The 839,636-nt window shown below is 51.5% G+C and overlaps 279 protein-coding genes and 11 non-coding genes across 290 annotated transcripts; 137 read left to right on the forward strand and 153 right to left on the reverse strand.

Moving 5' to 3' along the window:
- Positions 1 to 5,484: 5,484 nt before the first annotated feature.
- Positions 5,485 to 6,369, forward strand: POX_a00992 (uncharacterized protein; the record flags this gene model as incomplete). Its single annotated transcript, XM_050109922.1, has 2 exons — positions 5,485 to 5,655; positions 5,887 to 6,369. The coding sequence occupies 2 exons, from the start codon at positions 5,485 to 5,487 to the stop codon at positions 6,367 to 6,369; spliced, it is 654 nt and encodes a 217-aa protein (XP_049973690.1).
- A 2,189-nt stretch (positions 6,370 to 8,558) lies between these two features.
- On the forward strand, positions 8,559 to 10,976 carry POX_a00993 (uncharacterized protein; the record flags this gene model as incomplete). The annotated part of the gene is made up of 5 exons (XM_050109923.1): positions 8,559 to 8,788; positions 8,846 to 9,571; positions 9,658 to 9,909; positions 9,972 to 10,860; positions 10,932 to 10,976. The coding sequence occupies 5 exons, from the start codon at positions 8,559 to 8,561 to the stop codon at positions 10,974 to 10,976; spliced, it is 2,142 nt and encodes a 713-aa protein (XP_049973691.1).
- A 2,748-nt stretch (positions 10,977 to 13,724) lies between these two features.
- Positions 13,725 to 15,045, forward strand: POX_a00994 (uncharacterized protein; the record flags this gene model as incomplete). The annotated part of the gene is made up of 4 exons (XM_050109924.1): positions 13,725 to 13,877; positions 14,013 to 14,299; positions 14,402 to 14,615; positions 14,773 to 15,045. 4 exons carry the CDS (start codon positions 13,725 to 13,727, stop codon positions 15,043 to 15,045), a joined length of 927 nt encoding a protein of 308 aa, XP_049973692.1.
- A 508-nt stretch (positions 15,046 to 15,553) lies between these two features.
- On the forward strand, positions 15,554 to 16,295 carry POX_a00995 (uncharacterized protein; the record flags this gene model as incomplete). Its single annotated transcript, XM_050109925.1, has 2 exons — positions 15,554 to 15,580; positions 15,729 to 16,295. The coding sequence occupies 2 exons, from the start codon at positions 15,554 to 15,556 to the stop codon at positions 16,293 to 16,295; spliced, it is 594 nt and encodes a 197-aa protein (XP_049973693.1).
- A 415-nt stretch (positions 16,296 to 16,710) lies between these two features.
- On the reverse strand, positions 16,711 to 18,878 carry POX_a00996 (Endoplasmic reticulum chaperone BiP; the record flags this gene model as incomplete). Its single annotated transcript, XM_050109926.1, has 3 exons — positions 16,711 to 18,382; positions 18,459 to 18,623; positions 18,697 to 18,878. The coding sequence occupies 3 exons, from the start codon at positions 18,876 to 18,878 to the stop codon at positions 16,711 to 16,713; spliced, it is 2,019 nt and encodes a 672-aa protein (XP_049973694.1).
- A 1,757-nt stretch (positions 18,879 to 20,635) lies between these two features.
- POX_a00997 (HBS1-like protein) lies at positions 20,636 to 23,569 on the reverse strand (the record flags this gene model as incomplete). Its single annotated transcript, XM_050109927.1, has 5 exons — positions 20,636 to 21,843; positions 21,904 to 22,086; positions 22,138 to 22,866; positions 23,122 to 23,187; positions 23,338 to 23,569. The coding sequence occupies 5 exons, from the start codon at positions 23,567 to 23,569 to the stop codon at positions 20,636 to 20,638; spliced, it is 2,418 nt and encodes an 805-aa protein (XP_049973695.1).
- Positions 23,570 to 24,324: 755 nt separating this feature from the next.
- POX_a00998 (PAN2-PAN3 deadenylation complex catalytic subunit pan2) lies at positions 24,325 to 28,018 on the reverse strand (the record flags this gene model as incomplete). Its single annotated transcript, XM_050109928.1, has 3 exons — positions 24,325 to 25,318; positions 25,399 to 27,815; positions 27,890 to 28,018. 3 exons carry the CDS (start codon positions 28,016 to 28,018, stop codon positions 24,325 to 24,327), a joined length of 3,540 nt encoding a protein of 1,179 aa, XP_049973696.1.
- Positions 28,019 to 28,801: 783 nt separating this feature from the next.
- On the forward strand, positions 28,802 to 29,689 carry POX_a00999 (uncharacterized protein; the record flags this gene model as incomplete). Its single annotated transcript, XM_050109929.1, has 2 exons — positions 28,802 to 29,161; positions 29,228 to 29,689. 2 exons carry the CDS (start codon positions 28,802 to 28,804, stop codon positions 29,687 to 29,689), a joined length of 822 nt encoding a protein of 273 aa, XP_049973697.1.
- Positions 29,690 to 30,413: 724 nt separating this feature from the next.
- Positions 30,414 to 32,959, reverse strand: POX_a01000 (Class E vacuolar protein-sorting machinery protein hse1; the record flags this gene model as incomplete). Its single annotated transcript, XM_050109930.1, has 7 exons — positions 30,414 to 31,303; positions 31,354 to 32,173; positions 32,238 to 32,336; positions 32,417 to 32,492; positions 32,573 to 32,607; positions 32,693 to 32,742; positions 32,920 to 32,959. 7 exons carry the CDS (start codon positions 32,957 to 32,959, stop codon positions 30,414 to 30,416), a joined length of 2,010 nt encoding a protein of 669 aa, XP_049973698.1.
- A 2,159-nt stretch (positions 32,960 to 35,118) lies between these two features.
- POX_a01001 (Serine/threonine-protein kinase ste20) lies at positions 35,119 to 37,912 on the reverse strand (the record flags this gene model as incomplete). Its single annotated transcript, XM_050109931.1, has 5 exons — positions 35,119 to 35,223; positions 35,292 to 35,626; positions 35,695 to 35,794; positions 35,859 to 36,693; positions 36,765 to 37,912. The coding sequence occupies 5 exons, from the start codon at positions 37,910 to 37,912 to the stop codon at positions 35,119 to 35,121; spliced, it is 2,523 nt and encodes an 840-aa protein (XP_049973699.1).
- A 4,410-nt stretch (positions 37,913 to 42,322) lies between these two features.
- Positions 42,323 to 43,464, forward strand: POX_a01002 (uncharacterized protein; the record flags this gene model as incomplete). The annotated part of the gene is made up of 2 exons (XM_050109932.1): positions 42,323 to 43,050; positions 43,164 to 43,464. The coding sequence occupies 2 exons, from the start codon at positions 42,323 to 42,325 to the stop codon at positions 43,462 to 43,464; spliced, it is 1,029 nt and encodes a 342-aa protein (XP_049973700.1).
- A 535-nt stretch (positions 43,465 to 43,999) lies between these two features.
- On the forward strand, positions 44,000 to 46,556 carry POX_a01003 (putative arabinan endo-1,5-alpha-L-arabinosidase C; the record flags this gene model as incomplete). Its single annotated transcript, XM_050109933.1, has 7 exons — positions 44,000 to 44,292; positions 44,487 to 44,589; positions 44,891 to 44,965; positions 45,044 to 45,460; positions 45,591 to 46,061; positions 46,190 to 46,275; positions 46,400 to 46,556. The coding sequence occupies 7 exons, from the start codon at positions 44,000 to 44,002 to the stop codon at positions 46,554 to 46,556; spliced, it is 1,602 nt and encodes a 533-aa protein (XP_049973701.1).
- A 639-nt stretch (positions 46,557 to 47,195) lies between these two features.
- On the reverse strand, positions 47,196 to 48,925 carry POX_a01004 (uncharacterized protein; the record flags this gene model as incomplete). Its single annotated transcript, XM_050109934.1, has 3 exons — positions 47,196 to 47,689; positions 47,761 to 48,442; positions 48,563 to 48,925. The coding sequence occupies 3 exons, from the start codon at positions 48,923 to 48,925 to the stop codon at positions 47,196 to 47,198; spliced, it is 1,539 nt and encodes a 512-aa protein (XP_049973702.1).
- A 2,487-nt stretch (positions 48,926 to 51,412) lies between these two features.
- Positions 51,413 to 55,525, forward strand: POX_a01005 (uncharacterized protein; the record flags this gene model as incomplete). Its single annotated transcript, XM_050109935.1, has 7 exons — positions 51,413 to 51,818; positions 51,890 to 52,137; positions 52,206 to 54,258; positions 54,311 to 54,484; positions 54,548 to 54,729; positions 54,792 to 55,160; positions 55,232 to 55,525. The coding sequence occupies 7 exons, from the start codon at positions 51,413 to 51,415 to the stop codon at positions 55,523 to 55,525; spliced, it is 3,726 nt and encodes a 1,241-aa protein (XP_049973703.1).
- Positions 55,526 to 55,888: 363 nt separating this feature from the next.
- POX_a01006 (uncharacterized protein) lies at positions 55,889 to 56,473 on the reverse strand (the record flags this gene model as incomplete). The annotated part of the gene is made up of 1 exon (XM_050109936.1): positions 55,889 to 56,473. The coding sequence occupies one exon, from the start codon at positions 56,471 to 56,473 to the stop codon at positions 55,889 to 55,891; it is 585 nt and encodes a 194-aa protein (XP_049973704.1).
- Positions 56,474 to 57,360: 887 nt separating this feature from the next.
- Positions 57,361 to 58,386, reverse strand: POX_a01007 (Glyoxylase B2; the record flags this gene model as incomplete). The annotated part of the gene is made up of 2 exons (XM_050109937.1): positions 57,361 to 57,770; positions 57,858 to 58,386. The coding sequence occupies 2 exons, from the start codon at positions 58,384 to 58,386 to the stop codon at positions 57,361 to 57,363; spliced, it is 939 nt and encodes a 312-aa protein (XP_049973705.1).
- A 328-nt stretch (positions 58,387 to 58,714) lies between these two features.
- On the reverse strand, positions 58,715 to 58,921 carry POX_a01008 (uncharacterized protein; the record flags this gene model as incomplete). The annotated part of the gene is made up of 1 exon (XM_050109938.1): positions 58,715 to 58,921. The coding sequence occupies one exon, from the start codon at positions 58,919 to 58,921 to the stop codon at positions 58,715 to 58,717; it is 207 nt and encodes a 68-aa protein (XP_049973706.1).
- Positions 58,922 to 59,296: 375 nt separating this feature from the next.
- Positions 59,297 to 60,657, forward strand: POX_a01009 (Sulfide:quinone oxidoreductase; the record flags this gene model as incomplete). Its single annotated transcript, XM_050109939.1, has 2 exons — positions 59,297 to 59,647; positions 59,701 to 60,657. 2 exons carry the CDS (start codon positions 59,297 to 59,299, stop codon positions 60,655 to 60,657), a joined length of 1,308 nt encoding a protein of 435 aa, XP_049973707.1.
- A 281-nt stretch (positions 60,658 to 60,938) lies between these two features.
- POX_a01010 (uncharacterized protein) lies at positions 60,939 to 61,442 on the reverse strand (the record flags this gene model as incomplete). Its single annotated transcript, XM_050109940.1, has 1 exon — positions 60,939 to 61,442. One exon carries the CDS (start codon positions 61,440 to 61,442, stop codon positions 60,939 to 60,941), a length of 504 nt encoding a protein of 167 aa, XP_049973708.1.
- Positions 61,443 to 63,236: 1,794 nt separating this feature from the next.
- On the forward strand, positions 63,237 to 64,007 carry POX_a01011 (uncharacterized protein; the record flags this gene model as incomplete). The annotated part of the gene is made up of 1 exon (XM_050109941.1): positions 63,237 to 64,007. One exon carries the CDS (start codon positions 63,237 to 63,239, stop codon positions 64,005 to 64,007), a length of 771 nt encoding a protein of 256 aa, XP_049973709.1.
- Positions 64,008 to 64,890: 883 nt separating this feature from the next.
- On the forward strand, positions 64,891 to 64,962 carry POX_tR014. Its single transcript has one exon. It is a non-coding gene; the product is annotated as a tRNA-Glu (tRNA).
- Positions 64,963 to 65,576: 614 nt separating this feature from the next.
- POX_a01012 (uncharacterized protein) lies at positions 65,577 to 66,381 on the forward strand (the record flags this gene model as incomplete). Its single annotated transcript, XM_050109942.1, has 2 exons — positions 65,577 to 65,620; positions 65,700 to 66,381. The coding sequence occupies 2 exons, from the start codon at positions 65,577 to 65,579 to the stop codon at positions 66,379 to 66,381; spliced, it is 726 nt and encodes a 241-aa protein (XP_049973710.1).
- A 1,185-nt stretch (positions 66,382 to 67,566) lies between these two features.
- Positions 67,567 to 68,325, reverse strand: POX_a01013 (putative cytochrome b5; the record flags this gene model as incomplete). The annotated part of the gene is made up of 3 exons (XM_050109943.1): positions 67,567 to 67,734; positions 67,813 to 67,939; positions 68,207 to 68,325. The coding sequence occupies 3 exons, from the start codon at positions 68,323 to 68,325 to the stop codon at positions 67,567 to 67,569; spliced, it is 414 nt and encodes a 137-aa protein (XP_049973711.1).
- A 2,549-nt stretch (positions 68,326 to 70,874) lies between these two features.
- Positions 70,875 to 74,340, reverse strand: POX_a01014 (uncharacterized protein; the record flags this gene model as incomplete). Its single annotated transcript, XM_050109944.1, has 3 exons — positions 70,875 to 73,742; positions 73,858 to 74,058; positions 74,122 to 74,340. The coding sequence occupies 3 exons, from the start codon at positions 74,338 to 74,340 to the stop codon at positions 70,875 to 70,877; spliced, it is 3,288 nt and encodes a 1,095-aa protein (XP_049973712.1).
- A 367-nt stretch (positions 74,341 to 74,707) lies between these two features.
- POX_a01015 (Vacuolar protein sorting-associated protein 27) lies at positions 74,708 to 77,058 on the forward strand (the record flags this gene model as incomplete). The annotated part of the gene is made up of 5 exons (XM_050109945.1): positions 74,708 to 74,775; positions 74,901 to 75,033; positions 75,097 to 75,378; positions 75,455 to 76,235; positions 76,304 to 77,058. 5 exons carry the CDS (start codon positions 74,708 to 74,710, stop codon positions 77,056 to 77,058), a joined length of 2,019 nt encoding a protein of 672 aa, XP_049973713.1.
- Positions 77,059 to 78,135: 1,077 nt separating this feature from the next.
- POX_a01016 (uncharacterized protein) lies at positions 78,136 to 80,079 on the forward strand (the record flags this gene model as incomplete). The annotated part of the gene is made up of 1 exon (XM_050109946.1): positions 78,136 to 80,079. The coding sequence occupies one exon, from the start codon at positions 78,136 to 78,138 to the stop codon at positions 80,077 to 80,079; it is 1,944 nt and encodes a 647-aa protein (XP_049973714.1).
- Positions 80,080 to 80,924: 845 nt separating this feature from the next.
- POX_a01017 (uncharacterized protein) lies at positions 80,925 to 85,964 on the reverse strand (the record flags this gene model as incomplete). The annotated part of the gene is made up of 1 exon (XM_050109947.1): positions 80,925 to 85,964. The coding sequence occupies one exon, from the start codon at positions 85,962 to 85,964 to the stop codon at positions 80,925 to 80,927; it is 5,040 nt and encodes a 1,679-aa protein (XP_049973715.1).
- Positions 85,965 to 88,557: 2,593 nt separating this feature from the next.
- POX_a01018 (uncharacterized protein) lies at positions 88,558 to 89,991 on the forward strand (the record flags this gene model as incomplete). Its single annotated transcript, XM_050109948.1, has 1 exon — positions 88,558 to 89,991. One exon carries the CDS (start codon positions 88,558 to 88,560, stop codon positions 89,989 to 89,991), a length of 1,434 nt encoding a protein of 477 aa, XP_049973716.1.
- A 998-nt stretch (positions 89,992 to 90,989) lies between these two features.
- On the forward strand, positions 90,990 to 92,414 carry POX_a01019 (uncharacterized protein; the record flags this gene model as incomplete). Its single annotated transcript, XM_050109949.1, has 1 exon — positions 90,990 to 92,414. The coding sequence occupies one exon, from the start codon at positions 90,990 to 90,992 to the stop codon at positions 92,412 to 92,414; it is 1,425 nt and encodes a 474-aa protein (XP_049973717.1).
- Positions 92,415 to 94,609: 2,195 nt separating this feature from the next.
- POX_a01020 (uncharacterized protein) lies at positions 94,610 to 94,897 on the reverse strand (the record flags this gene model as incomplete). The annotated part of the gene is made up of 1 exon (XM_050109950.1): positions 94,610 to 94,897. The coding sequence occupies one exon, from the start codon at positions 94,895 to 94,897 to the stop codon at positions 94,610 to 94,612; it is 288 nt and encodes a 95-aa protein (XP_049973718.1).
- Positions 94,898 to 95,250: 353 nt separating this feature from the next.
- On the forward strand, positions 95,251 to 98,316 carry POX_a01021 (Autophagy-related protein 13; the record flags this gene model as incomplete). The annotated part of the gene is made up of 4 exons (XM_050109951.1): positions 95,251 to 95,499; positions 95,573 to 95,671; positions 95,753 to 95,977; positions 96,043 to 98,316. The coding sequence occupies 4 exons, from the start codon at positions 95,251 to 95,253 to the stop codon at positions 98,314 to 98,316; spliced, it is 2,847 nt and encodes a 948-aa protein (XP_049973719.1).
- Positions 98,317 to 99,291: 975 nt separating this feature from the next.
- On the reverse strand, positions 99,292 to 101,538 carry POX_a01022 (Ribosome biogenesis protein ENP2; the record flags this gene model as incomplete). The annotated part of the gene is made up of 2 exons (XM_050109952.1): positions 99,292 to 101,258; positions 101,322 to 101,538. The coding sequence occupies 2 exons, from the start codon at positions 101,536 to 101,538 to the stop codon at positions 99,292 to 99,294; spliced, it is 2,184 nt and encodes a 727-aa protein (XP_049973720.1).
- A 398-nt stretch (positions 101,539 to 101,936) lies between these two features.
- Positions 101,937 to 106,515, forward strand: POX_a01023 (uncharacterized protein; the record flags this gene model as incomplete). The annotated part of the gene is made up of 4 exons (XM_050109953.1): positions 101,937 to 101,978; positions 102,039 to 102,324; positions 102,393 to 105,872; positions 105,938 to 106,515. The coding sequence occupies 4 exons, from the start codon at positions 101,937 to 101,939 to the stop codon at positions 106,513 to 106,515; spliced, it is 4,386 nt and encodes a 1,461-aa protein (XP_049973721.1).
- Positions 106,516 to 107,817: 1,302 nt separating this feature from the next.
- POX_a01024 (uncharacterized protein) lies at positions 107,818 to 108,112 on the forward strand (the record flags this gene model as incomplete). Its single annotated transcript, XM_050109954.1, has 2 exons — positions 107,818 to 107,962; positions 108,024 to 108,112. The coding sequence occupies 2 exons, from the start codon at positions 107,818 to 107,820 to the stop codon at positions 108,110 to 108,112; spliced, it is 234 nt and encodes a 77-aa protein (XP_049973722.1).
- Positions 108,113 to 111,284: 3,172 nt separating this feature from the next.
- Positions 111,285 to 111,450, reverse strand: POX_a01025 (uncharacterized protein; the record flags this gene model as incomplete). The annotated part of the gene is made up of 2 exons (XM_050109955.1): positions 111,285 to 111,317; positions 111,385 to 111,450. The coding sequence occupies 2 exons, from the start codon at positions 111,448 to 111,450 to the stop codon at positions 111,285 to 111,287; spliced, it is 99 nt and encodes a 32-aa protein (XP_049973723.1).
- Positions 111,451 to 111,965: 515 nt separating this feature from the next.
- Positions 111,966 to 113,677, forward strand: POX_a01026 (uncharacterized protein; the record flags this gene model as incomplete). Its single annotated transcript, XM_050109956.1, has 6 exons — positions 111,966 to 112,121; positions 112,221 to 112,257; positions 112,332 to 112,399; positions 112,533 to 112,906; positions 113,041 to 113,108; positions 113,220 to 113,677. The coding sequence occupies 6 exons, from the start codon at positions 111,966 to 111,968 to the stop codon at positions 113,675 to 113,677; spliced, it is 1,161 nt and encodes a 386-aa protein (XP_049973724.1).
- Positions 113,678 to 114,405: 728 nt separating this feature from the next.
- POX_a01027 (uncharacterized protein) lies at positions 114,406 to 115,443 on the reverse strand (the record flags this gene model as incomplete). The annotated part of the gene is made up of 1 exon (XM_050109957.1): positions 114,406 to 115,443. The coding sequence occupies one exon, from the start codon at positions 115,441 to 115,443 to the stop codon at positions 114,406 to 114,408; it is 1,038 nt and encodes a 345-aa protein (XP_049973725.1).
- Positions 115,444 to 115,514: 71 nt separating this feature from the next.
- On the reverse strand, positions 115,515 to 116,457 carry POX_a01028 (uncharacterized protein; the record flags this gene model as incomplete). The annotated part of the gene is made up of 4 exons (XM_050109958.1): positions 115,515 to 115,766; positions 115,820 to 115,922; positions 115,980 to 116,024; positions 116,078 to 116,457. The coding sequence occupies 4 exons, from the start codon at positions 116,455 to 116,457 to the stop codon at positions 115,515 to 115,517; spliced, it is 780 nt and encodes a 259-aa protein (XP_049973726.1).
- A 446-nt stretch (positions 116,458 to 116,903) lies between these two features.
- POX_a01029 (Peptide methionine sulfoxide reductase B3) lies at positions 116,904 to 117,413 on the reverse strand (the record flags this gene model as incomplete). The annotated part of the gene is made up of 2 exons (XM_050109959.1): positions 116,904 to 117,292; positions 117,359 to 117,413. The coding sequence occupies 2 exons, from the start codon at positions 117,411 to 117,413 to the stop codon at positions 116,904 to 116,906; spliced, it is 444 nt and encodes a 147-aa protein (XP_049973727.1).
- Positions 117,414 to 118,543: 1,130 nt separating this feature from the next.
- POX_a01030 (uncharacterized protein) lies at positions 118,544 to 120,253 on the reverse strand (the record flags this gene model as incomplete). The annotated part of the gene is made up of 2 exons (XM_050109960.1): positions 118,544 to 120,151; positions 120,221 to 120,253. The coding sequence occupies 2 exons, from the start codon at positions 120,251 to 120,253 to the stop codon at positions 118,544 to 118,546; spliced, it is 1,641 nt and encodes a 546-aa protein (XP_049973728.1).
- An 888-nt stretch (positions 120,254 to 121,141) lies between these two features.
- Positions 121,142 to 122,211, reverse strand: POX_a01031 (UPF0619 GPI-anchored membrane protein; the record flags this gene model as incomplete). Its single annotated transcript, XM_050109961.1, has 6 exons — positions 121,142 to 121,232; positions 121,399 to 121,561; positions 121,642 to 121,754; positions 121,819 to 121,965; positions 122,025 to 122,103; positions 122,160 to 122,211. The coding sequence occupies 6 exons, from the start codon at positions 122,209 to 122,211 to the stop codon at positions 121,142 to 121,144; spliced, it is 645 nt and encodes a 214-aa protein (XP_049973729.1).
- A 1,283-nt stretch (positions 122,212 to 123,494) lies between these two features.
- On the reverse strand, positions 123,495 to 125,263 carry POX_a01032 (uncharacterized protein; the record flags this gene model as incomplete). The annotated part of the gene is made up of 3 exons (XM_050109962.1): positions 123,495 to 124,004; positions 124,074 to 124,460; positions 124,508 to 125,263. 3 exons carry the CDS (start codon positions 125,261 to 125,263, stop codon positions 123,495 to 123,497), a joined length of 1,653 nt encoding a protein of 550 aa, XP_049973730.1.
- A 2,701-nt stretch (positions 125,264 to 127,964) lies between these two features.
- Positions 127,965 to 129,060, forward strand: POX_a01033 (uncharacterized protein; the record flags this gene model as incomplete). The annotated part of the gene is made up of 4 exons (XM_050109963.1): positions 127,965 to 128,092; positions 128,153 to 128,487; positions 128,552 to 128,853; positions 128,911 to 129,060. 4 exons carry the CDS (start codon positions 127,965 to 127,967, stop codon positions 129,058 to 129,060), a joined length of 915 nt encoding a protein of 304 aa, XP_049973731.1.
- An 839-nt stretch (positions 129,061 to 129,899) lies between these two features.
- POX_a01034 (uncharacterized protein) lies at positions 129,900 to 130,809 on the forward strand (the record flags this gene model as incomplete). Its single annotated transcript, XM_050109964.1, has 2 exons — positions 129,900 to 130,664; positions 130,738 to 130,809. The coding sequence occupies 2 exons, from the start codon at positions 129,900 to 129,902 to the stop codon at positions 130,807 to 130,809; spliced, it is 837 nt and encodes a 278-aa protein (XP_049973732.1).
- Positions 130,810 to 130,985: 176 nt separating this feature from the next.
- On the reverse strand, positions 130,986 to 133,054 carry POX_a01035 (putative catabolite repression protein creC; the record flags this gene model as incomplete). Its single annotated transcript, XM_050109965.1, has 6 exons — positions 130,986 to 131,044; positions 131,127 to 131,202; positions 131,261 to 131,461; positions 131,521 to 131,806; positions 131,859 to 132,795; positions 132,904 to 133,054. 6 exons carry the CDS (start codon positions 133,052 to 133,054, stop codon positions 130,986 to 130,988), a joined length of 1,710 nt encoding a protein of 569 aa, XP_049973733.1.
- A 362-nt stretch (positions 133,055 to 133,416) lies between these two features.
- POX_a01036 (Mitochondrial Rho GTPase 1) lies at positions 133,417 to 135,883 on the reverse strand (the record flags this gene model as incomplete). The annotated part of the gene is made up of 3 exons (XM_050109966.1): positions 133,417 to 133,757; positions 133,941 to 135,821; positions 135,874 to 135,883. 3 exons carry the CDS (start codon positions 135,881 to 135,883, stop codon positions 133,417 to 133,419), a joined length of 2,232 nt encoding a protein of 743 aa, XP_049973734.1.
- Positions 135,884 to 137,938: 2,055 nt separating this feature from the next.
- On the forward strand, positions 137,939 to 139,425 carry POX_a01037 (SH3 domain-containing protein; the record flags this gene model as incomplete). The annotated part of the gene is made up of 4 exons (XM_050109967.1): positions 137,939 to 137,981; positions 138,072 to 138,175; positions 138,258 to 139,336; positions 139,404 to 139,425. 4 exons carry the CDS (start codon positions 137,939 to 137,941, stop codon positions 139,423 to 139,425), a joined length of 1,248 nt encoding a protein of 415 aa, XP_049973735.1.
- Positions 139,426 to 141,774: 2,349 nt separating this feature from the next.
- POX_a01038 (uncharacterized protein) lies at positions 141,775 to 144,413 on the forward strand (the record flags this gene model as incomplete). The annotated part of the gene is made up of 2 exons (XM_050109968.1): positions 141,775 to 144,054; positions 144,120 to 144,413. 2 exons carry the CDS (start codon positions 141,775 to 141,777, stop codon positions 144,411 to 144,413), a joined length of 2,574 nt encoding a protein of 857 aa, XP_049973736.1.
- A 1,039-nt stretch (positions 144,414 to 145,452) lies between these two features.
- Positions 145,453 to 147,156, reverse strand: POX_a01039 (uncharacterized protein; the record flags this gene model as incomplete). Its single annotated transcript, XM_050109969.1, has 3 exons — positions 145,453 to 146,181; positions 146,331 to 147,023; positions 147,100 to 147,156. The coding sequence occupies 3 exons, from the start codon at positions 147,154 to 147,156 to the stop codon at positions 145,453 to 145,455; spliced, it is 1,479 nt and encodes a 492-aa protein (XP_049973737.1).
- Positions 147,157 to 148,922: 1,766 nt separating this feature from the next.
- Positions 148,923 to 150,069, forward strand: POX_a01040 (uncharacterized protein; the record flags this gene model as incomplete). Its single annotated transcript, XM_050109970.1, has 2 exons — positions 148,923 to 149,035; positions 149,121 to 150,069. The coding sequence occupies 2 exons, from the start codon at positions 148,923 to 148,925 to the stop codon at positions 150,067 to 150,069; spliced, it is 1,062 nt and encodes a 353-aa protein (XP_049973738.1).
- Positions 150,070 to 152,372: 2,303 nt separating this feature from the next.
- Positions 152,373 to 152,531, forward strand: POX_a01041 (uncharacterized protein; the record flags this gene model as incomplete). The annotated part of the gene is made up of 1 exon (XM_050109971.1): positions 152,373 to 152,531. One exon carries the CDS (start codon positions 152,373 to 152,375, stop codon positions 152,529 to 152,531), a length of 159 nt encoding a protein of 52 aa, XP_049973739.1.
- Positions 152,532 to 153,635: 1,104 nt separating this feature from the next.
- POX_a01042 (uncharacterized protein) lies at positions 153,636 to 155,135 on the forward strand (the record flags this gene model as incomplete). Its single annotated transcript, XM_050109972.1, has 5 exons — positions 153,636 to 153,803; positions 153,863 to 153,988; positions 154,077 to 154,471; positions 154,534 to 154,598; positions 154,726 to 155,135. 5 exons carry the CDS (start codon positions 153,636 to 153,638, stop codon positions 155,133 to 155,135), a joined length of 1,164 nt encoding a protein of 387 aa, XP_049973740.1.
- Positions 155,136 to 156,446: 1,311 nt separating this feature from the next.
- POX_a01043 (uncharacterized protein) lies at positions 156,447 to 158,533 on the forward strand (the record flags this gene model as incomplete). The annotated part of the gene is made up of 2 exons (XM_050109973.1): positions 156,447 to 157,200; positions 157,296 to 158,533. 2 exons carry the CDS (start codon positions 156,447 to 156,449, stop codon positions 158,531 to 158,533), a joined length of 1,992 nt encoding a protein of 663 aa, XP_049973741.1.
- A 918-nt stretch (positions 158,534 to 159,451) lies between these two features.
- POX_a01044 (uncharacterized protein) lies at positions 159,452 to 161,362 on the forward strand (the record flags this gene model as incomplete). Its single annotated transcript, XM_050109974.1, has 4 exons — positions 159,452 to 159,519; positions 159,570 to 159,865; positions 159,918 to 160,798; positions 160,874 to 161,362. The coding sequence occupies 4 exons, from the start codon at positions 159,452 to 159,454 to the stop codon at positions 161,360 to 161,362; spliced, it is 1,734 nt and encodes a 577-aa protein (XP_049973742.1).
- A 220-nt stretch (positions 161,363 to 161,582) lies between these two features.
- On the forward strand, positions 161,583 to 162,945 carry POX_a01045 (L-pipecolate oxidase; the record flags this gene model as incomplete). Its single annotated transcript, XM_050109975.1, has 2 exons — positions 161,583 to 162,673; positions 162,747 to 162,945. 2 exons carry the CDS (start codon positions 161,583 to 161,585, stop codon positions 162,943 to 162,945), a joined length of 1,290 nt encoding a protein of 429 aa, XP_049973743.1.
- Positions 162,946 to 163,545: 600 nt separating this feature from the next.
- On the forward strand, positions 163,546 to 164,064 carry POX_a01046 (uncharacterized protein; the record flags this gene model as incomplete). Its single annotated transcript, XM_050109976.1, has 3 exons — positions 163,546 to 163,571; positions 163,706 to 163,814; positions 163,906 to 164,064. 3 exons carry the CDS (start codon positions 163,546 to 163,548, stop codon positions 164,062 to 164,064), a joined length of 294 nt encoding a protein of 97 aa, XP_049973744.1.
- Positions 164,065 to 165,192: 1,128 nt separating this feature from the next.
- On the forward strand, positions 165,193 to 166,704 carry POX_a01047 (uncharacterized protein; the record flags this gene model as incomplete). The annotated part of the gene is made up of 1 exon (XM_050109977.1): positions 165,193 to 166,704. One exon carries the CDS (start codon positions 165,193 to 165,195, stop codon positions 166,702 to 166,704), a length of 1,512 nt encoding a protein of 503 aa, XP_049973745.1.
- A 4,476-nt stretch (positions 166,705 to 171,180) lies between these two features.
- Positions 171,181 to 173,309, forward strand: POX_a01048 (putative HECT-type ubiquitin ligase-interacting protein creD; the record flags this gene model as incomplete). Its single annotated transcript, XM_050109978.1, has 5 exons — positions 171,181 to 171,242; positions 171,314 to 171,457; positions 171,586 to 171,904; positions 171,965 to 172,390; positions 172,455 to 173,309. The coding sequence occupies 5 exons, from the start codon at positions 171,181 to 171,183 to the stop codon at positions 173,307 to 173,309; spliced, it is 1,806 nt and encodes a 601-aa protein (XP_049973746.1).
- Positions 173,310 to 175,234: 1,925 nt separating this feature from the next.
- POX_a01049 (uncharacterized protein) lies at positions 175,235 to 177,204 on the forward strand (the record flags this gene model as incomplete). Its single annotated transcript, XM_050109979.1, has 5 exons — positions 175,235 to 175,372; positions 175,556 to 175,681; positions 175,755 to 175,847; positions 175,923 to 176,718; positions 176,792 to 177,204. The coding sequence occupies 5 exons, from the start codon at positions 175,235 to 175,237 to the stop codon at positions 177,202 to 177,204; spliced, it is 1,566 nt and encodes a 521-aa protein (XP_049973747.1).
- A 3,182-nt stretch (positions 177,205 to 180,386) lies between these two features.
- Positions 180,387 to 181,614, reverse strand: POX_a01050 (uncharacterized protein; the record flags this gene model as incomplete). Its single annotated transcript, XM_050109980.1, has 2 exons — positions 180,387 to 180,981; positions 181,160 to 181,614. 2 exons carry the CDS (start codon positions 181,612 to 181,614, stop codon positions 180,387 to 180,389), a joined length of 1,050 nt encoding a protein of 349 aa, XP_049973748.1.
- A 2,738-nt stretch (positions 181,615 to 184,352) lies between these two features.
- POX_a01051 (Lactoylglutathione lyase) lies at positions 184,353 to 185,482 on the forward strand (the record flags this gene model as incomplete). Its single annotated transcript, XM_050109981.1, has 2 exons — positions 184,353 to 184,386; positions 184,470 to 185,482. The coding sequence occupies 2 exons, from the start codon at positions 184,353 to 184,355 to the stop codon at positions 185,480 to 185,482; spliced, it is 1,047 nt and encodes a 348-aa protein (XP_049973749.1).
- Positions 185,483 to 186,068: 586 nt separating this feature from the next.
- Positions 186,069 to 189,120, forward strand: POX_a01052 (uncharacterized protein; the record flags this gene model as incomplete). The annotated part of the gene is made up of 3 exons (XM_050109982.1): positions 186,069 to 186,155; positions 186,269 to 186,351; positions 186,516 to 189,120. 3 exons carry the CDS (start codon positions 186,069 to 186,071, stop codon positions 189,118 to 189,120), a joined length of 2,775 nt encoding a protein of 924 aa, XP_049973750.1.
- A 194-nt stretch (positions 189,121 to 189,314) lies between these two features.
- Positions 189,315 to 193,984, reverse strand: POX_a01053 (uncharacterized protein; the record flags this gene model as incomplete). Its single annotated transcript, XM_050109983.1, has 5 exons — positions 189,315 to 190,707; positions 191,361 to 192,334; positions 192,389 to 193,206; positions 193,283 to 193,469; positions 193,544 to 193,984. 5 exons carry the CDS (start codon positions 193,982 to 193,984, stop codon positions 189,315 to 189,317), a joined length of 3,813 nt encoding a protein of 1,270 aa, XP_049973751.1.
- Positions 193,985 to 195,783: 1,799 nt separating this feature from the next.
- POX_a01054 (Cyclin-dependent kinase 1) lies at positions 195,784 to 197,002 on the reverse strand (the record flags this gene model as incomplete). Its single annotated transcript, XM_050109984.1, has 4 exons — positions 195,784 to 196,051; positions 196,119 to 196,282; positions 196,345 to 196,853; positions 196,927 to 197,002. 4 exons carry the CDS (start codon positions 197,000 to 197,002, stop codon positions 195,784 to 195,786), a joined length of 1,017 nt encoding a protein of 338 aa, XP_049973752.1.
- A 400-nt stretch (positions 197,003 to 197,402) lies between these two features.
- Positions 197,403 to 198,533, forward strand: POX_a01055 (uncharacterized protein; the record flags this gene model as incomplete). The annotated part of the gene is made up of 2 exons (XM_050109985.1): positions 197,403 to 197,697; positions 197,773 to 198,533. The coding sequence occupies 2 exons, from the start codon at positions 197,403 to 197,405 to the stop codon at positions 198,531 to 198,533; spliced, it is 1,056 nt and encodes a 351-aa protein (XP_049973753.1).
- A 626-nt stretch (positions 198,534 to 199,159) lies between these two features.
- POX_a01056 (Acetamidase) lies at positions 199,160 to 201,077 on the forward strand (the record flags this gene model as incomplete). The annotated part of the gene is made up of 4 exons (XM_050109986.1): positions 199,160 to 199,438; positions 199,496 to 200,377; positions 200,488 to 200,887; positions 200,956 to 201,077. The coding sequence occupies 4 exons, from the start codon at positions 199,160 to 199,162 to the stop codon at positions 201,075 to 201,077; spliced, it is 1,683 nt and encodes a 560-aa protein (XP_049973754.1).
- Positions 201,078 to 201,512: 435 nt separating this feature from the next.
- On the reverse strand, positions 201,513 to 203,317 carry POX_a01057 (uncharacterized protein; the record flags this gene model as incomplete). Its single annotated transcript, XM_050109987.1, has 2 exons — positions 201,513 to 202,614; positions 202,728 to 203,317. The coding sequence occupies 2 exons, from the start codon at positions 203,315 to 203,317 to the stop codon at positions 201,513 to 201,515; spliced, it is 1,692 nt and encodes a 563-aa protein (XP_049973755.1).
- An 843-nt stretch (positions 203,318 to 204,160) lies between these two features.
- Positions 204,161 to 209,676, reverse strand: POX_a01058 (ABC multidrug transporter atrF; the record flags this gene model as incomplete). The annotated part of the gene is made up of 16 exons (XM_050109988.1): positions 204,161 to 204,334; positions 204,400 to 204,444; positions 204,525 to 204,978; positions 205,053 to 205,342; positions 205,399 to 205,650; positions 205,715 to 206,276; positions 206,340 to 206,417; positions 206,469 to 207,126; positions 207,188 to 207,235; positions 207,290 to 207,414; positions 207,488 to 207,586; positions 207,639 to 207,761; positions 207,843 to 208,520; positions 208,604 to 208,829; positions 208,898 to 209,069; positions 209,146 to 209,676. 16 exons carry the CDS (start codon positions 209,674 to 209,676, stop codon positions 204,161 to 204,163), a joined length of 4,515 nt encoding a protein of 1,504 aa, XP_049973756.1.
- A 3,578-nt stretch (positions 209,677 to 213,254) lies between these two features.
- POX_a01059 (uncharacterized protein) lies at positions 213,255 to 214,204 on the reverse strand (the record flags this gene model as incomplete). The annotated part of the gene is made up of 2 exons (XM_050109989.1): positions 213,255 to 213,907; positions 213,976 to 214,204. The coding sequence occupies 2 exons, from the start codon at positions 214,202 to 214,204 to the stop codon at positions 213,255 to 213,257; spliced, it is 882 nt and encodes a 293-aa protein (XP_049973757.1).
- Positions 214,205 to 216,733: 2,529 nt separating this feature from the next.
- Positions 216,734 to 218,167, reverse strand: POX_a01060 (uncharacterized protein; the record flags this gene model as incomplete). The annotated part of the gene is made up of 1 exon (XM_050109990.1): positions 216,734 to 218,167. One exon carries the CDS (start codon positions 218,165 to 218,167, stop codon positions 216,734 to 216,736), a length of 1,434 nt encoding a protein of 477 aa, XP_049973758.1.
- A 752-nt stretch (positions 218,168 to 218,919) lies between these two features.
- On the reverse strand, positions 218,920 to 219,570 carry POX_a01061 (Mitochondrial import inner membrane translocase subunit tim17; the record flags this gene model as incomplete). The annotated part of the gene is made up of 4 exons (XM_050109991.1): positions 218,920 to 218,961; positions 219,029 to 219,183; positions 219,241 to 219,301; positions 219,364 to 219,570. The coding sequence occupies 4 exons, from the start codon at positions 219,568 to 219,570 to the stop codon at positions 218,920 to 218,922; spliced, it is 465 nt and encodes a 154-aa protein (XP_049973759.1).
- Positions 219,571 to 220,351: 781 nt separating this feature from the next.
- POX_a01062 (uncharacterized protein) lies at positions 220,352 to 223,018 on the reverse strand (the record flags this gene model as incomplete). The annotated part of the gene is made up of 3 exons (XM_050109992.1): positions 220,352 to 222,026; positions 222,105 to 222,741; positions 222,811 to 223,018. 3 exons carry the CDS (start codon positions 223,016 to 223,018, stop codon positions 220,352 to 220,354), a joined length of 2,520 nt encoding a protein of 839 aa, XP_049973760.1.
- Positions 223,019 to 224,908: 1,890 nt separating this feature from the next.
- Positions 224,909 to 225,589, forward strand: POX_a01063 (Maleylacetoacetate isomerase; the record flags this gene model as incomplete). The annotated part of the gene is made up of 1 exon (XM_050109993.1): positions 224,909 to 225,589. One exon carries the CDS (start codon positions 224,909 to 224,911, stop codon positions 225,587 to 225,589), a length of 681 nt encoding a protein of 226 aa, XP_049973761.1.
- A 292-nt stretch (positions 225,590 to 225,881) lies between these two features.
- Positions 225,882 to 227,167, reverse strand: POX_a01064 (Fumarylacetoacetase; the record flags this gene model as incomplete). Its single annotated transcript, XM_050109994.1, has 2 exons — positions 225,882 to 226,559; positions 226,619 to 227,167. 2 exons carry the CDS (start codon positions 227,165 to 227,167, stop codon positions 225,882 to 225,884), a joined length of 1,227 nt encoding a protein of 408 aa, XP_049973762.1.
- A 601-nt stretch (positions 227,168 to 227,768) lies between these two features.
- On the forward strand, positions 227,769 to 229,326 carry POX_a01065 (Homogentisate 1,2-dioxygenase; the record flags this gene model as incomplete). Its single annotated transcript, XM_050109995.1, has 4 exons — positions 227,769 to 227,836; positions 227,901 to 228,407; positions 228,485 to 229,135; positions 229,203 to 229,326. 4 exons carry the CDS (start codon positions 227,769 to 227,771, stop codon positions 229,324 to 229,326), a joined length of 1,350 nt encoding a protein of 449 aa, XP_049973763.1.
- Positions 229,327 to 229,758: 432 nt separating this feature from the next.
- Positions 229,759 to 230,544, reverse strand: POX_a01066 (uncharacterized protein; the record flags this gene model as incomplete). The annotated part of the gene is made up of 1 exon (XM_050109996.1): positions 229,759 to 230,544. The coding sequence occupies one exon, from the start codon at positions 230,542 to 230,544 to the stop codon at positions 229,759 to 229,761; it is 786 nt and encodes a 261-aa protein (XP_049973764.1).
- Positions 230,545 to 231,154: 610 nt separating this feature from the next.
- POX_a01067 (putative 4-hydroxyphenylpyruvate dioxygenase 1) lies at positions 231,155 to 232,544 on the forward strand (the record flags this gene model as incomplete). The annotated part of the gene is made up of 4 exons (XM_050109997.1): positions 231,155 to 231,807; positions 231,868 to 231,927; positions 231,992 to 232,349; positions 232,410 to 232,544. 4 exons carry the CDS (start codon positions 231,155 to 231,157, stop codon positions 232,542 to 232,544), a joined length of 1,206 nt encoding a protein of 401 aa, XP_049973765.1.
- A 434-nt stretch (positions 232,545 to 232,978) lies between these two features.
- POX_a01068 (uncharacterized protein) lies at positions 232,979 to 238,676 on the reverse strand (the record flags this gene model as incomplete). The annotated part of the gene is made up of 6 exons (XM_050109998.1): positions 232,979 to 233,043; positions 233,108 to 233,244; positions 233,303 to 233,356; positions 233,439 to 233,759; positions 233,831 to 235,526; positions 238,406 to 238,676. 6 exons carry the CDS (start codon positions 238,674 to 238,676, stop codon positions 232,979 to 232,981), a joined length of 2,544 nt encoding a protein of 847 aa, XP_049973766.1.
- A 1,425-nt stretch (positions 238,677 to 240,101) lies between these two features.
- On the reverse strand, positions 240,102 to 240,251 carry POX_a01069 (uncharacterized protein; the record flags this gene model as incomplete). Its single annotated transcript, XM_050109999.1, has 1 exon — positions 240,102 to 240,251. The coding sequence occupies one exon, from the start codon at positions 240,249 to 240,251 to the stop codon at positions 240,102 to 240,104; it is 150 nt and encodes a 49-aa protein (XP_049973767.1).
- A 3,084-nt stretch (positions 240,252 to 243,335) lies between these two features.
- Positions 243,336 to 243,800, reverse strand: POX_a01070 (uncharacterized protein; the record flags this gene model as incomplete). The annotated part of the gene is made up of 1 exon (XM_050110000.1): positions 243,336 to 243,800. One exon carries the CDS (start codon positions 243,798 to 243,800, stop codon positions 243,336 to 243,338), a length of 465 nt encoding a protein of 154 aa, XP_049973768.1.
- A 4,383-nt stretch (positions 243,801 to 248,183) lies between these two features.
- POX_a01071 (uncharacterized protein) lies at positions 248,184 to 250,037 on the reverse strand (the record flags this gene model as incomplete). Its single annotated transcript, XM_050110001.1, has 2 exons — positions 248,184 to 249,862; positions 249,944 to 250,037. 2 exons carry the CDS (start codon positions 250,035 to 250,037, stop codon positions 248,184 to 248,186), a joined length of 1,773 nt encoding a protein of 590 aa, XP_049973769.1.
- Positions 250,038 to 255,013: 4,976 nt separating this feature from the next.
- On the reverse strand, positions 255,014 to 255,184 carry POX_a01072 (uncharacterized protein; the record flags this gene model as incomplete). The annotated part of the gene is made up of 1 exon (XM_050110002.1): positions 255,014 to 255,184. One exon carries the CDS (start codon positions 255,182 to 255,184, stop codon positions 255,014 to 255,016), a length of 171 nt encoding a protein of 56 aa, XP_049973770.1.
- Positions 255,185 to 263,866: 8,682 nt separating this feature from the next.
- Positions 263,867 to 266,183, reverse strand: POX_a01073 (T-complex protein 1 subunit epsilon; the record flags this gene model as incomplete). The annotated part of the gene is made up of 10 exons (XM_050110003.1): positions 263,867 to 263,911; positions 263,973 to 264,061; positions 264,125 to 264,305; positions 264,370 to 264,507; positions 264,569 to 265,217; positions 265,278 to 265,567; positions 265,631 to 265,714; positions 265,769 to 265,862; positions 265,960 to 266,008; positions 266,174 to 266,183. The coding sequence occupies 10 exons, from the start codon at positions 266,181 to 266,183 to the stop codon at positions 263,867 to 263,869; spliced, it is 1,629 nt and encodes a 542-aa protein (XP_049973771.1).
- A 417-nt stretch (positions 266,184 to 266,600) lies between these two features.
- On the forward strand, positions 266,601 to 267,669 carry POX_a01074 (uncharacterized protein; the record flags this gene model as incomplete). Its single annotated transcript, XM_050110004.1, has 6 exons — positions 266,601 to 266,607; positions 266,680 to 266,824; positions 266,883 to 266,925; positions 266,986 to 267,065; positions 267,130 to 267,535; positions 267,601 to 267,669. 6 exons carry the CDS (start codon positions 266,601 to 266,603, stop codon positions 267,667 to 267,669), a joined length of 750 nt encoding a protein of 249 aa, XP_049973772.1.
- Positions 267,670 to 268,141: 472 nt separating this feature from the next.
- Positions 268,142 to 269,698, reverse strand: POX_a01075 (uncharacterized protein; the record flags this gene model as incomplete). Its single annotated transcript, XM_050110005.1, has 4 exons — positions 268,142 to 269,101; positions 269,176 to 269,416; positions 269,473 to 269,564; positions 269,618 to 269,698. 4 exons carry the CDS (start codon positions 269,696 to 269,698, stop codon positions 268,142 to 268,144), a joined length of 1,374 nt encoding a protein of 457 aa, XP_049973773.1.
- Positions 269,699 to 270,248: 550 nt separating this feature from the next.
- Positions 270,249 to 274,915, forward strand: POX_a01076 (uncharacterized protein; the record flags this gene model as incomplete). Its single annotated transcript, XM_050110006.1, has 6 exons — positions 270,249 to 270,337; positions 270,442 to 270,541; positions 270,598 to 271,549; positions 272,049 to 272,209; positions 272,269 to 272,571; positions 272,624 to 274,915. The coding sequence occupies 6 exons, from the start codon at positions 270,249 to 270,251 to the stop codon at positions 274,913 to 274,915; spliced, it is 3,897 nt and encodes a 1,298-aa protein (XP_049973774.1).
- A 335-nt stretch (positions 274,916 to 275,250) lies between these two features.
- Positions 275,251 to 276,058, reverse strand: POX_a01077 (uncharacterized protein; the record flags this gene model as incomplete). The annotated part of the gene is made up of 3 exons (XM_050110007.1): positions 275,251 to 275,573; positions 275,632 to 275,991; positions 276,043 to 276,058. 3 exons carry the CDS (start codon positions 276,056 to 276,058, stop codon positions 275,251 to 275,253), a joined length of 699 nt encoding a protein of 232 aa, XP_049973775.1.
- Positions 276,059 to 277,323: 1,265 nt separating this feature from the next.
- On the forward strand, positions 277,324 to 278,352 carry POX_a01078 (uncharacterized protein; the record flags this gene model as incomplete). The annotated part of the gene is made up of 1 exon (XM_050110008.1): positions 277,324 to 278,352. The coding sequence occupies one exon, from the start codon at positions 277,324 to 277,326 to the stop codon at positions 278,350 to 278,352; it is 1,029 nt and encodes a 342-aa protein (XP_049973776.1).
- Positions 278,353 to 279,252: 900 nt separating this feature from the next.
- Positions 279,253 to 282,954, forward strand: POX_a01079 (uncharacterized protein; the record flags this gene model as incomplete). Its single annotated transcript, XM_050110009.1, has 13 exons — positions 279,253 to 279,802; positions 279,865 to 279,917; positions 279,981 to 280,471; positions 280,544 to 280,599; positions 280,662 to 280,840; positions 280,894 to 281,066; positions 281,146 to 281,172; positions 281,228 to 281,603; positions 281,670 to 281,754; positions 281,833 to 281,894; positions 281,998 to 282,064; positions 282,279 to 282,396; positions 282,453 to 282,954. The coding sequence occupies 13 exons, from the start codon at positions 279,253 to 279,255 to the stop codon at positions 282,952 to 282,954; spliced, it is 2,739 nt and encodes a 912-aa protein (XP_049973777.1).
- Positions 282,955 to 285,116: 2,162 nt separating this feature from the next.
- POX_a01080 (uncharacterized protein) lies at positions 285,117 to 285,907 on the forward strand (the record flags this gene model as incomplete). Its single annotated transcript, XM_050110010.1, has 2 exons — positions 285,117 to 285,281; positions 285,374 to 285,907. The coding sequence occupies 2 exons, from the start codon at positions 285,117 to 285,119 to the stop codon at positions 285,905 to 285,907; spliced, it is 699 nt and encodes a 232-aa protein (XP_049973778.1).
- Positions 285,908 to 286,392: 485 nt separating this feature from the next.
- Positions 286,393 to 287,964, reverse strand: POX_a01081 (putative mannose-1-phosphate guanyltransferase; the record flags this gene model as incomplete). Its single annotated transcript, XM_050110011.1, has 4 exons — positions 286,393 to 286,419; positions 286,506 to 287,678; positions 287,781 to 287,837; positions 287,905 to 287,964. The coding sequence occupies 4 exons, from the start codon at positions 287,962 to 287,964 to the stop codon at positions 286,393 to 286,395; spliced, it is 1,317 nt and encodes a 438-aa protein (XP_049973779.1).
- Positions 287,965 to 288,497: 533 nt separating this feature from the next.
- Positions 288,498 to 291,275, reverse strand: POX_a01082 (uncharacterized protein; the record flags this gene model as incomplete). The annotated part of the gene is made up of 4 exons (XM_050110012.1): positions 288,498 to 288,697; positions 288,762 to 288,894; positions 288,955 to 291,205; positions 291,250 to 291,275. 4 exons carry the CDS (start codon positions 291,273 to 291,275, stop codon positions 288,498 to 288,500), a joined length of 2,610 nt encoding a protein of 869 aa, XP_049973780.1.
- Positions 291,276 to 292,750: 1,475 nt separating this feature from the next.
- Positions 292,751 to 294,962, forward strand: POX_a01083 (Lysine--tRNA ligase cla4; the record flags this gene model as incomplete). The annotated part of the gene is made up of 5 exons (XM_050110013.1): positions 292,751 to 292,966; positions 293,111 to 293,817; positions 293,903 to 294,501; positions 294,584 to 294,895; positions 294,955 to 294,962. 5 exons carry the CDS (start codon positions 292,751 to 292,753, stop codon positions 294,960 to 294,962), a joined length of 1,842 nt encoding a protein of 613 aa, XP_049973781.1.
- A 534-nt stretch (positions 294,963 to 295,496) lies between these two features.
- Positions 295,497 to 296,854, forward strand: POX_a01084 (uncharacterized protein; the record flags this gene model as incomplete). The annotated part of the gene is made up of 4 exons (XM_050110014.1): positions 295,497 to 295,745; positions 295,815 to 295,856; positions 295,928 to 296,024; positions 296,082 to 296,854. 4 exons carry the CDS (start codon positions 295,497 to 295,499, stop codon positions 296,852 to 296,854), a joined length of 1,161 nt encoding a protein of 386 aa, XP_049973782.1.
- A 293-nt stretch (positions 296,855 to 297,147) lies between these two features.
- Positions 297,148 to 298,718, reverse strand: POX_a01085 (Cytochrome c oxidase assembly protein COX15; the record flags this gene model as incomplete). The annotated part of the gene is made up of 2 exons (XM_050110015.1): positions 297,148 to 298,258; positions 298,333 to 298,718. 2 exons carry the CDS (start codon positions 298,716 to 298,718, stop codon positions 297,148 to 297,150), a joined length of 1,497 nt encoding a protein of 498 aa, XP_049973783.1.
- Positions 298,719 to 299,225: 507 nt separating this feature from the next.
- On the forward strand, positions 299,226 to 300,735 carry POX_a01086 (uncharacterized protein; the record flags this gene model as incomplete). The annotated part of the gene is made up of 3 exons (XM_050110016.1): positions 299,226 to 299,751; positions 299,821 to 299,904; positions 299,966 to 300,735. The coding sequence occupies 3 exons, from the start codon at positions 299,226 to 299,228 to the stop codon at positions 300,733 to 300,735; spliced, it is 1,380 nt and encodes a 459-aa protein (XP_049973784.1).
- Positions 300,736 to 301,891: 1,156 nt separating this feature from the next.
- POX_a01087 (uncharacterized protein) lies at positions 301,892 to 303,190 on the forward strand (the record flags this gene model as incomplete). The annotated part of the gene is made up of 1 exon (XM_050110017.1): positions 301,892 to 303,190. One exon carries the CDS (start codon positions 301,892 to 301,894, stop codon positions 303,188 to 303,190), a length of 1,299 nt encoding a protein of 432 aa, XP_049973785.1.
- A 903-nt stretch (positions 303,191 to 304,093) lies between these two features.
- On the forward strand, positions 304,094 to 305,876 carry POX_a01088 (mRNA cap guanine-N7 methyltransferase; the record flags this gene model as incomplete). Its single annotated transcript, XM_050110018.1, has 3 exons — positions 304,094 to 305,556; positions 305,621 to 305,787; positions 305,842 to 305,876. 3 exons carry the CDS (start codon positions 304,094 to 304,096, stop codon positions 305,874 to 305,876), a joined length of 1,665 nt encoding a protein of 554 aa, XP_049973786.1.
- An 829-nt stretch (positions 305,877 to 306,705) lies between these two features.
- Positions 306,706 to 308,308, forward strand: POX_a01089 (uncharacterized protein; the record flags this gene model as incomplete). Its single annotated transcript, XM_050110019.1, has 2 exons — positions 306,706 to 307,445; positions 307,531 to 308,308. The coding sequence occupies 2 exons, from the start codon at positions 306,706 to 306,708 to the stop codon at positions 308,306 to 308,308; spliced, it is 1,518 nt and encodes a 505-aa protein (XP_049973787.1).
- A 4,323-nt stretch (positions 308,309 to 312,631) lies between these two features.
- POX_a01090 (UNC93-like protein) lies at positions 312,632 to 314,450 on the forward strand (the record flags this gene model as incomplete). The annotated part of the gene is made up of 4 exons (XM_050110020.1): positions 312,632 to 312,886; positions 313,056 to 313,370; positions 313,433 to 314,070; positions 314,141 to 314,450. 4 exons carry the CDS (start codon positions 312,632 to 312,634, stop codon positions 314,448 to 314,450), a joined length of 1,518 nt encoding a protein of 505 aa, XP_049973788.1.
- Positions 314,451 to 316,543: 2,093 nt separating this feature from the next.
- POX_a01091 (putative mitochondrial 2-oxoglutarate/malate carrier protein) lies at positions 316,544 to 317,650 on the reverse strand (the record flags this gene model as incomplete). Its single annotated transcript, XM_050110021.1, has 2 exons — positions 316,544 to 316,592; positions 316,707 to 317,650. The coding sequence occupies 2 exons, from the start codon at positions 317,648 to 317,650 to the stop codon at positions 316,544 to 316,546; spliced, it is 993 nt and encodes a 330-aa protein (XP_049973789.1).
- Positions 317,651 to 321,905: 4,255 nt separating this feature from the next.
- POX_a01092 (Phosphoenolpyruvate carboxykinase (ATP)) lies at positions 321,906 to 324,375 on the reverse strand (the record flags this gene model as incomplete). The annotated part of the gene is made up of 4 exons (XM_050110022.1): positions 321,906 to 323,249; positions 323,691 to 323,891; positions 324,006 to 324,081; positions 324,194 to 324,375. The coding sequence occupies 4 exons, from the start codon at positions 324,373 to 324,375 to the stop codon at positions 321,906 to 321,908; spliced, it is 1,803 nt and encodes a 600-aa protein (XP_049973790.1).
- A 3,750-nt stretch (positions 324,376 to 328,125) lies between these two features.
- POX_a01093 (uncharacterized protein) lies at positions 328,126 to 328,341 on the forward strand (the record flags this gene model as incomplete). Its single annotated transcript, XM_050110023.1, has 1 exon — positions 328,126 to 328,341. One exon carries the CDS (start codon positions 328,126 to 328,128, stop codon positions 328,339 to 328,341), a length of 216 nt encoding a protein of 71 aa, XP_049973791.1.
- Positions 328,342 to 329,406: 1,065 nt separating this feature from the next.
- On the forward strand, positions 329,407 to 329,763 carry POX_a01094 (uncharacterized protein; the record flags this gene model as incomplete). The annotated part of the gene is made up of 1 exon (XM_050110024.1): positions 329,407 to 329,763. One exon carries the CDS (start codon positions 329,407 to 329,409, stop codon positions 329,761 to 329,763), a length of 357 nt encoding a protein of 118 aa, XP_049973792.1.
- Positions 329,764 to 331,254: 1,491 nt separating this feature from the next.
- Positions 331,255 to 331,862, reverse strand: POX_a01095 (uncharacterized protein; the record flags this gene model as incomplete). The annotated part of the gene is made up of 2 exons (XM_050110025.1): positions 331,255 to 331,616; positions 331,766 to 331,862. The coding sequence occupies 2 exons, from the start codon at positions 331,860 to 331,862 to the stop codon at positions 331,255 to 331,257; spliced, it is 459 nt and encodes a 152-aa protein (XP_049973793.1).
- Positions 331,863 to 333,904: 2,042 nt separating this feature from the next.
- On the reverse strand, positions 333,905 to 334,924 carry POX_a01096 (uncharacterized protein; the record flags this gene model as incomplete). The annotated part of the gene is made up of 3 exons (XM_050110026.1): positions 333,905 to 334,067; positions 334,182 to 334,698; positions 334,858 to 334,924. 3 exons carry the CDS (start codon positions 334,922 to 334,924, stop codon positions 333,905 to 333,907), a joined length of 747 nt encoding a protein of 248 aa, XP_049973794.1.
- A 1,064-nt stretch (positions 334,925 to 335,988) lies between these two features.
- POX_a01097 (Glycerophosphodiester transporter GIT2) lies at positions 335,989 to 337,904 on the reverse strand (the record flags this gene model as incomplete). The annotated part of the gene is made up of 5 exons (XM_050110027.1): positions 335,989 to 336,120; positions 336,194 to 336,464; positions 336,531 to 336,860; positions 336,973 to 337,571; positions 337,728 to 337,904. The coding sequence occupies 5 exons, from the start codon at positions 337,902 to 337,904 to the stop codon at positions 335,989 to 335,991; spliced, it is 1,509 nt and encodes a 502-aa protein (XP_049973795.1).
- An 860-nt stretch (positions 337,905 to 338,764) lies between these two features.
- On the reverse strand, positions 338,765 to 339,319 carry POX_a01098 (uncharacterized protein; the record flags this gene model as incomplete). Its single annotated transcript, XM_050110028.1, has 2 exons — positions 338,765 to 339,146; positions 339,279 to 339,319. The coding sequence occupies 2 exons, from the start codon at positions 339,317 to 339,319 to the stop codon at positions 338,765 to 338,767; spliced, it is 423 nt and encodes a 140-aa protein (XP_049973796.1).
- A 1,111-nt stretch (positions 339,320 to 340,430) lies between these two features.
- POX_a01099 (uncharacterized protein) lies at positions 340,431 to 342,109 on the forward strand (the record flags this gene model as incomplete). Its single annotated transcript, XM_050110029.1, has 3 exons — positions 340,431 to 340,895; positions 340,967 to 341,796; positions 341,917 to 342,109. The coding sequence occupies 3 exons, from the start codon at positions 340,431 to 340,433 to the stop codon at positions 342,107 to 342,109; spliced, it is 1,488 nt and encodes a 495-aa protein (XP_049973797.1).
- A 1,210-nt stretch (positions 342,110 to 343,319) lies between these two features.
- On the forward strand, positions 343,320 to 345,524 carry POX_a01100 (putative alanine aminotransferase; the record flags this gene model as incomplete). Its single annotated transcript, XM_050110030.1, has 3 exons — positions 343,320 to 343,443; positions 343,918 to 345,164; positions 345,270 to 345,524. The coding sequence occupies 3 exons, from the start codon at positions 343,320 to 343,322 to the stop codon at positions 345,522 to 345,524; spliced, it is 1,626 nt and encodes a 541-aa protein (XP_049973798.1).
- A 4,147-nt stretch (positions 345,525 to 349,671) lies between these two features.
- On the reverse strand, positions 349,672 to 351,435 carry POX_a01101 (uncharacterized protein; the record flags this gene model as incomplete). Its single annotated transcript, XM_050110031.1, has 3 exons — positions 349,672 to 350,972; positions 351,048 to 351,212; positions 351,360 to 351,435. The coding sequence occupies 3 exons, from the start codon at positions 351,433 to 351,435 to the stop codon at positions 349,672 to 349,674; spliced, it is 1,542 nt and encodes a 513-aa protein (XP_049973799.1).
- Positions 351,436 to 354,236: 2,801 nt separating this feature from the next.
- Positions 354,237 to 354,897, forward strand: POX_a01102 (uncharacterized protein; the record flags this gene model as incomplete). The annotated part of the gene is made up of 2 exons (XM_050110032.1): positions 354,237 to 354,490; positions 354,591 to 354,897. The coding sequence occupies 2 exons, from the start codon at positions 354,237 to 354,239 to the stop codon at positions 354,895 to 354,897; spliced, it is 561 nt and encodes a 186-aa protein (XP_049973800.1).
- Positions 354,898 to 356,789: 1,892 nt separating this feature from the next.
- Positions 356,790 to 359,415, forward strand: POX_a01103 (uncharacterized protein; the record flags this gene model as incomplete). The annotated part of the gene is made up of 4 exons (XM_050110033.1): positions 356,790 to 357,191; positions 357,281 to 357,393; positions 357,450 to 358,483; positions 358,541 to 359,415. The coding sequence occupies 4 exons, from the start codon at positions 356,790 to 356,792 to the stop codon at positions 359,413 to 359,415; spliced, it is 2,424 nt and encodes an 807-aa protein (XP_049973801.1).
- A 493-nt stretch (positions 359,416 to 359,908) lies between these two features.
- POX_a01104 (uncharacterized protein) lies at positions 359,909 to 361,525 on the reverse strand (the record flags this gene model as incomplete). The annotated part of the gene is made up of 4 exons (XM_050110034.1): positions 359,909 to 360,744; positions 360,799 to 361,051; positions 361,120 to 361,263; positions 361,319 to 361,525. 4 exons carry the CDS (start codon positions 361,523 to 361,525, stop codon positions 359,909 to 359,911), a joined length of 1,440 nt encoding a protein of 479 aa, XP_049973802.1.
- A 1,382-nt stretch (positions 361,526 to 362,907) lies between these two features.
- On the forward strand, positions 362,908 to 365,267 carry POX_a01105 (uncharacterized protein; the record flags this gene model as incomplete). Its single annotated transcript, XM_050110035.1, has 3 exons — positions 362,908 to 362,944; positions 363,008 to 363,343; positions 363,403 to 365,267. 3 exons carry the CDS (start codon positions 362,908 to 362,910, stop codon positions 365,265 to 365,267), a joined length of 2,238 nt encoding a protein of 745 aa, XP_049973803.1.
- A 687-nt stretch (positions 365,268 to 365,954) lies between these two features.
- POX_a01106 (uncharacterized protein) lies at positions 365,955 to 366,380 on the reverse strand (the record flags this gene model as incomplete). Its single annotated transcript, XM_050110036.1, has 1 exon — positions 365,955 to 366,380. The coding sequence occupies one exon, from the start codon at positions 366,378 to 366,380 to the stop codon at positions 365,955 to 365,957; it is 426 nt and encodes a 141-aa protein (XP_049973804.1).
- A 673-nt stretch (positions 366,381 to 367,053) lies between these two features.
- Positions 367,054 to 368,238, reverse strand: POX_a01107 (uncharacterized protein; the record flags this gene model as incomplete). The annotated part of the gene is made up of 2 exons (XM_050110037.1): positions 367,054 to 367,697; positions 367,773 to 368,238. The coding sequence occupies 2 exons, from the start codon at positions 368,236 to 368,238 to the stop codon at positions 367,054 to 367,056; spliced, it is 1,110 nt and encodes a 369-aa protein (XP_049973805.1).
- A 619-nt stretch (positions 368,239 to 368,857) lies between these two features.
- On the reverse strand, positions 368,858 to 371,357 carry POX_a01108 (uncharacterized protein; the record flags this gene model as incomplete). The annotated part of the gene is made up of 3 exons (XM_050110038.1): positions 368,858 to 370,132; positions 370,239 to 370,733; positions 370,812 to 371,357. The coding sequence occupies 3 exons, from the start codon at positions 371,355 to 371,357 to the stop codon at positions 368,858 to 368,860; spliced, it is 2,316 nt and encodes a 771-aa protein (XP_049973806.1).
- A 663-nt stretch (positions 371,358 to 372,020) lies between these two features.
- On the reverse strand, positions 372,021 to 373,077 carry POX_a01109 (uncharacterized protein; the record flags this gene model as incomplete). Its single annotated transcript, XM_050110039.1, has 2 exons — positions 372,021 to 372,598; positions 372,666 to 373,077. The coding sequence occupies 2 exons, from the start codon at positions 373,075 to 373,077 to the stop codon at positions 372,021 to 372,023; spliced, it is 990 nt and encodes a 329-aa protein (XP_049973807.1).
- Positions 373,078 to 375,339: 2,262 nt separating this feature from the next.
- On the forward strand, positions 375,340 to 375,684 carry POX_a01110 (uncharacterized protein; the record flags this gene model as incomplete). The annotated part of the gene is made up of 1 exon (XM_050110040.1): positions 375,340 to 375,684. The coding sequence occupies one exon, from the start codon at positions 375,340 to 375,342 to the stop codon at positions 375,682 to 375,684; it is 345 nt and encodes a 114-aa protein (XP_049973808.1).
- Positions 375,685 to 376,054: 370 nt separating this feature from the next.
- On the forward strand, positions 376,055 to 378,160 carry POX_a01111 (6-phosphogluconate dehydrogenase, decarboxylating 1; the record flags this gene model as incomplete). Its single annotated transcript, XM_050110041.1, has 4 exons — positions 376,055 to 376,071; positions 376,461 to 376,648; positions 376,732 to 377,183; positions 377,291 to 378,160. 4 exons carry the CDS (start codon positions 376,055 to 376,057, stop codon positions 378,158 to 378,160), a joined length of 1,527 nt encoding a protein of 508 aa, XP_049973809.1.
- Positions 378,161 to 378,881: 721 nt separating this feature from the next.
- On the forward strand, positions 378,882 to 379,800 carry POX_a01112 (uncharacterized protein; the record flags this gene model as incomplete). The annotated part of the gene is made up of 3 exons (XM_050110042.1): positions 378,882 to 379,012; positions 379,105 to 379,612; positions 379,705 to 379,800. The coding sequence occupies 3 exons, from the start codon at positions 378,882 to 378,884 to the stop codon at positions 379,798 to 379,800; spliced, it is 735 nt and encodes a 244-aa protein (XP_049973810.1).
- A 1,095-nt stretch (positions 379,801 to 380,895) lies between these two features.
- Positions 380,896 to 384,126, reverse strand: POX_a01113 (uncharacterized protein; the record flags this gene model as incomplete). The annotated part of the gene is made up of 1 exon (XM_050110043.1): positions 380,896 to 384,126. The coding sequence occupies one exon, from the start codon at positions 384,124 to 384,126 to the stop codon at positions 380,896 to 380,898; it is 3,231 nt and encodes a 1,076-aa protein (XP_049973811.1).
- A 1,047-nt stretch (positions 384,127 to 385,173) lies between these two features.
- On the reverse strand, positions 385,174 to 386,763 carry POX_a01114 (uncharacterized protein; the record flags this gene model as incomplete). The annotated part of the gene is made up of 6 exons (XM_050110044.1): positions 385,174 to 385,519; positions 385,606 to 385,665; positions 385,729 to 385,809; positions 385,877 to 386,099; positions 386,181 to 386,260; positions 386,372 to 386,763. The coding sequence occupies 6 exons, from the start codon at positions 386,761 to 386,763 to the stop codon at positions 385,174 to 385,176; spliced, it is 1,182 nt and encodes a 393-aa protein (XP_049973812.1).
- Positions 386,764 to 392,349: 5,586 nt separating this feature from the next.
- POX_a01115 (Small nuclear ribonucleoprotein) lies at positions 392,350 to 392,949 on the forward strand (the record flags this gene model as incomplete). Its single annotated transcript, XM_050110045.1, has 3 exons — positions 392,350 to 392,363; positions 392,480 to 392,529; positions 392,648 to 392,949. The coding sequence occupies 3 exons, from the start codon at positions 392,350 to 392,352 to the stop codon at positions 392,947 to 392,949; spliced, it is 366 nt and encodes a 121-aa protein (XP_049973813.1).
- Positions 392,950 to 396,844: 3,895 nt separating this feature from the next.
- Positions 396,845 to 397,696, reverse strand: POX_a01116 (uncharacterized protein; the record flags this gene model as incomplete). The annotated part of the gene is made up of 1 exon (XM_050110046.1): positions 396,845 to 397,696. One exon carries the CDS (start codon positions 397,694 to 397,696, stop codon positions 396,845 to 396,847), a length of 852 nt encoding a protein of 283 aa, XP_049973814.1.
- A 509-nt stretch (positions 397,697 to 398,205) lies between these two features.
- On the forward strand, positions 398,206 to 398,829 carry POX_a01117 (Succinate dehydrogenase assembly factor 3; the record flags this gene model as incomplete). The annotated part of the gene is made up of 3 exons (XM_050110047.1): positions 398,206 to 398,421; positions 398,577 to 398,676; positions 398,747 to 398,829. The coding sequence occupies 3 exons, from the start codon at positions 398,206 to 398,208 to the stop codon at positions 398,827 to 398,829; spliced, it is 399 nt and encodes a 132-aa protein (XP_049973815.1).
- Positions 398,830 to 400,476: 1,647 nt separating this feature from the next.
- Positions 400,477 to 401,507, forward strand: POX_a01118 (N-acetyltransferase MPR1; the record flags this gene model as incomplete). Its single annotated transcript, XM_050110048.1, has 3 exons — positions 400,477 to 400,903; positions 401,078 to 401,187; positions 401,337 to 401,507. 3 exons carry the CDS (start codon positions 400,477 to 400,479, stop codon positions 401,505 to 401,507), a joined length of 708 nt encoding a protein of 235 aa, XP_049973816.1.
- Positions 401,508 to 402,375: 868 nt separating this feature from the next.
- On the reverse strand, positions 402,376 to 405,504 carry POX_a01119 (uncharacterized protein; the record flags this gene model as incomplete). Its single annotated transcript, XM_050110049.1, has 1 exon — positions 402,376 to 405,504. The coding sequence occupies one exon, from the start codon at positions 405,502 to 405,504 to the stop codon at positions 402,376 to 402,378; it is 3,129 nt and encodes a 1,042-aa protein (XP_049973817.1).
- Positions 405,505 to 407,464: 1,960 nt separating this feature from the next.
- POX_a01120 (uncharacterized protein) lies at positions 407,465 to 408,979 on the reverse strand (the record flags this gene model as incomplete). The annotated part of the gene is made up of 1 exon (XM_050110050.1): positions 407,465 to 408,979. One exon carries the CDS (start codon positions 408,977 to 408,979, stop codon positions 407,465 to 407,467), a length of 1,515 nt encoding a protein of 504 aa, XP_049973818.1.
- Positions 408,980 to 410,156: 1,177 nt separating this feature from the next.
- Positions 410,157 to 411,388, reverse strand: POX_a01121 (Alternative oxidase; the record flags this gene model as incomplete). Its single annotated transcript, XM_050110051.1, has 3 exons — positions 410,157 to 410,670; positions 410,750 to 411,040; positions 411,123 to 411,388. The coding sequence occupies 3 exons, from the start codon at positions 411,386 to 411,388 to the stop codon at positions 410,157 to 410,159; spliced, it is 1,071 nt and encodes a 356-aa protein (XP_049973819.1).
- A 1,416-nt stretch (positions 411,389 to 412,804) lies between these two features.
- Positions 412,805 to 413,587, reverse strand: POX_a01122 (uncharacterized protein; the record flags this gene model as incomplete). Its single annotated transcript, XM_050110052.1, has 5 exons — positions 412,805 to 413,035; positions 413,095 to 413,164; positions 413,272 to 413,284; positions 413,403 to 413,433; positions 413,573 to 413,587. The coding sequence occupies 5 exons, from the start codon at positions 413,585 to 413,587 to the stop codon at positions 412,805 to 412,807; spliced, it is 360 nt and encodes a 119-aa protein (XP_049973820.1).
- A 499-nt stretch (positions 413,588 to 414,086) lies between these two features.
- POX_a01123 (uncharacterized protein) lies at positions 414,087 to 415,892 on the reverse strand (the record flags this gene model as incomplete). The annotated part of the gene is made up of 2 exons (XM_050110053.1): positions 414,087 to 415,563; positions 415,672 to 415,892. The coding sequence occupies 2 exons, from the start codon at positions 415,890 to 415,892 to the stop codon at positions 414,087 to 414,089; spliced, it is 1,698 nt and encodes a 565-aa protein (XP_049973821.1).
- Positions 415,893 to 418,694: 2,802 nt separating this feature from the next.
- On the forward strand, positions 418,695 to 420,101 carry POX_a01124 (uncharacterized protein; the record flags this gene model as incomplete). Its single annotated transcript, XM_050110054.1, has 1 exon — positions 418,695 to 420,101. One exon carries the CDS (start codon positions 418,695 to 418,697, stop codon positions 420,099 to 420,101), a length of 1,407 nt encoding a protein of 468 aa, XP_049973822.1.
- A 401-nt stretch (positions 420,102 to 420,502) lies between these two features.
- POX_a01125 (Glycerol uptake protein 1) lies at positions 420,503 to 422,641 on the forward strand (the record flags this gene model as incomplete). Its single annotated transcript, XM_050110055.1, has 4 exons — positions 420,503 to 420,758; positions 420,839 to 420,906; positions 421,000 to 421,578; positions 421,637 to 422,641. 4 exons carry the CDS (start codon positions 420,503 to 420,505, stop codon positions 422,639 to 422,641), a joined length of 1,908 nt encoding a protein of 635 aa, XP_049973823.1.
- A 281-nt stretch (positions 422,642 to 422,922) lies between these two features.
- Positions 422,923 to 423,897, reverse strand: POX_a01126 (uncharacterized protein; the record flags this gene model as incomplete). The annotated part of the gene is made up of 1 exon (XM_050110056.1): positions 422,923 to 423,897. One exon carries the CDS (start codon positions 423,895 to 423,897, stop codon positions 422,923 to 422,925), a length of 975 nt encoding a protein of 324 aa, XP_049973824.1.
- A 562-nt stretch (positions 423,898 to 424,459) lies between these two features.
- POX_a01127 (uncharacterized protein) lies at positions 424,460 to 425,097 on the reverse strand (the record flags this gene model as incomplete). The annotated part of the gene is made up of 3 exons (XM_050110057.1): positions 424,460 to 424,540; positions 424,709 to 424,814; positions 424,940 to 425,097. 3 exons carry the CDS (start codon positions 425,095 to 425,097, stop codon positions 424,460 to 424,462), a joined length of 345 nt encoding a protein of 114 aa, XP_049973825.1.
- A 508-nt stretch (positions 425,098 to 425,605) lies between these two features.
- Positions 425,606 to 431,768, reverse strand: POX_a01128 (Protein dopey; the record flags this gene model as incomplete). The annotated part of the gene is made up of 6 exons (XM_050110058.1): positions 425,606 to 426,874; positions 426,946 to 428,644; positions 428,701 to 430,943; positions 431,006 to 431,155; positions 431,211 to 431,335; positions 431,429 to 431,768. The coding sequence occupies 6 exons, from the start codon at positions 431,766 to 431,768 to the stop codon at positions 425,606 to 425,608; spliced, it is 5,826 nt and encodes a 1,941-aa protein (XP_049973826.1).
- Positions 431,769 to 431,909: 141 nt separating this feature from the next.
- POX_a01129 (Vacuolar fusion protein mon1) lies at positions 431,910 to 433,912 on the forward strand (the record flags this gene model as incomplete). Its single annotated transcript, XM_050110059.1, has 4 exons — positions 431,910 to 433,298; positions 433,362 to 433,543; positions 433,614 to 433,848; positions 433,904 to 433,912. 4 exons carry the CDS (start codon positions 431,910 to 431,912, stop codon positions 433,910 to 433,912), a joined length of 1,815 nt encoding a protein of 604 aa, XP_049973827.1.
- Positions 433,913 to 434,346: 434 nt separating this feature from the next.
- On the reverse strand, positions 434,347 to 436,302 carry POX_a01130 (Proline iminopeptidase; the record flags this gene model as incomplete). Its single annotated transcript, XM_050110060.1, has 9 exons — positions 434,347 to 434,658; positions 434,758 to 434,854; positions 434,921 to 435,059; positions 435,132 to 435,152; positions 435,204 to 435,368; positions 435,447 to 435,559; positions 435,627 to 435,871; positions 435,948 to 436,183; positions 436,260 to 436,302. 9 exons carry the CDS (start codon positions 436,300 to 436,302, stop codon positions 434,347 to 434,349), a joined length of 1,371 nt encoding a protein of 456 aa, XP_049973828.1.
- Positions 436,303 to 436,872: 570 nt separating this feature from the next.
- On the forward strand, positions 436,873 to 438,354 carry POX_a01131 (uncharacterized protein; the record flags this gene model as incomplete). Its single annotated transcript, XM_050110061.1, has 1 exon — positions 436,873 to 438,354. The coding sequence occupies one exon, from the start codon at positions 436,873 to 436,875 to the stop codon at positions 438,352 to 438,354; it is 1,482 nt and encodes a 493-aa protein (XP_049973829.1).
- A 249-nt stretch (positions 438,355 to 438,603) lies between these two features.
- On the reverse strand, positions 438,604 to 440,821 carry POX_a01132 (uncharacterized protein; the record flags this gene model as incomplete). Its single annotated transcript, XM_050110062.1, has 3 exons — positions 438,604 to 440,055; positions 440,151 to 440,296; positions 440,377 to 440,821. The coding sequence occupies 3 exons, from the start codon at positions 440,819 to 440,821 to the stop codon at positions 438,604 to 438,606; spliced, it is 2,043 nt and encodes a 680-aa protein (XP_049973830.1).
- A 477-nt stretch (positions 440,822 to 441,298) lies between these two features.
- POX_a01133 (Bloom syndrome protein) lies at positions 441,299 to 445,940 on the forward strand (the record flags this gene model as incomplete). Its single annotated transcript, XM_050110063.1, has 5 exons — positions 441,299 to 441,617; positions 441,682 to 442,230; positions 442,277 to 445,197; positions 445,258 to 445,336; positions 445,390 to 445,940. The coding sequence occupies 5 exons, from the start codon at positions 441,299 to 441,301 to the stop codon at positions 445,938 to 445,940; spliced, it is 4,419 nt and encodes a 1,472-aa protein (XP_049973831.1).
- A 282-nt stretch (positions 445,941 to 446,222) lies between these two features.
- Positions 446,223 to 447,334, reverse strand: POX_a01134 (uncharacterized protein; the record flags this gene model as incomplete). The annotated part of the gene is made up of 2 exons (XM_050110064.1): positions 446,223 to 447,086; positions 447,149 to 447,334. 2 exons carry the CDS (start codon positions 447,332 to 447,334, stop codon positions 446,223 to 446,225), a joined length of 1,050 nt encoding a protein of 349 aa, XP_049973832.1.
- A 743-nt stretch (positions 447,335 to 448,077) lies between these two features.
- On the forward strand, positions 448,078 to 449,625 carry POX_a01135 (uncharacterized protein; the record flags this gene model as incomplete). The annotated part of the gene is made up of 3 exons (XM_050110065.1): positions 448,078 to 448,593; positions 448,656 to 449,538; positions 449,603 to 449,625. The coding sequence occupies 3 exons, from the start codon at positions 448,078 to 448,080 to the stop codon at positions 449,623 to 449,625; spliced, it is 1,422 nt and encodes a 473-aa protein (XP_049973833.1).
- A 353-nt stretch (positions 449,626 to 449,978) lies between these two features.
- Positions 449,979 to 450,751, reverse strand: POX_a01136 (uncharacterized protein; the record flags this gene model as incomplete). The annotated part of the gene is made up of 2 exons (XM_050110066.1): positions 449,979 to 450,472; positions 450,565 to 450,751. The coding sequence occupies 2 exons, from the start codon at positions 450,749 to 450,751 to the stop codon at positions 449,979 to 449,981; spliced, it is 681 nt and encodes a 226-aa protein (XP_049973834.1).
- A 1,428-nt stretch (positions 450,752 to 452,179) lies between these two features.
- Positions 452,180 to 456,640, reverse strand: POX_a01137 (uncharacterized protein; the record flags this gene model as incomplete). Its single annotated transcript, XM_050110067.1, has 2 exons — positions 452,180 to 455,958; positions 456,016 to 456,640. 2 exons carry the CDS (start codon positions 456,638 to 456,640, stop codon positions 452,180 to 452,182), a joined length of 4,404 nt encoding a protein of 1,467 aa, XP_049973835.1.
- Positions 456,641 to 457,391: 751 nt separating this feature from the next.
- On the forward strand, positions 457,392 to 458,376 carry POX_a01138 (Proteasome subunit beta type-2; the record flags this gene model as incomplete). Its single annotated transcript, XM_050110068.1, has 3 exons — positions 457,392 to 457,517; positions 457,589 to 457,636; positions 457,717 to 458,376. The coding sequence occupies 3 exons, from the start codon at positions 457,392 to 457,394 to the stop codon at positions 458,374 to 458,376; spliced, it is 834 nt and encodes a 277-aa protein (XP_049973836.1).
- Positions 458,377 to 458,727: 351 nt separating this feature from the next.
- Positions 458,728 to 461,016, reverse strand: POX_a01139 (uncharacterized protein; the record flags this gene model as incomplete). The annotated part of the gene is made up of 1 exon (XM_050110069.1): positions 458,728 to 461,016. One exon carries the CDS (start codon positions 461,014 to 461,016, stop codon positions 458,728 to 458,730), a length of 2,289 nt encoding a protein of 762 aa, XP_049973837.1.
- A 684-nt stretch (positions 461,017 to 461,700) lies between these two features.
- On the reverse strand, positions 461,701 to 463,050 carry POX_a01140 (uncharacterized protein; the record flags this gene model as incomplete). Its single annotated transcript, XM_050110070.1, has 5 exons — positions 461,701 to 462,410; positions 462,498 to 462,659; positions 462,739 to 462,818; positions 462,870 to 462,886; positions 463,033 to 463,050. The coding sequence occupies 5 exons, from the start codon at positions 463,048 to 463,050 to the stop codon at positions 461,701 to 461,703; spliced, it is 987 nt and encodes a 328-aa protein (XP_049973838.1).
- A 3,039-nt stretch (positions 463,051 to 466,089) lies between these two features.
- Positions 466,090 to 469,479, reverse strand: POX_a01141 (uncharacterized protein; the record flags this gene model as incomplete). Its single annotated transcript, XM_050110071.1, has 3 exons — positions 466,090 to 466,212; positions 468,801 to 468,884; positions 469,306 to 469,479. The coding sequence occupies 3 exons, from the start codon at positions 469,477 to 469,479 to the stop codon at positions 466,090 to 466,092; spliced, it is 381 nt and encodes a 126-aa protein (XP_049973839.1).
- A 318-nt stretch (positions 469,480 to 469,797) lies between these two features.
- POX_a01142 (uncharacterized protein) lies at positions 469,798 to 472,946 on the forward strand (the record flags this gene model as incomplete). The annotated part of the gene is made up of 4 exons (XM_050110072.1): positions 469,798 to 470,370; positions 470,423 to 470,626; positions 470,688 to 471,048; positions 471,109 to 472,946. 4 exons carry the CDS (start codon positions 469,798 to 469,800, stop codon positions 472,944 to 472,946), a joined length of 2,976 nt encoding a protein of 991 aa, XP_049973840.1.
- Positions 472,947 to 473,467: 521 nt separating this feature from the next.
- Positions 473,468 to 475,360, forward strand: POX_a01143 (uncharacterized protein; the record flags this gene model as incomplete). The annotated part of the gene is made up of 1 exon (XM_050110073.1): positions 473,468 to 475,360. One exon carries the CDS (start codon positions 473,468 to 473,470, stop codon positions 475,358 to 475,360), a length of 1,893 nt encoding a protein of 630 aa, XP_049973841.1.
- Positions 475,361 to 475,654: 294 nt separating this feature from the next.
- On the forward strand, positions 475,655 to 476,930 carry POX_a01144 (uncharacterized protein; the record flags this gene model as incomplete). Its single annotated transcript, XM_050110074.1, has 2 exons — positions 475,655 to 476,570; positions 476,647 to 476,930. 2 exons carry the CDS (start codon positions 475,655 to 475,657, stop codon positions 476,928 to 476,930), a joined length of 1,200 nt encoding a protein of 399 aa, XP_049973842.1.
- A 534-nt stretch (positions 476,931 to 477,464) lies between these two features.
- On the reverse strand, positions 477,465 to 479,698 carry POX_a01145 (uncharacterized protein; the record flags this gene model as incomplete). The annotated part of the gene is made up of 7 exons (XM_050110075.1): positions 477,465 to 477,500; positions 477,558 to 479,184; positions 479,246 to 479,280; positions 479,338 to 479,403; positions 479,462 to 479,519; positions 479,576 to 479,607; positions 479,678 to 479,698. The coding sequence occupies 7 exons, from the start codon at positions 479,696 to 479,698 to the stop codon at positions 477,465 to 477,467; spliced, it is 1,875 nt and encodes a 624-aa protein (XP_049973843.1).
- A 517-nt stretch (positions 479,699 to 480,215) lies between these two features.
- Positions 480,216 to 482,441, forward strand: POX_a01146 (Eukaryotic peptide chain release factor GTP-binding subunit; the record flags this gene model as incomplete). Its single annotated transcript, XM_050110076.1, has 2 exons — positions 480,216 to 482,312; positions 482,382 to 482,441. The coding sequence occupies 2 exons, from the start codon at positions 480,216 to 480,218 to the stop codon at positions 482,439 to 482,441; spliced, it is 2,157 nt and encodes a 718-aa protein (XP_049973844.1).
- A 530-nt stretch (positions 482,442 to 482,971) lies between these two features.
- POX_a01147 (uncharacterized protein) lies at positions 482,972 to 483,547 on the reverse strand (the record flags this gene model as incomplete). Its single annotated transcript, XM_050110077.1, has 1 exon — positions 482,972 to 483,547. One exon carries the CDS (start codon positions 483,545 to 483,547, stop codon positions 482,972 to 482,974), a length of 576 nt encoding a protein of 191 aa, XP_049973845.1.
- An 898-nt stretch (positions 483,548 to 484,445) lies between these two features.
- On the forward strand, positions 484,446 to 484,964 carry POX_a01148 (uncharacterized protein; the record flags this gene model as incomplete). The annotated part of the gene is made up of 1 exon (XM_050110078.1): positions 484,446 to 484,964. One exon carries the CDS (start codon positions 484,446 to 484,448, stop codon positions 484,962 to 484,964), a length of 519 nt encoding a protein of 172 aa, XP_049973846.1.
- Positions 484,965 to 485,917: 953 nt separating this feature from the next.
- Positions 485,918 to 487,738, reverse strand: POX_a01149 (Cytochrome monooxygenase FUM15; the record flags this gene model as incomplete). Its single annotated transcript, XM_050110079.1, has 3 exons — positions 485,918 to 487,078; positions 487,168 to 487,440; positions 487,532 to 487,738. The coding sequence occupies 3 exons, from the start codon at positions 487,736 to 487,738 to the stop codon at positions 485,918 to 485,920; spliced, it is 1,641 nt and encodes a 546-aa protein (XP_049973847.1).
- A 1,051-nt stretch (positions 487,739 to 488,789) lies between these two features.
- On the reverse strand, positions 488,790 to 490,138 carry POX_a01150 (NADPH dehydrogenase afvA; the record flags this gene model as incomplete). The annotated part of the gene is made up of 3 exons (XM_050110080.1): positions 488,790 to 489,064; positions 489,109 to 489,874; positions 489,971 to 490,138. 3 exons carry the CDS (start codon positions 490,136 to 490,138, stop codon positions 488,790 to 488,792), a joined length of 1,209 nt encoding a protein of 402 aa, XP_049973848.1.
- Positions 490,139 to 493,651: 3,513 nt separating this feature from the next.
- Positions 493,652 to 496,395, forward strand: POX_a01151 (uncharacterized protein; the record flags this gene model as incomplete). Its single annotated transcript, XM_050110081.1, has 3 exons — positions 493,652 to 493,714; positions 493,781 to 494,552; positions 494,615 to 496,395. 3 exons carry the CDS (start codon positions 493,652 to 493,654, stop codon positions 496,393 to 496,395), a joined length of 2,616 nt encoding a protein of 871 aa, XP_049973849.1.
- An 855-nt stretch (positions 496,396 to 497,250) lies between these two features.
- POX_a01152 (uncharacterized protein) lies at positions 497,251 to 500,295 on the forward strand (the record flags this gene model as incomplete). Its single annotated transcript, XM_050110082.1, has 1 exon — positions 497,251 to 500,295. One exon carries the CDS (start codon positions 497,251 to 497,253, stop codon positions 500,293 to 500,295), a length of 3,045 nt encoding a protein of 1,014 aa, XP_049973850.1.
- A 1,214-nt stretch (positions 500,296 to 501,509) lies between these two features.
- POX_a01153 (S-methyl-5'-thioadenosine phosphorylase) lies at positions 501,510 to 502,713 on the reverse strand (the record flags this gene model as incomplete). The annotated part of the gene is made up of 3 exons (XM_050110083.1): positions 501,510 to 501,901; positions 501,988 to 502,497; positions 502,599 to 502,713. 3 exons carry the CDS (start codon positions 502,711 to 502,713, stop codon positions 501,510 to 501,512), a joined length of 1,017 nt encoding a protein of 338 aa, XP_049973851.1.
- Positions 502,714 to 503,188: 475 nt separating this feature from the next.
- On the reverse strand, positions 503,189 to 504,742 carry POX_a01154 (6-phosphogluconate dehydrogenase, decarboxylating; the record flags this gene model as incomplete). The annotated part of the gene is made up of 1 exon (XM_050110084.1): positions 503,189 to 504,742. The coding sequence occupies one exon, from the start codon at positions 504,740 to 504,742 to the stop codon at positions 503,189 to 503,191; it is 1,554 nt and encodes a 517-aa protein (XP_049973852.1).
- Positions 504,743 to 505,360: 618 nt separating this feature from the next.
- POX_a01155 (uncharacterized protein) lies at positions 505,361 to 506,507 on the forward strand (the record flags this gene model as incomplete). The annotated part of the gene is made up of 2 exons (XM_050110085.1): positions 505,361 to 505,753; positions 505,842 to 506,507. The coding sequence occupies 2 exons, from the start codon at positions 505,361 to 505,363 to the stop codon at positions 506,505 to 506,507; spliced, it is 1,059 nt and encodes a 352-aa protein (XP_049973853.1).
- A 245-nt stretch (positions 506,508 to 506,752) lies between these two features.
- Positions 506,753 to 508,690, reverse strand: POX_a01156 (Delta-1-pyrroline-5-carboxylate dehydrogenase; the record flags this gene model as incomplete). The annotated part of the gene is made up of 4 exons (XM_050110086.1): positions 506,753 to 507,881; positions 507,958 to 508,319; positions 508,384 to 508,491; positions 508,559 to 508,690. 4 exons carry the CDS (start codon positions 508,688 to 508,690, stop codon positions 506,753 to 506,755), a joined length of 1,731 nt encoding a protein of 576 aa, XP_049973854.1.
- A 2,390-nt stretch (positions 508,691 to 511,080) lies between these two features.
- Positions 511,081 to 512,526, forward strand: POX_a01157 (uncharacterized protein; the record flags this gene model as incomplete). The annotated part of the gene is made up of 1 exon (XM_050110087.1): positions 511,081 to 512,526. One exon carries the CDS (start codon positions 511,081 to 511,083, stop codon positions 512,524 to 512,526), a length of 1,446 nt encoding a protein of 481 aa, XP_049973855.1.
- A 724-nt stretch (positions 512,527 to 513,250) lies between these two features.
- On the forward strand, positions 513,251 to 514,303 carry POX_a01158 (uncharacterized protein; the record flags this gene model as incomplete). Its single annotated transcript, XM_050110088.1, has 1 exon — positions 513,251 to 514,303. The coding sequence occupies one exon, from the start codon at positions 513,251 to 513,253 to the stop codon at positions 514,301 to 514,303; it is 1,053 nt and encodes a 350-aa protein (XP_049973856.1).
- Positions 514,304 to 515,263: 960 nt separating this feature from the next.
- Positions 515,264 to 518,134, forward strand: POX_a01159 (uncharacterized protein; the record flags this gene model as incomplete). Its single annotated transcript, XM_050110089.1, has 5 exons — positions 515,264 to 515,358; positions 515,442 to 515,573; positions 515,682 to 515,947; positions 516,020 to 516,105; positions 516,179 to 518,134. 5 exons carry the CDS (start codon positions 515,264 to 515,266, stop codon positions 518,132 to 518,134), a joined length of 2,535 nt encoding a protein of 844 aa, XP_049973857.1.
- A 333-nt stretch (positions 518,135 to 518,467) lies between these two features.
- Positions 518,468 to 519,976, reverse strand: POX_a01160 (uncharacterized protein; the record flags this gene model as incomplete). Its single annotated transcript, XM_050110090.1, has 2 exons — positions 518,468 to 519,658; positions 519,737 to 519,976. 2 exons carry the CDS (start codon positions 519,974 to 519,976, stop codon positions 518,468 to 518,470), a joined length of 1,431 nt encoding a protein of 476 aa, XP_049973858.1.
- A 610-nt stretch (positions 519,977 to 520,586) lies between these two features.
- Positions 520,587 to 521,591, reverse strand: POX_a01161 (NADH-ubiquinone oxidoreductase 30.4 kDa subunit; the record flags this gene model as incomplete). Its single annotated transcript, XM_050110091.1, has 3 exons — positions 520,587 to 520,637; positions 520,703 to 521,352; positions 521,420 to 521,591. 3 exons carry the CDS (start codon positions 521,589 to 521,591, stop codon positions 520,587 to 520,589), a joined length of 873 nt encoding a protein of 290 aa, XP_049973859.1.
- Positions 521,592 to 521,994: 403 nt separating this feature from the next.
- On the forward strand, positions 521,995 to 524,647 carry POX_a01162 (uncharacterized protein; the record flags this gene model as incomplete). The annotated part of the gene is made up of 4 exons (XM_050110092.1): positions 521,995 to 522,047; positions 522,103 to 522,169; positions 522,247 to 522,362; positions 522,445 to 524,647. The coding sequence occupies 4 exons, from the start codon at positions 521,995 to 521,997 to the stop codon at positions 524,645 to 524,647; spliced, it is 2,439 nt and encodes an 812-aa protein (XP_049973860.1).
- An 884-nt stretch (positions 524,648 to 525,531) lies between these two features.
- POX_a01163 (uncharacterized protein) lies at positions 525,532 to 527,700 on the forward strand (the record flags this gene model as incomplete). The annotated part of the gene is made up of 1 exon (XM_050110093.1): positions 525,532 to 527,700. One exon carries the CDS (start codon positions 525,532 to 525,534, stop codon positions 527,698 to 527,700), a length of 2,169 nt encoding a protein of 722 aa, XP_049973861.1.
- A 1,787-nt stretch (positions 527,701 to 529,487) lies between these two features.
- Positions 529,488 to 530,163, reverse strand: POX_a01164 (uncharacterized protein; the record flags this gene model as incomplete). The annotated part of the gene is made up of 2 exons (XM_050110094.1): positions 529,488 to 529,742; positions 529,906 to 530,163. The coding sequence occupies 2 exons, from the start codon at positions 530,161 to 530,163 to the stop codon at positions 529,488 to 529,490; spliced, it is 513 nt and encodes a 170-aa protein (XP_049973862.1).
- Positions 530,164 to 530,705: 542 nt separating this feature from the next.
- Positions 530,706 to 532,345, reverse strand: POX_a01165 (2-oxoisovalerate dehydrogenase subunit alpha; the record flags this gene model as incomplete). The annotated part of the gene is made up of 5 exons (XM_050110095.1): positions 530,706 to 531,476; positions 531,569 to 531,760; positions 531,843 to 531,904; positions 531,953 to 532,140; positions 532,215 to 532,345. 5 exons carry the CDS (start codon positions 532,343 to 532,345, stop codon positions 530,706 to 530,708), a joined length of 1,344 nt encoding a protein of 447 aa, XP_049973863.1.
- Positions 532,346 to 535,624: 3,279 nt separating this feature from the next.
- On the forward strand, positions 535,625 to 538,915 carry POX_a01166 (uncharacterized protein; the record flags this gene model as incomplete). Its single annotated transcript, XM_050110096.1, has 4 exons — positions 535,625 to 535,742; positions 535,824 to 536,909; positions 536,962 to 537,621; positions 537,675 to 538,915. 4 exons carry the CDS (start codon positions 535,625 to 535,627, stop codon positions 538,913 to 538,915), a joined length of 3,105 nt encoding a protein of 1,034 aa, XP_049973864.1.
- Positions 538,916 to 539,594: 679 nt separating this feature from the next.
- Positions 539,595 to 542,757, reverse strand: POX_a01167 (Beta-mannosidase A; the record flags this gene model as incomplete). Its single annotated transcript, XM_050110097.1, has 6 exons — positions 539,595 to 541,158; positions 541,254 to 541,986; positions 542,065 to 542,291; positions 542,353 to 542,433; positions 542,493 to 542,499; positions 542,574 to 542,757. The coding sequence occupies 6 exons, from the start codon at positions 542,755 to 542,757 to the stop codon at positions 539,595 to 539,597; spliced, it is 2,796 nt and encodes a 931-aa protein (XP_049973865.1).
- Positions 542,758 to 543,749: 992 nt separating this feature from the next.
- POX_a01168 (uncharacterized protein) lies at positions 543,750 to 544,771 on the reverse strand (the record flags this gene model as incomplete). The annotated part of the gene is made up of 2 exons (XM_050110098.1): positions 543,750 to 544,087; positions 544,273 to 544,771. 2 exons carry the CDS (start codon positions 544,769 to 544,771, stop codon positions 543,750 to 543,752), a joined length of 837 nt encoding a protein of 278 aa, XP_049973866.1.
- A 3,988-nt stretch (positions 544,772 to 548,759) lies between these two features.
- Positions 548,760 to 549,626, forward strand: POX_a01169 (uncharacterized protein; the record flags this gene model as incomplete). Its single annotated transcript, XM_050110099.1, has 1 exon — positions 548,760 to 549,626. One exon carries the CDS (start codon positions 548,760 to 548,762, stop codon positions 549,624 to 549,626), a length of 867 nt encoding a protein of 288 aa, XP_049973867.1.
- Positions 549,627 to 550,328: 702 nt separating this feature from the next.
- Positions 550,329 to 550,443, forward strand: POX_rRNA013. The gene has a single exon (XR_007588104.1). It is a non-coding gene; the product is annotated as a 5S ribosomal RNA (ribosomal RNA).
- A 994-nt stretch (positions 550,444 to 551,437) lies between these two features.
- On the reverse strand, positions 551,438 to 552,035 carry POX_a01170 (uncharacterized protein; the record flags this gene model as incomplete). The annotated part of the gene is made up of 2 exons (XM_050110100.1): positions 551,438 to 551,847; positions 551,915 to 552,035. 2 exons carry the CDS (start codon positions 552,033 to 552,035, stop codon positions 551,438 to 551,440), a joined length of 531 nt encoding a protein of 176 aa, XP_049973868.1.
- A 1,598-nt stretch (positions 552,036 to 553,633) lies between these two features.
- Positions 553,634 to 554,704, forward strand: POX_a01171 (uncharacterized protein; the record flags this gene model as incomplete). Its single annotated transcript, XM_050110101.1, has 1 exon — positions 553,634 to 554,704. One exon carries the CDS (start codon positions 553,634 to 553,636, stop codon positions 554,702 to 554,704), a length of 1,071 nt encoding a protein of 356 aa, XP_049973869.1.
- Positions 554,705 to 556,350: 1,646 nt separating this feature from the next.
- POX_a01172 (uncharacterized protein) lies at positions 556,351 to 556,779 on the reverse strand (the record flags this gene model as incomplete). The annotated part of the gene is made up of 1 exon (XM_050110102.1): positions 556,351 to 556,779. One exon carries the CDS (start codon positions 556,777 to 556,779, stop codon positions 556,351 to 556,353), a length of 429 nt encoding a protein of 142 aa, XP_049973870.1.
- Positions 556,780 to 557,893: 1,114 nt separating this feature from the next.
- On the forward strand, positions 557,894 to 558,983 carry POX_a01173 (2-methoxy-6-polyprenyl-1,4-benzoquinol methylase; the record flags this gene model as incomplete). Its single annotated transcript, XM_050110103.1, has 2 exons — positions 557,894 to 558,077; positions 558,223 to 558,983. The coding sequence occupies 2 exons, from the start codon at positions 557,894 to 557,896 to the stop codon at positions 558,981 to 558,983; spliced, it is 945 nt and encodes a 314-aa protein (XP_049973871.1).
- Positions 558,984 to 560,014: 1,031 nt separating this feature from the next.
- Positions 560,015 to 561,790, reverse strand: POX_a01174 (Arabinose 5-phosphate isomerase KdsD; the record flags this gene model as incomplete). Its single annotated transcript, XM_050110104.1, has 2 exons — positions 560,015 to 561,001; positions 561,326 to 561,790. The coding sequence occupies 2 exons, from the start codon at positions 561,788 to 561,790 to the stop codon at positions 560,015 to 560,017; spliced, it is 1,452 nt and encodes a 483-aa protein (XP_049973872.1).
- A 2,716-nt stretch (positions 561,791 to 564,506) lies between these two features.
- Positions 564,507 to 565,515, reverse strand: POX_a01175 (Nicotinamide/nicotinic acid mononucleotide adenylyltransferase; the record flags this gene model as incomplete). Its single annotated transcript, XM_050110105.1, has 3 exons — positions 564,507 to 564,776; positions 564,845 to 565,118; positions 565,199 to 565,515. The coding sequence occupies 3 exons, from the start codon at positions 565,513 to 565,515 to the stop codon at positions 564,507 to 564,509; spliced, it is 861 nt and encodes a 286-aa protein (XP_049973873.1).
- A 1,205-nt stretch (positions 565,516 to 566,720) lies between these two features.
- On the reverse strand, positions 566,721 to 570,710 carry POX_a01176 (uncharacterized protein; the record flags this gene model as incomplete). Its single annotated transcript, XM_050110106.1, has 6 exons — positions 566,721 to 566,977; positions 567,044 to 567,190; positions 567,262 to 568,709; positions 568,770 to 570,064; positions 570,142 to 570,310; positions 570,373 to 570,710. The coding sequence occupies 6 exons, from the start codon at positions 570,708 to 570,710 to the stop codon at positions 566,721 to 566,723; spliced, it is 3,654 nt and encodes a 1,217-aa protein (XP_049973874.1).
- A 902-nt stretch (positions 570,711 to 571,612) lies between these two features.
- POX_a01177 (uncharacterized protein) lies at positions 571,613 to 573,856 on the reverse strand (the record flags this gene model as incomplete). Its single annotated transcript, XM_050110107.1, has 3 exons — positions 571,613 to 571,698; positions 573,047 to 573,403; positions 573,628 to 573,856. The coding sequence occupies 3 exons, from the start codon at positions 573,854 to 573,856 to the stop codon at positions 571,613 to 571,615; spliced, it is 672 nt and encodes a 223-aa protein (XP_049973875.1).
- Positions 573,857 to 574,502: 646 nt separating this feature from the next.
- On the forward strand, positions 574,503 to 580,275 carry POX_a01178 (uncharacterized protein; the record flags this gene model as incomplete). The annotated part of the gene is made up of 5 exons (XM_050110108.1): positions 574,503 to 574,801; positions 574,880 to 574,956; positions 575,053 to 575,687; positions 575,762 to 579,989; positions 580,079 to 580,275. 5 exons carry the CDS (start codon positions 574,503 to 574,505, stop codon positions 580,273 to 580,275), a joined length of 5,436 nt encoding a protein of 1,811 aa, XP_049973876.1.
- A 534-nt stretch (positions 580,276 to 580,809) lies between these two features.
- Positions 580,810 to 581,801, reverse strand: POX_a01179 (uncharacterized protein; the record flags this gene model as incomplete). The annotated part of the gene is made up of 2 exons (XM_050110109.1): positions 580,810 to 580,836; positions 580,908 to 581,801. 2 exons carry the CDS (start codon positions 581,799 to 581,801, stop codon positions 580,810 to 580,812), a joined length of 921 nt encoding a protein of 306 aa, XP_049973877.1.
- An 800-nt stretch (positions 581,802 to 582,601) lies between these two features.
- Positions 582,602 to 585,037, reverse strand: POX_a01180 (ATP-dependent RNA helicase mak5; the record flags this gene model as incomplete). The annotated part of the gene is made up of 3 exons (XM_050110110.1): positions 582,602 to 583,465; positions 583,535 to 584,734; positions 584,792 to 585,037. 3 exons carry the CDS (start codon positions 585,035 to 585,037, stop codon positions 582,602 to 582,604), a joined length of 2,310 nt encoding a protein of 769 aa, XP_049973878.1.
- Positions 585,038 to 585,281: 244 nt separating this feature from the next.
- POX_a01181 (putative tRNA (cytidine(32)/guanosine(34)-2'-O)-methyltransferase) lies at positions 585,282 to 586,604 on the forward strand (the record flags this gene model as incomplete). Its single annotated transcript, XM_050110111.1, has 1 exon — positions 585,282 to 586,604. One exon carries the CDS (start codon positions 585,282 to 585,284, stop codon positions 586,602 to 586,604), a length of 1,323 nt encoding a protein of 440 aa, XP_049973879.1.
- A 356-nt stretch (positions 586,605 to 586,960) lies between these two features.
- On the reverse strand, positions 586,961 to 587,033 carry POX_tR031. Its single transcript has one exon. It is a non-coding gene; the product is annotated as a tRNA-Thr (tRNA).
- A 496-nt stretch (positions 587,034 to 587,529) lies between these two features.
- On the reverse strand, positions 587,530 to 590,676 carry POX_a01182 (putative sulfite reductase [NADPH] flavoprotein component; the record flags this gene model as incomplete). Its single annotated transcript, XM_050110112.1, has 1 exon — positions 587,530 to 590,676. One exon carries the CDS (start codon positions 590,674 to 590,676, stop codon positions 587,530 to 587,532), a length of 3,147 nt encoding a protein of 1,048 aa, XP_049973880.1.
- Positions 590,677 to 591,511: 835 nt separating this feature from the next.
- On the forward strand, positions 591,512 to 593,055 carry POX_a01183 (Acyl-CoA dehydrogenase apdG; the record flags this gene model as incomplete). The annotated part of the gene is made up of 4 exons (XM_050110113.1): positions 591,512 to 591,844; positions 591,925 to 592,175; positions 592,239 to 592,846; positions 592,922 to 593,055. The coding sequence occupies 4 exons, from the start codon at positions 591,512 to 591,514 to the stop codon at positions 593,053 to 593,055; spliced, it is 1,326 nt and encodes a 441-aa protein (XP_049973881.1).
- A 713-nt stretch (positions 593,056 to 593,768) lies between these two features.
- POX_a01184 (uncharacterized protein) lies at positions 593,769 to 595,231 on the reverse strand (the record flags this gene model as incomplete). Its single annotated transcript, XM_050110114.1, has 5 exons — positions 593,769 to 593,947; positions 594,023 to 594,188; positions 594,248 to 594,564; positions 594,616 to 594,947; positions 594,996 to 595,231. 5 exons carry the CDS (start codon positions 595,229 to 595,231, stop codon positions 593,769 to 593,771), a joined length of 1,230 nt encoding a protein of 409 aa, XP_049973882.1.
- Positions 595,232 to 595,957: 726 nt separating this feature from the next.
- POX_a01185 (uncharacterized protein) lies at positions 595,958 to 596,434 on the reverse strand (the record flags this gene model as incomplete). Its single annotated transcript, XM_050110115.1, has 1 exon — positions 595,958 to 596,434. One exon carries the CDS (start codon positions 596,432 to 596,434, stop codon positions 595,958 to 595,960), a length of 477 nt encoding a protein of 158 aa, XP_049973883.1.
- A 1,052-nt stretch (positions 596,435 to 597,486) lies between these two features.
- POX_a01186 (uncharacterized protein) lies at positions 597,487 to 600,643 on the forward strand (the record flags this gene model as incomplete). The annotated part of the gene is made up of 4 exons (XM_050110116.1): positions 597,487 to 597,581; positions 597,660 to 597,794; positions 597,941 to 598,110; positions 600,303 to 600,643. 4 exons carry the CDS (start codon positions 597,487 to 597,489, stop codon positions 600,641 to 600,643), a joined length of 741 nt encoding a protein of 246 aa, XP_049973884.1.
- Positions 600,644 to 600,975: 332 nt separating this feature from the next.
- POX_a01187 (uncharacterized protein) lies at positions 600,976 to 601,140 on the forward strand (the record flags this gene model as incomplete). Its single annotated transcript, XM_050110117.1, has 1 exon — positions 600,976 to 601,140. One exon carries the CDS (start codon positions 600,976 to 600,978, stop codon positions 601,138 to 601,140), a length of 165 nt encoding a protein of 54 aa, XP_049973885.1.
- A 1,052-nt stretch (positions 601,141 to 602,192) lies between these two features.
- POX_a01188 (putative proteasome subunit alpha type-3) lies at positions 602,193 to 603,193 on the reverse strand (the record flags this gene model as incomplete). Its single annotated transcript, XM_050110118.1, has 4 exons — positions 602,193 to 602,332; positions 602,413 to 602,831; positions 602,913 to 603,097; positions 603,170 to 603,193. 4 exons carry the CDS (start codon positions 603,191 to 603,193, stop codon positions 602,193 to 602,195), a joined length of 768 nt encoding a protein of 255 aa, XP_049973886.1.
- A 278-nt stretch (positions 603,194 to 603,471) lies between these two features.
- Positions 603,472 to 605,295, forward strand: POX_a01189 (uncharacterized protein; the record flags this gene model as incomplete). The annotated part of the gene is made up of 2 exons (XM_050110119.1): positions 603,472 to 603,541; positions 603,599 to 605,295. The coding sequence occupies 2 exons, from the start codon at positions 603,472 to 603,474 to the stop codon at positions 605,293 to 605,295; spliced, it is 1,767 nt and encodes a 588-aa protein (XP_049973887.1).
- Positions 605,296 to 605,488: 193 nt separating this feature from the next.
- Positions 605,489 to 606,250, reverse strand: POX_a01190 (uncharacterized protein; the record flags this gene model as incomplete). Its single annotated transcript, XM_050110120.1, has 1 exon — positions 605,489 to 606,250. One exon carries the CDS (start codon positions 606,248 to 606,250, stop codon positions 605,489 to 605,491), a length of 762 nt encoding a protein of 253 aa, XP_049973888.1.
- Positions 606,251 to 607,068: 818 nt separating this feature from the next.
- POX_a01191 (uncharacterized protein) lies at positions 607,069 to 609,731 on the forward strand (the record flags this gene model as incomplete). Its single annotated transcript, XM_050110121.1, has 4 exons — positions 607,069 to 607,075; positions 607,208 to 607,857; positions 607,918 to 609,412; positions 609,475 to 609,731. 4 exons carry the CDS (start codon positions 607,069 to 607,071, stop codon positions 609,729 to 609,731), a joined length of 2,409 nt encoding a protein of 802 aa, XP_049973889.1.
- A 587-nt stretch (positions 609,732 to 610,318) lies between these two features.
- On the reverse strand, positions 610,319 to 611,340 carry POX_a01192 (U1 snRNP-associated protein; the record flags this gene model as incomplete). The annotated part of the gene is made up of 3 exons (XM_050110122.1): positions 610,319 to 610,807; positions 610,887 to 611,218; positions 611,298 to 611,340. The coding sequence occupies 3 exons, from the start codon at positions 611,338 to 611,340 to the stop codon at positions 610,319 to 610,321; spliced, it is 864 nt and encodes a 287-aa protein (XP_049973890.1).
- A 388-nt stretch (positions 611,341 to 611,728) lies between these two features.
- POX_a01193 (uncharacterized protein) lies at positions 611,729 to 613,648 on the forward strand (the record flags this gene model as incomplete). The annotated part of the gene is made up of 3 exons (XM_050110123.1): positions 611,729 to 612,096; positions 612,159 to 612,553; positions 612,618 to 613,648. 3 exons carry the CDS (start codon positions 611,729 to 611,731, stop codon positions 613,646 to 613,648), a joined length of 1,794 nt encoding a protein of 597 aa, XP_049973891.1.
- Positions 613,649 to 614,375: 727 nt separating this feature from the next.
- POX_a01194 (uncharacterized protein) lies at positions 614,376 to 614,827 on the reverse strand (the record flags this gene model as incomplete). Its single annotated transcript, XM_050110124.1, has 2 exons — positions 614,376 to 614,606; positions 614,684 to 614,827. The coding sequence occupies 2 exons, from the start codon at positions 614,825 to 614,827 to the stop codon at positions 614,376 to 614,378; spliced, it is 375 nt and encodes a 124-aa protein (XP_049973892.1).
- Positions 614,828 to 616,123: 1,296 nt separating this feature from the next.
- Positions 616,124 to 617,717, reverse strand: POX_a01195 (uncharacterized protein; the record flags this gene model as incomplete). Its single annotated transcript, XM_050110125.1, has 3 exons — positions 616,124 to 617,032; positions 617,162 to 617,399; positions 617,509 to 617,717. 3 exons carry the CDS (start codon positions 617,715 to 617,717, stop codon positions 616,124 to 616,126), a joined length of 1,356 nt encoding a protein of 451 aa, XP_049973893.1.
- A 2,139-nt stretch (positions 617,718 to 619,856) lies between these two features.
- Positions 619,857 to 620,465, forward strand: POX_a01196 (Secreted thaumatin-like protein calA; the record flags this gene model as incomplete). The annotated part of the gene is made up of 1 exon (XM_050110126.1): positions 619,857 to 620,465. One exon carries the CDS (start codon positions 619,857 to 619,859, stop codon positions 620,463 to 620,465), a length of 609 nt encoding a protein of 202 aa, XP_049973894.1.
- An 878-nt stretch (positions 620,466 to 621,343) lies between these two features.
- On the reverse strand, positions 621,344 to 623,116 carry POX_a01197 (Tannase; the record flags this gene model as incomplete). The annotated part of the gene is made up of 1 exon (XM_050110127.1): positions 621,344 to 623,116. One exon carries the CDS (start codon positions 623,114 to 623,116, stop codon positions 621,344 to 621,346), a length of 1,773 nt encoding a protein of 590 aa, XP_049973895.1.
- Positions 623,117 to 624,851: 1,735 nt separating this feature from the next.
- POX_a01198 (uncharacterized protein) lies at positions 624,852 to 626,153 on the reverse strand (the record flags this gene model as incomplete). The annotated part of the gene is made up of 2 exons (XM_050110128.1): positions 624,852 to 625,529; positions 625,593 to 626,153. 2 exons carry the CDS (start codon positions 626,151 to 626,153, stop codon positions 624,852 to 624,854), a joined length of 1,239 nt encoding a protein of 412 aa, XP_049973896.1.
- A 912-nt stretch (positions 626,154 to 627,065) lies between these two features.
- Positions 627,066 to 628,807, reverse strand: POX_a01199 (putative feruloyl esterase B-2; the record flags this gene model as incomplete). Its single annotated transcript, XM_050110129.1, has 2 exons — positions 627,066 to 628,309; positions 628,369 to 628,807. The coding sequence occupies 2 exons, from the start codon at positions 628,805 to 628,807 to the stop codon at positions 627,066 to 627,068; spliced, it is 1,683 nt and encodes a 560-aa protein (XP_049973897.1).
- A 1,546-nt stretch (positions 628,808 to 630,353) lies between these two features.
- On the reverse strand, positions 630,354 to 631,563 carry POX_a01200 (uncharacterized protein; the record flags this gene model as incomplete). Its single annotated transcript, XM_050110130.1, has 3 exons — positions 630,354 to 630,804; positions 630,865 to 631,346; positions 631,414 to 631,563. 3 exons carry the CDS (start codon positions 631,561 to 631,563, stop codon positions 630,354 to 630,356), a joined length of 1,083 nt encoding a protein of 360 aa, XP_049973898.1.
- A 722-nt stretch (positions 631,564 to 632,285) lies between these two features.
- On the forward strand, positions 632,286 to 633,436 carry POX_a01201 (uncharacterized protein; the record flags this gene model as incomplete). Its single annotated transcript, XM_050110131.1, has 4 exons — positions 632,286 to 632,402; positions 632,514 to 632,792; positions 632,914 to 633,196; positions 633,261 to 633,436. The coding sequence occupies 4 exons, from the start codon at positions 632,286 to 632,288 to the stop codon at positions 633,434 to 633,436; spliced, it is 855 nt and encodes a 284-aa protein (XP_049973899.1).
- Positions 633,437 to 634,087: 651 nt separating this feature from the next.
- On the reverse strand, positions 634,088 to 636,057 carry POX_a01202 (uncharacterized protein; the record flags this gene model as incomplete). The annotated part of the gene is made up of 6 exons (XM_050110132.1): positions 634,088 to 634,278; positions 634,380 to 634,481; positions 634,542 to 634,953; positions 635,023 to 635,372; positions 635,430 to 635,612; positions 635,700 to 636,057. The coding sequence occupies 6 exons, from the start codon at positions 636,055 to 636,057 to the stop codon at positions 634,088 to 634,090; spliced, it is 1,596 nt and encodes a 531-aa protein (XP_049973900.1).
- A 358-nt stretch (positions 636,058 to 636,415) lies between these two features.
- Positions 636,416 to 637,333, forward strand: POX_a01203 (uncharacterized protein; the record flags this gene model as incomplete). The annotated part of the gene is made up of 1 exon (XM_050110133.1): positions 636,416 to 637,333. The coding sequence occupies one exon, from the start codon at positions 636,416 to 636,418 to the stop codon at positions 637,331 to 637,333; it is 918 nt and encodes a 305-aa protein (XP_049973901.1).
- A 380-nt stretch (positions 637,334 to 637,713) lies between these two features.
- On the forward strand, positions 637,714 to 639,538 carry POX_a01204 (FAD-linked oxidoreductase sor8; the record flags this gene model as incomplete). The annotated part of the gene is made up of 2 exons (XM_050110134.1): positions 637,714 to 639,173; positions 639,238 to 639,538. 2 exons carry the CDS (start codon positions 637,714 to 637,716, stop codon positions 639,536 to 639,538), a joined length of 1,761 nt encoding a protein of 586 aa, XP_049973902.1.
- A 469-nt stretch (positions 639,539 to 640,007) lies between these two features.
- Positions 640,008 to 641,714, reverse strand: POX_a01205 (uncharacterized protein; the record flags this gene model as incomplete). Its single annotated transcript, XM_050110135.1, has 2 exons — positions 640,008 to 641,432; positions 641,517 to 641,714. 2 exons carry the CDS (start codon positions 641,712 to 641,714, stop codon positions 640,008 to 640,010), a joined length of 1,623 nt encoding a protein of 540 aa, XP_049973903.1.
- An 857-nt stretch (positions 641,715 to 642,571) lies between these two features.
- Positions 642,572 to 644,268, forward strand: POX_a01206 (uncharacterized protein; the record flags this gene model as incomplete). The annotated part of the gene is made up of 2 exons (XM_050110136.1): positions 642,572 to 642,758; positions 642,830 to 644,268. 2 exons carry the CDS (start codon positions 642,572 to 642,574, stop codon positions 644,266 to 644,268), a joined length of 1,626 nt encoding a protein of 541 aa, XP_049973904.1.
- A 1,153-nt stretch (positions 644,269 to 645,421) lies between these two features.
- On the forward strand, positions 645,422 to 647,242 carry POX_a01207 (uncharacterized protein; the record flags this gene model as incomplete). Its single annotated transcript, XM_050110137.1, has 1 exon — positions 645,422 to 647,242. One exon carries the CDS (start codon positions 645,422 to 645,424, stop codon positions 647,240 to 647,242), a length of 1,821 nt encoding a protein of 606 aa, XP_049973905.1.
- Positions 647,243 to 647,940: 698 nt separating this feature from the next.
- On the reverse strand, positions 647,941 to 648,734 carry POX_a01208 (uncharacterized protein; the record flags this gene model as incomplete). The annotated part of the gene is made up of 2 exons (XM_050110138.1): positions 647,941 to 648,255; positions 648,450 to 648,734. 2 exons carry the CDS (start codon positions 648,732 to 648,734, stop codon positions 647,941 to 647,943), a joined length of 600 nt encoding a protein of 199 aa, XP_049973906.1.
- A 727-nt stretch (positions 648,735 to 649,461) lies between these two features.
- Positions 649,462 to 650,783, reverse strand: POX_a01209 (uncharacterized protein; the record flags this gene model as incomplete). The annotated part of the gene is made up of 3 exons (XM_050110139.1): positions 649,462 to 650,470; positions 650,535 to 650,686; positions 650,769 to 650,783. The coding sequence occupies 3 exons, from the start codon at positions 650,781 to 650,783 to the stop codon at positions 649,462 to 649,464; spliced, it is 1,176 nt and encodes a 391-aa protein (XP_049973907.1).
- Positions 650,784 to 651,888: 1,105 nt separating this feature from the next.
- POX_a01210 (3'(2'),5'-bisphosphate nucleotidase) lies at positions 651,889 to 652,947 on the forward strand (the record flags this gene model as incomplete). Its single annotated transcript, XM_050110140.1, has 1 exon — positions 651,889 to 652,947. One exon carries the CDS (start codon positions 651,889 to 651,891, stop codon positions 652,945 to 652,947), a length of 1,059 nt encoding a protein of 352 aa, XP_049973908.1.
- A 334-nt stretch (positions 652,948 to 653,281) lies between these two features.
- On the reverse strand, positions 653,282 to 655,833 carry POX_a01211 (54S ribosomal protein L6; the record flags this gene model as incomplete). Its single annotated transcript, XM_050110141.1, has 6 exons — positions 653,282 to 653,655; positions 653,761 to 653,874; positions 653,947 to 654,181; positions 654,253 to 654,369; positions 655,248 to 655,709; positions 655,780 to 655,833. The coding sequence occupies 6 exons, from the start codon at positions 655,831 to 655,833 to the stop codon at positions 653,282 to 653,284; spliced, it is 1,356 nt and encodes a 451-aa protein (XP_049973909.1).
- A 601-nt stretch (positions 655,834 to 656,434) lies between these two features.
- POX_a01212 (uncharacterized protein) lies at positions 656,435 to 658,372 on the forward strand (the record flags this gene model as incomplete). The annotated part of the gene is made up of 1 exon (XM_050110142.1): positions 656,435 to 658,372. One exon carries the CDS (start codon positions 656,435 to 656,437, stop codon positions 658,370 to 658,372), a length of 1,938 nt encoding a protein of 645 aa, XP_049973910.1.
- A 949-nt stretch (positions 658,373 to 659,321) lies between these two features.
- On the forward strand, positions 659,322 to 660,824 carry POX_a01213 (uncharacterized protein; the record flags this gene model as incomplete). The annotated part of the gene is made up of 1 exon (XM_050110143.1): positions 659,322 to 660,824. One exon carries the CDS (start codon positions 659,322 to 659,324, stop codon positions 660,822 to 660,824), a length of 1,503 nt encoding a protein of 500 aa, XP_049973911.1.
- A 1,006-nt stretch (positions 660,825 to 661,830) lies between these two features.
- POX_a01214 (uncharacterized protein) lies at positions 661,831 to 663,722 on the forward strand (the record flags this gene model as incomplete). The annotated part of the gene is made up of 5 exons (XM_050110144.1): positions 661,831 to 661,912; positions 661,979 to 663,078; positions 663,139 to 663,195; positions 663,260 to 663,596; positions 663,655 to 663,722. The coding sequence occupies 5 exons, from the start codon at positions 661,831 to 661,833 to the stop codon at positions 663,720 to 663,722; spliced, it is 1,644 nt and encodes a 547-aa protein (XP_049973912.1).
- A 222-nt stretch (positions 663,723 to 663,944) lies between these two features.
- Positions 663,945 to 665,055, reverse strand: POX_a01215 (uncharacterized protein; the record flags this gene model as incomplete). Its single annotated transcript, XM_050110145.1, has 3 exons — positions 663,945 to 664,310; positions 664,391 to 664,964; positions 665,030 to 665,055. 3 exons carry the CDS (start codon positions 665,053 to 665,055, stop codon positions 663,945 to 663,947), a joined length of 966 nt encoding a protein of 321 aa, XP_049973913.1.
- A 511-nt stretch (positions 665,056 to 665,566) lies between these two features.
- On the forward strand, positions 665,567 to 666,291 carry POX_a01216 (uncharacterized protein; the record flags this gene model as incomplete). The annotated part of the gene is made up of 3 exons (XM_050110146.1): positions 665,567 to 665,617; positions 665,753 to 665,901; positions 666,006 to 666,291. 3 exons carry the CDS (start codon positions 665,567 to 665,569, stop codon positions 666,289 to 666,291), a joined length of 486 nt encoding a protein of 161 aa, XP_049973914.1.
- A 1,266-nt stretch (positions 666,292 to 667,557) lies between these two features.
- On the reverse strand, positions 667,558 to 668,690 carry POX_a01217 (Ubiquitin-conjugating enzyme E2 8; the record flags this gene model as incomplete). The annotated part of the gene is made up of 6 exons (XM_050110147.1): positions 667,558 to 667,694; positions 667,750 to 667,931; positions 667,999 to 668,113; positions 668,188 to 668,283; positions 668,345 to 668,486; positions 668,658 to 668,690. 6 exons carry the CDS (start codon positions 668,688 to 668,690, stop codon positions 667,558 to 667,560), a joined length of 705 nt encoding a protein of 234 aa, XP_049973915.1.
- Positions 668,691 to 670,000: 1,310 nt separating this feature from the next.
- POX_a01218 (Ubiquitin-like protein ATG12) lies at positions 670,001 to 670,725 on the forward strand (the record flags this gene model as incomplete). Its single annotated transcript, XM_050110148.1, has 3 exons — positions 670,001 to 670,268; positions 670,403 to 670,602; positions 670,666 to 670,725. The coding sequence occupies 3 exons, from the start codon at positions 670,001 to 670,003 to the stop codon at positions 670,723 to 670,725; spliced, it is 528 nt and encodes a 175-aa protein (XP_049973916.1).
- A 110-nt stretch (positions 670,726 to 670,835) lies between these two features.
- Positions 670,836 to 671,998, reverse strand: POX_a01219 (3-methyl-2-oxobutanoate hydroxymethyltransferase; the record flags this gene model as incomplete). The annotated part of the gene is made up of 2 exons (XM_050110149.1): positions 670,836 to 671,477; positions 671,546 to 671,998. 2 exons carry the CDS (start codon positions 671,996 to 671,998, stop codon positions 670,836 to 670,838), a joined length of 1,095 nt encoding a protein of 364 aa, XP_049973917.1.
- Positions 671,999 to 673,406: 1,408 nt separating this feature from the next.
- Positions 673,407 to 675,068, reverse strand: POX_a01220 (uncharacterized protein; the record flags this gene model as incomplete). The annotated part of the gene is made up of 1 exon (XM_050110150.1): positions 673,407 to 675,068. One exon carries the CDS (start codon positions 675,066 to 675,068, stop codon positions 673,407 to 673,409), a length of 1,662 nt encoding a protein of 553 aa, XP_049973918.1.
- Positions 675,069 to 675,446: 378 nt separating this feature from the next.
- Positions 675,447 to 679,235, forward strand: POX_a01221 (uncharacterized protein; the record flags this gene model as incomplete). Its single annotated transcript, XM_050110151.1, has 3 exons — positions 675,447 to 676,645; positions 676,743 to 677,627; positions 677,690 to 679,235. 3 exons carry the CDS (start codon positions 675,447 to 675,449, stop codon positions 679,233 to 679,235), a joined length of 3,630 nt encoding a protein of 1,209 aa, XP_049973919.1.
- A 1,155-nt stretch (positions 679,236 to 680,390) lies between these two features.
- On the reverse strand, positions 680,391 to 682,524 carry POX_a01222 (uncharacterized protein; the record flags this gene model as incomplete). Its single annotated transcript, XM_050110152.1, has 3 exons — positions 680,391 to 680,507; positions 680,569 to 681,900; positions 682,030 to 682,524. 3 exons carry the CDS (start codon positions 682,522 to 682,524, stop codon positions 680,391 to 680,393), a joined length of 1,944 nt encoding a protein of 647 aa, XP_049973920.1.
- Positions 682,525 to 683,334: 810 nt separating this feature from the next.
- On the reverse strand, positions 683,335 to 685,427 carry POX_a01223 (Intermediate cleaving peptidase 55; the record flags this gene model as incomplete). The annotated part of the gene is made up of 10 exons (XM_050110153.1): positions 683,335 to 683,364; positions 683,442 to 683,568; positions 683,632 to 683,750; positions 683,807 to 684,031; positions 684,082 to 684,115; positions 684,174 to 684,217; positions 684,269 to 684,661; positions 684,723 to 684,883; positions 684,970 to 685,134; positions 685,220 to 685,427. The coding sequence occupies 10 exons, from the start codon at positions 685,425 to 685,427 to the stop codon at positions 683,335 to 683,337; spliced, it is 1,506 nt and encodes a 501-aa protein (XP_049973921.1).
- A 743-nt stretch (positions 685,428 to 686,170) lies between these two features.
- On the forward strand, positions 686,171 to 687,032 carry POX_a01224 (uncharacterized protein; the record flags this gene model as incomplete). The annotated part of the gene is made up of 2 exons (XM_050110154.1): positions 686,171 to 686,234; positions 686,305 to 687,032. The coding sequence occupies 2 exons, from the start codon at positions 686,171 to 686,173 to the stop codon at positions 687,030 to 687,032; spliced, it is 792 nt and encodes a 263-aa protein (XP_049973922.1).
- Positions 687,033 to 687,848: 816 nt separating this feature from the next.
- POX_a01225 (uncharacterized protein) lies at positions 687,849 to 690,231 on the reverse strand (the record flags this gene model as incomplete). The annotated part of the gene is made up of 4 exons (XM_050110155.1): positions 687,849 to 688,248; positions 688,302 to 689,116; positions 689,180 to 689,776; positions 689,842 to 690,231. The coding sequence occupies 4 exons, from the start codon at positions 690,229 to 690,231 to the stop codon at positions 687,849 to 687,851; spliced, it is 2,202 nt and encodes a 733-aa protein (XP_049973923.1).
- An 896-nt stretch (positions 690,232 to 691,127) lies between these two features.
- Positions 691,128 to 692,181, forward strand: POX_a01226 (NAD-dependent protein deacylase; the record flags this gene model as incomplete). Its single annotated transcript, XM_050110156.1, has 2 exons — positions 691,128 to 691,470; positions 691,556 to 692,181. The coding sequence occupies 2 exons, from the start codon at positions 691,128 to 691,130 to the stop codon at positions 692,179 to 692,181; spliced, it is 969 nt and encodes a 322-aa protein (XP_049973924.1).
- Positions 692,182 to 692,874: 693 nt separating this feature from the next.
- POX_a01227 (uncharacterized protein) lies at positions 692,875 to 696,369 on the forward strand (the record flags this gene model as incomplete). The annotated part of the gene is made up of 2 exons (XM_050110157.1): positions 692,875 to 695,901; positions 695,965 to 696,369. The coding sequence occupies 2 exons, from the start codon at positions 692,875 to 692,877 to the stop codon at positions 696,367 to 696,369; spliced, it is 3,432 nt and encodes a 1,143-aa protein (XP_049973925.1).
- Positions 696,370 to 697,709: 1,340 nt separating this feature from the next.
- Positions 697,710 to 701,628, forward strand: POX_a01228 (uncharacterized protein; the record flags this gene model as incomplete). Its single annotated transcript, XM_050110158.1, has 3 exons — positions 697,710 to 700,943; positions 701,012 to 701,296; positions 701,353 to 701,628. 3 exons carry the CDS (start codon positions 697,710 to 697,712, stop codon positions 701,626 to 701,628), a joined length of 3,795 nt encoding a protein of 1,264 aa, XP_049973926.1.
- A 374-nt stretch (positions 701,629 to 702,002) lies between these two features.
- Positions 702,003 to 704,827, reverse strand: POX_a01229 (putative glucan 1,3-beta-glucosidase D; the record flags this gene model as incomplete). Its single annotated transcript, XM_050110159.1, has 3 exons — positions 702,003 to 702,423; positions 702,499 to 703,505; positions 703,586 to 704,827. The coding sequence occupies 3 exons, from the start codon at positions 704,825 to 704,827 to the stop codon at positions 702,003 to 702,005; spliced, it is 2,670 nt and encodes an 889-aa protein (XP_049973927.1).
- Positions 704,828 to 706,508: 1,681 nt separating this feature from the next.
- On the reverse strand, positions 706,509 to 708,619 carry POX_a01230 (Serine/threonine-protein kinase 32B; the record flags this gene model as incomplete). Its single annotated transcript, XM_050110160.1, has 7 exons — positions 706,509 to 707,088; positions 707,145 to 707,629; positions 707,682 to 707,837; positions 707,904 to 708,108; positions 708,172 to 708,283; positions 708,357 to 708,479; positions 708,577 to 708,619. The coding sequence occupies 7 exons, from the start codon at positions 708,617 to 708,619 to the stop codon at positions 706,509 to 706,511; spliced, it is 1,704 nt and encodes a 567-aa protein (XP_049973928.1).
- A 4,226-nt stretch (positions 708,620 to 712,845) lies between these two features.
- POX_a01231 (uncharacterized protein) lies at positions 712,846 to 716,330 on the forward strand (the record flags this gene model as incomplete). The annotated part of the gene is made up of 6 exons (XM_050110161.1): positions 712,846 to 713,141; positions 713,207 to 713,471; positions 713,519 to 714,519; positions 714,572 to 715,307; positions 715,360 to 715,410; positions 715,461 to 716,330. The coding sequence occupies 6 exons, from the start codon at positions 712,846 to 712,848 to the stop codon at positions 716,328 to 716,330; spliced, it is 3,219 nt and encodes a 1,072-aa protein (XP_049973929.1).
- An 816-nt stretch (positions 716,331 to 717,146) lies between these two features.
- POX_a01232 (uncharacterized protein) lies at positions 717,147 to 717,513 on the reverse strand (the record flags this gene model as incomplete). The annotated part of the gene is made up of 2 exons (XM_050110162.1): positions 717,147 to 717,316; positions 717,501 to 717,513. The coding sequence occupies 2 exons, from the start codon at positions 717,511 to 717,513 to the stop codon at positions 717,147 to 717,149; spliced, it is 183 nt and encodes a 60-aa protein (XP_049973930.1).
- A 1,991-nt stretch (positions 717,514 to 719,504) lies between these two features.
- POX_a01233 (Endo-chitosanase C) lies at positions 719,505 to 721,000 on the forward strand (the record flags this gene model as incomplete). The annotated part of the gene is made up of 7 exons (XM_050110163.1): positions 719,505 to 719,771; positions 719,854 to 719,919; positions 720,006 to 720,142; positions 720,210 to 720,358; positions 720,434 to 720,667; positions 720,733 to 720,846; positions 720,927 to 721,000. 7 exons carry the CDS (start codon positions 719,505 to 719,507, stop codon positions 720,998 to 721,000), a joined length of 1,041 nt encoding a protein of 346 aa, XP_049973931.1.
- A 3,427-nt stretch (positions 721,001 to 724,427) lies between these two features.
- POX_a01234 (uncharacterized protein) lies at positions 724,428 to 725,132 on the reverse strand (the record flags this gene model as incomplete). The annotated part of the gene is made up of 1 exon (XM_050110164.1): positions 724,428 to 725,132. One exon carries the CDS (start codon positions 725,130 to 725,132, stop codon positions 724,428 to 724,430), a length of 705 nt encoding a protein of 234 aa, XP_049973932.1.
- Positions 725,133 to 727,747: 2,615 nt separating this feature from the next.
- POX_tR015 lies at positions 727,748 to 727,820 on the forward strand. The gene has a single exon. It is a non-coding gene; the product is annotated as a tRNA-Lys (tRNA).
- A 113-nt stretch (positions 727,821 to 727,933) lies between these two features.
- On the forward strand, positions 727,934 to 728,006 carry POX_tR016. Its single transcript has one exon. It is a non-coding gene; the product is annotated as a tRNA-Lys (tRNA).
- A 194-nt stretch (positions 728,007 to 728,200) lies between these two features.
- POX_tR017 lies at positions 728,201 to 728,273 on the forward strand. Its single transcript has one exon. It is a non-coding gene; the product is annotated as a tRNA-Lys (tRNA).
- A 112-nt stretch (positions 728,274 to 728,385) lies between these two features.
- On the forward strand, positions 728,386 to 728,458 carry POX_tR018. Its single transcript has one exon. It is a non-coding gene; the product is annotated as a tRNA-Lys (tRNA).
- Positions 728,459 to 730,559: 2,101 nt separating this feature from the next.
- On the reverse strand, positions 730,560 to 730,632 carry POX_tR030. Its single transcript has one exon. It is a non-coding gene; the product is annotated as a tRNA-Lys (tRNA).
- Positions 730,633 to 732,412: 1,780 nt separating this feature from the next.
- Positions 732,413 to 732,485, reverse strand: POX_tR029. Its single transcript has one exon. It is a non-coding gene; the product is annotated as a tRNA-Lys (tRNA).
- An 878-nt stretch (positions 732,486 to 733,363) lies between these two features.
- On the reverse strand, positions 733,364 to 735,232 carry POX_a01235 (uncharacterized protein; the record flags this gene model as incomplete). Its single annotated transcript, XM_050110165.1, has 5 exons — positions 733,364 to 733,696; positions 733,757 to 734,383; positions 734,451 to 734,758; positions 734,819 to 734,980; positions 735,040 to 735,232. 5 exons carry the CDS (start codon positions 735,230 to 735,232, stop codon positions 733,364 to 733,366), a joined length of 1,623 nt encoding a protein of 540 aa, XP_049973933.1.
- Positions 735,233 to 736,545: 1,313 nt separating this feature from the next.
- On the reverse strand, positions 736,546 to 736,618 carry POX_tR028. Its single transcript has one exon. It is a non-coding gene; the product is annotated as a tRNA-Lys (tRNA).
- Positions 736,619 to 738,010: 1,392 nt separating this feature from the next.
- POX_tR027 lies at positions 738,011 to 738,083 on the reverse strand. The gene has a single exon. It is a non-coding gene; the product is annotated as a tRNA-Lys (tRNA).
- Positions 738,084 to 738,362: 279 nt separating this feature from the next.
- POX_a01236 (uncharacterized protein) lies at positions 738,363 to 739,451 on the reverse strand (the record flags this gene model as incomplete). The annotated part of the gene is made up of 1 exon (XM_050110166.1): positions 738,363 to 739,451. One exon carries the CDS (start codon positions 739,449 to 739,451, stop codon positions 738,363 to 738,365), a length of 1,089 nt encoding a protein of 362 aa, XP_049973934.1.
- A 911-nt stretch (positions 739,452 to 740,362) lies between these two features.
- POX_a01237 (uncharacterized protein) lies at positions 740,363 to 742,489 on the reverse strand (the record flags this gene model as incomplete). The annotated part of the gene is made up of 1 exon (XM_050110167.1): positions 740,363 to 742,489. One exon carries the CDS (start codon positions 742,487 to 742,489, stop codon positions 740,363 to 740,365), a length of 2,127 nt encoding a protein of 708 aa, XP_049973935.1.
- Positions 742,490 to 743,751: 1,262 nt separating this feature from the next.
- POX_a01238 (uncharacterized protein) lies at positions 743,752 to 744,324 on the reverse strand (the record flags this gene model as incomplete). The annotated part of the gene is made up of 1 exon (XM_050110168.1): positions 743,752 to 744,324. One exon carries the CDS (start codon positions 744,322 to 744,324, stop codon positions 743,752 to 743,754), a length of 573 nt encoding a protein of 190 aa, XP_049973936.1.
- Positions 744,325 to 744,632: 308 nt separating this feature from the next.
- Positions 744,633 to 745,849, forward strand: POX_a01239 (putative vesicular-fusion protein sec17; the record flags this gene model as incomplete). The annotated part of the gene is made up of 5 exons (XM_050110169.1): positions 744,633 to 744,665; positions 744,770 to 744,893; positions 744,999 to 745,305; positions 745,376 to 745,550; positions 745,610 to 745,849. 5 exons carry the CDS (start codon positions 744,633 to 744,635, stop codon positions 745,847 to 745,849), a joined length of 879 nt encoding a protein of 292 aa, XP_049973937.1.
- A 435-nt stretch (positions 745,850 to 746,284) lies between these two features.
- On the reverse strand, positions 746,285 to 748,770 carry POX_a01240 (Ribosome biogenesis protein tsr1; the record flags this gene model as incomplete). The annotated part of the gene is made up of 2 exons (XM_050110170.1): positions 746,285 to 748,590; positions 748,665 to 748,770. The coding sequence occupies 2 exons, from the start codon at positions 748,768 to 748,770 to the stop codon at positions 746,285 to 746,287; spliced, it is 2,412 nt and encodes an 803-aa protein (XP_049973938.1).
- A 344-nt stretch (positions 748,771 to 749,114) lies between these two features.
- Positions 749,115 to 750,793, forward strand: POX_a01241 (putative U3 small nucleolar RNA-associated protein 7; the record flags this gene model as incomplete). The annotated part of the gene is made up of 2 exons (XM_050110171.1): positions 749,115 to 749,747; positions 749,828 to 750,793. The coding sequence occupies 2 exons, from the start codon at positions 749,115 to 749,117 to the stop codon at positions 750,791 to 750,793; spliced, it is 1,599 nt and encodes a 532-aa protein (XP_049973939.1).
- Positions 750,794 to 751,168: 375 nt separating this feature from the next.
- On the reverse strand, positions 751,169 to 752,291 carry POX_a01242 (putative urease accessory protein ureG-like; the record flags this gene model as incomplete). The annotated part of the gene is made up of 3 exons (XM_050110172.1): positions 751,169 to 751,706; positions 751,868 to 751,966; positions 752,116 to 752,291. The coding sequence occupies 3 exons, from the start codon at positions 752,289 to 752,291 to the stop codon at positions 751,169 to 751,171; spliced, it is 813 nt and encodes a 270-aa protein (XP_049973940.1).
- Positions 752,292 to 754,252: 1,961 nt separating this feature from the next.
- On the reverse strand, positions 754,253 to 756,812 carry POX_a01243 (Transcriptional activator ptaB; the record flags this gene model as incomplete). The annotated part of the gene is made up of 4 exons (XM_050110173.1): positions 754,253 to 755,032; positions 755,097 to 755,384; positions 755,447 to 756,327; positions 756,506 to 756,812. The coding sequence occupies 4 exons, from the start codon at positions 756,810 to 756,812 to the stop codon at positions 754,253 to 754,255; spliced, it is 2,256 nt and encodes a 751-aa protein (XP_049973941.1).
- Positions 756,813 to 757,990: 1,178 nt separating this feature from the next.
- POX_a01244 (uncharacterized protein) lies at positions 757,991 to 758,134 on the reverse strand (the record flags this gene model as incomplete). The annotated part of the gene is made up of 1 exon (XM_050110174.1): positions 757,991 to 758,134. The coding sequence occupies one exon, from the start codon at positions 758,132 to 758,134 to the stop codon at positions 757,991 to 757,993; it is 144 nt and encodes a 47-aa protein (XP_049973942.1).
- An 852-nt stretch (positions 758,135 to 758,986) lies between these two features.
- Positions 758,987 to 761,893, forward strand: POX_a01245 (uncharacterized protein; the record flags this gene model as incomplete). Its single annotated transcript, XM_050110175.1, has 1 exon — positions 758,987 to 761,893. The coding sequence occupies one exon, from the start codon at positions 758,987 to 758,989 to the stop codon at positions 761,891 to 761,893; it is 2,907 nt and encodes a 968-aa protein (XP_049973943.1).
- A 1,921-nt stretch (positions 761,894 to 763,814) lies between these two features.
- On the forward strand, positions 763,815 to 765,026 carry POX_a01246 (uncharacterized protein; the record flags this gene model as incomplete). The annotated part of the gene is made up of 1 exon (XM_050110176.1): positions 763,815 to 765,026. One exon carries the CDS (start codon positions 763,815 to 763,817, stop codon positions 765,024 to 765,026), a length of 1,212 nt encoding a protein of 403 aa, XP_049973944.1.
- A 620-nt stretch (positions 765,027 to 765,646) lies between these two features.
- Positions 765,647 to 772,598, reverse strand: POX_a01247 (uncharacterized protein; the record flags this gene model as incomplete). Its single annotated transcript, XM_050110177.1, has 2 exons — positions 765,647 to 769,207; positions 769,272 to 772,598. 2 exons carry the CDS (start codon positions 772,596 to 772,598, stop codon positions 765,647 to 765,649), a joined length of 6,888 nt encoding a protein of 2,295 aa, XP_049973945.1.
- A 356-nt stretch (positions 772,599 to 772,954) lies between these two features.
- Positions 772,955 to 773,242, forward strand: POX_a01248 (uncharacterized protein; the record flags this gene model as incomplete). The annotated part of the gene is made up of 2 exons (XM_050110178.1): positions 772,955 to 773,009; positions 773,082 to 773,242. 2 exons carry the CDS (start codon positions 772,955 to 772,957, stop codon positions 773,240 to 773,242), a joined length of 216 nt encoding a protein of 71 aa, XP_049973946.1.
- Positions 773,243 to 773,837: 595 nt separating this feature from the next.
- POX_a01249 (uncharacterized protein) lies at positions 773,838 to 775,140 on the reverse strand (the record flags this gene model as incomplete). Its single annotated transcript, XM_050110179.1, has 3 exons — positions 773,838 to 774,101; positions 774,161 to 774,267; positions 774,339 to 775,140. The coding sequence occupies 3 exons, from the start codon at positions 775,138 to 775,140 to the stop codon at positions 773,838 to 773,840; spliced, it is 1,173 nt and encodes a 390-aa protein (XP_049973947.1).
- A 1,161-nt stretch (positions 775,141 to 776,301) lies between these two features.
- On the forward strand, positions 776,302 to 777,579 carry POX_a01250 (uncharacterized protein; the record flags this gene model as incomplete). Its single annotated transcript, XM_050110180.1, has 1 exon — positions 776,302 to 777,579. The coding sequence occupies one exon, from the start codon at positions 776,302 to 776,304 to the stop codon at positions 777,577 to 777,579; it is 1,278 nt and encodes a 425-aa protein (XP_049973948.1).
- A 508-nt stretch (positions 777,580 to 778,087) lies between these two features.
- On the reverse strand, positions 778,088 to 782,269 carry POX_a01251 (Protein transport protein sec31; the record flags this gene model as incomplete). The annotated part of the gene is made up of 7 exons (XM_050110181.1): positions 778,088 to 778,132; positions 778,193 to 778,491; positions 778,544 to 781,277; positions 781,340 to 781,426; positions 781,492 to 781,831; positions 781,888 to 782,004; positions 782,061 to 782,269. The coding sequence occupies 7 exons, from the start codon at positions 782,267 to 782,269 to the stop codon at positions 778,088 to 778,090; spliced, it is 3,831 nt and encodes a 1,276-aa protein (XP_049973949.1).
- Positions 782,270 to 782,722: 453 nt separating this feature from the next.
- POX_a01252 (Peptidyl-prolyl cis-trans isomerase E) lies at positions 782,723 to 783,253 on the forward strand (the record flags this gene model as incomplete). The annotated part of the gene is made up of 2 exons (XM_050110182.1): positions 782,723 to 783,043; positions 783,116 to 783,253. The coding sequence occupies 2 exons, from the start codon at positions 782,723 to 782,725 to the stop codon at positions 783,251 to 783,253; spliced, it is 459 nt and encodes a 152-aa protein (XP_049973950.1).
- A 285-nt stretch (positions 783,254 to 783,538) lies between these two features.
- Positions 783,539 to 784,192, reverse strand: POX_a01253 (uncharacterized protein; the record flags this gene model as incomplete). The annotated part of the gene is made up of 5 exons (XM_050110183.1): positions 783,539 to 783,638; positions 783,770 to 783,782; positions 783,854 to 783,916; positions 784,032 to 784,047; positions 784,133 to 784,192. The coding sequence occupies 5 exons, from the start codon at positions 784,190 to 784,192 to the stop codon at positions 783,539 to 783,541; spliced, it is 252 nt and encodes an 83-aa protein (XP_049973951.1).
- Positions 784,193 to 784,489: 297 nt separating this feature from the next.
- Positions 784,490 to 785,165, forward strand: POX_a01254 (Cytochrome c oxidase subunit 6B; the record flags this gene model as incomplete). Its single annotated transcript, XM_050110184.1, has 6 exons — positions 784,490 to 784,556; positions 784,645 to 784,647; positions 784,773 to 784,803; positions 784,867 to 784,948; positions 785,008 to 785,071; positions 785,131 to 785,165. The coding sequence occupies 6 exons, from the start codon at positions 784,490 to 784,492 to the stop codon at positions 785,163 to 785,165; spliced, it is 282 nt and encodes a 93-aa protein (XP_049973952.1).
- Positions 785,166 to 786,178: 1,013 nt separating this feature from the next.
- POX_a01255 (Mitochondrial dicarboxylate transporter) lies at positions 786,179 to 787,476 on the reverse strand (the record flags this gene model as incomplete). Its single annotated transcript, XM_050110185.1, has 4 exons — positions 786,179 to 786,877; positions 787,025 to 787,123; positions 787,221 to 787,225; positions 787,314 to 787,476. The coding sequence occupies 4 exons, from the start codon at positions 787,474 to 787,476 to the stop codon at positions 786,179 to 786,181; spliced, it is 966 nt and encodes a 321-aa protein (XP_049973953.1).
- A 1,346-nt stretch (positions 787,477 to 788,822) lies between these two features.
- Positions 788,823 to 790,382, forward strand: POX_a01256 (Phenylalanine--tRNA ligase; the record flags this gene model as incomplete). The annotated part of the gene is made up of 1 exon (XM_050110186.1): positions 788,823 to 790,382. The coding sequence occupies one exon, from the start codon at positions 788,823 to 788,825 to the stop codon at positions 790,380 to 790,382; it is 1,560 nt and encodes a 519-aa protein (XP_049973954.1).
- A 614-nt stretch (positions 790,383 to 790,996) lies between these two features.
- On the reverse strand, positions 790,997 to 791,900 carry POX_a01257 (GrpE protein; the record flags this gene model as incomplete). The annotated part of the gene is made up of 3 exons (XM_050110187.1): positions 790,997 to 791,029; positions 791,101 to 791,526; positions 791,610 to 791,900. 3 exons carry the CDS (start codon positions 791,898 to 791,900, stop codon positions 790,997 to 790,999), a joined length of 750 nt encoding a protein of 249 aa, XP_049973955.1.
- Positions 791,901 to 792,939: 1,039 nt separating this feature from the next.
- Positions 792,940 to 795,177, forward strand: POX_a01258 (uncharacterized protein; the record flags this gene model as incomplete). Its single annotated transcript, XM_050110188.1, has 1 exon — positions 792,940 to 795,177. The coding sequence occupies one exon, from the start codon at positions 792,940 to 792,942 to the stop codon at positions 795,175 to 795,177; it is 2,238 nt and encodes a 745-aa protein (XP_049973956.1).
- Positions 795,178 to 796,941: 1,764 nt separating this feature from the next.
- On the forward strand, positions 796,942 to 797,927 carry POX_a01259 (putative feruloyl esterase A; the record flags this gene model as incomplete). The annotated part of the gene is made up of 2 exons (XM_050110189.1): positions 796,942 to 797,402; positions 797,543 to 797,927. The coding sequence occupies 2 exons, from the start codon at positions 796,942 to 796,944 to the stop codon at positions 797,925 to 797,927; spliced, it is 846 nt and encodes a 281-aa protein (XP_049973957.1).
- A 2,134-nt stretch (positions 797,928 to 800,061) lies between these two features.
- On the forward strand, positions 800,062 to 800,922 carry POX_a01260 (uncharacterized protein; the record flags this gene model as incomplete). The annotated part of the gene is made up of 1 exon (XM_050110190.1): positions 800,062 to 800,922. The coding sequence occupies one exon, from the start codon at positions 800,062 to 800,064 to the stop codon at positions 800,920 to 800,922; it is 861 nt and encodes a 286-aa protein (XP_049973958.1).
- Positions 800,923 to 801,391: 469 nt separating this feature from the next.
- On the reverse strand, positions 801,392 to 802,456 carry POX_a01261 (uncharacterized protein; the record flags this gene model as incomplete). Its single annotated transcript, XM_050110191.1, has 3 exons — positions 801,392 to 801,541; positions 801,604 to 801,666; positions 801,755 to 802,456. 3 exons carry the CDS (start codon positions 802,454 to 802,456, stop codon positions 801,392 to 801,394), a joined length of 915 nt encoding a protein of 304 aa, XP_049973959.1.
- A 2,726-nt stretch (positions 802,457 to 805,182) lies between these two features.
- POX_a01262 (uncharacterized protein) lies at positions 805,183 to 805,488 on the forward strand (the record flags this gene model as incomplete). The annotated part of the gene is made up of 2 exons (XM_050110192.1): positions 805,183 to 805,320; positions 805,417 to 805,488. The coding sequence occupies 2 exons, from the start codon at positions 805,183 to 805,185 to the stop codon at positions 805,486 to 805,488; spliced, it is 210 nt and encodes a 69-aa protein (XP_049973960.1).
- A 2,063-nt stretch (positions 805,489 to 807,551) lies between these two features.
- Positions 807,552 to 808,795, reverse strand: POX_a01263 (DNA-directed RNA polymerase II subunit RPB3; the record flags this gene model as incomplete). The annotated part of the gene is made up of 3 exons (XM_050110193.1): positions 807,552 to 807,924; positions 808,050 to 808,615; positions 808,742 to 808,795. The coding sequence occupies 3 exons, from the start codon at positions 808,793 to 808,795 to the stop codon at positions 807,552 to 807,554; spliced, it is 993 nt and encodes a 330-aa protein (XP_049973961.1).
- Positions 808,796 to 810,300: 1,505 nt separating this feature from the next.
- Positions 810,301 to 810,893, reverse strand: POX_a01264 (Diphosphoinositol polyphosphate phosphohydrolase aps1; the record flags this gene model as incomplete). Its single annotated transcript, XM_050110194.1, has 2 exons — positions 810,301 to 810,728; positions 810,845 to 810,893. The coding sequence occupies 2 exons, from the start codon at positions 810,891 to 810,893 to the stop codon at positions 810,301 to 810,303; spliced, it is 477 nt and encodes a 158-aa protein (XP_049973962.1).
- Positions 810,894 to 814,978: 4,085 nt separating this feature from the next.
- On the forward strand, positions 814,979 to 816,739 carry POX_a01266 (uncharacterized protein; the record flags this gene model as incomplete). Its single annotated transcript, XM_050110195.1, has 7 exons — positions 814,979 to 815,166; positions 815,225 to 815,410; positions 815,475 to 815,879; positions 815,954 to 816,051; positions 816,122 to 816,187; positions 816,282 to 816,538; positions 816,614 to 816,739. 7 exons carry the CDS (start codon positions 814,979 to 814,981, stop codon positions 816,737 to 816,739), a joined length of 1,326 nt encoding a protein of 441 aa, XP_049973963.1.
- A 1,489-nt stretch (positions 816,740 to 818,228) lies between these two features.
- Positions 818,229 to 820,237, reverse strand: POX_a01267 (uncharacterized protein; the record flags this gene model as incomplete). The annotated part of the gene is made up of 2 exons (XM_050110196.1): positions 818,229 to 819,538; positions 819,643 to 820,237. 2 exons carry the CDS (start codon positions 820,235 to 820,237, stop codon positions 818,229 to 818,231), a joined length of 1,905 nt encoding a protein of 634 aa, XP_049973964.1.
- Positions 820,238 to 821,886: 1,649 nt separating this feature from the next.
- On the reverse strand, positions 821,887 to 822,570 carry POX_a01268 (Cytochrome c; the record flags this gene model as incomplete). The annotated part of the gene is made up of 4 exons (XM_050110197.1): positions 821,887 to 821,911; positions 821,997 to 822,091; positions 822,186 to 822,376; positions 822,474 to 822,570. The coding sequence occupies 4 exons, from the start codon at positions 822,568 to 822,570 to the stop codon at positions 821,887 to 821,889; spliced, it is 408 nt and encodes a 135-aa protein (XP_049973965.1).
- A 2,113-nt stretch (positions 822,571 to 824,683) lies between these two features.
- Positions 824,684 to 825,713, forward strand: POX_a01269 (uncharacterized protein; the record flags this gene model as incomplete). The annotated part of the gene is made up of 3 exons (XM_050110198.1): positions 824,684 to 824,799; positions 824,841 to 825,096; positions 825,297 to 825,713. The coding sequence occupies 3 exons, from the start codon at positions 824,684 to 824,686 to the stop codon at positions 825,711 to 825,713; spliced, it is 789 nt and encodes a 262-aa protein (XP_049973966.1).
- A 327-nt stretch (positions 825,714 to 826,040) lies between these two features.
- Positions 826,041 to 827,278, reverse strand: POX_a01270 (uncharacterized protein; the record flags this gene model as incomplete). Its single annotated transcript, XM_050110199.1, has 2 exons — positions 826,041 to 826,646; positions 826,748 to 827,278. 2 exons carry the CDS (start codon positions 827,276 to 827,278, stop codon positions 826,041 to 826,043), a joined length of 1,137 nt encoding a protein of 378 aa, XP_049973967.1.
- A 2,106-nt stretch (positions 827,279 to 829,384) lies between these two features.
- On the reverse strand, positions 829,385 to 831,822 carry POX_a01271 (Meiosis induction protein kinase IME2/SME1; the record flags this gene model as incomplete). The annotated part of the gene is made up of 2 exons (XM_050110200.1): positions 829,385 to 831,514; positions 831,658 to 831,822. The coding sequence occupies 2 exons, from the start codon at positions 831,820 to 831,822 to the stop codon at positions 829,385 to 829,387; spliced, it is 2,295 nt and encodes a 764-aa protein (XP_049973968.1).
- Positions 831,823 to 839,636: the final 7,814 nt, after the last annotated feature.

Here is an 839,636-nt window from a genome sequence, read left to right on the forward strand (position 1 = left end):
TTTTTCAAGCGCGTATAGATGCACATCTGAAGAGCATTCTACATGCAGCGCAAGGGATGCGTCAACCAGAGTGTGCGGAGTCTTAGGGTAGAGACTGACTGGAGTCCGAGGCCGTTTGTGGGCATCTCTGACCCTAAAACTGTGCTGCAAAAATTATTGGGAGTATCAGTCAACATTTGAGCTAACCAGAGCACATCCATCTTCCGACGTTCGAGCCAAGAAGGCACATATAAAATTTCAAGGCGCTGCAATGTATCCGATGACTGGTGTCATCAGAGATCGTGCAACAAGCACTTTTGGGTGTGCAATGGGGCATCTGACCGCAAGACTTGGCGCCACACGGGAGGCTCTGATGTCAATCAAAATCGATGGAACCATCAATCGAAGAAGTGCAAGGGAGCCAGATGAAGAGTGAGAGTGGGTTGTCTGACAAGGTGGTTAGAGTTCGGTCTCCGATCTCCGATCTTCAATGCGCTTCAGGCACGATCGATCTGGGACCTACAATTGTGTTGTATTAATGGTCATCTCAAATTTGTGCAAGCGTGCGGAGTCAATGAGCACGTCTCCTTCCCGAGAGTCTTTGTGGCATCCACGTGAGGCTCCGTCCCGCCTTACCAAGAATGGAAAGTCCGTACAACATGTATTTTATCCGCGACTCTAAGGTACGCACTCGAAGGTCCTGACTGTGGTGAGGGTGATTTATTCAGTTAAATATCGGAAGAAGCTATCGATCCCTGATAAAGTGGAGAGCTCTGGAACCTGGCAAAGAAGTACACACTGACGAATTGCCTGGGGCCCGAAGTTTTGCGTCCTTACTTTTCCTTCAGGTTGGACTTCGCCGGTGCCCCGTCCGCGCAGCGCCATGGATTCTTCCAGTTCGACATAATATAGGAAGATCAAAACGTCTCATCGGGTTCCAAGTACGGTGCTGTATATCTCAAAGTATAGGTAGCTATGAATACATGTGTAGATATATTGCTACGATAGTGTACAACCGCAATATGTGTACTTACAATTTTATTGACTAAGGCGTGCAGTATCCGAATGGGCAAGCAGCAGAAGGTGGCTCTCAGTGATGGAGCCCATCCTTCCAAACTCTTTTTGTGAGCGATTCCTTCCACAAAGACAGATGAAGTCAACTGACTTAAATTTCACTCCCCTATGCTTAGCCATGGCACCCGACGAGATTGTGGCAGGTTTGAGCAGAGCACTGTTTCGACGAGGAGGAATTGAGGTACCAGTGGTACCTCCCACCAGTGACTGCAGTAGCCAGGGGATGGCACCATTGAAACATGCACGCGTACCTATGACTACTCAATCCACACCCGCGTAGGGTTCATATGGCAGCAGTATCTTGAAACCTTGCGCACCACTGCATTTTTGAAGCATCGCCCATTTTCTTGGTACATACTGCCTTATGGTGTCTTGGCGCCCATTTTCAGACTAATGCAATGCAACAGCTCTTTTTCTGAAACCTAGCCCCATACAATCTACAACGATCTGGAGGCTCTTATGCTGCCAATTCTTGTAGTATGTGAGCGGTACATGACTCGTATATAGCCTCATACTACAGAGCACAGGTTTACGACTCACAATGTAATCACGTACATACAGTTTAGTGAGTAGTGAATGCTTACTGCATACTTTCATTGATAGGTAGACATATACATGATTCAATAGAGGGTGTGTTTATTTGTTTGTATAGGTAACCGAACAGACTGCTGCGGCCAATATGACTCTGCGAGAGCGGCGGACGAATGAGTTCTCGCCTGAGTCATTCACCGATACTGATAGGAAATTAGGAGTGGAGATGGTCTCCACTTGATTGGAGCAGAACTGCTTGAAATCCATCGAGAAAAAGTTGAAATTACCTTCTGTGCGCATGACATGGGGGGTACATGGTATCTCTTCTATGCTTGTAAAATGTCGCATCGTGAGTTAGCCGACCGAACCAGTTTGGCAAATTGTACCCGAGATGTGGGCGTGACCTTTGTCTACTGCCCAAGTCCAAGTGCATTGAAGACTACTACAGTAGTACCCGTGAGAGCGTACTTTAGGTAGGTACGTCACTCTACTCCCTTGTGGATCTGCACCGAGGATGCCACCACCGCAACTGCCAACCGGAGCCCGTACAGTACGAGGCTGGAGGCCATTTTTGAACACATTCAATGATGACTACCCATGTTGATATGCAGTCGAAGTTCTTACCTAGCTCCCTCATTCTATGCAATGGAGGCTCAGAATCATAGTCGAGAATCAAGACTCATCATTATAGAGTTTGAGCCGTTTCTTACTCGTTTGCAAGCGATCAATAAGACTCTCCATAGATGAGGTGCACCCAAGAGGATCGAATGATTGATCCCCTCTAGTTGTGAACTGAGTTGATATAGCTCCTCTTGAAAATTGGGTTCATACCGGTAATGTTGACAATGTGCCATTGTACATTCTCAAAGCACACACAGTTCGAATGAACCATTCCTCGATTAGGTATAGGTGACAAGACTCCGGGAGGCAGACTCAGAGCTGTGTTGTGGGTGGCTTTTTTCGGCGGGTATGGTACCCTCAATGGGAAGGATTTTTGTACCTTGGTACCGTCTCTGTAAACGCCTACGCACGCTGTCATGTTGGGTAACTTTTACTTTGGGAAAGCATGTACCGTAGATCGACCAATAATCAGATGTGGAGGAACTGATCTCATTGGGATCGCCACACAGGCGCAGCGCCCGAGAAGGAAAACGGTGACGAAGTGGCCAGGATCCCAAGGGAAGGCACAAGGGGAGAAAAGAAAACAAAAGAAAAACAAAGAAGAGAAGAGAAGAGAAAAAAAGAAACACCGGCGACGCCTCGGGGACCATTAATGACCTCCACATCTTCGTGGTAGCCTATGAAGAGGCCCGGAGTAGTATATCCCATCGCACCTGGTCCAATCTTCGCCTTCCACAGTGCGCATCCCCACTCCTTCGGTCGCTCAAACTGAATCTCCTCAAATGAACGGGGCACCCTCTTCGAGTTGGATCGAGCGTGGTGAAGGCAAGGTAGGAGAGTAAGAACACGACTATTTTGAGCCGACTGCGAAGTAATAACAACTTCCCAAAAAAAAAAGAGAGAAAAACAGTACACCAGTGAGGGGATTCCGTACGGGGATCATTGGGGTAATCTTGACTAGTTATTTACATTTCACAGCACCATGTAACCCTGAACATGTGTCCCATCGGCCAAGGTACCGATTTCGAAGCGTTGTAGCTTAAATTACTCTGACCAAGAGGCCGGGTCTCCCACCTCCCCCCGTCTTGTTAGAGGGCTCCCGGGGCAACATTAACACCGAAGGGGCTTAGAGCACGGGAAGGATCTGTGAATATCAACCAAGCGATGCGAGGATCTGGCCGTAGTTCGAACCTGCGGTTCCTCTGTTGCAAGATCGCTCGGAGTTGGAAATGACGCGGGTCCCCGACGGAGTTTTGCGATCCTAGTGCCCTTGAGGTGCATGCAGTACTGCGCATTAGACGGGGTGGTAGTACATACTGTACAAAATCATGTTTATGTTTCTCTATCGTCGTGATTGTCCGATGCATGTACCTCTGGCTGTAGTAACCATCTCCCCAGTAGGGGTATCTCGACTTATCAACTCAATCCTGCTTGCTCTGCTTGCTCATCGGAGTCTGGGATGTTGAGCTGAGTGGCGTGGTATTGCCTCGATCACTAACCGACACCCAGCCCTAGGCGCATTCCTTTTGAAGGCTCTTCGGTGGATGATGCTACGATCTTGGACCCTGTACACCGTGACCCACCAGCTCGAGCATGCAGGACTGCATGACACTTGCTCCCTTCACGGATCGGTTCGAGAAAACAATTAAAGGTTCCGGGCAATGGTCGGTGTGCAGTGAGCAGTGGTGCAGTGATACGCGATGCACCTAGCCATGACCATGGAATCGTGAATCACGAGAAATCCAATAAGAATCGACTGATGCGGTGACTCCAAATCAGGACACTTATCCACCACCTAGGGCTACTGGTACCTGTCATGCTATGCCCAATACATCGATAAGCTGCCAGTCGTATAGATGTCTAAGTCGGGAACACTTCGTACACTAAAAATCATTGCGCCTGGTCGCTCGTTCATGTCGCAACCTGTGGGCAGTGCCATCTAAGAAGTAAATTTTCTCTAGGAACGTTTACGACCACACTTTCTCAAAGAGGTATGTCGGCCTGTTGTTCCTCTCATGCCTTCGTCACTAGCATAATGCATCCATGATACCTTCCACCTACATTACCTATCCTATAAGGATTACGTACATGGCGGTACCCGTAATAATGAGCTAGTTACTTACCCACGAGTGCATCATTCGAGTGTCTCATGATCCTTATATCATAACCATCCTCCATCTCGCGGTTGGGGAAATAGACTTGTGTCCGACCCCTACATAGCGTGATTCTCACTTTAAAATATCTCCCTCATTTTTTTGAGTTCTGATGCATTCTGCTCCTGTGGGAGTGCGGGTGCTTGGGCCATCATACTGAGTCGCCATCCTTAAACTCTCATTTTTATTTTCATCATTTCTTCTGAACAGAATATGGCAGCTCCAAAGCGGATCCACTGGGTTTGTACGCCACACTCGTAGCTTCTTGATCTTCAGCTACGAGCCTGTGACGGTCTACCTGTCACTCGGCCACACAAGATGACTATTATTCCTCTCTTTCTCTTGCCCTTCTGGTTTCCCCTCTTTTCCCCCTCCCATTAACATTTTCGGCCCGCTAGTAACTTTTTGCGATTTTAAATTTTTTTGGAGTCGATTTTTGATTTTTGATTTTTATTTTTTGCTCGCTCTGTTCATGATTCATTGTTTTTCCCCTTTTCTTCTCCATTATTCCACTTCATCCTCCCATCCCCCTTGTCTGACCCGAAACCCCTCCCAAAAAAGACAAGGCTAGCTCGGGTCTGTCAGTTGGAGCTCCTGAGCAATCAGCGCATCCGGATTTGAACCCAAACCGATTCTCATCAAATCGACGGTATCGGCGTTGGTGGGCAGAATAAGATCAGCCACCAAAATATCATCCGTGATCCGGAACCATTTAGCCACTGACCCTTCAATTATCTTCCTCCCTTTCAGAATTTCAGCACCGTTCGCTCTCATTTTCTCATTGCGGTCGAACGAACCGATGAGCGATAAAAAATTTCTGCGTGAAAAGGAGCAGATTGGGTTGTCCGAGGTCGCGCTTGCTTGACACAGAGACACTTGCCGCTCCTTGGACGTATGACGGTTATGGTCTGTCGATGACCATTCATCCCCTCTAGTCATTCGGCTGGTGCTTTTGTCGTCGATCTCTGATTTTGGCCCAACTTTGATCCCATTACACATTTGATTGCTTGTCTTGAGCTATCTTCTCGCGGAGGACCATCATTCCCAGCTGCTTTCGCGTCGGATTAACTCGTCGCCTCGTCAAGCGGGTCTCTATCAGATCCCCTCCCAGCGACTATCTCGAACTATGGGCGACGTCGGCCGAGGCTTCAGGCCCATTGCACCTCGGACGCTACCTCCAGGAGGCGGAGAAGGAAGCCAGTCGCCACTGGGGAATAGCGGCGGAGGACCACCGGAGGATGGCCGTATGAAGAGAGCTTCAACGGCATGTAAAGAGTGTCAGAAGCGTCGAACCAGGGTAACTACCATCTTTCGATCATCTCATTTTCTCCTCCCGCTCCCCCCTTCTCTTTGCCTCTCTCTTCCCCTCTCCCTGAATCGCCACCCTTGATGGTCACGACGGCTCGCTCTCCGTGAGATCTTGTATCGCCAGTGATCCCCTTGTCCTTGAGCATCCGCGAGTCCTTCTCATACTGGCTGAATTCCACCATGTCGCGAGTCTAACGCATCCTTTGACTCACAACTCTAGTGCACCGGACCGCCAATTTGCTCAGAATGTAACCAACACAATAGAGAATGTACCTTTGACGAACAAGCCGACAGGCGGCGCAAGGCCAATGCCCGGCGCACCCAGGAAGAATTATCGATCTTGACCCTTTTCACGGATCAGCTTCTGAAGGTGATTCGGGAATACGACGGGGCTACTATTCAGCGCATTATCGACAAAATCCGCAGCTCTTCGCGACGAGAGGACATCCAAGCCGAACTGGAGATGATTTTGAATGGGCCACCTCAAGATTTTTCGCAACCTTCGATGGCGCAGCCTTCCTTTCACCCGCCTCTACATGCGCCGCCGCAGCAACATGCGCATCAACATCACCATCACCACCCGCACCCGCATCCACATCCGCATCATCCTCACCAGCAACATGCACCTTCTCTCGCAGCCCCCAGCCATATTTCGCCCGAATTTCCGCCGCACAACCCCAACCCGTACTTTGATCCGCGATAGCGACGGGCGCCCAATAAGAAGGGCCATTCCCACTGGATCGACTTTTGCATTGCACTTGGAGCGACTCGAAGCTTTTTCTGTTTCACTTGAAATCTCAATTCTATCGGAACATCGATGCATGTGATGACGCAAGATCAACTCCTTTTCCCATTTCAGCATGGAGTTAGTCAAAACTATCACCCTTATTATGGGGCTTGTGCGATCATCCACCACCTCGCCTTGCACAACTCTTTCTCTGTATCCACCAAAGTTGACTAGATGAAGCTCACTGAATGATTCTCTCTACCCTTTCTCTTTTCTTGTGCTTCTCAAACCCCATTGCCTCTTGAATCCGTCTAATCTCACACCGCCGAGTGTCAATCCATGTGGCAAACGTTCGCGTCGCACCTCACATACTGCCAGCTGCACGTCGCAGGTATTCAACGTTAGAGTTCTGTGCTTCCTAATTCTTCTTTCTGGCGTGGTTCTCTAGCGGGTGTAGGCTTACTCCTCCCGTTTCCTAATGCCCTTGGGCTGTCATTTAGGTTGCGGGGGATGGATTCCTTTGGCCTTGATTATGATCTGAGGCCGACGGCTCAGAAAGAACGTGTCATTGCATGAGACGGATTAGATGATTCAACGTCTTCGTGGCTCCTAGATGCTACTCTGACCCACCAACCCTTTCCTCTTTATACTTTTATTTGACTCTTTTTTGATTCTTATTTTCCTCGAATGCCTGATCAGATCCCGAGGAAGAACCACAAGAATCTTCCAGCAACTCAGGATGACATTCTTACTGTTATGATGATGACACGACCCTCCCGCGGTCCTCTCGGCATCCATACTATCAGGCTGAGAAAACCAGGCCACAGGCTTTTTTTCCCTTCGTGCGAGACCATACAATGCGACGCTACTTGCGGATCTAATCCTTAGTTGGAGAGAATGACAAATTGATGACCCCGGTCCAAGCAAGACGCAGGTCTAGTGACGAGATGAGTGTCAGACGGATGCCGTCTCGATGGGCAGACTACATGCAGCCAAGAACCCAGCCATTGCACTTCACCGCAATTGCCATTATTCTTAGCTCCTTGGGAATCAATGTCCGCAACTCCTCAACCATCCTATGGGAATCGAAGCGCGGTGTTTGCGGAAGAACCATGCTCCATTTATATCGCAGGCGTCCCCTGGCGCGCTAAACTTCGGGTCTGACGCCTCAAGATGATCGTTGGCATCGAGAATGCTCGCTAGACATGAACCTGGAGCTTTTCTAGCTCAAAATATCCAACCCTCCTCGGGAGCTTGAGAGGATTGCCAGGCTAGATACGAAGGTCCGGTCGCTTTTTCTTAGTGCAAAGCGCTCGACAATGACTTGTACAGTACAGCCGGTCTTGTTCATCCCTTATGTGAAGCTCTGTCACATAAAAGCCGTATCTCACTTTAGGACATGTGGACATACGTCAATCCTACCTTTATTTCAATCCTGCACGATGACTTCATCGACTCTTGTTGGGAGGAGCGAGCCCTGCCCATTCAATTGAACTTTAGACCCACGTGAAGCTGCGTTGATCCATCATATCATGTCATCGTCTCAACCAGAAATGACGTGGTGACTATCAAAACCGGCAAACTCCTGCTGTCAAGTGGTTACCCGACCGATCACTTCTTTGACGTATAATGACCATCGCTCTGGTCCATCGCCTTGTTTTGTAGCGCCTACTGGAAAACCGAGCGTTTGGCTTTGCTCGCCGAGACATATTTACCTAGATTCAAGTCGGTTTTAGGATGTTCTCGAGGTAAAGGGAAGAATAATCTGCAAAGAGTTTGTACTGTGCATCACGAATGCCAAAGTCTGGGGAAATGTCAAGTGGAGTGTGGTTTTCGCCCCGTGCCGACCGGAGAACCGCCGAGGCGGCAGACACGCGCCTCCACTTCTCTCGGATCCGTTCGAGTGGTTGGCTCGTCATTGTTGCTGCATCGTCTTTTCCTTAGTCATTTGGCACTTTGCTGACCTACTCCAACACAAATTCCAGCTCTCAAAGTTGCGCCAGAAGGGCACTGGCTCCAGGTGCTTATCGTCACACACATGGCTGGAGCTCACATGCACAGTCAAGAGAAAGCCATTTCTACACCGCCGATGGAGCTCCTGCGCGCTCTAACCACTACAGGCCCTGATTGAATACTCGGACCCCAGCATTACCCACTCCCCCAACATGCAAGACTCGGAAAGATGCAGCGCCGTTGAGGCAACCTCATCGAATAAGAAGGACTTGGAAGAAGCTGAAGATAGCCTCAACAGCCGAAAAAGAAGATCTTCTGAATGTGACACTGCGCATGCGGAGCAGCCGCCATCTCCTCGGCACGGTGGCCGAGTACGCCAGAAAATCACTCGGGCTTGTGATTCATGCAAATCAAAGAAGACCAAATGTACAGGTACCCTGCCGTGTGCTCGGTGTACGCGGCTCTCGCTGTGTTGCAAATATACTGCTCGTTATTCCAGAGGGCTGCCTCCTGAACCAATTGCTGCCACGCCGGATTCCACGAACCAAGGATCAGCGGGTGCTAGACTGTCCACTTCAATGACCCGCGCGCCTGGAGCATTGAGCACCAAGGTAATCGCAAAGGAGACACCAACGAGAAGTTTGCCTGATGGTTCTCAAATTGAACGTAACGATACCCGAGGGGAATCAATGCGAAACTCTCCCGAGCTGGGGTCGACGGACTTTGAGGGGAACTATATTGGACCTTCATCAGGAATCTCCTTCATCAAGCGCGTGTGGGAGAGACTTCATCAGGATGAAACAACGCAGATCCCATACGAGTGCCGCGAGGACAACAATTTGGTTACGACCCCGTTTACGATGGGAGATAGGCCATATCCAGGGCACTCCGAGACGACTTTTCGTCTTCCTCTTTATACCGTCGCCATGGAGCTATTAAAAGTGTACTTTGACTTTTCAATGGTAACTTATCGATTTCTACACTACCAATCTGTTCAGCAATGGATCAAACAAATATACGAGAACCAAATATCCGCCTCCAACTTGCCGGTGGCCGTCATGACGACTCGGACAGCCATCGTCCTGATGATTTTTGCCGTGAGTAACCTTCACACAGAATCATCGCCATCGGGTGAACCATGTCAAAGCGAGCGCTGGTTTTCCGCAGCCAAATACTTTATGACTCTTGAATTGGGGCCGCCCTGTCTCGAGACAATACAAGTTCGGTTAATACAATGTCTCTATCTCTTATCATCTTCGCGTGCCAACGAGTGTTGGTATACCTTTGGCACGGCACTGCAAGTGACCACAGCTTTGGGACTACACCGAAAATTCCCGGCAAGCGAGTGAGGAATACCGAATCACCTCTTGTAATGGAAATGCGAAAACGTGTTTTCTGGAGTGTTTACACGTTGGACAAATACCTCAGCATCATGTTTGGGCGGCCCAGGTTACTTCACGATGAGGAGATTGATCAAGAGCTACCCTGCGCGATGGGTGTACTGGAAGAGAGCCCACCTGGAACCACGGGTGACATGATGGTCGCATCTGTTCTACATTTTCGGTAAGCTGAAGAAGCCTGAAACAAAGTGTCACTAGCTTATAATACCATGCTAACTGGTGTAGACTCGGCCGAGTTTTGGGAGAAATATCACGACAACTTTATAGTATTAGACCTGAGTCACGAGACGGTTTGCTCAGGAAAATTCCTCGTCTTACTTCCGAGTTAGAGCAATGGCGAGACAGCGTGCCTTCACTTTACAAGAGCAAACCATGCTCAAATGCAACGACGCCTCTGTGCCGGCAAAGTCAAGTCTTACGACTCGCCTACGACCATGCAATGATTCACGTCACCCGTTCTTTTCTTCTCATTGACATCTTCGACTCGAATCAATCCAGGAAGTCTTGTCTCATAATTGAGGATCACGTCGAGAAATGCATGAGCGCGGCAGAAGACGTCATGCACCTTGTGAGCGACCTCGCACAGCAAAGAGTCTTCATTCAATCATTCTGGTTCACCCACTACGTTACTTTCTGCGCCATTTTGGTTGTTTACATATACATCATTCAGCGCCATCGCAAATTTGAAAACGCAACCGCGCCGAGTACAGCGGGAAAGGATACTGAAACCGAAAAGTTGCGCTCATTATCTATCCTGGCTGAATCATCTCAGCACTATCTGGCCAAGGCTACCAGCAGAAATTGCCCGAGCAGGAGGTATAGTGCCATTCTTTCGGAACTGCGGAAAGAGGTTCAGCGAACCCTTGATCCAGATGGGCAGATTGAAGACGGTTCAATGCCATACGGCAGTGGTGACCGGCCACATGTTGACACACTTCTCGAGAGGGGTTTATCCGCCCACGAATCTTGCCATGGTCAAGTGCGAAACCGCAAAAGCGAAGAAACCTTGCATCAATCCGCGGCTAACTTTAGCTCAACCTCCGATATCAATCATGGTACTACTCTTTTGGAAGAGCTTGAGAGCTCAACGTGGTGGTCACAGATAGATTCATGGGTGGGTCATATCGCAGCATCAATATAATCCAGCTCGACGGTTAGTGGATTCACTGGCTAACAATTGAATAGGCATTGTCAAATTTCCAGGATGATCTTTCTCTTTTCGATCTCTGATAATGAATCATGGAACGGCATTTTCTGTCCAGTCAAGGGCTCATCGGTGTGACCGCGGTGCTGCTGTAGCTTTGCTGCTTTATGCTCAACGCTCTTTGCGCATCCAACAGTAGTAACCGCAGGGCAAACGCGTAAAATTCAGTCCAAGTCACAGTCTCCAGAGAAAATGCCTGGACACAAGGTTGAGTCCGCCATGCAAACTGTTGGAAGGAGTGATCAAGAGGGAGAACCTCAGAACGCCATGAATGCCCGTGTCGCAAAGTGCCGGAAAGTGTACAATCAAATTCCGATTGACTTTGGGGCATCCAACGAACCAAGGAATCATAGAGCATAATTGTAGGGGCTCCCAAGCCCGATGCTCAAGTACAGGTACAGTGCTGGGGAAATGAAACTTTCGTCGCGACCAAGACCGCTTTGAATGAATCGCATTAGTAGTGTATGAAATCTCACCGAACGAATGAGGTGTCAGATGCGTCCATCAACAACATGGATTGACCGAGATCACTTTCATTTCTTTTCCTTGGTCTGAGATGCCAAATCCTACCCTCTGGGCCACCGTGGCGACGAAAAATCTCCCGACAAGATCTTAAACGTGAATAAAAGATTGGTACGTGACGATTTCTGATTGAGCCTCCAAGCTCGCCTCGGTCCCATGTTGTTCGCACCAAGAAAGGGGGGAAGGTTCACGTGCCGTTTTTGTTTGAGCTTGGGGGTTTCTTCTCGCTTCTCTCTCTTGATCTGTCTTGGTCCTCTCCAGAATGGCTTCCTGTCAGCACTCAGCTTCTTTTTTGGACTTCTGGGGTGGCTGTAGAGCCGTATACATGACGGCTTGGCTTCTCAATCGTAAGGTTTCTCCCAAAGGTGAGGGCAACCGATCCTCCCTTGAGCCAATCCCAGAGCCACGCGCACGGGAGACCAGAATAACTGTGGAGGCGAGAGCAAAATCTAGCTTATTACGCTACAAGCATCTGTTCGATCATGACATTGACAAGGGTTTTCCAGAAAGCGAAACTTTGCAACCGAGAACCCAAGAATCCTCGGGCAGGGCTCCTCGAGCCTCTTCCTGTCGTGTTTTCTCTACCTGAGAGAAGCACCCCCGTAAACTTTACCAACACGAGATATCCACACGCCCATCTATTCCGTGCTCCATGAGCCCTTGCTGGTTCTCGGTCGTCGTGTGTGGATTGGTGAGCTTCCCCGGGTTTCGGCCCCATTGGAAGCAACCACGGGAAATTGGCGGGTCCGAATTCCGTTTTCCGGGGGCGCCTGAGAACCTGTGCACTTGAAATTGGGCCACGATGTCGGCTAATTAACTAACAGACCTCGGAATTTACTTTGACAATTGCCTTTGTCCCTCGGACCGCCCGAGGCATTTTCGTCCCATTACGTTCCGAGAATCTGGATGGAAAGAACAGCAAATGTCCCATGATTTGTGAAGATGAACCAAAGGGGAGCGACGCTGGGGGGACTGTGAAAGGCATTCATTCGCTTTTTCGCTGCGACACTACAATGGGTCATCAGGCATCATGTCTCCCATCGTGCAGGGGGTTCACCCGAATGACTTGCTCAAAGACGCCCATTGAACTGGGTTTCTGCTTTGACGTCAATTCCAAGCCAAGCTCGGGGACGGTCGGGCACGTCCCAGAAGCAAAGGCCGACAATGATAGGGATGTCTTTCTTTAAACTTTCTATCCGACGCCTCATGCTGTCGGCCCTCGATGTTCCTGGATACCAGGCCCTGCCCCTGTTCGTGACAGTGCCGTCCGGGTCGTCCTTAAGTCTGGATCCGAGCTAACAGAAAAGGTCCTGAAAAATAGGCGCATGCTCTGCTCGCTCCTTCTCCGTGCCCTGTAGCAGCCAGAGCATTCTGTGCACAGGCTTTAGAATTGGCCAGGCAACAATATATTCTTCAGACTCATCAACCCCCCTTGAGGTCCGTCGCCCCGACTGTGCTGAATTATTCAGAAGCGTAGGTTTGGTGGCACGATCCTCTGTTCTAGAAGGACAGGACTGAATGTCTGCGGCTGTATGCAGTGAGCGGGCATTCCGGGATCAAATCACAAGCGTGATTTCTACGGAGCCGACCGAAGTGTGAATTCCCTAGGGGGTTCCTTGGTCTTTCTTGGTGGATCTCCGAACTTTGCGATATGATCGAGGCTCCTTGGCAGCCCGGATTTCCCCACAGAGAGGTAGTAGCCTGTCACGTAACGGCGCGGACGACCTTAGCGCTGCGCCGACTTTCACCTCGACAGAGACAAATCCTAATTTCAGGCAGGGCGTGGGGAACAAAGAATGGCCTCCTTTCTGGGGTAGAGATGGACCGTTCCACCAATCCAGTCACCCAAATTCAAGTGGCTCAAGTCCGAGCTATACCTCCAGAGCCACCATCAGAGCCACTTCTATGAGCGCCAGTCCACTTTGAGTAATTCCTCGCGCTCAATCTCTGGGTGTCACACAGTGCTCTAGCCTCTTTGGGCTCTTTTGAGAGGCCATTCAAGCAAACCTTAAAAGAGAGTGTTTTTGCGCACAGTGTTTGGACTTTCTACTTTATGGCCAGCCTCGAACGGGCTGGTCACCATTCAGCTTGACTGTCCTTTCTTCCCCTCCACAGCTGTCATTCCTGACAGGTCCTGTTCTTATCGCTCGCTATAATTTTTGACCTAGACGGCTTTCTTCCTTTCGATCATCTTCTATCTTTCCTTGCCTCTTTCACACGCATCTCAGACAGGTCATGAGACTGAGATAGCCATGTCTGATCACACGGGTCGGCCCACCGGAGATGGCCTGGTCCTCGAGGCATGGGGCCAAGGCTTGATGATCGGCAGTCTGATCATCATGGCGGCTATAACGCTGGCCAATATGAAAAAACACATCCTCCTTCACAAGCTCATTCTCGCCGAGGTAAGCATGGGGGATATCGGGACTCCTCAATTCCATGCGTGATGCGGGCACTACAGCCGGGCATCGTTCTTCCACCGATCATCAGTGTTTTCAACGGTGTTTATTTCGAATGCAACTAACCCGGCACTGGGGTAGTTAATTCTTGCCATGGGACATGGTACCTTTATATTCCTTCACGAGCCCGAATATGGTTGGTACCTCTCGGTCACCGCCGTCGGGTTGAATATTTCGTGGGCTCTCCACAATGTCATTGCCTGGATGAAGAACCGGCCTTTTCTTTCCCGGCGAGTTTCTATGATCTATATCGTCACTGTCATTCTTTCTTGGCCCTACTGGATTGTCGAGATTTATGCCAACTTTACCTTCTTTAACAACATCAATAATCTCTTTCACACAACTCGGCCCCTCGAGCCAATCTTCAGGTAAGAGAAGAACAATAAGACGATCTATCTCACTTTCAATCTCGTTTTTCCACCTGATGTGGTCTTGCCTGTGACTTGGACTGACATCTTATGTCTTTTTAGAGACCCATGGTGGGTGTTCACCACCATTTCCCTCTTCTACACGATCAAACGTGAATATGGATTTGGCCTCTGGGAACTAGTCTTGATCAGCCCTCGATTCGGTATCATGCTTGCGTCTATGTGTCTCTCCATCGCTTTCATTGTGGTCGACACGTGTAGCGTGCTCGAAGTCTTTAGTAACTCACTCCCAAAGGGTATCGAGCCCTTTTGGAAGGTACGTACATCTCCCCGAGTGGCTTCGCTCTGACGTCCTTTCCCATATCTCGCATCACTCCCAATGTCTCCCTGCCGCCTTACCCAGAAGACAAGAACGAATCATATTACTCTGTGTACCACTTCTGACATAAAAAACCATCTCTCCTACTTTCCAGCTATCCTTCATCTTCAAGTGTCTTTGTGACACCGTCATTCTAGATGACTTCAAGACAGCCCTGGATCGACTCCGGGCCTACTGGCTCCGAAAACAGGCCAGTGGTCACGTTCTCCTGGCGAGTCCCCAGGCGGCTCGCTCCGCACGTCGTCACGCCGAAGAGATTGAAGACATCGAGTCTGCGTCTGGCGACATGAGCTCCCACCATGCGATGAGGGGGAACCCCAAATCCTTTTCGATTCCCCGGGTGGTATTGCGGGATGATGTTCGATGAAAGACATTTTCGATTCCTTCTTTTTTCTTTTTTTGTACAATCATTTAAAGCCTCAATGTCAACATGACCAGCCTTGTGTCTTTGAAAACCGAATTTACCTCCTCCATGGTACGATGCCATCATATGGGACTACTTCCTGACAAGATCCGCCCGCTCGACCCGCATTCAAACCATAAGGAAGGTCCACCCTTGCCGAGACGTCACCCGGTGAAAAAGCGTATCCGTGTCGATGACATGCTTGAGATTCGACACGCTCAGCTATATAAACAGGTGGACTCGAAGTAAAATGGTTTCCCCTTTGGCCCAGCAAACGCTTGGCTTTTTACAGTTTCTCTTTTCTTTCCTTGAATCTACGTCCTTGATTCTCTAGACCTTCTCGATCTCTCTCTCCCTCCGCCTTGATTCACCTCGATCCTGCATCAACTCTTCCGTCCCGACTTCACAATCCATCGCAAACCCCGATTAGACCCTCCTCCAGCCTTCATTCCCGAAAAAACAGAAGGAAAAAATGGCTCTCTCCGCGCCCAGCACAGACGTACGTTCTGGTCAATTTGATTCCCCCTCACTTGACCTACCACCATTCCCCCCATTCCTACCTATCCACCTACCATCCATCACCGTACCACTCGAAAAACTCCCCGCCCAGCCAACACTAACCCATTTCCCTCTTCACCAAAACACAGCCATCAATCCTCATCACCCAAGAACAATCCGATCCGTACAAATTCCACACCTTCACCACCACCACCGCCTGGACCCTCGGCACCGCCCTGCGCACTCGCCTGCTCTCCCTCCCTCCCTCCCAACGCAAACCCGCCCTCGTCAACATCGCCCTCGCATCCTCCTCTCCCACAACTTCCACCCCACCACTCACTCTCTTCCAATGCGCGACCGAGCCCGGCACCATCCCAGACAACGAGCACTGGGTGCGCCGGAAGCGCAACACCGTGCTGCGCTGGGGAACGTCGAGCTGGGCGATGCGCATGAAGATGGTGGCTGGATTGGCAGGCGCGGGGGCGAGTCCCAGTGCGGGCGAGATTGAAGCGGCGTTTGTGAAAAAGTATGCGCTGACGAGTTCGTCTGGGGGTGCGGTGGCGGACGAATTTGCGATTCATGGCGGCGGGTGGCCGATTCGAGTGCGTGGGGTGGAAGGGATCGTGGCGGTGGTGGTGGTGAGTGGGTTGAAGCAGGAGGATGATCATGCGGTGGTGGCCGAGACGATTCGGGAGCTGGTGGCGGAAGGTTATTAGGTTAAGATTGGAGGGTTGAGGGATGGGCCTGATGTTAGGTATTACATCAACTACAACTGTGCATGATGATCTCTAATGCCGGTTGGAGCCAATCAAGGCAGAGGTCAAGGAAAGAGACTATACTTGCAGTCCTACGACAGTGCGCATCGCATAATCATACCATATGATGTGGAGTGTGCAAAGGGTATCGTAATATTGACAAGTCGGGCGAGACACAATTCTCCGACTTGGCCGAGGGGAGAACAATCGACCCGCGCATTCTCTAAGAAAATCAAGCATACAACTATAGAGATGGACAGTCCATCTGGGAAAAAAAAACATACCCGACACAGCACGTGTGACGAAAGGAGAGAAAGAGAGAAATATAAAACTCCATGGATGATGCCTTTTAAAAAAAACAAAACAAGACATAATTTTACAGTTCATCGTGGTCCATGGGCTCCTCATCCTCGGGAGGAGCACCAGAGCCATACAGCTTGCTGGTGATGGGGTAGGCCACGCTCGACAGCTGCTCCTTCTGCTCCTCAAAGTCCTCGGCGGAAGCGGTGGCGGCGTTGTCCTCGAGCCAGTCGAGAGCCTCCTTGACAGCGTCCAAGATGGTCTGCTTGTCATCCTCGTCGATCTGGCCGCCCAGACCCTTCTCGTCGCCGACCTGGGCCTTGAGAGAGAAGGCGTAGTTCTCCAGTCCGTTGCGGGCCTCGATCTTGGTCTTCATAGCCTTGTCCTCCTCGGCGAACTCCTCCGCCTCGGCCACCATGCGGTCGATTTCCTCCTGGGAAAGACGACCCTTGTCGTTGGTGATGGTGATGCTCTCGGCCTTGCCGGTGCCCTTGTCACTGGCGGAAACCTTGAGGATACCGTTGGCGTCGAGGTCAAAGGCAACCTCGATCTGGGGGACACCGCGGGGCGCGGGAGGAATGCCAGTCAACTCGAACTTGCCAAGCAGGTTGTTGTCCTTGGTCATGGAACGCTCACCCTCGAAGACCTGGATCAGGACGGTGGGCTGGTTGTCAGCCGCAGTCGAGAAGATCTGAGACTTGCGGGTAGGAATGACGGAGTTACGGGGGATGAGCTTGGTCATCACACCACCGGTGGTCTCGATACCGAGAGTCAGGGGGTTGACGTCCATGAGAACAACGTCGTTGAGGGTCTCATCACCACCGAGAACACCGGCCTGAACGGCAGCACCGAAAGCAACAGCCTCGTCAGGGTTGATACCCTTGCTGGCCTTCTTGCCGCCAAAGTACTCCTCGAGAAGAGCCTGGACCTTGGGGATACGAGTAGAACCACCAACCAGAACGATATCGTCAACCTCGGACTTCTTGACCTTGGCGTCCTTGAGCACCTGCTCAACTGGCTTCAGGGTCTTCTTGAACAGATCCATGTTGAGCTCCTCGAACTTGGCGCGGGTCAGAGTCTCGGAGAAGTCGTTACCGTTGTGGAACGCCTCAATCTCAATGCGGGTGGACATCTGGGAAGACAGAGTACGCTTGGCCTTCTCGACCTCGCGCTTCAGCTTACCCATGGTCTTCAGGTCCTTGCGGATGTCGACATCGTTCTTCTTGTTGTAGAGCTTCACGAAGTAGTCCATGACGCGGTGGTCAAAGTCCTCACCACCAAGGTGGGTGTCACCAGCGGTAGCCAGAACCTCGAAAACGCCGTTGTCAATCGACAGAAGGGAGACATCGAAAGTACCACCACCAAGATCGTAGACGATAACCTGGCGCTCGTCACCAGTCTTGTCCAGACCATAGGCGATAGCGGCGGCGGTGGGCTCGTTGACAACACGGAGAACGTTGAGACCGGCGATGGTACCGGCATCCTTGGTGGCCTGACGCTGGGCGTCGTTGAAGTAGGCGGGAACAGTCACAACGGCGTGGGTGACGGACTTGCCCAGGAAGCTCTCCGCAACGTCCTTCATCTTCTCAAGAATCATGGCGGAAATCTGCTCAGGGGTGAAAGTCTTGGGAGTCTTGTTCACATCGACCTTGACCATGGGCTTGCCATCCTTGTTGACGACCTTGAAGGGGAAGTTCTTGGCGTCCTTCTGGATGTCCTTGTCGTCAAACTTGCGACCAATCAATCGCCTGTAGAGGTCAAAGCGTTAGTACGGTCATTTCGGTTCCCGCGAAGGGGAAATCAGGAAATCAATGATTCACTTACTTGACGTCGAAGATGGTGCGCTGAGGGTTGGCGGCGTATTGGTTCTTGGCGGCGTCACCGACGAGACGTTCCTCATCAGTGAAGGCGACGTACGAGGGAGTGATACGGTTTCCTTGGTCGTTGGCGAGAATCTCAACCTTGCCGTTCTGCATCACACCAACACAGCTAGAGTACGATCTCAAGTCAGCTTCACTGGGCCATTGTGCATTCGCTTGCTCAAAGTCTTTTAGTCACGAACCTGTAAGTGGTACCCAAATCAATACCGATGACGGTGCCATAGTTTTCAGGAGAGTTCTCCTCCTCGGCGTGGGCAGTAGTGCCAAACAGCGCCAGAGGTGCAATGAGAACCAGAAGAAGGTAGAAGACGGTGGTCCAGGTGAAGCCCTTGGACGCACCGGCGCGGCTCGCGAGTCGCGACATGGTGGAAAATATGTAGAGAGAAAAGAGAACGAGAACAAGGCAGTAATCAAAGACGTGACGCTCTGCAACAAAGAGAGTATCAACACGAGAAGCCGACTGTTTTTAGCTTCAAGATGCGAATGCTCAAGAGTCACACTGGAGACTCTTGCAGGATATTTCCGGGTTGGTCGAAGCCCTCGAGAATAAATTATCAGTAGGCGGGAGGGACCCGAAGGCGATGGGGATGAAGAAAGGGAAAGTCGTGAAAGCAGATGCGAGGCCCTCTTGTATGGAGACGCAGGGACGAACTTGTCCCAGCGGCCATGCTGGCCTTTTCCCAGAGGTAACTTCTCGTGCTGTGATTGGTTTAAGGGAGATCGACTGGGGGAATGAGTCAGCAGCTGGTCAGGGTCAACGGGGGCTCTTGAGCTGACCGCCTTCTGTTTTGATATGTAGTCTGGCCCAATTGGGTAAAAGTTGGTGGATCTCTCCACCAGGGAAATGGGGGCTTTCCAACCAGTCACAAATCGCCAGCGTTGCCGAACTTGCTAGAAGGAGCCAAGCGGTCGACTCCGAGATGTTTCGTGTTGCTTCTTCAGGCTGATTTAGTTTCGTCAGGAGAAAGCCACGTTTCATCACGGCATGGGACGAACTCGACAAGCGGACAGGTGTTCTGAAGCTGATGTGAAAGACTGAATGGTCCATCCAATTGGGACACTCCATCACTGGGCCTCGCAAGCCCCAGACTGGACTCCGAAAAGCCGAAGTGGTCCCGGGTAAAGAATCCTGTGTGGTCTACTGTGGAGTGGAGCAAAGAGCATCACCTCCAGGTTGCTCATCAAAACAAGTCTGTAACCTCTCAACTGAACGACTGGCTCACTGAGAGAGGGGCGAACATCCACAAAGTGGAGCAATTCCAGTTCTACAAGGTTACATTACAGAGAGGTCATGGGCATCGTTTCTGGTTGAGACTCCGGTAAAATAGGAAATTGATCATTTCAGACGCGGTGCTGTTGACAGCTGTCTATCATTGCTGTATAATCTATTATTCTGCGTGGAACCCCCCTTTGCATAGTTCTGAGAACGAATAGGTGTAGATCCAATAGGGTCTCCTCATTGATGTGAAATCGCCTCGGTAGGAGCTTTGGTGATAGCAAACCTCCATTGAACAGCATATCATGCGTTGAGCTTTGGTGTGTTGTGCTATAGACCCGGCTCTTTGATAGTCAGAACTCTGTCGTATCAATTGTACACAGCACTCGAGGATCACCTCAGCCCAACCCTCCGAAAATTTGGTGAGAGTCAAGATTCTTGCGAAACTTGGCCTGGAGGGAAGGCAAGACAACTCTTGACCATAGACCCCAGGAGCATAGGCTAACCAAAAAGTTCCGTACAACTGCGGGAGATAAGTACTTACCTGTGTACTCGTCTTCAGTTCAGCAACGATAATGTTGCTCCTACCTACGTCCATCGCCTAGAACTGAGGTGGTGGAGACATGCACTGTCCAAATTAAGGGTAAAAGGTTGTCCCCAGCAATATTCATAGGTGCCCGCCCCAGATATGCAATGTTCGCATACTAACCAGTCGGGTAGTGTGTCTCTGGTATACTTCCTAGTCATATTTTGAACACGGCCGGGTAGATTTCTCATCAAGTGTTATCACTCAGTCCTTCTCAGATTGTACGGAGTGGGAATTTGTCTTTGTCTATTGAATGTGCATTTTACCGCATGTGATGATCAGACCATCACCACGCGACACTTCACTTCACCAAAAGCCTTTACTCCAAAAACCCAGCGGCCACCGTTGCACCACCGGCACGGAGGACGATGCGCGTGGGCGCCTCCAGGGGCACTGCTTGGTCCATCTTCACCTCCACCCGAGCCACGGTGCCCGGCGCCACAACCTTCGGACGCTTTTTCAGCGTCGCACCCGAGGCCTTATCGAGCGAGGCCACCAATTTACTGATCCGGGCGGGGACGTGCAGACGGCCACGATGGACATCGACTTCCATAGGCATCAAATGTTCAAAGGCAAGAACTTTCGCGGTGAATGTGGTGATTGTCTTGATGGGCGCTGACGCATGACAGATCACATCCCCCGAGCGCAGATGGATGGGATCAATGTTGGCCAAGTTGAGGACGACATTCTGGCCCGCCACCGCCCAGTCGCTAGGTTCACCATCTACCTCGATGCTCCGAACCAATGCAGTCTCGCCGCTCGGCATCACGAGGATTTGATCGCCCATCTGTAGACTGCCCGAATCCAGACGTCCAGAGATCGAAAGGGGATTTTGAACACCCCCACGGAAGACATCGCCAATAGTCATCCGCAGTGGCTTGTCCAGGGCATGGGTGTAGCGTTCTGAGGTCTCGAGCTCCTCGATCAGGGTGCGGCCTTGATACCAGGAAGACTTGGGATCGTCACTCCGGCGAGTGATATTGTCACCAAGAACACCCGAACAGGGCACAAATGAAATGTTCTTCGGTTGGAACCCTGCCGTGGTCAAAAAGGCCGAGATTTGTTGCTCAATCTCCCGGAAGCGCTCAACATCCCATTGCACCGCATCCATTTTGTTGACAGCGACGATAATCTTCTGGACTCCCATACTTCGCACGAGGAGCGCGTGCTCCTTGGTTTGACCCTTCAAACCAGACTCGAACTTGCCCACGCTCGAATCGATGACGAGGACCGCAAAATCCGCTTGACTAGCACCGGCGATCATATTGGGCACGAAATCACGGTGCCCTGGTGCGTCCACAATGGTAAAGGCCGTAGTCTCGGTCTCAAACTTGTTGGTAGCAATGTCGATCGTCACACCTCGTGCACGCTCCTCCGAGCCCTGATCCAACACCCAGGCGAGAGCAAAAGATCCCTTCCCGATCTTCTCCGCCTCTTTCTTATACTTCTCCAAAGTACGTTGATCGATGGCTCCTTGATCTGCCAGCAGTCGACCCATGAGCGTACTTTTACCAGCATCCACATGCCCTGAATCCTGTCAGCTGTCCCCGTCTTTTCGCTGTCAATTCTGAGATCCGACGAACTCACCGATGACCACAAAGTTAGCTGACTTCTTGCGTTTTGACTTGTTGTACTCTGCCAAGACATCGAGATTCTTGCTCTTCACGGTAATCTTTTCTTCAACGGAGAGATCTTTCATGCCGCCAGCCAGGTCGGCCTGATTCTTCTGGCCTTCAGTTGTCTTGGACGCTCCTGGCTTGGATTTGAGTCCTAGATTGTATTAGGCGTATGGCCACTACTCCTTTCTGCGGATAGCCAAACCTTTTGCTGTATTCTGCGCATTCATCACCACGTCATCGGGACTGGGGGCTGTAAAGTCAAAGGGTTCAGCATGCTGTTGGCCGTAGATTTCTAGGATGTCCACGTTGGTGGATTTGACATGGCTGGGCTCAGCAACGGTTGGTCCCGCCGTACTCCCGAGGATGACGCTGGCAAAGCTGGAAGGGGGTGCACGAATGCTGGGTACAGCTGGTTCAGGCTCGAGTTCAACTTTCGGTTCTTCCTGCTTGGCTGGCTCAGGCTCAGCAGGCACAGGAGAGTTGCTCTGCTCCGGTGCTGGTTGTTGTTTGGCCGGAGAAGATGAGGACGCAGCAGGTTTTCCTAGACGACGGAGGCCGCCGCTTGTCTCTGAAGGCTTTGAGAGCTTACTGGCAGCGAGTCTCTCTCTGAGGGAAAGAGGTGCCCCGGACGGCTTCTGTGCCTGTCTTTCCGAGTCTTCAGACTGCTGTGTTGACACGGGCTCCGATGAAGTTGCCGGCTTTTCGCTCTCTTTCTTCTTCCTCGCCGCGGCCAAAGCAGCAAGCTTGGACACCTTTCCACCTGACTCTGGTGCACCGCCTAAAAGTCCAAGCCGTGGATAACGCGGTTGAATCAGAATATCGGCCTTGCGATGGGCGGGAACGTTGAGCCAGGGACAATCGTGGAAGAACTCGGTGGTGGAGAAGGGGGAATCGTCCGGTAAAGGTGCGGGAAATCCTGGCACTGGGAGACCTGTTAGAACAATGTCCAAACTTTCAGGCGTTGTCAGTCTCGAAGTCCTTGCGATTGGCAGTGAGTTGACCTGCATCGAAGCAGAAAGCTTCATCACGTACCTTTTATGAAGCTTCCAAGCAGCAACCAGCGACCCTCCATGTACACAGATCCCCTTCCAAAGCTCACAGAGAAACTCGCGCGCCTGTCCTCGGAGTCTCCAAAGCCCAGCCATATCTTGCCATCCACCAAGTCAACGAAATCGAAGCAACTCACCACTTTGACCCTTCTTCTTCTGTACAGCCGGAGCTTGCGTTTTCTTCATTTCCTTCTCCTTCTTCCCTAAAAGTAAAACAGTCCCAGAATTAGCTCCAGTCAAATTTCGTCGGAGCAAGACACGTAAAGCGTTCGAGCTGTTATACCCCTCCTTTCAAACGGCAGCAATCAAGTTGGCAACCGCAAGAAACGGGACAGAATAGATTAGATGTGTACCTCTCAAGTAGTTCACCGATTTCTCAATATCATTGTAATAATGCCACAGGGCATCGTGGATTTCCTGCGTCGTGGCCGTCACTGACGGTTGCCCCGCGCGAAGCTCCGCCTGGACGGAAGCTGTGCACTGCTGCAAGAACTCCTGCTCCTCGGGATCGGGTGAGTCATAGCCATCGTCGTCCTCAAAATCGTCATCGTCATAACCGACGGCTTTGACACGGTGTCTTGACATTGTAAATGTTAATCAAAGAAGGGGTCAACAGAGGGGTGGTAGGTGGAAAGAATGGGCGGAATGTCGGCCGCGGAGGCGGAGAGATTTGGAGGGGCTGTGTTTCAGCTTGACCGGACCAGGTCGGGCGATTGCACGTCAGTAGGGCTGAAGATTCGTGCTCAGAATTAAAACCTTTATGGCAAGAAGCTGATAGAATTTAGGGTTGATCTTGAATTTCTTGACCAGGGGCCTTGAAGATCGTTGAGGGTGAACAAGGTAGTAAGGAAGGATCTGGTTGTGCTGGATCGGACCGATTCTGCACACGTCATTCTCCACTACAACGAACTGTGGTCCCTGGATATGTCATCGCACACCTACCTACCTACTCATCAGGTTAATTCGAAGGGACTGCTGGGATTGAGCAGTCTTCCAGGCGACTTAGTACCCTTCAAGTCACTCAACTTACTCAATTTGTTTCGGCTGGCATGTCATTAATGGAACAGAAATGAGGCATTGTGGATTTGATAGTCTGTGTACTCTTTGTGTTTGGTGAAGTTCGAAAGGTACCCTTACGGAAAGGTTTATGTAGAGGATAAAGATTTATAGTTTATTGCATTTCCTGTCCCAGAAGCAGCCATGACCACAGATGCAGGTGTTGCCTCACCAAAACACTGCCAAACACCGTGTAACATGCCATTGCAGCAATCGCTCAAACAGAGCACAAAGTAGAGCAACACAAGATCAAATCTAGCTTACCCAGCATGTGGGTGTCAGCTCTAACGCAGAGGACTGCCACCAAAAAAGTCGCCTGCCCCGGGACCTGAGAAACTGCCATTGCTAGGAGTGAGGGCAATCGAACGGCGGAAAGCCTGGCGTGGTGTAGCCGGGGCACTCATAGGCCCCGAAAGGACAGCAGACGCAGGCACCGGCGAAGTGACGGAGGCAGCCGAAGTCGATGCTACTCCGGTATCAGCAGCAGAGGTGCCACGACCGTTGGGACTGGACAGTGCAACAGCGGTACCAGGACGAGAGAGAACTGCCGCTGAGCTGAGGCCACCATTCTTCGGAGGAGGTCGGAACCCATGCTTCGAGCCTTCGCGGAAGATCTCTTCTAGCATCAGAGCGACGACCCCGGCATCTTCATACTCTTGGAACTTCTTCCAGAGACGCATGGCCATGCGTGCATCCTCTATGGAGTCGTGCCCGTGAATCACTTCAGAGGTCGGCTCTTCCTGAATATACTCTTTGAAGACGGCCCAAGCCAGGTACCGGAGACTCAGACGGCGGTTTTTGCCGGGATGGAAGAAAAGATATTGCGTATCCACGGTCTGTGATTTGGGGACCTGGATGTTGATTTTTCGAAAGTCTGAAGCCAGTCCATGACCGACGAAGATGCACCCAAGGTTCAGCAATAGCCAGAGCTTCTTGTATGCGACCTTCAAGGGAACAAGGTTGTGCTCGCTCTTGCGCGGGTCAAGGTCACCGGGCTTTATTCCAGAATACTGGGTCACGTAGTCGACAATTTTTTCTCGAATGGTAATGTAGTCGTCAATAAAAGGTAAACCTTCATCCTCACCCGAAGCCCGCAACACAGAAACCCGTGCCAAACCACTCTTGTTGGGGCGGACGATTTCATGCGATCCGTCTGCCTTCACGTCGATTTCAGCTTTCTCAAGGTCAACAAATTCAGTGTCAAGTGCGACTGGGGTGCCAGCCGTGGGCTTCTCCTCTTCGGTCAAAGTGCGACATGACTTGACTTGTCGTCCGCCACTGCAACCCTCGTTAGTATCATTCGAAAACCAAAGCAAAACCCACCACAAGGACAAGTAATGAATTATGAGAAAACCTACTTCAAAGACCACTCGCGGAACAACAACGTCGTGTCCAAAGAGTTCTTCCAAGAGTCATCAACGCCATGACGTGCGCTTCGCACCTGGAATGCCAGGACGCAAGGCTGCTTCCAAGGCTGCGTGAACCGCAGAGCCTCATCCCGATCCACCTCCGTGACCAGGAAATCGTTAAACAGGTGCCACTTGTCGGTGGAGGCTTGGGATTCTGGCTCCGAAATTGAAACATTTACAAATGAGACCAGATGCGCTTTCTGATGCTCCGGGATATCAATCTCAGCAACAAGACCCACCAAGTCGTACACAACCAGATCTGGCGTGTTGCTCTGCTCACGTGCACGAAGCTCGTCGCCTTCGAAGCACATCACTTGACCGTTGTCAATTACTACACCAACCGCGTCGGGTAGCCATCCAGGAATAGACCAAAGGCGACGGCACGCGGGGTTTGTTAATGCCGCATTCAAGATGAGGATCAATGGCATCCGGTGAACGGTTTTGCGTATCATGACTTGTTGGTAACGGCGACAGTAATTGCACCACCCTCGATTTTGAGTCTCGCGCTCGATACTGGCGCGCAGGATGCTAGAGAACCGGAATGCCGGATTGCGTCGCGCGTGCTTAATGTCCAGGTTTGGGTAGAGAAGCTCGTTCGCCAGAGAATTGCCTGGGCGCACGGTTTCGTTTTGACAAAACATGCATCGAATTGATTCCGAGGCTATCGTTGCAAGACGCTGGTCGAGATCCTCAGCATTGGGCTGGATCGTTCGGAAGTCGTGGGCGACCTGCGTTAAGAAGAACCGATTCACAGCTTGAATCGCTGTTGACAGAGATTTATTCGTGAGATTCTCCTCCAGAAGGCCCAGGTTAGATGCTTCCCGGAAACTGCTGAATGTTTTCAACAAGTTTGTTGCCTGACAGTTTTGTCCATTTGCCTTTTCCAGCATGTCGAACAGATAGCCCAATTCACACAGAAGGCAATTTTCAAAGATACACGCTCCAGCGGCGTGATTCAAAGCAAGGTTTCGGAAGAGAGGGATGAATTTGAGAAGTTGAAGAAGGGAGTTGGTGAAAGAGTTGGCTATATGAGTTTCCAGACCCGAGAAAGTAGTTTGATTGTAAAATCGAAAGTCAAAGTCATCGACACCGAAGCGACTGTATTTGATTTCAACGTTGCTGTACTTCAGGAGAGGATCGTCGTCCGCTTCGCCATTGATCTTAGCGCCAGCCAGACCTTTAGCTGCCTCGATTACAGAACTGTTCGAGTCAGATTTACCCTGATCCCGAGCCTTTTCACTCAAAAACTTTGGAGCAATCAGAGCAGGTTCAGCCGTGGCCATGGAGCGGGTGTTTTCCATCTGGTATCGGCGATTCTTTCGGGGATTGGGTGCACCATGTCCAACTTCAGCTGGGCGCAAGTATGGCAGCAGCGACTGGTCCACTTGAGGCGGAGGATTGCCAACTTCGAAGACGAGGTGGCTGGGCCATGCGGAAAAAAGCCGGTCGTGATAATAAGGCATTCCCACCATGTTCAACGGTGTTTCCGGAGACCAGTCGACAGGAGGGAGTCGTGTGGGGACATCGGCAAATTCGATTTCTTTGCTCAATTCGTTAAAGTGAACCTTATTGGGGGACCCCCATAAATGAATGGCACACTCTGCATCGTTGATAGCCAGGGCTTCTCCAGAAGGCGACACATCAAACCCCAGCATAAAAGTGACATTGGCCTGTCTCAAGTTGATCGTGTTGGGATTCATCAAATCCACAACCTGTAGCTGACCCGTCTGAGAAGCTACGAAGCTTGTGGTATGCAACTTCGGATGCATCCGCACGTATGCCGCACCCGCATGGAACGGAATGGGAGGAAGCGGCGATAGTGTTTTTAAGTCATAGACGTTGGCCAGCGGGTCGACGATCGGAGCACCGAGGTGACGAACAGAAAATCCACAAGTCACGAGCAAGTCATTTCGCGCATCCATATCATTTATAGCCGTCCCATGAGCTTTCCACGACTTAACGACCTTAAAATCAGCCAGGCTAAGTGCATTCACAGAGCCAGTATCCGTTGCCGCGCAGAGATATCGACTTTTCTTCATGAGTGTATAGTTGAAGTCTGTATGAAGCTTGTCGACAATAATGCCTTTATCAATGTCGATAGTGAACATTGCACGTTGACAGCCCGCAACCAAGATTCGATTTGTCTGGGCCGTGAAACTCATGCATCGAAGATCGACCATCTCTTCGTGTGTGACGTGCCATTGTGTCAAGCCGCGTCGCGTAATCATGTGCACGCTCTTCGAGGACAACGAAATCACACCGCGTTGATGAAATACGATCTGCCGCACGCCGCCATCCGAGACAGGGTGGGCACGAACGGAGGTATAGCGCTGCAAATCTGGTCCAAAGAACGACGAAAGTCGGCCCTAATAAGACAGATAAGAATGCGATTAGCCCGATCACCGTCTGATTTGGCCCCGAAAGAGCGCGTCTCACTCACAAATTCATTGCCCGTCCAAAGAAGCTCCATGAGATCGTCAAAAGCTACCGTTGTCGCGATTGTCGGCAGCCCATGTGCACTCGGCGGTGGCACTGGAATGCGCGACAATTCATCCCAATCTGCCTCCATTGTGACAGTGGATGAATCTGGGCGAGATCGCCCAAATTATAACTCAGAGTGTATCCTCGTCGCGTCGCCTCGTCGGTCCTTTTCGTTTTGGGATATGCGACCTTCACCCAGATCAGGAAAGACCGAGTCGGAGCATCGTCTAGGAGGGGACGGGCGTGATTGCGGGGAAGCTATCAGAAGTCTTCGGGTTCCGGCAGTCGGCAAAATGAGCAAAGTAGAAGCGTATAATTCCAAGACCGGCCTGACAAGAAGGTTGAGTATGGACGCTTTTCTCGAGAGAGATCGAGGATAAAGGGCTGCCGGATTATGCTGTCATTAACAGTCATTCATCTCTAAACCGCCGCGGCCCAGACGAGCGACGATACAGTCACGTGATTTCTCTCTGGCACTCGAGGATCAACTAAAGAGAGCAGTCGAATTGACTGGGTATGTTTCTGTACCGGTCTCGATACTATCTTTTCATTTCAGTGAACACAGAACTTTGCTTTTTCAATGTCCTGTGGGACCAAGGTACCGAAAATCTCTCATGAGAGTGCAAAAAAAAGACTTGTCAGACACTGCTGTTGCACTGTAGATCTAGAGGATCTCTAGAGACCATTCCAGGGCCGAGCATCCCGACTTTTTCCCTATCTCTGTGAAGCTGTCCAGTCTGTCTCACGGAATTTGATCTGACCAATCTACCGGGCGTTATGAATCAGCTGTACAAAGTATCTACTATATCTCCCTCTCCCCTGCCCGCTTGATATTTGGCATCATCCTCCACGCTTGACCTTTCACGTCACCATGTCCTCTACCGACCGGCCTATCATACGCCGTGATTTCACAGAAAAACTCATGCTACAAGCTATCCCTCCATATCGCCTTTGGCACAGGACTTATCGGGACAGCATGTGCTCATCACTGGCACTGCCTGGGAGGACGGCGTGGGCTCTGCAACCGCCATTGCCCTTTGCCCGCACCGGAGCGTCCGCAATCGCTGTCGTTGACCTCCATGGCGTCTCTGGGGGTATTGTGTCTCGAGTCAAGGCCGCAGCTATCAAGGTAGGACGACCCGAACCTCAGGTAGTCAACGGCCGCGTTGCAGCGTTCAAGGACACAGTTTTGGATGCGTTCGGACATCGGTTGGATGTCCTTGTCAATAATGTAGCTCATCAGGAGCCGTATAGTTCTATCCTGGACGCAGATCTAGATGTGTACTGGAAGACTTAGGAGGTCAATGTTCATGGACTGTTCAACATGACGCGGGCGTTCCTACCTATGCTGCTTGACACGCGCGCAAAACTTGACGGCCAAGGCATTGTGATCAACGTAGCTTCTTCCGGTGCTCTTAGCGTGCGAAAAGGCGGCGCAAGCTATAGAACCTCCAAGCTTGCGGTACTTCGCTGGACAGAAGCCCTGAACCTAGAACATTGCGACGACGGCTTACTTGCTTTCTGCGTGAATCCTGGGGCAATCAAGACCCATTTGACAATCAACGAGCCTGAGGAAGTGCGTAACAGATTACCACACAAGCCAGAAATTGCGGGCGACACTATCGCCTGGCTCGCTTCAGGGCGAATAGAATGGATGGGCGAAAGGTATATTAGCTGTCCCTGGGATATGGAAGAGCTCTTGGGCAGGAAGGATGAAATAGTGGAAGGGAACAAGCTGAAGCTCAGCATGGATTTCTGAGTCTTGAGTCTGATCGAATTTAAATTCAAGGCACACAAAACCAATCATGTCTCTCGCCCTTTTATAAGTAGATCTCATGGATGAAGACTGGGATAGGCAGGCAATACATAGATGAAGTTCTTAGCGCCGCTCCGGGCAGGAAAACTAACCGAAGAGCCGTGGAGGAGTTCTCCTGGAGTAGTTGCACCGGTTTCGCAACTGTTTGTAAAACATCAGCATGCTACATTGGTGGAGTATGACTACTACACAAACACAAAACAAAAGCCACACATAAATGGCCCGTTGCCCAAACTTCTCAAAATAAGGACTGAGGCTGCGTAAGCAGGATAGTCCAAATTCTAAACACCACATCTGGCGTATTGTGTGCTGCTAGGTTCAAGCATAACTGATCGAGCATGACCATCTTGAGAGATCTAAAGAGAGAGAAAGAGGCAGGTGAATGCGTCCACTTGTCACGAGTTTGAAGATAGACGGAAGCCGCAGCAATTATATGCACTTGCAAAGAGAAAAAGATTCGCCACATGCCATCAACTAAGCTGAACAGGGAAGGATATCTGGGCAAGGAAAAGAAATAACAAATAGGCCAACATGGTCACGCTTAGGCAGGTAGCGCAGGGTCAAATGAAAACCACGCAAAAGTTGAACTCTAAACTACATGCCGTCTCCCAAGAGCGCTTGACTGATCATGGCAAGACCACCTTTCGCCCCCCCTTGCCGGTAGAAATTAACGGTAGAAGGAAGCAGGGTTCGAGACAGGCGCGCCAGGCTGCGAAGGCTGGTAAGCCTGGTACTCTCCAGATGGCGGAGCTGACGGTGCTGGGTTAAAAGCAGCATATTGAGTAGGCTGAGGCGTAGAACCAGGGATGGGGGGCGGCTGGTGAGAGGGCGGCGCTTGTTGGTGCGATGGGGAGCTTGGATAAGGAGCTTGCTGGCTCTGGTGCGGTGGAGCCGAATACTGGTGCTGCGCTTGTGGGTTCATTCCGGGTGTAGATGCTGGCTGTGCTGGGTCCTCAGGCGGATACCCTGTAGAATTGTATTCTTGGGGCGGTGGCTGTTGCTGGAATTGTTGGTGGCCAGTTGGAGGAGCTGGACCGGGCCCTGAGAAAGATGGGCGCTGGTTGGCAGACCCTGAAGGCTCAACGGGCGAGTCGTAGATCGATGTACCGAGTTCTTGTGGGGAGTCATATGTGGACTGAGGACGATGATGAACTGGCTGATACGGTTCAGGTTGAGCAGTACCAGCGAATTGGGCACGCGGGTCCGGAGACTGAGATGCCGGTCGATAGGGCATGGACTGCTCTGCACCATAAAATGCGTTTGGTGGCGGCTGGGGGGGTTGAGAGTCTGGATGTTCCATCAGTAATTGCCCATAGTGAACCGGGCTGAGTTGTGACTGACCTTGTGGCCGAGGAGTGAAGAAACGCTGGTCCGGTTGAGGGCCTCCATGAGGGGCGCCCGAAAGATAACCAGCTGGAGCCGCACCGGGATAGCCATATGGTGGCTGAGAAGGACGCCCGTACTGGGATTGGGGTGGGTGAGCCATCGAGGCTTCCAGGAGCGATTCGTAGTCGCGACGAGCTTTAATGAACTTCTCGTTCAATTGCGTAAATTCGTCTATCATCATTAGCACCGCAATGTCGCTACAGATCAGGTAGATCACGAACCTTTCTTCTGAGAGTACTTCCCGATGAGCTCAATCAGCTTAGGTCGAATGGCTAGAGTGGAGTGGTAAAGCGTGGTAATCTCCTCATTTTCCTGGACATTCAGATCCGAGCTTCGTGTGCTCAACAACGTGAGAAGCTTCTCCACGTTCTTGATCTGACCAAATACCTCGGCTTCCATGTGAGCCTCGCGCTGCAGTTCATCCACAGTGGGATCGGGGAGCTTCTCGACATAGTTCAGAGGGAAAATGCCGGTTTGTCCGCGAAGAGACCCCTTCCACCAGTCCTTGTAAACCGATTCGAGGACTGCGATGATGTCGCCTTTTCGGAACTGGAGCTCACCAGGCTCAGAAGGCTGGAAATCGAACAATGCCCTGACTCGCGATACAGTAGCGGCGGAAGTGCCGGAGGGTACTGGTTGAGAAACAGCAGCGTCTGTCACATTGGTCGCGGCCGGAGTAGCGACGGAGGGAGAGTTTACTGCCGCCGAGGACGAAGATTCAGCTTGGGCTGATGTCGCTGATGGTTTGTCTTTGATAGAAAGGGCCAAGGCCATCTGCAGCTCCTCCTCTTCCTTCTGTCTGTCGATATCGGTCATGGCGCTCTTGACGGGTTTCGACGGAGGTTGAAGGTTTGGGTCTGTTTGAGAGATATTGGTCAAAAAGCCGCTTGCGCGTGCAAAGTATTGCAGAGAAAACTGACTTTGAGTCTTGAGCTTCATGTACGCCTGCTCCATAATACCAAAATCTGGATTTGAGGAGAACATTTCCGTCCATTCTTGCATGCGCTCCAAGATTTTCGATTTCACCTGCTGATGGGTGTTCTGGATTCAAGATGGCACAGTCAGTAGTTCGTTCGCCTTCAAGATCGAACAGTATCAGACTTACGCGATCAGCTGCCAAGCGCAAAAGCGCATCGGTGAAGCTTCTCGAGGCCAGCTCGCGGTGGATCTTGGGACCGCAATTTTGTGACAGCGAGTTTGCGAGCTGTGTTGGTGGTGTGAGCAAAACCCCCCCCAGCTAAGTGATTCAAAATACCGCCTATCCCTCCAGTGGCTGACACTCACCTCCAGAGTATAAAGCTGCACATTGGCGTTCCGATGCGCCAGCCGCTTGATCAATGCCGCGACGGCATCCTTCGCTCTGCAACAGATCTCGATATTAGCATCAGGGCTTCGCGCCGGTCTAATACGAGCCAGAATTAGAAGACCGGAATTACCCACCCAGTCTCTTCCGCAGACACTTTGTCACAAACGTCCTATACCGTAGCAATTCATTGAATTAGCTCAGTTCTGCCCAAGCTCCGAGTCCTTTGCGCGCTGTGACAGCTCCGCTGGACGCACCAGGATGTATTCCCAATTCTCCGAAGTCAAATTCTCGTCCGTCGCCTTGGCTAAAAAAAAAAAAGAAATGTATCGTCAGCACAAATTTTCGAGCTTCAAGTTCTCCTCTCCATTGTTGCACGGTGTGGGCCACAGCTGCCTGGCATGGCATTTTCGCTGCGGCTGAGGGACAACGATCACCACCCAGCAATAATCGCAGCTCTCTCGCCTCAAGTCTCAGTACTCACCGACGGCATCATCAAAAGAATTCTGCGGGGCGCGAAACATTCTCACAATCTCAGATGGAGCTGTTCCCAACGGGGTACGGGGCCAATATAATTGTACGAGACCTCGTGACCAAGGAGTGTACGTCAGGCACCAACGATTCGCTGACACGGGTCGGATCCGCCACTTCACGGGAATATGAAGGCTCGGATAAATTTGAAAGAAGCGATTGCACACAGTAGGAAGCAGCGAGTATTGACCCGGCAAATGATCTTTGAAGCTGCAAGGGATTTGAGTCAGATCACAGGTGCAGTGCAACAGAGAATGCGGGGAGCAGCGAGTCGACACAGCGGGGAGAAGAGGGCGGGTCGGCGATACTGGTCCGGTCGAGAAGGTGACGCTTATCCTAGGAAGACCGCAGACAGCTGCAAGATCCAAAAGAGAGTCCCAGGTGTTGTTGAGGAAATGGTCGCACCAGATTGCGCTGGATTCGTCGTAGAGCAGGGTTCAGTCAGAGCTACTTGTTGATGCCACTAGTTGCTGCGCCTGCGAGTCAATCCCGCTGGTCGGAACTGAGTCAGCAGAACGATGACGACGGTGCCCCCGGGACCGGGCACGGAGCTCTTCGTGCTTGAGCGTGCAGGTACCTGCCAGACTGCCGTAGCCTTCGAATCACTTACCTTGGAAGGCACCAACAATTACTGGCTACTGTGGCAAAGTTAGGGGCGAGGAGTGCCTTAGTACTCAGCCATCTGAGCTCATCATTGATGCAGGCACTAATGTACTGTGGCTGGAGGTCCTGCAAAAAAGTTCAGCCTCGGTGGCAATAATTACAGCCCAATAAAACAAACGATCTCGCGATAGATCTGGCACTAATCTCGACGACCTATTTATATGTTCATGACGACTAGAGATATAATGCTGAGAAATAAAAGCAGCTTTCCTGTCAGGATAGTGTCATGATGCTCCCTTCAAGAAGGGACGGACAGTAAGACCAGACGAGCCCGTCGACATCATCAGATGTTACACTCGAGCCCGTGCGGCAGAGACATCAAGATGGGTCTGGAAACTAATAATTAATGGTCCACATTTTTTTCTCCAGATGCCTGGGCCGATGCTAGAGATAACAATTTCGAGACATGGCTACCAGGGGAGGATATTCATTAGCTGAGAAATCAATGCTCGTGCAACTAGCGATCGATTGGTTCCTGAAGTCCGGTTACGTTCTGGTATACCTAGGTAGAAATAAGAGTTTCCAAGTCATGTCGGAGCTTGATTCTCTTCTGTGACGGCCCTGATCCCTATGCATAAGAATGGCTGTGTGTCCGTGCTTCGTTCAAGACCGGGCCAAAATGTCACAGGGAAGACGAGCAGGAGAACTGTATACCAAGTCCAGCCCTCCAACGACCGCGAGATTTGGTACTCTCTAACGCCTTTCAGCTTGTTAGTCAAAGGGTTACGGTGCTGGACGGACTGGAGTTCTAGAAAAGACTTTCCCCGGACACGCGCACAGGACTCGGCTAAAAGGGAGGAGATAAGCATGTAATCATGTTGATTGATGGCTTGGAACTCGTGTCTCAATCATTCCTCGTCTCCAAGCTACATAAGATACATCGCAAGTGGTAGACGTCTGGCAACGAGAACCCACGGCCATGAAATAACCTATTGCTACAGGGACTGTCCCCTCGTCATGTCATACGTCGCAAGAAGGTGAACAGATACACAAAATTTCGCAAGGTAGGCGATAAGGATCAGATGAAAAAGGATGAAGAAAGAGCAAGCGAGGCCTCATATCAGAGCCCTCTATGGAGCACAGACTGCCCCGTGATCAAGTCCAGGTCATAGCAAATCAACGGATTAGACGGGAAACACAGATGTGGCGCCTAGTGGCAGCGAAAAGTCTAGCATCGTAGGGGAGAATAAGCGGAAAAAAACTTTCGTCGGCGAAAGAGAGCCAAGCAAGGGCAGCGAAGAAAAAAAAATGTACTTTCAAGAGTAACATGCCGACTCCAGCAACAAGGTGGTGCGGATGATGGATGGCAATCCGGAATCTAGAAGGATGACAGGAAAGTTAATGGGGAGTGTTGGGGGTATCTGAACGAGACGGGCAGTAGGTGGCGAGGGCAAATCCCAGAACACACAGGAAGAAGAAAAGAAGGGTACACGTGAGCAACCGAGACGTATATGTGAAGAGCGCACGAAAGAGCGCAAAGAGTGAAAAACTAGGCTTGGCCTTTTTGCGCCTTTTCCTGAGCACGGCTGATGCGCGCGGCCTTGACCAAGGGCGCCAAATGCGACAAGGGAGAGCACAGGCTCATAAATGGGTGCTGTGAAACGATGTTAGCAGCGAGAAATTTGAGGCGAAAAGGATCGTGCCGGGGGGGGGATCAAGTACCTTGAGGAGGTCATGAGCTGAGGCACGCTTCTCCGGATCCACCTTCAGGGCCAGGTAGAGGAAGTCACGGAAGACATGAGACAATTGGTGTTCATCTTTAATCTTGGGGGTTCCGTTGGTGGCAATGAGGTAGAGCGCACGGAGAGGCGATTCGGTGAGATATGGCGGTTCGCCCTCGATCATCTCGATAGCCATGATCCCCAGACTCCAGATGTCAACCTTACGACCGTATTCTTTGCGAGTAACGACCTCGGGCGCCATCCAGTAGGGAGTGCCAACCATGGTATTGCGCTTGTTGTGAGAATCGTTGATTTGAGCGCAAAACCCAAAATCGGCTGTGCAGTGGATCAGTATCACCATCAACGGAAACTCTTGGGGGACGAGGGTATGGGGTCGAACTGACTCAATTTGATATTGCCCTCGAGCGAAAGAAGGATATTGTCGGATTTGATGTCGCGGTGGATCACACCCTTCGAGTGCAAGTGCTGAAGACCACTCAGGGTCTAGAACGTTGTCAGTGACTTTTATCTAGAAACCGCAAAGGAAATTGGGGCTCTCCAAGCTTACCTCACGGCAAACAGCTGCAATCTGTCCTTCGCTCATGATATTGAAGGTGACGACGTCTGTCAGGCTACCACCTTCCATATACTCCATCACAACCCACAGGTCAAGCCCGTGCAGAAAACTCTCAAGGAAATTGACAATATTCTTGTGCTTGCTGTCCCTCATGACCAGAATTTCATTAATAATCAGCTCCTTCTTGGGTTGCAGATCGAGGTTCATTTGTTTGATGGCCACGCAGTTGTTCGTGCCAATCTCGTAAGCGGTATAAACGCCCCCTGAAGCGCCTTGTCCGATCTTGTTGAGGTTATGATAAAGCTTTGTCGGGTCGCCTGGGTGGCAGATTTGCAACAGTCGCTGACGCACATCCATCACGGTGCTCTGACGCTGTTGGCGTTGTCGTGGTCGCGCGGCAGGCGGAGCTTTCGTACTGGGAGACGCCGAGACAGGCGACGGATCCGCGGACGAAACCCCCACGTTAGTTTCCAGAGTGGGCGGTTGAGCCGGTTGTTGATACTGTGGTTGTTGCTGCTGTGGCTGCGGCTGCGGCTGCTGGCGTTGACTCGTGCTCCGATCCAACTGCTTCGAGGCAATTGCCTGCTGCGCAGCTGCCATGACCTGCTCCTGCTGCTGCTGGTATGCGGTGGGCGAAACGATTGCGGTCTGCTTCGGAACTGGTACCCCATTGCGAGAGTTGGAGCGGCTGGGTTTAGATGTGACGGAAGATACATGAGCAGACTCTGACATGAAAGGGATCCCGGCGGGTGGGCCGAGTGGCGTGGGGGTCTGGCGCTGCGGCCCAGCAGCATAGGTTGCGGGTGCAGGTGGTTGCGGCGGAGGTCTGGCCGGAATCATGGCGGTCGGAGGCTTCGGGGGCGCTCGATGAGGCACCAAGCTCCCCAGAGGGGAGACATGGCGGCCGCGGTCGTCACTGCCGGGGGACTGCGAGGGATCGGGGGCGGCGACCGTGGGTTCTCAAAGCTGGAATTGTTGTTTGGTGGGAATCGAGGGCTGCCCGGTGGTGTGGTTCCCGCTGTCGCCGGGGCCGGCGTAGTGGCCGCGGCTGACGCCTTGTAGGACGCATTGTCAAACTTGTGCCACACCTCGTCGTCATCCCCTCGTGTATTCTTCTCATAGAACCGCATAATGTCCACCATAGTCTGCGGGTGTTCCTCCTGCTCCTTCTTCGAGATGCCACTTTCTTGCAGCAATCGTTGCCACTCCTTCGGCAGGCCCGTGAACTGACCGGTTTGATTGTCATATCCCACGTGAGTGACGTGAACTGGATTCTCCGGTGCCGAGATTTTGATGTTGCGGGGTGACCCGAGCATACTGTTCACAAAACTAGAAAAACTGGCTTTCTTGCTCCGGGCTGGCCGCTGGGGAGCCGGGCTAGAGGCTCCATTATTCCCTTCATCCGAGTAACGCTTGTCCTGGTGCGAGCGTTCCGCCTCCCGGTGCGCAAAAGAATCCATCATGCGGTTCGGGAGGGCTGTGAAGCTGGCAGACTGTCGAAGCTGCTGCCGACCGCGCGGGTCTTCCGGGCTCGTATGGTGGTGGCGCAAGGGAGGAGGCTGTCCGTTGGGCTGGTAGGGCTGAGGTTGGTGGTCTGGTTCTGCAGAGTTCTCGTCGAGCGCACTGAGCATCCCCCGTGTCTCAAAGGAGAGATTGTTCATGTCATCGGAGTTCCGGTCATTGTAGGAAAAGCGATTCGAGCTGCGAGTTCGGGTGCGCGAGCCGCCGAAACTGGGAAAGTAAGACGAAGACCCTTCATCAATGCTAGGGGAGCCGCCACCGCTGGGTTGGCTCTGCTGGCTATGTTGACTGTTCTGTTCCAACGACGAGGAGGAGGAGCCGAACGCGGCGTTGGACCGAGAACGAGTGTGCTCGCGACTGCTGCTGGGTGAAGCGCGCGGATAAACCGGAGCTGAAGGGTGGCGCTTAAGAGAGGTGGCACTCTGATGACTTCGGAGAATGCGCGAACTGAAACTGGGAGGGTCCTTGTGTAGCTTGCTTGACGGCCGGCGAAACTTCAACGAGAAATTGCTTTCTGAACTCATGACGGGCCGGTCGCAGACATATGCTACTTCTCAGGTGGGACGGACGGAAGAAGAATGTGATGCAGATTGGAACTGGACTGAGAGAAGGGGGGAGGAGGGACTAAAAGAGCGAGGAGAAATTTCCGAGGCCAATTGAGGATGTCTGATGAGCAGTCCGACCGGAGGAGCCACGGTCGGCGTGTTTGGCGGTAGGTGGTAGGCGGAGGTGAACAATCAGGTCGGTGGCCTGCACTTTCAGGATGAATTCTCTGACCGGACAAGAGTCATGAATGAAGGCCGTGGGTGTGCCGTGGCGTCACGGGGGGTGTTGGAAGGTGTGATGGTGTGTGATGGGGGGGAGGGGCCTGCCGGACTCAGATATGGGACGAAGGGGAATTTTATTCTGGAAGACTTGACCAGCAGGATGAAGTGGGCACCAGGCGGAGGGAGAGGAGAGGGGGGTCCAAACGTAGTGTGAGAGGTGGAGTGACGAACAGTGAACCAGGGCCGGTACCTGGGATTCGGGAGGTACTCTGGACCAGCACTGGACGGGTACCGGTACTGAGGTACTGACTATGTTGGAGGATGGTCAAGATAGGCGGAGTGAGCACCGGGATTCTAGACTCGGGGTTTAAAAGGTGGACGCAATGCCCGAAAAGAACGAAGGCAATGAAGTCCCTGACTCCGGAGTGAGGAGATCTAGGTGATGGAAGTACAAGCGGGTAGGGGATACCAGAGTCAGCACCATATATACACGTCACACAGTATATCAGAGGTACAGGGCCCTTTGGCTCGGTGAATCGTGAAAAGAGAGTCCTGGAGTGCTCGATAAGAGTAAGACCACACAGGATCAAACAGCACCAGACCACACGAACCTTGCCGAGCCAGCGGGCACCGTCAGAAGTCCAGACGACGAGTCCAAAGGTGGTTCGGCACGTGGGAAAAGCGGAGTGGGAGACAGAAAAGGAGAGTCTCTCCTTGGTACGGTCGCCGGTGGCACGGTGGCACAGTGGTACTTGGCCCGAGTTTAGACATGCTATGGCACTCTGAGCCCTGCGTTCTAGCTGGATAGAATAGGGGAGCTTTGTCATGCGATGGGGACTGAATATACTTCACCTCTTTTTTCTTTCCGTGACCCTATCATGCTCAGATGCTCAGACACTGCATTGATCGGTATTTAGGTTTCCCTAAGCATCGGGTCCGCCTTCTAAATGCTTGCAGGCGATGCAGTACGCGGATCATGGTGAACCTCGTATTGCGTACCCTTGAACTATACTGACGTAGCTTGTTATCTCTCTCACTTTGGAGAATTTCAAAGCGGCAAACTGACACACGCATGTTGGTCTAAACAGCAGACACTCGACACTCGAAAATGTTCATACAGGTAGGAGCCGGTGCTAGGCTGCTGTTTCATGTCCGTCCAGCTTCTTTTTTATTCTCTGTTATGCCGAGCGGGTTTCGACACGACTACTATGCAATAGGCATCCCGTCTGCTACACTCAACCATAACGGGTCAACCGAGTCACCCTTCCATATCAAATCTAGGTATAATAGCTCCCGGACTCGTACTCTCTCACCCAGTATTCATTCACTCGGTATATACTGCCCAGTACATGACTACCAGCCAGTGCTGCCCACACGGCAGAGTATACTGAGTAGTACTCACTACAGAGAACTATCTTATCGATATCCCGGAGACGAGCCTCACCGAGTCAACATTTATCTTCATGGACTCTGCCGTGTCGATGTCTTAAATTCTGTACAGTAAAACCTTCATGTCTTAAGCTCTACGCCGACCAGCCCCACCGCCATTGTCCACCCCCCGTCGGATACTTAAGTTGGAACCATCCACGACAGAATTCTAGATGGTCGGCGCCCACCTCTCGCAGGCTCCCACTGGACCCTCGTCCCAGTCAGTGGAGGCGAAAGGAGGACTGCTCATTTCCTCAAGTCTACCCGAATGGGTGGACAAGGGCTGTAGGTGGGTCCCCTGAAGTGGACACCGAACGTTGGGCCTTGTGTGCTGAACCACACCGGCACCCACGGGGGAAAACACTAAAAAGTCGGTGGCTTTCACCAATCTAACCTTTTTGGGAACAATCGAAATGAGTGATGATGCGAGAGTCAGATACTCTCTTTAGCTCCTGAGTTGCCAAGAGACTCATCAGCGTAAGGTTGGGATTACACCTGCCATCATTACGTCAAGGGGTGTCTCGCGTCGGGACAAGAGTTAAGTACATTGGTATGGACATATATTTCTCAGTGCAGGGTAGGGACGGGAGGTCTCGAAAACGACGGACCGTCTCTTGTTGAGAATTTCAGAAACTGATTTCCATTGCAGCCAAGAGGAACAAACGCATAGATCTTGTGGTGAAATGGATATCCTTTTTTCTGGCCATTGGTGGTTGCTGACTCGCGACAGGAGACTGCATGGACACGGGAAAATGTAGAACCGAGTCACTGAAAGTCGGGAGTCGATTGGTCACAAGGGATTTCAATCCCGTCCGACTCGCAAAGTCTCCTGGTGAGCATGGGCGAAACATCAAGCAGCCCAAGGTGACTCAACCCTGCAGGTACCTACACCTGCGTCGCCGAGAAAAGATAATTCCTGAAGGGATCTAACCACACAGGCACTGGCCTCCCCCGGAAAATGAACACAACGGAGAGAGTCCTTCTCTGAGGCTTCCTCCACCGCCGCATACCAGACTGTCTGTATCCTTAGTCCAGTAGACAGAGGAATCAAGAGTGTCCGTGTAGCACCCATGCGGTTCTACCCGCACCCCCCCCAGCGTCACTTTTGCTATGATTTCATCTGTTCGTGGTAGGTACTCGCTCGCCTTGAAGGACCCTCGGACGCGCATGCGTGGTTCGTCTCTATTTCTCCCTTACCATCACAGTTTGGCACGATCAGAAGGGGAAAAACAGGCATGCTTGGCACGATTCTGCAGGCGAAACACGACGTGCGGATTTATTGGCCCATCGGGCTCATATTTGCAATATTGGATGTCTCTACCTCTCAATTTCACTACATACATTGTGTCCTGCTAGCCATGTTATGAGGCCCCGGGCCCCGTCCGGCTGCTGCCAGCCCGCGCCCGTGTTTCAACTTTTGACGTGGATGACCAGACAGCAGACAGATCAGAATCCTGGGCTATTGATGAAATGCACAATTGTTCCGTGCACAATATCAGGACTTGGATATCCACCATCACTTCTTGCTTGACTATCCTTATTCTTATCCATGTGAACAACACCCCGAGGCCATTCTGAGTCTGGACGAATGTCCCCCAGCCTCTCTGATGGCATCATGTTTGGTCCCGGATTGCTCATGGGGTTCGTGTTGGATCGGTAGTGGCTTGTCTTGCGACTTCATGGTTGGATGCGTCTGCCGTGGGCACCCATGGTTTATGGCTCGTGGCGCATTTGTTGGTTATAGTAGACTTCTCCAGATTATACTCAATTGCAATTGTGGGTACATGCAGTAGCTTTGCAGGTTTCCTGGCATCATCACACCAGTGAAAGCCAAAGGGTCACTACATAGATAAGACATCGATAGTTGTCTTTGCAAGCTCAGCATGACATGGAATCGCAACTACTCAGAATCTCCTGGAGTCGCGGTGCATAGGGCGTGTGGGCTTGGGACTGCATCTTGTCAATTTGGAATTTTATACTTTCTCCATATGATTGCTTAACCAGCTACAGGAGACTCGAGTCTGCGTGCCACATGCGTGCCACATGCTCGGCACATTATGATTTATCAAAATTGCATAGCAATAATGCCTCACCTCAATTGTCGGAGAAATCGACTTGACAATTACCTAGAAACCTTACGTTCTACTAAAATCAAAATGCATATCGATCGCCTCAATCACACCCTCGGCTGTCCCATCCAAGATGCAATGTGAAAGGATGCGCCCTCGTTCCGTAGCGTGCAGTAGTGTACCGGATCGAAGCGGAAATCTCCACAGTTCTGCAACAGGACTGCCCATCTGACCCTCTCGTTGTTCAATTAGCAACAGCTCGACGTTCCTGTCCATCCGCGGCGAAAAGCAACTCGCAAGCCGTGGGAAAATTTCGGGAAAACTGCCCAAGTGCGGACGTTGGCGCGTCGATGGATCCAGTATTCGGTCGGTCCCCGATCCAGCGAACCTTAACGTCGTAATGGAATCCTTCGAAGCTGCATGAGAGGAACGCCCGCCTTTTAACTATGGGGACAATGTCGCCAATTTTTTGGGTTCGAAGGGGAATCGGTAGTAATCCGTGGCTCTTCATATATCCACCACTTCCCACAGACTTTTGTCCACGGTTCACGGTTCACTGCAGAAGAAACTGCCAGGTCTCAACGGCAGCTGGGAGCTTCTGCACATCGATCATTTATCCCCTCGCGAGAATCATCAGTGGCTCCAAGCACATTGGAACCAAGACGACGTCATGGTATCCGGACTGTCTGCGACGGGGCTCGCGGCCAGCGTGACCCCCTCTGTGCCGGCCAATTTCAGCATTTACAACAACGACTTCCTTTCCATCCTTGGTTCTGCGCCCAAACTCGAGCTGCTTCTAGAAAATAATGACTTCCCCTTCGCCCACGAAGCGGCCGTCTACGTCCCCAGCTCCGATGCCCTCTTTGTGAGCAGCAACATGTTCCTTGACCCGGTAACCAACAAGACCACCATCAAGATCAGCAAAGTCAACGTCAGCGCGAACCCGGTCACGGCGGAAATCATCAATAGCACTATTCCCTTGCCCAACGGCGCGGTCAACAACGGCGACGGTATCATGTGGGCCGGCCAGGGCACCCTCAACGAAACGAGCGGCCTTTTCCAAATGTCGGCTACCGCGCCGTACGAATCAGAGCCTCTCGTCCGGGATTATTACGGCAGCCAGTTCAATTCCCCCAATGATGTAGTGGTGTCGCGAGATGGTTCGTATTGGTTCACCGATCCCATCTATGGATCGGTGCAAGGCGTTCGCCCGGCGCCGGAGCTACCAAACCAGGTATATCGCTACGACCCGGCCACCAAGGCCGTGCATGTTGTGGCCGATGGGTTTGGACGGCCCAACGGGATCTCCTTCTCGCCGGATGAAAAGACCGTGTATATCACCGACACCGCCAAGGTCATTGGCAATGGAAGCACCGACTCTCTCCTACCGAGAACGATGTAAGTTCACAAACAGCGGGAGGGATACCCAGCTTCAATAGACCGCCAGTCCTCTTCCGAACACACTTTCCAAGTCGCCCCTGGAGCCCATTAGCTGACATGAGGGTGGACAGTTATGCATTCGACGTGACTACTATCCACGGCCAACCTTTCTTGACAAATCGGCGTCTCTTTGCAATGGCAAGCGAAGGTATTCCCGACGGGATCAAAAACGACCAGTACGGGAATGTCTACGCGGGATGTGGTGATGGTGTCAGTGTCTGGTCCGCGGGCGGAGTCCTCCTCGGCAAGATCTTGATCAAGGGAGGAACTTCGAACTTTTCATTCGGACGGGATGGCCGCATGTTTATTCTCAATGAGCATAAATTGTTCGTCGCACAGTTGAACAGCACGTTGCAGTCGACGTTGTTTTAGGCTTGAACCTGAGCGACGCAGAGATGTGTTTGTTCCGGTAAGGCTTTGGATCGTGGCTCTTGATTCAAGAGTCAGAGATGGCTTGTGTGGAAGGGAGACCGTGTGGAAACGATGAGGGAAATGCGGTGCACAGCATTCCTTTTTTTCTTTTTCTTTTTTGGTTCACGCAAAAATCATCACCCAGCCTTTATGAACTTGCAGATCAAATAATTAATAAGGCTCATGAGGTGGTCAACCGGACGTTGATATTGGTCCGATGAACGCTCCCATTCCCAGGTAGATCAAACCCCAAGCTAATAGAATAAAGAAGAGTTGAAAGTACGTGGGAAAAGAATATGTACTACTATGGGGCTGCCCGAGTATCTGTGTGGCAAATGCTCATCGCCAACGCCTCAATTGTTCTCGAGGACGAGGATCAAGTTTACCAACCGTCTTTCCAATAGCTAACCGGTTCGAATACGGAACGGGGAGATCATCACAAGCGCGTATCCCCAGAAACTACTGTTGATCCCCCCTTGCAGAAAATCAAAACAGCATGAACACAAACAAGACCCTTTTTAACCAGCAAAACAATAGCTCCACTCTTCCTGCCCTTGTTGGACCTCGGTTTACGTTGGTCTCGTCCCGTCCCATGAACGAGAACAATGCGAGTCTCTTCGTCGGTATTCGTGGCTTCGAGGGTCCAGGTAGTCCAGATCCAGCATCAAGCTGGGATCTAGAATTTGTGGCTGAAATGGTAACCAGTTCCTCGAGTGCTCCTCTCGGCTCGTTTGGCGAAGTTGAGAAAACACATGAGACAATTGCCCTGGCACCTTACACAGCTGATGGGTACCGGGGAGTAGAGCTCTGAAAAACAAACTTCTCGAATTATATGAACAAGCATTGGCTCCACACATCCACGGTAGTGCCGTTCGGATCCATGCACTTATTGCACGAGAACAGGCAAGCAAAAACATGTCGACCGCGATCTTCTTGCCGAGCCTCACCAGACTACATGTAAGCTTGAAACCCACATGGCTAAGATCTCCGGGAGGGGACGATGAGTTCCTCGGCAAGCCCGTCGACTTGCCTGATTTCGATCAAGGCACAAAGACAGACAGAGTCCCTCTCGAGCTGAACTATCTAGTGGGGCCAAACCAAGGTAGAAATAAACTTGCCCTGTAATGATAGTCCCATCGATGGGACTGCCCTCAGTGTGTTCCGACCCTAGATTGTAAACCAAGGACTGTAGTCCCTTGATCATCGGCTCCGCTACCCCTGTCCAAGGTGACATAACTGGAAAACGGCCCCATGGGGGCCGAGACACACGAACAGACACATGCTCCGCTGCATCGAATAACATTGTCACTCGGAATGGAGAATTCATTGGCATGTCTAGACCAAGTCTCTAATCGCCCCTCAATTGACACGACTGAGATGCTGCCAGCTGAAGCGGAGACTGCTGCAAAGCTCTTCTGCCGAACGCCCTGATGGCTACAATCTGCACGAGCCTTGCAAGGCTGTGAGATCAGTACCTTGACGGTAAACAAGGGGTTCCCAAAATAATCAGTATATAAGTACTGTACTGATCGTCCGCCAGCTCAAGAGAATCGAACAATTACCCCGTGAGTCGACAAGCAGACCGACACCGACACGCGCATCTAAGCTCCGATCCCGTCGACACTGTTTTTATTTTCTTACAAAGGGAGCTAGAGGCTACTTAGAATTTACAATTGTCCATTTCAATATTCTGAAAATGCTGGCCATTTTTCTATGTTTCTTTTTTGCACTCGCAAGTGCCTATCCAGCGCGAGGCCCTTGCACAGGAGACTGCTGGACTCATGATCCATCACTGATTCGTCGCGTGTCCGATGGCACTTATTTTCGATTCTCTACCGGTACTGGTGTCAACACGATGACCTCTCCATCGCTGACGGGACCGTGGGTGGACGTTGGTCCAGCAATGCCAGATGGCTCCATCATCCGCGTTGATGGGGTTGACAGCAAGAATATTTGGGTATGTTCTCGCGGACTTCTCTCCAATGCCAAAACATGGACCCTATTTGGATGGGGGATTCACCTACAATGATGCTCGGCCATTTCGAGTACTACACGCACAGAGAAGGAAGACCTAACATTCCGCCCAGGCCCCCGACGTGCATTATCAAGATGGACTTTACTACATGTACTACGTACTCTCCAAACTGGGCACCCAAAACTCCGAGATTGGCGTGGCCACCTCGCCGACGATGGAACCCAAGTCATGGACCGACCACGGCATCGTTGGAATCCCTGCCAACAGCGCCTACAATCGGATCGATCCGAACTGGATCGAGGTGGATGGGAAACAGTACCTTCAATTCGGCTCCTACTGGCAAGGATTATTCCAAATTCCCATGGAAAGTCCTCTGCATGTCGAATCCGGCTCACCGCACCAACTTGCTCTCAATTCAAGCTTAAATCATCGCATCGAAGCTCCTTTCTTGTATCAACATGATAGCTACTACTATCTATTTTATAGTGGCGGTATCGCTGGCTCCTATACCGCTACATCCCCGCCACCAGGCGAGGAATACCGCATCGACGTCTGCCGCTCGTCGAGTGCGACTGGTGAATTTGTAAGTGATTCCTTCCGGGGAGATGTCTGCACTTTTTCCCTGAATTTTCTTCTTCCTCGCTCCAAGTCGCCGTCTTGGGTCTTCAACCCAATTATATAACTGACTTTTGGCCTACTCGGATCCGACAGGTTGATCAAACAGGCAAATCTTGCCGGGAATCAGGTGGTACTTTGATCCTCGCCAGTCATGACCAGGTGTATGCACCCGGAGGACAGTAAGTTGCAACCTGCCTCTTATCGCACCCTTCCCAGCCTACAAGCCCAGCACCATGTCCATTCAACCAATTCTCCCTCAAGCACGCAGAGACCAATCTGACGCAGAACTGACGCATGAAACAGAGGCATTCTGGACGACGAGGATCTCGGCCCTATTCTCTACTACCACTACTATTCCCTCACGGCCAAACAAAGCGGCGGCACCGGCATCGATGGCTATCTTTACGGCTGGAATGAGCTGGACTTTTCAACGGGCTGGCCCGTCGTCAAGGCAGTCTGAGGCGGCGTATGAAAAGTGTCCCTCTGGAGCTGTTCCCCAGCGAATTCTTCTTTCTTTTCTTTGGTCGATCTTCACTTCGTGCAAAGTATAAGACGGTCTTTGCGCAGATGTGGAGATTGTACCGCAGGTTTTCTTTTTCTTTTTCTTTTTTTTTCCGAATTTCTTGTTTATACTTTTGGATGTTGCTTAACGATCTCACGCCCGTTTTTTACATCCTGGGTATTTCTTGTCGATACTTGATACATTCATGGCAGCCGCTGCGTTCGGCTCGCTGTTGCAAGAATTTCGTTCTTTTATGATCCTGCTGCCTTGTTACCTCTTCTTGTCAGAGGATTGTCGATTTCGCCATTTATCAACCTAGGCCTTGTACTTGGTTCTGAATATGATGATGCAAACATGACTTGTATTCAAGTAGTCCCCGAAGGGACTTTCATCAATTGCGACCAAATGCACTAAACTCCCTGTTGAGTGGATGCCAATTTCTATACACATATTTCCCACATCATGCATGAAATGAAATAAAATGATACACTTTACCCGTTGAACTTAGCAAGGGAAACAAATAAACAAAAGAAACGTCCAGATGCTCATACCCAAAGAATGCTTGGGGCTCATTCCTCGCGACCCCCCAACTCCGCTCTACCGCCCCACGTACTTCAGTTCCAATTTTCGCAGAGGCCAATACGATACCGAAGTGAAGACGAGCGCCAGCTCATTCGCGATATCTCCACCATCGGCACCGATTTTCTCCGCCAACACGCCCACATAATACGTTTCCACCATGCCGAGAATCCACCCGGCGGCGCCGCAGAGGAATGCGGTGAGACCGGCGTAACCGATGGGCATCTTGGACGGAGTATTCCACGCGTCCAGGTCATAGTTTGCGAGGTTGCCTGATCTGAAGCAGTAGTGCTCGATGAACAGGATTGCGAAGAATGACGTGTTCCAGTAACCCAGCAGAGAGAGAAAGTTTTCCAACACGTCCAGCAAGTGGTCTCGACCGGCGATGCCGAGGGCGAGAATACCGCCGAAGACGAGGATGGACCATACGACGCGGGGCACTTTGGCGCAGGGAGTCGCGAAGAGTTGGGCGGAAAGGGCGCCGGAATAGATGGCGATGCAGTTGACGCCGACTATTAGGCAAGCAGGTCAGTCTCGTAGGGTATGGTTTGCTGTACAGCAGCTGGGAGGTCGGCAAACTTACTGCCGGATAGGACCAGAAGGACGAGCAAGAACTTTGCAAAGCCATTGGGGTAGATGATCTCCTGAAGAATTTCGCCAATGCCGTTTTCATAGGCAGCTGCCCACTCGGGGTTGGTGGGAAGCGCAGAGCTGATACATGCGCCCAGCAGCATACCGATGCAGGTGGGGATTGTGATGCCAAAGGTGGTGAACAAGAAGATCTTCAGTTTGGATGTGTTCACGGGGTAATGGACGTAAAAGTCCGAGACGATCGAGCTCCATGATGCACTGGATCCATAAACCACACCGATCAAACTCAGCACGTTGCCGGAAAGCGTTGCGCCGCTGACGGTAGCCGGTGCGGAGAGGTCTGCTCGATGCGCGGCCTCGCCATAGATGATCATGAAGATGATGAAGAACATGATCCACGCGTACTTTTCATAGAGCAACACCCCACGAAGCCCAACGAAGCTGAAAAGAAGACTGACGCAGGCAATGATCACCACGCCCACCGCGATAGAGACCCGCCCATCCGACACTGCGCTCAGTGCAAGACCGCCAGTGATGCAATTGACCGAGGCCCAGCCTAGTTGCTCAATCACATTCAACAAAGCGATGACGGAAGATGGATAGAAGCCCAGCGAGTATCGGGAGATGGCGACTTGGCGCAAACCCGTTCCAGGACCCATCGTTGCACACCAGCCCTACAAACCAGCCGGAGACACACAGACGGTCAGCTTCTACCCAATGCACCAGCAAGCGAAGGGGTTGCGATCGATACACGCAAAGAGCAGGAGAATAAGGATGGAAGATCATTGGCTCACAGTGACACTAGCACCCAAAAGGGTCCCAAAAATCACAGTCGGTATCGTCTGACCCAGCGACAACCCAAACTTATGCCCCAGAAACCCGGTGGAGAAGCAACTGATATTCATCGTCGCCGACGCCCACATCAGCGCCATCACGATGGTACTTGGTGAGTCTCGGTTTTCGGGAGGCACCCGATCCAGGCTGTGCGACTCGATCCCCAACTTGCCATCAAGATATTGTTCAAAGGATCGAATGGTGGCCAAGATGCCGCGGGGCTTTGATGTCTTGACGGGTTCGATTTCAGCCTCATCCGCGGATGAGACTGGTGGTGTGGAGTGCACCGTCTTTTCTAGGTCGTCGACAATATGAGATGCCATGGCTGCGACCAGCTGTTACCTGTCGTCACGGCTGGGGTGAAGGGCTCGGCGGCTTGTCGAGAAGCGTGGTGGGAAGAAGGAGATGAAGATCTCACAAGGAATCGCGACTACCTCATTTTTTCCCCGATGATCCGCACGCGACGAGGGGACCCGAGGCTTGGGTCTACTGATTGATTGTATTTGGTCCGAGGAAATTTCTTTGCCGGTGGCCTGTGAGCCCCATTGTGTAGTGGGCCAATTGCTCCGAAGTTTCTGCTAAAACGACCTTTTTTTATTTTTTTTTACCGACTTCATTTTCTGCGTCGATCGATCTTTGATTCGCCACTGCGCGTTCGTGTGTTCAGTAAGACAAACGTCAGTGTCTTCAAGTGATAGACACAGGACAGTTCTCTAGTCTTCATGAGAGCAGCCCTAACCTGGCCAGCTATCTTCTAAGCTTCATCACTTGGGTCTTACTAACGCCTTGTAGATGATCTACACCGAGCTGATCTTCTTCAGAGTTTAGGCACCCAGTTCGCCTTGCCATTCATCATTTCAATTTAAGCTTCCGTCTTGGACGAGCCGACGAAAATTCTTGCGTTATCTGTTGTGGGGCTTATCGGGCTAACCATCACTTGCGTACGTCGTGCGACACCATTCGAGGTGTCACCCCGATGACTGACATCTTTCAACGGGTAGTCGACTGTGGACAGGGGACAAATATAAACCGAAATGCGCTGCTGGGATGCTTCAGGGTGACTTTGGCCCTGCCGATAGTCTGACGAATCGGCTACATTCCCTTTCCGAGAGCCATCGGGCTTTTGAGTTTGAGTGGCTTCGAGTTGTCTCGGGCTCTCTCTCACGTGACACAAAAAGACCGAACGAAGACACACGTGACTCTGATATGTTGGTGACTGCCTTGGGAGTGCACCGAGATCAGTGATTGGTTCTATGAATAGCAGAGAAAGACATAGAAAGCCCTCCAGGAAGCCCCGACCCAGTAGCTTGATGTGATGGATCGAGATATCCCCCTCCCCATCTTCAACATCTAGTTACCTGTCACCTCTGCAAATTCCTGAAGATAGACTGACACCTCGATACATTCCCTGTGGACTACCGATTCATTTGACAAGTACTCTGATGGGTCAGGAATCTATTCCTCTTGTGTGCCACCAGCGTTCCTTTCCAATCATGTAGGCAATGCATAGGTATCAGTGGTGAATGACGGTCATGTGCGTTGCTCACACCAAGTCATCTTCAATATTTGTGAAATGTTTCCTATTTCCCGTTAATTTAACTTGTCCCGACATCTAGCCCATCCTGATCAGCTGTTTCTGACCACAGGCTTAGGCGAATATCTCTGATCGGTCTTTTCCTTGATTTCAATAAGCTCGGAGAGAATGGTCATTAAGGCACATTGTAATTTGAAAAGTAAGCTACGATCATCTTTGAATTGAGAGAGTCGTGTTCCTCTTGCAGCTGTTCCAGTCTTGTTTGCGGACACCGGGCTGGCCATGCAGAAGCGGGAGAGAGCACGTGGCCATTGGTATGCTCACACAATCAATCACTCACCCTAGTAAGTACTTAGTACAAGGCAGCATGATACTGTGAAACGGCACCTTAGAGTGAAGATTATGGGATTGTCAGTCAAAGCCATATAGAAACACCATAGGTCATAAAAGAGTGAAGCCATTGGATGACCCTGTCAGATGTATTGAGCCTCATCAAGTTCCTACTTTGGAGGTCCCTTCAGGTACCATCCGATTCGACTCTACTTCTTCGTCTCACACTGAACACAGCTCTTTACTCTTAATTGTTGTTCTTCACAGTATCACAATTTATTGAACTGTTCCTCAGAGGGCTGGAAGCCTCCAACCTTTCATGACCAGTGGGCAAACACCGTGACTTTGCAAAGTCTAGGTTGTGTTTGAGGCACAGCAAATCATTAGCGTGGGCCATCGGCCTCGGAGAAAACCCCCCCGGAGCCTCGAGCTGGCCTTTTCGGGTCACTTTGTGTACTCTGGGGATCTCACGGAACTCCATCCTTTCTCTTGTCCACCTCTCCACCCTCTCCCACCTCACTCCCCTTTCTTTCTACCTCTCACCCGCAATCTTTCACCCTCCCCTCACTTCCTGTTCGGGACTCTCATCTTGGGCATTAAGTTTGTCCACTGTGCTTGGTCCACGTTCCCCGGATTCCCTTGGACCTCCCCGACCCTTTTCCCCCTCCCCCCTCATTCCATTGACTCGGTGTTTCCTCCTCCACTGATTGCCGATTTGGAAAAAAAAAAATCACAAATCCAAAGACTCATTCCCTGGTACCACTTGAAAAGAGTGAGTTGCAATTAAATCCCATTGGTCTGGCTTGCCTCAGACTTGGACTTCGGATCGCGCACTCGTGGCGTGCTAACAATTGGTAATACAGACTGAACACATCCCACTACATATCCTCATCACCTCTCTTGTGACGAACTTCTTATCTCACCGATCGACTTTTTCCTTCTCTAAATGGCTACCGAAGCATCCACCGCTGCCAATGGCGGCGCCTCCAAGTCTCTCGCAGCCATGCTGGAGGAGCAGCACGCGCGCGACGAGTCCCATAAGCCAACCGTCGAGGACACCGTGGACGAGGAAGACCTGAAGCACCCTCCCCCATCTGCAACTCCCAGCGACCAGCCATTGCCTCCAATCCTGACCCCCGCTTCGGGCTCCGCTGCGCCGGCGGAGGCTGTTGCTCCTGCAGTCTCCAAGCCCGCTCCCAAGAAGGCTCCTGCGTTCGATGTGCAATCAGAAGAGCTCTTCCCTGCTCTCGGAAGTGGCCCGAAGCCTGCTGCGCCAGCTGCAGCTACGTGGGGGGCAAAGAAGCCCTCGGCAGCGGCTGCACTTGCCAATGGTCGCTCAGCTCAGCCTCAGGGTAAGTGATAATGATGGAATAGCTTCAGCATAAGACGAATGGAAAGATGACTGACAGTGCGAGTTTCACAGACGTCCCAAGGGTGATGTCTCTTCCCGGAAAGCACATGGAGCAATTGCGACTTGCGCCCTCTCAAATGCAGCCCCGCGGTCAACTGAAGAAGCCCATCAGAGATATTCTGCGGGACATTTCTCGGCGGTCCAAGGCAACCGTCGACATGCGTGGTGGGCCCGGAGGATCAATTATCTTCGAGGGTAAAGGCTCCGCGGATGCCGTTCGCCAAGCACTCAAGGAAGTTGCGCAGCAAGTGGGATCAAAGGTGAGTCATGCCCGATTTTTAAGATACAGGGTAATTAAACTGAGCCTAACACGGTGGTTCACCAACAGCAATCGGTCCGCGTTCCCATTCCAACCTCCGCCCGCGCTCACATCATCGGCCGTCAGGGATCGGTGGTTCAGGATATCCAGACTCGTACCGGCGCACGTGTGCAGGTTCCCCGTACCGAGGAGAACGGCGCCTCCCACGAAGACGATGAAGATGACACCATCGATGTGCTCATTGAGGGTGATGCTGTTGCTGCGGAAATGGCGCGACGTGAGATCGAAGCTATTGTCAAGGAGCGTGGCTCAAACATGAACCTGCGTCTCAAGACCGTTCCCCCAGAGTTCTTCCCCTTCATCGCCGGAGTGCACGATGCGCAACTGCGGGATATTGAGGAGCGTACAAAGGCTCAAGTGCACGTTCCCCGCTACGACACATGGTCTACTCGACCTCCTCCCCAGGAGGCCAACCCTGGCCACGTGCAGTTTGTCCCTTGCGCTGATAAGCACATTGTCATCTCGGGTGAACGCACTGCCGCTCAAGAGGCTCGTGCTGAAATCGAACGGCTGGCTGCTGAACTGCAGCGTAAACTGACGTTGCGCCAGCTTGCCATCAACCGTGGCCAGCACCAGTTCATCCTTGGTAACGAGGTTGATGCCTTGCACCAATTCCTTGCGCAAACGGGCTGCGGTATTGTCCTTCCTCCTGCTAATGACGAGAGCGAGTTCCTTACGATTGTTGGACCTCTGGACCAAATTGAAAATGGTATCAATCACGCGATGGACCTTGCTACCAGCATGCAGATGGCCAGCATCGACCTTTCCCGTCAGCATCCCAACGCGCCTGCTGGCTCGAATGCACACGCTCGTGCTCTGACGCAATATCTCCGCCGTCGCGAAATCATCAAGCAGCTTGAGGCTGCCTATGATGCCCACATTGCTTTGCCTCCGAGCGTCGACGGCCCCGTTACTTGGGAAGTCTATTCTCGCGATGGCAAGAATACCATCCGTGCCCGCTCCGACATCATGAATCTGGTCCAAGCGCATCCCCCCTCGCGTCTCCGCCACGTTCCGGTTGATCCTTACTTCCACTCTTATCTTCGCTCTCGTAGTGCTCCAAAGCTCCAGGGTGACTACGGTGTTCACCTGCTGATTCCTGATGACAACGAAAGCTCCGATGTGGTTCTGGTCTATGAGGGTCCTTCTGCTTCCGAATCTCATTTCGAGGTGCCCCGGCAACGGCCTTCTTCCGCTGACGTGGCGGCCTTTGAAAAGTCGCTACAGGAAGCTCAGGAATACTTGTTGAGCGCTCTCGGAGATCAGCAGGACATTGTCGCCAAGAGCGTCACTGTCCCTGCCAAGTACCAGGAGAAGACCCGCAAATTTATTCTGCGTGAACAAGACTCCAAGGCTGAAGACAGTATCCCAGTTCGTGCTCTCATCGGAGATGCCAAGAACGGCAAATGCGAAGTTGCGCTGCGCGGACCTTCAAAATTGGTGGACGAGCTGTCTTCCAAGCTGGATGCCTTTGTCGCCGAGCAGGAACAGGACGACCTCGAGCGTGGATACACCACCACCTTTGATTTCCCTCAGAAATTCGCCAACTTCCTCATTGGAAAGCGGGGCGAGAACATCAACAAACTTCGTGAGGAGTTTGATGTCGATATCAAAGTTGAGAACGGCAAGGTCGAGGTCAAGGGACCCAAGGCCAAGGCAGATGCCGCACGCATGCGCATCCTGAACATGGGCAAGAAGTGGGAGGATGAGACCACCCATATCTTGAAGATTCCTGCGAAGTACCATCGCGAGCTGATCGGCCAGCGTGGTAACCAGGTCAACCGACTCCAGGACCGTTACTCTGTTCGTGTGCAGTTCCCCCGCGCTGCGAACTCCGCCGATGACCAGTCCGTTGGTGAGGCTGGCAGTGATGCTGGAGCTGCTCGACCTGGTCGTCCTCAACAAGCTGCCGATGAGGTTCTGATCAAGGGTCCGAGCAAAGGCGCTGATCAGGCTCGTGACGAGATCATGAGTCTTCTCCAGTGGGTTGTCGACCACTCTCACTCGGCGACTGTTTCCGTTGCACAAAGTCAGATCGCCTCGTTGATTGGTCAGCGCGGCCGTGAGATGGATAAACTCCGCGCCGACACCGGTGCTCAGATTGATGTCCCCAGCGCAAACGATGCCCCGACGCTTCGGACGTGTGCAAATTCGGATCAAGGGTACCAAGCAGCAGGTCACTGAGGCCAAGAAGGTTTTGGAACAGCGCGCATCCGAATTCGATGCCACCGTCACCAAGACTATTGACGTGGACCGGAAGTACCACAAGGCTCTCATCGGTGGTGGTGGTAAGTAAACCCCCAACACGTTTTTCACAAGAAATCTTACTCTCTGCTAACATTCAATCTCAGGTGCCAACATCCGCAAGATCGTCACCGATGCCGGTGGTCCCAGCGATGGTAGCGCTGCGCGCATGGTTCGCTTCCCCCGTCCTGACAGCACGGAATCTACTATCCGCTTGGAGGGTAATGGCAAGATCGTGGACAACATTGTGGCGGCTATCGAGCAGTTTGTCAAGGAGCGCGAGGACCAAGTGTCTGAGACCTTGAGCGTTCTACCGCTCAGCACCGCATGCTAATTGGACGTGGTGGTGAGACCCGCCGCAACATCGAGTCCAAGTTCAACGTGACCCTGGACATCCCCAAGCAGGGATCTGGCAAGACCGATGTGAAGCTGAAGGGTGCTAGCACTGCTGTCGCTGAAGCCAAGGAGCACATCGAGGGGTTGCTAAAGGATCAGCATGCTGAGACTGTGGAGGTGCCGCGCAACCTTCACCACGCTGTGGCGGACAACGGGGCCATCTTCCGCCGTCTTCGCAATGACTACCGGGTCACCGTCGACCATGCCGGTCAGTCTGTGCCTGCGAACCCCGCCATTGAAGAAACCCGCGACGGTGCCACTGGTGGCTCGCTGCCTCTGATCACCGACGATCCTACTGCCGCTTCAGATGCCCACTCATGGAAGGTTGTGGACACGAGCGCTCCCAGCGATGCTGACGCATCTCCGTTCCCCTGGGTTCTGTCTGGCACACCCAGAACGTTGCCAAGGCCCGTGCTGCTATTGAGAAGGCCATTGCTGGCGCCAGCCAACAGTCAGCCACTGGATACCTCATCTTGCCCGACCCCAAGACCTATCGCTTTGTGGTTGGTCAAGGTGGCAGCCAGATTAACGCCATTCGCAAGAAGACGGGATGCCGCATCAACGTGCCCAAGAACCAGGCGCAAGGTGAGGCGATCGAGATCCGGGGAAGTGCCTCTAGTCTTGAGGAGGCTCGCGATATGATTTTGGAGGCGGTGCAAAATGGTCTGAATGGTGCCAGTCGCCAGTAAATCGACATATGGGACGGACGATTGAACAAGCAACGCGGTCTTTCCCGCCCTCATTAAGAAAGCATGCAATTCCTTGTGATCTTTCCTGTTTTTTGCATTTTTCTCTACTTTTTTTTCCCCTCCCACTTCTTTTCTGACTTGTTTTTTATGGCCCCTTATTTGAACAGCCGTCATATGGCATATCTAGTCGTTTTTCTTCTCAATTTTTGACAGATTCAAAAATCCTTCTTTCTTTGATTCCACAATAAAAATGTCCGTAGCGTGCATGGACCTCCGCACTCTAGTTCTCTTCTTAGCCGACAAGCGTGTTCTAGACTTGTAATTTCTCGACTTCTCACCCCCCGTCTGGGAAAAATGGATGCATTACACGTGACTTGCGCGCCGGCGATCCATCTGCAACCCCAACATCATAAACGCCCCGAAACTGCCCGCCGTCATGAGTACCGGACCCCAAAGCGCAGGCACAAACTGACCCCGTAGCAGATACTGTCTCATGGACACGTATCGAAAAAAGCCATACCCCAGAGACCACAGCCCCAGTAATTGACACAATCTGGACGCAGAGACAGATTCAGAGAATCCAAAGACGCTCCTCGGAGAAGAAGAACTAGGCGCCACCTTTGAGCTACTTTCCAACGATGGGGATGATCGACTATCATGCACAGATGACGGTGTGCCCGCATCCGTGCGAAGACGCGCCCCAGACGCTTCCGCCGGACGAGAAGACGCAGAAGACGATTGCAGAAGCGCCGCTTCCAAGCTCGGAATCTTGGCCGAGATCACACGGTCGATGGAATCGAGGCGGTCCAGGGCGAGAGCCATGGCGGCGAATCCCAGGCCTGCGCGGGTCCATGAGAGAAATGTGCGCTCGTTGGCGTGATGGTCGCGCTGTTGGGAGCTGGTGTTGGGGATGTTTTTGGGAAGGAGACGTCGGAGGAAGGACGTCATTGTGTAGGACTAGTAGGCAGGTAACATTGGCTTGGTGGGTTTGGAAATGAACCAGATGTTTTCTGTCCTGGAAGGGTTGTGGGTTTTAAGACTCTGGTGTCGGGTACCTGGACATATATCCACGTGCACGGGATTAATTGAGGGCTGATAGGCCACTTGGGTAAGTAAAAGAAGGACGCTGTGTTCAATAGGTCAGCGCTTGGAGGCGAAGTGACAGAAGAGTATAAGATGAGGCGAGTGGATATATGTGCTGAATGCCCGGTGGTCGCCGAATGTGCTGGTTAAGATCGTATTTTTCCCTATCGGTGCTACTAAACTCGTAATGTAAAATACATCTTTTTCATCGGAAAGCGGTCTAGGTTAGGTGAAATTGGTTTGGAGGATCGATTTTCTGTATTTGATATGGAGTTTATTTTGATGTGGTAGGATTAGCAACACTTGGAAAGAGAGCAGGCGTCGTATAAGACTGGAACAGGAACCATTTCTTGGTGTCTTGGACCCCTCGGTGTATTCTTAGGGGTGTGATCCCAGTTGGTCAATCTGGTGTTGATGGGTATGTACGCATGGTGTTACATCTGATCTTGGGCCATTCATCTAGATATACCGTTGCGAGTGCCAAACGTTCTAAAGATCGGGTTTGGCCTGGACTTCTCGACCTAATGATAAGGATGGTAAAAATTTAGTCGATGTCTCGGTGACAGTCTGCCAGATGCACCAGAGGAGCACTTTCAATGGATAGGTACTCTGACCATCTGATTTCCTATTGAGCTTTGGGATAGAAAGATAAGGTGAGAAATTAGGCCACTCGCCAGCAAGGAGGTGAAGGGTTGAAAAAAGATACTTTAGGCAAGAAGGAAAAAAAAGGGAAACAGGTCTTAGACGCCCCCTTACCAATCAAGGCCGTTCAGATTCAATGGCAACCGAAGCAGTCGGTGTCCTGACTCCTCCAGCTTGGGCAGTCGCCCCGCCCGAATATTGATCTGAAGAGACTGATGCAATAACCTGGGCGCCTTCAAATGTGCATCTCTCTGCCTCCGCATCTTCACAAATTCATCCCGAGTGACCCTGTCCCGCAGATGTTGGTTCTGCTGTCGTTGATCCGCCACCGTCATCCAAGCCACCGGTTCTCGACCGCCAGCGGGGGGATAATCGTGGCCTGGCCAGATCTTCACATGATCTTCCAGACTGAGTAGTTTTCGCCCGGATTCAAAGAGATGGGAAGCATCGCCACCGGGGAAATCGCATCGTGCGGATCCAATGTCCGCGTGGAAGAGAGAATCGCCACAAAATACATTGTCTATGGGACGGAATCTTAGCTGCCGAAATCACCAAAGATAAGGCACGAGACTACCATTCATCTCGACCGTCCACGGCTCGAACTTACCTCCAATCTGATAGCCCAAATGGTCTGGGGTGTGGCCAGGAAGATGCATCGCTTTGACCATCATTTGGCCCACGGGGGTCACTTCATCGTCGTCAAAGAGCTTATCGAACACACCCGCCCATTCATCCGGCGCGAGGCCGTAGCGTGGGCCAAATGTCTGTTGCACTTGTTCGATCCGCTTCCCAATGCCAATGGGTGGCTTGAAGCCTTGGGTTGAAGCCAGCTTCTTTTGCAAGTACGACGATGAAGTCAAATGATCGGCATGAGCGTGTGTTTCGAGAATCATCTCAATGGTATAGCCCTTCTCCTTGACCAAGGCTAGCAGAGCATCCGCCGAGGCGCTTGTGATGTTCTGCGTGCAGGGGTCATAGTCTAGGACCGGGTCGATGATGACTGCTTTTGCAGTTGCTGGGTCCACAACGACATATTGCCATGTCCCCGTGTTGCGCTCAAACACATTGTGAACGATTGGTTGCTGGTGAATGGTGGTTGGACCAGCCGGGCCAGGTTGTACCTGCTGTGAAGACATTTTGGCGAAAAGTGGTGACTGCACAGAAGACCGTTGCGATTGCAGCGTACCGTTTCTGCGAGTCACTTGTCGAGGTGTCTGGGTCTGTGTTATGTGCTGAAGTGGCGTCGTGAGACTCTGGCTGGGGTGGAAGACGATATCGATAAGAATGATGCAAACGGCGTTGACCAGCGGACTGTTGGAGATGAAATCCACTGGAGCCCTTTTCTTTGCAGAGTGGCCATAAAAACACACCGTCACCCACGAGGTCAGGAGGATTTTAAGTATTCAATGAGGTCGACCACTTCGGCGTTCCATGTTGGACATTTGACTTTTTTTTTGGACGTGACTATCTTGATGGTGGAAGGCGAGACTCGGGCTTCTCGACAGGCGTCTGGTCGCCGAGGCCGATGGTGACCGAGTCGGCGATTGACTTGAACCGTCCCGCATCCACTCCCCGACATGACTCGAAGTCCTTTTTCCTGGGATGGAGATGGTCCTCTTCCACCGTGACGAGTGTCATCTCGACCATCGTCTCTCTTACGCCCGCAGCCATTCCGTCTGGCCTGACTGACCGTCGATCAGACCATCCCCCGGATCTTGCCAGGACCAGCCGATGTCGAGTGGGTCTCGTATGGGTCCTGTACGGTAAACTTATCGGCCGGTGACTGGCCAAGTCAGAAATGATGTGATCGTTCCATTGACTCTTGGGAGCTGGACTGCCATCTCCACGTCTCTCTCTCTACTTACTATTAGACCGGTTTAACCTTTTTTTTTCTCTCTCTCTCTCTCTCTCTCTCTCTCTCTTCATTCTTCCCCTTCTCTCTATCTCTTTATCTTCTTTCGTTTTTCCTACTGCACCCGTCACTCACTCTCGTGCAACTCATCTGTTCAATTCGTCCCGGGGTCGCTCATTCATCCTTTGTACATAATGCTCGTCGGTCGCCAAGTATCATCGGCAGCTCGTGCGGCTGGCCGCACCGCACACGCTCTGCCTCGCGCTCGCAACTACGCTACCGTCTCAGAGTCCCCAGTCGCCGCACCGGGTCGCGCCCACAAGGTCGTCGTGGTGGGTGGTGGCTCGGCTGGTATGGCCATCAGCCATCAGCTGTTGCAGTCGGGCAAGTTCTCCCAGGACGACATTGCGATTGTCGACCCCGCCGAATGGCACCACTACCAACCCGGCTGGACGCTCGTTGGCGGTGGCCTCAAAACCAAGGAGGAATTGCGACGACCACTGAAGGAGTTGGCCGACTCCAAGTTGAAGCTCTACGCTGACAGCGTGACGACCTTTTCACCCGAGAGAACGCGGTCACTCTCGGCAACGGGGACAAGCTCAACTACGAGCAATTGATCGTGGCTCCCGGTCTGGCGCTAAACTGGGGCGCCATCAAGGGTCTGCCCGAAGCGTTGGCTGACCCGACCGCTCCTGTCTCTTCCATCTACGGCTACGATTCCGTCAGCAAGGTCTTTGGTACCATCAAGAGACTGGAGAAGGGCAATGCAATCTTCACTCAACCGGCCGGCGTGATCAAGTGTGCGGGTGCTCCGCAGAAGATCATGTGGCTCGCTCTGGATCACTGGAAGCGTGCCGGTCTCTACGACCCGGCTGACCCGGCCGGATCTCCGATCAAGATCAACTTCGCCACCGGGTTGCCAGTCATGTTCGGCGTGCCCAAGTACAACAAGGCCCTGACGGCACTGCAGCAAGAGCGTGGTGTAAACGGTCTCTTCCAGCACGACCTGGTCGCCATTGACGGCAACAAGGCCACCTTTGCCCGCCCCGATGGACAGGGGCAAGTCACCACCACCTTTGACCTGCTCCACGTAGCCCCCAAGATGGGCGCGCCTGCCTTTGTCAAGAACAGCGTTCTCGCCAACGAGGCTGGCTTTGTCGACGTGGACGACGCCACCACCCGTCACAAGAAGTTCGGCAATGTCTGGTCCGCGGGCGATGCCTCTTCTCTGCCCACGTCTAAGACCGCGGCTGCAGTGACCTCGCAGTCGCCCGTGCTGGTGCGCAACCTGCTGCAGACCATGGAGGGTAAGCAGCCGGATGCGCATTACGATGGATACACCTCCTGCCCACTCCTGACCGAATACGGCAAGGTGCTCCTCGCCGAGTTCAAATACGGTGGAGTGCCCAAGGAGACGTTTGGGGACTGGTTCGGTATCGATCAGGCCAAGCCGCGCCGATCCTTCTATCACTTGAAGAAGGACTTTTTCCCATGGGTGTACTACAACGCCATGGTGAAGGGCAACTGGGCCGGGCCGAAGGGGTGGATCAACTAGATCAATCCGTGTGCGATAGATAGAATCTTTTTTTTTCTGTTTTGAGTTGTATTCCCCCTTGGTTATATTTTTGGGAGTTTTATTATGGACTAGACAAAGGAACTCTACTTGGGATTTTGAAGCCGATCTCATCGATTTGTTCATTTCCATCTTTCTTCGTCTCCGCACCAAGAAAAAAAACAGTCACTTTAAATCATCCCCAGAGATACAGCCGATCGGAGCCGAGCCGACTATCCATATTCCCAAGCAAAAAAAAAACAAGGAGACCAGACTCAGCATTCCTACTGACCCTGACTCTGACTGCACACCTTCTCCCACCTCAACCGATGCAATTCGAAGATCTTCTCGCCCAACTCCTCCACCGGCCCTTCCACCTCAGCCTTCTTCACCACCATCTCAATCGGCAACGCCGCCACCTCCCCCGTCGGCGCCCCCAACTCCTCCTTCCACTGCCGCAACTGCTTCGACGAGCTTGCAAACACAATGCGGCCCAGGCCCGCGTACGAGTGCGCCGCAGCACACATGGGACAATGCTCGCCAGAGGTGTACACTGTTGCGCTGGCACGCACGTTTGGCGGCAGGTTCTTGTGCGCCCAGGTAGCCAGGGTGAGTTCGGGGTGTAGACTGATGTCGTTTCCGGTGACGATGCGATTGCGGTCTTCTTTGAGGATTTGGCCTTGGTCGTCGACGAGGATGGAACCGAAGGGGTCGTCGCCGGCCTGGAGAGCTTCGCGGGCGAGTTCAATGCATCGTTCGAGGTAAGCGAGTTCTTTGTCGGGGAGCATTGTGGTGGTTTTTATTCGTAGTTGTAGTCGTAGTCGTAGTAGAGAGTTGGAGGGAACTGCCGAGTGATTGAATTCGAAATCAATATCAAATGCTTTTGAAGATACCGTAGGATCGTAGATTGTGAATAATATGGGCAGACTTGAGGAAGTCAAGAGTGCTTTCAAACTCCCCCGGAAAAAGAGCAAAGTAGTAGGGTGGCTGGACACAAGATGGGTCTGGAAGGACACACGCAACTATAAAGTGGAATCCCAATGCAACCCACCGCAGCTCCGAGCGCCAAGTGTCAATTGACGTAATGAGGGCTCCCACACCGAGTGCAGCGGGGAGTTCCGCGAGGCGGAGTCCGGGTACCCAACCGAAAAGTGTAGGAAACAGTATATATCCGATGGTGAAATCTGCAGCTGCGTGGATACACACCTCATGGTCATTGGATTCAGTTCCATCTATGTGGAGCTACTCACAAGAAATAGCTTCAACCTTGTCACTTTGTCTATCGAGTGTGTCGGCCTGAATCTGAAAGCTGCTTCTGACTCGAGAGATTCCTCGAACCGTAGACTATATAAACTAAGGCCCTACCAGCGTCGCAATGTAGCCGCATCTGACTCTATCACAGTCCTTTTGTGATGTACTGTTTGCCCACACTTGATCAAGAGCCTTTCTCACTTTCTCGATCGAATTCGCAGGTGTTCAATGTCAAAGATCCAATCCCTTCTCGTGGTTATTCTCCTCTTTCGATATTCTGCTCAAGAATGTCAGGTTGTCATCGAGGACAAGACTCGAAAAATCAGTAATGAGACAGATCACGAATGTAGTTACAGCAGCTTTTACATGAAAACCCCCAGTTGTACGATTACCTGAAGAACACAGTGTGTCGTGTGTTAGCTGTCGCGATGGTCAGACCCTACCGGAGACCCTGGACGGCAGACCACAAATATAAAGCCCTATGGTACCATCATTCGCCGCTGATCTTCTTGCAGCAGTCACGAAGACACTAAAAAAATTTGACCATCAATGAGCACAGTGCTTGAGTAGATGAGTCTCCGCCCAAAGTAAGTTACCATCTTAGTAAACATTAAAACCGCAAGCGATCCTATATCCTGCTTGTGGTTTCGGTTCGAACTAACTTTACGAAGAAAAGAGAAATGCATTTTTTGTCTGGTTTAAGCCCGACACAAGCAGTGCATCTGTTTTGGACCTATTTAGGAAATTTACGAGGCCGAGAATTCTTACCTTGCTTCCATTTGCTTCCAAGAGGAATCATCTTATGGCAAGCATGTGAAGAGTTTCCAAAGTCATTACGTACTGAACCCGTTTAGTCATGACTGTGAGATTTCAATGAGAAGTCGCATCTCAGTGAACAGATCAGTATGATGGCAATCTTCTAGGTCTTTCTTGGACTGGGTAGACCTCATTGGTCTAACATGTTTGTCCTGCCATCATCTCTTCGTCGATGTGTATTGTTTTGGTGGCGGCCGCCATCTCCGACGCCGTGATTGTATCGGTTTGCTGATTTATGGTTAGTAGCAAACATCTCAAAGGTGGTTAACTATGTAGACTGGTAATCAACACCACAGAGAGATGTTTTCCCACCTTGACAACGTGTAATAACTCGTCAATCAACACCTCTCACTATAGATATTCCATTCACGCTCTTCGTGAACCCAAAACTCTCTCACTTACACTTCACTTCCGAGCTCACTCTTTCTCTCTTTCCCATACACATACACACACACACACTTTTCATTTCTCTTCTACAGCTCTCAACCTCTCGGACAGACGTGACCCTGTTCAAAATGTTTCAAGTAGAGCCGCTTTCGCTGGATGAACCTGCCGTCACCATCTGCTTCCAGCCTTCCGGCGTCGAATATCGCATTCGGAAGGAGGTCTTGATCGCGCCCTCTACCTACTTCAGAATCATGTTCGACCACTTCCTAGAGGGCCAAACAGACAGAGTTGTCCTCGAGGAAATCGACGGCGTAGTCTCCCCCCGAGGCTTTGAGATTCTCATGGAGTGGATCTACTCCAATGCCATCGAGATCCCCGACGCCAAGACCCCCGGTGAATATCTCACAGCTGCGATTGAAGTCGCGCGTCTCGCAGAATACTTCCAGATCGGCGACATTGAGGATAAAATCAGCGAAGAGCTTGCGTATCAGATTCGACAGGCCAACCCCAGCAAGCCCTGCGCCGGTTTTGACGCGCCTCATGACCGCATCCGCTCACGGATTCGCGGAGGATTCCGCTCCATCGTGAAGGACAACAGCTACATGGCCAATTTGTACGACGTCTGGATCACCGAGAAGCATATCCGTTCGGCGGTTCAACTGCGAAAGGGTCATGGCGTGCGTCGTATCCTGGCCGCCGTGTCAGCCGGGGCCTTGCTCGATGCCCCGGATCAGAAATTCGCTCGACGAAGCCGCGAGTGCCCAGACTTTGGCGATGACCTGTTGATGGAATTGAGAGAGACCATCTTGTCTCTGGAACTTTGCTACATGGAGGACACCGCCAAGGACATGAAGTGGATGAATGATCCCTCGCCCACTCCGGACAATCTCGGCGCTTAGTCCTCTGATCTCATCGAAGGTGAGATTGATCGACGGGGCACTCAGATCTCGGTTCGTGGTCAGGTTTAGTTGAATGTGTGAGCATTGATTTCTGTAATACACAAGGAATATCAGGAAATCATCTTTTGAAAAAAAAAAGTAAAACCGTGGTGGTTCTTTTCAACGCAATTTCTTCTTAAACACAATAAACGACGCTAGATATGGTTGCAATGACGTGTCGCTGCTGTAGAGCCCTGAATATTTCCAAGACGACATTCACCACTTTAAGTGATACCTATGTAAACCATATAGACCATTGACATCCATAAAGTCAATACTGACACCATCAGGCCTCGTACTCGCTGGAACACACATTATCATCCCTACCTTACCCGTGCAGGGATGGAAGCCGCATTTCATCAACGTAGAGAATCTACCCACTTACGTTGAGACTGGAATCATATTTGATTTTGACTAGACTTTATTGATGATTACTAAGTTCTGTCGCTGGAAGCCTTTCTACATTCCACTAGATGTCTCGACTGTCCTGACTGCTCTGGGTACGTGTTTGGAAACCACAGATATTGGATGTTGAAGCGATTCCATGTGCACTCTCTGCCTCGGCGAGCTCAAGGCCGGGACAAAAACGCATCTCACAGAAGTGACCAGGTCAATATGTGGGTTGACATATGATTCCTTGTTCATGCTCGACAAATTCTGGTTTGGAGCAAAAAAAATCAATAAAAACCTCCCATTTGTGACGACTATTACCACATCGCTGAGCACTTGCGATAGACTCGGAGATACTGTCTTCCTATGTGCGTTCCGATAGTCTCAATAAAACGGGTGCACTTAAAAAATTGATGGGTATATATTTTCTATTCTTGGTATACTCAACAAGTAATCCGAATTGGTGTAGTGGCTAACATCGCCGTCTCTCACACGGCAGCCAGGGGTTCGATTCCCCTATTCGGAGATTCTCTTTTGCTTTTTGATTTTCGATTTTTTTAGCTTCTGGTTTTTCCTTACCAATTTGCCGCGTCCAACCAAGCATTTCAACCTTAACCTACGTAGCACAAACTCTTGTCATCGAGCCCTTTCGGACCCTATCGTCCTATGCGTACTTCAATGAACGTAGCCTTCTACTAATCCTGCCATCATCTGCTGGATCAAAAATCAAAAAGAATAGCTCTGTTGGCACCACTCGAAAACTTTGACCATGTATCCCTGACCTTTTCAACATTAGCCACCCCCGGGTACTGTCTTACAAGATTCAGCGTTTGCTTCATCATGCCTCTGCCCAAGACGACCCCGAGTACCTTCCCCTCCAACTTCATCCTACTTTTCCCCCGCTCTGTGTTGACCCCTGCTTTCTGTTTGCCCCTCAGAAATCAGGTGATCCATTCCGATGTAAGACCTTCCACTAGCTGAAGCGATCATGTCGTTTGTTTTCCTTCTTCGCTCTTTTATTCCCTCTCTAGGTCTCAGAAAACGTTCTCCTCGAAACCCAACCTACAATCGCGCAGCACTCGGCACTTAATAGCGGGTAACATAGAATCTCTAACCTTAACCCTCTCATTTTACACAAAAATGCAAGACGATCTCGATATCGATGTGGAGATAATGGTGACAAAGTGCGTACTTTGACCAAACCGACGACTTTATCAACCTGCATATATAAAAGCCTAGAACTGACGGTGGCTGCCTGTTTAGAATCCTCCCCCTCTACAACGGCCCTTTCGTCAAGCTTCGAATAAAGTCAAGTGACGTCGAGTACACAGTCTCAAAGCCCCTTCTGTGCCAGGAATCTGCCTACTTCAAAGCAATGTTCGAGGGTGAATTTTCTGAAGACGCCGAACAAATAGCCACTCTCGAGCCTGTCGAGGGCGTACTCTCCGTGCGAAGCGTTCAATGTCTTCTACAATGGATTTACCACAAGCGATACTTTGTCAACAAGAAGCAGCCTGCACAAGAGCAGATTTCATCTGCGATCGAGCTTGCCAGACTGGCGGACATGTGTATGGTCAGCGGGTTAGGCTTGCATCTTGCTCAGTGCATCAAAGATGTACTGGTAGCGAATCCAGACCCTGACATTGGATTGATGAGAAACGCGAACAAGAACGTCTTTGCCCTGACGGGCAATCATATCCGTATGGCAGGATGCTTACCGACTGGGCATGCTGTGCGTTCTATGATAGCATCCGCATCGGTTGAGGGATTCCTGGGACGCGGGAATTTCAAGTTTGCCTCAGAGGCGCGCGAGTACCCGACATTTGCCTCGGACCTTCTATTTGAAGTCAAAAAGGCCTTGGTGACGATGAAGTGGAAGAGCGCGGAGTTTTTGGATCCAATCACTAGGAAGACGATGTCCGTCAACGGGGTTCTCCTCGACTGAAAGACCTGCCAGCCTTTGGCAAGCTCCTCTACGATAGATCTTGCCTATGATACGAAGCACGGATTTTTGAATTGGAAGTTTATCCGGCATTTTCCCCTATCAGTTTTTCACTGTTGTAACCTGAGATCCAATAGATAATCTAGGATTTCACTAACAAGGTTGACTTTCTTCAAGAAGCTGCCAGAGCCCGACCATGCCAGATCTGTATAGCTTCTAGCCGTCACTATCAATACGTGACACTTTCATAACCATCCCTGATTTTCAGATAGTGCTCGAGAGGGTCGACGTCCTTTATGACTAATGCGATAGGATAGTACCTGCGGCTGAGAAAATATCACAATCAGAGAATACAATGTCCGAGTACGTGCCGCTTCTAGAATTTGTAAGAGAGACTTGGATGAATCGACAATGACCTTGGCCGTAGAATTTCAGGTATTTTTTTGTACACCAAACAAAGGTGATGAACATCTCGACCCTAGATTCGACAAGAGTCCCTTCCATCAAAACATTCCCCAGTAGACCTTTGTTCAATCCCCGAGTCTTGGTAGTTCAACAAATAGGTACAAGTACCGTCCCATTCCGGAATCTACCCGTAGCTCGGTAATTGCCCCAGATCGCGAAGAGAGCGCCGAGCGATTTAAGCTATGCGAACCAGGTCATAGTACGATTGGCATGTGATTGCGGTATTCACTCGAAAGTACTGCCTACACCGTGGATGCAGATGCAATGGCATGTTCGACAGTAATAACAATAGAAGCACAACAGCACAATGGCACTCGAGAGCTGTGGAAAGAATCAAGGATCTCTGGACAAGTGAATTGTACTTTGATTAATTTCCGACCGAAACATTCCCAAAATCTTCATTAGGCTCTCTTCTCATCGATCTCTGTCTATATCCTATCTTCTGGTGTTTTTTGCATGGCGATCCTGGCGGTAACAAAGATATGCTCTTTCATAAAAGGAGTCAAGCGACAGAGAAAGGGACCAGAGGGGAAGGTGGGAGGAGGGGGGGGGGGGGTATCATTTTCCAGTGTGCATCCCCTTCTGTCGCCGCATTCTCTTCACTTCACCCATCGCCTCTTGATTCGTGACTCATAGCTGGGAATTTCTGGACGTTCCGAGTTCTCCAAGGATCCCATCTTTCTTGCAGCCTCCTCGGTTCGAACCAGGCGTGCAGTGGGTCATTTACTGGGCCTGCTGCTGGGCGTTGAGGTAGTGGAATCCACCGTAGGCAAGGAGACCACCGAGGAGGAGGACGGTGTAGAGACCAACACCGAAGCTGCCGGCGGATGAAGAGGCGGAGGCGGAGGAGCTGCTGGTCGAGGCCTGGGCCTTGGGGGCGGGGTCGCCGGGCTGCGAGGGGAGGGTCAGTATGGAGAATGTGCGGAGGGGGAGCACAGAAGCCCAAGATTAACGGACGAGGCCACCTACCATGCGCTTCACGTTGCCAATGAGCAGACCTTCGAGGATCTCACGGGCCTCATCGGAGTGACCGACGTCCTCGAACGCCTCGGAGCCGTCCTGACCGCCGACATCGAGGAGGACCTCCTCACCACCGCTGTAGAAGGGACTGGTTAGCCTGTCGCATTGCAGTGACGGACATCATGGTATCCTGGGATAAGATGGTGGGAGTTGCAGAAACAAGAAAGTCCAAATCAAATGACAAGGCAGCAAGAGTCGCTTCAAGCCCCGCAAAGGTGCCGCTCAAGTAAACTATCACTTGGGTTCCCGTCGTGGGGGCCAGTTGGTGACGGTGCAAGGGGACACGTGTGACACCCGGGACGGAAGGGAGGGGAGGGGCAAGAGGATGCGCGGTGGGACGTACGGGTGCTCGTCGACGAAGCTGGTGACATCGTAGACCTTCTCGTGAATGATCATGTACAGATCCTTCTTGGTGTTGTGGGCGGCCACCTCGGTGAGGGTGAGTTCCTTGGTCTCAGACATGGTGATGGGAGTATGAATGGGGGGTGACTAGACGATTGGTGCCACGAGAAGCAGCGAGGGATTAGCCTGGAAGCACACCGAGAAATGAGACAATGGACACGGTCGGAACAGCGACGAAGGGGCACGTGAAAGATCAAGTGATGTCTTCGAGATATCTCCAGCCAGAGGACCACGACGATGCCCAAAAAGATGATTAGAGATAGCCCCCTCCCAAAAAAAAGTGCAGGGCCACGATAGGAGGCGGGTTAACGGGGGAAAAAAGTAGGACGAAACAGATAAGGGGGAGGTCGAGGCGACACCGACAACCAGGGGCACTCACGTTGAACAGCAACAAAGGCGATGACCAGGAGGAGGAGAGAGAGGAAGGAGAAATGGAGTTGAGCGGAGGGCGGAGTCGAAAAGGGAAGAGGCACGAGAGGAGAGAAGGAATTGGAAAGACAAAGTGGAATAAGCCGAGAAGAAAAGAAGCGCGTTGCTCACCCCGAGTTCTGACCAGACCCGCCAGGAGTGCCGTACTCAGTACTTTGATCTTCTATTGTTTTGCGTGGACTTCCTGCGTACTGTGCCTTGTGCTGACCAGCCCAAAGTCCGTCTGCCACACGGTTCTCCTCCGGGTCCAGGGCCTGCCGAGATGGGCCCACCACTCAGAGGGGCCCAAAGCCCAAGGCGGTGACTCCACAGTGGGGCTCACCTTCGTCCTCCGACCCTTTTCTTCTTCTTCTGCATCGGGGGGCGGTTTGGCCTTTTTTGTTGAGTTGTCCAGAGGACCGCGGACGTGATTTATCTGGGTGCTGATTGGCCCATACAGTCCGAGATAGATGACTAAGACTGCTGATCCCGACGGGAGTTTTGACGGACGAGACGGACATGACGGGAGTCACGGGAGTCACTGCGGCCAGGGGGCACAAGCGCCGGAATATTCAGGCTGACTCAGGCGGGCTGGTCTGCGCAGCCCGTCGGTTCCCGTTTTTGCCGTGACTCTGATCCGATCAGGTGAGGCTGGCAAATTGCTTGATCGGACTTGTACGAATGATAGACCCAGAGAGGGGGAGAGGGAGAGAAGGAGACATGACCTACCGTGGTTTCTGCCGCTTGATTTTACCCGTGGCATGGATGGGGCGACCTCGATGGAGGCGTGCGCTCGATATCGACTTCGTGTCAGATTCCATGTCGATCCAGGCAGAATTTATGACCATGGCATAGTGGTCCTAATGCACTGAGATGCAAGTGAACAAAGTCAAGTCCTCAACACGCACATCTCGCTTGTGAAGATCGACGGCCTGCACGTTGCGCCGTTGCATCATGACAAGGGAGCTGACGGGTAATGCGGAGACCGATTGGTCAAAGGAGAATGATTTTGAATCTCGTCAGTTGCCATTGGGTGAATTCCATAACCCTGGACACGCAAACGATCCTGGACGTGCAGCATACAAGAAGGTGAACTGAATAAGCTTGTGTTCGATTGAATCCCTACATGAAACGATCCAGGATCCTCAACCAGCCAGAATACTCGTGTATCGTGTATCGTGATAGACAGGTATACTGGTCGTCTACTACGTATCTTCGTACCTATGGAGAAAGCCTCGGCGCCAGGGCCTGCCATGTCCAGTTCACCAGGCAAGGTGTCGTGTGAAGCCACATCATAATCAATATCCGCATATACACGTATAGATCGACTCAACCCGTGGCCGAGTAGGGCTGAACGTGCCAGCCTCCCCCTACCAATCCGCCGTTTGACATATCCCTGCGAATTCCCCGACTCGGGCCTGAGACCCAGATTGAAAAGCCGCATCCACGACCCGGTCCATCCGTCTCCCTCGGCCCACCTGATTTCCATGCAGAGATCGATCCTCCGCACGTTCCGTAGTTCCGCGCCCCCGCGTTCGAGGCACCGAGTATCCCGGAAATGGAACCCTGGCCATCCCGCTTTCCAGTCGATGGCTGGCCCAGTGGCTACTTGGACCACTCCGCACAGGAACAATAATACAAACACATTAATTGGTCCCTAGTTGAACACCCTACTACCCTGATTTCCCGAGGAAAAGCCGAGTGTCGAGATCAGTTGCCTCGAAATACGGAGAAGAGTCGAAACTGGACGCGGCGGAGGACGAGACGACCAGTTTCAACAGTGCAGTGGGGAGTCGGAGCCGGATTAACTGATTTACGCTTCCATTGGTGAAAGATACCTGACGGATGTAATGTGCGTCATTTGTACGGACATGCATGTGCAGAGATGCATCAGCACCTCATATCGCTTTCGGCCCTAGGATCCCTGCCGTGGCGCCTTGTCTATCTAGTGCAGTAATCGTGACGATCGTGAGATGCGAGAGAGAAAAGGAAAGCAAATAGCCAAAAAAAAAGAAGAAGAAAAGCAGACTCGGGTCATCAATAGAGTCTGACCGATCAAAAGGGGGAAGGAGAGAGAGATACAAGAAAGGGGACCATGAAGATAACCACGGCAAACCACAGGCCACGACCGGCCAAGGGTTCTCATGTTCAGATCACCAATGCAACATTTCAACATGGCAAAGAAGTTCAACCGCTCACGCTCATTTCGCCGGAACCCGCTCGTAAAACACAATGTAAGCCTGCTCATTCTGTAACCGATCCCGGGGCCGTAGATCCCGCGGATTGAAGTCGGTCACCCGATCGTCGTCAAACTTTCGCCAGCACTGCCGTTCCGCATCGCGCACCAAGGACACGTAGTGACCGCTGCCCATGGAGGACCCAATGTGTTTAAGAACCCCAAAGGCATCATATGTGAAAGGGGGCGTGGCGGGACCGATGGACGAAGATACCCCGACGTCGCCCGAGGACTTGGCGTGGGGGTATTGGACAATGTAATCGTCCATGCGGAGGCCGTGGAGAGGGAACTCGATGGGCGTGTGGATCTTGCGCGCGCTTTGGGTCTTGGAGGCGGAGAATCGCTTGAAATGAACCACAAGAATCTGAGGCGCTCGCGTGACAATGATCTGTTTCGTCGCGATGCGGTCACATTTACAATACGGGCATTTCCACACTTCGTCTCCACTCAGCATTTCCTCCTGGCAGTAGCTGCGGAGACACTGGTAAATGTCCCCCGTGCCCTCGGCGGGAATCTCGACACTGATGCTGTAGAAGGCCTCGTAGGTGGTGGAAGTCTGCCGGCAAGTGGTGCACCGCAATCGACTGGCGTGCTGACCCGCAAAGAGCGACGAGATGAAAGAATCTTCCCGATGACTGTACCGATTCCATTCGATCTCGGATACCTTTTGGACAGGCATTCGCTCGCGCTGCATTTCCTGAGAGGTGGTCAACGGTCGCAAAGGATTGCGCTGCCAATTGATGTTCAAATCTTCATGCAGGCAATCCACGAGGAAATCGAAAAATTCCTTGGCATCCTGCTGGCGATCAATCGCCCATTCCCGATTCAAACGACCGCAAAAGTTTCGAAATGAGGTGGGCATGATGATCTCTACGTCGCCCTTCCATAACGACCGAATCAGATTTGCATACAGACCCGGCATCACCCCTTGTGAGCCTTTCCAATTCTTTTGCACGTAATGTCTGTATCGATCATCGATGAAAAACTTGCTCATCATGACCGTGGCACTGAGACATTGGATTGTGGAATTCATATAGCATGTCACGCCAAAATTATGCAGACCAGTTCGCGGGAGTTTCAATCGGCTGAGGTAGGAAGTGGACGTATACAAGGGCGCGCGATTCGCAGAATTCTGTCGCTGAACGTGCGGCTGGGCATGACGGCCGTCCGAGACCCCGCTATAGCTAGGGCGAGAGACTGCGGGAGGCGGTCGCGAAGGAGCAACCGGAACGGGAGCAGAGAACTTGTAGGAAGAATCCACACTGCTACGAGAATCCGGGTGCATCATCGATTGCTGCAGTTGGTGTGGCTCTGGGAAGCGGCGCAGGAAAGCTTCGTAGGAATGCACCAACGGGCTCGTTGGCTCGGGCTGAGCTTCATCGATCAATTCTTGCTCGTCTCCCTGAAGACCTTCCTCCTCGAGATAGTGACTCGTGTCAATCTCCTCCTTTTTGGATTTCTCCAGCCATGCCGACAGCTCCTCCGAATTGAGTGGGGTGAACTCGCGGAGACGTCTCTTGCGAACTTCCAAGCTGGAGTTGGCACTGGCCATGGTCGGAACTCGACCTAGAGGCTTTCCCGATCTCGGATGGGGCTTTTTGCTCTGCAAGGAGCCCATCACAGCAGCCGTGGAAGACGTTGCCAGAGACTGTGGTCCGATCAAATCGATCCATGCGTCCAAGCCGCCGAGGAGCAGAGCTGGTGGTCGACCTGCTTTTAGGGGTTTGTACTCGTTGAATTCATACAGAGTGTCGTGCAACGCCCTCAAGTGTGGCGCCGACGTACCCACTGGAGAGCCTGCCAGATAACTGACGGACGCTGTCTGCTGATCGTAGTAGACCACCAGGTCGAATTCGTTCCGCCTCTCAAATAAGGTCTGCTCATACTCGGGAGAGACGATCAGCCGCTCCTCAAGTTCCTCAGCCGATACATTCTCCTTTAAGACGATCGGCTCAATACAGATGATCGACTTGGCATAAATATGGCCGAGATCAAACTGGTCACGTGGTCGGACATCAATTACCAAGACATTGAATCGACGCAGGTAGTCCATCAAATCATGCGCCGTGACGTGCGTACTGTACGGTAGATCAGGGGAATTGCTTCGTGCGTTTCGCGCAGAACCGCCTCCATTCGGAGTTTGTGTGCGGTACGCACGCTCATCTGCGCCTGAAATAGGGCTTCCGCACGGCGATCGTGTGAGCTGCGAATATCGTTGGTTCAATGAGCGAGCACTCTCGACCGATGTTCGAGGCGGGTTGAGCGGAGGAGGCTGATTAGGGACTGTATAAATCGGACTGTAAGTGGGGTCGGGCGCGCGCGGCATCGAAGTGTTGATCGGCAACTTGGGCGGGATAGAAGGCATCTGATTCGAGGAGTCCATGATACGGGGACCCAGCGGACGTTTTTGAGGGGATTCCAAAGGAGATCTCTGCGCCGCTACGTCTGAATTCACAGCGTGAGCAAAAAACTGGTCCACAGATCCTCGCCGCGCTTGCACAGGGGACGACGCAACATTGAATCCAGATCCATTGGGGGTCCTCGACGTCTTCAACCGTGCAAATCGTTCAGCCAGAGAGTCTGCTGTCGACACAGAGATTCTCCGTCCATCAATGTCCGAGCCAGACGCATGCTGAAATTGCGTTGGACTCGGCATTCTTGTCGACACGCTTAACGGAGCCTCGTTCTCTCGATTCCTGCCGGGGCCACCGGGACCGGATTCGCGCATTGAGGTTGACACGGGAGCCCTTGCTGGCTGCACATTGCTTCTCAGATTATCCTCGATGATCTCTTGTTTGATCGCATCCATTGTCGCTTGCTTGCTCCGCACCGACTAAATAGGAGACGTACATTCATCAGCATTCTTCCTTGGCGCATATGATACGCTTGAGATCATCGTATCGTCAGGGTGCGTGACGGTTTTAGTCTCTCAGCTCGTCCGAACGTACCATCATCAGAGCCGCAAATTGCTTGTATAACTCCGGCGTCCGCGTCTGTATCATGTGATAATCGGGGTGGTGGGGGACCAGGTTGATGATGATTTCCGAAGCCCAGAGGTATTGGACATATGCCTTGTCAATATCGACGCCATCCGCAAGGGTTTTGGCCCGCTGGAAAGCCCCCGCGGCGGTCTCAAGCAGAGTTTCGATCTAGCATGTTTCACATCAGCCATGTCTCCTCGCATAGTCTCGAGCTCAACTTCTGCCACTAACAGATGTATGCTCATTCACGTTCAAAAGCGCGACCTGATCTTGTAGGTCCTTGATATTTGGAAACCTCGGTTGCAGTGTTGGTCGGGTACCACTCCCACCGGTAGCCGGTCTCATGCTCGGGCTGATGGTCTGCATGGTGCCCCCCACCGAGTAAGGACGGCTGTCCTTCCATGGTGATCTGTCTGGTGGAGAAGGTAGAGCCGCCGCATCGGGGGGCATGGTCGTGGCAGTGAAGCGTGAAACCTGGGTGAGTTCTTAATGCATGGCTCTGAAAGTTTCAATCGCAGCGAAGGTAGGTGAGTTCCTAGGCATCCACGGGTGCTCCGAGACCGAAGGATCTCTTACAAGTAATCGTCCCAGGAACTCATCATTGGGCGGGTCTGGGGTACGGAGGGACAGTATCGTTTTCACCGCCCCCGCCTATGACGCCAGCAGCTTAGTCACTAGCTTCGGCGGGCTGCCTGGAGCTCCCTGAGGACCCTCTGTTGTGCTATCGGCGCATTCTATCTGCGTTGCGATTTCAAGGCTCATACACCTTTCTGGAGGATTCCGCGGCGCAAAGCTTGTCTCTCCTAAGCCTTTCAACATGGCCGGCTGGTTTTCATCTGCCTCCCCGCTCGACGAGCAAATCGAGCGGGCGACGGGCTCCTCGCTGTACGTACCTCACCTTGCATCTGGCCAAGGCCAGCAATGTGCCTGCACGAGTATCTGTGCTGGTCAATGAATCACATCCAGGTCTATGTCTATTTGAAGGAAGTCTCTCTAATGAGAGGAGATAGGGAGGACATTGCTCTTAACCTTGAGATCTCCGACATGGTACGATCGAAGAGTGTTCAACCCAAAGAGGCGATGCGCTCCCTGAAGCGCCGCCTAGAGAACCGAAACCCGAACATTCAACTTGCAACATTGAAGGTGTGTGGATGTGAATGATCACGAGTTGGATTTCCAGCAGCTGACCATTGCGCCATTTTTTAGTTGACCGATACCTGTGTCAAGAATGGCGGCGCCCATTTCTTAGCCGAGATAGCATCGCGTGAATTCATGGACAACCTAGTATCACTGTTGAAATCAGAAGGCGCGCCACTCAACCCGGATGTGCAGAGGAAAATCTTGGAGCTGGTACAAAATTGGGCCATGGCATCTCAAGGCAGGATGGATTTATCATACCTCGGGGAAACGTACAGCAAGCTTCAGAAGGAAGGGTTTCAGTTCCCACCAAAGACGGAGATGAGTGGGTCAATGCTGGAGAGTAACGCAGTGAGTCGTTCGCAATCTGAATCTCTCTCTCGTTGTCTAGACGATATCAAGGGGCGGTACTGATCCTCATCTCTAGCCACCAGAGTGGATCGACTCCGACGTTTGCATGCGATGTCGCACTGCCTTTAGCTTCATGAACAGGAAGCATCACTGTCGCAACTGTGGAAATGTGTTTGATCAACAATGCTCAAGCAAAGTCCTCCCCCTTCCACATCTTGGAATCCTCCAACCTGTGCGGGTGGATGACGGGTGCTATGCCAAACTGACTTCGAAATCATACACCTCAGCAGGGCTGGCGGATCGATCGACATTCAAAAACAACTCGATTACAAAGTCGAATTCGATGGAGCCCAGAGGTGCCAAAGCGGACACAAGCTTTGATGACGACCTGAGGCGGGCACTGCAGATGAGTCTTGAGGAAGCAGAAGGGAGAGGACCCACTGGCTTTGTGCCACAAACTGGCAATGCTCCTCAACCCGCTTCACAGAGCTCTGCATCTGCACCCGGCCCCTCAAACGACGATGAGGAAGACGCAGATTTGAAAGCGGCAATTGCAGCCTCGCTCCGAGATATGGAAGAGCACAAACAAAAGCATGCAGCTGCGTTGAAGAGCAATTCTCCACCTTCGTCTAATCTTCAGGACACATCGAATCCCGTCCCTCTCACCAAGAACCCATACGAATTAAGTGCCGTGGAAGCTGAAAATATCCACCTGTTTGCCACCCTTGTGGACCGGCTTCAGCATCAGCCGCCGGGGACCATTCTCCGAGAACCCCAAATCCAAGAATTATATGAGAGCATCGGCGCGCTGCGGCCGAAGCTAGCCCGCAGTTATGGCGAAACAATGAGCAAACACGGTAAGCTCAATGAAGATTTTGGAGATTGGGAATTCTCGCGCTCTCGTACTCATTTGGACCTTCGTCAGACACACTCCTGGACCTTCACTCAAAGCTGTCTACTGTCGTCCGCTACTACGACAGAATGCTAGAAGAGCGACTATCCAGTGCTTATTCGCAGCATACGCTCGGTTATGGAGGGGCTTCCGGAGCTGCGCAATACCCTATCATGCCTGGGATGCCTCCGCATGTGCCGGACACAAAACCCGGCGCTGAAAACTACTACTATACCAACGCGACCGCCCCCTCTCCGGCCGGGGTGACCGCTCAGGCTTATGCTCAACCGGGTCATGAGAATTGGAGTCAGAATCCTTATCCCTCGCTAGCATCTCCCCGTCCGCAGAGCAGCGTCATGTCCAATCATCCAGCGGCTCCAGGGCCGGCTGGTAACTCTCAGTACTATGCGCCTCGGCCGGAAACAGAGCAGCCTCAATCTTACTTTACTGAGGCCGCCCATCATTCCATCCCAGCCACGAGGCCTGATGGTCAGCACCAGTCTGGTGCTGGCAGCGCTGGCTTTGCCCCGAGCGCACCCGATGTGTATTCACCGGGGGCAGTCCACCCCTCTCCCCATGCGGGAGCTGCTCCGGAAATTAGTCAACAGGCAGCAGCAGGGCCTCCACAGTCCTACTACCATCCCTCTCAGCAGGCTGCGGTGGCACCTTCGGCGTATGCTCTCGCCGGCGCGGGCCAGCCGGGTGTCTACTCGGATGCTGGCCATACGCAACCCCCTACCTCACACCCGCCACCCCCAGCAGCGGAGGAGAGCTTAATTGAGCTGTAGTCCATCTGCACTTCCTCTTGCGTGTTTGTTCGCGAAATGACGCACGCTGATCTCCGCTTCCTTTCTGCTGCGGCTGCCTTCCTATATCGCCCACTACCTCAGCTTACTCAATGATACCTTCGATCTTTCTTTGTTTTTCAATTGCCGATTCCATAGTGACTAGTGGGACGAAGTCCACGTTGTGTAAGATGGGCCGATACGTTGTCCTGTTTTCCGAATGGGGAGTAAGGTCGGTACCAAGTAGATTGAGATGTGTGGAAAGTGGAAACGCCATCCTTTCCCCCGCATTCATGGAGCTGGTCCGGAGTCTGGGGGCCATGGAATACATTACGTTCCACAATTGTACCATAAATACAGATATGTAATGCCGCAAAATGACAGTACATATGTAACTACATGTATTATAACCACAAACACCAGTGAAACTCCATGTTGAAGAGATCTGGACGTCAAAGGCCTCCGATATAAATCATGATCACGTCTCAAGTCCCGAGTCGATACCACTATCTTGTTTATCTCGGAGTTCTGTCTTATTCTTGAGGTCAGTTCTCCAGGATTTGCCTTGAAATTTACCAAAGCCACACAGTGCTACCTCATCGTACGTTTCTGTGTTCTGTAAGATTACCCAAAGCACGCTGAGCCTCTTGAGGTCTCCGATCCATCGCCGAAGACAGCGAGTGTGCCCTCTTCACAATCTTCTACGCCCTTCTGCCCTCACCCTTTCCTGCTTCCACCACCCGATTCGTATTGCTCACTTCTCACCTCCATCCTCCACCTCACCCCACACACTCTCCTTCCTTCACTTCCTCCTCACCATTGCCTCCCGTTCAACATCGCCCAAGTGCACCCTTTATCAGCCGGCAGAGGTTCCAGAGCTCGTATAGTAGGCTCGAGCGGGGCGGTGTGAACGCCTCCCTGCATCTGAGCTACTGACCATCCTCTTGCTTTCTCATCTGCACGTCCGAGCTGCGGTGCTACCTTAGTACCTGCCCTTTTGCCTCGGCCAATCCCCTTCCATGTTCTCCCCCGGTTCATTAGTTGATTTATCCGCCGCTCTCTGGTGAGCCTTTCGCCGCCATGCCCACCAACACCTCCTCTCCGGTCAAGCGCCCCGGCCTGGGCCGCCGCGCGGTTTCTTCACATGCGGTTGTCACGAGGTCTCACTCCAACTCAAGCTCCAACACAAACACCAACGAGCTGTCTCAGTCTCACTCCTCCAGGTCCACTAGCACGACCAACATCCATCATAAGGCCCATCGTGCGCATGTCGTCGGAGGCGGCCATCGCAATCACGGTCGGAATCCCTCATTTGGCAAGAATCTCAATAAGCTCCAGCGCTTCCAGCTAGGCGCTGAGACCACTGCCCGTCATCACCAGCGCAAGAAGTCCGCCCCCGCAACTCCGATTGCCAGTCCCAAAGGCGAGTCGCATGTTCGCTGGGCCGGACCGGTAAATGATCGACCTGGAGATTCTTCGATGAAGAGGAACTACTCGACGCCGGTTCTCCGACGCAATAACTCAGCGATCACGAAGAAGTCATTGGTCACTGATCGGCCCCTCACGAGTGCAGGGAAGAAGAAGTCGGTTGGGTTTGAACTAGCAGACGATGAAAACGACGACACGGAGGAGTGGGAAGATACCACACAGTCTCCTGAAAGCACGAGGCGTAATTCGGTAGCACCCTCGAATCAAAGTACAGAAAACACGCAGGTTCTGGTCGACCCTCTGACCTTTGTGAAGCGACCGTACCCGCAAATACCTCGGGCGACCAGTCTACCCGACTCCATCTCAAGCAAACTTGTCAGGGAGGATCACGATCAGGAGACCGACAAGGAAAACGAGCCCGACCGGGCAGAGAGCGAGGCGGACACAGACGCAGAGGCAGAGAATCAGCCAGAGCAACCTCGGGCACCCAGTCAACCTGCCACCTCCGACCAAGTTGACATTGCGACTCGCCTCATCAGCCCGTCACACTCGGCCAAGGCACCACCTGCCATGTCATCAATCTCCGCAGTCGCCAAACCCGTGGATCCCACCTCGCGCGGCGCCTCCCTCACCCTGACCAGTGGCCTGGGTGCTGCTCGACGAACGTTTTCGACATCCAATCTCTCCATGGCTCAAGCGAGTGGCAGTCAACCTGGCGCTACGTCATCCTCCATGGAAGGCGGCGTTTCTCGGTTTATTATGAGTAACAAATCGGGCCTCCAGTCGTCGTCAAGAACCGACTCGGATCCAAATACTCCATCCTCGTTTCTCCCCCATTATCACCCGCAAACCCCTCCTTCTCCAAAGATCTCCAATGGTCGAGTCATTGCCTCGCCGGCACGGCCTCGTGGCATCGATCTGCCTTCTCGAACCCAGCAGAAACTGTGGCTTCAACGCACAGCAACCCTGAACAACTCTCCGCCCGACTCTCACAGCGTGTCCACAACAGTCGCTCCGGCAAACATTGATACGTCCTTTGGGAATGGCTCTAGCTTTGACGGAGGTCCTGCCACAATCGGCAGCGGCCGACCCGGAGGTCCTGGTAACGACACCGAGGCGCGTCGCATCCGCAAAGCGTTTGAAAAGACCTCTTTGGAGCTGACAGTGGCTCGCCGATTTCACTCCCCTACCGCAGACAGCTTCCAGCGTCTCCGCGCCATAGCCCGTGCATCCAAGACTCGGGCGGTCAATGCTGAACATGCGTCTGCGTTGGGTAAGCCGGTCAAATCCGAGCCATCCCTCCCTCTTCTCCAGAAGGCCAATCGACCTACCCGGCCGGGTTCTGGCTCGGGAGATCAGCGTCAATTGGCTGGCCCAACATCGACGTCCGAGGACCCTGCAGCGCAAGGTGACCCTTCCGATGCGGTCCAAGCGGGGAATTCCTCTCACCCTTCTCATCGTATCCTGTCCACCTCCGATGACGGAGCGCACGGTGTGACGGGCGACCAGTCTTCCGATGATCTCCCTGCTCTGAGTGAGACGGATCTCATGATCCGGCGCATGTGGGAAACCCGAGAAGTAGCCACCTCTGGCTGATCTGGCGCCGTGCACCTGTTCCGTTGCCATTCTACTCAATTTAATGACCACCATTCCTCCTCTTTTATCTGACCGTTTTCTACTTTTGGCGTTTTCTGGACCATTTCAGCATACGGGGCCATTGCAGTCGGGCTTTTCCACTTCCGTTGTTTTCTGCACATATGGACGTACTGTGCTCATTCTTTTGGGGCTTCAAGGGAAATCACCCTTACTTTTTCAGCGAACATGACACCCCCTTTCTCCTTTAATAACGACTGATTTCCTTAATATCTATAGAGCAATTTTAGTTTTGTACTCCAGTTGTAGAGTTTCGAGAGTGGGAGACTGTCAATATCTATGATTGAAAATTTCCATCTGTGAGGTATATATGCCACACTTGAACTTTTCAGTGAAACTTTGTATAGCCAGCCACTGGCAGCCAGGAACCCCCCTCCCAAAAACCATGATCCTGACAAAACCTCGATCTATAGGTCGTCCGCCTTCACACATACCAAACAACAGTCCGGAGATGGGTATTTGCAAGAAATTTTGGCCCAAGAGCGTCGTCGGTGATATATCCATTTACCAACCTTCCAGCCGGCAAAGCACGCACACACACTGACACGCAAAAGGAGAATTTGAAGTTTGAGAATCAAAATCTACATCAACGCCATCCACCTCTCTCCTGCCCTGAAAAAGAACAATAACCGAACTTGTATATAGCTTTATGCTCCCCAGCATAAAGACAAATCATCAAGCCTCCAGCTCCAATATACACATAGTACATACGAAACAAAACATGTACGTCATTAGAACAGGGTAAATGCAAATAACCAGATCGGCATCGATACGCAAATAAGACCTGATCATTGCTCCGTTCGACCTCGCTCTTTGCCTTTGCCGCGATGGTTGCCCGTGGGACCACCGCCGCCGCGCCGGGCATTCCTGCCGCGATTCGACTCTGAAGAGCGATTGCCAGGCACGGAAACCTGTCCGTGAGCCTGATTGGGCACATTTGCGTGTTTTCGGGGATTGGTAGGGGGTATTTGGGAGGGCGCTGAATGTCCATTGTCGTTTGAGGTACCATCTGTATTGCCTGTACTGCCAACTGGAGCTGGAGCTGGAGCAGGAGCATTCTTATTTCCTCGACGTTTGCGCGAAGTTCCTGCTGAGGCGGAAGAAGTTTTCCCGCCTCGACCGCCACGGCCAGCATTCGCACGACCAGTGCCATCGCCACCTTTTCCACCGGCTTGAATAGGAGATTCTTTTCCAAGGAGTCCCTGAATACGTTTACTTTCCTGGTCCCACCATTGCTGGAATTCCTGCTCAGCTTGAATCTCCTGGAGGTTATGCTTGGCGGTTGCAGCTTCGCGGATTTCGTCCTTTTCAGACTGTTGCTGGAGAAGGATTGCGGCGAGGGAGAGGGAACCTCCGGAGGGAGACCGCATATTGGGATCCGGGCGTGGAATGTGCCGAATAGATTGGATGGAAGGCTGCGGAGAAGCTTTGGGTTGGGTTGCGATTGCGGGCGTGGGCAGTGCTGATCCTGGTGGGGGAGATGTTGGGGCAGCGGAGGGAGAGGGTTTGGAGAAGGAGTGAGATGCTGAGATGGCCGAGACATTACGGTTGGAACTGCGTACGGGCGTGGCCATGGGCATAGATTGCTGTGGAGGTGTACCTGCGACAGTTTGTCGTAGAGTCATTGCGGGCTTTTGTGGGGTGGATTTCGAAGATTCTGGTGCCGCCGCTTTGGCGACGCCGTTCTGACCAGGTAGAGGATCCTTGATGGGTGACGTGGAGGTAGCTGGCGGTGGTAATTGCCAAGGATTCTTGGGAGAATCCTTGGATTTCTGCTGCGCGGCGAGCCTTTCTTGCATTTGCTGTTGTTGCATCTTCTTCCGTTCCTTCTGTGACGGCTTGGCGTTGAAAGTGCCGCTACTTTCTCGTCGGTTCTCCATTCCCAAAGTGAGATTGGATACCCGAGTCTGTGATGTCTCGCCCATGATATCTTTCAGGTCCTTTTTGCCGTTCAGCGTGACAGTGGAGCCCCAAGGCGCAGCGCCCGATCCAGGCGACACTGCACTTCGCTTTCTTTGCATGGAAACCGCCCTTGTTTCCGAGGGAGACACCGAGAGCATACCCACATGAGGCGACGACATGCGCTCGTCAAAGTAGGTGCCATCCTCAACCGATCCACCCTCAGGCATACTAGCTCCCATCGCAGGCGAGTCTGGATACGATCGGTCCTCGATGCCAAGACCACGCATGGCAGCTTTCCCCTTTCCGGTGTCTCCAGGCGAAAGCATCGTCTCGTCATCCATCTGGAACATGAGATCGTTGGTGGATTGCCTCGGTTTGAGCATCGGGCTGTTCATAGAGCTTTCTATGTCTCTAGAGACCGAGGCCTTAGATTTCCGTGCGAGGGGCGACGCGCCAAACTTTTCGGCGGGGTGCCCCCGGGGTCGAGGATCATATGGTTCAAATTCGCTCAGACGAGACTGCAAAGTCATTGCATCAATCCGCCGCTGCCTGTCCACCCCGACCGTGGCCGCAAGCTCCGGGTACTTTTCAAACACGTAGTCCTCCGAGTTACGGCCGCGCGAGACAGGGAAACATGCCAGTTGGTTTTCCTGACAGACCTTGTCAAGCCTCTTGAGAAGGTCGTCGTCCAGATCTTCCAGGTAACGGTTGGCAAGCATAGCCTCAAGGTTAAGACAGATATACTCCAAAGATGCTTCTTTGAACTCAGGGACAAAAACGGGTGCGACCGAGTTAAGAAGATAAGAAATGTTTCGTGTGTGAACAAAGCGTCCAAGCATCTTCTGGCAGATTTGCGATAACCGGTCGATCATTAACTCGTTGGCCACGTACATAACGTCCAGAAGCAAATCGATGAGGTCATCGAGAGTCTTGGATCGAACTTGGTCAAAGAGTCGCTCTTCTGTGTCCGCGTAGAGATAACGGAGGACAAAGTCAAATGTGGATCGGTTAATGTGTTTTAAATCCACATGCACCTTGTCAGAAGGACTGGTCCTCCGAGAGGCGATCCATCCACCCCGCGAGCGACCATTGAACAAGGCGTCAAAGAACGGACAACGCTGGCAGACCATTTGACTGTGCACGTTGACGGTTTCCCCTTGAGCCAGATCAATAATCACATCTGTGTCATCAAAGAAGGATGGATGTTCAATCGCATGCGCCATGTCAGTCTTGAGGGTCCTTTGAGGCTCAACCATCAATCTAGCAGCCCGCTCTAGCGCAGGCAAGCCGAGATGCGTCGCCATCTTCATGACCTCAATGCGAACTTGACGATATCGGGCTGCGCTCTGCGGAGAGCTCTTGGCTTTATGCCAGACGTCCAGAATACTATCCGTGTAAAGGAAGAAGACAACATTCATCACGGTTAGGAAATCAGCACCGAGAAGCCGAATCTGCGTCGCGCCATCCTTGTCGTACTCGATGTCGAGTACTTCGGGGACAGCTGAGTAATATGATTCGCGAAACTCGTGCAATGCTTTCCGAATTACAGGGCTTCGACCAGCAAGGAGAAACTCGTGAACGGGGATCCGTAGATCAGATATTGAGCTCGTCATCCAAACCATCCCTTCATTGCGAATCGGTAGGAATTGGGTTTCAATCTCAGACGATATAAGCATTGCCCTCTTTATCACCATCGCAGCAGTCAGTGGAGTTGGATCACCTGTGCCGTCTTCGTTCAAGACTGATTCAACATCCCCCGACATGGGTGTGATGAATGGCGAAAGAGGTAGGAGATCATCCCACAAAGAGCTTCTGTCGATGTGAATCTGCTCTCGCGTCACGTCACAGTCGCGCTGGGCGACCGCGTAAGCCCCAAAAGCGTTGCTTCGGACTGCTACCACTCTGGAAAGCCCCGGAACGCGGGCAAACTTAAAATCTTTGGACGCGCCATCCTTTGTCTTATTTCGTTTCTCTTTTCGAAAGGCAGAGCCCGAGGCAGTGCAGATTATGATTGAGCCATCTTGGCCCACATCGACATCCTTGGCTGCCATATGTGATTTTTTTACGGACCAGGCCCGTTCAGGTACGGCCAGGGAGTTGCGGATCTTGGCCGGATTAGTCGTCGATGTTTGAACAGAAGGGTCGTCAGATTTGTTCACATGGACCGTGAAGACGTCGCCAGAGCTTGACAGAGCGCAGATTGTATTGCCACCGGACGCTAGTTTGACCACACGGTTTACAGCACCGTCATAGCGCGTGGCCATGAAGCTGTTCCGGATGAACCTTGAACTTGCTTCGAGCGGGAAGGAAATCTTTGAATATCCAAACTGTGAAAAGACCCAGACTTCGTGATTCTGAAGAAGCACGGCGGTGGCTCGGTCAATAGCGGAGACCATGGCGATAGGGCTTCTGAAAAGTGATGCACCCACACGCCGCGGGGTGATCTGTATTTCCAGAGACCGAGCGTCCGAATCCACGAGGCCTAGCTGTCCTTCATTTTTGCCAAAGGTATAGAGGCCTGAGCTACTGAAGACGACCGAGTGGATGGAAGATGCAGCCGCACCAAGAATGACCTCCTTTTTGAAAGGATTGAAGATCTGCCGTGGAGTATTTTGGATGGGAACATCGTTCTTGTTGCTCGTCCTCGGCAGACCATACCCGAGCTGTCCAAACTTGTTACTGCCCCAGCTGAAAATTTCACCATGCTCGGTGATGGCCAAGCTGTGGTCTTGCCCAAGAGCAACGGACATGACTTTCTTACCAGCCAGCCCGCCTGTCTCGATACAGACGAAGCTAAAGCGAGTTGCTTCATCGCCAGTTCCCAGACGGCCTCCCGGGCCAAATCCACACATGAAAAGGTTCGCTTCAGGATCATCGGTCAACACCGCCGTATGCAGCTTTGACATGGCAATGTTCTGAAGCTTCATAGGCTTATTCTTGATGAGGGTAGGCAAGTCCTTTGCTTCATCACAGTCAATCAGGTCTTCCAGACCTAGCTTTTCCATCTGCTCTTGGTATTCTTTATAGAATCGGTTTAGCAAATGATTGGGGCGGTTGAGCATGATACGCTCCGGAAATTGGCGATCGTCTTGGTCTCCGAGGCCCAGATTCAAATTTTTGTTGCTACCCAAGGTGAAAACTTCATCCGCAGCGAAATCCACACGAGACTTCAACGCGCTTCGTACCGCGAAGCCATCGTCCTCCTCTTCTGGGCCTTGCTCTGACCCAAGCTCCGATGCAGCCTCGTTGTCTTCAATGTCCGCAGTTCCTGATCGCAGCAGTTCCGGAGACGGGCTCATTTGCTTGAGGTCCCGCGATGTGATGGTCGACCCATATACATCGAACGGACTGTACCCTTCACGATCCTTGATCTTGATCAAGCTACCGATTGGACCGGTGTGACCCAGCTTGCTGTAGTCCGTCATATCCCGTGTATCTCGCGCCATGAGAGCCAGAGCAATCGTGGCATTGCCCGCATAGAGAGCCCTATGTAAGGCGGTCCAGCCGCTTTCCCAATCTTGCGCGTAAAGGTCGAGAAAGGGAAGCTCGAGTATCGCGCGCGCGAACCTGGCCGCAGTCGGTTTCGGTGACGAGGCGATATGATGGAGAAGCGTCCGGCCGAGATGATCGCGAGCATTCAGGTCGGCGCGCGTCAGCGTCGTGTTGGCACGAGGAAATCCGACTCGTTCGGGAACGGAAGTTCCTGGTGATGACATGGATGCCTTTCTTGGCTTGGAGTTATTCGGAGATGAAGCAGTCATACCGCCGGGACTGCCAGTTCTCGACGAGAGGTTCATCGCCGCGGCGACGGCCGCTGCGCCCGGCGTGCCCGAGGCCCGTGGTCCCGCAAATGTCGCATTTGCGAGATATCGTTCAAAGCTCTCCACGTCATCTTGAATGAAATATTCCCACAGCTTGCTACTCATGTGCCCTGTGGAGTTGGATCACAGAATCTCTTATCAAGCCCGCGCCGAAGCGTCGCCGTCACCACACGCGGGGGTGAAGCAACGGGATAGCAGGGTGATAAGGCGATTCGTGATTTCAAATAGACAGAGACAGTCCGGCTCGTGTCACTCGACTGGAATAGAGCGCCTGCTCGGGCAACGGGTGCTGGGAGTGGTAGGAGTGATGAGATTTGTCACCACACGGAGAGACCGAAATGGATTGTGGGTTTCGCGAAGATAGGCCCGCCGCGGTGGCGATGAGCTGTCCTTAAGAGATCAGGCTGTGGTGCGGACGGAAGGAACTCGGGCGGCGGATCACGGGAGGGACGCAGGGTCTGAGAGGGAGAGCTGATCGCGAACAAGCCAAGCGAAGAACACCGTGTCTGCGACGAAGAAAGGTGAGCAGCCAGAAGCGACAAGAAATGACTGCGGTCAATCGATGAGATTCGGAGCTTCTTGTCTCGCTCTCAGTCACATCCTCCGTCATGCTTGGCGCTTGTCCGAATGTGGACCCCTCCATCGGGGGCTCCACCGCGTGATTGTGGCCAATGGCAGACAGCACGTCCCTCCACGCGGCCCCGTGAGAGGCGGACGGGGCTGATCGACTTGCGCCCGTTCGAGCCCGTGGGGGAGTCCGCGATTGCGGCTGGCCACAAGCTGGTCGTGTCGAGCAGTGAATTATGTAGCCATATCTGCATGGAGGAGTCAAGATGGAAATGCGGAGTCGGAAGGAGATGCATCCGGATCTGCGTGACATTGCTTAAGCTCTGACAGGTGCTTTGCTTCCCCGCTTCAAGCCTGCAAGTCATGATCTCCCAGGACAAACACCTGAACAACCAGGGACAGATCTCATTGCACAGCCCAGCGATGGAAACCTCGTCCTTGAAATTCGAATGTACAGTGCTGTAAGAGGAAGAGCAGCGTCGAACGTACTTTGCATGAGGGTATAGGGCATTCTAGTGAGGCTTGGCAGGTGATTACTTGATGCCCCATGAAGCATCAGGTTGATCGACATGCAATGGGCGGTTCAATTTATAGGCCATGCGCAAAGGCATGGTGGAAGTTATTCTGTTCATCTTTCATAGCCTGTCCACCAGGGTGTCGCTACATGTGTCAGCATGGCCGTTGCCCGTGGTGTGCTTCAACCTGAGTATGCGCATCTCAACTTTGTGCCCGGTAGACTCACCTCGCCAACTTTTCATCCCAAGCCGTTTTGAGCAGCTGTTTTGAGCACGAAGATGAGAACGCGATACATAAGCTAGACCCATATTGCAGGACAATTTGGAAGCGTTTGGGCTTAGCATGGAGGGAATGACTTCAACAGACCTCGATCAGCATCTATGAGGTTGTGGTGTGCCTTTGGAACGATCGAGGGCAGTCATATAGGCGCAGCGATAATTGCTTCGAGTCTCGGCAGAAGTCACAAGTTTTCTGTTTCCAACAGTAACTCCGGGTCTTGTTTCTGATTAGCCAGCGAAGACCATAAGATGAAGAATTCACAAAATATACAGCTTCCAAAAACGAAGTTAACAACACCTGATTGTCCTAATGAAAGACAAGGCCCTCTCCTGCTTGTTCTTGCTATTCTCAGACGGAGGGCCTAACGGAACATTCATTCCCCGTGTCTTACCTACCTACTACTCAACCAGATGCTTCGCTACGGAAATTCGGTGACCGAGGTACGTAGGTAGACGTTAGCCAGTCTCAGTCCAACCTTTTGTCCACATCCAGATCTTACTCCAGTTCAGTTCAGCAGTGGTTTCCGGCGTCCGAAATTGCTTTGGCGAATTGTCTCGGGATGTAGCTAGCTCTTCCGAGGAACCCTATGTCGTGCTCCTAAGAACCTCACATACTAGTCCCATGGAATATTGACAAAGCGCCGTTTCAGCGCCTGATCAAATCAAGCCAAAATGGTCCCCAAGGCCGAACGAGCAAACGTGAAACAGGGGTCTGGGGTAGCATGCCACTCCTGATCGCCCAGATCGGCAGTTTGTCCTCAGTGGTGGACGACCAACGTTGATCTCGGCGGATGAAATATGGAGGTTGCAGGATCTCGTGTCGATCCCGTGGTTCTCTATCCAGCCCACGTCAGTTGATCCCGTCTACCCGATTACCTCTCAGTACGCGCTCTGCTAGCCTACGCACCGTGTGCATTGCAGTCTCAATTGGAATACTATCAATGTCCAAGTTGGTGACCTTCAGAAATGTATGGCAAAATGAACCGGGCTTGGTCATGCTTGGAGGGAATTCGTAGCCTCCGTCTAGCATTGGCTCGGTAGTGATATGACAAAGGTCCCGATGCAGATCCGTCGACTCAATGATTGACATCCTAGATGGGAAGTCCCAGCACTCCACATGCGAAATGAGTGTCGATCAATAATCCCGTATGCAATCCAAATTTTACTAGCCTCGGTGAACTGGTGGTCTAGGTACCATATAGGTCCCATTTCCAACGCCCCCGGCTCTCGAATGGGCAATTTCGCCGTCAACATAAAAAGGCCTTGTAGCTGGTCAAATTTCCAAGTGACACAGATCATCCCCGGCGAGAGAAACCAGAAGAGCCTGCACAATCATCATGGCATCTCTACCGGGCTTCTCGGTGCGCCTCTGCATGGTGTTTCTGATGACTTTCGTGCTGACGCTGTGTTCTGCTCAACCGGCATCTCAATCCATCGTGGAGCGCTCCATTCCTCTGCCCCCCGATCAAGATCCCTTCCACCAGCCGCCAGCTGGGTTTGAGTCTGAGCTTCCTGGCTCGATTCTTCGTGAGCGAGAGGTTCAGGTTGCCTTTCTCGGACTCATTCCACAGCCAGTCAAGGCTTATCAATTGCTCTATCGGACCACCGCCATCAACGGCTCGGCCATTGCCTCCGTGACGACCGTCTTTGTGCCCCTGATCTCGAAGAAGGACCGGTTTATTTCACTGCATACGGCATATGATAGCTCAGCTACCGTGTGCAGCCCAAGCTACAATTACCGACTGGCGGCGGCGCAGACCGACCTCATCTCTTCCGCGGAGCAGTTGATCATTCAGGCATACCTTCTCTTGGGTAACATTGTTAACTCGCCGGACTACGAAGGTCCCGATGCGGCCTTTTCGCCAGGTCATCTGGAAGGAATGGGGGTGTTGGATAGTATGCGTGCCGTTTCCCAATACCAAAAACTTGGACTGTCCTCGACCAACCCCATGATTGTCGGGACTGGATATTCAGGGGGTGCCATCGCAACGGGTTGGGCAGCTTCCCTGCAGCCCACATATGCCCCCGAACTGAACATCAAGGGCTGGGCGCAGGGTGGTACACCGGCCAATCTCACCGGCACCTTGGTCCTTATTGACGATACCCTCTTCAGCGGTTTCCTGCCCGCTGCCGTTGCCGGTCTCTCCATGCCCAGCGCCTATGGTGCCGAATTGAATCCCGTCATTGATGCCATCATAACTTCCAAAGGGGCACAGGCACTGGCTTCTGCACGCCAAAATTGTGCACCGGTGGACCTGGTGCAATTTCCCGAGATGTCCATCCTGTCAACAGACTTCCAGAGCCTGGGTCAACAGCTGCTGTACGAGCCGACGATTCAAAGGGTCCTTGGTCAAAACATCCTAGGCATTAACAAGACGGAAACGCCTACTGCCCCCGTTTTTGTCTACCATGCGACACAGGACGAGATTATCCCATACTCGAATGCCTCTGCCATGGTCAAGGCCTGGTGCGATAGTGGGGTCAGTGTCAAGTTCACCTCGTACGCTTCTGGTGGTCACTTGACGACCGAGATCGTTGCTCTCCCTGAGACAATCGCGTTCATCGAAAATGCCTTTCTTGGCCTTGCCCCCCATGGCTGTTCCAGTGCCACGAAGCTGAGCAGCATTTTGGATCCGATTGCGCTGGGTATTGAGCTGGAACCGGTATTGACGAAGCTGATTGAGGTACTTGTTCACCTTGGTTCGGGTGACTCCAACCTGCAACAGGATCCAGGTATCCTGATGAAGCCCGTCACTTGGCGATCAACTTGATTGTGAAGAAGATGGCGATAAATTATGTAACAAATTGGCGAATTCGGGTCCAGAATTCCGGCCCAGGATTCGTTATTTGTTCTCATTAATTTTAATTGCTCATCCTGATGAGGGACACGTACGCTCAGTTATGTGTTTGATATAGCTTAATTTGTGTCGTGGGCGCGTTCTAACATCTAATTCTCTGCGTTTTGAGTTCACAATATCATTCGATACTCCGTTATTCTACAGAAAGGCTGTCGGTTATCAAATGAGAGACATCCGAACGTTGCCTGGCAGCGTATGCAACGTCGGACGGAGTCTCGGCCCGCCCCAGAACGGAGAATCATAGGTGCAATATCCGAGCGAACGATGCGTCGACACTTGTAGTTTGTCATTTGCACTGCCCTGATGCCTTCACACATCCAGGTTTCGATCGTTCGGATCAAGCGAATAGTGGAAACCCCAAACTGAAACGGACGTCCCGGTATCCCGTTCCATCCGCAAGGCTCGTGCACCCCGGAAATTATGCAATGCGACCGCTGAAACACGCCAACCACCAGGGCCGGGCGTTTGTCCAGCCCACGTAATCCTTCATTGACACCGAGTATCAATTCCTGAAATCAGCTGTCAGCTACAATGAGCTTACGTGTGAATTGAAATGGACTTTGTTTGATGTTCAGAGGTGCCAGACCTACACGACTTGCCCTACTCGCTTAACGTACTTCCGAGGACAAAGAGATCGCTTGTTCTGCGGCCGCTTCTTGGCTTCACACTAGCATGGATTAGCCTAAACCTTCGTTGCCGTGATAGGCCCAAGCGAGGCAATGCGGGGGGGGAAATCATGGGTGTCGGTCAGGGATTAGAAACCGATCTATTCTGCAGCCTTTGACGCATGCATCTTGACCTGAATATTGGGACTCTTTTTTTGCCAATCGATTACTCTTCTCGCGTGGGGTTTGTTCTTGAACACGAGGATCACGGTCGACCGCAGAAAACGGTGCCCAATCTCTTTCATGATGACTTCTTCAAAAGGGGCTTCCCCGCCGATCGTCAACATCCCCAGTGACGTGCGACGATCTCCGCACGTCAATGAGGCCTACAGCCGAGCATTGGATGAACACGGTCCGGTGATCATCGTGCCTCGACATGGCCGACATGAATACATCATTGACCATCGACACGCGAAAGAGGTTCTGACCGATAACGACAACTTCACTTTTGAGAAGGCGGCCTTGGATCTTCTGCATTTCGGCTTTATTGCCATGTTCGATGGCGGTCGCTTCGTCCACGACCTCGATCATGTCGTGGAGCGCAATGTTCAACCGCGCATGAATGCCATCATCGAGCGCTTGTTCCCAATCTTTGACTCGTATTTTGATGAATTAGCGAGGACCCTGCCGAACCCGGCAGATGACAAGAGCGCCGTGGAATTCACCGACCTTTTCAAATTCATGCAGAAAGCAATCGGGCACGCCATGGTCATTCTCATCTTGGGCCCTCAGCATTCCTCTTCCGAGACAGCAAATCAATTTGTGTCTGTCGCGGTGGCCATGGCTAACATGACCGGGATGCACGAAAATACCGATGGATGGGCTTGGTTCCCCTTTTTGTGGGTGCTGGTGAATGGCATCTCGGCCGTGTTGTTCAGTATTATCCCCGCCTTCTTCTTTTGTGTGATGCCTGCGCTATGGAAGACAAGGCATGAGCATCTTCAGAACGGTCTCTCGGCCCGTCATGGTGCATACGCACCACTCTTTGATCTGCTTCTGGCGAAGAACTACGATGGCAAGACCGGCGTAGGTGCCTTGTTTGGATTTGTGTGGTCTGCCGTCATCTGTGTGGGCCTCATCTTCGCCTCGATCCACCAGACCGCAGTGGCCGGCTTTTGGATGCTCATCCGACTCGCTGAAAAACAAGATGAGTACCTTCCCCGGATTCGAGAGCAATGGGGATCCCTTGTCCCCGAAGATGGATCTCTCGATGTCAAGACACTCAACCAGATGACCCTTCTGGACTCGTTCATGAGGGAAGTGTTCCGTACCAAAGGTGACACCTGGGGCCCAATCCGCTCAACAAAGAGACCCGTTCAAATTGGACCTTACCTGCTCCCCAAGGATGCAATGTGCATGATTCTGGTGAATCGGGCTCACACTCATCCGGACAACTATGGAACCGAGGGAGAGAAGTTTGACGGGTTCCAATGGGAGAGGAAAGGCAGAGCGGCGGTACAATCTGGGCCGGAATTCCTGTCGTTTGGGATGGGCAGATGGGCCTGCCCCGGTCGCCAGCTGGCTGTCAATGAGATCAAAATCCTTCTTTACCTCTTCTTCTCCAAATTTGATATTCAGGTGAAAGAGGGAAGTGTCGAGGTCTTGAACACGATCAATACAACCTCGGTGCCGCCAAATGCGACGATTATACTGAGAAGGAGACTACGATGAGATTGTGTGAAATATATGGCGATTAGGTCATTTCAAAAATTCTAATGGAACAAATTTTTCCATCTTTTTAAGAATGCCTGAAATCGTGCACCCATATTCATTCGTCTCAGCATGAGCAATGCGGATCCGCTCGAATAGCGCGTGCAGGTTGGTTTCTACAAGCCAGTGATCCGCGAGAACGTTGAAGTCCATCCAAACTACAACGCCTTCCGCTGTAAGACGGGAAAGGTGATTCGAAATAACCCTGCGGGACCTATTCTTCAATGATCTATGAATTCGTCCACATCCCTTCCAACAGGTTGAAGAATACGTCCTTGACATACATTCTGTCTGCCACTCATGTCTGTGCGAAAAGGGTCAGGATTGGTTTGATTATTCTTTGTTGGAACCGCCGCCTAGCGAAAATAGCTCCCAATTTACTAACGACACTCAAAAGTCGGGTCGATTTGAATTATACCTGAGTGAAATTTCCTACATCCGGATTTTCTTTGACGTCTCCAGATAACCTTAGAGGGTTATCAGGTCTTAACAGGATGAATATCAGCAGAGATGCCCCTAGTCTAGACAACAGTCAAAGTGGGGGCGAACCTACTATATCCATGAAATTTCAATGGATTGAAATCCCCCACGTCTCCAAGAGCACCGTTGAATCTACCTAAGATAGGGCTGTCGCACCCTAGAGGTGGGAGGCTGAACATCGATTGCATTAATGTACCTTTTCTTCAGGCCAGTGCATTTCTTTCTTCCATCTTCTGTAGGTTTTAATGTGTGGACGCGTGCCTGTTAGATGAATGAATTTTGTACCTGTGCACACCCCCACTACCACTTGTTGATCTCGTGGTCGAAGAGACAAGCAATGGATTACCATCGGTGCCCGCGACCTGAGGTTCCTGGATCAAGAAGAGTGATGTATTTTGATGTAAGTAGTGCAGAACTTGAATAGCCTCAATGGCTTTCATGAAGGCACCTGGATGCTGTTCAAACCAACTTAGAAGTCTTATCATATATTCTAACTACCTGTGCAAAGGCGCTCTAATCACTGGCAATTTCATATTGATGGCGTTTGGTCCACGTGCAGCTAAGTAAGAGTCATTATATCCATTTGCCTCTCCAAACATCTAAAGTGGAGGAGGGGGACGCGAGGCGGCCTTGGAAGGCACCTGACAGATCAGGTACCTCCCGGACAGCAGGAACTCATCGACGTCAGTTGTCATACTTGCGACCTTGTGAGCACCAGTCATGCTTGGGGAGGCATATAGCCTCATGTTCCAATTTAGAAGAAAAAGACTTCCCTTCAGCTAACATTGACCAATGTAGATAAGGTAAGCTGAATTGTTGATTCACAATGATAAAAAGTCCCGTAACTCAGACATTCTACCATCCTCATACCCTGCGACCGGGTAGATCACACCTTTTCGAGGCCTACAATCTATGCTGTCACCCACAAAGGAGTGCTGTCTGCTGCCTTGGCCCCGTGACCAACGACTAGCAATGCCAGGAAAGCTTTGAATTCAATTCTGACAGGCTAACGGAATTCCATTCAAATGTTGGGGGGAAAAAGAACCTTCAAAGACATCGAATTATGACCCGAAAATCCACCCATCGCATCATGGATGAGACGCGAAAGCCTTGAAGGTGCTGTAGCCGGCAAGCGACATCAACGGTGCCCGAGCATTCAAAGAGGCACAATTACTGCAGTCGGGCATGCATCTTTGGTGATAGCCTTGTGGTTATGTCCATGCGACAGACATACTGAATGTGCTTTCTTCCGAATTACGTCTGTGATTTTAAATGGCCGGCATTCAGATGGTTCTAAAAGAGTACATACAAGGTGCCCTGCTGATCACCTGCAACCCGCCAGAGGTGCTCCCCCATAGATGTGTATACAATGTGGGAGTTGCATTCGGTCATCCTCATATCTTTCACATGCGGGCACCAGATTTGGCGATGGGGTCTCCACCTGCGACCGGAGATCGTACCGATAAGAGAGACGGAACCCTTCAATACGTGTATTCCATCATGACATCCTCCGCGACTTTGATGGCTGAGCGACCCGTTGCCTATCAGCCAGGACAGTATTTCTGACCGGGCAGACTAGAGGCATCATCTCTGCGTATTTCTCATCGGTAGACCGATGTTTTGATCAGCTGTGTGGTGGCGTTCCAGGCTGACTTGAACTTTGGCGACCGGTCGAGTCACCAGGTATGCGTCACAGACGAGACAGGATCAAAGCCTCGAACCAGGCTTCTCCACCTCTTCTGCAACTGACGGCGTCGTCTATCGACTGGTATTCTGGTGCCTCCTCCCGTGCCGGCCATCTCCTTTCTCATCTCAAACATCATCTGTTCTATCCGAACATCATATAGTGCTCTGGAACATGGAAGCCAAGGTTCCATAGATACCATAACGTGCTTGTGCTGTTCAAAGTCGTCAGCTCCGTATCCCGACGACAAGCTCCGCTGGTCCACGCGGAGAAGCTCCATTGCAGGCTCCGAGGGTCCGCATATCTATCGAGCGTTCCACTTCTTGCTCTAGACTCCATCCAACTTCCATCAAACAATGTGCAGTCGCCCGCATCGAAACATCTAGTCTCGGTCGCATCTCTCCTCCATATCCTCTCTCTCTCTCTCCCCCTCGAGCGTCCAAGGCTTCTGCATTTGCCCGTTTATTAGCATGCCTGCAGCTCGAGCTCCAGCGAACACAGCTCACCTCCCTGATAACGCATTCCGCCACAACTGATAGCGCTCGCCGCCCCGATTCTCTTTGCCGGGGCGAGCTTTGCTGCGTTGCATCCTGATCTTTTCTCCCAGAACTGGTCTCTGGTGAGCCCCTCAATATGCATCAGCACCCACGGTCGCCCGCGGTCACGCCTCTGCCGCCCAAGACATCCTCCCAGTCTGCTGCCGCCCGTGACGACTTGAGAGATTCCGAATCGGTGCCACCGTCACCGACAACAGAGGGGCGGTCCCATCACACGAGAGGTCTCGGCACGAATACAAATCCAGATCCAGCACCGGACCCTTCAACAAAAGAACCGGAAGCGCCAGGCAAAGAAGCCGTGGCAAAGTTGAGCCAAATTATCGCGGTAAGTGTCAGGTAATTATATCGGCCATGATACGAGAAGGCATCACTGACAGCTCCTCTTCGCTTGTGCCCAGAACTATCATACCAAAGCAGCTCTTATCATCCTTCAGTCGCGTGTAGATCTTCCTTTGGCGTATGCGAAGAACTCGGAGACCCCCAAAATCAATCGCTGGGTAGGTCACGACGCTGTCGGCTCGCACACCGGCGTTTTGTTGTTGAGTTCCAGGCTAACGGGATGATCTTCTATTTGATAGTTCAACGTCGAAATCGAAGATACCGATGCCCTCCGCGAACAGTTGTGGACGTGGCGAACTTGCGATGCTACCACCAACCGACCCCCGCCTCTTATCATCGAGACCTATCTGGACCCCGCGGGGCTTTCGAACAAACAAAGTCTGGTCATCCTGGATGGAAATGGGAAACGCTGGACGTACAGGAGTCGATTGCGGGGTATCGAGACGCTGGTTCATATCCATATCGTAAGGATTCGGAGGAAGTCATACTCGAACGGTGGCGGATAGAGCTGGGTGACGCGACCAGTAAGCCGACGGCGGAGCTGGGGTCGTTGCTACCGACGGTTTACAAAAAGAGTATCGTTCTCTTCAGGTCCTTGTTCACATACTGCAAGCTGCTCCCGGCGTGGAGGTTGTCTCGGCTTAGCTCGACGGTGCGGCAAAGCCCTGCTTTGCAGATCAAATATCGTATCGTCGATCCCAGCGCTGCCGTGCGCAGTGGTCGGTCGAAAACGCCTCAAGATCATCTAACGCTTCCGCTCTACGAAGGGGGTGAGAAGACGGTGGAGACGTATCGGTTTGGTCCAACCGACTCACCAGCGGGGCCTTTCGGAGTGGAAGTCACATTTCGGACGAATTGTGATTTTCGTGTCGATGATTCTGAAGCCATCCTGAGCTCCCGTTTCATGGGAGCTGATGATGATATCTTTCTCCCGTCGCTACCTTCGACTGATGTGGCTCGCCCCAATCTTGAGGTTGGGTCGATGCCAGTGAAGCGAGGGCCGGTAGACAACCCTGACTGCTCGCGTGCATATGGAAGCTTGTCTACTTTTCACCAAGTTGGAGCAAACAGTGGTACTAGCCCAATCTCCGCATTACGCGCTGTTAGAGACATTGCCGGCGATGGCTCCTCATCTCCTCCTAATTCTCCCTTGAAGCGACCCTTGCCCACTGGGCGACTTCCACCATCAGGACGTGCGGCGCAGCTCGCCAGTGAAAGTTTGCCCAGCTCTCCACGACGGCCGTCCATCTCATTTCCAGCATTTAAAGCCCCACCTCTCTCTGCGTCACCATCTCTGACAGACACGCCCCTCGGTGCCTCCCCACGGACTGCGTCTTCTCGATTTGCAGTTGCAACGTCAGCAGACTCACGTCCCATGCCCCCGCCCTCTTCCGCAGCCTATGCCCGCAAATCCGCCTCACTTGCGTCAGAACAAGCTGTCTCTCCATCAACCTCAGCCTCCCCCAGGCCAGCACCTATCTCACGCTATACCAGCTCTTTCAGCAACCGACGAGGACGACCATCCTCTGCAGGCACGATGAAGACCGAGGATGATAATTCGAGTGGCAAAGCTAGTGCTGCGTCTTCTAATGTTCAGCCTGGGTCTGGTCTCCTTGCTGAGCTCACTGGAACCAGCGCGGAGTCGCTGCATGCTGATGATGAGAACATCTCCGAATTTTTGAAGATGCTGGACTCCTCGAAGGATCTGATGCGCCGAAGCACACTGAACCCAGCCGACAACGCGCAAAGACGCCCCGCAGCCGCTCTCGCACGCTTTCAGCGAATGCGAGACTCCAACGCGGCTCTCTCAGACTCCATATCTTCTTCGGTGCAGCTACAGCGTTCTTCTCTATCCTCAAGCAAGCAGCTGTCGGGGGTGCCTCCCATGATCTCTGGCACCTCCATCTCGACCGCCTCCTCTCCCGGAAAACCAATTTCCCCTCATACACCACACACCCCGGCCATCCGATCGCGTTTGAGCTCAAATAGTGTAGCAGATGATCTCATCATCGAGCAGAATCGACGAGGTCCTCGTCAGGAGCATGAATCGACCGTTGAGGAAAACCCTGGTCTTGAGGGTACTCAGCGAAACACATCCGCCGCAGGCGCGATTGACATCCCAACCTCTCCACGCGTCTTCTCGCCTGGATACCGCCGATCGAGCTCGGCTGCGCAGCACCGACGTCCGAATGCGGGTGATGATGAGGAGATCTTCAATATGGTCATACGTAGCATGAGTCTGGGTGCTGAGACTCCAGCGACATCACAACAGCGACCTGTGGATGACAATGTCGACTCCGAAGCCTTGACTGGGCGGCGACCCTCAGAGGACCCGTCGAGCACGAGCGGCGGCGCGACTTCTCGAGGCCAAAACATTGCGCGAGCCTCAGCCACGTCTCACTCGCCCAGTTTGTACCAGCCGCGCTTTGCCAGCTCTCGCGGCCGAGGCTTTTCTGGCGGACACTCGCTAAGCTCCGCATCCAGCAGTCTTGCCCGTGGTGCCACCATTCCGTCTCATCTCGTTGAGCGGGATGATCACGACCCTACCGCCAGTGGCAGTAACAGCGGCAATTCAACCAACGAAAATCGTCGCGGGTCTATTCACCGTCCTGGCGCCGGCAGAGCGCCTCCCCCACAGGCCATGTTCGAAGACGACGAACCGCTACTTTTCGCTATGAGCGACTTTGGTGTCTCTCGTCGCAGCCTGGAGGAGAATCGCTTCTCTAACCACGGCGCGGACACGGGTGGCGCCTTGCGAAGAGGAAGCGGCCGTCGGGGAGCCGGGCTTCCTGGTGGCTGGTAGGTTTAACTATCGAGTGATTCTCCTCGCGTGGCCCTTGTGATTCTTTTTTTTGAATCTTCTTCAAGTCAATTTCCAATTTTTTTTACTTGTTCTTTTATTCAGATCTATTGCACGTTAATGCCAATACCCCCACAATTTGCCTGTTGTTCTTATTTGGTCTTTCCTTTGATTTTCGGCCCAGAGTGACAGCGGTCATTTCTCTTTTTCAAACTTGTTCATTCTCATCATGATCTCTCTTCTCTGGGAATCTGTGCGCATGTGCGCGATTGCTACCATAGATCTGGTCTTGCTCTTCCTCTTATCATCTCCTGATTTTTGTTTTCTTTCTCCCCGATGTGCATAGAGATTAGGCTGGCTCCATTTTTGGATACATGATCTTTATGGATATACCGCAGGCAGGTCATGAGTGTCAAATATTTTGCTGAATCTGAACGAGGTTTGATCTGGCTGGAGCGGGAATGAATGGAATCCCGTTGGTATGGCCCTCACACGAGTACATATTCAAATGGAACACCTCTACAAAAAGCATGAATGTCGACTAAGGGCCAAGCTTACGGAATGACGGGTGTAAAGCGATATAAATGAGTGCGAATGAAGACTACTGCCTCAACTCTTGATTGCGGGATCCACCCATCCATGATGGATCCGTTTACTGTCCGCACGAAATTGTCCAAACCAACATCCGGCCATGGCCGTACATTTTGACCCGTAAGAAAGATACACGTGGTATGGGAAATCACTCATTTAACTTTTGGTGCTGATTTGAGGTATATAACAAAACAAGGCTCTAAATGCTGAAGGCGACACCGTCATGCAACATAAGAATATACACATTGAGCTTGTATAAAAAAAGAAACAAAGATCAAGCTCTGTCAATCCGAATGAAACAACAGCCAAACCCCTTTCCAAACGCCGTTCATGGTGCAAATCCAGCTTCTCCTCTCTGCTCCCCTTCCCCGCAGAGGGCGCTGTTGATTACATCTTACGGAACGTGTTGCCCGAGGCGCTACGACGCTCCTTCCGCTTGAACTCGGTCTTGTCGTACTGGACTTCGGGCTTTTGCTTCTTGGACTTGGAAGCCGGCATGAAGCTGACCTCGCGCTCACCAGTGACACCGTTCTGGCGAACTGGCCTTTGCTTGGTCTTCATGTTCTGGGCACGAGAACCGAAGGATCGATCCCGCGTGGAGGTCGTGTTTGTGGAGGAGGAGACTTGCATTCGGGGCGGTGGGCGCTTGGTACGCTTATAATCCACGGTGGAAATCTTGTTCGAGGCCTTTTCTCTGACGGGTTTGTGGGTTTCGGCTTCGGAGTCGGAGTCCTCATCATCGCTGGAGTTGGGGACCTCATCGATAGCTTCCTGCTCCACGGCAGTCAATCCGCGTTCCTTCTTAGGAAGAGCGTCGGGAATCGTGCTTGGGTTGATGAGCTTGAACTCGAACGAGTTCTCATCAACAGCAAAGTCCTCATCCTCGAATAGCTTGTTGAAACGGCTGTCGCCCAAGACACCCTTCTTTTTCTTCTCTGTAGTTTCGGCATTCTCGGCGTTGTCAGCAGCAGGGGTGGGAGCATCGACCATATCAACGTCACCACCGCGCTCAAGAACCTTCCTCGCCTTGCGGCGTTCGGCCTTCTCCTCGGCTTCGAGAAGTCTCTCGGCAAGCTTCTTATTGACCTTGACGGCGGCCTTCTTCTTCCCACGAATACGACTCTCGCGCTCCTGATCAATTTTCTCCTTGACGCGCTTGGCCCGCTCCTCTTCCCAAATGAACGGATTCGTGATCAAGCGAGCCTCCTCATACAGACGCTGAGCAACGAAGTAACCATGCATGTAAGGGCGGAGAAGGTTGGTCCGGCCAATGAGGTGCTCCAAGTTAAGTGTACGGAGCTGAGGAACGGTCAAGAACTTGAAGTTGTCGTACACGGAACCAGCCTGTGCACTGGTGAAGGCGTTGGGGTCGTTGGGATCTTCGGCCATCTCTTCGACCAGGTTGTCCAGGAAGGAGCACCACTTGGGCGCAGGGCCGAGTTGGGGAATGAAGAATGAGTGCTGCTGGCGGCCCTCGTTGGCAGTCAGAAGCATTCCGCTGTCTTTGCACCAAGCCACATCGTTGATGTCCACGGCTGGTTCCACAGAAGTCCAAGGTGAACCATCTCGCGGGTCCCAGATCTTGATAATCCGCTTGTCGGCAGACATAATCTTGGGGTCCATGGTAGCCTCACGAGTTTCCGTAGATGGCAAAAGGAATTTGAGGGTGTGGATGGGGAAACCGTAACCCTGATCCTTCTTGAGCAGTGGTACGGGTGATCGAAGATCATAGAGATGGATCAGACCGTTGGAAGCGCCTGTTCCGAGCGTCAATCCGTTGCGGTGGAATTCAAGTGCCGTGATCTCAGAGCGTGTCTCGTCGCCTACAGATTGCGTAGGCGGCATGAGGATTCCAGCTCGACCTTTGGCTCGAGGGTCCCACAGCTCCACTGTCCCTATCGATGTGCCGAAAGCGAGCAGGTTGTGACTCTCCTCCGCAATAGCACCGGTGTTGACCGATCCAGTATTAATTCCGCCTTGTAAGGCACCCCCGCCTGCGGATGTAAAGTCATCGCCTCCAACTTCGATCTCAAACGATCGCATGTACCTTCCCAGCTCCAGGTTCATGCGGAAAACCTCACCCAACCCATTTTCATTAACACCCACTGACGGGATGAGCGCCTCTGTTGATTGCCGGTCGTAAACGATGTCACGTCCGTAACGCGGGAGCCGGGTGGTGTAATGGCAGCCTTGGGGAGTGTGGAACTCGAGCGAGCGATCGCCTTGGAGGTGTAGAGATTTAGAGTAATCAGAGGAAAGCAGAATAAATTTGGTGTTGAGCGCGACGGTGTGTCGGGCCCAGGATAGAGAAAGCTGCGACAGTTGGTGGACATGAATTTGGGGTTTGTATGTGCCTAAAGTTTTCCATGTCAGTCTCAAGGACCATCCTCAAAAAAAAAAGAGCTGTGATGAATTACCTGTACTCATGACCCATTCCCAATCTTCACTGACCTGAATACACTGACTGGCTTCCTCGAATTCAAAATCTTGGAGCAGCTCGATGCGATTTGCGTATTCAGGATCATCTTTCAGACTGCGCTTGCGACGCCGAGCGAGCCATTCGGGTAAGGGGCGGGCGGTGTTTGAGCCCGAGATGGTATAAACAGGTACCTCTGACTGATTTGTCAACTTCATGGCGGCGAAGTTTGCGGATATAACACTTCACTCGTCGCTGTCACAACCTCCCAAGTTGGAAAAAAATGCGCGGCGATCAAAAAAAAATCCCGATAGCGATAGCAGCCACGTGATATGCCGGTGCGGATCTCGATGATTGGCCCGAGCGCCCCTTGAACTTCCCCCAGAATCGCGCAGCACCGAAGCTGTCTTTGAGCTAGCGACTGGAATTTTGCGCTTGAAGTGTGTTTGAATCCTCTGCGACGGTCATCTGTATCGGATGGGGATCTTTTGTTTACTCTGGGCTCTGGATCGTTGCAGCGGCGCGTCTCATCTATGGAGATGACTCCTCGAAAAAGCCTCGGTCACCCTGTCTCCATCTGTGCCTGCTTCCCGGGCCTGTCCGCAAACATTGAATAATGGACTTTCCCGGAGGCGCGACAACCAACATACACCTTATCGTAAGTTCATAAATCAATGCGCGGAGCTTGGATGCTAATCAAAATGACCAAATCCTACAGAATGGCTTCTCCACTATCTATTGGAGGATCTATACAGAGGAGTCTGGCATTGCGAGTCACCCGCAAGAAGGACCGGCTAATGGCTATACTATCCTAAAACACCTCGGTCGCCTCAAGCATTTAGAGGCTCAACTGAGGAATATAGGCTGTCTGGCGTCCTGTCCTCGGCGACTAGGTCTCTGGGTGTTCTCTCCCACTCCTGTATTCAGCAAGTTGAGTCCTGTATACATCAAAGAAGGTGATGTAGAAACAACAAAAATATCCGTGGACACAACAACTCTTAAAGGTATCCTTCTCTGCCTCTCATCACCTTCACCGGCTCATGAGGACACTTTGATCTAATTGTTCTCGCAGTCTCGGCATCAGGAAGCATTAATTGCTCAGAGTTGATTAGAGGCCTCTCCACAGATGCTCAGAGCCAGCAAGCCACACAACCAGCTCCACAGCGGACACCGCAGGGCCAGAGCTCTGGACGTCGCTCTGATGGATACAGTAGCTCTGCCGCCATATACGCAGCATTTATTGCAGCAGTTACCGGCGCTTTGAGCCTTCACATTGTTCAAAAACATGGTGCTCTGCCCCTGGGGTCACGCACTCTCTTTACTCCCGTCAACAGCTTTGGCTACGAGGATGCCAAGATTGACAGCCAGAGCATTTTCTCGTCCTCAAAATTGACCACGCTGAACATACAGCTCAACGGGCCTGGAACTTTGACTGTCTCCTTACAGACAACTGACCAGCCTGGTATCACACGGTTGCAGGCCCCGGGAGACGACTCGGCAGATCTGCTACGAATGCAGCCCGGCACTGACATTTGGCTCTGTCCCAATGGAGCTATTGCAAGACTTGCTGCTGTGGACGTCGCTTCCCCATCTCTTCCTTCGCCGGGGCTCCATGCCTCCGGCGATCTAGTTGCGAAAAGAAGAAATTGGAAGCTGGATGTCATCCGCTGGCTCAAAGATTTTGGGCTTCATGTTGGGGCGATTGAAGAAGAGCCATGGGTGGAGGTGGAGGTCTGGGAACCATTTTTTGCAAGACTTGCAGGGGAATCAATGCGTCAAGGTGATGAAAGTCATCCCACACTTCCCTTAAAGCGGATGCTCTGGCCTGCAAGATTCTGCTTCCGAAGACGCATGTCTTTGCAAAACTCTTTGGCCCCTGAGGCCTCTTCAATTGATCCTCTGGATTTTGCAGAGACGTGGCTGTCAACGGCAGATGCGTTGACAAATCGCCCCGCCGGTCAAGATGTGCAGACCATCGATGCCACTACGAAAAACGAAGAGAACTCTCCTCTAATTGATACCGGCGATAATTTGGAAAGTCTTTCTCGAATGGCTCAGTACCCAGACTTCTCTGGTGCGAGTATTGTTTACCCAACGCCACCTGAAGGTGCCACTACCCATGGCATCCACAATCTGGCTGGCCACGGTATTTCTCCAAGCGATCCTAATATCTTGTCACCGGAGGTACCTCACGAGTCAAAAAGTCAGAAAATGCCCGAATTTTCACCAAAAATCGACATTGGAACAGGTCGCTATGATGCCAGCGACGATGATGATCTATTTGGCGAGATGAACGAGAAAGACTTCGGGTCCAAAGGCATCACCGATGCAGATTTCAGCTTTTTTGATGAACCTGACCAGGAAAACATGGTTGACGCGATGGTCGTTGAACAGCCCCAAGATGTGCCTGAAGAATCCGTCACTTTCCTACCTGGCAATGACGACCAAGATATTGGAGAGTCTCATCAAGCCGCCTCCACAAATGAGATTCCCGAAGCAATGGTAATGAACCACGGCAGTCAACATGAGCCTGTCTCTCAAAATGTGAAAGATGATTTAACTCCAGCCGATGGAGATATGAAACAAGAATCATCACGCCCGGTATCTCCCCGCCCCTCAGGTCAGACGATTAGCCCTCCGTTGAGTCCTGTGGAGATCAAGAAAATTCTTTTTTCGGGATTGCGACCGAATCAAGGGAGGAGCAATCAGCAAGATCCGGAACCAAGAAGCGACTACCAGCCCATAGACTTTGAACAGAGGTTGAGTAGCTGGGATCGAAAGTACAGGAATATGGGCAAGTTCTGGTTTTCAGTTGGAGGCCTGGGGAACGACGCGACTGGTGACTTGACATCGATTCCTACAGTGGGCATGCCAAAGCTTACCCGCCACCAGCCGCTCATCAAGCATGATCGAGGTCATAAGAACGATGTTGGCGAGTCGGGTGAAGAGGATTCCACAGACTCTGCAGAGAACAGCAGTGATGAAGATGAGAGCGGCGACATTGTTCCCGTTGAACCCCAGCCTGCCCCCGTCGCGCTGTCTCTCTTGAAGCGAAAGAGAGTTCCTTCGGACGCGGACGTTCAATCGACCGCATCTCCTGCATCATCAGCCACCCCTCTTGACGCAGGCGTCGGTCCCAAGGCAGAGAATACCACTTTCCTGGGCAATTTCTTGTCCAATTTTTCCGACTGGAATTACACGGGCTACTTTTCTCTACTTCAAAACCAGCAGTTTCCCGTCCTTCTCCGGCGCGAGGAGCAGATCCCTATCGCCCAGCTTCTTATTGATCAAGTGATTCAATCATCATTGAAACACTCGCTCTGCGAACAAGGGGATGTATTCGCCCTCGAGAACGAAGGGCCCTCATTAGCTGAATACCTTGAGGATGTCAGCTTCTTAGGGGACATTCAAAAGTTGGACCTGAGAGGGTACAGCTGTTTACAGGAAGAGGTGGTGCAAAGCTCATCTCGTAATCAAACATCTTTCAAGGATTCAAGCAGGGCCTCAATCTCGAAACTACCAGCTCCACATCTACGTGTCCGCCGTGGAAAAGGCTGGTTGGAGACACTACCCCCTGCCATGTCTTTCTGGGATACATTCGGGCTTGAACCAGCGTTTGGTCCGAAAGACATTACTGCGTACTGCATCTACCCCAGAGCTCTGCGCCGGGTGGCCGACGCGTTTCTTGAACGATTTGGACTTTCGTACGAGAGCTGCCACTTTGGCACTCACACTCGTGCTGACGGCTCTTTGGGCTTCGACAACGGTCTCAAGGCCTGGGATCCTGAATCACCGGGCTATGCTGCCATGATGCAGTCTCTTCTTGCAATTTGCGAAGAAATGGCTCCAGGACTCGCCAAAGCGACGACCACAAGCAAACACAATAGTGTTGTTTACATCATCAATCCTTTCCCCTGTGCAGCAGCCCTCGCAGATATATGTGCAGCTTTCTGGAATCTCTTTCGGCAGATGGTCTCCAACGTCGATCAGCGGCATGACAGGCGGGTCAACGAAGTGGTCCTCCAAATCATCCCCAGAGAATTTATCACCGAGCCAGACTCCATGGCAGTGGCGACACAGAATGACTACGTGAATCTTGCGCTGGAGGTTTACAACCGATGCCGTCCGATGACCATGGAGTCCAGTCCATTCCAATCCGCGCCGGCAATTATACTCGCCGACAACCTGCCCAAGTCTATTCAATTTCGTCTGGCTTCTGACAAAGTTTCGCCTTTGCAAGAAGGGCGCAGTCTCCACATTGCGTGCTCAAAAAGCTGTGATCAGCGATGGGTGTCGGTTGCGTGGTGTGATGGGACAGGGTCCCTTCAGACGAGTACTGCTTATTGCCTGCGTTATCGCAACCGAGGCTCTGCGAGGGCGATCTCCGAAGTACGCAACGAGATCTGGGCTACCACGAAGCATTTGTTGGACAAATTCCAGGGTCGCTGGAAGGTGGTGCTTGCTAGCACAGACGCGATGGACCTAGAGGAGATCGAAGGCGAGTTTTTGACCCATACCCACCCTATGACAATCACGTTATTTCCTCTAACATGTTCATGTCAACAGCCTGGGCGAATCTGGCAGATCAACAGAACAAGATGCGGCCACACTCTCTAGACTTTACGATCGTGGCCGTCAACATCATGTCCGACCTGGCCCTCGGTGCTCCCTTCTCCCCCATGACCACGGGAGTTTTCAACAACCAATTCTCATCCACCCCCGTCACAACACCCAACCCCAATACTACTAGTATAGCCTCGCCCGACCAAATGTGGAACGTGCCAACCCCTCATGCGATGTTCAATCCATCAACGCCCACTGATCCTTCCCTTGAACCGGAATCGGACGTGATCCTCACCGACGTATATGATGACTCTTGGGCGGTCATCTTATCTCATCGCCTGAACGCCTCCCCTCATATCACCGAACTCCGGCCTGCATTGGCCAGTGGGTATCTCCTGCGGCGTAAAGGTGCATTTGACAGCGACGGAGTCTTTGCGCTGACGACCAACCTCATCTATTCTCAACGACCTGCCGGCTCGCACGAGGTCCTCCTGGGCGATGTCCTAGCCATGTACCGGGACCTCGCATCTCTTGCCCGTGCTCGCGGAATGCGCAGTGTACGAGACAATACGCTTCCTTGGCATATCGCCACTGCTCTTCGGGCGCAGGAGCTTCTCAGCTATATCTTTTGACTTGCATGATGTCGGCCTTTCCCCGTATTTGTCTTGTTTGGCGAGGGTTCTCCTCCTGGCGTTCTCGGATTTCTGGCATGGATAAGGTGTGGGCAGAGTGCATTGCATTGCAAGTTTTCGTCTCGTCAATTTCTTTTCCTTTTTGCTTTCGTTTCCGCTGTTTGAATAGATACCAACGAAGCCATGTTTTTATTTCCTTGCGAGAGTACAGAACCAGGAATTGCATCAATCTTGGCAGATACTCTGGCCGACCTCTGACTTTATCGCATGCATGATGCTGGTCCTCTACACTTGTATGATCTAAAAGTCTTAGATCTCCATTCTTGATCTTCCCGAGATTGCTTCTTAGCGATGGATAGACGGTTACTGGACTGATCGGAACTAGAAGCAATCAAAAATCTCGACCGGAAAGAGCCTCACGGTACGTGCCATTCTCGGTCAGTACCGTTGAAAGTTCCAGCCGTCATCTGTTTGTTGAGCCCACGACGAGGCGTCAATATTCATCTCTCTCCAAACTACCAAGAGGGGGATGCTTCTGCTGGTGTGGCGACACAGTATGGTGGTCTCTGGCTCCACGGATCCATCTTAGTCCCCGATTCTTGCCCTTCATGATCATCCAATTTCCCCGTGTTTCAGCTCTTCCAGAATGGTTCTTTTTCGCCCGGGCCCCAAATTTAACGACCGATTTCACTGAAGTACGATGAGCGGCCTGGAGGGTATTGACGATTCTCATCTCGACGGGGGCTTTTATTTGGTGCCCAAACCGGTTAGCGCCATGCACCCTCAGGGTTGTCTCCCAGCCACCTCACTTTAATTGTCGGTCTGACGCCTAATGGAAGAACACCAGAAATCAAACCACAAAAATTAACATGGCTGGGGACGGTCGCGCGGTTCAATAAAAACCCCCAGATTTCACATTTCCACCGATGGAGAATCCCTTCTCTCCTCATTCTCCTCCTACGCAGCTCCACCCTCGCTGCGAGGAGATTTCCATTCCAACCTTTGCAGGGCAACCTCGTGGAAGCTTCAGGTCACCAGCTCTATCTGGCAAACGGTAGTGCCTACACTTTTGCCTGTCTACCCATCAACGCGGTCCTCTTCCACCAAGGCACGCTCCACGGCAATCCGGAGCCTGCACGGATTTCGAGGTAAACTACCGCAACAGTCTGAGATCTTTTGAGATCTCGTCATCTGCCTGCAACATTCACCTCTCTATCCACCATCTCTCAGCCTCACTTCACCCCAGGCCACGCCAGACGCGTAGATTGACACTCGACTCGAGTGTTCCGCACATCCGCAACCATGCAACGAAACATCACCATCGTTGTGATCCTCATCCTGATCTTCATTCTGATTGCGGTTGGCGCTCTGATTGCCTATGCCATGAAACACCAACTCGGGCCATTCGGAGGCAAGCGAGTCTCCGACGAGGAAAGCGAGGGCGGCGGTGCATAGATCCACCAGCCCTTTGATTCATCTCGCCGACTTGACTGGAGTGACGGATAAAGATGTCATTGTCTATCGACAATTCGCTCCGGCTTCAAAATCTTCGAAATCCGGGGTCTGGATGGCTGTCCTGCCCATCCCCAGCTTCTAGCTGCATCCCAAATGTGTCTTTTGACATCTCATCAACGCGTCTACGACATGAAAACGAAAGAAAAGAGAAAGAATGACGAAGAATGTTTCCACTACACGATACCCCCCAACACGAGAGCGTTACTTTTGATCGCTACTAATGCTACGATGAAATGGCGTTATGATATGAAGTCGTCTCGATTTGCCCGCCACTGATTGCTGTTTTATTTCTTAATATTCTCGTCTTTTTGGTGATCCGATGTCTGTATTTACTGATGCCCGTTGGCCGGTTGAATAAGCATATGTGCACAACGAGCTAAGCACAAATCATGATGATGGCGTTTCGTATCTCTTTTTGGCAAAAACTTCCATCCGATGACCCTTGACTTTTTTTTACTTTGGTGTTAAGTGTCTGCAGTAAACTCGTGAACTTGTTGGCGGCCCTCGTATCAAGCGTCTTGACTCCATATGCCTACATTAATTGACGATGATCGCAAGGCTTCATAGGTGTCTATCCAGTTCCCGGTGGACTTCCGCCCGGGTCTTACAATTATGGGTACTCTTCCAAGCTGTGCGGGTTAATAACTGATAACTGGAATAAGTATATAGTGACGTTGAACGCGGAGCTCCGACCCCCATCCAGCTTAGGTACTCAACGAGTGTACCATGTAATAGATCAGATGGGAGATGGAACCACCTCAATCTGGGAGACACCTACCCATCTATCCACCGTATTCTGCCTAGTTGAAAAGATCGTCGTTCGCATGAAAAGCTCAGCTCCATTGAGGAGGAGGTTCCATCACGGCACAAACATTTGGAGCTATTAGTGACGATCATATCCATGCGCGCAAAAGAGCCGGCCAAAATCCAGTCAAATGGATCCTGTCGGGTCCACCTACGCGGTCGGCAACGCCCAAAATCGCCAATTTAAGCTGGGCACTGCTCTCGAACTGATCGTGACATTCCAATCGACTGGCCATTAATGTTGGTTCTTATATTCTCCCCCTGTCCCAAGTCCACAAACGTGCCTTGTCTCGCGGCGATCATTGAAATCGTTCCTGTGAGGTGCCACTTAATCCCACTTCATGTTGAGTTCTAGTGATTTGAACCTGCCCATCCCCGCCGATCCAAAGGAGATCGTGGCGTTTTACAAGCTCGTTGTGGTCCTTTTGGTCACCTCGGGACATTCGACATTTGTCCCACGTGAGGGGATTCTGGATATTTGCCGATCTGTGATCAGCCTTAACTATCGCAGCTTCCTCGTAGACTCTACCGATAGGCAGTTTGGATGGGTATATTTGCCTTGGCTGAGCACCGCTGACCGTAGTTCGTAGGAAAAGGTGAAAGTAGGGGGAATTTGACAGATGTCCGAGTCTTGATCGAGTAATCATTGATGCACCGGAGGAGAGTCGGGTCCCATTTTGCAGAACACTCAGAATATTCTCACGATGGAACCCTGTCTGCCCAAGCCCCGCAGTCCGACCCTCGACACGAGCATGATGATACACTACTGAATACATAGCGTAGTACGTAGTCGTGTTCCCCAATATCCCGAAAGGCGATGATCCTGGTTCCATGGCCTTGGGTGCCCGAGTTTGGCCCGCGAGTCTCTCACGCCACATTTCTCAGATTGAGAGTTGCAGCGTTGCTTAGTCTTGCACGCTATCGTCAGCCTGCGCCGCTCACCACTTCTGCAACGACTGTCCACCTTGATTCTTTGGAAAGGGTGAGATAATAGTCCTGGTGCCAAACCGTGTATTCGGGGGACCCGCTTTGTCATCCACCGTGTCCTGTCATGCTGGGAAAATGTCCGACGGGGTGGTGGGAAAAAGAGAAATTTGGTTCCAACTGTCGGAAGAACCATGGATCACGACTTTCGTCGGTCAGGGGAAACGGTGAGGGACTCTGCCGTGTGGTGTTTATTTCGGACTTGACCTTCTACACAAGCACATACTATGCTAGACACCCTGGATAACTGGGCAATATCTCCTGAAATCCCTCTCGATAGCTGCTCGGCTTCGCGATCGCCTGCAATGCACTCGAGCCGGTTTCATATTCCTCCTCCCCCTCTGTTGGGAAAAGAGAGCTCAAAGTTGGTGATCTACAGCGTCCGGAAGTCAAAGCGGGTCGGGGAGGGTCGTGGCCAGTAGTCAACTCCGTAGGGATTGTGATCGACACGACTATGTGGCTGCTTGCGGGATGGCGACTCACACCAAGAACGTGAGTGCTGGGTTGATATTTCAGTGGATCATCAAGAATGACTCGAATACTCGAATGCTATGCCCAGGAGACCCTAGTGAACAAAAGATAAAGCACAGGGAGACTGCCATGCTCGAGTTAGCTGGCTGGCCAGAGTGTACAAGTGTTCTAGCTCGAGTAGCGTCTCTTTTCAATCTCATCTACGAGCTCTACCTATCTCGCAGACATATTGGGTTCTCGTAGTGTAGTTCTAGACGAAGGATTCCAGATGGACGATGGACGATGGATGACGAAAAAATCAGAAAGGCTAGTCCTATCACATGAAACAACAAATAAATGTTCACGTGAGAACCCAAATTACAACCCCAGTCAGAACATTGGTTTCATGGAAGCCTCGAGTTCTCACTTCGACATCCATTTTCAGCCCTTGTCCAATCATACAATGTTCAAAAGATAGCCATACACTTTTCAGTTGGCGACATTGGACTTTGTTCTTGGAATGAAGGCTGGCGCAAGTGGGCCAGCCAGTGATCGTCGCAGACTCGTGTTCTGAACCCGACACGAGGCAGCAGTCTAGTGCAACACGATGAGTCTCTGGCGGGGTGCAATCCAACGATCAACACGGAAAAACAATAGCGTTCTCGATATCAATGACACTGACCTCTTTGTGTCACTTCTTTGGGAGGATGCGTTTTCCTCATTTTCATTTTTTTTTTCCTTTTCAAATTTTGAGTTCTTACCCTGTTCACCGTGGAAACCACACGAGACAATCCATCCTCGATCCTGATCCTGTCAGTCACGAAGATCTGAAACGGAATCCTGGTTGAAATGACTCCATCCCCCTCAGCTCGACAGGCTCGCTTCCACATGTACAGGTGCACAATAACCTTTGACACTAATCAGGTGGAGATGCAGGAAACCAGTGCGCATCATCGGGTGGACTGAACCATACATTGATGATCTCCACAAGCGAGGACCCCGCTAGGAGCGACAGTCTAGTCATAACCAGCATTGACATGCTCCAAAATCTGTGCGTGATTGTTATGGTTTCGCAACAATCCCTACTTCAGTGGGATCGCGTCAGTGGAGACGTACCGCGCTACTGGGACCAATCCAATACAGGGTGTCATTTAATGGGCTGTCTGTCGAATTGGACGCCATGGCCTCTTCGGTTATCTGGCTGTGCGTGCCACCAGTTCCTCCAGGTTATACCCAAGAGCCAATTCACTGCCGTGGGGTCGCTAGTCAGTGGCTGACTGAGTTCGGTCTGGTCTAGTAGTAGACGATCTCCATTTTCAGAGTTGAGCAACCCTCCCCCCCCAAAAAAGGAGAAAAAAAAGATGATGAAAAAAAACCATTCGGGGGGCATGCTAGAGTTCATCTTTAACGCTCAATTAGGAAACAGCAGAAGCGCATGGGCTCTCTCGTGGATCTGTCCCGCATAAATCATGATTCCCCGCTATAAACACATTTACTCTTTTCCTCCACAGTTCAATTGAGCAACTGGGGCAAAGAGGTCATGGCGTCAGCCATGATCGACAAGTCTATGTACATACAGAGATACAGAGCTAGGACACAGATGGCGGCATTTAAGTTAATAAGTGACTCTGCCCAGTCCTTTCCTTTCGATAGGTGCTCCCGCGCGAAGAACCTTCTCAAGCGAGACACCCGACATCATGACTGTGCTATCAACCTCTCGAGGTCGCTCGGCCCTGGCGATCAGTACTGTGTTTACCTGTCTCGCGACGGCCTTGACATTTGTGCGCATCTATACCAGAGCCTTTTGGGCGAAGAAGATTGGCTCGGATGATTATATGGTTCTGGCTGCGTTGGTAAGTAAATCAAAAGCCACGCACGAGCGATAGAGGCGTCGTCGACCTTCTGGGCAACGGGCGATATACTGATGGGAAGGGGGATTGACTCGAATAAAGGCGTGCTCGTGGATCTTCTTTGGGCTATTTGTGGGAGGTTCGTTCCTATCAATCGTGAACAAGCGTATCGACACAGGAATGGAGTCTAACAACTATTCTGCCTGATGACAGAGGTTTACCATGGCATGGGCGAACACTATGAAAAGATTCCTCAAGAAACATTCAAAACTCAAATGCTGGTACGTCCTGATTTGCAAGTCCAATTTCTATGCTTGTCAGATCGAACGCATGAAATGATCTCTGGATTTCCCCCAAACTTGATTCGTTTTCCGACTTCATCCATCGGTGCTCACCACTCTCTCGCGGCCACAGTGTTTCTGGGCCTCGGTCCCTCTCTACCAGTCCACCCTCGTCCTCACCAAGATCTCCATCATTCTTCAATATCGTCGAGTCTTCCCCATGTCCAGCATGCGACTCGCCTGCAACATCCTTCTCGGGTTTCTCTATGTCTTTGGTCTCTGGGCAGTGGTCAGTGCCTGGGCCATGTGTGTTCCACTTCGCAAGTTCTGGGATCCTACCGCGCCAGGATTCTGCTTCGACAAAAACGCGCTTTGGTTCTCCAATTCAGCCCTTCACATTCTGACCGACTTCCTGATCCTGGTATGGCCCATGCCGGTGCTCAAGTCGTTGCAGCTGCCTAAGCGGCAGCGATTTGCGTTGATGGCAATCTTTGCACTGGGTATTTTGTACGTTCCAGATCAATCGCCCAGGAAGAACAATTGTGCCCTGCGACCTATATTGTGCCCTAGTACTACGTGCAAGGCTCAAATGGATAGTTTGACGAGGCTTTGCTAATCTTTTGAATTTTTAAAATCTCTAGCGTCACAATCACGAGCGTCCTACGCTTGAGGAGTCTTCATCTGATCACCATTTCCACTGACCCAACATGTAAGTTTGTTTTTTTTGGAGTGCTTTCCTCCGCCTAATCTTCCCCTTCTTCCTTCTTGATTCTTCTTTGCCCTTCGAATTCGCGCTAATATCACCTCCGACACATCCTAGACGACAATGTCGGCGCCGCCGAATGGTCCGCCATTGAATGCAATGTCGCCATCATGTGTGCCTCACTCCCCAGCACTCGCGCCTTCTTCTCCAAACTTCTCCCTCGCGTCTTTTCCAACGGCAGCGCCGCCTCCCGCAGCAAAATCACACGGCCCTCGCGTACCGGTCGTAGTCAACTCACTGGTACCGAAATGGGCCACTCACATATCCAATCCTCCGTCATCGCTGACCTTAACGAGCGAGATTACGACCTGAAGAAACTCAGGCTATCGCTTCCTTCATTCCACGGTAGCGGTGAGAGTGATGATACCAATCAGATGGATTATGAGAAGAGTAATTTGGCCGGTATCAAGATCACCACGACGTTGGTCACGCAGGAGCTTAGCCTGGGTCATCCGTGTGATAATGATCTCGAGACGGGGAGTACGAGAAAACTCGTGCGGAAAGAAAGTTTGTGATGATGGCCTTGGGGAATTTTGATGACTTGAAGGGCCTTTTGACGGTATTATGTACGATCTTTCTTTTTCTTTCCTTTTTCTTTTTCTTTTTCTTTTTTTTTTTCTTTTTCTTTTTCTTTCCTTTTCTTTCCTTTTCTCTTCTCTTTTCTCTTCTCTTGTATATATACTTTTCCCTCCCTTTTTCTATTTCTCTCACCTCGAGGGCTTGATTTTAGATACCCACCATCACCCAAATAACTTTTTCTCAACAACTAGTAAAAAAAAGACTGTCGAGACTTCAAGGCATCTCTCATACCCCATTTCTTCACCTCATATTCCCAGAGTTTTGAATACTAAATTCCAAAGACTCAATAAGCCATCTAGGTCACCCAGTTCAACGAAACTGGCCAAGCATACCAAGTATACTAGCTAGAGAGAAGAGGCTCCAGTTTCCATCGACATGAGGACAGAATGGAATGTCGCCTGGAATCTGGACTCATAAGTGTATCAAAGACACAGCTTCCAATAGTATCTAGAGGGAGGGAGGGGGGAAGTACGCTGATAGAATCGACCTGAGCGTCTGCAGATGTCATCTCTGGATGAATGGGGGGGGCGTCAAAATAAAAGGGATGAAAAGTTGCCTGTTCAATCCTACGAAGGTAGCTAGCTTGAACCTGGTAGGGTGGCACTGAGTACAGAAATCCCTCAAAAGGCCGTGGGCTTCCTATAAATTGTCCATCATATCATTTTTATCCATAGACAGACAAAGGGTGGTATGTCACATGTGTATTCACTACTATGTATAGGAACGCCTCTGGTCGACTTCTATTCCCAGACATTCGAGAAAAGGTCATCAGCACCTCCAAACCCGCCCGCCGACTTTGAGCTTGTAGTGGCGGTGGTAGTTGAGGACACTGGGCGGCACTGGTCCAACCACCAAAGTCTTCATCGGCAGCAACGGTGGGGGTGGGCTTGGCCGTTGAAGACGTGCTCCACCCACTGCTGATATCGTTGGCGGTCAAAGTGTCTGGGATTCTCATCATGCTCGACGTGGAGGGGCCAGCGGGTGCCGGGGTAGACGCTGGCACCGGGTCCGGAGTTCCCCAGGCACTGCTGCCCCAAGGGTCCATGCTAGCAGTCATCGCACTGGCAGTCGCTGCAGACACTGCCGGCGCAGCAGGCTTAGAAAGAGACGGAGACCGAATTGGAGGACTGTTCAGGTTGAATGCAGAACTCATCTCTTGCTGAGGGGAGGAAACAGAGGGCCTGGGAGGCGCGGCGGAGGCAGCGGGGGCAGGGGGTGGTGATGAAAGACCGAACAAATCGTTCGATAGAGATGAGGAAGGCGGGTTGGGCTTTGCAGACTTCGCCGTGGCAGAGGAGAAGCCGCCAAATCCAAAGTCCTGTCCACTGGAGATGGATGCAGTGCGTGACTGAGAGTTGTGTGCAGATAGTGTAGGCGAAGCTAAACTTTCAAACAGATCGCCACTTGCCGAACCCGAAGGCGAGGTCACGCGGGGTGCCGCAGGGGTGGACTTTGTGTTGGAGAAACTGGCAAGATTGGCAAAGGGAGAAGGTTTCTCAGCAGGCTTGGCCGGCGGAGGGGAAGTCGTCGTTGGGAAGCTCAGTCCACTGAACGCATCCGTGAGACCACCCATGTTCGATGATGTGGAAGGTGCCGGAGATGCCAGGTCTCCGAAGGAATTGTTGCGCGCATGTGGAGCGGGAGCGGGCTGGGGCTTTGAGTACAAGGACAAAATTGACTGCTTCAGGTCTGGGCGGGACATTCCAGTCGAGGCGGCTGGTGTGGAGGCCGTGCTGGAAGGTCGGCTGCTAGGCGCTGGCTGCGCGCTGCGCGCTAAAAAAAGTCCAGTCCAAGCAGAGAGTCGGCAGGCTTGTGAGTCTTTTGCTGCGCAGGGGGCGGCGCTTGTCGAGGAGGCGCGCGCGGGTTAGGCTCCGTTGTGCTCGGGCGAGGCGGGGCTGCAATGATATCATCTCCGAAGAGATCGATCTGGGGTTGTTGACGAGACGCCGAAGGTTGGCTAGGCGGTGCAATCCGCTGCGATGCAGAGCGCTCGATCTTGGCCTTCTCCTGGACAACGGCAAGAGGCTACTTGGTCAGTCAAGGTCACTTCCCAGCCCGTGGAATTTACCAATTCTTACCACATCATCATCGCCTTCGTCCAACGTGGATGGGTCCGGCATCCCTCCGTCCATCACCCAGCGCTTGGCTTCATATTTGGTCCGAATAAAGTTCTCGATCTTACTGCACGCCGACGAGAGTTAGCAAGAATTGGACGAGGATGTGATCCCATGGACTTACGACTCGGAAGGCACGTGTCCCTGTGCCAATTTTGCCTCCCAGTACCTTTTCCAGAACATTAGCGCAGGCCCAGTGACGGTCAATGGTGGACTACCGACTTGTTCGCTCGTCCATTGCCCCAACGAATCACACTTTGGAGTTGCTCATCAGTCCAGGCGTCGAGATCAACAGACTTGACACGGCTGATATGTGTGCCCATGCCGCGGTGGATGCCGGAGCATCGAATGCAGATAAAGATACCCAAATTCCATGAGGCCCATCGTGGATCTGGTGAACGGTCAATGTCTGTGGGACGTGACTTGAGGAAATTGGGGACGATTGTCGCAAAGAGCGGGCCAGGTTGCGGAGTAAAGGATACAGGACACTTACGCTTGTTGCGTTTGCAGTCGGCACAGAGTTTATTACACTCAAGCTTCAGCAGGCTCTTAATGACCTGTTGGTTCTGAGCTGCTTGGCCCGGCGTAGCACGTCGAGACATATCTTTGAGACGGTTAGGGCAAGGATGAGGGGAAGTGGGAAAGGAGAACAATGAATGTCCTCTTTCGCATCCACTTGGTGGCGGTCGGTGCTGCGGCCTGACTTTGGGTTCCCGAGATTTACGGTGGGCGGTGAGTGCCATATGTGCAGCTTGGCCGCGAACTGGCGAGTCTGGTCGGTTCCCCATACTTTGCGGGCAGCATACAAATCTTGCCTTGCGTTACCGCAAAGGCGCCCTTGAGTCGAGTCTTCTTCACCATCAAAAAAAGCCCAATTCGATGCCCAATTGGTTCTTTAGAGGCCATATCCACCCCACAGGTATTGGTTTGATTTGAAAAACTGGAACATGCCAGATCACTGAGTGGAGCTGTATTCTTTGCTTCCGCCTATCGTATGGCCGAAAATACTCTAGAAATATGGATAGATCTCGTTCCATGGAGCTGGTCATCAGGCTTTAGACTTTGCGGCAGACTCTTTCGATGCAGCATCGGCATCTTCAGTGAATCGCAAACTGACGCTATTCACGCAATGTCTTTCATCCGTCGGGGTCGGGAATCCTTCGCCCGCAAAAACATGACCGAGATGACCACCGCAGTTGCTACACACAATCTCTGTTCGCTTCATTCCAAAAGTGCTATCCGTATGCCGGGTCACAGCTCCGGGGATCGAATCGAAATACGCGGGCCAACCACAACCGGACTTGAATTTATGGTCGGCTGTGTAAAGGGGCGCGTCACAGCCGGCGCAGGTATAGACACCCTTGGATGGGTAGTGGGAGTCATACTCCCCTGTACCGGGACGTTCGGTGCCCTTTTCACGCAGGACTCGGAATTGCTCTGTTGTTAAGAAGGTTCAGTATGATGGAATGATGTGGATCTCACGAAGAAGCAGGGTGAGCGGACCTGGACTTAGCACGGCCCGCCACTGATCTTCACTTCGCTGGTCAGGGTACGACATTTCCTCGGCGGCAGCTTTTGAACTGAAGAGCGCTCCTAAGAATGGAAGTCGGGGCGGCTCTGAGGGCTTTGGCTGCGGGTGAAGTTACACGGGAGCCTGCACGAGACGAGGTTGAGTGAAGGCGAAAAGGAAGGATGGGTTGGGCGAGGGCACGTTGCCGAAGGGGAGCAGTAACACGGATAATTTGAGAGCGCATGAAGGTGATTTGTGGTGCTGACGGTAGGGTTATAGATGTTGATGGAGGAGGCTTTCTGACAAATACAAAACTATAGGTCGTAAGCTGAAGTACCCAAACGAGCTTAGGCCATCAAGTCAGTGTAGTCATAGTCAGTCAGTTCGGAAGATCCCCTGCAGCGAGATCGATCCATCGGAATCCGACCCTTTTACGTCATGTGCGGGGAATTCTTCCGCTGGAGGCAACCGGCCTCCATCCCACGTCCGCGGGCCCGCAGTCACTGGACTGTCAGATTACCTAAGATTTTCTGGATTGCTGCACGCCGACTCGGAGTCCAGTCCTAACCCACGACGACAGGTACAGTCCTACGATAGTATTAACCCTCCTGCAGGACTGCCCTCTTTTCTCTGGCTATCGATGAGCACTTGTGAGATACATAGCGATATCATGCTTTATACATGGTCTCAGTAAACCTCTTGGCTCCCAGCGGGATCCGAAAATACATGTGTCAAAACGGGGCTTAATGAATTTCAACATCGAACATGGGGACCTGGTTTGGAAGACTCTGTGCAGATTGATCATCTTGTGGAAGAAAGAGAAAATGGAACAAAAAGTCTCGACGGAGACAGGACATGTGTATTCGACATTCAACACAAAAATTCACACGCTTGCTCAAGGGTATCTAACGCAAATGTAATCACGAACATAAGAAATGCCCCGTTACTCCACATACTCCAGAAAGCAAAGCCGAGTCTGGTGTGTTCGACTCGGGGCTTACGTTCCTTCGGCCCTAGAAATCAGACCAACATCGGAAATCGCCATAATGGAAATGAGAACTGTCCTCGCGAGAAGTGAGCGGACTTTGAGGGGGAATTGAAAAAGATCTCGCCAAGACTGATTCATCAACACCTGGATCCCTGGGACTTTCGGGTCAACCGCGTGGTAGTGAGCAGCACTAGCGACGGGCAGCGCCGATGACGGTCACGAAGCCTCGGCCAATCTCCACACGCCAGCCATCACTCATGAGAGCTTTGCTGACAGCAGGTCCAAGGCGGGATTTGCCATCATGGCTGTGAAGACCAACGCCGGTGATGATCTTGAACCCATTGTGGGCGTGTCTACCCCCGCCACGGATATGCTTGGTATCCCCAAGCCCGTCCCACCATGCCTCGACACGCTCTCGGGAGATCCGGACTGCTTGTGCGACTTGGCAGCCATGCAAATCAAGATCACCCTGCGAGGATTGCATGTCCACAAGACGCTCCGAGGCTGCGGCGAGATGCTGCATCGCAAGCTCCCGATTTCGCTGTGCGACCTCGCGGTAGTAGTGCGAGGCGCCCCCGTACAGGGGATCGGACTTGGCTTTGCGGGCTGCCTGTGCAGCTTGAGCGTTGGCGACCGATTTGGCAGTGAAGTAAGCACTTGCTGCTGCTTGCTCCCGGTCATAATCACCCGCGCCTTGAGAGCCCCCGGCTGGGCGAGTTGGTGCCACGGTGGGCTCATCCTCCTCGTCCTCGAGATTCAACTTCGGCGCAGTGATCTTGATCAGATCAGAGACTGAGAAGGCTGGCTTCTGACGGATCATCTCCGTCGCCAGTTCGTTTGCAGCCGAGAAGATGTTCCTTGTGATCCGGAGCAACCCCACCAGCGTAGGCTGGGCTACATTCGGGAAATCACTTGCAAGCTCATCAAGCTGTGACTGCACCACAGAGTCTTCCCTGATCTCATTAATGTCCGCAACAGAATGGGCATCAGCCAGAGATTTGATCGTAGCGGGGAGGGACCGATTGTTCTGGGTGTAAGTTGAGGCAACTGTTGACCGTGGCAGGTCAGGTGTACGAGAATGGATGAAGTCAACATCATCCTTGCTCTTCTGCCAATGGTTTGGAGCGAGCTCATTTTCCCCACTTGCTGCATCACTGTCGAAGAGGACTTTGCTTTTCTTCTTATTTTTTTTCTTGCGGGGTTTTTGTCGACCAATGTCGGGGGTCTCGTCCATGAACCCATCCAGCCCCTTTGGAATCGCAACACCAGAGTCATCAAGGTGACCCTGGTAAAAGAACGACAAATTCAGAAGCATGTCCATGGCTTTGTCCACATCTCCATTGCTCTTCTTCAACCCCTGCTCAATGTTGAATTTTGAAATGTCGGGAAACATCTCTTGTAACAGGCTGACTTTGCCTTCTCCGGTGCCACCCACAAATTGAAGAGATCCATCCGCGGCCAAAGTGTACATTGGCTGTGAAACATCTCTGGACTTGGAGCTTCTAGATTCACTTCCATCGAGAAGATTCTGAGATTCCTGACTGGTGCTAGGCGTATGTGTAGGGAAAGAATCATGGCCAGCGCTTGAAGTTCCAACGGTATCAGGAAAATCCAGATGGTCATTGGCTGTGCCAGATGGATCGAACGCGAGGGATTCCTCCTGCAGTGCTGATTCTTTGATCGAGTCGAGAGTTTCGCGCAACGCTTTGACGTCATCAGGGTTGTCAAGATCAAAGTCGAGTGCAAGCGCAGCTAGCAAGGCAGAGTCAACTGGAGGGCAGTACTCTTGTTCAAGCTTCTGTAGTATTGAGTTCAATCAGAAGATATTCCTACGCATATCGATGCAGGGCGACGCAGATATACGCACAGTTCTCATGTCGTCACTGCTACAGAGTTCCATAATGAGATGTATGCGCGTGTTGAGGAACGACGCGGTAAACAATAGGCCGTCAACAGGGTAGGTGATGTATTAGAGAAAGCAGCAAAAGATGGTTTTTGAGAATTGCAACAACAGAGCAAGAATATGTTCAGCCGAGAAAAGAAGGTTTCGTGATCACATAGAGACCAAGTGAGTGCAGGACGTCACAAAGAACACAACAAAATTCAGGAGGGGAAAATGACATAACGAGATTCATGTGCATGAACTCTTTTTCTGCCGATCGGATACCTTGGCGGGGAGAGCTTATCTATGTCCCGCTCGACCCCGATTAAGTTGCTAGCTCACCGCCTGATACCTGGAGGTTTTCTATTGGGACCGCTGCTGGGAAGTTCCAGTTCCCCGCCAAGCCGATCCGATTGACTCGCATGGTAAGATTGGAACAACAAGAGAATTTTCCTCGAGCTTCAGGTACGTCATTGGCTGACATGGCCAAAATGACATTACATGACTCAGTCCATGTTGAAAGGTAATTCTTCATTCAAAATTAGCTTAGGCCACGCATGTAAGAAGACCTTCTATCATGATTCGCACCACACATTTGATTAGCTGTGTTAGAGTCGAATAGGAGGTCAGATACAGAACCGTAAGACATTGTACTGTTTCCTCCGGTCTTATGAGAACCCATTTCGAGAGTCTGAAGCAAGCCCAGAAAGGACACAATATAGACTCAGCCGTCGAGACATTCAAATGCCCAAGATACCCATTCCATGCAGAGGCGTCGCTTCATATTATAAAGCGAAGGCAACCAAGCCAAGAAGAAGGCTGCCAGCTTTACCGGGGGCTGTCAGCAAACCTGCAGCATTGGAAGTTGCGGGCACAGAAGTTGACGATGTGGTAATTTCCATCGTCTTAGTATGTCGAATAGTGGATGTGGTCTTCTCGGTAGACGTAGAAGTAGTTGTAGAACTCATAATAGTCGACGTACTCGTAGATCTCGGAGCTATACGTAAATTTCACTTAGCCTGATAATACTTTCGAAAGAACATAATGCCTCCCAGTCAATGGAAGTAGAAGCTCGACAGAGAATATGATGAAGGGTATAGACTAAGCGTGGGCAGCAGAGACATCAGGGGGTGCAGCTCGAGCCAGGAAAGTCGGAGACGCACTGGTAGACGATGATCTCGTAGAGCTGGGCGTCATTGTAGAAGTCATGGTAGATAAAGTCACAGAAGAGGAGGAGTGTGTGGTGTAAGTTCGAGTCCAATAGCTTGACAACGTCGACATTGTGGACCTCGAAATCCGCGTTGAAGATCTTGTGTAGGTTGAGGTCTCCATCCAGATCGAAGTCATACTTGGGCTCCAGGAGGCTGAAGAATATGTGTATTCACTAGCAGTGCTGGTTGTCTTACCAGAGCTAGAAGCAGATGAAGACTCCGAGGTCTCGCCAGTCACCTTAAATTGAGGTGACTGGGCAAGAATACCACCGCTATTGCTCGACTTGAAATCAATCTGATAACCACCTCTACCTCAAATGTTAGCCTTATGAAGGATCGGCATGTTCTGGGTGGTAGGCATGGGAGACTCACCCAGTATTAGTGTTGACCAAAACCGCCTCGTTGGCTGAGATAGTGTAGGATTGTTTGTTGGTGTCAACATCGGCAGCTATGAGTGTAGTAACACTAGGATTGACCGCTTGATTGACGAGGTATAAATCAAATGTAGGGGGGTCGGTTCTGGAAAGTGCTGTGAGCAAATTTCCTCGGCTGGAAGACAAGACCGAGTGTCATCTTACTCCACCGCGTCCCATTTGATCGTTAACGGCTGGCTCAAGTCGACCTTGGCTCCCTTTGGCGGGTACGTGATAAGAATAGCTAGTGAGATATTCTATTAATCAGGTCAATTGACTTTGGGCAAGTCGAGTGCTCACCTGAAGCCGCCGCCGCGAAAGCCACTATCGAATGGAAAACGTGGACCCGCATCATGAATAAGTAGATCATAAAAAACACAGAGCCAAGCTGCAGTACGATAATTGCCAAGAAAGTGGTAGTAAAATTTGCCCCAAACCCTAGTCTGAGTGATTCTCAGCACAGGAAGGAGGGAAGAAGCGAGATCCTTGTCAAAGGAAAGAAATGCTGCTTGAGAAAGAAGCAAAATACGGTTGAGCAAAGGCTTTATATTGTATCCGGACTAGTGTCTTCTTTCACCACTAAATAGTTATCAGATGTGTTGGTATTCGACAAAATTGTATCCAAGTGTTGTGCGACGCTGGGTATCACAACCTCTAGGAGGTTCGGAACAGAATGCAACAGATTCAAATCTGTCTCAGACGGCAACGAGTTCCACCCATGAGCCAACTTGAACTGTGTTATACATATTCAAAGCCTAGAAAGTATCAACCATCGCGTCTGCGGAGCAAAGAAGGCTATTCCTCATGTTCAATCTACTATGCTCGGGGTGCACAGACTTCTTCATTTCGGCCGATTACACATTGAATCGAATACATGTATGAGCATCCAGTCAGCTTAGCTCCACACAAGGGGTCATGGTGAAGAAGACGCGTCTCTCTCGCCAAGGAAACCGATGAAGCCCTGTGTAGTAGGTGATGGTATTCTATAACTAGCTGATGTTCGAAAATCGACTGGTTTTGTGCTCTGACCTGGTCGGCTCGAACAGAATCTCGTCTCACATTTGCCATCTTTTCGGCACAGAACTTGCAAAGATGAATCTTTCTCCATTGTCAGCTCATGATTCGAGGCTGTATATCGTGACCTTTCTGAATCAATTGTAAATCAGGACTCGATAATTGTGATTCCATAAAAAAGCGTTGGAAAAAGGATGTTCATGGAATAGTAATTCTGGTACTAGGAACACATCCTCTCACACCTACCCCGATTTTGCCGAGCAATCATTGATGCGGAGCCTAATTAGTAGGTGCTGGAAAGTGTGGGGTTCGTTCGATTATTGTTTAGGTGCTCGGCTACATAGAAGCTTTTATTTCGACTAACGCCATGTCAAGGCATTAATGTTCATGGCTGATTTCTACGTGAGAAATTGCACATTTTGGATTAAAAAATAGTTACTCGTTTACCTCGAGGCCTATTTAAAACCGGCTAGAACCTGTTTTCTTTTGGTTTGTAATGCGTAGCTACTCAAAACGCAGTTGGAATAGAGGCCATGGTATGTTTTTTCATATTCATACATAGATCTTTCATGGTCGTCCTACACATCTGATTTAGCTACAACCTAACCCTCACACTCATGATCACTGGGCAGTGATACTTCGGCCTCCATCTGCAGTGACACGTTTTCGCACCCGCAAACGAACATGACCGGTGCCAAGCTGAGTCGCCTTGCATTCTCCGTGATCATCCGAAACTCCATTTGTTCCAGCCTCGTCGTCGTCGTCATCATAGGAATCATAGTGGTCATTGACCCGAGAAGACTTTGACGTGGCCAGAAGTGCAGTTGGACAGAAGACCAAGGCCTCGCCCGTCTTGAGCCGGACGATCTGCCGAAACAGATCCTGCTCGGAAGTTTCACGGTCTTCGGCCGCATTGTGAGCTCCAGCAATATGGGCCTTGATTGATTTGAACCAGGCTGGCGAGGTGAACCGGTGAATAATGGTCAGGTTGCAAAGATCCAGGAGGGTTGGCGAGATTGTGGGCTCTTGAGTTGCAATCAAGACGCGCGTTCTCAGGTGGCGCTGCTGTCGTACAATGGACAACAGGGTTTCTGTCAAGTTGACGGCCTCGGAAGATGTGGCGGACAAGAACTGGAAAAATCAATGCGGGTTAGCTAGGAGCTTGTCAGACGGGCAAAATGGGATCAAGACTCAGCAAACCTTGTGAGCCTCATCAAAAGCCAGTACTCTGCCGGCCTGGTGGCGATCTCTCAAAAAGAGCGAGGTACAGATATTAAAAAGGGCACACGCATCTTCCGGTCCTACAAAAGGACAGCTCAGGTCGACAATTGTCAGAGTACCGGGCTTGAAGTTCCAAATCTGGTCAGTACGAGAAGGCTTGCAGGGCTTGCCATCTCCTTGCGGGATGACGCCGGGCTCGAAGAAGGACTCCAAGACATCCAGACGCATGTGGAGAGGAACCTGCTGGCCTTTTAAGAATGTCTCAGCGTCAAGTTGCGTGCGGAATCGCTTGTAGTCAAACGACTCGCGGCCTTGATTAGCAATAGCCATATCCCGTAAAATTTTCATCACAACCTTTTCCAGCTTCTGTCAGCACACACCTTGCCGGCTCACTTCTGCGAGAGTCCTCTTACCTCCATGTAAAGGGGCTGGGTCGCTTGATCGTCAATCCCCATCAGCGTCTTCATCATGGCGATATTGAGCCCTTTCAGTGGAAGATACATTGGCTCAACTTTGAGCTTGCTCGCCACATTTCCGAGACCTGGCAGCTGGGAGTACGCGTTCTTCATCGCCATGTAATTAGTCGGGGAGACGAGGACACGAACGGGAATCCCAGCCGAGCAGAGATAGGCCGCCTCACACAGCTGCGTGTTGGAGAACGCTGTGAATTTGTCATAGTGAAAGATCATACCCGCCAAAGGAGCTGTCAGCTTTCCAGCAGGGGAATCCTTCATCAAGCAATTTTCCAGTAGACAAGAAAGCGAATGACTTTTACCACTGCCCTGGCTACCACAAATGAAAGCTGACCAGGGAGCAGCAGTGTTCGTGTAGACGAGAGAATCTGACGAGATGGGTCCATCTGGCATCTCGTTACGGTGACCAAGGAGACCGTACTGGGGATAGACTGGATTACCGTCATCAGTGGGGCTGTATTCTCTCAACAGAGCTGCCTTTGCTGGCAAGGAAAACAAGGGAGCAGTTGCGACTTCCTCTGGAATCTTTCGCTTCTCGGTGTTAGAGCTAGACTTGCTGTGCCCTTCTTCATCTTGCAAAGTGATGAGCTCGAAATGCTTCACGATTTCGGAGCCGTAGCCGTTGTCGTCGACCATCTCGGCAGTCTTTGCGTTCTTATCGTGTAAATGCGGGAGTCGATCCTTGGGAAATGTCATGTCTAATACGCAAGTTGAAGAACTCTGGTAACAGCCAAAAGAGGGATTTTTGAAAAAGAAAACAATGATGGGAGTGAGATCCTGGGAAATAATATTGAAGGTCTGAGAACTCTGCGTCGTTTGCTTTGAGAACGCAATGTCATCCGTTAGAGGGTAGCTAGTCCTGCGAGGGATGTGTTACGCGGTACCTTCTGGTCACTGTTAGTAGACGCAAATTGGAGAGCCAATACCCTATTGTGAACAGGACACTCCGAGTTTACTGATAGACGGCCGATTATAGCCCCAGTGCTTGTTGACTACGAAACTTAGAAAGGGAAGTGTTAGCGGATACTCGGTGTCTCGGGATCTACTTTGGCAAGGCCTAACTAATCCTGCCAGCCGCTACGCTACACCTTGGCGGTGCAAGTTTGGCTGGTGAACATAGTGAAATAGGCGGATTCACTGGTCATGGCAATTGACGTTGGGCAGGCTCAGCTAGCTGAAAGGGCTGCTGAGCTAGTCATAACTCCTCCTCGAATGTAAAATTTCCTTTGTGTGGTTAAAAAAGGGAGAGTATAAACGTATGTAGATGCACATTTTGGGCGAGGCGGGTCACCCGCTTGTAGCGGCCGTTACCATTTCGGCACAACATCAATTATTTGTGAGACCATATCTATGTCTTGGTTTTCTCTTTTCCTTTCTCTCTTCATAACTCTCGATTGATCTTGTTTTACACTACTGATTGAAGTCCTTGAGGCTGGTTTGTGTAATAAATCAAGCCCTCTCAAGGTTCCCGGTTTCCTTGGACTTCCTACCAATATGCTCGTACCCCGGGATCATTATGCCAGTGCCACAGATCATCACACCAGTCATATTCTCACGGCCACGGAGCTAGCCAGGCTAGATCTGATTAACAATATCACTGACCGATATGACAGGTAAACCGCAATATTTGACGAGTCTATCGCCGTTCAATGGCACGCACAAGCCACAACTTGATCACCACTCATCACTGATAAAACATGGGATTGGTGCTTGAAAGAGCTCCGAAACAAGGCCCGCCGTTTCAGGCAAGATGGTGGTCTTGTGGTCTTTACCACGGCCAGTGGAATTGTCAAATCCGATACGGCGATTAGCCTCAACGTGCGGTCACGACTTGGTAGCTTGTTCGAGCTCTTCTCGCAGCAAGCCTTTCGCTCGAATGATGAGCCGGCGATGATGAAACTGGTAGATTTCTCTTTGTTTCCATTGATCCATGGTCTATGGTCGGTCGAAAGTTATAACAAAGGGTGCATCGTGTGAATTGGACCCAGAAGAATATAGAAACATATGCATTCGGGTGGAGGGGTATGTTTGACAAGCCGATTCGCAAGATAAAGTGTGCTGGTCATATGTCAAATCTCGCAGAATCTCTGAAGACTATGAGTCTCGCCGGGGGCTCCGCCGCGCAGCCCTGCATAAATATGCAAACGAATTCCCGTCGTCTTTGAGCACTCTGAATCAGGGATCACGCATTCGCACGCGGATTGGAAAGCTGGAAGGACCGGAGAAGAAATTGTCGGCCCAACGCATAATGATAAGTTACGCTAACAGATAGACTTGTGAAAACTGTGTTTTTGTCGATGAGAGTCCTTGGGAATCACCATTCCGTTGGATATACATGCCCACGGGCCGCATAATCTCGTACCCCAACGTTTTCCAACGACAAGTTGGCCCTCTGCAACTTCAGGACATGAACAAACCCGGCCATGCCCGATTTCTGACCGTGTCTTTGGTAGAACCGGTCTACCGAATTTGCTCGACTCGAATTGTGCCACCTCAACAACCAAGTTTGATGAGTACTGCTGAAAAGAAAGATACTGCAACTGAGAGCATGGATCTGTCGAAGGCTCTGGCAATGAGGGAAGAACTTGCTAATTTCCACACAATGAAGGAGATGGAGCTTTTTGAATCGGTTAGTTCATTTTGTTGCTCGGTGTGTTGGTGAATGCCTTTGTTCTACGCGGACAATTGTGAGTGACCTCGGGGTCAGAATATGCCTTAGGCGCCCTGTACCTCTCTCGTTTTTGTGACTAACAAAGCTAGATTCAGATTGTTGAAGCGAGACGGCAGCGATTATGAGCAATCAGGCTCCCATAGTTTTAGTGAATGCATCTCTTTTGCCTCCAAAGACTCAACAATCAAGCCCGAGACACGAGTAGCATTCCACCTATAGCCTCAGGAGGAATACAGTCCCCTGAATTTTGGTGATTCCAAGCTTTACCGGATCCTTAATACTCGCGTATGTAAAGTCGCGGTAGTCTGCACAAAAATCTTCTTGGCCTGGCTGCGTTTCGATCCTTGGAGAGACTGTCAATGCCAGAGACACACCTGGATGAAGTAGAGAGGAGGTCTATATTATAAGACCTAAAAAATGATGATCACGCGATTATATGATTGATGTCCTTTTCTTAACTTTCCCCCCTCGCCATGCAATCAGATGTTCCTGTTTTTTGTAATCTGACCTTCCTCATCAGCTTCACTAGCACATGATATAGGGTCGCTCTCGTTCTTTTTCTATTTTGAGAAGCTTTATACGATCAGTTTTCCCTCATCGCTTCGGATAATACTAGCATCGCTGCTACGATCTCTACTGGCGCTTGGTAGGGCATGGAAGCCCCTCAACTTCTCCAATCCGAACTTCGTCCGAATACCTCTAAGCCAGAACATTGAGGAAGAAACAATGCCAGATTATATTGCTTCTCGGTATTACCCAGCTCGAATAGGAGAAATATTCCGGAATCGCTATCAGATTGTAGGAAAGCTGGAATTTGGAGCCAGCTCCACCGTGTGGCTTGCGAGGGACATGAAGTGAGGATCCCTTTGGAGATCACCGTTCTGGATTGACTCTCTCATACGTCAGAATCACAGCTATCGTCGTTACGTTGCCCTCAAGATCTTCATCAAGTCTGTATGCATGGGACCGCAATTGGATGACGAGCTCCAGATGTACAAACGCATGGAGAGAGGCTCAAAGAGCCATCCAGGTCACAGTGCTGTTAGGTCATTACTGGACTCCTTCAATGCCAGTGGGTCCGAGGACAAACATCGGTGCCTCATGCATCCTCCATTATGGGACAGCGTGTTGACCTTTCTGCACCGGAACCCGGGGCAGAGGCTACCTGCTCCGGTCCTGGCATTTGTGCTTAAGCGCCTGTTTCTGGCGCTAGACTACCTGCATGCAGAATACCAGATTATACATACCGGTATATATTCTGACTCTGTGCTCTTTTTTCTTTATTTCTTCTACTTACTGATGTGTCCCATCAGACATCAAGGCCGACAATATCATGTTCGGCATCGCCGATGATTCAGTTTTCAGTGAATTTGAGGAAAATGAGCCCCAACCCCCTTGTCTAAGGAAAGAGTTAGAAGGAAGAACAATATACGTGTCTCGGGAGCTGAGAGTGCCCAGAAATTGGAGTACTCCAGTCCTATGTGACTTTGGCTCCACCGTCCCTGGCGGCGAAGAGCACACAGAAGATATTCAGTCTAATATTTATCGAGCCCCAGAGGTGATTCTGGAGGTCCCCTGGACGTATAGCGTCGATATTTGGAATGTGGGATGCATGGTATGACAATAAGCGTGATGAACCCTGGCCGCAAATTTCTGAGATATTGCCTTGCAGATTTGGAACATCTTTGAGGGCGAGTCCTTATTTACTGGCTTTGATCCAGAATCTCGGACTTATCGAAGTCGAGCCCACCTCGCTGAGATGATAAAAGTTGCTTGGGCCTCCCCCGCCCAGTCTCCTTACCCGAGGAAAGCTAAGTCATAAGTTTTTTCTGTTGAAGGTAAGCCATTGCCCCTACACTTCCATTATCCGCTCAATATGTCCGACTTTATAGATGAATTGCGGGTCAAAGTTCCGTCAGAAGGTCGGATTCCACTTGAGAGGAGGGAAACAACACTCCAAGGACAAGACAAGGCGAGCTTTTTGCGCCTCATGCAGAAGATGTTACAATGGGAGCCAGCCAACCGTAGCTCTGCTAGGGAACTGCAAGGAGATGAGTGGGTTTGTAAGACTTTAGAGTAGTATGTATTGAAAATTGACTACAGCAATATGTATGGGGTTCGACTCACGCATGGTTTTCATACTGCGTAGCATTATATGCAGCCGGAATCTGCATGTTTTCAAGGCCGGCAGATGCCACCCGTTAGAGGTGTAGCTAGGTCACAGTGGACCATCTTTGCCCCTCCTTCCGCTCTTTCGGGTTACACGCAAGCATCAATCACGCCAAAGATGACATAACTCCCAATCTTCGCCGCTCTGCATCAGTTTTTCCAAATTGTCTGAATTACCGGTCGTGGGCATCTTGATGTACTCTTCACTTCTCCAAATCTCCATCATGCCGAACTCGTAAATGACCTTCAGTGATACTAGCTAGAATTGGCAGCAGCTAATAGCCGCTGCGTCACCCGCCATGCTTGAACCTCGGTCCATCTCGCAACCCCCAAAGCTTCTCCGCACAGGAACCCCAACCTGGTCGGAGTTAAATACTTGTTAACTGCCAAAGCACATACCTTTTGGTGCAATCAACTCAACGTATCCGCCCCTTCCAGCACCGTTGCGGACATTAAAAGAGGCAAGAGGGGGAAAAAAACCTCTGTATCAAAATGCCTGTAGCAACGCTTCATCTCCTGGCGCTTGCCAAGTCCACTGATTCTGAATCGTTCCTCCATCAACTCAAACAATACCCCGACATTAAAGTGGTTGTGGCGTCGCGCCCACGCCACGTTGTGATCCACCCGACAATCCTTGACCAGAGCACCTTGGCCCAAACAGCCTGGGATCTGCTCGTTCTCTTAACGAAAAACCAACCCGAGGAAACTCAAGACCCAATTCCAGCTGCTCTCCGTTCCAACATCACCGCCGAGTACAAAGTCACGGCCGGCATTCCCTCCAAGCTTATCACAAGCTATCCCACTCGCGATGCGCAGCTCAAGCAAAAGGCCTCCAGTATCCCCCTCACCGGGTCACTAGACAAGGTTCTCCGCGAAGGAAGCAAGGATTCCTCGCAGAATCTGGAAGTCTCACCTCAGCTTCTGGAATTCATGACGGAGCTTACAAAGACACACTCCGGCCCGGTCACGATGCTCAATCTCTTGCATTTCCATCACCCTGGTGGCAAGGGGAGCTATTTCAAGTATGGGCAAGCTTTCATCCCCGTCGCAGGAAAGCGTGGTGGAGATGCCAAGTTGGTGGGCAACGTCGTGCCCCCAGGTAAAGGACAGAAGGAGGATTCCCGGGGTTCCCCAGACCGACCACAGCAGGAATGGTGGAACGAGATCTCCATCGTGCACTACCCATCGATTCGTCATTTCTGTGACATGCTGGCCGGAGATGATTATCAAGAAATTAATGAGAAGTATCGGCTATCGGTAAGTGGCCCGTCTGTTCATGCTTGCGTCCTGGTTGCGTCCATAATGACCGTGTCGAGGCTAACTTGAGTAGGCACTTCGCGACACATTCTTGATGTGCACCACCGAGTTTGACAGCCAAACGGCTGCAGTCTCAAAGTTATAGAATGACCCTCTTGGTCGTTAGCGGAGCATATATGAATCTAGTCCGAGCCACTGATCGGAACATGTATCAAAAGACCGGGGGTATTGCAGTTGCTTAATTTCATGGGTATCTGGAATAAACTAAAAAAAGCCTCCATCGTAACCACCGTAAGATTTATCCGCCGCACCCTACCTAAGTCAAAGACGGTGATCTTTAATGATACTATCTCTGGGTCGTTCCCAAGTTCGGATATGTCCTGAGGGTATGATGTTAGCGTTGACTTTTCCTTCTTGGGTGCTTTCTCCTTTGTTTCTAGTCCCCGACCACGCATCACGTACCTTCTAAGGAAGAGGTCATAATACAATCATCTTGAAAACCAAGCCAGCAGACAGGGTCTTCACCAACAACTTTGGACTGAAGTCACTGTCAGTTTCGGCACACATCGTCAACCAGTCGGGAAAAAAAAACTCACCATAATTGGAGGTAAGAGCGCCGTCCGAGACCGAGGTTCAACTGGGTGACTAGCCAGGGGATCTGGATCGTCTTCAAATTTCTCCGTCAGTCCAGAATCGGACCTAACGCGATTCGCACCACTGTCCGCTCGGTGACGATTCGAGGTCTGAGTGCTTGGCACAACGATACTGCTGCGATGTCGAGCAGAATGTTGATGATGCTAGATAAAAATAGCGGTTAGCCCATGTGACGGAGCGTAGCGGGCAAGAGAAAGCTCACGGCACGAGGTCGATGGAGCATGCCGACACTAAAATCCCACAACAGTAGCCGACAATCGTCTCCAACGCTACCGAATCGGTAGGTCTTTTGGTCGCAGCGCCAGGGATCGAAAGCTACCGCCGAGACCCATGAGTTATGGCCCTGACATCGTGCAACGATGCGTCGCTCAGGGAAAGACCAGATTGTGACCAAGTCGTCCTGGCCTCCGGTCACGATGTACTTTCCGTCGGGGGACCAGCACACACATATCAAGCCACCGTAGTAGCTACGAAAGACATCCAATACGCTGGTCTATGTCAGCGAATAAACCAACATTACACTAAGGCAGCGGAGCATACTCTTCTTTCAAATAATCCAGGAGTCGCAGCGAGCCGTCATCTAGAACGACTGCTAGATGCCTGTGGTCTGGTGAAAAGGCGAAGTGTGAGATTCGCTGATTGGCCAATTTCCAGAAGGAGACCGGGTTGGTCTTCTGGTTTTTGGAATTGACGGATTTCAGGATCTCCAAAGGCATTCGAACATGACTGGCCTCGGAAGACAAAATGTGCTCAGGGGTAAACAAGGCGTCTTCCTTCTCCTTGTCGTAAATAACTAGCCCGCCATTGGCATGAGACGCTAGAAACAAATTCTCAGAGCCAGGTAGCCACTTGATATTCGTGACCGGGGAGTTATTGATGACGCCATTCTTGTTAATACGAGCATATTTCTGCGACATCGGTTCGTACCAGATGATGTCGCCCGCCGAGGAGCCCATGACGATATCGAGGTGTGACGAAGTCTTGGTCACTTCATTAACGTCGTGGCAGATCATGTGCGCTTTTGTGAAAAGAACTTTGGTCAAGTGTTCTTCCTTCTGCGCAGAGTGGAGATCGAGCCACTGGAAGGCTCGATTGATGTTAGCAAACGCGAAGACACCAGTCGGGTCGCGATCGTTGAGGCGCTTCGCCGAGGTTTCGTTCGTGATCACTCTGGATACAAAGGATGAACTACTCTTGATGATGTTGTTCTTCGGTTTCCGCCGTTTGTTGGCATCCTTTGCTGGTCCTGCGGGGGCTGCAAGGGCCGCATTTCCATCGCCAAAGGGCGGAGCTGTGATTCCCGATTTCAAAAATGTCGGGGGCTTCCTTCGCGGGTCAAGGCTCACGAGAGAAAGCTTAACACCTGCCGTAGGTGGTGACGGCTCTGTGGCCAATGGGTTGGGGTTGATGATTGGCGCCTCGGATGGATGAGGAGGTGGCGTTGCGAGAAGCAAGTCATCTTTCAGGGTGTAAGTGCCTGTAGAAGAGATAATATAACCAGTCAATAAGTCGGCCTACTTGTGTGAAGAAAGGGTATTTCCGAAGAAGGCTCCCTGGAAGACCAAGACCCCCTATCGGCACTGACCTTCTCCCACTTGCAATGGACATCCCCCCTCGGGATGGGTGATGATATTATTCGTCTCGACAACTGGTACCGCCATACCATTGGCAGCACCCGCCGCGTAAGCGACAGGGATGGTGTATCGCGGAGGAGGTGGTGGTAAAACGCTGTTCATATTGCCGAGTCAGCGATTGTAGGGATGCAACAGGCGTGTTCACGTCAGAATGAGCCTGAGAATGCGCAACTCCCAAATCGGTCTGCCCCGACGCTCAATTGAGAGTAAATCCAACGGTCGCATGACCTCTCATTTGGGCTCCGATCATCTCGGGATGCAAATGACGTGCCCTTCAAATGAAACAGGACTTACAACATGGTCGCAATTCCCTAGCGTTCTTTTCGATTTGGACAGAGACCGGACGGGGTATTGAGATGCGAGTCGCTCGTCCGTCTCCGGAGTAGTGCACTCGCCGTGATCGACCGGCTTGATTACAGAAATGACTGGGCGAAAAAAAACTTATCAACTGAGCTCCCGTCAATTCAGTCGAATCCCGACTCAGCGAAAAGGTGATGTACGATGACGCTCCGTGTTCGGGCGCGGGCAAATTGGTTCACTGGCTGCACCAGATTGCGCAGGTTGGCCGCGGACTGAGAGGCACAGCAGAAGAGGGATGTGAGAGCTGAATGAAGAGCGATATTTACAACAGCGAAAGTGCGCTGGCAAGTGACGCAGACGAGAATCGACGGTGAGAGCTGCGGAACGTGTTGCGATCTGCGAGGCGTGGTCTGGGGTAAGTCGAGCGGAGAAAGCAAGTCTCGTGCCTGGGCCAGCAGCGGGGAAGCCGGGCGGACTCCGAGCGAACCGAGCTTGACGGCATCTTCTGGAAAGGTAAAGGAACCGTTGCACTATGGAACGAGACTCTTTTCCATTCTGCCACAACTCAAGGATGCAAAAGTAAATGTGAGCCACTTGAGATCTGAGAATAAGGAAACTGGATTTAAGAATATCTTCGGGTATTGATTCTACAGAAAATGACACTGGCAAGCTGTCTCTCAAGTCCCACTGCCACTGACTCGGCGCCAGATCATTACGGCTGCAGCTCCCGCGCAAACCACCGCGCCGAGTGCGATCCCCCACGACATCCATTTCCCTTCAACGTCCTCCTCGCTGCGTGGAAATGCTGTGCTGGGCTCCATCGCAGCTTCGGCGATGTGCACAAATACTTCTTGGATCGAGGACCAGGTGACGCTTACATGAAGGGGCGGACTGGGCATCTTCAACATGGCTGTGTACTCGTGAGGCTGGTATTCGGCCCGCTGCGTGGTCCGATCCAAGTCTGCCTTGAGAGCAATAAAGACACTCGGGAGTTCTTCGAGATGAGGGTATTTTGCACGCAAGGCGGGGATGTATGCAAACGAATCCGGGTCAGAGGAATCGTAGGTATAAGCGACCACGTCGCATTGGTCCAGGAGTTTGGTTTGATTCTCAAGCAAGGCTGGTTCCAGTTCTCCCAGCTCATCCATGATCAAGTAGCACTGCCTGCCTCCAGGAAGCTCGACAGTGTTGACAGCGGTGCGAGGTTGAATAGTTGGATGATAGGTCGTGCTAAATCCTCGTGAGAGCAGCGCATCCAGTAATGCAGACTTGCCCGACCCAGGGGCGCCGAGGACATGACACTGGACAACATTACGGCCGACCCGACCCGGGCGCCGCCGCCGCTTGCGAGGCCTTGTCACTTTCAAAGCGGCGGTGGTGGAAGGGTTGCTTCGGTCAGCGGATTCAAACCCTAGGTAGGCAAGATATTCCAATGTGGTCTTCGGGGACATGAATGTTGTCATACTCCACTGGGCAAGCCACCCTTGTAAAGTAACATGCCCTGCTTCATTGCGAACAGTGGAGGATGGGAATGAGCCATCGGCCCATGACGCGGGTATACCCGGTGTGGGGGCAAAGAGAGATTCCAATTCGGCACTATTCAAGCCGCCGTCGTTGTCCTTGTCCGATAGCAGGAAGAGGTTGACGAAGAAACGGTATCCTTCTGGAGACAACTCAGCTGACGCATAAGGGGGGACTTCAAATCGTGGGTGGAGGAAATTTTCTTGCAGGGAAAGATTATCGGTGTACTGGAAGGCTCGGAGGATGATCCAGACTGTCTCATGGCGACCCTTTTCGGCGTAGAGTTTGTTCAGATAAATGAAACCGCGGCAGTCAATACCAGAATCGGTCACAGATTCAGGAAAGCCTTTTTGAATTGTCTCTTTGATGTGTGCCAAGTCCTCCTCACTCAATGGCTTTCCAAAACAGCGTGTTTGGAAATCTCCAATTTCTTTGTCCGATAGGTATCCGTCTCGGTCCTTATCACTCAAGTAGAAGATGCGTTGTAAGGCGGAGACAGCAGCTGGTTTGAGGGCGGCTTCTTTTGAATCAAACAAGGGTGCGATCGGGTGGGTGACAGCTTTCTGGCAGACGAAGAAAGCCTCGTTGACGTTTCGGTGTTCTCTGGCGCTTGTCCGAATGCATGAGTCAATCTCCTTGAACTCTGCCATTAGGGGCAACATCTCCTCTTCTATGACTTGCGCCTCACTTTGCTCGCCTGCGAGGTCCGATTTGTTTGCGCATAGAACCACGGGGACGTTGACCCCCAGCGACCTGAAGTATGGAAGCCAGAACAACGCCACGCGTTCATAACTGTAGTGATCAGAGTAGACCAGGAGGATCACATTAGACTTGCGAATCTCCCGCGCCAGGTTATTACGTTCTTGTGGCACGGCCGATGTGTCGACGACAGTGGTGGTGGTAACGTTTTCAGGAGTTCCGATGGTTGGCGGGATCGTAATTTGAGGAAGCACGGGCTGAATTTTATTCGTGACGAAGACACCTTTCACGAGAGAGGTGATCAGGCTAGATTTGCCTGTGCCTTCGTCGCCGCAGACGCAGATGCGAACTGCGAGGGTTTAGCTGATATTCCCAGTGAGCACCATGCAGATGGATCTTACCGGTCGACATGGCTAAGTTGTTCTGTTGGTGCTGCCTGCTACAACATTGACATGACCACAGCAGAGCCACCGAGTCGGCGATATCCGAGAGGGCTAAGGTTGATAGTCAAATAACAGCGACATGCCCGGCACTGACAATGCCGACTTCGCAAGCTAATGGACGTGGTCGCGGGTTGTCGGTGCCAAGTCGAAGTGTGGGTCCCAGGTCCCTGAGTCTTCCATGACCTCACATTTCCGCGCTCCTAGTCAGGCACCAAGGCAGCTGTGCAGTGCCTAGCCCTGGATCATCTCCTCTCGGAGATTCTATCAATATCGAATAAAGCACATTGATTTTGTATGGGATTGGTAGCGTCATGATATGTACCATGATGGAACTTATTGGTTCTCAAGACCTACCGACAATCACATGGTTTCAAGCCGAGCTTATAAGCTGCGAGGATAATCTTCTATCTGAACGCAGCGACTCCGACGCCCCTTTGGACTTCTTGAATCGGCAACTTTAGTAAAGTGAATCAAGAAATATCGGGAACTGCAGCGGGATGAGCTTCACTATTTGCTTCAGGGTGTGTTTTAGGAATACCGATTGCTATTCGTATAAGCGCCGCCATTATTCCTACCGTTTCTGTTATTTGTACATATGGTAGCTTGCGAGGACTTCTCGATATACTACCAAGAGTAAGGTAGTCACCTACCTTAGTTGTCCAGGATTACCGTCACTCACATGCTACTAAGGTTCTGAAGGCTGTCATGTGCGTCACAGCTTTGCGCAGTGATTCAGAGCAGCTGCTTATCAGCTCCGTTTTACACAATAGCAGCAGCTAGCTGAGAGAAAAGGTCACAGACTACTTCTTCCTTGACACGGGATCTAATCTCGTGTCTTTCGAGAGTCTAGTCCCGACTAGTTTTTCCTTGCTGAATGCACATTCCCACCAAGTGTACAGATTCTAGGTAGGGTCTAGTGCTCCCAGAACGACGTTTAGCCAAACTTTGGCCGTGAAGGCTTGCCTGTATGTGTTCTTGCTCCGGAAATCCTCTCTGTTCCATGCCCACAGCGAGCACCCTTGAGCTCGCCTCTTCCCATCACAAGGAAATGGGGATAGAAGTACGGTCAACCACTTGTTAGTTTCTCGGTCACAGATCCTATTGTATGTGACCCCAAATTACTATTTTACTTCTGAACAGAACTTTCACTTGTCTTTGTGGCGGACGATACGATAGTCACCCATGGGCTCACCAGGCAATTGACATTCTAAGTAGGAAAGAGACCACTTGGACGATTCTCTTCTTCTCGAGAGGGAACATTAGCTATGCACGGGTCCTGCCTCGCAGTCAAAGCCAAGGGCGAGGGATTCATTCATGTTTTTCAGTGGACGTCTACCGACTCCATCAGAATAGACGGTCCCCTCTTGGAGGACGTGCCGTCGGACAACGAGCTCTCCTTCGTGCACACAAAGAATGAAAGCGACCATATTCTGGTTAATGACTCTTTTGGCGTAGTTCGAATCATGGACTGGGCATGGAATCAAACAACTGTAGGGCCAGGGTCTTATATTGGCTGTGCATAATGTGGCTAGTAGCCGAATTCTACAGGGATCTATGATTCAGCTGCGAATGAAATGCGTGTACCCGGAAGCTCCATGGCCACGTGAATTTCGTGTTAATGAGTCGGATTGTATGAAATGGATGATGGTGGTGGACGAGGGATGAGAATCCCGAGGATGGCCTGACTCCATACCGTAGATGTCTATGCAAGCCGAAGACTCAGTGGTCCTTTGATATTATGACTGACCTCTAAACGCTCGGCTCTTTGAATGCGTCAAATCCTTTGCCGGCAGCGCTGGGTACGAACCATGCCGCGCCAACCGTTACCGGGCAGGCCCACTTGACGGTGGATGGCTGTTGATCCGCGCCCCATCTGACTAACTGCCCGACCACTTCCACTGAAACTCCGGTCTGCCCGCACTTGTCTTGGTAGCATCAGCCTCTTCAGCTTCCCCTCTTTTGCCTCCCCAACTCCCTACCTCATTCCTCGCCATTAGACCTCTTCGCGAAGCGAACAGTCACAATGCCGATGGGAATTCATAACCCGCTGCCATCTTCTTTGAGCAGTACGTGTCATCTCGCTCCCCGAATGTGTGCTTCCCCGCAATTGTCGCACGGCGCCTCCGGCTAACCCGCAACTTTCTTCACGTGAACAGGCGAATGTAAAAAGGCGAGCAAGATTCTGACCTCCTTCGTGGACCCCAGACAAGCCTTTGGCCCCGACAAGGTCATCCCACCAGAGATTCTAGCTGGTGCCAAGGTGAGCAGATTTCACAGCTTTCGCGCGGGGTGGTGACGATGGTGGAAGGTCTCACTTGGCTGACGTTCTCCGTTCCCGACAGGGTCTCGCGATTCTCACAGTCCTCAAAGCCGGTTTCATCGGCTCTGGTCGATTTGGGTCCGGTATTGTTGTCGCTCGTCTCGGCGATGGCACCTGGTCCGCTCCATCCGCTATTGTCACTGCCGGTGCCGGTGTCGGTGGCCAGATTGGTTTTGAGCTGACGGACTTTGTCTTCATCTTGAACGATGCGTCGGCGGTCCGCGCATTCTCGCAATTCGGAACACTTACGCTAGGTGGGAATGTCTCTCTGGCGGCCGGTCCTGTTGGGCGTAATGCCGAGGCCGCGGGCGCAGCCAGTACAAAGGGTGTCGCGGCGGTCTTCTCATATTCCAAGACCAAGGGTCTTTTCGCGGGTGTCAGTCTCGAGGGTAGCATGCTTGTGGAGCGTAAGGATGCCAATGAGAAGATGTATCAAAGTCGCGTGAGCGCTGCGCAATTGCTCAGCGGGAGTGTGCGACCACCCCCATCCACGGACGCATTGATGCGAGTGCTCAACTCTCGGGCTTTCCAGGGTAACGCTCGCGGTGCTGGAGACTCCATGTACAACGATATGCCGCTCTACGACGACCGTCATGATGATGTGGTCTGGGAGGGTCGGAGAGGTGACGCTTATGGCCAGGGAACACGCAGTAACCGCAGCCGCGCGAGTACATTTGACGATGCTGGTGGCTATGAATACCGCGACAAGCCCCGGCGTGCGAACACCTCATGGAATGACGACGTGTATGACCGCCCAGTCGGGGGCATGTCTCGTTCCGCGACCACCCGTGGGTTTTCGAATGAGTCAATTGGAGACTACGGGCGAAGTCGAAGCAACACGGCCCCCATGAATGATGATTACAGCTACTCAGACAGTCGCCCCTCCCGTCCCACGGCGCCCAAGCCCGTCTTTGGCCAAAGGCCGGGCCAGGGCGCTGCTCTTCGATCCGATCAAGCAGTGGCACTTTACACTTTCGATGCTGATCAAGATGGCGACCTTGGGTTCAAGAAGGGTGAGATTATTACCATCTTGAAGCGCACTGATAAAGCGGAGGATTGGTGGACGGGCCGGATTGGTGATCGCGTGGGCATCTTCCCTAGGTAAGCGACGACTCTCCAGTATGACCACTGCTCCCCGGAAGATATCTATATTAACTTGATGTCTCAGTAACTACGTCGACGCCTCCTAGCCAGCTTTTGTTCTCATTCCATCCTCATCTTCTGTTGCGTGATTCGTATCTGCCCACGGGTGTCTCTTCCACTTTTCCCTGATGTTATCGGCCATGCCACCCTGATTCCCCACTCCATCCTGAGTTTCCAAGGATTTGATCGGTTGTCTTCAACATGTCGGGGCGTTTGATTCATGTCGTCCACCTTTTTCCAACTTCGTATTCATATCGTTTAGTCCTGTGCCAAAGGGTCGTCACCATATTCCCTTGCGTCCTTGATCAGATGTCATTGGTCTTTCTTCGACGGCTTGGTGCCTTTTGAGCGTGTCATTCAGGTCCTCCATCTCTCTTGTTGCATTGTTCCCACGAAATTCCTAAAATAGACCTGATAAGCCTCTTCTCGCCCTGAATCACTGAGATTTGCTCTCAGGCTAGACCTTTCCAACCAAGGACCTCTCACCAAGGGGCTTGGCCGTGGCCAGCCCGTATGATCAATCAGGGAGGGAGTGGCAGATAACTCGCTGTGGCGTGCACCGTCTTTCATCATTGGGGCACCTGATGTCTGCCTTTGTGAAAGATGTCAAAATTCATCCGCGCTTTTGACTCTTGGCGATCGTGACAGAGTAAGGTAGAATAGGGATATCCTTGTTCCTCTTCCGAGCCTTGAATCTCAGGCAGAAGAACTTCTGTCGTCTGCAGTCTCCCTTTCGTGATCCCTGAGCCTTGTACACCCTGGAACCCATTTCCTGTTTTTATGGATCAATTTACAGGGCGTACATATTGACAGATCCTTTGATGAGGTGGTAGGCGGCTCAGCTGCAATCCGCAGGATGGGATGAACATTCGTGCCAGAGACCTGGCGAGTGGTTGAGCGGAGAGACCTCGGCCGGATAGTTTGTACCAAGTCACCATGTACAGTGTACATCCCTCCTGTCCAATTGGTGTGCCTCAAACTTCCGACTCTAGATGTACCCACTACCCAGTCTCACAAGCTGGTTTCAATTGACCATTCGTAGAGTCCACAGAAGTTTCATGGCATTTCCCAAGCGGCTGGAATCTTACAAAGTGGACAACAAAACCGGAACGCCCCATCCAACGCTCTCGAAACAAGGTCGCATGTAGATCTTCGGTTATGCTCCGATCTGGCCCCCGTGGAACCCGAACCCTCGACAGTCGATTGCAATTGGGATCGGCCCTCTTCACGAGAAGCCAGCCGTGGAGTCGAGTCATGGCCTAGACTCTTCTCTACTGTTGGTCCTTGATTTAACTTTTTGCCCTAGTCCATGACCACCTCGTGGGTCTGGTGTAGAATACTATCTAGGCACCGATCACGTTTGGCCGATGGCTCTGGGAAGCGCTATCGACCAGAGCGGCTGCTTTCCATGAGCCCAAAAGTGGAGCCCGCAGGCCACCGATGCCCTCGTGCAAGTCATCCAAGCGGAATTTCGAAAATGAAACAGGTGTTCATCATGCGCCTTCTCTCTCATTCCTAACTCTGCACATCCGGTCGTTCACCTCTGTGCCAGGAAAAGAAGAACGTGGTGAGGAAGTCGTGCTGTCTCTCACTCCTTCACGTCAGGTGCTCTGGCCATCAGTCGTGACCTCGTGGTCTCTTCCTCTCCGCCCGACGGTTTCTCCAACGGATTCGAAACCTCCGCGTCCCTCCACCCCCTCCTCAGCCCAGCTTCGACTTTTGCAGAACCTGTGGTCGCCCACCTTGAACACGTGTGAATGATCTTTCTTCTTGGTCGCTTCACCCTTTGCCTGTCAGATTTTCTCATTCGCATCCTACAAATGACCCAACAAGAGCGATAGCTACTGGATAGCCCGCACCTCCTCCATTCAAGTCCCACAACGCTTTCTCGCCGTGAACCCTCCCCGCTTCGATGATTGTGCATCTTGATCGGAACGTAGCACATTGATTTGGTTCTTCTCCGGCTCCATCCAGGCTTCGCCGCCCACTGGGCTCCCAGGGTTGTTTTGCTATCCTCTGATTACTGTATAGCTGGTTCCCATGCAGGTGAGTTCTTTCCAATCAATTCACACTCTCCTTGTCCGGCCGTGTACGGGGGCCGAGACTCCGGCGGTGCCGTGGATGCGGTGCCTGTTTGGACATCCACCCTCTCCGTCGGAGTCGTATTTCAGACATCCTAGGATGCGCTTTCAATGAATCCCAGTTCCTTGTCGTCAGGAATACCTGGTGCAGGTGGCATTTTCATTGGCTGTGCACTGTGCTTATCGAATTTCGGTTGCATTTAGGCTACCGCAAGGGCCCCTGAGGCTAGTGGAGGACACACGACACGACGAGGCCATGTCACACATCTATCAATTAGCGATCCGAGCCACCATGTGACTGAGGCGATCGGTCACATGTACGACGATGACTACGAACCGATGGAGTCTCGTAGGCTCAGCTACATCACATCACCGTCCAGCGAGTCCATCACGACCGTACAAAGACAGGATGCCGGCTTGGAACCTTCGCTGTCGCCTTCGAGAGCGACACACCGGTCACCTACCGAAGGGCATTTCAAGCAAACGAATGGAACCCTGCGACCACCTCTCGTCGGCCAACGGTCTTTCGATCGAGAGAGCGAAACAGGGTCACCCGATTCGCCAAGGTCTCCCTCCGAAACCGCGACTGCTTCTTTCCCATTGAACGATATTGAATACGAATCGAATCCTGCCGCCGTAGTTCAGGAACTGAACAATCTGGCTGCTATTCGACGAATGTCTATGGACGCCGCGCTGGCAGGTGATCCCGATCTCCCTTCTTTCGGCGGCAATCTTGCAATTCCATCACTACCTCCGTCACCGTCCGCCGATGAAAATGATGCGTCAAGACTGTTTTGGGTCCCGGCTAGCCTGCACCCAGAGCTTGCGCCAAAGGAATTCAGGAGCTTTCTGGAAAGCAAGGCGGATATCATTAAGCGCAAGTCAGGCGAATTCTCGTCGTCGCTCTCGGCCCAAGGCCATGGATCCGATGGTGGTCTTCGCCGGAAAAAGTCTATGTTATCCAGACAGATCCAGGATTCACACGGATACAGGGACGGCGCAGAACGATTGGAACGACAACGCTCGCAGTCCAGTCGGCGGGGAGCTATGTTAAGTCCGAATCTGCAGGAATTGGAGACTCTGGTTGACGAGACAAGTGACGACAGGGATCCGTTGGTGCGAGGGCTTCAGAACATGAGCATTGCAGCCGACGAGGACCAGCCAATACTACCCCCCGCGCCACCGGGCCACAGTCTGCGGCGATCCACAAGGACCCAATATAAAAAGGCGAGCCTGAAGAAAGGCGAAAAAGTCCCTTATTCAAAGAGAGTCGGAAGAGCGCTCTCGGAGTCGGCACAGACGGGATCTCCCTCGCCCACTTCACCGTTGAACGAACAAGCCGACCAGGGAGTGGCTCGGGCATCTACCGACCCGGCATCTGCCGCAGAGCGAGCAATGCGATCGCCGTCGATTTCATCTCACGGCCCAGCTGCTGCACCAGGCTCGCCCATCAGCTCCACCTTTGATTTGGCAACGGGTAGCCCAGAGATCGAGCAGTATGATGCATCTTTCAGTCGCTCCGACTCAATTGCAAGCGACCCGGGGCCTCAATCCCGAGAAAGGCATTCCAATGTCAGACCCAATGGCCGTTCGACCTTGGTCACCCCTTCGCCCGAAAAGAATATCCCCGCAATCATCGAGACTCCTCCGCCTGAAAGCAGTCCAACACCGCGGAGTCCCGTCGTGCAGCCGCCCCTATCACCAGATCGGGACACCTTTTCTCTTCCTTCCGGCAAAACATCCCCTGTGCTTGATTCTCCACCTGCCAAGCGGCCTCCATTGAATCGGCAATCGGGTAAAGATTCAAGCTATAGCCTTGATGAGCTCGCCAATCAACCGCAGATGGTACCCGGTAATAGCACAAGAACGGACAGTCTTTCATTCATTCCCACAGCGCCAGAAGACCGAAAATCCGAAGACCGCAAGTCGGAAGGCAAGAAATCCAAGAAAGATTCGGAGGGCCGAAAATCCAGCTGGCACTGGTTGAGAGGCAGCGAGGAGAAGGAGAAGAAGAAGGAAAAGGAGAGTGAAGCCAAGAAAAACAGGTCAAAGTCTAACGAGAAGCCTCACGTCACTGTGCGGGTCGAGGTCCCAGCGGCCTCGGAAAGCATTCCCAAAGGCAGGGAAAGTCTTGTTCTAGATCGCCTCGACCCAAAGCTGGAGGAAGAGCGGCGAAAAGACGGTGTTCGTCGTACATCCGGTGACTCCAAGAAAGAAAAGGATGGTATTTTCTCGTCAATTTTTGGCGGTGGACGCAAGAAGCACAGTGGAGAGAGCCACCACCGCAAGAACTCATCCCGGGGCCTCTCCCCAGAGCCTCCCGTTCGTCAATTGCGACCTGATATCGACTACCCTTGGACTCGTTTCACGATGCTGGAGGAGCGTGCAATCTACCGGATGGCCCACATTAAACTTGCTAATCCTCGTCGCGCCCTCTACTCGCAAGTCTTGCTGAGCAACTTCATGTACTCGTATTTGGAGAAAGTGCAGCAAATGCATCCCCACATGGTCGCGTCATCAAGCTCCCAGCAAAAGTCGTCATCAAAGTCACGGGATCAGCCTGACGAGTACCAGCAGTATCAACGATACCAGGAGGTCAGTCAAGCCTAATATCTGATAGGTGTGATGTTCAACTACTGACAGCCCTTTGCCGCGCATAGCAGCAGCAGCAACAGCAACAGCAACAACTCCAGCAACAACAGTACCAGCAGCAGCAGCAATACGGGGACTCTGGATATGGAGATTCCATGTACGACTACGAGGATGATCAACAAGACCATTATCAATCCAATGGAAGGTCTGGACAGCATGGCTACGATAATAGCCACCACTACACCTCAAACTCTTACGGCTATGGCCACTCGTCTTTTGGAGATGATTGTCAGCTCGATGACGATGACGAAGATGATATGTGGGGGACAGGGGCGGGGACTGGGATGGGAACCAGGCACTAAAGGTTTCCGATCCTTTTTCCTCAAAAGCATCACTGTGTGCAGTCCATCTTTTGATATAACATCGCTTCTCTCCCACTGCAACATCACACTCTCCCTTCAACCGTTTGCAGGATGGCTTTGATTCTTGTTGCAGAAGCCAAGGATTTTCTCACCTTCGAGGAAATTTGCGGGTTTCCCAGCTCTTTGGCTTTGGGTGCCGGGATTACACATCCCTCTGACTTGGTAGCAAATGTATAGTTTGCCACACGGGTCTTTTCTCCCCACCATCTGCAAGGTTCCGAAGCCTATGCTACACGCTTTGGGCTATTCCGGCTCTTTATACAGGATGCACTCTCGAGTCTCCATCCATTCTCACTTATTCCCACCCAGCCAACCTTCTATTGTTCCTTCAACCATGTACCTTGCTCTCTCATTTTGCGGTCTCTCCACATAGTCTGTTTTGCATGCATTCCCTCTCATTTCTCTCTTACTCTTTCCGCATAGCGTCGGGGGTGTTTCTAACGTTAGAACTTTTCCTTGTCTCCAAGTCACTCGTCTTTTATCTGACTGTTTTGCCTCCAAGCATTCCGTTTTCATGCACATCCTTATGATTGATCACCGTTTGGGCCTTTTCTGGCTGGGCATTCCATACTTGGGTCTGAACAGAGTAGATACCTATGATTTTACTCATGAATACGGTGCATTGTGTGACTAGTCGGCTACCCTGAATGGACATTCACCGTTAAACTTTATACTTTTTGGAAGGAGGCAGTTCTGGTTAAACAAAAAGTTTCCCGCCACCAAGATTGCTCATTACCATGTCTGTACCCACTCCGTGCTGAAGCCTTTTTGTCCTTGAACGGGGGGGGGTAAAAACATTTCGAATCCATGTGGTATTGAAAAAAACAGAGTTGAACAGAATATCCAACCTAAGAGAAGGCAGGGAAAAAAAGGATTAGGAAACAAAAGGTATCTCCCACGTTGAATATGAATATGCTAAGTGTAGGAAAGTGATGAAAAGTTGAGGACGGGGAAGGAAAAGGGGAAGGAAAGCCCGCACTTATACGCTCGACGAAGCCGAACTGCTCGACCAGGATTTATGAAGAGCTGGCCAGTCCACCTCAACACCCAATCTCAGATGATCCGAGTTCAACTTCAAATCATCCAACAAAGAGCTCTGCTGCGAGAAATTGAAATCGTGCTGGTACTCATATAGCCATTGCTTCAAAGTTTTGCGCTGCAAAGGGTCAGTAGTAGCCACCCACGCCACGCTCAGGCAAAGGATCATATATCCCGAACCAACGGGACGCAAGCATTCTGATTCGTCATTAAGGACAAGGAGTTCCTCGACGTATTTGTAAGCATCGGCTTGGAGAGAGGCGGAGTGCACGTCGAGGGACTGCAGCATGCAGTTGAATAAGAGGGAGATAACGATGCCGAGGCCGTAGACACGATCATTGTGCACGAGGAGAAGACGTTCGATCCAGGTCTTGCGGGGGCCAGGTGGGAGGCCTTGAATCACCGAAAGATCCTTTGTGATTCGAGCTTGTTTGAGATGGTCAACGTCGAGTTTGCAGGTGAGATACATGGCCCATAGTTCGTCAAGGACGCCAGTGGTGTCGAGTCCGGTACGAAGAAGGACTTTGGCTCGACGCATGAGGTCGGGAACTCGAGAGAGGTTCAAGAGTAAGCGCCCTTCGGCTTTGTTTACGTCATACTTGATGGTGATGAGGGTATCCCATTCTTCTTGGCAGAGCTCAATATTTCTGTTGAAGATCCCTTCAAATAGCTAGAGCGCATGCTGATTAGCGTCGGGCGAACCAAGGGTCAAAAGTGGGTCTCCCCAAAGGCAAGTCGCACATGCACAACACATGAAAAAGACCGTGCAAGACAACATTGTCTTGGAGGGGGGAAGGGGGATGTTTATGTTGTACTCACCACCGTCCCTGACAAGCACAACTGCATTTTCGCCTCAAAGTCGTCACGAGGGCCAAAGTTCTTCCGAGCCTTGAGGATCTGAATCGCACCCTGTGCGTGCCCAGACCAATGCAGGCTATTATGAGCACCAATCAATGTGTGACAGACAAGAAGAAGCATCACTGCTGCGAACGTGTTGGACTCGTGCGCATGGACCGGATCATCCAGATAAACTCGGAGCGTGCGCAGTGCAGCCGTATATTTGGTCAAAGTCCGCACAGTTCCATGCAGGTGATTACAAAGATCGGCGTGTGCGCTCGCTACGGCTTCTGCCGCACGGTCCAATGCATCGTTCGTTCCAAGTCGGCGAGGAATGTCCTGCATAAAGAGGCCAAAGCTCCAGGCAAGGTTCCACCGAAAGTCGGTGGAATAGTCAACTGTCTTGAGGAAAGCACTGGCCAATTTGGCAGTGCTATTCGTCAAGTCTCCTGGAATGAAATACCCGGGACTAGAGCGATCATGCGAGCCGAGAGCACCATTGAAAGGCGTCAAGTCCGAGTGGGTGGCTGATGGCAACGGTTTTGCTTGATGATGGGTCTGAAACTTCTTGACGAATTGATTTTCCTGCTGGAACTTGTAGCGTCGCTGGCCTGAGCCTTCGCATTTGATCTTCAAGCGGAGACAGCGGCCGCAAGAGGGCTGTTTCTCGTCACACTGAGCAGCCACGCATGTCAATCACTGAACGGGCCGAGACCAGATGCCGATCTGGGGTGAGGGTGGATTGCGGTACCTTCTTTTTCTGCCTCCGGCACGCCTCACACGCCTTGCCCGATGGGACCCCTGGCATTTTCTACTGTCGTGTCCAACCAGAATACTCGAGGACCCAAGATCACGCTCAAATTGTGGAGTAACGAGATAGGGAGGGGGGTTCAGAGCAGGTGCCTGCCATACGAGAAAAGGAAGCGATGGTCGTCACTGAAGGGCGTGTACTGCAGGTCCCTGGCGACAAAGCTGAGTTTCTTGATGTCAGGGTGTCCATTCTGAGTTGGATGGGCCGCTGGGGGTACCGTGGGGTTATGGTTGTTCGAGAGTGACGAGGGTTGAAGGTTTGTGAGCTGCGGACTCATTCAGCCTGAGCGTGGAGAGACAGTTGGAGCTAACCGGATCTGGCGAGATGTGCCGCTGTGGCGGCGAGACTACGTGGTGATTGATCGATCAGGTGATTAACACTTGGCGTGTGGAGCTGTCGTGGGGGCCAAAGTCGAGTATGTAAAACTTTCAACGAACCCCATCGATGTGTACCGATTGCAGGGACGACGTCGATGGTCAGTCACCGCAGGGGCTGTTGGGAACTGAAGTTTCGCCCCCACTAGACAAGCATAGCAAGAGATGAAAAATACGGCGATTGTGAAGCGGCCAGAGAAAGAATGAGCCGTCGGCGAGATGTCCAAATCATACTGGTGCAGTGATGATCGAAGCCAAGAAATCGACGACGGGAGCCCCGATAACCTCATTCTCATCGGTGGGACCTACCTAGCAGGTTTCAGTCCGCGGCTCTTGGGTGGCTCACTTTTGAATCGCAGCTCCTGATCTAGGCAACATCATGTAATGAATGATTCCCCGAGGGGGATAACCTCAGGTAATTTGGGGAGGGGGGGACTGGCAGATATATATAAAACGTGAATGCGCGTCCCATCTGCTTGGCATCTATGTCTTTTGCAGTGGATCATGTAGAAAGTCCGGGATCTTGTAATGAGGTGGGAGCGAGAGATACGTCACACGCCAATATTGATGCTTATAACTTTTCACCCAAGCACCAATCCACTCGAGGGACTAACCTCTGGGGGGTTTAAACTGTGCACCGTTGTGTTGGGGGCTCTAAATATTCCGACCAAAGAAACGACCTATCGGGCTGACCGATATGAACGCACTGTGCAGATCGTGACTTTGCAACTACTTTTCCTCATTGAGGCTTGGAGATACTCCTCTCAAATGGCGTCCACCCAGTCCTTGTTGCGATTAGTTCGACGTGGAACCTCCAGATTGTCATAAGTAACTTTGGTGGTAATACCTACATCATGTAGGGATCTGGTATCTGACTGTCCCTATCCTTGCCGGACAGGACATGCACTTCTGCTTGAAGGACTCCTACACCGTCCTAACACAAGCCATGGGTTTCAAGTTATCGATTATTGGGTCTGACAAAACATCGAGAAAGACAACCTGTCTGTCATGACTTACAGCATATAGCAATACCTCATTCATCTTTATCTTGTAGGGCGTTCCAGTTAGTCTTCAGGTAAGGCAGACCGCCGAGATGAGGCTCAGCCCGGCAAATTGGCCTCATGCCGGGGCTCAGTCAAACTTTCTTTTGACTTCCCTCTTTCGGCTCGATGAAGCGCTCTCAGCCGTACTTGGCCCCTTCGATGTAGATCACAGCCACCGATATGATGGTACGGCTTACCCTCAATTCGAGTCTACGCGGAGGCGGGTCGTCAGTTTCTTCATTGCATAAAAGGAAACAATCACCCCTCGCATGTCATGGGTGTACTATTTGGGTTGAAGTAGACTTCTTTTCTCTCTCTCCCCTCTCTCTGCCTGCGGCACGAAAAGATGTCCGATAAACCGACCATCGACTACTACAAATATGATCCCAGTCATATCGCTCCCGCGGTCTTCGCCGGCGTGGTAGGAATCAGCTTGATCATTCATATATGGCAGAATTTGTAAGGATTGACCATGACGTTGCATCTAACGGATTAATTGTGCTGTGGACGAAAGTTCCTAACATATCCTTTCCCATATAAACAGCCACTATCGTTTCTGGAGAGTCACCTTCTGGCTATTCTGGGGCAGTTTCCTCTTTACAATTGCCTGGATTCTCCGATGTATAAGCAGTTATCATACGGGACAAAAGGGTCTGTTCATCGCTCAAAGCGTCTTCATCTACCTGGCACCCCCAATCTACTCGGCAGCCGCGTATAACATCGTGGGCCGATTGATGAATTACCTTCCGATGCATGCCGTCTTTCATCCCGATCGCGTTCTCATCGTCTTTGTCTACCTGGGCGCACTCGTCGAGGCCGTCACTGCCGCGGGTGCAGCACGACTCGCAGCCGCAGGCACCGATTTGAAGAAATACAAGAGCGGAGGCGCCTTGATTGCCGCCGGACTCATTCTTCAGACCGTGGTGGAAAGCATGGTCATTCTGGTCGTCGCGACTCTCCACCGTCGCGTGGCCAAGACTGGAACGACTCCGCGCAATGTCAAGACAATATGCATGACCCTCTACGGGACTTCCCTTTTCGTCATCCTCCGGTGTATCTTCCGCGCCGTGGAGGCCTTTGAGGAATTCGGCAAGGTTGGCTGCTCCAACGATTGCGGTCCCATCCTCAGTAATGAATGGTATCTCTTCGCATTTGAGCTGGGACCCATGTTAATCTTCACCTATTGGCTCAATATCCTGCACCCGGGCCGATACCTCCCTCGCGACAAGACCCGGTATCTCGACCCGGATGGCCGTACCGAGCGAATGGGGCCTGGCTGGACCGATCGTCGGGACCGATGGGCAACCTTTGCCGATCCACTTGATTTTGAAGGCAAGATCAAAGGAACGGTCTCTCATGATGAGTTTTGGCTGCGACCTCACGAGTGGCCTGTCTGTGAGGATGGCAGCTTCGTCGACGGGACGGCCTCCAACACGACGAGGAGCCCGACGGACAAGGAGAAGATGTCTTTGAATCCTCCTGTCACGGTTTAGTTTCAGCTTGTTCTCCAGTACTGTTTCTGTTTTTTTGGAATCAAAGCTCCAAGTGTTCCAAGTGCGCTTGCTCCTCCCGTCTCATGTTCGACCGCGCCGGGAAATCCTTCTGGGCCCTATCCTGGGCAGATTGTTCCTTCTCCTCTCTTTTCTTTTTTATTTTTTTCACTTTCTTACTCCCTTCCTTTTTCGTGCTCGCTCAGCGCTGGTTCTGCCCATTGGCCTACATTTTGGGGTTTTTCGAGGATAGACCTTGCTTTGTATTTATTAGATCAGTGATTGCTCATTCAGGACCTCTGTCCACTTTTCACAATCAACTGAATTGACTCCATTTGAGAAGAAAAAGAAGGAGAGAAAAAACAAAATCCCACAAGACTTGGACGTGCCTCGGACGAGTGGAGGCAAGGTGACTAGCCCAATTTCCAGCCCTGTGCCAAATCCAGACTCTCGCACAGGATCCTTTTGCTGCTCCATCGGGGAGGGAAGATCTTCAGTGCACAGCGGATCGATCAACTGCAACTCCGCCTTTACGTGCGAAGCTGTCACGTCAACTGCGGGAACGCCACGCACGGGTCCTGATCTGTAGTTGGCGTGCCACAAGTCGGTGATAAAGCGATGGTCGTGGAGACCGGAGCCAGTCATCATCCTCAATTAGACTCAGGATGCTCCCTAGGTAGATACAGTTACACATGACCCAGGATGGCGATCACGTTTCGCAGCATGAAGATCTCAATCAGAACTCCTGCTTGGCTACGATGAAACGAGCTGGGTGAAAAAAAAAAAAAAACAAGAGGCCCAACGATCCGGCATTGGGCGTCCAAGGCTGAAAATAGATCCTTGCTCAAATCACAAAACGCTAAATCGTGACTAAAGCTCCCTCTCTATTCCTTCCTCCAGCTCGGCATTTCATTGCAGCGCGATGAAGAAAAGCCCCCGCCGCGGTCCCGCATTAACTTGGTCCTTTAGTCCAGTCCGAATTTGATACCTGATGGGGCAATTTTCTGCAGCCTACGGAGAGTCGAGTGCGGTCGGGTCTTTGTCCATGTTCCCACCATCAATAGCAGGACAGTGTATCATGCATTCCCTTCTACAACGATGGGGGTCAGTTCGGTAGGCGCAATGGGCTCCTTGCGGTAGTTCCGTATTTTGATCGCTCTCGGTCTTGTTGCTGAAAGCGGATGTCCCATTTTTCAGGCACGCGCCAGGTCCTTGCAGCGTGGAAACATTGGACTGGCGCACCTACTGCGGAGAGGCGAAGTGGGAGAGGGAAAGAGTCTTGCATTTTTGGGGTAGACAAATCAATGAATCTAAATGGACTGTTGAATCTGACCCATCGAGAGGGTGGACGATTCTTTTTTGGGGGGGGTTGAAATGGAACCACCTGGAAACCATCCGGCGCGTGGGAAAGAGGGTAACTGCCGGAGTGAGTGGAGAGTGCCGAAATGCTCTTTTCAAGCTGTAAGGGATTGCGGGCCGGCGGGCAGTGATATCCATTCATGGGATGCACCACGCACCAGAAGCGGTTTAATGTATCCAGACTGGACAAAGTTGTCGTGCGTGTGAGTGTGTGTTAGTCTGGGCGAGGCAAGGAACCAGTCGGGAAACGTGGAGTTTGTCTTTTGGCTGGATATTGCCGCGAAAGAATGGATGTACCTGGTCCTACAGTACCGTCGGACCAAAGGCTTGAAATTGAAGCTTTGCTCTAGAGCTCGATGACGCATCCATTGCTATTCTATTTAGTACCTACGGTACTCCCTAGTAACAAGTGTTGGTTGAAGAACGCGACCAGGCGATTACCCAATATGGTCAATGCCGAAGAGCGTGTCCAGTTGTCCAACCCACCCCGATGCAAGCGGACAGTCAATAGACCGACGCAGTAGAAGGGGAGAGGGGTTTGGCATGATAGCTGTTCAAACCACCCAGGTTGTCCATGAAACCCAGAAGACTGATTTTTCCGATCCTTGGGACATGACGTTCTGCGTGACAATCAGAACAGGCAGCTTTGATGCTGCTGGACAAGAAGAGTCGGTTACCAGTGCCTTGAAAACCAACGATAGACTTGGGCTTCCGTTCCCCCTCCCATGATGAACGAGAACGAGAGGATAATCACCAGGCGGGGGATTGCCGATAGGTGCACGAGGCCAGCGTGATCATGATTGATTGTTCACGAGTCATGAACGTCCCGGGAATTAGCCGCATCGTGCGGCCAGCCGCTCGAGCCACTAGTCCTAGATGAGTAGGTCTCTAAGTAGCCATTCACTAGCTTCCCGTACGCGACTGCGAGTCTCCTGCGCCGGCTCAGTATGGCGACTGGTTGGAGAACTGAGACATTGGCGAGTGGGTTTGGGGTTGCAGAGTGGGCCGATTGCATGGCCGAGGCCTCCGCCCCCCCCCCCTTCTTCCCGGGGGAGGCTGCCACGTTGGTACCTGCGAACTTCCAAGGGCGAACTACAACCTGCTGAACGGCGAACGGGCGGTGGTGCATCTCACCCGGGGGGCTACCCTGAAACTCTCGATCCTGATCCAGAATATCGCCCAAAGTGGAGATGATCATACCCGCCTCACTGGCTGCTGGATCGGCTGACCTCTTCTCATTGGTTAGTCGGTTTATTAGTCTCAGACGAGGGCCCTAGGCCACGAATTTGGACTCTGTCAACCCTGTCCGGTGCCCGAGAATGTTTGAAAGGGTTCGATAATGGACCCGAGTGGTTAGCTTACAAGAAGACCATTGTGGTGATTGATTTTTCTGGACATGGGCAATGTCGACTGAAGACTGAAGACTGAAGACTGGGGATGACCGAGGACTCCAAGACCACCGAGACGACGCCCAGCTCAAGATTCTGACGCGGCCACTCACCTTGTCACAATGTTGAATGTACATTGTGCCGTGGTCTAGTGTCCGGACTCTGACCACAAAAGAAGGTTAGTGATGTGCCGTGAGGGGCTTTGAAGGCCGATGATCAAGTTTGCTCACGGCCCAGATGGGACCCCCCCCTCTCCAGGCTGAGGATGCTCGACGATTTCCCAGAGTCTCGAGACTCCACCTGCGACGATGGAAAAAAAATTGGGTTCGCAGTTTTGGTCTCCTTTGACGGGTTCCATTACCCTTCTCAGCCTTCTCTCTCTCACTCTTTTATCTCTCTTCCTCCCCCGCTTGACTAATGGTGGGTGGTCCCAAGGTTCTCTCACGGTAGTAGCAAGCTAGTGGCCACAGCGGTGGATTGGAAGGCCTTCAAGAACAGGAGAAGTTCTCCCACACTACTGTACATGACTCGCTTTTTGGTCGCTTCTGAAACAACCACGGGGGGAGGGAGAAGGAAACTCCAGAGGACTTACTATTACTGTTTCCATTTCATCTGGAATCGATCGTTCCCAAGGTCTCTTATAAGCACCACTGGACGTGCGGATGACTGCGCGATCTTGACGAGTTCAGCTGTGTTCTCGTTCCCTCTCGCTCTGGAAGCTGGTCCCTTCCACGAACGATTGAGTGGAATCCTCTGTACACTCCTTTCATTTTCTTGTCGCGTGTCGTTTCTCTATTCGGTCCTTCTTCATCCTCCGTTAGTATGGGATTGGGATACACTTTGCCCCTGGAGGGCAAGAGTCTCGTCACTTTCATCGTTTCTGCCGTCATGCTGGGTTGTTCGGTGGTGGCTGTTGCATTAAGAATCTTTGTGCGATGTCGCTTGGTCAAGGGATTCGGATGGGATGACAGCTTTATGGTCTTGGCTTTGGTGCGTTTGGATCTTCAGATGAGCGCATCCATAAGCCCCCCGACTGACGATCCACCCAGGTCATCTTCACAGCACTCAATATCGTGGTCATGATCGGCGTCAGGAAAGGAATTGGCCATTTGAGCAGTGAGTTCTCCAGGCCGAACGGCACTTTGGACCTGGAAGCGATTGAGAACGCCATGCTGGTACGTCATGATGGGAACTTTCCATTTTCATCTCCATGCCACCCGAGTTGCACTCAGACAAGCTGACCAGCGACTTCTATGACGGTAGTGGTGGTGGCTCGGTCAACAGCTATATCTCTGGTCGTCGGCCGTCACCAAGATTTCCATTGCCATCGCCCTGTTACGCCTGACGGTCAAAAAAGCGCACCGGATCTTTCTCTGGTTCATTATCGGGGTGTCCGTGGTGATCATGATTGCCTTTTGGCTGATTTTGCTGCTCGACTGCAAACCGATCTCGTACTTCTGGACCCGGGTCCAGGTGCTCACCAGCACGGGCACTTGCACCTCGGTCGAGGTTCTCCTCGTGGTCGCCTATATTTACAGTTCCTTGACCATCATCTGTGATTTGAGTCTGGGTCTCTTGCCCATCTTCTTGGTGTGGAAGCTGCAGATGAATCGGAAGACCAAGATCGCGGTGGGTGGGATTTTGAGTCTCGGCGCAATGTTTGTGGATTCCCTTTTCCCCCCTTGGACCTGAAAGAGTCCATCAAACTGACCAGTCGCAGTGCGAGTGTCGCCGTGATCATTCGAATGCCCACCCTGCCTCATTACCGGGATTATGAATTCCTCAGTGAGTCATTCTCCCCTCGTTCGGGATGCCTCGATCATCTTTTCATGACAGCCAAATGGCCAGACGGAATCGACGGACCCTGGCTAATCTATCCTCCTTTTTTTTTCTTTTCTTTCCCCCTATAAAGGCAGTACAATTCGCATTGCAATCTGGTCCATCATCGAAACGGGCCTCGGAATCACCGCCGGGAGCCTGATCACTCTTCGCCCACTGTTCCGATGGCTCCTCGGCGATGGGAGCGTGTACGGAAAGAAACCCTCCACCGGTGGAAAATACCCTCTCTCGAGCGTGAGAAGCGCCAATTTGAAAAACAGTGCCAACGACCCAAGCTACTGGAGGCCTGACTTGAATCCCGATCGCGAGGGTCACTTTGCCCAAGCGAGTTCATTACCACACCACGGCACCCATCTCGACATGAACAGCAGTTCCGAGGCACTCAATCCGGTGCCGAGAACAGACCCTTCAGGTCGAGGTGTGACTGTACAGAAGACGTTTGTCCATACAGTTTCAGAGCGCGATCATCGCTCGTGGGTATGACAGGCATCATCTGCGATTTCATAAAACCCTATACCATAATATAATGATTTTAGCAAAAAACTAAGAAAAAAGAAAAAAATCCATCCATTCAGAAATGCCTTCTCTTTTTCTTCGGTCTTTGATTTCATTCTCCAGGTCGCTTGGCCATCTTTCCGTCGGTTTGGGTTGCCAAGTCCCAGTCGTATGATCTTTGCTTTCCCCTCCTCAAGGTGTAGGCCATTAGGTGCAGGCGATCGCAATAAAGAGCCTAGGGCGTCGGGCATACGTGCAAGTCTCAGAGAGGTCCGGCCATGCTTGCCGACGCGGCTTTGAGACTCAGCAAAGGAGAATATTGAAGAAAATCCATGCGATCGGCCTTGCCGGGCAGTGATTGGCTCATATTGTCTTTCAAAAGAGCCTTTTGCGGGCATAGAGTTTACGCCCATTGACGAAATACTTCTTCAGCTCTCCACCCGATGTGGAGCCAATCTTGCCGACCCAGGTGAGCTCGAGCGTCGTCCAGGTTGACAGAGGGGGGGTAACGACTCGACTTGACTATGAATAAGCTAGTTTCTCCGCACAAAGTCAACAAACATCAACGAGCTCGGTGCTCTGGGGGTGGTGACCTTGGAGGAACTTGCTTGTCAATATGAAGACTTTTGTGGTTCTTCAAAACTAGGTCAAGGTCTGTGTGAAGCATTTGAGTATCCGTATGAACATCACTCCACATCTGATTGAAGTCAACAGGTTGGGTTAAGCTCCCCGAGCACAGCCGCGTGCTGTGATGCATCCATGTAAAAACGAGAGGACCTGTCGGCCACGATCACGGGGGCGGCTAGCTGAACAAAAACCTGACCTCCACTTCCGGCTCATAATATTCAAAGCAGGGCTTGTCTGACAGCTGGGGAAAGATGAGCCGCACACCCTCTCGGCATTGGACGGATTACTCAATCATTGGCATCCCTCAATAGATGAAAGGCCCAGTAAGCTCAGCGCCGTACTTTGTGCTATACACATCCGCCTATGAGAATGAGACCTTCATCCACGCGAACCAAATGCGGTCAAGCGCCCATGTAGCCTTATGCAAGTTTCGACAAAGCGTGAGAGGACGAGCCACAGAGAATCAGCGCTGAGCTTCAGCCGCAACTAAGGAGCTGAAGACCACGCTACCTATGGAACATGATGTCGAGACATAAAATCCGCGCCGTTGCACACCGGTGCATGGTCAAAGGCTATCCGGGAAGCCCATTGAGTCGCGTTGAAATCTTTCTCGCCAGACCACAGGAGTCTTGGAAGCCCCTAGCACTTTTCGTTCTTTGACTGCATTGCATCATGGACACTGTCGGCCCCTGTGATCTCCCAGGCGAGGAGCCTCTGCGACAGAGAAACGACGCCAAGCTTACACCCGCGCGAAAGCGCATCATCATCTGCTGTGACGGCACGTGGCAGTCAGCAGTTTCCGGCAAGAAAAGCGTGCCTTCGAATGTCACTCGTCTGTGCCGCTCGTTGAATCCGGTCGGAACGGACAAGGATGGAAAGGAATGGCAGCAGGTGGTCTGGTATGACTCGGGCATCGGTACCCATTCACTTGCGTTGGGGGACGCGCTTGAGGGTTTGACGGGACAAGGGATGGAGACGAATGTCATTGAGGCGTACAATTTTGTCGTGCTCAATTATAATCCAGGCGACAAGATCATGTGCTTTGGATTTTCCAGAGGGGCGTACACGGCGAGGACTATTGCCGGACTCATCTCGGATATTGGAGTCTGTCAGCAAAGTGATCTGAACAGATTTCCTGATCTGTGGGCCGTGTACAAAAAGGTCAAGCACGGGAAGCGATTTCACCGAAGTGATCTCTGGTTTGACTGGATGTGGGGGAAAGCAGACGAGCACCAGGGCGCAGGAGATGCAGATCATCGCGATTTCGTCTACGAAAGCGTTCCCCAGGGTGATTGGGCTCAGGATGGTTCGCGGGAGGTGGAAGTGGTCGGTGTGTTTGACACTGTCGGCTCCTTGGGAATGCCCGAGGTATTCGGCATTAAGTTTCCAAACAGTGAAAACTGGCACAACGTTGGTTTGTCACCGAGTAAGTCTGCTACTACTTTGATTCCCCGGTACCGAGATAGTGTGGGGTATGCTAGACCATACGAGCACGAGCTGACCACAAATCCACTCATGCAGATATCCCCAATGCATTCCAAGTTCTTGCTTTGGACGAGCGCAGAAACGCGTTCTCACCCACTCTGTGGTACCTTGACAAGAAGACGGTAACCAAAGAGCAGGTCGATGCTCTGGTTGAGGCCGAGAAGGAAGCCGAACGAGAGTACTGGGCTACATTACAGTACGCCATCGACTTGAAAAAGACCGGTATGGCCACCGATGAACAAGTCAATGCTCAGGCAAGAAAAGTCAACGAGGCGGCACGAGCGTGGAATAAAGCCTCCCGAAAGCGAGTGAGATATCAAAATCGATTCGAGCAGCATCCCGTTCTCCGACAAGTGTGGCTGCCAGGCTATCACATCAATATCGGCGGAGGAGATCCTGCAACCCTCGAAAATGAGGGCAACATGGAGAATATGGCCAACATTGCCTTTGCGTGGATGTTGGATCAGATCAAGGAATATGTCTCTGTCAATGAGCAAATCGTCATGGATGAACAAACCAAGAGCGAGCAACACATCGAACAGCTCAATTCCATGAGCCGGGTTGCAGAAGTCCAGCGCAAAAATGCCAAGTCCAACGTCCTGACCAAATGGACAAAATCAGTCACAGACGCCGCCATGGGAGTCATTCAAGCCCCATTGAAATTGTTCAAGAAGGCTGCAGTCCAAAAGCTCTACGAGATCGGGTGGGGAACGGGTATTCTGGTGGATAGCTACACAATCACATACTGGGCAAACGGCCAAAAACGGCGCACGCCGGGCGAGTACGTCCAGGACAAGGATGAAGCCTTGGTTGACACGTGCGAATTCATTCACCCGGTGGTCCATTACCGAGTCCAATGGGCTCAAAAGAGGAATCAACAAGAATCTTCGCATCCGCTATATCTGCCAGTTGGTCCCAAGTTCAAATACGACCGACGAAAACAGATTGACAAGGCTGGAGAGCCATATTTCGAATATGAGATAGGTGGCTGTCAGAAACCACTACCAGAGTGGAAGCTTGGAGGTTTGGGATCCTATGAACGACGAGCCATTGCGGGCCAGGAAGCGTACGATTATGTTGACAAGTTGGACGAGGAGCTGAAAACGGGGATTCGAACAATTCGTCGGTCAACGGCCCCACCGGTCGAAACCAACACACAACGATGGAAGGAGTTCATCAAGTCCAATATGGTTGGCGTCTCTGTTCATGGTTCAACGCTGGTGGACAGTACTGTCAAGGGCAACCTTTGCAGAGACCCAGTTGTGGGCAAGTAGTCTTTTTGCAAGAGGGTGTGGTCACGAGTTTACATATTTCCACCTCACGGTCTGGACAAGTATTTCAGCGAGCATCTTCATTGTCTGTCACTAATGTCTATTCTGTATATTTCTCCCCTTCACCAGCCACTTGCCTTGAATTTAAAATAAATACATGATTTCATGATTTTCACGTCTATCATGACCCGGCAATCTCGAGGAACATGGGCATGAGTGCCTGGGATGCCAGGCACAAAAAGTCGGTCCAGGCTGCACCGACTCGCCGACTCGCCGACGGTCGCCTATCTTCCCGCCCTTTCCGTCCCCACTCAATTCTGCAATCGCCCAAGGCTCTAGCATCCAAGAAGTTGTATGGGCCAGAAGAAGAGTCAGACACTTCACTCCTAGTAGCCGGGTCAAAAACAACCCGTTTGATATCTCCATTTAAGTTGACGAGTTAGGACGCACAATGTCACCCACGGACGTGCGACCCACAAAACGGGCGCGCCAAGCTTGCCAAAGCTGTCGGCAAGTCAAGGATCTGTGATCTAACATTGTCCAATACTAATCCGAGTGATTCAACAGACGAAAAAAGACAAAATGTCCAGGTGAAAAGCCTGTATGTTCTTTCTGTGCTCGGCTCGGTCAAACTTGCATGTACGCAGGGACGGAGGTCGAAGAGCAAGAGTCAGACTTGAAAATACTTGTACGGACTTTACCCGGTTTGGCAGAAGCTGTCGCCACTCATTGATATTCGTGATTCCTAGACCGATCGAGTTTCAGAACTGGAGCATGAATTGAGGAAGCTCGTCAGCCAGGTGAGGTAAGGCTAGTTTCTATCGAGTTCCGAGGCAGCCAGGCCGAATTGAATTGCTCTAAAAGTCGGAAAATAATAGCAGGCACGGCTCAGTATCGCGGGACAGAAGCCCACGTCCAACAATGAGTCTGGAGCCAACCACGATTCCTGGAGATGTGCTTTCAGATGATTTGCACGATGCTCATTCCGAGTGAGTTTATCAGTGAATGATCCTTGGCAAGGTTCTTATGCTTACGGTAGATTTGGTAGCACACTGGACCTGTTTCAAAAGTTCGGCAATTGCCAACCTCTGCCTTTGTTCCCTCCCGAGCTTTCGGCGAACTTTCGAAAGTCTCTTTCCTCTGAGCTGCTACTTGCTGTAGATGCGTATGCGCTTCGGTTTCGCGGTCTCGGAATTGAGAATGCAGAGATTCGGCTCGAGATAGAGGCCAAAATGCAGCAAGCTGGTCAGCTGGTCATGCAGAGTATTGCTACGAGCAAAGTCGGGACCTCACACATACAGACTCTGTGTCTGCTCAGCATGCTTGAGTTTTCAGGTAGGACTTTGCTTTCAAGTTGAGAGAACCTCAGCTGATTGGCTGCAAATAGCCGGGAGCATGATACGCGCGGGGTTCTATACCCAAACCGCAAGTTATTTCATACACAACGTTCAGTTCGATAATCTCGACAATATAGTCGACAATCTGGACACAGAAAAAGACGAGAGAAAACTTTGTTACGCCTCCGTTGTCATGCTTCAAAATCTCCAGGGTACTTCACCATCCTGCCGCTCAGGCTCTTCATTTTGCCAGCGCAGTTCGGCACCACCGATTGAGATACCAGCATTGCAAGATATCTACCGAAAACCAAATTGTGACAAACTTGACATCGGCATAATCTCAGCAAACATGTATACAAGCGACCTTTGGTCGTTCGCTTGTCAGTATGCTTTGACTCATGACAGGAAGGACTCCTTGCCGCCCTGGCATCCCCTTTCAGACTATACTCTAGTTACGTATCGGCATACCGAACATGAAAGCTGTATGCCATTAAGGTTCCGTCTCCATGCCAGCCGATTTGGTGACCATTCGCCTTCCGAACTCCAAACAAACCGCAACTACTGGGCCCCTTGGCTGTCATTTCAAATCATCTGGCATGCTGTGCCTTGCTTGCTCAATCATCCTTTCCTGTTGTCTCTTCGTCTCCGCAGCTTCCGCCGAACCATGCCCCAGTCCTTTCTCCGCAACTCTTTCGAACAGCTCACTTTGCATTCCGGTTGGATCATACATTTCATTGAGCTCATTCAGTTGAAAGAGTTCGAGGTCTCAGATCCAATCATAGGTCATGCTGTGGCGATCGTGGGAACCATATATCTCCAGCATAGCTTCGTGGAAGATCCCACTTTCAGTATGAAAGCACGAAAGGGATTCGATACATGTCTTGAATTCTTGAAGAATTTTGGCAAGCGATGGAACCATGTGGATCAAATGGTGATTGATTTTCCGTCCTGATCGTTGTCAGTGTTCACGGAGCTCATGTGGTGGCTAAACTCCCATCTTCCCTAGGCACAACAATTGGAGCGGCTTCGCAACAGCATATCGCCCGAGGGTGTGGCACCAGAGATGGGCAATCTCACAAGCGTTCCTCAGAAATGGACTGTCAATCCGCAATTACTGTGGAATATCTTGGTCTATTCGCACGTCAGCAAAGCCCCCACTCCTACCGGTGACATCTTCGGCCCCTCACTAAACAGGCACACTGTTGCTTATTCCGGGCCCGTTCCCTCGACCGAAATCAGGGAGCCTGATCTGGCTTTGATAGGGTCTGCTGGGATCTCAGGCCATAGAACTGTGGCTCCGGAGTGTGTCACTTATCCTCCGGAGCAGAGTGTCCATCAGCTGTCGGAAGCCCCCATACAACCTTCTCCGGTCCATTCCGGCGTACAACCACCTCACATTCCCATTTTGGAACCATTGCGTGAGGACGATCTTTTTTTGCAGATGCAAGATTATGGAAAAGCATTCGAGGATTGGCTCAGTCTGAGCATAGCGTAAAAGCTTTCATCATGTTGAGGTTGTCAAATGTCAAGTGTTAAGCTTCCGATGTATGGAAGACTCGGACACGGCCCGATTTCCGGTGTAGCCGGGTCTTCTCTGCGCGGAGCACGGCAGCGACCGGAAGGTTCCGTGAACCACGTTGACGTCGACTTATTTCATTTCTTCCCTATTTAAAACAGAGACCTCGTGGTGCATGCTCAGCGACCGATCAAACAAGATGGCAGCATCTAAGCAAGACCCGATCATTATTGTTGGTGCCGGTGTGTTTGGCTTGAGCACCGCTTTAGAGTTGAATCGCCGAGGGTACAAAGACATCACGGTACTCGACCGGTACAATCCCCCCGCGGTGGATGGGAGCAGTGTCGATATCTCTCGGATCATCCGCATCGACTATGCAGACCCAGTGTATTGCCAAATGGCCTACGAGGCATATCAGGGTTGGCAGGGCGAGTACAAAGACCATTATTACGAATCAGGTTTCGCTCTTCTGTCAGAGACCCCAGACAACGACTGGATTACCAAGTCGGCAGCCACGGTGAGGGCCAATGGCGGCACAGTTGAAGATCTAGATGATGCAAAATCTCTGCTCAAGTCATTTCCAAACATCCAGTCCAAACTGGACGGTATGAACGGTTACCTGAATCGCCGGGGAGGGTGGGCCGACGCTGCGAGCAGTATCCAAAAACTGGCCTCACAGTGCAGCGTTGCGGGAGTTTCTATCATCAGTGGTCCTCGGGGCAGCGTTAGCTCGCTCCTCAAAGAGGGCTCTCGAGTGGTTGGAGTGAATCTTGTCAATGGAAGCTCCATCCGTGCCCCGCACGTTATCCTGAGTACTGGCGCTTGGACAAACCGACTCCTCAACGTCACGCATGCTGCAACCTCATCTGGACAGCCCGTGGGATTCATCCAGCTGACACAGGAAGAAGCACGATCTTTGGACAACACGCCCGTGATGATCAACATGTCTACGGGGGTCTTTGTTTTCCCACCTACACCGGGAAGCAATATCCTCAAGCTCGCGCGTCATGGTTACGGATACGCAAACGAGGTGACCCTCCAGTCAGGCGGAGTCACTCGTACCATTTCATCTCCAAAATTCGACAGCAGCAATGCCGGAACTGGATACATTCCTGAGGATGCGGATGAGGACCTTCGGAAAGGTCTCCGACAGTTCTTCCCCAAATTCGCCGACCGACCTTGGATGAACCGTCGCCTTTGCTGGTACACGGATACGCCAAAGGGGGACTTCATCATCGACCATCATCCGGACTATCAGGGTCTTTTCGTGGCCACCGGGGGCGCAGGCCAGTAAGTTATCGATCCATCTGCGGATCTCGCAAAAAGGACCGGAAACACGTGTAGAGCTGACAAACGTTGCCAGCGGCTTCAAATTCCTCCCAGTTCTGGGTAGGTATGTTGCAGATTGCTTTGAAAACAAGGCTTCTGCAGAATTGCGTGAAAAGTGGCGTTTACAGCCAGCGCCTCGTGAAACGCCCGCAGACAAGGCCATGAAAGGCGACGGAAGTCGAGCCGGGCCTCCGTTGAGGAAACTCACGCCCGGTGAGAGGGCCAAGCTATGAATGTCAATGCGGTCACTTCTGTCTATAGGCATGGGCCCCGATGACGTGAGAATTACTGTATCAGGAATAAAAAAAGGAAAATGTAAATCCGTGTTATTTGCAGACATCCATGAATTTCAGTCTTGCTTGAAGACATCAAAGATAAGGGGGGCAAAGAGTATAGTCCGTGGCGGAAGGGCTGGAGGAAAAAAAGCTGGTTGCTCACCACTAGAGCCTCAAGGGTTAGGAAAGACTGTTCATTGCGATCAGGTGTGTCTTCATCTTAACTCACTACTACCGGTCTCGTCCTCATCGCCTCTGATTGTGTAAGACTTTCTCATAGTGTAAGCAAGTCTGCAAACGAGAGATACTAGGAACCTTGGTCATCTCTTACGGTTCCACCGCGGGTTCAGGCTTTCCAGGCAAAAAGGAATAAGCTCTGGTCGAACATCCCCACCTGTGGCCAGATCATATCACATGACCTTGCGCCCCATCATCCACGGCCAAACCGCCATCATCGCTCTAATTCTCAAAGCTCTCCTGACTGGACTGAGATAAAGCGATTTTAAACGCTAGAATTGCCGCAGGAGCACCGAAGGTCTATTTTCGTGCAGCTTCAAGATGAGTGACGCTTACGAACGCGAGCAGTACGTATCAGCTTGACCCCCTGCCTCCTGTGGCTAATGGCAACCCAACTACTGATCCGAGACCCTCCCCCATCATTCCGCTTTACTTCGCAACGTGACGCATACTGAGCAGCGAGTTGACAAAATGACCACAGACAGAATAATGCGTTGCTGAGCGGCCTTTCGTCAAAGGTTTCTGCCCTCCGATCCGTCACCATTGATATCCATGACCACGCACGGGATCATGACACGATCGACCACTCGGTACGTCTCTAGAACCATATTCGATTTGCGCGGCGTTTCAAGAGGCGCATGGCGCACATGAAACGTAACTGACGTGATCTCGCTTATATAGAACGAGGTGTTCTCGTCCTTTTCATCCAACTTGAAAGGCAGCGCCACCCGCTTGACACGAATGGCCAAACAAGGTGACACCGTCGCGGTGCTGAAGGTTGCCGGTATCTGCATCGGAGTCGTCCTCTTTTTCTACATTTTGATCGGATGGATCTTTTGAGCGCCGAATGATCGTTGATACCCATCGACAAGCTCCCGGCGTCTATTGTCGACGCCATCCTCCTGCCCTCTATTTCTCGCCCCGCGAACACACACACGCACGCGTACACACAAGCACTACCTCGCTGGTCGAGTTTTGCCTTTTTTTTTTTTGAACTACCACAGGCCTTGGTCACATTAATTGAAGTCTTCAGCACGTATGGATTATTGAGGGCCAGCTATGACTAGCGCGGCAGATCATTTTGACGCTTCGGTTCGGTCTCACCTAGGCAATAAAGTCGCTGGAGGCTTCGTGAAAAACGCCTCCTTTTGTTGTTGAGATGGAGGGGATCAAGTCCTTGAAATTTCCATTACGGTCCAGGATTGGGAGTAAGACGTTATCGTGCAGCCTTGCACGCCCGGGGTTTGGAGCATTGCCTATGGCTATCTGGCCTTTCCCGACTCTTATTGTTAATGCCCTTATAATGAACATACTGCACTACAGATGGTCAATTTCTCCATTTGATGATTGGTCTTTGGCACTATCGTCAGATGAAGCCTGCGGTGAAGCAGAGTCTATGGACAGGAATACAGATGTCATGTAATTTTTTTTTCCTGTTGATCAGGATCTCGTGAGTGCCGCTGTCAAGAGTTAGCAAAGTGGAATTTTTCAACATAAGCAAAAGAAGTGCAAGAGTGTCTACAGGCATCTGTTCATCGTTTCCGAACACCAGATTCGAGGATGACGCAAACTCACGTTCCGACCGTTTTCAGCATTCCAGGTGACACAGTGACACCGGTTGAACGCCTGGAAATGCGGGCGGCAACACGTCTTGTCAAGGCCTGACGGCGACATTGTTCAAGAGCAGGCTACTTCGAACATAACCACTTTGAACAGGTTGTTTCGGCCGAATGCGGCCATGTAGATTCGACTACAATTCCCATCTAGGTCATAAGGTTGTTGATATCCAGCCATGCAGATGCGAAGACCTATGCATTCAGGTGCTGATACTTCAAGTTGTTCCGTTCATGTACCTGGCCCAGCAATAAGAGGTTTTTTTTTCTCTAGAAGTGAATCGTGATACGATACCTGGTGCTTGTCAGATTGTGGTAAAAAAAAAGTTATACTCGGCATTGAAACAGTTGAACCATGAAAGCGCGACAATTGCAGGCTCTACTAGCCGGCGCCATCATCGCCACGGTGCTATTATTTCTCGCGACCCAACATCTTCGCTCGCACGGGTTTCCTAGTGGCCGGGGGGAATTCAGCGAGGATTCAGCGTCGACTTTCGATGATAACCAAGGCGCTGTTTCGGATGTGCACGCGCAATCTCAGACAGGGTTTGCTGCCACCCTCCCGCGGAGGGACCTGAACGTACCCAGGAGGTCATCTCTGCAGGAGTGGGACAGCGCATGGGACGACAAGACACTTTGGCCCGAGGAGCCAGGTCCGGCGGTGGCAAAGTCAGCTAACGAGTCTGCTCACTGGGCGTCTGCAACAAATCACATTTTACCTGACGAGGTGGAGGAAATCTTAGGGTCCATTTGGAGGGAAGAAGATGGGGATAATTCGACTTCAAAGGCTGGGCATCTCACTTGTCCATTGCAGAGAGGGTCGCGATACAATCTACTCCGGGACAAGGCTGCGGGTAGCGGCCAAGTGCAATTCTTCTTTGCGCTGAATCTACATCAATCTATCGACGTGATCCCACGACTGATGGGAAGTGTCCTCGAGACAGTACGGTTCTTGGGGCCTGAACACTGCGCGATCTCGATCGTGGACGGCCGATCCGACGATGGAACGTATGAAGTTGTCGCGGCGCTCAGACCGCGCGTTGAGAGCATGGGCGCGCAATTCTATCTCTCAGCCACGAGGAGCCGAGCGAAAGATGAAGACTTGCAGCGGGCTGAGCGCTTATCGGCGATGCGCAATAAGGTTCTTGAGCCTTTGAGGGAAGTCACCTCGACGGGTCCCGTAAGAGGGCTTTCGGGTACGTTTTCGCCCGATACGGTTGCTGTGATACTGGATGCTATCGCTCTGTGCCCGGAAGATATTCTGGAACTCATCTTGCAGCATGTTCATCAAGGTGCGCGAATGTCCTGTGCTGTTGATTGGATTTGGAACGAGACGCTGGTGTCCAATTCTCGTGATGTACGATCACTCGACGGGACTCCGATCTTTGATATATCACGTGGGAGTTCCATCTCTCGCGTTGAGGATGTGCTTTTCCAAAATCACACCAACAGGCATCGCTACGCGTCTCTGCCGGTTCAAGTCTACTCATGCTGGGGAGGAATGGTTGTCTTGGATGCGTTGCCCTTTGCCGAAGATTGGATCAAATTCCGATTAGCGGCATCGGGGGAATGCGTAACCAGTGAGGCAATGTTACTCGCGAGAGATCTCTATCAGCGCCGAGGGGGGAGGATCATGGCCGTTCCGGCAATCAATGTGGCGCACTCCAACAAGGATGCCGCTGAGATCAAGCAGCTTCGAGGATACGTGCAGGATCATGTCCACATGTTCCAGCCCGCCTTGGACAATCAAGAGACGATTGGCTGGCAGCGTGCACCGCCTGCAATGGTCAAATGTCTCTCATCGCAGGATGATCCTCGTTGGATGAAGATGCAAGACACAATCAGGACCCAGACCAGAGGTGAATGATAAGACGAAGCTTAGTATGGCCTCTGCCCTCTTCGGCACTTCCACGAGGCTTTTGAGCGATGGACCAATCGGTAGCGAGGAACGTATTACGGGTAGGGATGATAGCTTCCAGAACGTGGACTTGGGCGAGTGTTTGGTTGGGAAAATCATCATGCTTCAATAGCGAGCTGATGAGCGAATCTTGTCGGACGAATGAGGAAGCTCCCCTCTCCAAAAAGGGTGGCAAGCTGATGCAGGAGGCTTTTGAGCTATCAGTCGGATCAGTTGCCGTCTTATCACTCGACCGACTCGACCGACTCGGGATGCCGGGACTTGTCGCAGATAAGCCAGACCCAAATGCCAAAGCGGCCTGACCGCCTAGAGGGGCCGGGAGATGGTCCCGGGCTTTTTTTTTTCTTTCAAAAGTCCATGCCCCCTGGCCGTCGCGCCACGAGCCCACGTTCCTCGAGGGCAAGGGGCAATTGGCAATTTGGCAATTTGGCAATTTGGCAGTGTGTCAACTCACCTGGAAATCGCGACGGAGGCACTAGTGAGTCAGGCTACGTCTACATCGGGACAAAAGTGGATCCACATGCACGGTTCGACAGGCCATGTAATAATATGCAGACTTTTTACTTGGCAGAAAAGAGGAAAGAAAAAAGAAAAAAAGAAATCACAAAACAAAAGGGAAGCGCCTGGGCAAATGATGATAGATGATCTTTTTGAATGACAGAGTGAATTTCACTGATCATAGTAGATGATGTATGTCCCTCAAACTGCCAGATGATATGAACAATCGAGGTGCAGTGGATTTTCTCCGACAGACCTCAACTTGTGCCTGAACTACTGCATGTGCTATCGGCCCACACTTCCAAGCGCCAACCTTCCTGGCGCGATGACTGGCCAGCCCAGAGGGGCCCAAGTGTTTTGGATGCCTGGAAGGATTTCCGACGAGATGAAGTCATCCGCTGGTCACCTGCAGGGGCCATTCTGTACGTATGTAGAGCGTATCACATCTCAACCCTCGGAAGAGCAATGCAAGTTATCTGAGGAGGTGTGGATGCAACACAAATCACCTGAACAGTAGTGCTCGTCGCAGATTGTCCCATCGTACCACGAGGCAGTAGAGGGTTCCAGTTTACGATACGAGTCAGCGGTAGACAGACGGCCGGGGTCCACAGATGGAGAAAAAAAAAAACTTGGCTACAATTTTGCACAGTCATCGAGCCTACTGTACATGCATTATCTGGCGGCACCCATTCCGGGAGATCGAGCATGTATCCACAATCACAAGCTTTGCCGGTGGATGATGCGATGCTGATGCATCTGTGCCTTAGTATTGTGGACTTGTACATGACTATAGTCCTTAAGAGTCTTGGCTTCTATGGTCAAGTGTCCATGTCGGGCTTGGCCAATTCCCTGACCGCCTTGAATGTGTCTCTCCTCACACCGGAATCTGAATCCAGAGCGAGAGAGAGAGAGAGCGTGTGTGTGTGTGCAAAGTGGTGATTGAGCGTCGCTGCCCAACAAATAGGGAAAGTGGGAAACTGAGAACCCTGATCGTCCGCTCGAAGCGGTTGACGCACACTCGAGATTTTTCTGTTCCTGAAAAAGCTCACCGTCGATGATCTACTTCGGAGTGGGGCCGCCCGAACAGTGAAAATCCTGATCAATGCTTCCATTCAATGGGCCAGACTCGGATATTTTAGTTCTATAGCCTAATGAAGAGAGAGGTCCCCGAGTCCTGAGGAGGGGTGTCAAGGCAAGCATATGATGGTACTAGACTTGAATTTGTCTGTTGGGCTGACGACCATATCACTCAAAGACGTTCCTGATAGCATGTGACATCGTCTGTATACAATTGTAGTATAGTCTGGATCCCGGAGATCGAACATCTCGCCTCTCGGTGGACATGGATGAAAAGGATGCAAACCCGTCACTAGGCAAAGACAGCAAACACAAAGAATCCGAGAAGAGTGAAAGATTCACCACTTCGCCTCTTCTTCATGCTGTGTGGCCAACAAAATCAGAAGAGTGTCATCATCGTCGCCTGCCGCTTGGTTAGCGTGCGAAGATTGGGAAAAATCGGCACGACTTCGGGATTCCGGTCGCACGGGAATGCCCGGGCCCGCTCTCGCAGGGCCCAAGTAGGCATCCCGAACTGGCCCGTTCTCGGCAGGCAGGCCGAAACAAAATATCCTCCCTGCACGAAATTTCACCAGATGATCCTGACTGGCCCTGAGCCAACATTGTCCAGGCTAAGGTAAACAAACCTTTCCTTGGTATTTCAATCTCCATTGATCAAGCACCATGTCCCCAAGGAAAAAGGAAGAGACGCTCCCAGTCCGCCCACTGCCGTGCTGTAGCAAGAGCTTCCCTCCCGTCACTATGGGTTGCCATCCTCGACACCGTGAGAGAACCCATACGTAGGTATTCTCACTGAGCGCCACATAATCAAGCTCCATAGATTGACCAGGATGGACCCATAGAAGGGGCAGGGACCTTATCTCGGGTGGATCGACCTGCAAACCGTGCAGCATTCTGGGCCTTTGGGTGGAAGAAAATCCAGCCACCAGGTTAGCAGGTACGGACATCTTGCTCCTGGGCCCTTTTCTTCCTCACGTCAAGCCGGCGTGGGTCTGGAAGATCCATGATTCTAAAGAATTTTCTTGCTACTTGACCGGTGAGGAATTTGACAGTGGGTGGGGCTCGAAGATCAGTGATCTATGTTCAATCGAGGGCAATCGTATACCGGACTACGAATGACACATTTGGCAGTATGTAGTGAAGTACACGATTGACAAGGCTATTGAAAGTAAATGAGGGGGGGGGGGAGAGTCCAATAGGGCTAATTGACCCCGTTCAATCAACAGCAAACTGTCCAAATCTGATCATCACCATCACTCGTCAAGATTTTGCCTTGATCGAAACAGGCGGGATGCAATGGAAATCGATCTTTGTTCTCTAGTGATTATGACAGATCTTTGTGGTATACTTGTACCGAATGATCAGTAGAAGTTGAATCCTTTCAGCTGGAGTTTCATTGGAAGCTAGGTGCTGATCTCCTGCAGTACATGTGACATTTGGTGCTAAGAGTATACTATCTCATGTCGTAATCCTTCAGGTACCTAGCAGGACAGAGTCAGGTGTACTGTATCTAGGTTCGCACGGAAGTTGGCCCATCAGGCCATACTTCATGTTTCCTCACCTGAGGATGCACAGTATAATTGGGACCAGGGAGTCAGGCCGGGGACCGCTAGCTGAAGTGTGAAACAAGCAATCTCATGCATCTGCAGGGCCAAAGGTCCCTGGGTTGATGCACGGAAATGTACTCTCCTTGCACATACGATTGGTACAGCTAGTCCATCTAATTATGCACTCTATGGCGCCACCTCTGTCGCTCGATGCTACCGTGTACCGCAGTCCACACAGAATGAGCCTGAACAAGTCATTTATTTAGATGGCCTATAATGAGGGCAATTCACGAGTAATTTGGCTCGTATAGGGGCAATCAAAGAATTTTGGCTAGCACTCAAGGTGACTAAGCATGATCGACAGACGAATTTTCATTGCTATTGCGATGGTACCCTGGATGGCGTGATACGGGAACGGAAACGATGGAGGGGTCCTTCGGAAAAATCCAAGGGGTCTGATGAACCGGGCCATTGATGCCGCGTCATGGTCCTTCACCAAACAGGAGCCCTATGCAGCGATCATCGGAAACATGATGAGAAACTCCAAAACACCTCAAGGGAGACGGATATGACAGGTTGGCAGATGTCTTCTGAATAATGCTGTAGTCATGAAACCTACAGACAAGCCCGGCGCTGACGTAAAAGACCGAAACTGTGCCCGCATCGACGTCAATCCTTCTGAACCATAACGGCCGACGAGCGCGCGGGGTGTCTCTGAGTCTCCTGCTATCATGATAATCTCCTCTCTCAGCCTGGTTGAGGAGCTTCTAGAAATCTGCATTGCCGCAGGGAGACTCGTCCTTATCTCTTGATTCCCAGCTTAGGCAATTGTATCTCCCATCATCGGGCGCTGTCGCTATCGCCACGACAGGCCCGGAAGCGGCGCCGCTCCACTTTGGCTTCAGTGGGACCCGTCTCGTCGGACGGCCATTCTGGAATTGGTTGCGTAGATCAGGATAAGACAAAAATTCGAGTCATACTCGAAATGTCAGAGCCCATCATGCTAAATTCTATTTTTCCAATTTTGGTTTTTTTTTGTCCCCTTCTTTTTTGGTTCTTTCTTTTTTCTGCCAATCAATTTCAATTTCCGTGACCATTGCGCGATTACTTCATTCTTTCTTATTTCTCTCGCGCCAAACTTTCGATTTTCCCGTTCAGCCTTTAACCATCCCACTAGCCCGGTCATCTCTTCCCAGAGTGAAACGGCGTTTGCTCCTTTCACATCTACCTTCTTCCTTCTTCCCTCTCACCAACCCATCTCTATAATCATCCGCCAGTCTGTGGACGGCAGAGAGACCCTGGAATGGCGCTCAGTTTTTTCAGCGGGACTGGAAGCGCCAGCCATGCCAAGTACTTTGACATTCGGTAAGCCGGACCGCCTTTCGATGTGCGCCGCCGTGCGCAGGCAGTGGCACTGATTCTGACTGCTCGACCAGGTTGAAAGATGAATACATTGTCTTCCGTGGTGGTGAACATGAGGCTGCCAGTGCCCATCTGAAGGGCACCCTGGTACTGTGTCTGTCGGAGCCTCTGACTATCAAGCACATCCGCTTGCATCTCACGGGCATGTCGCGCGTTTGGTATGTGAGCTCCTCCCCCGGCTCGAAGGTCCTGCGCGGTCGGGAGAATGATCTCCCCAATAAAATTCGGCGCCACGGACAACGCTTTCACAACGTTTGAATCGGAGCTGACTCAACAACTTTGGCAGCTGGCACATCCCTTCCACATCAACAGTCGGTGGCCGCAAGGCATGGAGAGAGCGGGTGTTTTATGAAAAGTCATGGCAATTCCGCGATCCTGGCAAGGGTAAGACGGAGGTGCTTGCGGCAGGCAATTACGAATACCCATTCGACGTCGTTTTGGAGGGCTCCATGCCCGAGAGCGTGGAGGGCCTGTCGGAGACCTGGGTCATGTACCGTTTCAAGGCCGAGATCGGACGCAAGTATGCCAAGGATATTGTTGCAAGGAAGCCCCTGCGAATTATCCGCACGCTGGACCCCAGTGCCCTGGAACTGTTCCATGCGATGGTGCGCATCTCCCTTCCTCTGCTCCCTTGGAGGGGTTCCAATGCTGACCCTCAGGAATAGTCGGTTGAGAACGTCTGGCCAAACAAGATCGAATACTCCATTAGCACCCCCACCAAAGCCGTGGTGTTTGGAACTTCCATTCGCATCGATTTCAAGTTGATTCCGCTTCTGAAGGGTCTTCGCATTGGTCAAATCACTTCCCAGCTGATCGAAAGTCACGACCTGACACTCAACCCCGACGAGCCTGACTCGACGCGCAACACCTACAAGATTACCCGCACCATCTTGACCGACGAGCACGAAATCAATGAAGACAATATTGAGGTCATTGATGAGGCCGCCGAGGGCTACCAGTTCACACGCTATCTCGACATGCCGCAAACCTTGAAACGCTGTCTGCAGGATACCGACACCAAGGGCATTAAGATCCGTCACAAGATGAAGTTCCGCATTCAATTACACAACCCCGATGGTCACGTCAGTGAGGTGAGTGGATGGATCGCAACTGTCGCGCAAATTCTTGGCGCCCGTGCTGACCCAGAGGATATAGCTACGCGCAACGTTACCCGTCTCCATCTTTATCTCTCCGGACGTCCAGCTGGATGAGAATAACAACATTCGCGATGCACCACCAGTCGCTGCTCGACGCGCTGCCGATGACAGCGCGCACCAGGCCCCACCGATGTACAGCGAACATCAATTCGATCAGCTGTACAGCGAGCTTGACCCGAGTGGTTACCGCACGCCCGGTCCTGGGAGCGGAGGTCCTGGTACACCCTTCGGCCCTCTGAGTCGCAACATCTCCTCGGAGAACTTGGCCTCGATGAACGCGCTCACCAACACCGATATTTCCGCGTCTGCGCTTCACAGCCGACTGTCGACCCTGCATGCCAACCGATTCGGCCAACACTCACCTGGCGAACCCGTGGGGTCGCCCACCGAGAGTCACCCTAACTCGCGAAATATGAATGTTCATTTTGGAGACTACTTTGGGCCCTCCTCCGGATCCAACTCGCACAGCCCAGGCAGCCCTGAGTTGTCACGCCGCCCCTCCGACGACGGTGGTGATCACGAACCCATCGCCTCCGGCATGGCGACACCGTACCTCCACCCACAATACGCCGAGGTTGAGACGCTGAGTCGTGTTCCCAGCTACTCTACTGCGGTGCGCGCTGCCGTCGGCCCTTGCGACAGCGCTCTTCCCGATTACAGCGCCGCCATGGCCAGTAGTCTTCCTACCCCGGTTTTGCAGTCCCCTCAGCAGGCCTACCTTCGAAGTGGCCGAAGCAGCGGGTACACGACGCCCCTCGAGGTGAATACCCCCGGACCGTTTCACGCACACGGCATTCACGCTGACGATGCCGAACGCAGACTCCGATTAGTGCAGGCGCGCGCTAGAACTTGAGCCCTCTGCCCAATTATACCTCGTCACTTTCGCCCTTATCCCCTCATTGTCCCTTTCCATGATTCGACGCACCTCTTACGCGCACAACGATTTGCCGCATGTCTTTTCGCTCCGCTTCGGAGTTCAAACCCCACAAAAATCTTGCTTGTCTGTGCTGGACACGACGACGAATTGATACCTCCACTCTCCCTTGACATCACCCAGTCGCGCAAGCTGCCCGCCTGCGATATTTTTTCCGGAGACGACTGGCAATTTTTCAGTGCCTACATCTCTTATGACTCTTCTCTCCCCTATCTTTTTTTTCTTTCTCTTTCTCGGCGTTCGAAAACCTATTCATAGACAGGCTGGGCGTTTTTTTTCCAATTATAGAAGGAGGCATGGATACATGTTGCTCAAGTTATCTTCGTTATCATCATCATCATGGTCGGGTGTTTGGATCCATTGGCGAGGCCTCTCTTGCGGCCATATCTTACACAGAACTGCAACACCATGTATCTAATCATCTTCATTCAATCATAATTTATGAAGAATATTCCATATCTTTTCAACCTGGAGTATCCTGCAAAATTCTGTTTGTTTCGCCCTCGCTATAACAGCGGCCCTTTATTACTCCCCTCTGTCACTGGATTCACAATTCTTTACTGATTATCATGTGATCCGAGTTGAGTGGAACGTGTCGCCCGTTGAAACCTCCATGGGCTTCTCACCTTGGTCACGGCAATTCCTGGTTTCTTTCCAATACTCTCAATTGACCACTCATGCTTCACCCGAGACCAGCCAGCAAGGTGGAGCCCAAATGCTTTGGCCTATTGGTCTTGGAATGCATCTTTCGAGAGGTGATCACCATCGCAAAGATGCCGATCCAGAGAGTGCTGCGCCTCAATTCAGAGCCACAGGCCCAGTGAGACTGACCCCATCAGTTACCGTAAGGGGGAAGGATCGTGTACCACCTCATCGGCTCAACAACGATAGTCCAGGGGTCAGCAGTCCATGTGGCGTGCTTTTCCTCGGCAATATGCGCTGTAGCCCACATCCTCGAGACGGGCCGAGCGTTCCACGACTTGGGGTCACCACGACCTCGAAAAGGCACGGGTGTCTACTCCCGAGGCTCTGGTTACATGGCCCTAGCGTATCAATCTCATTGTCATTCTATCTAGATTGCTCGATTCAATATGCAAAGATCTACTGGACAAAAAACCCACGGCGACTTGCTGTTCCACCATGATCATGAATACAACCCGTGTGAGACGCTTCTGTCTCGATCGACATGGCCATCTCAATCACCTTCCAGGCCCGTCCCATGATGAGTCAAATAGCCACCGCGCGAGCAATGACCTCATCGGCGTTTCTTGACCGCCGATCGGCATGCTATTTGTCCTCCCACGCTGCAGAGCTCTCGTGGAAAGTATCATCCGCCGTTCAACTTGGGTCAAACCAAGGAGGAGCGCAGGAGCGCAGGAGACTAGCAGACTTTCGTCAGAGCTGGGGACACCCAAGCATTTGAGTCCCCATCTCGATCAGCGCCTCTATTCCCACCTGGGAGTTAGCGTCATGCGTTCTAGCCACAAATGTGCCACAAACATGCCACAGAGTTCACACCCTTCTCACAGCTCGTCATTCCTCTAGCCCGAAAACAGCTACCGCTTTCCGCCTGTGGACGGTGAGGAGCGCGGAGTGAAATTACTGCATGTGCTACTTGTGCCACTCTGTCTAAATGACATAACTTTCCCAAACAGCCGAAAGCGATCCATGATCCACGGTCGCAAGGGATTTAAACAAGTGAGGAAGTCGGCCGATTACTTGAACCCACCCAATTCAAGCCTCGTCTTCTAGTCAGTCTCCTTTATAAATTGGCCCATTCCCCTTTCTCAACCTGGGCTATTACTTCGACAAATCAATCCACTAGTACCTATCCTTCCTCCACCATGTCCAACACCGTTAGCCCCGTGGAGCAGGGGAGAGAGACCTCTCTCCCGTCGCGCTCTGCGACCGTTCACAGCACTATGACCCGCCAAACCACAGCCAGCGATGACGATCTTATTCCCGACCAAGACAGCAATGAGGTATGAGTTGGTTTTTTTTTTCTATTTGGTTAGATAATTAGAAACCAAAAGAAAAAAGAGAGAGGGGGAACTCCAAAACCAGATGCCAGCGCCCCGCGTTGGGGAGCAGCCATTTGGCGGGGTAGAGAAGCCATTCTATGAAGGAAAGACAAGACTAACTGAATCTTATTGCTGATGCAATAGACCACTAGCGTGTTGCTGGAGCGTTTGCAAGCATGGAAGCACATGTGTGGAAATCTCGAGGAATATGTCTCGGCTACTGCCAAAATGGCCAAGTCACAGTCCAAGGACTACGAGAAGGTCCTGAAGGTACGGCACGCTATAATCGACAGCTCCTGAATGGAAATGTGCAGTATGCTGACCCTCTATGACCTTTGTATAGGCAGTCAACGAGCCCCTGCGCGAAGGCGATCATTTTAGCACCGGTGAGGGTGGCATTAACACCTTGTTCGAGACTATCCGCAACCAGTCCCAGGTATGATGGAAGCGACAAGTCCTCCCTTCGTGTTGTCGAGGGCATATGAGGTCTGACTTTCCATGATGATTCTAGACCACGATCAACTCCTATCTTGAGACCGATAAAAATCTGCGGGGCACCGTTCTGCCCGTGCTCGAGCGCCTGCACAAGGAAATTAAGAACAAGTCCAAGGAGCTCAAGTCCGGTACGTCTACCGGCAGCAAGGCTGTCGAAAAGGCTCGCCAGGCGACTCAGAAGCACATCGAGCTGCTGGGACAGCACGCTGCTGCCCTGGATGCCGGTGGCAACAGCAAGACCGACACGCAGCATGATCCTTACGTTCTCCGACGTGGAATCAACCACCGCCTGCACAAGCAGGTCGCCGAGGAGAACAACCACCGCAACGATATTATCTCCATTCAGAACTCGTTTGCACGATTTGAGACCCATGTGCTTCAAACCATTCAAAGTGCTCTCGACCACTTCTTCCAGATCATGGGTGGTCAACTCGACCGCCAGCGTTCTTCCTACGCGGACATCCTGGGCGCCGCCCAGCGCATTCCTCCCGAGTTCGAGTGGGTCAACTTCTGCATGAACAACGAGTCCAAGCTCGTCAATGCCGAGAGTCCTCTGCGTACTGCCGAAAGTATCCAATACCCCAACATGGACCACCGCACCACGCAGCCTCTGATCGAGGGTTCCCTGGAGCGACGCTCGCGCGCCATGCTCAAGGGCTACAACACCGGGTACTACGTTGTGACTCCCGCCGGCTTCTTGCACGAGTTCAAGGACAATGATGACGTGCGCAAGGAGCCTTCTCCGGAGCTGTCACTCTATCTTCCCGACTGTGTTGTGGGCGCTGTCGACGGAGTCAAGTTCAACGTCAAGGGTAAGGATGTTTCGAGCGGCAAGGTTGGCAATGCCTTCCACACCACGTCTGAACTTTCCTTCAAGGCTCACAGTTTCGTCTGATGCTGAGAAGTGGTGGACCGTGTTGAGCGACTGCGCCAAGCGTTCACCTGGCCAGGCTCACGCCGCTCCTGTTGCCGCCGCCGCTGCTGCTCCTGCGGCAGCACCTGCCACTGCAGCAATTACTACTGAGACTCCCGCTGCTACCACCCCTGCTGCCGCTGCTGCTACTACTCCTGTTGCTGCTGCTGCCACTCCTGTTACAGAAACTACTCACGCCCGCCCTGGCGAGACCGCTATCCAGTCCACGCCCGGAGCGTCAGAAAGTCAGCCTCCTGTCTACAGCGAGAAGGGTTCGGCCCCTGCAGCTGAAGCGGCTGTTCCTGGTGCCCCTCCTGCCAACTTGAACCGCTCCGCCAGTTCGGGCAGCCACTTCCACGGCGGCCCCGGTGGTAGCGCTGTGTAAGGGACTGTCTCCGCACGATGGCGCAGTAGCCTCAGAGCACAAATTTTCGCAGCAGGGTGAACATTTGAAAAGAACGAGCTTCCGACTGAAGCAATTCATTTGACTTGCGCGCTACTCCCATGCAGAGTTTCACGTCTTTATTGACGCATGATCTGAAAATGATTCCCTTCTCATTTAATACGGCTCGCTCGCCACTAATGCGCTTTGGCACCAGTGCCGACGCCCCCTACGTTCGCTGGACGAGACTCGTTTGGTTTTTGTACTTGCACTGCGCGTTTGTCCTTGGAGAAACATCAACTCCTAATTCATACTTAGCCTATTTATCGTCTTGCAAATATAGTTGTCCTCATAATTGAATGGTTTTTGGTTACATCTTTTCTCGATACCCATATAATTCGTGCCGTAGAGATTTACATTTTCGTACCTTCTCCATGTTGTAAACTGTCAAAAGCTACCGTCTGGTAGTCACGAAAATTTCAACCGACGTGGACTGCTGGAGTAGATGAAAGATTCAATTGATGCTACTCCAACCTATTGAAGTAATCTCTGACCTTGCGGATCCCCCAAAAGTCCTTCTGACTCCAACATGAATGAGCCTCATGGCACGCACCTCATAACAGGTATAGTCTTGTTGACTGCATCACACATCATTGAAGGAAAGGAAGACAAGTTTTCCTAAGAAAGGGAGATAGGACAGAATCCAAAGTCACCCAGTCAGTCACAAAGGTCGGAAGAAGAAAAAAAAAGAAAGGCACAGGAGATTCCGACTGACATTAACTCCTGCACTTTTCCCCAGCTACGGCTGTTTCCTCCAAAAAGTAATGCATTGCCAAGGGAAATGGGTTAGAGTGTAAGGTTACTAGGACGAGATTTCGATTGCTAGGTGCAATGTGTGAGGTTGATCATTCTGATGAGGGGTTTACCAGAGAATTATCACGCTGATCTCCAAACAGCAAAATGAGCTGATCAGCGCCAGCCTTGGGGAAGTCGGGTTCACCTCGGACGTTTCAAAATGTCAGGGTATTAGACGGGAATAATCAGGAAGTGAGGGTGATGGAGACCAAGATGAATGGATTTTCCTGCAACAGGGGCAGTGAATTTTCTTCTGTTTTTTTTGTATTTCCTTTTTTTTCGTTGTTGTCTTCTAGTTTGTTCTCGATTGGAATAATTGGAAAAGTTTCTGTAAATATTCGAGACTTTGTCATCGGTGAGTGTCCTTTGGTACGCTTTGAATAACGTTTCTATTTGAAATGGCCATGGTTAATGGCGAATGGCTACAAGAGCCAAATGATTGTGAATATGTTTATCGGGGCTGATATGCCAATTGAGTCTGTCTTTGAATAGCTCATACTATCTTCACGGAGTGAGATAGGGCATCTGACCCTTCAATCGAGATATTGGCCGAACCCTTACGGTAGAGCCACGAAAGGCCCAGTGGGGACAGAGAAAGGGTCACATGGACTTTTTCGCTTCATCAGTCTTTGTTGATCAACTCCAGAGTTTAGCTTGAACAACAGATCAAGCCTCATCGGATTGACTGAGATAATTCGTCTGTCAATCATCCACGGGCGAGGTGAATCTGACATGGCCGAGCGGCGACTTGGACTAAGCGCCGCCTATTGCCACGAGAAACTTCGATAGTTGAACAGCGAGTTCAAGTCTGGACAACAAACCAGTTTCTATTGTTGAATTCATGGTGTATACTCTTCGCGAAGAGGAGCTCTGGGATAGTGCACCGTCTTTTTTTTTCGGAGTGGACATCGTTCCAGTTTTTTGGCGAGCACTCCATGTAGTTCCGAAACACGTCCCGTCTCAAAGACTACAAACTGGAGTCTGAAGTGCGGGAGGAAACACTTTTCCATCGCTGCTTCACCGGGCTAGATGAAGTCGAAATTGTTTCCAGTTCCAGTGGACGAGATTTTGTCCACGCTGTATAAATAGGATGTACTTGTATAGGGGACACTCTGTGCGCCACAAGGAGGATTGGATTTGGTTGAATCCCCTCCATTTCAAGTAGCCAGACAGCTCCAGCCGCTCCATGGTGTGGGATAGAAGCATCTTCATAATTCAGTCAAGCTCTAGACTTCCATGTAGACAAAAATCTGTATTTGGCGTTTGATCGGGTACCAGGATCTGTAAAATAGGTTTCCAGTTTGACGACAGTGAGGAACCTTCGGTACCGAGGTAGGTCTTTGGTGTGTCCATGATACCAGCTCACGGCTGATCCATGCGAGAGATCGATCCACCCCTCCATTCTAGGTAGTTATTGAGCATGCCGACGCCGACAGAATGGATTCTTGTTCTGAGTCGAGCTGGAGGACAAAACCGACTGGAAATGTCACGATATATGTAGAGACGAGATTTTACTCGTGTGGTGATGTGCGAGCACACAAGTATATAGAAAGCTCCAGTCGCTTAAATTAAACGCCATAGCGTGATGATCTGCTCAAGTAGGGTTGATTATACCCTTTACTAGAGTTTTGCATGAAGAGCTTCCAGGCTAGAAAGGAGATGGGGGGAAAGAGCAGTAACCCATGACAAAAGACTTGAATGTTGCAACATTGTGAATGGAGAATTACCCATTGGACTTGAACCAAATGCGTCGATGGAGAGATCCGAGCTGTCGTCAACCTGGGTTATCCTGTGGTTGGAACATGGTAGATACAATGAAAAAGTAAAGCTGATACTGGCAGACGAGGGAAAAGAACGTGATATATACACGTGAGCTCGCGTATGGAAGTTACCGGGTCAATAGGGAAGGCAAGAGGAAGAATGAAAAATACAGACTCGTATCGTTCCACTGCTGGTTGTGTACCTAACTAGCACGGAAATCACCACCACCGCAGACGCATACAGGCCAAGCAGAGCAGCGAGAGTCTTCAAGACAGCGCCATGCCTGCCGTCATTTCAAGCATCATTTGGGAGGCTCTCGCTCGGGAGAGCGCCTTAGTTGTGGACCTCGACCGGGTCTGCAGTGAACACGTCTCGTCGAGGGTCTTTTCGTTGAATTGGGGGGTACAATAAGAGCAAGGGATGTCTCCAAAATGGAGGGTTGATTGATTCTGTCGTGAACTCGTGTATGACATACACGATCCAGTGCCCCCCGGCAATCCTGGACCAAGAAGCAAAGAAAAATAGACGCTGCAAACAATCAGGGCAACCTCCCTTTCCGAATATTGGACTCAAAAGTCTTCCGGGCTCTCCAGATCATTCAATTTGTCGGCCAGGAATCGACCCAGCGCGGCGCATTTCGACTCCAAGGCGAGCAATACAGAGGGAGAAGCTGAGAGGTTGAGGCTGGCGAGACGCGACAGATCGGCGCTACGGTCGACCTCGTGCTGGGACGCGGGCGCACCATTTGTGGCATGGGCTTTGGAGACATGGCTGCCCGGGCCCTCGTCCGGCGCTGTCCCATTGCCAGTTGTCGTGTCTACGGGGCCATCAGGCGCCGGCAGATCACCAGCTGCACCCGCCTCGGTCTCGTCGAGGTGCTTGGGGCCCACCGCCGCCAGGAGAACCTTGTCCGCGACCCGCGTCACAACGGCCACCGAGTCATCCAACTCAAAGACGATTGATCCGACGTCGCCCAGCGACATTGATGGAGCGGTCACGTATGACGATGGATGGCTTGCGGGGTTCACTCCCGTCAGGTTCCCGCTGGATGCGGTCTTTGCGTAGCAGGTGTAGGCGGCCCCGTAGGTCGAGCTGAGGTTACGAAGTTGACGCGAGGGGAGGGAGGATGCATAGGCAAACACGGCGCCGTTGGTCGCAAATACACTGTGCCAGGAATGAAGGGTCAGCATGGGTCTGCGCATCGGTCGCTTGGCTTTCCCTGACTCCGCGGGCGACGAGACATGCGAGCGGGCTTAGACTGGGGGCGCAGAAGACGGGGGAGGAGGAAGAAGAAGAGGAGGAGGGAGAGTAGGAGCAGGGGCAAGAGGTGACGGGCACTCACATCATAGTGGTGATTTCGGGGGGCGACAGATTATCCTCCAGCAGGTCACCGAGGGCCTCCGAGTCCAGCATCTTGATATCAGGTAGGCCGGGAATCATGGTGTCGGCGGCGTCCTGGCCAGCCCGCGAATGTGAGGAAAGGTGAGTGGTGGCGGGATGGGAGTCTGGGGTAGAATCGGCAGGTTGACAGTGGGCCTCCACGACCCAGTCTTTGGGAGGAGTCCACGAGCAGTCCTCGGGGAAGAAGAAGCAGTTGTCGCTGTAATCTTCGTCGTCGTGATCGTACTCGATGGGCTCGTTGGAGCAGTCGAGCAAGTTCTGGGCACAAGCGGGCGAGCGGGCCCAGAACGGGAGGCACGGGGCGTCCGAGTGGGGCTCCAGTGCGGGCTTCGGAGAGAAGTAATCGAAGCCGGGCGCAAAAGGTAGGGATTGCAGTTCTGCCATCTTCAGACCCATGGCCTGGAGAAGAGAGGAGATGGAGAGATTACAGGAGAGAAAGGAGAAGGAAGTGGTAGAGGATGAGGACGAAGGGAGAGGTGAGATGAAATGAGAATGGGATGGCCGAGAGAAGAGGTGCGAGGACGAGACGAGATGCGACGGCGAGACGAGCAGACAGCGGACAGGGGGGGTAGAGAGAGCCACAGTGCTCAGTGTTGTGGTCGTCACGTCACAGCTTCGATCTCAAATGGATGAAAGGCGTCTTGATTCTCTGTTGTTCAAGGGAACCGCCGGCGTGAAGACAGTATTGGCATCGCCGTCGAGGCCGTAGCGTGACGAAAAGGGAAAGTACCAGGCACCCTGGATCGTAGGCACTCGAAGAGGACAGTGACTACCGTAGGTTGATTTGTGGAAGAGCAAGGCGCATCCCAAGTCTATTTAAGCCCCCGTCTCCCTCGCCGGCTGGGCTTCTACAAGGGCTAAGTCTCCTGGGACTACGCAGGCACTTCGAGACGAGGGACAGGGTCTGACGATCCAAACTAATCCCAAGTAGGATTATAGTCATGCGATCACCCTCAAGGCTCCGCGGATGAAGCGCTTCGGGCACTCACACGGGTGCTGGAGAGAAGAGAAACGTGCTGAGATACAGACCGATGATTGGGGATTCTGGCTGACGCAGTGGGTGTGGATGGAAGGCACAGAATGTGTGAGGAGTCTCGCAGAGCTAAGCGCGGGTGTATAGAAAAAAAAAAGGATGAATGCCGGGAATGGAGCTGACCCGCTTGCTACCTCGAGATGGGGAGCCATTCGGAAGTAAGAAAGAAGAGGGGTTCCTCTTCCCCAAAACAAAAGAAAAGGAAAAAAAAAAGAAAAGTGAAAGGCCTCGCCACGGTTTAACACGAGGCGATGGAGGAGAGGAGCTGTGCAAATCTCACGTTGGTATCGTACTACATGTTCGTCTCCAATCCACTCGATGAAGTGGAACGTGGTGACTCAACGGCTCCGGTATTGGAGAGCTTTGACCTCTGTGAAGCTTCCGATCGAAACACGTGAACATGCGCGGGTCAAGACGCGCAAGTGCATCATTTTGTACAAAGGTCGTCGTCTATACTTTGTACTACTTGTGGAGAGGCCAACCCGCGAGAACGAGTCTCCGGTTGACAAGTTGCGATAGAGGGGGGTGTTAGGATCAAGTGGGAGGCAGATCCATCGTGCAGATCTATCGTGGGAATGGGTTGTCCGATGATCAACGCAGGACCCGGTCCTTCAAGGTGATCGGCTCTCGTCGTAGTAGACCGTTGGACGAACGGGAGCTGGACGTCGACGGTGAACAACCCAAGTCCTGGACGAGAATGTTTGTGTCGGGTGTACTCCGCATTGTTGATTGTGGGGGAGGCGACTCTGCCCGGTACAATGTATCTGCACCCTCTAGCACCTGGTGGTTGCCAGCATAGAGCCAGTACTGGTACCCCCAGGAAACTTTCTGTGGATTGGAGCTGCAGGCTCGTCCATGCATGCTGCGAGTACCGCATCGCGAGATTGGCGTCGTGGCCGCGCTCTGTCCGTCTTCAACTCTGCAGATCCGCAGACCCTCCCTGAACCATCCCCGTCAGGGTGGAGGAAGCTCTGTTGATCCCTCCTCTCTACGAAGAACTGGACATCATAGCAGCATGATGGAAATATAGCTTTTTCTTTTGGAAGAAGGAGCTCCAATATCGGGTTCTATTTTGAATGCTGTACAGGAGGGCCTGAGAAGCTGCAGGAGAGCGTTGATTCTAGCTGGAATGCGATGCAGATGGAGACAACTCGAGGGAATAATTATCCGACGGGAAGACCCCCGTTTGTTTGCATTTCGATCCCCTCAATGGAATAAGAGATCAAGGGAGATCAGTGACACCCTCCGTCAGACAACCGATCAGTCACCGCAAGAGGAGACAAGATCTGCCTGCAGTCAGTAGCCGGTGGAGACCCAAGGAGATTCAGGGAAAGATGAAATTCCGAGAGCAAGTCCTCGACATGAGAATCTCGATAGACTCATGTGATTTTGTTCCGTCACGTGTTTCCCTCGCCCTGTCAACCAATTCCTCGAGAATGTCGCTCCATTTGATCTTTAGTCTGCATCGACTAAGTATACCATTCCATGTATCGAGACAACACTCCGACTTGAATCTGAATCCCGCTTTCCAGGTAGTAAGGTCACGCGTGTTCGAGTGTCTTCGGGTGCTTCCTTTCCTTCTTTGCAGACTGCCCTGGTATTTACTTGTTCGTCATGGTGCCTATGGCTTTTGCAAGGCCAATTCTGACCAATCCTGATCAATCTCGAGACTCAATATCAGAAACTCTGTACACCAAGCACAAGAAGGATGATGAATACAGAGTGTAGCATAGAGCACAGGAACCGACGGGATTCAAGATTTCCACTCTGTCTTGGGCAGCTCTTTGAGCAACTCAAAGCCGGGCCGTCAAGGTGACAGAGACTGACGTAGGCGGACGGAGTGCGGGTACCCCACCCAACGTCCCCTCACGGCTGATAAAAAGAGCTGCCCGCTGCAAAAAGCCATGCATCACCCCAACATGATCGGACGGTTTTCACGTCTTCTTCCCAAGGTCCCCTCCCCATTGACTCGCTTTTCTGGTATGTCCATCCACCAAAACTAACTAATTGCGCCCAGTCAGTCATCTAGCTCAGCTGGAGCTCCACTTTCAATAGCTAAGCAATAACCTTAATAAACCTAGCCACTCGATCATTCGCCGCCATGTCCACCGATCCCTCTACTTACAAGCTGAACCGTTCGTTCGCATCCTCCACCTGCTAACCAAGAGCAGCCTCACCCCCGCCTCTCTAACGACTACTAATGCGCATGACTTCTCAGACACGATGCTGCGGGTCAAAGACCCAAAGCGGTCGTTGCAGTTCTATGAATTTCTGGGCATGAATGTCATCCAGAAGCTGGATTTCCCCGAATGGAAGTTCTGCAACTACTTCCTCGCCTATAACGGACCCAACTCCCTGCAGGGTGGTGATCGCCATTTCACCGACCGCAATGCGGTGCTGGAGCTCTGCCACAACTACGGGACCGAGAACGACCCCAACTACAGTGTCGTCAACGGAAACACCGAGCCCTATCGGGGGTTCGGCCACTTGGCCATCTCCGTGGACAACATCGAGGCGGCCTGCAAGCGCATCGAGGACGCTGGCTACGCATTTCAGAAGAAGCTCACCGAGGGACGTATGCGCCACATCGCTTTTGCCAAGGATCCCGATGGCTACTGGGTGGAGATCATCCGTCGTGGCGAGGAGAATTTGTCGGAAACGACCGACCCAGGCTCATACCGTCTGAACCACACCATGTTGCGAGTCAAGGACGCCGAGGCCAGCTTGAAGTTCTACCAGGAGTCGATGGGCATGACTCTGGTCCGCACGGCTGAAAACCCCGATGCGAAATTCAACCTCTACTTCTTGGGATACCCCAAATCCAACCCCGAGATCAAGGAGGGAGCGAAGAATGGAGTGGCCGAGTGGGAGGGCCTTCTTGAACTGACTTGGAATTATGGCACTGAGAAGGAGGAAGGTCAGGTTTACCACAACGGCAACACTGAACCGCAAGGATTTGGCCACATTTGTAAGCCTCGTGAAATGCTCGAGTATCTGTACAATTCTTTGCAAAGTGACGTCGCTAATGAACTTGTCTCTTTTCCGTGTTTGACAGGTATCTCCGTCGATGACATTCACGCCGCCTGTGAGCGATTCGACTCGGCCAATGTTACCTTTAAGAAGCGTCTCACCGATGGCCGCATGAACAACATTGCCTTTGTCTTGGACCCCGATAACTATTGGATTGAGGTGATCCAGAATGAACGTATCAAGCGCACCTCCAACTGGTAAACCAAGCCCACACTGGCGCCAAGAAGCACATGAATCCGTCCAAACACCATCTGAATGGGAAGAATGCGCTCGGAGTGACTGGGAATGTATATAAGATATTCTGAACGGACTGATTATGCGAAGCGTCCTGGGGGGCGAAAAAGCCTTCTGTTTGAGATTGGAATACGTGTAAACCTAAATAGCCAGCATGTGGAAGGATACGATGGTCATCGTTGTCTCCGTCGCAATCTCTCGAGCGCGGGGACCAAAGTGGAACGTCGTCGGCGTGACTTCTTACTTTCCTCATAGGCGGGCGCAAGAGTGGGCCCCTTTCCCCCGCTCTCCAGACCTGCAATTCGCGATAATTTTCTGCTTGGAATCTCATCTCCCAAGCACTTGGTATCGAGGACAATTTTCTAGATCAGCGTCAAGTGACCATGGCAACTTTAATCTCGACGCAAAATGGTTGATCTGATCAGCCCCTCTCATTTGACGGTCTTGCAAACTGATCTGTGATCGCATCCCGCAGATCACGGGGCCATATTGGCGCATCTCTAAGAGAGCCTAGCATCAGAATCTCTGTTGGGCTGCAGCGTCGCAAAATACCATGTCGCCAGATCCAGAGAAACCCAAAAAGGGCCCACGGAAGCACGTTACCACCGCCTGTGTGCCATGCCGGGAGAGTAAAATTCGGGTACGTCGTGGCCCTCAGTCTTATTCTCGAATTTCTCAGTCTCGGTCTTGGTCGCATCCTGATGCCCGAGATCGGCGCGAAGTCGACATGCTTACCGACCGGATTGTCTGTAGTGTGATGGCTCGACCCCCGTTTGTCAGAATTGTCAGCGAAAGGCTAAGGAATGTAAATACCAACATGGAGACGACAAACGAAAGTAAGTTCATCTCGCTTGAGTGTGGTAGATAACCCATGCGAAGGAGTATTCGCCGGCCCCATACTAGCCTGCCGTGCTCGATGCCGATGCTCGGCATGCCGGGCAAATTACCATGTCCTTCGATATGACAGTTTGAGAGCATTCCGCTAATGTTTTAATAATAGAGTTTCGCTGCGGGCTGCAACAGAGCTCTTCTCGGCGAGGGTTGATCAGTTGACGCAGTTCATATATGATCAGGGGCTTCAGCCTCCGCCGATGCAGGCCGAAGATGAAGTCGCCCTCAACCGGGTTCTTGAGACCCTTGAAATCCCACGAGCTAACATCAAAAGCAACTGTTCTTCAAGGAAAGGGGGCCATGGAAGCAACGCGGCAAAGCCGTCCATGGCTTCAGATACGCATCCCATGCATAGTTCGCCCGCTACTACGACCCCTGGCAGCCAGCCCGAGGACCAGTTCCGGCATTTGTCGCCCGGTTCGGGCGCTGCAGGTACCGCATCCCCCAAAGAGGATGTCTCTCAACAGCGTCTGCCATCAATGGTGCCATGGAGTCCGTTCGGGATAGTTCAGGGGGCGCCTGAGAGCCAAAGCTTCGTACATTGGGGATTTACATTGCCAACTGCTGAAAGTTTGGACACGATCTATGCCAATATCAATCAGGCCGGGCTTCGGAGTCAGACAGGATTGAGCTTGGAAAATTATCAAGCACCCATGCAGCAACAACCGCAAGCAACCGCCCTTCCAACGTCGCATGATCGGGATCACGAGTCCGACAGTGATGAGGAAAATGAGGCCGAGAACGACGTGATTGAACAGCTTTCACATCGCATTGGAACCCTCAAGCTTGCCGGAGACGGACATTTGCGATTCTACGGCGCGACTTCAAACCTGAATCTTGTCGATGTCTCGGCAACACAACAGCGCCAGCGGCCGGATGCCCGGACAGTGCGCCACGATGGCCAAGACATCTTGAATCACCTTCGAGTTGGGCAGCCTGTTGATCAGGCATTGGAGGACCATTTGATCGAGCTTTTTTTCACGTGGCATAACCCGAGCATCTACGTGGTAGACAAAGAGATGTATATGACCGCGAGACACAGGTGGCGAAACGAGTATGAGGACACGCCCTTTTACTCGGAGGTACTCACCAACGCAATGTGTGCCATTGGCAGCGCTTTTGAGGCTCGATATCACCCGACCTTTATCACTTTCCCCAAGTCTCTGGCAGAGTTTTTTGCCGACAGGGCCAAGGCCTTGCTGGAAATCGAACTTGATTCCCCCTGTGTGGCTACCGTGCAGGCTCTAGTTCTTATGAGTTCTCATGAGGGAGCCTCCAATCGCGATGCTCGTGGCTGGCTGTACAGCGGAATGTCGATGCGACTGACCTTTGACCTCGGTCTGCATCTTGACATGACCTCGTATGTCAATCAAGGCGACATGAGTTCCCATGAGGCTGATGTCCGACGAGCTGCCTTCTGGGGTAGTTATATCGCCGACCATTTCTGGGGATTCTACCTTGGTCGACCGTTTCGCATGAATGCGGGAGATGTGAGCGTTCCCAAGCCCGCGTCGGGCCTTGATGCAGAAAGGGATAGCACCTGGCGTCCCTATGGACTGCAAGCGAGCTCTGATATCGCAGCACAAGGGCTGCGGAATCCGGCTGAGCTGATCAACCGACAATTCGTTATTCTCTGGGAGATGGTGTCTCCAGTGGGTCACATATTATACGGATGTTCCGACATCTCGAGGCACGACCTTCAAAGGATCACCTTCCAGGTCACAGAGGACCTTTTCGCCTGGAAAGCTAACCTCCCTTACATGCTGCAAGTTGACTTGGACGACGACTCAACGCCCAAGCTGCCCCACTTGCTCATGTTGCACATGCAGTACCACCAAATTATCATCTTCTTTCATCGCCCATGGGTTTCGAAGAACTACATTCAACCGCGAAGCCCACGTCAAGGACCAGGGTACCATCATGCCCGGCGCATGTGCATTGAGTCCGCCACGGCCGTCGCCCGCCTGCTGCACATTTATGAAAAACACTATACATTCCGTCGCATGAACAACCAAGTCGTTGCGATCATCTTTAGCGCGGCCCTCATGCTCCTCTTCGTGACCGTATCTTCGTCTTCGATAACGCCGTCCAAGTCTGGTGAATCCCGCACTGCCCATCCCGGTAACGCAGAGATGATCGCTTATCTGAACCTTTGCTTTCGTGCGCTTGATGAGCTGGGTCAATCGTTCGAAAATGCAAAGCGCACTCGCGACTATCTTGTCACCCTGCAGCGACGCTGGCAAGCACACATGCGCCGCACCGGTTCTGCTGCCAAAAGACAGATCAGCAGTCCAAACCTACCGTCCTTGACCGTAAAGCCAGCGTCCTTGCACGGTGCTTCAAGCCACGATGCTGCAAGGAAACGGACGCGACTTGTTGATCATTCTTTGCATCAATCAAGAGCTCACGGCCCGTCGGTTTCCTTGGCTGGCCGGGAATCCTTCCCAGCTGGCCCTCAATATTCAGTTGACCCACATCAAGCCTTTCAGCAGACTTCTTATCCTTTGACCCAGGGGCGGCAGGTGAATGAGCAGCTCGACTGGATTCAGCATTCAGATATGAACGTCATGTCTAGTGTCTCCGACAATCGGACTCCGCCTCAAGCGGTGGATTCTCTATCACAGGCTCAGTTCCATGAATATTCCAGCATGCTGCCAGACCTGGGAGACATTGAAGGCTGGTGGAGTCCACCGCATGAGACGCCCGGAATATGAAGGCTGGGTGAGTGGATGGCACAGTGAGGAGAAGAACTTGGCCAGAGTGTTGAATCTATTTTGCAATTATTGATGCCGATATAATATATGCTCCAAACACACCATTGATCTGGAATTGAATCGTATTTACCCAACTCTGGTCTCCTTTGCTGTTCGCCGAGCTCATGTTCTGCGGTTTCCAGCTTGACTTCCTTCTACTCCTCTTGTGTTGTCCCATCAAACTTTGCTCCAAGCCAATGCCCGACATCACCAGCAAGACCCAACCCAACCTGCCCAATCTCTTTCGCCAGAACCACCCTCCTCTCCCCAAACCCCTTCTCCTTCCCAAAGAAGCAAGCCCGCCGCATAATGGACACCATCTCCTCGCCTTGGTCTGCAAGCACACTTCTGCTGCTACCGGCTTCATTTCCACCACTCGTCGTGCCAGTTACGTCGATTCTCACCCAAGGCAAAGTAACCTCTAGTCTACGAACACCGCTTCCGCTCCATCCGCGTCCCCCAGCACCATAGTCCAGTCCATACGGTGGCCAGCGCGATAAGGCCTTTCGGCGGCGAACCGTCGTCTGACCTGCATCTTCTCCGTCACAATCAACGGTCTCATTGGTCTCAGTCAGGGACAATTCATCTAGCACTAGCAAATTGTCGTCCGGCACGCTTCTCGCTTTTTTTGAGCTCTTCAGGACGGGGACAGGATACTCGGGCCCAGACAAATATTCCGGAAACACACGCGGGACCTCCCGTCCTGCCGAGCGCAGAAACAACATCGGCGATGCGAACGCATCAAAGCATCGTTCTGGCGAAGGGAATAGTGCCCGGCGAGCGTCAAGTAGTGGAAGCAGGTCTGCCGGGGCAACCGCGACCAGCGAGGATTTCCTGTTCCTTTTCCTGGTAGAGCCCCGTTTTGTCCCCGTCGATTCTACGCTGGTGTGGTTGGCGGAAGCGATATCGGGGTGTTCGGTCAAACAGTACTCATCCAGACTTGTCCAATCACAAATCGGCAGATGAGTCGCCACGGCCTTGACAGATTGTGCTTCGGTGAGAGCGAGCATCAGCGCAAGGGAGCCGCCGATGTGAGAGCCGTAGATTCCCAATTGAGCTGGAGCAAGATGGGACTGGATCCAATCAAATGCGCATAGAGTGTCGTGGATTGGAGTCGGATACTGGAAGAAGGATTGTTGGGACTCTGGGGCTGCAGATTGCTCCGACGAGAGCTTTTCTGGCACGGTCTCCGTGGCTGATTGAGTAGAATAATCAATACCATCACGGACGAGACGACTGAATGCACTTTGGCGAGAGGGCGGGAATGCACCAAGTCGGTAGTTTACCGTCACGACTGTTGCGGAAGTTTGCGCGGCGAGCATCTGCTGAGTCGAAGGACCAGTGTGATCGTTGGGCCTTTTGAAATGCCATTGAGTTTGGTGAGAGTCTTGTGCGGCATATTCTTTACAGAGCCTTTCATCCTTTCCACGGGGATTGTCGGGGTATCCCTGGCACAATGGACCTGGCGGGAGATACACGATGACATTCGACCCCGGTGTAAAGACTTGATTCTGCGTCGAGGTCCCCGGATCCAGCGACCGCGTCAGACTAGGCAGTTATTAGCATGCGATCGTGGTGTTGCATGGAAGTCGTATCTTATGAATAGGGCGAGCCAGTGGGGAACAGCTTACTTGACAGAGATGCTTCCATTATTCCCCACGGGAAGATAAACAGTTTCATCGAGCCAGGAGGTGGTTTGAGATGTAGATAGTGGTCGAACAGGAATTAGATTCGGGCTGTGTACTCTGAGCTTGCCGAATTGTGTCAAGAGGCAGCGACTCAATGGATAGACCGAGGACTGCATCCCATTGCTACAGTAGAAATGATGCAAACGAGGCATGGAATTCGCGTGGGTTGTGTTCGCATCCCGTGAGGTTATCGAGCCGGGGGAGTCTTGGCGCGCTTGAGAATGGAGGCGCCCGGACATTAGCTACGGCTGCCACGGCGCAGCTACAACGATAGGGGTTTACGTGAGTGTCCTTGGTGAAAGGAGGATGGTCTTTTTACACATGAGCCACCGTATTGTCATTGAGCATGAATCATTTCTATTGTACTGGTAATTAAGCTGATTGATCAATCATGAGATGCATGCCCATTTTACAACAACCGGCAAATCTGGGACATGTCTCCCTTATCCTGGGCGCCTTTTCGTGCACTCTCAGAACAAAAGAGGGGAGCTCGTCTTCTCCAAAGTGGCCGACGCAGCAGGATCATCTCGATCTAAAGGCGCTTCCGCATCTTCATCCGGCACAGGCCGCATGACCTGCAAACTCAGCTTTGGGTCCTTGGAGTAGACGCGAAGTCCCACGACGCAAACCGCATTCCACGGATCCCCCGCCGGACTTTCCACGTCAGCAACTGGCGGACGACTCTTGGGGTCGTCAACGGGCATGTCCAGATCACTGTCGAACTCGAATCCGTCAAGGAGTTCCTGGTCTGTGGGGCTCAACTCATGAGTCGCAAGTCGACTTTGCAAGCTCATGCGGCCAAAGTCGATTCTTAACCCGCCTGAACCATTCCCTTGAGGCGTACTCTCCCCGTTGAAATAGATTGGCGGCATAGAATCGTTTGTGCCTCGGCCGACAGTTGCTTTGCGATCACCGGGACCGCTGGAAATACTTCCCATGTCCGATGGGGACTCGGCGGTCTTGCTGTCGGACAATATTTGACCAGGGCCAAAGCTGCGATCCTGAGGAACGTCATTTGCCGTTCCAAGAGAACGGCTCGCCGATTGACGTTGCTGGCGCGCGGCCATCTTACGCTCTCGGATCCATGCTTTCTGCTTCTTCAACTTGGTCTCTTCGCACAGTTTTCTCCACTCTGCAGCTTTACGACGCTCGGATTCCAGCCTTTCTTGCTCGGTCTCAGCAACGAGGCCCTTTGCATGAGCCAGATCATACGAGAGTCCCACTTGTACGAGCTTCTCCCGGTGCGTAGAAGCTAAGCGGCGAACGGTTTCTTCCGTAGACTCCGCATCTTCGTGCCGGTAGGCTGTGATCTTCATCAAGACATGGTAGCGGCCCGGTTCGAGATCAATCTCGGCATTGACAGAGCGCGTCATAAAATGGCTGCTGTGGCTGCGCACGATGTAGTCTTCGTCGCCCTCGCGCTGCAGGCGGAATTTCAAGATGAAGCTGTACTCTCCGGCGAGGCCGTTGAAGTATCGGTTGTCCAGCTGTCTTGATCAGTACTCATTTGACTATTGATTTTTCTCATGCCAGGGACTTACCTGAGAAAGAACAATGACCGTGGGTCCGGCCTGTGTCACCTTCATGACAAACTTGGTGCTGTGGTAGTCAGCTGACCAAGGCACATTGAGAGTCGTCCATTGCTGGGTCACCGTCCATTCATCGCCGAACAAACGAGTGCGGTCGAAATGTTGATACTGCCTCAGGAGATCTTCATACGTGATCCAAAAGAATCCATCGTCTCCGAATCTGTGCCCGAGCAATTGCATCCACTCGGCGGTCCACTCCTGTGAGCCATCACTCCAGGGTCCTTGCCATTCCTTCTTGCCCCAAGGGTTTCGCAGTCGTAACAGCCGCTTGCCCTTGACTTCTCTTGCTTCCATGATAGAATACGAATGGTTCTCTGAGATGCCCTTTCGATCGCGTGGCGGCGATTGAGAATCCAACCAGTTGGAGAATAAACCAGTACCGCAGCCGAACAGAAACTCATCATTCACTTTCATAAGCTCCTCCGTCCAGAAGCGGTCCTTGTCGAGGATATCGCTCGACAAGATCTCAGACGTCACACCTCCCGTCATGTCCTCGATTGCTTCACCGACGAAGCCACCCTCGATGGCTGAGTAGTCACCATGCGCCTTGGCAAAGGCCTTTTCTAAAAGAGGCAACCAGGTCTCATTGGGATCCACACATTGCGCAAAGTACAAGGCACGAGATCCTGTCTGCCACACACGGCGATACTCTTCTTCGGCGTTGCTTCGATTGATCATATCCCAGGCCATTCTCTCATCGTTGGACTCGTCGTAGTTGGCCGCTCGGAGGTAGAGCTTGTCATCGACGATACATTGCTGCCATTCCCCATCTGGTATACTATCGGTTAGATCTTTGGCTCTCTGCTGCCTTCTCACCCTATCGTTCTCCTCATCGCATCCACCTACCGCGATAAAATACGAATCCATAAATTCCAATGGTTTCGTCTCGAGCCACGCAGACCTTCTCGATCAACCCTTCCTTGTTCCCCATTGTGCAAAGAGCTGCCATGAGCCAGCAATCACCATCATAGCCCTGACGCACATCTGAAGCCGTAGGTCCGTTGACGTAGAACTGAGGGTTCTCGAAGATATCCTTTTTAAACAAAAGAGTATGATCGATTAGTGGTGAGAAGATTCGCCCATCAAGATCTGGGTATTGACACCTACCGTTACTCTTTTCACCCCACGGGGCTTCATGATATCATTGGGCCGATCTAGCTCATCCAGGTAATGTCGGCGATTCGATTTGAGATCCATCTCGATATCAAAATGCGGATCCGTATACTTCTGGTTGACACGGCGACACTCCTTCACGATCCGATCCACGGATCTCTGGCATTCTTGTCTCGCTTGCTCGTACGATTTCACCGCTGCATGGCCCTGGATCACTCCGTTGGGTACTCGCTTGGCTCTGGTACGCGCGTAGGGATTGCCCGGCAGCACCGTATACACCTTTCCCGGGTACTTGGTGTTGAACTGTTCCCAGAAGAGCTTGACAGATTCTTGCGGTGCCGATTGACGAACGCGTGGAGATCGCCGACCATTTGACAGTGATGGCGCTGGAGGCATATTGCTTCCGAAGCCTATCAATTCATCTTCAAACTCCATGGTGACTCGTTTCAAGGTCACGCGGAGACTGTGCGATGGGAAATTCTTCTGCCCTTGTGTGGGGAGAATTTCTTTTTTCTTTCTTTTCTTTCTCTTTTTCTTATAAAAAGAGAAATTCACTGCCGCAGCTGCTGAAAGCAAGTCGACCCCAGATCTAATATGAGAAGCTCAGCGATATGACAGTAGCAAAGAACATTCAGTCGCAAATTGGGGACAATTTCGGCCAGCGCGTGAGCGGGCGCTCTGTTCTTCTTATAACATGAGCTTCCCGTTTATCTTCAATACGACTCGACCTCTTTACAAAATCTTGAATCGCCCACCCGAAGGAAAGGCCCTCCTCAACTCCAGCCGCACCCTTTCACACTATACGCCTCGCGAATCATGTTTCGTGTCGAGTGCCCGCAGTCCTGGCTTACTGTCTGTTGGCTTGCAGCACTCCACTCGGCCAGTCCGACTGGTGCCGAGGCTAGGCCTTGTCCACAAGCATCCCATACAGCCGCTCGATGTGCACACCAGTGATTCGATTCCAGATTCTTGTTCTCATTGGATTCGATCGGACAAGGCTGCAGGGTAGACGCGTGCGCTAGACTGATAATGAGTGCGCCTATGACTTGATTTCCAATCATCATCTGCCGAGTGATACGGTCTTCCAGGCTCGAGTATGTGTATGCCGAAGCTGAGCACCTGGATTTTGGCCCCCAACTTTTTTTTTTCTTTTGAGCCGACTCAGCTGAGAACGAGACGATCCTGGGCTTAATCCTGCCAGTCGTGAATATAATTGTTGCCTAGTCTATTCTTTATGGAAATCAACTCATTCCAGGTCGATTTTGATAGAATACGCTTTTCAAACACGTCCCCCGCAGTAAAGACAGATTCTGATCTGTGATCAGTATCATAGACTACCGGCCATACCTCAAGGAAGTGGGGTGGTAAACACTCAGCTCCAAGTACAAAGTTTGCCTCAGGGGGTTAGGCCAAGCCATGTCGCTTTCATGGCTACTATGCGACGAAGTCTCTTTTCTTTTCCACACACGTTGTCCACTCAACTTTCAGTATGTGGTAAATTGCATACTTGATGAACATATCCAATTAGGCCGAGTACCTGAACTCTTTCTTTTCTCATCAACTCTGCTCGAATCTCTTGAGACAAGCACAGACTCGGCGGTCCGCATGGGTTGGGATCCACTCGATGGAATGTGGACCCGGCCGTTCCAACGGGTTGGAGCGCTTGAGGGGAATTGAAACCGTGACGGATTCCCTGGGCCAAGAAAGTTTACCTACGAATGGATCAGAACTTGCTGACGAGCTGAGATGCCTCTCATCCTGTCGGACTTCTCCGTGCGGATCTGGGTCGGATTTAACAAGGTCCCTGGTGTGACTGGACATGAGAATCTCAATTATCTTTCTCGGGACAGGGAATTCTAATCTGAAATTGGACGTGATCGTGATGCATGGGCCTTGTAGGGATAGCTAGAGCTACTCTGAGCATTCTCAAATGGCAAAATATCACAGAAAGCAACCAAAGATCCAAAAAAGGGGGAGGGCGGTAAAATCATTTTCGAATGAAAAAAAAAATGCTATGTACGCCTGACACTAGACTGGAAAGCATGTTGATCGCATAGTTAGTTGAACACCCATCCTCCAAGTCACACCCCGCCGTAAACGCCAGACATAAAGGAAAGCACGTAATAAGAAAATGACATGACAAGTTTGAGGGACGTATCACCATGAACGTGTTGCTACGACACCGTAGGTTGTGTCCTGGGATAAGCGGAAGAAACGATATTGATAGAATCCGCTCATGAGTAGCCGTTGCGAGTGGTGCCCACGGAGCGGCCCGAGTAGTATGAGCTGCCGTTCTTAAAGTAAGGATGCATGCAGGCTTGCTTGGCAGACAATCGGTGGGCTGGGTCGTATTCGAGAAGCGCCTCTAGAAGGGCTTGACCGTTCTCCTCCAGGCCAGGGACGATGGGAGTATCGGGGCGCTTCCACTTGGGGAATGTGGGCTTGTAGTCGGGGAATGAGGTGACACCGGGCCATTCGACTTCATCGGGAGTGCCAAGGATACTAGCATTCAACCATGTCAGTCAAGGAATTCAATTACCCCGTGGCTTCTCAGAATGACGGTGCTTACCGGAAGATCTTGAAAATCTCGTCGATCTCAGAGTCACCGGGGAAGAGTGGCTTGCGGGTACACATCTCCGCAAAAATGGCACCGACCGACCACATGTCAACGCCGGTGGAGTATTGACGTCCTCCAAGAAGAATTTCCGGTGATCGATACCAGAGTGTGACAACCTAGAAAACAGAGCACTCAGCACCGAGCGCCAACAGAATTCCACTTGTGGTTATCGACCTACCTCGTGAGTGTAGGTGCGGAGAGGCACACCAAAAGCCCGAGCTAGACCAAAATCGGCCAACTTCAGGTTGCCATGCCGGTCGATCAACAAGTTCTGGGGCTTGAGGTCACGATGCAAGATACGGTGGCTGTGACAGTAGCGAATTCCTTCGACCAATTGGGCCATGAACTTCTTCACCATGGCTTCACCCAGGCCCAGGTTGGCGCTCATCATGGAACCATCAGGAAGGGCTTTGCCGCGGCCACCTTCGCTCACTGGAAGTGCCTCCATATATTTCTTCAAATCCAAGTCCAGGAACTCGCACACGAGGTAAAGCTTGTGGCCGTCGGCGTGAACGATATTCAGCAACTCCACAATGTTGGGATCCTGCATCTCCTTGAGAATCGAGATCTCGCGGATGGCCGTACTGGGGACACCTTCATCCTCGGCCTCGAGGCGAATCTTCTTCAATGCCACAATACGATTGGGATGGTTCAGCTCGCGTGCCTTGTACACAACACCATAGGTTCCTGACAAGTAGATTGGTGACGCGTGAGTTGGGAGGGCTCAGTTCAAGGATCTATGGAAGAGGCAGTAACACACCTTCACCGATTTTTTCGATCTTCTGATAGTTCTCCATGGCGGACGCTCCTGTTGAAGATTGACTACCCCAGGCCATATTAGTTATGTTGAGAAAGATGTCAAGACAAGGGTGACTGCCCGAAATTCCGCGGGCTCGGAGAAGGAAGAAATGAGGGAGGAAGCAAGGAGGAGACACGCGGAGAGGAGTGGCAACCAATGAAACTCACAGGCAAACAAGTTGTGAACGCTTCGATAGCTGTGGTGGTTAGTACCAGGTCGCCACACCCAGGGATCCGGCGATATCGGTTTGGCGTAATCGAAATTGTCGAGTTTGTCGAATTTGAAGTTGCTGGACCCAACGCTCAGTTTTGCATGGTGGGGAGAAAGTCCATAAAAACAAACAACTCCCCGCGTTGGCGGAAGGCGGTGAGCGCGTGCTTTTTCCTTTGAATTTCCGCGCGACTCGTCGGGCGTCAAAGGGATTGACATTGGTCGTCATGGCTCAGATCAAAGGACTGAATGCCCACGAGCGTCCTCCAGAGGCTGTGCGACAATGCTACAAAAAATACAGCAGGTCATCTATTGCAGAGATCGACCATGATCCCGGGGTTTTGGATCTCCAACGACTGGACGAAGAAAGCCTCCCCGCGGGCATCTCCGTCGCCCAATACATGTCGAGTCAAGACCTTCGTCTGGCATTCGATGATTTCATCTGCGGAGGACATGCCACGAGCCTTGAGCATGCCCCCTTGACTGAGAATATCCCGGTCTTCACGCACAATGCAGTATCCGGTCAGCATCCGACTCGCTTCAGCGAACCCTGACACTAACTCGATCGCGCCGTCCAAGCAACCTAACTCCAGACAGGTCTTTTGATGATCCCATCGCTCTTTCCTCCTACAGTACAAACCGAGTTGTTATCTCGTCTCCTTCATCGAGATCTTCCCAATCCTGAACACAAAACCAATCTCCACTTGCATTATGATGTGACATACCCGGAGATCTCCCCCGGCAGCAAACACCATCGGTCCTTCTTTGCGGATGACTCCCTACGGATGCTTCAGCCAAAGGATCCTCAGGTGCATAAACCTCTTAGCATTCAGAACGTGTTGGAGAAGAAGCTCCGTTGGGTGACTTTGGGAGGCCAATATGACTGGACTGCCAAGGTCTACCCATCAGATCCTCCACCACCTTTTCCACAAGATGTGGCGAAGCTACTAAGGGCTGCGTTTCCTCAGACCGATGCTCAAGCCGCAATTCTTAATCTTTACTCCCCCGGTGATACGCTCAGCGCCCACCGAGATGTAAGTGAGGAGTGTGACGTAGGCCTGATCAGCGTAAGTTTCGGCTGCGACGGACTCTTTCTGATCAGCCACGACGATGGTAATGGGGCGGAAGTCATTCGGCTCCGCTCCGGCGACACTGTGTACATGGACGGCACATCACGCTTTGCCTGGCATGGTGTGCCCAAGATCCTACCAGGCACATGTCCCAGCTGGCTGGCAAGTTGGCCATGTGTTGACGAGGATCCAAGCGACTTTGGATCTTCCCCCTACGAGATGTGGAAAGGGTGGATGTCTGGGAAACGGATCAATCTCAACGTGCGCCAGATGACCTTTGGTCCATGAGAGACCAGACTGCCTTCTTGGTCACCAGCGTCACTTGTCGTCGCTAATGTAGCCAAGTAGTAATTACCGCCCCTTTGGACTATGGCTACCTATTTGTCGGATCTGCCAGCGTGCCAGGCAATTCACCATTTCAACTTCATCTTGAACTTGGTGATTGAGCGGTGGTTATCTTCAGCGCAAACCCGAGGCTTCTGATGCCGGGGCGTGTTGGAGCAGCGCTGATTATCCGGAGCCTTTGATAGGCCGCTGATAGCGCCCTCTGGAGTTGCAACACTGCGGGCGACTCCTCTTCCGAAGATGCGCGCGCGCGGAGTTCCGGAGTTTCGCAGTTCGCATGTTTCCGAGTAGATGGAGATCTGACGACAGACTTGTCTCAAATGCAAGAGTGGCAATCGGAGTATCTCTCTGTTGTTGATGCGAGGCCACCTAAAGTCCTCTGGGAGTTGCAACTATGGTGCCTTCTCCCTGCTCCAATGCAGTCGCATTCATCACCCAACTTACCCCAACTTTCCCCGCTTCGCATCTACTTAAAGTCCGATTAATTACCGGACACTTCATACATTCAGACCTTCTCAAGTAGTTATACCCTCACTGTGGAACCAAGAACGTTTCCACGCATTTTCAGTATGACCGCACAGTCCAATTGGCAGGCTCTAGCTGAGGCCAAACGTCAAGCCATTCTGAAGGCGATTCCTGAAAAATGGCGACTACCAACTCCCGTTCCACCGGCCTCCAAAGTCCGCGATGTAACGGGACGCTACATCCAACAGTATCTCAGTGAGCGGGAAATCGAAATCACCGAGTCGGATGCGGTTGAAATCGCCTCTCGAACGAGTACAGGTCGCTGGTCCGCCGTCGAAGTAACAGAGGCATTTTGTCACCGCGCTGCGTTAGCACACCAACTAGTATGTCTTCCCCGTCAAAGGTTCCGTAGGAGGGAACTCGTCTCACGTGGACCATAGGTCAATTGCCTGCATGAGATGTTTTTTGAAGCAGCTTTGGAAGATGCACGAAAGTTGGACGCATACTTTGCCGAGCATCAGAGGCCTATCGGCCCTTTGCACGGTCTTCCTGTCAGTCTGAAGGATCAGTTCCACATCAAAGGTGTAGAAACCACCATGGGCTATGTCGGCTGGATTGGCAACTTTCAGGGCCTGAAGGGGGATCCACGGCACCTCAACCACGAAAGTGAGCTCGTGAGGGAGCTGCGTGCCCTCGGCGCTGTGCTCTACTGCAAGACCAGCGTCCCAGCTACTCTGATGTCCCCGGAGACAGTGAACAACATTATCGAATACACATGGAATCCCAAGAACCGCTTTTTATCTTGCGGTGGAAGTTCAGGAGGCGAGGGTGCATTGCTTGCTCTGCGAGGATCCCCCGTCGGCTTTGGCACCGACATTGGAGGGAGCGTTCGAATTCCATCGGGCTTCAATTACCTCTACGGACTCCGTCCATCCTCCGGCCGCACGCCGTACGAAGGCGCGGCTAATTCGATCGATGGTCAGAGCACGATTCTGTCTGTGATCGGCCCTATGGCACCCACTGCACGCTCTTTGGTGATGATCATGAAAGCAGTTCTGAGCCAACAACCCTGGTACCACGATCCTCTCGTGCTCGACCTACCGTGGCGCGACGATGTTGTGCAACAAACACGGGCTCTAATCGAACAGTCAAAGGGCGGCACCCCCAGTCTAGCTTTTGGCATTTTACGCTGGGATGGTATCGCGCGGGTTCATCCGCCCATCGCTCGCGGCCTAAAAATTATAGAGTCGACCCTCAAACGTCTGGGTCATAAAGTGATTCCATGGAGCCCACCTTCCCACTCCAAGGCCTTGGAATTAGCAGTCAGTAACCCCTCCCCTATAATCCTGCGGACATTTTTCTTTTCTTTTTCTTTTCTTCTTTGATTTTGGCGCCCGCCTACGAGGTTCTCCATCAATTAACACCATCGCAGGACAAAGCATACTCCATGGACGGCGGTGCAGACCTCGCACATCACTTCGGTCTATCCGGTGAACCCCAGCCCAGCCAAGTGATCGCCGGCTCCAACGTTCCCCTCTCTATCACAGAACTCACTGCTCTCAACGTGGCAAAACGCGAGTACCAGAAAGAATACATGGACTACTGGAACAGCACCTCTGAACTCACTGGAACCGGCCGCCCAGTGGACGGGTTCTTCTGCCCCGTCGCCCCATACGCCGCGGTCGTTCCGCATGGGTACAAACACGTGGGCTACACTTGTTTTGTCAACGTGTTGGACTATACCAGTGTTACTCTGCCCGTGACTCATGCCGACAAGAATGTCGACGTGCGATCGGCCACTGACGAACCGGCGGATAATGTTGATTGGGACTGTGAGTTCGCTTTTGACTTCCCGGGGGGGAGGTAGACGCAACAATGCTAACGCTTTTTTTTGGAATAGATGATGCAGAAGTGTATGACGGGGCACCGGTGGGGATCCAATTGATCGGACGTCGGTTGCAGGAGGAGAAGATATTGACCTTGGCGGAGTATCTCGGTGACGAACTGGGTAAAACTGCTTGAGTCTGATATGATCTGAGGGACTCGTGTTGAATTTTGTCAGATCGAATAAATGGGGAATGTTTTGGGGGAGGGGGGGATCAGAGATAAGTTTCTTTCTGGCTCCACGTTCCTGGAAGGGTTGCCGATTAGAACGAGGCCAAGCAAGCGCAAGTCAGTGGAATAGGTACTAAAGTACTCAAATTATAGGGCTATCTGCTCAGAGATATGCTAGATTAAATACAATTCCCATCTCCATTTGACAATCGAAAATACAAGAGAAAGGGAGGATAGCACAAGGGAAATGAGAAGAAACTGAAAAGAGAAGAAAGGGTATAAATTAAGTAAATAGCTTTATCTTGTACAAACCAAGGTAGACAAACCATGTCGCTTTAGAAAAACCAAATGTCAAATATTCACACACAAAGTCCCATCCGGCGCCTTGACTTGTCATGTCGATCAGCCACGCGGTGCAGAAGGCAGTGTCTGTCCCGACGGCGCGGCCAAGTTCGACAGCATCGGGGTGGACGAGGGCCAAGTACCAGGACCCGAAGTCTGAATTGTGGACGGGTCTCCGAGGCCGAGACCATCCGATCCATTTGTGAGTCGTTGACGCTTGACTTGGGGCCCTGCGCCACCGCCCACAGGCGGGCTGCGAGGATCATGATGCGAATAGGGCGAAGCGTAGTTGGTCGATGAGGCTGGAGTGCCGGCATTGGCAGGATCGGGACTCACCCCGTTGTTATTTGGCTGGAGAGGTCGCAGTCGATTAGGATGCGGAGAGGACTGGTCCTCACTTGCTCGGGATGGGCGAAAATCATGATGGGTATTGTCCGACTCTCGCAGAAGACTGGGACTTTGGCTGACTCCGCTCCGGCCGACGGTTTTGTCGTGCATGACGACCCGTTTCCATTTGGATACTACGTGGTCGAAATCCCAGCGCGATGAGTCCGGCCCGATCACACTGCCCTGCGCGTCCAATTCGCGAGCCACGTCGCGAGGGATGGGGAGCCGGTCGGGTGGGAAGAGAGCGAATTCACGGGGCCATTGACACGAGCCAAGTCTTTCTACCTGGGCTCGGAGCTGGTTGGCCTCCTGCTGGACCCGGGCGAGTTGGTCTTCGAGAGATTTGCGCGTCTCTACCTCGCGGGCGAAGGCGCGTGTGATCTCCAGCTGCCAGGCCTCGCGACGGGTCTCATGCGAGAGCTTATTCCAATGGTTGAAGGCCAACTCCAAGTGCTGAATACTGAGCTCCTCGTGCTGATGTCCCGTTCGGCTAATGGTTGCACTGTCGAGTGCACCACCATAGGCACCCGGGTAGGCACCGGTGTCCTTGGAGAGTTGTTCTGAGCGCCATTGAACGATCTTGGAGCGGATTGCTTGGCGGACGATGTCCAAGTATTCAATACCGGGTGGTTGAATGGGAAAAGATGTGGGCGAGGAAAAGGGATTCGCCGCAAAGAGGCTCGGTGGAGGCGGCAGAAGCTGGAGACAAAGGGAAGGGAACGTCTGCGATTGAATGTCAAAGTCGAATGGCGACAGGCGTGGACGGTGTCGGGCACTAATATGAGAAGACTCGATTAACCCCGGGATTGCAGCAGCGAAAGAAGCAAACAATCACAACAACAAAAAAAAAAGGAAGGTGCTGATCAAGTTGGGGATCCTGTCACATACGTTGCCGCCTTGATGTTATCCAGCACCTCGCGCAAAGCCAGCTCAAGCGCTTTCGTAGTATCCGGGTTATTCGCGGTCGCACCTCGAGTCGCAAATTCTGGCAAGTGTGACGGGGCCGCCCGCGACTGAGAAGATGCCATGCGATTTCCATCTGTCGGGCGACTCGGATCAGGAATATCATTGATGACGCCTGTCGCATGCCACGTGGGAGTATTGAACATCATGCGCACGGCGGAATCGCGCGGCTTGGAGGCCGCTTCTCCAGGGATCTGAGTTCCATCATGGCCTCGTTTAGCTGTTCGCTCGGGCGTGCCATCGTGTTTGCCGGAACTGGTTCGAGCCTGTCGACGAGTGATTCCGCTTCGAATGCGCCGGATTTCTTCCACATCATGAACGCCATCCGGCTTCTTCTTAAAGAGGAATTGGTCGAGATGCCGACCCAGTGAAGAGGAGGTGAATGCCTGTCCACAATACTGGCACTTGCGATCTTTGGCTGTCGCGTTGGTCCCGGACTTAGACGCAGACTCTTGATCGTACTTCCGGTCGTCTTGGGAATCCTCGGGCGTATCCCGGGGCACAGACTCGGTCATGGTGATGAGCAAAGGGAAGCCAGACAGGCGGCGATTGAAGTGAAAGAGCAACGTCAGAAGAGGATTTGATTCAAGAAAGAAGGCCTGACACGCTTGCTATGAGAAACGGAAAAGCCGTTGGCGCACGACTTGGTTGTAAGAATTGGCGGCGGGCGGAGCTGCGGGAGAGACAAAGTTCCGAGGAGCCACGCACGCCAAGCTTCCACGCGCGCGTTCGAGACAGTCAGCGCGGCTGTGTCCGAAGTACCTGATGACGCTGAGGTGAACTATGTAGTGGCTGTTGGGCCCTTTGATACAATGTCTGCCACTACCGAAGGGTGAACGTGGGATGGGGAATAGGGAATATCAATCTCTACGCTTGACAGCCCTCTTCTCGGCCGTTTCTTTCCGCAGTTGGACGTGAGAAACGTGGGCTGGTTGATTGTACACTATACAAGACATACTTCGGCTTGGTGCGGCGTGTATCAAAGTGTGCGTGTGTAACACGCCCCACAGCCGAGCAGCAGCGATTGCCATCTAGCGATGGACGTGCAGACAAAAAAAGAGATCAATGCTAGGTGCAGGTCATCTTCCTCGAACCACTTCGGTCTGGTCGTACATAAAACAGGATATCTTGTACTTAGCGTTCAATAATTCCAGATTTGGAACAAAGATATCAGCTTGAGAATTATAGATAGTAGATGGTAAATACATCATGTCCGCAAGACGAAAAATCCAGCGCTGGGCTAGACAGGCAAGGATGAAAGCCACTGCGCATCGGTTCGCATACCACACGGGAGGCATCGCTCTACCCATAGATGCGCACGTACATCAAAAGCAAAGTGAGGCCGAGACGGAGCTATACTAAGACTGCTCGTGGTTGTCCAGGTTCTTCTGGCGGTCATTCTTCTTCGTCTTTGCCTTTTGGGACTTTCGTTGGCCCACCCATTTCTTCACATCTTGAACCCCATGGAGATAAATCCACGAGAAGACAAATACCAATGCGAAGTTGAAGATGACAAACGCCCAGAAGATACCCTAATTGTCAGATGTTAGACCCATGCAGGCGGTAAACAATGCAGAGAACTTGTGCTGCAACTTACATAATCTCTCCACTTGTGAGAATAGGAGATGTTGAAGCTTTTAGCCTGTGCAAAAAAAAGGAAGTCATTATAAGTAAGCTGTTCATCTCAACGGGCAGATTACTGTCATATCGGGAGAAACTTACAAATTGGTCACCCGTTGCATATTGACAGTATCCGCAAAGTCCATTGGCGGCATTGCGAATGGTACCACCAGCTTGTTGTGCGAATGCCCCGGCATACGACTGACAAGTTTCACCAGCCGGTGCGCTGAAGTATGCCTCTTCCCGATCAAGACAGACAATGGGGACATTGTGCACAAGAACAGAGAGAAGACCTTCCACCAGATACGTAAAGGGTGTGAGCCAGTACATCCACGACTGCCAGAAGTGAGGAAGCTGCGCATATGGCACGACGACACCGCAGAAGGACACAACAAAGGTGAAGAAGGAAGGCACAAGCAGCGAGGCAAAAAGCTCGTTCGGGGAGAATGCAGCGATAAACTGCCCAAATCCGACGTAGAAGCACTCGAACAGCATCAGCATCATCCAAGTGTAACCAGAGGAGAATGAGTCCCGTGGGAACCAAATACCCCAGTACCTATGAAGATTCGGGGTCTATTAGTGACTGCTTCATTTCAATGATCCGAAAAAGAAAGCGCAATTAAAACTCACCAGCAGTTGAAATAAATGGAGCCAGCAACAATGGAGTAGGGTAACTCAGGGATGATGGTGCTGACAACAAAGGCGACCCAAGAATAAATCTTAGAATTGGACTCCCGAGACTCATAGATTCCGCGGAAATGCAGGAATTTGGGTTGCAGTTGCTGAATCAAAGGTGGTGAGATGGTCAATGTCATGAAAATCGAGAACAGTCTCGACTGCATGTCAATGGAGCCATTGCCCAAGTGCCAAAAGGTGAACGTGTTGAAGAGACCGGTGAAGATGTGCAACAGCATTTTTCCCTAAAGACGTTATTAGCCTGCGAGACTCAGAGCATGAAAGACAGAGCTTCACTCACGAGAATGTAGTCCGGAGATCGCCAGTACGCCACAAAAGCCCGCTTTGTGACGGCATAGATTTGCACGTGAAGAGGCATAGCAAACTCGCGATCGTCTTTCACCACGTCACCTTGTCCCTGGTTCCGTCGAGAAGACACGGTCTTCTCAAGGTCTTCAGACAGCTGCTTCGCCTCCGTTGAACTTTCCCAAACATCTGCCCAGTCTTGTCCCTTGTAGTCGGGGTTACCTGCGCCAATAACCTCGAGCATGTACTACCAACCCAACCCCCGTTAGAGAAGTGCAAACTGAGAGGGAAAAAAAAAAAGAAGTACTGACCTCAGCGGGGTTAGCACTTGGTGAGCATTTTTTGCCGCCGTTGCGCTCAAAATAGTCGATCAAAGTCCTGGAGTCGGAGCCAAGGGCACCGTTGTACACCACACGCCCTCCGCTCTTCAGCAGCAGGAGATCATCAAACTGCTCGAAAAGAACTGCCGAGGGCTGATGAATGGTACAGAAAACGGCCTGGCCCGCATCGGCCAACCGGCGCAGGAAACGAACAATGTTGAACGCTGCCAATGAGTCCAGACCAGACGTAGGCTCATCGAGGAAGAGCAGCAGCTCCGGCTTACTGGCCAGCTCCACTGCGATCGTAAGACGTTTTCGCTGCTCTTGGTTTAAGCCGGAACCCGCCGTGCCCACAGTAGCACCTGCGATTGAGCGCATCTCAAGTAGATCAATGATCTTCTCACAGTAGTCATACTTCTCCTGAATAGGAACTTCCTTGGGCTGTCGCAGCAAAGCAGAGAAGCGAAGGGATTCGCGCACGGTGGCAGTCGGCTCATGGATATCTGACTGCTCAGCAAACCCAGTGGCTCTTTGGAAGCTCTTGGGCAGAGGTCTTGACGATTTGGTCAGTTCGGAAACTTTGCAGCGTTTCTCTTCCCTGGGACAGACCACTTACTTTCCATCGACCAAAAAGTCTCCGGTAATGACACCAAAGTTTATGCGCTGAGCCAACACATTGAGCAGTGTAGTTTTTCTTCGATAGATTAGCGACACGTCCAGGGTATCACAGGCAAAAAGAACTTACCCAGCACCCGATGCACCCATCAAAGCCGTAAGTCGACCAGGTTTCACAGACCCACTGACATTTTGAAGCAATTTGCGTTCCCCACCCTTGTAGGGAATGGTGTAGTTCACATTTTGCCAGGTGAAGACAGCGGTGTTCTTCGCGATATTTTGGGGAGTTTCTCCGCTCTCCTCTCGCTGCTCCTCGGGAGACGGACCATTCTTCTCTGCCGACTCGAGGTCTGCACTGGATTTCTTGCCATCAATAGCGTCTTTTACCCCTTGTGGCTCCTCGCCTCTCTTGAAAACAGTCACAGAGCTTCCACCTCCATTGGGCTTTTGAAGTTCCATTCCAAGCATCGTCAAGGCGACAAAGAAAATGAACCATGCGATGATAATTCCGACATTACGCCACAGGTGAGATCGGGTGTAGGTGAAAGCAGTCTGGATGTAGTTGGCGCCTTGGACAATCAAGCTACCCGGCGTACTGCCCTGGATCGCACATGTCTGATGTTCAGGTGAAACATTCGGACCCGAGGGAACAATGTAAGGTGGAACGCATTGAATCTGCAGATTATAGAATTCGTTGGCCATCAAGGCTTCGAAGGCATATTGGACGGGATTGATCCATATAAGCCATTTCAGCCATGGGTGCATTTTCCATGGTGGAATCAAGTATCCTGTCATCATTCATGAGTCAAAATTTCCAAGAAAAATTCGAAGCTCACGTGTAAATTTCACCTGTATAAACGATCAATGCCTGTATGGCGACTCCCGTCAGACGTGTAGCTGGACGAATTAGCAACTCTCCATATTTGTCACACAGGTCGAATATGAGCTTACCGACGTCCAATGAAGAACAAAGCGCTCCACATGCACGGAAGAATGAGTACATGGTCATCGTCAACAAGAAGATGACAAAGAGATTGATGAAGAATTGAGAAGGGGTCCGGGCGAGATTTGACATGCTGCCCGGATTCGGTCAGCATCTTTTCCCTCGACGAGAGCAAGGACTGTCGACCTGGAGGAAAAGACACCTACAAGTATACTATGAGATCAAAGAGCACCACTTGGATAAATACCAGCGGAACGTCCACGACCACTTGAGCCAAAGCATAAGCCGAAGGTCGATAGAACGAACTGTAATCCGTTAGAGCCTTGTCATCCAGCAAATATTCGGCAGGTCACTCACAAACTCTTATGCTTCAACAGTACTGGGCGACTCTCAAAAGTAGCCGTCAACTCCGCAAGAGCGAGAAGGGCATTGAACAAAAGAATGTAGAACAAAACACCGCCTCTGGTGAAGACACCCGCCCTGGAGACAAGAAACAGTAGTAGTTAGTTGGATTATTCAAGAGGCAACACATACGGGTATTATGGGAAGGTCTCCACTCACGCTGTATCAGGGAGATTGTAGAACAGACTTCCAACAATAAGAGCTTGAAAGATCAGAACGAACCACTTGCCGAACAAAGCGGCCGTGTCGCCGAACATGACCAGGAATTGACGATGCGTGAGGATGGCAACCTGCTTCCAGAATGGAATAGTAAAGTTCTTCTCGGGAGCTGTCTTCCGCGCGGCCTCTCGCTCCTCTCGGGTTGCCGCAATCTGTTTCTCATTGTGTTCGATATCCCGGAGATTTTTCTGGTGGATTTCACTCTGGCGGTAGGTGGATCGGAACTCTTCGGCCGTGCGTGGAATCCGGTCTTCCCATCCTTCCTTGACTTTTCTCGCGTTCGGGTCGCTGACGGAGGTCAAGAAGTCCGGCGTGGTCCATCGAGGTGGACATTCGAAACCTAGATTCTCAAAATAGGCTTTGGCGTCCTCCGTGCGGCCGAAAAAAGCACACTTCCCGTCTTCGATCAGGATGACCTTGTCGAAGAGGTTGTAGAGGTTCTCCGAGGCTTGGTACAGAGCGACCAAGGTAGACACATTGGCCGTGTTGGTCAGACTCCTCAAACTTTGGACGTATTCTAGAGCGGTACTAGCATCGAGGCCTTTGGTAGAATTGTCCCAGCATTGAGTACTGGCCTTTGTGACCATGGCCTCGCCAATGGAGACTCGTTTTTTCTCTCTACAAAGAGGGGTGCAAGGGAAAGATGTGAGCTTGATGTGATGGGCATGTCGATATTGAGCCAGAGTGCAGCAAAAACTTACCCTCCTGAAACACCCCGAATCAATTCATTTCCCACCTTGGTGCCTAGGGCATGCTCAATCCAGAAGAGCTTAGCGATAGCGGAGAGGAAGGTCTGCTGATAATCCTTTCTGCTCTCGCCCGGGATTCGCGAGTTTTGGTCTGGGGTGCGCGACTTGAGTGCGAACAGTAAGGTATCCTTCACAGTTAAGGTGGCATAGTGAAGATCTTCTTCGGGGTTGTATGAGACTGTATTGTTATGCTTTAGCAGACGCTCTGGACGCCTCGTATTGAGGTGACGATGGTGTCTTGCCTACCTTCAGACCGATACTTCTTGGCCATGGTGATCGCATCCGTACCACCATACAGCACATCGCCCTCGATGCTCTCATATCCATATCGCTGATTGCCAATAACTTTGAGAAAGGTTGAGCACCCCGAGCCCGGACGACCGAGGACAAGAAGCATTTCTCCCGGATTGACCGCTCCCTTTGCACACAGAAGGTCAGCTCGTTTGTACTTGTTTTCCGAATGAGAAAGGCCCATTCGGGCGCCTGCGACATACCGAGAAGTCATCCAAGATGGTCCGCACCTCCGACTTTCCACCACTGGCCCCCTTTCGTCCTCGTGTGAGAAGGCCTTTGATGAGACGGGGAAGGCCGAGGAAAATATCCCCGTTGGTGGGCTGGAGCGCTGCTCCGAGTCCCACGCCTTTCACCGTCAGGTTTTTCCAAACGACGCCAGCATGTCTGGTCTTTTCTTCATCCGAATTGGCCTTGCGTTCTGATCCAAACATTCGCGAGATTAACCGCTCAATCTGCGCCCACTCTTCGCCCTCGTGACCTGAAGCGTGGCTTTTGCGTCGGGATATTGTCTTTTTGATTTCATCGTTGTCTAGACTCTCGCCTTCGTCGGAATATTCCTCGGACTGGTGATGATCGGTCTTTGGGGATGATTTGGCACTGGCACTGTCGGATGAAATGGACCCCCAGGCGGTACTTGACGCTGCTGGACCGGACGATGGGGACGCCTGCCCGTTCTGATCATGATAGTCTGAAGACCTCATCTCTGGCTGGGAGACGCGGTCGTGGTCCATCCTGGTAACTCGTAGATAGCACCTCGCAACCTACGTCGCGACGTCTCTCTTGAGGTCACTCCGAGAATCGCGACTGCTGTGTCACGTACGGTGGCACAGGACTCTCGGTGTGTTACTTCAAGCCAAAGCGGAAAGAAGCAGCGAATTGCCTTCTAGATGCTAGGAATGATCCGGGGGAAACAATAAAAGAGATCTATCTATCATGAGAGAGCCGCTGGCCAAGGGTCACCATTATTGAACCAACTGGTAGCAATTACGTCAAATCCCAAGGAATCCAATGTACCGCCTCGACGAGCAAAACCAAGTCCAACCATAGTTGGCGCTCGGTTTCGGTCTCGGCCTCGGAGACGGAGCAACCTGAGCGTGTTTCCAAAACCCGGACGAGTTGGAGGACGCCAATCCCTTTAGTGGGCAGGGGAACCAATGAGGGCAACAACATACATGACGACGTCTGACCTACTGCTCTCCATGAGTCGGATTCCATCGTGAGCGAGCATGGATAAGGTGAGCTCAGCATCAGAAGGATCCACAGGGTCCCGATCTGGCCCAGTGCGACCGACCCAATTCCTCGTCCCGCCGCCCTCCGCTCCGTAGAGCCAAGGGGGATCAAAGGGGGACCACTCGTCACGGACGGTGGCAGCTTCCCGGAAAGCGGGCGCTCATCGGTCGATCGATGAAGTCATTCGGGGGAACAACCTGTCCGAGGCCAAGGCGTCACGCTTGATTCAACCACAAAATGGATCGATAGAATGTGGGATGGAGGAAAAGGTGTGGAGAAGGCTCCACGGGCACGATTGATTTGCTGGAGACCAAAAGGGTGCCCCCAGTTCCATCTCTGGAGCGAAGATCAGATCGAGTCCCAATTCTAGATCTCGTAAAAGATTGGAATCGACTCTTGGTCCCATGAACGCTCAATAATCAATAAATAGATCGCCCAAGAGGCCTTCATTCATGGTGTCGGAAGGAGAGCCGGAGGAGGGGTAGAGGAGACTTCTAGGAATGAGACACAGAGAGCGGCTCTTGATGATGACGGCGGGCTTTGGTGCGACTGCGGAGGCGAGATTTTCTTCACGAGAACTGGCATGTTGCATGCGGGAAATCGAAATCGGCGGGTGGCTGCTGGTCCCCGGTCAGGTGTCGGTTTGACGTGTCGGTTCTTCGGCTGGAAATGACCTTCATGCCCGTCCACAAGGGCACAGAATCTAGTACTACAATCACATTAGTACATAAATGCAAATTTACTACGCACGTTGAGGTTTCTTGCTCAGGCAGGTGTGAGAACATAATGGACGGCTCAATGCCCGTGTGACTCGAGCTGACCATCGAAGCTGCTCCAGTGGGACGACACGGATTACACCAACGCATATAACAGGTGAAAATGATTCTCGGGGGGAGTAAGGTGCATGGTCTTCAAGAGCAGATCAATGTCGGCAAAACGATTCATCCTGATCTCTCGGATCCCCCTTCGAGTGAGGAAAACCTCTACCGCACGCATCCACATATTAATATGTCACGAGTCAGGTTATGTGAATATACTTCCAACCTACTAATCTCTCGCGTGTCATACACCCATACATGACTCAACATGGTTAAGCGGCAAAAAAAAATCCTTGAGCTGTTGATTTTTCACACCTTCTCACTCCTTTTGCACGTAACCAGTCTACAGCATGGACTAAACACCCATTCCACCACACTCCAGCCTTAATCTATAAATTCCACTGCGCGGCGGAATCACGCGGGGCATAGTGGAATTGCGATACGTACTAAAGAGTCGCACGCGCAACCACCCGCCGTCTGTGCACGAGATTAACTCGAGCCAATGATTCCCGCCAACGATCGGGGGATCCACCTCTCAATTCCAAGGGATACCCATCCATTATCTGGCTCTTCTTTCTGCCCCATCGATCAGAGAAAAACAGCCTTAGCATGGGAGTGCGCTGCTCTCGAAGAATCACACCAGACCTCACGAATCGCAGCAAGCCTTTGGTACTTGTCTCCGTCCAAATACCGAACTGCGTGAGACCGCATCCTGAGAAAGTTTTCGTTGGGCTTGGAGGTAGTAGCTTAGATCGGCTTCCGGCCAAGTATATGGCCACATATATAGCCAAACTTGGAGTTGGTACCTGCAGATGACGACCCTTATTATGAGTTTCATAGAACGAGAAGAAACCCCAACCGAGAACAGCGAATACCTAAGTAGTTACAACCCTCCCTTTCCCCATGCTAATCAACCGCTCAACCTTCTCAAATACAAGAGCCACTTGATTTGAAGACTACATGCAATCCATCGGGAGAAAAAAAACAGGAAAAAAAACAGAGCAAACGACTTTTCTCGCAATATTGAACATTGTCTCCGTGCAATACCTACCCATGTATTTCCCTCTTATCACACCATGCTTGATTTATTTATGGATCTATTCAGCCATTTCCAGATTGGGCTATTTAGGCCTCAAACTCCATATTTCGCTCAGATCAAATCTGACCCTTGTTTTTCTCCGACACTTACTAAGGTTATCATGCCCTCGATATCTAATTCGTTTATATACAATCGAGCTATTTGGATGATTGACCACTTGATCTCGATTGGTTTCTACTTACATCCCTGCATGGGTGTAGGAACCTTCTGGGAGTAGTTTGGTAGGTAACCGAATAACAGATTATTGATTTCTCAGACAGAACCGTCTCCCTACAAAATCCAATGGATATATAATGATTTCATGCTTTCCATACATAGGCATGTCAAATGCTTTAGTAGCCCTATATCCCAAGTACCTACAGCCCCGCCCAGCAGAGCATCTAGGATCTATACTACAGGGAAATAGTACCTGTAGGACCATATCGTCAATTGATGTGACATTGATGAATTTCCACCAACGTACTACTTACCGGACACCGCTGTGTCCTGGGAGACGGCGGAAAGACCAACCTCATGATGAAAGACAGGTTCCACAATGGCATTGATATTTATTTTAAGCGAGCTTTTTCATGGGTGTTACATCACTCCAGGCAATGGTCATGCCTGGTGGATCGCAACTAGGCGTGAAGTACACAGATGTACCTAATGCTCCCGCGAGACCTCCAAAGGTTCCCAAACAGGATGGCGATGTAAGAACGTCGGGTACGGGTCGGATTCCAGGTGTCGAGCCCAGCCCGGTACTCGTGCGTCGCTCTTGTTGCAATGCAACTATGGAAAGGCGGTTTGATTCTTGATAGAGATTTCTAAGTCTAATCAAATAGATTGGATAACTTCAAGCGGAGTGCTGAATATTTGCGGATCAAATTGAGCTTTTTGAGTCTGTATGTAGATCTCAGTCTCCTGTGGAATTGATCGCCCATCTGGACAAACTAATTTGCTAGATATATACTATTGCGCACTGAACTCTGGTCGAGGTTCAAGAAATATAAAAGTGAGAAGGAGGGGGAATAAGAAAAAAAAACCCAAAAGTAACACAGATCCCATCTGTCCATTCATCAACCGTTGGAGAATTACCACCTCATTAATCGTTAACCCCGGTGCAAGAAAATCATCCTGGTCGACACAGCACCTTCATCTCCTGCGTAGTATCAACGACATTCATCTAGGCAAAGCAAAGCACAGCCATGGACAGTGCAGCCATCATGGCACCGAGGTACCCAGCCGCGGGACGGGCGGCCGCGTTGGGAGGCGCAGAGGTGACAGCCGCAGGGCTGCCAGATGAGGTCGAAGCGGGAGTGGAAGCAGTCTCACTGGCACCCGAGCTGACGGGAACGGAGGCAGAGGAGCTCACGAGGGGAGTGCTGGAGATAGGAGAGGGGGTCCAAGCGGGGGTCGAGGCAACGCTGGTGCTGGGCTGGGGCACCGGAACGGTGCTCATGGACCATGAAGACCAGGCGGGAGTTGAGGAGCTCTGGACGGGAGACGAACCCCATGGCATGGTGGAGGAGGAAGAGGAGCTCATGGCCGTGGAAGAGGTTGCAGACATGGACCACGGGGGGCAGGGGGTCGATGAGGCAACGGGGGCCACGGATGAAGGAGCTGGGGCGGCGCAGTTGGAGTCGGCCATGAGCTGAACATCGACACACTGCGTGACAGAGTCACTCTCGGTGGTGTAGATGTTGCTTCCACCATTCAGGCCGGTGGCACAAGCAACAAAGTCCGAGTCACCGTTGAACTCGAGGTGACCCGAGGAAGTGACGGAGAAGCCTGGAGTACCGGCACTGCCCGCATCGCACTGGAATTGGGTGGTTTCACCTGGGGCAAGTCAGTTATGGGTTGTCATGTAAACGGTGCGGGCGTATATCATCAAGGAGATTGCTTACCAGTGACGACACAAGCACGGCCCTCGCTGTCGGTAATGACCCCATTGGACAAGCAGAACTGAGAGGGTGAGAGGGTCCAGTCGTTGACTCGAATCTGACCATCACTCAGCTGGCCCAGCTGGCCCGAGGCACCACCCGAGGTAGTGATGTGGAAGCAGCAGTCATTGCTGCGGGTCACGAGAGCATTGGCACCAACGGCCAGAGATGCAACGGCAATGGAGCCCTTCATTGTAGCGAGGTGAAGCGGAGATACGGCAGAGGATAATTGTCTGTGAAGCGAAAGCGTATGAGTGGAGGCAGAGGACCACGTGCTCAGCGAGTGTATGATTGATTCAAAAGTCTGCTACTATAGCACAGGAAATAGACAGAAAGAGAGAAGAGGGAGAGAGTCTCAACAAAGAACCGAAGCAGGACCACATACTTATAGTCAACCCCCACTGTGAGAGCAACGGATCATCGTGACAGGGCAAACAAAGCAGACCAGCCCCGGCCACCGGACTGCAGCACTGCAGCAACGGTGGAGAGTGAGGACGTGCGTGGTGTAGCGTGGACCATGTCCACCAGTGGGCCACCAGGTAGTGACACGGCGACTGCATTGTTGGACTCTGCTGTGGGGGATTCATCCATTACTCCACCCGTTTTTTTTAAATGGAGACGCATTTTCCACTTTCCTCATCAACTTTGACTCGGACCTTGAACCTTGGGCTGATAGGCGTTGCCAACTTGCCAAGGTGATTATCTCCCGATCATTGGCCGAGTGGGCAACGCTTAATCCGCCACGGGGGCCACTCATGGCCGTTAAGAAACAAGGCAACATGGACAGTCTTTGGGATCCTTTGGGGTGGAAAGGTGAACAGATGGACCAAATGGACAGGCTGACAGCGCTGGAGTGGAGCCCAAGTCCCGAGTTCACTGGAGTAACGAAATGATGCGATGGCATCATGGCTGGCCCGAACGCGTGGCTGGTGGAGAGGATCACCGACGAGCGACCTTTGAGGGCATAGTTCCCTTCAGTCCTATTGGGAAACCTTGCCCGGGAGCAACTACCAGATGCAGGTCCCTGGCCCCAGCCTCCTCGAGTGCCAGCATATCCTCCAGGAGTCGAGAAGAAAGCCTACAGAGGGACTCAAGCACTGCATCAAAAGACTGAGTAGTTCTCGGACCACTGACAGACGACCGAGTGGACAGTGTCAATAATCTCTGCCGGGCCATGCCATCACGAGGTAGCTATAGTAACTGACCGCTCTGCTCGTCCATGGTAGCGTCTCCATCAGAGCTAGTGAGCCCCCTCATTCAAGAGCTTTGCGCTCCAACTGTACCAATCGGACTTGGAATCAGGCACAATGCAATCGGAAAGCCACACGTTCCAGCCAGGAATACTGGATCATCAGGTCCCACCGTCTATCGATCATGATCAAAACAAACACTTCGCAGCGAGCAGAGAAATGATGATCCACCTGCCATTAGCAGCAATTCCTTGATGGTTCAGTCTTTTGGTCATATCTATGGTACATAGTCACCACGTTCACGCTATCGTCATGCATCATATCGGTTGCACCGAGATTCATTCCAGTACTACATGAAGATACTCGTACCGAGTACAGGGAACACGCACTTGATCACAACCAAAAAAGAAAAATAAAGGAAAATAAAGAGGCAGGCCCGGGCAACGCAATAGTGCACAAAGAGTAGCCCGTGGTCAAATCTCCTCCCCCCCCCCCTCATCGTGGCATTGAACCTGCTCTGATCCTGGCCCCCGAAAATCAAGAAATTCGACCACCGACTGGCTGTGGTGCCTTTCCTCTCAAGATGGTGGAGCTAGGCACAAGAACCGAGTCCCTCGCCGGACGATCAATGCGTCAGGTACGAGGACCAACCGACCTCACCCTCTTCCAGTCTTGACCTGTTGGGTGCCGACCGGGCCCGTTCAATAAAAAAAAACGACTATAGATTGGTGGACTTCTCCAAAGGGCCCAGAGGGTTGAATTTCCAAAGACACTTCTGCTCCAGGAATGTTGACGTCAGTGCTGGGTTGTGGCACCTTCCGACTACAGTAGTTCAGAGTCTAGACAAGTCGCGACTAGTCCGGTGGATAACAAGACAAGGTACCCAAGTAGGTGAACGGATTATATCTAATGGGACGGCCCACTGGCCGCTTCTTGCTTCTTTGGGGACGTGATCAACATCAGCGGAGTACGGCACAATCGTGCCTGTGAGAAGGTGGGAACGGAGTTGGACTGGTCAGCCTTTTGACTCCAAACGACCCTCGAATGTTCCCCCCACCGCAACTCCCTTCCCCTTGCGATTTGCGGTACCTGAAGGTGGCAAAAACGAGATGTCCAGGAATAGTAGCCGATTTGAATTGCGGCATCTGGCTCCAACAATCCTAAGTCCTACAGTGCATTGTCATGATGATCGAACGGATGGTGACAGGACATAATAGAGAATGGATCAAGTCACAAAAGATCTATAGTCAAGGGCACCGGGGATTGTAAAAGGAGAGGCTGGAAGATTCGGATTGTGGAACAGAGCGAAACTCACCAGTTGGGTAATTATCGGGCAACCACCATCGTCGGCGCTCGAGGGGCCAAGGCTCGGGCCTCTTCTGGCTAAACGGTGCCGGATTGGCCGGGTAAAGACAGAGTTGTTCCAATCCTACTGTCACAAAAAAATAGGTTGATGAGTTCGCACCTTTTGACTCATGCATGACGGACACCCCTCTGCCAGCACGATGTAATGCCTCGAGAGATCACAATGACTAGCCGCTAGCACTATTATATTCCTCATGGAAGACCATCACTCGTTCAATGTCCTCCCCGAGCGGCTCAGGCTCGATCCAGGCCCGCCACATTCCCCCGCAATTGAAGTCAAAAACCACGTTTCCACGGTAGAGCGGGCCCATCTCTGCCTTCTGGCCCCGGTTCGAGACGCCCATAGTTGAGGATGAAGACGAGGACGGTAAAATGGCCGTTGCCGTGCTGACTTCGATGCCAATGATTCCCCCTTCGCCTTCGCCGGTCACGCCCCACCGAGAGCCCGCCGATCGCTGTAGAGCACCGCCTAGTCCAGCGATGGATTGAACCGCCTGGGCAAGAGAGAGGTTCTGGAATCGAGAAAGCGAAGCGACGGAGTGAGCGGCGGCGATACGGAGGAATGTGTCTCCATCGCCGGTACCTGAAAGTGCAATTGCTTTCCTGTCGCGCCGAGGCTCAAATTCCGAGCATTCCATATCAAGTACAGACTTGAGATCGGGACCTGTGACGCAGTGCGCAGAGCGAGGCAAGTAGGGTGGAGGATCATTGTCTCGCGTCTTTGGGCCATGTGCAAACCACCTTGGTAACATGTGCCTGAAGGGCGAACCCCAGAGGTCCCAACATCCTACATTCTGCGTAGAAAGTGTGGTCTGCGTGTACGCATGGGGAGATACTGCACACTTGTCGACCAGCAGTCCACCTGGCAAGAACATATCCCACGCCTCAGCCCAGAATCCAGCACCCAAGGTTGGAGTATCTCCGATGCGACCGGGCAGCTTGTTCGTCTTACCACCCGTACTGGTAGCAACAGCCAGATTGCCCCATTGATCCAGACATACACAACCCACCGTTCCTTGACTCAGTGAGATAGGTTCATCTTTCCCTTCCAGGCCACGCCGATGCTCATCCCACCGTTTTTGTGTCCAAAACCACTCATCCGGTTTGAATTCGAGACCCCAGTCCCGAGCAAGGTTTTCCACGTGAGGCCCAGCCAGCTGCGGGTGCATACTCCCCCCATCGGCCCGGGGCGTGCCATCAGGGCTGCAGCCAGTACGTAAGAGTGATTCGCGAGCAAGTTGGATCGGATGGCGTACATTGCGGACATTCATGACGGCGGCGGCTTTCTTCAATTCCCCCGGTCGGTTATCGTCGAGGGGTTGAACCGAAGCAACCATCACCGAAGCCTCCATTTCAATGGTCCCGGCGGAGGTGAAGACGCTGCCCCGTCCACAATTGAAAAGCTCGTCGTCTTCCAGCAGTGATACGGCGTGGACGGCGGCATCGAGAGCTGTGGCGCCATCGTTGAGGAGTGCATAGGTGGAGCGCAGGTAGGACTGAAGGGATGCACGGTGCTTCTCGTAGAGATCGGGGGGTAATTTGTCACGTCGAATGTTGCCTGCTCCTCCATGAATGATTAAAGTAGGTTTACAAATTGCCATTGGGCTGGACGGAATCAAATCGAGCTTGCACGACAAGAGGAAGATTCGAGCGAAACCGTAGTGCGGGAAAGGTGAAAGCGGAGAAGTTGACCACCTGAGATCTTGAAACCTCGCCCTCTGGATCCCTGTCATGTCAGTCCATTCGCACTCCCTGGGTCAGTCGAAGTGAACAAGGACCTCAATCTCAACATCCAGGAGATAATACCTGGCACGCACATGTGCCACTCACTGAGGTGCGAAGAGGGATTCCCCAAGGGATTTGATCAGTATCATAATAGATGCAATAAGAGAAAAAATGCGTATTATGCCAGGGCTGTTACCAAATGCATTAATGTACAAGACTCCACCGTGTCCTCATTCAAACCGCGCTTTTTTTGCAGCAATGAGCAGATTCGTTCTCTCTCTTTTTTTTTCGGGAAAAAAAACGGCCTCTCCTTGCACCCGCCAACGGAAACCGAGTGTTAGTCCCAAAGCCTGGGACCCAGTCAACAGGTTTCACCAATGAAATATAACGCTTCGAAATCATAGACCGATAGAAAGGCGGTATCAAAAGCGCAAAGGGCGAGAAATCGGAAGGAACAAAGCAGAAACCTCTATGCCAAAGTCGTTTGAACGATGAAAACCCAAGCCAAACACCTGAGAAGGGAGATTCAATGTGGGAGAGTATTTATGGAGACAGAGATTGGAAGGTGGTTGATTCGGCCACCTGAGAAAGGAGGGGGATAATCGGGTATAGATTCGAGTGAGAGGATTTAGGCAAGGGCCTTTTGCTCAGAGGGAGGAGGAGGAGGGAGCTAAAGAGAAGTTTGTTATTAGTACGACGCAACTGAGAACAATCCCTTAGGAGACATCAAAACCAACCTCGAGCTTGGTGTTATCAGCCATCATACGCTGGAAACCAATACCAACACCCTCGATGACACCCAGGAAGACGGCGCACATGATGGCAGAGTTACGGGCAGCCTTGACACCACCGCGCACGGCCAAAGCACCACCAGTGAAGAAACCAGCAATAACTGGGACACTCGTTAGCAGGAATATCAATTTTGGCAACCAGGTGATTATGAACGTACTGCTGTTCCAGGGATCTTCGGTCTTGCGAATGCCCTTGATGGCGCAATCAAATGTAGAGAACTGAGTGCAAATGTCAGTAAGCCAGCTCCAAGACTCAGAAATGGGATCGCAGATCAATTTACCATGCCACCCCAAACACCAAAGTTACCACCGAGCACAGGAGCGCGAGCCTTGATGGCAGTCAGGGCACCTATCCGACGCTCGCCATAGGGGCTGTTGCGGAAGCCCTTGACACCGTGCCAGACGGCACCACCAATGGCACCCATACAGAAAGCACCACCAAAGTCGCTCAGGGCGACCCAGGGGCAGGGATCTCTCGAGTGATCCATTGTATGTGAAGTTGTGGAGGGTAAAGGTGGAGAAAGGTTGGACGAGTTGAGATGATTGTGGACGGGACTGGTTTGTCGCGACCGTCAACAACAGCGATGAGACCGGGAGACCGATGGGAGGGAAGCGCTAACGATGGCTGAAAGCTCGCCGCAATGGAAACTCTGAACAAGACAACAGCGGTCCTGGTAAAAGAGGCAAATCGACGATGGGATGACGATGTCGGGGATGCGGGTGGATGACTTTTTCTTCTACTTGGCTGGTCCGGGGGGCCCGTGACCTCACGTGATGATAACTCCGGTCGCCACCGGTGCCATCGGGCGCTTCAGGAGAGGAAAAAGGGCTTTGGTTGGTGCTGTCACCCGCAAGAACTATGCGGGACGCTGCAAACTTAGCACCGAACTTAATCAAGGATGAATGGCATTGCCCGGGGCAAGGGAACTTCTCGGGTTGACTTTGGTCACATCCATGTGCAGAAATTTTCCATCCTCGATGATTATGCAGCCTCTCAACCCCTGCAGATGCTAGATATCCGTCGGTGTAAACAGAGAGCTGTTTTGCTCTGCTTGATGGCTCACATTTGACTGTGCAGCATGACCGCAACTGCCTATATCTGGGGGCGCGATCAAGTTTCCCAGTGGCTCAACTACTTGAATCGCCCATTGCTTTGATTGTTACTCATACACTTCCAGGAAGCAAACATATTAAAAGCAGACTATGAGAGAGCGACCGATTGGGTATCACGAGGTTCTGTATACATAATTGCGACCGTCAAAGCTATCTCTATGACGGAAGGTTCCAAATGAAATCTAGCCCCCCACTTTCGTACATTGGAAATTGAACATTGTTGTTCATGCTAAACGGCGCCATCGAAGGATCAAATGGCAAAGACAGCCAGTCATCTGCCATATCGTTCAGAGATGGCATAAAGCCCATATCAGAGGTCAAAGTTTGCGGCGCAGTAGCATTGACCGTGCTCGGTCGTTCGCCATTTTCGGGCCAAGCTGGTGGCCCCATTGAGGATCGACGCGTGGTATCGCGGCTATTCTGGGCACTTGAGTTGTGGTTTCTAGTGACTCTCGAGGAAGCAAGAAGATTCCGACGCAGGCGGGACACGTGCATCTCCAAAAGCGTCGCATAGCGAGTGCTGAGATGCACGTCATCAAGCGCATTGGATTTCAGAGCACTGATGCTTTTCTCGAGGACTTCAAGGGACTCTCGCAGCGTCCCTTGTCGAGTGCCAAGACTGAGAGCCTTCATCAAGAATATCGAGGCGCTCGTGATTCGAAGGACGATGCGCACGGGGGAGAACCGCAGGGCTCCCACTTCTGCAAGATTTGTGACCTTCTGCAGAATCTGGCAGCACCCGTCAATCACTTCCTGGATGTAGTCGTAGTCTGTCGGGTCAATGGTCATGGGGCGGACATCGTCAAGATTGTTTAGATCGGCATCCGCCACAGCCCGCTCCACGACGGCTTGCATGCCAACAGAGTGGGTGTATACCCGAACAAAGTGGTATTCGATAAAGAGGTCATTATAAAAGGCGGTGTCGAGATTGCTTGGGTGAAGATATTTGTCTTTCCATTGATTGAGCAGGGGCCGGAAATGCTCGAGCAGGCCGACGTAGCGACCACTGTGGAGTTGCTGACGGGCAAATTTGGCCGAGGGGAAGAACATGTCGGTGACTGATTGTGCCAACTTGGTGAGCTCAATCCACGAATCCATAAACACCAGCCATGTACTTCCGGGCTGACTCAACCCGCGTGGCTTGCGCCCTCCCAGGACTGCGTGGTTGAGTGACTGCGGTATGGGTGACATGCAACCAATGCGCCAAGCTAGCTGATTGATATACACGTAGAGAAGTCGTTGGACTCTCTGTCGTCGGAGCCTAATCTGCTCTTTCCATTGCTGGTCGTCGGTGTATGGATCACTCTCTTCTGTCTCAAACAGGCCGAGCTCATGGGCTAGTGAAAGCGCACATCCAAGCAGCATCCACGACATTTGATCAGACCTTCGCGACGGTTCAACCATGTCCTCGATCCATCGACTTTCTGTTGTTTCCCTCCTGTCGGAGACTTCAGAAGGATTCGGATCAGTCGATATTAAGTCATCATCCCAGCCGTCCGCCTCGGGTGGAAAATGGAGGGAGCGCGGATGCCACTCTGCCATGAGCAAGAGGGCCTCGACTGTCCCGAGACTCCTGATCTTGGATTTGGTGGACTTTTCTTGGCCGAAAATAAGCCTTGTTGTCAGCTGCTGACAATATTGCCACAGACGATGATGGATAAAAAAGTTCCTCGACTCTCCACTTGCGCCAGGTAGAATGTGATAGCGAGAGGATATCATTAGAATGGTAGAGCACAGAACAGGCTCGCGTGAGATCAGCGAGAAGTGGTTCTGGTGATTGGCGTAGAAGTCGGTCAAGATGGGCGACAGACAGGACATGTTCTTATAGAATCTGTCATTCGATATATCAGCCAGCAGTTCCCACCCTGGGTCGCTCATCCGATGAGATGATTGCAGATGATGGACTTACAAGTCGACAAAAGTCACTGCTTCTCTTGCAGAGAACCACCCCATTTTAACAAAGCGACATGCCCCCCATGTGCGCAAAGTTTCAGCTGATGCCTCTGACAGCTCGACTGAATGTTTCACACGGGGAAATGACTCCAAAGCAGCCGGACTCTCAAAGCTCTTGGGGGTAGCGTGCAGGTGTCCGTTAGAACCGCCCACTTTGCTGTCTGCCCCTTGAGATGGACTCTCGTCGCTAGGCGCATTGTCCTCCTGGCCGGCAGTTGCCGCCTCAAAGAGTATGTTTAAAGCATCGTTTCCACTCGCGACAACCGTTCGCATCATGGAGTTCGCCAAGGTCGACCCGGAGCGGTGGCGATTATCTTGGTATGCATTGGTTGAGGCCGAATTGGCGGGTACCGAGCCATCTGCAATTGACTGAGGACTGATTCCCACTTGAGGACTATGCGCGTTGTGTGGTGACTGCTGAGACCGTGCGAATCCCCAGCTATGCTGGAAGGGACTCGTCGAGTCCTGGCCATATTGAACAGGTCGATGCGCTTGCGAGAATTGGCCGCCCGCCTGGTCAGCGACGGCGTTTGTGCTCTGGTAGTGACGCTCGTTCGGCGATATCTCGTGATCGTTGTCTTCGGAAGATCGTCCTAGACCAAGTCGATTAGACTAAAAATTGCCCGACGCGGACTACACTGCGTCGATCGACCTCGACTTACCGCGCTTGCGCGACCTCTCCCAAGCGCGCTTCTCAGGGAAGACGCACTCTCTCATCTCTCTGCGACATCGCGCACATGGTGGGCCGATCGGTAAGCCGTCCGGACCCGTCCCTAGATCGCACTTTGCCTTGCGTTGCCGACAAGGAATACATGCCTTGTAGGTGCGCTGATACGGACGGTCGGGACGGGATGGCCTGGCCCCATCCATTGTCACCCACACACTCTTGCAAAGTAGACGACAATCTCAGCCCGGGTGAATCAGGCAATGCCGACTAGCAATGGCAATTTCTTCGGGGTGGGTATCTGGCATGAGGAAGTGGATGCGTGAACTGATGGGAGCTCAAAGGCGAGCAAAAAGGCAGGTGGAGAATGCCGCTTCTACCCGGGCGAGGGGCGGGAGACCGAGGGAGCATCTCGTCCACCCTTAATCAGGTAGTGGATGGGCTGGTGGGAGACTGTTGAAAGTGTGAGTGTGGACAGACTTTTGATTAACAAGAACTGGCCCACGTGTACTGATTTGGGACGACTTTCTTTCTTTTCTCTCTTCCATCTGAGACTCCCCTTCGAACTAAAAGAGAGGGAAGTTCAGTCGAGGTGAAACCCCAGTCGCTATTTCTTTTGGAAGCAGCTGCAGGGCGCTTCCGCGGCTCAATCTAGCTGCTGCAGCTGCAACGTCATTTTACATCAGGCCGAATGAGAAAGATGCCTCACTGCCTGATGAAATAGGCTAAATGAAAGGTCAATCACCTCTGTTATAACGATTACGCCCTCTGTTATGGATAAGAATGGAGATATATCTAGTGCTTCGCCTCGTAAAACCAATCTTACTATCTGGAACCGCACATGGACCCTTTGATTGTCTTATCCACCCGCCTAGAAGATGATATCATCCGAGTTCCAGTGTTGAAATATGCCGGTAGTAGAATGGAATGCTTCAATTCGTATGTTCCTCCAGGCAGCGCCTTTCTGGACGAAAGACTTGCATGCCCTTTCAGGCTCAGACACCAGCTCAAGTAGGAGTTGAATACGCGGGAAATTCTTCATGAATAAATTTTGCCTAATGCCATCCACTGAAAAACGGTCCACCAGATCGAACTTTGTCTATGAACTATTTGATAGCAGCAGATTGCGGCTAGGCTGATGGATGGGCATTTGGGACAGGTCCCAACGCGACTGCCTGCGCGTTGATTAGATATTGCACCTTAGCTCGTCGTCCATCTGCCCAGATAGTCGTGTAGAACCCTAAGTTGTCAACATCAATGGAAGTATGATACCTCCGGACGAGGTCAGGCTGACTATGTGGCTGCAGCGCGTCCGGTATACCTCCAATTGCGCACGGCTTGGTCATGTCCAAATCCTATCTATGACATGTATATATTATGTCAATCGCCCGAAGGGGTACCGATAACCGGGACATAGGTAGATTTGGTAGAAGATAGATCTAATCAGAGAAAGCATTAGACATGGAAGCAAAAATCTGAATGAATGCTGGAGGAAGAAAGATACAAAACCGGACCAGGGGCATGATAATATTTTTTTTAGGAAATAGCCGTATTCCTCAAAGATCTTTGGTTTAATGTTCGTTCCGGGGTAAGATGTGTGATTGTACTGAGTGTATTTCTTCCAACCTCCGATTCTCCAAGTATACAGACGTACACTCGTGGCTTTGACTTGGCGATCTCACAGAATATCAATGCTTCTTGGTTTTTGATTTTGGTTGGTCGGCATGGAAGTGTCAATATCCTGATCTTTCCTCCGTCGTGTGTCCTCCCCAAGTTGCGGTGTTGAGCCGGTTCTTGTCCCAGCGCCGACGGAAAGCGGCGGCCGAATTAGCACGAAACAGCGGAATTTCCGCGCATTCGCCAGTTGAACAGCTCAGGACGGTTTTTTGCTGCTGCATACCACCGCATCGCGGAGACCAGAAGGCCCGTGGTAGTGAATTTGCTTATAATGAATGTAGCAGGTGATACGTTGACAGGCATAGACGGGAGCTGGGACTTATAGCTGCAGGATTCCTCTGGGACTAGGCGCATTCAATATCATCCATTCCATTTCAACCCCTCCATCTGGCATTCCCAACAACCGTTCAAGGACAATCATGTCGGACACTCAAGTCACGCTCTATACATACTTTCGTTCCTCCTGCTCCGCCCGTCTACGCATTGCCCTGTATCTGAAGGAGATCCCCTTCAAGCCTATATTCGTCAATCTTCTCCGCGACGAGCAATCAACCCCTTCTCATCGCTCTATCAACCCGTCCGGCACTGTTCCAGCCCTCGTTGTCCAACGCCCAGGCCCTGAGCAGCACCCAGTCATACTCACCCAATCCCTCGCAGCGCTTGAATACCTGGATGAGACATTCCCCGATCAAGGACCCAAGCTCCTCCCGTCGGATCCAGAAACCCGTGCTCTCGTCCGGACTCTGGCTCAAATCATCGGTTGTGATGTCCAACCCGTCACGAACCTTCGAATCCTCAAGCGCGTAGCTCCTTTTGGTGCAGACCGAACTGTCTGGTCCAAGGACCTGATTGAAGATGGATTCCGTGCGTACGAAGCGCTCGTGTCCAGCTCGGCGGGGAAGTTTAGCGTGGGAGACCAGATCACCATGGCGGATCTTTGTCTGATTCCCGCTGTCTGGGGTGCGGAGAGAGTGGGTATGGATATGAGTACTTTCCCCGTGATTCAAAAGATTGCAAAGAATCTGGAGATGGAGGAAGCTGTGCAGAAAGGGCATTGGCAGACACAGCCGGATACGCCTGAAGATCTGCGGGCCAAGTAGATCCTCTCTCGCAGCTTTACCTTGATTTAAGTGACTGCGGCGAATCTACTGTCGAAAATTTGAGACTGGAGCAGGTCCTACCTACCAGTCGCCTATGTCTCTACCTCCGAGGAATATTATTTGAGCTGGACGAGGAAGAGGATTCGTGTCATTCTCAACTGTCATGTATCATCAATATGTGTGTGTGGTGTCATTCGCAAATGTCTTTGTAAAGCCAACAACAAAGCATTTTCTAGTTCACTTGATATATAATTCTGTCTCTCCAGATTTTTTGAGGGTGTAGCGTTCTGTTCTAGAGAGACAGAGCGGGAAGAATGGTACCAACGCAGTCACCAAAGCCGACAAAGTTGCCTTCCGTGCCCGCCATACCACGCAAGACCACGGTATCGCCGTCTTCAAGGAACATTCGCTCTGTCCCATCCGCTAGCTTGAGCGGCTTCTTACCATTAGTCTGCTCCAGCAGACTGCCCTGGGTGTGGGGCTCTTTGCCGGAAATGGTTCCTGAGCCGAGCAAGTCGCCGGTCCTCAGGTTACAACCCGTGATTGTGTGATGTGCGACCATCTGCGGGAAAGAGTAAAGCAAGTTACGAGAGCTGGTGTTGGATATGATACTGGGTTGGCCACCCTTGTTGGTGATTTCCACCTCGAGCGGGATGTCGTAGACGTTCTCGGCGCGCTTCTCACGGAGGTAAGGAAGCAGAGACTCGCGGTTCTCTGGCTCCAAGCCTTGGGTACGGAAAGGCTCGAGAGCATCGAGCATGACTACCCAAGGGGTGATCGAGGTGCCAAAGTTCTTGGCGTTGAACGGACCCAGAGGCACGTACTCCCAAGCTTGAATGTCACGAGCAGACCAGTCATTCATCAAAACAAGACCGAAGATGTGATCTTCCGCCTCTTCAACCGAGACAGGCTTGCCCAGATCATTGGGCTTGCTGATGAAGCAAGCCAATTCCAGTTCAATATCCAGCCTCTTGCAGGGAGAGAAGGTGGGAATCTTGGGATCTGCGGTAGGATTGGCTAGGATTTGACCGTTGGGACGGTGCAAATCAGTTCCAGAGGGAACCACAGAGGAAGCACGACCATGGTAAGCCACGGGAGGTGCTTGTAGTTGGGCTGCAGAGCATTATCCGGGCCTCGGAAAAGCACGCCCACGTTATAGGCGTGATTTAACCCAGCGTAGAAATCTGTGTAATCGCCAATCTGCATGGGAAGGTGGTTGGTGACCTGGGACAACGGCACGAGTGCGGACTTTTGCAGCTCGGCATTATCCTTGAGCACTTGAGGATATTGGGTCTCGACACGGAAGACGTTTTGCAAATATTCCCGTACTTGGCGATGCACTGGACGGCCCAGGGCCGCGAATGCGTTGAGCGTGGGCTCATTGAAGACGTTCAAGTGTTTTTGAATCGCGGACAGCTGCGAGAAACCTCCAGACGACGCAAAGAGGCTCAGATTCAAAGCATGGTCACCAATGGCAATAGCCGGGACGCGCGAAGCGGACTGTGAAGAGATGATGCCAAATGGGATATTGGCCAAAGAGAAGGGGGAGTTCTTTGGGATGGGGAACCAGGAAGCCATGATGATGCTAATGGTAGCTGTGATCCACAACTATCTGAATCGCAAGAAGTGTAAAGAGGAGATGTCAGATCCAGAAAAGAAAACACCTGTGCAGAAAGCCTCCGGTGGCCGACTTAAACATGTGAGTCCACGCGCACCCAAGCAATCCGCACCTGAAGCAACGCGGAATTGGTCCCGTCCCTCGAGGCCTACCCCGCGTCCAAGCGGCCCCGACTGGTTGTCCCACTGCGGAACTGCCGAGCGGGATAATCGCGGATGTTCCACTCAGAAGCACCACAGATGACGTGGGGCTCGCAAGCTTTGAGCCGAACTGCGGGACCGGAAGGGACTGGCTCGACGGAGTAACAGTGGAGAGAGTCACCGATCGTACTTTTTGTGCTAGAATAGTACTTGGTCTGTGGGTAGCTACCAGTCCACCAGTAGTAGTGCAATCGAGGAACACAGCGCCGGCACTCCCCCCACAGCACCGCGGTGATTGAAGCCGTGCGCGCGTCAATTCCGAGGCTTGATAAGGCCGTAGATCGCCAAAGCTGACTGGGAGTCATCCTTTACTGTTCTTTCTCTTCCCATTTTCACACGAGACGTACATCGACCGCTCACCATGCCTGTGACGGAATTCTCGCATCCAGATCCATACACCTACCAGGTCGGATTCGACTCCTATCATGAGTATGTTATTGGCCGTGGTAACACGTTTTAGCGACCACGAATCCCGCTGATCAGATTCCCGTAGATCCGAAGCTGTCAAGGGAGCTCTCCCAGTAGCCCAAAATTCACCCCAAAAGGCTCCTTATGGCTTGTACGCTGAAAAGCTGTCTGGAACAGCCTTCACCGCACCACGACACGAGAACAAACAGACTTGGGTTTATCGAATCATTCCCCGCGGCGCATGGCAACTTCGCGCGGAAGATGCCGACTCTTATCACACGCGCCTGACCACTGAGACGCAAAGACTACACCACATTCCCAACCAACTACGATGGGATCCCTTTGACTTTGACGAAACGGTGGACTGGGTCCACGGCTTGCATCTCATTGCAGGCTCGGGTGATCCTACCTTGAAGCAAGGATTGGGAATTCTCCTCTACGCGGCTGGAAAGGACATGGGCAAAGAAGCTTTCTACTCCGCAGACGGAGATTTCTTGATCGTCGCCCAGCACGGTGTGCTGGATATTCAAACGGAACTAGGACGCATGATCGTTCGTCCCAATGAGATTGCTGTCATTCCTCGTGGTATCCGGTAGGTCGTCTTAGTTGTCCAAATTTGTCATTTTCTTTTCCGTTGCGTGAGTCCGAATTGCTGACAAGGATAAACAGTTACCGTGTCACGCTGCCCGCTGGTCCTGTACGAGGCTACATCTGCGAGCTTTACCAAGGCCACTACCAGCTCCCCGAGCTGGGTCCTATCGGATCCAATGGTCTGGCTAATGCTCGTGACTTCCAGGCCCCTGTGGCGTTCTTTGAAGATGAGGAAGAGCCCACGGAATACAAACTGTACAGCAAATTCAACAATACTCTCTTTGCAGCACGTCAGGACCACTCCCCTTTTGACATCGTCGCTTGGCATGGCAACTACTACCCTTACAAGTACGACCTGGGGCGATTCAACACCATTGGAACAGTATCGCACGATCATCCCGATCCCTCAATTTTTACCGTTCTCACTGGCCCGTCCGACCATGTGGGCACTGCTATCGCTGACTTTGTCATCTTCCCTCCCCGTTGGCTCGTGGCCGAAAACACCTTCCGCCCACCATGGTACCACCGCAACACCATGTCTGAATTCATGGGTTTGATTTGTGGCGGCTATGATGCAAAGACCGGAGGCGGCTTCCAGCCTGGGGGTGCCAGTCTTCATAATGTGATGAGTGCCCATGGCCCCGACTCGGATGCATTTGAGGGCGCCAGTAATGCCGAGCTCAAGCCAAACAAGGTTGGGGAGAACAGCATGGCGTTCATGTTTGAAAGGTGAGGACCAACAATGGACTACTTTGATACTGGTCGAGCCAATCACTAACACACTACTTTTTTCTAGTTCCCTCATGGTTGGAGTCTCAGAATGGGGATTAAAGACGTGTCACAAGGTTCAAGAACAGTACAACCAGCACAGCTGGGAACCTCTGAAGCGTCATTTCAAGAATCCCAACAAGGCTTCTTGATATGCGTATCGCATAAAATCACAAACTATCAGTTAGCGCAGACATACATACTCGATGCAGTTCCAATAATCTTCATCTAGCGTTCCCAAGCTCCCCCTTGCATCTAGCGTTCTACTTGAAAGGCGTGGATTAGTAGTCGGTTTTGCAAGTCTGTAGGCTTCCCGCGTGATCTTCTCGATGTCCGGCGATTTAATAACGCGGAAACTGTCCAGACACTATGTACGATAGTCTTTCCACTGGCCTGGTACTACTAGCGACCTTGAAACTGAACTCCATTCACGCACATATGAATGTATGACTGAGCCGGCGCCACTGGATACCTAATGTGTATGATGCAAGGTTGCTATTGTCACAGTGGAAATTGGGCTGTGTGTTCAACTTTATATTCTATACAACATCGGAGTTTATAGTCACACTTCAATGACCCAAGCATCATGCACCACCCTCGATCTCCTTTCTTATCGCCTCCTTCACAATGGCGCCACACATTTTCGCATACGGATTCGTCTGCACAGCCAATTGCTGAGCCACTTTGTTTCCGTACCGTCCCCCCAAGAAGAAATCCCGACTCGCCATCTCCTCCAACCGATCCGCGCTGTATTCACGCAGCCGCTCCGGGCCAAGAGCATCCGCTTCTGGCTGTGTACGAGTCTGCTTCACCCGCGCCATTTTCAACAGCAGATACCCACGATGTGTGTGTGCATCGGCCAGTAGGCGTGCCTGAACAGGTGAGACCGGATCCGCCGGCGATGCGGGAGTTGCCAATGTGATGGCCTTTCCAAGATCCACGAAAACACGAGATGAAATCTCGGCGGCCGCCGGAGTGAATAAAGACTCGTCGGGACTTGATTCGGTGGCATCCGGGTGTTCCTGGGTATATTGGAGATCGGCCAGGAGACGCAGTGTTTGTGCGCGATTGGTGTATGCAGGAGGGTACGATGGGTGCTGGTCCACGAGTTTGCTCAGTTCAGAAAGAGCTGATCGAACAGTGGCCTCGTCTGGATTTTCGGTGGTTTGAAGCTCGCGGATGATTTGTGTCTCACGGGATTTGAGGACGTTGAGGTCAGCGGGAGAGATATCCACTGTTGCTGGCCATGAAGGTATTGATGGGCTGACTGTGATGCCTGATGAAGGGGAAGATTCGGCGTCAAACAGTGCCTGGAGGACCGCGGAGTCATTCTTCGTCAAAGAAGGACGGGCATCGGATATGGTCGTCATGCTGGTGAGTAGCTTGGAAGTTGATGAGATCTCGGAACAGAGTCAATGAAGTGAGCGACCAGCACGGCACAGAGGGGTAATGAAAATTAAATTAGACAAATGGAAAAGATGAGAAGATCCACCACAAACAAGATTAGAAATGAAGCATCAAAAAAAGAGCAAGTCGGAAAACATCATGACCAAATTAAGTTGAAGCCGAGCCCGAGCGCGCGTCTCCATGCGGCGTCACTCGGCCCGGTTGTTGGCGGATAATTCCGGCTGTTCCAGGAAGTGAACCGAAACCCTCACGACTTCCGGATGGCACCTACCAAGAAACGGTGCCGATGATGATGATTGCTGCTTTGAAAGATATCCGCCGCGGTTAATAGAGGGAGAACGGTGATGCTTGTCGAGATGTTTGGGATATTTAGAGCGCATCTTGCATATGCAAATTTCTTTATTTTGGACCAGGATCTACACCACTTTTCATCTCCCTCCCGACGCCACTGAACCAAACAACCTACTCCTGTCGATACTTTTACCTCTCAATTCACTCTCGAGGAAGGTAGAAAAGAAAAAAAAGGAAAAAAGACCATCACATCTATTTGCCACTACACTCAACACATTCACAATGGCTCCCTCCGCAATCTCTCCCCCTCCATCAACCACCGGTGACGACTCTATCGCCAGCTATCGTGGTTATGACCACGTTCAGTGGTATGTTGGCAATGCCAAGCAAGCTGCCAGCTATTATATCACTCGCATGGGCTTCAAGCGCATCGCCTACCGTGGTCTCGAGACTGGCACCCGTCATCTTTGCTCGCACGTCGTTCGCAACGGCGATATCACCTTCATCCTCACCTCGCCTCTCCGATCCCTCGACCAGATTGACCGTTTCTCCTTCGAGGAGCAAGCTCAGCTGCGCGAGATCCATGATCACCTCGAGCAGCATGGCGACGGCGTAAAGGACGTTGCGTTTGAGGTTGACGATGTCAACGCTGTCTACTACGCTGCTATCAAGAATGGCGCCAAGTCTGTCTCCAAGCCTCGTGTGCTCGAGGACGAACACGGTCACGTCAAGGTTGCCACCATTCAGACATATGGCCAGACAACACACACGTTGATTGAACGTGGCCACTATCACGGTGCTTTCATGCCTGGATATCGTCTTGAGCAGAATGCCGAGGACCCCGTGGAGAAGTTCTTGCCTAGTGTCAAGCTTGAACGGATCGATCACTGTGTAGGTAACCAAGACTGGGACGAGATGGACAAGGTCTGTGAATAGTAAGTCTTTCACCTTGAACCGGCTTTACTTTCAATCTCAGATTGCTCACCATTCACCAGCTACGAGAAAGCTCTTGGTTTCCACCGTTTCTGGTCCGTCGATGACAGCCAGATCTGCACGTAAGTTAATACTGATTTCGTCCACAAAGGCTTGACATTAGTCCAAGTCTGACTCTATTTGCAGTGAATTCTCCGCTCTCAAGAGTATCGTCATGGCCTCACCAAATGAGATTGTCAAGATGCCCATCAACGAGCCTGCCAAGGGTAAAAAGCAATCCCAAATCGAGGAGTACGTCGACTTTTACAACGGTGCCGGTGTGCAACATATCGCCCTCCACACCGACGACATCATCCGGGATATCACCAACCTCAAAGCTCGAGGTGTCGAGTTCATCAAGGTGCCCGAGACATATTACATTGATATGCAAGCCCGTCTCAAGGAATCCGGTCTCGTCCTCAAGGAGGACTTTGAGACGATTCGAAGCTTGGATATCTTGATTGACTTCGACGAGGGTGGCTACCTTCTTCAACTGTTCACCAAGGTAGGTGTCCATGTGGGTTTCCAGGTCAATCTCTTCGTCAATACTAATGTGTCTTGATAGCACCTCATGGATCGTCCTACTGTCTTCATTGAAATCATCCAGCGACACAACTTTTCCGGCTTCGGTGCTGGTAACTTCAAATCGCTCTTCGAGGCAATTGAGCGGGAGCAGGCCCTTCGTGGAAATCTGGTTTAATGACCGCGCCAGAAAAACTGATAACGTCATGAGAGAAGCTGACGTGAGTTGCGATGTACATACTTTGATGATTTTTGGCCCGCGCATCGTTATTGCATAGATAGGCTTTTTAATTCGCTTGATACCTATTGAGCCGTTGTTATTCAAAATTCAAGACAATTTAAGATATTCCTATTCGGCAATAGACATAGCTATAGAGGTGCAGTACTGTAGTACACTCCTACACTCCGGGATTCTGATTATTACCAGTATGAGACTTGAGATAGCCCCCTGGGGCGCAGTGTTGTTATTTTGAGAAACGAGTGCACATGCCACACCTCGCTCATGACATAATCACGTATTTAGATGATGGATGCGACTATTGGGTTGAGCCCCATCAGCCACGACACAGGTGAGGTCTTTGATGGATATAGCTTTTCTAAGAGGTCATTGCTCTATTTCTTCTTCGAACTCGATCCACCCGGGACATTGGCCCCGCGTCTCTTGTACTTTCGAGGATCTGGTCGATATTAGCACAAGGATGATCCGACGTAACAAGCGCTCTCGTCGGCTCTATAACTCACCCTTTCGACTCATCAAAGCCCGATTTCTCGTTCCCTTTCCACCCTCCCAGAATCCACTACCAGCTTTGCCTACAAGCCCAGCTTTACAGATCCCACAGTTTTCCGGTCTGTAGATTTGCTCCCGCGAGCAAAAACCACTGTATTGCGAGTCAGCATCCCGAACATGGAATCGAAAGGGTAAAAAGATCGACTTACCAAATCATACGGTTGGCATGTTCATTGGGATGATCTGTCTGCGCATCATGGCATCTGATGGTTGGACGTATTAGCAAGCCTCTCTCTGCAGAAGGAAATCAACACTTGACGCGACTCCCTGGCGCCCGTGACTTACTTATCGCATGGAAAGACTTTAGCACAGCAACTGAACCTGAACCAACGATAACTCTTTCCATAGTGCTGGCATCGACCACGACGAGGAAGTTCCTGCCCGGCAACGATCCCAAGGACCTCCTTGGGTCTCCTTTTCAAGGGAAGTGCGGCACGAGATGACATCGCCGCGCTACCAACTACCAAGAATTTGGTTTCGGGTAGCTTGAATACCATCTTTCGGTGACAGTGCCGACAAATGGCCATGGCGCTTTCTCCGCGCACCGCCGAAACGCCTGGAGCGTGGTACGGGGTGGAGCAATCTGAACAGGTCGGAATAAAGTTGCTGAAGTTTCAGATTTTCAAGGTTAGTCAGGAGTTGCAGGGACCCCGCTGATTCGATAGAGGAGCACATACCTTGGAAGCATGTCGAGAACTGTACAGCCATCCAAATCAAGATAACCAGCACGATTAGCGTGCGAATGCATCAGCTGCTTTCGGAACCCAAGACTCATGGAATTAGCGCACTTTTTGCAAGACTCAACTTTCGGCACATCTTTCGAATCAGTGAGTTGAGTGACGTTTTTGATGTCCATGGAATCCTTGCAGCGTTCGCACTTCACAGTGACGGCAAGATGCGAGATTTCCAGGAGCTCGATACCATATAACTCCATGAAAGGGAAAGAGAGTGCAACGCCTCGGCCAGGCGTGTCAGGAATTGCAGGAACCGGAGCTCCTCCTTCTTCAGAGTCCTCGGCTTCGTCATCGTACTCATCGGATTCTTCTTCGTCGCTGGAACTCTCGGTCATGTCGCTGCCACTTTCTTGCTCAGTGACGGACCACTCGGGCGGACGAGGGATGACATGCAAATGCGGTTTGTCTTTGGTAGCCGTAGGAATTGCTTCTGAATTATCGACTTCTTGTTCCAGGTTATCCTTGTCCTCTGAGACATATTCCTGCTGCGCTTGTTCCGCAACTTGGGGTAGTGGTGTCTTTGCAAAGTTGAACATGTTGCTTGCCAGATAGTTGATCTGAGAAACAAGATTCATTTGAGGATTCTTGTCAAACCACTGCGCAAATCCGTACTCCACAGATCTCGCCTCTGGCTCATCTACACCCTGTATCTCAATCGAGCTATGCTCAAGAGGATAGAGTTGAGGGACGATAAGCTTGATGGTGTTTACTCCTTGAAGACACCTAGGCAAACGGTCTACCTTGGCCGGTTGTATTGGAAGAGTGAAGAGGCTCTCTGAGCGTTTTTGGAAATGGGGAAGTCGGCCAAGTCGAGCCTCGAGCTGTTTCGTCTCCATTGCCCTTCTCTTCTCCGCTTGGGCCTTTTGTTCGTATGTGTAACTTGGTTTGATAACAAGCGGCCTGGTATACGAACTTGGCTTCGCCGGGATTGGAGTCACAGGGGCTTGTGCAAGTTGGACAGGTGAGTCCGATACTGGTTTTGCTTTCTCTGTCGAGGCATCCATTGCACTGGCATTACCGGTGTTGGCAACGAATGTCAGCCGTGGCCCTCTTTCCAGGGATGTCAAGAGCCGTTCGAGTTGCCTGTCCAAGGTGTTCACCCAATTGAGCAAAGTTCCACGGGCATTAGTTCGGATCGCAAAGTCCACGATATCGTCAAATCCTCTTGACACGTTGTTCTGGAATGCAGACTCCATCTCAGTATTGGTTACTGAAAGCTTTGGCCGTCCCTTGGTAGGGTACGTAGCCGGTACATGGAGAACACACTTCAGGGCATCCAACTCAAAGGGAAAGTCGGGGTCTGAGGGGACCAGGTCAAAGCTCAGTTTAATCCCATCTGTCTCCTCTTGCTCCTGGGGACGGAAGCGCCGCCGCAATTGATTGAGTTGGAACTCTCTGGGGTCATTTTTCTCAACTTTGGACACAGGTCTTGTAGCTTGTGCTGCAGTAGACTGCGTCACGGCTTGAGTTGCCTTGCTTGAACTCGCTTCTGAAGTTCCAGCTTTGTTGACTGTATCGGATTCCAAAGCTGCAGCAACCGGAGTTGTGGACTGTGGTCTGGATGACAGATCAAGAGTCTCTTTCTTCTGGAGTGCAGAGGAATCATGAATGAAAGGACATTCCTCGCCAGCACGACACCCTGAAATCATGCGTCAGCTTTTGTCTGCCTAGCAAATATTCTGTGTCTGAGTTCTTTTCTGGGAGATGGTCTCGACATTGGGGCATTTGTGCTGCAGCAATAGTGTATCTTGTTCTTCTCAGCAGCTCGCCCTCACGGAACTACATGCCCAACCCTTCACAACACCACTAACTTGGCGGAGATTGCATTTTGCGACGAAACCCATCACTAGACAGATCGTGTGGCATGTAGCTTCGATCTGGGCTTGAGCTTACTTCGACGATACACAGCAGATGACCATTTCACGCTGAGTGACAAAGAACTCTCACAAAGAAAACGTACCCTTTTTGGTGGCAAAATAGCGACACTTGCCCCGTTTCTTCGGGGCTAATTGGCGCTGTTCAGTCGTCGAACCCGCCGAATCATCCTGGGTGGCTGGGGCCTGAGTTGCTGTACCTGTACCTATTCCAACTTCTGATGGTGAGCATGTGATCAAAGGGGGTTGCAGCCGGTTGGGATGCTCCCGCCTGTGGGTTCAGCAGACATGATCGCGATCGATACAAGTAGAGCGCCACATTGGAAGGAAGTCAGAGAAAGAAAATTTCAAAGCCACTTGCTAGTACATGATGTGACATCTCGATGTACGAGCAGAGGAACAGGCGGCGATGGTTTTCTCCCATGATCCGAGTTCTCTCTATGCAGAGCACGGCTCAATCTGAAGTCCAAAAAAGATACGCATGTATCACATAATCATCGACGTGGTCGTGACTGTGCGATAGCATCCACAAATAAAAGAAAGAAAAATTATCAAGTGTGTAGCCATCACTCACCATGCTGTGCTCGGAGCCGTTGCCCCGCTGCGCTGTCAGTTGACCCGCTGTCCATGCTGAAGTCAAATCCGAACTGTCGCGGGTCGAACAAGGGGTCAACCTTATCAGACTGAAAGATCGATCGAATAATGTGACTTGCGGGCGCAACTGGCTGATCTGGTGGTTGTGTTGCCAACGCAGAGATCGGGTGACCTTGAGCTACCTAAGGATCGACAGGACCAGAACCCGACTGTGAGGTCGTGCGCGATTCTCGATAAGCCGCAAAGCAAGACTGGTAGGGAAAGAGCCGTGAGGAAGAGACCGCTTTCAAGGGAAATCCGAATTCACCGAGCGATAATATCATTGATAGTCTTGACTTTTAAGTGGGTGTGGAATATGCTTGACGGCGGGCTTTGTGTTCTCTATATCCCTCAAGTCGAATCTGCAAGTGCAACAATCCTGCTGCTGACGACAGGTCCCGCGATGCCAAGCATTTGCGGACCCAAATTGGATGCCGTGACTAAACCTGACTCGCACTGGCTCTCTTTCGTTCTTCTCGCTCACTCAAGCTTTAGGTTGGCCACTCGCCGAGTTGCCACGGGGGTTGAGTGGACCATGATTCAATCTGACTCACCTTTGCTTTACGGCTGTGTCCTGCCTGATGCCTTGGCCTGTTTAACTCTCGCGTAGATCAAAGTAAATCCATGTATTCTGCAATAAAGGCGGTGAGACTTGACCTCGGTCTGTGACTTGTTTACAGTAAATATCGTCCTTCTTAGGTACTATAGGTACAGGTACTTTCTTACTACCTAAGTAAAGGGTGATACTATCTGCGTTAGTTTTCTCTTTAGATTACAAAAGAAGTTAGTTGACCAGGAAGTCACCAGTGGTCTAAGATTGTCTCTACAAGAAACCTTCAAAGGAAGAATCTGTGACGGTAGCTTACACACTATAACTCACGGCCTCGGTCCTAAGACAAAAGCGGCAAATTACCACCAAGAACGCATGGCCGAGCGTTGTCCAAAGGATGAATGAAAAATGCAGAAGCAAAGATTCTGGAAGGGAAAGAACGAAAAGACACACTGTCTGAAAGTTTATGACTCACACAATTGCCTGCCATATGACTGATAGAAGGAATGTCTTGAAGGTTATGATTCAGAAGGCCAAATGTCCTTCAGATCAAGTGTGGTAGTGTCTGCCAGGTGGCAAAACACACCATTATCTTCTCATGTAGGTGGTGAGAATACTAGTTAAACCCCCGATCAAAGGAACAAAAACTCATATCGCTCTTGCCTGACGAGAATCACATGGCGAAATAGGCTCATGCTAAGCCCTGCAATCGACACGTCTCTGGCCAACCCCAAGACCATATGGCCTATGGTAGTAAAGGGGAATAGCTTGACGACCAGCCATTTCAAGACTCGAGATAATTTTGTTCCAGGGTGGCGCGGAAGGTATACCCGTTGACAACGTCTGCGGGTTTGATCCCCTTGGAAAAAAACAACTTTCATCGGTCTACGACAGGGAGACAAAGTAAAAATGTGTTTAGTTGGTGGTTAAGTATCACCACATAACCATTTCTTCACTCGAGTCATTCCATTCATTGCGACGAAAGGCAGACGATAACTCCCGCTATCAACGCACCGTGAAGATTCAAGAGTGGCAATTCTGGCTGACATATACATGGCAAAAGAGTTACAACCACAATATATGATTGGCCTATGGTAAGTGTCAACCCCCCGGGAAAAAAACAGCGGAGCAACAGTCCAGACAAGCCGACACCGAAGCACATAGGCAAAGCTTCAGGTGCGTGGCGTGTGGCTACGATAGACGATGTTATCTCTGGATGTGCGAGCGGTCGAGTCTCCCCTCTCCTACCGGATTGCAAACGTAAGATGATGCAGCAAACGGACATGCCGAGCAAGGGGACATGTTACATTGTAAAATTTACAGTCCCTGGATCCTCCATGGCAGCCCAAAGAAAGGGGGAAGGGGAAAAGTAGGCTGACACGTCCCAGTCTCCTGAGTGTTCCGCCGATAATTATGCGTTCGCCGCCGGATGACACTGTGATAGCGCGAAAGCCGCCGAACCTCCATTCTCCTTTGCACCCTTGTTTGGGTAGGTGAATCTCGACCAGGGGGAGGGCCAGATGAGTGAAAAGGCACGGGAGGCGTCCAACCGATGGGCTACCAAACCGAATGAATGGGTCACATTATCTGCCTCGCGGACTCTACCCCGGTCGGTGGCTTGCTTTAGAGTCTGCACGTTGCAGCGGCCGGAAGCTCCTGTGGCCTGGGGGGGGGGGGGGGGGAAAGCCCGGCAATGTCCACCGGACGACAACAAAGAACCGAGACGCCTCATTTTCGCTTACGGGAATGGAGAATGGTTTGATTAAGTGAACCTTCCACCTGTTGGCCTGCCAGATCCTGTGAGCTGAATAGGGACTTTGAACCGCTTGAAGGATGAAACATTTTTCTTCATTCAAGCATGGCGACAGACGACTCGCACTGATTTCATCCGCATCGGGTTCCTCAACCTCACGCCTTGATTTTTGAACACATGATCGAACAGTATAAATAATACCGAAACCTCCATGTTAAATGCACAGGTGTAACTTTCACTTGATAATGTAATACCAACAGACGGGGAACGGTATATTACACCACCGCATCCACTCATACAGTCAGACACGTACAGTATGTAATAAATCACCCGAATTCTCGGTGTGTCCGAGCTCAGACTAGCGTCGAATCTGCATTTCGAAAGTCCCAATCCATCCAACCGGATCATCCTTCCAGAACGCTACCAGGCTTCCAGGCCTTCCAGAAGACCACGGCAAATGTACCATCAGAGGGGACTATTGTCTTTCAGTGAAGAATGCTACGCGAGGTAACTCATCTAATTCACCAAGCAAAAGTCACATGCAAGATTACCGCCACCCTCGTAATCTCTTCCGCTCTTTCAACTGAGAAAATACCCCTCGATGGAGATATTTGCGCAGGAGAGGAGGGGCCCATGGCTGTTTCTCGACTGTTAGATATGCAGCTCGACTTCCCCCGCACGACAAATGGTGGATTCAAGAGTGGCGCTGATTCGCCGGAGGACAGCGCTCCTCGATGTGGATGCACGTGATGGCACCGACTTCTCCGCATCTTCGTTTCCGAACCAATCATGTCTTCCAACATCTTCAATGCGGAACCGCGTCCCATATTACGTGGGATGTTGGCAAGGCGCGCACAGTCAAGTTGACCACGCGTGGCCCATCAGAGTCCATGGATTTTAGATTATCATTTTCTTTTCTGTCTTTCCCATTTCTGAAACGGTGGAACAGTGCCCCATGAGGACCAGAGGGAACATATCCCTCTGAATTCTTCTAAGCTCCTACCAGGTTACAGTGGCCCTCTCGGAAAGGTATAGCGTCAAAAAAAATTGCTCTGAAGTTCTTGATTCTTGGGCAGCCAATACCTGTGCCCAACAATTCGGTCGTTTGCCGAGCCGAATTATTCGGGATCGGGATACCGGTTGGGTCTGTTAGTGGCCGCCATCGTCACATCCTAGGACATTTGCAGGGCCCAGCACTAGTCTAACGCTAGGACGCGATGATGAAGTCAACATTCCTTCGGGTCATCTGTGGTATCCAAATCGGGTCTCGAAGCACCATTCAATTCATAGCTCGAGGCTCGATGCTCACGAAAGGATCATTGAGAAATCACGGTGCGTCAGTCATGGTTGATCCCTGTGCACTGTTCACGTAGAGATGAAATTGACTTTTCAAATGCCGCCAATTTAATCCCTTGATCTCTTCCATTCGAGAACAACACAGCAGACAAGCAGATCTAAGTTCTCCTGCAAGGGCTCTAGGAGACCGGTCTCGTCGGTCGAAAGATCCACGAAGAATGGAAATGAAACGCTATTGGACCGATCCGTACCCTCCATGGTGGGTATATCCAGAGAAGCAAACCGGACCTTGATAAAAGGCAACGCTCGACGAAAGATGGGTCGAGATCAGTCTCCTACTGTACTTTTAAGATGCGTACATACTCCATGTAATTTCGTTATATCAATGCATGCTAGGATTATTTCCGGATAGGAACGCATAGATGATGTGCATGGTCCATGAACCTTGGGCTCCAATGAAGTTCGAACGTATGCATGGCATCGAGTCCGCTAGGTCAGAAGGGGGAACCTCGCGGACGAAGCGGTTGAGAATTCTCCGAGACCTAAAATTAAGAGAGAAAAAATAGTCCATATACCGTAGCTTCATGTCAAGTTTCTGTGACGAAGAGGCGTGCTGCGGTGGCCGAGCTTGAATTAGAACGTCTCGAATGGCCTATGGAGTGTTCTCATGGAATCCACTGCCGATGCGACAACGTTCAATGAGTTAGGCTTGTATGCCCAGGCATCCAGCATATACCTGTATGCCTGCATACAATAGCTTGGACAAGGAATCGGCTTGCCGACAATTGGAGTCCTCCCCTCCCCGATGATTTTCCGATCGTACGCTGACAGTTTGACGGTAGCCAGGCCGGAAAACCCACCCTCGAAGTCATTCTTTGTTCCTCGTCGCCATGCTCATCGATGATCTACTTTTCAGCCAGCACCGAAACTTTGTAGCTACGCTGCGTTTCAAGCACATGGATCTATCGACGTCCACACTTTGCCCACTTCCCGAAGCGCCCGCATCAAACACGTTTGGAAAGAAAAATCGTATGTCCACACGCTAGGATAGGTAACAGAAAGAAAAAAAAAGGGCTCTCGACGTTCCCCCTTTCTGATACGGTAGCCCTTTTTTTCTCGTGGGGGTAAACCAAGCCACCGCGAGCCCTGACTGGAGAATCCATTGAGTCACATTCTGAATTTCTCATCTGTGAGCCCAAGCGAGTGGGTGCCGGGATCATCTAGTGCCCTAACACGCCCAGAGGGGAAACTACGGCGGACTGGCGGAAGAATTCTCGTGAAGACGCGGGGCCCATCAAGACTTCACAGAATCAAAACTGGTCCTTGTAAACCGTTTCTGGACCGGTGAGATGATCCTGGAACGCTCGCCGAATCATCAGAGCTTGAAGAAGGGGGCTGCGATCGACTCCACTTGTTGTCATCCACTGCTGCTTCATGAGTGGAGCGTAGCTGGAAAGACAGATCTTGGATCACTGCTTTTTGTGCTTCGAGTTTTTGTTTTTTTTTTTAGGAAGGGGAAGGGGGGGAGGGCAACTTTTTTCCAGAGGCCGTAATGATACAGATACTCTGTTATGTATGGAAATTGATGATCAAAAATCGACCAATCCCGTGCATTCGTGTTGGGTGAAGTTATCCTCCCAATTGTCCATGTATGCAATGTAATGTTGAAGGCTTTGATAGTCCCACACGTATACTATTGTTTTCCAAACTGGGAGATGGATTTGCAGTTCAGACGCGCATGTGAAATGGAGAATCCTCTCTGAAAATGGCAGGACGAGCCCCCCCCCCCCCTCTGTCTTTGGCCAAATGGAGCGCAATCTGGAGGTGGCTGGCGCTCAAGTCTCGGCCCCTCCAGTTTTCAGTCAAGCCACAGGGTGATGACAAGTGCGCTTCACCTGCCTATTTGAAACCCACAGAAACACGACCCCCATTAATGGACAGCTACTAAGTACGCGGCTACACACGGTATGGGGTGGCGTTATCTAGTGCGACAAGCCATCATACGGTAGTTTCTCGTCTGTCACCCGAAATGCCCGTCAGGATAAAGAACAGGGAGAAAGGAAACGCAAAAGGTCATCGACAAGATAAAGAGGTTATGATACGCCAAGAACACTCGGACCACAATGCGTGAACAACTACGCATTCCATTCGCGCACTTCCCCTTGATGACCCATTAAGCTCACTGGGCTGTCTGCAATCTCTCTCGAGATGCCAAAGCATGATTCGATGTTTCATCAAGGCTTGTGAAGCGCGGATCATCAATCTCTTCTCCAACGTGTCCCCAAGATACTCAGAGTTCTCGTAGGGCAATTGCCCCACACCCATCGGGATCAGTCGGAACTCTCGTCCCAGAGATTCATGCGGTTTTCACAGGTCATTTGTTTGAGATCAGATCACTCGTCTGGACTGCTGCTACAGTACCACCAAATACTACAGTGTGGACGGTGCTCTTCCTCCCGAATAGGAAACTCGCGTAGTCAGCGTCGGAATTTGTAGGAACACTGTCAAAAAAACAGAGGGCTGTGTGGGGGTTTAGACTCAGAAATTATTATTATTATTACTGACAATACTACTATACGAACACGCACTCACAGGGTGTGTCCGTGTTTCCCTAAGATGGCTTTGTGCGAAAAGAACATCACATTTCCCGTTTTGAGCATCTTACCCTTGGAAGCGCTTGGTATCCACTTTTCGGTTTCTTTGATTTTTTTTATTTTTCTTTTTTTTGGAGGGGCGGAGGGATCCGTGATCCATTTTGGGAAAGCAAGATTTCCGGACTGTATCCCCGGGCGGTTTCCCTTTCAATTGATCTTGCATCAGTTTGGATTTTTGGGAGCGCGATCGATAGGAATGAATCAAAGCGTCCGGTCATTGAACGCTGAGATCGTTCAGTCTACTCCGAAATGAAGTCAAGTCGCACGGACTACCGGTGCCACGGAGAATCCGGCAAGCAAAGATGACCCCGGCTACGTCATTGGAGTCATTCGGAGGCTGGAGGGATTTCGGAGAATTTGCGGATGAGGATTGTATGGGTGCATGTCTGGCTGATGCGTAGTGAAGTACTGTAGGCTACTGACACTGCGGGCTAAAGGTACACTGTAGAATACTGCAGAGAGTGATGGACGAAGAAATGAAATCATGGGGTCGATCGATCTCCTCGAACGAAAGAGGTTCCTTACATTCACGCCCGGACCAATCGTCGCAGGATTGTAGCGAGGACACACGCAGTAATATTGGTCAGGCGCGGCAAGTCAAACGCAAAGCGTCTGTAATTCTGTAGTATGTCTGGGAGAGTTTGCGAACACGGGCAAGAACCTCAACGGGCAGCCTTGTGAGTCTAGTTCAATTGCCAGTATGTTGCCGTGCTTCTGGTTGGCGGCCTCGGGCAAATCTCATCTGGTCCGTGGGTGTAGTCCATTGAAGTAGCCGCGGCGACTCGCATAGTGGTACGCTACCAACTACGCCAGTTAGGAAGTGATGTTGCGCTCTAGCTATTAGACTAGTAGGTAACCTGGGCGGGTTCTCCTTCGACAAAGTATTTTTGGATATGACATCAAACTTCTCACCGACAGCCCTGCGATGATCGATGATTCCATCTCTACTCACATTGCCCTTCATACGTGGTGCAGTCCTTGACTTGCGCTTCTCGACCTCGGTCGAGAAGGTCGAGATCAGTCCGTTCCACTCCATCAATGATCGACCATGCCATACCGATGTTGCTTTATTTGCACAGGCCAAAAGGCAAGCATGGTCATCATGGGGTGCCGAGATCCAAGGTTGTTTCAAGCCATGCATCATGCTGACCATGATGAGGCTTCACCGGAACACGCCCCCCCGAGCCCCTTCCAGACAGGGTGCCCGTCCGAGACACGTCCACTCTCATTTGATCCAGAGCTGGTTGTAGAAGTCTACTGGAGGTGGATGGAGATCTTTACGAGCCTCTGGTCGGAGGACATTCAACCTTGCTGCAGTCAGCGTGGATCGTGGCCTTTTTCCGACGGAGGCCCCTTGGTGGTGAAAGTCTAGACTCTAGACCTCATTCCTCTTCATCCGCGAGGTCGAAAACGTAATGTTGACCTCGACGATGTCGTCCACTTTGGGAGGACACACGCAGAATAAGATGGTATTGGCGTCTCCCGTCCAAGGAAGAAGAGAACAAAGGGAGAAAAAAAAACACAAAAAAACCCTCCCCCGGATCAAGAATTGAAGCTCTTGGGCCTCACTTTGAGTTTCTCAAATCCACAAGATGATAGCTATCATACAATCAACCTTTCCCCTTCTCCTTTCGGGCAGAGCAAGCAAGATCTGAGCGCTCTTGCGGTCGAATCATGTTCGTGTCACCACCACCACCACCACCAGATAGCTAGCAGGAGGGGAGGGGGGAAATACATGTGGAGAAAGATGGAGACCGCGACAGGATAGCATCAAACCGCATGTGAAGCGAACAATGCCACCAGCTCCAGATCTTCGAACCTTAGGCCTCGACTGGCGGAGGACTACATCAATGGAGATTGTCGAGTCGTCCCGTCTCAATTCTAGATCCTCGATTCTGCATCGAGACATATCTTGCATCGCATTGCATGGCGAACCCGGCTTTGCCGCCGTGTGGACTCCGGCCATGGATCGCTCACCTGGACATGGTGATAGAGGGGGATGAATTCCCGGGGCGGCGCACGGCCTGTTGGCGCTGGTTGATCCTCGTTGCGCTCTTTGGGGGGGGGGTGGATGAGTGGGAAGCATCAGACATCCCCGTAGGCCACAAGATCGAAGGTTCCCACGTTTCGTTCAGTCCAAGTACCTGGAGTACCTGGAGTACTTTCGTCTTTTTGAGATCAAATTGAATGACGGTCAGCACTTCCAGTCCGCGACGACAATCCTCAATCCTCTCTCGGTTGCGCCCGATCAAATCCACTGGAGCTTCCATTTCCTGGGCGGTTCCGATCCAAAAGGGAAAAACCGCAACACCCAAAAGCATAAAACACCAAGTCATGATAACCTGCTTGCGTCCAGAGCTCTTCATCTCCCCCTCTCCTTGTTGCTTGGCCGACCCTCGCGATGACTTCCGGGGGGGGGGGGGGGGGTACTTTTGTCACTCGGACCCAATCTTGTAGCTTTTTGAGGAGGAGGAAATTCTTTTCATGATTTTTCTTTCTGCCCTCCCACCTGACCAACGCCTCTCCCAGCTCCAGCCTGCATTCCGTTCCCTTCGCTTGAATCCAATGAACCCAATGAATCCACCTCAATCTCAATCCAGAGTTTCACGTCCTTGACGCCCCCTCGGTCGGCTCCTTCTGACTGCCGGCTGGACAGTCTCAACCCTTTGTATCTATCGATCTCTCGATCGGGTGAGAGAATCTACAAGAGAATGTCCTTTTGTCGGGGAGAGTTTTTAAACTTTACCCGTTCACGGATAAGAGTGCGACAACTTCCATGAGGGCGTAAGGTTTTGCTGTAAACGCCAGCAGATCGGGGGCTCCGTCCCCCATCCCAGTCACTCGGATTTTCCCAGTGACACAAAAAAACGATCCCCACTAAGCCGGTAGCGTGCAGAACATAGGTTCGTGATCGGTCTCTCCGGCAGATTCTACAGCAGTGGGAATGAGGAGAATGATGGGTCACGGTACATTTGCCCATGTCGATTCTGACACTCTGTAGTATACCATCACAAGGGCTGGATGAATGGATGAATCGCCAACATTTCCGGAGCGCTATGAGCTACATACTATATTCTCAAGACAAAAAGCCTTCTCTGGTATACACTAGGTTTTTCACTGAGCTTCCCGCTTCCCCGAGTCGTGAGTAGTTTTTTTTTCCAGGTTTTCACCCCCCCCTAGTGTTGACTCGTTCCACATGAGTCCATCTGTAGAGTCCAAAGGTGCATAGGTGACTGGATCAAGAATATCGACCATCCCACACCACGGATGAATATCACACCGGGGCATCCATCTGGTTCACCAGCAGAGAGTGGCCTGAGGTTCCTTTTCTGCCGCACGGCATCTCAGCGTGGCGCGGCGGGGGATCTCTCCATGTAGCCAGTCAGTCCAAGTCCTGTACGGGCAACTGATGCACGGCCATTGCTGCGGTCATCCCACCTGTCCTCCGTTGCTCAAGTCTCAATTGATGGGGAATACACCAAGAGATGGTCCGGTCAATCTACCCTTTTGCAAGAATCAGTCGTCTATCAAAATGCTCGTATTAAGTATAAGTTTCACACACACGCACACCGACAGATACATTGCACATACCCATTTGGCCGAGCAGCATTCTACTCTCGTTACTTGAAATCCAGCAGCACTCCAAGTACAGGGCACACTCTGATAATCTCTTCATTCCATGCTGACGCTTTCCACTCCCGGCCTGATATACCATATCAGATAGACTATATTAATAGTATCTAGTATATAGTAGACCATGATCTTTGATATCCCAAAGGCCTGGACCTGGGCAAAATTCACACAGAGGCCAAAGTCACCCACCTAAAGAGTACCCCTGTTCGTCCCCTGCTAGGTAATTCCCTGATCAATCAAAAATGCACTACGATATGTCCACACACACACCACTGAGACATGGACCCGGACCAGCCCACCCACACCAACTCACTTAACCACCCAACGTTGAATAGATACACCCTCCCCAAAACAACACTACTACAGAAAGACCCGTCTAGCCTTTCCAAGTTCCCTTTCCCCTTCCCTTCCTACGTGTCAGCGCCACCTAGCCAACCTGCAAGAATCAAAAAAAAAATCAATAATAAAACTAACATGATCGCTTTCATGCGTGTGCTTCGGCCAAAGAAACCGGAGATTCTATCGGCCATTCTGCACGTTGGCCCCGAGACCCCCCCCCCCCCCCAAAAGAGGTGGATTGGGGGCAAAAGACTCAAGACCCTTCCAGATCTAGAGTGAAATTGATGGGTTGGACAATCGTGAAGATTTTAATTCGTCTAGGGAGTCCAGGACGCTGGATCCGCCACGATGAATGTTCTGCAGCATAACTCGAGAGCGCTGGGGCTTGAGCGCGGGGGAGAGGTCCAAGATCGCAATCCCGGACCTTTCGAACAGGAACTTAAGCTCTGGGTGAGCTGGGGAGATCTAGACCGCTCATTTGTTCAGAGCATCGTCGAACTACAGTATCTTGAGATCCGATGCCGAGCTCGGCTCCAATGTCTTTCACCAGGCTGGTTGGTCTATCAGGCATCGAGGTTCTCACAGAATGACTGGGTTTACGGATGACTGTGCAGGGTGGACATATGACGGAAAGACTCGGTTTTGGAGAGCATCAACCTCATTCAAGATTCAAATTATTCTTCTCCCATTTCCAGTATTAACTTCTTGACTATGACACGGAGAGGGCAACTCCACACCAGAGTTAAACGTACAGAGGGGGGGGAGGAGGAATCTTGAATTGTGCTCCACACCGCCTGCGCCTGCAATGAAGCAGAACAAGGGGAACAGAGGATTCAAGAAGCAAGTAATGCGCAAGGCATCTGGTATCACAGAAACGAAGAGGAGCAGGAAGTGGAAAATGGCGTGAGATTCGAAACAAAAAGGAAGCTGGTTCCCCACTTCGAGCGCACTTGCGGGAGAAAGGCGTCAGAAACAAGGTCAGTATGAAAAGGACCAGATTGTTTGGTCAAAGAGAAAAAGAAATTTTCTTTTGGGGTGCAAGGAGACGCTTGAAGAGCATAGAATAGAAAACACCGTGGCTTCTCTCCATCCATTGGTGGACTGAGAAGCGCAGCACCAAGAAAGCGGAGAACGGTGGAATTGGGAATCATGGTAAGGTGGAAGAGAGGTATAAGGTATGGAAGCTGTACATAACGTGGCGTATGGGAAACAACGTTGCGGCTCCGCTAGCAGTAGCACGGGGTGGTGGCGTAAAGCGGGACAAACAAATCCATCCTCAAAGAATCCAAAGGCAGGAGAACGCCGGGATGAATGCGGTTTCCGGTGGGTAACCCAAGCCTTCCAAGAATATCAATGACCGACCGCCAAGAGAGATCCATAACAGATGCCATGTGAGATGATGAAACAGAATAAAAATACCAAACCCAAAGAATGCGCCAAGATGCAATGCATGTTCGTGATCGGACGTGTCAGAGAAACCAAGTTGCTGTGACGAGAGACAAGAAGTTGAGATAGTGAGAGGGTATTCGATGTGGCAGCGAAAGGCCAAAGCCGGTTCATGGGATTACCATCCCTTGACATGATATTCCCATGGGCCGTAGTCGGTCGCGTAGTTGGACCAGGATCCGTTTTTCGTGGAATCCTTGTCTCTAGCCTGGTTGCTGGACTGGTTATCCTTCGCGATGGGTGCTACAGCTGCGCCGGGCGGGCGAACTGGTCCCTGAGGGCCGGGATATTCCTGAAGGTTTTTCACGTCGTGGGCAGTGTGACGACGCTTAAGGAAGGCATTGGCTGTCGCACTCTTCTGCTGGCGTTCCCAAAGAAGATGTCGGCGAAGGGACTCGGTGAGCTCAGTTGCAAGCATGTTTCGACGGGTGGTGCGAGGTGAATGAGCCACAGACTGAGGATGAGGCGGCTTCATCACGATAGGCTTCGATCGAGGAACATCGGGACCGCGCATGGTGAGGTTCTCCTCATCGTGCTCGGCAGGCGATGCGGGCATCGATGGACCATTGGGAGAAGTCAGACGTGACCGTTGAAGGGCGGGACTTGAACGGAATCCATTGCCTTGCATTCTGCCGGGCTGGTGCATCATCATGGTCAGTAGAGACCGACGGGACACGAGGTTAGGTCTCGAATCCACACGCTGGAAGAGCTCTGATCGTTCATCGGGTGTAGATCGCCCACTCTCCGTCACCGAGTCTTCCCAATCAGAATCCTCATCGTCTTCAATGGCGCTTTCCGAAACCTCATCATCCGTCTCAATGGCGTCCTCGTCGCCGTGGAGAGGACTCTTTGGTGGTCGGATTGTGTCCACATGATCGCTGAAGGAAGCCACCTTCTTCTTAGACTGATTGGGATTGCTGGTTGTGGCCTTCAATCCGCCATTGTTTTGGTTGTTTTGCGCAGTCTCGGGTGCCATGCGATCTTCAAAACTGCTCTCATCATCGTCACCGGAGGATCCGCCCAGCATGAACATACCACCCTTCTTCTTCAGAGGAGATGGCTTGGGAGGCTGCACTGTGGGCCCCGCGGGACTCGCTTTGGCGGCGAGGTTGGTGTTGGATCGGAAGGATGACGAGACTTGCATGGGGGAGAATCCACGGACTCGGCTGGGTGACTTGATCAGGTCGGAACGGTGAGCAAGAACCCCCGAGGAGGAAACACTCGTGTCGGAGGCCGCAGCTTGAGCGGAGTCGCTATCATTGCCTTCGGGGGCGGTGGTTGAACAGGACTCGGTGGAGGCGCGGGCTTGAGGGCTAGGGCGGGAAAAGGCTGGTGCGTGTCGGACAGCCAAGGATTGGGGTGTCGGTGTAGGTGTGGAGGGCTGAGGAGTGATGTCGACAACTGGAGCAGCAGGTCGAACCTCGGGTGTCAAAGGTTGCAACTGCTTTCGTTCCTTAATGTTCAAAACCATGCGCTCAAGATCGAGCGAGGTAATGTGTTTCTCTTTGCCACGACCCAGGCTGGCCAGGGAGTCCTCTCGAACAACGGCAGGGCGGTAGTCAGAGAACTGAGGGCGCTTGATGTGAGCTTCAATACGCTCAGCTTGGTCGGAAGCAGCCGATTCCACGCTGGCGGAGAGCTCCGGAAGATCAGCCGCCTCGCTACGCAGCTTAGGCAGAAGGCAAGCCTCGTTCGACTTCTCTGGTTCGACGCAGAAGGTTTCCCGTGTCCACAATCGCCAGCTCAGATTTTCCAGACGCCGACCTTGATCCATGTAATCGGCACATTTTGAAAAGACTATGAAAAGGATTGCCAGTTAGTCTTTCGATGGACATCAAAGTTACGTATACCCAGTGATGCCATCGCAGAATGACTTACCCATCCACATTCCATGGAGGGACTGAGCGTTAGCGGTATCGACCTTGTGGATATTGTCCGCGTCCACCGTCAAAACCGGTGTTGTCAGAGGCATGATGAAGAAGCCACGGCTACCTGTGGTACTCTGAGGGGTTGATTGAAATGTCAAGTGTTTCCGGGGTCGCCGTCTTCCCGAGAGTGGTCGTACGGCGCGTGAAAAACGAGGGTATGAGTTCACGGAAGGATCTGCGGCGAAAGGTTGAAATTTCCAGAGTCGAGTCTGTAGCCTAGCAAGACAACAGTCAAGAGAGAGAAGGATAAACCCACAGAAGTTGCAGTGGATGTGATGAAGGTGTTGAGGTTGCTGAGAAGTGGAGGCGAAGTGTCGGTGGTGAGATTGCGGAATTGAGACTTCCTAGTGAGCCAAGTGTTCGTCAAGTTTCCGTCAGGACGCCACCGAGCAGGAAATGCGGAGAGCGGGTGTTGGGTTGGGAAAGGGGTGGGCTAGAGTTGCAAGACACGCTGAGTGAGGAATTGACACGTCCTCAGCGATGGAGCAACTTCAAAGGGATGTTGAATGGGTGGCTGTGTGGAGAGATGAGAGGAAGGAGGAAAGAGGGATGGAGAAGAGGCAGTTGCACCGATAATAAGAATGACGGGGGCGGCAGTAGTGAGTGGAGTGGATGTGGAAAGCGCAGGGAGGGGGGGAGAATAATTGGAACAGAAAATCAAAAAAGAAATCAGAATTATTGGAGAAAAAGAAAAAGGTGAAAAATCAAAAGTAAAAAAAAGGCCGACCGAAAGAAGAAATCAAAAAATCAAAAAAAAAAATTCAACGCAAGACAGGGACGAAATTAACCCATCCGAAAGGGGAGTCTCACGAAGAACCCATCGCAATCGTCTAGGTACCCGATCGCACAATACCGCAATACAAGGAGAAAAGCCGGGCCTCCGTCCAGCTGTGCAGTGGAATAGCCCTGAGAAATGCCTAAAATCGTCTGGGTGGGCCGGTGAAGAAATTTCGTTGCATCACGGGACAGTTTCACTGCGACCGGGTGGCCCAGCCCACGGTACGAACAGTACTTTGGTCGTTCTGGATTCCCCACTCCACTGGCTTCCAGTCATCAGCCACCGGCCATCGATTTTCACTCCCCCCGGTATCCCTCGGTATTGCTGGGCAGCGGGCGGTGGGCACATGGTCGGATGGATCCCGTGACTCCTACCTCAGTGTCCTGATTCGTGAGAAGGTGGTTGTGGTCCAAGGAGGCTATCCCACGATTGTCTCCCGAAGTCGCTCCGAAAAGAAGAGGTACAGTATTATACCATGTATACCATACGTAACAGGGCCACGACATGGACAGTATTACAGTCCTGCTTCACAATACATTACTATTCTGTTTCCGGACCTCGTATCGGCAGATCTCGTAGACAGTTACACCGCAAGACTCTGTTTGCAACATAATTCCAGTCGGTTTGTCTGCCAGCAAGATGAATAGGACCTCTAGAAATACCGAATACAAGATCTTGCTATTGAAATACTATGACGGGAAACCAAGAGAGACTGTTGGCACATAAGATTATGATGTTGATGTCTTCCACACGAGCCATGATCTCGACACGCCTGGCTTAAGGACCGGTGCCTAGACAGTTCACTGGAGTAACCCAACTTGAAATGATTTCAGACCTGGGGGCGATTGTCCAAATGAATGCCATGTTCGGTTCGTACAAAAAGGACATGGAAATCGCAGGGAAGTCCACCATTGTGCTCCCTGGGCGACCAACCTCTGTACGTTTGATCTGCGTCGAGTCATCTCCACACCGTCCTACAGACCTCCTTGTCCGGATCCAGGCGCCATGAAGAGGCGGTTCAGTCCAGGGTTAAGCTTGCTCAGAAGAAGGAACGATGCAGTACACGGGTTGATGACGGTTCTTTCGTCGAAATCCATGATCCCTGGCAATTTGACCTACTGACTGATGAACTGTCGCACCGCCAGCCATTGGCCGCCGATTCGCCCTCCCAGTCCGGCTGACTTGCTGCCCAGAAAAATCTACGATCGCTGCTTCGAGTCGCCTCGAGGATCTTCGAGGGCACTTGTGCCATGCGAGAGGGCAAGGTATTTTCTTCCGCTTCACTGTGGACTGTTTTATTCGTGATTCATCAGATTCCTGTCTCGTGGTTTAGCTATTTTCGTCACGGAACCGGGGGGGAACGACGGCTTCGGGGCTGACTGGCTGGGGGCAAAAAGGTATGCGGAATGTCGACACCGCCGCCTGGCACCCGCAAGGAGCGATCACCCGTCTTGTCCCTTTCTTCTTTTTTTTCCCCTCCTACCGGTGGTAAAGATTCTGTTTCAATCATGTTGAGAAGTCACATACTAGACTTTCTTCTCGCTTTGGGACAGAAAGTTAAAGCAGGTGTCAGGAAACTGGACGCTGTTTGGATAAAGAAGGCAGCCGCAAGCAGTCAAGCGACCAAAATGCTACCGTTATTCCCCAGGTTTCTCTCGACAGCCCCATAATGCTTGTAATATGGGGAGAGATGAAAGTGGAGATAGAACATGCAGTAAGCCATTCTGTCGCCCTGAACTGGTAACTTGTATTATGTAGTCCCATCACTACATGGAAACCTGAACTGCTGATCCATGGGTTTCCTGGAAGTAGCCACCAATTTTGATCAGGTTTTCCTCGTATAATCATACCTAGAGATCTTAGTTCGCTTTGGTAATGGAGGATGTACTAATCGGAACAGGAGGTTCAGTATGTACTTGACCACAGTATGAGGAGGTACCCTAGGTAGTCAGCCCCGGTAGAGTCATCCCGGCTGAAATGCGGCATTCCTCCCTACTCGAGACGGGACGTACTAAGTTCCATTTAAGTATCGGCTGCATCTGGCAATGTATTATTATCCGGCAGGGAGGGCCCAATCAAGTGGTCAATTTTGGCGACTGTGTCCACAGAGCACTGTGAATTTCCAACAAAGATCTACCTCCATGAGGAGACTTGATATGAAGATCTCAGATTAGTCCTGTCACTAGGCCCGTGATTGGTGTTCTGTCGAGTGGACTAAATGAATACAGTCGGAGCTACACAGATCTCATAAATCTCTTGACTGGTACCTGCACTGCAACTTCTAGTTTAGTCCTAGTTGACGGGATGAAACAGGGTTCCTCTCTGTCCACCTCATCATACATAATAACAGCGATAATATAGTGGGAGTAACGAGGTTTTGATATTGAATGACGTAAAGCCGGACAAAACTCTGAGTGAAGTCAAGATGAAAGAACGGAGTCAGGTTAAAGTTCTCCCAAAGGGGTGGGGGCGGCCTGAGGTGTGGCACGTTGGGCCTTGTTGCACACTCGTTTGTGAGGCTAATGAGTTGGCTGTTCACACCTTCAATATCGGGGAGATAATATCCTAGTTCTTCCACGCATGAGGTAGCTCAGGTAGCTCAAGCGTGACACCCTTCGGGTCACGGGTCTGCCAGGTGGCATTATCTTGTGGTTGTGGATTTGATGACTAGGGGAGATCAGCACTCGTCAATCAGTATGAGGAAGGCCGTTACACGGGGCAGAGATGGTAGGCACGGATCAAATGGTCGCCTGCCCGTCTTGCCAACGGTCTGAAGAAGTGAATTATTGCCACAACGATCAGAGGTTCCGCGCCAAAAAAGGATGGGTCATAGTATGTATGAAAAGGGGGGGGGAAGAATGAAGTGAGGGAAAGCGCATCACTCGATCTACTAGACTGGATTGGACATCTTCGACATGAGGCTAGTCAAATACAGAGATCGCCTAAGACTGCTCGAACTAAGCCCCTGTTGGCTGAAGAGACCTGTCAAGAACGAATCAAGCAATGAACGCTATTCGATTGGCCATCATGTGACAGATCGTCCATGCGAAGCCACCAAATCATTGACCAGGCATATGGCAAAGCTAGTACACTCCTGGTATTTTGCCATACCTCAATGCTCATCGTCAATCGAGTAATCCCTGCTCTTGTGCTTGTGCGATATGTATTGGTAGTTCATCCGTCTGGGGAATTGGGTGGGGCTCGTGAGGGGATGAACATGGATGGTGAGGAAGATGCGGAGAAACATAGAAACAGTCCTGACATCGAGAGTGGAGGATGACCGTTTGGGATAGTCAAAATATACCCTCCGGCTCAAGAAAGTGTCCTGCTTCGACCAACACTACAAATATTTACACACACAAAGATAGCAAGGAAAGAGTGACTCGAGCTCATGATGAAGCCCACCTCCTATCGGCCAATGGTTGTCACCAGTCTACTCGAGCCGATTATATGGGGATCATGGTGAAACCTCGAGTCCCTGGGGCTGTACGTTCTTCCTGTAAATCAAATTTTTTTGATGGGGGTCTTCATACACTGGAGGCCCAGTATTTCCATTATGACTTCCTTCAATACGGTCAATTTTTGGTCAACTTATGCGACGTATTCTGAATAAGAAGATCAAACGACGATGCATTCATAGTCGCTGGGCGGTCTCGCGACGTCTCTGCTAGCCACGAGAAACTTTATTGTCACCGAGACGGTCGAGCGACTAGATGGTGGCGACTACAATCCACAACAAACCAATATAGGCAAAGTACACACACTGGTCAACTCTGCACAAGTATCGGGTGAAGAAGCTGGGTCACACTCGTCAACATAAGTCATCTTGTTGAGGCGACCAAGCAGCCCTTGAAGATTTGCCAAATCTCCAGCCTGGTTCTGTCGGCAATACCCCGAAATGACGACAGTGTGCTTGTGCCTTCAGTCATATCACTCCCATGGCATCTATGGCATGATTGGGCAAGCACCAACAGATCTTGCAAATCAGCGGCAGCAGCCATGCACAAAGGAGGAATGGACTAGACATTTACTTTCAAGCACTTTACCAAGGGCTCTGAAGGATGAAACCGCGAACTTCTTCTCAGAAGAAGTTGGTTCGCGTCTGTGAACCTGATCAGTAGTCTTGCCGAGGCCCGCTCTGGTTAGTCAAGAGAATTGGCCGAGGTGGAGTCGAGGGCACGGGTTGTGGTCGGTGAAACCTCTCGTGTGGGTGCGATATCAACCGAAAACCCGACTGCACATTCATGAGGCTACGCGCTGGAGAAGCCAAATGCGCGTGGATCCCCCAAATTCACAGGTCAGGAAACGGAAGACAGCTGACAGCATCGAGACCAGTGACTCCATGAGGCTCGCCGTTGGCTCCGCACTCGTACCCCCATTCGAGACGTCCAGCCCGTACAAATATTGAGACATGGAGCAGTCCGTGGGCAGACGGTTGGTCAAGTCAGATGGCTAAAGTAGCGGGTCCCACGCTGAATTGGCGAAAGCGTAGGCTCCGGGGCGCCCGTTTGGCCGTAAAATTAATCCGGGGAGGAATTGCACAGCGGAGTCATGAAGCTGCAAGACTGGTACGGTCCTGAGACTCCGAACGCCCCTCCCTCGATAGTGGACAGCCGGTGGACACAGTGGGCATTGGGCAGTGGCACTAGGCCGTGGGCAGCGGACACTTCCAGTTGGTAGCGTGTCTGGCTTCAAGTGGGCAGAGCCGATATTGGAGATTGATGGAAAGCGGGGGAGGAGCCCAGGCTGTGGCAAGGTGAGGGTCACGAGGCTAGGAGTACTCGTCACATGATGAATCGATGGCCCTTGTTCGACCCGCGCGTTTCGCGATCCCCAGAAATCCACTTTCCCTCTGCATGGTAGGGCCCCCAATCTGGGGCACCGCAACGCAAAGGACGAGTGGCCAAATCATTCGCCCTCCTGACATGTCCATCACTCCACGGCCGCATTTCCTCATCTGCGCGGTTCCAATTTGCCGCCCGTCACAGCGCGGAGCAGACGACACCAAACTGCCTTAGTGCGAGGACAGCCACCGGTCGCGTCCCACCACATGGGGCAAAGGGACCCGACCCGCATCAGGTGGTTCCATTTATTTTTGCAGTCTGGCCCGGTAGGGTGATAAACATTCTGCGCGCGTGGAATTTACTTTTCTTCCGATCCTCTGTCTGGCCTGTCTAGCCCTGAAAGGGTTCGGCTTCGTTACTGTGTCAAGCCCCAGCCTTTTTCACGCGGCTCCCGCCTAGTAATTGTTTGCCCGCGGCTCGCAGAGTCAGGACATGTGGAATCACGTGCAAAACACTCTCATCCTCCCGACTTGACCATGCCATGAGCGGCTGATTCTTCGATGAAACCTTGCCCTACACCATCTCCGAGGTAGAGACTAATAGGTCCCAATGATGATGATGATGATGATGATGATGATGATGCAATAGGGGAGGACTGTCGAAAGTGATACTAGGGCCTTCCACGTGCCTGTTACCGCCCACTGACCATCCATTGGGGGGACACAATCGATGGATTTCCGGTTGACTCTTTGCTTTGGGATGTTGACGCAACGGCCCAATTTGCTCCACGCCCATGAACTTACATCCCGCAAAAAGCTTCATGGTTTGTCACGGAGGCTGCTTGACAGGAGTCGGAGACAAGCCGTTAAAGTCAAATAACTCCCGAATCCTTCCGGCTGGAAACTCGCAGGAAGATATTCAAGGTGAAGTCGAGAGAATTAGAGTTAAGGTAGGGTGTGTCATTCCGAAGATTCGCCGTGTTTTGTCTCGATTTGTTTCCAACCAGAGTTCCAAGTGGCAGGAGGTAATGACAAGGTATTTCTCATAGGGTTTGGATTAACCTGATATTTTGATAATTGATTCGGAAACCAAGTTTCAGGGCGCATCCATTCGCATCCTCCAGGGCGTCGGACGCGATCCACTTTACACAAGAGCTTCTAATATATGTATGCGTTCCACGTCTGAGAAATAGCGGCCACTCTCGCCATGGTATCCAGCTTTCTAGACAGTGCTGGTCACGTCAAAGGAAGGGGGGGGGGGGTTTCTGGTATCTACTGACAGACAGATATTGACCACTGAACAGAAAAGCATGTTGAATTAGAGGTATAGGCTCACGAGAACAAGTGACTGAAATATTTACCAAGTTTTTCTGCATTTCACGGAATGGTCTTGACCAACAAGTTGACTACACTTGTTCCGCATCCAGGTAGTAGATTAGAGTCGCAACCTTGGGGTAGGCATCTTTCTCTATTGCCAAAAAACTTCAATGGATTCCCAATCTTGAATGAAACCCACCCGCCCCGTCCCATCCCCCATGAACTTCGAATTACAACGAGAATACTTGACAGACGTCGTTACAGTACTCGACATGCTCCACGTTTTGCCCCGTTCACAAGGGCAACACGCCCCAAAATCGGAATGCAGCCACCGATTTCACTGACCCAGCCAGACAAACTCCCCCCAACATTTGGCCCGGGGAAGACGACCGTGGCATCCATGGGACAAATCCTTCGAAAACAGGAGACTTTGTCGATCCATGGGTCAGGTGAGCAGTTGATCTCGGAGTCGATCTTCCTCTAAACCTTTGCCAATCACGAACCGGCGTCGAAAGGAGATCCCGCGGGCCACTGTCGTCATGCTCTTTCATTCCAACTCGCCGAGCACTGGTCAAGTTCAAGAAGATTCAATCATGGTGTCAGCCATGCGGACCTCTTGAGGTCACGATCCTGGCCGCCACTTAGATGCTTCATCCAGCGGATCATCCTCTGGGTTACCAGAGGTAGTTTTGCCCTTCTCACAGCTGAACAAAGAAATTGGATGAAATCGAGAAAAAGTAAAGGGCAACTTTCGCTCGCGTGACCGGAACCTCAAGATATCCAAGGATGCGACGTCAGCAAGGCTGTCTACTCCCTTGGGATGATCTGACTGCAGTGTCTGTTGATTATGTAGAACCTATCAAAACGGAAATGGGGCTTTGCCCCCCCCCCGTCGACTGTAATCCACCCGGATGCAGGACTTGCATATCCGGGCTAACCTCTCTTTTCATTCGAACCCCATTCAGAACTTCCGAAGATCTTGGGCGTCTCGAGAAAAGGAGTCTGAGGGCCCCGCAAACTTGAGGCTGAAATATCTCCTACAGTCGATCGGAATGAATTCTTGATATATTGGCGTTCAGTCGTACACAAGCAATGTGACTTGCCGCGGGGGGGGATCTGTCCCTCCACCGAGAGGCCATCATCGAGTCTATCAAGCCGTCAAGCCTGGGACAAAAGAAAAAAAAAACCAAGAGAAAGGAGTCCTTGCTATCCTGGCGGCCTGAGACGCCAAAAATTTGAATATCGACTGGCTGCTCTCATGACAGATCAAAGATCTCCCGAATCGCCTCCCACCCCTCCCTGTCTGGATCTTCGGATGTGAAGGTGGACAACGACTTCTTGTGTGTAGCACCTGAGACCTCCCGATCTCTTTGACTTGGTCTAGACCAGGAACAGCTGTCAAAGAGCCTTGGTCTCTCATTCATCTTGACTACCCCGTACGTTTGTCACATACCAGTCGAGGCTTAAACCCTGCTTGCCTGGAGACTTCAACCTTCCCCCCTTGTTTCGGATGCGGAAGACGCTGATCATGTGAGCTAATCGACCCAGGACATGTCTCCTTTCCTCCTGCCGATCCGAGTATCCGGGTTCTTGGATGCGTTTGCATACCTTCTGTGACATTCTTTGGATTCCATGGAGGTTTGGCTACATCGAATCCCGGCTACGGATGAGGGTCAAGTTGATGTCGCAGTCGTATTAGCGGGTTTGTACCATAGTGAATTAGGTGTACTTTTGTCCCGCTTGCGACATTTGTCCTGTTCGACGGCTGACCCGAGGAACTACTGGGAGCTACTGCACGGAGGACCTGATCAATCATTGTTTTATCGTGTGGTAGCATGTACTCTGATAATGCAAATTCAAGATTCAGGTCCAATGAAAGGCATAGACTCATCCATATCACAGTCAAAGACCAGAGTCTTCTATACTCGAAGAAACAAGCATGGAAAGCCGATCGACAATACTAAGGTTGGCGAACCCGAGACTAGTTAGTAGCATTCAACCAACACAGGATCTCTGGAGCAAGATGGCTTCTTTCCGTATACGGTGCGATAGAGCAATTGCAGAGCTGTTCCTTTTCTTGTTGATCAAATACTTGTCACCAGCCTCTCATGACCAATAAGTTATGGAATGTCAATGAGCTTGTATAGCCTTGTGCGTATAGGTATTCGAAGGGGGAAAAAGTGATCTCATCTCGGTCCCTTTGTGCACGTAAAGAATTGACATGCAACCCGTCAGAATAATACCGTACCTACTAGACGTGTGTAGCGTCTGTGTATCTTCTCACCTAAATTTGAGGTCAAGCAGGTGATGCGAACTGGTCTATTTTTATTGCTTAAGATGCTTAGGAGTAAAATGAATTCAAAGCCTCTGCCCAGGGATGATCATAGTAGACCAGAAGGGCCGGGTTGATCAATACAGACATCCTCTCTCAAGAACCAATCCGCGCGAGATGGCTCACCAGTTCACAGTTGCACTTTTGAATCAAATAAGAATTGCTTTTTTGGGGGGGGGGGGCCTGAAAGTCCATGTTTGCCCTTCTGCACACCGGCTGCAGCGGTTCGCAAGCAAAGACATGTCAAATGAATGTCAGAACTAGCCTTGCCTGAATGTGACCGTGGCTGACATGGCGCATCGAAAGGGGCTTTGTTTGATGATCGTGGCACGGCCCCAGGTCCGCAGGTCATGAGGTTTTCGCAGCGCCCAGGGGGGGCCCGATTCTGGCCCGGTCGCCTCAACATTGAGCATTTCATCAATTCAGTCGGGCCTTCTGGGGGGGGGATGGGCAGCCTTGATTTTCAATAGGTAGTTACCTCATCCTAGTCAGCAGTTCGGAGCCTGAGGAACAGGTTGAGAGGAAAATTCAGGACTGGGTGTTGGAGCGCGCTTGGCCTGGACTTCTTTCGAAGAGGCGTGTGTTTAGGCGGTAAACCACGAGGGGCACGACATGATTTGAGCTCATGACCTTTCCGATTGTCGATCCAACCTAAATGATTCCCGCTTGATTGGCGGTTAGGCAGAAATGAGGCCATGAATACTGGATCTGGATTGCATTGAAAGGAGCTGACGGCAGGGTGAGACAGCCACACCATAGATTGAGGAGCTTGAACAACCGGCAGTCAAGCAGGCCTACGGTATACTTCGATGAAGTGAGAATACAGAGACACACTTCAAATAGTGTAGAGTCTGGATATATCCCACAACTTTGAGATGTGTAATTTTCCACTGACTCTGGCTGATTGCTCAAAGAGCCTGCCAAGAAGTTAATCCCTCTCGAGGCACTTCTGATGATGGTTTCTCCCTGTTCGTAACCTTGTGTAGCCTAGATTGGTCGTATTTGGAGCTACGAGAAAAATGTTCGAGGAATGAGAGTAACTGCTTCTAGGCTGTCAAGGATTCTTTTGATGGCTGACATCGATACCTATATTTCTACACCGGGTGGTGTGGTGACTAATAGCAGGTGAAGTTCACGAAGGTAGTAGATACCGAATGGCCATTTTCCCGTGGGAATTTCTGGTAAAATTGGGAAACTAATCCCGAAATCAAAGTTCCAGAATGGATGAGTGCTTTAGAAATCAGTGCTGTAACTACTAGTGTGAGAGCCAGGGGTTTTTTTTGCACTACCTCATGACGACGCATGCTCTCAACGTCTCGGTGTCTTCTCAAATGTGCGTGTGAGAGGCATGACAGGCGTGACCTTCTAATTATCGGGCAGGCTAAAAAGTCCAAACGCTGGCTCATTTAGGTAGCCCTGCATTATCAAGTAAATCGAATCCGAAGATGTCGGCATATCCAATGTGTCATGACCGCAAGAACCGTTTGTCGACAATCCTCACGAGCACCTTGTCCACGTCGAGCGATGGGCGAGATCAACTGGGATCATGCCTACCTAGTCAAGGCCCCTTGGGCACCCCTAGCACGGATCATTATTACATGATGAGCCTGCGAATCTAGATCCTCGTCAGTCCAAAGAAATGATGCGTTCGTGGCCAACCAGCAGACTGCGGATGATGCGACGGTCACAAGCGACCATGTATCCTCGAAAGGGCGGTAAAACGAATAGACTGGTGATCCCGGACATACTGCTTGCATGAATAAAGCGCTTGGGAAATGTAATGAACAAAACAGAGCGAATAGAAAAAAAAACGGCTTGGATCATAAAGCTTGATCATCACGCAAAGGGCATCACTATGTATTGGTCATCAAGGTTGAACCTCGCGACAAGACCTGCAACGAGCTGAAAGCGACCACCTCCATCGCCTGGGAGCATGTGAGGAGGGCCATAAAATGGGCCGCAAGATGGATGGGCGCAAAAGAGGTTGCACCTTACCAAATGATAGATTGACACAACTGTCAAGACATCGATTAGGCGCTGGGGACTCTATTTTGGTATCCGACGTGAACTTGGAATATCTGAAGTTTGATGTGTTGATCTAGGCCTTTGTGCTTTGTTCCGCAGACTCGATTCGATGAGATGGATAATTACTTTTTCTGGCCGGCCGCCTTACGGCCCTGGTAATTACACAACGTTGACGGAAGTCACCTGCGCTATGTGCTGTGCAAGTTGGACTGTAATACTGATAATCATCATACTTGGGGATGCCAGCGTGGCGTGTCGGGTCATGGGTGCACAAAACTACAGGAGCCGAATGAGCAGGCCTCTACGTGAACTCTGGCACCGATCTGCTTTGTTCGCACGACCTTGACAAGTATAGCTTCACTGGCCAGTATTTGTCCCGCCCCCAGGCAGCATGGTCACACCGCAGTGGTTAATGTATTGATATCCGGACCGGAAATTGACAGCTCTGCTAAACCTTTCACAATTCTGACCTACTCCGCTATCAATCTTGGGGGGATTTCCAACACCAAACAAGAGGGCCTAGATTCATGGATTTGGAATTTTGTGGACTTATCCGCGATTGCCGACCGGGCATTAGTCCTGGCAACAAAGCATGTTGCCGGCATGCAGCTTGTCCGTCTGGCGTGTTGAAGGTCATGAGAGTCAAAGTCTCCTTGGGGGACTAAGCCAGGGGGGCACCTCGGTATTAGTGTTGGAAAGAGTTGATGAGATACACAATATTCATATCAGATTGAGCAATGGCTCACTCCAGTTTCTTTCATCGGAATAGAGCGCAACTTGAATGATTTCAATATTGACAGAGATTCTGAATTCAACTCATCATAACCGAAACTGAAAATTGACCAGGCTGATGTGATCAGGTTCATATGTGTTAAACTAAGTCTAAAGACTCGCTTGTTATCCCAGCGAATAACTCCCAAGGCCTCATAATTTAGTTCTGCTATGAGAATACTATATCTACAATTTCATCTATGATGATATTTCAGTGAGTACAAAGCTTTTTGGCCCAAGATTCCATCCAGGTCTAGCTAACTTGGTAGCATTCTGGTCTATCCAACCTTCATTTATTCTTGCTCTGATGCTTACATATGTGGGCTACTTAGTCCCTAGACTGGTCCCTCGCAAGCAGGAGTGTGCTTTGACCAAGCCAAGCTTATTCTGCTACCAAACCGGCAAAACTTAGGTGCTGCGATGGATTTGAAATTCTGCTACTTGGCGAGCATCGTGGGGAACTACATGTAGATGTGCCAGTTCCATAAGCTGTGAAACCTCTCCTGCTCCAAAGAGCTCAACCCTACCTACTTCCTGCATCAATTGGGCCACCGGCCACAGGGCTACTGACAGATAGATCAACTTGTAGGTTCCTGTATCAGTACAGTGTATAATCCTTGCTTCTTTCCAGAAGCACGTCAAATCCCCTCAGTTTGGGAAAGGGCTTGATTCTGTATGAAAGGTCCGAAGAATGACCAACGGGACCTCAAAGTTTGCGTTTTCTCATGTGGTTGAGGCATGAACAGTGGATTCCAACACCTCTGTTCAACATATATTGTGGAAAGTCTTTGCTGGAAGGGAATTCATAATTATACCGGTTTTTTCCCATCAGTCGACACTACGCTAGATTGAGTCTGCCAGAAATGGATCCAGCTCTACATCTTCTTATAAGGTAGCCTATCGTGAGTATATCTTGCAGTGTGCTTCGTGTCCCTCAATGTGAATGGCTATATGGCTTTCTCGTCGATTGAATTGTGCTGGATTGACAAGGCTTTACTTTAACGTAGTTGTAATGCCTCTGACCGAACCTGATGAGATTTGTTCATGAGTCGAAAAATCAGGTAACGTAATTCCATACCTTCTGGATCCACGATATACTTGAGCACCAAACTGTTCAGGCTTCTGCATTAGTCTCATGGTCGACTCAACTTATTTGACAAGACTCCCCGAAGACCGTGACCACGTAATCACGCAGAGTAATTTCACAGCACCGAGCGAGGTAGTAGACTCTGGACTCCAACATATAGATTAGTTAATCATTATACATTGGCATATCTGACTTGAACACCTCCGTTTTCTCCCTTGCATTTCAAGATGTTTGGAACAATCATTCAACTAGCCAAGTCCCTTGCACGGATTAGGTATTGAAGCATCTGGGGGTGCACATATTCAAATAGGCTGTTGAATCTAGGCTGCGACCATGGAAGATGAATTCTTCGGGTGCACCTAGAATTCCTGATTCGAGTATTTCAGCACGATCTCCTTATACTAACACTTCCATCAGACACGACTCGCGGATGGCACCTGGGAATGCATGACTTGGTATTTCCCCAAAGGTGAAATGTTTCAAAAAAAATGTGTCGGATGGCTACGACGCGTAATGTTTGAATATTTGTACCAGTCTATTAAATTTGTGTACAGGCCAAAGATCCGTTATGGGGCTGTCGAGAGAATACGAATTGAAGATGCAACCAGAAACCGATAGTTCATAAGCCCTTTCCTCATTGCAACTCGTCACAGTCTATGTAAGGGCTTTGTTTTACATACAGGAGTCCAACGAGGATCATCAAAATTTTTAGGGGCCGGTGTATCGGATGAGGACTCAAGTACCGTTTCCAAGACATTAATTTGTATGCGGACTCAAGGTCTAAAACTCAGATTGGTCATCGCCAGAAATGATCACGTTGTTGATCTGGGATTTTGTTAGTACGGATGTTCTACGAAGTTACAAATCAGTTTTCGGTGTGACATACCTTCAGGACCATGCGGCAAAGCTGAGTAGCCAGCAGCAATTGCTGGCGCTTGCCAATCAGTGGGTCAATGGCAAAGTGCTCACGCATGTCTATTGAGGCGGTGAATCAGTTTACCGACTATTCATTGTGACTGGGTTGTGCCAATGACTTACCATTGCTGCCAGACAGCATGCAATCCACACCGAGACGAGAGTTCTTCTCCTTGACCTGGCGCGATTTGATGGAAGCCAATGTCTCAATGGGACTGAGACCAGAGTTCTCGGAGAGAGCCAAGGGGATGGCGTCCAAGGCGTCAGCAAAGGCGCGCATGGCATACTGCTCAATACCAGGACTCTGTGGCGGGGAACATATTGTCAGTAGGTATACCTAGACCAATTTCCTTCTGGGGTCATTTTACCTTCACGGCAGCATCCTCCACCGCAATGGAGCAAGCAATTTCAGCAGCGCCACCGCCGTAAACGATGCGGTTGTCGCGAACCAAGTTGCGAACCACGCAAATGGCATCGTGTAGTGAGCGCTTGGCCTCGTCAATAATCTGGGAGAGATGTTAGTCTAAGCGTACATTCACCACTTTCTCGGGCGATGGGCTGAGATACCATTTTGTTGCTACCACGAATGAACACAGTGACGGCTCGGCTGTTGGCGCACTCCTCAATAACCAGCATCTTCTCTCTCGTGGTACCGAAGGTCATCTCGCGAACGCGACCAGCAGTTCCCAGTTTGTCAGCAGACAGGTCCTCGAAGCGAGGAACAATGCGACCATTCGTAGCGATAGCGATCAGTTCAATCTCTGGACCACCGACCCATCGAACGGCTGGAAGCTTGTTCTGAAGAAGCAAATGGTTGGCCTCGTCATCGAAACCCCACTGGCAAATGACCAAGTTGGCACCGGAATCCTTGAGCTGTTGAATCATCTCTGCAAATTTCTCCTGCTCGTAGTCCTGGAGTTTCTTGAACTCATCAACCGATGTGATGTCCAGCTTATGCTTGGTCTTGGGCTTGGGGGGTTCAAAGGGGCAGGTGAGGATTGCGATCTTGGCGTCGTGAACCTCATCCGGCATCTGAGGGTGAGAGAAATCTTTGTCGACAATGACACCCTTGACGAGAAGGGAGTCCTCGAGCGAACCGCCAACCTTGCCGTCCACCTTGATCAATTCAAAATCGACATCCTTGCGCTCCAGGTCAGCTACGGACATCACGGCGTCGATGGCAATCTGGGCGAATTGGTCGTGAGACTTGGAGACACTATTGAAGGAACGTTAGTACAGGGTTGGGGACCACGATGAACCAGAAATGTGATCGTACATCTTGCTGCCCAAACTCGTCTTGGCAACCTTGAGCAAGTTCGTGGTATCTTCGCGAGAGAAAACAATTTCGTCACTGATCTTGTCAAGCTCTGCAATAGCAATCTCGCAAGCTTGATCGTAGCCATCAGCAATTCGGATCGGGTGGATGCCCTTGTCAATCAGGTCCGCGGCTTGCTCCAACATGGCAGCAGCCAGAACCACGACACCTGTTGTCCCGTCACCAATTTCCTCATCTTGTGACTTCGACAGCTCAACAAGGAGTTTTGCGACATTGTTGGTGATTTCCATCTGTAACCCAACCGACCGTCAGCTTCCTCATCAATGAACGCAAAAGGGGGGTGAAGCCCGAACCTGGCCGAGGATGGTGGCGCCGTCGTTTGTGACTGTGATGTCGCCGTCGGGAGAGATGAGAATCTTGTCTAGGCCACGGGGTCCCTGGATTTTAAAGTCAGCATTGATCTCAGTATGCCTCACATCAAGCAACTGTACCAGAGAAGTTTTGACGATGTTGGCCACTGTTTTGGCAGCGACAATGTGCGCTTTCACGGCCTCTGTGCCATGTTGTCTCTTCTTCTTTCCTTGGCTATTGGATACGTATAACAGTCAGTACCGGTAATGTCTGACCGCATTATCATCATTGCTTCTGAGGAGTTGTGGCTCAATTGTGTCGGTGAACATACTCGCGAACGACAATGAACGGACGGCCATTCTCATCCTTCAACACCGAGGCTGTTCCCAGAATTAATTCGACGTCGAATTATCGCACGGGAATAATAGGGAACCGCGAACCTTGAGAAAGATCAAGCTCTGTGGGAATGCAAACAAGTCAGTTGCTGAACATCTTCGGGGAAGTTTGACTGAGGGGCATTCGGGGAGTTGGTGGGCTGCACATACGCATCGCCATTTTGACGGTGAACTACCCCCTGGTAAAAGGACCCAAAAGATAGCGAATAGAGTCGAGAGCCGGTAGAGATCAATCGCGAGAGAAGACAGCAAAGTCTCTTTTTCCTACACGCGGCGATGCAGAGGGGGGGTTTGAAGCTCCGGGGCTCACAGCAAATTAAATTCTGGCCCCCGAAAGCGGTATAGCGTTGATCGTTCCGCCTTTCCAACAGCTCCTCACTCCTCATACGCGCGCCTCCAATCCCCGAGTTCCGCGCCTTCAGCTCGCGACACGAGACCCCTCACTCGATTTCAGTAGTGTCGCAAAGCTTCTCTCGGCCTTTGACCCCCTCAATTGAGCTCTTTGGAGGCTGTATGGCCTCTTACCTTCACGCTGTTCTCCAAATTGCTCAATCTGACCTCGCCTTTCCGATCTAATATGCCTCGTGAGTGACTGCGTCAAAGCTTCTTTCTTTGCGCGCTAGCCTGAACGACGAGATTGACAACTCTCTTCTTAGCCCCTATTGAAGATATCTCCGACGAGGAGTCTGGCGACATTCCCTTTGACAATAAGAATGGCGCAAACGACGATGTGATCGAGAAGGACGAGGCGGAGGCCGAGGACGATGAAGAAGATGACGACGAGGTTGAAGACGAGGACGTGTGAGTTTTGCATGCGGTGCAGACAGCGCTGGGTGGAATTGATCTGACCCGACAGTAGTTATGTTGTTGAGAAGATTCTCGATCATGCGTGGATGGACAACGTGAGCACATCTGCTTGAACATTCTCCACTTCGTTCGCAAATGCGCTAACATCAATAAAGGGCTCTTTCAAGCTTCAAGTCAAGTGGAAGGGTTGGGAAAGGCCGGAAGACCTGACCTGGGAACCCGAGGCCTCATTGAAGTAAGTCCAATCCAGTCTGTCCCAATCATCAACGCTTGGAGGTCTCACTGACATCTCCTCTCAGGTCGGGCGCTAAGCAAATTTTAGACGCTTATTACAAGAAAATCGGTGGTCGTCCCCGGAAAAATGCTGCGAAACCAGTCGCCAAAGCTGGACCGGGCCGCAAGCGTAAGTCGACTAGTGACGCCAAAGAACCCTCGGCTTCTACGGAGCCTACCGAGTCGAAACGAGCACGACGAAAGTCTTCAGCACCCGCAACAGAGGATTCCAACCCGGAGGGAGGACTCGAGGCTGAAGAGAACGACTTCTCCTGGACCCCCAAAGGCAAGGATTGGGGAAGCCAGCTTGATCGAGTTGATACTATCATCAGGGACCAGGAGAGCAAATCATTATTTGCGTTCCTACTTTGGAAGAATGGGCGCCGCTCTCGAGTCGCATTGGAAACCTGCTATGAGAAGTGTCCGCGCCAGGTATGATTGCCGAACTTTGCGTAGACCCCACTTCTCTCCTGCAATGTCTAACATGGCCTCTACAGATGCTTCAATTCTACGAAAACCACCTGTGTGTTAGCCCTGCAGCTTTTACATTACGCTTTGTCCGGTGATGCTAACTTGGTCATAGTGTATTCAAAGAGACATGAGTTCGCGCGCTAGATTGCATTTTACGCGGCCCGGTATTGAAGTAATCTCTGTCGTCAGGTCACGCCCCTGGACAGTCACGTTGAAGGGCAACCTCGGCTCACAATCTTTCTTTCGCAATAGCGCCCTTTGGAGTTGGAGTCACTTGTTTAAATATCCCAGCGCGAGATTCCGCAGCATAGGATGAAGGACAGACGACAAAATGTCATATTGATGTATTGTTGTGTGTTCACCTCATCATATCTACTTTTGATCATGGATTTACGGCGTTCGCTTTCGACACGTACCTACCTGTCAATCCCCAGTCCTGTTTCATTACTTGTTCCCCCGAAGATGGCTGACTGGTGTATTTGTTCATCATCTCAGTGAAGCGCTTCATGAGCAGGATCTACGACAGATTTGGAAGGTAGCAGTGTTCACATGTTTGGAAATATTATCTTATTCGACCAGCCCTCTTTCTCGTGCCATTTCAAGGTACTCCCAACGAGCCTGTAACAGTTTGTCGCCATGTTTCATAAGCACGCGCTGAACTTCGTGGGCGTCCTGACTCCCGAGACATCGATCGTCTTCCTCAGTCCACACCCCTCGCATGTTTTGGGGAAGTGGATTCCCACTCTCTAAAACCCTAAGCAATTTTTTGGCTATTGCGGGCTCCATGCTGGTGAAACGAAGTGCATCTAATACTGTCGAGATATCCACACCCCTCGCCTCTTGCGCCTTGATCCAGCTCCCGATGTCAGAGTACTCTTCGGGGTCGCTATCATCACCCTCTCTCAACTCGTAGTTGCTTGAGTCGGAATCCGAACTCGTCGGAAAGAATGGCAGTTGTAAAAAGAGAGCGTCTGTGGGTGGCTCAGCTTCGATGTCAGCTGGCGTTTCGGGGGGCTGGACCGGCACCGTTGAATCCTCAACAACAATAGTGTCCTGGATCTCACTGTCGGCCCCCCGGTCTAAACTCGGGGCTTCATTGGAACAAATCCTCACAGGCTCCACGCTGTCGAATGCGCTGTGGGTAGAAAGTGGCTGTACGGGAGGTGTAGGACTTTGTGTCGTATCGGCCGATCTTTTCTTCGCCTTCTTTGCGGCCTCGAGAAGATCGGGCGATGAGACCGAAGGTGGTCCGCGTTTTCTACTCGAAATCTCCGGACTGGCCTGATTGCTTTGCCTCGCGGCAGACTTGGTGGGCTCCCTTGAAGCTACAAGAGTCGGTTCTTGCAGCGGAGCTTGTGAGCCCTCCGGTGAAGTCTGAGGTGGTTGTGATGGCTGCTCAATCCGTGGGACCGCTTCAGGGCCCCCGTACACGAGATCAGGCCTGGGCTGACCACCTCCTGGGCGTGGCTTTCCTCGAAGAGTTTTCAAGTACCTGGTGCGCCAAGATTGCCATGTATGCTGTGGGAACTTTGATGTTCATGTTAGCAAGACCTGACCGAGTAAGTATGTTTTTGCACCACCGCGACGGGGGGAATACTCACTCGTGCAGCCAATTGCTTGTAGATGTTGTTACCATGTGTAGGCGCCCCTTTCGTCTGTTCCAAGGGATAGAGCCAGTCGAAAACAATTCGATCGTCCTCTAAGCTGTAACTTCTTCTCGTGCTTTTCGTGGGAATATTGGATGCGCCCATCGGACGAGATGAACTTGGGCCAACCCGATAGGACTCAGGGTCTTCCAGCCTACCATTTTGGACAGATTTCTCCACAAATTGGTATGAAAGGCTTGAGAATGGAATTAGTTTGCAGACTTCATTCGCAGAGAAACCTGGTTATCATACGCATTGGCAGGAAGAGTTTGAGTTTTCCTCAAATGATCCACGAGAATGGTATCTGCATCTTGCTCGAGCAAGACGACCACCCCTCCATTTCGCTGCCAGACTGTCAGTCTCTCATTTTGGACATCTCGTTCATGTTCTGACACACCTCGATTGTCTCTTTGAGCCGACTTCGTTGCGGAATAGCGTGAGATAAGAAGAATCTAGCTCCACCAAAGAGACCCGGCATGCTCCACACGCGTTTACAGAACCGCGACTCGGCGAAAAGAGGTGGGTGTTCTTAGATCGAACAACTGCCCCTTCACGAGTCGCAATACACTTGCTGATCCCACCCAGCCCTTTGTGACGCGTGATCACGTGTTGCCTTGGCTCATAGAACCTTTTTGGTAAACAAGAATGAAAGGAGGTCAACGGTGATGATAGCCAAAAATAAAAGATGTTGTTGGACCAAGCTTGTTTCTCATGTCATAAGAAACATATTTTTGTTTTCTCAGGACAGCAGAAATATTGGGTCTGGAGATCGATCCCCATCAATCAACCCAGACATCCTCCGCGTGAGTAATGGGCAGATGAGTATCACGTGATGAATACCTGGCTCACTGACGGATGGCGGCCGAACCGGAGTCTGCAGAACCCCAAACTAATAAGCGGTTGATTACCACGCCGGCTCAAGGAAAGAGAGGCTGACCTTGGACCAGCATGAAATCGGTCCTAAACGGGCAAGCGCTGCTTTCGACAACAGGAAAGCTTTAGAAATTCCTTTTCCCCCGCAGGGCACTATGGGAGTCCTACGGACGGCTGCTCTCGTCGTTCTAGGGATTTCGGCCTTTGTCTTTGTGGCACTTTTCGGTCGATTGCCCATTTTCAGGTAAGATTTGAGAAGTGGAAGGACTCGACAACAGCGCTGATAGAAAGAAGGAAAACGCCAATCGTTTTCCTACATCGACTCGTGTGGGTTACTCTTCCAAATAGTATCGCTTGGATTGACTCACGTGTATTCGGTGGTCGGATTGTCCAAGCGTGGAATCGCTCTGGCAACTACATCCTTCATGCAAATCATCCGCTAGTCCTTGTAAGAGATGATTCGCACCATGACTCACAAAATGCAGTTGGTTCTGACTATTCCAGATATTTTTCATTGGTTTACTCAGCATAGGCGAATGCGCCTTTGTACCAGCAGCATGGCCTCGAATATCAAATGCGCAACATCTGTTGGTGGTGGGAGTGATTATCGCACCCTATTTGCTCATTTATAAATGTGTGACGACGAAGTCGTATATTACGGCGGACAATCACGAGCTAGAGATGAAACGATATCCCTACGACGGCGTGTTGTTTCACCCTGGTCATGTTTGCTCAACCTGTGACTTTATCAAGCCTGCCCGCAGTAAGCATTGCAGTCTCTGCCAGGCTTGCATCTCGCGGCATGACCACCATTGTGTCTGGCTGATGAACTGTGTCGGAGCGGAGAACTACAAGTATTTCCTATCCCTTCTCCTGTCATTGTCCATACTCCTGGTCTATGGCACATTACTCGGGTACTCCCTTCTCCTGCAAACAATGAAGGAGATCATACCGCCAGAGTTACAGGAGGCCATGAAGGCGTGGTCGATGTATTTCCACATCTGGTCCATCGTGATCACCAGAGATGCCCAAATTGGCACGGTCACCCTGCTGATGGTGATGACCGCTCCTCTGGCAATCGCATTTTTGGTCTATCACACATATTTGATTTGGGCAGGGATGACTACAAACGAAAGTGCCAAATGGGTTGATTGGAAGGAGGATATCTTGGATGGATTCGTGTTCAAGGCGAACCGAAGTCAAATCGAAAATGCACCTCAACAAGTCGATCTTGGTGACAGGCCGTGGCCGGTGAAAAGTAGCCAAGTCTTGGTCACTGATGACCAACCGCCACTGGAAGGCTTCGTGTTCGAAGAAGGATCCAACCGGGTTCACTATCCTGGGGAAGCGATCCAGCCCAGATCAATCGATTCGCGATGGACGGAACTTCAACATGTGAAAGACCTTGACAATATTTACGACCTAGGATTCAAGCGCAATCTTGTTGATGCTCTGGGTATGCCAATTCGATGACATGAACAATGTGTGTGTGTCAGAATGATGAATACATGTATAGCCCGATCGACTGAAGAATTCTTTCTGCCAACGAGCAATGTGAGAAAATCTATTGCATCAAGGTCACAGTGTGGCCAACGAGAGCTCCTGACAAGCAAGCATAGAGGATGAAAACGGTAGTGACTAGTGATACATTCCTCATCTTATCGTGAAGTAAATGCTCAGTTCGCGATTCGTGTTTTGATCTGAGCAAGGGCTCTGGGAAATGGTACAGAAATGCAGGAAGGTCACACCTTGTAGTCTATGATCACGACCGACATTTAGTAGCCCGCCATCGTGAGGGCAGGGCATAAAAAGCGGTATGCAAGGCGGTGGACGTGAATACGGGCAGTTCTTTTTTTACCATCGCAATAATTTCACATTATTTCATCCCGCCGCCAATTGGCAAGCTCGAGAACCATTTTTCTGCGTACGAGACTGCTCGCTGAGCAACATGGCAGACAATAAACCGCTATGTACACCGCCAGAGCTTATGCTCAAGGTCATCCTTGCGGGGACATTAAGTCATTATGAGACGCGGGGCATGATTGACGATAAGCGATTAGAGCATATGCTCGCTGCTGGAAAGCAAATTCTGTACAAGACGCATCAAGAAAGTGAAGTTCGGATGATCAATACGAATAATGTTGTTTTGTCATGTGCGTTGACTGACACCTTGAGCTTGAAAGACATAACCTGGGAATGTCCCCGGACGTTTGGGCCGCCGGACTCACTGATGTACTCACCAAGGCGATCCCAGTTCTCGAGTCGCAGTCCTTTGCGTGGAAAAGTCCTCGGGCCGCACTCGAACATTCATCGTCGAATCTCATTGCCTATAATTACTTCTCGCTAGTCAAAGACATCGAACGCCTCAACGACTTGTGTACCATCGCTCGAAATCTACTCGCGACAACCAAAAAGGCCCAGAATCTGGCAGCGGAGAAAGGCTTCGATCAGCGGATTCTCGCTCTCATTGATACCTGTGTGCGTGTCACAGCCAGAGGGTTTGACGGTGAAACCAATGCCCGCAATGAAGAGCGCTGGCAAAAAAGTGGTCAATCTCTACAAACGACTTTTGATCACATGTCTTCAATACCTTCATAACTTCATCATGCACAATGAGCATCGGAAAATGGTTCTGTGGTTAGATCTCTTTGGCTACCACTCTACCGCAGACACAAATATAATTCAGCCCAAGGAAGCCTTGGATTCCACGGCTCGGACGGAAGGAGTCGCGCCGATTGTTAAGATTGGAGAGCGGGTCATCAACCCTCCTATTCGAGCGCTTTATGACCAGACTGCGGAAGATTTACTTCTGGAGACCATCGCCAAGTTTCCGCGTGAGCCGTCCACGATTAAGGAGGAGGCCGCGATGCTCCTGCTCGCAAACATCAAAGACCACATGGAGAAGATTCTCGGACGTGACTTGACAGATATTCAAGAAATGGGCCGTGACCCCGAACAGGTTAAATACATCCGAGCTGCTTTGACTTCGATCCTGGGTGCCAAGGTTGACGGTTGGGCGGATTTACAGGAGAGAGCTCGCGAACTGCCTCCTGCATTGCCTGAGGACGATGAGCAGGAAACCACGAAGAAGAAGACGATTTTGACCATTGACCGGAGCTTGACCGCGGGCTTTCCTCGACTGTGTTGGGCTGATCTACCCGAAGTCAATGATTATTCTGTAGACTCACCGGTCACCGAGGACGACACGAGCTTGCCTCGATCATCTCAGTCCGCCGCCGAGACCCTCCAGGAAGCCAAGGACGAACTGATGGCTCGGTTGCAAGAGGCCTCGCAGATGGGCGATGAGGGGGCAGAATACGACCACGGAGATTCCGGGACAGTGGGCGAAGACGACGCTCACAGTTTGGAAGGACACGCAGACGGCAGTGTCGACGAGGACGAGGAGGAGGAAGACGACATTGACCGTGGCGATGACGGCGGGGAAGTTGACGATGATGAAGATGATGACGATTATCGCGGACGTCCCGGCGACCAGCAACGCGGCCTACTGACAGACATTCCTTTGGTGTTGGGGCCTGCCGAAATCGAAGCCTTGCCTATGATTGTGCAGGCCGGTATTGTCGAGAGTTTCGGGCTCAAAAACGGAGAAAGAAACGGGTCGCGCAACATGCAGGCTCTTCGTTGTCATATCCTTCTCACCCAGGAGACTGGCCGAAATTTGCTGCGCGAGTTGCTGATCTTCATCGCTGCTTGGGATCTGCCGGACGACGAGCTCTACTTCAAAATGATGGTCCAAATCATGGAAGCCGTTCTGCGCAATGGTCTCATGTCGCACGCGTACTCCGACTTCGGTCAGCCAAAAGACATCATTTCTCCCGCACAAGCCGTGGTCATTAAAATATTGACTCATATCTTCCGGGCGAAATACTCCCCCGCCTCGGTGACAGGGTCGGCTCAGGGAAGCGTCCCAAGAATGCCATCCCCTCTGAGTCGAGTGGATGTTCTGACAGTTCGGTATATCTTCACCATCTTCCGTGGGAATATCATCCCAGAGACTTGTGCTTTGATTTACCTTCAAGGCCAGATTCGGGCCGACCGGGCCCTGCCAGAAGACTTCCCTCTCAACCTGTGGGATATGGAGCGAGTTTACGAGGGTGTATACCAGTTCCTTGAGTTCTTCGCCGTGCTGACTGAGAACAACGACTGGAAAAATCTTCTGGTCAAGTGGGAGATTGTCTACGATCTGGTCACCCTCATCAAAGAGCTGGAGGCCAGCATTCCAAAGGGCCAGCTGAGTGCCCTTTCGTTCGGCTCAGTGCCTCCGCCTCCTCCTCCACCCGCGCGCAGTGCTTCACCCAACCACCACTCCAACTCGAAGCCTGCATCGCCAACACCGGTTGCCGTCGAGCGCCCCTACGACCCTAGTGATCCAGCCGACCCACTGGACAGCCACGCTGGCAGCGTTGACTCGCGACCCGAGTCTCCTCCCATCGCCGAGGATCCTTCAGAATTCGAATGGCGCAATCTTAAGAAACTCGTCGTGTTGGTGCTTTCGTCTCTAGTCTGGAAGTGTCCCGAGGTGCAAGAGCAGATTCGCCGATATGGTGGCGTCGAAGCGATTTTGATGTGTACCTCTTTCGATTCCAACAATCCTTATATCAAGGAGCACGCCGTGATGTGCCTGAAATTCCTGCTCGAGGGTAACCGGGAAAACCAGCGGCTGGTGGAGGAACTCGAGGCACGAGAAGTCGTGCGGGATGATGGCGGCGTGCTCGAGCGCAGTGGATACGAGGCCATGATTGACCAGGCGGGGAAGCTGGCTATTAGGCCCAAGGACGCATCTCAAGCCTCCTCTTCTTGAGCCCCGTCCTGTTGTCTCCTCTCGGTTCGTGTGTCCAGCAGCAATCTTCCCAGATGCATGTCGGTCCTGCTTCAAAAGAAAGAGCCCATCCACAACATTCTAGATAAACCACCTTTCAAGTGGTCAATTCAATGGAGTCCCTGCTAGCCCAAGATTCAGTAGACTTTGCGTAATAGAAAACCAGGTGGCAGAATGATAATCGAAATGGGTATCTTCATGTATTTGCTGAGAGAAATGTCGATGTTGCTCGCTTCCTTACCCCTTCACAGACGCGTCTTGGCTCGCTGGGAACGAATATGAATGTCCGACTTTGCCCCCGTACTTCCACCTGTGATTTAACCATACATGCCATCCCACTCCTCTTCTTCGTCTTCTTCGACCAGCTTCTTCCGCTCTTCGGCCTTGTCGCGCAGCTGTTTCGCGAAATCCGTCCGATCCAGTGGGCACGTGCCCCGCAGTCGAAGCCATGGCCGCACGCACTCAAGATCGAACAGATGTGTTGGATGGCAAGGCAATCGCACCACGAGTGGATATTCATCTTCCAAGAACGGGTTGCTACAGATTGGACAGACCTGCGACTTATCCAACGATGATTTGGGGACACGATCAAGCACTGGAGGGAATTTCTGGTCAGCAACCATTCGCACCCCATTTTCTCCTGGACATGGAAAAAGATAGCCTCCTTGGGACACGAAACGTTGACAGGTGAAACTCACTATCGCAAAACTCCTCGCTGACCCCCTCCACCTCCCGAGGAGGAGTATCCGCCTCACTCAGGAGAGTCTGAATCATTTGTGTCAAGAGATCATCGCTATTGGCCTCGTGGCCAGATTCGGAGGGCGCTGTCGAAGCCTCGCGGCGCATGACCTCGAAGGCTTCCGCAAGCGAGTAGAATGCAGCGCTCACGTCACCCGGCACAGGGACTGCATAAGGTCGGTGGTCAGGTCCGGGGGTGATTTCGGAGAGAGTTGCAAAAAAGGTAGAGAGGTCAGGGCGACGGCGACGAGGACCGTCGCTGGCAACGGCCGGGTCGGTGGTGTTGTGCTCGACTGGTGGGGAGACTCGGTCAGCTTTACCTGGGCGTTGTGGCTGCGTCAAGCAGTGGAAATGAATGGATCGGCTCTTACTTTCGTATGTTGACATGGCGCGAGACTGATCTGCGTGATCGGCCAAAGTATGGAGGGACGATGTAGAGATTTGAGGTGGACAGAGCTTGTGGGGGGGGATGGCTGCTTGTCCCACGGAAATGGGTTGCAGATCACTCCGCCGGTATTGATCAAGAGGCTAAAGAGAGCACTATCCAGAGATTATGGCAGAGGGAGGTGCTGGGAATGGATGATCTAGTCAGGGCGACCGGTTGAGCGAGATGTGTGCAATGAGATGGTTAAACGGCGAGGCAGCAAAGGTGATGGCGTGGCACAGCGGGGGAGCTCCCAATCCTGGCTTTTGATTGGACGGCGCGCAGCAATTCCGAGAGCTTCTCAACGAGTCTCATCAATGGCGCTTTGCTGTGACACGAAACAATGTCCCCGGAGCTCTCTCGATCATGATATATATCTTGCTGGTCACGAGTAGACTAGGTAGTAGGTACACGAAACATATTGATCAATGAGGAAGGCTGATTAGCATCATTACATGTGTGGCTTTGCTCGACCGCCCTCGTCAATATAAACAATACACTGCAGTCGACATCTACAAGAACCAGCCTCACGTGCTTCACTGAGCAGAACATCACACCTCGCATCTACGATCTCTTGTTTCCGAGATCTGGAATGTGACACATTTTCAGTAGAAACCTCGACCAAAAGATCTCTTACAAATCGACAGGGTGCTTAGTCTATTCTTATCTCCAGCGGGCCCGGTATACAAGCGGGAACCTCCAATGGCCTTGATTCAGCGCCGGCCCAAACACCTAACGCCGTTGGGGAATTGCAAACACCGACTGCCGAAGTCATGACCCACCTTCACGCTGAGCCTCAGGCCGGTTGACTTTGCGTCGCTTGTAAGCCTATTGAGATGTAAAGTGGATAAGTAGGATTACTTGCGACGGCTTGGTTCGCTTGACCCCCACTCAAAACAATGTCAGAGATCCATTGATTCCCTAATTAGGACCAGCTGGGTTCAAGCTCAGCTGGTCGGTCTTTGGAAGACTCAAGTGTGTCCGATCACGAAAGCTTTTCGGAGAACAGATGCACGGCGTTAACGCTGTCAGAACGAGTATCATTTTTCTCCGAATCGACCACACGATGGATAATGTTGCTATAAGACCTCTCTGATCATGCCGTTTAACCGTATACAATTCACAATTCATCAACAATATCAAGCTTCAGAAAAAGGTCACAGTCTCCAGTGCTCTCAATCTCACAATTCTATTCCAATCCCCGGATTTTCATCATTCTCCTACCATCATGACTGCCAGCCAGACCCATCCTAGCAAGAAGGCTGCTCGCCTTCCAAATATGCCGGATCATGCTCTGATTGGAGACGCCGCAAAGCTGCCCATCAATGCCACTACGCCTGTCATCTCCATGAGTCCCATCGTCGTTCCCGCCCCGGACCGTATCATGGATTTGCACATTCGTGTCTCTGCACCCACCGCAGGAGACAACCTGCCTATCATTCTCTTCTCACACGGCCAAGGACCATCGAACAATCTTTCCTCCCTGAACGGATACGCCCCGGTCGTCAACTTCTGGGCCTCGCATGGCTTCGCGGTTATCCAACCCACTCACCTGGGCTCTCGATCCCTCAGCCTCAGCCCCGAAGACTATGCAGACGCACCGTGGTTCTTGGAATCCCGCGTGTCAGACTTTAGTCTCATTCTCGACGAGCTTGACCAGATCGAGACCCTCTTCCCACAAATTCAAGGCCGTCTTGATCGCAGCCGCGTCGCTATCGTCGGCCACTCGGGTGGCGGCCACACCGCGAGTCGACTCCTCGGTGCTCGAGGAACAAATCCCTCCCTTGACTCCTTCAAGGATGCGCGAGAGTCCCGCATCAAGGCTGGTGTGCTCCTCGCAAGCCCTGGAGATGGCAGGAGTGGCGACGGAATGGGCCCTGCTGCCATGAACACTGAACTCATCTACCACAGCCACGCGGACATGGCAGCTCCTGCGTTGGTGGTGATTGGAGACAGTGACGGATTCCCGTTTTTGACCACTCGCGGTGCCGAGTATCATGCCGACGCGTATCATTTCAGCCCCGGCCCAAAGTCGCTTCTGACGGTGAAAGATGGGAAGCACGGTCTCGGGGGAGTGTCGGGCTACGATGTTGCGGAAGCCACGGATGATGAAAGTCCAGAGAGACTGGCCATGGTCCAGCGAATGACCTGGGCTTGGTTGCGCAGTGCGCTTTATCCGGAGGACAAAGCTTGGTCTGAGGCCTGTACAGCTTTGAAAGTGCTTCCCAGTCTGGCAACCGTTGAAGACAAGGCATGAGGGAACACGGTAATGGGTTTGAATTTAGATGTATTAAGGATCATTCACGCTGGCAAGGAAATTTGTATAGATTTGTCAAGTCAATATAACACTCACCTTTTTTTTTGGTTATTCTTTCAAGAAGGGATGTGGGATCCTCTCTCAGGGCTGAATGTCGATCACTTAATGTTCCTAGTAAAATTCCGCATTATTCCTGGTTCTTTGCCCGAGTACGAACTAACCTTCCGTCCTGAAGGAATCAAGCTTAAAGGATGGAGCTTGCCCTTTGCAAGTGACATTCTCCCTTTCTCTTGCGGAATATGCCTTCAAACCTTGAAACTTGAACGCTTCGTTCTGCGGTTAAATAAACCGAGATTCCTCAAACCGTCCACATGCTCCGTACACTACCTAGTTGCGCCATCAAATTCATAAAGCAACGTATGAATCCCTCCTTCCCCAGTGTACTCAATCCCACGAGAAGGCAGCCTCATGGAAATGGAGTCTATGCTGTAATTCACCGACGAAACTCTGTCAAACAAGTACCTCCGACCTCTCTGGCTTTTTACAAGGACAGCTTCGACTGAGAGAGCAGGGGCAGAGTGAGGAGATTCTGACATGACGTTCAATAGGACAGGCCTCAATTCGGATTCGAATCCAGATCTCCTGTTCCACTGACATCTAGCTTTCTTTCTGAAATCCTGTATCGTTGTCACCATCATCATCATATCTGTGGGCAGGAAACCCTGCACTCATGGTGACCGTTCTTTCTTCTGTCTTCTGTCGCTTATTCATCGAGAGAGTGGATTCTCTTTGGATCAGCAGCCTCTTGCAAGTCAAAAACCAACAAGCTCCGGATAGCGAGATACATCCAATCTCATTCCAACAATTTTGACAAACCTAATTATCGACAAATATTCAAAAATGAGTCGCAAGACGCTCAAACGTTCCCTGCTAGACGACAGCGACGAGGATGAGAAAGATGCACAGAACCAAAAATCTCAAAGCTTTCTTGACTCGATCTTGAAACGCTGCTCAGCTAGGAGGAATCCACCTATCAAAATTGAGTCTGACACGTCCGGCCAGGAAGACGACGACAAGGATGTCGTGGTCCTGATAAGACAACCAAAGAGATCTTCAAGGGAATCAATACCTTCTCGAAGGAAGCGAATTCTCAAAGAAAAGACTTCCGGCGCTGGCAAATCGACCCGTGAACAAGAGAATGAAGACCAAGAAAATGAAGACGATGATGATCACGAAGCCATCACCGATCCAATTGACGATCCTGGTGTCCAGAGACACTTGGCATCCGTTGCGAGGCAGCTGCAAGAACTACACCAAAGAGTTCAAAGGTGCCCGCTTTCGCAGGACCCGCTGTCAAATTTACACACCGTTGCACAGGAGATTGAAAAGTTGAGCAAGTTTCAAGATCGACAAGAACGTATTGTCGGCTTGATTGGTGAAACTGGAGCTGGTCAGAGCCCCCCACCCCAGCCCGATTTAGACGCTCTTGAAGAATACTGATGAATTTCAAAGGCAAGAGCTCTGTCATCAATTCGATTCTTGGCCAAAGAGGCCTTGCACGCTCGGTATGCCCACGAATATCAACCCCAGGCATGATTTAACCCAATTCGCTAATCATCTTCGTTCAGAGCGGAGCCGGGGCCGCGTGTACAAATGTACCGGTTGAGTATCGCCACCTAGACGACTGTCATCCTCATCCATACACCATTGAGGCGGACTTCATGAGCGAAGAAGAATTGATGGAGCTCTTGGAAGAGCTTTTGCGAAGTGTTCGGCGTGCTTACCTTCCCACTGATCGCAGTCTGATTGGAGAAGAGGATTGGGAGCAGTATGAGGCGATTGGGAAGAGATCATATGAGACGCTGGGGGCCATTTTCAAATTCCGAGAAGAGGTGAACCTTGAATATCTTGTGCAGCCAGATAAAGAGCTCGAGATCTTGGAGGATTTGGAGCAAACAGCCAGGAAGTTCTGGTCTTCCCAGTCTGGGACGCAGGGCTCATCGAAGTTTTCCGTTGCTGCGAAAGACTTGGAACAATGCAAAGATGAATTAGACCGCCTGGCAAGTGACTCTGAGGATGAGCGCAAGCCCGCGTCATGGCCGTTCATCAAGCTGATTCGGTATGTCACGCCTACTTATGTTACGAAAGAAAGACAAAAACGGCGGATCCTCTTGACTGACAGTGGATACAGTGTATTCCTTGACCTGCCCATACTGAAGAAAGGCCTGGTACTTACAGACTTGCCAGGTGAGCCTTCATCTTCACCCCAAAGTGTCTTCGACTGCCAAATTTGTGCTAAAATCTTACAGGGCTGCGCGACATAAATCACGCAAGAGTCAGAGCCACAGAAAAATATCTCGCCCGTACCTGCGATGAAGTCTTCATAGTGTCTGGAATCGCAAGATGCGTCTCGAACGAATCCATATACGATATTATCCGAAAGTGTGGGAATGGGAAGCATATTCGAATTGTCTGCACACGGGCGGATGTAAGTTTACCTTGAATGCACAACGGGCTCATCGTGTAACCACCGTCATCCAGGAAATATCACCGGAAGAGGAGGCTCGGGGGACCAGCCCATTTGCGGCAGAGATTAGAAACATCAGCATCAATATTCGTTCCCTCGAGACCGACTTATGTGAAACGACCCTCTCCAGACAAAGCGCCCGAGAACATGGGCGGGCCAAATTCGCGATTCGCGAAGCAATGATAACGTAAACCCCCCATTTCTTTTTCTTGGGATGAGCCTCGAGCACAGCCTTCTCGTACGCAGATCGACTGACAACGTGACAGGGATGAACTTCACGAGCTTCAATACAAGTAAGTCAACATTCTCGATCTCCAAGCACTCATCGGTGCTAATGGGAAAGGATAGACGACAAGCACTGATAATGAAGCATCGAAACGAGTCTGTGACGGATGAGCTTTGCACATCAATTCAGCAGAGGGTGGCTTATGATGCCCAATCGGTTCATGTGTTCTGTGTTGGAAATGAGTTATATGGCAATCCTCCATCTTGGCTCACCAGACAGTACCGGAAATTGAGCGGAGTTCGTGAGCTGCAAAAGTATTGCCAGTCAATCCCTGCAGAGGCTCGAATGATATCTGCCAGATCTTATGTTCAGCATGAAGTGCCTGCACTCGTGCATTCCCTTTACCAATGGAAGCTTACAGGCTGCGACTCAGTCGGTGCTGAGAAGGCTACCAAGCTGCAGGTGGTATTTGATCAGGCAGAAAGCTCCTTGAGAGAGGTATGTCAAGTACGCCACTCAATTTTGGGGGTTTTCAACCAAATGGATGACACTAAAGGTCATAAGAAATTCGAGTCGCCTTCAGGGCTGTTGACGAATCTCCGCAACGAGGCACTTCCGACATTTGAAGCCCTGGTCCTAAAGGATCTTCGTAAGCATGATTCTGATCGTTTGTTGGCAGTACAGAGGGAACTCTCGCCGGTATTGAAAGATCTAACATCAATTCAAGGTCACTCGTTTGAGAGTATTATGGGGGACAAGTTTCTTGAAGTCGGTGATCAATGGCAACAGGTGAGTCGGCTTCAATCATCGCAAAGAAATCACTGGATTGGGACGCGGCTGCTGATGAATGAGTGCTGTAGTGGCACTGGACAAGCTATGCTGCATTTTGCAGGAATCACGGAACCCACACCACAAGAAGAAGAGGATCCGTCTGCTGGAACGATCTGTTGATGGAGCAAGTGCGACCATGGTTTGACCCACGTTGGGACCTGGTAGATCAATGGCTCGTTTCTCGGAGATGCGATTTCAGCCAAGGCATATCAAGCTTATTTGAGGATCTCTCCCGTAAGATAAGAGGGAAGTGACCTCTACCCAGCCGACAAAAATTTGTCGCGGCGAAATGACAAAGGAAGCTCTAGGCTCGTACTGACATATTTCTTTTGCACTGAATAGACAAGCGTCATGTCGCACCCAAAGCCATTGACAACCTTCTTGTTGCCCTGAGTCATCGTGAGAACAATATGCAACAGGCCCTACGAAAGGGCCTGTCCAGGTTTGACAAAAATATTCAGTAAGTTCAGCAGACTCCGCCGCCGGAAATGAACCATTTGGCTGAATTGCGGCCAGGCTTGCGAAGCAACACCTCCTCTACGGCCACAACCATAGTTCCTTGATTGGCGATCTGATGCGTCAGACGTACAATAAATGCAGCAGAGAAGCCGGTCAGTGCCCTCACATTAACGGTGCGAAAGCAGAAGAAGAAGATCAAGTGAAGTACTCGGTCAGCCCTGACTCGTTCCATCGTGATGCAGGAGTAAAAAGTGACCAGCGCCGGAAGAACGCGATGATAGATCATCTTTCTGATGCCGGTCTTTACTTAAAGTACATTGAGTCCACTCGATCATTTTATGAGGAGACTGTCAAGTCATCTGTGGCCGTCATCGAGAAGAGTTTGCGAGACCAGATCAGCCTGATTGTTGGAGACTTTGCGAGCGTGATGATGTCAAGCAAAGAGGACCCGGAGCCGGAAAGAGAGCCCAAGCTGACGCGAGATTTGTCGCCAAGACTGCGAGATCTTCAGAAATCTCTGAAATGCACGGCAGAGTCGCTGAAGAAAGTGCACAATTAAGGCTTTGACGATTTAGTCAATTCAGCTTTGGTGGCACAGTTCGAGTACAGTGTTCTGATGAATGAAGACACGGCGTTAGCCGCTAGCTCTGGAGTCGTTGCACCTCTCCCTTTGCATTTAGTTATTCATTCATATCATTGATACTAAAAATTCCAGTCCCCCGTGCTTCAAATCAATTGATTCGAGCTCCTTTGGAAGAGCGGTGGACCGGTGAAGTCGAGCATCAGGGAAACATCCTATTCGAGGAAGGCAAGGTCAAGAGAAGAAATCGAAACTTAGGATTAAACTTGGCGTTCAATGGTCTGGGGATCCTTGGAAAGATAAGGATAGGTTGAATGATAATCAATTGGTGTGAGAAACTTCGATCGGGCAAAGAAAAAGAAGGCTGTGAGAAATATGGGGAGGGGAAAGGAGGATGTGGTTGATCACGGGGTGAGCCTGATAACAGATGAGTAAGACGGAGGGCTGACCTCATGGCACTGGCCAAAGGGAATAGGTAATGATAGATGTTGAAGATAGATGACACTCTTGAGAGGAACATGATACGTGACAGTGGCGGAAGGAAGGTATTGCATGGGTTATGATTCAAAGGATGCCCCAAGTCTTCAACATAGGACCGGTGGTCGAGTGGTGGTTCATTCCATCGGATTAGGCTTGACCCTCCCGCCTGCACTCGTGTACGCTGTGGTGTAGCCGTCAGGGCGTTCCACAGGGTCCACCACGGAGTACGAGAAACCTGTGTCTCATGTCGTATACAAACTGGGGTGGCTTCCTGGTGGCATACAGGTACCGGTCATCGGTGTAATCCGGCAGCTGCCTCGCCAGCAGTTCTAGGTGATACCTCAATCTTTGGAAACTCAAATCCACCAAAGCACAGCAGCTTGGTGGTATCTTTCTTTTTTTCTTTTTATCTTCATCTTTTAGTCTTGTCACAGTTGAGATCTTGATTGAACAGTAACTCGAGGCCATCATATTTTGTTTTGTTCTGCCCCTTTGCTCTGTACTTGTTCGTCAAATTCTATTGAATCTTATTTTTTTCATTGATAGTGCTAAAGATATCTACCATGAGCAATTTAGACGGGCGGCGTATCAAGGGTGGTGGATGATGAGTGATGGGCGCCAGTTGCTACATGTGCCATCTAGGCTATTGCGGGCAAGCATCAGGGTAAAGTATTCGTGACCTGCACCACGTCGTTGAGATACCTGAGGACCTTAATATGAGGAGAGTAGAAGGTCTCAGGTTCAAATCCCAGCGAGAAGGATTAATTTCTGGGCAAACATTCTGATGGTATGATACCTAGTATCTGTGTTTGCTTATGACACAAAAGCCAATATCAAATGTTCCTTTCCAGCATCTGTAGGCAAACATCTCGATATATCACTTGCTTAAACCCGGGCTGCCCTGACGGACGGACCCACTTCGGCCCGTGGGAATCGCACATCTTGTGGAGCCTCAGGACAGCAGGTCGGGTAATCAGGCATCAATCCGACTCGTTTCCTGCGTGATCAGACACAGGAACTTGATGCGCGTACGGCCAGGTTCTTGTCTCACGAACACGTACATATTTACCAATGGGGCAGTGATTCATCAAAGTTCATAATGACCGTACCGCAGGTAAAGCTGCAGCTGGAGAGCCCAGACCGTCGAGTTTGAATTGATGTCTGAGATCATGGACCTCGTTCCCCGATCACGACGGTTCCAAATTGATAAAAATAGGAGGGGGGCGTGACGCAGCCCCCCCACAAAACGTGTTCGCTGGACCAGTCAGTCCATTTTTGGTGGAGCGTGTCGATCGAAATAGTGCGGCTGTGCTTCCAATTCCACTCGACAAACCAACATGGTGATGCACAACCAACCTTAACGAGAAGACGTGGGACCCCAAGCAAATAACCTTGAAAGACGGACTCCAACCTGCCGCGCTTGTTGTTGTCCCACTTTGTTTTCCCCATTGTTTACCTCCCCCATTCACATTCCCGAACACCAACCTCGATCCCAGTTCGACCAGACTGAACGCACGCTCGACACCTAGAATCTCTCCTTTGTCATCCCTGCAGGGCGCCTCTTTGGCATTTACCCTCGATTTTCAATCACAGGGAGACGATTGCGGCAGATCCTGTCCGCGCATATCAAATCCTCAAGACTGGCAATCTCAGCTCTCACCATGAGGTCTCGAGCGTCGGTCAAACCGTCCGACTATCCGTCCCTCCCCTTTCATGGCATTCGCTCCATCATCTTCCTCTCCTCTCTCGTGGTCGCCATCATCCTGGCGACCTTCACCTATCATCTTCACGCCGATGGCTACAAACTTCCTTTTGCATTTCTCATCGTACGTTTCTCGCCTCGCTTCCATCTCAACCCTTGTTCTCCAGACTCCCTGCGATAGTAATATCGGGCCTGCAACTAATTACATAAACTCAGCTTCTCCTCGCCACCGTCCTCTCCCTTCTAACCATCATCACCACCGCCCTCGTCAACTGCACCTGCCGTCTCTCCCCCAAACTCTCCCTCTTCACCAACATTCTCCCCCTCATCATCTGGCTCCTCGCCCTCGCCATTCTATCCTACAGCATGTCCGGCACAATTCTCACCGCATGCACCACAGAGTACTGGGCTACCGCGACCGGCATCTCCGTCTGTCGCACCTACAAGACCCTCTTCGCATTCACCGTCCTCAGCACAGTCGGACATATTGCCGCCATCTGGCTGGATGTGGTGGTGCGCCGGCGCCAGACCCGTCTTGGGGCTTATGATCCCATGGCGAGTACAGCAACGGTCGGGGAAGATCCGTGGGATGTCAAGTTGGTGGAGAGAAGAGACTCGGCGGTCGGAGGACAGTATGATGGAGTGCCTCCACCGAGGGAGATCGGAGATGGTGCATCGCGGATGCGCTTCCAGAACGGGTATCATCATCCCGCCGAACAGACGGGATATGATCCGGCGGCGTATCGTTGAAGCGGTCGGAGAGGAATGACGTTTGGGACTTCAGGCCCTTGCCTGGGTGTGCATAGAATGGGCATTTCTTGGCAATTATTGTACGGTGGGGTTTCTAAGAAGGTTTTCCGCGGGCGGATCACGTATAGAGCGATGGTGTTGGCGTTGGTGCGTGAGATGCCAAACCATGAGGTCTTTGCTGGCCGTGCACATTGTTACTGGCTAGATATGGAAGTATTTGTCGCGGGCTGCAGTCGCGGGGATGGAAAAATCCCATCCCTCAGAGCCATCAAAAGTGTTGAAACAGACCTGGCGACTTGTTTGAACTTTCTGTTTCTTATGAACATTCAACGACGTACACAATGAACTAGCCCCAATCGCAGCTTGAGAGACAGGGTAAAAAGTGGGATTCAGAGCAAAGAGAATATTATGACGCTTGATATTGACGAGATAGAGGGGGAGGTATTTTGGAAGGAAATCATTGAGCATGTGGGAATTACCGGCGTTTACATGATGACCTCGTTGGCAACATCCTAGAGCCAAATTTGTCAGTCAGAAACCCGAGCCCGAAATATTTCCAGTCGACACGCCTAGGCACGATCGTTTTCGCTTCACTTACACGCTTAAGCTCCTTGTACGGCAGGCAGACACAGTTCTGCACGCGGACTTCGTCACCAACGGCACACTCCTTACCCAGGATGGTGATGCTCTGCACCTTGACACCTTGCTTGATGATGCTGGTGGAGTGGCTGCCCACCGGGATGGGGGTGCCTTCCACACGAGCCCAGGCGCCAACACGGCTACTCCAGCCGATAATCGAGTGCATGACACAGGCATCATGACGAATCTCCGAGTCCTCCAAAACAATTGAATCTTTGACACGGGCACCGGCGCCAACGACCACACGAGCGCCAATCGAGACGTTCGGACCGAGCTTGGCGGTAGGGTCAACGGTAGCGGTGGGGTGGATGTAAACGGGGGGCACAATGGTCGCAGAGGGAGGGGTGAGTTCCTCCGACTGCGCCTGGAAGGCCTTCTGCAGGTAGAGCGCGTTGGCGGGCACGGCCGAGCCGGCAGTCTTGATCTGTCGCCAGAAGTCCTTGGTCTCGTGGACGAAGAATCGGTTGCTGTCGGCCAGGTCGGAGAGAATATCCTGCTCCAAGCGCAAAACCTCATTCTTCTCGCCATCCTCATCCTCACCGGTGACGAAAGAAGACTCAAGGTTATCCGAGGAAGGGTAGGACAGGAAGCGGGGGCGGGTGGTGCGGCGCTTGATGGCACTGCGAATCGCGGGGAAAATGCATTCCGTAGCAAACAGGTAAACCCCGCAATTGATCAAGTTGGAAATGTGCGACTCGGGTTTTTCGACGTAGTGCAGCACGCGCTTGGTGTGGGAATCGGAAACGATGCAACCAAAGTTGGATGCAGCCTCGTTGGTGACGCGCGTACCCAGAATGACGGCCTCTGCATCCTTCTCCTCGAACAGACGCAGCATCTCACCCAGAGGGAACGAGCAGCAGACATCGGCGTTCAGCACCAAAAGGCGCTCGGGCTTACCCTTGAGGATCGCATCGCGGAAATGGTACAGACCGCCTGCGGTACCCAACGCTGTGTATTCTCGAAGGTACTGAATCCGGAACTGAGGGAACTCCTTTGCCGCATCTTTGATGAAGTCCCGGAAGACAGACTCGTCGTAGTATCCAATCAGAATGACTTCGCGCACATCGTCGACCTTCGTGATGGCCTTCAAGCAGTGGTTGATGATCGGGTGACCGGCGACTTCGAACAGGGGCTAGATGCGGCGGGGGAGACAGAGGCGTCTGGATCAGCTTGGTCCCTCAGACACCTTTCGTGAACAATGATCGTGATAGACGAAATCGACGGCAATATATACCTTGGGAACATCGAGCGACAATGGGCGGAAACGAGTGCCTCGAGATGGGCCTCCAACCTGTTGACCTGTTTAGTTTCGTATACCACCGACAGCGATGAGGCGGGATCCTCGCGAAGAAACTCACCAAGATAATAGCCTTGGTTGAAGAGTGATGCGAGTCACCACGAATTGGTACGTTCAGCATGATGAGTTGGGACGATAGGAAGACAGATCGGATGAATGACAAAAACAAAGACCAACACAGGCGGGAGACAGCGTTCCAAAAGGTGGCCTGAAATTCCGAGGCGACCTGATTGAGAGCTATGAGTGCCAAGACGACGCTTGCGGTGGTGGGGGTCCAGGAGAGCTCACCTGACGTGGAATCGAGAACGTGGGAAAGACCCAATCGTGGGGCGTGCGGCCAACTGGCGACCCTTGTGGATCCGCTCCCACGGGGACCATCAGGGACGGAATCGGCTCTGTATTTACAATCTTGGTGGATACTGCTTTTTCCTTTCCCGTATGATCTTGACAGTACAAGTGCTATTTCAAATGAATTGATATTACCGAAGGCTGTCTGAATTCTATGGTGCAAATCTCGAACGGCACGGTCAATGTCATCTCATGCAGGGCTTGACGGCCTAGTGTCAACATACTAGTATCCGAAGGGATTCAGCAAAAAGACTTTCGGAAACCGACTTGGCAAGCACCCCTCGGACACTCGTTCTCTCCACATGATTATGGCGGAGTATTGAGAATCTCTTCATTTGCCCACTCTTCCATCATGGGATAGCTGTCGGACACGTCATCATCGGTAGGCTGAATTGACTGGATCCAATCCTGCGCTCTACTCAACTTTTCTCGCTCCCGAACCAACTCTCCGCGCCGTCGCTCTCGCTCAGGATCCTCGGCCATGAGACTTCTGCAGTTATCGGGAGCTGAGGGGACAAAAAAATGGTGCTCAGCGAGGTACGACGATCAGTGGCCCACGAAATCACTTACACTTGATTTTCAATTCGCAATTGATGACCTCAACCAATTGCGCCCGACACTTGCCGATGATCTTAGTGTGCGCTGACTGGCAAATCACATCCAAAAACCGCGAGCTTGCAATCTCGTAGTATCCATGTGAGTCCTGTCAAAAATCCCACTTCAGTGACTGCTCAAATGCTTTTGATGGTTTTGCATCACCCACCGCCATCATTTCGATCTCTTGCACAAACTCATCCGGACCAAGGTCTTTGATGATCTTGGCAATCTTAGACTCATCGTCGACGTCACCACCAGCTCTACGGAGAATGCCACGCGCTCGTGCTCGATTGCGTCCGGAGATCAAAGACTGCAGAGCGTTCTTCGAAGCAATCTTGTGTCGAGCCTGAGCCATCGTAAACGGCTTATCATACTCGATTTGAAATTGCGCCCTGACATAGCTCAGAAATTCAGTCTGGCACTCGTTGACAAATTCGTTGATTACACGGCTCAGTTCGCGGTAGAGACCCGTTTGGTGATACTGGGCAATGACCGCGTCGAGACATTTAGTAAGTATCCTTATGACGATCGAGCAAGTCGCGGCCACAAAGACGCTTGCAAGCTCACACCAGTGCTTGATGGATGCTCTATTCAAAGACTCAATCACGGTAGGGTCAACATGATTCGGGATGCCAGCTGAGCCGGATTCCTCTCTAAACCCTCGAATCTCACGAGGATGGAACTTGCGGACTGCCTCCGTATACTTGTCGAAAACTCCGTCGATCAAATACAGTTTCGTGGGTGCCTGAGGAGTCGTCGGGGATTCAGGAGGCGTCAAATCGCTTTCGTGTTTGCGCTTCAATCGATTGGCCTGCGGTGAGCTTCCAGATGCATCTTGAAGGCCTTTCGTGTCCAGGTCTGACGAGAGGACTCCGACGACAGTCGGTCTGGTGACCCTCAACGCAGTTTGAAAGTCCATGCCAAGCCGATTCCAATATCTTAGGAACATCTTGCGGGTGGCCTCATTTTCGGAGCTGCCAGTCAAAGTTTGATTCAGCTTGGTTTTGAGGACCGAAACCGTGTCCCAGACGGTGTATTGGCTGTTCTCGGTAGGTGGACTGGGAAGTTTCTTGAGCTCCTCGTTGACACGGTCCGCTTTCTCGTTGATTTGTGAGATAATGGACGGCAGGCATCTCCGAATTTGGTTCATCAAGATTTCTTTCAGTGCCTCCTGAAGTCTCCGAACCCCAAAGCGATGTTCAAACTCAGACATGCGCCCCAGCCAGCATGATTTGCGAAAGAAATCCTCCTCTTCTCTGCGGGCTTGCGCATGATCCACGTTGGGGTCTGGGTTGTTTCGTACCACAAAGTACCCATGCCCAAGCTTGAACTTTTGACCGGCAAGTATCTCTCTCCACTGTTCAAAAGATTCCACCTGCGAAGCACGGTCTGGTTTTGTAAGCACACCCAGAGTACGTTCTTTGGCAGTCTTGATGTCACGAATTAACCTGGCGGCACAGGAATTGGTCGCGTCATCCGTCATCGTCAGAGTGAGAAGAATGATGCAATTCTCTTGAGACACGTAGAACTTGACCAAATTCTCGACGAGTGAAACGAGATACTTCTCATTGTCATGTTCGGGCTGGCTGATTACCCCAGGAAGGTCATAGAATGACAAGGCTGGAAATTTGGGTCCAGAGATGTCCAGCCGAACAACATTCGGCGAGAATTTGACATCTGTATTTTCCTCAACACCTTGGTTCCTTCCAGGCTTGTAGATATTCGAAGGTTTTTTTGGATTCAAGATGGCAATCTGCGCCCACTTAATGGCTTCTTGCACCTCGGATCTGTCGTACAGTGTGATGAAGATCTCCTCATCCCGACCAGCACGTGGAATCCAAGGACCGAGAGACTGGATTCGTTTCTGGGCCCGCGATGTTCTCGATTCTTCGTACAAATATCGGCGGGAAAGATACACGATGCACTTCCATGGCTCGCCCGGCTTGCTTTCCGAGAGATTAATCTCCATGGGACAACGAGTGCAAGTTCCCGCACTTCGAGGCACCTGAATCTCAGAGATCCCCTCGATGAGGGAACTCTTTCCAGTACTCTGGTCACCAACCACGCAGATTTTTGGCAGTGCAATCTTGTTGTCTTCGATCCCGATACGACTAAGCTCCTGTATCTTCCCGACAAGAGTCTGCATGTCCAGAGTCATGACATCAATCCCGTGTGACTCGACTGGAGGGCTATCTTCAATAAACGGCTCTCCAATTCGCGGCTCCGTGTGTGACCAATGCTGATCATCATCCATCGAAATGTCATAAGGATTGTCTCTCTCTTTCTCTTGGTCGGCATGCTTTGTGGAGGACGTATGGGCATCGTTGGCCGCATCATGTTCAAAGCCGGCTTTGTAGCCGATCCTTGACTTTTTATGGACATGAGTAGGGGGCAAGCAGATTTTGTGATCTCCAATCCTGTCACTTAAATTTGACCCAGAATTCCTCGAGGGTCGGCGAACGCAATAGCAAAGAAGATAATGGACATTTCTGGGGATTCGAACCTTAGGTTAGCTAGGTATATGGGTTCCCGGAAGCGGGTATCAAGTGAGCTATCTACTGATGTAGCCTGATTGAAAGTTCCACCTGGAAGTTCCGCGGAAGTTGTCACTACTATATCGCGCGTTTGAAGGCAAGTGCCGTCTCACTTACCTTTCAAGAATTGGCCTCCAGATACCGCTTGAACCTACGATTCTCGATTTTGACTACCCAAATTGACCCAAGTAGCTACACATAGTCTCTTACATGAATTCAAGAAAATTATATCATAGTGGGGAAATGTTCATGCACTACCACCGTCAGCTACGGTCATTGACAACCAAACCTCTCAATTATTTTGGATTTGAGTTTGAAAATCGATTATGAATTTTCTCATACTATAAAAGCCACGTTGACTTGATCCTTCTCTAATGCTCACCCGTAATCTCGGGTCATCATGTCTTCACTATCTAATATGGGGCAAGACATGATGCAATTGTGTATTTGCAGTAAGACGCAGGGAGCTCACTTTTCTGCGCAGTTGGATTGATGCTTTTAATTCATTCATAGATAGAATACATTGGTGCTCACTACATTAGCCGAAAGAGACTTCGGCGGGTCCATAGATACCGATTTCGCGTGGAGAAGATATGCATTAAATCAGTTTGGTCAAGGCAAATCCTTGGACCATACATCAAAGGCACACAAAGGACCTACTGACACCTCTTGTCCTATGATGCATACACCGGGCAGCAGCCCAGGCCTGAGCGTGTCTCTAGGTTCCAATTCATTCTTGAAAATTGATTTACAACATACCAGGCATATATGTATTGATTTGCATGTACATAAATAAGGTGCAGTTAGCAAGTACTTGTCAATCAGGCTTTTGGGTCATGGAAGAGACTGTCCAGGGACCTCGACAAAAGCTTATTCAACACCTCATAGTTGAATTGACAGTCTGGATACGTTCGAGTCGAAGCAAGCCACCCCAGACTTTTTGATCCTTCGCCACCCATAGTCCTCACAAACGCCAAATGTTTCGCCGTGGATGGATACATTCAATTTCTACAAGACAATGCTTCGTCATGCATCATGAGCCCAATCAGCCTTCACGTTTGAGTCCGATCCCGCAACCTCGGAGGGCCCCACATATATGCCCTAAGCCCTATGTCCAGATCGGGAACAGTCAAGGAAGAATCAGACATCTCAATGGGAAGGATGAACCTGAAAAATGGCAGAAACTAGTTCGGGAAAAACAAGTTTCCTAGCATCGATGTGATATTCTTTTTGAGTCACGTTTCGTAGATCTGACAGTAGTACGAGGACAGAGCTTCGTGACTCATGGATCTCTAGGGGCGGCTTTGGTATCTATAAGGCCGAATCGGGCGGACCCCGCCATGACTCCCGCCCAAAATTTCCACGCGCCCCTCCATTGATCCGCTTTCCTCCATCCATCTTTTCCATCAACTTCAGAAAGCAGTCAACATGGCGGATCAGAACACTGTCAAGGAGGCTGAGGCCTCCATGGCCAACCTGCAGCTTGACTCTGTCACTGGCGAAATGGTCTCCAAGTCGGAATTGAAGAAGCGCCTGAAGCTCCGCGAGAGGGAAGCCAAGAAGAAGGAGAAGGTGGCTGCCGCTCCTCCCAAGGCCCAGAAGAAGACTTCTGCGGAGGAAGAAGAGGCCAATTTGACTCCCAATGTACGTTATAATTATGAAACATGTATATCATTGTCTTCAGTCCCCGGCGATTACAGCTCTCACATGGAGTTCTTTTCGTGGACACGCAACTCATTCCGCACTTTGGCGCAAGAAGTAACGAGCTAACATTCTACCCTGTTAAAGCAATACTTTGAAATCCGAAGCAAGAGGGTCCAGAAGATGTTTGAGACCAAGAACCCAGACCCCTACCCCCACAAGTTCCAGGTCACTACCGATCTTCGCGATTTTCTCAAGGATTACGACAGCCTCAAGAAGGGCGAGGAGAAGCCAGATGTTCCCATCCGACTTGCTGGTCGTGTTTATACCAAGCGCGCGTCCGGTCCCAAGCTCATCTTCTACGACCTGCGTGCCGAGGGCAAGAAGGTCCAGGTCATGTGCCAGGCTCAAAATGCCACTGGCGGCGTCCCATTCGAGCAGCAGCATGAGCACCTCCGCCGAGGTGACATTATTGGTGTGGTTGGATACCCCGGTCGTACTTCGCCCAAGAACCGTGACGATGGCGAGCTTTCCATTTTCGCTTCAGAGGTCGTGCTTCTCGCCCCATGCTTGCACGCCATTCCCTCGGAGCACTACGGATTCCAGGATAAGGAGCTTCGCTTCCGTCAGCGCTACTTGGATCTTATCATGAACGACAGCACCCGCGAAGTGTTCCGCACTCGCGCCAAGATTATCAGTTACATCCGAAACTTCTTGGACAACCGCGACTTCACTGAGGTTGAGACCCCGATGATGAACCAAATTGCGGGAGGAGCTACTGCCAAGCCCTTTGTTACTCATCACAATGATCTGGATCAGAAGGTACGTCGCCAATTCCATCCCGTAAATCGGATGTACGCTGACTAGGAAATAGATGTTCGTCCCCCTTGCCCGATAGTCTAGGCCTAGTAACCTACTAACAACACCCAAAATGATCAGGTACATGCGCATTGCTCCCGAGCTTTACTTGAAAATGCTTATCGTCGGTGGTCTTGAGCGTGTGTATGAGATGGGCCGCCAGTTCCGCAATGAGGGCATTGATCTTACCCACAACCCTGAGTTTACTACCTGCGAGTTCTACTGGGCTTACGCCGATTACAACGATGTGATGGACCTGACCGAGGAGCTTGTCTCGGGCTTGGTGAAGCACGTCACCGGTGGCTACGAAACCAAGTTCACCACTCAAAGTGGCGAGGAGTACAACATTAACTGGAAGGCTCCTTGGCGCCGTATTGAGATGATCCCCGGTCTCGAGGAAGCTACAGGAGAGACCTTCCCTCCCGCAGACCAGCTTCACACTGCTGAGACGGGCGAGTTCCTTAAGCGCGTTCTTAAGAAGATGAACGTCGAATGCACACCCCCATTGACAAATGCCCGCATGTTGGACACCTTGGTCGGAGAATTCCTGGAGAGCACTTGCATCAACCCAACCTTCATTATGAGTCATCCCGAAATGATGTCTCCTCTCGCCAAGTACCACCGCAGCAAGCCTGGTCTCTGCGAGCGTTTCGAGGCCTTCGTTGCCACTAAGGAGATTTGTAAGTTTTAAGGTCTCAGTTCATAGGAGACTGGCCGCGATAGGCCTGTGGACATGATGCTAACTTGGCCCACAAAATTCAGGCAACGCATACACCGAGTTGAACTCCCCCGCTGTCCAGCGTGAGCGCTTCGAGGAGCAGGCACGCCAGAAGGAGCAAGGCGATGACGAGGCTCAATTGATTGATGAGAACTTCTGCGCGTCTCTCGAATATGGACTGCCTCCCACTGGTGGCTGGGGTATGGGCATTGACCGCTTGGTGATGTTCCTTACCAACAACTACAGCATTAAGGAGGTGCTGGCCTTCCCCATGATGAAGGAGGACAAGACTGCGCACCACGGCAAGTCTGTCCTGGAAGCCGCGAGCAGCAAGCCCCAGCCAGAGGAGGGTGACCGTATGATACTAGTCTCTTGCAACTTTCACGAACCTATTTCACTGACGATGAACCTGCAGCCAACTAATAAGTAAAAATGATCGAAAGTCACCGCGCAACACCTCTGCCACCGCATCGATTCCAGAAATAGAAATGGTGGCGGGTGCTTCCAGAACGGCGAAGTGGGATCCTACCCGATATGCACGGTGATTTCTTTTTCCAACAAGAAGACGACATTGAACGACATCCAACACAAAAACACATCTGAGTTGTGTCACGGAAAAGTGTGATTGCCGAAGAACACAATCACTCGACATTCTTACTACTAAATTTTCAAGAGCAAATGAATCTGAATGACCATTGTCAATATTTCTGCAAACATCGGGAGAGGACCCCAAGTTTTCATCAATTTTAGATTAACACTGGAATCTTCCGTCAGATTGTTTGCTTTCTGCTTCACGCTCCTTTCCATTATAATTAGGTCCTCTTCCAGCCCTCTCTATTCCTCCCTCTTGATTTTACTTATCACGGTGGTCCTCAATCTCTTCATCTTGCAACTTAGACTTCAAACCTTGCCTCATCTCCGTTCTCTCACCCGAATTTGCCTTGTCCACCACGCGCAATGATTCCTTACCGTGGGCCTCCTAAGCCTGCAGCTCGGAAGAGTTCTTTCCCTGAGCATCCCAATAACAAGCGGCGGCGTCTTCCAGGCTCGCCGTTGCCGGAATTTATGAATCGCTGCATCGGGATCAGCTCCATGAACATGGTTACGCGTCAGCCTTCCGAAGCCCGAGAGGTGCCCGTGGACGTCACTCATGCTCCGACTGCGACATTGGAGGTTGCATATCAACCGGCGGGTCCGGAGACAGAGGTTCGTCTTAGCGCTCACACGAATTCTCTTGATGGTGACCTACTGGACTTGTTCTTACTTCTCTGCTAGGCTGATAAGCTTCTGGGCTACCCACTTCGCCACGCCGAGCATGTACGTGAAGACTTTGAGTTCACCGCGTTGTTCATTGTTCGGCTTATGAATATCGAAACTGATAAAAACAGAAACCCCCCGGCATCCAGGGACCTCCGTTGTTGCCGCGAGCGTACTGCTCCCGAGAGAACAGCCGACAAGCCGAGGACCGCGAAAGTGCTCAAACAGGTATGCTCATTCCAACTCAACGCAAATCTGGTTGTGTATTAATACCATCAATGGTAGAGCTAGCTCCGAGCCCGGCAGGAAGTTGCAGCCCGCAAGATCGATACGGATCTTTGCCTGTCCCGGGGGTTCACGAACGTTCATCAGTCATCAGCAACCGGCTCTTGTCAACGCAAGGCGAGTCCACACGAGCGTCACCTCAGATCCCCTGTTCCTCCCCATCTCGACCATTCGTGATTCCACGAGAAGAGCTTGCCATCCAAGTCGTCGACTTCGAGGACCTGGCCGCGCACACAGCCAAGTGTGACGTGTGTGACAAAAGAAACACAGACGGCATGTGGCGGTGCAAGCCTTGCGGATGGCAGTGTTGTCGTCGGTGTCTGGCGGAACGATGCGGAGATCGCTCACACCCCAAAGCGGGTAACCTTCACGTCCCACGAGACATGGTCAAGAAGATTTCCTCCGGCTATGCGGCAGCTGACCCTTTTCGACCTGTTTCGTCTGCTTCCCAGCCAGACCAAAGTTCACACGAGTCCACCTCTGCGCCGACTGTGACCACCGACGAACAGGCGGCTCGTCTCCTCAATATTATGCGGAGCGACAATTGGGAGCGACGCGAGCGGATGCCTATGAGGATGCTCAATAATGCTGCGGCTCCCGCTCCCATCCAGCGTGCCGTGGAGGCCAACCGTCAACGAACTGACAAGAGGATGGAGGTTCCATCTGAGATCGGCCAGGATGGAACGGTGGATCTCGAGAACCTGCCTGACCACCTCGTCAATGTACGTCGCAATCCATCCCGAAGGGCGAGACCCGCTGACATGAAGGAGTGAAGTCGCGTGGTGGGAGCGGACCCAAATCGCGGGCGAAAAGATGACTCTATGGAATTAGGACCGGGGGAGAATGAAGTAGGAAATTTGAGTTGATCTTGATTGATTCTCTCGACCTAGTAAGCTAGACCGACGTAGTGCGCAGAAAGTAATTTTACAAGGGGCTCCGACCAATGGTGATGAGCCGAGGTGGGAATGGAGATGGTATCAGAACAACAAGGCTATGTATCGCAATCGTCGGCCTTGATCTAAATATTCATACACTGGGGTGGAGAAACAGATGGGTTCGTGGTTCTTCACAGCCGCTTCATCGCTGAGGCAGTGGAGCTTGACAGCTGTTGGCCTCGTGCCTTGGCAGCCATTTGCAGAAGCTTGGCTGTGCGTGACGGGTGCCACACACGGCTACCCAGAATCATGACCCAAGTCAGCAGGAATAAGCTGCCAGCTTGATGGGCAGAGGCGAGTGGTGTGGGCACCAGGTACAGCAGAGTGGAGATACCAAGCGCGACTTGCATGCAGGCAAAGCCAAGAACACCGTGCATTCCCTTGCGAGCCGGTGCGGGCAGAAGACGCTTAATAGAAGCTCGGCGGGAATAGGCAAAGAGAGCGACGATGGATGTGAAAGTGGTCATGGCAAGAATGCGGTGGTCGAGTTGGACGAGGGAGGGGTTCTCGAGCATGTTTCGCCACCACAAGTCGGATCGATCTTCGCGGCGAGAATAGTGGGCATCCCACAGTTCAGTGCTAGGAGGCGCGAGTCCCTTGCCCATGTAGGGGAACTCGTTGTAAATCAATCCGGCGTCGAGACCAGCGACAAGACCGCCTGACATGACAGTGGTGAAAACAAGGAGCGCCAGACCAGCGACAGAACGACGGAAAAAGGCTAGACGAGGATCACGAAGAGCGTTCAGCTGGTTCAGTCCCTCAGACGGATCCTTCATCAAACGGTGAGACCGCAGAATAGCCAGGCCATTCCAGAGCATAGCAACGTAGCAGGTGAATGCCGTAGCCAGGTGGGCTGTCAGGCGGTACTGGCTGACTCGAGGGTGACTTCCAGGAGCGAAGAGGTCATCCTTCAGACCCGACTTGACCATCCACCAACCGATGAAGCCTTGGAAACCAATCAAACCAGCAATGCCACCCAGACGCAGGGCCATGGGGGCGGAGACCTTCTTCCGAGCGACAAAGTAGACAGCAGGCAAGACGAACGAAAGACCGACGAATCGGCCCCAAAGGCGATGGATCCATTCCATGTAGTAGATGGACTTGAATTCGGACAATGTCATGTTGGGGTTCAGCAGCTGGAATTCCGGAGAGGCACGATATTTGGCGAACTCCGACTCCCAGTCATCGGCATTCATGGGTGGGAGAGAACCAGTAACAGGGCGCCATTCGGTGATACTCAAACTATGCGCGAAGGTTAAGCCAATTAGCCGGAAAGTTCATTTTTCCGCAAAAGGGTGGGTGGATGTGGTACGAACCCAGATTCCGTCAGTCGAGTAAGACCTCCAAAGACGACGATACCAAAGACACTGGCAGCACTGCCCAATAGCCAGTAAGCCACGGTCTTGTCGCTGATCTTGGGGAAACTTGACTTGGTCTTTGCTGCAGTTTCTCCCGCAGCAGCTTCGAGCGTGGGGGCAGCGACCGAGCGGCGCAAGCTCGAGGTGAAAAATTGCCTGTTCTTGTCGGCAAAGATCGAGCTTCGGATCATTTGGGGCTTCGGAGAGGGCATGGCCGCGAACCGGCGCACGGTTGGGCCAGCGAAGCCTTGCTTCCGAAGGCATTGTCTGCAAGTGAACAGTTCCTTTGACAAGCGAGGTGCAACACTCCGCCATAATGGCAGAGTTGGACTTAGAGAAGCCATTGCAATTGGCAAGTTGGAACGTGAATGCTTGCCGGAAGAAAAGAAAGAGAGGAAAGTGTCGGGAGCGTTCAAGATGGGTTGTATGACTTATCCAGATGTGGCGCCGAGCACCGATCGCCAATCAGAAACGAGGAATTTGGTCAACTCTATCGGGAAGTCGCGCGAATCGGAATCCGATTGCTCGACTCAGAACGAGGATTCCGAGCATTCTGATTGATCGAGGACACACTGGAGATGCGAATTTGTAGCTTTGTGGTCGTCGCTGGATTCCCTTTTCAGTTTGGTCTCCCGGAAGATTGGGCAATTCTCCAACCGTTGAGAAACTCCAGTGTCTCATATGCCACACTGATTACTAAAAACGAAGTGACTTATGATCCTATGCCGACGATAAAGTCGAAGGGGCGTTATTGATGCCTAAGGCAGCAGAACCCTTGGTTGCGGAGCTTGATGTCAGATCCGCTCTGAGCTGCGGCGCATAATCAACATTGCCTCACATTGTCCGACACAATGTCCTATGCGGTCGAGTCCAAGAAGCGCAAATTCCATCGCATGCTGGAATCAATTTCAAAGCCCCTGGCCATCGAAAATGCTTCGAAGAATCCTCCCTCCGCGTCAACCATGGCCACCCAAGATCGTACGCCCGCCGAGCTCTCTATCAAGAAAGTAAGACTGGACAACAACGATCCTCAGGATTTTGCCGCTGTGCGCAACTCGACACAAAAGATCGCCAGACCCGCAGTGAAACGATCATCCTCTTCAGCCTCTGCTTCCACGACGCGCCCAACATTTGTCCCTTGGGATCGTGAACGGTTCCTTGAGCGCCTCGAGACTTTTCGTCGCGTCGACCGTTGGACGTCGAAACCTGCTGCGATCAATGAAGTACAATGGGCCAAGCGTGGGTGGGTGTGCACGGATGTCTCGCGAGTCAGCTGTGTGAGTAGCTGTGGTGGTTCGGTCGTTGTGAAACTACCGGACGAGATTGATGAATTGGATGGGTTTGATATGGAGAAGGTGCAAGAAAGGAAACAAGTTCGTATGTGTATTCCCGCGGTGATGGAGAGATAATTCTTTTTCTACATCAGACTGACGTGGGTCTCGACAGGCTCGAGACTGGTCGAGGAATACCAGAAGCAGATAACAGAAGAGCACGGTGAGAATTGTCCGTGGAGACATAGGGGATGCGATGGTATGTTTCATCATTTAATTGCATTGGGTATCGAGACAGTATCAGCTAAAAGCTGTCGCAGCGACAATTCAACATCTTCCCTTGACCAATGTGGATGTGGCTATCTCCGGCCTTCAGAGTCGGTACTCGCATCTAATTCATTTGGCCGACAAGCTTCCAGCTTTTGACACTCTACTTACGCCAGCCGAGTTTGACATTGAGAGCTTAGCTGAATCACTTCCAGTCGACTGGTTTGATACTGCTGGTCGATCAATGCAGGAACCCATTGAGAGGCGTGACGGGAGCAATGAAGAAGTCTCGACTCCCCCACCAGTGGATTCGTCCTCCAGGGCCGTGAACAAAACAGCACTCACATTGGCATTTTTTGGCTGGGACTCCACGACTGATCCGCGCGCTGATCTTGTCGCTTGCCAGACCTGCTTCCGTCGCTTGGGGTTGTGGATGTACAAACCGAAAGAGAATGGAGACCCAACCGTCTTCGACTCCCTCGATGTGACGACAGAGCATATGGACTATTGTCCATGGATTGATCGTGTCGCGCAGAGCGGAACTGGCAAATCTAATCAAAACCCAGCTAGCCTTCGCAGTGGCTGGGAGATGGTCGCCGAGGCTGTCAAAGTGAAGCACCGCAGGCAAGTACGCTCTGTCGTCTCGGTGGATAGTCCTCGCCATGAACCCAGTACGCCGTCTGCCGAAGAGCTAGGTGCAAAGAGTCCGGAGGATGAGGAGAAGAAGAAAGCGGCAGATCGGGAATGGTGGGCAAAAATTCGACGTATGAGGCAGGTTTTGACTCACAGGACCCCACGCCGCAAGCCTGCGCCGCCCTCATGAAGAGCCTTTCAGCCTCTACTGGACGAACGATGTTGGGCAACTTTCATTATGCAGATTCAAGCGTGGCGTTTTAGGGGAAGTCACAGCCTCTTCTCGGCTGAACATTTATTCGAGCGTTCCAAAGTTATTGCAATTTCAACGTCTGACCGGCTTACTATGTGATGCTGTGTCTCATTGGCTTCAACGAAATATTCTCACTTTCTGCTCTCTTACTTGTAGTATGTTGGCTTCAATCCTCGCTCGGAGCACGAGGACGTTTCATCTCATGCTGAAGTTCTTTCCAATGCGAGGATTGTATCTTCAAGTGATACTATAGGTATCACTCACCTCATTGCAACGCAAAGCGACATTCTCGGAAATCCTCACTTTCCGCTCAGATAACCCCATTAAGCAACTCAATATCTACAGCTATTCATATCTGAGGGATCAGTATGATGATCTTGCCAAATCTCACGTGTTAGACATCTAGACTTTAGATCGGAGCTCCAATCGATGTGATTCCGATTCTCCACCCCCCTAGTTTAAAGCATGCTCAAGGTTACTTGCTATGTAAATGCGAGATTGATGGCCGTCTGACATTCTACGAGCTTCTTTCCAATGAACTCCGGATCTGATCTAGCTACACTTAACCCTGAGCTCGTTTTGTAGCTTTGTGCTAGCCTCCCGATTGATCTATCATGTCTCGTGCACTATCCAGTAGTTGCAGGATCCGTATCATCACCGATCGCTCGGCATATAAAATCTTCTTCTGATATCTCTCCTGATCATTTCTCTTTCATCACTAAAAATATTTTTGCTAATTGAAATCACTCAATATTGGGACAGTGCTTAGCTGATAATCGGAAAACCGACAGTCCACGTCAACTGGATTAGACTGGCCTCTCGAGCACAGCACAGCACATCCCTTTAACTACGAGCTGAAGTCCAGTTCAGAAATTTCCTTCGATTCAAACTCATCACAGAACCATTCCGCAAGTTTTTTCCATATACAATATTGCAAGCCCGGGACACTTCAATACTGATAGGAGACGCACGGTACGCACCCAGTCAAAAAGGACTTGCTCGACCGTGCCTTATCTCCTCTCCATCATCAACACATTCATTTTCGACTGAGACCATCCGCATTTCTGCATCTCCGATCAGCAACTACGACGAAATGGCTGGCCCCACTGATGTTTTTGATGGAGGCGCATCTGCAGTCAACGAGTTGATTGACTCTTCCGAAGATGAAATGGACACCACCACCGCCAATGCACCTCTGACCCCCGAAGTTCGTGTTGAGGATCATGATGAATTTTGGATCGCTCCTCCTTTCGCAAGCGCAGAAGATGCCTCTGGCTACCCCCTGTTATTGGAAGACCAGCAAGTGTTCACTGATCATCCAGCACCTTCGAAAGCACATGGATTGAATGAATCGGACAAGCCTGATGGAGGTCCGTTGACTTCGACGAACAGCATATTTGTCTCCACGACGCATGAGCCAGTGATATCTCAAAGCAAAAGTCAACCTCCGAGAAAGCGAACAAAGGTGACCCTCGACCCAGAAAGCCTACCCGACCCAGACGAGGAGCTCAACGAGGAACAAATTGCGCTGATCTGCCTTCAGCCTCCAAAGCTGCGTCAGCGGTATCGTCACTACTTCTCCAATGCTGGGATCCTTCGCGCTGCTTATAGCAAGATCCTCTCGGAGCGACTTCCAAGCGGTGAGATGCGGTTCTCAGAGGATGTTCGGCGATCGTGTCTACCCAAAAAAAGGATTCGATCAGACGGCTTGAAGCTTGACGACCCTTCTCGATCTTCCGTTGGTCAGACTCGCAAGCGAAAAGAAGGAGAGATCTCCTTGACGGGCCTCAACGACAAAGACATTCCAACCAAAAAGTCGAGAACTCTTCACCAGAAATTAGGAAGGATCTCACAAAGAGACATCACAAGTTTGTCCCCGATACTGGATACCGGAACTGTCCATGGCCGCCAGATGGAACCTTCAACTAGCCACCCAAAAGATCCCGGTACTGCTCAGGTGGCCGACTTGGACACACATGGTCCCGAGCCTGCCTCGGAAACAGATGGTCAGCGCTCTTCCAAACCGATTGCTGGACAGACACCAAACAAGAATAAGTCGGCGGCAAATCGTCAAGGTGAACATGACAGTCACCCATTGGAGAGACCCACGGGGTCGACGCCGCCAGACTTTGCTGGATCTGCAGATCAATCTGAGCACGAGCTAGGACTGCCTCAACTTTTGGACCCAGCTTTCCTGGAATGCTTTTCCTATTTCCTCACTCGTGAAGTTCATCGGTTGGATTACGCCATTTTCCGCGCCGAGCGTGATCCGGCCACTCGCAAACACGCAGACATTTTGCGTCAGCACTGGCTGGCTTTGGTTGCTTTTCGTGATTCATGCATACGTATTGAGATGGAGCAGATATCAGCCAATGCATCGGCTGAAGATTAGGTCAAGCCTTGGACATTTGAAGTTGACACGGCTCATTGTTCCTGCGGGGGACCTTGAGGTTAATTTGCTTTAAGATGTGCAGTGATCTGATTTGCTCTTCGTATGATGCGCGCTAATGGCACAGAGAATCTGAGTCTTTGGCTTAATATGAGCTTTTTTCTACCAAGAAAAAGAGGATGGAAGAATGTGGTTTTGCACAAGTTGATTGGGATTTTGCGTTCTGGGTGAGCGTTTGATTAGAACCAAATTGACTTTTTTTTTGCCTTTACTGTTGGCTCTATAGGCCATACGCGCCTGCTAAACGAGCTCTAGCCGTCTAACAAGTATTCGTTCGCACCGTCGCAGAATTGCTTGAGAGACGGATCTTCAGATAAGCTTGAACCTTGGACCAGACCTGGATATCCAAGAAGCTCCGAAATCAAAATTTCAGATCCACAATAAATCTATACCTAGCCAGAATCTTGAGGGGGTTTTCTTCAAGAGCAAACATAGAATTGTCGACATGAACTCATTAAAATATTCCGTGCTTGTCTGGTGGTGTACTTTTTTGTCGCCAAACATACACGTGAAGCATCATGTGAAAGCCAGGGCTGCGCCTCCCAAGTCTCCAGTTGCGCAGTCGAGTGGACAGACCCACCGAGTGAAAGGCGACGGAGCTCCCTTCTTCCGCTCAAATCATTTCCGATCGGACAACCCAACTCTTTTTTGAATTTATCGCACATCAAACACCGAGCGGTTCTGAAACTGCCAGTGTATTACACCGATTTTCAGTGCTATTATTAAAAAGACCGTCCAAATTGGGCATTCTTAACTGAGTCAACTCCACAAAAACATCGAGTTCCGGTGAATCGAATCTCTCCTCTTGGTCCACCATCACACCCGCATCGGCGGCCGTCAGACGCAATGGACAACTCCCCGGGCAGAGGATCCCAGGATTACTATAGAGGGCGCAATGGTGGAACAGAGAGATCGGGGTCCCTTCACTCGCCCGATGCCACGACAGATTACAATGGGGCATACGATGATCGAAAGCGCAACCCTAGCGAGAATGCCACCCCCGACGTCGATCAGCAGCAGCAATCATCTGGCCCGCTGAACAAGCGCAGACGGATGCAAGAACGGCATCAAGCTCGCAGACGTGGTCGAACACCTCCACCTTCGGTTTTCTCCCGACGAAATCGCTCCCGTAGCCCCAACTCCAATGGCGCGGACCGCGATGACCACTCCAGACGGTCTCGATCCCCACTCGCGCCTCGGTCTCCAGATCCCGAAGACAAACCCAAGCAGCGCAAGCGTCCAGGCGGTGGTGCTCGGGCAGGTCTACTCAATCCCGAGCAATTGCGGCGTCGGCAGGAAGAACGCGAGCGCGCCATGGAGGAGGATGCTATGCGGACGTCGCGGGACCGTGGTGTCTCCGATGTTGTTCGCCAACACTACAACGCAGTTCCGGAGCGAGGTCGTGAATGGCGCAAGACCGAAAGCAAAATCAAGGGATTACGCAGTTTCAACAATTGGGTGAAGAGTACCTTGATCCAGAAGTTCTCCCCCGACGAGGACTTTGTCGCCCGTTTCCACGATACTAAGGAATGGGCCGATGAGAGTCTGCGGCCATCTGAAACCGAGGACAAACAGCTGCTAGTGCTTGATTTGGGATGCGGCAAGGGCGGTGATCTGGGGAAATGGCAGCTTGCGCCGCAAAAAGTGGAATTGTATGTCGGGCTTGACCCAGCGAATATCTCAATTGAGCAAGCTCGCGATCGGTACGGGCAGATGCGGTCTCGCGGTGGGGGCGGAGGCGGCCGTGGTCGTCGCCCGCAGCCACCTCTGTTCCACGCCGAATTCGCTACCAAGGATTGCTTTGGCGAGTCGCTTGCCGATGTGGATATCATTCAGCGTGTCGGTATCGACCCCAATGCGGGACCTGGCGGATCTTTGATGGCAGCTCGATGGGGCGGCGGTGGCTTTGACGTTGTGACTTCCATGTTCGCCATCCACTATGCCTTTGAAAGCGAGGAGAAGACCCGCCAAATGCTCAGCAATGTTGCAGGTTGTCTCAAGAAAGGTGGCCGATTTATCGGTGTGTGTCCCAACTCGGATGTGATCACGAGCAAAGTCAGCGCCTTCCATCAAAAACGCAAAGCCAACGATACCACGAAGCCTGCAGAGACCGAGGCCCCTGAGGATGGCGAAGTGGAAGAAGAAGAGCGCTGTGGATGGGGAAACGACATTTATAGCGTTCGCTTCCCGGGCGATACCCCTGAGAACGGCGTATTCCGCCCGCCATTTGGATGGAGGTACACGTACTTTATGTCAGAGGCGGTGGAAGGAGTCCCAGAATACGTCGTGCCTTGGGAAGCATTCCGAGCGTGAGTGGCGTTTTTGCCCTTTTTCTTTGCATCGTCATGATTGACAAGTGCTAACGATTATCAGCTTGACCGAGGACTACAACCTGGAGTTGCAGTACCGCAAGCCCTTCCTTGAGATCTGGGAAGATGAGAAGAACGATCGCGACCTTGGGCCGCTCAGCGAGCGCATGGGAGTGCGTGATCGTACTACTGGAGAGCTGTTGATGACCGAGGAGGAGAAGGACGCAGTCAGTAAGTATTTCGGTCTTCTCCACTGCGCAGGCTGCGTCGACTAATAGACCCTAGGCTTCTACCATGCATTTTGTTTCTACAAAGTTTAGCGCCACAATCAATCCTACGATTATTGAACTGTCGGACCCCACTCGGGCTTACAGGTTCACCACCAAGGTGAAAAGAAACCAAAAAAAAAAAAATAAGAAGATATCGTTACTTATGCTTTGTTTTCTCACAAGTCCGGGGCGTATAAGTATTCACACTGGCTGGAGGTGAACTTCCCATGATCGTACGCTGGTCCTAAACGGGACTTGACTATATCCATCGTAGACTGACGTCGAGGTGACCAGTTACGTCGATGTGGAATAGCAGTGCGTCTGTGCAGTACGCGAAGGATTTCGTGTGGCAACGAGCGTTCGGTGGTATACCCTTATGTATTCAAGCGCATGGGGAGAAGGAATGGGAAGGAAACCAAACTTGACAACTGAAGGGGCTGCGGACTGGTCCATGCCATATGCTGCGGTCGGGATCGGCTTTTCCACGACTTGATCCACGAACTGGGAACGCTCAGCCACCCTGAATTTTCCCCTCAGACGTCTGTACAGTACGCTCTACCTACAAAAGATTTCCGATAGCTGGTGAACAGCATGATCCTTAAATGTTTCATTGATGGGGCTTAGCGATAAGCTTATCGCAGCAATGTTACCAGATCAGGGATAGCGCCAGTGCAAGCGCGTCGCGCATCTGGGATTCGAAGTGCTTTGATACAAATTGCACAAGTCAAAATCATCATCCACAGCCAAGCGGCAAAGGAAGTTCCAAAGCCTGTCAGACAGGGCTCCCATTCGTTCTCAAACAGCTCTCATATACTTTTTACCCGTTACAACCCCCCCCTCCCCCCAAAAAAGAAGTTATCAACTCTAAAAAGCTGCTCAAATGCTCTCCTCAACACCCGCGCGACAGCGCACCTCAATATCCCAATCTCGTCCCCCACCAAGCGCGCGCTCTCGAACAACGCAGAATCGAACAAGCGCACAGGTGCCGGAAATTCCTGAGTACCAGCCTCCCGAATCGATCATTTCAATCGAAGACCAGCGACAACTCCGCGCCATCCTTGACAGGCAATATCTCGAAGTTGCCAAGAGGCACATTCACGATGCGGGCATGCAAATCACCTATTCGGCAGGTGAAGTGAGTGATCGGCTCCGAGACGCGCAAACGAGATATCAAAGATTAAAAGAAAAGCGCCGCAATCTTGAACAAGGGCAGGAAGTGGATACGAGCAATGAAGATGCGGCCTACCAGCGGCTTGCGGAGCAGGAGCAGAAAGTCGGCGAGATCATGGATCGCCTGGAGGAGAGAATGCGACACATGGTCGATAGTGATATGAAGCTTGTCCGGATGACGGAAGCGGTGAAAGAGATTGATAAGGAGGAGACGCAGGCGCAGCATGTCATTTTGGGGACGCGGCAGATGCGCAGCCGACAGCGTGCTGGGCGCTTCCATGCTGCTTCTGATGATGAGGACGGCGAGGAGCAAGCTGAGGACCCGGCGAGAGAGCCGACACCTGTACGAGAGGTCCGGGAGAAAAATGCGCAAAATCCACCTAGTCAAAGGCTGAACGCCTCGCTGGCGGAAGGACAGCGGAAATGGGAGGAGCTCTCATTGACTCAACGGTGGGTTCCCATTGTCATTCGTACGGATTGAGTTGCTCTTGTGTCTCACTTGACTAACGGTTTCTTGGGGGGTTTTCCGTGGCAGATACGCTAATAACAATGACTACACTGGATTCTACCGGGTGGTGCACGACTCCAAATACCCCAATGACGAAGCACCTCCCCTCCCACACTCGTCCACCTGGTTCTCGCACATGGAAGACCCCGATTCGGCAGCTGGCGGTGCCAATGGTTCTTCTTCGACACGACGAACACGGAATCAGCGCCAGCCATCCCCCGCAAATTCCGACGACATCGCCATTGAAAGTGAGAAGATCTCCATCACCTGTCCCATCACGCTTGTCCGGTTCAAGGACCCCGTGATCAGCAAATGCAAGCATAACTTCGAACGTGAAGCCATCATGGAAATGATTTCACGGTCTCGGCCCTTGCCTGGTGGACGAGCACGTGTCAAGGCCGTCAAATGTCCCGTCTGTGGGACTCCCCTCACGGCGGACGACTTGGACTTTGACCGGGCCATGAAGCGTCGGGTGATGCGTGCTGAGGAAAGAGATGCGCGACGAGCAGGGGAAAGTGACTCTGAGAACGACGATGATGCTGATCGGCCATCGAAGCGGAACCGGATCACTTTAGCCAGTGATGCGGTGGATCCCGAGGACGCGATGGACGTGGATCGGCCAGCGGGTACGCAAATCAAAGCAGAGCCGGGGATTGTCAAAAGGGAAAGAGGACAGACGCAGCAATCGGATATGAGTGAGGAGGAGAATGAGGACGAGGACGAAGAAGAAGAAGAGGAGGAGGAGGAGGATGAAGACGAAGATGGAGATGAGGATGAATCGGAAGAAACTCAGGACAGTGAGTGAGGGACCCGATGAAAAAGGTACCTCAGTCGTGTATGGAGGCAGTATAATGAACTTACTGGCTGTCAGCGCTGCATGGACACTCTTGTCTTGTCTCAAAATTAATGCAAATCCACAGCCCAGATTTCCTTGAGCTCAATCGATTGGACATTTTTTTTGCAACTCGCAGCCCTCCCTAGATGTCTGGTGAAGTGCGACGCAAAAGGGCCTGAAACCCCTAAACGGCGGAGTTCCTAGAACTAGCACAGGAAATGCTTGGTCGGCTCATCCATCCATTTGCATGCTCACCTAGCTAAATCTCCTGGTATCAATACCCTAGGTGATGATAACCGTCAATCAACCTTCGAGCCCTAGTATCCAGGGATAAGTAAATCTCGTTGAAGACATAAATCATCGAAACTCTAGCAAAAATACAAAACCACCCGTCCGCAAGGCGAGGCTGACTCAACTACCGGTAAGCAAGTGTGACTAGCTATCGGAAGTGCCCAGCTCATTTGATGTAGCTGACATTCCAAGGCGAGCCCCCCTGTTCTATTCCGGAGGCATATCCCCTCTGTACACTCGGAGACTCGGTGCCGCAACTCATGTATGCGTGAGTGGCTGTCTCAGCCTTGCATGGTTCAATCATGCAGACAAGCCGATCGATGATAATCATGAGATTCAACCCCGACTCGGCGGGCACCCCGGGACCAAGAAAAAGAAAGAAAGAAAGAAAGAAAGAAAAAACAATGGAGCCTATTGGGACTCAATCAAATCAGATCAGACATTTTACAGCATTTGGCTGAGACGGAAGCACTGACTGCTGACAGAAGGTATGATTGGTATATTGATAAACATTCGTTTATCGGGTGATTTATTTGGTGGCAACCCGCCAATCCTAGAGATTTTCTATGGAGGGAACTATCTAATCTTGGATCTATGGAGTGAATATCAGGTATCGACTCAGAGCTCCACTAGTTTTGGCAAGGTGGTACCAGGCAAGATAGGCAAGGCCAGGTGGAGTGTTCTGAAGATCAGACGGAATCATGGAACGATCGCTTCTTAAGGAGACCTACATCATCGATAAAGGACAGACATGGGGACCATGATAAGCGCGGCGGCGAATCCACGTGCGTGTTGATTCAAGACTGGTGTCCACCTAGATATGGCGAGATCTTTGTTTGCCTTTTTGAGTGTGCCGAGCCGTGGACTTATCTTTCGTAGGTATCTTCCAACACCATTGATCTCTTGCCATGTGAATGTTGGAGATACTCGCTGGATAGATAGCGCTGGTAGTATCAGGATCACTAGTTGGGTCTGGTTCTGATGAATTGATCGAGTATCACACCGGGACTCAGAGATAGGCGTGACCCTTATCGGACCCAACAGGTCAAAAGTACGTGCATATGTAGGGCATGCAACGAGATACATTGATCCCGGCATTTCGAGGCCGACTGACTCATTAGGTCGCACGGGCTAAGTTTTGTTTCTGTTTGTTTTTATTTGTGGTTTTAAACGCAGGCGTGATTGTATGATGAGTGGTCGCGCGACTATTGGCGTGTTCTGTTCCATCAGCCTTGTGTCGTGCCACCCGTGAACTTTGGTGGACTGGCTGACACATGTCAAGGGCTGTGGAGTGTCACACACTTGAGTCGGTTCGAGACGGTGTTACACCCGGTGCGGCCAGCCCATGAACCTTTCGGGCGGGTATCAGAGGGTGACTCTGGAGATGCCCAGCTCTGACACCCCGGCGACTAGTAGTATATTTTGATACTCGGCCTATGTTGTGCGTACTGTGCGTGATGATTATGTTCTTTATCCTCCTCTTGCCTCTCCTGGACGATCACCCTACAGCAGTAATCGGCGCTAGTCTCTCTTTCGTTAGTGTGGTGTCTTATTCCCCCACAATCCGCCAGGCTGGATGCATCGAGGCAGTTGGCGTTTGGTCCCCCCCTTTTTTTTCCCGCATGGCCTGACTGGCCACCATACAGTCAATGCTGCTTGGAGGGTGTAGTCGTGTCCTGTCCGTAGTCTGTACATATCTCTGGCTCACGAGGGACTGATGGGAGTTGATCTAGCGGAGGTTCTGTCTCAGTCACCCACGGTCCAGCTGATTCATTAGTCACGAACCCAGCAACCTTGAAATGAGTAGCTCTAAAGCGTGGAGCCTGAAAAAACAGCTCGAGGATGCATATGACGAGCCACGCCCTCATAAAGTGTATCGCGTCTGTCTCGGGCTCTGAGCGGCTCTGAAATTCTCCGCCTTGAAGTCACCCAAGGACACCCTATGCAACAGCAATCCGACAGGGTTCCAGGGTCACATAACTTAGCGCCCTCTCTTCAGCAGGTCTTTGACTCTTCCACGTTAGCCTGCGCATGCCCTGCCGAGTGGGCTTCCCTCGCGGCCATGTTCGAGAACAGTCACGTTCGAGAACAAATGTGAGAAGATCTGGGGAACCCGAGCCCGGTAGATTGTGCCATAGACGGAGGAATGTGTGCTGAAGAATGTGGCAGGGGGCCGATACCCGCAGAGATGGCGAGTCGCGTGTTGTTTGCAGTGATCCTCTCTCGACCCGACCGAGACGGAGACCCGAGTTCCAAGTGCGGGCTCAAGGAAACGATGCTTTGTGAGCGACGATGGTCTCCTACAATGGGTCTTTTCCGAGTGTTTCTTCGTATTGCCCGCCCCGGTGCTCGTGATCGGAGGTTATTATCTACCGTGAATGTCCGGGAACGTGGGACTTGCTGGGGAAATGGAAATGCGCCTGTTCTCACCGTCCCCCAACGAGGTCCAGATGGTAGCCGAGTTGAATCTGAGCAACCGATGTTCATGTTTCATCCCCGTCGGTGTAACTCTGTTATCAAAGCGGCCCTTTTTCCCTGTCACTCGTTTGTTGACCGCCCTCACTCATGTGCCGCACACCTCTCACACACACACTCTCTCTCTCTCTCTCTCACAAGACGGCCTGGGAGACAGCTGAGTGGTTGCCTGAGCGGCCAGGAGGGAGAGTTTTGTTTTTTTTTTTTCTTGACACATTGGCGTTGTCACGAACTGAGCGGTGGCCACTGAACACCAGTGATGGGCGATTCCAACCGACTCACATCTGCACGAGTCCCACGACTCCATCCCACTCTGACTGCTTTCCCCCGCAGAAAAGCGGTTCCGAGCATCTGGCAGCTGTTAACTTGTTCGGTACTGGCTGGGTCCACTTAGAGTGGAGCTCGGCAAGGAGGTCTGCTGACTGGTTCCCCAGTGCGTCTCAAAGGAGAGTTCGGGTCACGCCGAATGAGGCTCGATTAGGGAGCCCCCTCTTTTGGGCTCGTTTGGCCCGTTTGGGCATTTCTGTTTGGCCGAGCGTGGATGAACGGGTCCGATGCTACCTTGCCGCGTGGTAGCATCCATCCCTGCGACCTTTCATACTTTGTCCAGAGACGGTGTCAGGTACCCCAGACTGCGGATCACTCGATCGTCGGACTCCATATTCCTAATTTTTCTCCTTGATGGTACTCGTTTGATACTCCATGAGTCTCGCAGGGTCTATACACATACTCTCTCTCTTTTCCCACTGTAGACCAAGGTACACTTTCCCCGGCCCGATACCCGGATGGCTCCCTCGTCTCAGTTCCAGTCCTGCTTCGACTGAACGCTTCCCAAAGTAGTCTCAGGTCATACGAACGGCCCTCGACTGCTGGTCGCATATCCAATTGGCCCCAATCAGGAGGACAAACAAACCCGGCTCGACTCGTGCTTGACAGCTCCGAAACGGTGGTAGTGGCTACATGTTCCCATCAGTTCCCACTAGTCCTCCGGTCTGGCTTTCCACAGCCCCCCCCCCCCATCCGGCAAGCTACCCTGCCGTCTGGACCAGAATGGCGATGGTACTTGTCCCTTTTCTTGGCTGGATCTGATGTGACTTTTTTTGATTTTATTTTGGGTTTACTTTTTTTGACTTTTCTTTTTTTTTTCACACCCTGACATTGCTACTTGACAACTTTTGCTAGAGGTCTCTTCACATCGTAGTTCCAGAATGGCTTGAACTTGCCCGTTCAACCTGGTTTTCTTTTTCTTAAACACTGCCTTTTCCTGCTCTTTCCTTCTCTTCTATTTCTGTCCTCTGGAGCTCTCCTTCCCCCCCACAATCATCTCCACCACCTTCGCCGCTCATCGCTCTCCATTCAGCCGCGTCCGACTTTCCTCCATCACGCCTCCGCTTTTTTCCACTCAACCACACTCCGCTCCCTCCACCTTCCCATCTGCGCCCTGACGATCATCAACATCGCCGCCGCCCGTGAATCAGCTCCCTCCGTCACATTACCGCTCGGGTAGTCCCTGCTCCGGTTCGCATCATGGCAGAGACTGAGCCCAAAGTGCCGACCACCGACGTCGGGCCCAGCGCCTCGTTGACCGATGAGGTCCCCCGTCCGCGTGGTTGGATGTACCAGCGCATCGGAAAGGGCAGATTCAATCTGGGCTGGTATGCCTCACCCAAATTTCAGCTCGGCATGGTCGCCTTTGTGTGCTTTTTGTGTCCCGGCATGTTCAATGCCCTCAGTGGTCTGGGTGGTGGTGGCAAGGCCGATGTCAAGTTGGCCGACGACATGGTAAGTCATGATTGGGCCCTATCATATTCATTACATCTCGGGCGCCGCCTCTCGATCTATGGTTGGACGTGTTTCATTCCACAGACCTGGCATGGACAAGCATTCAGACCTCGTGCATGATATTTGATACTGACTCTTCATTCTGTTTGTTTCTTTTCCCGGGGGATAGAACACTGCGCTATACAGTACCTTTGCTGTGGTTGGGTTCTGCGCCGGCACCATTGTCAATCGCCTGGGTGTGCGCATGGCCCTCTCATTTGGAGGTATCGGCTACTGTCTCTATGCGATCTCCCTGCTGGTTTCGGTCCACAAATATGTCCCCGGCTTCAATATCTTTGCGGGCGCCTTTCTGGGAGTGTGCGCCGGTCTGCTGTGGACTGCGCAGGGCACCATTATGATGTCCTACCCTGCCGAACAGTCCAAGGGTCGGTACTTTGCTTGGTTCTGGGGTATCTTCAACGTTGGTGCCTGCTTGGGTAGTCTGGTAAGTCTTTCCCGTCGAGCCTGGAGCCATGTCCTGTGGACTAACTCTCTGTCCTTCACTAGATCCCCCTCGGACAAAATCACAGTGTCAAGACCAACAGCACCGTCACGGACGGCACCTACATCGCCTTTATTGTGCTCATGTTTGCAGGTGCTTGTCTGGCTCTGTTCATCTGCGATGCCGACAAGGTGGTTCGCCCGGACGGCTCCAAGGTCATTTTGATGAAGAGTCCTAGCTGGAAGACGGAGATCTATGGCCTGTGGGAGACCATCAAGGCGGAACCATTCATCATCCTGCTCTTCCCCATGTTCTGGTCCTCCAACTGGTTCTACACCTACCAACAGAATGCCATCAACGGTGCCTACTTTGATACTCGCACCAAGTCACTCAACGGCTTCTTGTACTGGTTCGCCCAGATCGTTGCCGCCACCATCATCGGTCCCCTCTTGGATTCCAACCGAGTGCGTCGTAGCATGCGCGCCAAGATTGCCTTTGGGGTGCTGTTCGTCCTGACGATGGTCATCTGGGGCGGCGGCTACGCCTGGCAGAAGCGTTACACCCGGGAGAGTGTCGGCAAGGAGGCCATCAAGAACGGCACCTTTACGCCCTGGGACTGGACCACTCCCGGCTATGTCGGCCCCATGTTCTTGTACTTCTTCTATGGCATGTACGATGCGATCTGGCAAGGTGTTGTCTACTGGTATGTTGAGCATCTTATCCCGTCGTTGACCTGGAACTCACGCTGACTTGTCGTTCGCTCTCTCGTTCAGGTTCATGGGTGCTCTCGGTAACTCTGGTCGTCGTTTGGCCAATTTGGCCGGCTTCTACAAGGGTCTCCAGTCTGCTGGCGCGGCCGTTATGTGGTCTCTCGATAGTAAGGAGACTCCCTACATGAACGAACTGGCCTCCAATTGGGGCATCCTCGCCGGCTCCCTCGTGGTCGCACTCCCCGTGGTGCTGCTACGCATTCGGGATACCGTGCCGATTGAGGAAGACCTCAAGGGTACCGACGAGACCATCGAGGATGTCCTTCCGGCCGAAGTCATTGATGAAAAACATCAAATTCACCGGGAATCCTAAACGAACCAATCATCATCCAGCTGTATGTTCAAAAGAGAATTCGTTTACTGCTCCCACCGCCAGAGAGTGGCATTGCTTTCTCTCTCTCTCTCTCTCTGATTTCCATTCCCCCGACATTTTCATGTTTGACTGTCTTTTTCCCACCGTAATAGCGACTTTGAAATTTATCTTTTCGACCTGTTTTTTGGTCCGCCTTATGCCGGGGGGCGCATTTTACGGCCGGCATTCTTTCTGTCGATGGGTGCCAGATTTGACTACTCGATTTTATTTTTTTATCTGCTGGATGATGGATGGCGGTTCATTTTCCCTCCACTACATGGCCTTTCGTTCTATGGACCATACTCTGCCGTTGGGCTTTGGCCAACATACCTCTCATGTACTCTGATATTCACCGTAGCTTCTAATCTTCTCTCATGATGTGCCTATTGGCACAACCGTCAACATACCCCCTTTTTAACGAGCAATGAAACCATCCTTCTCGACTATGACTTTTGCTTTTTTTTTATTCTTTGCCCTTGTTTCTCCATTCTGGTCGTTTGGTAGCTCCACCCAGACGGTGATCTTATTTCAATCAAGAATCTGTCACCCGTCACGAGAGGGCCGGTGGTGGGTGGCCATCCACGCGAAAGCCCGGACTACCTACACGACCCAGCCAAGCACTAGGTAGTAAGGTACTCTGGCCGTACCACTAACACTTACTAATTGTATTACCGTCCACGAATATCCGACTCTCACATATACTAAAGCTCAGCCCCCGTCCACCCACCATCTGGGGACCTATGACAAATAATTTCCATACACCGATCTACGGACCTATCCGAGCTTTCTCTTGTTTACTAAAGAGAAATGGGATCAAAAAAAAAACAACAACATAGAGTTATGTCTAGTCTGGTAGTGGGGTCGAGTCTTGATTCTCCTTCATTAGATAAAATGTTTATGCGGGTACGACCACTGGATGGGTATCCTTCTACGCCTGTGCTAGGTGACACGGTGCCCTTTGTTTATGCTGCGTGATGATGCAGCTGCCAGGGAGGTGGTGAAGTTGGTCTATTTGTTCTTGTTCGAGATTGTTTCCATTACTATATGTGCCTTCCGGGTATAGGTCCCTGTGGTGACGCTGGTTTATCGGGAGAGTTGGTGGGAAATCCCGTCAGATGAATAGACCGAGAAGAAATTCAAGAGATCAATGCCCCGTATAGTAAGTAGGCCGCATCGTAAACTGGGGCGGTGTTTAGGTAGGTGAGCGACAATCCGAATACAATCTACGAATCGGAGAGCGACAACCGTCTTTCCGACAGGACAGTCTGTGGTCCCTTCGTACGCCTACTATCGACTGAGAATTGAACTCAAAGAGTGCTGCTTCATTGAAACACAAAAACAATGACCTGTGAATCAGGGTATCCGCTCACCAAACCATCACTAGAACAGGTCTCAGGCCAAATTCAAGTAATCAGGCACACACAAGTGCAAATGGAAATACTCAGGGGGTCAAAGGCAGCGCTTGTAACTTCGACCCAATCGTCCAAATGTGTACCCTCCACCACAGGCTACGTTTCTTGTGGAGGTATGAAACGCATAGAAACCTATTTAGAAGAGAGCGACCACTTAGTGTGGAGATTCCAACATCCAAAAGGCATCCACTACCACAGCCCTGACATATGTGCTTCCCCACGTGGGAAAAGAACAAGGCGAGCGAGATCTGCCAACTATGGTCTTTCTGCTGCACTATCAAGGGGTCCAAAAAGGGGATTGTCATGAGCACACGCTCTGTCGTGCTGTAGATCATGGCATCATTCATCATTCTTCCTTCGACATGATCAGCAGGAGTGATGTTTCCCCAAGAGAGATATTCCCAGAGAGGCTCAAGTGTCTCATTTCGAGTGCTCAATTACCACCAAAGAAAAAAAAGCAATCACAACTAATAGCGTCAATGGACGAGCTGGAAGCGAGACTGTTTCAACTTGCAGCCGAGGGTTCGTTCATCAAAAGAAAGAAAAGAATAAAAAATCCCAAACGCTCAGGAAAAAGCCGAATCAATTTGCCGAAAAACACAACGCCCTCCCAATATCGCACGAAACTCGACCTGGTGCTCTCTATTTGGTGATCAGGTTGAGATAGTCGGCCACAATCAAAGTGACCATCCTGTCATTTCTGTTAGCTTGATGATCGTCATCCACAAGTGGGGCATCCCCTCAGAAGTCGGATGCATGAGAGTGGGCTGGGTGGGCCACCTGCCCCGTTGGGGATTAAACTCACGCATGGGGTGCGATCCGCACGTAATAAGTGCCGAATCCCCGGTAGAAGCGCATCCACCCCTCTTCCTGAACCACCTTCTTGGCACAGTCGAGGACTCCACGATATGGCAGCTTGCCCGTGGCTGGATCCTTTTGTTGCTTCTGCAGTCGAGTCTTGACAAAGTCAAATGGCAATGAGAGGAAACTGGCGAAAAATCCCGCGATCGCGGATGCGGCAAAGGTGGTGGTCTGTGGCGAAAGACTGGTGTGTTGCTTCAACTGAGCCTTGCTCTCGGCGAAGAAAGTCAGCTGGCCCATGTTGAGGGCCATGGCGCGCACCACGGTAGGCAAAGCCCCCGACCATAAAGCCGCGAGTCCTTCCTGCTTGGAGATGCGGACCAGGGCATCGAACACGGAGCGGTAGTTGGCACGAGCCGCAGGTGGCTTCAACCCGTCGGATTGCATACGCACAAGGGCCAGATCGGCTGGGTTGCCAATCATCGCGGCAATGCCACCGGCCGAGAGACCCGCGGCGGCGCGTTCAGTAAAGGTGATCTTGCGTCCTTGGCCCTCGGCACGCTTGTTGAGTTTCTTGATGAAGGTATCAAAAAAGCCGAGACGAGCGGTCGTGTACACGGCTTGACGCAGGAGGCCCGCAGAGAGTCCGGTGTACAAGTCCATTACTTTGCCCGAGGCAATGATCTCCTTGGTGATGCCGAGTGCAGAGGGCCGAGGACCTGTACGGGCCCCCTCACCGGCGAGCTGCAGACGAACCTTGACCATGTCAACGGGTTGAATGACCACAGTCGCGGTCATGCCGGCGAGGCCACCGTTGATGAAGGGAAGCGCGGCCCGCATGTAGGGATGGTGGAGGACAGTGGTAGTGGCGGCGGCCGGGTTCTCCATGGCCGCTTTGGTGGTTCGCTGCGCGGACAGCGCGGTGTCCTTGATCGACCGTGATGCCATTTCACAGAAAAGGTAGATGGAATCAAAGGGGGACTGAATCAAAAGTTTAAAGAGTTAGTTAATGAGGCAAGAGAATGTGAGAATACCCGCAACGCCTATCTATATGCTTTGATAGATGTTTTCTCGTACTCGCGAGAACGGGAATATAGATCCACCGCAACACGACGGCTCTTGACAAACTCACGCGCCGACTGTTTGGAAACAAAAAGGGAGAAGCGCGCTTGAAGCGGTTTTGTGATGGAAATTGTGAGACAACAGCAGGGGTTTCAAAAGCTAGAAAAATTGAGAATCAATCATGTGTCACCACGAGAGGCGCGGAATTCGCGCCGAAGCTTGAAGCAGACCCATGGGAGAGACTCACCGAAGGCGTGATGGACCCCGTCACGGGAATGGCAATAGACCGTAGAGCACAGTGAATAACAGGGGACGGAAGCAAAAAAAAGGAACCGAGATTAGGGATGAAAGTTGAGTTGAATGAGGCGAGGAAGAGAGAAAGGGAGGAAGAAGGGAAGAGGGGGGGGATGGCACGAAATAATATGGAAGATACAGCAGGTGCGGGCGGGGGGAGTGGCCTGAGAAGCAGAGGAGAGGTCTTTTGACGAAAAGGGAAGGAACTGACCCAGACGGGCCGTTGATCGGGTCTGGGAAGGACCGAGAAGAAGGCGAGAAGGGTGGTGGTCGTGGTGGTACCGGCCAGATTCCTTTTCCAGACAGACTCTGGAAGGAGGTTGAAGCAAGAGCTTGGAAGTATACCCTCACTGCTAGATGTTCACTCTCACTACGAATTGATACTAGATAGAGTACGAGAATACGAGTTCGTGAGTGCTCATGTCACTTGGACTTTTATGTACATCCAGATTCGACGGGGAGAAGGTACCCCCCTTGTGCTTTCAATTTCAATGGTGAGGCCTCCACTTATGCCCAGTAACCGCTTCCCCAACGCCCGCATGGTCCTTGTCTCGAGCATCTGTCCCTCGTTATGTTCCGATGCAGTCCTTTCCAAGACTCCCAGTCCTTCTTTTTTCGGACTCTGGATTGCTGCCCGAGGGGGGCCGAGCAGGGCAGGAGCAGACCAGGCCGGGAACCTGGTCACCATCCCATCACACACACACATACACACACATGCTGCACTGAAAACCGGACCTGGAGTCCGTGGAACCGCCAACGTTGGCCGCGGAATAGAAGATCCCTTTTGCACGGGGGGGTTGGTGGAGGGTGGAAAGTTAAAAGGAGAGAGGATAAAAAAAGAAAAGAAAACGAAGAAAAAAAAAAGAAGAAACCTCCTCCAGGCCTGGAAATCCCCAAGAATGGAATACAAGTCTCAATAGGCATCCCAGTTCTCGTCGGAAAGTCAAATAGGAGAGAAATTCGCCGTCTACGTACCTTAGCCATGGACAGACTGTAATCATGACTACGAGTGGTTGTCGTAGCACTCGTACCGACTACCTCCATCGTTCATCAAGTGGAGACCGTGGGGCAGTACCGAAAGTGCGGGCGGAGATCATGCTGCAGGTGGCCCCTCTTCTATGGTGTCTACGCTTGAGGAGTATCTCATGTCTCGACAGGAGATCTCCTGGATCATGATATGGCTTCCACGAGTGGTGTGACTCTGACTGTCATGATAACCGATTGCCTAGAGACACTGAGGATTCTCCAGTCAACCCCAAAGATCTCCACATTCAGCCTCCTGGTTCTGCGATGGTGTAGCTGTTCAAGAGACGTCGCAGGGCGATGGGGCAAGGTCGAAATGCCAAAATGCGGGGAAAGCTTGATGTCACGAGTCGAGAGCTGTTCCGCCCCCCTCCGTCTTTCCTCCTTCATAGCCGACAAAAATCGAGACGGAGACTCTCATCCAACCAGAATCAGACTCCCCGCACCAGCACAAGAATTCCCTGGCCGACCATTTCCGAGCTACTCGACATCTTTGTCTGTGTTCTCTGCCTTTGCTTGAGCCTGACTTTTTTTTTTCTTCCATGTTGTTTTTGACTTGGATGACGCGGATCCGTGCAGCTCCCCGTCAGCAGTAACGGGGACCTGGACAGCTAGGTGCATTTAGTGCCACGAGCTAAACTCGGAACCCCACTTACCCCACTAAGCCTCTTGGAGAAGATCCACGAGAACAGATCGGAGACAGCCAGACACGACGCTACACTCACTCCCCCCCCCCCCACGACCGCCCAACCCATTAATCAGTCTAGCTCGGAAGATCACTTATATTTGTTGAACGGGTATGATATTCGGGAAACGGCAAGAGTCAAGAGAGAACAAAAGAGAACAAAAAAAAGACCGGCTCATAACTACCGCATATCAAGTCTGGGCAACTGACGAATGTTCAGCTGCTTCCGCTCGTCGGCGTCTCTCATCCCCAGCACAAACCAGGATGTCCATAGTCTTTTTTCATTCATACATACAGAGAGGCGCTCCTCGCCCAATAAGATGGCCGGGTGGAAAGAAAGAAGATTAAAAACCGATGGCGCCATTTCCCGTGGAGACGATCAGGCCGATAGCTCCATGTCGAGCACGCGCAGTACCTGACATCTCCCTCTGAGGACACCCGTCCGACGGAGACGATTGCTGACTGATTCCGGCGCTCCTGTTGGTCTCTCGTAGGAAGACTGGATAAGGTCCGATCACACACAAGCTGGGCATATCGCCGAAAATCGGCACTTGTCCCTGGCGAATCGTGCAGGGATCGGAGATGGTGGACGACTAGATGACCAGACTACTAGACTACCCACTAGACCCCGTTGACCATGCCGGAGCTTGCCGCCCTGCACAAGCGCTGCTGTCCATGGCAATTGGATGACACAACTTCCGAGATTGGAAGCTTTGCATCATATTACAGGAGGAACTAGAGACTGAATACTGGATACTGGATATGCGTGGAGCTTTGTAGACCACGTCCGCCTTGTCGAAGCCAATTACCGCTCCCGAACTCCAGTTCTCCGGCCTCAAGCTGAACTTTCAAATATGCCCGCATGCCGATTGTCACGGAGGACAGCTCTCCGAGGCCTTTTCAACTCCTATCTCCTGATCTCTGATTGTGGGACAAGATACGCACTGCAATACCAGCTCGACCTGTCGACGAAACCTACCCGCGACGCCCAATTTCCCCCGTGACACAAACGGCACTTGATCAATTTGACCAGCTTGGAAAGACATCACTCTCATTGATGGAGAATCTCGTCGGAACAACACCCCTGATCTATCTTGTTCGCAGTTCCTGGAACCGTATCAAGGTTCTACACCAGAATAATTCCATAGTCCGGTTCATGATTATGAACCTCACTACCTACTTGCAAAAGAGCAAAAATGAACATGACCATACGTCGAACATATCTCAAGAGTTCCACGTCTCTGTCAAAATTTCACCCACCCACCAACTTCCGGCAGGACCTTTCCTCGACTCAGAACCTAGCAAAGCAAAGCGTGGACGGAATAATTGAGATATGTCAAGTATTACCTCCGGACGACTGTCATGAAATTCTTAAAGTTGTCCCGGTCACATGAAACAGTGCATTCAGACTGAATCCATGCCGGAGAGGTCTTTGTTTCCACCTATCTTGTTTCGTCTCGATCCCCCGTGGGGCATGTGGAGCGGGAATCAAGGCGGGAATCGAGAGACGGACCTTGCAGTCTCTGGTGATTTTTGCACCATGGGAGGGGCCTACTGCGTAGATTGACGGTGGGTGCCAAGTGGTGGGCAACATGTCCGGGTGAGCGCAAGACAGTCGAATAGAATGGTCAGTTGTGCTCAATGGTAGAGGTTGCACCTCTCTAGTAACCTATTCTCAGGGTCTACTGATATAAATGCAAAACAAAGATTTTAAGAATATCTGATCTCATGGGGACTATCTCTGGTTAGTTGGATGGTCGAAAGTCCAGCGCCAAGCTTCAGGACTCTCAACGCGGCAGAGGGTAAGTAATAAGATACACAAAACCCATATGAATCACATGACAATCATGAAATAAAAAGAAATACAGGCACGTAAGAGGAAATTCAAAGTCGGGGCAATCAGAAATAAAACGAAAACAACAAATGGGGGGAATAAGCCCTCGCGCTCGTCCCGACTCAAGCGCAAGGGAGCAAGTCTCGACATCATGAACAAAAAGACAAAAACATGAAAAGCAACACGCCATGCATATGATTAAGCACACTCAAGCAAAACACCCACAACCAACAACGGTCACGAGTTCTTTTTTGGAAAAGCATTCATCGCCTCAACGGCCTGCGGCCAAAGCCTCTTCCACAGACTTACTCGGTCTGGGGAGCGGCAGCCAGAACCTCGGGAGTGGCCTCGTCAGAGTACTTCTTGAAGTTCTCGTTGAAGAGCTTGCCGAGTTTGTTGACCTCGTCGGAGAAGGAGGTGGTCGCAGTCCAGCTGTTCTTGGGGTTGAGAAGCTCATCGGGAACGCCGGGGCAGGACTTGGGCACAGGCAGGTTGAAGACGTCGTAGGTCTCGTACTCGGCCTTGGCGAGCTCACCAGAGTGGATGGCGTCGAGGATGGCACGAGTGTACTTGAGAGGGCAACGCTTGCCGCCCGTGGTGGCACCGGCACCCACCCAGCCGGTGTTCAGGAGCCAAGCATTAGCCTTGTGCTCCTTGATCTTCTCAGCCAGCATGGAAGCGTAGCGCATGGGGTGCAGAGCCAAGAAGGGCTGGGCGAAGCAGGAAGAGAAGGTGGCTTGAGGTTCCGTCACACCGTCCTCGGTGCCGGCCATCTTGGAGGTGTAGCCGGAGATGAAGTGGAACATGGTTTGCTCCGGGGTGAGCTTGGAGATGGGGGGGAGGACACCACGGGCATCGCAGGTAAGGAGAATGATGTTGGTGGGGTGGTTGTCGCTCTTGCAGGGCAGCTTGGCATTTTCAATGTACTCGATGGGGTAGGCGCAGCGGGTGTTCTCAGTCAAGGAAGAGTCATCGTAGTCGACCACACGAGTGATTGGGTCAAAGACGACGTTCTCCAGAACTGAGCCGTAGCGGATGGCGTTGAAAATATCGGGCTCCTTCTCGGCAGAGAGGCCAATGCACTTGGCGTAGCATCCACCCTCGATGTTGAAGACACCAGTGTCGGTCCAGCAGTGCTCGTCGTCACCGATCAGCTTGCGCTTGGGGTCGGCAGAGAGAGTGGTCTTGCCAGTACCCGAGAGACCGAAGAAGACGGTGACATCGCCATTCTCGCCCTCGTTGGCGGACGAGTGAAGGGTGAGGACATTGTGCTTCACGGGCATCTCGTAGAAGAGGACAGTGAAGACACCCTTCTTCATCTCACCGGCATACTCGGTGCCGAGGATGATCATCTCCTTTTCGGCAAAGTTGATCGCCACGGAGGTGGCAGAGGTCATACCCTCGGTGAAGCGGTTGGCGGGGAAAGAACCGGCGTTGTAGATGACATAGTCGGGGTGGAAGTGCTCGAGCTCCTCACGGCTCGGGCGGATCAGCATGTTGCGCATGAACAGAGCATGGTAGGCGCGGGCGCAGACCACACGAACGCTGATACGGTAGCGCTCGTCCCAGCCAGCATAACCATCAATGACATAGATGCGATTGCGGGTGTTGAGGTAGTCAACCGCACGCTCACGGTTGATGCGCCAGACCTACAAAAGAGGCAAAGCGTGGTTAGTTCGCATGTTCCATGACGTCATTCACATGAAGACCTCGGCAGAGTTTCGGCCCCGCGGGGGCAAAAGTAGGACGATCGACCAAACTTGGCAGAAGAGGAAAGAGGGGTAGCAGTGTCATTGCAAAGGGTATGAAGGGAAGACCTCCAGCAACAATGGTATCATCAATTGTCAGGCTCCGACAAAGAGGCCATCAAAAGAGAAGCAATTGAACGGCACAAGAATGCCAGGAAAAGCTTGACTTCCACGGGTGCATATGCAAGGGTTTCCTTCCCCAGGTGGGGGTCCCAGGAGGCGTCTGCAAGGGCGGTGCCGCCACGACGAAGCAGACCCAGGCAGACGTGAAAATCGAATGGATAGAGGGACAATTCATCGAACATGAGGGGAGAATGGGGGAAATTGTCATCAGTCACTTACATCAGGAGACATGGGCTTGTTGACAGGCCCCCACCAGACATCGTTCTCTGAGGACTCCTCCTTGACAATACGCTTGTCGGAGGGGGAGCGACCTGTCTTTGCGCCGGAGTAGGCACTCAAGGCGCCGCTGGATGTGATAGCTGTACCAGTCTCGTAGACAAGAGCGTCCTCGTAGAGAGCAGGAACAGAGGGGTTGGCAATCTAATCAGGTAGACAAAAATCATCATCAGTTAGTGAGTTGCTCCTGTACCAGACCGCGGCGCTGGGGGACCATGTCGAGTCTCAAGCGCAAGGATCGGACGAGGTCTGCCTTACAATTGCGACTCGGTCATAGTCAATGTGTGCCGTCTCGTGCAGCTCCTCCTCCAGTTCGGTGTGGCTCTTGCCCGGCCTGATGATAAAAGTGATGTGGGTTAGCCATGATGTCCGGGACGACGAGGCACGGCAACGTCTTCGGGTCTTGGTGCCTGCAACAGGAAGAGAGAGATGTATGAAGAACATACTGGACACCACCAGGGTGCAGCGCGGTGCGATTCACAGATGTGGCAACCATGTTTCTGAGTGAGGTAGAATGATAATTATTATTGCGTTGTTTCGCAATCTGTTGTTGAATGAAATCTGCAGCCAAAGGACCTGGGGAAGCCGGGCGACCTGGGGGTATATAATTCTTTCCAGCAGGAGCCATGGTCGTGATGGAATGCAAGAGATTATCGTGTGTGAGTGAATTATTTTGAATTTCCTGTCTTTCTTTTTTTTGGCTTGTGCTGATACTCCACAACTGCACGGGTGATGTCGGGGGAAGAGGAAACCAGGAGGGAGAGCAGACAAGAAAAAGAAGGGCCGAGCTGAAGCGAGCGGGTACCGATGGAGGACGATGAGGATTCGAGGAGGACGCCGCGGATCAAGCCGCGGATGGCCAGTACCGGGCCTCGATTTACTTTGGTTGTGACCAGCGTCAGGTGGGCCCAAAAAAAAAACCGGGGCAGAGCTGCGTCCAGGTGTTCCACGTTGTTTGGTCCGACTTGTCCCGATCCGGTACGTAGGACGGTAGTGAGGGAAGTTGCCAGCACGAATTCAACTCGGAACGGCCGGGTCCCAAGGCTGTCAGGCAAGGGAGACCTCTGCGGATGAAGAGTCAGGTACCCAGCATCGTAGAATGCCAGCCCGTAATTGGACTGCCTGATAGCAAGTTTCACGCCGTGCAGGAAAGGTTCGACACAAAAAAGACGCATGCATCAGATGCATTCTGGACTGCGCGATAAGTGTATGAATCCCCCACACCTCGAGCAAGGTATGTCAAAAAACCGCGCATTCTTGCGATCTTCTATGAGCCATATACTGATCATTTCCTCCGTTTACATGGCAGATTCCATGCACATCTCTCACTCTCGACTGGGTGGTATGCGCCGAACCCAGGCTCCCAGGATCATCGGCACAACTACTCAGTATGGTTCTCGGATCATCATCAGGAGAGGATGTACTGCATGTGCTTCTGATAGACGTGTACGATTACTGCCCACTCCATCAGGCTATTCAAGGTTGTAATTCTTGATCGATGCCGCCCAGTCGCCGCGGGGGGGGGCGCGCCATCTGAATGACGTGCCATGACTTCACCAGTGTATCGTGAAAGCTCGTTTGACCGGGGGTCCAGTGGCAGAGGCCCGACAGACATGACCTTGCTCCGAAATGGGCAGTATCATAGGTTGAGCTGGATCATGGTTAGGTAATTTGGAGACATCCGACCTCCAGAACCATTCTTAGCTCCAATACCAGTCTCCCGTCCAGCTCCATTGAAACTGGAACCCACCGGGCCTAGTGCAAGCCACCGCAAGGGTGGAAATCGCGGGGGAGATTATGTCAGCCGTCGATCCGCCTACTTAGTACTCTGGGTGCCGCCGTCGAGTCTCGATTGTTCTTGTCCCATTTGGGACGTCCCCAGGAAATCCTGGCTTGTCCAATCATGTCTAGCAAATGGGAAGAACAACACCCACTGACCTCTTTTTGGATGAGCTTTAGAGCCATGCGTCCTATTTTCTCTCTATCGGGCGCTGTCTGACAAAAAGAATGTCACCCCATCTGACCAGTCCCGGTGCGTCTGGAATCATCTATCAGTAATTGACCGCCCAATTCCAATCAGCGTGAAAAACTCGGACTGGTGGTCGGCTTCTCCGCTACTCCAATAACGGCGTTTACCTCAGCCGAGGATGATGCCCCGGCGACATCGATCACGGCGACCTCACCCAATGACCGTCTCTGTATCGTCAATGACCCCACTCTGACATTCTTCTCTGCATGACGATTGGGCAGAAGAGACAGTCACTGGAGACCCAGACGTCCATCCGGGCCTCGTCACGGCGGTTGGTTCACGTCCCGCTTGCGGTTCGGCTGGTGATTCACGAGAACCAGACGGTCCCGGGGCGCCAGTCTAATGAGAGATCCCATTGCCAGAGTCCGTTCAAGGGGGGCTCCCCCGTTCCGACCGGCGTGACCCACATTTCCGCCTGCTCGGAGCTGAACATCCACACATCGTCTTCATACGTCCGCCGTGCATCTCACGTGTTATATCGGTCTCACAGGGTTGCTGGACGCCGACGGTGGTTCTGGGCCAGGACCCAATCGCACAGACGCACAAAGGCAACAAATGGGACTCTTCGGGCAAAAGAGACGAACCAACTTATCTGACGGGAGTTCTTGTACATTCATTCCACTTTTGGAGTCACGCTGCAGGAACCGAGAAGAACAAAAGAAGCGGTCTACCCGAGTCCACCTGACAATCTAGAACAAAAGACTCTTGATACATGATTACTCAAGGCACAGGAGATATCTGGATCTTGGGTTTTCATGTAGGACAACAAAACATATTCGTCATGTGGTACCTTTTGTGCGCGATAATGTGGTATTTTCGGCATACAATTCATGGCGCTCGCCACGGCACGGCTTCCTCATTCTAGATCAATTGTGCCCACGCAATCAGTCGGGTAGCCATCCGCATGATGTGGCTGTGAAGTCGAGAGTCGAATCACCGCCAGTGGAAAGATAAGTGAGATAGAGTCATCCACTACTATTTGTTCACGGGTTTCCTGTTCCATAGTGGTGACTGGTCCAATAATTGTTCCCTAGGGCTGTACACTTTTCCGGGGTTTAGCGGCGGATCCCGGTCCGGCGACAGGGGCAAACTGGCCCTCGGAAGTTAACCTCGGGCGGCCATTTGGGGGGAGTTGTATGAACAGGGATCAGCCGAATCCCTGTGACTTGGACAACCTCATTCCGCAGTCTGTATGGAAATGCCTATCTGCTGCGTCCGATTCGAGGCGATATACTTGCAAGTCGTTCTTATCTCTTCTCTTGAGAGTTTGGTTTTTTTTTTTTTGCCTCCGTGCAACATGAAAAAAAAAACAACAGGTACAAGAGGTGGGCCTTGATTTCATCATCCTGGAATTTTCCATGCATTCAAGAATGATCGCCATTCACTTCCACCACAACTCGCAACGTTTTGTATGCGCGATTTCTTTCTCGGGCCTCACCATCTCAATGAGTAATTTCCGACATCTATTTCGGCTGAGGAAAAGCGTAAACTTGAGATCTTGCTGATTTATTCATTAATGATTTCCTTTTTTTACATCCCGGGGAATTTTCTGCGCAAGCGCGTGACGTGTGTCGAACCCCTTCACCCCCAGTTTTGGTGTGGTTCTCGTCGTCCGGGGCCTGGACTTGAATCTATTAATATTCCTTCGACCATTAGAGGTCACGACGCCCGTTTATCGACCAAGATACAAGTCTGGAGCTGAGTCCAGCTTGAGATCGATGCAGTCAATCAAATTCGGGATGGAGAAGAACTCCCCCCCTGTCTCTCCGCATCACGAGTCGAGTGGAGAAGCTAGACAGCGCCGAGGCCCAAATCCATACATCGACAGCTAATTTGATTGATCACACAGACCCCGAAAAAGAGAATACTGATTGGTAGCACGGAAAGGTAGGTCTCTCATTGTTGAGACTTGATATATTTTCATTCCCAAGTAAATGCTGTCTGGAATTTGGTGCTTTTTGTAGCTTCTAACAAATCTCGGGAAGCCAGACTCTCCAACCACGCAGCTCGTAGATTCGTAGATTTCATTCCCTGGGCTTCTTCCATAAGCCGGACACAAATCCATGCTCTGACTATATATATAAATGAATGGTACTACGTTATTATATTCAATATTGAGCTCACCTCAGATCAAGACCTCCCTTTCCATATCGACATGTAGAGAACTTCCCCCCTGAGCCCCTCAATGCTAGCCCGAATTACATACTCCTCCCGCACCATCGCTATTCTCCGTCGGCCACCCGATACACTAAACCACACGAGTGACAACAAACCACTCCATCCCTTACCAATCAAGTCCCATCCCAAGCGTCCAATCTCAACATCCTCCTCCTAAATCACCCGTTAAATATGGCCCCGGGCTGTGCAGGAGACCAGACGGCCCTCGAGCCAAGAGCCGATCACAAGTATTCCACACTCGCAACATATCCGATTCAATCACCTCTCCCCTATCCAACCAGCATTCTCGATTCTGAAACGGCCTGGATCCAAGCGTGGAACTTGCAGGAAACTTACTCCACGGACCACGAGCCACGAGGGAGAGGGCTGAAGACACCCGAGGCCTAAACGTCGCGCAGAAAGGTCCCGGTCAATAGGGATGATCGTGCTGGTGGGTTCCCTATTTCTCCCGAGACCGCGGGACTCACGGACAGGAGCTGGAGATCGTTTTGTGTGGACGTCATGTGGGCTACTTTTTTTTTTTTTTTCTTTTTCTTTTTCTCTTGGTATCCTGCCCTATCTGGGGTTCCGATATGCGCTTCTAGAGGGTCAAGGTCGGCTCGGTTCGTGAGACTTTTCAATCCGGTTTTCGGCTTTAAAAAAGGTGGAAAGAAAAAGTAGTAGAAGAAAAGGGAGAAAAGAAAAGAAAAAAAAAACCAAGAGAATGAGAGAGACCAGGGAAAGTCTCGCTGGTTAATACCCCGAGTCGTGTACGAGCTATCCAAGCTGACCTGGGAGTTTCGGCTCCTCTCAAGTGCCATTTGCACTCTCTCCGCCTGCAGGAAGTCTAGTTGGAACCTCCATCGCCCAGCCGCGGTGGCTTGGGGTCCATTCTGGGGAAATGATCGCGTGGTGGTGCGGATGCGGGGTTAACCGTGGCCGGGGGGAGCAGCCCCAGGGTGTTCAAAGGCCAAGGCTGTGTCGGTGCAGCTGGGCCTCGTATCTGGTATCTGGTGACCTACAATGCATCTCGATATAGCAAGATTACTACTCTCCTGACAGAATCGTATTGACTGCTTATTCGAAGGAAGGTATTTTTCCACTCGACTGATCATAGAATTCAGTGAGAAAGGTGATCAAGCATGACTTTCTGTGTTCTTATTTGCTCGCCCGGATCCGGGCTTCAAAGTTCAAAATCAAACCGGACTATATTCTGATAAAGTAGTGATGTCTGTTCTGATCTGAAAATACCGTGGTTTAGTATCTTGCGATGGTGGATATTTTCGACTGGTAGAATCATGTCTGGTGTTCCCGCTCTCCTGAGAGCAACATGTCTCCCCCTCGTGATGTGTTTTGAGCACGTGAGTACTAATCCACAAAACGAGGGCTTTTCACAGGAGGCCATCTTTGACACCACTGCAAGGAATATCAACGGCTCGGTCTGGTTGGCACTTCAGAACAATTCTGTTGGAGATGGCCGACGTGGTAGGCCAGGAAGGACGACGAGAGGATGAAGATGGTAAGATTGAAGGGGAGCAAGACCTTAAGATACCTGTTCCTAAGGCATCATGTGACTATGTAGCAAAAAAGAAGATAAATCATAGTGTCAGCAATCTTCCCCCTACATCAGTAACACAAAGATTGTCTGAGAAGAAAACGCTGGAGGCAACCTCACTCACCTGTGAGCTCGCCATTTCACTTCACGCTCGCGTCATCCAGATCAGAAAGATAGAGATATTGAGCTCGTACTGTCAGAGATACGGACTTCACAAGGACAAGCCGAACGTCGGCAGGCCTCTCGCTAAGAAACCCGGACTCCAAGCAACATGACATGTGTGGAGGGATGGAGGATGAATGTCCCGGCCGAATCGCTTTTCCAGCTCCAGACCTTTGTGGAAATCGATGTTGTGTGTCTTCATTCCGACCTCATGTTGCTGATGAGAGTTGAGAAGGTTTGAAAAGTTTTTTTATCCCATCAGCAGAGCGTCTTCGATATACTGCCATCCTCGCGAGAGCAAGAGGGCCTCATACCCGTGTGAGATGCTCGACCCCTAGTACTGTCAGCTGAGCGGATGTTCCAACGATTCGAACCCATCTGCTTCAAGCGTCACAAACACACACAAAAAAAGAGGAATGCCTTCTTTCTGAGACATCGAAGTTTTCCAACGTTTCGGATCGTGGTCTGTCGTGGCAGACCTTTCCAAGACTCGTGAGGTAGGGTAGCAACGCGCACAAGATAGTCCTCCAGAAAAGAGTGTGCGTTTGTTTCATATCCCGAGGATAAGTAGTAGCGCCTAGGTCCATGATTGAAAACTAGCAATTCAAGTAAACAGCTTCAGGTGAGCGAGAAATCGAGTCACTCCTATTGTTTTGTGTTTCGGGGGTGGATCAGGTATTGTTGGTTCATTCGTTGAAGATGTAAAATTTGCGTTCAAAATGTGAGGCTTCACCACCTACATATATATATATATATATATAAATGTCTTGAAACGTTCAAAGGGAAAGAGGGAGGCGAGGATCTTTAGGGCTTCTCGGAAAGATAGCCTACGTGGTAGGTGGCGGAAGAGATTGAAGAGAGCCCAGATGAGGATGGTAAGATTGACGGGGAGCCAGACATGCTCTCTATCCTTATAGAACATGTGGATACATAGCAAACGGCTGTAAACGTAGCCGAAGAGGTAGATCCATGGGAAATGACGACTACTGAAAGGAAGTGGAGTCGTATCACGGTATCTGCCGAGGCCAATGAAGGTAAAACCCTCGTTGGACACACAGGTAGTATCTAAGATTTCCCCACTGCCTACATTAGGTAGCAGAAACATACTGTCAACGATTGTAGGGCCTGTTTGGGCAATTCAAATATCCACGGAAAGCTCCCGCCCTGCTGTGCAATTCATTTTGATGATGGTATAAAGACCACAGATGGGACAGTCAAAGACATGAATAGGAAAATGGACTGGAGATATGAGGCAAAATGAGCCCTCTATAAAGTTGATTCGATTCTTCACTAAACATGCAGTGAGTTGTTCCCTTTCAGCGAATACAAAAACTCAACCACCCGGACATGATGTCAATATAGACTTGATGGAGACTTTTCTTGATATAGTAGAATGTCTTGATCCTTCCCCCCCCCCCCCCCCCCCCCCCCCCCGATACACATTTCAAAATTTTCAGTGACAAGAGTTACAAGCAACCACCTATGAAACAGAGTACAATGCCTAATAAATCGAAGACAAACATCCAAATAACGCTCTAGAATAGTTGAAATCAAAAACAATACTAACCCGCCCCCCCCCCAGAAAGAAAAAAAAACCAAAATAATCACCACAGCACAACCCCATCCTTCACCCCTCCCTCCGTCTGCCACTCAGTCAACTTTTTTTTGACCTGCTCAGCCGCAAATTGCGCATACCCAGGTCCTGGAGGTGGATCATGAGGACCAGGCTTCCGGTCCGGATCACCCGTCACCCAAATTACCGGATCCGCATTGCATCCCTTGGCCGCATCGCGGATCTGTTCGACCTCGGCGATATCGTATCCTCGACCGAAGACGACGGCGCGGGGCACTAGGTTGTAATTCTGGGAGCCCACGCCGGTTTCATCGGGGGAGGTGGGCTTGTGGCCTTGGAGGAGACGGGGGATCTCAGTCAGGGCTGCTTCTGTGCCGGTGCAGAAATGGATCACTGTGAAGATAGGAAGGGTTAGATATGGGGAGGTGAGATGGTTCAATGGGTGGGTGCATGGGGACGGGGATGCAGTCTGGTAGATTTGAAGTAGATATGGGAAGATGGGGCAAGGCGGGACTGCACTGGTACAAGTAATGTCTGGATACCTTCAAATTGGGGAGCTAGAAGATCTGCCACGGGCTTGCCAACCTCGACACGTCTGCCGCAGAGTATCACGGGTAAGGGAGTGGACAGCGATGTCATTTTTTGACGTTGCTGGACTCTAGAGAAGGATCGGAGAGAGAGAGAGAGAGAGAGAGAGGGCGTTTCGTGGTGAGAATGGATCTCTCAAATTTGCGAAGCTTGAAATGGAAAAGGTTCCAGGGAGCGAGGATGAAGTTGGTACACCTGGAGATCGTATTTATAATCAACAACCGTATACTGTTTGCCTCAAAGGATCCCCAAAATTAGTTAGTGTTATTTGCAACTTTCAACCGAGCCTATACCTTAGTTTTTGGCCCCATCCGGTCTCCAAGCGAAGCTGAATGTCAGCTTCAGCACAGACCGAGGCTGATCTGTAGATCTGTCCATTCACGGTCTTGATCAAAGTCATTTTCTGTCCTGAAGCGTTGGGCTGTCCGACTTTCTGATTGGCGCAACTACCCAAGCACGGAAAGTCTGACGTTTGGGCGGACTCTTGAGGGCTCAGCCTCATCTGAGATTTGGAGGTATGAGGACGACTGGACTCCATGTATGCAGAGAGAAATTGACAGGACTGATTTTCCCACCCCCGCGAGAGATGAATGGCTAGCATACATACCTCTTGCTCATCCCAGAACACCCGGTCTCGAGTGTTGAAAGGACTTTGAGAAGCCCCTCATGACTTGCACCCAGCAAACATCTTAGACCGGATCTATTGAGGACCTACTATAGGACTATTGGCATCCGGAACCTCCTGCATATAGTGACATCCTCAGATCGTCTATGCGGAGATTTCAACCAGGGTTATAGTCGGGCAATTTCCAATTTTCTAATTGAGTGACATGCATACTCTCTCTCTCCTCACCCCGTTGATACACAGACTACACCCGTCTATTCCCCTCTTCAACCTCACATAGTTGACTCAGTTCTCCATCCCACTCTGTTCTCTCCGTTCTCTTTTGTTAATTTTCCTCTTTTGGCGTTTGCCCAAGCGGGGGGGCACGAGGAAGGGCGGGGTAAACACACTCACCCTAATTCTTTCCCCCTCCCTCTCTTATTTTTGTATTTTTTCCTCTCTCTCACTTTCTCTCTTTTTCCCCTCATTAATCAAACTACAAATCTTCTCCCTCTAAAGAAGACCCTATCAGATCCTCTTGTAAGTCTTTGTGGAAGAATTTTCATCTCTGTGCTGAGTCCCGCAATTCTTTTCTTTTCTTTTCTTTTTAGAAAATCTTTTTTCGTACCATGAATACTTCAGTTCCACACCCATAACTTACTCATCATGGTAGTCCCGTCTCGACATTCATCAAAAATTCCACCATGTCCGGACACGCTTCTTGCCCCAAGTGCAGTGCCCCGATGACGGGCGGAAGTAAGAGTTGCGGCTCTTGCGGCGCTGTGAGTAGTACCCTCGTAATCCCTCCTGCTCCACTCTGATATAGATCCGGAGAGGGGAGAGGGGTTTCTTTTTTTTTGAGGTTGATTCCACCAAGGTCCTTTTTTATTTTGGCGTTAATTTTTTGGGGAAAATCATTTAGACTTGTCCGGTTTAGGGGATTCGTCTCCTGGTTACAAGGTTGTGCGGGGTTGATAGGAGAGAGAGGGAGATGGCCCGCGTGCGGACGTCGAATATGATGGGTTGGGTGAATGACCCTTTTGAATTACGATGTGATGATGACGGTTGGTAATACCAGATGAGCGAGACAGATCGCCCGGATGAGTCGGGTGGTTTGAGTGTGGACTGCGAATGACAAGTTTCTTTTTCCTACATGCTTAAGAGGTCCCTCGTGCCACTGTCCGCGTAAAAGTTGCACATCGACAAGATAATTCATAACTTGATGGAAAGAACAGGTCCAAGGTGTCCAGCGATGATACGCCGAGACGAAGACACCAAAAAAGAAGATGTTTTGTTCATGAAATGAAACGGAGCGGGAGAAGGGGGAGGGAGGAAGAGAATGTTCGACCTGCTCGTCATGACCCTTCCTCCAGCAACACAGCGTCGAGCCATCTGAAAAAAAATCCCTGAGCGGGAATCTCTGTCACGTTCATCGTATAAGTCGGGAGGCCGCGACACAGCCCAAGGAGGCGATCGTTCAAGTCGCTGTTCATGCGGTCTTGCGCCATTGCGACCAGACTCCGATCAACGAGCTGACCGTACCGGCGAGACCGACCAGACCGTCATCCAGCTGCGCAAAGCCCAGTGCCGAGGCGGGCACGGTCAGATCGCACAGGTCGGAGATGAGCTGTATCCGAGCAGCAGCGCGCTCCCTGTGGAGGGGGAAAAAACGAAGTTAAGCACACGTCAGCCTTGACTCCCAACCGCAAGACCAAAAGTCCTATCAAAACAGTCACGCGACGATGCAGCAAAGATAGTTCACTCACTTTTCAATCTTCTTGGCTTCGACCACCCCTTCGCCTTCCTTGCGATCAATCGTCTTCTCCCGCTCCTGCAGACGGAACAAGGTATACACGCCCGCCAGAGTGCTACAGATCAACCCGGTCGCCCAGGCCCGGTACGCACTCTCCTGCAGGCGCTTGGCGCTCGCCAGCTTGCGGTATCCGATGGCGTCGACCACCGTCACCATGTCCAGGGACAGGTACCCGGCATATCCGAGTTGACGACCCACCGCGAGATAACGCAGGACCGGGTCGACGGGACTCTTGTTGTCAAGAGCGATGGAGGCAGCCTTGAGGTGCTCGGCCCATTTGCCGATACGGAGGATCTTCCGGGTGGTGCCGAATTGCTTCTTGACGGCATTGTAGGGGTCGATGGCGGATTGGGGCCTGTTGGTTCGGTAGAGGTACCAAGCATAGAAGCGAGAAAAGTATTGAATTGTGCGAAGGAGCTTGTCACGACCCACTATCGGTGTTGGAGAGGAGAGTTTGTTAGTCTCGTAGTCTGGGGTTGCGCGTGCGACAGGTGCGGTGAGAGAGAGGAAGCTCGGTGGGCGACCCGATCGTGATCGGGTGCAAGGACGATCCCTTCCATCAAAGGATCACTTCGAAGGAGGACGAAGCAGGGTACAAGATCCAATGCATCGTGAAGGAAGATACGTACCGGTGGTCGCAACAAAGCGCAGCCAGTGCGCCAGCGCAGGATGGTAGACAAGAGCGTCGGCAACCATGATGGTGTTTAATACCCGATCACGGGGGGAGGGGGAAATCAGAGACGGTGTACGGAATTCGGTGCGTTGGACAATGCCTTCACGGACGGGGGGAGAGATCGCAGATGGAAAAATATCCTCTAGATCTGAGCAAGGAGGTCAGAGACGGTCAGTGGGAGAGCAGGGTCGAGACCGATTTGATGGGATAAATGTGCAAGATGATGGATCACAAATGATGATCTCCAGGCGTCGGTAAATGACAAGCAGATGGAGCCGTGGACGGTCAACCTCGGCTGAACTGATCCCGTGCGGAGCAGCTCGTGCCCCAAATCCAGTTCCCGGGGGTCGAGGCGCTCGGATTCTGGAGAAAACAGACAACGGGCCACCACGAAAAAAAAAAAAAATATAGCGTACAAAAATAGGCCATGCTAAGCTCCAAGGATGAATATTGCAGTGCGAGGATGGTCCGCTGCGTTATACCGCGTCCTCGAATTGGTGCCATACGGCCCGCCGGTTCAGAGAAGCCCAGAGGATGTCCGATGCGATCGGTTGACCCGGGCACAATGAAGCAGACTTTGCCCGCTCCATTGAAAGGCTAAACTGGGAGGACGGTTAAAGACTCGGCACCTGGTCGGAGTGGCTTTTGGTTTTGAGTTTCACCGGGAGCGATGGTACTCAAGATAGATAGGTCCAAAACAAAAATGTACAAGTGGCATTTCAAAGGTCGTAAGAGTAGGCTCATGCGTTTCAATCGTCCGCCAAGAGGTGAGGAACATGGGGACTGCGCCATGAGTTTTATTACTTCCTCTATCACTACAGATTCGCAGATCCTCGGATAGTTTCTCCTTGGACTTGTCCCAGTCTTCCAAACGTCTTTTCCAAGCCCTGTCAGCGTGGTGAGGAGGAAGTGGTGTCAAAGATCTGCACCACGACTCAAATCTTCGGCACAGCAGCGTCAAGCCATGCACTGATTCTTCCTGTTGAAAATTCTCTGATTGAGATCTTCATATATACGCATTTGCTCAAGTCACTTGACAGGAGGCAAAAGACCTGGTTGGGCAAAAGTAAGGGGAAAGGAGGGATCTTCACGCAAGGTCATGACGGCTCACGGCGGTTTCCCGCGTAGTGATTTGATCCCGATTGCCCATGGTCGAGGTGTCGTAGCCGTTCTGAGAGAGGTATTCGCGGAACCGAGCATCTTCATTGGTGATGGTATCCTGGGGACGGCGGATGCGGGTTAGTTATCATGTGCGTTCCCACAATGGGGCGAGACCCTCGCTCGAGACTGACCTGGTTGATTTGAGGCAGGAGGAAGAATGCTAAGAAGGCACTGAAGATGCAAAGTGCGCTCGAAACAAAGAATGGATCCTGACCCTTGCGAATTGGATTCGGAGCATTGTCACGAACGATGGGGAGAACATAGGTGCCCACAAATGCACCGATCTTGCCGATGGCTGCGGCGTAAGAGTAGTACTGTCCACGAATGGCAGTCGCACTGCTCTTGGCTGCACACAGACCGAGATTGTCGCCCGGGCCAAACTCACCCAGGGCAAGGAAAATACTAAGACACGGTCAGACATTCGAATACCAACCATATTCGGCAGGCCAAAGGGCGGTCATGACATACCCATAGACCACGACAAATCCACCCACGTTTTTGGGTGTTGCCAACCACTCGTAGCAGCCAGACATGATAAATCCCACGATTCCCTGGAGAAGCACTCCGATCGCAAGGGTTTGGCGAGGACCCAACCAGTCACTCACCCAGGCACCCAGTCCGGAGCCGGGCAAGTAGAACATGTAGGTCAAGGTGGTCCAACCAAAGGTTTTCCACAGCGGCGCACTATCACCGGTGATGATGCCGATCCATTCAGAGGAATAGAGACCAAACGAATATGATGAGAAATCGTAAATGAACCAAATCAGGGAGACTACCGTCAGGCGGAACCAGTAGAATCTAAGTTGATCGTGTTAGTAGTCCATTCGCACCAACTTTTTCTAATAAAAAAAGATTACAAAAAAGGGACACCGATTCGTGTTTTTTTTTGAATCGGAGCGGAAACCCTTACTTGATGATCAGCAGCACGGGGAATTTGCGCATCCGCTCACGGTTAAACTCCTCGGGCTCATTCAGCTTGAGTCGCAGATACAGCAGACTCAAGGGAGGAATCACACCCAGACCCAGAGACAGACGCCAGACAAGGCGCAGATGATCCTCGGTGCAGATGAGGATCAAGATCGTGGGGACGAGCGCCGAAACCACGAAACCAAAGTCAATCTGGAAGTTGGTGAACATGATGAACCAGCGATTGCGGTGACCAGCCTTGAGTTCTCCCGTATTCTCAGCGGCCGCAACAGATCCAGCAGGATATTCGCCTCCGATGCCTACGCCGATAAAGAACCGATACGCGGTGAGGGCGGCAAACATGCCATACTGGCTCCCTCCAGCGCCGTACGATCCAGCGCACAGGGCGGCAAAGACGAAGAGAATGATGGTTGAAATCATCAAAGACCACTTCCGCGACCAGTGATCACTGGTGTAACCAAAAATCAACATCCCGACCACTGTGCCGGCAAAGGCAATGGCCGAGACATTCTGACTGGCGGGAGAGGACGAGTAAGTGTCTGGATAGAGAATCGATAGTATAGTGTTCACTTGGCCGATGACCTATGGATCCAGGTTGCGATAAGCGTTAGCGCACCGTGTTTTGCGGGTTGGAAGGCTCAGGTGGAAATCGCCGTGTCAACCAGTACGTCACGTTTCAAGGAACAAAATATGCGCACGGGACAGTGCGGCAGGCTGGAGCACTACTGGGGTACTTACACCATTCAGATAGCCGTCGGAAAATAGACCAGCGCCACAGGCGATGGTAGGCCAAGCGCGCTCCCAGCGGCCTTTGGGTAGCGCATCGAGTGGAGGAAGGTCGAGCGTAATCTCATCGGAGGGATGGACGCCTTTCTTCTCCTCCTCCACGCTCTGTGTCTGAGGGTCAACGCTCATGACTGCAGTCTGACGGGAAGCTAAGCTCAAGGAATTTCAGCCGGTTTCAGTGACCGACAAGCGCGGCTCTGCTATCGACGCTCTGATCCGTAAGATCAACTTGCCGTCAACCCGAGGAAGCTCCGATGGGTGCGGCCTCGAGAAGAAGAGAGGAAATCGAGGAAATGCAAGGAGTATTTTGCGGTATGGCCCAGATGAAAAAAAAAAAAGAGAGAGAGAGGGGAGGTTGACCTTGCGATGGTTGGTTAAATATGCAACGATACCAGAACCAGTAAATCAAAAGGAACAAAGTCGTTGACAACTCAGAATTAATGCAGGGAAAAAAAAAGCTATCTTATTTACACGATAGGTACTGATCATCGGGGGTGGGCACGAGGGAGGTATTGCCTAACCAGGATTAGCAGGTCAAGGCAGAAGGTGCCTAGTTACTAGAGTACTACAAGATAGTCTAGTACCGCACATCCAATGATCATTGGAATGAGAACGATAACTTTTTTTTTTAGTTCGAGAACAAGGCCAACCACTCCAGGTTTCCAGATGCTGTGCAACACCCAGTCGCATATCCTCTTCGACGAGACTACTCACCTCCCTCCCTAGCACCGTTTCAATGTCTCCCTTCTCCGCCTAAAAAGATGCCCATGGACGGGCTTGGGTGAAAAGTGCACCATGTTGGAGAAGTGCCCATGCGATCAGGTTTGTTGCTTACGGAAAATACCGAACTCCGCCAAGTGGACTCCGGATACGACCCCAGCATGCACTCTAGTGACTCTCCAGCACCTGCTCGACCCACCGATTACGGGTCCTGCCATCGACGGCCCTCATCTCGAGTGACGCCGACCAGTGGGGCTTGCGCTCGGTCGTCATTGGGCTGAGGCGTAAGCCTTCACCAGTTGGTCGTTGGCCGTTTGCTCGCGGATCGCCCACATCGAATTGCCAATCAACGACGTTCTTGCGACCATCTGCCCTTCCTGAAGGTCGAATGTCCATTTCTTGCCTCCCGCACCAGCCACGGACCCAACGGACTTTCCGTCCTGGCGGTTTGGTGGACTCCACCCAGACCGAGTGAACCGATTCACCGTGTGGATGAACTGGAAGGCTAAGGCTTGATCAAAGCAGACGGGATGTTGCGCTCGATCGCTAAGGCAAGAGACGCGATAATGGCGGCTGCACTCCCCGCGTAACAGTGGCCTGGCTGGCCCAACCTCAGTGGTCATATTCAACTGGGGAATGGTCACGGCGCGTCTGAAGAAATCAGTCATCCATCAACCAGTGGCTACTCCTACTTTGAATATGGATCATGTCTACCAGAGCCTGAATCATCCTGTGTCACGAAGGATTGAGAGCACGTGCATGGTCTTCCGAACGACCACCCACCCAAATCGAGACCCTAGGACTGTTCCTCCTGCTGTGGCCATGGGAGAATTCTGGTTCTTGTGCAACAGATGGAAAGATGTGGAGCGTGGCGGTGGGGGCTCTACTGTAAGGAACAACGGGTGGGGGCCACTCTAGAAAGTACTAGCAAGTGCCGTCCGTAGAAGACCACAGTCATTGAGAATCAACAGGAGGGAACCGGAGTCTTGGTTGCGTCAAGTTCAGTCGCAGAGACCCTGGAAGAGTCTCGAGCAAAGACAAAAGCTCGAAGTCAAAAGTTGAGCACGTGGGAGGTCAAGAAGAAAATTTGAAAAAGAAAAGAGGAGAAAACAAGCATTCGTGTACTGACACATGTCTATGCCGTCTTGGCTGAGTGGCCAGCCTCAATGAACGCGCCGGAGGATAGAAAGACACAAATTTTATTTTCCATGGCCTGAGGGTGTGGAGGTACCAAAGCGGTCTCTGGGATATTCGGTATACACCGATCCCGTGAAGTCTACTCCTCCAATCTTTGCATGCCAACCTATCACCCAATTGGATTCCCGGTCCAAGAGTGCGCTGTATGTTTGTAAATTTTATCCCGCCAATTGTGCTAGATTACGTAGGGCATCATAGCAGGCCATATCTCTAAGAGAAATGGCGACGGGGTAGACATGGCCTTTGCAGCCTACTAGTAGTATGTGGATTCAAACGACTAATAATGTCCAAGTAGTGTCAGAAGTCATTGAGTCGGGAATGCTCCTGGGGGGAAACAGAGAGCCAACCACGGACCTGGAAGTGAAGCGCGGAAGAGAATCAAGTCGCATCAAGGTGATGAGCCAATCGTTACATGATAATTGCTCAATTTTGGTCAAGATTGCTCAAAGTTCACACCATGCTTAGATTCAGGAAATTGCTGGCTATTCAGACGCTCTTTAGTCGAGCTACTGGGATTGGCTATGATTGATGAGGATGGAATGATAGCCTGATTTGTGAGGCAGCCAGTGTCAAGCGCCTCGGGCCTGGAAAAACATTCTCCCAGCTCAGCTTGGTAACCAGCTACGTGATGCATCACCGGGCAATCATCACGCCTGTCAAACCACTATTCCAATCATCGAATCTTCCCCTTGTTCCCATTTCCCGCAATCCTCAGTCTCTCATACCCCGTTCGCCATCATGGGGTCTGATCCACAGTACATCAAATATCCTGACCTCCTCCTCGCCCAATCCGTCTTCAACCTCTCCAACCCGGCCTGCAATGCGTCCACTCGTCAGGCATCTTTGAAGAAGCTGCAAGATGCCATCGCTGAGCGGAAGATGGCGCCTTTCTACCGCCATCTGGCACACCCCACCGAGGGTATCTTGAATACGTCGGGTGAGGGTGTGACGCAACACCCGCACCCTCACAACGCAGGTGCTTCCAAGCCACTCATCACTTCCAACATGCTCGCCTCACGACCATCATCCAAGATTGACTTTCCTTGGGACGAGAAACTGTATCACTCTTTAGTTGAGGATAACAAGAAGGAGTTGGAAGGGATTCAGAAGGAGGAGGATGAAGCGGAGGAGGCTGCTGGTGAGACTGAAGTTCAGGCGGCCCGGGGGAAACGCGCCGAGTTCTGGGCTCGTGTTGGAGATAAGGTACAGCAGGCTCAGACGAGCACCAACGATTGTACTTATCACGACTTGCTAATTCAAATGGGTTCTGCCAGGATAAATCAATCGAGTCCCACGAAGCCTTGCTCGAAAAGATCGGTTTCCTCGGTACGAAGATTGATCTGGTGCTCGCTATGATTCGCATCGGTCTTTTCTTTGGTGATCGACTGTTTGTGAAGAAGACAATCGAACGCGCCGAGGCCCTCGTTGAGAGCGGTGGTGACTGGGACCGGAGGAATCGCCTCAAGGCCTACAAGGGCATGCACCTTCTCACGTGTCGTTCCTACAGCCTCGCCGCTCCCCTCCTCCTCGACAGTCTGTCCACATTTACCAGTTACGAGCTCTGCAGCTATTCATCACTGGTGATTTACTCGGTGCTTGCTGGATCGCTCTCCCTGAAGCGGGTGGATTTCAAGGCCAAGGTGGTGGATGCGCCGGAGATCAAGGCGATCCTGGGTGCTGGAGAGGACCAGCTGGCCGCTCTCTCCGGTGAGGTTTCCTCGGGCCCAGGTGCCCTCGATGAGGAGATGGCTGATGCGACGGTATCAAAATCCACTCCCACTGCGGGTGCCACAACCGTCGTCAACCTCACGACTCTGGCGACCGGCTCCACCGAGCAAGCCGAGACTGAGACCCCCGTGGACTTTTCGCCTCTGGCCAATCTGGCCAACAGCCTGTATAATGGCAATTATCGTTCATTCTTCAAGGCTCTGGCCGCCGTTGAGGACCACTTCTTGACTCAGGACCGGTACCTGCATGAGCATCGGGCCTGGTTTGTCCGGGAGATGCGGCTGCGGGCCTACCAGCAGCTTTTGCAAAGTTACCGAGTCGTGGGTCTGACCAGTATGGCGAACGACTTTGGTGTCACAGTGGACTACTTGGACCGGTATGTACTCGACCTGTTTGTTGATCCGTTACCCACGAAATGCTTCCCCACCACCCGTTATTATTATTATTTTTTTCTTTTTTTCCCCTCGGCCTTCTGACATTCTCTCTCTCGTTGCAGGGACTTGGCGAAATTCATCTCGAGCAACCGCATCTCATGCACGATCGACCGTGTGAATGGAATCATCGAGACCAACCGACCGGATGACAAGAACAAGCAATACTCGGACGTTGTCAAGCACGGCGATTCCCTGATCACCAAGCTCCAGAAATATGGACAAGCGGTTCGTCTTCGTGGCAGTGAGCGCAGTTAAGTGGAGGGCACCCCCTAGCCAGAAGCTCGGGCGCATTTGTGATTGCAGTGGAATCAGTATTCAAAACTTAGAGCTGAATAAATGATACCATATTATGACATCTTTGAGCAAAGATGACCGAGACCCTTCTTTTTTTGGCTTTCCTCTTGTTTCTGTGCCGAGGTGCTCTGTATCGGATGATCCCGTCTTAGGCCTAAGGATCTCGGAACAGCGCTTGAAAGCTGTGATGGACAGGGACTGGGGTGATGGAGGTGTTCTCACGTGTCTCCTTGTTTACTACTGTGGAAGGTACTCGGCTGTAAGTTCTGAGATTAGTAGCTGTATATCGTATGAAATACAATTTGTACTACGCGGGCTGTCACCCAGTCAAGACTATACAATGCAATCCTGCCTGCTACCCAACACTGTTTGTAGATACCCCCGTGTTCATGATTGTGCGGTGTACCTGCACACTGATCAAACGGAACATCAATGAACGGTCGATCGAGGTCAAGTGACGTCTCCCTGCAAGCCTGTTCGTTCCCCCGCATTTCGGGCGGCTCCGGTGGCTCAGCACTCACGACCAAACAAGGCATAGGTGATGACATCCAGAGGGGTCGCGATGAGTGCCGCGATCCGGCTCCTCGGCGATGAGGAACGATCCATCCTCACCGGGCAACAGCGGTTCCGCCAGCCCTTCCCGAGGAGAAAGATCGACGCCCGACACCGGCGACCGTCCAGACCGCGCTAGCCCCGGCTGGTGGCTTCCTCGAGCGCTATGACTCGACAATGCGATCCATGAAGAGATGGGTTCTGCAGAAGTATGGAGTGTTGCTGCAGATGGTCGAGTACGTGCTCTCAGTCCTCCAAGACATGCTCGAACAGCCATCTCTCCAAACACGCCCGTCTGACCCTTCACCCCTCTCACTCTCGTATTATCTCGTCCGATAAGGTCCAGACCCACAACCAAAAAAAGAGAAAATGTGGGGGAAACCAGCGATCGCAGCCAATGTGGACTCTGCAAATTCACCGCCTACTGATTGTTCCTGAATGGGACCCTGACTCCTTTGGTCTCTTTGCTTTTTTTTTCCCTTTTGCCTCTTCTCCCTTTTCCTCTCAAGGGGTTGACCATCACCATTGAGAGCGGTTTCAGTGCAGTCCGAGCCTACACGACTCTTGAACGCAAACTCAGTCCCCGTGCGGCTTTTTCTGATCGGTCCGGCAACCCAAGATGTCCTGGCACTACAAGCTCGCCGCCAGTATGCGGGCCTCTCCGCGGGGGATGACCCGGCCGAATGGCGGCCTCCTACTTCGCCCGATCGCTCGCGGTGCGGGGGGGTTCTCCGCTGCGTCAGGTACGTCGGATGTCCAGCGAAACACCATCCCAGGCGGCAGGCGACAGGCCTGGATGGCCCAGAAGCGGGAGATCAGATCATCTTTATAATCTTCCGCCTGCTGCCCCGTCATGCCCCACCTGCCTTTTCTTCCCCTCCTTCCTGGGTAAGCGCAACTCTCGGGATTTCTGGGATACCGTCGTCCTATGACATTCCTCCCCCGGTGCTTCTTGCCATTCCGTCAGCACCGGAAATCGGCAGGATCGCTCAGCACGTCGATGCGCTCTTGCCTATTCGTCATTATTGGGCTCATACGACCCGTGTGACCGGCCCTGCCCTTTGAGAACGTCCGCGGTCACCATAAACAGTGGCCTTGCTTCCCGTTCCCTCTTCCAACCCACGCCCGCTTCAGTCATTCTCGCTCGACTCATCTCAAAGGATCATTTATCATTACCACTCATCACTAACTTCGTGATCGTTCGGGGTCCCTTCCAGCGCTCCAGATGTCTCAAACAACCGTTGCCTACGCCAAGCGGACCTTCGCCACGACACAGGCCAAATGCCTCAGTGTCGACAACATCAACCCTCACATCCGAGGCGCCAAGTACGCTGTCCGTGGTGAGCTGGCCGTCAAGGCCGAGGAGTACCGCCAACGTCTCGCCGATGGAGACAAGTCATTGCCCTTTGACAGCGTCATCTTTGCCAACATCGGTAACCCGCAACAACTGGACCAGAAGCCCATCACCTTCTTCCGTCAGGTTTTGAGTCTGGTGGAGAACCCGCTCCTTCTTGAAAACCAGGAGGCGCTGAAGAACTCGTTTGGATACAAGCAGGATGTGATTGAGCGTGCTCAGACGCTGTTGGCCAACGTCCAAAGTGTCGGCGCCTACAGCCACAGTCAGGGTGCCCCCGGCATCCGCAAGAGTGTTGCCAAGTTCATTGAGGAGCGTGACGGCTTCGCCGCCAACCCTCAGGATCTCTTCTTGACTGCTGGTGCCTCTTCAGGTGTGAGCACCCTGCTCAACGTCATTTGCAATGACTCCAATGCCGGTGTGCTGGTGCCCATCCCTCAGTACCCTCTCTACACTGCTACCTTGGCGCTTCTCAATGCCAAGTGCGTCCCATATCTCCTGGAGGAGGAGAAGGCGTGGGGTACCAACGTCACGGCCATCACCCAGTCCGTCAAGGAGGCCAAGGCGGCTGGCACCAATGTCCGCGCCGTGGTGGTGATCAACCCTGGTAACCCGACTGGTGCCTCGTTGACTCCCGATGACATTAAGAAGGTCATCGATGTCGCTGCCGAGGAACAGCTGGTCATCATGGCCGATGAGGTTTATCAGACCAATGTTTTTGAGGGCGAGTTTGTCTCGTTCAAGAAGCGTCTGCGTCAGCTTCAGAAGGAACACCCTGGCAAGTATGACGCCGTCGAGCTGGTCTCCTTCCACAGTACCTCCAAGGGGATGGTGGGTGAGTGTGGTCACCGTGGCGGTTACTTTGAGCTGGTTGGCTTTGACCCCCAGGTCCAGGAGCAAATCTACAAGCTCGTCAGCATTGGCTTGTGCCCGCCAGTCGTGGCTCAATGCTTACTCGAGACCATGGTCAACCCTCCTCGACCGGGCGAGCCCAGCTACGAGCTGTACGAGAAGGAGTACAGCGGTATTCAGAACGGACTCCACCAGCGTGCACTTGCCCTTTATGATGCTTTCCAGCGTATGGAAGGTGTTGAGTGCCAGAAGCCACAGGTTCGTCACCAACCATTTTGTTCTTTTTTTCTTTTTGTGATTTTGTATTGCTGCCTTCTTGTGGCACGCGATCAAACGCCAGCTAACCATTGAACGTTACATTAGGGTGCCATGTATCTCTTCCCCAAGATCAATCTCCCCGCCAAGGCCATCGAGGCCGCTGAGGCCGAGGGTCGTGCTGCCGACGAGTTCTATTGTCTGAAGATGCTGGAGGCCACTGGTGTCTGTGCCGTCCCCGGCTCAGGGTTCGGTCAGAAGGAGGGAACCTACCACTTCCGCACCACTTTCCTGGCCCCTGGCACCGACTGGGTCGAGCGCATCGTCAAGTTCCACACTGAGTTCCTCAACCAATACCGCTGAACATGAACAAAATTCGACGCGAGAGCTGGACTGAATGACGTTTCCTAAAAACTTGTTTTCTAACCTCTTCTCCCCCGCCCATTTCCTGTCTGGTCCGACCTCGTACTGGGCATGTTGCCATCCGCTTATTCTTGAACAGTCACTGGAGGCTATGTCTACATCCTGCACCTCGATTTGCCGGTCGGTTGAGATTGGCCAGGAACCCCCTTTGTGATACCATACCTATAGAGCAAATGCATTCACCTCATTTTTAGATTTCTTGATTGGTCGTAGAATTGCCTGTGATTATGATTTGAGAATGAATCTTCTCAAGTCAGATGAAACAGTCTTATGTTTTTTTTCTCGGGATGATGCCGCAAGCCACGATTGTCCTGGGGCTTTCCTTTTTTTCCCGTGGTAACTTGATGAAATCCTGTCAAACGGTTCCCTGATGATGAACTTCAACCGCCTGTCAGAGATGTCGGAGACCTATCAACTTGACTTGAGAAGTGCAGGTGACCATGACCCTTGTTGCCTCCTCTTTCAAATCACCATCGAGCACAACACAATAGTACTTTACTTTACATCAGCGACTGGTTTCACACTGAAACTACCATGCCATGCGCAATCCAATATCTATCTTGGACCAATCGACCCTTAGTTGTTCTTTTCTCATCCATTTCTTGATCACTCGCTCTCAGCGCCGGATTACACCTTGAAGCACAATCGCTCTACTGCCCGGTATTGTTATCTTGCATCGAGACGTTCTATTTTAGCAGTGAGCTCAGAGTATATCCAGCTCTTCACTATCTTGTCTACCTGCGCTGGCTGTCCATATCGGCCAACTATTGCTCGTATTAAATTTCATTCCGTTCGGGTCTATAACATGAAAGTTTGACGGATAGACTTGGAAAATTAGCAGTCTTCTGGTGGTTTTCGTTGGAAGATGAGATTGTGAGTTTGGTGTTTTGTCTATCCTGTAATCAAGTACTAAGGAGGATTGGTATATCTGAATTTACATGTATCTGTCGTCTGTCTGTCTGTATGTGAGTATTTCTCTCACGTTAAATACAAAATCATACATACTGGTAGTTAATCTGAGTTTTTGTGTCGTGAATATATCAAGTCGGATTTTGTTTGACTACCAATCAGGAGAATAGAGACCTTGGGATTCTACACCATAGTGGATGGGAGATGAAGTCATCGCACATGTGCCCAGTAGATTCTACAGGAATTTACATAGATGAATATTTGACACAAATTGAAAGTCTCTCCTTCCAGCCGGTTCTCTTCCGTCTCCCCCTTGCGTTGTGCTAGGGTAAAAGTCTCGGATAAGTCGGGTTCGGTGGTGCGTTTATTGAATGTTCGATACAAGCGACATCAAAACATGCGATCAGGGATACGTCCACATCATTATGGATAGTGTGTACTGTATCTATTCATGTTCTGCTCTTTACTAGGTATGTAATTATGTATACATATGTTGTATATACATCGAGCCTGAGATAGTAGGACTGCACCACATGACAGTACTCCCACATGGAAGAAGTAACCATACACATCACGCTATCTTGGATACTGGGTGTTAGGTTGCTCGGTTCTGACCAGCACATTGCGAATGTACTGTCATTCAAGTCAATTGATTGAAATTCGGATTTCGAGTAACATATCAAGCCTTCTGTCCCTTCTGTTGGTATCTCGTACATACTTTTTTTCCCCTCGGATCATTTCCATTCATTTACCTCCGGTACATAAATCGATCCGCTGGCAGTTTCTTCAATGGTCTTGGATACCCGTTTCCAGTAAAAAATTGGTTCAAAGAACCTACCACATACATAGTACCCACAAATATTGACAGCGTGTGACTCGCATTCGATCAAGTGAATATCGTACGCTTAAACGGTTCCATGTAGGTACTTAACGATCATAGTTTATTTTATATAATTTCTTTGACTCGAAATCGAAAATACAAGCATAATTCTTGCCTTCATGCATTGTGCATTGCACTGGAGACATGAATCTTCAGGACATACCGTAGTGAGTTCAAAGAAAACAAACCTAGTGCTAAGCCTTGGCCAAGACTATGCAGTAAATGCTTGGTTTGCAAGGGGCTAGAGAATACGCATGTCTCTGATTTAATTCGTTTTTTTTTGGATCCCTTTACTCTCTGCCTACCTCTCATCTATCCTTTTACCAGCCATCTGGGTCGTTTTCTACTTGATTGCGTAGGGGGGGAGGAGACTATTTTGAACACATTCCAGGGTTCTTCCCCCCCCCCCCTCTCCCCCAGGCCTTTCATTCTAGTACGTTTCAGTTGGAGATGGTGGCCTGGAGTCTACGAGGTATATCCTCGGGGGAAAATCTGACACTAGTAACAGTCATCTGGTACGGTGGTTAGAGCCGCGAGGAGAGAGAAGATGGGAGCACGTCGGTCGTAACCCCTGGTGGAGGTAGATGAAGTGATCATCTGACAAATGCATGGATGTACGAGTAGGCTTCAACTGTGTGACTTTTATGGAATGAGGTAGCGGTAGGTCAAGGTGCCCAATATTTTTATGTGAGTCATCTGGTAGCTTCTTTTCTCTCGCAAAAGAAAAAAAAGACGGGACGAGTGAAAGCTTGTTGAAAAAAAAAAAGCCTTGTCAGGGACAAAGTGGATTGGTCGTGATGGACGATCCAAGCTGATCTCTAGTATAGCGAAAGGGCCAATGAATCAAAGGGAGGAGCAATTCCTAAATGCTTCCGCCTCATACCGCCATTTGAAGAATCATAGCAATTGGGGGGTAAATATGTACCTACAGGTAGCCTGCAATAATGAAATTAGAAGTGATTCTTGATCATGGGCAGAGAGTAATTACTTCTTACTTGTACTGGGGCTTGTTGTCGGTTTTCATCTTCAACTTGTACGAGTCAACGCCGATCCATTTGACCTTGAGCTTGATCTCACCTTATACAACCAGCAGAGGGTCCTCCCAAAAGGAGAGTTTCAGAAACATCAATGCTGTATGTTGTAATATAGATCATACTATAAGACCGGACAGATGTGATCTCACATTCAGCCCTACATGTTCTGGTTACTACGAGTATGTAGATTACTGCGTTGATTAAGTACATCCAGGAATGGATGGACCTACATTTGATAGGTTAGGTCAATGCATACCCCTCAAGTGAATAGACAAGATCATTTCCACACCTGCTTCATTAATCAACTCCATTTTTGCTCACCGCTACGTCTACGTCTGAAATTAGCCCTACCTAAGTAGTACATGGATGAACATTAGTGCACTTGAGCACTTCCCAGTCGGTACAAATTCTTCCCTGTGCATGATCCTGTCTTTTGGTTCTTTTGTTTTTGTTTTTGTTTTTTCTTTTTCTGCCTTTTTGCATCTGGGGGGCAATCATGAACGAGCCTGGACCACTTCGATGCGAGGGCATTGCACCGAGCAGGGTGGATGATTTTTGCGAGTCTTGCAGAGCAACGAATTAGCCAAGCTGGATATGCTGGCCAACTGCAGGGTGTTCTTCTACATGGGGGGGGTGGCTCTATGAATGCCATCGGATCGCTGATGACACCTGGATCATGACGTGCAGGTAGAAAGGAGTCGAGTATGCAGTGATATACGGTGTAGGTCAGGATGGATAACCGACCCAAACCAGAGATAGCTGGCTACTGGTACAGTTCAGGAACCAGATTCAAAACTGGAATCATACAAAATCCCATGCAGCCTCAGAGCGATAAGGATTAAAGGAAGCGGGTGCAATTTGTAAATTACACATTAAACACGGATCATCTTGATGCTCATGGAAAAGCCTTATCATGCAAATCGCGGAACCTCTCTAGATTGAAATGCGATCATGAAATAATCTAGACTGGCTAGTGAAATAGTTATGACAGTGATGTATCAAAAAGAGAAAAGGGGGATAAAATACGAAGAAAAAAGAAAGGACAGGCATTTATCATCATCTCTCATCAAGGTCATGAAGACGGTGTGGAGGTGGTGGTAAGAGCCGACGGCGACAATCAACAGGGAACAGGTCCGTGAACCGAGTCCCAAGAGAAGTTGGCGCAGAAGAACCCCCCCAGGGCGGAAGAGGAAAAAAAAGATCAAAAATGACAAACAAGGCGAATTTGGATCGGTGAGATGATCATCCAACCCAATACCACAGGCTACTGCGCCCACGTCTGACGGAAGTAATCATCATCGAGGGGAGTTTGGGAAGCTGTCGTGTCAAAGAGGCCCACAGGCCAGATGGGGAGTGGTTCCGTCATCTGCGAAAAAGAGTACAGGTCCTGCACCGGAGCGGGTTTTGAGTCAATGCCCATATTGGCTTGCAATTGGTGCTCGAGGGCCGCGGTGGAGTCATTAGCGGACTTGAGGAAATCGTCAATGTTGATGGAGCCCAGGTCATTGGACGAGAGAAGCTGGGCCTGGGGCAGGCCAACCAACGAGGAAGCAGAGCTCAGACGGAGATGATCCATATCAGAGGCTTCACTGATGCTATGCCGGTCGTGCATGTCATTGCTGGCGTGTCCTAGAGCAGGCAACGGGCCGAATTCGTCCACCTCGGAGATATCACCCGAGGACGACGGTGGAGGCAATCCCGATGGACAGGGATAGTCGAAACTGGCATACGACGGGGTCTGCGTACTCGAGGCTGCGGCCATGTCCGAATAGAGTGGAAAGCTTGACCAGTCAACCGAGGGCGCACCAGTCCCGGTTTGTCCTAGGGACAGATCCGAATCGGGAGCGGAGAAATACGGGTCATGGTACGGGTCTTGGAACGCCATGCAGGCGATCGGCGAATTGTTCGACGTAGGCACATAGTTGGCGTAGGTCGACATGCCGAGGCCAGAAGGTACAGAGGTGATGGTTTGGTCCATAGCAAAACCGTCCATATTTGAAGAGGAGACGGGCACCGAATTGCCAGCAGGACCGTCAAGGGACGATTCCAGGGGCCCAGAAGTCGGAACCGCGGGAGTAGCAAAAGTATCCATAAAGGCTTGTTCCAGAGGGGGCGCCGTCGCGACCTCGTCGGCACTCGCAGAGAGAGCACTACTCGGCGAACTTTGTTGAGACGTCTGACGAGACAAGGAGACGAGATCCATCGAGAGACTCAGGGGTTCGCGAATGAAGGCGGACTGGGTCAAGGGAGGGTGTTCGACAGACCGACGAGGTGCGTCTGTGGTGTGGTGGATGGTGTGGGATCGTGGGATTGTGTACGGCAATCCACACTTATGGGCCATGTCATTGTGCTTGTGGGCAGGCTTATGGTGACCATCGCGGAAAATGGTCAACGTCGACTCGGACTTGGTGGACGTGAGATGAGGTTTCCGAGGAGCTTCAGTGGGGGCTGGCGGCTGTGCTGGAGGCAGCCCTGACTCGGGCACAGTCTCCAATTTCGTTTCCTTTTTCAGCGCACAAGAGCAGCGCTGGCCATGGATACAGCCACAACGGTGAACGGAGTCCTCTGTAGCTTCAGATCAGAATGGGGGAAAACCAGAAACAGCCGCATCAGGCCTTTGCCGCAACGTCAAATGCTCACGCTTGGGATCTCGTTTGTCGCCAGGGGAATCAGACGAGTCATTTTTCTTCTTCTTGTCGCCACACTCGCACTTGACGTGGGTCGTTCGAGACTTGCGTAGGCCGCGGCAGTGTGTGCACTGAGACACCGGGCGGCCTTTTTTGTTGATATGGGTCAAAGGGCGATCTGTTGCAGAGGAATTGTCAGCCATGTGGACAGCTCAGGAACCATTGAGGGTGGTGAAGAATACACGGTAAACAGATTCGAGAAAAAAGAGAGACAGAGACAAAGAAAGATTCCGAGGTAAGAGTATGACGACAGATTTGGACTTACCGCTGTGGTGGCAGCTGCTGACCCGGTGACCCCGGACGCAAGCTTCACAGGCCCACTTCTCACCATCGATAAGCATCACTGTGTGTTATTGAAAGGCACACATGCGATGAGTCGCGATATGGTTACACAAATGGGGTTGGATGGTGAAGTGAATTAAAAAGCGCCGATCACAACAGAGATCGGGGCAAGCCGTCAAGGCGAAGGTTTTCTTTTTTGAGGTTTGAATGATTCGACCACTTCGTCAAGAGGGAGCCGAGGACAGACAAAAAAACAGGCAAATAATTGGGGTATCTTTGAGAGCAGAAGGGTATATCACTGCCAAAAGGTCCACACAAGACGTCGATTCCGGTTCAAAGATGGAACGGGTAGTGAAACCGCTAGTTGGGGGGGGATTGGAATTTTGAACAGGTGGAAGAATATCTGAGCTGGTCGCGCTGACTTGTAAAGGCAAGGGTGACGCAGAGAGGCGAAGAATGAGGTGATCGTACTTGAGGAGTGGGAGGGAGGAGGCACGGAAAAGAGGGTCCAAATGGACGAGGGAATCGGAATAGAGTAGAGGAGGGCAAAAAGCGAACTCGAGGGGACCAAGCCTACGCACCGTTTGGCGCCGGCCGTGAGACAGGACACCAAGTACCGGTAGTGGCGGCCAAAATAAATGCGATCGATATAAGGAGTCTGAAGGAACACCCTATGTGGAGAGGAGAAGGGAATCAAGAGGGAGGCGAAGGGGGGTTTAAAGACGGGGGGGACCCGTTCGCAGGTGGGATTTTTCTTGCGGTGATGGCGGCTGTGGCCGGCCCCAGGAAGGTACAAGGAACTGAGGAACGAAGGAACAACGAAAGACCACGGGGACGGACCAACAGGCAGAGGGCTTGGGCTCTGACAAGACGAGTACAGTTTTGTGGTAAACTATTAGGTAAGGCTCTAGACCACTCCCGGTCTGGAGCGTGGAGGTACTACCACCGGACGAGCCCTGGAGCCCGGGGTTGGTCGGGGTCCCGTGTCTGGACTTTCTAAGTGGATTGGGGATATTATTACCCAACTACTGTAGCCTTCGCCTCGAGGCATGTACTGTACTACAGTACCTATACACTTACAATACCAGCTCTGGTCTCATACAATACGACATTCATACGTATGTCTGTACAAATTCAAACCGGTCCTGGTATGGATGGTTAAAAGGCTCCAGATTTGTCACCTTCGTGTGCAGCGGTCATAGTATAGCCTTGAGGGTATGCGAGGCAAATTCAGGAGCGACGGTCTATTGATTTAGTATGTAGATCTCTATTGTGTAGGTTTCTATTCCAACTCCAAAAAAAAGTCTCCATTGTGGCTCATTGTCTGTCTCGGCGTCGGTTCTGTCAGCCGCATTGCCGAATCAACTTGCGCTCCTCAGTTGATCCCAGACAAAACTGAGACTCTCCCCATCTGCCAGCGCATCCACTGTTCAATGTCCCTAAGTGTTTGTACTACAGTACTGTCGTAGTAACTTGATAGTGCAGCACAGAAATCTTGACTCCACGGAGCTGAGAGCCCCCGGGGATCGAGTATTGTGGTCCGCGGATTCCCCACAACAAGATTATCCAGTCGATTTGTTGAGATGTGCCACTGTTCTGCATTTGTGTACGGGCAGAAGTCTTACACGGTACGCATGTCGTCGTTTAGCTCTGGTTAGGGTTCATGCCCATCCTTGGGGAGTCCAAACCAACTTCAGTCTGTTTTCAGTCCCACAATCGAGAATCAAGTCGGTGGAAGGAAAAGTTTCTACCGGTCAATGGAAGTCTCTATCGAGTGGATACAGTACGGTCAGTTCCGACTGACTCTCAAATATTACATAGTACTGTACTCCTTTTCCAATCGTGTTCCACGTACAGATCACCGCTGATTCTGGACAAAACATCCAACTTCTGGTCATCGAAACTCATGACCGGAGAATATGCGTGGATTCATGATGTCTATTATCCTGTAGTCTTTTAAGCAGTGTCGCCCAGGTTATCTGAAAATCTGTTCCAGCTGCGTCGTCAAGCACGACTCCGAGCCATGCCGCCGTCAGCCGCTCCACTGATGCCCAGGGATTGAATTGGGTCGTCTATCGCTGACACGGACAAACTCATCGAGATCTCTGTCGCCCAGGTAGCCGTACGCAAGGTTTTGCCTGGCAACCCCATTACTTGAACCCCACAACTGTGCTGTGGTAAATCTGACGGGTAAATTTTGCACAGGCCAGTTGTAGTCTAGACTGGACCTGATCCGAGGCCACGATCTCCATTTCATCCCGCGTTCCATTTGATTCGCCTTCAATGACTGCCTTTTCAAAAGCGAATTCCATGAGGATCAATCGGTGAAGAATACCCATTTGACTTCATCTGACCGAGGATCCAAATTTATTCCATGTTGCTGACCTCGAGTTCCCTACAATGTAGAAACGGCAAGATGGGGTTCTTTCGCTGCTGCTGGCCTTTCGCCAGGCGATGTACTGCACATGGGACAATACCATCACCATAGACACTAAATTTGGCACCACATTGCTCTTTGAGTGTAGCGAGACGTGGAATTTTCATACACATACTACTGTACCCATGTACTGTACCGTTGATCTCATTGCGAGTACCGACCAACCCGTCAATTCAGCTTGCATGCCGCACAATCTTCCGTCTTACTGCTTGTACTGTACATATGTATAACGCTAGCGATTCTGTCTTGCGGGATACGCAACGAGAGAGAAGACTTGACACATCAATCAACCAGTATAGGTTCTTACGTTCTAGGGAAAGCTTTGCTTCGAGGTGATCCTCATTGCCTCTTTAAATTCAAGACTGTCTTTTTGGTGCGGGCAGGTTTTCCAGTACCGTCCCCTGTCGGTTCTGTATCCTTTCCATGGCACATTCTCAGGCACCAGCCACTTCCGATCGAAGAACTTTCGGTGATCCCTGCAAGCCGCGAAGGATAATGCAGATCATGTTGGAAGCAGCACGTCTTGACCTTGGCACTGCCCTGAGGCCATCAGCCAGCCAGCAGAATGGACAGAAACGATTCCTTTTGAAGTCATCAGTAAACGTCATGGTATCGCCCAGCTGGCTCGGTTCTGCTACGGTAGGGACCCTACTGCGCGTTATTATACAAATTGTCATGTATGCATTTAGCAGTGTAATATAAAACTATTCCTAACAGCTCAGTCTACACCGGACAAGTCTGATGGCGCCTTAATACCTACTGCCTCTAACCCTACAGGTTTTGGTGTGCTTCGAGCGAGGTGTGCAATCTGCTATGGCGTCACCGTTCCCGTATTAGGTGGCCTGCAGAGAGGGTCCATCGCTGGTCCTCTCTTAGCATGTATGCGAGTATGCCATCGCACGGTATTCTTGCAGCCCTCGGCCAACAGGAGTCGGTTTCGCGAGCATATGCGTCACAAATACACGAGGACATTACAGTACATTCATTACCGTTGGGGGCCAGTATTGATAACATCATACATACAGTACAGCCACCAAAGATCAGCATGGTCACAGAGCGGTATGCAAACCAGATCGACTTCTGATTGTGATGGTGTAGTGGCTATGAAGCGATCAAATATTGTAGCCTCACAGAGAGAAGGCCGCTGAATAAGAAGAATCTTCAAGGTTGTTGACTCCGTGTTCAGAATCTGTCAATACTACTCAGACGCAGCGCATGTGATTATTTGCGGACGAGGAACGAGTAACAATACAAGACCGGCATCAAGGATCGACCTGACTAAGGCGGTTAGACCCATCATCCCGACTACATCCCGACTACATCAAATGGATGTCGGGTGGGCCGGTCATCGAGTGAATCTCCCGGCTTCAGCAAATGATCGACCCAATCATCAACCTTTCTTCACATGAAAAATTGTTCATATGAAAGAAAGATGGGCAAATTCCTCAAAGGAAATCATGACTTGAAACTCCTCGATCAATAGCTTGAACTCTGGGTTTATTTCCTTGATGTCTTTGATGAGGCATAACTCACCTAAGGGATCAACGTGGTACTTCAGAGGCCACCTCCACTGCACTGCTAGGTACCTTTCAACCGACCGATTTACTTTTGAACACGTGTAGCCCGTCCAGGTAGGTTGCATCGACGTGTCTAAGCGTTCAACCAGTTGTGAGACGGAATGAAGGAAGCGCTGCCGCCCGTGTCCCATTTGCCCAGTGAAGAATATATTTCCGCATCTTGACAAGGCAGTCCAGAACTTTAGACCCTCTTTCCATTCAAAACTTCAAAGTTGGGAAATTGCCGGGCTAATTCTTATCAAAAAGACGGAACCATCATTTTTAGCATCTGAATGACCGACCGGGCGCGATTGTCAGGCTCTGAACGAGCCACCTCATGGATTGATTCCTAGATAAAGATTCGTACATATATGAGCACAACCTACGTATTACCCATAATTTACCCGAGGCTTCCATTTGATACCCATTGGAAGTCAGGAGACATCGTCTAGTTATAGGTAGGTGCTCACACCAGTCAGTGCTCTTGTAATGTATGCATCAAAACTTGTCTATATGTTCGAACTTGAGAATCCGATCGGGGTACCTGATTATTTAATTTGGGCCTATGCTTCCCTGGGATTTGCTCTGGAGATGGATAATATGATCACTTAATAATCGAGTTTGAACAGGGTTATTCAATCGAACTTGACAGCCTCAGGGCATGGCCTTGAGGAAAGTCCCACAAAATGGGCGAGGAGCAAACACAATTGGATGACTAGCATGGCTAGCGAGCATCAATGGATATTGTCTGGACTCGCCAGGGCTGCCGACGGCTTATCTGGCACTACACAACTTCACGGTGTGCCATGAGAATATGGATCGCCGCTCTTTGGCCCCAGAGGTCCATTGAAACACGAGGTGGTGCCACACAGTATTCATACATTCGAGTCTTGAATGTCGTTTCCAACCGCTGGGAGTGCATAGAATAGATATAATATCACCAATTTACTGCTCAGAACCCCCATTCGCTATTCGCATATGCTTGTTTCTCACTCCTACGAAAGGTTATCTTGATAACGACGCGGCAAACCCTCCCCAGTCACGATCGGACAAACTGCTCGCCCGGTCGGAGCAGGAGTTGGGAAATAGTGTTAATCCGCTGGAACGCGCAGAAACAAAAGGCCGCCCTCCGCCAACATCCCGAGGATGGGGAAGTATATCAAGAAAAGTATAAACAATTGAAGAACTGCTGAATGAGACCGAGATTCATGGTGTCGCAACAAAATGGTGTTGCTCATAGCCGCCGGGCTAGCCCCTGCCAAATTCCCTGACCGCAAAACATAAATTACGCCGTAGGAAAAAAAAAACTCGCCTCCGCTGCATCGTCACGCGTATCCTCCCACCTGCCATCCATCTCCCGGAAGCCCGCTCTCATCCCTCCTCGTCGTCTACGATATTTTTTCGAGATTCGACACGCATTATGAACTCTCGAGAACAGTCTGACATGCCTCCGGGGCCCTCGTACCCATCACCCAACGGGGCGCAGATGGCGCAGGGCACGATGCCGTATTACGGGAATCGCCAGATGACTGCCGACGAGCTACTCTCTGCAGAGCTCTCGCGCGAGACTTCGGGACCAGGGCTAGGAGACGGATCGAATAATGGCGTACACCACAGTCAAGGAATGGTGATGGGCTCTTCGAATGCGGGGGATATGGGACGCGCTCCGAATGATGAACAACATCAGCATCAGCACATGCTGCAGTTCCCCCCCAGCCAGCAGGTCGGTGTCGATCCCAACCACGACCTTAGCTACGGTGAACAGAGCGCGCGCAAGCGATCCAAGATTTCTAGGGCATGCGATGAGTGTCGGCGCAAGAAGGTATGTCGTTTTCCCACGAGAGCCCCCGGCGCATCGAAACGCGTGACCCTTTCCCAGAGCCTGACATCTCCCGTTTTCTTCCCCGACAGGTCAGATGTGATGCCAGCTCGGAGACTGGCCTCGAAACCTGTTCCAATTGTCGGCGATTGGGGGTAGTGTGCCAGTTCAGTCGCGTGCCCATGAAACGAGGACCCAGCAAAGGGTAGGTGGACGCGTGGTGGCGGCTCTTACAGCGCAGAACTGACTGAGATGGCACAGATATATCAAAGAACTCGCCGAGCGCCTTCACACCCTCGAGAGCCAGATGCAACCTGGAATGGTTCAGCCTGATGTGCCCTACCAATCGATGAACGAGGTGTCTTTGCCCCGAGGCTATCAGGACTTTGCATCGCCAGTCGACCCCGGCTCGGCCAGTCGCAAGCGCACCTATTCTGTTTTTGAGGGTCTTCCGAGCTCTTCTTTTGCTCAGCCCACTTTCAACGGGCGGGCATCTCAGAATGCCTTCGACACACCGGAGGCGACGGCCGACCCTTTCCACCCCACAGTGACGGCCGGCAGCGCTCCAAAACCGGGCAATCTTTTCTGGAACCCATCTGGAAATGAACAGGAGCTTCCCAGTGGTCTAGATTTGGCCGGCCTTCCGAGACATGAAGGAGATGACGATATGTCGCCAGTGAGCCTGGATGAGGGTGCTCTTGAGGCATACTATCAGAAAGTTCACACACTGCTGCCAATACTGCCGCACACCCGAGAGCGCACTCTGGAGCTCCTACATCAATGCAATCGCGAAGCCCAGGAGATTTTCTGCCATGCCTTGTATGCCGTCACTCGGACCGACATGACCCGGGTCGCGGGTAATTTTGAAAGAGTCACATCGTTCGACAGCGCGCAGGATCTTTTGCTGTACCACACGCGTCAATCTTTCTTGATTCACTCCTCAGCAGTCAACCTGGTCTGGCTGCAGACTCTGATCTTGATGATCATCGATTGCGACTCACGGGGCCCGGATAACTTTGTCCTGAAAGATGGTGTCTCCAAGCCAACCTTGGTGCAGGCCGCGTCCAAACTTGGATATGATCTGGCCAAAAGCCACGGCCAGCTCAAAAGCAAACGGATGACGGATGTGGATGTTGACTCGGAAGCAAACTTGATCCGACGGAGCTGGGTCTCATTTATTGTTTTGGCTCGTTGGTATGCCATCAGTGTGGCCGACGCCACTGTCGTTGCTGGGCAAGAAATTGGCGGCCGGGACGACGACCGAGTCGTGGGCCAAATTACCACCGGAGTCGCTTGTGAGTCGACCAATTTCACTGTACAGTCCATAGACGTTGCTAACTGTCTGATCCTAGCTTATTCCTCCTTTCTGTCGGAGATCGTCACTCTCGCCACCGTCGAAAGCAATATTTGTCAGACAAACACCGGCCTGGGCCGCATGGTAGGAGCCAATCTGGTAGCTTCGCTTGAGCGCCTGGCAGGATTGGAAGACATCTTCAACGTCCATGAAATGCCCGAAAGCACAACTCGCCCGCTTTACGAAAGCCTTCAGTCTCAGCTGTATTGGACCGTCCGCCTTCTCATCAAGCGACACGTTTTCGTCTTTAGTCCGTATGAGATCATTTACTGCGCACAAGAGGTGGTCAATGAATTGCAGAAAGCAACGATTCAAAATCGACCCGCCACTCCCTTTGACCTACACAGTCTGGCACTTGCTTCCATGACTCTGTTGGAGGCGACGGTTCTGCCTGAATTCAGCGGGGAATGCTGGGCCGCGCTTGAGAAAGTTGAAGAAATCCTCGATCGCCGATCGAAACGGTTGGTGGAAGCATCAGAGTTTGGAAACGTCTTTGCCACCCCTGGTTGGGATGCAAAAATCCGTGTATTCTTGGAGTGGCGTCGTGCAAAGTCGCAGGAGTCACTCCTCCACGAGGTTGGCGGCACGCAAAAAAGTGTGGCCGGTGCGCATCCCCCCGTCATGGGTCCAAACGAGCAGCGCTCCCTTCAGCATCTCGCTGATCTGGCAGTGGGCGCGGAGGGATCAGTTGGTCATACCGCGACATCCCCACCACCGGGTCTATCGGTGGACCAAAGCGAGTCTTCGCCCAATCTTGCACCCCAGCTCGCGCAGGGAGGAGGAAATGGACGCGTTGTGGTGGATTTCAGCATGTTGACAAAGGAGGGGTACCTGAACGTCTTTTCTGGCCTGATCTATCGTCGCACCCGTTAAAGCGTCCCTCGTCTTTGAGCTTCACCTCTGGATTTGACAGGTATTCAAATGCTTGCGATGTGCTGCCGCGTGATCGGGTGTCATACCTCGATGGATCTTTTGGACATCTTACAGGGGTTTTCCCTGCTTGATCCTTATATTTGTGTTGATATGATACTACGTATTTATTAGCATCGCTTTCAAATGCTCCTCGGATTATCTATACGTCTTCCTTTCGATATTCTGGATTGAGATTGATCAATAGCCTGCTGTATGTAATACGACTGAAATTGAATGGATAGTAATGGAATGAAGCCAATAGAAGTCACGTAGAGATGGGAAAAAAACCGGACCTTGAACTCCAATCGGCTTAATAATGGTTAGACTTGCTGCAAATGGCCCGTCAAATCCACCCAACGAAAGAAGAAGGTTGTTTCCAATCACAGGGTTCCTGGATCGGCATGCTGGCACGGAAGATGAGCCTCTGGTGGATGAGAGCTCGGCCGTGTCAATCTCATCGTTTTTCTCCGAACGCAAACCGTCTCCAAGTATTCTCCACATCCTCACAGAGCTTCACAAATTTGTCATCTCCAAGCAATTCACACATCCAATTCTCTAGGAATGCAGTGCGCTCCAATGTCGGTGCTTTAAGGTACTCTGCGAGCTGTTCCTCCACAGAGGTGTGCACCAATCGTACCAATGTTGTGTGAGGTTGAGCGTCGGGGGCATTCCCTTCCTGATCAACTCGGCTGTTCGAATCGTTATTGGGAGAGTTGTCTTCTCTCGGAATTCGAGATTCAGCATGCAGCATGGGCAACGTCGGTGGTAGCTCAGGGAAGTCTTGCGACAAGTCCATCGATTCCGGGTACGCTTGAGTTCCAAGCAACTGAGATTGCAACTCAGTCATGAACGAATCGTTCCGTCCATCTTTGTTAGGCTCCGGATACGGCAGAGTTGGAACCAAGGGTGGTTGGGAATCAGGCATCATGGAGTTGGGTTGTCTATCGACATTCTTTACTGAATAGGACGATTCTGGTATGACCTGCTGACTTGAGGTGGTTCCGATCACATCCACCCTTTCACTCCGGGATTTGAGTTTTGGAAATGGAAGATCTCTCTTGGGTGGCAGCATTTTACTCAGTTCCTCTTGGCGGTAGACAGGCCCTGAGTTAAGCTGTGAGGACGATCTCAGGGCACGGTGCCGCTCCTGCGGCATTTTTCCGGACTCGGGATTCGATAGTGTCGCTGTTTCTGCATTTGCCAGAGTGTTTTGACTTTCATGGAAAGGAGTATCTGCACCATGAACAGAGCCCTGCATTTGAGCGGACGGGGCGGATGGGGCGATTGAGACTACATTGAGATGAGTAACCCTTGACCAAGCAACAAGAGAATCAAATAGCGTACCTGAATCTAAGCCGGACTCGGCTCGAGCCGGCTGACCAGAGGTATCTGGTCTGACACTCTCAGGTGTGATCATATTGCCCGTGTCTCGTCCTGAGATACGGGGCGTAGGGGCTGTGCCCACAGATGTGCTTGATGAGTGTCGGCTTGCTGCTGGCCAGGCGCCTTCGGTCAGAGGACAATCGATACCGCTAAGCATCGAGAGCATTGCATAGTAGTCCCGATTTCGGCTAAACTTGATCTGAAACCGTCGTACCTGAACAGAATCTTCAGTCAATAAAAAACCCTTTTCTCCAAATGGTAGCTCCAGAATTCAACACCTACATGGGTTTCATCAAGTGGAAACTTGATTGCCAGACACGGCAGTTTCACTACCACCACAAACTTTGGCTTTAGGCGAGGGCCGGGCTGGCTCGAGTCGGGCTCATTGCTGAGACTCTGGAGATGAGGTGCGAGATCAATTTGTTCCTGAGGTCTCAGTTAGAACAGTCGCAAGATAAGTGATCTCAACCTCTGAAGTTACCAAGACACTGTTGTTTTGAACAACTTTGATGAAGAAGCTGGTGGGCTTCATCCCGTCTTTGGCATGACTTTCTGTCTCACAGAAAAGAGATCCATCACCATCAATATGAGTCCAGATCATACAGGCATGGGAGTTGACGGTCGTGGTGGTAAACGAAAATTTGGCGAGGGGCAATCGAGTTGCCACAGAAGGTTGATTACGCGCCATCAGGTGAATGAAAAACGGCGTTGAACTGTTAACAGGTCAATTTGAGGGGGAAGGTAACTGCAGAGATCCAATGGTGGATGTTGGGGGAAGACTGGAAAGTGAGAGATGCTTGACACAATGTCAGTAGACGCGTTGATCAGATGACTGAAATAGGGCAAACAAGGCTGGAGGTCAGATTATTGGCCATACAAACTAAGATATCAAGTCGCAATTTAAGCACGTTTTTCCGTGTTCATCGCCCCTAGGATACTTTCAGAGTCTTATTTTCCGTCGATCAAGACTCTTGTATGTATACTTTGCAGAAAGCATTGCTAACATATAGGCTGTATAGGAGCATGGACTAGCGTGATTCAGACGGCGGAATTAGTTGTGAATTTCGAATGCTGTGGTACAAAATACATGTGCTTTAGGAAAACACAGTCGTTAAAACAATAGGTCAGGCAGTTAATCTGAACTTTCAAACTGCACTCTTTATACTCTATTTTGACTTACAAAATACGCTGTACAAGTACCAAACCACCTTGTTACATTTCCTGCCATAATAGTGTCTAAAACTGAGGCAGACATATATCTAATGATTGGTGCGACTCCTGTATAGTACTCCAGAGTAAGGACCTGATGTACTTTTCCATTTATTAGTTGTATATCGCTTAAGGGCTCCTTTCTTGCCTGAGGCACCATTGCATGGCTCTGATGGTCCGCCGCCAGGAACTGTTCGGGACTCGGAGTATAGATCATCCGAAAACGCGCCCTAGGTGAAAGCGCGGACTTTTGGTGTATCGCTTTGGATGACCGCAGAGTTCAAAACCCTCTAACTGCCTTCAAAGGGCAACATTTAAGGAATTGAAGTCTTTCTTTCACTGTATCCAGGTCGCTTCAAAGATTAATATCCGGCCGCTATTCACATAGCCTCAATTATAATTTCGAGCGTACTTCACGCTCACTCTACCTTCGTGCACTGCGCATGCTACCACGCTCCCACGTTTTGCGACTCTAAACGCGCTCGAGCTGCACTCGACGGCAGCAAACATTTTCGAAAACTTCGCAAGAGCGCAACACACACACTGCAAGGAGGATTTCTGGACAGACACGGTGTGATTGATCTCGATCAGCTAGAGAGCTACGAAAGCGCGCCTCGCAACCGTCCCCTCGATCTCTATCGCAATCTTCATTGCAGCCTCAGCCAACCACCACTTGGCTTGAACAGTATCGAATCACACCGAGAAGGCACCTGGGAGTCCAATAAACCTCACAATTTGGCCACGAGCGACGGTATTGCTGAGCTACTACCTCGCACGAGCCAGGGCCACAGTTGAGTGTCTGCGCAACGCACTCGACCTTCTTAAACTCTCCTTCCATCATCCCTCTTTTCCTCCCTCAAGATGTCCGCCTCCACACCTCAGAGAACATCGCTACGCCGTGAGTCATACTCCTTAAGCTTAATGGCATGATCAAAACCATTTTGTGGCTGACAGTGAGCAGAGGGTTTGCGCCAGGCGCCAAAAGTAAACCAACCTTTTGTCCCGGACACGACACCCGCCCGACGTACACACCATCAACAGAACTTGACTTCTCCGCAGCCCTCGATGTCGCCCCACGCGCCGATGAATCCGGCCGCAAATCCCCAAAGTGCATCGTTTGCCGTTGAAAATTGGGAAGGAAAAGCCCACACACAACTCCCCATGGCAACTCGCGAAGTACCCACGCCAGGCAATCGGCCTGGACTTTTTGCCAATCTATACGATCGCCGCAAGCAAGTGAAACAACCGGACTTTTACGACCCTTATTTTCCCTTGCGATTCTTGGAGGTACCACGTAGTAAGTCATGACCTTTTCAAACAGTCCAGAGGGACGGCACGCTGATTTTTACTCCGTAGCGGACCACATCTACAAGCGTGCACACTATGGTCTTCAGTCTGGGATTCCCGATGAGATTGACTTTGCACTGTACCACTTGGTCCAGATCTCGAACCAGCGATGGGACAAATTCAAGTTTGAGGGATTTCCACTTCTCGCCGAATCGCTTATGCAGAAAGCCTTGGAAATAACGACTCTCTGCACTGGCTCACGCTGGGAATTTGATTACGATCCCCGACAGCCTTCCGATCGTGCCAACGTACTCAATTCACTGCACGGCACACGAGATATCCTCGACAGAATTCGCAAGATGCCGTCGGACATCCCCATGGACACCCTGGAAACTAAGGAGTTCAACCATACTCTGCGAAATGTGAAGGAGGCAATGCTCGTCCTGAGGAACATGGTCCTGCTCAAGGAGAACGCCTTTTATGTCTCTCGTTACGCCAGTGGCCTTCTCAGAGACTTTCTTGTCATTATGATCAACCTCCCCCAACAATCACGTCTGAACGAGATCAAGAACGACGCACTCGATATTGCGGAAGAGGTCACCAAGTTCATGCGCACTGGTCCCCAAGATCCACTGTGGATTTCACTCGTCAACTGTCTGGATTCACCTGACCGAGCGCACGTCGTGCGAGCACTCTGGGCATTGACTCACTTTTCAACGGAACTACCAGAGGCAGATGGCAATCGGGCTATGGAAAGTCTGTCCAAGTCAGCGCTGCAGCAACTCTACTACCACACCCTCCTCGACCTCGACAAAGATATTCTGAGCGGCGCGCTTGACTTCTGGTATCAATACACCCTTAATCCCGATAACATTGAGACCTTGATGGACGTTATCAATTTCCCAGTCGTCTTTGTGCCTCGGATGGTCGCTCTGTTGACCTATGAGGCGAGACCATCCAAGAAAGAGACTGTTCTTCAGGAGGAAAAGGTGGCCCCCCCGCCTTCAGATATTCCGCGTGTCCCCCCTGAGCTTCTCGAAAAATTGATGGAGCGCCCGGAACCCGAGCGCAGCTCACAATGGCTACGCTGTTGCTTTGTCGAGGATGCCGAATGCGAGATCACTCAGATCGCACTGTGGCAGGCCTACCAAAGCCGCTTTGCCGACCCTCGCGTGGCTAACGGAGGTGTCCTCCCCGCTGCGGAATTCATCAAAAATGTTAGCAACACCTTCACAAATGCACAGGCCCAGGTCATCAATGGCCCGGGGACGGCCACGAAGTTTATCATCAAGGGAATCCGGCCGCTAGAGACCGCCTACACCTTCCAGGGATTCCCCTATCTCTACTGCAAGTGGGCCGATCACTCGAAACCTTCGCAGATGTGCCAGCGCGCTTTCGCAACCCCCAACGAGCTCCGTCAACATGTCTTTGCGGATCATATGAACTTGGAGACCACGGAAACTCCAGGACAGTTCAAGATGGAACCCGCAGCCAACTCCATCTATACCTGCCAATGGGACAATTGCACCCGGTTCCGGACTTCAGGACCGAGTTCAAATGCCGCAATGGTGGCTGGCCATGTCGCCTCTCATCTACCAGAAGACCGTCCGGCCGATGCCTCGCCACCTAGTACCAAGCGCCCCATTCTGCAGGAGCGGATTGTTCGCAAATGGTACTACATGGACACCCCTGTGAATGAAAAGGGAGACGCATATGGTGCGGCATACAAAGCCGCACTGGTCTTGCGCAATCTCGCCCGGGGGTTGCCTCAACGTGTCGCGACCAAATACGGAAGTGTGTCATGGAAAAAAGCATGCTTCGTTAGCCAACGTCCCAAGATCGTCGAGGTATGGGACCGAAACCGTGCTCTGCGTAAGGAGTTGACGGAACTTCTCATGGTCATTGAGAAAGACGACGACGACGACGACTACTGAGACATGCTACCCATCCTTTGTTCTGTTTTCTTTGGCTGGATTCCTTGATGTCTTGAACTCTTTTACCCTCCGCCTTTTCTTTTTCTTCTTCTTTTTACCCCACAATTTCATTATCCATGTACGATTAATACCCTGCTCGCCATCTGGATTTGAGGATCATCAAGGAAGCACGGCGAACAGACCGCTGACGTCCTTTTTTCTGTCTTTCTGACAATCTTGTCCCCCTTCCCTTCATTCTCGAAAATTCCATGGTCAGCAATCATGGATCTTTTTGGCGTTTCCCGGTCAAGGTAGCGATAGATGGGTCCGGTCAGGATTGGGCCATGTTGTCTTTATGTTTTGTGAGAAGGGACACACTTGGGCATTGCCGTTTGGCTGTTGCTTGTCCGAAGGGGGTGTGTGTGAAGCCAGATACTCTTACGGCTGAGAACGAGAAACGTGTACTTATAAGTTTGCTAGTTACTCTCGAAATGGCTCTCGGTCTGACTCCACTACCCAGAGAGAAAATTCCCTTGTGATTCAACGTACTCCGCATCTCTACAAAGTCCTTATCTCGAGTCCTCAGACCAAATTCCAGCCCAAACTATATGAACACACTTGAGATAACCCAAGCAAAAATAATAACAAGACCAGAGAATAAAAAAACAACCCAGACCCAGACCCAAAACTGGAACTGGAATCTCAAATTCAAACAGCAGCCTTGGCTTCCTCAATCAATGCCGCCAAAGCAGACATCGCCTCGTGCGCCCGCTCAACGGGCACATAAAGATGATCGTGAAAATACCCACTAACCACATTCGTACTGATCCCCTGCTCTTTCAATCGATTTGCAATCGCCGCAATCAGCCCCACCGCTTCCAGACTCGACTGGACCGTCAACGAGATCCTTTGGCAAGGGAAAACGCCCTGGTAGCCGTGTGATGCGGCGAGGTCGGGGGTGGTCACGAGAGTGGTTCCTTCGATCTCTTGGACGATCAGGGTAGGTTGGAGGGTCGCCAGTGGGAGCGTGTGTAGGGCCTGGGTTGTGGTGATGAAGGTGTAGGTTTGGGGATCTAGGGAGGGTTCCATTGTGGATAAGAGAGTGGGTAGGTTGTGTTCGCCGGGGGCGGACATGTTTGATCAAGCTGGATTTTCGAGGCTCGGTTGATCTGATAGAGAAGTGGAAAGGAATGGGGGACTAGAGTGGGTGTTGGTGTTGTGGAGGGAAATGCAAAATAAAGACAGAGAGAGAGGAGAAGAACAGTGGTACCGCACTGAAGGAGAACGAGTGACTGGTTTTGGAGGGGGGGTTTTTTGCCCTGCGCGTCTTGCGTTGGACAGAGGGACAAATGGCTCTGTACTTTTAACGTCTCTATGTCAAAAAAGAGCGGGATGAGCTCACAGAAAAAGGTCGGTTTATAAGGGAGTTCCTAATTACAGGATATTTTATTTTCCTGGGTGATCTTGAGGAATAGGAATAACCCCCCAAAAAAAGGCAGGGACGCACTGTTGCGTGTGAGAGGAATGGAGTGTCCACGCTATCATGAGCCAGGTCATGCACCGAGTTACAGATAGCATCAGCTCGATTTCAGTCCGTGCTTCACTTTGCGACTGTGACTCGCTCCTCCTCGAGGATTATGGCCGACTTGCCATAGCCTCCGTGGCCTCGTTCAGCATACATCCACCACCCGAATTGACCTATATCACAAATTGTCCCGTTTCCTCAACGCCGTATGCTCAGATCAAGGAACATTTCCCTCCAACCGAGAAAGCAGCAAATCATCAGCAATACCATCTATTGTCGCCCTCATTGCCCGAGCATCCGTCGAGAGCCTCCGCCATTCACAACGATCCAAGCTATCGCCGTGACAGTGCAGAATATCACATCCCAGCTCACACTGCTGACAGCTGGGTGCTCGTAGATCACGCCGGGAATACTGCACACGAATGTCTTCAGGGAATGAATATCCATTGCCAACCCCATGTCTTGGAGTACCACAAATGTGGAATGCGCTTGGATGGCTACGCACGCCATCGTGTACCATCTGAAGAAACTCGAGTATCGCTGGGAGACTGTCTCTGCGCTTCCCTCCTTGGACTGCGCCTTTGTGTTCCATGACTGACCCGGCCGCAAGACCGCAGGAACAAACAGCAAAAGGTGGGGGATCAGCAAAAGCAACATGAAGTACCGGGTATGTGCAACGGTCGGAACCAGGACGGTACTGATGAGAGAGATCGCCACGGGCAGAATCTCCAGATACAACGGAGGTGACCAGACGACTGTAGAGTCTTGCTTCGGGATTTGGCCGGCCTTTTGACCTCCTACGTTCGCTGGAACGGGTCGTCTGGAGACCAGAATGGTGGCGAAGAACAGATTCTGTGCAAAGGAAATGGCAACAATTTGGCCCAGAAGCATGTACGCCCAGACATGGGGAATTGCGAATCTCCGAGCTATAATTCAACCAATGTGAGTAAGAGATCTCTCAAAACATACCGGGACATGCCATTTTTGGGATTCCAACTGACCCATGACACCAAGAAAGACACTCCACCCAGTAGTCCACAGGAAGATCTGACCGCTCCACCAGAATCGCGCAGGGGTCTCAATGACGGTCTCCCAAGCTTCACGGAAGAGTTTTGCATTCTGTAGCCAGAGCTCCAACTTGGTCAGCATGTTGACCTGAGCATCGGCCAGATCGATCAACGTTTGGCTTGCTGCCCAGTTGCGATACGAGTGCGCAAAGAACGCAAACATGTAATACCAGGTGGCGCCCAAACTCAGGGCCGCGAGAAGGGCGAAGAGAAGGAATTGGGCATGACCATGAGACCGATCCCAGTCATTTTGCTTCCGTCGGGCGTGATAGCGAACGTAGATTATCCGGCACGCATTGGCGGCCAAGGACGCTGCTAGAATGAGGTATCCTGCAAGGATCGGAAGAGACCGATAACCTAGGTCCAAGTGACCGGGCCGGACCCGTGAAGGATCTGACATGTCGCCTGCTGCTCTGTGTTTTTATTTCGTGAAAACAGCTGTGCAAATTTCCTCTCCGCAGAAGATGATTTGTGCCGGTGTAGTTGGAATAGCCCTTGGTCTCTGACCGTATGAATTAGTGTATCTCGACGGGGGCGGAAACTCGCAGCTGGATGTGGTCCGTCACGGGCACTAGCGGGTTCCCGGTTCGCTTCACGGGCTGCGCCAACCGGAGGCGCCTCGGACAAGACTCGTTGACAGTACTGACGCCAGAATCAATAACGGACATTGTCCTCCAAAGACCCAGCCGACGATTGCCCGAGCTCCAGATTTTCAGGTGAAAAAAAAAATCCATCGCGAGATCGACGGTAGGAAGTAGCGCACTGAGCAGCGATCATGCTCAACGCGATTGACTGAGATCGTCATGTACAAGACTGGAGGATTGTATGGATTGAAGAAGACGAGAAGCTATATAATGTACATTTCTTCCATCTAGGCCAGTTCATATTGCAAGGTGCCTGGTGTGCACTTTTCCAAAGACGTCATAGAAGGATTCGTGGATGAATTGTGCCTCTTGGACTTTTTGTTTGTCGCGAATGGTTTCCAACCACTGCATACAGTTCCAACTCCCAGTCCTCCTCTACCGGGGCTGAAAGGTACAGTCAACACTGTCATACACGTCCCCAATGAAGCTCTCGTAATTGAGCCATGCATTGTTGTCTGCTTGGGGCTGTACTCCTGGATTTCCCATGAAGTCCAAGTGGTCCCAGACACTTGGCCATGGTTCAAGTGTAAACGCAGGTGTAGCCATGGGGACGGGGTTATCAAATCGCTGACCAGCAGCAAAAACACCCGGCCCCTGCTGGTCAATTCCATAAAGCCCCGATGAATCTGCGGCCATCGTCGATTGAAGACCGTAGTGGCTGCTGACGGGAGCAAGGGGCGATGAAGCCATGTTCTTTGCAGGATGCTGGGGAGGTGAAATCTGGTGGTTTGGGGCAGTGGCAGAGTCACTGCCGAGCAGCCGCTTTCGGTGGGTTCGTGCCTGATTCATCAATTTCTGGAGCGGTTTCCACAGCATTCCATGCTGCGAGTCTGCAATCACAAAACTCGAATGATGGTAGACTTGCTCAATCGGAGGCCAATGTTTTGCAATGGTTGCTGGATCCTGGCAAACACAAATCTCTGCGAGCGCGACGGCCAGGCCGTGCCATGGAACCCAGAGAGACCCAAACCAGGTCCATGGCTGCATCGCAGGATCACTGGCTATTTCCATCACTTTTTGCAGATTGTCAGCCGCCAGGCTGAGCAGCATGTCCCCCTCAACAGGCGGAGGTATCCAGTTTCTGTTTCGCTGGATCGGTCGAACGCAGCCCATTTGCAGCCATCCGAAGAGAGTGTGAGTGACACGGGAAACGTAGAGGTGGTATGCTGATTGGTCCCGGTTGCATTGCACTAGACGTGCATTCGCTGTCTTTCTGAAGTTCGCGAGGACTTCCTGTCGCTTCTGTGACGACCGCACTGTCGGCTCAATGAAGTCAGTGAATCCAATCGACCGAGCGACTGACTGGGCAGCCGCAATGATCAAAGTCTGGGTCATATCCGTGAACACGCTCTCAGGGTGCTCCTGAAAGGGTGCATCCATGCCGTGCCAGATATCTTCATCGTTAATGTTCGCGGGGAGAACATAGTCCAGCCAGGCCGATTGCATCATCGGCTCGGAGGCTCGGTCCAGCGAGGCGGCCAAGTCGAGCACGCCAATCGCTTGCCATGTACGCCGCCGAAGCTCTTGCTCGAACGGGCTGACATGAAAGGGAGGTACCGGCATGTGAAGACAGAGCGCTTGGCCCACACGGAGGGCCATGGAGCTCATTGTCCACACTCTTCGGCTTTGATCTTGGCATCGAGCCGCCAGCTATTCACCCAGTCAGTTTCCACATATGGTACACCGGTACAGGCACAGCCACGCAACGGCGATCAGCTTCTCGACCGAGAGTCATCGAGAGTGGGCAATCACTCACCAATGAAAGTACATAAGCCTGGAGTACTGTCAATTCGTTGGTGGTCACAAAATCCGACTTGACCAATGCAGCTTCTGTCTCCCTTTGTAATTCGGCTGTGACAGGCTTCTTGTCCATACCAAACAGCAGTTGGCACTGGCTATTGTCGATGGTGCAAACGGCTGCATAGAACACGGCCCAGGCTAAGGTCATGGGGGCTTGGTGATCCTGTTCATAGTCGAGGTAAGGCTGTTCGTCGCAAAGAAAGGCCCGCAGTGAAGGCCGATGCAGAATTTTAAACACAGGATCCACGTTACTCAGGTAGATCTCGCACAGCTGCCGCCGTATGTGGTGAGGAATTTGAAATCCTCTCTGCGACTGCGGTGAGCTGGTCATACTCTCAGAGGTCTCGGAGCCCACCAACGAAGCTCCGAAGCCAGGTTGGCTCCTGACTTCCTCCTCCTCTGCTTGTTCATACTCCAAGCGATCATCTAGGACATGGCGCAATTCTTGAGTCTGCATTCACCGTCAACCAGGGATTCCACGGACGCACTCTGAACGAGTCCTAGAAGTGAAAAGTCCGTTAGATCTTACCTGCTGCATGATGTCCTCCCAAAATGAGCTCGCGATGTATGTCGTAGAAGGCCGTGGCCGATGTGGCAAGATTATCGTGTGGGACTGAGCATTCTGATCTCGCCAACTTTCGACCTCTTGCATCTTCGTTTCAAACTGGTCTCGGTCCTCGGGCTGACTTGCGGCGGCGCTTGGCCGCGATGATGGCTGCTCGTGGTTTGCAGCCTCTCCATTGCGCTCTGTTGCTACCTGCTTCAAAAGCTTTTCGAGCTTGGCAACCCGCTCCGCCAGCTCCTTATCTGAGCCTTGTGCTCGCTCGGGAGCCTTGCGAGTACGACCTCGCGGGAGACGGGCACGCTCCACCGGGACACAGACGAATCCCAAGCGCACGCAGCTGGTGCAAGGACTCAGCTTGTCGCATTTGACTTTACGCTGACGACAGGCCTCACAGCTGAGACGCACCTTTGGGGCAGATGAGCGCGACGATGCGGCCGTCCTTGTCGCCGCAGCTGCCGCAGCTGGCGCAGCCGGGTCAGACTGGACTGTGGGGTCGGTCCGGTCCGACATTCTTTGACCCTCGACCGCGGCCTGTGGAGTAGGGATGTAATTACAGCTCATATATCAATTGCGCATGACTTGAGGCCCCGTATTTCATGAAGCATATGTGGCTGGAGTATACGGTTCTTTGACAAGGTGTGTGCGCAGATGTGGGGAGAGGAGGAGGCGACCCGCAAGGTCACGGCTCATGATCCCGCAGCGGCACCGTTCCGTTTGAAGGTCGCAGCCTCGTGGAGGTGGAATCCTCCATCTTGGCAAGGACTCTCCTGATGCTCTGTCGATTCAACGGCCGATAGGCTAGAATTTAAGCTAGTTTTCTGCTGAGCCTCTTTGTGAAGTCGCCAACGGTATCATTCTACGCTGCTATGACATCAAACATGTCCCACACGAAGTGGCTACGTTTTCAAAGATCATGCCTACTGGTATCGTGAAGATGGACGCATGCTGACCATTCTGCTAAAGGTGGGCACCATCCGGCCGACAAATCATGAACACCGACTCTGGAAAATACAGTCTTAAAAAAGATCCACTCTATGAGCAATTTGAATCAATATTACAGCGATAAAAAGAGACCAGCCTCTACCATTTCATATGACATGGAACGTGATGAATTATTAAATTGACAAGACGGAAGCATGACCGATGGAGGGACGGTGACGCATTGGATGAGGATCAGCCCAAAATCTTGAGGCCTCCCTTGGTTTTCCCAGACTTCTTCACGCCGTCTTGCTTCACCTTGGCTCCCGATCCTCGTGCGACGCCAGCACCACCAGAACCACCACCGTGATTCTTTCGCTGGTTCTTGTTCACCGAAACCGGTTTGACCTCTGTATTGGCACGGCGCAGCAGGATGGGGTGAGATCCAATGTATTTGCCCTGCATCTCACGCGCTGCCTTGAAGTAATCATCTCCATCGCTGAAGCTGATGAAGCCATAGCCCTTGCTTTTCTGCGTTCGTTTCTCACGAATGACACGGGCTTTTTGGACGGATGAGTAGCGGGCAAATGCCTTCAGCAACGAATCGTCAGTCACCTCGCCAGCGAGATTACCAACAAACAGCCGGAAGTGGGCTGGGTCCCATTCCAACAAGGTTGGGTCGGTCCACTGCTGGCCACCCCCCGACCGGGTGACAGTGACCTGCGGTTCTGCCTGTGGTGTGGGTATCGGGATTGGGGTGCTGGCAACAGACGGAGTGCCGGCATTTGGACCCTGCGGCTTGGCCGCTTCATCGGCAGGGTTGACATATGCCGCTTTGCCATTGCGCAATCTGAGCTTCGGTCTCCGCGTCTATCCCAGACGATTGGCTTTGCCGGGTACCATGAGCGCCATGGGGCGGGGGTTGATTGTGATTGGGCGTGGGTCCAAAGGGATTCTGAATCTGCGGCACGCTGGGGGCATAGTACTGAGGCCCGCTTTGGTAGGATTGAGGTTGCGACTGATACGTCTGAGGCGCCTGGTAGGTCTGTACGTGTGGCTGGGGTGGCTGATAGTAAGCACCGTAGCCGGTTGCAGGGGACGCGTAGGGAGCAGTCGAGACAGGCGGCGTTGCGACGGCCGGGCTTTGAGTGCGATATGGCTGTGTCTGCGACTGGGTAGAAGCTACGGCGCGTGGCTGAAAGGCCGTGAATGCGCTGTAGCCTGCTGGTTTAGAACCATTGCTAGAAGGTGGAGGACGGGGTGGAAGTGAGGCGGGTGTCTGGTTGAGACCTGGAGGTGGCGGATAGGACATGATGAATGAGTCGTCCCCAAGTGGAAGTTGAGCTAGTGTGCAGTGCAGTAGCTGCAACGTACCTTAGCTTCGAGCCTGCGAGGAAAGACACCGATGGAATCACTAGTCGGTCTCTCTGTTCTCACTAGGTGTGGTCGCGGAAAGACAAGAGCAAGTCGTAGTATCGATGATCAGAAAGCTTCAATGAAGATGTTCAGTGTAGAATCTTCGGGAGTTCTTCTACGGCAGAATAAGGTTATGTTCTGACCGCCTTTGGAAAGAGCCTATGAGAATACACTTTGTCAAGCCAATTCTTGCTGCAAGCCAACACAGCCACAGTTGCTCAGAGTATTCGATTCGAGGACCTGCATCATTGTTTTGTTGTGCTGAATCTCCTCAAAATAGGGAAAATCTCATCCTTCACAATGAAAATCTCCTATGCCGTGATGGTCGACGATTTTCCAGCTTTGGAAAGCTCCCAGTTGTTTGCGAACTTGAATTTCAATGTGGGAACTGGTCCTCCAGTTTCGTGCAAAATACATATCTACAGTCCTGAATGATCGACGCCAGTGGCATTGTTAGTCAAGGCATGGCCTATAATTTGGAACCGAGTATCTTATGTCTATATCCACAGTCTCCTAGCAAGGCTCCCTTCGGAGTGACCCATTTAATGTGACCGCCCGGAAGGTGATCACGGATTGGATCTGGACACAGCCGATGGAATTCGAGAATCTGAGATATATTTCCATTGACGCCCACGCTGGCACGCATTGATGGGGAGTCCTATCGAAGCCCCCACCTAGGACTCCGCCTATTCACCCGATGCCTACTGATGCCTAGTATAAACTGTAAAAACATTGATTCGCAGGTCCTTAGGTTGAGACCTGTTGATTGTCCCTTAGTCGAGCCCTAGTGGAGGTTCCAGGTACAATCTACGCCGGGGACGTGTATATCTCCAAGTCCTGAACCGTTTGACGGATGTAACTCCTCGCCAGGAAGTGACTCCGCTCACTTAATGTCGACCCCCACGGACTGGATCAGTGAAACTTATTTCATGTCCCGCTGGAAGTTGATCACCGCGACGCCGAGATCCATGGATAGACTTTGTTCAGCAATTGGCGTGTCGCACGCTTTCCTGTGATCTGCCACCAAAGCCCCTTTGAGACCCAGGGAAAATTGATCATCCATCGTCGGCGAATGGCGCTCTACCATCGGTAATAGCCTGTATCCCTCTGATTTGATTGCAGTGACCATCAATCGTCCTCGGTACACCCCAGCTATGAGATCTTTCGCCCTCGATCGTCCGAGGGTGTTCTTCCCGACGGCTAATATCGTGAACAATATTCCGGTGCGACACTGTAGCCGTCTCGCACGCCAACGTCGGATGTGGACTGGAAATTGAACCCCCACTCTAGTCCGCATTTGGCGTAGTGTGCCCGAAGCCGGTTGTTGGTGGGCGGTCGGCAGCGTCTGGAAGTTTTCCCGTGGATTTCATCGCCAGAACAGTTCACCGATGCGCGGATGAATAATCAGTGGGCGTTGCATGCCCAGTCTGGGAAGTCACCCTGGATCTCAGAGTAGAATCGGTATGAAAGGGCCAGGCCGTCAGACGGGGGTGGTGGACGACTGAGCAAACAACCCTGCTGGATGCAATTGATCGTGGTCCCCGACTGGAGAGTTGAGGCCATGACCAATCTCTAATTCAGGCTGAGCTAATCTCTGACTCAAGAGAGCTTGACTCGGGAGCACCGCGCATCTACATCTATACCGTTGAGAGGCTCATTGGTATTGTCTTTTTCACTCTCCTTTCCGGCGTGGTTGAGGACCAATCAAGGCCGCAGCGCGTGCGGGCGGAAGAGATGATGAGATCACTGCCCCTCCATACCCCTCCGTGCCCCGCGGTAATTTACCTGCGAGAGCGGTACAATCGGTGTACTCTCGTACAAGACCGTTGCTCGCAAGGTCGATTCTCTCGACGGGTGCCCAGTCGACAGCGTACCACTCAGATCCAAAAAAGGTACACCTCGTCAGGACGAGATCGACCGGGATTTGTTGACGCATAGTTGGGGACGTGACAGTCCGAACTCTGTTCGCATACCAATCTCCAGAACCTACGCAAACAGCCAATTGAATCAGGACGGGATCGTGGCCTGTGGCTCTATCCTCTTCGAGCGAGAGCCGAGTGGGAGGAGACCCTCTTCAACTCTTCACCGGAGGACTCTCCTCCTGTAAGAACAATAGCCGCCCCGGTAACCATGTATACTCAAGCAAACCTCTTAGAGAATGGCCTTGGGAGGAGCATCCCGGGCTGCACTTCTGCCGTTGATTTGTGGTCCCAAAGTTCACCGACATAAGCGCTTTCATTTCACCGTGCAAGCCCCGAGGTGCTCGACCAGAACGTCCGCATTATCCGAGCATCAACGGCCGATAATGTCGCCGTTCTCCATCAAGTCACGCCAGCAAAGTAGAGTCCTTACCGGCATCTTTTACAAGGAGCAACGAGATAAAATCCAGATCGAAAAGAAGACCACTAGCGTCTGGGCTCGCTGCTTTCAGGGCTTCATGGGTCAAGCTCAATATCAGCCTACCAGATACCGATACCGAGTCAGGGACCTACATTGTCCCTGAACAACTCGGACGCAACAGTCCAATACTAACAATAAGTGATCGAGTGCTCAATGCCAATGCCAATGCCAATAATAAACACTAAACACTCAAGCATCAACGATAGAAGACTACCACTGTAGGAGTATCGTACAGTGGAGCGTACTACAGTACTGGACTGATCCGCCCACGCACCCCCGCCGGCATGTCCCACAGCCCACTTGATGACGGAAGAGTTGCTCCGTCAGCCGGCTAACTGGGTGTCATGATTATTATTCTTTCCCCTCCGCCCTCCTTTCCTCCTCACTCCTTCATCTCCTCTCGCCATCCCACCTCTGTAGATACCCTACAACAATCTACTTTCTCTCTCCATCTTCAATCACACACATACACCATGGCTGACCAGGCTGTGTAAGTCTCTCTCCCCTGCCACATCTTCCCCCTCCTGTGCATGGCGCACCAGCATGGATACCCCGCCGTCACTATCCCGACGATCATCACCACATTCTTGCCCCCTCTCTTGGTGCACTGTCCTGGACCCTTGAGCTTCCAGGCGACTCGAAAGAGAACATTGGACCTTCTGCTTCTGCGTGAGAGCTCAAGTGAGCAAATTGTTCTAATGGGCAATCTATGCGCTGCTTCCGGCCGGGTTCACCGGAGGACGGTTCTGGAGACTTTGGCCTCCTGAGCTTTGCGAGATGAAGCAAAATGATAACCCCTCTCGCCCTCTCTGCGTGTCTCAATTTGTCATTTCTTTTCTTTTCCGGCTGTTGACGCTAGAACCTTGTCACTGACTGTAGTGCCCGTCTCGCCGGCATTAATGTCGGCGCACCGGCGCACCCTGCTCCTAGTGCTGATTTCGGCCTCATCGGTCTGGCCGTTATGGGCCAGAACCTGATCCTCAACGCTGCCGATCACGGTTTCACTGTTTGCGCCTACAACCGCACAACCTCCAAGGTCGACCGCTTCCTCGACAACGAGGCCAAGGGTAAGCAATCTCCATTCCGGGCAACGGCCCTTTTTGACTTGGTGTCTGCTCTGCGCGGGTTGGCTGAATTGTTCCATTTGCAGGCAAGTCCATCGTCGGTGCTCACTCCGTTGAGGAGTTCTGCTCCAAGCTGAAGCGTCCTCGTCGCATTATGCTTCTTGTCATGGCCGGCAAGCCCGTCGATGACTTCATCGAGTCTCTTCTCCCCCACCTGGAGAAGGGCGACATCATCATTGACGGTGGTAACTCTCACTTCCCCGACAGCAACCGCCGCACCAAGTACCTCCAGGAGAAGGGCATCAACTTCGTCGGCAGCGGTGTCTCTGGTGGTGAGGAGGGTGCCCGCTACGGCCCCTCCCTCATGCCCGGTGGTAACGAGGCCGCCTGGCCCCACATTAAGGACATCTTCCAGAGCATCGCCGCCAAGAGCGACGGTGAGGCCTGCTGTGACTGGGTCGGTGACGAGGGTGCTGGCCACTACGTCAAGATGGTTCACAACGGTATTGAGTACGGTGACATGCAGCTGATTTGCGAGGTGAGTCTCCCTGACGTTGTCGAATGGATCAGTCTCCAGTCGTCCCCGTCAAGATTGGCGACGGACGTCATTGTCGTCGACATTCAAAACTAATCACTCAATCTCAGGCCTACGACATTCTCAAGCGCGGTCTTGGATTGTCCTGCAAGGAGATCGGCGACGTTTTCGCCAAGTGGAACACTGGTGTTCTGGACTCCTTCCTTATTGAGATCACCCGCGATGTTCTCTACTACAACGACAACGATGGCACTCCCCTCGTCGAGAAGATCCTCGACAAGGCCGGCCAGAAGGGTACCGGCAAGTGGACCGCTATCAACGCTCTCGACCTCGGCATGCCCGTCACCCTCATCGGCGAGGCTGTCTTCGCCCGCTGCCTGTCTGCCCTCAAGGACGAGCGTGGCCGTGCCGCTACCATCCTGAGCGGCCCTACCCCCGAATTCACCGGCGACAAGGCCGCTTTCATCGACGACCTGGAGCAGGCTCTGTATGCCTCCAAGATCATCTCCTACGCCCAGGGCTTCATGCTCATCCAGAACGCCGCCAAGGAGTACGGCTGGAAGCTGAACAAGCCCTCCATTGCCCTGATGTGGCGTGGTGGCTGCATCATCCGCTCCGTCTTCCTCAAGGACATCACTAACGCCTACCGCAACAACCCCGACCTCGAGAACTTGCTGTTCGACGACTTCTTCACCAAGGCTATCCACAAGGCCCAGTCTGGCTGGCGTAACGTCGTGAGCAAGTCTGCTCTGTGGGGTATTCCTCTGCCCGCCTTCACCACTGCCCTCAGCTTCTACGACGGGTACCGCACCAAGGACCTCCCCGCCAACCTGCTGCAGGCTCAGCGCGACTACTTCGGTGCCCACACCTTCCGCATCAAGCCCGAGTTCGCCAGCGAGAACTTCCCCGAGGGCAAGGACATTCACGTCAACTGGACTGGCCGCGGTGGTGATGTCTCCGCCTCCACCTACATCGCATAAGCGGTGGGTTGGAACGATATGGAATAAAATTTTGGGTTCAAATGTATTTAGATGCCACTATGAATGGAACGTAACGAATTTTTGTAATTACATCGATTCTGTCTTTGTCTCTTATCTTGGTTTTGACGGTCGATCTTTTGGGAGCTTTCTCGTAGCAGAGGCAGACTTTACCTCGTCGCTCTGACTCTGGTCCACCGGCGCATCTCGACTCCAGCCGAGAGGGACACAATTGGAACTAAACCCGATTTGGTCACGGCCGAGCAACGTTGCTCCTGCCATCTTATCGCATCACCTCCCCTCTCTTTCATCCAACAAGTCCCGGGGAAAGGCACTCTCTCCTTCCTTTTCCTTTTTTTTTCTTTTCTTTTGGTTCTTCTCCTCCCATCGCTCATTCCGTCTGGTCTTGTGCAATCCTTGTTACCTTCCCGATCATTCAGCGCGAGAGAAGAGAGAAGTGGGGACCGCCGCCCATTGACGCTCCAGGCGCAGCTACTAGTCCGTGGAACACCGAAGTCATCCAGCAGTGAGCACGACCTGAGCCGTCTCCAGAAACCCCACCGGCGATTGAGTGTGATCGGCAACGTCCAAATGAGCGAGGGGCTTTCATCTCATCTTTGATAAGCTCTTTCCCCATTCGATTCCATCTGGATCCGTGAGATCAACTCGTGTATCACCTGTTGACGTGTGCACCACACCGCCCAAGGCCCTCATCAAGCGCCGCATGGCGGAGAATAAGCGCCAGAACCCTGGAGCGAAGGGGAATCAGAATCCCGGCAGTGCCTCCACTGCAGGCGGCACGACGGCGAATATGGTTCCTCTAGAGGCCGCTTTGAGCGGCGCAATCGGTGCACGGTAAGCACTGCGTGCCTTGGTCGTACACTCCGTTGATTCCTTTGATGGACAGCCGACGAGAGACTAACCCGCCTTGTCTGCGCTCTTCCTAGTGTTCGTATTACAACGGCTGCCCCAAATGCTTCCACATTCGAAGGCATCCTGTTCACCGCATGCCCTATCACCAACCTCGTCGCCATCAACACCTTCCCCGCCTCGGCCGCTGCGGACTCGAAGCAAGCCTCCAATGGAGACTATCACGTCATTCCCATCTCTCGCATCCAAAACTTCCAGTTGCTCGCAGCCCCCTCAAACTCCTCCGATGGAACTTCCTTTACGGATGCGATACCCTCGATCCAGGCGCTCGACATTCGTGCCCTGAAGACCCGCGAGGCCAAGGCGATCGGCGAGGCGATGGACCGTGAAGCCCGTCGTGGAAAGGGCGTCACCCGCGAAGCTCAGGATATTTTTGATGCTTTTAGCCGCACCATGCCTGCCCATTGGAATGGTCCCCGAATTGTGGTGGCCGATTCCGTCAGCATTGCTCCGCCGTATCGAGTCGAGGATTGTCGGCCGCTTGTCGCAGGCAACGACGCCGCGTTGACTCGGGTACGGAAAGTGGTAAGTCAAGCCCTTGCAACCTGCCAGATTGAAGTTGAAAACAAACAAACAATCAATCCCTGCGCAAGTTCACTGACTGGGGTCTCGAACAGCTGGAGATGGAGCGCAAGAAGATCGAGTTTCGCAACGCTAGCGCAACAATCGGTTCGACCAGCACCTTCACCCGTAATGAGCGCAAAGGGGGTTAAAAGTTGAAATCCTTGAAACTGACTTCAAGCTCTATTCATGTGTTTTTGAGCATCATGCTTGATATGTTGTCAAGCAAAAAGAAAAGAAAAAAAATGACATCATGAACGGTGCTGGGAAATGATGAATCAATTCCAATGTCTTCCTAAATATCTCGAGGTGAGGGAATTCTGAGAACGCATAGGGTTCGGCATGGAGCATGAGAGGCGAGCTGCTGCGGTCCGAAAGGGCAATCTGATGTCCGGTTTTGTAGGTTGGAAATGCAAGTTTTTAAACAGATCTGCGCATTAGCCTGACTTCACTAAATTGAAGATAATTTAATCAACCCAGCCTAGAGGAGGTAGGTGGTGATCGGGGCTGACGACGACACCAAGGTCGCTGGGTGAGTCTTTGTTCGTTACCTGGAGAAAATGGATAGGTAGTCCAGGTTTCAAAGTAGATTTTTATTGAAAAGTCTGCAACCGGAGGTTCCAGACGTCCGAGAAATCCCCAACTTCAGCTGCAGCATAGTTCTCATGGTCTTGTGCAATTGTTCACTGTTTTCCAAAAGTTCTCTCCGAGGGGGTTTGTGCCTGCTTGATCTCGCAGATGGGCCCCTGGACGGGACGTGTATTCAACCTAATCCATCATGGAGTAGGTTCCAAAATTGAGGAACGAGGTCCACGCCGCTTGTGTTTTGTCGAAGAAGGTCTATATAGACACTGCCGGGTACTTGGGAGTGATCAACCTCCAATCCAGGTATAGATTCTAAATTTTGCCGCATCTACAACGAGTGGAGCTGGACCGATTTGACCAGTACCAGTGACAAAGCCTAGTGAGCATATACGGAAAAAGATAAAGAACAACATGAATTGCCGAAATTGTTTCCAAGACCAGCATCAACGCCGTATTGAAATAAAAAGTCCAATCACCACAGGATACAAACGCAACGCGCTCGCTATACGTCAGGAAATACCTCCACCAAAAACAAAGGGCAAAGGGGAAAGGGGAAAAAACACTTCCAAAATTCGCTTCCTCCACTCATTCACAGAGTTAAAGAGGAGGGAAAATGGAAAACGAGAGAATCCTCAATGCAAGGGTACATGAACCTCGACATTTCAGCCAGAGACGGGTTTACCATAAACAAGGTCACAGACCGTCCCGACAAACCCTTCTAGTCCGGACATCGGGTTAACTCCAGTGGTACTTCCCGAGCCACTGCCGGCATTGACATTGCTGTCAGCAAGGGAAGGAGAAGAAGGAAGAGGCGCCATCACCCCTGCCGAGGCCGTCATCGACATGCCCGGCATCACGAGGACTTGTAAACCGAGCTCGATCCATTCCACGGATGTGACAAGGCCAAAGGTGATTTTGACGTCCTCGGTGATTCCGGAGGCTCCTGGTGCGTTGCCCGATATGCCGGACGAGACCATCTTACTGATATCGTTAGCGGATGGACGGCGTCGGATTGATCCATCTGCACGACTGGCGCGATTGGCATTTCCACTCTTTTCTTTCGATGGCGACGGCGAGGAAGATTTGTCGTCGCCGTCGAAGCTGAAGAATTCTAGCTCGGTGGGAGATGGAGACCTAGAATCGTCATGGGGGTCTTCTTGGAGGTCGTCACCGGCACCTGCGAGGGCCATGCAGACAACCCGCACCGTGGTACGTACATTGGCTATGTAAGCGATGGCGTTTCCGCCGAGAAGCAAAGGAGGCGAATTGGGGGCTGAAAATTCAGCAGCCGAGAAAGTCGCTGTGAAGCCAGTGTGAAAGACTAGGGGCAGAATCGGCGACAGGGGCGACGGAAGCGTCTGACTCGGATACAGTGATGGATGCAGGTCTGCAAGTACCATGCCTTTTCTAATTCTGCTCAACTGAGGCAGCTTCCCGTCTTCCGTTGAGGCAAGCAGCTCGATTCCGATGGTGCCGACTTGATCCTCTTTCAGGCGGCGCACCGGCAAGCGGAGATTCCTAACACTGACGACCCGGATGCGTTGCCATTTGACCTGCGTCAAGCCATCCTTGCTCGAAAGCATCCCATGGGAGAGGGAGGCGGGGAACTGAGCAGAGACACCGGGACCACTGCTGCGAGAAAGAAGATTCAAGGGGGCAGAGTCACCACCGCAGTCTGCGGAAGTGTCGACCAGGCTGGGGCCGATTACCATCTCATCACCAACAGCGATACTACCATGCCGCACCAAGCCGCAAAGAACCATACCACGGCTTTGACAACCGTCTTTGTCGGCAGATACAGAGTATACCTTGGATGGTGGTATCGCAAACACCTCGTCAATGTCAAAAACGGCCGTAGGGTGACTTGACTGACCCAATGGTCGATCAATACGCAGGCTCCTTTGTGGCCGGCGGGTGGGAATTGGAAGATAACGTAGCAATGCATGCAATTTTCCCGCCCCCGTGCCATCGACCGCACTGCAGAGAACAATAGGCACGGTGGTAGGCCACTGATCACCTGCCGTGGCAAGAACCTTGCGCACACCATCGCTATCAGCAGGACTAATCTGCTGCAGGTCCAATGTTTTATCCTTTGCAGGTGACGCAGGGAGCATTGCCGGCTTACGGCCGGCGGCCTTGAGAGCCGACAAAACCCGAGCAAGATTCTCACGCAACCTTCCTCGCGAAGCCACATCCAGCTTGGTGACGACGACAATGACATTCATATCGAGTTTCAGACATAGGTCCAAGTACGCCAAGCATCGTTCGATCTCTCCAGCGGGCTCAACCGCGGAATCCGCGTCAACGCTTGTTTCATCGCCGCAATTGGCGGGGATGCAGAGCATCACATAGTGGGGAGCCCAGCTCACCAGTCCACGCAAAGTGGACTTGAGATACCGAACCGAACCCGGGAGGTCGGACACAAAGGCCAGACGACCCCCACGGGACGCGGCATGAATGTCATCCCACGCAGCCACGTTTCCCGACGCATAATTCACCACGATAGGAGGTTTGTCGCCAGAATAGCCAATCAGTTCCTGCGCGACTGAGCTGGTGATGCCCGAGGAAATTTCGTGACGGTGTTTCAACAAGCTCAGTCGGCTGCTTCCTCGACCGTTGTCGAAGATGGACGATGTCAAAGTGCCCACGAGGGAAGACTTTCCAGATGCGCTCGACCCGGCAATGGAGATGCGAATCTGCTCGGTGGTGGAAGAGTCTTCCTCTGCACTGGTCTCGGCACTTGTATTCGTTTTCAAAGAGCTAGATGCGGAATCTTTCCTCGCCCGCGAAGAGGTCAGCTTGTAGTGATCCAGGTCTGGCGAGACCAGAGCTTCTGCAACCCAGAGATTGGCCCGGTGGCATTTGCTCGAGTCCAGGGGCACCGCAGGAGAGTCGTCTGCCCATTCACATTTGCCCACGACGACTCGACGGAGGATCTCGACCTTGCATCCCAGACTGGCAGACATGGCCCGCAAGTTCGTGACGCTCTCATCCAGCTCATCCTCGGTGAGTCCGACAAAGGTACCATCATCGGCAACGCCGATTTCATACAAGGCACCTTGACTTTCCTCCAGACCCGGCAGAAGACGGGCGGGTTTCGACGGCACCCCCAGTTGCGGAGTCGCATCCGGAAGCACAGGCACGACTAGATTAGCCGTTGTCGATGAATGGAATGGCGATGACTGTTGCAGGCGCCAAAGAAGCTGGGTGGTCAGACCCTGCAGTCGCTGCTGCCGGCTTTGGGCCGACTTGGCCTGCATTGGCCGAGGAGCCGCATCTTGCGCCGGGGACGAGGAATACGAATTTGGAGTGACTGAGACTCGAGAATGATACGAGCCTGCGACTACACTTCCCGTGGACATGGAAAGATAAGGCCGTCGAGGGCGGAGCAAGAGATGCAACTTGTATTCCGTTGGACCCTCTTGAGGTTCCGGTTCAAGCTTGGTGATTCCATAGTCCGACAGAAAGTCCGGCGCGCGATCCAAATGAGAACTGGATCGGGTCCGCACAGCCAGGCCTGTTTTACTGTTCAGGGCAGGCTGACTCGTCTGGTTGCTCTGCGGGGTGGAAGACCCCGACGTCGACCATGGGGAGGACACCCTGGGCGGGTCCGGATCATACGTGAAGATAGAAGCCATGACTGTTCCTTTCGCAGAATGCAAATTTATACGGGTATTAGAGATATTCGGTAAGAGGTAGACTTCCAACAGAAACGTGCAATTGTAGCTGTGAAGACGGAAGCAGGCATTCTTGCGCCGAGCAGAAATCCGGGTAAGTGTTGAAATGATACTCACGACCAAGTCGCAAATACCTGGTGTGGAGATCATAAGAGGAGGGGGGAGATGTGGTGACCACTTTGAGTCACCAGGGTCCTGGTTGCCTGAGGCATACATTCTCTCATCGATCTGGAGTCACAACGTCATTGCAATTGTTAAATCCTACGACCACTTTGTCAGGGCATGAGCAGAATGCTCACTTCCCGGCCCTTTTAATACGAGCAAAAGTGATTGTGACCTAGATTGAGGTTGCACTTGTGATTCTCTCTTCATCTTCCTCTTTTTTTTTCTATTTTTTTTTTCCAGAAAAGAATATAAAACTAAAAATTTCCCAGGGGATCAAAAAGTCTGAAGACTGGATCCAACGTCATCTCACTGCAGTCAGCATAAGTGCCTTGCATGGATCGAGTGATCCACTGCATCTCGATACCAAATGCTCTACTATAAGTGGTCCGGGCCAGCGATTAGACCTCCTCTCTATATAGTACCATCTATTTATGCCGTCCCTTTACATGATGAAGTGTATTCTGTCTCGTTTGCACTTCTAGCATTTAGCAGACTTCCAAGCTAATAAACATGAAGCAAATGGCTAATTTTGACAGCTCATATAGTACATCTTAGTAGTTTACTGCAGGCATGCTAGGTACATAAGTGTATCAAGGGTTCTCTGTCGTTCTCTAGCTTGAACCCGACTCGGATTCTTGGAATGAAGGTTCCCGTCCACGTCCATAGATCGACTGCCTCATCCACCTAGGTAGGGAACCAGACCTTTCAGTCAGCGCTTCAAGCACACTGATGGGGGGTTCCGGTTGAGAATTGACCCTCTTAACTTTAATAGACGCTGGAATCCAAGCGTGTGATGCGTTATCATGGCGGCTCATGTGACTGTCATGGATGGCTATACATTTTCAAAACGACAAGTGACCAGCCCTGTCTGAAGGCAAAAGTTCTCCAAAGCAAGCAAAAACAGAGAAAGACAACAAAAGGAGAGGGGAAAAAAAAGACAAAAAACGCCCACACACAGTGTCATAAATGTATCCTGGCAAAAGAAGGAAACACCCCCCAAAAAAGCAAAAAAAAAAAGCTGCATGATCCGATCACCTTTCAAAAACACCCTTTGCGCCATGTTTTACACCCGAATACTCCGTGGCAAAAAAAAAGAGGCTAGTCCGTCGAAGACTCCCGTCCGGAACCTTTACACTTGCCCTGTGCCACGTGGATATTCCGAGCCGTCGTGCGGGTAAAAACTGCACCGCAGACGGGGCATTCCGCTTTTGCAACGACGCCGGATTTCTCTCGCTGGTGACGCAGGAGATTGCTGAAAGTAGAGAACTCACGGCCATCGCAGCCATGGTCCCAGCATTGTGGTCGGGGTCGTGCATTGGCTCCACGCACGGGACGTTCCCTGGAGTCACCGGAGGAGAGTGCGGAGGGGGAATGGAAGACACCTTCTAAGGGGACTGACGAAGCCTGGGGGCTGATCGGAGAGGAATGTGAAGAGTGCGTTGATCTGATACCAAATGGTCAATTGCTGTACGGTGAGGGGGATGGAAAAAAGTGGATTGGGACGATCACGCTGGACTCTGGCGCACTTACGGAATCGTGTGTGCTTCTGGGAAATAGTAGGTGGGCTGGTTCATCATATATGGAGATGATCTGGACCAGATGTTAGATCGTTTGACCGCAATGTTATCGGTGCCAGGCCCATAAGAGACTCACCCTGTTGCAAAACTTTGCTCGGTCATCACGGCAGGAGCCGACTGCGCGTGGAATGAGCGTGCGGCGGGAGCAATAGGTGGACTGTTTTGTCGTTGGTATTCGTTAGTTCAAAGGCCTGGTGGCGTGGAGAAGCGTCATCGACGCATACCTCTGAGCATGAACCTGGCGGGGGATGCCTCCGGAAGCCACTGGCAGGTAAGGAGAAGATTGTTGAGGGGTGTGAGGGTGTACATAGGATGCCGGCCCGCCGGGTGGAAGTTGGTAGTCTTGGGGGAATTGGGTCGGTGGGTATGATTGTTGAGGGGGAATTTGCTGGTTGAAGTTGCCCGTGGGAGGCTGGGGTGGATAAGAGCGATTGCCCCAGATGTAGGCTGGTTTGGACAAATCAGCAAATTTGTCAGACCGTTGGGGTTGAGACGTCTGCTTGTCCCGCTCAAGAAGAAGTCACTCACGGTCATTGTTCTGCTGCATCAGGCCGATCAAATAAGGGCTTGAAGCTACTGACATCGGATATGCTGGAAGCTCCGAACTGCTGCCGGACCGCTTGCAGGGTCAGTGACACTCCCAGGCATCCACGTTGACGCTGATGCAGCCATTGAGACTATTTGACCACTTTGTCCTGTCCATGGTAGGGGATACTGACCGTGTGGTGCTTTCGTCAGGGACTGGTTTTCCTTGGTGGCCACTATTTCCAGCGTGCTTGGTTCCAAGGCGTTTCACCGATAGGGCGATTTCAAAGTCACTAGCCGTGAGAGGTACCTCCGTACTCAGCGGTAACGAGGTGTTTGATTGCAGTGGAAGGGAGACTGGCAGTAGCTGCTGTTGTTGCGAGCAGGAACTGACACCTGGCGCCAGAATATGAAAGGGCCAGGAATAGTCCGAGCCAAGAGACGGGTTTACACGTCGATGATAAGCAGAATCAAATCCTGACTCGTGCGTGGGCGGGCACAGTTCGGGATCTGGGTGCGGAAGGAAAGTGGGTTGACAGCTGATTTGTGACTGAGAATAACATGAGTTTGAGTTCTCGGGCGACATTGCTGTTTTGAGTTCACGACATGGATTCCAACAGAGTGAAATCATACTCCAAAAGTGGGTTGATGGAGGGGGCCAGAGGGGCGTCAGCCGTGGACGGGTGAGAGTCAGGCTGGAGAAAAGGTAGAAAGGAGGAGGGGTGCCAAGTGTAAAATAGAATGAAAACACAAAATATCACCATTCACACACAGGTTGAACCTACAGCTGGTCTTTGTATAAGGAATTTTTTCTCAAAAAAAATTTGGATGAGCACGATGCAAGCGATTCCAGACCTTTTTGATCGCAAAAGATACCAATCGGCCTCGGGGTGAAAGGTTCACTCCTGATCCGCGCACGAGATTATTGTCCTTTTTTTTTTTTTTCTTGCTTCACTTCTCAGACTCCTGAGGCCTTTTGGCTAGAGCGTTCTCAAGTCAAGCTCAAAGAGCTCCCAGTCGGTCCCCGCAATTGCTGGGATGCAAAAGCCCTGGTGCAGACTAGGCACTGATGGATTGTAGCAAAGTATGAAACAACGTGCAGTAGCCGACGACAATCACTCCTCTCGAGTGGATAGACTGTCGATCCACCCGGGGAGGGTGTTGACAGGCTGCGGAGAATGCTTCTGTTTCTTGTTGTTCGGAGAAATAGAAGTATCAAGAGGTCACCCAGAAGACTTGGTCTGAGTGTTGATGATAGATGGGGATGAAAGAGGCACGTAGCAGGAGTCGTAGTAATAGTAATGGGTTCCAAGCAACAAGCCACTTATGGATTTAGTTCAAAAGATGTGGATACAAAAGCCGAATGGGTGTGAAACGCCTTCACCCGGACAGATGTCCATCGGCGGTTCCTGTCGGTCATGTTTCTTGCCCTGTATGGAAACAGTAATCCCAGGGCTCAATTGTACCAAAAAGGCCGCAGAACGGTATGGATTGGACGTCCTCTGCAGTAAGCGGCTATGAGAAATCCTTCGATCTTCATCGAGTGGGCCGAAATCGCTGTATCCTGGTGAACTCGGAGTGGCTCGGTGCCAATTGGTTAACTTTTTTTGACCCCCACAGTTGGCAACGGGGTCTTGCATTTTAGACCAAAGCCAATGTGGGAAGCCCAGAGAACCAAAGAGTGACTAGTAGACCAACAAAGCAACAGGTCAAAGAAAGGGGGGTGGAGAGCGATAGAGCGAGAGAAGAGAGACGGAAAGACAGAGAGGGGGGGGCTGAACGAGGTTTCTGGGTGTTGTTGGCGATGGTTTGACCTGATTTGACTTGGAAGCCACACCACAAAGTTCCCACTATAGCAGCCTGGTCCGACTACAGTACGCCTAATCCGCATAGTGGACAGGACCTCGTATGCCTCACCCACCGGCCACGGAGTGTCTGGCACTGTATCGATCCTTAACGGCCCAAAGGGAGCTTCCACTCTTGGGTCAAGTGGGTTCCTTGCCCCAGAAAGGTTAATGTGGCAGCGACGACGATTGGGGGCGATGACGCCGGCCTATCTTGGAAAAACTTTGGAGACTTCCGAGTCGGGTACCAAGTGGCCCTCTCTGCTGATTAGCTTTTTCTTCCACCGCAGTCCACTGGGCATGCCATCATACCTCCAATTGGCACCGTTAGCCCAAACTTTGATGATATCCGAACCAGGCGGCCAATAGGGTCGACTTCGGCGCCGAGTGTGCATCGCAAGAACTTCACAATAGAAATGGGAAACGGCGGGGGCAGGGACCGGATCTCGGAAAATATCTGGCAATGGCTAAAAACAGACGGGATTTTCACAAAAAAAAAAAAACTAGAAAAAAAAAGAAACATACAGACAGAAATAAAGAAAAAAGGTAGAGGGAAATGAACTGATGACGGACGCGGGACAAAGACTTTTCGCAATCAGTGACTGAAGCCCGGATGGAAAGAAGGCAGAATTAACGAGGCCCCCCCTGTCCACGACTCCGACGACAATTATGGGGGGGGATGTTTACTTTTACGAAAACGGCAACGGAAAAAAAAAAGGGCAAGGAAAAATCAAACCCACAAGGCCAAAAAAATTAAATTAAAAAACAATCAAAGGAGAGGTCCAGAAAAAGAAAAGAAAAGAGAGCTTTCCCCCAAACAAGTAAAGGCAGACGAATTGACCAGAGGGTTTTCTTTTTCTTCCCTTTCCTTTCGATTTGGCTCAGAAGTGGCTCGGAAGGGGTTGACCACTCTTGCCCCCACCGCAAGAATGCCATTGGAACGACGACTCTGCAGCCTGAATCGAAGAAGAATCGTGATTGTCGGAGAATTCAGTGATCAACGGATTCATGGCGTAAGCTTGGTATTACACCTTCGCGGAGGTGCGTCGAAGGGTCTTGCGGACGATCAGTGACTGCGACAGAAGGACGTCTCCCGACTGGCTGGAAATCGTAGGCTGCACCACCACCGGATACTGTGCCCTGTATACATAGGATGCAGTATGCAGTATGCAGTGTGTAGTACGTAACGCGGTCCAACTGTAGGGAAGGGGACTACGGATGAGGCTTAAGAGGGGAGGCGGACGCGACGATTATTGCCTGACAGGGAGCGAAAGTAAGGATGAGACTAATTCAGGAACCATGTTCTTGAAGATGAAAGTGAGACCCTTGCGAAAGGTCGGGAATAGTCCGGCGAAACTCGAGGAATTAACCCGAGATTTAAGTTGTTGCATGGGCTGTACCACGGGGCGGGTTCCCTTTACTCAAAGTGAATCTACGGTGCAGGTGGAGGTGGTCCCGGGAACCGAGCCACTCGATTAGGATGGTGGCTGTCGGAATTAATCATGTTCGTGGTCAGATCACAATCGGTGCGAGGAGGACATGATTCCCACCAGGACCACACCATCATGAGAAGGGGGAAATTTTTTTTTTTAATCTCCACGGGGGACCGACTGCACTGGTACTGTGAGGAGTAGATCTCGTATGGAGTCCAGAGGTCTGACGGCTCAGTCGTGTCACTGAATCGAGGTTCCTTGCCTTTACTGAGCCTGGCTGAATGACCTGTAGACACGATCTGATATCAAGCACAAGAAGCCACCCAACGTGCTCGGAGGACTCAGGAGTGAGGACGTGGTAGCTTCATGGTTGATGACTTTTGGATGGGCTCGATGGGGCGGGAAATCGGTTCCCCGCTCGTCTCCTGATCTGTTCTCGTCCTTCATCAAACCCCACGAGGTGGACCGAGGGACGCTATTATGCAATCAGTTGCTCGCAAATTGTGCTCATCTGCCAGAATGGGTCACAGAGGCAGCGCAACCATAGACTCTGTACCTACGAGAATGATTGATGATCCGCTGCAGACCGGTGGCCCTCGTTCTCATTTTCTCGGTTGCCTTTATTTTTTGGCTCTACAGGGGTTGTTTTCTCCGTTGCGAACTTCTTTGCTTTCCTTGCACTGCAAGGCTTGCAGTCTTCACTTCGTGGGATCGATTGCATGTCCGATCTTCAAGGTATGGTGAGAAATCAAACATGCAGGGATCCTGACTGGACAGCATTGGCATGGGTGGGTAATGGGGCACTGCGTCGTCACTCATCCCGGAAATCGTGGATAATCGCAAAGGGGCAAACATCAAAAATCAAGAGCAAAATTCTTCTCCACCTCGTCGTATGAGACGAACCCCGGCGACTTTAAAATCACATTGAAGTTGGAATGTTTTGGCCCTCAGCCGCAACGGATCCGGTCCTGCCGTCCGGGGGAAAACAAGCCCGCTCAGGAGGCCACGTTTTTAACGTTTATTCTGATGGTGCAAACATCACTGTCGATCTACTCACTCCACAATAGTCAGGTATTCTTGACGAACCTTGGCGCTGATCCACGCGTCGGCCATGTGCCAATCTTACCTCCCTGCCATGTGTCGAGAGCCGTTTGATTACGGAAGGTTGGGTGTCTAGACCCCCCCCATGCCCACTGCCCTAGAGGCTAGAGGCGTTCTGTTTCCCCCCCCCCTCTCTCTCGGGAGGTGGAGGCAATCTCGTAGCCCTCAATCCTCCTCGAGTCCTCACTATCCATCCCTGTTACGCAGGTCAGAAACTCAGTCAAGCCTCTCAGTGCCTGGACGGTCTGTGGGGTGGATCAGATCATCCGCGATCGGCTGTCTCCGGCTCATACCGAAACAATCAATCTGATCTTGATTGGAGCCAGTCGGACAACCTGCTCAACCTGCAACTTCCGCTTCTCCCTACCCAGGGGGGACCAGGGCCGAGAAAGCTAAGTTGATGATCCCTTTGGCGTGTGGTTGCATGAGCATGACGTATAACGTATGCGGACTCGTGATTCCCGTTGAATGCACAACCTCTCCGGTCGTCGATGGCTGGCCCCCGATTGAAGCGACGTACACAAGGTCGAAATCATTCACCCAGCCGCTCACTTTCTCAGGGCGCGGGCGCAGTGCTGCCTTTCTCGATCCTCGATCTTTCACTATGCATTTGCCGCGGGTTGGAACGGTGACGAGCCGGCCAGGAGGCCACTCGGACCGACGCTGAAGCAAACGGGGTACAAAAAATGGAAGAATTTTCCTCCGTCAAGCCGTCAGGTGTGGTGCCCGGGTTGGTGGTCCCCGGTTTTGTGACCCGGTATCTCAAGCTGCAAGTCTTAGTTTCAGTCGTAGGGCGGATTGTATCCGGTAGGAGAGGCCGTTTAGATTGCGCCGAATTGAGCCTTCGGAGCGGAACCGCATCCTAGCTGCGCACTGGATCGTTCTGCGGCATCGTCCTCCACTGCAACGCTGGAGCCACGCCAAAGATGTTCATCTTCGGCCCGTGGTCCAGGACAGGTAATTGGTTGCCAGCCAGTGACCTGCCAAATATGACCAAAAAACAATAAAATCCGAAAAATATCAGACAGGATTCCTCTGATCACCCTCCCATGGCCGTTAGCAAGAACTTTAGATAGTGGATCTTGCAGTTCGACTCCAAGTGTCAGGTGATAGTCGACCTGCAGTTGCGGTATCGGTAGCCTCCAGGGTCTTCATCTTGAGCGACGGTCTCCTGGAAAACGACAGCCTAGCCGTCGAACTCCATGTCTCAGCCATCACAGGGACGCTCCTCTAATTTAGCCTCTGAGATGATGGATTTGAAGATCGGCGTCCCTTCGCTTAGCTTTGAAGCGCTTATTGGTTGTCAAGGTCGCCTTGTCATCCCATAAGGCAATCTCGACAGCGGCAGAAAGATGGGGAGATGTCCAGTGGAGAGAACGCTAGGAGACAGGATGTTTCGCATCCATATCTATTTTCAAAAGTACCCTCAATTCGAAAGTTTTTTGTTTCTATTTCGCGCACTTTGCAGGATAACAGCTTGTGATCTGCTGGACTTGCACAAAAGGACACCCGCATCGTTCCGGAGACGACTCTGTAATCTGTGTTTCCAAATGCAGATCCAACTTCCACTGGCGGCCCAGCTGGGGGCCGGCTGGGGGCCCGGCTCGCCGAGCGGTGACATCACGTGATCATGATAGAGGTTTGATCACATGACATCTGTCAACTCTGCACGGAGGTCCGCCCGCAATGCGAGACGCCAAAGGTCACGAGTATTGAGCCCAGCTTCTGGAATTGCGAGTCGTCGAGAATACACCCTGAAAAGATTTGCCACATCTGCTGCGCAGAACCAACACCATGAAACTTGTCCGGTGAGTCTTGAGATGAGAATTTGCGCGCAGTTGGGGGGGAAGGGGAGCTTGTTCCCAAGCGCCGTGACCCAACTCCCAAGTCTCTCCGTGCGGCTGGCAACTGACCGCATTTTCAGCTTTTTGATGAAATGCGCCAACGAGACGGTGACCATTGAGCTCAAGAATGGTAAGTTGACTGATCGCGCCCTCGCGTCCTCGGCGGCATTCACAGTTCGGCCTCGAATTGTCCTCCGCAACAGCAGCCCCAGCGAGTGCATGAGGGGAAACTAAATCGTTTTCACCAGGCACGATTCTCCACGGCACCATCACCTCCGTCTCTCCTCAGATGAACACCTCCCTCCGAACAGTAAAGATGACTCCCAAGGGCCGTGATCCGGTATCCTTGGACACCATCAACATCCGTGGCTCGACTATCCGATACTACATCCTTCCCGACAGCTTGCCCCTCGACACTCTGCTGGTGGACGACGCCCCCAAGCCCAAGAATAAGGCCCGAAAGGAGGCGGATCGTGGGCGTGGCGGTCGTGGAGGTGGCCGAGGTGGCCGGGGCCGTGGTCGTGGCCGTGGCCGCGGTCGTGGCTTCTAGATTATTCAACTGTTCCTTGCATTCCCAAGAGTACAGGTTGGCGTTTTTCATGACTTTTGAGAAATTCTTTTTTTTACCGTTCTTCAATTGTTCTTTTTCATGACCATATGGTGAGCTTCTGGCTGTCGGTCGCTTGCAGCCCTAGGCTTCCTTTGCCGATTCGGGAAGGCGGCAAAAATAAAACTGCAACATCCTTTCTTCTGTCACTCCAATACCGTCAGCTTTTGATAGCCAAGCGTGGGAGGTAAGATGCCTTGCTTACACCTCGAATCCTGACCTTACCTGACCTGGCTGGATAATCTCTCTGGCATAGGTCTATTTGTAGAGGATAGAGATTCATTTCCCACCAATGTTGAATCATTAGAATGGCGGTCAGCCCCGACCTCTGAAAATCGATGAGACAAAGCCCCGGCAAATCTCTTCAATTCTCAATGAACAAAAAAAAAGTTGAGAAAAGATGGAGCAGCACGAAATTCTCGGGCAATGGTTCTATGATTAGCCTCCTGTACCTGCTGCCACATTTGTCTACCGATGACAGTACAAAAGCCTCTAGATATAGTCATCATACGTCGATGGATCCCTAGGTATCTGACCACGCCATATCAGGTACCCGACTCGCAACGCAGAAGGTTGAATCTAGTAAGTCTTTTTGAATCGTTCATGCCCTTCCGTCAACTCGCAACTGTGCAGAAATAGATACGCACCCGTTCCCAGCAGCTGCACCGGTGCAGCTGGCAACGCCATGTCGACTAGGTAGACTGGCCCCCACTTCCGCAAGCTTGACTGGAGCGTGCAAATTGGAAATGGACATTGGAGCTGTAAGCTTACTAGAAATGCGGCCCGGAATGAAAAGAAGTATCATTTTGATCCGCATATCTTGGGATTCGATGATTTTTGCCCCCCCCCCCCCCCCCAATCAGGGCTGCCAGGCAAGTTTGAGCCATGTAAGCCTCGCCTAACCGACGTCACACCTATATCGATGGATCTCGGGGGAAGGTAATCATGGACTTTTGACGGCAGTACTGAAGTCCTGTTGCTTGCTGAATCGGCCCCCGGTCATCTTTGGAAGAGGCTTGAAAATCAAGTTTGATAAGATGAGGTGAAGTCACATAAAAGTCCAGTGTGATGGATCGTGCAGACCCAGGATATTGGTAATGCCATCTCTCTTGCGTGTTGATATCTAGGGCTGCCCCCCGTCACGTTTCGTTGAGATCACGAGATCATGTCCGCTACTCGTGTCTACCATATGGTATCATGTCACCTGATCAATTATTCTCTCCAGTCTTGAAGGCAGAGCCCCCTCATCAATTCGATTTAGCCAGATGCCTTCAGGAAAAGACGAATGCGAGACTAAGTTCACGAGCACTCGACGAGGCTGGCACGCTGGCTTACGGGTTTCCAATTCTCTCACTAGGTGCGCCAGTCCTGACAACTCAACATGGTAGCGCAATATATTCTGCACGCTTGAATTCTCAGACGTCTTTGTGCCCTCCGGGCCTTTTGAACATGCTACACAGCCCGATTGCTCGATCGATATGAAACTAGCAAAACCTGTATGTCTGTGCGAACTCCACCAGTCTGCATCAGCTTAGCTCAGCACCACCGCGTGTAAGCTCTTGTCTACCTTTTTATTTCCCGCCCGGGCCCTTTTTACTCAAGAACCGCACGGACAGGGGGGAAAACACACAGGTTTCGGCACGTGCTGCCGTGATGACAAGCCTGACAGACACTCCGCGCTATCTCTAGTACCTCATGCCAAGGGAGAATTCAAAGACATATCCACCTGTATTGGAACACAATAGACCCTTACTGACAGCCTTTACCATTTGTCCCCCATACGACTGTATACAGTCACCAAGATTCACGTCCACATTGATTGTGGTTTTTGCCGACAAGTCCATTCTAGTGACCCCCCCAAACCATGCGATCAATTCGGCTTCTGAGTCTGGCAGACTGACAGGGAGTCAAATAAGTGGAGCAGTCGGCTAGACCCGCTCCTAAGGACAACAACTCCATCCAACAGTCAGATCGATAGAAACTCCCGTAGTGACACCGCCGGTCTTACTACGATCGATCTGACATGGCTTTCCCAATAGCCAGTGAGGAGCTTGCTTTTGATCAGCATGGAACCTTTTAGGCTTGATGCGAAAGTCCAGAATTCGGGAATACCCCCTGAGGTTCCTGATGGTTTGCCTCGTCCCTGTTGTCGCAGTCTGGAGACCGAACTGTTGGCTCATGGGGTCTCACAGCCAAGTCTCTGGTCGGTCAATCCTGATAATTGGCCCCAAGTGTCTAAGATGGTTCGTCTACATGACTGATGACCCCCTCCCCCCCTCCCCCCCCGGCTCTCTCCTTTTCAAGAGACAATAGGCGACATTGTGGCGTGACAGCGCGGACTCAGGAGGTTTGTACTTCGACATGTTTCAGAGTGGGGTGTCAAGATCATAGAGCTGAAAGACGGAGGAGACTTTCACATGGGACTCACTCCCAATCCACATCCGTGTAGTAAGATCCGGGTGCAGGGTAATCAGCATGAGTATCTTGAAATTAGCTTACAGGATCAATAGGAGTTGCCCTCTAGCCTGGTACCTTCGGTTCTCACCCCCCGGCCGCGGACAAGTTTACCATGCAGGTCCCACTTGTGTTTGAAGGCTCGAGCTTCCCATCCCATGCGTAAAAATATCGTAAGCGACATGAGTCATGTCCTATGATCCAGTGGTCGGACAGTTGGTCTCAAGCACAAATGGCCTTGTCAATCCCATTGGCCTCGATGGAGGAGCCTGCAATACCCCTATTAGCCTGTTGTATCTTGAGACTTTACCACTAAAAAAATCATCAGTGTTGACATGAAGTGCGCACGGTCATTGCTTTAGATCCACTCTTTATGCTGCAACCGATGTCAAGTCTGACAGTAGTCAAAACCATCGAAATGAATGGCGTGGGGTCCGCAGCAGTGAGACGGGGCCAAAAAAAAAGAAAAAGAAAAAGAAAAGGTAACAAATAGAAAACCTAGATGATATTTGAGCTTGATGAAAAGCCCCGTGTCAAGTGTGGATTTGGGTCAAAGTTCTCGACTCAGAGGCCTGGGACTCTCTAGGATAACCTAGTATCACTTCCATGAGGTCACACTCGTATCGAAATTCCAGGGGGGGGGGGGGGGGGGGGGCACATTGAGAGAGCAGACAGGCTTGGCCCAAGAGTCTGACACCGGTCATACTTTATGGAGTCGGTCATTGACCGTTGGATGTCTAGACCAGCCGCGAGATGTTGTCAACTAGCCACAACCCGCTTAAAAAATCCGAACCCAAGCATTTACCAGAAGAGGAAGGAGATTGGCAGGGACAAACAGACAGAGTACGTTGGGTCAAGACTGAGAGTCTGCAGGCCGCATCTACAAACTGGGAGATTGAACTGCCATTGTCGGTACACGGAGGATAACAGGTGGTGAGAGATGAATGGAAGATAATTTGAGTTTTCACTGCTCTTCCCTTTCGGGCACGCTGGTCACGTTGGAACGCCTTGCCCGATCTGTCAAAAGACAGGCGGCGATGAGAAGTAAATTTTCAGACACACCATGCTGCAACTGGGACCACTGACTTTTATCCAGCCACTCGGGTCGACAGGCCTTCACACACTGGAGTGGCGAGAGGTATTCCTCTGTTTTGTATTTGAATACGATACTAGTCAACCGAATCGATACTCCCCGTGTCATCTTCAACGGCCCCTTATACGCGGGTGGCAAGTCGGCCAAAAGCGGATCCACTCGGATGTCTCTGCTGGATATGGCCTGGGTCAAACTATCAAGTGAGACCATTGTCTGGATACGAACGAATACTCCATAGACACGTGGAAGTGTCTATCAAATCCTGAATCCACGTAGCTAATCACCTGATGCTCAAAGAGAGCTCACCTCTTGTGAAGCGTCCGTCTGCCTCCAGATTCGCACAATCACCAGTTTCTCCCATCCGGCCTGCATCCCACTTGACCCGACACTCTCTGCATTCCAACCCCCCCATGCACGAATCCTTGCCATCACCTCGTCGGGCCGGTTTTGCTTGCAGAGAAGTACATACGCCACTCCCCGCGCAGAAAGTACCCCGGGAATGGCGTCCAATAGCCGATTCGTCGTCTCCATGCCATCGGCACCGCCTGCATACGTCAAGGACAAGAAGAACGAGTCACTCTCGAACTTGGCAGACCGGGACATGGTTTGAGAAATGCTCGGGTCATTGTCGGATTCTGAAGGCAGACGAGGCAGCTCTTCCGTGGGAACGTAAGGCGGGTTGAACAAAAGGACGTCAACGCTCCCCGGACGCAATGCTGTGCAAAGGTCGCCGGTGATGGAGGCAACATGGATGGTCTGAAGCGGGTTCTCTGAAATTGGAGAGGATTCCGACTGCTTCTGCCGCTCCGATGTGACCGCGGTCGTGACCGTCTCCCGAGTTGCAAGGCATGCGTTTCGGTTGACGTCTACCCCCAGCGTGAGGATGTCTTGTCTTCCAAAGATATGCTGCGATTGTGCCGCCGTAAAGGCCAGGACAACCCCCGAACCGGTGCCAACCTCCACAACCAATGGAGCTGGATTGCCAATGGCATCCGAACAGGAGGTGGCTGGTTTTTGAAAGCGCTCCGAAAGCCATTTGGATTCGGATGCTGAGGACAATGTGTCCAAGAAGAGGTATGAATCCTCTGCCGGTTCGTAGATGGTGTCGAATGACACATGTGACGTGTCTGGGGTGGGCAGCATCTTTGAAAGACTGCAAGTTCAACCCAGTGGGAAATGTTTTCTGCTAGATTCTGTGTCGTCCAGAGAATCTGATTGTAGATGTCGCTGTGCAAGTATACGTCTTTCTTTTTTGTCTTTTACCCGACGAGAACTTCAGGAAATGAAAAGTCGAGAAAAGAAGAAAAAGAAAAAAGAAGACACTTGCTGTCGAGAGTACACAAATGTCCCACGTCTCGATGAATCCCCAATCCACAGATACGATAGTATTCTCCTGCAGTCCCACGGCTGAAAAGAGAACCGGAAAACGGATGTCCTCTTGTCGAACAAAGTAGCAAAGTATTCTGGCTCGCAGTGTGTCGATTTGTTGCAGATCCCATTCAAGCCCGTCTTTTTAACTCCGCCCATTTACGTTCCGCCGTCTCGCCGCCTTTGCGGCTTCTGTGCGGCCGCGGCGGATTCCCCAGGAAATTATGTCATGTTCGCACCCGTGCTCTTTCCCGACCATCCAACATCCAACACCACCCTGAGCCATGCGTCTTGTACACCGTCTTCTCATGGCCTCGCCAGCCTCAATCGGCTCCAAATCAAGTCTGAGCGAAGCCCTTGCTCTCCTGCCTCCACTCCAGCTCTACCGGCGCATCCTGCGCGTGCACCGCAAGCTCGACCCGGAACTGCGCATTCTGGGCGATTCATACGTGAAGAAGGAATTCCGGGCGCACCGGACGGCGGAGAACCCTTTACATATTGTATGTTGAAGTCTTTGTGATGGTTGGTAAAACTGGGAGAGAGGAGGAGGAGGAGGAGGAGGAGGAGGAGGAGGAGAAGAAAGATGGATTCTTGCTCGGATACAGAAGGCGGGACATTCTCCATGGACCTACGACTGACGAGAATCACTTTGCAGATCGGCTTTTTGACAGAGTGGCAGCTATATGCGCAAAAGTTAGAAGGTGACAGTTGGGTTGGGGAGAAGATCGACAAGTCAAAGTTGGACAAGTTGAGTGGTAAGGGCGGATGGAATTCTGGTGTGGCTCATGAGAGAACAATGGGCTGACCGTGCGTGTTTCTTGGCAGATCAACAAGTTGGGCAACTGTTTGAGTTGATGGAGGCTATTAAGAACCCGAACTCGGAAGAAGGTGAAGGCGAGAAGCAGTGAGGGTCCGCATTGGAGACGCGAATATAACATGCATCCGAGTGAACACACACCCGTGTTCTGGAATAGTGCCAATACCCAATGTGCGTTTCACTTGGGTTGGCGAGAGTGATTCGTTGGGCAAACACTCGAAAGACCCTCAAAGCTCAAATTGGATCTTGATGCTCAGACTGAGCCCCAGGACTAAGGAGGACCAGACGGCCTCGCTTCGTCGTTGGTTTACACGGCCGGTCAATCTCTTGTACACATCATTGTATATTATCCAGGTCACTTCCTAATGGACACTTCCCTTGTCGGGTTAGGCATGTTATGCCTACTGAAAAAAGTCCCGCCTCCATTCCTTTTTTGTCTAGCAGTGAGAGCTTTTCGCAGTCAATTTCAAAAAGTCTATATTTTCACGCCCTTGGCATTGCACTACATATGGCTCTGTATGACGATGCACACAATTTGCGCAAGTGAGATTGGCACTGGGAATATCCTCGGTAAAGATTCTGGCTGATAGACCTCGGGTCAGGGATGTTCGAGTATGTACCCAGTCGCACGCCCTCTAGGCCTTGTTCCGATACTGGTAAGATACGCTCGACTTGGCATTTTCTACCTTGTCTTGCTCGAATCTCTTGGAACACGAAGGATTAATGTGCTACATGAGGTTGATATCCTGATGTTTTCCTATCACGAGGCTGATATCTGACCCGCTGAATGTTGTTGAGATCTATGGCTGATTTCAGTGAGCCAGGCACCATGTCAAGAGATGACCCCCACGCGAGGAGATCTCAGCACTCGGACAATATGGTGTTCTAAATGTTTTTTTGAAGCTGAGATGAATTTAGCTTTTCATCTCGTGTTTGTCGTGTGATTCTAGAGTAGCTGCCGGAAAGAGAGAGAGATGTCTCCCGTATTTGAAAAGTTAACCTCAGGAATCCATGGACAAATCGTACGAATCACCAGAGCTTTGAATCCGTCTGCGACATGTATCTGACCGAATACCTGGAGTTCTGACCACGAGAGTAGCCGCCTGTAGCCTTGACCTAGTCCGTGTACAATATCCGATAGAGTATTCTCATGAGCGCAAGTCCTACGAATCTACGTAATCGCTTGGTTCCGAGTTTTCGCAGATATATTCCGGTATCGATCATCACGTTGAATTCATGGATCTAGGGACCGAAACGAGTCAAATCAGAGTCGACGTAAAAGTTCACCTCAAGACTTGAATCACCAAATGCCCCGGAACTGAATCTCTTCTAACAATTATATACTCCTGCACGAGATCATCCATGTCCACCGCAAAAAGTGGACTCCACTCTACCCAACACTCATGCACCATCCAGCCAATCCCACTACCAGAACTACCGCCATACGCCTTTGATTTGACATTCTCCACAATTCTCCAATCCTGAATCGAGTTAGTCCAATTGAAAATGGGAGGAGAGAAGCCTTCTGATCGTTCTGTACCGACGACCCGAACCCCAACATCTCATACCTTATCCATCGCTTCTCCAATTGTACTCCAAAAGATCGGACCAGCAGCCGATAATTAAAAGATCGGAAGACCAACCTTGCCGACTCTTCATTCATCACCAGCCACACACTCTCTTCTCCTCTCTCTCTTGCTCTCTCTTTACAACGCAAATTAAGAGAAAAATCACAAAAATGCCATCTATCCTAGAAGACCCCTCCTCTCGCATCCCCCCACCACCAACACACACTATGACCGCATCGTCTCTCAAACCCCGACACACCACTCTCCCCAAGGCATCTAATGTCGGCATCACGCTCTATCCGATCGCTCACGGTCCCAAAAGTGTTCCGTGGGACCTGGTGAAGTTCCTTCACGCCGAGTTCAGCGCGGAAATCGAGCGCGGAGCTACATATCCCATGGAAAATCCAATGGCCTTGGAGCAATTTGCCGAGTACTGGTTTGGGACCTTTGCGGTTGTGGCTGTTCTGGACGATGAGGTGGAAAAGAAGGATGAGGAGGAGGAGAGGGAAAAGGGAGATGGTCGTGATGGACTTGCAGAGGGCCGTGATTGGGAAAAGGTGTGTTTGGGAACTTTTTACATCAAACCGAATTATCCTGGTACGTTTTCCTCCTTACCCCCAAGATATCGGATCGAGAGAGGATGGGATCCTTGACTTCTTCACCATCAATGCGGAGAGAGTTTTTGTTGGTGTCCAGGGCCCTACTACCCTGTAAGATAAGATGGGGATGTGCGTGAAATAGCCAGACTCTTAACTTTGTTTCCACTTATAGGTCGCTGCTCGCATGTCTGTAATGCAGGCTTTCTCACGACGACCGCAGCGCGGGGCAAAGGAGTTGGCCAGCAGATGGGCGAGGCGTACTTGGAATTTGCACCGCAATTGGTAAATCGGATCCATTCCCGTTCTTTTTTCTTTTCTTTCTTTCTCTTGGTTCCCTTCCATGGGATGAATCGAAACGCATCCATTTGCAAAATGTACTTGCTAACATCTCTGTGTGATTTTTTTTTCCTTTTTTCCCCCTTGGGTAATAGGGATACAAATACTCCGTGTTCAACCTGGTCTTTGCCAATAATCCGGCGTCCATTCGCATCTGGGAGAAACTCGGGTTCAACGTGATCGGTCGGGTTCCCAAGGCGGCGAGATTGGCAAACAGCGAGGAGCCGGTGGATGCATTGATCTTTGGACGTGAGTTGGGGAATTGATTTGGGATGTGGAACTGGTCAAAGTCGAGTGGGGGTACCTCGGCACTGGAGGTTTTTGAGGATTGGATGCAAGATTCAGGTGGATGTGTACTGTATACTCGACAATGAGGTGGTACCTGGTGTATGGATGTATATGTGTGTGGGTGTGTATAGGTGGACAAGAACAGCATTGTATTCTAGGACGATAGGTGACGGGTATAAAATATGATATTGTACATGGCACCAAAAAAAAAGAGACAACAACACAATTGACACTGACCTTGTGGGAGGGAGGTACCTACCAAGGTAGATCGACTTCGCAAATGTGACTACTACCGTCTCAGGAACCGACCACAAACTTTCACAATCGCGAGGATCTCCAGCCCAAACGCGTGTAATAGAAGGTAATCCTGTCGGTACCCATCGCGACTATCTTGGATTCCAAGTTGAAAACAACCCGACAACATCAAATCAACAGTCTCAAATGCACAATATCACAATATCCCCTGACCAAGAAAAAAAAAAGCAAATAACCCAACGCTCAAACCAGACCATGCACAATGGGGATATCACGCGGAAACCTAATTCTCAATATCAAGGCGCCATGTTTGCGCCAGTCGATATACAACGACTGGTTGCAGCATGGGCGCAATGCAGAATGGGAAATTGACAGGGGGAGAGACGAATGAGACACAGGTGAGGCGAAAGATACGAAAAGGATGATGAGAGAGAATTGAACACATGGGGAAGGTCCTTGAACGGTACCTTCTGAGGGATCGGGATCTGTCGCTGTGGTGGAGGGAGGAAACATGGAGGGGGAGATCGAGGTAGATAACAGGAGCGCGCAGAAACACTTTCAATCTCAACGACAAAGTGTCTCAAAACGGTATCATGGTCTCCAGTGAGGACGAGTAGGCAGTTTACTCTGTGAAACCGATCGATCCTTGTCCGGCCGCTTTGGCATGGGAAGAAGACTTGTTCGGCGATTGCTCGAGTGTCCCAGCGCAGTCCCCGGGCGAGAAGGCTTACTCGGGCTGAGTTGCGTTTCTTGATTATACCCGTATCTTTGCGAGGAGACACTGCGACTGAAAGACTGTGGGACCCCAGCAAAGCTCTGTCGGCTACGAGGCGTAGCCGACAGCCCGGACGGTCGTTGGAGACGACTATAAGGTGGAGGGTCCAGCAGGGAGGACTGAATCGGGGTGGGAGATGAAACGTTTCGAACCGGACTATGGGATGCCGGAGCGAGACGGTTTGAAATGCGACTCAGCGATCGGCAAGCAGGAGGGACAGGCGAGGCAGAGAGATCTCGTCGAATAGGAGCGGTGGATGACGGACGGCTGGGTAACGCCTTCTTCTTGGACGTGGCGCCGGAGGTGGAATAGAGATCATTCAAATTCGTGCTCGTGGTCCAGCGGGGTCGTTTCGGTATCGTCGACGGTTGTGGAATTTGAGAGTTTCTGCGGTTTGCGGGCGTGGGTGTCACCGGCGCCATGGGCTTGGGAATCGACGACTTGCGTCCGGTCAACGTTGCAGTGACTTGAGGCAGACCCGAGAGACGTCGGACCTTGGCCATGGCGGACAGAGTCGTGGCGTTACTGGCGGTGCTCTCACGACGACTGGCGCTGCCCAGAGGCGTCTTGTACCCACTGCCGCTCATGACCACCGAGGAAGCAGGTGAACTTCCCGGCGTGTCGATCACACTTCCCGTAGCGGGACTGTCCATAGTCACAATGCTCGAGATCGAATCCCGCAACTGATGCGCTTTGACAATGTGGACATCTTCAAGGGAGGCATCCATGAAGCGAATACTTGCTTTGAGAGCATCCGTGCGCGAGGTCATGTCGGAGAGCAACCGGAGTACTTCACCATTCACGGTCAAACGGTCGTTGACTCCTTTCTGAATAATCGAGATGACCCGTTCAATCGCGGGGACATAGTGCATCTTCTTCGCCTCGTAATTTTCAATCCTCTTGGTCATGTTGCTTGCGTTGTGCAATTGCATGTTGGACTCGAGTCCCTCCTGAAGTTTGGCGATGCTGCGTTCCACCGATTCAAACATCTTCAGAGCCTGGCCACCAGCGTTGCGGAACACAATAATCCACTTATCCTCCCCCAGTTCTTTCCGCAACGCTTCCGCGTCGTTTTCAAGGACCTTGTAGCTCTTCTCCAGATGGGCCCGCCTGTCGTCAAGCTCCTCGCAGGCACTGGGGAACACCCTTTCGGCTCGAGCTTCGAACATGGAAAGGCGCATGGGCAAAAAGTCCAGCGAGGCTCGCAGTGGCTGCATGCGCGCAAACAAGGCCATCAGATTGGAATAGCTCGAATCGTCTTGGGGTGTCTTGATAATGGGCGTGCCAGACGCTGCTGCAAGCATAGTAAGACGATTGGTGGCGGGGGACCGGCCCTTGTTTGGAGATTCCTCCACGATCGTCTCGAGTTCGTTGATGTCAAGCCCGCCTGCCGAATCGCCTGGATCCAGCAGAGCCTGGTGTCGTTTCTCTTCCATCTCAAAGATCATGCCACTGAGGCTTTCAATCTCCATGCCCACATCCCCCAGAACATTGGACCAAAGCTCCTCCCATTCCATGGCCAACTCCACTTGCTCTTTCACCCCGCGCAACTTGGTTTTAATCTCCGCCCAGTTGTGTAGAATACTCTCCATCTGACTGACAATCGTCGTGAGGCTATCGGCCCCCACGCCGACGATGTCATCCCGAAGTTGCACGTTCTCGATCGCCTGCACATACACATTGACCAATGATTCAAATCGGGTGATAGCCTTGTCGACTCCGTCCAGGCCCTCGCGTCCACCAGCCGCTGCCCATTCCACATCATCCTCGGCATCCAGCCCACTCAGCACGTCCGAGGCTTTCCTGATCCAGATTTGTATTTGCTCCGCTGCGCCGTTCAGAGCTCGAACCGCAGCCAGTGCCGTGGGGATATTCCTGATACTTGCCTCCAGAGCTCCAGGCTGCGGCAGAGGTATCGAAGTGAGCTGTGACAACTGATTGCTGAACGAGGCGCGAGAGAAGGAGTATATTGATTCTGTGCGTTGCAGGCCCATGGGATTGAAATATGACTGGGAATCCGACGTGGCCGCTGGGGCATCGACCGGGGGTGAATCTTTGGGCGGCGGCGTTGGAGCCTGCTCTTCTGACCGCTCCTCACTCCGTTTCGTGTCGTCGACATATCTCTCAAAATCCGTGCGCGTATCTGGGGCGACTTCGGTTGGGGGCAAGAAATCAGGCTGGGGCTCGTGCTTCAGCGGTGCTATTGTGTCCACGGGCACGGGCGCGGATGCAAGCGCTTGCGCGGGCGCAACCTCCGCATCAGGGACAGACATGGACGTGGTTTGCAATGGAAGATCCTCAGGCGTGTCGCAACCAACTTCCGGGGCTGGCGTTTCAGTCCGCTCGGGAAGGTCTTCGTCGTCCGCGACTGCTTCTGCGTAGTCAAACGCCCGAGTCTGCGCGTCGATCACCTCCTCAAGGTTCACCCGTGGTACCTCGAGCGTATTGGACGCGCTTCGCGTGAGCCGCTCCGGGTGTTGATTAGGGGAAATCGGTAATGGTCCTGACCAGGCTTGACCTCGCTTCTCGACTTTGATCGAGAGGTCCTTGTGCTGGTTATCCAACACCTTCAACTGCTCTTCCGGTATCCGACCGACACTTTTGGGATCGCGCGGCGCGCTGGTCACCTTGGCCGTGCTGTCGAGCAGCTTCACACGAGCTGCGAGGGCGGGCGACAGCCGACGGAAGATGCCCGGCTTCCCGGCGGCCTTTTCGGCGCTGGAGGGTTCGGCGGGGCACGAATCTTCTTCTTGAGCGCTGTGATTACTGCTGCCGAGACTCCACAGCGAGGACTTGGACTTTAAGCGGCGAAGAGGGGAGGGACCGGGCTCATTTGGAGAAGCAGAAACCGCGGAGTGCGGAGGAGATGCGGACGTTACGGACACGTTGGCGGACGGCGCGTTGTCAGTCGCGGGAGGAGGAGGGTCGTCGATCGTGGCATGCATGGGTAACGGGACAGTTGAGAGAGAGAGGTCGAGAGAGCCAAACAGAGAGTCGCTGACAATGTAGGTTGGAATGGAAGAGGAATGTTCTCCTCTCGAATGGTGGAACTGGATCCCCAATAGCCACAGGTGGGACTGGTTTCCCCCCCGTTCTTCACAGCTTAGGGGTGGTCGGTAGGGGTAGTAGTAAGCAATATTTCAACAACGAAGGGCTACATTGCCGGGTAGAAGAGAGGAGCAATGGAGATTCGAGAGCACTATGAGCTGGACGGAGTGATGTTTGTAGAATTGGGGAGAAGAGAAAGGGAACCAAAAAAAAGCTTGTCTCGAATTGGGCAGCAATAGCTCGGTGGCTGAGATGGAGAGAAACGAGGGATTAGGTGGCCGGGATGCACGATGACACCGACCGTGTAGTGGATGTACCTGGGGCTCCGCTTTGATCAGTATGCGGGTCCAAGTACCCTCCGACCCCATGCCCTCGGCGTGGACGGTACTGTACAATGCGATATATGAGTACCTACCTGCATTAGCTACTGTAGATGTCAATTGAGGTCCAGTTCCAACCTGGTTGAGAAAACAAACATCGATGAGAAGGATCGCAGGACAGTCGTACTACATACTCTTAGGACGCCTACTGCAGCCCAGCCTGATTGTAGTACGGGCGCCGTTTGAACCTCGTTCTTTGCTGCCACAGGGGATCGACAAAGCAAAGTGAACAATCAAGTGCAGACGGCTAGACTAGTACTACTACTACACCGGGGGAATGGCCAGTAGAGATACAGTCTGTGTTCCATAGAATGTCTAGTGTCTACTGTACAGGGGACTGGACCCGATTACATGAAACCGCGCCCATTAAAGCTGCAGTAAAAGGATAAAACATAGGCTGAGGGTCACGGCCTATAGGATGAAAAGGGGATTCTTTGATCCTACCAGTGAGACTCCGGCAGAGCGCAGTCTAAACACATTCTCGTGCTCTTCCCCAGAGACATACATGAGGGTGCGCTAACCTGCTTACTTAGCGTCGGCCAGCTCAACTGAAACAGAGGCAGTTCCTGTTAGCATGATTCAAGGGCAACAGCCGTAGTTCTAAGGGGAAGGTCCACATACAACCTTGAATCCAAGCTTGCTGGCATGGAATGACCCTTTGATGCGCAACTGTCGTCGACAACTTCTAGAATTTCAGTCCCTCTGAGAGCTGTCACTGAAACGGACGTGGTCCAACACCAGCTTTAGAGAGGAATGAAAGGGTGATCAGGCTGACCCTGTTCCTGCTTTTGACGTGTTGTGGCAGTTCAAGCTATAGTACGTACCTTGCGACAAGTACGGTACAGTCAGGTCAGATCCACGGTTGTCATCTCGTGTGCAGTTGGCGCGACCCCCCACCGTGAACCACGCAAGGGGGTTCAATGCAAATATCTCTCGGGCCTAGTAGTGCGTCCTGTCAATCATTGCTCACTATTGGGCGGATTCCTGAAAGTATCGTGCTGGACCTGGTCGTAAGCAGGTACTACGTGTCTAAGCTTGTAAGTTAGGGACTTGCTACCGTGCTGGATGCGCAAGCCTGCCTCAGTCAAGTCAGCCCCCGCCCGAGTGAGGACTCTTTCTTCGCCTCCTCAATTTCGTGCCAGCCATACCAGGGGGGAGAGAGAGAGGAAGAGAGAGAGAGGCAGGTCTTGGTCTTGGCTGCCCACTACAACACCAAAACCGATCTACTTCCAGGGAAACGAACTTGCTGCACTCGGTGCCTCTCATCACAGAATATCGGTATGTTTGTATCGCGCATAAAATGCAGGCACGGGCAAAAGCGATAGAAGACAATTCGGGGTATCTAGCCAAGTGCCCTTGGGATGACAGAGTGGGGGAAAAATAAACCATGACCCAAGAGAAAAAAAAAGAAGAGAAAAACAAAATTCAGCGTTCACGTCGAAGAAACGGAATGGCATCCACCGGAAGTCAAGTCCAGTCAAATCAGACCGGCACTGGGCGGCCGGCCAGGATTGGCCTCCATCCAGTCTCGGACAAGCTCCTCTCTCACCGTCTTACACCAGGCCAGCAGCGCGGCGTCAAACTGCCTCCATGCAAGCTCACTGGTGTTCTGCACCACGCCCATGACATCAACCTCCTTGCGCATCTCCCACCGCAGCTCGGCCGCCTTGAGCCAGAATCGCAGATTATCCGCCTGGCGATACGGTTTCGCGACATCCTCGTGGTAGGTTTTGATCTCGCCAAAATGACGCTTGGACTTTTTCACGGCGATATTGTGTAATTGAACCAGCACCCGTCCGTCTCGGAACCGTTCCAGGAACGGTAAGGGGAGGTCTTCCAGAGGAGTCTCGTCAATGGCGGTCCATTCGGGCAACGAATGCCCGTCCGGCATCAGACTGCGGAGAAAGGACTCTTCCCGAGCGCGCTCTCGTCCGGCCCAGTCGCCCCGGGCCCAGTCCCAGTTATCGCGCTCCTGGGCTTCCAAGTCCTCCAAGGCCTTTTCACGCACCAGCATGGTGCGAACCCCCTCGATCCATCCCTTCACCACATCCCGCTCCTCGTCGCGGAACCCGCCAGCAAAATGCCGTTGCGCCCATCTCTTCAGCACGTCCAGCACATGCAGCAGGTCCTTGCGAATCTCCCTTTCGCTCTTAATTGAACCCAGGCGGTCAGGATGTGGATGGGCTGTGTAGTAAATCTTGGCCGCGCGAATGGCCATCGTCACATCATCCAAGATACACATGCCCTGGGCTTCCTCCTTGGTCTGCGGCGGTGATGTTTCCCGCGCAGTCTCGTCATCGGACGCCTCCGGGACATCTCCCGGCGAGAGACTATTGCGAATGGGCGCGCGGGGTGGGGGTTGCAGTCCATTTTCGATCGCTTCAAGATTACTCTCGGCGCGGTCCAGTGCCGTTTGCAGATCGCGGCGCATCGAGACCACGTCGGGTGGGGGCGGGACATGGTGCGTCTTGATGCTGTACGTGCTCACGGTAGGAGGAAGCATCGCCTCCCCTTCCTCATCCTCAAACCCGGCCTCCTCTCCAGCCGAATCGGCCATCTGCGTGGGGCTGGTGACCAGCTCCTCATGATGCTGCTCGTTCGGCGTGATGAGCACCCGCGGTACATTCTCTTTGGTCCTCTTCTTATACTCTTTTCCCCGCCCCGTCTTGCCTTCAAGCAACCCCGTTCGGGCAAAGTAGTACTGCAGGTGGGCAATACTGCCCAGGCTCATGACACTATCGCGATGCCGCGCCGAATCGGCGAACTCGGCTCCACAGGCACGCACATATCCATGTCTGCGAGAGGAGGTTGAGATTGTAGAACGAGCGTCTGCCGAGGTTGCGGAGGAAGCGGAATGGGATGAAACGGAAGAAAATGTGCGATCCGGAGAGGAGTAGGAAGAAATCGCAGGCGTCGCGGGAACGGATGGAGAGGGCGATGCAGCGCGGACCGGCAGGGACGGAGTCTCGTCTTGCGATCGTGGCTCCTCCATGGCTGACACGGTGAATGTCGCAGAGAGGGGAGGGGGAGGGGTGATTCTTCTTCAGTATTTCCAAGAGGGTCGGATTGCTGCCAATGTGGTCTGAAATGCAATTCGCGTTCGATCGGCGGCAAGTGGGCTGTGGACTGTGGGCTGGCACACACACCGGCGGGGGGGGTTTGGTATCGTCTCGGCTTGGTTCTCTTGTCTCTTTTCCCAACCCACGATCACGGATAGTCCACGAGCGTAGGAGAACCCAAAAAGAATTGACAGTGTCGATAGAGAAAGGGTCAAAGAAAGGGCCACGCCTTGCTGCGTCTTTGGTCGGAGGGCCAACGGAAGAGACCAGATTTAATCCGTCGTCGTTTGGAGGAGTGTCGGAGATCGACGGGGCAGAGGCTTCTTTGGGATAAAAGGGGCCTTGGGCTTAATTTAAGCAGCACATGGAGACCGGCTCCGTTCGGGCACTGGGTACCAAATTCAGGGGAATTGCGGGTCAAACAGTCCCGTTCACCAGATTTCTCTTGCCCAAGAGGTGAGATCATGGTGCAAACAATCGGCCACTTACTCGGCTGGTGATGAGGAGTCCGACTGCTGCCACGTGGACAAAGAGTAGGACAAATTCCTTCCACAGTCCTCACAAAGGAAGCGAGGACGGGACGCTCTGGACGGTCCGGGCCAACTGCAGCGATGGTCTCGGCCAGAGAGACGTGTGGACGGAGAGGCTGGCCGTCCTTCATTTACTTCTGTGTCGTGTGCCTGGCCCCAGGCGCCATGCTGGCGGGGGATGTGCATTGTTGATTGAGTCCGTCGCCCGTCAACTCTCGGGTCCAAATCTATTTTCGAAGAAAAGTGCCAATCAGAGGGCCGAGTGATGCTGTTTGCTGGCCCCCCCCAGAGAGGCGTTGTGGGGGTGCCGAGTGGCGCGTGCCGCTGCTCAACCAAACCTTGACCACGGCAAGTGTGGATGGGTGAAGCACCTGGGCATATCGACATGGAGAAGGATTCAGCATCATTTGTCTTGCAGGTCGAACGGCTAATCTGAAAATGCAATTGAATTCTATCATCAAAAAAAGAGGGTAGTAAATAGAGCAAGGGAGATTGGGGAGAAGCCTCATGAATCGCCCAACGCCGGTGCTATGACAAGAAATTTCAGCAAAGAAAAATAAAAAAAATAAAAATTCCACCATCACGAAAAGATGTCTTCTCGCTCCCAGCCTGTCGCCTTCAAGTTCTCGATGCCTCGAGACGGATGATCGCGAGCTGGGTTCCGATACTCCGTATGATACGGGTTGGGATCGATCGCCTGGTTCAGGTTTGACAAGGTGTGATTGACTTCGCGATGCTTGGCCTCGTCTGCACGGACGTAAAACAGCAAGTCCCGCATGGTGCGCTTGTCTTCGGGCATCTTCCAATACTGCACGGCAATCTCGGGGGCCTCCAGCTTGTCCCAATCTGGGAGATGACCATTCTCGAGCTCTTGGATGGCACGGGTGTAGGTCAAAACGGCCTCCTCCTCGAGATATCCCACAAATCGGTGACAAATACGGGGTGAGATCAAGTATGCGAGGAAGAATCCGTTGAAAAAGACACCCTGGGCACCGAGGACCATCAGGCGCATGAACCAGCCCGGTTCGGCCAGCTTGAGGAACGTGAGAAGGTGCATGCGCTCATTGAAAGCTTCTTCGAGCAGAGTCTCGATCCTATGACAGCAAAACCGGGTCAGCAGTGTTCCTGTGGAGACATTCGTTCTCAAATGACAGAGAGACACCGGTCACTTACCATCCATTGTCACGCTTCATCTTTCGAAGACTGCGGAGGTGTCGCAGCATCCCGCCCACCATGCCAGGTACACCCGCCACACTCTCCAAGAAGACGAATCGGGTCAACCACTTTTGTTCTGTCATTTTGAACCGTTCTGAAAGTTGCTGACCCGGTTCAGGATGCTTGTATCCCGTCACCCAGTCCATGCCCCAACGGAAGAAGCGAACGGTTCCGAGGGCAACCCAATCGGACCAGTCTCGAGCTTCACGGTGTGCCACTCGTACACTCTGCACTTGTGCCTCGGTGTAACTGCCATATTTTCGGTTCTCTCGTCAGTTCAAGTTCACCCATAGCAAATATCACGGGGGGGAGAGAGGCTGTCTGAGCTTACACTGGATGAGCCCAAGCCGAGTCCACTTCTTTGACTGCTGAATTTTCGGGTGGGGGGAAGTACTCCTTGATCTGGGGGTGAGGGGTTGAGGAAATGGGGCGTTTCGTTGTGTAGGTCAATGGTGATGAACGTCGCTGGAAGCTGGGCGGGCCATGGCAAGTCGTGGCAACTCCCGAATAGGAGCGAATCGCAAAGTACAGGACGGTCTGAGGCCGCGTAGTGACCCGAAGTGATCGCGCCCGTGATAGTGTTGATAGTGAATTCATGATTCAAAGAGTTGGTTTTGTGGTCAGTGACTGTTGTAGTATGATCATGCAGAATAAACGTGAGAAGGACGCGATGGTCTCCTAATTTATACGATTCAGCACATGCGAGCCACACAGCCCGAAAGAATACGAATGCCGAACAAACACCGTGAATCAGATTCTCCCGATGAAAAAAAAAAAATCAAGCAGTCAGATGGATTTCTATCCGAGTCCACGTTTCTCGCCATTTGATATGCCCTTCTCGAAACTATGGAACTGGGACCAGGGGAGTACCTGAAAGAGTGACGGCATTCCCGTGTGTCTGATTGGCCACCCGGTGCTCCATGACGATCTTCGGGTCAGCCTCGAAAATACCGACAGGTTCCATGCAGAACACGGCCCACTTGTCGATCGACTGCCCTGCAGCTCGATTGCATCGTTGGCGGGCTCGTCAGTCTGTGTATCCCATCGACATCAGCCCGGATCGATCGTTCACGAACAAGAAGCAGCATCGCAAAGCTTCCCATTATCCTAGCAGTGCACTCTTTACCTTTGTTAAAACCAGCGCACGTCAATCGATTACCGTCAGAAATCAGGATGGATCCAGGGGACAGGCCAGATGACCTCGGGAGGACTCGGGGGTGGCCAACTCTTCCTATTCTGCCCGCCAGGCACTGAGTCACGGCCTGCCGAGAATCTTTCGGGATGTGCAGGCAGATTGAGCTCCAATAATTCTACAATTCCCGACCACTGCACCAATATCCACCGCCCTGTCCACCTGCAGACGCCGAAGTGACCGAGAGTTGACCATTTACTCCTTCGTCGCCCACCTCTCGTCCCGGGGCAGGTGGAACGTGATCGTGGTTCAGGACCCACCGCGTCCGTTCGATCCAGCCAGATCACTTGTCCAGCTCGACAGTTCTCTGAAGCTACTACCACTGAGACAGCAGTCGCCGATGACTGTGCCTCGATCAAAGCCCGGTACCTCTGATTTGCGGTTTTAGGAGCCCTTTGTCTCGGGGATCTCGGGCATCCAGTGAGAATGGAGATTCTCTCACTGACTGGGAGCATGGTCTGATTGCAAGCCCTCAGCACTGGGTACTGCTTTGGACCCCAGCTGCTCATTCAAGTCGCGGAGAGAATTCTGATGGGGTTCTGATGCCTCAGAATCCGCACTCCTCGTCTATCGCAGGTACGCCGCGCACAGATGACATTTTTTTTTACTAGTCACGGTAGTCATGCTCCACGATCATCTAATAGATATTGGATCTTCTGGTTATCCTCAAAGGAAATCTCAAAGGGAAGACCCAATGGTGGACTCTGGTGGTCTGGAACCTACCAATTTCCCACGATGGAGAAAAAAGGTTCATCATCTTGGAGGATAGAGACTGCAGTGTCACCAACAGCTAGAAACCTGACAATCCACGCCGATGCGGATCATACACCGGATTGGAAGGTAGACTCCCCAGTCCGCAGCACTACAAATTGATCGTCTCCTTCCTTGACATCCAACTCTCGCTTCTCAAGCTTGACCACGTGCGCATGACGGGGTCCTTTGTCGATTTGCTTGAGAAATTCCTGAACAGACGGTTCGGGGCCCTGTACTTCTCCCTCGACCTGGTATTCATTCTCCATCAGCGCAAGCGTTCCATGACCCAGTACTGGTACCTGCAATGAAGAAAAATGAAAAAGAAAAACAAATGAAAAACTAGTCCAGGATAACTCACTCTTCCACAAGTAGTGTTTCGAACCCAGCCGCTCATCTTGTCCTTGGTGGCACATTTCTGGGTGAAATCGCTGCCAAACAGACAGGGGTTAGGTATCATACTCATGTACGCTTTTCCAAATGAAGCAAAGCACATGATGTCATCCAACATCTTCAGTACCAGACGCTGCAAACATACCGGAATCCAACACCTGGATCAATGGCATCGTCAGCATGAAGTGGTCAGTACTCATAGCTTCCATGAGCAATCATCTGGCGATGAAGCGGCTAGATAATTTTGGTGTCTGGGCTCGGGGAGGGCGCTCTCACCTTGCACGGTGCCATGGACCTTGAACGCAATCTAGAATGATCCCGCGTTAGCCCAGTAGAGCGAGAAACGAGGCATGCATGAAATGGCTGTGGTGGGTATAATTGTGGTCGTTGACAGTCGAAGCTCTGACTTAATCAAATATTAAGATGAATTAAAAAACGATGCTTACCCTCTTGCTGGCCATGATGTCTAACTGTGTCTGCGTATCGGGTTTGAAGGTAGGCGAACTGGGCTGAACATTGCGAGCCTAAAGAATCAGGGTCTGACCCGCCTCAAAAAAAGCGCTGAGCTAATCATCTCTGCGGGGGACTCATCAGGCCGAACTGTTCCGAGGAAGGCGAACAGCCTCTCTCTCTCTCTCTCTTCACATGTTGAACCTCTTATTGTCCTATCTCGACTTATTTATCCGTCATCAGCCCAGGAGTTAATGCCAGACCGAACTAACTCGTCTCCATTTAGCCCTCTTGTACTGTACAACAGGAGTATTGAACACGAACGCCAGTGAAAGACCGCTTACTAGTACTACTAATCCATAAATAGACTCAAGTCTGTTCAATGCTGGATCTTTCTTTAATACGCGCTCATCAGTACCCAAAGTCGAAATTCATAATTCAAGATTGTGCTCGACAAAATTACTCACCACACCTCATACTATATACATTATATCAAACCTCGCCAGCCTATTAGTCGTCAACGTCCCGAGGGTCATGATCTCGCCAGAATTGCTCGTACTCCTCCGGGGTCTGCGAGGAGACGGCTTCGTAGCGGGTCAGTGGGGCAAGGGGAATTCCTAGATGTTCAAACTGCTCCAAGCGCTTGCGGGTCACGTCTCGACTTTTGTTGACACTGTAAACTTTGATGCGATGGGCAGACGAGGTCACATGCAGACCCCAATTCCACGCTGCCCGCACATTCAAAGGCTGTGTATTGAGAGCATTGTCCCAGCAGCGACACACAATCTCAATCCAACCTTCCACGTCACATGGGACGTCGATTTCCCATGTGCGCCATCTCCAGCGCCCTTTCTCCGACATCTTCTCTGGAGGTACGGCGTACCAGCTGAAACCTCCATCGACAGACACTTCGACTCGCTCGGGCCATCGACCTCCGCCTGAATATGCCCAGCCTTTGCAGTGAATCTTGCCATTGTGGATGATGGTTTGTTTAGTCCACGGTGTCATGATCGCCGAGCTGACGGGCATCTCCTGGATCTGAATCCCATCCGTCGGGCGTAGGTTATACTTGCCCACTTGCTGATTGAAGTAGAGATACTCCTTGGCCTGCACGGGGGCTCGAGAGGAGTTCTCGATGGCCTTGATCCGGTAGAGCCACTTGACACTGCGAGCACCGATATAGCCGAGGACGACTACGCGGAGAGGATACCCGTGGATCTTGGGTAGAGGCTCGCCATTCATCTCCCATGCCAAGATCACCTCGTTGGCTTTCACCTTGGACCAGGGAACACTCACGACATAGTTCCCGACTTCGAGATCTTTGACATAGGTATCAACGCCGTAAAATTCAAGATGTTTCGCTCCCCCAACGAGACCCCCGCAGTCTTTAATCACCTTCTTCAAGCTGATGCCCACGTAGCGTGCGGTGCCAATCGCACCTTCGGCCCACGGAGCTTGGGGCACTTCGTCGCCCTGACCTCCGTACTCATTGATTTGCTCAATCCGTCGAGTCCCCGAGCACTGCATCGTGGCGGTCTTTTCTATACGAGGGAAGCGAGACTCATCCATCAACTCCTCCAGGGAATAAGTCTTGGGATTGGCCACCAGACCGTCGAGTCGGAGATCCCACTTGTCCTTGTCGATGATTGGGATCCCTCCGTGATTCCGCACAAAATGAAGGGGGTTGGGTGTGACCACCTCGGAAGTGGTGAGCCGTTTGGGAGGCTCGCCGTTATACGGAAATTGAAGGAGGTGAAGCATATCCGGATGTTTCTCCTCCAAGACTATACGCCAGGAATCATCCGCTGCCGTGGTGAGCTCGCCGCCCAGCGCTGCATGCCAGGCCTTGAAGTCATCTCCCGTGAGTACCGGATTGGTGTCCGGAATCGGTCCAAACATGTAGTCTGGACATTCGGGAAATGACTGCGATGTGAGGATCTTGTGTGCCTGTGCTTTTTTTTCCGGGAATTCTTCCCATTCGATGTATCTATTCGCGAGTGAGCCAGGTCCCAGCAAATGTGATCACCTCGAGGTGTTTTCTTTTCTTAACCTATAAAAGGAAAAAAGGGGTAAGCAATGAACGAAATCAACATACCCTTCCCAACCATCGCGCTCTCGCGAAAACAGCTTTTCCCGGTCCCCGACAGCCTCGATGGCTTTTTCATTCTTGAAACTGTGAGCGGAGGAAGGGGGATAAACATGGACGGTTTCGCTGCCGGTTTGATCCAGGATGGGCAGCTTGTGGCCAGCCATGCCCTGTTCAATCTTCCACTCATCTGGGCGATTTGAGGTATCTAATCTTGTACTGATCTCCATGGTGAGGTCGATGTGTAAAAGTCTGATGATGGAAGATTATTCTATACAAGGTAGGTGATGGTGGGATCAAGGACGGATCGATTCAATTAATGTATCACAGAAACAGTCCATTGGACTGCATCAAGAGCAGCAGTTTCCTCTTGTTCACAAAGAGATGATACGCAAGACATTTCGGTCTCACTCGAATGGAATTCGTTCCTATATGAAGCGGCAGCTGCGGGGATCACGTAGTACCTCAATCTACAGCGAGACACCCATTTGCCTTGAAAAGGGAAAAGAAACCAATCGGAGTAAACAAATCCATCCAGTACTACCGATCGATCGATCCATGTTGTATGTCGTCCGTCTCAAGCGAATTCTCCGAGCCCGCGAGTCATGGTGTCCCCGCTTCTGCACCGGCCAAAGAAAAGCTTGCTTTTTTTTATTCTGGAGATTCGGCATCGGTTCCGTCAGAACCTTGCTCGTACTTTTTTTTGTTTTTGTTTCTGTTTTTTCTTTTAGTAGGGGGAATGTGGGCGGAATAAACGGGTGTTGGATTTATTGATTCATCAGACTGATTCTACGGAACCACCTATTGACCGGTTGACTTGGTCAGATCACAGCATGTACAAGAAGCCCGTAAGTATGTACTAAGGAGGCAGTGGTAGTCGCCCATTCATTAACGCAAAAGTAGCTCATGTACGACTGCTGTAACTCTCGAGTAACAATTAGTGACTGCTGACCTCTAATGAGTAACGACGTAGTCAGTCCCTGAAACTGGGAAGTAAGTCAACGCCAGTGCCCTGGTGATGCTTATCAATCATCCGTAGAGCCCACCGGCAGCCTGGCAGGCTCCACTTCCACATGTCTCACGAAGCTTTTTCGTCAACGGCTTCACTCTTGTCGCGAAAGGTTGAACGGAAAGAACTCGGTCTGTCTTTTTTTTTTTCTTTTTATAGAAGGGGTGGTAAATGTCTGCCTGCGAGGCGTGCGTTGCCCTACACATGCAATCTGGACATTGGAAATCTCAAATTTCGAGGATTGCCAATGACTGAATGCGCGCAAGGTTGAGAATCACCAAGGGAATCTATGTATCATCCAATCGGAAAGGTCCACCATCACAGCAAACTTACCAGGCTGACATCACCTTTCTCTTATCGCCTGCCTTTCATCGGCTCTAATAGATATCAACAAAGACATCTGATCAGTCTTCTTAGAAGTTTTCTCACACATTTTTTGCCAAGTCTCCCATCAAGTTTATGGTCAATATAAGGATAGAAATTGGACTGTATTCCCTAGAACTCCCAAATTTTAAAGGTAGTCCTCTGGTAACGCGATCATGGTTCTCCAAATGGAAGGGATTAATCTTCCAGGATTTGAAAGGCATTTTTTTTCCCTTTTAGATACGTAGCTCTGCCCTGCAAACATTTCCGTAGAAAGATCACCTTCACACGTAGTATGGTCCAATTGGTTGCCCTCACCTATCATGGACGGTTCCCTGCTTCCGAACCAGGGCGACACACATGTTTTCATTGGCGAATAGACATCTGTCTTTGAAGCCATGTTTTACCTACGTCGGGCGTTGATCTTGCTTTCGACGATCGAGTACTGTAGGAAGCTGCATATCACATGTCCATCTCTACGCTTCATGTTCGTAGCCCTCTCGTGCCCCTCCAGGTCGTTCTGCCCAGGACGCAATAAGAGCCCGGACATGGTAAGGTTACAGAGTCGCCCGACACTGGAAGATCACCGACGACGGAGGATATCCACTAGGATTAATTTCTTCTTTTGTTTTTACACATCCTGTCATCTTCTATAAGAGAGTATTGCTTTAAGAGACCGTTCTTTTTTTCAATTCCAAAACTCCCGGCTCTCCTGCAAAGTGGGGTGTAGCCCTACAACCGGGGTCTCCAAAGTCGATAAGGATCGCGTCATCACCACGAGCTCAACAGCAGCCTGCACGTAAGATAGAGGGGACTGTGTCCTAGTAATTGAACTCCGAGTCTAGCCCCAAAAGTAAACAAGCACCGAGACATCCGTTCCACCGGGGTCGGGCAACGTCAACCGACTCGAGGATCCACAATTCGGCACCAGCCCAATCTGACAACAGTCTTTGGTCACGCTGCAATAATCGATGTGCACGATCAGCCTGACTGGCATGACTCGCGCGAGACTGCGCTTTAACCTATCGGTTGGGTACTTGTCTAACTGAGCTTATGGAGCAGACTCAATCCTAGCCATGGAGTACTCGATTTGCCGTGCGGTGATTGCGATACCGAATAGACCGAGGATCAGAAATCCTCTTGGGGATAGTGAGACCGCCGTTCTCGTGTGTCATTTTTAGGAGAAAAAAAGATGGGCTCGATCTGGAGCCATGATCTCCAACAGAGATTCAAGATTGCGGACAGAATCCCGAAAGTGGGTGTCGGCGTTCAGGAAAAAACCGGGCATGGCGATCCAGACATTAGCCCAGATCATGGGATCTTGGGCATGCTCTCATTCATGACGGTGGATAGCTGCGCCGACCCTTCCGAGCTTCTATGGAATGATGAATCAGAGGCGTCTGATTGAATTCAAAGTTGACGAGTGTGTGCTGGTGCGAAATCACGGCAATTTACCGGCCTAGAGAGCACGAATTATGCGGACGAGTCCGTCATACCAGCGGCCGGTATTTTCATGATGGGGGCTAACTCAATGAACTGAGATCGAAGGCATGTGACGGCGATATTTCTTGTGCTCCGCAAGGCAACTCGATTGTCTTTTCTTTTTCCTCAGGGTTGATATCACTCGGCCAAGTTTGCCATCTACAGGGAAAGAGGGATTATGCAGGCTCTACTGGCCATCGCGACGCTATGTCTCATCGAGCTTGTCTGTGCAGAACGCATCTTAGGCGCCTATATCTTCCAGCGCCATGGTGATCGAACAGCCAAGGGTCTCCCACCGACCAAGCTCACAGACCTCGGTTACCATCAAGAGTACTTGACTGGTGCATTTTTTCATGAGCGATACGTCTCGGCCAGCTCGCAGCATCAGATCGATGGTATCAGTTCTAGCGTGGTAGATATCGCACAAGTTACTGCCAGTGCACCCCAAGATACGGTCATCCAGATCTCGGGTCAGGCCTTCCTCCAAGGGCTCTATCCTCCTATCGGACGAACCGCCAACGAAACACTTCGCAATGGAACCGTGATCCACTCTCCTCTTGGCGGGTATCAGCTCATTCCCATATCAAACGTTGAGTCTGGCACCGGCAGTGAAGACAAGACCTGGTTGCAGAGCGCGTCTGCTTGCAAGAATGCGCTCTTGAGCAGCAACGAGTATTACTCCTCAGACTCATACGAGCAACTGTCCTCCACAACGGGCAGTCTTTATCAGTCACTGGAGTCGTATCTCAACCAAACCATCTCGTCCAAGAAACTCAATTTCAAAGACGCATACACGATTTGGGACCTGCTGAATGTCGCCTCCATTCACAATGCTACAAGCAACCTTCCATCTGATCAAGTGATGCACGAGCTCTCGGCCCTCGCCAACATTCACGAGTTCAATCTCGCGTACAACAGCTCAGAGCCCATTCGCGCAGTAGCCGGTTTGTCACTCGCAGGCCAAGTGCTCACAGCTCTGAACCAAACTATTGTTTCGGGAGGAAAGACAAAGCTGAGCGTTCAATTTGGCGCGTATTCGACCTTTTTGTCTTACTTTGGCCTTGCTGGCCTCGCCAAGGACGCCCGGTTCACCGGAATCCCCGTTTATGCGTCATCCATGGTTTGGGAGCTCGTCACGAATGCGACCGGACCAGAGATGCCCTCCGATTCAGAGATCAACGTGCGTTTTATGTTTCACAACGGAACCAGCATTGAGGGTTCTACCCAACTCGAGGCTCACCCGTTGTTTGAGCAATCGGCATTGGAGATTCCGTGGACAGAGTTCGTGGCTTCGACCCAGCGATTCGCCATCACCTCACAGGAGCAATGGTGTCAAGCCTGCGGCAACACGGATGGAGTATGCTCCAGTTCGATAAGCACTTCGGCTTCATCAAATTTTCCAACATCTTCTGGGGGCATGACTCCGCCAGTCGCCGGTGTGATCGGCGCCATGGTCACCTTGGGCGTTCTTGGGGGAGCAACTATGCTCATTATTTTCCTTTGCGATCTTCGACTTGTACGCAAAAGTGCGCTCGCCCGGGATCCGGAGATTACGATCAAAGTCGCTGGCGAAAAGGGGATTTGATCACTCTTCCGTAAAAATGCCTTATGGTTGAGAGCTGTTCGCGCCCAGTGTAGACCGGCTATATCCTGGTCGAAGTAGTGGACGACGGGCACCTGATGAAAAATCAAATGGCATTAAGAGACCGTGGGATAATTATACAAATGAAGTCATTTGAGCCAAGCAACACTGCGTTCGTAGCCATAAATGTCGAGTCGTTCTATAGATAGACCGTTCTCATAGATGCCAATTTGATGATGTGGCACCAGTTGGCCCCAAGTCACCAATTGGGTCATGACAACCTCGGCCCCCCCTGAGGATCCTCCACCTCCACAACTCCCAAACCTCCCTTCCCCATTCGAGAAAACCTTCAGATCTCTCTGACCTTCGACTGACCGTCGTACGCGCCATGCCCCTGCTGTAAAATGCCTGCCCTTCTTTCCTGGCTACGACGAATCTATTCGCTCGACACCCTCGACACTCGCTTCACCTCCACCGCAACTACCCCCGGGGTCACTGCCGCTGACACGAGACCTCCAGCCGCCAAAGATGCTCGAGCGAACGCTATCGCCCAGGGCAGGCCAGCGCCACTCTGGCGCACGCCTGAATTCTTCATCTACTATCTCTTCTTCATCACGCTCGTTCCATTGATGTTCAAAACAGTTGTGGATGCTTCCAAGGGTAGGTTTCCAGCCGCTCAGGCGACTCGTTGCTTCAGAGCAGCAGGACACATACTAATTGCGGGCCTCGCCATTAAACAGACACACATCCTATCTATCCCACATACTCCCACCTTCTTTCACAGGGCTGGATCCCCGGTCGTCTTGTTGTGAGTCTTTTTGTTTTTGTTTGGAATTCCTCTTGGAAGAAAGATTCTTCAGTGCGCGAACCCCGCTGACTTTCGGTGCTCGATCCACCGTAGGACAACTCCGATGCGCAATACGCGGGCTTCCGCGACAATTTCCCTTATCTTTTGTTGCTTCTCATTGCTCATCCACTTTTGCGACGTATCTATCAACGATGTACGGCGCCTTCGAACGCGGATCACAGAATTGCCCGATCCGCCAATGCCGCTGCAGATGGGCAGCTAGAGCAGCGCATGCGCTTTGACTTTGCATTCGGCCTCGTATTCATTACCGCGCTTCATGGCATTTCGGCCCTCAAAATATTGGCAATCCTCGTCATGAACTACAAGATTGGGAAAAGCCTCCCCCGGTCTTATGTTCCTATTGCGACGTGGACCTTCAATATCTGCATCTTGTTCGCCAATGAGTTGTGCAGAGGGTACCAACTTGAGGTCCTTGCGACGATTATTTCCCCGGGCCCCGGGTCCTCGGGTGAAAAACACACCCTACTCGTTCAATGGGCCAAGAGTCTCGATAGCTTTGGCGGTATCATGCCCCGATGGGAAGTCCTGTTCAAGGTCACGATTTTGCGTCTGATCAGCTTTAACATGGACCACCACTGGAGTCTCCACTACCCTACGGCCAATGCGCTCGAAGTGAGTCTCAAGTTCAGGTCATTTGATTCCCTGAGCATAGCTAACCAGGTCACACAAGAAGAAACAACTCGACCCCGCGAATCTCTCTGACCGAGATCGTGTCAAGATCCCGCCTGAGCCTTCAGCATTCAGTCTGCGAAACTACATCGCCTATGTTCTCTATTCACCCTTGTTCCTCGCCGGTCCAATCCTCACCTTCAACGACTACGTCTCGCAGCAACGCTACAAGGCGCCGTCGCTGACCTCAACACGCACCCTGCTTTACGGCATCCGTTTTCTTCTCACTTTGTTGTGTATGGAGCTTATTCTCCACTACATTTACGCCGTTGCCATCTCAAAGTCTTCCCCGAATTGGTCTCTCTTTACGCCTGGCCAGCTGAGCATGCTTGCTTTCTTTAACCTGCATATCATCTGGCTTAAGCTGCTGATTCCCTGGCGATTCTTCCGACTCTGGGCGCTTATTGACGGGATCGACCCCCCAGAGAACATGGTGCGCTGCATGTCGAACAATTATTCCGCCCTCGCATTTTGGCGTGGCTGGCATCGTTCGTACAACCGCTGGATTGTCCGCTACGTGTACGTGCCTTTAGGCGGAGCCGGCGGTGGACGAAGTCCTTCCGGAACCAAGTCATCCTCGCAGTCAGGTCTGATGTCCAAATTCTTGCAAATCCGCAACTTCTTGTTAGTGTTCACTTTTGTGGCCCTGTGGCACGACATCAACCTGCGCCTGTTGATGTGGAGCTGGCTCATCACACTGTTTGTGTTGCCCGAGGTATTGGGTGGAATGCTCTTCCCTGCCAGCCGATGGCGCTCACGTCCCACTGCATACCGTGTTTTGGCCGGCATCGGATCCGTGGGCAACGTGCTTATGCTGATGATTGCCAATTTGGTGGGCTTTGCGCTCGGGCTCGATGGTCTTCAAGAGCTGCTGAGTAGCCTTACCGGGTCATACTCTGGTGTGGCGTATATGATCTCTTGCTGCGCCGTGCTCTTCGTCGGAGTGCAGGTCATGTTTGAGATTCGTGAAGACGAACTCCGAGCCGGTATCAACTTGAAGTGTTGAGCGTGGAGTATTCATTTTTTTATCCGGCTTTTATTTTTCTCTACATTTTCCTGGCGAAGACAGCGTTCACTTGAAACTAAGTGTCGACTTCCACAATACATGCATATTAGCTTATATTTACCAAAATCTATTGTCCTATAGTACAGTCGCTGTGAGAAGAAAATAAAAAAATATGAAAAAGGAGCCGTTACATTCGTCAAGTCGTGATGAGAAAGTAGAAGATGGGCTGGAGTCATCCATCCACCAAAGGTTTCGCAGAGAGAGCCGTCTCGCACCGTCGCTTAAAAGAAAGCTCCGCACCTCGAATCCTCGTGCACCTTGTAACACTCCAATCCACATGTTCGCAAATGGCAGCTCTTGCACCGGATTTTGCCCCAGTATCCACACATACAGCAAAAAGATCGGGGCAGTTGCGTTGAAAGGGGCGATGCCACACGGGAGGAATGATAAGCCAACGGTGGTTCTGCGAGCAGGCGATCCATGATTCTTTCGGACGGTATACTCGGTCCATAAGAGCGCAGAAGAGGGTCATTGTCGTATTCGGTTTTCAAGATCTTGTGTTTTCGCTCCTCGATATCTTCTTCCTCCCTCTCCGCTTCGTTGTTCGCTGTCTCGGGATTGTTGGCGTCTGTCGTTGCTGGCGCTGCTCCTGGTGCTGGTGACGGTGCCGGTGCCGGAGTCGAGGGAGTCGTCACGGTCGTCAGTGTCGAACCACGCTTCTTTTTTCCAGCAGCAGCGCTGGTGGTAGCCGCGGCTGGCGTCGAGCTTCGCCTCGGCGTCCCCAGAGACGCAGGATTACCCATGATACCCCCGGCCGATTTGACTCGTGAAGGCACCGCGGGTCCCACGGCCGCCGCGCCCACGGGTACGCTCAACCCTCCCCCTCCCGCAGCAATGGCAGCGTCTTCATCGTCCAGATGATTCCGAAATGTCTTCTGGGAGGCGAGAATGCGGCGCACATTCGAGCTGGTTTTAGTTCGCGAGACTCGCGCGCCCGCTTCTCTGGCTGGCCGGGCCGGAACTGGGACCGCCACATCCCGTTGATTTTCACGGTCTAGCTCGGCCAGATGGCGGAGGATAGCGTTGGCACGCCGCGAAGAGATATCGCCGCCTTTGCCTGCATTGTTAATACCGCGTTTGCGGCTGAGCGCGGGTGTGATGTTGGCTTTGGCGGGGGCTTGTCCTCTGTCTGCAACGTATGTGTAGCCGGGGGTTGCGTGGGTTGTTGTATTTGCAAGCAGTTCGACGCGAAACATGGTTTTGTCTTTTTCTTCTTTTTATTGTTCGGAGTGTGCAGGTGGCAAGTGTCGTGGTACTCGGATCGCGAAAAAGAAAGTCGCCTGGTGATGGGAGAGAATGTTAATCTGTTGGAGATTCGCGATAAGACGGGGGTTTGGCTTGTTTGCATGTTCTCCCCGGATAGCTTCCGCGTGGGCGTGCCGGAGCTACCAAATTCAGCCACTGCGCACTACTCAACTAGTTAGGTACGCCTGGAACGTGATTCAGCAATCATATAGACGGGCAAGCATTGGGACTCTGGTCTTTGGAACGTTTCTGACTTTGAATATTGGGAAGCGTTGACCCATCTAAAGGTCATTTCAGCTGTCAGCATTGAGATTCAATAGATCATCACAAAAGCGGTGGATTGACATATGCTGATTGCTAACTATAGCAGAAGATGTTTAACACATGTAGAACGGAGATCAAAATCAAACACCTCCAACACCCTCCAATGATCAGGTACAAATTTAGCTGCAAAGAGATTCGAAAAAAAAAAAAAAGGACGAGAGAAGGAAATTGAGCACCAGTGACCCCTCCCTATTTCTTCTTGAGTTGATCTACACGACCCTCCAGCTCCGTGATATAGGATTGAAGCTTCAAAGTGGCATTCTGCAAAGCCTAGAAGTGATAGTCGACCAAGTTTTTCCCTCTCCGGTGAATACCGCCAGAGAGGGGAAAAAACAGTCGGCATGGTCAGCCTGTCTCTGTCCAGACTACGCGGAGATAGAAAACCGATTCGTGGGGAAGATAAAAGCGCAAAATCAAACGTGCACGAGGAAGACTTACGTTGATATCATCGCTCAGCATCTCGTTGGAGACACGATAATCTCCCAGGACATAAAAATACACGGACGCGCCCGCAACCACGGCACCAGTCAAGAAGCCGAAGAGTCTAGAGGTGGTCAGTTTGCAACTTTCCGAGACACGAAAGCATTGTCGAAAGCATAGGGCCAAGCCGGTCCTTGCAGATATTTGATCCTCGAGAAGAACGTGAATAATGTCAAAACGGAAACGTACCCTCCTCGAAAAGCCCCCACGGGCTTACGCGCTGGCAACGGGCCAGCCTCCAGTCGAGGACGTGACGTGGAGAAAGGTCGGGCGCCAGCGCCAGCCCGACCGGCCAGCGCGGACAAGTTCCTGAAACGGGAGGCCATCGTTCCAAATGATTGCTGCATACGTGAGAACAATGATCTGGACTGCTTCGTGGAGTGAAGGGAATCGTGCGTGCGGCAGGTATGGGGGGATATGTACCGGTGGCAAGTTGATGAGAACAGAATGAAGAAATGTGACGTCTGACAGGCGGGGAGAGCTTGAGGCGGGTGTCGGCTCACATGCCGCGATCTCCTCGGCCAAAGAACGAGACGAAAGTACTCAATGCAGTGCACACCCCTCAACCCTGCCACATTCTGAGACTATTCCGTCTGGGAAGTGTATTTCTTTATATGAAATGTCGAGTGCAATTCTTAGACGATGCTTATGACTTCCAGATATCTATCACAGGTACAGCATACGGACACGACTTGATAATTAAAGCTTAGAGCCCTTCCGTACTAGGCCAGACCCGTCGGGACTCACGACCTAACCATGGGTCAACGTGAGGGATTGACAGGAAGATCGGGATAGATTCGACATCATTGTATATCAACATATGTGAACCACTGCAAAAAGAAAAGCCCGAACATGCTAACTGGCCATAGTACTCTCGTTGAACAGATCGGCCAGGAGGTCATGCTGGCACACTTCGAGATCCACGTTCCCCATCCCATAGGTACTCTCAAACACGTAGATGCTCAATCGATTGAAGAAGGGGCGCAAAATGCGCTCCACAATCTCGTCCTTGGCGGTTTCTCGGATCTGGTCGGAAATGAGCCAAGGTCGTTTGAAGCCCGGGCGTGCGTCCGGTTCGGAAGAGTCTCCGGGAAGAGTCGGCGAAAAGACACCACGAGGTCCGAAACTTTGTGAGACTTCGTCAGCCAGAGCCACCGGTTCCCACCGGTTGGGAGGATACACCGCGTCGATCGTGTCAGTGACAAAGAGCCATTCGAGGAGCTGGAAGTCATCAGGAGCGATGGTCAATAAAACATCAAGAAGCTTGCAAGCTTGCAGCAACGAGTACGGATTGAAGAGCTCAGCTTGCGAGGCTCGAGGAACCGTGGCCATCGCCTCTTGTAGTTCCATGTTGATCATCGGCCAGAATGGAGCGATCGCGTTGGCCGATGTCTTCAACGCTACAGCGCGGAGAACCATGAAGATTTCCGAGCAAGTAGCCGATGAGGGAGAAGAAACATTAGTCGCAGCGAGAAGATCCTCAATCTTCTGAAGTAATCCCGGCAGCTCGGCAACAAAGTAGTCGCGATCCGCCGAAAGAATTAAGAGAGCGATTCGACGAAGATTGAGTTGTGCCTTCCGGTCTGCCTCGAGTCGCGCAGCAGACGCGCCAACCCCAAACATGATGCCCGCTGCACTGGGTGGGGGAAGACGAGTGAGAATCTCGGACAAACGGTCCCTATCGGAAAGCGTCCATTGCCGGAGAAGTTCCAGCCAATTGCTCTGAACCAGGTCCTTGTGGATGCCGAAGAACCGCGAGTCATTAAAGGCATCGGCGATGTCCTTCTTCCACAGCTTGGCTGCAGCCGGCACCTTGACCATCTGTTGCAATATGACCATGACATTGCGGTTGAGATTGTTTGGGAATAGGCGAGATCGGATCAAGGGCCCGACTAGGTTGGTGGAAACAGCACTGATGGCTGTATTGATACGATCCGAATCCCCCAAGGTCGTCAAGAACGAGGGCATCGATACTGCCAGAATACTGAGCATGTCGTCTGGGCCAGTATGCGACACAGCGCTACGGTCATGGTCGAAGGATGGCCTGGCCATAAGACCCGGTTCTTGATTCAGTCCAAGGGGCTTGCTGGTAAACACAGCTGTCAACAGCCGCAGCACCACATCCTGCATTAAAACCGAGCGTCGGTCAGCCATCAACCAGTGATTCACGCGCATAAATTGAAGGGCAAACCTACTCCGAGCTCTTTCCGCATTCGCCGATCTTCGCCAAATGTGGTATTTTCCAATTTCGTCCCCAAGATTGCCGCGAACTCGATAAGCCGGGGGAGAATCTGACGATGCGGGAAGGGATTACTGAGCACGTCGCGCAGGAAGGTCGTACAGTCAGTCCAGATTTCGTCGAGAACGTCATCGTCCAGTGAACGGGCATATGCGACCAGGAAACTAGCAAGCTCAGATTCAGAAACACTGGACGTGAGTGACGACTTGCGATGTTGATCCAACGCGGCAGGATTTGTGCGCGTGTAGATTGCATTGAAAACAGCTGGGATCGTGATTTTGGGACTGGATCCATCCAGTGTGTGAAGAAGACTGAAGATCAGTGATGCAGTCTTGATGTCAGACTTAGCCCACATCTCTACCAAAGTTTCCAAGCATTCCAAGGCCTCGGCATCAAAGAAATGCTCGAGAATCCGGCGAGTCCTATTTCGCATGCGCAGTGATGTGTATTGGAACGAAGCAAGCGATTCCGAGTCAAGCGCAAACCCAGCCCCATCACTAGCCCCCCACGCCCAAATTGAGAAGCAAAGGCGAACTGCGTCTTGCAAACAAAGTAAGACCGTCAGACGGTCGTTCGCAGTGTTGGGCCTGCCTTGGCTGCTATCTGAGTTGAAGACACCAGATACCATATTCCCAAAAAAGCCTTGCGGGAGGTCGGGGCTTTTTGCAACAGGAGTATGCGACTCTTCCCTAACAAGACGTTCGTGCGCGTGCGCAATGGAGGTCTCCAGGCCGGTAAGAAGGGTGATGGTCACATGCTCAGATCTATCCATGGACCAGTCTTCTGTCTGCTCAAACGCTTGCTGGAGCTTGCCAAAGTAGGCTTTGATCTCCTTGCAAAGGCACCCTACAAGCGTCAGCAGAACCTGAAAAATGGAGTGCGAGAAGAGTGGAAGCACTTCGCAAAGGAGGCCTATCCACTTATCCAAAATCTCTCGTGATTTAGTGGAAGCAATGCCTTTGAGCAAGCAGTCCAGCAAGTGCTCAGGCGGCTGCGGAAATTGAGGCGTTGAAGGTGATTTTTCTGCCTTCTCAGTGGTGAATGATAGTATTGATGGACTGGTCAACCGTTCGCGGGACCGCGAAGGTGGTCGCTGTTGCTTGGGCCGGGGAGGGTGAGGCGGCAGATAGACATGGGCGAAGCGTACTTTGAGGGAGGCGAGAAGCGCGTCAATTAGCGCTCCTTGGACCAGGCTACTGCTGTTGTCATCTGAAGCGACGAGAAGTCGATCAACCAATATGCTATCGATGCCAGATTCAACTAAATCCGCAGCACCAGGCCCCAGAAGAAGTTGTCGCAGAAGCTGCAAGGCAGAACTCTGGAGTTTATCGCTGTCAGAGTGGGTCTCCGCCGTGGCCGCCGACTGAGCCCGAATGATTTGCAAACAAAACCAAAACAGTGAAGCGTGCAGGCTCTGTGAGTCTATACTACTACCACGGCCAATCGCATCTGGCTTTTTCTCGGGCTGACTCAATGTTGATGTGAGTAGTGTCATCCACCCATGTTGTGCGAGAGTCGAAATGATATTTGAGGCGGTTCGCAGCAAGTAAGTGCACTCTCTTAAGTCGTCCGGCGAAATGGCCTGGTCTTGTTTTAAACCAGGAACACCTCGCTCGAAAAGCTCATCAAGTTTGGAGACAAGAATGTAGAAGACTCTGAGAGTTATTGTTTAGCAGAGGTAAGCGTACGGAGAAATAGACGGACCCCTTACTTGTGAATGGAGGGAAGCTCTTGAAGCCACTGTTGCACGTTCTGGGGGATATCGCCCGGTTCTTGGGACAACAAATCCAGCACAATGAAGAGTGGACGTTCAAGCAAGGAACATTGGTAGGAGAATGCCGTTCCTCCGACTTCTAGAACTTGCTTAGGAGGCTGGTCATGTCCACCGTGATGACTGTGATTCCACAGAACATAGAACCGTTCAGCTTGCTTATCTGAAGAGAGGTGCGCGAAGCCATTTGAAGAATCGCGGATCATGAGTGAAGTGATCGAAGCCTCAACCAGATGGTCCACCCATGATATTGAGTGAAGCAACCACAGACAGCGCACAGCCTCGACGTGGAATTTTGGGCACATTGGGGAAAGATAGGTCCAGATTCTTTCAGTCAGAAGAGGTATGAGGGCCGACACATCTGAAGAGCTGACGTAGAGTCCTGGACTCTGAGTGAAGAAGAGACTAGTAACCACAGAGGCAATCGTTGTTAGGATTTCAAAAGACGCTGAGGTCATGCTAGCGGTCGCCCTCGTCAATCTGATCGAAATGGCGTCAATGAATCGTCTGTCCCGAAGAATGCGTGATCTTGGGAGCTTTTGGAGTAGCTTGACAAGAATACTTGATTTCTCATTCAAAGCAGCGTCTGGACTTTGACTTTCAAGCGCTTCGATGGACAGCTCGTAGGCCTCCTTGATGATCATTTCGCCAAGGTGCTTCGGACCGACTGGGAGAGGTGGAAGTTCAAGACTGCTCTTGCTGTTTTCGTAGAATTGGTGGATTTTGGGAAGAATTTCATTTGCTTCAATTTTCGCATCCATGGAGACAGACTTTTCTGATGCAGTCTTCCTCGAGAAGGCGCGCTCATTGAGTAATGCAATTAGCAGCTTGAGCACTGTATGCGATGATTGAAAAACAGCATGTCTTGCAACCCTGATCTCTGAGGTGGGCGCTGGTGGGTGTGAGAGTTCACGCATTTTGGCGAGCATTGATACTGTTAGCAAAGGTGCGTGGATCTGGACCATCTCATCTTCATGGACATTGAAGTTATCGAGAACAAAGCTTGCCAGTTCCAGCTTGTGCAAGGATTGGCCATTGCCGCTGTCGACTTCCGATACGGTAAAGTCTATCAAACCTAAAAGTTCCGCAAATATGACACTGCTTTCGACACCATCGAAGAAAGCACTGGCACTGCGGAAAACCTCTTCGAAATGGGCTTTGGGCGCCTCCTTCTCGTATGACTGAACACTATTCATGATCGGGAAGAACACAGCTGGAACAATTTGACCGCCTATCTCCCAACGATCCATCAAGGACAGTGCAATTCGAAACGGCTTGGTCCGTTCCGAGGGTATTGTCGGTGCGGTTTCAATCATCTTGAGGAGACCATTGATCAGTGGTTGCAAACCAACTTGACTGAAGTACTGAGATTGTGACAGCTCGTTCGAGTCGTTATCAGCCGGCCGTGAAGCGTCGGCTGATGACTTGTGCTCATCAGAGTGCCCTTCGTGCGTTGGCTCTGGCCCTAAAAGCCACGCCCAAAGACGACGGTTCAAGCTCATGTCTCGCCGTGTCACCACACCTACTGCGGCAATGATTAAGAGCTCACGATCGGGATCGATGATGTGAGATTGCAAGATCGGAGAATTCAAAGGCAAGTGGGTGACTAAGAGGTCAAGAAAATTTCGCTGCACCAGAAGCTGCTCATCTTGCAGACCCGTTGCAAAACAGCGAATCAGCAAGCCAGGCTCTGGCCGGATAACAGATTCAGCGGCCACTGAAATCTGATCCAAAGCTTCCTTCGCTTCGCTGTCGCTTCTTGTGCTGTGTCGGCGATCGGTGATGCCTAGTTTTGGGAAGTAGCGATTTAGATATGCAAGCACCCCGAGCCGCCGGCTGCTATTCGTGATCGAGGCCAGAAAGAGACACTGCCAAAAGTACTGGCCTGATGGACCGTCTTCAACCTCTGATGCTTTCTGGGTTTCAAGTCGTCCCGAAACGTCCCGCAGTTTGTTGATAATTCTCATCGTAGGCCCGAATTCTTCGCTCGTCTCTTCTTCAAGCCCAGGCAGCAATGCGAGCAAGATTGATTTCAAAGCTGGCCTCAAAGCCCATGGTTCAAGATCGAGAATATAACCCTCCACCAGAGATAAGAAAAGCGGACGAACGGTGAGCGATGCGAAAGTTAACGTCGGGGCAAGACCGGGTAGGTACAATGGGAGGTCGTGCGAGAGTCCCTCGAGCTAATGCCATTAAATTTGTGTCAATTTACTACCTTGCGCAATTGGGTCCAAAGCTGTAGTACCTTGATCAACCCGAATATGTATGTGTAGACTTCTAGCGCCTTTTGATGAACTCCTGACGGCAATGAGGGGTTGAGACATTGAGCGAGTCGCTTTGATACCAGAACTTTATGTGGCACTATATTTTGATCCGGTGGGTGATTTTGGAGGGCCTGAATAGCTATTAGAAAGAGACGCTATTCACCGTAGATGCACATCCGCGATTACCTTCAGCAGACGGCTAAGGAAGGAAATGTAATCGGCCCATTCCTGCAACGCATTGTCGAAGAGCGACAAGGCGCGTTCCACGCTCGAAGCATAGCGGCGGTAGGTCTTATCTCTTTTCAGAGATCCTAGAGTTCACAGAGAGACATGAGAAACAAGAATTTTGGACATCAATGGGCCCGCGGTGCGAAACAGACCTTCCTTCCCCTGTAAACGCGTACGTGTTAGGGAGCTTTCGGAGCTTGCGGGGGAGTCCGACCTCGGAAAGGCACTGGGATCAAGGCTCATGGTGCCAGTGACGCAGGATGAAATGACTTCAGGGTCGAGAGAGAGCCCTCTGTCATATTTGGGACATGACGAGTAAAATGAGTAAAACGAGTGGACAGATAAGGCCAGATGCCTGAGAAGTTTCCGGTGCGGAGAGGCGGCTAAAGTGATGTTTTGTCCGCCTTCGAAGCTCCGCCGTCTCTTAACTTTCCCCTCCGCAATCGACGTCACGGAACGCTCCGCACCACATTCATCCCATCGGCCGTCCGTTCCTGGAAGCTGGATCTTCCACATTTCGCACTCAAAAATGCTACACAAATGACAGAATTCGTACGACTAGCGACCAGCGACCGCCGAACCAGGCGCTAATTTGTCGAAGGAATGACTTCGCCGCGTCAAGCCTCTCCAAGCTCAGCCTCGGTCACATCTCCCAACATGAGCAATGAGGTCTGGCCAGCTTCAGCTCTTTCTGATCCAAACAAAGAACACCGCTGCCCGAGTCCAGATGGGTTTCGGCCCCCTCTACCTCAACGCCCGACGACACTGAGTTTGTTGAACGATGAGACAGCCTCGCGCAACGTGGGCCTGCAGGCTGAGGCCACCACGGCGGTCTCCCATGCAGAAATAGAAACACAGGCTCCCGAGCCGGGGCAATCTCATTTCTCGACGCTGGCGGTGCGAAGCTTATCGGGGGGACTCAAGGCCAAAGCAAGTTTGAGCCACTTGGCGAGCGCAAAGGGAAGCGAAACCGGCGATTCTGCGAGTATCCGAAGCTCGGTTCAGAACAGCGATGTGGGTGATTTTGAAGCTCTATTTGAGAATTCTGCACCGACGATTCCTGGCACATCCGCGGATGCGACAAGTCTGCTTCATTATCCTGAATGCCCAGCGGATGACATTGGCGAGGTGGAATTTGTGGACGAATTCGAGCCGGTTGGGGAAGTGGATGAGAATGCCGCCAACGAGGATTTGCTGCTTCAACGCTGGAAGAGCAAGCAAAAGCATTTTCTGATAATTTCTGCAGCGGGCAAACCGATATGGACCCGACACGGAGATGGAGGTCTGATATCAACGTACGTGGGTGTTGTACAGACTATCATATCATTCTATGAAGACTCAAATGATCATCTTCGGAGTTTCGCAGCGGGTGATACGAAGTTTGTATTTGTCACTCGTGGTCCGCTGTATCTCGTCGCCATCAGTCGCATGATGGAAAGCGATAATCAACTACGTCTCCAACTCGAAGCCCTGTATATGCAAATTTTGTCCACTTTGACCCTTCCATCCTTGACTCACTTGTTCTCTGTTCGTCCATCAACCGATTTAAAGAGACCACTGCAAGGCTCGGAGACGCTACTTTCTTCTTTGGCGGACAGCTTCACTCGAGGATCGCCGTCTACCCTCTTGTCGGCGCTGGAGAGCCTCAAATTACGCAAAGTCCACCGACAGACAATCAACAACGCCCTCTTGAAGACGAGAACGAAAAATCTTCTATATGGCTTGGTAGTAGCCGGGGGTCGACTCGTGAGTGTTGTGCGGCCAAAGAAACACTCGCTTCACCCGGGCGATTTGCAGCTCATTTTCAACATGATTTTTGAGGCGGACGGTATCAAAGCGGGAGGAGGGGAAAGCTGGGTTCCTGTTTGCCTTCCTGGCTTCAACAGCAGTGGATACCTTTACATGTATGTCAGCTTTTTGAAGCTCCGTGACGGTATAGGCGAGCATGAGGATATCTTGAAAGACGAATCTGTAGCTGTGGTTCTGATAAGCCCAGCCAAAGAGAGCTTCTTTGAGATGCAAGGGATGAGAGATGCGCTCGTTGAGGTAAGGACCAATCTCCGAGGGAGATTCAGGCGGCTAAGACTGACCACTGCTCGCAACCCACAGCAAATGGAGAAAAATGGGAGCATGCAAGTGATTGCGGCTTCAATTGAAAAAGGTCGCCCCGCCACTACGGATATCGTGCCGGGGACGGTACTTCACCATTTCATCTATAAATCCCGAGCAAATGTCCAATTTACAATGTCAACTTATTCCCCAGAATTCACGTCCGACTCGCGCAAACGACGGTAAGTATCTACACCGTTGGGTTGTCAACAAACAAAACAGAGCATGGTTGCAAACACTAAATGTCCGCAGACTGATTTCGGTATATAACAACATTCACTCGAGCATTCACGCCAAGAATAGTCACGTCAAAGTACATCACTGTGTGTCAAGATCTGCCAGTTCTTTTGCCTGGGTTACTCCGATTTTCGAGCTGTACTGTGTAGCCGAACCAAATGCGAATCGAAATGCTTTGATCCAGGGTGCGAGCAAGATAGCACAGTGGGCACAGCGTGAAGAAGAGAGGCTTTTTATCATCGGAGGTGCAGTAAGTATTTTTTGAATGTCGAGGAGGCTCATTGCATCGGACTAACAGATGCCAGGTCTTCTAAAAAAAAATTTGCCTGTTGCCCTGGATTCGTCATGTCCCCCGGGTAGCTCATCACATGAGGTTTTCGGGTCTCCGTCGGATGCCTGGTTTTTCAACTATTTTTTTTGCCGCGGGAACCAAAATGATCTGTCATGAGAGACTGTGCTCACTGACCGATTGCTATCACTGTGAATTCCTACAAAGGTGAAGGCACCCACATAGAGAGGCTGGTCTCTACGTTGTGTTTATGCATTTGGAATATGACCAGTCATCACGCCTGCAGGTCTACTGAATTTTCTTGGAGCGCGTTTCAGGTATCAAGCAAGTCATCAAATTTGTACTTGTTTCGCCCTAGATTGAAGAAATTTCGGTTGACGCCTGTCACGACCGACAGGCGAAGCTCAAGCTCGCATATCCAGATTGGGCCCTGCCCTGGGCTCAATAGTTCCATGCCATTCAGTCGACAGTATCATCGCGGAGGTTGAGAAGCTGTCGCATCAATTCTCCTGACTTGCTGCGCAGGGCATCGTGATACATCACATTGGTCACGAATTGCTTTGTACCCTTGATCTTCGCCGCGGTGTTGGAAGCGAGATCAAAGTGGACGTACATGTCGTTAATATACGTGGCTGCATATACTGGGACGTTGTTCTTGGCCAATTGGTCCTCATCATACAATGCCGGCCAGTCGTCGGTCTTTGCAAGAATTTCGGCCACTTCTTTGAGTTGGCTGAGCTCAGTGTAAGACTCGAACATGTCTTTGAAGATCTAGACGTGGAGCCAAAAAAACAAAATCAGCAATCAGCAACATGTTTGCCAAGCCCGATAGAGATCAAGTCTTGCGCCGAGGACTGGGATATTTCTTACCATTTCTCCTGTAAAATAGATCTCAGCTTGAGACCCACTGATGTCAAACTGGGAGAAATCATTCCGTTGTCGGTCCGCGGCCCATGAGGAGGGTTTGCTTCAAAAATAAGACACTATCAGCCCCATCGGTCCCGGTCATATCCTGACGATGAGTAGTACTTACCCTTGACAGTAAATTGCCTCGTGCAGAATGGCATAGATGATGTTTTTGTCCATCCCTCCATTGCCATCAATCAATGCCAGAGTGGGCACTGTGAATTCCCCGAACATCTCAAGATCATTCCACGCCCGAAGGACAATGTCTAAATCGGATCGAATGTTTCAGTCCAATCTTTCCCACTGGTAGCTGACACTCTTTGAACAAATTCTCTTACCGTGCAGGGAATCAAGACCACCTATCGTGAGTTAGACTATGTCGTTTTATGGGATTGTGGGGTAGTTCTCACTGTGGAAGCCCAACATGATGCCCAGCTGTTGGAAACGCGCAGGGGTCAACCACCCCGAGGGTAGAGCGACCCGGTTGGCTTCGAGATATTGCATGATTTTTCGAACACGCTCAGCATCTTCTGGGAACTTGGCGTAATACGCCTCATTTCGTTCCAAGACCTTTTCTGTGTCGATGTAAGTCCATTGAGCTTCTCTATTTCAAAGAAGGCTATCTTTCTTCCACTGGCTTGATCTTGACTCACGGAAAGTACGTTTGTACACCGGCTCCGGGCTATCAACTAGAGGTGGCAGACCACCGCAGATGAAAGCTTCCCTCAGACCTTCCGGGCTAACATCGTTCTCGACCGGGAGAGCTCTTTAGTATGACACCCCCACAAAATTGTTGAACTCGACCGATAGAAAGGGACCAAAGCGTAACTCACAATTTGGACAAGTAGGTTGCCGCACAGAAGCCCCCAAAGCTTTGACCGATGATGCTCCAGACACGTTGATCCTCGGGATACTCCAATGTCAACAGGTTTCGAATCGCCTCACAGTCACGTACAATGTTATCGGCGCGGAACTTTTTCAGATACTCCGCTTGCTTAATTGCATCACCCTGGCGAGCCAGAGTACCCGCGGTCAGGGTGGAACTGAGGCCAGTGCCTCGCTGGTCCAGAAACAGAACCTACTCCAAAAGTCAATCAACGAGGACATCGGATTTGCCAAAAATCCTTTCGGTTTTTTTTTTCGCTCTTGCGCACCTGGTAGCCCTTGCTCAAGGCTGGCTCGACAAATCCGTAATTCTGCGGGGCACCACATCCAAAGCCTGGCCCGCCCTGGAGATACACAAGCCATGGCAACTTGGAGTCCTCCTTGGTCGATTCAATGGGCTTGTTCCAGCGCGTGACACTTCGAGCAAACAATCTCAATGTGCCATCATTGGGCTTGCTATAATCCAAGGGCACATCGAAGAACAGCTCGGCCACACGGAGCTTTCCTGGTGGTGGGTTAGTGGATTACAATTGGCATTGGCCCCGTCCCCGGTGGTTGAGTGGTAGTCTTGGTGCGCAAACCTGGAACATTGTGGAATCGCTGCTCAATCAATTTTGCAGCCATGGTTTGATCTTTCGTGACTGGCGGTCTTTCGGAGAGTGTCGTTCCAGGTCCAGCAAGCGTGAGGACCGAAGAGGAGGAACTACAAGTGGATCGACTGCGGAGAAGGGAGCTAATCGTTTCACTCGTCAGTTCGCAGCTCAGACTCAGGAGTGCAGACGGGTCCAATAGTAAGCGGTTAAGCACCCCGAAAAACTACCCAAGTGATCACTCAGATCTACAGTATGAAGCCCATTCCCCTTCGGTTGCCAGGGGTCTTGCAGACCTGACCACTGTCACCATTTGTCCTCAGAATCAACACACGAATCCGCACCCCACACACACGGAGGCGTGACCTGTCAAGCCGGGAATGAGGCTCAGACGTGGTGTTCCATTTGATGGCAAAAGGACGAGGAGCTAACACAACACCACCATGCTTAGCCCCGTCAGCGTCTCATAAGAGCAGGTTCATCCGAGGCTTACGTCCCCAGTCAACTTTGGCAAATCCCGACCGGCGTCTGTTTGAACCCCTCCAAAGTCTATTTAGATGCGCCTGTGTAGGCAACTTTGGACTGGAAAACGAGAAAGACAGCGATGCATGATCAAGTCCTCCAGAGTCTGTGGAAGGTGGCCCAGGGGAAATGGGACACCGGCGTCCTTCCCAGTGCTGAGAATCTCGCTCGAGCACGCGCCTCCCTTCCGTCCACACTTCCAGAGAAAGGAGTCGGCTTGGATGCCGTTCAGCAGCATATTCTGAATGACATTGTACCCGCATTCAACGGGGGCAGTATTAGTCCCAATTACTATGGCTTCATCACTGGTGGAGTCACCCCCGCCGCGCTCTTTGCCGACAACGTGGTGTCTGCCTACGACCAAAATGTCCAAGTCCACTTGACCAACCATTCCATTGTGACTGATGTCGAGTTCAACGCTCTGGGTCTCCTCGCGGACCTCTTTGAATTAGATCGCTCGCAATGGCACAACGGCACCTTTACCACGGGTGCCACTGCGAGCAATATCCTCGGCCTGGCCTGCGGACGAGAGTATGTTCTGCGTCAAGCCGCCGACCAGAAAGGACTGCAAGTAAAAAGCGTGGGAGAGTCCGGTCTATTTGAAGTTCTTCATGCGCTAGGTCTCTCTGGAATACAGGTACTCTCCACATTGCCTCATTCGTCCCTGGTCAAAGCAGCTGGCATCCTCGGTATCGGTCGTGCCAATGTGCGCAATATCGCACAGTCGGAAAATCCGCTCAAGTTCGACCTCGAGCAGCTTGAACGGGAACTTGCACGCACCGACAAGGTCAGCATTGTCGCCATCTCTTCCGGGGAAGTCAACACCGGTCGCTTTGCAACCACGGCGGAAGACCTGTTGCAAATTCGCCAACTGTGTGATAAGTATGGGGCGTGGCTTCATGCAGACGGCGCATTTGGCATCTTTGGTCGCATTTTAAAGGATGGTCCAGAATTTGCAACTGTTAAGCGTGGCAGTCAGGGACTTGAATTGATGGATTCGATCACGGGAGATGGCCACAAGCTTCTCAATGTGCCCTATGACTGCGGATTCTTCTTCTGTCGTCACCCCGACCTGGCCGTCAACGTCTTCCAAAATGCCAACGCAGCCTATCTCGCCGCAGGCCCCTCAGACGGACCGGCCATTCCATCTCCGTTGAACATTGGAATCGAGAACTCTCGTCGTTTCCGGGCCTTGCCTGTCTATGCGTCCTTACTCTTCTATGGGAAAAACGGATACCGAAGCATGCTGGAGCGTCAGATCGCACTCGCACGAGGGATCTACGACTGGATTTTCGATCACCCTGAATATGTGGCCTTGCCGCGAACGTCATCCAAAGCAGATCTTCTGGATCAGACGTTTATGAGTGTCTTATTTCGCGCCAAGGATGATACCCTAAACAGTCAACTTTCACAGAAGATCAACGCAACGTCGAGAATGTTTGTTTCGGGCACTAGCTGGGATGGGGCTCCCGCCACTCGGGTCGCCATTTCAAATTGGAGGGTGGACGTGGAAAGAGATCTGCAGTTGGTAACTGAAGTATTAGACGAAGTCGTGCGTTCATAGCGCTTTTAATGTGACGAAAGAGGCATGATGAAATCAACTGAGACTTATACGCTCGCAATTACCTTTTTGTGCAGGGAAAATCAGTGGTATAGCCTTTTGCGCGATGCCCTTGGAACTTTATAACCGCTGATAACCCCAATCTGTTTTCAGCAGTGGGGTCCAAGCTGTACAACCTTCTGCCGGGTGATACTAAGAAACTCGTCTCAAAAAGCCAAGGCCAGAGTAAAAAAGAAAGGCAAAAGAATTCTTTCAACGGCGTCGACCGGCGCCTCCAGCGTTCTCAACCCGGTCTTGCATGCTGACAACCTCTCCAATACCGGCAGCCTCCTGTTCGTCTTCAAGCGCCATGACTTCCTCACGACTATCCCACCATTTCTCTTCGGCCATGTCAAATGCCAGCTTCCGGATCTCCTTGACCGATTTATTTTCAGCCTGTCCCTTCCATCTGAGAGCCTCAAGTAGAATGTTCTGCCACTCTTCAGAGGATCGACTGAAGAACTCGCGTAGGCTCTCGAAGGGCCGAGGCTGCGGGCGGGTATCCGCAGGTTGATCTGCCTCCTGCTCCTCCTCGACTTCAAGCTGCTCCATGCCTTGAGTGACAGATGGGACGGTGAGCTCAGTGGGGGCTGGCGAGGATGGATCCAGAGACATTGCGTCTCCAGCCTCGTCTTCCACTTCATCGTCTTCCTCTTCCTCTTCATCCTCATCCATTTCCTCGTCACTGTCTTCCTCGTTCAATAGGTTCCAGTTTGCGGGTTCGACATAGAACAATTCTTTCACGCCGTCCAGCTTTACGAGATCGATCGAGTACATGTCATTGAAGGTAAATTCTCGGTCACCCTTCTCGAATGTTCCGCCGTAGATGAAGAGTGTATCATCCTGCACAGTCAGCTGAGCATTGAAACGTCTGTGCGGCATCTCAAACCGCACAATGGCAGGCTTCGAGGGCTCGACCGGTTCTTCCTCCGCCTTTGCCGTACCCGACTGCATGAAATCGTCGTCTTCATCGTCATCTGAGCCGCGCAGTCCTTGCTTGGCTTCGAGAGCCTTGAGATTTTGCAGAAGATCCTCCTCATCAGCCCGAGCACGATTGCGCGACTTGTGTGCTTGATTGGGCTGCTGTTTCTTGCCACCTGCACGAGGACGACGGAGAGACAGTGGGAAGAATCGGTTTCGATCTGTGGTCCAGGCAAAAAGTGTGTCGAAGAATTCACTGTCCATGCCTTCCTCTGTCAGCTCCACATCATGGACACCTCCAAACATGATGCCCCGACCCTTGTGGTAAGCCATTGTGGTGCCGACTCGAGGTGGGTTGGGCGTGTTTGCAGGCTTTTTTCGGCGCTCCCAGCGAACAGCTGGACCGTTCGAAGCCGCGGCTGATTCTGACTCTGGAGGCGTGATTCTCAAGAACCACGTATCTTGATGAACCATGGGTTTCAGTGCCATTTTCTGCGGGCCCCCTTTACCTTGCTTTCCTCCTGTATTGGTCGCGGCTTTCACGCGTGAGTATCCTCCGTAGATGACCGCGCCAGTCTCGTGGGGCAGGAATGAAAAGGATGAGCGAGGGTCGGGCTTCTGGGAGGCCGTTGTCAATGCAGGATTGAACCATGTGTACTTGTTGCAGTCGTAAATCCACAAATCCTGGAGGTACTTGGTCTGCTGGGATGTGTCTTGGAATCCTCCAAAGAGAATGATATAATTCTGATGGAAATCAGTGATTCGATCCTTAGGCCACATTTTTGAGACATCGAGGTACCAGGAGAGAGTACACGACTAGTCTCTGGCTGCTTACATACCTTGAAGTAGGTCATCCGATGGCCACTTCTGGCTGGGGGTCCCTTGCCCTTGGTTTCAAGACGAGTCCATTCTCGAGTGGCCGGATCCAGATGCCAGAAGTCATTGTAATGATAGAATGTACCCTGTTTGGGCGATGAGAACTCGCCTGCGTCTTGTCAGATGTCTCTTCTCGGAATATTTCTTTTCCAAATGAATAGGCCCAGAAAGCAAAGCTAGGGATCTGACCTCCAAACAAATACACGCCTCCCGAGTTACCACCGCGGCACCACGCATGTCCACTGCGAGGGAGCGGGCTGTTGGGACTCGTCACCTCTTTCCACTCGCCTCGATCAATTTGATACACAAAAAGATTGTTAAAGAACGACGCGTGAGTTCCGTCAAAGTACTCGCCGCCGAACAAAAGGATCTCATTGCGATTGGAGGGCGATGCCAGAATGGTTGCGGAACTCCTCGGTGATGGAGGACCGGATGGCACCTCGGTCACCTTCAGAAACTTGGCTTGCTCTTCAGCATATTGTGCGAGGATGGCATCCAAGTCAGCGTCCTCGGCATCACTATCCACGTCCTTGCCCTTGGCTTTGGACTTTTTCTCTTTTTGGGCAGTCTTCTTGGACTGCTTGGCAGCTACTCGCTCCTTGTGCTCGGCGGATTTCTTGTTCTTCTTCGCCATGATAATTTATCTCTGGTCGGGAGACTTCGCCTTCTTTATTTTTTCCGTTTTTGAAGCTCTACAGCGAATACTTTTTGGCCGCAACGCGGGGCTGGAAAAAGCTTTTCCCCACACCCGTTCTTATCGCAGTCACTGAGGCCGCCCGTCAATTTAGATCTTAGCTTGGCTCAAAGGCCATAAGTCTGCAAGTTCAAGGTAGAATTGGATATTGAGAGACATCCAGGACGTTCAGAAAGTTCAAATTATGTTTTCCACAACCGATACTTGCATTTTATTAGTACCTTTTACGAGCAGACTGAGGTGAAGATTGTAGACGAGGGCAACGCTTGGGCTGCTTATCGGGGCCACTGACCGCTCACGTGAAAAAAACGCGTCAACTGGTCGCGCCGGCGCGAGGCCTCGACGATTCGGATTATTGGGCCTTCCAGATATCGACCAACAGACCCCAAGAAGGGCCATGAGCGACCGCACACCCCCATGACGAAAAACAACTTGGCTGTGCATCTTAAATGGCTTCTAAAACAAGGCCCATCATTGTATCCGACGTTGTCCCCCAGTATCCCAACTGAACCCGGCAGTCGCGTGTCCCATCAACCGTCTCCACCCGCCGATGAAACTCAGTTGCTCGACCAACTTGTCGAAGATCTAGATGACTTGGAAGATGAGAGTATGGCAAGACTTATGCTGGCGCCCTCCTCCGGGAGCAAACCAAAATTGCTCAGTCGAGGTGATACCCGCTTGCCCAGCTCTCCCACGGTCTCCAAGAAGCCTCCTTCGTCGAGCACCGTGATTCCAGGTGTGTTCGCCAACCCGAATGCGACCCATGCCATGATATGCGTGGGCTGACCGTTTACAAGCAGAATCGTTTCTCGAGCCACCCTCCTCGTGCACCAAGAATATGCGTCCTAAGGCCACACCAAGTCGATCAGACCGCAGAATTGCTACGTCCCCGTTCGATGGAATCGAGTCCATCGACCTCACAGGCGATCCCGAGCGATTCCTACCCCCGGATGCGAAGCTTGATTTAGCGGGCCAGCGACGTTTATGGAACGAGGATACCGCGTTGCGGGGAGCAGTCAGCGAGAAACGGGGCCGGAAAAGAAAAAGCGATGAATACGACACAGACCTACTTTCACCTGCGAAGCTCGCAGCAAAGGCCGCGTCACCCTCGCAGAAGTCTGGTTCGAAACTGTCACGAGATGTGATCTCTGAGATCCCAAGTAGAGGCACAAGAACGGGCGGTTCGGACGGGCTGAAAAATACCAGAGCTCACTCTCCGGGGTTACCACAGAAAACCCGCGGACGCGAAATCGCCGATTCAGACGAAGAAGACCAATTTGACGAGAGCTGGCTTCACAACGACGAGATGATCATCGATTCGAATACGGGCCTATACCCTAAACCCCCCAGTGAGTCCTGCAGAAGATGCAAAGGAGGCCTTGGGAGCAGTTGCAGTTGGATCATCTCGTCCGGGGATGCCCGGTCTCGAGCAGCCTCCAAATCTCCATGCACTCAAGCGAGACCCGCCGAGACCTACGCCGCCATCTGCAGGCCCCACGGTCATGAGCTCTCAGCCCAAAGACGAGACCATACTCAAATTCATGGATCTTTCGAATGGCGTCTTCAAGAATGCCATCGCCAAATTACAGCAGACCTTGCAGAAGAATGCGGAAGTGGTTTACGAAGAGGCGATGGCCGGGCGACCGGCGCCGGAATTGGTCGCGGCGAACAAAGGGCTTGTGTCGCAAATTGAAGCGCTTCAGAGTTTACAGGGCTTGAAAAAATCGTACAGTGATTCTTTGTCTCGCAAGCAGCGTCTCAAGCAGGACTTGATGCGTGTTATTTCTCAAGGCCAAGATCCGACCAGCCTACCAGAACTTTCGCAGAGCCGGGCTGTCGAAGCAGAAATAGAAATCGCAGAGTCGAGCATACGGAAGCTTCTTCTCGACACGAAAATTCTCGACTTTGCTGCTGGGTCTGAACATAGATCAGAAAATTCATCAACATCTGTATCATCGTCGCTAGACCAATCGAACGGGCCTACATCGAGGGAGCTAAGTACGGTTGTTCAAGCTCCTTACATCCCTGCCGTGAGAGCCCAGGAGGTTCAGAACACCTCGTCCTCTTTTGACTCGCGCGTTGAATCTCGAAATGCAGAGTCTCTAGTCTCAAGGAATATGGCGTCTCCCCTCGTGGACTTTGATGATTTTGATTGGAGCGATAGCGACGAAGAAATGCTGGAGGTAGCTGGGAGCTTCGACCATCAGGCACAGCCGCCTGCAAAGGAGTCTCTCCAAAATCGAAAGGTTCTCGCCGAAACGTCTGGGAATGTGGCCCGCATGTCCATGCCTCCGCCGAAGAAATCGCCTGCGCGCAATAACTTCTGGTCCAACCATCCATGGTCACAAGAAGTTAAATTCGTCCTCAAAGACAGATTTCACTTACGTGGCTTTCGTCCTAATCAACTCGAAGCCATTGACGCGACTCTTGGTGGGAAGGACGTGTTTGTGCTCATGCCAACTGGAGGCGGAAAATCCCTTTGCTATCAGCTGCCTTCTATCGTCACCGGTGGCCGCACCCACGGTGTAACCATTGTCATATCTCCACTTTTGAGTTTGATGCAAGATCAGGTCGACCATCTCCGGAAGCTCAACATCAAGGCTTACTTGATAAACGGTGAATCCGACAAAGCGGAGCGGTCAAGGATTCTCAGTCAATTGTCCAGCGGCGATGTTGAGGATCTGGAGCTCTTGTACATCACTCCCGAGATGATTAACAAAAATCAGTCCCTGGTCAGATCATTGGAAAATCTTCACCGTCGACAGAAGCTCGCACGTCTAGTGATTGACGAGGCACATTGCGTCAGTCAGTGGGGGCATGATTTCCGTCCAGATTACAAGGAACTAGGAGAAGTGCGGGCCAAACTCCCCGGAGTTCCCGTAATGGCGTTGACTGCAACTGCAACCGAGAACGTCAAGGTTGACGTGATTCATAACCTGAAAATGACGGGCTGTGAGGTGTTCCTGCAGTCATTCAACAGACCGAACCTGACCTACGAAGTGCGGCCGAAAGGGAAAAACGATGAAGTGCTTGCCAGCATCGCCGAAACCATCACAGGCTCCTACAAGAACCAGTGCGGAATCGTCTATTGTCTATCCCGAAAGATGTGCGAAAAGGTGGCGGAAGACCTTCGCAAGAAATACAAACTTCGGGCAGCTCATTATCACGCTGGTATGAAGTCCGAGGCTAAGACGGATGTCCAGAACAAATGGCAGCAAGGCAAATACCACATCATCGTGGCAACTATTGCTTTCGGAATGGGAATCGATAAGCCGGACGTACGCTTTGTCATGCACCATAGTATTCCGAAGAGCTTGGAGGGATACTACCAGGAGACTGGCCGTGCTGGTCGCGATGGCAAACGTTCGGGCTGTTATCTTTATTACGGATACAAGGATGCTGCCACACTCAAGCGCATGATTGATGAGGGAGACGGCAGCTATGAGCAAAAGGCGCGACAAAAACATATGCTACGAAACGTGGTTCAGTTCTGTGAGAATCGCAGTGACTGTAGGCGAGTACAAGTCCTCGCCTACTTCAACGAGTACTTCAGGCGCGAGGATTGTGCAAACACCTGCGATAACTGCAAGTCAGACTCGACTTTTGAGCTTCATGACTTCTCTCAGCACGCCGCTTGGATTATCAATATTGTTCGGTGGTTTCAAAATCAGCCTGGCTCGAGAGGCGAAAGAGGCGAGAAGGTGACTGTGCTCTACTGTGTAGACGTCCTTCGCGGAGACCTGAAAAGAGCCAAATCTCCCGCACACAAAAGTATACCATGGTACGGCAAGGGCTCCGACTTGGACCGTGGTGAAGCAGAACGACTCTTCTATCGTCTACTGGGCGAGGATGCTTTGGCTGAGGACAATGTGATCAATGGAAGCGATTTCGCGGTTCAATATCTCAAGCTCGGTCGCCGTGCGATTGAATTCGAAACTGGACAGAGTAAATTGAAGCTTCAAGTCCTCGTGTCGCCCAAGAAGAAAAGCAAAGGAGTCACCCGGCAGAAGCAGACTTCCAAGTCGGGCACGCAAGTTTACCCTCAGTCCACTATGGTGTCGTCTCCAATCCAGTCTGCCAATGACCGCCGCCAAGCCAAATCCCAGCAACAGCGCCGACGGCATGTTGACCTTGACTCAACAGACGATGAGAGTGATGGCTTCGAACCTCTTCGAGTTGCAGGTAGGCCTCGAAATGAGAGTGGCCATGAGGTGGGTCCCCCAATTATGGCGGACCAAAAGCTTGAACGGCTCGATCATCTGCATCGTGCTGTTGTGGAAGACTTTGAGGTGTCGGCTAAGAGATATTTACAAGAGGTGAGCCTGATTTCTCGTGACAAAAATGGGTCGCATCACGCTGACTGTCTTGCACTGTAGATTGTTGTTGAGAAAGGTCTTCGATCACAGCCGTTCCCTGATCAAATTCTGCGTGATATGGCCATCACATTTCCCCAGAGTGAGTCCATCCCTGTCCCTTGAGTCGCAATTACGGTGTGCTGACATGAACAGATATCTCGGAGCTTTCTGCTATCAGCGGCATTGACCCCGACAAGGTCAAACGATATGGCCGTCAAATCCTCAAGTTGATCGACAACGCCCGGCGCCGCTATCATGAGCTCAAGGATGAGGCGGAAGTTAACGGCATTGTTCCGGACCCTAATCACCACAACGTTATCAACCTCAGCAGCAGTGACGAATACAGCGATGACGATCTATTTGTTGACCAAGACTCCAACCTTGACCTCGACTACCCTGTAGATGGTCCGCCGGAGAATATCACCAGCCGCTACTTCCCTCCTGCCCCCTCACCAGGTCCCGACCTAGGTGACGATTATGGCCATGCTTCGGCGGCCCCACGTTCGAAGGGTGGCAAGCGTCCATACACAAAACGACCGCGACGACGCAATGGCAGCTCTTCGGGGACTTGGAAAGCAAAGGGAGCCCGTTCCAAGGCCAAATCGGGCGGAGATCGCGCTGCGAGCGGCAGGTCCTCCACTTCCAACCGAAAAGCCCCCAGCACCAGGGCCCCCAAATCCACCATTGGGATGATGCCCATCTAAACTCAGCGTCTATCGATAATCTTGCACGTTATGTCCCATTTTTCCCTTGGCGTTTTCTGCTTCTGGTTGTTGCATCAAGCATCTACAAGGCGTTTCCTTTCCTCCTACAACATGGGACAGTTGAGACATGTCAGGCTGTCATGGTTGGATATTTGTCTATTTTCAAGTGAATGCCAGAGTACGATGAAAATATTACGACGGTTCTGGGTCTCTTGTGCCTAACAAGACGTGAACACGAAGACAGTGCGATGTTTTCTTAGGATAACCGATTATCGAAACCCGTTAATCTGAATCACCAAGCGATCGCCCAAAATCAATCAGTCGTAGGCGTCGTGCGTCACGCGGGTGAAATTGGGCCACTTTGGCACGCACTAGAAATCGTGACGCTGCAGAGTCTCGATGTAAATCAATGTATGATGGGCCAGCTTCGAGTAGTGCATCGAGCAGCTCATGAGCCTCTGCCGCTGCGGATTCTCGTCTGTTTGCGGGGGCAGAAGTACTTGGATCTCGATTCACAAATTGATCAATTCGCTGCTGATTGCTATCGGCTTGTTCGGCCGGTTCTTTTGGTTTTCTTGGCTTTCCATGAGCCGTGTATCCCGCTCTCAATGTTACGTCCGACACCTCCAGAGCGTCGCCGACATTGGGACCGCCGATGTCTTCCGCTGCGAGCATCGATGCTAGTGAGTCGTCAATGAATCTGTCAATTGATTTCTTGAGATCTTGAGCTGCTTGATCTAGGTGTTGGTTCTTGGCCTTCTGCTCTCGTAGAACCTCGCGAGCAGCCTGAGCCGGTGTCTGCTTGTGCTTGTAGCTATTCGCATTGCGAATTCTCTGGATACGTTCTCGAAGCCCAGTCGCTATTTCACGAGAATCACGCAGGTTGGCGTCTTCGAGGCGCATGCGTTCACGATCTTCTGATACCTTGTCGGCGGTAATCTGAAGAGATGTTTTGCCTTCTTTGATCAGGTACGACGTTTCTTCCACGGCAATCAGGGCTGGCAAGACAGAATCGGATTTTGGTAAATCATCTTCGCCGAGAACAAGAGAATCATATGCCTTCTTGGCGCGTCTAGCCTGAGCGACGCGTGTCCAAGGATCGTCGACCTTGCCTGACAGGCTGAAGGCACCACGACTTTCTCGAAGCTTGTTGGAAATGTTAGCATGAGTAATCTATTTTCCTCCACGCCTTTCACGTGCGGACGAACCTTGTTAAGTTCTTCTTCCTGTCGTTGGATCTGTTGTTGTAATTGCTGCAGGGTTCCATCTAGCCGTCGTGCATAAGCATGAAGGGCCGTTGCCCCCAATGGTTCTGCCAAGGCCTCTGATTCTGCTGCCTGGCGGTTCTGGATGAACTTCTGGATTCTTTGAATAGACTCATCCGATACACTCATTTTTATTCCCGGCTGCAGCCTCGCCGTTTGAGACTTTACCCTGTTTACGCAGTCGAATCTGGCGAAATCCGTCTGAGCCAATCACCCTTTGGAGCGAAGGCGGCCCGATGATCACGTGATAGAGCCGATGAGGTTAGCGGTGGAGCGTCCAGCTTTCCACCTCAACTCGACCTCGCCCTTCGCGACGTAAGATCCATTCGAACCTTTTGCCTTCATAGTCATCGATACCTTTTCGCGTGTTTCGCCTGCCTGCTCTCCGCGTTCCGACTGCGATACTTGCTGGAGCATACCCAAGGCATCTTGTGAGGATACGTGTTTGGAACTCGCTGTGGTACAAGTCGCGCTTTCCCTGGTTCCCACCTGGACTTTCTCCCTGCCCGTCGCATACAACACCGACACCCTCCTTGTTCTCACCTTTTTCGCTCTTCTGATCTCGAGCAACTCCCCGGGCACACCCCCTGTGAAGCCTGTTTTCTTTTCCCAACCGATTAGAGGGCCTCTACACCACTCTACTCTCTGCACTCTCTTCTCTCGACAGCACTACCACCGTCTCCTCCCACCTCTCCCGCCTCTTCACAGCACCAGATCCTCCCCCATCGATCGCCATACACCAGCACCTTTTTGGGAACCTCTGGTGTACATAGACGATCATAAGTGAAGAAAAGAAAAGCAGAAAGCACATTTCGTTTTTGAACTCGGACCCCTTTCCACGTAAGTGAGGACAGGTCAGCACAGTGATTACGATGTCCGCATCTCCGCCCAACCTGCAATCGACCAAGCGCCCGCTTGAGGATCCCTCATCTCCCTCGGGTCCAAATGACCAACCCGAAGCCAAGCGTCCAGCGCTCGACAAGGTAGCACGCAACGACGCTGACGCCGAGGCCGAGGTTCAGGCTGAGGTATCTACCGAGAAGCCCTCCACTTCTGAGGAGTCCAAGGACACTCAGGGTGATACTGTTGTTCCGGATGCACCCAACGGCAAGGCCCAAGCAGACACCCAACCTATTCAGTCTACTGCTTCCCAGGGTGAGCGAACCGGTTCTCAGCCCGACAACCAGCCCTCCCAGGATGAGTCAAGCTGGATCCACATTCGTGCCGTGATTTCCAGTCCCGAGGCTGCCACTGTTATTGGCAAGGGAGGTGAGAATGTGTCCCAGATTCGTCGTATGTCTGGCGCCAAGTGCACCGTCAGCGATTACTCCCGGGGTGCTGTCGAACGGATCTTGACCGTGAGCGGTGCCCAGGACGCCGTCGCCAAGGTAGGTCATTTCTCTGAGAACAAGACGAGATCTCATCGGTTCAGAATCGCTGACTGCTTCAGGCCTTTGGTCTTATCATCCGCACATTGAACAATGAGCCCATCGACGCTCCTTCCACTGCCCAATCCAAGACTTACCCTCTGCGTTTGCTAATCCCCCACATTCTTATTGGATCCATCATCGGCAAGGGCGGGAGCCGTATTCGCGAGATTCAGGAGGCATCTGGTGCACGACTCAATGCCTCCGATGCGTGTCTACCTCTCTCGACTGAGCGCTCTTTGGTCATTCTCGGTGTCGCCGATGCTGTCCACATTGCCACCTACTACGTGGCCGTGACTCTGGGCGAGCAGTTGACCGAGCGATTTGGCGGTCCCGCCGCATCAGCCTATGCCACGCGCAGTGGTGGACCCGCCGGTGCTGTGCCTGGTGGCATGCAGGTGGTTCCGTACGTCCCTCAGCCCGCCGGGGGTCAGTATGGACACCCTGACACGTTCAAGCGCAACCATCCCCATCCTAACCGCGGCCAGCCTGGTGCATATGGTGTGCCCTACCTGCAAGGTCAGGCTCCCGCCCCCGTGGCTCAACCTGCGATGCCCTACGGCGCTGCTGCTCACACCCCCTACGCCGGTGCTGCCCCCCACCAGCCAGCCCCCTACGTGGGTGGTCCTCAGCCTCCTGCCGGCCGTGGAGGTGCCCCGACTGCTCCTGCCCCCGTTGGTGGTGCCATGCCCGGTCAGCCATTGACTCAACAGATCTATATTCCCAATGACATGGTTGGTGCTATCATTGGTAAGGGCGGTGCCAAAATCAACGAGATTCGCCACCTGAGTGGTAGCGTGATCAAGATCAACGAGCCTCAGGAGAACAGCAATGAGCGCCTGGTTACCATCACTGGTACCCAGGAATGCAACCAGATGGCGTTGTACATGCTCTACTCACGACTTGGTCAGTCTCACCCACGTTTCACCCATCCTCCAACTCACAACCGCTAACTGATTCCTTCTTACAGAGAGCGAGAAGCATCGTGTCTGAGGCTGGACGCAAAAATCCTTAAAGAACCAATTGGCATATCATACCAAAAGTCGTCGGTGGTTCATGACAAATTTGTTTTTTTCTTGTTATCGAGTCACATGGGTATTTTCCATTCTTTTTTTTTTCCTTTTTTTCCTTTTCCTTTGCTGGATCTCTTGTTGTAGTTTATTTGAGGCGTCTTCCCTTACCTCTTGTCTTTGAATGAATGGGGTTCCTCACTTCCTTATCCACGTCACCGATTTGCCCTAGCAGTAACATGAAATTGATGTTTCGAGCCTATTCCTCCACCTTCTGCCTGAGCCGTGACATTTGTCTGAGATACACCACCCCATTTGCTTCGGTGCCCTCTGATGCTAGACTCTGTGGAATCTGACGTGTTTCATTTCCAACCCAGGTATTGGGGGAAGCAGTTTCTCTCTGATCGGGGTGATACCATTGACAAACACTTTCGTTTCTCTGGCCCTTCGATGAACGTCCACGCTTTCCCAGCCAACGACAAGCAAATGTACAATTGCGCGCCCTCCGGGACTATTCTCACATCGCACCGTACTCGGCCGGTCTATTTGGCCCATTGACCAGGACACCGGGCCCTCGGCTTGTGGTAGCCGGACGGTGAGTATCGAGCGCAGACGGATCAAATCAGCATGTAGACGCCGGGCTTCGTATTCGGACATCTCGCCCGGAAATGGCAAGAAACAGAGCTCCGTCACCGGGTTCTTTGTCAGCGTGTCGGTGCTACTGATAGGTGGACTAAGAGTGGCATAGATGGACGTCAGAGGTTCATCTTCTTTGGCGAGAAATGGCTTCAGAAGCTTCCCATTGATCGAGCAGCGGGCATCGGTCCAGTCTGACAACAAGCGCCTTTTTGTCAGTGGGCTTTGCTTCACTTGAGCATCTCGTCTGCTTGGCTCCGTGACCGTTGCAGGACTCACGACGTACCAATAACCCATACAATATTGCTCGGATCCTCCACCGTGCGACCCCAGACGGAGCTGCGATGGCCGCTTTGGTTTTTGGTGGCCCGAAACACCTTCAGTAATGCCTCGCCACGGTCACTAGCCGGCTTTTCCGGCTCGACGTCGCTTTTGACGTAGAAAGAGACGAACTGTGTGCTCACCTGCGCCATGGTGGTTTGAATAGAGGCTGTTTCGGGTTGACGCATATGTTGATTTAAGTCGCCTGGAAGCAGGTCTGTCCTGCGAAGTCTTTGTTCAGTAGACGGTTGGAATGACCGAATGCACCACCATCAGCCTATTCCCGTCATGCGGTGGTGCCGAGAGACAGTGAGCCTCGAATCCAGTGAACCAGACAAATCCAATCTTCTTACCTTCCAATGATGTCAGTGACTACTAGATCTTCAATCACTGGACTCACGTTCAGGCGCGCCTTGAATTCTACGATCATGGACCAAGAATGACAGGCTACCTACAAGGTACCTACCTAGACAGTAGGTACCTAGAGGGTGGAGGCAGGCGACAGGGTCAGGTACGGGCACATGTGCGATGGACTGGTAGGATGTTCTCTACGTTGAGAAATCATGTACCTTAGGACACGGCATGTGTACCTCCTCAACTTCTCCACCGATACTCAGGTCCCATATGGATCTTCCAAGCTGATCTTACACCTCAATCAAATAGGTTTGCGTACCCATCCAAGATATATTTTCTGTAAATCACTGGTGTGGGTACTGCCCGATCACATGAGACGCTCCTATCCAGATCCAACTACAACTCGAATAGAATCGACCCGGCTGACCCTATTTGTGAGGCGAGAACCTACCCTTGTCCTGTCAATACCTATACCTATGCATCTAACCCATTCCTGACCCGAGTTCGAGTCGTTGCAAAATACCTAGTGGGCGATTTATGAAAAGCTAGCTGGAGGTAGGGGGGTCCCGTCCCGTTTGCATGTATATTTTCGGAAACCCCGGCACTAGGTACTTGGTAGGTATTTGTCACACATTCATGAACGCGGAAAAGACACATCATGGATGGACCAGCCTTGGTGTTAGGTAGGTTGGACGCGAAGGAAGCTACCAGTGGGACTTAGGTTGATGCAGGTAGAGGTGGTTGACGCACCGATGGGGAAAAAAAGTCCCCACGTTTGGGCGCGGAATAGATTCAACTGCGATTGCTCAGGACTGGAATTCCTGAACTTGCTGATGTGGAATCCAACTGTGCCTTACCGACAAGACACTTGAAGTATCCGAGAGCGAATCTGTTGCCTGTCTGCTGGGACTGCTTCAATTTACGTAGAGACGGGACAGCCTCGAATCCTCGTGTCATAAAGACAGAGACCAGTGAACCTCGAGAAAGCTATTAAAAGTCGTCATTTCTGGAACTTCTGACCGAAACGCGCCCAGTTCCAACCAGATTTGATCTCTCGCTATGAAAATCCAAATTTGTTTTGTCCGTCCAAGGACGAGTTCTCGAAATCGATCAGGAATTTGACCCCAACCCAAATTAAATCATGAGCAAAAATGTCAGCATAGTACATCCCCAAAGCTATTTGGCTATCCTCCAGCATAGCCCCAAGGAAATCCCCAAGCAAAACGCTAAAGATCATCAACATCCCGCACCCGTTTCTCCTTCTTCTCCATCGCTTCCTTCAAGCTGCCAATCAGATGCTTTCGTCGCTGGATCTTGGCCTTCCACTGGGAGGACTCTTCCCGCACGGCCAGAGGACCAGCGGTGTCGACACTGCGAAGGCGACTGTGCTTTGCAGAGCCATTGAGACTGGCTCGGAAATTGATGCCGCGAGCCGCAGACTCGGGGGTGTGATAGGCACTACGATCCACGGAGCCGCGCGAGCCGGGTGTTGTAGGGAACCGCCCGACAGCCTTGCGAGGCGTGGTGTACGGGGAGCCCTCGCGACTGGCGGGAACAGAGGCGGAAGTGTCGATACCAAGCTTCTTCAGTTGAGCCTCCAGAACATCGATGTCGCTGCTCTTGCTCTCTGCCATGCTCATCATGGTCGCGATAGTGGAGGAGACAGCCTCAACGGTGGGTCGCTTGCGAGAGACGGCGCCAGCCCCATCGGCTCTTGGAATATCGGCAATCTTGGCTCGCAACATCGAAACGCCCTGCTCAAGCTCGGCCAATTTACCTTGAAGATTTGTAAAGGTCGTGCGAAGATCCTGCTGCAGCGTGGCTTGTTCGGCAGAAAGTGGCGCCGAGAGAATTGCACCTGTATCAGTCAAGGCGTCAAGAGTATTCCGTATGCTGGCGAATTGAGTGCGCAATGATACGATATCTTTAGTCAAAAGGTCTCGACAATCGTTGAGTTTTTCCTCAACGTCTTGAAGACGCTGCTTGTCAAGCGTATGGCCCATGGCTGTAATGACCCGGTCGAAGATATTGATATCCCGGAGGAAGATATCCTCATCCAATATGTGGGCGGGATCGTCGCTTGTGAGAATGTTCACCCACTCATCCGCGTCAGAACCGTGCTCCGGTTGGTGGAAGAGGAGGAACGATTCCAGGGACCGAGCATTGATACCCAAAGTATCCACCATAGAATTAATATCACGATAGAGTCGCTCGATCATACCCGGAACGCCAGGCTTGGCCGTATCACCAGTGTAGTTTTGGTGGGGTAGGAACGGATCCAGAGTCGCGACAGGCTCGACAGGGCGAGCAAGGTCTGCCCGGAGTCTCTCATCTTCATCGTCATCGGAGAGAGCAAGGACCTCCTCCTCGGCTCGTTGCATGGCAGCCGCTTCGGCGCGGGCTCGCTCCTGTTGAGCAGCATCGCTGGACTTTCGCAGAAGCCCCTCACGTTGAACGTATTGTGTCAATGAAGCCTTTCTGGATGCCAGAGCACTGCCTGCCTTGCGAGCCTCCGGTTTTTTGGAGAAAAGATTTCCCCTTTGCGAATTGACACGGTTGGGACTCGGCGAACGGTACGGCTCACGGCCAGAGCGGATTGCTGGTCCTGGCGGGGGAAGAATTGGACCTTTGGAAATTTCACCGAAGAGTGTCCGCGGCGCCTGACTCGTTTGCTCTTTGTGCGAGGCCTTTGAGAATCCACTGAACAGTCCCCCGGTTGAGCTCTTGTCGGACAGGCCGCCGAATGATTCACCCGCAGACAGCTTGGGGCTTGGCAGGCTGGCCTCATCACGGGTTATGTCGTCTCCGATGTCACTGAAGTCGGACTCGTCGGCATCCTGAGACTCGGCTTCTGACTCTTCTGGAACAGGTACGATCTCTTCTGAAAGGGGAGATTCTGGCTTGAAGATCGCCGGGTCAGGAGGCAGTGGAGCTTCTTCGGGAACATCCTCGGGGATACCGGGTGGCGGACTCTCGCTTTTGATGGGTTTGCTTGTGAAATCTGGCGGAAGAGGAGCATCTTCCACAGCCTCGAAAGTCTTTTCTGACGAGACAAAGTCGGGTGGGAGAGGAGCGTCTTCGTGTACAGGGGATTTCCTGTCCGAAACAAAGTCGGGTGGAAGAGGAGCATCTTCAGCAGAGCTCTTGGATACGTTTGACGAGGCCGAGGTATCCCCAGGGGCATAGCTAGCCTTGGTAGTAGGATCCGGCGGTAGTGGAGCTTCGAATGCAGAAGAAGGGACAGATGGCTCCCCTTTAGGGGTCGCTGTCACGTCCGATTGGGCCGACAGCGGACTGGTAATTTGTGCCTGTGGCTGCGTTGGTGAACGCGGTGGTGCGGCAGAAGGAGCTCCAAACATTGAGAATCCGCTGCCCGTCTGATTTGTTTGGAGGGACTTGGTGGGCTTGGGCTGCATTGCAGTAGCCCCAGACGGCGATGTTGTTGAATCTGTAGCCTTGTTTGACTGACCAAACATCGAGAAAGCATTGCTCTTTGCTGTCTCTGGTACAGTCTTGTCCTCCGAGTCATCCATGGATTCCGCCGGAGTTGATGGCTTGTTTGACAATGAGATGGACTCCCCGAATCCACCAAAAGACATGGCATCTGATGAACTCTTTTCTGGCTTTGGCAAATCATTTGCAGCCGTGCCGTCGGCCTTGAAGGAGGATCCTAACACAAACCCGCTGCTTGACCCGAATCCTGACCCGGAGCCAAAAGGATTCTTCACTTCTGTGGGTTGCGCAGGGGGGAAAGCAGTCTCACTTGGTGTTTTCGACGCAAAAGGTGAAAGAGAAGATGCCTTGCTGAATGCAGTCTCACCCAAAGACGAACCAGCGAAGGGCGAAGAAGATGATGCCTTGGCAAATGAACTTTCACCCGAAGCCTTTGCGAAAGGAGATGCCCCAGGCTTTGCAGCAGCAAATCCGGCGAATCCACCACCTCCAGCTCCACTGGAGAATGAGCTGAATCCGCCACCGCTTGTCCCAGACGCAGAACCGAGCAAGCTCTTGGCCGGTGTACTAGGCTGCCCAAACGGTGAGCTCGTACTTGGGGCCCCGAAACCCGACTTGCCGAACTGCACCCCTTGTCCCGGAGAGCTGGTCTGACCAAATGCAGTGCCAGCAGAAGGACCAAGAGAAGGTTTACCGAAACCAGGACTGCCCGTACCACCAAGATTGGAAGTACTCCCAAATGACAGAGCAGCTGGTTTACCGAACGGCGAAGCTCCCATCGTCGAGGTACTTCCAAAGGCAACGCTCTCTGCTGGTTTGGCGAAGGAAGATCCGCCGAACGGCGAAGGGCTTCCAAACCCAGGCTGACCAAACCCGGTTTGTGGTTGTTGTTGGGTTGATGTTGTCGCTGCCGACACTGCAGGCGAAGGCGTCATCTGAGCCGAGGTTTGCGAACCCACTGAAACAAGGCCCGAGTAGGCAACATTTTGACGAATCGAATCGGTGTAAATGAACCACCAGGCAGACAAGTTACCCTCGTTGTTGAGAGCGAGCAGCGCTGGTAAAGGAGTTGCGCTCTCGGTGATGTCCTCTCCGGGCAGAGGTGAAGGCACCTTCTCGCTGCTAGAAAGATCAGACACAAGTCCAATCACTGAGGTGTCATCGCCGGACTCCGTAAGCGGGATTGAAGCTCTCTTGATATCATCGTTGACGTTTGCTACTGCAAATTGCCCAGCAGGGTTATCTGCTAGCTCTTTCTCAGACCGAACAACCAGTCCAACGTCCGCAGATGCAGTTGACGCGACAATCAGTACATCTTTGAGATGTGGCTTGTAATCTCGTAAGCGTGTGATGAATTGGAAAGCAGGGGCGCGTTTCAACATAAACCCAATTGTCGGACAAATCTCGGGCAATTTTTGAATCAAAAACGGAGCTTGCTTTTGTCTCGTGATAATGTAATAAGATGACGCAGGAATGCCCATGTCGTCCTCGGGAACATTTGGGGTGTAGACGCTGAAGAAGATGTCGTTTTCAAGCCAACTGATAGAAGACACTTTCAATAAGTTAGCCTTTACTTGCGAATTCAAAATTGATCACGGAATGAGCCTACCGTGACATTCTCCCTCCAAATCAGATGGTCGAGGCAGTTGCGCCTTCTGCGTCCCGTCTGGAGTGAGCTGATCCGCGCTTCCATTGGCCATGCCCGCCACCAACTGCTTTCCCTTGTTGCTCCAAGCAACGCAGCTGACTCCGGTCCGAAGAACTGAACCGCTAGCACCGGAGACCAAATTCCCAGCTTTGAGGTCTGCAATCAAAAGCTCCCCATTGACTGTGACCAGCGCAACCAAGGTCGAAGAAGGATCGGGGTTTGGTGCAAGAGATCGAATTGTTGCGCCGTTGGTTGAGACCGACAAGGCTGGCTGCGCGTTGCCTTGAAGAAGAGTGTCCGTCTGGAAGATTGTGATCTGAGATCCATTCTCCGTCGCGAGGATCAGAGCGTCATCGCTTGCCGTAAAAGCAACGTGAGTGGGACGTGCAGGCAGCGGAATCGTAGATTGTGGCTGGAAGGGCTTTGTTTTGGTGTCTTCTCCCCCAGATGCACTTTCGATGGCTTTCCGAACGGATTCGGTCGTCGCGACCACGAGGCAATCGGGGCTGCACCAACAACTATGCCCTTGCTTTGCGCGACAGCGAGAAGGGACGTATTCGGGGCGGGTAAGGCGTCTTGTGGCCATGGTGAAGGGAGGAAACGTATGTTGGCATCGCCGGAAACACCTTTGAAACCAAAGTCCTGAGCTGACTGTTAGTGAAACCAGATGGAGCACAAAACATTAGCTTAAGCAGCGAGACGTACGTCTGTGAAGATCTCTGAGAGCTCGGTGGGCGCGCTCCCCCAGCCGGGCCGGCGGAGGATCCAAAGCTGAACGCCATTCGGAGACGGCTGAAATCAGCGGAGGCTGAACGATACTGTCCGCTTAAAGATGGACGGGGCTTGTAAGCATTGAGGGACGGCGAGGCGGGTGAAGTTGGAGTAGGTGAAGTGGAAGAGAAAGAGTGACGTTGGAGTTGTTGAGGACTCCGGTTAAATAGGCTCAGGGTGCGCGTAAGAATTTTGAGACTGCCCCTCTCTGGCTAGAGGAGGTGCAATTCACGCGCAAGCAAACAATCCGTCAAGGAGTCCGTGCAGTTTGTGGAGAGGGAGAGCTATGAGGTCTTCTTGGGTCTAAATGGAATCTGGCAGAGGCAAAAAACATCCAGCTAACGCGTTGTGTGCCTGAAGGACCAGGCACGCAATCAGTAGGCTACCGGAGCTTCGTCACCTCCAAAGAGCTCGGCCGAACGTCCTCATCTCTACCATCATCTCACACCTCATCGTCCCGCCACTTTCTCTAGAACCCTAGTGCGCCTTCTAGCTTATCTTTGGCATTCAGCTGTCTATCCCAACCGAAACTCATTCTCCGATTGAGCAACATTTGCGGCGCCACGATGACGGGCTTTGATTTCTCGAACTACAACCGCAACGCGGCTCTGCACGCCAGGGGCGTCCCTCTTCCCAAAGCCACTAGCACTGGTACAACGATTGTCGGATGCATTTATGATAAGGGCGTGGTGGTATGAATCTGAGACACCCGAAGAATCAAAGACGACGCGACGGGGGAAGGCTGACCTATCGGCGAACGAAGATTGCAGCAGATACCAGAGCTACCAGCGGCCCTATAGTAGCAGACAAGGTACGATCGATCCTGTTTGTTTTGATCAGATGGTAAACTTTTTCTTCAAATCCTAGCAACTGACATTTACCCGAAAACAGAACTGTGAGAAGCTTCATTACATTGCGCCCAAGATCTGGTGTGCCGGCGCCGGTACTGCCGCGGATACCGAGTTCACCACTGCCCTCATCAGCTCCAATGTCGAATTGCACTCTCTATCAACAGGCCGCGACCCCCGAGTCATCACATGCATGACCATGCTCAAGCAGCACCTTTTCCGATACCAGGGACACATTGGAGCCTACCTTGTGGTTGCAGGCGTGGATCCGACCGGCGTCGGCCTGTACACAGTGCACGCGCACGGCTCGACAGACAAGTTGCCATACGTGACCATGGGATCTGGATCTCTCGCCGCCATGTCTGTATTTGAATCCATGTGGCAGCCTGATCTTGACAAGGAGGGTGCAGTTGCTCTCTGCGCCGAGGCCATCAAGGCTGGTATCTTCAACGATCTCGGTTCCGGTAGCAACGTGGACGTCTGTGTGATCGAGAAGGACAAGCCTACACAGCTACTCCGCAACTACATGAAACCCAATGAACGTGGACTGAAGGAGCGCAACTACCGCTTCCCCAAGGGTACGACTGCCTGGCTGAACCAAAAGGTTATTAGCAAGGAAGACTTGAAGAGATATGTTACGATCGAGACACTGTCTGGGGATGACAACCTTGCTGCTGGAGAGAAAATGGAAGTGGATGCTTGAAAGGATGTACGATTACGAGCAGGTACAATTTCCAAGCTTGTGGCTTCCTAAAGCAATGATACATCAATCGTCGCTGCCTAGACATTACAACATTCGATTCACCATTGAAGCGCAGGATACGTTTATGTCTACGGGCATGTGTAATTTGTGCAGCCAAATAATATGGCTACCTAAGTTCCGGACAGCGAGTATGTAATCCATAAATCTAGGCGGTGTGAGTCTCTTGTTGCGGTGGTCTCTATAAAATGTATGGGTATCTTTAAATGGTAGGCGGCATTGGTCGAATGGGAAAAACCCTCAGAATGATGTGGACAATCTCGCAGGATGTAGTATGCCTTCGTCGATCTCACTTCACTCAACTCCAATCCGCGCCGGCGCTCTGAGATGCATGGCGGCCTCACGCCCCTCGAACTTGTCAACAATCCAAAGGATGTATTCGTATTGCGTTGCAGAGATGCGGCGCCCTTCCCGACGGTAGCGCACAATACCAGCATGATACATGGCCTGCACTAGAGACGGGTAAACAGGTCCACCATGGCGACGCAAATAGTCGTACAGCATATGTACGAGATGGAAGGAGCGAGCCGGAGTCAAATTGTGACTGCACGAGATCGCGACAGCAAGCCGGTGAATGAAGTCAACCGCAGAGTAAGGATCTGGTGTCTGGCTGTTCCGAGTTCCCCCATGATATCGCACTAAGGCCTTCTCGTCAGGGTGTGGAAGGGGTGTCCAGGCTTTATTGAGGCAGAGCTTGAGGGGCGTGTGACTCCGCAGAATTGTCAACACGGACCAAATACTCCGGGAATCACCAACACGGACGAGTCGTAGACATTCTCCGACCATTTCCGAGCTGGTGAGATCCAGATGGCGAAACATTTGATCAAATGCGCCAAAAAACAGTGCTCGGACGCCCTGATAGAGCGGAGGATTTGTCCAAACGTCTGCCAAAGAAATTTGCGAGGTTTCCAGCCGCTCCAGTGTTTGGCGGGTGGTCTTACTGATTCTCTTCTTCAGTCTCATGTTCACTGCCAGCAACAAAAGGTCGTTGTGAGGCATGTTCAGACTGTGAATTCCGCGCATCAGGTCCGACAAGAATGACCCGCTAGTTTTCTTAGTAGCCGTCTCGTAGAGACCAAGCATCAAATAAAGCGGCAGGTCTGTCGCTCGAGAGCCATGTTCCTGTAGTGGTTCCAAAGACCGACTCAACGTGCGCAACACCCAGAGTCGACTGACAATTTGCTTTTGAACATGAGAAATCGGCGGCGAAAGCTCGGTCGTCGCAACTTCCTCGCTGTAGGCTAATGGTACATCCAGCCAGGCCCGCGAGTTTGCAAGAGCAGAAATGTTGGTCAATTTTGCAAGGCAACTCTGCCAATGCTCAAGAAGACCCTGGTTCTCATTCTTCGTCTTGGGGATTGCCAGTGTCTCAGTGACTTGGATAATACATTTTGCGCCACATTCAGGATGGAGTTGGCTCAGCATTGTCGGAAAAGATGGCTCGATGCCAGTAGCCTTGGCTTCGGCCAATTGCGCCAAGACCAGGTTGACTGGCCAGTGGGGTTCAATAGACGCATTGTGGGTGGCCACAATGACTTGTTCAGCGAACCGGAAGCTGCGCAGCTTCAGAAGTTCAGTAAGCCAGACGTTCACAAGCTCGCTGTCCAAGTCACGGTAGCCAAGAATAGTGCAGCGACCAATGGCTTTCCACATTGCACGGTAGTGTTTGACCACAGCGTTTGGATCTGCCACCCCCATAGCCTGACCTCGTTCGACAAGAATGCGAGGCATTGCCTGCAGGATATGGCAGAGCTCATCAGTTGGCACAAGCCCCAACTCGAGCGCGCGGCACACAGAGTGAAGCACAGCCGTCCGGCTGGATCGCTTCATCTTTGCTTGGACGAACACTCTCAAAGCAGCATAATAATTGCCCGAGCCCCATGTATTCAGGAAAGGATCATCCAAAAATTGAATCACCTGGTCCATGTTCAAGACTGGGCGCGATAACAGATAGTCAAGGATTTGCCGACTGTATTTCGGGAATCGTTGCAGGTCGATTCGGAGCTGGCGCGTGAAATCCCTAATCTCTTCGATCCCATGACCACCTCCTTCCAGGAACTTTTTCAGCTGGTCAGACCGAGAGATAGGTTCTGCCCTGAGGGAAGGCGGCCGGGGAACAGAGTGGCGAAAGACGTCGACGAGGCCGTGATTGTGGTCATCGAAAGATAGCGGAGCTTGCGCCACTGTAGCGGAATAATCCCTGTGATCTTCAAGCTTTGAGTATTGGATATGGAAATTTGGGTTCAAAGCAAAACCGAACGTCAACATACCTCGAGTCTCTGCCTGCGGTCTCTGCCACGGGTGGTCGGTCCATTTCATGTGTTCCCTCCCATTGCGACCGAAGAGACAGGCAATGTCGTCAGCCGACCCAGCTCCAAAAGCTGCAAGAACTGTGTTTCGTCTCTTGGCTAGTCGTCGTCGCGCCTCCAAGGGTCCTGGGACGCAGCTGCCATGGCGACGCTGGCCGTTTGCAAAGCGACGGAAAGTGACTGCAAGTAGATCATCGCTGATCCAAAGATGGTCGTGGACCGGTACAGCATTCGGCTTCAGTGCTTGCCGGCAAGCATGCCTCCCAAAAGACATGAGTCTCCCTGTGGCATATGCAAGCCAATTGCATTCAATCGAATCTCACTCCAATCTCGCGAAGAAGGCCGACGCAGCTTTGGGCCCGGAGAGTATCTTGGCATCACGTGACACCCCGAGGCAGGGACGAGCCCAGCTTCCGTTTGTCGCACAGCGCACGTCAGGTCGGGCGGTTCCCAGCTTATCTCTCCGGCTGTCTTTTCTACAATACTGTGCTTCCTCAGCACGAAATGGGATTTGATGCATGACTGGAGTCATTGTCTACGTTGGTCTGAGCCCTCCCAAATAGCTTTTGTACAGTCTCAGTACCTAGAAAAGTACTTATCTTCCACAATACCAGTATGAGGTTACCTCAAAAGCAAAGTAAAGCATCTGGACGAGCTCGTAGAGCGAGGGCTCCATCGGCGCAATCGACTCGTAAACAAGTGCAACAGGTAGACACATGACACAAAATTACGGATGTGCTTCGAGACCGAGTCAATGTATGTAATAACTTGGTTGAATCACTACTGATATGCCGTTGCCCAGGAAGATTGTCGCTATACGCCTCTGAAATGCAAATAGAGGGCAACATGCCTGCCCTAACCTTTTGGTATCGCCCGATGAACAAGACAAACACAATGCATCCACGTTGACATGGTCAAACCAAGTGCAAGTGCACATCTTGCAAAATCCGTATCGAGCTCAAGGCTGTTCCCTCCTTGCGCCCATTGAAGTCCACGGTTTCCTACCGGTCACCACAAAGAAGTCCATGTACGCGTGCACATTCCGATCCTGAATACTTTTTCTCACATCCACGAGAAAAACCTCAATCTCACTTTTGGACCAGCCGAGAGCAAGGAAGGGCTTATATGACCAACCAGCCAGCGCTTCCAGCCAATTCGTCTCACTCCATTGTCCGATGTGCTTTAGGCGTTTATCGGTGGGCCATGTGTTGACGGGGATTTTGAAGACTTGTTGTTTCACGTCTACAAATCCCACTTCTTTCATCCATCGCTCGATCCGAGGCGCAATTCGGAATTGCCGTGTTGGTTCGATTTCTTGGCTCGCTCTCATATTCAGGTCGTACCAGTCATGAAATGCGTACGAGCTGAACCCGTCAGGATTCTCGGGCGGCATGGTCCCATCATCGCATTTCGGTTTTGGATCCAACTCATGACACTCGATATAGGATCCGGGTTTGAGATGCTTGAATGATTGGCGCAACAGGTCCTTGAAGGATGCCATTGCCCCGGTCATGTGTGCCACGTGTATGAAATCGAAATAGTCTGCTTCCCAAAGCCATTCCTCTTCCGCTGCGTCATCGACAAGAAAGTGAACGTTCTCCGGTACCTCTGTTGGTTGGACTGGAGAGAGATCCGTCCCGGTAATGGAAGCTTCTGGGAATAGTTGTGCTGGATATGATCAGTGGGTGGGAAACGATGAGCCATTGAATCTGATCACATCGACAGGGGTGCGTTCGGTGGACAGGAGAGACATACCCATTTCTATGGGCCAGATGCCTGAGCCTGTTCCGACGTCCAAGATCTGTTTCGGATTTTCGAGGGGGGCATTGTACAATCTCCCGTCCATGACCAGTTTAAACATGTGATGTTGCAGGTCAAGGCGATCGAGCTCTTGTTCATCATTTGGGTACGGGTAAGCTAGTCGGTGTCAGTACGGATGGGTCAGTCGATGGGTTTCTCGTCCATTGATTCTTGGACACAATGTAGATGTCCGTACCTCCTTCATGATAGCTGTGATATCGTCGTCCATTCTCTACGGGGTAATCTGTCACACTTTCCGTGAGAGATTGAGTCTCGCTATCAAAGTTTTGTCAGCAGCGAATTCGAGGCATGCGCTCCATTCCTTACCATTCACGTTTGCGTCCCTAAGGATTAGGCTTGTTAGTATCCCACCGGCGAAAACAAGCAAAGTAAATATCAACGGGAATAAAGCCCTCGACAAAAGAGCTTTCAGAAAACAAAGCAAGCCGCAAAAGAAAGTCCAGAGAATCAACGACATAAGAAGACTCACATATGATCTGGTGCCCATAGTGACAGGCATAGAGATTCGCTTTACCAAAGCTTGGAAAGACAACACTGGGATTTCAAATCAGAGCCTGGCAGTGATGAGAAGAGTCAGCAACTGAATTCGGGGTTTGGCCGCAGCACTATTCTTCACCATACGTTGCTGCAAGATGGGGGCCTGTGGTAAGGGCTGTACCGTGACCAAGAGCAGCTGCAGCGAGCGCTGCCGCAGGTACCCCGTCTCCGATGACGAGAGAGCAGATATAGAACTGACAAGAAAGCCAGAGCTTCCAAGACGACACTGGGATTTTTTTTTGTCTGCTTTGTTTTTGTCCTTCTTTCTTTCTTTCTTTTTTTTTTTTTGAAACCGTCCACTCGGCAATTTCGATGGAAAGTCTGAGTATTTCTTGCCAGACACCGAGAGGGGTTGTGAGGACGCAATAACCGCGAACCCACGCCAGTCAAGTCCTAATGCGTTTCCGATTGACAAATATCCCGCGGGTTGAACCCGACAGCTTGGGTAAAGTTGAGAGTTCGTGGATTTTCCCTTTTTCACACTCTCACTTCTTTCGGCAGAGGAGTGGAAAGAAGATTTGAACCCAGTACTATGGGTAAAACAGTAAACTAGATCGCTTACGAGCTGCCGGGGGGGCTAGGATCGGCAGTGGGAAAAAGTGGTGAAAATAAAAACCCAGGAGGCCACCCACTCGTCCAGTGGAGTCGTCAGTGAGAGACTGGGGAACAAGGTTGAAACCAGAATATGCCCCAAAGCGGTTCGAAGGACGTCAACTTGTCAAGACGGTCGGGGCGGGGCCCTTTCGAGATCCAGTGGGGAGACCCCCCGAAAGCCGAGCTGCGAACCAGCAAACCTACGAACCTACGAACCTACGAACCTGCACTGGTGGTGGCAGGAACGCTTGGCTACGGGCGGACGTGATGGGAGGCAGTGAGGTGCCGTAACTGTGTCAATGTTGGCAATGTTGGCTATGAAAAGGCAGAGTTGCGCTGTTCTTAAATGAGCCATGCATCGGCCGCTTGAAATGAATCGAATGGCCAATTGACGCAATCCCGCTTCGATGGCCTTGTTTAGTCTCTGTGAAGTGGTATTTTTGTCCTTTGTTTGCTCTCGCCGGGGTCATCTGGACCTCTTCTTCTGGTAGCTGGAGTAGCTGGAGTAGCTCGATGCGCATGTCCACCAAACGAGGCTAAAGAAGCCCTCCCCCAAACCCGTACAAACGTACCGACGCAGCGAATGATGAAGCCTTTCTGGGCGCCCGCGTTTAGGCTTGTGCTAAACGGACCTCCAATGTTCCTCGTCTTATTGGAAACTAACATTCGATACCTGCGGTGAATACTCAGGTTGGTGGTTTGACTGAAAACAGTCCTAGTGCGTCAAGGGGTTAATTTCGGTCCACGATCAAGATGAAGATCTAAATACGGAGTGTATGCGAGGCAAGTCAAGATGGCCAAGTGCTTGCTTCATCGAGGGCTCTATGCTCCCCACAGGCTCTGCTTTTTTTTTCCAGCTCTGTTCCGAATTTCTTCATTCTTGAGAAATGGGGGGGGGGAAGAAACTTTTCTTTTCTCTTGAATCGCCTCACAATCTACCACACCGCAGGTGTGCGCTGGGTCAGACTTGACTAGACTTCGGCGAGGCCGAGTCCTTGGGTATGCGTCGAGCTACTGTACTCGATGCGTGTACATGGGAGGCCCGAAGGCGGCCGAGCGTCCCATCGGGGTGGGGGAGAACCCAAACAGTGGGGGATCGAACCCAAGGCGCTGGCAAACTGGCGCCGACTGGTGTCTTCCGGCATGGCCCCATGCACCCTCCCGCATTCGGTTCCCTGAGACACAAACAGCAAATTCGCGAAAAATCGAGAGGTTCGAGACTGCAGGACATTCAGCCATGTCTCTCTCTCCCAGAACAATGAAATATGAAATCTTTAATTATCTGACCGCTATCCAAGGTACCTTGTAAGTAGAAATAGAGTTACGGAGGACCGACGCGGCCCACGCAATGTTGGAAGCCCCTCAAATCAAAGTGAGTTAAATGCAGGGTGAACTGGGTCGGGAAACGGAAAATATGTCCATGGTTCCCAACCGAAATCTGATTTGCACAGCAGTAGCATGGCATGGATGCACATCTTCATGCCCGGCTCGATGATCCAGTCCAGCCCAATACAAGTTTCTGGACAGATCGGCCAATCGACACCCATTCCACCCCGTCGGTGTTTACCCAATGCTCAGTCAGTCAAGTGACAGCCAAGCCCCATTTCATCCCTTAGTGCCCAGAATTTGGGACCCCGCTTAAGAGGTGAGAGTAATCGACACAGTCGACCAGGCCATGCCTCAGTATTCATCGTGCATTTCCTACCTCTAGGCTGTTGCAGAAAGTCAAAGCATACGTAGCGGTGGGCTCTGACATGATCCATAGGTTGAGAGCTGGAAAATTCTGCTTTCACGGACATCAAAGATCATCCCGTCTAAGCAGGGAGGCTCGCTCTTGAGATGCCCGACCATCCAGTCAGTTTTGGTCTGACGGGGAGGCTCCAGCTCGGGACTGGAGGTCAGAACAATGGACAATTGAATGAGAGAAACCTCGTTACGAATGGGAGATTAATTGACTCCATTTGAAGTTGACAAAAAAAAAAAAGAGAGGAGAACTCCATTCAAACAGAGACCCATCTTGTACCATGAAGGGCTGAAATTGGAGTCTTCGCCATTGAATACCGACCACTGACCGTGAGATCCTCCAGACCCCAAGGCCCGAGGCCCCGCAGCAATCCAGAATGCCAGAACTTGAACGTTAGGAATCATCGTCCTGTGGACCTATTCACCGGAAATCCCCCTTGACAAGACTAAAGCCGGATGAAGGCAAATATTGCGTTGTTATGCTTCATTGAGGTCAGTGAATGTAAAGATCGTGTATCGATGTGCGGGACGCGCGCTATTGTGGCCCTCGGGACCTCGTTCGACAAATGACTATTGCGAGTGGGTATAGAGGCAAGTCATGCACCAAAGTCTCGTCTTGCCCTCGCCTTGTCCACGCTCTCCACCGGGATTCTCAACCATCGTTCAAAGGCTTGCCTAGCACATATGCCTCTTGCAGCACTCGAGTGAGAGTCTCATCAGATGCGATAAGTTGACACATCAGATGATCGGTGTAACGGCCACCCGTGCCTCGCGTCTGCGTATGGATTCTAGTCAGCCTAATTTTTCCTTCTGTGGCGACCGATTCCGATTGTCCGACTCCGGTGCTGTGGAAAAGGCCGCGGCCAGCGCTACATTTCTACCTTAACTGAATGACGAGTACGCGGTGCAAGAAAACATCAGCACAGCTAAAGGGGGTTGAAGCGTAGTCTAACTCATGCTGCTCAACAAGTACCATTGTTGCCAGGACCATCCCCTGTCCCTTTGCCCAACCATAACATTACCCTATGCCAGATGGAGACCTAAGGGGGAAAGAAGGTTACATCTTTAGCGTCTGGTCCTCACGAGAGCCTCGATCCCGAGAAGCGCATAGATCGATCGCGTCAGCTGGAGGGAGGCTTACGAAGGGAGCATCCTCCGTGTCGACCGAACTTCGTTTTGCGCTCGTGCCCCATTTCAGACTTTGACTGGATTGACTACCCATGTACGTTCAAACCGTCGGTAGTGGGACATATTATTCCCAGTGGAATCTTCCCAACCTGAACTAGCATTAGCGTCGCTATCTGTGGGATACACGAAGATTCCCTAGTCTTGCATAGCCACTTGGGCCCCTCCCCACAACAGGGGTAGTGCATGGCTGTCCGCTGAGTTGTCTTCATGTGCCATGTCCGTGCGCGTGGAAAGCGACATTAACAATTTGTGCCGAGGGAAACGAGACCCCTGAGCCTCTGACGAGGATGAACATTCGGCTTCCACGGCCCTGGAAACCCAGTAAAGAAGGTGCAGGGGGCTTCGTTCATCATCGAACGAGTCAAAAAGAGCCCTTTCGTCCCGAGTGGGAGGAGAGTGGCGGGTCCCAGAGCACCGGTAACGCCGGTGCCGGTGTCTAAATCTTTTAAGGTGGGCAAGGGGGGAGCCCGACGCATTGGTACTGGTACATGGCATAGATTGGGAACAATTTGCTGGGAAAGGAGTCTGAACTCCACGCAGGCTTGCCGAAGGGAAACTCCATTCTGTTGTTTTTACGTCTCCTTGATTTCCTCAGTCCCACCTCATTGCAGATGTTCACATTCTTTGTGAACAATTTCCACTGCGCATGGACAGATAGATGGCCGCATAGCTTTGAATTAGACAGCCCTGATACCTAAATCGCTGGCTGGGGATATTGTATGTCACCGCAAGGGGCGGGCTGTCCTGCAGTGTTACACCAAGATACATTTTCTGAGCTGGCAGAGTCAAACCGTAATTCAACGACTGGCAGCTTGGTGCATGTTGAATTCACACCCACCATACCCAAGCCAATCAATCATCATCACTTTCGGTATGGAGGGTGTCCAACTGCATTCCATTTGTCCCTGATGGACCCCCGTAGCGGGATTCAGGGCTAGTCCCGTCAGCACCCTTTAGAGAAATTACAACCTGCCATAATCCAACTAAAATTGATCCTTCGTCAAGTATACCCACTTGGGCCACAGGCGATGAGTGGTGCGAAGTTTGACTGAAGTCAATCCATCATTATTCGTGGAAATACTAGAATTTGAGAGCAAGATTTTCCGAAAAAGTACAGCTACGATCAGTATTGATCCAAACCTCCGCTAACATTTCCTTTTTTGATTCTTCGCCTAGCACGATGAGCGGCGAGGAGCGACTACAGCGACAGCAAGCTGAATTATTGGCCTCAGGCAACCTTGTGGGGCGACGCAAAAGACATTCGAAGAGCTATGTTTATCCGATACGATGGCCATTTATTGTCCCAATTCTAAGTTCAAGAGCAACGTGTTCTTGGAAGGCCACTCGGAGCAATTTGTAGTCGAACCGGGCGCTGGATCTGCACTTTACCAAGAAACGGAAGGATATCGGTCCCCATCCCTAAGGCTGCACTCATTGCCATCCGAAGCCCTCATAAAAAGTAAAGCAAGGGATCCGCCTGTCCCGTTGTTCCGTCTCTGCGGACCGAAGACACGAGCAGAGGCCTCAAATCAAGAAGGGGCTGCCCATACTCTCTCAACCGATGCCACACTCCCTAGGAATGGCTGGGGTTTGTCTGTTCTGCTTGACGTTTCAGCCTCAACTTCCAGCTTGCTTCGACTCTCTGACGTATCAGACCTTGTTTCGATTCGAATATCGGTCTGAACCCTCGCGATCCCTTGCTGATGAGTAATCGTGTGGGCCAGTCCGATCACTTGGACGACTTGGTCCCAGGAACCCTCTACAAACATATCCATAACTTAGCTGTGATTGCTCATACTAGTGGCCAAGGTCATCTGTATCGAAGGCAATCCACAGTGGTCACTCGGTGCGATGGTAGCAATTTCAATGATAAGGCCATTGTGGTCTTCTTAATTTGACGTGCTAGTGTTGCGAGCACAACAGCCTTGAATCTCGGAGTTGAACCAGACGTACCGACAGTTGTTCCAGTAGCATGTGTCTCATATTTCAACCCTGAATTTTGAAGTAGTTGCTGAATGTCTGTAATTTGTTGCGAGAAAGACGGAGTCGCTGAGCCAATCTGTAGTAGAAATGATGAGCGGCTGAAGGTTTCATCTCTCCTTATCAGGTGAATGATATATTTTTGCTCTTCTGGAACAAGGGTTTACCGGAATCAAAGCGAAATCTGCTACGCACCAGGCAGGTGTCGTCAAAGCAGGATTGGTGAAAGCCATTCCGTGAAATCTTCTCACTTTCAGCCAAGTTCGAAAAAGCTTCAGTCTGTGATTAGAATGTCTGTTCCGGCGACTTTGCCTGCATACGCCAAGACGTTCCATCTGGGCCTGACCAGTTATATAGTTCTCTACGAGGGAATATGTAAACGACAGTTGGAGCTATCATAGTGACGTTCTAATCCAACCTAGAGCGGGGAAAGGAAGATGTTGTGTGAACCGACGACAGGTACTGATTCGTCTGACGTTCAATTTATCTTTAAAATGATCCAATTGACGTAGGTATGAATCCACCTGGCAAGATCTAGGTAGGTGCTGGTTTTAGTGACGGTCTATCCATGGAGTTTTGGACAGGAGAGCAAGGGAGGCTGATCACTGAAGACTTGCCCCCTATAAAGTGTGAATGATTTCCAACTAACCAGTACCTTGGGCAGTTGGGGATCAATTATACGCCTAACTTTGTTGCGTACCGCGGGCTGCCCTGTCATCTTCTGCTCGATGACCTGGTAGTGTACATACCTACCCATGTATAGACACACTTCATTGAGGGAAGTGGCCAAAAGCAGAAAGTATTCTAAGCCAGAGTCTTCTTTACTATACTCATCAAAATCTTCGCAAAAAGCTGCCTTTACAGACTCATCCATTTCCACATGTAAAATGTCAGGTCCAGGCGGCTTATCGGGCCTCAAGATGGCGATAAGACAGCCGGATAAACCCGACTCCGCAATGACGCACGAGGCCTCGCTGATAATCACCTACGCTTGTTCCTATCGTATCGATCAACAAAATTAGTCGCAATTTTGAGTCGCATTTCAAATCAAGAGCTCTTTGGCCGATCAAAGCGCACCGCAGACTTATTTGCACAACAGGATCTTGCCGATCAGAGCTTGAGTAGTCTTCCTGACTCGCCCTGAGCCCTCGATACATGTGAAACTCTTCATGCGCATTCAACTCGTTCACGCATGGCACGTCGATCTACGGCGCGTCCTGCCCCGCGCAGGACGGCGCGTACACGCCGTGAGATGCAAGCGAAAGACCACATTCCCGAAGTCTATCAAGAAATGTTAGAAGAGGCGGAGGCTCGAGATCCTGCACAATTTGATTCAGATCGCCCTGTCAAGAGAAGAAGATTAGAAGGTTCAAATGGCATACCAACAAGAGCTATTCCTATTGACACTTCCCAGCCAGCGAAAACAGAATCTTCACGAGCTCCGGAACCAAAGAGTGCTCAAATTCAACAGGTCGTGTACGACTCCACCACATCCGATGAATCTGACATTGAATGGGAAGATGTGGATGTCGAACAACATACTCCGAATCTCTATGTGAATAAAACTGCCGATGAAGGGAGGGACGACACTCTACAAATCACTTTGGAACGACAACCCGAGTTCCAAAAGAAGGCAATCATCAGGAGAAAACCAGTCACTGCGGCCGAGAAGAAACTGAGGTTAGATGCCCACAAGGCGCATCTCCTCTGCCTCCTCGCACACGTGCAACTTCGAAACCGATGGTGCAACGATGACAACCTGCAGGTGAGCAGCTAATCGTCGCGAATGATGCAACCGTACACTGACGGGAGATTAGAGCCATTTGAAAAAAATGCTACCACGGAAAATCATTGCCCTCCTCAACCCTGACGAAACCAAGCCGCAGTTTGCCAGATCAACAACTTTTATTGATGGTCTTAACCAGGCTGGTGATGTCTTTAGCCGGAAATTCCGTGTCACGAAAATGGGTCTGCGACGAGCGCATTGGGCAGAGGATCCCACTCAGTTGAAACAGAAGATGGTCAGCCTTGACCCTGTAATCACTTCAGGCGCTAGAAACTTGGACACTAATGACTGGATAGGAATCAATCATGTCTACTACCGATATCTTTTTTTCAAAAGAAGAATTTATGTCCCAAGCGAAGCTATTGCAAGGCTCTCGCGACTTTGGAGCGCAGTTGTTCTGTGCGCTGCTGAGGTCAGCTGCCGTAGAGACCCGACTCGTGTGCTCTCTTCAGCCCCTGCCTTTCTCAGGGACTGTCAAGGACATGACGCCTGCAAAAAAACCTAAACAATACATTGTCCTCTCTTCCGACGACCATGAAACGTCCAACGACGAAAGGAAAGAACGATCGAAGCCTTCGACGACTCCGTCCCGGATAAGGCGAATTGGGAGACCGGACTTTCATTCGCACCCCACTCCGGTCACCTCCGTACGTGAAAGTAGGTTAAAATCTTGCAGCTTGTGCATCCGAATTGAACTGATGGGTTCGTCGTTTCCAGCTACTCCCCGTGAGTCACCGCACCCGGTGTTCTGGGTAGAGGCCTTCAATGAAGCCGTCCAGAAATGGATACCAGTCGATCCACTGGTGACCAAATCCTTGGCCAAGCCGTCAAAATTCGAGCCTCCAGCGAGCGACATGTACAATGGCATGGCCTATGTGGTTGCATTTGAAGATGACGCTTCAGCGCGGGATGTCACTAGACGCTATGCCAAGGCCTTCAATGCAAAAACGCGCAAGACTCGGGTGGAATATACACGCAATGGGGATGAATGGTGGAAAGGCGCACTTGCCGCCTATGAAAAGCCATTCTTGGAGGACAGAGATGAAGCGGAAATCAGCGAGCTTACAGCCAAGTCTGGTGCTGAACCCATGCCACGCAATATCCAAGATTTCAAAGACCACCCTGTCTACGCCCTGGAGCGGCATTTGCGGCGAAATGAAGTCATCCACCCCAAACGTGTGATCGGTCACGTCGGCTTGAGCAAGGCAGGCTCGAAGAGCGATGGCCTGGAGACCGTTTATCGCCGATCTGATGTGCATATTGTCCGCAGTGCTGACAAGTGGTATCGCCTCGGGAGGGATGTCAAAGTAGGTGAACAGCCATTGAAACACGTGCCAGCAAATAAACAAAAAAGTGGATTTGCCAGTGACGAAGAGGAGGAGGATGAGAATCAGGAGACCCCTCTTTATGCTGAATATCAAACGGAGATATACCGACCGCCTCCCGTGGTAAATGGAAGGATACCGAAGAACAACTACGGCAACTTGGATGTGTATGTGCCCAGCATGATACCACCGGGAGCGGTTCATGTCAAACATCCCGACGCAGCTCGCGCCGCGAGAATCTTGGGCATTGACTATGCCGACGCGGTTACGGGCTTTGAGTTCAGGGGCCGTAGGGGTACGGCGGTCTTTGGAGGAATTGTTGTTGCCAAAGAGAATTACGAAGCTCTTGAGGAGACAGTAAACGGCATTGCGGATGAACGCCGTCAAGCTGCGATGCACGCGAGGAGTGAAGAGTCGCTGCGACTGTGGCGCCTGTTCTTGACAAAACTTAGAATCGCGGAGAGAGTGAAAGCCTACGCAAGTGAGGATGAAGATATGGAGTTTCCTCCCGAGGCTATCGACTCAGGAACTGAGGGAGATGCATCCGAAGAGTCTGAGACGGGGCAGCTGCCTGAGCAAGCAGGAGGATTTTTCACAGGAATGTGTGATAGCCCTGGTGAAAGCCTTGCTGGTGGGTTCGTTCCCGATGGGGATGATTCGTCCAACGACCACGAGGCCGGGGGCTTTATCCCTGATGAACCTGACGATGACAGCCTTGCGGGTGGATTCATTCCCGAAGCTACTGCCCTGCCAGATGGCCAACAAGTTGGGGGGTTCGTGCCCAAAACGATTGATGAGAAAGAAAAGATCACGAGTCTGGAAGCACCAGTGATTCAGTCATCTGTCACAAAGCCGCACGCTTCGATCACAACAGAGAAAGTTACAAGCTTTCACGGAAGCAAAAAGGCAAAAAGGTCTAAGCCTCCTCATTATGAACTGATCGTTGTGCCTTCACACAATCGAGTGCCAGTACCATCACAGAACGATATCAAACTTCCAGAAAGGGGGCTTGAGGGTTCATCTGCAATTCTTCCAATCACAGTGGACTCCTCCACACTCGGTGACTCCAAGCCTGCCAGCTTAGGCACAACATCACGTCCACCATCGCCTGAGAACCAAGATCCTGCGCCCTTGAAAGCCGCTCCCGAGAGTGACAGCGAGCTCGAGAAAGGGTCCTTACTATCTGAAGATCCAGAAGATGAGGATGCCATTCCCGAATGGCTCGTGTGACTTAAGCTTTGTACAGACCATGTTGACAGGATGTGATCAATTTGGGCTTTCCATTAGCTGGCCATTATGTTATTTTCGTCAGTGTAGAGTCAATCTCTCAAATATGGATGAAATAGTGTACAACTAGCAAATCCTTAAAAATGTATCTTTTCCTGTGGCCAGGCATTGTGAATATTTTGAAGTTAGGAAGTTACTTTGGTCTAAAATTGTGACACTCCATCTCAATTCAATGAGTTACGGTGATCTATATTACAGTGGCCAGGAAGGATTGCTGACTTTGTTGGACTAGCACGGGTGGTTCTATAGCCGCCGGTGTCGTCGGTGATTTTCCATTTAAGGAAGACGTACGATCACGTGAATGCGCATCGATATCACCACGCGTCGACGCGTTGTGCCTCAGGCAGGAGCATTAAACAAGCTTGAACGTCATCTTCACGAAGATCGCCTCTTGGTTCTTCGAGAAGCCTTGAAATCCGAAGATCACACACGCACCGAGCACTTCCATTCAAGTGGATGCTGAAATGAAACACACGGATAGCTCCTCGACGTTACCGAAGCCAACTCATGATCAGTTCCAAACTCCCCAGCGGCCTGTCTACCAGTCATCTTCCAGAGTATCGAAGAGCACCGCACAAAAGAGAAGATCATCTCCGGGGCTTCCAAGATCCGAACCACCCAAAAAACGACCGTCTTTACCGAATTCGAACTTCGCACAGTCTACCCTCACTCAGATCGACTTTATCACCCAAACCCCACTCCCGGAAAATGATCACCTCAAGTACATTGAAAACGCCGCAGAAGGCGTGAGGAGTTCCCGCCAAGATTTCAAGTCTGTCCCGAGAAACAATGGATATGATGGAGAAGGCGAATATAGACCGTCTCATTTGGTTGGAAAGGGCATCTCCGGACGGGGAATAAGCGACGATCATCCAAAACGGCGAAGAAATGGTGGGGTGATTCAGAAGACACCGATGCGCAACAGTCTCATTCCATCTCAGACGAAAGGAAGGAGTAAGAGGAGACCGAATGACAAGCCACCATCGAAGCGCGACAAGACTTTGACACAGATGGATTTCGTGCGAAGATATATTACCATCGACGATGATGATGACGACGAGGCCGTCGATATGAGATATCTCAAGACTCAATTACCAACGGATTCCCACGAGGAAGAAATGCCTCAGAATACAAGGCTAAAACAAGAAAACACCAAAGATCTCAACCTCCCCTCCAAATGCTCTCGAAGAAGTCCAGGAACTGCAGAAATTCTATCCGCAAACAAGGCAATTCCGCAAGCAGACAGTAATCTGATTGCTGGAGAGTCTTCCAAGTCTCAGGATGCTACAACATTTGGCGTACCAGCCACGCCACGAAGATCTAGGAGATTGGAGATTCCATCCTCCCAGTCCCCAGAAAGTCCGGGGTTGGCAATCATCACATCATCTCAGTTTCGCAGTGCAACCAGGTCACCGCAAAGAACAGCGTACAAGAAGAAAATCGAGCAAAGAGAAACAATCAAGGAAGAAATTGCAGAAGGCGCTGCGGAAGTTCCCGAGCTATCCAAAATTGATCGGATCGAGGATTTCCCTCCAAGTGAAGCTCGCAGTGATCTCCTTCAAAGTACCCCATCTTCGTTTGAAGACACACATGGCAGGTGTCATTCCATTGAGCTATCGTTGAGGGAGCCAGAAATGGAACTCCTATCCCACGAGAACCCTCGGGCTTCTCGTAGACAGCGTGGAAGAACAGTTGTCTATGAAACCGATGCAGACTCAGAAAATGATGACATCGACTGCGAGCCTGATTCGCCTTTGAAAAGAAAAATGTCGAGAGATGAAGATGTGGATCCTGTTCAAGATGATCGAGACTCTCCAAATGATGATGACTCGGAAGATCTCCCTCTGCCAACTGCGGATCTGACCACAGAGCTGGACTCTGCGCCTCCTTCTGAAGCGTTCATGTCGGACGCGTCAATGTTCTACCGAAGACAACAGCCAGCGACGCAATTTCCACATGAGCCAATCCCAACTTTGAACACACAAAAGTTAACTGAACTTTTTCCTCACGAGGAGATGTCATCGCCGACACAATATACTCCCCGATCCCGTCAGAATCAAACCCAAAGCCAAGAAGGAGATCAGGTGGAAATTGTTCCTGAATCCTCGCCTGCTCGAGGCCCTGAACAGACTACAGGTTCTCGTGATCAAGGTCTGTTTCAGCGTCCACGGCTTCCTGAGCCAGTCATACAGGTCGAGTCCTCACAGCCGGTTGATAGAGGCCGACATAATACAGATGGTCTGTTGTCGCGGAGCCAACTTTTGACTTCCAGTGTCATGGAAAGCGTTCCCATGCCCAACTTTTGGCTAGGAAGCCAGGACAGTGTGGGAGAGCCATATAGTTTGCCTGAAGCGTGAGAATCTAAGATACCCAACGAAGCGATGATGAAGATTATGCCGCCTAATGTTGCACTGTAGGCCCTCTCCCGTAGCCTTCGGTACCATTTAGCTTTCCTAGCGCTACTTTTGAAAGTTGCCACCGCTACTAATATTATAGTTAGAATCGGCTTCACCGTCTTTACTCCTTAGCTGCATTCTGCATCAAGCTCAGCACGGGACGAGCGGGGCGGTCGGAGGATCGACAAATGCGGAGACAACCTTTGAGGATTGTTTTTGACCTCCGACCGTTCGTTCTCCTTGGCCTATCTCACCATGGATTTCGCGTACGATCACATTCAGGAGGAGATCCTGTCCTCAAGGGAAACTGAGGATTCTGCACAACCCGAAAACGAAAAAGCTACCAGTAACCTCAATACCGAGCTCCAAGAGACGTTCCGAGCCTTTTCCGCCAGTCCGTGGGGGTCGCGAATCGGTGGCCTTTGGGACAATGTTCGCAAACAAGGAGAAAGCTACTACGAGGGCGCTCAAAAGGAATACAACGCCGCGAGTGAGGAGGCTGTGAAGGGATTTTCAGATCTGCGTAACAGCATCGTCGACCGTACAAAGGGGCTGTCGCTCAGTACTGTTGGACTTGCAGCTGGAGGGAGTGAAGGACCTTCGGACGGGGCAACCACCCCCACGGCTGCGACGTCTGGCGCCGCAAAGGATCAGTCACAAGAAGCCGGCGCGAATGGTGACGGCTTTATTTCACGGCTCAAGGCCGAGGCTGCGCGACGACTGAAGGAGATCGAGAAGGCCGAAGAGGCCGCCGACGAGGCCATTCTCCGATTCGGTATGAACATCAGTCAAAAGCTTCGCGAAGCTGTCAGTATTGTTCCGCCCACAACCGATGATTCTGGCAAGCTTCTCTTCGAGAGTAAGGATGCCGATGGCAAGCGAGTGATCCATGCCACCCGCTTCGAAGCGCAGCTCCATGTCATTCACTCCAACCTGGACAGCTTCACCAAGGACCCCGTGAGCGACAAATTCCCTGATTTCAAGAAGGCATTCAATGTTGAAAGCAAGACCGAAGAAATCGCAAAAGATCTGGAGAACTATCCTGAGTTGCGGGCGACAATGGAGAGGCTCGTTCCGGAGACGGTGGAATATGCGGAGTTCTGGACAAGATACTATTTCCTTCGTCTCGTCGTGGAGACCGAGGAGCAGAAGCGCAAGGAACTTCTAAAGGGTAGGTCGAATGACATGGATATTTGTCTTCTGCATTCAGTTCGCGAGAGCTTACATTATTCCTTCTCTTTACTTAGGTGCCAACGTCGACGAGGAAGAAGAAGTAGGCTGGGGTGACGACTCGGAAGACGAGTCGGAATCCCCATCGACACCCCAGGTCAAGTCCGCGACACAGAAGACGGAAGCCGTCGAGGCTCAAACTTCCGAGCCTCGCCGATCCAACGACCAGCAGTCTCAGGCCGGCAGTGAGTCTAGCTATGATGTCGTGAGCGGGACTGTGAGCCGAACCCCAGGTAGCCCCAAGGAGAAGAGCCCAACAGCCGACACCAAGGCAGATGAAAGTGATGAGGATTGGGAATAAGTACGAGGTTTGTCCGGATTCTTTTCCGGGCGCGCTTGATTCAATTGGTGAACAGGCATATTCTGTCCCCATGAGCCACTCCATGTCTAGTTGATCTGGTGAGAATTCGGACGGATCCTTGCGTCGCTTGCTACTCTGGCGCAATGCCATGGTCTTTCTGGTCTTTGTTATTGGCGTTTGAGGAGTCTCTTGGCCGTATCTGTTGTTATTCGCCTCGAGGGCTCTTTTCTTTAGCGATTTACCCTGCCAATGATACTTGCACGTCATTTCTGACGCTGCGCGCTTTTGCGTGTGTCTTTTTACATAGAGTCAAGTCAGGGCACTTGGTTCACCCTTGACTGTTTTTGGGCCCAGTAGCTTGTTTTAGTCTTGGGCGTGATACTCTCGCAGGTCGCTGTTGCCTAATGATCCGATGAGATATGGCCATGCAATACGTCGATCATGTGGCATCATTCCACCCCCCCTTTTATCACAGTTGGAAAAGCTTAGTGTATGATACATGCGAGCTCAACTCTCATGAATGCGAGTAGCTTTTTAAATTTCTTTCATGAGAACTTCGACCTCTTCCTCCTTCATTCAAGTGTCTGAATATGCCGCCGTCATATCTCTAAGATGACTTGGACGTACACTTGGCGAGCCTCTTCGCTGAGGCGTCTCGGGAGTGTTTTCCCTGGATCGAATTTGGAAATTTCGAGATCCACTCCCTGGCGAATAAAGTGCATCATCATCCCGTGGGTATGGAGATGGACTTCCGGGCCCCCAGCCGTACTGATAATCTTCTCCGCGATGTTTGACTGGACTCTCGTCGTAAGGGTCCCATCCTACCCGACGGCGGGCTTCCGATCGAAGGCGCTGCCGATGTTGCTCATCCCCTCCTGCACCGGTCGATGATGATTCTTCAAGGAAGAAATTCAAAAGCTCATCGCTAATTGAAAGATGTGATTGTTGTTGGAATTGTTGTAGGGAGGTGAGGCGAAGAAGAGTCTCGAGTAAGGACAGTGACGTGCGAATGTGTTCAAACAGCGGGTTCGTCACTGTCGTAGTAGTGGCAGTACTTGCCTGTTTGTTTGAAGTCCGAGACACCGAGTGTGATGAGAGAGGCTTCCTATCATTTAATGACAAGCGAGCCATTTCGTTCAAGTCGGATGGATTTTCCGCAGACGTCTCCCCGTCGGAATCGGTGTCTGAACTCTCGTCTTCGTTGTACACTTCAAATGCAATCCACTCCGGGTCCAAGCCTGGAGGTAGCCGCCACTCTGTGGCAATGGCGTCTTCATGCAGATGACTCAAATTTGTTTCATCGGAGGGATCACCGCCGTTCAATTGAGCATCCAGCTGCGCTTGTTCTTCATCCGAGGATTCCTCGCTTCCGATGTCCTGCGTGAAACTCTTCTCGGTATCGTCGCGCTCCATCATACGGCGAGGGGGTAGCGCATTCAAATCCCTCTTGAGGAGAAGGACGGGATTATTCGTCTCACCCTCGGTGCTGATGTTGAGAATCCTGCCGGTGTCGGCATAGAAGATCTTGGAGATTTGGTGAATTGGCAGAATTTCTCTCACTCCGGCAGTGGCAACTCCATCATAACTATGCGGTTGGGGTTCATTTGTGTCGAACGTGTGAACCCGACCATCATCCAAGTCTTCGATGATGACCACTTGATAAGCATACTCGTCGATCCCTGGTCGGGCTAGAAGTTGCGACCGATTCGATGAGCTCTCAGAATAATACACGCTCATCGGGACACGTCGCACTTTTAGTCTCGCTTTGTGCATGACTTCTTTCCAGGTAGCCTCCCGAGCGGATTCTTCATCATGGGGACGAAGGTGACCAGCAAAGAGCATGTACATCGAAAGCGTAAAAGTTGGTCCAATCTGTACCGCCTGGTGTTCGTCCAAGGGCGACATGGAATATTGGGTATCACCGGCAGTGAGAAAGGTGCTCGCTTGCAGAAGTCGTGAGGGCGAGACTGTGGAGGGCAGATTTGTGGACAATTTCGCGCCAGACGTGGTGATTGCTAGATTCATCAAGGGAACTGCGTCCTCGATGCGGGTCAAAAGATTCTTGATGTCGTTGATGATGAACTTGATCTCTGCCTCGTTGCTGGGACGCTGCTTGGATGACTTGGATCCAGAGCGACTTGCTTCTTCCCGAGCTGCGGCTTTTGCTAAACGCTGCCCGAGGGCCTGGATGTCCCATCTCAGTGACTTTGTGAGAGCAACCGCGGATTCAAGAGATGTGTTTCCCCGTGCCGCTCTGAGGCGTCTCGTTAGTGACTGGATGGCATGGATAGATCACCCATGAGATCTTCACTCACATCAATTCGATCATGTCTATTGACGGTGAGATGACCTAAGCTTCCGTATGAGTGAGACAACATCACCAAAGAGAACACAGAACCAAGCTCACTTGAATCTTGCTTTCTAAACGCTGCTGTAAAGCCAGCAATTCCTCGCGATCTTTACCATCAACGGTCTAGAACGTGTCAGTTCTCTTGCACAAGAGATTTTCAAGGTGAGCTGTATTGATTCACTTTCAGTAAGCGTGACGATTGTCGCATCGCATATGTCGCAGTGATTGCGATTCCAGAGCTGCAGCAGCATATCAGCCTCCACGCTGGCGCATCATCAACCCATTTCAAGCTCACCGAATCGCATAGTTCATCGCCTGCTGGGTCAGCTGTTGTGCAATTGCAGGTCATTAGCTTGCTGTTTACAAGTCCGCCAGACATGTCATGATATTCTCTTACACGTGTCAAGAAGACCTCCATTTTGGCGACAACAAATAATCACTCGGGCTGGTTTAATCTTCGCTGCAGAAGCGACGCTCGCCTCGTCGGACACAAAACAAAGTATGAGGGGCTTATCGATAACGGGGATCGAGCGCCCCGATGATGAAAGAAAAAGTTTCCGTGTTTGATTCTCGAGACGAGGTACACCGAACTGATGATGGATAGTAAGTGTCTTCTACGGCCAGGCAGTAGCTCCGCACCAGCTCATTGTAAAGAAATAGTCAAACGTCTAGACTCGCCTACGTGAGGAGCAAGATTTAGCCCCCACAGTTTATAGTATCGTGACTTTGTGAGAACCTTGCAATGCCCGTCGGGCGTGAATCCTTAGGCGGGACACGAGGATTGTGCAGTGATCGCGGGGCGCTGACTCAGCCGTGCAAATTTCCCGGACAGGTCAAAACCTCACGCAGGACCCCTCATTGTCTATTCCATATCCACTTATCTCGACTCTCGTGTCGCCGTGTCCTTCATTGTGTCCCGGATATCTCCATTCACGATGTCGAACCAGACCCCCGAATCATGGGAGGATGAGCTCTCCCGACAGACTGACGGCGTGAACCTGAACGCCCAGGGCCGCCCTCAAGCTCAGGCGCCGTCCTTCCAGCCCGGTGCAGCATCTTTCCAGCCCGGCGCTGCCTCGTTCACACCCGGTGCCTCTGCCTTCGTTCCTGGACAGCAATACCCGCAGTACGGTGGTGGTGGTGGTGGCTACCAGTACAACCAGTACGGACAACAAGCCTATGGGTATCCCCAGCAGGCCTACGGCCAATACGGCGCATACAACCAGCAGCCCGGCGGTTACAACCAATATTATAACCAGCAGCCCGGTGGTTTCCAGCAGCCCCAGCAACAGCAGCAAGCTCGCCAGAATGCCCCCGCCGCCGCCTCTCAGCCTGCGCAGGCTGCGCAAGCCCCTGCGCCCAAGGCCAAGGTGCTGTCCATCGGAGCCACTTCCTCGACCGCCGCTCCCAAGACCAAGGTGCTCTCTATCGGCACCCCGACTCCGGCCCAGCCCGCAGCTTCTACCCCTGCTGCTCCCGCTGCCTCTACAACCAACGCCACAAGCAAGGGCGACACCAAGGGCGCCGTTGCAGCCGAGGCCGGTGCCAAGCTGACCGCGGCGAAGGCCATTGACAAGACTGAGAAGAAGGCTGATTCAAAGGCTGCCGCGAGCGGACGATCCTCGCCTACTCCCTCGTCTGGTCGCTCCAGCCCTGGCCGTGGCGAGACCGCCAAGGCTGCACGTGCTGCCGATGCCGTGGCCAAGGCCCAGCAGGCTGATGTCGACGAGGCCACCCTGAAGGAAATCTACGGTGAGCGCCGTGAGCATATCAACGTTGTTTTCATTGGTCACGTCGATGCCGGAAAGTCCACGCTGGGTGGCTCTCTGCTCTACTGTACTGGCATGGTGGACGACCGAACTATGGAAAAATATAAGACCGAGGCCAAGGCTGCCGGTCGAGAGACCTGGTACCTCTCATGGGCTCTGGATTTGACTAACGAGGAACGTGCAAAGGGTAAGACCGTCGAAGTTGGTCGTGCTTTCTTCAAGGTGACAGTGCCTCACCCCGATGGCCCTATCGAGCGTCACTTCTCTATCCTGGACGCTCCCGGTCACAAGTCCTACGTGCCTCATATGATTGGAGGTGCCTCTCAAGCTGACTTGGGCTGTCTCGTCATTTCAGCCCGTAAGGGTGAGTACGAGACCGGTTTCGAAAAGGGTGGTCAGACCCGTGAGCACGCTCTGCTTGCCCGTAACACTGGTGTTCAAAAGCTGGTCGTTGTGGTCAACAAGATGGACGACCCCACCGTCGAATGGAGCAAGGCTCGTTTCGAAGAGTGTACCGTCAAGGTCATCAAGTTCTTGGAGGCTCTTGGCTACAAAAAGGATGACATCTTCTGCATGCCCATTTCTGCCCAGACCACCTTGAACATCAAGGAAAGGCTGCCCGAGGGCATTGCCCCTTGGTACAACGGCCCGTCATTGCTCGAATACCTTACGCAGTTCAAGCTCCCCGAGCGTAAGATCAATGCTCCCTTTATGATGCCTATCAGTGCCAAGTACCGCGACATGGGTACCATGGCCGAGGGTCGTGTCGAGTCCGGTGTCATCAAGAAGAACGGTAACTATCTGATGATGCCCAACCGCACCGAGGTCTCAATCTCTGCTCTCTATGGCGAAACCGAGGACGAGATCACGACTGCGTCTTGCGGTGACCAAGTCCGCATGCGTCTGCGCGGCGTTGAAGAAGAAGACTTCTTCCCTGGCTTTGTGCTTTGCTCTCCCAAGCGCCCTGTCCACTGTGTTTCAGCCTTCGAAGCCAAGATTCGTATTCTCGACTTGAAGAACATTCTGACCGCCGGCTTCAACTGTGTCCTCCACGTCCACTCTGCTATTGAGGAGGTCACTTTTGCTGCTCTGCTTCACAAACTCGAGCCGGGCACCGGCCGCAAGAGCAAGCGGCCCCCTCCCTTCGCCAACAAGGGTCAGACAATCATTGCTCGCCTGGAGGTGACCAGCACCGCAGGTGCAGTTTGTGTTGAAAGATTCGAGGACTACCAGCAGCTTGGACGATTCACTCTTCGGGATCAGGTATGTGTAAAGATCAACCCATCTGTTGCCATCGTATCGTACTGAATTGGAGCTAATTATTCTCTACAGGGTCAAACCATCGCTATTGGTATGATCACCAAGCTTATCCTCCCGGAGAATGAGGCTTAAATGCTTGATGTCTCTCATCCGCCTTAATGAAATACGCCCCCTTCTACGTGAATTGAAACTCTGCCAGAATATCGAGCTCATTCCTCCACACATGATGTTTTATTTTGATGCTCAACATGACCTCGGGCACTTGGTTGATGAAACTTTGGAGGCAAGGGGAGGGAAGAAAAGCCATGGCTCGGATGTGCATATATGATTAGACTCTGATACTCGCCCTGCGAGGGACACGCTTCGTTTTGACGATCATGAATTTCCTTTATGTTTCTAAATAGAACCCTCTGCGCTTCAACCCCACAAAAGCAGACAAACATTCACGCCTTACGTTGCCTCCTGCTAGTTCAGACAGGCTGAATAGGCTAGGCGAATATAGGCCTCGTGTGTGCCCTCTCATGGACGAGCTCATAGGTGTAGATAAACGGACTACCAACACGCTGCAGGGTATTTGTGGAACGGGGAAGATGGTAGGCGCTCTGACAGCAGGAGACCACTTTTCTGAGAAAGCAGACCTTGGTGGCCGATCACAAAGTTATTTACCGCTTCTTCTTCACCATCGTGAAGCCATCCTCATCCACTTCGGGCTCGACCTTCTCACGTGGCGCGCGCACCAGCGTTGGCGCATCACCCATCTCGACATCTTCGACATCAGAGTCTTCCTCATCGTCATCCGTTTCCTGATCCCCATCTCTCGTGTCGACCTGCTTGAACATGCTCGTCGCCGCAGCTCTCTGTGAACTCTTCTGCTGCCACTTCTCCCAGAGCCCCCGAATAGCTCCAAATTCCCCTCGGGCTGTTTGGGCCTTGTACTCCATGATCTCAAGCGCCACATTCCCGGCACTTTCGTCGTCGACCAAAACTTCGAACTCGTCGTTCATCACTTGGATCAAGACGTCCTCGAGGTCTTCGGCGTCGGTTTCGGGTCGCTCCTTCAGCATATCTGAAATGGCACCGCAAAGCCAGTCACGCTTGTCGCCAGAGGTTGGGCCGCCCCAATTCGATTGAACGGCTAGTGTGAGAGCCGGCCAGTTGTTGAGTACAAGAGTGATGGCCAGATCGAGGAAGGAGGCGGCGTCTGTGGCCGGGGCCCCGGTCGTTGATTGCATGTCCATGGTGGGATGAGGGTGGATGGAAAGAACCCCGCGGCGCTTTCTGCGGGGACAGGAAAAATGGCGAGTGATGAAGATCAAGTATATAAATCTGGACTTTTCGATGGCGGCCAGTAGTAACAGCCGTGATTTCCTTCAGATGGAACCCAGAGAAATTGTGAGATCCGGTATATCAAAAGCTTGACAAAGGTGGAATACACAGCGTTCACTGTTGCACCGATCCTTATCGTCGCCAACCAAATTTTTTTTGGGGAACCGCGATAAGATCAAAATACGAAGGTCACGTGAGATAGTATGTAGCGGCGCAGCGTCAACATGCAGCCATCTGTACTGCGTGGGCCTCCACACCCTTTTCATGGAAAGTGAACATCATGCCAGTCTTGCAGACACTCTGATGGTGGAAATCATCTAGAGCTAGCCATCAATGTATTTTTGATGTTTGTGAGAAATTGGAGGCGGAAAACGAATGGAAAAGTACCCCATGGGTAGTCGATCACACCTGGTTTACTAAACGGGCCAATCGCCATCATGATGATGGTGAGATAACGTTTTCTAGGAGATGAATCGTTGTCATGGTGTAATTTTCTCCTCATAGTGTCCTTATGAACATTCTGTAACGGTGCGCTGGCCCAGTCATAGTGAGCGGGCCCTTGAGGACTCCCACTTTTCTTCATTCAATCGATCCCACTGATATTGTTCTGCTTCTTCTCGTTGCGTATACTTCCAGTCCAAGTCCAGACAGGTTCTGCAACCGATCCAAGCGTGAGATCCAGTGGGCTCCGTCGACAGCATCCACTTATTGCCTCGACCTTGCAGCTGCTCTACCAGATTGCCGGGAGCCTTATACCTTGGTACTTTTTGGCTCATCGTGCCCTTGCACGACTGCTCATTTGTCGTGACCATGCCTGCGAAGCGCAATGCAAACTCATCCTCCACCTCGGCGACCGTGAACGTCAATGTCAACGTCAATGTGTCAAAATCAGGCGCGATTGACGTAGAGGCTGCTCAGCCTGTTACAAAGAAAGCCAAACCGACTCCCAAGAGTACCGCACCGGAGAAGAAAAAGGAGAACATCCCAGTCTCCCGATCCCCTGCACCCACTAACTTCGCCTCAAAAAGACCAAAACAGGTTGCGAGAAAGTCTGTGCCCTTGAGAAGTGCACCCAAAGATGCAAAAGCCTCGAATGGTAAATTGAAGCTTGTCGGCGTCGTTCCGAACAAAAAGAGGGCAAATATCATGACAGCAACGACAGTCAGAGCCGAAAGGAGAACTGCACCGGCCAATACATCATATAACGCTAGGTCCATGGTGATTTGTGATACGACGACTCAGGACTTCGATCCTTACCATGGAGAAGGTGACGATGCGCCGCCTCCGTACTCTGCCTACGATCCGGCTCTTTCTCCGCGAGGATGGTAAAGTGCCCATCGACCAATCCGTCGGATTACGAGCTCTTTCTCATCGTACTGGATTACCCAGTGGACTATGCCCTGTGCCTTGTCCGCTTACCAGAATCGAATCTTTTGTGTTCAAGAACCCTCTCCACTTTGTTGCTTGGCTCAATTGGAAAAGTCCTGCGGCTCGAATTTGATCTTGGAGCGGCTACGACAATAATTACGCAGGCATCTTGATCCGCTTCAAAGTAGTAGTAAGCTGATTTTTCCCGCTTTTGTTTCTCCTTCTCTCAGTCTCAAGTGCACTTTTTCCCCTTTGAGGATAAGAGATTCGGCTGAGTCGAGTGGGAGGCCAGGAGACTGACCGCACACTCCAAGGCCTAAGCTTTGTTAGCAGTGATACCAAGAGAAACGAAGATGAAAATTTTTGAAATTGATCCATAGTTACCTCCTTGTTGCGGGTCTAGACCGCATATCAGCCGAAAAGCCTTTTATACCGGATCTCCAGGTTTAGACTGGTTCCGAACAAGTTTGGCGTCGGAATAGAGGTACGCGCTATGGGCCTATTTTTTCTATTGCTTGGTGAGGCTCTAGCGTTTCTCGGGCTGAATTTTCATATATTGATTTACAAAGTTTTCCACGCTTTTTCTTTCTTCGCTTACATGAGAATTTCAGTAGTCATCAGATGGGGAGAATTTCGAGGCGAGGCCCTCCTCGTGGAAGGAAAGTTCCTTATTAGTAGATGTTGGAGGAAGATAATCCGAGATGAAAACTTTTAAATCGGTTGAGAGTAAGAGAATGGTAAGAGATGGATGACTTTCAAGAGTTTTTTTAAAGCAATGGAAAAGGAATAATCGAAGATGAATATCAAGCATAGAGTAGGATTCAATAAGGATATCTTTATATGAGTCAACTTGAAATACATGGAAGGGGTGAGGTCTCTTCAGCGATAATACAGGCGTCACCATCATCATCATATCACCAGCCCTCTAGTGGAGTGAAGATAGCAATGACACCATCCTTTGGCGAGACCGTAGCGCCCTCGCGAAGCTGCAACTTTCGATCGGGATATCTCAATTCCATCTGGAATCGTCCCACGGTCGCGGCGAGTAAACAAGCAAGCTCGGCCTTGGCAAAGCCCTGCCCAATACAACTGCGTGGGCCATGGAGGAATGTCAAGAAGGCATAGTTGCTGCTTGCTCCGCCCGTGTTTGCCTTACCGGGTCCCATGAAGCGCTCAGGGTTGAATTGATTCGCATCGGGGCCCCAAAGCTCCTCCAAATGATTGACGACTTCAGGAGCGATGGTGATCGTTGTCCCCTCGGGAATCGAATGGCCCGCCAGCGATGTATCTCTGACGGCGGTCCGGATGGTGCCAGGGACCGACGGATGGAAGCGAAGCACTTCGTTGCAGACGGCGTGTAGATAGGGGAGATTGTCGATGGTGGCCGCATCGATAGTGTTTGGTGATTCTGACGACAAGGGAGGAAGGTGCGTGCGGATCTCCTCGCGGAGTTTCGTCTGGACTTCTGGATTCTTGCAGAGTGCGTAGACGGCCCACTGCAACGCCGTGGCAGTGGTTTCATGCCCGGCGCCCAAGAAAGTCATCAGTTGATCCACCAGATTCTCCTCGTCCATGACTCCGCTGTGCATGGCAACGGAGATGATATCGACGCCGGTCTGCGCGGTCGACGTCTTCATCTTCTCCTTTTTCAGTCGAATCATCTGTCGGGCGACGTCGCGGATCACCTGTCCGCCTGCATTGATGCGTTTATTGCGTTCGGTAGGCAGCGCGTGAAGGAGAGTGACGTTTCCCATGAGCATTCCAATGACGAAAAGCGTCTTGGTGCCGGGACCAGGAGATTCAAAGATTTGTTGATAAGATTTGTTAAGTTGATTCGCCGGATCACGCAGAGAGTCAAAGTCGTGATCCATGCCGGCGACGCCGATAATATCGAGCGTCGCGCGACTGGCCCAGTTACGGACGGTGATTGTGATGTCTTTTTCTCCTGCGGATCGTCTTTTCTCCAAGTCCTCCTGGATCAAATTGACCATCTCGACACTCTTGGCCCAGAACACCGGATACAGATCTTTGATGTGACGGTATGCAAAAGCCGGCATCAAGTTCTTGCGTTGGATCTAAAGAGGTGGACTCCATCAGCAAAAACTCTTTGGAGATCTCTGTAACTGCCCCCAAACTACAAATTCATTGGGTCGGGTGACAGTACTTTATGCTCATCGCCCTCGGCGAGCAGGACACCATCGCCTACAATGCGGCGCAGGTTCTGCCTCAGAAGCTTGGGTTTCTCAAAGTCATACACTTTCGTGACGAGCAACTCGCTGAGAGCTTTCGGGCTCGTCACAACAATGCGCTCTAGGTTGCCGACCACGTAGTATCGAATGAGACCCTCGTGGGGCAGGCTCGTGGCCCACTCCTTGATTTCCGGCCAGGGAGTCTGTGGGAAATAGGTCTTGGTGTTTCCCGTCAAGAGGTTTCGACTCTGGCAACTGGGCGTAAGCACGAATCCAGCCGTCAACCTCACATCCTCGGTCATGTGGGGGATAATTGGGGGGGGGGGGGGGGGAGCTTACTGATGGTGTGGGAATGTGCTTCAAAGGAGTGAAGAACATTGGATACAATACTAATTGGTAGGCGAATTTCCATAAGATGATGCCAAGCAGCACCAGAAGCATTGTCGCGGTCCTGGAATCCGCAATGATGGCATATTCTGGCCTCAGATAGATGGCGGCAGCCACCCCGAGGTAGAGCATCCCAAGATTATTGTTGATGAGTCCCATCTTTGAATCGTCGTTGGATCGAGAATTGAAAGCAGTCAGGAACGATCTCTCCGTCTCTCCGTAGACGCTGAACTTGAAGCTGAAAGGCGTCCCCGAATCGAGCGATATCTCCGAATTGACCGAAGCAGAGGCGGGGCGTTTCCACTTCCGCGTACGGGAGGCTGACGGATGCTCCGCTTCACAGCCCGTGGCAAAGTCGCGCTCTCTCTCTCTCCTCTGGAAAGCACCTGGATATCTCGTCCAATGCCGAGATCCAGAAGTTACGCGGTGCTATTTTCACTCTCGTCGAAAGAAAGTCTCTGCACTTTGTCGGGGTGACGAGTAAGATTTATATATCATTCAGTATCGGCTGGACATAGGTTGCAGCCTAGTGCTCAGCTGAAAGAATCCCTGAATTAGGTGGCCCCCAATCCTGGGATGTCTCGATCCAGTGCCGGGTATCGTAATGGAAACTAGTATCATAAATGCAGAAATCAATTCATATCAGTCCTATTGCGATGTTCATTTTTTCATATCCTCTGGTTGAATGGCAGTTTGAGCCCGTTGTGGGTAGTATGGTACTTGCTTATCAAGAGACATCAATATGCAACAGTGCAATGCGCATCAGTGTCAACTATCAAGTAATTTAGATTGAAGAACCGGGGGACGTCGACTGAAGGGACTAATAGCACCGTCAGAATTTTCAGTGGCTCATCTCTGCTCTCGAGTACGTATGAAGTACGAGCTGCTTGCTGCTGGCTAAGCTTTTATTCAAATGGTGCCCGAATTGACCCTGGCATCTCTAGCGCTCCGGTTGGCGTTGCATTTCGTAACGATTCTCCCCCATTCCATTCCCCGGGCGGGATCTTGAGAATTGAGACACATTGAGTCCAGATGCGTAAGTGACACAAGCTTCAGAAGGGATTTAGGTAACTATGTTGTTGGTCCTGCGCGCGGTCAAGACGTTGCTTTCATAAGTCATCATGTGGCGTTATATTCTGAGATATCTATCATGATCTACTGCTAGACTTGTTTGACCAAAAAAAAACAAACGCTGTACAACTCCGTCCATCTAGATCTTCTCCTGTCGCTTCTTCAAGTATGGACCACCACCCCGGGAACCAAAGCCCCAACGGATTTGGTTCGCCATGGAGATCTCCACATTGAGTTCCTCGGCCCACGTCCAGACCAAACCCGGGTTTTTCTGGAAGCCACGACCAACCAAGACGAAGTCGAGGTTGTCTTCCTCCAACAAGCGGTTGGCCAGGTGGGCGTCACCAATCATGCCGACCGTGCCGACCGCCAGCTTGTCGCCAACAGCCTTCTTCACCTCACCGCAAAGGGCGCCTGGAAGGCTGGCTTGGCGTGAATGTGTTGCTTGGCGTGGTTACCACCACTGCTGATGTCCAGGAAGTCGACGTTGCCACTGTCGGCGAGCGCCTGGGCGAAGCGGACGGTATCCTGCACACGCCAGCTGGGCTGGTCGGGCAGATCCTCCTCGAGCCAGTCGGTCGCCGAGACGCGCAGCAGGACGGGCATGTCCTTGGGCACATTCTCACGGGTCAACTGGGCAATCTCCAGAGACAGACGAATGCGGTTCTCGAAGCTGCCGCCGTACTCATCGGTGCGGTCGTTGGTGGCGGGGGACAGGAAGCTCATGAGCAGATAGCCGTGGGCATTGTGAATCTCGACAAAGTCCACACCAGCCTGGACAGCGCGCTTGACAGCCGCAACCCAGTCCTTCTTGAATTGCTCAATATCGGCGGTGGTCATGGCCTGGGGCGTGGGGAAGCTGTCCTGGAAGGGAGTGTTGGAGGGACCCTTGACATTGTTGGGCCAACCGCCCACCTTTTCCGTGGCGGTTGCTGCCATGCTGAGCCAGGGGGCGACCGTGCTGGCCTTGCGGCCAGCGTGGGCCAGCTGGATACCGATGATCTGGCTCTGGCTGTGCACAAACTCCACGACCCGGCGGAGAGGCTCGATCTGCGAGTCCTTCCAGAGACCGTGATCTTGAGGGGTAATGCGGCCCTCGGGCTGGACGGCCGTCGCCTCGACCATGACAAAGCCGGGGCCACGCGATGCGATTCCGCCCAGATGGGCCATATGCCAGTCCGTCATGTGTCCATCGTCGGCGCTATATTGGCAGAGGGGAGAGAGCTGTTGCGACAAAACAAAAACTTAGTCAGGATACACTCCTCATCCCGTCTAGCTTTCTGGAGTGATTGCGCGACCAGCAGGACATGTCACACTTACGCCGATGCGGTTCTGGAAGGTCAATCCTCGAATCTTGAGGGGTTGGAAAAGCTTGGGAGGTTGTGACCCGTCCGACTGAGGAATGGCCGCGGATCCCGCAGGTGGTACCTGCGCGGGGGTGTAGTAGGAGATGCCTTGGGCGGCCTTGTTTTCGATATCTTGAGTCATTCTAGCTGCTGACTGAGGAGTGCGGTTATGATTGTCAACAAGTGGAAGCACCCAATCTATTTGACTAAGGCCGTCGAAATAAAAGTGATGATGTAGAAGAGAGGACTGCTGGCGGATTATATACTTGCAGATCTCAAAAACAGGCTAATCACCGAATGGAATGCGCTTGCACTCGAAAAGGAGTCCCAACAGAACCTTAGGAGCCAGGACAGTCGTAGTTGTCCGTTGAAGATGGACATCTACGATGATGCAACCTTACCCACCGGCTTATAAATGCAAATGTCTTCCCAAAACTAAAACTCCAAAAGGACCTGATTCCAGCGCCGTGGATCGTCGGGGGTCCGATCGTTCTCTTCGTCCATTCGCCACAACGACCTGCGACGTCACTTCCGAGGTGGAGTGACTGCAGCCCAATCAAGATGCCGCGGCTTATATTTGTCCACGGCTTGATCCGAGGTTATTGTTCGGGAGCCAATAACTGCATGCAAGGTTGAAATATACAGTAGAAACACTGAGACAGTGCTAGACAACATTGCGCCAGAGTATCGCTATGGGACGACGGAGGCTGAAAACGAGAGGTGGGAAAAGCCTGCAGATAGTTTTGGATTTATCATCATCGAGCCTAATTTTGTCATGTTTATCAGACGATCCTGGGCCCATAGGAGCAGATTAATCGATTCACCGGTGACGCCAAAGTGGCTGTTTTGGTGCCGAACGCCGAGAGAATGCGATTTGTTCTTCGAATCTGGAACTTTGCGCGACCACCCAGAACGTGGGAACCCGAAAAAGACTCGAGACCAATCAATAAGATGCACATCTTGGGTTGATGTTTGAGTCGATATAGACCATCCCAACGGTGCCCCAGGTGGTGTGAATCAGTGGTTTGATACCCACGTGCCAAGGTTGAATCATGAATCATCCAGTCGAGAAATTCAGCGCAATGCATCAAATCGCTGGGTTGGACAGACATGCGGGATGGATGTCAAGACACAATTCTGCAGACATGCACTGTCGTAGACACTGTCTGCTAGAGTAAGGACACGCGCAACCAGACGTTTGGCTGCTTCGATTAAGTTTTACGGTGCTTTTTAAACTCTAATCAAGACACGCTTGGCAGCACCCAAAGAAGACCCTCTCGTTCGAGACTCCCACTCATTCTGGTAGACCGAAAACCTTACATGGGTAACTGCCCCTCACGGTGGAATTATGTAGGAGTCGGTAATCATGCAGAATCGCTGACATAAACATTACTCCTGTGCCCCAAGGAGTAAGCAAGTAGGCTCACTAGGACGTCCCAAGCCCAGCGGTAAACGACAGGGCGTGGGTCTGTCGCTTCATCTTAGATGGTAGACAACGCTGGCCGTTTAAAGTCACCGTCATATAGGTGTTTGACTTCTTCCGCCGAGAAGTGTGATATGAATAGGTATTCAAGGATAGAGCAGATCACAACTATGCGCCAGTACACTGCCGGAGCATCCATTTTGTACAAATTTCTATCCTGGTTGAGACCAACTTGCCGCCGACGCGTCCCTAGTTCTAAACCGAAGTAGCTCAATACAGCGCGTGTTCGTTTGGTGCAGACTTGAAACATTCACTCAACGGGTTCGTATGCAACTGGATTTTTGCACACGTGCATGATTGCATGTCAGCCTGCATGTTAGATGTACAGCCCGCGCTAGTCGCCGAGCCACAACGCCGGGCAGACAGAAATAGCACCAGAAGAAGCCTTGACAATGTAGAGCTTTTGGGGTTCAAGTCCGCCTTTTCTTTGTTCCGATACGAAGGGCAGTCTTTCATGCACATCCACGATAAGGTGCTGCTTGTTCTCATGCATTCGGTCGAATATTTTCAATTTATCCACCTGCATCCACGATGGTTGCAGTCGTGTTCTGGTTAGCGCCGCGGCCGCCCGATGCAGGATCATCCCTCTCGCCATAGTCAGAAGGAATAATCACCATCTGATATCGAGATATCTTCGATGTTAAATGGTGAACTCCCCTGGTGAAGTCTCGGGCTCACTCCCCATGTTTCTATACACCTGGGCCCCAGTGCGCGATCATAGATAAGGCGCTTGAAGTAATTGTAGCCCAAATTGAGCCAAGCCATCGATGCAAACACAGACCATCTCCGCTGCGGGTACCCCTGAGGCCGATGATTAATCTCGCAGGACCTGCTTCATCTGATTCGTATTCATGAGAGGGAAAAAGTGGGACCGTGGAGATATTGTTGTATAGTCGATGGGCCCGGTACAGATTCACGATTTACCAAACATTAATTTACCAAGATTTGACGGTGGCTGCCACCTGAGGCCCTTCTGCCTAGAATAATATCGGAGGGACGAGCCAAATGGGAGACACGTTCTTCATTGGACGGGCACAAAAGTTTTGCGTTGGTGTGACCGTTGGTGTTGCGGGTGGAATGTTTGAAGAATCAATCCACGCGGTGTCGAATCCCCGTCGGCCATAGATGGTAAGGAGTTAGCATCATGATTGTTCACCAACCTACAGAGACTGCACTCTCCGACCAATGATGAGTGGCAGAAGCTGTGTTATAGTCAGGCCAAGCAGCAGGTCCGCACACGTTGACGCTTCTTGGAAACGAGGAAGCGCCCGACCGATTCAGCCCTAAAAGAGGAGGAGGAGAAGAAGAAGAAGAAGAAGAAGAAGAAGAAGAAGAGGATCGCAGGACGCAGGGGCGGTGGTCCGTTCCCACATCCCCACCCGGCGAACCCTCTCCAGTCAGGCACGTTTCATTCGACTTTCTTTTTTCCCCTCTGACACTCTTTCAATATCGCCAACTTGACGCCCTCGATCGGCGCGCTTCCAGTCATTCTTTAACCAGTCACTCTTTCACAGACGACCATCACTCTTTTTTGGTCATCGTAGCCACATCGATTGGTGAATGGTCCCTCAGCTAATACTACCTTGCGGCGTCTGTTCAGTTGCATCCCCTTTCCCCATACTTTGATCATCAGGGCGCATCCCATCGACCCCCTTTCTTGGCGCTGGGTCAACACTGTGATCATCCCTCGCGCGCTTGGCACAGACGTTTGACACCTTGGACATCCACTGCCAGATTCCAATGTGGTGCGCCTTCTGGCACATACCTGCCTTGGCTCACAGAGTGCAACATTCCTGCTGCCTTGTGGAGTGGTCGGGTCGTGGCCTGCGTGGGTGCTGTCGTCAACCCTCGTGGGTTTGAGATTGTCGACGTCGCCGCGTCTCAGCCTTGGGTTATCTGGCCAACCTCTTCCAAGCGCTTCACCAAATTCCATGCAAGCCACAAGACTTGCATGATACCTAGTCGTTCATTATCTTGCTAGTTGTCCATTTTTGATCACTCCCGCTCCTTTTTGGCAGCTCCGCGTCCCGCTCCTGCTCCCGATCACCAAGTGTTCTTTCAGACTCTCTCCGGCTGGCCCGTAGAAGTCCATACCTGCCGCTGATTCGAATCGACCACTCTCGCTCATTTTTCTATCTCACAACGTCATCAGGTCTGAGGACCATCCTCACAATGCCGTGCGGTGGGGATCGCGAAAAGGGCGCAGTCTCGATGGAGGAGAAATGGGACTACGTGGTACGTTTCGTGTCGGGAACTGTCCCTATGGAGATACACTTCTGAGACTAACTCTGCTCCTTCTAGAACCTCGATGATTTTAAATCTGATTCCTGTTGGACTGGCTTTTCCTACTTCTTCCTGTGGGTCTTTCTGCTGGTGTCGGTTGCCGTCTACAGCGCCGATACATTCACCGCGGTCAATCTCCTTGCCTTCTCGCGCTGGAGTGGCCGCGTGGAACCTGCCATACCCTTCAAGATTTCCCGATGGATTTTTGCAGGCTGCATTCTTATGTCCTTTGCACTCTTGGCCTACCGATGGATATCTGCCATCCGCGCTATACGCTCCGGCAGTATCACACGGAGCTACCTCGATCCTCTTGCAGTTCGAGTGCAATGTTTCCGCGTCTTCACTCGGGAGGGTCGGGGATGGAAACGCTTCCTGGTATTTGCCGAGTTGACCAAGAGTAAGAAAGGCGCCGAGTATGTGGCCCTCTATTCATATTTTTCATTCGAGTCCTGGATGAATACCGTCTTCGCCGATGGACCGCGCCAGGTGCTCAATGCCATCACTCTGTGGTCCGTCATGCAAGCCGACCTCATTCCCGGCGGGGAGCATGCGCCCAAAGATAACGGGAACGGCGAAGTCTGGCAATTTTTTAACAACGTGAGGATCCTAGCGGAGGAAAATAATCTCCAAGCCGTGGTTCTTTTCGGCATGCTCTTCACGTTGATCATCTGGGTGCTGTCTGTTTTGAAGTTGGCCTCGGCGGTCGTTCTCTACCTTATTTTCCTGTTCCATCACATTCCCTCTACGGATGGAAGCCTGAAAGCCTACTGTCGTCGAAAGATCAGCACCCGTCTGACTCGCATCGTCCGCAAAAAAGTCGACAAGGCTTTGGCAAACGGCTTCAAGTTGCAGAATCGAGCCCCAACCCAGCCCACGTAGGAGGGGGTGCCGCAAAACCAACGCTGCCGTCTCTTCCCAACGTCGGCCTGGAAAAGCCAATGGCTACACCCACGCTGTCGCGCAGTACCACCCAGACAACTTTGCCACCGTACACGCGGTCAAACACGGCCGCTGTCGACAAGCCCCCAACATTGCCTAATCCTGAACTGGACAGCAAGCCACCCCTCACCCGCACCGTCACGCAGTCCTCTGCCATGTCTGACTCTGCATCTTTTTTGGAGCCCGCAGCTACAGCGACTTACAGTCCTCTCGACCACCAGACTGCTTCGCTGCCTCCTGTGCCACCGCTCCCACCCGTTCTACCTACCTCCAAAACCCCAGTCTCCCAATGGCGCCAGCCTCCTGGTCCATCGCCCGTTCCCCGAGAGTTTGGTTCGGGGACACCTGGACCGGGCATGCGCAATCTCACAGACTCTGGTCCGCGGCCCTTTTCTCCATACGGTCACGGTCACGGTCACGGTCACGGCGGCGATGCCCTCAATCGGTCGAGAACGCCCGGCGCGTCCGTCAACGAGGGTGCCTTTGATCTTCACCCTACAAGGGTTGCCTCGCCTGCACGTTATGACCCCTACGGAACACCGGCAGGCTACTACGGCGCCCCACCAGAAGATGATTATCAGGACGACCAGAGCTTCGCGACTCCAAATGGCACTATGCGGCCCTCTCGTGCATTGACGGGACCGTCTCCTCGAGAATATGATCACCAGGCTCAGTGGTCAGCTCAGCCGTCTCCCGCCGAGAGTCGCCCGGAGATGAACCAAGGCTTCGCAGATCGGTCCATGACTCCGGCTAGCGGGGTTGTGCGCCCTCCTCCCGGTCGTTCCATGACACCCGCAACCCAGCGGAATACGCCCGGGCCTCAGCTACCAAACCAGGCCCATGGGCCACAGCGGACTTACACACCGTTCAATCCAGCTGTACAAGGAAACTCCGAACCGGGGTATCGGGCATTCAGCCCGGCCCTCGATACTAGCGTGCCCAGTCCAGTCACTTCCCCGGACCGCCAGCACGGTTACCAAGCGTTCAGCCCCCTTTCTCGCGGCAATAGTAGCACCCCGGCTGGCCAGGGTAACGCACTGTCCGAAAATCAGACCTTCGGCTTGAGATCTGATGCCACCCAGTATGATTCGGCCAGCCCTGACCACTCTCACTCCGGTTACCGGACGTTTAGCCCACTTTCCAGAGGCCCGAACACCGTGCCTACCGACCAGAATAGCTCAGAGCTCTCCAATGTAGCACTGGCTTCGAGCGCTCATGCTTTCAATCCTCGCTCAGGCAGTCCTGGTCATCTCCAGGCCGATGACCAAGCGTTTGACCCGAGCTTAGACAGCGTCCAATCCAGTTCGGTCAATAATGGCTACGCGGAATTCAAGTTTAGTTCCGACGCGATGAATCCTGGTTCGACGAGTCATGGCTATGCCCAGCCTGGTTACCGGGCCTTCAGCCCAGTTTCCACCAGCAACAACACCCCTTCCGCCGGCCCAGGGCACCATCAACCCATTTACCAGGCCTTCAGCCCTGCCTCCAGCAATGATCCCGCCGGGTATCATAACCCTCCACCAATCTCTCATTCACCACAATCTTACGTGCAGAACCCTCCGCACCCGTCTGGCTTTCAACCATTCTCCCGAGCTCAGACAACCTCACCATCGACAATGAACGGTCACCGCCACTATCCTCGGGGTGCCCCACCAGAGTACGGATTTACACGTTCCCACACAAGCCACCGCTAATGGAGGGGGCCAACGCAGCATGTCACTTGATGCTCCTTCTTCCAATACCCTATCTTCTTCTCAAGACACGGAATGTCCCCCTTGACACTTCAGTATCCCGCAGGAAGCTGGTTATTTCTGCAATGATGATGAAAATGATTTTCCCGATTTAAGCGCAGATTGCTCACTCACTGCAAACCTCCTGCCTGAAATCGTTGAACGTTGTACATACTCCATACCACCCTCCGTTCATATTCCATTCTCAATGGCCACACATGCCAGGTTTTTTTTTCAATTCCATATTCACCGTCTCCATTTTCCGTGTCTGTTGGTCGATAATTAAACAAAAGAAATCATAGTCTGGAACAGTGAAAGGCACCTGGATCTCTTGTCCCATATGAGAAGCTCAGTCTCTAGAAACATCCAGCATTTGGGTCTTGATGTAGCTTGGCATTCGGCCATCAGCTGGTGATGAATAGTCATGCCTTAGGCAGAGATAACGGTTGTCTCTCCGACTTGCCAGATAATCGAGCTTATCTTCCCCGGGGCGAATCTTAACTGGCGCAACGCATTTCGCATGATCGCATTTGCCTCTTGAGCCCACCTCCTGAACCTCAATGAGGCCGAAGAATTAAATCTGCTTCTGCGAATAACTGATTGTCATGGAATAGCTTATCCACTGATCGCACCTTCACCGCTTCGCTGCTTCACCACTAGCGTCACCACATTCCGTCAAGCGTCGGAAGTGGCCTCCTTCCCCTCAACAATGCGAATGACAATTGCCCGTCCCCTCGGCGCTCGCAAGGTGGCTTGAGAAGCCAACGACCCAGAAGAATAACATCCGCAGATATCTTGAATCTTGCAGAGCTTACGGTTATGACATCCACGAGTGAGACTCCCGGGGCTTCTCCGAGCAAGGAGCTCAACGGCCGAAAGCCCCGGACCCTGTTCGACAAAACAAGGGAAATTATTTATGAGGATGAACAGACTGAGCGGCGGAGCTCAGATAACTGGATATCGCCAGAACGCGACATTGATCAGGACCTCTCATGCAAGAAGAAACTCGATCTACAATGTGTCAAGGCTGGTGCTGATGACACGAAACAAAGCGAAGTGGGAGACAAGTTAGCCCTTCCAAAACAGCAACCTGGCCACAGTGAAGGCCTTGGCATCCTCGTCCAAATCTCGCCGGATGATACGACAGAATCCGGTCGGGCGACTTTCTTCGAAGGCTCCAAAATGAAAGCTGCTTTGGCCGGACTCGCTGCAGAAGCGCCACTTCAAGTTGACGATGACAAGGATCCGATTCCGAAGTTGCCATCTGATAAAATACAAGAGCTCATAAGCTTTCCGGATTCTATTCCGTATCGGGCAGCAAGTTCAGAGGCTGATGCCGTACCAAAAATCAATACGGAGAATCACCATGGGAATAGAACCATTCGTCCTGAGACAAGAGAGTCAATACTACAGTCTCTTAGTGAAGCCTCAATCCTCGATGATAACTTCAAAGCCAGGACGGCAAAGAGCTCCCCGTTGGAAGCACCATCGCTATCTGCCAACTTGGCGCTGCCCAAGACTACCGCAAATGGCTACGTCCGCAACCGCCCCCATACTTCTAGAACGGTTTCAACTCCTGGTTTGTCACGGCCGCCTCCTCCGCAAGCGCAAAACGAAAGAGTAACGCAGACATGGGCATCACGGTCTCGACAAGAGAGGACCTCACTCGATAGAGATACCAATGGTCATCTGGCGGCATCGCCTCATCTCGTAGAGTCCCCTGCGCCTCCTCTAGCGCCTGCTTCAATCCCTATTCCTCCCGCTTCCCTACCTACCTACCTTCAACTGGAACTTGCATCTGGACGGCCATCTCCTCTGTACATCTATCGGCCTTCATCCAATGACTTTCCATATGAATCTTCCAGCGCGAAGATTGAACGATTGATAAATTTTCTGATATTGCCTGGAGCCTTGGAACAGGCCTTGTGCTTTGGTTCTCTTGCATGTCTTGACTCATGGCTCTATTCTTTTACAATCCTTCCTCTGCGCTTTATCAAGGCTGTCTATATCCTGTGCGAGTCATGGGTGAAGAACCTCAACGCTGAATTTTGGTCCATCTTCAACTTTGTGGTCAGCGGAGTTGGCCGAGTTTGGAAGAGAAGGAATCAGCAAGGGGAAAGACATGAAAGCGAGTCTGACGCAGTTTCTCGCCTGCAGAGTGAGTCAACCACAGATCATGAGGTGGCAGCATCTATCGATCACGACTCGCGACATCGTGACTCTGAGCTCTCTAAGCGAAGACATCGTACTTCGCAATCTCGCCGACGCCATCGGCGAAAGAAGTCTATTCCTTCGACTCTCCTCCCAGACGACAAAGCAGATATTCTCACTGGGTTGCTCATGATAGCGACTTGTTGGGCGTTGATGTACTTTGACGCGAGTCGCATGTATCACTGGATTCGGGGACAAGCAGCCATCAAGCTTTATGTGATTTACAATGTGCTAGAAGTCCTCGACCGCTTGTTGGCTGCAATTGGGCAAGATGTGCTTGAGTGTCTGTTCTCACGGGAGGCGCTCGAGCGTCGTCCCGATGGACGCAGCAAGATTTTGCGCCCGTTCGGGCTTTTCTTAGCGGCTCTTGTTTACACCGTTGCCCATGCGACGTCACTCTTCTCCCAGGTCATGACTTTGAATGTGGCGGTCAACTCGTACTCGAATGCCCTGATGACCCTTCTTTTATCCAACCAATTCGTCGAGATCAAATCGACCGTGTTCCGAAAGTTTGAGAAGGAGAATCTGTTCCAGTTGACCTGTGCCGATGTTGTCGAGCGATTCCAACTCTGGCTTATGCTCACCATCATTGCTTCACGCAATATAGTGGAGACGGGCGCTTTCAACTTTATCGGGGACCTTGGCTTGGGTTCTGGGTTTTCCGGGCAGGCCTCGCCCAGCACGAACAGCACTCCCCTATCGACTCCTCCCAGAAGCGCGTCGTCGATCCTGCCCCAGTCTTTCACATTCTTCCCCTCGTCGATTCTTGCATCGGTCAGCAGTGTGAATTCTTTCTTGCCAACGTTGGGCCAGGTGCTGGGACCATTCTTGGTGGTACTCGGATCCGAAATGCTAGTTGACTGGCTTAAACATGCCTACATCAACAAGTTCAACAACTACCGTCCTGCCCTGTACGGCCGGTATCTGGACGTGCTCGCTAAGGATTACTACACCCATGCTTTCGGTGATCAGAACCTGACCCGCCGATTGGGTCTTCCTGTCATTCCGCTGTCGTGCCTCTTTATCCGTGTGTCAGTGCAGACGTACCAGATGTTCCTCGCCTCGATGCGTCCGCACAATCCGTCTTCAACTGCACTCACCTCGACATCCTTGGCAACGATACACCGAAATTATACCCCTGCACCACTCCCGTCCATGGTCCCTTTGACTCTGCGAAATGTCATCCCAGTATCAGTCGCTCATGTCACTTCATTTTTCAATACGCTGGTCGACAACGCCATGCCCTCCCCTGCTCAATCCGTGCAGATCTTTACCATCATACTTCTCCTCACGACATACATTGTCCTTTTGATTCTCAAACTCCTCCTAGGAATGGGGCTGCTCGCCTTTGCGCGCTCCCGCTACAAGCGGATGAAGAATTCGGAAAACGAGTCTCGAAAGATCTCTTCTTCGGAAATGCCGGCTCACGATCCACCCGTTCGAAAGGACGGGTTCAATGTGGAAGGCAGCCGGCGTGCTGGAGGGTGGGGCATGGTCGAGCTTGGCGATGAGAAGCGTCGGTGGATATATGGCGACGACCCTGATGGTCTGCGGCGTGTGAAAGAGAAGGAGGACCGGGATAAAAATAAGGACAAGGATTTGAAGATAGATCACGTACATCGATATGAGATGGTGGCGAAGAAGATCTGGTGAGCTTGTCGCCAGCTGTCATTATTATGAGTAGTGTATGTCAATTTCACTCTTTTACATATTCCTTTATCGCTGCCAGGAATGAAATAGCATGCTTGCTCTTGGATCTCGGGTGGGGCTTTTTCTCATTTCTCCACGTTGTCGACTGCGCCAACGTTGGGATTTTGCGTGGTTGAACTCGCCCTGGATGATTTGTCCGGAATGTGATGGTCTTCGATAGAGGCGATAGGATGTCTCAATGCTCATCCCTCCCCCCTGGAATAGTGGAACCTTACGAAACTGCCAAAATGAGATGAACATTGACATTCACAGACTAGAAACAATTGATCTGTCGCCGGTGCATCGCAGAGCCGCTCCACACAGGTTGAGATTTTTTTTAATTCAAATTACCCTGAAGCAATTAAATAGATAGGCAATTCCTCCTAGGCCTTGACCGATATCATCAAGCCCTTGCTGGAGCAACACAAGCACTCGGCGATAGATAATTGATTTATCAACCATAGCTGATAGGACTGGTACAGTAGGTATTCTATTGAATTCCACGTTTTTAGCAGAGGCTTAGGTAGGGCATAGGTACTTTATGTACGGCGGGCTCTTACAGGATATCGGGCTTCATCTTGTTAATAATAGCCCGTTCAAATGATACAGTATCTCATAGGATGTCCTGTCCTGGTTCATATTCAAATAGGTATAATTTAGCAGATCTTTATTGCCCCGAGCTTCCATGACATTTAATTACTTTGACTCTTGAGGAAATCTAGAGAAGCAATTTAGGAAGCTGGAAGTTGGCAAATGAAAATTCGTATGGTCGTTTTCAACCCAAGAGGACTTTTCTTTTTTTTTTTAAAAAAAAAAAAATGAGACGTAGAATATCTGATGTTCGGAGTAAGGCCGGGATTCTCCTTCAACTATCAATTTTCATCACAGTTAAGGTAGATCCTTTGTTGAGCCTGGGTGTGGTAGTGAAGATTTACAGTCCTGGGGTTTCAAGTGGCTGAAATGAAATTGACTTGTAAGGTTCTGATCAGAGCTCTTCCGTGTCAAGCATCTTCAGCTTGCAAGGGTGAGAATTTTTTTTTCTTCTTAAAGAATCTTTGATAAGAAAGTATCTCAAGCCTCATTGGGATAGAGTTGTATTTATTTTCTAATGCTCTATGCACAAGATATTTTCATAAAAAAAGATGCTATGTGCTTTATCCGTTTATCCATCTCAGATCCTAGAAGTAGCCGGGGAACAACCACTCGAGCTTCTTCTTAGCCTCGGGACTCCAGTTGTTGTGGGAAGTGCTGACGCCAAACTTGATGGAACCAGCCAGGTGCTTGGCGTTGACCAAATCAGCATGCTCATCAGCGGCCAGCGCATCGAGAACAGCGGTCACAAAGCGGCGCGCATTGGCAGCGTTGGACTTCATGTTGCCCATGACCATCTCAACGGTGACATCGGCAGAATCGTGCCAGCAGTCGTAGTCGGTAGACATGCAAATCATCTGGTAGGCAATCTCGGCCTCGCGAGCCAGCTTGGCCTCGGGGAGCACGGACATGTTGATCACACTGCCGCCCCAGGCGCGGTACATGTTGCTCTCGGCGCGAGTTGAGAATTGCGGACCCTCTGTGAGAAGGAAAGATGAGAAGAATTAGTCTATCTGATTTTGCATGGGATGAATCGGGGGATTTTTTTGCGAATCCTCGACTTACCCATGCAGACGATGGTACCACGGTCGTGCAAGACGACACCGTCACCCTCCAGACTGTGCCCGCACTCACGGACGACCTTGGCCATACCCTCATCGAAGGGGTCACCGAAAGGAACGTGAGCGACAACGCCGCCCTCGAAGTAAGTCCATGGGCGGACACCCTTGGTGCGGTCGATGATCTGGTCCGGGACAACAAAGTCGCGAGGCTTAATGGCCTCCTGGAGACTACCGACGGCAGAAAAGGCGATGATACTGCGGACACCGATCGAACGGAGAGCAGCGATGTTGGCACGAGCAGGAACCTCGTGAGGGGCAATCTGGTGGTGGAGACCGTGACGGCTCAGGAACGCGACCGCGACGGTCTTGTCGTTGTGCTTGCACTGGTGGTGCAGGATGGTAATCGGAGAGGAGGGCTCGCCCCAGGGAGTTGACACGTTCAACGAGGCAACCTGAGTGAATCCAGGCAGCTCACGAAGACCAGTGCCGCCGATGACGGCAATAGAGACGGGCCCTATCCAAGTCGCGCCTGTCAGCGCTGTCAAAAGGTGGGGTGAAGAGTGACTCCAGCAAGAGATGCAAGCTCCTCATAGGTACGTGAGAGAGAATACGGACCATCGTAGGAGGAAGGAAGAACGGCCATTCTGCGTGCTAATTGCTTCGCCGTCTCGATTCGTACAAAAGGCTTGGATATTGTCGAGAGAGAGCGAACGCTGGCCATCCAGCGCATCTTGCGACAAATTTTAGATGGACTGCCCCGCTTTCATTGGGTCGGTAGCCCCACGTGTGCCTTTTATGCCTGAGGCCTTCCACGCGTTATCTGTTTCCGGTTAGACCGAGTTTTGTCGCGATCCACGCGCTCGATGACGTTGCAATGGTCAACTGGACAATCTATTCTAGTGATGCAGAAACTCGGAAGCATTCGAATTGTCGAGTCCATTGATTGAGGCCTCTTCTTAAAACCTCAAGCATTCTACTACCGAAAAGAGTCAGGTGTCTTAAAAATTTTTCATTCTTAATTTATCAGTTGCAATGGAGTTTCTGAGGTAAATCCCTCTTTTTTTCTGGTGACAGCCACTCTACTTCAAACGCTCGACGATAGTGAGCCGCCACGCAACTCGGCACGCAATCTGCCATCTTCCGTATTCAATCTTTAAGCTTCAATTTTAAAAGTACATTTTCCCTGTGCCCCGAAAGCCAAATGATCATGCAGGTTTCCACTCATAATGATGGGGGCCCTTGTGAGTTGGACCAGGATCCTCTCCGGGCACACCTGGCTTGTTATAGCCATGCGAACCAAAGTAGTCCATTTGAGCCTCCATGAACTTGGTCGGAAGGGCGGTGCCTCCTGAATACTTGATATAGTCCAGGGTTGCGGAAAGGGCCGGGATATACTGATCGTACATGATCCCTTCCATGACGGTCGTCTTCAAGGCAGGCAGATTATTATGCAGCTCCTGGGCAACCTTGTCGATCAACTTCATGTTCATGATGTGTTTGTCGGCCGTGAGAGCCGGCTGCAAGAGATTCGCAATGTAATCTGACTGAATGATACAGCCTGCACGCCAGATCTGCAGACAATCTCCCATGTTGATTGCCCAGCCTTCGTCCTTGGATGCTCGGGCGATAAGCTCCAGCCCTTGACAGAAGGATGCGAGGAATGTGCAGTACACGGCTTTACGAAGCTTCTCCAGGACAGTGGCGCGATCTTTGATGTTTTCCATTTGTCGCGGAGTGGGCACTTGAAGCTTTTTAGAGACCTCCAGGCGCTCAGCACGATTCCCACTGGCAATGCGCATGTAGTGTGCCGCAGCAAGAGTGGGAGTGGAAACATGTCGAGAGGCGGATTCCATCAAGGACCAGAGAGGCGTTCCCTCTGTGTTGTCGTCGTCCTGAACGACCTTGTCGAGCACATCGTCGAGGACATAGCCGTCACTGTCACTGGCACCTTCTCCTTTCCAGTCGCCCTTTTTGGTCTTCTTGATCCGCATGATATCGGCACCAATGTGGACCAAAAAGTTATTCCGCAATTCGCCCTTGGAATTCCATTGCGTGAAGACGTCTCCAATCTGCTCATAGTCCAGTCCGAGACCGTAGTGCATGTATGACCACGCCTCGGCGAGCGCTGACAGCATGCCACCCTCAATTCCATTATGGACCATTTTCACGAAATGACCAGATCCACCAGGTCCGATGCGCGTCACACACGGCTCTCCTGACTTGCGATCCTTGGCAGAATAGGCCTCCAGAAGTGGCATGACAAGATCCAAAGCTTTGATGTCACCTCCTGGCGACAGACTTGGACCTCGTCGTGCAGACTGATAGCCTCCAGACACGCCCATACCGATCCAATACACGCCGATATCTTCACATTCTCTCTGGCGTCGCTCAGTGCGGCGGTAGTTTTCATTTCCCCCATCCAGAATGATGTCGCCTCGTTTCAGGTCGGGTTTGATCAATTTCAGGACCGAATCTGCAGGCTCACCGTGAGTGATCGAAAACATGAACAATTTTCCGATTCCTTGGCCCTCCAGACTCTTGGTGAATTCGTTGATATCGGTGTAGCCCTGGATTTTGCCTTTCATGGTCGTGGACTTTTTCGTCCAGTCCATCACTTTTTCTACATTTCTCTTATCCACATCCCAGACAGAGACATCGAGTCCTAGTTCAGAAAAGGCAAAGGCCATCATGGAGCCCATGCTCCCAACTCCGACGACTCCAATGCGCTTGAAGTTTTTCGTGGGATCGGCGGACGGCATATTGAATAAAGGTTGGTTTCCTTTTGGAAACAAGGATGTTATGAAGGGGTCCTCCTGCAAAAGGAAGAAGTTCTGGCTATACTATCAGGTGTTGTAGATTGGCAAGACAAAATTCAAGCGAGTCGTTCGAGCGCTGACATGTCATGTAGATCAGTGACAGCAAGGATGCAGATCACCACGGCTGAAAGGGATATATTTCTATTAACTTGGAAGATGTCTGGCCACCGGTGCAAACCTCCGGTGAGGCAGTGTAAGTATGTGGTCAGCGGCAATCTCGATGAAAATCAACGGTGCATCACAATTCGCCGGACCAGTTCTTTTTTTCTCCTACAAGCGAGAGCTCCAATCGGTGACATCCGAGATGGGCTCATACGCTGAACACCAAATGATGTCGACTTGACGACAAGCCCGCCAACGGCCCGCGCACCTCACCACATCATTGCATCATGGGGAATCAACACACCAGACGCGTGACCGCGCCCACGAAGAGCTTCTTGTGTCGACCAGATCCAAGAACTCTCAATTTTCTTCAGGACAGTTGTCAGACTCATTTGCAAGGTGGTTCAAACCCAGAAAAGCCTGAATCCAACACAGCGTATATACACATCATCACCCGCAATGGCGCCAATTACAGCCTTGTCGCTGCAACAGATCCCGCTATCCTACGCATCCTGCTCCATAGGATGCAGCGCGAGCGACACGCTGCCCCGGAAACTCGAAGCTATTGGCCGAGCAGGATTCACGGCGATCGAGCTTTCGTTTCCCGATATTTTGGACTACGCCGAACAAGTACTCGGGCATGAAGTTCCGCCAGATGATTATAAGAAATTGTCCGAAATCGGCAAAGAAATTCGCTCTCTTTGCAAAGCAAACGGCCTGGCCGTCATGATGTTACAGCCTTTCTCCAATTTCGAAGGATGGCCCCAGGGTTCGAGGGAACGGAAAGAGGCCCGCGAAAGAGCCGAGGGTTGGATCGAAATTATGAAGGCTGTTGGAACGGATTTATTACAGGTTCGTCTGTCCCAAGCAGGTGACACGTTGGATTCAAAAAAAGGCGATTTGCCCAATGTCTGCTAAACGTATCACAACCAATGACTAGGTCGGCTCAACCGATTCACCAGCAGACAAAATCTCTACTGATCGTGCAGTGATCGTCTCCGACTTGCGCGAGCTGGGTACGATGCTCGCCGAGAATAATTTTCGCCTGGCCTATGAGAATTGGTGCTGGTCAACCCACGCGCCAGGCTGGAAGGAGGTCTGGGAGATTGTCCGCGACGTGGACATGCCTAATGTCGGTCTGTGCCTCGATACCTTCCAGACTGCAGGTAGCGAGTGGGCCGATCCCACTTCCTCGACAGGATTGATCGAGAATGAACCCGCAGATCGAGTGTTGCAGAGGTTCGCCCGCAGCATGGATGAGCTGGCACACACGGTGCCCGCAGAGAAGATCTATCTTTTACAGATCTCAGACGCATATAAAGTCTCCCCACCTTTGGAGAATAAGGACGTCAAGGGGCTGAGGCCACGCGCGCAGTGGAGCCACGATTACCGGCCGATGCCGTATGATGGTGGTTACCTCCCGATTGCGGATGTCGCGAGAGCGGTGTTGAAGACTGGCTTCCGGGGGTGGTTCTCCATGGAGATCTTCGATGCAGGTCCCCAGGGCAAGGGGAAGAAGTATGAGATGGAGCCCTTTGCCAAGAAAGCCATGGAAAATATGCAGAAACTTCTGCACAACTGCGTGACGGATACTGTAGATACTTGAGCTGGAAATGGGCAATCGATCATCTTGTAAGGGAAGTCTTCGGAAAGTGGAAATCAATTGAGAAATATACTACATAAGCAAACACGTGATGGCTCGAGAACTTTTCTTTTGGTGCCATTCTAGAAAGGAGGGATTGGAATCAGAACGCCGGGGGTAAAATGCGAGGTGTGAAAACAACAGACAGGACGTGGTCGCTCCCAAGGATTCATCAGCCGTAAAAGGTCGGGTATAGTCAAAGGGCGTGCTTAGTTAGCGTTGCTGGGGTAGGCAACGGTGTAGGTGGGAATAAACTCCTCCTTGACGGAGCGCAGGCTCACGAAGCGAGACAAGAGATTGGCGCTGCCAGCCTTGTCGTTAGTGCCACTGGCACGGGCACCTCCGAAGGGCTGCTGGCCCACCACGGCGCCGGTGCTCTTGCAGTTGATGTAGAAGTTACCAGCGGCGTTGCGAAGGTGCTCGTCGGCAGTCTGGACAGCCGCGCGGTCACGCGCAAAGACAGAGCCGGTGAGACCGTAGGCGCCGGTGGTGTCGATCTTCTCACAGATCTTGATGAAGTCCGCCTCGGTCGCATCGTTGTAGGAGTGGATGACAAGCACGGGCCCGAAGAGCTCGCGCGACAGGAGAGGGTGGTCGGGGTTGGAGGTGCGGTAGACGGTGGGTTGGATGTACCATCCCTTGGAGGAGTCATAGGTACCTCCCACCAGCAGCTCCAACTCGGGGTCATTCTTGGCCTCATCGATAACACCCGCCAGTTTGTTGAAGGAGCCCTCGTGGATGACGGGGCCGCAGAAGTTGGTGAAGTCTGAAGGCTCGCCAACCTTGATCTGCTGGACCTCGGCAACAACTTGCTCGACAAAGTCATTGGCGATAGACGCGGCCACATAGGCACGCGAAGTGGCACTGCACTTCTGGCCCTGGTACTCAAAGGCACCACGGACGGTCTGGACCGCGGCGTTGCGGACGTCGGCGGACTTGTGGACCAGGTGGAAGTTCTTGCCGCCAGTCTCACCAACGATGCGGGGGTAACTACGGTACTTGCCTTCAGCCACGCCCTGGGAGATCTTGCCGTACAGCATACGGAAGACATCGGTGCTGCCGGTGAAGTGCAGGGCCGCGAATTCCTTGTGCGCAAGGACGGTGCTGGTAACCTCTTCGGCATCACCGGGCACGAACTGGATCACGTTCTCGGGGAGACCCGCCTCGAGCAGAACCTTGTGAACGAACCAGTTGGAGGCAATGGCGGCAGGCGAGGGCTTCCAGAGCACCACGTTACCCATCAAAGCGGGCGCACCCGCCAAGTTGCCACCAATCGCAGTGAAGTTGAAGGGACTGATGGCGTAGACAAAGCCCTCGAGAGGACGGTACTCAAGGCGGCTAGGAAAGAAGCAGTCAGCAGGCAAGACCATACCAAACGAGAGCAAGAACGTAGGAGAGACACTTTGGGACTCACTTCCAAACACCCGGGGCGTGGTGCACGGGCTGCTGCGAGTAAAGCTCCTCCGCATACTTGACGCTGAAACGGAAAAAGTCGGCCAGTTCAGCGGCCGAGTCGATTTCTGCCTGCCAGGCATTCTTGCCCTGGCCGTGCATGGTCAGGGCCATCACATCATAGCGATACTTGGTGGAGATCAAGTCGGCAGCCTTGAGGAAGATGCTAGCACGCTCAGAGAAGGGTGTAGCAGCCCACGACTTGCGCGCCTCGAGAGCAGACGCAATTGCAGCTTTGACATCGGCCTTGGAGGCATTTGAGAAGGTGGCAACGGGGGTATGGGTGGCGGGGTTATTCTGAGTGAAAGTCTGGGAGGCCTTGATCTAAAGTCACAACTGGGTGAGTAGGGGGGGTTTCGTGAGGGGACTCAACTGACTCCATACTGACCTCTTTGCCTGCAATGATCAAGGGAACTGACAAGGGGGCGGACTGCTTGTACTTGGCCAAAGCCTCCTCCAACCCTTTCCGATCGGCGCTCCCCGGCACGTAGTGTTTCTGTAGAACTCCGCAGTTAGCGAGAGGCCGGTGCGTGGGCAAAGACCTCCAACTGTGGTGGACTCACATTGGGCTCATTGTTAATCTGAGGGACCTTGAATGAAGCATAAGTGTTCAAGGCGCGAGCAGTGGAGCTGGGCACACGGCATGCGAGACGCGAGAAGGGCCGCGTGCCGGATCGCAAGACAGCGGTCTGCATCTTGACGGGTGATTGAATTGAGTCTGTGAAGGGACAAGGACACAGCAGAACCTAAGAATGATACTGAGTCTTAGGACCAAATGAGCAGTGCCGCTTCGCTCAAGGGGGTAATGTTTCACAGGAAGATAGAAATGGAAGAGACGGAGAAGAGGAGAGAGCTCTTTGAAATGCGGGGAGCCCAGTGCAAAGCGGTTGGCTACCGGGAGTGATCCCGCCCGGCTAGTCCAACACCAAAGTCCCGCTGAATTCGAGTCGCGGGTCTCGAAGGAACCTTGCCAGCTGCGGCGAATCATCAGTCACACAATCTCCTTCTCCGATGGGTCACACTGGAAACCCTTCGACCACTCGTGGTGAGAAGCGGGGCACGGCTTACAGGGATGTAGTCGAGGCCCCACCAGGGTGATTACTATCTGTGAATCCGGTATTCCGATGGGCTCCAGAGGGTCCACTCTGGGATCTGCTAGCCCCAACTGGGCTCCTGACTGTTGGCGCTCATCCGGGGAAAATGTTTAATGTGTGACTTGACTTGAAGTCGTATCAGGGTGGAGGGGCCATAATCAAGGTCACGGGGTCACAGGAGAGCAGATGTATCGCGAATCACCATCCAGCGATCGACAAATCACAATTTGAAGGATGCTCTGTCGAGGGCGTAGATAAAATGACGTAACAGATTCGCCTCGGTACAGCGACGGGCCGGGACCGCATCGTGCGCTTGCTCTCGGCGTGCTGACGATCACCAAATCTTGCCAAGATTTACTCTATTCACAAAAAGTTTTCTCGGTTCCTTCTGTCAAACCTCCTCAGCCCCACTCACACCGGCCCGGGTGCCCGTCTCACAGTGCAGTCAAACTAAGAGAGGCCCTACTCCGCTGCGCTGGAGACGTGGATAATTCCGTATTATTAATATGCCTCTGTGTGAACAACAGGAAATGTGGTGCGCTGGTGCAGCCAGCAGTGTACCCCCGTTGAGTCTCCGAGATCGCCGGAGATTCCGTGCTGACGATCGCGCTTTTGGGGGCGATCAAGATTTGCACTATTGATTGCGGTAAAAGACATTTGCGTCAGCAGCGCACCGAACTACACCCCTACCGAGAATGATGTGTTCGAGAATCTTCCACATGTCAATAATGAAGAAAGGCCGTTCCTCCAAGGTCAAGGGAATCGGTCCTGAAATGCAACTATCAGCTCACATCGACACAATGTGATTGATAAGAAGAACACCACGCTGAATCAATCGACGGACCCACACATGTCCAGCTCGCGACTGAATCTTGCAGGCTCCTTGAAAATGTCCATACCTGTTGCATGTAGAATGAAGAAGTCCCGTAAACCTGTACAAAGTGCACACCACAGACTGCCCAATGTGCAGTCGAAACTTGTAGGCATGTCCTGATAGGCTGGCCACTCATGCACGGCGGAGTCTACCGTAAAGTCGCCTTTCCCCTACAACTTCTCGCGCGCGGACCTATGAACTCAATTCAAGTGCCGAAAGAAAGATCTTGGGGAAACAAATCAAGCGTACATCATTGTCCACGAGCAGGACTCTGGTCGGTGCATCACGGGTAGTGCCCATAATGTAATGTGTACTTGAATTTACGAGACCACTCGTCTTAACTGATCCAAACCTAGAGCAATTGCCCCATGAGAAGTAAGCCGTATGACGGGTCCAAGCTGGAGCTCGACGGTTCATCCGTAACTACATAGCAGTCGCGGTTATGGCTCCTCGAAGGGACGAGTTATCCCTTTCTTTGTCTGCGATGGATGGACGCTGGCTGGGGGGCTACAGTAAATTCAAATACTGTATGTAGGCTCATTGCACGTAGTGATGTGATCATGGCGCAAGTATGATGCAGAGTCACGATTTGGCCTTGAACCACCTATGTTCTGTCAAAATTGACCAGTTCCTCGGTCAGGATTCGGTGCCAACCCGATCCTAACCGGTTCCGAATGCTTTCCCTGCTCCCAGCATGCAATCCCAGGTCTTGTGACCCGGTAGACCCTTTCCACGTGACCGACAACCGATCGATAAGCTTCGGTGGGTCCGACTCTGCTTCTTTCTTCGTTGCAGGCGCCCGGCAACAGAGCCGGTCGCCTTCGGCCCGGATTTGTATGAAGTTTGAAGGTTTGCTACGTGTGGCCACCTGATCTGGAGGAGGGGGTTGGCACAGCACAAGATGGAGCACTAGTATTGGCCATTCGTGTTTTAAACGCATAAATATTAAAGTCATTTGCCCCTGGTGACTTCCCAGGATTTTGAGCACCCCAGAGCCTCATACTTCTTTACATACCCTCTATTCATCAGCACTACTTCCCAACCGTCAAGACAACATTCACTCTACGCAACGTACCTCAAAAAGAGACTAGTCCTCGACGACATCATCACATTCACCATGAAAGCCGCACGTGCTGTGCGCATGCCGCGTGTTCAGGGCACTGCTCCCCGGAATGGTATGCGACTTGTGAGCGGTACTAGCAACACCAAGTCCTCCGCCGCCGCCACCACTTTGCTGGATCCTCTGTCACCATCATCCACCTCTTCACCACCCCGTAAGGCGCTCAAGGCGCCTCTTGCAAAGCTTCCGCTTTCCTCAGTCCTGCGGTCTCTCCTGATCCTCTCGGTGTCGTCCTCATCGCTGCTTCTCAAGCCATGCATCTTTGCTCTGTCTCAACTCGCACATCCTCGGTCAGCGCTACTGGATGTTTCCAAGAACCCGTTGCTGAACCTGCTCGTCAAGCACACCATCTACAAGCAGTTCAACGCTGGCGAGAATAAGGCTGAGGTGCAGCGGGCCATTCACAACATCAAGTCCCTCGGCTGCCGCGGCGTCCTTCTGGGGTATGCCCGTGAGGTTCTCGTGGGTGAGAACCAGCAGGTCACTCGGGACGAGAAGGCCGCTCTTGCCGAGATCCAGACATGGTTGGACGGCACTCTGCGGACCGTCGACATGGCGCAGGAGGGGGACTTTGTGGCTTTGAAGTTTACTGGAATGGGCAACGATGCCTTGAGTCTGTTGCAGAAACAGGCCGACCCTACCCAGTTCATGGACGACTCGATCCGAAAGGTCTGTGACTTGGCCATCTCCCGCCGTGTGCGCCTGCTCGTCGACGCGGAGGAGCAAGCTGTGCAACATGGTATTGAGGCCTGGATCATGAAGTACCAGAAGTACTGCAACTCCCAGACCCCCGGCCGCGCTATCTTCTATGGTACTTACCAGGCTTACCTTCGCTCCACGGGTGAGACTTTGGCTCGTCACCTGGAAATCGCCCGTCGTGAGGGATACACACTCGGTGTGAAGCTTGTCCGAGGTGCCTACATGAAGACCGAACCCCGCCACTTGATCTGGGCCGAGAAGGAAGAGACCGATCGCTGCTACGACGAAGTCGTTGAGGCTCTTCTGACCCGCAAGTACAACTCTATGCTGAAACGCCCCTCCCCGGAAACCCCCGCCGAACTCCCTCCTGTCAACCTGATTATCGCCACTCACAACCGTGAGTCCGTTCGCAAGGCCCACGCTATCCGTGTCCGCCAGGCGGCCCACGGCGAGGACTATGGTGTCGATCTTAGCTACGCTCAGCTGCAGGGTATGGCCGACGAGGTCAGCCTGGAGCTTCTTGAAGGTTTCGAGGATGCCGAGGCCGAGGTGGGCATGAGCCCAGTTGCTGCCCCCAATGTCTTCAAGCTTTTGACCTGGGGCTCTGTGCAAGAGTGCATGGGCTTCCTCTTGCGCCGTGCCGTGGAGAACACCGAGGCGGTTGGCCGTACCAAGGACTCTCAGATTGCTATGATCAACGAGTTGAAGCGCCGCTGCCGCAACGTTTTCGGAGGGAGCAACTAAACTTGTGTCCTATCATCTTGTCCTTGTTTCTCGACGGCGTGAGCGATTTTCGACGAGCATTTTGTTCTTTGGGTTTTGCCTCTGGGGGGTGAAATTGATTGCTTGACCACTAGGCGCCGATCTCTCGGGGGTGTCTGATGGATCCACACAACGCGGCGTTTCTCTTTCTGCATGGTGTTGCGCGGATTATTTATTCATAGATAGCATTAGCGTTCTGTTGTTTTTCTCTCTTTTGGCTACTGATAGGTAGTGACGATTCATGAAAACATTATACCACTTGACAATCTACCATCCTCCAATCATAATAGGTAGTTCCATGGGCTCCCTGCATTTGCTACTTGAGCGATTACGATGGCCAAGAACACAATAGGAAGATTTTAGCCACTCAGCGGCAAGATGTCCTACAATTGACGCCCGCCCGAGACCCCAATTGCGGTTCGTGCGACCCCGCATCGATCCATGAGGGGAGACGCGGTCGGGGAATCTGACAGCCGTCAGATGTCCATGCGCCCGGCACGGTGTCTTTGTTCGAACACACGCAACACATTAAGGTTTCCAAGACCCAGTCCGTGTTATGAGCATCGCCTGGCTCATCCCGAGTAGAAAATCTGGGATATTCGGCTGCATTGACTTTGAGCGACCATCAATCTGACAGTGTGGTTTGGGAAGACCAATCCAGATCAGGCCATCACTTTTTAAAATTCACCCCATCGCCCCGGTCAACATGCACGTTCTCTCTGAGCCTGATGTGGCTCAGGTCTTTCGCAGCCTGTCTCAGACGCAGTGTCATGAATTCATCCACATTCTCGAGGATGCTCTGAAGGCAATCGCGACCGAGTCCAAGCCCCATGTCTCGGAATCCGACAAACGGATTCATCAGCCCTTGCGTACAGTCTTCTCGACCGCGGCTGACAGCTCCTGCATCTTCATGCCCGTGTCCGACACCGCTTCGATTGGCATCAAGATTGTGACGGGTACAAAGACTGGAATTCAAGGCGTGATCAACATATTTTCCCCCGATGGCCGTCTCCAAGGTCTCTTGGCGGCGGCGGAGGTCACGGCCTTTCGAACAGCTTTGGCATCCATGACCCTCTTGGTGCGCAGCCAGTGCATCCGCAAGGAGAACATTGTGGTCTTTGGGTCGGGTCGCCAAGCAGAGTGGCATGCGCGCCTCGCCCTGCTCCTATACCCCAAGGAGATCAAACAAATTACTTTTGTGAATCGTGGACGTCAACGGTTAGAAGAGATGGAGCACGAGGTGTTCAAGGATCTCCGCCAACGTCATCCAGACACTGCGCTCCACACGCTCGCCAAAGAGGCAACGCCCGACTATGAACAACAACTCCTTGCGCGGCTTCAATCATGTGATGTGATCTTTAGCTGTACCCCTTCCCTAGAACCCAACTTCCCGTACTCTGCCCTCCAGGCCGCGCCTCGACAGCGTTTCATCTCACTGATTGGGTCCTACAAGCCTTCCATGCACGAGATTGACACAGACACCCTTCTCTCGGGCGGAGGCAAGATCTTCGTCGACTCAACATCGGCATGCTTGGAGGAAGCGGGGGAATTGATCACCGCCGGAATCACGGCGGCGCAGTTGACCGAGATGGGAGATCTTTTGAACGAACTTGGTCCGTCAGAGCCATTGGCTATTCCCGAGGGAGCCAATGTGATCTTCAAATGCGTTGGGATCGCGCTTATGGATCTGGCGGTAGGCAAGAAGATCCTCGAGGTCGGCCAGGCGAAGGGTCTGGGCGTTCATCTCGAGGGATTTTAAAGTTGACGGTGAATCGTCCATGTACGTACTACTTACGCAGTTTAGTACACACCACTTGATATATCCAATTGTCCGACGTATTTGATGTGATCGCCCGTACGTCGGGTTCACGTTTTGCTGGTCGGATTTCTTCCTGATCACCGAGGACTTGTCCAGACCATTCAGGGTTTGGTGATCTCGGGTGATGGAATCTTTCTTGGCGCACATTTATTGGCACCAGATTTTGTCTTTGTAAAGGAAACGTCAGTCGTCACCAGATCTGGAAGATTGATTGCTACGTTTACCACCACTAACTACGACTGTCCATCCAAGTCAACGTCAACGAGGACACAACTCCCGACGGTGATCATCTTCTCCGAACACCGGGCCCCCGACAAGTGGAGATGGCAGTGGGAAGAGGAGTCGATTATTGGATCCAGTGAAAAGGAGAAGAGCACGAGATAAGGCAGAGTCGCGTGCGGAAACGGAAAAGAGGGAGGGGGGTTGGAAGCAGCCCAAAAGGAGAAAAGGAAAAAGATAAAAACAAAATGACAAAAGAGAAAGGAGAAAAAAAGAAAAGAAAAAAAGATAAAAACGCCTGATAAAAAAGATAAAAAGATAAAGCGAGCGCTCGGGCAGGATGCGGGGCCACTGCCCATCGGTCAACTTTGGAGCAGCTGTCGTTTGTACTTTCTTCTGGACCGATTCCACGCACTGAACTTTCGCTTCTCACCGAACACCAACGTGGACTCTGTCGGGACTAGACCTCGACTCGCCCTTCCATCCCGTACTTTTTCTCCTCTGGGACCTGCGCAGCGCTTCTCCCATTCACCCGTTTCCTCTCTTCTATTCCCAGGCCCCTGTCACCTTGGCAGGCGTACCCCAACAGCTCTCGGGGTCAGCCCCGATTCCCGCTCTGGCCACCTTCTCCGCAGGAACGACTATGTGCGACCGATCGCTGCTTCATAAAGACCGGCTGTGATGGAAGAATCAACACCAGCACCTCCGCAACCACCACCGCATCAATCCAAGCGTCCGCGGGTCGCTGAAGAGAATCGCAAACGAGCTGTTCGCGCGTAGGTGGATCTCTCGAATCATGCATGACAAGCATTCGCCCGATCGGACACGCTAACTGATCTCCGGGGTTCCATTTCTATAGATGCGATGGCTGTCGCAGAGTGAAAGAGAAATGTGAGGGAGGGGTGCCGTGTCGCCGATGCTTGCGCTATCGCCGTCAATGCATCTTCACGCATATAGATCCAACTGAAAAGAATCGCTCGGCATCGGTCTCGTGAGTTTGAACCTCGTGCAAGCAGCAGATCGCTCTGTACCTTTTTTTTCTTCGTTTCGCGTTTATGTCGCCTGGCTAATGAAACGGTGTGCGCATGGCACAATGTAGACTTCTTGATCGAGCGGCATCCCTGAGTCGCCATGATATTCAAGAAGCGGAGCGGGTGCGCTGCATGGAACGCATACTGGCTCATCATGTGCCCAATATCACCTTCGACCTCCAGTCTTTACGGCAGGTTGCCGAGGAATTGAAAGGGAAACACCGCGATTCCGAGTCAGATGTACTCTCGTCTAAAGCCGATGGGAATGAATTGGAGGACCTCGCGATCGATGAGGAGGATTTTACCATCAAAGCCTTGCCGAACAACACAACCCGTACGTGGGAATCGCAACGGAACCCCACGCGAAGCATTCGAGTGTTCCATCGTTGGCTGACGTGCGTCACAGAATACTCTGGAGAATTCTCATACCTGAATTTCTCCAACAAGATTCGCCAAAAAATCGATGAATGGATGAAAACCGCGGCACCCGAGGTGAGAGCTCTCGGTTGGGTCAAATTGACTTGAAGGATGTGATACTAACGAGCGGGATTTGGGGGCGATCTAGGCGACAACCGAGGTTGAACCATTCGAAGAACGATGGCGAGCGACGCAATTGCAATCCGGCTCCTCACTCATCTCCAGCTCGGTCACCTGTCTTCCGCCACGATACGTAGCAGACTTTCTCGTTCAAATCTTCTTCAAATACGCGCAGACCAACAATTTCTACGTCGAAGAAGATTGGCTCCGAGAAAAGATGGCGATTTGCTACACGAATCCCTCGCAGCTCTCAACAGATGATGCGGGCGCGGTGTGCGCACTGCTCATGGTGTTGGCGGTCGGAACTCAGTTTGCACATATGGAATCAACCACAGCTGTGAATCGCCAGCCTACCACGACCACGGCTGATCAGGATCACCACTTCTCTGAAGACGAAGTGGGACTCACGTTCTATCAATTCGCATCGAAACTTTTGCCGGATATTATCGCGACGGCATCCGTCCGGAGTGTCCAGGCCTGCTTGTTGATTGGGACCTATCTGCTTCCTCTGGACACTTCTGGTCTCTGCTATACCTATTTTGGTCTCGCCCTGAAGCTAGCCATTCAGAATGGCATGCATAGAAAATATCACGGCGAAGGTCTGTCCGCCCGGATGATCGAGACACGAAATCGTGTTTTTTGGACCGCTTACACGATCGAGAAGCGGATCAGTATTCTGCACGGTCGACCAGCATCGTTGGCAGATACGGATGTGGATGCTCCGCTGCCCGTGGATTTCCCCGGGATTATGCCTGCAACGCAACAGTCAAACCATACAAACATGGTCGCTCTGATCACACTCACTCTGAAGCTTGGGGAGGTCTCCAACGAGATATCCTCCTTACGCACGTGTCGCAAAGGGCAACAGCAGGACTGTCTCGAGCGGCTCCTAAATCTTCGAAAGCTCTTGGTGGAGTGGTGGTCGTCTCTTCCAGAAGAAACGAGCTGCCGTGATCTCAACCCAGCGGGGCCATTATTCCGGTCGAACGTTCATCTGAAGCTTGACTACTGTCTCACCCGAATCTTCATCGGGCGTCCTTTCCTTTTTAGTAACATGAGGGGCTTGCAGCAGGGTTCCTCTCAGACTCCTTCTGCGTCAAATCCCGGATCGTCCAAGAGTTCATCTGGAATGGCCAAAAATCGGGCGACTTTGGTCACAGACTGTGTGGAGGCAGCCCTCGAAATCATCGATTTGTGTCGGCTTCTCCGTGATGAGACAGGTCTGGCGCGCGCCTCATTCACCGAGTTCAGCTCGTGTCGCGCAGCTCTTCTGGTCATTTTGGCACAGGGTCTTACCAAGCGCACTGAGCGTCTCGGCGCGGCCCTCGACCAAGGTATCTCCCTGATCAAAATCATGTCAATGGGGGTGGGCTCCGCACGCTCGGCTGTGAGCGTCATCGAGGCGCTTGAGCGCGCCATTCGCCGGCTCGAAATATGGAGCGAAACTCACCAGTCGCAAATGAATGGCGGGGGCGCCGAATCGGCTTATGACCGCTTCAAGAATTGGGAAATGCTCTGGAAGACAGGGCCGGTGTCACCAAGCACTATGGCATTGAAGCAGGAGATTTTCTCCGCCAACGAAATTGCGCTTGCCCAAGGTCTGGGTCCTCCGGAGTCTGAAATTTCATCCGCAGAGCCAACAACCGCAGGAACCGTGGCCACGCCTTCTGTCATGCCTTCCAACGGTGCCCGTCATTCCCACTCATATATGGGAAACCAAGGTCATGAGATGGTCGAAGGCGACGTCTCAAACAGTATCTCTATACCCGACGGATATTCTATCCCGCATCCGTCTCTTTCACAAATGCCCCATCTTGGCTTTGATCATTTTGTTTCAAATTTCCCTCAGGAGCTGGGAGAGTTCACGGCGATTCCATGCTTCGAGCCGGATGGACAGGGAAACATGTCGGGGCTTCCTGTAAGTACCGAGATGAAGACCCCTGGCAGTACAGATTCGCATTGGATGCAATTCATGACCGAGTGAGTTTGCAAGGATGGTGGAATATTTGCCAAGTCATGTCACACTGGGAACACTATTCTTCCCCCGGTGCGTTCCTTGAACCGGAGTTTTGTTTATGAGGTTATACCATTTTCTCAGCGTAAATCTATCCAAGGCGTTTCTCGCCTCTTGAATTTGAAAGAAGCTCAACTCAAAAGACCTACTATGACCTATACAGATTTCCGTATGAGACGTGAAGTGCGATACAGTGCCTCTGGGCAACCATTGAATTCATATTCGCTGTGTAGACTATGTAAACATTTTCTCCATAAAAGCAGGATGGGTGGCAAAGTACGATATAATGCAGCATGGAAATCGCTAATCGAACACGACCTTCTTTCCCTGGAACGTTGCCGTAGATGCTTGTTCCTTGAGCTTCTTCTTGGCCTCCCATGACGGATGCAGTGGGCCAGTATCTTTAGGGGGACCCCTGGGCTTGTTTGAGTGACTCGGTCTAGCAGTGTCGCCGCCGTAGTGCTGGTCGTGAGGATTGAAAGGACGGCCTGCTCCAAAGCCACCACGTCCACCTCTGCCGCCTCCGCGACCGCCAGGCCCTCCTGTCGCACCCTTGCGTGTGTCCCAGCCGCTGTCACGGCTGTATTTCTGCTTTCTTTGCTCTTCCTGGATGTGGTTTGCTTTCGCACCATATTTTTTCTCCCAGAGAGCCCGACGAGCCTGTTGGCCCATGCGGTTTTTCCGCTTGGGTGGAGCAGCTGCATCGTCATCCGTGGCTTCCTCTTCGGAACCAGACCAATATCCACCCATCATCAGGGACGGGAGGAAAGTCGTACTTTGCACGGGATCCTTAGAAGTCTTTTCTCCCTTGACCTTTTTGGGAGGGGGCGAGTCCTCGGCGGAAAAGTCTGGAGACGGGGAGCGGGATACTGAGTCGGAAATATCATCTGCCAGGTCTCGCCGACGTCTATTTCCGTAGGCGGATTCGGATTCTGATTCGGACCCTGATACTCCTGTTTCCCCATCTGCTTCTCCGTCTTCGTCTTGCTCGTCCTCGTCATCTGTGCCCGGGGCTAGGCGTGAGTCGAATTGGGCGAAATCGTCACTATCCAAATCCTCATCCCCGGAAACATGCTGGACACTTCCGTCTTCGGGATCTGAACCTGACTCCTCGCCCGTAGTCGACTTTTTCCGTTTCTTGGCCGTCAATTGTTCATTCTCTGATTCCGAGGACCTGTCCGGTTTCGGTACAACGGGCTTTTCCTTCTTTGCGACTTCCTTCTGCGCACTCGATTTTCCTGGTTTGCTCGCGGGGAGGTCGTCAACACCCAGTAACTTCCGAATACCAGTCATGATGTCGGGCATCACGTTCTTCACGGGCGTTGATTTGAAAAGACGGCCGTATACATTGGACTCCGCCGCGCTCTTTGGACCATCGAGACGGACATTCTTCGCTTCTTGAAATTCCTTAAAAGTCGGTGTTTCAGCGATACGCTTCGTCTTGACTAGTTGCTTGAACAAATATCGCTCTGCGGTAACTGGATAATCGATTGCCTATTTCATGGTCAGAACTGATTTGATCTGATCCCACACATGCATACACTTGCTCTCCACCAATCGCCGTCTTCGTACCTTTAAGGCTTCTACCTCCTCTGCAAGTCGTTCCAGAGTCGCCGCATTGTTCTCTGTCTTTGCTGTCTTCTCACGACGACTCAACTTTTGCCTCTCAAATCCACGAGCTGTCTTGAGCCCCTTCGCGAGGATCTGCACTCCTTGTTCAAACTTGGTGGTAAGTCGCACAGCTTTGATTGACAATTTGCGAGTGTCGAGTCTCGATTGACCGTGGAGCTCGGAGAGCTTGCGCTTCGGCATATTGTGCGATTAAAATTTTCACTTGCTATCCTCTCCAGAATCTTGCACGGGATATGTTTTGATGTTGTAGGTTGTCGACAGTGGTCCTTCGAGCACAATTTATGGAGTACAAAAGTCGCAGTCGCAATCCCCGAGAACTTTTTTTGTTTCTGGGCGGGTGGTCCATTCTGCCATTTGCTACCGCTCTCACATGCATTGCGGCGTCAGTGCTGCGTTGGTCCACCACGGCTGGCGCAGCTATACATTGATTTAGCCTGTCTCAGACGGTTGGATAAAGTCAGCTCAAACCTATGGCTCTGATTGACAGTCATTTGGGTTTGCTTATCGAATCCATAGGTCATCTCCCAAAGACTTACAATGATGATGGATAATCAAATTCAAGATTGGACTACTACCGATCTACAGACAATCGTGAACCCTAGCGCGTGTTTTACTGCGGGTGGCTTTGAACGGCGTATCTGGGGCGCGCAATCCAAATCCGGCGCAAACACTGTATTGTTCGGTGCCCAGTGTCTACCCATGAGCGGAGGCAGGATTCACCCCAAGCAAACGATTATTGATATGTACATACAAGCTTGAAAACGAAAATTGATACGCGCACATATTCTTTCTATTTCTTTTCTTCCTCCTTAGGCTCGGGCTTTGGAGTTGGTAGCTTGAACTAAATGCCGACGTGGTTAGCGACTATCCCTCCGGGCCACAAACCTTAGTGACAGAGAAACTTACAGACTCGGGCTTCCGGTCCTGACCGGAGCCAACGGGCTCCCAGGCGGTAGTGCCACTCTCGAAGTTGCGGAAGGCCTGGGTGAGCTCAAGAGGCTCAATAACAATGCGCTTCTTCTCCTCGTCGTACCGGAGCTCAGTGTAACCGGTGAGAGGGAAGTCCTTGCGCAGAGGGTGACCGTCAAAGCCGTAATCGGTCATGATACGACGGAGATCGGGGTGGCCGGAGAAGAACACGCCGAACATATCGTAGACCTCACGCTCATACCAAAGAGCTCCCTCGAACAGACCGGTGACACTGGGGACGGGAGTGGCCTCGTCGGCATAGGTCTTCACACGAATACGAGAGTTGTATCGAACACTGAGCAGGTTATAGACCACCTCGAAACGCTGGTCACGGGTAGGGAAGTCCACACCGGTGATATCGGAGATCTGTGTGTACTCGGCGGATGTGTGGTTCTTCAAGAAGCTCATGACGGGGACGACACCAGCAGGAGCAGTGTACACTGTGAGCTCATCCTTCCAGACGGTGAACTGCTGGACGTATTTCGGCAAACACGACATAATGTACTGTCCGTAGTTGTGGAGGCCATCGGACATGTTCTGGTACTTGTCGGCGGGGTTGACGACAGGGGCGCGGAGAGGGCCGGTAGCTGCACACGAACGTTTCAATCAGCGAATCTGCTCATCAGACACAGAGCCGCCCAAAAATCCACATACGAGGCCGTTGCGCCTGGCGCATGTTCTCAGGCTCTGGGGCGCTGGGCTCTGTCGATGCCTTGGCGGCATAGCGGAAGGCCGCTGACGAGAATGTGCGGGGGGCATTGAGCCTCACAGCTGAAGCCGCTGAGCGGCTGGAGCCCAGGCGCATCAAAGAGCGAGCGGAAGCCATTGTGGGAGGTTGGCAATGACAACAATTGGGGCGAACGTAGGCAAGCAAGGCGGTTTGTGAAGTTGGACGTTGGTTGAACCTGCGGATGTATCACGTGATGCTGACATAATAATTCCCCACGCTAGGCGCGTTCGGGCAATGCCAGCAAATTGAAGCCGTACTTGGATTTCCTTCCTTTCTTCCAACTCTGTTGCCGTCCAGCCTAACCGCCGAGTCGAGACTTTTCCTTACTTTTCTTGTCCTTATTTGCTCCCCAAGTCGTTTTCTGCTTAATTATTTTGGAGAGAGGGCCCCGGATTTTTTCCGCTTGTTTTAACTTGACAACAACTGTTTCCACGAGTTCCTGGCGTTCGGATTACTGTATCGCTTTCCCCGTTCGACAACACATTGCCTTACCACAAACATGTCTAATCGGCAACAAATCGACTCTGTCATCGATGATGATGACGAGTTCTGGTATGGGCTCCCCCAAGCATTTGATGTTCGATCCACCGTGCTAACGACCGTCAAGTCCCCTCTGTATCGAAGAGTTCGATCTATCGGACAAGAACTTCAAACCATGTCCTTGTGGGTATCAGGTACGTTCTGACTGCGAACCTACTGTTTGCTTCAGCTGGTCATAATCGGTGATATTCACTGATTATCGTCTGGTCAGATTTGTCAATTCTGTTACAACAACATCAAAACCCACAGTGAAGAAGGCCGCTGTCCCAACTGCCGGCGACCTTACGATGACAGTACAATCCAATACAAAATACCTGACGCAGAAGAGTGAGTCGGGGCATATTTGGACTTTCCTTACCCCTACCTGGAAGCAGTTCATTTTCCTAACATGCGGTCTTTGCGAATCCAGATTCAAAGCAGATTTGGCCCTCAAACACAGAAAGGCTGCTGCTGCCAAGAAGAAAGAAGCCGAAAAGCGCGAGATCGAAGCATCGAGCAGAAAAAATCTCGCGGGGGTTCGCGTCGTTCAAAAGAACCTCGTCTACGTAATCGGCCTTAATCCGACAATTCGCGACGAGAATCAACTGCTTCAAACACTCCGTGGGCGGGATTACTTTGGTCAATACGGCGATATCGAGAAGATCGTGGTCAGCAAGGCAAAGCCTGGCGGTAATCCTCACCAGGGAATCGGTGTCTATGTCACATTCTCTCGGAAGGCAGACGCTGCTACCTGCATTGCTGCAGTTGACGGTTCAGCGAACGGCGACCGCGTTCTGAGGGCACAATATGGCACTACCAAGTACTGCTCTTCATTTTTGCGCAACGAGCCGTGCAATAATCGTAATTGCACATTCTTGCACGAGACTGGTGAGGACAGTGAGAGCTACAGCCGTTCCGATCTTTCTTCGATGAACACTTTATCCAGCCAGCGACCGAGTCATGTTCAACATCCCCCGCATCCACGCCCCGCCCAGCCGATTGCTCACACGATGCGTCGGCAGCCTAGCAAGGATGATTCGCTGAGTGGGCGGTCGGTTGCTCCAGATGGGCCTGCGCTGCCATCATCCGCAAGCTGGGCGAACAAAGATGCGACAATTCGAACCAGACGAGCAAGCCTTACCGGTAGTCAGGCGTCACAGAGTCCTCGCCCTGCCACGGTGAATGTTGCGGCGCCTTCCGACGAGCCCAAGCGTGCTGAAAAACCATCTCCGACACCTCAAGAGCCCCCTCGAGTCTCTCAGCCTGCATCGCAATCCCCTCCCGCTCAATCGCCAGCACCTCGTTCTAAGCAATCATCTCCCCTACCTCCCGCGCCATCTCCCTTTGACAGTCTGCTCAAGGATCTTATGAATCCAGACTTCAGGTTCGTTTTCTCGACCGACGGTCTCTCAGAGGAAGATGTCAAGGCGATTCAATCATACCCGTCTTTCATTGATCCTTACGGTGGCGTCAAACGCCGGGCGATGCGAGAAAAGGCCGAGCAAGAGCGCGCCAAACGTGAACAAGAGATTCTACAATCGGCCGCGGTTGAAGAAGAGAGCCGGGAGGCCGGAAGTCTTCAATTGGGTGGTGAGCCGGAGGAGTCAAACACCTCACGGGGACCCCAGCAAAGCCGTGAATCACATGGAGCGATACAACCCCCCTCCCAACAGGGTACTGCCGAAAATTCAACTGTGGGATCACCGGTGTCTGCGACAAGCCACCAATTCCAAGGATTGAATCTGGTTGGTCGAAGCTTGACGCCTCTCCAGCAGCAGCAATTAATGCTACTCAAATCAGCTGGTAATCAACAAGCAAGTGGCTCTGAACGTGTGGGATCGGCTGCGTTGGACCAAGCTGCTCAAATCCGTCAAGGTTTGCTTCAGAACCAAATTGCTCAACTGAATGCTCTCCAAGGTCAAGGGCGCCCTTCGTCCCGTTTCACCTTCGCCAATGATCTTGGGTCAAAGAACATGAGCAATGCGCGAATGTTAAGCCAAATGCAGGCCACAACGCCCAATAATATCTCTTCGCCGAGTCCCCAGCACAACCTCGCTAGCGGGTTCTATGCGAGTGGCGTGCAAGGCCCCCCTCCTGGCTTGAAGACAGCAGGGACTCCACCTATAAGCGGCGGTGGTATGTTCGCTCAGGGGCATGGATTTACGGCAAATGCGAATATCGGCCTAGGCGCCACAATGGGAAAACAGGATGCGACGCCTGAATTGATGCGTGAACTTCTTCGTGGCCGAACAGGCACGAATGTTGGTAGTGTGCAGGGCCAGGAAGCCGCAAAGCGTGAGTACATGTTCCCTTTTCTACAACAGCACCCAACCCCACCCCCTTTGACTCCCGTGAACGGCCTTCTCGGCTCCTTCTATGGGTCCCAGGCAGGTTCAGTTCTTGAATCTGGTGGCGCACAGAAGCAGAAGAAGAAGGGGAAGAAGCAGAGACACGCTAACACTTCCTCCGGTGGAGGTGGTGTAGTAGATCTTGCGGACCCGAGCATTTTGCAGGCGAGAATGCACCAGGTTGGTGCCAGTGCTACTGCCGGGCAGGCGTTGTACGGGAGCCAGGGTCAAGGTGGGTACAACCCTTCGATGATGTATGCCGCCAACGGGTTCAGCCGCTGGTAAATCATTTTCTTGTTTATCATCCCCTTTCTCTTTTTTGTGTTCTTGTGTCTCTCATGCTTTTATTTTTGGCTCTCTTATACCACATTGATGATCTCGCTTTGCATATTTTTTTCTGCGGTTTCCCATTTATGACTTTTCTATCATGTGCGTCAATATCATCGTGCCGCACTACGATATTTACTACTCTCATGGTCATGTTCCGTTTTCGCCGTGCGTGTTCACCCACCAACCTTTACCCATTGGCTCTGAGATCCATGTGGAAGAAGCTTTTGATCTTTTTTCGATTGGCTGGCATGCCTTCGGCGTCTCATGATGGTCATTCTTATGTTCGATCCCCCTCTGTTTGTGATTCACAATATGTTTTCCCTGTCTTATGGGACTCCGCCTGGGGTTATTGCATGATCTTGAAGCCCTCTCGTTCCTGCTCTCCGGCGGCTGTTCTACCCCCCAGAGATCTTTTTGATATTGCATTTCGTTTCTCGTTGGACTGCTCGACGTGTCTTGGAGACCGTGGAGGCTCACCTCAGGGTTGATGTACGTTAAAACCTCCCTACCCTGATTTCGCCATCCTCCGAACAGGGTCTTATTCGAAAACAGTTGTCTCACAGCCACTTTTCCTAGACCTTTTGCCCTATCTTGTGACTAGCCTTTGCATGCCAGTACCCCCATGTAATTACCGTTCAGCGCTCCGTACCTTGCATAGTCTACCGGGATGAAGTGGCGCGCTCTAGGTTGCTGCTTGTGATCATCACTCTTTGCATCGCTTCATGATCTGAACATTCATCGCTTTTCATTGATTGGTGAACCTGACTTGAACTAGGTAGCTAACTTGGAGATCGACAGTGAACGAGGCCCTTTCACCGCTCGAAAATAAATTCACAGATATGCAGCCTGTTGATACTTTCGGCTTTTTGAAGTCCCAAATCCAGATACCCAGTGAATCCGCCGGTCGAGTTGGGACTCCATCACTGCCTCCTGGACTTCCCTTGCCCCAGTCACACCCAGCTTCTGCTGTCTTCCAGGACCAATTGAGCCTGTCGAAGCCGACCTCTCCGGCCCCGAGCATTCCTCCTGGTCTAAGCGTCAATGTTTCTCGCGTTGGGTCACCATCCCAAAAGAACTTGTCAAATGACCCCCTGAGCATGACTCCAGAGCCATCTCGTCCACCTGTCACATCAGCGCGGGAGAAAAGCGCATCGCAAATCTCTTTGGGCTCCCCAGTCGCCAAAGCTGCTAGCAAGGCTCGAGCGCATACGAAGCTAGACTTATCGACTTTGGAGGAGAAGAAACCGCAACCTAAAGACGACAAGATCCATCCCGTGGGCACAAAACCAGAGCAAGTCACCTTGAGCATGCATCTGGCCTCCCAGGAACACACATCGACGAAATCAGACCATAGCACGCCCATTGCTTCGGGAGCAACGCCAGGCCTGGGTAATGTCAGCTCACGCCCTCATACGCCGTCGACCACCAATCCCCGTGTCCCAGAACCTTCTGCTTTGCGGCAGCCACGGATCTTGCGTGTTGTTGACACTCCCAAGACCGAGGTCGCTTTGTCACCCGCGAACGCACCCTCGCCGAATGGGGTCGCCACCAAGCCGGTCAAGACGCAATCCCGAAGACAGAGTCTATCTTCTAGTAGCAGACCTGAAACACCTGGGGACTTTGGCTCGGAAGCTGATACATTCCCATCGGCTTCTGCATCCCGTGCAAGCTCTCCGCACGCTACTTCGCGTATTGGCTCTGCCCCAGTGCGCTCCATCACAAAGAGCCAGCTCAAAAAGGAAAGACGACAGAAAGCGAAGGAGGCGGAGGCGAAACAAGCGGAGGCTACAGCTCCAGAGGAACCCGTTCAAGCTCCAATCGTTGGGCGTAAGCGAAAGACAAAGAAGGCACCGACTACTACGCCCTCCTCTGTGGACGCTGCCGTGTCAACTGCGTCTGAGTCTGCGGAGCTCGCCAAATCGATGTCTCCTCCCCCCAAAAAGGTAGAACCAAAACCCGAACCAGTCAAAAAAGCCCGGGACAAGGAGCAACCTCAGCCGGCACCCAAGTTGGCGACTAAGCCGGCTCCTGCGTTGGAGCATCCCCCTCCCCCCTCTCCCCCTACACCTCCGCAAGCCCCTGAAGAACCATGGCGCTCCCACAACACTGTAGAGCAATTGGTCAAGGATGCGGAAGAATCCGGCCGCCCTGTCAAGGACCTTTTTATTGAAAGAACCAAGCCGCTGCATGAGTTACTTGTCGAACTGCACAAATCCGGCGATCTAGATTTACACAAAAGCTCGCTTTTCAACCCTGCGAATATCACACAACGCACTGACATGAAGGGCATTGGCTCAGACTATTATATGCTGAACCAGCCCCTGGAGCTACTTGAGTCACATCGACAGTCCTTGATGCGTGGGCAACCGGTGCGAATCGACGCAGAGCACCTCTTTGACCGCTGTCTGATCACGCCTCGTGGATGTGTCCTACATCACCTTTCTGTTGAAGAGGAGGATCGATACCTGGAATTGGAGAAGAAACGGGGTGCTCATGTGGATCCCTTTGTTGTTGGTGATGACTCGAGCAATATCAACGGTGGACTGGACGCTCTCTACGCCACTCCCGAAAAGTACAACATTTGCTGGGTGGATGATGAGTCTGCTCACACGGATGCAGCCTCGCACCATCAGGTTGTGAATGGAAGCGATTCGGTCATCCCACCGAATGTCCTGTCTGCAATGGAAGCGGATAACACGCGCAGTCACGATTGGGCTGTTGCCCATTCGGCCGAGCTCCTCCAGACTACGACCGCTGCTGTCCGCTCTTTCGCTGCTGCGACTGCGAAACAAATGCTGGGCTCAACCGGTGACCTTGGAAGCAACGCCACCATCGATGAGGTCGCTGCGATGACCAATGACGAGCTCAAAGAGCTTGCCGGCCTGTCGCAGAAGGACTTGGAAACCACGCGAAAAGAGCTGGATTCTTTGGATAAGAAATTTGCTGCTCTTCTTCGCCGGAACAAGAAGATTCAGCAGGCCGCCTTGTCCTTGGTCGAGAGCACTTGAAAGCAACATCTTGGCCGTGCTCGGAAAGCCCGAACGGGAGGGGGTTTGCCACCTTCAATTCCTGCCAGTTGACGAATGAATCTTGTAAGATCACATGAGAGTCTGTGGTTCAATGTACGAATGTTGTGTCAACAAATGTCTGAAAACCTACTGTTCTGCTTGAGACGAACATGGCATGGCGTCTTCCAATTTTTGAAAATTTTTTGTACAAATCCATAATAGACTCGATATAATGATATGTATGCCATTCATATGATGTGTCTCATCCTCAAGCGCTGAGGATCAAAAATGTTGCCCCAATGGAAAGTTTCAGAACAGTACTCAGCTGAAGTAGCAAAGACGTTGGAGCGCTATATAGATTTTTCTGGCTATAGCAGCAGCGACATGGAGGCATGAAGGCGATCAAAAGAGCCACTGCGGGCACAGAGTAATATCGTGCTTGCTTAAAGGCACGCCATCGTGACATTAGAATGATAATCTATCCATGAGATCAAATTAAATCGTACAACACAATCGTGGGATTCACGGGAACTTGAAAATGAGGTACGTACTGCGTAGTTGGGTTCGCTGGATCAGATTCAGCAGACCTCTGGTTAACAGCCTGGTTCCATATGTTTGATGCCATTTACCTGATTCATGAACTGGTTGATAGCTGCTGGAAGCGACACCTATTGCCTCATGGCCGTATGAGATAACTCTCGGGCTGTGTATTGACTCTCTCAATGTACCCACGGACAATCTAAGTAGCCCTTGGTAACCCTAGATTCCCAACTGAAGCTTCGATTTACCCTCCTGAAACTCATTATACAAATGCCTCCAATCACACAGTAAGCAGATTGTCGCTATTGTGACAGACATTGAATATCATCAGTGTTTATCTCTTTCAATGGAGGGAATATCTACCAGGCCACATTTGGCTTCCATTGGTAGATCGTCTTAAAGCAAACTGCGTAGCGCCCATTCCGTAGAAATTGAGGTTTGCCTCTGGAATGAGATCGGCCACCTCACATCCCTGTACTCGAGGTAAGAACACTTCGAGCATCTCGACTTGATGCGAGACAATGAACGTATCAGAAGGATGGAAAGACCGGGTAGATTATCCCTCATCCGGGTAGTCCGTTGACACCTCATTATCGTGTGCTCAGGTTTCGTCCGGAGGTGGACATTGCTGGTCTGGTAACACACTTCCAGTCGTGAATGTCGCCTCGTTCAGAGGGAGAAAATGAGCTCTTGGGCTCCGTACTCTGAAAAAGAAATCTTGCTGGACATTTACTGGGTTCCGGCTACTGCGGCTCGCATGTTTGGCTCTTTTTCTTTTCATCGCAGTGTTTTCAAAAAGAGCTATGTACACGGAAGAGAGTGATTTGATTGGCCATATATCTCTTTCTTCATGAGAGATGCTTCGAGGCACCGGCAACACTCTTTGAGCATGCGCAATGAGATTCTGCAGGTGAGATAAAAAAAATCCCCTTTACCAACATTCACATTTTCGAGGCATCGCAAATTACCGTGTCGAGAGCAACGGGATGGAAAAATATCATAGTGGAATTGCACTCTCCTCACTTGTCGCTCACAGGTGCCCGCATTGTTCCATTGATAGCTTAGATTTTGAATTTTGAAGACATATGCATTTTGATTGCTGTGACTATTTCCGGGAAATGCATCTGAGATCGTCTCCGCTCTGCTATCTATCCCTAGAAGATTGACACCTGCGAGGATGACTTGTGGTTGAAAGTGGGAGGGAAAAAAGAAAAAGAAAAAGAAAAAGAAAACCAAAGAGAAACACTTTAGCCGATGCGCTGCTTCCTCCTCACCCATACCTCCATATCGCCTTTGGAACCATCTTCACTCGAGACTGCGGGCTCGCGTAATTCGACCTCCCAAATCTTCAACTTGTAGTTCCCACGATCCCCTTGTCCCGAAAAGAGATCAAAAGACCACCCGTGTTTGGGGCATGTCAGACCGGCACTGAGCGTGATTCCAAAATCTTCAATGTCAAAGACGCTCGCCTGCGAAAGCGGGAATGATGAATGAGGACACGACTGTGACAAAATGGGTTAAATCGTTTTGAAAACAATGGCGATCCCCCCCCCCCCCCCCCCCCCCCCACAACGTTGCAACTAGGCTCATTTGTTTTTTTTGTTTTTTTTTTTTGGGAGGGAGGCGTGGAATACGTTGATAAACACCAGTGTGTTTGTTACTTACGTGATCGACGGCGTGAAATTTGCCCTTGTATTGAAATACCAGAACCTGGTCCTTCAAGTCTCCAGGGGCTTCAATGTCGGCTTCTTTTGGCGCATCGCCACTGGAAGACCCATTCGAGCTAGGAATGTAAAAGGCTTTGCAGCTGGGGGTGATCTTGGAGCAGTCTTCAGGTTGGTTCGAGCTCAGATCGGGGAATGCGGATGCAAGGCCGATCCGATGCCAGGGATCTCCCCGAGACCGTTGGAAGAATGGAATCATTTCTTGGGAAGGTCGTCCGCTTCTCAATTGCACAGATTGAGGTGTAAATGGCTGGGATTGCTGGCGGTGGTTTCATTCCCCCTTTTTATTTTTATTTTTTTTTAATTTACCTCCGGAATCTCAAGACGGGATTGGACCTTATGGAGTGGGAGCAACTCGCTTTCTCGAATCCAGCGATGACTATTTTCCCCAGCGAAAAGGCCATCCGACCGGGCTGATTAGGTAAGCATCGTGGTGGGCACACAGTCGGGTCCCATCGGAGTCTCTGGCAAGTAAAAAAGACCCGATTGCACGGTTCATGGAATGTGAGACTGATACCGGACGGAAATGCATTCGCGTCTGTCCCGCCGTTGGTCTGCAAAGCCAGCAACGCGGATGCAATGACAAGGCTTCAACTTCAATGTCTCTAGAAGATCATAGAATCTGACTTGTGCGGGACAAGTTGCAGCTCACTATAAGGTCTTGGCAAATCTAAGCATGAGTTTCCAAATATGATAAAGATATCAAGGTTCATTTTTCATTACTCGACGGTGGTAGGGAATTTAGTCTAGTCCCTTCACCCCATCCTTGTAGGGCCGCAGATCATACTCGTCGGGATATGTTTCCAAAATCCGCTTCAGCTCCTTCATTTGCGCCCGTGCTTCCTCAGTCACCTCTTCGTAGACATCCTCAAAGGCTTCTCGAAGAGGCGGCTTCTTTTCCCGTTCAGCCTCACTGAATTCTTTGAGAACGGCCTTTCGCATCGAGTCACGAGTCTCCTTCTCCAACTCCTCGTTCCATAACCCCTTGTTCTCCAACCACTTCCTCAAACGGATGATGGGGTTGTCCCGGCGCTTCCAGTCCTCAACCTCCACGCGAGCACGGTATGCGAAACTGTCATCACTTGTGCTGTGGTGGGAAACACGGTAACTCATGGCCTCGATCAACACGGGTCGTCCCCCATCGGTCAATGCGAGCCGGCGGGCCTCTTTCATCGCTTCGTGGACGGCAAAGACATCGTTACCGTCGACCCGAATGGTATCGATCCCGTATCCAACGCCTCGGCTGGCGATTCCATCACCGCGGTATTGCTCAAGGGTTGGCGTAGAGATGGCGAATCCGTTGTTACGGCATACGAACACGACGGGACATGATCGGGTAGCCGCAATATTGAGAGCCGCGTGGAAATCGCCCTCGCTGGCTGCGCCCTCGCCAAAGTAGCAGGCCACGATTCGACGGTCCCGGTTAGGATCCTGAAGATCCTGTAGTTTCAGTGCATAGGCGGCTCCCGCTGCGTGAGGGATCTGGGTCGCCAAGGGGGATGAGATCGTGTGCTGGGATTGAGGGTTAGTGCCAGGTAACAGTGGGGATCGCCGGCCGCTATCAATTGTTGCGAAAGGGGGGGGGGGGGGGGGGTTTGGCTCACCATGCGAGGATAGTTCTGTCCGTAGTGAACAGGCATGTTTCGGCCTTTGCCCGTATCATTGCAATTGGCAAACAACTGCCCCATAAAGTTCTTCAAGGTGTACCCTCGTTGCTGGAAAACACCCGCCTCGCGGTATTGAGCGAAGACCACATCATCGGGGGTCAGCAGCAGCAGAAGCAACCGCAATACCTTCTTCCCCCGCAGATACCTGGCAATTCAAAAGTCAGCCGATGGACGATGCCGCTTCCTGACACTCCCCGCGAGTCAAACATACCATGTAAAAGCTCAGTCGCCCCTGGCGCTGTGCTTCAAACATCACCACGTCCATAATGCTGACTGGGACCCATTAGACATGTTCGAACAGCTTTGATGTGCTCCACGTACCCGACAGCATGTTTTTGTACCACGTCAAAACCTCCTCATCCGACACATCTGGGGCCGCTCTTGATTTGTCCACCATCTCGCCGTCGGCGTCAATGACTCGGTATGTGGGAATTGCGGGGAGGTCGGAAGCCTTCAGGAAGGACATGTCTGTCGTGAATTTACTGTTGACAGCTCCGGGGAATAGTACCCTGGATCAATTCTCCGTCAGAATGCGCCCATTCAAGAGACCAATGCTACGTCCAGGGGTCAACGGTCAACTTACCGGTCTGATCCTGGTCTTTGTGAGATTGAGCTGGTCCATCGTCGTGGAGCACATGTGGGTTTGGGGGTCACAGCACGGGGACTGCGGCAAGCGACTCGCCATGACCCTTGTATGAGAGCTCTCGATGACATTTTGTGAATTGGAGAGAGAATGAGGAATAATGCCTTCTCTGTCGAGGGTCAAATGGCAGATCGCCAGTCTGGGGAAAGTATGGAGACCATGCGGAGAGAGGGCATGGGCTCGGTTGGCGTCGGCATCCCCACGCCGCGGCCATTTCTGCGGCCGCGAGAGTAACCGCCGCCGACCGATTAATTCAATCGAATCTACCTGCACCCCTACAGTGTGTAGCTTTTAAGTATTCATATGTGTCACATTGACCGTTACCAATGCGATGGTCGTATGGTCAAAAAGGAAAGAAACTTTTTTTCGAGAAACACATACTTGCAAGAATTGAGGGTCCTGGAGCAAAAATCTACCAATCCCCATAGAAATCCCAGTTTGAACCAAAAGTACATGGGCGAAGGGGATGCATCCATAGAAACCGCAAAATCTCACCGCCGGCCAAAGTCGTGCTCTCTGGATGATCAGGCAGGCGGTGTCTACTGCGCGGCTCAGATAACTCCTTCCAATTGTGAAGAGCCCCAGGCCCTCTCGTTCAAGCACTCGCCCCGCTATGAAGGTTCCGAAGTCGACGCTATAACTATATGTTGGACCAGTCCCGGCTTCGCATACCAACTGAATCTATAGGTGAAAGCCTAGCTCCTAGAAGCTACTAAATTTCATGTCAACTCTACAACTGAATTTGAACTTCCAGCAAACCCTTTGCAAAGACAAGAGAGAATTCTCGATAGTTAAAGTCTCATGCCTTGCCGGCGAATCGCTTCTCATTGTAATCACTTCCAGCTATACAGGAATAACTACAACGCCCCGCGATGACTCGTCATTTGCAACAAGGCGGATGGGCTTCTTGAGATTGTTTTGCGCTCTTATTTACTGTGAGACTTGTAAAATCCATCCAAGCCTGCTTTAGCTATTATTCGAGCTTGTGATCTTTATGTTCTGCAAGTCGCGTCCCGCTCTTGACGATGGAAGGGGTCGATTTTGACAACAACCTCTCTATGTAATTTAGAATTCTTGAGCTCTCGAGCGCTACCTCAATCAGACCCATGGAGGTGCAATGGATCGTCACCTACAAACCATTATTATCATATAAGGCGGGTTTCCTCCCGTCTTCAGTCCCACTAGGGCTATGCACTATGTATTTTGTTCCAATCAAAGTGCTATCATAACATCGAGATCAATTGTTTGTTATGCTCAAGAAATTGAATTCGTTTTGACGTTTTCCCAATGAATTCTCACGGATTACGATCAGATACGCGCTGGACAAACAATCAAAGACCAAGCACAAGGTCAGAATATGATGTTTTGATGGAGGAATCAGATGTTCACACTCTATCGATCAATTAAATGCCGCGGCCGGAGACTCTGAGAGGGGTTGCACGTCGCTGCAACAACGATTTAAAAGACTAGGCTCTCATAATGCATTTGTATTGTGCGCCATGAATGCGATAACTTTCCATCTCGATATCAGTGATGTCATCAGGATTCGATATTCCGCTTATTTGTGTAACGGCAGCTCAGGTTTGAGTTTTTTGGGGGGGGGGGGGTTAAAAAAACCGAGGATTATTTCAAGAATGCGGCAGTACTGTCCGTTACCCGCCGATTGGCGATCGTGTGTAGTCAAATTGAATCGATCTTATTTCAATATCGCCCGGTATACAAATTAAGGTTAAACCTACGCTTCGGGCCAACCACTCCAACGAGGTACACAACATAGTTCATGGAACATGCCAGGAGATATGGACGTGATATGTCGTGACACAATGCCATGGTTTTAATATTCCGCAAAAGCTTAAAAGATATCCAGAGAGCTTTTAACACTGCAGAAGTCCGTCTCCGAAAGTTTAACAGAAACCAAGAGATTCTTGGGAGTTAGGGTTACGAGTCCGCTCTCCTCGGAATTCAGCCGAGTGAACGAGAAAACGAACCACATCGGAACAAACGTTTAGAGTTATGCATAGAGTTCAAGCCACCGAGTAGATGCCCTTTAGCTGCCAACTTCAGGCGTCCATGAAGCCTGTTTGTAGCGAACCTTATCGTGATCGAGATTGAAATCGACTCACACTGCACAGAAACTCTCCGATCTCACGAGTCGTCAAGACACGATTGGAACTTCGATTCCGAATGACCCATATACCTCTTCAGCATATTCTCAGGTAAGGGATCACCCCTGGAGAGAACATATACAACCGTCTTCTTGATCTGGTGAAGGAACCTCGTTAAGCCCTTGTTTGATGAAGAGATTGCTTTTTTCCGCGGAGCTCGAATACTTCACTGGTTTCGCTCGGCTCATGTGGAACAAGATACCGATCGCAGGCACCTAGAAATCTGCCCCAAAGGCTCAAATTAGGTAGAAGTACTCATACCTAATACACGCATGTGGATTCTGGACAAAGAGTGCCACATCAACGGGTTTCCCATAAAAATGCAGAGGGGCATTACGGAGTCGCACTCGCGGCCCTCCCTTGCTCGGAAATATTCTCCTTGTCGCATCATCTCCTATGAGAGAGTGGATCAAAGACAGACCCGACTGAGCCCCTGAATGATGAAAGATTAATGAAGCTCTTTAGTCAAAAACAATTTGAAAATACAATGCAGATCAGAAGATCAATGTCGGCTTCCAGACTGCAATATGCACGTTGTGAGCAATGGTGCATTACTCCAAAGAGGGACCCAACAACAACAAGGGAAGGGCATGGGATCTGCATGCGTCGCGGCAACTTCCGTAGCGCCAGAAGGTAGAGAAAGATACCTTTCTCGCTTGAATTAACTCAGAGATCATGGAGAGAGCACACTGCGGCTTTTCGAAGGTCGTTGTTGTTGAATCGTCCAGGAACAGTAAACAGAAAGCTGCCTCTATGCGACCAGAGCCAATACCGCCTTGCCCTATCGCAATGAAAAAAAATACCTCAACCATGCGGGCCTCTCTCTCCTTCATCTCTTCCCACCCTCGATGATTTCCAGCCTCGGACTGTATATCGATATATTTTCTCTTTTTATTTTACTCTTTCTTTTCTTTTTTCTCAATTGGGATGGAATTCCACACTTTCATCTCCCTATGTTTCTCCTTAGGATTGGCTCGACGTTCGAGATCTCTCGGTCCCAAGCTACCCAATTGAATGGATATGCACGATTCGACCCGGTAGGGCGTGGAATGCGAGATGCGATCGCAATCTAAGCCCATCCTTCTCACATGTTCCCATCTTTTATACCCAGCTTGAAGACCGCAGAGCTCAACGAGATTTGTCTGAATGTTGGTCTTTGATTCTTTTCTCTCATGCTCAGGAAAGATGCGATCTTTTTTGGCGCTGAGTCTGGTGGGCCTCACTGTGACAACAGCAGCAGCAGACCCTTCTACCTGTTCAACGACAGTGTATATTACTAGGACCACAGATGGCAATACTCCAAGTATGGACATCTTCGCCTGGCTCGACCTTGAACGAAGACTTCCAAGTTGTCTGAGCTGAATGGACGCTGACTTTACAATAGCGCCCGTTACGGTCGCCAAGGATGGTACTGGACAATTTACTGCAATCGGCGAGGCTGTCTCCTACGCACAGGGCAAAGGAATCCCTACAGTGACTGTTTTGAGTGGCACTTACCCAGCATTCACAATCAAATCCACTCCGTCGGTCGCAATCGTTGCCCAAGCCTCAAGCAAAAACGACTTCACCAAAAACCAAGTAACTGTTGCAAGCGACGGTACTGCGCTCACCGTGAACGCGGACGTTGCCGGACTGACGATTGAAAATGTCAACTTTTTGAACAGCGGGACATCAAAGAGCGCAGTATCGCTTCAAGGCAACAAGATTGGCTTCTACCAATGCCAATTCATTTCCTCGGGGGGTCCAGCGATTCGAGGAAATCAAGCACAGGCGGTCATTGCCAACAGCTATATCGAAGCGCCCACCGATTTGATCGACGGGGCATCCGACATTTATATCTTCAACACAGTTATAGTCCCAACGACCAGCTCATCCACCGTGGTTTATATCGAAGGATCCATGCCCGACGGAGGAGCAACTGTGGTTGTCGATCGATCCAAAATCATCAGCAAGCCGGGCAACAGTATCATCGATGTCTACCTAGCTGCAGCCAACGAGCCCGGAGCCCAGATTCTTTACCGTGATTCATCCCTCGGCGCCCTCATCACTCCAACTGGAGTCAAGGTCGACCCAAAGACGCAGAACGGGAACGAGTACGACGAGTACCAGAATACCGGACCAGGGGCATACAGTAATAATGCAGCTGCTCGGTCGCCCTACGTTACTGAGATCGGAAGTGGGAATCTAGAGCCATTTTCAATCGGCGCTGTTACAGGCCCAGATACGAGCTGGATCGATCCTGCCATTCTCGCCGCGATCGAAAGCGCCGACGTGAGCTCGACCAGTTCGGGCCCGGGTGGTGGTCGCAGCTCTGGAAACGACGGGTCGGGGTCAACTGGATCTGGATCAAGCGGATCTGACAGTGGAGGGACCGGCACATCGAGCTCCGCCGGCGATCCAGACTCCAGCGACTCGGGCACTGGAGGCACAAGCTCTGATAGCTCTGGGTCAGGGTCAGGCTCGGGCTCAGGTTCAAGCAGCCCAGACTCTAGTGGGTCCGGCTTGAATGGTTCTGGAAACAGTGGATCAGGTCCAGGCTCTGGTAGCTCAGGGTCTGGTAGCTCAGGATCAGGAACCTCTGGCTCTGGCTCAGGTTCTGGCTCAGGGTCTGGCTCAGTTGACTCAGGCTCTGGTAGCTCTGGCTCTGGCTCAGGTTCTGGCTCAGGAGACTCAGGGTCTGGTAGCTCAGGCTCAGGAACCTCTGGTAGCTCTGGCTCTGGTAGCTCTGGCTCTGGTAGCTCTGGCTCTGGTAGCTCTGGCTCTGGTAGCTCTGGCTCTGGTAGCTCTGGCTCTGGTAGCTCTGGCTCAGGAGACTCAGGGTCTGGTAGCTCAGGGTCTGGTAGCTCAGGATCAGGAACCTCTGGCTCTGGCTCAGGTTCTGGCTCAGGGTCTGGCTCAGGAGACTCAGGGTCTGGTAGCTCAGGCTCAGGAACCTCTGGTAGCTCTGGCTCAGGGTCTGGCTCAGGAGACTCAGGGTCTGGTAGCTCTGGCTCTGGAAGCTCAGGATCAGGTTCCAGCTCAGGGTCTGGGTCCGGGTCGAATGGTTTCGGCAACAATGGATCAGGTTCAGGCGCTGGCAGCGCAGGTTCAGGGAGCTCAGGATCTGGACCAGGCTCAGGAAGTTCGAGTTCAGGAAACTCAGGTTCGGACTCAGGTTCTAACCCCTCTGGGTCCGGTGCAGGGTCAGGGTCGAATGGTTCTGGCTCAGGGAGTGCTGCTAATGGAGACGGGGCAGGCTCCTCGACAAGTAGTGGTGGATCTGGAGATGGCTCAACCGGGTCATCGAGTGGCTCCAACTCAGGTACTGGGGCTGATGGGAGCTCCGTGAATGGAGACGGCACTGGTTCTTCCAGCGGCAATGACGCAGACAGCTCAGCAAACCCGAACGGAAGTGATCCAGCTCCGGAATCTAGTGGAGGAAATGGCTCGGATCCTTCAACTCCAGGTTCGGTCGTTCTTTCTGGGACTTCAATAACCACCATCACTGGGAGTCCTACCACTTCAATCATCACCCCTACGATCACGATTGAGATCGCCCCCGACGCTTTGACGGTAGCTTCGACGACAACAGCAGTCATTGCGGCCACGTCTACAGTCACCGGTGGCCCTGCGACTACGATCATTGTGATTGACATTGATAATTTGTCGATTGGGGGAACGCAAACCACCACTGTCTATGTAACAGTCACTCGAACCATTGCTGAGACAACGATTACGTCGACCAAAACAATCACTAAAACCAACGTTCAAGCCCCTCTCATTGCCGCCTCGGAGCCTGACTTGGCGATAACAACCATGATCGGCAACGGCACTTTCATACAAACGTTGATGCCAACGACCGTGCTTGCGACCATCACATCAACAAGCACGGATTTCACCACGACCACTCTCAGCTGTACGCCGAGACAGCAGAAGCGTGGCCTGCTGCCGCCCCGATCTGTCAGACAGCGTCAAAATGCTAGCAATCATTCGACGATGACCAAATACGTGGCGACTTCGACAGTCAGTGTCCCCGGTCCTATCGAAACCGTCACTCGTCCAGTCACGAAGACGCGTACCGTGGATGCGAAGACCGCGACGATGCTCGTCACCACGACGATGACATCTGTCGTTTACACAACCGTCCCAGACGGAACAGTCACCATCACAAGTACAAGAACTGCCGGCCCCTCGGAGAACGTGCGCGCCGCTGAAAAATCGGCTGCGGATTTGGCTCCAGGCTCCATAAAAACCGCTACCCAGACAGTCGAGGTTACTGCTGCTCCGTCGACGTCTACTGCCACAGTGACGGAGATGGTCACTGTCGACACAGATTTCTCGACATCCATGGTGACTAACGAGATGGTGACACTGACGAAGACCCCTTCTGTTACAGTCACATCCCAGCAAACCATCAAATCGACCCGACTTGTCTCTGTCGTATCAACAGTGATAGTTACGCAAACAGCAGACAATGCCTCTGTTTGCCCAACTTGAAGGATCAACCCGAGCATGTAGACGCTGTGTGTTTTCCCTTTGTCAAAATGTTTCCCTGCGCCTTTTCCCTCTTTCCTACTTCTTTTTCCCCTTCTTCCTGCAATTTCTTTATTACCTCGGCGAAAATAGCCCTTCTGTTAATTTTCCCTGGTCATCGACAACTCTCTCTCTCTCTCTCTCTCTCTCCCTCTGTCTCTCTTCTCCCTTGTGAGGAAAACATCGTTCTCATGTACGATATGGCAATGCACAAATTTTCTTCTACTTCCGCCTTTTGTCTAGCGGTCCCTTTTTTCTCGAAAATTTCCCAGTTCTCTTCTTTTCTCTGCTTTCCACGACGGATCATACTGGGAGTGCTCTGACAACTTTGAAATTCGCAAGTCCTTCTTCCTTCTTTCTGTTCTTTCTCGATAATATGTCCTTCATAGAATTGAGTCGCACATGCCCAGTGTTCGAGACCTTGAAATTCCACACCTTTTTTGAAGGAGCCGTGCCACACAAATTAACTGAGTTGGAACAGGGTGACTCTTTAGCAAAGTTTAGGTCGCCAGTTACAACGAGGCCTAATCTTCTTCTGTATGGCTATGTCATTGGGATATCCGCACAAGTCATTCTCTTCAAGCGCCGACCTAAACATAATTGCGCTCACCAGATTACGAAATGATGTACTTTTCAAACAGTTTCAATCAGTGGTCTGATCCCATAAGCTTCGCACCGTTACACTCTCCCTCCATTTTCCGCCCGTGTCATCCTTTTGCACAGTAAAATGAACAGTCTTTCTCTCCCCGGGCACGAGAGTAAATGCATTATCATCAAAAAACCCCACCACACCGGGCGGGTGATCAAGCCAGGTGTAGAGGGCGATGCCGTTTCGGGCTTCAAGGACAAAGGTATTGTTGGGCGAATCATGTTTCAATTCAATCTTTGGATCGACAAGGGCAATTTGATTGGGCCAGACCAATGTGGCCTTTTCACGGTGCGTAAAGGTGGTTGTATTTTGGGTATTGGGCATACGTCCCTTGGCGCTCATTGATAAGATGAGAATTGCATTTTGAGGATCAGGGATCTCGAGTTTCGAGGCCTTGGTTTCGTATACTTTAGTCGTGTTAAGTCCACCGACGGTGAATGGTTGGCTTTGGGGGGTTCCTGCGTTCTTTGCAATCGGCTTGCCCGACATGTCTACCCAGGTGAAGTTGACAGTGCCTTTGGCTTGCTCCCACAAGTCGGAAGTGACCCAGACGGACAGGTCGCCGGTGGTGTAATTCCAGAAAGACGAGACAATGATCGGCTGATAGACATCGCGGGCCACGTAATGGAGAACCTTCCATCGACCATCGTACTCGATTCCAGCCCAGGTGGGCGCCTGCCAAATATCTTCAAGCTGCCAGTACAGGGAGCCGAGTTGACGCTCCGGTAATCCACTTCCTCGGCGGTAGAAGATAATCTCTGATTTGTACATGTCTGCTTGGAAGAGCTGGGTGGCGTGGCACCACGCACGGAATTGCTCGAGCGAATCATTCTTGTGGGGAATAGGATAATATCGCTCAACGGCAATGGTCATTTCCCCCATTCCCTTCAGGGGGTTCGCCAAATTGTCGGTTTCAGTGCCCCCAGGAGGATAATGGTGATTCCGAAGAACAACCGTGCTGCTGTTGAAATGCAGGTCCTCGGGATCCACAGCCTGCTGCCAGGTTTGTAAACTCGGCATGCTGTGATAACCGAATTCGTTAGCAAACCTGCCAACCGGGTAGGTACCAAAATCGAACGCAGCACTGCTGTCGTAGTTGTAGTGATCCGTATCGGCATAGTAGTGACCACTTGTCATGTTATCGTAGCGCTCCACCATGGGGACCGAGGCCGACAGATTCACGTGGAGATAGCCGTTGTTGGTGCTGCTGGGCGTGTACGAGATCGATCTCGAGTTCTCGTAGACCAGAGGCAGGATCGTGCTGATGAAGAGTTTCTCATACTGTCCAACGTAAAAAGAGTAGTTCTGGGGTGATGCTGCTTTCGCGAGCGGCAATTCAAGACTTTCCAATTCATTCCCGCCAGCCCACAGGGCCAACGATGGGTGGTGATTGACGCGTCTCACATTGTAAGTGACTTCGGCCACGACATTTTCCAGGAAGTCTTGGTTGGTGGGATAGAGAGCATCCCCAAACTCAAACTCACTCCAGAGAAAAACACCTTTTTCGTCCGCTATGTCGTAGATGAAATCCGGCAAGTACGCGCCCGAGGCCCATACACTATACAAACTCACATGTCAGAGCAAGCGCCTCATAGGATTTGAGAAATTCTAGAGATAAATCAGACCAAGGCACTCTTTGAATGAAGAACTCACCGCAACATGTTTTGGTTTCCAGCGACGACCGCATCAAAAAGTTGCCGCATGCGCTCTTCGGTCACCCGAGGCCAGAATGCATCTGGAGGAATGAAGTTGGAGCCCTTGGCATAAAATTCTTTGCCATTTACTTCAAAATGCCAGTTCGCACCGGGGGCTATTCCCTGTGCGAGCTGTTCGTCGGTGATGTTGAGTTGGTTCAAGAAGATGGTTCTAAAGCCGGTCCGCTTTTCAACTTGAGCCAAAGTGGTACCATTGCTCCCTTGGATCAGGATTGAGGCATTGTACAAGCTCTGCCGACCAAGACCAAGTGGCCACCACAATTTTGGTGAATCGGGACTAACTGTGAAGCTGGCTGTGATGGTCTGGCCGCAGGTGGAGACGTTTCCCAGTTCCTCAGTGTGGAGTGTCTCACCGGTCTCAACTTCGGTCAATTTAATGCTCATGACAGGGTTTTTGGGGAGTGAGCCAATAAAGTCGATGCTTGCATTGACCACCCACGGTTGACTTTGATTGGGGGTCAGGTAATTGATCTGTCCTTGGCGGTAGATGTCCAGGTCTGTATTCACGACGAAAATGCTCTCGTTCCGAGTGAATTGTACCAGATACGCGTCTCTCCATGGCCCAGCAGGCGCAAAGGCGGGGCCCCAGTCCCATCCAAAATCCGATTGCTCTTTCCGGATGAACCAGCGGTTGGGAAACTCATAGACCATTTGCGTGCTCTCCGGCCATTCTGTCATCAGGAGTAGGGTCAAAATTGTCAGAAAAGCACACTACTTCTGTGAAACTCTCCGTACGAATTGAAACCTACTTTCAGAGTTCGGTTCGCGAGCAATTGCATCAGCGATTTTAGGAGCACTTCCGAAATTCATTCTCAGCGTCGGAGCATCTTTACAAGTGCTGAGAGCCTGAGAGATGTCGAAGGTATATTGGCGGAACTGATTGTCTGTGGTGCCGACAGTCCGTCCACAAATTTCGATCGTGGTGAATGTGTCTAAGCCGTTGAAGACCAGCCACGAGGATTTGGCATTTGACGATCTGTGAGGTTCTTATCAGATTTGCTTGCTTTTGACTTTTAAACTGACACTAGATCACCCACAAATTTTGTAAAGGATGGCTGGTGTAGGTCCAGTTACTGTTGCAGATCCAGCGTTGGTGAAAGTCGTTCAGACCATAGTACCTACGGTTGCGCTCGACATCAGTCACCGGGGTTGACGGTTTGGGGGATGCTGTGCTCACGGATCACCTGCTCTAGAGTCAGTCCACGTACATCCTGCTTGCTTCTTGGCATGAACATGAACGTGGAACCAGATCGCTCACCGATGACCTTGGCCGCCAGCAAATCCAGGTGAACCTGAGATGGCAGCCTGCCTGGCACAGAAATATTGAGAGCGTCGCTGCTGACCATCCAGCCGTCGCCCGCGAGGTCGACTACATGTTGCGCTCGACCCAATTTGACAGTTGCAAGGAGGGCTGCTAACCAAGGCTCCAGATTCCAACGCATTTTGAGCGGGTCCAGGATGGTTTTCGGGTCAAGCCGAGTGCCTGTGCGGAAAAGGTAGTCATTTCATCATGCTGGGGTATTTGTAGCATGTCTTAAATGCGCCAGATGCACGAGCAGATCAAGTTCGGAAGATCAATTGACGTAAGGGTACATTCAACGGCAGTCGGTCGGACAAATGGCCGGTCTCTTCCAATTGGAAAACGGAGATGACTAGCCTATGCAGGACCGAAATACGAGACGGAATGAGATACCTCGATGATCTGCTCCGTGTATGAGCTACAGGCATATCATCTGTCACGGCCTGATCGGTGAGAGCATCGTTAATAGAATGTATTCGGAAGTCCGCCCACAACGGTTCCTGAATTGGAAACTGCTCAGAGAGGAGAAGTGAAGCGGATGGGTGGGACTGGAAGTATGTGCGGGGACGAGAAAGTCGTGGTGGCATCGTTGCCCGTGATTGTACATTGGCAGAAGTACGGTCGTGATGATCTTCCAGTGTAGATGGAGTCATTCCAAAACATGACCAATGGCCGATGAGAGTCGAAGATGAAATTCTGCTGCTATTCGAATTATTTCAAGGAAATCAAATGGAATTCACTCGAGTGGGTGAAAAACCTCCGAGATCACGAGTGTGGGAAGGGACGAATGAGGGGGCTACACCCGGGGGACATTGCGGTACCCCCATTTCGAACCAACAAAGACAAGGAGTTTGTGTCAACTTGAGTATCACTACTTTTGAGTACCAGAATGTCGTATCAGATTCACCGCTTAGACCAAGACAGTAGTTGCCTTTGTCGTTGTCGTCGTATCGCTCAGGATTTGATTTTCTCTCTCAATGGTCCGTTCTACATTCTCTATAGCACACAGAAACCATCCATGCCACTCTGTATACACAGTGTATGACTCACGTACTCACCGACCGACGGGAGGACGCTCGTTTCCTCCCAGTCTCGATCCTCTGTCCCAGTCCATCGACTCGGCTCGACTCCATTTCACGCGCTCAGATTCTTCACCATCTGCCGAAGATCCGCGTCGGTAAAGCCAAGCTTTGTAGTGAGGTAGCCCTCGGCGCCACTGCCGTAAGTGGACTCGAGGTGCTTCAAGAAGGCGGCCATGGCGGGCGCTCGTACACCGCTCAGCTCCAGCATGCCGAGAGCCTCGGGACTGAGATGGTCGGTCCCTTCATCCAAGTCCAGCGCCTGAGACAGATTCTCACGCACACACTCCAATCCCGCCCGCGTGAGGATATAATCATCGATGATCTCTTGGTGGGGCCGGCCCATCAAGGAGAGAATGAGTGCGGCCAAGACGCCAGTACGGTCTTTGCCGGCTGTGGGGGGTCAAAAAAAGGGCACAGATCAAGTTAGAATGGGGTTAAATCGGGAGTGACGAGCAGCCGTCGCATCGCGTCCTTGTGCGATATCTCGGAAGATCCTCAGAGGGAAAGGAGGGGGGAAAAAGAAGAAAAACAAGACAGAAGAAAGGAAACTATTCCGATCAAAAGAGGCGACGTACCGGAACAATGAAAGACAAACGGATCATCAGGTTGATCCCTGATATGCTTAAAGACCTGGTGAAATGCCGGTGCGGACGCTTCCAGAATGCCCGAATACATCTTCACGAAGCCACGCACGCCGTGGTCATCTCCGGCGAAGTCGCGCAGGCTCAACGTGGCCGGTTTGGCCCCGTACGGTTCCCAGACCGTGTCGATTTCATCAATATGGGGCGCGGGAGCCTTGACGCGCTCGCTCTCGTTGCGCAGGTCAAAGATGGTCGTCACCCCCAACTCCTCAGCCAGCGTGCGTTTGCCATCTTCTGTAATATCTGAGAGATTGGCCGACCGGTAGACGTAGCCGGGTCGGAGGTTGTTCTCGTAGCTGAGGTCACGGAAATTGGAGACACCAGAGATGGGGAGAAAGGGAGGGAGAGAGATGATCTGGGAAACGGTGGATTCGGGGATGGGTCGAGTGAGATCAGTGTTCAACGCATCGTGCAGGTCTGCGGAGTCTATCATGGCCGCGTAAAGCACCGGACACTCTTGATAGTGAAGGAAAAGCACGGACTGAGTGGAAGAGAAAGTATTGCCTCGAAAGAGAGCAAGAGAGCGAGAGAAAGAAAAAAAAAGGTGGGGGATATATAGTAATGCACACAATCGGAAGAGGTCAATAATCGACCTCGATTCGAGACAGTGATCGAAATCTTAGTATTGGAGGCGGCCTGTTGCAGAGATTCGAGGACTCATGAATGACACAGGAAGTCGGTCGAGATAGCTTATAAAGCATCAGCTATTTGTGGGGGGGGGGAGACGTGATCCTCTTTTGAGAGTGGTTTTAGCACGCCTCTATGTCATCGTATCCATTGGGGGGAGGACTGATGTGGTGAGCCAACGGATACGTCCATGCAGCACAAGGTGAATGGGAACGTACTTGACGGGTCCAATCTGGTCCAATGGAATGATCCGGTTGCGAGGGGAGGCTCACCGTCGTTGGAGTCGTGGATCTGGAGAAGAATTTCTTGGACCAGACAGGAGAGACCACTCCAATCTCCGTGAAAGAACCTCGGGGTTGTCTGGCCAGGCACGTCAGCGATGCGATGACATCGGCGGTGGGGCCGGGCGTCACTCGGCCAGAGTGGGTCGTGTCGCATGTCTCCTGTTCCTCGAGTCGGACCGCGAGTGGACGGGACGAGAACCGTCAGACGACGGTCGAGCTTCGATCAGCAGGGATACAATAGACTCGAAATGGCCTGGAGTAGGAGAGTCATTCTTCTCCACGATTGCCCCACAACTCCCATTTGGACAACCGGAGATTCTGTCGTGGATTCTAGAACAAAATGCTTCATCGTGAGGTCAGACAGGTTCCTGATCCTTGTTCCTCGCCACTGTCCCTCATGGAGGATTCTATTTGAGCAGACGAGAAACACACGAAGAAAAAAAGAAGAGCAATGTAGGGGGAAGGGAAATAACAACATTGTCATTGTCATCCTCCCTGGACTGGAAAACAAGAGAACACCGATGCATGCCGGAGAGATCGACAAACAAAGCCGAGTGGAATTGTAGCTTGCACATACCATGACGCCCACCAAAGAGCACAAAACAGCACTCTCGGTCTACGGTATACCCGTATTCTCACGTATACGAAACGACACGCTTTTCGGGGTTGGGGAAGCAGTAAGTGGCTGTGTGAAGATGAGGAAGAGCGCCACTAAGCAACCAAATCTCAATTTTTGTCGATATCCTCTCGGCCGCATTCAAGGTGATTTTTATGCGATGTTGTCCTTTTTTTGCATCTCATCCATCTACAGTCAATTTGAATCGGACCTGAGGGTCTATATGGGGATGAGAATGCGTTTGGGGCAATGGTACACGCCTGTGGTGCAACAGTAACCGTGCGATACACCGAATAACTTGCGACGGAAGCGTCTACTTCGTCGGGTCTTGAAAGACACTGGGCTCGATCAGACTGGAGCAGATGACCACAATGTTGTACCTGATATTGATATTCCGGTCCAATACTTCATTCGGACCAGTGTATACCCCAACGTGGTATAATCAATTTGATCAGTCGCCAGGACATCCAAGTCGAGGTGACGATGCTTCCAACAAGCCACCACATCACCTTTTCTATTTTCTACGGTAAAGTGTCTGCATGTCGATTCCGAAACACATATACCCATGTCGTGCATAGAATCATGATGTAGACACGAGACGGATTCTACCACTGTCCTGCTGCCATCGGTGATCTGCGCCTATTCACCCTGCTTGTTTTCATCGCGACGCTTTCCTACCTGAAGTATTACATAACTTCAAGGCAATATGGAGCGCGAGCTTTCAAGAACCAATCCCATGGAGTCCAGGAATCCGAGATTCGACCCATCAGTCGAATACAACCCTCTGCCCATCCCAGAAACTGACTTGGGCCCAAGCTTCCAAGCCGAGTCTAGAGATCCCAGATTGGTTCAAAGTACACTCCGGCACTTTTGGTCATTAGAGCTGTCTCCGAACATGATATGCTAACCACAGCAACAGAGACAGATTCTGATGAGTGGGGGTCTCCCAGGGTCGCCGAGTCAAGAGCCATTTTTGCCCTCGAGACTACTCCTGAGAATGAGAATCTTATTCGGACACATCACCCTGCCTTGAAATGTCATGACGAGGTATATGTCTCCAATCCTCAGTGGGGACTGGAAGTTTGGCTTGTCGACGGCCCATGCGACGCAGTCCGAGTAGGAGGCCGAGCGGTGCATCCCTTCCCATCGATAAGAGACGACTTTGGCCCGCATTCAGGCCTCGTCTTAACCCCGCGGTCCGCATGGAGAGAAATATATCTGTCCCCAGATGGAGTCAGTCCACGAGGGCTGTTGTCACCCGAGCAGCTTGACAAAGTCCGAGAAGTCTTTCCCACTGCGATTGGGGTACGCGTGCTCGTTTCGGGATATTTGGTGGCATTGTTTGAATCAAAAACCGAGGTGGAGAACATCCGGGCAAGTCTCCGACGCCCTTGATCAATACTTTGACGCCTGCCTGGGTCTGAAGCTGCAAATGACCAGTTTGCTTTTCTTTGTTTCTCTTTGCCCATCTTGATTTCTCCTTGCTTCTGCTTCATTCAGTTCATGGATACTGATGGTCCTTGGCCCTTGATTTTGGGTAGACCGGACAGTAACCCTACCTACCTAGCTTCACTGCCAAGTACCAAGTAACCAATCAATTTTAGGCTCCATAAGAGCGTTGAGAACCAACGAAGCAACCAATAATGGGACTCGCATAAGTATGATCGAGCAGTTATGAAGTCCAAGTTCACTATCAATGCATATGACCCTCCGCTCTAGTCATGCCACTTTTCCTACTCAGTAATGGAAGAATCCTTGTACGGGCAAAAATATCTACGTAATATGCTTCACCTGGAATCTTGCTTGTACAAATGTAGTTTTGCCGAATGGGGGATTGAGAGTAAGTTATTGGGCCTGGCTGGCTCTTCTTGGGGAAATTAGCAACTGACTGCGTTTTTGACAGGTGAGAACATGATGAACGAGGTCGCCGGAGATCTAGATGGAGATCTCGAACGAGCTGAACAGATGACCAGGTTGAATTCTGGAGTAACTGATGTTCTGTGTAATATTAGTAGGGGCCTGTGAATTATTGAATATGATTAGGTTTTGCCGTTCCCAGCCCAGCACCCCAATACACCATCTTCTCACCTCTCCCTCCGTCGTCTCGACTTAAAGGACCCGACCTCGCCCTCTCGTTCCCTTCTCATCTCCTTTTTTCTCTCTTCAACTCCTGTATCTTGCACTTATCGCTGGCCCTTTTATTTTGCTCTAGCCCCTACCGACGGTCTGGCTTAGTTTTCAGCCCAATGCACTGCCCTTTTCATTTTACCGGAGGTACTGCTCGATCGACGCTCAGCTCGTTCTCCTCAATGGAGAGGAGTAGTCACCCTAGTATAGAAATCACTAGGATGATTCTAGCCCGTAGCGGCTTTTGTGTGATTTTGTGTCGAGACTCCTACTTGTCTAATTATGACCTCAACACTATCCACTCCGCCGGTAATACAGTAGAGCGCTTACAGCATAGGAGGCCAAATTCCCCAGGCATGTTCAAGGCAGGGATACAGGCAATTGAGGTCGTGCCTAAGCCCTTCTCGAATCCTTCCAGTGCTCATTCATATATCGCTTATACCTTTTCTAGCCGGCCTTGATCCGAGTAGAGGTGCCGATAACGACCACTCTCCTGATATTTAGTTGATGTTTATGTTCCCATCCAAGGTCGTCTCTACCATGCCAGGGCATGAAGGCTTGGCAATCCAGAGCCAAACAATTTACACATTTAGGTGCAACCCTATTCCAGGAAGGGCTAGCGTCCACGGTGGGGCCAGTTCAATTTTATACATCAGGAAAGGCGGTGTGAAGGTGCCCAAGATATCTTTAAACAACAAGCTCCTCGCAAAAGTGAGACTGAAACTACATGTTTCTCTCCCTTGTGCACTATTACTTATTCATTCGAAATGGGTTCAGACCCTTGTGTAGCATGTAGCTGGACCACCGAACGCCAGAACCATTGCAACTACCAAAGCTACCTCAAACTGTTCTATGAAGCAGGCGACCGAGGCGTCTGGTCGTTGGGCTCAAAATTAATATTGAAAGATCGAGGTGCTAGCCTTCCGACCTTCGAGGTACCAAATATTCAATTTGTGCGGAAACAGACATCCATTCCTGTTCCCGCTATTGTTGAGTCGTGGGAGGAAGACAAACACACCCTTATATTAATGCGACGCATCCCCGGCGAACCCCTCAACGAAGCTTGGCCGAACCTTTCCGCGGATGAAAAAGAGAGGATAGCAAAGCAGACCGCTGAATATCTACAACAACTTCGCGTGCTTCATTCTGATAAAATTCAATCTCTTGGCGGCCGTCCGGTTTTCTCAAACTTCCTGTTCAAAGATAAAGATTCCGAGACTCCTCACGGTCCTCTAGCATCCGATGATGATCTCTGGGATGATATGGAACATGGATTGCGAGAGACAATCCCCGAGACTGCACGAACACGGCTTCGACATTGCATGCCTGCTGCTACGCCTTACACCTTTACGCACGGAGACCTTACTAATGTGAACATCATTGTTGAGAATGGCTCCCTTGCCGGCATAATTGATTGGGAGATGTCTGGGTACTTCCCGGTGTGGTGGGAATATGTGTGCACCTCGGTTCCTGATAGCGAGGAGGACAGGGAGTGGAAAGCGTTGTTACGAAAATACATGCCTGATCATAGCGCCGCCCGTGAATTCTGGCTGGATTATTATTATCTTTGCCGGGATCCCAGCAGTGAAAGAGCTACCAAGTTCATGGAGAAAGCAAGAAGTGAGGCCCGTTAGGAGGTGTGGAGCCTTCCTTCTTCAAATGTGTGAGATTTCGTCTTAGTACATCAAACACGGCACAGCTCTTACTCTTGCGTGTGACTGAGAGTAAAGAGTGTTTCCTCGTACTCGACAAGCTTAAGGTATTGGGTATAAGGAAGGAAGCACACCAGTAGTTCAAATCAATCCCCCAGATCGACAGCTAGAGCTAGGACTCTTTTATTGCCTTGGGGCAGCTGAGAACCACAACTCTCGCAATTGTCCTTGTGAGTAGGATTATTGTAGTTGCACTTTGGGTAATTTCAAATGAATCGAAGAAAGACCCGAGGGGGGTACAAATGTCAAGTTCACGTTGAGGAGTTCGCGCTATCAATAATTATCATTAGACAAATCAAGTTACTTCCACAGAGTTAAACCAAGCACTCAGGTATAGGGATGGGCTATACATTTTTGGACCTGGGCATGTCCCGACCTGAACAGCAGCTGGAAAAGCAATCCACTGAAATCGGAAGCTTCTGGCGCCAAGAAAGCCTGAAGCAGTCATAGCCTGGAACTCACAGATATACATGCATTAGGAGCCTTCTAGAAGTAGTGCAGGGCTTTTTCAGAGAGAAATGTCGCACGCCCCGATGCCCGCTACCCATAAGGAGTCTTATCCCCATTTTGCTTGTTTCTCATTTTGTATTAGCCTGTATACTAGAAACCGCATCTAACTGATACATACGATCATAGGGTGTGGAGAACAGGGCTTCCCGTCCGCTCAGCCGTACTTAAGCCACACGCCGGCCAGTTAGTAGTATGGTGGGTGACCACATGCGAATCCTGGCTGTTGTATGTTTTTAAATTCTCTTTTTTTTTGTCCGATCTAGTATCATTTTGGCTTTGGAGTACTATATCCTAAGCTAGGATGCGTAGTATCAATATTTAATGTATTAATATATGTATACTTTCCAGACAGATCTATATAAGATAATCAGATTAACCTGCCTAGTTAAATTTTTGTTAAGATGATATAATTCTACAAGACATCTGCCTAAGCACATACGACCATAGGGTGTGGAAAATAGGGCTTCCCGTCCGCTCAGCCGTACTCAAGCCACACGCCGGTCAGTTAGTAGTATGGTGGGTGACCACATGCGAATCCTGACTGTTGTATGTTTTTGCTTTTTAAAGTTTCTCATTTTCTGAGGCCCATGTTTTGAGGGTTTCACTTAGCAGCTACTGACAGGGCGCATGGGTCCTTTCTTCCACGAGTGCCTTGTAAATGACTTCACAATTGATCGCACCGAGTTCCGCGCCTTCTCATCGGGCAGCATATGAGCGGATCTCGTATGCTCGTATCATCATTTCGGATACCAAAGGGCTCCTTTTTTAATGGTCGATTCGTCGCTTACATTGGAAGTTTATTGAAAAGCTCTCACTCCAAAAGTTTTGCCCGCCTGACAGACTCTGCGCTCACTCACTTGCCGAGGGTGACCCACTATCCAGAAGCTGTGTATTGATGCTGCTTCGGTTTACTGGGACATAGCGCTGCAGATCAGAATTTCTCAGGTAAGCAACGGTCTGATATGAGCTCCGGAATGCATCAGCAGAAATCGCTGCAGTTATCGCCATTTCACCTTGCCCCGGATACTGGAGCAGATTGCCTGCACACTTTGCCTGGATGAACCTGCGGGAGTAGTGTCTGCTTATTTATTAATGACCTTATTCAGCGCACATCAAACGTAAGTCTGTATGTAATCTGGAGACCCCCCGGCGGGGGACATTATTTGTATGACATTGACTCGAACATTAATCCCATGACTCGACCCCAGTTCCTTGGCCAACTGTCACTTAGACGAGTAAGCGCTTAGCTCATGGCGGGTCTCGGCGTGAGTTGCAGCCAGCTCATGGCGAGTCTCAGCGTTAGTTGCAGCCAGCTCGGAAGGAGCACCATGGAATTCTCGCAGACTCGTCACGAAAACCTCTTCTTCTGGCTTTTCAGGCTGCATCTTTTTCTGCTTTCGCCGAAAGAAAAAGAAAAGGCCAACAATGATGGCTAGGCCTGCAATGACTCCGACAACAACACCTGCTATCCAAGCCTTACTCGAGTGCGATTCTGGTGGACTAGGGCTTGAAGTACTGGTCTGGGAAGCACTGGTGTTGGTCTGGGAGGCACTGGGACTGGTTTGGGAGGGAATAGGTAAACTTGTTCGTGGATCGGATTGAGTCGTTGACAGTGTTGAGTCCACGGATGAACCTAGAAACTGCCGTCAGAAGCTTGATCAACTTTGGTCTCGTCCTGGAAGCGGGGAGGATACTTGTACTCGTGCTGGTGGTGGTCGGAACCGGTAGTTCGCGGTAGACGGAGAATGCGCTCCAAGCGTCCGCACAGAAGATATTAGTGGCCGATGGTGTTCCATATGGTGAAGTTTGAAAGATCGTCATAGTACGACAAGCTGCTCCGCTAGATATAGTGAGGTAGACACCTTCGAATTAGCCCTCCCATGTCCCCAAAACCAATTCTCGATCCTGACTCACCAATATGTTGCCTTTCCATTGCCGTAGGAAATAAAACCCTCGGAACAGTCTGTCGCGAACGAGCAATATCTAGACCCGAGGCTGGTTGCACACCCATGAGCATAATGCCCAGAAGTAGTCCATGGAAGACGGTCTCTCATTGCTTGGGCTACACCAAAGAGTGTCAGCACAGGTATCACGAACGACACGAATTCGGAGCAAGGCTTTCTCACTGGTCGATGGGCCAATATACCACCCAATGAAGTTGGGGTCATCCTGCAGTGTGACATTCACAGAGGCTGTCCTAGCCATGCCTGGACAGGACCAAAGGATGTTGAGTAGAACCACAAGCCATGCTGAAGATGGCAGCAAGGACGGTACACGCATGGAAGTATATCGCCGCTTTTTGATCCTTGGCAGTGGTTGAGTCTGTTCAACAGATGTTGAAAACCACACGTACTCCTATGTTAGACGGATGCACTGTGAAGTGTGAACCTCACTCCGATATAAAGGGGTTTCAGGCTCGAAAGAGAGCAAAGGGGCTAAAGAGGCCCAGTAATCTCGGGTAAAAGTTGAAGGGTCTTTCCTCACAATAATCCTGCTTCTGGTGCTGTCCTCGTGCGGCTCTAGCTGTCGCCTCACTGCCCATGCTGAAGACTAGTAGGGGAAGGACCAATGAGCTGTCACCATGGGCTCCCCTTCTACTCTCAGACCCATCTCCGGCCAATGAACGGCAATGCTATGCGTTGGTGGCGCACTCGTCGCCGCATCCCGACTCTGGCCAAGACCGTTCCGCCTGTTGCGCGACGGCTCCGCCCCCGGAAAGCGCATCGCTCACCGCACGACTTGCCTAAACGGGCATGGTGGACTTGCAAGGATAAAACCACGTGAATACAGGTCGGGCACATGTGCCTGAGGGGATCGGATGTATCAAATGTGGACCGTCTCTCCTTCCACGCTTCAATGTACCCTTGGTATCAGCTGAAATCTTACACGTCCCTTACTATGCTGGATATAAGATTTACGGTCGCAAATCGACCTGCGCTTATATTAGAATCAATGATTCCATGCTTAGTGTTTCTTTTGTCAATAGTTGTAAACTAGTCATCCCCTTCTACATCGACTACTCGGCCTACCTAAACATCATATCCTGCATATTTTTTTGTAGAGAGACTAGCACAATTAACAAGAAATAGGACATTCACTCTCAGGAAAATGGGACGGTGTAAAAAGATACTCAATACCCGATGTGACCACTCAACATTGCGAGGTACATTCAAAATTCAAAGTAGTAGGTAGTACCTACTAGGTACGGTCCACATCCATTCGACCCTCGAGCACATGTGCTCGACCTGCGTTCTGGATGAACAACGCTACGACCACAGTCTAGACGTTAGCGTCTTTCGGTCAGCTTTTGTTTCACATATGCCTACCACTTCTCCCGGTCCGTCGTGATGTGCCCACAGCCTTTCCTTTCTTAGTACTCGCCCAACTCCAACAGAGTCCCCGCCGAGGACCAATCTCCGATGATACCGGTCTCCAAATTGACGACTGCGCGCCCCTTTCGCATTGCCGTCGCTGTCCTGTTCTCTTTGCTATTCTTTCACACTGTTTATGTCTGGAAACCCTTGGTACTCTCTGATGCAAACACTGAGCCGACTCGAACATCTGGAATTTTCACAACCGCCGACGCTGATGCAGTCCCTTCGGTTCCTTCCGCCACTACCGGAGCCAGCGAGCTAAAGCCTCATTCCTTAAACAACCACACTGCCATCCCTGGTATTCCTGATAAGGTGTGGCACTCGGCGAAGAATAACCACGTCACGGATACGCAGCGGACATGGATCAACAGCTGGACAGACAAAAACCCCCGTCACCGCGAGGAATTGTTGACCGATGATTCGGGTGCGGCCTTTGTGAAGGCGAATTACCAGCAGCGACCAGACATTGTCGAGGTCTACAACGCGATCCCGATCCCGATTTTACGGGCAGATCTTCTTCGCTATCTGATCGTTCTTGCCGAGGGCGGAATTTGGAGCGACTTGGATGTCACCTGTGACAAACCCGTTGTCGACTGGGTACCTCCAGAATACAAAGATCACAATGTGGATATGATCGTTGGGTTAGAGTTTGACTTTGATTGGCGAGGACCGGGAACTGAAGTTGCGTCTCAATTCTGCAACTGGGCATTCGCCGCACAACCGTCTTCGCGCAATTTACAAGCAGTCGTTGACTCTGTGATCAAAACACTCCAAGATATCGCTCGGACCAACGGTGTTGATCTCTCCAGGATTACTCTGGAAATGCTCCCAGTGGACGTGGTGAACGTCACAGGCCCTAAAATTATGACTTTTGCGCTCCTGGAAAGCCTCGGTCAACTATTGGGCAGAGCAGTCGACGACCGCGATTTTGCAGGCATCAAGCACCCAAAGTTACTGGGTGATCTTCTTATAATGCCCGGTGTATCCTTTGCGGCGGCACAGAATAGGTATCCGAAGGACCAGGGTGATGCCCTCGTGACCCATCACTACGAAGGCTCCTGGAAGCAAGCGGATGCGGAAGCCAAGGAGAAAAAGAAAGAACAACAGCAACCATGATGACGTGCAAAGTGATACATATTACGCCCAAGGGAAGCGATGGACAGTGTATATGTACTGACCCAGAAAGGCGCGCCTCTTGTGCCCATTCTTGGTGCGATTCGTAATTTTTGTTTTCTCATCAGACTATAATTTTGAACGGACAGATGTGACTAGTCTCTCACAGTGTAAAATCGACAAGATTATCAATTGTCAACTGTCCCCAGACGCTGTCGAGTCTCCGGCAGCAGTGTTCATTGCGTTGAGGCTTTGAGGGTTATTTCACCATCCTTTCTGAGACGCACCAAACCTTCCGTAGTGAGCTACCTACAGCTAGAAAGTGTGATATACAGCATGGCAGTACACTACTGCTCAACAGCTACCCTAGTTCGACACCTTTACCCACTGACAGGTTATTGGTCGTTGTAGAGTTTCTGGCTGAAGTGACCGATAGCAAGGCTTCGTTCGCCTGTCAATTGTGGCCCCAATAGCCTTCGTTTTAGCTCATGTGACGTCAAGAAGACCGATTGTTCGAATGAGATTATTCTAAACCGCCCATTTGAAGCATTTTTGAGCTTCAAGGGTGCGAGGCCCAAGGGATTAGGAACAGCTTGTGGTTCTCTGGAGGGCTGATTAAACACAGCTATTTTGGCGGTTTGAAACCATGACCCCCAAAGCCTTTTCGAGTCGCTTTAACTTTTTCTGACGCTAACGCTCATTGTTAGTTCTCAGTCAATTAGAAGGAAGGGGGCCATTTAACCCGTAGAGAGACAGTCTTTCAGGAGGCCTAGAAGTGGTTATCGGTGAGAGCTGCGACCTTAACTAGACACCCATACATACCCAGCATCGTAACCTTAAAACTGCTGGTCATCAGAGGGAATAGTCACGGGCAGAAATTGGTTATGCGCGATCCAACTGAGACGGCATTTTTTGCAAGATAGGCATTCTCGCCTGCTTCTGTTGGAGGTGGATAGGACTGCTCTTTTACGTAGTGTTCAGTCGCATAGAAAGATATCAAGTGCCGAGGATTTGATTGAGGCTGTTCTGAACCGCGACGGCAACTTGAAAGTATTCTTTAGCAACGGGTTCTGATGTCAGAAAAGCTGAAATCTGTCGAAGGCTCGTGAGGTCACAATTACAAATTGCCAAATAACCGTCCATTAGCCCTGGGAGAACCACGTGTTCCCCGCTAAGGCTGTGGTCGGAGCCGACTCCCCAAGCTCATGACTGCGTACTGGGTAGAAGGCAACTAGGTTATAATATCCTAGGAAGATTGCCTCTCAAGTGAGCCAAGGGAACCATTGGATATCCACTTGATATCACGTGCCTCGTCATGCTTACAAAACGCAACATTCGCATCATCTTGAAGTAAATAAAAGAGATCGTGCTGTATGACGAGTTGCCCCCTGGAAGCTCCTCGGCGGTTCGCTCACTGTGCAGAAAAAAGCGGGCCATTCGAGGGCATCTTCTGGCATGTAACGGGATGTGATCCTGTTCCTTTCACAAATTCATTACACGATGGCATATGGGGCATTGCACACGAAAGTCTTCTGGACCTTTCGTACTCCGAGTAACCTGACAGTATATATTTAAATTATCATCAACCAGCCCAAGCCAAAAACAGTATCTGAAAATCTCCAACTCCCTCTATAGTAGTCCCGCCGTTTTCAGTTCGCCGGAGTAGATGGGGACACATGCCTGTGCTCCATGCTGAATCCAAGCTCCGTGGGCTTACTCAAAGTAAGCAGGCGGAGAAGTCCACGCTTCTCCAAGTCCTGGCAGAATTCCCGTCTTGAAGAGAAATGCTCATCAGAGTGGTTCTGATCCACCTCGTAATAGTCGTCACCATTGATTACCTCCCCATTGCTCCTCTGTTGAGACCCGAGGCTGTACCACAACCGACGCAGTATTCTGTCCACACATTTGCGCCATCCCGGAGCGGAGGCTGTTTCGTGGATCAGTGCATCGCTCGGCGGTCCTTTAAGCAACGTCGCTGTGTGTGTAGCCAAGTCCGCAAGCGTGCGATATTGGTTGTGCCAGCATTTATCGATGATATCGTCGATAAGCAGATCGCCATCGAGCTTCGGAAACTTCATGTCCTGTAGTAACTCCACGACCTTAGGTCCATGCTCGTCAGGATCGTCGGCAAGACATTGATCGTCACAGACCTCAAAGCCGTAGTTAATCAAGTAGTACAACGAACCGAGGGCGAACTACTCTGTCCGAGGACCTCCGAAGCCAGCCGTTCCTAGTATTCCTTGATCTGCCTCGTTACTATTGAGTAGTCTTCCATACGGACAAGGGCAAGTTTCGAAATCGGTTCCAAATTCGACCGTGCAATCAAAATCCGATAGTTTCAGTCGGTTACGATCAAGCAAGATATTTTCAGGTCGCAGTTCACCATGAGCAAGATCGTTCATCCCTAGGTACATTAAGGGGTCAGTTCCCTTTAAGCAGTTATTAAGGGTCTACTAACACAATTTTCGTAGTTCTAGGGGTTCCAGCTCTCCCACTTTAGTAACCACACGAGTTTCGTGGTCCCGAGTAAGATTGAATTTTCTCCTATAAGCAAGGGAGATATCTAGAAATGTACTTAGTAGATATATTGTGAGCAGACCAATATAGGTCGTACCTCTCATATACTCAAGGAAGATTCCGTCTGTTGTATATTAAAAACACTCCACCGGAGAGGGGTAGGGCGGATGCTGGGATAGAATCTCATAGATCTTGAGTTCTTTCCGAAATTTCTCTTCCTGACCGGACTTGGGAACCTTGACCACGATGAGAGGATGGACCTCATAGACAAAGGAGATGTCTCCGCCCCCCCCCCCCCCCCCCCCCCCAGACCCAGTGCACACCAGAATATCGGCGTTTAATATCCATAACAAGGAGGGCACAGATAGAGAAAGGAAAGAAGAGAACGGTAAAGACGTCGCCGGCTGTGGTACAACTATATACATGAGTTGCATTAGTTCACGTCCTCGTACCAACCTCATCAACACCGCGATAAGCGCAAGACTTGGTAGGTCCAAACAAGAAAAGTGGGTCCCGAGTGGCCGCTCTCGTTCGCGCCGAAAAGTTCCCGCCGCAGGTTCCGCTCGCTGCGAAAGTTGGTTGGATTCACGCCGCGACTACTTCTCGTGTACGAGATTCGAACCCGACTTTGACCTCGCCTTTCCTCCCGCCATCCACCCACCTTCCCACTGCATCATGTCCGTACGGTCAGCCTGGCGGGCTCTCCACTACAGCGCCAAGCGTCGCGTGGTTCAACCGACGACTCCCTATCGATGCTTTTCCTGCACTCGCCAGGCCGGGGATCAGGCCAAGTCGGACCAGGAGCGCATGACACACTTTGGCTTCACCAATGTGCCCGAATCAGAGAAGGAGTCGCGAGGTAGGTCTCAATCGTTTTGTCTTGCACTGGCTTCCTTGACCAACCTTTTCCACTGGGGGGCATTGGAACTGTGTGCCGGGCGAACCATCTGCGGTCATCCCAACATGGCTAATGTTTTCCTTGTTTTTTTCTTTCCATTATACAGTTGGCGCTGTCTTTAGTTCCGTCGCTTCATCCTATGACAACATGAACGACCTCATGTCTCTCGGCATCCACCGTCTCTGGAAAGACCACTTTGTCCGCTCCCTCAACCCAGGCACTCCGGTGGCCAATCGACCCGCCGATGCCAAAGACCAGGGCTGGAACATCCTCGACATCGCCGGCGGGACCGGCGACATCGCCTTCCGCATGCTCGACCACGCCACCAACATCAATCACGATATGCAGACCCGCGTGACCATCAGTGACATCAACGCCGACATGCTAGCCGAAGGTCGCAAGCGATCCACCGCCACCCCTTACTACAACACGCCTCGTCTGTCCTTTGTCCAGGCCAACGCCCAAGATATGCCCCATATCCCCTCCAACTCGGTCGACCTGTACACGGTGGTCTTTGGCATCCGCAACTTCACCGACAAGCAGGCCGCGCTGAACGAGGCCTTCCGCGTCCTCAAGCCCGGCGGTGTGTTTGCCTGTATGGAGTTTAGCAAGGTGGAAAACCCCCTTTTCGACGCCGTGTACAAAAGATGGAATTTCGGGGCGATTCCGCTGATCGGACAGATTGTTGCCGGGGATCGGGATAGTTATCAATATCTCGTGGAGAGTATTGAGCGATTCCCCAGTCAGGAGGAGTTCCGGGGCATGATTCAAAAGGCTGGATTTGAAATCCCGGGTAAGGGATATGAGAATTTGACCGGTGGAATTGCTGCCATTCATAAGGGTATCAAGCCCCTTTCCCGTGCATGATTGCCGTCACGGGAAGTTTGGAATGTCTTGATGTGGATGTGCGGATGGGATGAAATAAGGTGTGTATGTGTACCTTTGTGTGCTCCAACATGACCTGCTGTCTCGACCGGGAGGTCCATTGGCAAATGATAGAAAAATATGCCCTTTTGGAAAGGGGCATGACGGTGTATACTAGAGTTGATTTGTGTTTGATTTTCATTTCTCCGTAGGTTGTATTATTCCATCACTATACCTCAATCTTTTTCCCCCCTCAGGATACATGCTTTCCTTCCTATGCCGGCCTACAAGGAGAGGAAGACCCCCCTGACTCGACCGAATGCCAAGGTTGAGCAGGTAAACTGTGGCCGATAGACAAGTGTCATGCCAGATGATACCCAATGATCAAAACCACCAGCTCACAGGAGAGAAAACAAAGACACGACCATGGCATGTGACAATCTGATCGACCGAGATGGGTACCACTCGTCAATATCCACAAGCATTAACATGATAGTATACATACTTGATAGGCCCGGGCTCACCACTCCACAGTATAAAATCAGATAAGGAGAGGAGAAAAAAAAAAGAAGAGAAAACAGAAGAGGAGCAGGAGAAAAAGACCAGGGCTATTAAAAACCAACGCAGACATAACTTCGTCAACCCCGATCTGCATCCCAATGTGACTGGAGAGGATATATGCAGGAGTGGGGAATGATGGGTGCGAGTAAAGAAAAAAAAAAGAACAAAAGCTTTGAGAAACTAAGAACGGCCGGGTGGGCGAAAGAGAATAAGTATGATCAACATGTTCAACCGTCGATTTACTCGAGAGTCTTCGCTTTGTTGTCGCTTTGTCGCTTCGCCCTAGTCTCCTTTGAAAACAAGAATTTGGACTCGTCTTGTTCAAAAGATGCCCATTTTGTCTAGATTTCTTTTCTTTTCTTCTCTTTTTTTAGGGGGGAGGGGTTCCCAAGCAAGGTCCGCTGTGCCTAGTTTCGCGTGTCTCGTGTCTCATTTCCATCTTGTTGAAGGGCACATCATCTTTCTTTACCTCTTCAACCAATCCATAGGTCCTCAGCCTCCATCACGCCGAGATAACTCGTTGGAGATGCGATGTCTTTCACCACCGCGATGACCGAGATGGGATCGGGCCCATTTCGGGATGTGGAGACGAGACGTTGCAGTTCGGCCAGCGGGGTGGATTCCGCCACCAGGAACCAATTGGCCCGCGACACCGCCCGCGACATTTGGCCGGGGCCTGAAGCCACGAGATCGGATACACGCTGGTCGACATTGGGCGTTTGTGAGAGCAGCTGGCGAACGCGTCGAGGAGGAATCAATTCATCCTTGGATAAAAAGACCCATGACTTGGCTGTGGGGTGCTGAATGGCTGTGAGGAGAAGATCCAAGAGTCGGAGGTCGGGGGCCGGTTGCGACGGTGTGGACGGGGCCAAGGCGGTGGGGATTTGGTCGATGGGCACGAAGGATTCGTGCGTGACGAGAGTCTGGTCGGAAGTGGTGTGCTGTAAGGTCAGAGGCGGGATTGGCGACCCGTTTGAGAGCTCCTCCCAGGGCACGGAGATGGACGAGGAGGGAGAGTCAAAGGCGGAACTAGACGCCCCGCTGGATGGGGTTGTGGAGGGAGTGCCAGCACTATCCGCGCTCGCGCTGACGGTGATGCCTGCAGCAGCTCCGATGGCGCCTCCCGGGTGATATCCGCGGAAGACTTCGGCCGGGCCGCGTCCCGGTTGAGTATGCAATTTCCGGCCAATGGCGATTGCCAAGGCGTCTCCTAGACACAGCGCGACGGTGGTGGACGAGGTTGGGGCGCTCAAGCCTAGAGACACCTCCTCTCGCTCATGGATGGGCGCGGACAGGAGAATTCCCATCCCAAGAGGGCCATGCAGGGAGAGTAATGGACAAGCATCGGGTTCGGTGTGAGATGACAAGGCGATGATGGGAACCGTCGTGGGGATATAAGGCAGTAGGCAGAGGAGTTCCGGAGACCGACCGGAGAAGGAGATGAGGAGCATCGTGTCATTCTGGAGCATGCCGTAATTTTCCGTTAGTTCTGTGCTTCTGCATCGCCACGTCCACCTCCACTCTCATCGTCCTTTTTTTCACTGTCTCTCTGTCTCCCCAATGCTCTCGTTTTCGCATTTTCGCGTTCTCGCCCATCATCCTCGGCCCGCCACCATGCATGCTGCACGCCAATGAAACGTCCCGCGCCCGCTAAAGCAAAGGACCATTCGGAACCCCCCAAAAAATCACCAGGAGCCAGGAAAGTAACGGGGTAATAGGGTAACAGAGAGAGGGACAGTAGAATCCAAGCCATTCACGTTTTAAAAAAAAGCAAAGAAACTCACCGGTCGAATCATCCCCAAATCTCCATGTAATGCTTCCGTCGGATGTAAATAGGCGCAGTAAATGCCCAGACTGTTCATCGTCGCCTCGATCTTGCGGGCAATCTTTCCGCTCTTGCCCACCCCGCAGACGACAAGTTTACCCCCGTCACGCACCGTCTGCGCAATCAGATCCACGGCACGCGCCAGATCCTGCTGCGCGCGCGCATCGGTCTGATAGAGATGCTCGAGATGCTGGAGGGCCGCACGCTCCGTGGCCATGACATGGAGCGCCGTCCCGATGGAGGTCATCTCGGTTTTGAGCGCCATGGGAGCCATGGGAGCCATGGTCGACGCGGAGGGGAGCGAAGAGGGGGAAGAGGATGTGAGTGAAGCGGACTCCAAGGAGTGAGAATCGGAGTCGGGCGGAGTGAGTGGGCGCCGAGTCGTATGGGAGGTGGCCATGGCGGGGGAAACAAACGGGTCCATCGTACAGCAGGAGACCGAGTGAGATGAGGCGGAGGAGATGGATCTAGTCTCAACAGCCTCGCAATGCTTCCGACAATTGAGGGGAAGAGCTTCTTTCTTTCTTCACGAGATAAGCACCGAGGAGTCAAAAGGTGGAATCCTCGACTGACCTTGGTCAGAAAGTGAGGAAGAGAACACTCGTCGCTTTTTATTCAATCAACGAGACCGAAGAGGGGACCAGGAAAAGACAGATGGATCAGAAAAAAAAAAAACAAAAAAGCCTGGAAGTGCCGCCAATTTCTGATCGGAGGACCCGAATTGGGATCTGAGATAAATAAATTCAGATAAGCTCGTCGCGAGCTCGCCATGACCGCGTCCCTGACGACCGACGGAGATCCAGAACCCCGGGACCGATCTGGTACAGACTACAGATTCAACATCAGTGCCAGACACTGTTCTTCTGGGTATCCTGTACATGGCACCAATCACTGCCTAGATAGAGGGGTCCATGCATCCACTGATGAGAGCGATACCAGATGGGGGACCCGGGAGGGGCATTCAGCAAAGTCTCGTCCGTCACGGAGAATGACGAGGAGCGCCCCCCCCCCCCCAAGAAGTACATGATTCGATCACAAATCTCCTGAGCATCACCTCCTCAGGAAACCTGTCTCGTTGGAATATCCAGGACCATACGGACAGTCTGAGTATCGTCCCAAGAACGCTCCCCCGCCAGCAATCATGATCCAGTGATGGGAGCTCCCAGCGGGCTCACTTGTGCAACTGGCGACGGATGGGCCATCCGAATGGGGAAGTGCGGGTAGAGAATGGAAGGAATTATAGTTACTATTTGGGGATGGTACGAGCCCACTTTCCAGTCCTAAAGCCAGCAGAATCCGTTGAATGACGCAAAGATAACCGGCGAGATCGGGCGATCGTTTCAGCCGCTGAGCGATTGTCGCCCACACAAGTCTGCATGCGCGACATGTTGCATTTGGATTCTGGCTCGCTGCTGGACAAACAAGGGTAGTCTCGGGAACGGGGAAGCTTTCTTTGCCCCGAACCAGATTTTCTGGAGGGGGAAAAGGGAGGTCTAGAAGTTGTGCTGAGGTTGGGAAGAAAGGTAAGAAGAGCAAGGGGAGGGCGATATGACGGGGGAGAGAATAGGGCCACACAGTTCCAGATCCAATGAATCGAGATCGCTGCGAGATTTGACGCAAGATTGGGAAACAACTTTGGGGCGTGCGACTCTCATTCGTAGCTGGCCCATTGAAATCTTCTCATTGGATTGGGGAAAGGTTCGCGATCGAGAGGGGAAAGGGTGAGAGATCTCTCGTTCCAAGGAAGTTGACTCGTGGGGTCGCACTTCTCTACCGACTGTCAAACACACCATCCTCCCGCGCCAAGGTGCATACAGAATCGCCCTCGCACATGCAGGTGTGGAGGAGCCGTCGGAACGGGGCTTGGACCTGCAGGTCATTGGATTAGTAATGTAAATGCCATGGATCCCACCATCGTCCACCCAGCCTTCGTCCGTGGATGCCCACCGATTAGGCTACGACTGATGCGGGAAGCTTCAGGAGGACGAATCAGAAACACGAGGATCATGATTTCCGGGATGCTTCAAGGATAGCGATACGGTTCGTCTGGGCCATGGAATACGTTTTGGATGCGATCGGGATCGGACTGTCATGGACTCAACGCGGCCGAGCTGAGGGCCGAGGAGATGGTGTCATCATCTGCCCACTCCCCTCTGTGCTCCAACGGTTTTCGATAGATCGACAAATCGACATCCGAAATCCCATTCCGGGGGTAAACACCGATTCTCGGAGAAAAGTGACCGACATGCACGCGAGTGGCGTTCACCAAGGATTGGTGTCATAACTCATGACGGCGGAGAAGGGCATCTCACGAGGTAAAAGCCCGGTGAAGTCTGTGCTGACAACTCGAAGGGAAATTCTCTTCATCCGCTGTAATGGGCGGGGATCACGTTCCTACTGATCTTGGAGTAGAAATGAATGATAGGTGTTGAGTGGAGTCCCTTTCAAGACGGTCTCATGTGAGCGGGAATGGCACGGACGACTCTATACGTCAAATATGTACAGCGCAGTGGGAACATGGACAAGGTAAAGAAAACTCGTGTACAATCTATCAGCACACAGCTGTTCGGCAGCACGACTACAAGAAACACACGGAATGGAACTAGCGATGTGCTGTGGTTGACTCGACCGCCAAGGGAGAGAAAGAAGTGACAAGGTAAAAACAAAAACGAGTCACAAAGGACAACGAGACCAGCCCGCGGGCACAAACATAAGATGGACGCCGTAGAAGAAAATTTCGGTAGAAACATGAAGAAAACTCCTTTCGCGTAGATAGATGGTAATCATGAAATCGTCTCAACTTGCATCCTGCGCGATAATGCTGTTATGGTGGGAGCGAAGAGCTCCCTGCAGTGGGTGAATTGGATGTCTTTGGTGATTGGCGCAGGCGTTCGTCTTCTCTGGGTATTGCCAGAGATGCAGCAATACCATGGGGATATTGTGTATAGACAGACTTTGGGCAGTAGTCATCGCAATGGCAGGTAAAAGGGGAACTAGGTAGGGAGTTTGGATCCCAGCTGATGGAGCGATGCGCTTGGAGGAGGGCGGAGTTTCTTCCGCAAGCCACAAAGAGACGAGCGACTGGGGAGGGGACGACTGCAATGCTGAAGGGGAATACGTTCTCTGCGGGAGAATCCCAGTCACCCAGATTTGCAAGCGTCCTGTTTTTCCTTGCCTTTCTCATTTGATGTGCCATCATCCTCGTACAGATGATGCTGCTCAATGTAGTGAATGACAGGCACCGGGATCAGGTAGCGAACGCTCATCTCCCGACGCAAGAAGAGTCGGATCTTGGTGCTGCTCACATCGTTCTGGATCAGCTGCTGAATCACGTGGATATTTTCCTTCCAGGGCTGCAAGCTCGCCAAAGCTTCGTCGATATCGGTTCCGCTTCGCTCGACAATGAATGACTAAACAGGATCAGCGACCGGTCGAAAAAAAATAAACGGGGGAGAAGACTCCACTGTGAAGCACGTACGCCATATTTGCCCAGAATGTGATCCAAATCCTTCTGGCTCCAAACTCCGGGGGTAGACATGGTGTGGATGAGGTCCGCGCCCGCGAGCAAAGCGATCCGCACAGGCTTCCAGGTCCCATCGCCAGCCTCGATCCCCCCACGGACGGTATTGATCTCGTGATCAAAGTGGTCAAGTACCACGGCGGTTGGTTGGTATTCCTTCTGATTCGGCTCCCAGGTGTCTACCATCAACCAGTCGGAGGTTTGATCGACGGCCAATTGGCACATTGCAACACTAGACCAAATCAGGACAATCCGTCAGTCAAACGTGAACCGACAGCCAGCGACCACGGAGGTGGGACTAGATCACTATACCGGTGCTCAGCACTCGCCAGACCAGCCTTGCGATAGGCATCCGACACAGGCGACAGGTAGCCCCCGATGAGTTCGTAATCGGTACTGAACTTGACGTAGTCGGCGGCCATTTCAAACATGCGCAGGTGTAGATATGTGATGGGCGAGAAAGAGCCACAAGCCACCAGAAGCAGAGGAGTCTTCTCCGGGTCTACCATCTTGCGCTTCAAGCGCAGGTCGGGGAAGACGTAGTCACCCATCGGCGCGGGCGGGATGTGCGCGGGCGGCTGATGAACATCATCGCTCTGCCCGCCGACCATTTCCGCGGCCATGGTCATCGTCGAGGGGCAATCAGGGGCAATCAGGTGAATGCAAAGGCCTTTCGGTGGGCAAAAGCTGTGTGGAAGGCGATGAGCGATCACTGTCTGGGGATGTTTTTGAGCGAGACGCGAGCTGCGAGATGCGAGATCGGAGAAGATGTGAGGGAGCGAAAAGATGGAAAGGATCGCAGCGAAGCAGTTTTTGGGGAAGTGGGGAGGGTCAGACGGAGAGGGGCGGTTGGCGCAGCAAAGAAACTCGAAGGGAAAAACGGGGGGCAAACGAGCCAAAAGGACCTCCGAGGCGGAAAAGGATCCACGTGCGCTGCACACACAGTACAAGACGGATGGAGTAATTTGAACAGTGATCAGTGCTGTAAGACAAGTGTGTATGCATTTGTTTCAGTATGTATACAGACTACAGAGGGTAGATGATCTATGGAAAACTCTCCGAGGAAATAAAAAGAGAAGAAAGCAAGAAAAAAAAGAAGAAAGAGAGAGAGAGAGAGAAAGGCAGAAGCCCTTTCGATGTGGAGGACATTTGAAGCGGACAATCGAGTAAAGTGGGAGAGAGAACTATACCCTACCACCTATCAAGTGGATTTATCTCAAGACGTTCCATTCCTTAAAATCAACAGATTGAGAATCGATGCATCCACTCTGAAACTCCCTACAGTGTGTATATGTGATTATCATGTGTGCGGTGCCTTATGTCGCCAGTTCGGTAATTACTTGGTAGAGACGATCACGTTTAGTTCAGGGCTGCTTCGGTGAGACAATCGAGTGCCGCGGCCACTCTAATTTGATTTTAACCCCCATTACTCAGCTGATTCGACCGCCCATTGGAAGTATACAGGAGACCTATCGGCTTATTCTTCGGTCGGCTACTTCGGTAAAATGGACTGTGGACATCAGGCCCGATACAGCATGCTACGGTAGTGCTGTCACGAGAGAAAGGGTTGAAGACGCTTCGGGCATCACAAACAAGCATTGGAACTCGGAACAACGGCCAGATGGACAAGCAACGACTTAGTGCGTATACAAGTGAAGAGGGCCCCCTAATCGAGAACATACACATCCGTACCAAGTACTTTGGATCAAGCAGAAATCTCTTCTGGAAGCAACAATGCATATAACATTTGGGGGGTATAGGTGTGAGAAAACGAATTTCAGCAAAAAAAGCCGACATGCAGTGCGCTTTATAATACATCAAGGATGTCTCGACCCTATTCGGGGGATTCGAGATCCAGCTTCGCACGCTGCTCCTTCCATGTTTGGAGCAACTTCCCCACGTCCTTGAAAGAAATAGGTTTGGTCAAGAACATGTCCATGCCCGCTTCGAGGGCTCTGTTCTCATCCTCTGAGCTACTTAGGCCCGTCAATGCGATGATGACCGCAGGCTTGGCATCCGGGCCACGCTCTTTCTCTAATGCACGGATCTCACGGGCCGCTTCAAACCCATCCATTTCCGGCATAGAAATATCTGTAGGGACCATTCGGAGTCAGCTGAGAGACCAGACCGGTCGGAGAGGGGATAGGGACACCATACCCATAAAAATAATGTCATAATTGTCGTCATCTTGCTTTTTCACGGCCTCAACGGCTTTACTGCCATTCTCCGCCGAGTCGAGATTCTCGAATTGGCGCTTTTTGAGGTACGCCAGCATCAAGTTTAGGTTGACTTTGTTATCCTCCACTACCAAGATCCGAGCATCCTGTGGTTTCGGCTCTGCTCCCATTCCCTCCCTCGTTATCTTCGAGACCAACCCTGACGGCATAGAAATTGACTGGGTTCGCTTTTTGCGCACAACTTCCCCTTTGCAGACGACTGCATGGGAAGGTCAAGACTAGCGACGAGCGACTTGATCGAAAACGAGTCGTAATTCTGGGTCGAGATGAGTGCAGTCATGTCAGGAGACGCGGTCAATGTGTCCTCGAAGCATTTTCGGACGTGTCTCCAGAGCTTGTGAGGACCACAAGGACGATTGATGATGTTAATTGATTTGATCTCTCCAAGCTTTTGGCCCCGCAGATGATCAGAGTCCACATGCTGATCGGCCACAACGAGCAGGGCAGTCCTCCGGCTAGCAAACGTCTCGCGGATCGCATCCTCGGTAGGGAGCTCATCGGCCAAGAGAAGATCGATGGGCGTAGACGAAGAAGTGGAGATTAATCTGAGTCCATACCAATCGCTGACATAATGAGCGAGGTCAGTCCAATCGGGATCGCCCAGGGCTTTGCTTGGGTCGACGCCGACAATTGCAACCGTCCTTCCTTCGTAAGCACGGAAAGGAGACCCCTCGCCGATTATGCCTTCGGCTTCCCGGACGGGCGAGGTCACACCAGCTGGGGCGTGTCGGACGAGATCACGCTCTGTGGGTTTGAGCGGAATGGCTGCCCTCACGGTTGTTCCTTCTCCCACGCGGCTCTGGATTTCAATGCTGCCACCGAGAGACCGGATTAAACTTCGAACAATTGACAGGCCAAGGCCCGAGCCTACCGCAAGATTGTCCTCTTGCGCGAAAGGGATATACAATTTTCCGCGGAGGAATTCCTCAGAGATACCTTTGCCGGTGTCGGAGACAGTAATAACCACATTCCGCTGATTGTGTCGATCTCGGTGCGTGATTTTCTTCGACGGCATCTCTGACTTTTCCTCAGTTTCCAGACGGAGGCGGACATGACCGGAGGACGTGTACTTGAGCGCATTACTGAACAGATTCATAATGATGCGGCGCACAGCTCCAGGAGGTGCGTGGTAGTTCCAATCCTCAGATGCAATGTCCACAATCACCTTGACATTGGATCTGAACGTATGGAAATCTGCAGGAAATTCCTGTGCGACCAGTGAGGTGCCAAGAAGATCAAGTGAGGCAGCCGATTTCTGATTGTACAGGTGACCCAGGAAGACCCCTTCGACAACTTCCTCCGCGACAACTGACAGGTCGGTCGGCGTGCACAGATCAAGCCTTGCGGCAGAGAAGGTCGAGTTGTCGAGTTCTTGCGACATAGCCTTGCGACGTCTTCGACGGCGCGACTTCCGCTCCAGGGCCATGAGCTTGCTGAAGTCGAGGACCTGGTTCATGGTGTCGAGGAGAGTCCGGCCACAGGCTTCGACGGTTTCGATCAGGGATTTTTGGTACTGATCCAGATTGGTCTCTTTCAGCATTTCCGTAGCTGCCAGAACGCCATGCAGCGGGCTCCGCAATTCGTGACTGATATCATGATTGGTTAGCTCGACCATTGGGATGGGACTCAGGAGGAGCGCCACTCACGAGATACTGCCCAAGAAGTCATCCTTTTGTTCGTCGGAGAGAACAGATTCGATACGGCTGCACTCAGCCATGATCGATGATCCGAAACTCAGCAGTGCGCTAAGCTCAATAGATGCACTGAATACCTTGTGCTCGACATTGGTCCAGCAGAAGAAGCCACCAAACCACTGTGAATTGGCCGCATTCCACAAAGGCACAAATAAGACCTGGGTGGCACCGGGAAAGTACCGATTCAAGCAGATGTTCTCATTCGCCTTATTCGTCCGTCTTGGCGACGGCTGGTCGGATGGATTCCTGCCGCGCCTATCACTTCCCTGCATATGGTCTTCACTATCAGAACCGGATACCAGCCCGTCTCGATGAAAGTTCCAGATATGCCCCCTCTTGTGTCGCTTGAGCAAGCCTCGAAGGAAGTCTTCATCCAAGTCCGTTGCCGGCGGTAAAATTTGAGAAGAAGAGTCTGGCCCGAAAGGGACTTCTGGGGTGGAAAGGGCCAAGACGGGTGCCGATTTAGCGGGATCCGCAAAACTTGACTGAGATGAATCGCTGTCGGCACTTATATCAAGAGCGAAGTCCTCACCGGCTTTGAGAAAAATGACGCCGCTGTTATTTTCAATCTCTAGACTTTCACGGATCAAGTTCGCCGCTCGACGAAGGGTCCACAACTTTGCAGGAAGCCGTTCCGCATCTCCCGACTGGGACGCTGAGCGAACATCGGCAATGTGAGAATCAAGACTAGAAGGGATCGCACGATCGTCCACACTGTCCGCGAGGGTGCTCCATGACTGTCCGCCACTGCTGCAAGAGCGCGACCGACTTGTTCCTTCTTGGGCGTTATGCGTCGCCACAGAGGGCGAATGCGGTGGCGGGGGAGAATTGCCCGGGTTCTCAGGGCGTCCACTGAAGTTTCGCGAGGCTGGCCGTGGAGTGCTTTTATCGAATGAAGCATGCCCCTCAACGAAAAAGCTGATTCCTTGCGATAATCGGGCCGCGTGTCGACCATCGGAAGCTTGACGGCTCACTTTTAAGAAATCCATGATAAGCATACCCATATGGCCCATCGTTTCCTTGTCTGCGTGGGTGAATTCAGGGCGGGCTTTTGTATCAAGCGCAAAAAAGCAACCGATGTTGACGTTGCTATCCGTTGTCAGAGGCGTGCCAGCGTAGAAGCGAAATCCCGGCTCTCCGGTCACAATTGGAAGGTCTCGATATCGACTATCCTCGGTCATGTCATTGGAGACCACGAATTCATATTGTCCACTTTCACGCTTGGATGGGCGTAGAGCAACTGTGTCCTACAAATTGTGCAAAGAAACAAAAAAGTCAGTACTCAATCAACCCCAATGAGGCTGCAATCCAATAGTGCTCAAACGAGCCAGAGGCTTGTAGATGAGAAACTTGCATTGCACATTTTCCATGCCTCGAGATCCAGAGTATCACAGCCCGTCTCACTCCATTTCCCGACAAGGTCGTACCTTCTGTCGCTCTGTTTCGTCTGTCCAGAGTGCGCAATGATGAACTGGGAGTCCCGATCCGAAATACTATGCGCAAGGAATTTTCAGCATCATCTCCTAGTCACAACACAGCAGTCACGACCACTCACCTGATAAAGACGCGATCCACATTTAATCTTAGGGCGGCTAGTTGTGCAAAAGAATTCAGCGTAGCATTGTCTTCGCCAAGGATCAACGATTCGGGCATTGGCTGGAGGGGCGCCCAGGAGCGCGACGCTCCCTCCAGGTTCTGCTTTAGAGGTGGTGCAGCTGAGAAGCTTTCCTCCATCGTCTCGAGGTTGTCTGGTATGAGCTTGAACGGTGACCCCCGCTGGGCGGCCGGCGAGGAGCTCTTGTGGATCGTATCAAGTCGTTCGGGCTGGAAATAGCGATAGACTTCGCGTGCCCGACGACCAGCCAGGTGGTCTTCACTCACTTTTGACTCCATGGCCGCTGTCGCAATCTCGAGCGATGCTTTATGCAGTTGCGATGATGTAGAAGAAGCGGTCGCTCACTGAGCCACGCCGCGAAAGTGGCCTGGGTTCAGTCGCCGAAGGAAGAGAGTGGCAACCTTTCCTGCCGAAGGGCGTTGATCGGCGGACAGGCGGAGGGACTCGTTGTTTGTTCAAGTTTTGTTGCGAAAGAACGGTGGTGGTACCCTGCCAATAGAGTAATCGCGGGGCAGGCTCGCCAGCGGGATACTAATAATGTGGACTGCTCTACAGTCGTGATCCATGCGGATTTCTGCGAGCGGCAAGTGGGACGGGGATGGTGGTCTAGATCAAGATTGGATGATTTACTGTTTCGGCCTTTCCGCCCAGAGAAGGCTTGGGCGGATTTTAATGCGGATCAGCAAGCCCTAGTATGAAAAGGCAGTCACGTCGAGTGATGGAGTCACCAAAGGATTAGGCTCTGGGGGAGACCCAAGAATCGCGATCGAGATTATGGACAAACTTGTTCCCAGGTCACGAGGGCCGAGACGCGATCTCAATTTTTGACAACCTCGTCATTGTGTCGGCCACCATGGAGGGATTGATTCCCTTAATAATAATCCCTCAGCCCAGCGCGGGCGAGACCCGACAGTTCGGGAACGGGGGGGTTTGTCGACCGTCGAGGGGTCTTGAATCTTGGATGGAAAACATGAACGCTTCCTTGTTTGACACCCTACGGCCCACGCCCACTGGACCAATCCGAGACCATCTGGCGCGGCCACGCGGTCCGCCAATCAATAATCCTCAGAAGGAGGCGCCATAGTGACGGGAATCGCATGGCTTTAAAGGGGGGGTCATCGTCCCTGAGTGGCGTCGAGGTTCGAATCCATCACCGACTCGGATTCATGTGACCAGCTGGCTAGGTAGCCGTGATGGCCGTGATGGCCGAGTTGTACACATTTCCGAGTACATCACTCTTCTCCCGGCGAACTGATGTTTTGCCCACTGCTGCCACCATCATCAGCAGCGCCCAGCCCTGTCCCCAGGAGATCCGGTTCGGTTGGTTGTAGAGTGCATGACGCAGTGGGGACGCTCCCTGGGAATGCCAGAGAGATGAAAAATCGCAGCCCCGTCGCAGATTCACGGTCCTTTGTCACTACATGGAGAAATCGTCCTCTTCAACCTGGAAGACGGCTTTCAGACCAGATGTCAATGATGGCGTCTAGTCGAGTATTGCGCCCGAACAAGAAACCAACCTCAGCCTCCCCAAACAGCAATAGGTGCCAGTGATGCGCATCATCAAGCCCAGGTTCAGTTCCTTAACGGTCCAGCACCTTTGACCTGAACTTGCAACACGCCTCACGCTGGAACATTTTGTGTGACTTGGGCGAGCACTTCCAGCGCAGGATCCCAAAACGCGGAGTGATCGGCTGATCTGCCGACCGTTCAGCTTTGATCGGATAAAATTCCAAAATAGAATGAACGGTCACATGATTGTTCCAGTAGCGGGTTGAATCACAGGCTGAAGAAGATTCCGAATGTGGAATAATGACATGATGATTTGCGGTCTAATGGCGACCAAGTGGATCCCTGTCATACTCGGTGCTACATCTAAGCTGTAGTCAATAATTGAGGATCCACGACCTTTATCCGAGGAACGTCGAGAAGCCGTATCGGCAAGCACTCGGCAGAGTCGGCAGCTTTACATCTGTCTCGTCCTCTAGTCCAGTGCCACCGGGGAGCCGCCGTGTACTGTACATTCGAGGTCTCCGGCACTCATGATCAAAGCCCGTCATCCGCAGCATTTTCTGAATGTCGCTTCTTTGGATTTCACTGATTCCAGTGGCTCGATCCGCACAGAAAGGGACACGACATCTACACGTATCTCAACTAATACCGCCGGATCAGGGGCTTGGTATGAGTGTTGCGAGATGCTGCCCATGTTTCTGAAGGGACTCAGTGCGACCACCTCAGTACCGGGCTTTCTAGGTTGTGGGCAGTGCGAGTGTGTACGGATCGCGCGCACACACTTTTCACACTTATAAGGAGACTCGGAGGTACAGTAGGGACCGCCTGTAGAGAGTGCTACCTACGAATCTATCACATAGGATCTCCGTCGCAAACCATTCATTCTAGATACGCCCGATTTGGTGGACCGCGCTTGGATCGATCGTTGAAGCCTACGCCCTGCTCTATTTGCGCCATTCCGGACGCAGAGCCAGTTCCAAAGACTACAAGCCCCTCGGAGACAGGATCCCATCCCGTCTTTCCCCCTCTCTCTCTTTGAATATACGTATGTCTAGAGTGCGGTAGAATTCCACGTATAGAAAAGGTTCAGCCTACATGCGCGTACGGCTCAAGGTCTGAGGTTCAGCAGCTGGATGGGGCAGAGACTGTAGGCCAAAGAAGACCTCTCCCGTACACTGCAAGAGGATTGCATTTCCTGTGATTTCAATGTTGAGACCAAACATGGACACCAGTCGACCTGTCTGTGCACAATTGCTGAGTCGCTGCCTCGAGGCACCCACTGCAGGCGTGATGCCAATCTCCTCATGCAAAACGACGAGAAGACCGGTCACACGGACGAGGCTGAGATTCGATTGATCAATTTCAGTACGCGTGTCATCAGCCAGCCCACACGATTGTTTTATTTGCAACCCAGGTAGTGTTTGTCTCAACAGATGTTGTCTGTACACACCCCTTCTTTGATCTGGTCAGAGATCTTTGGATCGATTAGGTTCCATTTCCTCCCTTCCGTCTTCAAACTCCAGACGGTTGCACTGGAAGCTTTGCCGCCCTGCCGGTTCCACCTCCGAACCCGTCAGTCGTCACCTGGAATCCTCCACCCGCATCTTATCAACGGCGCTGAACGGGCACCTATCGGCTCTCCTTTTTCTTTTTCCCTCTTCTACCTTCACCTCACTCGGTACCAACTTGGCCCGGCCTCGCATCGTGACACTGTGGCCTGTGCCTTGACGTGGATGGAGATATACTGGTTTGGAATTGCTCCTCGTCTCCAGGCGTCCTGCTGCTCTCGATCTCGATTTCCCCGTGACGGAGCCCTGTGAGCAACGGAATACCCGCCCCACGGGTCACCACCAGTGACCGCCCCCATTCGAACCCACTTGACCGTCTCGCCCCAACCCAGCCCGACCTTGGCCATTTCCCCCCCCTCATCCTTCATCCATCACTCATCATCAGCCACGCCGTCTTTCCCTTCCATCGCGAGCGCGGTGCACGAATGGCGGAATTCTTGTTGACGTCCACCTGAAGTGAAACCCTCCCGATCCGGCACTTATGGCCAGGCAAAGGCCCTCCGTCAACCGTCAGGACCCTCTCGAGGATAATTCCGTTTCCCCCGCAGGAGCTTCTCCCGCCTCTTCCACTCTGAGGTAGCTAATCCGCTTACTTTCCTCCTCGCTTTCTGCACCCAAGCCACGATCGCCGTCGTCTTTGCACTTTTGCCAATTCTGTTTATTCTCCCCTCCCCCCGCCTCTCCTTCTCTCCTCCCCCGGACGCGTCGCCTTGAAAGACTTCGCGGACCCTGGGAATCGATCAATGTCTCGAGAGTCAACCCCCACTCCGCTTTGAGCATCGCGATTGTGACCACGGGAACTCCTTCTTGCCTCTTCTCCACACCCAAGAGCGTCTCAAGACGGCGCCTCGGCACCCTGTCTCCTCACGTTTACTCCCTGGTCCCGAGCATCACCTTGACGAGCTGATCTTCTCGATACTCCGCGTGGGACTCGAGGGCTCCCTCCCCATCTGATCCGTACACGCATTTTCCAATTTCAGATCATTGATTCTCATGTCTCCCAGAACAACTCGATCCTCCACGAGACTTGCCGCAGATCCTCCTCCAGGCGCCGACTCCGGTTCAGCCTCGACGCACGCCGCTGGCTCGGTCTCTTCCCGAAAACGCAAAGTCCCCAATCGCCGAGACCGGCATCCAGACACTCAGAACACCCCATCAGCCCCATCGTCTCCCCGCCGTTCGAAAAGACAAAAGATCACGGCGTCCAACTCGGCAGCATCTGCTGGCCCCGCTGCCCCTGCGTCTCGTCGATCTGCCGCCACGCGTGGTCGTGCCACCATGTCACAGCCGGGGTATGTCATCGTTCCTTTCTATGAAGCATGAGGGATGTAATCTCAGGTATAGAGTGCTGACATTTTCGTCCCCACCAGACCATCATCTCGGCCCACGGAGGAGTCAAAATCCAGTGGTTCGCCAGCTTCATCGAGGCGGAAGTCGAACCGGAATGGTAAGCCAGGGTTTACGCTTGCGTTTTCTTTCTTCTTTGCAGTTCGTCTCTAATGAAGCCGGTTTCCTTCTTTGCTAACCTTCGCTCACTGCCCAGATCACTTCGCCGCTACTCCACCTCCTGGCCCGCGAAGGTCTAGGAAAGCGGCCATCCGGACAGACACTGATACAATCATGCGAGATGCGGAGGATGATCTTGAGGAGGAAGATGTGGAGGAAGAAGTTGAAGACACACCGACGGGTGATAGCAACGACGACACAACCCATTCGGCATTTGAGGACGAGGAGTTGGATCCTTTCTCCAGCAGCATCTTCGGAGGTCGCGGACCCATGGGTCTGCAGAGTACTCTTCGCGCATTGAGTGGCATCATGTCCGGCATGTCTGGCCGCCTTCGAGACATTCTCAGTAATTTGAGGGCGAAGGATGATCCCTCCGTGCAATTGATCGCTCTACAAGAGCTTTCGGATCTCCTGCTCGTCTCCAACGAGGATAATCTCTCGGGACAATTTTCTCCAGATCCTTACGTTAAAGAACTCGTCACCTTGATGCAACCCGACCAGTACGGCGAGGAGAATCCTGAAATCATGCTTCTTGCCTGCCGCTGTCTTGCCAATTTGATGGAGGCGTTGCGGGGCTCGGTCGCCAACGTGGTCTATGGAGGAGCTGTCCCGATCCTTTGCCAGAAATTGTTGGATATCCAATTTATCGATCTGGCTGAACAGGCCCTCAGCGTAGGTTTTATCTTGTTTGGAATTCTCCCGTATCATTCCTTGCGCCAGAATGTTGACCATCAAGCTCAATCTAGACCCTGGCGAAGATTTCCGTCGACTTCCCCGCTTCGATCGTGCGAGAAGGTGGTCTCACGGCGTGCTTGACTTATCTCGACTTCTTCCCCACCAGCACACAGCGAACCGCTGTCACAACCGCGGCGAACTGCTGCCGCAGCCTCTCTCATGACTCTTTTCCAGTCGTCCGCGATGTGATGGGAACTCTGCTGAATGTCCTTTCCAGTAACGATCCCAAGGTCGTTGAACAGGGTTGCCTTTGTGTCTCTCGCATTGTGGAGAGCTTCAAGTATCGGCCCGCCAACTTGGAGGAACTGGTCGGCCCGGACATGCTGAAAGCCATCCTTCGCCTCTTACTCCCGGGTACTACTAACCTGATTGGACCCCACATCCACACCCAATTTCTTCGAGTCCTGGCAATCGTATCTAAAGCCAGCCCACGATTGTCGATTGAGCTTTTGAAAATGGATGTCGTGGACACTCTTTATCAGATCTTGACCGGAATATCCCCGCCACAAGACGTGGACAGCACGGGTGTCAAGATGGATAGTGTGTTGGTGATGCAAGCATTGATCCATCGGCCACGCGAACAGGTCTTTGAAACCTTAAATGTCATCTGCGAACTGCTACCTAGTATTCCTCAGCGAGAGGTCTTTCAAACTGATAGCTTACTAAAGTCGTACTTTGACAACAGCATGTCTATGGGCTTCAAGTCGTCTGCTTCCAAAGGTGCTGCGGAACAGCGACGGGCTTTGCTGGACAACTGCAAGCCCGAGCTGAAGCGCTTTGCCACTATCCTTTTCCCAACGTTGACCGACGCTTATTCCAGTACTGTGAACCTGCATGTCCGCCAAAAGGTCCTGATGGCGCACTTAAAGCTACTCCACATTTTGGAGCCTCCATTGATTGAGGATGCCCTACGTACGGTCCCATACTCGTCATTCCTGGCCTCCATCCTATCTCAGAAAGACCATGCATCCCTCGTCACCCTTGCTTTGCGATGTGCCGAACTCCTGGTCCGGCGTCTAGAGCATGTCTATCAACATCAATTTCACAGGGAGGGCGTCATCTCCGAGATCGTCAAGATTGCACAAGCACCCTTCTCAAATGATCCTGAGAACGCCCGATCCGTGAATGAACAGACAGCTTCGCCGGGTAATTCGAAACGCCTAGGTATCACGTCCAGTGGTTCTCCAGAGGTCAAGAAGGGCGACGATGTTGGTGATGACGGCGATGAATTTGACGAGGACGAGGACGAAGAGGACGAAGAGGAGGATGACCAAGAAGACAATGAGGATGGCTCGGATTCCGAGAGCTCTTCAACCGGTGATCACCATTCTGCCGCAAAGGCCGACGCGATGCTTGACGATCTCGTCATTCGCGATGCTCGGGCCTTCCTTGAAGCGCATGAAACGGGCAAAGGTGCGGCCCTGCGTGCTGAGGCCGAGGAGACCTTGAACGAGATGCGGATGCTGGCAACTGAGGTTCGAGACTCATATTTCCTCAGCCAGAACGAGGCCAGCGGTCTCGGTTGTTTCAAGAAGCTTGCTGCCTACTTTGACGGAGATGCATTGCAAAGTATCACAAGTTCAGAGCTGCTGAACTCTGGCATTATTGAGGTCCTCCTGGAGGTTCTTGCCGACCCCAAATCATCCACCTCCGTTCGATGTGCGAGGGCAGATTTTCTCCAGGCCTTCATGGGCACGTTGATCTCTGAAAAGGCCCAGAGCCAGACAACAGCGACTACTCCATTCAGCGTACTGATTAGAAAGTTACAGGACTTGCTCAGTAGGACTGAGCATTTCGAGGTAATCACGGTCAGTCACAATTCGCTGGAAAATACGCGCAGTAATGCCGCGTACATGCTTGGGAAACAGCTTCGTCTTAAGTTGCTTGCGGAGGAGGGCTCCGACGTTCCCCGCCCTTACAACAACATCATGGTTTCCATTCACGCTATTGCCACCTTCAAGGCACTGGATGACTTCCTCCAACCACGTATTGCCATGTCGGATCGTCCTCGTCAGTCACGGACCCGCGACGCGATCTTGTCTCAACTTGCTCAAGCGGCCCACGTTCGGGATCAACTGGCATCATCAAATGCGCCCAGGCCTCCCAGTGGAAGCCTTCCGGCTCGACCTGCGCCCACAAGTGGGAAATCACATGACTCAAAGACTCACCATCAAGAACACGAATCTGATGACCATCACAGACGTCGGCGCATGCCTTTCCTGGGAGAAGGCGCCGAGCATAATGACGAGCCCTTGGAGTGCGCCGACGAGCACCAATTAAGTGATGGCGAGGACGAGGACGTGAATCAAGACGATGAGGATGGAGAACTCAATGCTATCGTCGACGACCTTGAAGAAGAGCTAGAAGATGAAATCGCCGCGGACCCTACGGCTGTCAATCTTGAGGTCGGATCCTCGGGCAAGGTAACGGCTCGGAAAGAAGACGGCACCCAAGTTGGAACTCCAGGTCATTCCTCCTCAACTGCCAAGTCCGCACCGTCCGCCGCCGATGCAGTTTCACCCCCCACATCTGGCCATGGGACCATTGCTACTGCAGGTCGCCCATTTACCTCGTACGCTGCAGCAATGGCCTCCGTTCCTCAAGACTGGCACATCGAGTTCTTCGTGGACGGAGAACCAGTCGCCAGTGACACCACCGTCTACCGTGCCGTTCACCACAATCGCGAGCACACTGATGAGTCCAACAACAAGAACGTGTGGTCCGCAATTCACACGGTCACTTTCCGTCGTGTACCAGGCCCGCCTGCGTCTGAACCTTCGACTCTCTCCGCTAGTGGCAAGGGCACATCCTCAGAGGGCGAGAACATCGAAATGCCTACGTCACTCAATAAAGACAGTGTCACCGCGTCAATCTTGTGCCTCCTCCGTGTCCTTCACGAAATGAACGCCACGATCGACGATATTTTGATGGACATGCGAGACCATGTCGCTATCAAACCCGAGCCGCTCTCACAATTCATTAATACAAAACTCACAGCCAAAATGAACCGGCAACTAGAGGAACCTTTGATTGTCGCAAGTAGCTGCCTTCCCAGTTGGAGCGAGGACCTGGCCCGTTTGTTCTCATTCTTATTCCCCTTCGAGACGCGCCACCTCTTCCTCCAGTCTACAGCCTTTGGCTACTCTCGCGCTATGATGAGATGGCACAGCTCTCACAATGCCGAGGATAGCCGTCGCGATCTACGCCGCGATGATCGTCCGTTCCTGGGTCGTCTCCAGCGACAAAAGGTTCGGATCTCGCGTTCCCGTATCTTGGACTCCGCGATGAAGGTCATGGAACTCTACGGATCCTCGCCAAGTGTACTTGAAGTGGAATATTTTGAAGAGGTTGGAACTGGCCTAGGTCCCACGCTGGAGTTCTACTCTACTGTCTCAAAGGAATTTTCAAGAAAGAAGCTCAAGATTTGGCGGGAGACTGAGACCAGCCCCACTGCGGACTTCGCGTTTGGTAAACGTGGACTGTTCCCCGCTCCCATGAGTGAAGAACAGGCCTCTCAAGAGTATGGCAAAAAACAACTCGGCATTTTCAAGGTTCTTGGCAAGTTCGTCGCACGCTCGATGCTTGATTCGCGGATCATCGACATTTCTTTCAATCCTGCATTCTTCCGTATCGCCGACACCCTCTCCTCCGTTGCGCCTTCGCTGGGAACGGTCAAATGCGTGGACGAGGATCTTGCCAAGTCTCTCCTGATGCTGAAACAGTTTGTCACAGCCAAAGAAGTCATTTGCAATGACAAAACCATGTCTGCAAGCCAAAAAGCTCAGGCAATGAACAACATCCAGATCGACGGAGTGCGAGTCGAGGATTTGAGCCTGGATTTCACCTTGCCCGGTTATCCCAGCATTGAACTCGTTCCAGACGGGTCCAATGTCGCACTTACGATCGAGAACGTGGACCAGTACGTGGAGAACGTGATCGACATGACACTTGGTCGCGGTGTGCAGCGCCAAGTGGATGCTTTCCGGGCTGGTTTCTCCCAGGTTTTCCCATACTCAGCCTTACGTGCATTCACCCCTAATGAGCTGGTCATGCTTTTTGGACAGGCGGAAGAAGACTGGTCCATCGAAACTCTGATGGACTCGATCAAGGCCGACCACGGTTTCAACATGGACAGCAGGAGTGTACGCAATTTGCTGCAAACAATGTGCGACTTGGACTCGCAAGAGCGCCGTGATTTCCTACAGTTCGTGACGGGAAGTCCCAAACTCCCCATCGGTGGTATGTAACTTTATCTGTCTCTTCATTTCTTTCTCTTTTTTTTCTGCTCTCCCCTACTGGTTGGGTGTTGGCTAATGCATCACCAACAGGCTTCAAAAGTCTCACGCCCATTTTCACTGTCGTCTGCCGTCCGAGTGAACCCCCGTACACTCCCGATGACTACCTGCCAAGTGTGATGACGTGCGTGAACTATCTTAAATTGCCTGACTATAGCACACTGGAGGTTCTCAAGCAGCGACTATCAGTTGCCATCAAGGAGGGACAGGGTGCGTTTCACCTTTCATAAGCCTGGTGGTCTTCAACTGCCAACACTTTGCACTTTGCACTGCACTCGGGTTACGTATCCTGTTGTGTATCGCATCCCTCAAATCCATTCCAACGATTGTGCCCGGCTGTGCTGATTCCCCATGGGTATAATCTTGCTCTGTTGTTTCCTCTTTTCCACACTCTTCTCGGCAAGAAATAGGGATCCTTTCATGATGCGACGTATGCCATTTGTTTTGAACTTCAATTCCCCATTCTCAAATGTGTTTTTTTTTCTCTTTCTTTTCCTGGGAGGGCTGCTGCTTTTTTTTCAGCGCCTCCCTTTTATAGGTCACAATAGGACGGACGGCGTCGCGGGAGGGGGTCTCTCGTTCTATTACTACGTCTCTTGCATAAAACTGCTATTAGATAGTAATGAAAGCTTTTTTATCATCAAGCGGCATGCGATGGGTTTTCCAGTGGAAAGCTAGGTATGTATTCACTTTTTGATTCTATGGATCCGAGGTGGGTATATTTTGACAGTATAGCATGGATGGTTTCCATAGCAGGTAGAGCATCAAGTTCGATAGACTGACACCATTGACTGCCAGTTGGACTCAACATTAGCACATACGCAACAACCTCAGGAATGCAGACTTGATGAGAAACACTTACATCAGCAAATTTCGGCTCCACGAACAAGGCGCTGGCTTCTGACACCATCACAGCACCCTCATGATCCTCACTCAGCAAGTCTCCGTCCTGCAGGTGATCGAAGCTCTTCTCATCAAGCGGCGCAGACAAAGACAAGGGCACATAGGTCATTCGACCTTCAACCCAGGCCTTCCGCCCATCGACTTTCGTCGTTTGGGCGCGCAAAACATACAACCGATCAGGCAGAGCTGGTTTGCGGAAATCCACATTCAGATTGGCAGTCATACCCAATCCACTCGGGAAAGCTGCCGAGACACACCGCGCAAAGACCTCGTCGAACAAGACGGAGAGTAAACCGCCATGGACAAAGCCCGGATGACCGCACAAATCACGACCGATATGGAAGACTGACACGACGCTGCTTGTGCGCGCGGTCTTCTTCCCGGCTTCCAACTCGGACTTTTGGGACGAAGTCCACATGTACGGCGCCATTGCAAGCTTTCCGTTTCCTGCCAGACTACCTCCGACGAAATGGTGTTGACGAATTGCTGGAGGGATTGCGAGATGAGGACGTGATTCTTTGTATAGCCTGCGCGATTGGCGGAGTGATTGAACGAGAGGCATTTGAGAAATGAGAGCGTCGAGGCTGGTAGTGTTTTCGGGATGATTGGGTGCTTGCTTTTGCGACTGCGTTGACTGGGACGATGTATAGAATGGTGCTCCGTCGACTGGAGGAGGAGGTGGCGGTCCTGTGGCCTGACTTTGGGGCAGTGCTTGTTCATGAACCACGGCAGAGCGTGAAGGTCCCTGCTGATGAAGTCGGGCGATTGACACTGCTGGTATGAGCGCAGGTCTGAGCGATCGCGGTGTCGAGGCGCGCATAAGCGTCCTTGTGATCTGTGGGTAGTTGGACATGTTGATCATTCGCTGGAATATGGAAGCCTCGCCGAAAGAAAAGTGAAGGAGTAAATCTAGTCAAAAGAATCTAGTGTCAATGGTTCGTCATATGCGAATATAAATAATCAACCCGTTGAACTGACCGACAAGCCCGCCGATACACGAATGTACCGGGAAAAAGTTTCCACCACGTGCAAGGGCAAAGGAAAATGATCGACCTGATAGACGGTGCTTATGACCGTTTGCCGATCAAGTTATTAAGGTTTTGGATATGCTGATATAATTAATTTGGTAGCAGAGAAGCAACTAGTCGATAGAGAACAATGGGTTCCCAGTGAGCGGATATTAGGAGGACAGAATTTTACGAATTGTCCACCCAAAAATAAATCTTCAACTTGGCATTTTGGTCTGCCCCTTTGTACCGATGAGATCATTCGGCACTTTTGCAAACGGGTATCCATTTTTTTCCCTCTTTTTTCATCGTGGACTCGTTTTTTCGAGTCCGGTTCTTTGCCGGTGGGGCTTCAAGAGCCGACTTTCGGCGAGCTTTTCTCGGACAGCGATCATGGTGGCGGTCTCGGCATGCCGATAGGCCGGAAGATAAGCCGCCACGTGGGGGGGGGGGGGGGGGGGGTCTCGAGCCTCGACAGACAGGACAGGAAATCTGTGATAAGGTACGACTAGAATGTATATCTTCAGTCTCGATGGTTTCGCCATAGGTTTAGCTTTTTTTTCCTCAAGCGAGACATAATAGATCAGTGTAACCTGACAAGTTGACAAAAGACGTCCCGCCCACATGGACTATGTGCTATGTACATCTAGAAGTCTAATGGATCCAAATGACCCAAGAACGAATTATTGCCCTCGCCACGCAGGAGCGCCTCTATATCGATGCGTCCTGCCGTCAAGTAGCGCTCACTGACTCCAATGTTCACTCTTTGTGACAACTGATGCTTCAATTCCGCACGCAGTGCCCCCAATTCCGCTTTGGTGATACTTCCAGCCTCCTTTTCTTTCTGGTGACGACCGCCACCACGCCCACGACCTTTACCCTGGGATTCGTCAAATTCTTCACTGTCGTATTCAACACCAAGGTCGTCGGCCGCAGCGCGTAGCCAGTTGTCCTCGGCGGAAATCTTCTCTTTCGCAATGGTGGAATCGGTGATCTTCCGAGCAAGCTCGATGCGAGTACGCACGCGAGAAACTACCCGTCGATCGATGTCGAGAGACTCCAATGGGAGCTTCTTGACAGGTCCTTTCTTCGCATTTTGTGCGTGGACTTTAGCAGCGAGACGGGCGACGCTGACAACCTCTTCCGGGGCACAAATAATCACACTTTTGCCGACGGCACCCGCACGGGCAGTACGTCCGGATCGATGGACGTATGCATCAGCCGTACGGGGCGCATGGTAATGGATGACACAGTCGATACCCTTGATATCTAAACCACGAGCCGCAACGTCTGTGGCCACCAAGATCGAACTGGGATCTGACGTAGGCGAGGAGAATCGTTCCACTGAGCGCAGACGTGCCTTTTGTGCCATAGATGAGTGAAGAGCGAGGGCAGGGAGTTGCAGGTTCTGCAGTAATTGGGTGAGACGGCGGACCGCGGAAATGGAGTTGGTGAAGACAAGGGTGCGATGTTTCGGGTAGTAGAGAAGAAGCGCGTAGAGATATAGATCCTGTCCAAACAGTCAGTTCACAAGCACCGATACACAGATACAGTCGAAACTTTTTGGTTCTTTGCTTACCTTCTCCATAGCAGGACATTCAACAATACCCTCCTTAAGACCCTCCGCCATCTGCTGCACAGGATTCACGTCAATGAACTTGGGCTTCTCTTCCCGGAAGTTCAACTTTTTGAGCAGGTACTCCATGGATTCTTTCTTATCCATGATGTCTCCCCCTGTCCAACGGCTCTTGCCAGCCAATTTTTGTTGTAGATCACGGTGGAAAGTGGCCGAGAAGACCAGAGTTTGACGCTCCGTCGATCCTTCATCCTCGGTCTTCGCTTCCTCGTCCATATCTGGGAAATCACCCTGCTCCTGTCGATCCAGAGCACCCAGGATTTCCTCAACTTCTTTAAAGTGTCCCTCGCTAAGCAGGCGGTCGGCTTCATCAACCACCAAGAACTTGATGTCCTGCATCTTGCGGATCAATCCAGTGCCAGTGCTCAAGATTTCCCACACACGTCCCGGGGTACCGATGACAATGTCGGCACTAGCCAACTGTCTCTGCTGTTTCTGAATCGACAAACCGCCGGTCAACAGAGCAATACGTGCATCGGCGTCAGGGGCATTGGTGATGAGGTCTCCGATATGCTTGGCTAGCTGGTGCGCCAACTCTCGTGTGGGGGAGAGAATAAGAGCCATGGGCGTAGTCTCGGTCTTCTTGGCTTCGGCATCAATTTTGCTCCGGGTCTCGAGATAGTGCTCCAGGATGGGAATGCCGAAGGCCAGCGTTTTACCGGATCCCGTTGAGGCCTTGCCAACCACATCATGGCCGTCCAATATAGCAGGAATGCAGGAGCTCTGTATAGTGGTTGGTGAAGAGAATTTGAGTTTTGACAGACTCGTGAGAGTTTCCGGAGACAGGCCCAGCGTGTCCCACGCAGAAACGTCAACGCCCCCATCTTCTTCCGCCTCCTCGAGCGCCGCAAAGGATAACCCTGTCTTGAGATTTTGATCCTGTTTTGCGGGTGCCTCTTTGGCCTTGGTTTCCTTGACCTTGGGGTCCTTCAGCTTCGCCTCCTTCCCGTTCAATCCCTTGTTTTTCTTCTTCTTCTCCGACTGCTTGGCTTTCTTGTCGATTGATTGGGATTGTCCATCGGTTTCTGCAATAGCGGTCGCGGGCTCAGTCGATTCACCGTCGCTTATGCCACCCCACTCCTCACCATCGTCTTCAACATAGGTCTTCTTGAGGATCGACTTTCTTCCTGCACCTTCCTTGGCCTGGGAGATTGTCGCAAGTTAGTCCCGCGATTGTCAACAACTACATATACAACGCACCTTGAATTGGACATCCCCTCCTTCCGAAGCTCGGACAACATCCACTCCATCAATCTCTTCCAGTCCGAGGAATCCAGTGGCATCTTCCAAACGGTCTGGCAAGGAAACTTCCTTCCAGTTCAGGTCTTCGATGCCAACGACTCCATCCCAAGCCGCGCCTGTGGTTGCTCCGGATTTCGCGGCCTTCTTGCGCTTTTTCAACTCGGGCGCCTGCCCCTTTGAATCGCGAGCTCTTTTCTGGCCCATTGCTTCAATCGCGATAAGATGAAGGGATCCTCCAGGTGTGTGTGTCTTGGAGAGCTGTCCGGGAAAAAAGCCGATCAGATTAGTCGCATGAGAAAAAAAGCGGCAGAAATGTTCCGCCTCGCAAATCTTATCGGGGCTTTCTCCCCACTCTAAAATTGCTCCGCGACGGAGAACCCCAACAAGCCCGGCACCGTCTTTTATTACTTCTGGGAGGTGACGAGACCAGCTGAGCTCTGTGGTCGCCATGGGGAAATCTTCAAAAGATAAGCGCGATGCTTACTATCGCCTGGCGAAGGAGCAAAATTGGCGCGCCCGGTCCGCCTTCAAGCTCATTCAGATTGACGAGCAGTTTGACCTCTTCGAGTACGAGAACCCTGACCGCGTGACGAGAGTTGTGGATCTTTGCGCTGCACCCGGTAGCTGGAGTCAGGTTCTCAGTCGCGTGTTGATCAAGGGCGAGAGTTTCGGGCGACGAGCATGGGTCGACAAAAAACGAAGGGAGAAAGAAGTCCTGGAGAATGCCGACAATGCGACGACAAGTGGTGACAAAGAGACAGAGATCCCGTTCGGCGAAAGCGATCCAACTTCCGAGCTGAAGCCGCGCAAAAATGTCAAAATTGTCTCCATCGATTTGCAGCCTATGGCGCCTCTGGAAGGAATCACGACCCTTAAGGCTGACATTACCCATCCGTCCACTATTCCTCTTCTACTTCGGGCACTAGACCCCGAGGCCTACGGGTCTTCAACGCAACCTTCGAGTTCCGAATCGCAACCACACATTCCAGTAGCAGTGAAGCAGCCTCATCCAGTGGATCTGGTGATTTCAGATGGCGCACCGGATGTAACAGGTCTACACGATCTAGATATTTACATTCAATCACAACTACTCTATGCTGCGCTGAACCTCGCCATGGGAGTCTTGCGGCCTGGAGGCAAGTTTGTCGCCAAAATTTTCCGAGGTCGAGACGTCGACCTCTTGTATGCCCAGCTACGTACTGTGTTCGAGCGGGTCAGCGTTGCGAAGCCACGCAGCAGTCGCGCGAGTAGTCTAGAGGCTTTCGTTGTTTGTGAGGGTTTCATTCCTCCTGTGAATGACGCGGGGCTGGTTGGAATGGCGGCTCTGAAGAATCCCCTCTTTGGTGGAGCTGCAGCACCACAGTCTGTCTCCGAGGACGGCAATATCGCCGTTCAGGTGCGGGAGCAGGTCGACGAGGATGCAAATGCCCGACCAGTACTGGGAGGTCCTCCATCAGGCGACAGCACTTCGGCGACTGGCCATTCCGTCGAGGTCCGGCATTTGCACAAGTCAACCACAGAAGATCGCCTCCCATCACAGGACACGCGCAGCAAGTTTGCAGTAGAGCATCGGTGGATTCCCTCGTTTATCGCCTGCGGTGATCTTTCCGCGTGGGATTCAGATGCTACCTATACACTCCCACCTGATTACGTTACGCTGGACCCAGTTCAGCCTCCTACGGCACCTCCGTACCGCAAGGCGCTTGAACTGAGAAGACAGATGGGCGGGGCGTATGGGAAGACAAAACTCCGGGCTGAAAGCCATGCTTGAATGAATGTATGATCCTGCTATACCAGATGACTTAATGACAGCATCTCATTGCTGGAAACACACGTGCTTTGAGAGGATCAGCCAGAATTCAGACTCTGGATTTGAGATTCAGGAAAGTATCTGGGCTGTTTTATTGTTGAATTATGCGTAATCCATGTCAAGCACGTAGAGGCATATTCCTACCTTTCAGCGTGTCTTGACTGCCCGCACCAGAGTATTTCTTCGCTCCATAACCTCACGACCCAAGGAAATGAGAGGCTTCTAAAAACAAAAAAACACATCATCTCTCCTTTGCTATACAAACAGACCTATTGATGTCAAAAAGATTTCGAGTAGGATATATCGCAAAAAAGAAATGCTCACTGCCAGATTTGAACTAGCGACCTCGTGATTACTAGTCACGCGCTCTACCAACTGAGCTAAGCGAGCTGGTTGGTTGAAAGACTTCCTTTGCTTTGGATATATAAAGCAATTCCTCATGCGCAGTCATTGGAGTCATCCACTTTCCACCCATTCACTCGGCTCGGGGCGGGGTGTGCGAAACGGGCGCTGGATGACAAAATATATATTGACGAGGTTCTGCCCCTCTCCGCTAACGAGTGGTCGTGTCGACCTCCCCACTACCTGAGGCGCTCAGTTGAATGTCTTGCTATACTGCTCCAATTAGGTATATCGTATGAGTAGGTTACCTAGCAAGTTTGTGCACCATAGGTTCTAACCTAAAAGGCAGTCTTGTATGGAGGTACTACAGGCACACTAACTTATGGAGACCATCCATTTAAGAAATGAAAGTCATGAATATTCATTATTCTTTTGCGAGGAACAAGTCTATATGACGATGCGAAAAGCGGACAAAACCGATGGAAAACATGGAGGAACGGTGCAAATTCGCTTGCATGCAAACCACGATACGAATGTGAAATGTCTAGTACACCTCCAAAACATAGCGCTCCTCGTCCTTGAGCTTCTCAATCTCCTTGCGAGTATCCACCTTCTTGCCGGTGAGCTTGGCCTCGGTCGCGATGGCCTCCTCCAAGACGGCAGTGACATCGGGAACGGGCCAAGTGGGACCGCAGAGGTAGAAAGCACCTTCCTCGCGGATGTACGCCTGAATGATCTCGGGAAGAGTTTGGCGCATACGATCCTGGATGTAGATCTTCTCGGGCTGGTCACGAGAGAATGCGGCACCCAGAAGCGTGATCACGCCGGCAGCCTGGTATGCCTCCCATTCCTCGCCATAGCAGTACTCCTCGCGCTGATGGCGGGAGCCCATGTACAGCAAAACAGAGCCAATCTCCTTGCCCTGAGCCTTCTCAAGGGCACGGTGCTGGACAAAGGCTCGGAAGGGTGCGAGACCGGTACCCAAACCGGCCATGATCAACGGTTGGGTAGACTTGGGAGGCAACTTCATGACACTGGACTTGACGCTGACGCTGACGGGCGTGCCAGGCTGCAGACGGCTCAAGTAACGAGTGGCGAGACCAAAGCGGTCGCGGCCGTTGGGATCGGTCCAAGTGACAGCGACGATCATCAACGCAACAATGTTGGGGCTGACCTTTTGGCACGAAGCGATGGAGTACTCACGGCGCTTCAAAGGTCCAACAAGGCGCACAATCTCGTGGAAATCAGGGTGAGCGGAAGGATACTCAAGCAGAACATCCGCAAAAGTAATCGTGTCGACCTCAGCACGACGCTTGAATTCAACAGCACCATCTGGGCCTCCCAGGGTACGCAGGTCAGTCCTCTCCTTCTCGTCGCTCGCGAAGTCAGCCAAGGCCTCATAGAAGCGCTTGGGGGGACGACCGAAAATGTCAACATTCTGCACAAGAGCCTGATACACAGTACGGTTCTCGAGGACGGCAGGGTCTTCGCGGCTGGCCACCTCGACGATCGCATCAGGATCAAGTCCGTAGAACTTGATGAAGTTCATCACGTCCTCTGGGTCATTCTCGGCATGGACACCGAGTGCCTCTCCAATATCGTAGGTCAGACCGGAGTCACCCAGATCGAACTCGATGTGGAAGATGTTTCGGTCATAGGTGACGGGGGTGAGACGACGGTTCTCCTTGACGTGGACAGTGAAAGTCTTGGTGGCCAAGTCAGGGCGAAGAGCGTTTCGGGTGCCAAAGGCCTCCTTGAAGGCCAGGCCACGGGCGGCAGTCTCCCAGTCCTTGAGCAGGGTGGGGGGCTCTGACTCTTCCTTGTCGAAAGCGACAAAGCTGTTGGGAGTGATGTCTCGAGGGAGCTGGGTCATTTCGCTGACATCCGCCGCCTCCTTCCACGATGCAGGGATCTCGATCTCACGCAGAACCTTCTCGAGTTCCTTGCTGACTTTCTCCAACGATTCAGAATCACCGGAAACTGAAGCCAGCTTCTTCGTGGCGAGACCCTCTTGAGCAGGGAGAGCAACGCGGATGAAGGAAGCCTGCAGAATCTCTCTCTCCAAAGACGTGTCTTCAGCAGCAGAGAAATCAACCACAAAGAGTGAAATACCACGCTGAGCGACGGCATTGCGGAAAGCAACATGAAGCTTTTTCTCGAGATCCTCATCCTTGACGCCCGGAGCACTGAGAATGAGCTTTCCATTATCCTTCACGGAGGCGAGAACATCAACGTCGTTGAGAATGGCAATGTTGCCAACGTAGGAGACGTCAGCAGCGGTGATAGCGTAGGGAGCCTCGATGATTTTGGCACTCTTGCGGATGTCAACTCGAATGGCTCCCCCCTGGATCAGGTTGTCGTTCACTCTGCTGACAGTGACGTTACTGGCGGAATCGGCAGCAAGTGCCTGGCTGAGAACAACAGAAGCCTCTTCAGTAATGGAACTGTCAACGTCCCAGAAAGTGTACTCTTGAACAGTAGCGGAATCAAGAAGTTGGAGAGGGGACGCTCCATTGCCGGTGCTCTCAACAGGCAGGATTGGCTTGTCGAAGATGCGCTGGAATGTGGCGGCGATGCTGATCAGATCCCAGCGCTGAGATCGAGAATACTTGATCTCATCGCAAACTGCAGCGTGGTCGCGGTCGGTAGCAAACGTCAAAGACGCAAGGACATCCTCGAAGAGTGCAGAGTGCACACCCTCTTCTTGGACGGCCTGCTCGCTAGCAACCTGGCCGAGAACACCGACGGTCTTGGTGGACTTGGGGAGCACACGCAAGAACTCCTCCTCAATGAAGGGGCGGTAAACACGAACATTGACCACACCAATGGGCACGCCATTCTTGGCAAGTGAACGTGCAACTTGGGTGGCGAGAGCTGCCTCGACAGTGCCGAAGACCACCAAGACAGAAACAGGCTGTGCATGGCCGTGATACTCGAAGGCGCCGTAGTCGGTGCCCAACTCGCCGTTGAGGCTCTTCAGGATCTCCAAAAGCTTGCCTTGGGAGTCGAGATGACGGTTTCGCGACTCATCGAGGGCACCGCGAACTGTCTCATAGATGCGTGTGAGCCCTTCCTTGTCCAAGACGTCAATGACCCGAGTAGTGTCTCGGCCGACACGGACGCCGTCGTAGATGTGGATGGAGGGCAGGACCGAGGCGAGGAGTGTTGTGAAGAGCGCCATGTGCTGCGACTCGTGAGCCGAGCCACTGCTGACCAGTCCCAAGCCCAAATCTTCAACCAACGAAAGCGCGGAGGCGTAGTCCGAGACAAGACCCTCATCGCTATTGTAGTCCACGGCAGCAACGTGAGCAGCCACGGGACTCGCGACGGAGTAGAGCAGCGAAAGCTGTTCCAAAGCAGATCGCATATACGGGAGAGTTGCGGAAGACGCAACAATTCCCTGAGGAACATGTCGTTTCTTCAGGTCGAAATCCTGAGAGAACAGATAGCCCAGAGCCAAGTTACCAGCACCCTGGCGAGTCTCCAGAGTGTTCACCACTGGAGCTTCGCCATTGGCCTTTGTTTCCTGAGCTGCGGACCATTCCCGCAAGGCTGAGTCCAGATCAAATGTCTCGGGGGAGTAAGAGAAGATCTTGTCGCTCAGCAGATACGCCACTTGCTGAATCAACGTCTGAGCAGTGGTGTATGTAGGACCTGCCAGGTCTGACAGAGATGGCTTTGTCGCGGCCATTTTTGTCTACTTTTCTTGTGTGATATTGCTACAAAAAAGAGCAATATCTGTAATGATCGACAAGAAAAGAGATACCCCAGACAAGAAGATTTGAGGATAGAAAAGAGGAGGAGCTGGAGACCTGGAAACCTGTAAGTATAGTAATCCCCTCCAGGCCATTTTGCCTAATCCGGACTAGCGGAGAGCACGCAATCGCGCAATTTTGTTATCGATAAAGTCATTCCGATGCCGGATGGCGGATGGCGACCTCTTTGCCTTATCGATAAGGCCCGTGTATCAATGCATCCAAGTCAGGATCAACGGGGGTCAGCCATCCGCAGGCAGTGGACTCTTGCTCCACCGATCCACTGTGCTCGAAATGAAGATTTCCAGTACATCGTCCAGGCCCTGGAGCGTTGCGCTGATACCATGCCCTCTGCTTCCACATGGCTGAACAAGTATAGGTAGAGATATACATCCACCTATATCAATTTTTCGGGTTGAAAAGGGTCTCAATGTGATGCACCCGATGAAGAAGCCTCTTGTCAGCCTTTTGCCGTGGAATTCACGTGATGTACAAGTCTCTTTGCACCGAGGCTCGGTCGAGCCGGCACAAAGTTGGGGAAATTATGCGGGCGTGCGGAGAGGATCACTCAGTCTCGTCCAATGCTGACTGGCCGAGTGGAGTACATAACATAGTTCCCCTCAAGGCGACCCCGACTTTTCAGATCTACCGACGAATGTGTATGTGCAGCCAGACAGAACAATTCCTACCAGCGCACTTATCATTAAGTCAACGAAGGATAACAAAATACACACGAGCCAGTTCTCTAAAGACTGTTCAAGAGCTTCAAAGATGGCGGAAAACTCTCCCAACCCTGTCCCCTTTTCGGAGCCTCCGTATCTACGAGGCCTTCCATCTCCGTACATCACCCCTGCCCACCGTGAATTCCAGAAGCGATGCCGCAAGTTCATGTGGGAGAACCTGATTCAACATGCCATGGAATGGGAGAAACTCGGGACTGTACCAGAGCATGTTTTCCGCACTTTCTGCAAGTACAACATGCTGTTGCCAAATATGCCTGCCCCACTACCCGTCGAATGGCTCAAAAGACTGGACATTCACGATATTCTGGGAGTCAAAGTAGAGGACTGGGACTACATTTATACCGGAATCTACTGTGATGAGGTGAGATGGTTCTGTCCAAGTCCTGTCATAGAATGCATGATGCACGAGCCAGTTGCTAAACGCGGTTTCACCAACAACAGCTGAATCGCTCCGGCTTGAGTGGCCCTGGTGGATCTTTGAATGCCGGCTTCGCCTTTGGAATTCCCCCCATCGTCAAATTCGGAAGCAAAGAACTTCAAGAAAGATTTCTCCCGGATCTTCTGACGGGTCGGAAGCGCGCCTGTATTGCAATCACCGAGCCGGAAGCTGGCAGTGATGTTGCGAACATTGTCACCACGGCCACCAAGAGCGCAGATGGAAGGCACTACATTATCAACGGAACGAAGAAATGGTAAGCTCACATGCCCGTAGCAATATCAAGAAGACCCCCATCCCCGACTGACCACTACGAAAGGATCACCAACGGTATCTGGTCCGATTATGCCACCATGGCTGTGCGAACGGGCGGCCCCGGGCCCTCCGGGCTTTCGGTGTTAGTTGTGCCCTTGAAGAATCACCCCGGTGTCACGATGCGACGACTCAAGGTTGCCGGTCAAATCACCGGTGGCACCACTTATATTGAACTCGACGATGTCCAAGTGCCCGTTTCTAACCTCATCGGCAAAGAGGGTGAGGGTATGCGCCTCATCATGACTAACTTCAACCACGAGCGTCTCGTGATTGCTATCGGTGTGACTCGTGCTGCGCGGGTTGCTCTTTCAGCTGCATTCTCCTATTGCCTCAAGCGAGAGGCATTTGGCAAGACCCTGATGGATCAGCCTGTTGTGCGACACCGCTTGGCAAAGGCGGGTGCGGAGCTCGAGACGATGTCTGCCTGGGTTGAACAGATTCTATATCAGCTCTGCCATCTCAGTAAAGAAGAAGGTGACCTGCAGCTAGGGGGTCTGACTGCCATGGCCAAGGCCAAGTCGGCGATGGTCTTGAACGAATGCGCCCAAGTGGCTGTGCTTCTCTTTGGCGGTAGTGGCTTCACGCAGACGGGCCAGGGTGAGCTGGTGGAGGGTAAGTCTTCGCCACAAAAGAATTATCCCCTTTGCCTATGAAACGTTGAATCTAATTATTTATTTGTCTGTCCAGCAATTTTGCGGGATGTTCCAGGTGCCCGTATCCCCGGTGGCTCCGAGGATGTCTTGCTTGATTTGTCGGTGCGCCAACTGGTCAAGATCTACCAAGCACAAGAGAAGAAGCTGTCCCAAACCTCGAAAATTTGATTGACCAATGGCTTCCAGCCTCTTCTTGTGTTGATTTTCTTTTCAATCTGAGACCTTTGTGCCCCCCTCATATCTGCAATGATCATCTTATTTGGCGCTCCCGCCATCCATGCACATCTGTCCATCTATGCGCGTCCTACAGGTCAGTGGGCACGTAAACCTTGATCTGTTCTCAACGATTGCACATTCAGAGATAATTCATCTTTCACTATAACCTTTGCGCCTAGGGGCCTATCTTGGTTCGCCGTTGTATCAAGTAGAATGGCAAACGTAGCAGTGACCAGATGTACAGGTATGGTGGCCCCCGGTCGCTCCTTTCCCCAGCTCTGCGCATGGACGAAGGGTTGAGTTTTTCCTATTGAGCGCTCCGAGCCACTCACTAAGCACTCGTAGCACTAAGAACCTCAAAAATAACACAATTCGCCACCCCCCTCCGTCAAACTCACTTTCTATAGATTGACCCCACAATTTAATCTGGACAGCACTGATATCAACAACCTGGTATTTGATTTTTGATAGTCATTGTGCCTCAGTAAACCCTGATAATTAATCAACTCATAATCAACCATATGCCCCTAGGACCTGGCGTCAGGCTCCATGTCATTCTATGGTTGTGGCGTAGTCTCGATCATATACGTAGGTAGCAAGCCCGGCTGCTACCCCAACACAGATACACCCTATTTCTATTTGAAGGACAACAAGATTGACTGGTATCAGAGCAGCCACGGATCATCAAGCAACTGCCTCGCAGTCTTGCGCTCTTCGGGTAGCCACCTAAGCATGGACCTAACAAAATGAAGAAAAGAATCCTTCTCTGTGCGGGAAAGTCGCTTCTCTAGATTTTCCAATGAAGTCGGCGGCACAGCCGCATCTTGGTGAGCAATCCACGTTCCTACAGCAGGGTCAGCAGGGCAATCTCTAGAGTTGATTTATGAAAAGAATTGAAAGTGGAGGTCAGATCATTTACCGTTGTGATCAAAACACTGCCTTGTTGTTTCACTGCGCTGGACGAAATCAACCGGCGGTGGCCCTATCAATGCGACCATTAATGCCAGATGCTTAAATGGATCATGGTTGCCATTGATATCGAAGATATCCCCAAATAGATGATGTCCTTCGAAGAGATCCCAAGTCTGACTTTCTGTTAGTAGCGTACTGAATATCAGGAGTGTCTAGTTCAAACCCCGCTTACCAGAGCCCCTAGGTTCCAGATATCAACGGCGCTTCCCCAGGCCATCTCAAATATAATCTCTGGGGCTCGATAGATGTTTGGCTGTACAAAAGGGCCAGATTCATGCGTCTTCCCAATTCTTGCCTCTCCAAAATCACATAGAATAGGTAGGCCGATGCTCTTGCCTCTGAGGGGTCGGCGAAATTGTCGACTTTGGTAGATGGTGCGCGATTCGTCTATCACTTTTCGAGGACTCGGCTGCCTAGCCTCTTCGTCTGCAAAGTCGGCCAGCATTGTATTGTCCTCCAGGCTAAGCATCAGATTGTCGGTCTTCAGATCTGATCTATATTAGGCATATTGTTTCTGTCTGGTTACGGGAGGAGTAATACCAGTGTGGATGATGTCGGCTTCGGTGTGCAGGAAATCCAGCGCCAACAACAATCGTCTTAGTGTCATCTTAAGAAGAGGTAGGTCAAATGGCCTTGGATTCAGTCTCATCATCTCAAGGATGGTCATATGCATTGACTGAAGGATGAGACAAAGGTGTTTGCCCGCATGGCCCTGGAGCTTGAAGGAGTCATAGAGCTCTCGGATTAGTGACTGCCCTGAGTGTGTCGATTGAATTTTCCCGAGGCGCTCGTAAATCTTGAATTCACAGCCGGTCGCCGTGGGGGACTTTCGTAGGGATGTAGACACCTTCAGCACAGCATATCTCCAGCTTCTTGGCCAAGTTAGCAGCGTTGGTATCCTGACTTCAACAGCCACATACCGAAGGTCCTGGCATAACCAACTCGTTGAGTAGGCACCGAAACCAAGCTTGCCGGTGACCCGGTACCTTCCATCAAATTCATCCCCTATGTGCACGGGGTAGAATTGCTCGGCCTCGTAGTGAGGTAGCGTCTCCTCTTCAATGGGCGTTTCTAGCGGTAGCCTAACAAACGATCTTAGATAGAGATATGGTTTGTTCCTTATGAAAGCTTTCAAGGAACTCAACCGTGGAGCCATGTTGGGTGTTTGAAGGAAGAGCGTTCATAGCGGGCTGATTGCCTGCCCTTCTCGAGGCCTGCGACCTTTCGATGGGCTTATGCTGCTTCTAAGGACTTCCTGACGACTAGTCGCGTGCATTCCCAACGAGGCGTTGACTGCTTGCCAGTGAATACCTGTGCATTTAAGATTTATCTCCCTGGAATTATTCAGTGGGCTGGTCAAGTTGCGCTTATTTTCTCACAGTCGCTTAGCTATTGATGTCACGTAGAAGGAGACGAGTAGCTCAAACGAGGGTTTCCCGGTCAAAGTGGGATACTCGATTGTATCCACCACGATGGCTCATCCGTGAATTACGTTATCACGATTCTTCCGAGGGGCCAGGATTTATTGACGAGGGCGGATTGTCATTTGAACGCGCGCAGCTCCATGGTACGTAAAGGATCTCTCATCTTTGGCTGTTCTCCTGTCATGGTGGTTGTCAGGGGAGCTAGTAGGGTTAGAAATAGTCCAATGTTCCAATATGATCACACAATATGCACGAGCCTTGGCACCCACGGCCCGCGAGATACACCGGATGCTAACCCTAAATTCAAGCCTACTTCAGGTCCCCATCACGGTTGTCGGTCAATTAATGTGTGAGACACAGAGAATAATATACACTTATTGACATGGAAACACAGCATAAAAACAAAGAAAGATTGAAACATTGCTCGGTGATCCAAAGTCCAAAACTCCCTAACCGGCTCAATGACGAGACACATGAGTCCCGTCCTCCTTGACATCAATCTTGCTGCCCTTGTTCGGGTGTCCTCGTTGGCTCGAGGCCTCTCTGTCGGCATTGCGGGACGGTCCTCCTTCCTGAGCATCTCTCCACTTGCTCACATCCTTGTTGGCCGCACTCACGTTCAGCGTGCCCTTCTCCCCCTTTGTGCGCGACTCTTGCTCGGTGGCTTCTAGCTCACGCTCCGGCATGGTAGTGGAAGGGTCAAAGGCCGTGTCGTGCTGAGCGATCTCATCGTGCGTGGCGGTTTCGGTTGCTTCGGTGGTGACGGGATTGAGCTTCTCGCGGTCAAAGTCTCGTGTGTCGGCATCCTTGAGCATGCGAGGCACAACGACAAAAGCACGAGTTTGAGTGGCAGGTCGGGGGATGGTCGGGAGAGAACGCGAGGAAGAAGCTGATTGAATGCCCTGACGGGCGCTGAGAATGAGGCTCTTCCACATATCGTCAATTGGATGCTGTGGTGATGGTTGGTGGTGGTGCAAGTTTAGACTGGAAAGGAGTTTCTGATATAGTCGTGGACGGTCTAGGTCTTTGTTGTCTTCGCGATCAATTTTCAGCAGGTAGAGATGGATGCACAGAGTTCCCAGACAGAGGAATTTTCGGGACGCGAAGGGAGATTGTCACCTCTTCCACTCGCAAAACTCCCTGGCCTTGTTCTGACTGTCACGCAGAGGGACCAAAAGACAATCATGATGACGTCATCTCTACGGCGTGGAACTGGAGTGTTAAGGTTGCCCTTTCCGCCTAACCCATTCCAGTAATGAGCTCGGGGTCATCGTTATTGTGAATATTACGGTGAGCAGATGCGACTTTACTTCAATTTTTCTTGGATAAAATTTGGAGACTTGCATTTGCTGAATCAGTGATTATTCAGAGAATATACTCTTCCCAATGTCGCATTGACCATGCCAAGGACAACAACGTCGGTAGTCGTAAGTTTGGTCAATACCGCGGGCGATGAAGAGCAGAAATGCAAGGGAAAAAAAAGCATCAAAGCAACCACTCGTACATTTGTAAATAAACAATGGTTCAGAATCAATGCGTCTTGTTTGCATCTCATGACTTGGTAAGGTTCTCCTTACCCGATTACGTGGATTCTGGTCTGGAGAAGGAATGCAATTGGGTCTCCACATCGTATGTTTAGGAATCTCTGAGAAATGCTTTCGCTTTCGCTTTCGCTTTTGTTTTTGTCTTTTTCGCCCTGAATACATCTACCGGTACAACCTGCCGAGGTAATAAAGCAATTTCGGCAAGAAAAAAAATTTGACATGCGCTACAAGTACCACAGATTGGAGAAATTCTGGGGGAACTTCATGCGCAGATCGAACGATAAAAGTGGTAGAAATAACCAAGATAGGAAACAATGTACGATGCAGTAAGCGAACGAAGGAAAAAAAGCCCACGAGCTCGAGAAGTAGTCTTGGAGTCATCGGCTGAAGACCTCTTTGAAAATCTTCTTCTACGGGACCAGTGTTCTAGCCACCGTTGTCCAATGACCGTTGAGGATGAGGCTGCAGCGGCAAAGGTTGACGGTGGTGTCCAAATCGGTCTGATCCAGTGCGAGCCCGGTGCATTTGGCCATCGAAGGTGGGGAGCGGCTGTTTAGCTGCAGATGGCCAGCCCCCCCGCCAGACAAGGCTATTGGACACTGACTCCGGCTTCTAGAGAGACGTCCCTGTGGACCAAGCCAATCTGCGTCCAGAGGTCCTCACCACCAACGGTGGCTGTTGTTGTTCAGACCCAAGCACAACATATCACCGACCACGATTTGTTACGAGGCAAGAGGTCTGCCTGCACAAGGTACGGGAGCCGCCGTCCACTTTACGATCACGGGACCAGAAGGGCCCAGCGGAGTGGAAGCATGTATGCGGGTCTGGAAATTCAATTTCAACGTTGTAGAAAGTTGCGCGCAGACTCGAGCTGACTTGTCTTTGATTGCATTGAAGGGATCAGCCAGCCGAGCAACGCCGTCAGGAGAATTTCTTGGTTACATTCAACTGTCGGGCAGAAATTTCGCCTCCAAATGTCACCGACCTGGGGTCTGATCCTTGCTCGTCAGAAGTCCGGACTCACACTTCCCCGGAGAAAAGGCTTTCGCAAACGGTGCTAGGACGGAGTGAGAGGCAAAGAAGCAGGGGGTCTGGTACGCTGATTCGAGGATCTCGTGAGAATGGCTTCAGATTCGCCGCTTTGCTTTCTCGAAGGCTGTGCTCACTTCAAATCTGGAGACGCTGGCTGCTGTGGTCCCAGGATCCGGCACGCAATCAAAGCGAACGACTCGGCAATTCTGACAGTGGATCGAAACTGTCATCGTGAACAGGGAACTTCCACCGAGGGAGCACAGATTCTGGCTCACCACACGTACGCTCGGTGATCTCTCATCCTTTCCCGTTCCAGGTTCCAGGTAGGTTCCCAGAGCTCGAATGTTGCGAGATGCAGCCACTCCACTCCTCCGCCAGGATTCGGCATCAATCACATCTTGCCTGACTGTGAACCGGCAGGGGTTCCCACTTACGATTCTGCGTGAATCACCCTTCGAGTGCAGAGGAATCCCAGTATTTCGATACACGGCCCTCCAAGTCGGCGTTCGTTCCCAAAAATCAAACTATCAAGCCAAAAGCCAAGAGCCACGTCAGAGTCTCCGAGCTCTTGCGCAGCTGCATGGGTTTGAGCAATATGCAAAGAGAGTCAAGATTCGCGTTGGTGATGGCTGCAGTGCGACTCCCAGACCCTATCAATTACGCCTCAGAAAGTGAAGGGGCACTGTTCGACCATTCACAGGGACATGGACAGATGTCGAACTCGGCATCTGCAGGCGGGAGAAATCAGCTGAACAAAAGTGGATATTGTCTATCCCGATTTTCGAGCGGACGATAGAAGCCCAATTGAAGAACCATCCTTCCCTGAGAAGTACCAGGTACCATTGGCAGAGCCTCAGTGACGCAACTGTTGCCACCCACAAGAAGGACCATTGGCCCAGAGACACGGAGCGGAAACTTGCGGCACGGTGTCGGGGGAGGATCAGACCCCCTTCTTGATGTCCTTGCCCGAGTAGTTGACATATACACCATGGTATCAAGAAGAAACTCCAGGACCTGTACCGTCGACCCGAATTTTGAAACGTCAAACACCATCAATGACTGCAAGGGTGCAAGAAGAGGGCCTTTGCGAGAAGGGGCAATGATGCGAACATGCATCTGCGGGCAATCACATTGATGGTAACACCGGGCAGACCTCTCCTGTCGGTAAAATCATTTTGGCGTCGACCCGTCCATGAATACCAGGGCTCCATAGAGACAGGGAAGGCAGACCAATGGGACGACGTGTCGCAAATAATTGAGAGTTGTTAGTTGCATGTCAATTGGAATGACGCCGGAGCAACTCGCCGAGCATGGTCTGGTTTGGGACTTATCAGTACCATAAATTTCGATTTGGTTGGGCCAGAAAGTTTCCCGCAGGAAAAAATCGAGCCTGAGAAGTGCATCAAATCGACAGTTGGCAAAAGGCTAGGAGCTGCTAGGATATGCATGTTCTCCCGCTTGGAACGCGACACGATCACAGGAATGCCATTCCATGCGAACTCTATGCACATGGGAAGCGGGGAAATGCAATGGCGAGAGTATGATTGCAGTAGCTGATGTTCCAAAGAGGAAAGCGAGGAGCCATTCGATTGAGGGATTTTCCATTCATTGTGAATCATCATGTCCAGCCGATGCATGCATCTCCAAAGCATTCACTTGCCCTGGCTATCCCCATCTAGGAGACATTGGGCAGCTCGGATTCTCCACCCGTCCGGAAGCAATCATAGCCAACCGGGTTGTCTTCAATCAGGCCGATATGGTGTTTTCCGAGTGATCGAGAGACACGGACCATGAGCCGTCCCACATCAGCAAGTGTCGATCTCGTAAAGGTCTTGCAAGCTCATGAAAGCCAAGGGACTGGGATGGCCACCACGATCAAGGCATAAATAGAGCCTTTCAAGCCCTCTATTCAGACCTTGACAGTCGAAGCAGTCTCCTTGCGTTTCATAAACACCGTTTCAAGCGGTCAGCTCAGGCCAAAATCGCCTTTTTGATAGAATCGTCTCAACCGTTGTGCAGCTCCAAGCTTCATTATTTCCGGTCTATCGCAGACAACATTCGCAGAAGCCCACTCAAAAAGTCGGATACCTTTATTCGGTAAACTTCGACAGCAAGCTAAAGCCAATCGAATCAAGACCCCTGAAGACCTGAAACCAAATCATTGGGTCTGAGAGTAAGTGGGCCCGAGCTGGATTGAAGGCTGATTCGGCACTAACGCATTTGATAGAGATGTGCTTTTACAACCAGAAACGCTTTTCATGTGGGGACTGGAGCTGGACCAGCTTTGCCCACCGCTGCAACTATGAATACCGCACTGGAGAAACCTGTGGCATGAAATTGGTCAACGTCACAGAGAACGACGCCAGTAAATGTCGGCTCTGTGAAAAGATTGAAACCAAACTTCGTCGGCGAAGTGCCGAGATTGATCGCCTTGAGCGATGGAAAAAAGAGGGCTCTAACCTGGTAGCCTCGATCGACCGATCTCGCAAACTCATCATGGAGCTGGACAAGGAAATTTTGGGCCTACAACGCGAGCGTGAGGATCGACGACGTACGCTGTTGAGGTGATACCCTCTCTGTCTTCAAAATTGGACGGCGTTTGTTGAGCTAGTCACATACTTAATGTTTTATGATCGATTGCTTGTTTGAATCGTTTTCAATTTTTTCCCATCGATTGGTTATTTGGCAATGGCGTTTCATGTTGCACCATGCAGACAGACTCTGACATCAGAGTTGAAGGCCAAGTGCCCACTTGACGCAATGAATCACTTTCTCTCGAAGAACTTCGCCTTTAAGATGCAATCCTCATCCTTGATTTTCCCCATTGGACAAAATTCGGGGCTTTTCCCCCTCGTTTTCTCGGAATCACAGGCTGAGATTGCTCGAAGAGTTTGTGGATAATGGCTAGTCACGTCGTAAGCGCCCGACTCCTCGGGGCGAGCGGTTCGCTGGAGCGAGCGCCGGTCTTGTGGCAAGAACTCGAGAATCCTGATGCGCTGCAGCTCATCGCCGGTAAAGCTCCTCTTGAAACAGAAATTTCTCACCAGTCGTTTGAGGAAGCTTAGTTTCACACTTGCACGGTTTATCAGGGGGAAGGAAACGAGAGACGGTATGCAGGCCGCGGAGACCCCTCTTATCACGTGGAATGGCAGTGTGGCAGTCAGCACAGGCCTCAGAGCTGGAAAGATTAAAGCTTTGATCATCTCCAATCTAGATCACAGGGGTAAGATCTTGCATTACGAGAGAATGAGCCTGGTAAGGTTGCAATTTCCCAAAGTTCTCGGAGCTGTCTACATTCCGCGTTTTCGAGAGGTCGGGAGTCCATCTGAGTTGCGGAAGTAGGCCTGTACAAGCACAGATCCACATATGTGGAATTTCGACCATTCTGCCTCTAGACTGGGCGCCGTATTGCGTTAGGTAGTATGCACATTTGATAATGTGAGCCCTATTTGTCAGAAGCAGTCGAATTAAGAGGGGGCCAATTGACTCAACAATTCTCAATCCTAAGCTTCGATGATTCATGCAGCTCGCGAGTCGTTCACATCCCACAGATCCCGTAACCTGTGAAGTTGGTCTTGGCCGGTTCCTTTGGTCAATGGCTAGAATCATTCAACGAATGAGAGAGCTGCAGTAGTCAGGTAATGATCATAGTTTCCAGTTCCGCAATATGTCTTGTATGGCAAACTTGCTCGGAGGGTGGGAGGTAGTGTTGGCCTAGGCTCCGTTGATACTGTGCTAGAGCGAAAACCACGAAAGTACGTCAAGTATGTCCATCTACATGCCCTCTAGCATGTTGCACTATCTAAAAGGTGCCATGGTGAATTGATGATGAGTTGTGGTTGTCTGTCACCACCTTGAATGTCGAGCCTCGAACGGAGCAGCGAGTTATACTTGAGTCAGAACTGGAGTGAAAGTACGAGTGGACCTCCAATAGCTCTGAAATTACTAGAGACAGACAGATTGATAGGTCATGATGGAAAGCTGGCGATAGACTTGCACGCTATCACATCACAGATAGCTTCCACAGATTAACATCTCTGGGAAACTAGACGAGAGGGAGGCAGATCTCATTCTTTCCAAGGTGTTAAATATCTGAAACTCGGGTGTAGCCCACTTTCTATTTTATCTCCCCGGCCTCAGGCTCATCATCCACTTTGGCCAACCCTTGTTCTCGCAACAAAGCATCGATCTCATCCGCAGTCCAAAGGTGATGGTAGATCTTGCCATCCTTGGTCTGACCGACAGTTGCGAACTCAACTGTGATGATGTAAATGCCGGGTTAGCCAGATTTTATGGAGACTGTGTTTGTGAGATCAACAGGAAATTGGGTGGCTTACTCTTCTCACTGCTCAGCTTTGTCGAGTCCATTGTCTTACTCAAGACCTTGACAGCCATGGCGCACGCCTCCTGCAAAGTGGAATCCTCCTTGTAGTCTTGCTTGAGCAGACTCTGAGCACTAGCATTATTGGCACCGACACTTGTGGCCTTCCACCCGCCGTAGTTTCCGCTAGGGTTGCTCTGGTACAGCTGGAACTGTCGGAGGTGGTCCCATCCAGCATAGATGAACGAGACACCGAACGGACGCAGACCACCGTGCTGAGTATATCCTTGCTTCAAATCGCACAATCTGCGGACTAGCTGCTCGCAGGGAATGTCTTCGTTGTAGGTGAGGAGGTAACGCTGGGCGTTTTGACGTGCGTAGTTGATGAGAATATTGGCATCGGCATTCATTCCAGCGACGGCACAGATCATGTTACTACCGTCGCAGTCAGCCTCAATAGAAGATGTATCGCTGATTGTACCACCGCCGTGCAGACTTCAAAGCACTTTGACTTACTCATTGATGGTGTACAGCTTCTCAGCGGAGGTATCCTGCTCCAGTAGCTTGCTAGTCACCTTCCTCTCCGCAGCGAGGACAATTCCGTCCTTGGCTAAGATACCGAGAGCGGTACCGGCATGTGAGATGGCTTCCAGAGCGTATTCGACTTGATAAAGCCGACCCTCTGGAGAGAAGATGGTTGTCTGTCCAACAGCGTCATAAGTTAGCTAGAGCCGGTCCAGCTGCATTGCGCAGGGCAGGTGTGCCAAGCGTACCCGTGAATCATAGCGCCGAGACATATTGCGTTAGACTGGAGAGATGATACTGTCTCCAAAAGTCGGTGGGTATGGAGGATTGAGCAAGACCGGTTGAACGATGAGAAGTTCGGAGTTGGAGACGGAACTGTGAGCTCTGGCAAGGTCCAGGCAACCCGCCCTGGCGCGTCCTCTGTCATCCGCCACGCTCGGACCACCTCACCGCACCCGAAAAACGCAGTCAGTGAGCTCGTCCAGCTCTCCGATTCAGGGCTGCGGAGCAAGCTGCCTTCAGATTTACGAACCGGAAGACTTTCAGAGCTATGCTGAGATCAACTTACGCTCCACCCCCGCCTCTTCCTCCGGGATGGTCGGAACACCGAGCGCCTTCAGGTTGGTTTCATGTCCGCAAAGCTGAGCACGGACAAGGCTAACCGATGTGAACTCCAGGCCATCTGTATTATTATAATGCGTCAACCAAGCAATCCACATACAAGAGGCCAGAAGCCGAAGGCCAGAAAGCTGCTCAGACGGGTGCTTCTCCGATGCCACCCGTAGGACCGTCGCAGACACTGCCATTCTATTCACCCGAAAGTTTGCCGCCCTTCTCATCAACGCCTTACGGGCCCGCTGGCTTTGGCCCAGGCGGTGCACAATATCCCCAACCCCAACATCGGCACGAACAAGGCCGGGGTGGGTTTCGCGGGGGCAGGGGATATCATGATCGAGCGCAGCGGGAGCCACGAGACAGACCGAAGTCCAAACATCCGATCCCCGACTGCGCACCCTGGCTCCTTGTGAAAACAAAACTAGGCAGGCGATTTGTGCACAACCCAGACACCAATGAGAGCTTCTGGAAATTTCCACAGGAGGTGTTGAAAGGGGTGGTAGAATACGATCGTGTTGAGCGCGAGAAGCAAGAGAAAATAGAACGAGGCGAGACCACGGAACAGCCCAAAGAAGTGAAACAAAACGCCGCTGAAGCATCGCAGCCCCCGAAAACGTCAGATATAAGACATGAAGACGAGACACGTGAAGATTCCCATTTTCAAGCGGACAGTGATGATTACGAAGAGGTGGAAGTTACCGATGACGAGGACGAGGACGGGCAGCATGGCCAAATATCCAAACGCCCCAGAACTGAGAGTCCTGACAGAAAGGACCAGCCATTGGAATTCACGGAGGAGGACATGGAGTACCAACTGGCAGCAATGGGAGAGGAGTATGGCCTCGAACCTGGCGAATACGGCGAGCCAGGCGATGATTGGGAAGAAGGGGCCGAGGGTCTACCGCTGACGGACGCAGACGCGGAGGCCTTGTTTCGCGATCTTCTCGATGACTACCGTGTCAACCCTTTTTCGACATGGGAAAACATTCTCGAGGAAGGCCGCATCATCGATGACTCAAGGTACACTGCTCCATCGAATATGAAAACTCGCCGCGAGATCTTTTCTAGGTGGAGTAAAGACCGCATCAAAGATGTGCAGGCTCAGAAAGAGCAACAGGAGAAAAAGGATCCACGTATCAAGTATCTGGCTTTCCTTGAGGAATACGCGACACCAAAGCTCTACTGGCCCGAATTCAAGCGCAAATATAGGAAGGAAGCGGAAATGAGGGACTCGCAACTCCCTGACAAGGATCGGGAAAAGCTGTATCGGGACTATATCTCGAAATTGAAACTCCCCGAAAGCACTCGTAAGGCCGATTTGTCCACACTTCTCAAATCCATGCCACTACATGCGCTCAACAAATTCTCCAACCCTGAGACTCTTCCTCCGGCGATCATTACCGATATTCGATATATTGCTGTCCCTCGAAAAGTCCGCACACCGCTGATCGAGGCATTCATCTCCACATTGCCGCCCCCGCCAGATCAACAGATGACTGCGGAACAACAAGAAGAGCACGATCGAAAACAAAGAGAACGAGAAAAACGAGAGAGAGCTCTCGTGGAACGAGAAAAGCGTGTTGAACAGGATAAAAGGAGACAGCGTGGCGAGCTTCTCCGTGGTAAGCATCTTCTGCGGGAAGGCGAGGCCGAAATTGCAGAGGCCATGAAAGTCCGCAAAGACGGTCTTCGTGCATATATGGAAATCGACGAGCCTTCGGTGAGAGCCAGTGGAGACGTCAATCAACCAGGTGAATAAGAGCAGTATCGGAGCATTCATAACTTCGAGAACGGGGCTGTCTCTGTGGGAGGTGTTTACCAACAAAAGCTTCTTTTGGATATCGCGCTCCGTAGCGGGCTTTTCAAGATATCTTTCCCAGGGTATCACAATGTATTAAGTAGACTCTATCCAGTACTGTTCTAAGGGTTCATCTCTCGTAACGTGTCAAGGGTTATTTGAATCGCCAGTCGTCCCAGTCTTCATCCTCGTCGTCTTCGCTCCCACTCTCGCTTTCCTCTACCCGCTGATCATCGGGCATCGGCGTATCCGTGGTTTCACCTGTGATACGCTTTTGCCGAAGTTCCTCCCTCATTTTCTTCAATCTGCGAACTCGTTCTTCAAGTTGATCCATTTCGTCAAACTCCTCTTCCAAAAACCGGGCGGCATCTTCACGATCCCCTGCCAATTCCGCCTCTCGAGACTTTGCGGTCAAGGACCGGTCGCTCTGTTGCTGTATGGCTAGCATTTGGGCCGTTACAGGTGCAGCAACAATTGTAGCTTGCGCGGAGACAACGGCCGGCGCATTTGTTGTCCTTGTTGGAGCAACGACCTCTCGTTCAAACGCCGCCCACTCGTCCTCGTCCACTGCCTGTGTCGATTCCTGGAGTGCAGAGTCGGCCACAGGCCCCGGTGTATTCGTCACAGAGACGTCGTCGTCACGATGGGAAGGAAGGTCAGGGCCGGCGGGCTCTTCGTCATCGACAGGTTCAACAGTCTCCTCATCAACGATATCCTCCAGGTTAGAGACACGAGCCTGAGCGTTGGCTACGGCCTGCACAGACTCCAAATCTGTTGATCGAAGCTTCTTCCGTATGATACCGTCACTGTGGTCAACCTTGCGCTTTTTGCTGACACGGTTGCTGGTTGTGTTGGGTTGTGACGCGCCCTTGCGCGAGGCTAATTCATTCCGTAGAAGCGATCGTACGTCTGCCATGATTCGACCAAGGTGGATTCTGCTCCAAACGGTGGGTTGAGGATGTATATATATGATATAGAGAAAAGAAGGATAGCCCTATCACTGAGGCGTCAAATACCGGGAAGTGAGTATGCAGATAGTTCTTCGTCAAGAAGTCTCAAGTGGATTTTTGCCTTCCGGTGGGGAATCCCAACTCCGGAGAAGCTTATGAGCTGAGCGCCTGCAGCGCCTCGCCGCGTCCGCCCTATCATCACGTGACACATGACATAAGCAGCTCCCGCAAGTGGAAGCCATCCGCCTTTTATTCATCCAGCCTCTCTCACTTACCCTCCACACCCCTCTGCTTTATGCGCTTGAGCGTAAACACCCAACTCATCACTCCCCACCTCTGCAACGCAGAGCTTGCACCGAAGACTCTGCGCGACCCATCGACTATTGATCGATACAGCTGGAAGCCTGTTCCTTGCACAGTCACGCGACCCCGCTCCACCAGTTCTCGCGCCTCCCGCGCAAAAGAGCTCGCGCCAGGCTTAGCCAGCCGACCTCTGAAAGTGTGGCGCACTGTGCCAACGTCTACACGGGGTCATTTCGCGTCCAGCTTTTTTGTGGTCAGCTTCTGGGCATCAAGTAATATTGGGGGCCAGGCACCGACATTTCTGCGGCGTCTTTTCTCGTGTATCTTTTAAGCCCCGTTTGAACTCGTAGACAGTTGATCCTTCACGATCGCTGGGTACAAAGCGCGCCTCATATTCATATCTCTTGAGCAAGCCAGAAATCTTTGCGTCTATCGCGCTGTAGTACACAGAGACGAATTGAGCCTCTCAGCTTCTCAGACCATGGCCGGTAAGCAGTCGTATACACCATCTATTTCAACAGCCAGCGCGATGAAACTCTGGGAATGCCGAGCGAGAATCGCAACGGCGAGACGAACGACCACCAGATCACAATGGGATGACCTGCTAACAACCAAGTCAGATGAACCCCGTCGCTCCGGTCGAGCCACCAAAGGCCAGCACAAAAACCTTGAATTACCCGACGCTCCCACGAAGAAAGGCAAGAGCAAAAGCCCCAAAGAACAGAAAGACAAGTCAAGCAAAGCTTCCGCCGAACCTACGCCTGGTCCTAGCGATGGGGAAGAGGAGGAAATCATCCGTTGCATCTGTGGCGAATACGAGGAAGAAGAGGACGTCGAGCGAGATATGATCTGTTGCGATCAATGTTCGGCATGGCAACACAATGACTGCATGGGCCTGACTTTTGCCAAGGGCCAAGAACCTGACCATTACTACTGCGAGCAATGCAAGCCCGAGAACCATAAAGTCCTGCTGGAAAAGATTGCTAGGGGCGAGAAGCCTTGGGAGGAGGTCGCTGAGAGACGTCGTCGTGAGGCAGAGGACAAGAAAACAAAGCGGAAGAAGGGTAAGAAGGGGGCCAGGAAAAGTCAAGGCAAAGCAGAAAGTAGCACACCAGCTCGCGCTGGAACCTCTACCACTCCTGGACCAGGTCAAACACCCGCTGTTGACGCATCTGCATCCGCCGAGCCAGAAAATAATGGACATATGGTGGATTCGCGACGGTCGAGTACCAACAAGCGCAAGCTCGAGGAGGGTATCGAAACCGAATCGGTAAGATTCAACCAGTCACCAACTTCGGGGAATCACAAACTAACATCATTTCGTCTCAAGGGCCCTCAGGTCAAGCAACAACGAGTCTCCCCTGAAGCTCCGCCTGTGACGGCTCCCAACCTCAAAGCGGAGTCGCCGGTGGACACTCCGGTCGAGGCAACTGTAGAATCAATTCAGATTCCTGCTCGCAAGAGTGCAGCCACAGCACTCATCAAGCTCTTTGTCGACCAGATTGCGTTGGCTCAAAGGCAGAATCCCTCAGCGTTACCAGCGAACCTGTCCACCGAAACTGTCGCGCATCGACTTGGTCTGTCCATAGAGGATGCCATTTACCATGCCCTCTGCGGCAATGCAGGCGAACCGACGGAGCAATACAAGCTCCAGTTGCGAACGATTTTATTCAACGTCAAGAAGAATCCTTCTCTACGCGATCGTCTGCTCTCGGGAAATCTGTCACCGGATTCATTGGCCAGGATGAAAGCAGAGGATATGGCGAGTGAAGAACTACAGCAAAAGGATGCTGAAATCAAAAGGGAAGCGGAGCGTCAACATATCATCGTTGAGGAGGAGGGACCCCGTATTCGACGAACGCATAAGGGTGAAGAGCTCATCGAGGACGAAACCCACAGCGCCGCGATGGAGTCGGTCTTCTCGGCTGGGCCCCGCCGTCTCACGGATGCTGATCGTAGTCCGGATAACCACAGCCCTCTTACACCAAGAGGCCCACAAGGTAACGGATCGCAAAATGATCATGGCCGTGGACAGTCCCCTGCTGGTGCACATCACGATCAGGTATTCCCCGAAGTCACAGCAAACATTCATGAGCCAGTACCCCATGGACGCAAGACACAAGCCGATGCTGAGATTGATCAGCTGCTTCGCGACGAGGAGCCTGAATCTCCACCCTACTCACCAAAGGACTTTGGCGATGGTGGTATCATCTGGCGCGGCAAGGTCGCAATGATTCCGGTATCAGAGTTTTCTGCTACTGCAAAGCATGTCGGTGGTGCAGAATTGAGTGGTCGCATTCCGTGGTCGCAACTGGCGCCGTCAAGTCTCATGGTCGACGGTCGTATCGACATTCAGCTTGCTAGCAGCTACCTTTGCGGCCTACGCTTCAGCTCCTCAACAGACGTGTCCGTGATTGCCATCAGCTACCCGGATGCGCCATCCGATCGCGCAGGATTTGACAAGCTTTTCGATTACTTTAAAAACCGTTCACGCTATGGAGTAATCGGTAAACATCCCTTGCCAGCTGTGAAAGACACCTATATCATCCCCATTGAGGCCGGCACTACCACCAAGCCTGAATTCATCGAGTTGCTAGAGAACAACAGCCTCGAGGACCGCATTGCTGAGCGGATGTTGCTGGTCGTTTTCGTTGTGAAAACGAGTGAATCAAATCCATCATCTTTGCCGCCCCCGTCTCATCGTCCAAGTCAGGAATCGGCTATTTCTGCTAGCCCACTTCCTCCTCCTGGCGCTACAACTCAGCAACGGTCATCGATCACTCCAGCACACAATCCACCCTTCCAACCGGCCACAACACAGCAAGGTCTCGCAGTGGGAAATGTTCCAAGCTCCGCACACCCCCTCAACAACCTACCCAACAACCAGTCCCAGCATATCAGACTCAGCAGCAACAACCACCACAGTCGGGTCTTACCGGGGTCGCTGCTGCTATTCAAGTCCTTGGAGCACAAGTCAGCTCGCCGGCTATCCAGCAGCTCTTGAAAACGGCACCTAATGTGGATGTCACGCAGTTGAATGTTGTTCGTGATATCCTCGCCCGGCAGCCCGCCGCAGCCGCCAGCTATGATGCGCTCATGCAGGCACTGTTCGAGACTCAAGCAAACGGCCGTATTCCTTCTTAACATGTATAATGATATTCCCTCAGTTCTCCCCCTTTGGACTGTACAATTCTATTCGCAATCGATGTGACGGGGCAGCCCCTTCTCTTGTTGAATGCTTAAAGTAGTGCAGGCAACTTAAGTTGCGATACTCTTTTCCCGTATGCAGAGTTGTGGAAATAATTGTTCAACAGTTGTGCCAGGACCACACCGTGCTCTTGGTGAAAGATTTACCTTGTGTATCTCTCATTTCCCCTCACTGTTAAAGAGATCTGAGGCTTCTCCTTCTCCTCCTTCTTCTTCTTCTTCTTCCTCGCGTCCTCTCCCCCGTATTTAGTTCTTTCGAGTCGATCGTTCATCATGATAATGGCATTATTACAAGGATTTCTTTTTGAGGGGCAAACTGCCTGTAGAGAAGAGCTCCATTCGATTTAATTGGAGGTAGCATACACACATTTGATTTTGTAGAAAGGGGGATCTTATTTGATTTCTTGGTACGAAGTATTTTTGCCCCGTTTCCACGGAGCATCACCATACGAAAACGCCTGCGCTATGCGAAAATAAATGATAAAAGCGGACGAGGGACAGAGATAGACGTAAGGTAGCGCCGTCTACCACCTTCCACCCCGTCGCCGGAACCCTCCACCACCTCCTCCTCCACCACCACCACCACCGCCGCCATATCGCTGGCCACGCCCACCAGCTCGGCCGCCCGCACTGTAGGGATCCTCTTCTTCATGGTGACGGACTGGCGGTGCACGACCCTTGAGTTCAGCACTGAGCTTCTTATAGCCCTTTCGCATGTCCGAGTAACCCATATGCATCTTTCCAAAGAAGTGATCCGCCAATCGTCGATCATTGTCAAGTCGACTAAGATAGGCGCCGCAGACGTCGCATACCTGCAGCTTCTGGTGACCAGACGGCCCCGATGTGTCCTGAAGCAGCTTCAAATCACGCTCTGCATTCTCCTTTTGTTGCTTCGCGGCCCGAATCTTATGCATCTCGCCCAGTGCCATCGCGACAGATCCCGTCTCTCCGAGGACAGACACTTCAAGGAGACCTGTGTTGATTGTGCTGTTGAGATCTGCTATTTGCTTGAGCTGTTGAAATAGCGAGAAAAGATCGTCAGTCACTCAAAGTTCAGTCATTGTACATGAGTGCACTGGGACAGGTACATACCAGGTTGTTGGTTTGACGGATCTCATCTGGTGTCTTCTCCAAACGACGCTGCGCCGTGTCGATTCGTCGGTCACAATCGTCAATGTACTTTTGCATGTCGCGCATGTAATCAAACTCGAAGCCCCATTTTGCCTTTTCCGCCGCTGAGGCCGTCTCGTACTCGGTTTTCAAACCTTCACTGTGCACTTTCGGACAGGGTCCAAGATCTTGCTTCGTATTAGTGAAGAGATCGTGCGGGCAGGTCCCGACAAGGTAGGACCGGCAGACCTTCGGGTCCGTAATTGTCAACTGAGAATTGCGACCCTGGGCACCACCTCCAATGAGCTGGTCAGCTGTTGATGGGGATGCAGGTTAGCTTGCCATTTGTCCAAACCGAGATAGATGGCCGCTGGCCGTATGGATCGTGCTTACCTCCCATGAGCTGTTCCAGCAACTTCCGCTGCTCCGCCGCCATGCTGAATGCTGTCCTGGCAAATTATCTGATCGATAGCAGCACGAGAGAAAGCTTTGTATTTGAAACTCGGAAAGACCGTTGGCAGCATCGGTTCGGGCGGTTTTTCGACGCCAGCGTTCGGCCATCCCGAAGGCGGTGAGGCGCGCCAATCAGTAGACCAGATGAACTATTCAACAGACGACTTGGAGAACTCCTCTGGCTGGACTGCACCGTCCAATGCTGAATTTGCCTATCCATTCTCAGGGTCTTTTCCTGGTGGCGTAGTGTGTCATTGGAGCTGTGAGAACTTATGACGCGCAAGTTCACTACCCCAGTTGGATTCATCTCACGGCATCTTTGAACATCTTGCGAACCAGGGGCGCCGCGGACCGAGCTTCGGTATGAAGTGATGAGGATCTTCTCACTCTTTTCTCTCCCGCTGGCGTTGGCCTCTGCGCTATGGAGCCATTCGACTTTGGCATCGTCCGACTATACCGAGCATTTATCTCTCCAGCCGCTTCCGCAGTCATCTCTACTTGCCTCGTTCAATTTCCGGGGTAACACCTCTCAGCAGTCGTATGATAACCAGCATTTCCAATACTTCCCCCGGGCTTTGGGTCAGATCCTCCAGCACGCGCATACAAAAGAGCTTCATCTTCGATTCACCACCGGCCGATGGGATGCCGAAAGCTGGGGTTCTCGGCCATGGAATGGCAGCAAGGAAGGCGGCACGGGTGTTGAACTCTGGGCGTGGATTGACGCAGCGGACGATGAGGAGTAAGCTCCCCGTCTTCAATTTCTTTCCCTGGTCTTGCAGAAGACTAATCAAATAATGCCAGAGCCTTTGCACGATGGATCACCTTGACGCAATCGCTGTCCGGGCTGTTTTGCGCTTCGCTGAACTTCATTGACTCGACCCGTACCACCCGTCCTGTCGTGTCCTTTGAGCGCCCCGGCAACCATAAGAATATTGACCACCTGCACCTTCTCCACGGTTCTCTTCCGGGAGAAGTTGTGTGCACGGAAAATCTCACTCCATTCTTGAAATTGCTGCCTTGCAAGGGCAAGGCTGGAATATCCACCCTCTTCGACGGCCACAAGTTGTTTGACGCAGCATGGCAAAGTATGTCGGTTGACATGCGACCCGTCTGTCATCCCGACGGGGACTGTGTCATTCAGATCGAGCAGACGGTAGATATGGTTCTGGATATCGAGAGATCCAAGAGACCTCGATGTCAGTCATCTTCAGACATTCATCCCATCCTCGGCCAATCATGCTGACCAGTTCTCTTTTGTAGCTAACCCTATCCCGCATGCCGTGCCGAATGATCAATTACTATGTGACCCGAGCAAATCATACAACTCTGATGATACATGCTACCCTCTGGAGAAGGCAAGTGGAAGAGCCTGGAGCTTGCAAGAGGTTTTTGGCCGAACACTCAACGGCGTGTGCCCCCCCGCTGTCTCCAGTGGAGAAAGCGAACAGCCCCTCTGTCTCCGTGTGCCTCACGAGCGCCGAGTGACCTACTCGGAGGGAGCGGTGGAGCACAGGAAAGCCGATGGCTTGACGCGTTGCTACGCTCTTTCGCCTTCGCAGGCCTTTGACCTTTCAATCCCCGAGCAAGACATCGCACAGGAGGTCCCGCTGGAGGAGCCGGTTCTCCACGCTGAACGGACCATTGTCGGCCACGGTCAGGAACGTGGCGGCATGCGAATCATTCTCGCCAATCCTTCTCAGACAACACATGTCGATTTCATCATCTTTGAATCCCTCCCATGGTTCTTGCGGCCATATATCCACACTCTCCAAGCTACAATCACCGGCCAGGATGGCGTCTCGCGCGAGATTCCTGCCTCGGAACTTGTTACGGGGACATTCTACCGGCCCGCCATCGACCGCGAGCGTGGCACGCAGTTGGAGCTGTCACTTTCCGTCCCGGCTGCATCGACCGTGACCTTGACTTATGATTTTGAAAAGGCCATCCTACGCTATACTGAATATCCTCCCGATGCCAATCGTGGCTTTAACGTGGCCCCTGCTGTGATTCGAATCTTGAGTGCCCCAAACGCTGCGCCCATCTACATCCGATCAACCAGTTTGCTCCTGCCACTGCCGACCCCCGATTTTAGTATGCCGTACAACGTGATCATTCTTACGAGCACGGTGATTGCGCTGGCCTTTGGTACGGTGTTTAACATTCTGGTGCGGCGCGTCGTGTCTGTAGATGAGGCCATGGCTCTCGGCGCTCAGAGCCTCAAGGGAAGGATTCTCGGCAAAGTGGTTGCTGTCCGCGATCGTCTGCTGAAGAAGCAGATCAAGGTCGAGTAACCCAGTGTAGATTACAGCTGATATAGGTTACTTTTTTTTTCTTTACCCATTTTCCTCTCTGAATGACATCCATTTCTTGGAAACGCATCTCGTCAAGTTTGAGATTTCCCAGACTTCATGGGTCCAGGGTAGATCGAGTCGCGGCTTCCCGTGTATAGAAAATGCCTTCCATTGCGATTCGTACCACACAGTCCAGTTACCTTAACGACAATCATGTATACCACAGCTGGGGATATGATAGCTACGTCTTACCCGGTCAATACGTATCATTCCATAGAAATAATGTAAAAACCTGTCGATCTATCATTTCATTGAATGCTCTTTTACATATAAAGCAGGATGAAAGTCTTGAACAGAGCAAGAGCAGGCTCTCAAATACTCTCCAGCTACTCCAGGAGATCCATTCCTAGAAAAGAAACAATAAACATACCAAAAAAAAAGAAAGTTAAAAAAAAAGAAACAGGACATAAATCGTCTCATCACATCAACAGCCAAGCGAAACCATTAACCCCCCTTGACTGATAGGTACTTGTCAATCTCGCTCGTGAAACCGCTCAGGATGATCCAGTAGCACTAATCCCCCCCAACAACCACCTCGTCAGCATCCAGACTCATTTAAACAGCAGACTCAATACGAAAAAAAGGATGGAGAAGACACACATGTCTACATGTGTCTGTCTTATCTCCCCATCCAAAAAAAATAAAAATAAAATAAAATAAAACAAACTTACCTCCCAATCACACTCTTGACCGCATTCCAACCAGGCAGCGTATCCGAAGTTCCCGGCTTCTGCGCCATGAAGCTGTGATCCTCCGTCGCGCAAGTCCCCTCCGCTCCCGGGCCAAGAGGCCGGCCATCAGCGGCCTCATCCGCACGCGCCATGTAGTTATTCTCCGCTCGGGACTTTTGATCCGCCAGGCCGAGGAAACTTCCCTTGGTGGAGGCCAGATTGGGAGCCTGGGGATATGGAATGTTAGCTTTTCTTTGGAGGGTCTAAGATGAGGGAGAGGAGAGGGTGGGTGTGTGTGTCGTACCGCGACGTGGCCGGTGCCTTCGTTGCGGGTGCTACTGGGATCGTTGGAGTTGTTGCCTCCGACGTTGTTGGCTGGAGTGGGTTGGGCGCCAGAACCGCCGGCGACGGCTGAGCGGGCGTGGCTGCGACCTTCGGCTTCGGACATGGTGATTGTGGGTGTATTTGATTTGCTGAGTGAGTGAGAGGAGGTAGTAGTAGTAGTAGTATAGTGGTCGAGTGTGCACTAGGTGTAGGTTATCTTGATGTCAGTTGATATTGAAGTGGGAGGAGTCAATGCCCGTGTGGGTATTTAGATCGAGAAAATGAAAGAGTGATGATAGGAGCAAAAGGGAAGTTGATACCAAATGCTCAAATAAGGTCCGGGGAGTGGAAATGACGACACACCAGGAGAGACTTACAGCCTGGGTTCACGAATGTTGGTATAGTAGGATTGTGAGTTATGTACTTTTTTTTCTCATGCACGTTGCGGCTTGTCAGAACTATAAGAATTCCAGCAACGAGATTATGTCACCGGTGGAAAGGTCATTGGGAAAGAGGACAAGACCACAGATGATAAAAAACTGAGTAACCGGGCATGCTCCCATATCGGACCAGACTGGAGCAACCATCTGCTTCATCTGGAGCCTGACACCTCCATCATCATCTGCGAGTTTGACCTCATCTGCAAATCCTGGAAAGCGCGCGATGAAGTCATCATGAGGCTGCCGCACCGGCGGACGGATCCTGATTTCTGGTTGGTGCCCGCCTTGTCCTCGGTGGGGCAGATCTCTCTGATCTTTTTAGTCTGTCGTTTTGACACTCGTGACGGTGATGGTGACGGTGACTTTGAATGTTGAATTGTCTGGATGCTTGGACATGTTGATCTGGGCTTACTGTGCTGGGGAATTTTTTGATCTCTCTTTGCTGCATCTCCCATCTCTCGCTTCTCTTGATGGGTGTAGTATGAGGTGGTTGAGCTCGGATCCAAGTGAGCCAACGAGGCCAGGACTACTGGGGTCAAGCCGACCTAATCAGCCCTGTCAAGATCGAGATTTCTTAGCGGAGATCCGTCAGACAGACCGGATCACAGCGGCCAGATGGATCGTCTCTCTATCGCAAGGGTGGAGACCCAGGTTCATCATCGCAACACAGTCAAGCTACTTCCGCTGGACATGGTCTGTCTCTGCCCATAGGCTGGCATTGAATCCGTGAAAGAGAGGGGCCGCGGTATTGCATGACCATGTATTTTGATGGACCTTTTTTTTTCTAAAAAAAAAGAAGGAATCTCCCGCAGGCATATCTGTAATGCCAAATCGAGATGACGGACATGCAGATATTTTAATGTATTGACTACAGGACTATCAAGATCAAGGGCAAAGATCTACACATACCCTCACTACATGTCGGAGACTCGGAAGGCTCTGTCTTCGTTTCAGACACATCATTCTTGATACCCACATGGCTACCGCGCTAAGCTCTGGCGCCGATCATACTGGAGCGTTTGAAAGGCTGGCCATATCTGCAAGATCACCGCACCTACCATGACGCATCCGGCAAAGACCTGAGCACGCTGGAAATCGGCCGTCTCCAGATTCACCAGCGCCCCGGCGATCGGGGTTCCAGCGAGCGAGCCGAGGGATGAGATGCCCCACATCATCCCGAGTCGAGTTCCCGTATACTTGACATCGGGACAAAAGACTGGATGCGCCAGAATCGAGGTCGGTCCAGTGACCAGAATCCCGCTCAGGCTGCCCCAGTAACAGGACCAGACAATGAAGCCGGGCATGTCAAAGACGGCCATCCACGTGAACATGGCCACCGCAGAGCCTATCACCCCGAGAATCATGATCGTGATCGGTTTGACGAAGCGGACCAACAGGTACGGCACCACCCGACCGATCACAGACGAGCCATTCACGATGGCGACCATGTAGAAGGATAGACTGGTCGAGGTGTGAATCACCGTGCGAGCATAGGATGCCACGTAGAAGATGGGCACGTAATACGCCAGCATCACGCACGTCAGCGATAGAGAGAAGAGCATAAACGACACGTCGCGAAAGGCAGTCCAATCGATCAAACTACGTGCACGGGTCTTTGGAGGCCGCTGGCGACAAAGAATGATGCAGGCCACCAGGCCCATGAGGAGCGTTGCAAAGGCAATGCTTCTCACGGCCCAGGGAAAGCCTACCCGGGGTTGCAGTTGGCGAAACATGACGGGGAAGACGACCGCCCCGACACTAGATCCTACCGAGGCGATGCCAATCGCGATAGGTCGTTTGGTGGTGAAGCTGGTTGAGACCATGGTCAACGCGGGGATATAGCTAATTCCACCGCCCATGCCCACACAGAATCCCTGGGCAAGAAGAACCTGTAATCTCCCCAAAATTAGCACCCAAAAATGGAAGAGCGAAAACGATCAAGTCAGAAAAAGCAAGGAGTCATGTATTTGACCAAGAGTCCAACAGGACAGCTACGGGTTCGCGGACAAGAGACTCACCTGGTAATACTGAGTCGCAAAGCTGGTCATCATCAAGCCAAATACCGTGAGAAAACTTCCCATCACCATCAACGGACGCACATGGCCCGCATCGACCAGAGGACCCGACACCAGGCCCACCATGGGGATCAAGGTTGCTTGAATGCTGCCTACCCATGAGATGGACGAGGGTGATTGACCGATCAGAAGTTCGGTCTGGTAGTATTCTTGAAAGGCGCCAAAGGTCGTCAACACGCCCCTGGGGGAAAAAAGAAGTCACTTTAGAGAGGAACATAAAATCAAGTTGGAAATGGGTGTAGTGACGCCTCAACCCAAGGAGAAAAAGAGGGTTGAATTGTGGCACTCACCATGAATTGACAAAGACGCAGAACCCAGCGAGGACGTTCAACCAAGCCACTGTGCCCCCGTCGACTCGCGGTCTCTGATCCTCTGGCTCTATGCCCAACGGACTCGATGGTCCAGTTGGCGAAAGCACCAACTGTCGCGGGATAACTGCCTCGTCTCCTGTCGAGTTGAGACCTTTCGGAACAGAGCATGATGGGGGGTTCTCAGTCATGTTCTGTGGATACTGCTTTCCAGATGCGCTCCGCTAGGTGCGCAAGGATTGAATATCCGAGGGACGTCTTGATAGAGTCTACCGGGCCTGTTGTATTCTTGGACGGAACAAGGACCGAACATCCAGCGTCTATCACGAAGTCGTTTTCTCTCTTTTTTCAAACCACCGTCCACCCTCATAGCGGGAAGCTTACCCCACGGGGAAACGCAGTCGCCCATCAAATGGAGGGAACATGGGGGTTTCCCATTAGTCACAAATCGTGAGGAGAGCGTTAGTAGGACCGCGTTCTTGGGATCTCCATCCGGCTCTATCGGCACTCCACAGCCGAGCTCTGCCGGACTTGTACACCTTTTCTTCGGGACTTGTGCACATGGCCCGTTGAGGACTTGAGAGAACGCGTCTGATGATAGTAGTATCTCACAGAACTATACAGGTTCGTCACTGGGATCTGCTCGAATGAGAACCTCGATTGATGGGTAGCATTGTGAGAGATGCCCCATTGCCCACTCGTTCATAGGAACCATGCCGGCATCACTATAGTCGGGCGGAGGTCACCGACGGAGTAAAAGTACGCTTGCATTATTTTATTGTTCCGAGATGTTCTGGAACTGCACGGGAGTCAGGTCCTGATTCTCAAGGCAGAAAGACACCTCTTTCCGAATTGGTGATCGTGGAGTGCCTGAGTGCCTGATGTGTCAAGGCACCAATGCCGATCACGTGCTTGCGATGCATCCTCACCCAACTCGCCTTTGTTGGACCTCCCTGAGATGCTCAAGTCGGAGGACATTTCCAGTGTGCCCGAAACTCGGACTCTGATCCTACATCACCATCCCAAACAGGGTATGATGTGCCTTGTAGAGTGGAAAGAAGGCTCCGCCTCGAGGTATCATGTCCAATCTGAGCCCGAGTTCCCCTGCACCGACCATCATCTACTGTCTTGCATGACTAACCATTAACCAGTTTACCACAAATGCTAAACCTAGTTGGCTAACACGGTGCTGCCCTGCCCACTTGTACTGTAGTCTGCAGTTTTGTTGATTGCTTCCATGAATTGCGCAAGTTGCTGCGTAACCTTCGCAGCCACCCGGGCCCGCAAACCGCCACAGCGGGGCGTCTAGAGCTGGTAAGATTGGGTCGTCCAGGGGAACAGACGGGGTCTCTGGGTCTTCAGGGCCACCTGGTTTCACTTCCATATGGAGACAACGATCTGCGCCGGGAGAGACACAATCGAACTCCCATAGGGCTCTCGCGCGTTGCCCGCGCGTTGAGCTTCGTCCCAAGCGACTGCGGGAATGCTCTCTTCCTCTTTCTTTCACGACGAAGCGACATTCATCGTCAAGGTCATATGGAGTGGGCCAAGCCCTGTGTTGATTCCTGCATATCAACGCCGGAGACAGTGTAATGCATCCATCTTGTCTCCATCCACCCATCGAAATATGGAGATTCGCTCGGATACAGTCGGCGGATCCATTTCCTGAAGAGGACAAATTCTAGATCGGAGTCCATCCAACTGGCCCACATGAACTGGGCCTTGTCTATTTGTATACACCCTCTTCCCCTCCAATGACGAAGGGCTACGGTGGTCCCGACATGCAGAATGGGTGCGTCTTTTTTTTGCGGTGCAAGAAGATCCAGACCAGATGGATCATCGGTATTTCTCTGTCCCTCCAATGCTTACCCTACGAGATCGTTGGAAGTCATACGTAGTGCGTACCTGTGTGTACGCAGATCATGGAAACCCCGAGCCAATTGTCCCTGTTGAGGGACTTCTCCACCGGAAACGATAAAGACTTGAGATTCTCGTCTCGTTCCTGAATTATTTCATGTGTTTTTCCAGGTTATCAATCACTCTTTTGACATACCTATCTACTGTCCTTTACGATTTCATCTGCTGCTTGTGAACATCATCGCTTTGAAGGCAGCGCCTCCCTTCTCACTCCTTTCGGTGATATACTTGTTCGTCTCCTGTCTGTAGACCAGACAGTTTCCACAGCCAGTCCTTTTCATCATCATCAATCACGATCGATCGATCCCATCTTTCTTCTGCCTCTTTGTTGCGAGAAGGAACCCGATTAGAACCACACCAGCTTGCAGCAGGCCTCGACACAAATCTCCGAATATTCCCCCATTGTCATCATCATGGCATTCCTCAAGAACCTCACTCTCTTCACACTTGTCGCCTCTCTGGCCACTGCTCTGCCCCAGTACACTCGGCCTACAACCACGGCCACTGCCACCCTCATTCCAGTCTCGTCCACTGCCTCGGGTACTCCCACAGTCACTCCCTCCAGCACCACCCCCAGCAGTAGCCCCAGCAGCACCAGCTCCGCCATCAACATCATCAACAACCTCAACCAAACCGTCTACCTCTGGTCCACCTCCGACACCAGCAGCAACATGCAAACCTTGCCCGCCAGCGGCGGCACCTACACCGAACAATGGCGCACCAACTCCAACGGCGGCGGCATCTCCATCAAGATGGCGACCACGACCAGCCTGGACAGCGTCCTCCAATTCGAGTACACCGAAAACGACGGCACCGTGTGGTGGGATCTATCATCGATCAATCTCGAGGCTGATTCGCTCTTTGTCTCGTCCGGCTTCGAAGTAACCACCGATGATTCGAGCTGTTCATCGGCAACTTGCCAGGCCGGGGATGTGGAGTGTCAAGATGCGTATCAGAAGCCGGATGATGTGGATACGCGAAGCTGCTCTTCGTCGGCAGCGTTCAAGATGGTCTTGGGGTAGATTTTGGGTTGGAAATTCTCTTTATATGTTTGAGAGTGGAAAAATCCATTTTTGACTTGTTGAAGATGGACATATGTAGAGCTTATATAGACTACTGTGTATTCAACACGATATCATGATCCATGCGTGAATGACCGAGTTCCCATATACTTCCACTACACATGCCAATTTAGGTATATCCATAAATGTCAAGCACATACTTTGTACATAGGTACCTACCTAATCAAATTGATTTAAAAGTGTGCTGGAACCTGGCCCAGTCCATATACGTATATCACCTCCTGCACCTCTCGGCGGGGCCTCTCCTGTAGTTTCAACGAGGCCTCCAGCCTACCCCGGCCGGTGGAGACTCAGCCATACGTAGGTACCTATGGATGTACACACTACTACTTACCGCTCTGAAAATATGCAATTGTTCTACACAAAAACCATTTGTGACCAATTTACACTCTACAATAGTACACCTTGGGACATCCTGTAGTGCCAACTGACTGATTATGTTCGAAGCGAAAGCTCAATGTGAACCAATTCTATATAACGAACGTACAAAGGGAGCAAAAAGTTGCTTGAAAGGGAGACTTGAAAAAGGACAAAAGAAGAAAAAGAAAAGCAAAAAATTTATGCCAGGTGCATGTCGAGAACTGGTCTCTGCCAACGAGCCGAAAATCAACACCACTAAAAGAGGCTAGAAGGTCACAGCAACAGTCGACCAAAAGAATGGGACTGACTTATCAAAAAAATGCAGCAGAATCTGTCCCAGTCGTGATGTAATTCTTCCCCCCAAAAAAAGAAAGAATAATACAAGAGACAACAACGTGGGTAGAAATTTCTGTCGATGATCAGACGCGCAACTGCACAACTCCAAAGGACCATCCTCTCTAGTAGATGGGAACCTTGAAAGCAGGGAACTCATAAGTCCAGCTCTCAATGGACTTGGCATCGTTGACACAGGTGAAGGTCGAGTTGCTGTGCCACAGTGGGCGAGTGGGCCACTGGCACAGCCGTTGCACTTCACCCTCGTAGTCTCCAGAGGACACGGTGGCGTTCAGGCGAGATGGCTTAATGCCATTCTCAACCCAATCAATCATGGTCTCCATGTTGTCCTGGGGGTAGGGACCGGGCTGGAGCGAGTTCGCACCGCAGTGGGCCGCACCGGGGATGAGATAGAATTGGTACCAGTCGGCGAGCTGGGTGAGGGACTGCGAGTCGGTGAGACCGGGGTACATGATCGAACGGACGGATTGCCAGTAGTGCACGGAAGATGCGGCCGGAACAGAAGGGTCGGATTCACCGTGGTAGTGGATCAATTTACCGCCGCCGGACTGGAAGCTGGTCAGGTCGGGCAGGGTTGTCTGAAGTGTATCCAGATAGCGATTGTACGCAGTGGTCATCCATTCGATCAGGGTGTCGTAGGTGACGCCGTCCAGAGAGGAGAGATTGTCCAAATCCAGCAGCTCGACAAACTTGGTCACGAATTCACCGCCGGTGGAAGGGATGTCTAGCTCCCATTTCTGGGTCTCGTTGTTCCACGAAGTCGCCGCGTCGGAGAACTCGGATCCAATCTGCCATGAGAGATAGGCTCGCTGGCCCTTGGAATTGTGCAGACCGTTGACAATCGCCTTGGCAACCGCCACGCCTTTGGCGGAGACGGTTCCGTTCTGAGCAGGCTTGTTGCTGGATTCACTGCCTGCGCCCGCGGCCGCACCGCTGAATCCAAAGCCGAGCGAGCTGCTCGTCTCAGCAGCGCAGTAGTACTCCTCGCCGATGACCGAAGACATGTCGAAGTGAAGTTTGCACAGATCAGAGCGAGAGATGACGCCGTCGGTCCGACCGTCCAGAGGATCACAGGCCGCGATCGTAGCGTTGACGATCTTGGCAAGCTCACAGGGAGGAGGATAGTAATCCAGAGTCTTCTCAACCTGAGCCGGGAAGACATGGTTGACCTGCTGTTGAGCATAACGGAAGGCCGGAGCACCCACGACGACTCCATCGTACTCCTCGCCATAGCGCTGGATTTGGCTCATTCCCTCACGACCGCCATCAGAGCAGCCTTCGTAGTAAGTGTAGAGCTTAGAGCTGTCGGCGAGACTGTAGAAGGCTTTGGTGAAATACTTGCCCAGCTGGGTCATTTCACCGAGAGCCTGATATCCAAACATGTGAGTTGCATCCCAGTTGATGGAGCCATTTCCGTAGAGAACCACATCGTCGTAGCTGACACCGTTCAGGGCATCATACCCAGCAGAGGAAGCTCCACCCACAGCACCGTAGGTCAAGCCCCCAGTGGCATCAGAACTCAGGGAGTAGCCACCTCCGCCGGCGACGTAGAAGCGGGTTTTGAAGTCAGACGGCTCCGGGAGCGCATACTTGACAATGACCGTGTCATCTTTGCCAGGATGAGTGTACGTCAGAGTCACATTGCAGTAATTATACGTGGCACCACTGGTGGAGGTACTTGGTCCCATACCACCGCCAAGGGTGGCATTGTACACGACTGCGGCGGTAGAAGAAGATGGGATCAAGCTGATTCCATTGAGGATCCCATCGGCCGGTAGGGCAGCTTTGACGTTGGACAAAGTGCAGACATCAGAGAGTGACTTAGCACTGGCGACCGCAGCAAAAGCTGCGACCGAGGTGCCAGATTGAGGACGCATAGTGGGCTGTTTCTCAACGCACACAGTTTAATTGAAGGGACTGAATGGGAAACAAACTAAAGCAAACGAGTGTTGTGAAAAATGATACTGTAAGGATTGCAGAGACTCGTCTTCTGAAGGCTGCAGTGGAAGAATAATCGAATGCACAGAGGCAGGCCGGGGACGAGAGGTTTATATCAACCAACTCCAGGGTCTGGGTGCGATGAGGTTGTTGGGCGAGGATCCCTTGTCAAGAGAAGAGAGACACTGCAGCAAGTGAGGATCTCCAGAGCCTCGAGGCCTCGTCATCCTCTGACGACCCAGTCTGTTCACATGTAAGTGAAGAAAACAGATATTAAAAATAAAGCTCGTACCTGCGCTAGAAGGAACGCCAATCTTATCGAGGTCCTTGTTGCGCGGCCTTCATGTTCTTCACATCGTGCCCGATTCGCTTGGGCGAGGACTTGAAATGGAAGTCCGGATCCCAGGATCAGCGTATGCGACCATAGTTTCAAGAGTGCTTTTTGTTCTGGTTGAACACCTATAATAGTCAGGCCTCTTCAAGTGACCGGTTTTCCGGGTGGCGCAAAGTTTCCATAACGAATAGGTGAACCTCAGCAGGCAGCGAGGTCGTGGGATGTTGCGCTTAAAGATTTGTCCGGAACAGGAGGCGTCTCATCTGGACTGAAGATTATGGAGATCTGCAATGCATCGGGGAATCCACTTCCCGATGGAGTGGAAGGAACCTTGTTTTATCTTTTCTCCACATAATACTGTAAAGGAAAGTTGAGGGTGACGAAAGATGAGTGCAGAAGAATACGGCAGTGTCGAATTTCGGTTAAGTGAAGTTGAGGATAATGACCTGAGGCACGTGGAAGTCCGTCCGACACCATCATGACCACGATGATCTTCGAGCATCACAGGTGTATATTCTTCTCCTGTCCTGCTCAATCGGTTCTCTCTGAAAATAATCAGATTGACTTGTCTGACTAGGAAGATCCTCCAGGTCCGAAGCATACGTGGGAGTACGTAGTAGGCAAGAAAGTATATCCACAATGGAATCTTGGTCGATGTTATGGAAATACAGTAGTTTCGTTGACATATTAGACGTGGACATTACTGAATCATCCTCAACCTCGAATAGGTGCTCACGTATGCAATCAACGTAAGACCGGCAGTGTAAAAATGGCCGACCAAAAACAACTTAGAAAGTTTCGTCCACAAACTGGAGACAAGCATTCAAATTGGATTCGTGGACCGTAACCCTCTGTGGTTCCTCAGGCACGTGCACGACCACGCAGCAACTTTGTAGCGGGCGGATATGACATTATCCGTTCGTGGATCGAACGCTGGGCACCAGCCCCGGACAGGCTCAGCAGGTTGTCGAATTTGCGTCTTTACTACTCCCTCTCAGGAGCTAACGTCTCAGTGGCTCAATCTGGGAAGACTGAGACTATGTGTACTTTAAGGGGTATTTGGTCTCTAGCTGAGCTGGTTGGAAGCCCGTACAGATCATTCAAGCCAATTCAGGGTATTTTCTTTGGGCAGAAACAAAATAACAAATTCGCCGAGACTTGAATCTATAACGTGCTTCAGCTCCACGAACACCCTCTCTTATCGAGAGCTGAGGACCCAAAGGCAACTCAACATTTGCGTAACGGGAATCAATGCATAAACAGACATCCAGTCGTAAAAGGCCATCCATGCTCTACTGGCCACGCGCTCACTCGCGCCCGTCGTTTCAGATCATATCCACCTAATCATCGAGCTCATCAGCCCATGTGCCCGTCATAGGGGCCATAGAAGCTTCAAGCTTCTCCATCGGCGAGGGCTGCGGATCAGCTTTTGTCTCTTCATTTGCTCGAGAGACTGCTTCGGGCTTTTTCCCTGCTGGGAGAGCAGGGAAATCGCCTTCGTTGTGAACAGCCGGGGAAGGAGCTGTCGTTTCGGGTTTGTCAGAAGACTCCTTGGGATGTTCTCGATCTCCTCGTCGACCTTGAGAGGATCCGCGACCGCGACCACGACCCCCTCGGCCCCCTCGCCCACGACCCCGGCCAGGGCTGAGCAAGTCGTCAGGTGCATCTTCAGGGGCTCGTTCGTCAAAGTCCCGGCGTGTGTATCCTGAGACTCCGCCGTGCATCCCGCGGCGGAACTGGCTGCCACCCCCGCGAGGGTTATAGTCGTCCTCAGTCTTTTGCGAGTCCCACTCACGACCAGTCTGGGCTTTCAGCTTGCGTTGACGGTTCTGCTCACGCTCACTGTCCATGACGCGACGGTTGGCCGCCTCTTGACGTCGCTTCTCCGCCGCGACTTGTTCGCGTTCGAGAAAGGAAGCGTGGTCGGCTTCGGCACGAGCGTGAGCAGCCGCCTTTTTCGCCGCATTCTCCTTGGCTGCGGCGATACGCTTTGATAGCTCCTCCTCCGTGAGTTTGGGCTATGGTCAAAAAGTTAGCTCCCGACGCGACTCCGGACCGACATGGAATGTTTATCGGCTGACCTTTCGTAGACCACCCGTAGCACTGCGATCCCCCCGCACCGCTGGAACTCGTTGAGATTCGCCCTGATTATCGGTTGTAGCCTCGTCCCCCTTTCCCTCCTCATTCCGACCATTTTGGTCCGCTGTGACTCCGTCTTCAGGTTGACTGGAAGCCACCAGCTGAGGTTGATGCTTGCTTGTCGTCGTTGCAGGCTCCTTCGCGGGTTTGGGTCCCTTTGGCCTTGAAGGCTTCTCCGTGGGCTTCTTGTCTGCCCATCTTGAGTTCTCCAATCCACCTCTTTTGGGCCGGTCCTGACCATGACTCTGGTCTGGACCTTGACCTCGGCCACGCCCGCGACCCCGACCCCGATCTCCACGGCCTCGCTGGTCGCTCTCTCTGGGGGATTCAGTGGGTGGTTCACTTGAATTCACTTCCTGTGACGATGGAGAGGGCTCCGACTGCACAGCCGTTGTTACAACCTCCACCTGCGCATTTTGGTCCCCCGCAGAAACAGGAATGATCTCATCGTCGAAGAGGTCGTCTGCACCCCGCGTCTGCGCAAACCCATCGATTTCTGCCATTGTGATAGGAATGTGATAAGTAGGTGAGGTGAGGCTGCGCGCAGAGAGAAGTAGATGCTCGGTGTATGTCCAGAACGGAAAAATTTAGAAAACTAGAAACAGCGCCGATTTCACCTCCTGGAATGCGAGGGGAAGCTTCTTCGATGGCGCTAATCTGGTTGACTCGGGGGCGATCCGTGCGGCGGGGAAAAGGATTAGGCTGCGCGATCGCGATGCGCTTTCCCAGGTAGGAAAGTAATTGGAATCTGACTGTCCAGGAAAAGGAGAAAGACACAGTTGGAGTGCACCAAGAAGCAGATCACTTTTCTTCAAAACTGTTTCACAGCCACGATCACAATTCAGAATTTCCACAGCAGTTGCACCAGGTGATAGAAGAGCGTAAACAATCCGATAGCCCCCGCCTCGAAAGCTCACTTCCTGCAAGGGACATTTTGCCCATAAATCCCGCCTCGGTTCTGCCGCAATGACGTGAACCGATACTCACTTGATAGGTTCATGCTGGATTCAAAGGCGGTTATTGCACGGGCGGTCACTCAAGAAAGAACCTTAGAAGTGACCTGAGATGCGAAGACGGCGGTCCTGATGCGCATTAAAAGGTGCAGACTCGCCCTGTCCAAGTGAACGCAAGAGAATGGACAGAAGAGTTGGGCGTGACAAGTTACTTGACAACAAGGCAGCGACCTTGCGCGCACGCATGACAATCAGGGAAGATGGAAGAGTGCCTTGATTTGTGTTAACGGAGTCTACTTAGTAGCCACTGATATAAACAAATGCCTCAACTGAGGAGACTTGCTCCTCTTTGGTGGAGAGGGGACAATTTCAATGATGAGGTTCTTTCTGCACATTCTCATGTGACCGAGAGATGTCAAGGTTGCACATGCGTTCACCATCCTCCAGAGAAGCAGTCCCATTCTACACACACTTCCAAGCATTTTCATCAGTATAGTGGCCAGGGCCCACGAAAACATTCCGCTTTGGGTAGCGACAGTGTCTGCGGCGGTACTCGACCTCTGAGCCAGGCCCATTGACGAATTTTGCACCCCGTAAGGTTTCTGGAGCCTTCCCTTCCTCCACCCACTGGACCATAGCCATCAGGACGTTATCCTGCGGATCTGTGCCAGCATACGTCCGCAGCCCCTGGCCAATGCCGTACGCACCGTCCCCACCGCCGCAGTGGGCCATGCCACTGATGGGGAAGAAGCGATAAAATTCGTCCAAGCTAGATGGAGGCAAGCCCATAGTATTCGCAACGTGAGCATAATACCACTTGGAGTCGTCAGAGCTAATCAGCTGGTCCTGCATGCCGTGATAGTGCAAGACTTTGCCACCGGCTTTCTTGAACGGAGAGATATCGCCTTCCCAGGTCTGAATATTAAAAGGGTTTTGGGCCATTGCAACCGCAGCGTCCTGCATTGTCCAGTCCTTACCCTCCCAGGAAGAATCATTGTAGACCACGTATTTCAACCAATCGGTGCTGTACGGGAAAGGCTGGCCATTATATATGATCGGTGCTGCAAACTCTTCGGAGCCGGGTTGCATACGTGGGTACAACCGAGTCCCATTCAGCCCATAGACAGGCGCGAAGACTTGCTGAGCAGCGTGGACTTGGGAAGCAGAGAGACAAGGAGTCTTATTCTTCGAGCCGGGAGCGCAGATCAGGGTGGTCAGAATTGGCTGACACAGATCAGTGTCCTCAATGATTCCATCCTTCGCGCCGTCAAGAGCGTCGCACTGTCGGAGAATTTCCTCGTGAACGACTTTCCACTCCGCAGGTGAGAGATATGTGTCGGAGCCTTGGGGGCCGAGGATCGTGTAGAAGTGGGCACTCCAAGAAAAGAGACCGATCATGTTGATCGCAGGCGCTCCAGCAACCACACCATCAAAATCATCTGGATATTTTTGAATGGATTTAAATCCCTGGCGGCCTCCCGTGGAACATCCGAGGTAATAGCTTTTACTGTAACCTTCCTTGTAGAATTGCTTCGTGAGCTCTTTGCCAATCACCACGCCGGTGTGAACCGAGCGATGAACAAAGTCCTCTAGCACATCAGGGTTATTCAAGAACGGTGCTCCGGAGGTACCATTGTGTCCGTTGTTGGCCCCGACTGTGGCAAAGCCCAGCTGTGCAGTGTACGCCAGATCGTAGTATTGGATGCCTGCTTCAAAGTCAGTACCACGCTCTCAACCCCGAGCGTCACATGATGGTGGCACATACAACCCGAGAGTCCACCGTTTCCTGTGCTTAAAAAGCGACCTTTATAATCGCGTGGAAACCAAGCCTCAAGTGAGATCTCGCTGCTGTTTGATGTGGAGACGGTCATGGCCACACGACACACGTCCACAGATACTGCTTGGTATGGCGCAGCGCAGCTGGCCGCATTTTCTGGCAGAGACAGATTCGTCCCGCCAGCAACGTACTCGGCAAAGTGGACGCTGACGTTTGGCAGATCGATATGATGTGCAAAGCCGGAACATCTGGTCTGGAATGCATCCTGACTTGCCAGGGCCGCGGAAACGGCCCCAAACATGCCCCAGGGGGAGAGCCGAGTCATCATGGCCGCTTTGAATTGGTTCAACGGGTATTCTAGCACCCACTGGAGGTTTGTTCCCAGAGTCCATGGAGAAGTGCCATTAAATACATTGTGATTGTCCATGCTGGCTGCTTCGGCAGTGATCTTGGCTTACGGCACGAAGAGGGGAGAGATTGGCCCACCACCGATTCTCCCTGCAGTCGGCAGTGGCAGAGTCAACACTACCCGGAAAATCCATGACGGGTTAGTCGTGAGAAGATGATCCCGAGGTTGTGCCGGTCCCTAGCGCAGAGATCTACTCAAAGGAGAGGATCGGATTGGGTGGTGCGGCCATGGTGGATTTGGAGACGGTGCTGGCTTGTGCCCAGAGTCCACAAGCTGCCCGTGGCTGGCTTGGTAAAGGGCCGTGGAGAATGTGGGATCTCCGAGGGGAAAATGAACAGTGTGGGAGACTCGTCTCCTCGGTCTTTGAAAACGTGGAGCTCCGCAATGCGGGGTTGAATGAGAACTTGATACCAAGTGGCAGTGATGATCTGATAGAGCGAAAAACTCAAGTCGTGAATACCAAGCATATAAATGAAACCAGGTCGCTGATCCGGAATCAAACTCAAGGAATGGGAGCTTACGAATCGATTCGATCACTGCGCGAAAAGTGATGCAAAGAAAAAAAAATGCACTGTTGATGATCCAATCAAAGGTAGGTACTCCGTAGTGATCGCTAGCATATCGACGCTTTGGAATGCTTGATCGCAAAAAGCTCTTCCGTTACTGCTGAATTCTCTTTTTTTATGCTCTCAAATTTCCTTCGAATTTCGAATTCCTTGTCCGTAAGAGATTTGCTTTCACTGAAATAGAGATCGTTCATATCACGGTGGGTTGCGTCATTCGCTCTCGCAACCATCCTTTCCCAAGACTTGCGTCCGATGCTCCGAAGCGTCACGTCACCAGTTGATCGCATCCGGTCTGTTGTTGACAAGCAGTTTTTCGGGCAGAAAGTGCGCGTTCTCGGGCTTTCAAGCTCCTTCTCTCCTGGATTTGTAGACTTGGCTGGGGAGAGCAGGGGACGGAGAAAGAGTACCATCCAAGAGCTCCTTGGATTGCGCAGATTATGAGACCGATCGTGTCAGCGTAAGGCTCTGATTGAGTGGAATTGGACGGGTTGTGAGAGCTCAGAGCTCAGACGATCAACTTTGCACAGTGATGACTGAGTGGAAGTCGATCGAGAGAAAATGCAGTGAGCCTGTCCTGCGAATGATTGAGAAGGAATAATCTCGCGATGATTGAAGAGGAGTGTGGATCAGAATTTGCAACTTCCAAGTGAGCACCTGAAAAAAGAGGGAACCAGACACCGCCCCAGTTGCACTTGCCAGTAATGGCCAAAGGAAGGATTAGAATTTAATTCGAGAGTCCGACTGAAATACATTCCCATGGCTGTGTTATGAAAACCGTGGCAGACTTGGAAGTTGAAGTTGACTCGTCTTATTTTCGCTACAGTTGTTCATTCCGCCGCCTGGTTCCCCATTAATGTCATGTCAATACCTACGTGATTCCATTCTCATTTTGGGCTTTGGTATCCAATATAAAACTATCTCCAAGAATCAATTTTCAAAGTTGCAGACCAAAAAAAAAGAAAAAAAAAAGAGAGACAACGCATTACAACAAGAGCCCCCTACCTGCCAGTTATTGACGTCTCCGAGCCCAAGACAACAATCTCTCTTCGCATGGCAATGGCGTTGGGCTGTATGTCACTTACCAGCCCAACGGTATCGTCATTGTCACTCTGCGAAGATGTCATGCCGGTCTTGACCTGAGCGGAGTAGTTGCTCTGGCCCATCTCAATGTCTGAGTAAGGACTTGATCCGAACCGCTTCTTGGGCGGATCACTTCCGATGGTGTGTTGTGCTTCTCGAAGTTGACCGGCCATTGGACGTCTCGGCAACACAAGCGGCTCAATGTAGTGGCGAAAGAGCGGTGCCAAAACCGGCAAACTGACGATAATTATACTCAGCCAGAGCTCAAGGAAGCTCACGAGACCGATTTTGAACAGCCCGTAGACGAAGTCGGCTGCAGTGTTTGGATCAAGGGTAATGACGAGTCGCCAGATCATAACTGCAACGACACTAGATGTAGGGAGTCAATGACTTGAAGAGAAGAAAGAAGAGCAGAATAGGGCTTCTCACATCAAGCCCATTCCAAACATGACTCCAATGGTGAGCTTGTTACGAAGTGACATTCGCAGCTTCCAGATTGCGGGGATCGGTAAGAGAGCGATGGTGGTATCCAGGACTATATTCAGTGTAATCGAGGCAATCTCCTGGATCTCCAAGGACCGACATCCTCCCCCCGGTACAGGATGCCATTGGTAAGAGATCGGATGGCATTGGGTCAGGAACAGTGGAACGAAGGCGATGAAATAACCCACGACCAGGCTACTCACCACCCACACCAGAATACGGATGGGTCGAAAAGTACGAAACAGGCTGGTGTATAGCGACAGAATCGAAAGCTTGCAGCAGACTGTACCGACCAGCCATGTCATGCTTACTCCAACGAGCATCTTGAACTGGACATGAAGCTCTTTCTTGGAGAGGCTGTTCGTATGGCCTCCCAGGCCGTTGGCGACAGCCCAATAATTTAAGCCGGTCATAGCGCACGCGCTCGTCTGCAATGTGATCAGTTTGAGACAATGCCTCGCATCACGAAGTGTGTGGAGTAAAGGGGAGTCGAACGTGGGCAACAATGACAAAATAATCATGAAGCTGAAGCCTCTTGCGGGTCAAATGAAGCGCCCATAAGCGGAGGGCAATCACCACACTAGTGATGAAGGTGAACACAGCCATCCAAATGGACAACTGGACGCCGTTGGAACTAATCTTCATGATGCTGGGTCGTCATATTCATCTCCAGGGCAGGATGAAAGTGATGACCATTGCATTAACGCGTCAGAAATATAGATTGACACGATGCTGGCGAGATTGCTCGTGGCCTTCTTTGCACTTGCAACAGGAATAATTTCCGACGCCGAGCTACGTACTACGTCTTGCTCATGGAATGAGGTTACTGTCAAAGAGGTTCGGTGTTGCACATTACGGACGAAAATAATGTAACGTTCCTTTGGGACGTCCTTCCCCCGAAGTAGCGTAGTCAGATATAGAATATAATCGAGGAGATCTGCAAGGATGAACCTGGTGGATCTTTGGGCGATGGCTGACCCCCAGTGCTGACAGCATCATGACTGGCTCATCAGTGCAGGCAGAGAGTCAGTCTGTCGGGTTGTTGCAACCAGGAGAGATCTTGAGTAGCAGAGGACAAAAGAATGTGAGAGATTCAATTTGGTTGAAGGAGGAAAACAAAATGATGCCAATCGAGTCGAGAAGTGAAGAGGAGTTGCAATCGTCCATGGATCGGTCGTCAGGTGCGTTGTTTAATTCTGTCACCTGTTCTTTGTTGGATTCGCACCCAAGTGTTTGTTCCTCCCTTATTTCTCTCAACACTCGTTTCTATCCACATTCGTGGCTAGCCCTTGACTCCGTTCACGCTCACAAGATCGGATTATATTCTCATCGTGAAAAGGCCAAGTCTTCGTAGAGGGTGTTACACCATGAGTCCTCCATTACCATCGCTGACCCCGACATGGCACAATGCCTCCTACCCAGCCATCTCGCCCCTGCGCCCCGAGCTGACTACTGCTGGCAAAGTTGTGATTATCACCGGCGCGGTATGATAACCTGAAAAAAATCTCGGATTTTTCATTTTGAAAGATTTGCAGATGGGTTCAGTTTTCTCCCAGGCTTACCATCCGGCATTTATGCTAACATGCCCTGTTTAGGGAAGTGGAATCGGCCGCGCAACTGCACAGTCGTTTGCCAAAGCAGGAGCCCAGAGAATTGTGCTGATCGGGCGAAACGAGCACACCCTCCGGGAGACTGAGAAAACTCTCTCCTGTAGCACCTCGGTCCAGGTAGCCGACGTGACTGATGAGAAAGCACTGAGTGCCATTGCCGCCGCCATCGGACAATGGGACGTGATCATCCTGGCTGCGGGCCACATCTCCCCCCCGGCGCCCATCAAGGATTCGTCGGTGGAAGACTGGTGGCAGAATTTTGAGGTATGCAGATATCCGCTTGGGACTGTACAATTTACACACACACCGAGATGCAAACACCCGAGGTGGATTGCAGACTGAACGAGCTAAATTTTTGATTGGTGCTGACCGCAGAATACTACAGACGAATGTCAAGGGCACCATGACAGCGTCGCGGGTGTTCCTTCCCACAGCCAATGCAGATCATGCAGCCATCATTGCTCTGACTGCCGCTGTGGTGTTCCCAGCCGCTCGACTGCGCAACCTGTCGGGGTACATCACTTCCAAACTGGCAGTGATCAAGTTCGTCGAGTTCTTGGCCGCAGAAACCCCTAATCTCTTCGCTGTTGCACTGCATCCGGGAATGATTGATACAAAGGTGTTTCGTGGATCTGGTGCCGACCCCAGCAAACTCCCCATGGATACAGGTATGGGGTCTTCCAATGACCACAAATGCACAAATAGACATTGTCTGACTAACTGTACCGCAAGCTGATCTGCCAGGAGACTTCATGGTCTGGCTGACCAGTGCCGAAGCCGACTTCTTGAACGGTCGCTCCGTATGGGCCAATTGGGACGTCGACGAGCTCAAGGCCAAGGCAAACGAGATCAACTCGGGTCTCTTACTGACCGCGGGTGTGTACGGCTGGCCGTTTGAATCCTCTTAATCTCGTGCCAAGCCTAGGGTTCATGTTTGCCTCTTGTTGGCCCGTTTGGGCGGGTAGCTGGGTACTGAGAAGCTGGAAACGAACAGGCACGCGAGTGACACTGCGGGAGCCCGGTTCGCGCCAAATCTTCGCAGGACCTCCATTCGGGCCTGGTCCCAGCTCTGTCGATTGTTGTTGGTCTCATTACAGATCTAGTATTAGCTTTCATACACCGAGTGTCAGCTGTGACTCTTAGTAAATCTTCAAGCGTGCTTGTTTACCCAATCTTGTAGTTCACGAGTCGTCAGCTAGTGAAGCTTAGACATCCTCGAATGGCTTTGGCTGTCATAGCAAGACCTTCATTGTATTGGAAACATTTTCTCTTACTATCCGTACTTACAGGGCCTGTGTAAAACATTCAGGGACTCTGTTTCCTAAATTCGGTCCGGGTCCTGTACGGAAACCGCTCTTCGCATCTATTGTAGAAAAGCTAGCTACAACACAATATTCGCCATTCGACCAACGTAGACGATGCCGTACAAATCACCACCGACCACTTTTCACTATTCCAAACAAACGGATCACACCGCAATTTTCGGCCCGGCTCTCAAGGGTCCCACTCAAGATACCACTCACCACTGTACTTTTTACTCGGCAAGTTACGAATCGGATTTACTCTTCACGCAATTCAAACACGAGCCGCAGACGACCAGGGTTCGAAGTGAACTGGTCCTTGAGATCGCCCAGCACAGCACTACCATCCTCACCCGCGGGAAAGCTGAAGCGGTATTTTTGAATGAGTTTGGCAGTGATCAGCCGCATGTCGTTCATGGCAAGTGCGCGCCCGAGGCAGCTGTGGTGGCCTACAGGTCCGTTAGATCAGCCTGTGCGCATGTCTGCGAGTATCACTTCAATCCCCAATTCTCTCAACTTCAGGATAATGGTCACGGATCAGCCAACTCACCAAGTCCAAAGGGAGCAAAGCCAGATTTGTTGCGCACCATCTCGGGCTTTTTGTACCAGCGCTCCGGAATGAATTTCTCCGCTTGCTCAAAGCTATCTTCGCCTGTGCAAAGTGAGCACAAAGTTCAATCAAAGTCCGTGGGTAAAGAATACTGTCACGTACGGCGTGAGATACAGAATCGCGGCGCGACAATAGTAGTCTCCGGAGGGATGTACATTCCGCCGACGGTGATACCATTCTGCAACGTCTTTCGGTTTCCACCGGTGGGCAGGGCTGGGTAGAGTCTCAGCGCCTCGAAAATTGACGCCTCGAGATGGGGGCAGCTTGAGGCGAGTGCCCGCGCATCTTCGATCTGGATAGCTCTGATTTCCCGCAAGATGATCTCCGCATGCTGTGGCGCTCTCGCAAGCTCACAGAACAGGCCAATGAGAACCGCAGCCGTGGGCTCACTACCAGCGACAATCGCTAGAATGCTATCACCCATGAGCCACGGAAAGCGGCGAGGGTCACCACGTACATCTTCGAGAAGATAATAGGCGACATCCGGAGCGCGGGATGTCTTTGCTTTAGGGGCCTGATAAAGCGAGCAACGTAAAGTGTCAGCTGGGGTTTCCTTTTAGTTTGTCACGGTAGAAACACTCACCTCTAGCCGTCGGAGCATCTGTTCTTCACACCAGGCTACCATGCGAAACCAATCTTTTAGAATCCAGACTCGGGGAAAGACTTTGAATGCAATTTGAATGAACCACGGCACTGGACTCAATGGTCCAAGAAGAGAGAGCGCACGTTGCATCAGCATGATGATATGGTGCCATTCCTGACGTGACAGCATGTTGAATGTTTGACTGAAAACAAAGTCCCCCATACGATCAAAACCAAGCCAGTATATCAAATCAGTTGCTTCAGTAACCTTCTTGGAGTCAATGTCCTGATCAATGCATCTTTCCAGCTGGCTGAGGAGGGGTAAAATGCGCTCCTGATATTGATCGAGGGCTGAGTCTATTAGCAATAAACTCGAAATACACTGATGACCAGACATGCTGAACAGACCTTGGGGAGTAAAGCCACGATTCCATTGTCGGCGCCGCAGTCCATGTGCTTCCTTGTCTCGAGCAGTAACCAAGGACTGCTTTGGTTGAAGTAAGTCATACCATTCGGACTTGACACAGCCTCCTTGAGGTCCATCAATGGCCATGAAAACATCCGGATGGAAGATTGTGAGCTCGCCCGGGCCTATGCCATGGTTCAATGAGTAAATCGATCTGCCCGACGGGAGGGATACCCGAAACAGAAAAAAGGAAAAAGAAACCAATAGAGTACCTGTTCTCACAAAGTCTCCATACTGATGATGCAGCTTCATCAAAAGCCGGTAGTTCTGGCGGTGTCGAGAGTGCCATGCATGCCAGATCTTACTGATGCGGGCATAGCAAGGACCCGGAAAATGACTGAGACGGTGGAAATATATCCGATAAAGAACCATACTGGTCGAGATTGACAGAATGTACCCCGTAACCATGTACCTTGCAACATCGACAATGATGAACAAGGCCACGAAAGAAGTGAAATGACAGATCAGGATATCGGGTGCTTGAACATGCCACTCGCCGTTGATGAAGACGGCATGGTGCAGGAATAACCCAAACAGGGATCCTATCAGAGCCGCAACGAGAGGTTCCATGGTCAACGAGACTGAATCAAGCAGATGACGGGATTGCGACAGAGCAGATGTCAAGGGGAAAGGAGAAGAGGAAGAGGAAGAAGACGATCGTGAAAAAAAGGGGAAGATCGATAGGGTTCTTTTGGGGGGAGTAGACGAACAGGGGACGGATACACAACAGAGATGTTTGCACCCATCAATCGCACCGCGCCGTTTTCTGAGCAGATGAGCTTCCAATTCTAGTATCTCAAGACTCCAATGCGTTGATAACATTCTGCTCAGCACAAATATTTGTTCTACGAGTCTGAGCCTCCTTGTACATATTGGTTTCAAAGACAGAACCCCTGCTGTCTTTGCTTTTTTACCAATGGTGCCCACCATGACTGCAGCCACTGAAGCTCTTCCCACTTTGAAGCTGGCAGTCGTCCGGCTTCTGCACCTCATCTGGCAATTCACGGAGAGCAACTTTCCCACCTTTGTACTTCCGAACTCGGCCTTTGGACTTCTCACAGGTCTCGCTGCTCCTCTACTCACCGACTGTCCCGAGCGTCCGGCTGCTCCCCGTCTCTTTGTCCGTGGGCTCGCAGTGATTCTCTTCAACTGGGCCAATGTCTTTGTATTCGATTTGGCGAACCAGCGTCTTCCCGAATCGCGATTGGAGGATCGGCTGAACAAGCCATGGCGACCCCTGCCCACTAGACAGATCAGCCCCGATACCACACGGCGGTGGATGCTCATCTTCATTCCTCTTGTGTTGACTGTCAGTGCGGTTCTCGGCGTGGTGACAGAGAGCGCATTAATCATGATTCTGACCTGGTTGTACAACGATCTGCGTGGTGGCGATGAGATCGTGCGTGACGGTATTATCGCTTGCGGATATGCGCTGTATCTCAGCAGTTCGCTGCGAATTGTGTCCGGCCTCGACTTTCATATCACGGAGCATGGCTACAGGTGGATTGCAATTATGAGCGGCATCATCTTAACCACCATGCAAGTCCAGGACTTGAAGGATCAAGTTGGCGACCGAACCCGAGGACGGCGAACCCTTCCCCTGGTCTTGGGAGATAAGGTTTCTCGTTGGAGTATCGTTGGTTTCACATTGTTCTGGAGCATGCTATGCTGTTACTTCTGGCAGCTGCCACTGTGGGGATATGTGCTGCCCCTGCTGACAGGGTTGGCAGTGTCGTTCCACGTGGTCATCGGATCGAACGATGCCCAAGCGTGGCGACTGTGGTGCGCGTGGCAAGTCGTCATCTATGGAATTCCTAGTTTGGTGTCTGTACTGGACCGAGATTGAGGATGACCCTGGCGGAGCGAGCATGAGCCCTCGCACCACCAGCTGCACATGTTGATTGCCTGTTTAGGTCAACCCAAAAAAGATCTCAACCCACAATGTGTCAATTAGGACATTAAATTCATCTAGAAATGAATGTACCGGTATGAACGCCAGACATTGGAGACGTCTTCCCCCAAACGGAAAATCTTTCTGTAGACTTTGCCTCGCTCCTTCCTTAGATGGTAGTTTCCATGCGAGAAGGCACCTTCCTTATCAGCTTTCCCACCTCTCACGTCGCCCTTTTTCTCGGCAACACACGCCCTTTCCATTCATTTAATTCTTCCCCCAGTCTTGAAGTCCCCATTTTACACGCTTTCACGGTAAAAAGAACTGATCTCGACATGCGGACTGTGACATTCCTCGCCCTCGTGTTCACTCTTTGCACCAGTGTCGCGGCAGTCTTCGAATGTCGCTGCTTCCCGGGCGACACGTGCTGGCCCCCATGGCAGCAGTGGAAAGATTTCAATGCTTCAATTGGCGGCAGATTGATCTCAACTGTTTCTCTCGGAAGCGTGTGCCATACTGCGGGTGAATTCTCAGCTTACAATCAGGAGGCATGCGCCAATTTGATCGCCGACTGGGGCTTTCCTGCAACTCACTACAGAACTTGTACGTCACCAATGGCGTTGTGGTTTGCAAATTCGTCCTGCAATCCATTCTTGCCGCGAGAGATTCCTTGCCTTAATACTGCGCTACAGCGGTACACTGTCAACGTCAGCGGGGTCAACGATGTACAGAAGACCGTTCAATTTGCTCAGAAGCATAAGATCCGCTTGGTCATTCGGAACACCGGTCATGACTACCTTGGAAAATCAACTGCACCAGGAGGATTGGCGTTATGGATGCATAATCTCAAGAATACCGAGTATCTGCAGTACCGCTCATCTTCTTACGTGGGCCCTGCACTGCGACTGGGTGCTGGTGTACAAGGCTTTGAGGCGATGGCTGCAGCCCACGCGCAGAACAAAGTCATTTTGACCGGTAATTGCGACAGTGTGGGTGTTGTTGGAGGCTACAGTCAAGGTGGTGGTCACGGTCAATTGGCGTCGTGGGTCGGTCTCGCCGCTGATCAAGTACTGGAATGGGAGGTAGTGACTGCCGCTGGAGAGCATCTTACGGTCACGCCCGAAGTATACTCTGATCTCTTTTGGGCTCTCTCTGGTGGTGGTGGGGGTACCTTTGCTATCGTGATGAGCGCCACCGTGAAGGCTTATCCCGAAGTCAGTACTGCGTCAGCCAATCTGACCTTCAGCGGGGAAAATGTGGCACCGGAGGTGTTTTGGGACATTATTCGCAACTTCGTCGTCAATATCACCGCTCTTACCGACACCGGAGCTGTGGCAATCTGGGCAGTGATTGGAGACCACTTCAGTCTCACTCCTATCACTTGGCCTGGTGGCAGTGTAGATCATCTACAGGCAGGCCTTGCATCTACGTTGAAAATGCTGCAGGAAAACAACTTGACTTATGGTACGTGTCTCGCTACTCTGAAGGCACCTGGCTCCCAGGATTCCCTAACTGAGAGAGCAGCCTATCACATCCAGCAGTTTCCTTCATTCTGGGATTGCTATATGGCTATGAACCCACACAGTAATATCACCGAGGCTCAGATTGGAGGCCGTCTCATGCCTCGAGACGTCATTGAGTACGACACTGATGGCCTCTTCATGACTTTGAGAGACATCGCAGATATGGGTGTAGTGGTCTCGGGCGTGTCTCTCAACGTCTCCCGTAATTCAGTGCCCGAGAATGCCGTCAATCCTGCCTGGCGGGATGCTGCCATATCTGTTGTTCTTGGAACGTAAGTGCTCTAGTACACAACAACTTACACTCATAAGTGATGAAATTGAACTAACCAGTGGCAGAGGCTATAACTACACGAACCGCGAGGCAAATGTCGAGTCCCAGTCATTGATGACGGACGTCCTTATCCCTCTTCTTACAGACCTTAGTCCCGATAGCGGAGCATATCTCAACGAAGCTGACTGGAACCAGCCAGACTGGCAATCGACTTTTTATGGGGACAACTACCCCCTTTTGCATCAAATTAAGCAGGAGTTTGATCCAGATGGAGTTTTCTATGCTAGAACAGCAGTTGGAAGTGAAGCATGGATTGAGTTGGAAGATGGGCATCTCTGTCAATTTCCAGATCCATGGAGAGATTGACAACTCCTCTGATCCGTGAGCTCGTTCATGAGAGGGACTTTTATTGATAAATTATGGGAGATTTTGCATGAGATATGACAATGTTGAGATAACTCTCTTACGGCCGTGACATCAAAGATATCTAGAATTAGATCCAGTTCGCTTCATCATATTGTTGAGCATTTTTCACGCGAGAAGTATCAAATGTGCTTCTTCTGCAGGTGGATACAAGCTGGGATCAATGAGCTTTAGAGAAAAGAAAACCATTCACAGAAAAGACACATCTGAACAAGGGGTCAAACAAAATCAGCCACGTTATTCAAACTTGCCCTATCCCTTGCTCCCTGGATTGGGTTCATTTCTAGAAGATGTCCATGCCTAGAATATTAAGCACGGATATGAGTGTGGTACCGAGGCAAAGCTAGGATCACTAATAAATCCTGAATACAGTTTGAGTGGACTTCCATCAAGGCCACTATTGCACTTTCGTTCATTCCGTGTAGCTAGTCCTTCCTTTGATCAAGTCAGCGGCACGCTCAGCCACAGCATAAACCGTGGCCAAGGGATTAGCAAGCGGGATCAAGGGAAAGATACTGGCATCTACGATGCGCAGGTTCTTGGTTCCATAGACGATCAGATTCTGATCAACCACTCCACCCGCTTCTTTGGGCAGCATAGCAGCCGTACCGCAGGCATGGTGTGCTGGGAGAGCCTCACCACACAAATCATTGACAATGCTCATAACATGGAGGTCGCGGGTGTTTTTCTCAAAAATGGGCTGCATAAATGGGCTGTTGATTGTGCAGCAGCAAGCCTGAACCTGTTTAGCCAGAGACTCGATATCGAGTTGCTTGCTGCACAACTTTGATCTCACGGTGGGATTGGTGTAAGGATTGGCCGCGTTGATATGGCAGCTGCCCCGGGAGAGTGGATAGCTGAGAATAGGCACAATCATCGCCAGGCGTGGTGATGCAATGCTCAAGACGATACAAGCTGTCGGCTCACTGTGATCTTCGAGGAGTGAGCGCACGACCTCGCCTGTCTTTCCTTCAAATTCCTCCTCATGCATCTTGTTGAAGACCTTCTGCTCAACGGTGTGGACTCTGACTAAGGCCAGACTCTTCATACCAGGTGAAAGGTGCTTTAATCCATGATGCTCCTTCAGAGGAGCTCGAATCGGGTACATGACGTGGTTTTGAAGATTCTCACCCACGCCGGGAGAGTTGACGATGACGGGGACTCGGAATTTCTGAAGAAGTTCTCTCTGACCAATTCCTGAATGCTCTAGTATCTTTGGAGTATTGAAAGCCCCCGCAGCCAGGATGACTTCTTTGGTTGCATTGTAAGTGCTAACGATTCCATTCACCGATACCTCGACACCAGTGGCGATTGCGTCTGTGAAGCTGTCATGCTTGAACAAGATTTTGCGGACGGTCGCATTGGTGATAATAGTCACGTTTGGGCGAGCGGATGCCATAGCTCCATATCCGCGATCCGCACCGCTGCGCAGTCCAGTCTTGGGATCGATTGTGGCGACGTATGGATGAATACCCAGAGGCTTCTCCGGGAGGACGCTCGGATTGAATTCATATTTTAAATTCTTGAAGGCAGTGTTCCAAGCGTTCAAGAGAGTGTTGTTGTCTCGATTACCCACGGCGGGGAATGAGAGCTGCACCGGGCCATGTGCGGCAGGCTGAGGGCCCAAAGAATCGCCAAGTGAGTCAGGCATGTTGACTGTGATGCTTTTGTTGAAGTATGGCTTGAGCGACTTCCACGTCCAGTTGGGGTTCCCCAGTTTGGCCCACGCATCGATACCGGCAGGCGAAGGCGCGACATAGGCCATTCCATTGATGACGGAAGATCCGCCCAGCACACGCCCAGCGGGATGGTCCAGTCTGCGGTTGTTCAGTTTGGCCTGTAAGTGTTCAATCACTTTGGGTCAGTCTCCTCTTTGTTTCCAAGTACCAGACATCTACCGCGACGAGGGGAATTGAATTACCGCTGGAGCCATCTTCACTTTCCAGTCGAGGTTGGTACCACTGAGGGCCCGCCACATTTTGGGATCCTGGACCTGATCGTTGTAGGTACGATCGGGGCCACTCTCCAGCACCGTCACTTTGACATTAGGATCTTCTGAGAGACGCGCTGCGACGACAAGGCCGGCAGTGCCTCCACCGACGATGAGGTAGTCTGTCATTTGGGCCAAATTTGTTCGCACAACGGTGATGGTAAAGTTTGATATCAAGTGGATGGAACTCTGTAAGAAGGAGTATTTGTGAGAATCCGTTAGTTGACGCAGGGTTGGAGATTGAGGTTGGTCAAACAGAAGATTTTTCAAGGTGATACTCCGGCAGGGGATAGCTGCTCACTGTTTGATGTTTGCCCGGTTCATTCAGACGCGAAGAGTTGAGCAAACATTCGTCCATCTAGTCATACGTGTCACACACGTTTACCTACGCGCCTGTGACCAGAACAACCTTGTCTGTTTATCGTCCTGGTAAGGTGCGAAATGAAGTACTTACTCACCGGGCGCCCAGACTATTTGGGCTCTACATTGATAAGGAATAGATTGCTCTGGAGCTTGATCTTAGGCTTAAGCTACTGTGGCTTGCAGCAGAGGGTTCAAGCTCTCGGTACGTTTTGCTCACTTGCTGGTCATTTCCAGAGTCATTAGGGACGAATGGCCACAGTCTCGACTGTGACATCTCTTCCGAGATGAGAGCCGGCAGCTATTATCACACGATATGATCTCAATCGACATCAATGGCACCCAACCTTCCATATACAAGTTCACAAAATTAGAAGCCTTCCGTTGCTGTCTGGACTAAGCACTGCCAAGTCGAAGTATAGCCCGCACAACATGATTGGACCACATTGTGGCTGTTCTCCGCAGTGGATCTCCGTGCGGAGACGCTGCCAACGCCGCGGGCTGCAACCCGAGCTTCGTCCACTACGTTTCTTGCCGTGGCCTACGCGATCTCGTCTTTCTGTTCCATCACCATCGGCGTACCGGTATTCCTAGCTTTGGAATAGGTGTGGCAACTTGAAATTATCATGTCAGCACCTGAATTGGATAGAGGTCCTGTCTCAGAGGAGACTCCTCTGCTTCGAGAGATTAACCCCGCCCTCGCCGGGTCAGACGAAGCTCAAGATCACGAACTGGTGCCAGAAGAGCGCTCGACCAGGGAGCTTGTAGTGATTCTTGGGAGTATCTGGGTAGGAGTTTTTCTAGCGGCACTGGGTAAGTGACTCGCCAAACCCCTCTTTGTCTGGTCATATAACACCACTCACCCTCGGCGTTGTTCCGACTAGATACGACAATTGTTGCGACACTGTCGGCACCCATCTCCTCCTCGTTTAACTCTTTCTCGCTTTTGTCATGGCTAGCAACCTCATACTTGATCTCCAATGCAGCTTGTCAGCCCCTCAGTGGGCGGTTGACTGATATTTATTCTCGTCGTTGGGGCCTCGTCTTCTCCAATATCTTTTTTGCCATCGGCAACCTGATTTGTGGACTGGCCAAAACACAATGGGCCATCATTCTCGGTCGGGTCGTGGCGGGCATTGGTGGAGGGGGTCTGACGGCTATCTCGACATTTGTCACATCAGACCTGATTCCCCTGCGGAAACGAGGTGTCTGGCAAGGAATTGGCAACATCTGCTATGGGGCGGGTATGGGGTTGGGTGGTGTGTTCGGAGGGTGGATCAACGATACGCTGGGGTGGCGCTGGGCGTTCCTGCTTCAAATCCCCTTCTTGGTCGTCTCGTGTATCCTGGTGATTTTCACGGTGGATATTCCAGTCAAGACGACGGATACATTGCGAATCAAGCGTGTGGATTTCCTCGGAGCCATCACCTTGGTGCTGACGCTGGTGACTCTGCTGATGGGTCTTAACACTGGCGGGAATCAAGTGCCCTGGACGCATCCACTCGTCCTGGTGTCTTTGCCGCTTTCTGCAGTCTTCTTAGGGATCTTCATTTATGTGGAAGCCTGTGTTGCGACCGAGCCGGTCATTCCTGTCAGACTTCTTCTCGATCGCACCGTCGCATCTGCTTGTCTCACGAATTGGTTTACCACCATGGCGGTCTTTGGTCTGCTCTTCTATTTGCCGGTCTACTTCCAGGTCCAAGGATTGTCCGCCACGGCGGCTGGAGCTCGCCTGATCCCGCAAGCAATTGGCACTTCGATTGGATCCCTAGGCTGTGGGTTCATTATGCGCAGTACGGGCCAGTACAAGGTCCTGAACTATGTGGTGATGAGTTTGCAAGTTCTCTCCTCAGCCCTCATTTGTACCTTGACTTTGGACACCCCTGTCTGGCTGCCGTTTGTTTATTTCTTTTTGGGAGGCATCGCCTATGGAAGCATGTTGACCGTCACCCTGGTCGCCCTGATCTCTGCTGTGGATCACGAACATCATGCCGTCGTCACGTCGGCATCATATGCCTTCCGAAGCACGGGGAGCACAATTGGCATCACCATCGCCTCGGCTGTATTTCAAAATACCCTGCAGACGGGTTTATGGGCGCGGCTTGGCCAGTACCCAGATGCTGCAAAGATCATTGCCCGACTCCGAGATAGCCTGGATGAGATTCGCAAGTTGCGGCCGGAGTGGATTCCCGTCGTTCTTGATACATATATGAACTCCTTGCGAGCGGTCTTCGCGACCCTGCTGGGGTTGACGATCCTGGGGGCTCTCGTGAGTATTTCTATGCGAGAGCACAAGTTGCACAACAACCTTGCGCGTCGATAGTAGTAAGAAGGTTCGATTGGGCACTGTGTCAGACAAGGATCTTTGCAGATCTTCATGCAGTGATGTACTCCATAAGAGCGCAGAACAGAAACTCTGGGTAGATATTGTTCATATTCGAGCGCAGTCAAGCTTCAACTTGAAAATTCCAGTATATTCATTGTACGAGTGATGATCCCACCACTCCAATACTAAGTAAGTACTTGTCCAATGATCTGATCCTAACGACATCACAATGCGCTAATCGTTCGTCGCCTCTAGTATCACATAACATGGAGAAGAACGATCGCGCCGTCTCCACTTGGGCTCACCGCCCCGGTGACCGCCCCACCAATCATGTCACGTTGATGATGCACGTCTGCCCGGCGGTAAGCGGCGCTTGGACCTTTTTTTTTGCTGGCACATCCGATTCCCAAGGGCAGCCTTTTGGGTTGCATGTTGATCGTTCGAGCGTCTTGTTGTTCTTCTGCAGGGATCCCTTTTGGTGGCTACTGCGTCAGCTCGCTGGTCTAGGCGTTCTCACGACAATTTTTTTTTCTTTTCCGCCGTTACTTTCTCTCTAGTGCAGATACTGGACTTGGCGCGCGTACCTCTCATATCGACAAGCGAAGACCATCCACTGTGAGTGTCAGTGGTCCGGAGTGGCGACCTGAAACCAAGTTCACTCGCCCAGCGCAAGATATCATACCACTCCAGGTGCCGCCAGCTGGAATTGACAGGGCTACTACGGCAAGTGACACAGTGGATCGCACAGGCAGTTAAGGACTCTGTGCTGCCATCCCTGGCGCCAGCTTGTCTCGAAACATTGAGCAGAGCTTAGGTGTCACCGCTTCGATTACCCTGATCTTGAACCCAACCCGACGGTGCAAGGCAGATTGTCCTCGACGTTGACAAAAAATCTGTTTGATCCTGCACGGCAGCCAAAGTCACAGCCTGAATTTAAATTTCAACCATTCTTCCTCGATACCACCCACTCAGTGATTGTACTTGTCCCGCCGGGCGAACGGCAACTTGCGATCCACGCCAACTCCTCACCCTCCTCACACGACACCCTCTTGTTTTCGTCCGTGGCATGGCACTTGGGGGAGTTTCCGAGTCAACAAAATCACTTCCTTTGAAGACCATTTCTGCTCAAGTTAAACCCGGCCACTCGGAGATGGGGTCAGATGGTAGGGACGATGATACAGCGACGAGCAGTACAGAAAGCGAGGAGGTACGCCCCCAGCGATATGGGCCAAGTCAATCATCTACACACCCACGGCGGCGTCGCTTGCTACTCTCAACCGATAGTGCTTTCGCTGATTCGGTCCTCCCTTCCCTGGTCAACAATCCTTCGATTGAACTTCGCTTAATCACCGACGAATCCTCCGCGCTGCTGGCCGGCACAAATAAAGTCCCCCACTACACCGACTCCGTCGACAGTGCAACCTTTGAAAAGAAGACAAGCGCGCGGAAATGGCTAAAGGCAAAGACCGCCGAGCTATGCGAATGGGCAGACATGCTGCTGGTGGCTCCCATCGACGCGGGAGCACTCGGATCGATGCTTGCGGGATTGACGAATACTTTGACACTCGCGCTCCTGCGTGGTTGGGTATCTACCAAGCCTGTCATCTTAATTCCTGGGATGACCGTCTCAGAATGGGATCATCCGCTTAGTTCACGGCAGCTGGATGAAATTAGACGGTTCTGGCCCTGGATTCGGATCGTCAGGCCAGTGTTGTGGAAATCGAAGGGGCCCGAGGATCTGACACCGTTGCCGTGGGATGGACTGCACGACCTGCATAAAAGTCTGGAGCTCGGGTTGAAAATACCTTTCAGACAAGGGCGCATTTCAAAGAAAGTGCCCGAAGAAGCATCAGAAAGTCCGGCCAAAGCCGTTGCGTCGGCCAAGTCATCGGCCAATGATACCGCCACGGCGCTGCGCCAACTACAGACCCATTGGCCCACACCTGGATCGAGAGTCAAATCCCTCCCTTTCGAGTTGTGGCTCAACATATTTGAAGATCAACTGGGTGACTGGGAGATCGCCAAGGCAGTCGGCATCCCCACCAATCTTTCGGTTCCGAAAGAGTGGCAGAGTCACCTCCTCAAAATGTCCACGCCGGCTTCGTTGGAGTACACGATTCTCAGGGGCTCCTTCGCTGCTATGAAGAAACGCATAGACAGTCCGCCACGATGGAAGCCCTTGTCGGATCTTGCTTGCCATTTGATCGTGAAATTTTCTCGCACCGATATTCTCTCCTATCTCACAGAAAACCACCTTGATCTTCTCTGGACAACGTCCCGCTTGACCAACATTCCCTACCGGGCATCCGCCATCTATGGCAATCCCACGGTCCTAACGTGGTGGCGAGATGCGCCCGCGCTACCTAACAAAGAGTATGCAGCAGACGCGATGGACGGCGCCTCTCGTGCAGGCTTTATCCACGTCCTCGACTGGTGGCTCCACTCGGGATTACCCCTTCGATACAGCGAGCGAGCTTTGGAGTCCGCCAGCGCCGAGGGCCGAGTCGCCGTGCTGGACTGGTGGAAGAAGGCATCGGCCAACGCCCCGGTGCACCGCCCGATTCCACTCAAAGTGGGCAAGTCCGTCTTGCTTGCAGCGCAGTCGGGCCGTACCGCATCCCTCGCTTGGTGGGATGCATCTGGCATCCCATACAGCAATGCTGAAAATGTGGCCCGAATCGCCAGCACCCACGGCCACGTGCATGTATTGGACTTTTGGTACAAACTCAAGGGACCGAAGATGATCTTTGACAACCAGGTCCTTGTTGGACCCACGAAAAATGGCCACGACCATGTTCTGCAATGGTGGAAAGATTGCGGTCTCCGTGTCGAGTTTAAAACGTGTGATATCGAAGAGGCCCTGGAAGATGCCGTCACCGGTGCAGACGAACGTGTTCGTCGCTGGTGGGAATGCAACGGCCTTAATCTCGGCGTGGGCACGCGCGAGTGGATGAAGACGAAAGTACTATGATGAGCATGATCTGCATATGGGCATTTTGTTGTTGAATTTGGGTTCCTCTTGTCGATGATTTCTTCTGGCTGGGGTGTCCCTCGAGTGGATGTACAAGTCATGTACATTGAAGGACCCCTACTAGTTTTCTTTCCGTTGCTTGGTATATCTTTGTCATCTCCTGCATCTTGTCGGAAGATTGTTATCTCGGCTCTCATACCTTTGAAGCGTTTTTTTTTGTTTTGCGCTCTTCTGCCTGGTTATTTTGGGCCTGGTCACGACACCAGATGATGTTTAACGAATTACAATACCCATTGACGCTTGACCACTATCTATCTGCCATGTCCCGACCAAAATCGACTGATCGTACAATTACGCGCAAGCAGGACGTTTGAAGCACTTTGTTCATTACCGTTCATTGTCAATTCATCTTTTTTGCCTCCTTACATTTTAGGTCCGACGGAGTTTCTTTAAGGAATACTCAATTAGGGAGAGCGTATGAAATCGCGGTCCTCAAGTGTCCAGGCAGCGAGCCAGCCGTGGCCGTCGCTAGATGTGCTAATCTACAGCGAGTACCCAATAGAGATTCATACCTAACTCTCCTCATTGATTCAAGGTCGACCCCGTAGGTAAAGCTAAGATTCCTCTACCACCCTCGCTTTCCCAAGATCATCCCTCAAATGGCAGAACCACAGCTCACCTCTCCAAAGAAAACAGCCTCACTTGAAGGTCTCAAATTCAAAGACGGCATTCTTCATCTCGACTCCTATAACGATCGTCTTGGCGCTAGTAAATTCATAATATCCCCGATCCTCATCCAATGCTTCATCGAGCTTTTTCGCATCGTCCCACGCACTGAAAAAGACAAATTCCCCCTCGCTGCCCTCTGGATCAAGACGCCAGCCTCCAGTAAAGTTGTTCAAGTGTTCACCAATATAATTCTCAAGCCGACGAGTTCGTGTTGCGAAAAGATCTTGAAAATCCTTCCCTCGACCCTGTTTAACAAAATACCGGTTGATACTGAGCATCGGTGCCTGTATCAGATCCCAATGTTTTGAGGGCTAATAGGACCCCGGGCCAAAAAGCAAGAGCAGTCAGTATCTTTTTCAAATCATCATCATATAAGAGTAAATATTGATTTGACAGCACTTCGAGTGCACGATATATGTACAAAGTAGCTCCGTATCTCTCTCTCTCGAGAGAGAGAGAGAATTCAAAAGGAACCTACCTCAATATCGACATGAAACATCCACTCAATGCTGAAATGCTCCGCAAGAGTGGACAATGCTTTCTGATTAGGATCGGAAGGGATCCAATCCTCAAGATGGGCGACAATAGATTGCCACCCACCGAGGAGGTACACGAGGCTCGTATCCTCGACTTGGCGGAAGATGCGCACCGGGAATTGGGACCATAGGAACTGTTGGTTTACTGCGCGGTGGAGGGCGTCCATCGCTTCGGTGAATCGAGGTGCATGTTTGATGCGTAGAAGGGCGAGCTCCGTGACGGGCATGGTGAGGGGGATTTTAGGACTTTGATTTGACTTTGGATGGGGTTGAATGAGTTTCCGTGGGTGCTGATTGAGATCTTGGATGATTTTCAGTGGAGTCAGAGTGGGGATAGAAGCGGAGATGGGAGAATAGAAGGTAGGTAGGTGCTCCTAGAGACGTAGAGAGTGAGATGATGGTGGAATGGAAGAAACACCTGCTTACTTGTATGTGGTGGGTGGGGGTCAAAACGATAATAGGCAGCCACAGCTCTTACGCGTCTCATAGTTTCGACCTTCGTTGGTCTTCACTTCGTCTAATCCAGAAAAAAAATTTCAGTCAGCACTTTTTTCAAGTCTGACCTAGGTTTACTGCAAGTGAGAAGACTCTCATTGGAAAATAGATGCATGGCTGCTGTGTTTACGATCATCAAAACAAATAGCAGATTCAGTTCCGTCATTGGTCACATAATCATTTCAAGAAGCGTATGAAGGATCCCTTTCCACATCAACAACGTTAAGAATAAACACACCACATGAGATCCATCGACAAGGCTTTCTCATCAATCCTGTACACCAACCACCGAATCCGAACAATTGGGTATAGCATCCGGCTCGACACAAAAGCAATCAATGCGCTCAAATCACAGTCTGCCCATTCGAAGGCCACAAATTATACCTCTTTCCTGTTGATACAAATCTCAGGTCAGCCTTGCAGAAAAGCCTCCCAAGGGGAATGCCACAAGTCTCACGCTTACCATGAATATCCTGACTTCTCCAGTCCAGGCGTCTTGATCGCGTTACGATCACCAAATGGATTGTCCTCGTCGTCATCTTCTTCCGATTCTTCGCTCTCGCTTTCACTCTCGAGCGCTGCCCGAGAGGACGACGCCACGGGTGGACTGGGCCGAGGCGGCTTGGGCGGATTGATTGATAATCCACTGAAATTCTCGTTCATCTCAGAGTCCATCTCCGATCGAGAGCGCCAATTGCCCGATAGGACATCGTCGTCACTGTCACTGTCGTAGTCCAAGCTCTTATCCAGCACCTCAAATGCCATCAAAGCAGTCACGAGCTCTTCATTGGCGTGGATCAACCCGCCGAGGAATTCCTCACTTTCTACTTGCTGAATGTATCGCAGAATTTGGTGACGAAGCTTCTTGCACATGGCGAACCGGTGGCTGCACTCTGCATCGTCGCTGACTCGGGTGGTCTCACGGTTGACCAGCTTCAACGAGTTGAGCAGGTTGGTGCTTGCAACTGATGCGGAAGCAATAGTTTCGTAGATTTGGGGGCGTTCTCGCTCCAAGCTGAAGTTCTTCGGAGTGATTGACAGCTTCTTGTCCTTTTTCTTGTCCTTGGGCTTGGACTTTTGCTTCGGGCTGCTAAGAGTAGTGGCGGGTCCGTTACCGGCTGAGATAGTCACCGTGTGGCCCATGGGACTTTCGTTCTGACCACTGCCTTCTCGGAGAACCTTGGCCTTGGCCTGTGTGGCTGGCTGCTTGCGTTTAGGAAGTTGCCGGTAGAGCGCGGCAATCTTCTGCATCCCCGGCGTGTCCTTATAGGTCACGGACCATTGCGCAAACAATTGCTTGCACTTCTCCTTCACCAGCGGGTCAGAGACGGGGTCGGTACCGGCGATACGGAGTCGTTCCAGTAGAGGTTCGTCGGCAAACTCGCGCAGAAAGCGCTCGCCCGCATTTTGGATCAAAAAGTCCAGGATTGTCAGCGCACGCAGCTGTCGATGGATATTTCCGTACTTGCTGATTATCTGTAAGCTCCTCCCTTATACGGGATCAGGGACCGTAGCCGTGCGGTCTCACTCACAGCTTTTTGCGCAACGCTCGGCTTGCTTCCATGGGCCCGCTGCCCTGGATGCGAACCACCTCGATGAGATCCACGATCCCACTTGAGTCCTCTACCTCATATTGCTCGCTAGTCAGAACCTCGATCTGGACCGATACGGCCGAGTATGGTTTCTGTGAGCAAACCAAGTAGATTAGCGATTGTGGCTCCGTCGGTCATAGACCGCGATCAGAGGTGGCGGGACCTCTGGCTTACCGCTGAAGAAAACATCTTGGGCTAGGCAGTCTCTCTTCTAAGTGCATGCAGAGGAAAACAAGTTTGTATCCAACCCGCTGGACAATATGCGAGCTTGGTCGTGTGTGGTCACTTTCACGTGTATATAGATGTTCAACCGTCAGGCCCCGCGAAAGAAAGAGGCCGGCCTTCCCGTCCTGAAGCCCCGCACAGCCTGCAATTGGGGCGCGGGCGAATCGCGGCGCAGCGAGGACGATTAGAGGACAACAGGCAATGGAGCGTCAATATGTGCAAGGGAAAACCGAGTCCCTGAGATATGAGCACAATGTCAGCCCGACCTCGAGAATCAGACTCGACCAGATTTGCGGCAGAACCGGCTGTTTCTCGTGTCGCGTGAAGTGCGGTGACGTCGGAGGTCGCAGTGTTGCCTTCTTCGTGCTAGCCGCGAGTCCGAGTTCGATCGGCGGATTGGATGTGCTTTGGTGGGCTTTTCCCGGGTGGATTCGACTGGTCTCTTTGGGCCTTTAAGAATGGATGCCAGACTGCCGTACCGCCTAAGAGCTTGAAAGCAGGGCCCTAATGATGATTGGGGTATCAATATTGGTCCACGACGATGATCTCCTCTCTCGTCTGTTCACGTCTGGAGAAAGCATTCACAAGAGAAAAGGCCTTGAGCAGATCAGATGCAATTGTCATGACCGGGCGTTGGTTACCGCCCATCAACGTGACTTCTCCAAGTCCCAATGGGGTTTAGGGCGGGGGAAAGGAGGGGGAGGGTGGATGACTCGCGATTGACACGGAACAACTTTGTATAGTCAGGCATTGAGCCATTTGATGTGGATCTGGAGACTGAAGAGCGCGAGGAATTGTATTTTGCATCTGATTGCTCATTCCTGGTGATCAATCCAAGTGCCGTTGAAAAGTTCCAGCATTGACTCGTTCCATGCGCCTCTCAATCTCCTCCCCGCCAGAGCATCGCCGCCCTTCGAGCTTATTATTGCGTGTCCTGTCCCACTTGTTCATCTGCTCCACCGTCATCCTGGCCATCGGCGTGGCTCTCAAGACCCGCTCCCGTCTGTCCCTCTTGCTCTCGTCCTTTTCATCCTCCTCAACTTCTCCTCGCCCCTCTCACATTCCCATCATGGCCTACCAACAAGAGCGTTATATTGCCGAGCTCGCCGTCCAGCGCGCCACCCTGCTGACCCAGAAGGTCTTCTTTGAGAAGGCCAAGGGCACCGTCAGTAAGGATGATAAATCCCCAGTGACCATCGGCGACTTCGGTGCGCAGGCTCTGATTATCCAGGCCATCCGCAAGAATTTCCCCAATGACGAGATTGTCGCTGAAGAGGAAGCCAGCACCCTTCGTGAAGACAAGAACCTCAGCGCCGAGATCTGGAGACTGGTGCAGGATATCAAGCTGGATGATGCGGAGAGCGACAAGATTCTGGGGGGCCCTCTCGCCAGTGAAGAGAGCATGCTGGATATCATCGATGCGGGCAAGAGCGCCGGTGGTGCCAAGGGCCGTATCTGGGCTCTGGACCCCATCGACGGCACCAAGGGTTTCCTCCGTGGCGGCCAATATGCCGTCTGCTTGGGTCTGATTGTCGATGGTGATGTCAAGGTTGGCGCCATTGGCACGCCCAATCTGCCTGTGGATGATGCGGCGCCCATCGATGCTAGCATCGGCGCCCAGCCGTCTGGCACATCCTCCAACGGTGTCCTTTTCTCTGCCGTCCTCGGAGAGGGTGCCACGAGCCGTCCCCTGACCAGTGGAGCTCTTGCCCAGAGCAAGTCCATTTCCATGCGTCCCGTCCCCGACATCGCTCAAGCTGTGTTCTGTGAGGGTGTTGAAGCTGCCCACTCCGCTCAGGGTGACAATGCTGCTGTTGCGGAACGCCTTGGAATCACGGCCCCCAGTGTCCGTCTAGACTCTCAGGCCAAGTACTGTTCTATTGCTCGCGGAGCGGGTGACATTTACCTGCGTCTCCCCGTCAAGAAGGACTACCAGGAGAAGATCTGGGACCACGCAGCCGGCGATATCATCGTTCGGGAGGCCGGTGGCCAGGTCACTGACATTTACGGCAACCGTTTGGACTTCAGCAAGGGCCGGACCCTGGCTGCCAACAAGGGAGTCGTTGCCGCCCCCAAGGCCTTGCAGGACCAGGTCATCGATGCAGTCAAGACTGTCCTCAAGCTGTAAACACTCGGCGTGCAGATTGAATTGCTACGATCCCACCCTCACGCTTGATGCTTTTTTCTTTTTCTTTTTTTTTTCAAAAACAAAAGAAACTTTCGTGATACCACTCGAGATAGAAGAGTTTCCAAATCTGAGATGGCAGTACTATGCCATTGGACAGCACGTTGAAATTCAGACATATATGATGACATGTAGGGTGAAGATGGCAGGGTAGAAACGAAACGAATATATAAATACACGGACCCTTGATGCAAATGTTCCGGACGCGTAAAGAAACACTCGGGCCAAGCCAAACGGAAACCAAAACAAGCAGACCATCGATGCGGGCGCCCAGCGTCTATTTGATCTTCTTAGCCTTAAGCTTGATGGTCTCTCCGTTAACGAAGATACCCTTGCCCTTGTACGGCTCTGGCCGTCTCCACTCGCGAATCTCCGCGGCAAACTGCGTTACTTTACGCTTGTCCACACCCTCGAGGAGAATACGAGTGGGCTGGGGCGTGCTGGCCTTGATTCCCTCCGGAACACCCAGCTCAATTGGGTGCGAGAAGCCGACCTTGAGCGAGACGAATTTCTGACCGGGATAGGTGGCGGTCACGGTAGACGCCTTGTCTTCAATGGTGGCCCTGTAACCGACACCGACCATACTGAGAATGCAGATGTGACCCTCTGAGACTCCGGTGATGTGATTCTGAAGAAGAGCGCGCATTGTGCCTGAAGTGGAGATGGAGATGTTTGTTAGATAACCGGTGCTTTTTCTCTCTCAATCGATCTGAGATGTTGGTTTGTATGGCCAATTGCGTGGAATATAGTACTTACCCCACATGGCGCGCTGGTGAGGTTCCTCGGCGTCGTCAACGCTGACGGTAGCCTTCAAACTGGCAGCATCGTAGTTGACAGTTAAGAACGAGGGAATGGTGATAGACATCTCGCCTGCATCGTCGAAATACGTCAAAAGTCAGCCTAGCTCCGGCCAAAGTCCTGTCCCCATGTGTCCAAACATACCCTTGGGGCCCTTGATCTGAGCCGAGTACTTGGGTATATCCTTTCCACGAACTTGCATCACCGACTTGGGGAGGTCGACCAGATTGAACGACACCTCCGGGGGCACGGAGATCGGGGCGCCGCCGACACGGGATTGCATCGGCGTTGTGGTCGAAAAGCATTGTGTGCGAGCTGGAGAGAATGCCGGTGTAAGGAAAAGAGGAAGGGTACTGCGCTGGAAAGGCTCACGGAGGAGCTGTCGCGCGCAGCGCTGAGGAAGACACGCCATGTCTTTTTTTTCGGTGATTTGATGATGTTTGGACCTACTTGCGCTGCAGCTTGGATTTTGTCGGAGTAGATTGCGGGCCCCGACCGAGTGAGATTATCACGTGATGTGAAATTCCACTCGGACTGGGTAGGCTCGCGAGTTGCCGGGGGGGGGGCCTGAGGAATATGGTGTCTTGATGGAGAGTCCAGCACTTGAGTGGCCATCGGATGGTTAAATCACGGGACCATTCAATCGCAGCCGAGCACTATCACATTTTCTTACAGCTCCTTGCAGTTATACATTACCATGAAAATGTCTCTGCGGGATTAGAATTTCCAAAAATCAAGCACTTCTCCTGGTCAGAATCATTGACCAGTCGAATAATTCTGTATCCTCCTCGATAATCAACGGCTTTTGCCAAAAAAAAAATCGAGAATCTCATGGGCTGTTTCGTCAAGTACAAAATCTCCGCGACAGTGTACCTGGTCCGGAGCCACAGTCAATGACTTTGGCCAGTTGGTAGTAATGCGTCTCTGAGAATGACCGTGCATCGATCAACAGCTCAGGAGAAGGGTTTCCTGTGGCCTAGTTGATTCTACATAGATTGGCCTACCCACACATGGGGGAGCATGAAACAGAATGATGAAACGAGAGGGGGCAAACAGCCGATGAATAACTTTACCTCTGAGTCTCCACAGCATACCATGAAAAGTTGATCCTGCAACAAAGCTGGGCGTCTGGTCCTTGCTAACAAAATACGGTGGTACCCTTTTCATTGGGTCATACAGTTGCTAGAGAACACATGGCCATCAGTCCTACAGTACAACTACTTACCACCTTTGCTTTTGATGCTTCATGTAGGGATTTCCTGGGCACTGTGTCGATCTCGACTCGGCCATTACAATTCACTTCAGGGGCCTGGACAGCATGTCTGTACAAGAGGTAATCGTGGTCATATTCGGGTCATTACATTCGTTATAGGGGGTGATTATGTACTTCGGGGGTGATGGATGGATCTCGGTGATGGCCCATCCGACCGTCACCCACAACATACAGTCGTCTCCTCCACACCCTTGGAGTCCGGCAGCGTTTCTTCCCCAATTGTCACCACCATCCAATCGCAGAAAAACTTGCCGAGTCCAGCACCGACAAAGATACAAATGATCACATAGACATTGAAGTACATGGCCAATAACATGACGATGTATGCACCACCAAAGGTCAGCGCGTGGATGATCGATCGGGCCAGTTGCTGCAACGGCGTCGCGCGAAACTTGAGCCCCACCGGGGGGCCGCGGGTCACGCAATCGGTCCGCTTGGCGGCCAACACTGCGGCTTGGCGCCGGAATTGGCGCTCCAAAAGAAGATCGTACTCTTTGCCCATGCGGCGAAACGCCTCCACCAGCATGACCAGCAGAATGACGCCGATGCAGGTCGCAGCAAACATGCCACCGTTTTTGATCTGCCACCCCGTAGATAAGAAGCAGGCATCAATGGTGTACCAGTTGAACAGCATCTGGAAAGTTCAGCGTTAGCGGGTAAAAGTCGGCAGAATTCTCCCGTCTCGGATCAGGCTTGGCACTCACCGAGATTTTGCACTCAGGGCCGGAGCCCTGGGCGCCCATGTCCATGCCGTGCATCGTGGAGAAGGAAAGGGGGACTCGCGCTTGCGTGGAGAATTCAGCGCGGTCAACCGGGGGATGATGGCAAGTTGATAAGGTTGTCTTTCAACAGTCCTTCCACGTCTTCGGCAGGCAGGAACTTGGAGGACGGGGTCCTAATGAGATCTTATACATTCCAGATTTGGACCGTCATGTCCTGGAGCCCAGCCTCGGCGATTACCGGAAGTGGAGCCGTTCTCCGCTCTTTTGTTGGAAATCTGCTCAATTGCGCGCAAATTGTCGTGGGGACTTGCTCGTGTATCGTCTTGAGTACCCCCCCAAGCTCCCTCAAATGTGCTCATCTTCACCGTGCAGGATCGTCCCGGAGATATTGGGCGAATGATTGATCTGCTGAAGAAGCTCTTCCCGGTTCCGGGAGGTTTTGTCACACGTATAACAAGCATCCTGGTACCTCCCTCTATCCTGAGTGCAAAGTACTTCACATCTCACAAGCCTATAAGCATCTTAATTGGTGCCAGGGTCTCTTGATGAACGATCACTTCCCCCAGTCAACATCCGAGCCCTAGATATTACCAAAATCGTGCAAATTGACTCACAAGCTGGACGGAACGAAGGCACGATGTCATTTCCTAAACTAGATGCGCGGCACATCCAAAACTTCACCGCCGCCAAAACGCTCGAACACCACTGGGGTTATGCAGATCGCGCAATCCCTTGCACGAACGATCCCGGCTCATGCGCTTATCTGGACCTTGTCTACTCCTCCCATGACCGAGGTATGCTGTACAGCGGCATCGTCTGGGCCACCATTGTTGGAATTCTTTTCATATGGGCTCTTTTGCGTCAGTTCAATCGGCCACAGACCACGCCAATGTCGAGCAGGCCTCGCCTGGCGGGATTTCGCAAACTGCATGTCACCCTCGCAGTTAGCGCTCGGAAATACCTCCTCCCTGATGGAGCTCGCTGGATTTTCGGACGGACAAGTCGCCTCCAAATCTCTGTCCTCGCGGCTCTGGCGGGCTATCTGCTCGTCTTCACCTTTGTGGGTATGACCTACCAAACATGGGTCACGCCTGTGTCGGGGAAGAAAGACCTCTACAACACACGCTCGACGATCGGCCCCTGGTCTGATCGAATTGGAACTCTGGCATATGCCCTGACCCCTTTGTCAGTGCTGTTGAGCAGCCGCGAGTCCTTTCTCTCGGTGATTACCGGCCTGCCTTACCAATCGTTCAATTTCCTGCATCGCTGGCTGGGCTACATCATCTTCGTACAGGGATCACTTCATACGATTGGCTGGTGCGTCGTAGAACTCAAAATGTACCAACCGCAGCCCACCGTGGGCATTGCGTGGATCACACAAACCTACATGATCTGGGGCATTGTCGCCATGGCCCTGCTACTCCTGCTCTTTGTCCTGAGCACCCCATGGGGCATCAGAATGACGGGATATGAGACCTTCCGCAAGCTTCATTACGTTCTCGCCATGGTGTACATTGGCGCTTGTTGGGGTCACTGGGAGCAATTGAGGTGCTTTATGATCCCGTCCCTGATATTCTGGTTCCTTGACCGTGCAGCACGTCTGGTTCGTACAGCTATTCTACACTATCACCCGTACGAAGGCCAAGGCATGTTGGGATTCAAACCTCTAGAGGCTGAAATTACCCGCTTCCCGGATGAGGAATACGGCGATGTGCTTCGACTGGATCTCGAAAACAATCAGGAACCGTGGGTCATTGGCCAGCACTACTTTTTGTGCTTCCCGCAGAGTAGCGTCTGGCAGTCACATCCCTTCACACCTCTCAATGCCCCCGAGGTTGTCAAAGGCAAGGTGAAACATTCTTACATCATCAGAGCAAAGTCTGGAGAAACCAAGAAGCTTGCCGACCGTGCTGCCGCTGGTACCATGTCCATGCCTGTGATTTTGGCCGGTGGTTACGGCGAGGCCATTGACAAGGGGTTGGATCCTAGCACAAACATCATCTGTATCGCTGGCGGTACAGGAATTACCTATGTCTTACCACTTCTCCTAAGTCTGGCTCAACAAGCTCCCTCCCCTGAGCGAAGGATTGACTTGGTGTGGGTGATGAGACATGCCAGCAACGTCGAGTGGATCCGTCCTGAGTTGGACATTCTTCGTGGAGCCCGAAAAACCATGAATCTGCGAATTCGAATGGTCGCAACCAGAGACACAAGCAGCGCGAACACGTCCCAAGAGAACGTCTTGCCATTGAAGCAAGACGACGAGAAGCAAATTGCCGCCTCCCAGGCAAGATTCTCAGCTCTGGGCGAGTTGTGCGATTGTGCCTTTGACGTTCCTCTCAAGCTCGGTGGCGGGTCCTCTGATCTCAGTCGACGTCCTGACCTGGGAAAGTTGGTCTCGGACTTTTTGGACAACACCACCGCGGGTCCAACCAGGATATACACAAGTGGTCCCGGTGGAATGCTGAGCGAGCTGCGAGATATCGTGGCAGCTTGTAATTCCCCCTCGAAAGTGTGGAAGGGACAAGAGAGATTTGACGTCGACCTGGTCTTCGATGATCGTCTCGAATGGTAGATAACGCGGGGGATCAAACGCACAGTTAGCCCTATATTACTAGGCAGGGTGGTATTTCGGAGCATTGAAGTGTAATGGCTGGTAACCGACCATTACGGTCTCTCCTCGCCGGTCGAGGAGGCAAGATTTTATGAGGACTCATGAAGAGACCGAGCAACGACACAGTGTCAAATACCTAATGAATGTTATGAGAGCGTACAGCATACAGATCTGAGGCCATCGGCTTGTACACATCTATGTAATGAGTTGTGGAAGTATTTTGAATCCACCTCATGGACTTGTGCTCCTCTGGATCCATTCATCTTTTTCTTGACTCATATCGACTGACTAAATTTCAAATATATGCACCAAGCTTCCAAATACGGAAAAGTGAAGTGCACACGACCCTGGAGTCGTAAAAGAGTTCTAGCACAAGCCTTGAATTTTTCGACGTGTCTATTACTTGCTGGGGCCTGCTCACACTATATCTACTGTGTACGGAATCCAGAACAGCAACAATAGTCCATTTTAAGTTCGGGTTAGACAATTGCAGCGCTTCCCGCGGTTTAGAAATCTGTCGTCTCACAAGTACAGCATGACAGCGCCTACCCCTTACTGGTGCATAATGGTAGTTACGCGGCTATTCCTTTTGCAAACGCACCGGCGTTGGGATAGCCAGCGAGTTACAGTAATGTGAGTATCCGATTGGTGGGATGCTCATGCATGTCTGTGACCGTGAACTTGGAGAAGTGATAGAGATCATGTGACTGTACCTGACTCGTGTGATCGCTTTGATCTCTCCATTTTACTATCGTTACTCATGTTCTATTTCTTCCTCGGTGACATGTAAAGTCGATTTTGCTTTGCCATGGTGCTTTTCCCGCACGCCCATTACGACTGTTCCCTGTGGACTTCTTGAAAGACCGAGAACCGCCCTCGAAGTGAGAGTCCGTCAACGCGTCTTCAAAGTATGGAGCTCGAGATGCTTTACGACGATGTTGCATGGGAGCAATCCGATGATATATCTGAGACTTGGCTTCTACAATTCCTCGATATTGATGTCAAACGACCCATTGCAATGTTCATTTGGAAGCATAATTCGGGTGATGATCCTGTGTTTGCAATTCTTCGAAAAGGGTCTTTCAATATCACGTTACAAATGAAGTATACCCACAACGCAATCAACATCCGCTTCTCCCAGCCTGGCGCTATTCTCTTTCCCGAAGAAAAGACTCAAAATGAAGTTGCTGTGATGCGATATCTCTCCGATCAGACGCAAATCCCAGTTCCGTTTGTTCTTCGCTCGGGTACACGAGCAGAAAGTCCGCTCAATTTGAGTCCATTCATCATGATGAGCCATATTGAGCACACCACGACTATTTATGATGCTCTCAATACACCAGGGTGTCCGAGTGAAAAACGGGGAAGTCTTGATCCAAACATCAACGAGAATCAACTAAAATTGCTCTATACAGAGCTAGCAAAGGTCGTATTGCAGCTTTATCGGACAGAATTCTCTAAAATAGGGTCTCTGAACCAGGTAGATGATTTCTCTTGGGAGATCAATAGCCGGCCGGTATCAATGAATATGAACGAGCTTGTTCGGTTAGGGACACTTCCTCGATCCAAACTTCCTAGTCTTGGTACTACCTTCAACACAACATCCTCATACATTGAAGCCCTCGGACAACTAAATATCCAGCATCTACTTCATCAGAGAAACGATGCAATAAAGTCTGCCGATGACTGCCGTCGGAAGTTTGTTGCCAGACAGCTTTTTCCCAAGCTCGCGAGAGAGAAAAAACTATCTCTGTCATCCCATGAGAGCGGCCCCTTCAAACTCTGGTGTGACGATTTCCGTCCCGGTAATATACTTCTCAACCACCGCATGCAGATCGCCGGTGTGGTAGATTGGGAGTTTGCATACGCGGCACCGGTGGAATTTTCACACGCACCGCCATGGTGGCTCCTCATCGAGAGGCCTGAAAAATGGTCCGAAGGTATTGAAGACTGGACTCGAGTCTTCGATCGCCGACTCAAGACCTTCCTTGCGGCAATGAAGGCGTGCGAAGATACCGATCCTCAGCTCCCAGAACAGATGCAACAGAGTTGGGATAGTGGGGACTTTTGGGTGATCTATGCTCTTCTGAATAGTTTCGCGTTTGATACGATTTACTGGCTGAAGATTGATCGGCGGTTCTTTGGGCCTACGGGGAAGGGTGAGCCGGGTGAAGCTTGGAAAGAGCGCTTGATTCTGTTGAATGACGACCAGAGGGCTGAGATGGAAGAGTTGGTGACGAGGAAGCTTGAAGAGATGGAAACTCGAGTCTTGGCATGGGATCCAGATGAGTACACAGAAGGATTTCGCCAGGAGTTTAAGCGAAGGAGGGAAGCTCAAGAAAAGGAGGGTGGAGAACCTCATCAGGAAACAGTCGAGGAATCTCATGAAGAAGCGAGAAGCTTGCAAGAATAGATTTATTGTTCTCTACCTATGGTGGGCGGTTCCGGGCTCTTGAATGGCAATACAACCGACTTTCCCTCGGGACTGTTAATTCGATTCATAATTACTGTGGAGGTTGAGCGAAATAGATCGAGGTCATTATCTATCCAAAGTCTAATACTTGCTACTAGTCGTAGGTCAAACCCAAAAATTTGAGGAGAATGGCTGGTGACTTAACTGGCCAGAAGATTCTACACTGTACTCTCCTTATGGTGGATGATTCCGTGGGATGCGATACCTGATGAGGTCAAATGAGGCAATCGACTGTAAGAGACTTGGGACGACTTATGGGGTTGCTCAGTGCGCTCCAGCTCACTCAGGTACCTGGGTGAGGCCTTGATCCTGACCGAAGATCGGTCCATGACTTAATTCTGTGCTCTCTGATTCGATCTTTTATTACCGTCGACGAACTCAGACCCAGAGATGTGTTCACTCCTGACAGTGCTAGGTCTGCCTTTTTGATAATCTCAAATGCTTGGTCTTAGTAAAATAGGATTTGGGTTCGGCTGTTTTTCAAAGAGTAGTCTGTTCGATCTTCTAGGTATTCGAGGTCATACTAGAATTTGTAAAACTGTGGTTTTTAACGCTGAAGGCTCTTCGTGGGTCAACCTCGTGACTAGAATGCAATGAAGTGAAATCTGAAATCTTGCGTCTCTCACTTGACACCCAGCGTCTACTTCGAGTCCACACCATCTCCCTCCCCTCCAGTGCTCAAATTTTGGGGACCATCGTTTATCCTCAGTCAGCTTTAGATTACTGCGAATAAGCCTTTTCAGCCATCTCCGCCCTCCAGCCATAATACAAAGTATCATCAACTCTAATTCGGAGATTCTGGTTCAAAGGACCCAACCTTGTGTCTTTGCAAGCCTTTACCGGCCTCGATTCTTCTGGTGGGGTTTCTCAACAGTGAATCGAATCGGAGTGTTCAACTCTCAGCACTGCAGTTTCTTGGTGGATGGTTTCAACTCATCCATTCACAATGCAAACCTCAACCGTCCATCTTCTCCTCGGTCTTGCTTTGACCGTTGCCAGCTGGGCTGGAGCTAGCTCAACTGGGCATGGTAAGAAATCGAAACGAGCAGGTCACCCTTACTTTCCTCATCTTTCAGACTGACAATTTCATTGAGAGAGCCTGATATCCCCTAAACGCCCACTGAACGAGAGCAACGTAGTCGCCAATCTTATATCTAACAACCATCAGCATGACTCGATTTTCACCCAAGCCGTTAATATCATTGAGTCTTTGAGCACCTCTTCGTCTTGCAATCGTCTCGCTGCAACCAAGCTCATGACCTCATGCCAAGAACTCGGCGGCAAGGCTAACTCTGATCCTGAGGTCAACCAAAAGCTCAACATGATCCGCTCTATCTACGCTGCCCGGTTGGCAATTTGTGAGCTTGAAGGGGCATCAACTCTCATCCCTCAACCGTGCATTGCCATCACAGCATCAATTCGAACACCATCAACCTCGGGGTTCAGATTTCTTCGCAAACCGACTTCGCATCATCTGGATGAGAAGAAATTGCCAAAGAGGGATCTGGAACTTTGTCTGAAAGCTCTAGAATCGCGGCCTCAATGGTGGACCTCATATAGCAATAATCGCCAGAACGCAATAGTCATCTGCCAGGCATCTCGGGCTGAGACTGAAAAGGAAGAAATTCTCGGCCTCCATCATTCACTTACAGAGAGCACTATTAAGCTCAATGAGGGTCTCCAGGAAGCTCTCCATCAGGCAGAAAAGACCGCAGCTGAGCACCAGGCGTTTCTTCAGAATGTTCTGGTCCTGCAGGAACAAGCGACGAAAGAGATGGAAGAAAAGGGAACATTCATTGGTGGAGCGTTCGACAAATTGCTAAGGAAGATAGAGGATGGGTTTGACTGTGTCGGTGCGGCAGTCACCACAACGCTCGGCAAACTGCATATGGAATCTTCAATTTTGAAGCAGGTCAGCTTATTCTATGTGCACCGGCAAAAGGATGAATTTACAACATTGACACTGTCTCAGGATCTGAAAAACAGCTCGTCCCATGCGAAAGCTCTCCATGAAATATTGCTCGCTACCCACAAAGATGTCATCACTCGAAGTCATCAAGTTGCGCAGATGCAGGTGCATGACTCAATCGTAGCAAAAGCAATGACCTCTGACCTTCAGAACTCTTTGCGGTCTTTGGCTGAGGCAGATGTGGCTCAGCTTTCTCAGCAAATGGCAATCATGGATCAAGCGCTGGTATGCTTCCATATGGTCTTTTGCACTCTAATTTGGGTGTCCCACATGCTGATGAATCAGGAATGGCTCAACAATCGCTTGATCGTTGCTATCGAACAAGAGAACAAGTTGGCAGAGGTCTGTTCTCGGGTCATGTCCTGATACAATGACGGTAGCTTAAACCGAGTGCTAATTTTACCAGCGACTCCGGGCAATGGACAGTTCTGTGAATCAAGCACAGCTAAAAGCAGAGGAACTCCAACATACTCAGCAGCTTCAGGCAGAACAACTATTGACCCAGCAACAGACCCAAGAGTCGATCCGGTTCAACGCCCAAGTATCCCAAGCTTTGCTGGACAAAGCCACTAACACAGCCGCCAATTTACATACTCTACTTGACGAAGCTGCGATCAAGATCAAACAAACCCCCGGTCTTCATCAGAGTGGTCTTTCGGGCTGGACTTTGTGTTTCATGATTCTTCTTCTGGTTGGCGTGCAGAATTTCAAAGCGGCTTTTGGATTGGTGTTTTTCATCTTGGGTAAGTCTGGGAAATCGTTATCAACTACTGTCACATCTCGCTAATCCAGCATGAACAGGACATTTGATCGCGACGACGATCTTTCCACTCTTCAAGGTATATCGCTCTTCGTTGGGGCCTCTTTGAAGGTTCTGCTTGCAGTCTGAGAGCATACTTCTATCGCATATCTCGATACACTTAGCCCACCAACAAGTAATGGACTTGACTTTGAGTCGTCTTCTCATGGCAAGGAAAAAATTCAATTACCATTTAAGGATTTGTTGCTGGCCAAAAGGGTCTTTGATTCGCGCGGGGGTATCATGATTCTCGTATCTTGAGGCAAGTAATTTACAATGACGAGACGCGTGATCATTCATCATTACCGCCCGATGAATCTCCATCCACATCTCCCATCGTCACATCACCATTCTCAGCGACACCGCTAGATGAGGCAGCCGCAGCCTTTTGCTCTCGAGCCTTCTGTCGACGCTTGAGCTTGCGCTCCCGGTTCTTGCGAGTCTTCTTCTCGGCTTCCTGCTCCTTGGCGGCCACGGCCGCTGCCGTTTTCTTACGAAGTTGGACACGGCGTTTTTTGCCGGGCTTTTTCCTGGTTGAGGGGGCCTTCGAGACCGGAGCACCTTCGATCACGTAGACGGGGACATCCTTTGCCGTGGGAGGCATCTTCGTCTGATGACGCTTAAGGTGAATCACCCGCCAGGGAAGATCACAGCCCGGCTGAAGAGCATTTATTTTTAGCCATTGATCCCTTTTGAGATTCAAGGGACGCAGCGGGTACAACTTGGAGGAGAACTTACCCATGGTTGCGTCTTCGCCCATGCTGTGACGAGATCGCCAGTGACTGCGATTTCTTCGAAACGGCGTCTTTGTGCGGCTATCTGCTCTTTCACCTCATCACTTTCTTCTTGCCCAAGAAGTGCCGGAGTGGAGAAGTAATACTGCCATCCACGGGACGCTTTGACGAATCGACCTTCTGAAGGGTTCCCCGACGGAGATGGAGATCGCAATCGAATGCGTAGCTTTTGCGTGACTGGCGCAATTTGTCCCAGTTGGCCCGCAGAAACATCATTCGCCTTTGCTGGCGTATCTCCCGCTTTTCCTGTCGCTTGTGTGCTTGCTGAGGTGTTTGCGGTGGGCCTTGCTGGGGCACTGAAGAGACGGAACTCGAACTCTTGCTCGTCCTCGTCATTTTGCTCGTCGATCGGTGGGTTGTTATTTTCGTTATTCACGTCAGTGGGTGCGGACAATCCCATCAATCCATCTAGATCGAGCAGCTTGCCCAACCGGGCGTGGGCATCTTGGAGGTCGCTTTCATCGACGGGTGACGGTTCACGAGAGGAGGCCGGGGATTCAACCTCGTCCCGGCGGACGCTGGATATACACCTCAGTTTCACTTGTCCAATCTCCAATCAGCAGACCAATTGTGACCAGCTCACCGTTTCGCATTTGGTAGACTAAACATGATTGTAGGTTCGTGAGATGCGCGAACGATGTTCGGGACGAGCGCCACGGTGAGCGAAGCCAAAAATCAACGGCATTAATGCCACGCTCCGGGCAACGCACTTCCTTATCGCTTATCGCCTGTCGCATGACACCCGCCGCGCGCACGGACTCACTTTCTGGACGTCGCCAGCCTTCTTGGCGATTGTGAATAGCACTCCTCGAACTCTCCAGGCTTCCTGCTTGCGCCTGGCTCTTTTTGATCGCCTCTTGGACTCGCACTCCCTGCATGCGTCGCGCGATTTCATGACTTTGATTTTGCTTTGCACATTCAACATCTCCGACACTCTTTCTATCCTCAACGAATCCTCCGGTTGTTGCGACGAGACGCTTCCCTTCCCCGAACGTGCCCCAAGCCGACGAAGACCCGCCGTTTGATCGCGAGACCGAGACCGAGACCGAGACCGTTTCATAACCTTCCGGTTGCATCTTCTTCCATCAGAGTCGCACATAATCACCTAAAATCAGTAACGATGGGCATCTGTTCTTCATGCCTAGGCGGCAATCGCCGTGATTCTTTAGAGGTTGGTTGCGACAAGAGCCCTTCGTTGAAGAGATGCCCAAATTAAACTCTCCGCGCATCTACCCGAACCGGAAAATCAGACATTACCAAGCTATGAATGGATAAGGTTAACATTTTTTTTGTTTCTCTCTGTTAGCCTGAATCTTCGCGACTGCTCGACGAGGATCCTTATCAGACAAGCTACAACTACGGGTCACTTCATGCCCAACAGACCACCCAGCCGGATCCGGAATCCGTGCGACGAGAGCGAGAAGCTCTCGATGCCATCTGCCAGCGTACTTCAGAGTGAGTAAAACCGGCTCGGGCAGCTCTACGCATCCTTTTGCTTATGCCCTTGAAAGCTGCATAAGATCATGACTGACCGTTCGAACTCACCCGTTGTACTGTAGCTCCGTCATTGATATCTGGTCACTCCAACCACAACCACACCTCCAACCCCAAGCCACGCTTCCCGCGCCAGTATCAACACCCAATTCTCCCACGCCGTCCCGGGATCAAAAAAGCGTGACGGTGGTTACGGTCGACAGAGACCCCAGTCGTCCTTCTTCCGGCAATACAGCTCCCAAGCACTGGGGCGAGGTCGTGGTGAACACGAACAAGAAGCGCTCCCGCCAGAACCTCAAAGAGAATGGCGATGGGGCCCGTGACGTCTTTGGTGTGCTCAAGGTCACCTGAAATCGTGCAGGTCATCAATAGCAAACAACCAAAAATGTGTCCGCGCTTCGTGCTCCGTGCAGACCTGATGGAACCGCCACAGCTACCAACATGAGAACAGACGGGCCGCAAAGTTCGACGCATGCCTTGAAGAGCAGCGTCGAACTACCTGACTCGGCATTCGGCATTCGGCTCTCCGGCCCTCAGCGCCCCATTCCTTGTATTCCTCACACTCCTTGTCCAAACCGTTCATTTCCTTTCTTTTGCCTTCCTTCTTGTTCTTCTCTTCTTTCTTATTTTGGGTTGTTTCATTTGCAAGAAATCGCCGGCCGACTGATGTTCATGAGCATTGCCATTCTCCCAGTTTCCCCCCCCCTTTTTTTTGCCTTTTTTTTTTGTTTCCCCTCCCCTCCTTTCTCTCTTTCTCTCTCTCTCTCTCTCTCTCTCTCATCTGTCAATACCCATGCGGCAGATTGTCTGTTCAGAATTTGTCACTTTCTCATCCTCACTGTCATTCTACTCGCAATAGCCATCACGGATGTAGGCTCCTTTTCTTCCTACGTAGCTGGGTCATGTCCTAGTAGCCTTCAAATTTTGGTAGAGGGTGACTACTGCAGTCTCTCCATGGCCGACTTCAGGTGGAAATCTACGCACACTGCGGGAAATCGAGAATTGTTTCTCGATGTTTATGAATAGGTATGTCTCCCCTGGCGACAAAGTTACGTCGTCGCAATTAGGTAGATCTTCTGGGGCTGCTTTGGGATATTTTCGAATGGATAGCAGATCAAAAAGGGGTGTATGGTGATGCTTGGCCCTGTCTTGAAGAGTGGAGGCCATCTTGGGATTTGCTATAAATCGGGACCCTTGGGGATCTGCAGCACGAAAAAGAAAACAGAATGTGATTGAAAGCCTGTCAGGTATAAGTCGAACGCAAATATCCCGGATGCCACCCTGGTGGAGTGATGCGATTCTGCACCAGCGGATCCTGTCCAATCCTCAACTCCGGCAACGACTGCGGTAGAAATGCGCCAAGTGGGAAAATTGAAAAAGAACGAAAAGAAAGGAAAGATCAGGCAGACAAACAGAAAAACAATGGGCAGGCGAGGCAAGTCAAAAAACAAAGAAAAAGAAAAAAATAAAGAATTCCTGGGGTGATAAAACGCCTCCGCTGACCTGTGTTGCCAATGACAGTTCAAACCTCAATATGGACGAGTCGAGAATGCGATATGTGCGTGCAAATTTGCTCCTACCTAGGATGTCCAGGGTACAAGCCCGTCAACACACTATTCACACGTCATCCATGGCACCGGCGGGCTCTTCCCCGCCGGATTCGTAGCTCCCAGCGGAACTCAACTCGTCTTCAGACTCGGTATCTTCCCCCGCCTCGTCGACGGCCTCTTTGCTAGCATATTTGACAACGTATTCTGGTTGGCACAGTCAGCAACATCACCCGTTGCTTCAAAATCATGGACTGATTACCTTTGACCTTGGACTCATAGCTTTTGGGCTCGCGCATCATCAAAGCGGCAGCCTCACCATTCAACGGGTCCGAGGGGTTGGGATAGCGAAGTAACTGGGGCAAAAAGACCTCGAAAATGTTGATCATGTCGTACATGGGAGACCAGGTCTGGTTGATCACGTCGAGGCAGACCGATCCCGATCTTCAGATGCAGCTGATCAGTATTTCTATCCACCTGTGGATGATTACTTGCCCTGCGGAGCACTCACAGCTCGTCGATGTTTGGGTGAAAGATGCGGTTCACGAAGCCAATGCTCGGGCTCTTATAAGGGTACTGATCGGGCAGTTCCACGTGAATTTTCCAATGCCCGCCAGCGAAGGGAGCTGGAGATTCTGGTCAGCAAGAGGTCACTGGTCACTGCGAATGGGGGAATCTTTTTGAGACGTGCTGCACATACTCTCTTCAGGACCCTTGAACCGAACATAGAACTCTTGCCTGTATGATATTAGCGTCGCGCATCGATCGAGTACTGTTGCAGGAAACCGCCCGTACACTTGAAATGAGTTAGCTTATGGTCACTAAAGACAACCCCTGGATTTGAAAAGTAAACTTACTGTTGTCGTTGACCAGAGTTACCTCATAGTCACTCATCAACCTGTTGTTGCTGGTCAGTATCTCGGGGTTATATTGATGGCGGGTGCCAGTCGGGCGCTGGACCACGCACGGGGCCGACACGAGCGGCGCTGAACATACATCCTGCATCCAAGTTAGCACTGAGCTTGATCCGAGACTTCCATGGAAGATTGATAGATCTGAGGAGTGGAAGATCGTACTTCATCACCTATGAGTTCCAATAGAAGGTCTGAATTAGCATTTGCGGGGAGTATGGAAAAACCATGGCGGTTTTCGTTCGGGCGGAAAACTTACATCAGTTTCAATTCTGCGCTTAGGGCTGCTCATTGTGGCGGTTTAAAATGTGCACAGGTTCTTGGTTCTGAGGTTGGTTGATATTGAGGAAGGACTCTCAATCTTGTGGCAGGGTCTTCAGAGAAGCTTAAAAAGAGTTGGCAGTTGCTGAAGAGGAGCAGTCGGACTCCAATTCAGCGGAGCGGGGAAGCACCGAGCGCAGCGGCAACGTGAAAGAAGGCACCGGAATCGATACTGTGTTGAGCTGAAGTCCAGCTGTAGCCGTTCCGTTCAGTGGTTGGAAGCTGTGACTGAATAGCTGGTGGTTTTTACCACAGAGTCTAGAATTCAAAGTATGTAATCTGCCGGCGAGGATTTTCAACAAAAGACAAACCATCAACGACTGAACGACAGTTACCTCAGAGCGGGGGCGGACTGTCGCCGGGCGGTGATGTCTCGATGAGTCAGCCCCGCCGTGACGGCAGCCCGAAAGGTACTCCAAGGTACGCTGCACTACGAAAGTACCCGTGACAAATGGGTGGCTACATAAGTACTATCAAGTACCACTCACTGCAGGAGGGATCCTACCAGAAATTGGAACTAGTGGACACCTGCGGGCACTCAGGAGTAACATCAAGGTATATCTTCAAAGAGAGGTAGCAGAGGGTAGTAGTATGTAGTATTCTCATGTAGAAGACTAGTAGTAATACACGAGGGTACCTTTAGCTCATTGTATGCTGCCACGTGAGTCTGAAAGATGCTGAATACCTGCGAGAGATCGATCAGCTCCGACACTCGATCAGCTGCTAAAGTAGCACATTGAGATGGTACAGAGAGCCTACAGTATCCTTGGTAGGACATTGAAGCTACAATTTGGAACAGCTTGGATGGTCAGAAAAGATTGGATGGACATGGAGATTCAATTCGGAAGGTTCAGATCCTCCCGTACGCAGTCCTACCATAGTAGTAGTACACTTAACTTCCCCTCTCAGCTACCTACCAAGTTCCATTTTTTTGCACTGCATAAAACTGATCATCATTGTTTCCGCTGGCAAGCATAGAGACAGCTACCCTTAGCAGGCCTGGGGCAGGTAATAGGGACTGATTGACAGGCAAAGCGGCATTTAGTCTGGGGCTTCTGCACAGCGGAGCTCGTGTGCAGGTTGTCGCAGTGGACCGAGGGCCCAGTTGCCGTCCAGATTGTAAGGCGGACTTGGGCTTATCCCATCACTTTCTTGTCCTCCGTTTCTTTCTCTCTCATTCACCTGACAGCTACCAGCTGGCAATCAGTCTGCTGAAAATTGACTCAATCGAATCTTCTCATCCTCGGGCGCCACCTAAATTCACACTCACCAGTCTTCAGCATGGACTCTTCATCATCACCATCACACGAGTCGCCTGTATATCAGTCATCCCAGCCAGCAACAAGCACCCTGAGCCATCGTCCCGCACCGGACCGTCCACCCGCTTCCTCTGGATCGGCATCTCCTCAAATTGGAGATGCCCCTATCCCAGACGACGCTCAGGGGGCTGATCTGCCCATGAATATGACAGCTTCGGTCATGCTCACCGGGTTGCCCCGCGATGCGCACCAAGCACTTGCTGATGTGGAGGTGATCGATGCTGGTAAAGGTGAGATGATCTTTCTCCGAGGCATTTCTTAGGGCTTGTTTTGAGTTCAATCTTTGTTGTGTATTGTTTTTTCCTATTCAGCATGATCTTTGAGAGATATGAGTCTCACCGTCCAACCGGCGTGGGCCGTACAGTGACCGTCCGCTTTCAGCCTCTGCCATCGGCACCGATCCTGAAGAACCGCGTCTTCAAGATCAGTGCATCGCAAAAGTTTGAGACAGTGGTCAAGTTCCTCCGCAAAAAGCTGGACTGCAAAGATACCGACTCAGTTTTTTGCTACGTGAACAGTGTGTTCGCACCCGGCCTGGATGAAGGCGTGGGTGGGCTTTGGCGAGTAAGCTTTCCCTTTCGTGGACGGGCCTGCTACGTGTCGGTGACAAACTAATCTGTGCCTTAGTGTTTCAAAACAGATGATCAATTGATTGTCGCCTACTCTATGACGCCAGCGTTTGGGTGAGTGCAATTGAACACGCAGGTGGACTATGTACAAACATCGAGGAAGGGGGCAGTCTCGATGGTATAAGACGGGGGTAATTGTGCACTATACAGTGGACAGAAAAGAGAGCGCTATTCAGAGCCGGTTCGTGATCTGCCATCATACAACCGATCGACCGTCTGCTCGAACTTTGACAGCTCCTCTTTCGTGATGGGGTATGTATACTCGGGCGAAGGGAATTGTCGGCTTTTGACCTCGTCGCGATACTGCTGCATGCCTCGTGTTGCCTCGCCCCAAACGTCGGCGTACTTCTTGACAAACTTGGGCATAAAACGACCCGGGGGGAAATTGCCCGTCATGTCGACTTGCACGAGGACCTGCCCCGAGCAGCCATTTCCGGCCCCAATGCCGATAGTCGGAATTTGCAGCTTCGAGGTGATCAGGCCTGCCACTTCGGGCGGCATCGCCTCCAGGACGAGCATGAATGCGCCAGCCTCTTGCAACGCCAACGCATCTTTGAGAAGCTGCACCGCACCGATGGCGGTTTTGCCTTGCACCCGGAACCCACCCAGGGCATTTTGCCTTTGCGGAGTGAGACCAATGTGACCGACCACGGGGATCCCTGCCTGAGTGATGCGCTTGACGGTTGGAGCCAGTTCCTCGCCTCCCTCGATCTTGACTCCATGCACGCGGCCTTCTTTGATGAATCGCAACGAAGATTGCACCGCCTGTTCGGGGGTGACCTCGTAAGAGCCCATGGGCAGATCGCCGATCTGCAACAATCATCGGTCAGCACTCAAGTTGGCAAACTTTGAGGGGGAAACAAGCTCGAATAGCATACAATGAAAGCCGCCTTTGCTCCCCGAGCCACGCTCCGACAATGTAAAAGCATCTCTTCCATGATGACCTCCGTGGTATTTTCTAGCCCCATGGCTACCATGCCCAGACTGTCGCCAACCAGTACCATGTCCATCCCCGATTCATCCGCGGCACGTGCGCTCGGGAAGTCGTGGGCGGTGATCATGGCGATCGGTTCTCCCTTTTTGTAGAGATTTCGCAGCGTGACCATGGTGACCTTTTTGCGTGCATTGGGTGTATTCGAGGTCGGCTCGGGTGAGTGGTATGAACTATGTCGGGTTTGGATGCGAGGAGCCAGCGCTGGGCGTAGATTGGGCGATGAGGAGGAGGGTCTTGGACGAAAGGGGGACGCATGATGCGTGATCTTGCTCAAGGGAGACAGCGCAGTTGAGATCGTCCGCGCGAGTGGACGCAACCTCGCCGTTTGCGCGACCATCGTGGGAATTGCCTCCTTTGGAGTAGAAACTCGTGGGGCGGAGTAAACAATCCAGACCAAATAGTCTATTGGAAGCTCCGAAGGGTCAAGCTAAAATCAAGATTATGTCCAGTGAAAGAGGAAATGATGTCGCTGAGGGTCTTGAGAGAGCGTTGTTGAGACGATGAAATTGAAGCGCGCGGCAGGCTCTTTCACTCTTCAATAGCGCGGCGAGAATGACCTCACTAATGGATCAATGGAATCCCCAGGTCCAGCACCAAAGTCAAGCAGTAGGAACAAGCGAGGTCGAATTTTATTCACAACACCCAGAACATGCAGCCAGGTAAATTACTCTTCTAGAAAAGGCTATCCCCTTCCGACCGGACTTACGTGCTGGGTTATGCGGCGTAGACGGCAGCATCTCCAATTAAGGGAAGAAAAATCTAAAGGCGGAGTTGAGCATTTCGGACATGTCACGGGCTGTCGGCAAGTTACTGCCGCCGCAATTCACCAATAGCTCGGCTGTCCACGGTAGACGTTGAGACGGGGGCAAATACTTCCAGTGCCCAAAATACCTTCCTACCGTCTATGTAAGTTCTGCATCGGATAAGCCCAGACCCCAATGGTCATTAAGCTCGGCGTTGGACAGTAACCCCAGTTTGTCGAGTTCAGAACAAGGACCGTAGAAAAGTTTTCCCCGCATTTTTTTTTCCCGACCAAAGAGCCCCTGGACATGCGAAGATCACCCAAATAAGCAGTTTGAATCCACTGCACTTTTGGTACTACCCCCGCATTCTAGCCTCAAACCAGTAACCGTATGAACCTAGACCTTTTTTTCCCTTCATTTTTGTGAAACGATCGAGTATTGTTATTACTCAATGTTCCATGACCACTGGCCAAATCCACCTGAGCTGTATCGCATACAATCGGCCAGCGGCTCACCGCCTGGTCATCTCATTCTCCCCGCGCCAGGCCAAATGCCGAGGCTGTTACTGCATTCGGACTAGGGCGGGGTCGGGCTTGGAGAGCTCCGTAGCTGCACACGCGGCATGCTATGAATTACGGCGTATTCGTGGAGAAAACCACTCCATCCATTTCGGACCAGGAAACAGATGGCTTGGGCTGCGGTATGTTTTGTGAGAGCACTTGGAGTGGGTTTGTCTAGATCCGCGTTGAAGGTTTCTATCGTGCTGGAGGCTCCTCCGCGAGTCAGCCTTGAGCCACACACAACAAAGCTTATCTTCGTAGTTCTTCCACGACCCTTTTTCTGACCGTTCACTGGAAGTTATAATTAAGACATGGAAATGCTGGTGGGCGGTACTAAATCTTTAAACATTAATGTGCCGATATTTACTCACGAGGGTCTCCATCGGGCAGTAAAGAGCATGATTGCTGTTCTCCATTTCATCATGATTCGAGCATCATCAAGTTAAACTTGAATTCCACCTCTTAGAACATCAACTACCTTGGTTTGAAAGTCCATCGCCAGCCCAGGGCCATCTTTCTCCCGGAAACCACTCGTGAGACAGGCCAAAACCGCCTTGGTGTAGCCTACACCCATCTCCTTTGGCAGTCCTTGCTCTGCCAATGCCACCAGGTCTGCAGCGACCTTCTTTCGGTTGGGCAGTTTCCCAATTCGAAGTGCTTCCTTGATCTTTGCGTCCATCAGGCGCGATAAAGTCACCCACAATCCGATCTCCAGGAGCACCACACCTAGCGCATAAAGGTCATGCAGTCGATTGAACTGATGCGTTGGGCGACCCTGTCTGTCAGGATGACGATACAGGTTTGGTTCTATCTCAAAGTCGGCGCGTAGCTCGGTGCCTTTCTCGACTGCTCGTGCGTATCCCCAGTCGCCGAGATACGAGACAATTCGACCGCCGGAACCCGAAATGTTCCGGCGTTGCTGATCAAGCCCCGCGGTGCTGACCCCCGTAGAATTCTCCAAGAAGAGCAAGATTCCTCTACTCCAGATGTTCTTGTGCACCCACGCCGAGGCGTGAAGATTGGAAACAGTCTGCGCTAGACTGTGAGCCATGCTGAATCGGTCATTGAGCACTGGTTTCTTGAGCGGTTTGTTGCTCGCAGTGTCGATGGCATTGATGAAGCCATGCAGAGTGGTAAGAGAGGCGCCCTCGTTGGCATCGGCCGCCGGCAATTTGTAGAGGAACACGCTGCGCTCTTCCGCAGGCTGATCTATGAAGCCCAAGCACTCCAAAGCATAGATCTTGGGCTGGTCCAATGACTCCGAGGATGAACCAGTAAAAGTGGTGCTTTGCAGCAGCCACGCTAGATCACGAATGGGTCTCTTGAGTTCCTCAACCTCCTCAGCATCCAGGTCTTCGTCTTTCAGTCGGCTCTCATACTCACGGAACTCCACAACGACTTGCATGCTTTCGGAGCCACCAGCAGACCAGGTTCCTAATTTGAAATCACCAACTGAGGTGCCGATTTCAGTCAAACCTCCAGTCAGGCCCTGGTAGTCTGCTGGGGCCTTCGCCGCAGCGAGCACTCGTCGCTTCACCACAGGCTCCAGACCACTACTCTTGAGGCCCTGATGATCGGTCTCAGCCAGCTGAGCCAAGGTCTCCTGGGACATGTGCTGCATGATATTGCGCAACTGCGCAGACCATTGTGTATAGGTGTCCAGAATCTTTTGCAGCTTCTTCTTGTCGAAGAGCGACCAGTCGTATCCTTTCAGCTTGAGAAGCTTGGCCTTGCTCTTGGCGCGCTCCAAGAGGGACTCATGTGTCTTGACCTGCTCAGACTCAACCACAACATCCTCGTTCGCAAGTCCGTACTTGGCCGCGACAATCTCATACTCGGCCAAAGTCTTGCGCATCTGCACGAGTAGACCATCCACCGTCTCTGCAATAAAAGAATCCAGTTTCCCAGGGAGTAAAAGTCCATGCTCGGGATGGAAGAATATTCGCTTGCAGAAGAGCAGTGAGGAGATCTCGAGATTCAACTTGAGGCGAATTTCCGCCCGGTCATCATCGAAAGATTTGATGTCAGAGACGACACCTTGGATGAACACAGCAACCTGGTAGATTTGAGTGATTGCAGACGAGGCAGTCCCGTAAAAGTCCATCTTGCGCTGTCAAAGCTACTCCACCTTTGTCTCGCATCGAGGGCTACTTCAAATACACCAAGTGGAAGAAAACCAACCCGGCCGCGAGCTGAGAAGAATGGCTGTAAAGCCTCTGCCGTACTTTGTATCTCATGAACAGTCAGCACTAAGGCCAAAAAGGGCCCTAGCAGCGATGCGTTGTTTGCCAGCTATTGGCTGGATCATTGTCAGCCCCAATGAGGCTTTTCCTTTTTTTTTTTTTGACAGCGTGTGCAGCTGAACCTTGACACGTGAGACGGATGTTGCGATTTTGGTTGAAGCTCTAAGAGACCAAAGTGAAATACTTGGAGTGCTTGCCATTCAAGAGGTCTCTTTTACTGCGGTATCCAGCGAACGCGCATGATGGCCGAAGAGTACGAGGACATTCTGGACTCTCTCGATAATAACAACAATTATTATTCCGGGATCGATGATGATGATCTCTCCTCAAGCCCACGAGTGTCCTCACACTCCACTGATCTTGAAGAGCTCGGTCTCGAGATAGACAAGATCGATATATCGTCCGAGGATGCATCATGGGTAGATCCTCTTGAGTCCGCAATCACAGCCACCCGCAACGGGTCGGCTTCAGTCCTGAGCACCCTCTCCCAGTTTACTACAATCCTATCGCAAACCGGAATTCATGGACCTCGTCTCCTTAAATCAGGCAATCTCGACGCGCAGGCTACCAAAATTGGTTCCGGCGGCCAATTTGTGGTCTTCAAGGATCCGATCTTCGAGGGACAGGTCATCAAGCGCGTCAGAGTCCCGCTCTCCACTAAATCCTCAGAACGTTTTGCAAGCAGCATCCAGTACCGTCAGCAGCTCAAGACGCTAGAATTGGAGATTTTGTCTCTGTGTAATCCTTTGCTCCGATCACATCCCAATATTACAAGCCTACTAGCGTGGGGTTTTGATTATCCCTCGACAGATCTGGCAGTGCCGGTTTTGTTTATGGAAGCCGCTATTATGCCTTTGGATGAGTTTCTTCAGGCCGAGTCGCGTTCGTTCGACATCAGATATCATTTTGCACTGGACATCGCGAATGGATTGGAAGCACTTCATCATCTCAGGATCGTACATGGAGACGTGAAACCAGAGAATGTCCTTGTCTTTACTGGTCGCGATGAAAAGGTGCCATTTTGCGCCAAGTTGAGCGACTTCGGTGTCTGTCTTGACTTGGAGGCTTCAAATGGACGTGTTGTTGCTACTGACTACCGCGGTACGGATGCCTGGCGAGCACCAGAATTGAGCAATGGCAAGCTCACCGACTTTGGTGACTTTGCAGTGGAGTGGATGTTCAAATTTGACGCATATAGCTTCGGGCTAGTATTGTTGTCGCTGTTTGCCAGCCGCGGCCGGGTTCCTGACTTGGGGAAAGATCCCCGTCAAATTTCAGAGAGGATATCTGGTCTATTGAGAGGCCAACAGGACATAGCTTCTGATCTTCGTCTCGAGCTAGGTAAGAGTATCAAAAGTCTCCTTGCGGAAGATCCAAGGGAGCGCAAGGTGCCGAGTGCAAGTATGCTGAAACTTGACTGCCCTGCATATGCTTTATGGTAAGCACAATCTATGAATTCTTAGGTCTATCACGAGAGGAAGTTCATTCATCAAGCAAACCAGGCTCGCATCAACTCAGTCGACTACTGTAAACAGTCATGTCGGCATTATTGATCCAGTATACAATAAAGGTCCACTTTTCTGGTACAGGCTTGATCAGAGCATTCGTACGGAGCTAGAGGTCCAGAATCAGCTCGGAAAAGAAAGCGATGGACCCCCCTTTGGAGGAGACGTCCTCTTTGGGATGGCCCAGACCATCACCGGAGAAAAACCATCCTATCTCGACCGAATGCTGACCTACCTGGAAGATGCTGTGAAGACGGGATATTCACCAGCAAGAGCTGTATATGCGCAGATCATGACAGCGCATCGTCGTTCGCCCGGTTTTAGTGCCACCGAGTTGGAGAGATGGGCTTTGCAAGCAGTGTCAGAGGGATACTTCTTCGCAGACACAGCCCGATACGAAAAGGAAAAAATTGAAATTGCCAAAAAGAAGTTCCGAAACCACGGAGGGTTCTGCTCAGATCCCTTCTTGCTCAAGAAAGAGGCCAGAGCGGCCTTGGACGGAAATACGGCAGCGGAATGGGTAGCAACGAATGGTGCTGTCGTCGACCGGATTGGTAACACGCTTCTACATGCTGCTGCTACCCTTGGAGCACTTGGTGCGATAGAGAGCCTGTTGAATTCCGAAGGAGTGGATATCGATGCGAAGAATGACAACGGCGAGACACCCTTATACAAGGCTTTTCAGGCTGGACAGTCTGAAGCAATCGATCTTCTGCTACGCCGAGGAGCTAGTCCAGGCACCAAAACTCAGCAAAACCTCACGCCACTTCATTGGTTGTTCATGATTCCCGATTGCTCAATTGAAAGAATTGCGAAAGTCATGGTTGATGGCGGCGCGAACGTTAATGCTGTTGTCGAGCCAGCCGTGAAAGATAACAGTGGCGGGTTCCAAGAGAAGATCCAGATATTTCATTAGTAAGTCAAGATGTTCTTTTCGGGTGGTGAAATGGAAGCTAATGATATACCTGTCGATCAAGTCCCTTTGAGCTTCCACACGGTACACCATTGCACTGGGCTTGCTTCTTTCGGCATAAACCAGCAATGGACACGCTCCTGTCTCTCGGGGCAGACATCAACGCATTTTACCACGGAGGCGACTCTTCATCTACGCCTTTGGCTTTGATTACTTATTTTGGCGAGGCAGATCTCGTCCGATACTTGATATCGAATGGAGCCGATGGCACACTACTTGACTCAATGGGACGGAATCCCCTCCATGGAATTTCGAAGTACTTTCCTGATCGACATGGCTATCTCCCTTATCATTGGCATTACTGGATTCGTCATGGGGACTGGGAAACCCATCAGGCGAAGATGATGGAGTTGATTCAGACTCTGACGGATTCTGGTGCGGATGTCAACGCAAAAGACAAAGGCTACCCTCCTTTGACGCCAACAGCTGCTGCCGCCGAACTGGGCGTTTGGAACGGAGGTGCTATTAGCGCCTTCTTAAAGGCTGGAGCCGATATAGAGACATCGCTTCTCTCCGCTGGCGACACAATACTTCATACATGGGTGTCAATCGTAGCGCCTCGATTGGACTATCCCGAATCATACCTGTCGACTCTTCAAACTATTGTCGCAGCCATACCCGACATCGATATTCGCAATAGATTCGACGAAGACACTCCCCTACATCTACTAGCCACGACCTACCACGATGAGGCCGAATTTGAAGCAGCGTATGAGATTATGGCCGGTCACTGCAAGCCTCCAGACCTCAATGCAAAGAACCGCCGAGGGCAGACTCCACTGTCCATAGCACTCGAGACGAATCTGGATCCCGCACGACGAGGTCGCTTCCTACTCGAGAAGGGTGCCGACCCTCGTATCCTTCATATTCGAGGTCGAGACATCCTCTATTCAATTGTCGATAACGCTACTCTCGCGGACGAACCCACCTGCGACTTGATCCGCACATTCTTACTCCATCTCGATCCCAACATCCACAGAGCATATGAGACTCATTTCCTCCCCAATACGAAATGCCACGAAACCCTGATTGCAGCCGCAAGCCGTGGGAAACCATCAACAGTGCAGCTTCTTCTCACCCTCGGACTCGTCAAACACATCAACCAAACCGACGAATCCAAATCCCCTCCCTGGACGGCCCTCGATCAAGCCCTCCACTCGGCAGAAATCAGCCGTCGCGCTCACATCCAAAAATTAGTCTCTTACAGAGCAGGTTCAGCCCGAAAAAAGGCACTAGAGTCTCATCTCGTCTACGAGACCACTCAAGGGCCCCCACATCGCGCAGCAGAAGCTTACATGTGCTTCCCAGAAGTAATTCGGACCCTGCGCGCCGCAGGTGCAAAGAGAACCTGTGAAATTCAGGGACTTTCGAGTGGTGATTATATCCAACAGCCTCGTGAATTTGATGAGACTGAGATGAGTCAGTACAAGTTCACGTCGGAGACGCAGCCAAACAGGGAGATGTGGCAGATTCTGTATGATTCGGCGAAATACAGTGGCCGGGGATGGTGGAATAAGTTGACTGGTGGGGTTTTCAGTGTCAAGAATTGACGTTTTGAAGGGCTCGGGCTCTTTTTTCTGGTCATTGGTGAGGACGAATAACTTGACTCAAACTATTTGACGTTTTTTGGTTGAGACGCGAGCTATGCAGTTTCGGTAAACACCGCGAACTTGGCACCGAACCCATACAGATGTGACTAAGGAGGTAGCTCGCTCGTGCATACAGGTACGAGCAAAGCAACCTGCAATGCGCTCAGACTACTCAGTGGCGACAGCCATCAGACCCCCGCCTTACCTCCTCAGAGGAACTACAGGTGCCTGATTCGGACGGAACAGATTTGAGAAATCAGAATACCAGTAGTAGACTATAAAGCTCGACCGAGATGTCATGCACAATAATTCAACTAGATTTTAAAAACTGGTCACCAATGAAGCCATATGAAGCTCCAAAGGCAAAGTAATACAATACTACCTCCCTCCTTCGTGAACGCCGGGTATAAAATGCGCACTTCAGCCGGCGAAACAAGACTTGTCCACTCCTAGTGAACGGCACTGTGGATGCTTTGAGAAGTGAAGTCCAAAATGACAGGCCGACCGGCCAAGGGAACGCAGAGAAGCAGCACCAGCAAACAATATAGACCCGGAGGACAGCCAGATTCACTGGCACCGAGCACTAGCAGCCAAAATACGGCCCTAGCCACGACCGTGACGGCCACCTTTGCGCCTTCCTCCTCTCGAGGACTCGGAAAAAAGAAAATAAAATGTAGAGAAGGAGCTCCCGACGACTAATGCAGGGTCGGTCGGGGGAAAGTAGAGGTAGGAAATACACGTGGGAAAAGAAAATGGAAATGTGCAAGCGCGTCAACATGTTTTGGACAAAGCCAGAGTAAAATCATAGCAAGCCGAACGTGGTGTTCAAACAGTGTTCTTCCATGCAGGTTTGCTCAATGTGAGAGCATAGCGAGATAATATGAAACTCCCCAAATGCAGATGTAGAATACCACCAACATCATAGGTCATGCAGGCCATGATTTGAAGGCAGCACCGTAAGGCAGGGCATCGTAATGAGTGAAGCTGTGATGAGGCCCTCCAGAATTAGGCAAAAACGCAGCGAAATAGGGAATCGACGGATACTGGGGCGCCAGAGATGGCTTTGGAAAACAATCGCTGAATATCACCGCCAAGTGAAATGGTACAATGAAAGGTTCACGCGTTTTGGTTCCAGTCCTCTCTCGGCCGTTGAATATCAGACAACAAAGCGTCAAGGTCATTCCAGTTAGAAGTATTCTGCGCAAATCGCCGGTGTTTCCGTGTCATAGTGTGCTATTTGGTAAGTCAGTATCTCAGGGTACTCGAATACACGATTTGAAATAGTTTGACGAACCTCTTCAAAATCATCAAACTTATCGCGGCAATTCTCACAGTACCCAGGTTTCGGGTCTCTTCGTCGCTCACTCTTCTGGGGGGCAGCCCCGTCATCCCGTCGCCGCTTGATGCCCGCTCCATCACCCTGAGTGCTTGTGTCCACGAAGCTCGTTTTCTTGGTATCGGCCTGCTTCGAGGAGAAAGACCCAGATCCGTTACTAGGACGCTGAGGGGCCGCCATGGACCCGGGCACAATGCTGCCAGTGCCTTTTTCCAAGACTTTTCTCTTTAAGCCATGAACTTCTTTGCTGAGTCCAGCCTTGGCACCAGGTGCTGCAGCAGTAGATGAGATCATCTGAGAGCGAATCGCCGACGTCACATTAGATGGCTGCACCCCAGACGCAGCAGGCTCCCGGCCACTGTAAAATGGACCGGCGCGAGGGAAATGGAGAGGAATCAAACTCTCCGAGCTCTTGCGCTCATTATGATCATCCAGGCTAGGCTTCGCGAAAACTTCCTCTTGTTTGAGGGAAGGTTCATCATCGGTCCACTTAGCTTTGGGTGCATCCGCAATAGGCTTCTTTTCGATAGGGCGCTGCGTGTGAGTGTGAGGGTGAAAGGTTGCCGAGGCCTTGCTCTTGGACTCCTCCGCTTTCTGAAGCGCTGCCTTTTTCTCTTTCTGCGCTTGACGGAGCCGCTGTCTGTCATATTCCTTCCGGCTTGGTGGTTCGTCGATAAATGGGCATTTGCCCAAAGGAGCGCTCCGGAACTGTGGCCATGCACCGTCCTGTCGTCTGTTGACTCTAGCGTACTCTCGGACCATAACCGGTTTGGTCTTTTCATTCATGTCGTGAATGTAGATGAAAGGGCCTTTGAACATCACCATTTCCATTGAGGCGAAAGGATCACGATCAGATGGACCATTGAGCAATTCTTGCCGAAGTACACGAGAGAGGTCGTTCTCCCCCTTTCCATGGGTAGTGCTCCCGCCAACATGCTTGCTTCGAGAGGCGTTCTCAATTTGGCCACCAATGTCATTATCGTTGATTGTTGTAATCATCCGTTGCAATTTTTCCAGTGCCCAAATCTTCATTCCCATCTGCCGTGCTCTTTGCAACACATCCATGCTTCCCTGATCTCGGCGACCTTCGGCCTTCAACGAGACTTGCAGATGGTCATCTCCGGTTCTCTCGAGCAGAGATGGATTGACGGTCTGTGTGTTGTCTCCGCCGGCCCTGTTGATCTCGTTGCTGGCATCGTCTGCCGAAGTCGTTGCGTGCACCGCCTCGGGGGGAATCGGACGAGCAGTCACTACATGGGTGACTAGTCGAGAAAAGAACTTCTCCTCACACTGCCGCAAATGAAATGTCAGAATTGGCCCTGCATATACAGCATGTACGGTCCCATCTCCTCCGGAGATGCCAAACACCAGAACAAGATCCCTTCATCACCAGGGTCACGGCAGGAAGTGTCAACGTACCGCTCCGAGAGCCACAACTTGGCGAGAGAACTTGCGACGGACATCCTCGGGGATACTGTCGAAGTAAAAGACGAATTGGGGGAAGGCCTTCCGGTAGTGCCGTTGCCATTGCCGGATCGTGTCGATGGTATCAGCGGTAGGTCTATCGTTTCTGGCCGTCTTGCTTGGAACCACTCTTTCCTTCTCTCGGGCGGCCACGAGTTTCTTCTCAAATGCACTAGGGTTTGCATTATTGCTTCGACGCGCAAACAGCTTTGACTCGGTGCCTTGGGGGACAATGAGGCGATTTCGATCCTGTTCTACCGCGTCCATGACGTGCTTCTTAGGGGGAGGTTGACCAAACGGTATATCGACTTGTCCTGATCTTGCTCGTTTAGCTGGGACGAGCCCAGCCCGGTGAGGCGAGTTGGTAGCATTCGGCACGTTAGCGAGTGGGCGGCGAGTCGACATATTCAAGGATGTGCGAGGCGACGGCGGCACGAAGACAGCAGCCATCAGTGACAATTCGAGCCACTGTAGACGCGTCGAAGGTTGCAATGTCTTGGAGCCTCAAGCTGAAGATGTCTGAGAGGGGTACTCGAGGTTGAGCACGCGACGTGCCACACGTCTTGCAGGTCTCGGATGAGGTCACAGAAGGATCATGGTCAGACCGAGCAGACAAGTTAGTGATAGACGAGAAAGAAAAGATCCAAACAAGATAAAAAGGCCCGGGATCGGTCAGTGGAGGAGAAAAGCCCCGGGGACAAGGAGTAGTGAGCGTAGGAGAGGGGAAGTATGTAGGTAGTTGGGTCGTTCACGTCACGGAAGGAAAAGGCGCAGGGAGTCCGTTCGAAAAGGCAAAGTCGTGCGGGAGTGGAGCCCGCCCGAGTTTGTTTTGACTGGCGTATGCCGGACAACCACCGCGTGAAGCATGAACCATCAACACGGTCACTGCATCGTATTTGTACAATAAGGCATTCCTTTCCATGGGGTGTCTGAAGTGAGAGAATGAGCCGGTCTCGTTATGAATCTGAATTTACAGGCATCGGCATAAAATAGTGGAGTTACAGAGGCAACCTTCGCGCCAGCCGATGTATGATTCATCCGTACCGCGCGATCTGCCCATGTTTCGTCCACCAACCTCCTCGACCAGCCACCGACCGAACAGCCAACAAGGCACCACGCAACCCACCCCCTTTGTAAGGAGGCCGCACATTCAGGATTGTTGTGATCAAAGATAAAATGGCTTATATTGTACAATTTCTGTTGGGTATATGAGGTGGCTTTTTTCTTTCCTGTCTAGAAATACAATCAAGGTCCATCTCTCTATGAGCGCAAAGCCTCAATGTCGGCAACCTGAACAGAAAAACACACCAGAGGTCAGAGACAACGCCTACTAAATGGAGGAAAGATGGGTGTTCGAGCCGACTTACTTCTTTGACGGCTTCGGGAGTGAGAACGATTGGATGGTCATCACCCACACAAACACTGTCTTCAATACGAATCCCAATGCCCCGGAAGTGCGATGGCCAGCGCTCATCGTCAGGGACGTAGATACCACTGAATAAGGTCAGCTCAGTCTCGGGGCCTCAAAAGCCGCGAGCGAAAGAGATGGGAACTTACGGTTCAATAGTAATACAATTACCTGCTTTGAGATCATATCCTCGGGAGTAGCTGGGGCAGTCGTGCACATCCAGTCCAATGTAATGGCCTAGGTGGTGTGGGAAAAGGATACCCATGGCCTTCGAACAGAAAAATGAGCAATCAAGGCTTCAGAGTGAAAAGAAGGGCTTCTTACATCTCCAGAAACATCAAATCCAAGCTGCTTCAATTGATCCTTCAGTCCGCTCTCGGCGACCCCGTGGAGCTTGTCCAATGACATTTTCGAGCTCTCCCGACAGAGAGCAAGGCAACTTCGATGCACATTCAGGACGGCATTGTATAGATCCCGTTGGGGGTCTGTAAATTTGCCGTTCACCGGCCAAGTGCGAGTAATGTCTGAAATGTAGTTTCCGTGCTCCTGCTGCCACGTTAATCAGTGATCCAGAGGGGTCGATGGGAGAGTTAGCTTACACCGCCACCGTCAACTAAGACCAAATCGCCGTCCCTGGGAAACTTTGTTAGCTCAAATCGAAGAGGAACCTCTGGCTTGTAGTATCACTTACCGAAGGATATCGTCGTTCCTCGTATAGTGGATGCTCAAGGCGTGCTGTGAGGTTTAGCTGGGAGCTTGGAGGGTCTCGGAAAGAGCTTGCTATACCTTTCCACCTGCGACCACGGGCACAAAGGCATTTCCGTCACAGCCATTGGCTTTGAACTGGTACTCCAGATACGAGCAGAGGTCCTTCTCGGTCTCGAATGTCTTTCGCATTGAGTCGGTAAATGCTCTGCCAGATGATTGGCCTAGCAAGCGCATGTGCACAACCTCATTCTCGCTCTTGCAAACTCGCATTTCTGTCAAGAGGGGCTTGAGTGGGCGGACTCTTCGATGCTCGACGATTTTCTTGAGCTTTTCGGACGCAACGGTGGGGCCATAGAGGTATCGATGCAGCGAAGATCGTGAACCATCCAAAGCAGGAATGTCGGAGTAGACCTCTGTCGCGCTAGCGATGATCTTGGGGAGGATATCCGCTATTTTATCGATGTTTCCTGTCTTTGTTCACCCGTGTGTTATTGAGTGCGTCACACATCTATCGCTTTGTCTCCGAACCCACCTCATCGGCGTTGAAAACATCCACTGCGGCTTGGGTGCCGGACCGGGCACCCTCCCAGAGCTCAGCCTTTGGATCCTTCTCGCGCACGTAAAGGTGAAAGATATGATTGTCCCCAGAGCCATCGTTCCCAATCACTGCCAGGGCATTTGGCTCATTGAACCCTGCATGTCACCATCCGATGTGTTAGCTTGCATTGTCTCGACTCTGGCGTAGGAGTATCGGTTCAAGTGCCGAGTTGTACACTCACCCGTCAAGTAGTAGAAGTTTGTATCTTGTCTGTACTCATGGAAGATTCCGGGGGCTCGGTATTTGACTTCCGACGCTGCAAGCACGGCGACAGCGCCCTTGGGAAGCTTGTTGGCGAGACGGGACCGACGCTGCGCATATTCGACGGCGGTGATTCCGGGAGTCACTACAGCAATTGTGGCTCAGTCCACTGAAGTTTGTTTTTCTCCTCCCAAGGCGGTATCTGGGTTTCAGGATTACATGTCACTTACATTCACCGGGGCTGAGGAGATGGGGATGCGTTTCGTGCAAAGGCTGCCCAAATTGAAGCTCCGCGGCGGCCACGGAGGTCGCGTATGTTCTCCGAGCGGGAATACTACCACGAGCGGCGCTGTGGCCGACCGTTCGGGCATAGGATAGACGCAAAGGTGAGCGAAGCTGGCGGGCACATTGCCTCGCAACCCATCTGCATCCTGCCATGCTTGACCAAGGGGAGCCGAGGTGACGATGATGATGAACTGGAATGACTGATTGGACGTTATCTGGAAAGTATACACAGGGCTAACGGTCGGCGATTCTGTCGGCGGTGAAGGCCAATCACCTTTGCATAAGCCTTTGCCGTTGATACTGCGACAGCCTGTCCAACCCAACTTCGACCCGGTAGAAAAAAAGGCATTGATGGTACATAGACTGTCCCACTCATTCCGGGCAATATCCAATGGCAAGACACTGAATGATAATGAACAGGAATATCCAGATTAATCTGGTTGATCGTGCATGAGTGTGGGATCCACAGAGGCACACAGGTTGAATCTGGGAGCTGCTCAGGACTCGCCAGTCGGTTCTGACTCATTTGAAGTAAATGGAACTCTTTATGAAAGAACCTATCGTAGGCGATCTCGCAGGGTCCATTGAATGCAACTAGTATGCAATTGTACGTTGCAGTAGAGTGCCAACAGTTCTGGGGCTTAGCACTGACAAACTTGCCCATCTGAGCTTGCGAAGCCTCACACTAGTTGACGTACTGCTAGTACAGCATTTTTGGCTGGCCCCCCACTGGCTTACTATTGCATGGATGAAAGCTGCCAAAGTATAAGAAGGACTTGACTTCCACCTGGAGTTTCGCTCAATCCGAAGCTGCACAGCTCACTTATTTTGGAAACTTACTTACTGAATTACGGACTTGCGCGCTTCCTTCACAAGGTGTATCTGAAATTCCCATCATGGGTCGAACATTAGCCTACCCCAAGCGGGTTTCCAATACTGCCAATCGGTACAAGCATCGCGGTTGGTTTCATTCCCTTTTAACTTCTATTTGAGCCAACATGAATCAAAGTTGACCGGCTATGTGTTTAAGCAACCTATGATCTCGGGCCAATACACTCAATCATCAACAACTCACAAGTGCTGCATGTATCATTCAATCCTGGACCCGATGATCCATTCCCAGCCATTCTCCCCATGATTGGCCAGATGGGATCCTACGAGTTTCCTTCTGCAGGCATTGACGAGCCCTTGGACTGCTACCTCCATGGATATGTTAGCTCGCGCATCATGAACCTGGCTCGGAGCTCCGAGAGTGAAGGTTTGCCGATCTGTGTGGCGGCCACCAAAGTCGACGGCCTGGTATTGTCTCTTACCCCCAACTCACACAGCTACAACTATCGTTCCGCCATTCTGCACGGGTACGCCAACCTGGTCACTGACGAGGAGGAGAAAGTCTGGGCAATGAAGCTCATCACCAACTCTGTCATCGCCGATCGTTGGGACAACACACGCGTGCCACCAGATCGTGCGGAAATGCAATCGACCGTCATCTTAAAGGTCAAGGTGGTCGATGGCAGTGGGAAGATTCGTGATGGAGGTGTCTCAGATGAACGAAAGGACTCTGGCAGCGAGGAGATCACAAGTCGCGTCTGGACCGGCGTGATTCCTGTCTGGGAGACGTTCGGTCAGCCTGTTCCCAGTGGTGAAGGCAAAATGGATGAGGTCCCGGAGCACGTCGCTGCGTTTATCGCATCGAAGAATGCGCGAAATCGTGCAGAGGCCGAGTCGGCCGTCAAAGTGACGCCTCCTGGGAAATAGTAGCACTGAACAAGATCGGTATCCTTCTTGTACATAGAGCTTGGTTTGACACAAAGATATCATGTCGATCATCCTGTCGAAAGAACCAAGTCACAAACAGAATTCACTTTTCCATGCTGTATCTTGCAAAATACGCTTCTGGTGATTGTCTTTTTTCTGTCGAGCTCTAAGCCAATGGAGGTTCATTAGATATACGGATTCAGTCTCGCGGGAAAGTTTTGTGTTCTGGAACTCTCAAATTGTCGTGGAGACTGAATCTTGTCTAAATGCAGAAAGTCGTTAGAATTCCAAATTCGGGGTTAATCTGGTACCCTCACCTAACTAAGGCGCTGCGGTGCTCAAGGGTCTGTCTACCCGCAAAGTGACTCCAGTACAGTCAGTGTACTACGTACCTATTAGATGTCTGTGTGCCAAGTTCGACTTCCTCAATAGAAATTTCTTTACCTTTCAAATCTTTTGGCTATCTCGCGACTCACTTATCCCAATCGCCGGGTTTTATTCTGCCTTGGAAATTACGATATTTCTCGACATTTACCATCAGGCTCCGGTACATCTTGAGCTCTTTCACTCTCAGACAACTCCTTAACGTTCGAAAATTAAACATGTCGTGCCAGAAAAACCTTCACTAGAGAGAACACAAAAGTGAACACGACTGAAAAAACAAAACAAATTTCTTCTTATCTCGAGGTGTGTTCAAAAGGGCTAGTGCAGTCTGATTTTCTCGGCTTCGTGCTAAATCCATAGATCCACAACTTAGTAGTGAAAATTCGACCTCACGAGCCTATGGCCAGTCCATCCCGGGCTCTCACCTCCAATTCAAGTCATCAGAGCTTTTCTTCCGTTCTCCAGGTCTTTGATCTCCTTCCGTAGCTGCTGGCGTTTTCGTTTAGTCATTGCATCCTCTCCAGCTATCTCTTCAAGCTGGGCATTCGAAAGTCTATTCACCCAGCCAGGAGAGAACAACTTCATGGGTGCCTTCGGTCCAGTGACTAGGTAGTGATCTGTCGCTTGCATGCAGATATTGTCAACGAACCGCTTGCGAGAGACTTTGTAGTAGGACTTCAAGATATCATGTATGTCTTGAACTGTGTGATCGAAATTGCTGATATGATTTTGGTGATGGACATCGCCGAGTCGGACGACTGTTTCATCACAGTATTTATGCGGAACTACAAAAGCTTTCTTGGCTAGAGCATTTTTGAATCGCTTTTCCCGGCTGTTGAATCATGATTAATATCATTCATCCCACTACTGCAAAAAGAGACTTACCATTTTTGAAGATTGTCGTTCAAGTAATGGTTCAATGTCATCGGAGTGCCTGCCCGTTCAATTTCCAAAAGAAAATCAGCCACGGAAATTGCTTTTCGGTAACTTTCCACCAGATCGTCCATCAGTAAGGATATGATACGAGAAGAAATTTCGCTGTCGGCGCTTGCAGCCAGAAGTGCCGCCTGTATGAACTTGTGGACGTGGGAGATGATATCGCTAACATATCCTTGAGCCAGGTTCGGCCATTTAGCTGACTGCTTTCTCATAAGTGTCGAGAGAAGCGTGTGGTTGAACGTGCCAATCTCAAACCCTCGGGCATCGTTGTAAAGTTGGCCGATCCATGCGGTAATGCCATCTTGAGTCGAAGGCTCGACGGGAGCACCTTCATGAAGGATCTCGTGCAAATCTTCGCATTCCGCAACTTTACGACTTGAGAACGAATCCTCCTCTGTTGTCATGGAACGGGCATCATCGACACTGAAATCTTGTTCACAGTCGGTTTCGCTGTTGACATCGTTGTTTGCGTCATCCTTGTTCTCGTCTCGCTCGAAGGCATATTCATGACCTCGAGCGGTAAGATCATCTGCAAAATCAGTGTTTCTGGTCACGACTAATGTGGCCAGTCGCAGTCCAGGGTCCTCAAATATTTTGCGTACGCCATAGTTTGCCGTCAGAGCCTGCTGAGTAATGTCTTGGAAAGTCGTAACGATATCCAACAGAAGTCGTTGCTGCTGCTCTGCCGTCTCACGGTCATCTCCAAGGGACCGGAGTTTTTCTTTAGACGCCTTCAGTCTTTTATTGACTTCTTTGCGAACCTTTTGAGTATTTCAGAACCTTAATTAGCTCTTGAGCTAGAGTTCGTTGCATTTAATACGTACCGAAGAGAATTCACGACGGACGGTGGCCACGAGGACATCTTGTAGTCGATTCTTCAATGCCTTGATACCAAAATTCTCGGCTCGAACACGAGTCCATGGAGCTGTCTGATGGAAGAGTTCCTCCTCAATATCACGGTCGATGTTTCTGTCATCAAGTTGTTGCTGTCCCAGATTTCGGACGAGGACCCAACCAAGCTGTCCGTTGTCATTCTGATCTTCGATCAAGTCGATAACTTTGTTTTCAGCCCCCTTGTCCACGAGATCAGGCTTAGTGAGTATTCGCAATGTCCTTTCCCCAGGAGGGTCAACTTCCCGGGCCATCTCGATAATCTCCTGAGTGGCAATATCGACATTGGCAGGAACCACAGTCAACATGATTGACCGGCGATTGTTCATGTAGCGTAGGACCATATTACGGACCATGGTGATATCGTTCTTCGTGGTGCGTCCGGAGGTCGTATTTTTGAAAATGCCGGGAACATCAATAACGCTAAGATGCTCCTCGTTAGGTCCGCAGATCTGCAAGCAAAGAACACTGCTGGAAAAAATCGGCTTCCCATCGTCTTCACATGAAGAGAGCCCCATAATCTCATGGACCTTAAATGTTTGTCAGTCTTGGCTCGAATAACCACATGACAGCAGTACAAAAATTGAAGATATACCTCCATCATCATCGATACGAACCGCTCCTGGCCAAGTGTCTCGCCACCAGAAACCTTCCAGTCTCTCATCTTTTCCACTTCACCAGCACCGAGATTTGAGTCAGGTATAATTGATACTGAAATCACGCGCTCCTTCAAGTTTGTATCGCGACGGAAAATTATTTGCGTTGCGAAGCGGGTGCAGAGACCACTATCACGAGGAAAGCTGAGCTTGGTCAAGCCCTCTAGGACAGAACTCTTTCCACTTGACTGGTCCCCGACCACCACCAGTTGCGGGAGACTGATGTACTCGCCGACATTGCACGCAAAAAGCTTATCAATTCTTTCGAGAAGCAGAGGGTCCGCTAGCATGGAGTCGGTTTTGGAAGTTGATTCCCTGGTGGAAATCATGGTTCTTGTTATGATGAGCGTGAAAAGAGCAACTCAGAAGACAGTATGATGGGGCTCTTGGGAATTTGTGAGAGTGAACAGGTACAAAAATGACGGGAACAGCCTGAGAGATTGGTTTATATCCTTGAGCAGCGAGGATTTAGGTAGGGAATAAGATCGAAATTGAGAGCAAGAGCGACAAAAAAGACGCATGACACAAGCGGCAAGTACCTGCGCAAACGGGCAAGCCTCGCCTCCGATCCGTGAGGTACTTGTATATCAATGGAGATTTCCTTTTAGTGCATCGCGATTGCAAAGATAATATGTGGAACATCCATTCCTGCCTACAGTGTCCCAATATAGATAGACGACATGGCACAGCGTCCTTCCCTGGTATGGAAGATACTTAGACCTAGATCATCGTTTCGTTCTGGGTAGGTCAGAATAGGCCTGTTTTTCCTAGAGAAATTATTTTTTACGTTGACTCAGCTGCTAGTGGTGCAAAATTGCTCTTCATATCCTTGTTAAGCCTATACGTGGCTCTCATGGGTTGGAGAATCTGGCATTTTGGTTTGTCGAGGTGACCCAGACACTGTTCTCTAAAGGTTTATTTATAGGTACCCCCGCTCCCTCATACACGCATTGGACAGTCTTGTGCATGTAGGTACGTATATCGAGGAAGCCGGCTCTGGCTACGGTGTCTGAAGTACTGGGTGAAAAGACCACGGTTCTCCCTGCAAAAGCCACGCACAATTGTGGTGTGGTTGCCATCTCCGTGCCCCTACGACTCCGTCACTGGTACTACATCCGCTGCCCCACGTCATCGGGCGGTCTTCGTCTTCCGCATGCTCTCTCAGTCCAGCGCCAATACTCGAATTGTCCATCGCATCACTGTTTTCCGTATCCAGCGAACTATAATGGCCTCCAGTGCTAGGAAGGCTGTGACGCCATCAGCAGATATCCAGAGCTTCTCTGAATATCTGAAAGGCTGCCGGCGGATTCTCGCTCTTCTTGGGGCAGGCACCTCTGCGGCTTCCGGCCTTCCAACATTTCGCGGGACAGGAGGTCTGTGGCGTCAATACGATGCAACTGCTCTGGCAACGCCAGAGGCCTTTGAAAATGACCCTGGACTGGTCTGGCAATTTTACAGTCATCGCAGGCACATGGCTCTTCGAGCGCAGCCTAACAGAGCACACCATGCCTTAGCGGAGCTGGCACGGAGGAACAAGGATTTTGTTACCCTTTCGCAAAATGCTGATGGTACTTCTCGCTACCTGATCAAATTGCTTGATTTGATGCCCTCGCATCTACTCCGAGGTACGTGATTGCTGACTGAGGGTTGCAGGGCTCTCGCAGCGAGCGCAACATCCCTCCGAGCAGCTGAACTTGCTTCACGGCTCTCTGTTCGACATCAAATGTACATCATTCTATTGCCACTACGTACGAAAAAATGACTTTTCCGATCCAATCGTGCCTGCATTGGAGCTTCCAAGGCACCCTTCATTTCCAGCCACCTCTGCTGTTGATGAGGACAATGATCGAAGTGAACCATTACTCGGCAAGTCTGGAGGAAAGACGCCGCCCTACAAGAGCATGGACATCTCCGATGAGAGCGTTCCAATTCCCAAGCTAGCTCCAGATGATCTGCCACGGTGCCCAGAATGCAAGGGCTTACTACGGCCTGGTGTCGTCTGGTTTGGGGAGCCCCTGCCAACTGATACCCTGACAAGGATTGATGATTGGATTGCGAGTGCCTCAGTCGATCTGATTTTGGTCATTGGTACAAGTGCACGCGTGTATCCGGCTGCAGAATATGTTGATATTGCACGCGATCGTGGAGCAAAGGTCGCCTTGGTAAACATGGAAAAAGACATGCCCCGCCATGGGAAAGGTGATTGCGACTGGTTTTTCCAGGGGGACGCGAGCGTCGTAGTACCAGAAATACTGAAGGGGGTCATCGGGGACATCTGAGCCCAAAGCCCGGGACGCATGAGTGAGGGCAGTGATTCCGCTAGGGCTTATCAATCAAGCCACGGGCGAGCGTGCTCTTGACCCGCTTTAGCCTCGAAAATTGCCTGTAAATTGGTGCTTGCAATAAATTAGTCTCATCGCATACAGCCAGCTTCAATTTCCGCAAAGCTTTTAAGCTCTGGCAGGCTCAATGTAGGAGTGCACAGTAGTTGTTAAGGCCGAATAATTTACACATTTGGTTCCTCAGGCCAAACACGGTTGCTGGGGAGTCAGACCAATTTGGCACACCAAAACAAAAAAAAGGCGATTATCGATAACGATTCCGATAATCGATCTTCGTTCATTTTGGATTTCCCCTCCCCCACTATCTTCGCCAACCGCTGTCGCCTCGAGTACATTTGCTAGAGGTAAGTTTGAAAATTCAGATCTTCATTAATATGTTGCAACTGGATCGATAGTCAAGTCAACTGAATGTGACGCGCTTGTCACAAAATGGACCAGCCACGGAGCTGCACATTGGCTAACATCGAAGTAACACGTTCAGCTTAACAACAAACTGCGCCCATCGACTCTGACGCGGACGGGACATTTCTGCGCCTTTGTCGGATTCCAACGACCAATCCGAATTTTCACCTTAACAACCAAAGTCTTTGGCTCACATTTATCTTTCGAGGACGGTTTGGTGCAGCGAAGATGGCGAGAGAAAGCAACGCACCGACAGAGCCCAAGACTCCGGGCAAGCCAAACGAGCAGCATCGGAAGACATTGTCTCAACAACCAGAATTTGGAAAACCTTCACCAATGGGCAAGCCCCAACAGTCAACACAACCTCCTCAAGCAAATAGATCGACCCAGTCAAATCATTTATTCAACATCCCGAAACCGAATCGTCCTCGTGCAGAGCATCACCGCGATCAATCTCGAGGTCAGCAGCAAGGCTCGAGCCAGGCTTATGGGCAGCCGCGGTATGGTGTTTCTCAGGGCCAACGCGCCCCACCAGCGGTTGCTTCGACCCCAGCCAAGCGCGGCCCGTTCGATCCGTTCAAAGCTGTGAGATCCTCTGCCTATGGCGAGAAGAAAGGCTTTAGTGGAGGCGCGGGTGCAACTCCAATCAAAAGGCCGGGGAACATGGACTGGACAACACCTCGGGCCCCAAGACCTCTTTTCATGTCCACGGGCACTGCGCCAAAGCCTTCGAACGCTTCAAAAAATCTCCAGGCCTTTATCGATTTGACGAAGGATGAGCAGTCGTCTTTTCCGAGTTCCAAGACTCCCTCTACAAGCTTTGGTGCCATTGATGTGCATGGGTATGTCGATTCTGAAAAAGCTACAGAAAACATCAAGGCTTTGCTTGAGGGTGCATTCGAGGACGAGGAGGAGAAGTCTTCAAAGCCTAAAAGTAAAAAGAAAATCTCCAAGAAGCAGAAGCCTGGCAAACCCGAGACAAGCGAGGTGCTCGTCAAGCCTAGTAAGGCTGGAACGGATGACCTCGACGATTTGGCTGCCCAGCTCGAAGGTGTTACCGTGAACGACTCAGAGTCCGCGGCCCCCTCTGCTCTATCCGAAGGAAAGAACATAATTCCAGGTGAATATGTCTCTACGCCTGAGGAGAGCGAGAGCGCCACGGATGAGCAAGCTGATCTAGAAGACGATCGAGAAGATACGGAGGAGGAAGAAGAGGAGGAGGAAGAGGAAGGGGAAGATGATGGAGTTGTAGAGGGTCTCAAAGTTACACTTCTGCCTCATCAGATTGAAGGTGTCAAGTGGATGTGCGACAAAGAAACTGGCAAGCGCACAACAAAGGGGATATTCCCCAAGGGTGGTATTCTTGCTGATGACATGGGTCTGGGCAAGACTGTACAGGCCATCGCCTTGATGTTGCGACACAAGAAGCCAGAACACGAACACAGCGAAGACTCAGACACAACCGAAAAGGGCGACGAGGATGAGCCGGCTCCAGCATTCAAGCTTTCCAAGAGCACCCTAGTAGTTGCTCCACTTGCACTGATCAAACAATGGGAATCCGAAATTTCCGACAAGATCGAGAGAGCAAACAAACTTCGCGTTTGTCTGTATCACGGAGCCAACCGCACCAAGACCTCCAAGGACCTTCCCTCATACGACGTCGTTATCACCACATACGGAACCCTGACTTCAGAGTTTGGAACTGCTGCTGCAGACAAGGCAAAGAAATCTGGAGTCTTTGCCAATTATTGGTACCGAATAATTCTTGATGAGGCTCACACGATTAAGAACCGAAATGCCAAGGCTACACAAGCCGCGTGCGCACTTGATGCGAAGTACCGATGGTGTCTGACCGGAACTCCAATGCAGAACAATCTCGACGAATTGCAGAGTCTTATCAAGTTCCTACGCATCAAGCCCTACAATGATCTCGCCCACTGGCGTGATCAGATCAGCCGACCACTGGCCAACGGCCGTGGTGGTCTGGCTATTCAACGCCTACAGGTTTATCTGAAAGCCTTCATGAAACGCCGAACCAAGGATGTCTTGAAACAGAACGATGAGCCGAAGCCTGGCGAGACCGCATTGGATGAAAATGGTCAAGAGAAGAAGTCGTCCAATGGATTTAAGATCGTTAAGCGAGAAGTCATCAGGGTCAATGCCGAGTTCATGGAAGGAGAGATGAACTTTTACAAGCGCCTCGAACAGCGAACTGAGAATCGATTAGAGGAAATTATGGGTGGCTCCAAGGTGGACTATGCTGGCGCACTGACCCTTCTACTGCGTCTCCGCCAATCATGCAATCATCCAGACCTGGTCAAGAGCGACTTGGCCATCGACAAAGATGTTCTTTTGCAAAATGGTAACAACAGCAATCAGTCCTCTCAATCTAAGTCGACAGATCTGGATGACGTCGCCGATCTTTTCGGTGCCTTGAGCGTCGTGGCAAAGAAGTGCGACATTTGCCAAAGGGACCTTCAGAAAGGCGACGCCGCGAAGGGAATTAGTCGTTGCAATGACTGTGATGCCGACCTCAACACGGACTTCATGAAAACAGACAAGCGAAAGAAGCACAATTCAAAGAAGCACAAGTCAAAGAAAGTCCAACGTGAGGACGGGTCTCCGGTCCCGGTTCGATTCCGTAAGAACAAGAGGGTCGTCATTGACAGTGATGATGAAGACGAAGAAGAAGCCGAATGGATTGTTCCTGAAGATCAGCGCAAGATGCCTAGTCTGGGCCAGGCTGGAGGCACAGATGACGAAGATGCCGAAGGTGGCGGGGATTGGCTGGGCTCTGATGATTCTGAAACGGATGAAGAAGATATCGAATCCCCCATCGGCAAGAAGCAAGCACGGGCAGTGGTTCTTGACAGCTCTAGTAACGATTCTAGCTCTGGATCTGAATCGGAAGAAGATATCTACGAGAACCCAGAGGGCGAAAATGGCGAGCTGCCTTCCACCAAAATTCGTCACCTAATGAAGCTTCTCAACAAGGAAGCCGGTGAATACAAGTTCATCGTTTTTTCCGTCTTCACATCCATGCTTGACAAAGTGGAGCCATTCTTGAAGCGGGCCAATATCGGCTTTGCCCGGTACGACGGCCAGATGAGAAACGATCTGCGCGAAGCCAGCTTGAACAAGCTCCGCAACAACAGTGGCACTCGAGTCTTGCTCTGTAGTCTCCGTGCGGGTGCCTTGGGACTCAATTTGACCGCAGCCAGCAGAGTTGTGATCTTGGAACCTTTTTGGAATCCCGTGAGTTGACTTGGATTGTCCACTGTTCGTTGAAAAACGCTAACACTTCGGCCCTCTCATTAGTTTGTTGAAGAGCAGGCCATTGACCGTGTCCACCGTCTGAACCAAACAGTAGATGTCAAGATCTATCGAATGATCATCAAAGGCACCGTTGAAGAGCGCATTGTGGAACTCCAGGATCGCAAGCGCGAACTCGCGAACATGACCATCGAAGGCAAAGCGGCCGCGGGCAAATTGACTATGCGTGACATGATGGCTCTGTTTGGCCGTGACGCCGAGCACAAGTTCCAAGATAAACAGGGAACTTTGGACTTCAAACAACCCACGCGGCTGTTAAGCTCGGGCGAAGATCACGGTGCTGGGCTAGCCTCGCAGTCCCCAGCGCGGTCCGATCCCCGCGACCGCACACGGCCACAGGTCACTCATCGATCGAAGCCCGAAGATGCTGTGTATGGTCGGCGTTGGTGAGCGGAAACTAGGAATTCCGGGCCGTGGTACGGGAGAAGACTACTGATGGGACTGACAAGGTGTCATAATGATGATGCAATCTGGTTGGTGACAATAGGAATTGGAGCATTTCCTTTTTGGTTTTAGGGCGCTGGGGTCTCAGTTCGCAATTTAGCATCATCTTAGAGATCGTGAATTACACTTGAATAAGGCTAGGTCGACTCTTCGAGCCTTGTTAGATCCCATGTCCCGGAATAACCTTTCAGCGCGAGTTTTTCCACTCATACGTTGAATGTTCAGCTCGGCATTCATGTCCACGAATTGCTTTGCGCATTGCGATTTCCCACAACGACCTTTTCCGACTGTGGTCCGGAAAGAATGACCGAGATGTTGCTTGCGTGCACCCGTGGCAAGCCTGAAAAGCGCAGTTCCTTGGGATCTTGGACGGGTGAAGGTGACTCTCCGTAACTGTGGTCAGTCAGGAGCAGCGTCTGCGTACAGGCGGTGGTAATCCTCGTTTTCAAGTTGATAGGCTGACAGTCCTCGTTGGCGCCCGGAATGGCTGGCAGCGTGGCATGGCTGTTGTCTTTCTTTTTCGGATATGCTCCTCTAATCTATCATGTTCGTCACGTCAATCCCAGCCATAGCATACAAGCGGCGTAATTGAAAACCTCAGCCCACTCGACTTTGCGAGACAAGCAGACCCATACCCGGCATTTGAGGCGCTCTGGATTCGGTCGTGAGCACACAATTTTCGCCATCATTGCGGCGATCAGTTCGGCCGAGCGATATCCATTATTAAAAGCCAGTCACCTATGAAGATGACTGGTTCTCGCTCCTATCCCGAACTTCTAGCTTGCATCATTTTTTGAGGGTGTTCCAAGGATCTGAACGGCATTTTCGTCAGTCGTCCCTGGCGGACCAGAGGTTATCTCACAAGGCATGTGTTTCAAACAAAGATCAGACCCACAGACTCATGGGGTCCCTGTGTTGAGACACGGTGGGAAGCAACATCCGGGGATTTGCCTCACTCGAGGCAATTGGGGCGCTAAATTGGGAGAGGCTGAGTTGCCTCTTGGGGAGAAGATGTCAAATCCAGACTTTTTGTTCTTCTCCCTTTCCTTATGTCCTCATTTAGGTATATCGGTGAGTCAATTCTCAAAGGAAAATGGTGCTGTGGCTCATGGATTCATCCAGGTAAGCCACGGACTTCGTGGTTGCTACGTCTGCTAGTCTGTTGAGACCTTGCCTCTATCATTTCATTCTCCAGTCTTTGACGTTTCGGTGCTGACCAAGTTTCCGCTTAATAGGGTATACTCCTTGCATGATAGGAACCGCTACAAACTCGAAGAGTAGGAGACATGGTTAGCTCGGCGGAGCACGAAAATAATGGCGGTTGGAAGGTCTTCTTCAAGCGCATCAGCAACAAGAATCAGGCATCCGAGTCGAAGACAGGCGACGCAAAGGTCACAGAACTACAGGTGGATGAATTGGAGGGGGAACTTCCTCAATTGAGCAGCGAGACTACAGAGCGCGTTTTCCCCGTACGATCACTCGTCTCCGTTGATTCGGCCTCTTCATCTATTTTGCCGACGCCGTCTCTGGATTCACTCGAGACAAATGTGTCGCCATTCTCTGAAGCTTTCAAGCGAAGCGCTTTGGTGAACGACGATGGCTCGAAGTCTGGAAGCCAAGATGGGTGCAAATACCAGCAAGCGGCGAGGCCAACTTACTTGACTCAGATGCACGAACAAAAGCAGAGACTTGCCGGGATTTCCTCATCATCTGGGGTTCCTACAATCAATTCTTCTGCTTTGCCAGGGTCTCGGCTTCAGCCTCCTTCTAATTCGGAATACGATCCCTCCGATATTTCACCCAGAGACGGTGGCATCTACGAACGACTGCACTACTCGATCAAGGAGGGAGCCAAAATATTGAGACCTACACGTCTCTCCAAAGGCCTACAGTTCTCAACCGAGGACGAAGCCCCCATATTTGTTCAACCCTTTGGCGCATTGATTGTTGTCTCACAATCTGGTGATCATTTCCCTGTGGAGGTTACCAGCAGCAACACAGAACAAGTTTTGAGCATCAAGCCGGACGACCTGATCGAACTGAAGTCTTTTAGTGAAATTTTGTCAGAGTCACAGGCAAGCACATTCCGGACCCATGCCGAATATGTTCTAAGAGATGAATACGAAGTCGATGATGTTGGCCCCGAGGTGTTCTGTCTCCTATCTTCCAATGGAACCAGTCGGAGACTCTGGTGCACGATGCACACCAGCAAAGCATATAAGAATTACGTGATCTGTGAGTTGGAATGGGATAATCCAGACTCTCAGCAACTTAAGGTCAAATTTGACTCTGAAAACTCGCATCACCAGAGAGCGAATTCATTGGGTCGGTTCGTTTACGACAGAGCCTTTGATCGAGCGCTGCGGTCTAGCGCGCGTGAGAGCTCCCCACACGAAGCAATCTGCATGGAATTGAAAATATTGAACGATCTTCCTCATATTCTAAGAAATATATCGAGTGCTCAGTCGATCGACGTTCTGGTCACAAGATCAGTGGAAAGCGTCAAGAGTCTGTTCGAGTTTCATCGCATAACCGTTTATCACTTTAACGAGACCCGTGGTGGCGTCGTCTTAGCAGATGCTGTTGGTGAAACTCAAAATCTTGAGAGCTATCAGGGTATGCATTTCCAGGAATCGAGTTTCTCTGATGATCTAAAGCGCCAGTATTTGAGGAACAGAGTTGCATTTTCATATCGCAAGAGCAACAGTGTCGCGGAATTGGTATATCGAGCCTCGGTCACCAAGATTGTACTGGACCTATCGCATTGTTACTTGACGATTTCTCCCGATGTTTCTGAAAGTGATTTCAGAGAGGAGTTACCCAGTGCATGTCTCTCTGTCAACTTGAGGGTATTCGGCAAGTGTTGGGGGTTAATCTCTTGTCAGAGTTTTGACGGCAATCAGCGGCTGCATCCCTTGCTCCAGCGAGTCAGCTGGTTGCTTAGCGATGCAGTTTCTAGTAATATCGAAAGATTGTCATACACATCTGTATTCCAAGCCCATGGCGAGCCTTCAAAAGAGGCTAGTACGGGTGGGAGAATCGAGAAACGTGTCATCGCTCCCACTGGAGACCTTTTGGGTACATTTGGTGCCGACCACGCTGCGGCATACCTCCTTGGGAAGGTCCAGGTTTTAGGGAAACCGAGTGATTCACAAAAGTTGATGGCGCTGGGGGAGTATTTTCGAGAGAAGAAATTCGATACCATTTTGTGGTCGACAAATCTCACTCGCGATTTCTCGGAACTCAATTACTCGCCTGGATTCCATGACCTCGCCAGTCTTCTCTATATCCCGCTCTCTGAAAGTGGCTCTGACTTCATCATCTTGGTCCGAGTTCGTTATCAATTTGATCGTGATACGAGCTGGAAAGACTCCGAATCTCAATCACTTGCATGGTCTCCAGAAGAATATGCCAAAGCTTCCATGCTCGCACTGTTCTATCGCACATTCAAAAAGGCATGGCATGAAGACGAGGTGGCAACACAAAACGATCAGTTGATGAAACTTCTTCTGGCCAACACGGCGCATGAATTTCGTACGCCGCTGAATGCAATCATCAACTATTTAGAGATTGCCTTAGATAGCTCTCTAAACCAAGAGACGCGGGAAAATCTGTCAAGATCTCATTCCGCGTCAAAATCCTTGGTCTACATCATAAACGATCTTCTGGATCTGACAAATGCAGAAGATGGAAACCATCTCATCAAGGATGAAATTTTCAGTTTGTCCGACACTATTCATGAGGCGACCAATATCTTCTGGGAAGAGGCAAAGCAGATGAACGTGACTCTCCAAGTGATGCAACACACGGATCTTCCCCCTGTTCTTGGAGACCAACGACGTGTTCGACAGGTCATGACGAACTTGATCAGCAATGCAGTCCGACACACCTCATCGGGTGCTGTCACAGTGGAGTCGTGCATTGTACCTGAACTTTGCCAAGTCGGACAGATCTCCCTCGAAGTCGCGATACATGATACTGGGGATGGGATGTCTCAAGAGACGGTGGAAAGCTTGTTCTGCGAGCTGGAGCAGGTCGTTACTAAAGCGCCTACCACGAAGTCAAATCAATCTCAAGGAAACCCTTGCAAGTCCAAAAGTGCTGATACGGGCAGCGTGCTTGGCTTGGGTCTCGCTCTGGTTGCACGTTTAGTTAGTAATATGAACGGGCAACTCAGTCTCAAATCTGAAGAAGGAACTGGGAGTTGCTTCAGGCTCCGATTGAAGTTCCCTCTGCCTACTGAAACAGCCAATCAAGATCAAACAAGACCACATAGCAACTGCGGAAATTCTAAGTCGACTTGGCGAAATGGCACCGATGGTTCGCTCCTACGGACTTCCAAGGGGCAAGAGCATGGCATACCGTGCCATTGTGGAGATAACGATTTCTTCGGATCAGGCTCTAAAGTGAATGAAAATGATTCTCTCGATGTCGAGATTTCCCTGACCAACGGTGAATCACGGAGTATCAGTTTGGCAGCACCGCTTCTGAAACAGGAAAAGAGGATGAACCCCACAGAGGTGAGCCACGGATATCTGAATATTGATCCAGTCAGTTTCTTCCCCGGTCAAAGCTAAGTGGTCAATAGGGTCTGTTTAGTGCTTCTGAACAGGAGAAAGAAGAAAAAGCAAGGGCGCCTATCAAGCAGCCGAAAGCCCCAACATCAGAATTCGAGACTCCTTCATCGGAACGAGGTCAAGAAGCTAAATTACGGATTCTCGTTGCAGAAGATGACCCCGTTAACCGCCATATTCTCAAAGGACGTCTCGGGAGGCTCGGCTACGATATTCGTTTGACTGCGAATGGCAAGGAGTGTGCTGCTGCGTACGGCCAAAGTCCAGATTCATACGATGCCATTCTCATGGACTTGCAGGTGAGACGACCTCCTACCTATCGTCACTCTTTCAAAGTCCTGCTAATACCATCTAGATGCCTGTAGTTGACGGTCTGTCGGCTGCTAAAATCATACGGTATCAAGAAATCCAGGCCGCTTCGGAGGGCGACAAGGTGCCCATCTTTGTAATATCCGCCTCTCTCGCTGAGAAAGACCGACCAGCCTATATTGAGGCTGGATTTGATGGCTGGGTCACGAAGCCAATTGATTTCCAACGAGTGGATAAGCTTTTAGACGGCGTAACATCAAGCGAGCGACGGGATCAATGCCTATATCGCCCTGGACTGTGGGAACACGGTGGTTGGTTTTGAGGTGGACTAAAATCTAACAGAACTTCTGGTCAAAAGTTACGACCCTTTTCGTCCTTGGGAAATACGATTGAGGAGGGAATCGATGATTATCGACTGTGATGAAATTGCCTGTATCCACACTAGTCGCATTATAATCAAAACAAATGATCAGAAATTTGTAGAAATTTCTCTACTGGTACACACACAAGAGGCACTAGTGCACAAAAAATCTCTCATTGATATAGATAGGGTATGATGGTCTAAAATAGCAAGTAAACAATCGATCAGGCAAGTAAATCACAAGAACCCCTGCAATGGTATATACATGAGATCCCATTTAGATCACTTGAAAATGTTGGTCGTGAAAGAAAATCATGGGTCGGCGAAACGAAGTCTTATCGGTAATATTCAGCGAGTCCCAGGGCATCAAAGTCGGGCACGGTATCCCCACACTTGAAAGAAGGCGAATACGCCTTGTTCGGCATGTAGCCGTTCTTCCAAGCCGTACGGTAGCTCCATTGCGCAGCGGTCTCGGTCCGCCACGTCCAGTACATCCAGCCTTGCGCGGTCTCGAACGCGGACATCTGAGCCTCGGCATATGTTTGGAGCCATTTCTTGTATGCGTCCGAGTAGGTAGTAGGGTCGGCATTGGCTTTGGTGCAGCTGCACGACTTTTGGTCCGCCGTGGGACAGTATACGGTGCTTGAGCTGGTGTCGTAGGTTCCCTCCCAGCGGGTTCCTCGGCCCACGTTGTTCAGATATTCTGCACAGTCGGTGTCGGCTTGTGACCATTCGCCGCAGATAGTGGGACCCCATCTGATGAAGACATGAGAGTCGAGTTAGTATGTAAAATGGACCTATCAAATGAGGGTGACGAATGTAGAAGCTCACCCTTCGCTGGCGCTGTTGACCCGCTGGATCATCGGATACCAACTTTTGCAAATGGTATCAATCTTGGCCGTATGGTTGAGAACAATCTCTCCCGTGTTGAAGATGGTATACTGATGGGTATCGAGGTACATGTTGTCTGGTCCGTTTTTGAACATGTTGGACCACTTGTCGAGATTCAGGAACCCGTCGTGAAATATAATCGTGGCTTCGACGCCATTCTTGCGGACCATTTCGGCGGCCTCCTGCGTCCAGTTCAAGACCTTTTCAACGGGGATGTTGAGCATGAGCGGTTCGTTGGCCAACCCGTACATCGTCACTACATTTTTGTACCGGTCTTGCGCAAAAAATCGAGACAGTTGGTCGTGGACTTCCAGGGATCGTTTGCGGTTCAAATCACCATCCGACCCCATCAACCAGCCAATTCTGCCTTGGTGACCACTGTGATTCCATCCATTTTGACTGCCTGGAACTCCGTGAAGATCCAGCTTCACACGAATTCCGTATTTTCGACAGTATTCAATGGTTCGTAGTAGATAGCGCCAACTGATTTGAGCGACATATGGGTCACCTTCATAGGTTGTGACTGCCCAGTAGGAATACGGGATGCGGACATGGTCCAGTCCGGCGTCTTTGATCTCGGCAATGTCGGACTCGGTGATGAAAGTTGCATAGTGTTTCTCGAGCGTCGATGCTGCTGCAGAGCCCAGCTGCTGCGTGAGGGTCCATTCGTCAATAACATTGGATGAGTAGCCTTTGAACATGGATGGTGTGATGAATGGCTCGAGAGAGAGCCATCCGCCCAAGTTGACCCCCCGAATAGGCTGTGTCCCATAGGGGAATTTTTTATTGAGAGGTGGCACATGGCTGTTTGCACGAGCAGAATCGTCCCATGAAGAGTTGAGACCCATTATCGACAGGCCACCGACGGTCTCGTTGGTGAAGGTGACATTGAAGCCAACCGTGTCGTACCACGTAAAGGGATCAAGGACGGTCCCTTGGGCGTAGGACTGTAACAGCAGGAATGGGATTAGATTAACTTGAACTAGCAGATGACAATTCATCGAGAATAAGCATGTTGTCGACTTACCGGGATACTGTCTGGATTGACGCCATTCAGATTCGAGTTGGATGGCGAACCCGAATCGGGGGAGCTTTTCGAAGAGTCCGAACCACCGTCGTCGCCACTTTTCGATTGACTGACAGCGATCGGAATGGCAATGGCCAGAACCAAAAGACCGAGGACGATGGCTCCAACGATGAGTCTCTTTTTCTTCGACCACGACGCCCAAAATTTCCACTTGGGTGCTTGGCTACCGTCGCCATCACTTCCATCCCAACTTTGTTCATGCTTCCAATCATTCTCCACCGCACGACCGCCGCCTCCTCGATGGCGCATTTTCATATCATGAGCCCGTCCTTCTTCCAGATAGGCTCCAGACACGACACGAGCGCCTGATCGATGCCGCGATCCTCCTTCCTTCACACGCTGCCCCAAATCCCCGGCAGCCACAGCTCCAGCGCCCAACAACGCGGCCTTTTTCTTCTTCTGTCTCCGGCGCTCGCGTCGCAATTCCTCATCATCTCGAGATGATTCGGGCGGCTCATCGTCTTCGTGCTCCGAAATCAGTCGAGTCGTTGGATCAGCGCTCAGTAAATGGGATGCACTGCCCGTCGACTCCGTACTCTGGTGCTTCGCAGCAACCGCCGCAGCCGCAGCAGCCTCTCTTTCCCATTCGCGATCGCGTCGCTCTTCTCTCTCACGGGCCTTTCGCCGTTGTCGCCGAGCCTCCGCCTCAAGATTTCTCAATCTTTCTCTTTCCAGCTCACTCTCGCGCTCTTTCTCTCGATGCCGCCGCTCACGGACGTCTCTCCTGTGACGCTCCTCGTCTTCTATCCCTCGTCGTCGACGTTGGCCGTCGCGATCGCGCTCACGGTCACGCTTCTTGACCGGTGACGTCGCAGGGGATTCTCTGGCCTTTGATCTTTCCCTGTCCCTGCGCCGCTCCTCCACCGCATCACTATAAGCCCTCTCCTCCTCTCGCTCTCGCTGTCGACGCCTCTCTCTCCGCTCGCGTCGCCGTCGCTCGTCATAGTCGCTTCCTCCAGCGTCACCCGTGTCGTAAGATTCGTACCCCTCTTCGCCGCGGAATCGATATTTTCCACGCGCTTGGCTTGGACTCGATGCGCCACCTTGATCGTCTTCCTCATAGCGTCCACGGATATACTCGCGCTCTCGTTGATGTTCCCGCCGGCGCTCACGTTCATGGTCGCGCTCGCGTGTCCGATCGCGCGGCTCCTGGCGATCCCGACTCCGCGAATGACCTGGCATGTGAGCGGCCGAATCGAGAAAGAGATTGGCGACCGTCCCCCGCGGATTCCCTCGTGGCCAATTGAGGAAATTGACTGTGTATTAGAATCTTCCCCCTGTCCCCTTGAAAAAAGAATGCGGGCACGTGTTTCGGAAGCGAAATACTCTGGGCGGAAATGAGAGGGGGGGAAGGGAAGGAGAGGAGCGTCTGGCAAGGAAGCTGGTATACGCCCGCCTGAAAGACTTTGGGGGCTTGGTTTGCGGGACGTGCGGACTCGCACGACTCGAGAGGATGGAGAGTGTAATATGTAGATGGGAGATGGAAGAGCGTAGCGTGCCTTCGCTTGGCCAGTGAGAAAGGCCCCGCGTGGCAGCTCCGAAGAGTGTAGGAGCTGTGTCTCGTGTGATAAATCAGGTACCAGTGTGATATCCACCAGTTTGTGTTTTGCTTTTACCCCATGAGTGTTAGTGCGGCAAGCACCACAAATAGCAACAACGCGCCACCGGGAGTTGAGACTGACCCGATCGAATGACGTGGTGGACAAGATTTCATGGCCATTAGGTACCAAACTGCTCGAATCATCAAACTATTTGAACCTGATGTGATGTGGATGCGGTCGAGGAATGTACGTAAACCTTTCTTCTTCTGCTGCTGCTGCTGCTTCTGATTTGAGAGATATCTCGCCATATTCATATCTCTTTTTAGATGCACGCGAATTACTTGTTAATCTTTTATTCGTTTCTGTTCAGGAGATGTATATAAAGGCATCAAGAAATCACCAAGTGGACCTTACGTTCGAAATAGCAGTCCTAGGTGGCCTCCAGATACACGCGATGCAACGAAATCTTCCGGTTCCGTTTGAGCGCACTGAAACCGGAAAGAAAAACACGTAGAGGAGAATAGATCACAGCCCAAAGAGAAGACATTTGTTGTCTCAACCTCGTAGTCGACCAAGGCAGGATATGAACATCCCGACCACTGGATCTGAGGCAGACAACCGAAGCAAATGCAGTGGGTAAAAAATGGTGCATGTTCACAAAAGCCTCCAACAAGGCTCAATGGAAAATCGAAGATCGCCACCTGTACAGTCTGTGATGAATAAGAGTCAAGAGTCGAGCCAAGTGGAGTGGGTCAAGGCCAAAGAACAGATAATGAATCAGAAAGATCAGCGGCTGCTGAGTGAGGGGAATCTAGGTGAATGACGATCAACGAAGCGAAGCGGAAAATGGACGACTTTTCATACTCATGGTTGCATGAGTATGCCGTCCTATAAGAAGCGTATCTTGAGACAGCCTGGGAGGCGCGCGGTCACAAGACTGATTGCCTCCAGGGTGGGAGGAAAGGTAAACAAACAGAAACAATCAAAAGGGGGTGGGTGACAAATGATAATAAACAAAACGTCAGACGGGCATATGAATTAAAAACTGTAGCGTCCAATCAGAAAGACAAGTAAGGCATTTTGGGTCGTGTCGAAGTCTCCGTGAATTGCTTCGTCGAAACAAAAGATGCGTTCGGCAAGACGATTTACCAAAGGGTATTTTTCACTCGCGTTCAACACCGGATTGTGTTTGCAGAGCCCATGGTGGCTCTCGTCGCAAATCGACTCCATCGCTGACCTCGACAAGCTCAGATTGGGCGGAAATATATTCATGGGTGGCAAAAAGATCTTCCCACATCGATGGAAAAGCACTGGAATCTGCTTCAGCTGATAATTTGCCGAGCTCCCTCTTTACCCAGAACTCCCGGCTCGGTGGGTTTAGGGCTACGGTCGCGGCCTTTCTTTCTGCTGAGGAACGAAAGCATACCACTATTCGCCTGCTTGCCCTTGCCCGCCCCATCAAGACCCTCGGCGGGCAGGGTGGAACTGTGGTCTGCGAGCTCGCTCCAACTGCCGGCTTCCTCCAACACCATCTGTACACCACCTCCCTTGCTCATTTTGCGGGTGGCACCCCCGGGGCGAGGCGCCGGGGGTAACGGACGATGGAAGGAAGGCGCAGGAGGCATGGGTGCAGGAGGAGGCGAGGGTGATGCACGGGTCGAGGGTGAAGATGGGTGAGGAGCAGAGGCAGTGTCGTTGGGATCGGCGCTCTCGCTGTGCCCGGTCAGAGTTTCACTGTAATTATGTGAGACAGCATGATAAGGACGATCCTGGTTGGGAGGAGGAGAGTTTCGCGCAGAAGAATCCGGCTGTGAAAGGTGACGAGAATGAGAAGTCGCGGTGGTGGGGGTAGTTGTCGTCGTCGTATTCGTGTTTGCAATAGGAAGGATGTCTTCGGGGTTGCTGCGATGGACGAGTGAGTATTAATTCAACGAGCATGATGACAGTGTCCTACTCACGTTGTTGCAGCGATGGCGTCAGCCGCATTGCCTTGGAAAGTAGCCAGTGTATAGTCAAAGGGCATGAACATTGTCTCGATCAGACGGTGCAGTTCATCCTCGCGGACCTCTTTCGCGGTCGCGTCCTCACGTAGTTCGGCTCGAGGCTTCTGTCGGCGGGCACGGGCCTCCAGCGGCGCTTCTTCCAACAATAACTCTTCGAGATCGTATGTTGCATCGAAGTTGGTCTTGTCACTGGATGGGCGGAAGACTGGGGCGTATTCCTTTCTTTCAAGGGCGTCGAAATCGATATCGGCGAAGAACATGTGCGAAGTGAAACTCTCGAACCCTATGGCACCAATGCGACGACTACGGTCCTTCTCAAGTAGTGCAGACAGAGCTCGCAGACAGGGCACGGAAACAGCTGGGTTGGTGACGTAGTACTTGGGCTGGGCCTTCTTGATGCTTTCGCTGAGAGCCTCTTGAGTGCGACCTTCGAATGGGCGCTTCATGTGGCCGTTAGCCCAATCCCGCAGTCAAAGAGCTTTGAACACGTACCTTGTTGTATATGCATTCATAGAATGTGACTCCGAGTGACCACCAATCGACCTCAAAGTAGTATCCACCGCCCTCGTAAACTTCGGGGGCCAGGTAAGCCAGTGTTCCGGATTTACTGGTCAAAGGCTTTCCCGGTCGGAAGTCGGACGCCACGTTCTAAAACAAAGCCGGAGAAATGGGTCAGTGTTGTTCAAAGACTGTAGCAGCGTGGAAAACTCATACAAAATCGGCCAAATGAACGTGTCCCTCTGAATCCAGCAGGACATTATCGGGCTTGAGATCGCGGTGAATAATGCCCTGCGAGTGGATATACCTGAGAGCGCATGCAAGTTCGGCCATCCAAAACCGCACTGCCTCCTCGGTGAAACACTTTCGCGAGATATGGAAGCGCAGGTCGCCGCCGTTCATCAAGTCCACCACGATGTAACTAACAAAGGCCGGGGTGAGCTCATTTGTGCAAGTCGAGAGTGGACTAGTCGTCGAGACTTACATGTACTCCATATCCTGAAAACTGTATCGCAAGTTGCAAAGGAATGGGTGGTTCAAGTGTTCTAACATGCGTCTTTCACGGATGATATTTCGCACGCTCTCCGACCGTACAACTGGAATGTATTGAGTGAGCCGAGTCCAGATTGATCGACGACAAAATGTTGTAACGCGGCGATGAAAACGTACCTTCTTCTTTCCGGATGTATTTCAGAGCAAATGTCAGACCTGTGTCCTTTCTCTCCACAATGCGGACCTTTCCGAATGCGCCTTTCCCGACCACACGGAGGAGGCGAAAGTGATTCAGGTTCACTGTGTTGCCAATGTTAATGAATCACTTCAATTTCCCCACCCTGGCTGACGGAGCTTCAAGGAATCTTGCGTCCGCACACCATGCTTTTCGACGTACCCGCATCGTTGCAAGCCACTGGCTTCCCTTGGGAATTACCCATCTTGCACTGAGCTGTATATTATTCTCGGAAACTATATTCTTCCAGTATTCGTCGACCACATCCCAAGTTCAAGATCGGTCCGAGTATTGAGGTTCCTTCTTCACGAGTGCCAAGGAGGAACTAGAAGCGAGTAGAGAAAATGGGAAATTGCCGATTTGTCGATATGACGGAGTCAGCCACCTATACGTCCATGGGAGAGGACCGACGTGGAGGATCCTGAATAAAGGATCGCGAAGCGGGGTTTTCAGTGAATCGGGCCGGGCCAAATATGCAGGATCGTGGACGGAGGTCGGGAAGTTCAAGGTCAGCAAATTGTGGCGAACGAGGATCGCAGATCGCTCGACAGTGTAGAAAGTCAAGTTTGTCGGGATTGCTGCAGGAGGAGACGGGATATGTATAATTGTGAGCCAGGCGAGGGACCGAGAGCGAAGGGGAGATCCCGAGCGCGTGCTGTTCGAACGGGAAGAAGGGTTTGAATTTGGAAAGATCGCAGCGGAGCTGGTGAGGCTATTGGCTCAACACAAATGCTTGGTATGGAACGAATTGAAGGCAGAGAGTGCAACAGATGTCTCACAGCTCTTCCAGAGTGTCGCAGAAGCTTGCAACTCGTCGGTCCTCAGACAATTGGGTCCTAGGTCTCAAAGGAAAGAAAGGGGATGCCGAGCGGTCAAGAGGCGGCAGTATGGAGAGTTTCGCAGGCGCTCGGGAGCCAATCACGCCCACTACAAGCCATGTTCACTTGTTAAGGGGGGAAACAGGCGGGCTGGACTTGTACATCGGAGGTATCGGGCTGGACGAGTCGTGAACTAACAAACTCAACTGCAAGAGGATCTCCCACGTGAATCCTCTGGCGAGTCGATTGATGACCCCGACATCCATCTATCTGACGCCTCTAGAGATCACCTCACAACCCATCTACTGTCTTTATGATCACTATCAGCCATCTCTCTACACACATCTTTTGTCTCTTCCATGTCGACATGTTTGATCGTCATTGCTGGTCTTCACTACAGAGGGTTTATCCGCTAGATCAGGAACTGGAGGAGCAGTGTCTTGCCGCCTATCCAGCTCCGAGGTTGTCGAGAGTTGCCGGAACAGGCGCGCTAGACAGACCCACGGAAAAGCAAAAAAAGAAAAAGAATAAGAAAAAAGGAGAAGATGTAAAAAAGAAAAGAAAAGAAAAGAAGAAAAACTTTCTGAAAGAAAGAAAGGAGAAAGAAAGTGAAGAAGAAAAGAAAAAGAATGGAAGACCAGGCGACCAATACTACTATCCTAGAGGGACCTGTGCTAGTGGTCAGTTGGAAGAGGAAGAGGCGGCTTGTTCAGGTGGAGGCCATGATATCGCCATCCACTGGCTGCTGGGTCTCTCTTGGCGGGGGAACTCTCCGAAACTTCATCCAAGTCCTTCATTCGCCAACCGTGGCTGTGTTGATACGTCTCAACGCTGGTTCTGGCTGCAGGCTACGACGGTTTCGGATAATAAATCCCTATAAAGTTATCGGCATCTCCGTCTTTCGAGAGACGCCTCTGGGACAACCTTTTCGGTAGCCGGAGATTGCGGTGCAAAGAGGTTTCTGTATGGTCATAAAGTGGGAAAAGGCACTCTTATGGAACCTCGGCGAGAGAGAGAGAGACCACGGTATGGGCATTCGGCGTCGGGTGCTTGAGCCCATCGCAGTACAGGGCCCATAAAAGAGGTTCTCGCGCGGACCTTCTCCGGCTCTCCGGACCGCAGGTGAGAATCTTACCGGATGACGATCACGGCAGGGCTCCTTTGTCTCATGATGGCTCAGTTGGAATCGATTGAGTGCTCTACAATGACTGACCCTTTAGATGAGGTTTCTGCCGTGGCCTACTAGGCATAAGGATTGAATGGGAGCTTGTGATAAGCTTGTGAGTGCCATGAGGTTTCCTAGCTTATGTCGGTTTTGAAGCCCGAGACCCGCAACAGCATGTAGTAGCATCTGGAACTCAGCTTTAAATGTCACCCCGTTGGCCCTGGCCATTTCTCGTTCTGCAGGGCCGCCCGCCCCCCCCCAAACTGGGTGAGTTTGGATATCGCAATTGCCTTTGCCACGCGATAGACCCCCTCCAAACTTTCGCACCTCCGAAATCTCGTGGCCGCCACGTTCTTCACCGCCCTCGACCACGTCCTGGATGCAAGGATTGCAAGTCCAGCCGGTCGCTCCTCAAATTTCGGGGCTTGACTCGGCGCGCGCAGCAGGACGCGTGTGCGCTCTTCCTATATGTAAGCCGACACGCGATCGACATATTCCAACTGGTCACATCCATGCAGGTCAAGCATCTAGATCTAGGTATATGGAACAATCATATCATGCGCCAGGGACCTGGAGTACGGCAGGGGTCGTGATGCAGTCGATTGATCACTTTCTTGCCTGCTGATGGGTTCGCGAACTTGTGGCAACGGATGACAATCTCACCCAAGCCAAAGGGGCAAGCATGCCCCGGAGGTGGGGTATCCAACACGGTCGGTTCCTTGATGTTCGTGACCCAAATTTCAGTCTTTTTGGAGATCAACAGTATCCTCGAGTCCTGACCAGTGGTCAGTCCCTTTTCACGCCATAATTCTTAATCATCTGGGCGTCGCAGAAAGGCAGATGCTGGATCGACAGTAGCCCGTAACCTCTTGTCTAGCTCGTGATTGTCTTACCACACATCGATCTCGGTCCTGATCCGGTGTTTCAGGCAAGAAGCACGGTTCTTCCATGGTTTCATGGTGCATAAAACTCCCGGTGGCCGACGCTGAGATGCAAAGTTTCAGATTGGGTGCCTTAACCCTGACGATCCCTGATCCTTGTCAGACCAACAGCGGGGATATGTACAGAAAGCTACTAGTACATAGCCGCGAGCTTAGGTTTCTTTTATTTACGTGTCAGTAGTGGAAATTTCAAAAGGACAACGGCTCCTTGGAATTCCATCTGGCTTATTTATTTCGTATACCAAACTACCAGTGGACCTTGTCAGCCTGTATTTAGTCGTCCTCTAGGTGCCAGGCCGTGCACCAACCTTAGCGCGCTGTCTGACCTACCCATTTCAAATGGATGTATTCTCCATCAAGTAATCCACAATGGTAACATGCCCGATCCTGCTCTCTACTTCAAGCTGGGCTCGAGCGTAATATGATAAATCGCCTGCTCACCCTGTCTTTCGCGATCGGTCCGCTGTCTGACCCGCTGATCTGCCAACGGGCTAACCACTCGATGAGCGGGTGGTGTATCTGGGCGACCGGTACCTCACAAACGGCCGCCAATATCGATCAGGAGTACCGATGTGGACACAACCCTCGCCAGGCCGCGATATCCTTTACAGAAAGATGGTCGAGCACGAAAGGACCATTCACAGAAATATAGATGTGTATTTGTTATAATTGATGCATTGACTTGACATCGAATCATGGGAAGCAATTGCCTGCACCTAATCATTTTCCCGGTCAATATACAGGGCTAACGAGGCATGTCCTGATTCTCAAGGTTGCATCTTCAAACACATCATGATATCGAGATCAGTATCGAATCCGCAATCTTTCTTTTTGTTCGTCATCTTGGAAAACCGTGGACTACTAGGAATGCGGAGTTCATATTGCTAGCGTCGGATGACAGGACTGCCAAAGCCCAAACGCAGGTCAACAGTCTATGCCAACTTATGTAGTGGTCCCTGCCAGTCTGCTTACACGAATAAATACCTAGGTATCTGTCAGGCCTACCCATTCAAAGCGTCCCAGCTATCTTAGCCGGACACATCGCCAAATTAAAAGATTGCTCTACAACGATGCGAGTATGACCATGATGAGAAGACTCAACCCATTCTCTACAGATGGGCCAAGGGGCATGAGTCAAATTCTGCGCTATTGTCGGTATTCCTTGTCCATTGGAACAGGATGAGGAGTATCATCACCCCATACCTGCTACTACCAGAGACACCAAAAGTTTCATACGTCCTGGCCTACAACAGCTCCTATCATGGCCGAGAACTGATATAAGACTTTGATTAAGCTTTTTTTGGAAATCTGAATGAGACTGTGAGCTTTTCATGTGCTGGTGAGACCTTCTTGAGCTTGCCTCGTCACGGGATATCCGCTCTTGCCTTTATTGCGTCCACCCAACCGTATGGTGTCCGGCAGCACCTCTGCGCTGACCTCACTCCATCCTCTCCACCTGCGTTCATATCTCACCACAACTCTTTTAAAACACTATCTCCTTGGCATTATGAGCTCACCGGCCCCGGGTTCATTGCCAGAAACTACCCCTCAACAATTCCCGGTGCCGAAGCAGACCTCACCGCTTCATGAGGTCCTGGGAGAGAATCACAAGCCGCCCCTCATGCAGCGGCCAAAGAGCTCCATCATAGAGAGTACGGGCTTTTCATTTGCAAAGCCATCGGTCCAGCATAAAGATTTTGCACTCAAGCCTGTGTCTCGATTGACACAGTACCGTAATGTGCCCGTTGAGAAAATCACCAGTACACAACCGCAGGTAAATGAGAAGAGGCAGATGCAGGACCGGTGAGTGTGGCCCAGACCATTCATCAAATGTACTCAGGCTTGCTTCTCACAAGCTTCTCTACCAGAGAACCGTCTGCATCTCAAGATGGCCTTGCACGACAGTCTCTGGAGCAGTACGCTGAAGATGAAAGTCCATGTCCCCGGCCGAAAAGCTCTTTCTCGTCGCGCAATATTCCTTCCCAAGTCCGTAATTCGCCTGATATTGCCAAAATTTTCCTCACGCAGGACCAAGCTCACATTCAATTGGCAAAGAAAGCCGGGTTGGACAACCAGGTACTAGATACCGACTCGGTACCAGCGACGCAAAAGTCACTCAATAGCAGCTTAGTGGTATGTTTGAATCGAATTGCGCAGTCTCTTTTTCTAACAACACAAAGGCCAAGGCATCCGCAACCAGTAGCGCTCGTTCAACTCGCGGCCAGTATCTTCGCAAACCCGCAACACAAACTCCATCCTTGGCAAAAGCACTCAGACCAAAAGATGACTCTCGAGTCTCCAAGACTCGGTGTGAAAATCGAAAGTCAGCATCCCGACGCCAAGGAAGATCGATTTCGAGCAACGAGACGGATATTGTCTTGTACAGCGAGGAGGCTTTGTTTGAGATGCTCATCAAGAGGATCAGACAGCGGGAAGAGAAAGAAGTTGAAATTTCCAACACCAAGCATCGAATCGAAGCACAAAACAAAGAGCTCATGATTGAACGAGAAACACTTCGCCACCATCTAGAGGCGGCACGTCTACTGATCGAGGAAAAGCAAGCCAGCATCGACAAGGCTGACAACCGTCTGAGTGATTGGAAGCTCAGAATTCGAAAACTCAGGCAGGTCATAGACGAGCTGGGGCGAGACTATGATTCGTTATGCGAGGATCACAAGCGATGTAAGGAGACCGCTACGCACTTGAAGCAGGAGAAGGACAATCTCTTCCGCGAGATTGGTGAAATTAAGCTGAATATCACCCGAGCGCAAGCGATGATTGACCGGCAGCGTGAGCAAGTTTTTGAGAAAGGACAGCGCGTTGCGTTGCTACAGCAGGCCCTCTCAGTTGCTCAAGAGCAAGTGGAGTGTCTGAAGATAGATTTGACGACTGAAAGAAATCGCAGCCTCAAGTTGGAATCTTTCATTCAATACCACGCCCAGTATCAGACCAACCAGATGAGAGAAATCAGAGAGCACCAGCAAAAAACCATGCAACAGCTGGACGTGGGTCTCAAGTCTGTCTCCAGGGACGGGCATGTTTTTCGGGATGAGATACGTGCGGCCTTCAACGGCGCCCTCGCCCAAATTCGTGACCCTATCCAGAACCTGAGTGAGCGGTCTGCGGAAGGAAAGCTGGAAATTCGAGAGCTTGGGGAACGGACTCGAGACATAGTCTTCCAGTGAGCAGCATGATCATAAGAGTTCGAAGGAAAGCTAATAAATCTATTCCAGAATCGACAAGATGGCTTCGCGCCTTGCAGGAGACATCGAAACCCATATCAGTACCAGTTCTTCTACCTCCAGGGATATTCACAACAGCTTGCAATTGATTCAGGCCCAAATTGGCCCAGAGTCACAAATTTCTCAGCAGCTTACCGACTGTCGCATCACATATAGTTTATTCAAGGATCAGCTAGGTGCCTTCGACCCCACACTCAAAGGTTTGGAGGCTTCTGTGGACGCCGTGTCCCATGCCCACGAAGCCATTCTGCATCAATGTCAAGAACTTGGCGCAATGCTCGAAGAGATGAGGGCCTTAAGATCAGTCTCCGAGAAAGATCGCCAGCTGGTAGAGACGCAGCTGACAGAAAATGTCGCAGAAAATGTAAAACTCCAAAGTCAAGCCGAATCATTGACTTCGACTATTGAAAGTCTCAAACAGCTGAACCTCAGCAAGGATGCTCGGATCACAGGATTAGAGCAATCGCTCGCTGATGCAAAAGAGCGACTGAAAATGTATGAGACTCGCATGCACGCTTTGGAGAACGAGCAGAAAACTTGGACCGACACAATGGAATTGAAGCTGCAGCAAATCCGTCAAGATGTGACCGATGAATGCGCCCTCTCTCAGAGGCAATTAGAGGCTCGGCATGAGCAAGAATTGCGGGCTCTCCGGGCAGAAAAGCAAGCCTATGAGAAAGGAGCTGGGGCTTTATTGACTGATGTGGATAAAGCCAAGGACACTCTAGTAAGTCGTCTATGAGTCGCGCGAAACATGCCTGTGGCTGATGGGAACAAAGCTTCAGGCCAAGGAATTACTGAATGATCGTCAAACCGAACGCGAGACTCTGGTATGTTCGAGGCACAGCTTCAGGTTGTAGACCTAGACTGATTCTATCAGGCACATGAAGCGGATCAGCGAATTCAGGAGCTTAGCCAAGCTTGCGCGGAGCAGATGGCTCAAATTGAGGCCCAGTCAGTCGAGATAGAGAAACACCAAGCAGCTGAAGCAAGCTCGTGTCTCGAAAGAAACGGTCTTGAAGAGCAGCTGAGGCAAGCGCAAGAACGGATTCACGTGCTCGAGCAAGCCTCTTTTTCCCAATCAGCGGAAAAGGCGTGTTCTAATGTATCACCCACGAGTATCGTTCCGTTTTCCACCATCAGTAATCGACTGTCACCAATGAGGAGTGAAACGCAATTTGAGGAGCCAGCAGACTTTACGATGCTGTTCATGTCAGATGAGTTTCCACTGTTTACGACGCCCGCAGACCAAGCAAAGATGAATACACCAAAGAATGTCGACAGAAGCGATGACCATCATGAGCAAGAAAATATTCCACCGACTACCGAGATAGATGCCACGAAAGTCTTCGACATTCCCCAAGATATGGACTCGCCTTCTCAACGAGCAAATACGAAGCGTAAGGCAGTCAACTTTTTGCGATGTCGAAAACAGAGCAGTGAGAAACCAAATGAGTCAGATACCACCGGTGCTGGCTTTACTGGTAGTCAAGAAGATCCCAAACGACCAGAGGTACATGGCGCTCAGCAACCAGCTCAGGCCAAAAAGCACGTGAACAAGTGGACATACAGTCGAGTTCAAGCTTTGGAGAATGAAATGCAACAGGAGCAACCTCCCACGGTGGGCCGGGCTGCATCATCTGCACAGCGACGACCAGGCCTCAAAGGATTTGTCTCGGTATCGAGTAGCACGGAAACGGGGAACCGTACCAACACTCGGGGTCGGGGGAAGCGAGGTTCGAAAGGTTAGCAAGCATCTCTCACTCATCATTGTCAGATGGATCTTGCTGATTTGCTTCCTTCCATTCGGCGGATACAGGCGACCGTTACAATGCTCGGTTCAGCCGAGGTAGCCGAGCAGCATAGCGGTCTGCGAGTATTCGTGACAGCTGAATTGCTGGGTTTGGTTATTGCCAGGGTAGTGATTCCCTTGGCATATCACTATCTTGACTGGAGCGTCTTCAGCAAAGGCAGGGGGCGTCCCTTTTATAAACTCTATGGCACGGGAAGCTCCTGATATTAATTCCTTAGGGGCCTGTGACCTACCAATGTATGGTTCAGATATGACTCGCATTTTATTTAACGTACCGAGAGAACCTTGAACCGGTCTGTCCTGTATGTTAAGCGGGAATGATTACCTCAAAAAGGCAGGCTTTGAAAACAAAATGACAAGTGGTATTTCTCGAACATTATTACAGCCATGTTCGCAATGCTCAAAACGCCAGAAAGAGAGAATGTTCATCCAAGCTGAAGCGAGCAGGGCGCCCTCTTCGCACATTCTCAAAATAAAATAGTGTACATGTTCGATCTATCGACTCGTGGATTTGCCAATCATAACTAGCACACTCCTTTGGTATGCGCCAAATATCCATGGAAGACGAGCCACATTCGTTTTTTTTTCCGCAGGCGCATAAAGAGATGAGGATTCGTAAAAGGGGGGGGGGGGTCCGAGTCCCCCATGTGCCCTGCGGTCTGTCGCGCGAGAGGGTGGTTGCGACGAGCGCCGTAGTGTGCTGAATGTATTGAAAGAGGAGGTATACTGAGAATTCGGAGAGATGATCGCCATCTATTTTGCCTTTCCGCCCTTGGTGGCCTCCAGGAAGAGCACCTTCTTCTTGACAACGGGGTCGTACTTGAGCATGGAAAGCGGTCGATGCGTACGAGGCCGGATCATGGTGCGGTAAAACCCGGTCATGGCCATGGAGATCAACCGAACGGTGATGGTACGAGACTTTGCTATTGAGGAGAAAGCAATTAGCACGGACCGGGAATCATTGAACGTTCTCCATGCTTGGTCTCTCCGACGGGCTGCATCTCGGGGTTCCAGAGCTGGCTGGAGCGATCGAGCTGGCAGGCGTCGGACTCCACATATCGATACGAGAGGCAAAAATTGATCGTGTAGGATCAGAGACTGACGAACCTTTTTTCGCCATTGTGACCTGGGATTTCCAATGAAACTGGGGCGGTGGTCTAGGAATCTGGGAGGTTGCGGACAAATTCATCCTTCTCCGGCTGCTGGCCGGAGATCCATATCACGTGATACAATTGCTGAGTCAGGGACATGGAGGTCACGTCAACCTTTGGAAGGCACGGGCGATTACCACTGGCAGGGCTTCCTCCTGCTTCCTCCGGAACTTGATGCCTTAGGCATCATCTCAATCTATTCGCCATCCGCCCCTCCTAGAAGTCTATTGCCTTGCAGATGGGGCCCTCAGAATCAAAGGGGTATGTGAGACGCTCCCGAATTGCGAAAATTTTTCAGTCTTAAACTCCGAGTAGAAAGTTGTGATGGTTACTATCATCTGGTTTCCTCCACTTATCGGTAGACGTGAAGTACAGGAACCATACCGGCGATATCACCGGCCAACTGGACCGGAGCACGCAGAAGTACCCGGTGAAATCGACCACCTGCAGGGATCGGTGCATAGATTAGACAGTAGGCGAACTTGATTACCGCAGTATGACAGGAAATCATGCAGCGGATCCATGTCAATCATGACTCGCTCAAGCATATTCAATGCACTCCTTCAGAACTTCGGCACGGAATCCATGTACTCAGTCTCAACGATCATGCTTCTGCAGCAGATCAGCCAACCATAATTTGAAAGACCTCGCTTGCCGCACCGGTCAAGAGACCGGTCATAAACGGGACTGATTTCGGGCTTATCGGGCGCCCTGGAGCATCTGACAATTGTCAAATTCTCGCAGACATGTCCGACGGAAACCGTTTGCGACAGCCGTGAAAATGGAAACGAGGAACCCACGCGGGCCCTTGCTCCAAAAGAAACGATGAGTGCCCCACACAGCTGGAAAGTTTTTTGTTTTCTTTTTCATGATTCTCAAGGTGATGTGTTGTCATGTCGCAAGGCCCATGCGCATCGCCGATGAAACGTGCTGCATGAACACAGTAAATGGGCAAGTCGTCTCTCGAAACAATCTAACTGTCAAAAGAGTAATTAGTCCACCCCTGGTCTGAGGGCCCAATTGTTGCACTTTCTGATTGGCCAGGACAAAGGCTGCCCTGGTTAAGCTCCATCAGCGCTAGTCCATGAGCGGTTAGATACCAGTGACCCGCTCTCCCTCCGCCTTGTCGCGCAGCTTCTTCAGGCTCTTGCTGTCGCAGTCAGTTCGGAGACGCTTTGATGTGAAGGGCAAGTCTCTCGGGGGGGGGTTCGCTTAGAGAGGTAGATTGCTTTGAATGACGGTCCAATGAGCATGCGATTTACAGCTGGCCTTGTGCCAGCTGACTTACTCTTGCATTGAACCATCATGGGCTCCGAGCTATGAAGATTGACAATCATTCTGGACCCCACGTGTAAACGTGGAGAGCATACACATTCCTTGAGCATGAAGCACTGGATCCAGCAGCGAGAAGCCCACACATCAATCATAGCGTATAGCATGTCTTTGCTTGAATCACAAGCTTTGAGCAAGTCCGTTGTAAGGAGGGTTATCCGCTAGACTCCGCCGCCACGCTATTCAGTTCACAGCACTTACGCTTCCACTACTGGGGTAAGTAAGCGTCCAAGCGGAGGTTTCATCACTCACGTTGAATTATGATTTCTGAGTCCTGGCCCTCTTTGGCACGTGGGTCCCATTGAATTCTATTGCTTGTGCTTGGGTACATGTTCTGCAACTATGTCTCTCTCCTGTCATATGACCAATCCAAGGCTAATGCATCCCTAGACTCAGACCACGATGGAGTCTCCAGTGCAGGTGGGTGCTGTGGGGTGTGTCAATGTTTGGTAGTCAGGGGTGCATAGCATACCATTTCACCGACGTGATCGCCGGCATAATCGCCGGCACGACCGTCGGGCTTGCGGGCTCGCGGTTCTTTGGGAGGTATAAATATGGACGATGTGGACAGCCTCTCACTATCGATTTGCCACTCCACAAGCATTCCATCTTTCTCTCAATCCCAACAATGGCAATCAAATTCTCTGCCCTCGCGGCATCTCTCGCTCTGGCGGCGCCAGCTTTGGCACAAAGCGTCAATGGCGCGGATTACAATTCCCCCACTGGTGGTCCTCCAGCCAGTTTCTTCGCCGCGGGCTCGAGCATTCCTGTGTCGGCACTGAAGAGCGCTGCTGCCAAGGCTAGTGTTGCGGCTCGAGACTCAACTTATCCCGTCAATGGCGACGGCGGCGCTGCCAGAGTCACGATCCATAGCGACTGGAGCGGCTTCAGCGAGGTACAGTCTTTGCAATTATTACTGGAAATGGTTGTTTTCACGGCCGAAGAACGAGCTAATGCGTTCGTTTCTCTCATTTTAGGGTGCCGCGTTTGTCTGGACCGCTGATATGGATGTGGACTGCGATGGTCTGGACTACAAATGCAAGGTATGTACACTCTTGTCGGATCTCACAGTTTCTTTGAAAAGAGATATAGCGACTAATTCCTACCCTTTATTTTTTTTTTTCTTCAGGGCAATCCCGATGGTCAGCCAAACACCAACTTCGGTGCTCTGGCGGCCTACGAGGTGCCTTTCATTGTCATTCCGGACAAATTTGCTACTACTTACGAGAGCGTTCTGCCCGGCAACAACATTGGAGCCGTCATTTGGTAAGATTTGGGATCCTCCACTTTTGTTTGCGAAAAGTCCACTATCTCATGCATCCTATTCTGGTAGCGACGGTAAAATGTTCTACGGTATCTTCGGCGACACTGATGGCGACAGCCCTCAGGTCATCGGAGAGGCTTCGTGGTTGATGGCCCGTACCTGCTTCCCTGACGACGACTTGAATGGAAACAGTGGGCATGGTGATGTTGATGTGACCTGTGCGTGTCTATCATTGACCACTTGACTTGTTCGATTTTTTGTTGGATGCAACCACTGATCATCCTCTTTGCCAGATATTATGTTCACGGGGAGTGATGCCGTTTTGCCCAAGAGCGCCCTCAACAAAAACTACATCACCAACTTCAGTACGCTTCGCTCAATGGGCGACAAGCTCATGACTGCTCTGGCGAAGAATCTCAACCTGATCTCCGGAGGCGGTAGTAGCCCAACCACTTTCGCTACCACCACCACTAAATCTGGCAGTGAACCAACTGGAAGCTCATGCGCTTGGGCTGGTCACTGCGAAGGTAAGCTCTACCTGCATCCGGATTGTGTCGCGAGAGATCGAAGCAGGTGCTGATCAAGGAAACAGGAGCTTCTTGCTCCGGCAACGGTGACTGCTCTGGAAATCTTGCCTGCATCAGCGGCAAGTGTGCAACGGACCCCTCTCTTGACGACTCTTGCGATTGGGAGGGACACTGTGCTGGTACTGTTCACCCCCTTTTTTTTATTTGTCCTTTTCTCCCGTCTTTTCTGGAATATAACGAGCTGACCATTACACGACAGGTGACTCTTGCTCATCATACAATGACTGCTGGGATCAATTGGTCTGCAAGAGCGGAGTGTGCTCCAGTCTCTAGATCTTGCCCGGACGATAAAGGACGAAGAACCTCAATGAGGAAATTCTCTAACGAGCGAGGCGGATTTCATGGCTTTGGGGCGAGAGGGGCAAAATGAATGAATGATGGGGATAAGGGGACATTCCACGATTCACGACTTGACGTGGAAGATTGACCCCTTTCACTTTCGGCTTTTTTTGACTTTTTGCGAGTCCTTTTTGCAAGTCTCTTTGAATTTTGAGATTGTTGAAATATGATTTTTGTCAACTTTGCAAGGGCTGCCTTTTTCCTCTTTCATCTTCAACCCCTACATACCTTGCTATAAATTTTTGAGAAGGTAGGAGGTTCAGGGCTGCTAATTGCGTTCCACTGGTGTAGAAGCTGCCTTGGATAAGCCCTCCATAAGGATATAGTACCTTTGTAGGTATCGATCGGGTGCAAATAGAGTTCACAGGGACCTACATAGATCGGTGTGGACTGATAGAGGAATTCTAAATTGGAGCAGGGGTCGAACATTAGGTGTCTGTATATAGCCGACAAACCTGGGACTCCAAATTCACTCCAACTGGACAGGAGCACAAATCAGGTTCGAGGACCACTGGAAATTTTCAGCTTGAGAGCGCAAGACGAACCTTCAATGGAAACTTCGAATTGAAACCTACTAGTCGAGTTGACCAACCGTTCAAAAGTCTCACAAATCTGACAAACTTTTCTCATCAATGGAAAGGGGAAAATTGGGAAAAATCCGTACCTTGTTCCAGGTGATACTCTGAATTGATGAGAATGCAGTCAATCTCGGGTCCAATTGGAGATTTAGTACTAGTCTATAAGTCAATGGGAAGGTACACCAAAATGGTCGTACTCTTGCACACAATACAGCTCATCACTCAGAACCTCGGTCCGTTCCAGTTCCAACCTGGTGCCAGGAGGAGCTGGAACCTCTCAGCATCCATTCACCTATGCACCTATGACTGTACGCTCTTTAGTTAGTACCTGTGGTACGTACCTCGATATGTGCATGCGTACGTATAAGAAATTTGCTTTATACATCATGTAGTCTAGTAGGCATCAGGTATCTATGCCCCACCTCGACGGATGGTGTGCCAAGTTAGAGGTTATAGGTACTGGTAGGTAGGTATGTATCATTATGTAGTAACTAATCTGCCTATTTCATGGGCACCAAGATTCGAGGCAGGGAACACGTTTCCACTTTCCGATCGGGTTTCAAAATGTGGAAAGATTGACGGGCAATTCTAATTGGAAGATCAAAATGGGTCCTGACTTGTCAGGCTGCCATGTAAATCAAAGTTCGCGGCGGAGGAATCACCACTCACACCAGTACTGTATTGGGGAGCGCCCCGGCTCGATGGGGCAATGTTTAAACAAAATGAGAGGGGGAAAAGATATGATTGAGTAGAATCCAATGCAAGATGGTGATGTCATCTTCTTGTCCTGCTGGTGCAAGTCTCGTGTGTCAGGGATCACGTATGGTAAATAGTACATGTTTGAAAAAGATAAAAAGGTCATTTGATTTTGTGTGGCGGAACACGATCAGTGTAGACCGTACCCACTGCTCCAGTGTGTCCCGTGCCTCTCTGGTGGGGTCGAAGAGTTAAAAATGTTCGGTTGAACCAGCAGAGGGCAAAGATGAGGCTGAAAGGAGGTGGGGCGGCTCAGATTGAGCTGATCCACCCGCGGACACCACTTCAAAATGGATGAACGACAGTCGACAGTCGAGGAGTTCCTACGTAGTTAGTACGGTAGACTTGAAGAGTGTGGAAGTTCTCCAACTTCCTATTTAAAGAAAGAATTCTCTCTCTCTTTCCTGTCTGAACCCTCCACCGGTTCTGCGATCCTCCAACGCCACCCGATTCACGTAAAGCAAATATATCCTCCGCGCGTATAGTCCAGTCCAAGCGACCACGCCTATTTGACCCTCTCCGCCCATCCAAAAACAGAATTAGTCGTATCTCAGACACCCGCCCGGACCATGTTTCATCCGAAGAGGTCTATTCACTCACCTTCCCATCTCATAGGACACTCGGTCTTTAGTTTTTGAGCAGATCCAGTGGGACCTGCTCCGCCCGGTGCGCCTGGTGCGCCTTGTGAAGATCAGCCACACTCCTGCGCTGCTTGAGCGGAAATCGAGACTTTTCCCGGCCGCACGCTCGAAGAGAGTGAGTCAGACTTGGCCTTGTCATTTGATCAAGTCTTTTGGGGGGGAGAGGGGTGATATGCAGGTTGTTCGGGGAGTTCTGAGTCAATTGAAGGGGATATGGAGTGCATACTGAACATCTGGTCATTTTGGCGCCGGGGTACATTTCTATTTGAAGGTTTATGTTGTACTGTCTTTTGATGTGACTGTTGAGAATAGTAGAGGAATCGGACAATCCATGAATATCTTGTGATGGTTTTTTTTTCCAGCCTGGGAACCCACCCGACTTCTTGTCGAGGTGGAAATGGAAATCGACGTTGAGAGTGGTTGCCCCACTTCCAGTTCTGTAAGAGAACTCTGAGGAAGAACCACGACGGGCGGGCTGACTTGTAAATCAAAACCAAAACAACAATGTACACTTTCATTTTCACTGTTCTTTACAAGCGTCGAGCTCGAGAGTTGAAGAGAGAGAAAAAAAATATATGTTCTTCAATATTCAATGTGCATCAATGTAGGCTTTCATCGACAAAAAAAATACATAGTTGCAGCTCGTGTCAATTTCCATCATGAGTACAAAAGAGAATTCTGGATTTGGTGCGGCCAGAAGTAAAGACCGTCATGTTCATGCAGACCACGCTGCATGCTGTCCACTCCCCTCCCGTTGTGTGAGTCACCAGCCCAGTGTCCTTCCATTGGACGAAATGTGGACTGAAATACATGAGACTTGGAAAAACAAAAGGGGGAAAAAAAGAGACAAGCAAACGAGAGGACAGGGTATGTCCTGATGTTCTGATTGGTCGTTCTCCGCCTCTCCTGCATCTGCATGCTGGTGGATGCTGGAGTGGTGGAGTCACGAAACCAATGAATGGTCACACCTTCGAAGGGGAAGTATGGAAGACCGTTTCAGTCGTGTGAGATTCTGCTCAACCTCAAAGCAGGCCAAATGGGTGAAACCACATCTAGCATCTCTCAACACAGATGAATGTGAACTGAATCATAGTGATCACTGTAGCGTTCTATCGTCAAGAAGGGGGGTAGGGGGAGAAGGCCGCATCCCAGAGCGCCATTGGAACGTGATTCTGTGCAGGGGGTAGCCCCCAGCTCATCGAGGTTTGCCTGAAACCAACTCGAGCTTGGGGATGACCGTCTGGCGGTCGATGTGAGAAGGATGATCAATAACCATCTTTCTCGGGATGATGTCATGTGAAGTAGCAATCGAATCCTTGGAGTGTTGGACGAGTCAGACGTGGGAATTCCCTCAACCGGATACTTAAGCATGGAGAGTGGAATCATTCAGCGGTAGTAGTCTGAGCGGCGCCGAACATGGGTAGATTCATAGCGGCGCTCCACCCGGTCTTGAAGGTCTGTCTCGTACAGGGAGCCTCGGCTGTGAGAGCTGCGGTTAGGCGAGGTGTGCGGTGAAGGGTAGACGACGATACGAGGTTTGTTGGTGGAGGGAGATCGTTCGATGATGCGCGTGCTGGACGATGGCTGAGGAGACTCAGCCTGCTCTCGCGAACGAGGCCGACGGTGTTCAATCACAAGATCATTGCGTCGAGCAGGCACATGGTAGGTTGCGTCAAAGGATTCCAGAGGGGAAGTCTTCCGGGGAGGAGACGTAGAGGGAGGAGTGACGGGCGGCTTGACCTGTGGAGCACGACCACGACGGGGAGAGGCCAGTCGTAAGCCGTTGGCGATGTTGTCGATCAATCGGTGGGTGGGCGAGGTCGGCTGGGGGAGTCTGACTCTCATGGGCTTGCCATTCTCCCGATCCACCGCTGAGAAGGGCTTTCCGTCCACACTGTAGAGATACTTTTGCACATCCAGAGCAAGCAACTGGCCTCGGTCGCACAGTGAGTCCTTGTTGGTCTCCAGCACACGAGCACAGATCTTGCACCGTTTCACATGGCGATCGAAATGTTCGACAACGAGCTTCTCATCATCATGGAGCTCGCGTACCACGACGGGTGGCTCGACCCTCTCGATAGGAGCGGGCATGGTGGAATCGGTGTTGGAGCGGCCGATTCGAAAGAATCGTCGAGTCAGGTTGCGACGGGTCGAGGCACCTGAATCGTCGCGAGAGGCGGCGGGTTCGGGAGAAGGCTGTTGGGGGCGTTTGGCCGACAGCGTGACGGTTTGTGGGAGAAATTTTGCGAGTGATCAGTGGTATGCAAAAAGTAGATAGCCGCCGGCGAGGTCGACGGGAAAAGACAGAGGAGATGATGGACGATGGACGATGGATGATGTCTTGGAAGAGCACCGGCCAGGCTACTGAGAGTAGGTCGATGTGCAAGTGATGTTTCAAAATGTGAAGATGAATGGAAGATGTTCAGATGGTGGGGGGCTGCGGGAGTTATATACTCCCCAACTCGTCTACATTATCAATCAGTATACATCGTCCACTTCTGCTGTCAGGCTGATCGGCGGGAGCGGTCATAGCGTTGACTGGAGCCTGCTCGCCTTGTGGGTGATGGAGACGAAGTGGAGTCTCGGTGGAGACTGGAGCCTCGAGGGAGTTGTAGGCATCCGTTCTGGGCATAGTGTCATCTTCAACTCCTCGAGCCAATGGTCAATGGAGGCTGCACGAGAGGAATGACTCGCTCGACTCTCCTCCATTCTCCGTCTCTATACACTCGAGAATAGTCGACAGATTGTACTTGAAGCCGACAGGACTGCCGAGTTCGTTCTACATTGCACACTACATGTACCGTATGATGGAGTCCTCAGGTACCTGACTCTGAGAAACGCAAAACGCAAAATAAAGCCAAAAATAAAGGATGATAACCCTCAACCAACAGCCATTGTAGGCTAGACACCGACAGGAGACAGCCCGCTACCGATTCGCGATTAGCGTGTGGCTCAGTTGACACCGCCGTGTGAACTAATCTGGTCCTCTGATCGAGGAACCGGTTGTCACCCCGTGGGAAACGGTCTGTTTAGTGCGGAAGCTTCGCCCTCTCAGCATCCGTGGTAATTGTATTTCACTCCCCAGAATCCCTGTCGCCCATCATGGACCCCAACTTCCAGTAGTTTACGTATGCCCAGTGAAAGATACCCAACTGCACGTGTCATCATCCTCTTCTCCCTCCGCCTTTTCGCCCGTCCAGCCTCCTCGTCACCGTCGTGTAAACAGGAACACACTCTCCTCTGGACGATCCAATCCACACCAGAGCCTCTCCAACCCCTGCCGTGGCTGAAGTTCCTCTCGTATTACTGTGCCCCAGTCCAGGTCCCAAGACACACATCTGTCCTCAAGACTGACCTTGGGTCCGTTACTCCAGTCACGTCACTTGCCTGTCTTAGTCTCCGGTCGCAACTCCCGCGTGCCTAGTGCCCAGGATCCAGACACCTTTGTCCTTTATCGTGCTTAGGTCCTTCCCCCCCTAAAATATGTGAGCCAGTCCTTTGTGCTCAGACTTCCTCGGTCTCATCTTGACGCCTGAAATGTCCAATCCCTTGGTCACTCGAGTTTTCTCTCGCAATGATCATGATTCATGCCTGAGAACCACGATTCCCCATGGGCTGGCCCCTTTCCCCGCTCACGCGCCCCCGCTTGCCGCTGGTGAATGATGGCGAGCGTCCGCCCGTCCCGTTCATGGCGACCACGAAGCGTACATGATTCTCCTCTCCTCGGGATGTCTTGCAGGCGGAAGGCGCTTATTGCTCGCGTCTGTCGTTCTTCAGGAGTGTCGCTCATCCACATGTGCATCCCTCCCGTCTCCGTCTGATCGGGGCCCTTGCCCTGCTCTCCCAAAATACCCTCATTTGTCTCGTCCTCCTGGCCAGAGTGTCCACTTGGCCGCCCCCAAGGTCAGGTCATGCTCGGGGATTGTACCCGCTTCGTGCTTGACCATCTTGAGGGGTGTTCTTGGAAATCTGTCGTCTATTCTCCAGGCTCCTTCATCAGCCGCAAGCCACAATCTTGATGATACGGTCGAGCCAGACTGCTCAGCCTCAGCCACAGCTAGTGCTTATGATGGTCCGTGATTCGGTCTCGGTCCGTCCTCAGCCACGAGGGGCTTCTCCTTTCTGCCAATCTGTCATTGCTTGCTGACGTTTCCCCCTTCTTGCCTCATGGCACTTCATCTCTTGTCAAGCCTCAACTTCTTCCCCAGGCTCCGTCTCGACTTTTGAGTCCGTGCTGATCTGTCTCGCTAGCAACCTTGAGTGACGTGAGCCACGCCTTAGAGAACCGTCATTCACCCTCCTCGTTCGCGTCCCCTCCCACGAAGTCCCCCCACAGGTCACGTTCCCCTCTCGTCAGGGGTCTTCCGACTAGGCTGCAATATGCGAGCTCTGTATGTGCATCTCGGCCCGGTACTTCGCAGCCTGGAACACGGGCAGACAACCTGGCATCTTCATGCACTCCAAGTTCCCTATGTGAACTTCGATGCATTGCCGATCTGCTCCCACGGACTCCGGCATGGTGATGGACAGTACTTGATATCTCATCCTCCTTTTCCTACCCCACAAGGAGGGTCAGCTGCGGTCTGATCGCGATGGAGCCAACTTGACCTGGTGTGTCTGCCATGCCGCCGGTCTGGACAAGGGCACCATCGGCCCGGCTGATTAGGAACTGGTTCAATCTACCTCGTCGCCTTCCAACCAGCCCTGCCGGGCTAGCTCAATCGGTAGAGCGTGAGACTCTTAATCTCAAGGTTGCGGGTTCGACCCCCGCGTTCGGCTATTCCTACAAACAAGACCTGAGATCATTTTTTTGGTTCTTTTTTTGGTCCATCATGGCGCCGAGCGAATTTGTGACAGAGTGCCAGATTCCGCCTCCGCCTCCAACCAGCCCTGCCGGGCTAGCTCAATCGGTAGAGCGTGAGACTCTTAATCTCAAGGTTGCGGGTTCGACCCCCGCGTTCGGCTATTCCTACAAACAAACCTGAGATCTTTCTTTTTGAACTTTATTTCGGCATGACACGGACTGGCTCTCAAAAAAACGGATGCGCTCATTGAAGGGAGAAGTTCATTTTCTATTCTTTTTTTTTTTGGCTTCGATCATGACTAACTGCCTTGGCCTTTGACAGTACCATATACTGCATCGCCCTTCAACCAGCCCTGCCGGGCTAGCTCAATCGGTAGAGCGTGAGACTCTTAATCTCAAGGTTGCGGGTTCGACCCCCGCGTTCGGCTATTCCTACACACAAAACCTGAGATCTTCTTTTTCCTGATTTTTTGATGGATGAACTTTCTCGGATTGCTCCGATCATAATGTCAATTTCCTCGCCTGCCTTCAACCAGCCCTGCCGGGCTAGCTCAATCGGTAGAGCGTGAGACTCTTAATCTCAAGGTTGCGGGTTCGACCCCCGCGTTCGGCTATTCCTACAAACAAACCTGAGATCTTTCTTTTTGGGCATAATAATATTTTTGCAGACTGTGTCGATTTTCTTTTACAGCCTTCATGCTGTGCCAGGGAGGGTGTGCGCAACTATGCATAGGACTCCTCGAATGTCAGGTAAAGGCTTATGTAATTTGTAGGTGGTTGGTGTTGGTCACGCTTCGTCTGGATCACTAGTGCGGACGTGGCCAGGCTTACTTCTGCTTATGTGACCTAGCTGTAGACTATCTTCTGCTCGGGGCAGGTGTCGATTCAAGCAGTAAGTTTGTCTCCAAACTAAATCCATGACGTCTGTGGTCTCTGGACCTGCAGGCCCAGTCCTGGAGCGCAAGGCGACGCTAGGCTGGATTCGGAATTTGGGGCAGTGCAACGTGCATACGCTGTTTTAAGCCTCTGTCAGCCGCAACAGCGACTGTGGCAGGGCTCGCAAGGTTGGATATGGATGGATTGAATGCCTGGGGATGATCAATATATCAGGTGACCAGCACTGGCAACATATGTGTCAGTCATGAAGGAGGTGTAAAATCAACTTTAGGCTTTTTTACTGCGTGGCTGTCCTTTTTTTTAACCCTTAACGGCTTCTTTCTAATTTCTCTTTCTCCAAATGATGCCCGCATTTCCGACTCATGGCTCTCTAGTGTCAACTCGAGTCGGTTTTCATATCGAGGTCGGGGCAATACTGGCCGTTATGTCGGGGCATTTCAAAACATATATATTTCCAGCATTCCACCACCACCAAACAATCCTCCCGTCCTCACGAATACCAGGTACCGACATTCCATGAATTTTGACACCATGAAATTTGGTTACTTGTGTCATGACCGATAAGGTGTCACTCTGTTCACCGGGCTTAAAAAAAAAAAAGAAAAGAAAAAAAAAAAAATAGCAATCTACAAACGATTACAAAAACACATGCACACTCTTGGAAATCAACAGCCACCTCGAGTTGAGCGGGTAAACGATGGATCAGGTACCCGACTGGGCGCTTCCCGCCCACTTCCATTCCCCCCCCTCACCTATCGAACCGACCTGCAGTTGTGGGCCAATCTGAAGGTTCCGGCCCATGTCGTCCTTCTGAATGTTTAATGTAACACCCTTACTCCCTAGATCAAGACTTATCTATGAGCGGGACAGGACATGTTCACCCCATGTGACGATGTAGAGAGTGCTGATAAAAGTCACTTTGAAGGGGACCACTGCCTGTTAAATGACTGTAAACGGAACTCAGCACAACATCCATTATATTTGATCTAATCTGCATGTCAAGCGGAATGCATGCCCGCGTGCGTGCATGCTGAACCTGCCTGGAGACCGACTCACATCACGCACAGAGTACGGGTACTGCCGCGTAAAAAGTGTGTTCCTTGCATAAGCCCGAGTATATTGAAAGGTACTAGCGAAATATCCCATCCAAATCGAGATGAGAAGAACAAAGCAACATTTTACTAACGGGAAATAGAAGATGTCCTGGACTCTGAACCTGGCTCAATGTACCTCACCCCCTCCAGTAGGTAGGATCATGGCCTAGGGTTGAATGAAGCCCAACATACGCACGTCGAGAACGAGTTGAGCAATGTGTATCCCGACGTCAGGCTCTACTACATTTACTACACTAGGTGAAATAAGCGTACACTACGCCCGAGACAGGAGAACTGTGAGGTGAGCTAGCGCCATGATTGACTGCGAATCACCCAGTCGTGGGGCTAGACGGAAGTCGCCCGGTGCAGAAAGGATGTCACTGGAGATGGTTAATATTTACACCCCGCCAAGAAATTTGAGCACGAACTCCCTACAGGGTATTATGTCGCGACACCCCAAAACTTGGTTATGATCAAGGAGCGCCGCCAGAAGAGGGTCTCTGAGCGGGAGACCATTTGGAAATCATGGCAGATGATTACTACTCGTAGCTAGAAAGAGAGTTCCGTGTTGGCTCCGAAAACGAACACTGGAATTGGGAGGAGGGTTCATCTAATTCTCGAAAAAAGTTGATTGCTCTATCTAGGGATGTAGCAAGTTGAATTTTTTTAATAAAAAAAAACAAGGACGTAAAAAGAAAGTATCTCAGGTTTGTTTGTAGGAATAGCCGAACGCGGGGGTCGAACCCGCAACCTTGAGATTAAGAGTCTCACGCTCTACCGATTGAGCTAGCCCGGCAGGGCTGGTTGAAGGCTTGCCAACTTTTTGACCTTATCAAGCCAGACAACGTGGAAAAAGCTTTACATCTACACCTTCCCTCTATCATTCGCCAGTGCAAAGATCATGCATGAACACCATCCTAGTCCCGGCTGGGTACCTAGTGATATGCATAGCTCCACAAATGTGGGGGAAAGAGTTCCGCCTTCACGAGTATGAAAGGCCGGTACGACCGAGAATACTAACTCACTGTAGTACCAGGTCATTTAGTCCGTACCGAAAGCGTTATATAAAAGTGCCATGAGTGGTTAGCTATATGGTGCTTTTTGGTCCAGAGCTCTCATTTGAAAAGCTGCAAGTCGATGGTCGTACAAGCATACTGCTATCCTGGCTAGACTCTGCAGGGGTGGCAAAAAGTGCAAGCATAGCCATTGGATCTAGGATTGCTGACACCCTCGTTTGAAGCTATGTTGACCCCACGTGTTGTGAACACTGAAATCCATATACATTATCCTTTTATGAATGGCGAGGAACACTCCCAAGAACTCACGTCTCCCGTTACAACACAAATTGTAATACTGCGAGATAAGCTTATTTTCCCCCCAAGTAGCACTGTAAAACGAATGAGATTATTTGAAGGTCATAATGCTGGTATATAGGGTGATTACAGGTCTGAAAGGCGAGAAATTCGGAACGTGGACGGGCTCATCACATGATGTTTAAAAAATGTCGTCGGATTCTGCCATAGATTGACAAATTTGTATCAAAACTCTTATATCGAAGAGCCTCGTATATACGCTGCTACGCTGTGCTCCGTGGCGAGGGCATCGATTGACCATGGCCCAAGACCACACACACAGTACGTTAACATCGACGGACTTGATTATAGAGCGCTCCGAGTCTTAGACCAGCGAAAGGTGGACCGATAGCCATTACCGAGGTGTTCACAGCGCTTGGGATTTGAACTACGTAAGAAAAAAAATCCAGGCGCAACAAACATCTTTGAGACATGATGAATCTTAGTCATGAAATACCAAAGAATGATCAATTTGAATTCCAGGCGAGGCGCATTCAAAGCGCGGACAGTGCAATTCTACCCTCTGCAGTCTATTGAAGAAGAAGGGGAAGACGAGGGCTTTAAGATACCAAACGGTACGCATGAGAGATAGAGTTACCTCAAGATCCTGTATTCTGCCGTGATGTTACATCTTCTTTAGACAGAGAAGACCAGGCTCTGATCCTCTAGAAGCACAAGCGAGCGGCGGGAGTGGGCTTCAAATTCGATCATGATCATCCACTTGATTGCTACCATAGAGTCACATGCACCCCGAAGGATGTAGACAGTGATACTAGATCTACTGAGCAGCATGAACTCACTCCCCACTAATCTCGCCATCTCCATCCTCTCTCATTCTCTCTGGTACGAACCCATGGGTCCCAACCTAACAGCCGTATTGCATATTTTGAATTCAAGGCAAGGCTGTTATTTCCGAATCATGCTACGTAGTCAATTCTTCATATCTGTTTCATATTATACGCGTGAGAACTGACTGTGTAACAGGCTCTGTGATACAGTCACCTATCAACTCAGTGGTACACCTGTATCATTTGCAGACGTCGGGCCATGACTACCCTCCTGTAGTAGGTACGCAAACGCCTAGGTAAAAAGACAGCCTATTTCCTCGTATGAAATTCCTGCGCGCAACCCTCCAGATGGCGGAGCCTAAAAAAAAGGACTGGAAATGCATGTATCAATTGTCAGATTGACAAAAAGAAATATCTCAGGTTTGTTTTTAGGAATAGCCGAACGCGGGGGTCGAACCCGCAACCTTGAGATTAAGAGTCTCACGCTCTACCGATTGAGCTAGCCCGGCAGGGCTGGTTGAAGACTTGCCAACATTTTGACAACATATTCTCTTTTTCGATTTTCTTGTCTATCTACAGTCCGTAACCCGGGCCCCACGGGTAAAACGCTCTGAATAGGTAGTCACGTGCGTTTATTGAAAACACTACGAACATCCAAGACCATGTCAAATGATTATATAAAATGCCAAGTGCTTCCAATAGAGATTTTGAACTCGGACTTTTCCCCAGAACGACAGATCTACAGGCAGACAACATTTACATGAAATTAGGACAGACCCCGAGTCTGAATCGGTACTCGGTCATGAAGTCGACACCATCAAATCGTACTGACTACCGGCTCATGGCACGCTGCGTAATGCATGAAAGAAGTCACTTCTCCTTCTTGATAATTTGCTTCGCTTCACTTAAGGCTTGCCCTCGCTACGAGGAGTCAAAGTGAGAAGAGTATTGTAAGTACTATTTGCGAGTTAAAGAGTCTCGAGAGATGAAGATCGAGACTTTCGGTACCTCCGTGCTTCTTGAAACACAATTGATCTGCTGAAGCTACCCAGAGGAAGTGGAATCTGCACAATAGATATTGGGGATGATTGGAAGTATCCTTATCGAAGGGAGAAAAAAAATAACACTATCTGGGAAGGATTTGAATAAACTCGGTTGATTCACTGTACCAATTGCGCTGGCATAAAGTGCTTCCGAAACTTCAGGCTGCGCAGAGTATTTTCAAAAGATCAACTTTATATATGCGATGGGAAAAAGCATCATCTTGTTTGCGGTATGGTCATGCTCAAGCAGGTAGTGTTGAGAAATCAGGTGCGAGAATGACAAGCAAAAGCACTTGCAGTACGCAGAGCAGATATGCCATAGAGAGAGTTCACGAAATTGTCGTCTAGGCCCAGTAGCTCCAGTCCCCATCTCGTCGGTACGTATAACCCTCCTGCGGTCCCTCTGACTGCGACAAGTATCCCAACTCACAAGCGGTGAAGCTAATGTCGGGCTGTGCCGCGTAGAAAGCGTCGTATTTAGGCTGCAATGCCTCACGCAAATTGGTGACCTTGTTGTCTGGATGAAGCACCTGCCAGGGACGAGTACATTCCGTGGATTTGCAACTCTTGAGAACTAGTAGCAGAGCATCCAATCGGGAGATGACTTGTTTAGTATCACGACCGAGGAGCCTGCCCCGTGCGGTGTTGAAGATGTTCCGCATCTGGTAGGGGTCGTTCTAGAGCGAGTGTCAGTTACTTCACATGATCAGAAGAAACGAGTTGCATTATTGACTGACCTTCATATCGTACAGCTCATGCTCGTTCGTACACCACACCGAATAGAAAAGATTGTACGAGTCTCCTATGACCCGCATAGCCTTGTAGGTGTTGTTGCCATAGACGACTGCGGGCCCAGTGGGCGAGAGTCGCCCAATATCACCCTCCTGGAGATTGGTGCCCCAGTACTCAACTGACACATGCTCTCTGCGAGGATCCGACCTGGAAACCCGCATCGCTGGAGCAGTCAAGGGCATCGGGAGACCATCAAAGTCTTTTCGCAAGGGAATGCCAGCGAGATCAAACAAAGTCGGGGCGATATCAGTGTGAGAGGTGACAAAATCTACCGTCCGGCCTTTTGGTACACCTGGGCCTCGAATCATCATCGGAACATTGACATCTTCTTCGTAAGGACATCCTTTGCCCGGGACCATGCGATGCTGGCCAACGTGATAACCGTTGTCGGAAGTGTAAAATATATAAGTATTATCCAGCAGTCCAGACTCACTGAGCTTCAATATCACGCTCTCTACGAGGTCATCAACTGCTTGTAGGGACTGGAGTCGTCGGCGGTAATACTTGTCCATGTAGTCGACATCGCTCGAGTTCAGCCGAGGCAGATCAAGTACCCAGCTAGCTCCACTGGGCTGTTGTTCATCAGTTTTTCTTTTCTTTTTTTTTTTCACTTCTATCAAATGCAGATTGGGATCGTACCGTGTCTGGGTTGAAGTTCTCGGTTCGAGGAACTTTGGCATGAGGGAACTTATTCGCGTGTCGCTCTGCGGGCACCGGGTCGGTGAACGCTGGGATGGATGAATTCTGCACCGCGGCCGTCTTCGCATGGGGTGCAATAGGAGCAATGCCAATAAAGAATGGGCGATCAGAGCTCTGTGCTTCTTCGATGAAGCTCAGGGAGCGATGAGTGATTATATCCGTGGAGTAGCCGTCTGATACCACGGGAGTATCGTGATTGCGTTGAAACGTGGAGTTCCAGTAGCTATACGTGGATGGGTCCATCAAGACTGCCCGTCGGGATTAACATCATGGGTTCTTCCAGCCATCTCGAGATCATCGTAACATACAATCTGTGCTATTCCAGCCTTTCGGGTATGGTTTGTTGTAATTAGACGTCGTGTGCGCATTGAGGAACTTGCCCGTATAGTAGGTGTTGTAGCCCGCCTCCTGCAGCCAAAGGGGCAGGTAGTCATCGTTGTGGCCCTCGGACACAAATTTGGGATATCCACCTGGGTGAATAAGTTTAGCTCGCCAGGCAACCCGATTGACAATCTGTGACGGTTCTTACCATAGGGAGGATTTACGTCAGTGACGTTGGTGTTGTGTGCCAGCTTGCCAGTCATCAAGCTCACCCGCGACGGGCAGCAGACAGCAATCGTGCAGTAATGACGCCGAAAGAAAGTCCCTTCATCCCCAATCAATTTCTGCAACTTGGGCATGTAATCGAGCGAATCCAGATGCAGATCCTGATCATCGGTCATGATAAAGACCAAATTGGGCTGCCTAGGCTTTACATTCGGTCTTTCATGTTGGCTCACCGAAGCACTAACAAGGGCAGAACAAAGACTGAAAGTCAGCAAGGTTGATAGTAAATCGACTCGCGGCATCTTGTATACACCAGACTGGGACACAGGCAATCTAGTAGCCATCCGGGGTCATCGCTTACTTATATCTTCAGGGTCTGATCAGCCCCATCAACTGGATGACGCTGGTTAATTCTATCCACCTGGGCTTTTGGATTTCCTCCCCGCATTTCCCCAGATCTATACCCCATGGGTTTAGTTTACTTCAATCTTGCGGGTATTCCGAAGGTCGGGATGTCCGAGCAATTGCCGGGAGTGGGCTCCCCCCACGCTGATCTGTGGACTCGTCGGCTAATCAGCCATTTCACTTGGGGGCTCGCTTAGGAGTAGTTGAGGGATTATGACAATCAGAACGTATGTGAGGACACTCCTCTCGACAAAGGTGGTTTTTCGGGACTACAGCGCCGTCAAACACCTGTGCGGTGTTTGCCGCTGGAGTCGACGTATGGGCCTAAACACCCGGCGGGGGAGCATCGCTGTCTACTACGCATAAATTACTTCGAGACGCTCTTCACATGGCTAAGTATCGTCTGATGAACTATGTTTTGTACCAGGTGGGCGAATAAGCATAAATGGAACCCAGCAAAATCAAGGACGGTTGTCTTGCCAAGCGAATCCCGGGCAAAGGATCAATCCAGGTGTGAATGTCTCTGCTGAGAGACTACCTAACTAACATCTTTCACGCTCACGCAAAGATGTATCAAGCGACCGCTAGAGAAGTATACCCGTGTCACAACTGTGGGTTGGTATTGAAAAGCACTACGTACCCTAGAGACTAAGGGGTCGATGCGATCTGAGATGCGTGCGTGGAGACAATTGTTCCGAAAATGGTTAAATCAAAGTCACCGTGGGGATGTCAACCACTTTGACGTGTATTCTGGGGAGGGCCGGTCTTTTTGGAATATGTTTATGTCGTCTACAACCCACCACATGCAAGAACAACGATAGGTAGGGTCATCATGCTGAGCTGCCAGAGCCCAGCCCTCTTCGAAACCTTTCAATCCCTCGCGCAGCCTCGAAATGACGGACAGAGATTGGGTAAAAATACCTTCTTGCAGTTCTTACTTGATTTTGAGTCATCCGTAGAACTCCGGGCCACCTGTGCGCGGCGGCATTATTTCAAAAATTGCAAATAAAGCTGAAGAGACCCAGCTGGGATCACAACAGGGATTCAATGCAAAAAAGAAATATCTCAGGTTGTTTGTAGGAATAGCCGAACGCGGGGGTCGAACCCGCAACCTTGAGATTAAGAGTCTCACGCTCTACCGATTGAGCTAGCCCGGCAGGGCTGGTTGAAAGGACAATTGAAGTTTGGTAATATAAATCAGAATAAACACAAGTCCCTCTCTTACCGTGCATCTGTAAGGTCACTGCCACCCAACGCACCAATAGCAGTGACACTACAGAGCATCTGTTTAGAGTCACACAGAACACTTATGTATTCGTGCCATCTATGATAACATAATTTAGATGTCCAGAAGCAATATCCGGAATGGGAATACTTCATGTGCACTCGCGATATAGGCTGATTATATATTAAAGGACCAGTCATTGAAGGTGCCTATTGACTATTCTGGGGCCACGACGCGGTCCACTATACCCTTGCGTGCTACCTTGACTCGGCCGTGAGATGACGAAGTGTGGAAGCCTCCCAAACGTGGGAGGGTTTTGGAGATTGTCTTTTGATCCGATTTAGTCTACTCCTGCTGCAACTCTCTTCGCTCGGCTCAAGATGAATCCCTGGCAGACATTGGTGGGATGATCAACCTGACTGCAGTATGTGCTAGTACGGGGCTACGAGCCAGGGGATTCTTCATGGGGGGCCGATACGATCAAGACATTGATTCCAGAGCCCTAGGTCCGTATGGCTTTATTGAGACCCTACGGGGAGCAGTATGTTTCTCCGAGACACCATTGGGCGAAGGGGATGTATTTCAGACACCACCAGGAGTATTGTGGCTCGGCGATAGACGGATATTGGTGTCAGCGAATTGAAGCTATTGGTTATCTTACTGTAGGAACCTTAATGGCAGTAACGTTGGTGATCCCAGGTGTTGACATTGATATGGATACTACCTATACCTGTACTTCGGAAACATAGCTGACCTCTTCAAGGGGGCAGATAGTGCTGCAATGGCCCGGTCTATGGTGGTGCCTAATGGGTGGAGGTATCACCAAATAATATGCCCAGGCGGGTGTTGGTAAATGAGCAACTTGTGAATACATTTCGACGGGAGCGGGTCTTCTTCGGGCTCAGTACTGGAGCAACATCACCAATAACACACGCAGGGATAGTTCAAGATCAAATGGAAAGCAACAGCAACTGATCTCATATTTTACACAAAGCAGTGCAGTACCTCTACGTTAGACCGCAGGTAACAGTAGCGAGTACATCAATGACCCAAGAAAAACTTCAAAAAAAAAAGTTTGACAACTGCTCTAGCTAGAAACATGAGCATATTGGCAGACACAGTGGTGGGCGGCTTCCAGCGTACATTATTTGAGGTGACTCACAAATTATATCGATAAAAATTCATGAGTCTTCTCTTTTATCAAGAGAATTCTCTTATTTCAAGTTACTGCCACAAAAATTGAAGAATGCAAATAGCTCAAGCGTCTCTGGTTATGATATGAGGGCAACAAAAAAGAAAAGATCTCAGGTTTGTTTGTAGGAATAGCCGAACGCGGGGGTCGAACCCGCAACCTTGAGATTAAGAGTCTCACGCTCTACCGATTGAGCTAGCCCGGCAGGGCTGGTTGAAGAGACGACAGAAATTTGACATTATGAGCTAATACTTACTCTGCAGCGACTCAAACTGTCATTCACTTTCGTTCCAATTCCAAAGTCAAGCTAAATGCACGCAGAGAAGCTGTAGATACTTCATTAAATTTATTCAACGTTCAGAATTTGACATTAAGGATATACAGATGTATCATGATAATTTACCCATGAAATGGAGCGGCTTGTAATAATGGGATCTGGTCGCAGCGGCCATAATTCCGTGTATTTTCTCGTCGCCCGTGAACGTTACATCCCGATCCCAAAAGATTCGAGGTTATTGCGCTGATCCTTGCCCACACGCACGACAATCTTGCCCCTTGCGCGTCCAGAGCGGAGCTTCGCAAATGCCTTGACGACTTCTTCAAACTCGAAGACACTGTCCTTCTGTACCGTCACTGACCCTTCCTGCATCCATTCGCCTAGTTGATGAAGCTGCCTCGGGCAAGGTTTATACATCAAAACCACGTATCTGCGCCTTCCACCTCCCAAGAAGGACGGCCAAGCCAAGCGCCCAGCCTGTGTCACGATAGTCGATGATCCCACCTGGATAAAAACTCCACCTTCTTTCAGAAATCGATGGCATTGATAGTACATATCCGCCGGTGTTCCCACGTGGTCCAGGATATGGTCGAAGATCGTTCCTCGTGCTACCAATGTCCCCGTCAGATCTTTCTCTTTTGTGTAGTCGATCACCTCATCTGCCCCAAGTCGTAGGCAAAGCTCCATATTCCGCGTCGAACAGACAGCAGTGACGTGGCAGCCCATCTGTTTCGCAATCTGAATCGCAAAGATTCCACACCCTCCGGATCCACCATTGATCAAGACCTTGTCGCCCGCCTGGACATAGCCCTCCAGACTCTGGAACGCCGTTTGACCGGCGATTCCCACTGCAGCTGCAGACTCAATGTCGACACCCTCGGGCACGACGGCAACTTGATCCGTCGAGACAATCATGTACTCCGCCAGCGAACCAAATTTCAAGGGACGGGCAGCGGAGCCAAAGACGAGCTGTCCTTCGGGAATATGTTGCGCAAGCGGTCCGGCCTTGACAACCCGGCCGCAGAAGTCCATCCCAGGAGATGCGGGGGTACCAATATAGAGTCGCGCGGGGAGACCCAATTCCGGGACTTTGAAGTCTGCTGGGTTGAGTGATGCGGCGAGGACATGAACGAGAATTTGTGAACCTTGCGGTACTGGCGGAGTGCGGGCTGTCTTATCAAGCTGGAGATTATTTTCTAGCCCACCGGATGTACTTGAATAGAGCCAGGCTTTCATTGTTTCGGGGTGTGGTTGAGGAGGGAGCTTATCCACGGGGGAGCCGATGATCTGTGACATATTGAACCGCAGGCGTTGAAGGGGGTTGTCTTTTGTTGCGATTTCTTCAAAAAAAAGAAGATGTGGGTTGCGCCGTTGGCAACTTGGTAGGCACCGGAGCTGGAGAGAGAGGGAAACTCGACAGTGGTGACGGGCCAGATCGTAAGAATTTCACTGAACGGCAACAGGTAGGCTGGATAATATATAAGGTCCAGCAAAAGCAAAGGGGGACTCTAGACGTGGCGTTGTCTGACGTATGACATCCACGATTCGTATGCCGGGCGGCTGTTCGAAGGGTTGAAGGTTCGGCAGAAAGAAAGACAAAAGAGTGGAACTCGGAAGTGAGAGAAAAAGACCGACAATTCAAGAGGTGGTCATAGCTTCCATCCCGCATCTCCGCTGGGATCTGCAGTGCTTCGAGAGAGGATTAGGTTGCGGATTGTGGGGGGTACACGATGTCTAAGGGTACTGCAGAGTTCGAAGTCGCAAATGGAGGGTGATCTCGACGGCTTCCACAGAAAATTGATGGAATGCCTTTCTCAGAACTGATTTGAAAGCGAGGCTCGGTGATGGTGTCGAAGAATTACAATGTTCACACAACAGGACCTTTCACTCTTGTCACACGAATATCCACAAAGCATATTTGAGACGTGAAGAAGGAATGAAGAAGCCTACTTCTTGATGGTATCAAATAAATAAAAATCAATCTATAACCCTGTGCGCAGCAGGTTGCCAGTGTTGGGAAATTGTCCATGTTATTCGAATGCTAAACTTTGCCGTTTCACTCACTGCACGACGGGTCTTAATTCAGAGAGATTCTCCTGATTATCCATAATCTATTGCTCATTATCAAGAAAAAACGCTTGAAAACCCCTATAGAAGTAATTGAGATCGTCTCAAATCTCAAAGACCGTACCATCACTCAGGGTGACCTAGTCATCCAAATCTAGCATCTGGATACGATGATGAGTCCCCTCGTCGTCGGATTGCGCGTTGGTCTGGTCCTGCGACGATCGATCCTTCGGTGCGTTCTCTGAGTGAATATTACTTTCGCCCCCATCTGGGATGCTCTTATCCTCTGGCTTGGCGTTCTTCTCGTTATACGCGCGCTCTTCCTCCTGTTTCTGGTTCTCCTCGGCCCATGCAGCTTCCTCACGCTTGATCTCAACCGGATCAAGATCCTGGAGCCCAATCGTGTCGAGTATCTGTCCAAGGGCAAATTGATACTTGAGATGACCGCTGATCTTCTCAGTCACATCGACATTCTCAACGCCAGGAACACCTTCAATGGGCTGCAAGCCAGCAACTCCGGCCTGAAGACTACTGGTCCGGTAGAGGAAGGCGAGGACAGAGTCATTTTGTGAGTAGACATTCACAACTCGACCGCTCACGACACTTCGGATGCGACGCCATGCTTCTACGTCGGCGGGAGTCGCAGATCCCATAAGAATCACCGACTCCACCAATCCATAGGCGCTTCGTCTGCACAAGCTCTGCATGCAAGAATAGATCACACGAGAGCCCAAAGAGTAGCCGATCAAAGTCACCGGTCTTTCACCTTGGACTTTGTTGATCAGGGCGTCCGCAAGCGCTTCACCGGCCTTTTCGGCCCGAGTTTTGGCCAGGCTAAAAGGATTATCGACGAGGTTGGCGATTTTGATCAAGCTCATTGGGAGCATGACAGCGTTAGCGAGAAGCGAAAAAACCGTGTGGCTGATTATTTGCCGTGATGCAACGGACCACACGGCACTCGTCACGAGATTGTTGATAGCGTGTCCAAGACTCATCATAGCCTCGGTCTCCCAGCGCAGCGCGAAAACTTCCGAGTTGTCTCCAAGAACTCGCCATGGGACGACGAAATCAGACCTGTTCTTCGCCCATCCGGTTACACCAATTGTGACGCGGAGACGATGATCCTGCCTGGCTTCATCCTTCTCGTCCCCCGTTTCGGGTGTCTGCTGTCCTCGAGTGGGAACGAAAGCGAAATCCTGAACTTCACGCGCATACTTTTCCATTGTGCGACCGGTCATTCGTCCACCGTATGCGCCGAAAAGACCCCCAACAAGCACGCTGCTACCCGCCAGAGAGCCGAGATATCCAGCCGCTGCGGTAGCACCCAGGCCCAACCCTCCCATCACGCCTCCGACGCCTGCGGCGACCAAGGGTGCAGCCAGACCTCCGGTGATTCCGATCAGAGCAGCCCCCGCGACTGAGGCAAGTCCAACTTTCCACTTGCGGGAACTGTCATCCTTCTTGGGCTCGGATGGCTTGTCGCCTACTTGCGACTGTGACAACACGGCGTCCAATAATCCGCGCGCGACCTTATTTTCGTCCTCGTTCAATACCTTGATGTCAATTTCCAGACTGGCGGCAACGTGCAGCATCAGCACCCTCGAGTAGGCGTTATAATGCTTGAGACTCAACAGCAAGAGAAGTAGGGAGTGAAGGACCAGAAGCCGTGTAGCTTTGGGAAGCTGGAGAAGAGGTGTTTCAATTGGATGGTATACTTGGCGAAGAGTCTTACAGCGCTCTTCGTCCTCTTCGAGCGGAAGGTCATCCCTCTTCGCCTCGGAGTCAGGACCGGTCTGGTCATTCGATTCATTTCGTTGATTCACAACTTCCCCGATGCGCTGCAGAACCGAATCTCTCCACTTGTCCAAGTGCTCGATTGTTCTCCTCTTGGCACGTGCCTTTGCAGCCACCGCGGTCGCGTTAGGTCTTTGGCCGGAATTTTGACGTTGTGAGCGTCCCGGACGATGAGCCTGATCCGTAACCTGACCAGACGATGACTGGGCTTCTTGTTCGCCTTTCTCAGATGACGGGGTTTGGCTTGGAGAGCTTCCAGCCGAGGAGCTATTCTCTGAAGGCTCAAAAACTTCAAGTATGCCCACTCTCATCGACTCGGCAATTTCCGCTACCAAGTTGATTAGGTCGCCGCGTTGCGACCGATTGAGAATTGACGTCAGATCTTGGCCATCGTTGCTTTGCTCCGCAGATTGATTCTTATCGGCGGGTTTAGACTCAAAGAAAGAGGCCTTGTCTTTGAAGTTTTTGAACATTAGGCCAATAGTAATGGAGGCAGTATAGCCTCACAGGAGTGATGCTCCTTGTGTCTGTATTATATTAGGATCTTCGACGACAGATGAAGACGAATAACATATTGAACAATGCAACGACGGAGGGGGCGATCTCATTTGGGGGCTGGAACCCTGAATCAGTCACTTGGGCCTGAGGCACCAGGAGAGAGTTATCAAAACAAACCGTGTCTGTATCAGGAACAGCTTTTCATTCATTGCATCAAACAGGTATTCGAAGCGCAGTTTCGACGATTCCAACGCCTGCTGCCCACTGGGATTGCTATCATGACACGGGGGAGGCATATTCAAGTGCAGACTTGGATTTTGAAGACCCGTTCATTGCCCCTCAGCGAGCTTCAAAATTGAACTATGGAATTCAAAGCAGTAGTACTCCGTCGAAGATTCACTGTCATTGAGAGACAGTTTGGTTCAAGCCACATCAGTAAATTCACCTCTGCAGCATGAAGTCCCGGGGCTGTATTTGGCCGGGCACAAGTAGTCATTGATCACCAGAGTTGAACGATACCCGTTGTTCACGGTGGCATTTCTCCAGGCCATCCTTGTCTCTTATTCTTTGAACTTTGCGTGGGTCATTTTTCGCCTCGAGAAATCGGTGATTCCGTGATGTGCTTTTTTCCCCGATAGAATATTTTGAAAGTACCAATGGATTCTTCCACTTCTTCGGTCTTCGCGGCGGTGCAATACGTTGATGTTATGGCTGTGACCATCGCAGTTAATGTATGTTGAATGTGTCAGAAGTATTGAACCTGCCACGAGTTTTTGGCATTCAAGAGGCCATTCTAATGGGGTTCCTGGGAGTACTGGTTTTTCTTCTACAGATCTGCGGCTGACAAGTGTGAGAATGACAAGGGAAAAGGGAGTTTGGAAAGACAAGAGGTGCGTCTTGAAGAGCGACTCGCAGGGTTTCCGTCATTTGGACGGAGCATAATGTACACAGAGTAGATCAAAAAAGACAAATCTACCCTAGCCAATGGTGATGAAAAAGCCCAGGAAAGAAAAAAGCGAGGTGCCTAGGCGATTAGGCTGGTTGGAACAAAAATTGCCGCCCACGTGCCAGCAAAAGCACGGAACCAAATGGGAGAAGAATAGCCGTCTCAAAGGGGGGTATAGTAAACAAGAGAATGGCAAAACGAAAGAAGATAGATATGGGCCAGCGACCACGCGCAGAAGAAACTGAGGAGGGGAGGAGTCGTAGGACCACCAATCTCATGCCAACAACACGTTCAGGACGATTGACTTCCCTTCGTCTCAACAACAAAGTAAGGGCCTTTCTTTTTCATTGAAAAGTCAAGGGCATTCCCATTCCAGATATCTGCCTCTGGGTGACCCATTCTCGTCTTGGGAACTCGCTGAACTTTCCTCCGTCGCCCACTCACTTGTTCCTGCGCAAAGGCATCGCGGAGCTGGTCAAGCCCTAGCGTTGATTCTTTCACCGCAGCTGGGCTCTCATCGCGAATACTACGCAGTGGCTCGACTCCGGTTGTATCCACTCGCTGCATTTCTTGAACAAAATGGATTTGCGATTCGAGGGTCTGTAGCATCGACTGCTCTTCCGCGTGGCTGGATGGTTGAGGCAGAGCCGAAAGACGTAGGAGATGACGCAGCTTCTGCGGCGTCACAGTGGCCGTAGATTGTTTCTCAGCCTGCTTTGGAAGCAGAGACCGGGCCGACCAAGTCGGCTGTGCCAATATGGATGCGATATCGCGATGTTGCGGCTTGGACGAGTAGCGGCGCGCAAGGGCCGCATTGCAGGTGATTGATGGCCGCAGCCGATTGCCCGCGCGCCCGGTGTTCATGATCAATCAAAGTTGTAGAGGAAGTGGAGGATTGAGACGCAATTTGTCAATCCAGGGCAGTCGTCTCCTCGTTCACGTCCACAGTATCTCTGACATATTCCTCTTATCGAGGGCAGCAAGTCAAACTGCGCGCCGATGCACCGCAGAACTGCGGGTGACCCAACAAGACACCGCCTCGGACCCGCCGATCGACGCTCCCATCAAACATCATCAGGCCGCTCGATTCATTCCCCTCTTTCACCTAGAAAAGTCACTGGGACAGATTTGGTTGTTGCAGTAACCACAGTTCCATATTTAACAGATACACTATGGCACAGGACCCGCGCGCTCTCCTCCAAAAAGTGAGCCGAATCTTTCTTCGCTGTGTTTCGATTCTGCCCTCGAGGCGAGGCAATGACGAAAGCCACGCATAGCTAACCACATTTCTTATCTTGCGGACGATCAGGCCGACAAAGCCCTCGCTGGCGCATCGGGAGGCTTCAGCTGGTTCGGTGGACGGACTGAGAAATATGAGAATGCGGCCGATCTCTTTACACAAGCTGCGAATGCCTTTCGCGTTCAGAAGATGAGTAAGGGAATCCTATTCCTTACCCCCGCATCACCAGCGTCCAAAGAGCTCGCTCGCTCTAGTCTTTGGGGTTCATATACTGAATGATCGTTTCGCCTCGAAATAGACAAGGAAGCCGGTCAGGCTTTTGAAAAAGCCGCCGCTATTCAGACCCAGAATCTCAACGAACCCGACGACGCAGCCAACACTCTTCAGGAAGCTTTCAAGGTGTATCGCAAGTCCGACCCGGAAGATGCTGCCCGTGTCTTGACGAGCGCGATCAACCACTACGTTCTGCGCGGAAACTTGCGCCGTGCTGCGACCCAGCAGCAATATCTTGCGGAGCTGTACGAGGCGGAGCTCGGCGACGTGAAGAAGGCTTTGGAGGCATATGAGAAGGCAGCGGAGTGGTTCGAAGGTGACAATGCCGAGGCGTAAGTGATTGACTTTCCCATGAGGCGCGGCCGTTGGACTCATCACTCTAATCGATGATCGGGAACTTAGGCTCGCCAATAAACACTTCTTGAAGGTGGCCGATCTGGCTGCTCTGGAAGGTGACTACTACAAGTCCATCACAAACTATGAGCGCATTGCCCGCCAATCCATCGCAAACAACCTCATGAAGTGGTCGGTGAAGGACTATCTCTTGAAGGCTGGAATCTGTCACTTGGCTACGAAGGTAAGTCTTGAATGTACCATCCCGGGAGATAAAAAGTTATTCATGCGTTTCCACCACAGGATATGGTCGAGACTAACCGAGCTCTCGAAACGTACCGCGAGATCGACCCATCTTTCGCTTCGACTCGCGAGCACCAGCTTCTTGTTGACCTGCTGCAAGCTGTCGAGGGGGGAGACCAGGAAGCTTTTGCCGATAAATTGTTCCAGTTTGACCAGCTCAGCAAACTTGACAAGTGGAAGACGACCCTCTTGCTCCGGGTCAAGAACAACATTGAGGAGGCGGAAGAGGATTTCTCGTAGACACTTTTCGATCTTATATTCTTCCTTTGATTCCCCCCGTCTACATCTCTTAAGAACACCCGTTCCCTTTTCTGCACGACCGTGTTGTGGCTGGTTATATATTTGGGTGTCTAATTTCAATGATCATTTGCTCGAGCTGGTAGCTTTCATAGGCAAGACGGCTTGCTGTCTACGAGTGTCGCATCCATTCAACGAGAAAAAAAATTGAGGTTCATAACATTAACGACTCTCCGAATGCTCGATCAACGCAGAGGATCGTTGAATGAAATCGTAAATTCATTATGAAGTGTTCCAAGTCTATGTACTTTTGAGATGCATTACAACGCCAATCCGCACAGATCTGTGATCCGGTCAGTGATACCACGCCTAAAGTCCCAGGCATACTGCAACCCCCATCTGTTTGGGAGCAAAGAAAAAACAGGACCGCACGGAACTCTAAACCAGTTCTTCCAAAGCTCTTGCCTTGCGGGGGAAGACTCGCTTGTAGAGACTGATGCCAATCGAATCCTGCGGGTTGATCTTCGCGTCGAAGGTAGCCTTGAAGTAACCATGAGTACCAAGGCTCTCCTTGATATATCCACTGCGGCCACGGCGGGTCCAAAGCTGCAGAGCCTTGAACCATTGCACGTCCTCCGAGTTGAAGAACATATACCGGACGGTGACGACCTTCTTGTGGATCTTGTAAGGGTGACCTGTGAGGATTGCCCGCTTCGCGATGACGCGATTGGGGTCCGGCGCAATGACAGTGCCGGTACCGATCAGCTCCAAGCGATCCATCGAAAGCGCGCCTGGCTCGTTGTCCGCAGACTCGAGGACCTCGGGATCTTCTTCCCCTTGCTTGTTCTTGAAAACAAGCACCGGGACAGCACCCCAGGTCATAGGACCAATCCAGGTGGCGACAGCACTGCGGCCAGGATGAAGGTAGCGGTCGAATTTGTGCACGTTGTTGGGAGTGTTGTCGCCGGCGGAGAAGACGGGATTGACCACCATACGACGAGGGCCAACTTGCACGATGAGCTGCTCCTTGGACTTCAGCGGCTTTTCAATGTTGGAGTTGAGGGTCATGTTGATATTAACAACGGTATGTTTGTGTTCATGGCGAAGAAGGGAGAAGAGGGAGAGAGGCTGGGCCTTGTGTCGAAGAGAAGTTGGGACAGCGCGGAGGTGCACGTCAACCCGAATTCCGGGATTGACACCACCAACAAGCGCTTCACGGATGATTCGATTCTTAGTGCCCTTGTAGTCGCCAAATTGCAAAAGACGGCGCCAATCCTCGGGTTCGAATGGGCGATCTTCGGAAGTCTCCCAGGGGCTAAGCTTCATGTTCTTCAGGCCTCGGAATCGGGCGAGACGCTCTCTAGCAAGCACGTTCGGGTGTAGCTCGATCTCGTCGGGGAATTCCAGATCCTCTTCGGCTTCGGTGCGGCGGCTCTTGCGGTACTCTGCCAGCTCCTGAGCCTCATCCTCAGGAGACGGATCCAAGAACATCTCCGACTGAGGATATTCCGAGGGGCCACCCTCTGTCATGGCATCTTCCTTGTCTGCGAAGAAACCATCCTCCGGCGCACCGGTGACTTCCATTTCCATTTCCTCGTCATCGTCCTCATCCACGATATCAGATCCAGAGTCGGAAACGTCTTCGAGGTACCATGCCGACTGGTACTCTGAAGTACCCTTAGGTAGTCGCTTAGGCTTGGGGGGAATATGCGCGTCGTCGTCGGAGAAATAGTGGTGATCGTCCAGCAAGACACCCTTCTTCTCAGTCTCGGCCATGGAAACCATATCATCATCCATCATCTCGATCTCCTCCGGAGCCACGACGGCCATGTCATCCTGATCAGCCGTGGGTGTCTCCAGAATCTGGACACCATCAGCGCCGTCAACATTCATAGTATCTTCACGCTTATTCTTTGTCAACGGCAGAGGAGCCGCGGTGATGGAGTCAATTTGGAAATCGCCCCAGCCAGGGATATGTGCAATCCGATCGGCCTTTAAGCCCTTGCCCCGAACAACACCTGTAACGATCACATCGTCGACAACCTCTGCACTGGCGTCTGGCCACTGCACATTCTCAATGTACATCCAGCTGCGCTCGTCACGCCAGCGGATACCCCTAGGGGTGGCAGTGCACAGGGATCGAATGGCATTTGAGCACTCCTGTCGAGAATCCAGGGACATCACCTTCTCCACAGTGGGGAAGAAATGATTGATGTAGGACTTGAGAGAGGATGCAACCTGCGGACGTCTCTTGGCTGGGTTGATTTGGTCCAAGCCCTGAACCACAGTCACCACGTTGGAGATACCCTGGCTCTCAATGGAACGCAGCAGTAGCTCGCCTTCTTCTTCGACCTCAACCTCTGCAGACATAACCAGTACCACAAAATCGGCCATGCGGCACACATCCATAGCATTCACAGGATCGTATTTCGATGTCAGGTATTGAAGGCTCTGACGGAATCGATCGACACGCACGCGGAGAGGACCCTCGGCCGGGACCTCCTCGTTGATGTCGACACTCTCGTTCAGCGCGCGAATGGCGGCGCTGGTGTCAACATCGACCGAAAGCGGGATAATAGCGACATGGCGAGGAGCGCCATTCTGACCAGTGAAAATGCTTGTCGCCTGTGCCTTCTCTTGGTGCTTCAATTGCTGCTTCTGTCGGGCCTGGTTGCGACGGTCGAGTTTCGACTTGAGTTGTTGGTGGGGGGTTTTGCGACTGCCCCGCTCATTCTCAACTTTCCCTTTTATGGTGTCAGTAGATGAATAGAAAAAAAAATCCACGCCTTCCATTTCCATTTTGCAGGTAGATTCATACCCTTCGCCTTCTCTTTCAAAGCGCTCTTTGAGGCATGCTTGGTCTTGAAAGGCTTGTGGGAAACCTTGGTGGTGGACCGATGGTGGTGGACTTGGGTGGGCGCCATATTGGCACTGGACCCTTTGAATCGAAAAGGCAGGGAGTCCAGGTTGACGTGCGCTATCTCACAGAATCACAGCTGTTCGTTGATTCGTTTCCTCAAAATCCCAGGTCTGTCTTTTAAACCCACCGACTCGGACGGTGGAATCTCGATCGATCGGCTTGGGCAGGAAAATTAAAAATTGGCGATAAGAAAACAAAATTCGGCAGTGGAGAGGATAAGCGAGCGGTGAGACCAAATCTTGGCGCATTTTTTTTCTGCTGAGCTTTTGCTCCGCGTTGGCGACATCTTTTTTTCCGAATCAGGTCGATAAGCTTTTTGAAGCAAAAAAGGAAAGAAATCCGCGAACAATGGCGGACTCGGCCCCCAAGAAAGCTCTCGTCACGGCAGAGGATCGTGCTGAAAAGCAGAGACTTATCGAGGCAGAGAAGACATACGGGCGTGGCAAGCCAAACTCGGTCAAATCCGCTCGCAACAAGAAGATCCGCGGCGCCATCAAAGAGCAAGAAAACAGACACAAAGACGCCGTATTGAAGGCGAAAGATGCCGAGATCCTTCTCGAGCATGATGCGGGATTTCTAGAAGCAGAAGGAGAACTGGAGAGAACATACAAAGTCCGACAAGATGAGATCAAGGACAGCGTTGGGCTCGAGACCGCAAAGAAAGGCTTTGAGTTGAGGTTGACCGATGCCGGACCGTATCGCGCAGATTATACTCGCAATGGACGCAGTCTTCTGCTGGCGGGACGAAAGGGTCATGTTGCGACAATGGACTGGCGTGACGGTAAGCTCGGCTGCGAGCTTCAGCTGGGTGAAACTGTCCGAGATGCGCGCTGGCTGCACAACAATCAATTCTTCGCCGTCGCGCAGAAGAAATACGTCTACATTTACGACCAGAACGGTGTGGAATTGCACTGTTTGAAGAAGCACCTGGAGCCACTGTTCCTCGAATTTCTGCCCTACCACTTCTTGCTGACCAGTGCTGTAAGTTCATCTAGACCCGGCGCACTCCCAACAAGGCGATTGTGTCTCAAATTGACTTTTCTTCTCCTTTCTCAATCTAGACCATGGCCGGCTTCATCAAATACACGGATACGTCAACCGGACAATTAGTCAACGAGCTACCAACAAAGCTCGGCCGCCCGACCGCTCTCGCTCAGAACCCTTATAATGCTATCATCCACTGCGGACATCAAAATGGTGCAGTGACACTGTGGTCACCCAACTCCCAGACCCCGCTCGTCAAGGCGCTGGTTCATCGTGGACCTGTGAGATCGATCGCCATGGACCGCCAGGGTCGCTACATGGTATCTACCGGGCAGGACCAGAAAATGAATATCTGGGACATTCGCATGTTCAAAGAGGTGCACTCATACTCCTGCTACCAACCCGGTGCTTCGGTCTCTATCAGTGACCGGAACCTGGTCGCCGTCGGCTGGGGCACTCAGGTGAGCGTGTGGAAGGGGCTCTTTGAGGCCGCACAGGCCGATACGGCCAAGGTGCGAAGCCCCTACATGGCGTGGGGTGGCGATGGACAGCGTATTGAGAACCTCCGATGGTGCCCCTTCGAGGATGTCCTCGGTGTGGGCCACGATCAGGGCTTTGCTAGTCTTATCGTTCCGGGCGCTGGTGAACCCAACTTCGATTCGCTCGAGGCCAACCCGTACGAGAATGTCCGACAGCGGCAGGAGGCCGAGGTGCACAGCTTGCTCCACAAGTTGAAGCCGGACATGATTTCACTGGATCCCAACATCATCGGAAAGCTGGACGCGATCAACGACCAGAAAGTTCGGGAAGCTCGCGATCTGGACAAGAAGCCCGAAGATCCGCTCGAGAAACTCAAAAATCGTGGTCGTGGCCGCAACAGTGCCCTGCGAAACTATCTTCGGAAGAAGGGTCGCACCAACGTGATCGACGAGAAGAGACTCAAGGCCGAAGCGCTGCACAAGGAACGAATGGCTCGGAACAAGGACCGTATTCGCCAAGAGCGGCAAGATTTGGGTCCTGCGTTGGCTCGCTTTGCCAAGTAAAGGTACCCCCCCCCATCTTGTATATACTTGTGCTTCACCTGCTTCGCTTCTTGTTTGAGCAACCAGATACCCAGCCGTGGCCCCCGCAAGATTTTCGAGATCTCGAGATCCCAGCGATCCCCCTCTATGGCTGCTGCATTTCAGGCGTTGGAAAGGATGGTGGGAATTCTGTCTCTCTCTCATTTTTTTTCTTTTGCATGTCATTGGTGTGTATAGGGCAGAATTGACTTCTTGGAAGGGAATAAAAGTTTAAGAACCTTGCCGTGTTGGGTCCTGTATCGTTAGCCTCACGTCTCTGCACTCCCGTGTCCATTCCACCTTCATCTGGGATGGAAAATTGAACATTGGATTTGTCTGAATGGAAACGAATTGAATTTACTCCTCCACACTGCCTGACCCCCTGGGCGCACCTTCCTTCCACCGCTTCAGACTCTCCTCATAGGCACCACTGCCTTTCCACGCACTCAGGATCAGGTTGACAATGTGATCCATTCCCTTTCCATGCTTCACCACCGCAAACACGGTGGGACCACCTTCCCGCATCTTCGCCGCATCTCGTTCCATGACCTTGAGATCGGCGCCGACTGCCTCTGCCAGGTCAATCTTGTTGACCACCAACAGGTCCGAGCCTGTGATGCCTGGCCCACCTTTGCGTGGCACCTTATCACCGCCCGCGACATCAATCACGTAGATGATAAAATCGGCCAATTCACGGGAGTAGTTGGCAGCCAAATTATCACCCCCGGATTCAATGAGAAGGAGGTCGGTCTTGAATTGACGTTGCAGGTTCTGGAGGGCCAGCAGATTTGCGCTGATATCCTCGCGAACAGCGGCGTGAGGACATCCGCCCGTTTCAATGGCACGGATTCGCGAAGGAGCAAGCGCTTGTGGCGTGTCAAGAATTCGGCGTCCTCTCTGTATCAAGATCCACGAAGATCATAGATTAGCCCTCTCCGTCCTATCCCCGGGATTTCTACTATCGGAGCTCTATGGCCACGCCGCTCGTAATTTGACATGCGTTGAATCCGAGGCTTGGACTTCAGGACGTTCGTTGCGGGGGAAAGTCATGCTTACCGAGTGAAGATATCATTTGTCACGGCGGCGATATTATATTCATCACGCAGAGCATGGCACAGGGCCAGCATCAGGGCTGTCTTTCCAGATCCGACGGGTCTAGTAGATAGGTGGGTGGTGCGTCAGTCCTCATGGCCATCTCGATCCGTGTGGTATACTTCCTGCCGATAGCGGGGCATACTATGCTCCGCTTCACGGTCTTTTTGGGGGGTAGTACCAAGGGCTGTTCGAGAGATCAAGAGACTTACCCGCCAATGCCGACTGTAAAAGCCCGATCCTTCCAGTCGCGACCCTCGATCAGCGGCATTTCTCGGTTGACGTATGATCCTGGGCCGTCCAAAATCTCGTGCGAGTGGCCATGGCCGTTGAACGGATCATCGTGAGAGTGGCCGATGCCACCGTCGTGTGAGTGGGAGTGAGCCATTTCTATACTCTGCTAGTTTGGAAGGATCGAGTGGTCTTTCTTCTTCTTTTCTTCTCAACGAGAATTGAAAGGAAGAGACGAGGAGTATCTGCAAACGTTGCAATTCAGAGCAAGCTGGCGGGCAAAAAAGAGGGAGGGGGGACATCGTCCGGATAAAGACAAAAAAGGCGCGGGCTGCAGCTGGTGGAGAACGTGCGATAAGGAAGCTGCCGAGAGCTCGAGTCAACTGTCATGATTGAGGAAAAGACTCCACCTTTCGGACAAGGTTCGTGCTGCATCTTGGAACTGCTGGAGCCCAGTCGGCGAGCTCCGTTGGCTCTCGAGCCGACCGAATGAATGTAAATGTGGATGCGAAGGCTGCGTGGATGGCGCAACCCAAAGATGGATTCGAGGATCGGATCAATCGTCATGGAGAAACTATACTGTGAACTTACTGTTTCTGATATTACCACAGCTACTCTAAAGCGCTTCAAGGTACGACACTCTTACTGTGTATCCTTCATGCCATCCTGATAATCAAGATCCTTGTTGAGACTGGACACAAACATAGATATGTCGTATGACGAAAAGGATGATCTTTTAGATAGAGGTTGGAACGTACGCCAATTGACACGCGGCGAGAGGATAATCTTGTGTCAAGGACATCAGAGGCACTTTGGGTGAAATTCTCGATGAACTCAAAAGAGAAGAGAAAAACGAGGAAAGGTGGAGCCTCAATAGAAGCAGAATGCATCGACCGCTTCCCAAGGAGGCATCGTTGATCTACCCAATTCAAGCCTTCTCAATCGTCCACCATGCCTCAGTCCGCCGATTTGGAACACTCTCGCTGAGCCGAGACCCGGACCTGTGGCTCTGGCCGAGAGCTTAAGGAGCCAAGGATACAGTCATCGCTGAGATTGCCCGCGAGCTCGGCGTGTCTCGAACCTGGAGATCCCGAGGCGATTTTGGAATCTCTGAATTTTGCCGTACCGGCCGAAGAGGGACATGCACACTTTAGAGAGGTGATATCAGGTACGCACTACAGCCTGGATGATATGGACTCTCCTAATTTGTGTTCCTATGCGGACCAAAAAAGGTGAAATGGCGGTATATGTGGATTTGCGAACTCAGCAACAGAGAAGTACTGAAAAATCAAAAGGCAGCAGTAAGCCTCCCAATGTCGTCGGAGTCAAAAAAAAACAGGGGGTGCAATCGCTCCGGATCCGCACGCGAGCGCAGTTTCCAAGAACGCAAAGACCGACGCCAGTGCAATCGTCAAATCGGATATCAAGACCTCAACCGAACGATCCCAAGAAAGAAAAGCAACAAGTGAATTGGTGTTCACAAGAACCATGAAGCAACAAGACTCGCAGAAAGTAGAGTACGGCGCTGGCAAGTGATCAAGAACCCTATATTTCATCAAGAGGCCCTATACGTGGCTGGCAGTGCTGTTCGGGGTGTAACAGGCAACGATGGGGGAAAACAGCAGTCACAAAAAGCAAAGGGTAGACGAGTCCAAAAAAAGCATGTGAAACGACGCGATATGTCCGAGCAGCCCCACAAGCAGAGGGCGAAGAAGAGGGAACAGGCAAAACGCTGAAATAAACATAGAGTACATTAGGATCGGGGAAAATAACAAGCAATGAAAGGACACACGCAGAGCTCCGTGTCCATTGCAAGACCTAACCCTGATTTGGCCTCGAGGGTATGAGGACAGACACCCAGCGAGCATCCGATTTGCGCGCTGTCTGGGTGATCATATTATAGCGGCTCGAGAGCCACGATGAACAAGGCCTGTGGAAAGAGATCCAAAGTATGCCCAGCCAAATCACAAACAGATTCTCAACGGATGGAAAATGCTCCGTAAATCCCGGGAATTCAAAGATGCGCCTGGTCTCCAACATATTCAAAGCACGCGTAAGAAGGAAAATAGAGAGCAAAGAGGAACAACGGGCGTGACACAGGTAGCTGGGAGGCTGGGATCAGGCCGCGGCCCCCTTCTGGCGCTTAGGCACTCGAGGGCTGGCCTTGACTTTGCCTGCATTGGGAGGGGCAGTGCCGTTGACTTCACCCCCAGGCCCACCATCCTCAGCCTCCATCTTGACAGTGCTCGCACGCCGCCGCTTGTTCCCGCCAATGTTGGGGCTATTGGTAACTGCAGCTGGAGACGGCTGTACGGCACCCTGCATACCAGGAGGACCAGCTAGATGGCTCTGAGCAGGACTTGCATGGCCCGAGCCGCTCAGGTGAGGCGAGCCCTGAGAACCCGGTAACCCAAGGTGAGCCATTGCCGGGGAGGCAAACTGCGTGGGGCCACCCATACTGGGGTTCCTGGCATTGGGAACCTGCTGCATCCCGGGATTCATCGGTGCCACAAAGCCAGTGTTGGGATTCTGCGGTGGTAGAGAAGCTACCAAATTATGCAGAGCTTCAGGGGGCGAGAACTGAGGATGCTGATGCGAGTACTGGAAAAGCATTTGCATCTGCGAGATAGTCTCGGCGACCTCCAGGAAACCCATGACAGATGTTGGCACGCCATTGGACGTGACCATGGACTCTGGCAGTGTGGGTTGCGTTGGTTGCTTCTGAGCTCGCTTGGCTGAGTTCTTGGAAACTTTCGGACTTTGCTTCTGCTCTGAAAGCTCCAAAGACTGAAGCATACTGCGCGGAATGAATTCATTGTGATTCGTGACTGTGATGTCCAGCATCTCAATCTTGTTCGCCACATCGAAGTGAGCACGGAGTTGGCCACGAGTGAAAAGCTGGAAGAATGTATTAGCTGCTATCATGAGAATTTCCCTACGCTGTGGCGTGGAAGCTCCATACCTGACAATCGTTCGTGAACCAGTAGATGAATGAGGTCCGCGCGCTCTCAACCATGTGCCCGCCCTGAGGCATGTCCCGTTCTCGAGCCCCCTCTACTACCATTTGAATCTGACTAATACCGCTAGTGTATTGAGTCATGTAGTATCGTGCCAGGGCGGGTGTTGATATTTCGAACTGTTTGGACCCGACTTGAGGATTCCATACACCCTGCCGCAAAACACCCCCGGGGGCGAAAAATTTGTCGACAAAAGACTGCCAATACAGGAGATCGTGTGCCTCACCACGGCTCTATGAATTGGTTAGTCGCGAAATTGGATACAAGCCAACTTAGGCAGGTAGATTTCCCATACCTGGAAACCGCTTAAATGCTCTGCATAGGCATGCAAGCTGAGGATGCTTGCTCCCTGGCGATTCATTCTTTGCTGCATCATCAAGGCGGCGTTCTGTTGCTGCTGGACTTTCAACTGGGCTTCTTGAGCAGTCATCGGTTGTCCCGGCTGTGGGCCTTGCTGGCCAGGCATACCGTGCTGGGGTGGTCCGTGTGGACCCGGGTGACCTGGCTGAGGTCCTGGTTGCGATGTTTGCGGCAGCTGCTGCGGCTGTGGATTGGGCGTGGCCTGGGCCTGCTGTGGTCCTCCTTGGGGCTGTTGAGGTTGATTTGCGGGAGGCTGAGCAGTTTGGTTTGGTTGAGGAGTCCCGTTCTGCTGTGGTGGGCCGTGTTGAGATTGAGGGGTGGCACCTTGGGCTTCATGCATGTTCGGAGGCTGCGCTGAGCCACGCTGCGGTGTGTGTTGGCCCCCCTGGGCATTGTTGGCTTGTGCCTGTGCCTGTGCCTGGGCCTGGGCCTGAGCCTGAGCTTGTGCCTGTGCCTGTGCTTGAGCTTGAGCCTGGGCCTGCTGCTGCGCTTGATGTGCCTGGGCCTGCTGCAGTGCAAAGAGCTGTTGCTGCTGCTGCTGGAGGTTGGGGGGTTGACCATGAGAGACCTGCTGTTGGAGATGCATCATGGCATTGACAGGTCGCATGCCACCAGGATTTCCTTGCATCGCAGCCAACTGGGCAGCACTCACGCCTTGAGTGCCGTTAGGTAGAGATACAGGCATTCCATGTTGCTGCTGTGCCTGCTGTTGTGCCTGTTGTGCCTGTGCCTGCTGCTGTTGCTGGATTATCATGCGTTGTCGGAGGTATTGCTGATGTTGTTGTTGCTGATGAAGTAACTGGGGATTATTTGCGACTGTCAAAAGCCTCACGTCAGTAAGCGCATACAATCTATGAGGAAGGATGGCCGTCGAAGACACTCATAAAAGATGAAAGGCCACGCGAATCTTGACTTGGGCAGCTGTCTGCGATGCTTGCGGTATGACAAATCATATGGAGAGAAAGCCCAACGACCGGTTGAGGAAAGTACTCACAGTTTTGCGGGAACGCTTGCTGTTGGAACATGTGCGCCTGTGTCGGGGTCAAATGGGAAAGAGCGTGGGCATTTGGCATTGGTCCACCGGGACCCGCGGTCCCAGCGCCTGGCGGCATTCCACCCATCATGGGTCCTGCTTGGCTCACTTGAGGTCCTCCTGGGCCGGAGACCCCAGGGTGCATTTGCTGAACCATAGCTGGTCCTGGGTGTCCAGCGTTGGGATGTTGGGCGGCCATTGGGTGATGGCCGGGGGGAATTCCATGCGGCGGCATGCCTTGATGGGCAGGAAACGATTGCGCCATCATCATTGCTTAACAGGCGGAGATCACCGCAGAGTTGTCCCTTCGAGCGCGTGAAGTTGCGACCGCAGCGATAGCGCAACTCAAGCTGGCAACTCAAAAGGCTAGCGCGCCTGGGAGAGAGTTCTCAATGACAGAATTCCGTCGGTCGGTCGGTCACGGTGCGGCGTTTTTTGGTTGTGAAAAGACGCGAGAGCGCAACGCATCGAATTTCGATTCAACCCCAGTTGTATACCTGTTCCACCTGGAGAAAGGATCTTGTATGGCCTGAAGGCTGGTGTCAGTGAATGGGTCGATGGCGTGGATCTTAGCACCCGCTTTAGTTACGTGAGGTCTGGGGAGAAGAGGGGACGGAAGTCAAGACTGGGACGAGATCGATCAATAGGGAGGCGTGGAGGGGCTGGGCTGATATCGACGGGCTGGACCGGACGATCCTCAAAGGGTCTGGAAAGGAATCCGACAGTGTTGAAAGTCACCACGTACAATTCTCGCAGGTTACGGTCGGCCAAGAACGAAGTGGTTAAAGGGGACGGCTATCGCGAGCGCCCGTACGGTCAGGGAATGAGGGTGATCGCCCGGTGGGAGCGAAGATGAAACTGGGGACGGAGACTCCGGCTCCGAGGGTAGAGGATGTAACCGACCAGTTGAATGTCACGATGAGCGGTAACAAAGCCACTCAAGGGCCGTCCAACTCAGATGGATGCTCAAGGAGACAAGCCTCGTTAATTTCAGGACTTTGATCGGGTTATCAGTCACGAAAGCGCTCTTCATCGACACCTCGGGCGGGTTTTTTCGCGCGTCTTTGGGCCAGTGATGGCAATACTCTCACGCTAGCCTCATTGGGATATCACGTGATAGATGTGTATTTCAGGCGCTTTTTTTTTCTCTCCCTCTTGAAATTGTTCATGATCTTGAGAATCACTATCTCAATCTTCTAGACAGACGTCTTCGGCTCCATACCATAATGACGGTTGGAGCCCAACAGCCTGGCGAAAAGATGACGGTGTGAAATCAAGCGTTACCATCACCCATCAGTTGCAGGCTCGCAAAAATACCAATTGGTAAGTCTCTCGTAGATCCTCTGCCTTTCCCCCCGGTTCAAGGATGACAACCCATCTTTACTTCTTTACCCACCAAATCGACCATGACGAGAGAGTTCGGACCTTCCCTTCCCGGTTGGTCTGCTACTTGCCAGTATATTTTGTCTGAGAACCAATTTCCAACTTGATCGAGTTGAGACTACAAAACTTGTCGAATATGTGTGCTAACCGAAGCGTTGCCCACAGTTTCTGTTTCCGCCAAGCTTTGGACGAGTCCATCGCTAGCATTTGAGATCTTAGATTTTCGTCTTATAACTAGCCTAATGTCTACCGACGTCTCGTTTTTTACATCCATTTACAATTTTCATCGACTCGTAGCCGTGCTTGTTCTCAGATTCAATCCTGACATATTCCGTTTCTGCCCTAGATCACATCTCTCGTTTGGATAGATTGGGGAAATGTAGGATATTAGAATTCCCCTATCTCGATCATTAAATAACTACCTTCGACCTATGCGCATCCCATCACCTGTAGCTTGCTTCTTATGACTATCTCCAAATTAGTAGGAACGGCTGAGAACCGTTTGTTCCTTGGAATGCGGACAACAACTGGTACGTACGCCAGCGCGGCCGCCAGAAATGCTGACGTCCCGTTATACCTACAAAGACTATGATCAAGCCACAGCTAGTTTCCTTCTGCATCTCGCCCTGCTGAGTACCTTTGCTAGGCAGGTGGTTCTGCGTTCTTCAAGAAGACATGTGCAGACTCTCGATGTCACTGACAACATTGACAAATTAGGTTCCGCTATCCATGAGCTGCACGAGCCAAGTTACTTTGAAAGTGTATTTTGTCAAAAAAATTGATTCCTAGTGCCCAGTATCCACTGTCAACCTTAGTCTTACTACTATGATGACTATGCACTATGCATTATACACATTATTGACCTATAGATTTCCGCACTCAGGATTGCCTGAAGAAGTTCTGTCGCAATCCGTCCTCTTCAGTGCCACCTGCTGAAGGAAACGGTCCAGATGCCAGGCCGATAAGAGTCACGTGATATATACGTTTCCTATCGCAGGAGGAAGAAGTTGCTCCTTCGAAAGGTGCATCGACGTTTGCTGGAGTGAGTGATATTGCCCGATGCCCCGGATGAATCCGTCAATACCTCAGGTATGGCGATCCATCGCACGCCCATGCCGCTTTGTCGCGCGTCGTCGGCACCCCGTCTATGTGCGACACTTTCATTTATCCCGCCAGTGGCTCTCGGCACCACCCAACGACCCGCGAAACGAAACAACACCCATACCGGAAATTGAAGATGTGGTAGACAATACTCCGTCATCTAACGAGAATGTGAATGACATTTCCTCCGATGCGTCACCTCCCACTCTCGGAAGATCTGGGAGGCCGATGTCAAGACCTTATGGATCTGCCGTTCGGAGAGCCTTGAGAAATAGGCAATCCGATCAGCAACAACAGCAACACCAAAAAGGATCAGTTGTGGCAACGATTCCCGACTGGTTTCGAGACCATAATGTTATCATCTCTGACCCCCCGGCTCGTTCGGGACATGCGCGACCTCGATTCAATGTTGTGATTCGTGACACAGAGGCAAATTCAAAGTCAGATGGGGGATCCAAAGAACATATGGCGTCTGGTGGCCGCGGCGATGATCCCTCGGCAGCGGGAGGTCCCAGTGAATCCGAGCCTCGATATGCGCTGGCAGAGGCAATCTGGGACGAATTGGTAGTATCCGCCAAGGCGGGCCTCAGACTTCCGCCGGTTGAGTACGCAGGTGAACCGCCGGCCAAGAAGGCACACTTGGTGCTACAGTTTCCCGGGCCGGATGGGATCAATTTCTTAGACGCAGTGGTGCAGAAGATGGCTAATCAGCTTCATGCTGACTTGGTGACACTCAATGCGCAGGATATTGCTCAGCTTCTCAGCGAACAAGATCTTGCTGAGGCTGGCGCGACGTCCGCCATTCGCTCCCTGGGCTACGAGGTTTACCAGCCTCCAGCCACCGCCTGGCCCGAACCCAGCGAGGGCGAGATAGAGGCTGATGATGATATGACAGAATTTACGACTGCGCAAGGGATTCGTCCAGAAGTGAGTACTCCGCGGTTTATCACAATTGAAGCCAGTCGAGACTCGGGCGATGTCCCGCTGCCGAATTGGCTGGGACTGAAGTCGCTTGTGGCTTCGATCAATGGGCAATCGGACCACGAAGCTGGAGGGATGCGAGGATCTGGGCAGCGCACGGAGGCACGGTGGGTTCGTCTTCTCAATGAGGTACTCTTGTCGGCCAGTCAATCCAGGATTCCATCCCAGCCCGTATCTGAGGCATCATCAGAAACGTCTGTAACAGAGACCGAAACCAAGAAGCCTGTTTTGTCGCGCGACTTGATTGTGCACGTTCAAGACTACCGGGATATTCAAAGCTCGAGAGAGGGTGCCAGAGTCATATCGCTTCTCCAAAAAGTCATCCAAGATCATCGACGTGCAGGCTCAAGGGTGCTTCTAGTCGGCAGTATGTCACAGGACTTGCTTCTTTCGGCGCCTCAAGACGGCTCCAGGATGCTACAACACGTGGTCGATGATAGCTTCTCCAAGACGTTGGTGGTCATCCCCGCCATGGACGCGAAGACGGCATCGAAAGTTTTCGCAGAGGATTCGAAAAATCGAACAATGGACATCAATATCCGCCATCTTCAGAACATGCTCCGCTTCCGTACTCATGAACGGTCATTGGCTGTGAATGACGAGATTTTCAAGAGCCGTTCTTGGCCGATGGACGCGACAGTTATCAAGCAGTCTGGTATCCGAGATCGTTTCTGGTCATACAATCAAGTACACTGGGTGTCCACACTTGCTCTTGGGAGCGCAGAGCCCAATGAATCACTAGGGTTTGAGCATATTCGACGCGGCATCGAGTTGATGGAAAAGGGAGATCGAGTCACCAGCGACTGGTTGCAAGCTAAAACGTCCACCACAAAGGAATCTACTCGTGGGCAAAGCCGAGAGCAATTGCTAGCTTCATTACGCAAGACGTGCAATGCGCACGAAAAGAAGCTACTCAACGGCGTGGTCGATGCGCAGAGCATCCGAACCACCTTCGCTGACGTACACGTACCCTCCGAGACTGTGGACGCCCTGAAGACCTTAACCTCGTTGTCTCTTGTTCGACCTGAGGCATTTACGTACGGAGTCTTGGCAACCGACAAAATCCCAGGTCTCCTTCTCTACGGCCCCCCGGGTACTGGCAAGACGCTACTAGCCAAGGCTGTTGCACGCGAGAGCGGCGCCACTGTACTAGAGGTGAGTGGATCCGACATCTACGATATGTATGTGGGCGAAGGTGAAAAGAACGTGAAAGCCATTTTCACGTTGGCGAAGAAGCTGAGCCCGTGTGTGGTGTTCATTGATGAAGCCGATGCCATTTTCTGCTCTCGAACTGGAGCCAGTAACCGCACCTCTCATCGCGAATTGATCAACCAATTCCTTCGTGAATGGGACGGTTTGAACGACATGTCTGCACTGATCATGGTTGCCACGAACCGGCCCTTTGATCTCGATGATGCTGTTTTGCGACGTCTAGCACGAAGACTTCTCGTGGACCTCCCTACTGAGCAAGATCGCGAAGCTATTCTCAAGATTCACCTCAAGGGGGAACAACTCGACTCTAGTGTCGATCTGGCCGAGCTGGCACGACTGACGCCCCTCTACTCTGGCTCTGACTTGAAGAACCTGTCAGTTGCGGCGGCTCTGGCCTGCGTGCGCGAAGAAAATCAAGCCGCCGCACAACACCAGGGCGAGGAGCCATACCAATATCCTGCCCGCCGTACTCTCACTCGCACTCACTTTGACCGTGGGATGGAAGAGATCAGTGCATCAATCAGCGAGGACATGTCTTCACTCTCTGCAATCCGCAAGTTTGATGAGCAGTTTGGTGATCGGAAGGGTCGACGCCAGAAAAGTCCAGGGTGGGGATTTATTGTACCATCTACTGAAGAGTCCACGACCGAGACGGCGCGTGTTCGCAGATGAGGGTGGTCCACGGCACCGCAATTTGATTCCCCTTCCCTTTTTCTGTATTATTAGTGCTACGATAGACATGTACCAATATTCACAATGTGTAAATATGAGATCATCCAGATCTGTGAGAAGAATGACGACTGAGCGCCGTCTTGCTGTGAAACCGTTCGCCCTTGGCCGACCTCTGATGGGAGACTTCTTCATCTTCCATAGGCTGGAGTTCCTTCCACGATATCTTGATCGTACTCAAACATGATAAGCCGCCTCCTATTCTGGGCTTGATAGGTGCCCAGGAGAGCTACTGCAGATAGTCTTTGATACTTCCCGAGCGAACAAGGCCGGATTCGAATGGGTACCGTAGATCTATAGGATTAACCTCAGGTGTAGAGACACCCATGTGAGACCGGGGAGAAGTGAGAGAGGTGTATAGGATGCAGAGCATCAATATCCTGTTGACAGAGGCCGAGTAGTATACCTCCTATTGCCTAAGCGTCCTGCCACTAATCACGAGTTATAGCCACTCCCGAGTCGTATCCCAACAATGACCGTGTTGCAGGGTGCGACCGGGTGAAATTCTCCAATGTAATGAAAACTTTTAACGTGTTTCATGCCCTTGGGTACTAGCTGGAGGTCTCAAGACTGGAACCACAAAGTCAAAGACAACTGCAATGATGACGTTATTTGAGATTTATTCAAGAACAACCTTATCCGTCACATTAAGTGTGGCATACGTATTTCGCGACCACAGTCACGGTTTCTCCTGACCAGAACCAAGCTCAAGAAGCCTAGGTAAGCATGAGATAATACACTATTCCGTAGTTTGAATTAGCATGTCAGGCTAGAATTCATAGTTTGATTGGTCGAGGGGGGCCAATTAGGTGGACATTACAGATGATCATCATGACAGGGTCATTCGTTCATATGATGTCGGATCTTAGTGCCCATTATTTAATGAGGTACAGAAAGAGCATATAGGATGTACTTCAATATATACTTACCGAGGCTTGGGTGTAGCTCACTGACGGGGTGTTATATAGTTAGGTATCAATATTGATATGGAGCAGCTGATCGCGGTGTCTAGATATTTTCTGATCTAAACCCAAAACAGTAGGACCTAGGTTCTTTGTTGATTGTGAGATTACTGTCTGGGTTTGATTGCCTTTCACGGCTGTAGTATAAGTGCCGTATCTCTTGATTACTTGACTATTGGACAGTCATAGACCGAAGAAGAATATAATTCAGTGATGAGAGTGACAGGAAAGAGGAATCATTCTTGTTAAACTAAAAACTGGAATATTTCTAACCGCACTCAACTAATACCTCTACCGATACTCAAATGGTAGATTGTGATGAATCAGAATACAGATAGCAGAGAAGTGTTGGACAACCGGGACTTCACTACTACGATATCATGTGAGTAGTAATCAAAGGTCAATGACCTTGATAGCAGCAGCAGTGTAGAGTGTAGACGATAGAAAGTAAAGGTGATGAACCCCATGACGACACTGCCCAAGTGAGTCTGTTGACCAGGCACGTGCCCCCCGACCTCCCGCGCGCTCAGTCGCTTCGTCCCCACTGGTGGACCTGCACCCGCCACGATCGGCAAACCTTGACTGCTTCAAAGCACCAGAACTGCCACAGTCTGGAACCAACCTGATTCTACAAATCTGTGATTCCTCCTCTTTCTTGCCAGCTCCAGCATCACCCAGAGAGCAGAAAAGTGGAGCGGCTTCTATTGCCGACTCCCTCAGTAAACAAAAACAGCAGGCCTGCCCTCATCCATCACTGGCCCCGCTCGATTTTCCACTCCTCCCACCAGCTTTCCGTCTCGCGACCATCCTACAATCCCCGCGTTCCTATTCGAGACCAAAAGGTCGCCTCCAGAAGCCACGGTATCACATATCTCGCGACATAAGAGATACCCGTGAGCCAAATGTCTCTGGAAAACCGTGACGAAGCCGTCCGAGAGGTCAAGCTCTTCGTCCGTCGCATCGTGCGAAACGACTGGGCTTTTGACTCAACACTGTATGCGGACGGAAACCGGCCAGGGCCTTCAACCTCGACCACCTTGACAGATGGGACCCTCTGTGAGGGCCGCCAGGTGGTAGAATGGCGATGCAGGGAATTCGATAGTGCGGGCTCGGAACTGGAACCGCAATCCTCCGACCAAAGCGATTCAGATGTGCAGTCACCTGCTAGGGACCAAGGAATTGAACGGCGTCGCAGGCATCGTCGCCGAATGGACAATGAAATGGCCTGGAATGAGGGATTGCGAATGTGGATGGCCCGACGTGACGAGTGGACCGGCGCAAGGACGCAGCGGCAGCTCCGCGCAAAGGATCGGAAGCGCAAGCTTGACACCTCACAAAGGCAAACCCAGCCAACCGAGTCTTCTGGCGAGGGCACTGAGACTGGCGTCGAGGGCTCTTCACTCAATGTCGCCCTGAACCCGAGGGAGGCCAATGATCATGGCTCGCTGGTAAATAAGACCGAAACGAATCTTTCGATCTCCGACAAGAATGGGGCCGAGGCACAACAGGCCCACCGGCAGCCAGAGAAAGAGCACCCCAGCGCACAAGATGAGGAGGCAAAAAGTTGCAAGGAGCCCACCGCAACCAGCGTCACCGAGCCGGAACAGGCCCCTGGCGAAACACCCCGCCTGAATGGAGCCCAGGTCGATTTCCAGGACTCAGGCAATGAGCAGGACTCCGATCAGGAGGAGGAGCTGGATGAGCCTCTTGTTCCGGTTGCTCCTCCATTCATTCCGTCTTCAAATCCAGTTCGCGCCACGATCACCCCCACCATCTACCCCTCAATTTACTCCAAGGTGGTCGTACAAGGCCTGACGCCGACCGTCCCCATCAATCTGGCAGATTTGACCAAGGCCATGGTCCAAGGGTGGAAATCAGATGGCCAGTGGCCACCTAAACCGGCGGTGTCATCCATTGTTCTTCAAGATGACGCTTCGGTTCCAAAGAAAGTGCCAGACTCTTCTGCCGGAGCGGCACCGACACGGCGAAAGAACAGCATCACTAATGCTATGCGCAAGGTGTTCCACATGGGCACTCACCCATTCCATCGTCGTGGCTCAACGGGCCAAGATTCTGGTGCCGGGAATCACAATGCCAACGGAGCCGCTATTTGAAGTTTTTGACTTAAAAATCCAGCCCCTGATGCCTGGCAGCGGCCAGGCTTTCTTCACGAGTTATGATAGAGTATGTCTCTCATGTGTGTTTATGTTGGCACGGTCACGTTCTTACCTGTCGCCTCTCTGCGCAATGCATTGGGTATGGTTTCTGCTCGCATCTGCGGTGTCTGGACTATGAAGTATCTTGTCGTTTTCCCCCTTGGGATTCCGGGCGCAGGGGGAGGGGCATGATGATATATGTGTTGTGATCCAATGTGGGCGGTTATCTTTACAACAGGCTGGCCCAAGGGTGTAACCCATACGGACTTCGACGCTTGTGAATCTAATACCTAAGGATTTGGCTGTGCCCTGTACGATTCATCAGTGCTTGAGTGCTTTAATCAACTTAATATTCAACCCTCTTAGCAATTGGAAGAGCTTTCGCATCCCACATGAGCGCTTCCATTCGCTCATGATCGTATAATTGTTCATGTTTGCATCAAAATCTGCTCAAATTAAAAGACCATACAACTGCCAACGCAATTGGGATACATGCAGACCTATATCAAACAATTGACTCTGTAAAGAAAAGAAAGCCCCCGACTATGATAGTCATGACCTTCGTCAACCATTGATTTTCACTCGGAAAAGAAGTTGAATTTCCCAACACGGTCCACAAAGTCGGACACTGCATCCTGCAGATCAAGTCGCGCCGCGTCCGGATCTTCCAGCAATGCGACGAGCGCGGGCTCCAAAGTGACGAGTTTCGAGTCATGACCGGGTCGCGTATAATAATATTTACCCTCATGAAAGGACCAGTTCCTCAAACACGAGCGATGATCTTCAAATGCAAAACGTCTGGCAATCGCCAGCTGTGGGGAGAGATGGTCTGCGGGAGAGCTTGAAGGTGGCTCGATTGGCGTGAAACATGAATCGCTGATAGCAGCATCCAGACCCGGCACGGCCTGCAGGGAAGAGACGGTGACGAAGAATCCCCGGAACCACTCAATATATGGTAGCACGTTCTCTGCTGCCTCTGTTGCACGGTCGATGAAGTCGATTATCACGAGTGAGGAAGATATCATGTCAACAAGGACAGTTAGCATGACCATGGTTGTGGGATCCTGAAGTTTTCTTGGTCGGTTTGAGAGAGGGCGGAGGGCTTGGGTAACGGAGTGGAACACAGTAGTGAGGATGTTCAATACGGATGCGACACACATCGGGTCCATTGTGTCCACACTGAACAGCAGGTCATTGAAGACGAGTGAGACGCTCTTGAGTAGAGGCAAACTGAGCAACCACGCAGTCGTATTGTTGAACGTCGGTTCAATGTAGGCCGGAAACACGCACTGCAGGAGGACGGCCCGTAGGGTTGGTTTTTGAATCATGCCCGACTCATAACTCTCTTTCATGGCTGAATGTAGTTGGCTGATGAGATGGTCATGCTGCCCGTCCATAGTCGCTCGCTCGACGATGCTCTGGATGAAAATTGCCAAAGTCTGGAGTTCCTTGCTGGAAGACAATCTTGGCTCGTAGCGCTTCAATTTTGCAACAACATAGCGTGGATCTGAGGTTGGCAAGGGGAACACAGCCGGATCGGTGAAGAACGGGTCAACAGGACGAATGTCGCTAGTGAGCTCTTGCAAAAACCTGATGATTCGATGCACAAAATCCACATAGGCCCCGTGTGCATTTCCATCCGGACCATTGCCAAGCTCTTGGTAGTTGCTTCGCATTGCGGCCATCAGTCTCTTCAGTATCTCGGAGTAATCTTGCTTGGTAACATTCAAATCCGAGCTGCCAAGCGCCTCAAGTTTTAGAACATCCTCACGCATGTTCAACAAGACGCTCGACAGGAGGGAGACGCGCCGCTGAATCAAGTCTTCGAGACTGATCATGTAACGGCCGCTCTTCTTGTCCATGGCGAATGGGAGATTTTGCAGCAACGGGTCACCAAGATGGCAATTCAGCATCGCCTCGGTGAGATGGTTTTGGAACTTCAACATCGAAGTACGCTCAACTAGACAGGCGATCCACACCCCCGTGACGAGTATCCGGCTATCGTTGAGAACACGGTGGTCTTTCTCGATACACCTGGCCAGAAAACATGGAGTGAATTTTCTGGTCTGCACCGTCCCCCGAAGACTTGCCCATGATTCGACGCTGACAGGGTCCAGGTAGTTGTCCCACTGCCTGAGCTGGTGAGAGACCATGGTTTGCGCGATCGACGTCCAGCAATCTACCACGTCCAGCAGAATTTTGTCTTCAGGGCAATGATCTTCTCCGAAGCAGTTTGAAAGAAGTCGAAAGACCACAGGATAGAGAACGTTTTGAACATGATCGATTCCTTCGCTTAGCAGGGTTGGCTGTGCAATTGCATTATCAAGACTCTCGTCCCAATCAACGTCATCGAACTCTTGACTGTCGTCCTCCGTATGCGCAGCAGCCACCGGGGCCGCTTTGGGTGCCTGAGCGGCAGCATCGGTGACAACGGCTTTTTGTAAATAGGCAACGATTACCTTGAGGGCATCAGATACGACAGCGTTAACTCGGGGCTGCCTCGGATTGAAAAGACCCAAAAGAGAGTCGAAAGGCGTCTTTGCAATCAATTTGAAGGCGTGCTCGAGTGACGGAGCTCGCTCCAAAGCGCTTTGCATGCCATGCAGCGCAACAGATAACAGATTTTCAATCGGCCTCTGATTATCAGCGATGTTAGCCTCAACAAGTTGGCGTGAGACTTGTTCGCTGGTCTTTGCCAGAGACTCGCCCTCTTTTCTCGCCAAAGCGTGTTGCTGTCGGAGTTCACTGAGGAAGAAAGCATGCCAGTTTGCGAATGGTTCTAGCTCCGTCGTATCTTCATCAGTCGAAAGCTTGAAGCGAACAAGTCTCGTCCACGCTCGCAAATTGATGGCACATGTCTCATTGTGCGAGCTGGCTGGGTGAACGATGTCTTTAATAATCTCAATTCTGAAACGCAACCCGGCAGGAATTACCCAGTACAGGGTGCAGAGGAGATCGTGATGATTTCTTAAGGCGTCGAGATCTTCATGTAACAACTGCTTTTCTTTCGGGAACACACGGCCATGATTCGGTAAAAGCCGCCATGCGAAATTGCGGATCTTCTTCTTGTCGTACCGTTCGGATAAGTACTGAAGGCCGCTTGCGATGATCTTGAGGAGTGTATGAAAACAAGGCTCCCCCGGTTGCAGATCCAAGGAGGGGTTTTGGTCGAGTTGATCAAGAAAGGATGGAGACCCGCGACTTTCCTCTAGCTTCAAATTGTAAAGCTTGTTTTGGGCGAAGAAGTCATACAAAGTATCCAAGACCAGCCTGCATTCTCTCCAAGCCCAGTAATTGATCAAGCGATGGCATCGTTGGAAAAGTGCTCGACAGTACACATTGAACGAGATGGGTTGAGTTGTAGAGCATGTCTCATAGCTTGTCAGAACTGGCGACACAAGCCGTTTGACGAGCTTCCAGTTGTCATGCACATGCTGGAAGCGATTCTTACGGCGAACAATACCATGATCGTCAATGTCATTCAATGGGAGCAGCGAAAAGACGTGGCGCCATCCACTTTCGAGGTTTGCAATATTTCTATCATTGCAAATGACATTCTTCGATAGTGTCTCGTTTAGAAGCTCGTTAAGCACTCTCTCGAGCGCACTCGAGCTGCGGAAGAGTAGCTTGAAGATGATGTATGCTTCCACGGCAGGATAATGCTCGCGTATACCTGCCTCTCTCTGCGCAGGGTTGTTGTGCTCCTCCCAGAAGCGTCGGATGTCTGCGAGTCCAGCATCAGACATGTTTAGCGTTAAAGTGTCTGTGGCACACGCCTTGAGAAGGACCAGAACATTGTCGGCCATGCTTCTGTCAACCAAGTCATGGATCGCGATTTGACGAAGCTGATTAGTCAAGACCGCATTGTAGCACGCGATCCTCGTAAGGTCGGTCTTAGCGTGGCTCTGGCTAGCCAAAGATGCAGATATTGAATTTTGCAACGAAGAGACTAGCGCAATCGTTCGCGATATGAAGCTGATGCGATCAACTGGGTCGATGAAGGATAAATTTTCGGTCACATAATTGATCATTGATCGGTAAGTGTATACCGCTGTCAGCAGTCCTGGTCCTCTGTGTTCCGGGGCCATCGACAAAGCGCTCCTCTGGACACTTTCCAGAATCTTTGCAAAAACCAATCCCTATCGAGTGGATGTCGTTTCATTCCATGGCCCCCACTGAAAAATTTCACCCCAGTAGTGATACACACGCAAAAGCCGGCTGCTCTGTCCAAGTCCCGCTTGTAACGTTCAAGGAGCGGACTACTTCTCCACTGCCGATGAAGGTAGACTCATGGAAGAACGTTCCATCTCGTAAAGGTAGCACTCCAAAATCGATGGGATAATGGCTTTGCCAATTGAAAACTCCTCCTGAATTGAAGGAAGTATTTCGGGCGGGGGCCATATGGGTAATCGTTGGTAAATCCGAGTCGTTATCATCGGTGATTGTCGTGATGATGTCTTCTTTCTGCAAGTATTCCTCCGAGTCAATGTTAAGACGGGTTGGATTTTGCTTCTTCGCACGTCGGCGAGTCGTAGCAGCCTTCAACCTCACTGGGCTCATTTCAGAACTGAGTGGCCGCTGATCGATGTTACGAGAAGCAGGACTGCTTTCGTCGGTTATGTAGCGATCGAGTGTCAGGCTAGACTTGAAGGGCCGAGAGGCCTTTTCCCTTCGAAACTTGCGATTGAGTAAGGTAAGAGAGCGGCTGAATATGTCTTTTGAGGCTGATGCTGTCTCAGTCGGCGCTGCGAGGCTTGTTGGAGCAGGTCGAGGATCATTGCGTCTCAATGAAATGATCGGCATGCGTCTCTGAACAATCCACTGATTACCAGCCCGATTCAGTTGCGCGGCAGGAGTGTGATTTGAAGGTTCAGGAATAGAAGGCGCAGATTCAATAGGAATTGAAGGCCCGTGGACTGAGGCTGTGTTTGGTGCGGGTGATCTGTCGTCGGTTGAGAAACTCTCAGCCCTGTCGATTTCAAAATGTTTTGTGATGCGGGAGGTCTGGGTAGCAGCCGCAATGTTGCGTACGCCAGGCTGGATAACTGTAGGCACCTGGCGTTTGCGAGAGATAGAAGCAGCCTTTCTGCTTTTGCTGCGCGGTATCGTCCCCCTTTTCCAATCGCGTAAAGTCTGATTGGCGTCTAAAGTGTCTTGTCTCGAGCTCAGCTGCACGAACTTTCGGGTTGGGCTTTGGCGTCCCTGATCTTTGCGCGATCGAGCCCGTCTCGCGGCGATCCTCAAGAATTGAGGCTGCTCTTTTCGAGGGCGATTAACGATATCAGGCACATCTAAGATACTTCGTCTTGTTGAAGCTCGTGTTGATGAACTCTTTGTTGGGCGTCCACCATAAGAAGAATCAGTGAGCCTCGTCTGTCTTTGGAGACGTGCCTTTTTCAAGCGACGCTCCGTGTGACCAGCACTTTCTTTTGATTTGACACGCTTCAGACCTCGAGCCACTCGCGAGTCCGGCTTTTTGCGTGAGACGGGTGCCATCATATAGTCAATGCGATTGTCCTCCATAGCGTCTTCGTCTCTAAAGAAATTATCGCTGAGCTCCAGGCTAAACCTTGAAAGGTCTCGGGCATCATTATTCTCAACGACAGTTGTGCTTGTGCCTTGATCGTCATCCTCTTCATCCGTGTCATCGAATTCTGCAAAATCAAACAGCGCACGTGTCGATTGTGGGTTGGCTTTTTGAAACACATGTGGATTGCGAGTGATTTTTTTGGCTACACCTTTCCCTTCTGTCCGGGTCATAGAGAGAGCCTGGCGGTTACCCTGCGATGTTTTGCGACTACTGGACTGCTCAGCATTCAGCCGAACCCAAGAGGCCGGAAGGACACCGCGAGTCTTTTTTTGCAAATCGCGGATTAGTCGGTTTTCAGCTGTCTCCTCGTGATCCGAGCCGGACTCTTCACTTTCATCCGAATCGAAAATATGGTCTTTATCGAATAATGACACTGTCTGCCATGCTCGTGTTGCATCGTGTTGGTCTTCACGAGGCTTTGTGACTGAGTTTCCGCCTAAATCCGACTCCACGCTCAATGTCGTAGTCGGAGGAGACATGAGCTCTGATGGTAATCGAAAGTTCCCAGGGCTTTTCCGAGTCCTGATAGACGACGGTAAGCCCCCTGAATATGGAGGACTGTTAACAAAACGTGGCTGAGGAATTCGGCTGTTAGGTGTGCTATCCACATTGACGACAACCTGTGGCCTGACGGGGGTTTTGTTTGATTGATCGTTATCGTTGCTGTTGTTCGAGTGGAATCTCTTCCTCCGTTTTTGGGAGCTCGTTCTTTCAATTGAAGACGTTCTATTATCGTGAGCTCGCCGTTGCTGTGGGGGCTGTCCATTTTCTTCCCGCCGCGAGGATCTGTTCGGATGGATAAACTCTTCTGGGGTAGGACTAGAGCGAATTGCAGCTGGATCGTAGTCATCCTGCTCCTGGCTTTCGTCGGTTGGATCGTGGCGTGGATTCTTTTCGGTTGCCGTAGCTACTCGAACAGGTTTGATTCCTCGCTCCTGCATGAGTCTTTGATACTTGGCCATTTCCAATGCGTACGGGTGTAACTGAATAGCGTTACGCTCCCGAAAAGATCTCCGCACAGGTGGAAACATGCCAGTTGAATTGTGATGGGAGTCCTCCGGAAATGGACCGATTCGATCGACATCCGGAGGCTGAACTGCGGAGGCCATGGATGTCTCTGTAGACTTCTCCAGTTCAGGCGGTGGTGATTCAAGTGACGAAGGAGGTGAGGATAGAGGGGAGTCGTCGTCAGATGCCTCTCGCGGTTTTGTATCCTCAGGTTCAGTGACCCTTTCAGTTGCCACTTTTCTCGGGGCAGCTAAAACGAAGGCTAGCTCGTCTGGAGACGAGCTACGCGATCTCCCACTGTCATTCAAAGTCTCACTGTCGACAGACACAGGCGGTACGACGGTAATGCTTTCATGCTTCGGATGCCGAACGGACGTGGCAGGATTCTTAAATGTTGCTCGTCCTCTAGCCTTCTGATCTAACAAGCTTTGCGCGGGTGGCGAGCTAGGGATGTCCCATATGTGATGATCAAGGCCTGGAAGAATATCCTGAGACTCATGATCGATGTCCAGATGAGGTTCCGTTGCTGATCGTCGTTTTGCATAAGTCCGTGTCACTCGCTTTGAATTTGGGAGCGCTTCTGTCGAGGAAACATCCTTGGATTCATTCGTAGATCTGGCAGCGCAACCTTTTCTCGCATTGCTCTTTGTAGGTGATGACAAAGGTGGTTCCACTAGCTCTTGGGACCCTGCGTCTTCAGCAGCCGCGTTTCGATCTTCGGAGAAGGCGCTGGCATCCCTGGCTTCCGAAGCCTGAGTTGCTGGATCTTGCGCAAGATCCGAATTCGTCACGGGGAGCGAAATATACTCGAGATCAACCCCCTCCTCTGTATCTTGCTCCACCGCCCTGTTGCCGGAGTCGAGAGAATCGAAGCCATCGTCCTCGTCTGAATCTGGGACAAACCCTCGTTTCCGCCATGGTTCCATTTGCATGCTCGGCGCGGGTGTCCCATGTCTCTAGGAAATCATCGAGGCGGTTCGCAGGATGCTTTGAGCAAAAGAGACTTATACTCAAATGACGCGAGAATAAAGAATATAGAGCCTGCTCTCAGAGCGAAGTGTTCGTGTTGGCCGCACAAAAAGCGCTTTACGCGTTGACTCGAGATCAATTTGAGCAAGACGCGCCTCTAATCAGCTACCGGCATAGCTTATCAGGTGGCCGATAAGGATAAGGCCCACTGGCGCATTCCCGCGGTGTCTCCGATTGAGCCTCTTCTTCGAGGTGGCGTAATTCAGCTTTCTCGTCAATTGATCTTTCACACTCCTCAATCACTAAAGCACCCTCCAACATGAGTCGCAACTTCTTCCCTGTTGTCATGGCCATTGGCGTGGGGGTTTTCACAGGTCGGTCTCATTCCATGCCATGATCGATCCATGACGGTCAGTCAAATTGTAGTGACTCTAATTCAATCGCAGGCTATTACACCTTCCAGCCCACTTTCCAGCAGATGTCTGTGGAAAAGGCCCAAGTGCCTCCTCAATCACAGCTTGCAAAAGGTTCCTCTCCCAATGAAGATAGTGCACCTGCTGGCTCTACTGCCGGGAACCCCAAGCACGCCGCCGAGTCCAGCAAGTGAAGTTGGTTGGCGATTGTCCAATTTGACCTAATTTACGTTGGAAGCTTGCAGCTCAGGGCCACGGATTGCTCACCTGCTCTCTGGGCTGGCTGGCAGTGCGTATTTCAGGGCCGGAGAAAAGGAAACTCCGGAGTCGCAGACCAGAGTCTGTTAGCTGGGACTCTTGAGGCGCATCTTTCGAGCCTCCTCTATCGCCACGTTCGCAAAACGCATGAGACAGGGCTTGGAATTTCAATGATGCCAGCTGGAAGCTCCGCTGCGTTGCAATCGAGGTACTGGGTCGTCTCTCCTTTGGCTCGGTGTATTACAGCCCTCCACAACCGAGTTTTGAGTTGATGCTGTGCAAGAGATGGGTCTAGGAAACAAGGCAGAGCTTTTCGCGACAGAAGTTTACACAAAGATAGAGATAATAATTGTAAACTTGACACTTCTAACCCACTCAAAACGCCGTTAGCCTCCTAATGATAGATTTGAAGAGATATCCTCAGAAGATGAAAACTTCTGTTCGCTGCCACAACCTGGGCTTTTGTGATCCCATCCCAAATGACTCCCAATGCGCCTCATTTCCAATGATTTCCAAATGCAAGGAAGAATATTAGATTTCTTGCACCATCTTGCCGCCCTGTCCGCCAGAGGCTGGTGGCCCGAAAAGTCGACCCGCAGGGGTGCCTAGCCATTCTTCGGGCACGCTGATCGTGCATCCATTTTTATTGCTGGTCCAACGGACCATCGTTGGGTCAGCCTTTGCAGGCTCGGTGGGCTCCTGATCAGCGGGGGTTGCATCTGTTCCATCCCCAGCGGCTTGTCGACCACGGCGCTTCGGCGGCTGCTTGTTCAAGAGCCGATTGATTGTGTCCATCTGTCCCGAGTCAGCAATGTCTATCTATGCAACAAAGCAACAGATTCAAGGTGGCACACCTTTTCTTCCTCGTTGCGTTTCTCGCTCAGGTTCTTCCGTCGTCGAGCCATTTCAGCTCTTCGCATAGCTCGCTCTTCGGCAGTGAGGTGCTTCTTGACTTGCGGTTCTAGGATTGAGGCTATTAGCACACGGGTTTCCTATGTAGGAGGGGACTCCTTCAGCTGTTCATCTACTCACCCATAGGCAGTTGAAGGAAGTCGTTCCCAAGATTACCGCGCTGGCGCTTGGTGGTCTTTCCCAGATTTGTACCCATGACGTCGCTGTCCATGTCCTCGTCCAGATCATCCTCTTCGTCTTCCTCATCAAGACCCTCGGCATTGGCGTCTGGTACTGCACTCTCATCCAGATCGTCAGGCTCTCCCTCCGCATCCAAATCGGTGTCAGAGAGGAGCTCGTCATCGTCGTCATCGTCAAGGTCCTCATCATCATCTTCATCCTCTTCCATGTCCATCTCCTTTTCCTCGACACTCTTCGCACCCTTGCCACGGCTCACAGCTGGTTTGAAAGAACGCTTGACAGCCGACTGGGGAGGTATCTCATCCATGTCAATGTCACCATCAGCATCAGCATCCTCGTCATCTTCCCCGGGGGCGTCCTCGTCATCAACTTCGTCTTCCTCTTCATCTTCAAGATCCTCATCGTCATCCTCTTCAGAAGTTGGGACTTCGACAATCTTTTTCTTATTGCGGCTGGCTCTTGGGCCTTCCACAATAGGATTTTCCTGGAATACATTGACGGTGCGGCGGGCGGGACGGCCGCCCGCAGGCTCGCGCATCTTGCCTGAGGGCATCTTGAGAGTCAATCGGAGTATTCTCGGAGACTTCTTTGAGACCTCTTCTGGTGGACTTGAGAATCTGACAGATTTTGACGCCTGCGCCTTTGAGACACTGGTCAGTCTCTTGAATCTAGTGCTCTTGTCAGCTGCCACATCTGGCTCTGAGCAAGAAGTCTTGGAACTTTGAGAACGAGGCGATTCCATGTTGAAAACAAGCGCGTAATCAGACAAGGGGATACACGAGCTTGTAACATTCAAGTGACAGAGAGACAGAAGAAGTGAGATGGGAAGAGAAAGTAGATGAGAAGATGGGTAAAGAAAAGCGGACCAGAAGAGATCAACTCGGGGAGCTGTTTTGAGATCGTGGGTGTGTATCAGAAGGCAGGCGGGGCCAAACATCACCGAGACACGACGCCTGGATCTAGATATTCAAACGATAGCCACGCTGTGCAAACCGGGAGGGCGCAGGACCCGCGGGTCATTATCGGCGCCATATTGAAGGGTTCGCGAATCAAGCGCCTCAAGCTCTCAGGGATGTTGAGCGGTCTTCTCTTGGATACTCTATCCACCATGCTTTGTGCACAGAGCAGGTTATAGTGCAGGACAATAAGAGTTCACTGGTGACAATATGGCAAATGTGAAACGAAGGCAATTAGAACTAGCACACTTACCGATGTTTTTGATTCTTCTTTCTTTGAAGAACAGTCAATAGTGACGATGGTGTCTCGCGTCAACACTCGGCGAGCGAACAAACTAATCACCGCCGTTCTGCCGGGCGGTCGTGGGGACTGTAGACGCTCTGGCTATTCTGGAGGTGAGCCCAAATCCACGATGATACTCAGTAAATATTGCAATTCATAATTTAAGTCCATGCCACTAACTTTTTCTAGATGAACAGCGTACTAATACTCAAATCTCCAAGTGATAATTGCAATGCATTAGCCGCTGAGAACCGGGTGACTCCGTGAGTAGGAATTTAGGAGGTAGAAAGTAGTTTCAATACTTTGATACGTAGCTGGGCTGTGAATGAGAAGATCAAGTGTCAGAAAAGAGTCAAGACATGAAATTGGAGGTTTGATAGCTGAGATATGTGAGATTGATGATCAATGTCTGTCCAAGTGCATGACACAAGCCCCGAGATTTTACATTTCGCACTTGGAGGCTGTTCCAGCTACGGGACACTTCCGGCCAGCTACTTGAGCCGAACCCGTGCGACAGCCGAGGTCGGGCTCACATGGGCCACCCCCAAAGTCCGGGGAAAGTCACGCTGAGCTTCAACCTTCTTCCACATCTCCACCTCTCTCCATTTCGGTCCTGTCACTAAGCGCTTCATTTCCAAGGCCGGGGGTCAAATATCATCTGAAAATGTCTGATTCAAAGCCGAAACCCTTAGGAATACCTTCTTGGCAGAAACAATCGGACTCAACATCCACCGACCCATCTCCGCCATCTGCATCGCCATCGTCAAGCTCCGACAAACCACCTGCGCCGGACGCACGGCAAGATCTTCTCGATCAAGCCGCCAAATTCCTCGAAGATGATTCAATACGTGATGCTCCCACCGATCGCAAGATTGCCTTCCTCGAGTCGAAAGGTTTAAACTCTGCGGAGATTGAACAACTTCTCGGTGTGTCCCGCAATCCGGACGGAAGCAGTTCCAGCCTGACAAGTGCCGAACCGACTGCGCAAGCATCGCTTTCACCATCTTCCACGCCACCCAGTCAAGATGAGAGACTATCGCCGTCAATTAGGATTGCCAGTAGTCCGACTGCGCCCGTTACATCTACATCGCCCCCCGCCTCATCCCGCGATGTGCCTCCAATCATCACATATCCCGAATTCTTATTCCAACCTGCGAAACCACCACCACTGGTGACCATGAGTCGAGTTCTATACACCATCTATGGCGCTGCTGGTCTCGGTGCCAGTCTCTACGGGGCCAGCGAGTACTTGGTCAAACCCATGCTCCAAAACCTCACCGAAGCGCGGCTCGACCTTTCCAACACCGCCAAGGAGAATCTGGAAAAGCTCAACGAGCAGCTAGAGAAGACTGTCTCCGTGATACCTGCGCATTTGAAAGCCCGAAAACTTGCAGACAAGCAGGATATAGATGACGATGTCAGTGACACTGATTCTGTGGTTTCGGACCCAACAGAATTGTTCCACCGGGATATCGGCACCCAGACAACGCCCGATGTATCGACGGGATCCAAGTCTCCATCAACCAAGGATCCCGCAGAGACGGCCGCAGAAGCACCTACCTTGGCTGTGAATAAACATCTAAGCCGACTCGAATCTATTCAATCCTCCTTGAAGGAGATCAATACTTTTGAAGGAGAGTCAGGTAGCTTGGAAGACTCAATGCGTGCGCGCCTCACAGATTTGAATCACTATCTGGACGGCTTGATTTATGCAGGGCCGACGTATACGACGACGTCGCCAGGTTTCGGCGGCTTATACTCGGGGCACACTGGGGGCGCAACAACCAGTAGCTCCGGCGTGCGAAAGTCAGAGGAAGATGCGATTGCCTCTTTCAAAACTGAGATTCGCGGTGTCAAAGGCGCTTTACTGAGCGCGAGAAACTTTCCCGCAAGCCGCGGCGGGAGGATTGCCTCTTCCATGCCAACAACTGGTAGATCATGATTGAGAGTTGGGTAACTTAATGAGCTGCCGTCAAGAACTTCAAAGCCCACAGACTCCGTTGCACATTTGAAATGTATGAGAGATCGATTTTGATAATGATTCTATATTTTAATGTATAACACCCACAAGCGCCGCTAGGAACTAGGTCTTAGTTTAATTACTCGCAGCCGCTCCGGCGTGAGCCCCGCCCCGTTTGGATCCATGTCAACCCTTCAGGGACGACCACGCGCAAATAACAGATGGCCATGCCCTACCGACAAAACGAGACGAGAGGAGAAAAAGGAAAAGAATTTTCTTGATAACATAAGTCGATGCTCGTATTGGCTTTCAAAAACACAAAACAGAAAGTCAACGTGGGCATTAGGAGTGATAAGATCAGAGAAGAGACATGCGAATTGGACAATAATGAAATCGAGGCATAGCACTACACAAAAGCCATGGTCTACCATTGATCTCACGGAGGCAATGGTATGCTTTCAACCCCAGAATTCAAAGTCAAGAAACGACTTCATGGGGTAGCCTTGCTCATGCTGATAAGACGCTTGACTCCAACCTATTTTATGCGAGTTGTCAGTTCAGGTACATTCATGTACGACATGAGGGATTTGCTCACCATCCAGTTGCCACACTCTTCTGTTCTGTTGGTCATGATGTCAAGATGAATGACCCGCGCAGTTTCGTAGTCCTTGGATTGAATTGCACGGGCGAGGTTGACAAGATCCTCTACAGTGTTGGGCTTGATCAAATCCTCATTGTTCAAGTGATCAAATAGGATGTTCAAACGGCGCTCAGCATCGTCAACTTGGGCCTTGAACGAAGATGGCGCACGTGCTTTGACGCGTTGCATGTCCGCGGAAAGAATCTCGTATACAGGCATCGCATTCGGAGCGATGTGGGACCGGTCACCCGGAGCTAAACTTTGATTAATACCTCAATGCAGTGATGGCTCAATGAATTCACTTACGATATTTGGGAGCCGCCTGTGGTGGGGCTACAGCCCGCTGAGACTGAGAGGTGCCTGGCCGAGATCCCTGAGGTGGAGGTGGGACACCCGACGAGGCCATGGGAGGTGGCTGTGTACCTGTAGGCCCACTGGGAGCATACGGGCTTGCTACTGAAGAAGGCGCCGCGGCGTGTGGGGCGTACGGCGAGGGACCGCTAGGTGGCGGAGGTGCCATAGGTCCTCGGCTCAGTGGTTGCAAGCCGGGAGTTTGGGCGGCAGGGCTTGGGGCATATCGGTTTGTTGGTGGCGGCATACTTGGCGGGGCATTGTACGGGGAGGGTCCGCGGGGGATTGTAGCCGGGGGAGACATAGTCGATCTGGGTGGAGGCTGAGGCAATGAAGCATAGGGATTGACTGGGGGCGGCGACGGTCCAGGCATGCCAGACGCCAGAGGCGAGGTCACACGAGGAGGTGGAGCGCCGGCCTTAGGTGGGGGTGGAACTGATGGTGTGCGTGGCGGACCGGTAGGAGGAGTTCCAGGCGCTGGTGGACCTTGAGCAATAGGGGGTGACTGAATAGGGAATGGAGAGGTGACAGTTGCTCCAGCAGTGGGTGTACCACGCCGCGGGGTAGGTGTCTTTTTGGCAAAGCCCTCTGGCAGATCATTCCACCCAGGAAGGCCAGTAGCAGTAGTGTATGTGGTGATGTTCTTGGCTGGCGACTGGGTGCCCACACGGGGAGGAGGAGGGACGCCACCAGAAGCGGAACCGCCAAAGGTCGACTGAGGACCGTAAGCAGGTGCATGCATAGGCTGCGTTGGCTGATATCCCGTCGGTGTGTAGCTGCTGCGGCTGGCAGCAGGGGTAGCACCACCACCGATCGCAGCATAGGGGTTTGCGGGCTGCGCGGGAGCAGCAGCTGGAGGTGCATACGGGTTGACCGGTGGCTGCACCGGAGTAACAGCGGGTGCCGGCGGAGCATAAGCATTTGGCGCACCGAGAGCGGGAGCTGCAGGCGCGAATGTCTGAGGAGGCTGATACAGATTGGATTGCGCCGGGAGAGACTTGAAGCTCTGCACCGGGGCGGTAGCCTGCTTCTGCTGCGGTGCCTGGCGCATTGCAAGGTTGATACGGCTGCGTGCCACCTCGGCCTCCGGGTGTTTCTGGGGAACAAGGTCCAGGTACTTCTGGGCGACTTGCAGCCGCCCGTGGGTAGCCACGACATCGGCATACTCAATATACTTCTCGTACAGAGTACTGAGACGCCAGTCTGAATCCTTGGACTTCTCCTCATCCTGGAACTTGGTGACCTGGCGGAAAATGGTGACTTTTTCAATCAAGTTTTGAAGAGCACGGACGTGAATAGAGAAGCTGGAGTTGTCTTCACCACTTTCGATTCCTCGCTGCTCATTCTCCCGCAGCTCCTCAACCCAAATTGCCACGACTTTCTCGAGTTTGGAACCAGCGAGGAAGCAGAAAGAAGCATCCTTTCGTGCACTCTTATCATCAGAGACACGAATTTGTTCCTCAAGACGGTCTCCAAGGGCCTCACAGAGGTCCGGGAATTCCTTCTCGTCTGCGAACGTGCACAAGGCGGCCATGACCTCCTTCCAGTTCGACAGATCAGCATTGTGCACGACATCCCAGAGGTTCTTGCCGACGATAGATGCCAACAGACGCATGTAGTTGGGTCCACCGGCCTGCTTTGTGAAGTAGTGCTCTTGAGCCTTCTCAATGCATTTTTGGCCACCGCAGATGGCAATCATAAATGCATCCGACATGCGATCTTCGGCGAGAGCAACATCAAGGGCCTTCTCAAATTCACCGAGGAGCAAGGAACGGGTGATCTTCTTCTCCGCGGAAGTCTCAGAGCCATTGAAGATGTGGAAGGGGTTGTTTGTTTGGGCACCCTTCGATGCAGCAAGTTCTGTCAAGAAGTCATCACTGTCGGGCGTCGCCTCAAACATGGACTGTAATCTCTTGTGCTTCTTAACGCCAGACTTTGCCGTCTCAGCGACCTCTTTGGTCTCGCCGTCATCCTTTTTGTCCAGACCAAGCTCTGACAAGCTTTCAGTAGCCTCCTGGGCGGAATCGTTGAAACCCAGGTATTCAACAAGGCCCTTGCGGGGGCTTTCGGAAAGCAAAGTCTGAATGACCTTCCAGTCTGCCTTTTCCTCTTCAGTCGAAGCTTCAGCGGCGCGAGCCTCACAGAGACCGTTGAGATCGCCCTCCTTTAGAGCTGTCTCGAAGCTCTCCGTAGCGTTGGCCACAGTAGAGTCGACTTCAAATGGAGTGATTTTGACCTTAGATGTCCTTGAACCTTTCTCAGTTAAGCCGACGGAGACAACACGGCCGCCGAAGCCAAATGAAGCACCGCAAGGGCGTTCAAGCCATTTGGGAGGCTTAGGAAGCGAGAATTTCGAGACCTGGGGCTGACTCTGAGCCTTGGCAAAGAAATCCTCGCCATCCAGGTTCTGGTTGTGGTCGGCGATAGCTTGAGTATTGTCTTTGGTGTTCTGGAGAGTCTGGACTGAGATTCTTCCGTCGAAGGAGGCCGTTGCGAAGAAGTTGGGATTGTGAGGGTTCCAGCGGGTCTGGAAAGTCCAGTTGGTGACAACAGGGAACTCGCCGTAGGCCTCACCTGTCTGTGGGTTCCAGCAAATATTACGATTGTCTTTGCCGGACGAGAGCATCAGATCCGGGTCCTGGTCACACCATGAAAGGGACAGAACTCCAGACTCATGGCCTTTCAGTGTCTACAGAAAACAAATCCGTCAGTTTCAGGAATAGTATATAGGAAGGTGTGTGAGTGGCTTACACGCTCCGGCGCGTGGGAATTTCGCAGATCCCACACGTAGATCAGCGGATCCGATTCGAGAGGCGTGGCTGTGATAAGCTTGGTGGGCTGTGGTCAAGCTGTCAGTTATGAATACTCACAAAATCGACCCATTTTGGACATAATTCTCGTACCTTGGCAGGATCCCATGCAACTGCGCTGACTGCTTTCCGCCCCATATTGTTCAATGTCAGGCTTTCCTTCTTTGTCTTGACATCCCAGACAGTGACGAAACCGGCGCTGCTACCAGTGACCAGGATATGTGCCACCTTTTTGTTCCAGTCTAGACATTCAATGTCATCCGTGCGGGCAGCAGCCGTGCCCAGGCGGAATGGATTCTCCATGTTGTTGAGGTCGGAGATAAAGAGCTCGCCTTTCGCGCCACCGGTTGCGAGGAGATTTGAATGCTTTGGGTTGAACTGAAGGGCCTTGATGGCACCAGAGTGCTTCGTAGTTCTTGAGATCAAGGAGTCGCTATAAACAGGCATTAGCGGGGCACCCCTAGGAAGCTGAGGGAAAACGCAACCTACCTCGACCCAGCAAGCAGGTTGTCGGCGTTCCATAAATCCAAGGCACCATTTTCTAATCCACCAGCAATGATACCACGTTTGGTATCTTCAGATTGCGTCCAGGCAAGATCATTGAACCTGTGTACGTGGAGACGTCAGCGTTGGTCTAGAACACGAAGCTTTGGACAGCTTACCCAGAGTCGGTGTCGATCTTAGCAATCGGCTGTAACTCCTCACTAGCATCTTGACGGTCCAGGCCCAAGTCCCAAAGCTCAAGACATGTCTTGTTCGAGAAATCAACGTCGACGGCACCCGCCCGGGTTCCAGTTGCGATCAATGGTGATGCAGCTCCAGGGGACCAAGCAAAGGTGGCCGTCCTTGGGATCTCCCGCAGACGGACCATGATGGCAGAGGGAGTAATGTGTGGGGAAATTTATTCAAAGCGAAAAGAAGAGACAAAAAAAGTCGCAATTTCCAGATGAAGCAACGAATGCAAAACCCACCCCTGTATAGTATTGACGACGGGGGGTGTGATGCTTCACTGGCCGAAGTAAACCAAGTGGCCTCCTGGACTTGGAGGGACCGGGGAACCCGCGCTAAACCCACTTAGGCTCTCGCCAAAACACCCCCCGAGGCTTGTCGCACGTGACATCAAGCTCTCAACCAGGCGGCGGCGTGCTACGAAGCTTAAGCTTAAGACTTGTCAGCGCCCACTGTAACAGCGCTATAAAAGTCCTTCATCGCTAGCTCTCTTTGCGCACGGTCTCGTCGAATTGGAGCCAGATTTCGGATGCTTAGAGTGCGATTGACGAACTGAAAGACTGTTTAGAGGCTCACTCACCCAGCTGAAACCACAATGAGCGAGAGCACGAGGCTCAAAAGCACAGTCTATGTCGGCGGACTTGACTCGGCAGTGACAGCTCAAACATTAGCGGAGGCGTTTGTCCCATTCGGCGAGATTGTCGACATCACCCTTCCCAAAGCGGATGCACATAACTCTGGGGAGGCGCACCGAGGGTTTGGATACGTCGAATTCGACCTTCCCCAGGACGCAAAAGAAGCAATCGACAACATGGACGGCAGTGAGATCTATGGACGAACAATCAAAGTTGCGGCCGCGAAACCCCAAAAGGATGCCAACGAAGGACTTGGGAGCAAGACTGCCATCTGGGAACAAGTACGTGGAGAAGATATGCTTCTAGCTATGATACCCTTTTTGCAACGACTGACCGTATATGATTCTTGATAGGAGGGTTATCTGGCCAAGCATGCTGTTGATGAAGCAGATAGGCAAGCGGCTGAAGAGGCTCGACAAGCCAGCAATCGGCCACAAGATCCTATGCAAGGGCTTGAGCAGCTTGATGTGGCTGGGCCTAACCCAGAATGAAGCGCTTGCTGGCTACCTGCCGTAGTCAAGGTCAAAGACGCCCAATGGCAATCATTCTACATGAACCTCGCCTTAATGAAAATAGGCTCAATTAAGAAAGCACGAAACAAGACTATGTACAAAAGCACTCGATGGCTCTGATGACGTCTTCATTTTTTCTGTCAATTCTCCTATCTATCTTACCGGACCTCATGGTCCCACTCCAAAACGGAAAAAAATACATGCGGCAAGATGGTATTCAGGAAGACCTGGCATTTGCGGAAGCTCAGACATTGGGAAGCGCACTTAGTGCTCACGGCTCTCTGGGCTGTTGCGGTAGAGGCGCAGTGTCTTGTCGGTCGTGAGCTTCTTGACGCTAGAGTAGATGGCGGCACCGACAGCAACACTAAACGAGAGAATAAGTCAACAAAAGAGTTCTTTCGATTCCTATTGTCAAGGGGACAACGACAAGAGAAGGAAAAATTGGACAGTTATTCGTCACACTACGCGGGCAAATGGTGTCAGAATGATACTTACCCCAAAACGATGCCTAAAATCGATTGCACAGAGTCAGAAACATTGTGCTTCCTGTAGATCATAGGTCATGTGGAAAAGACTCACCAAGAGGGATCAGCTCGGGAGGGCACTTCTTGATCAAGCGCAGGCGCTGGGAGATAGTGTGGGCTAGATGCAATCGATCAGCTTTCAAGTCCTGCTTCTGAGTCGCCCATGTCTTTGATTCAAATGGCGTATTTCCACCCATCGTCGTGTCATTTGGATTGGTGGCAGGTGGTCTTACCGCTGTGAGCCTCCTTCTGCAGACGGGAGTTAGCGTTGGCCAGAAACGAATCGTATGACCGACCAGCCGGCCGACCGAGGGCGGCGCAGCAGATGACTTACAGGCGCAGGGTTGAAGAGGGCCCGAGAGGGCTGCATGCGCAGAGCACGAGTGGGATACATGGCGATAGCGACGGGGTGGTTTGCGAGGTGGATCGAAGCTGCGAGAGAGTAGAAGAGGAGTGGGATAGGAATGGGGAGCGAAGGCCATCTTTCCGAGACCGACGGCTTTGCCTCAGCCAAACTCTCACTGGCTCTCGCTTGACCGCCCGGTCATACCCGGCACGAGCTTCGAATCACCCAACCTCGACACTTTGCACTTCTTCTCCAATTGCCTCCTGGACCACGCAGCACTCCACCCCGCAACACTTCAATTGCTGTTCCCTCGCCCGGTCATAAAAAAAGCTCAACACCGTCAAAATGGGTGCCATTCCAGAAGTCGACCCCGATGAGCCTGTTGAGGTTAAGCCCTTCAAGTTCGTCACTGGTAAGTTGACCCAACCCTCCCCCTCCCCTTCGGCCGAGGAGCGTCAATTGGCTCGATATGGTAACATTTGCTAACTCACGCCCAATAGCTGGTACGTTTGTCCGCCCGCTACTATTCCGAATAAACAAGCCCGTGCCCGCAAAGTTGGCGCGCGCGGGTTTCTCCCGATCGGGACTCAAATATCGGACGACTAACATTTTCACGATTCGATTATAGGCTTCGATGCCCGTTTCCCTCAGCAGAATCAGTGCGTCTCCGTCTTGAATCATGACCCATAGATCACAACTGACCTTGCTCGTTTTTCTTCCAGGACCAAGCACTGCTGGCAGAACTATGTCGACTACTACAAGTGTGTGAACGCCAAGGGAGAGGACTTCCGCCCCTGCCGTCAGGTATATCAAAGCTTTTCGCCCTTTGAGAAGTGAAACCCTGATTTCTGACATTATTCCAGTTCTACCACGCTTTCCGCTCGCTCTGCCCCAAGGCCTGGACTGACCGCTGGGACACTCAGCGCGGTACGTGAAAATCGAATCCCAAGTCAATTTCTCACTTTACTGACCACTTCAACCCATAGAGGCTGGCAACTTCCCCGCTCAACTCGACAAATAGATTACACATCTGTGATTTGAGCTGGCTAGATGGAGCTTCTATAAATGCTGTGTATTGACAAACTTTCAATGTACTCTACCTGTTCGTGCAGGGTAACATGTTCTATCATCATTGGGTTTTTTTCTTCCGCATTCTGCCTTTTCTGTGGGAATGATGATTATAAACCTCCGCTCTGCGAAGAGAAGCTTGATTGCCCTGGCTGGTGGAAACGTGCGTAACGTAGAGGATCCCTGTAGGGGTTACCACAAAGCATTCTGACAGATCTTTCCACATGACTATCTGGGCGCGATGCTGTCGAGCATTGCAGGTGAAGCATCAGGTAGCGTAGGAGAGACCCCATTCACGCAAACCCAGCGCGGAAGGTCGAGCATGTGGAGAAATTTCTCATGCCGACATCTGGTCATATCTGAGCCCCGGCTACCTATGTCAGACTGGTCATGAGCATTGTGAATCACGTGATTCGTCAACATGCGGCTCTGCCTCTATGTTCTATAGTGGCTTCTCAAACCTCGCCCATGTAAAAACAGCAGTAGTCTACAGTGAGGCACACTCTCAAGATTGTTCCGATTTTCCTCGCGGAAATGCTATGTTCATTGCAAGGTATCTATGATCTATTTGTGTGAATCCAATATGGTAAAAATCGACGGAAGGAGGAAACAATGCGAAAGCCTATAGGCGCAAAAGGTCGAACGTAATCATACCAGCCCCACGAATCTCTCCCGTGGCTGACAATATGAGCAAAATGAGCCAATGAGGATGACTTCTGGGCTCATTTTGGGTGAATGGGTAGATAGGGGAAGGATATGCAAAATATGTACTAGGCATAAAGGCCTAACGGATTGGCTCAAAAACCCTCCAAGTCGCACTGTCGATCTTCACAAGAGAAAAAAGGAAATTCAGCATCAAAGCCCATGCCGATTGTACAGAGAGAAAATCAGATGATCGAGTGCAAGACGATATGCGGAAATATTATGATCAAGATGAGGATGCCCTTTCAGATTGGCGAAAGATGTTTAAATGCCTTTGAGTCTTCGGTAGAGCTTCTTGTGTTCCTCCAAGAAGATGAAGGTAGCAATGGTGTGAGGCCCGAGACGAATAAAGCTGGGCACCCAGCCGCGGAACGTCCAGCCAAGGCCTTCCTTGCGGCAGATATCGCGTAACAAGCTCACGATGCTCTGTCCCCGGGACTCGGCCGCGGATGCGCTCATGATTCGAGTCTTGATCACGTCCACAGGGCTGCATACTGTGGTCGCAACGAATCCAGCTAGGAAGGATGCTGTAAAGTGGGTGCCCACATTGTCACTCATGCCCACTTTCTCGATGCAGAGGCGCTTGAAGATGTCGTACGAGGTCAATTGGGAGGCCGTCATGAGAATTGCGCGTGTGGAGTTAGGCCAGACTCCGCGGAAAAGAGAGGTGACACCTTCCGTCTTGATCATCTGGGTCAGGCCGTGGAAGGCGTGGCGGTAGTTTCGGCGCTGCGCAGGCGGGAGAGCGGCATCTGACTGCATTCGCACATTGAGCACATCGGCCGGGTTACCAACAAATCCGCCAATGAAACCCGATGTACAGGCGATGCCGAGCAAAGTGAGGAATCCGGGAGAGGTAGAAGATGAGTCTGCGGAGGGTTTGGCGACGCGTGATTTCAGCTCTTCATAGATACCGAATCTTGTGGTGGAGTATGTGATCTGACGCAAAAGGGCGGCGGAGAGCTACAGTCAGACAGGGAAGTGGTCGGTCAGCATGGAACAAAAGTCAAATTTGTAGTTGCACCGCAGTCTTCGGTCACTGCCATCGAAGAATACTACTCGACGAGGCTGCCCATTGCTTTGTCGTTGCGACGAGGGAGGTATACATACCCCATTGTACAGCCCAGTAAATCCATTATGGCGCAAGATATGCCCAAATGTGCCCACCATTGTCCGCGGCGCATCCGGTGCGCGTGTTTGTAATCGGACCTAGAGCGCGGCGGAGAAAGTCATGATTAGCAACCCACTCAAAAGGTGGGGGGAATGCACGACGCCGAGGTCCAATCCGACGCCATTCAGAAGATACCTTGACTACATTCCAAAAAAAATGTTAGCGCAAAAGAACTATGTTACACCAAAAAAAAAAAGATTTTCAAACAGTCCCTCTCGTCTGACTTACCTAGATCTAAAGGGTGCGTCACTGCGGCGGCGAAGCATGACGCGGAACCGCCAAACCAGAACGGATAGTGCACCTTTTTTGACTTGGATGACGCAGGCGTTGAGATAGGGGCGACCCTCGTGTGAGCGGCCGGAGCATCCAGCAGTTTGACGCTGTCTGCCATCTTGCAGGATAATCGAGACCGGTGGGACTCGAGAGGAGCGGAGAGTGTGTCGTAGAGGAAGGGGGGTTTGTAGACGAAAGAGATTAAGGTCCCTTTTTTCTTTGCTCTTTTTTTTGGGGCAATTATTTTCCAGTGGAGGCCGGCTTCTTGGCTGTTTGACGTAATTTTGGATCGCCATTACCAACGGGGCACAAATCAGGCCGCCGAACCGCCGTTCAGCCGCCTGGCCGGCAGCCAGCATGAACCAATCAGATTGAATATTGATGACCAGGATGACATTTCAACCAATCATCGTCTCGGCTTACCTTCCACTCGGTGGGTGCTGCAGCGTGTAAGGAACATACAGCTCGGCACTTTGGATTTGCAGGGCTTTACAGTTGTCGGAATTTGGCAACGCAACAAACTCCGGGCTATACTGCACGAGCATGAAATAGCGTTCGGCCTTTAGATTTGACCGCCGAATGTGACTCGGACTCATTCTAATATCCGTCCATCAAGAGTATTTCACTTTTGGACTGGATGATATATCTCTTGAATCGTATCTCAGGGCGAGAATTTTTCTCTTGGTTTGACAGATTTCTGAAAGTAAATTAGCTCGGCCTGTAAATTTCAGGCGGGTATCGTCGGTGGAACTGCGGGACTCGGAACACATTCGGACCTGTCTACTAGGCAATAAGGCATACACATACCCGGCGAGACTCTTCTATCGTGGATGGCGATCAGCGACACTAGTCTGAATTAAATGGTCGGCTGAGGAACTCTCGTTGCCTTTCAATAGGTGTCGAGTGGGCGCCAACGTGAGATTGATAACTCATGCATATACCACTACCGTCACTTGTGCAGCCGAAGTGACTAAAGTGATACCTCGGCAGGGGCCTATTTCGTCTCCTGACAATTGATCACCTAGATATTAGGCACTTAAAGACTACCCACTTAGGAGCCTTGTTCAGGATTACATGTCTCGCATCCAGAGCAGGTATATTGTGGCACATCTCTCTCGTCTAAATGAGGCTCGTTTGTGCAACTTCGAACCTTGCACACCATCCTCAGCGTCCTTGGCGACCACTGCAAATCTGGATAAATGTGGAAATCAAGCTGGCTGTATCGTGTTTTTGGGGATTGCACTTGAAACAACAGATCAGATTGGCAGGTACCTAATGCTCGACGAGAAAAGCTGCGCCTTGACAGTTGCTTTTTCTCGTATACATGGAATCCCAAAGACCTCGTATGATAGATTTAGTTCGGGAACTCTTTTCCCCGGCCCCGGGCTGCATGCGTTGACCGTCTCCGCAAAACAAAGTCCCTAGCAGACTTCAGCTCAGTCTCCACGCCAATTTGTGAATAAAATGCGATTAATAGTCACCGGCCGAGTGCTGCGAGCCAACGGTGCTCGTTGGAGTACCGCTGCCACTCGTCCTAGAATTACCATTCTTCAAACACCGGCGCTCCGTCAGTCGACACCCGCGATTTCTCGCAACTGGAGCTCAACACCATTCCTGAGCACAGCAGACCAAAGCTCTCATGCCCGCGACCCGAAGAGTGCCTCTCAAGCACGACCAAGCCTTCAAATCGAAGGTGACACGTACGAAACTGACCATTGGACAAATACGCCCGACACGATTCTTTCCCACGTAGGCCGACGCCTGTACCTTGATGAAAACCATCCTCTCGCCATCACTCGCAAACTCATCGAAAGTCAATTCCCGGCGCCAGTCTTTGGAAACTACTCCGAAAAGAATCCCGTCGTATCAACTGGGCTCAACTTCGATGTACTAGGCTTCCCTCCAGACCATCCGGGGCGCAGCCGCACCGACACGTACTACATCAATGACAAGACCGTCCTGCGCACGCATACGAGTGCGCACCAGCAGGCATACTACCAACGAATCGGCAAAAACGAGACGACCAAGCCCGAGGAGGTCGGCTACACCGTCATTGCCGACGTTTATCGACGAGATGCGATCGATCGGAGCCACTATCCCGTCTTTCACCAGATGGAGGCCGCCAGGCTGTGGAAGCGACCGGACCAGGATCCGCTGAGCGCGTCCAAGGAGACTGCCGCTAGGATTCTAGCTGATGTTGACCTGATTCCACGCCACAATGTCCCCGTCGAAGATCCAAACCCGACGATACATCCTCAGCGGAACCCCTTGCAAGCACAGCATCATAGCGAAGCCGAGGTCGAGGCGCTTGCAGCCCATTTGAAGCGATCACTGGAGCGCATGGTCATCAAGATTTTTACAGAGGGAGCCAAGGCAGCGGCCGCAAGCTCAGGTAGTAAAGTCGACGAGGAACCTCTCAAGGTGCGCTGGATCGAGGCGTACTTCCCTTTCACTAGCCCTGGATGGGAACTTGAAGTCTTTTGGCAAGGTGAATGGCTGGAAGTGCTCGGATGTGGTATCATCAAGCAGGAGCTTCTGATCAACTCGGGAGTGCCGAACAGAATTGGCTGGGCTTTTGGCCTGGGTCTCGAGCGCATCGCCATGCTTCTGTTCAACATTCCTGATATTCGTCTCTTCTGGTCTCAAGATGAGCGTTTCTTGTCCCAGTTCCGCGCAGGCCAGGTCTCTCGGTTCGAGCCTTTCTCCAAGCATCCAGCATGCTACAAGGACGTGGCCTTCTGGCTGCCCCCCGCTGCGGTTAAGAGTGGCAGCAGTGCGGCAGGCGGGGCAGTTCCGTTCCATGAGAACGATGTCATGGAGATTGTCCGTGGCATTGGCGGTGACCTGGTCGAAGACGTGCGATTGATCGACAACTTCACCCACCCAAAGACTGGTAGGGAGAGCATGTGCTACCGTATCAACTATCGCAGTCTGGAGCGGACATTGACCAATGAAGAAGCCAACGATATGCACGAGAGGGTGCGAGCTCAACTGGTGCAAGACTTTGGAGTTGAGTTGCGGTGATCAAAAACCTAGACATAGCACAGTCTTTGGATCATCAGCCTTGTCCACAGCCTTGGCTTAATATCCTTTTTGTTCACCTTTTGTACGATACCGGAATCTACTCTGCTTACTCCAATTATCAATCTCATTGCAAAAATTATTTTGTTCATGTATAAGAACCAGAGTGATGCTGGATGTTGCCACGCAACATGATCAGGCTTCGTTTGAATCCAGAAAAAGCAGCCTGTCCTCGTATGGTGCGCAGCGAGAAGGTTGTATTGTACAAGAGATGAGATGAGGTGGAGAGGAATCCATCCGAAGATGAGAGATGAAGATTCGCACGACGAGAATATAAATCCACCGACACGAGATAAACCAGACGCCTCCAGTCACATGCAACATAGGAATGGTGTATGATACAGATCCAAGAGACAAGCAAACATCAAGTAAAGGTCGAATTTTTTCCCGAGTCTTTAAAAAACAGCCGCAACCATGCGCGGATTCTTGTCGTGATCGTGAAGTAGGTGTGATATATGATACAGAGGAGAAAGGGGGGGGGGGGGGGGGGGGGGGGGGGCGAGCAGTCGGGATGGAAGGAGAGGCGTTGTGATATGAATAATAGGCGAAAGGGCAAATTAAGCGTTCTTGACAACGCCGACCTTGGCAGCCTGTACGGAGAGAGAAAAATCATATTAGTATCAAACGTGGCGCGAATTGGACACTTCACAGTGAAACTTACACGAACGACACGGCCGTTGAGCAGGAAACCCTTGCTCTGGGTATACATAACGTCACCGTCCTCCATGTTGGGCGAAGGGGCCATGAAGGTAGCCTCATGCAAGTTGGGGTCGAACTTTTGGGCCTTGCCCTCCACCTGCTCGCTTGGGTCGAAGCGCTCCAGGCCGTGCTTTTGGAGAGTGTTCATGAGTGTCTTCTCAGTCATCTTCAGACCATCGACCAGATCAAGCAAGTCCTTGTTCGCATCGCTGCGCTCAGCCTTGAGTGTCTCCGCAGGCACAGCCAGCAGTGCGCGGTCGAAGTTGTCAATGCTCTCAAGCAGGTCCTTGGCGAAGCGCTGGATGGCAAAGTTGCGGGCAGCATCCATGTCGCGCTTGGTGCGTTCTTGCAGGTTGCGGAAGTCGGCAACGGAGCGGAGGTATTTATCCTATTAGTTTGCATTTTAGTTTTTGAAAATGGTCCAAACACGAATGTTTGCGGTCAGGAGAGCTCATATTCATCACAACTTACCTTCAACTCGGTGACTTCCTTCTTCTTCTCCTCAAGCTCCTTACGGACAGGGTCCTCCTCGGTAGTCTCCGCGGATTCGCCCTCCTTTGTGGCCTCCTTCTTCTCTCCATTGTTCTCAGTGGAATAGAACCGACGGGCAGGCTGAGGGGCAAATGGCCTCATCGCAGATGGAAGCTGTGACTGCAAACGCGCCGTCCGTCGGAGAGCGAGCGGCGCCGCTGATGTGGAGGACGCTGAGGTCATGGCTGACCGAGCAGCAAGGGCTTGTCTGAGAATTGTTCGCTGGAACATTTTGTGAGATTTGAAAACAAACTGGGAAGAAGCTCAATGTGGAATGAAAAAAGATAAAACGTTGGATGAGAAGAAAACTGTTCTCCGTAAATTGGCGATGATAGCTGCGTGCCGGGAGAATTTCGTGGAATATCACCTGACCGCCCGAGCACGGGAAAACCGCCGATCCGAAGTACATTTTAGTTCCTCATTCTGTTTGAATCAGGCTTTAAGTCTTAATCCAAATCACAAAGGCAGCAAACAGCAGCAATCAGAATCTGCTCATGTGATTCTTATTTCAATATGTGAAGGCTTTCAAGTGTTGGCCTGGCGGAGCTTGAATAAGTTCACGACTGGGTTCAGCATGGGACCGAGTTACTCGGTCAGACGAAATCACCGTCGAAAACAGCGCCCAATGAAATATTTATGTGGATTTCGTCTGGCTCATATAATACCACATGGGATCAGGAATTATAATACCCTTTGTGTGTCGTGGTAAACTCAAGGTCAAGTCATGTTTCGATGCCATATCTGCGCTTGCGTCTTGATCTTCAAATTGCCAGTTGTGCGCACGAAGGGAGCCAATGAAAGAACCTCGTTACCAGCACCGACGGGCATGGCCTCATCAGCTATTCTCGCAGTCTTTACGTCGGTATTTTCAGCGCAGAAACCAGTGAGCGAAATTTCCTATGACAGATCAGCCGTCACCACCCGGCATCTCCATCCCTAAGATTGACTCTGACGATTGGCGGAAGTGTTTGTTGCAATCCAATGTACGGGAGATCGCTCTGGCCAATCACGGCCAGGCTTTAAGCCCCCCTGCCGCATAGCGTCGACACCTCAGGTCTCCTGCCAGGCACCAGCTAGCAGCTGCCTAGTCTAGCTGCAATAGTATGGGCCGCTTGAATTACCAAGCTGATCGAGGCCAAGTATAAAAAAAGATGGTCGAACTAGGTGGTTGTAAGACATTTAGATCAATCTTCATTTTATCTTCATCTGCATACACTCGTCGGAATATACTTGCTCAAAAGCATTGGTTTAATTCGCGATCAAGAACAACATGACCAAGCGCAGTATCAACATCGATTCCACGGCAGAGCGCCGAGTCAAACCCATCTTGACTGATCAGAGGCCATTCAAAGTCACAAATGTGAACGATGGTGAAACGATCCACCAGACATGTCTGCTCATTCATGGCGAATGCCAATTGTTCGACTCTGACGACGAAACACAATACGTATCGGTCTCATCTTCCAATGTGCTGATCAAGTCTGTTACGACACAACATTGGCCGTTGGATGCGGGCAAGTGGAGTGCGCTTGTCATACTTTCATCGGGAAAAAACCGGCTTGTCTTCAGTCTCTACCGTGGACAAGAAGTCTGTGGCTTGATAGAGATCAGCGTCAACTATGTTCCACTCCTGCAGTTACCACCTCTGCATCTGGCAATTCTCGTGGCAAAAGATTCACCTCTGCTGATTGATTGCCCGCCTGCCAAGTATGGAATCATATCCAGTGCCCACAGTGGCATAGATGCAGCGATTGCAAAGTTCCGCATGTCAGCATACATGTGGCAGGCTTTCACGGCTGAAGACTTTCGACAAAAGCAGCTGGGGCGACGCTCGTTCCGACTGGAAGAGGAATGGAGTTGGAACAGCGCGTCGCAAAATGCCCATCAAAGTATCCCAGGGAGTCCTTCCCAGATGGGTCCTGTGGCAAAGGTTCATATTATACGCTCCGACAAGACTGTTGCTCAGCTCCGTGATGCAAACGTCGCTCAGCAGAACCCTGGAGGCAGGGACCGTGATGCTTTGCACAAATACTTTGAACAGGCATTAAGGGATTCGGGCGCACCGTTTGATTCGGCCAGTCAACCAGTTGTGGCCGGTCTGATTTTGGACTCCCATTACTCGACCGAGCAGTCTCTGATCACAGCACACGCGGCCTTGGGCTGCCACAAGCCAAAAGGCATCTCCCTGGGGGTTTTTGGAAGTCATCTCACATACTCGTGGCCTCGCTTTCTCGAGGAAGTACCCTCATGTCTGATCGATCTGACTCCTCCCGGTGAGACAGTGGGGGATGACAACGGCGAATGTGACACGATGCGCGGAGCATGCTTCGTCGGTCAAGGCGCATTCTTGCATGAGGTGGGCCATGCATTTGGTGCAAGCCACACGACGGGAATTATGGCGCGGGGGTATAGCAAGAGCTGGGGAATGAACTTTGTGCAGCATGCACAGAACCGCACTTTGAGAAACACTTCCAAATGGGACCTGCAAGACGCCCTCAAATTCAAGATAATGCCTCACTTTGCTCTCCCAGGGGATGCGCTCATCACAAAGGAATTCCGGGAAGCCCAGATTCGAATTGAGACAATTGTGGAAAAGAAGAACCCCAGTGGCCTTGAAGATACACGTGAAGGTTTAAGGGTCTCTTGTTCCGCGGGTCTGGCGCGATTAGAGATTGCAAGTGAATCTCCCGACGACGATTTTGTACATCAGTTTGATAACCAGTCTGACCACACTGAGTTTCAAATCTCTAATATCCGCAGCAAATATGACCAGCGTTATCCCTTGAGGATCGTCGCACTTGGCAAGAACGGCAAGCGTCGGGAGGTTCCAAACGTCTGGGTGATGCTCACAGATCTTCCCTTTGTGACCATCCCTGGAAGTGACCTGGTTCTCCGAAAAGAATCAGTTCGTTCTCAAGAACTGCACGACTCAAAGCTCGATGACACTGAGGTTTGCAGGTGGGCTTTGCTTCTTCAAAAACGTGGCAAAAATGGTCAACTGCACCGTGCGACGTCGATTGACCTCCGAGTTGGCTGCACCATGGATGGAGCGGTTGTTTATTATTCTGATGGCAAGCATGCCAACTGTGGTCCAGCACTTAACCAAAATGGCGATCCCCATCGCTTCGGCGGGCATGCGTCACAAGACCACACCATCCCTGCTGGCGAGCACATCGCCGAGGTCAAAATCTGCAAGCGTGAAGATGGATGGGGAAACCTGTCGGGAATTCGCATGACTCTGAGCAATGGAGATTCTTGGGGGTACCTCAACCACACCCCCTATGAATATGATCCGGAGGAGGAAGAGGCAGAGAATGACAGCAAACAGGAAGAGGGAGTTGAAATTGTCACTTTGAAACCCCAGGATGGGGACATTATTGTTGGGTTCTATGGGACAAGTGAAAAACGTTGTGGATTCACCCACCAATTTGGTATTTTAACCGCCCCAAAGGATGTTGACCTCCCAGAACAGGTGTATGACATGGCAGAGTTGAAAAATGATGGATGACTGAATTCCTGGCAAGCCGTGGTCGCTCGTTCCGGGTTGGAGATACCATTGAATTACTGTGTCTATGCAGGACAAACTGTCGCTGCCTTTGTTTCGTTTCTGTCATTTTCACTATCAGCTTGACTTGAAGCCATCCTTGTATTCTCGAAGGCGCAACTTGGCACGTTATGATCTACTCTTTTTTTTGCATTCAAATAGATTCAGCGTATAAGATTCCTTGGTCTAACTCTGCTCGGCTCAATGCTGCTCTACAACGTCTGACAAGCTCCACCATCGGGAAGCACTTTTGATCGGCCGTCGATGTTCCCGGTTGCATCACCCTCAAGGTTCAGCTCTGGTACGAGACGGTTCAGTCTCCATTTCTACGAATATGTGGATCAGTGTCAAATTTCCATGAGACGATGATCTGAACCGTCAAAAGATCTGCTGGAACAGAATTTAGGGTCCCCCGTATTCAGACCCACCTTTTTTAGACAGCGTGAACGTGGCGTGGCAGTCAACACGTACTGCTCAAATTGAAACACACCTCGTGTGGATTTGGGAGGTGCACGCATTCTAGATACCACTCGGTTCGATCCATTCATTCCCTTTTTTTCCATATTTTATGAAGCCTGTGGTCCAAGGAACTGTGGGTGTGAATTGGTGTCCAACTCATGAGATGTCACTTCTGAGTCGCTGTTGCATTCTCAAGTCACTCTATAGGGGAAGCTGTCAGATTTTGTGCTGACAGGAGTCAAGGTGGGCAGTCGGATTCTATCGTCCACGGGAGACAAAAGAAACAGGATGCTAGTTGAGCCAGAATCCAGGTCCCAATATGCCCCCATCGCTGTGGATAGTGCCCTTTTGCCAAGATAAGATAATCATTGAAGCTGGATCAAGTGGACCAGATTGTGGTTCCGTCCCGTTCAAGCACTCTCCGCCATCCCATCGCAGGTTTAAACCGGTGCTCTGAAACGTCACGGCTCGGCCTCCACATTTTCTTTCCATTTTCTCTTTATTCTTGTCCCCCCTTCCATGGTTCTTATTGACCAACAGGGACGCAAGATGTTGCAACGCAACTGTGCACGGGGCACAAGGACTCGGCAAAAGGAAGATTACTTATTTGCCGAGATACATCAAGATGTGCACCTTACCAATTCACCCGTGGCGATCGCCAACGGTCTCCTACACATGGGCCTTTTGCCTAAAACAATCGATCGGCAGGTCTCTTCTCCAGTGGAGTCAACAACCCTTCACATGGCCCGAACTGGAGCTGGATTGAGGGCCCTTCTTCGTTTCAGCCCAAGACATTCTGAAGACGGGATTGTTTACCGTATCAACTATCTAGTGCCTGGGCTAGTTCAGAGGCGTCGCGGCGCGTGCGGCAAAAGTGTTTACAGTCGGCAGTCTGCGGTCGGTACTCTGCACTCTGCAGAACTGTGTTGTCAATCAATTCAGAACAAGATTTATTGGGACTCGAGAGGAACTTGCTGCATCATTTGGCTTTTGATCCGGAGAATAACCTAAAATGGAAATGTCTTGAGAAGTTTGCTCTGTGACTCCTTGACATTTGACCCACACCATATGGTTACTGATACTTGGGGTATTCTTGGTGGAATTTCACGGTGATGGTGATAGTGAGAGCTACTTAAAGCATCCAGGGGCGCATTGTTCACAGGGGCAGGTTCTGAGCAGATATCGAGTGATACTCCCGTTTCGCCTTCAGTCAATCATTCTATTTGTCAGGGCTTCTTTCTGAGCCTACGATACCTCACTTTTCTCATCATGAAGATTTTTACTGCTCCTCATGCCCTGGCGCTGTCTTTGGCAGCTAGCCAGGGTTTCGCAGCCATGACCCAGGGCGTCTCTGAGAACGTCTACAACCGGTTGGTTGAAATGGCCACCATCTCACAGGCTGCGTACGCCAACTTGTGCAAAATTCCTTCCACCATCACCACAGTAGGCAAGATTTACAACGCCCAGACCGACATCAATGGATGGGTTCTCCGTGACGACTCACGCAAGGAAATCATCACCGTCTTCCGTGGCACGGGCAGCAATGTGAATCTGCAGCTGGACACCAATTATACCCCGGCTGCTTTTGCGACCAACCCCCTGTGCAAGGGCTGCTTTGTGCATGGCGGATACTACAAGGGCTGGCTTTCTGTCAAGGACCAGGTCGAGTCACTGGTTCATCAGCAAGCTAGCCAGCACCAGGACTATGCATTGACAGTCACAGGCCACAGGTAAGAGACCCACGCACCTCGCTCATCTCTGGACCCTGACTTTTCCAACATCATATCCTCTATTTTCTTTTTCTTCTTCTTTTTGACAAGACTATGACTTTTTTTCTTCATGTCTCTGACAAGTGATCACTCCACTCTAGTCTCGGTGCTTCCATGGCCGCCATCACCGCCGCCCAGCTGGCCGCCACCTACAGCAACGTCAATCTGTACACGTTTGGTGAACCTCGAACCGGCAATCAAGCCTTTGCATCCTACATGAACGATCACTTCCACGCCAGCAGCCCTGCAACCACTCGCTACTTCCGCACCACCCACACAAATGATGGAATCCCGAACCTGCCCCCCACCTCTCAGGGATACGTCTCGTCCGGCATTGAGTACTGGAGCGTGGAGCCGCACAATGCACACAACGTCTTTGTCTGCACCGGCAACCAGAACCAGTGCTGCGAGGCCCAGGGTGGACAGGGAGTGAATGCCGCGCACGTCACTTACTTTGGCATGTCGAGTGGTGCTTGTAGCTGGTAACGGATTTGAGAGTTGACTCGGAGAGCCCCTCGGACAGAGGGCTCTCGCCCCCCATTCACGTTCACGAGCATGATCTAGAAGAAGCAAGACATGGACTATTGCCTCACTTGATTAAGGGAAATTTGTGTGCCCTCAGAAAGGTCGTGCGTCTATAGCTCCTAGTCCCACAATGAGCTTCAATCTTGAGTCCAACTGGAAATGGGGCGCAGAGAATGAGCCGCGCCGACCCCCCGTTTACAACTATAAGTTTAATTTCGAATCAATGTGGAAGGAAAAAGCCAGAGCTTGCCTGTAGCCGGGGCATTTTGATGTGCGAGGTCTCAAAAAAGAGACACGAAAGTAGAAGAACGCTGGGTATGCTTCCAACAGTCCCTGCGTACACATGAATCAACTGTTGGACTCCTTGTTTGACAGTGTCTCCTCCCGTTCTCGGTGGACGGCGGGAGTGATTGAACTTCAGCTGGAAATCCAAAGCTGACAGCAAGACAACTCATGGAGCCAGGCGTTTCCCAGCCCTGAGATAGAGATCTCAACTGCCCTCTTGTCTCGAGGTCACTGATCCGATCTGCAGGACCAGGCTTGATGCCCATGTTCGAGCACTCTAGTCGTCACTCATTCCGCGAGGCTGCTCATCTATGACAAAGAGTGACCCGAACGTCGGTCTGAGGTGGCTTTGTCGCTTGCCAAGCCTCGCACACAAATCGCTTCGTGTCATTTCTCATGCTTCAGACATCTCCATTACACAGGTGAGTGCGACGAAAGGGTTTCAGAAGTATCAAATAATCAGAGGCTTATTGGACCACAATGAAGCGATAATGTACTCTATTACATATGCCATGGCGGTTTCCAAACTACGCCGTCTCTCGTGATTCTTAACGAGCCGTATAACACAAGTGTATAATGGTCAAGAGATGACTTTCTCGGCACTGCGCAAAGGGGGCGGAGCCTGGTCCCGGAGTTCAGGTGGTGGAGGTCACGGCAGCGGGTCCGGTGGCCCACGGTCAGTCAGAGGGAGACTCTCAGGCTGGAAGCCGGACAAACTGGATCACAACGGTCCAGCGCGATGGTAGAGTTCTACCGAGGGGGAGCGACAAGTGGAAAATTAGAGTTCCCATGTGTGCATGAGATGTGCTTTCCGTCGTGAGGATTACTGGCTCATGTGTGCCTGAAATCGGCTCTCCCACCATCGAATGATCAAGTCAGAAACAAACATCCCGAATGCGTCGGCAGCTGGTCGGGGGGTGTGGCTGACGTGCGACGTGGAAAAGAAGATGTGGCGCAGATGTGGCGTCCGCAGGAATTGTCCGCGGCTGTCCGAATCACCTGACCCTCACCATGCCGGCTGTGAAAAGTCACGGGGCTGGGCCAAGCAAACGAAAGCACCTCCACCGGGAAGACGACTCCATTACTTGAGTCGCTCCGGAGAGGGTCATCCTGCGAATGGTGGCATGGGGGAATTTGCAAAGTGGATCGTGAGGCAGTACCTCTTGGATGCCGAGTCGTGCAACAAAATGATGGTGTAGACTGGAAACTGGAGACTGGAAAGTCTGCACTCTGCACTGCCCGACTCCCAAGACGACTCCGGCGAACGTCACTCGCTGCGCCTCCAACAAAGCGGCGATGAGCCCGGATCGTCCTCCTCCAGCCCGGAGGGCTTAAATATCTGCATGCGGTCAGGTCGTGATTGGAAATTTCTGGAAATCACTCTAATCAACTTTAAATAACATCGCACTCCCATCTGCTCCTTTTCATCTCTCCCCCCGTGTCCCCCTCAAAAAGAAAAAACGAAGCAGCAAGCATATCATCTGTCATCAGACTCGTGACCCTGTGCTGTTTTTCAGTGGTTGACCGCAAAAGACTCCCCGAGTCCAGACTCCAAACGGTCCGCCCAAGTAAGCCGATCAGTGGCCCAGTTGCTCCGCCTTCTCATCCGGTGGCAACCTCTTGAATTTTAACGACTCCCCTTTTATCAATCGCCTTATCTCCTGGCCTTCGCCATCGTGTGGATTCCGATTCAACTCCATCACCCCTCAACCGACACCACTTGACTCTATAAATTACCATCGACGACTGTCAAACATTCTACAAAAACCACCCCTTTTGCTCTGCTCCAGACAAAATTACATTTCACATCATGGCGGAATCAATGTCACCACCTCGTTCATTGCCTTCGTCTCCGGCCGCTGCGCCGGCCCGATCGCGCTCGCGGCCCTCGCTGTCCATTGATCTCACCAGCATTCCTCCCCTGTCCCAACCGACGCCGCCGTCCAACACTCTCATCATCACCGAGCTGAACGACCTGGTTCTTTTCCAGCCGTCCTCTCTGGAATCTATCCGCAACCAAATCACCGTCATCGCTCGATTGAACTCCTTCTCCCCGCTCCCCTCATTCCGCCGCATCATCTGCTCCTTCCACTCTGACCAAGATGCCATTGCTGTCCGGAAGACGCTCGAGAACACTCGTCTGTTGAACCGCAATGTGCGTCCTCGGGTCTATTTCGGTGAACCCACCCCCATCCTGAGCCAGGAGGACACCCGGCGCAAGCAGTTGCTGGAAGCGCCTCAATTGGACAAGCTCTTCTTCATCTCGCCGCCCCCAAGCCCCCCGCACGGATGGCAGATGCGCAATGAAGATCCTCCCAACAAGGAGGTCCACGCCAGTGATCTGGCGACTGCCCTGGCCAAGCTCAAGACCGACCACTCGGAGCCGATGAACGTGGATCCCGCCACCCCGGTCTCCATCAGTTCCGACCAGCGCACGAGTAGCTTCCCCATGGCGGGGCCACAATCGCGCAGTCGCAGCAGTACCATCATCTTCCATCCCGAAGACCACGGACACAGCCCCAATCTTCCAGCCGTGACGGTGGAAGACACCAGCTTACCTGTGGATGAGGATGTCGACATGGACCTGGATGAGCAGCTGAGTCCGGTGGAGATGTCGGTTCACAAAATGCCTCCCAAGACGGCCCGGCCGCCGGTGGAGTTGATGCATTAAAAGGCTCAATTGCGACCAGGGGAAATGTCTTACCTTTCTTTTTCTTCTCTTTTAATTGTCCGCTTTTTGTTTCATATGGGTTGACTTGGTCTATATTTCCACCCTGTGGTTTCTTTTTTTAGCGATGGGGTTGGTGCTTACAGACTGGCTTTTCCTCATTCTGGGTCTTGCATATGAAAGGACTTGGGCGTTGGGAGGTTTGGGTTTGATAGTTTTATAATTGGGACAGCATTCTCATAGTGGAGTCATGGGAATTTATACTTTTTCGATATTTCTTTTATTTTTTATTTTTTTAAACTGTTCAAATCAGTCATCAATGGTCTGCATGTTGAGGTCAAATCGAATACATCCAATACATCCAATCAAATACTCAAACACGGTATTCACACAGTATTCCCATAATAATTTGACAGATTTTGACAAAACCAGTACAGCCATCTCCGCCACAACGTATCTTCGGAATCCCTGTTCATACATCATTCCATCCATCAATGGTACACGGCACACTGTTACCCAAACATGTAGCTCGACGTCCAACGATCTCGTCAAAGGGACCATCAATCAGTGACTCCTCATCGCGGCTGGATACATACAAGGAAGAGTAAAAGTCAGCTCCATCCTGGCCAGAATGCTCAACCCAGAAGACGCTCCTTCTCGCACCTTGAGACACCCATTGCTTACCATTACCTGCTTCTCCTCCTGTTCCTCCTCCTCCTCCTGCTGCTGCTGCTGCTGCCCGTGTAGCTGCACAAGTCCGACATGAACAAGCCAGCTTCTCGCCCCGACCTCCCTCCAACTGCAACGACTCCCACCCCATCATCAACTCCTTCACCTCCCTCGAAAGCTGCTGCTTCTCCTTCTCCTTCTGCGTCTGGACCTGAACCTGGACCATCGACCGAAACTCTCCCGTCTTCCTACCGGCCCTCTTCCAAGCCAACCAAGCCTGCCGATCCGCCTCGAGATCCCCATCCAGCGTCACGGTGCCCACTTGCAGAATGACGAGTTCCAACGCATTCGCCACCTCACGCGCCGTACGAGATCCCCCCATCCCCATCTCAACGTTTTCCCGCAGTCGCCGTTCCAAGTTCCGACAGTACTCCAGGATACGAGTCAATCGGGGCACAAAGCAGGGACTTTGTCGCTCACGCCGGTGCTCCAGGAACAAACTGGTCATGCTTTTGATATTAGCGAGGAGATGGCGACGGGCAATATGTTCTGCGGGGGCGGAGGAGCCTTTGACTGCGTTGATGAGATAGTTCATGTCGCCCGGGTAAGTGGTTCGTTTGCTGATTTGATGGGCAAATTTGATGTGGAGGCCGTGATTGTCGCGAGAGCGGAGGAGTTCGATGATAGTGCGTAGGTCATTCTGGAAGGAGGTGCGTTCGGCAGCGAAGATGCTGGGCCAGATGGGAGTTGCAGTGGATGTTGAGGCTGAGGAGCGAGGCGGGTGCGAGGAAGATGGTTTTTCGGGTCGTGAGGGTTTGGTCGTGGTGTTTGTACGGGAGGATAATGGGGTTAGAGTAGGAGAGTCCATGTTCCATGTTGGGGTGAATAGGGTCGAGGGGGGGCCTGTTTTTTTTATCTGTACATGTGTTTTTTTTTGAGGCTTGGATAGAGTAGGAGGTAGGCGTAGGCCCGGGGTATCCAATATGGATGTGGATGTGAATGTGAATGTGGATATTGGGTAGTAAATGTGTGATCGTGGACGTGGAAAAGTAATGGATGTGACAGTCTGAAGGAGAGAGGTCTGTCAAGGTGCCAGAATGAAAGTGATTTTGTCAAGATGGCAATGTTTGATATAAACGTAAACATATGTAAATATTTCAAACGTCACATCAAATAGCCAGCCAGGGCAGTCAGACTGGATGACGGGACCATTAGGTGACAACGACAAATAAAGTGGTCAAGACAGGGAGGATCTTTCATTTTCTGTCCCACAATTGGCATTTTTCAGAGGTGTAAGGGAACAATCTTCTTTCTTCAAGGTTCGATCTTTTCCAATTTTCAAATCATCACTTGGGTTGTTGAATGATATATTTGATATTGAGACGTGGACGGGATGCAAGATCTCCTCCAACAAAGACGGGATGATGTTTAAATCCATTCTTTGTGGATGAGACTACCTAGTCGATTTGTAAAGGGGGTCGTCATGGATGATGAGCGGACGGGATGCCCGAGTTTCGCATCTAAAAAGGCGAGACGGTCTTGATGCATCATATAAATGACGGCAAAGAGTCCGATTAAATGCATGCGGGGGACTGGAGGGCCAGAGTTAGTGTCTCGACCACTCTAGGAGCATCAGGTTGCTTGATGGCTCTAATGGGAGGACGGGATCCGATATAGTTTGATATGGGCTTGCAGAACCTCTATACGGACTGTAGTACTAATACCGAGCGTACTTCTAGTGGGCACCAAAGTTAGCTTGGGTTACAGGAACATGGAAGGTTTTCTCCTTTGAACGGGTCACTTTGTTCCACGATATCCTCAGTCCACCTTTATTGTTGAAGACTGAGACTTTGTTCACTCTTGATTCATATGGTGTTGTAATAAACATTGTTTAGCATCTGCATGTCAGATGATATGGAAGCCTACCTCATGCAGTGCCCGGGTCATTACCACGGCAGCAGTCTTAGTACTACCTACCTAAGATATGGGCCTCTTGACTCGGCAGACTGCATTAGATATTGGGAGTGATTAAGCGACTCTGATAGGTAGAGGGTTGATTTCCGCTTGAAAAAGCCTTTGAAACGGTCCTTCAGGTAGATATGTATGATAGTATTCATGCTCAGGTTCCCATCCCCACCTGTTGATGTCTCAGGATTGTCCATTAGATCACAAGTGTAGTACTACATAGATCAAATTTTAGTTAGCACATGGGACTGGCGTGGTAATGTGGCTTCACCGTCGGCTTTTCTGTGGCTGTGGCTATAGTGGATGGGGGGAGGGCAAAGCAAATGCAGAGACAGATGGACCTTTTTCATCGGAATCGCCGTGTCGGGCTCTGATCAGTAAAGGACCAGGGGGTAAAAAGCTACTCATCCATGAGGAGGAGGTACCATCACCGACACGGGCTTACTAGCCACACGGCTGACCCTGCATCGAGCTGGGAACGTAATACTGTAGATCGGCCAGCGTCATTCCCCGGGCGGACTTGTCAAGGCGACTCTCAAAAAGACAGAACAGAAAAAAAAAAGGACGTGAGTAGGTGATGCTCGCTCGATTAGACCCGATTCGAGGAGAACCCCTTTTACCAGCACTTAGTCCTACTCCTACTACGGTACTACAGTACTAGTAGCAGTAGCAGTAGTACATCATACCGTTGGTACGTATGTAGTACCTACAGTGACTGAGTCCTACCAGCACGTTGCCAGGTCACCTCGTAGTACATGCAGATAGGCCCGACCCGGAGGAGGCTTGAGTTTAGTGTCATGCAACCCGAGGATTTGTTTTGCTAGTTTGTGGGCTGCCTCGTGATCCCTGATCCGCCCACCCGCTTTTCAACTCTCGTCATTGCAACTCTCTCTCTTCCCCCCCCCTCTCTCATTCACCTCTACCAAACAGACTCTCTAGCATCATGACATCACCCACTATGCAGACCTCGGCGGGGGCCTAACAACACAGTTCCTAGAATTCCACCGTCACTGACTGGACGTACCTGAACCCCATCAGCCCTACCCGACAGGTTCATAGTCTGATCGCATCACCAATAAACCGTCATTGAGGGATCGTCCGGGTGGACCGCATGACGCTCCTTGGCGCCACTTGCCTTTGGTCGCTCCAGGCAGCCAAGAAAAAACAAGACGGCATAGTTACGGCCGGGGTAAGGCTTAATTGTGATTTGGTCAAATTATCCAACGCATGCACTGCAGGCAGTACGTGTTGTCGGGGCTGACCCTCCAGGACATCCACTTTTGTTCACCGTCACAGTTGACGAGGATCCAATCAGACCCAGTCGATACTCTTTCGCTCTCTTGACCTCTCTCTCTCTCTCGTAGCCTGTTGTCTCAAGCACCGAGCCGGGCCTCTAGTGCATTAGGCTACCTCATTTCGCGGCTCGCCTATAGCAACCCTCGTAAACCCCTCAGCTCTCTGGCTCTATCGGGACCCCTGTACATTCCTTCTATTTAACTCTGAGACCGACTCACTCTTACATGGGTCATACCCAGACTTGACTCCTTATTCCACTCTGATTATCTCTCCAATTCCCTCTCTCTTCATTTGACATATTCAAACACGTGGATATATACACCGAAAAAAACAATGTTCGACACTCTCAAGAACTGGTTCTCCCCTGCCCAGGAGACTGAAAACAAATGGGATGCGCGCAATGTTGAATTGCAGCAGCCTAACAGCCCATCGGGTCCCAACATGAGCAGCGAGGCCGTGACTCAACAACCGGTATGCAATCCACACATCCTTTCTCAACTCGAAGCCGATACCCCTCGAAGTGATCAATCTGGACTAACAACACGATGCTCTTCTCTGTTCGTACAGGGCGGCCCGGAACAGATGAATGTTCACATGCGTGGTGGTGGTGAGGGCGAAGACGTCTGCTGCGGAGTGTAAGTGCCTCAACTATGCGAACAGGACCAGGGCTTGCAGTTCTGAGAACTCCCCCCCACCCGAAATCATATGTGCCCTCGCTGACGGGTTCGATTTACCTTGAATTAGCTGTGCTGGTCTCTGCTGCTTTGAATGCTGTGAATGCTGCTGCTAAACGGGGAGGTCTCGACGGCTTTTTTCTTTTCTTTACATGTGACCCGAAAGTACTATCCTCTCGACCCTTCAGCCATGATCGAATGCCCTTTTATCTCCAAAAGTCTTTGATTTTTTTTCCCCTTTTTCCCCCTCCAAATTTGCACATACATTTTGAATCGGAAGCGTGGGTACATATAGCAAGCGATATTTGTTTCTTAAAGCAATAGCACAGATACCTATGGAAAGAGTGCATGTGCCGTCTCCACCATGATCAATTGCCTTGATCTACTCTCTACTTACGATCTAGTATGATCATGAAATAATATGGTAATTATTCCGCAGCAACATGCCCGTACCTGCATCTGCACCGGATCCTCATTTCCACCCGCAACCAGTAGTATCAACTTTCGCGGACCGACACGAACACCTACCTCTTTTCCCTCGATATTCCATCATTCCCCAACAGTGCTGGATCCAGCTTATATAAAGTGATACTTGAACTCAAGCTCGATACAGTAACCCATCATAACTGCACCGATGAGGTAGTAGGTCAGGTGACTTTTATACCCATATTTCCATTTTGATCGGATCCAGCGGGCAGTCTCGTTAGACTGATTGAATCAGTGTATACTGTAGTACCTGGAATATATATGAGTGGTACTATCCATGCAAAACCACCCGTGACGGCTGGAGATCCATCGTTGGCAGGAGCTTCCGACTTTGCAGTAGTAAGTGATAGGGATAGACGGTGAAAAGAAGCACAGATTACCTAGTTTCTTTGATTTGAATATATACCCATGGAAGGCTGAATAGTTGGATGAACACTGTAAAACCCCTTCCCACTACCTCATCTGTAGAAAGGTACTGGTAGGTACATGTAGCATTAATGGCTCCATAAAGGTTTGGAGCGTGATGGACTCCAACGGCCACCGACCACTGTCACCGTCCCACCTCAGCAGAGCGGATATCCATATACTTCTATCCACAAAATATTAGGTTCGCCGATTCCAGCCGCTAGATAAACCGTAGGTATGTAGACCATCTTATTCAATAGGCACCAGTAGGTAGGTATGTAGATTGAGTTTGCTATTCTCATATCTCTCGCATTCAGTAGATAACAAGATACCATTACAGCACAGAGATCGCAGAGGAGACTCTTTCATGAGTTCCATATTAAGGGACGAGGTTCCTTGCTATTTCTCGGAAATGAGCAAGTACTAGGCAGTTTCTGGAAATTCAATCGAAAAGATAAAGAGTTGGCTTGAAGGGAGACGGGGACCGTGAGGTGGTACATTGCGAACATCCATCATCATGCCCAGACAAACATGTCGATCAAAAATCAGACCGAGAAAAGAATTGTACTAGGTTTGTAGCCGTTTCGGAGTCGTCTCGGAGCTTGGAAGGAGTCGAGGATCGGTGCTCTGCAGCAGAGGTTTCTCGTGCACCTTCGGTGTACTACCATGTATACATACTATGATACCCGGTAGGTAGGTATCTAGGTACCCAGGACATTTCGCGGATGAGGATCTAGGTTTTTAAATATACCCGTGTATTTTCAAGGTGCCATTCGATGGAGGAAAAATTTATAGACACGATGAGATCTGATCGAGCAAACCCCGTAAATGGCAGCATCTGGTGGGGATTAACCAACTCGAGAAAAGGGCCAGTGTACGACATGACAAGCAAAAGATCAACAAGAAGAAACAAAATACCCGGTTGCGCCACCCCGTCGTGAAGAAGAAAATTGGGGCAAAGAAAAACAAACAGGGGAAAAAAAACTCCAGCTAGTATGCTCAAGCCCATTTTTTATTTGAAAGCCGATAGGGGGAAGAATGGAGAGACAAGAGAAAAAAAAAGGGGATGGGGGCTAGTTGTCGTAGAAGGGATTCCCCATTTCCCCGTCACGCTTTGCAAACGAGGTGATTTGCGCCTCAAAAGCCATATGTACTTTGTCCATAGGGGGTAGCACCGTATGGAGTCTGGGCACTCGCCCCCCAGGGAGCATTTCCGTACGCGCCCATGTTGCCGTCAATTCCCTCGGGAGGCTCATATGCATCCTCGCCGGCGCCCATCATGTCGGCATCTTCGGGACCGCCAGCGGGACCATTCTCTTCCCCGGTGAGTTCGGACACGGTGAGGGCGAGCTTCTTCTGCAGGACAAAGATGCCCTGTTGAATGATCATGTCCGGCTCCAGGTTGCCAATACTCTCAACATCCAGGTAGAAAATGTTTGGTTCGGCGTCATAGTCAAAAGGTTGGTCCGGGTTGTTGGGTTGCTCCCAAGCGGCATTCTCGGAGATGGGCCTGGAATCATACAGAGATTAGCAAATCGAACATGGGATCTCCATCTGCGCACAGGTCGAGAAGAAAAGGAAAGATTGCAGACAAAAGAGCATCGTGCTGAGAGAATCAAAGACGAAAGAACTGACCATTCCTTGATTGGATCCTGCTCATACCAGTAATCCACATGTTTCAAGTTATTGTGAGGGTCATATTCAAATCCCACAGCCGAAGTTGGAGCCCACTTGGCATGCTCTTTCGCAGTCCCCTTCTTGGCCAAACAAGTCAATTTGATCTCCTGACCCTTGGCCAATTTGCAGATCAGCGGGCCTTTGCCCTCGGGATCGGTAATGACGGGGTCACCAATGGTATCGTTGACTCGCTCTCCCTGCACCATCAAATCCCGCGCATATACCGACATGATGCCACTGTCACAGCGCACATGCAGTCTCAGGGTCACACTGCATCGTACACAGTGATCCTCGCAGTCGCAATCACGGGTATACTCGAGGTCTTGCTCGCAGTTCTTCGCATTCAGTGGAATCAGACCCAACCGATGGGCCAGCATCTCATCGGGAATCACGGAGGTGTTGTTTTCAATTTCGATCAGATCGAGTGCGACGGTAGGGACCTCGGCGAGAATGACACGGCGAAGGGAGTTGGCAAATGCGAGATCAACGGAGCTTAATCTGAAATCGACTCGATGGGGTTCAACCTAGAACGAGAGGAAGGGAAAGACCCGAATCGTGTTAGACATGCACATCCAAGCTGCATCGACCACTTTCGTCCCGCCGAGAAGGGAAGGCAGAGGGATTTGGGGGGAAAGAGAGATCTTTTATACCTCGCGAACAGTGACCTGAGGCCCCGTGGGCTCGAGGTCCATCTCATAATCCATGTTGTGAAAATGGGGGGGGGGGGAGCGCGCGCGCGGCTCGCGGCCAAGCGAGTCAGAGAATCGAAAGCTTAGTTCTTGCTCATATGATGAGAGATGCGCGTGGAGAGAGTGCAAGGAAGCTGAGCGAGGAGTACGGGTGAAATTAGTTGGTTTGATCTGTACGCTGCCAGAAAGATCGCGCGGCGTTGAGCCTTCGGAGTATCAGTTGGCGCTTTTCCTATTTGGGCGTGGACCTCGTCCAGAGCCCCGACATGTATGAGTGAGGGACGTTTGTGGCGCGGCCTCGACAGCCAGATGATGACACAACGCCGGGTTAGTGCGCGACACGGAAATAAATCAGATGAGTAGTATCTAGAAGACCATGCTCTCAGCTTGGCCTTTAGCATATTATTCATGCATTCAGCATGCCGAATCATCGGACAAAATCCTGCCCCGGACCATGATAATCACGTGACACACCATCGATGAAGTACCTCGAAAGACACTTTGGGCCCCCTGTCATATGCCGATCTTCTAAGGAAAACGGAAGTCTAATGCTCAAAGATATTCGGAACGATAACGGAGTCGGTCCCTGTCAATACCGTATTGATTGACGTGTGTTCGAGTGATATATTTCAGGGGCTCGTTGGAGCCATTTTTCGCTCTGCTCCGCGACTCATTTCTCCCTTGTGGCTAAGACTCGATCGAGACCAAAAAACACCAAGTGGTGCCGGGTATAGGATACGTCGTGTGCCGAATACCCCGAAAGCTTTCCTTCCTCCGTGCAAGTACCTAATCCGGGGTTACTCTTTCACCTTCAAAGTAGCCGGTAAGGTTCGAGAGAATTTACAAGGCCGAGATTTACTCTCTGTGTCGAGTTATTGAACAGTCAATGCGCTGATCTTCACTTGATCCTGAATTGGTGTGGAGCGTGAATGCAAGACCTAAGGGTTATGGGACTGGAGCAAGAAACAATGGCACAAGAACAATCGATTGGTTCTCGGTTATAGATTTCCAGTGTTGCTCTCGTTTTTCATTGTTAAGAATGGTACAAGGTGTGTCGATGGTAATCCGCAATATGGATGAGTCCAAGTCAGCAGCTGGACGGTAAACTCCGCATCTGCTGGACCCATCCTCGTCTCATCACCCGTTTCTAATTCGACAGAAAGGAGACAGAAAGCGAAGCTAAGATGTGCCGATTCAATCGCCCAAGGAAGGCGAAAACGAGACTTGTGGCGGCGGGAACAGGTGCGTAGATGTTCATGGAGCGAGGGGGAGAGGCGAGAAAGGCGAGAGGAGGTCGACGAAGGAGAAAGCAAAGGGCGAAGAAAAAAAATAAGATCGATCAAGAGCCGCCAAAATTTTGGAGGGAAGCTACCACTCTGCTTTTGTGTGGATGAGGTCGTTTCAAGTCGTCATCAGTATGCATCCGAGGCCCTCGAGAGGACCCGAGAATTGAGAGTAATGTACGAAAATGGGGCTGTCGCGAGGACATTTTTATATGTACGAAGCAATGGCAGATGTCCCTATCGCTTCAGAGAGCTGCGTTTCAAGGCCTCCAGCAACTCGGGTCGGTTGGCCAAGGCAGTGGCGGCCTGGGCGTAGCTCACCCACTGTCGTTTCCTTTTGTGCATCTCTGGCCACTCAGACTCCTCTTTATCGACGCTGACCTCGAAGAACTGATACGAGGCCTTGGGCGCTTGTGTGGTCAACAGGCCGGAGGGGCGCATGTCGGGTATTAAGCCAAGATCCCGGAGCACCGTGCAAATGACTCCTGCTTCTTCCCAGGCTTCACGACAAGCCGCTTGCGCCGCGGTGGACTCATCGAGCTCCCACCCTCCCTTGGGGAGCACCCAACCGCCGGGACCGGCCGATTGAATCATGAGGACTTTGGTCTTGTCGGCGGAGAGGGGCACCACGCCGGCCACGAGACGTTCGCCTTTGGAGCCGTAGCCTATGTACGATACCCCAAGGGGAGAGCTCCAGTCAGCCAAGATTCGTTCTTTATCCTTCCCAGCTCGGTCAAGGCCACGCCACGTTGTGCCCCACATGCTGGACTGGAGGACTCACGTTGGTTCTTCCGCCCGACACGGGACTCCATGGACCGATTTTGGGCCATGGTGATAGTCGAACTTCGAGTCGCCAGGGTGTCAAATTTCAATTGAACTCCGGGGAAGGCCGTTTGGTCGCTTCCAGAGAGATTCAAGGATGAGGAAAGAAGGAAGAAAAGGGAGAGGGAGAAAAATGATAATGATCAAACGGGAGTCGAATGAAGATGATGAGAAGACAGACGAGGAGAGAGTCGTGATTCAGCAACCACCAAGAAGGGGACAATGTCCACAGTAGACACGGATCTGTCTCGAGCTCCCGCGGAGCCAGGAAGACTTCGTGGGAGATTGAAGAAGAAGAGAGCTTTCCCAATGGAGATCAGCGGGTCACGATTTGGGTTGATCACCTTCTCCTGTCGCGGGCGGTCGGAGTTGGGAAATTTTTCTTCCCCTTGGGGCGCGAACGGTCGAGACTGCGGGGGAGAAAAGGAAAAAAAAACGTGGGCGAAGAATGAAGGGGAAAGCCAAAAGGGAAAAAAAATTATCAGAGAGAAGCGGCGAGATCACAGTTCACAACTCTTAGCTGTTTCTATTCATGCCTGTCAAGGCCAGAGAGCTGGACGAGGAAATGGTAGCAGGCATGGTCGGCAGGAAAGGAGAATGAAGGAAGTGGCGGAGAAAGAGGGGGGGGGGGGGAATTGAAGGAGATGAAGGTGAGATGACTATGAAGACTACAAAAAAGAGTTGTCTCCGTCCAAGTGGGCATACAGGAGGGGCACGATCCGGCGGCGCAGTCCGGCGCAGAGAAGAAGACCCAAAAAAAAAGAAAAAAAAAAAAGAAAGAAAAGATCCTGGATGAACAGATTCGGCCAGGAACCAAATACGCAGTACCGATGGGCTTGATGTGACCATCTGTGACATGAGTCGCGCTGCTGCCAACGACGGGACATCAAGTACAATAAAAGTACAGAGCTAGTCCAGATCAAGTACAGTGCGCTGCCGGTTGTACATGCTGTACACTCCTTCCTGTCTACAAGAGGGAGAATTGTACAGTACAGAATCATACTACAGAGAGACGGCATGGCTGAGTGTAGTTTACCTACGGCTATGACAGTAGTCGAATTGCAAAGAATCTCTCTGTGCGGCTTGCAATGGAATCAAAAAAAAAGAATGGTGGTAGACAGGGTGATTTGATTTCGATTCCTTTTGGCGGGTTCCTCTGTGCCGGCCGCTCGAGGAGGGGGCATCTACAATATTACAACAGGCCCCGTTGTCGGCCGCCGGATATCGGGAGTGACCCGAATGTCACTCACCTCTCCAACAGGGCCTAGAGATGATCTGTCGATGAAAGTGAGAAGAAACTACATAATTGATGAGGGAATTGGCGCTCTCTGTGAGCTCCCCACGGCTTCTCTCCTGGCGGCTCAACTCTTCACATAACCCAAATTTAAGTTTCGTCTTCTTCCCTGACCCTGGCCGTATATAGGGTCATGTGATGCCTTGCTGGATATTGATGCGGTATCGTATTTGAGTACTGAAAATAGTGATACTCTCTGTAACATGGTACTGTAATTTACTTTCGGCCGAACTGGATCATGCCGTCACCATGTCAACGGGTGATTTGATGGTGCGATTACTACTGGAGCAGTGTAACTCCCTACCTCGTACATCACCGTCGTTGGACTTTGGTCGTAGCAGCTTCATCAAAAACCCAGCACGACTGTCGAGATGCCGGGTCAAGATCGATCAACTGTGAATTCAATCTTGATCACATGGCGATGTCAACCGTCGACCCGGGTGATGTGTTCACGAAGGTCGTACCCTCGTCCAGGAAGTGGTCCACTACCCTTACCAAATCATCCATGAGCCAATACAACAGATGCTGTTGATAAATTCCATCAGTTCCCGAGGCCAACGTCCGAGACGAAACAACTCCAACCAGCGTAACAAGTACTCGCCAAACATGACCTCCACAGAATTACCGAAGCCCCCCGCCTTTTGTCACTGGGCTCGGATCAGTCGATACCGTACAAGCCGAGGAGACCGACGATACTGTCACAGCGAACCCAGCCCGAACCCGTCAGTGACCGGTGGACGGTTCTGCCCTAATTCCCAAGCCTCGGGGGGATGAGCCCCGGCCGGTACCGAGCCCTGAACCTGAACGAGAAGAGCCCCAAGCCTCTTCTCGATTAATCCGTGACGATCTCAAACGTGATGTAAGTCCGGTATCTTACAGAAGAGCAGTGGCCGCCAACTTGCGTGGCGTATCATTTTTGGCATAAATATCATGTTACAATTTTGAAAATTGCCATGCTATCACTCTAGTAATTCTACAGTCTATGGTCATACTATCCACTAAATACCCAGGGGCATTGGTCATGAACATGGTCTTGCAGTCATACACTGGCCGACTACGAGAATGATCTATAGGGGATCTAGCTTAGCCGTCGTCGAATGGACCAGGTACAGGGTCCACTACAATGGACAGAGAGACTGATTTGTGTTGAACGTGCGGGATGATCCTCTGTCTCATGAGTTTGCCTCATTCGACTATCCAGCTAGCAGGCCTCTTGGACGGTGGGGAATTTGTACCATTCGGCGATTTCGATTCCTTTCGTATCTGTAGCTCTGTACACGAGAACCCTCAACACTCACGGCACTACCGTGACGGTAGTGATGGGTGACAGGACCGTCTCCGATGTCCCGTGCATTTTCCGGGGACTACATCTGTATAGAATCATCGACTGGCACTCCCTCTCCTCCATCACAAAGCAAATGCGGGCACCATCCCTTTCAATGAAACTTCGCCCTGAACCGAGCCTGGCTCAGATAGCTAACCCGAAGCGCCATCTGAGTACCATCGAGATTGCTCGTGATGCCCTGGTAGTAGTAGTAGTAGTAGTAGTAGTAGTAGTAGTAGTAGTAGTAGTAGTAGTAGTAGTAGTAGTAGTGGGGTGCCGCGTTCTCGATCAAAACAATCACTTGGCAAAGCGTCAATGGTGATGTGATACCGCAGGCGAAGGAGCAACAGCTCGATACACTTTGACTGGATCTGTTTGACCTCTGTTTGACCTCCTTTTACATCTTTCTGCCACCTGCACGCCTGAAATGAGCTGATAAATACGCTATCCTGTAGCAACCCCAAGTAAAGTCCTGTACAAGTACCATCCCTCTTGGTCTCAAGAGTCACGTTTCGGTGTTCTGCCTCGACATTCCACTTTCTCTCCTCCACATCCTCTCTTTCTCTCTCTCCCTCTCTCTCTCTCTCTCGCACGATTCATTTAAAGTACATGTGGATGGAATCAGACACCCTCCACTCCACGGTCGAGACGAGCGAGTCAGTGTCGTTTTGCCTTGTCTCCCCCGCCTGAATCTGCTCCACCCCGGAGCGGCACCCCCTCCTTCTCCCCGGCATCGACATCTACAACATCATTTTTCCTTGAAAAATCCCAAACTCCTCCGTGCCCATCTCGCTCATCTCGAACTGATCATCCACGCTCGTCCCCTCCATCCTCGAATCACTTCCTTTCTTTCTCTGGATCTACTCTCTTTTTCGCTCTCTTTGATTTGTCACTGGTCTGTGGAGCTTTTCATCTACCTCGCCGGCCATCTTTTTCTGCGCCCGCCGGGACCGCCGCTTCTCGGGAGCCAGTCGTTCAGACTCCACGGATGGAGCCCGTTGACGCCGAACGCGCGCGACAGCTGTCGCTCTTCCGGCCGTTAGGTATGTCCCAAGTGTCCCACTGCGTGACGGCCATAGTGGCCCCTCCCTCTTTCTCCCCCGGTTGAATGCCCCTCCAATGCCCATCAGCCACTGAGATCCTCCCCGGCCACCTCGTGGCCTCGCGGCGAGCTCTGCGTGGCTGCTCTCTTTCCCCCTTTGGTAGTCCGCGATGCCCCCATCAGGCCTAAAAGCCGGCAAGAACTGCATCGCCCCGCTGTTGATTGCTCAAGTAATGGGACGAAAGGGAGAAGGGAAAGAAAAAAAGATATCTTTTGTTTTTCCTTTTTTTTTTTCTTTTTTGGCTACTCCCTCGAAATTACTAGCAGTAGCAAGGTTACACGAGAGCTAACCAGAACGACCGGATTTCGCCACCATGCTCAATTAGGCTATCAACGGAATTCGTGTGGATATTGCAAATCCAACAATGGGAGTATGTCACACTCTGTTGCCTCCCTTCTGACTGCCGTGAATGGAGCTTCCATCCCCCTCAATGGTGAATTTGAGATTCTGACACATTATGTCATCACGTTCTTGGTATTATCAGGTGTTTCCTACTACGCCAGTTCCTTGGTCGTACGGCCCAACCACTATGAAGAGCTGATCCATCGGGGATGGCGACGGTACGACTATCCGGCCGGTGATCGAGAAGCACAAGTGATTAACCACGTCTGGATCCAGGTCGGGCAAGCTCTACTACAAGCAGAACCTGCAAAGATCATGCTGTCCGCACTACACTATGAGACTCGAGGCCAATGCCTATCAACCTCGCCGGGACCAACGCAAAGCGATCAATCGTTGGAACAAGTTCATCTTGGGCCCAGAGTATCTCCGTAAAGTTGCCCGCCTCTCCCCATGGACGAGAGAGTATGGCCCGTCCCTTGACCTTCTCAAGCTTTGACAGGGTGGTAATGTTGACTGAGCTTTGTAGAGAAAAGCGCCATCGAAAGACCCATTTTGACCTCCAATCGGCGGTCCATGAGTCAGAGTACAACAAAATCAAGCGCCCTATAGATCCAATTACCAACCGTCCACTCGAGCCGGCGCACAAGTTCGAGGTGAACTTGGAAGGCGACTCAGTCTCCCAGGCGAAATTCGACTTGTTTGTAAAGTATCAGACCAAGGTCCACAAAGAAGATGTCTCACGCTGGAAGACCAAGGACTTTGAGGGTTTCCTGTGCTCCGGCATCAAGCGGTCCCCCCAGACCGTCACCAAAGCCAACGCCACCGAAAAGAAGCTAGGATCTTGGCATCAGTGCTATCGTTTGGATGGGAAGCTGATTGCGGTGGCGGTGCTTGACCTGGTTCCCACCGGCGTAAGCTCAGTCTACATCTTGTAAGCGTTCCATACCACGAGGACAAACCTTGCCTTGACTGTTGTCACGATGCTAATTGATGGCTGGCTCAAAGCTATGACCCGGACTTTGAACATTGGGAGTTTGGGAAACTGAGCGCAATGCGGGAGATTGCCTATGCCCAGGCAAACGATTATGCGTATTACTACATGGGTAAGTGTATCCACCTCCATGAGGAGGTCCGATGCTCGGAATGCAGGGCCCTCACTCACGGTGTATATAGGCTTCTATATCCACAACTGCGTAAAGATGCGATACAAGGGCAATTTTCGACCGCAATACATTCTAGGTGAGCCTGGTCCAGACCTCTCCCGGCCTTCGTGTCGGTACTGGTTGATGCGTTACTTGTTTGCACCACCTCCACTGACCCCAACGCTCATCAGATCCCGAGTCATACGAATGGGATCCGCTCGACGGCGCGCTCTCGGACAAGCTTAATTCCCAACCCTATGTCTCCATGTCAAGAGAACGAGCCCCGCAGCAATCTCGTCCTTTTCCAGATCTTGACCCCGATGTGGACGAAACCGAGATTTCCCTCTTCGACCTCAATATGCCGGGGGTCCTGACGCTGGATGAAGTCAAGGCACTGAATTTGAATCAATGGTTACTGCTGTATCATGGATCATTTGTGCAAATGGAGGTAAGGGTGCAGGTTCCATTTTTCTTTCCCCTCCCGACAACAATGAACTCGTCTCACACCTTGATTTGCAAACAGGATCTCGTCGGCTGGGATCAAATGCCAATGGATAACCCGCAGTCTGTAAAGGGTATTGTTGCCGAACTCGCCGCAGTGCTCGGACCGAAGATCGTCAAGGACAGCGCTGTGGTGCTATTCGATTGAGAAGGCTCCGGTAGAACCCTACACGGCCTTGTCTCAGGTCAAGATTATTCGAGTGCGGTCATTCGATGTAGGCTTGACATTCCACTAGAGAAAATAGAAAATGAAAGAAAAGAACCGTCGATCTCGCGATTGCATCTCCGAATGATTTTCATGTTCACGTTCAAACCATTGCACTATTCAGGCTACACAGATTCCTCAAAGACAGTAAGAAAACAAACAAATCCCTTACTTGAACAAGTCGACTATACGTAGCCTCTTGAAAGAAAGCAACTTAGAAGCAGTGAGTTCAAACCCGGTAGGACAAAGTCGTGCACAACCTACCCAAACACCCTCGTGGCGCCGAGTGTGCCAAACAACCACCCAAGTAGAAATCTTTCCGCTATGAATGCCAAGTGCTCTGGATAGAAAAAAAAAGGTATCTTTTGATTTACTCCACCTCCATTCCGATCTCACAGTAGAGATACACACATGTAGGACCTAAATTGAAACCTCTCCCCACCTAACCAGGGTCAACGAACATGACAAGCCAGGATCGTCGTCAAGTCCCGTAGGCATGTAGTTCCTTACCCTAGTCCAAGTCCTCATTAACTCCCCGTCCCGTCCAGTTAAAGAGATTGTCCTCATCCCGTCCATGACTCTTCTATCCACGAGTTCTTTTCTTTGATCCTATCAGTGCCTGTCCGATATCATGGAAAATCGGTCCAGGTACTTACAAATGCTCTTCCCGGTTGAATGAGTCAAACCCACAATGGGATCGTTACACTTCCCATTTTCAATAAGGAGAGAAGTTCTAGCCTAACCTAGTCCAGCTCGATTTATGATGCCTAAGAGGACAAAAGATAGGACAAAGAAAAAAGAAAAATAGAGTAGCATTTCACGAGACAAACATGTACCCCGCCACAGATGATCTCTCTAATGATGCGCTTTGTCTTGCAAAGAAACCCCTCGTTCATTTCCTGCCTGTTCGCCAGTCCAAATGCGCCCAACAGATCAAGGATCGAGGCCAAGACCGGTAGAGAAAGAGTAATCAGAAGCCACCTGGCATTTGGAGCAAGGTGAAGTGGTGGATTGAGACAAAGCAAAAGCATAAAAATGGAAAGGGGGAAAAAACAAAGCAAAGAGAAGAAAGATAAAGGACATAGAACGCCATATTCTCCCCGTCCTAAAGTCCCCCCTTAGGTTGAGCCTCAACCTCTTCCGCATTTCCCCGCCCTCTCGTCGATCCAATCCGGTCCGTGCCAAAACGCCAAGGAAGATCGACCCTTTGAATTGAGAAGTGAGATGGGAGTGAAACAGTAGTCAGCGGGGGAAGCAAAATCAAGTCAAGATGACACCATATCCGATGCGACATGACAGAAGAGAGTTAACAAACACACACACACAGAGAGAGAGAGAGAGAGGGGAAAAAAAAAGTAGATAGTGTGTAGCGTATACAGGTGTGGACCAGCACAGGAAAGAATGAGAATTTAGAGTGATTATACCAACGAAATCACCCTTCTGTGCCGTCCTCCTGTGTATCACCTCCCCCTAGAAATGGGGAAGAGGGTTTCCGACCAGCGCCGTAGACCAATTCCATCAGTTTGGCCTTTTGGCGCTCTCGCACAGATCGGAGATAATCATAGGTGCCCTCAAGCCCCTTGATCTGGCCGTCGATGACAGCCTCGACGGGACCCAGCAGACGGCCCGAGGCCGCAGATGTCGCAGACACAGACGCACCCTCGATGCCCGAGAAGCTGACCGAGTCGTTGCGGCGCACAAGAGGGCTGACTAGCTTCCGACGCAGGGTTTCCAGGTTGACCTTGAGCGTCAGGAGACGACCACGGTGATCCACGAGCAGATGCTTGTTGGCGACGGTGCGACTGCGCACGTTGGCGAGAAGTTTCTTATTCTTGTCGTACTTGCGGACGGCAGCCGCGTTGGGACCCAGCACGCGAGTCCAGAGCGAACTGAGCATTTCGCCCTCGGCACGCTCTTGGGCGTCGGATTCTCGGACCACGGTGCGCTGCAGGTTCAGAAATTGGCGGTCGATCGACTCGAAGAGGGCAAAGAGTGCCGTGGAATGGGTGAGTTCACTGTTGATGGACTCTTCCAGAACGGAGAGAAATTCGGTAAAGGTGCGAGTAAGGGTGGCGCGCGTGCGTTGGGCGGATGTAGGACCAAATAGAGCCATCACGACGTGACCCAGAGCAGTCGTTTTGGTCGAAGATGTAGAGCTGCTGCCGTCGGAAATCTCGATCGCTTGTTCAAGAGCACCCAGACGGGACAGCATGTTGTGCAAGTTGTCAAACATGATCGTGGGCAGGGAGCTGGGGGGTTGCGCCGACAGGGTTTCCAGCTCGCGCTTCGCCCAATCCATCACAATCAGGATCGAATCGACGTCGGAGTCCACATTAGCAAAGAAGCGCGTCAGCTCCAGCGAGAGCGATTTCAAAGAGTCGGACAGTTCATCCAGCTGCCGGACGATGATGGGCGCGCTGGTCATGTTGGTGCCTCGCACAGATTCGCTCAGATCCCACACGGCCACCCCGGTCTCCTGCAAGGTACCTATTTGCTGGACCCCGTTCTCGGAGTAATAGATGAGGGGCTCAAAGGAGCGCGCAAATCCCGAAAGCTTTACCAAGTCCGGGATCGCTTGGGGCAACCCCGGAAGAAACAAGGCGCGCATGAATGCGACGGAGAACAAGAGGATTATGATGGACAGGGTAGTATTGGACTTGGAGCTCGTGATCTTATCCAACTTGCCGCGCAAGTAGCCAAAGATGGCGGCAATAGGTTCGCGATGTTGGACCTCTGCGCGCACTGCGAAACGGATGTCTTCAAGACAGCCATGCGACAAGACGTTAGTGTTGGTTTGTTCCATGTGCGACAGTCAAGAGTCATGAAAGATTCGAGACAATGCGTACAGTTACTCAAATTCTCTGCTCCAGGCCGAGTCCCGGCGCCGGTCCCGGGCTTGGTTCCGTCTTCCTCGGCACCGATGCATTCTGGGCGACCTGGACCCGGTGCTGATGCCGGCGCGGGGATAGGACTGGGAGACCGTCCGGCCTGTGGAGTTTCTGCACTATTGGGCAAGGGGACATTGGCTGCAAGGGCGACGTCGCCATCGTCGTGGGACTTGAGCCTTGATCTGACTTCCAGGGCATCTTCATACTGAGGACTCGCTTCCCGCGACAACGAGGGCGACAGGCTTACCCCGACGGTGGGCTTGAGTTCCAACCGACCTGTCGGATGATGTGTATTGGGCGCGTAGGGCTGGTGGCGGTACCAACCGCTGCTACCTTGGTTGAAGTCGCGCTGGTGCAAACCTGGTGGTGACCATCTTTCACCGGGCGTAGGATCATCAAGCTCGCCGTCGGACTCTTCTGAGCGAAACCCAGAGTGCTGTGACGGGAGACCAAAGAGCGGGGAACGGTGCGCATTGCTGTTATTCTCAAAATCCTCCAACGAGGCATCCAGAGACGGATGATCGTCAAAAACGTTGTCGAGCTCGTCCAGCATGGCGGACGGCGTATGTCGGTGTAGACACGTCAGTGCGATGGCTCTTGCGATTCCTTCCTGTCGACGTGAAGGCGACGACGCGCAGCGGCTATGGTTGTGTGTATGGGTCCCTCGCAAGGGATATCTGCGGTCGCAACAGGGCTTGCGCCTGAAGAAGACGGTGGCAAGGTGGACGAAAGCGCTGCCGAGGGAGGTAAGATGCCAGCTGGTTAGTGATCGCGCTTACTCCAGAGAAGCAAATCTCAAGCGCTAGACACGGATACCCGATGAGTGTTGTGAAGCTGGTTCTGGCCGAAAGACGCAAGATGGTTGGGAGGCAAATCAACCCCGCGCGCCCGAATGCGATGCGATCGATCAGATAGCGATACGATAAGAAATAGACTCTAGTTGGGGACCCGAAGAGCAGTCCGCGTATGCGATATATTCCTTCACAATAGATAAGCGCTCTGTTTGACACGGAATCCCTTTGACCACGAGTTTCGTCTGTGGAGAGGGGGTACGTTTCTGGGGATCTTGGTTTCTGGCTCAGGAACGGTTCTTGATTCCACAAAAAGGTTCACAGCCCAACCTGGAGAGGCGAGAGGAAGAAGAAAGGGCAACGCCTCGACCAGCAATGCGGGAGTCGAGGGTACTCCTCCTCACCCTTCCATCAGGAGGCTGGACCAATCAATCGGACTGCTACCGTCCAGCAGCGAGAGGGGGATGCAGCCAGGACGGTTTGAGGTCGTGAGTGAGACGATCCTCCAGTTGCCTGATGGATCACATTCGTCGGCCAGACAGAGGTTGCGATGAGGTATCTTTTTGCGGTCCACCTGCGGGGAGTGGGACTCGATGGGTACTTGTCTGGGGTAATGGCTGACCGCCATTGGCGCCCGACGAACTTCCCCCCTTCTTGCAACGCGCTCGTCAGCGCGGACAAAGCATCCGCAACGATCATCCACGACGATCATTCGCCCCCTTCCATCGTCAAGATATGCAGGTAGATCGGAGCATCGATTATGAGAGGGGCCCTTTGAACGGGATCGTAGTGGAATCATGCCTAGTCATCCTGCAGGCTGTACAAGATCGCGATGGGCAAGGTCTATCCTCTGGGCCCCCGGCACTCTGTTCTGGTCCACTCCAGTCAACCAGTCGGACTGGGGGCACCCCTGGGGGATCGGATCATGATCCACGCGAACCATGCCCCCCGTGGCGGCTCTCCATCAGTCCTAGGCAGTTCCTGCACCGGATGCGCAATGCCACGCAGTGATCGGCGCTACTGGCAAAGCTTGGAAAATTTGCACCAACGGGAACTGCAAATGGAAGCAATGAATCGGGTGCGGAGCGGGAGATGAGGAGGATGAGAGAAGAAGGGAGAAAAAGAAGAAAAGAAAAGAAAATGGAAGAGAGCGAGAGCGGGAGACCGAAAGAGTATCGACATATGACACAGAGAAGAGAAGTGGATTTGAAGTCTATTTTGGGTCAACCATTGCATAGTCTCAAAAATAATATTACATGGTCCAATTCCTCAAAAGACCCAGAACAATGAGTCCACGGCGCCAAAACCAACCCCGAAACGTCTATGTGTATGCCAAAAGACGCAATGTGTGGAGGAGGACAGAAACAAAAGGCCGAGGGGAAAAGGAGAATTAATGATACATCAAGGTCATTTAAGCAGTGGACTCCTTCAGGTAGCTGGAGGGGACGAAAAAAGTTAGCATGTGCTGCAAGTTGACATGGACAAGTGTACCATTGATAACACCTGACGGGAGATACTAACGTGATGAGGTCGTTGCGCTCCTTGGCCTTCTTGAGACCGCCGAAGGCCATCTTGGTACCAGGGATGTACTTCTTGGGGTTCTCGAGGTAGGGGTACTGTAGAAGACGGAAGGATTCTGGTTAGTGGGACTGTGCATGGTGGCGGCGATGGTAATGATTGTTGGTAGGATGCGGGTGTTTGGGGACTGACCAGAGTCTTCTCGTCCCAGGTCACATCAGCCTGCTTGTTGGCATCGGTGTAGGCGAAGCCCTCGACGGAGCCGGTCTTGCGGCCGAACAGACCGTGCAAGTTGGGGCCGACCTTGTTGGCACCACCAGCTTCGACAGTGTGGCACTGAGCGCAGCGGGTCTGGAAGAGCTTGGCGCCCTTCTCAGCGTCACCTAGAGTGAAAAGACTCGTTAGCAGTCGAGACTTGGGACAAATTACAAAAGGTAATCCTGGCTGCAGAGCAATGTGCCATGAGCGCATGTGGCTCACCCTGACGTGGAGTGTCAGTGTCAGGATGGGAGTGGTTCTCCCGGTGCCGAGTCTCCTCGCGGAGAATCGTCGAGAGCACCAGGCCTTCCCAATCCATCCTGAAAGAGCAGCAGGGTCTGAGGTGGGGAGTGAATCAAGACCGTCGATGAGATGAACACACGAGTGAGGATCAAGTGAATGGAGGATGCGATTGAAAGAGCAAGGCGGCGCGAGGCGTGGGAATCATGAGAGGGGATGATGCGGCATGCACACACGGTTCCGAAACTGGACAAGGGAGATTGTCGATGCGATGATGATGTCGCCGCGATGTCGTGGTGCCTTGCCAACTTGAAGGAGATAGAAGAGCGTCCATTGAAGAAGGCCGAGCAACTCTTCAATAGGCCATCCTCTGTCTGCCTCTCACGCCATTGTCGCTGTCGCTTGCAGTTTTCACAATGATCGATGCAATTCCAGATACTTGTCTCGCACTCGCATCCCAGATGATCTCAATTCACTCGACAGCCCTGCTCACGCATGCAAGACGCGCAGCCAGAACCTCAGAGAGCAAGGGCAGTGGAAAAGGAAGAATGGATACGTACCGGGAGTGAAACCAGCGTCCTTGCCCATTGTGAATGAGGGTGTGTGTGGAAGTGGAAGGGTGGTGTGAGAAAAGGAAGTGAAGATGAAGTGAACGTCGTCAAGACTGTACAGTTGGTTCAAAAGAAAGAGAGAGAGCAAGATTTTCCAACTTTTTCCGCCTATTTGTACCGGGCGCCCCAGGCCACCCAGCGCAATTCCCGTGATTGCATCGGCCCACGGCTGCACCAATCAGCGTCGGGGTATTTCACTTGTCCGCTGCCGGGACGGGCGCAACCGGGTTCTGCTCGGTGAAAGGCTGAGAGACCTTCGTCATCATCCTCTTCCCGTTTTAGCGCCTTGGCCGGAGATTCAACGACCATCTTATTCAAGGGTCGACTCGTTAGCGCATGAGGACCTGGAGCTCTAAGAAAGCTTCATGATACCTTTCATGTGCATCTTCCACTAGTGATTCTTGCTGGTAATTCTCGACCACAATGAGACCCGCCTACATGTCTCTCACGTCAAAGTCCAAGAGCCGCAAGCGTGCAGACATGCATACGAATGCGATGATCTCATGCTGGGATCGATTTTCCCCTGGCGGTCCTACCAAAGATCTCTGAACCTTGTTATTTGGCCTTCGGGAGAGTTCAACCACGTATATCCAGGCAATGATGCTCACTAGCACATTCCCTGCAGGATCACACACGAGGTGACCCCAGAGTCAAGTCACGTCAGTTGAGGCGCATCGATCTTTATTTGCCGCCCAAACGATCGGATCGTAGATCTACTCGGCCGACAACATCAATCAACTGGGTCACCTTGACAGTGGCTCAGAGTCCTGATTCAAGCCCTACCAATTGGGTTGAGAACTGGAAGATTATGCTGACACTATTCAGGCCAAGAAGAATTCTTTTGCCACAGATGCAATGCTCTTGCTGCTGGCTGGCCTCCCTCTTCGGCGTGTGAACCAACTTAGTCATTGGTTTATAGTTATGCCAGACGTTCAGTACTAGAAAAAAGACACTCGAAAGCCTATTGTGCATATACACAGTCTATGGGAGTCATCCAAATACGGGCAGCACGGAGGTCGGTAGACTTCGGAACCCTAGTTATAAACACTTTGGAATATCTCAAAGCTCGAGTCGAGCCCCGAACATGATTCGAAGTAGCGACCACATCTCGATCGGACCTTGCAGATCTAGCAACCAAGATCGAGTGCGCGATTGAGGTCGATTGACAGCCGCCGGTCCACCATGGCCATTCACAGGCTAATTGTTATTCAGCACGAGTCTCCACCATGCCCCCGACTCTAGAACAGTGCTCTGTTTTTTATTTTCTTTTTCCCCGAAAATAAGTGATTTTGAAGCGCAGTGAAATCGGCTGAAGGTTGACTGTACCACAATGCCCAATCTACATCATAGCCTTACTGATTCGAGACGCCTCGGACGCCCCCCATCTAGAGACCCGCCGCGGACCTATTTCTATATCACGTGACCCGGAAAATATCCCGCCCGCCGAGAGATGCTTCAGCAGACTCCATCGTCCGCGCAAGCCTCCCAATCCATTGGAGATAGAGAGCCTGTGGGTGTGAGAGGGAAAAAGTGTTTTTCAAAGTCCACAAAGCAGTATAAAATACTCGGGATCCATCCAACATGTATCCAGCGCCGATCCCCCCGTTTCTCCTCCCTCGAGGCCTCCCAACAGCCAGAACTCTCCGCACCCTTCAACAAACAACACAGCAGCAGGCGTCTAACCCGACACTGGGCCTGTCCACCCGTCGTTGCTTCTCCGAGTCCCACCGACTCGCAGCGAGACCCAAGAGAGTCACCGACAAATCGCGTATCCTCTCGCAACCAGACAAGTTTCGACCCCGTCACACCCGCAGCGTCTCGTCACTCCGATCCGCACCACACCGGCCGGTCAACCGGTGAATTATGGCCGGGCCTTGACTGCGGAGGAGCGCGAGGCGCAGAATAAGAAGCAGTATCCGAATATGTTCCCTCCAGAGGGAACGGTGATGTTTAAATTTTTGACGTCGCGGTGGATTCATGTTTGGATTGCCATGGTAAGAGAATACAACGGACGCCTTTCCCAAAAACAAAAACAAACAAATACGAGAACAAGTCCTTTTTTTGCCCGCTAAAAAAAGGAGAAAGTCTGGCTCGTCGGTTTTCAGCTTGACTCGCCTCGTTGAGAGCGCAGCAAATCGAACTACTATGCATGGTGCAATAGTAACTAACACTCATTCTCTCTCTCTCGAAACAGGGTATTCTCACATCTCTCGCAACCTTCACATTCACCACCAACTTCAAAGCAACATCTCCATTTGCCCACCTCCTCCCTTCCTGGTCCGACCTCTTCACTCATCCCATCGACACCATCTCCCAGGCCATGCACGTCTACCGTATGCATGTTCAGCACGAGTCCATGCGGGTCCGTGAGCAACGTCACCGCCGCGTCGAAGACGCAGAGAAGCGTAGACAATACCGGATTGCGCATGGCTTGGAGGAGGCCCCGGAGAAGAAGGACGCAGAGGGAAGTGATGTGCAGTCTCCCGTTGCGGCGGATGCCGTGGCGTCTGTCGCCAGCGATGGGGCGACGGGAGCTGCAGTGGCGGCCGAGGAGTTTGTGGATTGGGAGGGCAAGAAGAAGCCTGTGAAGAAGTGGCTTGGGATTTGGTGAGAGGTTTGGTGCACTTGAGGAACTTGCCTGTGGGGCTGGGGGCGGGTGCCTTTGGGTGTTGTTGCTTTGAGAGGCCGCCGGTCGAGTATGTAATTTGACGTTACGAATGATCTATTGAAGGGGGCCAGTTCGCGCAAGAACCAGAGAGCTACTGAGGATCATGTCTTATCAAGGTGGTTGTATTTTTCACTTGTACTCCTAGAATAGTACTAGTATGCATTGAGCGAGACTTTTCGATCCAACAGATACATAAATCTCTTTTTATTTGATCAACAAAATACCCAAAGCAGAGAGAGAGAGAGAGGGGGGGGGGGCATAATCTTCTTTTTATGATGAAATCTCCACCCCTTCCAGTCCCTCCAGAACCTCCTCACCAACGCCCCCCTTCTTCAATACTGTCTTGACCATCTCCGAAATCACACTCCGCTTGACACCTCCTCGTCGAGGGCGCCACACGCCCGGCACTTCCTCTTCGCCCGTAGCCGGATTCAACACGGCAATATCATCCGTCGGTGCAACTGCGCCCAGCATGTTCACATTCTCCGAGTTGGGCACACCGGGCTGAGTCAACCGAGAAGGTGGATCGACGGTGCGAATCGAGAGGAGTCGCAGATTACCCGCCTGCGTGTCGCGCGTGATGGAAATCGCCAGCACCGCGTCCGCCACGGCGATTTCCTCTCGGTTCGGGTCAAAAATGATATTCTCGCCGACGGAAATGACGAGCAGAGTGACGGGTGGTCGGACGAGGGACGATTGAGAGGAAGGCGAGGCGCGAGGATAGAGATATTCGGCGACAGCCCAATCGTCGTCGAAAAACGGATCTTCTTCACCCTGCGACTTTAATTTAGGCAGTTTCGTAGACAACAGCGCGAGATGTGTGGTGAGCGACAAGAGTGGGAGAGGATATGCCAGAGGTTGTGAAAGAAGCAGGACCTATTGTTTCGAGGGTTGATTAGCAAAGGGAAAAAAAACAGAACGAACGAACTCGCTGGTACGCTGGATCTTTCCAGCGCAAGCTCCCTCGCAACACTCACATCAATGTACAAGCGCCAATGCCACCGTTTATTGATCACCAATCGTCCCTTCAACCCACCGGTCATATCACTCGTCTCATCCGTCCCCACCGCACCGACCAAACTCTCCCTCAACATTTCCGACAGGAAAACCGGCAACGCATCATCATCCCGGAATCCCGGAATCTCAATCGACATCTGCACCCATGATCCATGACCACCGACCGCAGCAGACCCTTCCTGATCTGCCAGTTCTGGGCCCGCGCCGCGATCGCTCCGCGCGAGCGTCTCATTCGCCAAGATGGTCTTTTCGACCTCGGCCTTGACACCGACGATGGCTTGGGTTCCGTCTGCGAATCCGATGCGCGCACTGCCGTTTGTGCCGGGCAGAATGTTGGTTTCAGCCGTCAATGGCCGGAACTGTGTGGGTGATCGACCATCGGGGCGGATGGGTGTCTTGGGGAGCGAGAGAGAGGTGTAGAGGTAGGAAAGTTCTGCGGGCGAGATGTGAGGCACTTGCGAGGCCGAAGAGGCCTGTCTTTGGTTGGACATGGTCGTGAACAAGATGTGTGCGTATCTTGAACGAAATCAGATAGGTAGAAAAGTCGCCGAATTACTTCCAAGAGCAAAGAAAAAAAAGCCGCTGCAAGCCAAGCTGCGGTTTCTTCTCGTGCGGAGTCTTCTCTGGACTGCGTTCGCAGCGGGCGCGGAGAATCGTCAAGGTATAACGGCGGACCTGAATGCAAATTTTGCTGGGGAGAAGAGAAAAGAGAGGCAAGGTTCGATATGAGCCCACGCGGTCGCACTTGAAGCTTCGTAGAATTGGGTATGCAGACTGTCTTGACTTTGGATATCAAATGTCTGTCAAGCCCACTGGATCAGAAGCTGCTTAATTGGGAAATCTTGACGGCTGCGGATCATCGTTGCTCCGGCGATTGGCCGCAGTACAAACTAAAGGAGATGCAGGTTCGTTGATCGACAGACCCGAGCCGAGTATTGCAGCTGACTCTTGATGCTTAGTGGACGAGTGCATGAAGAAGTTGTCTATCCAGACGTTGCACACGTACATCGTCAGCTTGACGTGTCCGTTCGTTGATCGTGCGGCTTACTGCGATGCGGCTCCTTAGACACCCTCTTAAGACGGGTGTGATGAAAATATCGGTGACTTGGTCTCATATGGATGCTTGTAAACTTGACAGACCATAGCCATCACCTGGTCAGGACCTGTAGTACCGGGGGTCGATCCCATTGAGGTTAGCTGGAAGAATCCAGGGACTAAACACCTGAGTCATGTTTCGCTTAGCATGTCCCTCCTGCTTCCAGTGTCGGAAGTTATTGGTAGGAAAGGATGCCCATTCCGCTCATTCCAATCGCCAGTCTACGTATGATTGAATAATTCTCATCCTTGAGAACTGCCTACGCAACTAGCTCGTGAGTGTTGGGTGCAGGATAGTGTGGTGGAAGGGTAAACTGATCCGACTTGAGCCAATACAGGCTGTAGAGTGAAGGCCTCGACTACCCATCTGTTCGGTGCAGTGCCCGGTCTTCACAGGTAGGTATTTTGTTAAGAACCAAGGAGATATATGAAGGACTAAATTTTCGGGGTATTGTGGAAAGATCGATATGTGCATTATGTAAATAGAATCCTGCAGTAAATATATTACAGATCAGCGCAATCAGACCGGGATACCAGCCAGTCTGACGCAGACAGTCGAGGCAAATCCCCAACGGAAAAGGTGGTAAAATGATACACGAATGTAATGAGTGAACGAAAGATTTTTTCAATCCAAATCGATCAATCTGGAATGAGAGCAAAATATAGAGATAGCGAATGTGCAATCGACGGGTCAAGAAAGTGTGATGAAAGAAAGGTACACAGCCTTCAGGAGCGGGATGGGAAGAGAGAAATATACAAGAGAGAGAGAGAGAGAGAGAGAGCAAGGGAGAATATGGACACAAGGAAATAAAATGAGAATGTGCAATCAGCGAGAGATCGAGAGAGGGTAGAACCATATGCAAATGCGATGTAGGGAATTGACGGTGGGGTGAGAACAAGGGAAGGTTGATGGTATATAATGCGGCTCGCGCGTGGTGGTATCAAAAGGAGGCAAGAGAAAGACGACCCAAAGTAGATGGAGTATGTGCAACGCCGAACGAGGACCACAAAACGAGAGAACTCCACTGATCCATGAGGCAATCGAGGGGTACAAGAAGGGAAAACCCAGCATATAGTGCGAGATCAAGTCCATCTATAATGAAAATGAGGAAAAAAAAGACAAGAGGGGTATGAAGAAAAGTCGCAACAAGAAAAAAAAGGGGGGTGGAAGAGAGAAAACACAGGTATCGGGGGCACCGCAGTGACCCATGCTCGCCAATACGATGAAATCGAACCCAGAAAATATTCAATCGCGAGGACGAAGAAGGGGAGAAAACAAGAATGACCGCCCCGAAACGGAAAGAAGGACCGAGACGCCGGAAGTAGTAGTTGTTAACCCTTGGTGGTGCAACGTCACGTCTTAATGTTTTTTTTTTGTTGTACCTTGTGCCTTTCTGCACCCGAGCCGGGTGAAGAACATGGCGAGAAGGAACCGGGGAAAGGGATCAAGGAGGGGGTCGGAAGAGTAAGTGTCGGCGAGACCCTCAGGGAGGCGCAGTGCTTTAGATGTAGTTGGAGCCGGACGGGAATTGCAAAGTAGTCGCCTTCTTGTTCCACTCCGCCTCTTCGTAAGGAGGAGTGGGCCACTGCCGGTTGGAGTTGCCATGGTCAGGCTTGACCATGCTCTGTCTGATGGGAGTCTCAAAATATCCTTCAGCTCCAGCGGTGGGAGATGGCGTGGGGTAGGGGCTAGGGAGAGCGTTGTGGTTTTCAAGCAGACGGTAAGTCAGGTCAGGTGCGTGAGAGTTCAATGACTGGGCCTGGGCAAGGCGCTTGGCAGCCGTGTTGGCGGAATGCAAGACCTCATCGAGCAGCTCGTCCTCCTCCTCCGGGGTTTCATATCGATGGACCGGGTGGCTCGTCATCTGGAGGGCCCGGCGGGTGCGACTTGAGATAGGAGCCGGGTTGCTTGTCGGCATCGACTGGCGCTTGATGGTGTGGTCGGAGGTGTTGGTCAAGTGCACGGGGATGTTGCCCAGGGTAGAACTGTCCAGAGAATACTTGACACTCTGAAGAGCCTTGTCCAATTCGCTCAGGTCCGATTGAGGCTTACCCTCGTTCGGGTTGGCTCCATCCAGAGCCATGGATGAGCGATTGGACCAAGGCATACAGCCCGCGTTTGCTTCCACATCCTCCGGGGTTGCGTTCGCCTGGTTACGGCCCGAGAGACGGCGCGCACGCTTGCGCAAATGAGAGAAGAAGCTCTCCTTTGTGGTTGGCGTGATACTGCCCGATCCGTTCAGAATACGCTCTGCCTCTTGACGGTGCGCATCTGTATAGTGGTTGCCGTTGGAGTTGAGAGACAGCTGGCGGCCAATCTTCTTGACCTTGGAGGGATCATTCTCGGACGGCTGGGAGGTCTCGCCATGAGCCACGGTCGCGTTGGCCTGGGCCGTCACGGAGTTGGAGAGAGGCGAGACGGGGCGAATGGAGGGCAGAATGGGCATGGGAGCACCGCTGGCCCACGTGGCTCGCTTGGTGTTGGCCGGTCGTGACTTGGCCAGCTGAATATCCGGCACCGTGTTGTTGGACACGGCGGGAGGCCGCACGGGACTCTCGTCTTCCAGAGTCGGGGCGGGACTCTCCGACCGACCAATCAATGAGCGACGGAACCACGACGGCTTGGAGGAAAGAGTCGGCGAGTCACTGGGCGTGAGGATGGGCGACTTGAAGCTCCTGTCGGAGGGCTTGCGGCCCAGCAGACGCGAGGAGGTGGACGACTTGGGGCGCAACGGGTCGACCGCATCCGCAAAGTATTCGTGGCTCAGCGCCTGGCTGGACGTGGGACGGTTCTTGGGATCCCACATCAAGCACCAGGTCACAAAGTCCGCGAGCGCGGCGGGCCACTGTGGTTGCTGGAGCACCGTGTCCATGGCGTGTGGCGCCATCTTGGGGAAGGTGAAGCCCAGCTTGTGAGCCAGTCGGGAGCCCTCGCGCCATTCTCCGCCGCCAATCTTGGCGCCCGACTTACTGTACCAGTTGCCCGGGCTCCCCATGATCTCACACACTCGCCAGACCTGATCGACCTCGTTGCCGCCCGGGAAGAGGGGCTTCAAGGTGGCAATCTCGACCGCCATGGCACCGATCGCCCACATGTCTACCGGGGCAGAGTAGATGCCCGCCCGCAGGAGAACCTCGGGGGCCCGATACCAGCGCGTCGACACATAGGTGGTGTAGGGCTGCTTGGAGTGAGTCTCGCGGGCCAGGCCAAAATCGGCGATCTTCACGATGTAGGTGGGTGGGGAGGAAGGGGGCGTCACGAGGTTGGAGTAGCGACTGAAGGCGGAGTCGCCCGGTGTGGAACTGGACACGAGAATGTTCTCCGGTTTGATGTCGCGGTGGAAGAAGTGGTGGGCGTGGATGTGATCGAGACCGGACAGGATCTGGTAGAGAATACTCTTCACGTGCTTGCCGTCAAAGTATTTGCGGTCGCGGGCCTTCATTAATTGGTAGAGGTTGCCGTCCATGTATTCCATGCAGATGTGGAGCTTGCGGCTCAGGGGGTCGAGGAAGATGTCGAGCGCGGGGACGAGATGAGGATGAACGGGCAATGTTCGCAAGAAGATCACTTCTCGAAGTTCCAAACATGGCCCTAGTGAGTCGAATGTCTTCTTCATAGTTTTGATCGCGACCTAAACAATTCCCCCCAAAAGAACCTTACGGTCAGCCAACTCATAGTTCCCGCTTTTCTTTTCTTTTTTTGCTCTTCCCTTCATCACCTGCGTTCCCGGTCGAGATGATGCCGGTGCGGAGAGAGTGGATTGTTTGTTCGTACCATCGTTCCTCTTCGGGCGATGTGAGCGCCGGCGGTGCGGACACGAGCCAATGCGACACTACCGAAGCTACCATCGCCGACTTCCTTCATGACTTGAAATCGTTCTTCTAAACTCGCCAGGGAGGCGTGAGTTCCCCGAGCGGGGGCATCATATGTGACGGTCATGGTGGTCGGTATCTCTGATGATCTGCCAGCAGATGGGGAGAAAACTTCATAATGTCCATGTTAGCGTTCTTGGCCAATAATAAACAAATCTGCAACGATGCCGAAAGCCTCGTTCTTTTGTCTTGGAGACCACAGAGGAGGGTGTCTCCATGGTTTGATGGGTTGTTGGGCGGTGGAGAGAGCCGTACATTAGAGGGGGCGGAGGGTCTGAGGGGAGTCCCACGATACTTCGGGGAAGCAGTCAATTGGGGCCGATGCGCATCGAGGTATGTGAGAATGAGTAAGGAGGCAATCGGACTCCCATGAGCTGAATCGGGAGGGGAGTTTATAGGTGGCGGGTGATTGTCGAAGAGCAGGATGTAAGGAGTGACGGAGGAGTTGGTCGGTGTAGCCAGTAGTGGTGGTATGGTTTATAGGGAGAGAAAGGAAGTAGGAGGGGGAAGATCGAGAGGAGGACTGGAGCAAAAGAGAAAGAGGGCTAGGAGGAGGGGGGGCAATCGAAGACTACTCGACAGGAAGAATCAGTCATCGAAAAGGGACCCGTTATAGTCTGGGCGTGATGGGGGGGGATAATAATAAATGGAAAATGCAGAAATACAGAAAGGCCTGAATAGGAGAGGGTCCGGAGACCCGTTCGACCCGTTTGGGGGGAGAAGCGAGACGGCCAGAGACGACTAGCAGCAACGCGAATGAGAGAACGACTCCTCCTTCCATGACGGACCAACTTTCAAGCGTCGAGGAGGGGCCCGGAAACGAAGGACTCTCGATCCCAAAAATGACTTGGACCGTCGCCCTCCCAGAGTCGATGTCTCTCTATCTGCCCTGTCGGCTGGAGCGGGTGATACGTAGACCAGCGACTCGAGTCTAGAGAGGATCATACTCTCTGGCTAACTACCGCTTGTCTCCAAAGTGCATGTGATCCTGAGGTCCCTCGCTATGAGCTACTAGAGACGCGATGGGAAATTGATATCAATCGTATATTATGACTATGCATGGGGATCAGTCGTCACCTCCTCTTCCTGGACCTTCCGAAGCTGCTCATGATCGGACACGAAGATTCGAATGGGGAGCCCAAACGGAGGGCGACCAGGGGCCGAGTCGAGGCCCCATCCGAGCCCCTGACGCACGGAGTCGCTGACAGCTTTTGCCTTTTTTTTGCCTCCCTTTGGGCCCTTGGGTCCTTCCCGAAGAGTTTGAAGTTAAGAGCCGTGGGTTCGTGGGCAACGTTGCCAGTCCGTCCAAAGTATCCTCCATCGCTGCTGATGGTACTGCTCCTTCGGTCCTCCCTCTCGGACGGGGCCGCAGAGCCGGGAAATGAATTTCCCCGTTCATCAAGACGCAGATCAGTCCACTCGTGGGGAGACTCAGTGAAGACCTCATTTTCTGACTAGAGTGGTGAATGGCAACTCTGTTTTTCCAATTCCCCCCCCCCCCCTTTTTTTTTGTTTTTGCCTCTCTTGTTTCCCCCCCTTTTTTACCTCGTTCTCTTCTTTTGATTTCTTCCTAGATGTTTCCTTTGACTATGACCACCTGTCAAAGGTCCACGGGAGGATAGATGTGGTTTTCAGTTCCCTCCAGGCTGGACAGACGTTGCCTACCGCATGTACCATACAGCGTCGAGGCCATTCCTCTCAGAAGGAGAGAACCGAGCCCATCATGACCGTCACAGCAACCGTAAAGATGGCCTGATTTACCCTTTAGTGGCAGCCAATCAAACGCGGATGCACATAATTTAATGAAGGGGAAAAAAAGAAATAAAAGACACACAGATTCTAAAGAGGATCAAATCGTGGGACATCCATTTCCAGTGCGATCTGGTCCGGAAAGTCCCAAATTATGTCTTTGATTTATTTTGCATTTTCTCTTTTGGGAGCCTTGCGCCTCCGAGAACTCTCCTGCCATGTGCACCGGAAAGGGGAAAGTGGGGGGGGGGAGAGGAGAGGAAGAGGGAATCATCTGGACTGAACCTGTGGACGCCGAAAGTAGCAGTGATCGAGGTGTAATTACATGGTAATAGTGCCATTCACGCTGCGCTGTACAATACGTGAGTGTACTGTACAGCATGGTACTGTTAGAGACGTGATCAAGACCTCGGTCCGTGCAGAATCGGCAGATTGGACCCACTCCAAGGGAAGCAACCAGCGATTCAGTCGACATCTCCCGTTTCGACTTTGACGTCGATGAGCAGGGAGAGAGGTGGTTTCAAATGAAACGGTGGGACAATAGATGACACACTAGTCCAGTTGTCCATCTTGACTTCCAATGTGAGGAATACTCTAGTGAAAGCGCTGAGATCGTCCCCCCGTTCACCTCGACGGCAGGGCATGAAGACATGTGCTCAACGCCGACATTTTCAGGAACGGGACGGCTCGCCCGCTATCCAATGGGACGGACTTGGCGGAATTTCGCGGGTTCCTGGTACCGTTTGAATACTTCAATCTTACCGCAACGTCAGGAACAGGAGTCCGATCAGCGGGATCTTCAACTCTTCCTGAGCTCCCAGGCTGCGACGGTAAGCTCCTCCTTGTGTAAATCAAGTACTGTATCATTACAGATGCCGTCGAGGCTTTCCCCAGAGTGGTCAAGACTGCGTCGACACACGGGACCTGGAGATTCACTAAAACAGTCGCCACTCTACTGGACTTGTAGTGACTACAGCCGTCGAGTCGTCAAGGGTTCAACGGTCCTGTCGGGCGTAGGTTACTGAAGTAGTAGCAAGAGGTAGCCAAGCGACGAAAGGATTAGATATTTCCCAGCGCTCACTGTCGTTACTGCTGCACGCGTGCGTGACTAATTCGTCGTTGATCGATGCAGATGGACCGACCGCGCGCGCTGACTCGTCGAGTCTCGACACACCTCTGAATCAACACCATTTGATTCCCTCGTCGTGGGCGCACTCGCTGCTTTTTGGGACTCATGCCGATATCCAATCAAAGTAAATCCTGGACGGGACGTGGAAGAAAATCCTGACCCGTACCTTGTCACTCTCGCTACGATTCCTAGCAACTTGGCAAGACAGGGATCAAGATGACTACTACTACGCACAACGGGCTCAACCGGGGGGGGGGGGGGGGGGGGGGGGGGGTCACCAGGGCTGTGGTGAACTGTAGTACACTGCCGACGACTCGATACAGTGTGGATGGATGGGGGGAGGGCCACTGGATAGCTCCCGTCGTGGTATCCTCGTTCGACACGATACACCTCCTAACATCCTGCGCAAGGATCTGGCCAAACCCGTGTTGAGAGGTACATATGTATGGAGATTCCAACAGCGAGCCTGATTAAATTGAATCCATCACTGCTCATTCTCTTTGGACGCCTCCTGTGAATCATGATCAACTGATCCAAGTGCGGTACAAATGGGAGGCAGCGAGTGGTTTCGCAAAGAGCGGTCTTCCCATCACCTGCCGTGCCAGCAAAGCTCTCACGGCGTCTGCACGCCCAAGCGCCTAATTCACCTGAATTACCGGAGGAAGGCGGAGAGGTTGGGCATTCACCGTGACGGCCTGGTCGTGGTCGCCCACGCAGCCAGCGACGACCTTCCAGTCGTGGCCCCGAGAAGTTGGACTTGATAGCTATTGGTCCGACCATGAGACCAGAGGACCTTTTTCCCTCCCCTCCCCCCTCTTCTCGACCTCCTCAAGTTCAAGAGACCTTGTTACTGGCGTAGAATGTGATCTCTACAGGAGGATGATTACGGGAGCCCTGAAAAGCAAAAAATGAGGAGCCAGTATTATAGAGCTGGGCTGAACTCCAAGTGCCTCTTGTTCTTCTCAGGAACCCCTCTTCCTCCGCGGAGAAAAGAAAGATGCGTTGAATAGGCGGTCGCCCAGTGGGCCTTTGGCGCTGTGATTGAATCGGATTGATCAGAGGACGCACGGCCAGACGGAATGAAGAATGACCGCACAGAGCACATGTTGGATAATGATACCGGTGTTGCCCAAGCTTGGATAGGAAACCAGAACAAGAATCAGAATGATTCAGAAAAAAAAAAGTCATGACGTGGGAGAGGAGAGCAACACATCACAAATGAAGGTTGATCAGGCACACCTTTGCGGCATCACCAGTTCCATAATGGGTCGGTGGTGAGACTCACGCCGTGTTGCGATGGCACCTCCGTTCGTTCGGGGCTCGTTCCGACTTCCGACACCTCAAAGTTTCGTACAGGGTCTCGACCACCGCGGGGTCAATCGATCGCATGGAGGAGGTACTGTACTTGGTCCTTCCGACCTCCCTCCAATACCCTTACAGTTCTGAGTAGAATGCATGTACTGGGTACATTGGTGCCAGGTGTCCACCAGTAGTCCAACCACCAGTAGTCCACAGGGAAGATCCTATGCAGCGCGCTCGCGTTATGTCATGTTTGACTCAGGTTGGCTCGAGAGACATGATAGACAACAAGCAAGCGATATTGATTTCTTTTTTTTTCTGTTTTAGAACACGACTCCTTCATCCTCCATGCAGTCATCTTCCACCGTCGTTGTCATCATCATCGTCGTCATCGTCATTATCATCCCATACGACCATCTCATTTATGAGCCCGAGAGGTTGGGTCGGCCGCAACTCAATATTACGAGTCGACTGTTTTTTTAACCCAGCGATCCCCGATTCACCAGCCTCCATCGTTGCGACTGTTGACACTCGTTGACCGGGCATCCAGTCGTCTCTTTGCCACCGGATCTTCGTTTGTCTGGACCCGCCAGCCCATTTCTTGGGGCGTAACGCCCCTGGGGAAAATGAATCCGTCAGTCTCTCTACGGCTTACAGGTTCGCTCTGAGACTTTGGGAGTTCACCCCAAGATGATCATATTTTTGCAGCAAACTTTCTCATTCGTATTTTCGAGGGCTCAGTACATCTCCTTGTTTTTTTTCTTGCTTTTGTTTTCTTTTTCCGTTCATTCTTTTTAGGTACAGATGGAGACGAAGAGTCTCCGTCAAGACCTGTATTCCGCTACGCGTGAGTGTATTCCTGGTATAGGTGTCTTGTTTTCGGCACGGACGTGTCGGATACCATGTTTCGTACTTTGGGTAGTTTGTTTTCCTCGAGATACAGTAATGATTTCCCCTGCCCTCCTCTCTCTCTCTCTGCTCCCCCGGGCAGAGGCAGACGAGATCTCAACTGCAGACAAATCTTGCTTTCGGATTCTCTTGCTTTATGGACGTGGCTTGCAGGATCAAAATTCTTTAATCCAGACGTGCTACATGATGGGATTAGGTTTGAGGGGGGGGAGTTTAGACGGGCGCGTTCGCATTGACCTAAAGGGACGGTAAGCTTAAGCCGAGCAGTACCATGGATCTGGGCGCTGTATCCGTGTCTGCATTGCTCCATTGACTGCATCGGCTGACCCAGCTTAGCTCTCTCTCTCTCTCTCTCTCTCTCTCTCTCTCTCTCTCTCTCTCTCTCTCTCTCTCTCTCTCTACCTACCAGCCCTCCCTAAGTCACTAGTAGTAGTGACCTCCTCCGGATGACAAAGCCCGTCAACCAGATGAGAGTTGGATGAGTCGACTTTGGTGGTCAATTCACCTTGCGCATGAAGCCGTGCTTCATGTCCGTCCTAGGAAATGAACGTATCTCAAACCAGTCAATCAAATTTCAAGGACCAAGCTTCAAAAATGGTTTTTTCTCGGAACAGCAGAGTATAACTCAAAGGGACGGCCGTGGGCAAAAAAGTTCCTCCAAATCATGCAATCATCGTCCGGGGTTTGGAATTCTTCGCTGGGGCTCCGAATGAGATGGGATCGACCTTGCTGCCGCACAGGCGCACCAAAGTCAAGTAGCCCGTCTGGCTCGTCGAATAGCCCCATGGATAATCCATTTTGACGCCGATCAAAGGTCTCACGTGTTTCTGTCAATCCTTCTCCACCAGGCACACAGTTAGTTGTTCACTGCTGAGTCGTGTGATGACCCGCTCGTTGCGGGTCCTGGCTCTGATTGTTGAGCTCTGGTTACATCCGTAGTGGTAATGGGATTTGATTCGAGGAGATTGAGCGGATTACTATGACTTCGACGGGGGTCCATATATCTATGCGGGCACCTGAGAATGATCCAATATATGGATGGTCCGCGGAATAACTGATGCGTTTCGGTGATGGACGGACACACGCTTGAATTGCGTCACTCAAGTCAGGGAGTTGACCATAGTCGGCATCCATGCAAAGGTACGGATTTTGGATAGATTCCAAACCAGTAGCCACTCGCAACCATACAAACACTGACCTATCGGTCTGGTCCATCAGTCACTCTGGCATATCCATAATTTAAAGAGGCTGGACTCGAGACACAGAGAAGATGACGCCTCGAGAAGGACCTGCTAATCGTCATTGCCTTTGTGCAGGGTACGTGCGGTACTTCTCATCAGCGCCAATTCCATGTCAAACCAGCTGGACGGGCTGAATGCGTCACCTCAATCACATCTGTTGATCTACAGCCCGGAATACTGTGTATGTACAAAACAGGCTCCCTGGAGTACGACCTCACAAATCCATGAAAGTGCCTCCGAGAAAGATCGAGCTCGAGCTCCACTTTAAAAAGGCACTCCAATAGAAATATTCCTGGAGACTCTTTTCATCCCAAGGGCTGGTTTGATGGTCGATCATTATGCATACATGTCTCTCTATTTACTCCATACCTGCAGTCGATCGGGTCACATGGCACCGATTTGAGGACAGACTAGTGGCCTTTCGATGGAACCTCTCCTGGAAGAGCTTGATTCATGAGTCAGGACTGGCTGCATGTCTCTCTGTGATGCTCTGCGAGTATTCCTACAGTATCAAACAGATGCATCATCACCGTACGAGGGTGTCTCGGCCAGCTGAGGATCGACGGCTTGCAATATCCGTTATATCAATTTCCATTGGTTCGGCCGAAGGTGGCGACCGCAAGTTGATCAATGGAAAATTGGGGGTCTCTTTTTGATTCCACCTGTCATCCTGTATGGTGACGGGATCCGCTTACCAACTGGTTTACAGACACATTGATGACGGTATGACTGTCATGGATAAAGGTACAATTTTTAAAGTGTCGTACAGGGAAGGTGCATCGCTCCAGAAGTGATATCACATCGATCAGAGTACGTGTCATCTTACCCGGGGGATTGGATAGAGAGACCCAAGGATAACATGTCAATGGGTATGTATGTCTAATTGCACCGGGAGGCGGTGCTTACAAAGTACTGAGGTAGAGGCTAAAGTTCGGGGCTTTTGTTGCGGCAGACGGGGAAGTTTGGACGAACCCTGGGGGCAACCGTTGTCACTAAGCTCTGGCCCACCGAGATGAGAGAGAAATTCGGGCCGGGCGTGCATGAGAAACCAATGGACTGCTCACAGAGGCTCCAAGCTAGGGCTCTCAAACTGTGATTAGGATTCGAGGGTTAAGGACCACTCATAGGTATGTGCGTTAGCCTACGTTTGATGCACAGCGGTCTCTCGTCCAGGGTAAAGGGATGTTGTTCGGGGCGGCAGCGTTACACAATGCCGCCCTCACATCTCGGGGATTTAAATTACACTGACATGGATTGTTTGCTTTTGATCCAATGGCAATTGAATTCTGTATCCCGGGGGGGGGGGTCCTGTTTGAGAGAGATCAAACGATCCAGCATTACAGTAGACTGACCTGCATAGTCCAGGTTTCCAGGTTCCCATGTTTTCCATGTCCATGGTCCTTTCCGGGCGGGCTTACAAGGGCCGTACCGACGGGGGGAACATGGAGACGACCCAACGACCGAATGGTCACTGAACCACGGTCCGCAGTCCTCTTGCACCAAAGTCGCTTTGCACTGGAAAGGACGAAGACCAGATTTCATGGTCCACACCGC

The sequence above is a fragment of the Penicillium oxalicum genome, chromosome I, assembly GCF_001723175.1.
Source record: "Penicillium oxalicum strain HP7-1 chromosome I, whole genome shotgun sequence".
NCBI lineage: Eukaryota > Fungi > Ascomycota > Eurotiomycetes > Eurotiales > Aspergillaceae > Penicillium > Penicillium oxalicum.